This window comes from Lissotriton vulgaris, chromosome 4_1 (genome assembly GCF_964263255.1).
Source record: "Lissotriton vulgaris chromosome 4_1, aLisVul1.2, whole genome shotgun sequence".
In the NCBI taxonomy this organism is placed as follows: Eukaryota; Metazoa; Chordata; class Amphibia; order Caudata; family Salamandridae; genus Lissotriton; species Lissotriton vulgaris.
This window is the reverse complement of record NC_141691.1, coordinates 1,114,952,566-1,116,105,998: the sequence shown is the minus strand read 5'-3', so window position 1 is coordinate 1,116,105,998 and position 1,153,433 is coordinate 1,114,952,566. Positions and strand designations below refer to the sequence as shown.

The 1,153,433-nt window shown below is 44.1% G+C and overlaps 1 pseudogene; it reads left to right on the top strand.

Annotated features, from left to right (window-relative positions):
• Window positions 1–111,722: 111,722 nt before the first annotated feature.
• On the top strand, window positions 111,723–113,649 carry LOC147722956 (uncharacterized; annotated as a pseudogene).
• The last annotated feature ends 1,039,784 nt before the right edge of the window (window positions 113,650–1,153,433 follow it).

The following is a 1,153,433-nucleotide window of genomic DNA, read 5'->3' as shown; positions in this document are numbered from 1 at the left end:
GGAGTTTAGAAGGTGACACCTTGTGATTTAACTCACAGAGATGTTGCAGCAACGATACCGTAGCAATTTTGCAAATGTCCTGAGTATCAGCAGCCACCAATAAGTCGTCGACGTATTGGATTAAAGCCGCACCAACCGGCAACCTAAACGCATCTAGTTGACCCTTCAAAGCTTGACTGTAAATCGATGGACTTTCACAGTAGCCCTGAGGAGCGCGTTTGAACCGGAAGCTACGTCCACCAAGAGAGAAACCGAAAAGGTCCCTGCTCTCTTCGGCAATCGGGATGCTGAAAAACGCATTTTTCAAATCAATCACCGAGAACCATGAAGCAGTAGCTGGAATCAGAGTCAGTAGCGCCGTGATGTCAGGCACAACAGGGAATTGAGGAACCACAATTTTATTTACCTCCCGTAAATCGATAACAAAACGATAAACAGGCGGTTTGGTAGGATCAGTACGTTTAAGAATGGGCAGTACAGGGCTGTTGCACACGTTTCCCCGAGTCTCCTCAATAACATCTTTCTCGATCAAATCATAGATGATCGCTAACAAAGCTCGTTCACCATCAAGGGAGATACGGTATTGGGGAATACGTGGCAATCGCACATTCGATTTCAACTGAACAACATAAGGGGAGATATCAAGTAGGCCCACGTCATTTGGACCCGTCGCCCACAAAGACGCAGGAAGAGAATCCAATTCCGGTGGAAGCTTATCGAGGGACAAATACATGGGAGAGACTACTCTCTCTCCGAACGTAAGCTTTACACCCGCAGGAGAACAATACAAAGTTGCATACAAACGTTTAAGCAAATCCAGACCCAAAAGATTTTCACCACAACCAGTGGTTAAAATCAACGGAGCTTCGAGCTCACGAGGCCCAATTTTAAGGGGCAAAGGGTGTGAAACTGGATTGCTAACGGGGGCGCCAGAGAATCCAACGGAAACATTTGTTAAGCCAGACAAAGGTGCGCCAGGGAGTTTCGAATGCATGATAGAACTTTTCGCTGCACCAGTGTCCAACAGAAAAGGCTCAACGACGCCCGATGTAGCAACTGCGACGTAAGGCCCTCTCTGATCAACCGGAACTGATACCACTCCCTCTCCTTGTCTTTGGCTGTCCTAGTAATTACGATCGTCGGTTCCCTGATCGACGTAATAATCGTCTACATTGTACTGCGCAGATCGTCCTTGCGATGATCCACGTTGATCGAAACAGTTATTAGAATTTGATGAATTGTCAGAGCGGTCGTTCTGAGCACCACGACCTCTACCACGTGATGCATGCTGTGAACCACCACGGCCTCCTCTAGATGAATTACCGCTATTACGATCATTTAAAGCAGGACAATCAAATTTAATGTGTCCCTCCTGTCTACAATAAGCACATTGATTGTACCCTAACGAAGATCGTTGGAAAGAGGAATCATTACGCGGCTGCGATCGATTCGATTGCGACTGTGATCTATTCTGCTGAGGCGCATTCTGATTAGAACGCGGCGGATATGCTTGTTGCAACAACACTTTAGTTTTGAGCTCTTTCGTCTTTTTATCAGCACGGTCATTCTCCTCTTTTTCTCTATTTTCGTAATATTGTGCCGTAGCCAATATCTGAGCTGAGGTAGAAACGGCCCACGCACTTTCTGAATTCTTTAATTTATGGCTCAAGTCGGGCAATAAGTTCGATACGAATTTATCCACAAACAACCTTTGTCCACCCTCAGTACCCATATCCTGTCCACTATGATCAACGAATGTTTCCTCAAACCTCGTAAAGAAGTCTGAAACACTCTCATCTTTCTTCTGCTTACAAGCTGACAACTTGTCCCAATTTACCCTCATAGCTGGCATAAGCGTTTTCATTAATGTAATGATTCGCTGGGGAAGAAGAGCAATCAACTGATCGGGTTTAGTAGCAGCCACTTGTCCAGCGTCTGCCGCTGTAATGGCAGCCCAATCACCACCTAATTCATTTGCGTGATCTTGGTGACGAATCTTAGCCCATACCGGCTGCGGTACGACATTGCCAAACAACATGTCGATATCGGCAAGATTCATTATCGTAGCGTCTACGAGCTGCGATAATTCCTTATAATACCCAGCAGGATTTTTGCGAGGATCGGGCAAAGTTTGTTTCACCTGAAGCACTTCCGACCGTTTCCATGGGAGGTGTATCCACACTCTCTGGAAATGTGCCGGAACTGGCTGAGCAGCAGTATTATCAGCTGGTACCCAAACCGGCGGAACTTCACGCATAGGATATTGGCCAGACTCATCTTGTTTCTCAATGTCCTCAACGAACAATGCATGAGGAATAGGAGCGGGACGAAGAGATAGTAACCGCTCAATAGCACGTCGGACATTAGTGTCGACTATCAGTCCAGTTACGAACTGAAGCCGAAGTTCAGACAGGGCGGTCAGCACCTCGTCAGGCGCATAGGCCACTATCTGATCATATAAGAACTTGCACATTTCATCAAACACATATCTCTGAGTTGGTATGTTGAATTGATCAAACGTTTCGAGGACAACACGAGGTGGATTTCTAACAGGGTTTACCATCCAACCCATCGCCATATTGTATAGCGCAACACGTTCTCTATTAGCAGGAAGCTGGCTACGTCTCTGAGGACCATCAGAACCAGCAGACCCAAAAACAGGTCCGAGCGACTGAAAGAAGTTTGTCACACTGGGAGAATCACGGTTACGAGTAGAGGGACAAGAGTAAGACACAGGACTAACAAGAGAAGGAGTAGAGACATTAGCAACAACAGGGGTTAACAACACAGGAGCAGTAGCGTGAGCAGGAGTATGTGGAAGCGGAGGAGCAGTAGGAATAGAAACAGGCAAAGGAGCAGGAACAGTCGGAAGAGCGGGTGCAGGTTGAGGAACTGGTGGAGGAATAACAGGTGGAAGAACAGGTACGGCAGGGACCACAGGAGCTGCGGTACCCTGTACGTACGGAGGTGGCGACTTCATAAGATAGGACATTAAAGAATCCTCAACTGCCTCTTCCTTCTTATCCGACTCCGTAGGCAAAACAGGATAGCATTTATCTATGGACATACACTGTAGCCTCTCAAACACTTCCTTATCCTTATCCTCCTTATCACGCTGAAACTGCTCAGCTTTCTTCACTATGGTAGCAACATTATCTCGCTCACTACGTTTATTCTGTCTGATTTCTTTCTGTCGGGCTTCTTTGCGCCAGAACCGAAAGGCATCAAACATGGCCGGCCTAGATTTGCGTTCGAACAACTTTATTTCCAAATTATCTAAGATCGACGCTTCGAAGCTACCGTGAGGTGGCCAACGAAGATCGCCGTCTTTCTTTGTATATTTTATCCAATAATCGTTAAAAGCAATCGGGCCTAGCCCATGTTTGCTATATAAGTCATAAGTAGGAGTTCCAACCGGAGGTATCGGACACGAGTCCTCCAGCAGGGAATCCGCACCACAAGGTCTACAACAACTGAACAAAGTACTGCGACCAGGCATCTTGCACGCTAGCCGAGTTTCACAAACTTCAAGGGTTACGGGATTTACCAAGTCCCAGCAAGAACAAAACCCTCGGTCTTTGGCGGCTGCAGTCGTCAAACAAATACAACAACAAAGTACGCTAGCAAAGTGTCACCGACAAAAACACTCACACAGCGTGTACAACAAAAACACTCGCTAAAGTGTTTACAACAAAGACACTCGCTAAAGTGTCTACAACCAAGAACTCTGGGAGCGACCCACAAATACTTAACTCAAAGATCAATGGCGTCCTCAGGAAGGCCCGTCAATCGTCTCGCTATACCAAGGTCTACGCCAGGCGCCAAAACAGGTCTACAGTCAGGGCAGCAGTCCGTCGCAGCCGTTAGGAGGCGGGAATCTTCGCGGGAAAAGTCTTCGGGCCACTTATTTCGACAACAGGATCGATGAAGCGGGGTGCACCTTCCCTCGGAGATTTCACACGAAGTTCCTCACGATCGTCGGGCTTGGACCGGTACCACTGATGCAGCCCCACGTTGGGCGCCAACTGAAGGACTGGGCTCTTTTGGACCCAGCGGTGCCAGGGCACAACACCTGAAACCTTCGTGGGTAACCTGCTCCGGCGTACAAGTCACAGAGACACGGGACACTTCCTTCGGCGTCAAAGAGTCAAGGTTTATTTACTGCAGGGAACACAGAAGTCACAGGAAGTACATCGAGTGTAGTTCGGGGAGACTGCTTCAAATTGGTTTTGTGGATCGCTCCTTTTATACAGTTTTTACCCATAGGATAACATGAGACACAATAGTTTACAACCCGGTTCCCACATTTAGCTCTCAGAGGGGTCGCTTTGGTCACTTTGAAACACATAAGGTCCGGAACATAAGTGCGGAAACATTTGGCGGTTCCCAACTGTAAAAACCCATCTTCCCACCATTAGCAAATTCCAATCAGCAGTAAAGTAGATCGAAATAGGAACGAAGACAGGTGCAGAGGAAGACGGAGACAGTGGGGAGATCGGAAAGGGTGTAAAAAGGGGAGGTATCGAGAAGCACGAGATACAGGCATCAAAGGGACGTGCCTAATGAGATGCACGGCTGAGACAATAAGTCCGTGCGGCAAGATGAACCTCGAGCGGCGCCATCTGCCTTACAGCAGCAACCCCCTCGTCATAAAGACACTTTCAAAGAACATGTGTCTTCCGCAAATATCTTGGGAGTCCCAGGTCGCGAAGCGGACAGCGTCCGTTCGCTGACTACTTAAGGGCAAGAGACAAAATGGATGCCGTATCTAAGATGGAACCCGTGGGTACAGATGAAAAGCCCACATAACAAACGAACGGTTTAAGTTAGCACAGCGAAACTGCGCACACTTACTAAACTCGTCATTTGCGGTTCATAGATACCAGACTCGACCATATTCGTGCGAGTCGAAAACACCACTTACAATTGTCACGGAACCTCACTAGTGTTATTGTTTCCTCTGCTATAAGTGGTAAACCTGCTGAGAACACACTTTTGCAGCTCCCTACTGGTGGGTCGGTCCCTCCACATATGAATTGCAATAAGGGCCAGCAACCGGGGTCACTGATTCCTGAATATGCCACATCCAATTCTGATCGTCCCGTATCAAGTAAGGAGCTAGCTAATCAACCTAGGAAGGCCCAAGTGCAACAGGGGGCAGATAGAGGGGGTCTTAGTGCTCCAGGTACATTCCACTTGCTGCCAGAAGCTAATCCCCTAACGGTAGTCCTAGTAAATGTTCCCATGTTACGTCAAGGGGAGTTTGAGCATTGGTCAACTTTACGCAACAGATCTCTTCATTTTTTATCTGGGAAGACGGGTCTGTCAAATGAGCTTTTTTCCAACTTTAAAATGGCCCGTAGGATAGATTGGGTGGGTGGCTCAGTAAAATCACTGGAGGGGGGCTGTGTTGTTCTTTATTTTGCTTCACCACTGCTTGTTCGCACAATTCTTAGTAGGGTGGCTTTTTTGCCAATAAAGTCCCAGGGGGTCAATGTAGTACCTTTGTTTTTTTTTTTACCAGCCTGATAGAGCTCAACAATCATGTGTGAGGGTTCCTGACGGTCCTTTGTCATATCCTGGATATTCAATACCAGTTAGCAATTTTTATGAGCCACTTTGTAATTTAGATGCGGTTGACTGACTGTTTACTCCCACCCCTACCCAGTGCGATATTAAGGTGGTCACTAGATACAACTCCCGTGTGGGACCTTATGAGGGGCAAATTGATAGCTTGGTGATTCATCCCGAAGCTCCTAACTTAGATCCCAATTGTCCCTCTGGATCAATTTATGGTAGTTTAGATACTCTCTTGCCCATTACAGAAGAGATATCCATCAATGACAGAATTAAGCCAACTATCACTGGAGCATTGCCCATTCGTAGAAAAGATTTATCTGACATCAATGTCATCTCTTGGAATATCGCTGGGCTCTGTGAAAAGGTTACAAATCCAGTATGGGCTGGGTATATAGAAAAAAACAGATATTATTTGTCTTCAGGAAACTTGGGCGTTGGAACCTGACCACATTCAGGGTTATTTGACTCTTAATACTCCGGCAGTAAGGGGACTAGGAGGTAGGCCCAAGGGAGGCTTGTGTATGTTGGTATCCAATTCATTATGTATGGATAGGATTTTAATTAAAGAGGGGGATTGTTACCATCAGATCGTTCAATTGTCTGTATCAAGCTCAAAAAGAATTCTCATGGTGAATTTTTACAATAACGTTCCTGTAGAGAATTTGGGGGCTGAGTTCTCTTGTATTGCTGAGACCTTGGATGGTGCTTGTACTTTGATTACTGTGGACACTACCATTTTATGGTTGGGGGATTTCAATTGTGCATTATGTAGACCAGTGAGTTCAAAAATCTGTGGTAACCCGATGGAACAGGGAGTCTCCAATTGTCACTTTATACACTCTAAGCTGGGGGACCACCTCAATGATTTGATGTCTCATTATGATTTGGGTTTCGCTAATGACCTAGTTCCTTCTCCTGTCTCTATGTCTGCTACTTTTAAGGGAATATCATCAACCATCAAAATCCACTTTATTCGATTAATAAAAATCATAAAAGTAAACTATACATAATACAAAAATAGTGTCAGAATTTGATACGTTCTCAGTAAAAACATTTTAACGGAATAGGTTTATCCTCTATTATTGATTTTATTTTGGTTTCATTCACATTTGCCTCAAGTCTGTTGTCTTTTGATATAGGGACTGTTGTCTTGAGTGATCACTACCCGCTTTGCCCTAAGTTCCATCTGCAAGCATTGGGTCGTGAGGAATAAAAACGTTAAAAGTACGGCGGGCCTATTAGAACTGAATAGATTCAATGGATATGCCATTCGCTGGTCGAATGTCGATCCTGAGGTATTGACCAAGCAGTTTATTACTTCCCATAAAACTGCCTTTGATACCTGCCTCAGTGAATCCTCAATCCCAGAAGAAATAACTTCCTCCTTCAATGAGATAACTAATGAGGTTAAGAAGTTACTATCCGTCCAATGTGGTTCTGCCCCTAAAACACCTGGTTGGTTCAATAGCGCCTGTTCTAAGGCGTATTCCAGTCTTAAACTGGAACTTCATAAACAACACAGATCCCAAATGGAGGTAAGGAGGGAAAGAGCCATTTATAGGAAGGCAATAGCTGACCGAAAGAGATCATTGAGGGAGTAAGCGTGGGGGGAGTTACACGAGGCCGCCCAAAAAAGGACGCTGTTGCTTTTTGGAAAATCTTAAGAACTCCACCCTTGATAGGGGATGGGAGACCTACTATTGAAATGGCTATTTCAGAAAAGGACTGGATAAGCCATTACTCTGCCTTATATAATGGTCCACCCTTTAATGAGTATTCACTTCCGCAGTCTCCGTTAACATATAACGGCAACCTACACGTTACCTTGGATGAAACAATGTTAGCCCTTGAGCAAAGTAAGGGGGGCAAGGCCCCTGGTACCGGTAGGGTCCCAGCTGTCCTGTTTAAATCAAACGTTCCGTTATGGGCCCCTCTTTTAACACAGCTGATTAATGCTAGCGACTGCTCCACCTTTCCTAAGACGTGGTCTGAATCACTCATTGTGCCAATTTTCAAGAAGGGAGATTGTCAAGACCCTGTATGTTACAGACCAATCTCCCTTCTTGATTCTATGGTAAAGGTGGTAGGTCGAGTCATCTTGCAATGGTTACAGGATTGGGCAACCAAATCCAATGTTCTATCTGACCTGCAGTATGGGTTCCGGGAGTGTCTGGGTACCCTTGAACAAAGTCTTAACCTGGCTATGATCATCTGGAAATATACACAAGCAAAAAATAGGAAACTATATTTAGTGTTTGTTGACTTGACTGCAGCCTTCAATTCTGTTGTCCATGTGAGGCTATGGGAGACACTTGTTGATCTTGGAGTGGTCATGGCTTAATCGCTTTCCTGCACCGATTGTATGAGAGAGCTTCAGCTAGCGTTAGATTTGGGACGAATGGGCAATGTACTTCGGGATTTCCTGTTAAAAGAGGGGTGCGTTAGGGTTGTGTGTTGGCCCCTTTTCCTTTCAATTTATATATAAATGGTATGGCCGACACACTTCTTAAGGGTGGCTCGGTTTTTCCACAAGTTGGTGGGAGAGAAATTCCTGCTCTCCTTTATGCCGACGATGCGGTTCTTATGGCGCGAACAGGTAATGGTCTACAAAAAGCCTTGACCAGCTTTAGTGCTTTTATGGGTTGACCTGGGATTAAAAATAAACCTTTCCAAGACTTTCACAATGAATTGTGTTTCTGGGTCCGGGAGCACCACTGGCCGAGACATATTTCTGGATGGAAGCAAGTTAGCTAATACGAGGACCTTTTCATCTATAATGATACTTGGACCCAAGCAATCGCCAAGAAAAAATTGTCTGTTAATAGGTCCACCAGTGCCTTGGTCACCTTTACTAAGAGATTAGGGAGGAAACCCCATAGTGAACTCATACATATATACAAGGCACAGTGCATTTCTGCTGCGGTATATGGGGCTGGAGTTTGGGGCACTTCTAATCCCTATCCCTTGCAAACAGTAGAAAATTATTTTCTTTGTTGTATTCTTAATGTTCCACCTGGTACGTCTTCATTTGTCTGCCATGAGGAGTTGGGCCTTTTGTATATTATGCATCTTATTAAACTTATTAAACTTGACCCCATACTTCTTTGGCACAGGATCTGACCTGTCAAAATTAACCCTCTCGACAGGACAAAACCTCCCTTTTAAAAATCAATAAGTCACCCTTATGTAAGTCTTGTAACTCACAAGGCAGGTTGTATGGTATTTAAAAGTAGGACAGGCAGAAAATTAAAGTTAACATGTCCTTACAGCGACTAGCACCCAAAAGCTAAGTTTAACAGTCGTATGCCTGTTAGGCCCATAGCAAAACACTGGGAAGCGATATTAGATGCTGATATTGTATCGCGGAATGGGACAAGCGAGAAATATAAGGAGCCAACTATTTTTAATAGTTATTAAAAATACTGTTCAATATCAGATTTTTTATTAAGTTTAGGGAAAAGTGACTTTTCCCTGAATTTAGTTCTTGGACCCTAATTTGCATTGGCTCTCTATATTCTCCCAACCAATATTTATCCCGGAATAGGTGTGAATGAGTGGTACAAACCTCCCTGGAGTATACAATAGGCTGACATGAATGGGCAGAGATTATTCATCTGAACACCCCAGAATATACAAGGTAGAAGCTATGGGCATCCTTTTTGACACTACAGTCTTACACCCTAATAGAGGTATGTGGGGTATACATATAATACTTGTGACACAGTTGAAAGGGGAGAGAAGAGGAAGCCATGACAGTTCTTGTGGAACCATTGTCTGGCTGCTAAAGGGCTCTGCTTTTGTCCTACCAGATGTCTGTCTCTGGGTTATTGCGGGGATGGTGGCTGCCTCAAACTGGATTTTAGTGTTAGATGTGGGAGGACACTAGAATTGCCATAGTACACTCCCCACACACACACCAAGCCCTCAGAGCCCACGTTTAGTATGGCCCAAGACTTTTGCACCTTGAAAATGCCCAAAATGGGTAGGTTTGGCCATGGCAACCTTTACCCCTCTGGTAGTGTGCCCAGGAGTAATTTTCACCCAATAGCAATACAATGCATTAATGTAGCACCTACAGACACCCATTTCTGGATACTTCCAGGACCTACTGAAGATAAGAAGAGGACTGCACCTTCTGTCTGTGACCTGAGAGGAGTCATGAAGCACTGGACCTGCTCCCTCTTGCACTCAGGGCATAGAAGCGGACTCCATAGGTTATAGGGCTGACTGTTCAAGTTAGAGGAACACAAAAGCTACAGGAGGCCTTTACCTGGAAGTACCAAGCAGACAAGTGGCAACTGGACCTGGACTAGATCCTGCTGTTGGTCTCTGCCTGATACCCTGTGAGTCTCGAAGTGCCTCCCCTGGGGTCCTTTGGAACTTTAAAATGTGTATTCCTGTGGTGGACTGAGACTTAAAAGACTAAGGGGCTCATTTAAACCTGGTGGTAAGGCAACTCCATGGCAAAAGTGACGGAGTATCCTTACACCCAAAATGATGGTTCGTTCACCAAATTTAGATGCGGGTGGGCCATAGGTGTAACCATGGTAGAGACTACTCTGTCTTCATATGGCTACACCTCTCTGATGGTCATTGGAGGCTGACCTCTTTGTCCGCCCATTAAATTTAGATGGGTGGACATAGAGGTTAGTTTTCCCTGCCTGTCACCACCAGGAAAACCCTTAAGGTAAGGGGCAGTAAAAACTGTCTAATTACCCCCCTTGCCATGGGAAACAACTCCCCGGGTGAGGTGAGCATTTTTTTATATTATCACAAATATAATAAAAAATAAATAAGTTTGACAGATAGCTCTGTCATATTGACTGAGCTGTGCGCCTAACTTTAATCTAATTTGTAAATGCAATAGATTTCGCCTATGTGAATAATAATAAGTTGTTTTTTGTTGTAAGTTGTAGCTTGATGAGAATTTGTGCAATATAAGCTACTGAAACTCTGTTAAAGTGTCATGAGTTGTACATTGAGAAAAGCAATATATTGTGCTGTTACTGGTGGTATTATAAAGCGGGGAGATTAGGTAAATGGGGGAGGACAAAGAAAAAAAAAACATGTACCAGATGAGAATAGTGTGAATGCAGATGAGGCCAGGTACCGAGATGAGATGAACTGAACCATGTGTCACTGACTGCCCCTTGCTATGACTGGAAAGACATCATGCAGCAATAAATGCTGAGTCATGACACGGAGGTCCCATGCGTGCCTCTGCACAGGGGACTTAATGTTCATCCCTGTAGTCTGAAGGGAAACGATTTAAAAGACCCAGAGATTAGTTTTTGGATGGAGGCAAATTATATTAAAAAGATGGGAGCTGTATCCGTGGAAACTGAAATAAATAAAACGAGGGGGAACCAACAGGGTGTGACCGGAAGGAGACTGCAAGACACAGGGAGAAGAGAGACAGCCTGCAGATGCACTTGTAAGGAGTGTTAGGAAATGCAAACAAGCAACACAAGTGAAGAGGCTAAGTGCTAGATGAGCTTCTGGAGGGAAGTGTGTTCTCCTGGCTTTGTCCCAGAAAACGCACTAAAGAGATGAGAAAAGGATGTGTTGTAGCAGTCAGAGCTGTTGACTTCAGACCTGGGGACCCCGGGTCAAGTCTTGGCGTTGGCTCAACATTTTGTGATCCTAGGCAAATCATTTAATCTCCAAAAAAACTACAAAATATGAATGTGGAAATTAACTGGTGCTCAGGTTGAGCGCAAAGTGCATTTTACAAAACTGCAAGCATGAGAATTAAACTCATCATACATGCATAACAATTACTTCTCCATCATACAACAAACTACAGGAAACGTGGAGAAATAAAACTTATTGCTGCAGACTGTAAATTGTGTTTTTTAAACAACGACAGGCTGTTTGTGGAGTTTTGCAGCAGCGTCTGTTTTTTTAGGGCTGTGTAACAGCTTGGGTGGACTTGGTGAAAAGTAAACAGTTAAAAAAGGTATAATTTGTTGCACATTAAAGGTGTAAAGTAGACTTTCTTGGCACTCTCAACAAGATCCTGCCACTGCTGAACGCAAATCTACCAAAAGGGGTGAGTTTCGTCTTGAAAGGAGGGGGAGCGGAGGCCATGGATGGGTCCAGATGACAGAAGTGCAAGCAACAATGAGGAAGCAAAGACGATGGTGGAAGCAAGAAGGAAAAACCCTTGCTTATGGATGCTGCTCACACCAAGTGCATTTCAAAAAGGGACAAAGCTGTTAACTCTCTTTCTCAAATTCACAAGATGCCATAACTCCAAGTTGTTGTCGAGTTTCAAAAGTCACCAGCTATAGCCATTGTCGAAGTCTTGTCTTGGGGATAGATGTTATAAACGCCTTAGAGTAATTGAAAATAAAATAATGTTTACTTGTTAGGCAATTGGTTTGGTAATTTGAAAACACATTGAAATGAATGGGTGTCCTATGATGCAATTGAACAGAGTGTATTTATAGCATATGACATCCTTGCTACATCTATGCTTGATTTACTGAAAGTGCCCTCCATTCAGACAGCTGAAAAAAGCAAGGCTCGGGGAGAGGATGTGGCGTTGCAGCCAGAGTTGCCGACTTTACAGCCGGGGAGTCAGGTTCAATTCTCTACATTGGCTCAACATCCTGTAACCATATCGATTAATCTTCTCATGCCTCCAAATACAAAAACTTATGACAGGAACCACAAAATGGAAAATGCAATGCTGCGCGCGCAACAAAATTCGTTTTATTTATTTAAATGTTTACTTACCTCCATACATCCATATTCCGGTGTTTATTACCCCCCACCCTGCCCCTCCCCCACCCGCCTCACACCATAGAACTCCCTCCACAGGCCACGGCTGGTTATGGAATGGTTTGTATATTTGTAGGACGCACTATCACCCGGGCGGATATCCTGGTGCTGAGCAGGCGTGAGTCTAGGCACAATTAGGCCCTAGTGGGACTACTCAAAAAGCCAAATCTGTAGCTTCTTGAGGAATTTAAGAACTGAGGAAGAGGCTCTTATGCATTATATTTAGAATTACAGCCCTGAAGAAGTCAATGTGTGCAAATACACACAACTAAACACGTGCCGGCTGTAGAATATTGTTTTGTCGCATATCAACATTTTGGGAGCTGTATACTGATTGACACTGTACTCTTGAACATCGGATGCGGAGTCTCTGAACGGATATTAAAGAAATAAAGTGGAACAAGCACAATAAGGACTCTATTACTGATGGACTCGTTATTTACAATTTGAGTGCTCAGGGAGGAACGATATTGTTTTTGTACTCTCTTCTTAGATGGGACTAGTGGGATGGAATTGGCAGCCGACCTCTCTTCTCTTGAATCACTGATACATTTGCATCAAAATACTTGCCCTAAATCTTTGGTGAGTGCCCATTGATTTAGTTTCTTTGCCTGGTTGCCAATTTGTGTTTCTCTTATGCATAGTGGCAGGTTGTTCCATGCTTTAAGAACGATGGAGGAGAATGCTCAAGCGCTGGTTCTGGTTTTCTGTATGCATGGGATTTGTGCAAGTAGGAGTCCGGACGAGCCGAGGTGCTTGGAAGGTTTGTGAAAGCAGATGTAATTGTTGAGGTGTTCTGGGCCAGTGTTATGTAGTGGCCTGAAAGTGTGGGTGAGAAGTTTCAATTTCACTAGTTTGTGAATGGGGTGCCAGTAGTTGTCCTTCAGGTGTGGTGTGATGTGAGAGTGGCGAGGGAGGTTGAGAGCGATCCTGTCCGTCAAGTTCAGAATTGTCTGTAACCTTCTGGTGATTTTATTTTGGATCCAGTCATAGAGAGAGCTCCCATAGTCCAGCTCGCTTGTATCCAGGGTGTGTGTGATGGTTTTCCTTGTGCTGGTTGGGGGGTCATTTGAAAATCTTTCTGAGCATCTTCATGGAATGGAAGCATGAGGCTTGATGACACTGACTATTTAGCAGCACTAACATCAGTGACCTCCCCACTGCTGATAAAGAAAACCTTTATTAACTCACAGTATTTCCAGTTCCTACTCTTTAGCGTTAAGGGGAAGCAGAACAGTGTAGTGATTCATCTCTAATACAACATTTTTAATAACATGAGATGTGGGATTATTACAGCACTGGAGGATGAACTGGAATTTCTTTGAGGAGTTTAGGTGGCGATTACATTTTAATCTGGGGTGGTGATCTCAATAGCGAACTATGTAAACTCAATATAGGGGACCAATGTGGACATGGAGATGAATTAGGTGATTATATTGCCCACTTTCAGCATAACTCATATGGTGAAATAATAAACCATGTAATGTACAAATATGATTTAGAAATCATGAAGTTAACTGCCCATGAGGGAGTCTACGTTGAACATTCATATGAGGGGACTAGGTATGCATAGTAATTTCACTAGTAATTGTATGCATATAATGTCATTGTCCATGTGATGACATCCAAGATTGATTAGCACACTGCAATTTTTGAACATGTGGAAAACGTGTCTTTAAATTGACTCAATTAGAATGAATTGTTTTTATAAGAAATCTAGTTTTGAGCATTTTAATTGTATGATTATTGAAATACTGTGATGAATCTATTGCTGCTCTTTTTTCTTTTCCCTTTTTGTAGAACGCTTTTATGGATATATTGTTATATTCCGAATAAAGCTTGTTTTGATTTGATTTGATTTGACACTATCTGGTGCAGTCGTGTGGCGTTTGCTGTTGATCCCAAGTTTCTTCGTCACCTTTGTTCCTTGTTATTATTTTCAATCATCACACATGTCAAGATCAGCCAAGTGAAAGTAGGCATAGTGATTCATGAAGATGATTTTTTTCACACAGCAATTTGGTTGTGCTGATTAAAAGTGCATTAGTCCACCATTTCATAATCTGAATCCTAGATCGTGAAAAAAGGTACAAAGGTTTTTCCAGTTGGTCTCTGTTTTCCTTCAATAATCGGAGAATCAGTGATATTGTGAAGATAATCTGGTGAATCATCCTGGGACATGAATTTAAAAGCAAATAAATGACTAGTATTAAAGTCCCTGATTATTAGGATCTTGACTTGTGAATAATGATCTATAGGGCTTTCCAGATATTCAAACGTGGAGTGGAGATTAATTTTTTTGTTCATGAATTTAGATGGAAAATATATGTTGTTAATAAATTGTAGCTAATTGTCATATTTTTTTAGAAGCACAGGTTGTTATTATTTTTTAGAAGCACAGCTTGTATCTGCAAAAAGTTTACTTTAATTATGGTTCCTTTCATGTCCAGAATGGGATTCACAAATATTAGTGAATCTCCTCTGGGTCTTCCCATCACGGTTTTAAGTGAGAATTTCAGAATTTGGGTAGTTTGAAAGTCTACAACTAGATTTTTTCCATGACTCCTGTACAGAGGTACTGTGTTAATTATTGAGAAAAGTAATCAGGCTGTGACCCCTAGATTATAGTTATCTGCCGATGCCAGCATTTCTATGAGCAAAATAACAGATTGTTTTTCACATTATAGTCAAAGACTAAATCTTGGTTAGGAACATTGTGACCAGTTCATTTTTAATGATTTGACTGTTCGGTGGTCCATTGCTGTGAAGCTGACATTCAACAAGACCACATAATAAGAATGATTGCTTAGGCTTTGTGTTAATGGGTTATTATTAAAATTAGGTTGGACGTTTTCAACTTTATTTGAGAGGAAATTGTCAGATCCTTTGAAGAAGCCTGGGCAGCAGAGAACATTCCTCGGCTGACATGACGAAGCAGACAATAGCCAGCCAAACACAAACTAAGCTAACCTAGGAATCAGCTAGCTGTTGCTAGGAATCAGTGATTTTCCAGTTGTGGATGGTAATGACAAACTATATATATATATATATATATATATATATATATATATATATATATATATATATATATATATATATATATATATATATATATATATATATATATATATATATTTTTTTTTTTTTTCCGGCATAAAACGTCAGCAGCAGCATGCAGCAGCAGCAAAGTAGACGAGGCAAACCCGGTTTCCGTGAATGTGGTAAGTTTTATTTAAGTAAATCACTCATCACCACTCCGCCATGACGCGTTTTGGTGCACACAGCACCTTGATCACATGACAATCGCTGCAAGGCGGGCGTGCACATTTTAAATTGCTTGGAGCCAATCAGAGAAACGTCATAGATATAGAAGACGTATGTTGCAAAAAATTACTGCATAAATGCAATGCTATATATGTACACATATATATATATAGGGTACAAAGACAACTAAGTCACAGTTAGAACATGAATAAATAATACACACTATAAAACACATTTCCACAATAAGTATGCAATGATGATTAATGCTAAACCTGCAATGTCTCTAGTGTGATTTAGTGAGTTGGAAACCTCCCGAATTACTTGGAGACACGATATCTCCAAACGAGGGGAGGAATGGGTGATAAAGAGAAAATCTGATCTTTCCCTTCCCTTACCCCTAAATAGTTCTCTACCTGCTGCCAACCAGGTGATTTTTCAGTCTGGCTCCATATGTAATAAATAGAAAACATAAATTTAAAGCATTATATCATGCCTATAGTTAGCAGTGCACAGTTCGTTTGAGATATTACAGTTATTTTCACCAATTGTTAATTCAGGTATCTCCATGCAGGATACGTTCAAAGGTATAACACGGGGGTGTAGACAAGCAATACACAATTACTTTTATTTTATGCCACACTGTCCTGTTTTTCCAGCTTGTTGACTGCTGCAGGATTCAGTGGATAGATGAGAATAAGACTGACTTCAAGTAAGTAAGCATTGGTAACAAGCCTTGCACTTGTGCATTACCCTGCGTGTTCTTGTAATAGATTGTTTTTCTTTCTCACAGATGGTTGCAGGGTCATTCCGAAACAGCTGGGTCTAGTGCTGGGGAAAGACACACCCAGTAAGCAGGCACGCAAAGGATATCGACCCTATGGTAGCAGAGCATTAGTGTAAGGGGAATAGAGAGAAGTGGGTATTGTTTAAAGAGGTAGCCGTGTCCAAGGTGGGGAACACCTGCATAACAAGTTTTGCTGCTCAGTGTCTGGGGTAGGGTTGGCCTCTACTGGTGATATGGGGAAAAACGGTGTGGGATACAATTATTTCTGGGGACTCTGGGGCCAGTATGCTTTTGAGTACATTGTCCTGAGTGTTTACTTTAGTCACAAGCACAAGGCCCCCTACCTATTGGGGTAATGAAAATAGTTATCACATTAAAACTCTAGGTCAGGTAACAATACTGTATGGTTTTCAACTCTTAAAATTATGCATCTGTTCTGATTATATTCAATTGATTTTTTTTAAAGACACTACTGATTAGTGTAACTCTGCTATCAATCTTAGAAACACTCCATAGCTGTTTCTAAAGTACATTAGACAAACTTTAGTGTGAAATGTTCAACACACTGCACTGAGGTTAATCGTCTGTTGGAATAAGACTGAGAAGCAGATGGGGAGGCAAGATGGCGGCCGCTAGGTTACCGGTGTGAGCTGCTCTCTCCTCTACTCCCGACTTGGAGAAAGGAAAAGAATGGCGCTGTAACAAACTGATCACCGATTACTGTGACTTTTTATTTGAAACGGGCTGCTGCTCTATGCCTAATTCAAACAGTTTATTGGAGCTGGTTGTTCTTTCCGCTATTCTTATCGAGTGAAAGATTTAATGGTACCTCATCTCTGTTGGTTGCTGACTAAGAGCGTCTCAACGTCTCCAGCATCGTGTTTAGTGCTCTGTGATTAACATCTGATGCAGCTGTTTCTCCTTCAGTCTCCCCAGCCCGTACTTCGAACTTGGCGTTTCCTACCTCGGCGGCTCGGACAATCACTCCAGGGTGTCTTTTTTCATTAAGCCGCAATGCCGCCGAAAAACGCCAGCGCTCAGGTGAGGCTCCCTAACACTCGGAGCAGCAAACTGAAATCAGCAGCAACTGATGGAGCTGGAGCCGAGGAACTGGAAGTTGCTGGCTCAGCGCAGGGTGCTTCTAAAACCCGTGAGTCGGCAGCTGCTCCATTAACCAAAAAGGTGGGAGAGCACTTCTACAAGAATTTAGTACAAACTGTACCTGCTTTATTTGAAAGACAAGCTGTTAAAAACGCTTTGGTGCAGTGCTCACCAGTAATTTCGTTGGTTCTTCCTCATCCTTATTTGGGGTGCCCCGTTCAGATTGACAGCGAGAATAGTGTACCACCAACAGGTCCAGAGGGGCCTGTTTAAGGCACTAGGGCATCTGGGGATATTTAATTTGGACCTGAAACTGTATTAGAGCCTGAATCAGACCTAGCTCGAATCTTAGAGTTAGAGTCCGGGCCAGAACTTGAATTGTTAACAAATGGCATTGTGGGACATGTAGTGCCTGTTGTGCTTAGTGAAGCTGCTGGAACCGAAAATTCTTCCAAAACTTTTACCATATCTGAGGTCAATCTAACTATTCCAACTTCAGAATCTAGCGAAATTTCTAATCAAGATATCATGCAGGAGGCCAACGAGAAGTTTTTTTCATGTCCGATATTACATCTGATGAGAGTTTAGATAAGGACTGGGCTGATTATCCTTGGAAGAAGAAGATGAAGGGGCCAGTGAGATCTCGCCCGGCTCGACTATTATAGTCAAGAAACATCGGCTTAGGAAATCATCTGCATCTAGGAACAAATCCAGCGGTTTGGAGGACCGTTTGCCGGCACAATCTTGCTCTACAAATGAACAAGCATTTTCTGAAACACTTGATCCTAATTCTGGCCCGGAGGTGACTCTCTCTATGATATACCAAACTATGATTGCACATAGGTCTGATACTAAAACCGAGATTGCACGTGCCCAAGCTACTGGTCAAAAGGTAAAAAATGCTGTTCGACGTGTTACCAAAATATGTACTGATATGTCAGCAAGGGTCTCAGAGGCTGAAACTAGAATATCCACCCTTGAAGATGAAGTTGCTGCTCAAAAAAATGAACTTTCTCAAGTCAAAGCACAACGAGATGACATCAGTTTTAAACTCACTGAGCTTGAAAATCAATCGCGGAGGAATAATTTACAAGTTTTAGGGGTACCAAAAAATTTAGGTGGATCAGATGTTCGGAAGTTTGTTTGTGAACTTTTTTCTACAGCATTTCCTGAACTCACATCTTGGGACTGGCCTGTGGTAATCGAGCGTGCTCACCGTTTTCCCTTTTCTATCAAATCTAAGCCAAAAGAAGGAGATTATCTAAGAGCAATTTTGGTTAGATTTAACAATTTTCTGGCTAGAGAAGCTGTTTTTGATTTGGCTAGACCGGATAAAAAACGTTTTGCTAAAGGGTGTAGCTTTTTTGTTAGACCCGACTTTTGTCAGGCAACTGTGTCCAAGCGCTGGTATCTTAGGCAATTGATAGCTGGATTTCAAGGGTGCCACAGTATACTTACAAAATCCAGCCAAACTTAAAGTCATAGTAAAAGTTCAAACGAGATTTTTCCTATCTGAAAGTGTTGCCAAAGAATATCTAGCCTCTTTATGATTAGATGTAAGAAATGTATAGTTTTATTTGAAGTGCAATTTCAGTATTCTGCTATTCAAACTGTTAGTAGGGTGGGTTAAGCTGAATATTGTTTTTCTTTCTTCAAGTCGTACGGGAGGTGGGGGGGGGAGGCACTCGGTGTTCCCAGGGACTGTACGTCCCTGTGCCTCATAAGGTGGGTGGGGGGTGGGGAAGAAGGGTGGGCTGTGATGGTGTGTGGGGGTGTAAATCGACAACAGTCGGAACTGAGCAAGATTTGAATATGATGGAATTTAATATGTATGTGCATTTTTTTTAGATAGTTTTACCAAAGGCTTCAATTATGGTAAAGCAAGGAGGTCTTTATGGAATAAACCAATATATAGTGAAATAAGGAACGCCTGGACTTCTGTGATATTTTTCAGTTGTTTAACCTTTATCTTTCTCAATGGGTAGGGAAATCAGAATATGTACTTTTAATGTTAATGGTCTTAATGATGGCAAAAAAAGAGGAATCTTGGCTAAAATGATATATTTGTTGCAAATTGACATTCTTTGTCTTCAAGAAACGCATGTTTCTTGTGAAAAAAGAGACCTTTTAAAGAATCTAGGATTAGATTTGTTAATTTGTTCTAAACAGACAGGCATCAAACGAGGGGTAGCTATACTTATGCGGCGGAATCTAGATATCTCCCTCAAGACATCAGCTGATAAGTGGAGCAGGTGGGCCTCTGCCGAAATTCTATTATCTCAGAATAAGATTATGATCTATTCTGTCTATGGTCCTAACATGGACGACTCTGAGCTGTTTAATACTTTAAATCAGGAGCTTACATTATGTAAAATTCCTATTATTTTCAGTGGTGACTTAAATATCCATATAGAAGCCAGCTTCAATATTAGACAAAACGAAAGATACCTAGGTCTTAAACCACGGACGTTTAAGGCCTTGAGGACCTTGGTATTAGATAACGGCCTTTTGGATGCTTGGCATATTTTGCATTCTGAGGCTCCTGGTTTTAGTTTTTTCTCTGCCCCACACTGGAAATTTGTCCTCCTTGATTACTTTTTTTTATCTCATTTTTTTCTGATAAACTAAAGATAGAAGTTCTTCCCAAACTGTTATCAGATCACAATCCTTTTTGTCTAAATCTCAGCCTATCACTTACTGGGTTAGGTCCGCAATCAACTTTGTCGTTTCAGAGGAACCTGTTATCACAACAGGACTACATACATTTTATGACCAATATCATACAAGAATTCTTTCAGATTAATAATAAGACGGCATCAGTCCCAATAGTCTGTGATACATTTAAATCTATTATAAGAGGTGAAACTTTATAGTATTCGCATTTTCAACAGAAGAATAATCGTAATAAATTTAAAAAAGACTGTGACATGGTCTTAAAGGCAGAAATACGATTAGCTGAAAACATTAAAATGAATAAATACATAGAAGAATCTCAACTCGATTTATCTATTAAACGAAGCTTAGTCTATTCTCATATTGCTGACTAGGTAGCTTTACGTTTCATTCAACATCGGACAGAAAGCTATGAGTTGAATGAACAAACAGGGAAAGTCTTGGCCCAAAGACTACGCCAGCGGGTAATGACTAATGAGATTTTTAAAATTCAAGATCTTGGTGGAGAGGTGAAAACTTCTAAGGGGGACATACTGGCAGCATTTAATGAATTCTACAAAGCATTATATCATCAACCTGATAAACCACTAGATTCAGATATAAAACAATACTTTGAAGATATTCAAAAAAATCGAATTGCCTATAGAACAGAAAGAGCTACTTAGTGCCCCAGTTACTTGGGAAGAAATTGAAACAGCTATCACTGGATTAGCTGCCGGTAAAGCAATGGGACCGGGCCACATTCCTTTAGAATTTTATTGAGTCTTTAGGAAAGTCCTGAAGCCAGAGCTGATTAAGATTTTTCAGTCTGCCTTTGCTCGCCATCCACCAGATTCATGGCCACTCGCCACAATAGTTATCATCAAAAAGAAAGGCAAAAACAGTGAAGAGTTAGGTTCATATAGACCTATCTCCCTTATAACAGCTGATAGCAAAATGTTCTCTAAAATTCTAGCTAACAGACTAAATACATTAATGCCGTCTTTTGTATCTATCAGACAACATGGTTTAATTTTTAAAAGAGACACTACTGACCATGTCAAAAAAATAATAGCTTTGCTGGACTGGGCACAGGCCTCAGAATCTCCTGTTGCGGTGGCCCTGTTGGATGCAGAAAAAGCGTTCGACAGGGTCACCTGGGGGTTCCTATGGTCGGTACTGGTTTGGATGGGATTTCCACAGGCATATATTTACACAGTCAAAGCCCTTTACTTTCATCCGAAAGCTGTTATTAGGATAACAGATTCTCACTCTGAAGGATTTTCGATAACGAGGGGGACATGGCAAGGCTGTCCTTGCTCCCCCTTATTGTTCGCCTTATATCTAGAACCTTACCTTCGTAAACTATCTGTTGAAGCTGACATTACCCCCGTGACAATTGGGAAGAATCATTTCAAAGTATTCGCCTATGCAGACGATGTCGCTATTACGACCACAGATAAAAGACGGGCACTTCCAAAAATAATCTGCTTAGCCGAAGAATTAGGAGCACTTTCAGGCTACAAATTAAACATAACCAAAACTCAATTGACTGATTCTGAATTGGGACGACCTAATGAAATAGCTTTTGTTTCAGAAACCCAATATCTTGGGATAACTATATCTTCTAGGATTGACAATATCCTACGTCTTTATATTGAGCCTGTTTTAAAATCTTCTAATAAGGTTTTAGAAAGGCTAAATAACCTACATTTCTCTCTTTATGGTCGTGTAAATATTATTAAAATGCTAATTTTTCCAAAGTTTTTATATTTATTTCGAACAATACCGCTTTTATTTTCGTCACTTTATTTTACTAAAATCGATAGAATGATATCCAGGTTCCTCTGGGGCTATCATCGATCCAGGCGTGCCTTAAAATGGTGTGTTTTACCGAGAATAAAGGGTGGTTGAGGGGTCCCTAATTTCCGGTTATATTATTGGCTCATATTTTTAAGACATATGGGTATATTACTTTTTATGGATACATCACTGAAGAATCAGTATATCCGTCAATTTACGAATTACTGCTAGGTGAAGAAGTATCTCAATGTTTAGTAAAAATCATAGAACCCAGTTATTATAAAAAAACTAAATTTAAAATTTTCATAGCGGCATTCGCCGTTTGGCTGCAAATAAGGAAAAAAATTGTATGTTTGGGTGAAATCTATTATTATTCTCCTGTGTTAAATAATCATATGTTACCAGCAGTGTTTCATGACCAAAGTATAAAAAGATGGTATCTTTCTGGAATTCATTTACTAGGAGACCTATATGAAGATACTCAACTTGACTCATTCTCGGATCTTCAAATTAAATATGGTTTATCAAAAATGATTTTTTTAAGTATCTTCAGATACAGAGTTTTTTAGAATCTAAAGGCCTTCTTGTTCATAGTTGTATGAGTAAAAACACTATTCTAGAAATTAGTAGGAAAGTAAAAAAATAGGCTTAGTTTATTTTACTGCTATTAATCAATCTGAAGATGATCTTTCGTTAGTAGAGAGCAAATGGCAAATGAAACTTGAACTTGAGAATGTTGATATGGGAAGATCTATCGAATTATCAATTACGATACTTTTTAACGGTTCACTCCAAAGTCAACATTATATGTCAATCTTTGATCTTTACTATTCCCCTATTAAAATAGCGAAGTGGAAAGTTGGCAATGGAGATAGATGTAACCGATGTAATGAGATTGGTGCCAACTCTATTCACATGTTTTTCAAATGTATGAAATTTTCCCGTTCTATTGCAGATATTGAATTTTTCATAAATAATAGTCTAGGGATTGTTGTTAATTTAACTCCTGAATTAGTTATTTTAGGTATTCAAACGGATCACATTGGGATTAGGACTACTGCCGCAGAAGCTTTTTTGTATTTGCATGACAGTCTTTCGTTCCTGTATCACTCCTCGTTGGATTGATATTGAGCCCCCAGTTTTTCATCAATGGCAACTTAAACTGCTCTCTATATATCGATTAGAAATGGCAATGTATAAATCCAAAGGGACTAAAAAGAGGAAACAAGGACAAAAATATGGGATCCGATATCCAAATGGATTTAATTTGACTTGTTTAATATATGTGATACCATTTGCTCTCGAGGAAGTATTATATATTATATGATGTTTTTACTTTGATCTTTATGTAATTTTGTTATGTATCTTGCTCATTGTATGACTGATTGTTGAAATGAAAGCTAAATAAATAAAAAAAAGAAAGAAAGAAAGAAATGTCAACACACATGTCTAGGGATTTTGTGGCACCCTAACTTATGATTCTTTCTCACCTCTCAAATGGTTTTCATGTAAGTTGGTAGATCAAGTCTATTTGATACAACTCTTGCTTCAATTGTGAATCAGCACATTCCCAATCTCCACAATTGTTCAACTAAATAATGTTGATATTATCCTGCTTTTGTCTTTCTTTTTGCAGTCATTTTAAGCATAACTATATTGCTACAAGTGATTGTTAAATTTGACAAAATGTATTTGGTTGTTTTCAATGAACAAGTTAGTTTGTTGCATGTGTTAATATATTCTCCTTATTCTTATCGGTTTCAAGAAACTGCGAACTGAGTCCTTACTAGAGTGCAGATGCAAGGTAAGTCACTAATAACTGTAGAATGAAGAAGTGTTGGAGGAAGTTGCCTAACTAATCTCTTTTTGGGCAGTATTTAGAATTGAAAACGATTATAATATAGCCCACTGAGAAGGGTGGAGCCACAGTGATCACAGACAAGGGCATTTATTGTTCTGAATGCCTCAGACCCCTCTCAGCTATAACTAATTCAAACAGGGCCCAGAACTTGAGTTAGTCCACACCATGAGAACATTGATGAATGAGGGGTGGATCTCCAAACAGAAATACAGCTTTTTAACAGTAACAGTTTCTCTGGAACAGGTTCCATATTATAACCCACATCAAAAGTTTGTAATTATTTTCTTAGAGTGAAATCATGAAAATGTTGACCTAACTCAAAGACATAAAGGACATGCTTAAAGGGAATAAAGATAGACCACACAAGAGAGATACCTTTTGATGACATTAGAAGTAGGTACTTTATATACGAGCATTCCAAAACACATCACTTTGGAAAAGATGGGAAAGGCCATACAAAATGCAAACTGACCTTCCAACCTATATACTTTCTGGAGTATGCTTAATTAGCCCTGACAAAGAATTTCTTCAAATTTGAAGAGGCCCTCTTCTTTGAAATGAGTCTGGTGAATATTTAGGTCCGCATTTGAGCAAGAAGTAGTATTGCATCCAATCAACCATTACAAAAAGATCTCTATGTGGAAGACATACATAGATTTCATTATCACCATCTGGGTGGACATTGAAATGGAAGCAGCTGTATTGGTTAAATGGCTAAACATCCAGAACCCAAGACTTAGGTTAACAGTAACCATAAAAAGGGCATACATTGTGTTTTCTTTAACTTATGTATCAATGCTAAAGGAGGAACATTGAAAATCAAAGTCTTCATTAAAAACACAGACAGGAACTCACTGTTAAGATTTTACAGTTTAGTTTCTCATTCTTTAAAGGGAAACATATCATCTGAGTACTTCCCTAGGATTCAAAGATATTGCTTCAAAATATGTGATCACTAGGAAGAGACAGAAGGTTATGAAAATCCGCTTAGAGCAAGATCGAATCCGCCTGAGCTCACGCTGCTCGGCTGCTTCTGTCGGACGCATAATGCTCGGCTACCTGCCCTGCGCCTCTCACCAGGGATGCCGAATCATCGCGCTTGCCAGACCCGCAGTGCAGCAAGATTATCGAGGCTGCTTTCTTCTGGAGAAGGCTTCTATTTGGAGTTACTTTGCTGCCCAAAACTTGACCAACCCGCCTACACTGCCGGAAAAACGGGGGCGCTGCAAACTCAGGCCGTTTTTCACATCGCCGTTGTAGAGGTAAATCTCTGCCCGACATTTCCTGCATCCCACGCTGCCTTTTATGAGGATAGCGGACCTCAGAAATTGCAGATTTCTCCCCACAGAAGCAACTTGGGAGGGAGGCTATCTGACATCAGCAGGAGCATTATGAATGCCCAGGGGGCTCGCAGAGGCTCGAAACAAAAAACACCCATCGCCTCCAAAGATGCTAAAGATTCCACGGATGTCAAGGACGCCGCCTCTTCTACCATTACTGAGGGAGCCATAAAACCCAAGCCTGAGGTCAATGATAAAAAAATGTTGGGGAAACTGTGGGGTAAATCGGGGTGGGGGGCTCTGCCCAGAGAGTCTAAAAACACTGAAGCTACTCATCCCCCCGCAAAAAATTTCCTGGGAACCAAGAAAACTTTATCAAACCCCAGCGCTAACCCATCAGCAGGAAGTTCAAAGCTAGGTGCACAGCAAGCAGGGAGTGTAACTGGAAGCAATGCCTTGCCCATCAGCCCAGAAATCCCCATCGGCCCAGAAATTGACTTAGCTGAAATATTAGAGCCCACAAAAGATCAAGACAGGCCGCCCCAAGCTCCTGCCTCAGAACACCCACAGATTATTGCCACAACCTCCTTGACTCTGCCAACACAACAATCGTGGACATCAGACAACCTACTCATGCAGAATAGCTCTGGGACTCCGTTAATCTTCACTGATCCAGGTGAAACAGGGACCAATAAAGTAATCCAGAACCTGGTAGTGCCCCCCGGCTACCAAATTTCTTGGACCCCTGAAGCAGGACTGGTAGACTTTTACTCTGTGTCAGACAGTACTCCGACCTCCTCTAACGAGGATGGATCTGAGGATGCCAGTGAAGGGGATAGTGAGGTCTCACACAAGGATACAGACACAGTACAGCGTCCTAAAAAGCCTGTTGGTAAAATCAAATGCCGCAGCCAGCTGAAGTGGGGCTACTCCGATTCTCAGCAGTCATACCCCCCTGACGAAGACGATCTGAACTCTACCCAGTGGGGAAGTACAAAGAACTTGCAAACAGACACCCCTGAACTTTCTCTAGCCTCCATCTTGTCCTCCATCAAGGAGTTCCAGGAAGAAGTCCGGACGGACAATCACATTGCTAAGAATGCTGCTAAAAAGCTGCAGGGTGGGTTGAGACGACTGAATAAAACCTGTGCTGATATTAGTGACCGGGTAACTATGGTGGAGGCACGAACCGAGCACCTGGAAACCGAAGCCCTGGCCACCAAACACCATGGGGAGTCCAACACTGCCTGTATGATCGATATGATGACAAAGATGGAGGATCAGGAAAATCGTCAGCGCCGAAACAACCTTCGCCTACTAGATGATCCAGAGGGGAAGGAGGGGGATGACCCAAGACGTTTCATAGTTAAACTATTACAGGACTCCTTCCCAGATCACCCGGGATGGGATTGGGACCATGAAGTCCAGAGGGCACACCGATTTCCCTTTCACCAGAAGCGACAACATGGCGGTGGCAACCCACCAGGAGGGCAGCCAAGGGTATTCCTCGTCTACTTCGGAAACTTCCTCCTCAGACAACTGATTTATGAGCAGGCCCGCTTCAACTAAAAAAAAGGAGCCAATGGGATAACTTTCTTCGCCAAAACAGACTTCTGCCACCACACTGTCGAACGAAGATGGCGCATGAAGCAGCTAATTTCCCCTTTTCAACAGCAGGGTGTGGAAGTGTATCTTATGATCCCCGCAAGGCTCAAAGTAACTCCAACGGAAGCACCAAGGTTTTCCTCTCTGAGATTAAAGCCGGGGAGTTCCTGGAGGAACTGAAAGCCAGGAAGAAATAACACTTGTTCATTCTGACTGCTGTAAAAATCAGACCTGAGCCGCACATCCTTTGACTCTATTTGACTCTATTTTTGACCCTACATAGCACTTTTTTTTCTGTCCCTCTTATGTGGTTTACTTATTTTCTATGTTAAATCTGGCACTAATTTTCGCACGACATAGAGCACAGAACTCTGCTAAATGGGGCACCTGGCCGAATTATAAACTAGAGTAAAGTTTCTAACAGTCCGGCGTGGCTGGCAGTCGGGGCTCAAGATGATTCCCATCACTCAGGCTTTGCCTGATTGCTCCAAGAAAGGGGGGCTAGGGGGGAGGGGGGAGGCACCTTATTAGGAAAGTTTGGCACAGAAATCTTAAGTATTAATTTTTTAATTTTCCTTAAATATACACATGCATTTCTACAACACTCCTGTTATGATTTAAGACAAGAGAATGGGAATCTGTTGAATTATTGCTCGTCTGCTGTTTTTTTTTTTAAATGGCTAGGTCAGACACATTGAGAATTGTTTCTGTTAACATTTGCGGGCTAAATGATCGCTCAAAAAGGCAAAATGTTGCACAGGGGCTTCGTTCTTTAGGGGGAGATATTAATTGTTTGTAGGAAACTCACATTGAGGGCTCCCAGAAGCACCTACTAGACTCCATGGGGCTCCAAGTCCTGGGGGCCACCACGCAGGGCTCTAAAACCAGAGGGGTTGGAATTCTGGCTGAGAGAAAATTCTTTATCTTTTCGGCCAGGGTCGAGGCTGATTCTCTTGGCAGATGGGTGATCACTGAATGTCATATCTCTAATAACCCCCCTTTAACCTCTGCTCAATTTACGGAAGCAATTTAGATGATCCAGGAGTTATTAACTTGGTCTCAAGGGAACTCGCACACTGGCCCACCCCCATTGTTTTATGCTGTGATCTTAATGTACATCTGCTTTGCAACTGGGATACTGACAGCCACTGGAAATATAAGGGTAGGAAGCCCCTGGTGTATCAGGCTTTTATAGACCTGGCACAGACACACAGCCTAGGAGACTGTTGGGCTAGACTGAATCCCTCTCAGCCCCATTACACCTTTTTTTCTGCTCCACATCATACCCTTGTTAGGCTAGACTACTTTTTTATCTCACTTTCAATCATTAATAACTGCACTATTGAAATGGCCCCACGCTTTATGTCCGATCACAATCCCCTCATCATTAATATCAGAGGATTGGGGAAGGCTAGAGAGGCCTCCACTTGGAGTTTAGAAAAAGCTTTGCTACAGGACCCACTGTATCAGTCACACATGCAAGAATGGTTGCAGGAGTTTTTAGATACAAACATAGGCTCTGCCTCCCTTATGATAGTCTGGGACACATTAAAAGCAGGGATCAGGGGCGAAACCCTTGGATTTTCAGTGCGCAAAAACAAAAAAAGAGAAGATGGTGATAAGTACTCTATAGGGGAAGTTAAAGATAGCCGCAACTAAATCTACACAGTGTATTGAAGCAGGGCAAAACATCCAGACAGCTCAAAAAGAGGTAATGCTGGCCAGGGCCGAAGTTGGTGCAGTTTTTGCTTAGAAAACCGCGGCAAAATGGGCTAGCTCCCGGGAGAAAACTTATGAGTGTAGTGACAATATTGGGCATCATTTGGCAGTCAGGACCAGGCAACGGGTCTCCAGCAGCGAGATACATGCAATTAAACTTCCATCGGGAATTGAGGCCAATGATACGGAGCTCATAAGAAAGGGATTCCAGGATTTCTATTCCAAATTATATACAGAGGAGAAGCATGGTCCAACCGATTTTACTTCAAGCGAGACCTCCAACTACCTAAGTGAGATCAACCTTAGATGTCTTTCCTCAGACAATAGGGAGATACTAGACTTAACCCCTACATGGGACGAAATACTGGAATCTCTCAATAGCCTCCCCGATGGAAAAGCTACTGGGCTGGATGGCATACCAGTAGAGTTCTACAAGATCTTCGCCGCGCAAATTAAAACAATCATTTTTGAAGTAATAACCTCTATTTAATGGGGCTCTACCCCCAGCATCCTGGTCCCTGGCCAGAAAAGCTATTTTTCCTAAAAAGGATAAATCCCCATTAGAGATGAGTTCATACCGGCCCATTACACTCATTAATTGCGACTCAAAGATCTTCTCCAAAGTTTTAGCTAACAGAATCTCCTCAGTGGTTGAATCTTTGGTCTCAGAGTGGCAGCACAGGTTCATCCAGAAGAAAGGAACAACAGAGCATGTTAGACGAGCCATCACTCTCTTTGACGCCGCACAGACCGCCGGAGACCCAATGTCACTTACACTCTTGGATGCTGAGAAAGCCTTTGATCGGGTCTCCTGGCATTTCTTGTGGGCAGTCATGAACAGAATGTGCTTTGGACCAAAGATCACATGGGCGGTACAAGCTCTCTATGTTAAACCAACAGCCTGTGTTTCTATTAATGGACAACTAACCGGGCAATTTGAGATCTCCAGAGGCACCAGACAGGGGTGCCCGTGCTCCCCTCTGCTGTTCGCCCTTTATCTGGATCCCTTTATCAAACAAATAGAGGGAAACAGAGAGATCCCCCCAGCTAGCTTTCGAGGTATCCGCACCAAGATCATGGCGTATGCCGATGATTTGACTATTACTTCTCCCGATCCCTTTAACACCAGAACTGCCCTGCCCTGGAAAACGAGGCGCAAAAATTTGGGAGGCTCTCTGGCTATGCCCTGAACCAAAATAAAACTCAAATAATAATAAATAGTCAAATATCCTGGAACGACTACAGGGTGGTATCTAAGGCCAAATATTTAGGAGTTCCATCTCTTCAAACCTAGATGAGATTGTTACAGACAACATAGCTCCACTTGCCTCACACACTAGGAAGGCTTTGAAGCAAATCAACAACCTACACTTAACCCTAGTGGGCAGATGCAATGTCATTAAGATGACATACTTTCCTAAACTGTTAATACCTTTGGAATTCAGTAAATCAAACCTGCAAAAATTCCAACAAATATTTGCACAGTTCATTTGGTGTTACTCCAACCCAGGAGGGCATTAAGGCAATAATGCCTACCAAAAGAGTGAGGGGGCTGGGCTTTCCCTAACATCACCCTTTACTACTGGGCATCGGTGCGACAGTATAGCTCAGAAATATTAAAAGAGGCTCCACTCCCTCATACTTCAGGGCTCCCTTCGCCCTTTCAGCTACTGTTGGGCGAAAAATCCTGGGGCTGTCTACTTAGGGAAACCACCTACGGATTCTACAAACGTGTAAGATTTAAGGCTTTACTGAACTCTTTTAAAATCTTCCGCAGTATCCGCAGAATCCTCGGCCTGGGCAGGTTCAATCACTATACTCCCACGCTGAACAATGACAGCCTGCCCGCCATTTTTGCTGGTGCATACTTCTCAGACTGGCACAAAGCCGGCATACTGAAACTGGGAGATCTCATCACAAGCGAGGGGGTGATACCCTTCTGTTAGAAACGGGACCCTGGCTGGCCAAGACTCGCGTCAAGGTCAGTCAGGGATCACCATTCCTAAGGTCAGGGCAAGGGAGTCACACACCAAGGTAACCCCCGCTCACCCTCTAGGTAACGTGGCGCGAGCAGTCTAGGCTAAACTTGGAGGCGGTATGAGTTAAGTATTTGCGCACGCACCCCAGCATCAACACCCAAGGCCCACCACAAAGAAAGACTCCACACAAGGTTATATATAAAAAATAGCCTTTGTATTATAATAAACAAAACACATTAGATAACACACGCAAACTTTACAATGTGCCAGAGGCACGGGCAGAATTTACAAGGGGAATTATGTACAGGACAGGGCCACATGGACCACTGTCAGGGGTAGGCACTTGTTAGAAAATAATACTGGTAGGTATACACTTATGACGTAAACATAGAATGATTAGCACCAAAATTGTAAATGCAACACACATCCAGTAATCACTGGAACAGAGAAAAGACCTCCTACGCAACCCTAAAACACTGTAGGCAATCACGCAGGTAACTAGGACCTTCTCATCAGGACCTAAGGAAGGAATACCAACACCTAAGCAATTCACTTTTAGCAAAGGGAAGGAAACCTAGACATAAAATGGGACATCAACAATCCTCTATGCAGGTCACATTTAACAAAGGGGATAAACATAAAGTGGGACATCAACAATCCTCTATGCAGGTCACATTTAGCAAAGGGGATAAACATAAAGTGGGACATCAACAATTGCACATGAGGTATTAAACACAGAGGTGCAGATTAGAACATATTGCGCAAGAATCACATACACAGGAATCACAATGCGCAGGGTGCACATAGCACAACACTCAAAATATCCCTCAGGCCAACTGGCCTCGAAAGGGGCGGAATGCCCTGAGTCTCAGTGTCAGGGGGTCTGCGCAGGCAGCACAGCACACAAACCTAAACGTAGCAACTGTCCACTAAGTGCTGGACAGTTGTTGAACAGGACTGGGCAACGTTGGAGCCAGGAGGGCTCAAGAACAAGGTGGGGAGACACAGTGTGGGGGCCTCGGGGCTACAACCAACTAGCTGCCTGTGTCCCCCTAGAGCCTCTCAGGGCTCGCAAAGCCAATGCGCAAATTAGAGCTTCAGCGCTCTCAGAATCATGAATATGCCCCCAGAGCCTCTCTCAGGGCTCTAAATACGATGTGGGCGTTGAGCCTCGCTGGGCTCGCAGAAGAAAATGCGCACTCGAGAGCTCAGCGCTCTAAAAATAATGAGGGGCGGGAGCCTCTTGGGCTCAAAGAACAGATGTGCCCCTCAGAGCCTCGTGGCTCCCAAGATAAAGAATTACTGCCCACGTTGTAGTCCCTCACGGGGGACTCGTGAATCACCCAATGCCCCACGAGCCTCTTGGAGCTCGAATACAACAGTGCGCGCAAGATCGCGCTACGGGGGAGGGGCGGACACCGACAATGTGTCCCGACGCCCCTCTCCTCTTGCAGGCACTCACCGGGTCTCTGGCTGGCAGGACGGCTCCTCGGCGGCTCGGCTGGGGCCGCGGACGGGCTCCCCTCCACTCGGGAGCCTCGGCGAGACGCGGTAGGCTGCTTCCTTCGCCTCCCGCCTGGCCTCGTCTTGCTGCACGCCGCCTGACTTCCGCCGGCCCTGGGGGTCAGGAGGCGGGACTTCCGAGTCGCTCTAGGCAGCGACCCGGCAACGGCTTTCGGTGCTCCTGGGCTGCGGCGGTGATCTCCTGGGCAATGCCGGGTGGGCACTCGCTACCCCAAAAATCGGCAAATCGGCTCTGAGGCCGGGTGGGCACCGGCAATGTCGATCAAGCGCTCCCAAGCGCTCAGGGGCTAAAGAAGAAGCGCGCTCAGCGCTAAAAAGATAAGCAAAGCGCTATTGAGCGCTGGGGCACAAGGAACGCGCTCCTAGTGCTATAAATCCAATAAAAGCGCTAGGCAAGTAATCCACAGTGCTCCCCAGCACTGGAGGACAGGACAAGGCTCCAGCAGGGTCTGGAGGCAGGCAGAGGGGCAAGGCAGGGCCAGAGCCAGCACACTGGGTCTCCAGGCAGGGAGACAGCCAAGTGGCGGTCCTCTTGGCCCCAGCAGCAGCAACAGCCCCCTCTGGCAAGGATCCTGGAAGAAAACCACAGAACCAATTGTAAGGGGACACAGCCCCTTCTTATACTGTAAAATCCCTTTGTCTGTGGGTGCAGGGTGGGGGAAAACCAGTCGCAGCTGGTTTTGAAGTACTCTGTTTACCTCAACCACCCTCTCTATTCACTGGCAGGGCTAGGGCCATCAGTCGCACTACAGGGGGTGGAGCCAGCATTGTCTGGGGAAAGTCCAGGCCCATCAGGGACCAGGTGCACTCCTCCCAAGCCATCAAGCATGCTAATCTCGCACTCACCACCGGGCAGACCCATCCAGCCTTCCTGGAGCCAGGCTCACCAGCCAGCTCCAGCCAATCACACTGCAGGCATATTTTACAGTAATATGCCAAGTCCCAGAAATGGCATTTCTACTCATGACACACACATGCCACATACACCATTGCAAAGCATTCATTCCCACGAACACGCACATACCAAATTCGAGCATGCACTCCCCACACATCAGGAATTACTAGGGACACAGACATTCCCCATGCATCCCTATGGGAGAGCAGGCCAGCCTAACTACATGCACGCACTTTACTCTGGGACACAGAGAAAAAGTGCGCACAGACCAGAAAATCATCCACGCATATCACAGATCTAAAGCAAAAAGATTAGGGGTGAACCTGCCTTAAGGGCCAAGTCCAACACAACCCCCTTCCAGCCAAAACGCAGGGCAGACCAATCACCACCGTGATGGACTTCCCTGCTTGGGGCGATAAAACACGGACTCGGGCCCGCAACTGCAGGGACACCCTCCTGTTTTACGCCACTGTGAACCCCTGGGGTTCTTTCTAAAACTATGGTAGGGACTCACTGGATTACCCCACTGGTACTCTCCAGCTGCCCTCGGCCAGGACCAGGCCCTAGGCCACCCAGTTGCCACTGGTTCCTGCCAACTCACCAAGTGGGGGGTAGTAACCCCTGGCACATAACAGCCATGCTCCACTCTTCCTGTCTGCAAGACAGGGCTAGACTGCCACTGGTTCTCCAGCCTAGGGTCTACAACCTTAGGTGGACCAGGAGTCTCAGGGAAGGCTCTCCTCCCCTTACCTCTTCTCCTAGGGTTCCTCCGCCTCCTGCGAGGGGTACACTCTAAACACCACTCTCCCAACCTAGGTTTTAACCCCTCAGGTGGTACCGGGGTCAGAGGTGGGCTTTCCCACCCTCTGCACCCCCTTCCAGAGTCCTGCTCCCTCCCAACCGGGGTGGTACCTCTGGAGAAAGTACTGGTTAGGACACTGCTTACAGTATTCCCACCCTTCAGGTCAGGCAAACCCTGAACCTGAACCTCCAACCTCCGGTCTAGAACCTTTGGCGGAATCACTGCCTGGCACTCCAGGACTTCTGAGGACTCACAGGTCACTCCCAAATCACTCTTTTCACTGGACTTCTGTACTCTCCCTCCGGGAGCAGTACTGCCAGACTCCACAACTACAGAAGCTCCGCTCACAGATGCTCCAGGTCCTCCACACACTAGGAGATCTCCCTCAAGTGGACTAACAGGTAAGCATAGGTCTCCACCCTGGTGTTCCCTAAAGAAACCATCCAGGCTCTGAGGCAGGGCTTCGGGCATCTGGGGACTCTCGGTCTCACACTCACTTCCGCTCCACTGAGACAGACAGCAAGCCCCTACACCCTCCTCACTATACTGAGACCTAGCTTGGCTACTCTCACCCTCTTCCACCACGCTGGGTTGGAGAAAACCTGACCCACTATTATTGCAATCACTCGCTAGCGGCGCTAAGGAACCTCTTGCACTCTCCCATCGGTCTGCTTCCGCTGCAAGCTCACATGCACGAAACGATCCAAACTTCAACAGGTGCTGGCGCAACTCTGGCACACAATAACTGAGCAGGTGCTCTGTGACAACCATGCTAAACAACCTGCCAGACTTGCCGTTCACGTGAGTCTTTCTCCAATCAAACAGTGCTCCACAACACTCATCTTCAAAGTCTTCCCAAGACTGATGAGGCAGTTTCCTAAGTCTCCTGAACTTCAACCCGAACTCCTCTGCGGGGGAAACAGGAACTATACTCGGGGGACTGGGAGTGGGACTGTCTACACTAACACTTAAAAAGCTGCCACCACTGGACTTCACCCTCCCTGGGGAATCCAGACAATTACAAATGCACTCAGGGGGTAACCTACTCTCTTGGGCTACCTTCTCCCTGAACAAGGCCCTCTCAGCCACTAGCTTGGCATGCTCCAACCTGAGCTGTTCCATCGCTAGCTGATGCTCCCTTTCTTCCTTCCTATCCAACCACTCCTCTGGGGACAGGGAAAGGGATGGGGCGCTGGTACTGACACTGGACCCAGCAAGGGACTCCCTATCTATGGGGTCCTCACTCTCTGCTGACATCCATCCACTGTCATCACCATCCAACTCACATTCTTCATCAGAATCTTCAGGGCTCCCCACAGACTCACCACCCTCATGGCGTGCGGCCCGGGCCCTCTCTCTCTCTCTGTGCTCAAGATCCCACTGATCCTTTTGCCACAGGATCAGGCTGTCCCTAAGCTGGGACTGAGTAACCAACTCACTCACCTCTATGCCTCCCTTTTCGCAGAATCTGACCAGCTCTAATCTACTGTACCTAAACAGACTACAGAGATCAAAAACTGGCTCCATTTTGGCGGACGTTCTCAGGAAAAGTTTGACACAGGGAACCTGGGGGTCTGAGCTAAACAGGAGAATACAATTAACACAATTCAGCAAGATTCCTATCAGAGAACTTGCACTCCACTGTCCAGCGTAACACACACTCATTCAGACACAACCCTCCCCTCGGACTGGTAAGGCAGTTTCTACCACCCCTGATTCTCTCAACCTGACCACTAGCGACACAGGTACCAAACTCTGGGAGCAGGGCGGGGAACAAGGTACTGGACAAAATACAAAGTGACACCTTTCAGGAGAAGCAAAACTGAACTTCACCTAAAAAACAATAATCCCCAAAATGCGGTTATCTAAAAAATGCAGAGCTTTGAAGTGTGGCCTGTCGCCACTGTGGTACAGCGCAAACACAAATTCTTATCCTCTCGCTGCTGCCAATGTTAGAAACGGGACCCTCGCTGGCCAAGACTTGCGTCAAGGTCAGTCAGGGAGCACCATTCCTAAGGTCAGGGCAAGGGAGTCACACACCAAGGTAACCCCCGCTCACCCTCTAGGTAACGTGGCGCGAGCAGTCTAGGCTAAACTTTGAGGCGGTATGAGTTAAGTATTTGCGCACGCACCCCAGCAACAACAGCCAAGGCCCACCACAAAGAAAGACTCCACACAAGGTTATATATAAAAAATAGCCTTTGTATTATAATAAACAAAACACATTAGATAACACACGCAAACTTTACAATGTGCCAGAGGCACGGGCAGAATTTACAAGGGGAATTATGTACAGGACAGGGCCACATGGACTACTGTCAGAGGGAGGCCCTTGTTAGAAAATAATACTGGTAGGTATACACCTATGATGTAAACATAGAATGATTAGCACCAAAATTGTAAATGCAACACACATCCAGTAATCACTGGAACAGAGAAAAGACCTCCTACGCAACCCTAAAACACTGTAGCAATCACGCAGGTAACTAGGACCTTCTCATCAGGACCTAAGGAAGGAATACCAACACCTAAGCAATGCACTTTTAGCAAAGGGAAGGAAACCTAGACATAAAATGGGACATCAACAATCCTCTATGCAGGTCACATTTAACAAAGGGGATAAACATAAAGTGGGACATCAACAATCCTCTATGCAGGTCACATTTAGCAAAGGGGATAAACATAAGGTGGGACATCAACAATTGCACATGAGGTATTAAACACAGAGGTGCAGATTAGAACATATTGCGCAAGAATCACATACACAGAAATCACAATGCGCAGGGTGCACATAGCACAACACTCAAAATATCCCTCAGGACAACTGGCCTCGAAAGGGGCGGAATGCCCTGAGTATCAGTGTCAGGGGGTCTGCGCAGGCAGCACAGCACACAAACCTAAACGTAGCAACTGTCCACTAAGTGCTGGACAGTTGTTGAACAGGACTGGGCAACGTTGGAGCCAGGAGGGCTCAAGAACAAGGTGGGGAGACACAGTGTGGAGGCCTCGGGGCTACAACCAACTAGCTGCCTGTGTCCCCCTACAGCCTCTCAGGGCTTGCAAAGCCAATGCGCAAATTAGAGCTTCAGCGCTCTCAGAATCATGAATATGCCCCCAGAGCCTCTCTCAGGGCGCTAAATACGATGTGGGCGTTGAGCCTCGCTGGGCTCGCAGAAGGAAATGCGCACTCGAGAGCTCAGCGCTCTAAAAATAATGAGGGGTGGGGAGCCTCTCGGGCTCAAAGAACAGATGTGCCCCTCAGAGCCTTGTGGCTCCCAAGATAAAGAATTACTGCCCACGTTGGAGTCCCTCACGGGGGACTCGTGAATCACCCAATGCCCCACGAGCCTCTTGGGGCTCGAATACAACAGTGCGCGCAAGATCGCGCTACGGGGGAGGGGCGGACACCGACAATGTGTCCCGATGCCCCTCTCCTCTTGCAGGCACTCACCGGGTCTCTGGCTGGCAGGACGGCTCCTCGGCGGCTCGGCTGGGGCCTCGGGCGGGCTCCCCTCCACTCGGGAGCCTCAGCGAGACGCGGTAGGCTGCCTCCTTCGCCTCCCGCCTGGCCTCGTCTTGCTGCACGCCGCCTGACTTCCGCCGGGCCGCCAATGGCAGCGCGGCCCTGGGGGTTAGGAGGCGGGACTTCTGAGTCGCTCTAGGCAGCGGCCTGGCAACGGCTTTCGGTGCTCCTGGGCTGCGGCGGTGATCTCCTGGGCAATGCCGGGTGGGCACTCGCTACCCCAAAAATCGGCAAATCGGCTCTGAGGCCGGGTGGGCACCGGCAATGTCGATCAAGCGCTCCCAAGCACTCAGGGGCTAAAGAAGAAGCGCGCTCAGCGCTAAAAAGATAAGCAAAGCGCTATTGAGCGCTGGGGCACAAGGAACGCGCTCCTAGCGCTATAAATCCAATAAAAGCGCTAGGCAAGTAATCCACAGTGCTCCCCAGCACTGGAGGACAGGACAAGGCTCCAGCAGGGTCTGGAGGCAGGCAGAGGGGCAAGGCAAGGCCAGAGCCAGCACACTGGGTCTCCAGGCAGGGAGACAGCCAAGTGGCGGTCCTCTTGGCCCCAGCAGCAGCAACAGCCCCCTCTGGCAAGGATCCTGGAAGAAAACCACAGAACCAATTGTAAGGGGACACAGCCTCTTCTTATACTGTAAAATCCCTTTGTCTGTGGGTGCAGGGTGGGGGAAAACCAGTCGCAGCTGGTTTTGAAGTACTCTGTTTACCTCAACCACCCTCTCTATTCACTGGCAGGGCTAGGGCCATCAGTCGCACTACAGGGGGTGGAGCCAGCATTGTCTGGGGAAAGTCCAGGCCCATCAGGGACCAGGTGCACTCCTCCCAAGCCATCAAGCATGCTAATCTCGCACTCACCACCGGGCAGACCCATCCAGCCTTCCTGGAGCCAGGCTCACCAGCCAGCTCCAGCCAATCACACTGCAGGCATATTTTACAGTAATATGCCAAGTCCCAGAAATGGCATTTCTACTCATGACACACACATGCCACATACACCATTGCAAAGCATTCATTCCCATGAACACGCACATACCAAATTCGAGCATGCACTCCCCACACATCAGGAATTACTAGGGACACAGACATTCCCCATGCATCCCTATGGGAGAGCAGGCCAGCCTAACTACATGCACGCACTTTACTCTGGGACACAGAGAAAAAGTGCGCACAGACCAGAAAATCATCCACGCATATCACAGATCTAAAGCAAAAAGATTAGGGGTGAACCTGCCTTAAGGGCCAAGTCCAACACAACCCCCTTCCAGCCAAAACGCAGGGCAGACCAATCACCACCGTGATGGACTTCCCTGCTTGGGGCGATAAAACACAGACGCGGGCCCGCAACTGCAGGGACACCCTCCTGTTTTACGCCACTGTGAACCCCTGGGGTTCTTTCTAAAACTATGGTAGGGACTCACTGGATTACCCCACTGGTACTCTCCAGCTGCCCTCGGCCAGGACCAGGCCCTAGGCCACCCAGGTGCCACTGGTTCCTGCCAACTCACCAAGTGGGGGGTAGTAACCCCTGGCACATAACAGCCATGCTCCACTCTTCCTGACTGCAAGACAGGGCTAGACTGCCACTGGTTCTCCAGCCTAGGGTCTACAACCTTAGGTGGACCAGGAGTCTCAGGGAAGGCTCTCCTCCCCTTACCTCTTCTCCTAGGGTTCCTCCGCCTCCTGCGAGGGGTACCCTCTAAACACCACTCTCCCAACCTAGGGTTTAACCCCTCAGGTGGTACCGGGGTCAGAGGTGGGCTTTCCCACCCTCTGCACCCCCTTCCAGAGTCCTGCTCCCTCCCAACCGGGGCGGTACCTCTGGAGAAAGAACTGGTTAGGACACTGCTTACAGTATTCCCACCCTTCAGGTCAGGCAAACCCTGAACCTGGACCTCCAACCTCTGGTCTAGAACCTTTGGCGGAATCACTGCCTGGCACTCCAGGACTTCTGAGGACTCACAGGCCACTCCCAAATCACTCCTTTCACTGGACTTCTGTACTCTCCCTCCGGGAGCAGTACTGCCAGACTCCACAACTACAGAAGCTCCGCTCACAGATGCTCCAGGTCCTCCACACACTAGGAGATCTCCCTCAAGTGGACTAACAGGTAAGCATAGGTCCCCACCCTGGTGTTCCCTAAAGAAACCATCCAGGCTCTGAGGCAGGGCTTCGGGCATCTGGGGACTCTCGGTCTCACACTCACTTCCGCTCCACTGAGACAGACAGCAAGCCCCTACACCCTCCTCACTATACTGAGACCTAGCTGGGCTACTCTCACCCTCCTCTACCACGCTGGGTTGGAGAAAACCTGACCCACTATTATTGGAATCACTCGCTAGCGGCGCTAAGGAACCTCTTGCACTCTCCCATCGGTCTGCTTCCGCTGCAAGCTCACATGCACGAAACGATCCAAACTTCAACAGGTGCTGGCGCAACTCTGGCACACAATAACTGAGCAGGTGCTCTGTGACAACCATGCTAAACAAACTGCCAGACTTGCCGTTCACGTGAGTCTTTCTCCAATCAAACAGTGCTCCACAACACTCATCTTCAAAGTCTTCCCAAGACTGATGAGGCAGTTTCCTAAGTCTCCTGAACTTCAACCCGAACTCCTCTGCGGGGGAAACAGGAACTATACTCGGGGGACTGGGAGTGGGACTGTCTACACTAACACTTAAAAAGCTGCCACCACTGGACTCCACCCTCCCTGGGGAATCCAGACAATTACAAATGCACTCAGGGGGTAACCTACTCTCTTGGGCTACCTTCTCCCTGAACAAGGCCCTCTCAGCCACTAGCTTGGCATGCTCCAACCTGAGCTGTTCCATCGCTAGCTGATGCTCCCTCTCTTCCTTCCTATCCAACCACTCCTCTGGGGACAGGGAAAGGGATGGGGCGCTGGTACTGACACTGGACCCAGCAAGGGACTCCCTATCTATGGGGTCCTCACTCTCTGCTGACATCCATCCACTGTCATCACCATCCAACTCACATTCTTCATCAGAATCTTCAGGGCTCCCCACAGACTCACCACCCTCATGGCGTGCGGCCCGGGCCCTCTCTCTCTCTCTGTGCTCAAGATCCCACTGATCCTTTTGCCACAGGATCAGGCTGTCCCTAAGCTGGGACTGAGTAACCAACTCACTCACCTCTATGCCTCCCTTTTCGCAGAATCTGACCAGCTCTAATCTACTGTACCTAAACAGACTACACAGATCAAAAACTGGCTCCATTTTGGCGGACGTTCTCAGGAAAAGTTTGACACAGGGAACCTGGGGGTCTGAGCTAAACAGGAGAATACAATAAACACAATTCAGCAAGATTCCTATCAGAGAACTTGCACTCCACTGTCCAGCGTAACACACACTCATTCAGACACAACCCTCCCCTCGGACTGGTAAGGCAGTTTCTACTTCCCCTGATTCTCTCAACCTGACCACTAGCGACACAGGTACCAAACTCTGGGAGCAGGGCAGGGAACAAGGTACTGGACAAAATACAAAGTGACACCTTTCAGGCGAAGCAAAACTGAGCTTCACCTAAAAAACAATAAACCCCAAAATGCGGTTATCTAAAAAATGCAGAGCTTTGAAGTGTGGCCTGTCGCCACTGTGGTACAGCGCAAACACAAATTCTTATCCTCTCGCTGCTGCCAATGTTAGAAACGGGACCCTGGCTGGCCAAGACTCGCGTCAAGGTCAGTCAGGGATCACCATTCCTAAGGTCAGGGCAAGGGAGTCACACACCAAGGTAACCCCCGCTCACCCTCTAGGTAACGTGGCGCGAGCAGTCTAGGCTAAACTTGGAGGCGGTATGAGTTAAGTATTTGCGCACGCACCCCAGCAACAACACCCAAGGCCCACCACAAAGAAAGACTCCACACAAGGTTATATATAAAAAATAGCCTTTGTATTATAATAAACAAAACACATTAGATAACACACGCAAACTTTACAATGTGCCAGAGGCACGGGCAGAATTTACAAGGGGAATTATGTACAGGACAGGGCCACATGGACCACTGTCAGGGGTAGGCACTTGTTAGAAAATAATACTGGTAGGTATACACTTATGACGTAAACATAGAATGATTAGCACCAAAATTGTAAATGCAACACACATCCAGTAATCACTGGAACAGAGAAAAGACCTCCTACGCAACCCTAAAACACTGTAGGCAATCACGCAGGTAACTAGGACCTTCTCATCAGGACCTAAGGAAGGAATACCAACACCTAAGCAATTCACTTTTAGCAAAGGGAAGGAAACCTAGACATAAAATGGGACATCAACAATCCTCTATGCAGGTCACATTTAACAAAGGGGATAAACATAAAGTGGGACATCAACAATCCTCTATGCAGGTCACATTTAGCAAAGGGGATAAACATAAAGTGGGACATCAACAATTGCACATGAGGTATTAAACACAGAGGTGCAGATTAGAACATATTGCGCAAGAATCACATACACAGAAATCACAATGCGCAGGGTGCACATAGCACAACACTCAAAATATCCCTCAGGCCAACTGGCCTCGAAAGGGGCGGAATGCCCTGATTCTCAGTGTCAGGGGGTCTGCGCAGGCAGCACAGCACACAAACCTAAACGTAGCAACTGTCCACTAAGTGCTGGACAGTTGTTGAACAGGACTGGGCAACGTTGGAGCCAGGAGGGCTCAAGAACAAGGTGGGGAGACACAGTGTGGGGGCCTCGGGGCTACAACCAACTAGCTGCCTGTGTCCCCCTAGAGCCTCTCAGGGCTCGCAAAGCCAATTCGCAAATTAGAGCTTCAGGGCTCTCAGAATCATGAATATGCCCCCAGAGCCTCTCTCAGTGCTCTAAATACGATGTGGGCGTTGAGCCTCGCTGGGCTCGCAGAAGGAAATGCGCACTCGAGAGCTCAGCGCTCTAAAAATAATGAGGGGCGGGGAGCCTCTCGGGCTCAAAGAACAGATGTGCCCCTCAGAGCCTCGTGGCTCCCAAGATAAAGAATTACTGCCCACGTTGGAGTCCCTCACGGGGGACTCGTGAATCACCCAATGCCCCACGAGCCTCTTGGGGCTCGAATACAACAGTGCGCGCAAGATCGCGCTACGGGAGAGGGGCGGACACCGAAAATGTGTCTCGACGCCCCTCTCCGCTTGCAGGCACTCACCGGGTCTCTGGCTGGCAGGACGGCTCCTCGGCGGCTCGGCTGGAGCCGTGGGCGGGCTCCCCTCCACTCTGGAGCCTCAGCGAGACGCGGTAGGCTGCTTCCTTCGCCTCCCGCCTGGCCTCGTCTTGCTGCACGCCTCCTGACTTCCGCCGGGCCGCCAATGGCAGCGAGGCCTTGCAACGTCTTTCGGTGCTCCTGGGCTGCGGCAGTGATCTCCTGGGCAATGCCGGGTGGGCACTCGCTACCCCAAAAATCGGCAAATCGGCTCTGAGGCCGGGTGGGCACCGGCAATGTCGATCAAGCACTCCCAAGCGCTCAGGGGCTAAAGAAGAAGCGCGCTCAGCGCTAAAAAGATAAGCAAAGCGCTATTGAGTGCTGGGGCACAAGGAACGCGCTCCTAGCGCTATAAATCCAATAAAAGCGCTAGGCAAGTAATCCACAGTGCTCCCCAGCACTGGAGGACAGGACAAGGCTCCAGCAGGGTCTGGAGGCAGGCAGAGGGGCAAGGCAGGGCCAGAGCCAGCACACTGGGTCTCCAGGCAGGGAGACAGCCAAGTGGCGGTCCTCTTGGCCCCAGCAGCAGCAACAGCCCCCTCTGGCAAGGATCCTGGAAGAAAACCACAGAACCAATTGTAAGGGGACACAGCCCCTTCTTATACTGTAAAATCCCTTTGTCTGTGGGTGCAGTGTGGGGGAAAACCAGTCGCAGCTGGTTTTGAAGTACTCTGTTGACCTCAACCACCCTCTCTATTCACTGGCAGGGCTAGGGCCATCAGTCGCACTACAGGGGGTGGAGCCAGCATTGTCTGGGGAAAGTCCAGGCCCATCAGGGACCAGGTGCACTCCTCCCAAGCCATCAAGCATGCTAATCTCGCACTCACCACCGGGCAGACCCATCCAGCCTTCCTGGAGCCAGGCTCACCAGCCAGCTCCAGCCAATCACACTGCAGGCATATTTTACAGTAATATGCCAAGTCCCAGAAATGGCATTTCTACTCATGACACACACATGCCACATACACCATTGCAAAGCATTCATTCCCACGAACACGCACATACCAAATTCGAGCATGCACTCCCCACACATCAGGAATTACTAGGGACACAGACATTCCCCATGCATCCCTATGGGAGAGCAGGCCAGCCTAACTACATGCACGCACTTTACTCTGGGACACAGAGAAAAAGTGCGCACAGACCAGAAAATCATCCATGCATATCACAGATCTAAAGCAAAAAGATTAGGGGTGAACCTGCCTTAAGGGCCAAGTCCAACACCTTCTCTGACCTATCAGCCAAATTTAATCTTAAAAATGAAGATGCCTTCAGATATTTATTTCTCTCTAGGAGCCCGGAGCTTCAGGAGTCAGGGAAATTGACCTACTTAACACTTTACGTAAACCAACAACCCCTCAAATTGGCCTGCTATACAACATTTTAAACAGACAGACCCCTGATGATCTACAGAATATAGCTAACAAATGGCACAACAAACTCACTTCTCCCAGCAGCATTTTCTTTAACTCACTCGCTCTGTCACAGAACATCTTAAGCTCAGCTAAATTACAGGCACAACACTTTAAAACCTTTTTTTCTTATATTTTACTCCTAGCAAGATTGCAAAGTGGGGATCTGGCCCAGGTACTCTGTGCCCTAGATGTTCGGAATATGGGGCTAACTCCATTCATATCTTCTCCACATGCTTAAAACTCTCTATTACATTAAATCGCATACAGGATTTTCTAAGGGAAGTCACAACTCAGCCTATAACTTTAAATCCTACTATCATTATTTTGGGAACAGAGACTGAGACCTAGCGTGTGAAACAGGATGGCTTAGTCTTCATTGCAATGACAGTTTGGAGGAACTGTGTGGACTCTGCCTGGATTGATCCAGAGCCCCCGTCTTTTTCACATTGGCTAGCCAGATGTATCGCTACCTATCATCTAGAGATTGCTGTTTATGCCAGGAAGAGACGCAAAGGCCGGAAAAAGAGAATTGAGGTGTGGGGCAATTTGACTTCCTGGTTGGCTCAGTCTGGTTAGCCACCACTTCGCCTCTTTTTTTTTTTTCTCTTCTCTTCTTTTTTTTTTTCTTTCCTTTTTCAGTTGACTCCTGGCTCTTGAGTCTCTTTACTCTTTTCTTTTTTTCTTCTTTTTTTCTTTCTTTTTTCTCTCTTTTATCTTTCGTTTTTTTCTTCTCAGTATATGTGTATCCTGTTTTGCTGTGCCTTCTTTTCTTTGTAGTTCACGTAGGATTTTTTTTCATTGAGGGGTGGGGGGGTGAAATGAAATTGTTCTATGTATTTTTCTTACAATGGCAAATAAAAACCTTTAAAAAAAAAAAAGGAAGGGACAGAAGATTTTAATTCATTATGAATATTCCAGTTGGAGCGTACCTTTCCAAGTTATTTAACTCATTGAAGAAATGAGTTGAAAATAACAATTGGGAGTAGTTCTAAAAGCACAACCAAAAACTCCATAAGAGAGATTCACCTGTGAGATAACCTATTCTGACTCTTCTTACTAGATAAAATGAGCAATCCACCAATATTGGAAGATACTGACTATGAGCAATGCAAACTATAAAACACCCCTCCCGCATTGCTGATGAAGCATTGTGGCCAAAAATACTAACAACCAAAATATTGTGAAGGTAAGCAAATGTAGGTAAGAATTAGTTTACTCTACTTACCTCCAAATACATGTTTATAAAGAGAGAATACAAAACGGGCTGTTGTATTAATCTTTGTTCCCAAAGGAGCTCTTCCGTACGAATCCCAACCTAACCAGTATCCCTGCAGCCAAGTCCAACTCAGCCAACAAAGATTTCCGTAATACTTTGGAGCCCTTCTTTCAAAAGAAGGTACAGGATATCTAGGACAATTTTACTGTAATTAATAAATTCGATCAGTAACCCGCCTCGATTGACCTCGCTCTAGGCAAGAAGTCCAGGTCCTTTAGAGAATTCTCCAATCTATCAGAGGAGCAAACTAGACAGCTGATCATGACCACTAAATCAGGATCCCCCCTTGATCCCTTGCCCCTCCCCTTTCCACCTCTATCCAGATGATCCCAGATAGCATGGCAAGACAGCTTGCGAATATTTTTAACACCATGTTTCAAACAGGGATTTTTCCGGTAGACTGAAAAAAGGCTTTGATACTGCCACTCTTGAAAAAATCTAATCTCGATCCCCTTGACACTAACAACTGCCGTCCTATAGCTAGGCTGCCTTTCACAGCCAAACTGGTGAAAAAGGCAATGAACGAATAGTTAACCTTGTTTACTGAACAAAACAACCATCTGGATGCATCTCAGTTCAGGTTCTGTAGCAGACATGGCACGGAGACTGCTCATATAGTTACCACATAGAAGATTTGTTCCACCCTAATGGGGCATACAGGGTTTTCTCGGACTGTATCAGCAAGCCACTAGACAGTCTTATCCCTTAGAAATGGTCACTGAAGCACAAATCCAGAACCAGACCATGGTATAAAGGCGATCTAGCCGACTTGCGCAAGGGCTGCAAAAGGCTAGAGGGTAAATGAAGAAGGAACATTAACCCTGCCGCGAAGGACATCTATCGGGCGGCGGTTAAAGATACCATATGGCCATTCAATTGGAGTGAGCAACATTCAATGCTAACCAAATCTGCGACAGCGACAACCCGGCAAAGAGCGTATTCTCGATACTCTCCAGCCTTTAATCGCAGCAGGTCACAACATGGCTGTCTATCAAGTCCAACGAGCAGTGTGAGGACCTTGCCACCTTCTTCGTTAGGAAGGTAGACAACATTTATAGGTCCTTTCCCACTGCAGCTATCATCCCACAAGTAGTATGGGGATGTGTGAGAAGTTGGCCTGATATATGATGTCTCCAATTCTGGGGGCACCTTGTATCAGTCCAAACAATCCCTTATGGTGTCTGGTTGTAAGTCAACCTTATAGACAAGCTATCCTAATGGTAGCATGGACTAAGCAGCCTTAAAGGCTTAACTCAAGAGGTCGTGTTAAGCAAGCTGTTTTACCAATCACAATCCTGTAATACCAAAAATGAAAGTACACCACACAAGTTATATATTATAAAAATATATGTATTTATTACTAGAATAATCCTCTATACTCTTTATGAGTCTAGAAGCACAAGAGTTAAACAAAAGCACAGTAAAACATATGAAAGTTGCACAATTATGGATGAGGCCAGGGGCCACGCAAACCATATACTAAAATAGTGGTATAAGTATCACTAATCGAACAGTGGTTAGGCCTAGGGCCTGGGGAATCGCTGGGACCAATCGGGACTAGCAATGCTGAAGTCGGGAAAAGCCTGCGGGAATCGGGTGCAGCGCTTAAAGCACACACATGCACCAATGCGTAAAAGTTACAAAGTTACTGTTAAAGGAGTCTTCCGACTAACCTAGAAGGGCAAAACTTTAGACCTAGTCAATAGAGGTGTGTACCAGTGCAGTAGCACCAGCGTTGCTGAGTTACCTCACCCACAGGAAGCGGGTGCACCGGTGCAAAGTAGTGTTGGGTTTCGTCACGCAGGTCGATGGTGCCTGAAGATGAAGATGCTGCAGGCGTCGAGAAGAGAAGTTTCTGGTGTGATCCAAGGGTGGATCGAAGATGTAGAGAACCTGAAAGCAGAGGGGACAGAGTCTGGGTCACTCAGCAGTGATCCGGTGGAACCAGGAAGGAACCAGGCAATGTCAGGCGCAATCAGGTGGTTGTTGAGAAGCTTGTCTCCGCTGCCATGTGGACTCTGGGGCACCGAAGATGTCCAGGAGTGGATCACGAGCTGTCCTACAAAGGTTCTCACTGTTGGCGGTGTCGACTTCCGGATTGCAGCAAACAAACCTTGGCAAGTGCAACCCATGCAGGATTCAAAGATTGCTTCTTACTCGGACCAGCAAGGTCAGAGCGGGTGCTCCTTTTCAGGAAAGCGAGGGGCAGTCCAGAGCAACCGAACTGGCATGTCAAATTCAAAGGTTTGTCAGTACTGGGGCCGCAAGCCAACGGGCAAGCGACCGGACCAACGCGTTGAGCCAAAAGATGCAGAAGGACCCCACGCAGCACTCAGTGAGTGTAGAGGGGTGAGCTTCGGTGCAAAAGTGTCTCAGGGCTGGGGCTTTTTAAACCCTAATGCACAGCTTCGAGGGAGCCTTGGAAGCGCCACGGTCAGCGCCTCGTGGTCTTTCCAAGATGGCCGGCCCCACGCTTCGGGTTGCCTCCACGGGTCTCAGCTCTGCAGGGACTGTGGATCGGGCTGTTAGAAGGCAGGCACGCTGGGTCTTGTTGATCTCTGTTGCTCGAGTTCCGGCGGAAACTGCAACAAAGCAAATGTTGAGGTGCTGGATGGTGCCTGTTTGCACAGGGTGGTCACTCCTTGACCACAAGGGAGATTCTTCAGTCTTCTACGTCGAGTAGGATGTCGAAGGGTCCAGAGTTTCATTTCATAAGTTTCATTCAGGATAATCTGATGTGCGTTGGCACTGCTCCCACTCTTATACCCATCTAGTGGGCTGGATTACCTGCTAGGTCCCTCCTATGGGTGGGACCCAGGAAGGGGGTGGTTACACCCCTTTCCCTTTGTCCAAGGTCACGCTGGGACTGGGGCTGGAGTGCCCCAGAACCGGTTTGACCGGATTATGCAAGGGGAAGCCTTGTGCTCCCCAGGCACTGTCTAGTTTCTTTCAACCCTTCCTGCCCCAATACACTATCTCCTGTCTGGGGAGGTGTAGCACCTCCCTGCAACAGGAAACCCTTTGTCCAGGCCTCCTCTGCCAAGTTTCGGTCAGCAGCAGGAGGTCAGACTTGTGTCTGTGGCAGCAGCATCCATTTTGTGATGCTGAGGCTCTGGTTAGGATTAACCGCGTTTTAGTAAAGTAACATGTCTTCTCCCTCTAGAAGGGTGGAATGCTACCCCCGTCGCAAGGACTGGCGAGGGGGTAGTATTCCAAAACGTATGACACCAAACACGACATGTTTTGATAAAGCCAAACCAAAGTTAGCACATAACCGCGATGGATTATAATGCACTTAAGAGTATATGGTATGGCATTATCCCGGAACAGCTTAGGGAATTGGTCCTGACAGCTGCAGACAGGCTCAGCTCATGCTAGAGCACCATCTCACATAAAACCAAGCACTCTGCCTCCAGGATTGTTAAGGCCTGCCATAGGAGTGACTTATAGGTATATATGTGTCCAGATATAGGTTTAGATATAGGTATACTATATCTAAGCAAGGGGTGATTACACCACCTTGCCCCAGCTGAGTGATCAGCCAGTTGTGTCGATTTAAGTACCAGCCAGGGGTGGCAAAAGATATGCTGCAGCCCCTGGTAGGCCTTGTTGGCTCCTATGCCCTGAGCACCTATAGTGCATTGTACAGGGGCTGACAAGGTGTCCAGTTCCAATTGGGTTATGTACCTATAGTACATGTATGTGAATTTAGAGAGAGAACAGCAGGCTGTGGGTCTGATTAGCAGGCCCACAGCCACATTAAGTCGAAAACCAGTGAAGCAAAAAGCAAACATTTGGGGTGACCATAGGATAGCAGACCCTACTCTCCTACAGGCTGTCAAAACGCTAATACTTTGGAGGCGTTCCCTCCAATCCCAGCAGACCAGCTGCAAGCTCTATGCAGGAAAATTAAGTCAGGTTCCCCGGCTGACCCTCGTGAACCAGACCAATTTAGGAAAGTGCTTCCTGCGATCATATCCTCCTTGGGGCAGGTAATAAACATGTCGCTCACCACAGCAGCCAAGCCAAGGTCTTGGAAACAGGCCAAGGTACTACCTCTGCTTAAAAAGCCCTTGTTGGACCCGGCCAAACCAGAAAACTCCTGCCCCATTTCATTACTCCCCTGGGCGGCTAAGATCAGAGAGGTTTATGTCAAATCTCTCCTATCAGACTTTCTGACCAGGAACAACATGCTGGACCCCTCCCAGAATGGTTTTTGACCTGGCCACGGCACTGAGTCTGCCATCCTGGCTGTGACAGAACACCTCTGGTCAGCATTGGACGCTGGGCAAATGTCAGCACTGATTGTTTTGGATCTCAGTGCCACGTTTGGCACAGTGTCTCATGCCATTCAGTTACAACGCCTGGAGGAGGCGGGGATTGCTGGTCCAGCCTTGGGGTGGCTCACCTAGTTCCTCAGTGAGAGGTCGTTTGTGGTTACTGTCCCTCCTTTTGCCTCAGGCATACACCCCATCAAACAAGGGGTCCCACAGGGTTTCTCCCTCAGCCCCCTGTTATTTAATCTCTACATCCAACCTTTGGCTGCAGTGCCTAGAAACAGGGGACTGACCATGGTCTCCTACGCCAACGATACTCAGCTGCTGGTGGCACTCTCAAACGATACCGAGAGGGACGCCCTGAAATTTCGGGGTGACCTGGCAGCAGTCGCCGAGTGGATGACCACCAACTGCCTCCAGCTGAATGCCAACAAGTCAGACGTATTGTTGGTAGAGAAGGACCACGGTTTGTGAAGTGAACTCTGGAGCCGGATGCCTTGGTAGTGCCCCCCCCCTCCCAAGCAGGCCATAAAAAACCTGGGCGTTTGGCTAGACTTATCCCTGAGCTACAGAGTTCAAACCAAAAAGGTGGCAGAGACCTGCTTTGGGCGTTTACGGCAGCTCAGACCCCTATTGGGCTTATTTGACCCACCCACATGTCAGACCATCATTCAGGCATCAATTATGTCCAAATTGGACTATGCTCTTTGTATCTAGGGTCAAATAAGGCCAAAATTGTGAGGCTACAATGGGCCCAGAACACAGAGGCAAGAACCCTGCTTGGCCTGAGCAGGTCCTGGCCGGTGCCAGACACCATCTGCAGGCTGTATTGGCTGCCGGTGGCCAGGAGAATTGAATTCAAGGCACTTTGCATCACTTTCAAAGCCCTGAAATTTACCACCCCTAGCATCCTGGGCAAACTAGTTTCTCCCTATGTCCCTGCACATCACCTCCGCTCACTAGGTCAGCACCTGGTGGGGGTCCCTAGGTCTCGGGAGCTCCTTTCGCAGCAAGGCGACCTACCTCTGGAACTCGCTGTCTATCCGCATACGGAGCCTCAACAACTGCTTAGAATTTAGGAAGGTCATTAAAACACACCTGTTTCCCGCCGTGTAGCCTGTGCCCCTACTCCACCCTATTGTGTCAGTTGCTCTGCTGTCAGCACCGGGACGCCCCTTTTCTGGGGTAGCAGCTGCGCTATACAAATTGTGGTAACATAACTTAGCATAACATAACATAACATAACATAACATAACATAACATAACATAACATAACATAGCATAACATAACATAACATAAAATAACATAACACCTTGGACCTCTCTGCAGCTTTTGATGCAGTCGACCACACGTGTGTGGTCAACCGGCTGAGTATACTGGGGGTTGATGACCAGGCTCTTGCTCTTCTTAAGTCCTTCTTAACTTTTAGAGGCGAATCGGTAAGCCTGGATGGATACACTTCAGAATCCTATATCTTACCCTGTGGTGTTCTCCAGGGTTCATCTTTAAGCCTATCCTTGTTTAATATTGATGGCACCCTCTGGGTTCTCATTGGTATCGTACATTGATGACACCCACATAGTGGTGTCCCTCCTTGCACGGCATTGATGAACCGTTTCATAAATGTATGTCCGCAGTCAGTGACTGGATGGGCAAACATTGAATGAAACTAAATTCGGTCAAAATGGAGGGGATGCTGTTTGGAAATAATACATCCATCTGGACCATGTTGTGCTGGCCGCAGGACATGGGAGCTCTTCCTACCCCAAAGAATAAAGTTACGAATTTAGGAGTCTTGCTGGACAACAGACTAACATAAAAGAATGGCTAATGCAGTAACCTCTCCACCTTTGTTTTAAAAACCTTGAAGAAAATTAGGTGCCTGCTCCATTACAGCCTACCAAAAATAGTGGTCAATGACTGCAGCGGCCTGTATCTTACTCGGCAAAAAAAACTCATGCATCACAAACTGTAGAGAACTCTGCAGCCAGAATTTACCTAATTCTACTCTGCCACCTCTGCTCTGAATGAGCGTCATTGGCTCCCTGTAAGAAAGTGAGCCTTTTCTAAATCACTCTGCAATGCGTTTTAAAGCCTTGGTTGGAATTGGTCCCAAGTACTTGGAAAATAAGTTCAGATGGTACATTCCAAATAAAACCCTCTGGTCCAGCCTTGGGAAAAAATTAATTGTGGCCTGATATAGATTGACTACCTGGGGCGGCAGCGCTTTTGTGAAAAACACAGCTCTTCTCTGGAATTAACTGTCTCTGGATTTAAAAACAGCCCCATCTCTTCTGATTTTTAGGAAAAAATTAAAAACCTGGCTTTACAGCAAATTATATATCTAATGGTAAAGAATCGCTAGTTCCTGTTCTGCGCTGCTTCCTTGCTTCAGTCTAGGGCCAAGATGCCTCAGGGCATAAGAGCACTTTATAAAACCCAAAAATCAAATCAAATCAAACCTATAGAACACTGTCAAAATTATTGGTTGATCTCATTAGCAATTTTAGAAATGTTTTATTTAAATATAAGCAATAATGTAATCAATTATGTCATTTAACATCATGAGTGGGAAAATATTCGAGGTCATAAGCAGTGCACGATGGGGGTGCAAGTTATATCTAGTTCACTAAATTATAACTGGCGTCTTTCAGTGTTTTTTTAGTTTTTTAATGGTAGCTTGTATCTCATTCCAAAACTTAACTGTAATGTTACTTTACTCGCCGTTTTCTTTCAGTTTTTTATACAGGTTAAGATCTTATTACCATAACTTATTATAATCTCACTTTAATGCAAGTTAAGATCTTATTATTATGGATTGGTGTCACTACAACGCATGCTTTTACATCGCATGCCTTTACAACGCGGTTTTTACCACGCAGTCCATTACAACGCATAATGGTTTTAGGCGCTGGATAGTGAATTATTTAATTTACTATTCCAACTCCAGTCCCCGTGGATAGCAGGGAAGGTGTTGGATAGTAAATTAAATATATTCCCTATCCTAGAGCGCCCCCCAGCGCAATGCGTTGTAATGGTTTGCGTTGTAATGGTTGCGATGTAATGGTAGTGCGTTGTAAAAAATGCGTTGTAAGTGATGTTCCCCTATTATTATACCTAACTATAACATCACTTTAACCTTTGCTTTTCCAATGAATGTCTATACATTTTACCATATTTTCAATGTAGCATGTGTAACACTGTCTTCAGGTGAGCAACCCCACTGCGCATGGCATACAGCCATGTTCAGTAGTCCCGGCCGGACTCAGAACGCAAACCACCTCTGGCAATTAAGTCAGACTGGCCCCTTGTGGGATGTTGGTGGGAAACACTGCTTGTTACTTTTGTTACAGGGGACCAATATTGCAGCACAGCTTCAAAATCAGCCCTTGTAAAAAAAAATGGCCCCCACCATTCCAAAACCAGCCCCCACCCTTCTGGCCCACTGGGAAAATGCTCGGTATCCGCGAGGGCTAATATGGCCCTGTCAGTAGGAACTGGGCACAAGGTCTGGGCTCCGAAAAAATCTTGTGTCCAACCCTCTGCAACCAGCCAGCCTGACCTCCTCTGTACACAACTTCCAGTTGTGTGAAGAGGAGATTAGATAGAGGCTTTTGCCTCTGAATAACCTGATTTTTCCGTGTTATTAAATAGGTTTTAATTATTTTTCAATTATTTATTATGTAATGTAGTTTTCATTTCTTATGTATTCCGCAAAAAATTTTTTGTCTCATAAGATGTTACAACTTTCAAATAATCATGCAAGTATGTAGCAAAATGCCATAGTATTCCTCTTGATGTTAAAACATCACTTGCACTCATGCAATTTCATCTCCATCTGCTCCTTTTGTTTCTTCATCTCAGCATGTGCTATTTAGTTGGGGTGTATAGCCCACAGGTGCTTCCTCATCCCACAAATACCCATGGAGTACTTGCCAGGTTTGCCCAGTGGAGAACCTATTTGCACAGGTGCATGTTACTTTTAGGCAGTTTATTTTTTTGGGCCAGCTGGGAAAGAAAACTATTTCTACACCACCAATTCCTTTTCAGGCCTAGTTGCTTGTGCCATTACAAATTTTATTGGCAGCATCAGAGGTTATTGTCTTGCAATGATTCAGCTCTCAAATGGCCAATATCTGGTGTAGTCTGTGGCTGCTGTGACATTGTCCCTGAGACCATGATGGATTTGGATTATCTGCACATCAGTCTGCAGTTTTTTGCAGTGTTCCCTAATGAGCCAATCAGGTGGATGCCTTCATTTAATTGTTTTTTCTTAGTGTCTTATTGGTACCACGGTACTCCTGAGGAACTCATGGAGCAAATGATGGAGTACCACATCACTTCTTAGAATTCTTGACTTACTTTTCTAGGTAGCATTGTATTTTTTAAGTGCAGATAATCTGAAAATAGTTTAGGTTACTATGAAGGAGTTTTAAGTTTGAACCTAGGGGTTTCCTAAAAGGCCTAAATAACTAAGAAATTTTGCGGGGTGTACTAAAATTTCTATATTTTTAGGTGTTGCATATTACAATGGTCCCTTAACACCAGTGACTCCCAGTAAAACCACTTCTGATTGGCTGGTGTAATTGTATCTGTCCAATTGAACATAGTTACAGTCCTATTTCTTGCAGTAGTGATTTGGATATCAATTGGCTCACACCTTGTTCAATCTGGTGATTTTTTTGTGACTTTTTCTTTTTGTGGGAATGATTCAAACAATAATATGGAGAACGGCATCAGGAAAAGACTACCCTAAATCTCAAGACCCTAAAGATCAGCTGGAGAAAAGCCAAGCCCGAAACAACTCCAGTGTTTGGGAGTTTATTTTCAATTACACCCAGATACAAGAAAGTCTCAGGAAAGAGGGTGACATATACATATGTCAGAAGTCATTCAGAAGAGGAACGGGGAAGAAGTACTCCTACGGTGCTTCAGGAATGCTTAGATAGATAGATAGATAGATAGATAGATAGATAGATAGATAGATAGATAGATAGATAGATAGATAGATAGATAGATAGATAGATAGATAGATAGGTTTTTATTGCACAAATTTATTAAAATCATTGCAATCATGCTCGGTTAAAATCAGTATCAAATGCAGTTTCTGAGGTTCCGTGACGATTTGAACCCGTGTTTTCAATATTGTCGGAAATACATAATATTGGTATCAGCGAACCGCAAATGATCCATTTAGCATATCCTGGTGTTTTCGCTACGCTACGAGCGAGAGTACTCCTGTAACAAACACATTTCTGATCTACCATGGCATCCATCTTAGATCATGGCAGCCATTTTGTGTTTCTTGCCCTCACATACGCAATAACCTCTGATCACTTCATTTTGATTAAGGACACGTAGCCTTAGCCGGTGATTCACCTCTTTAGTGACACGTGCACCTTGGAACCGAACACGCTGTAGCTGCATGACTCGACAAAGGCTGCCTCCTCTGCCCGAGGCCAGTCCTGCTATACTGGTTCTTGTGGTCGTTGGCCTGATCATGATTAGGCGGCCGAAGCCGGTAGCCTTGCCCATTTACAACCTACAAACATCCCTTATCCTGCTTTTCTATCTTCTACACCTGGCTCTGCTCCTTTCCTTCTGGGCCTTTATTAGGGGGAGGTAACGAAATTTACGATGAGGCGGTCCGGGTCTTGAATGAAAAGTTGACATGAGATTATGATGGAAAAGTGGGAACCCCTCGTTCGTAATGTTTTGACATCAGATATTGTCGACGATTCCTGTGCAACGCCAAATATTTATTGTTTAGGACACAAAGGTTTGGGAATGTACTAACATGTGAAGAATTTGCCTGAAGGCCAATATTTAGTATATAAGGAGCAACCCTCTTTGTACAAATCGAACAGGCTCCTAGACACTGCCCATGCGTAGTTTCTGTGACTTCTGTGTCCCTGCAGTAATAAAACCTTTGGTCTTTGACGCCACCATCGAGAAGCCCGTGTTTCTGTTTATTTGTGCACCAAGACAGGTGGAACTCCGGGGTCTTCGGGTGTTGTTCCCTGACACCTCTGGACGGAACCAAAAAGTCCAGAACTCCAATTGGCGCCCAACGTGGGGCGACGTCATTCGGTACCGGTCCAAAAGCCTGAAGAGTTCGAGAAGCTTCGTGTGAAGATTCCTGAGGGAGGCGCCCCACTTCATCGATCCCGGCATATCGCAAAAGTGGCCCGACGTTCTCTTCCACGAGGGTTCCCGTTCAGGACGGCTGCAGTGGTCCGTTGCCTTGACCGTCGCCCTGTCTTGGACCCGAGGTGCAGTCCTTAGTACGGCGAAACGTGACGGGTTTCTCCTTGGTGACGTCTTCAGTGCCTCAGTTAAGTATTTAGTGATTGCTAGCTGGTTACTTCGTGAGGGTTGTTAAAATCCTTTTTGGTTCTTGGTTTGGTTTGGTTTCGTAAGATTATCACTGGTTGTTTTGGTTACGATAATCTATTTGGTTTAGTTTGGGTATCGATACATTTGTTCGCTTTTGGTAGGCCTAAGTTCTTGGTTCGAGTGCACACCCCTGTTTGTGTTGTTTGTTCTGTGTTCCGGATTACAAAATGGTAAGTCGGAGAAATTGTATGTTGGCGTGTTTCGGTTGCAACAGTGATTCACGATTCGAGGACTCATGTCTGGTTCCTCCGATTGGGACTCCTCTATATGACCTTTATTGTAAGCATGGTGTGGGTCCTATATCGTATAATGAGGTATGGGTCCGATACACTGAAAAGGATGGTGTCCTTAGTTGGCCACTGCATGGTAGTTTTGAACCCGAAATCCTTGACAATCTAGAAGTGAAATTGTTTAAGAAGAAAGCCCGGCCGGCAATGTTTGATTCTTTCCGTTACTGGCGAAAAGAATCTAAACAGAGAGAGATTAAAAGGTTGAAAAAAGAACAGAAAGAGCAAGAGTTAACCTTAGAACAAGCGGCTAAGCAGCTGCAAGATAACGAGTCTGAGAAAGCAATGGAGATAGCCACTAGAGAGCGTAATTTAGCGATAGATAAGTGCTATCCAGCCTTGCCATCGAGTGCGACTAAGATAGTGGAGGACCCCGAAAACGATCCTCTGTTGTCTTATTTGTTACGGTCACCACCACCGTATGCACAGGGTGCTACGGCTCCACCTGTACCGAATGTTCAATTGCCGGTTGCTGGACAACCTGGTATTCCTGCTCCTGCCCCTCAGAATCAAGTTCCTGTACCTCCTATAGTTAATGTGAACATTCCTACGGCACCTCCTCTTCCTGGGGTGCCGACTTCTCTACCTATACCTGTATCGCTTACACCTACTGTTTCACAAGCTATCTTCCTCGATACTCCTACTGCTCCACTATCTGTTCCAACTGCTACTGTGTTCTCTGCATCTGCCAGTATGTTGACTCCGCTTTCTGTTCGTCGAAAAATCACTGATTCTGTTTCTAGCATTCTATCTCCTTTATATAAATCTTTAATTAAGACTCCTACTTCTGACTCTGTACAAAGACGCAGTCAGCTCCCAAGTACTGAGGAACGGGGAATATTAGATTCCACGGCTCTCAGATGGATTTCGAAAAGTAGGAGATATAGCACGAGAGATGTATTAGATACATTTATGCAGTGGAATGAACCAACGCAACGATATGCCTTTGACGAAATGTGCTCTCTTTTACGTGATGAGTTAGAAGAAGATGACTCTGAAGTGAATTTAGAAGACTTAATTAAGGTTCATAAAGAGTTTGCTGCAGGAATGATAGTAGGTCAAAATATAAAAGAAGCGATGGAACTGATTTTAAGTTATAGGAATGATCCATCACTTCGTTCACCGAGAGACTTAGAGAAAAGCAGTACGAAGCAGAATCGACAATATCCAATGAGGGAGGTTCCTCCGATTTGGCGCGATGCTGTGCAAGCTGATGCAGTCCGTGGTATTGCAGCCGCTCCGGCGCAATTCCAAAGAGTGTGGATACACATTCTGTGGAAGCGAGCCAAAGTATTAGCAGTGAAACAGGCCTTGCCAGACCCGCGAAAGAATCCTGCTGGGTACTATAAGGAATTAGCACAAACAGTTGAGGCTTGTGTGATGAATTTGGCGGACATTGACATGTTATTTGGGAATGTAGTTCCGCAACCAATTTGGGCTAAAATTCGTAAAGAGAATCATCCAGTTGCCCTAGGTGGTGATTGGGCAGCTATCATTGCAGCGGATGGTCAGCAAATAGGTGGTTCCAAACCCGAACCTCTAATTGCTAATCTTCCAGGTAGGATAATAGACTTAATGAAGACTCTGATGCCCGCATTGCGTGTTAATTGGGACAAGTTGTCCGCATGCAGGCAAAAGAAAGACGAAAGTGTCTCCGACTTTTTCACGAGGTTCGAAGAGACTTTTGTAGATCACAGTGGTCAGGATATGAGCACAGAAGGAGGACAGAGATTGTTTGTCGATAAATTTGTACATAATTTGCTACCTGAGCTATGCAATAAATTAAAAGATTCCGAGAGTGCGTGGGCTGTCTCTACAACTGCGCAAATACTTGCAACTGCACAGTATTATGAAAATAGGGATAAAGAGGAGAAAGAGAAATCAGATAAAAAGACGAAAGACTTAAAGACTAAAGTCCTTTTGCAACAGGCGTATCCGCCTCGCATGAATCAGACTAATACGCAGCAAGGATCGTATCAAAGGACAGATTATAGTTCACCTAGGCCACAATATCAGTGGAATCAGTGTGCGTATTGTAAGAAAGAGGGTCATTATAAAAATGAGTGTCCAGTCTTAGCTCAAAATAACGCAGCAGCAGCTCAGAGAGGTCGTGGTGGTTTTGTGCAGAATTCTAGAGGTCGAGGACGAGGCGCTATGCCTCCACAGACGAATGATCGCCCTTCCAATCACTTTGATCAACGAAATGGACAGTCTGCCCAACAAAATAGATCTCAACAGTACCATGTTGAAGACTATTGTGAAAATGATGAGGGATTTCAACGAAATGAGTACTAGGACAGCCATGGACAGAGAGAGGGAGTAGTATCAGTTCCAGTGGATCAGAGTGGGCCTTATGTCACAGTAGCAACATCAGGTGTAGTCGAACCGTTTCTGTTGGATACTGGTGCCGCAAAAAGTTCGATCATGCATGCGAAACTCCCTGGCGCACCTTTGTCCGGCTTAACAAATGTTTCTGTAGGTTTTTCAGGCGCCCCTGTTCACAACCCCGTATCTGGTCCTTTGTCTATTTCTGTTGGACCATGTCAATTGAAAGCACCCCTAATTTTGACGACAGGTTGTAATGAAAATCTGCTTGGTTTAGACTTGTTAAAACGCCTATACGCGACATTGTACTGTTCTCCGGAAGGAGTACAGCTTACGTTGGGTAAACGAATCACCTCTCCGATGTACTTGTAAATGTATGCACTCCCGCCAGAGCTGCGTTCACTCCCTGATACTCTTTGGGCGACTGGTCCTAATGATGTAGGCCTTTTGGAAATACCACCATATGTAGTCACTTTGAAAGCAAATGTAAAATTTCCACGAATTCCTCAATACAAGATCTCTGTTGAAGGTGAACGTGCACTTTTACTGATTGTGCAGGATTTGATTAAGAAAGGTGTGGTTGAAGAAACTAGAGGAAATGTCTGTAACAGTCCTGTATTACCGATTTTGAAACGAACTGATCCTACAAAGCCTCCAGTATATAGGTTTGTTATAGACCTCAGAGAAGTTAATAAGATTGTGGTTCCGCAGTTTCCTGTGGTTCCAGATATTACTGCCTTGTTAACATTGATTCCTGCTACAGCCACATGGTTTTCAGTCATTGACTTGAAAAACGCCTTTTTCAGCATTCCAAAGCCGAAGAAAGCAGAGATATTTTCGGCTTCTGTCTAGGAGGTCGAAGCTTCAGATTTAAACGCGCTCCACAAGGCTATTGTGAGAGCCCATCCATTTACAGTCAGGCATTAAAAAGTCAGTTAGATTCTTTTGTACTTCCTCCAGGTTCTGCCCTAGTGCAATATGTAGATGACCTTCTAGTGGCTGCCGATGACAAGGAAACTTGCAAAGCAGCTACGATTTCGTTATTGCATCATTTGTCTAAATTGAATCACAAGGTGTCACCTTCGAAAATGCAATATTGCTGCCAAGAAGTGACCTACTTAGGTCATCTCTTGTCAAAGGAGGAAAGGAAGTTGACCCCAGAGAGAATAAAAGCAATTACGCAGATGAGTGTTCCTCGCACACAGAGAGAAGTACGTGCCTTTTTAGGTATTACCTCTTACTGTAGGCAGTGGATCCCAAATTTTTCTCTTTTAGCGAAACCGTTGGTAGCTTTGACTGGGAAAAATGTTCCGAGTCCGGTGCCGTGGTCTGCTGAATGTCAGGAGAGTTTTTCTGAGTTACGAAATGCACTTTGTTCAGCTCCTGTATTGGGTACACCCGATTACAGCAAGCCATTCACGCTCTATGTTCACGAAAGAGAAGGTTGCGCGTTGAGTGTTCTGACACAGAGATTTGGTGATAAACAACGCCCTTGTGCGTATTTTTCATCAACATTAGATCCGGTAGCTAGAGCGTTACCTAGTTGTTTGAGAGCTACAGCGGCAGCTGCGGCTTCCATTCGACAATCTGCTGGTTTGGTGATGAATAACATTCTAGTGGTCATGGTTCCTCATGCTGTGGATACACTCATGAACAGGACCAAGACACAACACCTTACCAGTGCGAGATTATCTGGCTACGAGCGGACATTGCTAGCGAGTCATATTCAGATCAAAAGATGCAATGTATTGAATCCAGCAACACTGTTGCCGGCTAATCAAGAGTCGAGTGATTCCGAACCCCATGATTGTTGTTTCAGAACCGAGGAAGAGACAAAAGGACGAATTGATTTAAAAGACACCCCATTATCAGATCCGGATGGCACGTTGTATGTTGATGGGTCATGTTTTAAATTGGAGAATGGTGATGTGACTGCTGCTTATGCAGTAACGACTTTGAGGACGATTGTGGAGACTGCAAGAGTGAGTCAGAATTCTGCCCAAGCTGCAGAGTTAATCGCTCTAACAAGAGCGTGTGTTCTAGCTAAGGGAAAGAGAGTGAATGTGTTCACAGATAGTCAGTACGCGTTTGGCGTGGCCCATAGTTTTGGCCGTTTGTGGAAAGAAAGAGGTTTCATTACGTCCCATGGGACTAAGATTCAACATGGTCAGTTAGTTAGCGACTTGTTGGAATCTCTAACCTTGCCGACTGAAGTTGCGATTGTGAAATGCAGTGCGCATAAAGCAATCACGGATGATGTTGGTCGTGGGAATGCTTTTGCTGATGAGACTGCTAAACAGACAGCTAGAAATATGATGAGTAGAATGTATGTTGCAACGTCTGCAAGATGGATTTCCGAGTCTGGAATGTGTGAGGATACAGTGGAAAGTGTGAAAGAGATTCAGAAAGAGGCAACTGAGGAGGAAAAACGTGCATGGAAAGAAAGTACGGGCAAGGTGGATTCGAGTGGGTGTTGGATTGACTTGTCGGAACAACAGCGTTGGATGTTGCCTGATGCGTATGTGCTTGCAGTGGTGACAATGGCACATGGAGTAGCGCACATAAGTTCTAAAGGAATCTGTAAAATGTTGGCCCCAGTCTGGAAGAATGATGGGATTAGTAAATGTGCAGAGAGAGTGGTGAAAAATTGTATGGTATGCTTGATGCATAATCCTGGCAAGGGAACTCCTACCCCTGCTGGTCACTTCGCTCCACCTTCTTGCCCCTTTGAAGTGATTCAGTTAGACTTCATTCACATGGATCGGTGCAATAACTTAAAATACGTCCTGGTGGTAGTTTGTGCTTTCTCCAGATGGATCGAAGCATATCCACTAAAGGACAATACTGCCCTATCAACTGCCAAAATTCTTCTCAAAGAATATTTCCCTAGGTATGGAATGCCACGGATTGTATGGTCAGATAACGGAAGTGAGTTTATAGGGAAAGTTATGCAGAGTGTGTGTGCCGGTTTAGGTATTAAGCAAAAATTTCACAGTGCAAACCATCCCCAGTCTGCTGGTTTAGTTGAGGGTTACAATGGCACCCTCAAACTAAAACTTGCTAAAATACAGGCATCCACGGGTTTATCCTGGCCAGACGCACTACCCTTGGCTTTGTTATCAACGAGAGCGACTGTGCATTCTAGAGTAGGGCTTAGTCCATACGAAATTGACTTCGGCCGTCCCGCTAATGTTTGGGGAGTGCCTAGGCCAAAAGAATTTTGTTCTCTAGAATAGCCAATGTTGATTGATTACCTTTACGACTTGACTGCTAAATTGAGTCTTATTCACCAACAGGTTTTCGATGCATTACCAAAGCCTCCGGAGAGTCCAGGCCATCAGTTGAAACCCGGCGACCACGTTGTGGTGCGCAATTTTGCGAGGACGAAGAACCTTCAGCCAAGATTTGTTGGACCTTACCAAATTCTGTTAACAACGAGAACTGCTGTTCGTGGAGCTGGACGCAAGCACTGGATACATGCAACCCATGTCAAATGTGTGCCCCTACCACTTCCTTACGACGACTGGGTGAAGAAGGGAATTGGTGCCTCTGAATTCGAGCAAACACCCAAGTTTATCCCTTTCAGCGATGCCGAATTGATATCTGACACTCCGAACTCTGACTCTCCTCCTGAAACTACTTCTTTGACTCCTGAACACTTGCCCTCTGCATCAGAAGAAACTTTGCCATCTGCGAACTTGAACATTGCAAACTCTGTTGACAACACACTGTTTCCTGATCAAACGGTTCCTGCAAAACTAAGATACAACTTACGATCTCGTAATATGGACAAATAAAGCAGGAAACTGCCTATTGTGATATTTGAAATTTTGAACTTTTGCCTTCAGCCAGGAAGTTTGCTATTGTTTTATTGTTTTTAAAATTGCCTTGCCGTCTGGGTAGCCGTAGGGTCGTGGCTGTGTGCCTAGTTGAATCTGCGGGGGTCTGACACAAGGTCGATCTTTCTGTTAGTTCTGGGAACTCCCAGGGCTGATAGAGGCATTTTCATCTAGGTACACATCATCAGTGGTCGCGAGCGGATTGTAGAAGATGGAGCTTCCTGCGCTGCAACGAGAAAATGTGATTTATGTTCGCAGAAACAGACTTTACAGAATCCTTCATAGTAAATGTTTTCTGATGCAATGTGCTATTACATTTTTAATTGTTTTGATAACGTTGGTGGGTGGAATCGTTTTTGGTATACATTTAATCTTTGTGCCAGTAACTACAGTACCTCCCCTTGATCCTGCTACTTCTACTGTTTCTTCTATGCATTCTTTTCACTCGTTTCCTGAACATGAGCAAGCTCGACGCTCAGAATTTATCAATAACACTTTCGTACAGCTCTTGCACCAACACCAACTGGTAGTTAACACTACAGACTGCTGGGTGTGTGGCTTGATACCCCACACTATGGATAAAGGCATTCCCTATCTGGTTTTGCCTTTTAGCTATAATGGATCATTTCAGGCCCTTCAAACCATCTTTGCTTATGCCCTTGAAACCTATCCTCCGCGTCCACCACGTTCCACTAAATATAACTCTGCCAACAAAGCTTTAGTCCTGGGAATTATTGACATGATTAAGGACGTCAATAATACTCCATCTTACCCTAGAGACGAATTGCGAGTATATTTGAGTTGGAACTCTTCAGAGTATCGCCTTAGTTTGGGAGAAAGCAAGCGTAAAAGCTCAACTCCAATCTGGGTCGTACCTCACCGAGGTCAGGTCTGTTTGCAAGGTAATGGGAGAAATCCGAGAGCCCAGCTTGGGAGGAGTGAGTGCGTAGAGACTTACGTGTTTCCGTCTAACTCTTCCCCTGCTTTTCTTACTGCTAGGGGTACCTATTTCATCTGTCAAGACAGAGCGTATACATGGTTGCCTGCTGACTTTTCAGGGTCATGTTATATTGCTCGACTGTTGCCTCCAACATACACTGCTTCTTCTGACTACCACAAAACCAGAGTAGCAAGAGGTGTTTTCAGCAAGGAAGACACCGCTGGTCAGGAAGCTGGAGACTTCTTCAAAGGCTTCCTTCCGTTCTGGGGGCCTATGGCCAATAGTAGAAACATACGTCAGCTAACACGGGTAGTTGAATCTACTATTACTGAAACTGCTGGTGCCCTTAGCAATTTGACAGCTGAGCTTCAGGCGGATAGACTCATGACGTTGCAGAACCGTATGGTTCTAGACGTAATACTTGCAGATCGAGGTGGGGTATGCAGAATGATCCAATCGAGCTGCTGTGTCTTTATTCCCAATAATGCTCCAACAGTCTATGAGGCAATCTCTAAGCTACACAAGATTTCCGACTCTAACACGTAGACAAGGGAAACTGGTCCTTCATGGAGTGGTTTTGGACTCTGATATCAGCGTGGGGGTGGAAGGTTCTGATGGTCATTGGTGTCATCTTAGTATTCCTATTCTCATGCTGCCTGATTATCCAGTGTGGTCCTGCTCTGTGTAGTCTTTGTGCTGCAACCTGTTTTAGGAAACCACCAGCGTTTGGAGAAAAGGCGCGAGAAAGGATGATGATACAACAACATGTCACTGACCTGATGAGCATAGAATTAGACTCTGACATAGATTGAGTAATTGCCTATGTAAGGGCAAAAGGAGGGTCTGAGGTTCCGTGACGATTTGAACCCGTGTTTTCAATATTGTCGGAAATACATAATATTGGTATCAGCGAACCGCAAATGATCCATTTAGCATATCCTGGTGTTTTCGCTACGCTACGAGCGAGAGTACTCCTGTAACAAACACATTTCTGATCTACCCATGGCATCCATCTTAGATCATGGCAGCCATTTTGTGTTTCTTGCCCTCACATACGCAATAACCTTGTAGCAGGGTTTCCGTTCTCCCACAGAACTGTGCATAGAGATCTAGAACCTCAGTGAGTTAGGATGATCCAAAAACTCATCTCAGTGTCAGAAATCTCGTTACCTAGCTAGCTACAGTGTCTCATGGATCCTTATGGAATGATACATGTATTAGACAAACCAGAACATGATCTTTAGAATACCTCAGGAGTCGTGGAACACATGAACACTCTTTCGTTATATAATCATTTCAAACCAAAACTGAGAGTCAAAGAACACAAGTGCAAGTTTGAAATATTTATTATTCAATGCAAAGTTCTCAAACGCAGTATCTTGTATAATACCAAAATGCAGATTATAAAAATCAGAGTCAACAGCATAGTCACTAATCCATAGTAAGCAAAAGGTGCTAGCATGTTATAATGCAATTTCTATAGAAATCTATATCACCTATATTTCGCGCACCCTATCTAGCATATTATATTATATCTAAGAAGGTCTCATTCGGGCTTTAGCAGGGCGGCCCCATACCTCTCAATGTCAGTAGGAGCAGTTCACATCAACCGCTACCAGCTCTCTTCATGCGCAGCACCAAGTGTCTGCGTTCATTCCGTGTAACTCTATCTTAAACCCGCGTAGAGCCCAAAATGTTGGCATCAACATTATTTGTGTTATGTCTAATGTCTAATGTGGTGCGAGGATCAGACCTCCTAGCAACCTTGTGTTAGGTTAATTTTAGAGTGTGCAGCTCTCAGTGTGCAGACAGTTGTACCAAGTGTACAAGGCAAAGCTGATAGCATAGGAATAACATATTATTCTCAAATAAAGCAACTCGCCGCTTCTAGGGTGAAAGCTACAACAACAAGTACGTGTCGTGTGCAAAACTGAAGCCGAAGGCAAAACGGCTGTTTAAACATGTAATACACTCATGCTAACTTAACGCAATATATGTAATGAAGTATCCATATGACACCCCCCCATTGGTCCGAGCACCGCCAATCATAAGGGAAAAGGCAATACTAAATCAGATGCAAAAATTGAAAGCAAAATTCAATAATCTTGAGCTAAAATAAGCTAAAAATATGTATGAATGAATATGTATGAATGAATATGTATAAATGCCTACAGTGGCCTCAATTCTTAAAAAAAAAACCACAAAACCCTTGAATCAAAAGTCATCCGCCAGGTCTCAAAATTACGAAATGTAGGACCAGGTCTCATCCTTTCAAATGTTTGTAAGAGAAAAACCAAGGCACTTATCCGATATCCAAAGTCATGTGCCACCTAGACGTTATCTCCAGCGACATCACGTGAGTGAACTCTCCATCAGCTGAACATAGTTCATCCCTCCAATTCAGCGAGGGGAAAGTCATATTTCACCACAAAGCATTCCTCCCAGGCATCTCACGATTGGAAAGTATATGCAAAGAAAGTTGCAACAGCCTCCAGTATGAAATCACTGCCATCATCCGAAAATAGTTCAGCCATCCAATTTAGCAATGGGAAAGAACATACGTGCTCCTCCAACATCGGATCCTCCTGCAACGTCAGAGGACAACTCGGTGGGTTCACCAGATCGCTGTGTGTCAGAAAGGCATTCGCCGCTGCAGAGATCTCCCATTGGCCCAGAATTCCATTTATCGCTGCCAAGGCCATAACTCTCTCGCCAGAACAGATCAGCTCGTGAGCCACAACGGGACGCATTAGCTGATCAAAATCGACGTCAGGAGCAGTCTTTAAGCATAGGCATAAATCAATGGCCCAATCGAACTCGCAGCTCAGGCAGTGAAACACAGGTTGGACACACGTGAAGTCGGTGAACCGAAATGACAATCTATAGGCCGTGCTTAATGCTGCAAGCGGCAATGTTCCATAGTAATTGAGCATCCGATTACGGCACAGTGTCAGGAGGCGTTGAACGGCGTCTTGCGCAGGATGGGCATCCATGTTTTATGAAGAAAAACACCAACAGAAAGCCTGCGGCTACAGCCAGCAATACAGGTAGTCCACCAAACAAACTCGAAAAAATAGTGTGGAAAAACGTGGGAATGAGACCAAAAACTTTTTCAAACGTAGTCACGAGGCCACTGCTTACTAATTTAAAAAAATGTGCAAGCCCAGTCGTTGAAGAAGCATTAAAAATCTGGTGTACCAGCTCGCAGAAATGAAATGGCAAATCAGTGTTTAAAAGCGCCTGCACCTCTGTGCGGGTGTTAGCTATGTGAAGGACATAAGTTTCCCGGGCCGAACTCAGGGTCACTTGTTTTTGAGACAAAAGAGCCCTTATTCTGCTTAAACCATTGAATTTCGCTTCCAAGGTTGGGATCCGTGGCCAGATGGAGACATCTGAAGAGCCATGCGTGGGTGGGTATAGGACGTTCTTGCAGCACACTACACGCTCTGATACAGTAACTATATAAGCCACACCAATTAATAAACCACAACATAATTCGTTGTTTAAAAGCAAATAACTACCATTAGCTAATAAAGTAAATGTGGGAACTACTGCTGGAACTGGCGTGCCTTTTAAAACACATGCTAAATTTGGGCGGTCCTGATTACAAGAACCGTGTAACTGAATGTGTCTGCATATTAATGAATGGTCAGGTGACTGTGTGCATTCCTCACCATTAAGATTCACTTCTTTTCCATCTTTCAGACATCTGCATGTGTATGGTAATGACCATGCCTCATGTAGGAATGCATTGCCTAGTGGCTCATATCGTCCTATAGCAATATACCGCATACAGTTAGTAAATTTATATAAAGGAAATGGTAATGTAATTAAACCATGAATAAGCCACGTGGCAGTGGTGGTTTCAGCAACAGAGAAAGGTAAGGATTCTAGCTTCTCAATATGTAACATAGAAAACGATGCATCACGCATTGAAAGCATGCGCTGTTTATCAGTAAGATTAAAAGGGGCAAAAAGTGATGAAACGTTCAATGAGGTCCAGGGAACTCGACCAGCCTTAATTGTCTGTAGAGTCCAGGCAAACTGCATTACAGAACGTAATTGATTTTGACCATGGTATAACGTGGACACTTCATCATGTACAATATCAACAACAGAAGAAACAATATTATCCAATGTGTAAATTCTGGAAGAAAGCGTGTTAATACTATTATCGACCACTGCAAGCACTTTTTCCAAATTGGCTTGATCAATAGCCCTCAGGCGTTTAGCTGCTTCGACTTTTGAAAATTTCCAAATTTCATTGTAAATAGCATAAATAAAGCGTTTAGACCTACCCATAGTCGGGCCTTTTATAAAATCATTTAACTCTATGTTCTCATTCAACTGGGACAGATGTAGTTTAACTGCAGCTAAAGTGGAATGTTGTAACCAGTTCTGACACAATTTGCCTACTGAATAAGTTGTAACAGTGTGATCTGAGTCAAACCTGGGATCTGGCCTGATGCGTGTAAAACCCTCAGACAAACCCAAAAAACGACTTTGGCAAGAATCAGAGCTTCTTTGCCATAAAAGCCACCCATCCGGATCAAAACTGGAAATATTAAAGGAGGAATTCTGCAAAAGTGCTTGTATCTCACTTATGGACAATATAGTGAAATTACTCCAACCTGAATATTCTTCCAAATCAGGGATAGTAGGGGTATTTAATTTTTTAGATGTAGCCAATCCAAAACATGTTGTTTGGGAAATAGTCGAATTTAAAAACAACATGTGATTCGGGATGAGACATGCACGATGCAAAGCCTCAGTGCCTTGTACCTGCCAATCTTTGGTACCCCAAACCGATTTAAGGTCAATAGCATCCTTCCATAACTCATAGCCATCCACAGATAACCTTTCTAGAAAGGATTTTGAATACAATAATTTTGTGTCAGTCAGTCTAACTTTTGGCATGGATTTCTGTTTCACCTTGAAGTAAAAAGACTCAGGATTTGATTGATTAAAATCTGTAAAGTAAGAGTATTTTCCCAGAAAAGTACTTGAGCTCCCCTGTAAAGGAGCAGGGCAATGTTCCCACTGAGTGTAATTCACAGGAACCCGCCTGGAACTTGTCTTGTGCAAGAAATGATTTCCATAATGTTGGTAACAAAACAAATCACCATAATTGACAGAATCTAAATATAAATCCTCATCATCAAAGGCCGCATAATATTTCAAATCAGAGAACAATGCTTCTACGGCCTGAAGATCCCAATCATCAGAACGAATATTTTGCTTAATCACATCTCCCATGTTTACTCTAAGCACATTAGGAACATTAATAACTTCTGTGGGGCCATGTATCTGAAACCTAACCGCATCCCACACAATCCCATCAAGGACAGGCCAAGCAGTAATTTGTACTGAATGTAAGTCTCTCTTTAGTCTGTGTGCTGAATGTGAGGAGGAGTGAGGGGCCAATGTTCCATTAAGGTACCGAATTCCTGTTCTTTCTTTCACATAATGGCCATCAATCAGGCGGAAAAAATAAAACACAAAACCAATTGACATAAAAAGATAAAATGAAAATAGTATCAGCCAAATGTATGTCCAAGGTGGAACTAAAAAATGTTTTTTAAACAATGTGGCATATTTTGCAATAGTCGATGGTTTCTTTGAAAGTTCCGAATCAGAGTCAAAAGAGAATCTGGACTGGTTAGCCAAACGAGCATGTAAATCGGACATAGATAAATCAGCAGGATCTGCATAGGTCACCTCATCAATGTTAGTAACAGGAATAGTATTTAATAAAGGACTTGATATGGCAGGCATCTCGAGGGACACCTCCTGATCTGCACCAGATGTAATAGCCAGCACAGAGTGCCTCACCATGGAAGGACAGGATACAGCCGGTGTCATGCTATGAAGAATCGGCCACCCTGTGTGTCTTGACATTGTCAATAGAAATAAATCTGTTTTCTTTACGACCTGGAAGTGGTGGTAAAATGACTGTTCTTGTGCCCTTCACTCCAAGGACCCGAACTGGCGCTCGATATGAGGGACCAAACTCCTTTTTGTTTTCGATCTTCTCTCGAACCAGTTCTCCAACTTGGGGTAGCCAGCCAACTACCGGGATCTGCAACGCATCATCCGACGTGGAGGGCAAGTGTTCCTTTGCAAGACTGTCTCCGGTCTTTTGTAGATCCTGTAAAACATTGCAATGTTCATCTACGTCAAAGGCCGCGGCCTGGGCCTCGCAGTCTGCACCATCAAGGTCAGGGACGTACATCTTGATACCAAAGAGCATTTCGTATGGGGTCCGCCCACCCAGAGACCTTCTAGGGAGATTATTAAGCGCACGCTGCACGCCATAGAGGTGGGTCAGCCAGTTTCTACCAGTGCCTATAACTCGGGCTGTCAAAGATTGCTTTAAGTCGCGGTTCATTCTTTCTACCACAGAATTGCCCTCAGGCCTGTAGGGGCTTGAAAACTTCACCTGTACTCCCAACGAAACCATAGCATCCTTATACGCCTTAGAGGCGAAAGCCGGACCCTGGTCCGAATGGAAAGCACCACAAGCAAAGATTCCCACAAAGACACGCAAATCCTTAATGACAGTCCGTGAATCAGCACTGCGATGCGGCCATAACCACACAAAGCGTGTGCATGAGTCGACTGCTACTAAGATGTATTTATACGCAGTATCAGAAGAGAAAGGACCGCAGTGATCTAAATAAACACATCCAAGTGGTTTATTAGAGATGTACAACTGTGTCTGAGGCGGACGCGCAGCAGTAGAAGGCTTAATCTGCTGACAAATGTCACACATAAGGACATAATCGCGCGTCTGTTTGTACAGTCCCCGCCACCAGAATCTCTGTTGTAGCTGAGATACAGTGGCTGAGACGCCCGCATGCGCAGACGCCACACCTTCATGAGCCGCTGTAATCAGAGAAGCTCTGCGATCCGAGTTGGGAACTAGACGCTCTCCAACTTCAGGAATTTTCACATAAGGAACCTTATCGGGACTTAAGTGGTATGTGTATTTCGAAGGGAACCCCGCAGGATATTTACCTCCCTTCGCTGTGGCAGCAACAGCCGCCAAGATGTCATCATCTATTTTGCTTTTGGACCTCGTGACTGCTGCAACTAAGTATTTAGATACCGCTGATTTCGCTGCTTCATCAGCAAGCGAGTTGCCAACAGCGTGGACTCCCACGCGCTGGTGGCCGAGAGTATGAATCACAAACACGAGCGGTAGCTTTTCTTTAAGTTCCGCTACTCGGACCCAGATCATTTTATGTTTTATTGTGCTACCTTTGGAATCACGAAAATCATTCTGAATCCAAAAGAACAAGTTCTCATTGTAAGACTGGACACAGTAGAAAGAATCACTTACGATTAAAGTCGTCACACTAGGATCCGCGTACTCCAATGCAAGCATCAGAGCACGTAGCTCTGCTAATTGTGCAGTGCAGTCCCCAAGTGTCTGCGTGTGCACGACACTGGACTCGAACTCATCGTTCACCATTGCACCGACCACAATGGCGCAAGCGGAAACGTAGGCATGTTTAGAGCCATGCGCAACCTGCGCCGAACCATCCGTGTAAATGATACAGTGGAAATCCTCCAACGGCCGTATTGCTAAAGGAGCAGGATGAACAAATTCATAATGTAAATACTCCTGCGACCGTAAAGCGGCGTCAAAAATAAACGTGACATCCTGAGATGTCAAGGAAGTAGCCCACTGAATCCACCGAGGGTGCAAAGCTTTAGAATTAGGTACACTGGCTTTCGTGACCGCCTCCAAGGCAGGACACGGGGTAACAACCAACATGCGCTTTCCCTGCGACAGGGCACGTTCTTTAAGAATTGCCATCTGCACAGCCGTTAACACTTTCTCCACAGTGGAAAAACGCAGTTCAGCCGAAGTGTACAAGTGTGACTTGTAAGCAATAGGTACAGTATCCCCCTCGTTAAAAGTCAGGTACGTGAAACCCACCGTCCCAGGGATAATTCTTATCACCAGGTTGGTCTGGTTATCACGGGTTTGTAAGTAGTCAGAAGTGAGCAAATCAGCCTGCAAAGACTGCAGAATGGCTGAATGCCCCCACGTTGGGCGCCATGTAGCAGGGTTTCCGTTCTCCCACAGAACTGTGCATAGAGATCTAGAACCTCAGTGAGTTAGGATGATCCAAAAACTCATCTCAGTGTCAGAAATCTCGTTACCTAGCTAGCTACAGTGTCTCATGGATCATTATGGAATGATACATGTATTAGACAAACCAGAACATGATCTTTAGAATACCTCAGGAGTCGTGGAACACATGAACACTCTTTCGTTATATAATCATTTCAAACCAAAACTGAGAGTCAAAGAACACAAGTGCAAGTTCGAAATATTTATTATTCAATGCAAAGTTCTCAAACGCAGTATCTTGTATAATACCAAAATGCAGATTATAAAAATCAGAGTCAACAGCATAGTCACTAATCCATAGTAAGCAAAAGGTGCTAGCATGTTATAATGCAATTTCTATAGAAATCTATATCACCTATATTTCGCGCACCCTATCTAGCATATTATATTATATCTAAGAAGGTCTCATTCGGGCTTTAGCAGGGCGGCCCCATACCTCTCAATGTCAGTAGGAGCAGTTCACATCAACCGCTACCAGCTCTCTTCATGCGCAGCACCAAGTGTCTGCGTTCATTCCGTGTAACTCTATCTTAAACCCGCGTAGAGCCCAAAATGTTGGCATCAACATTATTTGTGTTATGTCTAATGTCTAATGTGGTGCGAGGATCAGACCTCCTAGCAACCTTGTGTTAGGTTAATCTTAGAGTGTGCAGCTCTCAGTGTGCAGACAGTTGTACCAAGTGTACCAGGCAAAGCTGATAGCATAGGAATAACATATTATTCTCAAATAAAGCAACTCGCCGCTTCTAGGGTGAAAGCTACAACAACAAGTACGTGTCGTGTGCAAAACTGAAGCCGAAGGCAAAACGGCTGTTTAAACATGTAATACACTCATGCTAACTTAACGCAATATATGTAATGAAGTATCCATATGACAACCTCTGATCACTTCATTTTGATTAAGGACACGTAGCCTTAGCCGGTGATTCACCTCTTTAGTGACACGTGCACCTTGGAACCGAACACGCTGTAGCTGCATGACTCGACAAAGGCTGCCTCCTCTGCCCGAGGCCAGTCCTGCTATACTGGTTCTTGTGGTCGTTGGCCTGATCATGATTAGGCGGCCGAAGCCGGTAGCCTTGCCCATTTACAACCTACAAACATCCCTTATCCTGCTTTTCTATCTTCTACACCTGGCTCTGCTCCTTTCCTTCTGGGCCTTTATTAGGGGGAGGTAACGAAATTTACGATGAGGCGGTCCGGGTCTTGAATGAAAAGTTGACATGAGATTATGATGGAAAAGTGGGAACCCCTCGTTCGTAATGTTTTGACATCAGATATTGTCGACGATTCCTGTGCAACGCCAAATATTTATTGTTTAGGACACAAAGGTTTGGGAATGTACTAACATGTGAAGAATTTGCCTGAAGGCCAATATTTAGTATATAAGGAGCAACCCTCTTTGTACAAATCGAACAGGCTCCTAGACACTGCCCATGCGTAGTTTCTGTGACTTCTGTGTCCCTGCAGTAATAAAACCTTTGGTCTTTGACGCCACCATCGAGAAGCCCGTGTTTCTGTTTATTTGTGCACCAAGACAGGTGGAACTCCGGGGTCTTCGGGTGTTGTTCCCTGACACCTCTGGACGGAACCAAAAAGTCCAGAACTCCATTTCCAATATAATAAAAAGGAAATATGGCGGGTTGTCAGGAATGAGTAAATACCTGAATGCATGGCTTTCCCAGCCGTTGAATGCTGCGAAAAGAGAAAAAAAGGAGGAGCAGGTGCATCTACATCTGACACTCCCCTTCAGCACATGGTGAATCACGGAGACACACTTCTGCCTGATGTCCTAGGTGCTCAATAGCTGAACTGTGATCCATGATTTGCCAGAGCTAGAATCTTTGGTCTAGACAGTGGCAATGTTTTCTCTGTTGGCAAGCAGAGTGCCAGTGCTCTGAAAAACCTGTTGGATACTCATAAGACAACTAACAAAAAGGGATTTGTTGTTCCTCTTCCCTAGTTCAGATCCACAGTTTTTCAATTATTTGCTTGGCACTGTTTAGTTATAGTTAGGACCAGGTTTCCATATGAAATACATTTTTTGTTTGCTAATAACTTTGGGCCCGTTTGAGGAATCTTTACAAACCTTTCCAAAAGGCATCCACCTTTGATCCTTTCTGGAAAGTTTCAGGGTTATCCGTTAAGTGGTGGCTAAGAAAAAGGGGGGGTCCCAAAACACGTTTCCCCATTAAATTTCTCATATGAACTTTAGACACAGTTACAGCCAAAACAGCTGAACAAGATTGCACCAATTTAGGCAGAAAGTTGGATCTACTTTGAGAAAGCAGTGTTTTTGTGATTTGGTGTAAATGCGTTCAGAAGTTTTTCAGAAATTAGGATTCAAATTTTATAGATATTTGGGGCCCGATGTAGGTATTCTAGATTCGGTAAATGAGATGTAGGAAATAATTCAGTAATTTTTACCGAATCGGTATGATTCGGTAATTACTGAATCAGTATTTACCGATTCGGTAATTGCCATTGATTCCTATGGGCCTTGAGGCCCATAGGAATCAATGTCAATTACTGAATCGGTAAATACCCATTCGGTAAAATTACCGAATTGTCAAGGGGGACAGGGTGTCACTTTGACACCCTGTTGCACCCCTGATTCTGGCTTGTGTGCCATGTGACACACATACATGCCCTTAGGGCATGTATGTGTGCCACATGGCACAGGTGTACATGCACAGATGTGCATGTACACAGGAATTCGTTATTTACCGCAAAATAGTATTCAATGGTAAATAACGAATTCTTAAGGGCCTGTGGCACTGTTTTCAGTGCCACCTACATCTAGATTTACCGATTCGGTAAAATTACCAATTCGGTATTTTACCAAATCGGTAAATTTACCGATTCTGTAAATTTTAGGCATGTCAAAAAACAAATACCGGTCGGTAACGGCCGAAATCGGTATTTGGTGTCCTACATCTGGCCCCTGGAGAGGTACTCCAGGCTGTACTCCTGCGGGTTCAGCAGGGAAAACCCAGGTTTGATTGATCCATCCCACAGGGGTCACAGAGGACCAACCAATGTGATTGGCTGGCTGCAACAGAGAAAAGTATTGCAGCCACCATTATAGGGCTCAGGGATTTGATCCCTAAGTTACGAAAACTAGGGGCAGGGGAGGGATACCCAGATCTCCTAGCCCCTGCAGAGGCCTCCCACCCCATGGGCAAATGTGTTACTTTTTTAAGAACAAATTGTTGTCACAATCACGGAGGACTCCCCTGGAACTTAGCTTGCCCAGTGTGGTACAGGATAAAAAAAAGAACACTAAATGCTACCACAGACAACATTGCCCTGCCAAGCATTGCTGCCAACCTCACATAACATGCGTCCAAAGGTCATGCCAAGGGTAGGCCTAGTTAGGTATGGTTATCAAATGTTTATGTTAAAACAAAATCCTAAAACTTCACTGAGAAAAACAAAGGTTAAAGTGAAGTTATAGTTGGGTATGGTAGGAATATCTTACTTCACATTATATTAATCATGATATGTTCTATGACATCATTGACAACATCAGTGTGGCATCTGACATATCATTGATGACAATGCTCTACATGGCCGGGGCGAGAGCTAAAGTAACTTCAGTTAACTATAACTGGTGAATTTCAGTGGTTTTGTAAGTTAAAAATGTAACATTTTAACTGACATTTTCACCTAATCATGTCACTTTAACTTTTGTTTTTTTGCATTGAATATATATGCAGATACACACACACACACACACACACTGGCACACACACGTTGACACAACATTTCATACTTATCATTATGAGGACCGACCATTCACCGAAACGAAGCGTGTATTTACTATTCTAGCTCCATGATTACTTTGTTAGTAGGGTAGGTTATAAAGTGGACCGAGGCAAATATAACAGCATTTTTAGTTTTTTGTTACACTTGCTCCAATGTACACACACTCACACACATGCACACACACACACATATATGTATCTGTGACTATCTGAGTGTGTATTCAAAGAAAATTAAGAATTACAGGTTAGTTAAGCTGCATCCAACACAGTCACAAAAAAGCAATGTACTTCACCAGTTATGGTATAGAATGCACAACAAACTCAATAAATCATGCTGCCCCTGCCAGCTTTTGGTAGACAGGTTTTTTTCTTCACGTGCCATTAACATATCACTCTCTCTTGCACATGATCTATTTCTCAAAATGCAGTGGTTTAAAAACCCAGTGTACACAGTGGACTTTGAAATATAGGAATATTTCATAGTTTAATGTGAAATACGGATTTCATAATATAATGACATGCCCCAAACCACTCTTTAGAGCTTTACTACTGTCTGGACTACTAACGATATGCGGCATGGAGGACCAAATTATGCTGCAAGTTTTTTTAATCATGTGACAAAAAATGCACATTATGCGACACATTCTCTGAAAGTATCATTTTCATTCATTTTAGCAGGAAACACATTTTGTTGTGAATTCTGCACCTGTTGTAAATTATGCAGGAAAATATGTGGCAAATGGAGTAAATCAGAACAACAAAAGAGTGAATCATAAACATATATAGAAACCTCGTAGTGAACGTCCGAGGTACAAAGAAGAGAAAATGGATGTAGTAACACATACATAAAGGAGTGGGACACAACAAAGTGGTTTTAAGAACCCTCACTCACCACCTGGTGGTGACATGCTTCATCACCGGGTTCCCACTGGAAAGACAGAGTGTCTATCCAGTGTGCTTCAACGCCTGGTTACAGTGGAGCTGGATCTTGTGAGTGTTGAGGGTGTGATTGAAGCCAAATTCAGCTAGAGTGAGTGCGGAAAAATAAAGAATTAAAAAGTGCAGAATCGTGACTTTCAAATATTTTATTAATAGTCCGATGTGCACTGGTTAAAAACAAATTTAAATGGACACATAGGTGTGGTCTCGGTTATTAAAGACCCCTAGTCCATAGTGAAAGAATTGGTCGACATGTTTCTGCTTAGTAAGAGCCCGTGTCGCTCAGCTTTCGTCAGGACCATAAAGTGTGATCCTCCGGTGGTGTACACGCCCTAAGGTTCACCCTGCCGTGAGGAGTTTGTGTGAAAAAGAAAAAAAAATTCCCTTTCCAGTGAATATTATACTTACCGCAAAAGGCCATAAAAGACACACGCAGCAATTTTGCTGGGGTCATATACCTGTAGGGAAAGAATGTTTCAATGACTAAAGCGATTCAGTCCCAACATTATATTACAGTATCACATAATATTATTACGTCCCATCACCCAGACTACAATAGGCACCCATCTGGTGACTTAATCTTAATGGGTTTAATTAGAAAGGTATTCCCCTTAATAAAGACATATATTTGATTTCAAAACAGTCTACTGGGAGTTTCATTAATTCAAACAACTTTATATCTCCTCAAATATCACGAGGGTTCAGCAATCTGCCTGACCTATTAAGTGCAGTGGCAGATTGGGAGTGATGAAAACAATAACCAGAAACTGGTGTTTGCACTTGATATACTCGTTCACACAGAAGTAATGGTCAGCAAAAGCTCTAAGAATAGAGGGTTCACTAGAGCCAAACAAGCGGAGACAAATGGAAGGCAGGATGGCCCCTTCTTAAACTTACTAGAGGTGCATCAATGTGAGACCCCGTGGGCAAAATGCGATCTGGGGCAATTCTTCATGCCGCAATTCTACACAGGCGGGGAAACCAAAACATAAACAGAGGGTCCGATTACTGTAGACTCTTGCATTAGCGATTATTGTGGTGGCCTCAGAAAAAACACGGAGCGCCTACGTGTCGTTAGGAAGTACTTACATATTTGCTGGCGACTCGCCGCCAAATACCTATCTTGCTCATTGCACCATCAGGATTCAAGCAAACCGGGCCGAAGACGGCTGTAATGCCAGAAACCGGTCCCCGGGAGCTTGTTTCCTTCCCAGTGTAAGAATTGGCTTTTGTAGTTTGGTTTGCCCTGTTCCCATCATGCACTGGGACAGGAACAGACTAATTTGCATACAGCCAGGTTCTGAAACTGGGATGGTGCAGTGAGCTAAAAAACGGTGTTGGATCTAGCCCTGATCTCTTGACTGGGTGAGAGCTTTCTGCTTAATTCAGAGACTCTGTCCCTCACCACCCCTTGTTGTAAATAAATACCTATCTTGGCACAATCGCGGCCTGGACTGAACGCCGAACTAGCGGTGGAAAAGTAATAATACTTCCTGGTTTCACCACGTGATCGCTCGGGAGGTCACGCGTGGTGTGACGTAAGGGCTAAACATTAAAAGGGACAGCAAAAGTTATTATTCCCAAGAGGATGAATATCCGAATGCGGTTTTAATGACACATCGCAAAGTTTTGCGCGTTCAAATTTCAAATCGTGTGAAACCAAATAGCTACGGTTCGTGACTATTTGAAAAAGAATTTTTTGAAAGAGAATTTATTATCGCTTATATGCAAGTCTACTTAAATTAAGGGTGGAAGTTGAATCAACCACCCGCCGGCAGGAGTTCGGTTAGGTTTTTTCAAACCTCCCTCTTGACAGAACACTGATGTGGCCCAAACCAATCTCACAAACAGCTGACCATTAAAAACCGATCATATTTACAACAAATGTTGTCTACATGGGATTATTTAACCTAAGGTAGATCTTAAACCCCTCAAGGGGTCGAGTGTGTTTATGAAATGAGGATTTTGCAGGGTATCCAATATATAGTGAGTTATTCATGTTCCAGCCTTGGAATCCTTGTTATTATTAGGCTCATAGAAATTCAAGGGTGGGCATCTATTGGTGAGGTCTCTCGGTTACCCAGTAATGTCAACAAAGGGCTCATGTGTTATCTATTAATGAGACCGGAGTCAACGTCGTAGTACTAACCCCCAAGGGATATCGTCGTTGAGGCCTGAACGGTGACTAGACAGACGATGGATCCATCGCTGTTCTTTCTCGAATAGGATCTTCTCATTTCCAGACACATGTTCTATGACAGTCCAACGCATGTCATTAGGTGTATGGTTATGTTCAATGAAGTGGCTGGTCAACTTTGTGGTATTTCGTTTGCATCGGATGTTGCTGCGATGCTCGCAGATCCTGAGCTTAACACGCCTCGTAGTCATACCAACGTACTTGAGACCGCAGGTGCAGATGATTAAGTACACTACATTGCTAGTATTACAATTGGTATGACTCTGTTGCTCCCATTGTTTTCCTGGTTCCAAGTTCAGATATTTTGTATGGGTGGTTAAGTGCAAATACTACAGTCGCCACACGGAAAATGCCCAGTCACTGGGGGTAATCCCCATGTTGATAGTACAGTGGATTCTTGGGTGGTCTGCTTTCTCATAGGACGGGTATGGACTAGGGAGTCTCTCAGGCTGGTCGCTCTCTTATAAGAAAAGAGAGGTTTATCCCAGTTCAGTTGGTTGCTCGTCACAATCTTCCAGTTTTTTTGGATGCTGCGGCTCACCACGTTGGATAGACTGTTATAGGTGGTAACGCAAGTCAAAGGGGCTTCCTCTTCTGTATTCTTCGGATATGTCTCCAAAAGGGCATCTCTGTTCTGGTTGAGCGCTCTCTTCCGACTTTTCTGGAGTATTTTCTTAGGGTACCCACGTATCAATAATTTCTCTGTCAAATCATCTGCTTGTTTTTTGAAGGTAGTGAGTTCGCTACAGTTGCGCCTTAAGCGAAGATACTGTCCATAAGGCAGATTCTCCCTTAGTGGGCGAGGATGAAAACTACTGAACAACAGAAGATTGTTTTTAGTTGTGGGTTTGTAGTAGGTTCGGGTCTGTAAAAAATTTTCCTTTTTGTCAATGGTGATGTCCAGGAAGGTGGTACTTTCTCTGGCAACTTCATTCTTGAACCTTAGGTGTAAATCGCAGGTATTCAACCAGTTGAAAAAAGGTTGTAAGGACGCTTCGCCTCCTTTCCATAACATCAGAATATCGTCGATGTAGCGTTGCCACAAGACGATGTTGGTGGAGAATGGATTAGTTGGGGTCAGAATATGTTTTCTTTCGAAACTGTAAACGTCGAGTCCTGCTACCGAGGGGGCAAAAGTACTGCCCATGGAAGTCCCGGTTGTTTGGAGGAAGATCTGGTTCTCGTACTCAAAATAGTTCCTCTTTAAGGCTAACGTTGCACAATCCACCACAGCTTCAGAGCTTTACTACTGTCTGGACTACTAACGATATACGGCATGGAGGACAAATTATGCTGCAAGTTTTTTTAATCATGTGACAAAAAATGCACATTATGCGACACATTCTCTGAAAGTATCATTTTCATTCATTTTAGCAGGAAACACATTTTGTTGTGAATTCTGCACCTGTTGTAAATTATGCAGGACAATGTGTGGCAAATGGAGTAAATCCATAATGATATAGATCACATAAAGCCTCTGGCGCTCACAATTGTTTTTTTTGTTAGAGCAATTTATTCTTGAATGGTAAACCTAAATGTTTCATTTATAACCAATGCTCATTGTTGCAATTTCAGAAAAATACCCTATTCATTGTAATTATCCTAAAATAAACATGCAACATAACAAAATGCAATACAATTAAAATGTTTCTACCTGTAAAATTATCACAAAATATCAATATGATCATATTTCATCACATTACACATCATTGAATTGCATATCAGACATACTTTCACATCACTTATCGTTATATATCAATGATTATGTCATCACATATAATAATGGAATTATATGACCTATCTTTCTACGCGTTCACATATGATCCTATCACTTTATCCCTTACAGTCTCATGTAATTCCATATCATTCCTTATAACAGCATACTATAATGTTTTATATCATGCAATCACATATCACTACACCATGTATTATGATCACACATATCCTCGCCTCATTACATTTCATCCATATCATGACAGCTTATACTGTCACTTCATCCATCAATGTATCATGTTAGGTTACACATTTGACTGCATGTCATCTGTCCTCATCACAAATAATAAGTGCATCATTATATCAAATTGCATCATGCCATGTGTCACATGTTGCATATCATCAACTTCAGTTCATCACTTATGAGGCAATCCTCACATTTATGATGAGAAGTTGAAAGGTGTTCCACCATAGTTTTTTTTCAAACTTTGCAAACTTCACAAACATCACGGTTGAGACAAAAATCCTGCATTCATACTTTTGAAGAACAAATGTACACCAACACATGAGAATTATCTATCAAAAAAGGTTTTCTACAGAATCGTATTACTCTAAACTTTATTTTGTTAAAATTTTCACACAGCTCATGCTTTGGTACTTTGGCAACTTTACACCATCAGCGAGGAAGAAGTTTAAAAACACTGTTAAACCTTGTGGGTGAATTTTAAATTTCACCCACTTTAAATATTATCGCATAACCTGACAGATGGCCACATCACTTTATAGCTGCGAACATAAAACAATATCATCTATTCACAGCATATCTTCACGCCTTTATCACATATCACAAAATACCATTATGCATTATTATTTCTCATCGCTTTACAAAGCATAACATTACAGACTTGACACATCACATCATCACACAACACACCACACAACAGTGGAGATAAAACTGAGCTAATGGTCCTGGGTAACTCTTCTAATACTGATTTTGGACTTGCTTGGTGAACCTGTCTTGGCCCTCCTCCAGCCCTAAAGCTAAGATTAAAGGTTTAGGCATTTGGCTGGATAAGTCCTTCAAATTCGACTACCAAGCAGTGAAACTGGAAGCAACCTGCTATGGCATCCTTAGACTGCTTCGGAAAGTCCTACCTCTCCTTCCCATGACGGCAAGGTGAGTTATGGTCCAGGCGCTGATTCTTCCTCGCCGTGACAATGGAAATTCTCTCTATTTCGGGGTCCAAAATGCAACGATTAGAAAACTGCACATTGTGCAGAATTGTGCAGCTTGGTTGCTACTTAATATTCCTAAAACTCAGTCTGCTAACCCGGCCTTGAAGACTTTACACTGGCTGCAATAATGAAAGAATAAAATTCAAAGCTCTGTGTATAGCCCACAAGACCCTCTGTGTGAAAGTGCCCCCAATTAATCGCTCCCTCATCACCTTCTATCATCCCAGGAGATGCCTACGTTTGGCTAACCGATTTCTAGCCTCAGTCCCTAAAACGAAAAGGGCAAGATCTGGAGGTTTTTCCTTCTTATATAACATCACCATATTGTGGAACATCCTTCCTCCACATCTTCGCTAAGTGACCCACCATCTCTCCTTCCGGAATCTTCTCAAAACTTGTTTTTTTCAAAACGCGGTCTCGTAACCAACTAGCCTGTTGCTCTGCCTGACGCTGTTAGCGTCCCGATACCTGTGGGTAGCCGTGCGCTTAATAAATGCTGTATAAAAAAAAAAAGAACAGCAAAACGCACAGTCACACCCCGCTGCATTTATTAGATTGTAGACGTTTACTGTAATTGCTTGAAGAAAAACAAACGGTTGTAAAACTAAAGCTAACAAAAGCTTAACTTTGCATAACAAGCATTGGCAAGGCCAATAGGTCTGGCTTTGACTCCCACTATTTTGGCATTTTCAATGCTTGCTTTTTTAGTCATTTTTTTCAAAAACGTTATTGTTGAGGAAGCTGATTAGTTTTCTTTAATAACTTTTATTCTGCTGCATTCGTATCAATCCTAGAAATAATAGGGTAAAAGCTTCACTATTTTATTGATCCTGTTCTTTGTGTCCTTTGTGCCTGCACTGCCGCCACTGCAGCCCGCCATTCCGCAATCACTCCGGCCTTGCCCTGGTGGGACAGGAGTCCCAGGGCCACTGGAACCCTGTGCTGTCATCATCACACCCTGGTTGGAGACTACATCTTTCACTAACACAATCTGGGGTTCAAAGAGAAAAGAGCAAAGGAGAGAACAACAATAATTTTCACAATTTTGGTAAAGCCCGGGCCAAGGGCAGGCCCGTCGATGCCCGTCAGAACCCAGAAGACACTGGACTGGGCCTATTCTCTGATATTTAGGACTATATAACCCATCTGAAAAGGTACTGTCGCGAGATTTGCAACTAATTGTAGCAGAATTCCTTGTCCACCTGTGCAGAAATTAAATGTTTACTGCCTTGCTCTACATATCGTATATCTATTTAAAATTAAGTTAAAAGTAATGGCAAAAAGGAAGACCCGCGCCGATCAGGCAGTAGGGAGTGTGGCAGGAACCTTAAATGCTTTTCTGATTAGGGCAGAATCAGTATTGACGCATGAGATTGCTTTAACAGAGAGACGCCTTTCCTTGGACTTGTTAACTGCACAAAAGCGTTCATCACTGGGTACATTTACCTCATTAACACCGCTATTGGCCTCACCCTCTATTCTGCCAATATTATCTGCATCACCTGCACAAATTGTTGCACCAGTGGACTCGCACCCATCCCACCCACATGACGAGCCTATTACTATTACCAGCTCTAAGGCATTAATAGCAAGCCAGGGGACAATAGTTGTGCCTGATAAAAGCAACAAGCCCCCAGTGAAGCGTAGAAGAGGTGGTGTACTGGTAAAGCAACCGGCAAAGAAATAAACGCAACCCACAAGATGCAAAGGGAGTGAAGTAAAGAGCTGATCCTGGCCCTAATAATGACACTGTGCCTCATGCTATAAACAAGGACTCTGCTTCCTTCCCACTAACTGATGGTGATGATATGTGGAAGAGGTTTGAGACAATGATTACTGTATTGTTAAACCCATTTCAAGTACAGCTGAATAGGATTGAGGAGCGTATGCTACATATTGAGGGCCTAGGAACTCCCTTCTTCAAGTCACCCACTCGGCTGGGACCCCGCCCTTTCCCCCGGCAAACAAATCTAAGTAATGGTATTGCACAGGGGAACCAACCTAGTCAAAGTGGAGACGGAGGGTTGGAGCCTTCTAATATAAAGGAGGGTAACACAAATAGTCATCTGCCACCTACCTCGATTGGGGTGGGGCAGAAAGATGAAGTTGACGTAAAATCGGCTCCCGACATCCAAATTAAATTTTTGAAAGGATAGTGGAGTCATCAAGAGTAGATCTTCAAAAGCCCATAATAATAACCTGGATATTTCGAGGATAGTCGCGAGAGGGCGGCGCGGGTCCCGGGAGCCCTCTGCTTACGCGACCATCTTGGTCGCCCGCGTAGCTCCTCATTGTGCATTCATACTTTTGAAGAACAAATGTACACCAACACATGAGAATTATCTAGCAATAAAGATTTTCTACAGAATCGTATTACTCTAAACTTTATTTTGTTAAAATTTTCACACAGCTCATGCTTTGGTAGTTTGGCAACTGTGCACCATCAGCGAGGAAGAAGTTTAAAAATGCTGTTAAACCTTGTGGGTAAATTTTAAATTTCACCCACTTTACATATTATCGCATAACCTGACAGATGGCCACAACACTTTATAGCTGCAAACATAAAACAATATCATCTATTCACAGCATATATTCACGCCTTTATCACATATCACAAAATACCATTATGCATTATTATTTCCCATTGCTTTACAAAGCATAACATTACAGACTTGACACATCACATCATCACACAAAACCACACAACAGTGGAGATAAAACTGAGCTAATGGTCCTGGGTAACTCTTCTAATACTGATTTTGGACTTGCTTGGTGAACCTGTCTTGGCCCTCCTCCAGCCCTAAAGCTAAGATTAAAGGTTTAGGCATTTGGCTGGATAAGTCCTTCAAATTCGACTACCAAGCAGTGAAACTGGAAGCAACCTGCTATGGCATCCTTAGACTGCTTCGGAAAGTCCTACCTCTCCTTCCCATGACGGCAAGGTGAGTTATGGTCCAGGCGCTGATTCTTCCTCGCCGTGACTATGGAAATTCCCTCTATTTCGGGGTCCCAAATGCATCAATTAGAAACTGCACATTGTGCAGAATTGTGCAGCTTGGTTGCTACTTAATATTCCTAAAACTCAGTCTGCTAACCCGGCCTTGAAGACTTTACACTGGCTGCAATTAATGAAAGAATAAAATTCAAGCTCTGTGTATAGCCCACAAGACCCTCTGTGTGAAAGTGCCCCCAATTAATCGCTCTCTCATCACCTTCTATCATCCCTGGAGATGCCTACGTTTGGCTAACCGATTTCTAGCCTCAGTCCCTAAAACGAAAAGGGCAAGATCTGGAGGTTTTTCCTTCTTATATAACATCACCATATTGTGGAACATCCTTCCTCCACATCTTCGCTAAGTGACCCACCATCTCTCCTTCCGGAATCTTCTCAAAACTTGTTTTTTTCAAAACGCGGTCTCGTAACCAACTAGCCTGTTTCTCTGCCTGACGCTGTTAGCGTCCCGATACCTCTGGGTAGCCGTGCGCTTAATAAATGCTGTATAAAAAAAAAAAAGAACAGCAAAACGCACAGTCACACATCGCCGCATTTATTAGATTGTAGACGTTTACTGTAATTGCTTGAAGAAAAACAAACGGTTGTAAAACTAAAGCTAACAAAAGCTTAACTTTGCATAACAAGCATTGGCAAGGCCAATAGGTCTGGCTTTGACTGCCACTATTTTGGCATTTTCAATGCTTGCTTTTTTAGTCATTTTTTTCAAAAACGTTATTGTTGAGGAAGCTGATTAGTTTTCATTAATAACGTTTATTCTGCTGCATTCGTATCAATCCTAGAAATAATAGGGTAAAAGCTTCACTATTTTATTGATCCTGTTCTTTGTGTCCTTTGTGCCTGCACTGCCGCCACTGCAGCCCGCCATTCCGCAATCACTCCGGCCTTGCCCTGGTGGGACAGGAGTCCCAGGGCCACTGGAACCCCATGCTGTTATCATCACACCCTGGTTGGAGACTACATTTTTCACTCACACAATCTGGGGTTCAAAGAGAAAAGAGCAAAGGAGAGAACAACAATAATTTTCACAATTTTGGCAAAGCCCGGGCCAAGGGCAAGCCCTTCAATGCCCGTCAGAACCCGGAAGAGAATGGACTGGGCCTATTCTCTGACATTTAGGACTATATAACCCATCTAAAAGGTATTGTCGCGAGATTTACAACTAATTGTAGCAGAATTCTGTTGTAAATTCATACTTAGCTTTCTATGGCTTCTTCTTCCTTAGTCCTTTCTCTGTGTTCCTGTCTTCTTACATAGCTGTATTCTATCTGTAGTGTTGGGGATTCTACTATGGGCAGTTGGTCTGGTCAGCTGTGGGGAACTACTGCTCTGTGTCTTAACTTCTTAACTTAATCTTAGTAACTTAATAAATACTACCTAACTACCAGAAGACGTGTCCTGCTACTTACTTCATTCTATTTACAACAAATTCCTTGTCCACCTGTGCAGAAATTAAATGTTGACTGCCTTCCTCTACATATCGTCTATCAATTTCAAATTAAGTTAAAAGTAATGGCAAAAAGGAAGACCCGCGCCGATCAGGCAGTAGGGAGTGTGGCAGGAATCTTAGATGCTTTTTTGACTAGGGCAGAATCAGTATTGACGCATGAGATTCCTTTAACAGAGAGACGCCTTTCCTTGGACTTGTTAACTGCACAAAAGCGTTCATCACTGGTACGTTTACCTCATTAACACCGCTATTGGCCTCACCCTCTGTGGAGAAGTGTGGCTCACCGGTTAGAGGCGGCAGACCCAGAAGCAGAGGTCGGCCCGGGACCAGGGTTCAATTTCCGACGCGGCAGGGTACGGAACCAATGTCAGCGAGTTCGATACATCTCGCCTTGGTGCCTCTCTAACCATGGGTCCCACGCTGCAACTCTGGGCAATAGCTTGCTTAATCTCCACAATGGCCCCCTCGCTGCCGGGGATGCCTGGCTTCACCTTGGGGATGCCCAATAGGGACCATCTCACAGGGAAGGCCAGGACGGGTTCCCCAGCGGTACACAGCGCCAAGAAACCCCGGGTGAACGTGCGCTCTACAAATTCATACTAACATAACATAACATTATATAACCCTCTATTCTGTCAATATTATCGGCATCACCTGCACAAATTGTTGCACCAGTGGACTCGCATCCATCCCACCCACCTGACGAGCCTATTACTATTACCAGCTCTAAGGCATTAATAGCAAGCCAGGGAACAATAGTTGTGCCTGATAAAAGCAATGAGCCCCCAGTGAAGCGTAGAAGAGGTGGTGCACTGGTAAAGCAACCGGCGAAGAAAAAAACGCAACCCACAAGATGCAAAGGGAGTGAGGTAAAGAACTGATCCTGGCCCTAATGACACTGTGCCTCATGCTATAAACAAGGACTCTGCTTCCTTCCCACTAACTGATGGTGATGATATGTGGAAGAGGTTTGAGACAACGATTACTGTATTGTTAAACCCATTACAAGTACAGCTGAATAGGATTGAGGAGTGTATGCTACATATTGAGGGCCTAGGAACTCCCTTCTTCAAGTCACCCACTTGGCTGTTCCATCAGCGCCAACAGGTTGGGACCCCGGCAAAGCCAAATCTAAGTAATGGTATTGCACAGGGGAACCAACCTAGTCAAAGTGGAGACGGAGGGTTGGAGCCTTCTAATATAAAGGAGGGGAACACAAATAGTCATCTGCCACCAGCCGCCCAAATAGAATTGCAAAGTCAAATGGCTTACTAGGTACAGGAAGATCAGCAAAACCAACCTCATCAGAGCAATGGCACACCCCTACTACAACCGGTCACTACCATAAATGACCCAATTAATAACACTCACCCAACATTACCAGGGCCAGAAGGGGAGGATCGCTTATCTGAACAAACAAACCCTGTCAGGGGGGGTCCTCGCTAAACCCTATCAGACGGCACCTTCCCAAGGCCTCAGAGCCTCTTGTCATAATTCTGGCTAATGTTCCAACCTTAGGGAAAAATCAGTTGGAAAGTAATATTCAACTGCTAAACAAATCTCTCCACTCGCTTTCCGGTCAGGTCCAGAGAGGGGTAATTGGGGCTGTCCCGCTCGCAAAACAGATCAATATGGCGAGAAGGGTGGATTGGTTGGGCCCAACAAATAACTCAATGGATGGGGACTGCGTTATCCTGAATTTTAACAACCATTACAGCGCTAGAATCCTCGTGGAATACCTACAGGGGGATTTATGTAGGGATACTCAGATAAAGGTTTTACCTGATGGGTTTTTCTTTCATAGACAGTCCCCACCACTGATTAATGAGTGGACATTACTGGGAAGGGGAAGACCATTGAAAAATACTGCCCCAATGGAGGGGTGACCTAGAGAGTTAACCACCTATAATAGATTTGCCCCTCTAAGTGACTTGAAACAGTGCGACTGACTAAAGACACCGTCATATAGTGAGCAGCAAGGGCTACCCAACCAAGCAAAATAGGGCCTGGTGATGGCACATATATAACAAAGATCCCCCACATTAGTGGGAGGGTTAAAAATACGGCGTCTGATATAGGAGAGGCATTTGAGGAACAAAAAGGTATCAACATGAAAATAGTGTGATATGCAATGGGTTATCTGGTTAACACCATTGGGAAGGGTTCGTTCTAGCAACCTGGAATGTGAACGGTGGAAAAATAAGGTTAAGAACATCGGCTGGGTTAACTTTCTTTCCTGTTATGATGTTGTATGCATCCAGGAAACCTGGAGTGTAAATTCTGTACATATTGACTGTTTCTCATCCCATTTCCTACCAGCAACTAGCTCTAAACCAGGTCGAGAAAAAGGGGGCTTGCAGATACTTACTTCCGATAAAATATCTGTAATGGTTAACAAAGTTGTATTAGTGGAACCTCATGCTCAGATGTTATGACTAAGCAAGAAGGGAGGGAAAGATCTTGTCTTAGTAAATTTTTATAACAATATTTTTGATTCCAAACATATTAATGTGGTAACAGCCCTTGATTGTCAACTAGAATTTTTTCAGCAACAATTAGTACAGATTACGTCCTACTATGGATAGGAGATTTTAACATACAGGCATGTAATGCCTCAAACCCCCAGGCAAGCTGCCATGATGACAGGAACGAAGTCGACCACTTTTGCCACAGTGAGTGTGGGGGAAGCGTTAAATCAGATGGTATCTAAATACAATCTCATCTTACTTAGGGGAGGCTGCGGCCAACATGGTGCGGTATTTCCAACTTTTTTAGGGACAAATGTGTGCTCGGCTATTGACCACATATTAGTATCCACCTTGGATATATTAAGGTGTGGATACCCCATCATCGTTCCCTCCATTCTGAGTGACCACAATCTACTGGCTTTACCTTTGGTCTTCTGGGGCACAAAGAGTGAAGCTTTTTCCATAGCTGACAACATTACCCCATTTAGGAACAATGGAACTAGAATTAAGTGGACGGGCGTTGACCCATGTAGTACACTAAAACAAATAATTACACATAACTGGTGCAAAATCGCCTATTGCCTTCAGGACGATACCTCCCCAATTGTATTAATGACATTTTTTAACTATATCACCATGTATTTCAAAGGACTTTTAACTAGGCAGCCCGGTAAGGCAACTAAAAACAAGAAGGGGTGGTTCGATAATACCTGTACCAAAGCTCTCCAGGTGCTCAAATATGCACTATCCAAAAAAACGTGAGATGCATTGGTGATCAAATCACTAAGACAAGAATATGAAATAGCTCTAGTAAATAGCAACAAGCATTTGCAATGCAATAGGTCTCGTGTTTGCGAGAGTTTGAGCTATTGGCATTGTAAATAACAATGGCTTTTATTTATGTGCTTTGAAAACCTGCTGTTGGTGTGTAAACATGCATTTTGTACTGATAGTCCTTGCTTACGAGAAGCAAGGCTGGCAGAAAAAGAAGCACAGTTAATGTCAGCCTTGCTTCTTGTACGCAATGACTATAAGTACAAAGTGCGTGGTTACACACCACTTGCAGGTTTTCAAAACACATAAATAAAAGGCATTGTTATTTACAATTCCAATAGCTCAAACTCTTGTAAACGTGAGATCTATTGCATTGCAATTGCTTGTTGAGCTTTGAGACGGAGGCGGCAGCAGCCATATGAAGTCAGGGACCCTGACACCAGGCCATGCATCTCAAAAACAGGAGGGAGGAGGAGACAGCTGCAGCCAAAACAGACCTTGGTCTTTCAATGCACAGCAAGTGTGGCAAAATAAGAGGAAGATTTACAGTCCTGTTTACAACAGAGCTCTCTAAACAACGATCACTGGTCTCCTGTGCTTCAGCTCAAAGAAATAAATAGTGCTTACTAGCTCTGAGTAAAAACACATGTAACAGGGGTATTCCTTGAAAATCTGTGGTGTTTTTCAAGACCATATCCTGAACACAGCATGTCCCGCAGAGACAGCGCAAGTGCTGCCAAGGTGCGACCAAAATATAACCTCGGGCGGAGACCTTCGCTCCGCCCGTGGAGTGTGCAGAGATTTGCCTTCTCTGTGTATGCAGAGAAGGCAAATCTCCGCACACTCCGCGGGTGGAGTGGAGTTGGCCGGCCCCGCTTCCACCCCCGCTATTACAAGTAAGTAAACATTAAGTAAAAATAAATTTAAAACCACATACCTACTTACAGCGGCGTATTACAGAGAGAAGCATGGGATAACCCGTTAACCTCAACTGAAACAAGGAACAGCAACCTTTTTGGAGACACAGTAAATGCCCCTTTTTTAAAGAAAGATGATGTACCAGAGTTTGGTTAATTTATCCCGGCAGAAAAATGGGTGGCACACTTCTCTGGAATTTTTAACAACGCCGAGAAGATAGTGGGTGGATTAGATAGGGATGCTCATGAAGAGAGGACTTGTATCTTGGATATCACATGTGCAGAGGTTGTACTGGCAATTCAGGAAAGTGCTGGGGGGCAGGCACTAGATCCCGATGGAGTCCCAGTGGACGTCTATAAATCGAAACCGGAATTATGGAGACCCATCCTAACTAGAGTGTTCAACTCAGCCGCAAATAAAACAACACCACAAAAATGGGGTGAGTCTATTATTGTCCCAATATATTAAAAGGGGGACAAAACTGACCCAAAAAATTATCGCCCGATCTCCCTCCTGGATACTTCTTAAAAAGTCATGAGTAGAGTTCTACTTAAAAGGTTGGAGGAATGGGTTGAAGACCATTCTATCCTAATGCCTGTGCAGTACGGGTTCCGGAAACATCTGGGACAGTTGAACAATGCCTTAATCTGGAGCTACTCATCAGAAAATACACTAAGGCAAAGATGGGCTCTATTTATCTATGCTTTGCGGATTTGAGTAGCGCCTTCGATTTAGTGGCCCACAACTTACTATGGCAAACCCTGATCGACCTGGGTGCACCTTGGGCAATTTTTAACTTTCTCTCACGCTTATACAAAAAATTAACCAGCGTGGTTCATTTTGGCCCGAGGCAGAATGTACCCCTAAATTTAAAGTGGGTCGGGGTATACAACAAGGATGCGGGCTAGCCCCAATTTTATTCTCGGTTTTTATCAATGAGGTTGATATTTACCTACAGAAAATACAAATTGATGTACCCAGGGTGGCTGGTCACCCGACAGCGTATCATTATATGCGGACGATGCAGTACTATTGGCACGGACCCCAGTAGCCCTCCAAAAATGTATGAACTTTTTTTAGGTTTTATGGAACATCGGAGGATGGTAATCAATAAATCAAAAACGTTTACCATGGTGTGCGGGCCTAAAAAGAAACCTTGTAGATCCTTTCAAATAGATGGTACCCCAATTTGTACAGTAAACTCTTTCTCCTACTTGGTATACTGTTTTCAGATAAGAGTACATGGTCCCAACACATCATAAATACAAAAACTAAACTGAGTAGGGACAACCAAGGGATTTTTAAATTTGCGGCCAAATTTGGAAAACAACCAATTAAGGAGATGGTTGCAATCTATAAAGCTAAAAGCGTGAGCACTGCTATACATGAGGCAGGATTTTGGAGCTACACAAATAGCGCTGTGTTACAAATTGAAGAAAATTGCATTATAAAAGCTTGTTGTCTTTACCATCCTCTGTGTCGAATACCATCGCACATCATGAGGTGGGGTTGCAAAGAGGACACCTTAATGGCAGGACCCTTTGTTACTATGGGCCCAAATCTGGAACATATAAGAAACTGCTTTTATCAGAACCATCATTTTAGACTGTTTAAACCTCGATGATGCCCCGAAAATTCCCTGGTTGTCTTATATTAACATACACAGGGGAATTTATTTAATATGTCTGTATGGTCGACCTCTGGTAAAATACTAACAATTAATAAGAAAGAACTTAAGGCCTCCTTCTTGGCATTTAGACAAAACTGTAGAGTAACAATGGAACTGAGTAAACCAACTGTGGCTTTATACAAAACATACATGTTAGAAGAGGGAATTAATGGTTACCGGTCGCATGTGACCCATGCGCAGCATCGGTTCGTTTTACTGAGGCTGAGATGTGGTATTGTACACTATTGTGTTGCTTTCCCTAAAATGAAGATACATCCCTCAGATAAGATATGCTGCACCTGTGATAAGAATAGTAAACAAAGCACGCTGCACTTTATATTGTTCTACAAATTTTATTGTAATTTTAGGAATTTTTATTTGAAGCCCCTGTTTGTTAATCGTGGAATCAGGTCCCTTAAATTGGCTATGAAATTCCTTGTAAGCCTAGCAGATCCTTTGATATGTTACAGCACTGCCCTGTTTATTTTTAAATCAATTAACGCAAGGGAAAGCATTGTGTTATAAATTAGTAATGGATGACACCAATGTCTGTATTTTTAATATGAGCCAATTTTTATGTATTATATTGTCTGTGCTTTTATGGCTGTTTCTTTAATAGTCAAATAAAGATTTTGATTGCTTGACTGACACTATTTTGACATTTTCAATGCTTGCTTTTTCAGTCATGTTTTTCGAAAACATTATTGTTGAGGAAGCTGATTCTTTTTTTTTACAACTTTTATTCTGCTGCGTTCTTATCAATCTTAGAAATAATAGGGTAAAAACATCACTATTTTATTGTTCTCAAAACGCATACTTTATCATAGGAATCCTTGGCACAGAAGGGTATCTAGATGTGTTACTTGTGAAAGGCAACTTTCTGTCACTCACAGGAAAGTTAGCCAGTGGCTACAGTGGGATGACCCCTTGACCCACACTGTATGTTGTAGTGGGCACAAGAAAAATGTGAACACCATAAAAGATAAAAGAATTAACAAAGTGACTGAAAGCACCCATAAGTAAGTTTATTATTATACATATCATTTTAGTAAAATGCCTAGGTTAACACAAGACCTAAAAGTATTCTGTCTGGTAATTGTGTTGTGTGCAACAAGTAAGTGAAAATAGATCAGCATGCACCTAATCGTCGCAGTGTACTTCAGTGTGCCTCGACTGCCACTGAACTGACCCTAGGTCTAATAGTAATTTAGCAAAATGCCAAATTCAATGTCTTGACATCTACTGCATAGATCTATTTCTGAAAACGACCCAGCCGCCTCATTTCATCAGTCACCTTCCTTCTAATAGTTGAATGGACGAATCAGCCCGCACATGGGTCATCTGAAGAGGTCTGCATGCATCTCTGTGATGGAGTATTGGCACAATGAGCTTCACTTTGACTTGTTATATTTCATGGTATAGGCCACAAAGCACAAAGGGCTCTCACTACAAACAATGTACTAGGGAATAATATTTAAAATATTACATGCGTAGAGTGATGAATAAATTGGTGGTTTATTCTTAAAGAACAAAATACCGAAGAACACTTAAAACGTATGGTAATGTGAGTTATAGATTTGTATGATTATGTGCCATAGCAGCAAAATTCCAGTGTTGTGCTTCTATTCACCAATTCTCCTACCATTAAATTATGTATTAATTCTGCAAGGCCTTGGAATCCTGGCAGACCTTGAGCTGAGACAATTAACCCTGAAGTTTGCCATTTTGCTTTTAAAAAGGTGTTCATTTACGCCGTGATTAGTGGAATGTTAAACCAGGTGAAAAAGTCTAATTTTCGCGTCTGCTCCACAGGTGATTATTCCTCATAAATATATCGCCAACTGTGATGCAGTTTGTTAACAGTGATAAAGTGAATGCTCGAACCTTAGGCGCACAAAACGCCTCATATAGAGCAGCGTTTTCATTTCTCTATGACCATCTAAAGTCTGAAGACACTTTAGGTCTGTAGTCAGCAACATGGTTTCATCTCTTCCTATTGATCTTTTAAACTAAATTTTAAGTTTCTCATTCCCCCTAGGCTTTCCAACGCTCCTCTTATTAGCCAGTCCCACAGTCCCCAGTGAATTATTTAGATATTGGCTCCACAACATGGCAGTGTTCACTGAGAGCATCAATATCTTCTTCCGCGCACAGCTTTCTCTTTGTTGTATATTTAATTTGATTTTATTTAGAGCTGGCATGACAGCATTGCAGCTTCAGGGCACTTGGACCTTTAGCACAGAAGCTAAAGCAGGATATAGATGATGGCGAATAGATATAAAACATCGTGTAGTCACAACTACAAAAATGACAATGAAAAAATAATCACAAATGCCTTTTGGGACATCATGCTTTCTCTCAAATTATTATCATTATTATTTTTTAATCGAGTATAGCAAGCTCTATGAGTAACGCTTAATATAATGTTACAATAATTCAGTCTCCTATATATGAGGTTAAACTCTACATATACTTAGGGGTGAAAATAGATGTAACCGGCTCCTTTGTTTCCCAGAAGAAGGTAATAAGGGCGAAAGCGCAGGCTAATAATTATGACTTCGTGTCACTGACCAGATCCATTCGAGGCCATGATCTGAAATCCATGTGAACAGTTATGAAAGCCAAATTAATGCCAACTCTCACATATGGATCAGAGATAATGCTAGGTGACGAGGCTCCTCTGCTAGAAAAATTGTTGAGAAGAGCCTCTAAACAAACCTAAGGGCTCCTCAGGTCGGCCTCACCTGCACAGCTCTGGCTATACTAGACCTCGCGCCAAAATAGAGGATGGTTGGTTTAAATGAAGATCGGTCTGCCGCTTAAGGCATCAGGGTAATGTGAGACTGCTCCACCTTGTATACATTTGTCCAGTATTGATGGACCCACAAAGCTCTCTATTAAGGCGGGAGTTCCTTGACTGGGGAATTAGGTCATGTAGGTCTGCACTGTTGGAGTCTATGGACCCAAGTAACACAATGTTGAACATAAAACTAACCCAGTTTTATTTTACACTTTCAAAAAAAACGATTAGCATATATGTTGAGTGCTGAGTAATCTGGAGGGGGGAGGTTTCCAATTTTAGGATGTGACAAATCCGTAGTTATTAAGGTAAACCTCAAATGAGTAGGCAGACTCACACCTGTTCTTTCAGGGGGGGGGAAACCATGGTCCATTTAGCACCGTACGTATTCCCGCTTTAGTTCTGCATATAAGCACCTTAATTATCTATAGTGATTTACTTATTTGAATTCCAGCCACCCGTTTGACAATTTTTCACTTTACCCTTAAGGGAAAAGACCAGACCCTAATCAGCCATTTTGATCCATTTAATATCTGTCTTTGGCATCTTTACTTATATATTTAGAAAGGAAAGTAAAAAAATGTGAATGACCAGCGAGAACATGTTCAATGGCTGAAGTAGATGTATGAAACATTTTTTAGTCTTCTTGTATGCATTTTTTAAATCTTCTAAATTGTATGTTTGAATCATGTTTATGGATTTAATTGACAAATAAACTAATATTATCTTATCAGTCCCCTATATAAGTATTACCTTAAGGAGATTTGTTAGTATGTATTTCTGAATGTTTTTAGATCATGTCTACTAGACAGCGCATGCCCTGTCTGTTGTGATACCCATTGTTAGCGTAGAGTGGGCTAACATCCCACTCATTGCTTCTCACTGGTTGGCTTCAGTGTTGCTCTTGCTTGGTTCTTATGCAGTAACGTTTGTGGGCAGTAACACCTGTACCTTTTGTTTCTCCTCTTGTGTTCAACCTTTCCCTGGAACTTGGATGTATTACTGTGTCCTTACACTGCTTGTGTTTTCAAGCACTAATTTTCTTCTGGTTTAGCACTTCATGAGAGTGCAGGTGTTTTCCTGCTGCCTCCCAAGAGTGCTTCTTTCCCCCCCTCTGTATTACCCCCTCTTGCCCATCAGGCCCGGCTCCAGGAGTTTTTATTTGGTTGGGCCAAGGGTGCATTTGGGTGGGCCACTGCTGGCAAGATTTGTTGCATATATGCTTAGGCAGGCCGGCTTCAAGGCCCTCCTTGATCTCTTCTTAGTCTTACAAGGCCCAGTAAAACGCACTCTTGTCCACATCTCTTTCTAAATATTATCACTCTCAAAAAGAGTTTTTCCATGTAATGTTCCTTTGATGGGAAGAGGAGGTTTCTGAAAGTGGGAGTTTTAGGCAAGTGACACTTCTCGGGCTCCCTCTGTGCGAGCCTTCAGGGAGAATCCCTCTTCCTTAAGACCTCCACCTGACCCCGGACTCTGTAACGCACTCCTTTACAGGCTTAATTATCCACTACTCCTCTCCAGTGCACCTTATCCCACAGCTGACCTTGGGCCCCAGCCCCATATCAAGCACCATCGGGCTCCACTTTCATTTTTCCCGGTAAAAACATTAGTAAAATCACCTTCAAACTTAAAACATTGAATATAGCAGTAACTATAATTAGCATGCACTTTAAAGTATGTTCCACAGTAGCCATTATGACCTGACTGCTAATTAAATAAACAAAAAACAGAAAGGCCATGACAGGGCGGCTTTAGCGCTGATGCGAAAGTCTTTTTTGGAGCCGCACCAATAACCTCTTTCTTCGTAAATACCTTTACTACCACCTTCCACCAGTGCCCCTCTTCCCTACATGCCCCCCCCTATTGACCTCCTCCTCGGATTCCCTCACTGCCACCCGCCACAAGTGCCCCACATCTCTCCATAGCCCCTCCCCCTCAGGACCTCCCCCTCGGATTCCCTCACTGCCACCCTCCACTAGTGCCCCTCATCTCTCTGTAGCCCCTCCCCCTCATGACCCCTCCTCAGACTCCCTCACTACCACCCTCCAACACTGCTTCTCATCGCTCCAGTGCCCCTCCCCCTATTGACCTCCTCCTCGGATACCCTCACTGCCACCCTCCAACAGTGCCCCTCATCTTTACGTAGCCCCTCTCTCAAATGCATTTCATTTGTTGTATAGCGCTACTCATATCAGTGTAGTGTTTGTCAGTACTTTACACCAAGCACACATTATACAGAGACAACAAATCATAGAAGTATGTAAATCAGTCTACAGGGAATGTCACATAAACCAATGAGGATTACAAGGTGTATGAATCACGTCATCCATACATGTGGGCAGTATATTTTAAGAGGGTTTGGTCTGGAGAAGCACAAACTCAGGATTTAAAGAGTACTCCAGTGGTTGGGAGTTGGCATTACTGATTAAAATATATATATGCCCAAACATACTCATTTTAGCAACATTAGAATAATGAAAGACTGAGGAAGTTCTAACTATATCACAAAACAAAAAAAGCGAAGTTCTAACTATACCATTCAGGTTTGTATGCAGCTCTTTGATGACAGTACATTGGTCACTGTCCTATGTTAGTATTGTAACTTCTGAACTGCAAGCAACACAAGGATCTTCGTGACAAAGGCATTAACCCACTGAGCTTCCACATAAAATACAGTTCATCAACATTGAAAATCTACTAACAGACAAATGATTGCTCTACAGCAGGATCATTAATCACCAGTGTTATCTGGGCATTTTGTATTGTCTTATTGTTTTCTTGCATCTGCCATGATAATGAGGTAAACTGTTTAAATAAAGCACTCACAATGTATGTGTCCTGCTGGGCCTAGGCAGATTTTAAAAAGAAAAACTAATAGTAACACATTCTCTTACCTACTCCATTAGTCAAACTTTGAGTCGCAGCCTGATGTGATAAGCAGGGTAAACAGACATAATATCGAATCCAAAATATAGACTGGACATAATATCGACGAAAAAATATAGACTAGACAAAATATCGACCAGACATAATATCGACTACAAAAATATCGAGTTAAATCGATATTAATAGCCAAAATATCGAATCAAAAATATAGACTAGACATAATATCGACTAGATAGAATATAGACAAAAGAAAATGGAAAATAAAGTAAGTTTTTACTAATTTTTAATAATTGTGTAATATAAATCTGTAGCCGGTAGTGGGTTTATAGAGGAATAGGGTGGGAAGTAATTTAAATATAATTAATTAATTATGTAATTATTAATAATACTTGTCAAATAATTAATAATTGGTAATTAATTAAAAAATAATTGGTAATTATTAATAATTGATTAATTGATAAATAATTAATTTATAGTAAATTAGTATCAGTAGCGGGTAGTGGGTTTATAGGTGAATAGGGTGGAAAGTAATTTAAATATAATTAATTAATTATGTAAATTATTATTAATTGTAAAATAATTAATAATAGGTAAATAATTGGTAATAATAATAATTGATTAATTGATAAATAATTAATTTATAGTAAATTAGTTTCAGTAGCGGGTTGTGGGTTTATAGGGGAATAGGGTGGGAAGTAAATCAATAATTAATTAATTAAGTTAATTAATTACATTGTTTATTTAATTAATAATTGTCCATGAAATTAAAAATAATTGGTAAATAAAAGTAATTGGTATAGGAAATTTAATTTACTTGGTAATAATTTTTCTATAAATTATAATTAATTATGAAGTTTTGCCTTTTTATACTGTTGCACTCACTGGAGTGGAAATAGTAATTTTAACCCCTACGCTATCCAACGCTTTCCCTACTGTTGCACCCACTGGAGTGGGAATAGTAATTTTAACCCCTACGCTATCCAATGCTTTCCCTACTGTAGCACCCACTGGAGTGGGAATAGTAATTTTAACCCCTACGCTATCCAACACTTTCCCTACTGTTGCACCCACTGGAGTGGGAATAGTAATCTTTACCCCTACGCTATCCAACGCTTTCCCTACTGTTGCACCCACTGGAGTGGGAATAGTAATTTTAACCCCTACGATATCCAACGCTTTCCCTACTGTTGCACCCACTGGAGTGGGAATAGTAATCTTTACCCCTACGCTATCCAGAGCTTTCCCTACTGTTGCACCCACTGGAGTGGGAATAGTAATTTTAACCCCTACGCTATCCAACGCTTTCCCTACTGTAGCACCCACTGGAGTGGGAATAGTAATTTTAACCCCTACGCTATCCAACGCTTTCCCTACTGTAGCACCCACTGGAGTGGGAATGGTAATTGTAACCCCTACGCTATCCAACGCTTTCCCTACTGTTGCACCCACTGGAGTGGGAATAGTAATTTTTACCCCTAAGCTATCCAGCGCTTTCCCTACTGTTGCACCCACTGGAGTGGGAATAGTAAATTTTACCCCTACGCTATCAAACGCTTTCCCTACTGTTGCACCCACTGGAGTGGGAATAGTAAATTTTACCCCTACGCTATCCAACGCTTTAGCTATTGTAGAATTCACTACAGTTGTTACAATAAATTTTAACTATTTTGCTATGCTACGGTAAAATTATTATATATGTTTATTTAATTTAAAAAAATTATATAAATATATATGTATTATTTTTTAATATATTTTTTTAATTTACAATAAATATTTATTAATATAACATTAATTTAATAATTTTAAGTAAGTTTATAATAAATATATTTATTACTACATTAGTTTTAACTTAATTTAAAGACATTTAAAAAAAACGATATTTTTACAGTCTATATTTTAGTAACTCGATATTTTAGAGTCGATATTTTAGTACTTACCTGTTTAAAGATAGCCAGTCGATATTTTGTCCATCGATATTTTATCAACGATATTATGGCAACTCGATATTTTTGAGGTCGATATAATTTCAGTGATCCGATAAGCAGCTGGCAGGGGTTAGGAAAGGTGAATCAGAATAAACAAACTAAGGGGTCAATTAGGATGGCGGACGGATCGCCACCTCACATGCAGGCAGTGGAGATCTGGCTACCATCCTTGCCCGTCCGCCACCTATTTTCCCCCGCCATATTACAATGGCGGGGGGGACCGTGGCGGAGGGGAAGACCGTCCGCCGCTTTTCCGCCGCGGTCGCCTTTCAACCGCGGCAGAAAAGGTCTAATATGGTTGCGGTGTCTATCAGTCACCGCCAGCCATATTAGGATGGCCGGATGCAGATGCCTTTCTGTGGCGTCAATGCCGCCACGGAAAGGCATACAGGCTTTGCTTTGGGGGCCCATTGTTGGCCTCCAGGGTGAAGGAGGGGTGGGAGGTGCACATGGGGGTACTATGGTACCCCCCTGCGTTTCACAGTACAACATGGCATGCACCGCGCGGTGCTTGTCATGTTGTGCTGTGAAACACACAACATGCATTTTTGACATTGCCGCGGACGTTTTTTCAGCACCATCTCACATAAGCCAAGTTTTAATTAGTTGTTGCTTGTTTTTCGTGGTGAATAATAGGAATTCATTGTTGGTTGAGTTGAGCTTTCACTAGACACTAGACACCCAAGTCTGTATGAGGTGCAAGCATAGTTTGAGGTATTAGATGTCTAAGGGTAAGGAGGCTTTCAAGTAGAGTTGGTGAATGTTGACACTGTGATAGGTGAGCCCCTAAGTGCTGCATTTGGAGGTTGACAATGACGGTGACAGGAAAGAACCCTAGAGGAGTCCGTAAGTGAGGGAGTTCTTCCAGAACCTGGAGATGCCCATGTGACCTGGTTTAGTTTGATTAGGTAGAAGGAGAAGCAGTGAAGTACCTTGCTGGTGAATCCCATTTAAAACATAAGTGTGCAGATGCGGGTAAGATAATCAACAGTGTCAAACGAGCCTGAGAGGTCCAGCCATATCAGGAAACAAGGGTCACCTTTGCCTGATCTCTTTCACAAAGTTTTTCAGCTGGTAATAAGCATATTGTACTCCTGTGAATTCATGACTAAGGTGGTTGTAGTGCATTTCTGGAGCAGTGGCATAACCTCAGAATAATTGTTCTTCCATCCTACAAAACACTTAAAATACATTCACAAACTCTACTCCCATTATAAAAGTAAGTGTATAAAGTAAACAAACTCCAAGCACTATTCCAAGGCCCACCTTAACTTACTACATAACTACAAAACACAACCTTATACAAAACTACACTTCCACAACAAGCCACTACACTGACTATCCCTACCCACATTCCCCTACCCAAAAAAACCCAAATAATAACTTAAAAGTGGATTTACCTTAGTCGTAAACCAGCAGCAGGCAACTGCAACCTGCAGGAATTGAAACCAACAACCAATGATGTTAATAGAGTTAAAAACATCGGGGGCAATAAAAAATTACTGCTAAACAAAAGTGAAAAAATAAGACTCTTGTACCAGAAATGAATGAATGGAAACACATTTTTTAAAATAAAAAATGTAAAATATATGCTGAAAAATGTGTGTAATTTGTTTTACAAATGTTTATATATATAATAAACATATACAAAACTATCTGTCAAATATCTATTAAATACTGTAAAATTCTTATAATCAAGTAACAGTACTTACTAACTAACAGATATATTGAAAAAATATGTTGTTATAAAAATGTTTAATCATTTTAAGAAAATGTTTCTGTTAAGAAATGTGATGTGTATGAAGCTACATGTTACCATGTGAATTATAGATCTTTACATTATATGAACAATTACCTACCAACATGTATTAACATAAAACATATGTAAAATGTATTCTACAACAAAAGTATGTAAAACAATGTTTTTTCTTATTGATTGTAAATTAAATGTAAAAAAGAAAGTACATACATTTATGTGTGGTAAATCATCTAGCAATCTATAAATAAATATATGTTAAGCTGTACATGTATATTATTAATAATTCAAAACACAAAAACACTACAAATCAACCAACACTAGAAACACAATAACTCATTAAATACGTATGTGTTTGTCTTCTCCCTCTCTAGAATACATACATGACATATCAAATTATTAAAATATAGTACACCCACTACTATAAAAAATGTTTTGGGAACAAATTGGACATTACAAGGATAATACATACTATTCCCACACCAGACTATACTACACTTGAAAAAAGTGGTGAAAATTTAAGAGTTACATTTACTACTCCAGCTCCAATATAAACAATTCCGGGGAAGGTTTTTGGACATTGAAGGTGTCAGATTTAGTATTCCAATCTAAACCACTTTAGAGAAGGTGTTGGACAATAAATTGGTCAAAATTGCTATTCCCACTCCAATGTAAACCTTTTTGGGGACAGTGTTGTATGATTTGGGGATCCGATTTACTATTCCAACTCCAATCTAAACCACAATGTGTTGGACACTGAAGGGGTCAGTCAATCAATATATACTTTATTCGACTCAAAAGGAGCCATAAAATATTTCTTACATAAAATTTCATTAAAAAACAAATAAACATAAACAGTAAAATACAGAATTAAAGAGTTGCCTAGTATTTGCTCTGAATTTTAAAAACAGTAAAAAGATGATCTGCTCGGCGGCTGGCGGCCCCTCCAGACCCCCTATGGATCTTTCATCTATGTATGTGACCAGCGCCCAGTAACATAAACTGGGAGGACCTGGCACTGGTCTGATCGGCTTTAAGATTATGTTGTATTTCCGAGTTAATGCGCTAAGGTAATTTCTATCATGTGACTTTGTCACATGATAGCATGGTGATGATTAGTATCGAGTCTGCGTCTCAACAGAATCAAGTGCGCTTGGTTCAGTGACACTGGAGTGTAGCTGCATCATGGTAAGTTAGGGTGTTTATATTTCTTTTGTTGTCATACTGAATTGGTTCAGAGTACATGGAGATAGTTAAGTATTTTCTGGTTATTGATTCTTTTTGGGAGGAAAGGGCTCCTTCTGATCGGTGTCCTCGTACATGGTAGGAGTACTGGTTTACTAGCACAATGGGTTTTTCATTTCTAACTTGATCAACATTGGTAATGGTTGGTTTATTATTCATTTTTTTGCCAGAGAGTCAAATCTCGGTTTCAACAAGATTCGAAGGTATGTTGCACTGCTCTAACGAATGTGTCCATTAATAGTTGTTTCTCTGATTGGTTAACTACATATTTGTTTCATTCTTACTTTTCAGTAATTGGTTGCATTACTGGTTCGTTTTGAATATTTGGAATACATGCTAGTATAACTAGCTTTCGTATCATGTGAGTATTTTATAGAATGCCAGGGGATTAGAACCACACTAATACACAAACACTGGACATGGTGGACTGTGATTTATAATGTCTAATTACTTTAAAACACTCAACACAAGGAAGATAGTGTCTTCAGATTTTTTAGGTATAATTCAATAAAAGATCATTTGAATGGGTGGTCGATCCATGGTTGTACATGTAAATAATTGTTTTTGTTTTCAGATGTTCCCCTGATGAAGGGACATCAGTACCAAAATGAATTAGGGTGTTATTTCAATTATGTTTGTTTAAATGACATGAAAAATCAGTTGTTTGTTATATAACAATGTTGACATTTGGACAAGTGTTATGTAATATTTTGGATTAAAGCAATATTTCTTTATTAAAATCACTCAGATTTGTATTAAAAATGATGTGAGAAATGTCAAATCATTTCATTAGCTAATTTGTGCTAAATAGTTATATATCCTTTATGTAATGTGCACCTCTGTCCAGGTAGCCATTGGCTGCTGGCCCCAGTTTTTCTTGCAATTATGGTGAGAGGTAAACACTAAGAGAGGTACAGCACACAGATCAAAATAGCCACATTTATCATGGGTTTTATCAGAATTCTTCGGGTGTGCATGGTCTACACCAAATTCCTACCTCCATTTTGTATGCCACGTTTTTAACTCACATCTGTTTTATGTATTTTGTTGCTTACTGGCTTGCTGTCCTTGGCTAAACTAAAGTTATGTCTTAAGGTTTCTTATAAATCATGTGTCTCATGTGAGACAACCCAGCTGCGCCTTAGTCTAGATAGTGCTCTGCCCTTTTCAAGGCTATACTGTCTGTTACTGATAAAAACATGTTTGCCGCATCTGTAGATTTCTGTAAGACATGTCTGAGCCTAAAGCTACCTAGAGAAAACTGGTTGTAATTGGTCTGTTATCACTTTCCTGTTTGTTCACTACTCTAAATGTAGCCCTCAGATGCTGTACGTCAGCTTGCTTCTGTTCACGCTTCTTGGGTGGCTGTGGGGACCTGTGCCGGCTCGAGTGTATAATAAATATTACTTGTTATACTTTCCTTTTGACTACCTGGTTATTTGTCTACGAGTGGACCAAGTGGTTTTGAACCAGATGATATGAGCTTGCTGTATTACTAATAATTTCTCGTCTTCACAAATGGCGCCCGAACAGGCACCTCTTCGGATGATCGATCAGACGAGTCCAGAGACTGGCTGAGGCTGAGGAGCAATGACCCGAGATGGCTGGATTCAGGGGCTCCACACGAACAGACTAGTTTCTCACACCAGATATATGAAGTTTTTAACTGAGGCTCCTTGGCACTGGGTCATCCTGAAAGAGGTCCTGAACCAGTGAGCTTCAAAAGAAAACTGTGTTGGTCTCAGAACAGGTGGTCGGACGGAGGGAAGAATTGGGAGACATTATCAGATGAGACTGTTCTGAGTCGACATTTGATGTTGTTAGTTTTATGAAGACCCCTAAGTATTGGTTTTGGTAAAAGACATTTGAGGGGCATTGAGAAACAGTTCAGAAATCGGGCGGGAGAAGTAATTACTTAATACTGTGCTTTAGCAAACTGTGTAGACATTTTTCTAAATGCTGTTGTTCTGAGTGTGAGATTGGATGAAAGTCCCCCGTTTCTGAGGGAAGGAACTCCAGCATGGGATATGATGAAAAAGAAAGGATATGATGCAGTATTGTTTAATTGTTTGTGGTTCAAATATGCAAACAAGAATGTCAAGTTGCAATTGCCCATAGATGGTAGTTTTGATCAACAGAAAGTAGATTACCTGAGCAATGCTTATTTGCTAGGAAGTCTCGACAGGCTATGTTTGAGATTCTGAAGTAATGGCAAGATGAAGCAAATTGTAGATGGCAGGAGAAATTTAAAAAGTCTCATCAGGAGCAAAAGAAAACTATAACAGCGAAAGCTCGGGAACATGACTATAACATTGTAAGAGATGGTATAGACTGTCATGATAGGGAGCTTAGAAATCGAACTGAGAAAATGTATGTCTCCCAGCCGTGCACTGAGAATTCACAAGATGATGAAGTAATGGAACACGTATTGAAGGAGACTCCAGTAGCCCCACCGCTGTATGTGCCCAATGCCACAGCACCCCACTCAGAATTGATACTACCCCTGCTCAAATATACCCAGATGTTCTAACACTGACAGAAGTGGGAGCTGAAGGTGGGACTGCAGTACCCTCCACAGCACTCCAAGGGAAAGTGGAGAAACAGGTTGTTTGAGGTATGGATACACAGTTGCGGTCAGGCTTGCCTCAGGGTGTGAAGGATATAATAAGGGATATGTCTAATAATTGGATGGATTCAGATATCTACACTGTTAAGGACATTAAGCAAATGGTGAGATACATACCTTTGGTATCCCTAAAATTATGTTATAGACTGATTGGCTGCTAGAATAGAAAGAGTCTGGGAAGGCTTACACATGCACAGAGAATTCTGTCTGAAAGTATTCGAGAAATATGGAAACGCGCTAATAGCTGCCTTCATGCACCAGAAACTATAGAACAGGTTGTGGGTGAATGTGTATGGCATAAGGAAAGGTGTTTTAACAACTATCGGGAGGTTGAGTGACCCAAAACCTCCCCTTTGAAAGTGAGGCAATTCCCTATGAGGCAGGTGCCTCCCCTTCAGGGAAACCCTGCTGCAGAAGATGAGGAAGACAAGAAGAGTAAACCTCAATTTATTCATGTCCCTTGGAAACATGAGGAGGTTATGTCTATAAAAAGAGACCTACCTGACCCACGATAAAAAAACATTTTGGTTCTTTAAAGAACTTAAAATGGCAATTTCCATGGCCACAATGACCCTAGGAGAAGTGGATTTTTTTTCAAGAGTTTATTTCCCACTGAAAAATGGATCTCAATTAGAACGAGCGATGGTGCAGTCACGCTAGGGAAAACATGGTAACAATTTGTTCAGTTAGACAAATGTAGACCAGCTGGTTCACCCTAGACGCAGATACTGCTTAATTACCAGGACGGATTTTGACAAAATTACAGACTATCATACCTCCACTGACTATTAATTGGGATAAGTTAAACAAAAGCCAAATGAAGATGTGTCTGACTATTTACTAGATTCGAAAATGCTTTCACTGACTTTAGAGGCCAGGATGTAGCGACCGAAGCTGAGAAAAGATTGTTTGTGGATAGGTTTGTTGAAGGCTTGTTGAAGGAGATACAAGATAAGTTAGTCCAGTTGGAAAGTTCTTGGGCCGTTAAGACACCTGCAGAGATCCTGCATATGGCCCAGTATTATGAGAAGTGGAAAAAAGATGAGAATGAAAAGGCAGAGAGAAAGACAAAAGACCTGAAGACGAAGGCACTCTTGCAACAAGCATTTCCTGATAGGGGACGCACTATGGTTAACTCTGGCGGAGCAGGTATAGAGCCTCTATGCAAAGTTCCACAGAGTTGGAAAGCAACTCTGTGGAACTACGCTCCACTCTGTGCCCCCCTCCCAAAATAATTAAAATTAATTAAAAAGTACTTACCTGTCCCGCGCCTGCCTCCTCCTTTACATCGCCGCTCTCCTGCCTCCTCCTCGCCGTCCCGCAGTACTAATAACCCCTACATTGTATGTCTTGCGCGAGCGCATGCGCACTCGCAAGATGTACAGCTTAAGGGTCATCAGTGAAGCAGGACAGCGAGGAGAAGGCAGGAGAGCGGCGATGTAAAGGAGGAAGCAGCCAAGGGGCAGGTAAGTGACTTTTATTTAGTTTTAATTAAATTGGGAGGGTGGAGGGGCCGGCTAACTACGCTCCGCCATGCAGTCGTAGTTTACCCTGAACTCCGCATTCACAACGGAACGTGCAGTAGGCAAAACTATGTAATCTCTGCTGGTGGAGGATAGTTACCCACCCAGGGTTCACTATGGCAAGAAGTAGGGGAAGGGGGCGGGGCTATTCAGCTCCACCGACTGGTCGAAAACTGGGACCTAACCAATGTGCCTACTGTAAACTGGAGAGCCATTGGAGGTCTGAGTGTCCTCAATTGTTCGATGGAAAAGGTAAATCAGTGCACAAAGGGATAGGACGTGGTCAGCAGAGATAGTCAGGACATATGGGTCTAGACAACAGAAATGCAAACATTTTTGACAGCAAGCAATTCTACCACAAAGACTATTTTGAAGACGATTACTGTTAGAATCGCCACCTGAAGAGTACTGGTTGAATTAAAATACCTGTTGAACAGTCAGGGCAAAATGTTGATTTAGCAATATATGAACAGCCGCAGAAGTTCCTACTGGATACTGGGGCCGCCAGAACGTGAGAAGCTCTCCATTTGGTCCAGGGGACTCCTCTTTCAGGGCATAATAATGCTTCTGTGAGATTCTCTAAGATCCCTGTAAAAAGCTTAATCTCTGCACCTATGTCAGCAACTATTGGTCCCTTTACTGTAGACACTCCTTCTGTGTTAACAACAGAATGCAGTGAAAATCTAATTGGATTAGATATGTTGAAAAGGTTACATGCTACTATTTCTTGCACTCCCGGTGGGCTTTATGTCACTATGGGTGCTACTGATTATACTAGATGTATGTTTTTGAAACCAGACTCTTTGCCTTCCGAATTATTTGCCATAAATACAGACCTTTGGGCAAAAGGCAACAATGATGTGGGCAAAATGGCTATAGACCCTGTTCATATTAAAAATAAAGGAGAATGTTAAACTACCACATATACCTCAATATAACATTTCAAAATAAGGAGAGGAGGGCCTAAAATAGGTGGTGTCAGATCTAGTCCATGCAGGCATAGTTAAAGAAACAATAGGTAGCCCCTGTAACAGACATATACTGCCTGTGCTTGAAAAGGGACAACAAGGAAGGAATGATACATATCGCCTAGGAGTTGATTTGCGGACCATCAATAAAATAGTTGTTCCCCAGTACCCCGTTGTTCCAGATATGAACACCATCTTCACCATGATCCCTTCTACTGCACAGTATTTCACAGTTATAGATCTTAAGAATGCCTTCTTCAGTATTCCTATTGCAGAAGACAGTCAGTATCTTTTTGGGTTCTGTCTAACTGGTTACTCTTTTACATTTTGTTGTGCCCCTCAGGGGTACACAGAAAGCCCTAGTATTTACAGTCAGGTTTTAAAGATATAACTATATCAAATAAATTTTCCAAAAAATTCCACTCTCATACATATATATAGACGAAATGTTGATAAACTCTAACACTGAATGTAGGAAGGTGGCTACCTGACTATGGTTACCCCAGATTTTTTGCCTTGTGTTTAGCTGGTTTTCGACTTAGTTGGCCTGGTTCCCTGCTAATCAGGGCCCCAGGCTATCTGCTCTCTCTGTAAAATGGATTCCATGTACCCTAGGTGCATAACTAGATTGGCTTGGGTCACCTTATCAGCCCCTGTACAGAGCACTATAGGTGCCCAGGGCATAGGTGCATCCAAGGCCTATCAGGGGCTGCAGCATATCTTTTGCCACCCTGGCTGGTTATCTAAAATTGACACAACTGGCTGATCACTCAGCTGGGGCAAGGTGGTGTAATCACCCCTTGCTTAGATATAGTATGCCTATATCTAAACCTCACTGGACACATATATACCTATCAGTCACTCCTATGGCAGGCCTTAACAATCCAGGAGGCAGAGTGCTTGGTTTTATGTGAGATGGTGCTCTAGCATGAGCTGAGCCTGTCTGCAGCTGTCGGGACCAATTCCCTAAGCTGTTCCGGGATAATGTCATACCATATACTATTAAGTGTATTATAATCCTCGCGGTTATATGTTAACTTTGGTTTGGCTTTATCAAAACATGTCGTGTAAGGTGTCATACGATTTGGAATACTACCCCCTCGCCAATCCTGGCGACGGGGGTAGCATTCTACCCCTCTAGAGGGAGACGACATGTTACTTTGCTAAAACGCGGTTGATTTTAAAAGGAGCCTCAGCACCACAAAATGTATGCTTCTGCCACAGACACGAGTCTGACCTCCTGCAGCTGACCGAAACTCAGCCAAGGAGGCCTGGACAAAGGGTTTCCTGTCACAGGGAGGTGTCACACCACCCCAGACAGGAGATAGTGGATTGTAGCAGGGAGGTTTGAAAGAAACCAGACACTGCCTGGGGCGCACAAGGCTGCCCCTGGCATAATCCGGCCAAACCGGTTCTGGGGCACACCAGCCCCTGTCCCAGCACGGCCTGGATCAAAGGGAAAGGGGTGTATCCACCCCCTTCCTGGGTCCCACCCATAGGAGGGGACCTAGCAGGTAATCCAGCCCCCTAGATTGGTATAAGAATGGGAGCATTGCCAACGCACTCAGATTACCCTGATGAAACATTTGAAACAAAACTCTGGACCCTTCGACATCCTACTCAACGTAGAAGACTGAAGAATCTCCCTTTTGGTCAAGGAGTGACCACCCTGTGCAAACAGGCACCATCCAGCACCTCAACATCTGCATTGTTGCAGTTCCCGCCGGAACTCGAGCAACAGAGATCGGCGAGATCAAGCTTGCCTGCCTTTTTACAGCCCGATCCACAGTCCCTGCAGAGCTGAGACCCGTGGAGGCGACCGGAAGCGTGGGGCACGCCACCTTGAAAAGACCACAAAACGCTGACTGTGCAGCCCACAAGTGACCCTTGAAACTGTACACCGGCGTTTGAGAAGCCGCAACCCCGAGCCACTCTTGCTTCAAATCTCACCCCTCTACACTCGACGAGTGTTGCGTGGGGCCCTTCTGCTTTCTTTGGCTTGAAGCATTGGCCCGGTCACTTGCCAGCTGGCTTGTGGCCCTTGTGCCGGCGAAAACCTAAAACCGACTTGTGATTCTGGTTGCTCCACACTTGCACCAGCTCATCTGAAAAGGAGCCCCCTCTCTAACCCTCCTGGTCCGAGTGAGAAGCAATCTTCCAGTCCTGCGTGGATTGCTCTTGCCAAGTGTTGTTTGCTCCGATCTTAAAGCCGACAGCACCGGCGGTGAGAGCCTGCATGGGACAGCTTGTGACCCGCTCCTGGACGTCGCAGATGCCCCAGAGCCCATGTGGCAGCGTAGAGAATCTCCTCAACAACCACCTGATTGCGCCCGACATTGCCTTGTTCCGTCCTGGTTCCACCCTGGTCACTGCTGAGTGACCCAGACTCTGTCCGCTCTGCTTTGAGGTACTTTTCTACTCTGATCCACCCTTGGATCACACCGGACACTACTCCTTCACATCGCCTGCAGCATCTTCAGCTTCAAGCACCAACAACCTGCGTGACGAAACCCGACGCCACTTTGACCCTATGCACCCGCTTCCTGTGGGTGAGGTAACTCAGCAACGCCGGTGTTCCCACACTGGTACATACCTCTAGGGTCTGTGTCTAAAGTTTTGTCCATCTAGGTTCAGCTGAAGTATCCTTAAACTCTATTTGTGTAACTTTTACGCACGATTGACTTTGCATTGGTGCATGCGTGTACTTTCAGCACTGCACCCGAATCCCGCGGGCTTTTCCCGACTTCAGCATTGCTTGTCCCGACTGCTCCCAGCGATTCCCTAGGCCTTAGGCATAACCACTGTTCGATTGGTATCTCTTATACCACTTTCTTAACGTATGGTTTGAGTGGCCACCCGCCCTCATCCATAATTGTGCAACTTTCATATGTTATACTGTGCTTTTGATTTAACGCTTGTGCCCCTTTGCTCATAAAGAGTACTGAGGATTATTTTAGAAATAAACACATATATTTTTATAATATATACTTGTGTGGTGTCCTTTCATTTGATATTACAGGATTGTGATTGGTAAAACAGCTCGCTTAACACGACCTCTTGAGTTTAGCCTTTAAGGCTGCTTAGTCTATGCTACCATTAAGATAGCTTGTCTATAAGGTTGACTTACAACCAGACGCCATAAGGGATTGTTTGGACTGATACAAGGTGGTTACCGAATTGGAAACATCATATATCAGGCCAACTTCTCACATTGGTGTGCAGCGGTGCGGATTTGAGCTTGCTGTTGCTTTACCATTGCAATCTTTTTATCAAATTGAAAAATCACATCAAGTACCTTAGGTACATATACATCAAAAGCTTAGCATATTTCAGTTCTACTGAACTTAGTAGTTGTAGATTAAAGGGATTAGCACACCCTGACTACAACTCACTAGCAAGGAACAGTAGGAAAACACTTAGTGTAGTTAAGTGCACCACTTGCACCTCACTAGCAGTCATGTCTGACACAGGAAGAGCTTCAGGCTCTGCCCCTGTGACAGTTGACCCTACCAAGGCAACTTCCAGCTATGACAAACTTAGCCACAAAGACTTGAGTGCCTTGTGCACTGCAAGGGGGCTAAAAAGGGGTAGAAACCCCACCATTCCTTCCCTGATAGCCATCCTGGAAAAGGATGACTTAGATAAGGCGAGTGCAGCTCCCTTAGATTTAGGAGATGGAGTGAACACCCCTGAATGAGAAAACTCCTGAGGAAGAAGAAGAGGAGGAAGAGGAGGAGGATGGCTGAGAAGTAGATGAGCCTGATAAGGATCAGAGGGGTAATCAGGTTGCAGTTGGCAGGCTTAACCAGGCCAACTTAGACCTACATGGGAATGGAGAGGGCCAGCACCTCCCCAGATCCTATAACCTAGTTCCCACTGGCAATAGAAGGGTGAGATCTCCCTCAGGGGATTCACACATTTCTAGTGTCTCCAGAAACTCTCAAAGGGGAATGACGTCCCCCCAGAGAAGAGAGCATAAGGCCAGGATGAGAGCTGTAGAACTCCAGATAGAGAGGGAAGAGTTAGCCCTGGCCCAAGCTAAACTTGCTTTAACAAGGGAACAGAAAATGTGTGGCTTAGATGCCACTGGTGGCAGCAACAATATACCTAGAGAGAAAGACAGGTCATATAATACTAGAAACCTGACAAAGATTGTGCCCCCCTATACAGAAGGGGATGACATCCACAAGTGGATAACTGCTCTTGAGAGAGCCTGCATGGTACAGCAGGTTCCTGAGGAACAGTGGGCAGCAATCTTATGGTACTCCTTTTCTGAGAAAGGGAGGGATAAGCTCCTCACTGTCATACATGAGGATGCTAAAAACTACAAAGTCCTGAAGAGTGCTCTAATAGATGGGTTTGGCTTAACCACTGAAAAATACAGGTTAAAGTTCAGAGACACCCAGAAGACACAGACACAGGACTGGACTGATTTTGTAGATTGTGCTACTAAGGCTCTGGAGGGTTGGCTACATGGCAGCAAAGTACATGACTTTACATGATTGTATAATTTGATTATGAGGGAGCAGATCCTAAGTAATTGTCAGAACCAGCTCTTACACCAGCACCTGGTGGACTCAGATTTGACCTCTCCCCAAGAATTGGGAAAGAGGGCAGATAAATGGGTCAGAACCAGGATTAGGCCTAAGAATCAGGACAGTAACCAGAAGAAGGAGTCTACCAAGCCTCAAGATAAGGGTGGGGATAAAAGTAAAGAAAAGACTTCCCCAGGGCCCCAAAACTCCAAGAATGGGGGTGGGTCCCAAGACACTTCATCTACCCAGAAAAAGCCATACTGTCATGTCTGTAAACAGACTGGCCATTGGAAATAAGACAGCTGTTGTCCAAAGAATGGCAATAAAGAAAATATACCTCCAAAGCCAGCTCCAACACCTCCTGTTACTGTCAGCAGTAATCCCCCAGGAAGTGGGAGCACACCCTAGGAATCTGGGTGGGTTTACTTTTGGAGCACCGGTGGACCCTGGCCTATCCAGGTCCCCATCCCCAAATGATCTTGTGTATGAGACTGGCATGGGGTTTGCCAACATCTCTGATTGCCCAAATACCTTGAGCAAATATAGACAAGAACCCATCATCAATGGTTTGAAAGTTGAAGCCTTTAGAGACACAGGGGCTAGCATTACCATGGTGGCTGACTGTATAGTCCCCTCTAAGCAACTTTTACCTGATGCCACATACCAGGTAACAAACATTGATGGAATCCAAACCAATCATCCCATGGCAGTAGTAAGTCTCAGCTGGGGAGGTGTCACTGGCCCAAAGAGAGTGGCAGTGTCACCAAACTTGCCTGTAGACTGCCTACTAGGAAATGATTTGGAAATCTCAGCCTGGGCTGAGGTTCAACAGGAAACCCATTCTAGAATGGTAAATGCCAATGGAAAGGTTAGTGGGGCTGTAATGGCTACAGCCCCAACCCAAGATGTCCTTCCTGAAAAGGTTGGTAGGGCTGTGCAAGACTCGGCCCCATCTTTAGCAGAAGCTCTTCCTAAACAGAATAGCAAAGCTATTATGATAACAGCAGAAACCCAAACTGAGTCTCCTCCTGAAAAGGTTGGTGGGGCTGTGATGGCCACAGCCTAAACTCAAACAGATATGTGTGTTGTGAAGCCTGAAATGATGGATCACTCCACCCAAACTGAGAGCATGGAGGAGGAAGAGAAATCTCCCCCTCACCAGACATTAGGACAGGATCAGCCTCCTCAGGGAACTGATCTTACCCCTGATGAAGGAACTGCCCCAGAGGTTGTTAGGCCTGGCCTGACAGAGCCTCTGATAGCAGTGGACCCTTCTCGGGTGGGACCCAGTCTGGAGCAGATATCCTGCCCCTCTCTACCTTTCCTTAGTCAGCCCAGGGCTGTAGAGGACAAGAAGGATAGTGAGACCCAGAGGGCCCCCTGTCAAATAAAGCACCCCCATCAACAGATTAGGGGCACCAAAACTAGTAGCCCTAGTAAGGTGAAAACTTTAAAAACTCCTGAGGGAGCCCCCTTAAAAGTAGTTAGGGACCTCCCACAGATGGATTCTGTTGGGCACAGCCAAACCTGGGACCCAAAGGGCCCAAACCTGAACTGTCCCTCCAGCAAGCCAAACAGAGGGACCCAGCCTCCAGCTTTAGGTAGCCAGAGGTTGACCCTGAGAGCACAGTGCAACTCAGTTGAAGAAAGAAAGGCACACATGGTGGAAGATAATTGGAGGAAGCTGAGCCCTAAATTAGTGGAGCCTCACTTCAATACTCCATATCCAAACCAGCCTTTAACTTTGCATAAACACACCCAAGGTACTGATTCCCTATGGTGGAGACCCTCTAATACCCCAAGGGTGAGGGACTGCTTAGTTGACCATGAGACAGGGGGTACCCGTGCTAGTGCAGGTACTTCCTTATATGGCCACTCAGGCAATATAGGCTTACCTGGCCAAGGATAGCCTTATCTCCTTTCGTTTGGGGGGTTGTGTGGGAAGGTGGCTATCTGACTATGGTTACCCCAGATTTTTTGCCTTGTGTTTAGCTGGTTTTTTACTTAGTTGGCCTGGTTCCCTGCTAATCAGGGCCCCAGGATATCTGCTTTCTCTGTAAAATGGATTCCATGTACCCTAGGTGCATGACTAGATTGGCTTGGGTCACCTTATCAGCCCCTGTACAGAGCACTATAGGTGCCCAGGGCATAGGTGCATCCAAGGCCTACCAGGGGCTGCAGCATATCTTTTGCCACCCCTGGCTGGTTATCTAAAATTGACACAACTGGCTGATCACTCAGCTGGGGCAATGTGGTATAATCACGCCTTGCTTAGATATAGTATGCCTATATCTAAACCTCACTGGACACATATATACCTATCAGTCACTCCTATTGCAGGCCTTAACAATCCTGGAGGCAGAGTGCTTGGTTTTATGTGAGATGGTGCTCTAGCATGAGCTGAGCCTGTCTGCAGCTGTCGGGACCAATTCCCTAAGCTGTTCCGGGATAATGCCATACCATATACTATTAAGAGTATTATAATCCTCGCGGTTATATGTTAACTTTGGTTTGGCTTTATCAAAACATGTCGTGTAAGGTGTCATACGATTTGGAATACTACCCCCTCGTCAGTCCTGGTGACAGGGGTAGCATTCCACCCCTCTAGAGGGAGACAACATGTTACTTTGCTAAAACGCGGTTGATTTTAAAAGGAGCCACAGCACCACAAAATGGATGCTTCTGCCACAGACATGAGTCTGACCTCCTGCAGCTGACCGAAACTCAGCCAAGGAGGCCTGGACAAAGGGTTTCCTGTCACAGGGAGGTGTCACACCACCCCAGACAGGAGATAGTGGATTGTAGCAGGGAGGTTTGAAAGAAACCAGACACTGCCTGGGGCGCACAAGGCTGCCCCTTGCATAATCCGGCCAAACTAGTTCTGGGGCACACCAGCCCCTGTCCCAGCGCGGCCTGGATCAAAGGGAAAGGGGTGTATCCACCCCCTTCCTGGGTCCCACCCATAGGAGGGGACCTAGCAGGTAATCCAGCCCCCTAGATTGGTATGAGAATGGGAGCAGTGCCAACGCACTCAGATTATCCTGATGAAACATTTGAAACAAAACTCTGGACCCTTCGACATCCTACTCAACGTAGAAGACTGAAGAATCTCCCTTGTGGTCAAGGAGTGACCACCCTGTGCAAACAGGCACCATCCAGCACCTCGACGTCTGCTTTGTTGCAGTTCCCACCAAAACTCGAGCAACAGAGATCAACGCGATCAAGCTTGCCTGCCTTCTTACAGCCCGATCCACAGTCCCTGCAGAGCTGAGACCCGTGGATGCGACCGGAAGCGTGGGGCACGCCATCTTGAAAAGACCACGAGACGCTGACTGTGCAGCCCACGAGTGACCCTTGAAGCTTTACACCGGGGTTTGAGAAGCCCCAACCCTGAGCTACTCTTGCACCGAAGCTCACCCCTCTACACTTGACGAGTGCTGCATGGGGCCCTTCTGCTTTCTTTGGCTCGATGTGTTGGCCCGGTCACTTGCCAGCTGGCTTGTGGCCCTTGTACCAGCGAAAACCTAAAACCGACTTGTTATTCTGGTTGCTCCAGACTTGCACCAGCTCTTCTGAAAAGGAGCACCCGCTCTAACCCTTCTGGTCCGAGTGAGAAGCATTCTTCCAGTCCTGCGTGGATTGCTCTTGCCAAGTGTTGTTTGCTCCGATCTTAAAGCCGACAGCGCCGACGGTGAGAGCCTTCATGGGACAGCTTGTGACCCGCTCCTGGACATCACAGATGCCCCAGAGCCCACGTTGCAGCGGAGAGAATCTCCTCAACAACCACCTGATTGCGCCCGACATTGCCTTGTTCCGTCCTGGTTCCACCCTGGTCACTGCTGAGTGACCCAGACTCTGTCCCCTCTGCTTTGAGGTACTTTTCTACTCTGATCCACCCTTGGATCACACCGGACACTACTCCTTCACATCGCCTGCAGCATCTTCAGCTTCAAGCACCAACAACCTGCGTGACGAAACCCGACGCCACTTCGACCCTATGCACCCGCTTCCTGTGGGTGAGGTAACTCAGCAACGCCGGTGTTCCCACACTGGTAAATACCTCTAGGGTCTGTGTCTAAAGTTTTGTCCATCTAGGTTCAGCTGAAGTATCCTTAAACTCTATTTGTGTAACTTTTACGCACCTTGAATTTGCATTGGTGCATGCGTGTACTTTCAGCACTGCACCCGAATCCCGCGGGCTTTTCCCGACTTCAGCATTGCTTGTCCCGACTGCTCCCAGCGATTTCCTAGGCCTTAGGCCTAACCACTGTTCGATTGGTATCTCTTATACCACTTTCTTAACATACGGTTTGAGTGGCCACCTGCCCTCATCCATAATTGTGCAACTTTCATATGTTATACTGTGCTTTTGATTTAACGCTTGTGCCCCTTTGCTCATAAAGAGTACTGGGGATTATTTTAGAAATAAACACATATATTTTTATAATATATACTTGTGTGGTGTCCTTTCATTTGATATTACAGGATTGTGATTGGTAAAACAGCTCGCTTAACACGACCTCTTGAGTTTAGCCTTTAAGGCTGCTTAGTCTATGCTACCATTAAGATAGCTTGTCTATAAGGTTGACTTACAACCAGACGCCATAAGGGATTGTTTGGACTGATACAAGGTGGTTCCCGAATTGGAAACATCACATATCAGGCCAACTTCTCACATTGGTGTGCAGCGGTGCGGATCAGAGCTTGCTGTTGTTTTACCATTGCAATCTTTTTATCAAATTGAAAAATCACATCAAGTACCTTAGGTACATATACATCAAAAGCTTAGCATATTTCAGTTCTACTGAACTTTGTAGTTGTAGATTAAAGGGATTAGCACACCCTGACTACAACTCACTAGCAAGGAACAGTAGGAAAACACTTAGTGTAGTTAAGTGCACCACTTGCACCTCACTAGCAGTCATGTCTGACACAGGAAGAGCTTCAGGCTCTGCCCCTGTGACAGTTGACCCCACCAAGGCAACTTCCAGCTATGACAAACTTAGCCACAAAGACTTGAGTGCCTTGTGCACTGCAAGGGGGCTAAAAAGGGGTAGAAACCCCACCATTCCTTCCCTGATAGCCATCCTGGAAAAGGATGACTTAGATAAGGTGAGTGCAGCTCCCTTAGATTTAGGAGATGGAGTGAACACCCCTGAATGAGAAAACTCCTGAGGAAGAAGAAGAGGAGGAAGAGGAGGAGGATGGCTGAGAAGTAGATGAGCCTGATCAGGATCAGAGGGGTAATCAGGTTGTAGTTGGCAGGCTTAACCAGGCCACTTAGACCTACATGGGAATGGAGAGGGCCAGCACCTCCCCAAATCCTATAACCTAGTTCCCACTGGCAATAGAAGGGTGAGATCTCCCTCAGGGGATTCACACATTTCTAGTGTCTCCAGAAACTCTCAAAGGGGAATGACGTCCCCCCAGAGAAGAGAGCATAAGGCCAGGATGAGAGCTGTAGAACTCCAGATAGAGAGGGAAGAGTTAGCCCTGGCCCAAGCTAAACTTGCTTTAACAAGGGAACAGAAAATGTGTGGCTTAGATGCCACTGGTGGCAGCAACAATATACCTAGAGAGAAAGACAGGTCCTATAATACTAGAAACCTGACAAAGATTGTGCCCCCCTATACAGAAGGGGATGACATCCACAAGTGGATAACTGCTCTTGAGAGAGCCTGCATGGTACAGCAGGTTCCTGAGGAACAGTGGGCAGCAATCTTATGGTACTCCTTTTCTGAGAAAGGGAGGGATAAGCTCCTCACTGTCAGACATGAGGATGCTAAAAACTACAAAGTCCTGAAGAGTGCTCTAATAGATGGGTTTGGCTTAACCACTGAAAAATACAGGTTAAAGTTCAGAGACACCCAGAAGACACAGACACAGGACTGGACTGATTTTGTAGATTGTGCTACTAAGGCTCTGGAGGGTTGGCTACATGGCAGCAAAGTACATGGCTTTACAGGATTGTATAATTTGATTATGAGGGAGCAGATCCTAAGTAATTGTCAGAACCAGCTCTTACATCAGCACCTGGTGGACTCAGATTTGACCTCTCCCCAAGAATTGGGAAAGAGGGCAGATAAATGGGTCAGAACCAGGATTAGGCCTAAGAATCAGGACAGTAACCAGAAGAAGGAGTCTACCAAGCCTCAAGATAAGGGTGGGGATAAAAGTAAAGAAAAGACTTCCCCAGGGCCCCAAAACTCCAAGAATGGGGGTGGGTCCCAAGACACTTCATCTACCCAGAAAAAGCCATACTGTCATGTCTGTAAACAGACTGGCCATTGGAAATCAGACAGCTGTTGTCCAAAGAATGGCAATAAAGAAAATATACCTCCAAAGCCAGCTCCAACACCTCCTGTTACTGTCAGCAGTAATCCCCCAGGAAGTGGGAGCACACCCAGGAATCTGGGTGGGTTTACTTTTGGAGCACCGGTGGACCCTGGCCTATCCAGGTCCCCATCCCCAAATGATCTTGTGTATGAGACTGGCATGGGGTTTGCCAACATCTCTGATTGCCCAAATACCTTGAGCAAATATAGACAAGAACCCATCATCAATGGTTTGAAAGTTGAAGCCTTTAGAGACACAGGGGCTAGCATCACCATGGTGGCTGACTGTATAGTCCCCTCTAAGCAACTTTTACCTGATGCCACATACCAGGTAACAAACATTGATGGAATCCAAACCAATCATCCCATGGCAGTAGTAAGTCTCATCTGGGGAGGTGTCACTGGCCCAAAGAGAGTGGCAGTGTCACCAAACTTGCCTGTAGACTGCCTACTAGGAAATGATTTGGAAATCTCAGCCTGGGCTGAGGCTGAACAGGAAACCCATTCTAGAATGGTAAATGCCAATGGAAAGGTTAGTGGGGCTGTAATGGCTACAGCCCCAACCCAAGATGTCCTTCCTGAAAAGGTTGGTAGGGCTGTGCAAGACTTGGCCCCATCTTTAGCAGAAGCTCTTCCTAAACAGAATAGCAAAGCTGTTATGATAACAGCAGAAGCCCAAACTGAGTCTCCTCCTGAAAAGGTTGGTGGGGCTGTGATGGCCACAGCCCAAACTCAAACAGATATGTGTGTTGTGAAGCCTGAAATGATGGATCACTCCACCCAAACTGAGAGCATGGAGGAGGAAGAGAAATCTCCCCCTCACCAGACATTAGGACAGGATCAGCCTCCTCAGGGAACTGATCTTACCCCTGATGAAGGAACTGCCCCAGAGGTTGTTAGGCCTGGCCTGACAGAGCCTCTGATAGCAGTGGACCCTTCTCAGGTGGGACCCAGTCTGGAGCAGGTAACCTGCCCCTCTCTACTTTTCCTTAGTCAGCCCAGGGCTGCAGAGGACAAGAAGGACAGTGAGACCCAGAGGGCCCCCTGTCAAATAAAGCACCCCCATCAACAGATTAGGGACACCAAAACTAGTAGCCCTAGTAAGGTGAAAACTTTAAAAACTCCTGAGGGAGCCCCCTTAAAAGTAGTTAGGGACCTCCCACAGATGGATTCTGTTGGGCACAGCCAAACCTGGGACACAAAGGGCCCAAACCTGAACTGTCCCTCCAGCAAGCCAAACAGAGGGACCCAGCCTCCAGCTTTAGGTAGCCAGAGGTTGACCCTGAGAGCACAGTGCAACTCAGTTGAAGAAAGAAAGGCACACATGGTGGAAGATAATTGGAGGAAGCTGAGCCCTAAATTAGTGGAGCCTCACTTCAATACTCCATATCCAAACTAGCCTTTAACTTTGCCTAAACACACCCAAGGTACTGATTCCCTATGGCGGAGACCCTCTAATACCCCAAGGGTGAGGGACTGCTTAGTGGACCATGAGACAGGGGGTACCCGTGCTAGTGCAGGTACTTCCTTATATGGCCACTCAGGCAATATAGGCTTACCTGGCCAAGGATAGCCTTATCTCCTTTCGTTTGGGGGGTTGTGTGGGAAGGTGGCTATCTGACTATGGTTACCCCAGATTTTTTGCCTTGTGTTTAGCTGGTTTTTTACTTAGTTGGCCTGGTTCCCTGCTAATCAGGGCCCCAGGATATCTGCTTTCTCTGTAAAATGGATTCCATGTACCCTAGGTGCATAACTAGATTGGCTTGGGTCACCTTATCAGCCCCTGTACAGAGCACTATAGGTGCCCAGGGCATAGGTGCATCCAAGGCCTACCAGGGGCTGCAGCATATCTTTTGCCACCCCTGGCTGGTTATCTAAAATTGACACAACTGGCTGATCACTCAGCTGGGGCAATGTGGTGTAATCACCCCTTGCTTAGATATAGTATGCCTATATCTAAACCTCACTGGACACATATATACCTATCAGTCACTCCTATTGCAGGCCTTAACAATCCTGGAGGCAGAGTGCTTGGTTTTATGTGAGATGGTGCTCTAGCATGAGCTGAGCCTGTCTGCAGCTGTCGGGACCAATTCCCTAAGCTGTTCCGGGATAATGCCATACCATATACTATTAAGTGTATTATAATCCTCGCGGTTATATGTTAACTTTGGTTTGGCTTTATCAAAACATGTTGTGTAAGGTGTCATACGATTTGGAATACTACCCCCTCGTCAGTCCTGGTGACGGGGGTAGCATTCCACCCCTCTAGAGGGAGACGACATGTTACTTTGCTAAAACGCGGTTGATTTTAAAAGGAGCCTCAGCACCACAAAATGGATGCTTCTGCAACAGACACGAGTCTGACCTCCTGCAGCTGACCGAAACTCAGCCAAGGAGGCCTGGACAAAGGGTTTCCTGTCACAGGGAGGTGTCACACCACCCCAGACAGGAGATAGTGGATTGTAGCAGGGAGGGTTGAAAGAAACCAGACACTGCCTGGGGCGCACAAGGCTGCCCCTTGCATAATCCGGCCAAACCAGTTCTGGGGCACACCAGCCCCTGTCCCAGCGCGGCCTGGATCAAAGGGAAAGGGGTGTATCCACCCCCTTCCTGGGTCCCACTGATAGGAGGGGACCTAGCAGGTAATCCAGCCCCCTAGATTGGTATAAGAATGGGAGCAGTGCCAACGCACTCAGATTATCCTGATGAAACATTTGAAACAAAACTCTGGACCCTTCGACATCCTACTCAACGTAGAAGACTGAAGAATCTTCCTTGTGGTCAAGGAGTGACCACCCTGTGCAAACAGGCACCATCCAGCACCTCGACGTCTGCTTTGTTGCAGTTCCCGCCAAAACTCGAGCAACAGAGATCAACGAGATTAAGCTTGCCTGCCTTCTTACAGCCCGATCCACAGTCCCTGCAGAGCTGAGACCCGTGGATGCGACCGGAAGCGTGGGGCACGCCATCTTGAAAAGACCACGAGACGCTGACTGTGCAGCCCACGAGTGACCTTTGAAGCTGTACACCAGGGTTTGAGAAGCCCCAACCCTGAGCTACTCTTGCACTGAAGCTCACCCCTCTACACTTGACGAGTGCTGCATGGGGCCCTTCTGCTTTCTTTGGCTCGATGCGTTGGCCCGGTCACTTGCCAGCTGGCTTGTGGCCCTTGTGCCAGCGAAAACCTAAAACCGACTTGTTATTCTGGCTGCTCCAGACTTGCACCAGCTCTTCTGAAAAGGAGCACCCGCTCTAACCCTTCTGGTCCGAGTGAGAAGCAATCTTCCAGTCCTGCGTGGATTGCTCTTGCCAAGTGTTGTTTGCTCCGATCTTAAAGCCGACAGCACCGGCGGTGAGAGCCTGCATGGGACAGCTCGTGACCCTCTCCTGGATGTCGCAGATGCCCCAGAGCACACGTGAGAGCGGAGAGAAGCTCCTCAACAACCACCTGATTGCGCCCGACATTGCCTGGTTCCGTCCTGGTTCATCCCTGGTCACTGCTGAGTGACCCAGACTCTGCCCCCTCTGCTTTCAGGTACTTTTCTACTCTGATCCACCCTTGGATCACACCGGACACTTCTCCTTCACATCGCCAGCAGCATCTTCAGCTTCAAGCACCAACAACCTGCGTGACGAAACCCGACGCCACTTCGACCCTATGCACCCGCTTTCTGTGGGTGAGGTAACTCAGCAACACCGGTGTTCCCACACTAGTACACACCTCTAGGGTCTGTGTCTAAAGTTTTGTCCATCTAGGTTCAGCGGAAGTATCCTTAAACTCTATTTGTGTAACTTTTACGCACCATTGACTTTGCATTGGTGCATGCGTGTACTTTCAGCACTGCACCCGAATCCCGCGGGCTTTTCTCGACTTCAGCATTGCTTGTCCCGACTACTCCCAGCGATTCCCTAGGCCCTAGGCCTAACCATTGTTCGATTGGTATCTCTTATACCACTTTCTTAACATATGGTTTGAGTGGCCACCCGCCCTCATCCATAATTGTGCAACTTTCATATGTTATACTGTGCTTTTGATTTAACGCTTGTGCCCCTTTGCTCATAAAGAGTACTGGGGATTATTTTAGAAATAAACACATATATTTTTATAATATATACTTGTGTGGTACCCTTTCATTTGATATTACAGGATTGTGATAGGTAAAACAGCTCGCTCAACACGACCTCTTGAGTTTAGCCTTTAAGGCTGCTTAGTCTATGCTACTATTAAGATAGCTTGTCCATAAGGTTGACTTACAACCAGACACCATAAGGGATTGTTTGGACTGATACAAAGTGGTTCCAGAATTGGAAACATCATATATCAGGCCAACTTCTCACACTGAACAAGATTGTAGAGATGATACTGTGTCACTCCTCCAGCATTTATTTCAATCAGGGCATAAAGTGGGCATAAAGTGTCCTTTTCAAAATTGCAATATTGCCAACAGTAGGTCATCTATCTTGGTCACCTCCTGTCAAAGGGGGTAGACGTATACATCCAGACAGGATAAAACTGATACAATCAATGCCCCGCCCAAAAAAAGCAATCTGAAGAACGTGGATTCATTGGCATAACATCCTTCTGCCGCCAATGGATCACCAACTTTTCTTTAATAGTTAAGCCTTTGATAGCCTTAAACCAAAAGATGTCTGCAAACCTTTGCCGTGGACCTATGACTGCAAGCACCCTTTTGTACAACTGAAATCAGCTCTCTGGAGCGCCCCAGACTACCACAAAGCCTCCATTTTGTTGGTGCATGAGAAAGGGGGGTGCACGCTCTCAGTTTTGTCCAAGGAACAAGGTGGGAAGAATAGGCCATGAGCATATTTTTCCTTAACCCTGGATCCGGCTGCTTAACCTTTGCCGAGATGTTTGCGCAGAGTGGCTTCAGCTGCAGCAGCGATAAAACAAAGTAAATGTTTGTGGGAGGAAATTATCTTAACGTAATGGTACCCCATGCGGTGGATGCTCTGTTAAATAAAAACACAGACACAGCGCCTCACCAGTGCACATCTAACAGGATATGAATTGAATTTGACCAGCCCTAACATCACAGTAAAAAGATGCAATGCTTGAATCCAGCTACGTTACTACCTCTTCCTTCTAACGAAGAAAAAGTTGATCATGATTGTTTATTCACAACAGAGGAGGAGACAAAGGGATGGGTAGACTTGACAGACACGCCCCTATCTGACCATCAGGGCGTGTTGTTCGCAAATGGTTCATGTTTTCAAATTACCTGATGGAAAGACAACAGCTGCATATGCAATTTCCACACTTCAGGCAGTAGTTGAGACAGAGAAGATACCCAACAATTCCGCTCAGGTTGCAGAATTGATAGGTTTGATTAGAGCCTGTGAATTGAGCAAAGATCTTAGAGTAAAAATATACACAGATTTACAATACGCATTTGGGGTGGCACATAATTTTGGGAGGTTGAGGGCAGGACTTGGGTTTCTTACATCACATGGGGCCCGAATAAAACATGGAGACTTAGTTTTATATTTACTAGCTGCACTCACCTTGCCAACAAAGGTAGCAATAGTCAAATGTAGTGCTCATAAAAAGATTACTGATGATGTAGGTCGAGGTAATGCTTTTGCTGATGAGACTGCAAAAACAACAGATAGTGCTAAAAGGAATGGTATGTACATCTCAGGAACAGCTAGATGGGTCCCTGAGGCAGGAATTTGTGAAACTACCATGGAAAGTGTAAGGGACATTCAGAGTAATGCATTCCCTGAAGAGCTGGAAATGTGGAAGGAGACAGGCTGGTTGAATGATGAAAATTATTGGGTAGACCACACTGAAAATCTCAGATGGCTGCTACCGAATGCTTATATTTATGAAGTTGTTTCCATGGCTCATGGGCCAGCCCACATAAGTGTGAAGGGTATCCAAAAGATTCTAGATCCTGTGTGGCACAATGCAGATATCAATAGAACAGCCACTGCCCTCGTTAAGAATTGCATGATTTGTCTCCAGTATAAAGCGGGAAAAGGCATACCAACACCCTCAGGACATTTTGCTCCCCCCGACTTACCATTTGAAGTTCTTCAAATAGACTATATAGATCTGGAAAGGTGTAACAACCTGGGATATGTTTTGGTGGTGGATTGTATGTTTAGCAAATGGATTGAAGCCTATCCTCTCAAAGACAACACAGCTCTTATCACTGCTGCTAAAGTATTGCTTAAAGAATATTTATCCAGATATGGATTGCCCAGAATTATCTGGAGTACCAACAGTTGACATTTGTTTATTCAGATTATGGACAAGGTGTGCTCTGGGTTGCAGATTAAACAAAAATGTCACGCTGTCAATCATCCATAATCAGCAGGATTAGTGGAGCGCTATAATGGCACATTGAAACTAAAATTAGCAAATATATGTGCTAGGACAGGATTTAAGTGGCCAGATGCTTTTACAATAGCCCTACTTTCCATAAGAACAACTGAACATAGCCAAATGGGCCTATCACTCTATGAGGTGGTGATGGGTCGACCAGCAAATGTGTGGGGTGTTCCAAGACCGAAAAGATTCACAGAACTAGAATATCCTCTTCTTGCTGACTATTGTGAACAACTTACTAAAGACTTGTATTTGATCTTTCAACAGGTCAGGTCCAGTCTACCTCCATGCTGGGAAGGCCCGGGACACAGCATCAGGCCCAGGGACTGGGTCCTGATGAAGAACTTCCAGCGACCAACTGCCTCCAACCTGGGTGGAAGGACCCTGTCCATGTCCTTTTGGTGTTGCAAACTGCTGGGAAGGCTGCCGGAAGGAAGAACTGGATTCATTCCACTGACTGTAAAGGGAGCCTTCACCACTCCCATATGACCGGCAGGTAAAGAATGGTCTCCCAGATGAGAAGCAGGAGAAAATACCCACCCTTCTGCCTTTCAACGATGTAGTTTTGGTTGAGGATGCCAAACTGAGAGAAGCTCAGGAGAAGGAGTTTCAAAGGCCTCTGCCGCTTCCTGATTATAATTCCTTGTTTGAGGACCATGAGCAACCTAGTTCTCTGTGTTACAATTTGAGGCCACGTAAGCCAACTGCGCAGAACATTTGATTGGGGAAAGAGCTTAGGACGAAACAAGCTCAACTGCCAGGTGCTCAAGAGCGCCAACTTTAATGGACTAACTTGTGCAGCAGGGTTAGTAAAATAAGGATGCTGTAAACACTGGTTCTTTTTTTATCCTTTGGTGTTTATATACTTATACTATATCTCTGAGTTGTAATAGACACTATTAGTATAAATTGTAAAGACGTTTCCTTGCACCTATTTCTCCAGAAAGAGATCTCTGGACAGAAAATGGAGATGCACCCATTTGGTAGAAAGTGCATTTATGTAATGTGGGTGAAGGTGCCCTGTTGATTCATTAAGTACTCCTTAGGACCTGGTCCGGTAAGGAAAAATGTGCCTTAGATTTTGGCCTACTGATAATAGTTTCAGGAATTATGTCCTGGTTTTTAGAAGAAATTTTCCCTGTTCATACCCTAATCAATCCCACTCCCACACCACGGGAACATTATTATTTGACTCTTAGTACACCCAAGCAGAGTCATAGTTTAGGTTACCAGAATAATACATTTATTCAGAACCTTCATGAAACGCATGAGTCACTAAAATCTACCAGGTGTTGGGTTTGTGGCTTGTTGCCTGTCACAGATAAGAAGAGCAATAGGTTTATTGCCCTGCATTTCACCTACAATGGGTCTTGCCATACATGGTTTCAAATCTTCTCTTCTGTAGCTTAGTTGGGGCCCTGTCACTCCCCAAAGATTCCAGCAGAGTTGGTTCACAATAGTTGCTTCGTCAATGTGTCTGTGTATGGTAACGCATTGGAGGATGCAACGTATACAAATTGGAACACCATGTTTAGGTATACTCAATGGTCATGGGAAAATGGGACATTCAAGTTAGGTAAAGGGGTACCAGTTGTCTTCTCCTAGACCCCTCTTTGGGACAACGGACGGGGCTCCATACCGGATGTAAGAATGTACTGTCATTGAATGCCACCAATTCGCTTGCATTACTGTCCAAAGGGAATACTTATTTTATATGCAGTCAAACAGCCTATACTTCTCTCCCATTCAATTGGACAGGACACTGTTATTTGGCTTTTCTTTTGCCTTCATTCTATGTTGCCCTTCCCAACTATCATAAAATACATCATCTCCAGAGAAGAGAAAGTAGGACGTCCAGAATCACACGGGCAGTGGTCATCACTGAGATAGATCAAACAGATACCACTCTACATCAGTAAGGCTTAATACCTTACTGGGGCCCCAGTACTAACAGCGTTCAGGTTTGTCAACTGACTAGAGTTGTTGATGCTGTAATAAACAAAACATCAGTGGCCCTTGCCAATGTAACTGCTGAGATGCAGGCTAACTGCATAATTACGCTTCAGAACAGAATGGTTTTAGACGTCATCCTTGCTGACAGTGGTGGAGTATGTCGCGTCATTGGTAGTTCCTACTGTGTTTACATTCCTGAGAACACCCCCAATGTTTACGCAGCTATTCAGAGCTAACACCGCATTTCCGATGAGATACATCAGGATAAGGGGGCCTGGTCTTGGTCTGGATGGTTCATGGAAATACTTACCACATGCGATTGGAAACCTCTCCTCATAGCTGCCACCGTGGGAGGCAGTATATTAGCCTGTTGGTTATGTGTCCAGTGTGTCCCTATTAGTTGCTCCATGTGTTTATCTGCATGTAACAAACTCCCTTTTCAGTTAAAGACACTAACAGGATGTTAATGCAGCAGCAAGACGTATATGATTTAATGAATATTGATGAAAGTGTCCTATCGTATGACCCACCTAGGTGTGTACCTTTCCCAGCTTTAACTTATGAAGTATGAGAGTTAGATGATGGCACTGAAATAATGGTTGGATTCTCCTCTGAGCCGGACACTGATGAAGACGTTGGTACAGATCAAGATGACACCTCTTGTGATAGTGGGGAGCCAGTACAAAAAAATGTTTGACCGAAGCTCAAAAAAGGAGGGATTGTTAGACAATATGCAATAGGCCGCATTTAGTTTGAGCATTTGCTCCTCCATTTTGTATGCTACGTGAGCATTTGCTCCTCCATTTTTTTTATGACACGTTTTTAACGCATATCGGTTTTATGTATTTTGTTGCTTACTAGGTTGCTGTTCTTGGCTAAACAAAAGTTATGTCTTAAGGTTGCTTATAAATCATGTGACTCATGTGAGACAACCCAGCTGTGCCTTAGTCTAGAGAGCGCTTTGCCCTTTTCAAGGCTATACTGTCTGATACTGATAAGAACATGTTTGCCGCATCTGCAGATTTCTGTAAGACATGTCTGAGCCTAAAGCTAACTGGAGAAAACCAGTTCTAACTTATCTGTTATCACCTTCCTGGTTGTTCACTACTATAAATGTAGCCCTCAGATGCCTTACGTCAGCCCACTTCTGTACACCCTCCTTGCGGGTTGTGGGGACCTGTGCCCGTTCGAGTGTACAAACAATATTGCTTGTTATACTTTCCCTCTGACTACCTGGTTATTTGGCTACAGACGAGATGGGCTTGCTGTATTACTAATAATTTCTCATCTCCACACCCCCTCTCTATGAAAACTTTCCACACAACCACCATCCTTTATCCAACACTCAGTCCTGACTGCTCGCCTTGATGAGATCTCATTCCACCTGCACATACTCACGGATGAATTTAATGAACTGAAAGCCCCCGCCATTGATCATCCCCCCTGCTCAGAACGTTGTGTACACCAGAAAACCCGCCCTTGATCCCCACAGGCACAGCCCCTGTCCCAGACAAGCCCTCCTCTCAGCCTTCCTCGAAAACCTCACCCCTCCCGAACGTCTCCTCCCGCCCCAGAAAAATAAAGACCGAGCTATCAACCACTGATATTGATACTCTTCTCCTTTCATATTCCCTCTCAGTAAATACTGACAGGACCCCTCTAGACTCACACAAGGCCCCTAAGGTCTAATCCAAGTCATCCTTGCCAATCAGAACAGGGAACCTTCCCACAACATCAGAGCTATAAACAACGACAACCTCAAGCATGTGAATATCATTCAGACCCTGACCGCCCACACACCTCTACAATTGAAATGCACACTACTAAATTGCACATCAGCGAGTAAACACACATCCGATATCGTTTGACCTCATTCTAAACAATGAGCTTGGCATCATTAGCCTCACGGAAACCCGGCTAAATTGCTCGTCCACCCCTATTCTTGTCCTTCTGGTCCCGCCTAGCCACAACATAATTTGTTTGGACAGACCTATAAAACAGGGCGGTAGATTAGCGTGTATACACCGAAATACACTCTCGGTCTCACAATCTGAGTCCTCCTCCGCTCTTACATCCAGTGAGTACGTTTGCTTCAACATCGCATCGCAAGCAATCACTGACCTGTTTGCAAATTACACACTTTCTATCACCCCCTGGAGACAATCTTGCCTTCATTGAACAACTAATGGAAATAATCTCCTCCAATGATGACTCCCTTGTTGCCCAATTGTTCCTAGGAGACTTCAACCTATACTGGTGTAACCCAACTGATCAAGCAGTAAATTGCCTAAAATCCATCATAATGGAACACGAGTTAACACAATATTGCAAGAGCCAAACACAAAACAAAGGTGAAACTCTGGACCTCATCATTTTCAAAGGGAAAACGATTTCAATTGATTCCATTTTCCCTTGTGATTGGTCTGACCATCATTGCATCTTCTTCCTAATTAACAAAGAGGTGGACAGAAGAAGGTCCAGCCCAAATAAATGAAGCAATGGAAGAGAAACATTAGAAATATTAACTCCAAGGACTTAGCAATGCATTGTAGAAAGGCCTTGTCTCCCCAATCGGTTATGTCTGATGTTCATGCACTCAAGTATTTCTATAATTCTACCATCGCTGGCATTGTGAAAGAAATAGGCCCTCTACAACAGAAAAATGCCACCTCTAAAATCTCCAACTCCAGGTTCAATCACAACCTAAACTCGGAACGTCACAAACTAAGGATAGCGGAAAGATCCTGGAGAAAGGTATCCTCCACTGACCATCTAAGTCACCTTATATCTATCGGGAACACATACAACAGAAATATCAAGAATGCAAAGGCTGCCTTCTTCAGATCCCAACTCAATCAAGCCAGAAACCGCCCCAAGAAACTGTTTGAAATTGTTAAACAACAATCGAACAAGACACCAAACAGCTAGGACCTCAGCGACGGCCTTCCTTCATGCAACAACTTGTCTGCCTTCTTCACCGAAAAGCAAAAAGCATCAGTCTCGACCTTGAAGCAAAGAGAGAGCTTCTCTCAACCCAAGAAAGGCTGCGCATCCGGCTTACCATGAGCAGCTCATTCCCTCCAGAGTTAGCATCAAGAGCAACGCCACCTGTAACTGCTTCACTGCCCCCAGCGAAAGAGATATTTACAAAACTCTACGGGTGATCAACCCCTCTAACCCTTTCATGGACCGGCTACCACCGTTCATTTTCAAAGATCCCGCCTTGATTTTAATAACGTCCTCTACCTCGGAGCCCCAGAATCCACTCTGAGGAGGTTGCAGATAGCGCAAAATTGTGCTGCACGTCTGCTACTTGACATCCCTCGCAGACAGTCAGTCAAACCCGAGTTGGTCTCTCTCCACTGGCTACCTGTGCGCCAAAGGGTTCTATTTAAGGCCTTATGCATAGCCCACCAGTCTTTCTGGAACTCTGGCCCCAAGATCACACAGGACCTAATCCATCACTACAGGCCCAACAGGAACCTAAGATCAGATCAGTCCTTCTTAGCAGTCACCCCGAGAGTAAGGAGATCCAGAGCTGGAGGTAGGTCTTTTTCCTACAATGCGGCGAGGGCCTGGAACACCCTTCCACCGCATCTAAGATCCAACTCTAACCTTACGACATTCCGCAAACAACTGAAAACCTTCCTGTTTCATCCAGTCTAACCTCCCTCCTCTCCCGTGTTCTCCCCTCTGTCGGATCTGGTATTCTCAGCGCTTGGACGCCTCTGGGCAGCAATTCGCGCTATATAAATCCACATCAAATCAAATCAAATCAAGATATCAAGGAGACCTTCATCCCAGTATGGACAAGGATCATCAACGCCTCGATGTTACAAGGCACGATCCCTGATTGCTTAAAAGCAGTGCAGGTCTTCCCATCCTGAAAAAAACCTAATGCTAACATCTCTAACCTCAATAACTACAGGCCAATCTCCACCATCCCCATGCTGGCTAAACTGCTTGAAAAATGTGCGCAGACACAACTCTGTGCCTACATGGAGCAGTTCTAACTCCTGGACCAACCTCAATCAGGATTCAGGGGGGTCACAGCATGAAATCTGCTTTCACTCACATTACAGATGACATTCTAAAAATGCTAGACCACAACGAATCATGTCTCCTGATCCTTATTGACCTATCCTCTGCTTTTGACACTGTTAACCACGACAACCTCCTTTCCATACTAGAACACAGGATAGGATTTTCAGGACTGGTATTACAATGGGTTGCTTCCTTCCTTCACAATAGATCACAAAAAATAAAGTTAAAGCAAGCCTTTCCCAACCCTCCTCAGTTACTATGGGGGTTCCACAGGTGTCTGCATTATCACCAATACTCTTCAATTTATTTCTGGAACCAATGGCAAATACTCTGAATCACGCAAAAAGTTTCTTCCAAATGTACACTCAACTCTATCTGAAAATCACCTCCCCTGAAGACTTCATTTCACCCTTATGAATACTAAAAATTGGCTAACTGATATCTACCTAATGCTCAACACATCCAAAACAGAATTTCTTCTCATTGCTCCGCCTAATCATACCCCCAAGATCGACCACTGGCTGAAACACCCTACGGCTTTCAACTGCACTCCCCACATTATCGATTCTGCGAAATCCCTCGGATTCATACTAGATAAGCACTTGAACATGCAGACTCATATCAGCAATGTAAGCAAGGGGCAACACACCAGATGAACATACCAAGAAACCTCAAACCATTCCTTCTGTAGGAGGATTTCAAGATGGTGGTACAAGCTCTGGTACTGCCCAGGCTAGACTATGGTAGCTCCCCGCTATGTGAACTTCGCAAATATAACTTGGCTCCACCAAGAGCATCCATTAATGCTGCAGCCAGGCTGATCACAGGCACAAAGAGAAGCAACAACATCTCCCCAGCCCGCAAATCCATAAACTGGCTGCATATGAAGCAAGAATACAGTTAAAGATAGCCTGCATGACACACAAAGCCATACATCTCAAGACTCCTATTTATCTGGCTCAAAAGCTAGAACTATCTGGAGGTTGCAGACATTAAAGAAGTGCAAGCTCATTGCTCCTAAAACCACAGATCTTCCACAAAACAAGAATGAGTCACAGAGCCTTCTCAGGCGCGGCATAACATTTTGGAACTCTCTTCCACTGGAAGTACAAAGAATTACTTCCACTGCTTCCTTCAAAAAGGAAGTTAAAAAAATCCTAATGACTTAGGGGCCTATTAGGATGGCGAACGGACCTGCGTCCGTCCGCCACCCCAGAGTAGGAGGGACCGTCCGCAGGGGCAGCGGTGGTCGCTCCGTGCAGATTAGGATGTGACCGCCACCCTGGCGGTCACATCCTGTATATTTAACATTGCGGCGGGTGCTGCTTGAAGCAGCACACGCCGCAATGTTAAAAAAACATGTTTTCCTTTGCGTGCACGAAGCTGCAGCCACCGCGTGGTGCCTGCCGCTTCGTGCGCGCAAAGGCAGGGGGGTACCATAGGTACCCCCATGTGCACCCCCCCACCCCCTCCTTCACCCCTGGGGGCCCACAACGGGCCCCCAAAGAAAAGTCAGTATGCCTTTCCACGGCGGAAATGCCGCCGTAGAAAGACATAGGACGGCCGCCATCCTAATATGGCTGGCGGTGTCTGATAGACACCGCCAGCCATGTTAGAGCTTTTCCGCCGCGGTCAGAAGGCGACCGCGGCGGAAAAGCGGCGGACGGAAAAAAGATCCCCCAGCCATCCTAATCTGGCGGGGGTCTTTTTTCTGTCCGCAGCGGGTAATCCGCATCCTCCGGGCCGGCGGTGGCTTCCGCCGGCCCAGAGGATGCGGATTAACCGCAATCCTAATGAGCCCCTAAGTTCTTACCTTAAACGGCCCGGTCCTCATTGCTGCTTGACTCCCTACTGAATACATACACTTATGTATTGAATGTTTTTCTGCATGCACCGTATCCACCCTACCCTACATGTGATGTGCTCCTATCTAGCTCGTTTTTATGTATACTCTAGTTATGCTTTTCCTTCTCACCTCCTTACCCCACCTATCCTATATGCAAAGCACTCTGATACATACCTGGGTCACGTTCACCCTATATAAAACTTTCTAAATAAATAAATAGTTTAAAACACCATATATGATCTCTGTAGTTCCTAAGGAGAGTAAATAATCCATTGCCATTTCATAAACTTTAATCCCTGCCTAAAGGGGTCCCATTTACTATTCCTACGCTTATCTAAACCTTTCTGAGGAAGGGGTTGGACTCTGAAGGGGACAGATTTGCTATCCTACTCCAAAGTAAACCACTGCGAGAAGGATGTTGGACACTCTTGGGTAAAAATTCCTATATTCACTCCATAGTAAATAATTTTGAGGAGGGTGATGGACGCTTAAGCAATCTAATGTACTACTCCCACCAAACTCTAGAAGATTTTAGAGAAGGTTTAACTTACTAAAGTGATCACTGAATGTCCCTGTGATTGTGACCTTGTACTATTAGTTCATACTGCTGTTTTTTATGAAAAGTGGTGCGCAAGCTACCATTGTGAATTCTCCACTGAAAGAATAGTGAAAACAATATTTCAAAATCCCTACTTGCAGAAATATAAAGGGCATGCATTTACCCGGAAAAGCATCTGCCTTCCTTCCAAAAAGCTTAAGAAAGATTTCACTAATTAGGGAACATTGTAGAAATGATGAGCTGTTGAAAGCAAGCCTTCCTAAGCTGCTGCTAAAGGAGAGAAGTAGGTTGCTGTTGTCACTAGAAAGTGGCAGCCCGCTCATAAACATCAATTCACAAAGTTTATAGGGCTAATTAGAACGTGCTAAATCTTGAAAAGGTGTAAGCCAATGTAACCTGTTACATCAACTGTCGGTATGGTACAAGAATATTGTAATGAAAATATCTGAAATATTGTGTCCTAAATAAGGCATACAAAAATATTTGCTCCACTGGAGTTATTCATAGGAAATACATGTTCAATGAGGTGATATTTTTGTAAACGATATTTAGGACATGATATTTCTGTAGGACGCTAATTTTACTAACAATGCTCTGACATACAGAGTGAGACAAAAGCGCCACCCCCTTGTTAATTGTTGCGGCATCAAACCACAGGGAAACCAGCAGTTGCAGCAGGAAGGTAGCAGCACCCCGGCCCCTCTCAGCAATTCCAGAGCAATAGGGTGGGCAAGGGACCTCAAGGCGCTGGGCCCAAGAGCTCCTATGCCAGTTAAACTAGAAAAACTGGGGGAGGGTATGGGGATCAGGGAGCAGAAAAGGTTTTGATTGAAGGGTTTCAGTGGGGGTTCCATTTGTGGTATCGGGGTCCACGACAGTGGAGGTGGGCAGACAACTTGAAATCAGCGGCGGAACACAGGGCATTGGTGCAAGAGGAATTGAAGAAGGAGGTGTGCGAAGGCAGAATGGCAGGCCCCTTTGAGGATTGGCTGACAGAAAACCTGATTATATCACCAATAGGGGTTGTCCCCAAAAAAGAGATAGGACAATACAGACTGATTCAGCACCTTTCCTAACCTGAGGGGTCATCTGTTAATGACCTCATTAATGAGGAAGCGGCCTCAGTTTCTTATTCCTCAGTTGACGTGGCCATGTCACTAGTTGTGACTGCGGTCGCGACTGCAGAGATGGCAAAGTGTGACATACAATCTGCTTTCCGGTTGCTTCCAGTCCACCCAGATTACTGGGATCTTCTGGGGATCCATTTCGAGGGGAAATGGTTTGTGGACAAAGCTCTACCCATGGGATGTTCTATGTCATGTGCTTTATTCAAATGCTTTAGCACCTTTTTGCAGTGGTACTTCACGCGACACACGGGTCACACATTGGTGACGCACTACCTTGGGGACTTCTTCTTTGTCGGCAGCCCTGGACACCTTCAATGTGCTCATGGGTGATATGGGGGTGTCGTTGGCACCCAAGAAGACAATGGGTCCTTGCACGGCCATGTCCTTCTTAGGAATTGAGATTGACTCTGTAGTGATGCGGACTTGCTTGCCAGATGACAAGAAAGTAAAAATGTTGCAATTGTTGGACGATATGCTGTCCAAACGAAAGGTGACAGTGAAGGACATACAGTTGTTCCTCTGTCATCTTGGGACGGGCGCTAGCAGGTCAGCATTTACCGCACCACCATATTCACCTATCAGCAGGGGTGAAGGAGGATTTGCGTATGTGGACAGTTTTTCTGCAGTCTTTCAATGGTGTGCCATTGGCCAGGGAGGAGAACGTCCAGTGGGACGTGCAGATCTTTTCTGATGCAGCAGGCGGTGAAGGATTTGGCATTTACTGGCAGGGCAGGTGGTGCGCCGAGCAGTGGCCACAGCTGTGGAAAGATGGTGGGAGGAGCACAGCTTTCCTGGAGCTTTTCCCATTACTGGTGGCATTGTCACTGTGGGGTGAAGAGTTGGCACATAAGAAAGTCTTGTTTCGGGTGGACAACATGGCGGTGCTGGAGATCATTAACAGACAGTCTGCAAGAGATGAACAAATTCTGAAATTGCTGCAGGTTTTTTTGTTTGGCTGCCTCCGACATGACATTGCTTTCTGGGCTTGGCATATACCAGGTGTGGACAGTGACATAGCTGATGCTTTGTCTCGTTCACAGTGGGGGAGATTCCATGGGCTTGCCAAGGAGGCGGACAGGACACTGACCCCAAGGCCGGAGCTTCCTTGTTATGTAGGCAACATAGGGTGCTACAGCTGGTCGTAGGATCCCTGTCAGCTTCGACATGGGCAGTGTACAATCTGGCTTGGAGGGATTTCTTAGCATCTGGGGCACGTAAGCGAACAGAGGTCTGGAGTTGGTCAGAGGATGTGTTTCAGTTGATTTTGGTACTCATTGAAAGGCGCCTTACGAAAGTTACCATTGCAGGAAAATTGGCAGGTATTGCTTTCATGGGGAAAATCCTCTGGGGGATACACTCCGTCGGAGGGGAAGTGGGAAGGAGGATGTTGGAAGGGTAGGCTAGGGAGAGGGGGGGAGTGTGCGGCGTGTACCCCCCTCATCTGGCAAAAACTATCTTGTATACTGGAGGAATTGCCGGCGGTCTGCAAGGATGACTTTGAGGCCTGTTTATTCTCAACCCTTATGGTGTGGATGTTCTTCGGGGCATTCCGGGTGTCTGAGCTCCTGGGCAACAAGTGAAAGAGGAGTGTGCGGTAGGCAGATGTGGCCATAGGGGAGGAAGGGATACATATTTGGTTGGCTTGTTCAAAAATGGACCAGAGGGGATTGGGAAAAGGGGTAAGGTTGGAGGCGGCAGTGCCAGCCGCTACTTGCCCCCTCAGTTGGGCACGCCGTTGGCTTGCTATGTCGCAGGATGTGGGACCAGAGGCGGTTTTCCGGCATGCCAAAGGGAAGAGGGCAACAGACTACCAGCTGCGTATGATGTTGCGGAAGTCTTTGTGTAGTATGGGTTTGGACAGGGCGGAATATGGGATGCATTCCTTCAGGATTTGGGCGGCCACGAAGGCCCATAACAAGGGCTGGTCGCGGGGAGACATCATGAGGTTGGGGCGCTGGTCATCTGATTGTTATCACCACTACATAAGGCAGAACGCGGAGGAGGCGCATTCGTCATCCTCTTTTGAGTCTCAATTTTTCTTTCTCGTTACAGGTTCTGGGGATGGGCCCCACTCACCGTAGCTGGCCATATGGATTGTGGGCCATTCTATTGTGAAGTGGGCACAGTTTCAAGCATGCCACCGTTACTTTGGTGAAATGTTGAGGTTTAATGACCATAGGTATCAAATTGTTTGGAAGGGTAAGGGAGAGATGTTGGGAAAGGAACTGATCCCCTGCCTTAATAGATGGTTGGTTGGGAGCCAGTGCCCGGATGTGTTGCTGATTTATCTGGGGGAGAACGATCTGGTAGGTGTAAAGGGTGTGGCATTGAAGATGGCCATGAAGAAAGATTTAACAATATTGAAGGAGCAATGGGCTGGGTGCCATGTTTTGTGGACAGAGTTGGTGCTGCGCAGAGTGTGAAGGAGTGCTTTGAACCCAAGGGCCATTGGCAGGGTCCGGAGGAAGGTCAACTCAGAAATCTGTCTGTTTTTTCGTCATCTTTGGTTTTGGTAGGGTGGCACATAGGGAGCTTCGTTTTGAGGCAGTTGAATTTTTCAGAGGCAATGGGTACATTTGTCGAGGCTTGGCATAGACCTCTATCTGCTTGAGATTAGGGAGGTGTTGGCTCGGTGTTTGCAAGTGCAGGCGCGTTCCGGGTGAAGGGAAAGCAGTTGGCCTGGTTGGGGGGGCAGAAAGGGGGGGGTCATTTTTCTCCCCCTCCTTTTTTCTGGGTGCCTGAGGTGAATGGAAGTTTTGACAGGGTTGAAAGAAGTTTTGGTTATTGTTGGAGTTGGGTTATCGACAGGAAATGGGTAGGCAAGTTATGTTATATCTAGCTTACGCAGGTTTGGGGGTTTGACAGTGGTAAAGAAGGAGGCAGGGGAAGTTGTTGAACGGAAGGTTGGAATTTGGGGGTTATATATTTTGTTGCATTGATGTGTAATATAATGTTGTAATGTGCGGGTGGGGGCGGATTCAAGAAAATGTTAGAGGCGGGCCAGGGGTCAGGTATTTGGTTGATTAGTGAGGATTCATTTTGTAAGGCGTTTGCCAAGGATTTTCTTATGTGATGTGTACCTGTTTCAATAAAGTTGCCTTTTTCACACATCTTTGGGCTTGTGGTCTGTCCCTCCCAATAAACCCCTCCCTCCCAACGGGGGCTTGGAGTGTGGCCGACCGCAGGGAGGTCCCCCCCGGGTGGTTTGGGAGGGGCGGTGGGTAGGTGGGGTGTCAGGCCCAGGCCGGACATTTTCTTATGGGCTTGTTAATTTCATAGCTCAATTGTAGACCAAAGGAGCCCAACCATAAAGAGGTTGGGCTCCTGGGCACCTGCTCCAAGCCACCATTTTAGGCTTGGTGAACTGGTGTCTGGGAGCTTGGGTGTAGTTGGTGTTTTTGCCCTACCTCCCTCCCTCTTCTTAGCTTTTTCTTTGGCTTTTTTTAACATGATAAGTGATGGTTCATAGGCAGTTTTTGTTGGGACAGGTGCGCAGGGATAAGGCTTTGTTTGTTGCTTGGAACAGGTGCAATGCAGGGGTGATTGGAAGTTTTGACAGGGTTGAAAGAAGTTTTGGTTATTGTTGGAGTTGGGTTATCGACAGGGAATGGGTAGGTAAGTTATGTTATATCTAGGAAAGCAGGTTTGAGAGTGGTAAAGAAGGAGGCAGGGGAAGTTGTTGAACGGAAGGTTGGAATTTGGGGGTTATATATTTTGTAGCATTGATGTTTAATGTTGTAATGTACGGGTGGGGGCGGGTTCAAGAAAATTTTAGGGGCGGGGCGGAGCCGGGGGTCAGGTATTTGGTTAGTTATTGAGGTTTAGTTTTGTAAGGCGTTTGCCAAGGATTTTCTTATGTGATGTGCACCTGTTTCAATAAAGCGGCACTTTTCACACATCTTTGGGTTTGTGGTCTGCTCCCTCCCAAATTGGTGTTCTTCAGGGAAACTCAAGGCGTGACTAGTCCGATCCGGCCTGCGCTGCACTGGAGCTTGTTGTGTGCCGCCATGTTTGGGCCTGCATGTCAGCAACGCTTAATGCAACGATAGTGGGAGGTGGCAGAACTGATTTCCAATGCCCGGCAGCAGTGCAAGCTTTCCTCCCACACGTGCCTATTAAGTGTGAAGCACTTCGATTTCCTTTGAGTCAACTTCTCGCATCTCTGTAAGCTTCTGTGCTGAACATCTTGCGTTTGTCCTGATTTGCAGACGGGTTTGCCAGGCACTTACAGTTAATTGGTATAATCGATGCCAGTGGTGGAGTTCGTTTTTGTGGTCCCACAGTGACTCAAGTTAACACTTCCCAGTTCTTGACCTGCATGCTCAGTTTCCAGTCTCAGGGGCCCCAAGTATGTTTTTTATCCTTCTGATCAACAGGCAAGAGTTGGTCAATATCTAGGTGTGTTGTAAAATGAACATTTATCAAGTGAAGCTTAGGAAGTCGTTGGGAGGAAGCTTAATCTACTGTGCATATGTTTCAGGAACAATGAGTGATATTGTTTGTTTGTCAATAATGCACCTTTTGCAGAGATGTATAATCTGGTAGTTTGATAGTGTACCTGCTGCAGACATCTGGGGAGTATGCATGTACTGCAGAGACTCCAAGCAATCTCTTATTGACATATTAATCTCCAAGAAAAATCATGTTCAGGGTATTGTTGTAAATGTGCAGGTTACATCTCCCCACCTACAGCAGGATCTTGGTGGGTGTGATGACTGCGGGTTAATAGGGGACAATAAAGTTCAACCATGTGCTCAGAACTTTGTAAAAAAGGGTTGGGATTAGGGAGAGGGCCATAAGGTTTGAAGGGTTCGGTTAAGAAGTGTGACCTTAAAATAGCATTGTAATACAAGTGACTGCCTGTCGCTTGTTACCTGCACTACAAATGCAAAACCCTATTGTTTGCTCTCTTTGAACCACAATTTACTATCCTGAATACATTCTTGCTTTTTTAATCAATATAATTTTGTTTGACAAAACTAAATTACAACCAGTAAGCATTTGCTACATTTATTTTTCCAAGGTCCACAATTATATCTTGCATAAATATTCTGATATATAACAAAAACATGTAATAACTTTGTGATTCAATACAGTATAAGAAATTGACATCAACGCTGTTGTAGGTCCCAATGCATTTCGGGATGTAATCCCTTCTTCAGGGGAACTGTGAAAATAAAACATCATACATCACTTTTCTGTCCTATATACAAAGTGGATAAATACTTGTTCCTTGTAAACACTCGCAAAAGATTCATTTAAACTCCACAGAAATTGTCATTTGATCAATGAGATTTAACGGCGACTAAAGTATATTCACACCTCTGCATAAACGCGGTTTTGCTGTGAGTTGAGAATCTGCACAGGACGATAACTGGCACCTTGAATGATAATCACCTAAAATTCACAAAATATTCAATGTGAACATATGTTCTGGAACTCGAAAGTCGCTCTACTCTCTACAATCAATTACTAACACAGTGTGTCGCAGAAATACCTCAAAAATGGGGGGGGGTCGTATGCTGCTTTAGTCGCCGTTAAATGAGGTTTGGAGCAATAATTGGATACATCGAATGTTTAAATGAACGTTATCAAATATACTTTCAGGGCATTGCAGTGTGTATTTTACATTCCGAGAATATTGAGATAGGTGATATCAGTTTGAACGTGTCGGTAAGCATTTTTCCCTTAACACCCACACTACAGTCACTGTTATCACTTTTGGTGGTGAGCTTGTTTATGTTCTACAGTGTGGGTTTTCTTGTGCCATTGTTGACTCATTGATTATCTTTGTGCTAGTTTAGAAACCTTGTGTCTGGTGTTCATTGTCAATCACATTGATCAGATGACAATTTCTGTTTTGTCAAAGAAAATTATATTGATTAAAAAAGCAAGAATGTATTCAGGATAGTGAATTATGGCTCAAAGAGAGCAAACAATAGGGGTTTGCATTTGTAGTGCAGGGAGAGACAAGCGACAGGCAGTCACTTGTATTACAGTTTTTTGTCATGGTGGCGGACAGCTACCTCCTTCCCTCCTAGCACGCGCGTTTTAAGTTCAGGTATATTATAAGTTTAGCTCAATTGAAATAGTAAAATAAGAAGTGCACAGTACAACCCATTACTTACTTAAAATAACATTGCCAGATTTTATATGGGTGCATGTGCTTGTGGTCTTCTGCCATGTGCAAAAGGACGGAGTAGTGTTCTTATTTCAACAGGAGAATGAGCATGTATTGGACATTGTCACATGCTTGTGTGTATTTGTTAGGAATAATCATTAGAAACCCATAGCATGCCCCCTTTTGTGAACATCATTGGTGGATGGTGGCAGATCTAGCTGATTATCAATCACTAAGCCAGTGATTCTTTTAATTGTAATATGTGAGTAGGATTAATATGCATTTGACCATTCCACCGACTACTATGCAGGTTGGGGGGTCAGATAGGCAGCACGCAAGTGGCTACCCTGATGCCCACTGAACTAAATACTATCTGACAAAATGGTGGAGGTGTTTCACCAGATCTGGAGACTGACCTAAGAACACTTAATGTGACCTGAACATATTCTGACTGGAGTTCTTGTTCGATAAGTATGGTCCATTACCCTAAGCAAACAACTAACACAGCCAGTTCTGGTGGCTTAGTGGGCTAAAGCTTCCACTATAATGACCTGTGTGTGACCTCTTGGCCACAGGTTCAATGCCTGGCGGGTTCATTCAGCCTTTCATCCTTCTGGGGCGAAGAAAAAGGAGTGCCAAAGAATTGGGTAACAATAAATATCTGTTATTCAGCGCCAAGAAAGGCATTTATGGTAAATGTGCACTTTACAGGTACACATGTTATTCCAGTTGTAGGTCATGGATAGCAACAGCTAGGGTTAAAGTATCTAGGTGTGTTGTTAATGAGCACATTATTATGGAGTGATAAGTCTCTTGCCCACTTGAAGTTCCAACCCAAACTCATGAGGGGAGGTTCTCATTTTACTACCGCCAGGGAAATGTATCTGTCTTGCCTGAGCCATTATAATTGCAACGAAGTCCATGGAAAGGGTTACGTTTAGGGAATCATACCCCTTTCAAGCAGTGGTAAGCTCTAAAAGAATTTTAAGAATAAGCTTCAGAGCACTTGAGTTGTTTGGTCGCCAATGGTTTTGCCCCATATAGCTTGGCAATACTTCATGCTAGCGGTACATGTGCATCTTTTGGCGTATTTTCTCACTGGCCACCAAAATCTTTGTAGCCTTTCAACAGGCGAATGCAATTGGCTTGTTCCAGAGTGTAGTATTTGGGAATTTATCTAGTCGGGATTCTCCTAACCCAGGGTTATCCTCCATAATGATGGGCCATCTGCCTAAAACGAGTCACTTGGGCCAGTTTTGGGTCATTTAAAGCAAGGGTGGGTCTAAGTTTTTCTGTTTCGTTTTAGCATTAGAATTGATGGATTATGCCTCTACCACATCTTCACATTTGGAGGTCCCAACTGGAGGGGAATGGGCAGCATTTCATGTGGTCAGAAAGCTGCATCTGTCTTTGCTTGAGTCTTATATGCGAAGGCGGACTATGGCAGTGCCCTCTCCATTGGGTGAGGGGATCTCTACAATGAATGCCACCATGCTTCACGGCTTGGATGATGCTGCAGTATGGTCACTGTTGCCAAGGTTTTTCGATGTTGCACAGCTCAGCAAAGCTGAAGTACAATGCTTCTCATGTTGCTTACGCAAATCTCATTACAGCCCTGTTGGAGTACCCGTGGCACTGATTAGACATGTGTACCAGCTACATCTGGGGTTAATTGAATTGGACGCTCTTATGGGTCTATCTGGGATCTTGCAGGGGGAAGGTGAGTTTGCTTTTTCGCAACCATTGGCTGACGGTCTGGTATCCAGGAAAGTGGGGTAGTCGAGTCCTGCTATTCATATAATTTTCCAGGGTTGCTCGATTTTCCAGGGCAGTCATACAGGCCAGGTCTGGGCGAAAGTGAGGAGCCACCATGCTAGGGCTCCCACCCTTCATTTGGGGTCGCCACTGAGGCAGCAGTGATGGGCTAACTGGGCCAGTGGTGTGAAGGCCTGGTGTGTTGCAATCTGTAAGTTACAAATATTAGGTGAGCTTAATCCTATTGTTAGGTTTGCCTCTAACTCCTTTCTTTTTTTTTTAATCCTCCGGTCGGCGCAGGTGAAAAACATGAGGGGATGAAACTGCAACTGGGTAACTCATTGTCTTCTGTGGACGTGGAAGCTGTTTCAAGAGTCCTGGTGAAGAGCCGCTCATACATGAGGCATTGCCAAGGTGAAAGGTGCAAGGAGCAGCAGCTGGATCCTTTGTCAACTTCTGTGAATGCAGAAGGGGTTACAGAGTTGCGGGTTCAGCGCAGCTGGTCAGATTTATGTTGTATTTGTTAGTTGATGGGTGGGGCCATGATTGGTGAGACAGTTTTGATCCATGAAAGCCCCCCCCCCCTTTAGACCAAAGTAAAAGCGGCATAACTGGTCACTCCAAAGGGTGCTGACAACAAGTTTAAAGAAGGTTACCATGGCGTGGGGGTTTGGGGGCAGTTGTTGACATGCAGCCCTGACCTTATCCCTTCCCACCCATGCGCAGTGTGCGCAAGCTAAGCACAGGCCCTTGAAGGGAGGAAGATGGGTGTGCCAAAGGGAGATATCCTAGCGGGCAGATGGGCCCTTTGCACAAGCACTCCTGGTATTGGAGATTGGTGGGTCAGTCCTCACAAAGGAGGGACCCACCCATGTTAAAGATGGTATTGAACATGGGGTTCTAAGAGGAAGAGTCCTAAACTAGTCATGATCTCACTCTTTAAATTGTTAGCAAGGGATGCACAGGAGCAATCCATTTTAGCGTGGTCTCACATCATCCCAGATTGCAGTGGGAGGGGGCAATTCGGTCTGGACCCTAAACCATTCTATTAAGAGAGCTAATAAGAGATGGATAAGTTGTTTAGGTCCCCATAATTCCACACCATCTTACATGGATGCATTCGGGGGGAGAGGTTTTCTCTTACAAGATGGTGTCCACCTCTCAAAGTTAGGGAATCAGTTTTCTTAGAAAATGGGGGACAGCCTTGTTGGCATGGTTGACCAGGGGATGAGTCAAGGCATGACTTTTGTCAGTTGTTGGGGGGGGGGCAGATAGTTGGGCAACTATGCTGGCCTGTGGCGGTAAGGTCAAGATTGATGGGGCATTTACGGTTCTTGGTAGGCATCCCCATTGTTAATGAGGATAGCTGGGGGACAGCGGTCTTTCATGGAACTCCAGGGGGTGCTTATGCCTGGTCGGCCGGAGGGTGCGGGAGTGGGGAAGTGCACGCTTCCAGTAAGCCCTTGCGGCCAATTCACAAACGGGCACGTGGGCTCCAAGTTAGCATAGCAGCGCAGTCCCTTGGGGTGGTATTTTGAGGGCGTAGGGGGTACCCGAGGTAGGTACCCTTCTGGGCAGACGGGCCTCCTGCGCAAGATCACTTCAGAGATGTAGACCTAGCATGTAGTTGGATCAGTCATGACCTTGCCGTAGTCTTAATCGGGATACGCAGAAACAATTTTATATATCCTTTAGTTTAGGATTAGGAATGGCTATGTATTAGAATCTCTGTTAAGGTTAACCATCCACAAACATTATTTGTACACAACATGTCATATGAATATTGTATGGAGTGTTATAGGGGGTTTCTGGGTATTTGAATACACAAAACTTTAATGTGCTGTCTTGTTTAATATAATATGGCTGGAGTTGTTACGACCCCTAACGAAAAAGATACTTTTTGGCATGTCGTTTGTGTGATCTATGCCTCAGGGGAGAACAGGGTGGTACCCGCAAGGCCATGGGTTGGAAGCAATGAAGGTGTTAGTGAGGGGTGGGGCTCAGCGAATATCTGGCCATAGTGGTATTTCTAGTACTCCCTCTGCTGGTAAAACAGCTTCACAGCTAAGCCGTTGATTAATCTGTCAGCAGCCTGAATGAATTTCAAATGAGCCCCAAAAGTTGCTGTATGACGTTTGCTTTCATTAATGCTGATACGTATTGTGAAATTCATTCAATAGATCCAGCCAGCCTAATGAACCCCACTCAGGTGATTCAGTGACTGCAAAACACTTTTACGCAAGAGTAAGTACATTAATGCTATGTCCTTTCATTTCTTCCAGCTGCCCACACGCCATCAAGTGAGATGCTAAAATTAAATAAAAAAAGACACAGCTTCAGTAAAGAATAAGAGGATCAGCAATCAATATTACAGACAAAATGGATGCCAGCACACACACACCCCCATGAACTTTAGTAAGAGAAACACTAATATAATAGACAATATGTGCAGTTCTGGTTTGTAAGTTGCCTTGCCCATGCATTAAAGTTACCTCAGTGTTTCATCCCTGCATGAACACTCATTCCAAAGAATAATATTATTAATATATTAATAGAAACGAAATCCTAAAGATATTAGTAGTAAACGGAAGTCTAGATAAAAGGTGTGTAAAGCACCAAGAGATAAGGAAGCAGTAATCAAAATGCAGGGTCTATTAACCTTGAATTGATTTGGTGTATGAACCAGTAACACACTGTGGTCAAAGAAAGGGACAAAGGAATTTACGAGCTATTAACAAATGCTCAAGGATTAAATCGTCAAATGCATTGGGATGCCCTTTAAAGTGAAAATAATGGAAATAGTTCAACTCATATGTTATATGAGTGAATTATCCTTACTGTAGTTATTGGGACCTGAGGTAAGATGCTCTCTAGAGCACATGGTTACTAATTGATCATGAATGATAATGTCATTGGCTGACATTAAGTGGCCACACCAGTTTGCATTCTTATTAATAAAAGTGATCTGAAAAAACCATAGGCGTAGAAAATTAATGTGTAAGGTATAAAAGAGGAGCTTATGTGCTAGAAAAAATTACATGAAGTAATTTATAGAATACCTTAGTAACATGAGACGTTCCAATATATAAATAAAATACCTCATATTGTAGAAAGCATGGTGTTCTCTGGACGCTTTTAAAATCAATGGAAGTCCCACTAAGATCACCAGTATCATGAACAAACGAAATGCACTACTGGAAATATCCTAGAAATTATCATCATGGCGTTCATCTGCACAGTTTCTGTTATGACCTAACTCTGTGAGTGGCATGTGTCGACTGGGACAGTAGGGAAATGGTCCGAAATATTGGGGGCCGGTTCTTTATAACCCGCAGTCAAGAATGGGAAAGTTGGTATCCATGTGTTGGCAATAAACAGGTAAGGTCTGCTTAGTGCAATATTGAAACAATCTCAGCACTGATTCTAACATTAGCACTCACCCATGTCAACACAATACCTCAAAGTAAGCTTTATTCGATTTTTCAGTTAAAATCATAAAAGCACTGCAGAAGCATTTATACATACAACATTTAAAGTGACGTGTGCATAATCAGTACAAGGTAAACGCTTACTTGATCATTAAAAAACATTTCATAAAATTCATAAAAACCATAAAATACAAGCATTTCATTAGTGGCAAATAACAATGTACCACAAGAAGATGGTTTAATACAGTGATTTTCTATACGTTATTACCATTTTTAGAAAACATGAGACGGCGTAAACAACATGATCTCCTTCTAACTGTAGCATTTTCAGGTAGGCTGGTCTACATTTTCGTAACCCCCATCGTTTTAATAACGGCATCAGAAATTGTTTTCTGGGGTTCGTATATAATTTACAAAAAAACATAATGTGAATGTTGGACTGCACCGATGTATTGTCACAAGGGCATGTTAGTTTGATGGAGGACCAGTCATTAACGTTAGGTAGGGTAACCATGCGAAAAAAAGGAACCCAGACGCAAGCGGGTCAACAACATTCGAGGATATGGGCTCTGTACCAGGACGAGGTAGGTTTGCAAGCCCTCGGTTGGTGTAATTTCCTGGTAATTTAACACTGTGCATCTTAATTTTTCACTGTTCCATCTGGCAGTTTCCATGTGGGTGGTTATCATTTTTTTCAAGGCTAAACTTGATAACCCATCTAGAGTTGTAGGGTTATCAAAATACTCTGGGTGGCCTAAATCAGTAAGTATGGATCTAACATAAGATAACCATTTAACATTAGTTGCCCCCTCTAGGGCTAAACAATCTTCGATAAGGTCTCTATTGAAACTGGCTTTGTGTGTGACCCAGACTTTATGCCAGAGCAGAAAGGGGGACATCTTAATGATGTCATTAAGGTAAGTAGCTCCTATTTCAATGTGTGACATGTACGTGGAGGTACTTTTGGCCACTCCCAAAAGATGGCAGATGAATTGGTATTCACAACTCTGTAGGGAGTGGTCTTTCTCAATGCCCCATATGCCAGCACCGTAGGTGGCCGTGGATACGCATTTAGCCCGATAAATCTGGGTCAGCTCCTTAACAGGCTTGCCACCAGTCTTATCGGAGAAAGCACGCAGGGCGCCTATGGTACGGCTATAAGCCAACTTCCTAGCGGCTATGGCTGCCTACCAACGACACCGTCTATCAAACAAAATTCCTAGATAACAGAATTTATCTGTTGTGGCAATTTTTTGATTATCTAGGAATATGGTACAAGGAGTTCTATTGATCTTCCGGGTACAGGGCATCGTAAAGGTTTTTGAGATGTTAACTCTGAGGCCTCTGTCCCTCATGTAGCACGTGAACTTATTTACCGCCCGTTGTAAACCGACTTTAGTCTAGGACATTATAGCCGCATCGTCGGCATATAGTAAAATTGGGACCGGGGAGCCCTTGACAGTTGGGTAGTCATTAGGTAAGGTTGAAAGGTGGTGGCCAATTGAGTTGATATAGTATGTAAAAAGCAATGGGGCCAGTATACAACCTTGTCTCACCCCTCTAGTGATCGGGAATTTTTCCGTGCATTCCCCGTTTTTGCCATACCTAACTCTTGCCCCTGCGTCTTTATAGAGCTCTTTAATGAAGGTAATGATGCGGTTATCGATGCCCATTTCTCCTAGTGTTGCCCACAAGAAAGCATGATCAACACAATCAAACGCGGAGCTAAGATCGATAAAGGTTTTAAAAAGTGCTCTGCGTTTGGCTTGTGTGTACTTGGAGACAAGAAGGGACAAATTTAGGCGCAGTTCAATTGTCCCTATTCCTTTTCTGAACCCGTACTGTAGGTGGGAAACTACATTATGGTCTTCCTCCCAGAGTTGCATTCTCTTCAGGATTATTCTTCCAGCCAACTTCATTAGGCCGTCCAAAAGGGCCCAGAAGTCCGGTTCTGCTTTATAAACATCCACCGGCATGCAGTCTGGTCCTGGGGCTTTGCCTGGTGCACTTTCCCTAATGACGTCGTGAACTTCCTTAACGGTGAATAATAGATCTATGGGGAATGGGTGGGCTGGGGAGTGCTCTGTGGCACTATTATGTCGTCCTTTTTCTGTTGATGACCATACCCCGGGTAGTGTTGAGCTTTCTCCGGGGATGAGATGATTATACAGTTGTCTAAAGTGACTTACCCACGTTTCACCCGTTATGGCTAAGTCCATGGTGTTATCGTTATCCCTTGACTGGTATAAAGATTTTACCACCCTCCAGAAAGCAGAGCTATTCTTCTGCCTCGATGCCTCCAGTAAAGATTCCCATGCCTCCTTTTTCAGAGTCAACTTTCTTTCTTTAATAGATAATTTATATACTCTCCTCGTCTCGCGTATTAGGTCTGGGTTTTTAGGTTTTAAGGACAGAGCTCTTTTTAGGTCTTTCAATGCCTTAGTGCACTTGCTATTAAACCACCCTTGGGGCTTTTTAGTGTTCCCTTTAGGCACTCGGACCAGCAAGTTTTTAATGTGGTGCTGTATTTTTGAAAAGGCAGCCATTACGTTCTTTGGGTCTTTGTGTTCTTCTAGGCATACAGAAACATCAGCAGCACAGGATACGAGCACATTTTGGAGGAACACTCGGGGCTGGATCTTTTCCCATTTAACAACATATCCGTTGGTTTTAGTTAAGTTGATTTTATGTGGATACGTGCATACAGTCGCTTTCTTACAGCTGAGCCCTGTAACATTTACACCAATGGTCAGTGGGTAGTGATCACTCAATAGGTCTTTCCCAACTTCCCAGAAGCTTATAAATCCCGGGGTAACAGGGGTAATTAAGACAAAATCTATTGTCGAGTTACAACCTCGACCGTTAAAGGTTGGCTCAAATGGGACAGGTGGTGAACAAATCTGGTTTACAAATGAGAAATCAAAGTGGAAAACAATATCATTAAGGAGCGACCCCATCTTAGTGTGGGAGAAGTGTATGGGACCATCCTCCCCGTAGTCTGACAGACCGCACAAATCTGTTTCATAAGACGGGCAGTACCTCAAAGTAAATAAAGACAGTCACAAAATCAGAATGTATAGTTAAAATTCACTAGCACAGAGTGAGGAAAAAACGACCGAGTATTCAAACCAAAATGTCATTTTTTTGCATGTGTTCAATGGTCCTTAATGAACAGAGAGGTTAGACATAAACACACATTCATTTTGCTGTCCCAACAAGTGATTAAAGTCCTTGAACAATTGTTTTATGTACTGAAAATAAAATCTTTCATTCGCTTCCACGATCTTGATTAATTTGTGTTTATATATAAAGAACTTTTAACTCTTTGAATGCAGTTTTGTACAGGATTGTTGTACCAAGATAGTTCAAAAATAGTCTAAACGGCTGCGTGGCCCAGCACCACCCAATGTATAACATGGTAGGCGAAGTGACTACAAGGTCCAGCACACACATGCATAACAGAATGGTCAACAGAGCGGCTATCAGGTCCAACACACATACATAGAATATCATGGTAAGCATAATGGATGCCAGAGGATTCACAAGCACATGTCTGGACATGCATGAAGATGACGACCTTCAACTGTATTCTTACCTATGAAACAAACTACAGAAATATCACAAATTAAAAAACAAAATCTACGGTGAACCCCTTAGCCTCTGAAGCTCCGAAGCCTCCAGTGTCTAAGCACACACACACACTAAACAAAAGCCTACAATGGAATAGGCAAAGATTGGTCATACGCTGGTTTCCAACACATCCTGACTCCACATTCTCAGTATGAAAAATCTTAAAAATCATTGAGAAATAAATCACTGCCCAACTACGATGCTCCACAACATTCCTAAACATCTAATATACTGGGAAGAAAAATTCTCCTTCCTGCAATCCCTGGTCTGTGCCGTCAATTAGTATGTTTAGACCTAACTTAACACATTAACTTAACTGATCTTCACAGAAATGCGGGGGTGGTTCAGACAAAGGTTGCTATAAGGAATTGCACCCAGTGTTAAAATGATCAATGACTAGGCAAAGAGCAATACGAGAAGAGTTGTGGGTGTCCTGGAAGTACAGTTAATGCACCCTGCGTAGTCCATACATGTAAAAAATACTCAATCATTTGCAAGAAATAAGTATTACAAACTGTGTTTTGCAATGGGAATTCCTCTAAACAAACCGCCAAAAGCAAAGTTTGGAAATTAAATTTTCCAGCAGTAAGAAAATGTTCTGGTTACTTAGCAGAGTCTTCATTACTCCTGGCTCTGGTATTCCTTGTCACAGTTCTTAACATATGGCAGTGATGCTCATCAACCAGTAGGACATAAAGATATGATCCATTGCCACTAATGAACTTATTTCTAATTATCTTCTTAGAAAATAATAGTGTTTATTTTATCATTATATGTCTAAGACCTCCACTTCCTCTCCAACCAAACCCAGTGATGTCACCCTTAGCCTGTAACGTCTAAGTCACAGGATGGCATCAACTAAAAAAAGCCTTAAGGGAAAGGAGGGCTGCAGGATTGTGACAAGGAAGACCTGGGTAAGTAATGCATGCTCATTGAAATCTGACTTTGTAGTACAGTTTCACCTGAGTCTCTGAGGCAGTCCCACATCTGAAACTTACAATGAGCAAAACAGAGATTTTATATTTAGACCTACTGATAAAAACAAATGACCAAACCCTGTGATGTGAAGCATTCTACAACACTACTGAAACAATCTCCTCCTTTTTGACAATTTCCATTCCAGATCCATAGGAGGAAATGTACCTGTGGGACAGTTTCTGAGACTCAGGCGCAACTGTACTGTAAAGTCAGATTTCAATGAACATGCAAAGAAACTCACGAGCAAATTGCAGGAGAAACAATATTGATTACTGATCACTAAGAAGGCAGAAAAGAGAGCCAGAACTAACTTCATTGAACAATTCTTACAATCCTTCAATAGGCCAACGACTGATCACCAGATATGTGTAACTAACTATCATGTTCTTTTGAGTCAGATGAAAAGGATCATCAATAAACATTAGAAGATCCTTACTGCAGAATCCTTGAATTATGAAGAAAACTCAATGTTTTCTTTCATGAAAAGTGAATCATTGAAAGATAAGTTGGTACATACCAGACCCAAGAGCATCCATCCATCGAATACTATTACAGATATTTGGAATATACCTGTAGTACTTGGATATTTCCCATACCGACACTGTATGTGTGTGCCCTCTCACTAAAAATGTCAAGCAACTAGATCTTGGTTTGAAGACACCTTGGGTTCTGAAGAATCACACTAATTGTGAATCTTAGAATGTTTTATATGTCATCATGTGCACACGTGGTCTCAAATATATAGGGATGATGACAAGAAAAGTCAAACTAAGAATAAATTAACATTGCAGTACCTTTAGATGCAAGAAAAATACAGCTAATGAGACATTTATTTGAAAAAAGACACGGACAATTACTTTGAATTGTAAATTATTGAAAGAATGACATCAATAGGTATAAATGTAGAAAGTAAATTACTCATATATGAGCAGTGATGGATTTACCATTCATGGACATCGTAAAACGATGAGGTGGCATGGAGTCAGGTCAAAATCAGCCAGATGCCTCTACAACTGTTTTTGTGCCCCTTTGTTTTTATTTGAGACTAGGTATCTGGCATGCACTTGATACAGCATTTTCTGGGCCCTCTTGTTTACTATTAGTCCTTCGGGGACCTTTTTAACAGAATGACAGGTGATGGAAGATAGCATTTATATTCACTCAAATTTCAACTAACAGGGCAACCCGTTTCCCCCGGACTTTCCTTTCGTATGGGCTTCCGGCCCCACTCGCTACCTGGGTATTTGGAAGAGCAGGGACTTGGATGACCTATGGCGGGCCAACTTCGGACGCACAGGGGATTGGCTCTAGTCTAAAATACCTCAATGGAATCGGCTACCCTGTCTCTGGCTGGTCGTATCTTAATAGCCAAGATGGTGGTCCTCCCAAAATTCCTTTATCTCTTTTTGAATGTCCCCATTCCACTCACTGCTCATTTTTTTCGTAAACTTCGCTCCTTGATCATAACTCTCGTCTGGGCCGACAAGCAACCCAGGATTGCCTATGACATCCTTACTCTCCCCATGTCGGTTGGCAGCATGTGCCCTCCCAACTTCAAACTTTATGCGTTATGCACCCAGGTTAGCTTCTTGCACTTTTGGATTCACCCCACCTTATCAGCCACATGTCACGGTCGAGGCAGACCTTGCGGCCCCCTGGCCGTTGAATACCGCCTTGTTCGTCCTGGCTGTTTGCCCGCGAGCTGAGGTGAACACGGTTGAGACACTGCGCTGGGCCTGGCTGGGACTGCGTCGCCTCTCCAATTTCCCTGTGCTATCAGCTAATACTATGCTGATTGTACGTCACCCTGCCTTCCCTCCGTTCCAACCATCAGGCATGTCCAAGTACGCTGCCCGACTGGGACTGGTGACACTGGCGGATTTATACCCAGGAAATACTTTCTATTCTCTTCCAGCTTCCTCTGGTCCTCTGGACACTTTGCTCTTTTATCAGTTGTGGGCAATCTACAGGGAATTACACCCCTTGTTTCCCCAGCCTCCTCCATCCATGCCCACTCTCGAGCTCATCTATTCCTCCCCCACCCCTCAGAAGCTGGTGACCAAACTATATGCAATCTCCCTGTCGACAGCCTCCATTTCCTCTGATCGTGCCCGAGTGGCGCGTGGTGAGGATCTCGGTGAGGATATATCCCAAGCCGACTGGCTCTATTGATGCAATCAGACAAAAGAATTGTCTCCCAATTATCGCCTCCGTCTTATTCACTTTAAATATTTACACAGGGTATATTGCACCCCCACTCAGCTATATAAACTGGGTCTCATCCCTGACGACAGATGCCTGCGCTGCTCTGAGATCTCGCTCATTTGGCTTGGTTGTGCCCTAGGGTGCCTGATTTCTGGTGAGAGGTTTGTGCAGCTATCTCTGAGATTACCTCTAAGCCGGTTCGGCCCCACCCATTGTTGTGCCTGCTGGGCTTTGTTAAATTCTGTCCGGATGCCTCTCCCCGTCTGGTCGCAATGTTGCTGGTTGTTGCGCGGCGTAGGGTGGCCATGTGTTGGGGGCGCAGACCGGCACCTAAGTTTGCCCAATGACTTGAAGATGCCTCTAGATGTCAGACCGTACTATCGGAATTCTGGGACCCAATGCCGGCTAGATCTCGTCCACATGACATATGGGGCCACCTGGTGACGTATCTTCATACCCGTTCACACCCCAGCGGGACTGCCTCCCCTGCGCTCCCCGCTGGCACTCGTCCACCGCAGCCACCGGTGCTGGTCAGTAGCCGTTTCCTTCCTTGCTCCCCGTGTTTTTGAGCCGGATCTTCTCCCTCCTCTAAGGTGCTAACACTACACTATGCAGCTAGGTATGTCTTAATGTTGCGTTTGAGGTATTGTACTAGATAATTCCTTCGCCTAATCAGTCTACTTCTATTTGTGCCGTGCTTTGTAGATGATCTACCATGTGTGATGCTCTGATTTGATGCAAAATTGTTTCCTGGTAATGCTGAATTGTTCAATAAAGGTTTTGAAAAATCCCCCCCAAAAAACTAAAAAACAGTGCAACCAGTTTGACTACACAGTGAGGACCAGTTATTGGTAACCAACATTAAGAATGTTTATTACAAATTAATAATCAAGTTTAAATACACCACTCTTAAAACCATGCTAAAGAGGTATTGAACAATAACAGGAAGTCCCAATCTCCTAAAGAAATTGAGGCAGACTATTATCAAACAAACAAGCAGTTCAGTAACAGCAATACAAAAGAGTAGCATTCATATTTGGTGCTCAGCAAATAGTCTACAGATCTCTCACCTATACATTAGTAGTCTAAATCACCTACATCCAGTCCAGGTTAAAGGGATGGTTCAGTAACCTAAAAACTCTCCATCAGGGAATTTCCATTAAGGAATTTAGGACAAGACAAAGCAAATAAAGTAGAAAAATGTTAGCATTTCAGAAGCTCGGACAAGAATTTTTCAATGGGTCAGGAATAGGTGCTAGCCTAAGCCACATGTAGGAAAGAATCAAAGGAAAGCATCGAGGTCTAAACCTCTCAAAGTCCATTTAGGTAGTTCGGATTCAAGGAAGGTGTCAGCAAGGAATCTGTAATCGAGATCTGCATAGAGTGTGCAATTGGTTTCAATAAAGCAGTTCTGAAGTCAGGAAAAGTTCAGAAGGGAGCTGTAGTGATCTGAAGTCAGTCAGTCAAAATCACTTTATGCAGTTAATTTAAAACCATAAAAGTATACTACATAAAATCTGAAAGATCTATTTAAAAAACATACTAATTTCTTTAGGAACATGATCTTGTATACCAAAGACATCAAAATAAAAATAATTTACCATCATTACAAATGTTAATGTTAATGCTATTTATAAAGCGCACAAATACCAAAAATGGTGTCCCGGCGCTAAGGACAGCAAGTAACCCCACAAAACACCCCTCACTAAAACAGCCAGGTTTTCAGGCTTTTTCTGAAACTCATGCGGTAACTAGCCTTCCTGATTCAGGTGGAAGAGAGTTCCACAGCCTGGATGTGCTGTGCTGGAAGCTCCGCCCACCCCGGTGCAATGTCCGGAACTTAGGCACCACCAGCAGATTTGCCCCAGTAGAACGGAGCAGTCTAGCTGGATGATACCACACAAACAGCTTCTGAAAGAAAGACGCATCAGGGCTTTATGGGCCACACTGAGAGCCTTACATTTAATTCTTTGCTCCACTGGCAGCCAGTGCAACTTCCGAATTTCCTCTGCGACAGAGTTATACCTCGGCAGATTCAACAACAGGCGCGCTGCCAAATTCTGCACTACCTGGAGTTTCCTCAAACATTGCTTCTGGGCATTCAAATAGGGAAACATCCTTTACGACACAACTATTACCCCGCACTACCATTACAAAGCGGGGATTACAACGAAAGTTGTTACAAAGACTTTCGCTGGAGGGCCCTGTTGGATAGGGAATAGTTTAATTTTTTATCCTTCCTACTAGCCACGGGGACTGGAGTTGGAATAGAAAATGAAACTATTCCACTATCCAGCGCCCCCTTGTAACGACTTGCGTTGTAATCCCTGTGTTGTAATGGCATGCAGGGTAAAAGCATGCGCTGTACTGACATACAACCTTCAAATAAAGCCCATTTAAGTAATCCAGCTTCGACTGTATAAGGGAGGTAATCACCACTTTCTTGGTTTGCTCTGGAATATAGGGTAGTACCTTCCTAATTTTCTTTATAAGGAAATGGGAAGCCGACACGATGGCATTCGTTTGTTGAACAAACCACAGTCTGTTATCAATCAACACACCCAAGTTTTTAGTTTTTGCCGTTGGAGTAGGCAGGGCACCCATTTCTGCAGGCCACCAAAGATTACTCCACGAGGGATGTAGGTTGTCGGAATTTAATTTAAGACAATGCCTACTCATCCAATTGTTGATCGCTGCCATGCAGTTTTGAAACTGCAAGGCAGGCGAGACCTGGTTTTTATATGCTGCTACCACAATCTGTGAATCCTCTGCATAAGATGTTAACATAAAACCAAAGTCTCTGACCAACGGAGCAAGTTCGGAGACATAGACATTGAATAACGAAGGACTCAGCGAGTTACCCTGCAGAACTCCGCATGGCAGCACATAGGGGGCTGAATTAAACCCATCGAGAGACACTGTTGATCTCCTCTCCCGCAAAAAGGATGCTAGCAATGCTAGTGCCGTGCCGTCCACACCTAGGATTTTTAATCGGTGCACCAGGAGAGTATGATCAACAGTGTCAAACGCAGTGGAGAGATCGAGGAGAATCAATGCGGCAGAGCCTCCTCCATCCATAACCGCTCTGATCTCCTCCGTCACCTTAATAAGCGCTGTCTCTGTGCTGTGTTCCTTACGGAAACCAAACTGGGAAGGATCCAACAACCCATTGTCATCAATGAACTGAGTTAATTGCTTGTTCATGATTTTATCAACCATCTTTGCCGATAAAGGAATACGAGCAATGGGACGATAGTTCCGCGTGTTTGAAGCATCTAGAGTAGGCTTCTTTAGTAAAGGGAAAGTATATGTCTCCTACCAGCTCACAGGAAAACTGCCTAACGAGAATATTATGTTAAAAATAACAGCAAGTACAGGACTCACCACGTCAACCAGTTCTTTCAAAAAGGCCACTGGACATGGGTGGAAAGGTGAGCCTTACTTAGCCTCCAATATGTAACGGCTCAGCATAGTCGCCAACACAGGAGAGAATTCCATAGGCCTACTCATGCCTTTGTTCAAAACTGCCCCTCAGCAGCTATTTGTGGACACAAGCCTTCCTTAAAAATGCTAAAAATGTCCAAAACTTTAGTTTTAAAAGTAGAGGCCATCTCATTCACAAATTGTTGGCTCCCCAGCTTACCCAGAGATTTGGGAACAGTAAGTTTGTTAATAACCACAAATAGTTCTTTTGAGGAGTATTTTGCAGAGTCAATCTAAGCTTTAAAAAACGTACATTTCTCCGCTATCAAAAGATCTTTATAAGACATAAGTGCTAACCTATAAACCTGCTTGTCTGAATCCAAATAATTCACACGCCAACGACGTTCCATATGACAACAGTTCTGTTTCTCCTCACGAAGGGGATCAGAGAACCAAGGTGCCGATGGAGCGGGCCGGTTGCAAGAAATCTTTTTCATAGGCACCGCTGACCTAATGGCAACCAACAACCAATTGTTCGAGTTTTTGACCGCAGTGCCCACATTTTCAGAGCATTGTGGAGAAGAGGCCTCCAGTGTAAGATGGAGCGCTGTTTTATCCGCTTTACTCCAAGCTCTACAAGATGCTCTAAATGGTGGGGGATTACAAACCTGCCCAGAATGGCTCATAGGGAAGTTAAAACAAAAAAAAGAATGATCAGACCATAACAGAGGAGTCACCTCATTAATTTTGAGCCCCTTTATAGAGGAGAAAATCCCGTCCAGCGTATGTCCCGCCACGTGAGTATAAGAACCCACTAATTGGGGGAGTCCAACTGCGCCTAAAGTGTCTAAAAACATTGCTGTCTCTTTGTTATCAAGGTCCTCTAAATAAAAATTAAAATCTCCCAAAATAGTGAACTCCTTGTTGTACAGGATAGTTTTTAGCAGCTCATCCAGGTTTCCTAGAAACGTAGTTTTGGTCCCTGGAGGACGATACACCAGAATGCCCTTAAAGGATATATTGGCACTGAGTCTGAATGTAAACTGAAGAGCTTCAAAGGCGGACGAGGAAAAAGGGTGAAAAGTGACTAAGAAACACTCTCAAAAAATAATCGCCCCTCCTCCCCCTCTTTTGTTCAGAGGCCTGAAAAATCTGAAAAATCTGTACCCCTCTGGTGTGGCTGTAATAAAGTCTGGGTCAGACGCAACATCTGCCCACGTTTCAGTTATAAACAACATGTCCAGACCCGCATGTTCTATCAATTGGGCTATTTCATACTTTTGTTTCCCTAAAGATCTTGTTAATGAGCCCGCCCTGCAGCATCATGTCATCCCGGGCAGTGGGCACATCAAGGGACTGTTGACTCCCGATAATACCTGATAGTAAGGGACTGTTCCTAGGCTTAAAAACAAATCCACAACCTGCACAACTGCTATTTTCCTTAAAACTACACCGACAGCAACCCTCTATCCCTTGATCAAAAGCTTGAAGTTCTTCCCCTGAAAAGCTTACCCGGAGTCTAGGTAAACCGGCAGCATTTCCTGCGCTAGGGATTAGTGTATACGTAATTCTTTTAAACCTATATTTTGTGCGAGAGCTCCAAGATAAAATCATTTACCCTCATTTCTGGATAAGAAACAAATAGAAACCATGTAACAAAAACCTTTTTTTCCTCTCCCTAACCGCCACTACTAAATAACTGGCATTCCAATGGGTTATTCAGCATCTGTAAGTATATTAGTGCAGGCCTAACCTGCATACAGCCTTTATTTTTCAGTATAGAGATTAAAAAACGTTTGCGACTATGATGATAATAATCACAGATCTGAATAAACTGCTCTTGAATAGAAAAATTATCACAAGAGCAAAGGCACAAATCTTAAATCTTGTAACACCCATGGGATTCTGCCAAAACAAAGTGCAAAAGGTTAAATCTAAATCTTTATGTTATGTTCAGTATGTTTGTGTAGCGCATGGCTGCCCCAGCAACAGGGCGTCCCAGCGCTTGCAGACAAGTCAACCAGAGGAGTGAGCAGTATGGTAAGTTGAGCTAGAGAAATTCGTGCTAGATGGAGGCGAACAGCCAGGTTTTTATTTTTTTCTGGAAGAGCCAATGGTCTTGCATGGCTCGCGCCTCAAGGGGGATGGAATTCCATAGAGCAGGGGCCAGGGATTTGAAGGAATGTCCGCCTGCTCTGCTCTTGCGTATCCTAAAGGTGCGGGTGAGGTGGAGGTCCACAGAACGAAGGGCATGTGTGGGGACGTAGAAAGAGCAGAGACCCTGTAGTATTTGGGGGGCCTGGCCATGTAGGATTTTGTGGGTTAGACATAGTGTTTAAATTGAATTCTCTGTTTCACCGGCAGCCAGTGAAGACGGCGAAGGTTGTGTGAGGTGTGGCAGCATTTGGGTAGGGCAAAAAGAGTGCGAGCTGCTGCATTTTGAGCCCTTTGGAGTCTATTTGTGGTCGTCAGGTTAGCACCAGGCAATAGGCTGTTGCAGTAATCCAAATGGGATAGGACCAAGGACTGGACTATTACTTGTCTGGTGGGGGGCTCCAAAAAGCCCAAAATGGGCTTAAGAGTGCGTATGCGTCCGAAACAGGTACCAGCCACCTTTTTTGTATGTGACTCAAAGGAGAGAGAGTTGTCCATTAGGACTCCCAGATTCTTGACTTTCTTCTTGGGAATCGGTAGGGCCATCGTCTGGGGCCATCACTGGTCGCCCCATTTCTGTGAGTCCCGACCAATCAGGAGCACCTCAGTTTTTGAGGAGTTAAGTTGGAGGCAGTTCTCCGTCATCCAGCGTGAATGGCTATGACTTCTTCCTGAAATTTTACCTGATCCGATATGGTGTTATTGGAAAAGGTAAAAATAAGCTGCGTGTCGTCAGCGTACGAGATCAACTTGATCCCGTTTCTTTTGCTAGCAGGGCCAAGGGGCGAACATACACTTTAAACAGCGTAGGGCTGAGGGCAGAGCCCTGGGAAACGCCGCATTTGAGAGGGAATTTGCTGGATGAATAAGGTGGGGCGTGAATCTGGAAGGAACTATCAGACAGAAAGGATGCGAACCACGCCAAAGCCTTGCCCCTGACCCCGATCTCCCCAAGACGTTTGAGCAAGATCTCATGGGAGACCGTGTCGAACGCCGCACTCAGGTCGAGCAGGATCAGAGCCGAGGTGTGTCCAAGGTCCTGTGATGCCCTTAGTTGCTCCGTGACTGCCAGGAGCGCAGACTCTGTGCTATGATTTGCCCGGAAGCCGTTCTGTGACTCGTCCAGGATCCCATGTGCTTCCAGAAATCTGGTCAGGGTTGAGTTCACATGGGCCTCCATCACCTTAAAAAATCTTGTTAAAAGGAAGCGTTTGTAAGGCGTTTTTATTTTGTGTAGGTACTGTTCTATTGCTGGCAGGGCCGGACTGACCATAGCGGGTACCGGGCAATCCCCCGGTGCGCCGCACTGGTGGGGGCCGGTTTTGGGCCCCTGGGGGCTGTTTTTGTTACAGGGCTGTTTTTGCAGCATAGCTGCAAAATTGGCCCTGTACCAAAATTGGCCGAAAACTGGCCCCGGCAAAGAGCTCTTTGCCAGGGCCTGTAGTGGTTCCCAGTCCGGCCCTGATTGCTGGAGATATTTTAAATAGTGTATGGGCTGGTACTGAGGGTTTTAGGAGCTCTCTTGCCTCTCTGCTTGCATCACACACATGAAATGTTTTTTCACCCCCAACAGATCCTCTCTCACCAGCTTGTTGGAGGAGTCAAATACGGTGGGCCGCCCTAATTTCACTGTTTAGCTCTTGATGTAACCTAGTCAGTGTATGCTACTCGCTTTATCTACAGATAAACAAAATTGAGCAATCTTGCAATTCAGTTCCAATTCTGGGTTGGTCCAGATCATGATACACCGTAAAAGAGGAGCCATACCAATCAAATCTGATACAAACCCAATACCCAGTTCCTGCTCTTTCCTATAAGAAGGGGTTGATTACGGAACCGAAAGTTGATTTCTGAAGAACTTATTCTCCACTAAGAAAATTTCAGCCTCCTTGTATCCCCAGATATCTGACCCATTATTAGCAATAGCGATACACTTGGCTCTGTATATATTTAGCATGGCTTGGATAGATTTGGCCCCGAGCCTGGGTGCAAAATCAAGAACCGCCATTGTCGCTCTGACCATAGCATTTGTTTGTACTTTATTTTTTGCGGTACCCATGTGCCCCTTTCATCAAACAATACCCCTAAATAGGAAAAAGTGGTCACCCTTGTTATTTCATTTCCTTCACAGCAATGGGTTTTTGGTATTGGGCCCATAATCATTGGGTGCGATATAGAGAAATTGACACTTACATCGAATGCAATAAAAAAAGGAATCTAGGATACACTGAAGCCCAATCACTGTCCATGCTGGCAATACAGCATCATCCGCATATAGGAACCCAGGGATTGACCAACCCCCCACTCAGGGGATATCTTCACAGGCCGTGCTAAAGTCAGATAGGATCTGAAGGAAAAAGTGAAGTCTGATACAGTGAACACTATGTTATATCTCAGAAGTCTTTGCGTACCACCCCATGTATGCATCATCACAAGGGGTTCATTGTTCTCATCCATTTCTCACATTGCAGACTGAAATATCGGTATGTTTTCCCACACAGAACATAGGAACATCTCTTTTTCACACACTTGTGGATTGCAATATTAGCTCAATAGTCCTTTCAGTTAACGCTCTAGTTCCCCATATACTTTCATCAAGGTCTTCTTCTCAGGCTCTTTCCCCTATCTCTAGTACAGTAATATATCTATTATAAGCCATCAATGCATGTGAATACCTGCAAGAAATGTCCAGTCAAGACAAATTAAACATCAACACAATGATGAACATCTAATATCAGTGTGTTCATTTGGGGCCAGATGTATGCCCATTTTTAGTGGTTGCACATGGAGAGTTGGTGCGTTTGCGACCACTAAAAGCACTTTTAGCATGTATTAACCCTATTTTGCGAGTCGATAATCTATTACCGACTCGAAAAATAGGGTTTGTGAGTCAGTATTAGGAAGGGGCGTGCCAAGGGAGTCCCTTCCTAAGAGCGAGTCGCGGGGGCATGTATCAATGTTTTGCAACCGGAATCCAGTCTCAAAACATTTATAGTTTACTGACTCCTTGAAGGAGGTGTTGACACATTCACAAACAGGAAGGGGTCCCTAAGGGACTCCTTCCCCTTGATGAATATGGGCTCCAACATTTTTTAAGAGCAGGCAGTGGCCACATGGAGCACTGCCTACTCTTCAAAAAAGAAAAGGTCGCTTTTCATTTTCATTTTTAAAATGCATCTGGTTTTCCTTTGAGGAAAGCGGGCTGCATTACAAAAGAAAATTGCTTTATTTAAAAAGCAATCACAGACATGGGGGTCTGCTGACCAGCAGCGGCCCCTCCTTTAGGGCAGATGAGCATTGTCCCCTGCTGCCAGGGCGGCAAAGGTGAAAAAATTAAATGGTAATAAATTACATTTATTACCATTTTATTTTTCCTTTCACCAGCCTGAGATGGAGTTTGGGGGCATGACGCTGCTGCTGGCTAGCAGCAGGGAAGTGGTGATCTTCACATTGTTTACCATGGGCATGTTACTTTGGCCAGCTGTCTTGCGCCTGCCAGTCTGTCCTGCGCAGTGTAAGGCTCTCCTCCCAGCTATCTCAGGCAGCTGTGTGGAAGGCAGGCACAGTGCCTGTAGGAGCGTTGAGGTAGCCCTCTCCAGCCAATCCTGAGGCTGCTCTCCTTCTGCTGAACATTATCAGCAGCATAAGAGCAGCATCTGAATTGGTGCGAAGAATTCAACTGCTTCAAGATTCCTGCGAATAGGCATTGAAGCAAAGGACCGGAGGAGGTGAGCCAGCGGAGTGGTTAAGTACTCTCTATGCTCATTCAACTCATTGTTTTGCCTTTTTCTGCAAATTTATGACCTTTGTTTTTCCTCTTTCTGCCCATTATTTGTCCTAGTTCTGCTCGTTTCTGACCTTTATTTTTCCTCTTTCTGCCAGCTATTTGTCATCTATCTGCTTGTTTCTTACCTTTCTTTTTCCTCTTTCTGCTCATTTCTTTCCTGACTCCTCGATGTAGAAGTTGCATCCACAGCCCCCAGATGCTCCTAGGGTGACAGTGCTGCACTCTACAAATGCTCATTGATTGATTGACTGCATGTGATTGCACCCACGCTCCACCCATTTGCCTGCCTCACCACTCTGGGCAATTGCCAGTCGCTGCTGCTGCTGACCCCAGCAGGCCAGCATCCCAGTAAGTGCAGGCCATTTCAAATGGGTCCCAAATTGAGACCTGCCTCCTGAATATTGATGAAGCAGGTCTTTCGCGACCTCATTGGGAATCGCTAATGTGTCAGAGACACATTAGAATATTTCATTTTGCGAGTCTCTAATTGTAAGTCAGTCGCAAAAAATTGCAATTAGTGACTCGCAAAATAAAATGGGCGCACATCTGGCATTTTATGATCTCATTGCATGCTTCTCTTATGCACACATCTTGCACCCTGAAGAGGTATACTAAACTATGATAAACACTGACGGTCACATAAAGAACCCTGTAGACCGCACATTCCACCATGAAATGGACCAACCGACCGCAGAGTGCCGTCCCTCTAAATACATTCCAACATATTTACACAAGGCAGATTACTACAGACTGACTTGAGGCTTATTGTAGAATTAATTTCAAACTTGATATATAAAGTAAACTCTTGCAATATCACATGCAGTGATTATTGGGAAGTACCCGGAGTGTGTAGACAGAATACGCTGGTCAGAATAACGCCACATGCCGCCTGTGAACACTTCGCTGCTTATAAGAACATGGATGATTTATTATACCTCATCTAACATCCACAACATATGATTTTAATCATACCTCATATAGAGAGCCACCCGGGCTTTCGCAAATAATGTTGCCGTGTACCCATGCATCCCCACACCCCTCGGGGCAGGCTCGTCCCAAGGTTCTAAATAAAGAGGCCAGAGACCGCTCGAGGTCTTCTGGCCAAGAGTGAAAAGACTGGTCTATGTGTCATTATTTCCAGCGCAGCTGCGGCCTAGATGTCCAGGACCCTGCTGTGCTACATTGGCGATGTGGCCGGTAGCACCCCACTCGTGCCCGCCTACCTCGAGTGCTGTCTGTCGGGGAGCGCGCGGTGCCCACCCGCGTTTTGCCTTGCTCCCGCTGGTGCAGAGTCATAGCGGTGAAGAGAACGCTGTGCCCACCCGCTGTGCTCCTAGCGGCTCGGTGTCCGGGACCGCTGTGAGCCTGTCATCAGCCAAGGCCGCTGCGTGCTGCCAGCTCGAGCCCGCACACGCGCCTCCCTGTCCATCAGGTGCGTGTTCAGCTAGCGGAGCTCGCTGGCGCCGCCCTTCAAAGGGGGGTAAGCGCCTGATGCCCTGCCCACGCGCCGCTGCTTGCACGCGGTGGTCCCTGCGCCTGCCCCTCCTCTGTGCCAGCACCACGCGAGGCCTGCAGGGCCCCAGTCTTCCTCACGCCAGCCTCTGAGTAGCGAGGCTCCAAGCCTGGGGCTTCCCAGTCCGCTGCCTGCGCCCACGGCCGCTCTGTCTGCCCCAGCACTCTCCCGCTTTGCAAGATCTTCGCAGAGGAGGCCCCGAGCAGCTCCACGTGTGGGAAGTCATGGAGGGAGTGCCTGCCTGACTCTCCAACAAGCACTGGCAGCTGCAAGAGTGACATTTTAAAGAAAAAAAACAACATGAGGGGGTACCAGATCAGCAAATGCCTCCTTTTGAATCACCTCACCGAGGGACCTGAGCCTGCTCACGCTCCTCAGAAGTGCGCAAGAGGGCATATCACACCTCACCTACAATCACAAGCAGTCACCACAGGGTCAGAGTACCAGAGACACCTACTGAGACACACACAACTGAGCTGCATGTCTGCACGCAAGCCGCTCCCCTGCGCCCATGCACCACTACCCAGCCGCAATGAGCAATCCGGCGGTGACAGGTGCTGCTGCCCAGCAAGATGGAGGGTGCAATCCAGCCGCTGGTGTCAACTCGCCACCACCAGTGCACATGCACACTGCTGTTGCACCGCTACCCCTATTTAGTGAAGCCTCAGACCCTGCCACTGCCGCGCCAAGGTGGAAGGCTTGGGTTGGATGACTCAACCACTGCTTCAAGGGGATAAGGGAGATGGGCGGCACCGTGAAACGGTCACTCCTCATCTACTACGGGGGCGCAGAAATCTATGATCTGTTGGAGACGCTCCCCAACACCGAAGAGGAGGACGACTACAAGGCGGCATCACCGCGCTCAACAGACACTTAGACCCGCAGCTCAACCACGACTTTGAGAAGTTCAAGTTTAAGAGGGCATGGCAGACTGATGCCGAATCCGTCGATATGTTCTATGTGCGACTATGCCGGCTGGCGAGCACGTGCTCTTTTACAAACCAGCGAGACGAAATCAGTGACCAGATTATCGTGGGTTGCCGCTCAAAACTCCTGAAGAAGCTAATCCTTTGGCAACCCTGAATCTCGCTGGACGAGATCCTGGTGCGAGCCCACTCCCACGAACTGTCGGACGCCAGGGCAGAAGAGATGGAGACTGCCCTACATACACCGGTCGCCGCATTGCAGGCGTTCAGGCACCCGCCGGTCAAGGAGGAGAAGGTTGACGCAGTCCAAAGAAGCCCCACGACTCCTCACCAGGCACCCAGACCCCCGCTAGGTGGATCGTGTGGATACTGTGGCAAGGATCCACACCGCAGTCTGTGGGGCGAAAGGAAAAACGTGCTCTCGCTGTGGAAGGCTAAACCACAATGCCAAAGTGTGCCACGGTGGGTGGTTCCGATCAACAGTGCCAAGATCCAGAAGCATGTCTCAGCGTGTTCGCCAAAACTCCCTTGCCTTTTCTACAACAATAAAAATTGTTTTAAAAAATAAATAAATCTCCCTTGCCGACCCACAGCCAGTGCCGGATGACCAACCACAAGAACGACACACCATGTATGAGGACGAGGACGATGAAGAAGTATTTGTGGTGTCGTACGTCAGCCGGATGGGGACTCAGCGGATGCCCCCTTCCATGTGCTCTGACTCCATCGGAGGCACTGATGTGCAAGCCCTCATTGACACTGGGGGATCCGTCAACGTGATGGACTCCAACCAGTATGAGCGCCTCTCACCGAGACATCGTCTTGCGCCATCCACAGCACCGATCTACACTTATGGAGGAACTGACCCGCTCCCTCTCTGTGGTGTCATTCAGACCACCGTTGCAAGCGGAAGGTACTCCACTGAGGCGAAGTTCCACATCACTGAGAGAAAGAAGGGAACTTTGCTCAGCTGCCACACGGCTGAAGACCTCGGGCTTGTCTTCTTCGCTATCCAAGTTCATGAATCCCATGTGGAGGCTATGTTAAAAGAGTTTCCAACTCTCGTTGAAGGAATAGGGAAGCTCAAGGGCAAGAGGTTCAAGATCCACATTGACCCCTTAGTGCGGCCTGTGGACCTCCGGCACCGTCGAGTATCTTTCAATTTACACCCACAAGTGGAGGAGGAGCGGAGGAAGCTCGAAGAGCTAGGGGTAATCGAGAAGGTCTCTGGGTCTACCCCATGGGTGTCTCCGCTGGTTGTGGCACCCAAGCCGAAGCAACTGGGGGCCATTCGACTCTGTGTCGACATGAGACTGCCAAACACCACTGTGAAGAGGTAACTCCACATCACCCCCACAATGGACGACATCGTAGCCGATTTAAATGGAGCGAAGTGGTTCTCCAAGCTAGACCTGAACGCCGGCTACCATCAGCGGGAACTGAAGCCGGTAAGCCGGTACAATACCACCTTTTCAACGCATGTGGGCCTACGCCGATACAAGAGGCTCAGCTTTGGAGTATCCTCAGCTGCCGAAGTCTTCCAAAATGCCATCCGGGAAGCACTGTTGGGGCTGCAAGGGGTGATCAACCTCAGCGATGATATCCTCGTATACTCAAACAAGCTCGAGGAACATCACTCTCACCTCCGGGCCACTCTGAAAAGATTGGCAGACTGTGGGCTAACCCTACAAGGTCCAAATGCTCGTTCTATCAAGAGAGAGTGGACTTCTTTAGCTACACGTTCATCCGAGAGGGACTCCTGGTGGATCCGAAGAAGGCCGAAGCCATCCGGACAGCCAGCATGCCTAGAAACCCCTCAAAGGTGAGGAGCTTCCTTGGCATGGCCACTTACTGTGGACACTTCATCCCCAACCTTGCAGCCATGTCCGAGCCACTGCTCGTCCTCACACGTCACGACCACAAGTGGGAGTGGACGCTGGGGGCCAACAAAGTGTTCCAGGACAACAATGCGAGCCTGCTGGACAAGAACGCGATGGACTACTTCCATCCACAACGCCGAATGGAACTGGTCGTCGATGCCAGCCCTGTGGGCCAGGGGCAGTCCTTCTCCAGGAACATGACCCGGAAGTGTGGAAGCCAGTTGCCTATGCCAGCAAAGCTCTCACTGACACGGAGACCAGGTCCGCTCAGATCGAGAGGGAGGCGTTGGCGATCAATTGGGCATGCCAGCACTTCCACCTGTATCTGTGCGGCCAAGAGTTCAGTGTCATGACCGACCACTAGCAGTTACTTCCGCTGTTTGCTGGCTCATCCCGGCTAGCGCCCCCAAGGATCGAACGATGGGCGGTGCAGTTGCAAGGCTACAACTTCAAAGTGGTTTTCTGCCCAGGCGCGCACAATCCTGTAGATTACCTGTCTCACCACCCGGAATCCCTGACACCATCCAACCCTTCTGCGGACGTATGCAGTACTGAGGTGTTTGTCCACATGGTGTCTCAAGAGGCGTGCCCCAAGGCCATGACACTTGATGAAATCGTCCGAGTCACCCAAGAAGACCCAACGCTCTCCCGAGTTCGAGGAAGCCCTGGAGAACAATGGTTGGGTCCACTTCATGGACGGTGCTTGCATCCTCCCGTCGGAGGTCAGCCATGCCCGCCAACAACTGTGGCAAGTCTAGAGCGAATTAAGCATGAGTCCAGAAGGAGTGGTTTTGAGAGGATGTCTGATCGTGAACCCGGAGAAACTCCAGAGAGGAATCCTTGCACTCACCCACGTTAACCACCAAGGAATGGCCAAGACCAAGGCCCGGTTGCGAGACAAGGTCTGGTTTCCGCCAATGGATTCCATGGTTAAGGAGATGGTAAGGCTATGCCATGCCTGCACAATCACTGGAGGGGACCCAGCTCTGGCACCAGTGATCATGGAAGAACCTAGCAATACTCCCTGGATAGAGTTCAGGAGTTTTCCAGATGGACGGCACATGCTGGTCGTGGTCGATTCTTTCTCGATGTTCCCCATTGTTGAAGTGGTGGCATCAACAGCTTTTCCCCGCATAAAGAGAGTACTGGACAGGGCCTTCGCAATGATGGGACTGCCTGAAGAAGTCAAGTCCGAGAATGGACCCCCCTTCCAGAGGCAGGAGTTCCAGGAGTATCTTGAGACTTTGGCGGTGCGTCACAGGAAGATCTCCCCGCTATGGCCCCAAGCGAACAGGGAAGTAGAGAGACTGATGAGGACAATCAACCGTGCCTTGCACATCGCAGTGGATAATGGAGACCTATGCATACCTTCGGACTACTCATAGCACCACTAAGTGTGCTAAGTGTGCTCCGGGTCATCTCCTGTTCAAGCGAGCCCTACGAGTCAATATCCTGTCAGACCTGACGTGGGTGCCCGTGGAGCAGGATGATGCTGCTGCCCAGGCGAGGAGGGGGATGACAAACCGGAAGGCGAGTGAGGCCCGAAGAGCCCAAGAACCTCAGCTATGAGTGGGAGACCAGGTGGTAATCAAAGACCTATACCCCGGGTGGAAGTTCTGGACGCCCTACGAGCCAGAATCGTGGGTCGTGGTCAGTGTCCAAGGGACCATGGTCACTGCTCAAAGGGGACAACAGTCTGTCACGAGGAATTTATCCAGCTTCAAGGTGGCCCTGAAGCAGGAGTGGACCCTGAGACATCTGGTTCTCAGGAACCTTTGCTGGACTCCTCTCCCCCTGCATCACCCAACATGAGGAGCGCCTCACCGGAATCACAGAGACAAGCCAGTCAAAGGAATGCTGGCAGTGCCCGGTCAACCAGTCCGGCCACGACCGCGGAGTCGGTTACGGGGGCCCGGTATGGTCTCCGGCCGAATACGGCGCAGAGTCAGCGGCTGAGGGATTTCGCATTTATCTCCCCATGAACTGAGAGAACTTGATGGTAACAACCAAAAGAAAGGAGGGATGTAGCGAGCCACCCAGGCTCTTGCAAACAATGTTGCCATGCACCCATGCATCCCCACACCCCTCGGGGCTGGCTTGTCCCGAGGGTATAAATAAAGGGGCCGGAGACTGCTCGGGTTCTTTCGGCCAAGAGTGAAAGTACTGCTCTATGTGTCATTATTTCCAGCGCAGCTGCGGCCTAGATGTCCAGGGCCCTGCCTCGCTACACCTGGGTCTGTGCAAATAAAGAGAATTTGGAGTACATGCTAAAGAGCTTTTGGAGTACACTCTAGGGTATTTTAATTAAGCATCTGAATCTCTACTATTGTTCAGTCTATCTTATCTGAACTCCCGTACACCGGTCGAGTTTGCCAAGGTGGTAGTTATTTACCAAAATGTGGTTAGGTCATCAATTATGAAGCATGCCATAAAGGTAGGCGGGTGAGGTGACTTAGCCATTTCTTTTGAATACTCTGTAGTTGAATTAAAGTAAACAAAATATTTACTTCTCCTAATCTATGCACTCTTTCTGAGGTATATGTTGTGTAAGGAAGGTTGTGTTAGTATTCTTATCCTCTCACTCTCTTTCAGTGGATATATATATATATATATATATGGATATATTCACTGAAAAAACCATAGGTTTCACACCAGTTATAGTTAGCTGGAAATTTTACTGACATAAAACCAAAGAAATTCCAACGTTATAGTTAGTTGGACTCACTATAACAAGTGCGCCTGCAATGCACTGCTGATGACGTCACATATTACATCACTCATGACATCAATCAATCAATCAATCAAGGCATTTATAGAGCGCACTACTTACCCGGAGGGTCTCAAGGCGCTCGTCAGTGACATCACTCATGACATCACTGATGACACCAGCCAGTGAATGTGTGTCGTTCTGAAAAATCAATATGTTTTATATATGTATTTGTAAAGGTTGATGGAAGAATAAATGGTTAAATAAGTGTGTAAATGTATGTTTATTTTTTTTTTTAAAATGATTGGTTAACTGCCTTATTAAGTGTATCTTATTGAATACATATATTAGCGAGTAACTTTTAAATATTGAAATATATGTATCAGTGTTTCACTTTGTGTATAAGTGGCTGCATGGGTTGGTGACTGACTCACTGTTTGTATGTGTTTTTAAGACAGCTTATGTGCAGGACTGTATGGGTGGATGTGTGTGTATATGTGTGTGTTAGTGAGTGAATGACTGTCTCACTATTGTCTTTATTAGTAACAACATATATTTTAATCTAGTGAATGTGAGTTTTGATGTATATAAGTGAGTATATGTGAGAGTAAGAGATTGTAAGAGTTCCTGTTTAAATACGTATGTGTTTCTATAAGTGATTGTTTAAGAGAGTAAGTATGTGTAAGTTTCCTTAGAAGTAAGGAGGTAGTGTGTGTATAGTTGTATGTGCAAATAAATGGATGTTCAATAGTTTATTTGCATGTGTGAGTATGTGTGTGAGTAACTTTTGGAAGACTGTCGGTGTATAACAGGATGTATAGATGTATCACTACATATGATGAGTGAGTATATGTATGAGTGACTATATAGAACTGTTAGTGAATGAGTGGATGTGTATATAGATGGTGGAATTACTGGATTGGTTGTTGTAATTGGTATGAGTATCTCCATTTTTTTGAAAATGTTAGTTTCTATTTTTGAATATGTGTTTCAAGGGTTACATTACACTAAAAGGAGGTCTGTCACTCTGTCACAAGGATGGTGTCATAAGTGATGTCATGAGTGATGTCACTGACGATGTCATGAGTGATGTAATATGTGACGTCATCAGCAGTGCATTGCAGGCGCGCTTGTTATAGTGAGTCCAACTAACTATAACATTGGAATTTCTATGGTTTTATGTCAGTAAAATTTCCAGCTAACTATAACTGGTGTGAAACCTATGTTTTTTTCAGTTAATTTAATAGGTTTTTTAAATGCTAATTCCTAACTATAACTGGTGTGAAACCTATGGTTTTTTCAGTGAATTTCATAGGTTTTTTAAATGCTAATTCCTAACTATATATAGGGCGTCAAACCTATGAAATGTAATATTTTTTATAATGAATCCTATTTTGTATATTTACATAATACATTTTTTTTTTGCCCTGGTGCGCTCCCGGTGCGCGCCCTGATGAGCGCACCGGAAAGCGCAGTTTTCCGGCGCGTCCCGGAGCGCGCACCGGTGAACGTCCCGTTAGCGCTATTGCCGCGAATGAAAACATCATCGCGACGTATCGCATAGCCGCGTCCGCGTGATACGCGCGTCGTATGCGCACCCGGAAGCACTCGAGTGAATACGATCGCGCAACGTAAGCATCCGACGCGCTTACGCGACGCACCCTGGGGTGCGCCCGGGGTCACGTCGTGTAAGCGCGTCGGGTCATGTGACCTGAAAATAACACTTTTTAATGGTGCAGAACAGTTTTGGTTTCCAAATGATGAAAGCCCGGGTCATTTGACCTGAAAATAACACTTTTCATTGGTTCAGGACAGTTTTTTTTTCCAAATGATGAAAGACCCCACCTTTTTTCCTTATTATGACTTTGTCCTTTGACTGAGGAAGACCTGTTTGGAGATCTTTGAGTAATATTTTGTACTTTAAAATGGCTACAGTAGCAGCAGCAGCTGGAGCATCTGCACCACCACCACCACCACCACCACAACCAAGAGGACCACCACAACATCACATTGGTGGTCAAGAAGAAGAGGAGGAGGAGGAGGAGGAGGAGGAGGGGAGGAGTTGGCTGCCAGAAGACAATACCCCATATAGGCCAAAGCAGCACATTGTATGGGAGTTTTTTTCCATCCCAGAGGGCAAGAAGAAAGTGAATGCGCCAAAGGTGACTTGCCAAATCTGTGGCATAGAACTTTCAAGGGGGAACCCTAATAAGAAATATTCCTTTGGCAATAACACCATGATTCGGCACATGCAGCGCAAGCATCCCAACAACTATGCTGCCGCAGAGGTGAGAGAACTGGCCAGTAACCCTCCCCAATCTTCACCCAGCACCTCCAAAAGAATGCAACCCACTCCATCGGGACCAGAAACAAGGGAGATGGTCCCAAACATTCAACCAAAGTTTGGGCAATACAAGATTACTTGTATTTTTTGTGGTAAGACCATCACCTATGGTGAGCAAAGCATAACCCTCATCAACCGTGCTGGTGACAACCACAAATGCCCCAAAAGTTCATAATTTTTTCCAGATTTTTTTTTGCTCCAGTTGAGCCGTTTTCAATTCCCTGTTTTTTGTTTCTCCCCATAAAAATAACAAAAAAATATAAAATAGTTCATAAAAGCCAAAAAAAGGACAAAATGTTCAAAAATACATTAAAAAAATATAAAACAACAAAAAGAAGAAAAAAACAGTTATTTTTAGAACTACCTCCAAATTATAAAAAAAGGCTACATTTGTAAAAAACTCTATCATTCTTTTTTCCCCATGGTACGCTCCCCGAGATGCTCCCCGGTGCGCGTACCGGGCGCTCCCCCCGCGCAAATCGAATTTTTTTTAAAAAAAATGTTGGGCCCCGCGGGGCCCTTTTATAGCCCCCACATCAAACCTAGGGGTTCAGGGGGGTCTACTCTGCCCCCTTATGGTCATTTCCCCCTTTGTTTTTGCCACCTCTTGTGTCTCGATCCTACCGAGACACAAGATGGCGGCCGCTCCGGACTGTTTGGAATGTTGACAGACACCCGAGAGCCAATCAGCTTTCCGCGCGCGAACTCGCGTAGCGCGCTGGTTAGCACCCCGGTGCGCGTACCGGGGAGCGCTTATAGATATATATATTTTTTTAACCTAAATTACTCAAAATCCACTGGAGCACATATCTTGAGACATAGCAAAGGCACATCGGGCTACCAGTCCCTACAATTTTGCCAAGTTTGGTGGAAATCCATTCAGCCGTTCGGGCTAAAAGTGAGGTTGACCGCCCTATGGAAATAAACATGGGGAAAATACGTTTTGGGACCCCCCTTTTATCTTGGCCCCCGCTTGACAAATCCCCCCAAACTTTCAGGGAAGGACCGGCGCGTCGCGAGGCAAATTTGAGGAAATTTTCAGGCAGATTCGTCAACCGGCGCCAAAGTTATTCCCAATAGAATGTTGCGGATTTCCTATAGAAAATAATCCTAACTATAACTACCTACTGGCGACCGCCAGTAGGTAATATATATATATATATATATATATATATATATATATATATATATATATATATTCAAACTATGTTTGTCCCCAGGGCCTCCCGGGTCCAAAACAAAAGAAGCCGCCACTGCAGTCAATGCGTTTTCCAGAAACTTATAAATTTATTTTCGAACCTCTACAGCATGTAGTCACAGCGAAAACCAACGCGTTTCGTGAGCTCCCAACTCACTTGATCACGGTTGTTACAAACACTGTTTGCTGAGAATAATTTAAAAGGGAGTCCCTCCCCCCATCGGTCACATGATTTCGACCAAGTGTCACCTTGACCCTATGGCCTTCTGGGATTCGTAGTTTTTTGCAAATTATTATTTCATGTTATTTTCACAGAAACAACAGTTGAACACCCATTATATGTTGATTAACATTTTTTCAAGATATGAATTCCTTACATGATGTTTACATTTAGGAGATTCTTGTGACCTGGAAAACTTAAGGATGAGAATTAACTTTTTCGTAAAAATAAAAGCCCTCAAGTGGGCTGACTCAGTCATCTGATACCTTATACATTTCTTGCTTACTTCCAGTCTCTCAAACATTGCTCGTTTTGGTATTTCCAGTCTTGGGAATTAAATAATTTTCAACTTATAGTTATTCAAAATTAAACAACTAGTACAGTGTTTCTCAAACTTGTTTAGAGCCCTCTAGTGGGCTGACATTACATAGGGTGTTTGATTGTGTCCCAAAATCACTTAGAGTTTGGTTCTCATCTATCTTGTGTCGTGGTTTCGTGGAGGGAAAAAGTTAGTTATGGAGTTCATTCAGAGAGGCGTTCTTAGGTTTCAAATATGTACATAAAGTTCTTCGGACTGGTTCAGACCATAAGGGGTCATTGTTCGAAAGTTCAAGATGTGGCGTGATTCCTTTTGGCGCAATAATTTTTCTCGATGTCCACCCCGGTCAGTTGGGGCCAATGTTTCCAATCCTAGGAATTTCAAAAGTCGCCAATTGCCGTTATGGTTTGTCTCCATGTGTCTGGCCACTGCATTTCCCCTGTCTTTATTAGTTGTGGCCCTGGTGTGTTCCAAGATACGCTTTTTAAGTTCACAAATAGTGCTTCCAATATAGCGTAGCTTGCATGGACATTCGATTAGATAGACTGTATACTGGCTTTTGCAGGTGATTAGTTCCTTGATCCTCCAAACTTTTCCATTAGCCATTTCGATTTGTTTCATTGGTCTGGCTATCTCGCAAACCTTGCAGTTGTGGCATTTATTGAATCCAACTGTTTTCAGCCAAGATGTTTTTTTGCGGTTCATGAAATGGCTGTGGATCAATTGGTCCTTCAAATTTTTTGTTCTCCGGTATGTGACCACAGGATGATCACCCATTTTGTTGCCAATTGTTGGATCCAGTTTCAATAATTTCCAGTTTTTTCTTAGAATCTGGATTACTTCTTTTGCTTCTTTGCTATAATCCAGTATCAGTCTTATCGGTTCTTCCAACTCTTTTTCTTTGATCTGGGGTTTCAAACAATCAGCCCTTGATTTTGCGTTAGCTCTTTCCCAACATTTTTTCGTCAGGTTTTTTCCATATTTTCTCTTGCGGAATCTCTCCATTGTTGTTACACTGTGCTTCTCCCACTCTGTTTCTTCGCTACAGATTCGTTTCACACGGAGAAATTCCCCATATGGTATGCTTGATATTAGGGCAGGTTGATGAAAGCTTGTGGCTTCCAATGTTGAGTTTGTGGCCGTTTTCTTCCTATGTAAAGTTGTTTCCACTTTGTTATTTTGGATATATACTTCTGTATCCAAAAATGTTATCGATTGCCTGCTTTTCGTGTAAGTGAATTTTAAACCTCTTGTACTGTTGTTTAAAAGTTCAAAGTATTTCTCGAATTCACTCTCGCTGCCCCCCCACACTATGAATAGGTCGTCAATGAATCTTTTCCATTGTACGATGTGTTGGGTGTATTTGGCATTTCCTTGATTCCAGGCTATTTCTTCCTCCCACCAACCCATTGCTATGCAAGCATAGCTTGGACTGAATGAGAACCCCATTGCCGCGCCATTTCGCTGACGATAGAGTTGTTCTCCAAAGAAGAAAATATTGTTGGCGAGTAACATTTTGATCATTTCATACAACATATCATTATGTTCCTTATAATGTATGTTGCGTGTTTCTAGGAAGTATTTGCAAGCCATCAATCCCAAATCATTGTCAATGTTTGTGTACAGTCCAATAACATCCATGGATATTAGCCAATAGTTGTCCTGCCAAACCAAATCAGATATTGAACACACAAAGTCTGTGGTGTCTTTCAAGTAGGATTTTAGATTTTCCACATGAGGTCTTAAAAAGAAATCAATAAAATTTCCCATTGGTTCCATCAAAGAGCCGTTTGCTGACACTATCGGTCTTCCTGGTGGTCTAGTGGGATTTTTGTGGATTTTTGGCAGGAAGTACATGGTTGCCATGCGTGGAAAATCGACTGTTAGGTATTTCCTTTCATCATAGTCGAGTAAATTCCCATTTTCCCATGTTAAGAGTTTTTGGTCTAACTCTCTCTTTAGTTGATCTGTTGGATTCTTCCCAAGTTGTTCATAATACTCGGGGTTCGATAGTTGGTTCATCGCTTCCTCCATGTAGAGGTCCTTATCCCAAATCACCACGTTTCCCCCCTTATCTGCCATTTTTATTTCCACATTTTTGTCGTTGATAAGGGTTGCCAATGCTACTCGTTCCTGTGGGGTTAGATTGTCTTTGAATTTTGTTTTCGGAATGTTGTATAATTCCTGTATGACCGCTTCTTGGAAGATATCGATTTTATTGCCTGGTGTGAGTTGTGGATAGAATTTAGACTTTGGTTTCATTTTGCTTGTCCCAGCTCCTAATTGTGGTATGGCTGTGTTGAGAGTTATTTCATTTTCTTCCTCTGCATTTAAGTTGAGAAGAGTGAGATACCCGTCTACATCTTTTACTGTTAGATCTGAGGATGGTTTCATGGGGTTTCTGTGGATTTGAGGTTTGTTTTGTCTCTCCAGAAAATGTTTAGCCAGTTTGATCTTTCGAATATATAGATATAGGTCTATCCTCGTTTGTGCTAAATCCATTTTTCTTGTGGGACAAAAGTTAATGCCCCTTTTAAGTAGAGTCGTTTCCGCTGGTGTCATTATCCTTTTGGATAAGTTGACCACTTGTAATTCTTCCATCATTTGCCCTTCTTCTGTCTCATGCCCCTTGTTTCTGGGCCACTTTGTTGATTTTGTGCATTTTCGTCTCCAGCCCCTTCTGGTTTTTTTTGTTGTTGTTGCTGTTGGCTTTTTGGTCTGGGTTGCCAAGATCTTCCGCGGCCTCTTCCTCTTCCTCGTTGTTGTCTGGGCGCCCCTTGCTCCTGTTCCCATTGCCGCTGCTGAAGCACGAGGCGCATATCCCCTAAAAAACGTTTCTGTTCTTCGTCTAGGTTTGTATCTTCATCTGCCAATTCATTGGATGTGATAGAAGATAGGCTGGAGGATGAGATATTTTTAGCTTGTGATGGTTTTTTGTAGAGATCATATTTTCGGGCAAACGTGAAGATTCTACCTTCTGCGTAGTCGTTTGCGTCTGGTACAAATTTATTGTGTTTTCTCAACCTCACAGTTTCCTCATGCTTCTCTATTTGTTGTTCCAAATCCTCTTTGAATTTGGTCATTTCTTGATTCAATTTCAAAGCTTCCAATTCTTTTTCCACTTCTTTTAGTTGTTCCTTTATTTTTTCCAGTGCTATTTCAATGTGCCTGACCAGTATCTTTATTAGACCCAATGATGAGTTTAGGATGTAGGCCCCCCATTCCTGTAGCAGCTCATTAGTTACATCCTGCTGGCTCGGCATCAACATTATTCTTAGGCCTCTTGGGACCCTTTCCGCTTCCAAATATTTGCGTAATGCAATCACTTCCCACGATTTATTGATTTCTTTTCTGGTTAATTTTTCCCAGGCTCTGATTTTCCCTTTTGTATCATCCTTTGGTGTGTCACTCTGTTTGGCTTGAGCTTTCTCCATGTTCCCCTTGTCGAACATGTTCGTTACAAGTTCCTTTCTTTTCGCCTCTCTTTTCTCCATTTCTTCAATGCTGTGAAATACTGCTTTGGTTCAGTTATTCAATTTATTATTTTCGTTCTGTTTCTGTAAATGACTGCCGGCTATTAAGAAAACGTTTGGGCTGATTCTGGTTCCCTAATGGGTATAGGCATTTATGGGATGAATGCGCGTGTGTCACTGTGTGTCACGCGCTCTTTCCAAGAGTTTTTGCATCAGAAATAAGTGCCTCACGTTATATTTAGCCGTTTGCGTAATCGCCAGGATTCTCCTTTCCTTTTTAGGTTTTTCTGCCGTTAGGAAATGTCTGGACTCGACGTTTATTATTCCGTTAATAAACAGAAGGAGAGAGGGGGATCCCTTCTTACCTCGGATGTATTCTCCGGGCAGCGTGGGTCTCCGTCCTCCACCAGCGTCTTCCGAGTCTGTTGTCCTTTGGCTTACGATTTCAGTGCGATGAGCACCCCAAGAGGAATTCCAAAATACTCCCAAGGCGGTTCCGCTCTCCTCTTGTGTTTGGGCGCTTCTGGCAAGTGCGTTGCTTCACGCGGTAGAACCAAACCGCAATATATTCAAACTATGTTTGTCCCCAGGGCCTCCCGGGTCCAAAACAAAAGAAGCCGCCACTGCAGTATACATTTCTTGCTTACAAGTTTGAGAAACACTGTACTAGTTGTTTAATTTTGAATAACTATAAGTTGAAAATTATTTAATTCCCAAGACTGGAAATACCAAAACGAGCAATGTTTGAGAGACTGGAAGTAAGCAAGAAATGTATAAGGTATCAGATGACTGAGTCAGCCCACTTGAGGGCTTTTATTTTTACGAAAAAGTTAATTCTCATCCTTAAGTTTTCCAGGTCACAAGAATCTCCTAAATGTAAACATCATGTAAGGAATTCATATCTTGAAAAAATGTTAATCAACATATAATGGGTGTTCAACTGTTGTTTCTGTGAAAATAACATGAAATAATAATTTGCAAAAAACTACGAATCCCAGAAGGCCATAGGGTCAAGGTGACACTTGGTCGAAATCATGTGACCGATGGGGGGAGGGACTCCCTTTTAAATTATTCTCAGCAAACAGTGTTTGTAACAACCGTGATCAAGTGAGTTGGGAGCTCACGAAACGCGTTGGTTTTCGCTGTGACTACATGCTGTAGAGGTTCGAAAATAAATTTATAAGTTTCTGGAAAACGCATTGACTGCAGTGGCGGCTTCTTTTGTTTTGGACCCGGGAGGCCCTGGGGACAAACATAGTTTGAATATATTGCGGTTTGGTTCTACCGCGTGAAGCAACGCACTTGCCAGAAGCGCCCAAACACAAGAGGAGAGCGGAACCGCCTTGGGAGTATATATATATATATATATATATATATATATATATATATATATATATATATATATATATATATATTACCTACTGGCGGTCGCCAGTAGGTATATATAGTTAGGATTTTTTCTCTATGGGATTTCTGAAAATTCTATGTCTAATAACTTTGGCGTTTGTGGACGGAATCGGCTGAAATTTTCAGGAAAATGGCACATTTTGTTTCTGAGCAGCTCCTAGAAATTTGGGGGGGTTTCGTCAAGGGGGGGCTGAGAAAAAAGGGGGGTCCCAAAACGCATTTTTCCCATGGTAATTTCCATAGGGCGGTTGGCCTCACTTTTAGCTCGAACGGCTGAATGGATTTGCACGAAACTTGGCAAAATTGTAGGGACTGTTAGCCCGATGTGCCTTTGCTAGGTCTCAAATATGTGCTTCAGTGGATTTTGAGAAATTAACGTTTAAATCAAGATATATATCTGTAACAGCGCTCCGGGTAGCGCTCCGGTTCGCGTACTTTTCGCTTATCGGAACTATGCGAAGCGAAGCTGATTGGCTCTCCGGTGTCTGTCAACATTCTAAACAGTCCGGTGCGGCCGCCATCTTGTCTCTCGGTAGGATCGAGAGATAAGAGGAGGCCAAAACAAAGGTGGAAATTTCGATAAGGGGGCCTAGTAGATCCTCCCTGACCCCCTAGGTTTTATGTGGAGGTTGTAAAAGGTTTCTGCAGGGGGAAAAAAAAATAAATAAATAAATTATTTATGCGTGGTGAGCTCCTAGTACGCGAACCGGGTAGCGCTCTGGGCAGCGTACTATAAGGATAAAAGAATGATAGATTTTTTTAATACTGTATGTTAATTATTTGTTGTTTTTGTTGGTTTTTTTTGTTTTCTTTATTTATTTATTTTTTATTATGATTGTGTTTCATACTTTATTAAATTTTCTAACATTTCATTGTCAGAAATGTCATAATTTATTATAGGGTGTAATTGTTTTTCATTTTGAAGCAGGTTGTCCACTGCTTCAACACATTGTAGAAGTTCGTGGTCTCTACTGTCATCCATAAAGTCATCAATTTTGTCTTGGCTGCTCTCCTTCAGTTCAATTGAAAATGAAACTTGTTGTTCGCCTTCCATTTTGCCTGAAATTTTGAATAAAAAAATATATATTAGTAGAGATTGGGCACTGTTGGGATTAATTTTAGATAGGTAGTTTTTATCAGTGAATTTTTCTTTTGGCAGTGTATAGTATCAGAGTGGAAATATAACTATAAAAAAGTGTATGTAATTTAACGAAGAGAAGCCTAACTCCATTCCTAACTATAACAGAGAAGTCTATCTAAATCCATAACTACTACAGAGGGATAGTGTATATGTATCAGAAAAAGTCTACCATATCAAGTTATAGTGTACAATATACTTCATTTTTAAAAATAACAACTTACCTTCAGAAACAAGTTGAAGTCTTAGGTAAGTATTGAAATGTGATGTACAACAAGAAGTAGCAGTCAAAATGGCTGTGTTTTCTTCTCTTCCTTTATATATATTCAGGTATATAACCAATCAAATATCAGGTAATAAAAGTAGAAAATGAAAGTAAGATTTTTATTGGTTGTCAATTCCAACACTTCAGATGTGTTTTGTGAAGTAATTTACCTCAAGGTATTTAGAGAGGTCTACAGGCTTAATGGCTAAATGGAATTTCAATCAAATTTGTGAAAATGAAAGGGATTGTTATGTAGTATGAGTTAATCTATATTTGGTGAGAGTGTCTCCAGTCCTTTTTCTTTGAATTACTTTCCCACCTTTTCTTTGGGCCGCTTCCCGGGAAGCAGTTTAGTCCGCGAACTAGAAGCGTAACGGGAGTCCACCATTTTGTGTTTCAGTCGAATTAACATATAAAATGGAGGTTAAATAATGTTCAGAAAGGGTAGAAGGGGACACGGTACAAGTATTTTGACCCCCCAGGTTTTCTGAGGGTGGCTGAGGAGGACCATATGTGCGGAGAAAAAACATTTTTAAAATAATTTTGGGCGGTTAGCTTCCAGTTCGCGTACCGGGTAGCGCTCTTTGAGCGTAGTTTGTTGAAAATTACAGAAATAAGTTAGAGAAAAGTATTAATTGTGAGTGATCAGATGAAGGGTAGCTCTGAGAAGAGCTTTTGGGTTTATGTTCCATTTAGGTACTTATAAGTAGGTACCAATGCACAGTCTTAAATTCAGAATGAAAATTCTGTTGCCCTCATCTGAGAAGTGAACTCCATCTCCTCTGTAGATATCTTGCATGTAGTAACGCAGGTTATTATTGTACAGGGAGCCCATTCCATGGTCTCTCATGAAAGCTGAAACAGATTTGTTTACATGCTTCCTCGCTTTCTCAATTTGTGGACCAAATTGGTTGGACCTCCTCCATTTCTGTCTTTGGCATATATTGGAATATACCAAGGCAGTTTGAGGAAAAAGTGCCATTAATTGCTCAAAGGTGTCCTTTAAAAGCATTTCCAGACCAACCCCAGTCATAGTGCCTAAATAATTTCCTCCACAGTGCACTATTAAGAGGTCAGGTTTTGGCAAATGCATAAAGGTTTTCACCAATGGTATCAATTGGTGACATTTTAATCCTCTTTGGCCCAACCATTTAATTTCCACATCCTGTAAATTGAGGTTGTGTAAATTTCTGTTGTCAGCATACCTTTGAGCCCAGTGGATGTAACTATGTCCAACAATCCAGACGTTAAACATGGTGGGAGAAGGTTGTGCTGCAGTCAGATGAAGTGTGGTAATGAAAGGGCAGTTGAAACAGTAGGAGTTTGTAAAGAAAAAAAACTGTGGATTTCCAATGCTAATTATTCATTAGCAGTGATTGGCGCATTTCCATTTTTGAAAACAGAAAGTTAGGGTGCATGGATGTGTTCTTGAAACATGTAATTTCAATGGTCAAGGAAGAAACTTTTAATGAAAGATTGCACTGGATACGCAGGTGCACTGAGAGTTCAGAGTTCAATTGAAACATTGTTGTGTGAACTTGCAAACATGAGAGGTCTTTCAGGAGGTGGTTGCTAAGCAAAAAAAAGGCAGAGAGGGCAGAGGGGGGGAAGGGTTTTGATTTGAAAAAAGTGAGGGAAGAGTTATGATTGGCTTATATGAGAGATATGTGAAATGAATATCTGTATTTCTGTGCTTTCAATAGCTGCAGCCTCTGGAGTGCATCCTTTTTCTTCTGCTGAAGACAATTTGGTGTATTTCTGAGACTGTTTTCAAAACTCAAAAAGTATTTGCTAAGGTGAGAAAAGATTTATTTATTTTAGATATAGAATAGAATGATTTAAGGAGAAAATGATGAAGAAAGCTGTGTTTTTAAAACTGTGGCTTTGTCTATAGTGATATAGAAATAGATTTTGTTACTTTGAGAAATTGTATTTGCATATTCGGTGTAGGATTCTGGCATGTAGTAACTCAAGGTATTGTTGTATATGAAGCGCATGGTGTTGAGTAGTTTTTAGCCATGTTATCCAACATGGGCTTCGATTGGATTTTCACAGAGCATATTATGGAGCCTATTATCGCCGCTTTATCAGCCGCTTTCGGCCAATAATGCGACGATAATTTTAGTGTACAGGTTTGATAATATTTCCCTACATTCGCAGGGCTAGGTGATAGGCTGAGACCAGCCTGGCATGTAAAATGGCTGCCGTGCACAACAAAATTGTGGCATTGTAAAAAAGGCAAGTTGGCGCAGACATTGTGTCTCAATAAGGATTCATTTATAACAATGTGGTATTTTATCAAGCCTGTGCGCTTCAATTATCGCCGCTTTATCGGCCGAAAACGACCGATAAAGCGGCGATAATGGGCTTGATAATATGCTCTATGGATTTCCAATCGAAGTACATGCTAGATGTGAAGACATCTAAAATGGGCTTCGATTGGAATTTCACAGAGCATATTATCAAGCCCATTGTCGCCGCTTTATCGGCGATAATTTTAGCGCACAGGCTTGATAATATATCTCAAAAGATTTTATCGCACTGAGAAATTGGTGGTCAACACTTCCTGATTTCCTTCGAATCGAACGTTAACAGACGTCACGCAGCAAAAATTTAAAAAAAGCTCACGCACAGCCGCTGGAACACATGTATCAACATATATGAGACTCCTCAGCCACTTTCAGAAAATATAAGGAAATAGGATACGTCTCTCGCACCTCCTTATTCCTAGTAATTTAATTAAAACGACGCACAAAATGGCGTATTCTCGTGCAGTTTGCGGACCAGTTCGGTGTTTGGGAAGCGGTTCTATCGTGAAAAATATATATTTTTTTATTTTCCTCAGGGGACCCTTTTAAAAATTCCAACAACATTCCTAGGGGGTCAACTGGGGTTTCACCTTTTCTTCTCTCTCGATCCTACCGAGAGATAAGATGGCGGCCGCTCCGGACTGTTTAGAATGTTGACAGACTCTGGGGACTCAAGCAGCTTTGGATTGCTAAGTTCCTTTTCGCAGGTGGGAGCGTATTTACAAGAAACTTGCACCATGAAGAACGCTTTCCATTTAAAAAAGAAAAATAACATCATACTCAGTCATATGCCTTGATTTGCTATGTTAAATAATAAGAAGGGCATTAAGTTTTTGATGACTGTTATTCATTTACTGTTTGGTAATAGTGGTTATTAACATTTTTTATTATATTTTTCAACAGATTCAACTGCAGATTCTTTCATAGTTTGGAAAATGCCTACCAAAAATAGAATTATAAAGGCTCGAAAACGTCAAAGACAGCACAGTGATGTTTTATTGCAGCAGTCCTTTTCCCTAAATACTAAAACACCAAGAAAGCTCCGGGTAAGAGCACAAAGTCTTTCTTAAAAAATATTTGTAGTAAAAAAAGTATTTCTCGCCCAAATGTTTCAGTTCAGAAAAAGAAGAGTAATTTAAATGGAAAGAAAAGACCCATGAAAAATGTTACTGGTAGAGGAAGAGATAACTCTGTGCATGATAGTAGAAGGAAAGAACAGTTTAGGGACATTCGACAACGAATGTTCCGTAATCGGATAATAGTTAATTTATTAAGAAATATTAAGAAATGCAAACAGAAAGCGGCATTTTATAAGAAGAAGAAAAATGTTGAGAAAATTATTGATCATGCTTTTGAAATTAAGCGAAAGTTGTTTATTTTGGTAATCAATAGAATTAGGAAACTAAGCAAGGTAATTTCTGATTTTAAAACAAACAGTAGATGGAAGAGAGTAGTAAATCGTAGCAACTTTTGTGAAGTTTTTTCCGGAGAATGGATGCATAGTTCAAGTTCTGAGGCATTTTTTAATGAGGAGAGTTATTTTCAGGATAATGATTTGGTGCATGCAGTTGACATCAGTGGTCGAGCTTATGAAGTGAAGGATGGTTGTCCAGTTGAAAAAGAAAAACTTGTGACAACAGAGACAGAAGAGGCGCTAAGTGATGAGGTTTTAGGAAGACGTCCTAAGGCTCCTGTGTACATTTGGAAGTGTAGTTGGATCACTGAAATAATATCGACTGACAAAATATCGACTTGCCAAAATATCGTGGACAAAATATCGACAGTCAAAATATCGAGTTTGTATCTACAAACAGGTAAGTACAAAAATATCGAGTACAAAATATCGTTAACATAAATATAGATGTAAAAAATATCGACTTTATTAAAAACGGTGTTAAATTAAATTAATATTAAATTTTAATTACTAAAATATACTTAAAACGACTTAAATTAAATTATAATAATAAAATAATAAATGAAAATAATAAAAATAATGTTTTAACATCTTATTTGTTGACCCTGAACCCTAAAAATACCCCTTTACCCAAAAACCCAAAACTGACCCTGAACCCTAAAAATACCCCTTTACCCAAAAACCCAAAACTGACCCTGAACCCTAAAAATACCCCTTTACCCATGACCTGAAAACTGACCCTGAACCCTAAAAATACCCCTTTACCCATGACCTGAAAACTGACCCTGAACCCTAAAAATACCCCTTTACCCATGAACTGAAAACTGACCCTGAACCCTAAAAATACCCCTTTACCCATGACCTGAAAACTGACCCTGAACCCTAAAAATACCCCTTTACCCATGACCTGAAAACTGACCCTGAACCCTAAAAATACCCCTTTACCCATGACCTGAAAACTGACCCTGAACCCTAAAAATGCTCCTTTACCCAAAATTTATCAATATTATTTAATTACCAATTAATTATTAATTAACAATAACAATAAAGTAAATATATTAGAACATTAGGTGTAATTATTTTAATAATTAATATTATTTTATCAAAATTAATTACTTAAAAATAACACAAAATTATATATATAAAAAATGTACTCTAATTAATGTAATTAACTAATTACAATTAATTAATTAACAATTATTTACTAATACAAAATATATTCAAAATTATATTAATTAATTAACTAATTAATATTAATTAATTATCAATTAATTATTAATTAAAAATATTAACAAACATATATTAATTAAATATTATTAAATTACTTCCCACCCTATTCCCCTATAAACCCACAACCCGCTACAGAATTACATTACGCAATTATTATCAAAACAAAATTCATGTAATAAAATATTTAATAACATTAATACACACTATTCACACATATTATTACATAAAAATACACTATAAAATATTATATATTATTAAAAAATCGATATTTTTGCTATCTATATTTTATACAGTCGATATTACTTCACTTACCTGAAAAACGATATTTTTGTAGTCGATATTATGTCCAGTCGATATTTTGTCCAGTCTATATTTAAAACTCGATATTATGTCCAGTCGATATTTTGGAGTCGATATTTTGTCTCTATACCGTGTAGTTCTATTTGCAGTGTGCGACAGGTTTCCATCAATTTGCTTTGTGATTTTATACGGACATTTAATAAGAAAAGTTTGAAGCAGAAAATGAAGTTGTTGCAAGATTTAGATCCTTGCAGAGTGAGACAAATAACAGGTTTGCGTGGTCATTCACTGGCTTGTCTTTCCAGGAGAGTATGCCAGAGTGTTTTTCATCATTTCAGGATGCTAGCAGTGCATCATAATAAAGTGAGAAAATTAGTGAGAATGTTGTATTATGCAAAGAGTCCAGCAATTATGCTTAAACAATTATGTGCTGCTCTTTTGCATGGTTCTGAAATAGATGTGAAGAATATTTGTGAAGAAATTGAGTTTTGTTACTTTAGTAGTAAAGATGAGAATGTTCAAATTGACCCTGAAGTAGAGAGTAATGTGGAAGATAATGTACAGGTTTACAGTAAAGATAATTTTCAGAAGGAAATTGCCACGTTTCAGATGAAATCAAGTGAGAGGCCTAATTTCACTTGTGTTTGTTGTCGACGTACTTATTATAAGAATCAGACTAAGGTAGTGGATTTATATGCAAAAAGTGAAAGGGAAAATAATAGTGAATGGAAGGATTTTGCCACATACTTGATGGTAGAAAATTATTTTGATTTGGGATCGGATCAACGTGTGTGTACTTATTGTTGTAATAAATTAAACCAAAACCAGATGCCTGCTAGGGCAGTTCATAATAATCTTGAATTGGTTGAGATTCCTTCTGAATTGAAGGATTTAAATACTTATGAATCTATTTTGATTCAAAGTGTTCATCTCTTTCAGGCTATTGTAAGAATGGAGCCAAAGACAGGGAAGTTGCCTCCAGCAGATTTACAGAGAGGATTAAAGGGAAGAGTTGTTTATTTGCCTTTAGATTTGAATAAAAACATTAACACAATTGGAGTAGAAGAAGTGGAAGAGGAACCTCTGGTTCTCTTGGTTAATGGGGTTCCGACAAAGAATAAGAAAATATGGCAAGATTTAGTGGATGTTAGGAAAGTCAAAAAGGCAACAGTGTATTTGAAGAAAAATAATAAGTATTATAAGAATGTGTATGTTGCAGAAGAGGAAGTAAGTGATGAAGAGGATAGCGATTTGTGTGCTGGGCAAATTGAGAAAGTAGAGGCCTCTAAAAGTGAAGAAATATATGAACATTATAGTGTTCATCCATTGCATTCCAAGGAAGTCATGGGGAATGCTATTGAGTTGTTTCAAATGAAACAAGCCAAAGGGAGTCCCATTAGTGTTTGGGAGGAAAGTTTGGAAGCTCGGTGTTTCCCACAGCTATTTCCCACAGGTCGAGGAGGAAGATATGATGAGCGATCTCATCAAATTCCTGCGTCTGAATACCGGACTTTACGATTGTATGGAGAAGATCCTAGGTTTCGTCAATGCATTCCCTATTTGTTTCATCTCCTGTTTGAAAGCGATCTGTCTGGACTGTCATATGCAGTGAACCACATCTTGAAAAGTGGTATACAGATGCGAAATATCTCGGCAAGAGACTTTATGCATAAAGTTAATGTCCAAGATAGTATTTTGGATTCTCACTTAATTAATCTCATGGCGTGTCAGCGTGGTACTAATGAGTATTGGTATCGTCGTCATGGTGATTTAAAATGTATGCTGAGGAACTTAGGAACTCCGACATGGTTCCTCACTCTGAGCTGTGCCGAGTATGGCTGGGAAGACTTACTTGAATTTCTACGAGAAGCAAATGGAAATATTGAAAACATTGAATTCAAGACACCTGGAGAACTGTGTTCTTTGGATCCTGTGAATGTATGCAGGTACTTCAATCATAAATTTGAAGCTATGATGTCTTTCATCACAAATAAGAAGAATCCACCTCTTGGAGAGGTGTTGGATTTCTTTTGGAGAAAGGAGTACCAAGCAAGAGGTGCTCCTCATATACATATGTTGTTGTGGATCAAGGATGCTCCTAAATTTGGAACAGATCCCGATGACTTAGTGATGAATTTCATAGAACAGTATTCTACGTGTGCTGTTCCAAATGCAACGGAGAAGAAAAGCCTAAGAGAACAAGTTCTACGTTTCCAAAGCCATCGTTGTGGAAAGTACTGTCGTCGTAAATTCAGAAACAAGGACAAGTTCTACACCAAATGTCGTTTCAACTTTCCACGGCCGGTGATTTCTAAAGGAAAAGTGAACAGTTTGATGTCTTCACTACGACATAATGTGACGAGGAAATCACCCAAAAATACATACAATTTGAAAAGGAACGAAGAGTCCAAGTACATCAATGACTACAACCCAGTGATTTTGTCCATGTGAAATGCTAACATGGATATACAGTTTGTGGGTGACAACTGCATGGCTGTGGCTCGGTATGTGACATCTTACATCACCAAAAAAGAAAAGACAGAACTGAAGGATATGTGGGAGGACATATCCCATGAAAAGAGCCTCAGCAAGAAGTTGTATAGTTTCAGTCTGAAGATGTTGTCGCATCGAGAAATCGGAGCTTACGAATGTTCAGATCGATTGTCTTCAGCAAGTCTCTATGCCAAATCTAGGAGTATCGTTTGGGCGAGTCTTGGTCTTGCTGCAACGCGAAATCGAGTTCTAAAACCTGTCCGGGAAATTGAGTATTTGGCGGAAAAGGAGCCAAACAGTACTGACATTTTGAAGACCAACATGTTGGATACATATTATCCAAATCGAAGCAGTCACCTTGAGAATGTTTGTCTATATGAGGTTCTCCAAAATTATATATTCAAGAGGAACATCAAAGAAGATATTGAGAAAGGAGTGTATGCTGTAATTGGAAGTGAGGGATGCCTGGTCAAGCAAAGAAAATGCCAATTAGTAAACCATCGAAAATTGAGTGGTGAATCTCCAGAAAGAAAGGAGTTTTTCTATTTAGCACTTTTGCAACTTTTCAAGCCTTGGCGTGCAGAAGAGGAACTGCTTGGAGATTTCCTCTGTTACGAAGACTCTTTTAATGCAGCCAAGGAGTCCATAGAATGTCCTGCTTTTCCTAAATATCAAGAAATGCTAACTTTGGAAATTGAGCAGGAAGCAACGATTGCAGCCGAGATTGCCAGAGACAGTTCTCAGGACAGTCAGAGTTCTGTTTCATTGAGTCAAGATCCACTTGGAGGACCTATTATCGAAAATGAAGCTGCCACTGCTATGAATGAAGTGGAAAGAGCCATGGCACATGCTCAGGAGGATTCAGTTAACTTAGAAGACTTGGAAAAACAACTCAACGTTGAGCAGAGGAAAATATATGATGAAGTTACCAAGGAAATTGAGCACGGATTAAGTCATGAGAAGAAAGAGTGCTCATGTACGTCGTTGAAGCCTATCCGACTGTACGTGAGTGGAGAAGCGGGAACTGGAAAGAGTTTCCTCATTAAAGCAATTTCTTGTTATTTGCAGGAAAGGACTAAGTCATCGCTGTCTTGTGTTGTCACCGCTCCTACTGGACTGGCAGCACATAACATTAAAGGTATTACTTTGCATCGTCTACTGATGCTGCCGGTGGAGCATGACAACAAATTACAATACAACAAGTTATCTGGAGATGCTTGCTGTGAAGTTTCAAGAGTCTTGAGGAAAATGAAACTACTTATCATTGACGAAGTAAGCATGGTTTCCAATGTCATGCTTGCCTTTGTGCATTTGAGAATGCAAGAAGTACTTAAAACTGAATATGATGTGTTATTTGGTGGCAAACACATCATTGTTTTCGGAGATCTTCTGCAGCTGACACCAGTAAAAGGTCAACCTGTGTTCAAAATACTCACACATGAAGATACCAGGAAGTGCCTAGGGAGCATTGGCAACGTCAATATATGGTTAAACTTCAATTATGCAGAACTGCATGAAAATATGCGTCAGGCAAAGGATGAAGATTACAAGAATATTCTACAAGATATTAGAATTGGAAAAGTGACCGAGCATGGGAGAGAAGCTTTAAATGCACGATTACTGTCAAATTTATATCCCAAACAAGAGATTGTGCCTGAGAATATTTTTCAGAAAATTACTGAGAAGAAGTCCAGGATATGTCTCATGCCAACTCTTGCAGAATGTGCCATCTTCAACAATAAAATGTTGAATTTAGAAAAGCAAGAGATTGTGAAACTTGAAGCTATCGACAAATTAGAGCACATGGGATCAACAATTATTTTGTCAGACAATTTGAAATCAAAATTGGATTCATTAGAGAAGACTATATCTAAAACAGCGGGTTTTGAAAAGACTTTGAATGTGTGTTTAAATTGCCGAATCATTTTGAGAAGGAATTTACATGTAGAAAGAGGTCTAGTAAATGGATCAATGGGTAATGTTGTTGATTTGGAGAAATACAAAAATAGAGATGGAATCGAATTTTTAAGAATTAAATTTGATGGCATTGAGGAAGTACAGCAAATTGGTCGTTGTTCTGCTAGGTTTTTGCTTGTTAAAGACTTATATGTTCGCCGTAAACAGTTTCCTGTTTGCTTGGCATATGCGGTGACAATCCATAAATCGCAAGGTTTAAGTGTAGACTGTGCATTGGTGTATATTGGCAGTTCTGTGTTCAAGGAGGGTATGGCATATGTGGCATTGTCACGAGTTAGAACTTTATCGGGATTGTACTTGATTGACTGTGATGTCACAAACATTTGTGCGGATCTAGATTGTGTTAAGGAATACAATAGGTTAAGAAGAGAGTATGCGCCACATTTGCCTCAATATCCTTTGTTTGAGAAACGTGTGGTAGGCCAGAAACGTAGAAATATCAGTAATAGTAGGGAGGTTGTTGCAAAAAGACTAAAAGTCAATGAACCGAAAGTTGTTAGCAGAAAGAAAGTGGATTCTGTTGAAGATGTTGTCGGTTTTCAATTTGAAAACAGTTCTGGTGTCAACTGCTATGCAAATGTAGTGGTTAATGTTCTCTTTTCACTAGAGAGTTTAAAAGAACAGATTGTGTTCAATTCGGAGCAAAGTTTATGCTGCTTGTTGAATTCTGTGTTAGAGAAATGTAGCACTGATCGAACAAAAGTAGAAAGTGTGTCTGAAGTTCGTTATCTGTTAGATGAATGTTCAGGTCAAACAGACTTCTCTGAAAATAATCAGCAAGATTGTCAGGAGTTTTTAATGTATATGCTTGATGTATTGCAAGATGAGGGTGTAGATGTAGATCACCTGTTTGGGCTTTCTTATCAATGGCAGCATGACTGCGAGAACTGTATGGTATCAAGTACTACTAGTGTAGACTCAGAAAGATTTATATATTTAACTTTGCCAGACAGTAAATCAGTGTCCTTTAATAAGCTAGTAAATGCAGCGGATCACAACATGGAGTGTAGCCAATGTAAATGTGATATGATGTCAACATTATTTATACGTAGATATAGCCAGTATGTCATTTTAATGATCCAACGATGTAGGCCTGATGGATCAAAATTGTCAACTTTAATAAAAAAATTTGTGGCTTCTCAGCTGTCAATATCAGGGAGGACTTTTGTAACTGTAGCAATTATCTATCATGAAGGTCCATCAACAACATCAGGACATTATACAGCTTACTTAAAGTCTGGAAACGGCTGGTCATTCTGTAATGATTCCGTTGTAACTTTCAAAAAAAAATTGCTGTTTGATCTTAAAAATTCTTACCTGGTGTTTTTAAAACCAAAATTTTAAGTAGAGGGAATGTAAGTCTGCAATGCTGTCTAGATTAAAAATCCAACTATATAAACCTGATGCAAGTAGGTCTGCTTCATAGTAAGCAGTATCAGTGTCATAGGAAAAGGAGAACATGAGTGACAAAGAAGAGTAAGATATTAGTAGTCCAGGATTGTGAAAATAATCTCAAATATTTTATTTTTGAAAGTTGCGAAAATAGAAAATGTCGGGATTTGATTGGAAGAAATATAAGACTTGCGAATCGCGGCAACATGATTTGGCCTAGTGGAAACATGTGATAGAATGAGAGAAGTTTTTTTTTCTATGTAACATATTTTACGTATCGATGGAGGTTTTCTTTCAGAAAGTGGCGGGCTGAAAATATTTATAGCACAACAGAGTGGATGCTGTTTATAGGAGATCATTCGACGTCATTGAAAGTAAGTCAATTTTAAGGAGTTTTGAAATCAGATTTCTTAGGTTGTATGGGTTTTTTAAACACAGTCATTTTGATTGTGTTTTTTTTTCCCCGCTGTTACATGATGAATACCTTCAAGTCACTGATTTAAGTGAAATTTGATACATTCTGAGAACAGCAAAAATAAACCATTTAACATGTATAATTAATGTTATGGTTTTTGTACTTATGATATACATTTAGAAATGTGAGGTACATATGGGTAAGCTGAGTCTTCTGTAAGTGTCAATTTTAATGCTTACAGTGCTGTACTTCTGGGTACTGTTTTTTTTTAAAAAAAGAAAAGAGGCCTCACCTCAAAGAAAGCTCTTGAAAGCACACATCTTATTTGCATCCTAAAATAATCATTTTAAATGTTAGACACAATTTTATGATGGTTTCACATCTCTTTTGCGCTGTTATGGCATCACTATTGTGAGACATAAGCAATGCAAAAGAAGCATCATATTTCAAAATAGGCCTCATTTCATCAGCATGAAGATGCTGTTTGTTGAAAATAAATATATTTAGGATTGTGTAGGGGTCGTAGAGAAGTAGAGGTTTCTATAAGTGTCAAAGTTGTTTAAAAAGTGTTTCTTCTTGAACCTTTTCCCTTCTTTTTTCTAATTTTTAAATACATGTTTTAATATTTTTGGAAATGTTTGTTCTCTCTTTTACAGATTGAATGTATGAAAATTTTTCTTTAAAAATTAACAAGAATTATAAGGTAAATGTTTTCTACTTTTTTAACCTGCATTCCACTGCTGATGATGTCACTGACTATGTTATGAATGATGTAATAATTGGGCATATCTGTTATCTCGTTAAAAAAACGAACAGTAAGTTTAAGGATAGGAAACAGACAGTTATGTTACAAAAAAGACAGCTATAGGACGTAAACAAAAAAATACTGTTACTCGCAATCCACTGCTGATGATGTCACTGACTATGTGAAAAATAGTGTAATATATGACATGATCAGAAGTGAATTGCGGGTCACAGTATCTTTTCTTTACTCCCTATAGCTATCTTTATAGTAACATAGCTGTCTGTTTTCTTTCCTTATACTTACTGTTCCTTTTTTAAAAAAAATTTTTTGGGGTGCGCTCAAAGTTCGCGTACCGGAGTGCGAACTGGGAGCGAACTAATAGAAATAGAGCTTGGCAGAGTTCAAAGAATTCTACCAATTTTTTTTAATAATGGGGAGGTAGTTCTGAAAAGAACTTTTTTTTTGTTTTTGTTGTTTTAAATTTTTTTTATTAGTTTTCTGAACATTTTTTATATTTTTTTGTTTTTTTCTGAACATTTTGTATTTTTTTTTATTTTTTGGGGGGAGGGGGGGAAACAAAAATGATTCATCGAAGAGGGCTCAACAGGAGCAACAAAAAAAAGAAGAATTTATTTTTGGGGGCGTTTTGGACAATTCCGGACCCTGTCAAGCACCCCAATTGGAAACTGAAAGTATGCATATGAAAAAGAACATCTTCTCACGTCAAAGGCTATTGAAATATGTTTCCGGTGTGAAGAACATCAAGGTCAACGAGCATTTGCATGTCAACAAAGCATTTTGGGCAGCATCTACAAGTTGGACATTTACGGACACGTTTTATTTTCAGATTGACAGATAAGGAGCCACATTGATAGGGAGTAAGGGCTACGCAGTTTAAATTTAATTTATTTCATTGTGATGTTTTGTTGTTTACGAGTGAACTTAGGCACAGGGTGTAAGATTAGGATATTTGCATGGAAAAGGGGATTCTGGTTAGTGTAGTTGGGTTGGCGGGAGAGTTTTTTGGGGGTGGAGCACAGGATTGGGTGAGATGGATTGATTACAGCTGGGAATGTTACACGTGATGTTAAAAGCAGTTGCGAGGGACAAGTTTACTTAAATCAGGTTCGAACAGAGAAGTGGAGGACACGCTGTTTATAACGTGACAGGATCACCATAGGTGGGAACCAGGGATATAATGTTCTTAAATAGCAGAGTTAGTCAGTTGTAAACCAGGGAGTATATCACAGAGGTGGCATTTGCAATTTATTTTTAGTTTTTATTAACGTAACGATGGCAAGGTTGTATTCGATATTTGTGTTTACACCTTAGGTTATGGGGCATTGCGCAACAGGGTGGAGTCGAGAAATGGAGGATGGGAATGATGGACACTGGGACACAAATGAATGATGATATTTGTTTTGGTAACACTGAAATATTTCATTTGAAGGTTAGGGGATACAACAAGAAAGTATTGTTAATTTATTGCTGCTGTACATGAACGATCTTGGTTGGCTGATACATATTCATTAACTATTACAGATACCCCTGACGAAGATCAATTATGATCGAAATGCATTGGGTGAATTTAAATGTCAATGGAGGATTCGAGTTTCTTTAAACGTGCTTGTGACTAGGCCTGGATTGGCAATTCTTAAGCAAACAAGATACATGAAATTATGGAATCTCGTACCTTTGATGTGAGAGACAAAAACTGAAAAGAACATTAATAAATGGATTGAAATTTTTGATCACTTTTGATTACTTTTTGAGTACGTGTATAATGTGAATCACAAATGTGTATAAGGCTGTGCAACTCTTAAATGATGCGCACGGAGCGCATCACATTGTTTCTCAGTATTCGTACAGGTGCACTCGGGATGGTGCACAACAGAGTGCATGCACGCCAAACTTGATAAAGAATAATGTGAAAAATAATGGTGAAGTACAATTGCAAAACACAGGGGTGTGCTTCAGGATACTTATAGACACAGGGATGTGTGCCATCTCGACTATTCACTTTTTTCTGCACCAAAACACTCAGCCTGCAATGGCAGTGTGTGTGTGTTAAGGTACAGGACCTCTACCGGTGGCACAATAAGTGCTACAGCCCTTAGAGGCCTTCTCTGGTCACAAGGCCTTTGGTACCTAGTGTACCCTTTACAAGGGAATTGCATGTGGCCAGAGAGGTGCCAATTTAGGGGTACAGAGTACAGTTCTAAGGGACAAAGACAGGACCGCTGTACCTGGTTGGCAGGAGCCCAGGGCACACTCAGTCAAAGAGCATCAATATAAGGCAAAACGTGGGGGGAAACCATGCAAAAAAGGGCACTTTCCTACACAATAGTTTGAAGTATTTGGGCCTCCTGATCAATAGAGGGCTGTCTAATATGGTGCAGGATAACATCAAGCCCCTTACAGCCCACATTGATCAGGACTTACTGTGGGGGAGGGTCCAGATGACAAAGATGGTCACGTCTATCCGGGTCAATTATGATCTCAGCAACGCTGCTCGGCACCACTAACAGATGTATTAAGTTGTTTTATGGGCGGGCAGGAAGCCTCAATGCAAGCCTGCAAATAGATATATGGTGATATACGGGCCGGGGACTCTGCCTGCCAGATAAGCTGAGAGGTCTTTTCAGTCAGGTTTGCATCTCTTGTATTGCGGTGTAATTATGATAATGAGGTTAATGTAGTGAGAGTCGAAACGGGTCCTAAACTTATGAGGCAGAATGTGGACTTGTCATCAACTGTTATAATCCTTTCCTCTGTGTTTATGGTCGTTTATGGATGAAAATTGTTAAAGAGTTCAGTAATCAGGACCACGGATATTTGAGTTTGAAGTGTTCCTTGAGGAGATGCATAGCAACACTATTTTGGGTGGTGATGAATTGAAATGATAAGGTAAAACGAAACTTAGGAGGTCGCACCCAGGAGATTTATGTTTTTGAATCAATTTGCAGTATGAAGACTATTGATTTCTTAAGTTGATCTGGTTTAGATTCCATACTGGTTTCCTTGTGGTGATGTGTTGTCAGTGATTTTGCAGACATTGTCAATAAGCTCATGTGGTACAGTAAAGTTAATCATCCAATGTTTTTTTATAAGTCCTTAGAATTTTCTAAAATAAGGAGGTTTTTAGAGGTAAGTTTTTCAGGTCACTGACTCAAATCTCTGATTATTTATTTATTCCTTTCTTTCTTGTATTTCTTTTTCTTTTCTTTTTTGATAAAAAATGATTTTTAGAAGGCTAAAGTATTTTGCTTGCATTCATTTTATTCAAAGTGATTTAATGCATTATGTACAAAGAGGTTTTTAATCTATTACCATTTGAAGAATAAATGTAATTTCAGGTTTTGAGGATTAAATTGGTGGTTGTGTTTAATATAACATTACTCCCCACAACTTTGTATTTATAGTGTGTATGCTGCTAAGAGTATGTTGTACAGCACAGTATTGAACCAGGTAGAACATCTGCTCAGTAAGCTTCTGCATTCGACCTCCCAATGCCCAAGAGGGCAAGAAGCGAAGTCCTGCACCTTCGAGACCCCGTTTTTAGCCTTTTTATTCTCACTCACTGTGTGACCCACAAATAGCCTCTTTAGTTCATACCTGTTCTCTTGCAACATTCATCCTGCAAAACAAATCCTTGTGTATCCTCTCACATTCATATTTCGCAGTGAAATGTTACCTGTCTCCTTTTGTCAAACTTTTTTTCCATAGCTTTTTTTTTAATTTTCATGTTTTTCTCAGTAGTGTGCATTCACATCATATTCTCAGAACTTACTAATGTGAACTTAGTGTACAGGTGTCAAATTGTACATAATTTCCAGTATTCCAAGTCATGAAACTGGACATAAATAACATTAAACACGCAATACAAGATGAGAGAATGCGTACAATTAGTCTAACCACTGGAAATCGCTCGGGTTAGCATTTTGTGAGTTATTGGTTTTTGCTCACCATCCACCTCAGATTAAACCAGACGTATGCAAATCAGTCTTGACCCTGCTCCATAGGAACAGTCGAGCCCAAACTGCCAATCAGGTCCCTTTATGGAGAAGAGCACAAGCAACCCACACCTGGTCTCACACTGAGTGGGGCTCTTCAATCTTGTGTGGCTTGGTTCCAGTGGTACAGTGAGCACAGGGCCCACATCTGGGCATAGCCTTTGTCATGTAGTATCAGTGCATTTAGACAACATAAACTGTGGGAGTGGTGTCTAGACTGATTCCAGACACCCCTACAGGATATGTTTACCTGCGTACCAGGAATCTCACAGTGCCATTATGAACCCCTCTTACCAAGAAGCAAATAGTTTCTGGCAATTATCGAACATGACAACCCTGACCCCTCAGAGATTGTGGAAACAGTACAGTATTTTTCCCTCAGTCACTCATGCTCACTTTGTCTCATAGAGATACACAGAATAAACTATGTTTTTTTTTCAATAAACATTTATTGAACCAGCGCCATTCTAGTGTAAAATATGTGTGCTGCAACAACCATAAGACAGAAAAAGATGCATACAGTTATAAGTACCAACAGAGTAAATAGATGGTAGAATTCTACCATAGTGCTAAAACAATAGACATTTGCAGGCATGTAAATGCAAGGTAGTAACAATGTTTACTCCTATGATGCAAACCCTAACTAGATGTACATAAGTGTACCTAGCATGTATGTAGGTGAAATGCCAAGAATCCTCCTAGGATAAAGCCAACCCCATTAACTGATGTGAGAAAATCAAGGACCCCGTCTTTGGCCGCGAGATGTGCACCCAGAAGGAAGTCAGACCACTGCATGTTGGAGTGTCTGCGAGCACGAACGTCAGAGTCTCATGTCAGCATGGAAGAATTTTTCGCCTCTGCTTGCCCCCATTAAATATATGTTGTTTATATAGTTTCAAAGTACCCTCAGGGGTTCTACCTTGCTGTGTCATGTCGGCCAAGGATGACAACAGTGATGAACCTTATACATACTTATTATGCAGAAGATGGCAATCCTGATGTGATTCTGAGAACCCTTATGCATAATAAATGAGGCTAGTTTTGGGAGAAAACCACACAACATTTATGTATGTATGTATGTAGTGTATCTTGTACAGCGCACAGCTGCCCCAACAGGGCATCCCGGTGCTGTATAACGCTGTGGAACCCTTCCTGGCTCTCCCTGTGAGATGCCTCTCCTGGGCACCCCCAAGGTGAAGCCAGGCGTCCCAGTGTTGTAGGGGCCGTTGTGGAGATTAAGCAAGCTATTGCCCAGAGTTGCAGCGTAGGACCCATGATTAGAGTAGGCGCCGAGGCGAGTCTTATCGAGTCCGCGGACATTGAGCCCAAGACCCTGCAACGTCGAGACTTGAAACCTGGTCCCGGGCCTGATCTCTGCTTCAGAGTCTGCCGCTCTAACCAGTGAGCCACACTCCTTTATGCAGCACCTAACTAGGTAACATGTCAGCACCAAACTTGCTATGTAGTACAATGGCAGGGTAAATGTAGGTGAAAGGTAAGGTGAATACCCAGGCCTATATTGTGGTACATTGTGAATCATAACTCTTGGGCACATCGGATAGTATATCTGTGAGAAGTTGGCCTGGCATATGATGTCCACTATTCTTGTGGGTACCTTGCAGAGTCCAAACGATCCTTATTGATGGTAGGTTTAAAGTCAACCTTTATAGAAGCTATCCTAGTGGTAGCTGTGGAGAGCAGGCTTCAGGCTAAGACTTAGAGGCGAGTTAAGCTAGTTGTTTTACCAATTATAATCTCTTGAATGTTCAAATGAAAGCACACCACACAAGGTATATATCAAATATATATGTATTTATTCTAAACACAACCCCTCTGGATTATTTATGATGTCAGAGGTAAAAGTACAATACAAGGAACTTAATTAGCATACGATGAATTTGCACAGTATACGTTATGCCCTAGAGGCCTCACAAACCAATTACTAAAATAGTGGTATAAGAAACATGTGAGGGTTAGAAAGCAGGCCTAGGGCCTGTAGAACCACTGGGGCTACCAGGAACCAGCCAAGGTGGGGACACAGGAGGCCCACGGGTGACGCGTGCAGTGTCTAAACACAGCAGCGGATCACCATGGACTTTCTATGGAGAACAAAAAAGTTACAATTTTAAAGATTAAGGGCACTTAGAGGTGAACTACGATTGAACCCTTTTAGACTAGGACACTTCGAGAGGCAAGACCCACAGGAGCACCGGAGTACTCGTGTTACCGCACCCAGGGAAGCCAGGTGCATAAGTGTCTTTTGGTGTCGGCTTTCGTCGTCGATTCCAATGGAGAGCTGTGAAGAAATGCTGCAGGCGACCAGAGGAAAAGTGTCCAGGTGGATCCAAGGGTGGATCAGAGATGTGAAGAACCTGAAAACAGAGAGGACAGAGTCTCGATCACTAGGCAGTGACCAGGATGGTGAGGAGAAGATGCCCGCCGATGTCGGGTGCTTTCAGGTGAAAGAGGTGAAGCTTGACTCTTCAACCACGAAGACCATGAAGCATCGACGACAACCAGAAGCTGGATTTGAGCTGTCTGACAAAGGATGTAGAGTGCTATAGTGTCAGAATCCGGATTGGACCCAACAAGCCTTGGCAACAGCAACCCATGCAAGATTACAAGATTGACTTTGGTTCAGACCAGAAAGGTCTGAACCAAAGAGGAGAGGAGTGAGAGCACTTCTGGAGCAACCAGAAAAGCTCAAGAAATCAAGGATTGGCCTTCATGGGGTCTCACTAGCCAATGGACTAGGAACCGCAAAGGCGCCTCGAGCTGCGGTGAAGAAAGGGGATTCACGGGTCACTCGTGGAGTGCTGCCCTCTGTACTTTGGTGCAAAAGGTACTCAGGGCAGGGGCTTCAAATACCCCAATACACAACTTCGGGATACCTCGGGAAGTAGGTGCAGTTGCAAAAATGCAGGATGCCCAGGAGTTCCGGTACCACGTCTCTCATATCAGCTACGGGTCTCAGCTTTGCTGGGAGCTCTGGTCAGCTTCAGAGATGTCTGGAAGTCTGTGTAGGGTGTCACAGATTCTTTGGGATCCGGCAGGAGCCTAAAAAATGCAGACCTGCAAAGATACAGTTGATGCCTGTTTGAACAGGGTGCTCACTCCTTGACCACAAGGGAGATTTCTTCCGTCTTCCAGTCGATATGGAATGTCAAAGATCCAAGATATATGTTTCAGAGTTTTGTCCAGGGTAATATAAAGTCTTAGGGACTGGGATCCTATTCTTATAGCAAGTTTTGGGGTTACACTAACTCTAAGGTCCCATCTATGGGAGGACCTGGGGAGGGGGTGGTTACACCCATCCCCTTTCTCCAGTTTCATGCCAGAGCTGGGGTTGAGTGCCACAGCAACCGGTTTGAACTGGCAAATGCACAGAGCACCTTGTGTGCCCCAGGCAGTGTCTGAAAAGCATTCACTTAATGCAACCCACCCTGCCCCAATACACTAAAGCCTCTCTGGGGAGGTGCTAGCACCTGCCTGGACAGGAAACCTATTGTCCAGGCCTCCCCTGCCAGAGTTTCGTCCAGCAGCAGGAGGGCAGACTCGTGTCTGTGGCAGCAGCATCCATTTTGTGATGCTGGGGCTCTGTTTAACTTTAACCAGGTTTACCAGTAAGTACATGTCTTCTCCTTCTAGAAGGGTGTAATGCTACCCCCGCTTCCAGAACTGGTGGGGGGTAGTATTCCAAAATGTTTGACACCTTACACGACATGTTTTGAGAAAGCCAAACCAAAGTTAGCATAAACCTCGAGGATTATAACGCACTTAAGAGTATATGGTATGGTTATATCATAGAACAGCTATAAGGAGATGGTTACGAAAGCTGCAGAGGGACTCAGCTTATGCTAGGGCACCCTCTCACACAAAACCAAGCACTCTGCCTCCAGGATTGTCAAGACCTGCCAAAGGAGTGCCTTATAGGTTACTATGTGTCTATATGTAAAGGTAGATTTAGGTATACTATTTCAAGTAAGGGGTGCTTACACCACCTTACCCAGGCTGCAAGTGCAGACCTGGGGTGTCAGTTTGGAAGGCTAACCAGGGTGAAGGACTGGGTTTTTCTAAGACCCAGCGGTGCCAGGGATAACACCTGAAACCTTCGTGGGTTACCTGTTCCGGCGTACAAATGACAGAGACACGGGACACTTCCTTCGGCGTCAAAGATTCGAGGTTTATTTACTGCAGGGAACACAGAAGTCACGAGAAGTACATAGCATGTATGTTCACGGAGACTACTTCGACTTGTATCTGTGGATCGCTCCTTTTATACAGTTTTTCGACATATGATAACATGACAGACAAAAGGTTACAACCCGGTTCCCACAGTAAATTTCATAGGGGTCGCTTTCATGTATTCAGTACCCGGAACATAATTACAGTAACATTTGTCAGTTCCCAACTGTAAAAGTACATCTTCCCACCATTAGTGCATTTCGTTCGGTTGTAAACGAATCAAGGAAGAGTCAGAAACAGGTGCAGAGAAAGACGAAGATAGCGAGCAGATCGAAAAGAGTGTAAAGGGGGTGGTATCAGGAAACAAGATTGCAGGGATCAAAGGAGACATGCCTAATGAATGCGCAACTAAAACAATAGACTGGCACAGCAAGATGAGCCTCGAGCGGGGCCATCTGCCTTACAGTGTCATCCCCCTCATCATAAAGACATCCTCAAAGGAACACGTGTCTTCCGCAAGAGCTTGGGAATCCCAGGGTCACGAAGCGGACAGCGTCCGTTCACTGGCTACTTGAGGGCAAGAAACAAAATGGATGCCATATCTAAAATGGAACCCGTCGGTTCAGATGAAGAAACCCACGAAACAAACGAACGGTTTAGGCTAGCACACCAAAAACGCGTACACCCACTAAACTCGTCATTTGCGGTTCATAGATATCGGACTCAACCATATTCGGGCGAGTCGAAAACACCACTTACAATTGTCACGGAACCTCAGACGCTCCTTTTGCCCTCATGTAGGCAAGCACTAGTCGTAATCGGAATCGATCTCGATATTCATCAGACCATCCAGATGCTGCTGCAACATCATTCTACCCACCAATGCTTCCTTGGTAACAGGTGGCCGTCTTATACACGTTGTAGCACATAGGCCACATAAGGCAGGACCACACTGCACACAAAGACAACACGTGAACAGAAATGCTACAACAACCCCAGCAATCATCAGAATCTTCCAACCCTATGTCGACATCAGACCCCAAAACCTTCCGAGTAGCGTCCAATCCCCTACGTCCACGTGTATGGACTCGGAGATCTTATGCAACTTCGAGATGGCTTGATAGACAGTTGGAGCGTTGTCAGGAATGAAAATACAACAACTCGAATGGATCACCTTACATACTCCACCTCTATCTGCTAGGACAACGTCTAAAACCATACGATTTTGTAACGTCATAAGCCTGTCAGCCTGAAGCTCTGCTGTAATGTTACCAAGGGCACTTGCAGTGATATTAGCGGTCGATTCCACCACTCGAGTCAACTGTCTCAGGTTCCTACTATTGATCATAGGTCCCCAAAACGGCAAGAAACCCTTAAAGAAGTCTCCCGCTTCTTGACCGGCAGTGTCCTCTTCGCTAATCACGCCTCTCACAACTCTGGTCTTGTGATAATCTGAGACAACTGTAAAAGTCGGTGGCAGCAAATTTGCAATATAACAGGTGCCCGAGAAGTCAAGGGGCAACCATGTATATGCACGGTCGTAACATACAAAGTACGTACCCTTGGCAGTCAGGAGAACAGGGGAAGAGAGCATTGGTAAAACATACGTTTCAGTGCAAGCACTCTCCCCAAGATGAGCTCTCGGGCTTCGACCATGACCTTTCAAACAAAAGTTACAGAGGTGGGGTACGATCCAAATTGGAGATGAACTTTTGAGCTGTCTATCACCCACTAATACGCTATACTCGGCCTCGCTCAGATCCCTATAGGCTCGCACCTCTTCCTCTGGAATAAGCGATGGATCAAAAATATCTCTATCCAAATCAGCAATCGCTATTGCCAAAGACTTATGGTACGGGCCGGGACCAAAGTGTGGAGAACGTGGCTCTCGATTGGGGTAAGAATCTAGTGCGCTACGGAACATAGTTTGAAATGCTCGAGCTGAACCCTGGGAACTGTAAGGAAGGACCAAGTACGGAATTCCCTTATCGGTGGTATGTGGCATTAACCCACACACCCAACAATTGGTAGTGTTCATCACCAACTGATGCTGATGAAGGAGCTGAACGAAGGAATTGTTCATAAATTCCGCACGTCTAACCTGCTCGTGTTGTGGTAAGATGTGAAAAGAATGGGGAGAAACAGTGGAAGTAGGTTTAGGTTCAGAAGAAGGGGTAGGTGAAGCAGAAGGCAATAATGACTGTATCATATAATACACCCCACCCACCAATAACGAGGAAACAGTTAGGAACAGAAGGAGCACCTGAAACATAAAGCATTTGGTACGTACAATCCTTTGCAATTCGAATCTTTGTGATTGAGTCTTCTCCAACTCCGACAGCTTCGAGAAAGCCATCCTCTAAAACCGTCCGCAACGTTCTTGACGCACTTCGTTCTGCGTAGCAATAGTCAATCCCCAGGAGTTCCTAGGAATCGACGGTCTCCAACCTAGTGTCAGGACCTACTAAACAGAAGGAAGTACCCGCACGGCCCTACGGTCCACCCGGATGTAAGGTTCTTTTTTAATTAAACAATATATATACTAAAATCTCCTAGCTGTGGAAACAAAACACACATATGCGGAAAAGAACTCAGAATTCATACAGAAATTACAGTGATTCAAAAATGTTCAGAGTGGTAATGGGATAACGTGAATGTCAGGGGAGAAAGCAAAAATAATTTTTATTAGTCTCTAGTGTTGGAACGGAGAAAATATCTGCTTCTCCCAGGACGAGTCTGATCTTCAAACAGTTGGTCGGATGATGAAACAGAGTCCTGTTGATCAGACAATAGTTCAGATCTTGAATTCTCCAATGTCAAAGGTTCAACAATATTGTCTGGCTGTACTGAAGTCTCTCCCACAGGCTGAGCGTCTCTGAATGGCACAAAATTCGGCAAAACCTCCGTTTCAGATGAGGCGATGCCCTTCCTCACCCACGAGTCCGCTGGCAAAGGTATTGGTACCATCTTGGTGTGGGTGGCATGCGCCCAATGCTTACGGCCCTCCAAACGAACAGCAGTTCTCGTGGCAAGGAGCACCTGAAAGGGTCCGATGAACCTCGGCTCAAGGTTTCGTTTTCGGCCAAAGTTCCTCGTAACCACCCAGTCTCCGGGTTGGAGCTGGTGGCCTGGACCCTCCGTCTGCGCCGGCAGTGCTTCAAAGACCTGTGGATGAATTAACCTCAGTTTAGCAGTCAGATCATGAAGGTAATCGATCAGCATTGGATACTCAAGATCAGTAAACGCACTGGGTCTAGGAACCCCCCAAATATTTGCAGGACGGCCGAACACAATCTCATATGGGCTGAGCCCTTCTCGAGAGTGTACAGTCACCCTAGTTGACAGAAGAGCCAGGGGCAAAGCGTCAGGCCACGAGAGACCAGTCGTAGCCTGAATCTTTGCGAGTTTTAGTTTGAGAGTACCATTGTACCCCTCAACCAAACCTGCTGACTGGGGATGGTTGGCGCTGTGGAATTTTTGTGTAATTCCAAGGCCCTTACACACACTCTTCATCACACTCCCCACAAACTCACTTCCGTTATCAGACCATACAATCCGTGGCATTCCATACCGAGGAAAGTATTCCTTCAGTAGGACTTTCGTGGTGGACAGGGCAGTATTGTCTTTGAGAGGGTAGGCTTCAATCCATCGGGAGAATGCGCAAACCACAACTAAAACATATTTAAGGTTATTGCATCGCTCCAAATGGATGAAGTCCAACTGAATTACTTCAAAGGGACATGAAGGAGGAGCAAAGTGGCCAGGGGGTGTAGGAGTGCCCTTACCAGGATTGTACATCATACATATCATACAATTCTTGACCAATCTTTCAGCACACTTAGCGATCCCATCCTTCTTCCATACGGGGGACAACAACTTGCAGATACCTTTCGCGCTAATATGCGATAAACCGTGTGCCATGGTCACAACAGCTAGCACATATGCATCCAGCAACGTTCACCTTTTATTCTCCGACAAATCAATCCAACAGCCATTCGCATCCAACTTTCCCGTACTCTTCTTCCACTTAGTCTTTTCAGTCTTGGTGGCCTCATTCTGAATTGCTTTCACACTTTCTATAGTATCCTCACACATATCAGTTTCTGCAGGCCACCTTACCGAACTCGTCACATACATTCTAGTTGTAAGGTTTCGCGCAGTCTCCTTAGCAATCTCATCAGCAAACGCGTTGCCACGACCAACATCATCCGTCACCTTACGGTGTGCACTACACTTAATAATTGCCACCTGCTTGGGCAATGTAAGTGCATCTAAAAGATCATTCACAAGCTGTCCATGCTGGATCTTCGTACCATGCGATGTCATAAAACCTCTCTCTCTCCACAATCGTCCAAAACTATGCGCAACACCAAACACATACTGACTGTCAGTAAACACATTCACCCGTTTCCCTTTCGACAACACACACGCTCTGGTTAAGGCAATCAGCTCTGCCGCCTGTGCAGAGTTCTGGTTCAATCTTGCAGTTTCCACAACCGTACTCAACGTCACCACAGCATAAGCAGTCGTCACATCACCATTCGGTAACTTAAAACACGAACCATTCACATACAAAGTACCATTGGGTTCTTCCAATGGAGTGTTTTTTAGGTCAACACGACCCTTTGTTTCCTCCTCAGTTCGTAAATAGCAATTGTGTGGTAGTACCTCATCTGATTCCATATTAGTTGGCAACAAAGTCGCCGGGTTTAGGACATTTCAGCGCTTTATTTGAATGTGACTTGCCAGGAGCGTCAACTCATAACCAGACAACCTTGCACTCGTCAAGTGTTGAGTTTTCGTACGATTCAAGAGAGTGTCAACTGCATGCGGAACCATCACCGTAAGCATATTATCCGTAACCAATCCTGCAGATTGTCGGATGGACACCGCAGCTGCCGCTGTCGCTCTTAAACAACTCGGCAATGCTCTAGCTACTGGGTCCAAGGTCGAGGAAAAATATGCACATGGACGCTGCTTACCACCAAATTGTTGCGTCAAAACACTCAACGCACAACCTTCCCTCTCGTGAACGTATAGTGTAAACGGCTTACTGTAGTCAGGAGTACCTAACACAGGGGCCGAACACAACGCATCGCGCAGTTCAGAAAAACTTTTCTGACACTCTTCCGTCCATGGCAAAGGAGTCGGAACATCTTTGCACGTAAGAGCTACCAATTGTTTCGCTAGCAATAAAAAATTTGGAATCCATTGCCTGCAGTATGACGTGATACCTAAAAAGGCACGCACATCTCTCTGAGTTGTTGGCACAGTCATCCGAGCGATCGCTGCAATTCTCTCTGGGGTCAACCTTCTTCCCTCCTTTGACAATAAGTGACCTAGATATGTTACTTCTTGGCAACAATATTGCAGTTTAGAAGGTGACACCTTATGATGTAAGTCACAGAGATGTTGCAACAAAGACACCGTAGCAGTTTTGCAAATTTCTCGCGTATCCGCAGCCACCAATAGATCATCAACATATTGGATCAAGGCCGCACCAGCCGGTAACACAAACGCATCAAGTTGGCTCTTAGGGGCTTGGCTATATATCGATGGACTCTCACAATAGCCCTGAGGAGCACGTTTAAACCTAAAGCTGCGGCCACCTAAAGAGAAACTGAAAAGGTCCCTGCTCTCCTCAGCAATCGGAATGCTAAAGAAAGCATTCTTCAGATCGATCACTGAGAACCAGGACGCAGATGCTGGAATCAGAGTCAGTAAAGCCGTAATGTCAGGCACCACAGGGAACTGAGGAACAACAATTTTGTTCACCTCCCGTAAATCAATGACAAAACGATAAACAGGAGGCTTAGATGGATCAGTGCGTTTCAGAATGGGCAGCACAGGGCTGTTACACACGTTTCCCCGAGTCTCCTCGATAACATTTTTCTCGATCAAATCATAGATGATCGCTAACAACGCTTGTTCACCATCAAGAGAGATACGATACTGGGGAATACGTGGTAATCGCACATTCGATTTCAGTTGAACAACATAAGGGGAGATGTCAAGCAGGCCTACGTCATTGGTACCCGTTGCCCACAAAGATGCAGGTAGAGAACTCAATTCCGGTGGGAGCTTATCAATGGACAAATACATAGGAGAGATTACTCTCTCACCCAATGTAAGCTTCACACCTGCAGGAGAACAATACAAAGTCGCATACAGGCGTTTCAGCAAATCCAGGCCCAAAAGATTTTCACCACAACCAGTAGTCAAAATCAAAGGAGCTTCAAGCTCACGAGGCCCAATTGTAAGGGGCAAAGGGCGAGAAACCGGATTGCTAACAGGGGCGCCGGAGAATCCAACGGAAACATTTGTTAAGCCAGACAAAGGTGCGCCAGGGAGTTTCGAATACATGATGGAACTTTTCGCTGCACCAGTGTCCAACAGAAAAGGCTCAACTACGCCCGAGGTAGCAACTGCGACGTAAGGCCCTCTCTGATCAACCGGAACTGATACTACTCCCTCTCCTTGTCTATGGCAGTCCTAGTAACTACCGTCGTCAGTACCCTGATCGACGTAATAATCGTCCACATTGTACTGTGCGGATCTACCTGATGATGATCCACACTGATCGAAACAATTATTAGAATCAGAGGGTAACACCACGACCTCTACCTCGTGAATCCTGTTGAGGACCACTATGGCCTCCTCTAGATGAATTGCCACTATTTCGATCGCGCAAAACCGGACAATCAAATTTCAAATGACCCTCGCCTCTACAGTAGGCACACTGATTGTACCCAAGCGTAGATCTCTGCGAAGGAGGGTCATTTCGCGACTGAGACCTAGCAGGCTGTGACTGCGATCTATTCCGTTGCTGAGAATCATCTTGATTCGAGCGCGGAGGATATGCTTGCTGCAACAAAACTTTCGTTTTGAGTTCTTTCGTCTTTTTACCTGCACGATCTTTTTCCTCTTTCTCTCTATTTTCATAATATTGAGCCGTAGCCAATATCTGGGCAGAAGTAGAAACAGCCCACGCACTTTCTGAATGTTTTAATTTATTACTAAGGTCAGGCAACAAATTCGATACAAATTTGTCCACGAACAATCTCTGGCCTCCCTCAGTGCCCATATCTTGACCACTGTGATCGATGAATGCCTCCTCAAATCTCGTAAAGAAATCGGAGACACTCTCGTCCTTCTTTTGCTTACAGGCAGACAATTTATCCCAGTTAACTTTCATAGCTGGCATAAGTGTCTTCATAAGGGCAATTATTCTCGGAGGCAAAGCCGCAATTAACTGCTCAGGCTTAGCCCCACCGACCTGCAAACCGTCCGCGGCTGTAAGTGCAGCCCAATCACCACCTAATTCAGCAGCATGATCTTCGTGACGGATTTTCGCCCATACCGGTTGCGGTACGACATTGCCGAACAACATATCAATGTCGGCAAGATTCATTACCGTCGCATCCACTAGCTGAGACAATTCTTTATAGTACCCTGCAGGATTTTTGCGAGGGTCAGGCAAAGATTGCTTCACCTGCAAAACTTACGATCGCTTCCATGGGAGGTGTATCCAAACTCTCTGAAAGAATGGCAGGACTGGAGGATTAGCACCAGGGTTACCTGGCATATACACTGGTGGAACTTCACGCATGGGATACTGACCAGGCGTCGCCATCCACTCCTCAGTTTCATCTTTAAACAATGCTCGGGGTATCACAGTGGGACGAAAAGATAGAAGATGCTCAAGAGCACGTCGAACATTGCTCCCCACAAGTATACCACTTGCAAACTGAAGCTGAAGTTCAGTTACGTCAACCGGTACTTCGTTGACCTCATCATTAGATATTGCTTCACGTAAGAATTTGCACATTTTGTCAAACACAAATCTCTGTGTTGGCACATTGAATTGAGAGAAAGTCTCAACAATTATGCGCGGAGGATTTTTAAGGGGGTACCTAATCCAATTACGTGCCATATTGATCAATGTATCACGTTCCCTACCACCAGGAAGCTGACTCCGTCGTTGCGGAGCATCAGAATCATCAGACCCAAGAAGCGGTCCAAAAGGAGAATAAAGATTAGCGACAGTGTTAGGAATGCGTCTGCGAACAGACGGAGAAGAGGAGTAAAGTACAGGAGCAACAACATGAGGGCTAAAGACAGGAGCAGCAGGAGCAGTAGGAGTAGCTACAACAGGAGCAGGTAGAGGAATAGGAACAAGGGGATTCGCAGCGGCAGGACCAATGACAGGCTGATTAACAGCCGCCGGAACAACAGGTTGAGGGACAGGAGGAACCACGGGAACTGCGGTATACTGTGCATACGGAGGTGGTGACTTCAATAGATAGGACAACAAAGGATCCTCTACTGCTTCCTCTCCCTTCTTTTCCGTACCCGTCGGTAAAGCGGGATAGCATTTATCCACTGTCATACGCTGCAATCTATCAAAAATTTCCTTTTCCTTCTCTTCTTTGTCTCGCTGAAACTGCTCTGCATTTCGCATCGTTGTAACGATACCTTCTCTCTTATTACGTTTAAGCTGCTTGATTTCTTTCTGCCTGGCTTCTTTACGCCATAACCGAAAGGAATCAAACATGGCCGGCCTTGCTTTTCTTTGGAACAATTTAGCTTCAAGATTATCTAGAATCGGGGTCTCAAAACTACCGTGAGGTGGCCAACTAAGGACACCGTCATTCTTAGTATAACGGACCGAACAATCATTGAACGTGATAGGACACACACCATGGCGACTATATAATTCATAAATCGGAGTTCCAACTGGAGGTATCAGACACGAGTCCTCTAATCGGGAATCCGAACCACAACCTCTAAAGCAACTAAACAAAGTACTACGGCCAGGCATCTCGTGCACACTAACCGAGTTTCACAAACGTCAAGGGTTATTGGATTACAATGTCCCTGCAAAAGTGCAAAAACCCTAGGTTTTTGGCGACTGCAGACGTCAAATAGAACAACTGAGAACAAAATACGAAGAACCACAAATGCAATGGAACCATGCAATGACTAAGCACCCACAACAACAAAGGATTTTGGGAGCGACCCACAAATACTTAACTCAAAGAACAATGGTGTCACCAGGAAGGCCCGTCAATCGTCTCGCTGTACCAAGGTCTACGCCAGGCGCCAAAACAGGTCTACACTCAGGGCAGCAGTCCGTCACAGCCGTCAGGAGGCGGGGATCTTCGCGGGAAAAGTCTTCGGGCCACTTGTTTCGACAACAGGATCGATGAAGCGGGGTGCACCTTCCCTCGGAGATTTCACACGAAGTTCCTCACGATCGTCGGGCTTTGGACCGGTACCACTGATGCAGCCCCATGTTGGGCGCCAACTGAAGGACTGGGTTTTTCTAAGACCCAGCGGTGCCAGGGATAACACCTGAAACCTTCGTGGGTTACCTGTTCCGGCGTACAAATGACAGAGACATGGGACACTTCCTTCGGCGTCAAAGATTCGAGGTTTATTTACTGCAGGGAACACAGAAGTCACGAGAAGTACATAGCATGTATGTTCACGGAGACTGCTTCGACTTGTATCTGTGGATCGCTCCTTTTATACAGTTTTTCGACATATGATAACATGACAGACAAAAGGTTACAACCCGGTTCCCACAGTAAATTTCATAGGGGGTCGCTTTCATGTATTCAGGACCCAGAACATAATTACAGTAACATTTGTCGGTTCCCAACTGTAAAAGTACATCTTCCCACCATTAGTGCATTTCGTTCGGTTGTAAACGAATCAAGGAAGAGTCAGAAACAGGTGCAGAGAAAGACGAAGATAGCGAGCAGATCGAAAAGAGTGTAAAGGGGGTGGTATCAGGAAACACGATTGCAGGGATCAAAGGAGACATGCCTAATGAATGCGCAACTAAAACAATAGACTGGCACGGCAAGATGAGCCTCGAGCGGGGCCATCTGCCTTACAGTGTCATCCCCCTCATCATAAAGACATCCTCAAAGGAACACGTGTCTTCCGCAAGAGCTTGGGAATCCCAGGGTCACGAAGCGGACAGCGTCCATTCGCTGGCTACTTGAGGGCAAGAAACAAAATGGATGCCATATCTAAAATGGAACCCGTGGGTTCAGATGAAGAAACCCACAAAACAAACGAACGGTTTAGGCTAGCACACCAAAATCGCGTACACCCACTAAACTCGTCATTTGCGGTTCATAGATACCAGACTCGACCATATTCGGGCAAGTCGAAAACACCACTTACAATTGTCACGGAACCTCAAGGGGTGGCACAATACATGCTACAGCCCCTGGTATGCTTCTGGGGTCCCTATGCCCTGGGTACCTAAGGTACCAAATGCAGGGGCTCATAAGGGTGACCCAGTAACCAATCTGGTATGTCCCTAAAGTACATGGTATCAATTTAGAGAGAGAACAGCTAGGCTGTAGGCCTGATTAGCAGGCCCACAGCCACACTAAAGTCGAAAATTCAGTGAAACACAGCAAAAAGTGGGGGTCACCATAGGAAGCAGACCCCACTCTCCTACAACATCAAACACACAAATGTTGACCAAAGGATGCTTGCAATAAGTCTAACCACTTGTCATCAGGCTAGCATTCCAAGCCACTGTCCTTTTGCTCACCATGCCACCTCAGATTAGACCTAGCCATATACTAATTATTCTGGACCCCGCTCCAATAAGAATAGTCCAGCCTGAACTGGCAAAAAAACAGGTCTTCTCTGAATCAGATTAAAGAACAGTGAGCAAAACAAAATACCCTTGAGGGCTTGGGTGATTAAGTAGAGAGGTATAGGTGCCTTCAAGGGAGTTTGTTTTAACGACGATTGGTGATTCAAACTAACTTTATAGGATAAATTGATGATCCTTACAGGAAATTAATTCATTAAAATCTGGTTATTGATTATATATAACCGCAACTTGTCACAACACATACACAGTACATAAACAACAAACAGGGGTACAAAGGAGATATGTTATTGAGTGACTCTACAGATCCTAAAATCACCTATCCAAAAGCTCTGTTTTACTTACTTAGATTGTGGATAGGTGATTTTCGGATCTGTAGAGTCACTCAGTAACATATCTCCCTTGTACCTGCAGACCTAATCAATTTTGAATCATTTATATCTGTATATGAAATCAATAGCCTTTTTACCACTTGATAAATTCTATTTTTCTTATACACCTCTCGTGTTTGTTGTTTATGTATTGTGTATGTGTTGTGACAAGTTGCGGTTATATATAATCAATAACCAGATTTTCATGAATTAATTTCCTGTTAGGATCATTAACTTATCCTATAAAGTTAGTTTGAATCCCCAATCGTCGTTAAAACAAACTCCCTTGAAGGCACCTATACTTCTCTGAATCAGAACACAAGCAATTCAAGGCAGGTTTTGCCCTTGCTGTTTTTTTTTATTTGGGTTTGCTTTGTTCCACTGGTACAGTGAGCATAGGACCCACGTCTGATCATTGGCAAATCGCTCTGGGTAGCTTTGCAACCCATTGTTGTTTTGTCTACCACACCACCTCATATTAGACCCAGCCACATACACATCAGTCTTGACCTTGCTCCAGTATCAACAGTCCAGCCCTAACTCCCAATCCAGGTCGTCTACGAATCAGAACACAAGCAAACAAAACGGTCTTGGGTTGCTTGTGTTCCAGTTCAGGGAAGCCCATGCCTGGCTGTTCGAGCTAAACTGTTCCTATTGGAGCAGGATGAGAATGATTTACAAGTACATTTCAAGCATTTCTTCATCACCTTTTGTATGTTCACTGGATAATATTAACCCTTTGTGTGCTCGTGACGGAACCGTTCTGTCACGACCCTGGGTGGGCTGTGCTGGTGACGGAACAGTTCCATCACGGCCAGCTCGCCGCGCCCGCGCGGGGCGAATTCCGCGCCTGATGTTCTAAAGAGCGGGCGGGGCCGCGACGGAACCGTTCCGTCAGTACGGGAGCGCCGCAGGCCCCGCCTCCCCCTTAGCGCTGCGGCGGAATAGCCGCCGCAGCTAAGGGGTTAGACAAACTATTCAGGTTGGAAAGGTACAGCATCATCATAATTCACCATCACGTAGGTTGCAAAGTTTATTTATTTAAAATTTATTTTTCGTTTTCAGCAGCCACACAGCAGATTATGGCACAATAAACACTGGTGAGTCACACACATTCCAAGTGTTGCGAGTACAGACAACGCAATGAAAAGTCAAGTTGTCAGGGAAACATTTGTAAATACAGGGATCAATATTTAGTACAAAGTGATAGTGTTGCCAGCACATTTCCCCATCAGCTGAACTCCTAGCCCAAGAGAATTAACTGCCTCCACCAAAGTCATCGCTAGTCTGGAGCAATGGTCCATCTAATTGTTTTCCTCTGTGTATGGCAGTATAAGGTCTCTGTGTGCTTTGCAGCCAAGGGTACGTTCACCAGGAAACAGACCATTGATGCGAGTGAAGTGCACAGCTACCAAAATCAGTGGCATTTGTTGTGGCATTGCATTTTTAAATAAAGTACATAAAACGGAAGTCATGTTACAAATGTTTACAAGCTTTTTTACATATAAAGTACTGTTTAGGTATTACATCTGTGTTTTTGGGTACTCCTAAAACATGATCAAATAGCTGGTATTTTTCCTCTTGAAAAAGTAGCAACCAACATTTCAAAAGGATGGGAAAATAAAAAAAAACATCAGTTACAAAGGAAGGAAACAGTTAACACGTGGCATTTGTCATCTTTCGGGGAAAAATATGAGACTTTTGTTCGGGAAGACTCAGACAATACTTAAATAGGACTGCATATAACATCGCCTCAAATCATTTGGAATATTAGCTTTCTGTCTGCGTTTATTTTAATTATTATTCAGGGTAGTCAGGGATCATGTCGGCCAAGAATGACAACAGTGATGAACCTAATACATAGTTATTATGCAGAAGATGGCAATCCTGATGTGATTCTGAGAACCCCTATGCATAATAAATGAGGCTAGTTTTAGGAGAAAACCACACAACATTTATGTATGTATGTATGTAGTGTATCTTGTATAGCGCACAGCTGCCCCAATGGGTCATCCCGGTACTGTATAACGCTGTGGAACCCTTCCTGCGCTTCAACTTCTCAGGCTGACGCTGCGTTCCAAACAGGCATACGCGTCTCACGTAAACAGTGACAGTCATTACCTGAGCAACGTTCTTCCTGGCAACGCAACGCTTACGTTCTTCCTGGAAACGCAACGCTTTTCTGGTCAACGCTCGCTCATCCAGAAGCTGCGTTTCAAGCACGCATAACGCGTCACACTCAAAGGGTGACGGGCATTCCTTAGCAACACTCTTGCTCTTGGCAACGCTCAGCTTCCTTGACAACGCTGCAGCTGAATTTACACCGGCGCTTCATTTTCTCTCGGCTGGAAACTTAAATATAAGACTTTTCTACATGGATGTTTTTCTTTGAAGACTTTTCGGTGATGACAACGATCTGAGCTTCGTGGGAAAATCTCTACGCTAACACACTCAGCTCCAACAGTGTGTATACATACTTTTTCTACGCTGACACACTCAGCTTTGTCATAAATTATAAATACTTCAGTAGTGTGCAGTACCTTATTTACGCTGACACACTCAGCTTTATTAGAGTATATTGTTTTACTCTTGCTATACTTTCTTTAAATAATGTATTTTTTTTTTTTCCATTTAACTAACAGGTTTTATTAGTATTCTTGAGTATTATAACTTAATTTTACTTCCCTACAGGTTCATTGACATTCTATTTTCATTTTTTGTGCTTATTATACTAATTACTCATGCAGAACGTTACAGCTGCTCCTTTTTTCCTTTCTAAACCAGGTGATCCACCGATTCGCTGGTCTAAATGGAAAAAAGTCTTTTTAAATTATGCAAGGGTGTGCGGTACTTCTCTTTCTGCAGAAAGGAAGTCTGCACTTTTAATATACTGCCTAGGCTCTGAGGGGCAAGAAGTTTTCGAACATTTACCTGAATTGTCTACTGAAGAGGCTAACAACTTAAATGAATTTGAGGTCAACATTAAAAAACTGGATAAACATTACTTGCCAAAGGTGAGTACCATTTTAGAAAGGTACCACTTTGGCAGGCGTATGCAGAAAGATGAGGAGTTATAGAAACCTATATCACAGCTTTACGCAAATTAGCTGCCACTTGTAAATTTGAGGGTACTTTAGAAGAAAGGATACGTGATCAATTCATGTTAGGATGTTGTCTAGAAAAAGTTAAAGATGAACTGTGGCAAAAAGATGATCCCAATTTAGATGAGGTTATCTCTATAGCCAAAAGACTAGAACATTCTGATACATGTGTAAAGGTTTTTAAAAAAGACAAAGAAGCATCTGAAGAAAAAGTCTTAGTTATTAAAAAGAAATCACTAGAAAAAAATGACCTGAGAACTACATCTAATACTGCTAAGAAAACATCTAACTCTACTTCTTCTTCTTACAATTATTCCATTTCCTCCTCTAATTCCAAACTAAAATGCTTTCGTTGTAATGCCTCTGATCATCTAGCTAATGATAAGTCATGTCCTGCTTTATCTTCTAAGTGTAACAACTGTGGTAAGGTAGGACATTACTCGAAGGCCTGCAGGTCTCAAACTAGTAAGAAAAAGAAACAAGTGAAGGAAGTGATAATTGATGAAGACTCTGATTCAGATTCAGATGAGTTACATTGTGGTGAGATTTCCATATTTGATGAAACCGTTAATTCTGATTCAGATGAATTGCATTGTGCTGAAATTTCCTTATCTAATGGGAAAAAATGTAAAGGTGCTATTGATATTGTGCGCATTGACAATTGTGAGGTCAAAATGCTATTTGACTCTGGAGCAAAAATTACTTTAATTCCTGAAACTTTCTTTAACAAGAAACTTTTTGGAAAGGTAAAAGTTTTCAAACCAGATATAAGACCTTTGGCCTACGGGAGAAAACACATTAAACTGGTAGGTTATTTCAATGGTCAGATTGATTACAAGGGACGACTTACTGCTGGGAAAATTTACATCTCTTGCAGGGGTGACAGCATCATAAGTTGGTTTCACCAGGCGGATTTACATCTCGCCTTACTTCCTGGTGAGAATCCCTGCATAGTTCTAAGAGACATAGTACCTCACTCAGAGAAAAATGATCTGGTCTCAAATGATCTGTCTTCATTCACATCTGGCTGTAATGTGATAGGTGTACAAGAAGTCTCTAATCTGAGTAAAAATGAGGCGTCTTATCCTGATTGGCGAAGTATGTTTGAAAATGTCTTTAGTGATAAACTAGGTTGTCTTTCTGGTTATGTTCACGATATTATCCTGAAAACAGATGCTGTTCCTGTGGCATGTAAAGTACGCAGTGTTCCTCTAGCTATGCAGGAACCTATGCGCTTAGAATTAGAGAAACTCATGAGTGATCGAATCATTGTGAAATCTGAAGCAAGTGAATGGGTTTCGCCTGTTGTTTTAGCACGTAAACCCTCAGGCGAGATTCGTTTTTGTGTCGACCTTAGGGGTCTTAATAGGGAGGTTATAGCTGATAGATACCCTCTTCCCAATATTAATACCATGCTAACTCAGCTTGGGGATGCTTGCATGTTTTCCACTCTGGACTTGAGGGCTGCATACCGCCAAGTGAGGATTGATGAGACGTCCATGGGTTTCACTTCCTTCATCACACCCTTTGGCACATATAAGTTTACTCATTTACCTTTTGGATTAGTCTCTGCAGCTTCCGTTTTTCAGAGGGTGATGGAGGATGTATTGACGGTTATCACTGGCGTCAAACTTTATCAAGATGACGTACTTGTTTTTGGTTCATCACAAAGTGAACATGATCTTAGAGTTAGATCTGTTTTGGAGCGTTTTGAAGACAGAGGTCTGACTTTGAGGGAAAATAAATGCAGATTCAATTTGTCAGAGATTGACTACTTAGGCCATTGCTTAACTCCTAACGGTGTAAAACCAACGGATAAACTGGTAAAGACCATACAAAACTTGCCTACGCCAAAATCTAGGGAGGAATTGGTTACCTTTTTAGGTATGGCAGAATATTATAACAAATTTGTGCCTCATTTTGCCAATAAAACTACTAGCATGAGCGCTTTGTTAAAAAAAGGAATTAAGTTTTCTTGGTCTGAGATGTGTCAAAAGGAGTATGAGCTTGTTAAACATGATTTGAGTTCATCTCCTTCTTTACAGAGTTTTGATGTGAATAATGACTCAATTTTGATCACAGATGCTAGCTCTCGAGGTTTAGGGGCTGTGCTCAAACAAATAAGAGATGGGAAAGAGATTACCATTTTGTTTCTGTCTAGGTCTTTGGTTGGCCCAGAATTGTGATATTCGGTGATTGAAAAGGAGGCTCTTTGTATTTATTGGGCAATTAGGAAACTAAAAAAATTTCTATGGGGCAATTCATTTGTCGTTCACACGGATCATAAACCTTTCAAGGAGGTTTTTTATAAAAAGGGTTTGGATGCCATTTCTTCACGTATTTGCAAATGGGTTATCGCTCTCCAGGAGTTTGAATTTGATGTGAGATATTTACCTGGGGTGAATAATAAAGTTGCGGATTGTCTCTCTAGGCTAGTTGTGGAACAAACTGACCAGGATTCTTTACCATTGGATGATTCTTGGGAGGTCGATGAGTTCAAGGTCTGCGAGGTGGTTGAAGGAGTTGTACAAGAAAGTGAATGGAGAGATGCTTTGGGTACAGACTCTGAGCTACAAGAAGTTTGCGATTTGGTAAGTAAAGGTTGGCCATGTCTTAAGAATTTGAGTGTTCCCGCTAAAAGGTATTGGAATGTCAAGGATGAGCTTTCCTTAAAGGATGGTTTGTTGTGGAGAGGCACTAGACTTATTCCACCTTCTCTCGTTAGGGAGAAGATTCTTCTCTTAGCTCACCAAGGACACCAAGGCATATCCAAGACTAAGGAGAGAATACGGTTACATTTCTGGTGGCCTGGCATTGATCTTCAAGTTGAGCGAATGATTCGTGATTGCGTTGAATGTAACTCTTCTGACAAAGTGTGTAAAACAAGGACGCAACCAATGGTTATCAGAGATATGCCGGTACGTTGTTGGCAGGATGTAGCTTTGGACATTCTAGGTCCCATTTCCTCTGGGAATGGTCAGAAATATGTTCTAGTCATGATGGATATGTTCTTGCGATGGCCGGAGATAAAAATAACTCAAAATATTGAGACCAAAGATGTAGTTAAATTCTTGCGAGAAATCTTTGGTAGGGAAGGTTTCCCTGAGACTATCCTTACGGATAATGGTGTGCAACTAGTGTCAAAGGAAATGGAAGATTTCTTGGCAAGTAAAGGTATTAAACACAAGCGTTGTTCACTTTACCATCCGGAATGTAATGGTATGGTGGAGAGGTTCAATCGCGTACTTAAGGAGTCCATTCAGATCTCTAAAGACCAGGGCTTGGATTGGAAAAATAATCTGATGGACAGAGTAATGATTTATAGGGTTACACCCCATTCCACCACAGGTGATATTCCTTTTGTGCTTTTCCGAGGCCGCATTCCAAACACTTCTATATTTCAGAGTTGGATGAGAAATTTAGGGGTGGAAGCAGGGAATCACTGCAAGGACTTAAGTTCATTGAAGCAGGAGATGAAGTCGAATTTGAGGAAAGAAAACTTTGATAGAAGACATGCTGTTGCTCATACCAAGGTGTGTGTAGGGGATCGGGTAAGAGTTTGTCTTCCACTTAGATCTTCTGGGGCCAAATTTTCTTCCCCCTATTATGTTACAAAACTCTTCCATAATGCTGTTAAACTAAATGATGGAAGGTTTTGGAATTTGAATCGTATTGCTTCATGTTCAGGTTCTTCTGGCAAGACCTCACCTAATAGTACTGTGACTAACAGGGAAGATCATGTCAAGTCCGATGTTCCTGTCAGAAGAAGTTCACATTTGACCCGTGTTCCTGCAATTATCAATGATTATATTTTGAAATAGTTTTTTTTTTTTGTGTTTCAGGGGAAGGTGTGTGGTATCCTTCTATGTACTTTCTATGTGCTATGTATGTGTAGTAGTTTCTGATTATAGAAGATTATAGAATGGTACTTATAGTATGTTATGATGTAGTCTTGTGATGATTCTATGGGTGGCCAGGACTCTGTCAGTTGCTGCTGCTGCCTGCCTGTGCCTCCTGTGGATTAGATCCTTTCCTTCTTTAAAATGAATAAAGAAACCTTTTATTCAACTTATATCTGAGAAGTACTTCTTCACAATATCTGTGAGAAGTTGGCCTGGCATATGATGTCCACTATTCTTGTGGGTACCTTGCACCAGTCCAAATGATCCTTATTGATGGTAGGTTTAAAGTCAACCTTTATAGAAGCTATCCTAGTGGTAGCTGTAGAGAGCAGTCTTCAGGCTAAGACTTAGAGGCGAGTTAAGCTAGTTGTTTTACCAATTATAATCTCTTGAATGTTCAAATGAAAGCACACCACACAAGGTATATATCATATATATATGTATTTATTCGAAACACAACCCTTCTGGATTCTTTATGAGGTCAGAGGTAAAAGTACAATACAAGGAACTTAATTAGCATACGATAAATTGCACAGTATACGTTATGCCCTAGGGGCCTCACAAACCAATTACTAAAATAGTGGTATAAGAACCATGTGAGGGTTAGAAAGCAGGCCTAGCGCCTGTAGAACCACTGGGGCTACCAGGAACCACCCAAGGTGGGGACACAGGAGGCCCACGGGTGACGCGTGCAGTGTCTAAACACAGCAGCGGATCACCATTGACTTTCTATGGAGAACAAAAAAGTTACAATGTTAAAGATTAAGGGCACTTAGAGGTGAACTACGATGGAATCCTTTTAGACTAGGACACTTCGAGAGTCAAGACCCACAGGAGCACCGGAGTACTCGTGTTACCTTACCCAGGGAAGCCAGGCGCATAAGTGTCTTTTGGTGTCGGGTTTCGTCGTCGATTCCAATGGAGAGCTGTGAAGAAATGCTGCAGGCGACCAGAGGAAAAGTCTCCAGGTGGATCCAAGGGTGGATCAGAGATGTGAAGAACCTGAAAACAGAGAGGACAGAGTCTGGATCACTAGGCAGTGACCAGGATGGTGAGGAGAAGATGCCCACCGATGTCGGGTGCTTTCAGGTGAAAGAGGTGAAGCTTGACTCTTCAACCACGAAGACCAGGAGGCATCGACGACAACCAGAAGCTGGGTTTGAGCTGTCTGACAAAGGATGTAGAGTGCTATAGTGTCAGAATCCGGATTGGACCCAACAAGCCTTGGCAACAGCAACCCATGCAAGATTACAAGATTGACTTTGGTTCAGACCAGGAAGGTCTGAACCAAAGAGGAGAGGAGTGAGAGCACTTCTGGAGCAACCAGAAAAGCTCAAGAAATCAAAATTGGCCTTCATGGGGTCTCACTAGCCAATGGACTAGGAACCGCAAAGGTGCCTCGAGCTGCGGTGAAGAAAGGGGACTCACGGGTCACTCGTGGGGTGCTGCCCTCTGTACTTTGGTGCAAAAGGTACTCAGGGCAGGGGCTTCAAATACCCCAATACACAACTTCGGGATACCTCGGGAAGTAGGTGCAGTTGCAAAAATGCAGGATGCCCAGGAGTTCCGGTACCACATCTCTCATATCAGCTACGGGTCGCAGCTTTGCTGGGAGCTCTGGTCAGCTTCAGAGATGTCTGGAAGTCTGTGTAGGGTGTCACAGATTCTTTGGGATCCGGCAGGAGCCTAAAAAATGCAGACCTGCAAAGATACAGTTGGTGCCTGTTTGAACAGGGTGGTCACTCCTTGACCATAAGGAAGATTTCTTCCGTCTTCCAGTCGATATGGAATGTCAAAGGTCCAAGATATATGTTTCAGGGTTTTGTCCAGGGTAATATAAAGTCTTAGGGACTGGGATCCTATTCTTATAGCAAGTTTAGGGGTTGCACTAACTCTAAGGTCCCACCTATGGGAGGACCTGGGGAGGGGGTGGTTACACCCATCCCCTTTCTCCAGTTTCATGCCAGAGCTGGGGTTGAGTGCCACAGCAACCGGTTTGAACTGGCAAATGCACAGAGCACCTTGTGTGCCCCAGGCAGTGTCTGAAAAGCATTCACTGAATGCAACCCACCCTGCCCCAATACACTAAAGCCTGTCTGGGGAGGTGCTAGCACCTGCCTGGACAGGAAACCTATTGTCCAGGCCTCCCCTGCCAGAGTTTCGTCCAGCAGCAGGAGGGCAGACTCGTGTCTGTGGCAGCAGCATCCATTTTGTGATGCTGGGGCTCTGTTTAACTTTAACCAGGTTTACCAGTAAGTACATGTCTTCTCCCTCTAGAAGGGTGTAATGCTACCCCTGCTGCCAGAACTGGTGGGGGGTAGTATTCCAAAATGTTTGACACCTTACACGACATGTTTTGAGAAAGCCAAACCAAAGTTAGCATAAACCTCGAGGATTATAACGCACTTAAGAGTATATGGTATGGTTATATCATAGAACAGCTATAAGGAGATGGTTCCGAAAGCTGCAGAGGGACTCAGCTTATGCTAGGGCACCCTCTCACACAAAACCAAGCACTCTGCCTTCAGGATTGTCAAGACCTGCCAAAGGAGTGCCTTATAGGTTACTATGTGTCTATATGTAAAGGTAGATTTAGGTATACTATTTCAAGTAAGGGGTGCTTACACCACCTTACCCAGGCTGCAAGTGCAGACCTGGGGTGTCAGTTTGGAAGGCTAACCAGGGGTGGCACAATACATGCTACAGTCCCTGGTATGCCTCTGGGGTCCCTATGCCCTGGGTACCTAAGGTACCAAATGCAGGGGCTCATAAGGGTGACCCAGTAACCAATCTGGTATGTACCTAAAGTACATGGTATCAATTTAGAGAACAGCTAGGCTGTAGGCCTGATTAGCAGGCCCACAGCCACACTAAAGTCGAAAAACCAGTGAAACACAGCAAAAAGTGGGGGTCACCATAGGAAGCAGACCCCACTCTCCTACAACATCAAACACACAAATGTTGACCAAAGGATGCTTGCAATAAGTCTAACTACTTGTCATCAGGCTAGCATTCCAAGCCACTGTCCTTTTGCTCACCATGCCACCTCAGATTAGACCCAGCCATATACTAATTATTCTGGACACCGCTCCAATAAGAATAGTCCAGCCTGAACTGGCAAAAAAACAGGTCTTCTCTGAATCAGATTAAAGAACAGTGAGCAAAACAAAATACCCTTGAGGGCTTGGGTGATTAAGTAGAGAGGTATAGGTGCCTTCAAGGGAGTTTGTTTTAACGACGATTGGTGATTCAAACTAACTTTACAGGATAAGTTGATGATCCTTACAGGAAATTAATTCATTAAAATCTGGTTATTGATTATATATAACCGCAACTTGTCACAACACATACACAGTACATAAACAACAAACAGGGGTACAAAGGAGATATGTTAATGAGTGACTCTACAGATCCTAAAATCACCTATCCAAAAGCTCTGTTTTACTTACTTAGATTTTGGATAGGTGATTTTCGGATCTGTAGAGTCACTCAGTAACATATCTCCCTTGTACCTGCAGACCTAATCAATTTTGAATCATTTATATCTGTATATGAAATCAATAGCCTTTTTACCACTTGATAAATTCTATTTTTCTTATACACCTCTTGTGTTTGTTGTTTATGTATTGTGTATGTGTTGTGACAAGTTGCGGTTATATATAATCAATAACCAGATTTTCATGAATTAATTTCCTGTTAGGATCATTAACTTATCCTATAAAGTTAGTTTGAATCCCCAATCATCGTTAAAACAAACTCCCTTGAAGGCACCTATACTTCTCTGAATCAGAACACAAGCAATTCAAGGCAGGTTTTGCCATCGCTGTTTTTTTTAATTTGGGTTTGCTTTGTTCCACTGGTACAGTGAGCATAGGACCCACGTCTGACCATTGGCAAATCGCTCTGGGTAGCTTTGCAACCCATTGTTGTTTTGTCTACCACACCACCTCATATTAGACCCAGCCACATACACATCAGTCTTGACCTTGCTCCAGTATCAACAGTCCAGCCCTAACTCCCAATCCAGGTCGTCTACGAATCAGAACACAAGCAAACAAAACGGTCTTGGGTTGCTTGTGTTCCGGTTCAGGGAAGCCCATGCCTGGCTGTTCGAGCTAAACTGTCCCTATTGGAGCAGGATGAGAATGATTTACAAGTAAATTTCAAGCATTTCTTCATCACCTTTTGTATGTTCACTGGATATTATTAACCCTTTGTGTGCTCGTGACGGAACCGTTCCGTCACGACCCTGGGTGGGCTGTGCTGGTGACGGAACAGTTCCATCACGGCCAGCTCGCTCAGATACAAAGGAAGGAAACAGTTAACACGTGGCATTTATCATCTTTCGGGGAAAAATATGAGACTTTTGTTCGGGATGACTCAGACAATACTTAAATAGGACTGCATATAACATTGCCTCAAATCATTTGGAATATTAGCTTTCTGTCTGCGTTTATTTTAATTATTATTCAGGGTAGTCAGGGATTATTAACATAGCCCTAGAACAATAAGAAGAAATATAAGGGGAAAGTACATTTAAATGTGTACTAGCACTGTGTTAATGTTTCCAAGTAATACTTAAAGTAAACAAATGCAGAACAGTCCTGTTAAAGCATCTGTTAAGCTTGTCACCTATCCAAGAGAAAAATATCAGTAATTGGTATGCAAAGGCCCGTAAAGATCTCTGTAAGCCTTTGTGTCATGATCATTCTGCCTGTGTTTACTTTAACTATTATTAGTCAGGGATCACTTACACAGCCTTAGAGCAATACATGATAAGAATAATCAACAGAAAGCACATTTAACAATGTTCTATAGCTGAATTAATTAACTCTAACTAATAATTACAATAAACAAAGACAAAAACGTAATGGTAAAAAATATGGCACATTTGTTACAAAATTAAATGACCCCGAGCCGGCAAAACAGCGAAGCCAGCGACTATCTGCTGGCAATATAAAAGATGATTAGCCTTGCTTGACTGTCTGTCCCTCGAACGCCGCAGCCAACCTACATAATGACAGAGCAAGCTGTCTATGTAGGAGCCGTCTGTTCTGAACTTTGTGACTCTTCTGAAGCTTGGAGGCCTGGAAGAACACTTACCTGTTGCAAAGTCCTGGCGTACTCTTTTGTGATCTGCTTCTCTGAACGGCCGCAAAAGTGCGTGCTGCTCTGCTGTGACGAATGGGCATTTGTCGTACTGCTTGTTAGGTCGAGCCTGGGCAGCGTATGCGCTGCTCTGTGAGGCATGCTGTATTGAGGTAGGGACTTAAAGCTCCGCCCATGTCCTGCCTATTTTTTCAATTGGCTTCTGTTTCCGCCCTCGCGAAATCATTGCTTTACATTCCTGAATTTATTTATTTATTTATTGTCATTTTTAAAGCGCGGCGAATACCCGTAGGCGTCTCGGCGCTGGCTGAGGGCATAGGTCAACATCCAGGTGAACCAACAGGGCCTTCCTGACTATTGGTCAAATAACCAGGTCTTGAGTTGTTTACGGAATATTAGCAGGGATGGACTAGTCTTGATGTGAGAGGGTAGGGAATTCCAGAGTTTTGGGGCGGCAACCAAAAAACGTCTGTCGCCCCAAGTGACTGTTCTAGTGCGTGGTACTACTAGATGATTATGATGGGTGGAGCGGAGAGCACGAGTTGGTGTGTAACGTACAAGATTATGTTTAAGAAAGTGGGGGCCTTGATTGTTAAGTGCCTTGTAGACAATACACAGCGATTTAAACTTAATTCGACTGCGTATCGGGAGCCAATGAAGTTTCCTGATGGTGTTCGAGACAGGTGCAAATTTGGGAAGTCCCGAGAGCAGACGGGCTGCTGCGTTTTGAATTGACTGCATCTTATTTGTCACTCGATTTTGGGCCTGTAGAAAGAGGGCGTTACAATATTCCAAGGCGGACAACACCAATGAACTGATCAGAGTTTTCCTGACTGAATCCGGTAGAAAAGGTAAGATTTTCCTTATCATTTTAAGTTTCATGTGAGCCGTGGCTGCAATTTTGTTGGCATGCGCCATGAAGCTAAGACCCACGTCGAAGGTGACGCCAAGATTCCTGACTTTAAGAGCTGGACTAGGAGGTGTTCCAAAAGATGTAGGCCACCAAACTGATGACCAGCCAGCTTGTTAGTCCCTACTTGGTACTGCCTTGTCTGCATTTGTAACCTCCCAGAACGACTGGACCAATTACTTGTCGTGTTACACAGTCTGCTTTATTATTATTATTGTACAGTCTTATATAGTGCTCGACTTACCCTGGAGCATCTCGGCGCTTGCCTTGGGAACCCGTCCTGGCTTTTCCCTGTGAGATAACCCGTACTGGGCATCCCCAAGGTGAAAGCCAGGCATCCCGCCACGGGGGGGCCGTTGTGGAGATTAAGCAAGCTAATGCCCAGAGTTGCAGAGTGTAAACCCATGATTCGAGTGGGCACCGAAGCGAGAATTATCGAGTCCGTGGACATTTGGGCTCAAGACCCTGCCGCGTCGGGAATTGAACTCTGGTCCCGGGTCTGACCTCTGCTTCTGGGTCTGCCTCCTCTAACCAGTGAGCCACACTTCTCCACTCTTGGCTGTGAGCGCTATTTTGTTCAATGATTTGCCCCTATTCTACCCACTACGTTGCAGCAGGCCGCCCACTTTTATTTTAATTACCAATGGCGGTCCGTTTTAACTATAGCGGCTGTGTTTCTTTCTCTCTTTATTTTATCAGCGCAGTCTGCTTTAAATATAGACACAGCGCTTATTTATTTATTTACATTCTTTTTTTTTTACTAGCACCCATGTGGCCCTTTCCCATTAATGGAGTAGCGCCCCTTTCTGTGGACAAGCCGCATCTAAAGAAATGTGCGCGGCCGCTATTAAAGTGAGCATGCGGCATAGGGTGCTTTTACAAAGAAGGCGGTACAAAAGGGGGTGGTGATGGACGGAGCATCTGAACCAATCAAACACTCACACCCAGTCAACAGATCTGGGTTTAATCCATCACCGTTCTTTAGCCCACTCTGCCACCCCAGTTCAGACATGGCCATATGTAAATCAGTCTGACCCTGTGCCTCATGGGAACAGTCCAGCCTGAACTGCCAAGCCATGCCTTCCCTGGACCGGAAACAAGCCTCCTAGGACCGGTTTCTGCAATTCCATCCGTCTTCAGCCAGGCTTGCTTGAATCCAGTGGCAAAGTGAGCAAGGGACTCACGTCTGAGCATACCCTGCCAACTTATGGCGAACAAAGCTCTACAAAAGGGGGTGGTGATGGACGGAGTACCGCTTTGTGCATAATAAGTTGGCAGGGTATGCTCAGATGTGAATCCCTTGCTCACTTTGCCACTGGATTCAAGCAAGCCTGGCTGAAGACGGCTAGAATGCCAGAAACCGGTCCTAGGAAGCTTGAATCTGGTCCAGGGAGGCATGGCTTGGCAGTTAGGGCTGGACTGTTCCCATGAGGCACAGGGCAAGACTGATTTGCATTTGGCCATGTCTGAAATAGGGTGGCAGAGTGGGCTAACGGTGATGGATTAAACCCACATCTGTTGACTGGGTTTGAGTGTTTGATTGGTTCAGATGCTCTGTCCATCACCACCCCCTTTAGTACCGCTTTTACAAAGAAAGCATTTCTTTGTCAACTTGACAAACAGATGCATTTTTTGGCAAAGCCCCCATGCCGCGGCTTCACTTTAATGTCAGTCATGCCACTTTCTTTAGACGTGGCTTGTCTAAAGAAAAGGGCACCACCTCCATTAAGGTGAAAGCGCAGCATGGGGCGCTTTGACACAAAAAATATTTGCAATGCAATAGGTCAATGCGAGACCTATTGCATTGCGAATACTTTTTTTTAAATGCAGCCTGATGAACGGTAGTGTTTAAGTGCTGATGAAAGGTCGGATGCACACACAAGCGCCATACAGGGAACATTGTTCTGGAGCACAACGTGTGTTTACACTACACTCATGCATCACACCACATGGCAAAGAACTCACACATCCCATCATCAAGAGGGCCTGTGCCAATAAATACTAAACCAATGGCATTGTCACTTCATCCCCCCCCCCCACAGCTGCAGTTTTGTCATCAGTCTTTGGCACGAGAAATGCCTGATAGAGCCCCAGGATATTCTGCGGTCAGCTACCAACCGGCATCAAGTCATGATAGGCATCAGGCTGTGTGTTGCATTACGCCTTGTCTCCATCCAATTCTTTCAGTGTTGCAAGTGGCGGCTTGGCTCAAAACATAACTAATCTATGCTCTGCAGGCAGCAGTCCCAGGTCGACCAAGCGCCAAAAGATTTTTTGAGATGAATCACTGACAGAATTTCGATTTCTAAAAAATCGACCTACTATAATATCGAGTCTCTAATATCGATAGCACTAATATCGACACCTTATACTTAACATGAAAACTACAATAATATCGAGCAAACTATATCGATGCACAAAAATATCGTCTACAGAAATATCGTTAACATTATTTTCGTATACAATAACATCGACACTCAATACTACATATAACACACTACAATAATATCGATTTCTAAAATTTCGATAGCACTAATTTCGTCCATATCAAAATATCGATAGCTAAATAATACTCCTTTTTTTATATATAACACCAATAAATCTATTATCTAAGTAATACACACATTTCAAATGACTTCACTAATGTATTTTCAAATTATTAAGTAACATTTAGTGTACAAAAATTTCTTTTCGCCAACTAACGAAATTTTTATATAAACTCGTTGTAAACATACTTATTTAATACTTAGTACTCATTTTACATAATCTTAATTTATTACAAAAGTTTTTTTTAACATAAATATATCATTTCAATTCTTCAACATAAACTATTTAAGAAGATATATCTTAAATGTTTAACTTAAAAAAATTCAAACTAACCAATAGTAACTCGTCTTTACATATCTGACCAATCAGATAGCAAACTTAATTACACATAGACTATATAAACCAATCACAAACAGCCATACAAGTTGCAGGAAATATTCTTCGTGACCACATACTGCCAATTTTGGGAGCACCATCTCTATTCTTCTCTGCAAGAAAATTCGTCCTGAAACTACAAGTAAGTAATCATATAGCTCTGTTACTAAATTCTAATGTTATTTTGCTATTACTTATAGACCAAAATTTGTAAACTAATTTGTTATTTCTTTATGTACTTTACCTTTAAACAGACTCTACAAACAAATAAAGTAATACTTCAACTTCAAGATACAGGACACTTTACATTTAAAAAAGGTATCTACATATGTTTAACATTTACTTAACGTTATTTGCCAATTATTGGCCTAATTTAAAACTCTATACTTTGTTTCTTAGCCTGTAAATCTTAATACATAGTGTGAAGCCAGAATGTTTTGAGGAAAAAACGTTACAATGCTGTGTAAAAAATGTTATCTTCCTGTTCTTAAATATGTTTTTCTGTGCTTTTACTCATAATACATATGTCATCCTCGGTTCTTTTTAGCAAATAAGTAACAATGCTTTATAACAAATGTGCATTATTTATATAACATATAAACGCATTAGTAATTTTCATCAACTTTCTCTCTAAACAGAACTCAAAAGTACAGAAAAGAGAAAATTCACATCAAAGAACAAACATTCTGATACTACTATAATTCTCTTGGTAAGTTCATAAATAAAACATAACTAGTCTTTATAAACTCTATATAATGTACTAGAAATGAAAGTGACTCTTTTTATGCATCTGTTACTATAATCTTCCAGTTCTTAAATATGTTTTTTTATGCTTTAACTCATAATACATGTATCATCCCCGGTTCTTTTTAGCAAATAAGTAACAATGCTTCAGAACAAATGTGTATTATTTATATAACATATAAACGCATTAGTAATTTTCATCAACTTTCTCTCTAAACAGAACTCAAAGATACAGAAAAGAGATAATTCACATCAAAGAACAAACATTCTGCTACTACTATAATTATCTTGGTAAGTTGATAAATAAAACATAAGTAATCTTTATAAACTCTATAGAATGTGCTACAAATAAAAATGACTCTTTTTATCAATCTGTTAGTATAATCTTGGAAATTTCTCTGTTTAAATTCAAATAAACTAAACTATTTTTAGAGACGTTATAAAGTAAAAAAAATGTTACCAAAAAACAAATTGTTACTTTTCCTATAACATACTTAATTATTTCTCTACAGACCGTGCCAATAGAAGAACAACATCAAACTGAACAAGCATCTACTTTCGATAAATAGAACATTACTGCTGGGAAGTAAATAAGTAGAAGAATACTAGCTTTATTTAAAATCTTTTATACCTTTCTGATTATATTAATATTTGTATATTAACTTTTCTAGATACCAGAACTCAAGAATGACTGATGATGCAACATTTATTACATCTCAGAAAGGCAAATTTTTGTTATGCTATATGGGCTACATTTATACTCAGGAGAAACAAAAAGACCTTAAAGTGAATTGGAAGTGTACAAAATATTACTCCAATAAATGCTATGGCCGTGCTACAACAAGGGAAACTAGTGTTATAAATACCACTGAACATAATCACCCACCAAACATCTCGGAAATAGAAGTGAGATCCACTCTTGAGAATATCAAGGAATTAAGTACCAGATCAGAACTACCTACCAACGTAATTCTTAAAGAATTACTACCTAAAGTTCCCAAAGAAGCAAGAGGTCAGCTACCATCTATTGCTTCCATTAAAAGAACAATAGCAAGAACAAAAAAAGCAAGTAGACCCAATATACCAACTCCTAAAACTTTTGAAGAAGTCATAATTCCGCCAGAGCTTGTAATTACTCATAATGACGAGCCATTTATTTTTTATGATAATCATAGCAAGGATAAAAGAATTATAATGTTTGCAACTAATAACAATATAAAAAAATTAACTGAAAGTACTACTTGGATGATGGATGGAACTTTTTCTATATGCCCAAAACCTTTCTACCAGTTATACACAATTCATGGGCAATATCATAATACCTGTATCCCCTTCATATATTGTTTATTACCAAACAAACAAGCCACAACTTACTCTGAAATCTTACAAAAAATAAAGGAACAAACTTCTGATTACTTCCCAATGAAAATCATCATAGACTTCGAGCAAGCTATGATTAATTCTATTTTGAAAACTTACCCACACACATCCATTCAAGGATGTTATTTTCATTTCAATCAATGTCTCTGGAGACATTTACAAAAATCTGCCCTTAGTGTTGAGTATGCAACAAATATAACTTTTGCATGCCAAATCAAACATCTCATTGCTCTGGCATATGTACCAGTAACTGATGTGGCCGAACATTACAATTTGTTAATTGAAAGTCCTTTCTACACCCAAAATGAGCAAAGACTCGCCCCACTTTTAGATTACTTTGAGGACAACTGGGTAGGAAGACTACACAGGTCAGGCCACAGACGCCAGCCAAAATTTGCAATTCCCTGGTGGAATGTCTATCTACCAACACTCAACCAAGAGGCAAAAACGAACAATGCTGTTGAAGGTTGGCACAATCCCTTCCTCTCTTCTACTGGACGTACAACACCCACATTACACAAGCTAGTCACAGCTATACAAAAAGAGCAAAGCTTTCAGGAACTACGTATGCAGCAATCTGTCATACAACTGAAACCAAAACTCTCTAGACAAACTGCTCAAATGTATTTATATCTTCAACAGCAAGTCCAACTATATCCTACAACAAGAGGACTGGAATATTTAAAAATGATAGCCAAAACATTGAACTAATTGCAATAACTAAATTAATTAATAGAGATCAAACAATATCCTTAATCTAATAAAACACATATTTTAATATAATTTAAAAATATTTATTTAGTCTAATTTATATTTTAACACTATTCTAAAAAGACTAAATACATATATTATTATATCACAATATTTGTTTTTAAAAACTGCTTCCATCCAAATAAAATAACATAAATTTATAACTTACCTTTAAATAAAACATCATAAAGATAATCCTTTACCGACAATACAATGTGTAAATATCAAAGACTTAATCCAACAAATCATTATTTATGTTTTCTTTAACTCTGCTAAAACTCTCCATCATCCAAATTAAACGACTATTTAAATGCCATTTAAAATAACGACTGTTATCTTAAAGTGTGAAAAATATTTCACAGAACTGAAAATATAAAGGAAGAATGTAAATCATCTCCGTTCTAACAACTGAAACAAACTTCCTTTCCCAAAAAAAAAAAAATTCGGAAACGGAAATAGCTGTTTCAAAATACGAGAAAAAAAAACAGCTAAACAATCCCACCGACATAACACTAACGAGTATCCCATAATATATAAACATAAAATTCCTATTTATTTTTATTTTAATAAAATTATACCACATACTCATTAACTCCAATTTTTTTGAATGGCTCAAAAAGTCGTGAACGAAAATACGTATTAATTCCACTCCATTATATGTAAATAGTCATACTTTAATTACCAACCCCAAAATAACAAAATATAACCTTTATTTTTAATTTACATTACTTTAAAAATATAAAAGTAGAATCGTACCTACTCAAAAGTGAACCTGCTTCCAACCGCGACTTTCCCTTTACCAAAATAACGCAAAAAGACAAAGAGTGGTTACAAAATAAACGAGCCAAATTATATGTAACTGTGAAAAGTACTACTATAAATGTCCATTATTGTTATATATATGGCTCGAAATTATGTGTACTGTAAAAAAAATTGTATAATATATTGTAAATAGAAATTCTTTTTGGCTGTATATTAATTATATATGACATAATTTTAATATTTATTACATTAAGTATGCAAATATATAAATATTTAATGTAATATTTATTAAAATTATTATATAAGTAAATATGTAATATTGTATTTTTTTATCACATTTAATTGTTTACAATATGACGAATATGTGAAAATTGTTATTATTAAAACGTATTTATTAATAATAATAATCATACATAAGAATATTGTAATGTTAAAAGAATCATTGATGATGATGTACATGTTCTCATTAGGATATTTATATTTTATTAAACATTTAAAAGTGTTCATATGTTAATATCATCATCAGTATATCACAATATGTATTAAAAATTTGTGACTTATGTTTTTCATTACACATGTTTGATGTTTTATTAAGAAACAATAATTGTATTATGTATGTATAATATCATACATTGCATTATGTGAACTAACAATTTTTTCTCTACAAATTAAAAGTACTTGTCAAGAAAATTACTCAAAAATGTGATTATTCAAAGAACATTATCCTCCTTTTTTGTTTATATGTATACCAAACATAGCTTGATAAAATGTATATGTGATCGTATATTTCAAGTGTTGAATAAAAAAATATACAGAAAAGAAAACTGGTGTCATTATTTTGTATTACCTATGACAAAATCATTATTATGTATTTTAGAAAATGTATTATAACTGGAATGTTCTATCTATTTCTATATACCACATGTAAATAAATAACATACTATACACTGAAGTTATAACAATTATTAATCATACACCCATATACATATAATATCAATATTTGAAAGACACATAATTACATTTTTTAATATTCCGACTCCAATAACCATTTACTTTAGGTAATTGCTTCTCAAAAACCGTGATTAATTTACTATTAGAACAGCATTCACCATTTAATTAGAGTAAGTGCAGGACACAGAACATATTAAATTTACTCTTCCAACTCCAAATAACAATTAATTTACGTAACTGCAGGACATTAAATAATAATAAATTATTATAGTAAATCAAATGTAAAAAAATGAATAATGTAATATAATGAAATTTAATTTAATGTAATAAATTTAATTTAAATAGAATCTTAATTTATGTTTTCCCTGAACACCTATAACTAAAAACTGACCCTGAAACCTAAAAATACCCCTTGACCCACAAACTAAAAACTGACCCTGAAACCTTAAAATACCCCTTCACCCACAAACTAAAAACTGACCCAGAAACCAAAACCATACCCCTTTACCCACAAACTGAAAACTGACTCTGAAACCTCACAAAACCCCTTTACCCACAAACTAAAAACTGACCCTGAAACCTTACAAAACACCTTTACCCACAAACTAAAAACTGACCCAGAAACCTTACAAAACACCTTCACCCACAAACTAAAAACTGACCCTGAAACCTAAAAATACCCCTTCACCCACAAACTAAAAACTGACCCTGAAACCTAAAAATACCCCTTCACCCACAAACTAAAAACTGACCCAGAAACCTAAAAATACCCCTTTAGCCACAAACTGAAAACTGACTCTGAAACCTCACAAAACCCCTTTACCTACAAACTAAAAACTGACCCTGAAACCTTACAAAACACCTTTACCCACAAACTAAAAACTGACCCAGAAACCTTACAAAAACCCTTCACCCACAAACTAAAAACTGACCCTGAAACCTAAAAATACCCCTTCACCCACAAACTAAAAACTGACCCAGAAACCTAAAACTACCCCTTTACCCACAAACTGAAAACTGACTCTGAAACCTCACAAAACTCCTTTACCCACAAACTAAAAACTGACCCTGAAACCTTACAAAACACCTTTACACACAAACTAAAAACTGACCCAGAAACCTTACAAAACTCCTTCACCCACAAACTAAAAACTGACCCTGAAACCTAAAAATACCCCTTTACCCACAAACTAAAAACTGACCCAGAAAGCTTACAAAACCCTTCACCCCCAAACTAAAAACTGACCCTGAAACATACAAATACCCCTTTACCCACAAACTAAAAACTGACCCTGAAACCTAAAAATACCCCTTTACCCACAAACTAAAAACGGACCCTGAAACCTAAAAATACCCCTTTACCCACAAACTAAAAACTGACCCAGAAACTTAAAAATACCCCTTTACCCACAAACTAAAAACTGACCCAGAAACATAAAAATACCCCTTTACCCACAAACTAAAAACTGACCCTGAAAGCTTACAAAACACCTTTACCCACAAACTAAAAACTGACCCTGAAACCTTACTAAACACCTTCACCCACAAACTAAAAACTGACCCTGAAACCTAAAAATACCCCTTTACCCACAAACTAAAAACTGAGCCTTAAACCTTACAAAACTCCTTCACCCACAAACTAAAAACTGACCCTGAACACTTAAAATACCCCTTCGCACATACACAAAAAAGACCCTAAAAGCACAAAAAGTACCTTTGAAAAAACTACCCACCCTGATCCACTATAAACTCGACATCCCACTCCTAAAAATATGATACATTTATTTATTAAATATCTACTAACTTATCTATTTTGTATACTTTTTACTACATACACAAAATACCTCAATTTAGAACACAAACATAATAGTGTTCATAATTTCGTATTTAAAGCATATGTTTATAAAATTTCTAAGAGAAACAAAAATTAAATAAAGTACGAAATTTTTAATTCTATGATTAGAGTATACTTTGTTTATACACTACCCACCCTTATCCCCTTGAAACTATACATCCCACTCATAAAATAATTAGACAAATATTTTAAGAAAATATCTAAAAATATTATAATTACAAATCTATTTTAGTATATACACAACAGCAAACTAAAAAAATAAGTACTATATTCGATAACAATCGATAGCATTTCGCATTATTCAAAAAAAATTTAATTTTAGAAATTTCACAAATTTATATGAAATTGCGAAATTTATTTTTACATAATTACCCTATATATTTTTAAAAAACTACCCACCCTTATCCCCTATAAACTCTACATCCCGCTCCTAAATTTATAGTACAAATATTATAAAAATATAATGTAATATTTTATTATTTATAAAACTTTTTTGTACATACACAAAAATTAATCATAATGTTTAATATACTCCCTTAATTTCGATAAAATTTCGACTACTACAAATATTGTTAAAAATTTTCGAAATTTTGAAATTTAAAGGAAATTCGAAATTTTAAATTGTACAATTTCGATATACTTTTTTAAAACACTACCCACCCTTATCCCCTATAAACTCTACATCCCGCTCCTAACATTAATATACAATTATTTAGTAAAAATTTTAAAATTTAGATATATTTACACAATTTATTAATATATATCCAAAAGCAAAGTACAAATAATTTAACAATACTCAATTAATTTATATAAAAATTCGAAATTTTAAATAATTTGAATTAAATTTCGCAAATTTAAATTTTTTTTCAAATGCGAAATTTATTATTCCATATTTACAATATACTTTTTTAATACACTACCCACCCTTATCCCCTATAAACTCTACATCCCGCTCCTACACTTCTAACTAATAATTATAAAATTATATGTAAAAATTACATTATATATAAACAACATTTAACTATATCATTACTTAACATACTTTAAAACATCACTTTTACATATCGATATTTTTGACATTCGATATTTTCGGCATCGATATTACTGATTTCGACATTAATGTCTTCGATATTTTTGACACACACATAAATCGATATTTTCTACTACGTTATTTTGGTTTCCGATATTTCTTACCATCGATATTTTGGACTCGATAATATGGTACATCGACATTAACAACTCGATATTTTGACTGTCTACCTTTTGAGATATCTTTGTCATGACCCAATAGTGCCAGCAAGGGGACAAAAGCTTTTTCTAGCAACCTAATGCAGCTCCCCCAAAACCACAGTCCAAAAGCGCTATATGCCAGAACAGAACCAAGCTACGTGAGTAACCCCTGCATCCTCGGCCACAGCAGTGAAAGCAGCAATGACTGTCTCAAGTGCCATTGCATAACAGTCAAGCCTGTGTGTAATATACTCTGCTAAGATACTTGAAATAAATTAACCAATGCCAAACATTAAGAGAAATAGGCCTAACAACTGAGCAGCAATAAGAACATTGCGGGTCTCTAATAGGTAACCCCAAACCTTCCTGCCAGTCCAGCACATAGGTTGCAGAGTTATGCATAATAGTGTATGACATAAACAGATTGTGCTCAACTTAAACATGAGCAAATACAGGCCAGTCAAACAAATGATATTCCCTGATAAAAGCTGCAAATAGAAAACACAGAGTATCAACCGCCCACAATACGACAAAATTTCACATTCCATCTCACAGCACCTGTAGCATAAAGAACACCTGAGTCTTGAATATGTGCACAGCCTACCTTCAAGAGGAGGGAGCTCCATACTAGCATCAACTTACCTCATTCATTACATGGCATTTATTCACCACCCTGGTTTCTGAGCCATGTGAATGTATCTGCTTCAGCCTTAGCCTAAGTTGTTACATCGTTTAAAAAAAAATCTTTATTTGCAATTCACAAACAACAAAATAAACAAACATCATCGAGTATCCAAAGCAGTACTTCCAAAGGATGTGTAGTACCCAGTAGCAAGCATGCAAAGTCCAAAATGCTTAAAAGCAATAACATACAGAGGGGGAGAGTATCCCCCATGAGACCCCTCTTAATTAATTACCACATCACACAGTACTCCACAAAAAGTTTGAACAAGCAGCACAGGGTACACCACATCAAGTACCAGTCTATCCAGATATCTCTGATACAGCATCTGCTACACCCGGTCACAAGACACCAACCTCAACTGGCTTGTGTACCAAGTCATAGTAGTGCTACCAGGGGTCCTCCTAACATCCTCTACAGTTGGCCCACCAAATTGTAGACCTCATAGTTGGGTGCCTCCCTCTTTGGAGAGATCTTTTTTGTCTTAAATTTCCTTCTTTAAGCAAACGTCAATCAATCAATCAAACAGGATTTTTAAAGTACTGCTTATCACCCGTAAGGGGATTCAGGCATTGGTGGGGGTGGGGGGGAATCTCTAATGTATGGGGAGCCAGTATAGGGATATGAGATGAGGTGTGATATGGGCTCCCCATGGGAGGCTAAGTATCAGCCTGGCTGCTGGGTTCTGGATGGTTTGTAGTCCGTTTATAGCTGGGTGGTGATCCCTGTGTAGTCCAGGTGGCATGTAGTTCCTAATAATACATAGGATCTGAGCATTTGGACATCATAAACTATGGGATTAGTGTCCAGACAGATTTCAGACAGCCCCAAAAAATATGTCAGCCTTTAGACCAGCTAGCTTACAGTGCCACCCTAAGACGACTAACCTTACCAAGGAGCGGATAGTTTCTGGCAACTATCGAACATGACAATCCTTGATCCTTCAGGGATCGCGGAAACAGTGCAGTACTTTTTGCTCAATCAATCATGCTCACTTAGTCTCAAGGAGATACACAGAAAAAACTATGGGGACGTTTTCATTAAGCATTTGTTGAACCAGTGTCATTCTTGTGTCAAACATGTTTACTGCGACAATCATTAGACAGAAACAGATATATAAGATTACAAGCACCAACAGAGTGAATGAAAGGTAGGATTCTACCATGGTGCTAAAACAGTAAATATATGCAGGCATATCGATACATGACAGTAATCAAGTGAACTCCAATGATGCAAACCCTACATAAGTGTACCCAGCATGTATGTGGGTGTAAAGGCAAGAATCCCCTAGAAAAGAACCAAGACCATTATCTGATGGGAGAACATGAAGGATCCCGTCTTGGTCTCAAGTTGGATTCCCCACAAGGGATGTCAGACCACTACTTGCTGGAGCTTCTGCAGGCTGGGACCTCAGCGTCTAGTGTCAGCGTGAAGCTTCTCCTCTGCTTATCTAGCGTTGGTATGGGTCTTTTATACCATAAAGATAGCCCTGTGGTTCCTTACATAATCGATGTGTTTTAAGTATGATTATGCAAATGAGCCTAAAACAATACCTGCGTTCATGCAAAGCAGTTCTTTCGCCCTAGGATGAAGTTGAGCATGACGTTTTACACAGAATATGTTCATGCTGTTATGTACATCATGTGCAGGGACTTTTCTCAAACATTCTTATGCATAAGAAATTAGGCTAGTTCCCAAGAAACTGATCGACATTTATTCAGCACATCACTGGGTAAAAGGTCAGTGCTAGAACCGTTATCCAGAGCACGGTAGTACAAATGTAGGTAAACGGTTGTGTAGTTACCTAGGCCTAGATTGGGGTACATAACACCCACTACGCATCGGAAGGATGATGAGGTCAACTAATGCTAAAATATGCCTGTCTAAAGCATAAAAACATTGTTATAAAAACCAGTGTAAAACATCTAAAAACATGGGATATGTAACAAAATAATGTCAAAAGTTGAAAAAGCTCTATAAGTCCCCTAGATAGTCAATATACTGTTTAGACCAGCTGAGCAAATAGAAAGCCATGGTGCTCAGTGAGAGCAGGAGAGAAAAGAAATACAAAACTATGTTTTTGAATTCTAATTTGGCTTGTTTTGGAAAAAAAAGGCTGAATCGTTCCCAGCACACACAGAGCCAAATGTTTATGTGTCCTGTGTGGGAGGCACAACATCACTGTCACTTGCATTCGCAGACAACGTTAACTGTAACACCTCCTGTACAAGGTCAATTGAGCAAAGGTGATCATCTTCAGTTCCCACAGCAGCCGCTGAGGAAACACTCGAAACCTGTGTGCTTGTTGTAGAGCCGATGTCTGTGCCAGCAGCAGCTGAAGCCATCCGGTGGAGGCACTAAGAATGCCGTCATCAACATTGGAAAACACGGCGGACACTGTAACATGTGGGCCTTTAAGGGGTCCAGTAGTACATCTCCGTCCGGTGGCACAACAGAAGGAAATGTTAGAGATATGTCCAACAAGCATTCCTATCCGCAGAAAACACAGCGGAGCACAGGCAAGATGCAGTCTATCCAGGCTGGTCTGAATGATAGGAACCAATGCTCATTTAGCTCCTGATGCTGAGTTGTGCCCAGATGGAGTACCGTGCGCTCACGGCAACTTAGCACCATGAGTCCATTGCGCAGCAGGAAAATTAAAACAATGATATCAACTACAAGTAGTAGGACCAGTGGAAGCTTTAAAAAAATGCTTCCCATTACAGAGTTTATACATACTGGAATAACTCTGAAGATTGTCTGAAAGGTGTTTATTTGTCCAGAACCTATGCTCTTAATTAGGTGCACGATCCCGCTCGTATCAGACATTTTAAAGGTGCGATTAACCATTTCCCTGAAATGGAACAGGAAGTTCATCCTGACTAGTGCCTGTTTCTCAGCTGAAGACCTTGCAACCTGGAGATCAAAAGTCTCTCGAGTTGAGGCTAAAGCCACGTCCTTCGGGAAAAGTATGGCTTTTAGTCTGCTCAGAGAATCAAACCATATAAAGGAAACATCCAGTGAAGGCAATAGTGTTGCCCCCAAACTGTGTGGGTCGGTGGAAAGAATACTTGTATACAACAAGTAACCCTGGAACTACTATGACAAAAAATGCGATGCCTGGTACCATCCCACAATAACTTTGATCATTCAGCATCAATTAGCTTCCATTTGAAAGCAGCTCAAACACCGGATGAATCAGTGCAGCTGGGGAACCGTTCAAGTGACATTATAAGTTAGCAACTGAAGCCTTACAGGCTCAGTGAAGCAAAATATCATTCCAAACTAGAGACACACTTAAATCAGTTTCACAGTCTGAACTGCTGAGAAAAACGTCAGTGTCCCCATTCCTGCATTTAAATTTGTATGGTAAATCCCAAGACTCATGTATGTATCCCCTCCCAATGCTTTGTACCTGACTACCTGGTGCTACTGTAGACAGTATTTAAATTGGAATGTCCTGACTGGCAGTGTAAGATAACCATGGATTAACCATTATGTGGAAGGTGACTCAGCCATGGTAAAAGGTAATTTGTCCAATTTTTCATTGTGCAGCATTGTATATTTTGCATTCCTTTGTGCCATTGTTCTCTGTCTTTCTGTTTGTTTGTATGCAAAAAAAGAGCCGTACAATTAACATACTGCCAGGGCACATGACCAGAATGAATGAGGGCAGCACCCAGCTTAATATTAGAATGGATCACAATTGCGATTGTCCATCTTGTTATCTAGACAAATCCTGTTCCATTATATCTACTGCTGAAGGCACAATGTTGCTGAGGGACTATACCCTGGATGATAGTCTGGTCATGCCATTGTCAACCACTACCAAAGCCTTTTTTATGTTAACACTGTCAATCTCACACAATCTTTCAACAGCCTCCAGTTGAGAGATTTTCCTTACTTCGTTATAAATAGCGTATAAGAAGCGCTTCTGATGTGGCTTTTGGGGACCTAACAAAAAATCCCAGAGATCCATATCATCTGAGAGTAGGGACAAGTGTGGTTTCACCTGGGACAGTGTTGAGAGTTTTAGCCACTCTAGACATAACTTCCCAACACTGTAAGCAGCCACGGCTCGTGGAGGGATTTTCGGCGGGGCAGGAAGGCGGGCGGGGGGTGCTAAAAACCGGAGTATGGATAATTGGAGGTATGTAAACAATTTAATTAATAAAATGAATTTCGTAGCGCGCACTGCCTCGCATTTTGCGATGCAGGGCGCGCTACGAAATTTGTTTTATTTATTAAAATGTTTACTTACCTCCAATTACCATACTCCAGTTTTTAGCACTCCTCCCCCGCCCCGCCTTCCTGCCCCACCGTAACTCCTTCCACGGGCCGCGGCTGACTGTATGATGTCACCACCGAGTGTTCTGATTGTATAGATTGGTGGTCAGGCCCGTGGATACTAAAGCCTCCGGCGGTACCCCTGAACCTTGACTGAAACCTATTTGTGTCGATAGGCCAAACCAACCTTCCCTTCCAATTGGAGTCAGATGAATTGTACAAACCACCATGTAGAATGTCATCTAATGTATACTCACTGTGTTTAGTGTAATTTTGCTATCCCTTAAAGTGCATAAGTGAGGACATCCAAGGTAAGTTTAAATCCCTGATCTTGGCTAACCCAAGACAGGAAGTCTGTTGCACTGTGTCGTTCAGGAATATTATCTGAGGTGGTGGGAGGCATGCTCTAAAAAAGGCACACAGAATAGAGCCTTACCCCCGTCCTTGCATTCTTAATACGGGGGATGCTGGCTAGCAAGAGATTCAAGGAGCAAAGATTTCCTGGTGGAGCATAGAATAAAATCCTGCATTTAAGATATCCAGGTCTCATCCCACATAGGGCTTGTTGGGACACAAGCACATAACTGGATAAAAGGTCAGTGCTAGAACCGTTATGCAGAGCAAGGTAGGACAAATGTAGGTAAAAGTTTGTGTAGTTACCTAGGCTTATATTTGGGTATATTAGGGCACATAACAATGGAGGCAGGTAATGAGGGCCTGGACGATGGTGCATCTGGTGCTGATGGATATCCACTTGAAGATTTTCCGGAGCATGTGAAGGATGAGGGAGCAAGCTGAGGATACTGAGTTTAACTGGCTTTTCATGGTGAGTCTGCTGTATGATGCTGCAGTTCCTGGTGTGTTCTGAGGGTGTTGGGGAGATGCCTAGTTCTACTGGCCACCAGGTGTTGTCCCAGGGGGTAGTGTTGATCCTGAAGATGAGTACTTCCGTTTTGTATTTGCTAAGTTTGAGGCAGTTCTTTAGCATCCAGCTGGCAACGCTGATCCAACACCTGTGAAAGCTTGCTTTGGTGTTGGTGGGGTCAGCAGAGAGTGAGAGTATGAGTTGCGTCATTGCGTACGAAATGATGTTCATAACGTTGGTTCTGGCCACAATGGCCAGGGGGGCTATGTATGCGTTGAACAGGGCAGACACTCTGTGTTCTTCTGGTGAGAAAAGATGCGATCCATCTGAGGGCATCTGCTTGGATTCTCATCTGCTTGAGCCTATTTAGGAGGATCTGGTGGGACACAGTGTTGAATGCTGCTGAGAGATCATGCAGGATCATACCTGCAGTATCCCCTTGGTCTAAGAGAGACCTGATGTTGTCAGTCCTTGTGACCAGGGTAGTCTCTGTGCTATGGTTTGCCTGGAATCCTGATTGGGAGGGGTCCAGGAGGTTGTTGTTCTCCAGGTGGTTGGCGAATTGGAGCTTGATTGCTTTTTCCAGAACCTTAGCCAGGAAGTGTAGAAGAGGGATAGGCTAGTAGTTTTCGAGTTCTTGAGGGTCAGTTGAGGGTTTCGTGAGCAGGGGTTTGATCTTAGCATGTTTCCATATTGTTGGGAAGGAGGCAGCAGAGATGGAGCTGTGATTCTTGGGGAGGGTGTGGAGTCAGTGAGGGTGAAGAAAATGTGAGAGTTAGAGATAGTAGGTTGGGGTAGAATTGTTCATAGATGATGGAGATTTTACTGTAGAAGAAGTCTGCCAGTGTCACAGAGTTTCTAGGAGGAAGTGATGGCATTTTCAGAGCCTTAGAAGTTGGAGAACTCTTTGATGATGCTGAAGAGTTGCTTGCTTTGGTTGGAACTTGCTTCGAGGTGGGAGGTCAGGGAGTCCTTTTTGCAGTGATTAATTTGAGCCAGCACCGGCACTAAATCATCAACTCCAGAGATTTTCATGAGCACCAATTAAGGACACATTCGTTTCTGGTAGGCACGGGGAAATTACGTGATTTTCCTAGAATCACAGGATGTTGAGCTGACGCCCAAACTCAAACCTGGTTCCACAGCTCCGAAGTCGGCAGTTTTAGCACTTACACCACATCCTCTCCCCACTTTCATGGTTCTGTTTTAGGCACCGCTAACAGGAGAAATGGGCTGGTGCAAGCTACCTCCTAATGAGAGCCGCAGCACTTATTTTTTTTACAAATTAACTACAGTCTTTTTGGCTTTTTTCAGGAGCAGGTTGTAGTGGTTCAGGGCCTTTTTATGTCTTGCCAACGCAGCGCGCATGCGCTGCTTAGGCAAAATGACCTATTCCTATCGCTTTGGCTTTTCAGCCAAGCACGTGCACACGTTACATTGCCTTCAATGGCAGCGTGTGCACGTGTGGAGATTCACTTGTGAGAGCGAGCACCACCATATGGTAGCAATTATCGCTCCCGCAAGTGAATCGCGCAGGCCCCCCCTCCTCCCCGCTGCTGCCGCGCGAGCTTGACTAAACTTATAAACAAGAATGCCCTCAGCTAGAGAGTTTTTTTTTTTTTTGTAATTCATGGAATTTCTCCAGAAACTAAGATTCACATAAAAGACAACTACATTCAGAGCGAAGTTCATTGTCTGAAAATGTTGCGTTGTGGTGTTTCTGTAATGTTCACAGAGTGGGTTTCGGAACCTTTAACAAAGGCGGGCAGTACGCTTTTTGTCGTTTTCACATTCTGCAAGGTTGATGGGGTAAGGAAGTTGAACCAGACTTTAAATAATCCATCTGTTTTGCCATTCCACAAACCTATGGCAAGATTCCTGTGCAGTAAAATGGAAGGCCGGCGCTTGCAGAGGTAATCATCATTCCCAGCGTGGACTGGAGTTCCCTTTGAGCAGGCAATCACAGGGTGAGTCATCTAATTGAAGTTCCTGGTGGTGCAGATTGCTTATTGGATGAGCTAGTGGTTTTACACAACTACTCACAGACAGCACTGAGTACCAGATACACAACGTGAACAGATGCACTCACAAGGATGAAATACTTAGTTACTTCACACTTTCTAGGTTATCTGCACAGTATCCAATGTAAAAAAGGGAAAAACACACAAACACACTGAGGCACATGCAGACACGTCTGTTTGTCCTCCAGACGCCAACAGTCTACTTTGGCCGGGCTCATCTCACTGAAGCGGGGCTCTTTATAGCTCGCCACGGGATGCGGGACAGAAACGTCCCATCAGGCTTCCCCTCTCGCCTCCCCTTCAAAACTCAGCGCAGCGCAGCCAGCCTAGCAGCTGAAGCGAGCAGAGACTGCAGGCGGAGGGTCCCGGGACTGCTGGCAGGCTTACTCCCCTTCCCACCCCCCGCTCTCCCCCGTTACGCACACACTGCAAAGGAGGCAGAGCTCAAACCCTCTCCAGAAAGCATCGAAGGGGAGAGGGGTTTCCTTCAGATGAAGTAATTCGGCTCCTGACAGCGGGGTACCGTCCGTTCACCCGGGGTGGGGGGGTAGAATCCACTGAATGTTTCTGTTGGTTTTTGCTTTCTCCTTTCACACTCGCACTCCCTCCATTCGCGCTCTGCTGACTCCGTCTCATTTGAATGTGACTATTTAAGGACCCCCTCACCCTCCTCTCGCCCCACTGAAACACTCAGCTTTGTTACCACGCTTCCCAAACTACTGCTGCTGTATCCGACAAAATAAGAAAGTAAAAGTGCAAATGGCAGGGGGTGGTCTGGGGAGGAGTTAGCGAGTGCCAGGCTCTCGTTCCTTTCTGTGTCCAGCAACAAAGCCCTCGAGTGTCTTTTCTTTCACAGTTTGACCCTGGCCTCTTCTATCGCTCCATCTCTTTTGAACTGCAGTGCATCAGATGAAGTAGCCATGCTGGAAACAGACGGAAGAGGCGTGTGTCAGAAGTGACGCAAGAGGGCTGCACGTAAATGCTGCAAACAGGATTCAGGGCTTTCTTTTAACAGAACTATGGAACATAGTTTAAATAAATTCGGATCCGTCAAATTGCTTTGATATCTACAATGCAACAATAATAATCACGTTGGTGTACACTTAGCTGTACCGAAACCTGGTAGTTTTTGCCATTTTGCACCACTATACATAGCAGGTGTAACTATGTCTTCTTAATGTTGCTCTATTAGTGTCAGAGGGTCGAATATGTCTCCAGTATTTAGCACAATGATTCCTGCAGTGGGCGCTCAACCCATTGAGCTGCTTTGGTGGACCACAATACTCCATAGCAAAGAAGACATGTTATCAGGGCCTCATTAGAAAATGGAATCTTGGGGGACCCATTGTCCTGTATGATGTCAAAATCTATGAGGATCACATACAAATATTCAGGCTAGGCCCCTAAAATGCCTTCATGTAGCCATACCTCAATATATCTTTTGCTGGTCCGAAGAGGCACTTCAATGTCCACACAGTGACTAATGGATGGGAACCACGTGAGACTCACTGCCAAGTGAGTGTCTTCAGGTTTACCCGTGGCTGCGATTAATTCAACCAACCCAACCATAGCATTTTTGTTTCCATTAGTGTGGAGGGTTGACCCAAATGCGGGTCCTGTGCTCACAGCCCCAAGGGACTCAAGCTTCACCCTACTGATGAGGCCTAATTAGGCAAAAACTGGTATGGGGTTTCTTATGTCCTGGTTCACCATGGGCAAAACCTGACAGTTTGGGCTGGACTGTTCCTACTGGAGCCAGACCAAGGCTTATTTGCATATGGTTGGTTCCTGTCTGGGGTGGCTTGGTGGGCAAAAAAAATTGGAATGCAGCCCAGAATAATTACTAGTGGCTGAGATTAATAATTCACCTATCTCTTTTTGTTTTTCTCTGATGTTTGATGGACACTGCCTGGACCCGGTGAGTGGTCAATTAAGTTACAAACTGTTTCTCAGCAAAAAGTATAATTTATTGCAAATTATATGGTCTTAATACACATAGTTATCATGAAAATGGTTTAACAGCTGCAGAATACACAGATCTATAGAGAATGCAGCCCAGCATTATCGCTGCATCACTGGATTTTGGGGGCAAACCCTAAGAGCATCCAATTTGGTGATGTTTAGAACATCTATTTTTTCCCTTTTCTAACCCAGTTCCCTAATTCAATTCCGCTTCTTACATAAGCAGCAGCCTGCATTATCCTGCGCCATCGAATATCTGTATTTTCCTTTTCCCCAAATGCATTTCACTGCACAGGAAGAGCCTTGGGTAACAGTTTACTGCAAATAATGTACAACCAGTTTCCTCTTAAAGTTGTTCAGATGTATTCCCCAGAGAGGAGCATGGCTCTCAGAGAGGATGTTGGAAGGAAACAACGCACAGTACTAGCACAGGGCATGTCAGAGGTGCCCGACACGCTCAGTCTGCCAATTGGAGCGGGTCATGCTGCAGACAGTCCTTACAATGAGAAACAAGACAGATTAAAGGGTTTGTTGCCTCTCAGTCTCTGTGCGTTCAGAGACCTCTAAGGATGCTTCATCAAAAGCGGTATATTTGTGCCCATTAAGGCATTCTGCATTCTGACCCTGACTGTGGAAAGGGCTGGTCACACTATGTTCAAAAGCTATTCACATGTGGATCAACTGAATGGGGTATGATCACTTTTAACGACTGTTGTAAGCAGGACTGGCCTTTGCTCAGATAGCACCCTGGGCAGAACTAAATTTTGCACCCCTTATCCCCCCCCCCTTTTCATCCTAGTTTTAGCCTGTAACTTGAGATATACAAGGAGCAAACCATTATCTCAATTAATTTAGCAAATGTGAATTTTCTTTGCATCCTGGTAATTGAAGTCCTGTATTTATAGTGAGGAGCAACAACACTGCAATGGCTACAACCCCCCAGAAAAGACAGAGCTCAACAAAATACCACTAATCGAGTAGCACAATGGTTTCCTATTCGTCAGCATTATGTGGCCCTAAATATGTAAGATGCTTCATGTTTATTACACAATTAGAAATTAGTCTTATACAAGTTCAGCTGCTCTCGAATGAGATCTTCACTGCCTGGTTTTCTCCTGTCCTGCCTTCCATTTCTTCAATGCTCTTTCTACTAAGTAAAATCTGACCATGGGATGGGGAGCAGTGTGGCGCTGGGGGGTCGGACTATTGTTTTCAAGGTCAAACCTCGATAGATTACACAACCTGGCCCTCTCCTCCCCACTCTCGCCTGATTCGCCCACAGCACAGCTCCTTCCTGCGAGTGCCAAATTGTAAATGAGGAGGAGTAGAGAGTGAGGAGATGGGAGCGCGAGAGGATCTTAATGGGACTCATGCAGCCTGTACAAGAAACAAACATTTGCAATGCAATAGGTCTCGCAATTGCGAGATTTTGAGCTATTGGCATTGTAAATGGCAATGCATTTTATTTAAGTGTTTAAAAAACCTGCAATACTAAAAGGCAGTGTCATTCAGAATACCAATAGTTCAACGTTTCTAAAATGCGAGACCTATTGCATTGCAAATGCTTGTTGAAGTTGGCTTGGTTGTTGGGCATTTTATTGGTGCACCACATTCTTTCCAGTCATTTGCAGGTGTGTTTGGAGGCCTTGAGCTCCATGGTGAACCAGCTGGCGGGTGTGTGGGTCTACCCCGTCTGGCAGGTTTGAGGGGGGAGAAGGCCAGTGTAATATTTATATGACCTCCATGTTATCCACAAATTATGCTTGTAGTATGTAACTGCAGAAAATTAATCCCTTTCAAAATAAGCTTAGAGTTCCATTTAGGTTCACTGAGCTTCGTTAATAAGCCCCCAGGAGCAGATACGAGCGAGCAGAGGCGCAGAAATCTCCACTTGGAAGTAACCATTCTCACCCACAAAAATGTTCAGAGATTAATTAGGTGGACATTTGATTTCTTTGACGGCACACACAAAAGGCCAGCGTTTTGGCGCTCATTTAACATGTTTTATTATGACTAGGTTTGATTTTTATTTGCACCTGGCTTTGAATGAGCTTTGAGGGTTTTAGAATGTTGTTTCCATACCTACTGCTGAACTGCCGCTGGCCGCGCGACGCGAAGGGGAGATAACGCGAGACAGCGTCTTAGTGCCACATGCCGTGCGAAGCAGAACATTAGCGCGCCCGCCCGGGAGCCGCCCCCTTTGCAAACGACCAATGAGTGGCGAGACAGTGCGAGCGGGAGGCGGACTCACGGGACCTATAATTAGCAGAGCAAGCATTGCTCGGTCTTTTCCTGCCGCGTTTCCTGGGCTGCTCTGCGCTGTTTTCCGTGGCTCAAGTGCCGTTCCTGTGGCCATCCTGCCTGCCTGCCTCGCGGGTCTTGCGTCGGGTGGTTTCCCTCGACGGGTTTGCGGTGAGTTCAGTGCCCAGGATCCGCTTGCGCGGGTTCTGCGATGGTGAGGCTCAGAGCGGGACGTTTGTTGTCTCCGATGCCGAGCAGCGGTTTGTGTGGCCTGGGGCCGAGGGAGAGCGTGCGGGCAGTGTCGGTTCCGGCGGTGTTAGAGAGCTGCTTAGATGTAAAGTTTTAAGCCGCAGGAGAAGCTAATATTTGATGCTCACACCTCTGGACACTCACGTGGGGCAGTCTCGTTTCCTAAGCACTATCGGTAAAAGACGGGGTGAAATCTCCGTGTGGGAGTCGGGTCGTTTGTGTTTTGTGCGCTCTCCCCGCCAGCTCTTCCGATACGCTGTGAATGTTGAGACCCTGCTTTGGGTGTTCGAGGCTGCTGTTGTTCAGTGTACTGTGCTGAGCAGGAGTTGGGGTCGGCAAACAGCGCCGGTGCCCCGTTAGTCCTTCGGGCGGTCGGGGGGGCCTGAACCGACCGGGGGTGTGCCTTATCGCTCCGCCCTGACAGGGGGGGCGGGAGTAGACCGAAATAAAGTATTAACGTATTGCACCGTCAAGAGCATCGACTTACCGTGCAAGATGGCTAATTAGGCATGCGGGTCAGCGAGGGGCTGCCGCATTGGATCGCCTGTAAGATGACCCACCTTGTCTGCTACTTGTTATGCAAATAAACCTGCACCACCGTTTTCCACATTTATGTCTCATGAGTCTCCTTGGTATGAAAGTTGTATGGGGCTCAAGGTGGAGCGAGCGCTGGCGGTGTGGGCACTATGCCGCTGGCCGCGCGACGCGAAGGGGAGATAACGCGAGACAGCGTCTTAGTGCCACATGCCGCGCGAAGCAGAACATTAGCGCGCCGGCCCGGGAGCCGCCCCCTTTGCAAACGACCAATGAGTGGCGAGACAGTGCGAGCGGGAGGCGGACTCACGGGACCTATAATTAGCAGAGCAAGCATTGCTCGGTCTTTTCCTGCCGCGTTTCCTGGGCTGCTCTGCGCTGTTCCCACCCTGGCCCTGACCCAGCAGCAGAGCGGCAGGCGAATTGTGAACAACTAATGGTCTGTTTTGTGTTGCAGGCGGAGTCACAGGGCGATCTGGAAGCAGATGGACAGTAAGGGTACCTCTGCGGCAGAAGGATACAGTCAATACCTCTGCCTGGCACAGAAGCTGGAGCCGAGGGGGTTCCAGGAAACAGCGTCGGCGCCCCGTTAGTCCTTCGGGCGGTCGGGGGGCCTGAACCGACCGGGGGTGTGCCTTATCGCTCCGCCCTGACAGGGGGGGGCGGGAGTAGACCGAAATAAAGTATTAACGTATTGCACCGTCAAGAGCATCGACTTACCGTGCAAGATGGCTAATTAGGCATGCGGGTCAGCGAGGGGCTGCCGCATTGGATCGCCTGTAAGATGACCCACCTTATCTGCTACTTGTTATGCAAATAAACCTGCACCACCGTTTTCCACATTTATGTCTCATGAGTCTCCTTGGTATGAAAGTTGTATGGGGCTCAAGGTGGAGCGAGCGCTGGCGGTGTGGGCACTAACCCTGTGCACCTTTAAGAGAATACATTCTGTACATTTTTATAGATTGTGCTCATTAGACCTTCGCTGAAATGCTGACACACCACAGATCACAAAGCATTATAAACCATCAAACCAAAGGGTGCTTCATTAGCATTGACACACACCTAACACGAGAGAGAGTGTTTTCTGCCCCCTGGGCTGGCAGCGGTGAAACAAAAAAAAAAACAGTCTCGTCAAACAAGTCTCAGTCGAATGTGTGATCTCATACATTTCCTCAAGTTTTATCATTATTGGTCGTAACTGAGAATTGGGAGAGTGGTGTTACAAAGCAGCAAGAGACCCGGACCCCCCTCCCCCGTGACTTACCTCCTCTTTTTTTCCGTATGAGTTGTTTTCCTTCATCACCCTGACCAAGTGTGAGCATGCATGCATAAGCAATGAAGGAAATCACATTGAAATTCTGAACAGACGTACAGCTACCGAGGCAGCCTTGGAACCACAGAATGGTCTCTAAAGAAAAGCTCGTATGGTGCGTAAGATAAAGAGAGGAAAGCATGAAAAATATAGAGAGGAACAAAGGAAACGAACGAGGGAAAAAATCACAAAAGCTTGTAAATTTCCATCAAAGAGGCCGAAATCTCCGGAGGGTATTAGAAGTTAGAAAAACATTGAAATTCCGAAGCAGTCACTAAAGCAAGTGAAGGCGATGCGTTACTAAAGAGAAAAAAAAGCGCAATTGACAGACTTGTAACGCACAAACTCTCTGATGCTCCGATGCATACAGTAATGAACTCACTCAACGCCCATCCTTCTTGTTAGACTAGGCCTCTGAAGGCTTCAAATGACAAGAGGGCCTCGCGAAAATGCCTTCATATAAATCTGGGGCGCCTGTGTCTTTGGTCTGATTATTCCACCAAACAAGAATCAAAGGTGATGAGTTTTACTTTCAGCTCCGTGTCATCCATACATTATCTCGCACTGACACACTTTCTTCTATTTCAGCGCTTGCTGAGGGAGTGGCTGAAGCAGTGAACTGGGAAATAAACCTCAAAATGTGCAGCTCTTGATCTGCCTCGGAGTCGACCTGCTTTTGGAGAAGTCACCTCGTCACGTGCCTTTTTGCATTTTAAGGGACCACAAGGGAAGGGAGACAGAAACCCTGAGGCAGATTTGACATGCTTAAAAGTCAGCAAGCAAAAGAAGGGAACGGACGACCTTCATGCCTGGCTGTGACTTGCCATTTAATTTCTCCAAATATGTGTTGGCAAATTGAGTGTGCACTGTTACTGCAATCTACTCCAGCATGCATAATGATTATTTAAAATAGAGCAAGTAAATCCGTTGGTGTGACGACCAGTCACTGACTAGTTGACAGTGATTGGAAATAAAGTAGTAACTCAGCACTGACGTTTCACCAAGTAGTCAGAGGGATTTAAAAACATTACCTGCCAAAGTATTTCTTTTTGAACGACGGATGTTTATTGTCTCTGAAGTAAGCATGCATCTTCTCTTCATTTTTGTAAATTATGAAAAGAAACATTTTAAACCCACGTTTTCCAAAATGTATTTGAAACCTTTCAGGAGGACGCTAAATTGTATTTACTAGTTTATTGAACGCTCTTATGTGCTCAGTAGTACATTCTTGCAAGGAAATATGAGACAACAAAACAATTCGCGCAAGACTGCTTTTAGTTGTGCATAATTATCTCCGGGATAAAGGAAAATTGTAAAATGCGGGAAGTCATTTCTGCTACTGGCAAAGGGGCACCTGTCCACTCACACCTCTCCAGCGTCCCAGGTATTATGCACAATATCTTAGAAAAGCGAAAAAGTAAGAGGTGGAATGCTTGAATTAACATACACTACTGATAATTACCCTGGTCGCATTCAAGTCCATCATTGTTTGTCCACTAAGGCACTTTAGACAAATATCAGCCTTAAACCAACATCTCTTGGCCCTGCTTCATTAAGATCAGTCCATCCTGAACTGCCAGGTCAGGTGCCTTCCGGAAGGAACACAAGCCACCCAAAACCGGTTTCAGCCTTTTGGATCTGGGGAGCAATGTGCAGCTTGAGACCAGAGCCTACACGGTGACTGAAGCGAAAAGGGTTAATGAATTAATTTGAGAGTTACTGAATTTTGATAATTTATTAAGCTTGGGACTAAAGAATTTCTCTGTCAGGCATCATTGCTTCTTTCAGGTAATAGCGAACCTGAGGGATGTTATGAATGCTCCACAAGCTTTATCTTCTCATTAGTGCTATGGTTTGGGCTTTCATCTTCATCTCTAAAATAGCTATGGGTCAAAAGTTCAAGCATGTGATATTTAGAGATCACATGGAAACTGCTCTGTTCTTTAACAATCAGCTAATGTAACACCTCCTAGGAAGTCATGTCATGGTCTTAATCCTTCACAAAGACAAAACAAACTATAAAATTCTCCAAGAAGAAGGAAACCACTTTTGTTTTAACTCTATCAGAGATGTGAAAACAAATTGGGTAAGAACGTACACTCTTTTCCCATATTACCTGTAGATTGAAAGTCTGCAATCTTCTCAAAAGTGAGCATGTTTAGCTCCAAAAGAAAATGGATCGAAATATTTTTTTCTCAAATATAATATCCTTCAATTCCAGGATAGTTGAGATGCTAAAAACTCTGTTGCACTCACTCTGTAGCCGACAAACAGCTGTGTGGAATAATGTGGAATATGATGTGCATTTCAGGAGATATTATATAAGTCTATGCATAATTTTTTCAAGAAGAGCTTACAAGCATGAACTATACAATATTATTCCTTCAGATCCCAAGTCTTTTTTAGGCTCTCTGGCAGATGAACAATTAAAGAAAGAATCCTGGAAAAATGTTATATCCTGTTTTTGACAGAGGATATCAAACAAAATGGCAATTAGGTGTTGTTGATTTTCCATCACGAACTTCTACAAATGCCACGATTTGGCAATATTAGTGTTTTGTGTGAAACATGTGATAGGAGGCATATGCTTTTTCTGAAAATCGATTCCAAGCACCAATAACTGGCTACCAGAAATAAACTTGGTACATCAATAAAAACTATAGTCCAAGGGGGAACATGTTCTAAGGGAGTTCTGCAGAGAATCACAGGTAAAAGGGGATCTTCTGTCAGTAAAAATATCCATTCTGTTTCTCAATGCCTTAAATATTCTTTCTCTGAAATTGATATCAGATTTAATCCTGTAGCAAGTTCGTAGAATACTTTGGGGGATATTCACAAGGAAGTGGTGGAGAGAGGCGTTAGCCTTCTTGACTTAACGCCTCTCTCTGCCACTTCGGAAGCACAAGGCTGCACCATATCCACAAGGATATGGTGCAGCCTTACATTTCCCCATGCGATGACGCTAAGTTTAACAACTTAGCACCAACGAAGGCACCCTTGTACCAGAGTGCAAGGCTGTCTGTGTGCAGGGGAGGATTGTGTATGTACAGGAAGGGGTCTCTTCCTGCACATAAACAAGCCTAAATACAATTCTCTTACTTTCATGTGTGCTGCTTTATGCAGCACACATGAAAGTGGCAGAATGGCATTTAAAAAAAAAGGTTTGTTTATGTACAGGAAGGGACACCTTCCTGTAAATACACAAACCAAGGCAATTTGCTTTTTCCATGTGTGCTGCAAAACGAGGAGAAATAAGGCGTTTCTCCTCGTTTAAGAACAGGATTTTCCTGGTCTTAATTTTGGAGCTGCATCCTATTTACGCTGCCCTTGTGAATAGGGGGCAGCATCAAAATCAATGGATGTTGCAGTGGAATGCCCATTGCAACACCCACTGCACACAACTTTTACGCTAAATACAGTGTGAAAGGGTGCCTTATTCACAAGGCAGAGTGGCTTAACAATGCCTTGTGAATAAGGCAAGGCCCGTATCGCATCACAACGTCACTGAAAGTGGCGTTGGGGTTGCGATAGGGGCTTGTGAATATTCCCCCGTTGTTGTTCTTGTTCCCTGCCAATTTGATTATTGTATTCTATGTCTCTTTGATTACTTTCACTTATTACACACTGTGCCACTACTAATAGCATGATATGAAACTTGATTTCCTGGTGTTCCTAGAAAAGGGGGATAGATCTTGGGTACCTCTCTAGTTATTGATAACAAAAACTCATAACAAAAAGGAGACAGACACTCTAATACATAAAAAGCAGTTCGGAATTGAGCCTAATATAATTTATCAAATTCTAACCTGGATGAGATGAAGTAGCGAGTATTGAAAAGAGAACTGAACTCCTATCTGATCACACAGTCTGACATTGGAGATACTCGAGCAGCTGTTCCTCTAGACAATAGTGAACATTCCCACTAGAGGGCATTAAATCATTCTAAAAAAGGAATGATAAAGGAGTACTCATAAACCTACGTAACCTAAGAAAATTCATGGACACGAGGAACAGTACTTAAAGTGAACGAAATGAAGAAATGTCATGTTTCCAGAGACATTAAAATGGAAAATTATTTTACGGGTACAAAATGATAATTAGTCGGAATTTGTTGGATTTTATATATATTAATGAGCCACAAGCTATACAGAATTAATGTGATACATTGAGAAGGATCACAACATAAAATTCCGCTATTCTGATATTATATTCCAAAAACTGAGAATTGAACAACCGTAATAATGGACTCTGCTTAAGCACTGAAATATTAATGAATCATTTTTGTCAGTAATTAGAAATAAATTATGCACTTTTAGTATGTATTATTTGTCACTTGAAGCAAGTTTTTGGGGTTGTGAGATTGTTTAAACGATAGCAAAAGGTTTGTTCATCACTTTTGAGAACATTGCAAATAGGGAACTACAAATACCAGAACATCTAAACACAAGCAAATTGTAACATGGGAGGAAGCGTCTCTTCGAGATATTAACAACATGGTAATAGGATTTAAATTACCTTGATTAAGACCATAAGGTCGAAGCACGTTGTTATTTATTGGAGCGGTTTTTGTGAATAACTCTGCATTACACTGTCTTCGGGAAGTGTGTTTTGTGTTGACTTCAAGGTCTCAAGCGCGATACTGGATATATGTCTGTATATTTAACTCACATCTTGAATGCCTGTCATTTTTGCAGTGTTTAGAGTCCCCAGCAACCTGTTTTACTGTGACTTAGAAAAAGATACCCATCATGAAGTTAAATTGATGTTGTGAGTTCTCGTACCTTTGTTTTGATTTGATGTTTATTTGTATTTTTTCTGGTCTCTTATTATATATCGTTGAGCCAGAGTAACACTTTTGTATAATGAATTTTTACTGGCGATGTGAGATTTTCTGATTTTAACTGATATTGAATAGCATGTCTTAAGTTTTTATACTCCGATGTATATAAATTGTCTTTTCTCTGATCTTTTATGGTCGTATATTCAACCGATTAAAGTCTTATTGATTGATTGATTGGTATGTATATATATAAAAAATATGAAAATAAGTAAACAATTTTTAAAAAACATTTTAATTATAATGTAACTGTAAAGTAAACTTAAAATTAGCAAACACATAATTAACAAATTATCTAATCTAATTTAAATAGGAAAATTAACATATAAAAGTAGTTTTCATTAATATGCTAAACTCAATATACAAATAATATTCATATATAAAATTAAAAATAACATAATTCTAATATATTACAAAATAGAAAAATATTAACAGTAACAAAAATAAATGAAAACTATTTATTTAAAATAAAAATAGTTAAATAAAATAATGTAAAAATAATTTCAAATAAAAATTGCTTTTTCTAAAAATAATATGATCATTTGTAAAATTTAACTATTAAAAATAAATAAATAAACAAACATATACCCAATAATTAGTACAAATACATCTAACTAACACTAGGGAATGTGTTGGACTTAGAAGGGGTTAGAATTGTCATTCTTACTCCACATTGAGTAACAGTAGGGAAGGGAATAAAAAAAGTTGTAAGGCCAGGAACCACCGCAACACCCTTACATTTGAGTCTTAGGGTCTGGCCATCCATGTTTGGGGTGTATGGTCAGTAGGCAAAGTAAAAGTACGTCCCAACAAATAGTATTATAGTGATACTAGTCTAGAAGAAGGGTTTTTAAGTGACCAGGGATTTCCTAGGCGCTCTTCTATAGTGTATGCAATAGTTCAAAAGAGAAGATGTTGCTATATGGTGCAGCTAGGTGAGGGGATAAGCCCTGTAACCCCCGCCAATTGAGTGTGGGAAACAACCCTCACAATACAAATTTTGAGCATCAACCTAGGCACACACAAATTGGATATAACAGTCTGTTAGTGTAGACATATAAAGTACATTGTGCAAGCCAACAGATACAGAGATGATTTCTTGGTGGGTTTCGAATTCGTTCAATCTTTAATTTTTGAGAAAAAACAGCCGGCACGTGTTTCCTCACATTTGGAAGAATCTTTCTGCGACTTCCTCAGGGCTGGGAAAGAATACAAGGGAAATGAAAAGTCATATATATCATGATGTATGGGAATATTCGTCCAAAAATATGATGTGACTTATATCATATTTTAGAGGTGACTAGAAGGTGGGAACCCATACCTCATACATGTCTTGAAAACACAAGTGCAGGTAAACTGGTCATGTGTGAGTAGTTGGTGAAAGGACCACGCCTGTTGAGACACAACTTATGCCAGACTTGAGATATTTAAAAGAATATATCCTCCTTGTGAACATGTGCCCCTCTGACCAACATGCTTGTGCACGGAGTGAAGTGCAAAAAATATAGCAGACCGTGTTTCACGGAAAAATGAAACCATCCAAACTGAATTCAAGAGTAATAGATATCGATGGATTGTCTGTGAAGGGAAAGTTAGAGACAAAGCAAAGGAGTAAGAAAAGGAGCGGAAAAGAAAGGGACGATAAAGGAGGTCCATGGGAAGATGGGCAAATCAGAGTTCTTGAAAATGGACCTGTGTTAGACTCGGAGAAAAAAGCAGCGTGAATGTGGTACGCAGAGAAAGAACAAAGGAGAGAGTGAAAAAAAGAACTGAGTGGGACGGTGTACGTACCGGGGGATAAGATGCAGGGTGGGACAAAGAAATGAAAGCAATAGCATTGTATATATAAAAAACTTGCTCATCGCTCAGCCGGTGATAATTCCGACCCGGCCAGGCCCGAGACAATTGGTCAGCTTCAATAATAAACAAGGGAATCTGAGGGAAAAGTAGAAGAGAAAGGAAAGGAATTTCCATGAGTCTCTTCATTCATACACCCATGGCATACATATTGCTGTATAAATTCCTGTTTAGTATGTCGACTAATGGTGATATTATACATCATAGGGGGGAAGGAACTCTCACCGGAGAATCCGTGTCAAGTCTGGTAACACACTCAAATGCACTTCACTGTTAGTAAAAACTCAATGGTATCAATGGGGTAAACCTGAAAAGGCCTGTGGTAGAACAGTGAACTGCAAAATAAAACAATAAGCTTGCTTCAACAAAATACCCTGTGCTACACTGTAGCGCCCAAGCACCACAAACCCTGTGAAAGACGGACCGAAACTTACCAGAGTGTGGTAGTTGGTCTCGGCGGGCGCTGTAGGGGAGAATAGAGCATGAAGAACGTGTAACTCCTCATGCGTCGGTAATCTGAAAAACAGATTGCGACATTAGATTAAAAGTGGAATTCCACCAAAGGAAAATGCCAAAAAATGAAGGGTGATGATCGCAGAAGGGGGATTCAATCTCACCTTGTAGTATGCGAGCCTCGGTGTCTCACCCAAGGGCCACTGCGTTCCTGGTAGCAGACACGTGACCCGTGACCCGGAATCGCTTTTATACCATTTACTGGTTTGCACTATCATGGTACACAGCAACTAGAACGTAGACCAGGGGTCTTCAAAATGTGGGGAGCGACCCCCAGGGGGCCGTGGAGCGATGCAAAGAGGGTCACGCCTTCACAGTCATACTTCTGCCCAGGGCCAAGGGCTTCAGCCCCCCTCCTCCCTCGTGTGTTTCTCAGCCCGGCTGCTGATGCAGTGTAACTCGAGTGTAACTCGAGCTGCTGTGGGCTCGGCTGGGCAGTGTCTGGAGTCATCTCCAGCAGCCGAGTTTTTCACAGGTCTTTAAAGACCATTTGCACATTTACATGCCTTTGTAAACTGGTTACAGAGTCTTAGTTTTTTTCCTGGGTCCAGTACCCCCTGGGCCCCCACTCTGCTTGTTCCTTACATTTGTATTTTACAATTACTGCTGTAGAGTGAGAATGCATGTAATGAAAAGGGATATAAAGTAGGGCTGCCAAAAGAAAAATGGCTGCCTGTTTTGTTTAAAGAGCCTGCAAAGACCTCCTCTTGACACTAAATAGACTTTTAAGTACAAAAGTATGTATGCATTCGTTATGTGACTTTTCTGTATTGTTGCTATTTGTCATAGATCATTGAGGCAGCCCTAGAACACAATTAAAAGTGCTTTTTATTATATTTGCTGTTGGAAGTATGCACAGATAAATGCTGAAAATACATCTTTAGGTGACTGCTTATTTTTGTACTAACTGGGTCATCAAAATAATCTGCTGGCAACCCTAACCATAGGACTGTAAGTTTGTTGCTGGATCAGCACATTATTTATTTCCTCCACCCTCGATACCCGATTAGTGCCGCAATAGTTTAACTTAGATCTTAAACCCTACGCTGCTGTCAATAACATGCTGAGTTACTTCACGTGTCTGGGAATGCACCCTGCATTCAGACAACTCGCTCCTCATTCTTGCCCTTCACTTTCACGCTCACCCTGCACTCACACTGATCACCATGCACTCACACCGATCACAATGCACTCACATCATTCACCTGCTCACCATACACTCACACCATTCACCCTGCACTCACAGTGATCACAATGCACTCACACTGATCACCATGCACTCACACCTTTCACCTGCTCACCCTGAACTCACAGTGATCAATCCTCTCCCTGCAGTCACACGAGTAAACTACGCATCCTGCACTCATGTGACACTTCACTCACCTGTCCCCCTCACTGCTCAATGCAACTCATTCAAACAAGCCCATCAGTAATCATACATTCATTTGTCCCATTCTGAACTTGCATCAACACCCAATTTCATACGCCACCTGACTCAACATCAGTCACTCCTCTTACCCTACTCTTGCACTGTTGCATCGCTCACCGTGCACTCACATGGGCACTCTTGTCACCCACACAGTGTGCAGAGGGTTAATGTGCCTGCTACAAAGAACGTGTACCATGCAGATCACAGAACTGAGTGTGAGTAAACTATGAGTAGCGCTATAAAACATGAAATGTTTGTCAGAAAGGTGTTATAGAGAGATGAGGTGCATTGTTGGTGAGTGGCAGTGAAGGAATTCATGGAGAAGGAGGAAACCGGGGTGGGGCACCAAAAAAGATTGTTGCACCGTGTGCGACCAGTGTTAGGACCAGCCCTGGCTGTGAGTGTTAGTCCCCTCCGAATTTCTGGTCTAGTGACTCCCCTGCTTCTGGCTATTATTATTATTTACATTTGTAGTGCCCTACTGTTACCAAAAGATGTCCTGGGGCTAATAACCATCTGCTGCCTGTAGGCAAATGAGAAACACACAGAAGGACAAGGAGAACCAGCCAAATGGGGTAACATACAGAGCATAGAGAAAGGTGTTTATATCTTCCTAAAGGATAATAGATTCTTGGTGGAGCGAAGCAAAGGAGGGTGCAAGTTCCATAACTGCGCGACCTGCATCAAAACAGTGAGACAGACAACTCTTGCCTTCTTGAATTAGAGAACAATAAACAGAGTGGTCTGACCCGTATGCTTGATGAGGAGAGATGAGATGATGAGAGAGGACAGCAAGTTAGTGAGAGAATTCGATTGAAGAGGTCAGGGATGAGGAGAAATGTGAATTGCCGAAGAGAAGTGTGGACACGCAAGAAGTGAGTGGGAGCCAAAGGTGAGGGCTTCTGTTAGAACAAAGGGGAGATTTGAAAGTTAAATGGGGGACTGGAGAGGTGTAAGATACAAATAGACAGAAATTTGAATGGAAAGACGAGGTGAATGAGAAGTGCTGAGGGGCATGGGAAGTGACGGGACCAGAGAGGCCATGAGATAAATGCGAGAGACTGTTAGAGATGAGGGCAGTGAAAATACAGAATGGCAAGAGGTGATTAAAGGTGAAGTGAGAGGTTGAATGGGGAGAGTTCAGAAGTTGTAAAAAGGGGTGAAAGAAAATGGCCTGCAAAGTGAGAGAGGGATCTAGGGTTAGGAGAGGAAAGAGGGATGGAAGGGAGGGGGTGAGAGGAAAGCTGCATGGGTAAACTGCTTAACGCTGCACAAAAACGCTTGTTTTTTTAGGGATCCCTGCTTCTCCTGGCCAGGGTCAGGTGAGCTTCTAACGTGGCAGCACCTATTCCTGCGGAGTAGAAGGCACTTCTCAAAGGTTGATTAGAAATCTTTCTGATGTTAATTGCTCTATTTTAGTTATAAACAGGTACTGATGGGGTGAAATATTTCCTCAGTGTTACTGTGTGTAAAAAATGTCAAAATAATGAAGTAAGGCTATCCCAAAATACGCGGCATCACATACCATCACTTACATTTTCTTCCCACACAATTTAGTCAAGCCAGTCGCGTAATTTGGTCCTCACCTGCCTCATAATTCTAGTAGCCCTGCCTACAGGTTTAGAATTTTTGTCAGGAGGGGTTCCTTACACCTCCAAATGTTGACAGGGGGGTCTTGGCATCCAAAAGTTTGAAGACCTCTGGCGTACAAGAGACAACAGTAGTGTTTCAGAAACGCGGGAGCCAAGGCAACTGTAGTCTCCTTGTGGGATGCGTCACTGTGCTGTATGTTGGCAGCTATGTGACCAATACTACGTGGTTAAAGAAGTTGAACCTGCAAAATGGTTTGGTCAGCGATGTGGTGTGACCTTGTAGATGAACTCCTGTTGTTGAATGCATTTCGCATTGTGGGAATGGAAATTGTTGAAAGCCCGTATAATTGTGGATATTTCACACATTAAGTTGAAATAGCTGAGCAAGTGCTGGTTTTAGGGAGGAAAAGTATATTGGGAGTCAAAAAAGGATTTGTGCAGAAAAAGTGTATCTCGAGGGACGTGAGTTAAGGGACACCCCTGTGACTGAACACAAATGAATACATGGTCATATTACCCTTTCTATTATGCGTTCCTTCGTACAAATATAAAACTTTGCATAATATATTCTACTCTTAAATATAATGCTACATTAATATCATGTTATATACACATCAATCCTGTTCGTATCGTTAAGTGCAACACTTAGATATCTACAAATTATTTTTTACGACATATCACGATGTGGAACCCCCCGTGGTTTCAGGATAGTTGCTATATGGGTATTGTATCCTTTCCATTGCATATTATTTTGTACAAATGCAACTTCGCATGTTATATTCCTCTGTTCTCATATGCATTCAACAACAGGAGTTTGTCTACAAGGTCACACTACACCGCTGACCAAACAATTTTGCAGGTTCAACTTTTTTAACCACGTAGTATTGGTCACATAGCCACCAACATATGGCACAGTGACGCATCCCACAAGGAGCCTACTGTTGCCATGGCTCCCGCGTTTCCGAAACACTACTGTGGCCTATCTACGCTCTAGTTGCCATGTACCATGATAGCGCGAACCAGTAAATGGTATAAAAGAGCTTCCGGGTCACGTGTCCGCTACCAGGAACCCAGTGGCCCATGGGTGAGATACCGAGGCTCGCATACTACAAGGTAAGATTGAAGCCTACTTCTGCGATCATCACCCTTCATTTTTTGGCATTTTCCCTTAGTGGAATTTGACTTTTAAACTAATGTCAGAATCTGTTTTTCAAATTACTGACGCACGAGGAGTTACACGTTCCTCTTGCTCTATTCTCCCCTACAGCACCCGCCGAGACTAACTACCACACTCTGGTAAGTTTCGGCCCATCTTTCACATGGTTTGTGGTACTTGTAGGCGCTACAGTGTAGCACGGGGTATTTTCTTGAAGCCATCTTCTTGTTTTATTTTGCAGTTCACGGCTCTACCACAGGCCTTTTCAGGTTCATCCCATCGATACCATTGGGTTTTTACTAACAGTGAAGCGCATTCGAGCGCTTAACACTACTTGATACGGATTCTACGGTGAGAGCTCCTTCCCCCCTATGAAGTATAATATCACCATTACTCGACATACTAAACAGGAATTTATACAGCAATATGTATGCCATGGGTGTATGAACGAAGAGACTCAAGGAAATTCCTTTCCTTTCTCTTCTACTTTTCCCTCAGATTCCCTTGTTTATTATTGAAGCTGACCAATTGTCTCGGGACCAGACGGGTCGGAATTATCACCGGCTGAGCGGTGAGCACTTTTTTTATATATACAATGCTATTACTTTCATTTCTTTGTCCCACCCTGAATCTTATCCCCCGATATGTACATTTCCCACTCAGCTCCTTTTTTCACCTTCTCCTTTGTTCTTTCTCTGCGTACCACACTCACGCTGCTTTTTTCCCTTAGTCTAACACAGGTCCATTTTCAAGAACTCTGATTTTCCCATCTTCCCATGGACCTCCTTTATCGTCCCTTTCTTTTCTGCTCCTTTTCCTACTCCTTTGCCTTGTCTCTTTCTTTCCCTTCACAGACAATCCATCGATCTATTACTCTTGAATTCAGGTTAGATGGTTTCCTTTTTCCGTGAAACACGGTTTGCTATATTTTTTGCACTTCACTCTGTGCACAAGCATGTTGGTCAGAAGGACACATGTTGACAAGGAGGATATATTCTTTTAAAGATCTCCAGTTTGGCCTAAATTGTGTCTCACCAGGCATGGTCCTTGCACCAACACTACTCACACATGACCAGTTTACCTGCACTTGTGTTTACAAGACATGTATGAGAGATGGGTTCCCACCTTCTAGTCACCTCTAAAATATGATATGTCACATCATATTTTTGGACGAGTATTCCCCTACATCATCATGATATATATGTCTTTTCGTTTCCCTTGTATTCTTTCCCAGCCCTGAGGAAGTCGCTGAAAGAATGTTCCAAATGCGATGAAACACGTATCGGCTGTTTTTTCTCGAAAATTAAAGATTGAACGAATTCGAAACCCACCAAGAAATCATCTCTGTATCTGTTGGCTTGCACAATGTACTATTTATGTCTACACTAACAGACTGTTATATCGAATTTTTGTGTGCCTCGGTTTATGCTCAAAAATAGTATTATAGTGCCTCTCTAGCCCACTTAATTGCCAGACATTCTTTCTCAATTGTGGGATATTTTTGCTCCCGGGGAAGCAATTTCGGACTAATATTGACTACTGGATAGAAACTCCATACTGTTGTGTGGCTGAGACAGAACAGCACACAAGTCACTCCCTGAGGCATCAATTTGTAAAACAAAGAATTGCTGGATTCAGGGCAGCGCAACACCGGTTCACTCCAGAGAATCTGAGATGCGAGAAATGCCCAGAACATTTATGACCTTATCACTGATTCCCAGTTGGACTGTCTTTTCGTCACAGAAACGTGGCTAATGCCGTGGTGTAATCCTGCCTTAGCTATAGCCCTACCTCATGACTTCCTTATCCAGCGTTTGGATAGACATGAACAACGGGGAGGGGGTCTCGCTATCATTTACCGAAACACCTTCAAATGTTCCATTGAAGAACTGACGGAAATAAAAGAGGCAGAAGCACTAGCATTCTCCTTGGCAATCCATGATTCCTCTGTTTTTTCTGGGGTTCTCATTTATCGCCCCCCCGGCCCTCCCACTAAATTTCTGGACTCTGTAGGTGATGTGCTGAGTGATTTAACACTCAGGTTTTCTAATTTTTCTGTACTGGGTGATCTCAACCTGCATCTTGAGTCCCCAAATGACCCTGGGGTTAGCTGCTTTCTGGACACAATTGAAGTGTTGGGCCTTACCCTTGTGAACCGGGAACCTACCCACCAAGCAGGACATCTATTAGATTGGATCTGTTCCAATTTTTCCAGCCTGACAACTAAACCCCCATGTCCTCAGGTATGGACAGACCATTTTTTAATCCCTTTTTATATAACTGGGATCTCGAAATCCACTATAAACCCCCTAAAATGCAATGATAAACCTCATACTAAAACCATTCCGGACTGGAAGTCACTAGCCAGTAGACCTGACATTGTTGAGAAACTTAAGAATAGTTTACCAGCCCTTGCCGATTGTACCTCCACAGACAATCAGATCTTCTGTGATTGGATTGCTGGAGTGGGCACGTTGCTTAAATCATCCAGAAATGAGAATCCCAAACCTAGGAAGGCAAAAAAAAATGCCCCTTGGTTTTCATCAACTCTTAAGCTTGAATTAGGCGAAGTGAAAACACTGGAACGGAGGTGGCGCCGTAACTACGACACTGCCGCACGCAACATCTATATAGCAGCGAGACGGAAGTACCACGCAGGAATAAAATCAGCAAAAAAAATACACTATCTACAGGCCATATCTATGGCAGGCCAGGAACAAAAAGCAATCTTTAAGATTGTTAAGGATTTTATGAATCCTTCAGCTCTATCGCAAGAGATTCCTCCATCGCAAGACCTCTGTAATGCGATATCTGACTATTTTGATAACAAAATCCTGGCCATCACAAAGATCTTCCCATCGGTAGCTACTGCAACGACGGATGCTGAAGAGATAGTGAAGACTACTTCCTCCCCCTGCTTTGATGAGTTTGCCCCAGTACCCTTGGAGGAAACTGCCAAAGCCATCTTAGCCAGCAAATCGGGTTCCCCTTTTGATCCCTGTCCCCCCCGGTGTTGCATCTTCTAATAGAGATGGTTAATCCAATGATTAACAAGATCATCAATTCCTCTCTAGCAACAGCAAGTATCCCTAACGACTGGAAATTGGCAGCTGTTAAGCCACTCCAAAAAAAGGCCCTTGCCGATCCTACTACCCTTTCCAACCTACGCCCGATCTCCTTGTTACCCATTTTATTCAAGCTGACTGAAAAGTTTGTCAACAGTCAACTGACTAACTTTTTGAAGAAGAATAACGTTCTCCATCCCAATCAGTCAGGATTTCGGTCAGAACACTCTACCGAATCGGCCCTATTATACACTGCAGAAACTTTAAGGGCAGCAATGGATCAAGGAAAGCAGGCCGTCCTTATCCTACTTGACCTGTCGGCAGCTTTTGATACCGTTTCCCATAACATCTTAGTGGACCGGTTGGCTGCCGCAGGGGTAGGAGGACAGGTGTTGGCCTGGTGTAGGAACTTCCTTACCGACAGACGCCAAATAACAGTGCTAGGCCCATATCAATCTGAGGCTAAAAACGTCAGCTCGGGGTGCCACAGGGCTCTAGTTTGAGCCCTGTTCTTTTCAACCTATATATGGCACCTCTGATGAATCTGATCGCGTCATTCAGGATCAGTTCCATTTCATACGCTGACGACACCCAACTGATCTTGGTGTTGGATAGGGAACGGCCAGGTGCCGAGGAAGACCTTAGGGACTGCCTTGCAGCTACTTTTAAATGGATGACCAACAACCATTTAAAGTGCAACGCCGGAAAAACCGAAATTCTACCTATAGGGAGCCACAATCTTTTCTCCCCCACAGTATGCTGGCCATCAGATGCTGAAGTGCCCCCCAATACAATTGCATCCGCCCGCAATCTGGGCCTTAAATTTGACAACCACTTATCCTTTAAACCCCAGGCTGTAGTAGTAGCAGGCATGTGCTTTCAAATCATTAAAGCACTTAGGAAGTTCTTTGATCTTCTCCCACTATCGGCGAGGAAAACAGTTGCAGTGGCCTTAATAAGTTCTAGGCTGGACTATTGTAATGGACTATATGTCGGAGCAAATAAACCCGTTCTCCACAAATTACAGATGGTCCAAAATGCGGCAGCCCGCCTTGTACTGCGTCTGCCCCGTAAGTCGTCAGCCTCAGCAGCCTTAAACACTCTACATTGGCTGCCAATAGGGAAAAGAATTTTGTTCAAACTTCTCTTAATCACCTTCAGGGCATTCCACCAAAGGGGCCCAACCTATTTACGAAACGGGTTTAAAAGATACTATCCAGCGCGTTGTCTGAGATCCGCAAGCCAGAATTTACTAACTCCACCCTATTTTAAACTGGCTACAAAGGGTGGCAAATCCCTCTTTGTACTGGGAACTAAAGCCTGGAACAAACTTCCCCCTTCCTTGCGGTCTTTTTCCCAAGAAGCCCCCTATAGGAAGGCATTGAAAACTTGGATTTTTTCTTTGCCTGACGCCTTGTGCAGGACCTTAGTGTAATGTGTGTGTGGAAATCAGGACATCCTTTTCCCTTCCAACTCCTCCATCTGAGTTGTGTGAGCGCCAAGATACTCCTTGGAGTGGAAGTTGCGCGGTAGAAATGTCCCTTACATTACATTACATTACAATAGTCTTTAAACAGCTGAAACTATCCTGCTGTGGTTTGGTCCAACTTGTAATCTTGGCTGGGAGTTTATTTTTCAAACATATCAGTGAGGGGAGTGGCCAAAATAGCAAAATGGGGAACAAAGCATCTATAATAACCCACTAATCTTAGGAAAGCATAAACTTCTCTCTTAGTGGTGGGTCTAGGAATATCTCTAATCGCCTGGATTTTCTCTACTTGAGGACAGATCGAACCACCTTGGATTGTATAACTAGATACTGTATGTAATCCGTGGCACGGTTGCATTTCTTAGGATTTGCTGTGAGACCTGCAGCTATCTATACTAATATAATAAAGAGAGAGCCCAAACCTTTGAGGCGGGTAATCTCAGGAACCACAGCACCAATCACAACACCTAATACAGCGTTGCAAAGGGCAGTTGCAGCAGAAGGACATAGGCTATGCAGACGCCCACCATATACATTTAAAAGGTAAAAGAACCGTGCCAGCAAAGTAGTCCCTTGTGGGCGTGTCTGCGTTGTGCTGTGGGCGTGTGCTGGTGGCGTGACAAACGCTGGGGGTGTGTGGTACGTTCCGCCCTTCATGCCATGTCTCATATCATGTGCTGTGGGCGTGTGCTGGGGGCGTGTGCGGGGCGCGGGATTACGGAAAAAAAAGCAAGCGCTGTGCCCAATATTTCATTGTTTTTTCTTTCCAGGTTCTGTACATTCCAGCTCCGGATGTCTACCCTGCTCCCTTTAAATACCCCTGCACCCCATAATCATAACCCACCCTTACTCCTTAAAATACCCCAACACCCTTAAACACTAACCCATCTTAACCCTATAAATATACCCTGTACTCCAAAACCCAAACATATCCCTAAACCCTAAAAATACTCCTGCACCCCAAAACTCAAACCTAGCCCTGAACCCTAAAAATGCCCTTGCACCCCAAAACCCAAACCTACCCCTGAACCCTAAATACCCCTGTTCCCCAAAACCCAAACCTATCCCTGAACCATAAAAATAACCCTGTACCCCAAAACCCAAACCTACCCCTGAACCCTAAAATACCCCTGTACCCCAAAACCCAAACCTAGCCCTGAACCCTAAAAATACCCCTGTACCCCAAAACCCAAACCTACCCCTGAACCCTAAAAATACCCGATACCCCAAAACCCAAACCTAGCCCTGAACCCTAAAAATACCCCTGTACCCCAAAACCCATACCTAGCCCTGAACCCTAAAAATACCCCTGTACCCCAAAACCCATACCTATCCCTAAGCCCTAAAACTACCCCTGTACCCCATAACCCAAAACTATATCTGAACCCTTAAAATAGCCAAACACCCCAAAACATACACATCAGTACCCCAAAACATATACCCTTATACCCATACTTACCTTATCCAAACATTAAAAAAAAATAGTTTTTACCATTCATGTATTTACAACGAATTTCGTTGTAAATGTATGTGTGGTAAAAGCATATAAAATGTAATGCCATGTGTTATAATGGCATTGGTACTTTCATAATGAAAGTATGCGGAGTGATGGTATGCGGAAAGAAAGTTGCGGAATAATGGGTGTTTACCCTCCCCCGGTAAGTACATTGGTGGCACGGCGGCCCACATCTCCAGCAACATACTCATATTTTTTCACCACCGATTTGAAAAATGCACAGGTCTCTCTCATTGATGGCCAGCACCGACATACACTTTTAGACGCACCTCCCGCCACAAGTTCTAGAATTGCGAACTTTAGAGCTGGGGAGCTACGTTCGAATCTCGGTATCAGCTCAACATCCTGTGATTCCAGGCAAATGGCTTTGTTACCCGTGCCTACCACAAATGAATGTATTCTTCTGTAATGTAAATTGTGCTCATGCCATGTTGTCGAGTTCGCGCTAAATAATATTGCAAGGAAAAATAAAGTAGGGAAACTTGAGTTCACACACTACTGAACACTCACTCTTAAGTGCATCAGCAGTGCACTGTGAAAAGGAGTGTTTCACAGGTCTTTCACAGATAATAAATGCTATCAAAACAAAATCAATCAATATACTACTGGCCGGCAGCAATTCATACCCGGACAACGTCGGGACGGACTGCTAGTTAAAGATAAAGAGACTAAGGATAAGTGTTCTAGATGAGAGTCTCATGAGGAGCTGAAAATTACAATATCTTCTAAATAGGCTGCTGCAAACTGATTGTGGGTTTTTAAAAGCATATCCATTAGCCTCTGGAAGGTTGAAGGTGCGCCATTTAGGCTGAAAGGCAGCACTTTAAAATAATACAACCCTGAAGGGGTGGAGAAAACGTTTTTCTCTTTTGCCCCTTCGGCCAGAACAAGTTGCCAATAACCTTTTGTTAGATCTAAGGTAGATAAATTGGTAACTTGTTTGAGTTTTTCTATCAATTTGTCTACCCTCAGCATGGGATATGGATCAAACTTTGAAAAACTATTAAGTTGTCGGAAGTCTATACAGAAGTGCCGTACCAAAACTATCTGGTTTTGGTACCAGAATGATAGGGGAACACCAGCTATTGTTTGAGGGTTCAGTAATGCCTTCACGAAGCATGCTAGCTACCTCCTTTTCTACCGCTTCTCTCCTTACTGATGGAATATGATAAGGTTTCAATCTGATTACTTTGTTCCCTTCAGTGGTTATTTGATGTTGAATTAAATTGTTCCTTTCTGGTTCCCGAGGAATAACTTAGATTGATTCTGAAGGAGGTTATTCAACGGATTCCTCTGCACTAGGGTGAGTCTGGTTCCAGTCTTTATTTTCTTTAGGCTACTCTGGGTATTTATGGGGCAGAAATCTATGTTTAAGAGTACAGAGTCTGTTTGAACAATGCCTGTTTCCCTGAGGGGCTTGCGCTTCCAGGTGGGTTCCGTTTCCTGATCAAGTTAATATGATATACCTACCCTTCTTTCCCTTTATGGGGTACAATCACCCAATATGATACCGGCGTGACCTGTTCGATCACTTTATAGGGGCTTTGCCATTGAGCTAGTTACTTATTCTCAGAGGAAGGTAACAGAATCAGGACTTCCTACCCAGGAAAGAGACTTCGCGCTCTGGTTGCTTTTTCATATTGGGCCCGATTCACAAAAGTAATCTGAGACAAAATCCTAACTCTATGACTTTTGGTATCCACAAAAGGCATTTAGGAGAAGTAAAGTTAGGATTTTGTCTTAAGTATGGTTAAGTTTTGGCCTTAAGACAAAAATCCTAACTTAAGTTAAACTTAAGTTAGGATTTTGTCTTAAGACCAAAACTTAAGAGAAACTTAAGACAAAATGCTACCTTTACTACTCCTAAATACCTTTTGTGAATACCGAAAGTCGTAAATTTAGGATTTTGTTTCAGATTACTTTTGTGAATCAGGCTCATTCTTTTTTTGACAAGTTTGGGATTTCTCTAAAGTCTTCCATACTTCTTCCCATAGAGTCTGTACCCCACTCTTCAAATTAAGAGCATAGTCTAATATATTATGACTTTCATTTTCCTCCTACTCCAAGTGCTCTGCGGCCATATCAAGAAGAGTACGAGGTTGTCAGCCAAATAACAATTCAAAGGGTGAAAAATTTGCTGAGTACTGTTCATGGGTGAGTATTGCAAATAAAACTAAAGTGAGGGGCATATGTATCAAGCCCTTTTCCCGTTCGCAAACGGGCCAATTCTCAGAATTGGCCCGTTTGCGAACGGGAAAAGGCCTTTTGGGATGTATCATCCCAAAAGGGCATTGCAAATTAAAGAATTGCATAATTTCTGATTCTCTATTTTGCGATTGCATTTAAGGAATCGCAAATTGCGATTCCTTAAATGCAATGTATGAAGCAAAAAAAAGTGTGATTTGCCCTTAAAAAAATCGCAAATTACCAACAACTTCAAGTTGGTGGCAATTTGCGATTTCTTTAAAAAATACACTTTTTTGCATTTTTCAAAGTGCCATGTGGTGCACATACACGCCCGTAGGGCATGTATGTGCGCCACATGTGTACATATACATTTTTCAGCGGTGCAACAGGGTGTCCTTTTGACACCCTGGCAACCTTGAAATTGCATTCTCAATTGGCGATTCTCTAATTATGAATCGAAATTGAGAACGTCTTCCCATTCATTCCTATGGGCCTTCTAGCCCATAGGAATGAATGGGAAGGTATTCCTTAATTGTGAATCGCGATTTGCGATTGACAATTAAGGAATATTAAGGAATCTCAATTATTATTGTGATTCCTACACACATAGCATTTTGCGATTCCTTAATAGCAATTCTCTAAAAATCGCTTTTAAGGAATCGCAAAAGGGCTTGTTCATACATATGCCTCTGAGTTCCTTATCCCAATCTTTCCCATTATTGAAAACCAATTTATTTGACATTGTTTTGATGGTTCGGTTATACATTTCCACTAAACCATCTGTTTGGTGATGGTACACTGACGTTCGGATATGTTATAACCCTAGGACTTTACAGACTTGAGCCATAAGGCGGGACATAAAAGGAGTGTCCTGGTCAGTGATTATCTTCTTTGAGAATCGGATCCTCGAAAAGAACTCTATCATAGGTTATGCAACCATCTGAGTTGCCATGCTAGTTTAGGATATAGTTTTGAGGTTCTACGATTTCTGATTTCGTCCCGTATCTAGCCGCCATTTTGTGTCCTGCCGCCATTTTGTGTTGCCCTCACTCAGGCAGCACGGCGAACGATGTGTTTTTGCGTTTCCAGCTGCTACGTGTCCTTTCAGTTAAAAATTAACTCCATTGCCCTTGTTCATGAAACCCGATGTCAGGGTCTGGCTGAGTTCGTTAATCCATATCTGGCTCGATTGATCCCTGTCTCGGCCGACTATTTGACTTCTCCTATTCTTTCCTTATACTATCTTATCCGACTGGCCTTCGCTATTCTCTCCTTGTATTCTCCTATTACACAACTATCCTTTGAGGCACACAAATACATCCTGCCACCTGCAAGAAGTGATTGTTGACGCCATCACTGATTAATTTGTTGGGAGGGGTAGCACATGGGGACTGAGAGAGGGGCGGATTTGAGACACCTGATAGCTTGTTTTCCAACTTTTCTCATTGGTTCGTTTTGTATGTGTAAGGAGTAAGATGCTGTAAATATGTTGCTATAAAAGACTGTGCGCCACTGATTGAAGTGGCAGTCTCCTTAGAATCCACCTCGTGTTTAACTTTTGGGACAACTGTGCTTAGCTGCAGCTAATAAACCTGGCTTCCACGCTCAACGGAGTGTCTCGTGTCTCTGTTTTATACAAGGCAGGTGAACTCGGGGATTAAGGCGTGCCCTGCGCCGCCAGGCCCATAAGGCCCAGTTCTCCAACTGGCGCCCAACGTCGGGCGGTTTCAGTGGTAGTGGTTCAGCCCGAGGGTCGTGAGAAGCCCCGCAAGAAAACTCGGGAGGATTCGCGAGCCACGTCAAGCGACCCCTGTATGTCGAAGTGGACCGAAGGTCTTTTGCAGCGCGGCTACTCCTTTCCGATGGCTGCTGATGACTGCTGCCCTGACTACCGCCCTGCCTTGGACCCTCTGGTGATGACTGGTATCGCGAGACGTTAGACGGACCTGTGTTGGCATGAGAAGACCACTTATTTAAGTATTTGTGGGTAGCGCCCACTTCTTTGTTTTGTTTTTGACTTTTGTTATTCGACTGTTGCAATAGCCGAAGCCGAGGGGTGAGTACATTTGTACTGTGTTCTTTGATTTCACTCCTTGAAGTTAGTAAATGGATCAGTGTGATTAAAATGCCTGGTCAGCGCAGATTTAGAAAGTTATGTTGCTTTTGCTGTACTAGGGATATCCGGCTCGAGGATTCATGTCCGATTCCTCTGGTTGGAACTCCCACTTATGAGCTCTATTCCAAGCATGGTGTTGGCCCCATTGCCTTTAATGAGGCATGGATCCGATATACGAAGAAAGATGGTGTTTTATGGTGGCCTCAAAATGGTAGCTTTGAGCCTGACATATTAGATAATTTGGAAGCAATTCTGTTTAGGAGAAAAGCCCGGACGGCAATGTTTGACTTTTTCCGCCTTTGGCGTAAGGAAGCCAAATAGAGAGAAATTAAACAAGCGAAAAGGGATAAGAAAATGAAAGATATAGCGGTCATACAGGCTGGCCAGCAGTTCAAAGACGATGAGACTGATCGCGCGATTGAGGTCTCAGATAGACAGCATCAGATGGCAATTGATAGGTGCTATCCCGTGTTGCCTACTTCTCCACAGCGCAAAGATCTTGATGAAGATCCCTTAATGTCCCATTTGTTGAAATTACCTCCACCTTATGCGCCAGGTGCTAATGCACCAGTATTATTGCCACCTGTGCAGCAACCTGTTTTTCAGCCAGGAGCTCCGGCTTCTCCACAATTGCCTCCTCCTGTATTGCTGCCTGCACCTCCTTTACCACCCACTTCTGTACCTCAGTCTCCTTCACCTTCAGTTTCTCTTGTAACGGCTAGTCCCTCTTTTCCTTCGCTTAATACTGCGTCTCCGGTTTTACTCTCTACTTCTTCTCCGATCCGTACTCGGTTAGTTGATACTGTTTCTGGTCTTTTATCCCCCCTCTTTGAGTAGTTTAGGACTCCTGCTTTTTCTCGAAGGCAATCCCGTAGTCAAATTCCAGACTCTGAGGAACGAGTTGTCTTTGACTCTCTCGCTCATAAATGGATGATGAATGGTCCACTGTATAGTGTACCCGATATACTGAGTACCTTTCTCCAGTGGAATGCGCCTACGCAGAGATAAGTTTTTAATGCCATGTGTGACGCACTTGTTAATGCATGGGAGGATATGGAGTTGGATTTAACTCCTCAGGGTCTATTGGATATACAGGATAGGTTTGATAAAGGACTCATTGTGGGTCCTGAAGTTGAGGGTGCTATAAAGACACTTGTTACTTTTAGGTCCTTATATTCTTCCAAGACTATTTCTGAACCTGATCCTGCAGTTAGACAGAAAACGAAGAATTATCCTATGAGGGAAGTTCCTCCAGTCTGGAGGGAAGCGGTTCCACAAGCAGGCAATGTTCAGGCTGTTCCTGCTCATTTCCAGCTTATATGAATACATATCCCTTGGAAACGAGCTGAAGTTCTAGCACTTAAGCAGTCTTTGCCGGACCCTCGTAAAAATCCAGCGGGATATTATAAAGAGCTGTCCCAAACTGTTGAAGCGTGTGTTATGAATTTGGCCAATATCGATATGCTAATGGGGAATGTGGTTCCACAGGTGTTGTGGGCTCGGATTCGTAGAGAGGACCATGATCAGGCTTTAGGAGGTAATTTGGCTGCTATAGTTGCCGCAGATGCACGACAAGTAGGTGGTGCTAAGCCAGATGATTTGATTACGCAGTTTCCTGGTAAAATCATCGCTTTAATGAAGACGATGATGCCTGCCTTACGCGTTAACTGGGATAAGTTAGCTGCGTGTAAACAGAAGAAAGATGAGAGTGTCTCTGATTTCTTTACTCGGTTTGAGGAGACATTTATTGATCATAGGGGTCAGGATTTGAGTACTGAAGGTGGACAGCGATTATTCGTGGATAAATTTGTCTTTAATTTTCCTCCTGAATTGTCCCATAAGTTGAAAGATTCTGAAAGCTCTTGGGCTGTTTCTTCGTCTGCCCAAATATTAGCCACTGCTCAGTATTATGAGAATAGGGACAAAGAAGAGAAAGATAAGATGAAGAAGAATAAGGAATTGAAAACGAAAGTTCTTCTTCAACAGGCTTATCCCCCTCGCTCTGGCCAGCGTCAGTTTCAACAACCTCCTCAGCTTCAGAGGTTGTTACAGAAACCTGAGTCACTTGCTTGGTCCTAATCAGTGTGTCTATTGTAAAGAGGAAGGCCATTTTAAGAATAGCTGTCTGGTTTTATTGCAGCGTAATGGTGGATTTCAAGGGCTGCGAGGCCGTGGTGGTTTTCAATCAGCACCTAGGGGTAGAGGGCGAGGTGCGTTGCCTCAAGGGCAGAGTTCCTTTCCGCCTCAGACTTCTTCGAATTATTTTGATCAGCAGAATTCTCAGTCTGCGCAATATTACAATGACTATTATTGTGTTGAAGGTGAGGTTCAGGATTTTCATTGTAGTTAGGACAGCCATGGACAAAGTAAGGCAGTCGTATCAGTTCCAATGGATCAGAATGAGCCTTATGTTGAGGTAGTCGCTTTGGGTGTTGCAGAGCCATTTCTTTTGGATACTGGTGCAATGAGAAGTTCTATGATCCATTCAAAACTCCCTGGCGCACCTTTGTCTGGCTTAACAAACGTTTCTGTAGGATTTTCTGGTGCCCCAGTTGCTAACCCGATTTCTTGTCCTTTGCCTCTTTCGATTGGTCCTTACGATTTGGAAGCTCCACTTATTCTAACGACTGGTTGCGGAGAAAACTTGTTGGGTTTGGATCTGTTGAAACGGCTCTATGCAACGTTGTATTGTTCCCCCTCTGGTGTGCGTCTTACTTTGGGTGAAAAATTGGTATCTCCTACATACTTATCGAAAGATAGCTTTCCACCTGAGTTGCAATCTCTTCCTGCTACACTTTGGGCGACAGGTCCGAATGATGTTGGTTTATTGCAGATTCCTCCTTATGTGGTACCATTAAGCCTGATGTTAAGTTGCCACGTATTCCACAGTACAAGATTTCTAATGATGGTGAACGAGCTTTGATGGCTATTATCTATGATTTGGTTCAGAATGGTGTGGTTGAAGAAACGAGAGGTAATGTTTGTAACAGTCCTGTTCTACCTGTTCTTAAACGCAGCGATCCTTCTCAGCCTCCTGTGTATCGCTTTGTGATTGATCTTCGGGAGGTCAACAAGATTGTTGTCCCCCAGTTTCCTGTGGTCCCAGATATCACTGCTTTGCTTACTATGATACCCCCCTCAGCGGCATGGTTTTCTGTTATCGATCTAAAAAATGCTTTCTTTAGTATTCCTATTGCTGAGGAAAGTAGGGATATTTTTGGCTTCTCTCTCGGAGGCCGAAGTTTCCGGTTCAATCGTGCTCCTCAGGGTTATTGCGAAAGTCCCTCCATTTACAGTCAGGCTTTGAAATGTCAGCTTGATGCTTTCATTTTACCTCCAGGTGCCACTTTGATTCAATACGTTGACGATTTGCTGATTGCTGCTGATTCGGAGGATGTCAGAAAGGATGTGACTGTTTCTTTGTTGCGTCATTTGTCTGACTTGCATCATAAGGTGTCCCCCTCTAAGTTGCAATGTTGCCGCCAAGAGGTTACCTACTTAGGTCATCTCTTGTCGAAGGAGGGAAGACGGTTGACCCCAAAACGAATATAAGAGATTGCACAAATGTCTGAGCCATTCACACAAAGGGAGGTACATGCCTTTCTGGGCATTACTTCTTATTGTAGACAGTGGATTCTGAAATTTTCTTTGCTGGCTAAACCTTTGTTGGCACTTATGTTGAAAGATACGCCACAACCTCTCCCTTGGACTGACGAATCCCAGAAGAGTTTTTCTGATTTACGTACTGCTTTGTGTTCTGCACCTGTGTTAGGTACTCCAGATTACAGTAAGCCTTTTACACTTTACGTGCATGAAAGAGAAGGTTGTGCGTTGTCAGGTTTAACACAACAATTTGGAGACAAACAACGGCCATGTGCCTATTTTTTGGCTACGTTGGATCCAGTAGCCAAGGCGTTGCCTAGTTGTCTCAGAGCTACAGCGGCAGCAGAAATTTCCATTCGCCAATCCGCTGGATTGGTATTGGATAACACTCTTGTTGTTATGGTACCACATGCAGTAGATACTCTTTTGAATAGGACAAAAACACAACACCTCACGAGCGCTCCCTTGTCTGGATATGAGCTGACGCTCTTGGCTAGCCATATACACATCAAGCGGTGTAATACTTTGAATCCAGCAACATTGTTGCCTATCCCGGATGAGAAAGGCATTCAAGAACAGCATGATTGTTTTCTCCGAACAGAGGAGGAAACGAAAGGCAGAATAGATCTAAAAGACACACCACTATGGGTGGATGGGTCTTGCTTCAAGCTTCCAAATGGTGAGATGACTGCAGCTTATGCTGTTACTACCTTGCATACGGTAGTAGAGACAGTACGCTTTGCACAGAATTGAGCCCAAGCAGCTGAATTAATTGCCTTGACGAGAGCATGTGTGTTGGCAAAGGGAAAGAGAGTGAACGTTTACACTGATAGCCAATATGCTTTCGGTGTGGCTCATAGTTTCGGTCGCTTGTGGAAGGAAAGAGTATTCTTTACTTCCCATGGGACTAAAATACAGCATGGTGCATGGTCAGTTGGTGACTGACCTTCTTGAATCACTTGCTTTGCCTACACAAATAGCAATAATCAAGTGTAGTGCTCATAAAAAGATTACTGATGATGTGGGTCGCGGGAATGCTTTTGCAGATGAAGTAGCAAAGGAGACAGCAAGAGATGCTACAAGTCGCATGTGTGTTGCGGGCCCTGCAAGATGGGTCAGAGAAGGAGGAATGTGTGAGGACACAATAGAAAGTGTGAGCATGATTCAAGAGGAGGCTACTGAGTATGGGAATGTTGGACGCGACTGGGTGTTGGACGGAATTGTCAGAACATCAACGATGGCTGTTACCAGACGCCTATGTACTACCTGTAGTTACTATGGCGCATGGTCCAGCCCACATCAGTGCAAAAGGCATATGAAAGATTTTGGCTCCAGTGTGGCAGAATGAAGGAATTCCTAAATTTGCAGAAAATGTGGTGAAGCATTGCATTGTTTGTTTAATGCATAATCCAGGAAAGGGAACCCCAACTCCAGCAGGTCATTTTGCTCCCCCTACGTATCCTTTCGAGGTATTACAAATCGATTATATTCATATGGATCATTGTAATAACCTCAAGTATGTTCTGCCGGTGGTCTGTGCCTTTTCCAGATGGATAGAGGCCTACCCCCTAAAGGACAATACTGCTTTGTCTACTGCCAAAGTTCTTTTGAAGGAGTTTTTCCTGAGATTTGGTTTGCTGCACATTGTCTGGTCTGACAATGGGAGTGAATTCGTAGGCCAAATTATGCAGAAAGTGCGTACAGGTCTCGGTATTAAACAGAAATTCCATGCAGCAAACCGCCCTCAGTCAGCAGGATTGGTAGAGTGCTATAATGGCACTCTCAAGCTTAAATTGGCAGAAATTCAGGCGAGCACTGGTCTCGCTTGGCCTGAAGCCCTACCTTTAGCACTTCTGTCCACGAGAACTACTGTGCATTCTTGTTGTCTATGAGGTCGTTTTTGGGTGCCCGGCTAATGTCTGGGGAGTCCCTCGACCTAAGAAGTATTCTGACATTCCATACCCAATGCTGATTGACTATTTGCATAACCTCACCACTAAATTACGTGTTCTTCATCAACAGGTTCAGAACGCTTTGCCGGAGACCTCCGCAGACCCAGGTCACTCCATCCAACCTGGCGACTGGGTCTGCGTGAAAAACTTTCATCTGAAAAAGAATTTGAAACCTCATTGGGGCCCACCACGACAAGTGTTGTTGACGACACGTACAGCAGTGAAAGTCGTTGGAAAGAAAAACTGGATCCATGGCGTGTACTGTAAGAGGGTACCTTTGCCTTTACCTTTTGACCAATGGATTCGTAAGGGCATAGGTGATAGCGAAAGTGAAAGAGTACCTAGATTTGTACCGTTTAGTAGTGCACGCCTGGAACAAACGAACTCTGAGAAAGAAGACGACGACGTGTTACAGGAGGCCGTGCCATCACATCTGCGTTTGAACACAGCGAATCCAGAAGCCTTGTTTAAGTACCAGACGATCCCTAATAAGACGCGATATAATTTACGACCAAGAGTGATTAAAGACAATTGAATATTTCTGATTATACTTTTTGAAAGACATTAATGTTTTTTCTTCTACTATCCATCAAGTTGCAGGGTCACGGTAGGAGTCTTAAGCTGTGACCTGAGTAGTGACATAGGTCTGCAGGACTTGCAGTGTCATACGACAGCTAACAACCAAAGCTAAGTGATCTAGGAAGATTGCCGTGAGCAACGCTTTTGAGTATGGGTGTTAAAGTGGAAATTAATGATCAGACTGTAAACATGAAAAGTATATTTAAGAAATTGATGGTTAGTCCATGTGGAATAACCTTATGTACTCTGATATGTTTATGTACTTTATTAGCGTGTGGAAGTTGGATTGTTTACGCTATACAGCCATCACCTGTCCCAACCTCTGTCTCTTTATCTCTCCTTACTACTGCCTCTCCACATCGGTTTTATCCACTTTCAGAACATGAACAGATTAGGAGAACCGAATATTTCAATAATTCGTTTATTCAGTTATTGCATCAACACCAACTGGTGATGAATACTACTAATTGTTGGGTTTGTGGGCTCATGCCTCATAATACAGAGAAAGGTATGCCGTATTTAGTCTTTCCATTCTCCTATGAAGGTTCCGCTTGGGCTTATTTGGCTATGTTCTCTAACATTTATCAGAATCAGCTACGGTATCCTCCTGGTAGTCCATATGGTGGTTGAGTGTGTGACTATGGCTAAAATTGCTCAGATTAGTAAGATTCCCATAGATGAGAAAAGAGCATATGATGGATGGAATATAACCCGATATGTTACTAGTCTCACCGATAAGGCTAAGCGAAGGAGCTCTCCGCCAATTTGGACTGTACCTCATCGAGGTAATTTCTGCTTACAAATTAATGGCCAGAATGTTAAAAATCCACAGGAAAAGAGTGTATGCTCTCATACTTATGTCTATACACCTCAGATTCCCTCCCCACTAGTGCCATCACAAGGCACATATTTTATCTGTCACGACAGAGCCTATACATGGTTTCCTACATATTTCTCAGGAACCTGTTATGTGGCTTTTCTTCTTCCCCCAACGTATACTGCTCCTTCAGGTCATTTCAGGAAAAGATATAGTAGGGGAGTTATTGATCAGAAAGACACAGCAGGACAGGAGGGAAGTGACTTTATTAAAGGGTTGCTTCCTTTCTGGGGCCCAATGGCCAATAGCAGAGACATCAGACAATGAGTTTATGTAGTTGAGGCTACCATAAATGAAACTTCTGGAGCCTTGAGTAATTTGACAGCCGAACTTCAGGCGGATCGTCTTATGACGTTGCAAAATCGGATAGTTTTAGATATTATCTTTGCAGATCGTGGAGGAGTCTGTAAATTGATCGGGTCTAGTTGCTGTGTTTACATTCCTGATAATGCCCCTACAGTATACCAAGCTATCTCTAAGTTACATATCATCTCCGAGTCTATACATCAGGACACGGGAGATTGGTCTGTGATGTGATGGTTTTGGGGACTACTGTCCACATGGGGATGGAAGATACTAACTTTCCTTGGAATGGTTTTGGCCATCATTTTCTCTTGTTGTCTCTGTGTACAGTGTGGACCTGCAATATGTGGTCTTTGTGCCACTATGTGTGTCCCGAAGCCCGAGTCACAGAAAACAGAGAATATTAGAATGATGCTACAGCAACAGCTCGATGACCTCATGGCCATTGACATCGACTCAGATTAACTTGAGTCCCTGGTGTTTTGCCTGAGTAATGGCAAAAGGAGGGCCTGAGGTTCTACGATTTCTGATTTCATCCCGTATCTAGCTGCCATTTTGTGTCCTGTTGCCATTTTGTGTTGCCCTCACTCAGGCAGCACGGCGAACAATGTGCTTTTGCGTTTCCAGCTGCTACGTGTCCTTTCAGTTAAAAAGTAACTCCATTGCCCTTGTTCACGAAACCCGATGTCAGGGTCTGGCTGAGTTCGTTAATCCATGTCTGGCTCAATTGATCCCTGTCTCGGCCGATTATTTGCCTTCTCCTATTCTTTCCTTATACTATCTTATCCGACTGGCCTCCGCTATTCTCTCCTTGTATTCTCCTATTACACAACTATATTTGAAGGCACACAAATACATCCTGCCACCTGCAAGAAGGGATTGTTGATGCCATCACTGATTAATTTGTTGGGAGGGGTAGCACACGGGGACTGAGAGAGGGGCGTATTTGAGACACCTGATAGCTTGTTTTCCAACTTTTCTCATTGGTTCGTTTTGTATGTGTAAGAAGTAAGATGCTGTAAATATGTTGCTATAAAAGACTGCGCCAAGGATTGAAGTGGCAGTCTCCTTAGAATCCACCTCGTGTGTAACTTCTGGGACAACTGTGCTTTGCTGCAGCTAATAAACCTGGCTTCCACGCTCAACGGAGTGTCTCGTGTCTCTGTTTTATACAATTAGTACCAAAAAAGAGCTGGCTCTAATCAGTAAGGCTGAGCACTTAGAACAACATAACAGAAAAATATGCCAAAACTGATATGACAATTTCAAACATTAGATGGCTAGCAGTAAGGAAAAACTATTCTCAACCAGGATTTGCTAATTAATAGCTATTTATTCCATGTCAATGAAAAAATGCAACAAATGAATTATTTAAAAAATGTTACATACATCTATAAAGTGAATTTGGACACAGCACAATAAAATTACACACACACTTTCACTAGTCAAGCATATCACAGTCATTCAACTCACATACATACATTCGTACAAAACTTATCACAAACTGGAGTGACAAGTGTACCAGTGTGAAAAGTAAAAGGGACGGAACTGCTCTCTTAATCAAACTGAAATTTACAAAACAGTCTCTAAAAAATAGTACACCCCAGACAATTAGTGGCAATGACAATTATCAGGGGATATTTCATCAAAGTTGTGCACTCAAAATGAACTCAAATGTAGTATATCTCAACACTTGAATTTGCAAGAGCAGACCATAAGACAGAGGCCTACGCGTTTTGAATCCCTATAACTGAAAAGGGATTCTCCTCAGGGCCAAGGATGTTATGAAAAACAGAAAACACAAGGTCTAAATGTAAACTGGTTCCCAGCAGGCAGGAAAACTAGTGAGCAAAAACCACCAAGACCACACACAGCTTACCCTCTTCAATTTATGGAAAGAAACTAATGTAGTGTGGAGGACTCCTATAGAGATGGAATAGAAGAAGGAAACAAAGAGAATAAAGTTTTAGTGTTCCTGTAATAAAGCTTAGTCGGTAACAACTATTCTAGAATGTGAGGGAGAAATGAAATTACCTATCAGTGTCAGCACTGGGTCCACGGCAAGGAGCTGTATTTATTTAGTGGAATGCAGGAGACCTGGAAAGGAATCATAGTTTTTTAAGGCTCTAGACTATCAGTGGCGCTTGAACCTAATACTAGGTTTTACATCAATTTCGTTGAAGCCTTACCGGTATCTCTTCGAGTCAGCATTTGAATGGGGAAAGTAATGAGGCTCAGTCCACAATTAGTTTATGTAGCACTGTGGAAAAGGAAATTGAGATGGTTTAGTTAAAGAAACCAAACACGGAGCCCTTCAAGTTTTACTACGAGCTGCAGCATATAGGGTCGCTTACCGCTGATTGGTAAGAAATCTCTCGGTATACCCGGTAAGTGTGTCCAAGTGCACTAAATGTACAGTCACGGTGGGTTCCCAGAAGTGTTGGGATTGGAAAAGAAATAAAAGAAGACGAATCTTGGGAAATCTTGAATAATTATGTGTTTGTTCTATTGACTATTTAAGCTATTTTAAGCTATTATAGTTGGTGTGCTCCAGTTGATGTTAATTTCTGATGTATGCCTAATCATATGATTACGCAGGGAGAGGTTGGGTGTTTTTTCTCCCACATTGTGAGCACCCTGAGAGGATACACAGAATAGAAATATAATAGTGTGTGGCTTCTTGAGCGCTTTTTTATAACTCCTAAAATGCCCAAAATTCATAGTTATATTTCATTGGAGGGCAGCTCAGAGGGCGCTAATATCAAGTTAAATATGAGTGACAATGATGAAAGAAACAAGATAGCGGCAGAGCTTTTTGAAAACCTGTGTAAGGGAAGCACAGTTACCCAAGCAATCAGGAGTGTGACACAACAAAAAGATGAGGGATTGCGTGCAAAATTTATCAAGCTTGAGAGGCTTAAAAAATCAGAAATGTCCAAATGGTGGGACGGAGCCACCTTAAAACAGTATGCAAAACTTAATAGAATACCTGGAGGTCTTCGCTCCCAAATTATGCCCACCTTTGATGATTTGGACGAGGACTTATTGGGGATATGGGAAAATGAGCTTACATCAAGCTCGATGAAACTTATGGGTCTATTGATTGAGAACTCTGACAGAAAAGTGGCTAAGTTTCAAGCTCAGATTGCTCAATTGGAATCAGAGATTGTAGATCTCAACCTTCCTGACCCAACTGCTAAAAATTATGAGATTCTAAAGGGTATCTTAAATAATCACCAAAATGATATTAAAAAAAGGAAAGCGCGTAAGCTGAAGCGAGATGAGGGAGACTATACCACTGGGAGGATTTTCACATTCTCCAAGAAATATGACCATCTAATGCAGACTGACAAGAGTAAACCGCAGCAACAATCTACTATCTTAAGTTCTAGCAGTACCTCTTTGAGCAGTATCCCTACTAGTGGTAGTGAAAATGAAGGGGCCTCGGGCTCATCGGTAGGACTGGTGCTCCCTTTAGGGAATTCATTGTTCTCTCTAGAAGTAAACAGGATGAAAAGAGGGAATCGCGAGCAAGCGAGACGCCCAGGGGCCCAAAAACAAGGAGAGGAGGAAAAGCAGGCAGGCGCAGGTGGCAGGGCAGGAATGAAATTGAGATCTAGGCCAGAAATATATGACGACAAGCCCTGAGGAAGCCGATAGGTGTACATCAACCTCGGCGAAACGCGTTGGGATTGGAAAAGAAATAAAAGAAGACGAATCTTGGGAAATCTTGAATAATTATTTGTTTGTTCTATTGACTATTGAAGCTATTTTAAGCTATTATAGTTGGTGTGCTCCAGTTGATGTTGATCTCCGTGTTTGGTTTCTTTAACTAAACCATCTAAATTTCCTTTTCCACAGTGCTACATAAACTAATTGTGGACTGACCCTCATTACTTTCCCCATTCAAATGCTGACTCGAAGAGATACCGGTAAGGCTTCAACGAAATTGATGTAAAACCTAGTATTAGGTCCAAGCGCCACTGATAGTCTAGAGCCTTAAAAAAACTATGATTCCTTTCCAGGTCTCCTGCATTCCACTAAATAAATACAGCTCCTTGCCGTGGACCCAGTGCTGACACTGATAGGTAATTTCATTTCTCCCTCACTTTCTAGAATAGTTGTTACCGACTAAGCTTTATTACAGGAACACTAAAACTTTATTCTCTTTGTTTCCTTCTTCTATTCCATCTCTATAGGAGTCCTCCACACTACATTAGTTTCTTTCCATAAATTGAAGAGGGTAAGCTGTGTGTGGTCTTGGTGGTTTTTGCTCACTAGTTTTCTTGCCTGCTGGGAACCAGTTAAATTTAGACCTTGTGTTTTCTGTTTTTCAGAACATCCTTGGGCCTGAGGAGAATCCCTTTTCAGTTATAGGTATTCGAAACGCGTAGGCCTCTGTCTTATGGCCTGCTCTTGCAAATTCAAGTGTTGAGATATACTACATTTGAGTTCATTTTGAGTGCACAACTTTGATGAAATGTCCCCTGATAATTGTCATTGCCACTAATTGTCTGGAGTGTACTATTTTTTAGAGACTGTTTTGTAAATTTCAGTTTGATTAAGAGAGCAGTTCAGTTCCTTTTACTTTTCACACTAGTACACTTGTCATTCCAGTTTGTGTTGAGTTTTGTACGAATGCATGTATGTGAGTTGAATGACTGTGATATGTTTGACTAGTGAAAGTGTGTGTGTAATTTTATTGTGCTGTGTCCAAATTCACTTTATAGATGTATGTAACATTTTTGAAATAATTCATTTGTTGCATTTTTTCATTGACATGGAATAAATAGCTATTAATTAGCAAATCCCGGTTGAGAATAGTTTTTCTTTACTGCCAGACATCTAATGTTTGAAATTGTCATATCAGTTTTGGCATATTTTTCTGTTATGTTGTCGGTTTTATACAAGGCAGGTGAACTCAGGGATTAAGGCGTGCCCTGCGCCGCCAGGCCCATAAGGCCCGGTTCTCCAGTTTCTGGATATCTAATTGCACAATCTACCAAGACTAGTATGTACCGATATCCCTTTGAGGAGGGTACCAATGGTCCCACAAAATGTATACCTACTCTATGAAATGGGATACCTATAATCGGGAGTGCTCTTAATGGTGCCCTGTGGTCAGTTGAGGGATTCACTAACTGATACTTTTCGCACTTTTCACAAAATCTTCTGACATCAGAATTTACCCCGTCCAATAGAATCATCCTAATAGATACTCTTTAGTCTGATCTCTACAAAAATGTCCCCCCCCTTGCTTGACTATGTGCGAAATACAGCGCCTGTCCTCTAAAAGCTCTAGGAACTACAAGTTGGTAACATCTATTTTCCTTTTGGACACTACTCCGATATAAGAGACCTTTCTGTATAATAAACCTCGGTCTTACCTGTTGTGGGTTTATATCTGTTGCATATGTCCATGCGTAAAGGAAGAGTTGAATCCTCCCACTGGGCTGCTGTAACACTGCACTGGTGTTCTCATCCATCGTCTATGAAAAGAAAACCCAGTCTAGGTTCAGAGAAATAATTTAACAGACATTTTTGTCTATTTTGGCAGTCCTCTAACTTAGTCACTCTTGATTTTCTCTTCTATTCTTCCCCTTAGAAAGGAGCTTCTTCAACCAGCTGTTGCATGCCCACTTTTCTCCTGCTACCATCAGTATGTCATAGAACTTGTTATAGTCTATTCCAAATATCAGGTCTTTACCCAGGTGACGTATAAGTCCTACCTCCAGTTCCTCCTCAGTGTTTGCCAAGTCTAGGTTGACTCGAGGTACGCAGATTATTACAACCCTTTTCCCTCTCTGAATACATTATGGTTTAACCGGCTCAGGTTTCATAACCGTATATTTCTATCCTGAATCCTCTAAAGCTGTTCTTGGTTTCTGATTTACCTTCACGTCAAGTACATAGCCAAGCTGGCCTGACCCTTCCATTCATAACACATACCCTTTCGAGGAGTCAACCTCCATAGGTTTTGGAGAAAGCAGTTTTTGGGGGCAGTTACAGGCAATGTGGCCCCACTACACACAGTTGTAGCACGGGGGTTCTTGTCCATCCTTCCTTCCTGGCCCTATTACCTTAGGCTCAAAGGTTGGCTTGACAGGGGTGTGGGAGTGCAGGCCAGATAAACAGACGTGGCAGGTGTAAATAGTGGGCCAGTAGGGCGGTCTTTATTAAACAAGAAAATGTTTGAACAGGGATTGTCTTTATGAGGTCGGTAATGGCGGTTCCAGTTCTTCTTTCTTGATGGTTCTTGGATATTCTTTTCCTCGTCAAAGGGGGGCGTCTCTCCTGTGGATGGTCCTTCCCCTGGAGGCTCAGAGTAGGAAAGAAAGAAGGAGCTGTCAGTGATTGTAGGGTTTATCTCTTGCGGGTTTTTTTAGACACTATAGTCTCCGTCACCACACCCGTTTGGTGCAAAATATACGCGGGGTTAAAGGCAAGTGAGGGTAGATAGGGGGATATGAGGAAAGGGGGGGTTAAAGGAGTAAATGGCAGGGTGGCAGATTGTCGTGTCCCTGGCCCTTTTCACCTCCTGTACGGAACGTCTTCTGGGGTTAGCCACGCCCTCTTCCTGTTTAGTGGACTGCTGTACGGGAAGAAGATGTGGAGGTGGAGTTACGTTTCTGGTTGGTTTTTCCCCGCGCTGGAATCGGGTGGACTTCACCAGTACAGGTACGCTTTGTAAGTGTTGTGGGGGCGTACGTTCCGCCATCGGGCCTGACATGATCGTCACCCCCTCACATCCCCTCACCCATGCTGTCCTTCTAGTAGGTACAAAAGAGGGTGGTGATGGACGGAGCATCTGAACCAATCAAGCACTCAGGTATACAGCAAGGAGATTTTTACGTTTACCAGAGAGATTGGGCGCACACCTGTATGTCCGCAAAGTAGAGAGTACTGTGAAGTAGCTAGTAAAGGCAAAAGGGCGAGCGGTAATCTCACACAACCGCTCAAGGTTGGACCAAGAAGATCCACACAAATAACAATAGAACAACAATGCCCTTGCACTATACAAAAAATTTTTAGAACATTTTAGTAATGTTAGTGTTTAAAGAAATAATCAGTTTGTGTACATCCACATTTTCGGAATGACTTTAAGAGAATCAATCATCCAAGTTGAGGTATAAAAGTTCAAAAACGACGTTCTGTTCTTGGTGTTAAGTGCCTGTTTATTGTTCCTTTAGTTATGCCAACACGTGTTTCATCGCAGGGAACACACTGCGAATCTTCAGGGCTGAACAGAAAACACAAAAGGTGCATTTGCAAAAGGTTCTTGTTTTGTATACATTAAACTAGTGACTAGTTGTGTATGCCAAAGTGAAAAGGTGGGCATGCCAAAGGTGACTCTGTGTATTTGTGACTCATGTACAATAGTTGAGTGAATTGGTGAGCTAAAGAGTGTGCGTGTGGTTGAGTGAATCTATTGTGACATGGATTAATATCCTTTATTTCTTTTTAGTGCACTTGTCCATCTGAACAAGGAGTTAGTGAAAACAAATTAAGTCTATACACTGGCCGTAAAGAAAGTGGTGTGGTAATGTGAAAAGAGTGTTGCTGTGTTTGAAAGGGCGGTATTCCCATGTGACTTAAGTGATAACGCCAGATAGCTGGATAGCATAATAGCAATATACATCAGTTCATCTGTATAAACATATAGCCAGTATCAGTATTAATATTCCTTTTATATGCATCACTGCAGTTACTTCACTACTTAATACATTCAGGTTTTTAAAAAATAATGAAAGTTTTCGGTTCTCTAGTTTGTGTGGTTCATTAGAATGCAGTTACATCACTACGTAATTCATTCAGGTTTCAAAATTAATGACAGTTTTACGTTCGCTGGTTTGTGTGGTTCATTGATCAGGCATACGTGGTGTGTAGAAGGAGACAGTCAGTGGCTAGACTTAATGAGCTAATTACAAATATCTGCTGGGTAGATATTCATGAAATCAGCAAGAGAGGAAATGGTTAGATGGGGTAGTTTGAGGTATAAGGCGGGTTCAGTTGCTTATTTTTTTGATATTGCATATGAGCTTGGAATTGTAGTGGGAGTGTGGCTCACTACATATGGCTCCAAAAATTAGCTGCATCGGCGAAAATTCCCTCTAAAACTATGAGAGCACTCACCCTTAATAAAGAACGTGTAACAATTGTGCTGGAAATGTTCGGTTTAGGGCACTGCTTTGGTTAGTATAGTTTCCGGGTGATTCGGAAATCCGTGAACACGCTGACTACGTTGTTGAGGGATCTGGGTGGGAACAGGTATAGTTAGTTCCCGTTTAACACATAGTAAAGTCGACAAAAAAGGGGGGGGGGATTTAAACGCTATCGCACATTCCTACCTTGATCAGTAGTGGCGTGCGTAGTTACCGGGAGGAGTCGACAAGTGTCATGGAGAGTAAAAAATATATAATAACGCTCTGTTTTCTTTAAAGGCGGGTACACCTGAAAGAAAAAAATATATATACGACATGGGAAAATGTTCGAAAGGCTGATAGCTTTAGCGCTAAGATATAGGGTCCTATTTGGAGCAGGAGAGAGCTCGCTTACCTTATACGTGCTAGGCTCCCTCTTGAGGTTCCCGGTGCCGTTTTCCAGTGACGGTCACATGACAGGAAGTGTACTCAAGCTAAATACCGGAGTTCCGTTTTTTATTCACAGAAAAGCTAGAACGTACGTTGTCTAACAGTGGAAACAAATAATGGCAACTAAAAGAAGAGTTATGTATATTCTTTGATGATTGAGGTGGAAAAAGTGGGTAGATTTGTTAATCAATCGGTTTAGTTAGTTGTGAGAGAGCTCATGATTTTAGTTATGCCTCGAGCTGAATCTGGTTTAATGATGTAGTGGTAACGTAAATTGTTGTGTTGGAGACATTATTACCGATATGAGTTTTTGAGTGTGTGGGTCACGAGGCAAAAGCGTAATCTATTGTGTGTGCGACATAGTTTCCAATTTTGGGATTATGGAGAGGGGGTGGCGAGGAACCTCCTTATCGAGATGAAATTTGAATTTAGTGTGCCAAAAGTACATGTCTGTGGTCCATGTCTAGCGAAGTATTTAACATGGGGCACAGTCTTATTTTAGATGGGGCCTATTCCAAATAATTACTTCATGTCTGGTGGTGGCAGTGTGTATACCCCTTAATGGTCTTAATGAGTCATAGTGGAGCCATATGTTAAAATCATACATGAAGTTCATGTCATTCATGTGTATCGATATTGTTGTTGGGTTATGAACTAGACGAAAACATGATAATTCAAAAGATATACATCTGTAACTGAATTCTAAGATCAAAGGCTGATGTTGTGTTTAGACTAATAAAAAACTGTTTTGACAAAGTGTTACTCGTACATGTGGATCATTACAGCTGGATAAAGTTCACTGGTCGTGCAAAATTTGACAGGGAGAGAAACATCTAAACCAAGAGTGTCTCAAAAATTTCTTTTCCTAGGAAAAATTGTAACTCGGGATCGTAATTGAGCCCGAGTTCGATGCTCCGGAGACGCATAATCCAGGTTGCTTCTTTCCGTCGCAAAGTCAATTCTCGGTTGCCGCCTCTTATATGGGCGGGCACTGTTTCAATTCCGTAGAAAGAAACACAAAAATCCTCTGTGTTGGCCTGACACTTCGCTACATGAAGGGCTACTGGATACCTTGGATCTTGTTTCTGGATAGCCTTCATGTGTTCTGGGCTAATAACTCCAAGAAATCCGGAAATAGTGCATTTGCCCCCAGCTCTGTCTCATCTAGTAACACATCCTTGAACAGTTACGATCCCGAGTTACAATTTTTCCTAGGATAAGAAATTTTTGAGACACTCTTGGTTTAGATGTTTCTCTCCCTGTCAAATTTTGCACGACCAGTGAACTTTATCCAGCTGTAATGATCCACATGTACGAGTAACACTTTGTCAAAACAGTTTTTTATTAGTCTAAACACAACATCAGCCTTTGATCTTAGAATTCATTTACAGATGTTTATCTTTTGAATTATCATGTTTTCGTCTAGTTCATAACCCAACAACAATATCGATACACATGAATGACATGAACTTCATGTATGATTTTAACATATGGCTCCACTATGACTCATTAAGACCATTAAGGGGTATACACACTGCCACCACCAGACATGAAGTAATTATTTGGAATAGGCCCCATCTAAAATAAGACTGTGCCCCATGTTAAATACTTCTTATATACTAAGGTATCTCTGCTAGACATGGACCACAGACATGTACTTTTGGCACACTAAATTCAAATTTCATCTCGATAAGGAGGTTCCTCGCCACCCCCTCTCCATAATCCCAAAATTGGAAACTATGTCACACACACAATAGATTACGCTTTTGCCTCGTGACCCACACACTCAAAAACTCATATCGGTAATAATGTCTCCAACACAACAATTTACGTTACCACTACATCATTAAACGAGATTCAGCTCGAGGCATAACTAAAATCATGAGCTCTCTCACAACTAACTAAACCGATTGATTAACAAATCTACCCACTTTTTCCACCTCAATCATCAAAGAATATACATAACTCTTCTTTTAGTTGCCATTATTTGTTTCCACTGTTAGACAACGTACGTTCTAGCTTTTCTGTGAATAAAAAATGGAACTCCGGTATTTAGCTTGAGTACACTTCCTGTCATGTGACTGTCACTGGAAAACGGCACCGGGAACCTCAAGAGGGAGCCTAGCACGTATAAGGTAAGCGAGCTCTCTCCTGCTCCAAATAGGACCCTATATCTTAGCGCTAAAGCTATCAGGCTTTCGAACATTTTCCCATGTCCTATATATATTTTTTTCTTTCAGGTGTACCCGCCTTTAAAGAAAACAGAGCGTTATTATATATTTTTTACTCTCCATGACACTTGTCGACTCCTCCCGGTAACTACGCACGCCACTACTGATCAAGGTAGGAATGTGCGATAGCGTTTAAACCCCCCCCCCCTTTTTTGTCGGCTTTACTATGTGTTAAACGGGAACTAACTATACCTGTTCCCACCCAGATCCCTCAACTACGCAGTCAGCGTGTTCACGGATTTCCGAATCACCCGGAAACTATACTAACCAAAGCAGTGCCCTAAACCGAACATTTCCAGCACAATTGTCACACGTTCTTTATTAAGGGTGAGTGCTCTCATAGTTTTAGAGGGAATTTTCGCCGATGCAGCTAATTTTTGCAGCCATATGTAGTGAGCCACACTCCCACTACAATTCCAAGCTCATATGCAATATCAAAAAAATAAGCAACTGAACCCGCCTTATACCTCAAACTACCCCATCTAACCATTTCCTCTCTTGCTGATTTCATGAATATCTACCCAGCAGATATTTGTAATTAGCTCATTAAGTCTAGCCACTGACTGTCTCCTTCTACACACCACGTATGCCTGATCAATGAACCACACAAACCAGCGAACGTAAAACTGTCATTAATTTTGAAACCTGAATGAATTACGTAGTGATGTAACTGCATTCTAATGAACCACACAAACTAGAGAACCGAAAACTTTCATTATTTTTTAAAAACCTGAATGTATTACGTAGTGAAGTAACTGCAGTGATGCATATAAAAGGAATATCAAATCAAATTCAAAATTTCTTTATTCGACTGTCAGAAAAGCAGTCATAAAAGCACAAAATACAATAATATACAATTCATTCATAGAAAATTTTTAACAGCAAGCACGTTTAAAAGAGAATAAGCAATTTGCGGGAGAATTTTAAAAAAGACAAGATACAGTAGTCCAATGTGAATGTACTTAATCAAGACGAAATTATATCTGTAATATAATTCAGCTTGGGATCATCCTTCCATACTTAACCTAAACTTCAAGGCTGTTTTTAAAAACTTGCAGATAAAAAAAGTGCTGTCTTCGTGCAACATTTGAAGGTATAAGAGTGCAGGCTTAATTTGTTTAAAATTCATCTTTTTGAGCAAGGGTTTTAAAAACATATTTCGTGGACTCGAATAATAAGAACATAGGAATAAAAAGTGAGCCAAGTAGGAATATTAATACTGATACTGGCTATATGTTTATACAGATGAACTGATGTATATTGCTATTATGCTATCCAGCTATCTGGCGTTATCACTTAAGTCACATGGGAATACCGCCCTTTCAAACACAGCAACACTCTTTTCACATTACCACACCACTTTCTTTACGGCCAGTGTATAGACTTAATTTGTTTTCACTAACTCCTTGTTCAGATGGACAAGTGCACTAAAAAGAAATAAAGGATATTAATCCATGTCACAATAGATTCACTCAACCACACGCACACTCTTTAGCTCACCAATTCACTCAACTATTGTACATGAGTCACAAATACACAGAGTCACCTTTGGCATGCCCACCTTTTCACTTTGGCATACACAACTAGTCACTAGTTTAATGTATACAAAACAAGAACCTTTTGCAAATGCACCTTTTGTGTTTTCTGTTCAGCCCTGAAGATTCGCAGTGTGTTCCCTGCGATGAAACACGTGTTGGCATAACTAAAGGAACAATAAACAGGCACTTAACACCAAGAACAGAACGTCGTTTTTGAACTTTTATACCTCAACTTGGATGATTGATTCTCTTAAAGTCATTCCGAAAATGTGGATGTACACAAACTGATTATTTCTTTAAACACTAACATTACTAAAATGTTCTAAAAAAAATGTGTATAGTGCAAGGGCATTGTTGTTCAATCAAGCACTCACACCCAGTCAACAGATCTGGGTTTAATCCACCACCCCATCATCCATCATAGCCCAATCTGCCACCCCAGTTTAGACATGGCCATATGCAAATCAGTCTGACCCTATGCCTCATGGGAACAGTCCAGCCCGAACTGCCAAGCCATGCCTTCCCTGGACCGGAAACAAACTTCCTAGGACTGGTTTCTGGCATTACAGCCATCTTCATCCAGGCTTGCTTGAATCCAGTGGCAAAATGAGCAAGGGACTCACGTCTGAGCACACCCTGCCAATTTATGGCGAACAAAGCGGTACAAAAGGGGGTGGTGATGGACGGAGCATCTGAACCAATCAAACACTCACACCAAGTCAACAGATCTGGGTTTAATCGATCACTGTTCTTTAGCCCACTCTGCCACTCCAGTTCAGACATGGCCATATGCAAATCAGTCTGATCCTGTGCCTCATGGGAACAGTCCAGCCAGAACTGCCAAGCCATGCCTTCCCTGGACCGGAAACAAGCTTCCTAGGACTGGTTTCTGGCATTACAGCCGTCTTCAGCCAGGCTTGCTTGAATCCAGTGGCAAAGTGAGCAAGGGACTCACATCTGAGCATACCCTGCCAACTTATGGCGAACAAAGCCGTACAAAAGGGGGTGGTGATGGACGGAGCATCTGAACCAATCAAACACGCACACCCAGTCAACAGATCTGGGTTTAATCCATCACCGTTCTTTAGCCCACTCTGCCACCCCAAGTTCACACATGGCAATATGCAATTCAGTCTAACCCTGTGCCTCATGGGAACAGTCCAGCCAGAACTGCCAAGCCATGCCTTCCCTGGACCGGAAACAAGCTTCCTAGGACTGTTTTCTGGCATTACAGCCATCTTCAGCCAGGCTTGATTGAATCCAGTGGCAAAGTGAGCAAGGGACTCACGTCTGAGCATACCCTGCCAACGTATGGTGAACAAAGCGGTACAAAAGGGGGTGGTGATGGACGGAGCATCTGAACCAACCAAACACTCACACCCAGTCAACAGATCTGGGTTTAATCCATCACCATTCTTTAGCCCACTCTGCCACCCCAGTTTAGACATGGCCATGTGCAAATCAGTCTGACCCTGTGCCTCATGGGAACAGTCCAGCCCGAACTGCCAATCCATGCCTTCCCTGGACCGGAAACAAGCTTCCTAGGATGGTTTCTGGCATTACTGCCATCTTCAGCCAGGCTTGCTTGAATCCAGTGACAAAATGAGCAAGGGACTCACGTCTGAGCATACCCTGCCAACTTATGGTGAACAAAGCGGTACAAAAGGGGGTGGTGATGGGCGGAGCATCTGAACCAATCAAACACTCACATCCAGTCAACAGATCTGTGTTTAATCCTTCACCGTTCTTTAGCCTACTCTGTCACCCCAGTTCAGACATGGCCATTTGTTGGACTTCCTCTCGGATGATTTTTTGGCGGGCCTCAGGTATGCGATAGGAATGGAGAAGTACTCTTTTCCCTGGGAGGGTTTTAATGGTGTGTTCTACTAACGCATTTTTCCTGGAGTTAAGGAAAACACGTTTTGTAAAGGCAATAGGTTATCGACCAGATTGTTTTTCAAGTGAGTAGGCAAGTCAGGGTCCAAACATTGATAAAATAAGGGATTGTCAACTTTCACGTGTCCCATCAAGGTGGGAAGGGGTCCCTCCCATTTTTTCAAAAGATTAATATGTAGATTTAGGGGGTACCTCTGTTTTTGTCCAGCTCCAATCTGTAAGTGACAGGTGCCACCTTTTCTAACATTGTATAAGGGACCTGCCATTGACCTAACAGCTTATGATCTGAAGAGGTCATCATCAACAACACGGCGTCTCCTACCGAAAAGGACCTCTCTTTAGTGTTTTTATCATATTGTCTCTTTTGGGACTCCTGTGCTTTTTTCATTTTATTCCATATTATGGTTCTGATCTGGTCTAGATGAGTTTTTAAATTACTAACATACTCTATCAAGGGGGTAGTGCTATGGGGTTCTGTTTCCCAGGTTTCACGTAACATGTCCAAAACGGAGCGAGGCTGATGACCATAAAGCAATTTAAAAAGGGAAAACCCCATTCTCTTCTGTGTTTGGCAGCATATGGCATACAATGCGAAAGGGTAACATATCCTCCCACCGTTTGGACTCTAGAGCCAAAAGTTTTTTTAAAGTGGTCTTTAGAGTAGCATTGTAGCGCTCAACAAGACCATCGGTCTGGGGTGATATGCTGCCGAACGTATTTGCTTGATTCCCAGCTGAGAGCACACTTGATTCATCAATTTTGAGACGAATGGGGTCCCTTTATCCGTTAGGAAACCCCACCCGGGAAAATACAGCTATCATAGCCTTAGCTATGCGGGAGGCATTGGGATGGCGTAGAGCTCTGGCCTCCGGAAAACGGGTCGCGTAATCTACGAGTACCAATACATAGCGGCACCAACTTCGAGAGGCCAAAAGGGGACCTCTGATGTCCATCCCGATTCTACAATAGGGTTCCTGAATGATGGGAAGAGGGGCTCTAAGGGGCTGTATCTACTGTTTTTTTGACAGATTGGGCATTCACAACAGTAAGTTCTTACTCTATGAAAAATACCAGGCCAATAGAACTGCCTGGTTATGAGCTGTTCGTTTTTTTCGTCCCTAAAATGCCCACCCAACAAGTGACTATGTGCCAGATAGAGTACTTTTTCCTGAAAGGTGGTAGGGACTAACAACTAAGGCGGTTTAGTGGGCTCTGCTTTCCTGTATAACAATCCATTTTTCTCAAAGAAATAAGGATATACATGTAGTGGGTCTTCCTGGCTTAGGGCTTGATTCCAGGCCTCTTGCAGAATCGGGTCCTCCCTCTGGGCAGTCTGGAAATGTCTATCACTTTCCCAAGGTTTTTCCACTGGGATGGCAGGATATACACCGGAGGGTTGGTCCTTCTCTCTTTGTCTTTGGGTTTTCTAGGTTTAGAGGGGGGCCATTCGGGGTCTTCGTCGTGAGCAAAGGGAGCATTACCCCACCATTCCTCTTCCCTAGGGTTTGCTTCTTGAAGTAGCTTTGGAAGAAGAGAATAATCGTTCCACAATATCACTTGTTCAGGTAATCGTGGAATGAGTCCCACTTTTAAGTCAGACCCTGGATCCGTGGCATGTTGTATGTGAACCAGGGTGGTGGGATATGTTTTGGTATCACCATGGACACATTGGATGTTCACAACACCGTCTACGGGGCCGTGTTCATCTCCCAAGTCCTGAGGCCGCATCACACTTTGTCGGCAGCCAGTGTCATCTAGGGCAGTCAAGGGACGTCCGTTTACAGTTACGTCACAACGATAGGGGTGTTGTTGTGAGGACTGGGTAGGACAGCAATAGTTCTTGGTGAGACCTATCTCCATTGGTTCCTCCTTCTGTGGGCAGAAGCGAGCTATATGTCCTATACCCCCACAGCTATAACATTGTGGACTAGTGGTAGGGGTTCTCATCACCATCGGTCCTGTGGGTCGAAATACTGGGGGTCTGAACACTGGGGTTCCAGGGATGATGGTCACAGGGTCTGGTTTTCGGACGGGAACTCGAGAAGGGCGATGTCCCCCACTCGTGTTGGTTTTCCAGTTACTTTCTTCACACCCCTTTTGTACTTCTTGGGCTCGATTATAGGCGCTAGCGATCTCCACCACTTTTTCTAGTGTGAGATGGGCACGTTGTCTCACCCACCTCTGTATAGGGGGGTGAAGAGAGGATAACTACTGTTCCAAGTAGACCTTGGCCATTATCTCTTTCTTAGTGGCAGTGGTGGGTTTTAACCATCGGTCTGCCATATCTACCCGGAAGTATAAAGCTCCTGGGGTTTCCTGGGGCCCTTCCTTAATTTGACGTAACTTCATTCTATAGGTATCATCATCGATCCCTAGATGCTCCATTATGCAGCATTTTATCTCATTGTAAGGGGTGGTACCCAGGATATTAGCAGCCTGGTATGAGGCTTGTAGTACCCCAGACAGTAAAGGTCCAAAGTACTGGCCCCATTTCTCAATAGGCCATGTGGCAGCCCGAGCCATTCGTTCAAAATTATTAAAAAATATTCCGGGTCTTCCCCCTCCACGTATTTCTGCAAAATCACCGAAGGTAGGGTGCTGGGGCCTCTTTGTTGTCTCATGGCGTCTACGAGTTTTCCAATAGCGGTGTCATGAGACTGTCCTTGCTCTGCCATAACCCTTTGTAATTTCTCCCGATCTTCTTCCACTACTGCGAGGAATTTTTCCATAGCCCGTCCTAGGCTTACCTGGTTTTCTGCCATTCTTGTTATTGCAGCCTCCATGTCTCCGGCGGATCCCACTTCTGACACCACATGTGGGAGTGCAGGCCGGATAAACAGACATGGAGGCTGTAAATAGTGGGCCAGTGCGGCGGTCTTTATTCAACAAGAAAATGTTTGAACAGGGATTGTCTTTATGAGGTCGGTAATAGGGGTTCCAGTTCTTCTTTCTTGATGTTTCTTGGATATTCTTTTCCTCGTCAAAGGGGGGCGTCTCTCCGGTGGATGGTCCTTCTCCAGGAGGCTCAGAAGAGGAAAGAAAGAAGGAGCCGTATGTGATAGTAGAGTTTATCTCTTGTGGGTTTTTTTAGACACTATGGTCTCCGTCACCATACCCGGTTGGTGCAAAATATACACGAGGTTAAAGGCAAGTGAGAGGAGATAGGGTGATATGACGAAAGGGGGGTTGAAGGAGTGAAGGAATATTATTCCGACATTATATAATATTGACCTAATGTATCCAATATATTATCATGCTACCTTAGGGAGACCCCTTGTAAATACACTCAAACCATGAATCAGGCCTTGACCGAACAAACGCCATCTTGGTTTAGTTTCTCTGTCTCTCTCTTTTGTTAGTTAGGAAAACACGTGACCTGCTACTGTGTAAAAGTCTAAGAGGTCGGTCTGGGCTATGAACGGACCATTGGTTCTGACTTAAGAAACTCAAGGTCTCATCTGTCTTTCTTGTAGGATGAGCACATTCTTGTAGGTGCCGTGCCCGTACTCCCGTGCTCCTGAACGAAAGGGGGGCACCTTCACTGACCTACCCCCGGAATAGCTTGAGCTGCGTTTCGAATCAATCAATTGTCCCTTATATGGGTTTCCCAGTTGGCTTCACCAGAAGTGGTACTTTTCCATGTAGGGGGTTTTCATGAGGTATGCTGAAAGTATATATGCACTGTTTTGAATGTGATCCAGCAGTCTCCTCTGCGCACCTTTGAGGGTGAGGACGAGAGAGAGGCTGCCCTATATAGGGCGCTTTTGTAAAATAAATGATTGAACCTTCTCCATTGCCGACTTACTTATTACTGGTAAATAAGGTATATGGGCTATTGGTAAGTATAGCTCTATGATAAATATTTTCAGTACTTCAGTTGGCGACTCATCCGGGACTCCCCGATAGGGCCATCCCCTCCTGTAAACAGGAGTAGAGGGACAGGGAGGGGTTCTGGTCGAGTGGGTGGATTGAAAAAGGATCCTAATTAAGAAACCAGTTTTGTGGTAAGAAAAAGAAATTCCACTCTCGAGCCCAGTGACCTTCCCAGCTGCTAAATGACCCTTCGCCGGAGTCCTTCGGGCTTAACCCGGAACAGATGACCGTGTTGGTCTATAAAGGAGTCGGCAGCGGAGAACACGCAATCAGACCTCAGTGCACCAGGTGAGTGAATTGTATTGTTTGTCTTTTGACGTCTTTGGAACAAGCACTCTAGAGGAGTGGCTTTTGAAAACAGTTAACTGTATTTGGAATTTGGTGTTTAGTGAACCACAGGGAATCTGGGGGTCTGACGTGGCAGTGGAATGACTGCACGGGCGGATGCTCCACCGACTTGTTTGGTGATTATTTGAGACAACATCGGACGCCTTAGTGTTGCATGGGGGTGCTCACTCGGCCGGATCCTCTTCAGAAAAGCCCTAGGAGCAACTGGGTAAGCCTGGGTCCTGGAGCAACGTGCCCAGTCGCCCAGCCCAACCAGCACAGGACTATGGGATGGTCTGTAAGAGGGTTCGTGGTTCGCCTGTCTGATGATCTCAGGGCAGTCTTTGGACTGTCTCTTTTATGAATCTGTGTGGTCTGGAATCTGGCGTGATCGATTCCACGAACAGAAGTCGAGGGGCTCTGTTTGATTTGTAAGACATGTCATTTTGTACTTTGGAACTGTGACTGAATTACCTCTATCGATCGAAATGTATGCACTTTTATGTACGAGTAGAAAGTGGGATTGTATGATTTAAGAGTGAATGGGTATGTGATGAACAGACGCATCCCCGAGAGAAAGTCTAGTTGGAACGGTATGAGGTATTGAATTTATAAACATGTTGTGTTTTAGTAAATTGTGTTTTGGATGTTGCCGTCGGCGGAGTGGACGGCTGGAAGAAAGACAGCCTGCTCCTCCGGAAGGCAGTACCAGTTTTGATATGTATGTAAAACATGGTATTTCTCCCATTTTGTTTAATACACTATGGAACAAGTATACTAAAGATAATTCAGAATTACAATGGCCTTTAACGGGGTCTTTTGATGAAAGAAAAATGTATTATTTGCAAAACAAATTGTTTATGAAAAGGAGCCGTCAAACTATGTTCGACTCCTTGAACCTATGGTTAAAGGAGGCGAAACGGCGGCGAATAAGAGAAGAAAAATTGGGAAAAGTTAAAGCTGGACAGACTGTTACCCAAAAAGATGTAGCGTATGAAAAAGAAAAGGTAGAGAAAAATATTGAACAAATGGATAGACAATTTCGATTACGAACAGATAAGAGTTATATGACACGGACTGAGGCAGAAGATGATATAGAGGAATTATTAGAAGCCCGTCCGCCACCTCCATATGCCCATCAAGGTTTATATCCTGCAGGACCAGTAGCTAGAACGGGGATGGCTGGAGCTCCATCTTCCACAACGGGGCCCTGAGTCGCTACCGCACCGGTAGCCGCGTACCCTCTGGCTCCGTTGTTTCCTCCTCCCACCCTTCGTCCACCTATCTCAGATTCGATTTCTTTGCTACCTGGGCCGATTATTGCTTCTCCCTTGCCCCAAGTAGTTTTAACACCCCCAGCCACAGGACCGGCAGTCGTCTCCCCCAAGGGACTGGCTTCTGCCTCTTTAGATGTTACGCCACGATGCCCTATGGGGGGTTTGGAAGGCCGACGAGTCTTTACTCGATCGTCCTAAGGATCTGAAGAAAGACGGGCTATTGTGATTCAAGCATCCCAATGGATGCGGAATCCGATTTATACTTCGGAAGATATTTGGAGTACTATGAAAGATTTTGAACAAGTTACGCAACAATTGGCACTAGAACACATGGAAATTTGATTAATTTCTTTATGGGAACTATGTTTTGAGGAGGGGCTGGCTCCTCAGATATTATGTGATATCAGGGATCGAGCTTTTAAGTTCGAATTGCAAGACGAAGAAGTATTTCAGAATGTTGAGACCCTGAGACATTACCAGTACCGAATGCATAGGAAATGTCCAGATTGGGGGGCACAACATCCTATGAGAGAAGTGTACCCCCTTTATCATCCAAAGATTCCCGAGGTGAGAAATGGAGGCGGAAAAGTGACCAGAAATCGTGTAGAGGCACGTTTCCAAGAGCAGTGGGTTTATTTCCCTTGGAAGCGCAGTGAGGTTCTTACATTAAAAGCCCAACTTCCTGATCCATGTAAAAATCCTACAGCCTATTATAAAGAATTAACTGAAGCCGCAAACTCGGCCGTCATGACTTTAGCTGACATTGAGCTATTTTTCTGCCTCTTGATCCCAGTAGACATATGGAGACAGGTACATGACTCAGACCATGCTGCAGAACTTGGAGGGACATGGGATCAGATTAAAGTTTGGGATAAAGATCGGAAGCCGAGTGATAAACCTAAAGATGAGATCTTAGCTATACCCGCACATATTATAACATACATGCAAACTCTTATTCCCCCACGGAAAGTGGATTGGGATAAATTAACGGCTTGTAAACAGAAAAAGGATGAAAGTGTGTCTGATTTCTTTACCCGGTTTGAGAAGGTATTTATTGATTTTAGTGGACAGGACTTGTCCACAGAAGGTGGCATACGATTATTTGTGAACAGATTTGTCATTAATTTGTTGCCTGAAATAATGACACGGTTACAGGCTGCTGAAAGTATATGGGCCACTTCGACCCCTTCAGTTATTCTCAGCATGGCTTAATATTATGAACATCGGGAGAATGAGAGCAAGGATAAGTCTGAGAAAAAGGTTAAAGAGTTAAAAACCTGAGTGCTGTTGCAACAGGTTAGTAGAGGACAAAATGCTGGAAGGGGAGGAAGAGGTTCATTTCCAAGAAGGGCAATGAATGGAAGAGGAGGGGGAGCGGGTCCGGCTCCTGATATAGGGATAAATCAGGGTTCCAATTGTAGGCAGGAGGGACACCGGCGAGCTCAGTACCATTGCTATATGGACGAGGCGCTTTTAACAGAGGGAGAGGAAGAGGACGAGGTGGTACTGATCGGACTAGTATGAGACGCGGGGACATGTCCGGTGGTGGGTTCGGAAGGAATTATTTTAATGATCTTCAAGGGAGGCAATATTATAATGAAGATTATCGGGAGGATGGATTTGATGGGAATGGTTACACATGAGACAGCCACGGACATGGCAGGGGCCATATATCAGTGCCAGTTGACCAACAGGGGCCTTATGTACAGGGGCAATTGATGGGGACATCTGAGAAGTTTCTGGTGGATACTGGAGCAATGAATAGTTCTGTTGCTCATTCACTGGTCCCAGGGGCTGCTCTGTCTGGGCAAAATAACGTTTCAGTGGGTTTCTCAGGAATCCCAGTAGTGAGCCCCATTTCTAAGCCACTCCTATTTACTATCGGCCCAGTTACTGTAGACTCTCCATTTTTGCTTACTTCTAACTGTGGTGAGAATCTGTTAGGATTGAACATACTGAAGAAATTGCATGCTCACATTTACTGTTCTCCTGAAGGTGTTTATTTAACAATGCAGCCTCCTACTAAAAGCACGTCTCAATGTTTTTCCAAAAATGAACATCTTCCCCCTGAATTTTCAAAAATCCCCAAACCCTCTGGGCAATGGGGGACACGGATGTGGGATTGTTAAAAATACCTCCTGTATCAATTACCTTAAAACCGAATGCACATTTGCCACGTATCCCACAATATCGAATTTCGCCAGAGGGCGAACAGGCCTTATTACAGATCATACGTGACTTGATTAAGAGAGGAGTGGTAGAGGAAAAAGCTGCTAATGTTTGTAATAGTCCCATTTTACCGATTTTGAAAAAGGCCCCGCTGGATGGTGACCCTGATTATAAATTTACGTATCGATTTGTGATCGATTTAAGAGAAGTTAATAAAATAGTGGTTCCCCAATATCCTGTGGTTCCAGATATCGCTGCTATTCTTGCTATGATTCCCCCTTCTGCCCAGTATTTTTCAGTGATAGATTTGAAGAATGCTTTCTTTAGCATTCCAATCCACCCTGACAGCAGTCATATTTTCAGATTCTCGTTATCTGGTCGCAGCTTCAGATTTTGTCGTGCTTCCCAAGGCTATATTGAAAGTCCTAGTATTTATAGCAAAGCATTTAAAGCAGTACTAGATGAATTAGTTTTACCCCCTGGTAACATTCTCATCCACTATGTGAATGACATATTAGTGGCCTCGGACACGGCAGAAGGTTGCAAAGAAGCCACTGTCAAATTGTTAACTCATTTAGCGGCTAATGGTAATAAAGTATCCTTATCCACATTTCAGTATTGTCAACAGGAGGTGACCTACCTAGGTCACTTACTGTTGAAAGCGGGGAGAAGACTAATTCCTGAACGGATAGCTGCTATTTCTAACATGTCTGTGCCCCGTACTCAACGTGATGTTCGTGCTTTTCTTGGCATAACCTCTTACTGTCACCAATGGATTCCTAATTTTTCTCTTTTCGCTAAACCCTTGTTGCATTTGACTACCAAAGATGTGGATGAACCCTTGCCCTGGATGGATGAATGTCTGGATGCTTTTGATTCTTTGAAAACTGCTCTATGCTCTGCACCCGTCTTGGGTACTCCGGATTACCGAAAGCCTTTTGTACTCTACATACATGAGGTGGACGGTTGTTCACTTTCAGTGCTAACACAGGGCTTTGGCGACAAGCAACGACCTTGTGCATATTTCTCAGCAGTATTGGATAATGTTGCCAGAGCCCTTCCTAGCTGTCTAAGGGCTGCTGCTGCTGAGGCGGTGGCCATTTGACAGTCCGAGGGGATTGTATTGAATACTGACCTCACAGTCATGGTACCGCATGCTGTGGATATATTATTGAATCGAACGAAAACCCAGCACCTTAAAAGTGCGCGATTGACCGGCTATGAATTAACCCTATTTGCACCCGACATTACTATTAAAAGATGTGCCACTCTGAATCCAGCCACGTTACTACCCCTCCCTTCGGGTGATCAAAAGGACGATGTCCATGATTGTATATTTCGAACTGAAGAAAAAACGAAGGGACGAGTAGACCTCACTGACACCCCTTTATCTGAACCCCAAGGGGAGTTGTATGTGGATGGCTCCTGTTTTAAATTACAAGATGGCACGACAACAGCTGCATATGCTATAACGCCCCCAGAACTATAGTGGAGACCGCTCGGGTTTCCTATCACTCAGCTCAAGCAGCTGAACTAATAGCGTTGTTAAGAGCATGTGAACTGAGTGAAGGTTTGAGAGTAAATATTTTTACAGACAGCCAGTACGCCTTTGGCGTAGCCCATTGTTTTGGGCGGCTGTGGAAGGAATGGGGATTTCTTACCTCCTATGGTCAGAGGATACAACATGGCCCTTTGATTGAACGATTGTTGAATGGCCATTATCAAGTGTAGAGCCCACAAGAGAGTTATTGATACCACAGGGGAGGGAAATGCCTTTGCCGATCAGGTAGCAAAAGACACAGTGCAAACTAAAATGTCTAGTATGTTCCCTAGTGTATCAGCAAGATGGGTGGCGGAGACAACAGTGTTTGATAATACGATTGAAAGTGTTAAAGAATTACAGAAAGAAGCTACTCCTGATGAAATTAAACAATGGGAACAGGAAATAGGGAAGTTGGATAAGAACAATTGTTGGATCGATTTGACCGAAAAACAGCGATGGCTATTGCCTAATGCACTGGTATATGCAGTAGTTATGATGGCCCATGGTCACGCTCACATTGGTGCAAAAGGCATTTGTGCATTATTAGATCCTGTGTGGAATAACCCAAATATTTCAAAAACTGCTGTCCATGTCGTCAAATACTGCATGATTTGTTTACAGTATAATCCTGGAGGAAGGGAGACAGTCCTTAGTGGAAATTTTGCGCCTCCTACTTTGCCGTTTGAAATAATACAAATGGATTATATTCAACTGGAAAGGGTGAATAACCTCACATACATGTTGGTGGTGGTATGTGCTTTTAGCAAATGGGTTGAGGTATACCCTACGAAAGATAACACCGCTATGGCCACTGCGAAAGCCCCGATCAAAGATTTTCTGCCCCGGTTCGGTTTACCTCAGGTCATTTGGACAGACAATGGGGTACACTTTAACGCAGACCTTGTTAAATATATTTCTAAAGGTTTACAGATAAAACAGAAATTTCATGCAGCACGACATCCGCAGTCCGTGTTAGCGTCTTTTTTCCCTTAGTGCCTGTTTATTTTATTTTTTCAGCTTTATCAGCTTGTGTCCTTCCTGTTTGGCCGCCTACCTCGCCGCCCTCCGTCTTCCCTCCCCGCTTCCCGCCACCACCGCAGACCCCGCCCCTTTTTTCCTTCTGTTCCCTCCCCGCTCCCGCCTCCCAGCTGCTCCGCCCACCCGCGCACTTGGCCTTTAAATGGCGACCGTGCGAACGCGCAGCGGTCACGCGCAGCGGGCGCGCCGATTGTGCGCCGAAGGCGCGCCAAAGGTAAGCCGGTCTGCGCCCGTCCGCGACCGGATCGCGACCAGCGCCAGGACCCCTGGCCCACGAAGACCCCGACCTACCCGCCTGACGTACTCCGCCGCCACCCTCAGCGCTCTCAACTCCGGCCGACTCCCAGATTGCCATCAAGCCACACCACGACGCACCCACGGACCTTTCAGCTGCCACGCCTGCAAATTCACCTGCATCCGAACCTGCCTCACACCAGCACCCGCCAAGCCAAACACCAGCAGCACCCACCTCAAGTGCATCCTGCTCAACACCCGCTCCGTCCACAGACATGCCATCGAACTCTGGAACCTCCTAGACGCCACAGCCCCTGACGTTGCCTTCCTCACGGAGACCTGGATGAACGCCTCTTCAGCTCCCGACATCGCCATCGCTATCCCAGAGGGCTACAAGATCGTCCGGAGGGACCGCAACGCCAACCAGATGGGAGGAGGCATCGCCATCATCCACAAGAACACCATCCGTCTCACGACCAGCACCGACAACACCCTGACCACCGCCGAACACCTGCATTTCCAGATCCACACCAACCCGAACACCACCCTCAGAGGCACCCTGATCTACCGACCCCCTGGACCACGCACACAATTCAGCGAGGACATCGCCGACTTCGTCAGCCCGCATGCTCTCCCCTCCGCTGACTACATCCTCCTGGGAGACCTCAACTTCCACCTGGAGAACAACAACGACCGCAACACCACCACCCTGCTGGACAACCTCGCTAACCTGGGACTCAAGCAACTGGTGTCCACTCCCACCCACCTCGCCGGACACACACTCGACGCAGTCTTCTCTTCCAGCACAGACATCGACTTCAGCCACGCCACAGAGCTTCAATGGACGGACCACAGCTGCGTCCACTTCACCTTCAAGAGAACGACGACCCACCACCACCAGCAACAGGCCGCCCGCAGAAGCTGGAACAAGATCACAGCAGACCAGCTCGCCACCTCCCTGAGCCAGCACCCTCCTGCCAGCTCAGCGAACCCCAGCCAGGCCGCCGACAACCTCACAAAGTGGATCAGCATCTGCGCGGACGAGCTCGCCCCGCTGAGGACCCCGCCCAGCAGACCCGGAAGCAAGAAAGCCCCGTGGTTCACCGACGAACTCAAGAGCTCCAAGAAGAACTGCCGAGCCCTCGAGAAAGTCTGGAGAAGGGAACCTACACCGGACAACAGGACCTCCTTCAAACTTGCCACCCGGAAGCACCACCAGCTGAACCGCGCCGCCAAGAAAACAGCATTCAAGGAACGGTTGGACAACAACGCACACAACTGCAAGGAACTCTTCAACATCGTGAAAGAGCTTTCCATCCCCAGCGCAGGAAACAACGACATCACCCCATCGCAAGACCTCTGCAACTCCCTCGCTTCATACTTCCACAACAAGATCGCGGACATACACAACAGCTTCAACAACCAACCAACGCACACCTTGACAGAACAGCCACCCCCCACCACCACCCTCCACGCCTGGACCCCGATCAGCACCGAAGACACCATCCGCACGATGAACTCCATCCACTCCGGATCACCGACCGACCCCTGCCCTCACCACGTCTTCAACATGGCCGACGCTGTCATCGCACCCCACCTGCGAGACATCATCAACACATCATTCGACACCGCCACCTTCCCTGAGAGCTGGAAACACGCCGAACTCAGCGCCCTACTCAAGAAACCAACAGCGGACCCCATCGAACTCAAGAACTACCGCCCCATCTCGCTCCTCCCGTTTCCTGCCAAAGTCATCGAGAAGACCGTCAACAAGCAGATGGCCGCCTTCCTCGAGACGAACGGATCCCTCGACCCCTCACAGTCCGGCTTCCGAGCCAATCACAGCACCGAGACCGCCCTCATCGCCGCCACCGATGACATCCGAGCCCTGATGGACAATGGAGAAACAGCGGCCCTCATCCTCCTAGACCTCTCCGCGGCATTCGACACGGTCTGCCACCGCACCCTAGTACAGCGCCTCAGCAACATCGGAATCCAGGACAAGGCGCTGGAATGGATCATCTCCTTCCTCGACGGAAGAACACAGAGAGTCCGCCTACCACTGTACAAGTCAGAGGCCTCCGAAGTCATCTGCGGCGTCCCTCAAGGATCATCTCTGAGCCCCACCCTCTTCAACGTCTACATGAGCCCCCTCGCGGCCATCGTACGCAAACACAACCTCAGCATAATCTCCTACGCCGACGACACCCAGCTGATCCTCTCCCTGACCAACGACCCCGCCTCCGCCAGAGCCAACCTTTACGAAGGGATGAAAGAGGTAGCCGAGTGGATGACGACCAGCCGCCTGAAACTGAACTCTGACAAGACGGAGGTCCTCATCCTGGGCTCTTCCCCCTCCGCCTGGGACGACTCCTGGTGGCCTCCCGCCCTGGGCACCGCACCCAAACCGACAGACCATGCACGCAACCTGGGCTTCATCCTGGACTCCTCCCTCTCCATGACCAGGCAAGTCAACAACGTCTCCTCGGCGTGCTTCAACATCCTACGCATGCTACGGAAGATCTTCCGGTGGATCCCCACCGAGACCAGGAAGACCGTCACCCAGGCCCTCGTCACCAGCCGACTGGACTACGGCAACGCCCTCTACGCCGGTACCACCGCCAAGCTCCAGAAGAGACTCCAGCGGATCCAGAACGCCTCAGCCAGACTCATCCTCGACATCCCACAAACCAGCCACATCACCGGACATCTGAGAGACCTTCACTGGCTCCCCGTCAACAAAAGAATCACCTTCCGCCTCCTCACCCACGCACACAAAGCCCTACACGACCAAGGCCCGAGCTACCTCAACAGCCGGATCAACTTCTATGCTCCCAAACGCCACCTCCGTTCAGCAAACCACGCCCTCGCCGCCGTCCCCCGCATCCGAAGAGCGACTACAGGAGGAAGGTCCTTCTCCTACCTGGCCGCCAAGACCTGGAACTCCCTCCCGACCGACCTGCGCCTGACCCAAGACCACCTCTCCTTCAGGAAGAAGCTGAAGACCTGGCTGTTCGAGCAGTAGCGGCAACCCTCCCCCCCCTCCCAGCGCCTTGAGACCCTACGGGTATGTAGCGCGCTCTATAAGTGTCACTGATTGATTGATTGATTGATTGAGTCTGCAGGGCTGGTTGAGAAATATTTGTATTTTGTATTTTGTATTTTGTATGGGGTATTTCTAGAGCGCAAACTGTTGCTCCGAAAGAAGCATCCTGGCGCTGAAAGACTAGTGAGCAAACCTGGTGAGAGGCTCTAAATGGCCGCCATTACAAAACTACCTGGCAAACTGAAGATCCAGGTTTTTAACTGTCTCCTAAAGGCGTTTTCCTGTACAAGAGATCGTCCTTTGCTGCATTATTTGTTTATTGTACACGTTGTATTGGCCTGCCTGAGATCGTGTGCCCGTGTCTGTTGTCCTTTGCTGCATTATTTGTTTATTTTACACGTTGTATTGACCTGCCCGAGATCGTGTGCCCGTGTTTATTGTCCTTTGCTGCATTATTTGTTTATTTGTTCTCCTGCATCAGCTGCTCCATGCTTTGGCATTGTGTGGCCGCCCGCGTAGTTATTTGATCGGTTTCACCCGACCCGGTCAGCGCTTCCGCCCCAGCGCCATTGCTGTTGTTGTTGTTGTTGGCCAGAGCCCACCCCCCCCCCACGCACCCGCCTCCCAGCTGCTCCTCCCTCGCCCCTCCCCCCTCCCACTTATGACAGATGCTCTTGCGCGCAGCGTTCACGCGCAGCGATCGCGCCCCATTCGCGCCAAAGGTGCGCCAAAGGTAAGCCCGTCTACGCCCGTCCGCACCCGGTCCGCGCCCAGCGCCATAACCCCTGTCCCTCGTACCACCCACCCCTCCCGCATTACATACGACGCCTCCACCCTCCTAGCCCTAAACACCGGCCGTCTCCCCAACTGCGTCCAAGCCTCTCCTAGACACATCCATGGACCCTTCTCTTGCAACTCCTGCAAGTTCGATGGCTCCAAGAACAACTCCTCATCCTCGAACACAAAACAGCTATCTGACCCCAACCACCTAAAATGCATCCTGCTCAACACCCGCTCGGTCCACAGGCACGCCATCGACCTCTGGAATCTACTAGACACCATCTCTCCGGACGTCGCCTTCCTAACAGAGACCTGGATGAACGCCTCTTCAGCCCCAGACATCACCATTGCCACCCCGGAAGGCTACAAGATCATCCGTAAGGACGCGTCGACCAAACTGGAGGAGGCATCGCTATCGTCCACAAGAATTCCATCCGCATCTCTACTTATTTTATTTATTTTATTTTGAAAGTTTTATATAGCGCGGACAAGATTCTTGCGGATATCAGAGCGCTTTACACAGAAGGGGTACATGAAGGGGCAAAGTCAGACAGGTAAATCAAATGAGCAAACAGTACATTGTCAGACAGGTAAATCAGAAGGAGCAAACAGTACAATCAAGTAAGTCATGCATAGGGTGCAATATGAGCTAGCGATCAGTGCATTAAAAACAAGTAAAAGTATAATACTGCAATAAAAGGCATACATTCGCTAGTTGATAATAGTCTAAGGAGGCCATTTCTTAGGGTGCTATATGAGCTAACGATCGGTGCATTATAAAACAAGTAGAAGTGTAATACTGCAATAGAAGGCATACATTCGCTAGTTGATAATAGTCTAAAAAGGCCATTTCTTAGGGTGCTATATGAGCTAACGATCGGTGCATTATAAACAAGTAGAAATATAATACTGCAATAAATCGGTGCATTATAAACAAGTAGAAGTATAATACTGCAATAAAAGGCAGACACTCGTTAATTAATAATAGTCTAAAAAGGCAATTTCTTAGGGTGCTATATGAGCTAACGATCGGTGCATTAAAGCAAGTGGAGGTATGAAACTGCAATAATGTCAGACATTCGCTAATTAATATTAGCCTGAAGAGGCTTTCTTAGGGTGTGTTCAAGTAGTGAAAAAGACTAGTCCAAGATGGCCGCCACAGAGAGAGAGAGAAGCCAGACTAAGATGGCAGCCAAATTGTAGGGATTACAGAGTTTGGTTTCCCTTTCTATTCTGGGAATGTCGAGTTAGTCCATCTTCCATGTTGATTGAGGGGGAGAGCAGAGTTAGATGGTGGCTTATCTCTGTTTTGCTGCTCCCTGACCGCGTTGGTATGTAGCTTCATGGGCATCTGGTGGGCAGGGGGACGACTCATGGCCCCAGCCAGATTAGCCAATGGAGAGTGAAAAGCCCGCGAAAACACCAGTCACACAAAGACATCAGTTCAAAATTCCGGGCAAAGCGCAAAAAAAAACCCTGCATGAGTGCCCAAGATGATGGGATTGTGAGTAGTTGCCCTTCGAGTCGCCCCTGAAGCTGTTCAAATAGTTTTTGTGTGCTGTATGCTGTATTCCAGGCAGAGAATGAGAAAACCTGCATGGGTATTTGGGTAAACAGTACTGCGTGCAGTCACCTCACAAGTCACCACTGCCGCTGCTGCTCACATCAGGCTTCTCCCTAGTTGCGCAGTGGTTGCCCCAACACACAGGCAAACAGGGCATACCGGCACTGCAAGGGGGGAGGGGGGAAGCCTCCCGCCAAAATGCCGCCCCAAACAACCAAACAATGGCACACCGGAGCCGTTCCAGATGCCCCCCGTTCCGTACTCACCGAACCACTGGACGGCGGGGGGGGGGGGCCTCCCGTCGAAGCACCACTTAAGACACATCACAGGGCACACCTGAGCCGTTCCAGACGCCGACCGCTCCGCTCTTAAAGAATCCTTGGGAGGGGGGGAGGGGGGAGCGCTCGTTCACCCGCGCCGGCTGAGCCAGCGCCGACCCCCATCCTCCCGTCCCCCGTGACACCGATCATTTGGGCACACCGGAGAATCCGAGAGGGGGGAGGGGGGAGTTCTCGTTCACCCGCTCCGGCTCAACCAGCGCCAGCCCCCGCTCACCCGTCCCCCGCTACACCGATCCGTTGTCCGCAGGCAGGGCACCTCCACATCCAAGAGGGCAGAGGAGTGCAGCCGCCCGCCAGGATCCTCCCAGGCGTCCCCAATGGATCCGACGACTATCTGAGGGTGGTCGGGCACAACTCAGCTCCAACCGTCCTGGGCTCCGGCGAGCTGCAGGGGTCACCAATCTATCCGCCAGGTTCAATGCAAGCGACGACGATCTCCAGGCGTGTCGGGCCCCTCCGGTCCTCAGCTCTAGTCCAGTCGACCTACGTTTTGCCGAGGCTGCAGGCGCTCCAGCCGTCCTCTGCAGGCACTTGTTTTGCCGCGATAGTTCGATCACTCCTGCGATGTTCGCGTTCAGTTACAGTTACACGTTTCAATCTAGTTATTTTTGTTTTTGTTTTTTTGCCGAGGGTGGTGCGTGCTAACAGGGATAAATCCACGAACTGGATCCCAAGCACTCCGGAGCTCCGGAGCTCGGGACCGGCGCTCCTACCAGTCGGTCATCTTGAGTAATACATCCACCAGCACTACCAGCTCAGACGTCAACCTCGCTACCGCCGAACACCTTCACTTCCAGATCCACACCGACCCCAAGACCACACTCAGAGGCACCCTCCTCTACCGGCCTCCAGGACCCCGTGCACAATTTAGTGACGACATCACTGACTTTATCACCCCACACCCCCTCCCCTCCGAGGAATACATTCTATTGGGAGACCTCAACTTTCACCTGGAAAAGAATAATGACAGCAACGCCACCACCCTCCTGGACAATCTCGCCAACCTCGGACTCAAACAACTTGTCACTACCCCCACCCACATTGCAGGTCACACACTCGACCCTATCTTCACCTCAAGCAAACATGTCTCCTTCAGCCACACCACAGCTCTCCTTTGGACGGACCACAGCTGCGTTCACTTTATCTACAATAAGACCACAACCCACAACCATCCTCAACCTACCCTGCGAAGAAACTGGAACAAAATCACCATCGACCAGATCTCCTCATCGCTTCTTCAAAACCCCCCTGCCCACTCTTCGAACCCCAACCAAGCAGCCATTAACCTCACTCAATGGCTAACCAACAGCGCCGACATCCTAGCACCATTGAAAAAACGCCAAATCAAACTAGGCAGCAAAAACGCCTCCTGGTTCAACGACGATCTTAAGAAATCTAAAAAACTCTGTCGCTCCCTCGAGAAGACCTGGAAAAAGGACCCTAACACCAGCACCAGGGACGCCTTCAAAAACGCCACCCGCATACACCACCAACTAATCCGGTCTGCCAAGAAAGCCGCATTCAAAGACCGACTAGATAACAACGCCCACAACAGCAAGGAATTATTCAACATCGTCAAAGAGTTTACCAACTCCTCAGCCAACTCCAACGATATCACCCCCTCTCAAGCCCTCTGCAACTCCCTAGCTTCATTCTTCCACAACAAAATCGCAGACATCCACAACAGCTTCGACAACCGACCCGGAGACCAACCCACCCATCCCTCTGCAGGACCTTCACCCCCCTTGAACATCCTTAATGACTGGAACCCAATCTCCACTGAGGACACCATCTGCCTGATGAACTCCATCCACTCAGGATCCCCCCAGACCCATGCCCTCACCACATCTTCAACAAAGCAGACTCCATCATAGCACCACACCTCCGAGACGTCATCAACTGCTCCTTCAACTCCGCCACCTTCCCGGAAAGCTGGAAACATGCCGAACTCAGCGTCCTTCTGAAAAAACCCACAGCTGACCCCACCGAACTCAAAAACTACCGCCCCATCTCGCTCCTTCCTTTCCCGGCAGAAGTCATTGAGAAAGCTGTCAACAACCAGCTCGCCGCATTCCTCGAAACCAACAAATCCCTCGACTCCTCACAGTCCGGCTTCCGAGCCAAACACAGCACTGAGACCGCCCTCATCGCAGCAACAGACGACATTCGAACTCTACTGGACAATGGAGACACAGTCGCCCTCATCCTCCTCGACCTCTCCACAGCCTTCGACACAGTCTGTCATAGCACCCTATTACAACGCCTCAGAAACATCGGAATCCAAGGAAAAGCACTGGATTGGATCACCTCGTTCCTCACCGGAAGAACCCAAAGAGTCCGCCTCCCACCATTCAAGTCAGAAGCCACTGAAGTCATCTGCGGCGTGCCTCAAGGATCTTCACTCAGCCCCACCCTCTTCAACGTATACATGAGCCCCCTCGCGGTCATCGCACGCCAACACAACCTCAACATCTTCTCCTACGCTGATGACACTCAACTGATCCTCTCACTCACCAAAGACCCTAACACTGCCAAAACCAACCTACATGAAGGAATGAAAGAAGTAGCCGAGTGGATGAAACACAGCCGACTAAAACTGAACTCAGACAAAACAGAAGTCCTTATCCTAGGCTCCTCCCCCTCCGCTTGGGATGACTCTTGGTGGCCAGAGACCCTTGGAAAAGCACCCATCCCGACGGATCACGCACGGAACCTGGGCGTCATCCTGGATTCTTCACTCTCCATGAACAGACAAGGTAACGCCGTTTCATCATCCTGCTTCAATATTCTTCGCATGCTCAAAAAAACATTTCGCTGGATCCCCACCGAAACTAGAAAAACTGTCACCCACGCACTGGTCACGAGCCGCCTGGACTACGGAAGCACCCTATACGCCGGTACCACCGCAAAACTCCAGAAAAAACTCCAACGCACCCAGAACGCTTCAGCCAGACTCATACTAGACATCCCGCGTAAAGACCACATCTCTGGTCACCTGAAAAGCCTCCACTGGCTCCCCGTCAACAAAAGGATTACTTTCCGCCTCCTAACCCACGCACACAAAGCACTCTACGAACTTGGACCCGAATGCCTTAACACACGACTCTCCTTCTACACCCCCTCCCGCCAGCTGCGATCCTCCAACCAAGCCCTTGCTACTGTACCTCGCATCAACAAAACCACCATGGGAGGTAGATCCTTCTCCTACCTGGCAGCTAAAACCTGGAACTCACTTCCCACTCACCTTCGCCTCACTCAGAACCATCTAGCATTCAGAAAGCAACTTAAAACTTGGATATTCGACAAGTAACTCCCCCACCCTTCTTCAAGCGCCTTGAGACCCTCTGGGTATGTAGCGCGCTATATAAATCACTTGACTTGACTTGACTTGAAGCTTGAATCTCGGGATGTTGATTAAATTACCTCCCGAAGACCTCAAGCATCTCAGCGGATCATATCGAGTGAAACGTCTCATCAGGTATTTCGGGCCTGTCTTGTTGAGGGATCTAAAGGCGGTTAGCAGGATTTTAAAAAGGATCCTTTTGTGTAGAGGTAGTCAGTGAAGGGTTCGGAGCGCAGTAGAAGCAGAGGATCTTCTAGGTAATTTCAATACTAATCTCGCTGCTGCGTGTTGAACGCTTTGTAGCTTTTTTAGTGTGGATTTATTAATATTGGCCATGAGTCCGTTACAGTAATCTAATCAGGATAATATAAGGGCCACTGCGACCTATTTACGAGAATGTATGGGCAAGAAGTCAAAAAACTTTTTAAGGGATTTAATAATGCTGAAACAGCATCCTGCTGTATTCCTTACATGCTGATCGAAAGAAAGAGAGGAGTCAAATATGACCCCTAAGGTTCTTGCAATTCCGACTGAAGGAGGGTGTGCAGAAGAATCTTCCTGCCACCAGTCCTTGGAGCAGAAGGAGGCCTCTTTTCCCAAAGGTAGAATCTCTGTTTTGTTAGCATTACATTTTAGATGGTTGTTATCCATCCAACGGAAGACATCCGTCATGCAGGTCTTAAGATTTTGTTCTGCTGTAGTAGAATTTTTATCCAGAGAGACCACGAGTTGGGTGTCATCAGCATAAGATGTTACAAATATGCCGTAAGACTCTATTAATGCAATAAGTGGGATCATATAGATATTGAACAATAAGGGGCTTAAGATCGAGCCCTGGGGAACCCCTATTAAGACCTTTTTGTCCTTGGAGAGAAAAGGAACCAGAGAGACCGATTGAGATCTATCGGTCCGGAAGGATATTATCCAAGACAGGGCAGCGTCTGTTATCCCTATACCTCTTAGTCTATCAATCAAGATTAAGTGAGAGATGGTATAAAACGCTGCTGTAAGGTCCAACAAAATCAGGACAGCCTTACTACCTTCATCCTGCAGGAATTTAATGGAATCAGTGAGCTCCATGAGCTCAGTTTCGGTCGAATGTCTTGGACGAAACCCTGATTGTTGCGGGTGTAAAATGTCATGGGTATCTACAAAATTCTTTAATTCTTTGTACACTATCTGCTCTGTTATTTTTCCTAGGACTGGAAGGAGTGATATTGGGGGGAGATTTGACAAGTCAGTGGTGGATTTATTAGGCTTGTTCATTAACGGCTTGACAATCGCTTTTTTCCAGTCAAAGGGTACGATTCCTGAGCTCAATGACGCATTAACAATGGCATTAATAGTGGGGTTAACTATATCAATTAACTGATGGAGTATCTGGGGAGGGCAGGAATCAGAGGGTGCTACAGACTTACAGGCCATAATAACTTCTCTAGTTTGAAGAAGGGAGGCAGGTCGGAAAGTACTCAAAGCGTGAGGGACATTGTTCCCCCTCTCCAGTTGACTAATAGGAGCACCCGGGGAAAGGCTAGGAAAGTCCTTTTGGATGAGCGCAATCTTCTCCTCAAAGAAGTCGGCAATTTGGTTGCAGAAAGCTTCTGAAGCTGGGATTGTCGGCTGGAGAACTTTAGGATGCGTAAAGGATTTAACTATAGAAAAGACTGTTTTTTGCTTTTGTTGGGCGTCACTAATGGCCTTGATATAGTATTCTCTTTTGGCCAGCTTAATATTAGCCAGATAGAGTTTACGTTGTTGGATATAGGCCATTTTGGCAGATTGATCATAAGATTTTCTCCATTTACGTTCCATTTTCCTACATAGTAGGTGACTTTCTGTTAACGCCTTCGAGAACCTGGGGGCATTTGATTTTTGCTTTGTGCCCTTACATTGGTGGGCTTTAGACGGGGCACATTCTGTGATGACTTGGTGCATCCAGGAATGGAAATTTCTAGAGTCCTGAGAGGCGTCTCCCAACAAACTAGGAGGTTGCAACTGGCGTGGGGGGTTAGCTTTTAGAGTATACTGGTATACTGAAGCTAAAAATGGCAAAAATCCAAGAAAGTACAGGTTTGAGCTGGCCTGACGCTCTTACCCTAGCGTTAATGTCATTAAGAGTAACCTCTCATTCACGAGCAGGGCTGTCACCTTATGAGGTCGTCTTTGGTCGACCAGCTAATGTGTGGGGTGTTCCAAGACCTAGGTCCTTCCTTGATATTGATTATCCTATGATGACAGATTATTTGTACGCTCTAACTGAAGATTTACGTTCCATTCATCAACAGGTGCCAGCTGTACTGCAGCCGCTGCCGAAGGGTCCCGGACACCGTTTGGAGCCAGGACAGTGGGTCCTAGTCTGAAATTACCAGCAAAAATCGAGTTTGGAACCAAGGTGGAGCTGTCCCTATCAGATCCTCTTGGCAACGCGCACAGCAGTGAAGGTAGACAGGAAGAAACACTGGATTCACGTCTCCCATGTGAAAAAATTGCCCCTTCCACTCCCGTTTGATCAGCAGAACCAAGACGGAGTTCAAACTCAAGAAGGAGAGCGGAGTTTGTCTCGGATGCCCTTGAAGTCGGGCAAGAGGAAGGATTGGTGGCACCACAAGGAAATAAATCAGCCGCAGTTTCTGAATCTTTGGACCAGGCTGATTCCTCGGAGGCTTCGGAGGGCTTTGTTGCACCGAATGTCCCTGCTGCTGTGTTGTTTCAAGACCAGGAACTACCTGGCCATCTTCGATACAAGTTACGGCCCCGAAAACAATGCGGTACCCCAGTTTCGGATTCTAGGAGATAGGGAAAGACGTGAATTGTAAGGTTGAAGTTAGCTCTTTACTGGGGTAGTGAGCGAGACACTGGACGGAACCAGTTGAGAGCTTGGAACTGTTACATTTGCTCTGTTCAGAAAGAAAGACTATGTTAAGGGCCTAAGTTGCAACGGTAAAGTCAAAGTTTGAAATTGTTCTTTTGATGAACGATAGGAGCCTACCTATGAGGCTCTAGACGGACACAGGAAGAGGAAACCCTCTGGCAGTTGGCTTGCACCTTTTCTCCGAGTTTAGTTTGGACTTTTAGCTATGATGTATCCCTTTGCCTGGTTCGCCCTTGAAGATGAACAAGCCCTTGCTCCCCAACCTTTCCTTGAAAATATCCCTATGTTTTCCGGTTGGGCTATCAGAGTGAAGATAGCCTTTGTAATAATTATTGCAGTAATCATGGTAATATTAATGAGCGTGTTTGTGTATTTAGAATTTCAATATCCTATGCATAGGGTGTTAGGTACTACAGCAGTTCCGCCTGAACATTTCTTTTATACTTTGCCTCCCCATAAGGAAAGACATCGAGAAACCTATGCTAAAAATGTGTTCATTGAAATGCTGCATCAAGCTCATAGTACCACAAACAAGACAAACTGTTGGGTATGTGGCCTTTTGCCCTCTGTAATGCATCGTCATGATTTATTCATTTCTTTGCCATTATCACATTTAGCAAGCTGTGAGGCCTGGTTTCAAATGTTGTCTCTAATATATTTACATTATGTGGCAGAACCTAAAAGATATACTGAAAAGGACTATGAAGCTATTTTGAGATATATAAAACAGCATCAGGGATTCAACGCTTTGGGAAATCAAGGAGAAGGATCTTTAGACCCAGATGCCTGTATGAATATGTATGCCACCTATGAGAATGCTACCTGGTTGAAGGAAGAAATGTTAGATTTTGAACACTTTAATTCTACGCAATATTTTCAGTATTTCCAAGACCGTAATGTTACAGATGCTAAGGCTAAGCCAGTTCCTATTTTAAATAGTACTGCTTCATTTTGTATTAGAGGGAAAGGTCACGTTAAGGTAGGAAATAGCAGATGTAACTACACCTACACTTTGCATACAATTAGCACCCCACCCTTGATAACTCCGCCTAACGTGTATTTTGTATGCGGTGAAAACGCTTACACTTGGCTTCCCCGAGGATGGGCAGGGCAGTGTTATCTGTCTTTCCTTTACCCTCCAGTATATATAGCTCCTTCTAATTATCATAAAAATCACGAGCTGACTAAACGAAATTCAGAGTTCATACGAACTAGTAGAAGTACCAATACAGATAATACCGATCAGACTGACACTGCCTTGCAGCAGTTTACAGACATAGCAAAAGGTCTCTTTCCTATATGGGGTCCTATTTTTACTAGTAGGGATGTTAGACGTCTGTCCAGAGTAGTGGAAAATGTAGTTCAAATCACTGCTGGAATTTTGACTAACCTGACAGTAGAGCTTCAAGCTACGAGGCTGGTTTTGCTGCAAAATCGGATGGTGCTTGACGTCATCCTAGCTGATTGAGGAGGAGCATGCTGCGTGATCGGCAGCTCCTGTTGTGTGTACATACCTGATTCTGCTCCGACTATACATTTGACCAATCAGAAATTGCTTCGCCTGGCAGCAGAAGTTCATGCTGATACTGGCACATGGTCCTTGTCAGGGTGGTTCTGGAACCTCTTGTCCACGTGGGGTTCGAAGATCTTCATGATCCTCGCTGGAGTAATTGGAGTTGTATTTACTTGTTGCCTATGTTTGCATTGTGGGCCAGCATGTTGCTCCTATTGCGCTGCCAAGCTTACTTCCTCCTTGACAGTTTCGTGCCAAGCAAAAGCTGAGAAGCAGCTGGTACAGAAAGAAATTACCATTCTAATGAAAATAGATGAGGGCGTGTTATTAGATTAGAAAATCTGCCATACTATGTATAGGCTACATCACGCCAAAAGGGCGGTCTGAAGGAATATAATTCTGACATTATATAATATTGACCTAATGTATCCAATATATTATCATGCTACCTTTGGGAGACCCCTTGTAAATACACTCGAACCATGTATACCTTAAGAATCGGGCCTTGACCGAACAAACGCCATCTTGGTTTCGTTTGTCTGTCTCTCTCTTGTTAGTTAGGAAAACACGTGACCTGCTACTGTGTAAAAGTCTAAGAGGTCGGTCTGGGCTATGAATGGACCATTGGTTCTAACTTAAGAAACTCAAGGTCGCATCTGTCTTTCATGTAGGATGAGCACACTCTTGCAAGCGCCGTGCCAGTACTCCCGTGCTCCTGAACGAAAGGGAGGCACCTTCACTGACCTACTCCCCGAATAGCTTGAGCTGAGTTTAGAATCAATCAGTTGTCCCTTATATGGGTTTTCCTGTTGGCTTCACCAGAAGTTGTACTTTTCCATGTAGGGGGTTTTAATGAGGTACGCTGAAAGTATATATGCACTGTTTTGAATGTGATCCAGCAGTCTCCTCTGCGCACCTTTGAGGGTGAGGACGAGAGAGAGGCTCCCCTATATAGGGCGCTTTTGCAAAATAAACGATTGAACCTTCTCTATTGCCGACTGACTTATTACTGGTAAATAAGGTATATGGGCTATTGGTAAATATAGCTCTATGATAAATATTTTCAGTACTTCAGGAGTAAATGGCAGGGCGGGACGTGCACAGGAGTTGGCGGAGGGGATGGGACTTGGTAGGGAACAGTGTAACAAATATCTGTGTTCTACTGAGCAGTGCTATGGTAATTCAGTTTTCTATGCAAACTTCCCCTTTTAGCGCCCAAATATGCTCCCGGTTTTCCTCAAGCACAATGGTATCAGGAAAAATTAAAGGAAACAACAAGGCTCACTCGGCCATCTAGTTTGCCGTCTCCTCGGTCTATTTAAACCACCCTCCTGCCTCCTGTACACATTGAAACCTTCCGCTTCTATCCTGTACACCTTTAAACCTCCCACTGCCCTCCTGTACACAATGAAACCTCCCGCCGCCCGGTCCCTCTTTCCCCTGGTTCTAGAAACTAGCCAACTGCTGCAACTCTCCTGACTTGCGGCCGCTCCTTTGCCACCTTTTATGGGGGCCACCACTCCTCATACCATGTCTCAACTTCTTTCTGGTCTCCCTGGTCTGCTTTTTCTTTTTCAGCCTTTCTTCCGACGTCCTCTCCTTTTCCCTCGTCTCGGTCCGCTTGCTTCTTCTCCTCCTTCCTCCCGGCTGTATCGCGCCAACTGGCTATGTCCCTGGCCCTTTTCACCTCCTGTGCGGAACTTCTTCCGGGGTTAGCCACGTCCTCTTCCTGTTTCGTGGACTGCTGTACGGGAAGAGGATATGGAGGTGGAGTTACGTTTTTGGTTGGTTTTTCCCCGCGCTGGAATCGGGTGGACTTCGCCCGTACAGGTACGCTTTGTGAGTGTTGTGGGGGCGTACATTCCGCCATCGGGCCTGACATGATCATCACCCCCTACAAGGGGTTTTCATCAGACTCCTGCCTTGGTTAGCATGAATAACTGGACACTTGGAATTTGACGTTCTAAATTCAGTAGACCTTTGGTATGCACAGGCTAAGTCTATGGCAGCAGCCACTGTCACGTTAGGATGCTGTCTAACCCACTTCCTAGCGGAGTTGGGTAGGGCATCCAGAAATTGTTCTGACAATATTTTGTCCTGGACTTCCTCCATTGAGGATGTGGTGGGCTTTAACCACTTGGAACCTAAGTCCTGGATCCTGTAAAACAGGGCTCTAGGTTTGTCATTTTTACCCCATTTCTCCCTTCTAAACCATACCCTATAATATTCTAGATCACACCCAAAACGCTCACGTACTGTTTTCTTTATCTCAGTCAGTCATAATACTTTTATTTGATTTCATTAAATCATAAAAGGGTATACAAAACACTATAATACATTGTAAATACAACTTGGGGAATGTTTGATAATGCTCAAAGTACGTGCGTAAGGCAATCGCATGCTTAAGATGCGACGAGCAATAGCTTTAAAAATATCTGATTGTGAAATAAAATATTATTCAGAAAATTTTTACAAACAATAAAATGCAAGATGGCAAGGCTAATTAAAAATTGAGCAGGCCGTTCAGTTCTGGACTGCTCCAGTTATTTCATTTGCTTTTTTATCCAGTTCCATTGCCGCCATTTGCCAGAAGGTTATGGCTCTGCAAGATAGTTGAATTGATGAGACATAGTATGACTGCCCCTCTGCATGTCCTTGATTGTGCCTTCCTCAGCAACTCGCGGAGCAATGTTTTTCTCATTTCTAGTAATGAGGGGCAAATACATAGCAGGTGTAGCAGTGACTCTTCTCCTTGTCCACAGAGTTGGCATTCTTTGGTTGTCCAGCTGCATATCCACTTCGGAGTTAAGTCTTTCGTGGGAAAAGAGCCCAGCTGCAGTAACGTCAAAAAGTGCTGTTTATGATGTGAAAAGTGTTCAGATAGGTATGCTTGGGGCTTCAGCAACTGATATGATTGTATCAAACCCCATGCATGACTTTTCATGGCAAAGGTAGTTTTGTCCATTAGCAAAGAGACCTGTTTAATTGCGTTATTCGCTGCTGTTTTGAATCCAGAGTATGTGGGAATTAAGAGCCATGCTTCCTCTAGTTGAAGGGCCAGAAGTGACTCTTTTAAGATGGTAACAATTGAATTCTTTAGCCTGGCTTTTTTTTCTATCTCTTCCCAAAAGAAGTGGGCCAGGGTGTTATCATCGGCTTCACTCATCCGCCAATAATATTTAGCCATTGCCCCATGTCTAACTGGTATATGGTTTTTGAGACCATATTCCAATCAAATTTGAGCCTGAGAGATATTTTGGGGATTTGAAAACAGTTTCTTGAAGAGACTGGACTGTGCTAGATTTAGGACTGTGGCATCTTTTGTTTTCAAAATTTCGGACCCGTAGGATATGGAGGGGAGGAGTTTAGCAGCTATTACTTTAAGGTGATGGCCTGTTGAGCAGCCTGTTAGCTTCTTCTGAACAGTTTTAAAGGCGAAGAGGAGTTGTTTCGCTTTCGTTTTGCCTCGTTCCAGTTGTGGCTTAAAATTTAGACTATGATCAAGATGAAACCCCAGGTATTTATACGAATCCACCTGGGATATTGGGTGGCATTTAAATTCCAAGCAAATTTACCTTTTTTCCTATTTTTCCAGTGTTTTGAAAAGCATAGAACCTGTGTTTTTTGATGATTGATTGAAAGTTGAGCGGAAGTAATGTAGGCACCTAATTGAGATATCGATCTCTGTAGTCCTATAGGTGTTTGGGCTATGAGGACTATGTCATCCACGTATTGGAGACTAGGTATCGATGTTTTGCCCAGTTTTGGGGGGTCGGTTTGTTTAAGTTGGAGGTACATTTCAAGGTCTGCAATATAGATGTTAAGAGCCAGGAGCCAGAACGCACCCCTGTTTAAGTCCATTTGATGTATAAATCTTTTTTGTAAGAGTACGCCTGTTTTTTTTTTGATCCACATGTGCGAGTACAAGTTGAATATGGCTTCTAGTAGTTTTCTGGGCACCCCCCAACTTTGCATTTTGGCCCATAATTTTGCCCTCGGAACGTTATCGAATGCTGCTTTGAGATCGATGAAGCATGCATACAAGGTGCGGGATTTTGCATAGGCTTGATTGGCTATAAGAGTTACCCCCGAGATGTTTGTAAGGGTGCCCATTCCTGCCCGAAATCCGTTTGCGTATTTGGCATCAAGTTTGTACGATCCACCCAATCCTCTAGATCTAGCAACAAGTTTGATGCGTATATCTTGGCCTCAACGTCGATTAATTGGAGGGGTCAGCGCGAAGGCCTGATTTGTATATAGGATTTATAATGCTTCCTCGCCATGAATCCGGGATTAACCCAGTTACTAGAGCATGTGTAAAAAGTGGGGTCAGAATACCACTCCAGAACGATGGGTCCTGCCGAAATAGGGCGTTTGCCAGACCATTGGGTCCCAGGGCTCCCTCTGGACTTAGATTTTTTATGATCTTATAGACCTGGTCTTGCGTGAACTGGCTAGCAAATTCCTGTGGGAGTGGCTTAGGTGATTCAGCGACTATTCCTACTTGGGATCCGCCATTCTCAGGTTGCCTCCCGTGAGTTGTTAGAACTGGGGTGGAGGTTGCATTATATGTTTGATCAATATTGTTGTGAATGTATCTAGGACCCTAATTAAATATTCCTGATTCATGCCCTTATGTTGTTATGATAAATCATGTCCTTATGAAGGCATAAGAATCATACCTATATTTAGTCATAGCCCACGCAGCCCAAATATGGCAAGGCTACTTCCTTAGATTCCTAGAGAGCACAATGAGTTCTTTCGACACACAAAACCTCCAGCAACCTGGGAATTCCCCATGTCTTTGTTTTGATTTGTCATAGAACTCCTGCGAGCACTAAAGGAACAGCCAGTTCTTAGTGACATATTTTATTGACGTCTTATGTCCAACCTTACGTCAAACAAGGCACCTTCCAGGTATAAATATACCAACACTTGCCTTAAGCAACACACGGTGGTGTGGAGCAGAGTGGCTATCTACTTATCCGAAGCCCAGCTGATGCAAGAGCCGAAGGAAGCCGTCCCTCCCTTTGACACACCGGGAAAGAAGCTGCCTTTTCTCATGCCGAGAAATCCAGCTCCAGTGTTTCCAGTCACCCTTGCGGGTTACTGGGAGATCGAGTCCTGAGAAACTAGATACAAGACCCCCTTCATTCTATAACCAAGGTACGGAGCTGATTCAAACCTTAGAGAGAATTCTTGATTCAGATTCTTGGCAAAAACCCAACTTAACTTGAAACTGCAACTTACTTACTCCTTCCCACGTATTAGGCTTAGGTCAGGTACACCGGGGTAGGCGTATCTTAGAAGCACCAGTTGAGTTCGTTAGTCAATGTTTTTATGTATGTAAATATTTTATCAGTTTTGAAGTATCATATGGCTAAGAAACCATATCAATGCTTTTACAGTATTATTTCATAATACTCCTTTTACTGTATGCACTTTACTTCATGATAAGTATTGCAATTGTGGCAATTCATTTCTCTTGCATGAGAAAGAAGACTGCTCAATAAAATAACACCTTTTTTTGAAAACGCCCATCTCTCTATTTCTCTGCACTCTGGTGAAATTAAGCATGCACAATTGACTGAGTGAAATAGCTGTCTATTGTTTTCACACGACTCTGGAGATATACTCCTTATTCTGGGGGAGCAAAGTTGTCATGTTATATGGTTGTCAGAAGGTAATCCCTTCTTGTCTAAATCAGGGAAGTTAACCCCTCCCTATTAATTCGAGAAAGTTTCTAGTGACCTCTGAGCTAGCTGGCAAAACTAATTAAGTCCAACATAGTTAGTAGAGACCTAGATGACCTCAGTCCTACGTCTACACTGCTGTTTATGTTATTCCAATGTGCAGAGCCTATTGGGAATATAGGAACTACACTACATGGCGCCCAACGTTTGGTAAGGCGATAATCTAACGCAAGATACTAGAGTAACTCAGTCGTGCTTTTCACACAGACCCCTTTCTCCCGTAAAAACTCCAATAGACGTATGGAGTGGGTGAAAGGTTAAATATCCGCCGAAACTTAGTGGGATGAGAATCGTATGTATTAGTTTACGGTATAGTCAACGTTGAAGGATACAGTGTTCCAAAATATTGTGCACCTAATCTTTGTTTCCTTGAAACTGGATCTGCAAAAAAAAACTTTATGTCAGTGAAAATTTCCGACAGTGAGGGTGAAAGGAAAAGAGTTAGACTAGCAGCTCAACTCTTAGCAGAGGACACAGTCATCCAAAATGACGACCCAAATGCAATAATCATCCCGGTCTATATAAGAAAAAACATAACTATAAAACTTATAGAAAATGGGGTATCATCAAGAGGTGGTACAGTTGTATTTGGGGTAGGGGCACATGAATATCGGCAGACAGAGGTATTCTATTCATGGATAACTTTTCCAGCAACACATGCTGTGACACGTGAATTCCACTACTATAAAATAGCGGATTCTCCAGAGGAATACTCTCCTTTTGAGGAAATTGAAATTCCACTAACATACCAAGAGCACCTGCTCTTATTTAATGGCGCCCTAAAACATCAAAATCACATTACCAGGCTCGGTCCACTAGGTAGACCAGGAGCCACGTGGCCGGTTCTAGCCAGCTACACACCACACCCAGACATTAAAACAATGTCAAACGAAGAACTCTTAGTTAAAATAAAAGAATTAACAACAGCATATAGAGATTTAGTTCAATTTACACTTGACGGTACAACCTACCGACTAGAACAACTAATTGAAAATCCTGAAAAAACCTTTATTGAAAACAATCTCAATTCTCAAAAGAAGAAGTGGGAGGGTAATAAACAAACCACTCCGAGAGAAAAACAATTTCAGTCCATAGGAAGGTCTTCCCAACGACGAAATAGATCTCCAGAAGGAGGGGGCAAGTCTCTCCAAAGGGAGCCCTCTGAAAAAAGATACAACCTTAAAGATAGGGATAAATTAAGAAAACCTGACAGATATCAACATATTGATACACGTCCCTCTCGATCTTTTCAGACTTCCTCACAAAAATCGAAAGAAGAGAATGGTCAGAACACAAGGAAGAGCACCTCAAGTCCAAAGACAAAGAATCTGCTCATCAAAGTAAAAAATCACAATTTCCCAGAAAGAAGGTAGCAAGTATTAAAATTAAGCATGCAGAGAATCCTGAGGACACAACTGAAAAACGGAGAGTGGGCCCAGACAATTCTAGACAGCGCAGCAGAGGTGACCATAGCTCGCAAGATCCTGATGAATCTTCTGGAGACAGTGGACACGAATTAATATATTCAGGTGGAAACTGCAGACACGCAAGTTAGTGTGCCCCATAAACTATATGAAATAACATTACGTATAGAGGGAGATAAAACTAGGAAAATAAAAGGTCTCTTTTAGGAGAATCTATCTAAAGGCTATGATATCCTGGTAGCTGAAAAAGACTGGCCACCAGAGTTTGTCAGGGAGTGCCCTCATGGCGAAGAAATGATTATGCCTGCCTTCTCAAATCATATCCCAATTCATAAAAAATACACATTTGCAAGAAAATGGGCAGTGGCCCAAGCCCCTGCTTTATATAAAAATCATGTAGGATGGGATGAGGATTCTCCTCCCCACAAAATTCAGTTAAAAAAAATCAACCTACTGCACAAAGGCAGTACCCAGTTAAACAAGAAGCTAAAAAGCAAGTCAGGGAGATCTTAGATCAACTTGAATATTAAAGGGTGATTAAAACATGCACCTCACGAATGAACAATCCTTTGTTTCCTGTCTCCAAGCCAGACGATTCATATCGTCTAGTTTTGGACTACAGACATCTAAACTCCTGCTGTAAAACTTTTGCAGTCCAAAACTCACACAGTGCAGCACTAATGAATAACATCGTGCGCAAAAAATATAAAACAACATTAGATATATCTAATGGATTCTTCCGTCAAAACATTGCACCTGAAAGCAGGTATTTGACCGCTTTCTCAATAATGGGGTCGCAACAACAATTTTGGCGACTCCCACAGGGATTCAAGAATAGCCCAGGATTAATCTCAGCAAGGGTAACAGAATTACTACAAATATATGATGATGAGGCATTATCCTATGTCGATGACATCTATCTTACAGACGATGACCTGGAGACTCACTTGAAAAGAGTGAACACCATAATACTTGGGTTCGCATCGCAAGGTTACAAATTCAACTTTAAAAAATCAAGAATAGCCCATTTAACTGTCCTGTTTTTAGGATATGAATTATCAAGTGAAGGCAAAAGCCTAGCAGACAATTTCTTAGAGAAATGTGCAGTACTCCAAGCACCTAAAACGCTGAAGAATTTACAATCAATACTAGGTTTCCTGAATTACGGAAGAACATACATTCTAAATTATGCAGAGAGGGTTAAACCTCTCTACGAATTAATAAAACCTGATTTCAAACCAAATAATTGGACTAATAAACACACAGAAATTTTGAGATCATTACAGACAGACATGTTTACTAAAAACAAAACTGCAAACACGCGCAAACGAACGCAACCTTGTAATCCAAGTCATCCCAGGAAGATGCGGATTCACATACCTGACCTCTATTGAGGGAGAAACGGTACCAATAGCTTACAAATCACATTTGTACACACAAGCTGAAATGAAATCCAGAAAAAATTCTGACAGCGGTTCAAACTGCTGTAGCAAAAGAAAGAGCCCTCGCACAAGGTAAACGTATAATAATAGTTACACCTGTACCTGCTTTAGAAGCAGTAACAAGAGCAAGCATTCCAAATGCTACGGCACTACATCCAAGATGGATACAGTGGGTTAATTCTCTTGCTGCACCAGACGTAGTATACAAATTTGATCCTAATTTAAAAACACAAGAATTTCTCCAATATGAATATGAATTTCCTCTGCCGACCGAAATTCTGCCTCTTGAACATTACGGCTGTATAATATATACAGACGGATCAGCACAACCTGCAGTTGGGGGTAAACAAGCATATAGTACTGCGTGCGCGGCTGTTAAAGGTCGTTGGCACGAAGGAAAATTTAGACCACTGGTCACTAAAACTCAATCTCTAGGAGATTGTACAGCTCAGCGAGCTGAACTACTGGCTTTTAAGATGGCGCTTGAAAATACTGATCGCGAATTCCCCACACTAATAGTGTGTGATTCATATTACTGCGTACAGTCTTACAATGAATACTTGCAGAACTGGGTTCAAAATGGTTTCAAAGATGCAAAAGGTGGAACAATCAAGCATAAAACGCTTTGGGAACAAGTAGTTCTTTTACAGAAAGGACTACAAAAGACTCACGTGATACATACACTGAGTCATCAATGTGATGGCGTTCACATTGCGGGGAATTCATTGGCTGATGAAGCAGCGAAGGCAGCTGTGCAAACGTCTTCCGTAGCTGCTATCACACGGTCAAAAACAAAAATAGACAGCGATATAATGCAAGCTGTCAGTGTTTCAGTAAAAGATGATAAAAAAACACTCCTGATAGGCTTTCCAGTAAAGTACTCATACATAACTGATGCGAATAATGTTCCTTTTGCTCGAATCCCTGGAGTGGGGGATAGGGCAATTCCAAACATGGAACACAGGTTAGGACTAATTTTAGCGGCGCACGAAGGGATCGCTTTTGCCCACGCTGGTGTTTCCGCCACAGTATCATTATTTAAAACAGAGATATTGGTGGCCATGCATGAGAAAACAGACTAGGAATTACGTTCTAGAATGTGAAATATGCCAAAGAATGAAAGTATCAACAGTAAAACGACCAGCACAGACGCCCCTTCTAATCTCAGATAAACCATTAGCATGTGTTTACCTGGACCACTTTGGTCCCTTACAAAGGGATGGCAACTATAAATATATCATGGTCGCAGTGGATTCCTGCACGAGATTCATTTGGATGTGGCCCCAGCGCTCGGCTGACGCCAGAACTGTTATAAAAGATTTGCGAGTCTTGATCGGCACATACGCAATTGGCATGCTACATTCTGACCAGGGTCCTGCGTTTAGCTCTCGAGCTTACAAAGAGACCATGACCAGCATGGGCATTTCATTGTGGTACTCTTCTCCCTTCCATCCTGAGGGAAATGCTGTTGTGGAAAGAAAAAACCATGACATAAAGCAATCTATAACAGCAAGGGTATTAGGTTCGGGTGATGGGTGGGTCAAACATCTAACAAGTGTCCAACGTAGTCTTAAAAATCTGTCAAAAATTCTCTAAAGGGTTTCACTCTATACGAACTATTGCTCGACACTAGAATGAAAATCCAGGGTTTAGATTGTCAAACTTCAGTGGTGGAAGAAAAAACCTTTGATATCAAAGATCATTTGGCTGTTTTACAGGACTTGAATGAAACAAGAAAAAGTCGAAGTAACATAAAGTCTAAGCCAAAAACCACTGAAGAACCACCTGTCCCTGCAAGACCTGTCTGGATTCCAAAGATTGGGGATCTGGTCAGAGAAAAGATTGCGGTGAAGAAGGAATTTGGGCCTTCTTACAGAAAAGCAGTACCTGTCTTAGCTGTCAGCGGAACAAGATCAGTAGTACTACCGCCACTTGCTGGTAAAAAGGAGAACAGAGTTGTATCCATCGACCTGGTGAAACCACAATCAGGCGGCCAATAATAAGTAGTAGGCCCAGTGGACTCCCAAGAAATAGCAGAAGACCAAATCTTGCTACAGGAGGTTCAAGAGGTTCAACTGAAAGACTAATTACTTTCGATAAACCATCAGTGAATAAAAAAGGACTATGCAACAAAGCCATTGAACTTGTGCCTCTTGAAACCCAAATTGCAACAGTTCATGAAGAAACACCAGTCTACAACGATGTAGCCTCGGACTATACAAATGTAACAAAAGAAAATGCAAAGATGAATGGAAATCCAGAAGCAATCCCACCAAGTGACAGAAATGCATCTGGCTACTTTATCAACTTTGATGATTTTTCCGATGATCCGAGTGAACATGGAGACAAGCCTGATTCAGAAAAGGGGGTGGTTCATCACCACCCCCTTTTCTGTATGGAGACAAGCCAGCAACAAAAACTTTCAAAAAGAAAATTACAGAGCTTTTTCATCAACTCAAAGAAACATATCTGATTTCCCCTTGGATTGAACTATGGATTGTGTTAGGCGTACTTTTACTCCTCCTCTGGCTCATCTTAGTTTTAATTTTGTGAAAATGTATTGATGGAAAATACAGTACAATGGACACAGCAAGTCAGAACATCAACTTGGTCCTGAAACCACACAGATCATCTCACATAGATAAAAGAGAACTATCATCAGTGAACATCACAGCAAAGTCTATACCTGGTGGTATAGCATGGGACAGAACTGACTATGAAATCTATGGCCCGGTAGAGCTCTTGAAGTATCCACACCAATTCAAGATTTCATTAAGTGACTTTGTGACACCAAGTTCTTTTTCTGATGATTGGGACTTTAAAAATATTAATAATATGATGTCAGATTTAGAAATGTCAGCAAAATTTACAGAACATGATTATTTACAGGGTTCATCGAATTATGAAGAAATGTATTGTTATAACCACTATGGTCATCATTATCTGCATAAGTCTGCGAATCCTTGAAATGCTTTTACTTATAATCAGTGGGAACATTGTCCAACTCCGCCAATAGGCAGTTCAAAAACATTTTATGAAAAATTCCCATACTTTTCAGGGTTTAATCACACTGATCCAGAAATGTTTTATTTCAAGATGTTAAATAAGACAGGAATGAAAAACATGCTAACAAATACTAAATTGATTTATTCTGAAAATTTTTATGATAAAATGTCTACATTTGGTTTTGAGTTTTGGAAAAACAACATTGAAACAAAAACCATCTGGGGAACAAAAGAATGGCAGGTACAAGGTCTAGAAGCATTATTCAGAGCCTGCATGATCCCAGAACAAATAATGTTCCTGAATGACACAATTAAGCAAACAACCTGGCTTGGTTTAGCCAAGATAAAAGATTTAAATAACCCGTCTATACCAAAGCCTATGCCTGATAGAAACACCAACACAGATGAGGGGTTAGACGTGTTCTATATATTAAAACAAAACAGAACAAATACTGATTGGAAAAAATGGTTGATCTGGCCCATAGACACAAATAACTGTCAAAATAGATTCCTGAACAAAATACAGGGGTTCAAACAGAACAGGCCAGACCCTAGATATTCCTAGAGACAACATCCAGGGATAGTCACAACATATAGTGTAGGACAACTCTGCCTTGACTGGCTACAGAAATCCACACTTCCGGAAATCAAGCAACACTTAACTTTACTTAAAGAAGGTGCTGACTTGCGAGATTTCATAATGGGACTTCGCAAACAGCGTCAAAAACGTTTCATATACGCCGGTATATACGCAGCTTACAATGAAGCTTGGAAATTAAAACAAATTGAAACTGCTGAAAAAAATACGGGAAATTGATCGTATTAATTTGGAGAAATCACTTTCTGTAGTGGACAATGGGTTAACGACTCTGTCCTCCAGAATCTATTCACTGGACAACATTGTATCATCTGCTATTGATACAATAGAGCAGGACATGCCAATGTTACAACATGGCCAGTCCCAATTACGTTCTATTGTACAGCTAGGCTGGACGTTGCAAAACCTGCGTTCAGGCTATGTGCCATGGCGTTTAATCAACACAACGTCATTGTTTTCTATCTTTAAACTTACTGATAAACAAATCAGTTTGGCACAAAAAGGAGAAGACTATATGATACTGAGCATTGAAAAACTTGAGAGATTACCATTGACAATGTCAGAAAGACCTGTCATTGAATGGATAATACATGGCACCATTACAATCCCGATAACAACTTTTCAGTTTCAATACTGCCAAAAATATATACCAGCAGGCCTGTATGAAAGGTTGGGTAAAAGATACATCAAATCGACCTGGAATTTACCTTATACACACAAATGTTACAGTGAAGGGAAAAAAGAGGTATTTCTTAGTGGTAATGATTGTAAAAAATCACTAAGCAGTACACTCCTGTGTCAAGGTATTAACTTGCATGGGGCCTGTGAAGGTTCATCAAACAACCTTTCATGTCATCTGCAGGGCACCCCTACTACACAGATAGAGCCATTTTTCAGATAACTTTCCAACTGTAGCTACGTTCTAATAAGTGTCCACAGCTGCTGTGGCATGGTGCCAGGAAAACCCTATCTCGTAACTGTAACATCCAGGGTCATTTGCTGTATGCAAGTATTGTATCCAAACAGCAATCCAGACATGGAGACGGCAATATGGCCTTATGTGAATATCTCTTCTATTCGAATTCGAATGAAGTCTATTCTTTTACAGACAACTGTGCCTTTAACCTCGTCCAAAGAGACGTATGACCTGCAAGTTGCAAGGACAGCGGCAGAGGTACATACCCTATTATCGACAAATTGCCCGGTGCATTTCGTAGAAATGTTAAGTCAAATCTTAAACATGTCAGATACCAGTGGCATCCCACATGTATTTAGGACATTTTTTTCTGGACTGCTAACACCCTTCAAAGCAGTTCTTGGCATCTTCCCGAATTTTGTGCATTCGCTCTTCGGTGGCCTGCCTCTTATTTTGGGACTCATAGCAGGAATTTTATTTTTGTTCCTTCTGCTCCGATATGGCAAGTCAAGTCACAGACAAAACTCTGGCAATGATGGAAGAAACGATCCTAGCAATACGATACCAAGAACGTATCACTAAAGTCCTCAGATTTGCCCAGCTAAGAGATCTGAATACTACCTGGTTTATTTCATTCAGACCAATTTGGCAAAATTGCATCTTACCTGTGCTTCGATGTCTGCTATGTGGAGAAGAATGCGTGTGGGACGTTTGTCTTACACTACCATCAGCAGTACCATTGGATATCGACGCTTTGCTTTGTCCGGTAACGACTCATGCAACGTGTTGTCCCCAGCGGCTACCTATTCTGATGACGGCATTCGTTGAGACTTCACCATTACGATTAAGTGACGGTGAGGTACGAGATGAAAGCGGCACCACACAGGTACAACCTTCTGTGAACATTGCTGATCCTGACATCGATGATGGCAATGCATCGCACATATACACTATTTCCACCTTTTCGGAGTTGGCCCAACTTTCACCTACTGTTGTAGACGCATTTTTTGCCGGCCTATCAGAAGTAATGTTCACCCCTAACAACAAGAATATTATTTGAAAAAGCAAGTTCACAGTGTTCCCTGAACTCTGAATTCGGCCTTCAGTTTTGATAAACAGAACTCTAAAAAGACAGTGAAACTATTTTTTTTTTTCCCTTCCCGAGAACGAAATTATTTTTCCCCAAACTTTCCAAAATATTTACTGTTTTTTGGCACATGGTACTCTGCTTAAAGTAGAACTATTCTTAGAGAACTTCTATTTTTAGAGACTCTAGAGACAATATTTCGAATCAGCCTCTAGCCTATGTACAATCTTGTATAACTCTGTGATAAAATGGTCTCGACTTTTTTTCCTGTATTCAGAGCCATTTCATAAATGTAATTTTCGCAATTCATTCATCCAATATTTATATTTGCATATCCTGAATAATAACTCTGCTTGAAAGCGTACAGTATAATACTCATTTTGTGTATCTATACCATTTCAAATGCATCCATTGTATTTTGGGGTGGGCTGGAAAACACATGCATACCTATATGTTTTTTATTGCTTAGTATTTAGTAATGATGGACATTATACATGGAGTGGGTGTTGTGAATGTATCTAGGACCCTAATTAAATATTCCTGAATCATGCCCTTAGGTGGTAATGATAAATCATGTCCTTATGAAGGCATAAGAATCATACCCATATTTAGTTATAGCCCACGCAGCCCAAATACGGCAAGGCTACTTCCTTAGATTCCTAGAGAGCACAATGAGTTCTTTCGACACACCAAACCTCCAGCAACCTGGGAATTCTCCATGTCTTTGTTTTGATTTGTCATAGAACTCCTGCGAGCACTAAAGGAACAGCCAGTTCTTAGTGACATCTTTTATTGACGTCTTATGTCCAACCTTACGTCAAACAAGGCACCTTCCAGGTATAAATATACCAACACTTGCCTTAAGCAACACACGGTGGTGTGGAGTAGAGCGGCTATCTACTTATCCGAAGCCCAGCTGATGCAAGAGCCGAAGGAAGCCGTCCCTCCCTTTGACACACCGGGAAAGAAGCTGCCTTTTCTCACGCCGAGAAATCCAGCTCCGGTGTTTCCAGTCACCCTTGCAGGTGACTGGAAGATCGAGTCCTGAGAAACGAGATACAAGACCTCCTTCATTCTATAACCAAGGTACAGAGCTGATTCATACTTTAGAGACAATTCTTGATTCAGATTCTTGGCAAAAACCCAACTTAACTTGAAACTGTAACTTACTTACTCCTTCCCAAGTATTAGGCTTAGGTCAGGTACACCGGGTTAGGCGTATCTTAGAAGCACCAGTTGAGTTCGTTAGTCAATGTTTTTATGTATGTAAATATTTTATCCGTTTTAAAGTATCATATGGCTAAGAAACCATATCAATGCTTTTACAGTATTATTTCATAATACTCCTTTTACTGTACGCACTTTACTTCATGATAAGTATTGCAATTGTGGCGATTCATTTCTCTTGCACGAGAAAGAAGACTGCTCAATAAAATAACACCTTTTATTGAAAACGCCCGTCTCTCTATTTCTCTGCACTCTGGTGAAATTAAGCATGCACAATTGACTGAGTGAAATAGCGGTCTATTGTTTTCACACAACTCTGGAGATATACTCCTTATTCTGGGGGAGCAAAGTTGTCATGTTATATGTTTGTCAGAAGCTAATCCCTTCTGTAGAAATCAAAAATCCACTTCTCGGGGGTTCCACTGATACTTAGTCCTTTTAAACTCACAAATAACTTGACACAGGAGCTGAAAAATAAAAGTACATTTTTATTAACCTCAAATGAGTGAGACTATGTCACACAGAAGCCTTAGCAACTGAATGAGGCAGTCTGTTAGAAAGGTCTTACTTCACGTGTTATATACTCTTTATCCTGCCCCAGGCATGTAAGGGAGTTGTACCAATTACATTCCTAAACAAATGGAAAATCTGGACGGTCAGCAGATGAGTAGCCTTTGGGGTTTCAGCAGGATATCAGCAAAACATTATAATTACATAGTTCACAAAGGTTAATCTGATTTAGATGGCACTGCAGGGCATGGCATGATTACATGTACAGTATCCCAACCCAAAAGTCAATCATTAAGAATGTCCCAAATTCAACCTCCAAAAGCCGGACAAACCTATAATTGAAAGCATAACTCATGTAATGAAGAAACATAAAAAGAAACAGTAGCAGATGATGAAAAAGATAAGGCATGTGCAAGGAAACTAAAAGTTAACGATGTCCAATCTCAGACAAAGATCGATCAGGGAAATTGGCTTTGCGAGGTCAGTTTCAGGTGAAGAGGTCAGTTTCTTACAGTTCCTTTCAGAGTCAAAAAGAAACCTTAGTTAATGTATACATGAACTAAGAAGGCCAGGCCACTTTATTCGCCAGGCTACCTTCACAGGCCAACGTGAGGGCAACACAAAATGGTGGCACAGAACAAAATGGAGTCAGACTCGAGAATTACAGAACCTCAAACCCTCCTTTTGCCATTACGTAGGCAATAACCTAAGACTCATGTTAATCTGAATCTAGGTCTATATCGATATTCATTAGGTCGTCAAGGTGTTGCTGTAACATCATCTTATTATTCTCTACTTCTCTCGGGACAGGTCTCCGAACATACATAGTAGCACAAAGACTCAATTCTGGTGGACCATTTTTGGATGCTTGAGGCGGAGCCACTTCCTCTTCCATGGCAATTCAGTCAAATGGGAACTTAATTAACATTTACTTTATGCAATTGCACTGGAATCGCTTGTGCAACGGTGCCCAAAGTCTGTTCAAAGCCTCTCTGGCAGGCTTCTATCGTCCATCAAATCTGCTTAGTAGGAGTGCCCTCCTGGCAAACACTCACAGCTCACTCGAAAGTCTCAATGTCTCAAGGCAGTGCACCAGTGTCTCTCCTCTGCGGCAGACACTACAAATAATGTGCTCTTCATTGGTCATGAGGTACAAAAGGGGGTGGTGATGGACGGAGCATCTGAATCAATCAAACACTCACACCCAGTCAAAAGATCTGGGTTTAGTCCATCACCGTTCTTTAGCCCACTCTGCCACCCCAGTTCAGACATGGCTATATGCAAATCAGTCTGACCCTGTGCCTCATGGGAACAGTCCAGCCCGAACTGCCAAGCCACGCCTTCCCTGGACCGGAAACAAGCTTCCGAGGATCGGTTTCTGGCATTCCAGCCGTCTTCAGCCCGGATTGCTTGAATCCAGTGGCAAAGTGAGCAAGGGACTCACGTCTGAGCATACCCTGCCACACTTATGGTGGCCAAAAGCGGTACAAAAGGGGGTGGTGATGGACGGAGCATCTGAATCAATCAAACACTCACACCCAGTCAAAAGATCTGGGTTAAATCCATCACTGTTGTTTAGCCCACTCTGCCACCCCAGTTCAGACATGGCTATATGCAAATCAGTCTGACCCTGTGCCTCATGGGAACAGTCCAGTCGAACTGCCAAGCCATGCGTTCCCTGGACCGGAAACATGCTTCCGAGGATCAGTTTCTGGCATTCCAGCCGTCTTCAGCCCGGCTTGCTTGAATCCAGTGGCAAAGTGAACAAGGGACTCACGTCTGAGCATACCCTGCCACACTTATGGCGGCCAAAAGTGGTACAAACATTAGCTATATGCAAAACATCGAAGTAGGCCTAAAGAAAACTCTTGAAAACCAGTCCGGTCATACAAAAGGGGATTATACATAATATGGGGGTCCCTGGTACATCACTGCAGTCTGGAAGTGTGAACCTGAACAATACACCAATTATAATAAATGGGCTGACTGGTGAAAGGAATACGGAAAAGGGAAATGCAAGTAGGACACAGCTAAAATCTCCAATGACTAGGCACAATTCAACATCAGTCTAGGGAAGAAGCGGCAAAATAAAAATCTGTAAGAAGAGCAAAAAAATTACTTGAGTGATAGTCAAGTTTGTGACATAATTCCAAGAGTATGGGTGATACACAAAAGTCACAATAGTACACAAATTTGTACTCTACCGCTGGCCCCTAGACCATATTGCACTCTGTCAGGTAATGTGGAAACTGATCTTGCTCATTATACGGAATGGATTACAACTATATTGGCAGATCTCGTGCCCAAGAAAGCCGCCAAACCCGGAAACAAACGCCCTTCCGCCCCTTGGTTCACATCTCAGCTTAGAGAAGCCCGTCAAAACTGCAAGAGAGCAGAAAGAACCTGGAGGAAAGACTACAATCCTCTTGAGAAAGAAAAGTTTAAAGACCTAACTAGATCCTACCACAAGATGATCTGGAGTGGGAAAAAATCTTATCTTGAACGTCGGATAGAAGAATCTGACAATTCCTGTAAGGAAATTTTTAAAATTGTTAAGGACTTCACTTCTCCATCCGTAGGCATCTCGGCTCAGTCTCACTCGGAACCTTGGCTGAAAGAACTCGCACATTATTTCGTAGACAAAATAACATCTATTCAAGCCTCTCTTGCAACTTATTCTAAACAGCCTCAAGTTATTGATCCTGATGCCCCCCTTTCCTCACAACCCACCCTCTGGGAATTCCCACAGCTAAGCCTTGCTGCCTCATTAGACCATCTGACAGGCCTGAAATCGGGCTCTCCTTTAGATCCCTGCCCGGTCTCTTGCCTCAACAAAATAGCCCCTGTGCTAAACGGCCCCATTAATTCCATTCTTAACTCCTCATTGTCTTCCGGCATAGTTCCTCAGGCTTGGAAGAGTGCCCTCATCCTTCCACTAATAAAAAAACCAACTCTGGATCCCATCATACACGCCAACTATAGGCCTATCTCTCTCCTCCCCGCTCTGGCAAAGGTGGCGGAAAGACACGTGCACAGATCTATCTCTGACTTCATCGAGAACAACAACTTATTACATCCTACTCAATCTGGGTTTCGTGTGAATTATAGCACAGAGACCGCGCTACTTGAAGTCACCACCGCCATCAGAGAGGTTTTAGATACTGGAGGAAAGGCCATGTTGGTCATGTTAGACCTGTCGGCGGCGTTCGACACCGTTCCCCATGAAACCCTCCTAATTCGACTCTGGGATTGTGGCTCAGGGGGACGGTGTGGAACTGGCTTAAATCATTTCTAGCCAGCCGTCGACAAACGATCTGGGCGCCACCTCACTCCGCAGCTATGGCAACCCTGGAAGTGGGGGTCCCTCAGGGGTCTATTCTTAGCCCCCTGCTTTTTAACATCTTTATTGCCCCCCTTGCAGAGGTTGCGGAGTCGTTTGGCGCTCAGATCGTGTCTTACGCTGACGACACCCAGCTCTTGTTTTCCTATAACAAGAACGAAGTGTTCGACGGGATCCGTATCAGAGGCTGCTTAGAAGCAGTCTTTGACTGGTTCAGAAGACACGGTTTGAAATGCAACTCCGATAAATCGGAGCTGCTTTTATTTGGCTGTGTCTCTGAACCATATTGGAAAAGTTGGTGGCCACAAGACCTGTATCCTCCTGCTAATGCAAGTACCAAGGCTAAAAACCTAGGTATCATTGTGGACAATGAGCTAACCTTTGGGCCTCAAATACTCTCTCTTTCAGGGAAATGTTTTGAAATCCTGCGGATGCTCAGGAAATTTCTCCCCCTGATTTCTGTGAACCATCGAAGGGTCATTGTCCAGGCACTTATCGGGTCGCGCCTGGACTATGCAAATGCCCTCTATTTAGGACTCCCAAAATATCTTGAAAGAAGACTTCAGGTAGTCCAGAACTCAGCCGCCAGGGCCATTTATGGACTCCCTAGACGAGCTAGTGCTTCTAATTTGTTGAAAGAACTGCACTGGCTCCCTATAGCCAAGAGGGTTCTCTTCAAAAGCCTGACGCTAACCTACAAGGCCCTTCACGATTCAGGCCCTAGCTATATTAGGAAGCGCCTTGCTCTTTACAAACCGAGCAGAATTCTGTGATCTGCCTCCTTGTCTAAAATGGTCGTTCCTTCCATCAAGCGAACCCGACAAGGGGGGCGTTCTTTCCACTACCTGGCCCCGCGTGCTTGGAATGAACTTCCTATTGTTCTTAGACAGGCCCCTAGTCTGATGTCTTTTAGAAAGGCATTAAAAACTTGGCTTTCCACTAGTTAATTTCGCTGTTCCTTTTTTTTACAGTTATGTTTCCTTCCATTAAAGGTCTTCTTCGCCAAAGCGCCGGGACACTCCGATTGGAGTAGCCGTTGCGCTATAGAAGAACCCAATTAACATAACATAACATAACATAACATAACATATACGGTAATCTCAGCTAATGGTCCAGTTCCTTCTTCAAAGGAAAAAAATGAAAAGTTTAGGTCACCTTTAGCAAGAGCCACAAATCTATAATTTCATCCTTAGGCCCAATCAAGGAAACATAAATCTAGGGCTGCCTGTTCCTTGAGGGAAAGGGCAGTCATAGCTAACTGCAGGTGACACAATTTGATCCTGTATATCTCTTTTATTTTTCTTCAATATTATATAGCCAAATTTGACATACACTGGTGAAGTGTTGTCTGTCTTGTTCACAACATGAAAAATCATATCTGTGAAATTTAGTATCAGCGCAAATTTACCCAACTGTTGTGCAGCGATATGCATCGTCATGAAAAATCCCTTCACAACATAGGGGAACTTATAATAGTATCAAAAGCAACAACATAAAACAAAAACATGCAATAACCTAAAAAACACACACATGCCAAGCCATCAGATATACGCGCTGTATATCAAGCACAAAAAGCATAGACAAAGTACAATAGCATATGTAAATAAGCGGTGACACAAAACACCATTGCATGCACTTTATGCACTGTGAACCTGCAGCCCAAAACCCAATATTCTGGCCTGCTTAATTTGTCAGGCTTAAAATCGAAATTATACCAAAATTACTTTCTTTTACTTTCCTCGCCCTCCGTTTGACAGCAGATCACCAGTCAGTGGAGATCAGCTGTCAAATACAACTTACTGTGTCGCTTCTTACACACAGGACCAGCAGGAACAATTCATAAAAGGATAAAATGCAAAATCATGAAAAAATGCACAAACATTTCTTTTCAAAGAAGTCATAATAAAAAAAACATCTTTTTTCAACATACTGCTGATACTGCACATAACACACACAATATCAACTGTTACCAACCATCTTTTGCAAACATGCTAAACCACCTTAATTTTGACTGTCCAAAAATAAAACTCTTTCACAGACACTCTGCGTGTCCCGTGCGCCAACCCCCTTTAAGGCCCTGCTATTTTTGCAAGGATGGTCAGAAATGCACTTCTCGGAGACAACGCCCTAATGTAATAGGCTCCAGATGTTGTGAAAGCCTTGCAATGTGCAAGCTTTAATTTCTGTTTGTCAGAGAAGCTTTTCCAAGCAGTGATTTCTCCATCTGTTTTCACTTACTTCTAAACCACCACCTCACTGACCTTAAGGTCAAAATCTGCCTCTCCTCAGCCCTCTCTCTCTTCACCCTGAAGCTGTCAAAGACAATAAGCCTTCCTAACTCTTTCTAACTTACAATAACCAACCCTATCCAAAACCACATACCATATATATTATTCCCTTTAGGGGCCACAATCCACTCCTATTCCCAGACTCAAAAACATCTACTGTGAATAATTCACATAACACAACAACACAACATACCAGCTTTAGAACAAATGCTTGCTACCACCCTATGCAATGGTACTCATTTCATCAACCTGAAATGGATGAACGGCTCAGTAGGTCCAGCTAAAGTTAGAACCTTCAACCCTGATATTAAACACAAACCTCTGTACCGGGCACATTGGCTCACTGAGCTATGAAAAGCAACCTCAAATGGTAACAACCTGCAAGTTTGTATTATACACAAATGTATACATTTACTGAAGCCTGAGACACTTTAAAGCTATTGTAAATGGCAAGAATGCTGTTTAAGAATCTATTTAACTCAATTTCGACTTTCATCTCTGGGACACTTAGAAATAAAGATCCTACAATTGCATTACTTAATAATCATCCTCAGAATGTTCTTTACAGATTGTAGAGATTAGACATTAGACATCTCTCATGTAATTACTTAGAAAAATGAGTTTTTACGCCTGCGCCAAGTGAAAACCCACATGCTAATGTGCTGATTATGCAGTAACACACAACTTAAATTAAATTCTAATGCTAGGATGTCATAGTATGAGTATTAAGCTTTATAAATATTAAAAAACGAATTTAGAAGCACTTATTTTTAACAATTATTTTTCATAATTAATAATTATTTTTAATAAACCCAATCATTTTTGATAATTCCACATATAAAAGCAAGCTGCATCCTTTGCCTATCATTTTTAGATGCATTCATTTATGAGCCTAAGCACAGCAACCTAACTGAAAACATAACAGATTTTCGCGCCACTTTTTTAAAAGGACAATTATCATTTAGCAACAGAACCAAGAATATGCTTACAAAAATGCTTAAAGAGAGGAAAATCGCAATTGAAATGTCTTCCTGTGATACAAAATAATGAACCTAATTTTTGTAACTCTGTAAAACACTATTCTTAAAATCCAAAGTTCCAACCGAGATTAACTAACAGCTATTTCCTGGCTAAATAAACATTCCGATGCTATTTGTGGCCTTCAAAAAACAACATCTGCTTCCTTAACGGCAGTAAGAGCCCTGCACAGTGTTGAAACCTGAGCACGGTGGCAGTCTTACTTAAAACAGACATTTCAAGTTTTAAAATGCGTGCGCAATAAGATGCATTTGAATTGTAGCAAAAATTAACTTTAGCTGAAGTGTTTGCCTGTTTACATGTAATACAATGAATGTAAGTAAAAAATGCTATAAATTCGTTTTTCTACAAAACACACAATTTATTTTTTAGGCCTTTCTTATTCCTAGTGAATGTGAATTTTAATTTTATCTATTTTTTTAAGCATTTAACAGTTTGTACATATGCGTTTTTACTTAGTCTATAAATTAAATAGCAACATATAGCGATTTTAGCATGTCACATGGTAAATTGCTGCATTTTTATTAAATTTCTACTTAATATTAATTAATCTGACATTTTACTTAACAGACTGAAAACATCAAAAACCCACAAACACACATTGAGCTCATTTCAGACATAAACAGAAAGGCTTCAAACACTCAGAACACACAATACGGCGCTTTAGCCATTTGTTTCATAAATTGCGCCATCGCTATTCACTTACAGAAGTTACACTAATGGGAAAAACCACATAGACTTTTAAACACACATTTAACCCACAGATCAACACATATGACTGAAACAAAGGACAGCCCACAGACTGTACTTAAACCAAACCATTTGTAAATACTAGTTGCAAGTCATATTTACAAGAAACGCTTCTCAATAGTATTCCAAAAGTCTGCAAAAACAGCCCAACAGACTGTTTTATTTCCAAGAAGCCAAAATACACTCAATTCACTAGCTTTGTCTGGCAGAATACCAAAAAAAAATCGCTCTGCATATCTCCATTCATAAAATTGTGCAGAAAAAGGATCCTTGTATGGTTTTTTTTGTCATATTTTAATTCCCTGGGGATACAAAATCACCAAGGAAGAAATATGTTTTTATACCCTAACCTATTTAAGTATTCCCTCTAGGGGAGCTAGCTAATTTTAATTCACATCTCACTATGGTACCTTCCAAAAAGCAACACATTCTTTGATGTGAGCTTGAAAATAGGCATGCCAAAAATATTGCAGAATATACAATAATATACCCAAAGTAGTGCTTAAAGTACTCTTCGTACGTGCACCGTTCAACAAAATCAGATAGAGAAAAATCTCCTCATTACCTGCCTACACAAATTGCAATTCGCATATACAAACCTATACAAATCCAAAGTTGGCCAACACAAATTCCAAAATTCCAAAGCTATACCAAACAAATGGTTGTCCAAATTCTAACTGCCAAGTTCTAAATGACCTAACGGTCTTTTTTTTTAAACTACTCACACCAAAAAGGTTCTCAGTCAGGAGTGACATCATGTGGAGGATCAAAATCAGGAAGATCAGAAATATACTGGGCTGCAGAGACAAAGAATCCCCAGAACCTCCGTGCACAGAGTACCTCCTTAGTAGAGTCCTGTCCTGTCCTCCTCAGTAGATTTCTGTCTTCTGACAAGATCACTCCCTCAGATAGCCACTTCTCTGATGAGGCCCAACGTTGGGCGCCATTTGTAGAAATCAAAAATCCACTTCTCAGGGGTTCCACTGATACTTAGTCCTTTTAAACTCACAAAGAACTTGACACAGAAGCTAGAATATAAAAGTAAATTTTTATTAACCTCAAATGAGTGAGACTACGTCACACAGAAGCTTTAGCAACTGAATGAGGCAGTCTGTTAGAATAGTCTTACTTCACGTGTTATATACTCTTTATCCTGCCCCAGGCATGTAAGGGAGTTGTACTAATTACATTCCTAAACAAATGGAAAATCTGGAGGGTCAGCAGATGAGTAGCCTTTGGGGTTTTAGCAGGATATCGGCAAAACATTATAATTACATAGTTCACAAAGGTTAATCTGATTTAGATGGCACTGCAGGGCATGGCATGATTACATGTACAGTATCCCAACCCAAAAGTCAATCATTAAGAATGTCCCAAATTCAACCTCCAAAAGCCGGACAAACCTATAATTGAAAGCATAACCCATGTAATGAAGAAACATAAAAAGAAACAGTAGCAGATGATGAATAAGATAAGGCATGTGCAAGGAAACTAAAAGTTAACGATGTCCTGAACATTGATTGGCAATCTCAGACAAAGATCGATCAGGGAAATTGGCTTTGCGAGGCCAGTTTCAGGTTAAGAGGTCAGTTTCTTACAGTTCATTTCCGAGTCAGAAATAAACCTTAGTTAATGTATACATGAACTAAGAAGGCCAGGCCACTTTATTCGCCAGGCTACCTTCACAGGCCTACGTGAGGGCAACACAAAATGGTGGCACAGAACAAAATGGAGTCAGACTCGAGAATTACAGAACCTTACTTCTTGTCTAAATCAGGGAAGTTAACCCCTCCCTATTCATTCGAGAAAGTTTCTAGTGACCTCTGAGCTAGCTGGCAAAACTAATTAAGTCTAACATAGTCATTAGAGACCTACATGACCTCAGTCCTACGTCTACACTGCTGTTTATGTGATTCCAATGTGCAGAGCCTATTGGGAATATAGGAACTACACTACAATATGGGCTCACCAAGTATCCTCCATTATATTCCAGTTGAAGTGTCGGTTCTGGCCATTTGACAGCTGGTTGATTATACCCCCGAAGAGTCTGGTGTCTCCTTTCTTGCTGGCATGGAGAAGTTTTGCCCATGTGAGTTCTCTATAACCTCGCTTGGCTACCTTGATGTTCATTTTGAATTCCTTTCTGGTTTTTCCTATTAAGCTTAGGGTCTCTTGGGTGGATTCTTGACTGCAGGTTCTTAGACGTCTTAAATATATATTCAGTTGTTTTTTTTGTTTCCGTAGGCTGTTTGTGAACCATGGTGCCCCAAGTGAACCTCCTACTTTGCTCACTTTGCCCTGTCTTGGGAGTTCTTTGTCTAGTTTAAGAACAAAGGATTCCCATGCCTCTATGCGCGATGATTCATTTTCGTTGCTCTCCAAGAGGGTGGTACATACGCCCATTATGTCACCAATAGTTTCCTTTTTCCAGGTAAGGCGCTTTAGGTTAAAACATTGAGATTGTGAAGACATCACCTTATTTGTTATTAGTCTTGGTGTATCTGTGAGTAGTTTGAAAGTTTGTGGTAAATGATCACTTTCTGCTCTATCTTGTATTTGAAAATTCGAAATGTATGGTAAAATATTGTAGTCCGTAAAAGTGTAGTCAATGATTGAGCCTGTTTTTGCGTAACCCTTGTACAGGCTGGAGGGTGGTTGATCAGACCACGTGTGTTCAGCATGTGCATTGAGAGTTCTTCCAAAAGAGCTGCACATATATTACCGTGGAAATCGCGTCGTTTGCTGATATATGGGCTGCCAATTTTACTTTTTTCCCCTCCATGAAGTAGGTTCATATTGATGTCTCCCGACAGTATGATGTTAGAGTACGGGTGAGCGAGTTTGAGGGTGGCTAATGCGGCACGTAATTTCTCCACTCTTGACCTCTTTAGTTTGGAAACGGGATGGATATAAACATTTAATATTAACAAGCTTTAAGAGGGCGACGCAACTATTTTAATGCATAACATCCAGGTTGAATCAAGATCTATGGCGATAACATGCCATGGGATGTTAGTCGAAACAAAGGTGGAGAGTCCTCCTTTTGCTCTTCCGTGTTTGGAGACTCTCTTAGCCAGATTTAGATATTCTTTGAACCTACTATAGGGGTACAATTTACCTGCCATGTTTCTTGGAGGAGAAGTAGATCATATTGGTTGATGAATTCCATAAAATCAGGGTCTTCCAGTTTTGCATTTAGGCCGTTCACATTCCAGGAACAGATGTCACAACCTTGGTTCAAAATTGGAGCCTTGGAAGATAGTGTTCATGCCCTAGTGTTGCTATTCCCGGCTCTATTTATCTGCCTGGAGCCTAAGGGCCTAACTGCTTCTGGGTGGGAAAAAGTGATGGTGATTTTTCTTAGACTTTGGGTTATTACCTTCTTTGGGCTGTCCTGTTCTGGGCCTTTGGCTCCTCTGAGCAAGCCCTCTGTCTGGTTGGGTGGTTGAAGTGGGCTTGGGTAGCAGTTGAAAGCTGTCTTTTTTACCTCAGTGCCCCATTTGGCGAGTGAGTCCTGTTGCAGCCAGATCTGCTCAATGATGGAGCTCTCAAGGAAGGTGTCTGTGATGATCTCTTGGCCATTTGAATTGAAGTTTGGTCTAAACTCTATGCTTTCTATGTTGCTGGTGTTAATATGACACAGAGATGGAAGGGCTTTAAATACTTTCAATAGTGCGCTTCTGTTGAGTAGGTCATGAGGTCCCCTAGAAACATAATGGGGAATAAAATCCAACTTCTGATTGTGGTTGAAGTGGGAGGGTCCTCTTTCGATAACCGGGGTCTGATTGGATTGCAGATCCACAGTGATTCACTCTGGATCTGATAGGAACAAAATCTGGTGATTACTTATGCGATTTTGTAATGAGTTATCATTGCTCATGATGGAGTTCGATACTCTACCTCCCTGTCCTGGAGTGTTTGTTGTTTCTGTTTTCGTCCTCTCTTCGCTTTCTGATGTTTTTGGCCCGATGGCTATTTATAGTAGGTTCTTTTGTGTTGTTGCTTCGCTTGAGCTTCTTGGTTTGTGTAGCCTGAGTTGTAAGATGTTGTTTTCCCTTCCGCTCAGCCGGATTGTATATTGCATGACCCTTGCGAATTAAAATGACCCAGTCCTTGATACGCGGGATACAGTTCGGCCTCTAGTCACCTGCATAACCTCAAACCTGTAAATAAAACACTGACACAATAGATGATTTTGCAACCTTCTCCCGTTCACCATATTGTGATAATGGATAATTTACCATCACCAGCACTCTTGGTTCACTTGCCATACGATATCAGTCAATTCACTATGATTATGCCGAGAATTTCACTCGAGCTAAATGTCCCTCTTCATTCCATTTTTTCGATGAATGCTGTCTGCTGTTGGGCCCACTTCAACTCGGGATCTACGTGAATATATATTTTTTCACTATACCTACAATGCTAAAATTCACCGACCTTTGTATTGAAGTTTTGGTTTATTTATTTATATGCCTTATTTTTGATGCTCTGCCAAACGTTTCTGGAACCATATTAACATTTCACCTACTGTTTGCAATTCACCGATCGCCTTCCGCAATGACTGTGCGTATGATGTATGTCCCTACTAACTATAAAACTTGGTCTTTTTTCTACCGCCTTTTACATTGATGGCCGCCAGAAACTCATCATGTTCAAATCTTGCACCCATCTCATCACCACATACAAGTGCGCGCTCATCATCACATACTGTCTATGACAACCTCCCCCTATCCACCTTATCTGCCCATGGCCAACCACCACCACGGATACGCCCGATATAAAAACAATGTACTCTGTCCAATCTAAACCTCTTATTGCTTTCACCTCATATTGGAAAAACTGTATTTTGATATGTGCTTTCTAAACTTTGATATTTAAATATGTAATTTGAAATGCCATCCACTTGACGTCTTTTTCTGCTTACTTTTATGCAAAAAAATGTACTAAACAATATGCATGCTTCTTGGCTCTCCTCTTGCTCACACAATATCTATATTTCTACTTCCATCCACCCCCTACTGCCAATATTACACATCTATCCAAATGTCCTTCGAACTCATAACTAACTTGCCGACGTCTCGTTTGCATGGACCAAATACCCTGCATGCTTCCTACCCTTGCCTTCCAATTAAAACACGGTCTATATTCGGCATCCTAAACCACCTTTTCTTTCAATTACCATGGTGTGCTCCTCACCCTGACCCAAGTCCCCCTCTTCTCTTCCCCCCTTTTTTTCTTGCATCCCTCTTCCTTTCTTTTGTCCCTCACGCCCCCACTACCCAACCTTTGGCTATTGCACTAACCAACTCAACTTCTATCCCAGCACTTTTCCTCTTCACTCACCTAACTCTGGTTACACTACCTCTCCTTCTTTCTGGGTGCTATACACCCCATCCAAATGTTGTATAACATGTATATATGCACAGCCCTGAGGAAGCCCCAGGCTGGCAGGCCTTGTAAGGGGGCGAAACACGTGTTTGCTGTTCTTCCACTCACTCTCAAAAAGAGAGTTATTACTCTCTCATAAAGAATTCCCACCAAAAACCAGTGCGTGACTGGAATTTTTTCCTGAAAAGAATAATATAACGATCCTTGCCCAGACAATCCTGTTGAGATTTGTAAAGATATAGCATGTTGATGACCCAAAGGAAAACAAAGTAGTTAAACCATTGTCCCCGACTGGAATCAAAACAGTAATGACCTTTCCCATCACCCTGTAGTGTAGTTCCTATATTCCCAATAGACTCTGCGGATTGGAATAACATATCCTATAGATTAGACGTAGGACTGGGATCAACTAGGTCTCTATCGAATATATTAAACTTAATAGTGAGTGCCAGCTAGCTCAGAGGTCGTTAGAAAGTTTCTCGAATTCACAAGAAGGGATTCGTTTCTGACAACCGCATAAACATGACAACTTTGTTTCCCAAGAATAAGAAATATTTCTCTAGAGTTGTGGAAACAATAGATAAGTATTTCACTCAGTCACTCGTGCATGCTTCGTTTCGACAGAGGTGCCGAGAAATAGAGAGACGGGCGTTTTCAATAAAAAGGTTTTATTGAACAGTCTTCTTTCTCATGCAAGTAAAGTGAACTGCTACAATCGTAATGCAGACTGCAAAGTATAATGCATACAGCGAGAACAATATTATAAAAAAATACTGTAAGAGCATTGTATGGTTTTTAAACCATATATAAATACATACATAAGTAACAATGGCTAAAAATGCTCAACTGGTGCTTCTAAAATACCCCTACCCCAATGTGCCTAACCTAAGTCTAGTATGCGGGAAGAAGTAAATATTGTGTAGAATAGGTTTACTTTTCTTTGCCAAGAATCTACCCAAGATTTCTCTAGGTTCTAATCAGCTCCACACCTTAGTTTAGAATGAAGGAGGTCTGCTATCACAGTCTAGGGCAGAGGTCTTCAAACTTTTGGATGCAGAGACCCCCCTGTCAACATTTTCAAGTGTAAGGACCCCCTACTGACAAAAATGTCTAAACCTCTAGGTTATGAGGAAGGTGAGGACCAAATTATGCGACAGGCTTCACTAAATTGTGTGAGTAGAAAATGTAAATAATGTTCTGTGATGCTGCGTATTTTGGGGTAGCATTGCTTTATTATTTAGAATTTTTTTAAACACAGTAATACTGAGGAAAGATTTCACCCCATCAGTACCAGTTTATAACCGAAATACAGCAATTAACATCAGAAAGATGTCTAGTCAACCTCTGTGAAGGGCCTCCCAATCGGCAGAAATACGCACTGCCACATTAGAAGCTTACCTGGCCATGGCCGGGAGCAGCGAGGGTGCATTCAAACCGTGGTGGTCTTGTGCAGAGTTAAGCAGTTTACCCATGCCCCTTTCCTCTCACCCCCTTCCTTCCATCCCTCCCTTCTCTCCTCTCCCAACCCCGGATCCCTCTCTCACATTGCAGGCAGATGGTTATTAGCACCAGGACACCTTTTGGTAACAGTAGCGCACTACAAATGTAAATAATAGGCAGAAGCAGGGGATCCACTAGACCCAAACTTCGGGGGGTGGGGGGGTCAACACTCCCAGCCAGGGCTTGTCTAAGCACTGGTCGCACACGGTGCAACAGTCTTTCCACCTTCTCCATGAATTCCCTCATTATTACTCACCAACAATACACCTCATCTCTCTATAGCACCTGTCTGACAAACATTTCATTTTTTTTAACCGTGGGCGGCCAGCTACGCTCCGTCTGCGGAGTGTGCGTAGTTCCGCCTACTCCGCATTTTGCGGAGCTGGCGGAGCCAGGCGGCACTACGCACGCTCCGCAGACGGAGCGTAGCTGGCCGCCACCCGCCTCCCTCCCGCCCTCCCTAAATACTTTAAAATAAAAGAACGCAATAATTTTAAAAGCACTTACCTTGCCGCCGCTGGCCGCCGCGTTCCCCGGGGCTCGTTCTCTTCCGCCTTCCGTATTTTGCAGTAATGCGCATGCGCGGACGGCCGCGCATGCGCATTTTCACGAGAAAATGCGCATGCGCGGCCGCCCGCGCATGCGCATTACTGCAAAATACGGAAGACGGAAGAGAACGAGCCCCGGGGAACGCGGCGGCCAGCGGCGGCAAGGTAAGTGCTTTTAGAATTATTGCGTTCTTTTATTTTAAAGTATTTAGGGAGGGCGGGAGGGAGGCGGGTTGCGGGGCTGCCGGCCAGTGGTTTTGCGGAGTGGGGCTACGCGGAGTGCGGAGGTGGGCGTAGTTTCTCGCCCACTTCGCGTAGCTCCGCGAAGCCCCACTCCGCGAACTCCGCCCAGGCCTAATTTGGCGCTACTCATAGTTTACTCACACTCAGTTCTGTGATGTGCATGGTACATCTTATTTGTACCAGGCACTTTAACCTTCTGCACTGTGTGGGTGACAAGAGTGCCCATGTGACTGCACGGTGAGCAATGCACCAGTGTGAGAGTATGGTAAAAGGAGTGACAGCATGGTGAGTGAGGGAACCATATAAATTTGGGTTCGGCTGTAACTGCAGAGTGGGGCGAATTAGTGCATGGTTAGTGATGGCCTTGTTTGAGTGAGCTACAGATTGAGCAGTAAGGGGGGGGGACAGGTGAGTGGAGTGTCACATGAGTGCAGAGTGATAAGTGTGCTCGTGTGACTGCAGGGTGGGGTACAGAGTGAAAAATGCAAGGGAATTTTTAGTGCAGAGTGATCACTGTAAGAGCAGGGTGAGCGGGTGAATGTTGTGAGTGCATGGTGATCAGTGTGAGTGCATGGTGATCAGTGTGAGTGCATGGTGATCAGTGTGAGTGCAGGGTGAGCGGGTGAATAGTGTGAGTGCATGGTGATCAGTGAGAGTGCATTGTGATCAGTGTGAGTGCATTGTGATCGCTATGAGTGCATGGTGATCGCTATGAGTGCATGGCGATCAGTGGGAGTGCATTGTGATCGCTGTGAGTGCAGGGTGAGCGTGAAAGTGAAGACAAGAATGAGGAGTGAGTTGTCTGAATGCAGGGTGCAATCCCAGAAACTTGAAGCGTAGGGTTTCAGATTTAAGTTAAACTATTGCTATAATGGCATTAATCAGGGTTCGAGGGTGGAGGAAATAAATATTGTGCTGATCCTGCAACAAACTTCCAGTCTAATGATTAGGGTTACCAGCTCGTTATTTTGATGGCCCAGAAATAAGCAGTCACCTACAGCTGTATTTTTTGCACTTATCTGTGAATACTTAGAACAGCAAATATAAATAGAAAGCACTTTTAATTGTGTTCTAGGGCTGCCTCAATGATCCATGACTAATAATTAAAGAAAATAAAGACAGAAAAGTCACATCACTAATTAATACATGCTTTTTTATTTATAACTCAATTTAGTGTCAAGAGCAGGTCTCTGCAGGATCTTTAAACAACACATAGCAGGCATGTTTCTTTTGGCAACCCAACTTTATATTTCTTTTCATTAAATGCATTCTCACACTACAGCAGTAAGTGTAGAAATACAAATGTAAGGAATAGGCAGAGTGGGGGCTCAGGGGGTAATGGAACCATAAAAAAACTAAGCTTTGGTAATCAGTTAACAAAGGCATGTAAATATGCTAATGGTCTTTAAAGACCTGTGAAAAACTCGGGCCGGAGATAAGACTCCAGACACTGCCCAGCCGAGGCCCCAGGAGCGCGAGCTGCACTGCAGCAGCCCGGGCTGAGACACAGGATGGGGGAGGAGGGGGGCTGAAGCCCTGGAGGCCAGGGCAGAAGTGACACTGTGAAGGCGCGACCCCCTTTGCATCGCTCCACGGCCCCCCTGGGGGTCGCGCCCCACAGTTTGAAGACCCCTGGTCTAGGGACTCGACTTCCCAACACCCTGCAAGGGGATCTTGGAAACAGTGGAGCTGGATTCTCGCTGAGAGAGATGCAGTCTCTCGATCAGTGCGTCAGCTGGAGGGTCGGCTTCCTTCGGTACTTGCTGTAGCGAGCTGCGTCGGGTAAGTAGATAGTCAAACTACTTCGAACCACTGTGTCTTGCTAGAGCAAGTGAAGGCATATTTATACCTTGAAGGTGTCTAGTTTGACATAAAGTCGGGCATAATAACGTCAGGAAAGAACCTCTAGGGAATAGTAGTTCTTTGTAAAGTACATGAGTTCTTGGACAAATCAATATTCAAGCAAGGGAAGGTCCCTGACTGCTTAAGCCGATTTTCCAAGAAACCGTTGTGACGTTTGATACGGGTGGAAGTAGCCATGCCTGTATTTGGTCTGCATGGGCTATGTCTAAATAAGGGATTTATTTCTATGCCTATATTAGGGCAATGTGCATTGTACCTATATAAGGGCATGAATCGGGAAAATTCACTTGGAGCCTAAAACGCCACACAACAACCCACGCTCCAGATACTGACAGTAAGCCATGCCTATGTCCAGTTTCAGAGAAATATATTCTTCCACCGTCGTTTTCCCTATCTCAGCATTTTCCCTCCTGAGCTGATTACCTGACATAAACTGTGTTTTCACCACCTTATTATTTGGCGCTAGTATAAAAGACGGATTGGTAAGAAAAGCATATGTTTTTTAAGAATTCCAATACATAAGCAAAAAACCAGGGAATAGTAGTAGCGTTATCTTAGCTTAGGTCATTCTTTATGATTGTATGACTCAGGGTTGCTTCTGAGTTGCTCTAGACTGAAAGCCAAAATGCTAAATGGGCCCATTTAATACGATCTGCCAGGTAACCAAGGCCTAGATCCCCATGGACAATATATGAAGGGGCTTTCAGTGGAAATTCTAACACCATCTTGCAAAAACGATTCTCCTCTATTGATAAGTTGGCACAATTTGAACATCCCCATATGGTGCCTCTTGGAAATTGAGTTACTGATTGAGTGGGTGAAACCGTACTAAAGCAACAACCACAATTTCTTTCAGGATGAAGACACAAGCAAACCCCAAATTAACCTGTGCTTAGCCCCCTGGTAGTTTCGCACAGTCAGGTGTAACAAAGAGGCAATGTGCAAAGTATTTATGCAGCAGTTTAAACACTTCAAACAGTAATAAAGTGCAAACACAAGAAAAGTCCCACACCAGGTCTTAAAATAGATTAAATTGTAATAGCTAATCTGCAACCAAAACAAATTAAATCCAATCAGAGGAATCGGAAACATGCAGATTTAAAGATTTTAGTGTAAATAGTACCTAAATCACAAAGTGCCAGCTGTGGTTCTCTGATCACCCGGACCGGAACAAAGTCAGAAGTTCAGGCCGACTGCGATGGAGTGCAGGCCGGATACAGAGACCAAGTAAGGCCCACTGAATAAAGTACCTTAAATCCTAGTTGTGAAGCGTTGTGAGATCCCACATCAAGTATGTGTAGCACACCACTCATTTGGAGGAGCTGCGTCATTACGGAGGATTCAATTGATGAGGGGATGTGATGCTAAGCCCTATTTTGTAAATGTATAGCACACCAGCGGTTCCCAATAAGCTGTGGGGCAGTGATGTGGAGTCATACATCGTCATTGAGGATGCTGTTGATGAGGGGTTGGCTTTGCAAAGGCCTATGTTGAGGATGTGTTGTTCAGACTGCAGGTTGCAATGCACAGTCCAGCTTCAGAGATGCATTGCACAGTGGTGGGTCTGAATCAGAGCTGCTAGGAGATACAGTGCACTGCGTCTGCAATGCCCACAGGACCACAGTTGGGCTGGCAGAGCACTTTCAGGCCCTCCTCTAAGTGTCCAGGAATGGGATGGCACTACTAGGGGGCCTAGACTCACAGCAGACTGAGTCGATGCATTGGGTTGAAGGTGGTTAGATCCTTTTCTTTCCCTGAATCTCTGATCAGAAGACCAGCCAAGTACCCATAGGAGCCACTCTCATGGTCCTGGGATCAAGATACAGGTCCAGTCATTTCACTCAGTCATCAGAGCAACAGAGTAGCATTCATACTGGCAGAGCAGTACAGCAGTCCTCTGAGTTTTCCATGGGTCCAGAAGTGTACTAAAGAGTTGGGTCTGAGGGTCCATTGTTTATGCCTGGTGCCCACTTTGAAGTAGGGGAAGGATCTGGAGGTTTACAACACCAGAGGTGTTTGGAATTTCCTGCCTCCCTACCCTGATCCCAGGTTGTCTGGGGTCACAATAGACTAGTGTTAAACCCTTTGTGAGTGTCCTCAGGCAGAGCCTTTGTTATGTGCAAGTGTGGTAGGTGACAGCTCCTCCCTCTTATCAAGTCACAGATGGGCCATCCTGCCAATATCTTTGTTTCTTTTTCTCAATGTCTGGGAGCAAAACACAAAGACCAACTGCCAGCTACACCTAGTCATAAACAGGTTGCAGGCACCAAATGATTAGAACAAGAAAACGTGACCTTTCTAAAAGTAAAGAGTGTTGTGTTGTTAATATTAATGTTAATGTTAAAAAGATTTTTAAAGCGCACGAATACCTTGCGGTGTCTTGGCGCTAAACTAGAGTAAGACCTATGGACATAAATAAGGAGGAAATTATCTTGAAAACAGCCAAGTTTTTAACTTTTTCCTAAAGGAGAGGAGAGAATTAGCATTTCTTATATCAACAGGAAGAGTTTTCCATAATTTAGCAGCACAATAAGTGGTGCTCTGACCTCCCCAACCCACAGTTCGAATTCTAGGGATTGACATAAGTTTGGCATTTGTGGACCTTAGTTGTCTGCCTGGGTGATATCACGAAAAGAGCTGTTTCAAAGGTACCTGTCCTGTTCGGTTCAGAGTTTTAAAGGCAAGACAGAGTACCTTGAATTTGACGCGTTGCGCCACAGGCAGCCAATGTAGCTTCCAGATCTCTTCTTTAACAGATTGATGCCTAGGTATATTCAGTAAAAACCTTGCCACAGCATTCTGCACCATCTGAAGTTTCCTTAGGTGTTGCTTCTGTAAACCAATGTATAAACTGTTACAGTAGTCTAACTTGGACAACACCAAGGTAGTCACAATTGTTTTCCTAAGATCATCTGGAATGCATGGCAGGACCTTCTTAAGTTTCTTCAATAAGTAAAAAGAGGCTGAGACTGTAGCATTAGTTTGTTGTGCATAGTTGAGATTGTTATCTATCAGCACGCCAAGGTTTTTGGCCTTTTTTACTGGTTCAGGGGTCTGTCCTAATTCGGTTGGCCACCACAGTCTATCCCAATTTGGTTGGAGATTACCGAAGATTACCACTTCGGTTTTATACGAGTTAAGCTTTAAACAATGTCTTCCCATCCAGAGACTAATTTCCCTCATACAATGCTGAAACTGCAGTGCCAGAGACGGCGTTTTTTAAATGCTGCGACAACAATCTGCATCGTAGGCATAAGATGTCATATTAAAACCAAACTGCTGTATTAAAGTAGCAAGGTCAGAGACATTAACATTGAACACCGAGGGACTGAGCGACGAACCCTGATGAACCCCACATGGCAATACATATGGAGTAGCATAATAATGGTCAAGGGCCACTGTCTGTTTCCTGTTCATCAGAAAAGATGATAGTAAAGCAAAGCAAAGGCCTGGTCCTTGATCCCCATGTGTTCAAGACGCATAAGCAAGGTACCATGGTGCACAGTATCAAAGGCCGCTGATAGATCGAGGAGAATCAGAACAGCGGCGCCACCCTTATCCATCACTGCTATAACCTCCTCGGAGCACCAGATCGCCAGACCCGTGGCTGCTTCCCAGTTATCCCGAAATAGCCATTGTGCATTTCGGCGTATCCAAACAAATGCAGTGATTATCACAACGCCAGAATTCTAAAACGAACCGCAAGGCTGCAGAATTTTCTGCGAAAAAAGCCGGATTAACTGCAAGAACCCAGGTTCACCGGCCGTCTTAATTCTGCCAATTAATATGGTCTCAATAATTAAGACAACAATAATGTCATCCAATGTCCTGATGATGATGCCCACATTCTAGGAAAGGCATCGAAACGTCGACATATAAACCCCATATGCAAATGTGTATGTAACATGGATAATTGCAATGGTGCGGTCTAACATTTGACGTCTGTCCCACTGAAATGCTAGTGTACAGACATATTTTGTGCTTTTTCCATTTTGCCCTTTTTGTTGTTGCCTTTAAATGTTGAAGGTCACGGCTGTGCCCGCTTGACATTTTTTTACAATCAAAACTATTCTTCTAATTCAAAATAAAATCCTGTCCGGATGGACAGAAGACATACAATCTATTTAGTGTATGATCATTGTTCACAAAAATACTTGTTATAGGGACCACTGTTCTTTATAATAACCTCCTCGGTGGGCTTGATAAGGGCTTGATAAGGGCTGTCTCTGTACTGTACCCTGCGCGGAATCCAAATTTGCTGGGATCAAGTAACTCATTATCCTGTATAAATTGGGTAAGTTGTTGCTCATTATTTTCTCTACTACTTTAGCAGGAAAAGGGAGCCTAGCGATAGGGCGATAGTTGATAGTAATGGAGTTGTCCAAGTTAGCTTTTTTTAACAAAGGGAGGATAATTGCATCTTTCCAGGTAGCAGGAAATGTCCCTGTCAAAAACATATCATTAAAAATATTGGTCAAAATAGGGCTTACCTCCTCTGCTATGTCCTTGAGAACTGCAGGGGAACATGGATCCGAAGGTGATCCATATTTAGTGTCTTTGAACAAGCTTTTTCACCACTCACTAGACAACTCATTTTAATTTTTTTGGGTCTCCATAATGGGGAGTTCTTTAATTACCGTGTTGGAGGTAACAATGAAAATATTATATATATCATTAACTTTATTCTTAAAAGCACAGGCAATGTCGTCACATAGAGATTGGCTGCTCACTGATACTGAGCTATTAGGAAGGGTAGTAAGCTTCTTCACCACCTGAAACAACTGTTTTGCAGAGTATTTGGATGATTCTATTTGTTTGGTGAAGAAGGTCCTTTTCTCTGTATTCAGCACATTTTTATAGTTAGCAAGAGCGTGCTTGTAGCTCTCTTTTTCCTCTGTTTCATAGTTTATTCTCCAGCGTTGCACTCCAATGTGACTCGAAGTGGTGTTCTAAATTAAGGTCTAGTAAACTAACCATCAAAACTTTGTGTGCACTGTGTGAGGGGACTCCACCGTCACTCAATATACAACTAGTAAAAATACCTAGAACATGTGCACTAGACACAGTGTGCACTACTGTTTCCCATAGTAGGAATAATATCTGATTATGACTCGAATGAGTGCTCTTTAACAACGTGGACTGAAAATTATTTATGCATAGACAATAGTATTCAACAATCAAGAATGCTACACATTATAACACTCGTAGATGAAATCTTGATAAAGTCAGTTTATTTCAAGGACATGACTCCTTTTCAGTAGGTCTTCCACATGAAGACTAGTCTTAACATTTTCTTAAGACTAGCAATATAATTCATCCCTATGAATTTTGGGCGGAAACAGTAGCCCTTCGTCTGGGGTGTCTACAATCAAAAACATATATAAACATTTAACATCAAAGTGTGCTATGGATCAGCAAGTGAATAAAGGGAAAGAATTGTGACAAAAGTGGCAGTGCACCACGCAAATGTCGGTATCGAGGGCACTGGTGTGGAATGTGGAATTTACTTAAACTTACTTGAGCTACTCCCTTTTTGCATCTGTCATAGCTACTGGAATGGAAGCAGACATATTATTCCAAGCCAACGGTACCTCCATGGCCTATCATTCTTGGTCTCTTCAGGAGCAGCTCGTAGAGAGACAACTAATAGTAATTACACTGGTGCACTGCCACTTTTGTCAAAATTCTTTCCCCTTTTTCACTTCCTTATTGAGCTGATCTATAGAGCACTTTGTTGCACAACAGGAGACTGATAGAGCTATGACATTCACTACCTGATAGATCTTTTCCAGCCATATTGGAATTTCAAGCCAATTGAAAGTTATCACTTATTAAATGTAATAAGTTAGCCCAATGTTAACATATTTGAGAGGTAGGCCTTGGAATATTGAAACATTAATTTAAGAGTTCTCCACTTCCAGGACATGTAAACATTAAAGGTACGTGTCCAACAATTTAAATGCATTTCACCCTGCACTATGGGCTGTCCAGGGCCCACCCTAGGGGTGACATATCTATTAAAAAGGAGGGGTTAGGCCTGGCAAAAGCTTTATTTTTAGGTTGGTGGTTTAACTCAGGTTCATCACTGAATTCTTGTTGTTTGAACTTCACTGTTGTACATGGATTTTCGGTTGAGTCGCCAAACAGTTAATTTGAGTGTGTTTGTTATTTTAGGTTTTTATGCTAGACCAGTAACATTGCATTTTTTTTTTTCTTTTTTCTTTTTTTTTGTCCTCATTTGCCTGTACCTCTTAACCCAAGACTGTATAGCCAACCACCTATTCGTGCGACCAGGGATGGAACGCACCTCACTGCCACCACGACCTTGGGAACCAACTTGGCGGGAGAATATATCTGGGTTTACTGAGGCATTGGTGGCGGATGGCGGCCTGCCAAACCCATCCCAGACTCCATCAAGGTAGGAACTACCGCGAGGCCCAACTCGTATCTTTCGAAACCGCCACAGTGGACCCTGGAGTTTAAAGACAGAATCATAGGACCCGGGGAAAAGAAAAAAAAAAAAAAACCCCGGTGCACTAACACCAAGAAATCAAAAGGTTCCAAAATGTAAGGTTATTACTGCTACAAGGTCTAGCCAAATCTACCTTTGATGTTTCAAGTAGAGATGACAACCAACTGGCGTGTGTTGGCGCCTTGGAATCGACCCAAAATTTACATATCTGTCGCCGAGCGAGTAAAATTGCATAAAACAACAAGGGCCTTGCTGTGCCAGTGACATTATCATCCATCCCAGAGATTATCAGTGTTAATGTGCAGGGTAAAGATACTTTGAGTGTCGAGCCCAATGTAAGCAGGACTTCTACCCAAAAAGCCTTGATTGGAGGGCAGTCCATGAACATGTGAACATCCGATGCGCCTTGGAGACTACACTTGTTACAACATTTACCAGCTTGGAATTTTGCCAGCTTTTGTGGTGTCCACTAGGCTCTATGTACCGTGAACAGGTGATTCCGCCTCAACCATGCAGGCTTGACAGTTTTATAAAGAAGCGTGAATGATCTTATCCACCATTCTTCCCCTTGAAGGTTCGTGTCCTCCGCCCACAGTTCATCGGGAAGGTCAAAATCACCAATCAAAAAGGCACAACAGGAGACTGATAGAGCTATGACATTCACTACCTGATAGATCTTTTCCAGCCATATTGGAATTTCAAGCCAATTGAAAGTTATCACTTATTAAATGTAATAAGTTAGCCCAATGTTAACATATTTGAGAGGTAGGCCTTGGAATATTGAAAAATTAATTTAAGAGTTCTCCACTTCCAGGACATGTAAACATTAAAGGTACGTGTCCAACAATTTAAATGCATTTCACCCTGCACTATGGGCTGTCCAGGGCCCACCCTAGGGGTACTGAATAGACAAAAGAGATTGCTGTACTGTTCCTACTGTGGAGAATTTATCTGGCATGACCGCAGATGTTGGAATAACATCCTGGGGCATCCATTTTGTTGGATGGAATAGCCTCACACACCCCGAAGGATGTCATGCTTCATCATCGGCAGTTGCTCCTCGTCGGGGAGGCGGTGCAATCCCCGACGGGCTCACCTCAAAGAGGGGCTCTTTAGCGGAGATCTTTTTTCCAACTGCCTTTTGGTGAGTGGGGGTGTGTGGGCTGGACTAGAAGTGATGGTGTGTGGGATATTAAAATGTAGCAAGGGGTACCCGGACGATATTTATTCTGTGGGTCCCCTGGTTACAGCTAAAAAGGGGTTAGGCTCACTAGGTGGTCAGCAGGTTAGGTCAGGTGACCCTAGTTGAGGCTAAAGGTGATAGTGGTCGACATGTTTCACGCTATGGGTGTAATTACCCGCGATTCATCAGGACCGTGTTAGAGTGGTGTGACACACATGCAAGTGTCAAGTGTGTCTAGTGTTACCTCTGTGTGGAATTCCTATGCCTGAAGGTCACGGACTACCTGCCACATGAGGGGTCGGCGGGGTTTTGGACATCGGGGGAGAGCCCAAGGAGTATGCTCTATCCTGCCGTGTCCATGTGGTTAGACCTACCCTTCACCGCCGAGCTCGAGTAGGGGTGACATATCTATTAAAAAGGAGGGGTTAGGCCTGGCAAAAGCTTTATTTTTAGGTTGGTGGTTTAACTCAGGTTCATCACTGAATTCTTGTTGTTTGAACTTCACTGTTGTACATGGATTTTCGGTTGAGTCGCCAAACAGTTAATTTGAGTGTGTTTGTTATTTTAGGTTTTTATGCTAGACCAGTAACATTGCATTTTGTGCAATTGTGGCATGATGCATTCACGTTTTTTTGAGCTCATCATTCATTGGTTGTGCCAATGGGTTCTTTTTAGCAATCTTGTGTTGTTGCTTTCCCTGATGAAGAAAAACATCCAAAAATGCATTGGGGACATTCTTCACACATTAATTTATGAGGAATATTCAACCCTCATGTACTGCTGAGAAAAGCCTGGATTGGCATATCCCTGGAACGTGGTGATCAAAACATCTTAAACTTTTTTTAGATTTTATTTGATAACTTCTGGAATAAAAATGAACATATGATAAATTGATTTATGATTATTAGAAGCATTCGCACAAATGGCTGTGCACCTTGTTTGGGGGACCTGACGAGGCTCCAGCTTTTGACTCAAAAGGCTTATTTTGCCTTGTCTCATCGGCACCCTAAAACTGCATCCACAGGCTGCAATGGCAGGCCTGAGACTTCTTAAGTGGGTGGCACGATCATTGCTACAAGCTCACTAGTAGCAATTCATTTACAGGCCCTGGGTACATGTAGTATCACTTTACTAGGGTCTTACAGTACACTACATATGCTAAATGGGTGTAGGCCAATTCCACCATGTTTAAAAGAGAGAACACACGGGGCGTGGCTTGCGCGCCGGCTGGAGAAGATGGACTTCCCGTGAGCTCCGCTCAAGACGAAAACGCGGATGCCGTGAGGTCCGTCCCTGCCGTTTTTCGAGCGGCTTTTCTGGTCTCCATTGACGTCGGAAGGTGGGCAGAGCATGTTGAGGCTATTGTGCAGTGTCCCTTAGCAGTGGAACGGCGGTTATACGTCCCGGTAATTTGTACTGTCTCCTCTACTCGGGCGGCCGCCATTTTGTTTTCCGATACCGCGAATGTCTCCCTGCACCTGTTTGGAGGCGGCGTTTCCTCTTGCATACACCTGATACCTTTGAAGGACGACTTTGCAATGGCTTTTACTGCTTTACATGGACTTCAATACGTTTTTAGTGCCTAATGCATTATGTTTCTAGAAGTCTGCTGTTACTACAGTCTCTCTAAAGTGATATGGCCGCCATTTTAGGATTCCTACAAGTGCTGTGCTCTGCTTCTTTTTGAATGTCCTCAGACTGGATATCTTCTCTTCTTTTGGTTTGGAGAAACCACGTCCGCCATTTTAAGACTTGCTAAGCTGGGTCTTCATTTTGCCTCTACTTGCTCCCTTTGGCGACAAGTTCTTTAAAGTGACTTTGCCTCTATGTAATACCACCTTAGAATTGTGCTGGCTTTAATAGATGCTCCATTTCTGTGCTGTGGTTTTTTTTATTAACACAGTATTGATGGTTTTCTTTTGCTACTATCAATCCAGTGAGGTTATCAGCACTCAAGGGTAGTGCGTTTTTTGGCTCCTCCTTTTTGTCGCTCTATTTTAAACCACGCTCTGCGTGCCCCTCTTCCTGCTCAAGCATCTCTAAGCCAGTTCATTGGACCCTGCTGTTCTCTGTTGGTGCCTACCTGCTTCATACACGCTTGCGTAGCGCACTTTGACAGGCTTCCATTACAATGGCAAATAATTCCATCTCTCCTAAATTGTCTCAAACTGGAACCAAACCTAAGAGGCTCAAGAATGACCCGCCGTCTCCTATCTCATCTTCCTCTAATCCTGTTTTAGACTCCATTCTTGAAGAGGTGCGTGGTCTCCAACCTTTTATGTCCGCTACTAATGCAAAACTTCAACAAATTGAAGAACGCTGGGTTGTTATGGAGGGCAAGGTTTTGAGTCTGGAACAGCGTGTGAGCGATATTCAAGATGTCTCAACTAAAATTCCATTGTTGGAACAGGAGATCCTCAAACTCAAACTCAAACTCCACACCGAGGATTTGGAAAATCGTAATCGTAGGAACAACCTACGCGTCTATGGTGTTCCGGAAAATTTGGAGGGTGCAGACATGGTGTCCTTTATACGGAAATTTCTTCAGGAACTTTTAGATCTTCAACCTGCTTCGCACCCTCTTAACATCCAAAGAGCCCATCATCTTGGACGTATCAATTCCAACTCCTCCAAACCACGCAGCATCATAATGAATTCACAGAGTTAATGTCTGTTCTGAAAGCAGCCAGGTTCAAACGTCGTCTTCAGTGGTCTGGTCACAACATCTTTATTTCACAGGATCTTTCATCGGCCACGAATGCACGGCGTGAAGGATTCCTCAATCTTCGACCTTCGACACATAATGGCCGTACCAGATCCTATGACGATCCGCAAAAACTCCACGATTATCTTCTGAGTGTCTCTCCTTCCAATATGGACACTGCTCACTAGTTGTTTTCTATCCTTCCTATTGTTCACTGTTGTTCTTCTATTCTTCCTGACCTCTTTTGCTTCTTCTCTTTTACTCTGGATCTACTTCTTGAGGTTTTGATCTCACATCCTTGTGTTTTTCCTTTATGTATATGTCTTGCTCCTTGGTAGCTCATGGTTGGGCTCTCTCTCTGGTGCATCTTTGCCTCAGATGTCTTGGTTGCTCTCTTCTTTTCCGTTCAGGCCTTTGTGCCTTGATCTGTTAACTTTTTATCTTTCTGTCCTCCTATACTTTTTCTCTTTCTTTCTTTTTCTTTTCTCTCTCTCTGTCTGGTTTCTTTGTTTCTCTTTCCAGTTTCATTGCTATTTTACTCCTGAGCGATCTCTACTTCTATTTTTGATCTTCATTCTGTCATTTCTTATATCCATGGCTTTTGTTGGTCTTGGTATTGTGACTGTTTTGGGAATCCCCTTTTTCAAGTACTTACGTATTTTCTGTCTCCCCTTTTGTAGTGATCTCTTTGCCATGTGTCTGTTCCACTTGTCGCCCATCCTCCCCTCCCGCCATCATGTGTAACTTTGTCTCGTGGAACGTGCGAGGTCTTGGTCATCCTGTCAAGCGTCAAAAGGTACTGTCTCATTTATCTAAATTTCATTCACAGGTTGTTTTCCTTCAAGAAACGCATTGTTCTGATGTTGAATCCCTTAAGCTTAAAAGACAATGGGTGGGTCAGGTTGTGTTTTCGCCTGCTATTCAAAAAAAGGAGGGGTTGCTATTTTATTTCATAAAGCTTTAAATGTTCAAATTGTTTCTTCTAGTAATGATGATGAAGGACGTTGGGCAATGGCTAAGGTTGTCATTCAAAACAAGACGATGGTTCTGCTTAATATATATGGTCCAGTCCGCCCTGATCCAAAATTTTGGAAAGGTATAAAAGTTCTGATTTCGTCCATAGATTGCCCCGATTTTATTGTTGCTGGTGATTTTAATCAATGGTTAGACCCTTTTTCAGCTAGATTATCCTCCTGTAAATTTCAACCCGACAAAACCCATAAGAGTTTTCAATCTGCCATTGCTTCTCGTCCTTTACATGATTCTTGGAAAATGTGTAACCCAGATTTGCTTGAATATACTTTTTTTTCTAATGTTCACCATACTCGTTCGAGAATTGATTATATTATGGTTAGCAAGTCTCTTTTGCCCTCCATTCAAAAGTCCGTCATTGGCTCTATTTTTATTTCTGATCATGCTCCTGTGTATACTACCCTAGATCTCTCCCTTATTTCCTCTAAATTCAGTCGCTGGAAATTTAATTATTTTCCTTAATCTGATGCCATTTTTATGAAAGAGAGTATGACATTTTTCAATGAGTTTTTCTCCTTTAATAATCCTTTGGACACCTCCATTCCCATTACTTGGGATGCCTTCAAGGCTTCTTTTAGAGCATTTACTATTTCCTATGTTTCTAAAAAAAAAGAAGCTTAATAGACAAAAATATGACGACCAGCTAAAAAAGATCAAAAGTCTTGAACATTCTTATTTTTCCGCTAAATCCTCCTCTGCCCTTCAGGACCTAATCCAAGCCAAAACTGACCTTAACAAAATTATCACTAATGAAGCTTGTCACACACTTCTCAAAATTAAATCTAAATTCCATGGAGACCAAAATAAAGCAGGGAAAATGTTGGCAAATTATTTAAAAATAAAATCTGAACGTAAATCTGTTGGTCCAACCTTTAATGAATCTTTAAACAAAGTAGCTACTTCTGATGAAGATATTGCCGGAGTGTTTCATAATTATTACCAGGCCCTATACTCAGATGATACACATCCTTCTGAAGCGGATTTATCGACATTTTTTGAGGGCCTCCCAGCTCCCCCTTCCCTTCCGATGGATTTTGCTCTATTGGAACGGGAAATTACTCTCCAGGAAATTACTGCAGCCATTAACTGTCTTAAAAAATCGAAAGCCCCTGGCCCTGATGGTCTACCTGTTGAGTTCTATTCTTCCTTTCACTCTTTTTTTGCTCCTAAACTCCTTCAATTATTTAATTCTTTTATCTCAGATGCCAAGGCCTCTGGATCCTTTTTGGATGCTCTCATTGTCATTATTCCCAAACCTGACAAAGACCACTCACAATGTAAAAACTACCGCCCTATATCTTTAATTAATTATGATTGTAAAATTTTTGCTAAAATCCTTGCCTCTCGTCTAGATTCTATTATTCCCCGTTTAATTAAAACAGACCAAGTGGGTTTTGTGAAGGGTAGACTTGCTGCTGATAATGCTCGCCTGTTTTCCAATGTCATTGCGCATGCTAAATCTGTTAAAGCCCCATTGGCAGCCCTCTCCCTGGATGCTGAAAAAGCTTTTGATCGTATTAATTGGCAATACATGTTACGTACCCTCAAATGGTTTGGTTTTGGTCCTTCTTTCATATCCTTGGTTCAACTTCTTTATTCTTCCCCTCGTGCCAGTATTTTTGTTAATAACCAATTCTCTAGATTTTTTTCCTTGAATAGAGGCACAAGACAAGGTTGTCCCCTTTCCCCCCTGTTATTTATTTTATGTCTTGAGCCTTTTTTGGAACGTATTCGTTCCAACTCTAGTATTACTGGCCTTACGCTCTCCTCTACTGAAATTAAATTGTCTGCCTATGCAGATGATGTCCTGATATATATGTCCAATCCTACATCCTCCCTTCCACATTTTTTAAAGGAGGTTAGTCTGTACTCTTCCATATCAGGTTATAAGCTTAATTTATCTAAAAAGGAAGTTCTACCCCTTAATCCAATCTGTCTCCAGTACTTGTTTAATAATACTGATTTTGCATGGTGTCCCTCCAAAATGAAATACCTTGGTATATGGTTCTCTTCTTCCCTAAAAGACACCGTCAAATTAACCTTTGATTCTTTAACTAATAAAATGCAATCCCTTTTTCAAATTTGGTCCCCCTTATTCCTCTCCTGGTGGGGTAGATTAGATACCATCAAAATGATGATTACCCCACATGTCCTCTATACTATTTCCATGCTCCCTTTCAAAATTCCTAAATCCTATTTTGCACAAATTAATTCTCTTTGTATAAAATTTTTATGGAATAACAAACATCCACGTATTGCATTGCACAAGTTAATTCGACCTAAACAAGAAGGTGGTGTTCGTTTTCCTGACTTTAAATCATACCAATCTGCCTTCTTGATCAAACAGTCCTTTTCCTTGGCTTATGACTTTATTGACACTCCTGTGCCTAAGTGGGTTCTCATAGAACGCTCTCTTCTCAAAGATTTCTCATTCCAACATATAGTCTTTAGGTCAAATTGCTCTTTTTTATCCAAATATCCCATTTTGAAATATTCCCAATTTCTACTGCAAACTGTTTTTTCTTCTACTTTGACACCTCTTCAATGTTTCTTGTCCTCTGTGGTATGGTACAACAAATTCCTTCGATACAAAGGTAAATCATTTTATTTTAAACACTAGAAAGAAAAGAGTATCCTATTTGTACATCAGTTTTTTGTTGGTTCATCCTTGATTTCCTCTTAGCATTGCAAAATGTATTTCATTTGCCTTCATCGTTTATCACTGAATATACCATTATTGCATCTGCCATTCAATCTCACTTGTCTTTCCTCTCCGCATCTGTTTCTTTTTCTTCCTTCACCCCTACCACTCCACTGTACTCTTTATTTTCTACTCAAATTCCTAAAGCTGCACTTGTATATTCAATTTTGTTATCTAATGTTTCTGAACGTTCTAAGTCCAATGTAGAGACTGCTTGGGAGACTGATCTTGATGTCTCCCTATCTGTTGTAGTGTGGGATCGTTTATGGTCCAAAATTTTTAAAGTATCTGTTGCTGCACATATTACGCAATCTTTATTCTTTATATATCATAGAGTGGTTATTACCCCGGTTAGCATCCATAAGTTCTCTCAAGTTTCCTCTCCATTATGTTGGTCATGCTCCAAGGAACCTGGTACTCTTAAACATCAACTATACAAATGTTCCCCTGTTTTATCATTCTGGACTGAAGTATGGAATATCTGCATGCCAATGTTTTCTTTTTCCTCTCCATTATCCCTCCTAAATGTGTTTTTAGCTTCCTTATCTGATGATATTGATATTGTATCTTCTTCTGCTAAGTTATTGGACCTGTTTATCGCTCTTGCATTTAAAGTTGTTTTAGCATGTTGGAAGGATAACTCTAAGCTTTCTGTCCACAGTTGGTGGAACTTTATATGTGATGAACACAGAATATCTATTGCATCCTCCACCTCTGTCCCTTTAAAAATCAAATCTGATTTACTTTGGCTTCCCTTCACCTCCTACCTTTCTTCCAATCCTCCTCCCTTATTACGTGCTATTAATCCAACGTAGTAAATCTTGCTTTTCTTCTTGTTTTCTTTTTTTCTTTTTACTCTCCTCTCTCTTTCTTTTCTTCTCTTTTCTTCCTTCCTTATCTACTCTTTCACTATTCTTTTTCCCTTCCTCCTCAAGCAAATTTTTATGATTATTTATGTCATTTAATTATTGTTTTCCATTGTACTTTTTACTGCTTCTTTATGACATGCTATTTGTATTATTTTTCAAATGCTAAGTAAAAATTTCCTGAACAAAAAAAAAAAAGAGAGAGCACACACACTTTAGCACTGGAGGAGTAATGCTGACATTTTTGGGAAGGCCACCAGAGGGCTGACAGGTATAACAGTGCTGTGGACCACAACTGGTAAGCATTGGCTTTTGTAGATCTCTAAACAAGGGATAAGGCCCATGCAGCCTGGAAGACATGGTAGATGTAATAATGTGCCTTGGGATCTGATAAACTTAGGCAGAGCGGTAGTGACATGGGTGGTCCAAGACCCTGATGAATCAAAATAAATGTCAAAGTAAGTATGAAAAATTATTATCTGAAATTGTACGTCTGGAACCCTAGTCAATGGCTGTGATTCTTTACCATTTGCAGCTGCAGACCACAATGTATGACTTTCCACAATTCGTTGTGAGAACTAAGCTCAACATAAATTCTACAAATGCATAATCAACAAACGTAGAGCAGGGGCGTGGCCACGGAGGCGACCACGATGGCCGCTTCTGCCTGAAGCTCCGCCGTCCGGGCGGCCGATCTTCTCCATCCTGCCGGATTTTCCCTGACCTGAAACCGGCCAGCACTTCCATCCTGCAGCGGAGGCGGTTTGCCTCCATCCGACGTTGGTTCGAGGTCCGGAGGTGCCCCGTGGGGGCTGCTAGGCGGAGGAGATGGTGCACCCCATCAGCGCCCTCTCTGACTGCGCCGGCCCACCAGTGAGTTTTACTTCGGGCGTGCTGTCTCTTGCCCTCGGCTCGCCTGCGGCGGTGGGGGCTGGGCTTCGCTTCCTCCGGTCCCGCGGGGGTGGGGGGCGGCGCCCGGTGGTTTCGGGTCTCCGGGTGTGCAAAGGCCTTCGGGCCCGAGGCATAGGCCGGAGCCGGGGCCTCGTGTGGTGGCTGTCCCCGGCTTGGGCTGGGGGGCGGTGGGATCTGGATTCCGGGCCGCGGGGGGGGCTCGGGGGTGGGGGGGGCGTCTCGGTGGCTGAGACTGCAGAGGGCTGGGCGGCCCGCCTTCCTCCGGGGATTTCTACCTGTGCCTGCCTACTGGACGAGTTGCCACACGGCCCACATTGAGCACTTTTCAATAACTACGCAGCTGCCTGGGCCCGCAATTTCCAGACGGTAAGGCCTGTCATCGGCCCACCGCGTTTTGGCCTCTGGGACTACTTTTTATTCGAACGCGGACCACGAGGCGTCAGTGGGGGCTGCCAGTGTATGTGCCCCCCCTGTCCCTGCCTAAGGATTGCCACGGAGTGCCTGACTGCAACAGGGCCCTGCTGCTTCCCGAGAGTGCGTACCAGTCACTGTGCCCCCCTCTTGCCCCCTGGGTGTCGCTGCCCTCCCTGCACTACCCCTGGTCCACTGGGCGTGGACCCTGCTGACCAACATGGGCAAGAGGGACCCCACTCAAAGGAAGCTCAGCTTCGACAAATCCTCCCTGCTTACTACTGACTCCGCGTCGTGGACATCGTCAGACGCGATGCCCCCCCTCCTCAGGATGCCACTGCCACACTGGTCACCACCATGATGTCCGAAATGAGGGCTGGTTTCAAGTCATTGAACACCAGATTCGACGCCTTGGAACAGAAGTTGGCGGATATGGGCTCTAAGGTGCAAGCACATGATCGCCGGCTTGATGTAGTCGAAGCCAGGGTGTCGGACCTTGAGGACACGAGCGCGAAAGATCGGAAAAGTTTAGAACGTGTCGAAAAAATCCTGAAAGAAGAGGCCATTAAAAACGAGGATTTGGAAGCGCATGGTCGACGAAATAACATCCGTATTTTGGGCGTGGCGGAAACTACCCAAACGGGCAGAATGGACGTGTTCGTTGAAAAATTGTTGGTTGAGCTGTTTGGCAGGGATCAGTTCACTCCCGGATTTGTGGTGGAGAGGGCACACAGATCTCTGGGTCCCCGGCCACAACCGGGTCTCCCACCATGCCCCGTCATAGCCAGGATTATGCACTTCAGGGACCGTGATGCGGCGCTTCGAGCAGCTCGTGAAAAGGGAGAGATACGTTGGCAAGGCGACTCCTTGTCTCTCTATCCAGACTTCACTCTCATGGTTCAGGAGGCTCGCCGCAAATACACAGGGGTGAAAGCCATGCTACGTAATTTAGGCCTTAAGTATGGGATGCTCTACCCCGCATGCCTCAGAGTGGACGTGGCTGGTAGGCCAAGCATTTTCGATACCCCTTCGGAGGTCCAAGAATTTTGCTGCACTTATAAATCAAGGGACCCACAGACATCTGACACCTCCAGAGCGCCTTCTCCAGCTCAGGAAGACTCGCAGCGCAGTGTAGACCTGTTTTCTGGCTCCGGTCATGGCTGACACTTTGCCTTTTGCCTTTTGCTACTTCCCTCCTGCCACGGCCTTTCCTAATCCATTTGCATAACTGTGGTCTGGTATGTTGCGTACCTACTTGGATTAGTCTGCCCGGCCGTCGTGACGTTGCCACCCCTAATGGCGGTTGCCTTGTGTCATTTGGGGTTTTTTGTTTCACTTTTTGCGGTACACCCAATCCATCTTGTTCGTTTTCAATGCATGGCATTCTGCTATACCGCTTTGTTGGGATGGGTTTTCCTCTTCGGGATCTGTGAGAGGTTGGGTGGGGGGGCGGAAATGGGGTTTTGTTTGGTTTTGTTTTTTTAAATTGTGTTGCATCATTGTCGATATTGCCCATTGTGCGTTGAGCTGCTTCTATCGTATGTCCTCCTCCATGTTATTGTACTCATGGCCAAGTTAGGCTTTCAGAGCGGCCCCTCTTGTCTTTCACTGATGTCGTGGAATGTCAGGGGATTGAATAACGCTCGGAAATGTAGACAGGTTTTCAACTATATTGCCCGACACAAGATAGACGTGGTTTTCCTGCAGGAAACTCACTTGTCGCCCGATGCTACCTCCCAGGTTGCCAAAAGTTGGGGCCCCCATCGCTTCTTTTCCCACTACAGCAGATACTCCAGGGGGGTTGCTATCTGCATACATAATCGTGTACCATTTAAGTTATCGCACGTGGTAACTGATAGCGAGGGTCATTGTTTCAGGTACGTTATTAGACCACAGACTTACGCTAGTAGGGGTTTATGGCCCTAATATAGACACACCCGCTTTTTTCACTGAGCTGCAGGTACATCTGCTTAACTTGGACCCAGGGCACTTGATACTTGGTGGCGATTTTAATTTGCTATTCAACCCGGCCAGGGACAGTACGTCTTCGGCTCCCGACTTGAAGCCACGCTCACGGCCAATCCTGCTTGATTTGTGCTCCCATTTTTCCCTCATTGACATAGAGGCGTCCTTACATACCCACACTCCTACGTACACACACTACTCAGGGTTTCATGACACCTGGACCAGGATTGATTACTGGTTGATCTCCCCGGGAGTGGCTGGCTGGGTTGGCGATCTCCTTTCACTCCCCCGTACCCTGTCCGATCATTCCCCCATTGCGCTGCAGCTGCAGGTCCCGAGGCGGGTGGCTATGAAAGGCAGTGGCGCTTCCCCGGGAGGGCCCTATTAGACCCCGTGTTTACTGAGGGAGTCAGGGAAGCCATAGAGGAATACGTTGAGCTGAATACTGGCACGGTGGACACCTGGGCCGTCCTGTGGGAGGGCTTTAAAGCTACCATTAGGGGAGTGTGCATCTCTAAACATACAGGCGCGTTACGAGATATTCGTTCTACCCTGCTCCAGATTGAGCGCGATATAGCGGCATTGGATGTGGAACAACTCACGACACACACGGCTGAGAGGGAAACAAAACGCTTACAACTGATGCTACGGTCCCGTGAGGAAGCGGAAAGGGAACTCCGCTTTCTGACCAGGGCGCACACGGCTAGGCAATATGGGGAGGGTGATCGCCCGGGCAAAATGCTGGCTCAGCTACTGCGGCCCCGCGTAAATCTGCTTACATCACTGACCTCGTAGGCCCTGAAGGAGACACTCTAAACACTACACCGGCAATTTGTGACGCGTTTATACACTATTACACATCTCTGTACACTTTCACGCTGGCTGATGACACCATGGACCGTGGCGACTATCTTAATGAAATAGCAATAGTGTATTTAGAGAAATGGATGATAGATTTTTTGGCCGACCCCATCACATCTGATATTATCATTGAAGCTATCGACTCCATGAAAGGCTCTTCGGCCCCTGGGCTGGATGGCTTCTCTGCGGATTTTTACAAGGCCTATAAAGAACTCCTGGTCCCCCGCTTGGTGGAGGTGTACGCCGAGGCCCTTGAGACGGGCTGTTTGCCCCCCACGCTTAGGGAAGCGGTCATAGTGCTTTTGCCCAAACCGGGTAAAGATCCCACACTGTGTGGCTCTTATCGCCCTCTCTCTTTGTTAAACCTGGATTACAAGATCCTAGCAAAGGCCATTGCCATCCGCCTGTCTTTGCTGATGGAGTCCATTATCTCCCCGGCACAGTCTGGCTTCGTACCGCACCGCTCCACATCTCTCAATCTCCGCACCCTTTTCTCAGTCCTGCACCGGGTGGACCCTGCCGTCCCAGCTGCGGCGATTCTTCTAGATGCTGAAAAAGCATTCAACTCCTTAGAATGGCCATTTCTTATGTCGGTGATGCGCCGGATGGGTATTCCTGAGTGCTTGGTGAACACGGTGGAGTTGCTCTATCGCGATTGAGCCCCAATGGCACTATCACTGCACAATTTCCCCTGTCGCGTGGTACGCGACAGGGCAGCCCCCTCTCGCCAATCCTATACATCTTGGCGATGGACCCGTTGGTCCGTCACTTTCAGGAGCGACATATGTATCGGGGTCTCCAGTTCCGCACTGGACCGCTCTTAGTCTCGCTTTATGCGGACGATACCATCCTTTACGTCCGGCATCCGCAGGACAACCTTGAACCGCTGATAGCGGAAATAACCAGGTTTGGCGCGTTCTCGGGCCTGCGCATAAATTGGCACAAGTCTGTTATTTTTCCACTCACGCCGAGCACTACCGAATGGCCCTGCCCCTTCCCCCTTACTTGGAGCCGAGATTCGGTAACATATCTGGGGATACAAGTCCACCTGGATACTGACTCCATTATTAGACTAAACTATGGCACCGCCTTAACTGCCCTGGAGGGTCGGATTGAACGATGGAATCGTCTCCCGCTGTCCATGGCTGGGCGTATTGCCATCATTAAAATGATGGTGCTGCCACGTTTTTTGTACCTGTTCAATAATATTCCTGTTCCCCTTACACAAATCTTCTTCACACAATTGCGTTCCCTTCTACTACGCCTTGTGTGGGAAGACAAAAACCCTCGCGTGTCCTGGCGCGTACTGACGCTCCCCTATGAGCGTGGCGGGCTGGGCGTCCCCGATTTTTACCTTTACTTTCTTGTGGCGCAGTGTTCTTATGCGTTCCCCTGGTACCACCCTGATGCCCGGATCGTTTACTTGAAGCCTGAAGCCGACCTGGTTTTACCGGGAACACTGGCTACCACTCTGCCTTCGGGCTTCCCTAGGGACCCACGAGACATCCAGACTGTCTCGTCAACCTGCTGGGCTTGGGGCAGACTGCGCCGCTTGACGGGGCTTGCCCAAATGTACTCTCCTGCCCTCCCACTGCCCAATCCCTCCTGGCTTGCTATCACTGGGGAAACCGTGGTGAAACGCACATTATCCTAATTTCACATTTCCACCATTGGGGACCTGTTTCCTGAGGGCCATGCCTTTTCCCTCACAGAGGATTCCCGCTTCACTACACGGACGTTTATGGACTCCTTTGTGCTCAATAGATTGCGATCCTTGCTTCGTGCCTTGTTTCCCTCGTTCCCCCTCTCTCCAGAAGACTTCCCTCCCCTCACCTTCCTTATCCATCACGCATCGGGGACGCATCTGGTCTCTAAGTTATATCGGATGTGCTCTGACATGCTCCCGGCCCCGGATCAGACGGTGCGGGAGGCGTGGGAAGCGGATTTGGGATTCCCTATTACAGATGAACAGTGGCAATGGTGTTGCAGGGCGACCAATGACATCTCACTTAACAGTAGACACAAGCTCCTGCACTTTAAGTTCCTACGTAGACTCTACTTCACACCAGCACAACTGCATAGAATAGACCTTGCACGTCCACACAACTGCCCCAAATGTGGCTGCCCTCAGGCGGACTTCGCACACCTTTCATGGGCGTGTCCCAGGCTCCGGGACTACTGGGCCGGAGTGCATCGAACTCTGGGTGACATGGTGCGCATGAATCTAGTCCCCATCCCCGAGATTGCCCTCCTTGGCTACGTAGTAGACTTCCCTAAGGTGACGCGTAGAGTGGCTGCGCTGGGATTTTTGCTCCAAAGCGCGAAGTAGCACTCCGTTGGTACGATCGTCGACCCCCGTTTCACACTTCCTGGCTCCGGAGCATGGCGCACTGCAAAACCAATAGTGAGGAGTACTCTGCCACGGTCCCCGCTACATCCAGGCCTCGTGATATCTGGGGCCCATATCGTGCATATCTAGCTGGTGTCGCGGCTGTGGCCCAGGCGGCCTCGACCCCAGACAGGGATCCAGAGGGGATTGGTTGATAAACTTTGCCGCCATTCCACCCATTGCTCGCACTTTGCGGACCCGGCCTGCTCGCCTGCCGGTTCCTCCCCCCTCCATCAATTAGTACTGTGAGGTCGCATGCGAAACCTCTACTTCGCCACGACTGGGAAATTTACCCTATCACACCTGGGCCTGGTGTTACAATTGTTTACACTGACTGTCAGATATGTTGGCCTGTCTTTGATATTGAGTATGCTCAAGTTATCATGCATTGTATGTATGTACTCAAGGGGGCGAGATGTGATGCAACTGTATTATCTTACATCTATACAACATTTCCTAGTATGTTTATCGTTGAAAATGATAAATAAAGAATTTAAAAAAAAAATACCAAACGTAGAGCATTGGGTGTTTGTGCTATCAACACCCCATTGTCTGCATACAACAGAGGTGGAAGTCGTATGTTGTTAATAATAGGGATATCACATGCAGAATTAGAAAAACTTTCCGCAACTAACCCTTGCTACTTAGTTCACATGAAGCAAGTACAAATAAAAATAAAATTACTAATATGTGGTCCAAGCCCAGTCTTAGTAATATATACCAAAGTTTAGATTGGTTGACAGAATCAAATGCTGTCGACAGGTCCATAAAAGTTAGATACAGTGGTCAGCCTTTGACGATGGAGTATTTACCCAAGATAAGATGGAGATTAAGACACTCCTCCCACTCTACCCAGTTGCTCCTTACATTCATCTTCAGTGGGGTGCAAAATGGCTGTTGCTTTAAGCCAAAGCACACATCCAGTTAAGCCCCATATGCCCAGGTACCAACCAATAAACCCACAAACAGATACCTATGCCCTGGTAAAAACTCATACACTTCTGTATAATCTCAAATGTCCTCATTTGCATAGGTATAACCTTGTAAGCCCATGTACCGCTCAGACCTCCTCATCACTGAACTTCACACAGACCCCACCTACTCCTGCAACTATCTTACACTCTCCATATATAACAACAGTACACAGTTATGCAAACTGCACATCTTCTACCACCCCCAGGCAAGAACGATACCTTCCTCGACCACCTCATGGAAATCCTTACAGCTAAGGTTTCCCCCCACTCCAATAAAAAAATTCTTGGAGACTTTAATCTGTAATGTAATGTAATGTAATGATGTCTTGTAAAGCGCATGAATCACCCCACATGGGGTATCTCTGTGCTGTAGACCGCTGGGGAACCCGTCCTGGCTTTCCCTGTGAGATGGTCCCTACTGGGTATCTCCAAGGTGAAACCAGGCATCCCCGGCGTATGTGGGGGGCCGTTGTGGAGATGAGGCAAGCTAATGCCCAGAGTTGCCGAGTGTGATCCCTGGTTAGAGTAGGCACTGAGGTGAGAATTATCGATTCCGCTGACCCTGGTCCACGACCCTGCCACGTTGGGAATTGAACCCTGGTCCCAGGCCGTCCTCTGCATCCGGGTCTGCTGCCTCTAACCAGTGAGCCACACCACTCCAATCTGCACTGGAATGACCTTAAGGACCCTCAAAAACTTCCTTGCTGACCAATCACTTACTCAAGCCTGCACATTACCAACTCAAACGAAAGGTGCCATACTGGATTGGATCATTGCTAAGGCAACGGCAGTCAGGCTTAACTCTACAGATCCATGCGACTGGTCTGACTGCCACGCTATTACCTTCCTATTACCTGGCACCCACAAGACAAGGCCAGCGCAACCTGTGAAACCGAAACTCCGGCTCAGGGACACAAAGCTGGCTGCACATTATGAGAATGCCCTCCCCCCCAAAATCTCTCAAAGATCAACAACCTTACAGAATACTCCAACTCGACTATGTCTGACATAATTGATGATCTTCCCCCGCTAAAGTTAAAAAGATCCGGAGTTAAAGACAAAAAACCCTGGCCGCAGCAATGAAGGGAGAACCGTCCGGCTAACAAAAATTACCTGGAGAAAGCACCCCTCAGCCTCTCAACTAAAACTTCTCTGACAGACCAGAAATGCTTACAACAAGAACATCTGCAATTCAAAAAAGAGTTCATTAGATCAGCACTGGAAAATGCTAAGAACAGACCTCGTAAGCTGTTTGAAATGGTCAAACACCAATCTAACAAACTGGCTAAAACTTCCAAAGAAACCTCAAAATCCCTAATAACCTGTGAGGAGTTCTCCTGCTTCTTTACAGACAAAATTACCTCCCTAGGAAAAGAACTTAATTCCGCCACCAACATCCGACCTCTTCCTGCCGGGTCCCATCTCTCCTCTCCCCCCCCCTGACAACACCCAAGAACCAAGTGCACTGGTCCAACTTCAAGTTATATGACAACCATTCCATCTCACAAATTCTATCCTTCTTAAATCCGAATAACCACTTTAATGACCCACTCCCCTCGAGCTGCGTGGCCGCGATCTCCCAAATGATCAATTCCCTTTGGGCTACAATAATCAATGCTTCCCTACTACAAGGGTCCCTACCTGACTCTCTAAAAGTCGGTCAAGTCGTCCCCATCTTAAAAAAACACCTTGAATCCTGCTACTCCAGACACATTTCAGACCAATATCCCACTTTTAGCGAAAGCTCTGGAGAAATATGTGCAACTTCAACTGAGCCAAAATATCACCAACTGTAATCTGCTAGATGTGTTCCAATACGGGTTCAGGCCTGGGCACAGAACTGAAACTTCTATTCTCCATATTGTGGATGATGCTCTCCAAGCTCTTGACAAAGGCAAAACATGTGTCTTAATTCTACTGGATTTATCCTCTGCATTTGACACAGTCAACCATGAGAAACTACTTGAACACCTCGAATTCAGGATGGGAGTAAGGGAACCCGTTCTTGAATGGTTTAGATCCTTTCTCCGGAACTGCACCCAGAGATTCTTAGTTAACAGTAATCTATCTGTTCCTTCCCCTAAAATGATCGGAGTCCCCCAAGGATCAACTCTTTCCCCAACCCTCTTCAATCTCTACCTTGAACCGTTAGCTGAATTACTACGTACCGCCAACATCTCCTTCCACATGTTTGCAGATGATACCCAGATCTACATCAAAATCTCATCTCTAGAGGAGATCTACTCTTTGAATGAGTCCCTAAAGCTGACTGTTCATTGGCTCGCCTGCAACCAGCTCAAACTAAATGCACAAAAAATGGTGTTCCTTCTAATCTCCCCCCCCTATAAGTAACACTGCCATTCGGAAATGGACCAAGTTGATCACAGCACTAAACTGCACACTGACCATAGTGGAATCTGAAAAATCTTTCCTCATAACCCTGGACACCTGAATATGCGTAACCACATCAACTCAATGGCTAAAACTGCCAGGTTTCACCTGAGCTACCTGAGAAACTAAAAACTTTCCTTGATGCCTCGGACCTAAAAATGGCAGTCAAAGCATTAGTTATCTCCAGAATCGAATACGGATGCTCAACCCTTTCAGTCCTTCCCAAGATCTCCACGGCCCCCATAAAAGCTTGCCTCAACACGGGCACCAGACTCTTAACAGGCTCAAAAAAATTCGACCAAATCTCACCGTATCTGAATGTGCTAAACTGGCTTCCTCTTTAAGCCAGAATCCAAATCAAACTGGCATTTGTCATCCACAAAGCACTACACACGAAATCCCCAGCATATCTCGCCAAGAAAATCATGGTTTCTGGAGGAGCCAAAAATTCCAGGTCTGCCAGAGACTTTGTGCTCCAGCCACCCTGCTTCCGAAAGGAAATAAACTTACAATTGTGCTTTCTCTGGGGCCGCAATAAGAATCTGGAACTTGCTGCCATCTTTCATCAGAAAAATTACCTCTCTGTCAATATTTAAAAAGGAAGCCAAAACCTTCCTAATGGGCACATTTCTCCCAAAAATCATGCATTGCACACATCGCTTAATGGCTTTGCTTATTTTTGTTGCCGCTAGAGTTTGGACTGACTGGCTGCTATCCATCTTGTACTGACCTTGTACTCCCACAAATGTATTTGCTGGATTTCTCTGCATTATGATCTGAACATTGCATACACCCAGTTATTCCCCAAATGCTTCACCTCCTTCTACTCCTACTTATGTTTTTTTTCACTATTTCATACTTGTATACAACGTGCTATCCCTGTAAAGTGCTCTGATACCCTAAAGGGTCACGTTTGCGCTCTATAAAAACTAAACAAATAACTAAAATAAGATGTATAGCCTCAAATGGCCAGTTATCACCTCATTTGATCATGTATAGTCTAATATAACTGCCACTAGTGTTAATAATCGCAAATGACCACTTAAGGAATCACATGCCCCAATATATCCTCTTATTCTAGTGCATGCTCCTATGCCATCTACAGCTTTGATTACCCTAGAACAGTCTCCTATGCCCAAGAAAAGGCTCATGTGCTATGTCCAGCATTATTCTTAGAAATCACTGGATAGTTTCAGGTATTGCATAGTACTGCTCACATGGATTCCATGTTCCCATGACCACGTCATACTCTTAATTCACTAAGGTTCATGTCATTGGTGCTCTCCCAGGGTGCTCATGGCACTAGGGTCAGGGAGGGTGTCTTGCATGCACTGGTGGTTGTGCTGAATATGGAAAGAGGTTGCTCATTAGGATCTCTCTAATGCCTCTCGGATCAAAGCAAGATGCAGGAGTGTCAGGAAAAGAGGAATCCTTCTCTTTCTGTGTGCTGCTGCCTTCACCTCCAGCGAAGCCTAGGTCAGACAATACAGTCACCACCAGAAGAAACAGAGAAGGCCTGCTACCCAACATTGCTCTTTTCAGTGTAGCACAGCAGTATGCTTCTTTGCGGGTTTCATCTCCTCTGGTACACCCTGTTTATGTAGCATATGGAAGAAAGGTTCATTACGCTTGAGAATCCAAAAGTTTCTTCAGTTAAAGCTTTAAGTATGGCTGAACGCCCAATTCTACAAGTTATCAAAGCTGATGAACACACAAATATTGGCACCTGCTTGCTATCTCATTTATACCTTTCAACTGAGTCATCCAGTAATACATTTTACTTTGCTAAACTCGTATCTTCTCTTTGTTAATGTGGAGTTCTTCGCTCTGCATTCCTTGTCCCTACCTTTTTAGGTCACAGCCTACCAGATTTGCTAAAGACATTTTGGGTATACTCAGAAAGTTGACCTAGAAATGCATTCTGTCCGTTGCTTTCCATTGGCTTTGTGGTTTGTAACTCCCATTTTCTTGCTTTTCATTTGCTGGCTTTATTTGTTTAAGGCTGTCTAGTTTGAGTTTGTACCTTCTCTTGCCCAAACCTTATTTACAGTATCTTTCCGAGTCCTCCTTTCTATCAACAGGCATGTAAATCTTGTTCTTATCTCATCACATTTGCTTTGCATTCAAAGACCGAGGTCAAATGTCAGGCACTGTCTTCCAAGGGCGTTTGATCCAAGGGCGTTGTCTACTTTCCTTCCTCCGAATTCAAAGTGAGAGGATTTATGTGACAATCTTGCTGGTAATGGGGGTAGGAAAGAGGTTTTTTTCCAGCACACAATATTTAAATGAACGGTGTAAGCATTTCAGAATATATCAGAACTAGAAACACAAATGAAGCCCATATTTTGGTATTTCTGAAAAGTGTTGAAAACAAATACTTTAATATGAGCAAAACAATGTTATTACACAAGGAGATGCAATTTCCACACATTTCTGTCTGTGCACTGTATGGTTTATTTTGGTAAAACTGTATGTCAGTGCAAATGTAATGGTCATTTCAAATAAAAATGTGTTGTCTGTAATGGCAGTGTGCTACCACACCAAGAATACTCCACTCTATGCTACTCCACTCTACTCTGCACCACTCTATACCAATGAACTCTACCCTGTTCCACTCCGCTTTACACGACTGCACTCTGCATCACCCCACTCTACGCCACTCCACTCTACCCCACTGCACTCTACACCTTCCTACTACTCTGCACCACTCTATGCCAATGCACTCTTTGCCACTGCACTCTACGCCACTCCAGTCTAGTATCACCAATCTTCTCTGCACAATTCCACTCTATGCCACTGTACTCTACAACACTGCACCCTACACCACTGCACTCTATGCCAATACACTCCAGGCCAATGCACTTTACTCTGTAACGCTCAGCTCTATGCCCCTGCACTCTACGCCAATCCACTGTACGCCACTCTAATCTACTCTAAACCACATTACCCTACGCCATTAAACTCTGTGCCACTCTACGTAACTACACTCTACTGTACATATCTTCACTCTAATCTGAAATAATCTACTCTACACCACTGCACTCTGCGCCACTCTACTCCACATTGCACCACTCCACTCTATGCCACTTCACTCTATGCCACTCTACTCTAAACTACTGCACTTTATGCCAATGCACTCTATTCTGCATCACTATACTTCATGCCACTGTTCTTTAAACCTCTCTACTCTCTCAATGCTACTGCACTCTGACACTCTACTCTGCAACACTGCACTATTCACCACTGAAGTCTCCACCACTCTACTTTGCACTACTCCACTCTATGCCACTGCAATTTACAGCACTATAATCTGCACAACTCTATGCTACTCTGCTCTGCACTACTCAATGCCACTGCACTTTTATCACCCGACTCTACCCTGCACTCTACGGGCCCGATTCACAGAACTAATTTAAGACAAAATCCTAAACTTACTACCATCTGGTATTCACAGAAGGCACTTAAGGCCCTTACACATTTTGGAATTCACAAATGGCACTTACTCATTTCGGTATTCACAGAAGTTAGGAGTCCTAACTTTAGGACTCCTAAATGCCTTCTGTGAATACCGAAAGTCTTAAAGTTAGGATTTTTCTCAGTTTAGGAGTAGTAAAGTTAGGACTCCTAACTTTAGGGCTCCTAAATGCCTTCTGTGAATACCGAAAGTCTTAAAGTTAGGATTTTTCTCAGTTTAGGAGTAGTAAAGTTAGGACTCCTAAATTTAGGACTCCTAAATGCCTTCTGTGTATACCGAAAGTCCTAAAGTTAGGATTTTTTTCAGTTTAGGAGTAGTAAAGTTGGGACTCCAAAACTGAGAAAAATCCTAACTTTAAGACTTTCGGTATTCACAGAATGCATTTAGGAGTCCTAAAGTTAGGAGTCCTAACTTCTGTGAATACCGAAATGAGTAAGTGCCTTCTGTGAATACCAAAATGAGTAAGTGCCTTCTGTGAATACCAAAATGGTAGTACGTTTAGGATTTTGTCATAAGTTAGTTCTGTGAATCGGGCCCTAATCCAGTGCACTCATAGGCCCACATGCATCAACATTGCCATTTGCGATTCCTTATTAGTGAAAAATAAAGAATCGCTAATAAGGAATCGCAAATGGCTATGCATGAAAAAATTGCGAAATAAATTGCAATTTCTTATTATTCCTTAATTGCGACTCGAAAATTGTGAATCGCAATTAACGAATACCTCCCCATTCATTCCTATGGGCCTAGAGGCCCATAGGAATGAATGGGAAGACATTCTCAATTTGCGATTAGCAATTAGCGAATCGCAAATTGAGAATGCGATTTCAAGGGTGCAGGGGTGTCCAAAGGACACCCTGTTGCACCCCTGAAATCAATCTGTGCACATATGTTGTGCACACACATGCCCTAAGGGCATGTGTGTGCAATGCACGAAACTTTGAAAAATGCACAAAAGTGCATTTTTCAAAGTTTTCGCAAATTACCATGAGGTTCAACCTCATGGCAATTTGCTCCCCCTAAGTGCGAATTCGCATTTTTTTTTTAATTCATGCATTGCATTTAAGAAATCGCAAAATGCGATTCCTTAAATGCAATCGCATTTGAGAATTCGCAAATATTTGCGAATTCTCAAATTACAAGGGCCTTCACCCTTCATGCATCCCAAAAATTCAAATTGCATTCGCTAACGGCAGATTTGTGAGAATCGCACCATTTGCAATGATGCATGTGCCCCTATGCCACTTGACTCTAGTCTGATACACTGCCCTCTGCATCACTCAAATCTATGGCACTCCACTTTGCACCACTCTATGCCACTCTACTCTATGCCACTACACTCTTCACTACTGCACTCTACTCTGGGCCACTCAACTGGGTGCCACGCCACTCTGTGCCACTCCTCTCTACTATGCATCACTGTAATCTATGCCACTGTGTTCTGCTATGCTGCATTGTACGCCACTGAATTCAATGCCACTGCACTCAATTCCCTGCACTCTGCCCCACTGTACTCTGCAGCACTCTCCGCCAATGCACACTGCACTTGTCCACTCTACGCTACTCCAGTGTATGTCACTCTACATAACTTCACACTTTGCCACTCCAATACATGACACTATTTGCCACTTCACTCTACAACAATCTACTCCACTATTCGTCATTTAACTCCACCACACACCACACCACTAACTTTTAGCCATGCTGAACAGCCGACACACTGGTGTACAACATGCCTAAAACACATTGCCAAAGCCAATACCTCTTCCATGGGTTAGACAAATTGATTTTGCCAATTCTATTTTTTTATTCCCTTCAGTTCCTTGTCCTTCTAGACTATTTGCACTTTCCCCATGTGGTACACACTCTTACCTTCTGAATCCCTCCTTTGCTTGCTCCATTCTTCGTGTGCCCACTGCTCTGCTACAGATGCTATCAATCACCATCCTGGTAGCCTCTCCATTGTAAATGTAAATGTGTTGTATTTGTATAGCGCAAACAGTAACCCGTAAGCATCCCGTCCCTGTAAGCATCCCGGCGCTTGTACTCCTACCACAAGGGAACCCCTCCAGGCTTTTCCTTGTGAGGTGTCCACTCCTGGGCATCCCATGGTGAAACCAGGCATCTCTTGTGTATCTGGGGGCCGTTGTGGAGACTAAGCAAGCTATTGCCCAGAGTTGCAGCGTGGTGCCCATGCTTAGATTCGGCACTGAGGCGAGAATATCCGGTCAGGGGAATTTAAGCCCGATCCCGCCGAGGCAGGAATCGAACCCTGGTCCCTGGCCAGCGCTCTGCATCAAGGTCTGCCGCTCTAACCATTGAGCCACACTTCTCCATTGACCATGTTACATTTTTTATCAACCATATCACATAACCTGCTTGCTACTCTGGTGAGCCGCTTTCCTCCATCTCAGTTGTCACGAATCCCTCGTGGGCTATCCAGCTCAAGACTTGAATTTAGTTAGGACTGAGGCTAGTCACTGAGAAAGAGGGGAATGGTATGATCCCATTGGTGTTAGTTATGCTACAGGTTGAATGTTTTGTACTGCATAGGTTTTAAAATGTATTCTGTGTTTCTTTTATTCAAAATACCTGCGCAGTGGTATGTGCCGATCTCAGTTGATGTGGGTGCAATTGTGAACCTGTGTCTCCGGCGTCATTTCCCTTTCCCCATTTTCTCTAGGTTCCAAACCAAATTTTAATATTCAGTACATGGACTGCAACAATAGAAATACTGAGATTGTTCTGTTTACTCCTCTTGGGGATTACATTTTATCATTAAATCCTGACAAAACTCCCTTTTTGAACAGTTAATGGAGAGTGTTCCCAATTTTCGTACTATTCCTTCTAGTATCTGGTTTCCATTCAAAACATGCCGAAAAGCATATATTGCCATTAGTTAAGATGGAAGTGTGTAGAGAAAATGCCTAGCTGACTGAGTTCTAAAGAAACTCAAGAGCCATGAAAAGGTTACAATCTTGCAATTAGAGACCTTTACCACCAAAGGAAACAAAAACTTATATCATTGACAGTCATGAGCCAGTAACTTGGAAAATATTCTAATTTGTTGTCTACAGATTTCAAGCTCCCTGGAACAACAACTCGTCTGAAGGGTTAGCTAATAAACCTCCAAATCAGTAAGTAAAGGCAGCCCATAGCCGCCCACTGCAATGGCAAACCGATTATGGAAGAAGGGGTAAATGGAGGTATTCAAGTGGTATCTAGGATGGGTTACCAAGGAGAGGAAGCCATCATACTCGTGGTCAATGTGGCTTCCTTCGGTTCCTCTAAATCTTATCAACATTCAGAAATCTATTGAATTTAAAGTAAAAGATATGGGAGAGACCAAATGTATTGGAATGGAAAATTATATTTCCTCTGGTTAGCTGAGACATTGTCTCTAGGCAAACCAAAAGTCAACGTACTTTAAACTCTTATAAGATCCCTTTGCAAATATGAAATATTGATATGGGCACTAATATCCTTTTTGGCAGATGTTGGGCTCAAGAGGAACTAAGCAAGAAATAGGCAGTGAACTATAAGTTTAAAATAAATAGTGCACTTATAAAAAACGTTTCCTCCTGCCAGCTACAGTCATGTCTCTTAACTATCTTTCTTTTAAAACATCTTGAATGATTAGAATTTGACCACCTCACAGCTTTCTTCACTATTCACCAGCTGCTTAAACTCTTTAAATCTAATTTTGATGTACTGCTCTCAATCAAAACTGCTCTCTCAGGTGCACCTCAGACCTGCTGCCCATCAAATTAATTTCTCCTCCATTCTCATACTTCTTGATATTTCTACCAAATTTGACCCGTTACTGTCCACACTATTTGATCTTGATATTTTAGATGTGCCATTAAAATGGTTTTGATCCATTTTCCCTGACTATGCTTTCCTTACTGTTTAACTTGCTCCTCTCCAACACTGGTGTCTCCTGAGACCTCTTTTCTCTCTGTACCTCTTCCTTAAGTACACCAATTCCTTCCTTTGGTGTTTCCCATTACCTGTATGCTGATGATACCCAGATCCTTTTCTATTTGATCACATTCACTCCCCTTGCCAAAATTGTATCATAGTTATCATTCATTAGTTTGCTATCAAATCGCTTGTGTTGAATTCATTCAAAATGGAAATAAGCTATTGTTTTGTATCTTGAATACTTACTTCCGCTTCCTACCATATGTTATGTCTTTGCTAATTTCTGAAAAGGCAGATAGAGCCAAAGGGCTACTATCTTTAGGTGGAGTAGCCAAATTTGAAGATCCAGGATGAACATTATCTTGTATCTTTTTTGTTTAATCTATAAAGAAGGAGTTCAATGCATTACATAGCTCTTGCGAAGGGACCACTGGTGGAGTTATTCTATCAGGATTTGATAATTTCTTAACTGTTTGAAATATAATCTTAGTTTTATTTTCGGAGGCCATCATTTTGTTAGAGAAAAACGTTTTTTCCTGTAAGATGCATTTTTGTATTTTTTTCAAACGTTGAACATATGGTTCTCTCCGTTCAGGCGTGTAGCAATTTCTCCATTTTTGTTTGGCTAGTTGAAGTTCAAATTTAATAAGCTTAAAAGTCTCCAAAATGTATTTGTGGGCTTAATGGCATCAAGATTTTTTTTTAATTTCTTGTAAGGGGGTATGCATATCACTGGCAGATGTCTACCAAAATGTGAGTGCCTCCTCAAATTCTTCTAAGTTCTCAAATGCGGGGAGACGATGAAGTGCTAAGGTTTTCACAGAATGACTCCATGTTTATTCTATTCCATTTCCCATAATGGGAGCTTGGGCGAGGGGAAGATTTGCACCAATAGGAATCCTTAAGTGAAAATGTAATAAAGTGATGGTGCAGGGTAAGACTGTGAGGTCGGAGATGATTGAATTAGACAACCAAACGTCGACTAATATGTGACCTTCTCATGTGGAGCCTCATTCACATGTTGAGTAAGGTTAATGCTCGAGACAGTGGCTGCTAGTTCTTTAGCAGTATGGCCCCTGCTTCCTCACTCACTGAATAATTTAGGCCTCCCAGAAGTAAAATACTCACATAATCAATTTCTAGTGGGGCTAAAGATTCCACTAAAAATTGTGGAAATGGTGGTATATGGCCAGTGGGTTGTCCACTGTGGGAATTGCCAAAGAGGTAAGTTTGTTAAAAATCAGGTGCTTTTTATAATAGCCACCACATATATAGAGACCTTTATATCTACGATCCCGTCCCTGATATCCTCCTTCCAAACCCTTAGCCAGAAACTTCAGTGTACACTTCACACTTCAATACCACCATACACATGAAATGTTCATAACCAACAACAGCCAGATTTTATTTATTGAACTTTCGAAAATATGTTTCCTTCCACAAGGCATTGAAAGCCTTACTTTTCTTCAGATGTGACCAATGTAGCAGCCTTTTAGGTGGTGTGTCGTTATTATCTTTTCCTCATTAGAAAAGATTTGAAACATTAACAGAAGGACCTTTTATACAAAAATCCATCTCCAACTCCCATCATCAAGCTAGCAGACTGTCGGTTAAGTATATGTTATTATTCCTTGTCTTTAAAGCCATAAATGGCTTCTCCCAAACTACTTCTCCGCTGTCCTGTGCAGATACATCCTAACTCATAACTCACGCCCAGGCAACCTTATTCTTTTGGTGCGCCCCAAAACTCTTTGTGTAGCATCAGATTTCTTTACTTTTTCTTACTGTGAGTCCTGCACTGGGATCCTTTTCCAGCTGTAATGTGCTGGATAACCTTGTTAACCAAGACAAAACACAAACGGTAGGGGAGGGCCTTAGGGGATCGTGTTTATAGACCGCCTTGGTATCTTGTCCCCCAACTTAGTATAAGACAACACGAGAGATACCAGAAGTCTACTTACAGGAACCTGAAAAAGTGTTCACTCTGTAAAACAAAACCAACAGGTTAATGTATAGGTCATAACAAACAGGAGAAGAAGAGAACTAAAGAGGTAGCCTCGAAAAGTGCTAGAGAAATCCCCATCAGCCCGCTCAATAGCGGAGCATCGTCATCTGGGTAGTATGGTTGACACTTGTGGTATCCAGTCTGCCCTTCCTTAGGAACAACCCAAGGCTAGCAAAACTTGGACCAACATGTTGACCCTCAACCAAAAAGAGATGTGGACTGAAAGGGTTAAGTTGCAGTGCTCGAAGAATTGTGAAAAAGGAAAGCAAAAACTTTATATCCAAGTGTTCTAAAAATACCTACCTTGATGTCATTGGAAAAACTTTATCTTATTTGGTCCAAATAAGATTCATGGTGAATAGCAATTCCTTGCATGCTATTTTTCACACTGCTTTTAATCATACCACCTTGATGGTCAGACCCAATAAAGTTTTTCCAATGACATCAAGGTAGGTATTTTTAGAACACTTGGATATAAAGTTTTTGCTTTCCTTTTTCACAATTCTTCGAGCACTGCAACTTAACCCTTTCAGTCCACATCTCTTTTTGGTTGAGGGTCAACATGTTGGTCCAAGTTTTGCTAGCCTTGGGTTGTTCCTAAGGAAGGGCAGACTGGATACCACAAGTGTCAACCATACTACCCAGATGACGATGCTCCGCTATTGAGCGGGCTGATGGGGATTTCTCTAGCACTTTTCGAGGCTACCTCTTTAGTTCTCTTCTTCTCCTGTTTGTTATGACCTATACATTAACCTGTTGGTTTTGTTTTACAGAGTGAACACTTTTTCAGGTTCCTGTAAGTAGACTTCTGGTATCTCTCGTGTTGTCTTAACCTTGTTAACCTCCTTCAAGGCTGCTTTCAAGGACCCCAACATGTTATGAGAATCCTAATTATGCACTACAGACCATCTCCGCCTTCACGTTTAATTTGATGCTGTATATAATATCTACTCACTAAGAAAACATAATTTAAAGTTGCGACTCAAACCATGTGAAACCACTGAAATTCCAATTTATGGTTAGTAATGCTTTTATTTGAAAGAGATTTAAAAACCTTTACTGTTTTGCTGTTAATGCATCTTGAAAGCAAAGAGTGGTGGACCTAACTCTGGTACTGTGCAGTCTGTTCTTAATGAAGCATTTAAATAAAGAATATGAATAGAATTGTTTTTCAAAAACCTATATTCTTGTTAAGTCAAAAACCGACATTCTTGGGGGCGTGGCTTGGCAAGTCAGAATGGCGGACGTGTGCTGAGAGAGCTTCGTCCAGCCTGCCATAAATCCTTAATTTATCCTTGTCCTCTGCCGACTTATTGATTGCAAACAACGACTCAGCAGTACCGTGGCCAGAGCGGTATTGTCCTGGGCAGTTCTGAGCCGCCTCCTGGACCCGCAGTGATACATCTCTATGTTGGCCAGGACGGGGCCGAGTGTGGGCGAGACCTGGCTGACCGGGCGGCTGCTCTGAAATCGGCAGCCGTCTGTTGTGGAGGAGGGTGCGGCAGTGTCGGCACCGGCTCCCCAAGCGGGAGCGGAGTAGAGCACTCCGGAGATCGGCGGCTGAGCTGGGGGAGCCTGTGGGTTACCAAGCCCTGTTCTGCGGCGTTGCCTGAGGCGTGTACAGACTGAGCGGCTCGGCGGCTGGATCAAGTCACAGAAGGGAGGTGAGGTGTGGCACTTGGGAGCAGGAGCCGATGTGAGTGCCTGGTGCCCTACGGGCCCCCTGGAGTGCCCGCGGCCCGTGGGAACATCATCAGACACTTCGGCAGCAGTGGTTGGGTACCGGGGGTGTGAGCGGCCAGCGGGCTTGGCGACGTGGAGCCTACTTCCTTGAGCCCCTCCCCCCACTGGGCCTACAGTGCGGCAGGGGGTCAGTGGCATTGTCACACTGCGGAGGACGGCCGCAGCGCTTAATTGAGGGTCCATAGGCTCATCTTGTTCCCCAAAGGGTGCGGTCCCACCTCTCCCCCCGGGCCACAAGGAGCACGCCCATCGGTGGTCAATCGGGCCGCGGGGGTGCCACCCGGGACAGTGAGATTGGCAATATCCAGAGCACGCCGGGGGTGTGTGCAGCCGAGAGGTGTTTAAATTGGACAGACGGTGGATTTGAGGTGCCGCGGGTGCATGGGAGGGTCCGCTTGTGTTCCTATGGTGCAGTAGATTTGACGGTCTATCGGGCCACACTGGGTCTGCTGGATAACACTGGTTGTTTATCAAAACAACAAGTGGTCCTGAGCATACAAAGATAACAGGAAAAAAGGTAAATATAGATCACAATGGAATTCTATATAGTTCAGGATTCCTTGACCAGCCGGCCAAGGAATATTTATTAGTTTAATTGTTTTAGGATCTCAAAGGTACAGAAATTAACCCAATAGTAAGGGTTAAATTGGGGCACAGTCCTGTGCCATATAGAAGGGAGCAAGACAAGAGGGTAAAGGTAAGTGAGAAAAGTTATCAGGCAAACAAAAGTGAGCTAACAGGTCACTGGCATACAATATACATTAGCAGTGTATCCTGGAGTCATTCATACAAACAGTGGTGTCATATAAGTACATGTATGAACTACTCTGAGGTCGACGTTTCGATCCCTAGCTCGAGTATCACGGGATCATCATCAGGACAAGAAATGGATATTGCCTGAAAGTAATTATTTTTAACACCTGTTTTGAAAGGGAGAAATAAAGAAGGAGGAAAAACACAGATATATATAGTCATTGTTTGTATAGATATTGCTCACAATGTACCAACAGACTTTTCATTCGGAAACGCAGTGGTCGGTGAGGCCATGAGGCGTGCGTATTCCGTGCAGACCCTCTGAGAAGCATGCACTTATTGTGGGCATTCAACACGAGTGGGGTGAAGTGTCTGTGATGGGGCACATTGGAGTTGTGAGTCAAAGTGGTTGAGGGATTTTGGGTAAGCCGTGAGTGTGTGAGGCTTGTGTTGGTGGGACAGTCATATGGGGCGAATTAACAAGGCTTTGGGATGAATGTAGGTATGAGAAACCTACCAGGTTGGTGACCCGGGATATTTTAGGCTTCAATTGGGAGGGACCTGGATGCCGTGGAGAGCTCGTAATTCTGTTGAGAATAATTGATATTAGCAACGGTCGCAAAACTCATAGGAAAAGGAAACTAGGTTTTGAGTGAGCCTAAGTACCTGGTGGGTGCACCGTAATTCAGATTACGTGGAAGCGCCGGTATGAGTTAGATGGCATGGCCCAATCTAAAAATAATAAAAAACAAGGTTGCATACTTTCACTAGGTGCATGCAAATTTGATAGGTTGCCACGGTCAGGAATTCGGAGGGTTACCTTCTAGGTTGGTTTAAATTGAATAGTAATGAAGTCGCAATTCTTTGCTGTATTCAGTTTTAGGGGCGTCTGCACCTCCGCAGTTATTTGCTATTAAGCGGATGGAAAAGAAGCAGGGATTAATTACAATAATTTCGGTAGTGGCATCCTGGAGTGTCGATTAGATTAAAGATATGAGTGGACTGCTATTACCCTCGTTCGGTGGGGAATGACATGAATGTAGCCTAGGTCCGAGGCACTTAATGAAAATACTGTCTGCCGGACCTGACAGGAACGCGTCCCATTAGTAACCTATAGGGAGACAGCGTAGAAGACCACAATTAGTTGAGAAGTAAAGTGAATAGTTTGTGGGCGGTGCCGGTGGTTCGCGTTGTTTTACCAGATATTTTCAGGGCGGGTGCGCTGTCCTCAACCGTCTTTCAATGGAGCCGGGTGAGGGAATGCGGCCAGGAGAATGACTGGTCCGCTGCGTAACAAGGGAGAAGGGAGTTAATTTTCGGGCATGTTGCTAGAACGGGGACGTTCTAGTGAGAGAAAATTAAATAATGAGATGCGGCGCGCATACCGGTGGGAGACAGCAGTTCTCCGTGGATGCCGGTCACTGTGGAGGCTCTCAATCAAACCCTTCCGGATGTTTGGCAGGCACCCTGGGTATTGGCTAGTAGAGCGAACATGTGATTAGGGAGGGCGCGTGGTGATTGGTCCGTGACAAGGCATGTGACGGAGGGTGCCCGGGGCCATGAAGGCTTCATAGCCTACGGGGCGGACATTTTGGGCTGGGGAAAGCTATTGTAATTAGGAATGGAAATTACATATTCACTTACTTCCATGGAATAAGTTATGGGGTGTGGGGACAACGGTATATAAACAAATATAAACCCATTTAGAGTGAAAAAAGGGGTGATTAAATGGTGAATGATATTTTTGTGAACATTAAAATTCAATCACATCTAGTGTTAAAAAATATACATGACCGAAATAGCACTTTGCATAATGTCTACAAAAAAATGTCTTTTGAAGGTTCTAGGTCAGAGTCAGGTAGTTGTGACGGGTTAGTCAGCTCACAGAAGGGTTGTCCAGTCCTCACTTCTGTTTAACCCTGTGTGGATGGTGTCAAATTGTATGATTGTTTTCAGTTCCTCTCTGTTGAGGAGTTGAGCCAAGTTTCCACCTCTTTGTGGGAGTTTCACTGTTTTCAGCACTGTCCACTTGATGTCATCCACAGTGTGTTTCAGTTCTGTGTAGTGTTCAACGAGCGGTGCGTTTGGGGTCCCACAACGTATCCGGCTTCTGTGCTGGCCAATGCGAGTCTTTATTTTCTGAGTAGTTTGGCCAACGTACATTTTCGGACAAGGGCATAGGATGGCATAAATGACGTTACTGCTGTTGCAATTCGTGAAGCTTTTCATGGTCACTGTCACATTGTTATGGCTGAAATTGCGCGCCTCAATAGTGAATTCACACATCGTGCAACAGCCACACTTAACGTGCCCTAGGATAGGAGGGAGGCCCCAGTTAGTTTCAATTGTGGTGGGTGGGGTAGGAGCTGGTAATGCTGCTCTTATCAGATGGTCTCTAAATTTTTGCTTTTCTTAAAAGCAAATACAGGCCTCTCTAAATTAATTGGACCTGCATTTAGAGTTGGCCAGTGCTTAAGAATGGATTGTCTAATTTTGTTGGACACAGGGGAGAAGGTGGTTACACACGCTATGCGTTCGGTTTTGTCCCTTATTTTTGGTGTCAGGAGGGCTTCACGAGGGCAATACCTAGCCCTTTTAGTGGCTGTTTTAATCAGTCTTTTGGGGTAGCCGCGTGCCCTCAATTTACTCGAAAGCACATCAGCTTCCCTGAAATAGTCCTCTTTAACTGAGCAATTTCTTCTTATTCGTAGAAACTGGGAGTAGGGTAGGGAATCTTTTAATGCCCTGGGGTGGTTGCTTTGATAGCTTAATAGTGTGTTCCGTTCCGTTGGTTTACGGAAGAGGCGTGTCAGCAGTTCATTTTCATGATGAAAGATGGTCAGGTCTAGAAAGGCTATCTGGTTTTTATCATGAGTCAGAGTGAATTTTAAGCCGTCACAGTTGTTATTAAGCCAGTGGTTGAAAGATTGCAGTGATGGTATGTCCTGGTTCCATATGAGGAAGATATTGTCTATGTACCTCCGCCATAAGCAAATCCCTGCATAGAAGGGATTGCTTTCTATCAAGATGTTATTCGTCTCCAGGGCATCCATAAACAGAATTGCCAGATTGGGGGCAAAAATAGCCCCCATGGAAGTACCCTTCACTTGCTGGTAATACGTGTTGTCGAACATGAAATAGTTTCTAGTGAGGCAAAGTTCAAGGAGCTGTAGGATGAAAATTGAGGGAACCTTGTGAAGCCCTCCTGACACCAAAAATAAGGGACAAAACCGAACGCATAGCGTGTGTAACCACCTTCTCCCCTGTGTCCAACAAAATTAGACAATCCATTCTTAAGCACTGGCCAACTCTAAATGCAGGTCCAATTAATTTAGAGAGGCCTGTATTTGCTTTTAAGAAAAGCAAAAATTTAAGAGACCATCTGATAAGAGCAGCATTACCAGCTCCTACCCCACCCACCACAATTGAAACTAACTGGGGCCTCCCTCCTATCCTAGGGCACGTTAAGTGTGGCTGTTGCACGATGTGTGAATTCACTATTGAGGCGCGCAATTTCAGCCATAACAATGTGACAGTGACCATGAAAAGCTTCACGAATTGCAACAGCAGTAACGTCATTTATGCCATCCTATGCCCTTGTCCGAAAATGTACGTTGGCCAAACTACTCAGAAAATAAAGACTCGCATTGGCCAGCACAGAAGCCGGATACGTTGTGGGACCCCAAACGCACCGCTCGTTGAACACTACACAGAACTGAAACACACTGTGGATGACATCAAGTGGACAGTGCTGAAAACAGTGAAACTCCCACAAAGAGGTGGAAACTTGGCTCAACTCCTCAACAGAGAGGAACTGAAAACAATCATACAATTTGACACCATCCACACAGGGTTAAACAGAAGTGAGGACTGGACAACCCTTCTGTGAGCTGACTAACCCGTCACAACTACCTGACTCTGACCTAGAACCTTCAAAAGACATTTTTTTGTAGACATTATGCAAAGTGCTATTTCGGTCATGTATATTTTTTAACACTAGATGTGATTGAATTTTAATGTTCACAAAAATATCATTCACCATTTAATCACCCCTTTTTTCACTCTAAATGGGTTTATATTTGTTTATATACCGTTGTCCCCACACCCCATAACTTATTCCATGGAAGTAAGTGAATATGTAATTTCCATTCCTAATTACAATAGCTTTCCCCAGCCCAAAATGTCCGCCCCCGTAGGCTATGAAGCCTTCATGGCCCCGGGCACCCTCCGTCACATGCCTTGTCACGGACCAATCACCACGCGCCCTCCCTAATCACATGTTCGCTCTACTAGCCAATACCCAGGGTGCCTGCCAAACATCCGGAAGGGTTTGATTGAGAGCCTCCACAGTGACCGGCATCCACGGAGAACTGCTGTCTCCCACCGGTAAGCGCGCCGCATCTCATTATTTAATTTTCTCTCACTAGAACGTCCCCGTTCTAGCAACATGCCCGAAAATTAACTCCCTTCTCCCTTGTTACGCAGCGGACCAGTCATTCTCCTGGCCGCATTCCCTCACCCGGCTCCATTGAAAGACGGTTGAGGACAGCGCACCCGCCCTGAAAATATCTGGTAAAACAACGCGAACCACCGGCACCGCCCACGAACTATTCACTTTACTTCTCAACTAATTGTGGTCTTCTACGCTGTCTCCCTATAGGTTACTAATGGGACGCGTTCCTGTCAGGTCCGGCAGACAGTATTTTCATTAAGTGCCTCGGACCTAGGCTACATTCATGTCATTCCCCACCGAACGAGGGTAATAGCAGTCCACTCATATCTTTAATCTAATCGACACTCCAGGATGCCACTACCGAAATTATTGTAATTAATCCCTGCTTCTTTTCCATCCGCTTAATAGCAAATAACTGCGGAGGTGCAGACGCCCCTAAAACTGAATACAGCAAAGAATTGCGACTTCATTACTATTCAATTTAAACCAACCTAGAAGGTAACCCTCCAAATTCCTGACCGTGGCAACCTATCAAATTTGCATGCACCTAGTGAAAGTATGCAACCTTGTTTTTTATTATTTTTAGATTGGGCCATGCCATCTAACTCATACCGGCGCTTCCACGTAATCTGAATTACGGTGCACCCACCAGGTACTTAGGCTCACTCAAAACCTAGTTTCCTTTTCCTATGAGTTTTGCGACCGTTGCTAATATCAATTATTCTCAACAGAATTACGAGCTCTCCACGGCATCCAGGTCCCTCCCAATTGAAGCCTAAAATATCCCGGGTCACCAACCTGGTAGGTTTCTCAGACCTACATTCATCCCAAAGCCTTGTTAATTCGCCCCATATGACTGTCCCACCAACACAAGCCTCACACACTCACGGCTTACCCAAAATCCCTCAACCACTTTGACTCACAACTCCAATGTGCCCCATCACAGACACTTCACCCCACTCGTGTTGAATGCCCACAATAAGTGCATGCTTCTCAGAGGGTCTCCACGGAAAACGCACGCCTCATGGCCTCACCGACCACTGCGTTTCCGAATGAAAAGTCTGTTGGTACATTGTGAGCAATATCTATACAAACAATGACTATATATATATCTGTGTTTTTCCTCCTTCTTTATTTCTCCCTTTCAAAACAGGTGTTAAAAATAATTACTTTCAGGCAATATCCATTTCTTGTCCTGATGATGATCCCGTGATACTCGAGCTAGGGATCGAAACGTCGACCTCAGAGTAGTTCATACATGTACTTATATGACACCACTGTTTGTATGAATGACTCCAGGATACACTGCTAATGTATATTTTATGCCAGTGACCTGTTAGCTCACTTTTGTTTGCCTGATAACTTTTCTCACTTACCTTTACCCTCTTGTCTTGCTCCCTTCTATATGGCACAGGACTGTGCCCCAATTTAACCCTTACTATTGGGTTAATTTCTGTACCTTTGAGATCCTAAAACAATTAAACTAATAAATATTCCTTGGCCGGCTGGTCAAGGAATCCTGAACTATATAGAATTCCATTGTGATCTATATTTACCTTTTTTCCTGTTATCTTTGTATGCTCAGGACCACTTGTTGTTTTGATAAATACTTGCTACCCATGGTCCGGAGTGATTCAATGGGTTCCCCTTGTCCTTGTTGATAAATTAAGCGCAATCGCATGATTGCAGGGGTTTTCTCCTTAAACCTTTTCCCTCGTTTTTACGAGGTTGGGCACCCTAGTGCCTACTCACTAACTTGTCTATTCTCTATTATCTCTAATCTAAACCCTCTCATTTTTGTAAAGTTATGTCAGCACATGCTCCTTTGTACACTGCAGAATATCTTAAACAACTCTGTTCCGGCCCTTCCTTACTTTCTGATACCCCTGATGTACCAACAGTCACCAATTCCTCTTTACCTGAGCAATTAGAAAAACTCAAAAAGAAGCAAGTACGCTTGCAACTTATGGTTCTTATGCTCACAGATTATCTCAAAGCAGATGTAATCCCATTAGGCCTCCAGGTTCGTAACATCCCGGGGATCTTTACAGACAACCCCAAATACATTTCTAACTTTAGCTATATAGGCACCACATGTTCCAGACATTGGTTAGCGCTAGGGATTGATATAGCCTCAGAGACCCTAAAAACGCTAGAAACCGAAATAAGTGATCTACTGAAACAAATCAACGATTCTGACCCCACGGCAGACTGCAAAAAACTTTTAGAACAGGTAGATAAAACAGTAGCGGAATTTCACCGCATTGAGCAAAACAAAAAATCGAACAAAATTAAGAAGGACATAAAAAACTATAACGTTGAAAATACTTATCCCTACCTCCAAAAAGATTTTTATGTCAATAGACCCCAATTCAATCCCAACAGCAGACCCTGGGGCAGGTATAACAGGCGCCAAAACATAGTTGGTTTCTCTGAGACCTCAGAAGAATCGTCTGATAACTCAGACCCCGGTGAAGGTGGCAGCAACGTAAGACGCGGTGGTGGAGCCCAAACTAATTTTTTATTAAGAGGCCAACCCAACACCCCCCAAAGAGGCAGGGTCAAGAAACCGCAACGATGGGTCAACCCCCCAGGAGATCGCAAGACCCGAAACAATTTCTACCAATGGTAAGCCAAATTGGCACCGAAAGTTCCCCACTCACCAGTGCAAGTACATCAGAACTAATACCAATCTTTAATCTATCCAATCATCAATTGAATGACACTGAGACAGCCTTATTAAAGAAAGGCCTTTCCTTTGTACCCACCATTCGCCCAGACTTCATGGAGCTGCAAACTGAGCTCCTCAGGTTTTTCAGACTAATTCGTTTGAAAGCCTTTTTCCAACTACATCCCTCGCCCACCACCACAGCCAACACCCCATTCCGACCACCTTCCACATTCCTCCCTTCTGCCAGTATGATCCCCGCTGAGGTTAGAACCTTTGAAAAACTGGTACACAAAGATCTCTGCACTATTGAAAGCAAAAAATTGTATGTACCCTATAACATATCAGTGGCAGAGAAAGACGCCATTAGAACACTAAAAACTAATCCCCTTCTGGTCATTAAAAGTGCTGACAAGGGCGGAGGAATTGTCCTCCAAGATGTCGATGCATACAAACAGGAGATCTTACGGCAGCTAGGGAATACAGAGCATTATCAGCGGCTACCTGGTAACCCCACCAGGAATATACAAGAAACAATACTAAAGATCACCACAGATGCAGTCTCCCAAGGGTTCCTGAGTAAAAAAGAACATCTATTTCTCAACGTAAAAAGCCCTCGACAGCCAGTTATTTACACCTTACCAAAAGTTCACAAGAGTGTAAACAGTCCTCCGGGCAGACCCATAGTATCCGCCTGTGGTTCAATTTTAGAGCCCCTGGGCTCTTATGTCGACTTCTTTATAAAAGAATTTGTACCCTCCACCATATGCTACGTAAGGGACAGTATGCAAATGATCAACTTGGTGGAACACCAACCTTTTGACCCAACAATTCATACCCTATGTACAATGGACGTTGAGTCGTTATATACAAACATACCACAAACAGCGGCTCTACGGGTCATCCAAAAAACTTTAGATTCCCGACCTCGTCCCCACAGGGTTCCCTCAATTTTCATCCTACAGCTCCTTGAACTTTGCCTCACTAGAAACTATTTCATGTTCGACAACACGTATTACCAGCAAGTGAAGGGTACTTCCATGGGGGCTATTTTTGCCCCCAATCTGGCAATTCTGTTTATGGATGCCCTGGAGACGAATAACATCTTGATAGAAAGCAATCCCTTCTATGCAGGGATTTGCTTATGGCGGAGGTACATAGACGATATCTTCCTCATATGGAACCAGGACATACCATCACTGCAATCTTTCAACCACTGGCTTAATAACAACTGTGACGGCTTAAAATTCACTCTGACTCATGATAAAAACCAGATAGCCTTTCTAGACCTGACCATCTTTCATCATGAAAATGAACTGCTGACACGCCTCTTCCGTAAACCAACGGAACGGAACACACTATTAAGCTATCAAAGCAACCACCCCAGGGCATTAAAAGATTCCCTACCCTACTCCCAGTTTCTACGAATAAGAAGAAATTGCTCAGTTAAAGAGGACTATTTCAGGGAAGCTGATGTGCTTTCGAGTAAATTGAGGGCACGCGGCTACCCCAAAAGACTGATTAAAACAGCCACTAAAAGGGCTTGGTATTGCCCTCGTGAAGCCCTCCTGACACCAAAAATAAGGGACAAAACCGAACGCATAGCGTGTGTAACCACCTTCTCCCCTGTGTCCAACAAAATTAGACAATCCATTCTTAAGCACTGGCCAACTCTAAATGCAGGTCCAATTAATTTAGAGAGGCCTGTATTTGCTTTTAAGAAAAGCAAAAATTTAAGAGACCATCTGATAAGAGCAGCATTACCAGCTCCTACCCCACCCACCACAATTGAAACTAACTGGGGCCTCCCTCCTATCCTAGGGCACGTTAAGTGTGGCTGTTGCACGATGTGTGAATTCACTATTGAGGCGCGCAATTTCAGCCATAACAATGTGACAGTGACCATGAAAAGCTTCACGAATTGCAACAGCAGTAACGTCATTTATGCCATCCTATGCCCTTGTCCGAAAATGTACGTTGGCCAAACTACTCAGAAAATAAAGACTCGCATTGGCCAGCACAGAAGCCGGATACGTTGTGGGACCCCAAACGCACCGCTCGTTGAACACTACACAGAACTGAAACACACTGTGGATGACATCAAGTGGACAGTGCTGAAAACAGTGAAACTCCCACAAAGAGGTGGAAACTTGGCTCAACTCCTCAACAGAGAGGAACTGAAAACAATCATACAATTTGACACCATCCACACAGGGTTAAACAGAAGTGAGGACTGGACAACCCTTCTGTGAGCTGACTAACCCGTCACAACTACCTGACTCTGACCTAGAACCTTCAAAAGACATTTTTTTGTAGACATTATGCAAAGTGCTATTTCGGTCATGTATATTTTTTAACACTAGATGTGATTGAATTTTAATGTTCACAAAAATATCATTCACCATTTAATCACCCCTTTTTTCACTCTAAATGGGTTTATATTTGTTTATATACCGTTGTCCCCACACCCCATAACTTATTCCATGGAAGTAAGTGAATATGTAATTTCCATTCCTAATTACAATAGCTTTCCCCAGCCCAAAATGTCCGCCCCCGTAGGCTATGAAGCCTTCATGGCCCCGGGCACCCTCCGTCACATGCCTTGTCACGGACCAAACACCACGCGCCCTCCCTAATCACATGTTCGCTCTACTAGCCAATACCCAGGGTGCCTGCCAAACATCCGGAAGGGTTTGATTGAGAGCCTCCACAGTGACCGGCATCCACGGAGAACTGCTGTCTCCCACCGGTAAGCGCGCCGCATCTCATTATTTAATTTTCTCTCACTAGAACGTCCCCGTTCTAGCAACATGCCCGAAAATTAACTCCCTTCTCCCTTGTTACGCAGCGGACCAGTCATTCTCCTGGCCGCATTCCCTCACCCGGCTCCATTGAAAGACGGTTGAGGACAGCGCACCCGCCCTGAAAATATCTGGTAAAACAACGCGAACCACCGGCACCGCCCACGAACTATTCACTTTACTTCTCAACTAATTGTGGTCTTCTACGCTGTCTCCCTATAGGTTACTAATGGGACGCGTTCCTGTCAGGTCCGGCAGACAGTATTTTCATTAAGTGCCTCGGACCTAGGCTACATTCATGTCATTCCCCACCGAACGAGGGTAATAGCAGTCCACTCATATCTTTAATCTAATCGACACTCCAGGATGCCACTACCGAAATTATTGTAATTAATCCCTGCTTCTTTTCCATCCGCTTAATAGCAAATAACTGCGGAGGTGCAGACGCCCCTAAAACTGAATACAGCAAAGAATTGCGACTTCATTACTATTCAATTTAAACCAACCTAGAAGGTAACCCTCCAAATTCCTGACCGTGGCAACCTATCAAATTTGCATGCACCTAGTGAAAGTATGCAACCTTGTTTTTTATTATTTTTAGATTGGGCCATGCCATCTAACTCATACCGGCGCTTCCACGTAATCTGAATTACGGTGCACCCACCAGGTACTTAGGCTCACTCAAAACCTAGTTTCCTTTTCCTATGAGTTTTGCGACCGTTGCTAATATCAATTATTCTCAACAGAATTACGAGCTCTCCACGGCATCCAGGTCCCTCCCAATTGAAGCCTAAAATATCCCGGGTCACCAACCTGGTAGGTTTCTCAGACCTACATTCATCCCAAAGCCTTGTTAATTCGCCCCATATGACTGTCCCACCAACACAAGCCTCACACACTCACGGCTTACCCAAAATCCCTCAACCACTTTGACTCACAACTCCAATGTGCCCCATCACAGACACTTCACCCCACTCGTGTTGAATGCCCACAATAAGTGCATGCTTCTCAGAGGGTCTGCACGGAATACGCACGCCTCATGGCCTCACCGACCACTGCGTTTCCGAATGAAAAGTCTGTTGGTACATTGTGAGCAATATCTATACAAACAATGACTATATATATCTGTGTTTTTCCTCCTTCTTTATTTCTCCCTTTCAAAACAGGTGTTAAAAATAATTACTTTCAGGCAATATCCATTTCTTGTCCTGATGATGATCCCGTGATACTCGAGCTAGGGATCGAAACGTCGACCTCAGAGTAGTTCATACATGTACTTATATGACACCACTGTTTGTATGAATGACTCCAGGATACACTGCTAATGTATATTGTATGCCAGTGACCTGTTAGCTCACTTTTGTTTGCCTGATAACTTTTCTCACTTACCTTTACCCTCTTGTCTTGCTCCCTTCTATATGGCACAGGACTGTGCCCCAATTTAACCCTTACTATTGGGTTAATTTCTGTACCTTTGAGATCCTAAAACAATTAAACTAATAAATATTCCTTGGCCGGCTGGTCAAGGAATCCTGAACTATATAGAATTCCATTGTGATCTATATTTACCTTTTTTCCTGTTATCTTTGTATGCTCAGGACCACTTGTTGTTTTGATAAATACTTGCTACCCATGGTCCGGAGTGATTCAATGGGTTCCCCTTGTCCTTATGGATAACACTGGTTGGTCCTGAAGTGGCACAGACTTCTTGATCACTGGTTGGCCCGGGTCTTGGGGAGGCGCATCATTGGCTCCCAGTCGGTGGTCGGTCGGGCTGTGGGTGCCTACCGTTGGACAGCTATTGTTCCTGCTCCCCCTTCTGATCTCCTTTGGCCCGTGTAAGGAGTTCCGGGGGCGGCCATTTTAAAAAAAAAAAAAATTATTGTCCTCATTAGCCTTTCCGCCACCCAACTTCAAAAACGACACTGAACCGCCCATGGGCTTTGTATCTCATTAGCCAACTTTACAGACCTAGGCTTGCGGGATACGACAGCGGGGGCGGCCATGATGAGCAACAAGGGTGGTGGCGGCTCAACTAAACAAGGCCCCATAGACAAGAACACCGGTGCGGGGGAGGCAGCCGGGTCCTCCGGATGACAGTCAGGGACGATACCCGACAACGCGGCACTCATGGCGGCCATCACTCAATCCAGAGACATGCTTGATGTGAAAATAGGAGTGGTTGGCTCTGATGTCATGCAGCTGAGACAAGATTTGTGCAACGCGGTGTCACGCATCACCGAAGCTGAGACTTGCATTTCTGGAGTGGAAGACGATGTTGCCTCACTAAAGATCAAAGTTGCAGCCATGGAAAAACCGCAGTAAGGGCTTACCCTGCGGGCGGAGGATGCCGAGGGGTGGGCCCGCCTCAATAACCTCAGATTCGTTGGGTTTCCGAAGGGCTGCGAGGGGGGCAAAATGGAACGCCTCCTTACGCAGTGGCTGTAGAGTTGGTTTCCACCACAGGCCCTATACCGCTGCTTCGTTGTCGAGCGGGCTCACAGGGCACTCATACAGAAGCCTCCGCATGGAGCTCGCCCGCGGCCAGTTATTGCAAAACTCCTGAACTGTCACGATCGTGACACCATTTTGAAACAGGCCCGAGCCAAAGAATCCCTACTCTACGACAATACGCGTATCCTCATCTTTCCTGACTACACGCGTCTAGTGTAACAACAGCGACAATCATTCATGGCAGCGAAGGCCACCCTGAGGGCCCTCAAGCTTCCCTATGCTTGTTTCCTGCCCGCCTTCGGGTGGTGTACCGCTCCCGCATGCACTTTTTCGACACTCCGGAGGAATTTTTCAAATGGACAGATGAGACCGTGCGGGTGAGGGTTCACACGCTGCCTGGGAGAGAATCTGAGATGGCCCGGAGAGGTCCCCGGGGACAGCTCAACGGTCACAGTCATGGCGTTGCTCCCAGTCCTGTGGCACTTCCTCTAGAGGAGGTTCAATGCCTGGGCGTCTGGTATTGGCAGATTGATGCACGGGTCCACAAGGAGCTGCGGAGTCCTAAACTGCTGAACTGTTGAGCGCGAGTCGGAGGAGACTGTGACATGGGCCGGGTTCTCTGCCGGGCCCTTGCCAGCGGGGGACATAATCAGGGGTTAGGGGCTGACTGTTGGGGATCCTTTGGTCAGAGTGGACTCCGGCCCCGTTGGGGATCCAGGTCTGGCTCCAACGCGACAGATGCTTGATGTTCTTGAGGTATAGGGTGGGGGGTTTGTTGGGGGGGTTGTTTATATTTTCAGATCGCACAGTCACTGCTGGTCCGCCGCTTTTCCCCTCTGTATCGAAATGTCCCCACAATTGCTAGTGTAGAAGATGTCCGCCCAGATGGCTAGTGCGCCAAGAAGGGAGCAGGTGACCCCAGGAACCCTACGTATTGTTAGCTGGAATGTCCGCGGTGCCCTGGATAAAATTAAACACGGGGCCCTGCTTCGCTATGCCAAGCAGGCTGGGGCTGATATATTTATGCTACAGGAAACGCACCTCATGGGTACTAAGGCGCTCCGCCTTCAGCGATTTGGCTTTCAGTAGGTCTTCCACTCCGACTTTACAAGGGGCTCATGGGGGTGGCGATTCTGATACACCGCAGGGTACCCTATATCCATGATAAACAGTGGTCAGACACACAGGGGCGCTACTTATTCCTTCGGGGAAAGATAGGGGTAGACCCCCTGGTGCTGGGCAGTGTCTATGCGCCTCCCCCCCTGCAGTGGAATTTAGTGGAACGGTTGATAACTCTATTGGCAGACATGCAGGAAACGCTATCGGTAGTTGGGGGAGCCTGGAATGACGTCATGGAGCTGACCAGGGATAGATGGCTGGCCGGGGGCAGGCTGGAGAGTAGGCGCACCACGAGATTACCTTCCTTAGTGACAGGACTTGACTGGATTGATGTATGGCGGCGCCTTAATGGCGATCGCAGGGAATTCACCTATCTATCTGCGGTCCATGACTCGTATTCCATAATTGACGACTATCTCTTTGCTCCCAGGGCGGCAGTTGGTAGGGTGGCCTCTCTGATCACTCCCCGGTATCCCTCACGCTCCAGATTGAGCAGGGATGACAACCGTTCAGGTGGCGCATTTTGGTGTGGCATCTTCAGAATGATGAGTACAAAGGGCATAGGAGCAACACTATTGACCACTACTTAACAGCTAATGTGGGGTCCGTCTCCAGCGCCAAAACCTAGTGGGAGGCTTCGAAGTCCACTCTGAGGGGGGTGGATATTTCTTTGTGTGCGGCAGCACGTAAGAAACGTAGTGAGGGGCTACAGTGGTCGGAATCAAAGATTGAAGCCCTTGAACGCAGAAGCCGCAAAGCAGGAGGGGGCCATCTTCAGAGGCAACTATTGGTGGCTCAACAGAGATATGCAGCCTTACTGATGTGCAAAGCCACCCGGCCTGGCTGGCGACGTGCAGCAGGGTCTACCAGTGGGGAGGTAAGTCCGGCAAGATGTTGCATCGACTCTGCCATTGAACCTTCCATTCCCAGGCCCTGCTGGGCGTCTTAGGCCAGGCGGGTGAACCAATCATCGACCCCGGAAAGTTTGGCCGCTTACTATGCGGCCCTATACGTGCCCAAAGAATGCCTATCGCCTGCAGCCATAGACAAATTTATCGCTGACCTACCGCCCAAAACAGTGTCAGATGAGGTGAGGGATTAGCTGGAGCTGTCACTGACAGACGAAGAGCTGGGTATGGCACTGGGGGATCTTAACCCCGGGAAGGTGCCGGGAAGCAACAAGTTCCCCAGTGAATTCTTTCGGCACTACTTTGTGCAGTTGGCCCCTCATTTCTGCCCTGTGATAGAGGAGGCTCGAGACGGAGGCTCGCTCCCTCCTGATTGGAGACATGCGGAGGTGGTGGTGGTGCTCCACAAACCGGGCAGGCCACCGGAGCACCATGCTTCGTACCATCCTATTTTGCTCTTAAATGTGGAGGCAAAGGTCTTTGCCAAGGCCTTGGCTAACTGCCTTTTGTCTCACATTACCACCCTGGTGCACCCGGACCAGGCTGGATTTATGCCTCAGAGGGTGACCAAGCACAATATTAGGTGAGCGCATGTGGCGATAGCGACGATCTGGCAGTTGGGGGAACCAGAGGCGCTAATATTGGCCGATATGGACAGGGTGTTTGACTCCCTCAGCTGGGTTTATCTCTTTGCTCTGTTGCTACGACTCAACTTTGGACCACGCTTTCTCTCCTACCTCATGCTTCTATACACAGATCTGACAGCGTCGGTGCGGGTGGCTGGGGCTACATCATCTACCTTTTTAATCGGGCGGGGAACGCGGCCCAGAACATTCCCTTCAACAATTACCTGCAGGAAGGGAAACTTACTATCCTTCCAATGCTACAGCATTTGGGTCAGAAAGGCGCAGACCTCCCATCCCAAGGAATACAAGCAAATAATGATAAAAATTTTGGGGTTTCTTTATTACATAATGATAGAAGGACAAAAGAAAGAAATTACTACTATGTCACGATAGGCCTTCTTCACATCAATCCCTAAGCAATTGCTAACGCAATTAGGATGTACATATACAGAACTTATATGTAAATCAGTATATAACCTGAAAATAGGAGACGATAATTAGATATGAACAGCTAGGAAAAGAGGGTTAGTGGAACACGTCACCAAGTTTCCACACAACCCGCTTCCACTTCGCCAGAGGGGAGCCTGTTTCCCCAGCCGAATCAGGATTATCTGCTCCACTGTCACAGCTGCAAGTCTGCAACTAGTGATAAATAGTGATAAATCAAAATACCTTCATACAGGCAGGATGACCGTCACTCCTGTCCCGTACGAGGTATTGGCCTCACCTCACCTGGTAACCACTCAGGTATTAAGAGACCCCGCCCTATCCGTCGGTGCCTCCGTCCTGACCACGAACTTGGGTCAGGACAGAGGCACCGACGGATAGGGCGGGGTCTCTTAATACCTGAGTGGTTACCAGGTGAGGTGAGGCCAATACCTCGTACGGGACAGGAGTGAAGCTCACCCTGCCTGTATGGAGGTATTTTGATTTATCACTATTTGTGTACATATGTTTATTTCACTAATTGCAGTAGCTTAAATTTGATAGGGTCCTGAAGAAAGCCAGGGCGAGAAGCCCTATCTGGCTGAAACTAGTAGACCTATTAGAAAACAGCGACATATTTGTTAAAAGCCATTCCTGCACTATTTTTTAATAGGTTTGGAAGCAATACTCCAATAAAGGTATATGTTTGCCTCCATATCCTTTTTAAATCGTCACATTACTTGTACTGCACTGCTTGTCTCTGGATATAGGATCGTAGACAGATACTGTCTATACTAGTGATCTAATAAGTTCCTGTTCTCTGTATAGTATGCTACTCATTCCACAGAGCCACCTCTTTTGTTCATGAGGTGCTGTGGTAGGGAAGCTGGAATTCCAGATGATGACACTGGCCATGAAGGGCAGTTGATGGAAATCCTATAGCCACTTTCCTATGCTGCAATGGATTCACATGAATGAATAGTTGATGTAGATGTAACACATTTTATAGGGAACTGTATTGTTATTGTTATTGTTATTGTTATTGTTATTTTAATTTTATACCGCGCCTAATCACCTGCAGGCCTCTAAGCGCCAGGAAAAGATGGTACAGGACAACAACATAACGAAGTCAGAGCAAAGAGCAGCATTCCGGTTATGCTATGCTCAGGCTTCTCCTAAACAATAGCGTTTTTAAGCTCTTTCGGAATCTTAGGAGGTTTCCTTCCTCGCGCAACCCTCTAGGCAGACTGTTCCACAACTGGGGAACCAGTACTGAAAAAGCTCTCCCTCCCTTCGTCGCCAGCCTATAGCGAGAGCAGGTCAGCAGCTGCGAGTCCGAGGACCGAAGTGATCTCGTCGGACAGTACAGCTGCAGGCGCTCCTTGATATAGGCTGGGGCCTTACCGTAAATTGCCTTATGAGCTGTACACAAACTCTTAAATTCCACTCTCTCTTTAATTGGAAGCCAATGTAGGCTTTGTAGTAGGGGAGTGGCTCTAGACCTCCTAGGAAGTCTAAAGATCAAGCGGGCAGCATCATTCATCAGGACCTGGAGCCTGTTGGTAAGGATTTTCGGTAAGCCAAGATAGAGAGCATTTCCGTAATCGATTCTGGAAATGATGGTGGCAGCCACTATTGATCGCATCATGGGCTCTGAAAGGATAGGGGATAGCTTCCGCAGTTGCCGAATGATATTAATACAGCTGCCTACCACCGAAGCGATCTGAGCAGCCATTGACAGGTCGGCATCCAGTTTAATCCCTAAACTTTTCACAGCCAGGCTTGGTTTTGGGGCAGGGCCCAACTCCATAGGCCAGTAAAGGTCACTCCAAGGTGAAGAAGTGGATGGGATAACCAAGATCTCAGTTTTGTCAGGATTGACTTTTAAAAGGTTATCCGTCATCCATTGCACCGTGAACCTCAGGATGTTCTGGGATTGGAGTTGTGCCTCCGTGGTGTCGTTTATACTTAGCAGTAGCTGCGTGTCATCAGCGTAGTTAAAAACTTTACAGTTCATCGCAGCTAGCGAGGCAATCAGTGGTTGCAGGTAAAGGTTAAATAGAGGCGGGACAGGGCAGACCCCTGCGGTACCCCACATTCCAAGATCCCCACCTCTGATGTTTCATCCCCCAGTTGTATCTTTTGGGTCCTTCCTATAAGGAAGGATTCCAACCACTGAAAAGCCAAGCCCTTGATCCCAAAGTTCTTCAATCTATCCAAGAGCAAAGCATGGCTGACAGTGTCGAACGCCGCTGATAGGTCTAATAATATCAGGGCGCTCGCATTCTTACAGTCAGCTCGACCTCTTAGATCATCCAGCACCGAGAGCATCACTAACTCGGTGCTGTGGTGGGCTCGAAACCCTGCCTGTCTATCATGGAGTAGGTGGTGAGATTCCAGATAGCAGGACAGGGACTGAAGAACGTGCTGCTCAAGGATTTTTGAGAGAAAGGGAAGCTGGGAGATGGGTCTGTAATTTTTTAACACAGCAGGATCCGACCCCAGCTTTTTCAATAGAGGTCTTACCCGCGCCTCCTTAAGTTCATTCGGCAGATATCCCATGCCTAGCGATCTATTGAGGAGAGAGATGATATACTCCTCTAATAAGGGACGTGCGATGCGAAAGATCTCAGGTGGACACGGATCAGCTGGGAAGCCAGATTTAATTTTGCCCATCAGTTGTTCCAGAATTAGTGCATCCATCTCTGGAAACACATCAAAGGAGCAGTCATTCGCATTTTTAGATGTGAGGCTAGTCGCAGGCCCTGTTGCCGCCACACTCTCCATCTCTTGGACAATGATCTTCACCTTCTCCAGGAAGTAGGTCTGGAAGGTGTTGCAGTCAAAAGGGGCCTTAGCATTGTCCGGCTTTTTACTCAGCTCGGCCAATACTTTAAAGGTTTCTTTCTGGATGTTAGTGGCTTTACTTAGGCGCAACTCAAAGTAGTCCGCTTTAGCTTGGATCATAAGTTTTTTGTATTGGTGGAGGGAGGCCTTATAGATATTCCTATCTACGTCCTGCTTGGATTTCCTCCATAACCTTTCTAGTCTCCTTAGCTTTGTTTTGGTTTCCCTTAAGAGTGGTGTAAACCAGGGAGCTTTCCCTGATCCCTTTATTTGCTGTGTTCTCACTGGCGCTATCTGATCGATCGCTCGAGTCATACATCTCGTTAGGTCGGAGTATTCTCGGTCCAGGTTGCAGTCCGACTCAGAGGCCTGGGGAGGGGCCAAATGAGCCTTGGTCAAAGACAGCAGGTTGACTTCAGCCCATTTCCGCGTTTTTCTAGACCCATGTGGGCTGCAAACAGCCCCACTGTTAAGGGGGATCTCACATGAGACCACATGGTGATCCGACCAGACACAGGGCGCTGCCTCCCTAAATATTAGGGCAGCGTCTGTAGTCCACATGAGGTCGAGAGTGTGGCCTTTTACATGCGTTGGAGCATCCACCACCTGTTTAAAACCCAGGGCAGACATTAAAGTGTCTAGCTGACGCATGGGTGAGTCCCAGTTGGGTTTGTCCCAGTGTAGATTAAAATCCCCTGTTACCAGGATTTTTGTATATCTTGACCTGAAGTCAGATATGATAGGACAAAAGAGGTCAAAGAATGTTGGGGTTGCCTTGGGCGGGCGATAGACAGACAAAATCACCCAGCACATATTGTTTACAGTGACCTTTACCCCGATCAAATCGGCTAGGTCGATCGTCTCTGTTACTAACTTTTCCACTGTCATGGTCTTCCTATAAAGGATAGCTACCCCGCCCCCCTGTGAGCCCCCTGGGCGGTTGTGCCACATTATATCATATCCGCTTGGAACAGCGGCAATGATATCCGGCAGTGAGTTCTCATCCGTCCAGGTCTCCGAGAGGGTCAGGACATCGATCTCACTGTCCTGAAGCATGTTATATACCTCCAGATGGTGGCAGTGAAGCGAGCGGGTGTTCAGACTAGCTATTTTTAAGATGGGATGTTTCCCCACGGCAGGTGTACACCTACCGTTCCGGGATATACCATAGTGTTTAAGCAGCGTTGAGACCGCCTGGTCTACCACGGGCTCACCTCTATTCAAGGATTTCAGCTCCCCGGGGGGGTAAGTGTGACGCTGACCAGCCGTCCCAGCCCCTGCGCCCGTCTGTGCGCGGACGGGCGCAGACGGGCTGGACTCTGGCGTGACTCCGGCGGTGCTCCGGCGAGCCCGCCGCGCGTGCCCGCCGCGCGTCAACATGGCCCGTTTAAATACCGGTCTGGCGTCCTTGCGACGACTAGACCGTGTGCAGCTCCTCTGAGCAGCCCCCCCCAACCCAAGATGGCCGCTACAGTGCTGCTTCGGGGAAAATGACCCGCTCCAAACGCGGTAATTAGCGATTATCGTGCAGGTGAGTGGGTAGTGGTTCAAAGCCAGTAAAAACGGCAGCTATTCACAAATTACACACACATAAAATCACAGTTTTTAAAATTTCGTTTTCGGAGCTCCTATAAGCGTGCTGCGCTCTGTAGTGCTTCTGCACTGTGTCCTAAAGTTTCCAATCACAGGCCACCTAGTTTGCCTCGTTTAAATACCGGTCTGGCGTCCTTGCGACGACTAGACCGTGTGCAGCTCCTCTGAGCAGCCCCCCCCAACCCAAGATGGCCGCTACAGTGCTGCTTCGGGGAAAATGACCCGCTCCAAACGCGGTACTGTATGTTCAGCAATTGCATTTCCTCGTACTTCTCTTATCTTAGTCTTATGTTTTGACCACCAGATTCCTTTTGTGTTTTTGAACTAGTATGGTATACGGGATTGAATCGGTAGTGGGTCGGTATATATTTTCCCTTGGACCCTTGTTCCCTAGTGGAACTGTGTTTAGTAAGACAATATCCAACACTGAAAATGCATGAAAATGACTGCTGCAGTGCAGGCTAAATTGTCATCATAGACACCACAAGTATCAGTGTCAGGAAGAACTGAAGTCCCTGTCAACCCTGTGAAAAAAAGAGTAGGTGAGCAAAGGCATTGGCAATGTTGAAGTGGCACACAGAGCATGGGTCATAGTCAATCATATGCACGCACCAAAATAACTTTATTCAGTAAGGACACTGGCAAATCAGACAACCGGAGTAACTGTGTTTATTCACATATTGCACAGATAGGTATCAACAGTAGAGAAGAGCAAGGCACAAAATGCAGAGCATATCCATGAGAATATGCGCAGGCAAAGTCAAAACCGGAAGGCCAGTGGCCTGTTCAGGGTGCAGAGCATATCCATGAGAATCTGCATAGGCAAGGTCAAAACAGATAGGCCAGTGGCCAGTTCAGGGTGCACAGCATATCCATGAGAATCTGCACAGGCAAGGTCAAAACAGGAAGGCCAGTGTCCAGGGCAAAGTGCCTGGCGAGTACATGAGAGGTTGCACAGGGAAGAGTCCAATACAGCAAAGAGCAACAAGGCCAGTGTCCAGGGCAAAGTGCATGGCGAGTACAAGAGAGGCTGCACAGGAAAGAGTCCAACACAGCAAAGAGCAACAAGGCCAGTGTCCAGGGCAAAGTGCATGGCGAGTATATGAGAGGCTGCACAGGAAAGAGTCCAACACAGCAAAGAGCAACAAGGCCAGGGTCCAGGGCAAAGTGCATGGCAAGTACATGAGAGGCTGCACAGGAAAGAGTTCAACACAGCAAAGAGCAACAAGGCCAGTGTCCAGGGCAAAGGGCATGGCGAGCACATGAGAGGCTGCACAGGCAAGGGCAAAACAGGAAGCCCAGTGGGCAGGGCAAAGTGCAGAGCGAGTACATGATAATCTGCACAGGCAAGGCAAAACAGGAAGCCCAGTGGGCAGGGCAAAGTGCAGAGCGAGTAAATGAGAATCTGCACAGGGAAGTGCAAAACAGGAAGCCCAGTAGGCAGGGCAAAGTGCAGAGCGAGTACATGAGAATCTGCACAGGCAAAGCAAAACAGGAAGCCCAGTGGGCAGGGCAAAGTGCAGAGCGAGTACATGAGAATCTGCACAGGCAGTGTGTGTAACTGTACCCTTCCATGGGCAGCAATACAGTCAGGGGGTAACAATGGGCAGTGCAGGCCCACCTCTGTGAGAGACAGTTGTTTGACGGGGACTACCACTGAGACATGACTGTCAGGCCGACTGGGAGCTTGCTGTTTGTCGGGGACAGCAGGAGCACTTCACTGGGGAGAGAGCGGCCCAGGTGAGGTAGAGCTATCAGTGGCTTGGCAATCCGGAGGGCTGTTTGGACCAGGTGGTGTAGTGGCACGTGGAGGTGGAGTCATTCAGACGTTAGACACAGTGTGGGTGGGAGATGTGTGAGGAGTGCCTTTCCACTTCTTGGGGATTCAAAATGGATTCCCTTTACTGAGATTAAGGGTAAGTGGTGTGGACACAACAGGCACACGAACCAACAAAGCTGCATCAGGTGCAGACACTGGCACTCCCTCTGGGGACGTGCTGGAACCAGCAGAACGCTACATCTGGCTTAGCCTCTGACCCTCCTTCCCCTGTTTGCCAGGTGTACTTCCTACAGTGCCCTCCTTCCCCTGCTTCACTGGGCTGGGAATGGGAGTCAAGGTGGTGGGTGAATCTGCCTTGGAGCCCTTCTTAGGTGTACCCTTGCCATGCACCACCTCCTCAGTGGGCACAGTAACTGCATGCCTCTCTTTGCAAGATGCTTTAGGGACAAGAGAGTCCTTAGCTGGGAATGCCTCTGAGGCATGTGATCCTGAGGTCTGCTTCTTAGCATTTTGGAGCTTGGTTTTGCCTGAAGGGCTTTTGTCTTAGCATTCTGGGGTGGCTTTGCTCTTCTGTGGGGATGGTGTCTGCAGGCGGGACAGCATGGGTTGTTTCTGCTGTGTGCTTCGTGTGCTGTATCGTGACTGTTACTCATGTAAACCGTGGTCACTATCATCAGACTTGATCACTACCTGGGGGGTGGACAAAGGCCCTGAAGTAGGAATGGGAGTATGTGCCTGTTGAAGGGTAGACGTCACTGTGGAGAACAAAGCCTGGACAGTACGGTGTAGCCCACCTACGTCAGAATGTATGCCCTCCATGAAAGCAACTACCTGGGATAATTTTTTGTCATGGTCAGTGAAGGCATTGAGCAGAGCGGTCTGGCCCACACAAAGCTGGTGCAAAAGCTCTACAGCCTCAGCAATGAGGGCAGCAGGGGGGACAGAAGGCATGGGCAATGGTGCCAGGTGTGAAGGAAACTCGTCCCCTCTTACTGTCCTGGACACAGGCAGCACCAGAGGAAGTGGCTGGGAGGGTAGGCACTGGCCGCTGTGCGGTTGAAGATGATGCAGAGTCTCCATTCCCTAAGTCAGCCAACATGGATGCGTCACTGTTGGCATCAGATAATGTGGTACTTTGCGTCTCAGGCTGGGATTCCTCTTGCAGACTCCGGTCCCCCTCTGATGCGCTGGTGACATCTGTGTCACTGGGCTCCTGTGTAGCTGTAGTGCTAGTGTCACCCCCACTGGTGTCCGGCTCTTGTCCCTCCGTGACCACTGGTGAATCTGCATGAGAGAGAGAAGCAGGGTCAGGTTTGTGGCAGCAACAGAACAAACCTATGTCATCGATGCAGTAAAAAAGAGGACCAAATTGACATGTAGCACACTACAACTTGCAATCACATTGCGGCAAGTCACTACATAAACCCCAATAGTGCATGTAACCCTGATTATCTGTCATGACTGAGCCATGTGATTGCCACACAGCACAACACCCTCATTGTGGCTGTAGTCTACCAGACACACAACTAGCTCTGCGCACCCCTAGGGACATGATGGGGGCACACCACTTGTTGCCACTGACAGACCTGGATGAAACAGGAGGGGACAACACAGACACCGATTACAACATGACAGTCCACAATGGCAAAGAGCCTATGCCAACCACCATGTTGTACTCTGGTCGCCCAAAGACTGGTGTACATTGTTGTCACATGTCTAGGCCTCAAAAATCTGGGTGCATGCAACGGATGCATTGATGAAGTCACACTCAGATTGGGAAAACTGTTGTTCTCTCCCACTGTGATTCCCCAGACTACCCCAATGCTGAAGAAACCTGAAGAGCAAAACTCAGACTGCAATGAGAATGCACAGCATGGAGAATTACCTTTGTAGGAACATTGTTGGCAAATGCATGACAATGGTAGCCAGCCCAGCTGCCACTCACATGACACTGCATCACTCCACCAACATCACATAGGCCAGCGCTGGCACAGGCCCTGTACACAAGCAGCCGCTCCCAGCCAAAGTCACCCTCCCCAAATACTCACCCCTGCCTTGCTGCTGACGCCCCTTCAGACGTGCATCCAGCTCAGGCTGAGTCACCGCCATAATGTGGCCCATCAGTGGTGTCATGCTATGCCGTGCCAACCGCCCAGTGCGAGGAAGCAGCCCCAAGGTCATCTCTGCCACGTTCTTTGTCAGCCGGCTAATGTCGTCCCACCTCTTGTGGCAGTGGGTGCGCCGTCGGTTAGATACCCCCAGAGCTTGAACCTTTGCTGCAATGGCCCTCCACACGGCCTTACGCTGGTGGACCTTGAGCTGCAGGCATGGGAGACAAGAGGGGGAAATGATCAGTTATACAGTGTCATGTACCAACATCTATCAGTATAGTAGCAAGACGCAAATTTGTGACAAATTCTACGATATGTCCATCAGAGACTAGGGTACATCTCACATGGGCACTCTGCATGGGAGGAGCTGATGTGATTGCAGGCAGTTGTGAGGGGAGCACAGTCCCTGAACATCGCACACACATGCACGATGCCGGCACTGAAACCCCTATGTTGCCTGCACACATCTCCAGTCCTCAGCATGGTTGATCAACACATACATCACATATCAATCTGTGTCTGGGGGTGGACTCACTGTGTGCAAGACTGTGCAACACTCAATGTCCCTGGCATGTGTCCGATGAGTATGTCATGTGTGTGGCACTAAGGGACATGGCTCACAAATAGCAATACTTCAATACAAGTCCAGTTATGTGCAATCTAATTGGCTGAGAAGGTGCATAGCTGGAGTGCAATGCAAAAAGATGAAGGAATAACACAGTAAGTCAAGTGATATGTCCCTGTCTTGGTGGGCTGGCCCTGTGCAGACCATCTGGGCTCATTCTGAGATGGACAACAGGGGCACAGACAGCCATTCTGCCAAACAATCACTGTCCTGGCTCCTGCATGACCAACATACCGCGTCAATGTGTGGCTGACATTGCAACTCAGTACACTTATACCCACAACAGCAATCAGGCCAACCTGTCACATTGGGACACTTACGTTCCACCTGGAGACAGCATGTTATGCAGTGCATGACACAACCCCACACCCTCAAGCATATACTGCATCAGTACAACTACATGTGTCCCCGCCCTGCCGTACACCTCCGCTTTTCACGACTTACCACAACATTTGGGGCACCATACAGCCTGGGGTACTGTGTGAGTACCTCGTCCACCAGCACCCCCAGCTCCTCGCTTGTGATGGACTGGCATGGATCTTCTCAGTCCTTGCCATCACTGTGGGCATGTAACAACTGTGGTGGGATTGGGTGGTCAGGGGTCTCAGGCAGCAGAACCCTGGAGGTAGCAGCAGATGAGGGGTCTCAGTCAGCAGTTCCTGGAGGTACCAGCAGATGAGGGCTCTCAGGCAGCAGTCCCTGGAGGCAGCAGCAGATGAGGGTCTCAGTCAGCAATTGTTGGTCCAGTTCTGCGTCATTCAAAATCATCCAATGACCTCCTCCGTGATGGCGGAGCATACCCACTGCGATTTTCAAAATTGCATCATGCCACCGCAATCATCGTTCCCATTGGCTCTAGGGCATGCTCCATGGGGGAGATACACCGCAGGGGCCTGGTGTGCGCTACCGCAATGGTGTATCTTTCAAAAGCATCCAATGACCATCTCCGCGGTGGTGGAGCATGCCTACCGCGATTTTCAAAATTGCACCATGCCACTGCAATGATCGTTCCCATTGGCTCTAGGGCATACTCCATGGCGGTGATACACCCCAGGTGTCCGGTGTGCGCTACGCGATGATGCATCTTTCAAAAGCATCCAATGATTGCCTCCGCGGTGGCGGAGAACGCCTATTGAGATTTTCAAAATTGCATCATGCCACCGCAATCATCGTTCCCATTGGCTCTAGGGCATGCTCCATGGCGGTGATACACCCCCGGGGCCCAGCGGTAGCTACCGTGATCTGTGGGCCATACAATGACATGAGGCACCGCGATATGTGTGGCAGAGCATGCCAACCGCCTTTTGGGCATGTCTCCATTAGGCATGGGCGAATTTTGCGAATCTCGCGTTCGCGAATTTTGCGGATTTGCGAACTCGCAATCCGCAAAATCCGCGAATTCTCGCGAATTTGCGGATTTTTTTTTTGTGTTCGCGCGAGTTTCTGCCAGTTCGCGAGGGTTTTGTACAATTTCGCAAACTCGAACTTACCTGTCGGGTCGCAAGTTTTGCGAACTTGTTGTTTCTACGTGTCCAGCCTGTTTGGGACACTCTTCTTCATCACTGCCACTCTCTGTCACCACTGCCACTCTCTGACTACTCATGCCACCCTCTGGCCCACCCATTCCACCCTCTGTTTCATCACAGCACCCTCTGGTTGTCCAGTGTACATTATTGTGGCAAAGCAAAGCACACCTTCCCTCCCTCAAGTGACCTGAATTAATTTGGTGCTGATTAATGTGTCACAGAATATTTTTTTAGCTGGCACCTGCTTCCTTAGTGCTTCCTGATTAGTGATCTTTTGCACTTGCTAAGTGCTTTCATTGTTGCAAAATTAGTTACAACACCTGCCCTGCCCCAACTGACAATAATGAATTAGGGGCTGATTAATGTGTCACTGGATTTGAACTTCTAGCCTGGCTCCTGCTTGTCTGCCTTAGCTGTAATTCAGGACCTTTGTGTAACTATTCTGAGGGTCAGAGCAGGGTCACATAATAGTTGCAAGTAGGCAACTGAACTCTGGAGGGGCCCCTCAGGAAGCACTACAGGAAATGGCTACTAATGATGAGCTTGAACTTTTGAACCTGGTAAGTAGTTTCAGTTTTACTAAGATCTTATTTCTGCAATTTAGCGCTTATTCGCGGGGCGCGAAGTTGAACTGGGAAGCCGCGAACTCACGGGAACAGTGCGAGCAAGCCATAAAATCCGCTGCTGGCGGATTTGCGGATTTTGCGGGAAATTCGCGAATCTCGCGGATTGCGAATTTACCGAAAATCCGCAAAATCCGCGAGCGTAACGGATTTTCCGCCCATGCTTAGTCTCCATGCCAATGACTACTGCACCTGTGTGATTGGGGGTGTCGGTGAAACACCCCCGGGGTCCGGCGGCAGCAACCGTGATTTGTGGGTCATACAATGACATGAGGCACCGCGATATGTGTGGCGGAGCATGCCAACCGCCATTTGGGCATTTCTCCATGCCAATGACTACCGCATCTGTGTGATTGGGGGGTGCCGGTGACACACCGCCGGGGCCCGGCGGTAGCTTCTGCCATTTGTGGGCCATACAATGACATGAGGCACCGCGATATGTGTGGCGGAGCATGCCAACCACCATTTGGGCATGTCTCCATGCCAATGACTACCGCACCTGTGTGAATGGGGCGTGCTGGTGACACACCGCTGCCTCAGGCGGTAGCTTCCACGATTTGGGTGGCTGAACATGCCTACCGCCATTTGGGCATGTCTCCATGTAATGACTAACGCACATGTGTGAATGGGGGTGCTGGTGACACACCGCCAGGGCCCGGCGGTAGCTACCACGATTTGGGGGCCATACAATGGCAATGGCCATCTGGCACACATCAACAGTAGAGACTGGCCACATGGCGAAGGGCACATCATTGTGCACACAATGCCAATATCCCATTGACTCCACTGGTGACTACTCATGCCATGTTTGTGTATGTGTGTCATAGATTGGTCTGTACTCCCTCACATGTCACTTATGAATTAGATGGTCGATGAGGCAGAACAGTGTTGTAGTGGACTCTACAATGTGTACACATGTCAATGTGTTGAGGTGCAGTGATAATCACGGCAATGCTCGTCTCACTGTATGATGTGATTACTTGCATTGCCTCTTCTGTCTGCTCATTCACGCAATTATCATTTCAGTGTCAACTTTGGTCATTGTGTTGTCGATGTGTGCCAGGTTGAAATGATGCATTGAGGTGTGACAGGTACAGCAGCTAAGTATGAGCCAGTGTTGTGGATTTGTTACACATTGGCTGGATGCCATGCTCCCAGGCGTGCACATGTGAAATGTTGCCATTTCACAATGTGCATTCACATTGACCTATGTGGTGTTTGAGGTACTTATGTATTGTAATTAGAGAGGTGGGCTCTTTGTGTAGCTCAAACGTACACACATGTAAGGTGGTGTCTCACTCAATTATTTAGTCAGTCTTTACTTACAATGGATTTTTATATGCCAGAGACAGAATAGTTTTACCCTTCTGCCTTTTACACGGGAGACAGGCAGGAACTCTAGAGTTAAGGAGAGGGTCTCAATGCAGTGCATGTAACAGCTTTGAACCTGGGTTTTTGCCTTGGACCGTACATGCTGGATGACTGATAAGAATTTCTAACATAAAACGGGAAGTCGGAGATCGACAGTGAATACCGTTACACAGCCATACCTGCTCAGCCCTGTGTTAATCTTTCTGGGAGCACCCTCTGCATTCCTATTGTTCGGTGGAGGTTGGATATTGTTGTTCAGGCGCATTAACACCCTGGGCGAGGACTTTAGCCCCCAGGGTGCAACTGCACAGCTGCTGCGGCGTGGAGATCTTTTTTCAGGCCATACCTGCTCAGCCCAGTGTTAATCTTGCTGGGAGCACCCTCTGCATTCCTGCTTCTCGGCGGAGGTCGGACATTGTTCTTCAGGCGCATTAACACCCTGGGCAAGGACTTCAGCCCGAGGGTGCATCAGCAACTGCACAGCTGCCACGAGTGAGGGGGAGGCATGGTGACCCAGCGTAAAGCGCTGCCTCTCCGCCCGCAGCTCAGGACGCCGACCGGACAAAGCCCAGACCAAGGGTAGGCCCGTCTGAGCCCATCCGAGTCCGGAGGAGGCTGGGCTGGGAGACCCTACAAACTTCTGGTTTATCAGCAGGGGGCCAGTTCAGCTGTATCATTGTTCCACCATGCCACCTGTTGGGGTTAGCCTTTTTGGTAAACACAAATCTGGAGTAGGGGGCGGAGTAGTGGGAACCCTAGATGCTTTTTTAACCATGGCGGAATCTGCGATCATTCATGAGATAGAACTAACGGAGCGCAGGCGATCATTAGAACCCCCAACATCAATAGGATCAGGTAACCCAGCTCCTTCTATCATATCAACGCAATCAAACGCCCCTGTAGTTGCTCCTTCAGGGCCATCAAGGCAGGTTATATCCGCTTTATCTGCCCCTCCAGATTCCACCCCAGCAAACCTAGAAAGTTCCCACAGAGCCTCTCCGGTTAATACTAGGGACAAGAAAGCTATGCAGACCATGCAGGATGCTGGGGGGGCAGAGGGGGAACCACCAACAAAGAAAAGGAAAGCCTGCGCCTTAGCGAAAACACATCCATACTCTACGGAGGTATAAGTCGGAAGGTCCAGGGGGCTGGGGAGTGTCTGCAATCTCCTAGCAACTGTTCTCTTGTGGATGCTAGTCCTGGTCCAGCAAACTGCAGTAAGGAATATTACAATACTTAGTTGTTGCAGAAAACCTTCTCTTTAATTGACCCCTTGATGCCGAAACTTCCTTCAATCGAAGCTAGGCTGACTAAAATTGAGCAGGGCCTCCCTAGGATCCCATCGCCTGACCACAATGTACAATTAGGTGGTGGGGGATGCATCTAAACCGGCTGGAGGGGGGGTCAGCAAAGTAAAGGGCCTGCAAATATTACACCCAATCCTTCTAGCATAGTTGTGGGTAATAGTCAATCAAACCCCCCAATTGGCAGTGGGCCTGGCCCATACGGTGCTCCCCCCGGCCCGAGAGTTGGTAGATCACAACTATTTCAACAACCCTTAGCGGAGAAACGACACCCCACAACATCCCTCCACTTACCACCTGAAGCCACCCCTTAAACCGTTGTCCTGGGGAACGTCCCCGAGCTTGAAACACAGGCGCAGGAAAACTCTTCTACCGTGCGCAATAAGGCCCTAAACCTGCTAAGATCCACAACAGGGCTAACAACAGAACTGTTTACAGAATTCAAAATGGTGCAAAGGGTACCGTGGGTAGGAAAGTCTCAGAATACTCTAAGGGGGGACTGTGTGGTTTTGAGCTTTAGGTCACCCAGCATGGTACAGTTTTTTTCTGTCGAGGGCAAGGAATTGCGATGCAAGGGACACTATCCCTGTATTACCCTTGGTATTTTTTTTATCAACCCTAAACAGATCTTAGCGGTGCCAATATGAGAAGGCGATTTCAAACACCGGGGAATTTTGTTCACTCTGTCCCCGTGAGTAATCGATTTGATGCTCTTTCTACATTGGAAAGTAATGACTGACTTGGCCATGATGTTGGGCCTGTAACAACCACAACAAGCCCAATCAAGGGGTATGGGGAATTAGATCAAGGTACCCTTATTAGAGATATTCTTGATAGGACAAAATCTAGGAACACACCTCAGGCGGGGGCTGCCAGCATTACTGTGGGTTCTTGCAACATCGCACGGCTTGTATCCAAAACTGAATCCAGTGACTGGTCTACCTTTGTCGAACAGCATGACATTTGGGTATTTCAAGAGACATGGTCCATGGAACAAGACCACCGCCCCGGGTTTCTTAATTTTTTTAAACCAGCACAAGGGGGACGAAAGGGTAGACCATTGGGTGGGCTAACATGCTGGGTGAGACAGCAATCGAGTTACACTGTTAAGGAAGTTCCAATCGCCAGCCCGAACATCATGGCTCTGTGTCTACGTATGGACCAGGAACGGGATATCTTGCTAATTAGCATCTATGCAAGAGGGCAGCCGGGTGGGAGGCGCTCTGAGACAGTTGCCATCCTTGATGGCTTTCTGGATAGTTGGAGAGCAGGGCACAATCTGATTATAGCGGGTGATTTTAACTGTTCTTTCAAACCCCTTGGCTTTGAAGATGGTAATTTAACCTCTGATGAGGACTTACAATGGAACACCCCCCCCCCTAGTCCTCAGCCCAATTAATAAATGGACGGAAGCAGCTTTGCAGCTCAAGGGGTTGTGTCTGGAGAAGGGTGTGGGGGCAGCAAATGGGGGGGACACAGTCGGATTGGAAGGGTGCGTGTACCTTCAATAACGGTCTAAGATCAAGCCGGATAGATTATATCCTTCTTAACGTGGAATTCTGGGCTCATTTATATGACTTGTTGGTTGTTAAGCAGACTGAAAGTGATCATGATCCACTGGTATTATCACTCGCGGCATTGAGTACAATAGTCAATGCCTATAAGGATGAAGCACACACCCTAGTGGATGCATCTGCTTTGAATGACGATAGAAGAGTCAGATGGGTTAGGCTTGTCGAAAGAGAGGGGGACCTTGAGCAGATGAAGCCTATGGTTGACCATTCGGTTGCTATTCTCAATAATTGTCACTCTCAGGAGGATATTAATCGCACCGTTCCAAGTGTACATAGTGAGTTATTCTCCAGTCTTAAAACTTTTTTTACTAAGCGTAACTCCAGGAAGAACACTTCAGGTGTAAAAATGGCTTCCTGGTACAACAAGCTATGTCATGGGTACTCACAAACTTTCTCTCGGGGGCCAAATTTACAGTGTGGTTTATGTCCGAGGGCCGCACAGGTGGGGGCGGGGTCAGTGGGGGAAGGGGCGGGGCTGGAGCAACAACAAAAAAACTGTGACCATGAGGTTGATCACAGGTCCCTGCAGCGGACGCCTTCGTACACTGAGCCACCAGACCCGGCATACACACATCTCTCTCTCTCTCTCTCTCTCTCTCTCTCAGTCTTTCTCTCTCTCCCTCAATCTCTCTTCCTCCCTCTCTCTCCCTCCCTCTCTCTCCCTCTCTCTCTCTGTCTCCATCTGTCTCCCTCACTCTGACTGTCTCACTCCCTCTCTCCCTCTGTCTCACTCCCTCTCTCCCTCTGTCTCACTCCCTCTCTCCCTCTGTCTAACTCCCTCTCTCCCTCTGTCTCGCTCCCTTCCTCTCTCCCTCTCTCACTCACTCCGACTGTCTCATTCCCTCTCTCCCTCTGCCTCACTCACTCTGAATGTCTCACTCTCTATGTCTCCCTCTCCATCTCTATCTCCCTCTCCCTCACTCTGTTTCCCTCCCCCTCAGTTTCCCTCTTCCTCACTCTGTTTCCCTCTCCCTCAGTTTCCCTCTCCCTCACTCTGTTTCCATCTCCCTCAGTTTCCCTCTCTCTCACTTTTTTCCCTCTCCCTCAGTTTCCCTCTCCCTCACTCTGTTTCCCTCTCCCTCACTCTGTTTCCCTCTCCCTCCTTCCCTCTCATTCCCTTAACTCCTTCCCTCGGTCTCCCTCTCTCTCCCTCACTCTGTCTCCCTCCCTCACATTGTCTCCCTCCCTCACTCTGTCTCCCTCCCTCACTCTGTCTCCCTCCCTCACTCTTTGCCGGCTCCCTCACTCTCCTTCCCTCACTCTCCGTCCCTCTCACTCCTTCCCTCTCCCTCCCTCACTTTCCTTCCCTCACTCTCCTTCACTCTCTCCTTCCCTCACCCTCTCCTTCCCTCACTCTCTCCTTCCCTCACTCTCTCCCTCCCTCTCCCTCCCTCCCTCGCTCTCTCCTTCCCTCGCTCTCTCCTTCCCTCGCCCTCCCCCTCCCTCGCCCTCCCTCTCCCCTCACCCTCACTCTCTCCTCGCCCTCACTCTCTCCTTCCCTCACTCTCTCCTTCCCTCTCTCCCTCCCTCTCTCTCCCTCTCTCTCTCTGTCTCCATCTGTCTCCCTCACTCTGACTGTCTCACTCCCTCTCTCCCTCTGTCTCACTCCCTCTCTCCCTCTGTCTAACTCCCTCTCTCCCTCTGTCTCGCTCCCTTCCTCTCTCCCTCTCTCACTCACTCCGACTGTCTCATTCCCTCTCTCCCTCTGCCTCACTCACTCTGAATGTCTCACTCTCTATGTCTCCCTCTCCATCTCTATCTCCCTCTCCCTCACTCTGTTTCCCTCTCCCTCAGTTTCCCTCTTCCTCACTCTGTTTCCCTCTCCCTCAGTTTCCCTCTCCCTCACTCTGTTTCCATCTCCCTCAGTTTCCCTCTCTCTCACTTTTTTCCCTCTCCCTCAGTTTCACTCTCCCTCACTCTGTTTCCCTCTCCCTCACTCTGTTTCCCTCTCCCTCCTTCCCTCTCCTTCCCTTTCCCTCCTTCCCTCGGTCTCCCTCTGTCTCCCTCCCTCACTCTGTCTCCCTCCCTCACTCTGTCTCCCTCCCTCACTCTGTCTCCCTCCCTCACTCTTTGCCGGCTCCCTCACTCTCCTTCCCTCACTCTCCGTCCCTCTCACTCCTTCCCTCTCCCTCCCTCACTTTCCTTCCCTCACTCTCCTTCACTCTCTCCTTCCCTCACCCTCTCCTTCCCTCACTCTCTCCTTCCCTCACTCTCTCCCTCCCTCTCCCTCCCTCCCTCGCTCTCTCCTTCCCTCGCTCTCTCCTTCCCTCGCCCTCCCACTCCCTCGCCCTCCCTCTCCCCTCACCCTCACTCTCTCCTCGCCCTCACTCTCTCCTTCCCTCACTCTCTCCTTCCCTCACTCTCTCCTCACTCTCTCCCTCCCTCACTCTCCCTCCCGCTCCCTCTCTCTCCCTCCCTCGCTGTCCCTCGCTCTCCTTCCCTGGCTCTCCTTCCCTGGCTCTCCTTCCCTCGCTCTCCTTCCTTCGCTCTCTCCTTCCCACTCCCTCCTTCCCACTCCCTCCTTCCCTCTCCCTCCTTCCCTCACTCTCCCTCCCTCACTCTCCCTCCTTCACTCTCCCTCCTTCACTCTCCCTCCCTCACTCTCCTTCCCTCGCTCTCTCCTTCCCTCACTCTCCTTCCCTCCTTCCCTCTCTCACTCTCCCTCCCTCTCTCCTTCCCTCACTCTCTCCTGACCTCACTCACTCTCTCCTTCCCTTGCTCTCCTTCCCTTGCTCTCCCTCGCCCTCCCTCTCCTCGCCCTCACTCTCTCCTTCCCTCGCTCTCTCCTTCCTCCCCCTCCTTCCCTCTCCCTCCTTCCCTCTCCCTCCTTCCCTCTCCCTACTTCCCTCTCCTTCCCTCACTCTCCCTCACTCTCTCCTTCCCTCACTCTCTCCATACCTCACTCTCCCTCCCTCACTCTCGCTCCCTCTCCCTCCCTCACTCTCCTTCCCTCGCTCTCTCCTTCCCTCACTCTCCTCCCGCACTCTCCTTCCCTCTCCCTCCTTGCCTCTCACTCCCTTACTCACTCTCCCTCCTCACTCTCCCTCACTCTCTCCTTCCCTCACTCGCTCCTTCTCCCTCTCTCTCCCTCCCTCTCCCTCCCTCGCTCTCTCCCTCCCTTGCTCTCTCCTTCCCTCACTCTCTCCTTCCCTCACTCTCCCTCCCTCTCCCTCGCCCTCCCTCTCCCTCGCCCTCCCTCCCTTCTCGCCCTCACTCTCTCCTTCCCTCACTCTCTCCTTCCCTCGCTCTCTCCTTCCCTCGCACTCTCCTTCCCTCTCCCTCCCTCACTCTCCCTCACTCTCCCTCGCTCTCCTTCTCTCACTCTCTTCTTCCCTCACTCTCTCCTTCCCTCACTCTCTCCTTCCCTCACTCTCTCCTTCCATCGCTCTCTCCTTCCCTCGCTCTCCCTCGCCCTCCCTCTGCCTCGCCCTCACTCTCCCTCGCCCTCACTCTCTTCTCACCCTCACTCTCTTATCACCCTCACTCTCTCCTCGCCCTCACTCTCCTCGCCCTACCTCGCTCTCACTCGCCCGCACTCTCCTGCCCTCACTCTCCTGCCCTCACTCTCCTGCCATCACTCTCCCTCGCCCTCACTCTCCCTCACTCTCCTTCCCTTCCTCTCCCTCCCTGTCTCTCGCCCTCCCTTTCCCTCCCTGTCTCCCTCCCTCCACCTTGCCCGTGTGTGCCTGGGCTGAGACAGCTTCTGGGCAGGCACACACACAAGCACAGCCTCACCGGAGCACTTCACAGCCCGGCCCCCACAGAGCAGCAGTCTGAGTCGCGCTGCCGCAGGGGTGTTTGCTTACACTGTAAAGAAATAATTTTTTTAACACGACTACATGTCTGCAAGGTCAAGCGGGCCGCCAGGGAAGGCTTGCCGGGCCGCTGACGGCCCGCGGGCCGTACTATGAGTACCCGTGAGCTATGTAGAGAGGCATATCAGGAGCTAACAAAAGTCATTAAATCCAAATATATGGGCACGTTCAGATTGGCTAGGTCTAGATACAAAGCAGCTCAAATGACAGCAAAGAAGGAATGGGATGAGAAATGCTGGCTCAACCTACTTGAAGCTAGTAGTGAGAGAGATATGGTCAAATTTTGGCAGTTAGTTAGTGGGGTAGTAATGTAATACCGCACATACCGGTCAACCATGTAGCACCTGAATTGTGGGTCGCGTACTTCGAAGCACAATTCTCAATCTTAAATAATATCGTTACCCACCCCCTACCAGGTCTCACGTCCACTATTTTATTGTTTGACAGCTCTGAGGTTGAGATGGTCCTCTCATTGATGCCGAAAGGGAGGGCCCCTGGTCCGGACTGCATACCGGCTGATTTGTTTCAGTATGACAAAGAGAACTGGGTCAAATACATTACTTTTATAGCCAATGCCATAGCTAGTGGTGCACCCATCCCTGATGCTTGATCTGGAGCTATCATACTACCGATATGCAAAAAGGGCGATCGCTCATTACCTGGCATTACCTGGAAACTACAGGCCGATCAGCCTCATTGATTCAATGCAGAAAATAATTGCCAGATTGGTCCTAAGTAGAATCCAAGTGTGGATTGAGGAGAATGAGATTTTGTCATCATTGCACGCCGGCTTTCATCCTTTTTGACCAGGTTTTTAGGTTTGTTAGGATTTTCTGGAAAGTAGTTAACATAGGAGGAGGTTCTCTATACGCAGCTTTTCTCCACCTTAAGTCTGCATTTGACCTGGTTCCACGTAACAAAATGTGGAGCGTCCTTTTCGATGCAGGTATGCCTCAGGAGCTACTAGCCTTGTTAATCAAACTGCACACTTGGAATTACGCTCAGGTGCGGTGGGGCTCAAAGGGTGAGGTTACAGCTAGATTTCCAGTCCTAAAGGGGGTGCGCCAAGGATGCGTCCTGGCACCTACGTTGTTTTCCCTGTTTATCAACAGGGTGGTTCACTACTACTCCACATGTCAGCCCCTAGTTTGGCGGGGCTGAGTATACCACTGCTGATGTTCGCGGACGACACCTTGATCCTAACTATGACGCAGAAGGGTCTGCAGGCTGCATTGTCCAGGTTTGAGGTGTTTTGTCATGATCACGGACTAGTGGTAAATGTGGATAAGACAAAGTTCATGGTCTTTACAACCATAAGACCATCAAAAGCAGTGTGTTCATGAACAATGTCCTTTTGGAACAGACAAATGTGTTTACATACCTGGGGATTACCTTATGTAAGAAACTTAACTGGAAGCCTCACATTGACCTTTTAGCTCTGAAACATGCACAGTTGGCAGGAACTCTTGTAAACATAAGCTCTTGTTCACTAAGCCTGTAGCCCCGGTTCTTAAGTTATATAACAGCAAGGTTATTACCTCAATCTATATGGGGCGAAATTATGGGGTTTTGAGAACATCTCCTCCCTGGTACAAGCTCAGAATAAATTTGCCAGAGCTATCAGGAGCCTTCCGCAATCTTCACCTTTATTGCCTCTTTTCGTGGATTTGGGTTGTCTTCGCATTGAGGATTCAGCCCGATACAGGCCAATAGCGTTTTGAAGACGACTCTGGGTCACCCCTGAGCTATCCCAATATGCCAAATCCCTTATGGATTTCAGGGGGGTTGGTTGTACGGGAAAGATCAAATGGCTACAGAATGTAAAAAACACCCTGTGCGGGATGGGGATGAGTGGCTTGTGGGAGCATCCCAAAGAAAATCCATTCCCGTCTAAAATGGAGTTTAAGGCCACGTATTGGGACATGGTCAAGAGCAACTACTTTTCTTCCACTACTAGGCCCACCCTATCCAGGGACTTTCTGATGCAAAAACAGGACTTCATGCTTGAAGCATATTGGGATGCCATCCTAAGACCGGTGGATAGGAAATTATACCACCAGTTCAGGGTTGGCTCTCTCCCAAACAAAGCCTTTACATGTAAATGGTGTTTGCATGGGTCAGGGCATTGTCCTGCTTGTCCTCCAGCCCCGTTGGAATCCATATCCCACTTTTTGTTGGCTTGCCTGGCTTACAAGCTACCCAGAAGCAAATGGCTGAAACCCATCTGCATGAACCTGGGTACTAGATCTGCTTTGGAGGTGTTAAGGATCCTGTGGTCATCCACGGATGTACCTATAGTTATAGCTATGGCAACATTTCTGAGTTGGGCCTTGCTTATGCGCTGCAAAAAACTAAGAGAAACCCAAGTCTAGTCATAGCTATACAGATGTTATGTTATTTCAGTGTGGCACTGTTAATGAACCTAATAGTGATGATTATTTGGTTTTATATTGCTTCATTGTATTTTTATGGTTTTTATTGTGTTCTTTGGCTGTTGAGCCATTTTACATGATACATATTTTGCACTAATTACTAGTATTAGCCACAGTATTTTGATTGTTATATATGGCACTGTGTTTTTATTCCATGTACTTTTTATCCGACATTGTATGTACTGTCTTTTCTGATTATTTTAATCAAAATAAAATCATAATGAAAGGTGATTCGTTCTTTGTTTTCGCTGTGTCATCCAGACCATGATATGCTGTGCACATCTCATGATGGATTGCATTGACATGTGTCCACTTTCATCTCAACTAGGAGGAGGCCAAATCTGCTTCATCACTTGACACTACTGGAGGACATGGAGGTGTGGCGATCATTCGAAAATTCCGTCTTGATAGAGTCACCATGAAAACCCTTTGTGATATGTTGGAGTCTCACATGCAGCCTCGCAGGACATATCCAACAGCTTTCACCCCAACTTACAAAGTGATTTTTTTGCGACTGGATCGGTCCAGGAGACAGTGGCCAGCGCTGGGTGGCTGTATCAACAGATGTTCAGCATGGTGCGGCGTGATATTCTGTCTGCCATTATGATATACAAGGACAGATATATCCATTTCCCCAGGGGTGCAGAATTGCCAGCTGTGAAGGGAGACTTCTTTCCCCTTGGGCAAATCCTCCTTGTTGTTGGTGCCATTGATTGCACACATGTCGGTCTTGTGTCACCACAGGCAAGTGAGCACATATTTAGGAAACACAAACATTACCACTCCATTAATGTGCAAATGGTGTGCCTGGCAGATATGAACATCTCGCATGTGTGTGCCAGATTCCCATGCTCAGCACATAACTCCTACATCCTGCGGAGCAGCATTGTGCCCCGGCTGATGGCTAATCTGCTTCCCAAGCGTGCATGGATTGTGGGTGCGTATGCCTAGTCGTATGGCGTGCTGGGTGTGTGACCTGCTGCCCTCTGCCTGTGCAACATTGCAATGTCTATTTGTCATACCTAGGTGACTCTGCATATCCCAACCGTCCATTGCTGCTGACCCCACTGCAGAATCCCAGGACCCAGCTGATGTAAGCTACAATGAGGCCCTTGGGAGGACATGTTGTGTGGTGGAGCGTACTTTTGGTCTGCTTAAGTCACGTTTCCGCTGCCTGGACAAAACCGGAGGTGCACTGGCAAACTCGCCCAGGAAGGTGTGTCAGATCATAGTGGCATGCTGCATTCTCCACAACCTGGCCATTCTCAAAGAGATTTTCCTGCTCCTGGATGATGATGAGGACCCAAGGCCCCCACATGCACACCAACCTGAGTCCAGTGATGAGGACAGTGAAGAGGAGGAAGGTGGTGACATGCGTCAACAGCTCATCGCCCGCTACTTCACTTGAAGGTGGGTGACAATGTACAACATTCCCATTGTCTGGTGATATTGCTTTTGTCGTGAAGGGGTATGTGTGAATTGTAACAACAGCCAGTTGTAAACTCAGCAGTGGTTTGCTATGTTACTGGGACATGTCATTTGTGAACGTATTCAGGATGTGTATGTTGACACTTGTTGCCCATTGTGACGTCTGCATGTTGGGTTATGTATATGGTAGGCGTTGTGTAATGTCTGTGATGCCACACTCACACCAGTGATTGTTGTTCTGGTGTGTTTTCATAGGTGCCTTAAACTGATCCTTGCCTACATACAGTACATACTCCTGATACATTATGGACATGTTGGAGATGGTACTTCCTGCACTAAAGACAGAGCTGGCACAAAAAATGTGTGTAAGGTATTTTATTTCCAAAGTTGACATGTGAGGGTATGCACATTTACATTGGGGTGGTGTTGGAGCTGTGAGTTGACAGTCATGCCAAATGAGATGGAAGAGTAATTACCACATTGATGTGGTGTCCCAGTATAACAGACAGATGCCATTCACAAGGCAGTGTGGGAAAGGACAGTCCAAACAGTCAATGCAGTGGTGAAGAGGGTTGCCATCAGGGCTGGCTCCGTGACTGGCGTTTGGCAGGTGCTTTGCCTTCAGATACTCCCAGGCTCTTCTTAGGACAGCCCCTTGGTCGCTTGGCAGGAGTGGGCCCTGCTGTGGTGCCAGTGGTGTCTGAGGACTAACCCCTCTCTGTGGCCACAGAGGAGGATGGTGAACTGTTATCCTGCGGCCCACCAGAGGGAGGTGGAGGTGTTGAATGTTGCGCAGGCCTGTCCCTCAGTAACACCACTTTCTGGCCCATGAGGTCTACCATTTGTCCAATGCGGGTGTCGATGGACCTCATCTCAGCAGGATAAGCTTGCCTGACAGGTCGTTCGACTGACTACTTTGTCCCTGGGCCTATTCGTATGCCCCAAGGACTCTGGTGATGTGTTCCAGGGATGGGGTCTCAGCCTCCTGGTGTCTGGGGGTGACCCTGGCCCTCCCACCTACCCTGCTGCCACGGACCTGTCGCCTCGCCACTGTTGGTCCACGCACACTCTCCCTGCCGTACTCAGTTGGGGATGTGGGGTGGTCATCCTCTGGTACAGGGAGGGTGTTGCAGGTGGCACTGGTGGTGGTGGTGGTGGTGGTGGTGGCGGTGGTGGTTGGCACACAGGCCATAACAGCAGGGGTCAGCTGTGCCGTTGGTGTTGCAGCAGATGTGGTGGTGGGAAGGATGAAGTCCTGGGACCTGTTACTCCCTGGCACACCAGATGGGTCGGCCTCGAGCTCATCGTACTGAAAATCCAGGGAGTCTACATCAGTGAGTCCATTTACCGGGGGGGGGGAGACTGGCTCTGCAGGTTGCTGCTGTTGTCCTCTGCAGTAAGTTCTTGGTCATCTGTGGATTAGATGGGAAGTGGTCATTGTAGTGAACTCCTCAAGCTTTATGTTAGCTGTGTACCATCCACTGTTTGTACAGTACACAATTGACTGATCACATTGTTTGCTATGTGCGCTACTGTGCCTCATGACATGATGTAGTGGTACATGCATTACTTGTCCATGGTGTGAGGTATCAATGCAAGCCATGCAACTCGTGCAAAAATCATGTTCACAGGGACCTGTTGCCATGTAGGGACCAGCACAACATGTTTTCATTGTTGACTCCTTGTTGATTTGTCTGACCTGGCAGACGTCACGTCTGGCCGTGTACTGACCATTGTATTCTCCTGCATACCTTTGTCCTGTCATGTGTATATCTTGATGTATAACCCCACACATGCTTTCTCATTTTTTAAATGGCCCTTGTTGATTGGGCCCCATAGCAATGCACTAATCAGTGAGTGCTGTGCATGATTGTGCCTTTTATAAAGCAAAATGATGCCTTGGACTCAGCTAGCACAATATTACTCAAGAATGGGACCACTTGATTATCTCATCCTATACCCAATATATTGTATTTAGATGAATCAAATTCTTACATTTCATTTCCTCAGGTAACCCAACCCTATATAGAGAACAGCAAACGATTTTCTTATGTGTTTGATTTTCAATTTAATTGAAACACAACCTAAAGTTAGACTTCTTGTTCTTTTGAATCTATTTTTACCACATTTAGACAAACAAATATAGATATACACATCACTTTTTACACAATATATACAAACAGTGATAAACTGGTATTGTGATATATTCTGATAGCCCAATTTTTTACACAGGATGCTTGCTCCCAGTACAGCCTCAGCATTCCTTAGACAGTAAGCTCCTCCAGACCTATTTACAAAGAGTATACCAGATCGTTTTTTAATTTTTGGATCTGTCTAATGTCCTTTTTTACTCCTTGTGAAACCAATTATTTTATTTATAGTTTTCCAATATTTTGGCTGGGGTCTTCTCTCAAACAAAGGTGTCGACGCGTTTCAGCGCTCTTATTATGGGCCTTATCAGGACTTGGGCTAATGCAATAGTCTGTTCTATTCAGGCTTCCCTGAGCTTCCCAGAAGTTGTTCACGTGGGTGTTTGCCCTCTAAAAGTATCCGGCCTCCCCGCGTTTCTAGGGACTTTCCGAGTATAATCATCCGTTCAACCTCGCTTCTCTCAGAGCGGGGCGGCTTTCACTGCCTCTCTTTCCTCCCGACAGCAATTCTACCGACCGGATCCTGTTTCCAAGCCGGTCACGTGATCAAGCCATGATTGTGCCAGTCTTTCTTGTACATGTGCATTGTTGTGTCACAGTTTGGTAGCTGTGACAGTTCCCTCTGCTTACCTGTGTGCACACTTTGCGTGTCAAGGGGGGGTTGGTGTGCATATTTGTGCAATGAGAGAGCTGGTCTTGCCATATGGCACCATTTCCTTTGTGACATATATGTGGGTGCACGTACTGGCTACTTACCTGCTACGTGCTCACATTTGGCTTTTTAACGTGGCACATCTGTGTGTGCCTGGATGAGGATTACATTCTGCTCAGTGGTGTCATGAGACAGAATAATATGTCTATCTACCTAGTCATTTGCTTGAGGTGGTCCATTATATACCACATGCATATGTGTGGTATGGAGTGCTCCATCTTGTTGTACTTAAGGGACAAGTGTACATGGTGGGAGTAGTAGTGCAGGCCTCCCTCCCACATACAGCCCTCCCAGGGAAGATGGCTACCTACCTGTTAGTTTGATGTGGGTTGTGTAATGGCTGACACATGCTTCTGGGTGGGGTGGAGGGAGGGCTCCATCTTGCTGATTCTGTGGGCCAGCGGGGCATGGTGGGAGTAGGAGTTCAGGCCTCCCTCCCACATACAGTCCTCCCATGGAAGATGGCCACCTACCTGTTAGTTTGATGTGGGTTGTGTAATGGCTGACACATGCTTCTAGGTGGGTTGGGGAGAGGGCTCCATCCTGCTGTGCAGCGGGCCAGGGGGTATAGTGGGAGTAGTAGTACAGGCCTCCCACCCACAGAAACCCTGCCAGGGAAGATGGCTACCTACCTGTTAGTTTGAGGTGGGTTGTGTAATGGCTGACACATGCTTCTGGGTGGGGTGGGGGGAGGGCTCCATCCTGCTGGGCTGTGGACCAGGGGGCATAGTGGGAGTTGTAATGCAGGCCTCCCTCCCACATACAGCCCTCGCGGGGAAGATGGCTACCTACCTGTTAGTTTGAGGTGGGTTGTGTAATGGCTGACACATGCTTCTGGGTGGGGTGGGGGGAGGGCTCCATCTTGCTGATGCTGTGGGCCAGGGGGCATGGTGGGAGTAGTAGTACAGGCCTCCCACCCCCAAAAAGCCCTCCTAGGGAAGATGGCTACCTACCTGTTGGGTCGTTTGGTGTACTGCAATGGCTTCAAAGTGCTTCTGGGTGGGGTGGGGGAGGGCTTCATCTTGCTGATGCTGTGGGCCAAGTGTGCATGGTGGGAGTAGTAGTGCTGGCTGCCTGTACACATGCCCCCATGGTGATGTTGGTGGCTACGTTTGGGGTGAATGGTAGTGGGTGAATGTTGGATCTGTGAGATATGTTTTTGTGAGTGCGTGGTGCAGATGAATGGTATTTGTCCTAGGTGGTATGGCGTTGTAGTTGTGCAAGACAGTACATATCAATGTGGTGTTAGTCATTTGTTTGTACTTACCAGCCTCCACTCCCCTGACTACTCCTGTAAGACTCTCTGGATGCAGTATGGCAAGCACCTTCTCCTCCCATGGTGTGAATGTTTTTGGTGGAATGGGGGGGAGCCACTGCCAGTCCTGTCAGCCAGCTCCCGGTTCTTGCATCTCTTCTCTTTGACAACCCTCTTCAGATCATGCCACCGCCTCATGATCTCCTTTTTGGATTGCAAGGTGGTCCCTACTGCATTGACCCTTTGTACTATCCTTTGCCACATCTGTGTCCTTGTGGCTAATGGTGTCTGTTGGACCAGGCTACCAAACAGTTGTGGTTCCACTCTGACTATCTCATTTACCATGACTGTCAACTCACTCTCTGTGAATTTGGGAATTTTATGTGTGGACATGGTGTGTGGTGTGCAAAGTGTTTGTGGGTGCAGGGGTGTGAGTGGTGGCTGTGGTGGTGGTGGTGTGTGGTGTGTTATGTGCTGGGTGTTGGTGGTGCTAGTGTGATGGTGATGGTGGTGGTGATGTGTGTGTGCTGTGTTCTTTTGCCTATCCTCTCCGATCTGGTGAATGCCCTTCTTTTCTGGAGTGTTGGCAAGGAGTATGGTGAGGGAAGGGGCTGGTTTTATACTCAGCTATGTGGGTAGGTCCAAATGGGGTATTCCTGTCAGGTGTGTTGTCCTGGGAATTGTACTTTTATTTTTTTCATGTGTTTGTTTCATTGGGATGTGATTTTGTGTATTTGGGGTGCATGGCTACTTTGATTTGTACAATGTTTGACCCTCTTGTGGGGGTTTTGCATCGTCTGCCATGTTTTCCATGGATCGTCCTCTGCGGTGGCTGTGCTGCAGCTCCTCCGCTGGTTCTGCCATTCATTCCAGTTTGCGACCGCGGCGGTCGGAAACAGCGGAACGTACTGTGGGACCATCCGGGATATCCTAATTTCCCATGGGGTGTCTCCGCTATGGTTGCGGCATGTTGTTGTTTGTCCACTGCATTCCAGATCGCTGCGTTTTGGATTTTGCAGTCGGTCTTTTTTGGTAGATGATCTTAATTTGGCCGCCGGTTTTTCCATGGTCCCGGCGGGAGGTTGTTTTCCGCTTCCATGGCGGTCAGGGTGATTTTCCAACCGCCATCCTAATGAGCCCCATAGTTGGAATTATTTAACAATTTTAAAAACTGATAAATAATAAATGTAATTTTAAAAAAATAGTCAGTCTTTTTTTTATATATTAACTTAATAATACGAATAAATAATTATTTTATTTAATTATAAAAAGTTAGAAACATAAGAAAAGTTATAAATCCATATATATACATTACCCTGTAATATGAATCTAAAATTATATATATATATAATAAATTAAAATATTAAAATTCATATTTAGTTAAAAAAATGTTTTACACTAAATTAACTATAAAAGTAGGGATATGTTGGATATAGTAGGGGAATAACTTACTATTCCCACTCCAGCGAATACCACAGTAGGGAAGTGTTGGATAGCGGGTGGGCAAAAATTATTATTCTCCCTCCAGCGAGTGCAACAGTAGGGAAAATGTTGGATAGCGGAGGGGAATAATTTACTATTCCCACTCCAGCGAATACTACAATAGGGAAAGTGTTGGATAGCGGGTGGGTAAAAATTACTATTCCCACTCCAGCGAGTGCAACAGTAGGGAAATTGTTGGATAGCTAGTGAGAATAATTTATTATTCCCATTTCACAAAGTGTTAACAGTAGGGAAAGTGTTGGATAGCGGAGGGGAATAATTTACTATTCCCACTCCAGTGAGTGTAACAGTAGGGAAAGTGTTGGATAGCTGAGTGGAATAAATTACAATTTCTACTCCAGAGAGTGCAACAGAAGGGAAAGTGTTGGATAGAGGGTGGGTAAAATGTACTGTTCCCACTCCACCTAGTGAAACAGTAGGGAAAATGTTGGATAGCGTGTGGGTAAAAATTACTATTCCATACTCCAGCGAGTGCAACAGTAGGGAAAGTGTTGGATAGCAGGTGGGTAAAAATTACTATTTCCGCTCCACCAAGTGTAACAGTAGGGAACGTGTTTTATAGCAAAGGGGAATAATTTAGTATTCCAACGCCTACAAAATAATTAACATTAATTATCAAATAATCAATTTTTCTGAAATAATTTACCTCCCACTAAATTCCCCTATAGACGTCACCACCAATATTGTAAATTATTACATAATTATTTATCAATTCATTAATTAACTAATAATAAATTAAAAGCAAATTAAACGCAATTGAGATTAAATTAGTTCACACAATTAACACAATAAAAAAAATTAAATAATTATTTATATAAGAAAATAATTAAAATGTTACTAAAATAAATTACTTCCCACCCTACTCCCTATCAACCCACAACCAACTCATAAAAAAATACACAATTAACATATTAAGCAATTATTTATTAATATTAAATTAATAACATTTTCAACACAAGTAACAATACAAAATACTAATTGCACAAATATTAAATATTAGAAATATTATTAATTAAAATTAAATTACTTCCCACCCTGCTCCCCTATAAAACAACTCGCTTCTAAAGAAATTACACAATTAACATATTTACCAATTAATTATTAATAATTAACATCTCATTAATAACTAATTAATAAAAGAAAATAACACAATTAACAATATGAATTTGTTATTACATATATATTATTTAATACATTAATTAATAATACATTTAAATTAATTTACTTCCCACCCTATTCCCCTATAAACCCACAATCTTCATTGGAACAAAAACGCTATATGTTTTTTTTTAATTAATAACTTCTAAAAATTATTATTAAATATATTAAAATTAAATTACTTCCCACCCTATGCCCCTATACACCAACACCCAGCTATGGAACTAAAATGCGCAAAAATTAATTAACATAAAATGAATTACTTGTAAAACTTTCAATCATACATTACAAAAATAAACTATACTTTTAACACATATTCTAACATACAAAACACTAAAAATAAAATCGATATTATTTACATCGATATTTTAACTAACGATATTACTATCATCAATATAAATTAAAACAATCTTTCTTAGCTGTATTTCGATATTCTGGTCGACTATATTCTTGATGGTCATATTCTGTCATATCGATATTTAAACATCGATATAGTGTCTGCATACCATTCTGGTGTGTTTAAATGTTCGCCTTTCTGTGACAGCAATTCAAAGCAATGGTATCTTTTCCTTCTGCCAGTAAGAATCCCATTTTTCTACGATGTGCGTTGAAGCAAAAAAATATTTTTACACGTGTTATAAGTACACCCGTCTGCAGGGAATACGTCATGCTGTTCAATTCGAATTTTATGTTATTGTTAATTTTTTCCTTAATATAAATTTTTGTTATTGCAAGAATATAGCCACTGCTGTAAGGCAGTGGTATGTTTTCTTTTTTTCTTCTGCATATATATTAATAATACAAAATGAAAAAGGAATTTAACCATCGCAACAGCTTTCCGAGCTCAGACTTATTGGCTGTGTCAATGCTTGTATTTGCTTTGAACTGTATGTGTTGTTTTTTATAATGCTATTAGAGTACACTGACCCTAGACATCATCTAATCTCTATGTTTTTTTTATGCTAATACATGTGGAATTCCACAATCAAGGTACAGTTATCAACAGCACAGAACAGTCCAGACAGCCAGCACCTTCGATTGATTGCATCAACATGAGATGCTTAAACATCTGACCGGTGAATATTTATGGGCCTATTCCGATGTCGGACGGACTCAGGGCCGTCCGACAGGGGTCAGGAGTCGTAACCGACCTGCTGTCGTCGGTTATGGCCCTGCTAATACGATGCGACCGAACACGCACTCGTATACTTCACAATGCAGGCATGCATTCTGAGCGGAATGCATGCCTGCATTGAGAAAAGCAGGGGTGCAGTTCATCCCTGCACCCTGTAGCCGGCACACCAAGGTACCTGCCACCGGGTGCAGGGATCCACAGAGGGGCATCATAGGTGCCCCCAGGCTGCCATTCGGCAATCTGGTGCCCATGGGGGCCCTGCAGGGGGCCCCCCAAAGACAGTTTCTTACTGCTTTTTGTGTCGGAAAGACCGGCAAGAAAAGGCAGTGAAAAACTGCAATTGTACTCCCTCGGTCGTAAAGAGGCGACCAGGGGAGTACTGAAGGATTTCCGGATGGCCTATGATGGGCACGGAATGGCTCGGTCGGAATGGAATCCGACCGGCAATGACCAATTCGGTCGGAAGGGCTCCAAACATGGTTTGGAGCCCTTCCGACCACAATCGGAAGCGGCGTCTAAGAAGCAGATATTTGCACACGCCTTGGACCATACATTCAGGATTCTCGTCCCATGCAAAGGATGCCATTCATTTATTCAAAATCATAAGATTTTGAGACGATTTCTAAGGTGCTTATCATTTGTTTGAAGTAGAGTTGCCTTTGAAAACCTATGCAGCGCAGAGCGATGTAAATGTAAAGGCTAATCTTCATTTCAATGTGAAACACTATTATGTTATTCATCGAAGAAACTGAAGGTTGTTTTGTTCAAATATCGTCTAATCCGTTTCAGGATCTATACAATAAACACTACCGAAACACTGCACATCCCCTACCAAGGTGAAAGCAGCTCGCATCTCGCAACTACAAATACTAACTTCTCAGTTAAAAAAATATTACATGGAACATAATTGTACCATTGAAAACCCGTTGCTAGAGGTTTGACTACCGAGGGATGTTTTTAGAACATCTGAATTACATTAGGCAATGGAAAATGACAGAAACTTGCTATGGGAATTGCATCTTTACTGATCAAAGTTATAAAAGGGTTTCCGAACTTGAAATCATGAAAAACTGAGGAGGAAGGAATATTTACAGTGCCACACAGGGCTCTGACACTCCAGTCTTCATCACCAGGGTCTGTAACTCACTCAGAACCGCTAAGAACCACACTTATGTATTTGTATTAGAACCTACAATGTGGCGTGAGCGTTGTGTGGAACTGCTTTGCCCAAAGTGTCAATGCAATCCGTTTTGTGATACGTTTGTCACGTCTTAATATTGGTATTTTGTGAAATATATTTTAAAGGAAAGTGACGAACATCTTGCACCATCGACAATTGAGAAGGAAATGATTATTTATTCCACATGGAGCAGAGGGAAATGCACCTAAAATGGAAAGAGTCTGGTCTTCAGTTTCTTTCTGAACTTGAAAATATTGCTTTACTTTCTAATGATGTAAAAAAAGAAGTTGCAGGAACCCACTCCCTGAACTAGTAGTGTTCTACCGCTATTTTTCCTCAACAGAAAAGTTTGATCCGATTCAGAGCCTTAGAGGTGGAACTGGTAAGCCACCTAGGCTATTATCTTTATTATTGCTGGGCTAGGAGGGATTGTACAAGTCTCTCCTGAAATTCATTGCCATCAGAATCATCCGATCTCAGAGGTTTACAGTGTACTTGTACAAGAAATGTAGATCATGTTCTAAGGCAGCAGAGCATGGAAGTTGCACTAGCGAACTAATATCTATATAGCAAGGCTACAGGGAGCTTATAACCAATGCATAGTTCTATTCGGGTACATCACCGACAAGGTTCATTGATCTAAAGAACCCCGATGATAATATTCTAGTATGGACTACACAAAGAACTAAAAAAGCCTTATTCGGAGTCATGCCCTCTCAAATACGATGAAAGCGTTCGTGGAGCTGGTTGTCACAGGGATGCAAATCAGCAGAATTGGGGTCTAATGTTGGTGAAGAAAGACAAAGAAGCCAACTCAACAATCTTTAAATATATTGTGGCCAATCCACATACTTTGGGGCCCATTAGGATGGCGGACTGACCGCCTGCCACCCTAGCGGTACTGAGACCGACCGCCAGTGGTGCGGTAGTCCCTCACTGGCAATTAGGATGCCACCACCATGGTGGCAATGGCATCCCGCATATGTTACATTGTGGTGGGCGGTGCTGTAAGCAGCACCCGCCACAATGCAATATATGCATGTTGTGCATTGGCATGCACAATGTGACAGGCACCACCCGGTGCCTGCCACCTTGTGCATGCCAGTGTTGGGGGTACTATGTGTACCCCCAAGTGCAGCCTCCCAACCCTCTGGGGGCGTGCATGGACCTCCAAAGAGAACTCCACATGCCTTTCCATGGTGGAGTCTCCCCATGGAAAGGCCTTGAAAATGCCACATCAATATATGGATGGCGGTGCCTATCGGCGGAATAGCGGTGGGCGGTCTTTCCGTCCGCCGCGGTATCCCCCCCGCCATGCTAATGTGGGGGGGTGTTTTGGCGGGCGGATCTCCACCACCTCCTTTGTGCGGTCTTTCCCAGTACCATAGTCAGTCAAAACTCTGTTTGGAAATAGAAAACACCCTTCAAACTATGATGATTTCAATATAGCAGCACAAGAAAAACCTGTCTGCGCAATATTAATTTCTCATATGAGTAGCCTTGGCTGAGTCAAGTGTAGCAAATGACCTTTCTCAGTCCTGTCTTTTCTAGCACTCACAGTATTCCTGTGTTACTCTAGAAACTACCCAGAATTGTTTGCTCAGTGAACTGATCTCGCATCACTTTCACTACTAAAACGCAATAGAGCATGCTACTGGAATTATAACTTTGGGATCATGTTTACTCTATGTGTTAGATGTGATAAAAGAATAACACTTCAAGCAAATAATGCTCATCTATTGGCTCAAGCAAACCACTCCAACACCAATGATACAAAGAATCATACCTACTTGTGAATAAACAGCAACAACCCCTTCCTTCACGTCTGTTCTCACTGAACAAGTTAACCACATCCTAGTCACTGAGGTTCCAGTTAGTTGTAAAGACTTTCAAAATGTGTTATGTCAAATTATTGAAACTGAATCTTCTCATGACTCATTAGTTTTGCGACTCTGTAAAATATCTCTACCTAGGAATTAGACACTGCCTATGAAGATCTCCTCCTTATCACTGTGCCTCATGAGAAGCCTTAGCACAATAGTCTCAATATACAAAGGAAAGTATACCTGTGAGCATTCACTAATGTGTATACAGTCTCCAACAACTACACATAAAGCTCCACTGTTTTGCTACTCACCATTTCCTAAAGGAGAGATACACCTAGGAGCAGGGATACGTGTTTCGCTCCCCCATGAGGAGTTGGAGCCTCCTAAGACAGAATTTATGAGTGTAAAGTTACTACTAGAAACTTTTCATCTGTTGGAGGAGTGGAAATCTACCTCTGGAAAAGTATAGGGAAAGTAAATTGACAATGAATAAAAAAATTATTTATAGTTTAAATGTAAACTAATGTACAATATTTATTATGAACCTGCAGCTAATAACACTAATATTACATCACATTACCTCATTTAAATAAATGTATATTAAAAATCAAATATTTTAGGGGCCCCATGCAGACCAGAATTTAATACTCATTTTCTGTTAAACACTGTTATTCCTGTTAGTGGTTGGATGTTTTGACCGACCCAAGTACACTGCTTTGCCCGGGGCCTATAATGCTGTCAAGAGGACCCTTACTATATAATTACATTTTTCCAATCAGCATATTTACTCTTGTCTACATTCTCACAGCACATTATCTTATCCTCGCATGCTGTCCTAGATCAAAACATGGAAAGGCACCCTATCCCTCTTGTGATGTTGATGTCACATGTCCACCAGTGCCCAGTGGTGCAACCAAGTGCCAAGGTGCATGGCATTAGAATGCATGGGGACTGAGGAAGCGGGGGATAGGACCTGTCTAGCACTAAGTCCAGGACACTATTGAAGTTCCCACCCAGTAACCAGGGACTGTCTCCTCAACATGCTAGAACCACCAAGCGCTGATCAAGCAATGTTGGTTGTTCCTTGTCAGAGCATATATCATTTTGAGGAGCAAGCAACATCCCTCCAGTGTACCCTCCATGAAGAGGTAGCAGTCTTGGGGATCTACAGCCGTTTCGATTGCCACAAAAGGAGTGTTTGCTATGATCCAGATTTTGAACCCCCTAGCGCAAGAGGAATAGTCAGTTGTAAAGACCTGGCATGTCTAGCATTGGAGAAGGAACGCGGACTCTGTCTGGGTGAAGTGTGTTGCCTGAAGAAATGGTGTGTTGATGCTGTGCTGGCACAGATAAGAATATATCAAATACTACTGGGAAGGGATGTGCATCCCTCTGATATTCTATATTACATTGAGATCAGGTATAAGATGAGTTAAGTTGCGGCAACTGGTTGGAGTAGTCCGCAGCAATGGTGGCTGAGTCTAGATGAAGGGTTCAGGAATGCTGGTGCATGAGGTACAGTGTGCAGACTAGAACAGTAGAACAGTGGTAAGAGTACTACTGACAGACGGCGCAAACTGCTCACCACCGAAATGTAGCGTGACTATACACCATGTAAATAGTGTGGTGTGGGAAATCTGGTAGGAGAGACAGTGAAGAATGTCTCCAGGCATGACATGGTGTGAGGACATCAATTGGACAGGTGTCTAGCAGCACAGGGGCATGACTGCTGGGGGCTGGAAGATCTAGTAGCAACGACCATGCAGCTCACAGGGGGCCATGGCTGAAGTGGGTAGAGAGTGAGTGGCTCCCTGCATATTGCACCATGAGTCGTAGAACGAGAAATAGAGAGGGAAGGAAGTAAGGAAACCATAGTCCCCTTAACAGGGCATGTAGTGTGCAGAGGTGGGTTTGCAAGAGCTAAGCACCACACAGAGGGGCAGATCCTTGACTAAAGCAGGCGAGCAGGTCCATATAGGGTAGTTGAGGGGGCGTAAGTCATAAAGTTGTGCAGGAAGGGAAAGGAAGGAAAAAGGCTTTAGTGGGGAGAGAAAGAGGGGAGGGACTTGGTGAGCAGGCAACCGGGTCAAAGGAAACCATCCGCTGTCTGTGGCACAACATCTGGAGGTGTAATTGAGCTCAGTAAAGGGTAGTGGGACTTTGTTGAACCACTCTCTCTCTCCTGGAAGTGTGCTGGGGGCTCGTGTCAGAGTCCATGGCCCTATCGGAAGTGTGAATTGATGCTGCTGCCTAAAGAGCCTGTTTCCTCTCACAGATCACCTGCTCCTGGTCAGGGGTCACAGTGATTGTCATCGCCAGGAAGCTTCATGGCGGGTGCATGCCTGCTGGCACATGCGAGACACAGTGGCCAAGTCCAAGGTCAGCAGCGGGGCAGTCACAACACCTCCAGCATCTCTCTCTGCTCAGTCCCAGGCTGCCTCAGGCTTAGTGAAGAAGGAGAATTTTGCATCGAGGGTCACCTGCAAGCTGGCAGGGAAGAGCAAAGAGTACTGGAGATGGATCTAGAGCAGCTTACACTTGACCTGTTGAAACATTGCCATTTAGCGCTGCACTGCTAGCATGCAGTTTGGGAACAGCATCACACAGTGATTGTCTACCATCAGGGGGCCTGCGGCTTGAGCCTCTCAGAGTATGGCCTCTCTGTCCTTTAAATGGAGGAGCTTAAAGACCACAGAGTGTGGAAGGGATCCCTGTGGAGGCCGGCAAGTGAGCACCCTGTGTGCTCTCTCTATAGAGAAGAAAGGTGATAAAGCGTCAAGGACGTGAAGGATCGTAGCCAGTCACCCCTCTGCAGTTTCAGAAAGTCCCACAATGAGCAGATTGCTTCTCCACGAGCGAACCTCCATGTTCTCTGCTTGAGCTTCTAGTTCTTTAACACAGTTCTGTGTTGCTTGCAAGTTCTTGTATGTCACCTTGGATGTGGATTGAACATCTACCAGTTTGCGGTCACAGCCATCCACTTTGTATGCAAGATTCTTGTGATCGTCACAGAGGATTTTGGGGTCCACTACCAGGGAGTTGATCTTGTTTTCCATAGTTACTCCTGATCTGTTGATTACTGCCAGCGTTATGTCCAGTTTGTCCTCTGCAGGCAGGCATGGTATCGGGTCAGTACTGAGCGGCTCAGTTCTCACCTCTGTAATTGCGCGGTCTTCGATACACAATGTCTGGGATGGTGCAGTGGCTCAGATGCACCCCTTTGTAGACTGTCTCAATATCTCATAGGCAGGTGAAAGCGAGGAAGCACCTGAGGTGGGTTTCAGTAGGATTCCTGGATGTCAAGAAAAGAAGCCCCCTGTTGTCTCAGGTAAGAGGTCTCTGCAGAGCAGTCAAATTAGAAGACTAAGAGCATTGGCTTTGGCAGTGAATCTGGTCAAGGCCATTTCTCTCTCAAGCCTCGGCTTGTCACAAGAGTAGGTAGTGGGTGATCAGAAGTCAGAAGGTGAGTTTTCATTGATTAGGGCTGCAGAGGGCAGAGGGCATTGGTCCTGGCATATACAGGTGCCTTGGTGAAAGTCTCACATCAAATCACCCCGGCTCGTGGCCTGGGCAGCAAGGGGTAAGGTGGTAGGTATCCCTGAGTCAGGGGGCTGCTAGAAGGTCGGCATGGTGAGAGCCACGTCCCAACACCATTGTACCATCTTGCATTGGATTGCAACTGTTGGGGGTCACCGGGCGGTCTTGGGCTTTCTCACTTGTAGGCACATCGTCTCACTGGCAGTGAACGCTGCCGTAGCACATCCATTACTACCACCCCCTGCATTGGCCCCTCTGCTCACCAGGGCAGAAGGGGTCCTGGTATTCCAGGTGGGAGGAAGAAAGGTAAGAGGGGGCATAGCCACTGCACTGCCTATGGGTTCTGCAGGCATGAGCAGCCACCTCTGACCTGCAGTTTATGTACCATTGTTTGCCACTCACTTATCTGCAGTGGCTTCCACAATCCTCTGGGTGTTTTTGGCCCCTTTGCTATGGGCTCAAGACCTCAGTGCACGGCTACAGCGTGCCTCTCTTTGATGCCAACCGGGTGCATCCTCTACGGTCACCAAACTGGAGGGGGGACGTGGTATTATGGGTGAGGGGAGGCATCCATTGTGTTGTCCACAGGCTACGCAGCAGGTAATCAGCCGCCTCCACCCCAAGGCCCGTGTACCATCTCTCCTGCCGCTCTCCTCATTTCCAGCAGAGCACCAAGAAGGTTTTTCAGGAGGCCATCTCTCTCATTGCGGGCCCAGTAATTTGTGACACAGGCTGTGTGCTCAGGCCGCGATTCAGGGCCTCACCCTTGGCTGGCGGCTCTGTTGAGTCAGACCACCAGACTCCACTACCAGTTGCCCTGAATCAGTAATTTTGGCAAGGCAGGCTCCACTGCACCTTCCCCATCTTCAGCACAGATCAGGGCAGGCAGATGCACCCCGAAGTCACCGACTTATGGTGGTTAACGATGTCTAAGGCCACCCATCCCCACAGAGCTGCTCAAATGAGTCAGAATCCAGGCATTGCAGAACCATCTCCTGTTGCTTCCTTTTGTCCACTCTGAGAAGAGGCATTAAGACATGTGGTAAATATTGAAACTTCATCAGTCTGCTTGTGTAAAAATTAGCCTGCCAAGCAAGGGGGTCAAGATAAAGTGATACACGACTGAATGTCTTTACACCAATTAAGACAGTGAAAGCCCTGTTTTATACAAATGTTATAAATAGTCGAGGCAGGAAGAGCAAGACAGATGTCAATATCATTTTCCAACGTGGTGGTGACAAGGGTATTCATAAATCAGGCATGTAACACAGGACCGACAGCCAATGTGGAACAGGGGGTTCTGAAATCATTCAGGGGTTCCAAACCTTCAGAAGGTCCCCATTTAGCCCAAGACGTATTAATATCTGTGAGATATGGAGGACATAGGGGCCCCTTATCACATTCTGCATGGAGTGGCATCATTATGCATTCCTCCACTGTCACAACTGGTACAAATGATGGAATTGCAAGGTCAGTCATTATAAACACTATGGGGCATATTCTCAAGGAACTATCGCAGAGTTATTGGCAGTTTATCGCAGCCAAACTCGTGATAAATTTATCAACCCATTCACAAGCAGGTGCTAACAGCCGACATCACCAGTTTACCTGCAATAGCAGCCGCAAAAAACATCGCCACAGAAGACCCCGGTAACTATTGCTAATGAGATGCAGAGGAGGCGTTCCCGTGCCAAAAGCCGCGACAACACCACTTGCAACATTCTCAACGACCAGCCAGATCGGCAAAAAGACCACAAAAACATCCAATAAGGTGCGTTAGCAGCAGGAAACTAACACTTGCTCTGACCTGTTGCAAAGAAGGACGACAGCCTGCACCATAAAAGGGAGTCCAGCCCAGAGCCACACCTGAAGGCCAACAGATGCCATGGAGCCACTGATCATGCAGCCCGAACACCCAAGAGGACCACAACAGCCACCACCAGCACCCCTGGACCACAGTCCCCGGGCCCCACCCTGGGCAACTCCCACCTCCCCCGGACCAAGACACTGCACATCAACGGCACGAAAACATGAACAAAAGCACCTGCCTGATGTCGCACAATTGCAACAATCAACATAAATGTGAGTGCTGAAATCCTGATTCCTTCATTTACCATTGAAAGATCAAACAAAATGTCTAATTAGTCTCCAAACAACTATTTTGAAGAGTCATGGTGGAGCATCCTTGGACAATCTGTGACTCACAGCCTTCAAGACAATATCCAAGATAAGAGGGTGTGCCAGGCACTCATCAAAGGACAGGGTGAGAGAGAAAGAGAGAGAGAGAGAGAGAAAGAGAGAGAGAGAGAGAGAGAGAGAGAGAGAGAGAGAGAGAGAGAGATAGATAGAAAGAAAGAGGGAGAAAGAGAGAGACTGAACAAGGAGTGCAAGACCAATCGGGCCCTTGGCTCATTTAAACATGCCAACAGCTGCGTGTGTCTCGAAATGTGTGCACCCCAAATCACAGGCCTGGCATCAAAGTCAACGAAAAGGCCACTTCACATTTAAGAAATGCAAGCAGTAGTCAGACTAAAATTAGGTATTAAAGCTCCTTTGTCTCAACACACAAGGTGGAAAGCCAACCGAACCCCCAACCTTGGTCCTGATTGCGGCTGGCACACCCTGCCTGAGATACCATACTAGCCTCTGACTACTCCCACACCACGAACTGCACTAATGAAAAAACAATGTGCCCACACCCCACACACACTTGTCCCTGCACGACCTACACCTGCAAGGGATGCCCTAACACAATGGTTAATAAAAACTACCCATACGTCCAAACGTTGCACACACATATGACTCATTGCCCAAAGCTGTCGCATATTGTCCACCGAACTGCCGCTGGTCAGAGGAGTGCCGGTGCTACGAGGCCAACAAACGGAATGGCAGGCATTCCCGGGCACATGCACAAAACCTGTCACGTGGAACTGTACAGTGCACAAATGCTGCATGTAAGAACTGGGGTCACCAGCTCCCCGTGGGTAGCCTGGCACGAGCAGGTAGGCACCCGAAAGCTCAGGTGTTAAGTGACTACACAGCACACGCATCCACCGAGACAATAAGAGCACGCAAGGACTTAGACCACACCAGTTACGTTTGATTCAAATTAATAAGCTTTTATATAAGATTAGAATCAGGGCAATCAAAAATTCACAGTAGCAATAACTTATGAGTTTCCCTTAAAAGCACATGTGTTTCATCACTCGGCAATAAATACTTAAATAAATAAATATTAAATAATAGATTACTGGGAGCTTGGCAACAACCTTGCTCCTGATCAGCACCTGCAAGGAATTCTGTATAAAGACCTTCAAATAACATTGCATCAAGCATCAATAACCATTTCTTCATGTAAGCCACCATCTCATTTAAGAATAAACGTTATGCTACTCAGCATTAAACATTTCCAGGAGTAGTACTTAGGGGAACACTGCAGTTGGCATATAACACTCCACTATGCAGGAGTAATACATTTCACTGAAGGCCAGGCAACATCTCATTAAAGATTGGGCCACCATTCATTAGGCAAGGGTAAACTCTTCCTTGGACCAGGGTAGCATTCCTTAAGGTAAAAATAAACAGTTCCCCAATTAGGAGTCGGCCCTTTCATTGGCAAATTAACACCATTCTCTTACTCAGCACCAAGTATTTCATTATTTCCAACCTGGCCCAGGCTGGTATTCAACTATACCCCAGGCAGGGGTTAACGTTTTGTCACTGGAGGCCCCACGGTGTCTTTTAGGGGCCGATTAGGGCCAACAGGGCCCAGCCACAGTCTACCCGAAGGGAGGGGTGGTTTCGGGGCCTCCCTCTTGCTCTTAGGAAGTCCCGCGTCACCACAAGTTCTCCGCCCTCCCCCCGGGCTTTACCTGCTGTGTTCGGGCCATTCGGGGCCCCTTGCGGTGATTGCTGCCGGTGGGAGAGCTCCCGCTCTCCGGAGGACCTCACTTGGCTTGGTGCTGGCGGAGAGGCTCGAGGAGCCCATCGGAGCCCCCACGCCGCACTGGAATCAGTCCTGGGCCTCACGCTGACTCCAGGGCCCAGGGTATACTCTGGCACAGCCTCGGGGCAGACGCGCCGGCAGCGGCCGATGTCAGAGCTGCCTGCGGGCGGACAACCAAGGCTCACTGCAGGCACCGCGCCGGCGGAGGCAGAGCCCAAGTCGTGCCCCCGTCACGTGATGCGGGAACAGGCTTTGGAGCCCAGCGCTGCCCACTGTGAACTCCGGCGGCCCTCTTCTGGCACCGGGGGCTGCCGCAACGATGGCACCACGTGGGCGGAGGGGGTCCCCAGCCCGGCACACCGCCGCAACAGCGTCTACAGAACTAGAGGCAGCAGGCAGCTCGAACTGCAGCGCTTTTCAGGGGGGCAATCAACGCAGCGCCTCGATGCAGCAGGCAGCGCTCTGGGGCACACAGAGGGTCCGCGGTGGTGGCGGTGAGTACCACAGAGCTTGGGCGTTCCCGCGCTCGAGGGGGGGATTCCGCTCGACAGTTCTGGCGATATCACTGGGAACACAGCGCTCTTCAAGGATTCAGCAGGAGAGTGCTAGGGGGCAGGTCAGGCCACACAGAGGAAGCACCTCACGGGGCACAGCAATCCAGGCAGTTCAGTCAGGGAGTGAAGCAGGACAGCGCAGGGGGGCCAGGTTGAGGAAAAGGCCGCGGAGTGGGCACAGCCCTGTATCTGGTTGATCCCCAGTATTCCTGATTAGCGCAGGGAAGTCTCTTATTGGCGCTTGTTGGTTCTGGTGCCCTTCTATGGAAACAGGTTTCTTGGTTTCTTGAGGGGGGGGGTGAGTTGAAGGCTTGACAGCAGGTCACTTCAGATGGTCCCTGGGTTCCCCTCCCACCGGGCCAGATGAGTGGGCTAGCTCAGGGTTCCTCACTCTACTTGGAAGGCAGCACCTAAGCCCTGTCACTCCCAGTGGCATAGGTCCTTGACTAGGCCCTACCGGCTAAATCTCCTGCGAAAGGTTATCCCAGGTCAGTGATGCCCCAACTACTCTGCTCTGCTCTGCTCTGACAGGAATGTTTCCCTCCCTTTCCTCATATAGCAACAGTTGGCAGTTGGCAGTGGCAGTTGGTGTCACCTCCCCTGTTCTAGAAGGTTCCAGGAGCTTCCCTCATTCTAGCTATGGGCAGGCTGGCAGGCTGGCATTGCAACATTGTTTAAGGGTCCCAGCCAGCACCTGGCTACTAGAGTGTGCCTAACAAGACCACGCTGCAGTAGCAGGGGTCAGTGGCAGCCATCTTAGGGTAAGAGAGCACCTGCACCTTAGCATTTAATATTACATAGGGCATCTCAACTACACAGGGCCTAAACAACTTTATTACGAGGGTTGGGGCATCCAGAATTAGGGGAGCGAAAAGCTAAAAGTTTCAGGAAAAAGGTCCAAGTCCAACACTGCATCTGTTGGGATCCCTGCAAATGGCAGTGTTGCGACCCAGTTTCTGTCTGAGCTTCAGTCTTGCCTACGTCACCTGCATCCAGCCCTGGTCCCACTGTCAATCATGCACATTTGAGTGTCCCATGGAGGTCTGCCTATCCAACGCAACAGTAGCTGAATTGGATTATGACCTGACAGTGCACCCCCTGTTGGCCCACGAACAGGAGTGTCACCGGGATAGCCTTGCATGGGATGCACGGATCTTTGGCTTATGTGCTGGCAACTATGCATGGGAGATTGCACAACTCCTTGTGTGCAGTGACCACATTGAGGCGCTCCCCTATTGGGCTGTGTTGCGGATTGGGGAATCGGCGTGGACTGAGCACATCTGCCCGGACCAGTTAATGGATTGGCTCTCCCTGGTGTTCCTTGAACCCGACAACGACGTACTATTGGAACACATTACCTATGAAGCTGCGCTGGCATTCATGGACGAGTAACTACGTTCCTGCAGCCACATCGGATTGTCGCCCACAGCACAAGTCCCAACACCTTGGTACATCGTGGGGAATGCTCACATTTCCCACCACAACAGTTCATATGTTCCCTTCGTCTGGACTCTGAATGCATGTGTGTGGTACTACGCGTGTGTACACACACCTGTGCAAGGTGATGCAGTTCCATGGTCGAAGAAGCACAGCGTCGTTTGGCAACGTTACTAATTCGGACATACTGCTGGGGGAGAGTACACACATGGTAATATAGCACGACATGTGACCTTGTCGGACCCCTTCACCTTATCACTGTCAGCAGAGCAGACAGTCGGTTCAGTCCGGCGGCAGAGCACTATGCAGACCCCATGGGCTGTGAGTCATGTCCCCTCACAAAGGGCAATGAGCAGACTCCAAACATCACATGACTCATCCAGCAAGGCAAGGTGGGCTGAGACCGTTACCATCCGTAATAATTTAGTGTACATTTTTGCCTCCCCATTTCTTGCACCTGGACATGTTCCCATGCTGCGTGTACATGTCTGAAGTATGTTCCTGCATGTTGTGGCCGTTGCCTTGTCCGTACTGACACACACATGCCAATAAAGTCTACGCAACTTCACTGGTGTATAACTGTGATGAGTGTTGATTAGATTGACAAATCGTGTGCCACAATGAGCATTGTTCCTACACAGGGAGGGACTGACTGATGCATGTACAATGGGGGTGGGTCCCTTTTGACTGCTCCACCTCTGTGAGCCAGACATTGTGTTTGGGATAGTTGCTGAAAGACCTGTGGACTTACGTGTCTTCAGCAATGTGAGTATCGTGTCCAACCTCTGACCATGTGGAGCAATGTTATAAATCAAAACAGAATGTGTCCACACAGATGTGTGTGAGTAGGTATGCAAAGTGAAGTTCTTTTGTCACATGTGATGTAGGACAACACTTCTGGCCTGCTACTGATTTGGTCATTCCTACCCACAGCCCATTTCAAAACATGGACGTGTGCCTACGTTAGGGGGTTGCGAGATTGTTGTTAATGTACAATGAGGACACAGCTAGTTCTCACCTTCACAGTCATCCAATTGGTCATGTGGCTCAGGGTGAAACATGTGCATTGATGTCATTTACCAGGGTGTACCATCTTATGCAATCATTGTCCCTACATCCATCCATACTTTTATACTTGAGTGAACATAGTCCTGACATATCTGTGTGATTTTGAATCTTTTATTCACATTCTGGTGAATGCCGGAGCTGGAGCTGTACATGGCCATGCCAAGCTCACATTACGTGGAAGCCCAGTGTTGGGCCAACAAGGGTCCTTTGGGTATTGAAAAGTGATTTGGAAGAGGGAGAGTTCAGTCTGCAGTCGGTGTGCTTTGTAATTGTCAACCAGTGAAGATATGGCAGTTCATGTCGGAATCCAGGTGAATGTTGCAGAGTGTTCTGGGGGTCAGTGGAAGCTGTAGTCCCAGGGCATGATACGTAGGGCAGAACCAGGCAGGGACAGGCAATATGGCAGTGATGGATGCTATTACCTCCTTCCTCACACAGTAATTACCATCCACATCTTACTCCTCTGATACTTCTTCTGTGTCCGGTGTGTCCGGATGTGTGGCAGTGTAAGGCTGCATCACTGTGTGTAGGCGGACATCTCCGTTCTATTCACGGAATGTGTGGAGATTTGCCCCTTCCGCCTTTCGCGATGAAGGTGGAGAAACGGGGCAAATCTCAGCACATTAGGGGGCGGAACGGAAGTTGGCCGCCTGCCTCCCGCCCGCAATATTAAACAACATTAAAGCCTAAAATAAGATTTAAAATAACACTTACCTTATCGCAGGGTCATCTTCCTTGTTTATCTAGCCTTCTTCTTGAAACTGCGCATGCACGGGAGCCTGCGTATGCGCATTCCTGGTGAGGAATGCGCATGCGCAGGCTCCCGCACATGCGCAGTTCCAAGAAGAAGGCTAGATGGACAAGGAAGATGACCCCGCAGTAAGGTAAGTTTTAAAAATCTTATTTTAGGCTTTAATATTGTTTAATATTGTTTAATATTGCGGGCGGGTGTCGCATAACGGAAATATGCGGAGAAGCACGGAGATTGGTTTAATCTCCGTGCCTCGCCGCGTAAGTCCCTTACGCAACTTCCGCCCACCCCTACCACTGACACTTCAGGGTGCGAAGGTGATAGGGCTGCATCACTGTGTGCCACTGACACATCAGGGTACGAAGGTGATAGGGCTGCATCACTGTGTGCTACTGACACATCAGGGTTCGGAGATGTGTGTGTTGAAGTTCCCGCTGCAGTTATCTGGGACCAACTCAGTGACAGCAATGGCAAGATGGTGAACTGCAAGCCATGGAAGATCCAAGCTACATCTCGCTGGTGTTCAGCCGAGGCAGCAATACTTCCAGCCTGCATCTGCTCCATGGTCTTCATTGTGCTGCTCGTCTGTGCTAACTCTGTGCTGTCATCGCTGGTGCCTGTCTGACTAGACAGTTCTTGTATCCAAGTAATGGCCCCAGCGATGTCGGCCAAGGATTGTCGGGGGCATGGTGCGGACAGTGGGTGTCCGTTAGGGACTGTAAGTGGTCTCTGTTGGGACTCAGACACCGAAGTATGGCATTGGGTCTGGCTGCCACGAGCTCGACACCCATCCTTAGCTGATCAGCCAACATCACCTGGCAACACAACACACTGCATTGACATTCCATGTGTTGTTCCTGGGGGTCCTGGGAGACAGCCGTGGTGGTGTGTGTTTCCTGCTGTGTGGTCTGTGGAGGTGGTGGGGTCACCTTGAGGCAGCTGGGCTGCCCTGCTCCTGGGGGTGGGGTGCAGAGGCTGTCCATTATCCATTGGAGAGTGTCTGAACATATGTGCAGTTTTTCCTCTTCATCATCACTGATGGGATTTGTGGTCTGCTCTGCAGTAAGTGTTGATTGTCCCACTGCAATGTTGAGGGGAGATGCAGGTTAACAGAGTTTCCCATGTATGTTGACGTATGTTGTCGATTTTAATCACTTTCTGTCACTAGTGAGTGAGGCTGTTGCTCATTCCTTTACACTCATTCACCCTTAAATTTTGTTTGTTTTTGGACACATTCATTTACTTTTCAGGATGAAATGACTGCTGATGATGAGAAAAGGGGCCTAACCTGGTGAGTACCTATCAGTTACCCCGATGGTGGTGCGCCCCTGAGGTGTCATTTCATCCTCTACACATTTTTCAATGTACTGGTGATTTGGTACACAGACATTAGGGCTTGTGGTTTTTCTTCTTTTTCACTGTCAGTTTAGAATTGAAAGAGATTTTAAAATTAAGGGCAAAACATAATCATACCCTCGAATTTAGTATTAAGAAGGGTAGTATAGAGGAAGAATTTGTTGCAAGATATTCTCCGGGCTGAAACAGAAAGACGTAGGCCGCCAAATGAGACAGGGTTTTTGTGTACTGATGTTGGTTGAGTGGAGGGCAACCCTGCCGTTGTTTTCCATCTGGGCTGCTTTTGAAATATATATTCATAAGGAACACCCCAATGCATTTCGAGCCGGACGTCTCTTCTTCAGGGGACATTGGTCGTGAACAGAATGTAGAAAAGCGTAAACAGACGCCAAGAAATAAACAGTATGACAGACAGGTACTTATGAAAAAAAGTACTTATGAAAAGGTGCAGCAAAAAGGAGGTGGACAATATAACAGCCTGGGAGAGAACAAGCTCAGGGGCACGTGGCACAGACTTATATGTTCACAGAAAACTACTGTATTCCAGTCTCTCATTGAGGCCCATCGGATGGAGGGAATTCAACCTGTGCATCCAAAATAGTTCTCGTTGTAGAAGAAATTTTCTAGGGTCTCTGCCTTCAATTCTCTTGACAATTTCCAGTATGAGAAATTGGATTTGACTGACGTTATGGGCTGCGTTCACGTAGTGGGTCGCTACACATGATTTAAAAAATTTTGTCCGAACATTGCTGTGATGTTCCGTTAAACGAACCTTAATTTTGCGCTCAGTTTTCCCCACGTAGGGCAAGCCACATGGGCATTTGAGTAAGTACACGACATTGGCCATGTCACATGTTGCATTCACCTGCAGGTGAATGGGGGTGCCTTGAGTGGGAGGCATGATGGTAGTGCCCGGTATAACACTGTTGCAGTTTCCACAATTGTGGCATGGGATCGTGCCCTTGTATATTGTAGGAGTGGTTATGAGTGGTCTTCACATTTGTTGCAAAGACTCAGAACGCTGGTAAGGAAAGATCGGTGGGTTCTGAATTTTTTTTATTGAAGTCAGGTTTGAGTTGTAACAATTGCCAATGTTTGATTATTGATTGTTTAATTTTCTTACTGTGAGTGGAGTATTTAGAAACGAATACACAACGTGACTCAATGTTATCGCTTTTGATTTATTTGGTTAACAATTGTGAGCGTTCAATAGATTAAACTCTGTCTTCCGCTGTCTTAATGATGTTGTTAGGATAACCTCTTTGGAGAAATGTGTTAAGGATTGTGGAACTGTCAGTTATATAGGTATCTTTAGAGGAAACAATTCTTTTAGCTCGCAAGAGTTGGGAGTAGGGCAAATGCTTCTTAAAGCTAATCTGGTGAAAGCTGGTGAAGTGAAGATAATCATTTCGGTCCGTAGGCTTTGTGTAAATTGATGTTTCCAGTTTCAAATCCATAATTTTAATGTCAACATCTAAGAAAGATATCCTAGATGAACTTATGGTATAGGTGAATTGGATACGTTCATTAACTTGATTGAGGTGACCTATGGTTGTAGTGAGTTGTGTTTCGGAACCAGTCCAGATAAGAAAATATTGGCAATATATCAAACATTGGCAATTGTTACAACTCAAACCTGACTTCAATAACATTTTTCAGAACCCACCGATCTTTGCTTACCAGCGTTCTAAGAAATTGCAACAAATGTTAAGATCACGCAGAACCACTCCTACAATATACAAGGGCATCATCCCATGCCACAATTGTGGAAACTGCAACAGTATTAAACCGGGCACTAACATCATGCAACCCACTCAAGGCACACCGATTCAACTGCAGGTGAATGCGACATGTGACACGCCAATGTCATGTACTTACTCAAATGCCCATGTGGCTTGCCCTACGTGGGGAAAACTGAGCGCAAAATTAAGGTTCGTTTAACGGAACATCGCAGCTATATTCGGACTAAAATGTTTAAATCATGTGTAGCGGCCCACTACCTGAACGCAGCCCATAACGTCAGTCAAATCTGATTTCTCATACTGGAAGTTGTCAAGAGAATTGAAGGCAGAAACCCTAGAAAATTTCTTCTACAACGAGAACTATTTTGGATGCACAAGTTGAATTTACTCCATCCGATGGGCCTCAATGAGAGACTGGAATACAGTAGTTTTCTGTGAACTTATAAGTCCGTGCCACGTGCCCCTGAGCTTGTTCTCTCCCTGGCTGTTATATTGTCCACCTCCTTTTTTCTACACCTGTTCATAAGTACTTTTTTCATAAGTACCTGTCTGTCATACTGTTTATTTCATGGCGTCTGTTTACGCTTTTCTACATTCTGTTCACAACCAATGCTCCCTGAAGAAGAGCTGTCCGGCACGAAATGCATTGGGGTGTTTCTTATGAAACCATGAATGGACTACATTTTGAGCCCTGTGATTATATTGCTATCATTCAAATTGACTCCACAAATGGAATTTTGAATCATATGATGAAATATGACTCATCTCATTGATTGAATCTACAACATTTGAATTAAAAAATCAGAACATTCAATTAACGAGCTTTTGACAATTTATTCATGCAATTGATTTTGCCTATAGGCGTGCTCAAGTTATTACCCTTACATCCGTAAGGTTCTTTGCAGTATCAGTACATTATCATCACACAGTGTTAGGCAATGGCAGATGTGAGTGGCCAGTTACTACGCACAAGCGGAACCTGTTATGTCCTCTGTCCTGTGAAGTAGGTGTTGCACTTTGTACCACATTGCCGTCATTGCTGATGTTCTCTGATTGCTATATGTGTGTGCTGCATTGTGGGGGAGTTGCCCCTGCAGCTCTGATTTCGTGGACCCTTATCCCTTTGAGGTGGTGTGCCTTTGAATTGTGTGCTTTTCAGGGACTGAAATGTTTGCGACTTGGGTAATTTGTGCTCTTTGACAGATTTTGTGGCCTTATGCATTGTTTGTCTGCTGCGTGTATTGGATGGAATGGGTTGTGGGTGCACATAGATATGTCAGAGTGTGACCTGATCTTTTACGTGGGAATTGCAGGCCTGCCGCTGGTGTTCGCTAATTTTGGTACTGTGGTTTGGGGCATCACAACTTTTTTGGCGTTCATGTTTTGCATTTTTTGTTTGTCGCAATGATTTTTACACGATCATTTGGAGCGTTATCATGCTACTATCCAGCGACGGCTCGTGGAGGGAGTTACGGTGGGGCAGGAGGGCGGGGAGGGGGAGGGGCGAGGCGGAGGTTGCTAAAAACCGGCATATGGATAATTGCAGGTAAGTAAACAATTTAATTAATAAAACAAATTTCGTAGCTCGCACTGCATTGCATTTTGCGATGCAAGGCGCACTACGAAATTCGTTTTATTAATTAAATTGTGTACTTACCTGCAATTATCCATATGCCGGTTTTTAGCAACCTCCGCCCTGCCCCTCCCCCTCCCCGCCCTCCTGCCCCACCGTAACTCCCTCCACGAGCCGTCGCTGCTACTATCACATAGTGCCGCCGGGTTGGGAATTGGACGTTAAGTCGGTGTTATTTTCTCGAGATAGACTGCGATATTCAAAGTTACGTTAAGCTAAATTTGAGATGGTAAACACGTTCTTGAGAATGTGCCCTGATGTTTGTTGCTGAAAAGCTCCGTTCTTAGCGCCAGGTAAAATCTGGAGGAGGGGGGAGGGGCACAGAAAAAGCCCCAAGTCAACCAACAGCCCTAGGTTCCTGGCAACCATTGTACAAGAAGGCAGCTTCTTTTCAAATGAGCGAACAAAAAAAGAATCCTAATGAATCCCCCAAAATCCAGATTTCCCTGGTCTTCGTTTCCTTTTAGGTATGAGATTGAGAAAAAGCGCTTTATAACAAGTTGGAGTTTATAAAAGTTGCCACCTTTACGCAAAATGTAGTGACCTCTGCAAAACCTAAGGTGCCTTCACTTCTACATCATGCAAAATGGGTCGCTACTAAGATTCTTTACTCCCTAATGCTTTTCTTTCAATGGCTCTGAGTTTCCTTTCTTATTTTAATGTCCATTTGCTTGCTGCGCTGTGAGCTGATGAAACTCAGTCTATCTTCATCCACGTTATTTATAATTATATATACTTTGGCAAGATGCATCTCATTACAGCCCTATCTTCTCCTGTCAGACCCATAATTCATTCTTTGTAGTTCATGCATCTTTCCGGTTAGCGCTCCCCATCTCATTTGAAAAGCTGTCATTCCTATATTATTCATTTTTTTAGAGAATTATAGCCAATTTATGATAGCGACTCTCGAAATGTCTCTTGGTTTTTTATTAGAAAATATGTTATAAGGTTACATTTACCTCAATGATGCTTACTTTATATGTGAAGGTTTATCTAACTTTGCGGCAATTTTAGTCATGTTGATGTCATAGCTCTTCCGTCAGAGACAAACATATACTTGTTGGCCCTGCATCAGTACAGTCCCCTTTTCTTGTTTCTGAAGCTGACACATAATCTGTATTTGCACTGGGCATTACTCTTACAATTGTATGTCAGCCTAATTATATATAGTAGGGATTTATGTTTGTCAGGTTTCCGAAGCGAACGCTTTTGTGTCCCGAGTTATTCGAGTTGATGGTTTGAAAAAGTAACCCCAAATGCTCGAGTCGTCGGTGAACAACAATCAGAATAAATTGCCGCAACTGCGAAGCAAGATCCGGTTCACTATGAATAAATAATGTATAGAGGGATGATTCTTTTTCTTGTAATCTCATGTTTTGTTTGACAATACACTGCATGTCCAACCCCGCGCGACAATTTCCAACATAAGCATACAGCAATGTCATCATTTCAGGTCATGCATTTCAGGGCATGCATAAACATGCACACACTTTTTTAAAGAGTAGGCAGTGGTCCCACGGGAATAATATCGCAAAACCTGGAAGGTATTAAGATAGCCAAAACAGATCAACACTAGCTGGACAATTCCTCAGTACATTACACTAATGCTGCCTATGCCACACAGCAGCTCTAGGAAATGAATAGACCATCAGCCAGATTCATGAAGTAAAATTGCGATCGCAATAGCTGCGAAAAAGCTATTGCGAGCGCAATTGTCTAAAACAGAATTCTTGAAAAAAAATAGCGAATTCGCAAACACAGAATAGCGAAATCGCAAAATTATCCGCAGAATCCCGGCAGTAGCCCAATAGCGATTCTGATATTGCGAGAAATCACGGATTCTGCGAATAAAATTGTGAAATCGCAATAAAATCGCAATCGCTATTCAAGAAAAATCGCAATTAGCGAAAAAACGGAAAATCGCTTTTTGCGAGGCGCAATTTAAGGACAACCCAAAGCAGGTGGTAACCATCAAAGCAAAGCAAAAAAAGTTTGAAAAACCATTTCCCAATCAGTAACAGGTGCTGGCCTGACCCAACACACTTAAGGAGATGCAGCAGCAGCATTAGGAGTCTCACAATGCCAGGACTCTACATGGTGGTCAGGCGGCGAAGGCTACAGCGAGCAGCACGGATCAGACGTAGGATCCAGGAGAGGATATTCCGCCAGCGGGTCACCCTTCTGGGCCAAACCAGAGAGCAAATATACGCAAAGTGCCTCCTGAATGGGCCAATGATCATCAAGCTAATTCAGGACCTTGACCCCCTGATGCAGCACTCAACAAGGCGGACCAATGCCGTGCCCACACATGTCCAGGTATTGTGCAGCCTGCACCTTCTGGCCTCCGGGAGCTTACAGGGGATAGTTGCCGCTGCTGGGGGGATATCCCTGCCCACCATATCCCGCTGCCTAAGAAGTTTCCTAGATGCAATGCTGACCCAGCTACACCACCACATCAAATTTCCCACCAGCCAACAGGACTTGGATGAGACCAAGCATCAATTCTACAATGTAGCGCAATTTCCACATGTGATAGGATGCATTGACTGTACCCACATCCACATCTGCCCACCAGCTGAAACGGAGTACATGTACCGCAACCGCAAGTCCTACCACTCCCTCAACATCCAGATGGTGTGCAATGCTAAGACATACATCACGGACATATTGGCACTGTACCCGGGGAGCACACATGACTCCTTCATATTCCGGCACTGCGGCCTCCACACACGACTGGCCAGGGGAGACTTTGGTGAAGGACACCTACTTGGTAAGTAGACTTGGCCCACAATATTACACTGTGATGAAGTAGCTGCGCTGCACAGGCACTGACCCTCTGCTCCTCTCATTCAGGTGACAGTGGTTACGCCCTCCGTGAATACCTCCTCACCCCATACCTCAACCCTGCTACACCACAGCAACGGCGTTACAATGTAGCACACATACGCACAAGGAATTGCATAGAGAGGACATTTGGGCTACTGAAGAGCAGATTCCGCATACTGCACAAGACTGGTGGGGCCATGTACTACAGTCCTGATGTGTGCTGCCCCATTGTGGCTGTGTGTGCAATACTACACAACATTGCTACCAAGCGCCGGATACCTGTAGAGATCTCTGGCAGTGAGTCGGAAGGGGACGACCGGCCACCTGCACATGTGCGTCATGCTCGTGGGGAACATCCTGCTGAAGGACACAGACAGCGCAACAACATCGCAATGAACTGTTTCTAGTGCACCCACTCCCCTCACCCAACAATTCACAAATGCATGGCAATGGAAATAATGACAGGAGGCCGATGTACGATGCTTGAATAAATATTATTGTTGAAGGCACAATAATAATGACAATTTGAAATTATTAACATGGGAGTAGTATTGCGCCATACTGCTCCAAGTCATAAGCACAACATGCTTCTGTCATCAGCATGTCCCTGCCAATGGATAGTAATGTCAAGTGCGCCTCAGGCGCTCGGCACCCAATCGCCTCTCAGGCTCATCCTCAGGGAGGGCACGTGAACCTGCAGTGGGCCTGCTGCTGCGGCGCAGGACACCGACCTTTGAGGCAGACAGGCTGCTGACACTCGAGGTCCCCTCACTAGTGTCGTCCCCACCACCATTGGCTGGGCCAGTTGGATGTAGTGCCAGTACAGCACTGGTGACCTGCTCCAGTACACGCGCCACATCCTCGCAGCATTCCACCATCTGCTGCTGCATTGCCAGGGACCGACGTGACAGCTGGGAGGTGGCATTACCAATCACATAGTTCAAGCGCATGTAGGCAGATAGGCGCATAAGTAGCTGGCGGTGGCGGCGGCGGGCGATGTTGCGCTGCGAGATGATGGCCGCAGTGTTAGCCTCCATGGCAGTTGTCATCCACTCTATTCTATCCGACACATTTGCTACATTTCTTCCAATGTTGTGGAGCTGGAGTTGGACTGCCCCTTGGCGTCGTGCCGTGCAATTGATGGATGCGCAGCATGGGGCGCTCTATGCTGAGCCCTGGCACACACACAGCCATCCCCCTCCTGCTGCTGCATGCTGTGCTCTGCTGCCCCTCCCTGCCATGCCTGCTGTGCTGGCTGGCTACAGTGGGTGTGCGCAGTATCGCCGGTCCAGCAGCACCAGATGTTGAGGGTGCGGCTGGTGGTGGTGTTGCGGTTGCCAATGGTGCTGCGCCTGATGGAGCTGGTGCTGATGGTGGTGGTCGAGCAGCTGCCAATGGAGCAGCGCCTGATGGAGCTGGCGCAGGTGGTGGTGGTCTAGCAGCTGCCAATGGAGCAGCGCCTGATGGGGCTGGCGCTGATGGTGGTGGTCGAGCAGCTGCCAATGGAGCAGCGCCTGATGGAGCTGGCGCAGGTGGTGGTGGTCTAACAGCAGGCAATGGAGCTGCGCCTGATGGAGCTGGTTGTGTGGCTGTTATTACTTCCTCTGCATCCTCTGCTGCCTCGTCTATCAGCAGCCTATCGCTGTCGCTGCTGTTGTTGTCTGCGCCACCTGTGATGGAAAGTGGACGTAGATTAATTGCATGTATCTTTCACATGTGCAGTTGCTACATACATGCTGGCTGACATTCCCTGACTGGCTGTGGTATTGCGTAACTTGGGACATGTCTGGCTGCATTGGAGTTTTTGTACATTGTGGGCAGACTATATGTCCCACAATGCATTTGGGCATATCCTAATGTGCATGGGCTGCATGACTGGGGTTGATTATGGGAGCCTATAGGGTCATGGCCATTGTTAGGGTACAGGGTCGCAGTCGTATGCCACTTACCTTGGCTGTCTTGGGTGGGTCGGGACGAGTCCAGGCGGATGACCCCTATACATGCCTCAGGCTGCAGAGTGTCCTCCACACGATCCTCCATGGGGGTGTTGGGAGGGACTGTTGGTTCTCCACCTCCAGTTGCCTGGCTCTCACCCAGCCTCTCTGCCACCCTCTCCTCGGGACGACCTCGGAGGTCTACCACCTCTTTTTTAGGTCGTCTACGGACCTCTGTGTCACCCCCACAGCGTTGACTCTGGCGCGGATCTCCAGCCACAGTCGCCTTTTCTCCGCCTCTGGCACCCTCTTGGAGTCCTTGCCGAATAGTTTTGCGTGATTTTGGCACACTCCATCTATTAGGTGCTCCAACTCCTGTTCGGAAAATTTCAGCTTGCGCTTGCGCCCGGTGTCACTGGGCCCTGCTGCTGCATCCTCTGCCATTGCTGCAGTCTCAAATGGGCAAGATTCCCAACTCTGGAGGTGTTCTGAGAGGTCCTCTGTGTGATGCAGCTTCGATCTCTGCCTCACTGTTCTAAATGGGGGTGGGAACTGCCTGCTTCCTGGTTGTGATGTCATCACTGGGCTCGGAATGCGACTTCCCATTTTTGCGATCTCGCTAATAGCGAGATCGCATTTTGCAAACTCGCTAATTGCGAGATCGCTATTCCTACACGGAATTGGACGGAATTAGCGATTTTTCTGCAATTTTTGAAAATCGCCTTTTGCGGCCGCTTGCGATTCGCTTTATTTTATCGCAAATTTTGATGAATGCCGTTCTGCAAATTCTAAATTGCGATTCGGTATTATTCGCAATTTAGAATTTGCAGAATTCGGTTTTCATGAATCAGGCTGCATGTCCCCAAATTGTGATACACCCAGTACCTCAGACCTGTTCAGTAGTGGTCAATCCACTCGCTACGTAAGTGCACACACACACATTGGATCCTGCCTCATCTGTCAACTAATGACAGCCAGAGCAGACAAGAATGTTCACTTAAGTCAAAAGAATTGACCATAAACCAACCAATATTAAAAGATCAACTGATCAAATGATCAAATATCTTACCTTATCGAAGCAGGGGTAGCTAGACATAATATCGAAAAAAAATATATAGAATGGACATAATATCGAAGTGAAAGTATAGAATGGACAAAATATCGAATGGACACAATATAGTGGTTAAAAATATCAAATTGAAGGTAAGTAATATAATATCGATTGTCAAAATATAGAAGTCAAAATATCGAAGTATATAATATAGGCATTAAAATATATCGAATTTTTAATAATATCACATTTTTTAAAGTGTTTTGTATGTTAGTATATGTGTGAAAAATCTATATTATTTTTGGAATGTATGTTTAATTTATTTTAAGTAATGTATTTTGTTATTTAGTTTTTGCATGATTTAATTCTGTAGCGGGTTGTGGGTTTATAGGGGAATAGGGTGGGAAGAAATTTAATTATATTAAATTAAATATTGATTTTTAGCAATTATTAATTATTTTTTATTTAATTTTGCTTTTTAGTTCTGTAGCGGGTTGTGAGTTTATAGGGGAATAGGGTGAGAAGTAATTTAATTGTAATTAATAAAAAAAATGGTATTCATTTTAAATTTATATTTAATTCATTTTTATTTGGTAATCAATTTTTATTAATTGGTAATTATTAGTTTTAATTGATTAATTGATAATTATGTTAATTTTATTAATTTATTTTCTGTAGTGGGTTGTGGGTTTATAGGGGAATAGAGTGGGAAGTAATTGAATTGTAATTAAATAAATACTTTTTTTATTTATTGGTATTGGTTTTTAATTCAATTTTAATTCCTTTTTCAATTGGTAATTAATTTTCATTATTTGGCAATTAATTTTTATTAATTAATTATTTGATAACTATGATGATAGTATTAATTTATTTTCTGTAGCGGGCTGTGGGTTTATAGGGGAATAGGGTGGGAAGTAATGTAATTGTAATTAATTACATATTAAAAATACTTTTTGTGTATTGATAATTAATTTACTGTTAATTATTAATTGGTATTCATTTTTACTATTAATTAGATTTTGTTATTGAAAATTAATTAGTTGTTAATTATGAATAGGTAATTAATTTTTAATAACTAATATGCATTTGTATTCCTAAATAATTATTACATAATATTACATTGGTAATTAATTTTTATTAATGTTTTATTGGTATTGATATTTAATTTATTTTTATTAATATATTAAATCATTACTTTCCCTACTGTTAAACTACTGAAGTGGGAATAGTAATTTTTGCCCTCCCGCTATCCAACGCTTTCCCTACTGTTGCAGTCACTGGAGTGGGAATAGTACATTTTACCCTCCCGCTATCCTTCGGTAAAAATATTGTGTATTTTTATTAATATTACGTTTATATATATATATTATATATATATATAATAAAAAATAAAACTGAATGTTTCTTTTTTTAACTTAAATTAATTATTTATTAATTGTAAGGATATTTAAGTATTTTTTTAGTATGTTTTAGTTAATTATATTTATAATTTCATTAATTTTAAATTATTTTTAAGACATTTTTGATTCAATATTTTTGTACTTACCTGTTTGTAGATAGGAATTTGATATTTTTGCATTCTATATTTTGTCAACGATATTTTGGTAAGTCTATATTTTTGTATTCTATATTATGTCAGTGATCCCCAAGCAGGATGTCCCAAAGACTATAAGAACAGTTTCATTGGAGAACTCAGGTCAAAGTGATAAGCCAAGTACACAATTAGCAGGTTTCAGCAATTACCAAGATCCCAGCACATCAAAAGAATGCTATGCTCCTTAGGAAGAGAAAAATACATTTGGTTAAGACGTGCACCATTAGCAGTATATTATTATTTTGAAATAAGTAGCTTGAGACCTAGGGGCCCATTAGGATGACGGGCAGACTTTGTCCGCCCGCCATCCCATCGTAGAAAGGGACCGTCCGCCATAAGGGCGGGGGTCCCGAAGAGGGAAATTAGGATGTGCCCGCCACGGTGGCGGGCGCATCCTGTATTTTTAACATTGCGGCGCAATGCTAAGAATACATGTTGTGCATTTCAAAGCACAACGTGACAGGCACCGCCCGGAACCTGCCATGTTGTTCTTTGAAATGCCCCCATGTGCACCTTCAACCCCCGGAGTCCCTGGGGGCCCGCAACGGGACCCCCGCAGGTAGACTCTGCATGCCTTTCCGTGGCGGCATGGCATTCCCCAGCGCATATTGTAATGTGGCTGGCGGTGTCAAACAGACACCGCCACCATATTGCAGCCTTTTCCGCCCCGGTCGCAAGGCGACCTGGGCGGAAATGCGGCAGACGGTCTTTCCGTCCGCCGCGGACCCCCCAGCCATAATAATATGGCAGGGGGGTCATTCCTTCACAGATGGCAGGCGGATCGCCCCCGCCAGGCAGGCGGTGGCTACCGCCGGCCTGGCGGGGGTGATCCGCCCGCCATCCTAATGGCCCCCCAGTATTTCCCCTATAGCAAAATAGGAAAACCTGGTTGATTGCAACAAAATAAAATATCATTCGAGATAGACATACTCACAGGAGAGCTTGTATAATCATCACATTTACCAGCGTGCTCTTGAACACTGCCTGCAGTAGCCTGACCTTCACATCATTTTAGGACACCATCTCTGATGCAAAATGGATTGGTAGCCCTGGGAGTCCTGGACTCGAAACAAATACACAATTCATCATTCAATGAAGAGTTTTCATTTTCGCAAAACACCTACAATGAACAGCTGCCTTTTTGTGTCTCTATCATCCCCTGTCTCTAACCGTACCATAAAGTATTATCACACGAAAAGACAAATAGCAAACAAGTAGCTAATTCATGGAACCTATTTACAAAATGGGGCTAAAACATCTTAAACCAGTTCAGTAACTATGCTACATCGTTCTTAAAAAGAAGAATTTCTGTGAGATATTTTGTGTCTTTCATGCACTTATTTGAATGGCATGAACCAGCTTCCTTAAATCTTTGTTCAAGAAGTGTGCAGCATCCTCACAAGCCTGGGTACCCACCAATGACTACACCAGACATGGAGTACACGTCTTTATCCATCTATGTGTAACTGTAAACCCTACATTCTAAACCAGAGTTCATTGCATTCCACTCTAAAGCTTACATCACAGTTCTACGGAGCCCATCAGGATTCAAAAGGGTTCCATAATTGTGAACTCGCAAGACTCTCCCAATCTGTTGAATAAAAAAATATATTTTTTACAAAATTAATAGATAGATAGACATATACAATTACATCTCTTCAATCAATCTTTTTGACGCTCTAATTGGTCAACCTGATATTATTCTCAGAAACTGGGAACTGCCGTCACCAATGTCCAGGATCTGCATCAACAGTGTAGAGTTAACAGTAGTCACTGATGTTTCAGACTTTGTATCTAAGCATGGGCGAAAAATCAGTTCCGCTTGCCGAATTTGCGGATTTTCGGTAAATTCGCAATCTGCGAGATTTGCGAATTTCCCCCAAAATCCGCGAGCGAAACGGATTGGGTCAAAAGTTCAAGCTGACGTTTTGTAACTATTTTAGAATGGCACCGGCAAGTTGCCAGAGCCTCTAAAATAGTTATAAAAGTCAGCTTCAACAGGAAGCACTAATAGATAAAGTAAAGCAGGTGCTAGAGTTGAAGCTCAAATTCAGTTACACAATCAATAATCACCCCAAACTTGGGGTGATTAATGACTGTGTAACTTAATTTGACCTTCAACTCGAGCACCTGCTTTACTTTATCTATTAGTGCTTCCTGTTGAAGCTGACTTATGGCTGAGGGCAGAAGGGCACAAAGTGGGACAGAGGGCATGAGTTAGGCAGAGGGCAGAAGGGTACAGAAACCAGTGGGGCAGAGGGCAAAAGGGCACAAACAAGAGTGGGGCAGAGGGCAGAAACGATTTAGAAAAGGGGGTGGTGATGAACAGAGTGTCTGAGTTAAACAGACCACTCTTACCCAGTCCAAAGATCAGGGCTTGATCCATCACCGTTATTTATCTCACTGCCCCATCCCAGCTCAGAACCTGGCTATATGCAAATTAGTCTGTCCCTGGCCCAGTGCATCATGGGAACAGGGCAGACTAAACTACCAAGCCAATTCTTCACCAGAAAGGAGACAAGCTACCGGGGACCGGTTTCTGGCATTTCAGCCTTCTTCGGCCCGGCTTGCTTGAATCCTAATGGAGCAGTGAGAAAGGGACTCATGTCTGAGTATACCCTGCCACACCTATAGTGGCCAAAAACGATTTAGAAAAGGGGGTGGTGATGAACAGAGTGTCTGAGTTAAACAGACCACTCTTACCCAGTCCAAAGATCAGGGCTTGATCCATCACCGTTATTTATCTCACTGCCCCATCCCAGCTCAGAACCTGGCTATATGCAAATTAGTCTGTCCCTGGCCCAGTGCATCATGGGAACAGGGCAGACTAAACTACCAAGCCAATTCTTCACCAGAAAGGAGACAAGCTACCGGGGACCGGTTTCTGGCATTTCAGCCTTCTTCGGCCCGGCTTGCTTGAATCCTGATGGAGCCGTGAGAAAGGGACTCATGTCTGAGTATACCCTGCCACACCTATAGTGGCCAAAAACGATTTAGAAAAGGGGGTGGTCATGAACAGAGTGTCTGAGTTAAACAGACCACTCTTACCCAGTCCAAAGATCAGGGCTTGATCCATCACCGTTATTTATCTCACTGCCCCATCCCAGCTCAGAACCTGGCTATATGCAAATTAGTCTGTCCCTGGCCCAGTGCATCATGGGAACAGGGCAGACTAAACTACCAAGCCAATTCTTCACCAGAAAGGAGACAAGCTACCGGGGACTGGTTTCTGGCATTTCAGCCTTCTTCGGCCCGGCTTGCTTGAATCCTGATGGAGCAGTGAGAAAGGGACTCATGTCTGAGTATACCCTGCCACACCTATAGTGGCCAAAAACGATTTAGAAAAGGGGGTGGTGATGAACAGAGTGTCTGAGTTAAACAGACCACTCTTACCCAGTCCAAAGATCAGGGCTTGATCCATCACCGTTATTTATCTCACTGCCCCATCCCAGCTCAGAACCTGGCTATATGCAAATTAGTCTGTCCCTGGCCCAGTGCATCATGGGAACAGGGCAGACTAAACTACCAAGCCAATTCTTCACCAGAAAGGAGACAAGCTACCGGGGACCGGTTTCTGGCATTTCAGCCTTCTTCGGCCCAGCTTGCTTGAATCCTGATGGAGCAGTGAGAAAGGGACTCATGTCTGAGTATACCCTGCCACACCTATAGTGGCCAAAAACGATTTAGAAAAGGGGGTGGTGATGAACAGAGTGTCTGAGTTAAACAGACCACTCTTACCCAGTCCAAAGATCAGGGCTTGATCCATCACCGTTATTTATCTCACTGCCCCATCCCAGCTCAGAACCTGGCTATATGCAAATTAGTCTGTCCCTGGCCCAGTGCATCATGGGAACAGGGCAGACTAAACTACCAAGCCAATTCTTCACCAGAAAGGAGACAAGCTACCGGGGACCGGTTTCTGGCATTTCAGCCTTCTTCGGCCCGGCTTGCTTGAATCCTGATGGAGCAGTGAGAAAGGGACTCATGTCTGAGTATACCCTGCCACACCTATAGTGGCCAAAAACGATTTAGAAAAGGGGGTGGTGATGAACCAGGCAGAGGGCAGAAAGGCACAAAAACAAGTGGTACAGAGGGCAGAAGGGCATAAAAAACGAGAGGGTGGCAGTGATGAACCAGGCAAAAAAAAAACACGAACATGCAAAGCGCCCCACGAACAGGCAAAGCTCCCCGCGAACACCCGCAAACACGCAAAAATTAAAAATCCGCAAATTCGCACAAACTCGAAAATTTTGCGTATTGCGAATTTGCAAATCCGCAAATTCGCGGATCGCAAATTCGCAAAATTCGCCCATACTTGTATCTCCTTCAACATTTAGATCTTAGGAATGATTAGTTAAGTGCCTAAAGTGAGAAGAGTCTCTGGTAATAGACTTCTGAGGGTGCTGGGCACTTCCCATGTGCCCCTTGGTAGACAGCACTTGAAAAGCTTCTGCATCAAATGGAACATCAGATTTTCTTTTCCTTATTTGTCAAGCAAGTACTCGATCGCCTTTCTAAAAGACAATGTTTTTCGCACATCGTCTTTGGTCAGTATATGTTTTCAGCTTTTGTTTATTCACCAAGTCTTTCTAATGAGTTGCTTTATCATTTTTCTTTCTCTGAGTGGTCCATTGAGGTAACTTGGTATTCGATGCTCTCCCGAGCATCACTGTGGCATGACTTTCACCTGTGGTCGAGCGTGGTGTTGAACGAGAAGTTCTCAAGGTAGAATTCAACACCGTTTTCAAATCAAGCTTCCCAACAGTTGCATGCTGCACTACTTTCTTTAGCATTCTCATAAAACACTCCACAAGTCCGTTGGCCACCGGTTACCAAGGTGTGCTCTTCTGGTGCTTTGAATTTAAATGCTCCAAGAAATGTTTAAACTCTTGACTTTTGAAAGGAAGGCCATTGTCAGACTTCACTATGGCTGGAACACCCAATGTTGCAAAGATGCCATCTAGTCCTTTCATGACTCATTCTTGAGAAGTAGATGAAAGATGTACAATAAAAGGAAATCGTGGGTATTCGTCTATAATCGCCAGGAGGTGATGTTCCTTGTCGAGTGGACTGAATTAAAGTCAATGGCTATTCTTTCTGTGCATGCTTTGGGAGTGTTGACATATTCAAGGTGTAGTGAATAGTTTTTGTAGAAATTGTTATAAAGACAGGGTTGACCCAATAAAGTCAAAGGACCTGGGTATCTGATATTACAATAAACAATTGGTCCTCGACGAAAATTCACCATGTAAAATAATTACTGTATTTTGTTAGATCAATTTTCAACTCGTTCCTGAATAAATCTGTACAATTGATTAGATAGGCATACTAGCCCACATTGTCAAATTATTCCAAAAAATGCACCAAGAAAATAGGAATTCCACAAAAATCCAATCGGATTATCATATTTAATAAACAATTCAAAGGAAAAAAAGAGTTTCGCAAATCTTTTTACAAATATTTACATTAACAATGAACGAAAAATCGTTTCATTAGGTAAAAAAGAGAAGCGTGCACAGAGAAAGGTCAAAGTGTGTGCTCAGGTGATTGATCAAAGAGATCAGAAAAACAGAATGTGGATTATTTATATACAAACATGAGCCTGCCCTCGAGAAGCTTGCAAAAAAATTAATTCTTTTTTACTAGCTAGTACTTTTTGAAACACCACCTCCGTTATCCTAAGTTTGTACAATTGGCAATGGGATTCGGGAAGGAGGGAGGTGGGGGGGGAGAAAAGGGGCACGGACTGATAGGTGCAGGCTCCCACAGGATAATGTCGACGTTTCGACCCAACCATAAACCGAGTGGTTCAATTCCTCAACACAGGGTCTTCATCAGGACGGGGACTGGGGAAGGGGATGCAAAAAGGCTTTCAAAGTGCACGCAGGTTAAAAATCATTCACATTGGGCACCTGTAATAATAAATGAGAGATGGGCTAAGTATCTTTAAAATATATCAGACAGTGTGAATCATATCATGAAGGGAATGCAATTGCACTCACCCTTATGCGGTGTATCATCAAAAATGCGACATTTTGTCCGCACCGATTACTTTTGTCTTCACAATTATCACTGTAAACAAAGGGAAAAGTAGCCATTAGTGCTACTCATGGCTCACTGCGTGGTTATTTTTTCATATAAATCAGAATTATCCCTATTAAGAAAACTTCATGTACTTAAGGTTCATTGCGTGGTTATTTTTTCATTTAAATCAGAATTCCCCTTATTAAGAAAACGTCATGTACTTAAGGAATTCGAACAATTGTACCCATATAGGGAAATCACTGTGCCATAGTTTTAATATGGGCTGTAGGTATATTGTAGTCATTAAATGGCCACCTATCTCAAACGTACATAGATCCTAGAAGTACAAACGCAGCCTAAGAAGTCGCATACGTCAACATGAAGGAAAGATGGGGGTCGTACTCACCCATCTATAGCTTTCAGGACGTTCGCCAATGGAGAAAAATGAAGTGCTAAAAGAGAACGATAAAAAGTCTCTTTGAGAAAACAAAGTTTCTGACACAGAAACTAATCTAAGATCGAGCACATGTCGGTTGAGGGCTGTTAAATTGTGAACGGACCTACCTAATTGCCCTGTCCAAGGCGTGTTAGATTAAATCCTCTCTGCAAACCGCTAACCGACTCACCGGTCCGGCTTCGCTTTATGGAATGCGGAAGCACACGCAGGCTCCGTAGCTTCCCTGGTTACTCGGCAACCGACGTGCATACGTCCCGGTTAAGCCGAGAGTACGTGTCGTAAGGAGGGGTTACTGAGAGACATTGAGTGCCTCAAAACGTAATTGAAGTTGCGTGAGATGAGAAACGCGACGTGGTAATACGGGTAACACTTACGATTTCCATTTTTAAAAGAATTAAGGGACAGTTCAATTTGACAACCATATCCCTAATAAAGAAAATAATTCACTCACACAAGAAAATTATAAAGGTGTTATAACAATTTGAGAAGACATAAGAAAGTGTGACATTGAAAATATTTCAAAAAAACGCACACATTTATACATTTTGTGAAAAATATTTCAAAAGCCACACATATTTTTTTTACATATTGCCGATACATATGCTTATGTTTTTCAACCTTGTTGACATCCATAATTACTTTTTAGAACAGTAATCATTGCATGTCATATACAGCGAAATGCATACAGTACAACCGTGATGACATTCGAAATTACTTTTTTGGAACAGTAATCATTGCATGTCATGTAAAGCGAGATGCATACAGTATATAGCAAAATGTACCACATATTACTAGTGTAAGGAATTTCAACCATTATACAGCGTTGCCATTTGTCTTGTAATTTCTTCGTACTCAATTAGCCCCTTATTCACGGTATCAAAGGTGTGCATCCATTTGCACTCCCGTACACTCAAACATTTGGCAAAGTTTCCTCCCCTTACATTCACTGTGACCTTCTCCAGTACCCACCATTTTAAACTTTCAGGTGAATGACCAAATTTCGCAAAATGTTCCACCAATGGAGCTCCTTGTACTCTACAGCGAATCCTACTACAGTGCTGTAGGATTCTAGTTTTTACTTTTTGCACCGTTTGTCCTATGTACCAGAAGTCACAGGGGCAGGCAATTATATAGATGACTCCGGTCGTGTTACAGTTTGTATGCTGTCTCATATTGTGTGTATAGTTATTATGTGAACACATTTTTATTTCCTCTTTTAATGGGCACGCTTTACACGACCCAAACTTGTGGAGGCCCAATACCGGGGGTATATTCCATAAAGTGGACTGGGCATCCCTGGTTATGCTTGGTAATACTGATTGGACTACATAGTCCCTGACACTTCTTCCCTTCTTAAATGCAAACATGGGTGGAGTTAGAATCCCTATTTCATCGGCCACCAAGTGCCAATGTGAATTTATTACTTTTTTAATGTCATTACTTCTCGTGTTGAATGTCGTGACACACGCCATCCTCTCTTCAGTCCCTTCATTCTTAGATGTTGGTTCTAACAAAAATTCTCTATGGCAAAACCAAGCCTTTTTTCTTGCTTTTTTGAGAAGTCGTCGTGGTTAACCCCTCTCAATCAGACGTTCCATTAGTATTGTCGATTCACCAAAGAAATCCTCCTTGCGTGTACAATTACGTCGCAGCCTCAGGAACTGACCATATGGTAGGTTGTCCCTGAGGTTGCGTGGATGGTGACTTGTGTACCTAAGCAAGGTGTTCCTCTTGCTCGGTTTTCTGTAAAGGGTGGTGTGTAAAAGCCCGGCTTCCTCAACTATACTAATGTCCAGGAAATTAATTTTATTATTATCGTATTCAAGTGTAAACTGTATATCATTGGAGCGTTGATTCAACCACTCATGAAATTCAGTTAAAATTTGTTCATTGCCTTCCCAAACCATCAGGACATCATCGATATATCGACGCCATGTCCTGATGTTTGTAAGGTATGGGTTGGTCTCATTGTATATGAATTTATGTTCATATGCATCCATGAAGAGTATGGCCAGATCTGGAGCAAAGCTCGCCCCCATGGCCACTCCACGTGTCTGCACATAATAGTCTCCCTCAAAGTAGATTTTTTTTTTTGCATGGCAATCTCCAATAGGTCCAGTATGAATGCTGTTGGAACCTGACATGGTTTTGGACGTTCTTCTAAAACCCTTCTGATCACCTCAAGTGCAGCCGATTGGGGGATGTTTGTATAAAGCGATGATACATCCATCGTAATTAGCAAGTTTTTTTCGGGGTCGAACATATATCCATCCACCAGTTGGATTGCTTGCATAGTGTCTCTCACATAGGACTTTGTTCCTTCAGCTGCTGGTTTTAGGAAGATGTCAATATATTTACATAAGGGTTCTAAAATAGACCCACAGCCGGATACGATGGGTCTACCCGGGGGATTAATTAACCTCTTATGTACTTTGGGCAGCGTGTAAATTGTCGGAAGTCTGGGGTGATTATTGTTTAGAAAAGCATGCTCATGTTTTGATAGATATCCTTCATCTAGTGCTTTGTCTGTGATCAACCTAATATTCAATGCTATATCTTTTGTGGGATCAGATTTGAGTTTTTTGTAGTTACCAGCTACTCCTAACTGCTAGAGAATCTCCGATTTGTAATCATCCCTCCCTTGGACAACAATTGCCCCACCCTTGTCCGCCGGTTTTATGACGATATCGGTGTTCTGTTTCAAGGATTCAAGGGCTTGGCGTTCCTGTCTGCTAATATTGTATTTTGTATAGCTCTTCTTAGAGAGTATCAGGTTTACATCACGCATCACCACCTGTTCAAAGGCTAAGATTTTGTGCGACATCATCTGGGCTGGAGGTGTAAAAGTTGATGGAGGTCGCAAGCCAGTGCTGGTAAATGTAGGTTGGAAAGGAACTTTATTGAAATACTGTTTAAGCCTGACTTTCCGGAAGAACTGGTGCAACTCAGTTTTTAGATTAAAAGTGTTTGGTAGGTTGGATGGGACAAAAGAAAGGCCCTTCTCAAGTACATTCAACTCTGCTGGTTTTAGAGTATATGTTGATAGATTTATTATGGGGCTCTCTCGTTCTACCAGTATCCCAGTATTTACCACTGGTAATGCTGCCGTCTGGTTCGAATCTCTCCATGCGCTTCCTGATTGAACCGGACTTGCTTCTTCGCGGCTGCCCCCCTGCCTGAATTCCAGTTGGATTGACCCCGACCCCTGGGTCTCCCCCAGGGGCGGCCCCTGTTCTGATATACGGCCCATTGGTCCTCTTCTAAAAAAGTATTTTGTTGTTCAGGGTATTGATGGCTAGTGTTGGGTCTCTCTTGTTCGTTGTCCGAATTACTTGTGGCAGAGGAATCAGAAAAGGTATTGTACTTCCTGAAACCACCCCGCCCTCTGGTAAAGAACCTGCCTTGATTATCTTGTTTATAGTAGCCTTCTGCTAGATATGGGTAAACTGATTTTTTATCATAGAACTTTAAATCCTTAGCCAGTTTATCCAATTTGGTGGATTGTGTGAACACATCAAACTCTTTCAATGTTTTTTCCAAGCGTTCAAGTGCTTCTTTAGCATTACTCAGTGCTTTATCATCTACTATTTCTTTTCTCAGGTCAGATATCTCTTTCATCAGACGTTCAACCTCCTCCAAAGCTGTCTCCACCCCAAGCACCATCCAGTGCCTGGAACAGTTGTTACTAATGAAGCTGAAATTACCCTTGAACTTTGGGTTGTCAATAAAGATTGCTGGTTCGTTTCGTACCTGTAGCCCGATAGGGATTACATTTGACTGCAGGTATTGTGTCAATGTATGACCGTGTAATCAATTCGAATTATTTCTTTTCTAATCTCTCTATTTTATTGATTTTATCATTGAGAGTTAAGTCTATTGGATTTGTGTTCCTCCCCAAGAAGCTGCCACCTCCCTGGGTCTCAATCAATTTATTTATGTATTCTTCACTGTACGACAGAGTATCCTTCTCTGTCATATCCACGGTCAGCCTCTTCCGACAATTTGCTCAACGTTATATCAACAAATATAGTAAAACACATACAGAAAACAAATTACAATCAATACATAAACAAAGAACACGACACCCTCGCAGGAATCCCTGCACAAGGAAATTGTTATAAAGACGGGGTTGACCCAATAAAGTCAAAGGACCTGGGTATCTGATATTACAATAAACAATTGGTCCTCGACGAAAATTCACCATGTAAAATAATTACTGTATTTTGTTAGATAAATTTTCAACTCGTTCCTGAATAAATCTATACAATTGATTAGATAGGTATACTAGCCCACTTTGTCAAATGATTACAAAAAATGCACCAAGAAAATAGGAATTCCACAAAAATCCAATCGGATTATCATATTTAATAAACAATTCAAAGGAAAAAAAGAGCTTAGCAAATCTTTTTACAAATATTTACATTAACAATGAACGAAAAATCGTTTCATAAGGTAAAAAAGAGAAGCATGCACAGAGAAAGGTCAAAGTGTGTGCTCAGGTGATTGATCAAAGAGATCAGAAAAACAGAATGTGGATTATTTCTATACAAACATGAGCCTGCCCTCGAGAAAGCTTGCAAAAAAATTAATTATTTTTTACTAGCTAGTACTTTTTGAAACACCACCTCCGTTATCCTAAGTTTGTACAATTGGCAATGGGATTTGGGAAGGAGGGAGGTGGGGGGAAAAAAGGGGCACGGACTGATAGGTGCAGGCTCCCACAGGAAAATGTCGACGTTTCGACCCAACCATAAACCGGGTGGTTCAATTCCTCAACACAGGGTCTTCATCAGGATGGGGACTGGGGAAGGGGACGCAAAAAGGCTTTCAAAGTGCACGCAGGTTAAAAACCATTCACATTGGGCACCTGTAATAATAAATGAGAGATGGGCTAAGTATCTTTAAAATATATCAGACAGTGTGAATCATATCATGAAGGGAATGCAATTGCACTCACCCTTATGCGGTGTATCATCAAAAATGCGACATTTGTCCGCACCGATTACTTTTGTCTTCACAATTATCACTGTAAACAAAGGGAAAAGTAGCCATTAGTGCTACTCATGGCTCACTGCGTGGTTATTTTTTCATATAAATCAGAATTATCCCTATTAAGAAAACTTCATGTACTTAAGGATCATTGCGTGGTTAATTTTTTCATTTAAATCAGAATTCCCCTTATTAACCCCTTGCTTGCTCCTCCCACATCTCATAGGGAAAGAACAATGTGGCCTCGTTAAGGGCCGCTTAACATCGGATAACTCTAGGCTCTTCCTTAATGTCTTAAGTAAAGCCCCTTCCCTATCAATCCCCCTTGCGGCCATTTCAGTAGACGCTGAGAAAGCCTTTGATCGGGTTGACTGGTCCTTTCTCATGGCTTCCCTAAAATGGCATGGCTTTAATCCTAAATTTATATCTTTTATTTCCTTGATTTATTCTATGCCCAAGGCCTCTGTTCTTGTTAATGGTCAACTTACTTCCCCATTCATACTCCAACGTGGAGTCCGTCAGGGCTGTCCTTTATCACCTCTTTTATTTATTTTGGCACTTGAACCCTTCCTTACTTCCATACGTAATAATCCATCCATCTCGGGTTTCCCATATGGTACACAACATCTTAAATTATCTGCATATGCAGATGATATTCTTCTATTTATTTCAAATCCGACCACCTCTGTCCCTTCTTTATTAAAAGAATTCGAGAACTTTTCTTTGGTCTCGGGTTACAAAATAAATTCTGACAAAACAGAGATCCTTCCCTTAACTAAATTTTGTCTTCCCCACTTCTTCACAGCCACTGGCTTTGCTTGGAACTCTACAAAAATTAAATATCTGGGTGTTCTTTTCTCTACCTCTATTTCTTCCTCTGTTCAACTCAATATGAATGCAGTTATATCCAGAATTGACTCCTTACTTACTTCATGGAACCCACTATTTCTCTCCTGGTGGGGCCGTCTTGACTCCATCAGCATGATGATTGCCCCCATTTTAATCTACTTATTATCCATGCTTCCCATTCGCATCCCATTCTCCTATTTCCGTCGCATTGACTCTGTGTTGTCCAAATTCCTCTGGAAACAGAAAAAAGCCCGCATATCTCTTTTGCACCTGCGTAAACCTAAACTTAATGGTGGAACCAACTTTCCAGACTTTCGCCTTTACCATAAATCCTTCTCACTTCGACAGGCCTCCCGCTGGTTATCTCAGGAACCCTCCCCTTTTTCTCCCCTCTGGCTTTCTGTGGAACAGGAGTTATTGCTTCCATATTCTTTACAAGAAGTAATTCACTTTACTTCCAAAGCCCCGTGCCTTAACCCTCTTCTATTCAAACATACTTCCTCTCTTCTCCGACCTTTAGTCTCCCCTGCCTCGATGACACAGGAATCCTTCCTTCTATCGCCTATATGGTACAACTCACTTATATTAATAAATAACAGACCTATTGCTTGGCCCTCATGGAGAGCAAAAGGTATCATTTGGGTATATCATCTTTTTGATGGTTCATCCCCTTGCTCCTTTCCTAAACTTCGCTCTCAATTCCACTGCCCTCCTTCTTTTGCAAAGAAATTCCTTATCCTCATGGAAACTATTCTGGATCGATATTATTCTCTTCCTTCTGACGGACTCGCAGCTTCGTCTTCATCTTTACTCACCGTCCTTTCTACTATTCCTAAAGCTTCCCTCATTTACCGGTACTTCTCAGCCCCCAATCCAGATCGTCCCAAATCGAAATTGGAATTGTCCTGGGAAACAGACTTACACTCTTCATGGTCGACTTCTCTCTGGGACAAAGTCTGGGCCAGATCCTTGAAGATTTCCCGTACTGCCTCTCTTACTCAATCCCTATTTTTCTTTTACCACAGACTTTACCTTTCTCATCTTTCTATTTCTCGCTTTCAATCTACTGCTGTATCTAATTGTTGGACCTGTAATGCCCCTTCTGCAGATCTTTTACACCTTTTCTTTTTCTGTCCTTCAACTCGTATTTTTTGGTCTCAGATATTCTCCCGCCTTTCTCGCATTTTCAACATTTCTATTCACTTTTCTGCCTCCTTTGTATTTCTTGGTAGCCTTTCAGAAGATTTAGATCTCCCAACACATTCCCACGGTCTTTTTGATCTTATGCTAGCTCTTGCACTACAACATATTGTCTCTAATTGGAAATCCTTGAACAAATTATCCCTAAATTGCTGGTGGAATTTTGTATGTCAATCACACAGACTTGATGTTGCCTTTGCTTCCTCCTGCAAACCCTCCCGAAATGTTGAACTTTACTGGCTCCCTCTTACTATATACTTAGATCAGTCTGCCAAAAAGACTTACTCTCCGCTTTCATCGGATAATTTCAAACCCCCCTGAACGCATATACTCTTGCCTGTTGTTTCTATAATGTTTTTTATGATATTTTCACTTTTACTATTGTGATTTAGCTTTATATTGGTCTTCAAATATTACTTGTTCCTCATTCCAGTATTTGCTAAATAAGATGTTTTCTACTGTACTTTTTTATTGATATCCATTGTATTTTTATCGTTTTTTCTTTATCCATCCTCAATGATAATACCATGTTTCCTCTCCTTCCCCCCCTCCCCTCCCCCCTCCCCTCCACATAATTCAAAATGCTTTGTTTTTATTGTGATATTGGCTGCTTCTGTTTAAATTTATCCCATCGTATATACTCCTTTTCTCCTATTTTGCTGATGTCACCTTCTTGTAATACTTGTTTTTCTTTAATAAAGCTTTCAAACTCAAAAAAAAAAAAAAAAAAAAACCATGAACATGCTTTTCTAAACAATAATAACCCCAGACTTCCGACAATTTACACGCTGCCCAAAGTACATAAGAGGTTAATTAATCCCCCGGGTAGACCCATCGTATCCGGCTGTGGGTCTATTTTAGAACCCTTATGTAAATATATTGACATCTTCCTAAAACCAGCAGCTGAAGGAACAAAGTCCTATGTGAGAGACACTATGCAAGCAATCCAACTGGTGGATGAATATATGTTCGACCCTGAAAAAAACTTGCTAGTTACGATGGATGTATCATCACTTTATACAAACATCCCCCAATCGGCTGCAATTGAGGTGATCAGAAGGGTTTTAGAAGAACGTCCAAAACCAATACAGGTTCCAACAGCATTCATACTGGACCTATTGGAGATTGCCATGCGAAAAAAAAATTCTACTTTGAGGGAGACTATTATGTGCAGACACGTGGAGTGGCCATGGGGGCAAGCTCTGCTCCAGATCTGACCTTACTCTTCATGGATGCATATGAACATGAATTCATATACAATGAGACCAACCCATACCTTACAAACATCAGGACATGGCGTCGATATATCGATGATGTCCTGATGGTTTGGGAAGGCAATGAACACATTTTAACTGAATTTCATGAGTGGTTGAATCAACGCTCCAATGATATACAGTTTACACTTGAATACGATAATAATAAAATTAATTTCCTGGACATTAGTATAGTTGAGGAAGCCGGGCTTTTACACACCACCCTTTACAGAAAACCGAGCGAGAGGAACACCTTGCTTAGGTACACAAGTCACCATCCGCGCAACCTCAGGGACAACCTACCATATGGTCAGTTCCTGAGGCTGCGACGTAATTGTACACGCAAGGAGGATTTCTTTGGTGAATCGACAATACTAATGGAACGTCTGATTGAGAGGGCTTATCCACGACGACTTCTCAAAAAAGCAAGAAAAAAGGCTTGGTTTTGCCAAAGAGAATTTTTGTTAGAACCAACATCTAAGAATGAAGGGACTGAAGAGAGGATAATGTGTGTCACGCCATTCAACACAAGAAGTAATGACATTAAAAAACTTAATAAATTCTCATTGGCACTTGGTAGCCGATGAAATAGGGATTCCAACTCCACCCATGTTTGCATTTAAGAAGGGAAGAAGTGTCAGGGACTATGTAGTCCAATCACTATTACCAAGCATAACCAGGGATGCCCAGTCCACTTTATGGAATATACCCCCGGTATTGGGCCACCACAAGTGTGGGTCGTGTAAAGCGTGCCCATTAACAGAGGAAATAAAAATGTGTTCACATAATAACTATACACACAATATGAGACAGCATACAAACTGTAACACGACCGGAGTCATCTATGTAATTGCCTGCCCCTGTGACTTCTGGTACATAGGACAAACGGTGCAAAAAGTAAAAACTAGAATCCTACAGCACTGTAGTAGGATTCGCTGTAGAGTACAAGGAGCTCCATTGGTGGAACATTTTGTGAAATTTGGTCATTCACCTGAAAGTTTAAAATGGTGGGTACTGGAGAAGGTCACAGTGAATGTAAGGGGAGGAAACTTTGCCAAATGTTTGAGTGTACGGGAGGGCAAATGGATGCACACCTTTGATACCGTGAATAAGGGGCTAAATGAGTACGAAGAAATTACAAGACAAATGGCAACGCTGTATAATGGTTGAAATTCCTTACACTAGTAATATGTGGTACATTTTGTTATATACTGTATGCATCTCGCTTTACATGACATGCAATGATTACTGTTCCAAAAAAGTAATTTCGAATGTCATCAAGGTTGTACTGTATGCATTTTGCTGTATATGACATGCAATGATTACTGTTCTAAAAAGTAAATATGGATGTCAACAAGGTTGAAAAACATAAGCATATGCATCGGCAATATGTAAAAAAAAAATATGTGTGGCTTTTGAAATATTTTTCACAAAATGTATAAATGTGTGCGTTTTTTTGAAATATTTTCCATGTCACACTTTCTTATGTCTTCTCAAATTGTTATAACACCATTGTAATTTTCTTGTGTGAGTGAATTATTTTCTTTATTAGGGATATGGTTGTCAAATTGAACTGTCTCTTAATTCTTTTAAAAATGGAAATCGTACATCTCACGCAACTTCAATTACTTTTTGAGGCACTCGATGTCTCTCAGTAACCCCTCCTTACGACACGTACTCTCGGCTTAACCGTGACGTATGCACGTCGGTTGCCAAGTAACCAGGGAAGCTACGGAGCCTGCGTGTGCTTCCGCATTCCATAACGCGAAGCCGGACCGGTGAGTCGGTTAGCGGTTTGCAGAGAGGATTTAGTCTAACACGCCTTGGACAGGGCAATTAGGGAGGTCCGTTCACAATTTAACAGCCCTCAACTGACATGTGCTCGATCTTAGATTAGTTTCTGTGTCAGAAACTTTGTTTTCTCAAAGAGACTTTTTATCGTTCTCTTTTAGCACTTCATTTTTCTCCATTGGCGAACGTCCCGAAAGCTATAGATGGGTGAGTACGACCCCATCTTTCCTTCATGTTGACGTATGCGACTTCTTAGGCTGCGTTTGTACTTCTAGGATCTATGTACGTTTGAGATAGGTGGTCATTTGATGACTACAATATACCTACAGCCCATATTAAAACTATGGCACAGTGATTTCCCTATATGGGTACAATTGTTCGAATTCCTTAAGTACATGACGTTTTCTTAATAAGGGGAATTCTGATTTAAATGAAAAAATAACCACGCAATGAACCTAAAGTACATGAAGTTTTCTTAATAGGGATAATTCTGATTTATATGAAAAAATAACCACGCAGTGAGCCATGAGTAGCACTAATGGCTACTTTTCCCTTTGTTTACAGTGATAATTGTGAAGACAAAAGTAATCGGTGCGGACAAAATGTCGCATTTTTGATGATACACCGCATAAGGGTGAGTGCAATTGCATTCCCTTCATGATATGATTCACACTGTCTGATATATTTTAAAGATACTTAGCCCATCTCTCATTTAATATTACAGGTGCCCAATGTGAATGGTTTTTAACCTGCGTGCACTTTGAAAGCCTTTTTGCATCCCCTTCCCCAATCCCCGTCCTGATGAAGACCCTGTGTTGAGGAATTGAACCACCCGGTTTATGGTTGGGTCGAAACGTCGACATTTTCCTGTGGGAGCCTGCACCTATCAGTCCGTGCCCCTTTTTCCCCCCCCACCTCCCTCCTTCCCAAATCCCATTGCCAATTGTACAAACTTAGGATAACGGAGGTGGTGTTTCAAAAAGTACTAGCTAGTAAAAAATAATTAATTTTTTTGCAAGCTTTCTCGAGGGCAGGCTCATGTTTGTATATAAATAATCCACATTCTGTTTTTCTGATCTCTTTGATCAATCACCTGAGCACACACTTTGACCTTTCTCTGTGCACGCTTCTCTTTTTTACCTTATGAAACGATTTTTCGTTCATTGTTAATGTAAATATTTGTAAAAAGATTTGCTAAACTCTTTTTTTCCTTTGAATTGTTTATTAAATATGATAATCCGATTGGATTTTTGTGGAATTCCTATTTTCTTGGTGCATTTTTTTGTAATAATTTGACAATGTGGGCTAGTATACCTATCTAATCAATTGTACAGATTTATTCAGGAACGAGTTGAAAATTGATCTAACAAAATACAGTAACTGTTTTACATGGTGAATTTTCGTTGAGGACCAATAGTTTATTGTAATAGTTTTTGTAGAAAGGCAGTTGCATAGATGACAGGCCTTTAAATCCATTTCAACCCTGTGATTATGATTATGAAACCAGACTTGGTCTTTGAGAGCTTGTTTTGTGGCAACAATTCCAGGATGTCCTTCACGGGCCACTCCAATTATTTTCTGTCGCACACTCTCTGGAATCTGAATTTGCGACCCTCGTAGTATAACTTCTTCCTGAATTATGGATGGATCATCTTTAACATTTTTGTATATTTGATATTCACCATCACTGGTTCTACGGAGCCCATCAGGATTCAAAAGGGTTCCATAATTGTGAACTCGCAAGACTCTCCCAATCTGTTGAATAAAAAAATATATTTTTTACAAAATTAATAGATAGATAGACATATACAATTACATCTCTTCAATCAATCTTTTTGACGCTTTAATTGGTCAACCTGATATTGTTCTCAGAAACTGGGAACTGCCGTCACCAATGTCCAGGATCTGCATCAACAGTGTAGAGTTAACAGTAGTCACTGATGTTTCAGACTTTGTATCTAAGCATGGGCGAAAAATCAGTTCCGCTCACCGAATTTGCGGATTTTTGGTAAATTCGCAATCTGCGAGATTCGCGAATTTCCCGCAAAACCCGCTTGCGGAACGGATTGGGTCAAAAGTTCAAGCTGACGTTTTGTAACTATTTTAGAATGGCACCGGCAACCTGCCAGAGCCTCTAAAATAGTTATAAAAGTCAGCTTCAACAGGAAGCACTAATAGATAAAGTAAAGCAGGTGCTAGAGTTGAAGCTCAAATTCAGTTACACAATCAATAATCACCCCAAACTTGGGGTGATTAATGACTGTGTAACTTAATTTGACCTTCAACTCGAGCACCTGCTTTACTTTATCTATTAGTGCTTCCTGTTGAAGCTGACTTATGGCTGAGGGCAGAAGGGCACAAAGTGGGACAGAGGGCATGAGTTAGGCAGAGGGCAGAAGGGTACCGAAACCAGTGGGGCAGAGGGCAAAAGGGCACAAACAAGAGTGGGGCAGAGGGCAGAAAGGCACAAAAACAAGTGGTACAGAGGGCAGAAGGGCATAAAAAACGAGAGGGTGGCAGTGATGAACCAGGCAAAAAAAAACACGAACATGCAAAGCGCCCCACGAACACGCAAAGCTCCCCGCGAACACCCGCAAACACGCAAAAATAAAAAATCTGCAAATTCGCACAAACTCGAAAATTTTGCGTATTGCGAATTTGCAAATCCGCAAATTCGCGGATCGCAAATTCGCAAAATTCGCCCATACTTGTATCTCCTTCATCAGTTAGATCTTAAGAATGATTAGTTAAGTGCCTAAAGTGAGAAGAGTCTCTGGTAATAGACTTCTGAGGGTGCTGGGGACTTCCCATGTGCCCCTTGGTAGACAGCACTTGAAAAGCTTCTGCATCAAATGGAACATCAGATTTTCTTTTCCTTATTTGTCAAGCAAGTACTCGATCTCCTTTCTAAAAGACAATGTTTTTCGCATGTCGTCTTTGGTCAGTATATGTTTTCAGCTTTTGTTTATTCACCAAGTCTTTCTAATGAGTTGCTTTATCATTTTTCTTTCTCTGAGTGGTCCATTGAGGTAACTTGGTATTCAATGCTCTCCCGAGCATCACTGTGGCATGACTTTCACCTGTGGTCGAGCGTGGTGTTGAACGAGAAGTTCTCAAGGTAGAATTCAACACCGTTTTCAAATCAAGCTTCCCAAAAGTTGCATGCTGCACTACCTTCTTTAGCATTCTCATAAAACACTCCACAAGTCCATTGGCCACCGGTTACCAAGGTGTGCTCTTCTGGTGCTTTGAATTTAAATGCTCCAAGAAATGTTTAAACTCTTGACTTTTGAAAGGAAGGCCATTGTCAGACTTCACTATGGCTGGAACACCCAATGTTGCAAAGATGCCATCTAGTCCTATCATGACTCATTCTTGAGAAGTAGATGAAAGATGTACAATAAAAGGAAATTGTGAGTATTCGTCTATAATCGCCAGGAGGTGATGTTCCTTGTCGAGTGGACTGAATTAAAGTCAATGGCTATTCTCTCCGTGCATGCTTTGGGAGTGTTGACATATTCAAGGTGTAGTGAATAGTTTTTGTAGAAAGGCAGTTGCATAGATGACATGCCTTTAAATCCATTTCAACCCTGTGATTATGATAATGAAACCAGACTTGGTCTTTGAGAGCTTGTTTTGTGGCAACAATTTCAGGATGTCCTTCACGGTCCACTCCAATTATTTTCTGTCGCACACTCTCTGGAATCTGAATTTGCGACCCTCGTAGTATAACTCCTTCCTGAATTATGGATGGATCATCTTTAACATTTTTGTATATTTGATATTCACCATCACTGGTGAGTTGTTGAGTGCGTTAGTTCCATGACTGATGTTTAATTATATCCTTCAAATTTAACATGTCACTATCATGGCTTGTGGTAATGATACTCCGGATTAATGAAATGGTAGCTGGTGTGTTTGATTTTACAATGAAATTGACATTGGCTTCAGCCATCTAGGAGGGAGTACAGTGTCCCTGTATAGACACTCCAGAAAATTAGTCACCAGGGTTCTGATCCTTTCCGGGACGATGCGCAATATTATAATATCAGTCTTGCACCGTAGTCCCCGTTGTTTATTGCACAGTGGCATTTTGGCCTTTGGATTACCAAAAATAGTCAGTAAAGCTTGATGATCAGTTACTAGTATAAATGGCTTTCCATACAGGAATACATGGCAATGTTCACAAGACTATACTACATCTAAGCTTTCTTTTTTAGGTTGTGAGTAAGCATTCTCTGTTTAGGACAAACTTCTACTTGAATATGCCACAATATGCTTCGAGAATTTGAGTGTCCGCTGTGCAACATTAGCACCTAACCCAACAGAGATAGCACCAACAACAACCTCTGTATGAAGCTTTGGATTGAGGTATGCCATTTCAGTAACATCCTCAATGGCTTGGTTAATTCTTTCAAGGCTTTTCTAACATTCATATAACCAATTAAATGAAACATTCTTTTTCGTCAAGTCTCTCAACAGAGCACTTTCAGTGGCAAAGTCTTGTATGTATCTGGAACAGTAACTGGCCATGCCAAGAAATGAACGCACCATAGAAACATCTTGCGGGGATCAGAATTTGACAGGTCTTGTACTTTAGCAGGATCTGGTGTCATACCCCCATCAGAAACGATATGGCCAAAGAATTTTAGCTTTGTCTTATGGAACTCACAGTTGTCTGCATTAAAAGTCAAACCTGATTCAGCAAGTAAGCAACATACTTGTGTAAATGCTTTATAATGTTCTTTTTGTGTAGCTCCAAAAACCAAAATGTCAACATTGTAATTGAACGCATTCATAATATGCTGTATGACATGTCTACTGATGCCTTGAAAGAGTTCGGCAGCAGATGACACACCAAAACTAAGGGGCCGATTCACAGAACTAATCTGAGATAAAATCCTATATGTAGTACTTTTGGTATTCACAGAAGGAATGTAGTAGTAGTAAAGTTAGGACTCCTAACTTTACTACTACTAAACTGAGACAAAATCCTAACTTTATGACTTTCGGTATTCACAAAAGGCATTTAGGAGTAGTAAAGTTAGGAGTCCTACCTTTTCTACTATTAAAGGCCTTCTGTGAATACCAAAAGTAGTAAGTTTAGGATTTTATCTCAGTTTAATAGTTGTAAAGTTAGGAGTCTAACTTTACTACCGCTAAATGCCTTCTGTGAATACTAAAAGTAGTACGTTTAGGATTTTATCTCAGATAACCCACAAGAACGGAAATTTTAAAGTGGAATATGAAAAATGTCAGTTCCAACGTACTCTCAAGCTCTATCCTTAACTGATTGCTCCCCCTTGAAGGATCATCGATGTTCACAGTCTAACCAATCACTACTTCCACTCCATGAACATGTTACTATCAAACTAGCTCCCCTTCAACTGAAAAGAGTCACCAATAAAGACTCAAAACCGGGGTATGATGGCAGGTTAAATGAAGACAGAAGATCCCTCAGATTAATCGAACGACGGTGAAGATTTATCCCATCCTCTGACCACCTCAAGGCTCTAAGAGCCATGAGAAATGCCTCTTTCAGAAAGGTCAGACGATCTAAAGCTAACTTCTTCAGCACTCAATTAAACCTAGCCAAGAACCGACCCAAAATACTATTCAAATTAATCAAGGCTCAAACTAAGGGTGCACCCCTTCCACAGAGATAATCCAAGCATAAGACCCAATTGCAAGGATTTCGCCGCATTCTTTACTAGGAAGAAGGAAAGCATAAAGACGGAACTGCTCAACAGCTTAATAACCCTCATGGACACTCAGACAGTCTCTCCAATTACTACACCACTAGCCCCATTCCTCAGCTCTTCAAAATTCGACCTAAAAAAAAACGTGTCATGGATTTCTTTCAACTTTTACAGTGAAGAATCTATACACAATATTCTGACGGCCTTAAATCCCTCCAACCACTTCACAGACCCTCTCCCAGCAAACTACTTAAAAGACTTAATACCACTTGTACTTCCTCTGTGGACCAAGATCATAAACACATCCCTCGGTCAAGCTACCATCCCAGATATCTTTAAAGCAGGACAGGTATCGCCTATCTTAAAGAAGCCATTGTCGGACCCATCAGACTTACACAACTATCACCCAATATCCAACATCCCTACTCTGGCCAAACTCCTAGAAAAATGTGTTCATGTGCAGTTGGGCAACCACATAGTCCATTTCAACCTGCTCAACCAATACCAATATGGCTTTTGGGCAGGTCACAGTACAGAATCAGCCATGACACTCATAATAGACGACGCACTAAAAATACTTGACCAAAACGAAACTTGTTTACTAATCTTGCTTGACCTATCTTCGACCTTTGACGCAGTCAAACATGACAACTTGCTGGACCTCCTGAAACACAGAATGGTTTATCCGGCACTGTACTTACTTGTTTCACCTCCTTCCTCCAAAACAGATCATAAATATTCAAGGTCAACAATTCCTTATCCAATCCCGTTCCAGTCACTCAGACCCCCCAGGATATAGCGGCATGGATTAGCAAATTTAGCGGCACAAAAATGGAAATTTAGCTGCACAAATATGGAAATTTAGCGGCAATTTTGTGGCATTTTATTTGCCCATTCTTCCTACAACAAACACAGATATCTTAGTGTTTTTAGTTATTTAACAACATGAAGCTTTGTATATTTGATTTATTTACAATGTAGACACTGGGGGACTGGGGAATAAGAAAGGTTAAATGTGCTAACGGACAATACAGCAGTTTTTACTACATTTACTTTGTATAAGATAACATATCAAAGAAGACTATGAAGCATTAGATTATGTATTATTATTTTTTTAGACATTGGCTAGCTTTCTCCACCAAAAGCCAACAGGATATCATCAGCTTTTCACTTATTTCAAGTGAACGAGATCTGCAGGACATGCCAGAGGTTGTTACCTGTTTCTAGACCCATAGTTATCAATGTGCAACAATTGCAGTGGCCGTAGGAGCGACGGGGACCTCCTGCGCCCCATTTACAATATAGCATAAATAATTGCATATGGTGTGGGAGAACAGGGACATGACCCTTCTCCCCAGGTGCTTTCAGGCAAGACCAGGGCTTGACTGGAACATTCCATGTTCAAAGTGTCGCTAGCGGACCCCTGTATTCCTTGTATTCCACATTGGTTGTTGATGTAACATCCCCCCTGTGAGCCTGCTGTCTCCGAAGAATTATAAGAAGGCGCAGGCCAATAAAAAGCCGGCACCTCGGAGGCTTCTTAACAGGAAGGGCCTACATTCCAGCGGAGGCAGCAGAAACTAGGCCTTATCAGCTCCCTGAGAATATTCATGCATATGAAAAGTCAAGCATTAACAAGAACTTCCGGTTTCCAGAGGCTTCGGGACAGCAGGTGTTATCTTGGTTCCAAGTCCGTGGTGAGCAGGCGAGAATCCCGGGTCAGCGTTCAATCAAGACGATAACAGGCATCAGTGGCTGCTGAAGGTGGCGCCAGGATCTTCATTTCCGGCTTCCTCGAGCCAGGTGTACACAGCAAGCCATGAGGGCTGCGCAGGAGCAGAAAACAAATCATGGTGCACCGAGAGGGGCAAGAAGGATAATCAGTCAGACCCCCCAGGATAGAGCGGCTTTTGTAAAAATGTCGCGATTTCTACAAAAGTGCCGATTTCGCGGGCACTTTTGAAAAAATCACGGCATTTTTACAAAAGTGCCGATTTCGCGGCAAACCGCGAAATCGCGAAATCCTGGAGGGTGTGTCTAGGAGTACCACAAGGGTCATGCCCAATGTTCCCTCTAATCATTTTCCTCTGTGTGCGGCAGAGGAAGGTCTCTGTGCGCTGCAGCCAAAGCTATGTGCACCTAGAACCTTACCGTGCGTGTAAACCCGGGCTTTAAGGGGGATGAAAATACTCGGGGATCTTTCAAAGGGGCGTAACCGATGCAATTAAGGGTGTGGCTTAAAAGCAATTAACATAAAAATATGTGCATCGCTTAATGTGCCACCCTACTGATATTTTGCTGCTTCTCTCATTGCATCCAGATATATAATACAAGTAACATTACACCTCAAGATGCCAAGCCTATTGGCTTCGCCAATGGTTGTTACATGCATCAAGTTGTACATAATATTGAAAATGCTTCCGCTCTTGTGGTTGGGGTTGTGGCTTAATACTCGAGCTGTTGATTTAGGAGATGGGTTTTTAGTCTTGGGTCAGCCTAACATCCTGTGATTCTGGGCAAATCAATTAACCTCCCCTTGCATACAAAAAATATATAATAATAAATCATGTAAAATGCTCCAAAACATTTGGATTGAGTTTGCACTATATAAAAACTTGCTGCATTTCTTTTCTAAATGCAGGGTAGAAACCATAACAGGTGGAAAAAAATGAGGAAAATAGAGGGAAAGAGAAAGGGAGGGCAGAAAGGAAGAATGAAATATAGGAAATATGAAAAGAAGGAAGAAACTGCAACAAGGAGAGGTCAATAAAAGGATGGATTCAAAGGTGAAAGGTTTGAGAGATGGAAGAATAAAGTTATATTTGCATGGGTGAGTGCATGTAAGAATGGATTGAAGGATGAATGTTTGGATAGATGGATGGAAACCTGGATGGAACGGTGAAAGGATGGGTGGTTGATAAAAGGTGGATGAAATGATGGATGGCTGGATGGATGGATGGATGGATGGATGGATGGATGGATGGGCGGGTGGGTGGATGGATGGATGGATGCAACGGTAAAGGAAGGATGGGTGGATTAGATGAAAAGACAGACGAATGGGAGCATGAATAGACAGATTAAATGGATGCTGGATGAAAGGCTTAAAGGGTGGAGAGATTAATAGATAGGAGAAATGAAAGGACCTATTTTAGGGAGGACAGACCTTACTAGCTTCACTCTCCTGATGGAAATTGAGGTACCGGTCGAATTTGGGGGGAGAGGGGGTTTAGTTTGCTATTTGCCCACAATACGTCTTCGACAACAGCTAAAGGCTGTCTATAGGCAAGACCTGGAAAGGCCTGGCTAGGGATGTGGCCTAAGGGCTAAAGCTGCTGACTTTAGCACCGGGGAAACAGGTTCCAATCCCAACCTTGGATCACCATCCTGTGATTCTGGGAAAAATCACTTAATCTCCCGGTGCCTAAAAAATAATGTGTAATATCTGGTTCTCTTAGAAAGTGCTCTTATGCCCCTGGGCCATGCCTGTGCAAAAGAAAACAGCAAAAAATGAAAAAATAGCATAAACCCCTAGAGTCAAGTTAGAGCCAATCAGATAATATTAATTGAATACTCTCCCTCTACAATTGTGTACTATGGGACTCATTAGCCAATTAATGCCAACTCTACAAGACACTCTGAAAGAACAAACTCAACTAAGGGTTAAATAAAGACAGTTACCTGCTGCTATACTGCACGCTAGGGATGCTGTATTACACATGGATAAATGATCCTGATGATCTGGTAAAACTCAGGTATCACAGAAGCTACATTAGAGATTTTTAAGTAATGCCATAGAAAGTGACACAGTGAGTGAGAATGTTCTTCTCCAGCCCACTTTCTAAGTGAGTCAAATATGCCTGCAATTTTCAAAAAAAATTCTGGCTCAAAATGTACCCATGAGTCATTCAGTTTCAAAGGCCCAAATTTAGAGACTACAAAGCCATGTCAATATTATTCTAAAGGTCCCGTCAAGCTGTAAATCAATGTTTCCAAGAACACACCCTTGCTGTGCTATGAGAGGGAAGATCTGCTGTTGCTCTACCACCCTGTTGTTTAAAGGGATTAGCCCCTGTGACAACCCCCATGCAGAATCTGTAATAGTTTTTGCGATGCACATAGGAAAGCTGGGTGCTGGCCACCCAGTTGAAAATCAGCCCAGATGCTTAGAGTAGAGAGGGTGGAAGCCCATTTATCTTTATTTTGTAGAGTGACTTCGATGTTCACGAAAATGATGTGCATACGTTTCTTCAATATCGATCTTTGGACTGAGAGCCTCTATTACCGCAGCCTTAGCCTTAGAGTCGCCGACGCAGCTATCAGTGAAGTGGGTGCCATTCTGCTCCATCATACATACTGTAGCTTCCCACTCAGCTCCAGCAGTCCTTGCTCCCGATTTAGGACTATCTGCAAGAGTGCACAATAGTTACTCCCTCACCCCAACCCCCCTCCCCCAATGCTGCCCACAACAGCAAACTCGGACTCACTAGATGGATTCCAATATTTCCGTTAGGGTGCAAAATCTGCCCCTGCTTCAACACTGGCCTACAAGCCACCTAGCAGAGTTTGTGTAACAACCTGCATTAGATGTGTTGCCAAGGCTCAAAACTACTGATGGCCCGGATCTCAATAAGCCCCACTAATCAAGAACTTACCAAGTGCTACAGCTTTAGGTCCAAGCAACCATCCACAACCCAGAATATGCTTATTCATGTTGAGTCCAAGAGCAGAATTCACAACGACAAACTAGACCAGGCTGCCACAGGGGCAAACATTTTCTTACAGAGACTTTTGTACAATTCAATTTAAAAAAACTTCAGGTATGAAACAGTAGACAACTACACAATTATAATAAAATAAATGGGACCAACTACCAGTTACAGTCTACATTCAGAGCCTTTACGCTCAGACCACAATGTCTGGACCTCCAAGCACTTAATTGCTTCCCTTCTTCGATCTGTAAAGCACAGACATGTTTAATATTCTCCCTCCCTACCCCCCCCCACCCCTCCCCCCCGCCCCTCGAAAGGGCAAACCTTACAAGACACATCGGGGAACATGCTTATTGTTAAAGTGGCATTGGGGAAGCCACATTTATTACGATAAACTAAACAATGTTGCCACAAAAGCAAACAGTTGTTTTCCTTCAAGTATATTTGTACAATTCTGTATACACACACACACACAAACTAATATAAAGTATTGATGGTACATTCAAAAACTGCACAACTGAAAGAAAATAAATTGCCAATATAAAGTTTACACACTGGAATAATTGTGTGGACCTACAAGTACTTGATTGCTTCCATTCTTCAGATCTGTACCAACAGGTCTAAAAAATTCCCCCTAAAAGGGGCATAAACTTGTAATCAGCTAACCTTGCTACTAGAGAGAACATGCTTTTGAGTAAAGATTAGCCACTTTTTGGGGGTAAAACCTAGGAAAAGTTAATTTCTTCCAGGGCACTGGTAGTTAATAGGTAATCACTCAAACGGTGCAGGAAGCAGGCTTTTCCACAATGGACCAAAAGCAAACGTGTTACTCAACCTGGAGGGGAGTGAAGACAAAAGAAAAAAAAGGTACTTTTACAGCCCTTCTCTTCCCTCCCGGAGCAGATTGAATATGCCTATACAACGCAAGACTACTTCTTAAAGAGCATAAGGAAAAAAAAGTCATCACAAACTGTCTCTGGAGAACCAGATAGAGTTCTTGGGCAGGTCAGATCAGACGTTGCAGAAATGGGCTTCAGGCAAGGCTGCAAGCGAGTTTGAGCTTCTGTTTGTAAGAAAGTAAAGTCGGGCACATCAGCTGTTTCCATTCAATTGAGAAGTCTTGGTTGGTAAGAATCAAGCTGGAAAAAGGCTAGGAACAGAATTGCCCACACATCATTTTAGCAATGCTATATTGGTTAACGCTCAAAACCACCTATAACGTAGCACAACTAGGAATAACTGAAACGAGGCATCTACTAACAGTACACGAAGCTCTCAGGGACGAGATGCCACGAAAGAGATTCAACGCCCCTCTTGCAAATAACCTGAATGGTTGCTACCATTTGGAACGCCAAACCAAAGACTCACTGTCACAAGCCCATTTTACCACCCACCAGAGACACTGGAATTGTGCAGTGGAGATCAAATTATGTGTTGTGGAAATGAAGCAAGTGTGAAAGCACGTGTGCTTCACAAGTCGTGCTTTCAGACTTGCTTTATTTCTTTTCTAAATACAGCGCTGCTGGGTGCTGATTGTGGGCAATTGTGAAAATATCCCTGTTAATTGCAGCGCATGACGGGCGCTGTGATTAACAGGAATACTTTCACAAAGGCCCACAATCAGCACCCATCAGCGCTGTATTTAGAAAAGAAATGCAGCAAGTCTGAAAGCACGACTTGTGCTTTACACGTCCTGCTTTCAAACTTGCTTCATTTCTTCTCTAAATACAGTGCTGCTGGGTGCTGATTGTGAGCCCATGTGAAAATATTCCAGTTAATTGCAGCGCATGACGAGCGCTGTGATTAACAGGAATACTTTCCCAAAGGCCTCAGGCAACAGGTAAATTGCCGTTTTTTGCTGCTCGCATTTTCAAAGCGGGCGGCGGCAAGAACGTGTGCGCGCTTCACAGGAGACACTGCGCGCTCGGTGCCTTAAAGGTGCGTGCGAGCGCAGCCGCGCAGGTTAGCGGGAACCCTGGTCATGCCTCTCACCCATTCTTTTCAACCTCTATATGGAATCCCTCACCAAACTTCTCAGCACATCTAAGGTCCACTATCACATGTACCAGATGATACGCAATGCTAAATAAAGATCCATTCACTTGAGGACATCAAATCTCTCAACTCAACGCTGCAAAAAACTCAATCCTAGCTGGCTGAAAACCATCTGAAACTAAACACCCTCAAAACTGAATTCTTCCTAATCACTCCCCTAACCATTCTTCCAGCAGTCACGACTGGCTGACTCACCTAACAGCACTCAAAGGCCAACCACTCCTTTTCGATTCAGCAAATTCACTGGGAACAACGTTAGACAGAAACCTAAACATGCAGAAACATATCAGTGCCTCTACAAAAGGAGCACATCTTCAAATAAACACCTTGAGAAAACTGAAACCCTTTTTGCCCGCAAATGACTTCAAACAGGCAGTGCAAGCCTTAGTAATCCCAGGAGTAAAATATGGGTGCGTCGCCCTTTGCGGTCTTCTCAGATCAATGACGGCCCCGCTAAGAGCCACAATCAACACAGTGGCTAGACGAATCAAAGGCTCCAAAAGAAACTGTCATATCTTCCTGGAACTTAGAGCTCTCAACTGGCTACCCTTTCAGGTGAGAATTAATCTCAAAATCGCTTGTATCATGCACAAACCCTACACCACAATACCCCAAGTTATCTAACACAAAAACTGTCACTCTCATGAGGTAACAGATCCAACAGGAGCTCCAAGAATCTTCTTTTGAAACCGCAAACATTTGCCAAGAAAAAAAACATATAATTGATCCTTCTCAGGAATGGCCCCCAGTATCTGGAATGCCCTACCTCCAGAAACAAGACAGAACCCCTCTACTCCCTTTTTCAGAAAAAGAAGTGAAATTGATTCTCATGTCTAAGTTTATGTGAATTTTTTTATATCCAGATTTGTAGTGACTACGTTGTATTGGACCTCTTGCAACAAGATTTGAACTATATTCTCAGGGGTATTATGTTTCTAAAAATTATATATATATATATAACCTTGTAATGTATATGTTTTCTATTGTTAGCTACTTCTGTGTACTAGACTCAATCCTATATTTTTCTACTATATTTGCATCTGCTCCTTACATCTTGCTTGTAAAGCGCTCTGATACCTGTAAGGTTCTTGTTCAGGCTATATAAAACTCTAAAATAAATAAAATAATTAAAAGATTAGTCCTGTGAATCGGCCCCTTAGTCTTTTGTATTGAAACAGACCAACATGTGTAGAAAAGGTTGTAATGCACCTGCAATCTTCTTCAAGCTCTAACTGATGGTAACCTTTATTTAAATCCAGGCGAAAGAATGCATTTGCACCATTTAATGGCATTATCATGTCAGCGATATGTAGACCTGTATGTCGTTCTCACTTTATTGCCTAGTTTGCTTGACGCATTTCAACACATATGTGTACAGCTCCTTCACTGTCCTTTTTAGGCACAACCACTATGGGAGAAACCCATGGTGTTTGTGTGGGTATGTGAGTGCTTTTATGGGTGGGTGTTACACCCTGGCCTCCTGTGCCCTTGGGTATAAACTATAATAGCCAAGATGCACCACTATGCTATCAACCAAGGCAGGAAATAGAAGAGTCTTCTTTGTGTATATTCATTTACTCTGACGGCGACACAGCTGGAGTGAATTATGGAAATAAAAGAGGACTTGCTGAACAGAACAATGCTTGGCTTACTTCCTGTGTTGATTTTGGACCACACCCCATCCTTTCGTCTTAGTCGGCGTCAGTTTCCTTGTTGGCTAGTGTTTCCAATTGTTAACCCTGTTTGGATTGCCAGCACGGGGGAATCTCACTCGGCTCAGGATCCCTTGCATTCTCACCGCTTCGAGAAGTCTACCGGGGTAAACAGTCCAAATATCGACTTTTTTTATTTTGTCAGACAATAATATTGAGTTAAAAATTTCGGCGGGAGAAAATATCAAAATCAAGAATATCGACGACCAGAATATCGACCTGAAGGTAAGAAATATAGGTTTTTTTAATATCGAAGTTAGTAATATCGATAGCAAAAATATCGATGTTACTAATATCAATATTATTATTAGTGTTATGTATTTTATTATGTATTTTTTGTTTGTTTTTATCATTTTTGGTAATTATTGTACTAGTTTGAAAATATATGTATTACATATTTAGAAGTTAGTAATAATTTATGTAAGTTAATTATGCATTTTAGTACTGAAGCGGATTGTGAGTTTATAGGGGAATAGGGTGGGAAGTAATTTAATTATAGTAAATGAATTCAATATTTTTTAGGAATTATTAAATATTTTTAAATACATTTTGAGTTTTAGGTCTGTAGCGGGTTGTGGGATTATAGGGGAATAGGGTGGGAAGTAATTTAATTGTAATTAAGTAAATATTACATTTTTATTCATTGGTATTGATAAATATGTTTATGTTAATTTAATATTACTTGGTAATTCATGTTTAATAATTGGTAATTAAATTGTTTTAATTGATTACATGGTAATTATACTAAGTGTATTAATTTATTATTGAAGTGTGTTTTAGTTGGTAATGCATTACTAATAAATATAATTGTTGTAATAATTGTTCATTGATTATTAATTGGTAATTAAATTAGATTTTTTATAATATATTGGTATTTATCAATGATGTTTTGTAAATTTTGTATTGCTAAATGTTTTTTACTAATTTTAATTTTTTGGTATTGAATTTTTTAAATTTTTTATTTTAGTATTATTTGTTAATAAATTTGTAATAATTATGATTTAACTGTATTTATTTTAATTGGTTTTTTTGTAAAACATTTTTTATTGAAAAAAATAACAAACAAACATCAGCAAAGCATCACAATTCAAAAGGAGCATCACAATCTGCATTTTCGGTACAGCAAGAAAATTCACAGAAATATTTAAACACATGAATGGAATGTCTAGGGTGTCGGGGTGTCTTCCACCTCAGGGGCCAAAGGAGGCTGACATATTTCTCCTTGGTAGGAATTCCAGGGGCCCCACACCCGAGACCTTTTCTTAGGGCACCCACATGCTACATACACAGTCTTTTCTCAAAATATAGCCCAATCCAAATCCCTCTCCCAGTCCTGAACTGTGGGCGGGTCCAACGCACCCCACCGCTGGGCAATATTCCTCTTGGCCAGCATTAGCCCCAACGTTACCCACTTTGTCTGAACAAACATTCAAATGAGTTGGCTCCCAAATGTTCAGGAGACAGTCAGACAGAACAGTATTGATAATGTTGTGGATCTCGCGCCAAAAGGGTTGAATGTATGTACACTCCCAAACTACGTGGGAAAAGGTGCCCAGCCCCTGCAAAAGCCTTCATCTACCCTACCCATTTGCACCAGTTGGGGCCCGTTACATAAATACGGTGAAGAAGTTTGAGATGGACTAGGCGGAGGCGGGCCGGTATAGCCACAAATCTGGGAGATGAGACTGCCTCCTGCCACTCCTCATCATCCATTTCTATGCCATCCCTGAACCATTTCCCTCTGAGTGCCCTAAGAGGGTCTGAGAGATTATTGACCAGCTTTTTGTATATCGGGGAGATGGTGCTATCAGGGAGATGACCATCTAGTACTCTATCCTCCAAAGGGGATGACTCCGGTAGAGCGGTCCCAGGCTTAAAATGTGTGTGAAGTGCATGTCGAACCTGTATATAGCGGAAGCGCTCCAAGTCAGCCATTTGATACTGCTGCTGCAGCGCTGCAAAAGGCTTAATATCCGTTTTGTCCCACAGGTCTCAGTGATACCCATAAGAACCCATCTGTCAAACCCTTTAGTTTTCCATTGGTCGCCCAACTGCTTGGAATCCCATAGCGGTGTTGCTAGCGTTGGCGTCCATCGCAAACCCAGACGGGAGGTAGCAGTGTGCCAAACGTGTACTGCATGTTTCGTGGGGCCCTGTAGGGGATAGCGCCGGGTTCTAGAGTAGAGAGCTCTGTTGAAGGTCCCCCCGGAAACGAGCCACCTATCCATATTGTATCCTGGCTGCGCATAGGTGCAGTGGTTGATGAAGGACAAGTGTGATGCCCAGTAGTACAATTTTATGTCCGGGAGGCTTATGCCCCATCACACAAGTGCAGTGATAATTTGGCAAGGGCAATACGAGGCTTGCCATTCCACAGAAGATCCCGCTGGAGGCTCTCCACCTCCCGAAAATATGACGCAAGTTCCAAATCCATAGCGTTCTGGAGCGCATACAGAAATCTGGGTAGGGACATCATCTTAAACAAAGGGGAAGAGTCTTCCACATGGACGATCTCTCTGCGCAGCTGGAGCATTGGAGGCAGGAGATTGCAAGAATAATGTAGAGAAGTGTCCAGCGAGAGGAAGATACCCAAATACGTAAACCCATCATTGCGAGTCTGTAATTAGCATCCTCTCGGTGAGATCTGAGGCTCGCCCGCCACCACAAACATGAGAGACTTGCTCCAGTTTATGGAATAACCGGAGTACCGTCCGAAAATTGCAAAAATGTCTTAAACCACGCTCGGGGAACTTCTAGGAGAGGTCAAATACAGGAGGATATCGTCCAGATAAAGGGAGATCCAATCTTCCCATTCCAAGGACCAACGCATGCCCCGAACCATCAAATCTTGACAGATCCAGGCTGCCAGTGGCTCCAGGGCCAAGGCAAACAGCAGAGGGAACAAGGGGCAGTCCTGCCGGGTCCCTCTGCCCAGCAGAAAGGCGGCTGACTTCTTGTTGTTAACTACTACGTGAACCATAGGCAGGGAGTACAGTAATTGCACCCACTGAATGTACTTTGGACCAAAGCCCAATTTCTCCAACACCACCCATAAATATGGCCACTCGATGGTGTCAAAGGCCATAGTTGCATCAAGGGAGATTATGACGGCCGGTTCCAGTATCGTTGATGCCCTACTTAACGCCCCATGGACTCTGCGCAAGTTCAGCGCCGTGTTAAGGTGTGGTATATAACCTGACTGATACGGATGAACCAAGGTCCCAATCACCGGCAGGAGATGGGTGGCGAGGAGCTTAGCCATGATTTTAGACTCCGTATCGAGCGGAGATATAGGCCTATAAGAGCCACATTCGGTCTTGGGCTTACCCTCCTTGTGGATTGTAACTATGGTGGCAGTACGCTGGTCCAAAGGGAGGGAACCCAATTGTCTCGAGTCCTCATACATGGTATTAAGATACTGGGCCAATTTGTCGGGTGTAAGCTTGTACAATTCGATCAGTAACCCGTTAGGGCCCGTAGCTTTGCCCAGCTTGAGAGCACGGGTGGCTGCCACCCCCTCCTCATTAGTTAAGTCACTATCCATGAGGTCGCGTTCAACCCCTGACAGCTTGGATAAAGCAATGTCAGTGAGCACCTGGCGGGAGTCTTCAACCGGGCAGGGAGCAACTGAGGTGTAATCATCCTGGAAGTGGGCTGCGAACAAGTCCACTATAACCTGCGGATCTGACAGGAAGTTCCTCCCAGGACCGAAAACTTCTGGCACAAGTCTACTTGGCCATTCCTTTTTGTCCAACCTACCTCGTATATTCGCCCCTGAACTGTTCTGCCTATGGCACTTGCCTGGTCCATCGCTAATGCCCTGTACTCCTGTTGCTTAAGTTTGAGAAGATTAAGTTTGTTGGGTGTGACGTCTGACTCCAAATCTGCCTCCAGCCTCCCCACCTTTGTCTCCAGTGCCACCAACTCTTTGCGCTGTTACTTCTTCTTTCACGAAATAAGAGAGAGCGCCTGACCCCGCATTACCGTAAATGCCTCCCAAAGCACCTGGAGGGACTCAACGTGCCCTCATTCTCATTGAAATAATTCTCAATGGCTTTAAGGAGCTCCCGCCAGATATAGGTATCACGCAGATACCATGTATTGATGGGGGCCACATGCTCCACCTGCTGGAAGCCGAGCGACAAATGGAGCCATAGCAGCGAGACATCAGAGATGTCTCTGGCTAAATGGCGTATCTACAGAATGTGTGAGAATTGCGAAGCAGGCAACAGGAAATAATCAATTCTGGATAGACTCCTGTGAGACCCTGAATGAAAAGTGTACTGGGAGGAATCAGGATGAAAAGCCCTCCACCCGTCCGCCAACCCCATGGAATCTAAAAACTCGGGCAACCAGTGGTGTGAATGGGGGAGATCCCGCAGGGGATACCGATCGAGATCTCCAGCGACCACCAAATCAAAGTACCCTCCCAGCACCAAAAGGCCATCAGGGATTTCCAACAGCAACGTATCCAAGTCCTTGAAAGTGGAGGCTTGAAGGCCAGGTGGCACATAGATTGCAAAGAAGGTGATATGGGGGCCCTCCCACATGCCTGAGATCCCCACATACCTTCCTCTCGTGTCAGACCAAGTATCCTGCACCACAAGAGGGAAGGACTTCTTCATTAATATACCAACTCTCCGTGAGCCTGTGGTGAATCCTGCGTGAGCTTATAGAACGTATTCCCCCTGTGCAACGCTTTACATGTGCCTCGGATCAAATAAGACTCCTGCAGAAGGACAATATCAGGTGCCTGGTGCTTAATGCACTGAAGAACAACACTGCACTTGATTTTGTCCCCCAACCCGTTGACATTCCAACTCATCAATTTAACCCCACTGCCTCCGACCGATGCCATCTCCAAGTTTGTTAAACATCACAAAAAACATTGTTGCTCCTCCAATCAATATATTCATAGCCGTTGCTGATGCAAACCAAATTACAACAAAAAATTGAACAAACCATCCCAACTCCCCCCCACTCCGCTGCCCTGCCCTCTGGGTCTAGAACTGCCCATAAAAAACTGTCAGAGCGCCTGTCACACCAAAAACTTCAAGGAAGAAAAGAGAAAAAAAAACCTATAGGGGTGGAAGGCGGGGTCCGTCCCACCCAAGCCCAGGAGGTCTGCGTCATACCACTACTAAACACATTCCTCGGATCTCTTTAGAATGACTCCCCACTCGATCCCAAGTTCAAAAGGAGACACCCACCCATTCTCATCGTCCACCCCACACTACGAACAATGCTATTCTGACCACTAAAAGGGTGCCAATACACTGCAAACAATACTGTCCAACCACTGGGCGAGTGTCCTCTCAGGCCGATTAACTGTTGCCGGCTCCACCTACACTTCGACCCGCCGGGCTCCTTGCACCCCTGCTCTTGACCCAGTCTGCCGCCCCCTCGGGGTGTTCGAAGAACAATGCACGTCCATCCGCCTTGACCCGGAGGCGGGCCGGGAACATTATGGAATATTTCAAGACCTGATCCCGAAGAACACGCTTGATCGACATGAACAGCCGTCTCTTTTTCTGCACCCACTGGGTAAAGTCCGGAAAAAAGGAGCTATCCGAGTTCTCCTAGCGCAAGGGAGCTCCTGTTCTGGAATGTTAAAGGATGACATCTATGTTGCGGAAATTTAGGACCCGTGCCAACATGGGCCCCGGGGGAGCGCCCAGCTTGGGACGGCCACCCGGGATCCTGTGGGCACGCTCAACGGCAAAGAAATTGCTGAGGCCTTTTGGTTGCAGGTGTTTCAAAATTAGGTCTTCCACGAAAAGGTCTGGTGCCTGCCCCTCTGCCTTCTCCAGAACCCCAAGAATGCGGCCTTCGTAGTCATCCAATTTAAGATCAGTGAACTTGCGACACTCCTGAAGCTCCCTCACCACACCCTGGAGCTGCGAAACATCATCTACCAGGCTAGACGTCGTAAGCTCCACTTGCTTGACTTTTTCATTGAGCTTGCCCATGTCTGCACGGATGAGGTTGACCTCGATAGCGACAGTGTCCAGAGAGTTCTTAACTCCTGTAATGGCGGTCATGAATTCTTTGAGCAATATTTCCGGCTCCTCATCACCCTGTCCCCCGGAGCCAGAGTCCCTGGACGTCCTGACCTGTGGCGCCTCTTTAGGTACAGTATACCGGTCCAGTTTGTGGGACTGCGTGGACTTGGAGCCACGGGCCCCCGTGGTCTTGCCGCGATCCATCTTGACGAGCTACGAACCGCTTCAGCCAGCTGAATCACAGGCGCGGCGGGTTGATTATGGGCAGGACACCAAAACTCCGCCCTGCAGCCAGGCAGAAAAGACAGAGCCAAGGACCGTGCAGGAGGGTCCCCACTATCAGGGATGCGCCACCGCCTCTGACCACTCCACAGCCGGTATCACGTCCTCGCTCACCACCCTACGCCCCGCCGCTCCCTCGCCACTCCACAACCGGGCCCTGTTGGGTGCAGCAAGCGGACGACACCTGAAAAGTCCTGCAGGGAAGATCTTCTTAGTTCCGTACCTCCAGGCTGGTTTCCAGGCTCTCCGCCAGCAGCATCACTGTCTCTATTGCCACTCGGGATCCCGGCACCACAGCTAGCACCAGGCCTCACACACCTCTAGGCCCACCCCGCTCCACCAGCACAGGGTCCCACAGGCAGGTGCAGGAAGAAGCGATCCCCACCAGCAGTCCGGGCACCACAACACGGGCTCACGGCGGCAGCCCCCGTGGCTCACAAAACCTCGCAGATGGTGTCGGATGGCGCACTTGGCAATTGTGCCACCGCCGTGCTTTTATGTCTCCGGCGATGGCTCCACGACTTGCGGCACAACCGCCAACATCCTGGGCGCCGGCCAGAACTCCCCTCTGGGCAAACTTCCCACTGGACGCCCCGGCTTCAGCCCCAGTCAGAGGCCGGGCTTGTCGGGCGCCGTAACTCCTCCACTGGGCCTCCTCCGAACCTCTGAACCGGCAGGCCTGTGTTCCGATCACTATTGTTGTCGAGGGATACAACGGATTATCTCTCAGGATTGCCGCGGGCTGGGCCGGAGGATGGAGCCCTCTTCTCACAAGGCCATCTTCTGCCCATGCTTGGCCACGCCCCCCATTTATTTTAAATGTTAATTAATTATTCATTGGTAATTATTTTGAAATAATTATTTATTGGTATTGTTAATTAATTTGTTGTAATTTAATATTTACATTGTTATTTTTTACAAAAAAAATATTATTTTAATTATTAGTAAGTTATTTTGACCCCTATGCTATCCAACACTTTCCTTTCTGTTGCCCCCTCTGGAGTTAGAATAGGAATTTTTACCCCTACGCTATCCAACACTTTCCCTACTGTTGCACCCTCTGGAGTTGGAATAGTAATTTTAACCCCTCCGCTATACAACACTTTACCTACTGTTGCACCCTCTGAAGTTGGAATATTAAGTTTAACCCCTACGCTATCCAACACTTTCCCAACTGTTGCACCCTCTGGAGTTGGAATAGTAATTTTAACCCCTACGCTATCCAACACGTTCCCTATTGTTGCAACCTCTGGAGTTGGAATAGTAATTTTAACCCCTACGCTATTCAACACGTTCCCTACTGTTGCACCCTCTAAAGTTGGAATAGTAATTTTTACCCCTAGGCTATCCAACACTTTCCCTACTGTTGCACCCTCTGGAGTTGGAATAGTAATTTTGACCCCTACGCTATCCAACACTTTCCTAGTGTTCCACTCTCTGGAGTTGGAACAGTAATTTTTACCCCTACGCTATCCAATATTTACTGTTTTAGTTAAATTTTTTTTTTTTTTTATTTGTTTTTATTGCAGAATTAGAAACCACAGAATACAATTAGTCAACCAGTCCCATCGTGACATCCCCCCCGGTCAATAGTAAAACGTATACCGTACACAGCCATTCAGCCCGCATCCCGGAGGCCGGGCGGCATAATACTCCACTTAGTAGGAAAACATCACAGTGCGCGTCCCATAGGGACCATGGTTGATATGTCGTTTTACGTATCTGCTTTTACCCCCCCACCCTCAACATTGCTTCCGTCAGCCATCCCAGTTGTGTAATCAGTGGTACTGTCCATGTCGGGACCTACCCCGAGCGCTGTAAGTCTATCATGCCTGGCCGCTCCCCCAGCCATTCCTCGCTCCGCACAGAACCCTACCGGCCTACTGAACTCAAGGCGCCCTAGCAGACGACCAGCTATTTGGCTTCCGACCCACCCCCAACTCCCACTAACCTACCCCCCCGAAACCCCTCCCCCCCCCCCTGGCAACTGCTAAAGGTATATGCCTCGTCCCGACGTGTTGGATGGATCCACCACAGTGTAACTTACAATTCTGTTTGCGTTCACCCCGCAGTGTCCGCTGGCTTAATCTCCTCCATCCTCATCCTCCACCAAAGAATCACGCAAAGCCTGCACCACCAACTCCCACGCACGCGCTACATCCAAAGCCTTCTCATTCCCAAGCTTAACAGCCTGCTTCATCCGGAGCACACTCTCGCATTCAGACCACCGCAGCAATTCATTCTTCCATCTACGCAGTGACGGCCCACCCCTGGACTTCCAATGCCACGTTATTTCTCTTTGCGCCAGTATCAGACCCAGATCAATAAATTTGCTCGTCACCTTGGTGTGTTTGGTGTGCGGGAACCAGAGCAACAAGCATGCCGCCATATCAAATTCCACCTCCCTGTCAGTCACATCGTTGAGGAGGTCCCCCACCTCCGCCCAGTAGGCCTCCAAGTGCGAGCACCCCCAGAACAAATGATCCATGTCCGCCCCCGGAGATGAACATCGCGGGCATCGGGCGTCCGGCACCTGGAAGTACCGCTGTATTTTCTCGGTGGTTAAGTAGGCCCTATGGAGCACGTAGAAATGTACTTGCTGGAAGCGCGCATTTCTCGTGCCTTTCCACGTGCGCCGCAAGATGTGGCCCCACGCCGTGTCCGGGATAGGCCGGCCCACACTCTCCTCCCATTTAGCCTTGAGCCCCTGGAGCGGTTCCAGTCCCTCACTCAGCATCCTGTTATGGAGGCATGTCACAGCCTTGAACGTACCCGCCGCCATTACCACATACTGGCACGCCATAGTCGTGGTCGGTTCCATGAGCCCCCCTTTCCAGTGCTTATGTATAGCAGCCACCACCGCCGCGTGCAGGAGGAACCCCCCGTCGGGCAGCCCGAACTGTTCCCGAAGCGCTTCGAACGGTGCCAGAGCCCCATCGATGTACAGGTCACCCACCACCTGTAGGCCCGCCTCCTCCCAATCCAGCAATGGCGACCAATCCCCCCCGTGCGGCAGTGCCGTCAGCATACCGATCGGGATCTCCGGTGCATAGGGCCGCGTCGCCTTCGCTCTCCTAAGGCTCCTCTGCCAGCACAGCCGGAGTGTTCGTTCCTCCATAGTGAGGCCCCGTAACTCAAGTCTCTGCTGCATGACAATATAGGACAGCACATGTCGTTGTATCCCCCGGTCTCGGTCCTCCTCCGGACCCCTGAACACCCTAGCCACGTTCTGCGTGAGGACCTGTAACTGCGCCGACAAATAATATAGCTCGAAATCGGGCACAGCCATACCCCCTTCTATCTTGGGGCGAAGTAGCGTGCTCAGCGCCACTCTACGGCGGCCATGCCCCCATAGGAACCCAATAATCATTGTCCTCAGGTCTCTGAAGATCCCTTGAGGAATCCAGATAGGCAACGTCCGGAAGTAGTACAGGAAGTGGGGGAGCGCCACCATTTTTAAAAGAGCGATCCTACCCAGAACCGTCAGCGGGAGGGTCGACCAGAAGGACATGCTGCCCCTCAGTGCTCGGACACATCGACCAATGTTACCCTCCAATAGATCCGCAGTCGCGTGATAGATGCAGACTCCCAGATAGGTGAAGCAAGATGGCTCCCAGACCACCCCCAAATCGCGACCAGGGTTGGGCGACTCCGCTCTCAGCGGAAACACACAGGTCTTCGCCCAGTTGACCCTAAGGCCCGATAGCCGGCCAAACTCCGATAGCAGGTCCATCGCTCCTTCCAGGGCCCGCGCCGTGTCGTCGAGGTACAGGAGCAGGTCATCCGCATACAACGATATATAATGCTGCTGCCCGCCACTGACTATCCCCGCGTACCTGTCACCCGACCTCGCATGGACCGCCAAAGGCTCCTTCGCCAGAGCAAACAATAGGGGGGATAGGGAGCACCCCTGTCGCGTGCCCCTACCCACCGGGTATGCCGCAGACACCAGACCGCCCAAGCGCACCCTCGCCGAGGCATACAAGACCCTCGTCCACCGGCGGAACCCCTCTCCCATGCCAAACCTCTCTAACACTCCAGGAAAGACCATTCTGAGCTATCAAAGGCCTTCTCGATGTCCACGGACAGAACCGCTGGAGCCCCTTCCCCATCCAAGATGGCGTCCATTATTCCCACCAGGCGGCGAATATTCAGCGCCGTGCTCCTCGTGGGTATAAACCCAGCCTGATCCCTGTGCACCAGGCCCGTCATGTGTGGGGCCAGTCTGGTAGCTAGGATTCGGCTCAGGATCTTGTAATCTACCGTCAGCATGGACAGCGGGCGATAGGACCTTACATCCGTTGCGTCTCTGCCAGGCTTTAGGAGCGGTACAATCAAGGCCTCTCGCATGGACCCAGGCAGTCCCCCTGCCTCATAAGCTTCCGTGTACACCACCAGAAGCCTGGGAGCCAGGCTATCGACATACTGTTGATAAAATTCAATCGGCAATCCGTCCACCCCGGGCGTTTTATTACGAGCCATATGTTTAATGGCCACCCGTATTTCAGTGAGCGTGATCGGGCCGCCCAGCTCCTTCGCGTCCTCTTCGTCTAGGACCGGAAGCTGCCTCTCCCCTAGGTACTCTGCTATTTCCTGGACCTCCACTCCCAGCTGACTCTGGTATAATTCCTGATAGTACACCCGGAAACACTCCAACACCGCTGCCTGGGAGTACACCATCTCCCCCCGGGCATTGCTAATGCTAAGGACCGGGCAGCCCCTAAGTTCCGGGTTAGCAAGTCTGGCCAAAAGGGTGCCCACCTTGTCCCTTTCTGCATGCGCTCTGACGACGTACTGCCTGTAGTCGTAACACCGCAAATGTTCTGTCTCGGTGGCGACCACTTCCTTCGCTTCCAATAACTGGGTCTGTAAGTCCGGCCTGGCCGGCCTGCGGCGCTCCAAATCCCTCAAAGTCTCTTCCGCTTTCATGAGTGCATTCAACACAGTCGTACGAGCATTTGAAAACCTACCCAAACACACCCCTCTCACCACCACTTTCATTGCATCCCATTCAGTGGATCTACTCGTGGCCGTGCCCTCATTCTCGCCAAAATAGCTGTCAATGCCTTGCTGGACCGCATCGCTGAATACTGAATCCTCCAGCGTCTCCGGCCGGAGCTGCCATGTTGGTATCGCTGAGCGCTCCCGCTGCCACTGAATGTGTACCAATAGGGGGTTATGATCCGAGATGGTCCTAGCCAGGTACTCCGTATGGGAAATCAATGGGGCTAGGGACCCACCGCAGAGCACGGAATCTATCCTGACATGCAAATCGTGGAGGGCCGAGTAAAAGGAATAATCCCTGGTGTCTCTGTGCTGCTCCCGCCAAACATCCAGCAACCCCCACCTGTCCTGCCAATCCTTCCTGTGCATGGCCAACCTGCGCACCGGGGAGTTTACCAGAGGGGGATGGGACCTATCCAGAGCCACATCCGTGATCGAATTGAAGTCCCCCCCTAACACTATCGGGCCCGCCAGGAAAGAGGCCAAGGACCCAGAGAGGCCATCAAAGTATCGAGCCTGATCAGTGTTCGGCGCATACACACAGCAGAGAACCACGTCCCTTCCATACAGCCTCCCCTCCACCGCCACAAACCGACCATCAGGGTCCACCACTTGATTCAGCACCTGAAATGGTATCCCCGCCCTCACCCAGATCAGCACCCCCCTGGCATACGCTGAGTAAGTGGTGCCGAACACCTGGCCCCGCCATCTTTTTTGCAATGCAGCGCACTCTTTTTTGGTTAGATGAGTTTCCTGTAGCATAGCGATCTGAACCCCCCTACGCACCAGGTATGCATGTACTTTGTGGCGTTTAACCATAGTGCGCAGCCCCCGGACATTCCACGTCAGGCATTTCAAATTAGGTAATGTCCCCATACCAACATCGAACAGTCCGAGTCAAATAACAAAGGTTCACAACCCCCCCAAAGCAGTTGCCCCCCCCGAACACACCCTGAACAGAAAAACTCCCCAAACCCCACTCCCCAGGACAGAGCACACAAACCCAATGTCAGCCCCCATCCAAACCTTGAACCAACTTCCCACTCTCCTACCCTGTGGTTTCCACCACAGTAGGCCTTAAGGGCCCAAGGGGGGTGAGTTACCGCCGACCCCAGCTAGCGGAGCCCGCGCCCCACGCCTTCATCCCCTACTATGCGCTTAGCCCCCTTTCCCGGCAACCCGCTCATCACCAACAGGATACCACCCTACCATTAAGTCTCGATCAAGTCCCAATACAGTCTCAGCCGCAAAATATTCCATCAGATGTCTGGGGGGTCACCACCGGCCCCTTCGAGCTTTCCGCTTCTGAGAGGTCTTCTCCCGTTCTGCTGCCTTCCCCGCCCGAGTCCGTTTCTGCCAGTTCACTGTTCTGTTGCGACCCCGTAATGGCCGCCGTCGCTGCGAGCGCATCCCTCTTCTCTGCCGCCATTTGAGCCTCCCGTTTCTCCCGCTGGCGCCTGTTGCAGGACCTGATGCGCTGCGATTGTCGGATCCGGGGTGGCTTAGGCTAATCACGCCTGCTTTTATGCGACCTGTCCGTCCCCGCTCTATACGACTCCAGCCACTGCCAAACTTCGTCCGGAGTCTGAAAAAAGTGCGTAGTGCCATCCAGTATGATCCGCAGCTTGGCCGGGTAGAGCAAGGAATATTGGATGCCTTCCTCCCGGAGCTCTTTCTTCACCGCTAAGAACGATGCCCTGTTCTTCTGGACCATCTGGGTGTAGTCCGGGAAAATCGTGACCTTACTGTTTTCCACCTCATACGGGCCCGACATCCTAGCCCGCTGGATGAGGAGATCCCGGTCCTTATAGTGGAGGAGCCGCACCACCATCGGTCGGGGGGGGGGGCGGCCAAGCCCTGGCGGGCGAGCAGGCACCCGGTGGGCTCGCTCCAGAGTGAAGAAAGGAGTAAGCCCCTCCGGCGCCACCACTGTGCGGAACCAGGTCTCCATGTAGGCCACCGCATCCTCCCCCTCAATCCGTTCCGGCAGGCCTACGACCCGCACGTTGTTCCGTCTATTGCGGCCTTCGGCATCCTCCGCCCGTCGTTCCAGCGAGTCCAACCGGGCCAATATGTCCGTGATCTTGTGTTCCGCGGTCACCACCGACGGCTTCAGGTCCAATAACAGCTGATCATGGTCCTTGACCCTATCCGCCAGCTTCGCGTGGTCCGCTCGCAATAGCCCCAGTCCCGTGGCCACTTGGGCAATGTCTTGGTGCAGCGCCTCCTTGGTCGAGGTGATCACATCGAGTATGGCGTCCAAACTTCGGTTCAGCCGCTGCTCCTGGTCCAACTCCGGCGAGGGAATCTCGCCCATCCGAGTCGATGTCGCCGGGTCCCCCTCAGCGTGCTCCTCGGCCAACAGCCCTCCGGCCGCCGCCATTTCAGGGTACCGCGCCACAGGCCCAAGAGCCCGTCTGGCTTCAGCACTCGTAGTTCAGTGCCAACTCCCCGGCACCGAGCAGGGTCAAATGCCGCCGCCGATGCCCTCAGGATCAACAACCAGCTTGGCGAGCACTGTTCGGCCGACTCCCTCGGATGCCTGAGGGTGGAAGGATAGATATATAGATGGCGGCCAGTGAGGGTCCCCAAGGCCTGGGCGGGGCGAATCACTGTCCCCTGATCTCTGGATCCGGCACCGCTGGTCCTAGCGCCTCGATCTATCGGCTGCAGGACCTCCTGCCAGTCGGCGACAACTTGGCCCAAAGCTGAAGTCTGGGGCCGCCCGACCTCCTCGCCGCCATTTTCTTCTCACTCTCGGCAACACCTCGGCCGTCGCCTCAACTCGATCTCCTCGGGGCCAGCAGTCCCCCAACGACTCTCCGATTGTGCCCGGCTGTCCCCTTACACTTCAGAGGGCAGGAGCATCGACTTCGGGTCGCCCAGGGTGCGGATAACAGGAGAATTAGCGGGATTCCGCGCGGAGCTGCGAGCTCACGCCGCCATCCCGATCGGCGTCCAAGCCACGCCCCTACTGTTTTAGTTAATGTAGTGTCTAATTTTTTATTTTTTTTATTTATTTGGTATATATCATTATCCAATATATTTGTACTTACCTTAATGTAGGTAGGACTTTGATATTCTTGATGTTGATATTCCACCTCCAATATATTTGAAGTCGGTATGTTTGACTTCGATATTCTGTCACCGATTCGTCTACCGGCCGTCGGGCGGTATCTTTTTCTTTGATTCTCTTCCCTTATGTTTTTCTGTTTAAAGAAGCCTGCTCCTGGTAATTATATTGGATTAAGGGGCTTAATTTTGGAAAATATATTTGTGCACGGTAGGCGACCTACAATACAAATATCAGTGCACTGACGAAGAAGTCATTACTGTGTTTTTGTTGCATCACAGAAGAGACAATTCTTATTTTGCTACATTGTATCTGCTTTTTCAAGTATTTATGATTGTGCTTCTCAACGTCTCACCAGAGAGGACTGACAGGAGCTGAGTTTTTGAAAGTACACTAAGAATGCGTGTTTAGCAAAAAGCAAAGCCTGAACTTGATATTTTGTGTTCTAGTCTGCTTTGTTTATCTATTGTTTATTTTATATTCTTGTGACTGCAGGCTTTGGCATTTTTGTTCCTGACGAGTCCTAGGCTGTACATACCATGTTGTTACTGCCCCCTGGCTAGAGTGGTCCTATTTACTTGTCTTTTCTCTCCCAATAGAGAGTTGGCTATTCTCAAGGTTGTCCTTACATTCGGATTAGCGCCGTCTTTTGGGGGTGTAGAGTTCCTTCTTCGCTCCAGTGGAACTAAGGTCTCCTGCAGGAAGGAGTTGGGTTCTGACAGAAAGCCAAGCTACAAATTATATTCCACCTGAGCGGAGATGGACAAAAGAGCAGCATTGACTCAGTAATGGAGATCTCCCCTTCTATAGAATCCCAGAATCCCACTATGAGTAAGTTAGGCTCTGCAGTGGGAAACCTACAAGCAGAACTCCGAAACCTTAGAGATGAAAATCAGAGGTTACTACTAGAATGATATCAAGTCAAAACACAGAAACACACAGATGCCTATCCCGCTGGTTTACACTTTAAGAGTAAGAAGTGTTACATACCACCTGCACGTTTCACCGTCCCACCCTCTACTCCCACACCTTCTATATTTGGAGGGAATGCATCACAACCAGTTAGATTAACAGTGGTTGCACCTAGCCCAGTGCCGTTAGCTTTGCCAGAAAGATATAATGGGGATAGCACTAAATACAGTGTTTTTATGAACCAATGTTATCTTTAATTTCTTTGTAGATCCACCTGCTTTCCCGATAACGTGGCTAAAGTGGCATTTGTAATTTCATATTTGGTGGGAAATGCAGCCTTATGAGTCGAACCCTTGGTAGAGAGTGATGATCCCATCTTATACAATTTTAACCAGTTCAAGGAGAAGAAGAGGAGTCTTTTTGCTAGACATACATATATGCAAGCCAGTGATAATGAACTTCTGAACTTAAAACAAGGATCTAAACCTTATTACCACCTACAACCGATTAGTGGCTGAAACACAGTGGCCTGAAGATAAAAGAAGGTTTTTATAGCGGGTTAAAAGATGAGCTAAAGGACAACTTGTCTCAAATAGTAGATCCCCCTGAAGATTGTTCCTCATTTATTGATTTAGTGGTGAAATTGGATCACTGATTAGGTGAGAGAAAAGGGGTAAAGGCTTGGAATGATTTTCCCCATCTAGTTATGTTGCATGGAGACAAAAAAGAGGTAAAGAAAACAAAAGATACTAGTGAATCTGTGCAGATTGGAAGCTTTAGAGGACCCCTTTCGGTTGAGGAGAGAGATAAGAGAAGAAGACTTAATCTGTGTCTCTATTGTGGAAAAGGAGGACAGTATGCTAAGGAATGCCCAGGGAAACCCAGACGATCCTTAAGAAAGCAGTAATGAAAACTTGTGATTCCACACAGTTGGGGAAACTAGCAAACGTGAAGGAACAAGAGATCGGTCTTTCAAGTTCTAAAGTATATGTGATCTTTCGGTATGTAGTGAATACTTTAGAACAAGTACCTAAACATTTTACCATATCAGTAACCTTGATCATACCATCGCAGCACGGAAAGACATTGTCTATTTTATTAGAATCAGGAGCAACTGGTAATTTTTTAGATATTATCATATAGATTCATCATTGGCATGTTTTGCGAGTCTGTAATAGCGATTATTAAGGAATCGCTATTACAGACTCGCAAAACGGGATTCATGTAGAAATCGCAATATTTATTGCGATTCCTACAGCTTCCTTATTTGTGATTAGCTAATTGCTAATCGCAAATAAGGAATAACTCCCCATTCATTCCTATGGGCCTAAAGGCCCATAGGAATGAATGGGAAGACATATTTATTTATTTTATTTTGAGAATTTGTAAAGCGCGACTGACACCTTGCAGGCTTCCTGGCGCTGGAAATTACTCTGTTGACGGTAAACCGGGAGAACAGTCAGACGGACAATTTATTTGGGGAAGAGCCAGGTCTTGATACGTCTCCTGAAGGGAAGAAGCTGTGATATCTGACGTATGTCAGTGGGCAGGCTGTTCCACAGCTTGGCCGCTGCAACACTGAATGATCTGCCCCCTGTTCTGGTTCTGTTAAATCTGGGTACCTTTACCAGACAGGCAGAGGATGAACGTAGGTCTCTGGCAGGAGTGTACCATAGAAACAGGGCTTGCAGAGGTTTAGGTCCAAGTCCGTGCAGAGCCTTAAAGACAATGCAGAGGGATTTGAAGGCCACTCTTTGTTTTAAGGGTAGCCAATGTAGCTCAGCCAGAGCTGCTGTGGCTGAGGCCCTCCTCGTCCAGCCAAGAGCCAGCTTGGCGGCGGCAGATTGAATTCGCTGTAGTCGATCCAACATCGTGACTGGAGACTCCAGGAGCAGGGCGTTGCAATAGTCAAGGCGACTGAGTATCGTGCACCTGACTATCGATGCCCTGGCTTGTGCCGGGAGAAGAGGCGTGATTTTCCGCAGTGATCGAAGCAGGGCTGTGCAGATTCCCACAGTTTTAGTCACCTGGGTTTCCATACTTAATTTGTTGTTCAGCATGGCTCCCAGGTTGCGCACCGAAGGAACTGGCAGAGGTTTGTCTCTAAACTCCGGGGGCCAGAATTCGTTCGGAAACTGGCGGGGTATCTTAGTGCCTGAGCAGAACAGGACCTCCGTTTTCGCGGAGTTGAACTGGAGGGAATTACTGTGTAGCCATCCAGCCGTCTCTCTTAGGCAGTCGTGGAAGGTTGAGAAAGGAATGGCATCTTCACCTTCCCACGAGAGGATGAGCTGTGTATCATCCGCGTAATTTATTGTTTTGACCCCAAAGGATTGGATCAATTTGATTAGCGGGATGAGGTACACATTAAAAAGGATGGGGCTGATGGAGGAGCCCTGAGGGACTCCCTGGGGTACTGTTGCAAAGGCAGATTGAAACGGGGAAGAGAGACAGCCTGTCTTCTGTCCCGAAGATAGGAATGAAACCAGAGCAATGCAGTGCCTTCCACTCCCACTTCCCCAAGTCTCTGCAGCAGCCTACCATGGTTGACCGTGTCGAATGCGGCAGACAGGTCCAGCAGTATCAATGAGTTGAGAAACTCCTCTGAGGCGGAAAGCCGGAGGACGGTACTTTCGTTTATTTTAAAAAATTCACTTGTATTTTGTGTTCTGGCCATTTTAACCTCACCTGCACTGGAAAGCGCTGCCCTCACGCGCCTAGCAGACCCTCTGAGGCACTCCTGAAACAGCGGCAACCAGCGCTGAGACAGGATTCACTAACTCACCGCCATCGCGGTTCGAAGGCAAGCCACGCCCCCTGCGAGGCCACGCCCACCCAGGATCCCTTATAAAACGCTGATCGCAGCGCAACAAACACCACTTGAGAAACTCCTCTGAGGCGGAAAGCCGGAGGACGGTACTTTCGTTTATTTAAAAAAAAATTCACTTGTATTTTGTGTTCTGGCCATTTTAACCTCACCTGCACTGGAAAGCGCTGCCCTCACGCGCCTAGCAGACCCTCTGAGGCACTCCTGAAACAGCGGCAACCAGCACTGAGACAGGATTCACTAACTCACCGCCATCGCGGTTCGAAGGCGAGCCACGCCCCCTGCGAGGCCACGCCCACCCAGGATCCCTTATAAAACGCTGATCGCAGCGCAACAAACACCACTTGAGAAACTCCTCTGAGGCGGAAAGCCGGAGGACGGTACTTTCGTTTATTTTAAAAAATTCACTTGTATTTTGTGTTCTGGCCATTTTAACCTCACCTGCACTGGAAAGCGCTGCCCTCACGCGCCTAGCAGACCCTCTGAGGCACTCCTGAAACAGCGGCAACCAGCGCTGTGACAGGATTCACTAACTCACCGCCATCGCGGTTCGAAGGCGAGCCACGCCCCCTGCGAGGCCACGCCCACCCAAGATCCCTTATAAAACGCTGATCGCAGCGCAACAAACACCACTTGAGAAACTCCTCTGAGGCGGAAAGCCGGAGGACGGTACTTTCGTTTATTTTAAAAAATTCACTTGTATTTTGTGTTCTGGCCATTTTAACCTCACCTGCACTGGAAAGCGCTGCCCTCACGCGCCTAGCAGACCCTCTGAGGCACTCCTGAAACAGCGGCAACCAGCGCTGAGACAGGATTCACTAACTCACCGCCATCGCGGTTCGAAGGCGAGCCACGCCCCCTGCGAGGCCACGCCCACCCAGGATCCCTTATAAAACATTGATCGCAGCGCAACAAACACCACTTGAGAAACTCCTCTGAGGCGGAAAGCCGGAGGACGGTACTTTCGTTTATTTTAAAAAATTCACTTGTATTTTGTGTTCTGGCCATTTTAACCTCACCTGCACTGGAAAGCGCTGCCCTCACGCGCCTAGCAGACCCTCTGAGGCACTCCTGAAACAGCGGCAACCAGCGCTGAGACAGGATTCACTAACTCACCGCCATCGCGGTTCGAAGGCGAGCCACGCCCCCTGCGAGGCCACGCCCACAACATCGCCATAAATGTGTCGGCCACACAAGCGCAGCGGACAAGCGCAGCGGGAGCGCCGTTTGCGCGCCGAAGGCGCGCTTAAGGCAAGCTCGTCTGCGCTCGTCCGCGCCTCGGCAGCGCCTGGTGCGCCACCTGCGGCCTCGATCCTCCCGTCCACCAGTAGCTCACCACACTTGACGCCTGAGGCTCTACTCCTCCTTAGAGACTTCGCTCATAATGGACAATTGTCCTTCCAAGACACCGCCTATCCTCTGCACGATTTCGCGCGCGAAGGTTTATTTACAGGTGGCTTGCTGAACGTGAGGTCCCTGCCCAAACACGCTCACGAAATCGCCCAGCTCATAGATAATCATCATCTTGACGTCTTATTCCTGACGGAAACATGGACCCACTCCGACTGCAATATAGAACTGGACTGGGCTTGCCCACAAGACTTCAAAATCTTGCATCTCCCACGACCTAAGGGAATGTGCGAATCGCAATTAGCGATTCACATTTTGAGTTTGCGATTTCAAGGGTGCAGGGGTGTCCAAAGGACACCCTGTTGCACCCCTAAAATGACATTGGAAGCTGGTGTTATGCACACACATGTCCCAAGGACATGTGTTTGTGTAACATACAACTTAGAAAAATGCACTTAAGTGCATTTTTCTAAGTTTCCGCTATTTACCACGAGGTTTGACTTCGCAGTAAATAGCGGCCCCGGATTGAGAAATCGCAATTTTAAAATGGTTCATGCATTGCATATAAGGAATCGCAAATTGTAATTCCTTATATGCAATCGCAATTTGAGAACTCGCAATTATTTGCGAATTCTTATATTGCGAGAGCATGAACCGTTGATGAATCCCAAATGCAATTTTTGCAGGCGCAAACGGACGATTTTTGCGATTCGCACCGTTTGCGGTCGCAAAAATGCTTGATGAATCTACCTGTATGCTTGCCAAATCTCTAGGAGTAGATTTCATCCCTAAATCTTAACCAGAAACCATAAGAGAAGTAGACAGCTCTGAATTGACCTCCAGGTTGATTACCTGTCAAGCTTCGGAAATAGTGATGTTGTGTGATAATGGGCATTCAGAAACAATAAAATTAGATTTAATTGATGCACCTAGCTTTGGTGCTATCTTGGGAGTACCATGATTACAACTGCACAATCCTTGTATTGATTGAACATCTCGCAAAGTCGTTTTAAAGTCTCATTTTTGTATGTTACACTGCTATCAAGAAGCCACAGACTGGGAAACTTAATTTTGTTGTGCAGTCACAAGTCAAGAGAATACCTCCACCTTACCAGTAGTGTATTCTGAGTATACGGAAGTGTTTGATGAGACTAAAGTAGTAGATATAGAAAACAGTTGGTCCTAGACTCATTAGCACTACAGTTTAGTTATGAGAAATTGTTATTTCAAGAAATGCTTTTTGTATGTTTATTATTAGCGTTAAGTCATATATGTACATCAAGTTCACAAACATATATGTCTATGCATCCTTTTTAAATCAACAACGGCACTCAATATAGTTTCAAAATATGATGACTGTTTTAATTCTCAATTATTTTGATAAACACATCATACCATTCAATGCTGAGATGAAAGGGTTGCTCCAAGGGGAGTGAGAGAAAGAAAGTGTCCTCATGTGTAGGACTGACAGGAAAAAAGTAAGAATCAGAAAATATTCACCACATAATTAATTGCAGCTTTTGTACATCCTAGCAAAATGGCTATAATTACAGAGACACCAGTTCACATAAGGGCATGTCCCTCATTAGTCATTGGAAATACACATATAGAGATTTCTTGACAGGCACAGAGAATTGTCATCTGTGAAAAGGCAGAACAGGGATACCAGGTACAGGCCCACTTTGGGAAATTGTTGACGTTTTGACCCTGGGGCTAGGAGGGAAAGTTACATCCTTTGCTGACGGGTCTTCCTCAGGATGGGGGAGCGGAGGAAGGAACCTATAAGTAGGTGTAGTCAGGATACAGACCCTTTGTGGTGGCCCGCACTGTAATTGTGTCATGGCATACATTTGTATGTGTTGAGAAATGGCTGCCAATACCGATGAATCAATCAGCCAAAATCGATTGTATGGAAGAATTAAGCGCAGACTCGTTTTCTGCCAAGTAGAAATTAGTCAAGGGTGAATCAATCGCCCACCAGCGCTTGTGTAATAGATTAAAGCGCAGACCCGGGGGAGACATGCTGCACTCCTTGAGGAAAGGGCTTTGACTAAAGCAGTAGTATTGCCACCGCTCAGATCTTTTGATTGTAGAATAGATCTGATTTCTGGTGCTGAATTACCAGTTAGTCATATATATACCCTGACAGAGCCTGAAATTGTGTATCTTAAAGAATACATTTACAACATTTTACAGAAAGGTTGTATAAGACAATCCACTTCCCCTGTCTCCTCTCCTCTCTTTTTACACCTAAACGAGAAGGTGGGTTGAGAGCTTGCCTGGATCATAGAGCACTTAATAAGGTCACTATTAAGAACAAGTACCCTTTTACTCTTATCTCTGTTCTATTAGATCAAGTAGAAGGTGCCAAGGTGTTTATCAAGCTCGATCTTTGGGGTGCGTATTACCTGATTCAAGTACGTGAGGTAGACGAGTGGAAGACTCCATTTCGCACCAAGTTTGGCCTCTAGGAATATTGCGTGATGCCATTGGAGTTGTGTAATGCACCAGCAGAATTTTAGTTTTCTTTCAATGAGATACTGAGATATTATCTTGACCTTTTGGTAATCATGTATATCGATGATATATTGGTAAACTCGCAGTCAGAAGAAGAGCATGTTGATCATTTCACTAAGATCGTACAAAGCCAAAAAGATAGTAAGCTTTTTGCAAAGTTAGACAGATGCACTTTTCATGCAAAACAAGTAAATTTCCAGGGAATTGTTATTTCTCCAGACGGCATTCATATGGATCCCACTAAAATCTCGGCCATTCTGAATTGGTCAAGTCTGAGCACATTACGTGACGTCCAATCTTTTCTTGGTTTTGCCAACTTTTATAGAAGATGTATTGTTTATTTCTTGGACATTATCACACCCATCACCAAGCTGCTAAGGAAGAGTACTGCATTTGAGTGGACTGAAGAAGCCAAGAATGCCTTTAAAACGCTCAAGAACCAGCTTACCTCAGCTCCCATTGTAAGACATGCAGAGAGTACACAACCCTATTATTTGGAGGTGGATGCATCACAATATGTGGTAGGCGTGGTGTTATCTCAACAAGACTGCAAGAAAGGTTGTTTACACCCTGTGACAAACTTTTCTAAAACACTTCTTCCTGCAGAACAAAACTACACTATAGGAGAGAGAGAGAGAACTCTTGGCTATTAAACTTACCTTTCAGGAATGGAGGCATTACTTGTTGGGGTCCCCTCATGTTATCACAATTTATTCCGACCATAGGAACTTACAGCTTTTAAAATCCACCAGAGCACTTACACCTAGAAAAATGCAATGGGGTTCCTTCTTTAGTGAATACCGCTTTATCAAAACGTATTGGGGAAAGACATGGCAAAGTTGACGCATTGTCTCGGTTGGAAAAGGAAAACAAACCCCTATGGAATCTTCAATTCCTATAATACACAGACAAAAGGTGATTGCTTTAGGAGAAATTGAGATAGATAATTCTGAAGTTTCTTTAATAAATTGACTAAAGCCTGTGCAACACTGAATTCTGTGGACTGGCTGAAAGAGACGGTGAATACCATAGACAAGGGGTTATACTATTTTGAGAGCCATCCTTTTGTTCCTACAGATGAGCTTTGTCTTATGGTAATGCAATGGTGTCATGACCTTCCTATGGCAGCACATAGACATAGGGGATAAGACAGAGCAGACGTGTCAAAGATGGTTTTGGTGGAAAGGAATGAGGAAGGACATTAGCGAGTATGTTAAGGCTTGTCCTACTTGTGTCAGGCAGAAGGTTTTGCATTGTGGTCCTGCAGGATTATGACAGCCATTGCCCATTCCTCATATTCCATGGCATTCAATAAGTATGGATTTCTTAACCGATATGCCTGTCACCCAAGGATACAGTACAATTTTGGTGGTAATGGATCTGTTAACTAAAATGGCTCATTTTATACCTCTGAAGAAACTTCCCATAGCTAAAGAGCTAGCCATTGTCTTTATTGAGCAAATTGTGAGAATTCATGGATTACCATCGGTCATTTTTTCTGATCGAGATACACAGTTCATCTCACGGTTTTGGCAAGACATGTATAAGACACTACACATGGAACATAGACTTTCCACAGAGTATTACCCTCAAACTGACAGCCAAACAGAAAGAACCAACAAAACTCTTGAACAATATTTACGATGCCTGTTAAGCTCCACTACTACCAACAGGGTTGATGCTCTTCCTTTAGCTGAATTTGCTCATAATAACACCAAACATTCTGCAACCAAGATTTCCCCTTTTTAGGTCGAGCCTAGAGCAGCACATGCGCTGCTTGCTCGACTTTAGTAAGGGGCTTTTCAAAGTGCTACCCGCTGGCCACCAGCTTGCGGTTACGTGCACAAGCATGCGCGCCTCGCTCCACCTCTTCAATCATTGCTCCCCACTCATCCCTTGCGTGCTTAGCACGTCATCACAATCACTTTCGTTTTCACCGCAGTCGCAATGACGTGCTAAGCACGTGAGGGATGCGCGCGCAGCAATGTCCCCTGAAAAGTACCGTCCCTCGTAGCCTATTTCCAGTGTCATTGTTCTGTGGCCGAGCCACATCCGACCCGTTGCTGCTTCTTTGGTCTTCTGCTCTGTTTGTGTGGTGTTTATGGTGTAAACAAAGGAGCCTCAGCCTATCATGACTGGCAGCTGCTTTCTCCACTGGCTTGGAAACATAATCTGTAATAGACTGCCTCAGCTCGCACACGTCGCATACTCCAGTTAAGTCCATGCACAGGGAACATCATCATCACAGAGGGAAAGGAGAGCAGATGGTAGCCTCAGAAAAGAAATGCACCAGTGAGCCTCAACAGTGCACATGCACCCACCCCTGTATGCACCTTGATAAGCAGACAGCTCTCTGTGTTTTACCCATCCGTTAAAGTGGTTTCAGATCCATTTCACAGAACCAGCTACAATAGTACCTTTAAGGAAACAGCCTTTTAAATGTTGGCTCACCCTTAGCGGCTGGCACCTTTCATTGACTGTGCCTGCATAGGCCACTTTTAATTGTTTGCCTCTTGCTGCTCTACCTCCCATCCCGCCATCTTTCTGCCGCTCCATGGCAATTTCCAGGTAGCACAGCCGGAAGTTCTCCCACTCTAACTGCTGATGCATGAGGCGCAGGGCCCCTCAGCAGCTCTCCAGTTTGTGCTCCAAGTTTGGGCCAAGTGCAGATCCATTCACGGAGCAGAACAGCTGAGGAACGGCTCCTCCCAGCAGCTGCTTTTTCCTATCTTGTGTGGCCCTGCTGCCTCCTGACTGTTTGCTCTCTGTGCTATCTTGGGGGTGCCTGATCCCTTTACTCTCCCCTGTAATCTTGGCCTTTCGTATCTCTCTGCCTCTCGCAGACTTAAAAGCTTCCGGCAGATTCTCTGTTTCTTGCTTATTTCCCTCCCCTCAGCCCTCATAGGACTGACAGCACGAGTTCCGCCAACCGCAGCCTGTGTCAGCTTCACAGGGAAGATGTGGTCAGGGTTTACGCAGAGGTTACTTTACTGTAACCTCCCTAACACTTCCAGCAAAGATAGCTTTACTGTAACCCCTCACCCAGACACAGGTACAGTAACTGGGATTGATTGGAATTTATGCAGAAGGTACTGAAGTACCGAAAATTATTTACCACCTCCCAATTATAGTTATATTCACAACCAATCCAACTCCCATTACCAATGATCAGTCAGTTGGCAGTGTAGAAGGTCCAAGCATTTATTAGAACGAACAAACTCTGCGACCTAACCCCACGAGGTTCGCCAAGAAGACTGCTGGCACACAGTCAGAACATCACATATATACAGTTGCATTTGCAGAATCATGGCCCAATATGGAAAAATACAAGCTGGTACAGTTTGGTACAGAAAGGAAAGTCCATATATGGCACACAAAGCACTCTTGGTTTAGCTCATCCCAGATTAGCAAGGTCGAACAGGTGACTCCCATCTGCCAGCTTCGAGACAGTCCGCCCGCACCCCTCCTGGAATGTGCTTATCGGGCCTTCTCCTACTACCTACAACCTTGACAGGCCTAACGCGCTGAAACAGCAATTCTGCAACAGTTGGGTTATTTCTCAGGAGAACGCTTTTAGCAAAAAGGAATGAATGGGGTCTGTTAACGTAAGGCTTCGAGCGAGGCCACAAAATGGCGTCGGTCAAGCCAAGAAAGTGTAAAATGCAGAGAGTGGTGCAAGCTAGGAGTCTAAAATATGACAAATGGATTTATGCTAATGTTTGAGTACATATGCTAAAACATCATGCTAATTTTGAAATATCGATTATGGGTACTGTATAGTCAAAAATCGATGCCGGTTCCTCAAACCCTCCTTTTAGCATGGTGTAGCTAAATACAGAGGTCAGGCATGCTAATCTCTAAAAATATCTTCGTTAATGGCCATCAATTCATGGATCTCTTTTTGCAGCATCTGATTTTTAGATGGAACTGGGGCAGGCACGCATAGTGTAGTGATTCGGGAGGCACAATAGGAGCAACAAGCCAGGCCACATTGTATCAGAATACAACAGGTAAAGATGATACCGGCTGCTCCGCCCAGAATCAACAATAGCTTCCATCCCCAGGTGGACAGGAGCCCCCAGAACCACCCTGACAGTGACCAAGACCCAATATCAGTATGCATTTCAGAGGCAATGCGGTGCAATTTTTGAATGGCTAGATGAACAGAGGGGGCGGAGTCTGGAATATGCACGCAGCAAGAACTGCCGATCACGCTGCATGCTCCACCTCGATCAGCTAAGATGACGTCTAAAACCATATGATTTTGGAGCACAACGAGCCTCGTCGCCTGAAGCTTAACAGTTAGGTTGGCTAAGATGTCAGTTGTTATGTTGATGACATTTTCCACTATCCTGGACAACCTCCTTATTTCTCTGCTATTGAATATGGGTCCCCAGAACGGCACTAACCCTTTGCTAAAGTCTGTGAATTGTTGTAAGGAGGTGTCGGTCTGATCAACTTTGGTCTTGATGAGCTGCCTACGTTGTCTAATAGCTGCCGCAGTGGGTGCTGTGCGTACAGGGTGTAGCTGATGCGTCTTGTGATAATCAGATGGAGCTGGGTATACAGGTGGGTATAGGAAGGACAAGTAACAGTGCCCGGCCCAATTGCGTGGTAACCAAGTATATGCATTTTCTCCACAGACGAAATACACATTGGGTGGTGTAACTAATGCAGGGCTAATGCGTTTCTTCATACGAAAGGTATAATTGCAGATACTGTCTCCAACCCATACACGGCCTATTCCTTGCACACAAAATTCAGAGGAAACATTCAAAATAGGAATGGGCACAATACGATCACCTGTAACATTTCGTGCAACAAAAAGCTTGAAATATTGAGAGGCATTGAAATGACTAAATTCTTTAAGTTCTTCCTGTAACCAAGTATCGTTCCTAACCACCATGTACCTGTTCATGCATGCCTGAGGGTCTATTGTCCCCCGTCCCCCATTTCCCTACTGGTTAAAACCCGCATGTTCATCAATAAAAGACATAACCACATTATATTCTTTCACCTCAGAATCCCTGTGACTATTATCCCAGTGGCGATATATGGCCGAAAATAGTCTGAACCAAGCCTCAGAGCTTCCTATATAGGACAAGGGTAGTGAGAGAAACAAATCATGGTTGTGCACCACGGATGGCAGGAGCCCACAAACCCAGCAATCAGTAACGTTAGTAACACTGTGCGTCTGATGAAGCATTTCAACAAATACATTGTTGGCATAAGTCCGGCGGTGTCGTTCTTTGTGAGGCGCTAAAGTGTACAGCAACTGCTCAGATGGGGCAGCAGTGGTCGGTAAGAAATCCTGCAAAGAGTATTTATGTTCTAAATAGACAAATAAGCCCATAAACACAGCTATAATGACAGCTATAACCACTACAAATGCTACTTTGACCCTCGTGGTCCATGTGGAAAACATTGGCTCATAAAACGGTACGTGACATGGTGCAATTGGAAATTCTTCTTCTAAAACAATACGGCCAAAAGGGTACATTTCTAGCTAAAAGTCCAAAAATAAACTCGGGCCTAGCAGTCCGTCCTGCCAGAGGGTTCTTCTCCCTGTGTCCGTCAGAGTCTCACAGGCAGACTCCTTTTGTTCATCCCAAGCAACCAAAGAGTGGTGATCAAACTTTTATTCTGTTGTACAACCAGGCCTTTTGTGCTAGCTGGTCTTCTTTCTGAACAGAACACAGTGATCAAAGTTCCCGCTCTCAACGTGTTCAGTCCAGTGTCTCGCTCAGTACCTCAGACCGACAAGCTAGCAAACCCTGACTATTCAATCGAGTCTTTCCTTATCTCCTAGTGGTGGGGTCTGAGGCACCGTTATTTGTTTTCCTTGGCCGTAGGTTGTATCGCACATGACCCAGAACTTCCTGATCGGAGAATAGTACACCAGGTACCTTTCGAACATGAGAACTTTCGCTTGCCCGGTACTAGAAGTAGGATTCAAAGCAATTGCAGATTCAGCGGAGACCAAGTCATCTGGTCTCGTCACTCCCTCCTCTAGCCTTGGTTCAATCTCCCGGGCGTCGGAGAAGGGTACAAATGCAGCAGCTCTCTCAGTTTCCTGCGTCAGAATTCCCCCTAGGCGTTGCTGATCATAGGAAAGTGGAAGCGGCAGCCTCTTCAGATGCGAGACATGGATCCAAAGTTTTCTCCCATCCACTTTAACCGCCGTCCGGGTGGCGAGCAGGATTTGCCGTGGCTCTGACAACCTCAGAGCCAAACTGGTGCCACGCTCAAACTTCTTGACTAGAACCCACTGGCCGGGTTGTAGTCGATGTCCGGGGCCCTCTGGCAGCGGCTGCAGTACGGATGCTACCTGCTGATAAATAGAACGAAGATCTTTAGTCAAAGCATATAGGTAATCAATCAACATAGGATATTCAATGTCTGAGAAAGATCGTGGCATGGGCACCCCCCATACATTGGCGGGCCTACCAAAAATAATTTCATATGGTGAAAGGCCAGATCGGGAGTGTGGGGTAACACGTAGTAATATAAGGGCTAGAGGTAAGGTGTCAGGCCATTTCAACCCTGTGCTTTCCTGTATTTTGGCCATCTTGAGTTTAAGAATACCATTGTATTTCTCCACGAGCCCTGCTGATTGTGGATGCCGGGCAGCGTGAAACTTCTGCTTAATCTGTAGGCCCTTGCAGATATGCTTAATGAGGGCCCCATGGAAGTGCCCCCGTTGTCCGACCAGATCAAGCGGGGCAAACCGAAGTGGGGCAAAAACTCTTGAGAAGTGCCTTAGCTGTGGCCATGGCAGTATTTTCTTTAGTGGGGTAGGCCTCAACCCATTTGCTAAAAGCACAAACTACCACCAGGACGTATTTCAAATTGTTGACACGCTCCATATGAATGTAGTCCATTTGGAGTACTTCAAAAGGCAGCGCCGGGGGTGCAAAATTCCAACTCAGGACATTCTCTTCCTTCCCCGGATTGTGTTGCAAACAAACCATGCAGTATTGGACCAACCGGACAGCCGTCCTTTATATATTAGGGTTGTTCCAAACTGGATCCAGGAGCCTACAGATACCTTTCGCTCCTATGTGTGCAGGGCCGTGCGCCATAGTCCCTGTACTACTGCATTGGGCAATAACTATCTTTGCTTCTCTGTCAGATCAACCCAACAATTACTTTCATCCAATCTTTCTACCTCCTTTTCCCATCTCTCTAATTCTGCGGGTGTAGCCTCCTTCTGTAATACTCTCACACTTTCCATGGTATTATCGAACAATTCAGATTCCTCCACCCACCTTGCGGAAGAGTTAACAAACATTGTTGACATCGGGGACTGTGCTGTCTGTTTGGCCACCTGATCTGAGAAGGCATTTCCCTCCCCTACCTCATCCACTATTGCTTTGTGCGCACTGCATTTGATAATGGCTAATTTCTTGGGCAAGGTGAGGGCGTCTAGCAGCCGCAAGACCAGGGCACCGTTTTGTATTTTCTGACCATGAGAAGTAAGGAAACCCCGCTTCCTCCACAGCTGCCCAAAGCTATGGGCCACGCCGAAGGCGTATTGGCTGTCAGTGTAAATGTTGACTTCGAGTCCCTCACTTAATTCGCAGGCTCGCAGGAGAGCTAGAAGTTCAGCAGCTTGGGCTGACCGATGAGGTACTCTGAATGTTTCGACTACTGTCTTCAAGGTCGTAATTGCATATGCAGCTGTTGTTGTTCCATCTGCTAGTTTAAAACAGGACCCATCTACCTATAACTCCCCTTGGGGTTCAGCTAGAGGAGTGTCCGTGAGGTCGATCCTGCCCTTAGTTTCTTCTTCAGTGCGATAAATGCAATCATGTATGTCATCAGTAAGTTCACTCGTAGGGAGTGGTAACAACGTGGCAGGATTCAGTGTTGCACATCGGGTGATCGTAATGTGTGGTGCAAACAATGTTAGTTCATATCCAGTGAGGCGTGCACTTGTAAGATGCTGTGTTTTTGTTTTGTTTAGTAGTGTGTCCACAGCATGCTGCACCATCACTGTCAGGTTGGAATTTAGAACGAGTCCTTCTGACTGCCGGATCGCCACTGCAACAGCTGCTGTGGCCCTCAGACAGCTAGGAAGTGCACTTGCAACATTATCCAGTGTGGCTGACAGATAAGCGCAAGGTCTTTGCTTACCACCAAAGTCCTGCATTAACACCGAAAGTGAGCAACCGTCGACCTCATGCACGTATAGTACAAAAGGTTTACGGTAGTCAGGAGTGCCCAAGACAGGAGCGGAACACAAAGCAGTTTTTAAAGAGTCAAAAGAGTGCTGGCATTCATCCGTCCAGGGGAGAGGTTCATGCACGTCCTAGTAGTCAGATGCAACAGAAGTTTAGCAAGAAGGGAAAAGTTAGGTATCCATTGGCGACAGTAAGAGGTTATGCCAAGAAAAGCGCAAACTTTGCGTTGCGTGCAAGGAACAGACATCTTAGCAATAGTAGTAATGCGTTCAGGTGTTAGTCGTCTACCCTCCTTCGATAGTAGATGACCAAGGTAGGTCACCTCCTGTCGACAGTATTGGAATTTTGACAAGGATACCTTGTTCCCCTTAGCAGCCAAATGGTGCACTAATTTAACGGTGGCAGTTTTGCAACCTTCTTCTGTGTCCGAGGCAATCAGTAAGTCATCCACGTATTGCAAAAGGACATTGCCCTCCGGCAAGTCCAGATCATCTAATAAAGCCTTAAGGGCTTGGCTATATATGCTCGGGCTTTCAGTATAGCCTTGAGGTGCTCGACAGAAGCGGAAGCTGCGTCCAGATAACGAGAATCCGAAGATCTGCCTGCTATCAGGATGAATGGGGATACTGAAGAAGGCATTCTTCAGATCTATGACCGAGAAGTACTGGGCAGTTGGCGGAATCATCGTAAGGATCGTGGTGATGTCTGTTACCACGGATACTGTGGCACCACAATTTTATTGACAGCTCTAAGGTCAATCACAAAACGATAAGCAGCGTCCTGACCCGGTTCACCCGAATCAGAACTTCTTTTCAAAACCGGACGAATCGGGCTATTGCAAATATTAGCAGCCATTTCCTCCACTACTCCCTTGTCGATCAGGTCTTGTATAATCGACAGCAAAACCCGTTCCCCTGCAGGTGCTATTTTGTACTGCGGGCTGCGCTGCATTTTCGCGCCTTGTTTCAGCGTAATGTGAACCAGGGGGATATCCAACTTACCCACATCAGCATCCCCTGTTGCCCAAAGCGTGGCTGGGATGCCATCAAACTCTGGGGGAAGAGGTTCAGTTTTGGCAAAACATTGTTTCATGTGTTCAGTACAGGGTCGAATTGTCAAATAAACCCCGTCAGCAGAACAGTGTATTGTCACGTTTAATTTCTTTAACATATCCAAACCCAGCAAGTTCTCTCCACAATGTGAGGTCAGCAAAAGAGGAGTGTCAATAGTGGCGGGACCGATCGAGAAGGGGAGAGGTTTGAATATGGGACTGACAACTGGGACTCCCGAGAATCCCACTGAGACATTATTTTGCCCGGACAGAGCCGCCCCTGGAACCAATGATCGAGCAACAAAACTATTCATTGCTCCCATGTCAATTAGGAAATTCTCAGAAGTCCCCATCACTTCCCCTTTTACATAGGGTCCCTTTTGATTGACCGGGATTGACACTTGGCACCTACTCTGTCCCTGGCTGTCCTATGCTTGTACATATGTATCCTGATCTTCATATTCGTAATCATCGTGATAGTACTGCTTACCCTGATGATTATCGAAATGATTACGCTCGGACTTGCCTGATCCTTCTTCTCTGCGCATATCATTCCGGTCAGGGCATCCCCGTCCACGTCCTCGCCCTCGGACTGCTCCGTTCTGGGCAACCAACAACGGACACTGTGCTTTCCAATGCCCCTCCTCTCTACAATAGGAACATTGGTTCAAGCCCACAGTCGGAGCTCCGCCCGTGCCTCGGCCTGTACCGCCCCTCTGGACATGGGCCCTCTGGCTCCTCTTCCCCCTCCTTGTCCCCGGACTACCTGCTGCAGCAACACTCAAGTTTTAAGGTCTTTGGCCTTCTTTTCCACTTTCTCCTTACATTCATTCTCTCTATGCTCATAGTACTGGGCCATGCTTGAGATCACAGAAGGGGTAGAGGTAGTCCAAGTACTTTCTGCCGATTGTAAACGTGCAGAAACTTCAGGAGCCAAGTTTGTAACGAATCTATTCACAAACAACCTAATTCCACCTTCCGTAGCCAAATCCTGCCTGCTAAAGTAAATGAAGACTTCTTCAAACCTAATGAAGAAGTTGGACACACTCTCATCCTTTTTCTGCCGGCAAGCAGTCAGTTTGTCCCAATCAACCTTCGTCGGAGGTATCAAAGTGTGCATAAAGGCAATCATTCTGGCTGGCAAGGATGTTATTTCATTTCTAGGCTTGTCTCCCGGTTTGCGGTCTCGATCCCACCCTCGTAACTCGTCCCACGTACCCCCCAGTTCAGTGTGATCAGAGTCATGCACCTGCCGCCATATATCAACGGGCACAAGCAACCCAAAGAATAGCTCGACATCTGCTAATGTCATTACGGCAGAGGCCGCAGCCTCGGTCAGTTCCTTGTAATAGGCGGTAGGGTTCTTTCGGGGGTTGGGCAGTTAGGATTTCAGAGCAAGGACCTCACTTCTTTTCCATGGAGTGTACACCCATTGCTCCTGAAATCGGGCGTCTATCCGTGCCCGGGTGATCTGTTGGTTATCATCGCGCAGTTCGGGAACTTCGGGATGATAAATGGGATGGACCTCTCGCATGGGGTGCTGCGAAGTCCACTGAGGCAGTGGGTGCTCTGAAGTCCACTGAGGGCTTTTTAGGAACAATCTGCCTCGATACTGGACCAAGGTGACTACGTTTTTGTACACCTCCTGTGGGGTCAAATTAAATCTATGAGTCCAGTCTCGAATCTCGTACAGTATCTGAGGAGCGCTTCCGTTATCGAAGCTGACCTCCCAAGACCAAATGAGGGAATTAGACGTTTGGAATATCACATGTTGTTGCATCACCGGTTCTAAATCTTTCACTGTACTCCATATGTCTTCCACTGTATATGCGTCACTCCTTATCCATTTGACGGCCTGACCTGCTAACACTTCCTGCTCACCTTATGCCACAGATGACCTAGTGAATAATCGTTTACCATCCAACCCTCCGGATGCCCCTCTCGGGGTCTGATCCGCCATACCGGGTGTGGTGCTGACCGAATGAGAGACCCCTACGGGACTCAGGATGCTCAATTGTACTCGAGGGAATGGTAGGGACTGTCTAGAGTCAGGGACAAGGGTGACCAGGTCCCCCGTGGAGGGGGATGGAATGCCGGCATCATGTCTAGCGGTGACAGAGCCTCGTTCCTCTGGTGCGGATGCTTGGGGTGCAGCCGCCGTTTGAACAGGGACCGCGGGATATATACGCTGCGGGACATATGGCGGAGGAGGTCTTTTGTCTAGCAGATCCTCAATCTCATCCTCAGCTTCATTTCGCGTTACATAGCTTTTATCAACTTGCAGCCTAAATCGTCTATCTTCTTTTTCAATATTCTTTTCTGTTCTATTTTTGTCATGTGTAATAGCTTTCTGTGTTATTGTTTGCCCTTGCTGTATCTTGAGTAATTTTTCCGACCGAATACGTCTTCTCTTTGCCTCTTTCTGCCATTTGTTAAGAGTGTCAAACATGGCCTTTGGGCTGCGTTTAACAAAGAGGCGCTCTTGTAAATACTGAATCTTTTTCTCATCAAAGGATCCAGTTTTCGGCCACTGTAGTTCTACGTTATCCTTGGTGTACTTATGCCACAAGGAATTAAAAAGAAGTGGGCCAATACCGTGTTTGCAATACATATCGTGACTGGGTGTTCCTTCCGGAGGGGCAGGTTGACTTTCGTCTAACTTCACGCTCTCTCGGTGGATACAGCCAAAGCATAATTTACTAAAGCACAGCATTTTCCTTCTCTATTCTACGTAAGCTGAAAAGGAATCGAGTATTACTATTCAAAAACAACAGAATCAAGTTAAATTGATCACAATCTTTCCAAACACATGGCCATGTACTCATTCAACAGACGTACACACGTTCACAAAACAAAACTTTCAAATTGGACATAAAACAAGACACAGTGGGCCCGATTCACAGAACTAACTTAAGACAAAATCCTAAATTTACTACTTTTGGTATTCACAGAAGTTAGGATTTTGTCTTAAGTTTGTCTTAAGACAGACTTAAGACAGACTTAAGACAAAATCCTAACTTAAGTCTGTCTTAAGTCTGTCTTAAGACAAACTTAAGACAAAATCCTAACTTCTGTGAATACCAAAAGTAGTAAGTTTAGGATTTTGTCTTAAGTTAGTTCTGTGAATCGGGCCCAGTGCTTTTATACATGACAAAAACAAAAGAAATACAAATATTCTGCAAAGAGAAGGTGGAGCCCGTCGACTCCCACCTATGGAGAACCCTTCATCCAAATATCCAAAGTTGCAAAGATCACCTTTCAACAACAGTCTTGTCCTTAGACTGCCTGGAGATAGTTTACACAGGTTTTAAACCACAGACCAACCTACAGGCCATCCAACAGTATTCATGGTTCACCTCCCGGACTATGCTGGCTAAGCCCGCTTTTTCAAGCGCCGCTCCAGATCTGTCCGAGTGCTATCCAATCTCAACTGTCGGCGTTCCTGAGAACAATCCGGCCAAGTGAGAACCGCAGTTCCCACGAAAGGCGTATAATTGCTATCTCCAGTGTTTTCACCCAAATCAAACCAGAGGCATCTGCACGTGCAATTTCAACGTTGCCCCGTCAGATCCCCAATTCAGAGTAACGCTGTGACCACAGGTCACCAAATGCCAAGTACCAAATCCAGAATTCGAAAACACAATCCAACACAAAACAGGACAAAACACTCACCTGGTGCACACAGGTCTGATTGCACGTTCTCCACTGCCAACTCTTGATTAGACCAACGTGGCTGGTTCTCAGGTCACACCCGAAGGACTCCGGCGTGGGGTCACTAGCAGCTAGGGTCCTCGGGATCGGGATGGTGAAGCAAGACCCCAAATTCTCATTGGTCTGTTCTGCAAACCCCCCCCCCGACCTGGAGCACCCTTTTCAATGTCCCGATTGTTGTCTGAAATACAGAGGGACGACCCCAACGCGGAGTCCCGGCGGAGTCGCCAACTAAAGTACCGAAAATTATTTACCACCTCCCAATTATAGTTATATTCACAACCAATCCCACTCCCATTACCAATGATCAGTCAGTTTGCAGTGTAGAAGGTCCAAGCATTTATTAGAACGAACAAACTCTGCCAGTGGAGCTCCTTGCGACCTAACCCCACGAGGTTCTCCAAGAAGACTGCTGGCACATGGTCAGAACATCACATATATACAGTTGCATTTGCAGAATCATGGCCCAACATGGAAAAATACAAGCTGGTACAGTTTGGTACAGAAAGGAAAGTCCATATATGGCACACAAAGCACTCTTGGTTTAGCTCATCCCAGATTAGCAAGGTCGAACGGGTGACTCCCTTCTGCCAGCTTCGAGACAGTCCGCCCCGCACCCCTCCTGGAATGTGCTTATTGGACCTTCTCCTGCTACCTACAACCTTGACAGGCCTAACGAGCTGAAACAGCAATTCTGCAACAGTTGGGTTATTTCTCAGGAGAAAGCTTTTAGCAAAAAGGAATAAATGGGGTCTGTTAACGTAAGGCTTCGAGCGAGGCCACAAAATGGCGCCGGTCAAGCAAAGGAAGTGTAAAATGCAGAGAGTGGTGCAAGCTAGGAGTCTAAAATATGACAAATGGATTTATGTTAATGTTTGCGTACATATGCTAAAACATCATGCTAATTTTGAAATATCGATTATGGGTACTGTATAGTCGAAAATCGATGCCGGTTCCTCAAACCCTCCTTTTAGCATGGTGTAGATAAATACAGAGGTCAGGCATGCTAATCTCTAAAAATATCTGCAAGCTAGGAGTCTAAAATATGTCAGATGGATTTATGCTGATGTTTGCGTACATATGCTAAAAGATTTAGATACATCATGCTAATTTTGAAATATCGATTATCGGTACTGTATAGTCGAAAATCGATGCCGGTTCCTCAGTACATGAAAGTGTGCAATGTGTTTTCTTTAGAGATATATTCACAACAGCGACTTTATCTGCAGATACACATTCCTAATGTTCCTGGAGAGTAACTCTCGCGTATGCGTATTTCTTACTAGAAATGCGCATGTGCGGACGTGGGTGCATGCGCAGTTTTATTATAAGTATTTTTAACGCCGAAGAAACCGAGATGGGCAGACCAGGGAGGATGCAGTTTAAAGGAAAGTCTCTTTAATATACTCTTTAGTTTTATTAATAACAGGGGGTGGAGGCAGGCGGCATAGTGGAGCAACGTGGCTGCCACTGAGTTTTTTGCCAACTCCGTGGACTCAGCCCACCCTTAGTATAAACTACAACACCCAAGATGCACCTCTACGCTATAAATCCAGGAGAAAACCACAAAGTATGCCTGTACTGATGCTCATTCAATCAACTTTTCATACCAAGATCAAAAAGACCTAAACAATCTGATCTGAAATACTTTTTATTTTGATTCCTTTCAGTTAATTGTAATCTATTCATCTTAATTTTTAGGAAGAAGATTCTTTTTTTTAAATTTTCAACATACACATTAGAAAATATATAACATACAATGAAGACATGCCCACAATAAAGATTATATAACACACAAATGTTGTAAGCATGCAAACTGCTCATAACACATTTATAGATATAAAAAATTAATTTTTCGCTCGGGTTCTGTCTAGTTTCTTAACCACAATTTCATAAATCCACATTGCCTCTAATAGTTTTCTCCAGTGATTTTCTTTCAATTTAATTCAGAGGCCAAAGCCAAATGATGAACCTACTATGCTCACTTCATATTTATAATAATTAACAAGCAAAGTAATTGGTTAGCCAGAGTGGTATCCCATCCACATGGGCACCTATTCAGACAACAGTAAAACCAGTCGACGCGTTTTGAACCCACTGAAATTAGTTGTCGGCTTCTCCTCAGGACACATAACAAAACAAGCTCAATCTCTTTAAATCAGACTTCAATCTTGGGGTCTGGATTTGTTTGGAGCAACATTGTCGAGCATGAATACAGCAAAAATAAATGAAAAGTGATGGAAAAATGTTTTTGCAAGATAAGGCGAACCTGAGGTCGCCACTTCCATTATACAATGTTGCCCATGGTGGCTAGTAACACCGGATGGTGAAAAAGGAGATTGAAGCCTGATTTAAAGAGATTGAGCTCTTTTTGTTCTGCGTCCTGAGGAGAACCCGACAACTAATTTCAGTGGGTTCAAAACACGTCGGCTGGTTTTCTTGTTGTCCAAATAGGTGCCCATGTGGAATGGATACCACTCTGGCTCACCAATTACTTTGCTTGTTAATTGTTATAAATACAAGTGAGCATGGTATGTTTACCATTTGGCTTTGGCCTCTGATTTAAATTGAACGACGATCACTGCAGAAAACTATCAGAGGCAATGTGGATTTATGAAATTGTGGTTAAGAAACTAGACCGAACCAGAGCGAAAAATGTATTTTTTATATCTATAAATGTGTTATGAGCTGTTTTCATACTTACAACATGTGTGTATTATATAATGTTTAATGTGGTTGTGTCTTCAGTGTATGTTATATTTTATAAATATGTATGTTGAAAATTTTAAAAAAAGAACCTTCTTCCTAAAAAATAAGGTGAAGAGATTAAAATTAACTGAAAGCAATCAAAATAAAAAGTATTTTCAGATCAGATTGTTTAGGTCTTTTTGGTCTTGGTATGAAAGGTTGATTGAATGAGCATCAGTACTGGCATACTTTGTGGTTTTCTCTTGTATACAGGTCCGGCCTTACTGATCAAGGGCCAAACCCTTTTTGCCGTGTATGAATCAAGGCAGGAAATAAAAGAAGTTTCTTTGTAAATATTCATTTACTCCGATCGAGACACTGCTGTGGCGAATTATGGAAACAGGGCCGACTCTAGGCTCATGGTGGCCCTGTGCAGGGAGCGTAGGTGGGGGCCCCCAGAAGAGTGACGCACTGGTCGCGCAAGGGGCTTGTAAATAACCTCCCCTGTTCCACTCACTAGTCATAGCTGCCACCAGCTAGCTGCCTGTCTCCCTTAGACTGGTGAGAGGGAACTGTACCAATACCCCAGCGGGCTTCAAAAACAACGCCGCTTATCGAAAAGGGGCACGTGCGAGCAATATGTGCGATAATATGACACGTAAAATCTAAGACACTTTAATCTTCCGGTCCGGATAAACAACATCGTTAATATAAATCAGATTTATGTTCATATTGTATGCTCGAGGGAACTTTACCATTAACCAAGGCGTATCTCGCTGCTCGTATGTCACCCTTCAACTTAACAAGCACGGCTAGTGCATATAAAAGGCAGCCAGAAACAAACACTCACGCAAACAACCACACATTTGCGTGTTCACAAACGCACAAATGTGCATGCACGCAATACACGCACTCACGGCTGCAGGCGCTATCCCATTACACATATAATAGAATTGTTGTCAAAAGCTGGTACAATCCAATTAAATATACAGCACCCATCTGGACAGAGAGAATCAACCATTGAGGTTTCCTGGTTGAGTAGGATGCAAAGCACGCCGTTTATTTTTGGGGAATAAGGTATTCGTTGCACACATTTTTATTAGTGCTCATGTCAGGGTATTGCACGTTTTACTGGGGATAGTGGTGCATTTCAACCCCTCGTCAAGAGTAGTAAGAGCAGTATAAATACAATTACAATTGCAGACAACAGCGCACTGTACACATTCCGTTGTGTAGGCCTGGTGGTGCACTGCACAAATCTTATTTCAAGTAACAGTGAGCTATCAGCCACAGAAAAACGCCACCCCAGCCACGGGAAAACGCCTCACAATGTGTTTCCGCATTTGTCGGTCCTGAGCCACACGGTCCCTCTCAACCGCTTCACACCTCAAGCACATTTTAAATTGGGCAAAGTAGCATGCGCATGAGAATGACCAAGGGTGAAGACTGCGCAGACGCAGACGCGCACCAGCGGCCCGAGTGGAAATCGCACATCTAATTGTCACTGTTTCCTGAATTATGCGCCGTCAATTTTTGCAAAGTGCCCTGCTAAAATACAGTATAAACATAGCTGCCAATGTTTCAGATTGCTTATGTGTGACATTTTCATAATTTTTGTGAAATTATGAGTGACATTCAACGACTATGAGTGACACTCTCTCGCAAGCAAAATCAGGCAATGAAAACGAGGGAAACATATAAGTATGAGCAATTACACCCATTTGAGCAGCGAGAAACTCTAAAATCTTAAAATTGATGCAAAGCACCAGTGCACAACATAGTTTTCTAGAAGTTTGTTGTTCTTATTTATACAACAGCACACATTCCTTTCTGAGGCATTCCACAATGTTCAGCCTCTTCATTTCTGATGCGCACAGTGTGTCATAGCTGCCAAGTTTTGCGATTGCTTATGTGTAACATTTCAATGGTTTCAATATACTTATGAGTAACATTCAGCTGCCAAATATATCACACTTAGAGTAACACTTGCTCTCAATTAAAACCATGGAATGAAATGCATTGAAAGAGCTATATATCAGAAATTACAATATTTTGAAGAATGAAAAGCTCTAAAGAGATCTTGAAACTAATAGAAAACTCCTGAAATGAAATCTCACTAACCTACAACCTCTTTATGAGATGACCATACTGTAAAACAATTGCGGCAAAGCCTTTCGTGGCAATGAAGACACATTAGAAGGGAGTTTGCAGGGGGCTGTGAGCTACTAGCTTAGCCTGACAAGACATCAATAGTGGATCAACACTATGCAGGAGGAACCAATTAAAGTTTGGAGGCCGGTCCATCTTAAAAAATATACTGAGATTTATAAAAGTATGCCTCTGGCTCTCAGTACAAAATGGCTAAAAAATGGAATGGTGGCGTAGTAGGGTAATATAGGATGAAGAGCTGCAGACAGCCCAGTCCTCAACTATCAAAGAGCTCACTTGTGTCTGTCTGTCAGTCAGACTAGAAAATAACCCCCCCCCCCCTCCCCATTCCAGTTCCTTACTGGGGAAGAAAATAAACCTGGGCAGCAGGCTAAAAGTGCCCACCATTTAGCAAACTAGAAAAATAAAATTGGCCCACTTTTGCAAATCAAAACAGTTTTGAACTTGTCAAGACATGCTCTATAGTTTTTTGCAATGTATAGAAAAGATTGCATGAATATAGGCTTGCTGCAAGTAATCTTTGTTACACTACGAGGGAAATCAACAGTAATACCTGGTGCACTAGCCACAAACAGCCAAATGAAATAAGCCCACACACTGACTGGTCATATGATCTATTCTTCGGACCCTGGCAGATGGTACCTCAAGGAAAAAGAAAGCTGCTGCCCACTAACTGCGCTGATTTCCAAGATAGAGACTCCCTCATTTAAGCTGCAGGCAAGGTTTGGTAATTATATGAGGGAGATAAACAGTAAAACCTGATGCTGCACAGCAGACCTAATAGGTCCTGAAACAGTCCAAGAAAGTTAGCACATGAGGACCTGTGACAGTGACATGCATACTTTGGTAAAGCACTGCACTTGCAACAGGCGCACACAAAAAAAAAAATAGACCAGCCAAAAGCCAACACTGTAAAATCTTCCTTCCAAAAAAGACCTACTCCCCTCTTTTCATTGTGTGCCGCCTCTTGAGCCCAAGTGAATCAGCGCACTGAATGTAGACTCGGTCCCATGTACCCAAAAGAAGGCCCAGTTAGTTCGAACCACTTTTGCAGATGTGTGGCCTATATAATTATGCATCCCTCAGAATCGGCTGTTATTATTGGTGCAGACAACAATTATGCTCAATTTCAACATCGCCATTCTAAAGCACAGACTGTTATTTCCTAGCCAAGTGGATTCTCTGCACACTACGTGATTATTCCCTGCCCATCAATTGGCAAGGTACGTAATTGTGCGTTTCTAACACAAGGCCTAACCAAAAATGACATTGCCATGAAGTGAGTGATAAGTGAGACATAATAGCTGCAGCCCTCTGGGCACTATGATACAAACCAGCAGGAGGTGTGAACTGCTTCCCTCATACGTTGACACTATAGATATAATAATACCAGAGGATTGAAGCTCACCTGACCCTGATGGACCAAGTCTTCCGGGGCCAGGCTTTGTTCCGGTGCCAGCTACTCCACATGAATGTGGCTGGCATCCTTCTCTGAGCACACCCCTTTGAAGGGTGGCTGGCTGACTGGCAGCGTGGTTGCTGGCCTTCGTATTTCACCAGCGTTGCATCATGATGAGTGTCCTCGAAACCCTCCAATTAATTTGCCTTTGCACAGAATAGCAGCAGTTGCAGCAGCTCCATGGGCAGGTGGAAATCGGTCTCCAGTCACGTAGACCAACGGCTGCGAATCATGCTGCAGGCACTAAATGCACAGAGCACAGTGCAGGACTGCCATTAATGCCATTATTGACACACCTCCCGGCCCCACCTCCCGGCACTCCCACTAGGCCCAAGCTGTGTCTGCTGGAGATCAGGAAAGGGACAGAGACTGCTAGCCACAGAGGAAAGTCCTGCGCGTGATCCCTTGAGCCCACCGAGCGCCAAACATGAGACAGCTTTGCAGGGGAGAGAGTATATGTTCTCATCCTTGCCAGCAGGATGTTGCAAAGAAAGGCTTCTTTTCTCTGCAGAATTAAACTTGCAAACGGTGAACCTTGCTGGGTAAGCAGTGTAATTCAAAATGCACTACCTTTGAGAGTTCATGCTTTACCAGTTCTCGCAACCCACCCTCGCTAGGGAACAGAAATGTATGAGAAAATATAAATACTTGACAATCTGTTAGAATCCAGCGCTGGCATTTGACTCCCCCCGGGGAATGACGAGCCTTCAAGCAGCCTGGTCAGGTCAGGGAACCACCATGATGAGAGGCACAGGAGCCGGTGCGAGCAGTGGAACTTTCAAGCTTAACTTCCGCCGCTCGCACCGCCCAGTTAGCAACAATGTTGCAAATGCCCAAGTGAGAGCACAGATGAGCCAGCCTGGCAGGTCGGAGCAACCGAAACCTCCTCCTGGCAGATGATGATTTATATTAAACACCAGAGAGCAGTAGTTGCACTGCACAGTGTGGGAAGGGGGCACCTGGAGCGCGGGGGCCCCGCACCGCGTGGTCTTCGGGGGCCTGTGTTACGCCCCTGGGAGGCCCCTGGGGTTTGGCGGCCCTGTGCAGGTGCACAGTTTGCACATGCCTAGGGCCGGCCCTGATGGAAATAAAAGAGGACTTGCTGAACAGAATGTTGTTTGGCTTATTTCTTGTATTGGTTTTGGACCACGCCCCGTCCTCTTGTCTCAGTCTCCGACATTTTCCTTGTGGGCCAGCGTTTGCTGTTGTTAACCCTGTCCCAGCGTGGGAGAATCTCACTCAGCTCTGGATCCCTTGCATTCTCGCCGCTTCGAGAAGTCTACCAGCAAGTCGTTAGCAAGTAGAAAAGGTGAATTTACTTGTTGGCGCTCACACAACCACAAACTTACTTGTACTCTCCTGCTGATGCTCCACACCGTCGGGCGGTATCGCTCCCTTTGATTCTCTTCCCTTATTTTATTTATATAGGAAGCCTGCTTCTGGTGAATATATATAATTAAGGGGCTTACATTTGGGAAATATATTTTTGCACGGCTCGCGACCTACAATTCAAATGTTAGTGCACTGACAAAGTAGTCGTTACAGGGTTTTTGTTGCATCACAGAAGAGGCAACTCTTAATTTGCTACATTGTAGCTGCTTTTTCAAGTATTTATGGGAGTGCTTCTCAATTTCTCATCAGAGAGGAGTGACAGGAGGTGAGTTTATGAATGTACACAAAGAACGCTTGTTTAGCAAAAAGCAAAGCCTGAACTTGATACTTTTTGAGCTAGACTGCTTTGTTTCACTGTTATTTTATATCCTTGTGACTGCAGGCTTGGGCATTTTTGTTTCTGACAAGTCCTAGGCTGTGCATACCATGTTGTTGCTGCCCCCTGGCTAGTGTGGTCCTATTTTGTTGTCTCTTCTCTCCCAGTGTAGAGTTGTCTATTCTCAAGGCTGTCCTTACACTCTGATTAGTGCTGTCTTTTGGGGGTGTAGAGTTCCTTCTTATCTCCCATGGAACTAAGATCTCCTGCAGGTAGGAGTTGGGTTCTGACAGAGAGGGAGTGGCTGTGTTGAAAGGTTGCATGGATGAGTGAGTAGGTGTGTGAGTGTATGTATAGGTGAATAAGTGGGTATGTGATTAGCTGTCTTGGTGAGTCTGTGACTCCGTGAGCGGCTGTATGGATACGTGACTGTTTGAATAAGTACTTTATGGGTGAATGAGTGGTTCTGTGAGTGTCTGTATGAGTGAGTCAGTGGGTGTCTGAGTGGCTGAATGGATCAGTTAATGGTTGTGTGAGTACTTGTATGGGTCGGTCTGTGAATAGGTATGTGCATGGTTGTGTGGATGTATGAGTGGGTATATAAGGCTATATATGGGTGTGTGAGTGCTTCTTTAGATGATGTCAACAGTGATGTCTTTTGAGATTCATCAGTGATGTCCAACTCAGACAGCTCCCCTCGCTGCCTTTACCCAATACTGAAAATATAGTCGCCAAATTAGACAGCCCCAATGGCTCACTAGTAGTGGTCCTACTATATCGCCCTCCCCAAACCATGGCCACATTCCCTTCTACTCTAGCTCAGCTACTGGCACCATTGGTCACAAACAACTCCAAACTATTACTGGTTGGGGACTTAAATTTCTGGTTCGATAACTTATTACTGGACCCTCAGGCTGCAGAGATGAGTGAACTCCTCTGTGATCTCAACCTGACTCAACACATCCATACTGAGACTCACCAGAAGGGCCACAGCCTCGATCAAATCTGGTCTCTGAACCTGCCTCTATCCGAATTAGACATAATACCTTGCTGCTGGTCTGATCACCACAGCATAAGTTTCTCCTTTCAGTTAGTTAAGACAACCCACTTCAAGCTACAATCCAGCAAAATCATCAGGAAATGGTCCTCTATGGACATGCCAGCTTTTCTCAACTTCTTGGGCAACTCCCTTCCCCCTGACAGCACTAATGTAGAGGAGGCCGATGGTCGGCTTAATGATTGGCTTACTGCTGCGATTAACATCTACGCCCCTCCCACGAATCTCAGCTGCTCTAGGAGCCCGGACGCACACAAATGGTTTACTCCTGAACTAAAAAAAATTAAACTAGAAGTGAGGCAAAAGGAAAGAACCTGGCGCTCCCAGTATTGCCCACTGGCCAAGGTTACATACTGCTCAGCCAGGAAGACTTACCAAAAAACTCTACAAAACCATAAAACCACCTACTACTCTACTAAAATTCTCAACTCCACCAACAAGTCAAAAGAAATTTTCAGGATAGTGAACGACCTCTGCAATGACGACAGAACTTCCCCCCCGGTAGTCCCCTCACAAGCGTTATGCAATTCCCTGAACGACTTCTTTCGAGACAAGATCCTAATGATTAAGCAGAACATTTCCACACTTCCAGCCTGCGCCCCAGTGGATGACATCTTTCTTAACCCCTTAACTCTTCACTCTTTTCCCCTTATTGATTTGAAAACTTTCCTGGCATTATTGTCCAGAGTCAAATCAGGATCTCCTACGGATGTCTGTCCCCCCCAAATTATGAAAGAAATTGGTCGAGCTATGCCCAACAGCATGATACCCCTGCTCAACGATTCCCTTACTTCAGGAACAGTACCTTGCAGCTTCAAACAGGCCTTATTGATTCCCCTCACCAAGAAGCCTGGTATCGACCCGCTAGACCTTACGAACTATCGGCCCATATCCTTGCTGCCTTTCCTATCGAAAATGCTGGAGGCGCATGTCACCAAATGCCTCTCTAACTTCGTGGAGGAAACGGGATATCTCCAACCTAACCAAGCAGGTTTCCGGCCTGGTCACTCCACTGAGGCTGTAATTTTGGCCGTCCAGAACACCTTGAGGTCCAACGCTGACAACAATCTACACCAAGCCCTAGTACTCCTTGACTTGTCCGCTGCATTCGACACGGTTGACTATTCCATTCTGATCAACCGTGTCGAACAGGCGGGTCTCAGAGACTCCGCCCTAGCCTGGTTGAAATCGTTCATCTCTGAACGTACCCAGTCTGTCTGCTTGGGCTCCTTCTCTGCCACCAAAGTCAAGTCCTTCTGCGGGGTGCCCCAGGGCTCGTCACTGTCACCCTTGTTATTTAACCTGTACATGCGGCCCCTTCTCTTTGCCCTGAGAAAGCACAAAGTCACTGCATACAATTATGCAGATGACTTACAGCTCGTCTTTGTTCTCAACTCCCCTAACGCGGTGGAGGACTTTCAAACCACGATGACTCTTATCCAGAGCTGGATGTCCTCAAATCACCTCAAACTAAACCCAGGGAAAACTGAGCTGATCCTGCCCGGCAAGAGCGAAATCAGCTGGAGCCCTAACTTCTGGCCGTCTGATATGGGCCTCCCCCCCAAGAAATCTCTCACTGTAAAAAGTCTGGGGATAACCATCAACGAGGACCTTTCGTTAAAATCTCAAATTGGAACCGTGGTCTCTTCTGGATTTTTCCAACTTAGGAAAATCAGGAAAATTGCCCATTTCCTCACTCCCTCCGCCTTAATCCAGGTAGTCATGGCCCTGGTCCTCTCCCACATTGACTTCTCAAACAGCCTTTATCTAGGCCTACCCGTAGGTCAACTCAAAAGACTGCAGTACTTGCAGAATCAGGCCGCTAGGCTGATTTGCAAAGTTCCCAAATGGGAATCAATTAAACCAGGCCTAGAGAGCCTGCACTGGCTACCCGTGGCTCAACGAGCCGAATTCAAAGCCGGGTGCATTGTCTTTAAGGCTCTGCAAGGCAAGGGACCTCTATTCATCAGACAGCTAATTGGCAGATATGCTCCCTCACGGAACCTAAGATCTGCTTACAAAGACCTTCTTGAAGTTCCTCGTTTTAAGAAAAAACGACAAGGTGGCAGTAGTTTCCATTTCCTAGCAGCCACCCTATGGAATTCTCTGCCACTAGCCCTTAGACAGAGTAAAGATCTCCTCGCCTTCAGAAAGGCATACAAGACACATCTTTTTACAAAAGCTTACTTAAAATAACGCGTCCGGCAGATTCACCCCTTGTTATGTTTTTTTCTTTTATCTTTTCAGCGCCAAGAAGCCCTTGGGCGTACGTGCGCTTTATAAATTTTTAATAACATAACATAACATAACTGGCCATGTCATGAGTGATGAAATATGTGAGGTTATAAGCAGTACATTGCGGGGGCATAAGTTATAGTTAGCTCAGGTAACTCTAACTGCTGTATTTCACTGGTTTTATGTGAGTGAAATGTGAGCCTAATCAGAATGGCTCTGTAACCTTTGGTTTTTCAGTGAATTTCTATGCTTTTTTAACTCTATTTTCTAACTATAACATCCATGTAACCTTAGTTTTTTCAGTGAATTTCCAAGGTTTTTCAGATTCTATTTCCTAACTATAACGTCCTGTAGCTTTTTTTTTCTAGTCCTGGGGATAAAATTCCTTCACACTCGCGTAGTTTGTGGAATACTGCAACTCTGAGTCCTGCAAAGAATGTAAAATTACTGATAAACTCTGCGGTCTGCAATGGTGTGGATTTTTTTCAGTTGGTTGACTCTTCACGTTGTTTTGTGCACGTTGAAAGTACAATGAGACTTGGCAGGCACTATCTAGCAGCCAAGCAACAGTCAGTAGCCAAGGGAAATTCATCCCCCAACCAGTAGTAAGCCAGGAGGCCCCTTTGCAGACTTATTGAGAATGGGGGCGGGTCCACCGATGAGGTATCAGTAATCCGACTGTGTAGGACTTACTTGTTGCAACAATAGGGGTTCTTGACACCAAACGACCCTCAACAGACAAGGTGACTTCATCCCCCAACCAATAGTGTGCCAGGAGGCACCTCTGCAGAGATGTTGAGAAAGGGGGAGGGGGCTCCGATGACGTCCCAGCATTCCGGCTGTGAGGGACTTACTTGTCACAACAGGAGGGGTTCTTCGATACCAATGACCCTCATCAGCCAGGGGGAGTTTGTCCTCAAACCTGTAGTATGCGAGTAGGCCCTTGTGCAGTGTGGTTGAGAAAGGGCTCTTTCTGACCATCATTTTGCCTCTTTTGGCTAATTTATAATCTTTATTTTGCCTCTTTCTGCTCATTTCTGACCTTTATTCTGCTCTTATTACTTATTTCTGACCTCTATTTTGCCTCATCTGCTCCCATCTGACCTTTAATCTGCCTTTTTCTGCTTGTTTCTGACCTTGGGTCTCGCTGCTCATTTCTATCCTTTATTATGCTTTTTCCTGCTTGTTTCTGACCTCTATTCTGCCTCCTTCTGCTGATATCTGACCTCTATTCTGCATCTTGCTGTTCATTTATGACCTTTATTCTGCCGCTTTCTGTTAATTTTTGACCTCTATTCTGACTCTTGCTTCTTGTTCTGACCTCTGTTCTGCCCTTTCTGCTCATTTTATTTTGTTTACATTTCTTTAATTGAATTTTAAAGTCAAAGAAAACAGGCCAGTAGGTGCCGCACAGTCATCGGATTGCAATCAGGCATCAAACATCACATGGCGGGTTTAGAAACACAATGAAGAAAAAGAAAAAGAAACCCCCCTTTCCCCACCTCCTCTTCCCCCCTACAGTGCTCTTCATCCAGGTGTGGCGGGTTACAAGCGTGCGCCGGTGTAGTTGTGCTAACGTGGGCCGTTAAGTGGTGGTGGTGTGTGGGTATGATAAGGCGCGTGGACCTGCCAATCGTAGGAGTCTAAGATATTTAGGGCAAGTACGTTCTGTGTACTCAGAGGTGAGCAACGTGAGAAATGGCTTCCATAGGTCATGAAAAGTAGCTTCATGATGGGCCAGGGTGAGTGAGATTTTCTCCATCCCCAAGATCCCCCACATTCTGTGAAGGCATCCGAGGCGTGTATGTGCTGTCTCAGTACCCCAGTGTGTGAGGATGTTCTGTATTGCGGCCCCTAGTGCCAGGGCCATCTGTTTGCCCCTTTGGAATTTAAGGGGTAATGTAAGAGCATTTGGCAGGCCTAAAAGTACATACGCAGGGAAGCGCAAGAGTTGAGTATCGAAGTGAGAGCCAATATCATCCAGTGTCTGTTGCTAATAATCCCCTAGAAGTGGGCAGTCCCAGAGGATGTGAGTGAGTGTGCCTGGGGAGCAACAGGCCCTCCAGCAAAGTGGTCTATGGGAGGGGTTGCCGTGATGTAGACGTACAGGAGTCAAATACCAATAGGTAGCCACTTTAGTGGCCATCTCCGTTGAGGCCACGTTACGGGCTGTGTGTCGAGCCCTATAGTAAATCGCTGTCCATTCCTTCTGCATCTGTTCCCTGCCTAGCTCCTTTTCCCATCTTAGCTGTCCCGGAGTCTTCCCATCCTTAGAGACAGGGCGTGAACATTTGTATAAGTCTGAGGTCAGGTAGGCGTCTGAGTGGCAGGTAATAAGCCACTTTTCAAAGGTAGTAAGGTATCTCTCTGTGCCCACGCGGGTTTCACTTTCGTGAACCCAGTGTCGTATCTGTAGATATCTATACCATTCAGTTTCCGGTATATCCTGGTCCCTACGCATGTCTGCAAAGGAGCGGGGGCCCTCAAGGTCAAAGAAATGACCAATTGAGCGGCAGGACTCTCCCCTCCATGTCAGAATGCTTTCCCAGCTTGTCCCGGCGTGAAGTCAGGATTGCGTACTATTAGTGTGATCGGCGAGGGGAGGGTGGTTAGTCCTCTGCTGGTGGCCACCTTGTCCCAGGCCAAGAGTGGGGGTTGGGTCTCCTCTGAGAGGTATAAGTTGCGAGGCCTCCCTGCACGGGCAAGGAACGGAATTCCCCACAATGACTGCCCAGTTCGGGAGCGGTCCATTAAAAGTCAGTGCTTTTCTGATTCCGGGAGCAACTACTCCACAAGGGCTCCCAATTGGGCCGCTCGCCAGTAAGCGACTAGGTCCGGAATCCCCAATCCACCCTCATACGGGCTGCGGTATGCAAGCTCTTTGCTCATGGGGGGCCCACTGGTCGCACCAGATGAAACGCTCTATGGCACGCTGTGGAGAAAGGATAACCCCAGCTGGGGGAACCAATGGCAGGGTGTGAAATATGTAGGATTTTAGGTAGGAGTACCATTTTTACGTCCGCTATGCGGCCCAGCCAGGAAAGTGCATGTGTCTTCCATTTCTGGAGACACTCCTGTACCCATCTGAGTAGTGCCATATAGTTTAGCGTCTTAGTGGAGTCCATGGTGGCAGTGATTTACACTCCCAAATACAGAAGGGTCTCCCGGGCCAATTGGACAGGGTAGGAGTGCTGTAGCAGCCCCAACATGTCAGGACACAATGAGAGAGCAAGCGCCTGAGATTTGTGCACCTTAATTTTGAACCTGGATACTGAGGCAAATTTGTCTAGCTCCGCTAAAAGGGCCGGAAAAGACTCCTGGAATGCTCCAGGGTGGCCACCACATCATCTGCATAAAGACTAAGCTTGTGCTCCGTACCCCCGAATCGCGCCCCTCTGATAACTGGGTCGGCCCGGACCCTTTGAGCTATAAGCTCCATATACAGAGCAAATAGGAATGGTGACAGAGGGCAGCCCTGTCGCGTCCACCTGCAGATAGGGAAGGCTCTCGAGGGAGTCCCGTTCACTCGTACCTTAGCGGCGGGATTAGCATAGCTACAGAACACCCACTTTATAAATCGGTCTGGGAGACCTAAAGGTGAGAGCGACCCCCTGAGATAGGGCCAGTGGACCCTGTCGAACACCTTCTCAGCGTCGACAGAGAAGATCACACGCTCCGCCGGAAAGCGTTCCGATCGGTCCACTAGATAGACTAGTCGCTTGGTATTATCCAGGCACTGTTGACTGGATACAAACACAGATTGATCAGGGTCTATCAGCCCAGGGAGATGAGAAGAGAGACTCTGTGCTAAAATCCCAGTAAAGATTTTTAAGTCTACATTGTGAAGTGATATAAGGCGGAAGGAGGCACATTGGCACTGATCCTTACCGGGTTTGGGTATACCCATAAGCAAGGCTTCCAATATAGTGGAAGGTGGTTGCATCTCCAGGTTTGTGCCTATAGAGATAAAAAGACGCACCGGTAGTGGGGCCAGGACTGGGCAAAATTTCTTATAAAAAACAGAAGAAAAGCCATCAGGTCCCAGGGATATGTGGAGTTTGAGACGGGGAATGGCTATAATAACCTCTTCAATTCTAATAGTAGCGCCGAGTTCCGCTGCCTGGCCAGGCCCAAGTTTCACCATCAGGGCCCCCTCTAATATTGTGCGAGGGCGTCGGCGGGCATCGACTGCGCTGAGTATAGATCCTCGTCGAAGGAGCGAAAGATGTCTGCTATTTAGTGGTCTTTGTCTAGTTCATGGTTCTGTTGACCCAGGATACCGGTAACGCTGAACAATTGCCTTTGCGCGCGCAGCTTATTGGCAAGAAGCCTCCCGCATCTGTCTCCCCCCACGTAAAAGGCGCGCTTCAAGTGGAGGGCGGCAAACTCAGCCCTGTCCCTGTCAAGGCCCGCCAACTGTGCCTGAGCTGTCTCAAAACTCTGGGAGCCCCTGTCCATTGGTTGGTACGTTCCAGTTCTGTCACCTCTCCCATGAGTTGCTCCCTCTTCTCCAGTCTTGCTTTATTGTCTGCAGCTGCGAAACCCAGTAGTTCCCCTCGGACAACTGATTCAAGGCCTCCCATAGGGTAGTCATCTGTGTTGCAGGGGTATCATTAAGGGCGAGATAGGTGGCTATACAGGAGTCATCCTGCTGGACTACGGAGGGGCGTTGAAGCATAGTCTCTCGCAGGTGCCAGAACCTACTTGAGGGCAGATTACTTGAAAGGGCCAGAGTGATTTGTACTGCGGAGTGGTCGGACAATGGGCACAGGGGTATTTCGGCCGTTTGTGTTTGTTGGGTCAGTGTGTCTGATGTGAGGATGTAATCGAGCTGTGTGTAGGATTTGTGGGGATGGCAATAGAAAGTGTATTCTCTGGTATGGGGGTTACGAAGTCTCGAAACATCCGTAAGGCCTGCCTCACTCAGTTAGCTTTTTCCTGAGGTGGAAAGTGCTCCGCCTGACCCCATCTCTACACTGATCTGTCAACCGTGTCATCTAAGGCCAAGTAAAAATCTCCCGAGTAGGATTGATCTGTTCAGGACAGAGGTTAACCCATGCACCGCCTCTTTCAAGAATCCCTCCTGACCCTCTTTGGGGACATAAACAGTAACAACTGTGAAGTGGGATATACCCAGCACAAAGGAGTATGCCAATAGGTGGCCTTTTATCTCAGCCTGTTTGTCACCTAGACGGCTTGGGAATTTATTAGATACCAGAGTAGCTTCGCCTGCCTTCTTGTTGGGTCTGGAGGAGAATAGCTGGTGGGGAAAGGCCCTAGAGTGCAATCGAGGTGTGTCTCCTCGAGGAGACAAATGTCAGCCCCTGAGTTGTCAAGGTAGGACAGAACAGCCCTTCATTTAACTGGGTTGTTGAGCCCTTTGACATTATGGGATATAATTCAAATATCAGCCATCCCCATAAAAGTCACAGAAACCCCCCCCCCCATCCACCCATCGCTCCTTCGGGCCCATAGGAAAGGAGGGAAAGCAAAATTATCAATCAACCCATGGAAGCAGTATGAGGGAGGAAGAGAAAACCCCCAAACTATCATGGAGAAACAAAAAACATTTAACTGGAACACACATAAAACCAATATTGGAAGTAAAGAAGGTTCACCATTGTTCCTGGCACTCAGCCCCATGGAGAGACGTGAGATGTATTGCAGGAACCCCCACCACCACAGCCCCGCACCAGGCCCAAGGACCACAAGAGTGAAGTACCGAAAATTATTTACCACCTCCCAATTATAGTTATATTCACAACCAATCCTACTCCCATTACCAATAATCAGTCAGTTGGCAGTGTAGAAGGTCCAATCATTTATTAGACAAACAAACTCTGCCGGAGGAGCTCCTTGCGACCTAACCCCACGAGGTCCACCAAGAAGACTGCTGGCACACTGTCAGGACATCACATATATACAGTTGCATTTGCGAAATCATGGCCCAACATGGAAAATACAAGCTGGTACAGGTTGCTACAGAAAGGAAAGGCCATATATGGCACACAAAGAACTCTTGGTTTAGCTCATCCCAGATTAGCAAGGTCGAACGGGTGACTCCCTTCTGCCAACTCCGAGACAGTCCACCCCGCTCCCCTCCTGAAATGTGCTTATCGGGCCTTCTTCTGCTACCTACAACCTTGACAGGCCTAACGAGCTGAAACAGCAATTCTGCAACAGTTGGGTTATTTCTCAGGAGAACGCTTTTAGAAAAAGGGAATGAATGAGGTCTGTTAATGTAAGGCTTCGAGCGAGGCCACAAAATGGCGCCGGTCAGGCTAAGAAAGTGTAAAATGCGAGGAGTGGTGAAAGCTAGAGCTCTAAAATATAACAGATGGATTTATGCTAATGTTTGCATGCATATGTTAAAACATTTAGATACATCATGCTAATTTCGAAATATCGATTATAGATACTGTATAGTCGAAAATCGATGCCAGTTCCTCAAACCCTCCTTTTAGCGTGGTGTAGCTAAATACCGAGGTCAGGCAGGCTAATCTCTAAAGACATCTTCGTTAATGGCCATCAATTCATGGATCTCCTGTTGCAGCATCTGAGTTTTAGATGGGATTGGGGTAGGCACGCATAGTGTTGTAATTCGGGAGGCACAATAGGAGCAACAAGCCGGGCCACATTGTATCAGAATGCAACAGGTAAAGATGACACCGGCTGCTCCACCCAGAATCAACAATAGCTTCCATCCCCAGGTAGACAGGAGCCCCCAGAACCACCCTGACAGTGACCAGGACCCATTATCAGTATGCATTTCAGAGGCAATACGGTGCAATTTTTGGATGGCCAGATGAACAGAGGAGTCTGGAATATATACGCAGCAAGAGCTGCCAATCATGCGGCATGCTCCACCTCGATCAGCTAAAATGACGTCTAAAACCATACGGTTTTGGAGCGCAACGAGCCTCGTCGCCTGAAGCTCAACAGTTAAGTTTGTTAAGATGTCAGTAGTTATGTTAATGACATTTTCCACTATCCTGGACAACCTCCTTATTTCTCTGCTATTGAATATGGGTCCCCAGAACGGCACTAACCCTTTGCTAAAGTCTGTGAATTGTTCTAAGGAGGTGTAGGTCTGATAAACTTTGGTCTTGATGAGCTGCCTACGTTGTCTAATAGGTACCGCAGGGGGTGCTGTGCGTACAGGGTGTAGCTGATGCGTTTTGTGATAATCAGATGGTGCTAGGTATACAGGTGGGTATAGGAAGGACAAGTAACAGTACCCAGCCCAATTGCGTGGTAGCCAAGTATATGCATTTTCTCCACAGACGAAATACACATTGGGTGGTGTAACTAAAGCAGGGCTAATGCGTTTCTTCATACGGAAGGTATAATTGCAGACACTATCCCCAACCCGTAGACGGCCTATCCCTTGCACACAAAATTCGGAGGAAACATTCAAAATAGGAATGGGTAAAATACGATCCCCTGTTATATTTCGTGCAACAAAAAGTTGGAAATATTGAGTGGCATTGAAATTGTTAAAATCTTTAAGTTCTTCCTGCAACCAAGTATTATTCCTTACCACCATGTATCTGTTCATGCATGCCTGTGGGTCTATTGTTCCTCGTCCCCCATTTCCCAACTGGTTAAAACCCGCATGCTCATCAATAAAAGACATAACCACATTAAATTCTTTCACCTCAGAATCCCTGCGACTATTACCCCAGTAACGATATATTGCGGAAAACAGTCTGAACCAAGCCTCACAGCTTCCTATGTAGGACAAGGGCAGTGAGAGAAACAAATCAGGGTTGTGCACTACAGATGGCAAGAGCTCACAAACCCAGCAATCAGTAACATTGGGAACACTGTGCGTTCGATGAAGCATTTCAACAAATACGTTCTTGGCATAAGTCTGGCAATGTCGTTCTTTGTGAGGTGCTAAAGTGTACAACAGATGCTCAGATGGGGCAGCAGTGGTTGGTAAGAGATCCTGCAAAGGGTACTTATGCTCTAAATAGACGAATAAGCCCATAAATACAGCTATAATGACAGCTATAACCACTACAAATGCTACTTTGACCCTCGTGGTCCATGTGGAAAACATTGGCTCATAAAACGGTATATAGCGTGGGGCAATTGGAATTTCTTCTTCTAGAACAATACGGCCAAAAGGGACATTTCTAGCTAAAAGTCCAAAAATAAACTCGGACCTAGCAGTCCGTCCTGCCAGAGGGTTCTTCTCCCTGTGTCCGTCAGAGTCTCACAGGCAGACTCCTATCGTTCATCCAAGCAACAAAAAGAGTGGCGGTCAAACTTTTATTCCGTTGTACAACCTGGCCTTTTGCGCTAGCTGGTCTTCTTTCTGAACAGAGCACAGTGATCAAAGTTCCAGCTCTCAACGTGTTCAGTCCAGTGTCTCGCTCAGTACCTCAGACGGACAAGCTAGCAAACCCTGACTATTCAATCGAGTCTTTCCTTATCTCCTAGTGGTGGGGTCTGAGGCACTGTTATTTGTTTTCCTTGGCCGTAGGTTGTATCGCACATGTCCCGGAACTTCCTGATCAGAGAATAGTACACCAGGTACCTTTCGAACATGAGAACTATCGCTTGCCGGGGTACTAGAAGCAGGATTCAAAGCAGTTGCAGACTCAGCGTAGACCATGTCATCTGGTCTCGTCACTCCTTCCTCTAGCCTTGGTTCAATTTCACGGGCGTCGGAGAAGGGTACAAATGCAGCAGCTCTCTAAGTTTCCTGCGACAGAATTCCCCCTGGGAGTTGCTGAACAGAAGGAAGTGGAAACGGCAGCCTCTTCAGATGGGAGACATGGATCCAGTGTTTCCTCCCATCCACTTTAACTGCCGTCCGGGTGGCCAGGAGAATTTGCCGGGGCTCGGACCATCTTGGAGCCAAGCTGGTGTCTCTCTCAAATTTCTTCACCAGCACCCAATGACCGGGCTGTAGTCGATGTCCGGGGCCCTCTGGCAGCGGCTGCAGTACGGAGGCTACCTGCTGATGAACAGAACGAAGGTCTTTAGTCAAAACATAGAGGTAATCGATCAACATAGGATATTAAATATCAGAAAAGGATCGTGGCCTGGGTACCCCCCATACATTAGCAGGCCTGCCGAAGATAATCTCATATGGAGAGAGGCCAGATCGGGAATGTGGGGTAACACGCAGTGACATAAGGGCTAGAGGCAAGGTGTCAGGCCATTTCAACCCTGTGCTTTCCTGTATTTTGGCCATTTTTAGTTTGAGGATACCGTTGTATTTTTCCACAAGCCCTGCCGATTGTGGATGCCGGGCAGCGTGGAACTTTTGCTTAATATGTAGGCCCTCGCAGATATGCTTAACGAGGGCCCCATGGAAGTGCCCCCCGTTGTCCGACCAGATCAAGCGGGGCAAACCGAAGCGGGGCACAACTCTTTGAGAAGGGCTTTAGCTGTGGCCATGGCAGTATTTTCTTCAGTGGGGTAGGCCTCAACCGATTTGCTAAAAGCACAAACTACCACCAAGACGTATTTCAAGTTGTTGACACGCTCCATATGAATGTAGTCCATTTGGAGTACTTCAAAAGGCAGCGTCGGGGGTGCAAAATTCCCACTCAAGACATTCTCTCCCTTCCCCGGATTGTGTTGCAAACAAACCATGCAGTATTGGACCAACCGGACAGCCGTCCTTTGAATATTAGGGTTGTTCCAAACTGGATCCAGAAGCCCACAGATACCTTTTGCTCCTATGTGTGCAGGGCCGTGCGCCATAGTCACAACGGCCTGTACTAGTGCATTTGGCAGTAACCATCTTTTCTTTTCTGTCAGATCAACCCAACAATTATTCTCATCCAATCTTCCTACCTCCTTTTCCCATCTCTCTAATTCTGCGGGTGTAGCTTCCTTCTGTAATACTCGCACACTCTCCATGGTGTTATCAAACAATGCAGATTCCTCCACCCACCTTGCGGAAGGGTTCATAAACATTGCTGACATTGGGGACTGTGCTGTCTGTTTGGCCACCTGATCTGAGAAGGCATTTCCCTCCCCCACCTCGTCCACTATTGCTTTGTGCGCACTGCATTTGATGATGGCTAATTTCTTGGGCAGGGTGAGGGCATCTAGCAGCCGCAAAAACAGGGGACCGTTTTGTATCTTTTGACCATGGGAAGTAAGAAAACCCCGCTCCCTCCACAGCTGCCCAAAGCTATGGGCCACGCTGAAGGCGTATTGGCTGTCAGTGTAAATGTTGACTTAGAGTCCCTCACTTAATTCGCAGGCTCGCAGGAGGGCCAGAAGTTCAGCAGCTTGGGCTGACCGATGAGGCACTGAGAATGTTTCGACTACTGTCTTCAAAGGCGTAATGGCATATGCAGCTGTTGTTGTTCCATCTGCTAGTTTAAAACAGGACCCATCTACATTTAGCTCCCCTTGGGGTTCAGCTAGAGGAGTGTCCGTGAGATCGATCCTGCCCTTAGTTTCTTCTTCAGTGCGATAAATGCAATCATGTTTGTCATCATTAAGTTCACTCTCGTAGGGAGTGGTAACAATGTGGCAGGATTCAGTGTTGCACATCGGGTGATCGTAATGTGTGGTGCAAATAGTGTTAGTTCATATCCAGTGAGGCGTGCAGTTGTAAGATGCTGTGTTTTTGTTTTATTTAGTAATGTGTCCACAGCATGCGGCACCATCACTGTCAGGTTGGAATTTAGGACGAGTCCTTCCGACTGCCGGATCGCCACTGCAACAGCTGCTGTGGCCCTCAGACCGCTTGGAAGTGCTCTTGCGACATTATCCAGTGTGGCTGACAGATAAGCGCAAGGTCTTTGCTTACCACCAAAGTCCTGCGTTAACACCGAAAGTGAGCAACCGTCGACCTCATGCACGTATAGTGCAAAAGGTTTACGGTAGTCAGGAGTGCCCAAGACAGGGGTGGAACATAAAGCAGTTTTTAAAGAGTCAAAAGAGTGCTGACATTCATCCGTCCAGGGGAGGGGTTCATGCACGTCCTTAGTAGTCAGATGCAACAGAGGTTTAGCAAGAAGGGAAAAGTTAGGTATCCATTGGCGGCAGTAAGATGTTATGCCAAGAAAAGCGCGAACTTCGCGTTGCGTGCAAGGAACAGACATTTTAGCAATAGTAGTAATACGTTCAGGTGTTAGTCGTCTACCCTCCGTCGTTAGTAGATGACCAAGGTAGGTCACCTCCTGTCGACAGTATTGAAATTTCGACAAGGATACCTTGTTCCCTTTAGCAGCCAAATGGTGCAGCAATTTGACGGTGGCAGTTTTGCAACCTTCTTCCGTATCCGAGGCAATCAGTAAGTCATCCACGTACTGCAAAAGGACATTACCCTCCGGCAAGTCCAGATCGTCTAATAAAGCCTTAAGGGCTTGGCTATATATACTCGGGCTTTCAGTATAGCCTTGGGGTGCGCGACAGAAGCGGAAGCTGCGTCCAGATAACGAGAATCCGAAAATCTGTCTGCTATCAGGATGAATGGGGATACTGAAGAAGGCATTCTTCAGATCTATGACCGAGAAGTACTGGGCAGTTGGCGGAATCATCGTAAGGATTGTGGTGATGTCTGTTACCACGGGATACTGTGGCACCACAATTTTATTGACAGCTCTAAGGTCAATCACAAAACGATAAGCAGCGTCCTGACCCGGTTCACCCGAATCAGAACTTCTTTTCAAAACCGGACGAATCGGGCTATTGCAAATATTAGCAGCCGATTCCTCCACTACTCCCTTGTCGATCAAGTCTTGAATAATCGACAGCAAAACCCGTTCCCCTGCAGGTGCTATTTTGTACTGCGGGATGCGCGGCATTTTCGCACCTTGTTTCAGCGTAATGTGAACCGGGGGAATATCCAACTTATCCAAATCAGCATCCCCTGTTGCCCAAAGTGTGGCTGGGATGCCATCGAACTCTGGGGGAAGGGGTTCATTTTTGGCAAAACATTATTTCATGTGTTCAGTGCAGGGTCGAATTGTCAAATAAACCCCATCAGCAGAACAATGTATTGTCGCGTTTAATTTTTTCAACATATCCAAACCCAGCAAATTCTCTCCACAATGTGAGGTCAGCAAAAGAGGAGTGTCAATAGTGGCGGGACCAATCGAGAAGGGGAGAGGTCTGGAGATGGGACTGACAACAGGGACTCCCGAGAATCCCACTGAGACATTATTTTGCCCGGACAGAGCCGCCCCTGGAACCAATGATCGAGCAACAGAACTATTCATTGCTCCCATGTCAATTAGGAAATTCTCAGAAGTCCCCATCACTTCCCCTTTTACATAGGGTCCCTTTTGATTGACCGGGATCGACACTTGGCCCCTACTCTGTCCCTGGCTGTCCTATGCTTGTCAATATGTATCCTGATCTTCATATTCATAATCACAGTGATAGTACTGCTTGCTCTGATGATTATCGAAATGATTACGCTCAGACTTGCCTGATCCTTCTTCTCTGCGCATATCATTCCGATCGGGGCCTCTCCGTCCACTTCCTCGCCCTCGGACTGCTCCGTTCTGGGCAAGCAACAATGGACACTGCGCTTTCAAATTCCCCTCCTCTCTACAATAGGAACACTGGTTCAAGCCCACAGACGGAGCCCCGCCCGAGCCTCGACCTGTACCCGCCCCTCTGGACATGGGCCCTCGAGCTCCTCTTCCCCCTCCTTGTCCCCGTATTACCTGCCGCAGCAATACTCGTGTTTTAAGGTCTTTGGCCTTCTTTTCCACTTTCTCCTTACATTCATTTTCTCTGTGTTCATAGTACTGGGCCAGGCTTAAGATCACAGAAGATGGGAAGAGGTAGTCCAGGTAATCTCTGCCGCTTGCAAACGTGCGGAAATTTCCGGAGCCAAATTTGTAATGAATCTATTCACAAACAACCTAATTCCACCTTCCGTAGCCAAATCCTGCCCACTAAAGCCAATGAAAACTCCTTCAAACCTAGTGGAGAAGTCGGACACACTTTCATCCTTTTTCTGCCGGCACGCAGTCAGTTTGTCCCAATCAACCTTCCTCGGGGGTATCAAGGTGTGCATAAAGGCAATAATTTTTGCTGGCAAGGATGTTATTTCATTTCTAGGTTTGTCTCCCGGTTTGCGGTCTCGATCCCACCCTCGTAACTCGTCCCATGTCCCCCCCAGTTCAGCATGATCAGAGTCATCCACCTGCCGCCCTATATCAACGGGCACAAGCAACCCAAAGAATAGCTCGACATCTGCTAACGTCATTACGGCAGAGGCCGCAGCTTCGGTCAGTTCCTTGTAATAGGCGGTAGGGTTCTTTCGGGGGTCGGGCAGTTGGGATTTCAGAGAAAGGACCTCACTTCTTTTCCATGGAGTGTATATCTATTGCTCCTGGAATCGGGCGTCTATCCGTGCCCGGGTGATCTGTTGGTTATCAATACGCAGTTCAGGAACTTCGGGATGATAAATGGGATAGACCTCACGCATGGGGTGCTACGAAGTCCACTGAGTCAGGGGGTGCTCTGAAGTCCATTGAGGGCTTTTTAGGAACAATCTGCCTCAATACTGGACCAAGGTGACTACGTTTTTGTACACCTCCTGTGGGGTCAAATTAAATCTATGAGTCCAGTCTCGAATCTCGTACAGTATCTGAGGAGCGCTCCCGTTATTGAAGCTGACCTCCCAAGACCAAATTAGGGAATTAGACATTTGGAAAATCACATGTTGTTGCAGCACTGGTTCTAAATCTTTCATCGTACTCCATATGTCTTCCACTGTATATGCGTCACTCCTTATCCATTTGACGGCCTGATCTGCTAACACTTCCTTCTCACCATATGCCACAGATGATCTAGTGAATAGTCATTTACTATCCAGCCCTCCGGCTGCCCCTCTCGGGGTCTGCTCTGCCATACCGGGTGTGGTGCTGGCCGAATGAGAGACCCCTACAGGACTCGGGATGCTCAATTGTACGCGAGGGAATGGTAGGGTCTGTCTAGGGTCAGGGACAAGGGTGGCCAGGTCCCCGGGGAGGGGGATGGGATGCCGGCATCATGTCTAGGAGTGACAGAGCCTCGTTCCTCTGGTGCGGATGCTTGGGGTGCAGCCGCCATTTGAACAGGGACCAAGGGATATATGCGCTGCGGGGCATATGGCGGAGGAGGTCTTTTGTCTAGTAGATCCTCAATCTCGTCCTCAGCTTCATTTCGCGTTAAATAGCTCTTATCAACTTGCAGCCTAAATCGTCTGTCTTCTTTTTCAAAATTCTTTTCTGTTCTATTTTTGTCATGTGCTATAGCTTTCTGTGTTATTGTTTGCCCTTGCTGTATCTTAAGTAATTTTTCTGACCGAATATGTCTTCTCTTTGCCTCTTTCTGCCATTTGTTAAGAGTGTCAAACATGGCCTGTCGGCTGTGTTTAACAAAGAGGCGCTCTTGTAAATACTGAATCTTTTTCTCATCAAAGGATCCAGTTTTCGGCCACTGTAGTTCCACGTTATCCTTGGTGTACTTATACCATAAGGAATTAAAGAGAAGGGGGCCGATACCGTGCTTGCAATACATATCGTGGCTGGGTGTTCCTTCCGGAGGGGCAGGTTGACTCTCGTCTAACCTCATGCACTCTCGTGGATACAGCCAAAGCATAATTTACTAAAGCACAGCATTTTCCCTACGTGGGCTGAAAAGGAATCAAGTATTATTATTCGCAACAACAGAATCAAGTTACATCAATCGCAGTTCTTTCAATCACATGGCCATGTTCTCATCCAATAGACATACGCGCATTTGTAAAACAAAACTCTCAATGGGACTAAAAACGAGACATAGCTTTACACATGACAAAACAAACAAAATATCAATATTCTGCAAGCAGAAGGTGGAGCCCGTTGACTCCCACCTTTGGAGAACCCTTTATCTAAACATTCAAAATTGCAAAGATCACCTTTCGACAACAGTCTTGTCCTTAGACTGCCTGGAGATAGTATACACAGGTTTCTAAACCACAGACCAGCCTACAGGCCATCCAACAGTATTCATGGTTCACCTCCCGGACTATGCTGACTAAGCCCGCTTTTGCAAGCGCCCCTCCAGATCTGTCCGAGTGCTATCCAATCTCAACTGTCGGCGTTCCTGAGAACAATCCGGCCGAGTGAGAACCGCAGTCCCCACAAAAGGCGTATAGTCGCTATCTCCAGTGTTTCCACAAAAATCAAACCAGAGGCATCCGCACGTGCAACTTCAACATTGCCCCATCAGACCCCCTTATTCAGAGTATCTCCGTGACCACAGGTCACCAAATGCCAAGTACCAAGTCCAGAATCCAACACAAGACAGGACAAAACAATCACCTGGTGCACACAGGTCTGATTACATGTTCTCCACTGCCAACTCTCGATAGGGCCAACGTGGCTGGTTCTCGGGTCACACCCGAAAGACTCTGGCGTGGGGCCACTAGCAGCTGAGGTCCTCGCGATCGGGAGGGCAAAGCAAAACCCCAAATTCTCGTTGGTCTATTCTGCAACCCCCCCGATCTGGAACACCCCTTTCAATGTCCCGATTGTTTTCTGAAATACAGAGGGACGACCCCAACGCGGAGTCCTGGCGGAGTCGCCAACTGAAGTACCGAAAATTATTTACCACCTCCCAATTATAGTTATATTCACAACCAATCCTACTCCCATTACCAATAATCAGTCAGTTGGCAGTGTAGAAGGTCCAAGCATTTATTAGACAAACAAACTCTGCCAGAGGAGCTCCTTGCGACCTAACCCCACGAGGTCCGCCAAGAAGACTGCTGGCACACTGTCAGGACATCACATATATACAGTTGCATTTGCAAAATCATGGCCCAACATGGAAAAATACAAGCTGGTACAGGTTGGTACAGAAAGGAAAGGCCATATATCGCACACAAAGAACTCTTAGTTTAGCTCATCCCAGATTAGCAAGGTCGAACGGGTGACTCCCTTCTGCCAACTCCGAGACAGTCCACCCCGCTCCCCTCCTGGAATGTGCTTATCGGGCCTTCTTCTGCTACCTACAACCTGGACAGGCCTAACTAGCTGAAACAGCAATTCTGCAACAGTTGGGTTATTTCTCAGGAGAACGCTTTTAGAAAAAGGCAATGAATGAGGTCTGTTAATGTAAGGCTTCGAGCGAGGCCACAAAATGGCGCTGGTCAGGCTAAGAAAGTGTAAAATGCGGGGTGTGGTGCAAGCTAGAGTTCTAAAATATAACAGATGGGTTCATGCTAATGTTTGCGTGCATATGTTAAAACATTTAGATACATCATGCTAATTTCAAAATATCGATTATAGATACTGTATAGTCGAAAATTGATGCCAGTTCCTCAAGAGGTTGAACCCCAATGTCTCAGTCAGAAGTATTGGAGTCCTCTGCCAGTGAATCCAGAACTGCCTTGGGTTCCTCTGCCATTGTCTCCGGGTCAGGTTGTAAACGAAGTCGGAACGTCCCCACCCGCTGCCACCCCGCTGCTCTGTGTCACCGTCCCGCAGGACTCACTTTCTCTGTACCTGAAGCGGCCTGGTGGGTGTCCCGCAGAGAGACGATGCCTCTCGGAGAGAGCGAAGTTGGTGCAGCTTGCCTTCCCATTTAAAGTTGAGTCTAAACGGGTGCCCCCAAGAGTAGGCGATTTCCTTTGTGCAAAGAAAAGTTGTGACGGGTTGGAACTCTCACCTTTTCTGCAGAGTGGAGGCAGACAGATCTTGGAAGAGGAGAGGTCGCCAAGAGCGGAAGTCGAGTGGATGCTTGGCTCTGGCTTCACGCAGGATGCGTTCCTTAAGTTGGAAGTTGTGGACACAAGTCAAGATGTCTGGAGGTGGGGCAGTCGCTGGTCGTCTGGGACCGACCCAATGTGTGCTATCAAGTTTGACCCGATGGTCCGGAGGCTCCCCAGGATATGTCTAAAAAGGTCCTCAACAAAACCCTCAATATCTTCTCCTTCCAGGCCCTGCGGAACCGCCCGGATCCTGATGAGCAGTTCTCGAGATCTTCTGCTTGGGCCTGGAGGTCAATGTGCTGCTCTCGGAGGTGCAGCACCTCCGGTTGAAGTTGGGGCACCTCCTCGTCCTTGGCCGTCGTTTGCTTCTCCAGCTCATCCACTCGCTCCCCACTGAGTCAATGTCCCTGCACATTTCTCGAAGCTCGGCAGTCACTTTCCTCTTCATGGTGTGAAATATGCTGGTGAGGGTGGCAAACAGGGATTCAAGGACGCTGCGTGTGACTGGTCCATCAACTTCTCTCTGACTCTAGTCCATCAGGGAGCCCCCTTTCATCGTAGGGGAGTCAGGCCCCCCCTGTCCCAGGCTTAATGAGGAGTTCCTTCACTGAGCGCTCTTTCCTATGCTTGGCGGCCACCACCATCTCAATGTGGTTAGTATTGCAATAGTACCAGGGAAAGGCAGTGCACCGACAGTCCGGGAAATCTCTGTGCCAGGCACCCGCAGTGACTCACCCCCGAGCCTGCACGTCCCAGCAAGGCTCAGGACAGGAAGGGCACCGCAATGCCTTCTGGGTGTGTATCTATGCAGGGCCCCCTGGGGTTGGTAGTGGCTGCTCCTGATCAAGCCCACCGGGCTCCTGCCGCCCCAGTGGAGGCAGATCTATGCTCGCACACAGTCACTCCTCTGGTATGCAGATAACCCCTTGTCGTAAGCCGCCCCCGTTTGAGTGCTCACTTACATGCAGCTGCCACTGTGCCAATCTGGCTGTCCTGGACTGGGGTATTCCAACTCTCTGTCAGGATGTCAGTGGGGAGGCGGCATCGCTAACGGAACCGACTGCCACGAACATGCATCAGCGGGGAATGGGGATGTCGAATTGGGCGGCGTGGAGTGGCCGGCATGTCTTACCTCGAGGCCCGCGAGGTCTGCTGCCCACGGCCGATCACCCGGTGGTATGCCTCGCTCCCCAATCCATGACTCCGCTGATCGTGGTAGGTGCTGGCTTCTATCTGTGTTTGTGGGGGCCCAACGTGTATCCCCTGGGGCCCGGGCTTAGCGGTCTGCAAGCAGTCCAATGGTAGGCCACTACTGCTGGCGCTGCATGTGGAACCCGACTCACAGCACTCTTTGGCCGCTCTCGCCGCTCCAGGCAGTAGTAGCTGTCAGCACCACGGGGGAGGATGCAGTGCACCCCAGGTGATCTCCAGGCTCCAATGCAACCTGGGGTTTCCGCCGGACCCGGCCAGTTGCTCTCCGGGATCTGCGTGGTGTGTGGTGGTGCCTCAGCGCCCAATGGCTCTCCGCTCCAAGGGCAGTGAGAGAGGGAGATATTTTACTGTATAAATATCAGCTAGCATAGACCCCTGTGTGTAGGCCTTACTGTTCAAAAATATAGGCCTTGGTTAGATTGGCCAGAGTACTGCCATTTTGTAATACTGCCATTTTGTGTTAAGAAAGCAGAAAGCAGGTCTGACCAAGACTTCACCCAGCCCAACTGTCTGCGAGGCAGCTCGCTCCTGTTCTGGCTCCCACCCCGCTTGTGTGCTAAAGGTCAACTTCCATCCAATTCTTTCGACATGACAGGAGGCCACATCCTCTAAACTGTATTTGAGAAAAGAGGAACTTGGGTCCCTCAGCCCAGCCATGCAGCTGTAATGGGGGTCGTAACAGGATACACAGATGGTACATCCTCACATAAATGTACTGTAAGGCGCTTTTTCTGTTAAATTACAACTAAAACTAATTTACAGTAAGTCTCAAGTCAACAAGGCATGACCTTTAACCTAGCGTAGGTGCCATGTTTGAGGGAAAGGGCTGCTTTTTGAACATATGGCTGGGAAGGGTACGGAAGTAGTACAAAAGGGGGTGGTAATGGACGGAGCATCTGAACCAATCAAACACTAACACCCAGTCAAAAGATCTGGGTTTAATCCATCACCGTTCTTTAGCACACTCTGCCACCCCAGTTCAGACATGGCTATATGCAAATCAGTCTGACCCTGTGCCTCATGGGAACAGTCCAGCCCAAACTGCCAAGCCATGCCTTCCCTGGACCGGAAACAAGCTTCCGAGGACCGGTTTCTGGCATTCCAGTCGTCTTCAGCCCGGCTTGCTTGAATACAGTGGCAAAGTGAGCAAGGGACTCAAGTCTGAGCATACCCTGCCACACTTATGGCGGCCAAAAGCGGTTCAAAAGGGGGTGGTAATGGATGGAGCATCTGAACCAATCAAACACTCACACCCAGTCAAAAGATCTGGGTTTAATCCATCACCGTTCTTTAGCCCACTCTAGGACCCCAGTTCAGACATGGCTATATGCAAATCAGTCTGACCCTGTGCCTCATGGGAACAGTCCAGCCCGAACTGCCAAGCTATGCCTTCCCTGGACCGGAAACAAGCTTCCAAGGACCGGTTTCTGGCATTCCAGCCGTCTTCAGCCCGGCTTGCTTGAATCCAGTGGCAAAGTGAGCAAGGGACTCACGTCTGAGCATACCCTGCCACACTTATGGCGACCAAAAGCGGTACAAAAGGGGGTGGTAATGGACGGAGCATCTGAACCAATTAAACACTCACACCCAGTCAAAAGATCTGGGTTTAATCCATCACTGTTCTTTAGCCCACTCTGCCACCCCAGTTCAGACATGGCTATATGCAAATCAGTCTGACCCTGTGCCCCATGGGAATAGTCCAGCCCGAACTGCCAAGCCATGCCTTCCCTGGACCGGAAACAAGCTTCCGAGGACCGTTTTCTGGCATTCCAGCCGTCTTCAGCCCGGCTTGCTTGAATCCAGTGGCAAAGTGAGCTAGGGACTAATGTCTGAGCATACCCTGCCACACTTATGGCGGCCAAAAGTGGTACAAAAGGGGGTGGTAATGGATGGAGCATCTGAGCCAATCAAACACTCACACCCAGTCAAAAGATCAGGGTTTAATCCATCACCGTTCTTTAGCCCACTCTGCCACCCCAGTTCAGACATGGCTATATGCAAATCAGTCTGACCCTGTGCCTCATAGGAACAGTCTAGCCCGAACTGCCAAGCCATGCCTTCCCTGGACCGAAAACAAGCTTCCGAGGACCGGTTTCTGGCATTCCAGCCGTCTTCAGCCTGGCTTGCTTGAATCCAGTGGCAAAGTGAGCAAGGGACTCACATCTGAGCATACCCTGCCACACTTATGGATGGGAAGGGTACGGATGTAACCATAAATGACGCAGGCAGAATAAATATGCACAAGGTGGCGCGAGATGACGTTACCATAAGACCCCTCACCGTGTTAAAGAGTATAAAAGGGAGGTTCACAAAGACATCTTTGAATTACACCTCATAAGTGAGTTCTTCCCAAGGGTTACTTGGGAACCCCTGTATTAGTACATGTACTTTAATTTTGATGCTTTAGGTTATATTCTGTCTTATAGAATGTTACATTTGAAATATTGCCTTTGCTATATATTCTGTTAACCTTGCTTTTTCCTCCTTATATTTGAAGTGTTTATATTGTATTTTCAGGATTTCTCACTTATAGGCAGATGTGAGTATTCCCGGATGAAATGTGCCTTGCTTGTTGAATGTATTTTATCTCAACTTATAAAGGTGACTTTAAGCTTTTACGGTATAGGCTCTCTCTGACTGTTTAAAACTGTCATTCAGTAAATGATATCTGGTCCACGAGGCTATCTGAGAATGCAGGGCCATGGATCCAGAACGATGTGATTTTCATGCCTTTATATTTTTGTGTCTAGAAGTTGCATCTTCCTAATAAAACTGTTAACCTTTCAGCTTCAGTTTCCATGGCTCACATATCTGTTTTTCTCTATTTTAGAGCAAGGGTTCCTGCACACCCCGGTACAAATTAAGGTGCTCCTTTGTCCCTAGTTCTCTCTCACGATCTTCCCAGCGCAGGCTTCAGTGCTGCTGCGCCCAGCCCCCTGAACCCTTCCGCCCCGTAATAAATCTCCCTCTATCATTTGGAGCCGTGACTTCGGATTAGCAGTAGTCAGAGCACATCAGAATAAATGCTCAGACTCTCTAGACATTGTACAGCAGATAGCATTGACATCACATTACTCAGCACAAGCAGCAGAATTAGTGGCACCTTTTGCAGCACTCAAACATGGAGCTGATGAAAGAATGACTGTATATTCTGATTCTGCTTATGTCACCACAACAACACATTCTAGGATCCATCACTTCCATACACAATTGATAGTACACCGCAATATGATCTCATTGCACAACGCAACCTCAGAGAGGTACAGGGAAAGTGCCCCACCTAAAGAAAAAGAGTTGTGGAAGAAGATGGGAGTGCAGCAAGATGCTTCAGATTTCATTTACAGACAGACAATGACAGGAAAGCCTGTCATGCCACAAGCCCTTTTGCAAATAGCATTCACTCAGTTACACCTTCCTACACATGTCCCTCGTGATATAATGTCCACAACTTTGCAGACAGAGTGGTTCATCCCCAATGCATATGAGCATATACAACTCTTTGTGAAGTGGTGTGGCTCACTGGTTAGAGGCGGCAGACCCAGAAGCAGAGAACGGCCCGGGACCAGGGTTCAATTCCCAACGAGGCAGGGTCGTGGACCAGGGTCAACGGACTCGATAATTCTCGCCTCGGTGCCTACTCTAACCAGGGATCACACTCGGCAACTCTGAGCATTAAGCTTGCCTCATCTCTACAACGGCCCCGGGGGATGCCTGGTTTCACCTTGGAGATACCCAGTAGGGACCATCTCACAGGGAAAGCCAGGACGGGTTTCCCAGCGGTCTTCAGCACCAGGACGCTCCCAGGCAACAGTGCACTTTACAAGTCCCACACATTTACATTTACATTTGTTCATTAATGCCTCATGTTGTCAACAGCATTCCCAAGAAATGACTATATTAACTTTCCATTGCTTTGTTTATACTTAGAAACGCTCCCAGTTCTGATGATCACCTCACACCTCACCGGCTTGTCACTGACAGATCAATGAATGTGGTTGTTCTCTCCACCAGACTTAAAACAAGATACTGAGCCTTCTTCTGATATAGTAAAAGATGAATTTTTGTTCATTTATCTGCCCTAATACGTGCTTCAAAGTTCTTTTCCATTCAGATATCAAAGACAAAGAACAAGGGTCCTACTTCTAATTAACTTCCGACTATCTGCTTTGGGACACACATCTTTGTAAAAGAAGCGGTCCGGAAGAGGAGAGACCTCAAATTCAACGAACACTTGCAATATTGACTTTTCACCCACAGCTGTCCGAATAGCCAAAATGAATGGATTCATCGAAGCCACGTGAGGATCCACCCGGCACCATCCGAGATTTGAACATTGACCGAAAAGAAGGCATCATGTACCATCTGACTATCCATGAACAAGAGTATGGATATCGTATGATGGCCTACGGACTGAGAAGCAGCAAGAGACCCACCTCCCATGTCAAGCTTTCAATGAAAAAGATATGTACAATTGCAATTATTTTCTTTGTTATGTTTGTAGCTTCAGTAGCCATATTCCACTGGTTAGCAGTACAATTAGAGAAAGAAAAAAGATCTACCAGCGACCTTAAAACTGCCACAACAGGGCACCCCATGTTCAAGACACTTCCTGGTAACAAGCAAACTGGGATAAGCACCAGGAGTAGTTATGACACTTATGCACCAACCACATTGACACCTTCCTCACCACAAGCAGACCCCACAGAATGGGACATGGTACCTGATCTCACCCTGAATCCCCCTATGATAGATACACCTAAAGGTTCCCGCCAATATAAACGAGGTATTAGAGATAAAATGAGTCGCGGGAAAGTGCCAGTCAGATATACATCACGTACCCAACGTAAGGAAGAACAGGCTATGCAAATTTCAGACTGGGTCAGTAATATCCAAAAGACAGTTGCTTACACTTTCTACCAGCACTCTATGCCTGATTTCCACTCCCAGCGCCCGAGTAAACCAGTAGAGGATAATGCGATTCGCAACGCTCTGTTAGACAACATGTGGTACAGAGACACGAGGGAGGTTGGAAGAAAGGTCCCGAATGAGTCCTGCTTTGTATGTTCACACACTCCTCTCGCTGTAGGCGCAGATAAATTGCTCTTTTCTAAAGAAGTCCCACCGCCCACAGCCAAATGTCTTTTAAACCTGTTTCTTTGCCACATACATGGTCAGATACAGCTCCACTCAGCCAAAGTGGATGATGCATTTGTAAATACCACAGAGTGGGATGACAAGTATGTAACATTTACGGTCATCACAAATCCATTGGAAATTGAAAGGAGAATGGAGGTTTACCGTGATATGAAAGTACCAGCCGACATAATGCAGGTTTGGGAACGTCACTATAAGATACTAAGGTACTTCACCTTCCCAACGCCCCATCGAAATGCCACTCACCTGAGCATCAACAAGCTAACCATACACATGACACATGCTTTTGTCAGTGGAGACAATTCTGCACCTGAAGGCCAATATTTATTTCAACAACAAGTGGAATGGTCCACATGACTTAATATGTAAGGCAGCCTCCTTAGGTAGCACAATTGTAGGACAAGAGCACAAACATTATTTCAATGAGGATATAGAGAAGGAGTGTTCTGAGATATGGGCACAGGAAACTAGAAGATACACTTTCAATGAGGGTACACCATACAAACAGAAAAGAGCATATAAGCTAAAGTTTCCTCTCCTTTGCTTCCTAGGTAATGGAACAGTTCCTGTGGGTCGGAATACTAATTGCAACAGCACTAGTTTTAATACGGACCTTAAGTACGGCACCTCCAGCCTCATGGACATCTATTGGGCCTGCAGAGAAAACATCTATCTGCAGCTGCCTCCCCACTGGCAAGGCCTTTGTTCCATTGTGACGATGCATGAACTGCATCTGGTTGTTCCAGCAGCGAACATTTCCAACATTCATACCCACCCGATGACCGGTGATGTCACCTTGCTCCACCACCAGAAAAGGGAAGACAAGAAGTATTTCTCAGATGGCCCTTTTCACGAGATTCCACAAGAGTTTCGCCTTTTCAACGATGCTGAACTTTTCTTAGGGGGCGTTATCTCCCTGTTCCAGACAAAAGCCAATGCTCGCTGGCTCCAAGTGACCAGGTACGAGCTGATGCAGCTTGTCAACAACACCCGTGATGGGTTCAACGCCATGAAAGAAGAACTATGACCTTTGAGACTCATGGCTCTGGAACATCACTATGTTTTGGACCAGTTAACTGCGATGAACAGTGGTGGATGCGCAAAAGTGGGAAAGTCGTCCTGCTGTGTCTTCGTTTTGGCCAATGATGCAGATAACGGAACACTTACAAAGGCCATTGAGGACTTGGACAATTTGGGGAGACAGATGCCTGAGGAAGGAGGTGCAAAAGCAGATGTTTTACGTAATTGGTCCAACTTGGACTGGATGCCTTCATGGCTATCTGCAGTACTAAAATTTATAATGCCTATATTATGTGTGTTGGTGCTGATGTATTGCGGAACACAGGTTATGCTGTATTGTGTTAGGAGATTGAGGTCTAAGGTAGTTGAGATGAACTATGAAGACTCAGGAGAATACACAGGAATACGCACGAGACAAGGGGACGGGGAAGAGTTAGCAATGTTAAACATAGTAGAGCTTACCATCCCTCACTCTCGCACATTACCCCTGATAGTCAGTACCAGGCCCAGGTTCATAGTAGCCCACTCAATCAATCAATCATTGCATTTATATAGCGCGCTATTCACCCGGAGGGTCTCAAGGCGCTTCGGGGGGGAGGGGGGGGGGGGGTCCGCTACTGCTCGAACAGCCAGGTCTTGAGCTGCTTCCTGAAGGCACGGTGGTCTTGGGTCAGGCGGAGGTGGGTCGGGAGGGAGTTCCAAGTCTTGGCGGACAGGTGGGAGAAGGATCTTCCTCCCGTGGTGGCTCTTCTGATGCGGGGGACGGCGGCGAGGGCTTTCCTGGTCGAACAGAGGTGGCGTGTGGGAGTGTAGAAGTTGAGGCGGCTGTTGAGGAGACTCGGGCCTTGGTCGTGTAGGGCTTTGTGTGCGTGGGTGAGGAGGCGGAAGGTGATTCTCTTGTTGACGGGGAGCCAGTGCAGGCCTCTCAGATGTCCGGGGATGTGGCTGCGTCGGGGGATGTCGAGGATGAGTCTGGCTGAGGCGTTCTGGATTCGCTGGAGTCTTTTCTGGAGCTTGGCGGTGGTTCCGGCGTAGAGGGCGTTGCCGTAGTCCAGGCGGCTGGCGACGAGGGCCTGGGTGACCGTCTTCCTGGTCTCGGTGGGGATCCACCGGAAGATCTTGCGTAGCATGCGCAGGATATTGAAGCAAGACGAGGAGACTGTGTTGACTTGTCTGGTCATGGAGAGGGAGGAGTCCAGGATGAAGCCCAGGTTGCGTGCGTGGTTTGTCGGTTTGGGTGCGGTGCCCAGGGCGGGGGGCCACCAGGAGTCGTCCCAAGCGGAGAGTGAGGGGCCCAGGATAAGGACTTCCGTCTTGTCTGCGTTCAGTTTCAGGCGGCTGGTCGTCATCCACTCGGCTACTTCTTTCATCCCTTCGTGCAGGTTGGTTCTGGCGGAGGCGGGGTCGTTGGTCAGGGAGAGGATCAGCTGTGTGTCGTCGGCGTAGGAGATGATGTTGAGGTTGTGTTGGCGTGCGATGGCCGCGAGGGGGCTCATGTAGACATTGAAGAGGGTGGGGCTGAGCGACGAGCCCTGAGGGACGCCGCAGATGACTTCAGAGGCTTCTGATCTGAACGGTGGTAGGCGTACTCTCTGGGTCCTTCCAGCGAGGAAGGAGACGATCCACTCCAGTGCCTTCTCCTGGATTCCGACGTTGCTGAGTTGCTGCACTAGGGTGCGGTGGCAGACGGTGTCGAATGCCGCGGAGGGGTCCAGGAGGATGAGGGCCGCTGTTTCTCCGTTATCGAGCAGGGCACGGATGTCATCGGTGGCAGCGATGAGGGCGGTCTCGTGCTGTGGTTGGCCCTGAAGCCCGACTGTGATGGGTCGAGGGATCTGTTCGTCTCGAGGAAGGCGGCCAGCTGCTTGTTGACTGTCTTCTCGATGACTTTGGCTGGAAACGGGAGGAGCGAGATGGGGCGGTAGTTCTTGAGTTCGGTGGGGTCCGCTGTTGGTTTCTTTAGTAGGGTGCTGAGTTCGGCATGCTTCCAGCTCTCGGGGAAGGTGGCGGTGTCGAAGGAGGTGTTGATGATGTCTTTCAGGTGTGGTGCGATGACAGCGTCGGCCTTGTTGAAGACGTGGTGAGGGCAGGGGTCGGTGGGAGATCCGGAGTCGATGGAGTTCATCGTGCGGATGGTGTCTTCGGTGCTGATTGGGGTCCAGGCGCTGAGGGTGGTGGTGGGGGGTGTTGGTTCGGTCGTGGGGTGCGTTGGTTGTGTGCTGAAGCTGTTGTGTATGTCAGCGATCTTGTTGTGGAAGTAGGAGGCGAGGGAGTTGCAGAGGTCTTGCGATGGTGTGACGTCATTGTTTGCGGCGTTGGGGTTGGAGAGCTCTTTCACGATGTTGAAGAGTTCCTTGCTGTTGTGTGCGTTGTTGTCCAGTTGTTCCTTGAATGCTGTTTTCTTGGTGGTGCGAATCAGTTGATGGTGCTTTCGGGTGGCGTGCTTGAGGGTGGTCCTGTTGTCTGGTGTTGGGTCTCTTCTCCAGGCTTTCTCAAGGTCTCTGCAGTTCTTCCTGGAGCTCTTGAGTTCGTCGGTGAACCATGGGGCCTTCTTGCTGCCGGGTTGCTGGGCTGGGTCCTTAGAGGGGCGAGGTCGTCTGTGCAGTTGCTGATCCACTTCGTGAGGTTGTCGGCGGCTTGGCTGGGGTTTGCAGAGCTGGCGGGAGGGTGCTGGTTCAGGGATGTGGTGCGCTGGTCGGCCGTGATCTTGTTCCAGCTTCTTCGTGCAACCTGTTGCTGGTGGTGGTGGATCGTGGTCCTACTGAAGCTGAAGTGGACGCAGCTGTGGTCCGTCCAGTGGAGTCCGGTGGCGTGGCTGAAGGCGATGTCTTTGCTGGATGAGAAGACGGCGTCGAGTGTGTGTCCGGCGAGGTGGGTGGGGGTGGTCACCAGTTGCTTGAGTCCGAGGTTGGCGAGGTTGTCAAGCAGGGTGGTGGTGTTGCGGTCGTTGTTGTTTTCCAGGTGGAAGTTGTGGTCCCAGAGGAGGATGTAGTCGGCGGAGGGGAGGGCGTGTGGGCTGATGAAGTCGGCGATGTCTTCGCTGAATTGAGTGCGTGGTCCCAGGGGTCGGTAGATCAGGGTGCCTCTGAGGGTGGTCTTGGGGTCGGTGTGGATCTGGAAGTGCAGGTGTTCGGCGGTTGTCAGGGTGTCGTCGGTGTTGGTCGTGATGCGGATGGTGTTCCTGTGGATGATGGCGATGCCTCCTCCCGTCTGGTTGGCGCGGTCTCTCCGGGTGATCTTGTAGCCCTCTGGGATGGCGATGGCGATGTCGGGCGCTGAGGGGGCGTTCATCCAGGTTTCCGTGAGGAAGGCGACGTCTGGGGATGTGATGTCGAGGAGGTTCCAGAGTTGAACGGCGTGTCTGTGGACGGAGCGGGTGTTGAGCAGGATGCACTTCAGGTGGTTGCTTCTGGTGTTCGGCTTGGTGGGTGCTGGTGCAGTGCAGGTCCGGATGCAGGTGAACTTGCAGGAGCGGCAGCTGAAGGGTCCGTGGGTGCGTCTCGGGGTGGCTCGGTAGCAGCCCGTAATTCGGCCGGTGTTGAGTGCGATGAGGGTGGGGCGTCGTACATCCGGCGAGTGGGCTGGGGTCCTCGGGGAACAGGGGTTCGGGTGCTGGGTGCGGTCCAGGCGCGGACGGGCACAGACGGGCTTACCTTTGGCGCACCTTCGGCACACTTGGGGCGCGCCCGCTGCTCATCAACGCTGAGTGTTTGCCACTCTGCCATATGTGGAGAGTGGGGGGAGCGGAGCGAGGGACGGTCAGATGGGAGGCGGGAGCGGGGTGGCGAATGGGGAGGGCGAGCGTGGGAAGGGGGCGGGGCCGCAGGGGGGCAGCGGCGGGGAGGTGGCGGGAAACGCAGCAGGTGCTGGGCGTCCAATGAGGGGGAACAGCGGCCGAGGGAAACACAGGGGGCTAGAGAAAAAACAGCGAAAAAGCTCTGCACACAACAGGGGAGAGCAAGCAGGTACAAGGAGGCAAAGCAGGTTACAAGAGCCAAAAAAGCGGCAAAAGCAGGGGAGAGAAAGCTGGTAACAGGAGGCACAGGAGAACCGCAATCCAAGAGGTTCCGGCGGTCGGGGGCACAGCTGAGAGCAGAGGCGGCACTTGGGAACGGGCTCACTCACGGGGAGTGTGCACGGTGGGGTGACCTGCCCAGAGGGACAGAGGTCACCACTTCCCTCGGGGAGAGACTTGGTACATCCTTATGAGACAATATGTGACAAATTAGGGGGACTACATGAGGCCTTAGGAGATGCCCTGAACACCGAAGAGTCGCTTCTTCATGACTCGCCATGGCCACTCCCCCGGCGCCAGCTAATTATGCGGATTGAATAATGTTCAATGTTGTTCAATGATTTGAACAAGAGAGGAGAGTGAGAGAAGGAGATATTTTACTGTATAAATATCAGCTAGCATAGACCCCTGTGTGTAGGCCTTACTGTTCAAAAATAAAGGCCTAGGTTAGATTGGCCAGAGTACTGCCATTTTTTTAATACTGCCATTTGTGTTAAGAAAGCAGATAGCAGGTCTGACCTAGACTTCACCCAGCCCCACTGTCTGCGAGGCAGCTCGCTCCGGTTCTGGCCCCCACCCCGCTTGTGTGCTAAAGGTCAACTTCCATCCAATTCTTTTGAAATAACAGGAGGCCACATCCTCTAAACTGTATTTGAGAAAAAAGGAACTTGGGCCCCTCAGCCCAGCCATGCAGCTGTAATGGGCGTCGTAACAGGATACACAGATGGTACATCCTCACATAAATTTACTATAAGGCGCTTTTTCTGTTAAATTACAGCTAAAACTAATTTACGGTAAGCCTCAAGTCAACAAGGCATGACCTTTAACCTAGCGTATGTGCCATGTTTCCGGGAAAGGGCTGCTTTTTGAACATATGGATGGCAAGGGTACGGAAGTAACCATAAATGACACAGGCGAAATAAATATGCACGAGGTGGCGCAAGATGACGTTACCATAAGACCCCTCACCATGTTAAAGAGGAGGTTCACAAAGACATCTTTGAATTACTCCTCGTAAGTGAGTTCTTCCCAAGGGTTACTTGAGAACCCTTGTATTAGTACATAGGCTATTTGAGAATGCAGGGCCATGGATCCAGAACTATGTGATTTTAATGCCTTTATATTTTTGTGTCTAGAAGTTGCATCTTCTTAATAAAACTGTTAACCTTTCAGTTTCCACGGCTCACATATCTGTTTTTCTCTATTTTAGAGCAAGGGTTACTGCACACCCTGGTACAAATCAAGGTGCTCCTTTGTCCCTAGTTCTCTCTCACGATCTTCCCAGCGCAGGCTTCAGTGCCGCTGCACCCAGCCCCCTGAATGCTTCCGCCCCGTAATAAATCTCCCTCTTTCAGCAGGTTTCCGGCCGTGCCAATATGCCGCAGGCCCCGCTCTCCGCGCTGGGTTGCAGAGGTGGGGTGCGTGCAGATTCTGTCTGTCCCCGGCCTCCGGGGACTTCCCTGGCGTGGGCTGTGGCTGGAATGTCGATTACCCAGCTGCGATGGTGGTGCTAAGGGTCCCGGGCCTAGGTCCAGAGCCAGAGCGACGGGTAGGCACGTCCTACATTGTCGCCATCTTGGCCATGCCCCCTCTGCTAATTCTTTACCTCTTGTCTGCCTCTTGCTCCTCATTGCCTACCCTTATTCTGGCTTTTTCTGCTTGTTTCTGACCTCTTTTATGCCTCTTTCTGCTAATTTCTGAAGTCTATTCTGCCACTTGCTGCACATTTCTGAACTTTATTCTCCCTTTTTCTGCTTGCTTCTGACCTCTTTTCTGCCACTTGCAACTCGTTTCTGGCCTCTATTCTGCCTCTTTCTGCTCATTTCTATTCTGCCTCTTTCTGCTCATTTCTCACTTCTATTCTTCCTCTTTCTGCTATTCACCGGAGGCATAGGGGAGCCTCTTGTCACCAAGGTCCCAGCTAGCTCCCCGCCTCCTGCACGAGCCAGCATTGCTTGCACACACAGGGAGCTGAAAAACATGCAACCCCCTGTATGTGAAAGCAATTTGTCTGTTTCCCTGCAGCACGTAAGGTAACCCACAGCAACCTGCAACATTTGCTAACGTGTGCCTTTCTTCTCTTCTTCGCTTTCTCTGATTTCTTCATTCATATGTGGGGTGCTATCCCAAGAAGGAGTTTTATATAAAGTCCTACATGAAGAAAAAAAAACTACAACTGCTGCAAATAGATATGATTTCTCTCTCTCCTCCACTGTACTGCGTCTGCCCTCATTGTGAGTTGCATTATTTCAAAAATAAACAGCAGACACAATCCTATGACATTCCACAATGTCAAAATACAGTTCAGTTTTTATCAGGACACCATTGTCAGAGTCAGACACTTTGTGAATTGAATGATCACAAGTAATCAGTACATTACCTGCAATCAAGTTACTGTACTAGTGGCAAACTGAGCCAAGGCACAATCCAAATTATAGACTTGAGCTATAAAGGAAGTTCCCTTAGGGTGGGTATTTTTTCCAAGTATTAACTCAACGGGTCTCAAAAAGTCTTTGCATCGAGTGTTTTCCTAGGGATTCATTTTATTTAATATAACAGTGTGAAACATAAGTGGTGCAGGAACTTGAGATGTATTAGCCTGTGTCTGTGGTTCGGAGAAACAGACTTGGTTTGTGCACAGCAGTAAAGTCATGATGAACTAATTTTTTTAAGTTGCCTGGTGAAGTTCCCAATGTACAACCATGGTGTCATTTATGCTTTCCATGCTGGCAGCAATGCAGCAACCAAGATGATATTTTCCAAAATGAAATTCCCCTGGGCTGACACATGAAATATGTGCCATATCGAATTTGTGAAAGCCGAAATTTAGATCCAGGTTAATTTGAAATATTCTATTAATTTGCTTTTGGAAACAAATAGCTTCTTAAATTTGCCACATCTAATAAAAAGTGCACCTTAAGAAAGAAAAACTTCAATAAATTGTATTACTGCTACCTCTATGTTTACATTCAGCAACAGAGCGCTGTTCCTGGCAGTATGATTCATGATGCAAAGGTGGAACTCTCCCTGATGCTGGCTGACACATTGTGTGTATGTGTTTTCTAGTTTTTAATCCTTAAATAAGTCCAATTATAAGTGAATGTTTGATCAATACTGCTATGCTTTGTATAACCCTAAGAAAATAAACCGATTTTGATTGTGTTGGATGTCTGTTTTATAATTATGTGACTTCCTCAGATGTTTTTGTATAATTGGCCTTTTTCTCTAGAATTTTTGTCTGAAATGTTGAACCTTTGTCACCATTTTTTACAGTCTCTGTTCATAATTTGATTCATTTCTGGGTGGTCACCCTAGACATAATATGAGTGTGTTTTTGTTATTGTATGGTTCCTTTCTAGGGCTACATTTGAGTTAAAGATGTGTATCAGCAGGAACAAGTTTTCGTTTATTTTTCTCCATCGCTTCCCATAAAATTAGAAAGAGAATTTTCTTTGGGTTCTTAGGACACTACCTAACTCCCAGTTAGATTCTGCTTTCATGAATACCAATCTGCTCACAAGGATTTCTTTATGACATTGGTCCAATTTATGACGTTAGCTATTGTGTGGATCAGTGGTTGCACACAAAAATTAAAGCGGCTTGGGGCAGATGGTAAATTTAGCGGAAAAAATAAAAACGTACCTGACGCTGCCACTGCTCCGGCCCCAACACCCACCTCAGTGCTTCTCTCCCAGCAGGCACTGGGAAAACACAGGCTCCCCAAGCAATCCAGATGCTGTTCTAATGCTTGAGAGCAGCACCATGAGAGCAGCACCAGGATTGGTCTGTGCAGCCTGGTCTGCCGCTCAGACAGTGCTTGGAAGCCTGCTGCTTTTCTCCAACATGGCTGTGCAATGCAATTGGGTTGGAGAAATAGAAGTACACATGTCTGTTTGGCTGGCCTAAGACGACCAGCCAAACTGACATGTGCACTTCTAAGTGCTCACCACATCTTCCCGGTCAAGGCCCGGCCCAGCCTAGCCTGGCCCGCCTTACATTGGCATGCCTAAGCCCCAGCCAGTCACAGGAAAATAAAATTATATTATTGTTTTATTATCATTTTGTTTTTCTGTGACTTCCGCTGATGAGTGGGGCGATGCTCCTCCGCTATTACAGAGGAGCTATCCCAGGCCTCAGCAAGAGCTAGTCACAGAAAAATAAAATTATATTATTGTCTTATTATCTTTTTATTTTTCTGTGACTAACTTTGACGAGTGGGGCGATGCTATTCCACCATTATGGAGGAGCTGCCCTTGGGTTGGATTGTACCTTCATAACGCTCACACAAGTTCAGAAAGCATCTACTCCTAGGTTTTGTGCACTTGAATGGAGTATTCACCTGTAAAGGAGCGTATCAGAGCAGCATAGGTCAAAAGCAGCATCAGCTTTATTCCTCATGTTTGTCAGATTTTAGAACAATTTCTCGTTTAGTGATTTCAACTTCAATTAAAATATTTTACATGTTTAGTCATGCCACTTTTAGACCAAAAATGTAGGCCACGTTTTGAAACATATTTCACTTTTAGTCATGCCTCTTTAAGGCATGACTAAAAGTGCAAAATATATTTCAACAAAGGGAGAGGTAGGGAGAATCAAGGACACTCTCTCAGTCCCCGGTTACATGTATTTCAACAAAAAAAGAGAGGTCTGGTCAGTCACAAGACTGCCACAAAATTGGAGCAAATTATAGAAGGATACCACAATCACTCAATTTGAGTAGGAAGGCCCTCACACACTGACCTGGTCGGTGTCATGCTTCATCATCGGGCCCCACCGAAGAGGCCGAGTGCCTCTTCGGTATGCTACGACGCCAGAAAGACTGCGGAGCTGGTAGTTTGAGGAGGGCGTGATGTGAGTAAAATATAATTAAAAGTGCCTAAGAGGGTATCAAAAAAAGTTATTTATTGAGTGATCCCTAAGACACAGGTGAGTGGTATATGTGTCTGAATTTACGTGCCAAGGTTGTTAGGATTTGGTTAAATTCAGCTAATTACCACAGAGTTAATTAATCAGTCAACATGTTTCTGCCATACTAGTGGTATATATTCACCAAGGCATTCTTCAGGACTATACTTGGCGGTATGGACACTCTAATAGTCCACCCTAACCTGGGGGCGTGAAAGTGAAAAAAGAAAAAGGTGAAAAAGTGCTTAAAATTAGAAGAGCCAATGGCTCAATTCTAAAGAAAAAGACCCCAAAATCAGGGGTATTTCAGCACCTATGGGGAGAAAATACACAAACAGACATACAAAGACATACATTACAATTAATATATGTCATTGCGAATTCATATAGTGCTCCATAGATGGTGGCAAACACTAGTGTGCCCACAGTAAACGCTATTTTTAGCACCATCCAAGTAGCCCTTAGGGGATGTTTAGCGTTAAACTCTGGGAAGTGAAGTGCTAGAAGTGTTTAAAACTACAGTTGTAGGTGGGGGAATAAAAACATGATATGGATTCTCCTTAAAGGAGGGATCAATTGACCAAGAGGTCTGTGACCCCCCTAAAGTGGTAAATATGGGTGATATCTCACTTCAAAACAGGGCGCTACTAGCACCATGGGTCTCGGGAGGAGGATTGGAGCGCACCTGGCACATCCTGAAAAGGAAAAGAGTTAGATGGCATTGCTTCCAAAGCATTCCAGTACTTAGCTCGTGAAGATCGGGATACCCGTCCTGCCGGTAAAGAAGACTCACGCCCTCAGTGCTCACAACCCGCTTTGAACCTTCAAAGTTCCTCGGAACCGGACCCCGACGATAAAGAACGGGGCCGGAGGGTGAGTTTAAATGCGCTTGTTTGTGTTCCAGCGCGTGATTCCGGGTTGGGCGTGTCTCGCTGAGAGCGAGGCTTGGAGCGCACCCGCCCATGTGTGCGGGGTGCGGTCCGGTTGTCAAACTGAGGCTTGGATTGCGGAGCATATCGCTCGCCGGCCGCGGATGTTGTGCCGGTTAGGTCAATCCTGGAAATAATAACATTTACGTGATGTTGGACAGTTATTTACAGTGCGCCTGTCAAAATAGAGATGGATAATAACGGGGCACTGGGTGTGATGTACAACATGGTAGCAATGAAAGTGGTTTAAAACGAAGGTTTTACCACGGTTGTGTTAATTAACACAAGTTATTAAAAAGGAAGGGAAATAGGTTTCAGTAGCATTTAGGATTTTTTGGCATTTAGGGAAAACAGAGAAATTCAGAAAGCGTATGTGTATTGTTGTTAGACACAATATGAGTAATGTGACAATGACATTGGGAGCCCAGTCCAGGGGTTTATGATAGGACAGTGTTCCAAGGGATGTCGTCGTTAAGGCCATTGATGTTGGTCCCCAAACGATACACCCAACGCTGTTCTTTTTCGAACAGTCTGTTTTGAACATTTCTTGTGCCATCAATTGCTTCAATAATGGTCCATCTCATGTCATTGGTAGTGTGATTGTTGTCCAGGAAGTGACGGCTCAGTTTAGTTGTTGCTTTTTTGCACCTTATATTACTGCGGTGCTCGCAGATGCGTTGTTTGACCTTTCTTGTAGTCATGCCTACGTAGCGGAGCTGGCAGGGACAGGTGATTAGGTAGACCACGTTTACTGAGTTACAATTGTACTGAGTTACAATTTGTGTGTTCTGCGAGCACCGCAGTAATATAAGGTGCAAAAAAGCAACAACCTAAACTGAGCCGTCACTTCCTGGACAACAATCACACTACCAATGACATGAGATGGACCATTATTGAAGCAATTGATGGCACAAGAAATGTTCAAAACAGACTGTTCGAAAAAGAACAGCTTTGGGTGTATCGTTTGGGGACCAACATCAATGGCCTTAACGACGACATCCCTTGGAACACTGTCCTATCATAAACCCCTGGACTGGGCTCCCAATGTCATTGTCACATTACTCATATTGTGTCTAACAACAATACACATACGCTTTCTGAATTTCTCTGTTTTCCCTAAATGCCAAAAAATCCTAAATGCTACTGAAACCTATTTCCCTTCCCTTTTAATAACTTGTGTTAATTAACACAACCGTGGTAAAACCTTCGTTTTAAACCACTTTCATTGCTACCATGTTGTACATCACACCCAGTGCCCCGTTATTATCCATCTCTATTTTGACAGGCGCACTGTAAATAACTGTCCAACATCACGTAAATGTTATTATTTCCAGGATTGACCTAACCGGCACAACATCCGTGGCCGGAGAGCGATAGGCTCCGCAATCCAAGCCTCAGTTTGACAACCGGACCGCACCCCGCCCACATGGGCGGGTGCGCTCCAAGCCTCGCTCTCAGCGAGACACGCCCAACCCGGAATCACGCGCTGGAACACAAACAAGCGCATTTAAACTCACCCTCTGGCCCCGTTCTTTATCGTCGGGGTCCGGTTCCGAGGAACTTGGAAGGTTCAAAGCGGGTTGTGAGCACTGAGGGCGTGAGTCTTCTTTACCGGCAGGACGGGTATCCCGATCTTCACGAGCTAAGTACCGGAATGCTTTGGAAGCAATGCCATCTAACTCTTTTCCTTTTCAGGATGTGCCAGGTGCGCTCCAATCCTCCTCCCGAGACCCATGGTGCTAGTAGCGCCCTGTTTTGAAGTGAGATATCACCCATATTTACCACTTTAGGGGGGTCACAGACCTCTTGGTCAATTGATCCCTCCTTTAAGGAGAATCCATATTGTGTTTTTATTCCCCCACCTACAACTGTAGTTTTAAACACTTCTAGCACTTCACTTCCCAGAGTTTAACGCTAAACATCCCCTAAGGGCTACTTGGATGGTGCTAAAAATAGCGTTTACTGTGGGCACACTAGTGTTTGCCACCATCTATGGAGCACTATATGAATTCGCAATGACGTATATTAATTGTAATGTATGTCTTTGTATGTCTGTTTGTGTATTTTCTCCCCATAGGTGCTGAGATACCCCTGATTTTGGGGTCTTTTTCTTTAGAATTGAGCCATTGGCTCTTCTAATTTTAAGCACTTTTTCACCTTTTTCTTTTTTCACTTTCACGCCCCCAGGTTAGGGTGGACTATTAGAGTGTCCATACCGCCGGGGTATAGTCCTGAAGAATGCCTTGGTGAATATATACCACTAGTATGGCAGAAACATGTTGACTGATTAATTAACTCTGTGGTAATTAGCTGAATTTAACCAAATCCTAACAACCTTGGCACGTAAATTCAGACACATATACCACTCACCTGTGTCTTAGGGATCATTCAATAAATAACTTTTTTTGATACCCTCTTAGGCACTTTTAATTATATTTTACTCACATCACGCCCTCCTCACACTACCAGCTCCGCAGTCTTTCTGGCGTCGTAGCACACCTTAGAGGCACTCGGCCTCTTCGGTGGGGCCCGATGATGAAGCATGACACCGACCAGGTCAGTGTGTGAGGGCCTTCCTACTCAAATTAAGTGATTGTGGTATCCTTCTATAATTTGCTTCAATTTTGTGGCAGTCTTGTGACTGACCAGACCTCTCTTTTTTTGTTGAAATAAAAGTGCAAAATATCATATCTGATCTAAGGCCATATTTACCTTAAATATATCCCTTGAACTATTTCTGTTTGAAAGTATTTTTCTAAGCATATTTATGATTTGACTGGCCGAGGGGAGTACTAACTGTGTCTCATCACCTGGCAGATCAAGGACAGAAGTAAACAATAGGACCATTTGAGGAATATTAATATTCTCCTGGTAAGTGAACAGGTGGATTTTATAGCTGTTACTTTCAACTGCCTGTTAAATATAGTAAGTGATGCTCCCAGTCTAGGTTTGGGGCAGATCTCTCTCTGCTGCCCAGAAGTAGGCCCCTTTTGAGGTTAGAGGCCAAACCTGCTTGGATGGTGAAACGCACAGAAAAATTATGTTGTCTGATTTCAGATAGGGTTGCCTTCCTGAATTCTCTACAACAGTGGGTTATTCAGTGTGGTATTTTATTGAGTGTCAGAGCCAGCGTACGATGTGGCATCACTAAATTGGGTCAGTGCCTCTCTACTCACAAACCTCTCCATCTCCATTCATAAATACATGCAAAAGAAGAGAAAGCTCTGAAGGAGCCTAGAAAGGAAGGGGAAGTATGAGTGCCACTGCTATCTCCAGAAGCCTGGTGGTCCACTACTGCTAGGTAGCTTTGGTACTCTTTCTGCAGGGCTTGTGATACTGGATTCCTGATTCTCTCAAGACTCAGTACTGAATGGACTTACTTAAGTGCATTCAAGAAGAGGGCATTGTGGACTCTTGTTGCAAATAAACACAGTAGAAAGCTTGGAGAAGTGAGCATTATGGACCTGGCTGTTGTACACAAGGGCATTCATTTCTGGTTTGCTTAGGAGTGCACAGTCTGAGTGTGGTCTGCCAGAGAAGGTCAATGTGGAGCTGCTGAGGAGAAGAAAACCCCCAGGTCAGGGGATCACTAATGCTGGGAGGGAGTAGCAAATCTACTGTTACAAGGAGGAAGAGAAAGCAGTGGTGCCAGAGGCTCTGAAGGCACTGAAGAAAACCATTGAAGGAACCCAAAAAACTGTGAAGGTGGGGGCTCTGTGTGGTGAAACTGACCTGCTGGGGAAGCGGTGTGCATACTTACTCTGTTATATAATCACTGATACAAGTACACACTCATCCATACAGCCACTCTCAAATCACTGACTCTCACGTATAGTCATTTATATACTCCAACTCTCACATATGTAGTTACTTCAATACACCTTGGCATATATATAAAACATATTTAAATGTTACAGAAACAAACAGTCACTGGATGATGTCATCAGTGATGTCATTTGAGATGTCATCAGTGATGTCACTGACATGTCATGAATGATGTAATATGTGACATCATCAGCAGTGCATTGCGGGGGCGCGAGTTATAGTTAGCTGAACTAACTATAACAGTGGAATTTCTCTGCTTTTGTACGAGTGAAATGTCTAACTAACTATAATGTCCCGGAAACCAATGTTTTTTTCAGTGAATTTCCAAGGTTTTTTAAATGCTAATTTCTAACTATAACGTGCCTGAAATCTGTGTTCTTTCCAGTGAATTTCAATGTTTTTTTTAAAGCTCTAATTTCTAACTATAACGTCCCTGAAACCTATGGGTTTTTCAGTGAATTTCAAAGGTTTTTTAAATGCTAATTTCTATCTATAACATATCAGTTGCGTTTCCAGAGTGGTGGAGAAAGGTGAGCGTGGCCTCCGAAACACCTCTTAGCAATCCCACTGTATGGATTTACTGGAGGTAACAGGAGGAGTAATTAGGCCCCAATGTCAACCTTTAGGGCCAACTATCCCTTTTATTACCACCAGTAAGTCCCACACAGCAGGATTGCTAACTTCTTATATCAGGCCCGTCCCCTCCCTGCACCACTGTGCAAACGTGCCCCCTAACATGTTGTAAGTTGGGGGATTAATTCCTCTTGAATCTTGAGGGTCCCTGGGGGTCAACTAGCCCACCAGGTATCTCCAGGTTGAAGGAGTTACTGAACAATCAGTGTAGGAACTTTGTGTGACATGTTGTAATGTAGCTGCTCTGCTTTTGTTCTAGCCCTGAGGAAGTCTATGGCTTACAGCCTTATAGATAAAACACATGTTGGCATGTTTTGTGGCTTGGACAGTTGTTATGAAGACTGAAATACAGATGTACGCTGAAAGACCTTGGAATAAAAGAAAGAAGAACTCACTACGGACTGAGATTTGGACTTTATATGTGCTTTACTCGGTTTACAACTGTTACCACGCATTTTTTACCACGCAATACCATAACCACGCATCTTTTACAACACAAATACTTTTACCACGCATACATTTACAATGCATGTACTTTTACAACGCATGTACTTTTACAACGCATTTTGTATGTATATTATTTGTTAATTTAGTGTATTTTTTAGAAGTAATTTTATTTTTATTTTAAATATATTTATTATTTTTGTAAGTGTATTTTAGAGTACTAGAGTATTTTATAATTACTTGTTTATTTTTTAAAATTAAAATTACAATAGTAAAATTTAAATTATTTGAGTATTTTGAGTTTATTAGAATATTTAGTATAAGTATTATATTTGTAGGAGATATTTTAAAGAATTTAAAAATATCTTTTAATAAAAGGAATGCATATTAATAGTTTTTCAAAATTATATAAGTATCTATATATTGTTATTTGGTATTTGTATTACTTTTTTATTATTACTTATTTTTAATAAAAATTATTTTTGTATGAAAAGTATGTTTTAATACAAATTATAAAACAATTTTAATTTTACATTTTATTAAATTAATGTACATTTATAAAAATATTTAAAAATATAATTTAAAATAAAATAAATTTATATGATTATTAAAAGTATTTAAAAAAAATAATTAAAGAAATAACATAATTGAAAGTTTTGGTTCCCACGGTTTTACATTGATTTCTATGGGTAACATTGTCCTTCATTTATTTTCATGATATTGGATATGTGTCCCGTGTAACAGTTAAAGAATGAAGTAAAGAAGAAGAAAGAATTAGAATAGAAGGGAGATGAAACAAGAAAACAGGTAAGGAGACAAGGTAGTTAATTTATAAAATATACATCTATTAAAAAATATAATGAATAAATAATTGTACACAATATACAGATGATACATTTTTATTCATAATTTTATTAATCAGTCATAAAAAGAAGGTAATTTGTACAATTTATTACATATTTTTCTATTTTTTTTACATTATTGCAAAATATTTTAATTAATAAAGTAACAATTATTATCAAATAAAGTAGTCCCTTTTTCATCGTTGCAGCATTCTATGACATCATGACGTAAACGTGAGTGTAAGCGGCCATTTTGAAGAGCATCGTAGGAGGAAGCAGCTGGAAGCTGATCTGCGTCCAGGTAGGAAACATTTTAAACTTTATATAAAAGAAATGTTGTTAAAAAGGTATACATTTATTGTAAGGGAAATATAAGAAGAGGTTGCTATAAAAGTAAATGATGTAAAGTACGTACAAATGCATGTCGCTACTCGTATATGTAGAATATGCCTATGTCGGGTCTGTGGGGAAAAAAGATCGATAAGTTTATATCATAAAGAAAAAGTTGTATTATATTAAAAATATGTGAGAAGTACTTTATGTTTATGAATAATGTTATTTCTTCGAAAGTATTGGTTAAAAATGCAATTTTTAATGTATCGATAGATTTGGGAAAAGAAAAGATAGAGAAAAATGTGGTTAGATAATTGTTGAAAAAAGCTTCTTAGGAATTTAACGATTGTATTTTCATTGTTTATGACAAATGGATAGTGTTTTTGAGACTGAAGGTTTATTAGAAAACAGAATAAAGAGATTACGTAGTTTGATTGGAATTTGTCGGTTTTTCAGATTTTAGGACAAAAAGAAAAATGTTTGCTGTTTATTTTGGATACATTTTTGAGAGCGAATCTTTATGTCTATTTTTGAAGCAATTTCTTTTGTTAAAGGAGAGTTCAGATTGAAATTGGTAATATTTGAGGAATTATTTGTATACTTTATTGTTTTTTTAAATACATTGTATTGGTAAAAAAACATTACATGAATATACAAGAATATTTTTGTTCATTAACACATGGAGTGCTATGAAAAAAAATTATTTTGCAAAATTGGTGAATGAAAATGCTTTGTATTATTATTTGCATTTTTGAAAGTAAAGGTCATTTAAAAAAAAAAAGTAGCAGGATTTCACATTATGCCAAATAGGTTCGGGAAATTAAAATATATCCAATCTGAAAAAAGATGGATTTTTAAAAAGTTTTGAAAATCGATAATTTTAGAAAATTTCTACCATTTGCCAAGGGAGATGAATGGTTTGTTTTTTTTGAATTTTTAAACAAATAAAGAAGCAATAAGGACTGATTTGAAGAAGCTTTTTCAAAACAATTTTATGGGGAAAAGTGAAGAGCAGAAGAGTTGTACAATTTATCAAAAATGCATTTTTAAATCTATCAATATTTAGAAAAGAAGTTTGGAAAAATGTAGGTTTTTTTTCTTACTTTATTGAACAAAAAAAATCTTGAAAAATATGGCTTTTTAAAATGATTTGCTACAAAGAGTCCAAAAAATAGTTGCATAATGGAGTGATTAAAAAAATGAATAAAATTAAAGGTAAGGAGACCAAACTATTTTTAGGGATGAATTTGAATTTGAAAAATAATAGCCAATTAAATTTAGAGAGGATGTAAATTTGGAGCAAAGCAGGAAAGTAATGTGAAGGTGAAATTTAAAAAGATAGAATGTTAGCTAGATTTTCTAGGTAATCTAGAGCCACACACAACATAAACTGTTGTAATAGTGCCAATAGTCTCTCTGACATTTCTTTTGTTTTTTGAGTAATTCGTGAGTTTAGACTACCTGTTAGAGTTTGAGAAATTCTCATTTCCTGAAAACTTTGCTCCTTCTTCAAAGTTTCCAAAAAAGAGTAGAAATTTGGGTGGGGTTTTCCAATTACATGGTTGAAGGAGTTATGCCATCCCTCAATGGCATTATTTGTTTTAGCCTCTCCCTGTAAGCAACTCGAATAACAGTTCCACCACTCCACATAGAAACGTGGCTTCCTCCTGCTACACGATCTGCTTAGGTGTCCAATCCATGTGTCTTCCATATAATTTAGAATGGGTGCCAATTTATCCTCCTTTGCAATGTAATAATCTGATTCTGTAATGGCAGTGTAATACTCGTCTATACTTTCGGGAGGGACAAAACAAAGAGCAGTTAATTTTTTTAATTCAACTTGTAGTTTGCTGTCTGACGAATATTCTGTAACTAGGGGTGTTTTTTGTAGTTTACGCCAGAATGCCTGGGAAAAATGGAAAAAACACCCCTGAATTTGGGTATCCGTGTACGTTTTGGTGATCACATTTATCATGCTCAATTCAAAATCCATAATTATTTTCCTAGGGCTTTGGTTAGTTTTTGATTTAATAACAGATAAAAATTCTGTGTATGTTGCAGAAGTTTTATCAGGCAGCAAACTATATACTAGGGGGATTACACTATTGTTAATTTTAGCATGTATAGTATAAATTTGGGTGAATGGATGGGGTGTGCTTTTAAACGTCCCATCCATCATCCAAATTTCACTACTTTCAAGTTTTACAAGGTTGCGGGGTGTACTAAAAATTAAAATACGTTTTTGAGGGTTTACATTATCATGCAGAAGGAAAGGTTCATCAGTAAAAGAAATAGTACGTTTGTGAGGTATAACTATGTCAGAAAAGGTATGAGGTGTATTAGTTTGTGTATTACTTGCCTGCTTTTGACGTTGAATAATTCTTCGCAAATTATGGATGGTAGGCATATTATTAGCTATATGAGTAGGGACATGCTGAGCAACCTCTCTTAAAAGGGATCCTGTAGAATCATTGGTGGTGCTTGCAATTACTTTCATTTCGTTAACTGTTTCTCTTACATCAACCTCCATTGCAGAGGCAGAGTGGTTATGGTCAGTTGTTCGTACAATAATATCATCAACCGTAACCGCTCTGCCGCTGCAACGGGCTGCAATGATTCCTTGGAAAACTTATCCTTTCCTTACAATAAATGTAACCTGCATGATTCAGGAGTTGGTTTCCTTTTCTGGACTTAATATATTTCGCAGTTGGATGAGTAGACATGTTCTGAAAAGAAAAAAAATAGGAAATGTAGTTACTTTATTGTTTTTAAAAAAAGAAACAGTTTCCCTACTGCAGCACTTTCCTGAAGTTTGAATAGTAAGTTATACCCCTACACTATCCAGCACTTTCTTTACTGCAGCACTTTCCTGGAGTTGGAATAGTAAGTAAAACCCCTACAATATCCAGCACTTTCCCTACTGCAGCACTTTCCTGGAGTTGGAATAGTAAGTAATACCCTTACACTATCCAGCCCTTTCTCTACTGCAGCACTTTCCTGGAGTTGGAATAGTAAGTAAAACCCCTACACTATTCAGCACTTTCCCTACTGCAGCACTTACCTGGAGTTGGAATAGTAATTAATACTCCTACACTATCCAGCACTTTCGCTACTGCAGCACTTTCCTGGAGTTGGAATAGTAATTTTTACACCTACACTATCCAGCACTTTCCCTACTGCAGCACTTTACTGGAGTTGGAATAGTAAGTTATACCCCTACACTATCCAACACTTTCCCTACTGCAGCACTTTCCTGAAGTTGGAATAGTAAGTAATACCCCTACACTATCCAGCACATTCCCTACTGCAGCACTTACCTGGAGTTTGAATGGTAAGTAATACCCCTACACTATCCAGCACTTTCCCTACTGCAGCACTTTCCTGGAGTTGGATTAATAATTTATTTCCCTACACTATCCAGCACTTTCCCTACTGCAGCACTTTCCTGGAGTTGGATTAGTAATTTATACCCCTACACTATCCAGCACTTTCCCTACTGCAGCATTTTCCTGGAGTTGGAATAGTAAGTAATACCCCTACACTATTCAGCACTTTCCCTACTGCAGCACTTACCCGGAGTTGGAATAGTAAGTAATACCCCTACACTATCCAGCACTTTCCCTACTGCACCACTTACCCGAAGTTGGAATAGTAATTTATACCCCTACACTATCCACCATTTTCCCTACTGCAGCACTTTCCTGGAGTTGGAACAGTAAGAAATACCCCTACACTATCCAGCACTTTCCCTACTGCAGCACTTACCTGGAGTTGGAATAGTAATTATTACTTCTACACTATCCAGCACTTTCCCTACTGCAGCACTTTCCTGGAGGTAGAATAGTAATTTTTACCCCTACACTATCCAGCACTTTCCCTACTGCAGCACTTTCCTGGAGTTGGAATAGTAAGTAATACCCCTACACTATCCAGCACTTTCCCTACTGCAGCACTTTCCTGGAGTTGGAATAGTAAGTTATACCCCTACACTATCCAGCACTTTTCCTACTGCAGCACTTTCCTGGAGTTGGATTAGTAAGTAATACCCTTATGCTATCCAGCACTTTCTCTACTGCAGCACTTTCCTGGAGTTGGAATAGTAAGTAAAACCCCTATACTGTTCAGCACTTTCCCTACTGCAGCACTTTCATTTCTTTTTTTTTAAATATATTTTTATTGCAGGAATCAGTAAATCGTTACATATTCGACCAGCATTATAGATCAAACAAAATCAATGAAATGCAACCCTCCGTCCCCCAGCAGTATGTACCCTTACACAGCCATTCAGCCCACAACCCTACGGTCGGGCGGCGAAATTCAATGGGGGCTCAGCAGGAAGGCGAAGCTGGTCCGGATGATCCACTGTCCGTCATCTGCTTTTCCAAACAAGCCTACAAAACCCAGAAAGAAAACCCCACCCTCAAAACACTATGAACCAAAGTAATCCCTACCCAACCCCGCCATCAGTGCACGGTAACAACCGCATTAGGATCTGTGAGAGGACCCATGAGGAAAGCAACAGAGCTGTAAAGTGCAATCATCTATCGGGACTCGGGCGAGCTGCTTCCTCACTTTCGGAGTCGCTGGGGGCGCAATAATCCCTGAGGGCCTGCACTAACGTCTCCCATTCTAGCGCTGCCTCCTGTGCCTTCTCGTTATGCTGTCTCCTAGCTAGCTGGTATCTAAGTGTGCTTTCCCCCGCTGCCCACTTCAAGAGTTCGCTGTGCCACCGGCTCCCTGTCGGACCAGCCCGTGCCTTCCAGTTCCTGGTCACCTCTCGTTTAGCAAGGAGAAGCCCCAAATCGATGAATTTGCTGGTAATTTTGTTTTTGGGGGTATGTGGAAACCAGTGTAGGAGTCCCACTGCCGCATCAACCGACAAGGATCTCCCTGTCACCTCCTCCAGGGTCTTCCCCACTTCCATCCAATAGGAGGACAATCCCGGGCAGGACCACAACATGTGGAGAAGGTCTGCCTCCGGCGCCGGGCATCTGGGGCAGTCCGCCGAGCTCGTAGCAAAATATCGTTGGATTTTCGCCGGGGTCAGATATGCCCTATGGAGTACGTAGTAGTGGACCAATTGAAAGCGGGCGTGGCGTGTGCCCTTCCAGGCTCGCCGCACCAGTTGGGACCAGGTCGTCTCCGGGATCTCCTTGCCTATGTCCTCCTCCCAACGGGTTCTCAGAGTAGTGAGGGGGGCCAGCCCCTCATTGATCAGTCTACCGTAGAGGCAAGTGACCGCCTTCACCGTACCCGCAGACATCATGACGTATTGGCACACCGGAGATATAGGGGGTTCCTCTTGCCCGTATTTCCAGTGCGCCTGGATCGCTCGGACCAGGGCCGAGTGCAATAGAAAGTCACCGCGAGGAACCTCGAAGCGATCAATGAGCTCCTGAAAGGGCAAGAGCGCCCCGTCCTCGTAGAGGTCACCTACCAATTGTAAGCCTGCGTCCTCCCAGTTTGCCAACCGTGACCAATCACCACCATGGGGCAAGGCCGTCAGCATCCCCAAAGGTATTTCGGGCGCATACGGTATTCTCAGGTGGCCCCGGGCGTGAGCTCGGTTCCAACACAGGCGAATGGTCTTCTCCTCTAGCGACAAGTCCTGTAAGGCCAAACGTTGTCGCAGCGCTATGAAGGAGAGAACATGCCTGGCCATACCCGTACCTCTCCTGTCTTCTGGGCCCCGGAATTCCCGGGCGATCTCCTGGGTGAAGGTCTGGAGCTGCGCCGCTAAGTAGTACTTTTCAAAGTCCGGCACCGCAAGCCCACCCTCGGCTTTCGGCCTCATCAGGGTCCTGAGGGCCACCCTTCGGCGGCCCGAGCCCCAGAGGAATCTGACTATCATTGATCGTAATAGTCTAAACGTGGCCGGTGGGACCCAGATCGGTAGCGCCCGGAAATAATACAGCAACCGGGGGAAGCGTCACCATTTTGAGCAAAGCGATCCGCCCTGCCACCGAGAGCGGTAGTGTAGCCCAGAAGTCCATACTGCCCGTAGTGCTCGAGTGCCGCAGGCAATGTTCCCATCCAGGAGGTCAGATGGTTCATGGTAGACGTACACCCCCAGGTACTTAAAGCAGTCAGGTTCCCATCTAATCTCTCTACTGAGAGCAGGGCTAGGGGTGCCTTTGCGAACCGGGAAAAGACAGGTCTTAGCCCAATTCACCCAGAGGCCCGAGACCTCCCCAAACGTCGTGAGCGCCATCGCAGCTCCATGCAGGGCAGCAATCGGGTCCTCAAGGAAGAGCAGCAGGTCGTCGGCATACAGCGAAATGTAGTGTGGGCCCGAAGGTGTCCACAAGCCATTATAATGGGCTCCCGATCGGAGGTGCAGCGCGAGTGGCTCCACCGCCAGCGCAAAGAGAAGCGGGGATAACGAACAACCCTGTCTCGTGCCTCTCTCCACCGGGTATTGTGAGGAAATCAGCGGGCCCGCCCGAACCCTGGCCGATGCAGAGGCATACAGGACCGTGGTCCATCTGATGAAGCCCTCGCCAAGGCCGAACCTCCGTAACACAGTGCTCAGGTAGTCCCATTCAAGGCTGTCAAAAGCCTTCTCTAAGTCTACCGATAGGACTACCGGGCACGGGGCGTCCACGAGCGGTTCTCCCAGCAAGCGGAACAACCTGCGGATGTTCATGGTCGTGTTTCGCCTGGGGATGAATCCAGCCTGGTCTTCATGTACCAGAGAGCTCATGTGACCCAGCAGCCTCGAAGCCAAGATGCTGCTCAATATTTTATAGTCAACATTGATAAGGGACGGTAAGACCCCGGATCGGACGAGTCCCTTCCCGGCTTGAGGAGGGGAACCACTAAGGCCTCGCACATCGAGCCTGGGAGCCGACCAAGCCTCTTCGCCTCTCTATATACTATTAATAACCTTGGAGCTAGGAGATCAGCATAAGCTGCATAAAATTCCACAGGAAGGCCGTCTAGGCCCGGGGTCTTATTCCTCGCCATCTTTTTAATGGCGCTGCGGATCTCTCCCAGTTCTATGTCGGACCCCAGGGCCTTCGCCACGTCCTGCTCCACTGTTTGGAGCTCCAGGGGCCGTAGATAATTATCAAGCAGGTCAGGGTCTCTGACAGAGCGACTGCGGTACAAACGTTCGTAGTAGTGCAGGTAGCAGCTCAGAATCTCAGGCTGAGTGTGTACCACGGTCCCATCCGCCATGCGCATGGACGTCGTCAATGAGGACTGGCGCGTAGGGTTGGCTAGCCATGCCAGCAACGCGCTCGACCTATCCCCCTCTGCGAGGGACCTAACCGTGTAGGCCTTGTAGTCGAAACAGCGCAGCCGTTCGACCTCCGCCGCTACCGCCTCCTTCGCCTCCGCCGTGCGTTCCTGTAGTTCAGGGCGCCCGGGGCGGCGGAGTTCCAACTCGCGGAGTTTCCGATCAGCTGTGTCTAAGTCGGCAAGGATAATTCGCCTCATGCCGACCTTCTTGGAAATACAGTATCCCCTCACCACCACCTTAAAAGCGTCCCATTCTAGCGCTCTCGAGCTCGCGGTGCCCCCGTTGGACGCGAAGTACTCCGAGATCTTATCTCCTAGGTCCGCTTTGAAAACGCTGTCCTCAAGGATCTCGGGACGTAACTTCCAGGTGGGCACCGCAGGCACCCCAGGAAACCAACGAAGGTCCAGCAGGAGGGGGTTATGATCTGAGATGGTCCTGGCCAAATATTCAGACCGGACCGCCGCTGAAACCAGTTCAGCCGAGCCAAGAAATCCGTCCAGTCTAACGTGTAACTCATGTAGGCCCGAGAAGTAGGAATAGTCCCTAGTTGCGGGGTGTTGTGCCCTCCAAATATCCGTTAGACCCCAGTGTGTCTGCCAGTCCCTACGACCTTTAGCCACACGGCGAACCGGAGAGTCAGGGAGGGGCGGATGCGAGCGGTCAGTTTCCACATCCACTACTGAATTGAAATCTCCACCGAGCAGGAGGGGCCCGGAGAAGAAGTGGGCCAACGAGCCCGATAACCTGGAAAGGAAGGCAATCTGGTCTATATTGGGAGCGTACACACAGCAAACGTTTAGGTCCCTCCCTCCCAAAGTGCCCGAAATGGCCACATAACGCCCCTCTGGATCTATCACTGTTTTCGTGACCTGGAAGGGAACCCCAGCTCTAACCCAAATCAGCGCCCCTCTGGCATACGCGGAGTACGAAGTGCAAAAGACCTGCCCCCTCCACCTACGCTGTAGCGCCGCCCCTTCCACCTTGTTCAGATGGGTCTCCTGCAGCAACGCCATTTGTACCCCTCTACGCACTAAATAAGCGTGGACTTTGTGACGCCTAGACATGGTGTGGAGCCCCCGCACATTCCAAGTAATGCATTTCACATTAGCAACATCAGCCATTGTCCCATATCATTCGTGCAAAGTCTCCCCATCCGGGTCCCAACAAAGAAAGAGCATCAATCAACCCAGCACTGATGGCGGCCATTTTCCCCAACCAAAACTTAACAACCCCAGTTCGAACCAAACCCCCATCCACCCTCCCCAGAACAGGACCCAAATAGCACCATCTAGTTCCCATCCAAACCATACCCTCCAAAAACCCCCTGTCCCCGACTAATCCTGCGGTTGCCACCGTAGGAAGGCCTTAAGGGCCAGGTGCGGGCCGGGCGTTGGCAGTGGGCCCTCGATGACCTGGCTACCAGGACTAAAGCAAGCCCAAAACAGTACCGGAAACCCTCGGGGCAAAAGCAAGGCACCCCACCCCCCCTTCCCCGGGAGTCAGCATCAATCGTCGGTACCCGCCACCCCCGTTTCGGGCCCCCACCCAAATGGATGTAGCTCACCCCGTTAACCCTGTCCATCCAGAAGATCCTCCACCGATTTCGGTGTGATCACCGGCGTGTGGACGCTATCAGTCACCGATTCCTCGGAGTCCGTCGGTACCCCCTCGTCACCAGGGTCCGCTTCCTCTTCAATGGCACCGTCTCGTGAGCCAGACAGCGCAGATAACACCTCCAGCACTCCCTTCCGCTCCGTCGATGTCTCCGCAGTTGAGGGTCCGCCTGATCGGCCACGGCGACTCCGGATCCTCTTGGACCGCCGTCTCTGCTCCGGCTCCGCCGCCAGCTGAGATGAGGAGCTAAAGCCATCTTTCCCGGCTCTATAGAGTTCAAGCCAGTTACAGACATCCTCCGGGGTATCAAAGAATTGAGTCTTGTCATCGAAAATTATGCGGAGCCTTGCAGGAAATAGGAGCGAGTATTGGATGCCCTCGCTCCGGAGCTCGCGCTTGACCGCCAAAAATGAAAACCGCCTGCGTTGGGTTTCATAGGTGTAATCCGGGAAGATGTTCACCTGGCTGTTCGCCACTTTGAATGGGCCATTATGTCTGGCGGCATTGAGGATGAGGTCTCTGTCCCGAAAGTGCAATAACCGTGCCACCACCGGTCGCGGGGCACGTCCCTGTTGTGGTGGCCTCGCTGGGACTCTATGAGCTCGCTCCAGGGTGTAGAAGGAGGATAGACCCTCCGGGGCCACCGTGTCTCGGAGCCAGGCTTCCAAGTATGCCACCATGTCGCCATCCTCAATCTTCTCCGGCAGGCCCACCACACGAATGTTGTTTCGCCTGTTACGGCCTTCCGCGTCTTCCGCTCGCTGCTCCAGGGCAGTAATCCGGGACAGGGCATCCTTCATAGTCGCGGCCAAGGTTCGCTGCGTCGGCTCCAAGGCTTTCACCGAGCTCTCCACTTCCTTGACCCTATCCGAAAGCTTGCCGTGATCCGCTCTAAGGAGGCCTAGGCTCGTCGCCACCTGGGCAATGTCCTGCTGGAGGGCCGAGCGTGTGGTCGCAATCGCCTCCAAGACGCGGTCAAATTGCTGCTGCATTGGTGCACCACCAGAACTCTCCGGGTCTCCACTTTCCTCTTTGTCCGGGGCCTCCGAGTCTGAGGCGGCTGGGGTAGTCCCCTTGGCTCCCCTAGGTTTCCCCATGTCGCCGGAGGCACACAGTGTGGATCCAGGGACAGGCGCCACCAAGTGCGGGCGTCGGCTATGTCTCTCCCGGTTGCTGGTCTTCGGGTCGAGTGCCGGCGATCCCCGTCTCCAGGGCCTGTTGGACCTCCTCAGCTTCGGCTCGCGCCACCACCACATCGTCTGAGGGCACCGAGGAGGAGGCGGAGACAATCGGCGCCAGGTCGGGCAGGCCCGTTTGGCTGATGAGGTCCCGGAATGAGGGTCACCAACTCCACCTTATACTTTGTGGCGCCAAGGGGTTGTGCCTCCCATGGGAGTGGGTCGGTCAGGGAGATGCAGCCAAGTGCGGTGTAGGGAGTGGGCGCTACGGAGGGCCTCCAGGCGTCCGCGTGCCGGGATCCCCTATAGCGAGGGCATCCGACCATCTAGGTGCGATCCCCGTTGCCAGAGTCCAATCAGACCAATATCCACACCCTCATATCACAGGGAGACGGAAGGGTGGAGGGTGCGCCGCTGCTAGTGATGCTCCTCCAGTCTAATGGTCCCGGCCAAGGGGACAATGAAGTCCGGGCGCCATGTTGGGTCGCACTCCGCGGTTCCACAAACTTCGATTTTCCGTCGGGTCACCACACGTTCGGACTGCGCCAAGTGCCCCGGCAGGTCCCCGTCGGGCCGTTCAACAGTTTGCGGGGGTTAGGGTGCCCCACGGCCTCCGATTTACAGGATAATCCCGGGCTCAGTCCCGGAGCCGAGGTCTCAGGCGACTATCGCCATCGGCGCCCAAGCCACGCCCCCCTACTGCAGCACTTTCATGGAGTTGGAATAGTAAGTAATATTCCTAAACTATCCAGAACTTTCCCTACTGCAGCACTTTTCTGGAGTTGGAATAGTAAGTAATACCCCTACACTGTCCAGCACTTTCCCTACTGCACCACTTACCTGGAGTTGAAATAGTAAGTTATACCCCTACACTATCCAGCACTTACAATACTGCAGCACTTTCCAGGAGTATTAATAGTTATTGATACCATTAAAATATGCAAAAAATTTCATACTGTAGCATTTTTCTGAGATTAGAAAATGAAATCATATGTCTACAATATTCAGCATTTTATCTACTTTAGTTATTTATTAAGTACGTTTTCAAATGTGTTTTACGTGTAATGGTATTTATTTACCTTATAGATTGCTGCTTGTATTTGTGGACTACTTTTGATAGCTTGTTTTTCTGTTTGATGGTTTCTTTGGATGTAGAATGTTGTTTTGATGAAATATTGATTTGATTTTCTAAAAAAGGGAAAAAGAAATGTTAATGTTTCTTATGCTTTTCGTTTGGTGTGAATACATTTTTTCTTGAAAATTTTACACTGAACACATATTTATCATTGTAATTATAGTTGTCCTTTATTTGAGTGTGAAAAGGGAATTGACATTTTTACACTATCCAGCACTTTCCCTACTGCAGCACTTACCTGGAGCTGGAATAGTAAGTAATACCCCTACACTATCCAGCACTTTCCCTACTGCTGCACTTTCCTGGAGTTGGAATAGTAAATAATACCCGTACATTATCCAGCACTTTCCCTCCTGCTGCACTTTCCTGGAGTTGGAATAGTAAGTAATACCCCTACACTATCCAGCACTTTCCCTACTGCACCACTTACCTGGAGTTGGAATAGTAAGTTATACCCCTGCACTATCCAGCACTTTCCCTACTGCAGCACTTTCCTGGAGTTGGAATAGTAAGTAATACCCCTACACTATCCAGCACTTTCCCTACTGCAGCACTTTCCTGGAGTTGGATTAATAATTTATACCCCTACACTATCCAGCACTTTCCCTACTGCAGCACTTTCCTGGAGTTGGATTAGTATTTTATACCCCTACACTATCCAGCACTTTCCCTACTGCAGCACTTACCTAGAGTTGGAATAGTAAGTAATACCCCTACACTATCCAGCACTTTCCTTACTGCAGCATTTACTCGGAGTTGGAATAGTGAGTAATAACCCTACACTATCCAGCACTTTCCCTACTGCAGCACTTACCTGGAGTTGGAATAGTAAGTAATACCCCTATACTGTCCAGCACTTTCCCTACTGCTTCACTTACCTGGAGTTGGAATAGTAAGTAATACTCCTAAACTATCCAGCACTTTCCCTACTGCAGCACTTTCCTGGAGTTGGAATAGTAATTTATACCCCTACACTGTCCAGCACTTTCCCTACTGTACCACTTACCTGGAGTTAGAATAGTAAGTTATACCCCTACACTATCTAACACTGAAATTAGAAAAGTAAATCATATGTCTACAATATTCAGCATTTTATCTACTTTAGTTATTTATTGAGTACGAATTCAAATGTCTTTCACGTGTAATGGTATTTATTTACCTTATAGGTTGCTGCTTGTATTTGTGGTCTACTTTTGATAGCTTTTTTTCTGTTTGATGGTTTTTTTGGATGTAGAATGTTGGTTTTTTTTTGTTTTTTTTTCGTTGGCAAATTCAAATCACAAAACATGTGTACAAAAATAATCAATGTGGATTGATACGATATGCATGGAATACAGTATGGGAACAAAACATATTTTAAAGTAAATAAACAAAATTATACCTAGAAAAAAAATATAACAAAAATAAATCAAAGATATATACTTTTTTTTCAACCTAACCAAGACAGGAGGCAAAAAAAGAAACATAGTATCAAAATGCAACAAATGTCCAACACTTGGTTTCCCCTTTCAATATTATACCACCTAGTTATAGGTTCCCATATCTGTTTTCCTATTGCCCTCATTTTCCTGCCTCTTGTGGCATATATTGCAATTTCTTGTTTATAGATAGCTATAAAACGACTAAGCCACATATTAAAGGTAGGAGGCTCTGCATCTTTCCATCTAGCTGCCAAAATTATCCGAAGCACGGCGTATCCCAGAAAAAGTACCGCCTGTTCTTCGCTGTTGTGCTTCAAGGAGTCGTCATGGCCTAATAGGAGCAATGTTATAGAATCCTTTATTCGATGCCCAAAGATTTGGGTCCAATATTCCAGTATCATAGCTTTGACTGTTGCCAATGTAGGGCATTCAGAAAACATATGCAGGAGATTTGCAAGTGGTTGATTACATCTAGGACAATTATCATCAGTCCTGAGCCCCCAAGCAAACAATTTAGCTGGCGTATAGTATAGGTTATAAATGATTCTGTAATATTGAGCCTTTAAATTAGAGGCTATAAAATATTTTGCTGAGAGGGTTAATGAGAGATCTATATCTACATTGGGGTTAGCTAATTTCAAGGCCCAAGATTGTTCCGTGCGCTCTAAATCATCAGGGGTATTGGCCAAAAATAACTGATATAGGACCCCGATTCTTGTGGATTTTTTCCCTATAATGTCAAATAATGGTATATTATCTAGTAGAATTTTTGGTATAGTATTATAGATACTAGATGATATTTGATAAAATTTTAAAAAATCACACGCGGGAACATTGTATCTTACTTGAAAAGACTCAAAGGATAGTGGGAGACTATTACCAAAAAAATCACCTATTGTTTTAATGCCTAAGAGCTCCCACCTCTGAAATCTACTGTCTTTAGGAATGGAGGAAAAAATTGTGCATTGCCATAATGGTGTATATTTCGTAAATGTAGGAATACCTAGATGTTTACAGATAGCTTTCCATACTGCTCGAGCGTCTAGAACTGTCTATAATTTAATTTTTTTATATTATGATGGTTCTAACTGCCAAGAGGAGTCCCTTATGTTTTTCGCCTAAACTAAGCTCATATATAGATGGAATATATGGAGTTACAGGGGTTAGAACTCCAGGTTTAGCAGTCAAAAGAGGGTCCATATGTTGTACTAATGCTGTCCAAAAATATAATCTCAGATTTGGTAGAGCTAAACCACCTCTAACTTGAGGGAGTGCTAACAGGGGAAGGGCCCGCCTTATTTTACCATAGCTCCACATAAACTTTGCAATAAGGGAATCTATAGTCTTAATAAAGTGTTCTCCAGGCAGTAGAGGGATTGCTCTGAAAAAAATATAAAGCCAGTGGAAATATGTTCATTTTAACATAATTGGCCCTACCTATTATAGAAAGGTGTAAGCTGTCTACCCTTCTAAGATCACTTTTAATTTTATCAATGAGGGGAGAGTAATTTATTTCACTAATCTTGCTTATCTCCGCCGAGAGACCTACTCCTAGATATGTAGCCTGTTTAACCCTAAGTGTACTTTCATATTGGGTATTATTAGTGGCTAATACCATCGTTTTATCTCTATTCAGAGAGTACCCTGAATACTTCCCAAAAGCTTGAGTAATTGTCTCAATTTCAGAGACTGCTTCAGACGGCTTGGTGGTTATTACAGCAACGTCGTCCGCATATGCCATGACTTTGGTGGAGAAAGACCCAGTAATAACTGGTTGGATTGCTGGTGAAGTTAATAATTTCTGAATAAGGGGATCGATATATAGGGCAAATAGGACCGGGGAACATGGGCAGCCCTGCCTTGTACCTCTTTGGACCTTAATGACCTCCGACTCATCACCAGCTATAGAGATTTTAGCCGTGGGGTTGATGTAAATGGCTTTAATGGCTTTAATAAAGTTGTTTCCAAAATTTTTACTTTCCAAGATATTCCAGAGAAACTGCCATGATACTCGATCGAATGCCTTTTCGGCATCGAGGAGGATCATCGACATCTCGCCCCCCGTGGCGCCCATGATGTCAAACAGGGTTATGGCTCAACGAGTATGGTCTATAGTGCCCTTGCCTGGGATAAAGCCATGTTGCCACGGGGATACAAGATGTTCGATGATCCCGCTCAGTCGATTTGCAAGTATTTTAGCATATAGTTTTGAGTCGGAGTGAATCAGGGATATGGGCCTATATGAGGAAGGAAGGTGAGGTGGTTTACCCTTTTTATGAAAAATTATTATATTTGTTTGCTTCCATGACCAGAGAGGATAAGGTACAGCGTGGGAACTCTGGGAGGCAAGATGGCGGCGGCTCACTAGTCCGCTGTGAGACACTCTCCTGTGCCAAGCCGAACGAATGGGCTAGGAGAAGGGTCAGGACCTTGCAGCACCCATGGAGGCACAGTGAAAAGCGATGCCAGCAGATGCAGTGAGAGACGACATCAGCAAATAATTGTTTTATGATTACTGGGACATTATAAGATTAAAAGAATGAATAATGAGTGGCGTCTACCTTGAAGCATCTGGAGACTCGTCATTTTCACCGGTGCAGTCACGCTCACGGCTCCACTACATCGCATCAGCTCTCGGCCTTACGGTGTTAAGGCTCTTCATTCAGCTCCGTGACAATACAGAATACTCTGGCGTTCATGATTAGCCCAGAAGTGCCCCTGGTAACGACTGCATACAAGTGAATACATTGATGGCTCCGAAAAATGCTGCAGCGGTGGCAGCCGCCTCAAAGACCCGGGCAGCCAAGCAAGCGCTTCGCGATCAAAAATTAGCAGCAAGACGCGCTGGCTCTGTGATGGACGAAGCTGTCGGATCAGATGGGGGACAGGCTCAGCTTCAACCAAAGCAACTGAAAGCAGCAAGAAACATCAACACTCCGGGCCCAGGCCCCTCCGTTGTAGACCTGCTTCAGAAGACTCCGGCCGGAGCTGCTCCCTCCCCCTCCGTGCAACACGCAACAAGCGGAACGCTGATTGCAGCGCCGCCAGTTACCCCGGCGGCGCTCTCTAACACAGATTCGTCGGTGGCAGCAGTAGCAGCATCCCGGTCTGAGCCATTCACAGGAGCAAGCCCCACAGTAAGTTCTCCACCGTCAGGTACAGCCGTAGCTACAGCTGGCCCGTCATTACCGTCACAATGCCCAACAGCCATAACAGAAGGGCCAGGGAGTTACACTGCAGAGGCAGCGGTAGCAGAAAAGGCTATGGCAATACCGGCGCAGTCACAATCACAAGCTTCAGAAACTCTAGCGGGGACAAATATACCGATTCAAGCACGAGGCTCAATAACAGCTGAGCTTGCAGTACTCACACCTATTACAATTGCCCCCACAATTGGCACAAGTTACATAGCAAATATGCCCGCTCACCCACAGCTTGAAACGCACCCTGTACTACCAAACCTGGCTAACATGGAGGGCAAACTAACATCACCTCTTCTAGTACAAACACTTGTTCAGACTCAAGGCGCTTCTGCATCAATCGCACTAATGGGGAAGGAAAATGAAGAAGAGTTAACATTGCCTATGCCAGACTATACTGGTGGAGCCGGAATCGCTTCTGACACGGATTTGGAACCTCTAGAATTCTATACTATCTCTGAAGGTCGCAAGGATCCAGGCTGGCACCATGACTTAGATTCTGATTTAGACCCTCTATCCGATCTGCACACAGATTCCAGCACCAGCACACAGGATAGTGATGTGGATGAACTATTGGGCGAAGCTACAGTGGGAAGACACACAGTGATTAAAAAAAAAAGAAGCCATCATGGCCCAGTAGGCCCTCACCGGGAGTGTATTCCTGCAACAACCCCCAGCTCTCAGGGGGCTTCTTCCTCGAAGGAGCAAGATACTACCTTAACTGCGGTAATGGACACGGTGCTGCAGGCAATCGCATCCCATAGGGAACAAACTTCTAAGGATGGCCGGAAAGCTCAGCAAGCCCTACAAAAGGTATAAGGAGTGGTGCGTAAGCTTTCTAAAACAGTGGCAGCCTCCAATGCAAGAATGACTGATATGGAAGATCGAATTGTGGTTAACGAGGCTGAAGCAACCGTGGTGAAAGAGCAGGTTGATGCCCATGACGCTGAACTGACTGATGTAAGATGGAAGCTTGAGGAGATGGAAAATCGTATGCGTCGCAACAATCTCCGAATACTGGGAGTTCCGGAGAAAAGTGAAGGAGACAACATACGCGTTTTTGTGATCCAACTCTTTAAAGACACTTTTCCCGAGTTATCCTCATGGAATTGGGAGCTAGAAGTTCAGCGTGTCCACAGAACCCCAGCTACATTACGGGCTATCAATTCGCAAAACAAATATCCTAGGGCGATACTGGTCTATTTCGGCAACTTTTTGTTACGTCAAGCTATTGCAGAGAAAGCGAGACCTGAGGCCCATCGGTCCCGAGGTGACATCTCATACTTTGTCAGGCCGGATTTCTGCCACACAACTGTGGAGCGGAGATGGCGACTCCGTCAGTTAATCAAACCCTTTTTGGACAAAAAAGCCAAGGTTTATTTGAATAACCCTGCTACACTCAAAGTGTTGTATAATGGTCAGGTAAAAAATGTTTCCTCCGAAATCAAAGCGAAGGCCTTTTTAGATAGCCTGACCTAAATTATGAATTAATAGTTTTTCTTCTTAAGAATTCCAAATGCAGTGTCTATCATGATTACTATATAACCCCCGGACGGTGGGTTTTGCTTAACGACATAGGAGGAATAAGCATATTTAATAAGAATTTTGAAGTCCTAAGCTTGATACCAACTCCTATCTTTTTTGATAGTCGCTTAGAATGTGATTAAGAATATGTTGTTTCTTCTATCACCGCTACAATGAATTATCGGTTAGCATTTATGGGTTCTCTTTTTGGCTCAGTGGGTGCCACAGGGTCCTAGTATGATTATTCTATTTTAGCTTTATCTGTCTCCTGTTTAATACCTTTCTGTTAGCCTGCACATGTGTTATTAGGTGTACATGGAAATAATAATAAGGCACGGCGCAGGGGTATCTCTCCATCACTACAGACTCTAGTTAGAGTCTACATGCCTCAAAGGGTGGTGTGCGGGGGGAGGCGGGCGGGGAAGGCCTTGGGGAAGGCCTTGGGGAGGGGGTCGAGGAGGGGGGGAGGGAAGGGGGAAAAAAATTAAAAAATTGACAAATTCAGTCACAGGTTACGCTGTACAAAGGGATCATGGTACATTGTGAATCAACATAGCTTAAACAAAAAAAAACTGTAAAAAGCAAAACTGTATTATGCACTTTAAGGAGAATGGAGGTTTTAAGCTCCAATACACTAAACCTGGGTTAGACTTTCAAGTTAATAAATGGGGAGAATAAGTCTATGCACGTGGAACGTGGCAGGCCTCAATCATAAAGATAAAAGGGCCCAGTTATTTCAATTAACACAACAAAATCCAGTTGATATAATATGTCTCCAAGAGACACACGTAGCATATACTGACAGAGATTTACTCAAATTACCTGGTTATAATCTAATGGCAGTTACATCCCAAACATCCAAAACTAGAGGGGTAGCCATTTTAGCCAAACCTATAATAGGTCCCCCAATTCGTAAATTAGCCGATAAACATGGTAGATGGGTCATAATTCAGCTTCAGGTGGGTATTACTATCTGTGCAATTTATGGCCCAAATCTAGATGACCCTGTTATTTTTCGGGAGCTCGAAATCGAATTGGCCTCTTGGTCTGGCTCTTTGGTTCTCTGCGGAGATTTTAATATCGACATAGGGTTGTCCACAGGGAACTATCTATCTCAAAATTATAAAGGGCGTAAACCAAAGGTATACAGCGCACTGGGTCAGATGAGGAAAAGCCATAATCTGGTTGACGTCTGGGGTCTACTCCAGGGGCCAAATGCAGATGGTTTTACTTATTTCTCCTTCCCCCACAATAAGTATGTCAGAATCGATTATATTATGTCAACTATAGAGGAGAAGGACATCATAGAAATAACTAAATCCCCGAAAACTATATCCGACTATAATGCGCTGACCTTTACCTTCGATACTGCCAATTTAGTCAAACCAATAACACAATGGACTTTTGACAGGAGGTTACTGGTTAATCAGGAATATATAACGTATATTAAATCATGGACCCAGTCCTTTTTTGAGTGTAACCAGTTTAGTGCATCCCGTATAATAGTTTGGGATTGTTTTAAAGCAGCATTGAGGGGAGAGACTATTTCATTTGTAGCTAATAAACGAAAGAAGGAAAAGCAGACTAATATACAACTGATGCAAGAACTTTCCAATCTCGAGGCCCTCCATGCCTCCCAGTTAAATCAGTCTCGAAGAGGGCAAGTCGATTCTACCTTAGATCCTGGGAAAATCTTAAATAAAATAATGATTCTAAAAAATGAGATTAATAGTACGCTAATCCAAAAAGCTGCGGAAACCTACCAGGCTAATAAGGCTAGACTGTATGAATCAGGGGAAAATGTGGGGAAGCAGCTTGCATTACGTACCCGACAAAAACAATCACTAGGTAGTATTAAGAAGATAGAATTTGAGGGTAATGTGCATACAACTCCTAAAGAGATTGTTAAAATATTCCAAAAGTATTATCAAAAACTCTATGGTAGCGATATATCATACCCTAATAACGAAAGAACAACATTTTTAAATAATTGGCTTCCAGATCAGACTTTACACAAAATTATCGACGATGAGAATAAGATTTACTTGGACAGAGAGATTACGTTCACTGAAGTGGAGATTGCATTAGCCGAGATGGCCAATGGTAAAGCGGCAGGCCCGGATAAAATTCCATTGGATTTATATAAAATCCTTGGTAACCAAATAACCCCTTTCCTGTTTGATTTGTTTCTTGGAGTGCAATATCACACAATTCCTCCTGAGTCATGGAAGCAAACAAGTAGAATGTTGTTTTGATGAAATATTGCCGCTCACACAGCTGACTCTGGTGAACACAACCAAAAGGATTTCTGTTGCCGAACGGAGGGTGCTTCCCTTCGTAAATCTTGCCCTGCTGTGACCAGCTACCTGGGAGGTCGCGCCGCTGGTGGGAGCTCTTCCGTGGTCGGCGGATTGCCTACTTGCTCCCAGCGAGCGCTTGACCCCAATCTATTGGCTGCCTGCACCGGGGGACTGCGAGGACCAGAAGCCTTAGCATCTTCCAGCTGGTGCCTCTTCCCCCGGCGGCAACGCCCCCTACCTGCCGCCTATTTACTTTTCGCGACACCCGCTCCGCGGGTGCCGCTCACACAGCTGACTCTGGTGAACACAACCAAAATGATTTCTGTTGCCGAACGGAGGGTGCTTCCCTTCGTAAATCTTGCCCTGCTGTGACCAGCTACCTGGGAGGTCGCGCCGCTGGTGGGAGCTCTTCCGTGGTCGGCGGATTGCCTACTTGCTCCCAGCGAGCGCTTGACCCCAATCTATTGGCTGCCTGCACCGGGGGACTGCGAGGACCAGAAGCCTTAGCATCTTCCAGCTGGTGCCTCTTCCCCCGGCGGCAACACCCTCGTGCACGGTCCTCCCCTTAAATTGAACAGTCTCACACGCAACGCGGGACGCGCGCGGGGAGAAGCGCGAGGCGAAGCCCGGGCCAGGGGCGGGCCCATTTCATCCCGTTCCAGACTGTGCAGGACTGGACTGGGCCACGGTATTTACATTCTCATTCTCATACCGCTACCTCTAACTGTGACACTTCGTTGGTTTATGACCAATTATCTGACCTGTTCTTATTAATAACTTTGTCATACTTGGCGCAACAATGAATAAGCGTACTAGAAGTAAAAAGACCTCTAACCTAACTGACATCACTGGTCCTATAGACTTATTCATTACCAAGACCCACGAGGTCATAGACAAAAGCATACACATCCTAGAACGGAGGGTATCCCATGAACTGGAGGTTGCAAGAAGATCATCTATGGGGCTCCTGGCTTCTGCACAAACCCCTACTCAACAGGGTCCAATTATTCCACTGTTTAAGGAAGCGGACAATACGAATGTATTAATACATACGGTTCCAAATATTGTCGATCTATCTGCCACCCAACTATCACTGGGGTCTAACTCCAGTGAGGACTTGGAAAAAACACCAGATCTACAATTCTCTCATGATCATGTGGATATTGTAGACCCTATTTCCACGGGCAAGCGGGAGGGTGCGATAGCAAAGAGGCAAAACACAGACTTGACCCCACACGAGATCACATCAGCTCCGCATAACATGATGACCTCACTTAAACCAACTACTGACATAGCCCTGTCAGATCAACCGATCCCTACCAATAGTAATGCTGATTGTATAGCAATCTCACAGGACGCTGTTCTCCGAGAGCTGACAGAGAATCAAGCCCTCGGGGTGGCATACAGAAACCATGTACCGCATGCGTAACACTACATGATTTTATCACAAAAAGCATGGGCCTGTTGCTAAAACGCCATCTGCCACCATTGGAAAAGAGCATCACGATCATTGAGAAGCAATTAGCTAAATTAAATACCCCAGCTTTCAAGCAAAAATCACTGGGAACACCTGCCAAGGCCCTGGGGAACGCGAAAGATACAAACAACCCGGCTCAACCCCCGTCTTTACCAGTCACCCGACCCAAGCCCTCGCCACTCGAAAGAGTCGTAAACATTGAAGCTCCAAAAAATAAACAAATTACTTCAAAACCTGTCCCAACAGAAGGGATTGGAAAACAAAAAGGCCCCATTGATAATCCTCAAAAAACCCCGGCTCCCGTGGAGTCAAATAGCCAAGTAGTGAAGCAGAAGGATACCCCACAGACTTCACAAAAAGCCCAACCACCCCAGCCACAGGCCAATGTGAGGAATGGCCCTAGGTACAGGCGTCCGATACATCTGCCACCCGAGGCGACCCCATACACTGTCATACTTACCGGGGTCACCGAGCTGGCAGATGGTACAGACGAACCCCCCTGGTCTTTGCGTAACAAGGTATTGCAGTGGTTGAGCCAAAACAGACCTCTTCATCCATCTAATCATAGCAGAATCATTTCAATGAGAAGAGTGTTCTGGATTGGCGATACCAAAAAAAGTTTACAGGGCGATTGCATTGTACTTAATTGTGAGGACCCCGCCACAGCTGATTACATTTCCTCATGGCCAGCTCTGGAGAAAAGGGGGGGGGGGTTGACGTACAGCGTCTCTCCTTCTTTTATCCACCCCTAAACACTTTTAATTATGGTGACCCGAACAGCTGGGAAGAAGTCCAGGATTGGCCCTGGACACAGGTAGGGCACTATAATAGAAACAGAAATAGGAATAGTAGCAACCACTGGAATAGAGGGTGGGATAATCGTCCCTGGCCACCGAGAAGAGAGAACTTAAATCTCGATTACTGGAGGGGGGCCCCCACAAGGAACAGGTTCGACTGCCTAGACATGGTCGATTGACCAACAATGGCAACAAAACAGAAAGGAAATAATTCAGGCATCTCAGATGAGTCCAGCATAAATGACCACCAGATTCTCAACGCTAGTACTGGGCCATTAGGGAACACACCCGATCCCCCAATAGGGGAAACATCGCTAACACCTCAGTATCCATCAAACCAACCAATCGAGGCCCCAAAACGGGAAGGTTCCGTAGCCCAAGAGAAATTCAATGGTGGGGTTATACCCACAATCCCGCGGGATACCACACAAATCCAAAGGGAGGTAGAAAACAGCGTGGGGGGTGCGGAGAGGCCAACTTCTCAGACACTGGCACTAGAAGCCAATCAACAAAAATCCAACCTAAAAATAACTTCCTGGAATATCGCAGGGCTAAACAATAAATCAAGGGCCCAGTCATTTCTATCCTTTATGGAAAAACAGGACATAATATGTTTACAAGAATGTTGGGACCAGGAGGAGACCCACATTGAGGGCTTTAGTACCTTTTACATCCCGTCGATACAGGGTAATCGAGGTAGAGGGTCGGGGGGTTTGTGCATCTTTGCCTCTAATTTGTGTAATATAAAACTGTCCCCATACATGGCAAGTGGATCCAAAGTAGGGGTGGCCAGATCAATGCAAGGACTTATGGTCAAAGCAAAGGGGTGGTCCATTTTTGTGATTAACATATATATCAACGTGCCAAAAGTAGATCCTAAAGCTTTAATAGCTGAGCCTATTAAAATGCTCACGAGAGGTGGGCAAGATGCAGATTGTACTCTAATAGTAGGTGATTATAATTATCATCTATGTCCCTACAGTGCCACAAAAAACTGTGGCATTTATAACTTAAGAGGGGACCCTACTACACACTTTGAACACTCTATTATGGGTAACATGTTAAACCAACTAATGCATGATTGGGACCTGGGGTTTGCTAATGAATTATGTGAGCCTTCTGTAGCTTTTCAGACAACCTTCTTTGGTCGAGGGTCAGGCACTGTAATTTACTATATCCTAGTGTCCAATAGGAACCAGGGCTGTCTGGAGGAGTTTAACACGAGAGATCTGGCAATAAGTGATCACTTTCCGATTAGCACCACTATTGCCGTTGAGAAGTCCGAGAGCCCTGTAACAAGCATACCTAGTATTCTTTATGGTCACTCAGTATCACTGGCAAGAAAGAATGGTTATGCCATAAAATGGGCAAAAATCGATTCCACAAATTTTGTGAAGGATTTAGTCCAGAAAGAATTGAAACAATTTACGACCTGCCTAGAACTTAACACTAACCCCCAGTTAATTATAGAGGCTTATGGAAGAATAACTGCGACTATAAACGATAAGTTAACCAAAAAATTAAAGATAGGGGCAGTAAAGAGAGCACACGGCTGGTTTAATTCCGCCTGTTCCAAAGCCCATAAAGACCTGTTACAGGCATTAAAGACAGTTCCCAAAGACACTAGTTTGATTAAAGATGCCAGGCGAGCCTATAAACAGACCCTACGCGAGAGACAGGACGAATTGAAAAATCAGGCCTGGGAAGCCCTAGTAAAGGCAAGTGCCTTAAGGGATAATATTTCTTTCTGGAAAGAAATCAATGCCCCCTTCTTCTCCACGGACAGCAAGGCTGACTCGATGGAGATAGCCATAACGGAAGACGTCTGGGTTGATTACTTCACCTCCCTATATAAAAAAGATCTAATAACTATGACCCCACAATATGATTTTAATAATAGGCAGGTGGAACAGGCAGTGATGCAAGAGAGCTTCCCCTTAAATATAGTGTTTACCCCCCTAGAGGTCGAGCTAGCAATCTCCCAGAGTGCTAATTTAAAGGCCCCTGGACCAGATGGAGTTCCCATCGATTTATTTAAAGAAAATGTAGACCTTTGGGCTCCTCTATTAGCAAATGTATTAAACGCGTATAGCAAAAGGGGTTTTCCTGATACATGGCACGAAGCCATAGTAATTCCAATATTTAAAAAAGGGGATAGACAGGACCCAAAATGCTACCGCCCTATCTCCTTGCTAGACACACTGATGAAAGTTGCAGGCAGAGTATTGTTAACCAAATTGCAAACCTGGTCTAAGAGCAAAGGGATTTTATCGAAATTACAGTATGGCTTTAAAACTGGTGTAGGCACTGTAGAGCAGGGTTTAAACCTGGCCTTAATAACAAGTAAATATATTGGAAGGAAAAAAGGGAATTTGTTTCTAACATTCGTCGACCTAACCTCGGCTTTTGATTGTCTAGACCATAGCATGTTATGGAAAACCCTGGTTAAATTGGGGATAGACCAAAATATTCTATATTTTATACAGGAACTATATAGAGACGCAGACGCCACGGTCAGATACGGTAAAAATGGTGAGCGAACCAGAAAATTCCCTATAGCAAAGGGTGTTCGACAGGGCTGCATCCTTGCGCCATTCCGTTTTAATCTATATATTAACGAGATAGCAGACTTTTTAAAAGATCTTGAAGTGGACTACCCTAAAATAAACGGCATCTCAGTACCACTATTACTATATGCTGATGATGCCGTGATTATGGCTCGCACCCAGTTGGGCCTTCAGAAAGAGCTAACAGGATTCTCAACCTTTATGACCATGAGAGGTTTAAAAATAAACGAGGGAAAAACATTCACAATGTCATGTACAATGAGGAAAAATATACCAGAGTGTAAAACCTTCGTCAATAATACTAAGATTGCTATGACCAAAACCTTTTCCTACCTAGGTATCATATTTAACAACAGGGGTACATGGTCAACAGCAATAACCTCCCGGAATCTGGCCTTCTCTCGCACGATAGGTGCCCTCAAACAATTTGCTAAAAGACTGGGCAGGAAACCTGTAGACATATTACTTAAGATTTATGCAGCGAAATGTGTGTCCACTGCTGTATACGGGGCGGGTATCTGGGGACTGGCAGACTGTACACAAATCCAAACAGTGGAAAATGCTTTCCTGAGACACCTATTATCAGTCCCCCGCTCCACGTCTACTACAATCTGCCACAATGAACTGGATAGAGTCCACATCACTGACCTGATAAAAATAGCCCTAGTGATGTTGTGGTTCAAGATCTGGACATGCGATGACACAGGTTTCAACAGGGAAGTAATCCAAGACTGCTTGAATCATCCCGCTTCCAGTAAGCAGCCATGCTTAGCCTATGTGAAAAAGTTTTTGTTCTCCATTGGCAAACCAGATCTCTACCTAAATCCCACATCATGCTCACAAATAGCAAAAAAAGCCCTAAAAGTGGCATGTCTTGATTTTCTGGAGGAAAGGAGATGGTACTTAGACGGGCAAAAGTCTACAATAGTAGCCCATCGTAACATCCTACATGGTACAGGCCTTCACGCTTATCTAGCCCCAACCTATTCTTGTTACCATAGAATGCTCCTGACTCGAATGAGGACGGAGTCATTCTATAGGTTAATATCATTTCCTGCCCCGAATGATTGGTCTGCTAACTTGGAAAAATGCCCGTGTGACGACCTATCCAAACAGTCAAACCTACATTGCATTTTCTTTTGCAAATATTACCAGTGGGGGAGAAAAAGATACCTGTTACCATTGTTAAAGACATGGGGATTGAGAACCTGTAAAACTGCACTGGTCAGATTGTACATGATGCAAGATGAACTCACGATAGTGACAGCAATAAAATTTTTGACCTTCACTGTAAAGTGTAGAGGGACCATGGGTAACGATTAGGACTTTATGGATAAAACAAAAAATTGTAAAATCGTATTATATTGTACCTTATCACATCAAATAATACGTAACACAGGAGACTGCACGAATTCCATGAGTTTTTAATGAATTTTAGAAATTTTGTATGCATTTTAACAAACCTTACCTGTCCTGTCTTTATGATATCAATCAATCAATCAATCAATCAATCAATGACATTTATAGAGCGCACTACATACCCGTCGGGTCTCAAGGCGCTGGGGGTGGGGGGGTGCCGCTACTGCTCGAACAGCCAGGTCTTCAGCTTCTTCCTGAAGGAGAGGTGGTTTTGGGTCAGGCGCAGGTCGGTCGTGAGGGAGTTCCAGGTCTTGGCGGCCAGGTAGGAGAAGGACCTTCCTCCTGTAGTCGCTCTTCGGATGCGGGGGACGGCGGCGAGGGCGTGGTTGGCTGATCGGAGTTGGCGTTTGGGAGCGTAGAAGTTGATTCGGCTGTTGAGGTAGCTCGGGCCTTGGTCGTGTAGGGCTTTGTGTGCGTGGGTGAGGAGGCGGAAGGTGATTCTTTTGTTGACGGGGAGCCAGTGAAGATCTCTCAGATGTCCGGAGATGTGGCTGGTACGTGGGATGTCGAGGATGAGTCTGGCTGAGGTGTTCTGGATCCGCTGGAGTCTCTTCTGGAGCTTGGCGGTGGTACCGGCGTAGAGGGCGTTGCCGTAGTCCAGTCGGCTGGTGACGAGGGCCTGGGTGACGGTCTTCCTGGTCTCGGTGGGGATCCACCAGAAGATCTTCCATAGCATGCGTAGGATGTTGAAGCACGCCGAGGAGACTTTGTTGACTTGCCTGGTCATGGAGAGGGAGGAGTCCAGGATGAAGCCCAGGTTGCGTGCATGGTCTGTCGGTTTGGGTGCGGTGCCCAGGGCGGGAGGCCACCAGGAGTCGTCCCAGGCGGAGGGTGAAGAGCCCAGGATGAGGACCTCCGTTTTGTCTGAGTTCAGCTTCAGGCGGCTGGTCGTCATCCACTCGGCTACCTCTTTCATCCCTTCGTGCAGGTTGGCTCTGGCGGCGGCGGGGTCGTTGGTCAGGGAGAGGATCAGCTGGGTGTCGTCGGCGTAGGAGATATGTATTTTTGTAAGAAGTTTTTTAATGAGAAAAGCTATTTAGTCTGCCTATGTCTGTATTTTGTATGCTTTTATGGTTTTTTGTTAAAACACCGAATAAAGCTAATTTTGAATTTGATTTGATTTTCCAAAAAAGGGAAAAAGAAATGTTAATGTTTATTATGCTTTTCGTTTGGTGTGAATACATTTTTAAATGAAAATTTTACACTGAAAACATATTTATCATTGTAATTATAGTTGTACTTTATTGGAGCGTGAAAAGAGAATTGACATTTTTACACTATCTAGCACTTTCCCTACTGCAGCACTTTCCTGGAGTTGGAATAGTAAGTAATACCCCTACACTATCCAGCACTTTCCCTACTGCTGCACTTACTTGGATTTGGAATAGTAAGTAATACCCCTACACTATCCAGCACTTTCCCTACTGCAGCACTTTCCTGGAGTTGGAATAGTAAGTAATACCCTTATACTATCCAGCACTTTCCCTACTGCAGCACTTTCCTGGAGTTGGAATAGTAAGTAATACCCCTACACTATCCAGCACTTTCTCTACTGCAGCACTTTCCTGGAGTTGGAATAGTAAGTAATACCCCTACACTATCCAGCACTTTCCCTACTGCAGCACTTTCCTGGAGTTGGATTAATAATTTATACCCCTACACTATCCAGCACTTTCCCTACTGCAGCACTTTCCTGGAGTTGGAATAGTAATTTATACCCCTACACTATCCAGCACTTTCTCTACTGCAGCACTTATCTGGAGTTGGAATAGTAAGTAATACCCCTACACTATCCAGCACTTTCCTTACTGCAGCATTTACTCGGAGTTGGAATAGTAAGTAATACCCCTACACTATCCAGCACTTTCCCTACTGTAGCACTTTCCTGGAGTTGGAATAGTAAGTTATACCCCTACACTATCCAGCACTGTTCCTACTGCAGCACTTACCTGGAGTTGGAATAGTAATTATTACTCCTAATCTATCCAGCACTTTCCCTACTGCAGCACTTACCTGGAGTTGAAATAGTAAGTAATACCCCTACACTATCCAGCACTTTCCCTACTGCAGCCCTTTCCTGGAGTTGGAATAGTAAGTAATACCCCTACACTATCCAGCACTTTCCCTACTGCAGCACTTGCGTAAAATGTGTTTTACGTGCAATTTTATTTCTTTACCTTTAAGAATGAAGCTTTGATTTCAGATTTTCTTTTTCTTGGATGCTCTTTGTTTCTTCGATTTCAAAGCTCTATTTGAGTTTCTAATGGATGGAAATAAATAATGTAATTTGTTGCTATGTTGCTTTTAAGTATTTTTTGTTGTTGATTTTCTGGAGAATAGTCAGATTATTTATGAAAAAGTTAATGGGAATGGAAATGTTTTACAAAATTTTACTGTAAATATTTCCTACATTTATTACATTGCTGCCACATTTGAAAAATTAGACTAGTAAATTATTATCTTGTAATTTACGTACTGCAATGTCTAAAAAATATATATTCTATTACCTTTTTTTTGGATGACGTTTAAATTCTCGAAGTCGATAAATTTCTGTATTTATTCTTAAGTGATGTCTTCTGATAAAATTGAGAAAAACATGTGTATTCATTTATTTTTTTACGTCGGGTATGTTTAGAATTCTCGTACAAAAAGTCTGAAATGTACCTTCAAATTATTTTAGCATAGTAGTTTTGCCAGATTTTTAAAGTCCAATTTATTGGATAAACGTCTTTTGCGTCAAAGTTTGCAGTTGTTCGACTATTAAAAACAAATATTTAGACATGTTATAACAAAATATTTAACTTTAAAAAATTATTTTCATTTCATTACATTAATCGCATTTTTGAATAGGTATTTCTCGGTTTAAAAAATGTCGGGTTATCTTAATATGTATATATGTTTGTTTAATTCTAATATGTGTGTAGGAAAAAATAATTATTTACTAATAATATTAAACATATTGTTGATAAATTATTAATGAATTAGTTTAATATGTCGTAAAATATTTAAGTAACTTACTTGTAAATCGAAAGATAATTCTCCCCAGTTTTGATTTTGCTTTTGAAAAGGTGAAAACGTCAGAGAGTCAGGTTTGGCGTCTGGTCACTCTGGTAGTTGAGGATCAACTGTTTTAAAAATGGTGTCTGTCTCGTATTTATAAGTTTGGGTTACTGCCTCAGTTTTTTTTTTTGTTTTTTGTTTTTTTTACTTTGTCACTCTTCCCGGGGAACTTTGTACCCTCTTCTTGTTACTAGTTTCTGGACCAGTACACTGGACCCCATAAAATATTGTCCTATCCCTGTCCCCCCTTTGTTAAAATATTTTGCACGAGTGTATTCTCGCAGGACTTTGAGGTTACCGACAGTAATCATTCATTACTGAGAGGACCATAAGGTGCCCACTGACAAAATTCTGAAACAGCTGGGAGTCCTTTTTATTCTGAGATTTCAACCCACTCATCTCACCACTAGTCAATACTTGGATCGGTACACATATTCTCTCACCATGGAGGATATACCAGGTCTAAGTTTCGATGAAGAGACAATAGAAGAGGCACTCAGATCGGCTCCCTCACTCTTTGGAATGGGTGGGGCCTCTGCCTCAAGTTCTGCCAATGAGGATTGGACTACGGTTACCTCGCTTAAAAAAGAATGGCTTAGGATTACTGTACACGGGGCAATGATGACAGAGTATTTAAGGGCCAAGATTGCCCCCCAGGGATTAATAGTAAACATCATGCCAAGATTGTTCTTTGAGGATGGTCAATTCAAAATTGACTGGTGTCATATTTCTTGGAAGTGTACTAAAGACCTTCTGTTTCTGATTGTCAAAACGGCCAAAAGATTAGCTGACACTCTTCTAGTTAAGATCGCAGCAATCGAAACATCGCTTCAAAGCACAATGAAGAAGACTCAGTTCACAGCTAAACTGGCGGAGATTAACCAGGAAATTACTGACAATCAAGATTTTCTAATACAACAAAAAATGACAAAACTGCAAAAGGACATAGCCAAATTCGACAAGGAGAAGGTTTATCCTTACCTCAAGGAGGGTTACACCAATAGTAAGAACAGCTACTCTGCTGATGAGAGCTCGGGTAACGACAATCGGAGGGGTTCCTCTGGAAGTGATTCCAGTGATAGCTATCCGCCCAACAACAGAGGCAATCAACGCCATCCCAGATGGAACCAAATGCCGAACAATGGCCAAATGTATCAAGGTCACCCACAGATGCCACCTCCTTGGCAATACCCCTTCTATCCTCAAGGCCCTCCACAATTCTATCCAGGTAACCCACCTTTTTTCGGCAGAGGCTGGGGCAGAGGAAGAGGGCGCAAGCGAGTAGGACAAAAAACTGTCCAATGGCAAGACCAACCGACTGCACAGACAGCGGTAGAGACCAGGAGCACAACCAGAGGCAGGAGAGTCTAATAGTGAATGTGTCCAGTAGAACATTGAACAGACTGGAGACAGAAATCCTTGAGAAGGGATTAGGCTTTGTTCCCACTCCCACACCAGATGGCTTCACTGAAATGTGCGAAGTGAAACAACTTTTCAGGAAGGTTCGCCTTCGCTCCTTCTTCGCAGACACACCTGACCAAGACAAAACTGATACAGGGCTACGCAAACCTTCTACCTTCACCCCTTCTGACTCGATGGTACCCCCTGAGATACTAGCCTTTGAGAGGGCAGTGCTCAGGAGCCTCGAGAATAAACCAACCATCAACTCGTATCAAAACCTCAGCAATGCTGAGAAACTGGCTGTCCAAGCACTGGGTAATGACACCAGCATAGTGATTAAACAGGCCGATAAAGGTGGGGCTACTGTTATCCAGAACAGTATCGACTATGATATTGAATGCAAACGCCAACTTTTTAATACCACCCACTACAGACCACTCATGACTGACCCCACTAAACGACTTAGCAGTACAATTGCCAGTCTTGTTTTAGAGGGTGAGACAAATGAGTGGATCTCAAAGAATGAAGCAGCATTTCTAGTCACCACAGACCCTGTCATCCCGTACTTTTACACCCTCCCGAAAATTCACAAAGGGACATCACCAGTCCCCGGGAGGCCTATTGTCTCTGGCATTGGCTCAGTGCTTGAGCCACTGTCAAAATTTTGTGACTATTTCCTCCAACCAGTGGTAAGAAAAATACCATCTTTCTTACAAGACACCAGGGATGTCGTCCGCCTCATCGAATCTATTGAGGGGAGGGAAAACGTTGACCTCCTCCTCACCATGGATGTTGAGGCTCTGTATACCAACATTCCTCAGCAGGCTACATTGGAGGCAGTAGAATCCACCTTGCTCTTGGAGGAATGGTCTTCTCCTACTCCAGTTTCATTCATAATGGCATGTGCTTCTCTGGCATTGACTGAAAATTTCTTTCAATATGGATCCCAATTATACCACCAGATCCAGGGGACTTCCATGGGTTCAACTTTTGCCCCAAGCCTGGCATGTATTTATATGGCAACTTTTGAGGAAAGCAATATTAGGTCAGCAACCATCCCCTACCTCGCCAATATCACCCTGTGGCGCAGGTATATTGACGACATCCTCATCCTCTGGAAAGGGGACCGTATAACTTGTGAGGCTTTCTGTACCTGGATAAATCTTCAAAACCCTTATCTCAAGTTTACGGGTACCATCTCTGAAACCACCATCCCTTTTCTGGACCTCTGTATTAATCTCAACCCTACTGGTCTCAGTACAACCCTCTATCGCAAAAATACCGATAGAAATAGCCTCTTATTGTACAATAGCCATCACCCCAAAGCCCTGAGGGACAATCTCCCCTTTGGGCAATTCCTCAGGGTCAGAAGGAACTGCACAGAAAGAACTGATTTCCAAAGGGAAGCAACTCTACTCCAACATAAACTGCAGGATAGAGGTTACCCCACTAGATTACTAAACCAGTCACGAAAAAGAGCACTTAACAACCCAAGGGAGAACCTATTGGAACAACGAACTAAGCCCACAGATGATCAGATAACATGTGTCACCTGTTTCACTCCAAATTCGTCCTTCCTGAAAAAAAATATAAATAAACACTGGCTCATAGTGAATTCTGGTGGATTAGAAATTCCCAGTCCCAGATTTTAAAAGAACAGCTAACCTCAAGGATGCCTTAATACACACACGTCCTAAGAAAAACACGACTGGTAATCAGAGAACACTGTGGAACCTACCTCCAGTGGTGGGACACTTCCCCTGTGGTGGCTGTGCCGTTTGTCCACAGACAGTTCAGTGTAAAGAAGTGCGAATCTCAGAAACCTTCTTGTGGCAACTCCGTAAACACACGAACTGTAACAGCTCAAGATGTATCTATATGATCACATGCCCCTGTGGGAAAAACTACATAGGGATGACTATGAGGCACATCAAAGTGAGAATAATGGAGCACAAAAGTAACATCAGGTGCTCCAAAACACATACCAAACTGTATGAGCATTACTCCCAAAAAAATCATTCTGCTGACAGTCTCACATGGCTGGTTTTGGAATCCCATCCTACTATTTCCAAACAAGCTCTATTTAGGATAGAGCAAAGATGGGTCCACCGCCTCCAATTGGACTCCCTGGGGTTGAATGACTCAGTTCCATGGGCCTCCCTGAGTATATAATCCAGCTGACCTTAACATTAAGCTTCTGTTCTCTCCCTTGGATAACACACTGTTTGAAAAATCCCCGTTGTACCTTTCCGGCTATTGCACATATCGTGGAAATTCAACCTGTTATTATACATGAATTGTACGTTACTTTTAATCTTGCCGGGTGATGAGTCTCCTCCGCCCTCGAATACCCCTTTGTTGTATGAGTCCCCATTGCACCCAATCTGTATTCATACCAAGCACTCCACACTCTTGGAAAGATAACTGCTTGGGGATAAACATACACCCTCGTAGAGAAACCGGTTCTCATTGAAACTGTTACTTGGGAACCATTCCTAGCCATCGATCGCTCCCTTCCAATATGGCCACCGCAACAGCCAGTTAATCTAATGCTGAGCATACTGAATCACTGCGAATGCGTGAGTGTGACCACGGGGGCGGTACACAGGCGGCGGGATGCGATTACGTATGCGGAAGCTGGATACTTAACCCACGGTCTCTAAACACTGGCCGTTACCAGCTGCTCCGCGTCTTGTCCTAGACGCCGCTCGTAGGGTAGGTGCACTGGCCTGGACCGGATGCCGACGTAGGTAAGACATACCCCTTGTCCTCCATGAGATCCTTTAACCAGATATGCGGTGAGTCTTGACTACTTGTTCTCTCGGTTCCGCGGGGGGTCGGGTCTCTTGTGTAGCCCGTCGCGACCGAGCCGCGGTATTGTCTGTAGATCTGTGCGATGGCCGGGTGGGTTTGTGCGTTGTGCTGGGCTGCCTCGCGGCTCCTCGTTGCGCTTCCTTGACGCTGTTGTCTTGGGGCGCGACTCGGTTGCTGCGGGCGCCTGGTGCGGCGCGCACTCGACCCCAAAAGCCACTCCTTCAGACCTGCCCATACTGAACCGGGGAGCGTGGGTTGGATGGGGGTACCTCGCCAGCCAGAGTGAGAGGCAACCTGCCAAACCTCCCTTTACATACCCGTGTTGGTGGGGAGCCACACGACCTTTATCAACCAACGGCCCATTTCCCTGTATTAATAACTACTTGACAATGTCATAATGATTCCCCCCCACCAGGTACCTTACCTTTCAGCCGGTCCCACGGGAGCAGACTGTGAGGTACCTCAGGGAATCTTCTGGGGTAAGCCTTTTCCCTACAACAATCCTTTCCTCCATTGCAGCACATTTTAGCTTATATATCTTCATCGTCATTACCGTTGCATGGTGTGCCACATATAAGTTGATCCTGTAAATCCAACAACAGCTTGTTTTTGATCTATATGCACGGTTTTTAATCCTTCACTAAAAGGTTTTTTGTGTGTGTGCCTGCACTACAGTTGGGTAAATCCTCCACTCTTGAAGACTTCACTGACGCTGATAAATATGTGAATTGTTTTCATCTTTACCCTTACAGGTTTTAATACTACAGCAGGACCAATTGGCCTGCCAATCCAGTATTATCGACAACATAAGGTTGTATACCTCACCACAAATTTGATCCTTCACTATTAGCTTTCACTGTGTGGTACTGTTTAACTAAGGTCCTGAAGAATTGCCATCAGGCATGAAACATGTTGACCATACTTAAGGGTAGTAGTTAAGCCGGCTCTGATAGTTTCAGGGCAACTTACCTCCCCTTACACCCCTTTTTAATCAAGGAAGCCAACCACGAGAATAAAATAGGTTGTGGACTGGCTCACCTTTTTTATCCTCACTTTCCTGTCACGACCACACTCCCCCTGCCCTCTCACACGCATGCACCATATGGCCGGAACAAAAGATCTCCGATAAAGAGCCCCGGTTTCGGGAGCCCGTCAGACATTGCAGCGCCAGTCTGACGAGGAGCAGAACCCATATGATGAAGCATGACACCTAGCTTGCTGGGTGTGTGAGGGTTTTAGTTCCAACTAGGGGATTCCCCCCTCTTACTGGCACACACACTTCTTTACTTTGTCACTCTTCCCGGGGAACTTTGTACCCTCTTCTTGTTATCAGTTTTTTTTATAGAAGACAACGTGGCTAATGGCAGCTACATCCCAAACATCCAAAACTAGAGGGGTTGCTATCCTAGCCAAACCTATAATAGGTCCCCCAATTCGCAAATCAGCTGATAAACATGTTAGATGGGTCATAATTCAGCTTCAGCTGGGTATTACTATCTGTGCAATTTATGGCCCAAATTTAGATGACCCTACTATTTTTCGGGAGCTCGAAATTGAATTGGCCTCTTGGTCTGGTTCTCTGGTTTTCTGTGGAGACTTTAATATCGACATAGGGTTGTCTTCTGGGAACTATCTATCTCAAAACTATAAAGGGCGTAAACCAAAGGTATACAGAGCACTAGATCAGATGATGAAAAGTCACAACTTGGTTGACGTCTGGGGTCTACTCCGGGGGCCAAATGTGGATGGCTATACATATTTTTCTTTCCCCCACAATAAATATGTTAGAATCGATTATATTATGTCAAGTATAAACCAGAAGGATATTATAGAAATAATTAAATCCCCGAAAACCTTATCTGACCACAATGCACTGACCTTTACTTTTGATACGGTTAATTTAGTTAAACCAATAACACAGTGGACTTTTGATAGGAGGTTATTGGTTAATCAGGAATACATAACGTATATTAAATCATGGACCCAGTCTTTTTTTGAGTGTAACCAGTTTAGTGCACCCCGTATTATAGTGTGGGATTGTTTTAAAGCAGCATTGCGAGGAGAGACTATTTCATTTGTTGCTAATAAACGAAAGATAGAAAAACAATCCAATATACAAATGATGCAGGAGTTGACCAATCTTGAGGCCCTTCATGCCTCCCAGCTAAATCTGTCTCGAAGAGGGCAAGTCGATTCTACCCTAGATCCTGGGAAAATCTTAAATAAAATAATGATTTTAAAAAACGAGATTAATAGTACGCTAATTCAAAAAGCTGCGGAAACTTATCAGGCCAATAAGGATAGACTGTATGAATCTGGGGAAAATGTGGGGAAACAGTTAGCATTACGTACTCGACAAAAACAATCACTGAGTAGTATTAAAAAGATAGAATTTGAGGGTAATGAGTATACTACTCCCAAAGACATTGTTAAAATATTTCAAAAGTATTATCAAAAACTCTATAGTAGTGATATTTCACACCCTAATAACGAAATTACAACATTTCTAAATAATTAGCTCCCAGACCAGACTTTTCATAAAAGTATCGATGAAGAAAATAAGATTTACTTGGACAGAGAGATTACGATCACTGAGGTGGAGATAGCACTAGCTGAGTTGGCCAATGGTAAGGCGGCAGGACCGGATAAAATTCCATTGGATTTATATAAAATCCTTGGTAAGCAGATAACTCCTTTTCTGTTTGATTTGTTTCTTGGAGTTCAATACCACACAATTCCCCCTGAGTCATGGAAACAAACAAATATAATAATTTTCCATAAAAAGGGTAAACCACCCCACCTGCCTTCCTCATATAGGCCTATATCCTTGATTAACTCCGACTCAAAGCTATATGCTAAAATATTTGCAAATCGACTGAGCGGGGTCATCGAACGGCTTGTATCCCCGTGGCAGCACGGCTTTATACCCGGCAAAGGCACTACAGACCATACTCGTAGAGCCATAACCCTACTTGACATCATGGGCGCCACGGGGGGCGAGATGTCGATGGTCTTCCTCGATGCCGAAAAGGCATTCGATCGAGTATCATGGCAGTTTCTCTGGAACGTCTTGGAAAGCAAAAATTTTGGAAATAATTTTATTAATGCCATCAAAGCCATTTACACCGACCCCACGGCTAAAATCTGTATAGCAGGAAATGAGTCGGAGGTCATTACGGTCCAGAGAGGTACAAGGCAGGGTTGCCCATGCTCCCCTGTCTTATTTGCACTTTATATAGATCCCCTTATTCAAAAATTGTTAATTTCACCATCTATACAACCAGTAATTACAGGGTCCTTTTCCACCAAAGTTATGGCATATGCGGACGACATTGCCGTAATAACCACTAAGCCGTCTGAAGCAGTCTATGAAGTTGAGACAATTACCCAAGCTTTTGGGAAGTACTCAGGGTATTCTATGAATAGAGATAAAACCATGGTATTAGCCACTATTAATACCCAATACGAAAGCACACTCAGGGTTAAACAGGCCACTTATCTAGGAGTAGCTCTCTCGGCAGAGATAAGTAAGATCAGCGAGATTAATTATTCTCCCCTCATTGATAAAATTAAAAGTGATCTAAGAAGGGTAGACAGTCTACACCTCTCTATTATAGGTAGGGCCAACTACGTTAAAATGAACATATTTCCGCGTGTTTTATATTTTTTCAGAGCAATCCCTCTATTACCTGGGGAACACTTTATAAAGACTATAGAGTCTCTCATAGCAAAGTGTATGTGGAGCTACGGAAAAATAAGGCGGGCCCTTCCCCTGCTAACACTCCCTCAAAGTAGAGGCGGCTTAGCCTTACCAAATCTAAGATTATATTTTTGGGCATCATTATTGCAACATATGGATCCTCTTCTGACTGCTAAACCAGGAGGTCCAACCGTTATAACTCCATATATACCATCTATATATGAGCTTAGTTTAGGCAAAAAACATAAGGGACTACTTTTAAGGCAGGTTGAAGCATCATATTATAAAAAAATTAAATTAAAGACTGTTCTAGATGCTCGTTCAGTCTGGAAAGCCATCTGCAAACATCTAGGCATTCCTATATATACGAAATATACACCTTTATGGCAATGCAAAATTTTTCCTAATATCCCAAACGACAGTAGATACCAGAGGTGGGAGCTCCTAGGTATTAAAACAATCGGAGATTTTTTGGGTAATAATCTCCCACTTTCTTTTGAGCTCTTTCAAGTAAGATATAATGCCCCCGCTAGCGATTTTTTAAAATTTTATCAAATATCAGCTAGTATCTATAATACTAAACCAAAAATCCTACTAGATAATATCCCACTATTTGATATTATAGGGAAAAAATCTACAAGAATTGGGGTCCTATATCAGTTACTTTTGGCGAACACCCCTGATGATCTAGAGCGCACGGAACAATCTTGGGCCTTAAAATTAGCTAACCCAAATGTAGACTTAGATCTCTCATTAGCCCTCTCAACAAGATATTTTATAGCCTCTAACTTAAAGGCTCAATATTATAGAATCATTTATAATTTATACTATACGCCAGCTAAATTGTTTGTATGGGGGCTTAGGATTGATGATAATTGTCCCAGATGCAAACAACCACTTGCAAATCTCCTGCACATGTTTGCTGAATGCCCTACATTGGCAACAATCAAAACTATGATATTGGAATATTGGACCCAAATTTTTGGGCACCGAATATATGATTCTATAACATTGCTCCTGTTGGGACATGATGACTCTTTGAAACACAATAGAGAAGAACAGGCGGTACTTTTTCTGGGATACGCCGTGCTTCGGATAATTCTAGCAGCTAGGTGGAAAGATACAGAGCCTCCTACTTTTAATATGTGGCTTAGCCGCTTCATAGCTATCTATAAACAAGAAATTTCAATATATGCCACAAGAGGCAGGAAAATGAGAGCAATAGGAAAACAGATATGGGAACCTATTACTAGGTGGTATAATGAAGAAAGGGGAAACTAGATACAGGGCCTCTGATTGATTCTGATTTTGATACTATGTTCCCTTTGTTTTTCTTTATCGTTATATTTCTCCTTGAGTTAGAAGTGTGTTTTATTTATATCTATGTATTTATTTTGTAATCCATGTTTACCGTATCAATCTATATTGTCTATGCTGTATACTTATGTTTAATGATTTGAATTTGCCAATAAAAAAAAAAAAAAAAAAAAAAAGAAGACAACGTTGGTATGGTCTTTTTATATATGTTTCATTTCTGTGTAAACTTATATTTTAAAAGTTAGTTTAAAGATATGAAAATTGCGTTTATCGTGCCATTTTGGCATCCATTTTGAAAGTAGTGTTGTGGTATTATTTCACAGAAATAGTAGTAGGACTATTGTATGACTTATTTATTGAAAATGGCGATTGTTTGACAGTACGTATGTTATAGATTTTGTTGGGTTAAAATTAATAATTTCTGTTATTTCTATATATGTGTAGTATTATTTTTAGTGGATTCGTTGTGTAAGTAATAAGTTCGATATTTTAGAAATTATGAGTATTTATTTTAATACTCGAGTATTAATTTTAATACTCGAGTATTAATTTTAAAAAAAGGGTCGGATATTTGGTTATTACGTTGTAGTTTTATTTACATTTTTTAATACACTTCCCCACCCAAAACCCCTATTTTCCCTGCATCCCGTTCCAGATTTTATTGTCAAAAAATATATATATATATTTTATTTGCATTGTAATGGTATGCGTGGTAAATGTTTTCGTTGTAATAGTATTTTTCTATTTATTGTGCTATATTGCGTTGTAATAGTACTCGTTGTAACAACATGCGTTGTAAGAGTTATTGCGTTGTAAAAAATGCGTGCTAAAAGTATGCGTTGTAAAAGTACGCGTGGTAACATCATATATCCGCTTTACTCCAGTGTTGTTGCTCAGGTTGTCGATTGTTAATTATTGTATCACATGTGGATCTAGCTCTACAATTTTGACAACTTGGGGTGGTTTTTCTACGATAGCCTTGAGTACTAACACTTGTTGGAATATTTGAACCGGAAAACGCTTGTACATTACCCTGCTCAGACTACTCCTACTGCCTCGTTGTTGTTAAGAAAAACTTGTTAAAATGCATGCCCCAGGTATATTTTATTCTATTCCTGGTCCTGTTGATTGCGTCCATATCCTCCTTTTAGGCAGCTGCAGGTTGATGCATCGGGGTCAGCAACTGTGACATCATAGGAAAGCCATAGTCACCCGGTGAAGTTAGCATATGGCAATTCTATTGTTATTTCATGTATTAAATGTGAAAAATTCCAAGCTATCTGTATTATGAACTGTGCATGTTGTCTCCTTGCTAGATTCACAATTTCTTTTTGAAAACTGATTTGCATGTTTCCAACCATTGTTTAGTAGCCTTGCGTTGTCCTTGTTCGTGTTCGGCGTGACATCAAGTGCCCCATGAACTTCATGCAGTAACAATTTATACACAATTATGGTGTCAATTGTGCCTGTGATATTAACCCCTTCCCTGCTCTTGACGAGCTCAGCTCGTCATGCAGTACACTGGTCGTGTGCTTATTGAGGTTCCGTGACAATTCTAAGTGGTGTTTTCGACTCGCACGAATATGGTCGAGTCTGGTATCTACGAACCGCAAATGACGAGTTTAGTGGGTGTATGCGTTTTCGCTGTACTAGCCTAAACCGTTCGTCTGTTTCGTGGGTTTCTCTATCTGAACCCACGGGTTCCATCTTATATACGGCATCCATTTTGTTTCTTGCCCTCAAGGAGCCAGCGAACAGACGCTGTCCGCTTCGCGACCCTGGGATTCCCAAACTCTTGCGGAAGGTGTCTTTATGATGAGGGGGATGACACTGTAAGGCAGATGGTGTTATCCCTGGCACCGCTGGGTCTTCGAAAAACCCAGTCCTTCAGTTGGCGCCCAGCGTGGGGCTGCATCAGTGGTACCGGTCCAAGCCCGACGATCGTGAGGAACTTCGTGTGAAATCTCCGAGGGAAGGTGCACCCCGCTTCATCGATCCTGTTGTCGAAACAAGTGGCCTGACAACTTTCCCCGCGAAGATTCCCGCCTCCTGACGGCTGCGACGGACTGCTGCCCTGACTGTAGACCTGTTTTGGCGCCTGGCGTAGACCTTGGTACAGCGAGACGATTGACGGGCCTTCCTGGCGACGCCATCGATCTTTGAGTTAAGTATTTGTGGGTCGCTCCCAGAGTCCTTAGTTATGGGTGCTTAGTTGTTGCATGGTTCCATTGCATTTGTGGTTCTTAGTACTTGGTTCTTTGTTGTGATATTTGACGTCTGCAGTCGCCAAAAACCGAGGGTTTTTGCTCTTTGCAGGGACATTGTAAATCCTATAACCCTTGAAGTTTGTGAAACTCGGTTGGTGTGCAAGATGCCTGGCCGTAGTACTTTGTTCAGTTGTTTTCGAAGTTGTGGTGCGGATTCCCGACTGGAGGACTCGTGTCCGATACCTCCGGTTGGAACTCCAACATACGAGCTGTACAGTAAACATGGACTAGGTCCAATCACATTCAATGAGTGTTGGGTTCGGTATACTAAAAAAGACGGTGTAGTCAGTTGGCCACCCCATGGAAGTTTCGAGACCCCGATTTTAGATAATCTTGAGGCTAAATTGTTCCAAAGAAAAGCAAGGCCGGCCATGTTTGATTCCTTTCGGTTGTGGCGTAAAGAAGCCAAGCAGAGAGAAATCAAACAGATAAAATGTAATAAAAGAGAAGGAATTGTTGCAACGGTAAAAAATGCAGAGCAGTTCCAGCGCGATAAGGAGGAAAAGGAAAAGGAAGTTTTCGATAGATTACAGCGTATGACTTTAGATAAGTGTTATCCCGTTTTACCGACGGGAACGGATAAGAAGGAGGAATCAGTGGAGGACCCTTTGCTGTCCTATCTCTTGAAGTCACCACCTCCGTACGCGCAGGGTACCGCAGCTCCTGTGGTTCCCCCCGTCCCTGTTCCTCCACCTGTTCCTGTTCCCCAACCTGTACCCACTATTCCGCTTGTTCCTGCTCCCTTGCCTGCTTCAGTGCCTACTGCTCCTCCGCTTGCATTTCCTTATACTCCTGCTCCTGCTGCCTCTACTGTTCTACTTACTTCTGCTGTCCCTTCTGTTTCCGACACTTCTCTTGTTACCCCGTTGTGTTACTCTTCTTCTCCATCTGTTCGACGTCGTACTCCTTCTGTTGCAGCTAACTTCTTTAATTCTCTTGGACCTATTCTTGAGTCCGCTGGTTCGGATGGTCCTCAAAGACGAAGTCAGCTTCCCGGTAGTAGGGAGCGTGACACATTGTATAATATGGCGATGGGTTGGATGAAATACCCCCTTAGAAATCCTCCACGTGTGGTGCTTGATACCTTTTGTGAATTCAACGTACCGACACAAAGGTTCGTGTTTGAAGAAATGTGCAAGCTTTTACGTGACCAAATATCGGCTGATGCATCAGACGATGTATTGACTGCTTTGACTAATCTTCAGCTTCAGTTTTTGAGCGGAATGTTAGTGGGCACCAATGTTCGACGTGCTGTCGAGCAGTTGCTGTCTTTTCGTCCTTCTATAATGCCTCGGGCATTGTTTTTAGAAGACATCGAGGGACCGCTAGAAGCACCTGGTCAGTATTCCATGCGCGAAGTTCCACCAGTGTGGATGCCGGGTGATGCTGGTCAAGCTCCACCGATCCTGCCACATTTCCAGAGAGTGTGGATACACCTTCCGTGGAAACGATCGGAAGTTTTGCAAGTGAAGCAATCTTTACCTGATCCCCGCAAAAATCCTGCAGGGTACTATAAAGAATTGTCACAGCTCGTGGATGCTACGATAATGAATCTTGCCGATATCGATATGTTGTTCGGTAACGTAGTACCGCAACCGGTATGGGCGAAGATTCGTCAGCAAGACCATGCAGCAGTATTAGGTGGTGACTGGGTGGCACTTAGAGCTGCAGATGACTTACAAGTCGGCGGGGCTAAGCCTGATCAGCTCATTACAGATCTCCCGCAGAGAATAATAACTCTTATGAAAACGCTTATGCCAGCTATGAAGGTGAATTGGGACAAATTGTCCGCTTGCAAACAAAAGAAGGACGAGAGTGTCTCTGGTTTCTTTACGAGATTTGAGGAGGCATTCATCGATCATAGTGGTCAGGATATGGGTACCGAGGGAGGTCAGAGGTTGTTCGTGGACAAATTTGTATCTAATCTAAGCAACAAATTAAGAAATTCTGAGAGTGCGTGGGCTGTTTCTACTTCTGCTCAAATATTGGCTACGGCACAGTATTATGAAAATAGGGAGAAAGAGGAGAATGACCGTGCCGATAAGAAGACGAAGGAGCTCAAAACTAAAGTGTTGTTGCAGCAAGCGTATCCCCCACGTTCAAATCAGAATGATTCGCAACAGCGAAATCGATCACAGTCTCAGTCGAATAGGTCGCAATCACGAAATGACTCTTCTTCGCAGAGATCTTCGTTGGGGTACAATCAGTGTGCCTATTGCAGGGGTGAGGGTCATTTGAAATTCGACTGTCCAGTTTTGCGTGATCGAAATAGTGGTAGTTCATCTAGAGGAGGTCATAGTGGTCCACAACAAGCATCACGGAGTCGAGGCCGCGGTGCTCAAAATGATCGTTCTGATAATTCTTCAGATTCTAATAATTGTTTCGATCAGCGTAGATTGTCGCAAGGAAGATCTGCGCAGTACAACGTAGACGATTATTACGCTGATCAGGGCACTGACGACGGTAATTACTAGGACAGCCATAGACAAGGAGAGGGAGTAGTATCAGTTCCGGTTGATCAGAGAGGGCCTTACGTCGCAGTTGCCACCTCGGGCGTCGTTGAGCCTTTTCTGTTGGACACTGGTGCAGCGAAAAGTTCCATCATGCATTCGAAACTCCCTGACGCACCTTTGTCTGGCTTAACAAATGTTTCCGTTGGATTCTCTGGCGCCCCTGTTAGCAATCCAGTTTCGCACCCTTTGCCCCTTGCAATTGGGCCTCGTGAGCTGAAAGCTCCTTTGATTTTGACTACTGGTTGTGGTGAAAATCTTTTGGGCCTGGATTTGCTAAAACGTCTGTATGCGACTTTGTATTGTTCTCCTTCGGGAGTAAAGCTTACTTTGGGTGAGAGAGTTATCTCTCCAATGTACTTGTCTCTCGACAAACTTCCACCGGAATTGAGTTCTCTTCCTGCATCTTTGTGGGCAACAGGTCCAAATGACGTGGGACTGCTTGATATCTCCCCTTATGTTGTTCACTTGAAATCTAATGTGCGTTTGCCACGTATTCCCCAGTATCGTATCTCCCTTGATGGTGAGCGAGCGTTATTAGCGATCATCTACGATTTGATTGAGAAAGACGTCATTGAGGAGACTCGGGGAAACGTGTGCAATAGTCCTGTGCTACCCATTTTGAAGCGTACTGATCCATCAAAGCCTCCTGTTTATCGTTTTGTTATCGATTTACGGGAAGTGAATAAAATTGTGATTCCTCAGTTCCCTGTGGTGCCTGACATTACGGCTCTACTGACTCTGATTCCAGCTTCTGCATCTTGGTTCTCAGTGATCGATCTGAAGAATGAGTTCTTCAGCATTCCGATTGCTGAGGAGAGTAGAGACCTTTTCGGTTTCTCTCTTGGTGGCCGCAGCTTTAGGTTTAAACGTGCTCCTCAGGGCTACTGTGAGAGCCCATCGATATACAGTCAAGCCTTGAAAGGCCAACTTGATGCGTTTGTGTTGCCGGCCGGTGCGGCCTTGATCCAATACGTCGACGACCTATTGGTGGCTGCAGACACTCAGGACATTTGCAAAATAGCTACGGTGTCGTTGTTGCAGCATCTCTGTGACCTACATCACAAGGTGTCACCTTCTAAACTGCAATATTGTTGCCAAGAAGTAACCTACCTAGGTCACTTATTGTCAAAGGAGGGAAGAAGGTTGACCCCAGAGAGAATTGCAGCGATTGCTCGGATGACTGTGCCAACAACTCAGAGAGATGTGCGTGCCTTTTTAGGTATCACGTCATACTGCAGGCAATGGATTCCAAATTTTTCATTGCTAGCGAAACCATTGGTGGCTCTTACGTGCAAGGATGTTCCAACTCCTTTGCCATGGACGGAAGAATGTCAGAAAAGTTTTTCTGAACTACGTGACGCGTTGTGTTCGGCTCCTGTGTTAGGTACCCCTGACTACAGTAAGCCGTTTACACTATACGTTCACGAGAGAGAAGGTTGTGCGTTTAGTGTTTTGACGCAACAGTTCGGTGGTAAGCAGCGTCCATGTGCATATTTTTCCTCGACCTTGGACCCGGTAGCTAGAGCATTGCCGAGTTGTTTGAGAGCAACAGCGGCAGCTGCGGTGTCCATCCGACAATCAGCAGGATTGGTCATGGATAATATGCTTACGGTGATGGTTCCGCATGCAGTTGACACTCTCTTGAATCGTACGAAGACCCAACACCTGACGAGTGCAAGGTTGTCTGGGTACGAGTTGACGCTTTTGGCAAGTCATATCCAAATAAAACGTTGTAATGTCCTGAACCCGGCAACTTTGTTGCCAATTAGTATGGAATCAGATGAAGTAGCACCTCATGACTGCTACTTACGAACGGAGGAGGAAACAAAAGGTCGTGTGGACCTGAAAAACACTCCTTTGGAAGATCCCGATGGGACCTTGTATGTGGACGGGTCGTGTTTTAAGTTGCCGAATGGTGATGTAACGACTGCGTATGCTGTGGTAACATTGAGTACGGTTGTGGAGACTGCGAGACTGAATCAGAATTCTGCTCAGGCGGCAGAGCTGATTGCTTTGACTAGAGCATGTGTGTTGTCGAAAGGGAAACGGGTGAATGTGTTTACCGACAGCCAGTATGCTTTCGGTGTTGCGCACAGTTTTGGACGATTGTGGAGGGAGAGAGGTTTTATGACGTCGCATGGCACGAAGATTCAGCATGGACAACTTGTGAACGATCTTTTGGACGCACTTACATTGCCCAAGCAGGTGGCGATTGTTAAATGTAGTGCGCACCGTAAGGTGACGGATGATGTTGGTCGTGGTAATGCGTTTGCGGATGAGACTGCTAAGGAGACTGCCCGGAATCTTAGCACTAGGATGTATGTGACGAGTTCGGTAAGGTGGCCTACAGAAACGGGTATGTGTGAAGACACCATAGAGAGCGTGAAAGCGATTCAGAATGAGGCCACCGAGACTGAAAAGACGAAGTGGAAAGAGAGTACGGGAAAGTTGGATGCGAATGGCTGCTGGATCGATCTGTCGGAGCATAAGAGATGGATGTTGCCGGATGCGTATGTGCTAGCTGGTGTGACGATGGCACACGGTTTAGCACATATTAGTGTGAAAGGTATCTGCAAGTTGCTGTCCCCTGTATGGAAGAATGACGGTATTACTAAATGTGCTGAGAGATTGGTTAAGAATTGCATGATATGTATGATGTACAACCCTGGTAAGGGAACCCCTACACCTCCTGGCCATTTTGCTCCCCCTTCATGTCCCTTTGAGGTGATTCAGCTAGACTTCATCCATATGGAGAGATGCAATAACCTGAAGTACGTTTTAGTTGTGGTTTGCGCATTCTCCCGATGGATTGAAGCCTATCCTCTCAAAGACAATACTGCTCTGTCCACTGCGAAAATCCTGCTGAAGGAATACTTTCCTCGGTATGGAATGCCACGGATTGTATGGTCTGATAACGGAAGTGAGTTTGTGGGGAGTGTGATGAAGAGTGTGTGTAAGGGCCTTGGAATTACACAGAAATTCCACAGCGCCAATCATCCCCAGTCAGCAGGTTTGGTTGAAGGGTATAATGGCACCCTTAAATTGAAGTTAGCGAAGATACAGGCTACGACTGGTCTCTCGCGGCCTGACGCTTTGCCTCTAACTCTTTTGTCAACAAGGGCGACTGTACACTCCCAAGTAGGGCTCAGCCCCTATGAAATAGTGTTCGGCCGTCCTGCAAATGTTTGGGGGGTCCCTAGACCGAGTGTGTTTTCTGATCTTGAGTATCCAATGTTGATCGACTATCTTCATGATCTGACTGCTAAACTGAGGTTAATTCACCAACAGGTCTTTGAAGCACTGCCGACGCAGACGGAGGGTCCAGGCCACCAGCTCCAGCCTGGAGACTGGGTGGTAACACGAAACTTTGGACGGAAGCGCAACCTTGAACCCCGCTTCACTGGACCCTACCAAGTGCTCCTTGCCATGAGGACTGCTGTTCGTTTGGAAGGACGCAAAAATTGGGAGCACGCCACCCATACTAAAAAGGTACCTATACCTTTACCAGCAGACTCGTGAGTGAGGAAGGGCATTGCTTCATCTGAAACAGACACGGTGCCGACCTTCGTTCCTTTTAGTGACGCTCAGCCTGTCGGAGAGCCCTCAGTGCAGCAGAACGACATTGCTGAACATTTGTCATCGCAAAACTCAAGATCTGAACAATTGACTGATCAGCAGAACTCTGTCCCATCATCGGATCAGTTGTTTGACGAACAGACACGTCCTGGGAGAAGCCGATATTTTCTGCGATCCAATATCAAAGACTAATAAATTTTTGCTTTCTCCTTTGACATCCACGTTACCCCATTGCCACCATTCAGTCTGAACACACTCATATAATTGTGATTTTCGTAATATTGAGTTTTTTCCCCATATGTGTTTTTGCTTCCACAGCTAGGAGACTTTGTATATATTTGTAAATTAAAAATACCTTACATCCGGGTGGACCGTAGGGCCGCGCGGGTACTTCCTTCTGGGTAGTAGGTCTTGACACTAGGTCGGAGACCGTCGGTTCCTGGGAACTCCTGGGGATTGACTACTGCTACACAGAACGAAGTGCGTCAAAAACGTTGCGGACGGTTTTAGAGGATGGCTTTCTCGAAGCTGTTGGATTTGGAAAAAGCTCAGGCCCAAAGATTCAAGCTCCAACAAATTGCTCGTACAAAATGCTTCATGTTTCAGGTGTTCCTTCTGTTTTTAACTGTTTCCTCGTTATTGGTGGGTGGGGTGTATTACATGATACAGTTGTTGTTGCCTACTGCCTCACCTACCCCTACTTCTGAACCTAAACCTACCACTGTTTCTCCCCATTCCTTCCACATCTTACCCCAACACGAGCAGGTTAGACGTGCGGAATTCATGAACAATTCCTTCATTCAGTTCCTTCATCAGCATCAGTTAGTGGTGAACACTACCAATTGTTGGGTGTGTGGGTTAATGCCACATACCACTGATAAGGGAATTCCGTACTTGGTCCTTCCTTATAGTTCCCAGGGTTCAGCTCGAGCATTTCAAACAATGTTTCGAAGCGCACTAGATTCCTACCCCAATCGAGAGCCACGTCCTCCACACTTTGGTCCCGGCCCGTACCATATGTCTTTGGTAATAGCGATTGCTGATTTAGATAGGGATATCTATGACCATTCGCTCATCCCAGAGGAAGAGGTGCAAGCTTATAGGGATCTGAGTGAGGTTGAGTATAGTGCGCTCGTAGGCGATAGACAGCTTAGAAGTTCGTCTCCAATATGGGTCGTACCCCAACTTGGTAACTTCTGCTTGAAAGGCCGTGGCCGAAGCCCGAGAGCTCACCTTGGAGAGAGTGCTTGCTCTGAGACGTATGTCTTACCAATGCTCTCTTCCCCTATTCTCCTGACTGCCAAGGGTACGTACTTTGTCTGCTACGACCGTGCGTATACATGGTTGCCCCTGGACTTCGCGGGCACCTGTTATATTGCAAACTTGTTGCCACCGACGTTTACCGTTGCCGCAGATTACCACAAGACTAGAGTTGTGAGGGGCGTGATTAGCAAAGAGGACACTGCCGGTCAAGAGGCAGGAGACTTTTTCAAGGGTTTCTTTCCGTTTTGGGGGCCTATGGTTAATAGTAGGAACCTGAGACAGTTGACACGAGTGGTGGAATCGACTGCTAATATCACTGCCAGTGCCCTTGGCAACATTACAGCAGAGCTTCAGGCGGATAGGCTTATGACGTTACAAAACCGTATGGTTTTAGACGTGGTCCTAGCAGATCGAGGTGGAGTATGTAAGGTGATCCATTCGAGCTGTTGTATTTTCATTCCAGACAACGCTCCGACTGTCTATCAAGCCATCTCGAAGTTGCATAAAATCTCTGAGTCCATACACGTGGACGTAGGGGATTGGACGCTACTTGGGTGGTTTTGGGGCCTAATGTCGACCTGGGGTTGGAAGATTCTGATGATCATTGGGGTTGTTGTAGCATTCCTGTTCACGTGTTGCCTTTGTGTGCAGTGTGGTCCTGCCTTATGTGGCCTCTGTGCTACAACGTGTATGAGACAGCCGCCTGTTACCAAAGGAACTCTGATGGATAGAGTTATGTTGCAGCAGCATCTGGATGGTCTGATGAATATCGAGATCGATTATGATTCCGACTAGTGCTTGCCTACATGAGGGCAAAAGGAGCGTCTGAGGTTCCGTGACAATTCTAAGTGGTGTTTTCGACTCGCACGAATATGGTCGAGTCTGGTATCTATGAACCGCAAATGACGAGTTTAGTGGGTGTACGCGTTTTCGCTGTACTAGCCTAAACCGTTCGTCTGTTTCGTGGGTTTCTCTATCTGAACCCACGGGTTCCATCTTAGATACGGCATCCATTTTGTTTCTTGCCCTCAAGTAGCCAGCGAACGGACGCTGTCCGCTTCCCGACCCTGGGATTCCCAAACTCTTGCGGAAGACACGTTTCCTTTGAAGGCGTCTTTATGATGAGGGGGATGACACTGTAAGGCAGATGGCCCCGCTCGAGGCTCATCTTGCCGTGCCGGTCTATTGTCTTAGTTGTGCATTCATTAGGCACGTCCCCTTTGATGCCTGCAACTCGTGTTTCCTGGTACCACCCCTTTTACACCCTTTTCGTGCTGTTCACTGTCCTCGTCTTCCTCTGCACCTGTTTCTGTCCTTTCCTAGATCTGTTTACTGCTGATTGGAATGTACTGAAGGTGAGAAGATGTACTTTTACAGTTCGGAACTGCCAAATGTTACTGTGATTATGTTCCGGGCTCTGAATACATGAAAGCGACCCCTCATGATCTTTACGATGGGAACTAAGTTGTAATCTTTTGTGTACCATGTTAACCTATGAGAGAAAACTGTATAAAAGGAGCGATCCATAGATACAAATCGAATCAGACTCCTCGAACCTACACATGCTGTACTTCCTGTGACTTCTGTGTTCCCTGCAGTAAATAAACCTCGAATCTTTGACGCCGAAGGAAGTGTCCCATGTCTCTGTCATTTGTACGCCGGAGCAGGTTACCCACAAAGGTTTTAGGTGTTATCCCTGGCACCGCTGGGTCTTAGAAAAACCCAGTCCTTCAGTATGACGAGCTGAGCTCGTCATGAACAAATGGCACCAGGGATTTTCCAGCAAAGGAGGGGAAAACCTCTAGCAGCCAAGGTGTTAACTTACCTGCAATGTTCAGTATGACAGGACAATTTTGAGTCTGTGTTGTGTGCCAACTGCCTCCCACTCTGTATGATGTTTGACTTGCATACTAAAAGCTATGTCCTGTAACAGTGTTGTCTCCTCAAGATGTATGGTATTCAACTACTTCTCATGAGCTTGTTGACATGGGTTGAACATGGTATTTGGGCACAGCAATGGGTATCAAAAAATGTCACAATCACAAATTACTTGTACTTTGCTGCTGTACAGCTTCCTCAGGGTGCATAACTTTTGCTCTCTGACCTACCTTGGCACAATCCTGGGCACCAATAAAAATTGTACAGCGACAAACATATGTGCCATTTACCCTATGCCCGTCAGGCACTGTATGATACAGTTTTCCTCATAGCATAAAAGTTCACCCAGTACCTATGTTTATACTTTCGAGAGTATTGCCTGTGCCAACCAATAAGCTAGAGCCACTGAGCATGAAAATAAATCAGTGCCCCAAAAAGCAGGGCAGTGCGTAGTTCAGTGGGGGTGTTATTATTTCCCATATTGTGTGATGTTGTTTCTGATGTCCACAACCAGCTGATGTTTTAATGTCCTTTTATGGGATCACATTGGTGGCTGTGTGACCAGAACCTAGTGCCCCCTCTTTCACCAGATCAGTGGCCAGCCTTCGGCCTCTTCCAACTGCTTCTTGGTATAAAAGATAAGGAATGGAAGCTTTCTCTTGCAATGTGGTGTCCTGCTTCTGCCTGTGTGTTTCTTTTTTGTGCAATGTGGATCTTCTCTATGCACCTGGTTTCTGGTGTCTGATCATCCTGGCATTTGTTTGGGATGTTGGACTGTTGGAGATCTCCAACCACGTAAATGGCTTGTGGCTTTCACGATTCCTTTATGCATTCTTGGCAGACATAACACTGGTACAGTCTGATGTATACTTATGTCTATGTTTAGAACCAAATTTCCCTTTGTGAATAGGGCCCAGCATGCTTTCTATTCGGAAGAGAAATCTGTGCCAAAAAAGCTGATCGGTGGAAGGAAATTCCCTGATTTTAATTTACAAAATCACAAGATTTTTCCGAGTGCAGATCATAAATACAGTTGTGGAGAATCTGTCCTTGTCACTTGTTGTCCAGTAGAGAAAATGTCCAGTGAGCGAGGGGATGCTTCTAAGTGGTCGTTCAGGGACAATTTAAACAACCCTCAAACACGTGTAATTTAGGGGTATACGCAAATCTCTATCACTTTGATAAGTTATTCTCTTCCCAGAATATAGGCTCGCTAACAATACATATTTATATTTTGAGACAGCTTAAGTGATTGGCTTTTTCTCCTTTTGGAGAAGTAAAGGCGCCAGTGAGGTACTTTAGACCAATCTGTTAGTGTAAAATTGGGCACAACAAGCACATTTAAACACTAGCAACTATGAGGAGAAAAACACAAATTTCGCTCATTCTGTGTCCCCAGTTCGTATTTGGCCATAATTGTTGTTACAAAATACAGCGCTAGACTAGTGATAACCGAGCCCACAATACAGGCCACCTCACCACGTTACCTAGGTATACATGGTGCTGCAAATGTCTTATCAGCGTTTCCAACTTAACCCAGTATTAAATTCCACAGTCGTAGGTACGACGCCATTTGAAAGGGGTACTCGGAACTTGGAAGCAGGCCGTAGACAGTACAGTGATATAATAGACTCGTTTGTAGGAATTCGAAAGGGATGCACGTGACCCGTGGTACAATGTCTAACGTTAGGTCTATTGAAAGGTAACAATGGGAGAACAAGCCGGTAGGATTGGAAAGAGAGAGCCTTGCGAGACTTGTTTGAAAAGGAAAGTGCCTAAAAAGTATCCACCAGTTAAGAAAAGAACCATGATTACGAGTGAGTGGAGTTCGACGGAGGCGCCAGCACTTCAAACGCATTTTGTATTCCGGGAAAGCTAGTCATCAAAGACAGAGAATAATGCTGAATAAAAAGAAAGAAAGGTGACACGTCTGCTGCAGCGCTAACGGGAACCGAGACCAACGCTTCAGAAGGGAAGAGTTAAAACATGCCGAGTGACCTTGGGCACGTACCGTGTCACCGACAACTTTCCAACCAACTCACTTCTTTCTGGGTTCGTAACAGATAGGTACATTACGTTTCCAGCGGCAAAGAGCTCGCGAGTTTACATCAAATCAACGCTCTGCGCGCATCAGGCACCTCTTAGGAAAGATTGACAAGACGAGTGGCCTTCTCTCGTTTTTACTTTTCTTAATAGGAACACATAAAGACTTTTAGAAACGTTGCGAGATCTTAGCCTATAAAGCAGTGTTATGGGATCCATGTGTTTATATGTATTGTACATCTTTCGATGTACCCATCTGTAAGATTGCACTGCAGACATAACACTCGTTTGCTGTCAGCCTCTCCTGAACTCTGAGGGCTTTGCTCATTTCGAAAAGAAAAACGCGTCTCAGCATACATTAGTGTGACATGGCAAATGGTTGATTTCGCTGTAATTGACCTTAAAGATCTCCTAAGTATTGAGTAGCAGTTAAAGCCAAAAGCAAAGGGCCATTAACAACTGTTACAACCCTTTCCCTGAGCTCAATTATTATCATATCCTAGAGACAATTACTGCTTGCTGAACTGGAGTTCCTTTATTAGACTTATTATGGTCTCTGCGATGGCATGGACGCCGTGTAATGCGATAGTACAACATATGATCGTTGAAAATTTGGCATATGATAGCCACTGCTACAATGGCAGAAGGAAAAATCATCCTGTAACATGTCGATTTCAAATGCCATCTGGTTTGCAGAGTGCCGTCAATCTCGACTTTCGATTTCGATTTCGTTGGAGCATTGTGAAAACAACCTCACTAGCTTTCAGAAGACGCCTGCAGGCAGATGGAGGGAGGGCAGCACCTAGAGATGTGTTCACTTATATCGAGGCAATCATCACCTTACAGGCACTCAGGTCTTTATACAATGATTATTAATACCTCCACGAATTGAAATCAGAGCTTTGAATGTGGTTGTCTTTCCTCAGGCTTTTCTTATTCCATAAATAGGGTCTCAAAATAGCGAGTTGAGTCTGAGGTAAGCATTCAAAATGATTTCCTTTTTCGTGCAAACTATGTTTGAGTACATCTGTTACCTATCTAGTAGATTGCAGGGTAGCTGCTTTCACTGCTTAATTTATGAAAAAATAAGTGCGAGAACTCGAAGGTTTTCCTAGGCATCCATTGATGGACCACTGGGCCAATCTTTCAATATTTCCTGTCTTTAGAGGTTTTTGGTTGACTTAGAGTAAAATGGAGTAAACATTAATAAAACAATTCAATTACGGTGTAGCCCATTTGGTTACACATACCTCTTGGACTCCAGCAAACGCATAGATATAATACACAAGGGTCGTTCAAAATAAGTGCTCAAAGAAAGTTTTTTCCCACAAATGAATTGTTTTGTTCTTTCTGTTTGTTGTCCAATTCTTTTATTCTTGGCCACAAAGCCTTCTTAGCCACAAAACCAATGCGTTTTTTCGTCACTGTCTGGATACATCTGCAACTTTTCCAGGGTTAAAGAAATACAGAAAATAATCCCCACTGTAATTTTACATTGTACCATCTAAACAGTTTGCCCCTTGTTATGGTGAAATAAGTGACAAAGCATTTCTTGTGTTTTACTCTTCTTATTGGTGGCTTTCATGTGGAAGCCCATGCACAAATTATGGTATTAGCACTCCAATATCTAATCAGAAATGTTGCATTCTCTGTAATGGTTTATAATAGTATACTATTTTAAAACATAAGCAATGCCAAGTCCAGTTTGATACCTCAAGGATAGTGTACCATCATCAATAGATTCCCAAATTGTACCACTAAGTCTCATTGTTTGTGACAGCACCAGAACGTTGGTTAAAATAACTGCCAAATCCTGTCCCAAAAACCATGTTGTCACCCTTACTAACACCATAGTACGTACCTGTCAGTATCTCAAGTTTCCTCTTGTCTCTATGCAGACAAAAACAGAAGAAGAAAAAGCACTAACACACAATAGCATCATTATCTGGTTTGTACATATATATATATATATTCAATGAAAAAACCATAGGTTATAGACCATATATAGTTAGGAATTCGCATTTACAAAACCTTATTTTACTCGCATAAAACCATTGAAATTCCATATATAGTTAGTTGCGCTAACTATATATCGCGCACCCGCAATCCACTGCTGATGATGTCACATATTACATCATTCATGACATGGTCAGTGACATCACTGATGACATCACTGATGACATCTCAAATGACATCACTGATGACATCACTGATGACATCTCAAATGACATCACTGATGACATCTCAAATGACATCACTGATGACATCTCAAATGACATCACTGATGACATCACTGATGACATCTCATTTGACATTACTGATCACATCACTGATTTTATCATTCATGTGATAATACGATGAACCTCTTCAGACTCTAATATAACCTTAGATACAATCAGTGTAAACAGACACTCACAGACTGTCACTCATCCATGGAGTTACTCACACACCTAGTCAGTCATGCAAAGAATCAATCACACCTCCATTTCCTCAACTATACAGTTATGCAAACTTTACTTATTCAAACATATACTAACACATATTTACTCTCTTATACAATCCCTGATACAAGTTCACAATGATCCATACAGCCACTCACACATTCACTGGCTCTTATGCACAGTTATTTATATATGTCAACTCTCACATGTACTGTGTTTTACATATGTACTTACTTTGACATGTAGCACTGAGATATCCATTCACTCACCAATACACTCATGCACACAGTCAACTGCCCATACAGCTGTTTCCACATGCACTTTTGAAACCATACATCTAGTGAATCAACTGCTCACACATCTATGCACAGAGTCATACACCTCCCAGCCACCCACACACACACTCAGTCTCCCATACAAATACTAAGGTAACCAATCAATAACCCATATAGTTACTCATATAGCTACTTATCAACACATGCAACAGTTTACAGAACAACAGACATAATGATGCACAAATTAAGACAGTTTAGTCACTAACCCATGCACTCAGTGAGACACATTTAATCACTCACTCATACAGTCAGTCATGCACCTACTAAATCCTTCATCCAGACACTTATACATCCACTCATTCTTCAATATGTAAGACATATTTTAACTTCACAGAAACATACAGTCACTGGATGTTGTCATCAGTGATGTCATTTGAGATGTCATCAGTGATGTCATCAGTGATGTCACTGACCATGTCATGAATGATGTAATATGTGACATCATCAGCAGTGGATTGCGGGTGCGCGATATATAGTTAGCGCAACTAACTATATATGGAATTTCAATGGTTTTATGCGAGTAAAATAAGGTTTTGTAAATGCGAATTCCTAACTATATATGGTCTATAACCTATGGTTTTTTCATTGAATTTCAATGGTTTTTTAAATGCAAATTTCTAACTATATATGGTCTATAACCTATGGTTTTTTCAGTGAATTTCATTGGTTTTTTAAAAGCTAACATCTGTAGCTGTAAAATGTATTATTCTTTAAATCCCAAAATATATTTAGATGTTTATTGATAATTTTTTTTTTAATATTTTTTTTCTTCGCTTCTAGTTCGCGAACCGGGAAGCTTTCCGTTAGCTCATCTTGATGCCGCGATCTAGTCCGCGAACCGGTCAACGTTACGTTAGCGGAACAGTGACGCGCCGCGGAAGCGCGACGTATCACGTTATCGCGTAATGCGTCTAATGACGCGCCGCGTTAGCGCTCCCGGAAGTGCTCCGGACCGCGAACCGGAAGCGATCTGGGACGCGGCGCGCGCCGCGTAACGTAAGCGGAACAGGTCATGTGACTTGTTTATCAAACTTCTCATTGGTTCATTTCACTTTTGGTTTCCAAATGATGTATGACTAGGTCATGTGACCTAAAAATAACACTTTTCATTGGCTCAGAACTTTTGTTTTCCCCAAATCAAGTAAACCCCTCCTTATTTCCTCACTCTGACTTTCATCTTGGTGAGAGAAAGACCATTTATCTGAAGATCCACAATGGCTTCCATTGTTGCTGCAGCTGGTGCACCCCCACCACCACCTCCACCTCCCCATAAGAAGAGAGGACCACCCAGTCAAATTATGACTAACAGAGAGGAGGAAGATGAGGAAGAAGAAGAAGAGGAGAGAGAGGGACAACAATTTGTTGATGAGTTGCCCCGGGTTTCTAAACGAAAAACCAGTTTCATCTGGCAGTTTTTCACCATCCCTCCTGGAACCAAGAAAGTGAATGCAAAATATGCCACCTGCCTCATCTGTGACCACAGATTGTCGAGAGGCACAGAAAAGAAGTACAGTATGGGGAACTATACAATGCACCGTCACATGAGCAGGTGGCATCCCTTGAACTACAGCCGGGCTGAGTTAAGGGATCTTGTAGACAATCCGACGGCAACTCCTGTGGCAAGATCTACATCCACATTGTCTTTGACGGGAAGAGAGGCACAAGAGACTGTGCCAAACATCCAACGTAACTTCCAGCACATGAAGGTGTCTTGTATTTACTGTGGTGCTATGCTGTCATATGGCAACATGAGTGTCAACCTCATGAACATTGCATATGAAAATCATAAGTGCCCTAATGCACCCAAAAAGTAATTTTCTTTTTTTTTGCTCCAGTTGAGCCGTTTTGAAAGCCTGTTTTTTGTTGTCTCCCCTCCTTAAAAAACACAAAAAAAACATAAAACAGTTCTAAAAATACAAAAAAATCAAAAAATGTTCAAAAAATTACAAAAAAAACATAAAACAACAAAAACAAAAAAAAACAGTTCTTTTCAGAACTACCTCCCCTTTCAAACAAAATTGCTAGAATGTTTATCACTCTGGCAAGCTCTATTTCTTTTGGTTCGCTTCAAGTTCGCTGACCGGTTCGCGAACTTTAAGCGAACTAAAAAAAATATTTTTTAAAAAAAAAAGAAGAGTTAGTATAAGGGAAGTAAACAGAGAATAATGTAAAAAGAAAGACAGCTAGAGAGAGTAAATGAGAGATACTGTCAATGACATCATCAGCAGTGCATTGCGGGTAAAAAGAGTGGAAAACATTTACCTTATAATTCTTGTTACCTTTTTTAAATATTTTTTCATACTTTCAATCTGTAAAACAAAGAACAAACATTTCAAAAAATATTAAAACATGTATTTAAAAATTAGAAAAGACAAGGGAAAAGGTTCAAAAACAAACAGTTTTTCAACAACTTTGACATTTACAGAAGTCTCTGCTTCTCTACGTTCCCTACACAATCCTAAAGATATATATTCGAAAGAAACTGTATCTTGATATTGCTGAACTGAGGCCTATTTTGAAACATGATGTTTTTCTTGCACTGCTAATGTCTCACAATAGTGATGCAATAGCAGCGCAAAAAAGATGTAAAGTCATAATAAAATTGTGTCTAACATTGTAAATGATTGTTTTAGGATGCAAATAAGATGTGTGCTTTCAAGAGCTTTCTTTGAGGTGAGGCCTCTTTTTTTTATAAAAAAAAAACACTACCCAGAAGTACAGCACTCTAAGCATTAAAATTGATATTTACAGAACTCACCTTACCCATATGTACCACACATTTCTAAATGTATATCATAAGGACAAAAAGCATAACATTAATTATACATGTTAAATGGTTTATTTTTGCTGTTCTCAGAATGTATCAAATTTCACTTAAATCAGTGACTTGAAGGTATTCATCATGTAACAGCGGGGAAAAAAAAACACAATCAAAATGACTGTGTTTAAAAAACCCATACAACCTAAGAAATCTGATTTCAAAACTTCTTAAAATTAACTTACTTTCAATGACGTCGAAGGATCTCCTATAAACAGCATCCACTCTGTTGTGCTTTAAATATTTTCAGCCCGCCACTTTCTGAAAGAAAACCTCCATCGATACGTGAAATATGTTACATAGAAAAAAAACTTCTCTCATTATATCACATGTTTCCACTAGGCCAAATCATGTTGCCGCGATTCGCAAATCTTGTAATTCTTCCAATCAAATCCCGACATTTTCTATTTTCGCAACTTTCAAAAATAAAATATTTGAGATTATTTTCACAATCCTGGACTACTAATATCTTACTCTTCTTTGTCAGTCATGTTCTCCTTTTCCTATGACACTGATACTGCTTACTATGAAGCAGACTTACTTGCATTAGGTTTATATAGTTGAATTTTTAATCGAGACAGCATTGCAGACTTACATTCCCTCTACTTAAAATTTTGGTTTTAAAAACACCAGGTAAGAATTTTTAAGGTCAAACGGCAATTTTTTTTTGAACGTTACAACAGAATCATTACAGAATGACCAGCCGTTTCCAGACTTTAAGTAAGCTGTATAATGTCCTGATGTTGTTGATGGACCATCGTGATAGATAATTGCTACAGTAACAAAAGTCCTCCCTGATATTGACAGCTGAGAAGCCACAAAATTTTTTATTAAAGTTGACAATTTTGTTCCATCAGGCCTACATCGTTGCATCATTAAAATGACATACTGGCCATATCTACGTATAAATAATGTTGACATCATATCACATTTACATTGGCTACACTCCATGTTGTGATCCGCTGCATTTACTAGCTTATTAAAGGAGACTGATTTACTGTCTGGCAAAGTTAAATATATAAATCTTTCTGAGTCTACACTAGTAGTACTTGATACCATACAGTTCTCGCAGTCATGCTGCCATTGATAAGAAAGCCCAAACAGGTGATCTACATCTACACCCTCAACTTGCAATATATCAAGCATATACATTAAAAACTCCTGACAATCTTGCTGATTATTTTCAGAGAAGTCTGTTTGACCTGAACATTCATCTAACAGATAACGAACTTCAGACACACTTTCTACTTTTGTTCGATCACTGCTACATTTCTCGAAAACAGAATTCAACAAACAGCATAAAATTTGTTCAGAATTCAACAGAATCTGTTCTTTTAAACTCTCTAGTGAAAAGAGAACATTAACCACTACATTTGCATAGCAGTTGACACCAGAACTGTTTTCAAATTGAAAACCGACAACATCTTCAACAGAATCCACTTTCTTTCTGCTAACAATTTTCGGTTCATTGACTTTTAGTCTTTTTGCAACAACCTCCCTACTATTACTGCTATTTCTACGTTTGCGGCCTACCACACGTTTCTCAAACAAAGGATATTGAGGCAAATGTGGCGCATACTCTCTTCTTAACCTATTGTATTCCTTAACACAATCTAGATCCGCACAAATGTTTGTGACATCACAGTCAATCAAGTACAATCCCGATAAAGTTCTAACTCGTGACAATGCCACATATGCCATACCCTCCTTGAACACAGAACTGCCAATATTCACCAATGCACAGTCTACACTTAAACCTTGCGATTTATGGATTGTCACCGCATATGCCAAGCAAACAGGAAACTGTTTACGGCGAACATATAAATCTTTAACAAGCAAAAACCTAGCAGAACAACGACCAATTTGCTGTACTTCCTCAATGCCATCAAATTTAATTTTTAAAAATTCTATTCCATCTCTATTTCTGTATTTCTCAAAATCAACAACATTACCCATTGATCCATTTACCAGACCTCTTTCTACATGTAAATTCCTTCTCAAAATAATTCGGCAATTTAAACACACATTCAAAGTCTTTTCAAAACCCGCTGTTTTAGATATAGTCTTCTCTAATGAATCCAATTTTGATTTCAAATTGTCTGACAAAATAATTGTTGATCCCATATGCTCTAATTTGTCGATAGCTTCAAGTTTCACAATCTCTTGCTTTTCTAAATTCAACATTTTGTTGTTGAAGATGGCACATTCTGCAAGAGTTGGCATGAGACATATCCCGGATTTCTTCTCAGTAATTTTCTGAAAAATATTCTCAGGCACAATATCTTGTTTGGGATACAAATTTGACAGTAACCGTGCATTTAAAGCTTCTTTCCCATGCTCGGTCACTTTTCCAATTCTAATATCTTGTAGAATATTCTTGTAATCTTCATCCTTTGCCTGACGCATATTTTGATGCAGTTCTGCATAATTGAAGTTTAACCATATATTGACGTTGCCAATGCTCCCTAGGCACTTCCTGGTATCTTCATGCGTGAGTATTTTGAACACAGGTTGACCTTTTACTGGTGTCAGCTGTAGAAGATCTCCGAAAACAATAATGTGTTTCCCACCAAATAAGACATCATATTCAGTTTTAAGTACTTCTTGCATTCTCAAATGCACAAAGGCAAGCATGACATTGGAAACCATGCTTACTTCGTCAATGATAAGTAGTTTCATTTTCCTCAAAACTCTTGAAACTTCACAGCAAGCATCTCCAGATAACTTGTTGTATTGTAATTTGTTGTCATGCTCCACCGGCAGCATCAATAGACGATGCAAAGTAATACCTTTAATATTATGTGCTGCCAGTCCAGTAGGAGCGGTGACAACACAAGACAGCGATGACTCAGTCCTTTCCTGCAAATAACAAGAGATTGCTTTAATGAGGAAACTTTTTCCAGTTCCCGCTTCTCCACTCACGTACAGTCGGACAGGCTTCAACGACGTACACGAGCACTCTTTCTTCTCATGACTTAATCCGTGCTCAATTTCCTTGGTAACTTCATCATATATTTTCCTCTGCTCAACGTTGAGTTGTTTTTCCAAGTCTTGTAAGTTAACTGAATCCTCCTGAGCATGTGCCATGGCTCTTTCTACTTCATTCATAGCAGTGGCAGCTTCATTTTCGATAATAGGTCCTCCAAGTGGATCTTGACTCAATGAAACAGAACTCTGACTGTCCTGAGAACTGTCTCTGGCAATCTCGGCTGCAATCGTTGCTTCCTGCTCAATTTCCAAAGTTAGCATTTCTTGATATTTAGAAAAAGCAGGACATTCTATGGACTCCTTGGCTGCATTGAAAGAGTCTTCGTAACAGAGGAAATCTCCAAGCAGTTCCTCTTCTGCACGCCAAGGCTTGAAAAGTTGCAAAAGTGCTAAATAGAAAAACTCCTTTTTTTCTGGAGATTCGCCACTTAATTTTCGATGGTTTACTAATTGGCATTTTCTTTGCTTGACCAGGCATCCCTCACTTCCAATTACAGCATACACTCCTTTCTCAATATCTTCTTTGATGTTCCTCTTGAATATATAATTTTGGAGAACCTCATATAGACAAATATTCTCAAGGTGACTGCTTCGATTTGGATAATATGTATCCAACATGTTGGTCTTCAAAATGTCGGTACTGTTTGGTTCCTTTTCTGCCAAATACTCAATTTCCCGAACAGGTTTAAGAACTCGATTTCGCGTTGCAGCAAGACCAAGACTCGCCCAAACGAGACTCCTGGATTTGGCATAGAGACTTGCTGAAGACAATCGATCAGAACATTCGTAAGCTCCGATTTCTCGATGCGACAACATCTTCAGACTGAAACTGTACAACTTCTTGCTGAGGCTCTTTTCATGGGAAATGTCCTCCCACATATCCTTCAGTTCGGTCTTTTCTTTTTTGGTGATGTAAGATGTCACATACCGAGCCACAGCCATACAGTTGTCAGCCACAAACTGTATATCCATGTTGGCATTCCACATGGACAAAATCACTGGGTTGTAGTCATTGATGTACTTGGACTCTTCGTTCCTTTTCAAATTGTATGTATTCTTGGGTGATTTCCTCGTCACATTATGTCGCAGCGAAGACATCAAACTGTTCACTCTTCCTTTAGAAATCACCGGTCGTGGAAAGTTGAAACGACATTTGGTGTAGAACTTGTCCTTGTTTCTGAATTTACGACGACAGTACTTTCCACAACGATGGCTTTGGAAACGTAGAACTTGTTCTCTTAGACTTTTCTTCTCCGTTGCGTTTGGAACAGCACACGTAGAATACTGTTCGATGAAATTCATCACTAAGTCATCCGGATCTGTTCCAAATTTAGGTGCATCCTTGATCCACAGCAACATATGTATATGAGGGGCACCTCTTGCTTGGTACTCCTTTCTCCAGAAGAAATCCAACACCTCTCCAAGAGGTGGATTCTTTTTATTTGTGATGAAAGACATCATAGCTTCAAATCTATGATTGAAGTACCTGCATACATTCACAGGATCCAAAGAACACAGTTCTCCAGGTGTCTTGAATTCAATGTTTTCAATATTTCCATTTGCCTCTCGTAGAAATTCAAGTAAGTCATCCCAGCCATACTCGGCACAGCTCAGAGTGAGGAACCATGTCGGAGTTCCTAAGTTCCTCAGCATACATTTTAAGTCACCATGACGACGGTACCAGTACTCATTAGTACCACGCTGACACGCCATGAGATTAATTAAGTGAGAATCCAAAATACTGTCTTGGACATTGACTTTATGCATAAAGTCACTTGCCGAGATGTTTCGCATCTGTATACCACTTTTTAAGATGTGGTTCACTGCATATGACAGTCCAGACAGATCGCTTTCAAACAGGAGATGAAACAAATAGGGAATGCATTGCCGAAACCTAGGATCTTCTGCATACAATCGTAAAGTCCGGTATTCAGACGCAGGAATTTCACGAGGTCGCTCATCATATCTTCCTCCTTGACCTGTGGGAAATAGCTGTGGGAAACACCGAGCTTCCAAACTTTCCTCCCAAACACTAATGGGACTCCCTTTGGCTTGTTTCATTTGAAACAACTCAATAGCATTCCCCATCACTTCCTTGGAATGCAAAGGATGAACACTATAATGTTCATATATTTCTTCACTTTTAGAGGCCTCTACTTTCTCAATTTGGCCAGCACACAAATCGCTATCCTCTTCATCACTTACTTCCTCTTCTGCAACATATACATTCTTATAGTACTTATTATTTTTCTTCAAATACACTGTTGCCTTTTTGACTTTCCTAACATCCACTAAATCTTGCCATATTTTCTTATTCTTTGTCGGAACCCCATTAACCAAGATAACCAGAGGTTCCTCTTCCACTTTTTCTATTCCAATTGTGTTAATGTTTTTGTTCAAATCTAGAGGCAAATAAACAACTCTTCCCTTTAATCCTCTCTGTAAATCTGCTGGAGGCAATTTCCCTGTCTTTGGCTCCATTCTTACAATAGCCTGAAAGGGATGGATACTTTGAATCAAAATAGATTCATAAGTATTTAAATCCTTCAATTCAGAAGGAATCTCAACCAATTCCAGATTATTATGAACTGCCCTAGCAGGCATCTGGTTTTGGTTTAATTTATTACAACAATAAGTACACACACGTTGATCCGATCCCAAATCAAAATAATTTTCTACCATCAAGTATGTGGCTAAATCCTTCCATTCACTATTATTTTCCCTTTCACTTTTTGCATATAAATCCACTACCTTAGTCTGATTCTTATAATAAGTGCGTCGACAACATACACAAGTGAAATTAGGCCTCTCACTTGATTTCACCTGAAACGTGGCAATTTCCTTCTGAAAATTATCTGTACTGGAAACCTGTACATTATCTTCCACATTACCCTCTACTTCAGGGTCAATTTGAACATTCTCATCTTTACTACCAAAGTAACAAAACTCAATTTCTTCACAAAGATTCTTCACATCTATTTCAGAACCATGCAAAAGAGCAGCACATAACTGTTTAAGCATAATTGCTGGACTCTTAGCATAATACAACATTCTCACTAATTTTCTCACTTTATTATGATGCACTGCTAGCATCCTGAAATGATGAAAAACACTCTGGCATACTCTCCTGGAAAGACAAGCCAGTGAATGACCACGCAAACCTGTCATTTGTCTCACTCTGCAAGGATCTAAATCTTGCAACAACTTCATTTTCTGCTTCAAACTTTTCTTATTAAATGTCCGTATAAAATCACATAGCAAATTGATGGAAACCTGTCGCACACTGCAAATAGAACTACACTTCCAAATGTACACAGGACCCTTAGGACGTCTTCCTAAAACCTCATCACTTAGCGCCTCTTCTGTCTCTGTTGTCACAAGTAGTTCTTTTTCAACTGGACAACCATCCTTCACTTCATAAGCTCGACCACTGATGTCAACTGCATGCACCAAATCATTATCCTGAAAATAAGTCTCCTCATTAAAAAATGCCTCAGAACTTGAACTATGCATCCATTCTCCAGAAAAAACTTCACAAAAGTTAGTACGATTTACTACTCTCTTCCATCTACTTTTTGTTTTGAAATCAGAAATTACCTTGCTTAGTTTCCTAATTCTATTGATTACCAAAATAAACAACTTTCGCTTGATTTCAAAAGCATGATCAATAATTTTCTCTACATTTTTCTTCTTCCTATAAAATGCCGCTTTCTGTTGGCCTTTCTTTTTAATATTTTTCAATAAATTAACTAATATCCTATTACGGAACATTCGTTGTCGAATGTCCCTAAACTGTTGTTTCCTTCTACTATCATGCACAGAGTTATCTCTTCCTCTACCAGTAACATTTGTGATGGGTCTCTCCTTTCCATTTAAATTACTTCTCTTTTTGTTAAGAGACACATTTTTTTGAGCAAAATTTTTTTTACTACAAATATTTCTTAAGAATGATTTCGTGCTCTTACCCGGACCTTTCTTGGTGTTTTGACAAGTATTTGGGGAAGAGGACTGCTGCAATAAAACATCATCCTGCTGTCTTTGACGTTTTCTAGCCTTTCGTATTCGACTTCTGGAAGGCATTTTCCAAACTATGAAAGAATCTGCAGTTGAATCTGTGAAAAAATATAATATAAAATGTTATTAACCACTATTACCAAACAGTAAATAAATAACAGTCATCTAAAACTTAATGCTGTACTAATTATTTAACATAGCAAATATTTTCCACCAGCACTGCATCACAAAAATGACACTCAATGGTACAAAACAGGCATACAACACTCATAAATCACTCCCTAATATTTTAAATCATTAATTCAGGATGACGATAAGATGTAGCCTATCTAAAGGTTTGTTTAGGCCCAGATCTTTGGACTGGGGTGAATGTGTGTCATTGATCCACATTCAGTCCATCACCTGTTTTGTTTATTTGAGGTGAGGCCAACACATGGTTGCAGATAAGATTTTCACTGAAAAAAAACCAAGGTAAAAAAACATGTGAAGGCCTACCAATGAAGTAAATCATTAAATGAAAACCAATACATTTCTGGAAATATGCACTACTAGTGCTTCATAAGATGTTTTGGATCATATTTATAAGTTATTTGAGTATCTAGTATGCTATTTTACATTCTTCATGGTGCAAATTTATTGTAAATACGCTCCCACCTGCGGTTGGCAAATTTAGATTTTGATTATGGGAGTTAGATAGGCATGTTAATAATTTCCCAAAAATGGTATATAACCCCAAACAACCTTTGAAGCAAATGCTCTTAGCCATGTTATCCACCTCCCATTGGATAACATGGCTAAGAAATACTTGCAAATGTGATAAAAAAAGGCCTGCAATGCATGAATAACGCAGAAAAATCAGCGATATTCATGCATTTTCCAACAAATGCTCTTAGCCATGTTATCCACTTCCTATTAAATAACATGGCTAAGAACTGCTCAGGGCCCCATGAGGAACGCTTTCCATTTAAAAAGGGAAAAATAACATCAAAGACACTAAAATGCCTTCTAAATATGAACCCAAACAACCTATGAAGCAATGTGAAAAAAACAGCCACAATGCATGAATATAGCAGAAAAATCAGCGATATTCATGCATTTTCCAGCAAATGCTCTTAGCCATGTTATCCACTTCCTATTAAATAACATGGCTAAGAACTGCTCAGGGCCCCATGAGGAACGCTTTCCATTTAAAAAGGGAAAAATAACATCAAAGACACTAAAATACCTTCTAAATATGAACCCAAACAACCTATGAAGCAATGTGAAAAAAACGGCCACAATGCATGAATATAGCAGAAAAATCAGCGATATTCATGCATTTTCCAGCAAATGCTCTTAGCCATGTTATCCACTTCCAATTAAATAACATGGCTAAGAACTGCTCAGGGCCCCATGAGGAACGCTTTCCATTTAAAAAGGGAAAAATAACATCAAAGACACTAAAATACCTTCTAAATATGAACCCAAACAACCTATGAAGCAATGTGAAAAAAACGGCCACAATGCATGAATATAGCAGAAAAATCAGCGATATTCATGCATTTTCCAGCAAATGCTCTTAGCCATGTTATCCACTTCCAATTAAATAACATGGCTAAGAACTGCTCAGGGCCCCATGAGGAACGCTTTCCATTTAAAAAGGGAAAAATAACATCAAAGACACTAAAATACCTTCTAAATATGAACCCAAACAACCTATGAAGCAATGTGAAAAAAACGGCCACAATGCATGAATATAGCAGAAAAATCAGCGATATTCATGCATTTTCCAGCAAATGCTCTTAGCCATGTTATCCACTTCCAATTAAATAACATGGCTAAGAACTGCTCAGGGCCCCATGAGGAACACTTTCCATTTAAAAAGGGAAAAATAACATCAAAGACACTAAAATACCTTCTAAATATGAACCCAAACAACCTATGAAGCAATGTGAAAAAAACGGCCACAATGCATGAATATAGCAGAAAAATCAGCGATATTCATGCATTTTCCAGCAAATGCTCTTAGCCATGTTATCCACTTCCAATTAAATAACATGGCTAAGAACTGCTCAGGGCACCATGAGGAACGCTTTCCATTTAAAAAGGGAAAAATAACATCAAAGACACTAAAATGCCTTCTAAATATGAACCCAAACAACCTATGAAGCAATGTGAAAAAAAACTGCCGCAATGCATGAATATAGCAGAAAAATCAGCGATATTCATGCATTTTCCAACAAATGCTCTTAGCCATGTTATCCACTTCCTATTAAATAACATGGCTAAGAACTGCTCAGGGCACCATGAGGAACGCTTTCCATTTAAAAAGGGAAAAATAACATCAAAGACACTAAAATGCCTTCTAAATATGAACCCAAACAACCTATGAAGCAATGTGAAAAAAACGGCCACAATGCATGAATATAGCAGAAAAATCAGCGATATTCATGCATTTTCCAGCAAATGCTCTTAGCCATGTTATCCACTTCCAATTAAATAACATGGCTAAGAACTGCTCAGGGCCCCATGAGGAACGCTTTCCATTTAAAAAGGGAAAAATAACTTCAAAGACACTAAAATGCCTTCTAAATATGACCCCAAACAACCTATGAAGCTCTAACAGTACATATCCTGAAATTTAATTCATTTCAAAATTCGTTTTTAAACACAGCATATAAATCAATTGTATACCTGCATTCATGAAGAAATGACTAAAAATGTCCTTGAGACACATGAAAGTGTTTTCTGGAATGCCCTAGCACCATTTTTGGGACACTATTAACATGGCTAGGTAACTCCCATAATCAAAATCTAAATTTGCCAAGCACAAGTGGGAGCGTATTTACAAGACACTTGTCCCATGAGGAACACTTTACATTTTAAAAGGCGAACACAACATCTTAGACACTCAAATACCTTATAAATATGGCCCAAAACAACCTATGAAGCTCTAGCAGTACATATCTAGAAATGTAATTGATTTCTTAAATCGTTTTTAAAAGCAACATATCTGTTTCAGCTTACATAACAGACCATGAAATGGCCTCCATGTATTACAATATCTTGTGTAACTGCATGCCAGAATGTTACACCAAATATGCAATTATAATTTCTCTTTGAAACTAATTCTATTAGTATATCACTAGAGACAAAACCACATTTTAAAAACACAGCTTTCTTCATCATTTTCTCCTTAAATCATACTATTCTCTATCTAAATTAAATAAATCTTTTCTCACCTTAGCAAATATTTTTTGAGTTTTGAAAACAGTCTCAGAAATACACCAAATTGTCTTCAGCAGAAGAAAAAGGATGCACTCCAAAGGCTGCAGCTATTGAAAGCACAGAAATACAGATATTCTTTTCACATATCTCTCATATTAGCCAATCATACCTCTTCCCTCACTTTTTTCAAATCAAAACCCTTCCCCCCTCTGCCCTGTCTGCCTTGTTTCCATAGCAACCACCTCCTGGAAGACCTCTCATGTTTGCAAATTCACACAACAATGTTTCAATTGAACTCTGAACTCTCAGTGCACCTGCGTATCCAGTGCAATCTTTCATTAAATGTTTCTTCCTTGACCATTCAAATTACATCTTTCAAAGAACACATCCATGCACCCTAACTTTCTGTTTTCAGAAATGGAAATGCACCAATCACTGCTAATGAATCATTAGCATTGTAAATCCACAGTTTTTTTTCTTTAGAAACTCCTACTGTTTCAACTGCCCTTTCATTACCACACTTCATCTGACTGCAGAACAACCTTCTTCCACCATGTTTAACGTCTGGATTGTTGGACATAGTTACATCCACTGGGCTCAAAGGTATGCTGAGAGCAGAAATTTACACAACCTCAATTTACAAGATGTGGAAATTAAGTGGTTGGGCCAAAGAGGATTAAAATGTCACCAATTGATACCATTGGTGAAAACCTTTATGCATTTGCCAAAACCTGACCTGTTAATAGTGCACTGTGGAGGTAATGATTTGGGCACTTTGACAGGGGTAGGTCTGGAAATGCTTTTAAAGGACACCTTGGAGCAATTAATGGCACTTTTTCCTCAAACTGCCTTGGTATATTCCAATATATGCCAAAGACAGAAATGGAGGTGGTCCAACCAATTTTGTCCACAAATTGAGAAAGCGAGGAAGCATGTAAACAAATCTGTTTCAGCTTACATGAGAGACCATGGAATGGGCTCTCTGTACAACAATAACTTGCGTTACTACATGCAAGATATCTACAGAGGAGATGGAGTTCACTTCTCAGATGAGGGCAACAGAATTTTCATTCTGAATTTAAGACTCTGCATTGGTACCTACTTATAAGTACCTAAATGTACCATAAACCCAAAAGCTCTTCTCAGAGCTACCCTACATCTGATCACTCACAATTATTATTTTTCTCTAACTTTTTTCACTAATTTTCCACAAAATTCGCTCCCCGGAGCGCTACCCGGTTCGCTAACCGAAAGCTAACCTCGCGGAATTTTTTTAAAAAAAATTTTTTTTCCGCACATATAAGCCTCCTCAGCCACGCTCAGAAAACCTAGGGGGTCAAGATAAGTCTACCATGACCCCTTCTACCCATTCTAAACATTATTTGCCCTCCATCTTGTATCTTAATGCGAACGAAACACAAAATGGTGGACTCCCGTGACGCTTAAGGTTCGCTAACCGGGCAGCTTCCCGGAAAGCGGTCCTAAAAAAAGGCGGGAAAGTAATTTACAGAATAACGACTAGAAACACTCTCACCAAATATAGATTAGCTCATACTACATAACAATCCCTTCCATTCTCACAAATTTCATTGAAATTCCATTTAGCCATTTAGCCTGTAGACCTCTCCAAGTACCGTGAGGTAAATTACTTCACAAAACACATCTGAATTGTTGGAATTGACAACCAATGAAAATGTTACTTTCATTTTCTACTTTTATTACCTGACATTTGATTGGTTATATACCTGTATATATATAAAGGGAGAGAAGGAAACACAGCCATTTTGACTACTACTTCTTGTTGTACCTCCTATTTCAAAAGCTTCAAAAAACTTCAACTTCTTTGTGAAGGTAAGTTATAATTTAATATATTGTGCACTATGACTTAATATAGTAGACTTTTTCTGCTACATATACACTATCCCTCTGTAGTAGTAGTGTCTTGGTTAAATCACATACACTTTTTTTTAGTCCTATTTCCACTCTCATACTATACACTGCCAAAAGATAAATTCACTGATAAAAACTGCCTATCTAAAATTAATCCCAACAGTGCCCTATCTCTACTAATATATATTTTTTTAATCCAAATTTCAGGCAAAATGGAAGGCGAGCAGCAAGTTTCATTTTCGATTGAACTGAAGGAGAGCAGCCAAGACAAACTTGATGACTTTATGGATGACAGTAGAGACCACGAACTTCTACAATGTGTTGAAGCAGTAGACAACTTGCTTCAAAATGAAAAACAATTACACCCTATAATAAATTATGACATTTCTGACAATGAAATGTTAGAAAATTTAATAAAGTATGAAACACAATCATAATAAAAAAAATAAATAAATAAAGAAAACAAAAAAAAACAAGAAAAACAACAAACAATTAACATACAGTATTAGAAAAGTCTTTCATTCTTTTATCCATAAAGTTCGCTGCCCAGAAAGCTATCCGGTTCGCGAACTTGGCGCTTACCACGCAAAAAAAAATTTTTTTTTTTGGACCCTCCTAGGCCCTTTTAAAACCTCCACATGAAACCTAGGGGGTCAACGAGGATCTACTATGCCCCCTTATGGTAATTTCCCCCTTTGTTTTGGCCTCCTCTTGTCTCTCGATCCTACCGAGAGACAAGATGGCGGCCGCTCCGGACTGTTTAGAATGTTGACAGACACCGGAGGGCCAATCAGCTTCTCATCGCAAAGTTCCGTTACGCGAAAGGTTCGCGAACCGGATCGCTGCCCGGAGCGCTGTTACAGATATATATCTTGATTTAAACGTTAATTTCTCAAAATCCACTGAAGCACATATATTGAGACCTAGCAAAGGCACATCGGGCTAACAGTCCCTACAATTTTGCCAAGTTTCGTGAAAATCCATTCAGCCGTTCGGGCTAAAAGTGAGTCCAACCGCCCTATGGAAATTAACATGGGAAAAAGGCGTTTTGGGACCCCCCTTTTTTCTCGGCCCCCCCTCCACAAAACCCCCCCAAATTTTCAAGGTCTGCTCAGAAACAAAATGTGCCATTTTCCTGAAAATTTCAGCCAATTCCGTCCACGAACGCAAAAGTTATTAGGCATAGAATTTTCAGAAATCCCATAGGGAAAAAATCCTAACTATATATACCTACTGGCGACCGCCAGTAGGTAATATATATATATATATATTCACTGAAAAAACCATAGGTTTCAGCCACGTTATAGTTAGGAATTAGCATTTAAAAAGCCTTAGAAATTCACTGAAAAAACCATAGGTTTCACACATGTTATAGTTAGCTGGACATTTCACTCATACAAAACCATTGAAATTTCCCCGTTATAGTTAGATCAGCTAACTATAACTTGCGCCCCCCGCATTGCACTGCTGATGATGTCACATATTACATCAATCATGACATGGTCAGTGACATCACTGATGACATCACTGATGACATTTCAAATGACATCACTGATGACATCATCCAGTGAATGTGTGTCTTTCTGAAAAATAAATATTTTTTATATATGTATTTCTAAAGGTCGACAGAAGAATAAATGGGTAAATAAGTGTCTAAATAGATGGGTTTTTTTGTAAAATTGATTGTATAACTGACTTATTAATTGTATCTTAGTGAATACATGTATTAGCGAGTAATGTTTAAAGATTTAAATATCTGTATCAGTGTCTCACTTTGTGTATAAGTGGCTGCATGGGTTGGTGAGTAGCTGCATGAGTGTGTATATGAATTATTAGTTTGTTTTTTGAGTATCAATATGAGTGTCTGTATGGTTCGGTTGGGATATTACTTAATGTATAGATGCATGAATGAGTGACTCACTGTTTGTATGTTTTTTGAAGACCGGATGTGTGCAGGACTGTATGGGTGGATGAGTGTGTGTAAGGGTGTGTTAATGTCTGAATGTCTGTCTCAATAGTGTTTTTATTAGTAAGTACATATGTTTTAAACTAGTATATGTGAGTATTGATGTATATAAGTGAGTATATGTGAGAGTGAGAGATTGGAAGAGTTCCTGTATAAACAAGTATGTGTTTCTATACATGATTGTTTAAGAGAGTAAGTATGTGTACGTTTCTGTAGAAGTAAGTGCAGTGGTGTGTGTATAGCTGTATATGCAAGTAAATGGATGTTTGATAGTTTATTTGCATGTGTGAGTATGTGTGTGAGTAGCTCTATGGATGAGTATCGGTGTGTAACAGGATGTAAAGGTGTAAAGGTGTATGAGTACATATGATGAGTGAGTACATGTATGTATGAGTGACTATATAGAACTGTTGGTGAATGAGTGGATGTGTATGTAGATTAGAGAATGTCAGAACCAAATGGTCCAGGACGTAAGGGTGGGTGCTCAAAATGGTTACAACCTTAAATGGAGCAGACTGGTCCCAGATGATTTCCTGCATAAAATACTGACTAACTCCATGAGTAGCTTTTCCATCTGTTTAGATGAATACGCAGAGAAATGTGAAATAATAACCCATTTTAGCATTATTTCTAGTAAAATTAAGGAAGCACTGTGGGTTAATAGGAAAAATTCCCTAAAGTCCAATAGGAAATGGTTTGATAGGAAGTGCACTAGAGCCTTAACAAAGCTTAGATATGCAATCCATAATAGACCAAAGGACGTAAACCAAATTAGAATTGCAAGGAAGGACTATAACCTAGCATTAAGGGAGAGGAAGACCTCGATAAAAAGGGAGGCATGGGATAACCTATGCGACGCATCAAAATCGAAGGATCCGGCTGCTTTTTGGAGGGTTATCAACACCCCCCTCCTACATGAACAAAAAGCACGCATGGAAATTGCCATCTCAGAAGATGAGTGGGTGGCCCATTTTTCCTCCCTTTATATGGCTGTGGAACTAACCTCTGAAGTAGGCCAGGAGATGGGGTCGCTAAATCTAGACACATCTAGAACCTTGACTGTAACCCTTCCTGAAGTTACAGCAAGCTTAAAGGCGACCAAGGGGGGCAAAGCAGCAGGACCAGACGGCATACCAGCCGACCTCTATAAGGCTAACATCGAATTATGGGGGCCACTGTTAGTTCAGCTCTTTAATGCCGTTCTGGCAAACAGCCCAATACCTACCTGGTTTACATCAACAATAGTCCCAATATTTAAGAAAGGGGACAGGCTAAGTTGTACATGCTATAGGCCAATCTCCTTATTGGACTCTTCTATAAAAATTCTGGGAAGAGTGATTTTAGTTAAACTACAAAGCTGGGCCGATGAAACTGGGGTGTTAAGTGACTTTCAATTTGGGTTCCAAAAGGGCCTAGGGACCATAGAGCAAGGTTTGAATCTCTTCACCTTGCAGCAGAAGTATATAAAGGTCAAAAAACAACGTCTATACCTCACATTTGTTGATCTATCATCAGCTTTTGACTGTGTGTCACACATTAAGTTATGGTCAATTATGGCTGACTTGGGGGTAGACAATGCCATTATATGTTTTCTGAGAGAGCTGTATTCTGGGGCCACTGCCAGTGTTAGATTTGGGAAAAATGGTGAATGCAGTAGACAATTTGGGATCGGTCGGGGTGTGCGCCAAGGGTGCGTCTTAGCCCCCTTCCTATTTCTGTTGTACATAAATGGAATGGAAAAGCATCTCGTGCAGGAGGGCAGGGACATGCCCATGGTGAGAGGTAGGCCTGTCCCTGCACTGATGTACGCTGATGATGCTGTCCTAATGGCACGCACCCCAATGGCTTTACAAAGTTTGGTTACAGCCTTCAACACCTTTATGCTTGACTTAGATTTGAAGATCAATTGTTCTAAAACTTTATCTATGTACTGCGGGTCCAGAACAAACAAGCATGTGAAGCAAATCTTTGTAAACTCCAATCCCTTAGAAAGGACCCCCACCTTCCCTTATCTAGGGATATTGTTCCATGAAAGCGGCTCATGGACCACAGCAATTCACGCTAGATCTCTGTTATTCTCTAAGACCATTATGGCCCTAAAATGTTTTATGAAAAAATTAGGTAAAAAACCCATAAAAGAGATTTTAACCGTTTATAATGCGACTTGTATATCTGTAGCCATCTACGGGGCAGGATTATGGAGTTATTCAAACATCACCTCAATTCAAATCCTGGAAAATAAGTTTTTATGTCACATCCTGTCTGTACCCCAAAGTACTGCAACAATGATATGCCATGCTGAATTGGGAATATCTTATGTCACTGACATTATTAGAATTCAGCCAGTTCTTCTTTGGCATAGGGTCTGGACAAATGAAGAATGTGTAGTTAATCGGGCCATTTTCAAGGACATCATGGTATTGGACAACACCAGGGACTACAAATGGATAGGCTATGTCAGAGACTTTCTTGAAAAAATAAGTTGCCCCCAATACTTTGAGGATCCACAATCAATGGAATGTATATCCAGAAGAGATTTGAAATATTTGTGTATGACCTACCTCAAGGAAAAGAGAAATACAGAGGAGGCAAGAAAAAAGACTGTCTCTGCCCACCAGGATATTATATGTGGAGAGAATTTGCAGCCATATCTTTCACTGTATATGTCTAATCATGAACGGTACCTTTTGACCCGATTTAGATTGAATATAGTTTTCAGGACACTATCATTCCCCGTGATGAATTGTTGGCTGAAGGACTTATGTTTTTGTCCATGCGATGATGTTTCCCAACAATCGGATATACATATTTTATTCTTTTGTAAATTTTATACCTTTCCCCGAAAGAAACTTATCATCCCTATTCTTAAAGATCTAAATGTTTACAGATGCCGCCTAGCGTTTACAGAGTGCCAGAAAATGGATACTGTTTTTATGGTCGCCTCTATTGCAGAATTTTTAAAATTGGTTTTTAAATGTCGTAAATCAATGCAAATGGATTGATCTCTTTTATTGTATACATGAACTTAATACTGCTGATATGGATTTAATTTTGTTGTTTTTCTTATTTTGTGATTTTAAAGGAAAAATACTTACTCTACTTTTTGTAAATTGCACCTTACATGCTACTTTTATGGTTATCTTGTCTTTTTAACCGAATAAAGTACTTTTGAATCTTGATGTAGATTTTGGAATTACTGAATAGGTTGTTGTAACTGGTATTGGTATCTCCATTGTTTTGAAATTTTTAGTTTCTATTTTTCAATGTGTGTATCAAGGGTACATTACATTACGCTGAGAGGAGGTCTGCCACTCTTTCACAAGGATGATGTCATCAGTGATGTCATCAGTGATATCATTTGAGATGTCATCAGTGATGTCATGAGTGATGTCACTGACTATGTTATGAGTGATGTAATATGTGACGTCATCAGCAGTGCATTGCGGACGGGCGAGTTATAGTTAGCTGAACTAACTATAACGGGGGAATTTCAATGGTTTTGTATGAGTGAAATGTCCAGCTATTTATAAAATGTGTGAAACCTATGTTTTTTTCAGTGAATTTTTAAGGTTTTTTAATTGCTAATTCCTAACTATAACGTGGCTGAAACCTATGTTTTTTTCAGTGAATTTCTAAGGTTTTTTAAATGCTAATTCCTAACTATAACGTGGCTGAAACCTATGGTTTTTTCAGTGAATTTCAAAGGTTTTGTAAATGATAATTTTTAAATGTATTAATTGTTATATTTTTTTATACTAATTTACTACATTGTTTAAAGTATTTATTTTTAGATACTTTATTTTTTAAATTACATTACATATTTTTAATATAAATTGAAAAAAATGTTTTTAAAAATATTGAAATTGAAATATATATATTTTTTTATTTATATATATTTTATATAGCAGGCAATGATATCCTATGGAAAGAAATTCAAGTTACTAGTAAGTTCAGTTAAATTTACTATTCAGGAATACTAGTGAGCTGAAAGATGCAGCACTGAGGTCTCTCCAGATAACAGGTGAGTAAATCTGAATTTGTACTTCGGCTGATTTTTGAGTTCAAAAACTCCACATTTAGAGAAATTTCCAAGTGAACCCAGTCAATGTTAGCCTATGAAAGGAAATTCATGTTACTGTAACTACGATTAGAATTACTTTTCAGGATCAGTAGTGGGCTGAAAGCTGCAGCACTGAGGTCTCTCCTGATAACAGGCGAGTAAATTGAATTCGTAGTTCGGCTGATTTTTTAGGAATTTTTTTACGTTCCAAAACTCCACACTTAGAGAAATTTCCAAGTGAAACCAGTCTATGTTAGCCTATGGAAGGACATTCAAGTTACTGTAAGTATGGTTAGAATTACTTTTCAGGATCAGTAGTGGGCTGAAAGACGCAGCACTGAGGTCCCTCCTAATAAGAGGTGAGACAATCGGAATTTGTATTTCGGCTGATTTTTGAGGAATTTTTTAAAGTTCCAAAACTCCACACTTAGAAACATTTCGAAGTGAAAACAGTCAATGTTAGCCTATGGAAGGAAATACAAGTTACTGGTAAGTATGGTTAGAATTACTTTTCAGGGTCAGTGCTGGGCTAAAAGAAGCAGCACTGAGGTCACTCCTGATAACAGGTGAGTAAATCGGAATTCGTAGTTCGGCTGATTTTAGAGGAATATTTGTACATTTCAAAAATCAACACTTGGAAACTTTTCTGCTGAAAACCACACAATGGATTCCTATGGAAGGAAATACAAGTTACTGTAAGTACTCTTAGAATTACTGTTCAGGGTCAGTGCTAGGCTAAAAGATACCGCACTGGGTTCTCTCCTGATAGCAGGTGAGTAAATCGGAATTCTTAGTTCGGCTGATTTTAGAGGAATATTTGTACAATGGTGAAGGAAGGGGGCAGGGGCTGAAGTGACATGTGTGCCAACAAGCCCTGTGGTGCGGTTTAAGTTGCAGGATAAAGTGCCCTTGAATCCTGAGGTCCCCTGGGTGCCAACTAGCCCACCAGGTACCTCTAGTATGCTCCAGAGGGCTGCGTTGCAGAGAGGTGTTCAGAGGTCATGCCCCTTTTTACAACACTCTGCAACGCAGCTCTGTGGCGCTTACTAGAGGTACCTGGTGGGCTAGTTGGCCCTCAGGGACCCTCATTATTGACAAGAATTCATTCCCCAACTTAAACAGGGCATGTTTGCACACATGTGAACTCAGGCCCCACCCCCTCCCTTCACCACTGCTCAAACACGCCCCTTGGTGTGTTTTAAGTTGGGGGATTAAGTCCCCTTCAATACTGAGGGTCCCTGGGGTGCAACTAGCCCACCAGCTACCTCCAGTAAGCGGCACAGAGCTGTGTTGCAGAGAAGTGTGAAAAGGGGTGTGGCCTCAGAACACCTCTCGGCAATAGAGCTCCCTGGGGCATACTGGAGGTACCTGGTGGGCTAGTTGGCCCCCAGGGACCCACAGTATTCCAGGGAAATGTGTTCTCCCTCTGCAAACGTGCCAGGGGTCGCGTTTGCAGAATGGTGCAATGAGGGGGAGTGGCCTCCGGCCGCGATCCCGTTTAAAACATTTTTAAGTAGGGGGCTGTGTAGACGCCTTCTTTTTCATTTTTTTTTAGCCCTGGGGACCCCATCCTCCAGGGCCTGCCCCCATTTTTTTATTTATAAAAAAAAATTCGGGGAAGGGGCCGCATGTCCCCCCTCCCAAGGCCATAATTTGCTCCGGGGACCCATCCCCTGGGGCATGGACCATTTTTTAAATTATTATTTTGGAGTGGGGCTACCTCGCCCACTTCCTATGGCCAGTTGATGCCCAGGGGACCCCATCCCCCGGAGCCGTTTATTTTCTTTTTAATCTTTTTTTTGGAGGGGGCCGCGTGGCTCCCCTCCCGGGCCACTTGTAGCCCCAGGGACCCCATCCCCTGGGGCTGGCCCACTCCGTTGGGGACCGTGGGGGGGTCCCCAATCCCCCCATGGTCCTGCTGGCTCCCCGCCTCCTGCTGGAGCCGGCATTGCTTTTCCATATGGGGAGCAGCTCACATGCTGCTCCCCATTTGGAAAAGCAATCTGCTTTCCTATTTGGAAGAGAGAGCAGGTTTCCTGCTCTCTCTTCCAAATAGGAAAGCAGTTTACAATGGCAGGGTGGGAGCCGTGAGGCTCCCGCCCTGCGATAGCAAATGGCAGTATCCCAGGGGTGGGCACCCCGGGACACTGCAGGAGCTGGCCCTGGGGGGTGGCGGTCCCCAGGGCCCTTGAGAGCTCCAGGAGGGGGGCCACACGGCCCCCTCCCATCATTTGAGAAGCCCGGGGGTGGTGTTCCCCGGGGCTTGGGGGTCCATAACGGACCCCCAAATAAAAAATGTAATGCTCCGGGAGGTGGTGGTCTCCCAGATGTGTGTGGGGGGCTCAGGCCCTCCCCACACAGGTTTTTTTATTTTAAAAAAGCCCTGGGGTTGCGGTCCCCGGGGCTGCGGGGGGGGGGGTCCTGTGGGCCCCCTGCATACATTAAATTAGAGCCCCGGTGGGTGGCGGTACCTAGGGCTGGGATGGATTCAGAGCCCCCCCAGCTAAAGTTTTAAAGCCCCGGGGGGTGGTGGTCCCTGAGGCTGGGGGGGCCTGAGACCCCCCTACCCATTTTGCACAAGCCCCGGGGGTGGCGGTCCTGTGGCTGCGGTGGGGCCTGTGAGCCCCCCGCATACATTAACTAAGAGCCCCAGGGGGAGGCGGTCCCTGGGGCAGTGTGGGGGAGATTGGGACCCCCACACTGTTTTTTTAATAATGCCCCCAGGATTTGGCCTCACCGGGGGCAAATTACCTTATTTACCAAGGGAGACCACGTTTCTCTCTTTTTTTTCTATCGCTAGGATGCGTGGATCCTACGCGCATCCCGCAATATGTTTGTAAAAAAAAGATTATTTTGTTGGGCCCTGGGGATCCTTGCAGGACCCGCTGAGCAGGTCTAGGGGGTCAAGGTGTGTCTACCCAGCCCCCTTTTCGCGTTTTGCGGCGTTTGTTTTTGCTTTCTTGTGCCTTGGTTCTACTGAGGCACAAGATGGCTGCCAACACTTTCTGATTTTGACTGTTGACAGGCAATCAGCATGCAGCTCATGCACGGCCGGGTCCGTGCAGGCTGCGCTTAGGGTACGCGGATATATACGCGGATCCACCGCGCCCATAGATATATGAATGACTTTAACTGTCATATTCTCGGGAACCACTGAATGGATTTACACCAAATAAGCAAAAGGCACAAGTCTGAACCAAGGACTACCTCTTTGCCAAATTTGGTGTAATTCCGTTCAGCCGTTCGGGCTGTAGCCTTGTCTAAAGGTCCTATGGAAAATTGCATGGGGAAAACACGTTTTGGGACCCCCTTTTTTTTCGCCCCCCCGCTTGACCAATCACCCCTAAGCTTTCAGGGTAGGAGCGGAACTGAGCTGGCCAAAAGTTTGGAAAATTTCAAGAAGATTCATCAATCGACGCCAACGTTATTGGCAATAGAATGTTGCGGTTTTCCTATGGATAATAGGTCCTAACTATAACTACCTACTAGCGACCAGCTTTGTACGAGTGAAATGTCCAGCTAACTATCACGCCCCTGAAACCTATGGTTTTTTCAGTGAATTTCAAAGGTTTTTTAAATGCTAATTTCTAACTTTAACGTAACTGAAACCTATGGTTTTTTAAGTGACTTTCAAAGGTTTTTTAAATGCTAGTATCTAACTATGTCTACAGAGGTAGGACATGTGAAGAAAGAAGAAAAAACACACAGAAAGAAGAAAAAGAAATGCAGAAAAAAGCAACAGAAGCCCTCAAAGACGAAGAAAAGTTCAGGAAGAAGGAAGACGTGCAGAAAGAACAAACAGAGGAGTAGAAAGAGGCCTTCTTGCAAAATCATCCTGTACCCTTAACTTTTTCGGATGGGTACTGGTGGTAACTGACTCTGACTAAACAGTCCTAAAGCCATTGCTATGCTAAAAGACACTTAGAATACAGTTAAAAAACCAACATACACTAGGGAACACTATGCGTTGGGGTACCCCTGTTATTAGCATGACCTCCTCTGTAAGCCCCTAGTATACAATAGGGCAGGGGGATTAAAACTACCTCTTAAAACACGCCACAGGGTGGATTTGCACACTGGTGCAGGGAGGGGGGGGGGGCTGAGCTGACGTGTGAAAACACGCCTTGTGGCCATTTTAATTTGGTGGATAAAGTCCCCTTGAATCCTGAGTGTTCCTTGGGTACAACTAGCCCAGCAGGTATCTCTGGTTAGAGCCACAGAGCTGTGTTGCGGAGAGGTGTAAAAAGGGTCACAGCCTAGTCCACCTCTCTGCAACGCAGCTCTGTAGTACTTACTGGAGGTACCTGGTGGGCTAGTTGGCCCCCAGGGGCCTTCAGCATTGAAGGGGAAGTATTTCCCCAACTTAAAACGCGCCGCAGGGTGGGTTTGCACACATGTCAATTCAGGCCCTCCCCCTCCCTTCACCACTGTGCAAATGCCCCCTGTAGCGCATTTTTAAGTTGGGGGATTAACTCCCCTTGAATACTGAGGGTCCCTGGGGTGCAACTAGCCCACCAGGTACCTCCATTAAGCGCCACAGAGCTGCGTTGCAAAAGGTGTAAAAAGGTGCGTGGCCTCAAAACACCTCTCTGCAACGCACATACGCGCCAGGGGGTGTGTTTGCAGAGTGTTCAAAGGAGAGGGTGTGGCCTCCGGCACAATGCCAGTCTTTTTTTTTTAAGAAGGGGGCTGTGTGGCCCCCTTCTTTTCCAAATATTCTTTGCCCTGGGTACCCCATCCCCAAGGGCCTGCCTCCAAATTTGTTTTAAAAACATTTTGGGAAGGGCTGCGTGGCCCCCCTCCCGAGGCCAAAATATGCCCTGGGGACCCCATCCTCCGGGGCATGGCCATATTATTTAATCATTTTTGTTTTTGGAGGGGGACTGCCTTGCCCCCCTCCTTAGGCCACTTATGTCCCCGGGGACCCCCTCCCTTGGGCCGGCCTTTGTTCATTTAAAAACATTTGTTTTATTTTGGGGAGGGGGGCGGTGTGGCCCCCCCTCCCGTACTACTTGTAGCCCCAAGACCTCATCCCCCGGAGCCGGCCCTCTCCATTGCAGACCATGGTGGGGTCCCCAATCCCCCCAAGGTCCCGCCGGCTCCCCACATTCTTTAGGAGCTGGCATTGCTTTTCCACATGGGGAGCTGCTTAGATGAAGCTCCCCATGTGAAAAAGCAATTTGGTTTGAATTTTGAAAGAGAGAGCAGGTTTTCCTGCTCTTTCTTTCAAAATTCAAACCAAGTTTGCTAAGGCAGGGCAGGAGGCGTGAGGCTCCCACCCTGCCATAGCAAACCTAAGTGTTCTGGGGGTTGGCACCCCGGGACACTGCAGGAGCTGACCCTGGGGGGTGGTGGTCCCCAGGGCCATGACAAGGCTCCAGGAGGGGGTCTGTGCGGCCCCCCTCCCACAATCTACAAAGCCCCGGGGGTGGTGATCCCCGGGGCTGGGGGGTCCATCTCCGATCCCCCAATTTAGATATATTTAGAGCCCCGGGGAGGTGGCTGTCCCCGGGGCATGTAGGGGGCTTGAGCCTCCCTACACAGGGTTTTAAAAAATAAAAAATAAAAAAAGCCCCGGGGTGGCGGTCCCCGGGGCTGAGGGGGCCATGAGCCCCCACCAATCTTTTCTTAAATCCCCTGGGGGTGGCGGTCCCTGGAGCATGAGGCCTTTGAGCTGCCCTACCCATATCTTTATAAGCCCCGGGGGTGGCGGTCCCCGTAGCTGGGGGGCAGTGAGCTCCCCCACATATTTTTAAAAAACCCATGGGATGGCGGTCCCCGGGGCTTGGGGGGCCTTTGAGCCCCTCACCCACCAAGGAAGCGCTATATATATATTGTCAAGACTTTTTGCTTTTGTGAGAAACAAACTTGAGCGCCAGCCGGCTGAAACAATCGTCATTGAAAGGTCTGAATGGATGAAGCTTTGTTGAGAAGCCCGCTTCACCCCGGAATTTAACTTTTGAATTTGCCAGAGTTTGCAGAGGGTTTTTCCTGAAGCACAGCGCACGGATGAACTTCACTGAGGCAAATAAGAACCAGCTGAAAACGGGATGGTTGCGACTTTTTCCACAGTGACTCTGACCATCACATATAGCCGCAAATTGGTACTTTACCTAATAAAGGCTAGTGAAGGTGTCAGAGAAGCGCTGTGAAAGTCTGCCAAAATCCACATTGGAGTAAGCTTTTAAATCGGTGTACCAACAAGAGGCATTGTGGGACATGAAGTCCAAATACCGAGCAATGAAGGTGTACAGCGAGTTAAGATGAACCTGAAAGTAACTAAAGTGAGATTCAAGTATTATACAGTTAAAAGAATAATACAAGTACTATCAAACTTAACGCTACACTTTATTTGAAAATGCTTAAAACAGACTGCCTCTTTAAGCAAACTGACATTGGTCCTACTTTAATGTTTAAGCTACGTTTTAACCCCTTCTGTGCTGCGCGGATTTTCCCCCGGTGCTGAACGTTCCATTGGGCCTATGGAACCATGACGGAACGGTTCCGTCATAAGCACAGGCCACCTTATGCTCATGACGGAACCGTTCCGTCATGAGCATGGAAGGGGTTGGAGAACTAACAAACCCACCCTCAATGCTGTGCATATGATTAAGAGGTGTGTTACCTTGAAACGCGTTATGCATTTCTGCCGAAATAAATGGATTTCAAGTACGCTGGTGTGGTCAGTTTCACGCTGCTGAGGTCTGCGCGTGGGTTTGGATGGATATATATTTTCATTAAATTGTGAAAGAAATTAATTCTGTAAATGTCTAGCTTCCGAGTTAGTGTCATTCATGTTTTTTAGTTTAGAGTTTTGTTTTTTTAAGATTGTTTGTATAAATTTTGTTTTGACACTTCATGAAAGAACTGATCTTGAAATGCCCACTGGGGCTGGATTTGCAAACTTATTGCTTTCTGATTGGTGGAAATTAATCTGATACGAAACTTGGGGTTTTTCCAAACAAATGAGAGTCAATAATTAGTCAACTGGTAAAATTTGATGAAGTTTAAATGCCCACTTGGGCTGAATCTTACATATAAATTGTGGCATTACTTCAATTGTATATAATATTGGGCCATATAAATGGGCGCGAGTACTTTGCGTTTTTTGGCTTTAATATATATCTAAAAATGTTGACTATTTCATGGTTTTTATAAATGTGATCATGTATCCGTGTTTGAAAAAAAAAAAAAAATAAATAAATTTACCCCGTAATGAAAGTACTTTCTTTGACGGAAATGCGCACCACAGAAGCCCGTACTAATCTGTTTTTCAGTTCTATCTTTTCTTATGTCACGTGATGATTCACGTGACATTTATGCACTTTAAATGTTTGTATGCTTTACGTAAACTTTGATCGTGACCAAGCCTGCTGGGTCAGGCGAAACGCGTTGATAAGCGACTAAAATAAAAGAGAAGTTTTCCGCCACGTTGCTGTCGTCTCCTCTACAGATTAATTGTCGAGGTTGAGCTTGTTATATATATATATATATATATATGTATATATATATATATATATATATATATATATATATATATATATATATATATATATATATATATATATATATATATATATATATTCACTGAAAAAACCATAGGTTTCACGCCAGTTATAGTTAGGAATTAGCATTTAAAAAACCTATTAAATTCACTGAAAAAACCATAGGTTTGACACTAGTTATAGTTAGCTGGAAATGTTACTGACATAAAACCATTGAAATTCATACGTTATAGTTAGTGGGACTCACTATAACTTGCGCGCCTGCAATGCACTGCTGATGACGTCACATATTACATCCCTCATGACGTGGTCAGTGACATCACTCATGACATCACTGATGACACCATCCAGTGAATGTGTGTCTTCCTGTAAAATAAATATGTTTTATATATGTATTTGTAAAGTTCGATGGAAGAATACATTTTTAAATAAGTGTCTAAATGGATGTTTTAAAAAAAAAATTGATTGGTTAACTGGCTTATTAAGTGTATCTTAGTAAATACATATATTAGCGAGTAATGTTTAAATATTTAAATATATGTATCAGTGTTTCACTTTGTGTATAAGTGGCTGCATGGGTTGGTGAGTAGCTACATGTGTGTGTGTATGGGTTATTAGATGTTTTTTTTAGTATCAGTATGAGTGTCTGTATGGTTTGGTGGGGGTATTACTTAGCACATAGATGCATAAATGACTGACTCAAAGTTTGTATGTGTTTTGAAGACAGCATATGTGCAGGACTGTATGGGTGGATGGGTGTGTATATGTGTGTGTTAGTGAGTGAATGACTGTCTCACTAGTGTCTTTATCAGTAACTACATATGTTTTAATCTAGTATATGTGAGTATTGATGTATATAAGTGAGTATATGTGAGAGTGAGAGATTGTAAGAGTTCCTGTTTAAATAAATATGTGTTTCTATAAGTGATTGTTTAAGAGAGTAAGTATGTGTAAGTTTCCTTAGAAGTAATGTGCTAATGTGATTATAGCTGTATATGCAAATAAATGGATGTTCAATAGTTTATTTGCATGTGTGAGTATGTGTGTGAGTAACTTTTGGATGTCTGTCAGTGTGTAACAGGATGTATATGTGTATCACTACATATTTTATTTATTTATTTATTTAAAGAGTTTTGTATAGCGCTAACAGGACCCGTGGGTATCAGAGTGCTTTACATATTAAGAGGTAGTAAGGAGGTACAACTTATACAGATTAAATGTATCAGTATATATGACAATACCAGACAATTATTTACAATATCTACATTATTCTTTCCGTGGTCTGAGTTACTCTGATTTTGGTCAATTAAGTTCAATTAGTCCTGTATCAGGGCCTGTAATTTCTATCTTCTCCGCCCTTGTAGTATAACTCTGCTTTTAAGTTATAGAGTAGCCAGCTAGAGTTAATGCAGCAATTTGCTCATTAGAAATATTTTCGTTTCCTTCTTGAATGTTGCTGTGTTTGTTATCTTTCTGATATTTGGTGGAAGAGAGTTCCATATTCTAGGGGCAGCTCCGGAGAATGCTCTATCATAAGTTTTTTTCTTTTTGAATCTGGGTGGTCTCAGTACCAACTCCTTAGCACTCCTAGCAGGTCTGTCTCCTCCCGATAGAACTATCTTGTGGGCAAGATATCTTGGAGTGTTGTAGTGAAGGGCTTTGTGGGCGATACATGCTATTTTTAACTAAATTCTGGCTTCGAAGGGTAGCCAATTTAAATCTTTGAGGTGTGGAGAGATATGGTCGAACTCCTTGAGCCGGTTATGAGTCTTGCTGCTGCGTTGAGGCATGCTTTTAGCGGAGCAGTGGAGATTTGTGGTAAGCCTGCTAGCGTAGGGCATCCATATTCAATCCTAGAGATGACCAGCGATTGGACAGCTAGCTTGAGATCTGCTTCTGAAATGAAGGGTTTCACCTTTCTTAAGTAGTTCAGGTGGAAGCGGGCGCTTCTTGCCATGGCCTTGATATGAACTTTCATATCCAGGTTCTCATCTAATGATATTCCTAGAGATTTAGCTGAGTCGACCAATTTAGGGGTACAGTTTAGAGCAGTGATCATTTTGGCCCAGTCCTTAACTTCTGTGTGTTTCTTAGATGGAGAAATTAGAAGGAATTCTGGGGCATATTACCAAGCAATATATCGCTATTGCTTGGTTAGAGACAAAAATTTACCGCAGAGCTGCGGCGATTTTTACCACAAATAAACCTTGGTATTACCAAGGTTTATCGCAAAGGCGATAAAAATCGCCGCAATGCATGAATATCGCTGAAAAGTCAGCGATATTCATGCATTAGCGAGCTAATGCTCTTAGCCATGTTATCCACCTCCCATTGGATAACATGGCTAAGAACTGCTTAGGGCAGGTGTTAGCTTTTGGAGATATTCGTGCTTAGCGCGAATATCTCCAAAAGTTGGTAATAGGAGATAGCGATGTTAGCGACTGTTTTCAGTTGCTAACATCTTGGCACGCCCACTTTGCATGTCATTAGTGTTAAATATCACTGACATGCAAAGTGGGGCCCAAGATGGTCGCTATCTCCTACTAGCTGTCGCTAACTGGTGTTAGCGACAGCTAGGTAATAGGGAGATCATTTTATCTCCGCTTTCTTGGCTTTTAAAGCCAAAAAAGCGGAGATAAACCCCCTTGATAATATGCCCCTTTGTCTTTTGAGCATTTAGTTTTAGGTGATTGATTGTTAGCCATTTTAACGTCACTTCTAAAGCCTCATTCATTAACCTGATGTCTTCCAATGACGAGATCTTGAGGTATATCTGCGTGTCGTCTGCGTACATGTGATAGGAGATTTTGGAGTTACGCAAAATTACTCTGAGCGGTTCGATGTATAAGTTGAACAGTGCGGGAGATAGAGTGGATCCTTGTGGTACTCCAATCGTGTTAGGACGTGATGCTGAAAGTGATTGATTGACTGAGAATCTTTGTGTTCTGTCCTGAAGGAAAGATTCAAACCATTTCAACACTGTATCTGATATTCCCATCCTATCCTGTAGCCTGTTTAGTAGCTTCACGTGGTTCACCGTGTCGAATGCCGCTGATAGGTCTAGAAGGATGAGTAGACATGATCTATTTTGGTCTAGGGCTTGTAGCGCATCATCTACTATCTGTAAGATCGCTGTTTCAGTGCTATGTCCTGCCCTGAAACCCGACTGGCATTCATCCAAATGAGAAAACTTGTCTATGTGTTGGTTGAGTTGACTCTGCACACATTTCCCTATTAGCTTGGCAAGTACTGGAATGTTAGTTACCGGGCGGAAGTTGTTCGGGTCGTCTGGGTCCGCCGTTGATTTTTTGATAATGGGCACTACTTGACCTGTTTTTAGGAATTCAGGAAGAATCCCTTGAGATAAAGAGGCATTGACAATTTTTGTCCATATGGGAATCACGGCCTGGTCGATTTCTTTTAAGTATTTCGATGGGAGTGGATCAATGTAGTGGTTATTGGGTTTAATTTCCCGTAGAGATTTGGCAATGTAGTTTTGGTCCAGTAACTTGAAAGAGTCCCATTGGGCTTTGTTTTTAGCTTCATTAACCTTGATTAACGTATTGGAAATGTTTGTTTGAGTTTGGTTTTCTAGGTGATCCGCTGCACTTTTGAGCTCCTTTTCCAAAGTGTTAGATTTGTCTCTGAAGAAGGTAGAGAAGCTTTCACAGTTTAGTTGTGGTTTTGTGAATTCTTGGTTTGTTTTGGCCGCTTTGTTGGACTGTTGTTTCAGTATTTGGAATAATTTACGCGGTCTATTTTTGGCGGTGTCCAATTCCGATCTGATATATTCTTTTTTGGAGTTGAGGATCTTTTTGTTATACTCTTTTCAGGTTTTTCTTAGAGATTTCAGAACTGGAGAGGTGGGGTGTTGTCTCCATTTTCTTTCCGCCGTTCTCAATGTATCGTCTTTCCTCATTAAGTGTTCCATTGAACCATGGGTTTTTAATCTTCTCTGTGATTCTTTTCAGTTTAAGAGGTATTGAGGAGTTGACTATATCCGTTATAGACGTATAGTAGTAGTCGGTTAGATCATTTACGTTTTGTATGTTCTTTGGCGGTTGTAGATCTTTTTGGCAGCCATCTAGTAAAAGCTCAATGTTCGAGTCGTTCGTGTCCCACACCCACTTTTTAATTCTGTTCGGTTTAGTGTGATAGTTCTTTTTCCATGTAGGAATCGTGACTGTTATGGCATGATGGTCTGACCAGTCACAAGGCTCTATTGATACACCTGATATGTTCTGTTTTTTTAAATTATCCAGTCCAACGTAGCTCCTTTCGAATGAGTTGGCTGTGTACAAAATTGTGAAAGATTGAGTTCAGCTAGAAAATCTTTGAAGGTATTTATTTGTTTCTCATTGTTGTTGTTCTAGTGTAGATTAAGGTCCCCTAAGAATATATATTGTTTACGTCGGAGTTATGATTTGCTGTGATTATCTCCATTAATTGATCTATGAACGGCATATTATTACCAGGTGGGTGATATAGTGAGGATTGTCACATCTATTTCTTGGCTAATGATGAGGTCGGCTATGTCTGAAGCATGTTTAGCTGAGGATCTGCAGTTGATCAAGAGGCATTTCAGTGATTTATCTATGTCGTTTACGGACAGCATTTGTGGTTCATATAAAACCTTAACTTGTTGTGAGTTATTAAGGTTGGGTTTCGTGTCATTCAGTCTAGGCTTTCTATTGACGTTGATCTGGACTGTTTTGATTACCTCTTCTTTATTGTGCTTCGGCATCTCATAATCTTTTAGTAAGAATAATGTTTCTTCTTCCGTTAGGTCCTTAGGTGTTCTGTCTGGTCTATTATGTCTATTTGATAGAGGCATCGCCATCTCCTTACTTTTTTCTTTGGGAGTAAAGAATTAGTTCTATGATGTGCTCTATTTTTTTGTGGGTGTTTTCAGTATTTTCATAAAGTTTTCCTATCTTAAGCAGAGAGATTCGAATGTCTTGCGACATGATGTTCATTTTTATTCTAATATCTTCGAGCTCTCTCTTGGTTTGAGGAGCTGTGTTCGTAACTATTCCCTTTTTGTTGCGTGATTTGCCGATTTATTTCCCTTTTTTCTTTTGATCTGGTCTTTTCAACAGAATTCCAGATTTTTTTATATTATTCGTTTTGTTCATGTAAGATAGCTTAGTACACGGTGTTCTTTCTGAGTTTCTTTGCACTTGGTTAGGAGGGGATGCCACTGAGTTGGGATTTTCTGTATCTCTGCCTTCCCGATCTTCATGGAGTGGCCTAGATGAAGGAAATTCGATTTTCTTCTGACCTTCTTTGTTGTTCACCGTGTGTTGCGAGGCAGTTTCTGTTCTCTCTGCTTCATTTCTAGGTGTTGTGCTTTTTATATGTTTTGAGTCGGTTACTAGCATAGATTCACCATTCTTCAGATCTTCTTTGTTGTTCCCCGTGTATTGCAAGGCATTATCTGTTCACTCTGCTTCATTTCCAGGTGTTATGCTCTTTATACGTCTTGGATCTGTTACTTGCGTAGACTGTTGTATATTTTGGAATTCTCTGATTATCATAGGATCTGTAGACGTAGTATTCCTGGTGTCCTGTGTGTCTTCTAGACGCGTTAGATACTGGTTCGTTCTTGTGTTCTCCATGTAACCTTTTAATGTATGGAATATCTCATCAAAGTTTTCTAACTCGCGATTTGAGGCTTGTATTAGTAGGATTCCGTTCTTGTATATAGTTATGTTACGGTCAGCTCTGCATCTAGGGGCTGGTTTAGTCTTGATTTTTGTGCCATGAGGAATATTGGTGATGGACACTACGTTTAGTAAGTTTGAAATGACATCTCGCCATTTCGCAGTTTTCCTTGTAAAGAATATCAGGTCATTTACTTTAGTGCCTCCAACTCTATTATGCGAGGGGTCAGAGATCAGCATGTCTGGGTTTCTCCTCAGTAGATTATGTTTGAATTTTTTTGCTGCATTATTGGAGATTTTGTGTGGATATCTTATGCTGTGTGAGTTAATGCTTATTCGTTCAAGGCAATAGTCCGCCATGGTATTTGATTAGGTCGTGTGCGTTATGAATATAGTGATGTTTTGTAATAAACTGATTGAGATGAGAGATTAATATCCTTTGGGATATGTTAGACTTTCCTTTTCTTTCAGCATACCCTTTGTTCTGTCTGTGTCGCCCGAACAGAGAATGGAACTCTTAATTTATCAGTGATTCATTGTAGTATAAAGGCATGTTACAAGATGGCCGCCGATTCTCACTTGTAACTTATTCCTTTTTCCCTTGTTGACATCCGATGTTGTATAATGGTCCTTTCTCCATCTTGATTGTGTACTAGTCCTCTTTCCCTTCTTACTACTACCCTGAGTTATTAGCTAGTTCTTTGAGGTTCCTCTGAAGTCCTTCCTCTGTCTTTCTTGTGTGTACGTCCTCTTATCGATGTTTGATGGACTTGTGATTAGGTATCCTCGGCGGCCGCCATTTTAAGGTCAGGCACTCGGAGTCTCTGGTTCCTTTGTTCTGTCCTTTCCTTCAACAGTGAGTATATGTATGAGTGACTATATAGAACTGTTGCTGAATGAGTGGATGTGTATATAGATGGTGGAATTACTGAATTGGTTGTTGTAACTAGTATGGGTGTCTCCATGTTTTTGAAAATGTTAGTTTCTATTTTTGAATATGTGTTTCAAGGGTTACATTACACTGAAAGAAGGTCTGTCAGTCTGTCACAAGGATGGTGTCATCAGTGATGTCATGAGTGATGTAATATGTGACGTCATCAGCAGTGCATTGCAGGCGCGCAAGTTATAGTGAGTCCAACTATCTATAACGTGGGAATTTCAATGGTTTTATGTCAGTAAAATTTCCAGCTAACTATACCTAGTGTCAAACCTATGGTTTTTTCAGTGAATTTCATAGATTTTTTAAATGCTAATTCCTATCTATAACTGGTGTGAAACCTATGGTTTTTTCAGTGAATTTAATAGGTTTTTTAAATGCTAATTCCTAACTATAACTGGTGTGAAACCTATGGGTTTTTTCAGTGAATTTCATAGGTTTTTTAAATGCTAATTCCTAACTATATATAGGGCCTCTAACCTATGTTTTTCAGTGAATTTCAAAGGTTTTTTAATAGAAAATTTCTATAGCTATGAAATGTAATATTTTTTATAATGAATCCTATTTTGTATATTTATGTAATACAATTTTTTTTATGTATATTGTTCATTGTTTTTTTTTTTTGCCCTGGAGCGCTCCCGGTGCGCGTCCCGGTGAGCGCACCGGTAAGCGCAGTCTTGAGGCACGCCGCGGGGCGCGTACGGGTGAGCGTCCCGTTAGCGCTATTGTTGCGAACGAAAACATCATCGTGACGTATCACGTAGCCGCGTCCGCGTGATACGCACGGTGTAAGCGCACCCGGAGGCACTCGAGCGCAAGCAATTGACGCGCTTACGCTACGTGCCCCGGGGCGCGCCCCGGGGCGTGCAGCATAAGCGTGTCGGGTCATGTGACCCAATAATAACACTTTTTAATGGTTCAGGACAGTTTTGGTTTCCAAATGATGAAAGCCCTGGTCATGTGACCTGAAAATAATACTTTTCATTGGTTCAGGACAGTTTTGTTTCCCTAATGATGAAAGCCCCCACCTTTTTTCCTCATTCTCACTTTGTACTTTGAGTGAGGAAGACCTGTTTCCAGAGCTATTACTACCTATTTGTACTCAGAAATGGCTACAGTAGCAGCAGCAGCAGGAGCATCTCTGCCACCATCACCACCACCAAGAGGACCACCACAACACCACAGTGGTGGAGATGAAGAATAGGAGGAGGAGGAGGAGGAGAGGAGGAGGTTCCTGCCCCATATAAGCCAAAGGAGCACATTATCTGGGAGTTTTTTTCAATCCCAAAGGACCTCAAGAATGTAAATGCGCCAAGGGTTACTTGTCTAATCTGTGGCACTGTACTGTCAAGGGGGAACCCTAACAAAAAGTACTCTTTTGGCAATAACACCACAATTGCCCAAAAAAACCTTAATTTTTTTCCTGATTTTTTTTGCTCCAGTTGAGCCGTTTACAATTCCCTGTTTTTTGTTTGTCCCCATAAAAATATCAAAAAAAATATAAAATTGTTCATAAAAGCCAAAAAAAGTACAACATTTAAAAAAAAATAAAAAAAATATAAAACAACAAAAAGAAGAAAAAAACAGTTCTTTTTAGAACTCCCTCCAATTTAGAAAAAAGGCTAAATTTTTTAAAAACTGTCATTCTTTTTTCCCCATGGTACGCTCCCCGGTATGCTCCCCGGTGCGCGTACCGGGCGCTCCCCCGCGCAAATCGAAAAAAATGTTGTTGCCCCGCAGGGCCCTTTTATGGCCCCCACATCAAACCTAGGGGGTCAGGGGGGTCTACTCCGCCCCCTTTTGGTCATTTCCCCCTTTGTTTTTGCCACCTCTTGTGTCGCGATCCTACCGAGACACAAGATGGCGGCCGCTCCGGACTGTTTGGAATGTTGACAGACACCCGAGAGCCAATCAGCTTTCCGCACGCGAACTCGCGTAGCGCGCTGGTATTACTCAAAATCCACTGGAGCACATATCTTGAGACATAGCAAAGGCACATCGGGCTACCAGTCCCTACAATTTTGCCAAGTTTGGTGGAAATCCATTCAGCCGTTCGGGCTAAAAGTGAGTCCAACCGCCCTATGGAAATTAACATGGGGAAAACATGTTTTGGGACCCCCCTTTTATATCGGCCCCCGCTTGACGAATCCCCCCCCAAACTTTCAGGGAAGGAGCGGAGCGCCGCGGGGCAAATTTGAGGAAAATTTCAGGTAAATTCCTCAACCGGCGCCAAAGTTATTCCCAATAGAATGTTGCGGATTCCCTATACAAAATAATCCTAACTATGACTACCTACTGGCGACCGCCAGTAGGTAATATATATATATATATATATATATATATATATATATATATATATATATATATATATATATATGTATATATATCACCGCTCCAATATCCGTACCATAGGACTTCTGCCCTCCCGGAACCACACATATATATATGTATACACTGAAAAAAATAGGTTTCAGGGATGTTATAGTTAGAAATTAGCATTTAAAACACCTTTGAAATTCACTGAAAAACCCATAGGTTTCAGGGACGTTATAGTTAGAAATTAGAGCATTTAAAAAAACATTGAAATTCACTGGAAAGAACACAGGTTTCAGGCACGTTATAGTTAGAAATTAGCATTTAAAAAACCTTGGAAATTCACTGGAAAAAACATTGGTTTCCAGGACATTATAGTTAGTTGGACATTTCACTCGTACAAAAGCAGAGAAATTCCACTGTTATAGTTAGTTCAGCTAACTATAACTCGCGCCCCCGCAATGCACTGCTGATGATGTCACATATTACATCATTCAAGACATGGTCAGTTGTTAGTGACATCGCTGATGACATCTTAAATGACATCACTGATGACCGGTAGAATTGAGTAGTTTCCTTATGAAAGGTGGCTGCAAGTGTGTAAGGTGGTCATCAGTGATCTCATAAATATGTCTATCTCTCTTAGTGAGCATCTTAGTATGTGGAATATAATAATATATAAACTCACCCCCGTATACTGAGATCTCATGCGCCTGCTGCCGGCTCCAACTGGGACCACACTGCCTGCAACCACCGTAACCTTTCGCAGCAGTTTTTTTCTTACCTTTTTCCCTGTTGTGCCACTGTTATTGCACCCATCTGTTTTTATTTTCTCGTGCCCGCCTGTTCCTTTTGCCTTTTGCTGCTGCTGCTCCTGCAGCCCCTCCCCCGGAATTTCCCCCGGAATTCCCCAGCTCTTGCCTTCTAACCTCTCCTCACTCCCACCTCCCCTTCTTAATCGCGGCTGCTGCAGGGGACAGCGAGTAAGACCTTCGACCCTCAGTCTAGGTGCACTCTCTCTCCGCAGCTCCGCTGTGCCGTCTCTTGCCTCCAGACCCCGACCTCCTCCTTGGGAGGTTTGAGGCTGCTGCCCGCTCCTGCACCTGCTGCCCACTCCAACTGGGAAAAGACTGCCTGCAGCCACTGTAACCTTTCTCAGACATTTTCTTTCTTAATTTTTTGCCACTGTTATTGTGCCCATCTGTGTCTTGCTCTAATTCCACCACCGTTTTTAGTTTCTCGTACCTGCTTGTTCTTTTCGTCGCTGCTGCCCTTGCGGACCCTCCCCCCCTGGAATCACCCCCCCTGGAATTCTGCTCTCCAGAATGCTGCCCCCAGAATTCCCCTTCTGGAATTCCCCAGCTCCCGCCCCCCAGCCTCTTCTCCCTCCCACCTCCCCTACTTAATGGCGGCCGCGCCAAAGGCAAGCACGTCTGCACCCCAACCATTACCAGCGCAAGGAACCCTGGAACGCCCACTACCCATCTCTACTACACCACCACCCTTCTCGTACTCAACCCTGGAAGATTTAGAAAATGCCAACAGGCCTCGCCGAACATGACCCACGGCCAGTTCTCCTGCCGCCACTGCCACCAGACCCTCACCACCACCCTGGCCTCCAACACCGCCAACGCCAGCTGGACTCTCTCTCGCTCGACATTGCCTTCTTCACAGAGACCTGGACCAATGCATCCCCCGCCCCCGACATCAGCACTGCCATTTCAGATGCACCCAAGCTCCAGAAGAAAGATTGCCCCAACCACCCAGGAGGGGGCCTTGCCTTTACCCACAAGAGCTCCCTCTGCCTCACCGCATCCAGCTAAACCTTCCCCTCGGCCAAACACCTGCACTTCCAGATCCAGACCACCCCCAAAGCCACACTCCGAGGAACCCTCCGCTACAGAGCCTGGGCCCCTGAACACCCTTCGCCACCAACATCACCGACTTCATTGCACCCCACACCATTGTCTCAACAAACTACATACTCATTGGAAACCTGAAATTCCACCTCGACAACCCCAGTGACCCCAACTCCACTATCCTTTGTGACAACCTCTCCAGCATCGGACTTGAACAACTCATCAACACACCGACCCACAGAGCAGGACACACCCTCGACCCCATCTTCGTGGCAGGAAACTGTGTCCAATTCAGCCACACAACGAAGCTGCCATGAACCGACCACCACTGCATACACTTCGCCATCAACAAACCCAAGACACCCAAACCAGCCCCACGCCCACTACAAAGGAATTGGAGCAAGGTTACCGAAAAGCAACCTAACTACACCCTCACCCGAGACAACCACACCTGGGTATCCGACGCAAACGATTCAAACGAGGCAGCCAGAGAACTCCACATCTGGATCTCCAACTGCGCACACGAGCTTGCCCCGCTACGCAACCCCAACAGACAACGCCCCAGGAAAGCCGCCTGGCTCACCACTGCTCTTTAAGAAGCCAGATGCACCTGCATACGCCTGGAGAAGAACTGAAGAAACACCAAGACAACCAAAAACCACACCACCTATAAGGACGCCATGACGGACTACCACAGCAAGATCAGAGCCACCAAGAGGAACTTCATCTACAACAAAATCCAGGCCAACTTCACCAACTCCAAGGAACTTTTCAGTGTCATTCGAGAATTCACCAACCCACGCTGCAAAGCCACAGACATCACCCCATCCCAAGACCTCTGCAACAAGCTTGGAACCTATTTCTACCTCAAGACCACCAGGTGCCACAGATGGCCCCCGCCCCCAGAAACACCAGCCAACCCACCATCTCCAACTGGACACTGATTACGGCCAAAGACACCACCTCAACCATGAAAAGCATCCACTCGGGGGCCCCACCTACCCCTGCCCCCCTCACATCTACCACAGAGCCGCGGCCACCATCACACCCAAAGTACAACGCACCATCAACACCACCTTCAAAACAGGCACCTTCCCAGATGACTGGAAGCGTGCAGAAGTCAGACCCCTTCTCAAGAAGCCCACAGTTGACCCCACCTACCTCAAGAACTAGCGGCCCATCTCACTCCTCCCCTTCGCAGCCAAAGTTGCAAAGAAAACAGAAAACAGAAAACTGACACAATTCAGTGAAGAGAACGCCATCCTCGACCCATCCCAATCCAGATTCAGAAGCAACCACAGCACAGCGACTGCCCTAATCGCCGCCAGAGACAACATCCAAACCCTCCTGGACCAAGACCACTCCACATCCCTCATCCTACTTGACCTATCGGCGCCCTTCGACACCATCTCCCACCGCACACTAGTCACCAGACTACATGACGCAGTCATACAAGGAATAGCCCTGGACTGAATTTGATCATTCCTCACCGGAAGAATCCAAAGGATCAGACTCCCACCCTTCCTCTCCAACCCCATGAAAATCACATGCGGAGTCCCACAGGGTTTATCAATGAGCCACACCCTCTTCAACATCTACATGGCCCCCGGGCAGCCATCATCCGACAACACGGCATCAACATCGTATCCTATGCCAAAGACACCCAGCTCATCCTCTCTCTCACCAAAGACCCCACCACTGCCAAACTCAACTTCCAGAAAGGAATGCAAGACAATGCAGTCTGGATGATGGACAGCTGCCTGAAGCTCAACGCTGAGCAGACAGAAGTCCTCATCCTCGGTACCACCCCTTCTGCATGAGACAGCACCTGTTGGCCGACCACCCTCAGAAGCCAACCTACCCCCTCAAACAACACCAAGAACCTGGGCATTGTACTCGACTCATCACTCTCCATGAACCGACAGGTCAATGCCGTCACCTCCAGCTGCTTCAACACCCTCCGCATCCTCTGCAAGACCTTCAAGTGGATCCCCCTGAGTCAAGGAAGACAATCACCCACGCACTCATCACCAGCAGATTGGACTATGGAAGCACACTCTACGCCAGCATCAACAAGTCCCTACTCCGCAAACTCCAGACTATACAGAACACCACCGCCAAACCCGTCCTCGGTATCCCAGAAACAAACATATCAGCCAACACCTACAACGTCTCCACTGGCTCCCCATGAAGAAAAGAGTCACTTTCAAAATCCTCACTCACGCCTAGAAATGCCTACACAACTAGCCCAAATACCTCAACAACAGAACCAACTTCCACGTACCCAAAAGACACCTTCGATCTTCCAACCTCGCACTGGCCGAAACCCCACGCATCCATAGAGCCAGAGCAGGCAGAAGATCCTTCTCTCTCATTGCAGCCAAGACCGGAAACGAGCTACTGGCAGACATCAGACAGGCCCCCTCCCTGAACACCTTCAGGAAGACCCTCAAGACCTGGCTTATCAGCTAAACAGGTCTGCGGACCCCCCCCCGCGCCTTGAAACCCTCACGGGTGAGTAGCATGCTTGCAATTCCCTGATTGATTGATTGATTGATTGATTGATTGATTGATTGATTGAGTCATTCCTTGGTTTACCCTTTGGGCCCAAGATCCACTCCTTCAGCCACCCTATGAAGAGGTTAGCGTAGGAAGGTGAAAACCAGGAGCCAATGGCTACGCCCTGTATTTGTCTGTACCATTTGTCCTTCAACAGAAACACATTATTGTATAGAATGAATTTCATCATGTCTAAAAGCATTTCCGATTGTTTGTAAAAACATCCAGATCTGGTGTTCAATGAATGTCTTACTGCTGAAATACCCAAATCATACCTTCCGCTGGTATAAAAGGATGTGACATTTAATGTTACTAACGTCATACTGGATTCCCAGTTAATGTCCATTAGCAGATTGAGAATATGTTGAGTGTCTCATAAGTAGGATGGAAGGTTGGACACCAAGGGTTGTAGGAAAATGTATTCGGAAAGACTTTCAGTAGAACATCTTAGGTTTGATACTTTCGAACTTCCTTGAGGAAAAGGAAGATCCTTTTGTATTTTGAGGAGGGTATACAAACAAGGGTGTTGGGGCGGTCGATAAAAAGTGATTCTTTGTCAAATTTTGTATTGATGTGCCCTGCCTGATTCTGATTCATTCTCACTGGTTAGTGGGGTATTCAAAGATGTGGAACTTGAGCCTACCGATGTGGATTCTAATGCTTTATCTCTCATTTCATTTGAGATAAGATGGTCATATTCTTTAGAGAACATGAAGAATCTATCATTATTGTAATCTATCTCATCTCTTAATAATACTATAATTTGTGCATGGGTTTCCGCATGAAAGTCATCAATAAGAAGAGTAAAACACAATTAATTGCTTTGGCACTGATGCCACCATTACAGGGGAAAATTGATTAGCCGGTACATTGTAAAATAACAGTGGGTATTACTTTCTGTATTTTTTTAGCCCTGAGCAAGTCGCTGGTGTATCCCAGACAGTGATGAAACATGTGTTGGCTTTGTGGCTAAGAAGGCTTTGTGGCCAAGAATAAAAGAATTGGACAGCAAACAGAAAGAACAAACAATACATTTGTGGGAAAAAAAGCCTTTCTTTGAACACTAATTTTGAATGACCCTTGTGTATTATATGTATGTGTGCGCTGTAGTCGAAGAGGCTTTTGTACTGATGATCATTTGGATCATTGTTTACTGAGTTGGGTGAATCTCCTTACCTCTGAGTACCGGCGTTTATGATCACCCATAGGAGATTTCATTTGCCTACACAGTGAGAATCAGAAATTGACTGGGTATGGTTAAATGGGTGTATTACAAGTTTAAAGCCAAACTGATGTAAATGAATGTCAAGAACATATTGTAAAGATACAGAATCACCACAAATAAACTGAAACTTTGAGAATTATTAAGTCTTAGTAGCATAAGGCATACAAGAAATTCAGTTGCAGCAATACAAAAGATAAGAAATAGAATTTGATGATCAGTATACAGGTTATGATCCTCTTGTCTATGCATGAATACATCTAAAGCTGCCTAAAATAGTTGGAAAACTAGTTAAATCTGGGAAATCAGGAAGGTGTCAGCTTAGTGGGGACCTACGTAGAAGTTCTCCAAATAAGGACAATTTATAGCATGAAGCCATACAATGAAAATATGAGCAGAGAGGTCTGTACCTCTCAGAGTCCAAAACGGTATCTGCAATAAAGACTAGCAGCGTGAACTCCAATTAAACCCACAGAACATTTGAGAATTCCACATCATCAACTTCAGTTGTTCACCTTCTCACATTAGAAATGAACAACTTCACTCGATGTTCCCATCCTGCGGTTTGAACATCAGGTTGACCTTGGATGTCTCACTGCTCCTGACATTACATGAATAGAAGTTTTCTCTTGGTTTGTTAGCGCCTCTCATTCTTGCCACAAGTTCCCCTCCCAGACCTCGCAATCTCTAACACTCAACGTGCAAAAGAAAGAACATTACAGCACAAGCAAAACTTTCACATTGAAGGTTAAATATTGAAGATCAAATGCTTAAATTCTTTGGTTAAGCTAACTTAGTGAGACAGTCAATGTCCTCTTCAGATGCATGAATATAAATATATACGTTTACAGAATAAATGCAAAACAATAATAAATGAGTACCTAAAAACATAAGAAATGCAAATTCAGTAAAAGTAGTATAACTCAAAATATAGAAATATAAGTGTGAACGAGAATTACAATTTGTAACATCATAACAAAGACATTAAAGCAAACACTTCTATGAATCCCTAATTTCTAAACTGAATGCACTCAAACAATATGTTTGAAACTTCTCTTTACATTCATTAGATTGAGGCACAAAGTAGATATATTCTGTTAATACATTTAAGTATCACTCTTCTGTGACACATAGGGGTGGAGCTTAAATTGTGAGTTTCCAGTCCTCCTCTGATGGCAAATTTAGCAATCACAATCAGAATAAAGATCTTACAAGATGGACCAGCTAAACCTTTCAGTTTTTTCATAATTTTTCATCTAGTCTCCTCTAAACGTTACATGACATCATAGCATCTACTTTGACTCTCCTCTAACTCTGCATCTGCTCTTTTCCTTTTTACTCCCTGCTTTGCTTCAATACACTTATGTCCCTTAAAGATCACCCATAGGAATATCACACAAAGGGCAATTATCACAAGGGGTTTTGAGATGACGCCCGAAATTCCACTTCCCTGGTTTCCAAACCAATTGCCCACTGAAGGAAATCCACTCTCAATAGCTTTCTAAGCACCTGTGGCTTCCAACTTGCTCAACTCTCCCTTCAATCCAGAAGTACTCTTAATATACTTTTGCAAATACTTACTGTTGTCAGGAATGTAGCTGCAGCATTGCTGGACCTTCAACATCCAACAGACTCCACTCTCATTTGCAAGAAGGATGTCAGAGGCAAGTCTATTCTGAAAAACCATAGTTTTAAAAACTACCATTTTGAGTTTCTATAACTAACAAAGCTCCTGCTGCACTAGTCACCAATGTATCCACTATAGTAGAGAACTTTCAGATCTTGCTGTCAATCAAAGCTACACCCAGAGATGGAATCATTGCACTGTAACTATCTCCCACTACCTCTCCAGCACTGGCTCATTGTTTGGGCCTAGGTGTCTGCTGCAACAAAAGGTCATCAAAATGTTCCACATGATAAATGTTTTAGAAAACGACTCCTAAATAGCATACACCATATCATGTCTTGGGCAATTTGAAATTTGCATGACCTTCGCGTATAAAATAGACTTCAGGGGTGACAGGGTCAATACCTGCCAAAATAAATTCCAATTTTCCCTCACTTCAAATGTGTGATCGGATGTACCATGTTACAACGCATACCATTACAACTACCTACCATTACAACGCTACCATTACAACGCATACCATTACAATGCATAGCGCTTTGGGGTGCTGGATAGTGGTAAGTATAATTTACTATTCCAACTCCAGTCCCCGTGGACACTAGGGAAGGTGTTGGATAGTAAATTATACTTATTCCCTATCCTAGAGCGCCCCCCAGCGCAATGCGTTGTAATGGTTTGCGTTGTAAAAGTTGCGTTGTAATAGTAGGTAGTTGTAAAAGTTGCGTTGTAACAGGTGTATACCGTGTGATCACATTCACTTTTCCCTACAAAATGAATGTCATCAGATCTCCTTCTTGACACACACATGTTCCCTTTTTGCTTCCAATCCAATGGCAATGCTGCTTGGTTTCCTGCCACTAAATGTTAAATTTCCTTTCTGGACCATTTGATTTCATTTTGAATCTTAGTGTCTATCTTTGATTTCGATTCCATTTCTCTCCTATCTTCCACTAAATCCATACATTTCTTCTCAACAACTGTCAAAATGATAATCAAATTGTGTCTGTGAGCAAAGGCAGTGTCCAATGTATTGGTGGGTTTAAAAAACATATCAATTATATCCCCCTCTCTATTCTCTATGTGACAATTATAATGATTAAGTATGGATATCTCTGAAAGAATTAAAACAGAATTTGAGAAGAAATACTAGAAATTATCTCATCCATAGAAAACACTCTTAAACTACAGGTAACGCCATAAGTCAAAGTAAAATGATGGTATATGATACCTTCTGCAGTTAATGCAGGCAATTGCCTGCAGACGTAGCAATCTCTTGCTTCCATGGTATACACGTATTCATAAAGCAGTTTAAAATAAGCATTAGAATAGAGCTCTCCTCTTGATGAATCTACATGCAACTCTCTAATGTCAGACGTGAACAGACTATTGTCAGAGAGATGTGAGGGTTTGTGGTTAACTTTGGGCTTAGCTTTCACTGGCCAAGATGTCGGTGGATATAATCCTACAAGCAAAACAACTAGTACTACAATTACGGCTATTAATGTGTCTTCTGCTATGTATCAAGAGTGTAATACCCTGCCTTCTCCCATTTCTTAATGATGCTGTAGTGATAGACCTCTTGACCCACATTTTTTTAAGGATATCAAGGGATGTATCAAAGAGTTCTGATATTCTCCTTGCAGTTGCAAGAATCTTTTGGTTATTGTATATGAAAACCTGTACGGAATCCGCTTGGGTAGCTTTGGAACCTTCAGAAATGCTGGTAGATTAACTCCATATTCAGCCACCATTTCTATAACTAATATTAAATAGAGGAAGAGCTTCGCTCAGCTCCACGATTCAACCAAAACAAAAATGCTGCTTGGTAGTATTTCCGCATACAGGGGAGCAACAAACCCCCATTTTCCAAAGATTATTAGAGAGTTGGTAGCTTAGTACCACGTCTTTTCCCTTGCCATAAAAAACGCTGAAGCGATTGAGCTACTTCAGTGAAAAACGATTGCTTGACTAAGAGCATTACAATCGCCACTCGATCTATAATGGATAGTGGTAGATTATGCCAAAAAGTCAACATTGTATGTAGATAGCTGAGAACCACCATGTAGTTCAATTTAAATAAATCTAGAAAGTCATGTGAAACAAAAATACCAAAATATTTTATGGGACAAGATAGAAAATAATTATGCTACATATCCATGGGAAGAATCGAGGGGGAGCAGTGGTATAAGAGCACCCCAAATTTTGCCTGGTTTATTATTTAGCCTTCAATATCTGAAAAGGATTGTATTTTCTAATAACATATTACTGACATTGCCAGCCCTGCCTGCTAGATATAGAATAATGTCAACTGCAAATAATGTTAGCTTTGCAGTGCCAGGGAGTGGTGGCCTAATCTGGATCTTGTCAAAGGGACACCAAGGGCTCTACAAACCAAGAACTGAATACTGGCAACATTGGGAACCCCTGCCCCATGCCTTGAGATATAGAGATCATATCTGCCAACTGAGCATTCACTAGGTATAGATATATATATTTTTTTTAACTCAAACTTTATTTGGCCAACACATTATGCTCCAACAAATGGTGCGATGCTTTCAAAATCAGGTCTCATACCTCCTTGTCTTTTTTCCTTGCCCCCCATGCCCTGTAAATATTTTACCATTATTTTTTCCTTTGCTTTTGCATATGGATTATGCAACAGCCCTATCAATTTAAAAGGAAAACCAAATTGCAGGAGAATCGTTTATTAAACTTTCCATTGCACACAGTCAAACGTCTTATATCTAACATAATTATAGCTGCTTTTACCTTGTTGTTGATAAAATAATCTATAGCCTGCACTAAAAAAGATTGTAAGAAAGGTTATTTTGTGCACGACCCAATTTAGTAGAGCTAGATGAGAGAAAATCGTGGTGTGATTAAAGAAGTGTTTGATGTAGAGCAAAATTGTGTAATAACGGATATCGACCAGATAGCTCAGGTATTCTTGGAGCATTATACAAGTCTCTATACTGCTAGTAGAAACCCTTCACCTAGTGAAATTGAGGCCTTTTTACATCAAATCAAGCTATCTACCTTGGAAAATAACTTGCAGGAGAGAGTTGAAGCTCCCATCACCCGAGGGAGAATTATAGAAGTCATAAAACACCACCCTAATGTCAAAGCATGTGGCAGCCATTGTTTGCCATCAGAGTTCTGCAAAATATTTGCAGTACAGCTTGTGGATTCTTTGCTGGAATTATATAATGTTTGTTTTTTAAATGGAGGTGAAACCCCCAAAGGATTTTACTGAGGCAGTAATTGGCAGCTTTCTTAAAAAGGTAAGCCCCCCACCAGCCAGGGTCATTTCGGCCTATAAGTTTTTAGAATTCTGACTACAAACTTCTTGCCAAAATGTTGCCATGAGCTGCGCTTGTTCTTGCTAACATTCATATTGCTGAGCTGAAGTTAAACTTTAGAGTGTGCTTTATCGTGGGATTTTCTCATGCGATCACCAGGCTGCTCACCAGCCGGAGGGGACACCTACAACAGCCCCTCCACCATTACCGCTGCTGAAGTCAAGCTCCCACTTGTCCATGTGAGCTTCTCTGGTTGTACGCATCACTCGCACTATTGCTTTCAGCCGTGGGCCGCCCCTCCTCTGGTACTCATCTCTGCTATGCTGCCTCCATACGATGAACTGCAGGACCTTCAAATGTCCGGAACCATCCAACGTTGCCCTGGTAGTCATCTTTTCCTTGCCCAACAGCCTCTTGCAGGACCCGCTCCATCGCCAGCAGGCTCAGATGTCACACCCTGCTACTGTTGCAGCCATGGCTACCCGGAAGTGGTTTGAGTGCAAAGCATGATGAGAGCTTCCGCAATACCCTCAGTCCCCAGGAACCATGTAATCTGTAATGTTCATAAGCGCATTTGCAAGTGCAGCTGGCAGTCTTATTGCCCTGCTGATGATAATTTAATCATGGGACAATCTTGTCCTCTGATAATGAATGCTGTGGAAACTCATCAACACAAGTGGAAAAGCATCAGGCCACTTCAATGACAAGGAAGCACACACTTTTGCCAGTCTGGATTTCAGTGTTCAATTAATTTTCTCCACCAGAACTGAAGTCTTAGACTGATAGCTACAATGCCGTCCCTGCTCCAATGGTAAAGCTGCACATAATATTATCTGGATATCATTGTTGAAGTGTGTCCCTTAGACTGACTAGAGAAGTCAGGATCCCAAAACGAGGCATTAACTCCCTCAAAAGCAGTTTAACTACTGTGAGACAGTCTTTCCTCCTTGTCAGGTAAGCTTTCACTCATTGTGCGAAGACACACACAATAACCAGGACATATCTGAGCTGTTGCAAATAGGCATCTTGATAAAATCCAATTGCATCCCGTTGAATGGACCACCTGATCTTTTTATGTGACTCAGTGTTACTGCGCTTCTCTTCCCTATAGCAGACATTAATCTGAATCTGGGGTTAAACCATGTCTGCCTAAACATTTGGTCCATGGTATCCCTCCCTACATGAGCAGGACAATGATAATCCCTAGCCGTTGGTGGTCAAGGACAATTTGGCAACACAGTTCTTCCATCTCCTGAAACCCAAATGTCATCATCTCTTTTGACACAACCTGCTTTGATCCAACTTTGCTGTTCTGCCTCTGACACCTCTTTCTAAAGCCTCCTAACCTTCTCCCATGTATCCACAGGTGTTAACACAAGATTGTAATTGGCCCAATCTGTTCCCTTATTTGTATACTCCCTATTAAAGATACATGCATTATGAGCACAGTACTTTGCGATCTCGTCAGCATACCTGATGCCCACTGTCACATAATCATCTCTCTTGCAGTGTGCAGAGCATTTCACAACCGGAACATGGGCAGGTATTTGCAATGCTTCAAGGAGTGTCCTCACTTGCTTATCATTTCCAATGGGGGACCCTGAAGATGTCATGAATCCTCTTTGTTACCATAACTGTCCTAAGTCATGCACGACACCAAAGCCATACTGACTATCAGTAAAAATTGTCCCCTTCAGCTGTTCTGAAAAACAACATTCTCTGGTAAGAGCAATCAATTCACTCATTTGTGCAGAGAATACTCCTTGAAGCCAGGTAACTTAAACTACCGCTGAAACTATACAGACTACGTAAGCAGCTTTCAAATTTCCTCCATGGAATCTCAAACATGAGCCATCCACAAACAGTGCAAAATCGGATTCAGGTAGTGGTTCATCTTATATGTTTGGTCTTGGCTTGGTGCACAGTTCTGTGACATCGAATTAGTCATGCTCCACTTCAACATTGTCATTGTCATTATCTGGAAGGGTCAATAAAGTAGCAGGATTCAAATCAACACAGGGCTTCACTGTGACATTTTCACCTATCAGTATGATCTGCTCATACTTATTGAGGTGCTGTTTGTTAAGTGCTGTGGTCAGGTTCTGGTCAACAATATCTTAACAGAATGGAGAACAGAGACAGTCAATGGATGATCCATCACAATGTTTTCACCCCTCTCTGTGCCTGAACGGATTTTAGATATCCAGTCAGCGTTGCAGCTAATGAACCAAGTGTAGCACAAAAATATGCAACAGGTTTGCGAGCACCTCCAAGCATTTGTGAAAGCGCCGATAGAGCACAGCCCTTCCTCTCACAGTATAAAAGGGCAAAATATTTATTTTAAACATGCATTCCTAGTGCTGGAGCACAACAGAGACTTTCTCTCAGCTCTAGAAAAGCTACCAGACAAATGTTATCCCAGGGTACCGGACCCAAAACATCCTTTGCGTCAACCTCTGTGAAGGCTTACCCAATACGGAAAAGGTGGGTATCTACTGAAAACAGTATCCCACCATTCCCAGACACATCCTGAATTTTCCAGGTGTTGTTGGTGGATTCATTTGTAGAATCGCTGAGATTATTTCCTGTGACACCTTCCGTGTCCCTTCCTCAGTGTGATGACCAAGATACAGAACTTCCTTTAAACAGTATTGCATATTATTTGTGGGCACTTTATGACCATTCTCAGCTCAGTGGTTCAACAGGGTAGTATAAATCTTACAAACTTCTTGTGTATTTGGCGCAACCAACAGGATGCCAATGTGTTGCACCCGGAAGGAGCTACAGGGCATGAGCAGGGACTCCAGATTCTTTTTAAGGATGTGTTTGAAAATGGATGGACTCTCTGTATACCTTGCTGCCCGTCCGCTGCTCATTTTTCTGCCGCTGATGGAAAGACCCCGAGTGGTCCCCGCAAGTTAAAGCGGACCAACACTTTGGGTCAGCAAGAAAGTTGTTTTTAGCCTGTCACTATTTATGCATGTGCTGGAGCAGCTGTGCCGCTGGCACATTGAAGGCGCGTCAAAGGCAAGCCCACCTACTCCCATCTGCTCTCAGACCGCGCTCAGGGGTAGCCCCCCTGCCCTGGTGCAATCCGTCTAAAGTACTCCAGGGCCCAGCTACTCAAACTAAAACCTGGAGGTAAGGACACTGGGCCCGATTCACAAAATTACCTTAAGACAAAATCCTAAACGTACTTACTACTTTTGCTATTCACAGAATGGATTTATGACTACTAACTTTATGTCTGCACTCAGGCCGGAGATTCTGACCTGGAGGCAGAGCTTCTGGCCCAGAGGCAGAGCTTCCAGGTTTGAGGTGGAGCTTCCGGCCCGGAGGTGGGGATTCCGGCCGGTGGTGGAGATTTAGCCATGGCCGAAATCTCCACCTCCGGGCCGGAAACTCCACCTCCAAGCCAGAAGCTCCATCTCCGGGCTGGAAGCTCAGCCTCCGTGCCGGAATCTCCGGCCCGAGTGCGGATGTAAAGTTAGTAGTCGTAAATCCATTCTGTGAATACCAAAAGTAGTAAGTGCATTCTGTGAATACCAAAAGTAGTAAGTACATTCTGTGAATACCAAAAGTAGTACGTTTAGGATTTTGTTTTAAGTTAATTCTGTGAATCGGGCCCATTGAATGCAAGCATCTTACGCTTTATACAAAGCCCACATCACCCTCTGCTACCTGCTCCAATTGCAACAGCACCCGTCTCCAACTCCTATTCCATATAACACAATTCAGTAAGCAATGGGAATGGGCAAAAACCTAGAGGCCCAAGGAGATTTCATTAAAATGTTTATTGCTTAACGCTAGAGCTCTGTTAAAGCACAGCTTAGAGAGCGCATTACTTTTGGAGGAACATGATATAAAATTGGCGTTTGTTATAGAAGCCTGGACGGACGATGCTTCAGGACCTGACTTAGTTAAAGCTACCCCTCCAGGGTTCCTCTACCACACACAGATTAGGACAATTAGGAGAGGAGGGGGGCTAGCAGTAATATATCACAGCTAACTTAATGCCGTTTTTCACATAGTCTCAAATCCGACCTGTGAAGCACTGTCCTTTAGCGTCTGCCTATCTCACCATCATGCATTTAAGGGCATACTACTGTACAGACCACCAGGACCTAGGAATACATTTCTAACCACGGTTAGAACCCTACTAGTGGAGGGGCTCTATGCTGATTCATTACTATCTTGGGGGACTTTAACTATCACCTGGAAGTGCTCACTGACCCTGACACAGAAGCCCTGATAGACATGATGAGTAGTGTTGATTTAAAACAACACATGAATGGTCCCACCCACGCAGCAGAACATACTTTGGATGAGATTTTTTCCAACCACTCACAGAAAACCTGCACTGGGCTGCTGACATGTGTCTGGACAGATCATGCAGCTATCCAATTCGAGTTGGCCCTTCCTCATCGAAACCGCAGCTGGGGGCCCCTAAGAGTCAAGTTAAATTAAGAGCATGGAACGAAATTAAGGGCACAGAATTCAAAGATCTGCTTATAGTGACTGCCCGCCCTCTACCCACAGAAGTGGAGGAGGCCACCATGTAGCATACAAATTGGGTGGAGGCAACCAGCAAAAAATTAGCCTCAGTGAAAACATTGCATCCCAAATAATCCCAACCAACTTCCCCATTGTACACTGAGGAACTAAGGAAACAAAAACCCACCTGTAAGCGTCAAGAACGCAGTTGGAGGAAAGAATATAAGGAGGCAGAGAAAGGACCATTTAAACAAGGTCTTATGGTCCTATGAACAATTATTATTTAATACAAAAAGTGAATTTTTTGCAGATCAAGTTAAATTAGCCAAATGTCCAACAAAAGAACTGTTTATGACCGTATCGAGATTGATCTCCCCCTGCCCACCTAAAATTCAGTCCAGTCCGGAGTTATGTGAGGAAATTGCCAATTTTTTCCAGAAAAGGGTGGAGCTCATCTTTTTGTCATTTACTGATCTCTCGTTGGGAGGGATGGATGTCCCAACTGCAGGGTTTAAACCTGCAATTGACCCCCTGCCCACCTAGGATAAGTTTGTGCCATTGTCAATAAATGATACACTAACGCTTCTGGTATCGGTTAGATCAGACTCTCCTTACGACCCTTGCCCAGTCTCTGTGCTCAAATTAGCCCCTGAACCAACTGCCACGTCACTTACTTCCTTGTTAAATGCCATGTTCCAATCAGGGCATTTGCTCAAATCATGGAAGTTAGCATCAATGCTTCCCTTGCTGAAAAATCACAATTTAGATCCCATAGATCCCAACAACTTCCGTCCAATCTCCCGCTTCCATTGCCAGCAAAACTGTTAGAGAAAGCAATGAACTTACAGCTCACTGCCTTTCTCCATGTAAATCATACTCAGGATCCTACTCAATATGGATTCAGAGAAGGACACAGTACAGAGTCGGCACTTAAAAAGGCTAAAGAAGAAATTAGGGAAGCCCTGGTTCATGGGACAATGCAGTCTGATTATGTAGGATCTCTCTGCGGTTTTTAATATGGTCTATCATGATCTCTTTATGAATCGTTTGTCAGCATGTGGGATTCAGGGCAAAGCATGGAAGTTACTAAAAGCTTTCCTAACTAACAGAACACAAATTGTGGCCTTGGGTGAATTTTGCTCAAAATCGTTTTTACCGTGGGGTGTGCTGCAGGGGTCGTCCCTTAGCCGCACTCTTTTTAATGTTTATGTATCCTCCTTGGCCACCTTGATTATATCTTTCGGCTTTTATCTTACTTCCTATGCATATGGCACACAAATTGTTGTTTCTCTGCTCCCAGGACAGAAAGTAGGAAAGTGCAAAAGGTTTCACAACTGTATGAAATCCGTTAAGTTTTGGATGACACAGAATTGCCTGAATTACATATCAAGAACAACAAGGGCGCCCAAATGAGTCAGCACAGGACCTCGGGGAACATATTTCTCAAACAACAATGGTCCCATGCATAATTGAATTCAAGGGAAAATAAATATAGACACAGTGGACCTATATTAAGTAAGGTGATTTGTCCAGCCGGACAGGGATCACAAATCTTTACTATATAATTAAATAATCAAAACAATACCTTACATTCATTAGAGTGAGACACAAGTCTGTGCCCTCATGCTTACAAATTGGCAGAGTGACAGGGTAGTAAAGAGACAGAGGGAAGAGTTTTTTAGGCAAAGAGTGAACGATTTCTGAAAGTGAAGAAATGACAGAAATTCAATTACACCATTATACCCATATCACATTTAGTATACATTTAAATATATGGTGTTTCAACAAGTCGACGGCGTTTCGATCCCTTTAACAAATTCATGGGATCATCATCAGGACAAAGATTATGCCTAAAGGATGTTGGACACAATAGCCTAAAGACAAAAGAGGGGAGGAATAGTAAAAAAAATTTTAACAAGGAAATTCCATCAAGGAAGAATCAATACAGCAACAAGTGATGGTGATGGCCAGTGAGCGTGAATTAAAAGGGGTTTTATAACAATTATTGCACGGAGGTGCGGCGTTCTGTCCACATTCCGAATGCGAGTAGGAATCATTTGAGTGCAAGACGAGTGTCTAAGAAAATGCAAGGACTACACTAAAGCTTTCTCGTCGCATGCAGGAATTTGTTCCTAATATCCGCGTGCAGGAGTCAGGTCTACAGAGTGATACGCGAAACCATGCGGCACAAGTGGAACGGTGGAATTGGTGCCAATTGGGGCCGGCAGCGGCATGGGTACAGCCTAGTAAGACTGATTCCAACAGTGAGCGCAGTGGACTATGTGGTCTAAAAACAAGTGATAAAACGACAAGTGATAATAAAAGAAAAGACCGGCATGACTATACACGACCTCACTACCTGGTAGAATTGGTAGTCACGTAGAGCGTGCCCATGTGACATGATCTACGTGGGACAAACAAAACAAAAGATCAAGCTAAGGATATCCAAACATCGTATCCGGATCAGGTGCAAAACTGCGAATGCTCCCCTCGTTGAACATTTTTTGGAAAAAGGACATTCGGAGGACCAAATCAAATTGACTGTGATCAGTCAAGTCACTCTACCAACTAGAGGTGGTGACCTGTCTAGGATGCTCATTAAAGAAGAACTGAAATGGATATTAGGACTGACAGTCTGAACACTGGGCTTAATTTACAAGAGGACTGGACTAGTCTACTGTAAATGGGTCAACCTTTATTCCGTTTAGAGATATCTGTTTATGTGTCTTCACTTTCACTTAATCTACACTGCGCTTCTGCAGGTCTCTTTCTGCATGCTCACACTCACTTAAGATGGCCGCCGATTGTCCTACACCTATTTCTATGCCCTTGGTTGCTGTTCTATCCTCCTATCAGCTTTCACCACCCTGACCGGCTCTTGCTTTTACTTCCTGGTCGCGTGTGAATCACTGCCATTGCCAGGGTGCACACTCGAATCCTCCAATTTCGGTAAGTGCTCCAAACGCTGGCGCCTGCCTCGTTTGCCCCCTTTCCTGCTCGCATCCCTGACCCCCTGCTTCCTTTCACCTTTCAATCCAGGCTTGTGCGATCGCGTCTCACTGAGGGCGCTCGATCCAATTCCCCATTGTGGGCTCTAAACACGGATTATTGCGGTCCCCTCGGGTAAGCGCTTGGCTACCCTGAAGTTTGGTGCCTGACAACCCCCCCTGCGGACCATTTCCTCCCTTGCCGCGCTCCAACCGGGTAAGCTCCAGGCTGCTGCTTAGCTCAATTCTCCATCCTGCATGCGGTTACGGGCAAGTGTATTAATATCTGTCCGCCCATTTCTCCACCTCAGAGCACACCCTGATTCATAGTGATTTGGCAACCCTCAACCCTTCCTTCATCCGAACCCTGGCACCTACAATACGGCGACCTACTGTGGTTGTAAGTGCTCCAAACGCTGGCGCCTGCCTCGTTTGCCCCCTTTCCTGCTCGCATCCCTGACCCCCTGCTTCCTTTCACCTTTCATTCTAGGCTCGTGCGATCGCGTCTCACTGAGGGCGCTCGATCCAATTCCCCATTGTGGGCTCTAAACACGGATTACTGCGGTCCCCTCGGGTAAGCTCTTGGCTGCCCTGAAGTTTGGTGCCTGACAACCCCCCCTGCGGACCATTTCCTCCCTTGCCGCGCTCCAACCGGGTAAGCTCCAGGCTGCTGCTCAGCTCAATTCTCCATCCTGCATGCGGTTACGGGCAAGTGTATTAATATCTGTCCGCCCATATCTCCACCTCAGAGTGCGCCCTGATTCATAGTGATTTGGCGACCCTCAACCCTTCCTTCATCCGAACCCTGGCACCTACAATACGGCGACCTACTGTGGTTGGTAAGCCTCCCTCCCTCTTTTATGCGAGCCTCCCCACTTGCAATGTTTGCAAACAGCTTACATCTTTGTTATTTCCTCAGATGGCGTGAAGTATTGCCCTCACCCCGCTCTACGTGACTACCAATTCTACCAGGTAGTGAGGTAGTGTATAGTGATGCCAGTCTTTACTTTTATTATCACTTGTCGTTTTATCACTTGTTTTTAGACCACATAGTCCACTGCGCTCACTATTGGAATCAGTCTTACTAGGCTGTACCCATGCCGCTGCCGGCCCAATTTGCACCAATTCCACCGTTCCACTTGTGCCGCATGGTTTCGCGTATCAACTGTAGACCTGACTCCTGCACGCGGATATTAGGAACAAATTCCTGCATGCGACGAGAAAGCTTTAGTGTAGTCCTTGCACTTTCTTTGACACTCGTCTTGCACTCAAATTATTCCTACTCGCATTCGGAATGTGGACAGAACGCCGCACCCCAGTGCAATCATTGTTATAAAACCCCTTTTAATTCACGCTCACTGGCCATCACCATCACTTGTTGCTGTATTGATTCTTCCTTGATGGAATTTCCTTGTTAAAATCTTTTTTACTATTCCTCCCCTCTTTTGTCTTTAGGCTATTGTGTCCAACATCCTTTAGGCATAATCTTTGTCCTGATGATGATCCCATGAATTTGTTAAAGGGATCGAAACGCCGTCGACTTGTTGAAACACCATATATTTAAATGTATACTAAATGTGATATGCGTATAATGGTGTAATTGAATTTCTGTCATTTCTTCACTTTCAGAAATCGTTCACTCTTTGCCTAAAAAACTCTTTCCTCTGTCTCTTTACTACCCTGTCACTCTGCCAATTTGTAAGCGTGAGGGCACAGGCTTGTGTCTCACTCTAATGAATGTAAGGTATTGTTTTGATTATTTAATTATATAGTAAAGATTTGTGATCCCTGTCCGGCTGGACAAATCACCTTACTTAATATAGGTCCACTGTGTCTATATTTATTTTCCCTTGAATTCAATTATGCATGGGACCATTGTTGTTTGAGAAAAACAGAATTGCCTGAAGCTTAATTCAGCAAGACTTAGATCATCATCTTTGGAAATAATGCCATAGTCGACCACAAACTTAATGTTGGCGACCAGATAAATGCAGTTGCCTCAGCTACCATTCATTTTTCTCAGAATGATAAAGAAAATGCTGCCTTTTTTGCTGGAGGAGAGTCAACATACAGTTATTACATCCCTTGTTCGGTCAAAGTTGGACTATTGTAATGGCCTCTATCTGAACATTCAAGAACAACATTTAAATAAACTTCAAATCCTGAAAAACATGGCCGCAAGACTGCTCATTGGCACATCAAAATTTGTCTCTGTTTCTAAGGAAATAAAAAGACTTCATCGGCTACCAGTCATAGAGGGGGTGTGTTTTAAATCCTTGTACACCGTTTTCAATGGTATATTCCTAAAAGAACTCTTCGCTCCCTAGGAGCTAAGATGATGACAGTACCCCCATTAAAAAAGCAATGTGGTGAGGGAGGAGTTTGCACTGAACTACTCTTCCATTTTTGAAATGCCACTGACCTCATGGTATGTAGGAAGGGATTAAAAACCTGGCTTTTTAGCAGGTAGTATCTCCATTATAATCTGCCTCAGAGGATAGTAGCCAGTGCCAGGACATCTCCAGGTTGTGCTTTAGAAAAATATATAACATAATATAACATATACCATTTGATTTTAAGGACTTTGTTTTTGTGATATCACAAGTGAGTAAAACAAATCTTGTTTAAAGGTCTTGGGTTTTTTTATTCGAGGGCCTGCACCAGTATTTATTTATAGTTTTATTTTATTTTTAACATTTATTTTGGTGGGTGGCCTGCAGCTTCAGTAGGGGCCGAGTTATTTTTTGCATTAAATGTTTTATCTTTTGTAAGGGAAAAAGGTGGCACAGTTCAGTATATTTTCTTCATGTTTGCTAAATTTGCAATATTCATTCAATTATGTGGCCTAGTCTGCCAACAAGCCATCCAATCAGTAGGTCCAGTACTAGTCATGGTTGCATGAAACAAATGTTTCTGTGCTACATGTTGTTTTAAAGCATCATTTAGAGGAAGGATGACATTGGGTTAGGGTAAATATGAGGTTTTTTTGTACTTCAAGGTTCTTTTTCTGCAGGTAGGTACTGTATCACCGTCGTTGAATGTAATATAAGTGTATCTGTTGATCCAGCGACTATGTGGATCAACAGATTTGGGGTGTTTACAAGTGTGTTTAACACCTTGCCTGCGGCGCCGATTCTCCCCCGGTGCTGAACATTCCATTCGCGGGTGTGGTCGTGACGGAACCATTCCGTCATCCGCACAGCCCAACAGTGAGGCATGACGAAATGGTTCCGTCACAAGCATCGAAGGGGTTAAATGTTTGGAAGCATCATATCAGCTCCTACAGAATGCAAAATGTTTGTGTGTTCCTGTGTCCAATACATGCTTGAAAAGTCTGGTCTTATCAAATCGTAAAATGGTTTTACTTATTCTGCATAATCCAAAATGCATGTTCTGCGGAAAATCTTAAATCCTAAAATAGATTGTAGTCTTTCCAGAGCAGTTGGGAGTTGGAGCAATGTAAATTTCCCCCCAAAAAAATGTGTCACAAGGCTTTTGCCTTCACTTGACAGTTCATTACCAAAAGTAGGACAATGAAAGGGGCATTTGTTGATTATTTTTAAATTAAATTCGTAGGTCAGGTAAGCAAACCCCAGAACTATGCGGTCTACTCTGTTCAATTGTTCCATTAATTTATTGTCTGTTAGATAGACATCATTCACATAGGACAATGCCTCTTCATCAGAATTCTGAAGAAACTATGTTACTCTGGCTGAAAACAGCCCAAGGGTATTCTTTTACACCTGGGGCAATTGAAAAAAATGCCTCTGTGAGTCTAGCACTGACAATGCTGTAAAATATCTACTTCCAGGTGCTGTATTTTGGCAGAAAGAATCCATTTGAGATATCTGGTGTTGTTTTGTATTTCTCCACACTATGTAATTCATTACAGACCCTCCAGGATATCGCGATTTCGCTGTTTGCCGCGAAATCTGCACTTTTGTGAAAATGCCGCGATTTTTACAAAAGTGCCCGCGAAATCGGCACTTTTGTAAACATGTCGGAATTTTTACAAAAGTGCCCGCGATATCTACACATCCAGACCCCTTTCAAGGGGGCTGCGGAGGGGGAGGGGAGGGGGAAGAGCCATTGGGAATGAACTGTGCACAGTATCAGTCACAATGAAGTGGCACATTACCTTTCTCCAGTACCACATTGCTTGTAAACGCTACTCGGACTGTTTCCCTATCTATTTCATAATAAAAGGTTAGCTTTCGTCCCTTCTCGAATAGTTTGCTATACTGTCTCCTTTGAATGCCTCCATATCAAAGTAACGAGTACCATTTGGGGGGGAGGGGGGATTGGGGGGGACTGCAGAGCTTACTTTCAGACAACACCGAACCGAATTATCGTCCGAGTCGAAGTTGAGCAGTGAGAACCTAATTAGAAAACAGGAATGCTTCAGATGGCATCTCATAATAATGTCTGGCCTGCCAAGATGTGTAGGGTGACCCTCATTTAATTTGTACCTATCAGAAAAGTATATTTTAAGGGATTTATCCATGCTCCGAACAACAGGCCTGTCAGTCCAATGGTTTATTCTTGCCTGGATATGCTGGGGGAAAGCCGAAAATTACTGGCAGAATAGCGAGCGGCACTTAAGTGTAGCACCAGGTATACGTGTCAGGACAATATAGGTAATGCAAATAATACCACCGCTAAAGAGGTGTATTTCTTTCAGCACATAAAATGCCACATCTGCCCGAATGGCGGCTTGAATGAAGTGCCTGACTGAATTAGCCGAGCTTTTGATTCAATGCATTTTTCTATTACTTTCCTATTTTCAGAATTGGTACCAGTCTGTGGGGACAAATGCATAAAAAATATGCATCATATGAAGAGAGCAGGTTTGACACTGTTATATACTATGAATATATATTTAGAAAGCTGTGATTATCGTATTTTTTAGTTTGGGTATTTAATTACGCTCTCTGATTTTTTTAAATATTGATTTTGTTAATTTTGCAATAAAAATGTTTTTCTTAACAGTACTGTTACGTATGTTAATGTTAAATTATATGAAATCATATACGAACTGCTTATACTACTACTATCAATGGCTAGTGCACTGAACCAAACCAGTCAATGACCCTTAACATGTAAATGTAAATGTAAATGTGGGATGCCACCCCCCGGCCCATCCTTTTTGAGAACTTAGTGGATTCTGTCAGCGCTGGGACGCTCCCGGGCAGCCATGCGCTCTACAAATCTCCTAAATAAATAAATAAAATAAATAAATACTTGTATAGCGCACAGTTACTCTACCCGAGTGTCCCGGCGCTGTAGACCGCTGGGGAACCCGTCCTGGTTTTCCCTGTGAGATGGTCCCTTTTTGGGTATCTCCAGGGTGAAACCAGGCATCCCTGGCGTCTGTGGGGGGCCGTTGTAGAGATGAGGCAAGCTAATGCCCAGAGTTGCCGAGTGTGCTCCCTGGTTGGAGTGGGCACCGATGCGAGAATTATCAGTCCGCTGATCCTGGTCCAAGACCCTGCCGCGTCGGGAATCGAACCCTGGTCCCGGGCCGTTCTCTGCACTCGGGTCTGCCGCCTCTAACCAGTGAGCCACACCTCTCCACATATCTACAAATACATTAATGTTGATAGTTAACCATTTGATTATTCAAACTCACGAGGAAATGATAATGAATGTAATGGTGACAGTAAGTAAATGTCCATACTTGTTCAAAGTGCAGGAAACCTGGTAAGTGCAGTACAGTAGAGGTGTTGGCCCGCTCAAGTAAAAAAGAAAGACTTCTCATAAGCAATGGCCAATCTACCCTCACCTCTTGCTCACCCCTGAATGTCACATGACTTTGGTTCCTTCGCGAATCTGTGGCACAGTAAATGCCATATCTTGTTGCTTTCCCTACTGGACTAAGAAAACAAAGCTCCCCATATTCCAAATTTCAGACATAAAATAAACATTTTTGTTGAGGGTGAAGTTTCCACTGTAGGCAGCGTTAAGGTTTTTGGATCTGCATTTGGAATCTGAATAAATGCCATCCAGAATGGTTCTGACAAAGAAAGCCATGTCTGTAATTACTGGAACATTTAATGCAGCTGCACAGACCAGGGAATCTGTCCCTGCCGGCAGCCTGACTCTGCCCCAGCCCTTCTGGGGGCTTCCTTCACTCTCCTGGCTCCCGGACGGGCCCTTGTCTGGAGACGTGCACTACACGGGCCCCTGAGGGCCATAGTGGGGACTTCAGTGTCCGCAGACAGCAGCAGCTTCAGATAGTTCAAGGACAATAGAAAAACATCAGTGCCCGCGGCACAGGCGTCAACGCACTACAGACCAACACACTGGGAACAACACACACAGACCACAAACACACCAGGGACCAACATACACAGACCACAAACACACCAGGGACCAACACACACAGACCACAAACACACCATAGACTAACACACACAGACCCCAGACACACCAGGGACAAACACACACAGATATCTGTGTTTGTTGTAGGAAAAACCGCCAAATAAAATGCCGCTAAATTGCCGCTAAATTTCCATATTTGTGCCGCGAAATTTCCATTTTTGTGCCACTAAATTTGCTAATCCATGCAGCTATATCCTGGGGGGTCTTGCACATTTGCAGTACAAAATGCACAGAGTGCTGCACTAATTTAGTGCAGCACTCTGTGCATTTTGTACTGCAAATGTGCAAGTTAATTTGTTTAAATTTCTGTAGTCTTATACTAGATGGTATGAATTATCTGATTTCATTACAGGAAACAAACGGTTATTCGTTGATGAGGTGCAATTTTCTTTTACACCTTGGTACTCAAGTTGTTCTAGGATTTCCTTTGTTTTTTAGCTTCATGTTTTATTGGGTATTTTCTTTGGTGTTGGGGAGTTGATTCAACTGGATCTTGTGATGAGGTGACTCATCATCTCACCCCACATGAGTGGGGTATAATCTGGAACAAGGTTGGGGAAGCTGCTAAAAATATTTTTTCTCCATTTGAGTATTCCATTATGAAGTCGGGTGGCCAGTCTCTCTCAGCCCAAAAAATATTCTAACCATACTTTAAGTGCTCCCAGAAAAGAGCTGTGATGTTTCTGGGTATGTCCCCCTCCAACTGCAGTGTGATTTTGTATAAACCACATTGAACAGTGATATGCTCACTCAGTGCTACTGCTGGCAGATAATCCATCAAGTTCCGGCAAACTATTGTGACTTCTACTGTGCTGTCCACCATTGCCACTGCTCACTCTCAGTTTAAAAGCAAAGGCCTCAGTATTCTGGGCATGCCTGACTTTAATTGTGGCTAACTTTTTCATTTTGAATTGAGGTTTAGGAGTCTTTGATTTTTCTTCCTTATGAATAATGTAGTCAGACGAGCATTGTGATTCCCTCTTTGGCTTCACATGCTCTTCTGAACTGTGCTCCGACCGTCCACCTCTCTCCAAACTTGTATCGGATGACTCCCGAATGAACTAGGGGGACGTGTATCAGTATCCAGATACCTGTCAGGCTTCCCAATGTGATCGCGGTTTCTGAGATTATATCTTTTTTCTGTGGCTTTTTGCTGAGGAGACCCTCCCGTGATCTTTGCTTGTCCTTATTCTTTTGTTTATTGGCTCAATTCGTCTTCGTTGAAGAATATGGTGCTTGCTTATACTATCCTTTTCATAATTACTCTGTAGTTGTGCTTTCCAAGGTCTTTGATAATTTGCCATAATTCCGCTCCTGCTGTGCAAGACTGAGAGCCCTCCGGTGTTGGCGTGTGGCCAATGCAGCTGACTCCCCTTTTATGTTGCTTAACAGAATAGCAGACACTGTGACAACATTGGCCATCAGTTTAATTCCTAAGTTTAGGGTAGATGCTGCCCCATATTTTTTCTGTAGCTGCTTCAACACCTCTGATAAAACAGCCAGAGAAGGGGGGCCATGTGTTCTGTTATAAACGGCAGCGAAGGCTGTTCCCCAAGTTGCACATTCTTCCACTAGGGGACCCATCCTCATCGGCAAGCAAATAGGTAGTATTGTGTGTTTTTCCTGCGGGCCTGTATGGGTAAAAACTGCTTCAACCTGGCTTGTTTGTTGTGCTATTCAGAACGGAATTTGTTCCTGACTGGTGGAAAACATGCCCATGACGGCATTCAGTGTGTGTGGGTTGATAACAGTAGTAGCCAACTGTGGTTGTGCGGCTTGAGCAGTCTGTGCAGTATTTATTGTAAGTGTTAACATTATGAACAGCATGAAATTGCTGTATATTTTCCCTAAATCTTCAAATATTGTTCCCATTTCTGCTGCAATTAAATTAGCAGTATTTGGGATACAGTGTGTATGCAGTTAAGACTGGCCATTTCATTCCCTCTTTAATGAGCGGACTGAATCTCATGTTTTCTGTTGTATGTGGGAGGGTGCCTTTAAACCAATTTTTAGCTTCTTGGTAAAATAGAGGATTCTCTATGTCATCATATGGAGTATATTCATCCAGTGATTCATCCTCAATATAGATATGAAACAATTGTGTACGAGCATTTTTAGCTGTGAATTTTACCCAGGAATATAATACCTATGTCCTGAATGCCTTGTGTGTCTCAAACACAAAGGTAATGTCTCCACCCGTAGACGGTATACCAAAATGTAATAATTTTAAAGTAACCACATGTCTGTAGTTCTCTGCTGTGCTCAGTACCCCTTCTTCTTCCTCAACAACCATTGTTTTAACATGTGTGGAAGAAAAAGGAAATTAGTAAATGAATTAATTCGATAGTGTAACACAATTTTTCAGAAGTATATTCTTCAAGGTTAATTAACCTACAGCAAATACATAGGGTCTACCTACTCAGCAGAGTTGGCTTTTCCTACCAGCATTGACATCTCCAGTTTGGAGGTGAGTAGGGTCTCTGAGAAGGTACAATTGAACAACTCAGGTTAACCCAACCAACGTTGGTGGTGCCATGTCATGTAGTTCCCACTAATCTGCAGGATCTGCACGTTTGTGGACAACATAAACGTTGATTACGTGCACCCTATAGTACATGTTGGCCTAGAGACCAGCTAGCTCACAGTACCACTAAGCATGGGCGAATTTAGCGAATCTGGCGTTCGCGAATTTTGCGACTTTGCGAACTCGCAATCCGCAAAATCTGCGGATTCCCGCAGATTTGCGGATTTTTTTTTTAGAACCTGTTTGCACCACTTCGCGAGGATTTTTGTGCAATTTTGCAAACGCGAACTTACTTATCGGGTCGCACGTTTTGCGAACTTGTTGTTTGTACGTGTCCAGCCTGTTTCTTCATCACTGCCACCCTCTGTCACCACTGCCACTCTCTCGTTCACCCATGCTACCCTCTGGCTCACCCATGGCACCCTCTGTTTCATCACAGCACCCTCTGGTTGACCAGTGTACATTATTGTGGCAAACCATAGCACACCTTCCCTGCCTCAAGTGACCTGAATGAATTTGGGGCTGATTAATGTGTCACATAATTTTAGCTGGCACCTGCTTCCTTAGTGCTTCCTGATTAATGATGTGCTTGAACTTTTGCATCTGCTAAGTGCTTTAAGCTTTGCAAAATTAGTAAACAACACCTGCCCTGCCCCAACTGACAATAATGAATTAGGGGCTAATTAATGTGTCACTGAATTTGAAGTTCCAGCCTGGCACCTGCTTGTCTGCTCCCTTAGCTGTAAATCAGGACCTTTGTGGCATACAGTAAGGGTCAGAGCAGGGTCACACAATAGTTGCAAGTAGGCAACCGAATTCTGGAGGGCCCCCTCAGGAAGCACTACAGGGAATGGTTACAAATCATGAGATTGACCTTTTGCACCTGCTCATTGGTTTTGCTTTTGCAAAAATCGTTTTTCGGTAATTTCGCGGTATTCGCGAGGCTCGGCGTCGTGAGAAACCGACCGCGGAAGCCGCCAATTCGTGCGAATGAGCTTTATATTTTTTTGCGGCATGTTATTTCGCGATGTTTTTTGCAGTATTCGCGAGCCGCTTGCAGCGCAACACGCGAATTTACTCCAAGGTCGAGTACGGGCGCGGCCATTTTGTTTGTGTGACGTATTTCGGTTTCCGCCCGCTATGTATAATCTCGCGAATTAAGCGCATTGCGAGTACAAGTTCGCGCAAGATCGCGAGGAAAATCGTGTGCGAACTTACTTTCGCGCTCGTGAACGGGCGGCCATCTTGTTTTTCATTCATTTCCTGTGTCTGGGCATGGTGTTTATCCTCTTGCTATCTTTGCCATCCTTTGTTTGTTTTCAGTTTTTTTTTAACAATTTTGCTTCTTATCTATCCCTCTCTTTTCCTAGCTGTATATTTTTGTCTTTTCTGCTATTTTTGTTTACTTTTAACTCTTTTCTTTTCTTCTTCCCTATCCTATTCCTTCTTAATTTTCTACTTCCTACCTTACCTGCCCAGACCATGGTGAAGCCAGGCGCCGTGAAGCTGCCCAGGCACTTGAGGGCTGCAGCGGCGGCGGGGAGGAGGAGTCCTGAACCCCGTGCCAGGACAGCATGCGGGCGATTGAGGGGGAAGCAGGTGACGCGACGGGAGATCTTCAGCCCGGAGGAAGTGGGCGCGCTGGTCTTCTTCGTCCAGCACCGCCTGCCCAGGACCATCGCGGCAGGCGGCAGGATCGCGGCCAGCTACAACATCCGGGAGCGCCGGAAGTGGTGGCAGAAGGTGTGCTGGGCCATGTCCCAACTCTCCGGGGTCCAGCGCACCTACAGCCAGGCCACCCACCGCTGGACGGACCTCCTGGACCGGGAGCGCGACCTGCTGGACCAGCTCGGCTTGGAGATTCCCGGGCTTGGTGAGTAGTAGTAGCTATTTCATCACTCACTACTATGTTTTCTCCTGCTCTGTGTTGTTGTATTGCAAATATTTGTTTTTTACATGGAGCAAGCCAATAATGCTGCTGACGATTACATTGTAGTTAAATTATATTTCAAAATCTTCTGTGCATTTCAGGTGCACTGCTCTCCTTCTCAGTGGCGTTGCTAGTATGCTTATTTGTTTTCTATTTTGTGGTCTCATTGGCCTGAGTAACTATTATGTATGAGTGTACTTTACAGAACTGCGTAATGCTAGAAACTAGGGGGCAGATTACATTTACAAGCCCCTTGCGCCACGTTTACTTTGCCTTGCATGACGCAACAGCGGCGTAAGCGTGGCGCATCCCTGCGAGTCATTTACAGAGTGACGCATCTAGGGAGATGCGTCACGTTATAAAGCCATGGGCCTGCGCTACAATGGGTGCGTTCCTAGTACGCAGGGTGGGCGGTCCGGCGGCTGTGCGCCTCGCAAAAGTGCCTGCGTGAAATCTACAAGATTTAACGCAGGCACTTCTGCGATGCTGCTACGTCAATTCAATTCCTTATTTCTGCTTGAAGCAGGCGTAAGGACTGACACAGCATGTTAAGTATTGGGTGGCCCTGAGCATTACTGGAGTTGCATTGCGTTGGCGACGTGACTCCAGCGATGCGCCGCTCTTACGTGACGAGATGCGTCACGCAAGTGCCTACCCTTGCGCCAGGGCGCGCCGCATTGTAAATGAGGCGCATCTGCCGTGTCGCAAGGGTAGTTTTGCGTGACGCATTTGATCTGGCGCATCTCTGGAGATGCGCCAGAACGCGTAAGTAAGTGTGCCCCTAAGGGGCAGAATTGCAATTACCGTCGCATCCCTGCAAAGTAGCAGGGATGCGTCAGTAATTGTGTGGCCCGCTACCACCACCAAACATGGTGCGCCGTATTTGCAATCCAGCGCACCATGGGCCCAAACGTCACCGAAGCTTTACTGCTGGAGTTGCGTAGCAACGATGGCGCAGCTCCAGCAATGCTCTGGGGTACCCTATCTCCCCAATGCTGGGTCAAGCCGTACGTCTGCTTCAAGCAGGTGCAGGGTTTGTGTGACGCATCATTGTCCTAAAGGTGACTGATTGAAATTTTGTAGATTTCCCTCAGCCACTTTTAGGATGTGTTCCAGTGCAGGAATGCCCTCCCTTGCACCGGAACGCCCCCTGATGGCGCAGGGCTTTATAACGGGATGCATCTCCTAAATGCGTCACGTTGTTATAATATTATACGGCGCACCATGGCGCCTCTTTTGTTCAGCTGCTGCGTCACAAAAGTCACGCAAGAACGGAGCAAAAGAGCCGCAAGGGGCTTAAATCTGCCCCTTCCTTTGTACCCCTGACAATAAGAAAAATAGTGGCGGTGGATTGATAGTTTGACTATTTAAATGACTGGTTATGTAGCAGGCAACTGTTAGTGTTGTCAATGATCTGACTGAAATCACAATAGAGTTTGTCTGTCACTTTGCGTCTTGCCTGCGGACTGCTGCCTGCCAGTCCTAGGTGAACCTTTCAGTACTTTGTTTAGTGAGTTACGTGACTTTCGAAGTCGCAGGTCCGCAAATCAATGAAAACTAACCCTAATCAATATAATTTCGCGGAAATATTTTGTGATTGTTTTGAAATGTTTGATTTGGTTGACATTGACAAGCAACAATCATCCATATTTTCTGTTCTTTCTTTCATGTTGTACGTCAGCTCCCCCCAGGGGCGAGGGGACACAGGAGCAGCAGGCGGCGGCGGATGCTGTTGAGCAGGGCCAGGATCGGGCAGGCGAGGGCTCCTTTTCTGGCCCCAGTAAGTTTTCATTTTAGACTAGTACCTATTTTTCCTAGCGTTCCTCGTTTGATTTTTTCAAAATCGTCTTTGATCTTCTTGTAGACTGTATCTAAATTCTTATCCTGCCTCTACTATGACTCCCTGTGGTATTACTAGATTATTCTTATTAGTCTGTCTGTATAGCTAACTAAGATTGCACGGTTGGCGAAACTCCCATTCTAGTCAGCAATAGCTCTATTAACTTAGTGTAGTCCTCTGGGATTGTTCATAATGTCTTTTGAAGTGTTCTATCTGCTTTGAAAATTCCCAACTATAAAATGTGAATGACCACCAAGAAAGAATAGGATACTACCTTTTGGTTTGGATAGGAGGACAATCCATACCACTACTGTTGCGGGGACAATTCTTCTGCAGAAACAGAACTATGGACAATAAATAGTGCATTGCTTATCAATTATAATAGGCGCTGTTAGAGTTTCCACATACCTCTGTGATAACAGACTTTGAACCCCCAATGTCCTTACTGACTGACTACATAGTGTGGCACAGTCATTTACCTCCCGAATTCATCGATGATTGATCCCCAATGATGATTATCCAACGCAGCTCAAGAGTACGGAGTCAGAGTCAAGAAGTGTCAGAGGCACGGACTCATGCTTGCAAAAATTGCAAAACCTTTCGCTCAGTCACTCTAGTCTCGACCAAAAAACACAGAGTCTATTTATGTTTAAAAGCTCTATTAAAAGTAAACACATTTATTAAACTGAAGTCATAATAAAACTAAACATTTAACTGATAATGGAAAAGTGGTTAGTGCTGACGATTAATTGAAGACATTTCTTGTGGTCGAGCCGAGCTCTCACCTGGTTTCAACTTGATCTTGTTGTTAGAAGTCCATCTTCTGTCTGTGTGGAGAAAAATGGTGCGTGTTAAAAAGCCAGCCTTCATCAGTTGTGCCAAAAAGTGCAGCAAGACAACACCCTTCCCTGGAAAAAGGGACATTTTTTTACTTTAGAGTAGACAGTCACAAATTACATTGTTTTCACATGTCTTCATTCCTAGACCAAATACTAGTGAGTGGTTTATTCTAAGATTCTTAAATGTACTTTGTAGGTGGAACATGTGGTGGCGGGGCCAGCGCAGAGGTGGTGGTGCTCAACACGGAGGCGGAGGGCACTTCTTCAGGGGAGGAGGCGGCGACTGTAGTGCCGGCTGTGAGAGTTGAGACGGTGGTGGTGGCGGGCAGAGGTAAGCTCTTATATATTCCTTACTTATTGAGATTGAAGACGTGGCTGGGAAGGAAAGAATATGAGATGCATGGCTGGGTGAAAGATGAAGCAATGATGGGTGGAAGGACAACAGCCTGGGTGGGTGACACAGAAACTGTATGTGTCCATATACTTTGAATAGATGGATGCCTGGATCACGCTACTATCTGACTCTTAGATAGCATATGAGTATCTAGAGCAGGGGTACTCATAGTACGGCCCGGCAAGCCTTCCTTGGCGGTGCGCAGACCTTGCAGACAATCACTGCTCCCCCGGCCCCCACAGAGCAGAGGCTTTTTTGTATTTCACCTGTTAGCGCCCCTGCATCTCCACTCTGACAATCACTGCTCCCCCGGCCCCCACAGAGCAGAGTGAAGATGCAGGGCCACAAAGAGGTGAAATAGAACAAAGCCTCTGCTCTGTGGGGCCGGGCGAGCAGTGCTTATCAGGGTGGAGATGCAGGGGCGCTACAACAAACAAAGCCTCAATAATATGTTAATGGTCTTTTAAAGACCTGTTAAGTACTTTGGTGTGGCTGTCTGTGTGTGCGCGTTGAGGAAGCTGTCTCAGCCCAGGCTGAAGGCTGACACAGACAGACACACACACAGTGAGATGACAGAGGGGGAGGGAGAGGGAGGGCAGGAGGGAGAGAGAGAGGGAGAGGGAGGACAGGAGGGAGAGCAGGAGGGAGAGAGATGTATGCAAATGCTGGGTCTGGTGGCTCAGTGGATGAAGGCATCTGCTGCAGGGACCTGTGTGCAACCTCATGGTCACAAGTTTTCGTTTTGCTTTAGCCCCGCCCCCTCTGACTCCGCCCCCACCAGTGCGGCCCTTGGCCACAAACTACACTGTAAATTTAGCCCCCGAGAGAAAGTTTGTGAGTACCCATGATCTAGAGAGAGTAGACGGTCAGTGGATGAACTAAGTGTAACTTTGAAGAGCATGTAACACTGCACCCGCACGTCCGTTCCAGTGTAGGAAAGGCAAGGAAAAGAAGTTGTAATTTTGTCCAAATACTACCATCAATAGTAGCAGTAGTTTGTATTGCAAGCACAGCATAGATCTGGTTATTACGGTGGCCACTCCCTACCTCTCTTAATAAGTTTAGTAGTACTCAGTCATTCATGTGTGGATGTATCACTGGTCACTCAATAAAAAGCAAAGCACCTAAAGTCATCCCATATGTAAGCAAAAACATCCCATGTGAAGTGATAGATAATCAGATTATTTATCTTCTTCATTTTCCATTTCTAGTACTCATTTGCACTGTAGGGTGAAAGTTAAATTAATTAAGCAGTAGCCCTTGTAACAGAGTATTCTCAGTGCCACCCGTAATAGAAAAGTAAGAGCTTCACCACCTGCATGTACTGGACCGGTACAGTAACGCAAGTCTAGGTCACTCATCATGGCGTGCGTCTCTTTTTCTCGGGTGCAAGTTCACTGCGCTGGCATTATGCCGGCTTGCAGAAGATAACGTACCAATTTTCCTAAACAAGAGACAAGAAGAAGAATAAGACTGGTGTACTTTCATAGTCGACTCCAATGGAAGTCCATAATGCTCGTAGAATTTGTTCCTTAAACTCCCACTAATGTTAGAGCAAGGATGAAGAAGTGGGAGGTTAGATAGATACTGGCCTCAATAGTTATGTAATGCGCTTGCAAGTTGCTAGTTGTACTGTAACACAAATTTCTGCTGAATGATTGAGTTAATCTTAAAGAGCATTGGTTACAGACTATGTCTTTCTTTCTTCATATAGATGCTCCTTCCAAACCAACAAGGAGGAAGGAGCTGGCTAGAGCAGCAACAGTGGCATCGATCCTCCGTTGCCGAATATCGGCGGCTGGTGGCCCTGGAGGTTGAGGAAAGTGCACAGTTGACCACGACAACAACGTCGGCTGCATCGGCCTCCGTGCCCCCACGGGCTGCCACCCAGCACAGTGCTCCAGCCAGACCGAGCCAGGCTGCCAAAGCCAAACGCCGACGCCGAGCAGCAAGGACAACAGCTGCCTCTCACAGCCATTGCAACTGCAAGGCACGCCTGCGCCGCAGTACCCTGAGGGTGTCCCGCCTTCAGCAGGAGCTCCACCACTTTACCAACGTGTTGGAGGGGCTCCGCTTAGAACACGCCTTGCTCCGCGAGGAGTTTGATGCCCTGGCCCAAAAAGTCAACAGCATCCACCCATAGTGTCCCTTGCCCCTTTTTTAGAGACTTTTGGGGGGTGGGAATCGGGAGTTGGGTTTGGGACTTTTAAAGGACAACCGTTGGGGTTAGGGAGGGTCTTGCGGGAGATTATTTTGTTAGGGATATAAATATACTTTTTCAAACTTTATCTGAGCATACCTGTTTTTTACTGCTTTTGAGTCTGGTGGGTGGGGGTTTAACCGTAAGTTTGTTTTCCTGAATAGTCCTAGGACTTTAGTAGTAATACCGTCAATCTCTCGTCTCTCCTAATACTCCATTATACTACCTCCAACCAAACGCTTATCTTACCTGTAATTTGTGTTTGAAAGTAGGGCTAGGCCCAGGGCTGGCTCCACGGGAAACAGCGAATAAGGTTGGCAATCCAGGGCGGATGAAATTTCCTCCTCATTGCGGTGGTACTAGTGGTGTGACACAGTGGCAGTTGCATGCCTATGGAAAAAAAGAAAATGAAACCTGGTTTGTCCTTACTGTAGCATTACAACGGTACGATAGAGAATATAGCAGGTGACAGTACACTAGACTACAACAGTGCCACAATGTAGCCTAACAAATGGTAAAGTATTTATAGTATAACTTGTTTTTGCGTAGGATTTCTTTGACATTGGCTAATACTACAAGAAATAGTACTGAAGCTGAGTAAGTCTAGAATATATCCTCGGATTCCTTCACCAGCCTGTTGCTATGACCTTATCCTCCCCAGCAAGTGTGTGGAATTATTGATGTCAGTTAGTCACACATCAAGCAAAACCACACAACCCGGGGGAAGAGGGTTAGGGTTTGTAAAATAGATAGGAATGGGGGTTTCTTTTTGGGTAGGCTTTGTTGAGAGAAAAAAAAAAGCACAGCATGGACAAACAATAATTGAACATAAAGAAATTTTTAGTTACAAAGCTAACCATAAATCTTTTATGTGACATAAAGGAAGTGCATGCACTACTGAATGCATTGTTACAGAAAAGTAAGTAGTACTTTCGACAACCGTGAATGCCAGAATGCGACAGTACAGGGCTGCCTTAAATTAGGTTAAAAAAATAGCCGAAGTAAAACATATAGAATGGCTGTATGGATCAATTTAGAAGAAGAGAAAGATCCAAGAAATGCAGTCACACACACTCATTGAATAAAATAATGGATACTGTATCTGTATTGTTGTAGTAGTCATGTTGAATTTGGTAAGTAAGTTGCATGCAGCAAACAATTCCTCTTATTAGCGGCACTCCTCCATTCCAGCTGACGCTTCGTCCATCAATGTTGGTGACCAGAAGACACCCTGTACACTGCCTGCCTGGCGGATGCTGAATTGCGGCTCGCTAATGTGAAGCCTGACTCCATCCTTTTTTCCCCATTGCAGACTGAAACCCGGCCTGTAATTATTGAACGAAAAACAGCACTGATAAATAAATATAAGGCATGTATGCTGTGTAGTGCAAAAAGTCACATTTTGATTTTCCTAATAGACAGTACAACATTTTTGAAAGTGCGTACTCTGTCTGAGTCACCTTTTCAAGGAAATAAGTATGGGCGAATTAATTTAGCGGATCTTTCCCCTCAAGCTAGGTGTACTGTAAACTGTGTTTTAGAGCAAAATTAGACCTTCCCAGCAGTGCTTCCACCCAGACCCTTACTAAAGTCAGTTGCAAAAATGTAGAAGACCCCCAATCAGATCTCAAAAAACGAGGCCTAGCAGAAAACTGGTGACAAAACGTACTTAAAAAGTAAAAGTAGGCCCAAATACCCCCTTACCCACCGTGGATTGTATTCAAACCACTTGCAAGCAAGCAAAAGTATCCATAGCCAGCATCGCTCCAAGACTCGAAAACTCCCCCACCCAAACACATGCAATAGAAATACTGCTAGTGCTAACCCTAACGAGCCCTAAGTTAAGAGCTTTCTTTAACTATGCCAAATCCCCCCTTTCCTACCATGGATTTTCTTCAAATGACTTGCAACCAAAATTACACATTCTCACGAGTGCTCTAAGACCCCAGAACTCAGTTGCAAAAATCTAGAACACCCCAAAACACATGCAATCCTGCTGCTAGGGCTAACCCTAACGAACCCTAAGTTACAAAAAGTGCCAAAAGGGTTTTCCTTATGGATTTTCTCCCAACCACTTCTATCCGGTATTAGACCTTCCCAGGAATGCCCCAAGACCCGCCAACCCACCCGCCAAAAAGCACAACACCCCCAAACAGCCCAAAAGCAAAATCTCATACTTACAATATTTCTCGGCCTTCGGTCCAAACGCGCTGTGTAGCTAGGCAATAACTCCGGTTTACCACCACGGATTTCCTGAAAAGCAAATGCAATCCAGATTAGACTGTCCCAGCAGTGCTCCCAGACCCCGAAACTCACCCACAAACAGCCGGAACCCCCCCAAAGAGCTCCTCAAAGGCAAGCAAGTCAGCAAAAACACAAAAATAATTCTGGCTCCGATTTGGTCCAAACCACTTTTATCCGGTATTAGAGCTTCCCACCAATGGCCCCAGAGCCTTCAACCCAGGAGAAAACGAGTAGAAGACCCCCAAACAGCCAAAGAGCAAAAGTACAAAAATGGGGACTTAGTCATTTTTTTGCCAATTTCCCAAATCACTCCGCGCACGCTCTGCAGCTAGGCCCTAACTCCACTCTGCCACCATGGATTTGCTTCAAACCTCTTGCAAAGTAAAGTATCCATAGCCAGCATTGCTCCCAGACCCCGAAACCCACCCACAAACACCAGGAAGCCCCCCAAACAGGTGCCCGAAAACGCTACATGGAGCAAAATGTCAGAAATAGCAGCAACAACAAAATCCGCGTGGATTTTGTCCCAACCACTTCTATCCGGTATTAGACCCACCCAGGAATTCCCCAAGACCCCCCAACCCACCTGCCAAAAAGCACAACACCCCCAAACAGCCCAAAAGCAAAATCTCATACTTACAATATTTCTCGGCCTTCGGTCCGAACGCGCTGTGCAGCTAGGCCCTAACTCTAGTTTTCCACCACGGATTTCCTGAAAAGCAAATGCAATCAAGATTAGACTGTCCCAGCCGTGCTCTCAGACCCCAAAACTCACCCACAAACACCCGGAACCCCCCCAAAGAGCACCTCAAAGGCAAGCAAGTCAGCAAAAACAGACAAAAATTTCCGCCTCCGATTTGGTCCAAACCACTTTTATCCAGTATTAGAGCTTCCCAGCAATGGCCCCAGAGCCATCAACCCAGGAGAAAACTACTAGAAGACCCCCAAACAGCCAAAAAGCAAAAGTACAAAAATGGGGACTTAGTCATTTTTCCCCCAATTTCCCAAATCACTCCGCACGCGCTCTGCAGCTAGGCCCTAACTCCACTCGACCACCATGGATTTGCTTCAAACCTCTTGCAAAGTAATGTATCCATAGCCAGCATTGCTCCCAGACCCCGAAACCCACCCACAAACACCAGGAAGCCCCCAAACAGGCGCCCGAAAACGCTACATGTAGCAAAATGTCAGAAATAGCAAAAAAAAATCAGCGTGGATTTTGTCCCAACCACTTCTATCCGGTATAGACCCACCCAGGAATGCCCCAAGACCCGCCAACCCACCCGCCAAAAAGCACAACACCCCCAAACAACCCAAAAACTAAATCTCATACTTACAATATTTCTCGGCCTTCGGTCCGAACGCGCTGTGCAGCTAGGCCCTAACTCCAGTTTTCCACCACGGATTTCCTGAAAAGCAAATGCAATCAAGATTAGAGTGTCCCAGCAGTGCTCTCAGACCCCAAAACTCACCCACAAACACCCGGAACCCCCCCAAAGAGCACCTCAAAGGCAAGCAAGTCAGCAAAAACAGACAAAAATTTCCGCCTCCGATTTGGTCCAAACCACTTTTATCCGGTATTAGAGCTTCCCAGCAATGGCCCAGAGCGGTCAACCCAGGAGAAAACTATTAGAAGACCCCCAAACAGCCAAAAAGCAAACGTACAAAAATGGGGACTTAGTCATTTTTCCCCCAATTTCCCAAATCACTCCGCGCGCGCTTTGCAGCTAGGCCCTAACTCCACTCTGCCACCATGGATTTACTTCAAACCTCTTGCAAAGTAAAGTATCCATAGCCAGCATTACTCCCAGACCCCGAAACCCACCCACAAACTCCAGGAAGCCCCCCAAACAGGCGCCTGAAAATGCTACATGGAGCAAAATGTCAGAAATAGCAACAACAACAAAATCTGCGTGGATTTTGTCCCAACCACTTCTATCCGGTATTAGACCCACCCAGGAATGCCCCAAGACCCGCCAACCCACCCGCCAAAAAGCACAACACCCCCAAACAGCCCAAAAGCAAAATCTCATACTTACAATATTTCTCGGCCTTCGGTCCGAACGCGCTGTGCAGCAAGGCCCTAACTCCAGTTTTCCACCACGGATTTCCTGAAAAGCAAATGCAATCAAGATTAGACTGTCCCAGCAGTGCTCTCAGACCCCAAAACTCACCCACAAACACCCCCCCAAAGAGCACCTCAAAGGCAAGCAAGTCAGCAAAAACAGACAAAAATGTCCACCTCCGATTTGGTCCAAACCACTTTTATCCGGTATTAGAGCTTCCCAGCAATGGCCCCAGAGCGGTCAACCCAGGAGAAAACTATCAGAAGACCCCCAAACAGCCAAAAAGCAAAAGTACAAAAATGGGGACTTAGTCATTTTTCCCCCAATTTCCCAAATCACTCCGTGCGCGCTCTGCAGCTAGGCCCTAACTCCACTCTGCCACCATGGATTTACTTCAAACCTCTTGCAAAGTAAAGTATCCGTAGCCAGCATTGCTCCCAGACCCCGAAACCCACCCACAAACACCAGGAAGCCCCCCAAACAGGCGCCCGAAAATGCACATGGAGCAAAATGTCAGAAATAGCAACAACAAAAAAATCAGCGTGGATTTTGTCCCAACCACTTCTATCCGGTATTAGACCCACCCAGGAATGCCCCAAGACCCGCCAACCCACCCGCCAAAAAGCACAACACCCCCAAACAGCCCAAAAGCAAAATCTCATACTTACAATATTTCTCGGCCTTCGGTCCGAACGCGTTGTGCAGCTAGGCCCTAACTCCAGTTTTCCACCACGGATTTCCTGAAAAGCAAATGCAATCAAGATTAGAGTGTCCCAGCAGTGCTCTCAGACCCCAAAACTCACCCACAAACACCCGGAACCCCCCCAAAAAGCACCTCAAAGGCAAGCAAGTCAGCAAAAACAGACAAAAATTTCCGCCTCCGATTTGGTCCAAACCACTTTTATCCGGTATTAGAGCTTCCCAGCAATGGCCCCAGAGCCGTCAACTCACCCGCAAAGAAGTAGAACACCCCCACAAGTGCTGAGTCTTTCTTCATTGGGCGTAAACCAGCCCTCTGCTTTGATGGAAATAGGAGTCTGGAGGAGGAGGATAGAGGAGCATGTTCTTCTGAACTTGTGAACCTGAGGAATGCAGACTGCGGCACCTTCAAATCAATAAGCAAACAAGTGAAGACAATTCTGCTGATGGGCTTGTTTTTGTGATTAGGTGATTAAAGTTTGAATTATATTAACTGTGCACAACAAAGAAAGACAGACACACAGGAATAAAAGTGAATAAGGACAAAAAAGAAAGTTATTGATTCATTGTCTTATTTTCAGGGCTCAGTGTCAGGCTCCAGGAATAAGAATAAGGCTTCATCATCATACTCTGCAAATTCAGGCAGGGTGAGCTCAGTGTCACCTGACAGAGTAGAAATTCCCTCATCTACGTTGCTGTCCACCTCGTCTTTATCCGGCGTGCTTTCTCGTACTCTGTAATCTGGTGGTATGAGGTGCTGATTCATCTTGCTCATTGTTAACCTCTCCACATTTTTGGGCGAGAGGCGGCTCCGTTTGGAAGTTACAATGCCACCAGCAGCACTGAAAACACGTTCAGAAGACACGCTTGCGAGTGGGCAAGACAAGTAGTTTAACGCCAGGTTGGAGAGCTGTGGCCACAATTCTTTTTTCCCATGCCAATACGCCAATGGTTCAGCATTAACATAGACCTCTGTTGAGTCATTCAGATAGTCCTGCACCATCGACTCAAGGTCCTCCAAGGTTCCTCCACTTTCCTAAGCTTTTGCTGTGACCTTTTGAGAACCAAACCCAAGCCGAGTTAGCCAATCCTCTTCAGCATCCAATGTTACTGTTGTGTCTGGTGCAGATAATCCGGTTGCCTGTGTCTTTAATGGCTGAGAGGTCACTTGTGCCACAGCCACAGGTGCAGAAGTGGATTGTTTTGACTGGGGGTGGCCTGCTGATGCTGATGCTGATATACTGTCTTTTCCATCAATTTTCTGCCGTTCTCTTTCAAACCTCTTGGCTGACATGGCTAGCCAAAGTTTGCACTTTGTAACATCTTCATCATCAAAATAAAAGAATGCTCGGCCTGCCTGCGCCTTTTTGTAGCGTGGATCCAGAATAGTAGCACAAATGTAATGCTGGTGTGAGTGGATCATTTGAAGACGTTCATCACCTTGTAGGCGCTGTAATAATTTCTCCGCCAAAACAAAAGGGTCTTTGTTGTTTTCATCTTTTTGAAACACAGAAGACACCTCCTTCAGTTGGTGCTCCAGCATGTACAACAATGGGATAGCTTTTCCCAAATTATAGTCCTCCTTGCTGACTGCACCTGTGAAGACCTCAAAAGGACGAAGCATGCGTGTCAGGCTTTTAACTATGTCCCATTGCGCCGCACCCATCCTCAGGTCCTTGTGAGCTGCACCCTGTTTTAAGAAATAGTGATCGAGTACCGTATACTGCTCATACAGACGCTCAAGCATGTAAAAGGTTGAGTTCCAACGTGTTGCCACCTCCTGGATGAGTGCTTTCACTGGCATTCGACGTTCATGTAGCAGGCTCCTCAGATGCTTCCGGGCCTTAAAAGAATGGCTGAAATGGTTGGACATTTTTCGGCAGGTGTCCACTACCTCGTACGCTGGACTGTCTTTCTCACTCAAGAATTTTTTGACAACCAGGTTTATACAGCGCGCCAAACACGGCACTCTGAAATACTGACCCAGCTCCATGGCCTTAACTACATTGGAGCCATCATCCGTGGAAACATACCCAATCTGGCGTTTTTTTGGGGACAGCCAGTCAAGGACCTTTGTGTTGAACTCATCCAAAATGTTTTGTGCTGTGTGACGTTTCTCCAAACCAAACATGGCTAGTGTTGCATGTTTCCGAGCAGCTTTAAAAACTTGGTCCGGGTCAGCACCTGCGTTTAGCTTTGCTTTAACCCCTAAAAAAAGAGACCCAGTGTCCAGTGATGCACATGTAATCAGCGCCTGCGCCACTGGTCCACATGTCTGCTGTCAGATGTATAGTGTGAACAGCACTCTTCTGCAAAGCTGCCCCAATCACCTCCAGCACATCTTCATGTAGTGCTGGAACCGCAACTCTGGCAAAATAGAACCGGCTAGGAACCTTCCATTTAGAGCAGAGCGCTGCCACTAATTCTAGAAAACCAACCCCTTCTACAAAAGAAAAAGGGAGAAGGTCCAGAGCTAGCATTTTAGCCAGCTTAGTGTTATACAGACGCGTCAGTGGGTGGTTGCATTCATATTGCGCTTCTGTAAACAGCATCTTTTTAATGTTGCCCTGGACCAAGCATTTACGGGATGATGATGATGATATCTTCGACCCAGTTATGCTCGTTGATGAACTTTTTCGCATTGGTGTCTCACTCTCTCCCACACTCTTAGTGTGGCTCACATGGGGTGTGCTGCTGACAGGGGTACTGGGTGTAAGTGAAGTGTTTGACACGTCTTCTTACTCCTCGTCATCATCAGATGAAACATCAACGTTTTCTTGACTTGCACTTTGGGCTTCCTTGATCTCCTTTAGGTGCGCAAACCATTGGACAGCGTGCTGTCTCTCAAGATGACCTCTCTGGCCTCCGGTACCATAGTTGGTACCAAACTTACCACGACTAACTGCATGCTTACAAATGCTACAAATGGTGAGGTTTTCCTTTTTTGGGCAAACACTAAAGAAGTCCCAAACTTCTGACTTGAAATGTCTTTGGGGGCCGGAGGAGGCGGCGATACTGGCGGTGGTGGTCCTGCTGCTAATGCCAGATGAAGTGGAGGATGTGGATTGCCGAACTTTAGTACGTTTTGCACTTTCACCACCATTAATTGAGGTCGAGGTGGATGGAGGTCCCTTCTGGCGAGTAAGAAATATGGAAGCGGTAGGTGTTGGTGTACTAGTTAACTCCAATGATTGTGGTGTTTCTTCCATTGCCTCCTCGTCGACAACATCATCACGCTCAGCAGCTTCTCGGGCTAGGGTCAAAATGTCTTTTTGCTGCATGCCCGCTGGGGCTGCAGTGACCTTTATGATGACTGCGTCGTCGTCGTGAGAGTCTTCATCAGCAGGAGTATCCGCCACTTCTTGTTGAGCCTCATCACACTCCATAACTATGAGTTTTTCGACGACCTTCCTTTTACGCTTAAGTACCTTTGTCAGATCATGGTGTGCCTCACTCTCAGAAGGCAGTGGTGCTGGTTCCCAATTGGGATCTGTATCATCAGAAGAAGGTGGGCTTGCAGAAGATGTAGACACCAACCTTGATCTTTTCCTTGCTAGGGATGTGGAAGATAATGAATGATCATCAGGAGGAGTGGCTTCCTCAAATGATACCTCGGCTTGATTGTCGATTTCCTGATGTGCCCCTACTTCGGGAGGAACAACTATTGTGGGCACTTGTGACCCTCCATGCACCTCTTCTTGCGCATCTCCTTGCGCTGCCTCTCCTTCCACATGTACTTGGGCTTGTACTACTACTTGCACATGTGGTTGTTGTTGCGGCTGTGGTTGTTCAACACTTGTCAGATGAGTTACAACAACCTGTGTTGATTCAGGGACATTGCTGCTACTTTCTTGCGATGAGCCAACATCACTGGTCGATGGTGATTGAAGAAGTACACTGACTGCCTGTGCAGCACTCAAGGGCTTGGACCTAAGTTGGCGTGGTGGTGGTGGTGGAGGCACTGAGCCCAATGGAGCGGGGTGCTGCTCCCAGCTTGGTCCCCAGCAGATCCCGCTGCTGCTGCAGGCGTTTTTTTTTTACTCCCAAAAAACGCAGCGGCCGGCACACCAGCCTCCTTGGTAACTTGCTTCTTCTGCTCCTTACTGGCAACTTTCTTGCTAGAGGAGCTACGGAGAACTTTTTTTGGGGCCATCTTCTTCAGAGCAGGTCAGAACAGCAGGCCGCAGTTGCACGAGTTGCAGAGTTGTCTGTGGCCAGACGTGACGTCGCGTGACGTTATGCTGCACACACACACCGCTGCAGGACTTCTTCCTGGCACTGGTGGTTCTCTTGAGTCTTGTGCACCTAAAAGCAATGGAAGACAGAGGAACATCAGTTCAGTTATACACCCCCAAAAAATCGGAAAAAACAGAAAAATCAGCACAATCCCATGCCCTCCATGATGTTTAAATTCAAGACACCCCACAGAAAGACTAGGCCCATGCAACACTCAGTAGTCACTACCCCTGGTGAAAAGGCCACAACAACAGGCCAAAAAACGAAAATCACAGAAAAATCAGCACAATCCCAAGCCATCCAGCCCCTCCATGATGTTTAAATTCAAGACAACCCACAGAGAGACTAGGCCCATGCACCACTCACTACCCCTGGTGAAAAGGCCACAACAGGCCAAAAAAACGAAAATCACAGAAAAATCAGCACAATCCCAAGCCATCCAGCCCCTCCATGATGTTTAAATTCAAGACAACCCACAGAAAGACTAGGCCCATGCACCACCCACTACCCCTGGGCATAAAGGATGAAAGATAGGCAAAATGGGTGCAGGCCTGAGAACACTGCCTGCATTCAAAATGGCCCCCTCCCTCACAGCACATGGCCAGGGCCTGTAGCAGCACTCAAAATGGCCCCCAACCACATGGCCTGTCCACAACAGGCCAAAAAAACGAAAATCACAGAAAAATCAGCACAATCCCAAGCCATCCAGCCCATCCATGATGTTTAAATTCAAGACAACCCACAGAAAGACTAGGCCCATGCACCACTCACTACCCCTGGGCATAATGGATGAAAGCTTGGCAAAATGGGTGCAGGCCTGAGAACACTGCCTGCATTCAAAATGACCCCCTCCCTCCCAGCACATGGCCAGGGTCTGTAGCATCACTCAAAATGGCCCCCAACCACATGGCCTGTCCTCAACAGGCCAAAAAACAAAAATCACAGAAAAATCAGCACAATCCCAAGCCTTCCAGCCCCTCCATGATGTTTACATTCAAGACAACCCACAGAAAGACTAAGCCCATGCACCACTCACTACCCCTGGTGAAAAGGCCACAACAGGCCAAAAAAACGAAAATCACAGAAAAATCAGCACAATCCCAAGCCATCCAGCCCATCCATGATGTTTAAATTCAAGACAACCCACAGAAAGACTAGGCCCATGCACCACTCACTACCCCTGGGCATAATGGATGAAAGCTAGGCAAAATGGGTGCAGGCCTGAGAACACTGCCTGCATTCAAAATGGCCCCCTCCCTCACAGCACATGGCCAGGGCCTGTAGCAGCACTCAAAATGGCCCCCAACCACATGGCCTGTCCACAACAGGCCAAAAAAACGAAAATCACAGAAAAATCAGCACAATCCCAAGCCATCCAGCCTCTCCATGATGTTTAAATTCAAGACAACCCACAGAAAGACTAGGCACATGCAACACTCACTACCCCTGGGCATAATCGATGAAAGCTAGGCAAAATGGGTGCAGGCCTGAGAACACTGCCTGCATTCAAATTGGCCCCCTCCCTCCCAGCACATGGCCATGGCCTGTAGCAGCACTCAAAATGGCCCCCAACCACATGGCCTGTCCACAACAGGCCAAAAAAACGAAAATCACAGAAAAATCAGCACAATCCCAAGCCATCCAGCCCCTCCATGATGTTTAAATTCAAGACAACCCACAGAAAGACTAGGCCCATGCACCACTCACTACCCCTGGTGAAATGGCCACAACAGGCCAAAAAAACGAAAATCACAGAAAAATCAGCACAATCCCAAGCCATCCAGCCCCTCCATGATGTTTAAATTCAAGAAAACCCACAGAAAGACTAGGCCCATGCAACACTCACTTCCCCTGGTGAAAAGGCCACAACAGGCCAAAAAAACGAAAATCACAGAAAAATCAGCATAATCCCAAGCCATCCAGCCCCTCCGTGATGTTTAAATTCAAGAAAACCCACAGAAAGACTAGGCCCATGCAACTACCCCTGGTGAAAAGGCCACAACAGGCCAAAAAAAAGAAAATCACAGAAAAATCAGCACAATCCCAAGCCATCCAGCCCCTCCATGATGTTTAAATTCACAACACCCCACAGAAAGACTCAGAGCACCCACCACTGAGTACCCTTGGGCAAAAGGCCCCAAAACAGCTCAAAAATCGAAAATTCCAAAATTGTAGTTGCAGCAACTGTAATGCCCCAAACAAACTTACTTGTGAAATTTCTAATCCAAAAGTGATCCAAAGAAAGTCAAAAAGGCCTCAAATCCAAATATCCCACAGCATCCACAAAAAATAATCCTTCCAGCTCCAGATCCAAATGAAAAGTGACCAGGAGATGGACAAAGCACTGGGAGGAGCCTGCTGGACAGGAACAGGAAGTTGAAGACTGTGGGGCACTTCCTTCCTCCCACCCCCCCCCCTCCCCAAAATGGACTCCTCGCAAAAAAAGTGCAGGCAAATGTCAATCTGAGGAGTTATTCAGATAAAAATCATCATTTCCAGAAGGTTTATGCTGCTTGCTGGTGGATTTCTTGTGCAAAATTGCTAATTTTGTATTTTCGCGAGTGCGAGATTGTTGCTGCTCGTCGCATCTACAATCTCGCAATTGCGAAGTCCCGCGATACGTTATCACTTCGTACTCGCGTTGACAAACTCTCGCTGTGCAAGTTGGCAAGCCGCGATGACTTAATCGCGCTCGCCAAATTCCCGTGGGATCCTGCAGCAAGATCCAAAATGGCGCAGCACTCGCAAAATATCGAGAAAAACAACTCGGCAAACGCTGAATGACGGTAAGTAAACGACGCGCGCCGCAAAATTGTATCACCAAGAAAAAAAAAATCCGCTGCATGCGAATTTGCGGATTTTCGGTAAATTCGCGAGCGTTCGCGGATTGCGAATTTACCCAAAATCCGCAAGCGTAACGGATTTTCCGCCCATGCTTAAGTACCACCATAAGACCCAATAACCCAAACAGGGAGTGGATGGTTTCTGGCAACCACTGAACAGGGCAACCCTGACCCCTCAGGGATCGTGGTAACATATTTCAATAGATTTATTGAACCAATGTTATTCGTGTATGGTGTGCATGTGCTATGAAAAACAGTAGCGGGAAGAATATGAAAGTGATTACAAGCACCAAAATAGTAAATAGCAGCTATTGTTCCACCATGGTGCTAAAACAGTGTATATATATGCAGGCATATAAACCACAGTAGTAATCAGGGCTACTCCTAATATGAAATTCCTACTCTATGTGTGTCTAGAGAGTGTGAGGGTGTATAGCCAAGAATCCCCCCACTGTATGATCCAACTTGATTACCTGGCAGGACAGAATGTAGGACCCCGTCTTGCTCATGAACTGAACACCCCTCACAGAGATGTTAGGCAGCTGTTTGGTGAAACCTCAGCATGCAGGGACCCCTCGACTTCAGCTGAAATGTCTCCTCTGCTAACCCCCAGAAAGGATTCTTTATATATAATAAAAAGCATCCTTGCCATATATATGCAGATTAGTGATACTATGGGTGTGCAGATAGTCCTGTCACCCCGTGTGTGAAGATATAATGACATTTGTATAATGTGTGTAAAGGCCTTCTACTCACTGTTAGAGGCATCATGATAATGTTGGGCGAAGCCAGATGTGTAAGGAAAGCAGCTTCAGAGAAACAACTCCAACATTGTCATGCATGCAAATATGTGCAAAAGATCACAGTTAGTTGTTTTTGTGCAGAAAGAGGACAATGTAAGAATAATGTGCAGGGTTGCTACATGGGCCTAACCTGGGCACATAACACTTATTCCAAGAGCAACAATCAATTTATTAACTTTGAGCAGTTGTGGGGTTTCTTCCCTTTGATATGGAGGGTGGATAATTATATAAAAAAATGTGTGGGGCTATTCCACCTCTATTTGCTCTTTAGAGTGTTTTATAGCTGCATGTTTCCACAAGTAAATTTGCACTTTATAGGCATAATTGCATTATGTTCGATTGCAACTTGCACTTTAATGAATTTGCACTGAATAGCTTGATAATTGTTTTCTCTCTATGCTAGAGCAGATTGGGTTTGAGTTTTAATACTGTCTCTTATTTTTTGGAGATCATTACACTTTATTGCTATGCTTTTTGTAAGTATGTAGGCACTTTACACTGTTTAGAATGTGTACGTAAGTATTTATGTATCCTTAAATTTATAGGTGATTATTTCACTCTAATTATATGTTTGTTTGTACTAGGTATTACTGTATGCATGAACAGTTTGGAGCGCTAGCAGTATACCCAGAGTTTGCAATTTTTTGGGATTTGTTTGTTTTACCTATGGTACCTCTATGAATGTTGATTGGTACTGGTATGTTGTATGAGTCCAAATTAATGGCACTGGATGACAATAGTATCTATTGATGCTAATGTGCACTCAGTAGATTGTTTGCCTATTTAGTGACTTTTTTGTGATTAAAATGTGATTGTATGCGTAAATGAACCACCTATAACAAATAAAAAAAGAGAGAAAGAGAGAGATTGAAAGAGACCACTAAATAAGTGAGCTTTAGATCAATGGAAAATGTAAGAGTTGTATTACAGCTTTAAAAACATACAGAGCCAATGACATGAAGGCTCTCAAATGCAAAGTTTTTTTTTTGTAAAACATTTTATTGGCATTTGAAATGATTACATAGATCACATCTATCATTGCCTATGGTATTGGCGTACAAGTGATATTGCACAGGTGTACCATATGTTGACAGAAGAGTATATCATTTCAAGGTTTTAGATCCCCCGCTCGGTCTTTTGATTGGTAATGGCCCTTAGAGGCCTATGTCAAGATACAGTTAACGTTCATGCAGGGTGATCGCTGTGCCATGCTGGGGATGTGAGGTGTATTTTTCCCCTTGCACATTTTATCGTAGGGGTTACGGGGTGTCTGTCGTATTCTAACCTTGAACAAACTTGGGGTATAGAGCTGGGATGCACTATGTCTTATGTTGTGATCGTGTGTAGTTGATCGGCTGAGTGTTGCACTATTGCGGGGCGTCGAGTTGGAGTTGCGCAGGAAGGGGAGGGGGATCGCTAGAAGCTGTCTGTATGAGTTCTCAAATGCAAAGTTATATTAGGTGTGCAAAGAATTGAAATTATTGTATGTCCTAGATGGGCAGCAAAATCAAGAGAAAAATAGACAGCAACCCCAGCAGCAAGCGCATCAGGAAAATCTTCTGACTCACCCCATCTCTAGTACGCCGGGGAAGAATGTCAATTACGCCAGAGGAATCAGAGTAGTTTTGGTAATTTCATGTTACTCTTTGATGCAGAATTACTCCTGCTTGCGTAATTAAGAGTAATTTGGGGGGAGAAACCTATCATTAGAGCACAATTAGCGAGCGTGAGCAATTGCTCGCTATTAGTATTCTGCTGCATTTAGAGCTAACTCTTAGCTCAAATGCATCCTCGCCTACATTTTGGATGCAAGGGTGGATTTTATGCCAAGAAAATAGCATTAAATGCCAGGAGTAAGTCTTTGAAAACTCCTACCCCTACCCCAAGAACACATTTAGCAGCCAGTGCAAGCTGCTGCAAGAACTTGCTATTCGTGTTCTATTGCATTTAACTCTATTTCCTAGTGCAAAATGCATCCTTGCTACCATTTTTGCATCCTTGCGTCCATTTTTTGGAGCATTTTTGTGCTAAGAAATAGTGCTAAGTGCAAAACTACTCCTCTAACTTAATTCTGCTTGATCTTGTGGAATTCTTCGGTAATTCATTGTGATTACACTACACAAAATTGCGCAAGTTATAAACACCCCTAATCCTTAGCAGCATCTAGGTCATTATGGACATCTTCTGGCTTATACTCAAAATCAAGAGGTTTTTATGCATTATTCTTGCATATAAAATTACAGGATCAGCAGTCTCACTATGATGTGAGCAAATATATCATTTCATCAGCAAATCAGCTAAGGAGTTTGGGAAGAGACAGGTTGGGCACGGTGAAAAGACAGGATGACATTTGCATTAATAGTCTGGCCTATTTAACATATATCAGAAAAATGGCCTTCTATACATCATAGAAAATGTGTTCCAAAAGCACTAACACTACATCAGTGTAAACACATTGAAATGTGCTCTGCGTATTATTAATTGTGCACCTAAACCTATCAAATTTCTTACACACTTAAAAATAATTGTTATATAAAATCCTCTTAAATGGTACAAAAGTTGTCATTTTCCTATCCAACGTTTCTGAGGTCCTTCTGGGAGTTTCAGCTGTCTGGCCCTGCCATTGGTTCCCATCAAGAATGTTTATTGGGCCCAGACAGTAAACAATGGGAATTGGGTGTCACAGGATAGTTGGGCAGGAGCTGTACCTTGCCCCAATTACATTTCAAAGGACGTTGCCCTCAGCACAAAATAAGGAACCTGCCACCAGGCCTGTCTTTGCCTTTGGCACCCTAGACAGTTTGGAGCCAGTACCAGGAAATGGAAAGAACTGGCCAGATTCAGTTCTGGGGGTAGGCTAAGGAATTCTCCACACAAAGGCAGTCAACAGGTATAAATATAGGACCCTCAGATCTACTCATCATGCTGGAAATACTCCCTTGCTGTCTGAAGAAGGATGTTTGGGCCTGCTTGCTTTGATCCTAGACTACCCAGAGTTACTCCATGGGGCAGTTAGGTTACCTCCTCTGTGAGTTATAGTGACACAACAAGCTTACAGAGGCCTCTCTGCAGCTGCCCAGCTGACCAGCATTAACTGGACCAGCCTAGACCGGCCTTAGCTCTGCTGCTGGCTTCTGCTGGAGTGAATCCTGAAATCTAAGAGATGCGCTTAATTTCCTGGTCTGGCATCAGTGAGAGCTCCTCCTGAAGTAAAAGATGGAAATCTGAAAGTTTGGCTCCTCATGACTGCAAAGAGGCCTGTTTGCTCCTTGTCTCTGATGCCCATGATGACCGCCAATGCGAAGCTCCAACAGCAACTGTCAGTGATGACCAGCCCTTTGTGCTGCAGCACGACTGCCCAAGATGCTCGCTGGCTTTTTGCACCAAAAGCCTCTTCTTGGAGACCTCCTCCAAAGCAAATAAACATCTTTGCGGCAAGCTTGAGAAGGTGACTCTTCATTGGGACTAACTTGTTCCCAGTATTTGGCTCGTATTCCATTGTAGTTGGCCCGAGGTTGTGACTGTCCCCATGTCCAGTACGGCGGGGAGATAAATGCGAGTGGTGCCTTCTGCTTCTTGCCACTATTTTCACTAAAATGTTTAAAATGTAATATCTGCAGTTCTACTGATTAGATTTTGTAATTTTGATGTTGTCTTTTTATTTATTAAAATGTATTCTATATTTCTAAATACGCTTGGGACTTTTTTTCTGTTGTGTTTTCACTTAATTATGCTTTGTGTGTTGCATAAATCCTTTACAAATTGACTCTAAGTTAAGCCTGCCTGTTTTTGCACCAAGCTACCAGAGGGATATGGACATATTAATTTAGTGACTTTTGTGGATTGCACTGCGAAGGATTGTGGTTGTTGCCTGAGTGCAGCTTCCACTCCTCGTTCTCAATCATCAACTCAATTTCATGCATCCCCTTTCTAAGGTTTAGTGTTCTGCCTGGTTCTGATGTACTCCCTGCATAATTGCTAGGCCGCAGACTGACAGCTTCTTCACATTATTGTTTATTCCATTTGCCTTCAGTGTAATTATGCTAAGACATGCATCCGGGAGACAGAAAGGGGTCTGCCATTTTTTCAGCATGATGCCAATTGAGAGTGTTGGGTTGGACTTCTTCATTATTTAATGTTGGCATCTATCAGCCATGTCTCCAAAGACACAGACACAAACCAACGAATTGCAAATGAGCATTGGTCTTGCTCCAATATTAACAGTCCAACCACATCTGCGAGGGCAGGTTCACACCAGCAGCCATTGCAAACACAAGGAGATGAGGGATGGAGTGGTGAAACCTTTCAGACACTCACCCTTAGTCACAGATCTGGGTTGAATTCATCATCGTTCTGTAGCTCACTTCGCCACCCTAGTTTTGACCAAGACATATGCAAATCAGTCTAAACTAATGGGCAGCAATGTAACACAAACAGATGATCACTGGAATGCTGAACATTGTCAATCATTCACCCGCAGTCACAGATCTGGGTTTAATCCATCGTTATTTTGCTCACCACGCCATTCCAGTCTGGACCCAGCCATATGGAAATCAGCCTTGACCGTATTCCCTATGGGAACAGTCCAGCCCGAACTGCCAGGCCAGGTCCTCCCTGGACCGGAAGCAGGCGTCCTGGGACAGGTTTTGAGGTAACACCCCTCATCAGCCAGGCTAGCTTGAATCCAGTTGCAAAATAGGCAAGGGACCCACGTCTGAGCATACCCTGCCAATTTAGGGCAAACAAAGCAAACACAAGGAGATGATGAAACTTTTCAGACACTAACCCCCAGCCACAAATCTGGGTTGAACCTATCATTATTCTTTCAGCATATTTAGGTATCATTCTAGAGGTGTAGCTTGGATCCTGTGCCACAGTGAACATGTGGCACACTTCTGGGCTGTCACAATGTCACAAGGTTCAAAGGCGTCTAACACAATACTGAAGAAAGTAATGCATTAGTTGCCAACACACACATAAGAAGTTCAGTTATGCAGTCTTCTCTGTACAACTTGTAGAACTAAATAAAGTAAGAATTAATCAAGTACATAAAAAATAAATAGGGCAGGTTTCTCCATTGTCTGACAAGTGGTATGGACTACTTGATTTATCATTTCAGATGTGCTGTAGGGGACCCTGTCCATGTAGGACCAACAATGTTGCTACTGCTGCAGGATTATCAATTTATCAGAAATCTCCAAAGGTGTTTGGTGGTGGTGTGAGCAGAATTCCCTTGTACCAATATTTATTTAGTTCATTCAGACTGAAGGGGTCCACGGTGTCCTTTTGAGTTTTTTCCTACTGTTTCAAGCAGATCCTCGACTCACTGCTTGCTTCTTATTCTGTTGCTGGGCCACACACCACACTATACTTGGTGTTTAATTGACTTTACTATGCCCATGTTATTGTTGAGCAACGTTTCTGTCAAAAATGAAGATTCTGAATTGATTGCGTAAAAATTATGTTTTTGAAAAGTTTAATAAGTCTCATCTGCTGTTTTAATTAAGAAAATTCCTTTATGTAACTTTCCAGCAAGAGATGAATTCTCAAACAACAGGAATTGCTTTCGGAGTAGGTATTCAAAGTGGAATGAAAAGGAATTGTGTCACTGAATTAAAGTGTATGTTCAAGCTCCGTATTGAATATCTTTTTGGCACTGTGGTCTAGTCTTTGTTGGTGTAGAAACATGTTATGTTAAATGCTCTTGGGAATGTGAACACGACACTTCCCAATCTATCCAGATTTCCAAAGTATTTATCTGTTAGCACTTTCTGCAAAAATTCTACTTGAAGACAGTAGGAATGATTTCTTTTTTTCCGATACTATACTTGAAGAGTTCACAAGGGTCAAGTGTGATCTCAGCTGTTCTGGAAATGGGTATGGTAACCTGATTTTGAGACCTGAATTTGCCTGTTAAGTGTCAGCAGGGGCCAAGTTTAGTAGGAAATGGCAACGCTACAGAAAGAAAGGCTTAGGTCAATAGGCAAATCTTCATCCAATAATCGTAACGCATTAGGTGTGCCCAACCACAATATTGATAGATGAACAGGTTTGCAGATGTGGCCCTCTGGGAAAGGAAAATGAGGGTTGACTGAAGAGCATACTGATGATTCATGGTGCCCATTTTCAGGGTAAAAACATGAGCAGGGCTGTAGGCCTAGCCCAGGAAAATGTATTCAACTGAATCAGAATCACCTTAAATTTGAGGTAATTCTTTTTTTTTTTTTTTAATTCTTTTTATTGTTGCATTGAAAGCATCACAAATGAAAAAATGAGCACACGGCCAGGCGTCAACATTCCGCCTTGTCCGTCGGTTACGCAACTTTTCTTTTTCTGAGTTCCATAGGTGTCAACAGAACACGTGGATCTTTAACAGAAAACATAACAAGAACTTAAGAAAAGAAAGCAATCCCTAAAACAGCAGCCCACTTACCCACCTCTTTCCCCCCTCCCCCGGGCCCACCCCGCTCCCCCTATTGCGTTCCCACCCACCGCTCATACATGGTCTAAACATTTAAGTCTGAATATGGCCTCCCCAAGTCACTGCTGTTAGGCCTGCCGCACTGGGGGTCTCTCCAAACCTCCTACTCGAGTTCCTTGGGGCTTCACTCCAGCCCATGGTATTGTCTCCACTTCGCCCACACTCTCCGAAACTTTTTTGGGCAGCCCCTTGCCTTGTAAGTCACTCTCTCTGCCGCCATATACAAGTCCAGCCCCCTCCTCCATTCCTCCAAATCTGGCGGTTCGGGTGCCCCCCAATATCGTGCAATGTCCCTCTTCGCCACCACCAAAGCAAGTACCAGAAAGATGATCAAGGGGCGAGCCAGGTCTACTTCGGTTGTCATGCCCAGCAAAGCCAGTCTAGGGTCGCGCGGTAGGTTCACTCCCAGGACCTCATCCAATTCTGTGAATATTCCTTCCCAGTACACTTGTATGACTTCGCAACCCCAGAGTGTGTGAAAGAAATCGCCATTCTGCTGGTGACACCTAAGGCACGCTGTGTCAGTTATCCTCCCCATTCTAAAAAGGCGCACCCTGTCAAAATAGGTTCTGTGGAGCACCTTCAGTTGTATGAGTCGAAGCCTCGACTTAATCGCCACCTCGCGTGGGTGCATGAGAACAATCTCCCAGTCTAAATCATCCATGCCCCCCACGTCTGCCTCCCATTTGTTCCGTAGGTCCTGTAGGTCTCCTAACATGTTGTTGGTCAGTGTTTTATACGTGAGGGATATCGCCCCACCCAGTATCTGTTCCTGTAGTAACCTACCCTCCAGTGGTGCGTACTCTGGGATGTCTGTAAGTGTGATGTTTTGTGCCCTCCAAGCGTGACTCAGCTGTACATACTTATAGTACTGGGTGTTGAGCAAAACAAATTCTTCCCTGAGCTCCTGAAAGGTTTTCAGTTCCCCCCTTGCGATCACGTCTCCCACTGTTGAAATGCCTATATCATCCCACCGTCTGAAGCCTCTCAGTTTGTTGAGTTCACCCAGCCATTTACAGTGCCATAATGGCGTCTGTCGGGTGGGCCGCTTGTCCCATCCCATGCGTTTTGTCGCCTTATGCCACGCCGCCAATGTGATCCTTGTGGCCGGTAGAAATTGCTTTCCCACCGTCCCTCCGTATAAGTAATACAATATGTTGTTGGTAGACCACTTAGACCTTTCTAGTGCGTAGGTGGGGTGATCCGCTGCCGCATGTAACCATTCGTTAATCGGGGCGAGATGCTCCGCCCAATAGTACGCCTCCAGGTTGGGAAGGGAAATCCCTCCACTGTACTGGTGGCGCAGCAGTGTGGATAGAGCCACTCTCTGCTGTTTCCCCAGCCACAGGAATGCAGGCAGGTCCGCATGAATTTTATTCAAAGTTTTAGCCGGCAAGGGATAATATTCGTTTTGAAGTGCGTATAGAAACTTCGGGAGCAGAACCATTTTATAGAGTGCCGCGCGACCCAGTAAAGTGAGTGGGAGCTGTCGCCACCCATCCATCTCTGTCGTTGCGCCTGTCATAACTCGGGCCACATTATTGGCAAAGGAAAGCGCCTTGTCCAGAGTTACGTATACTCCTAAGTATTGAAAGCCCTCTTTGGTGTGAATGAGTAGCTCTGGCAGGCACTCCCTCCGCTCCAGGCCTTGCAAGTCATATAAAACCGATTTGTGCCAGTTAATAGTGTGGCCTGCCCTTGCACCAAAATCAGCCAGTTCCTTGAACAGTATCGGGATTGTCGTGTCTGGGTCAGTGACAAACAACAGGACGTCATCGGCATATAGTGAAATTTTCTCCTGTGTGACTTCAGAGTCTCCCCATGTGAAGCCCCTAATCCCCTGGTTCCGTCTAATCCTGATCGCTAGTATTTCTATTGTAAGTGTAAAGAGAAGGGGGGACAGTGGGCATCCCTGGCGCGTTCCCCTGCCGATTTGAAATTCGCGAGACAACCTCCCGTTGACCCGCACTCGCGCCCTCGGGGCTGAGTATAGGAGCCGAATCCACTTCAAAAACTTTGGACCAAAGCCAAATCTCCGCAGTGTCTCTAGCAAGAAGGGCCAATGAACTGCGTCAAAGGCCTTCTCTGCATCCAGTGAGAGGAACCAGTGGGGTTCACTCCTCCCTCGGACCTCCTGTAGCCAATTATGTGTACGGCGAAGGTTCAATTTGGTCGCCCTATCCGGGAGGAAACCGGACTGGTCCGCATGTACCAGATCCGAAATTACCTGCCTCAAGCGTTTAGCGAGAACAGTGGCCAGAATCTTCGTCTCCATGTTGAGGAGGGAAATAGGGTGGTAGGAGGCACAATCGTCCCTAGGCTTGCCCTCCTTGAATATTGGGACAATCGTGGCCAGAGCGAGGTCCGGTGGCAGGCTCTCCCCCTGATATGCCTCTATAAATAAAGTTTTTATATGTCGTTGCAACAGGTCAGCCGTCCGCTTGAAAAATTCCGCCAGGAAGCCGTTTGACCCCGGTGTCTTCCCCGATTTCAGCGATGCTATAGCCTCCGATATTTCCTCTAGTGTCATCTCCGTTTCCAAGGCCGTGGTGGCCTCAGGGGACAGAGTCGGCACCTCCATGTCGCACATGTAGTGTTGCGCGTCCTCCTCGCCACCCAAGTCTCTGGCCCTATAGAAGTTCTCATAATATGTCGCAAAGGCATCCGCTAAATTTGAGGTAATTCTTGGCGTCAGTAGCATGCTCATATTCTCCCATACCTGACTGGATGAGCTGATGGGTCAATGAGGGATGTTTTTTATACCCTCTGGACAATGCAAGGACCCTCGTAGGCAGTGGGCACTTTAAATACTTTTATAAAGCGCTCCAGGAGAGGCCATTCCTCTTCAGAGCTGTAGGGCCCCCCATTGTGAATATCTGACAGGCACACTGCTTTTGCTCCTTCAATAGACCTGTTAGTCTCTCTATAATGGCTTTAATACAGGCCGAAGCCATCCCATAACAGCTACCTGTGCCGCACCCTCTTGCCCAAAGATATATTAGGCATGGTGAACTGACAGTACATATGGCAGTTTCACTATGGGCCCGATCCACGAAGGTAATTTATGAGTTGCGAAGTTATGAGTCTCTGCACTCGGGGGGGGAATCTACGCACTGTGCACTGCAGAGAGTGCGCAGTTCAGAGACTCCTTCCTGAGTGTGAAGGGTTCACACTTGTAACTTTACCACACGAAAGTTACCTTTGCGAATCGGAGCCTATATCTCCAGCTCACACAGTATATGGTCTACCTGTGATCCGCCAATCTTTTTTCTGTATGCATATTGAGGAGAATTTTGTTTCTGTGAGGGACTTCAGCCGACAATAAACATAATAGTCTGAAACAAATTCTCTGAAACAAATGCATTGACTGTAAACTCTCAGTTAATACATCTTTAGCATCTGCCAACATTTTTAAATATAGCAACTTCGTAAATTGCAAAATGAACATCACATTCAAGGGGAAATGGAGAGGTGGTAAAGTGCTTTCTTTTCATGGCTATGCCCAGTGGAAGAACGAAAAATGCACTGGTGTTGCCAGTGTGATGTGATCTCTGAACTTACTACTTGATGTTGATGTTAACAAGGGCAGGTATCTTGATGCCTACATAATATCCCAACTTAAAATCTCAGATCGAACATAGGAAGAGGCCACAAGAGGCTAATATAAGTCAAAGCGCCTACTTCCGCCAGTAAGCTGCAGTGTCTTGTACTTGCAGTATCCATCATCTTCTGCTACTGCCGTCTCTGGAGTGTGGTTCTAGAATATTGTCAAAATATCATCGGACATTAATATTGTGCCCGAAATATTATCTACAAAAATATCACTCCACAGGAGTGAATAATAGGAAAGCTACACCCAATGGGACGACATTCTTGCAACAATATCTAGGACACAATAACGATGTCAGACTAAATTTCTATATATAATATTCTGACACAATCGTCTTCGGTCTTGCTGTTCACTTCTTAGTATATCTCTGTTCTACAAGATGAAGAATGATAATGATCTCGTATGCACCCCAAACACTTTTAGTGGTGATTTGGACTAACGCAAAAGTGGTCTATGCACGTGTGACTGGGCCAACAGCACCTACTTTACTGGCTCACATCAACGGAGTGAACCGGCAAGCCAGAATTCGTCATTGGTGACTCTTGCTTCTCCCCACTCTTCAATGTGGGACGTGCTATGGGAACTCAAGTGCGAGCATCAAGCCACTATTGTAAAACTGACTTAAAGGGACCTTGTATTTTAACGGAGCCCACTTGCCTTCTACCCCGATCTCCTCAGTTGTCCTGGTTCATCATTCACTCTTGCTACAGTGCCCACTGCATTAGACTTTTGTCGACTCTCTTGCATCTCTTTTTCATATTCCTTCCCCTTACCCCGCTGAAATAAACACTCTTTCCACTCCCGCAGTATCCCTGCCGCTTAGTGCTGCCATAATAGTCCATTACATTAATAAGGGGGAATGCTTTGTAAATATGATGCAAACTTGTTTTGCATTACTTTCTATTGCGTCTACCTGCTTCCAGAATCTGAGAAAAAGTGTCAAATTATTCATGTAAAAACATGAAAACATTTTACCGAACAGGATCTAATACCAGAGCAAATTAAATCAAAGTAATGGAAAATAACCGGTCTGTAGCAAGAACACGGCTCTATAATGTGTATTGTTTGCTAACGATTCCTTTCACAAAAAAAACATTCATTGTTAGTGTAGCCTTTTCTCATACGCCTGCTTGATAGCATTTAGATGTATCCTCAAACTCCTTTTATGAAGATTCAGGCAGTTATTAGCATCAAATTTAATAACATTCACTCTGACATTTCTATTCTAAATAATAGTATTGCTCTGGTGGATACATTTGAAACTGTTCCCCCAATGATAGACTAATTGGCGTCGAGAGTATGTTCAATTGGTCGTAGGATTGAGGCATAATAACATAGAACAGCTGCTACTTTCTGCTTGAAAAATGAGTCAATACAATATTTTAAAAGTTAAAAGAAAAAAGGTTAGGAACTCCTCCCAGGCCTTTATTCAAATGAGTCCCTTTCTGTTCCTAGCTCATATTTTATTTTTCAATTGAATATTAGCTGTCAGAGTTAAAAACCATATTTGAAATTGTACCATTACAAAAATCAGTCCTGACTTGTGTGTTTACATTATTATACGGCCATTAGTCAACTTGATTTTTTTTTACTTCAGCATACTATCAATATTCGGCTCCGCGGATGCCAAATCATCAGAATACCCCCATGACTCTTCCCTTGACAGAGCATAAAACATTTACGCTTGATGAGATAAATCTGGGCTAGGGAAATGTATTGGCGGGAAGGCCCCCGATCCAGATGGGTTCCCATTGATCTTTTTCTCAATAGACTAGGATCAGCGGGCCCTCCTGCTACCAAATGTGTTCAATGCAATAGCAAGAAATGGCTCCTTGGTATTGTGGAGTATTCAATTGTATGCCAGTGCAACAGCTTCTGTCTATTAATGCAAAAACGGGGAATGTATGTGCCATTTAAGATCACTAGGGGGGCAAGACAAGGTTGCGTCCTCGCCCCTTTTTAGGTCTCGGCCTGCGTAGGCTGCGCTTGCGCAGTCTCGCTGGGCGAAAAATTATGTCTTAGAGTAGGGAGGTAAAGGAGCCAGCTCTTCTCCATTGGCTGGCTTCCTAAACGGCGGCCAGCCATTGGAGAAGAGCTCTGTCTGTCCCTTTAAGCCCCGTCCGTTTCGGATTGAGGGGCGTGTTTTTTGCTGTCCTTTTTCTCGTGACGTCTTCAGTCACTCAACAAAAAACACGCTCCCAGTCTGAAAAGGACGGAGATTACATCATCGGCATCAGCCCCGGGGCCGCTGATACCACCGAAGAGGCTGTGCTGGGATTTGGGCCGCTGCGGGAGGCTTGCCTGAGGAGCTGCGCAGTCATTGTCTGGCTGTGGGAGGCTCGTCCCGTGAGGCCGCACTGTAATTGGCCCAGCCGGAAGCAGTGCCGCGTCAGAGGGGGCTCGTCCAAGAGGCCGCTCTGGGATTGTCCCAGCGCTCGTGGAAGCCCAACACTCGTCTGCCATCTTCAGAAAATCCGCCGTCGCGGGAGAACAACAGACCGACATCGGAGGCCGGGGAACCTCGCATTAGAGTGGTGATTGGAGAGGTCCTGCCAGCTTGGAGAGGTGGCTGTGAGGGAACAGGCATCTGGCAGAGTGAGGGGTTCGGGAGAACGGGAAGTTGAAGAAAGGAAATGGTTCTGCTGGGCCCAAGGGAAGGAAATGGAAAGGGTTACCAAGGGGGGAAAGGGGGTAGCACAGCAATGCTGGAAGAGTAGGGGGGAAGAGAGAGATGCAATGGGGTTGTGGAGAAGTCAGGGTAAATAGTGAGGGGAGAAGGGGGTAGAGAAGAGGGGGAGAGGGAAGAATGAGGGGAGCATAGGGAGAGTTAACTGGTGTAGAGGGTTGGAGGAGAGGTGGACTAAAGGTAGGAAGGGGTGGCAGGTAGGAAAATGGGGGAGGAGATGAGATTGGAGTACCAGGACGGTGCAGATTGGACGAGGAGGTTATCAGCTATAGGTAAGGCTGACGTGATGAGGGGGGGCATACTGTGATGGGGAGGAATGGGAGAGGAAGGCATGGGGGAGAGGGAAGAAGGCCGACCTGTGCTTCTCGAGGGTGCAACCTGTTTGAGTGTAGGGGGGTCAGGGAAAGAGAAAGGGAGCAGTGGGTGGAGCTGGGTAAAGAGTCAAGGGAAAACCTGGTTGAAGAGGAGGGAGTAGGGAGGGGAAGAGGTGGTCAAAGAGAGAGAGACAGGAGTCTTTGCCTTGGATCATGACAGTACCGTTATTATAGAGTGAGATAGTGAGGGAGCCGTTGAAACACGCAAAGGGGGACATTTTTAGTTGTTTCCCATGAGGGATAGAGGAGGAGGAGGTGACGTTTAGGGAATTATAAAAGCTGGTGGACCAAGAAGGAGTGTCGTGAGTGAAGAAAATTAAATGGTTTTTGAGCCTCCCAAAACGACCATTGTAAAATTGATCAACAAAAAGGGAATCAGGGAAACATTGAATAGTGTTATGCTTCAATTGTTTTACTGAGGCTTTAGTCTGGCCGGGAGGATAGACGATTTTGTAGCAATTAATTCCAGCCTTAACTCGAGTGGTGGCCATGTTGGGAGAAAGAGGAGGAGGAGAGTGGGGGGGATATGAGAAGGGTGTCACTAGGATAGCGGTGGTGAGGAGAAGTATAAGGACAAAAAGGGGGCACATATTCCAGACGTCGGGTAAAGATAGCTAAGCTAATGTGCTAATGTGATTAGGAACATGTTGTTACTTCAGACCAGAAGAAGATGGGGTGCTTGGAAGTCCCTGTGATTCCGCTGGTATATGTGGGGTCAGGGTCATAGACCAGGGTCAGCGGACTCAATAATTCTCGCCTCAGTGCCTACTCTAACCAGGGATCACACTCGGCAACTCTGGCCATTAGCTTGCCTCATCTCCACAACGGCCCCCCACATACGCCAGGGATGCCCGGTTTCACCTTGGAGATACCGAGTAGGGATCATCTCACAGGGAAAGCCAGGACGGGTTCCCCAGCGGTCTACAGCACGGAGATACCCCATGTGGGGTGATTCATGCGCTTTACAAGACATCATTACATTACATTACATTACAACAAGGTATACATGATGCCACCTGGCACTAGATAGAATTTACAAGGGAATTGTTTACGTGTGACAGGGCCAGCTGGAGCCCTTTCAGAACCATCACAAAGCAAATTTAGTAAAAGTAAAACAGATCGTAGACGAACAACCAGTGACCATTGGTGATCTCTGTGCTTTGCATCAGCCTGTAACAAAAACCACATTTGGCCCCAACCGCATTGTACGTCCATAATCTCAACAGACCCTAACCTCCCGAGAATACTAACACTAGGGGCATAAACCGTAGGGTGGGACAAAATCCCACTAGCATAACCAGAATATGCAGGACAACCTCATCATCATATACCACCTGAAGAGGTACTCAGAGCAGGGTGTGTAAATCATGCTACATGGAAAACAATAACCTAGCAGCACATAATCGTAATAGGTCCTGGCCCCAACAAACCTCCCAGTCTACCTGGCCAACTGGCCATCGCAGCGGGGGGCTCAAATGCCCTGTATCCAGAATGTCTGGGCTGCTGCCAGTACAGCAAAAGTCAATGGATGCGCACTTGTGCAAACCTAGGCGTTGCAGCTGGCACTAAGTGCTGCGCAGCTGTGAGGGAATGGGGTGAAGGAGTGCATCTCACTCCTAACTCAATCAGACCTGACTCCACTGGTTAAGTGGGCTAAACGGTGCAGCTGGCATTACTTGCTGCGCAGCTGTAAAATGCCTAACTGGTGCATTTGGCACTACTTGCTGCGCATCTGTAAAAGGCCTAAACGGTGCAGCTGGCACTACTTGCGGTGCAGCTGTAAAAGGCCTAAACCGTGCAGCTGGCACTTGTTGTGCAGCTGTAAAAGGCCTAAACGGTGCAGCTGACACTACTTGCTGCGCAGCTGTAAAAGGCCTAAACGGTGCAGCTGGCACTACTTGCTACGCAGCTGTAAAAGGCCTCAATGGTGCAGCTGGCACTTGTTGCGCAGCTGTAAAAGGCCTAAACGGTGCAGCTGGCACTACTTGCTGCGCAGCTGTAAAAGGCCTTAACGGTGCAGCTGGCACTACTTGCTGCGCAGCTGTAAAAGGCCTAAATGGTGCAGCTGGCACTACTTGCTACGCAGCTGTAAAAGGCCTAAACGGTGCAGCTGGCACTACTTGCCGCGCAGATGTAAGTGTTCCCTTTAAATAGATAGGTAGAAATGTTGCAGTTGCCCGCACTGTTATGGCGCAGCTGCACTTGATCTATTGTCAGATGGTAATGTTTTATCAGTGGCATAGGGATGATGTTAAGAGGAGAATTCCTGAACCAGAACTGTGGGAAACTGTCAATTTGCACACCCCAAGATGGCCCCAAAATGCAGAGGGTGGATCCAGCCCATTTTACTCTCTATGCACAGCCGAAAAGGACAAGATGGATGCCCAAAGGCAAAAATAAAGATAAACTAAATGGGCGTCATCCCTCAATGTACATACCAGAGCTAGAGAACACCAGATCATCAAAGCAACCCATGAAAAACACCACTTGGCTGCTCAGTGTGGCGTGCCTGCTGTCTACACTGTGTACATGTCTTGCTCTTTGTATTGAACACCAGCAAAGTTAATTACCATGGTCTTGCACACTTACAGAGACACGCTTTAGACTCCTGCGAGCCTCTCTTAGAGGGGGGGGGGGGGGGATGGCTTGAACTGCTTCTCCCGTATGAACGCCTCCATGCTGCGCTCAATCCGGCTTGTATCCTCCCCACTGAAATCGGGCTCGGTCCCAGCAAGGTTTCAGGCATCGGTGGTGCTTGCGGCAGAAAGCAGGTCTCTCGGAGTATCTGTTCCCACACTCACCGGGAATCCCAGAGCTACGTGCTTCCAATTTACCATGCCATGCACACCCACTGTAAAATAGTTGTACCTAATGCCACCCAGTTGTTCAATGGCAACGCTAGTCTACACAAACGCCACACTTCCAACATTGGAGTCTGTTATTTTGCTCATTCCTACGGAGGTAGCGCTCTGCAGTCTGCCATGTGATGGTCATCACAAAGTGGAGGTTCCTTTGAAGCATTTCAAGATGCCTACCAAAAAAATGAATGTGTTCATGTAAAGCGCTCCAATACCTTCGGGTCGAGTCGGCGCCATAGAAATCTGCAACAACAAAAAAAGAAAAAGATGTCTGCCTTCATCGTTGTTGCCAGAATGGACTGCCGAGGGATGTATGGCATGGACGCAGAGCACATGAACACAGGATACTTGCCGGCCAAGCAAGATACCATCTCCCGATAGGAGAAAGACATAAAGCCAAGCACTGAGGCAATGGAAGATGCACTATTTGTTGTCACGTTCCCATGTCGTGTGACTTGGTAAACAAGAAGGGCTATGCCATGATCTTGCGGGTTCATGCGCATAGCAGAGGTCAAGGAAACAGAAGGAGGCACACAAGTAGGAACCAAGTGGATTTAGGAAAAATGAAAAGGTAAGAAAGGAAAGAACCATTGCATAAGTAAAACTGGCATTTCCACATTCATTGCAGTATTACTTGCAGTATACCTTGCCGGAGTTATTATTCTGATTGTAGGGAGCGGAAGGAGGTCATGTGCTAAGAAATCCCTGAATCAGCATTGGGAGCATATCATACATGCAGACCGGGTGGTAACACACCCTTACCTTAGGGCTACCTAGAGCCTACCTTAGGGTGACTTATATGTATTAAGAAGGAAGGTTTAGGCCTGGAAAGAGGGTTAACTTTCCAGTTCGACATGGCAGTTGAAAACTGCACACGCAGGCTTTACAAAAGCAGGCCTGAAACATGTTTAAATGGCTACTAAAGTGGGGGGCACAGGGCTGCTGGCCCTCTGATAGCATTTAATTTACATGACTTGGGCACAGGTAGTGCACTTTATTAGGGACATATAAGTACATGAAATATTCCCATTGTGGATAAGCCAATGGTACTGTGTTCTAGTGAAAGAGCACATGCACTTTAGCACTGGTCAGCAGTGGTAAAGTGCCCAAAATAACGAAAGCCAGCAAAAAAGATATCAGCAAAACTGAAAGTCAGAAGTCAGAAAAGTCAGGGGAAGCACGCCAAGAATGCCAGGTCTAACACAGGCTGAATGAAGATGTTTGACAAAAGGCTACAAGATATCAATAAATGTCACTAATATATGACCAATAGAAGGTAGAGAAATGATTAACTATTAATGTTAATTATTACTAAATTAATTGAAGGGCAGGTTAATATAAGGCAAACACTAATTAAGAACAGGTGCATCTAGAGATAGGATTTAGAATAATCAAACATTTTCCACCTTTAGATGACCACCAAGCCTATGCAAATCATTCTGTACGTTAGAATTCATAAGTCTAGAAATTTGGTACTCTCTGTGTTTGAAAAGCCAAAGAATTTATCCACTAGCTAGATCTGCAATAATTGCAAATTGTGTTTAAAAAGAAAGACATGTTTCAACCACACATGTGCCAGAAGAATATGCAGAAGGGAGTCCCTGAATATATGATTTTTTGTAATGTTTGTTCATCTAATCTATTTAGTATCAGCATCACTACCAGAGCTCCCAAAAGTAATATTCAAAGCACTACAGAAACAGTCATACATGTGAGGACCATTTCTTTGCATGCACATGTTAATACTGTATATTCTGACCAACAGGAATTTCGTTCTCGTGCTAATCAAACTATCCATAAAGAGTCAGAGGTGATGATAGAGAACTGGATTGAGACACAATGAGAGCCTCTGGATACTCTGCTTAAGTGCAGTCATAAAAGGTCTCAAAACACATGCTGAAATCCATTACAAGCTAAACTAACCAATTACATTGCACGGTTTCTCAGACATGTTTTTAATATATGATATTTATGTAATAGCCAATATTTTGGTTATTTTACTTATTGTTTTCTTGCTTTTTCTAGAACTGCTCTTAGGATCTCATTATGACTCCTATTTGCAGACTGCATCATCCAAGTATGGACTCATTCTGTTTTCTATGTTCCTCTTTTTAAACCAGAAGCATGCTCCTCACGTGCTGCCTTTGCCTGCTTCCCCTTTTTTAAAACTGACTCTTGATTTTACAATTTTCTATGACCATGTACAAGAAATGAGTTTGATCAGTTTGATTAGACAGATGCCACTCTCTTGCAGTGTATCACGTATTCAAGTGTAGATATAGCACTATGAGCAGGACATATGGTTGGTAACCCACTTGTTAGCCTGTCTGATTTTAAACAGATATATTGCGCTAGATGTTTTCCAGTCAAAGTTCCAAATGGTTTGTATTGTAGCTTTGTTTCATTCACATTCATACTGGTGCACATGTGTTTTCCAGAGATGACAAAGTGCTCACAAGATTTTTTTGAACTCTACATTTTTTATGGCCACCAGATGGCATAATGTTATGTCACTTATAAGTATGTTGATTTTTATGGAATACTGGGTAAAACTTCCATGCAATCCTGCAATGGTGGGTAACAATTTCACTTACTGAAACCTAGTATTGTTTATTTCTACCTTAAAAAGCCCCAGGCCTACTAGCAACAACGACTGAAATAGATTTTGTCTCAGATTCTCAAGATTTTGCTCAAAATTATTGTTATAAACTGGATAAATGAAAATCAATGCTTCAAGTTCATTGGCATCTCAATCAACTTGCTTGGATTTCTATGAATGCAGGTTTGTAAAGGTATCATCAACCTATGGATACTGGGGCGACCCGGCTGAGAGGTCAGGAGTGTGCTCCCTCCCTGTTTCTGTTTAGGGCTCCCGTGAGCCTCCGTAGCTGACGAGCTATAGGCGAAGCACCTTCGCGCCCGAGAGGCAACGAAGCCCGGATTGTTTGGCAACCTCTTAGCCACCCCAAACTGATCTCTACTGATGAAGGGTACTATCCTGAAACACGAGCCATGTCTCGTGTCTAGAGATACCTTGTAACAAGCACCTGCTTGCACCAACCTTGGTGTAATACTTACGAACTTTGTTCTGAATCGTGTGAACTCCATGTATCATAATGCGAAGGGGCGACCCGGCTGAGAGGTCAGGAGTGTGCTCCCTCCCTGTTTCCTGTTTAGGGCTCCCGTGAGCCTCCGTAGCTGACGAGCTTTAGGTGAAGCACCTCCGCGCCCGAGAGGCAACGTAGCCTGGATTGTTTGGCAGCCCCTTAGCCACCCCAAACTGATCTCTACTGATGAAGGATACTATCCTGAAACACGAGCCGTGTCTCGTGTCTAGAGATACCTTGTACCAAGCACCTGCTTGCACCAACCTTGGTGTAATACGTACGAACTTTGTCCTGAATCGTGTGACCTGCATGTACCAGAATGCGAAGGGGCAACCCGGCTGAGAGGTCAGGAGTGTGCTCCCTCCCTGTTTCCTGTTTAGGGCTCCCGTGAGCCTCCGTAGCTGACGAGCTATAGGCGAAGCACCTCCACGCCCGAGAGGCAACGAAGCCTGGATTGTTTGGCAGCCTCTTAGCCACCCCAAACTGATCTCTACTGATGAAGGATACTATCCTGAAACATGAGCCATGTCTCGTGTCTAGAGATACCTTGTACCAAGCACCTACTTGCACCAACCTTGGTGTCATACTTACAAACTTTGTCCTGAATCGTGTGAACTGCATGTACCAGAATGCGAAGGGGCGACCCGGCTGAGATATCAGGAGTGTGCTCCCTCCCTGTTTCCAACCAATGGATACTGTATGCTTGATGTTTAGCAGTTCTTCAGCTGCCTCCTGATATACAGTATTTGCTACCTTCTGAGTCTTCCTTACCCGGAAAAGTTGGGCTCCTCTCTCTTTGAGCTTAAATGGATAGCCTGTGCGTTGCTGCAAGTACCACCGACTACACTTGTTAACCTCAGCAAGGTCGTTTACCACCAAAATAAAATTGAATATTTTGAACAACTGCCACCCTTCCCACCTCCTTCTAAGTGCCTGATTACAAATTGGTCAGTGTGTTCGGACCCATATGTAAACCCTTGTTTATGCACTGGTGAGAATTAAAAGGTTTGTTTTATTTAACGCATCTGATAGTTATCGGATGTGCTACATAACTCAACGTTCGTCAAACCTTCTGAATTTATATAGGGAAAATTAAACGCTATTTACTGTATCATGCATATTTTGGTGCGTTAAACACCAACATTTGCATGTTATTCCCCACAAACTTGTAATATGTATTATTCATTAAACACAATAAATAAATTATCCCATGGTATCATTATTGACCATGTGTGATAAAAAACACCTAAACACGTAATCAGACCCTAAGTCTTGCTCCGAATTCACAATAAAAGCACAATATTCTCCATCCTAAATGTGATAGCACTGAGCTGGCATGTATTGACTTTCCTCAGAGCACCACCTTCAGATGTTAGAGCAATGAATAACATGGTTTTGAATTTGATTTAAAATATGGTAACCATACAATCAATCAATCAAGCATTTGTTAAGCTTGACTACTCACTCGTAAGGGTCTGAAGGCCCTGGGGGTGGAGGGGTGCAGGTTCCGGTCCATCAGGGAGTGGGTCTGTCGAAGAGCCAGGTCTTGAGGTCTCTTACGAAGATGGGACGTGATGTTGTCTGTCTGAGGTGGAGCGGAAGGCCTTTCTAAGCCTTGGCCACGAGGAAGGAGAAGGAGTGGCCTCCCGATCTGGTTTTTCTGGTGCATGGGACCATGGCGTAGGAGAGCTGGGCTGATCGTAGGGTCCTATGGGGTGGGTGGAAATTGAGTCAGCTGTTAAGGTTTGCTGGTCCGGTGTCGTGGAGGGCCTTGTGTGCATGGGTGAGCATCTTGAAGGTGACTCTTGCCTCGATGGGGAGCCAGTGGAGTGTGCGCAGGTGCTAGGAGATGTGGCAGTATTTTGGCCAGTTGAGGATCAGTCTTGCGGCAGGGTTTTGGATGTTTTATAGCTTGCAGGTGAGTTTTTTGTTTATTCTGGTGTAGAGTAAGTTGCCATAGTCGAGTCTGCTTGTGACAAGGGCATGAGTAACGGTCTTTCTGTGCTCGAGGGAGATCCATTTGAAGGTTTTATGTAGGAGGCGGAGGGTGTGGAAGCATAAGGACGAGACTGTGTTGATCTTGCGGTCCATTTTGAGCTCAGAGTCCAGGATGATTCTCAAGTTGCTTGTGTGGTCCATGGGGTAGGCGTGTTCCGAAGGTGGGGGCCACCAGGTGTTGTTCCAGGTGTTGGGATTTGGGCCAATGATAAGTACTTCTGTCTTGTCGGTGTTGAGCTGTAGGCAGCTGTCTCTCATCCATCTGGTGACGGCTTCATGTCTTCTCGAAAGTTGTGTCTGGCGGTGTTGGGTTTGTTGGACAGTGAGAGGATGAGTTGGGAGTCATCTGTGTATGGCACAATGGTGAGTTCATAGGTTCTGAAGATGGGGGCAAGTGGAGCCATGTAGACGTTGAAGAGTATCGGGCTGAGGAAGGATCCCTCGGGGACTCCGCAGGAGGTTAGCATAGGGTCCGAGAGGTAACGGGGGAGTCTGACATGCTGTGTTCTGCCGAAGAGGAAAGAGCTGATCCAGTTGAGGGCCTGTCTTGGATCCTGGAGTCGTGAAGTCTGCGTAATAGGGTGCAGTGGGAGACTGTGTTGAATGCCGCTGAGAGGTCAAGGAGGATGAGGGCTACTGTTTCTCCTTTGTCCAGTAGGGTGCGGATGTCGTCTGTTGCGGCGAAGAGGACAGTTTCCGTACTGGGGCTTTTCCGAAAGCCGGAGTCGAGGATGTTGTGCTCTTCGATGAATGTGGCGAGTTGACTGTTGATGGCTTTCTTGATAACTTTTGCAGGGAACAGGAGTAGGGACATGGGTCTGTTGTTTTTGAGGTCAGTGGGGTACGCCAAGGGTTTCTTCAGGAAGGGGTTGACCTTGGCGTGTTTGTAGTCATTGGGGAATGAGGCGGTCACCAGGGAGCGGTGGATGGTGTGGCGTAGCATGGGTGCGATGCTGTTGGTGGCTCTGTTGAAGATGGAGTGGGAGCATGGGTCCATGGAGGCCCCGGAGTGGATTGACTTCATCGTCTTAAGTGTGTCTTTGGTGGTGAGGGCTGTCCAGCTGTCAATCATTGGTTTCAGGGTGTCTGGGTTGTTGGTGGGGGTTCTGTGTGTTCATTGTCTTCATCGAAGTTGTTGTAGATGCTCTTGATTTTGTGGTGAAAGATGGTGCTGAGTTTGTCGCAGAGGTCTAGTGAGGGAGGGATGTCAGATGACTCGCTGGTGGGTTGGGAGAACTCCTTGATGATGTTGAAGAGCTCTCTGCTGTTGTGTTTGTGTTGGTGGAGATTCTGTCTTCAATCGCTTTTTTCCATGTTTCTCTAATGAGTTGGTGGTGGGCATTGGAAGCGGCTTTGAAGTTGTTGTGTGTTTCTGTGGATTTGGTTTTCCTCCAGGTCTTTTTGAGGCAGCAGCGGGTGCATCTGGACTCCCAAAGTTCAGAGGTTAACCCTCTGAGTTTCTTGGCGTGGGTGTTGTTGTTTTTCTTGAGGGGGCTATGGTGTTGGTGCTGTCGGTAATCCATCTGTGCAGGGCTCGGGCTGCTGTGATGGAGTCATTGTTTTCCGTGATGGTTGGGGTGGAGTTGCTGAGTGAAGAGGTAAGCTGGTTGCTGCTGATACTGGTCCAGTTTCTTCGTGGGAGTGGGTGCTGGTGTCTGTGGATGACTGGTGTTCTGAAGGTGAAATTGATGCAATGGTGGTCAGTTCATGGGAGTTCGGTGGTGTGGCTGAAGGTGATGGAGTTTCCTGTAGTGAAGAGGGGGTCAAGGGTGTGTCCTGCTGAGTGCGTGGGCTCGGTCACGATCTGGCGAAGTCCAATGTTGTGGAGGTTGTCCAGGAGGGATGCGGTGTTTGGGCCAAGTTGGTTGTCAATGTGGAAGTTGAGATCTCCCAGCAGGGTGTAGTTGGTAGATGCAATGCATGCAGGGAGATGATGTCTGTGATGGAGTTGGCAAACAGTCTGTGGGGTCCAGGGGGTCGGTAGATGAGGGTTACTCGGAGGGTGGAGGTAGGGTTGGTCTGTATCTTGAAGTGTAGATGTTCCATCATGTTTGTGGGCTCATCGGGGAGTGTGAAGAATGCTACGTCCAGGGTGGTGTTGTCGAGGAGGTCTCTATTTTCGGTGGCGTGTTTGTGGAGGGATCCTACGTTGAGGAGGATGCATTGCAGGGACTTCGGCTTGGTTGTGTTTTTGCGGGCGGGTTTCGCTTGGTCTGTGCTCTTGCAGGTGCTGCAGGTGTACCGGCAGCGGTTATAGCTGAATGGTCCGTGGGTGTCGGCCGGTGAAGCTAGCTTGCAGTTGTTGTTGTGGCCTAAGCTGAGAGCGTGGAGTGCTGCTGATCGGTAGCGGTGGCGGTGCGAAGTTCCAGCGTTCCTGGTACTGGTTGTGGTAGTGTCGCGGACGGGCGCACGTGGGCTTTCCTTAGGCACGCCTTCCCCGTGCCAGTGGTGCACCCACTGTGCACATCCACTGCGGGACCGCGCTGCGGTCGCCATTAGGTAGGGGAGGGGGGGAAGGAACGTGCACCTGGGAGCCAGGAGCAGGGGGAACGGTGGGAAAACTAGCGAGAAAAAAGCAGGAGGGCAGAGTAACCTAAGGGCAACAATACAATGGGCAGTGCACACAGAATACAAACCAGACTCAAAAGTTGCAAGGAGGCAAAACAACAATGAGGAACAAAACACAAGAACAACAAAAGAAAAAAATACAGTGATTGCAAGAGTCACACGAGTGGAAAAAAGAAGAAAAACTACTAGATATCACAGAGAGGACTCGAACCCTGCCTGGGTTGGGCCGAGGGGATCTTCGTCAGAGCAGAGCACCGCACAGCTGCTGGGGAGAGGGGAGAGAGCAGACCTCGGTCTGGGTCGGAAGATGTGCTGCTCCTGAAAACATGTTCTTGCACAAGGAGACAAACAAACTTTTTGCTGATGCAAGCAGCTGTCCAAATATGTTTGGGCATACTTTTACATGTGCTATTACAACCATCAAATAGTTCTGGGGTGATCAAGGTTTACAGGAAGGTCCGAATACCGGTCCTTCAAACCTGTCTTTCTGCATGTATGCAGAAGGGAGGTTTGTTTAAACTTCATATAAGTTCGGGCCATGCAGATGAAGAGAGTGCTATATGAGGTAAGAGGGAGACTGTTCACTTTCTGATCAGACCCTAGCACCTACTATGATCTTTGGGAAGATGGAAACATGCAAAGGGAACACCAATGTCCTTTCATACAGATCTATTTGTAAAAAGAGAATGTGAAATATGCAAGAGAGCAAAATTAGCACAAGATTATAAAATAAGTACCAATTGTGAGAAAAAGTGTTTTCAGTTTGATTTACCATATCAACCAGATCAATCAACAGGGTTACTGCCATTAGTGACGACACCACCAGCGGCTACATAGACCAGAGCAATGACTGAAACAAGTGCAAGAGCATCCAACTCCAAGCCTCCACTCACGATGTATGCTGATGTACTGACCAGAGCAATCACAGAAATAATCTCAAGAGAGGCCAGAAAATCCTTGATGAATGTGGTTTCAGATGTCAGGACCCTTGCTGTTAAATCTTCTCAGCTTCTGTGGTCTCCCCAACAATATGCATCAAGGACATAAACCATAGTATATGCATGCTGTAATGCCAACTACACCAACCATCAGAACAGTCATCAGAAAAGTCAACTAACAACTACTCATCCATCTCAACAGTGCTTCCCGCTTTATAGTGGATAAGTAAGAGCTAAATAAATGCCAATAAAATACAATACTATTAGCCAGATCGTATAATACATGTTACTGATTGCTTAGTAGCTTTTCAAATATTCATGCTTATCACTTTTATCCATAAGTTACATATACTTCTGGGTGTATTACCTCAGCTGGTACTAATCATCCCTGAAAGGTAAGCTCATATTTAGTTTTAGCAAAGGTTCTGTTATGCTAAAGTCATCATCATCACTGTCTTTATTCAATCCATTTAAAATACAGATCATAAAAGTACACAAATACATGTACAAATATATAATAATACATTTGTAAGTATGTTGTCACAAAGTCCATTTCTAGATGCAGAAGTTTAAACAAACCTCCCTTCTCCATACATGCAGAAAGACAGGTTTGAAGGATCAGTATTTATTCAATCCATTTAAAATACAGATCATAAAAGTACACAAATACATGTACAAAAATATAGTAATACATTTGTAAGTATGTTGTCACAAAGTCCATTTCTAGATGCAGAAGTTTAAACAAACCTCCCTTCTCCATACATGCAGAAAGACAGGTTTGAAGGATCAGTATTCTCACCTTCCTGTAAACCTTGATCACTCCAGAACTATTTGATGGTTGTAATAGCACATGTAAAATTATGCGCAAACAAATTTGGACAGCTACTTGCATCAGCAAAAAGTTGGTTTGTCTCCTTGTGCAAGAACATGTTTTCAGGAGCACAACTTCTGACCCAGTCCGAGGTCTGCTCTCTCCCCTCTCCATAGCATCTGTGCGGTGCTCTGGTCTGACACAGATCCCCTCGGCCCAACCCAGGCAGCGTTCGAGCCCGTTCTGTGACATCTAGTAGTTTTTCTTCTTTTTTCCCCTCGTGTGACTCTTGACATCACTGTATTTTTTCCTTTTTTGGTTCTTGTGTTTTGTGCCTCATTGTTGTTTTGCCTCCTTGCAACTTTTGAGTCTGGTATATATTCTGTGTGCACTGCCCATTGTATTGTTGCCCTTAGGTTAATCTTCCCCCCCGCTTTTTTCTCGCTGGTTTTCCCGCTATTACCCCCTGGTCCTGGCTCCCAGATGCACGTTCCCGCCCCTCCTCCCCTACATAATGGGGACCTCTGTGTGGTCGCGCAGTGGACGTAAGCAGTGGGTGCACCAGTGGTGTGGAGAATGGCAAGCCCGTCTGCACCCGTCCGCGACCCTACCACAACCAGCGCCAGGAACCCTGGAACTTCGCACCGCCACCGCTACCGATCAGCAGCACTCCACACTCTCAACTTAGGCCGCAACCACAACTGCAAGCTAGCTTCACCGGCCGACACCCACGGACCCTTGAGCTGTAACTGCTGCCGGCACACCTGCAGCACCTGCAAGACCACGGACCAAGGGAAACCCGCCCGCAATAACACAACCAAACCGAAGTCCCTGGAATGCATCCTCCTCAACGTAGGATCCCTCCACAAACACGCCACCGAAATCTGAGACCTCCTTGACAACACCACCCCGGACGTAGCATTCTTCACCGAAACTTGGACCAACACCACCTCGGGACTGGACATCGCCATCCCCCAAGGGTACAAGAACTCCATAAAGGACCACCACACCCACCTGGCAGGAGGAATCGCCATCATCCACAAATCCACCCTCCGTCTGAGCACCCTCCCCGATGAGCCCAGAGACATGATGGAACATCTACACTGCAAGATACAGACCAACCCCTGGACACCACAGACTGTTCGCCAACTCCATCACAGACATCATCTCCCCGCATGCCATTGCATCTACCAACTACACCCTACTGGGAGATCTCAACTTCCACATCGACCACCAACTTGGCTCAAACACTGCATCCCTCCTGGACAACCTCCACAACATTGGACTTCGCCAGATCGTGACCGAGCCCACGCACTCAGCAGGACACACCCTTGACCCCCTCTTCACAACAGGAAACTCCATCACCTTCAGCCACACCACCAAACTCCCATGAACTGACCACCATTGCATCAACTTCACCTTCAGAACACCCGTCATCCACAGACACCAGCACCCACTCCCACGATGAAAGTGGACCAGAATCACCAGCAACCAGCTTACCTCTTCACTCAGCAACTCCACCCCAACCATCACGGAAAACAATGACTCCAACACAGCAGCCCGAACCCTGCACAGATGGATTAGCGACAGCCCCAACACCATAGCCCCCCTATAGAAAAACAATAACACCCACGCCAAGTAACTCAGAGGGTTCACCTCTGAACTTCGGGAGTCCAGCTGCACCCGCTGCCGCCTCAAAAAGACCTGGAGGAACACCAAATCCACAGAAACACATAACAACTTCAAAGCCGCTACCAATGCCCACCACCAACTCATCAGAGAAATATGGAAAAAACTGATTGAAGATAGAATCTCCACACACACAACAGCAAAGAGCTTTTCAACATCATCAAGGAGTTCTCCCAACCCACCAGCGAGTCAACTGACATCCCTCCCTCACAAGACTTCTGCGACAAACTCAGCAGCATATTTCACCACAAAATCAAGAGCATCTACAACAACTTCGATGAAGACAATGAACACACAGAACCCCCACCAACAACCCCCGACACCCTGAAACCAATGATTGACAGCTGGACAGCCCTCACCACCAAAGACACACTGAAGACGATGAAGTCAATCCACTCCGGTGCCTCCATGGACCCCTGCTCCAACCACATCTTCAACAGAGCTGCCGACAGCATCACACCCATGCGACGCCACACCATCAACCGCTCCCTGGTGACCTCCTCGTTCCCCAATGACTGGAAACACGCCGAGGTCAACCCCTTCCTGAAGAAACCCTTGGCGTACTTCACTGACCTCAAAAACTACAGACCCATGTCCCTGCTCCTGTTCCCTGCAACAGTTATCCTTCCTAAATCACAGTTATCGAGAAAGCCATCAACAGTCAATTCACCACATTTATCAAAGAGCACATCATCCTCGACTCCGGCTTTCGGAAAAACCACAGTAGGGAAACTGCCCTCTTCGCCGCAACAGACGACATCCGCACTCTACTGGACAAAGGAGAAACAGTAGCCCTCATCCTCCTCGACCTCTCAGCGGCATTCGACACAGTCTCCCACTGCATCCAATTATGCAGACTTCACGAGATCCAGGACAAGGCCCTCAACTGGATCAGCTACTTCCTCTCAGGCAGAACACAGCATGTCAGACTACCCCATTACCTCTTGCACCCTATGCCAACCTCCTGCGGAGTCCCCGAGGGATCCTTCCTTAGCCCGATGGTCTTCAACGTCTACATGGCTCCACTTGCCCCATCATCAGAACCTACGAACTCAACATTATGCCATACACAGACGACTCCCAACTCATCCTCTCACTATCCAACAAACCCAACACCGCCAGACACAACTTTAGAGAAGACATGAAGCCGTCGCCAGATGGATGAGAGAGAGATTCCTGCAGCTTAACACCGACAAGACGGAAGTACTTATCATGGGCCCAAACCCCAGCACATGGAACAACACCTGGTGGCCCCCCATCTTCGGAAAAACGCCCATCCCCACGGACCACACACGCAACTTGGGAATCATCCTGGACTCTGAGCTCAAAATGGACCGCAAGATCAACACATTCTCCTACGTAAAACCTTCAAATGGATCCCCCTCGAGCACAGAAAGACCGTTACTCACGCCCTCGTCACAAGCAGACTTGACTATGGCAACGCACTCTACACCAGAATAACAAAAAACTCACCTGCAAGCTATAGAACATCCAAAACCCTGCCGCAAGATGGTCCTCTACCGGCCAAAATACTGCCACATCTCCTAGCACCTGCGCACACTCCACTGGCTCCCCATCGAGGCAAGAGTCACCTTCAAGATGCTCACACATGCACACAAGGCCCTCCACGACACGGACCAGCAAACCTTAACATCCAACTCAATTTCCACCCACCCCATAGGACCCTACGATCAGACCATCTCTCCTACTCCGTGGTCCCACGCATTAGAAAAACCAGATCAGTTGGCCACTCCTTCTCCTTCCTCGTGGCCAAGGCCTGGAACGGCTTTCTGCTCCACCTCAGACAGACAACATCACGTCCCATCTTCGTAAGAGACCTCAAGACCTGGCTCTTCATCAGCCCCACTCCCTGATGGACCGGAACCTGCACCCCTCCACTGCCAGGGCCTTGAGACCCTTACGAGTGAGTAGTCGAGTTTAACAAATGCTTGATTGATTGAATGTATGGCTACCATATTTGAAACCAAATTCAAAACCATGTTATTCATTGCTCTAACATCTGAAGGTGGTGCTCTTCGGAAAGTCAATGCATGCCAGCTCTGTGCTATCACATTTAGGATTGAGAATATTGTGCTTTTATTGTGAATTCGAAGCAAAACTTAGGGTCTGATTACGAGTTTAGGTGTTTTTTATCACACATGGTCAATAATGATACCATGGGATAATTTATTGTGTATAATAAATAACACATAGTACAAGTTTGTGGGGAATAACATGCAGATGTTGGTGTTTAACGCACCAAAATATGCATGTTACAGTAAATAGCGTAAGATTTTCCTCTATGTAAATTCAGGAGGTTTGACAAATGTTGAGTTATGTAACACATCCGATAACTATCAGATGCGATAAATAAAGCAAAAATTTTAATTTTCACCAGCGCATAAACAGGGGTTTACATATGGGTCCGAACACACTGACCAACTTGTAATCAGGCACTTAGAAGGAGGTGGGAAGGGTTGCAGTTGTTCAAAATTTTAAATTTTATTTTGGTGGTAAAGGCCCTTGCTCAGGTTAACAAGTGTAGTCGGTTGTACTGGCAGCAAGGCACAGGGTATCCATTAAAGCTCAAAGAGAGGGGAGCCCAACTATTCCAGGAAAGGAGGACTCAGAAGGTAGCAAATACTGTATATCAGGAGGCAGCTGAAGAACTGCTAAATATCAAGTATATAGTATCCATAGGTTGATGATACGTTTACAAACCTGTATTCATAGAAATCCAAGCAAGTTGATTGAGATGCCAATGAACTTGAAGCATTGATTTTCATTTATCCAGTTTATAACAATAATTTTGAGCCAAATCTTGAGAATCTGAGACAAAATCTATTTCAGCCGTTGTTGCTAGCAGGCCTGGATTTTTTTTAAGGTGGAAATAAACAATACTAGGTTTCAGTAAGTGAAATTGTTACCCACCATTGCAGGATTACATGGAAGTGTTACCCAGTATTCCATAAAAATCAACATGCTTATAAGTGACATAACATTATGCCACCTGGTGGGCACAAATAAATGTGGAGTTCAGAAAAATCTTGTGAGCATTTTGTCATTTCTGGAAAACACATATGCACCAGTATGAATGTGAATGAAACAAAGCGGCAATACAAACCATTTGGAACTTTGAGTGGAAAACATCTAGCGCAATATATCTGTTTAAAATCAGGCAGGCTAACAAGTCGGTTAACAACCATATGTCCTGCTCATAGTGCTATATCTACACTTGCAAACGTGATATACTGCAAGAGAGTGGTATCTGTCTAGTCAAACTGATCAAACTCATTTCTTGTACATGGTCATAGGAAATTGTAAAATCAAGAGTCAGTTTTAAAAAAGGGGAAGCAGGCAAAGGCAGCATGTGAGGACCATGCTTTTAGTTTAAATAGAGGAACATAGAAAACAGAATGAGTCCATACTTGGATGCAGTCTGCAAACAGGAGTCATAATGAGATCCTAAGAGCAGTTCTAGAAAAAGCAAGAATACAATAAGTAAAATAACCAAAATATTGGCTATTACATGAATATCATATATTAAAAAAATGTCTGAGAAACCGTGCAATGTAATTGGTTAGTTTAGCTTGTAATGGATTTCAGCATCTGTATTAAGACCTTTTATGACTGCACTTAAGCAGAGTATCCAGAGGCTCTCATTGTGTCTCAATCCAGTTCTCTATCATCTCCTCTGACTCTTTATGGATAGTTTGATTAGCACGAGAACGGAATTCCTGTTGGTCAGAATATACAGTATTAACATGTGCATGCAAAGAAATGGTCATCACATGTATGACTGTTTCTGTAGTGCTTTGAATATTACTTTTGGGAGCTCGGGTAGTGATGCTGATACTACATAGATTAGATGAACAAACATTACAAAAAATTATATAAGTGTTTATACAATTATAGGACTCCCTTCTGCATATTCCTATGGCTCTTGTGTGGTTGAAACATGTCATTCTTTTTAAGCACAATTTGCAATTATTGCAGATCTTGCTAGTGTAGAAATTCTTTGGCTTTTCGAACACAGAGAGTTCCAAATTTCTAGACTTATGAATTCTAACGTACAGAATGATTTGCATAGGTTTGGTGGTCATCTAAAGGTGAAAAATTGTTTGATTATTCTAAAGCCTCTCTCTAGATGCACCTGTTCTTAATTAGTGTTTGCCTTATATTAACCTGTCCTTCAATTAATTTATTAATAATTAACATTAATGTTTGATCATTTCTCTACCTTCTATTGGCCATATATTAGTGAAATGTATTGATATCTTGTAGCCTTTTGTCAAACATCTTGATTCAGCCTGTGTTAGACCTGGCATTCTTGGTGTGCTTCCCCATACTTTTCTGACTTCTGACTTCCTGTTTTGCTGATATCTTTTTTGCTGGCTTTCGGTATTTTGGGCACATTACCACTGCTGACCAGTGCTAAGGTGCATGTGCTCTTTCACTAGAACACAGTACCATTGGCTTATCCACAATTGGCATATTTCATGTACTTATATGTCCCTAATAAAGAGCACTACCTGTGCCCATGTCCTGTAAATTAAATGCTAATAGTGGGCCAGCAGCCCTGTGCCCCCCACTTTAGTAGCCATTTAAGCATGTTTCAGGCCTGCCTTTGTAAAGCCTGTGTGTGCAGTTTTCAACTGCCATGTCGACCTGGAAAGTTAACCCTCTTTCCAGGCCTAAACCTTCCTTCTTAATACTTATAAGTCACCCTAAGGTAGGCTCTAGGTAGCCCTTAGGGAAGGGTGTGTTACCACCCGGTCTGCATGTATCATATGCTCCCAATGCTGATTCAGGGTTTTCTTAGCGCAGGACCCCCTCCCCCCTCCCTACAATCAGAATAATCACTCCCACAAGGTATACTGCATGTAATACTGTAATGAATGTGGAAATGCCAGTTTTACTTATGCAATGGTTCTTTCCTTTCTTACCTTTTCATTTTTCCTAAATCCACTTGGTTCCGACTTGTGTGCCTCCTTCTGTTTCCTTGATCTTTGCTATGCGCATAAACCCGCAAGATCATGGCATAGCCCTTCCTGTTACCAAATCACACGGCATGAGAACGTGACAACAAAGAGTGCATCTTCCTTTGCTTCAGTGCTTTGCTTTATGTTTTTCTCCTATCGGGAGAAGGTATCTTGCTTGGCCGGCAACTATCCTGTGTTCATGTGCTCTGCGTCCTTGCCATACATCCCTCCGCAGTCATTCTGGCAACAACGATGAGGGCAGACATCTTTTTATTGTTTTGTTGTTGCAGATTTCTATGGCGTGGACTGGACCCGAAGGTATTGCAGCGCTTTACATGAGCACCGGTTACGTTACACAACGACACATTCATTTTTTTGGTAGGCATCTTGAAACGCTCCAAAGGAACCTCCACTTTGTGATCACCATCACATGGTAGACTGCAGAGGGCTACCTCCGTAAGAATGAGCCAAATAACAGACTCCAATGTTGGAAGTATGGCGTGTGTGTAGACTAGCGTTGCCATTGAACAACTGGATGGCATTACGTACAACTATTTTATGGTGGGTGTGCATGGCATGGTAAAATTGGAAGCACGTTGCTCTGGGATTCCCGGTGAGTGAGGAAATAGATACTCCGAGAGACCTGCGTTCTGCCGCAAGCACCACCGATGCCTGAAACCTTGCTGGAACCGAGCCCGATTTCAGTGGGGGAGGATACAAGCCGGATTGAGCGTAGCATGGAGGCGAACATACGGGAGAAGCAGTTCAAGCCACCCCCCCCCTAAGACAGACTACGCAGGAGTTTAAAGCGTGTCCCTGTAAGCGTGCAAGACCATGGTAATAAACTTTGCTGGTGTTCAATACAAAGAGTCAGACATATACAGAGTGGACAGCAGGCACGCCACACTGAGCAGCCAAGTGGTGTTTTTCATGGGTTGCTTTGATGATCTGGTGTTCTCTAGCTCTGGTATGTACATTGAGGGATGACGCCCATTTAGTTTACTTTATTTTTGCTTTTGGGCATCCATCTTTTCCGTTTCGGCTGTGCATAGAGAGAAAAATGGGCTGGATCCACCCTCTGCATTTGGGGGCCATCTTGGGGTCGGCAAATTGACAGTTTGCAAAAAATGAAGAAAGGACTTGCACAGCTGTGTAGATCCAAAATTAAATCACAATAATAGTCTGTGGCGTGCTACCTGGGATAAACGCTGTCTGTGCCTAACAGCGTGATAAACTGAAGACTAATGCAACGCTCCCCCCAATTGGAAGAAGGCACCCTGGTGCACAGCACAAAAGGAGACAATGATGTCTACAGCATATGATAAAAGTTCATCAAGGTTAAATCCACAACTCGGAGAGGTTCCTTAAATGTTTAATCCATGATCAAAAAACAGTTCATCAATGCTTGAAGAAGCATGAACATCATCCAACATAAAAAGTCATCCAGTTATAAATCCTCCCAATGCATTTCGGGCAGATGACTAGCCCTTCCTCAGGGGACAGCTCTACAAACATAAAAGAAAATACCATGAGGTCACTAAGATTCACCTATATCTCACAATGGTTACACCTGCAAGGTCTAACTATGGTGTAATTAGCCCCATGCGTGGAGAGTGAGAGGTCGAAAATGAATGTAACTTATAGCTGGGTGTAAGGCAGAAGTAATGACCAACAATTGTTCCCAAATTGGTTAAAAATAAAGACATCATGCAAAACAGACCATTGTGCATGAAAACAGTGCCCAAGAGCTCAAAACGAAACTGGTGTTTGAAAGTGAACGTCTCCAAAATGTAAACACAAATGAGAAAGTGCTGATAGTACCAAACCACCAAAGGATTGAAAAACGATAGGCCACGGGGGATTAGTAAATCACTGAATCAGATACTCACGGGATGATTACATCCGTGACTTGTTGCGCCAAAAAGATCTGCAACAACGCATAAAATCAATATCGAGCTAAACACTGTAAAACGGGCTTGCTCGCCAAAATGGTGCCAAAAGGTCCCCAATGAAGGGTACTTACAGTGAATAGAATTTGTGATATCCCTCTCTCCGCAAAGTAACGGGAAACCTCAAAAGTGACAAGTCCCGGTGAGATAATATCGGCGTGTGACGCGTGCAACGAGATAGAAAGAGGACTGTGTAAAAAATAGAGTAGCGCCATATTGGAAAAGGAAAATAAAGTGAGCTCTACCAAGACGCACTGAAAGAGCATAAGACAGTGTGGTACATTGTATATTCTACAACAAAAGACCCCTACTAACTAATGACAATGAATCGCCCATAACATACCTTAACTGAAGTGAAAAAAGTAGTGTAACAGCTAACAAACATACTATACATGCAAAGGTTCTGAATAATGTAAAATACAGGTAAAGGTGAACCAGTAAATAAATGAAGAATGCAATGTTCAAAGGTAACATAGAAATTCCATCCGGTCATTTAAACCGTGTGGTTGCATCGTCGCCATGAAGCGGATCCAGAAGTTCTCTCTCTTCAACAGTGTGTGCTTGTTGTTATGAGTGGGAGTGACTTGTTCCAATACAAGAAATTTCAGCTGGGCTACTGAATGTTTTTGTTCTGAAAAGTGCGCTGCTACTGTAGATTTGATATTTCCAGTCTTTATATTACTCTTAAGTTCAAGTAATCGAGTTCTGTTTTTTCTTTCAGTGTGACCAACATAATACTTCCCACAGGGACATTTCAACATATAGATTAGGTTGGCAGAGTTACAAGAGGCGTTTACTCATCTGATGGCGAAACCAGAACACCAAGGGCAACCAAACCCTCTATTCATGCTGAACAACAACCTAGTACTTCCAACGCTGCGGTCCATTTTTTAGAGGAGGGTCACGGCCAACCAACCGATCCAGGCGGGAAAAACCCGCAGAGGCAGAAAAAGAGCAACCCAAAGCCAAAAAGAACAACCGCCGCAAATAACCGCACAGGATAATTTGGTGATTACTATTTCATCCACACAACTGACTGATGAAGAAACACAAGTGTTACAGAAAGGCCAGTCCTTTGTACCCACCACGAGAACCAACACCTTGGAATTAGAGGTCAGCACGTTTAAACTTGTTCGCAACATTAGACTGCGACACTATTTTCAAAATGTAGTGACCACTCCGATTCCTGAAGATGATATGTTGCGAGGGCTTCGTCCCCCCAGTACATTTTTGGCTCCCGTGAGTCATAAGATTATTGACATGTTTGAGAACCTTGTCAAAAGAGACATCGCCAAATTACCTTTTCAACCCAGGGCTAAACGTGAGAACCTCACCAAAAAGGAGAAAAACACTTTGCAAAAAATTGCCAGTAATCCATCAATAGTCTGTCAAACAGCGGACAAGGGTGGCGCCCTTGTGATCATGGATGTTACATTTTATGAAGAACAAGTACTGCCTCAAACATCTGACCCTAACACTTATGCTTCCCTATTGGCTGATCCCACCATGGAGTTTTCTGCTGTTTTGGTTGGAATCATCAAACAGGCTTTTGACAATGGAACCATAAATGACCGAGCCAGACGTTATCTAATGCCCAATAATCCCAAACCACCAATGTTATATATGTTGCCCAAAGTGCACAAGCACCCCACAAAACCGCCTCTAAGACCTATTGTGTCCACGAAAGGGAGTATTCACGAGACCATCGGAAAATTTTTGGATAGCTATCTTCAGCCTTTTGTCGTAAATATCAGCTCAAACGTCAGAGACACCACAGATTTTTTGGTCAAACTCAGAAAAGCCACCAGCATGCTAGGTGATCAAGAGTTGATATTGTGTACGGTGGACGTATGTTCACTATACACTTCAATACGACATGACCTGGGTGTAACAGCTATTGAACAAGAACTATCTAACTCTGACATTGATATTGACATGCAACTTCTACTGATGGAACTACTGGTTTTCACACTATACCATAGTTACTTTACAGTTTTCAATAAATGGTTCCACCAGCTATGCGGTACCGCCATGGGAAATTGTGCGGCACTGGCGTACGCTAACATCTTTATGAAATCTTTTGAAGAGAAACACATACTAAATCAAGTAGCTTGGCTAAATCATGGAAAGCTCTATCTGAGATTTATTAACGATATTTTCATCCTTTGGGCTGGAACAGAGAACGATTTGACTGACTTTTTGACCACATGGAATCAAATCAATGACCGGGTGCAATTTACATGGAACTTTGATAAAGAGAGCATTCACTTCCTTGATGTAAAGATTCAACGAAACCTAGGAAATTGGAACACCACTATATTTCGCAAACCGACTGATCGCAATTCACTGTTGCACCATCGAAGCCTTCACAGACCTGGGTTGAAACAGAACCTACCCCTATCTCAATTAATGCGTGTCAAACGCATAGTTTCATCTGAAGATTTGTGTCAACGAGAAATGACCAACATGTTGGAGAGGTTTAAGACACAGGGCTATCCCCAACAAATCCTGGACAAGGCTGTCACCCGCACTGGGGACATGAACCGTGAGGACTTGTTGCAAACCCGAGTCAAAACTGAGAACTCCCGGATGGTAGTGGTCTCCAAATATACCATCTTGAGTTCAGGAATATCATTTCTAAACATTGGTCCTTACTCAGCCTAGAACCTGACTTTCAAGGAATCTTCGCACAGCCACCAATGTTTGCGTACACCAGGGGACGCAATCTCAAAGAGATTCTGTCTAAACCCAGAGAACAAATTGAACCCGAAACTTTCAAAGGTCTCAGACCCTGCTACAATTGTAGCAATTGTAATAACTGCATCCAAGGCAAGGTTACCAACCATCCTATGAAGGGTCATCCTATCAAACTGCGAGTAAACATCACTTGTAACTCTGCCAACCTAATCTATATGTTGAAATGTCCCTGTGGGAAGTGTTATGTTGGTCACACTGAAAGAAAAATTAGAACTCGATTACTTGAACATAAGAGAAATATAAGGACTGGAAATATCAAATCTACAGTAGCAGCGCACTTTTCAGAACAAAAACATTCAGTAGCCCAGCTGAAATTTCTTGTATTGGAACAAGTCACTCCCACTCATAACAACAAGCACACACTGTTGAAGAGAGAGAACTTCTGGATCCGCTTCATGGCGACGATGCAACCACACGGTTTAAATGACCGGATGGAATTTCTATGTTACCTTTGAACATTGCATTCTTCATGTATTTACTGGTTCACCTTTACCTGTATTTTACATCATTCAGAACCTTTGCGTGTATAGTATGTTTGTTAGCTGTTACACTACTTTTTTCACTTCAGTTAAGGTATGTTATGGGCGATTCATTGTCATTAGTTAGTAGGGGTCTTTTGTTGTAGAATATACGATGTACCACACTGTCTTACGCTCTTTCAGTGCGTCTTGGTAGAGCTCACTTTATTTTCCTTTTCCAATATGGCGCTACTCTATTTTTTACACAGTCCTCTTTCTATCTCGTTGCACGCGTCACACGCCGATATTAATCTCACCGGGACTTGTCACTTTTGAGGTTTCCCGTTACTTTGCGGAGAGATGGATATCATGAATTCTATTCACTGTAAGTACCCTTTTGACACCATTTTGGCGAGCAAGCCTGTTTTACCGTGTTTAGCTCGATATTGATGTTATGCGTTCTTGCAGATTTTTTTGGCGCAACAAGTCACGGATGTAATCATCCCGTGAGTATCTGATCCAGTGATTTACTAATCCCCCGGTGGCCTATCGTTTTTCAATCCTTTGGTGGTTTGGTACTATCGGCACTTTCTCATTTGTGTTTACATTTTGGAGACGTTCACTTTTAAGCACCAGTTTAGTTTTGAGCTCTTGGCCACTGTTTTCATGCACAATGTTCTGTTTTGCATGATGTCTTTATTTTTTACCAATTTGGGAACAATTGTTGGTCCTTACTTCTGCCTTGCACCCAGCTATAAGTTACATTCATTTTCGACCTCTCACTCTCCACGCCTGGGGCTAATTACACCATAGTTAGACCTTGCAGGTGTAACTATTGTGAGATATAGGTGAATCTTAGTGACCTCATGGTATTTTCTTTTATGTTTGTAGAGCTGTCCCCTGAGGAAGGGCTAGTCATCTGCCCGAAATGCATTGGGAGGATTTATAACTGGATGACTTTTTATGTTGGATGATGTTCATGCTTCTTCAAGCATTGATGAACTGTTTTTTGATCATGGATTAAACATTTAAGGAACCTCTCCGAGTTGTGGATTTAACCTTGATGAACTTTTATCATATGCTGTAGACATCATTGTCTCCTTTTGTGCTGTGCACCAGGGTGCCTTCTTCCAATTGGGGGGAGCCTTGCATTAGTCTTCAAATTGACAGTTTCCCACAGTTCTGGTTCAGGAATTCTCCTCTTAACATCATCCCTATGCCACTGATGAAACATTACCATCTGACAATAGATCAAGTGCAGCTGCGCCATGACAGCGCAGGAAGCTGCAACATTTCTACCTATCTATTTAAAGGGAACACTTACAGCTGTGCAGCAAGTAGTGCCAGCTGCACCGTTTAGGCCTTTTACAGCTTCGTAGCAAGTAGTGCCAGCTGCACCATTTAGGCCTTTTACAGCTGCGCAGCAAGTAGTGCCAGCTGCACCGTTTAGGCCTTTTACAGCTGCGCAGCAAGTAGTGCCAGCTGCACCGTTTAGGCCTTTTACAGCTGCGCAGCAAGTGCCAGCTGCACCGTTTAGGCCTTTTACAGCTGCGCAGCAAGTAGTGCCAGCTGCACCGTTTAGGCCTTTTACAGCTGTGCCGCAAGTAGTGCCAGATGCACCATTTAGGCCTTTTACAGCTGTGCAGCAAGTAATGCCAGCTGCACTGTTGAGGCCACTTAATACGTGGGGTCATGTCTGATTGAGTTAGGAGTGAGATGCACTCCTTCGCCCCATTCCCTCACAGCTGCGCAGCACTTAGTGCCAGTTGCAATGCTTAGGTTTGCACAAGTGCACCTCCATTGAAGTTTGCTGTATTGGCAGCAGCCCAGACATTCTGGATAAAGGGCATTTGAGCCCTCCTCTGTGATGGCCAGTTGGCCAGGGAGACTGGGAGGTTTGTTGGGGCCAGGACCTATTACGATTATGTGCTGCTAGGTTAATGTTTTTCATGTAGCATGATTTACACACCCTGCTCTGAGTACCTCTTAAGGTGGTTTATGATGATGAGGTTGTCCTGCATATTCTGGGTATGCTATGAGATTTTGTTCCACCCTATGCTTTATGCCCCTAATGTTAGTATTCTCAGGAGGTTAGGGTCCATTATTAGTCTACGAGATTATGGGCGTACAATGCGGTTGGGGCCAAATGTGGTTTTTGTTACAGGCTGATGCAAAGCACAGAGATCACCAATGGTCACTGGGTGTTCGTCTACGATCTGTTTTACTTTTACTAAATTTGCTTTGTGATGGTTCTGACAGTGGTCCAGCTGGTCCTGTCACACGTAAACAATTCCCTTGTAAATTCTATCTAGTGCCAGGTTGCATCATGTATACCTAGTTGTAGGGCCCAACAAATACCAGCGGAATCACAGGGACTTCCAAGCCCCCCATCTTCTTCTGCTCTGAAGTAACAATCTGTTTCTAATCACATTAGCACATTAGTTTAGCTATCTTTACCCGACATCTAGAATATGTGCCCCTTTTTGTCCTTATACTTCTCCTCAACACCGCTATCCTAGTGACACCCTTCTCATATCCCCCCCACCCTCCTCCTCCTCTTTCTCCCAACATGGCCACCACTCGAGTTAAGGCTGGAATTAATTGCTACAAAATCGTCTATCCTCCGCCCAGACTACAGCCTTAGTAAAACGATTGAAGCATAACACTATTGAATGTTTCCCTGATTCCCTTTCTGTTGATCAAATTTACAATGGTCGTTTTGGGAGGCTAAAAAATGATTACATTTTCTTCACTCACGACACTCCCTCTTGGTCCACCAGCTTATGTAATTCCCTTAACGTCACCTCCTCCTCCTCTATCCCACATGGGAAACAACAAAAAATGTCCCCCTTCGTGTGTTTCGATGGCTCCCTCACTATCTCACTCTATAATAATGGTACTGTCATGATCCAAGGCAAAGTCTCCTGTCTCTCTCTCTTTGACCGCCTCTTCCCCTCCCTGCTCCCCTTCTCTTCAACCAGGTTTTCCCCTGACTCTTCACCCAGCTCCACCCACTACTCCCTTTCTCCTACCCTGACCCCAATACACTCCAACAGGTTGCACCCTCGAGAAGCACAGGTCGGCCCTCTTCCCTTCTCCCATGCCCTCCTCTCCCTTTCCCCCCCTCACAGTATGGCCCCCCTTCATCACGTCAGCCTTACCTATAGCTGATATGCTCCTCGTCCAATCTGCATCGTTCAGGTACTCCAATCTCATCTCCTTCCCCATTTTCCTACCTGCCACCCCCCTTTTTAGTCCACCTCTCCTCCAACCCTTTCCCCAGTTAACTTTCCCTATGCTCCCCTCATTCTTCCCTCTCCCCCTCTTCTCTACCCCCTTCTCCCCTCACTATTTAACCCGACCTCTCCACATCCCCATTGCATCTCTTTCCTCCCCCCTACTCTTCCAGCATTGCTGTGCTACCCCCTTTCCCCCCTTGGTAACCCTTTCCATTTCCCTACCTCGGGCCCAGCAGAACCATTACCTTTCTTCAACTTCCCTTTCTTCCAACCCCCCTTACTGGATATATGATGTTACAACGCATACTTTTACAACGCATACTGTTACAACGCATCTTTAACAACGCACATACTATTACAACGCATGTTTTGACAACGAGTACTATTACAACGCAAAATAGTACTTTAATAAGAAAAATACCATTACAACGCAAAATATAATAACGTATACCATTACAACGCAAAAAAAATATATATTTTTTTCTTTGTAAAATAAAACCTGGCACAGGATGCAGGGAAAATAGGGGTTTTGGGTGGGGAAGTGTATTAAAAAACGGGGAAAAAAACTGCCATAATATAACGAATCCGAATTAATTATTTATTAAATTAATACTCGAGTATTAAAAGTAATACTGTATTACATTATATACATACATTATATACTATAACAACGCAGACAAATATATATGATTTTTTCTTACTAAAATAAAACCTGGCACGGGATACAGGGAAAATAGGGGTTTTGGGTGGGGAAGTGTATTAAAAAACGGCCCACAAAACTACCATAATATAACGAATCCGAATTAATTATTTATTATATTAATACTCGAGTAATAAAAATAATACTGTATTATATTATATACTATAACAACGTAGACAAATATATATAAGTTTTTAATTTGTAAAATAAAACCTGGCACGGGATGCAGGGAAAATAGGGGTTTTGGGTGGGGAAGTGTATTAAAAATCGGGGGAAAAAACTACCATAATATTACGAATCCGAATTAATTATTTATTAAATTAATACTCGAGTATTAAAAATAATACTGCAATACTTAAATTAATACTCCGACTGCTAAAAATTATATCAGTTTAAGCAATTTCGTTTCTTTCATTATAAATATAATACATTAATTATAAACACGACATATATTTTGCAGATAATAACACAGAAATAGAAAGATTAATGGACGCCATTTTAAGAAGGTATTAAAATTATGAGTCCTACTATTATTTCAATGAATTAATACCACAACATATTAGCCAAAATGGATGCCAAAACGAGCCCAACAACGCTATCAAAATAACTTTTAGTGATTTATTTAATTATACGTTTTCACAGAAATAAAAGTTATTTTTAAAACCGATTCTAACGCATATTTTTAGAACGTAAATGATGTTACTAATCCAAACTTATAAATAGTAGTCAGACACCATTTTGAAACTAGTTGATCCTCAACTACCCGAGAGAGCAGACGTGAAATCTGAACCTCTGACCTTTTCACCCTTTCAGACCCATTAGACTGACAGAGCAACAGAATAAAACGATTTACAAGTAAGTAACGTTTTCAGAAAACGCTAACCAAATAAATCAATTTAAGAGTTAGTGGATGTCGTTCGAAATAATAATAAATATTCTTTTTAGTTAAACTTAAATTAGAAATTTCGAAAATAATACTGTCAATTATTAAACAAAAACGTGTCAGAAATAAATTATAATAAATTACGATAAATATATAGAGATTCATATGCTTATTTAAAATATACAGAATAATAAAAAGCATTATTTTTTAAATACGATAACATAAGATTACAAGATATTTATTATATTACTGATATAAATCACATCCTTGCCACAGAAAACGAGAAACCTGAAAAGTAACATTAATTTTAAAAATACGAACCATTATTTAAAGTTAGTTGAAGATACTTCCTTATTATTTTTAAAAAAACATTTTCATGCAAGACACCAAAAACGTTGTATTAAAAATAAATATTGTGAATTGTTTTGACAGAAAAAATCACTTCAAAACTAAATTGCAGTTCTTTCATGCCCAAACGAAGTTTGTCGACATCTTATAAAAAAGGTAATAAAAATATTTCATTTGCAAAATATTTACATTATTTATATTAAAAAATAAATACTATAGAAACGAATAAATATATATATATTTTTTTATTTCAGATTGAAAAACGAAGTTTTGACAAAAGCTTACAAAAAACCTCAATTAACGAAAAATCAAATATCAAACCCTTCATATAAAAAGGTAAATCCGAAATGTGTAAACATAATATATGTCATAAATATAATTTATTTAGACTGTAATTGAACTCCAGAAAAATACTACAAAGAGAAAGTGCTTGATAGTGTAAATGAAATAATTACTATTTCAACTCCTAATAAGTGCTGCAGTAGGGAAAGTGCAGGATAGTCTAGAGGAATAAAATGCTTTTATAACTCCTAGTAAATGCTATATTAGAGAAAGTGCTGGATATTGTAAATGAATACATTACTATTCCAACTCCTGGTAAGTGCTGCAGTAGGGAAAGTGCAGGATAGTCTAGGGTATAAAATGCTATTCCAACTCCTGGTAAGTGCTGCAGTAGGGAAAGTACTGGACAGTGTAAAGTTATTAATTACTATTCCAACTCCTGGTAAGTGCAGCAGCAGGGAAAGTGATGGATAGTCTACAGGTATAAAGTGCTGTTTCAATTCCTAGTAAGTGCTACATTAGAGAAAGTGCTGGATAGTGTACAGGTATTAATTACTATTCCAACTCCTGGTAAGTGGTGCAGTAGGGAAAGTGATGGATAATCTACAGGTATAAAGTGCTATTCCAAGACCTAGTAAGTGCTGTATTAGAGAAAGTGCTGGATAGTGTAAAGGTATTAATTAGTATTCCCACTCCTAATAAGTGGTGCAGTAGAGAAAGTGCTGGATAGTCTAGAGGTATAAAATGCTATTCTAACTCCTAGTAAATGCTGCAGTAGGAAAAGTGCTGGAAAATGACATACATCATTAAGCATAATTGACATTTTATTTACAAAATATTATTTTCAGAATAATACCCATCTGAACCAAATCCGGAAAAAGCAACAGCTGCAGAAATAAACAACATCCAAGCCACATATCATTTGAAAGAACCACCGATTTCAAAAGTAAGTCAAATTCAACATTATTAATACACAAATCATTAATACAAGAACAGAGTAGAGAAATAAAATAGTTTTCCACCTACAGTTAACTGCTACAGTACGGAAAGTACTGAAAATTCAAGACTTTTAAAGAGCTATTCCAACTACAGTTAAGTGCTGTAGTTAGAAAAGTGCTGGATAAATAAGAAATATAAAGTGCTATTTCAAGTCCTAGTAAATGCTATATTAGAGAAAGTGCTGGATATTGTAAATGAATAAATTACTATTCCAACTCCTGGTAAGTGCTGCAGTAGGAAAAGTGCTGGATAGTCTAGGGTATAAAATGCTATTCCAACTCCTGGTAAGTGCTGCAGTAGGGAAAGTACTGGATAGTGTAAAGATATTAATTACTATTCCAACTCCTGGTAAGTGCTGCAGTAGGGAAAGTGGTGGATAGTCTACAGGTATAAACTGCTGTTTCAATTCCTAGTAAGTGCTGCATTAGAGAAAGTGCTGGATAGTGTACAGGTATTAATTACTATTCCAACTCCTGGTAAGTGCAGCAGCAGGGAAAGTAGTGGATAGTCTACAGGTATAAAGTGCTATAGCAACTCCTAGTAAGTGCTGTATTAGAGAAAGTGCTGGAAAGTGTAAAGATATTAATTAGTATTCCCACTCCTAATAAGTGGTGCAGTAGAGAAAGTGCTGGATAGTCTAGAGGTATAAAATGCTATTCCAACTCCTAGTAAATGCTGCAGTAGGAAAAGTGCTGGAAAATGACATACATCATTAAGCATAATTGACATTTTTTTTACAAAATATTATTTTCAGAGTAATACCCATCCGAACCAAATTCGGAATAAACTACAGCTGCAGAAATAAACAACATCCAAGCCACATATCATTTGAAAGAACTACCAATTTCAAAAGTAAGTCGAATTCTACATTATTAATACACAAATCATTAAAACATGGATAGAGTAGAAAAATAAAACAGTATTCCAACTACAGATAACTGCTGCACTGCGCAAAGTACTGAATATTCTAGAGTTTTAAAGTGGCATTCCAAGTACAGTTAAGTACTGAAGTTAAGAAACTGCTGGATAGTCTAGAAAAAAAAAGTGCTATTTTAACTCCTAGTAAGTGCTGCAATAGTAAAAGTGCTGGATAGTGTAAAGGAATAAAGTACTATTGCAACTCCTAATAAGTGCTACATTAGAGAAAGTGCAGGATAGTGTAGAGATATTAATTACTATTCCATATCCTGGTAAATGCTGCAGTAGGGATAGTACTGGATAGTGTAAAGATATAAAGTACTATTCCAACTCCAAGTATGAGCTGCAGTAGAGAAAGGGCTGGATAGAGAAGAGATATTAATTACTATTCCAACTCCTGGTAAGTGTTGCAGTAGGTAAAGTGCTGGATAGACTATAGGTATTAATTACTATTCCAACTCCAGGTAAGTACTGCATTAGGGAAAGTGCTGGATAGTGTATTAGTATAAAGTGCTATTCCAACTCCAAGTATGAGCTGCAGTAGGGAAAGTGCTGGATAGTGTAGAAATATTAATTACTATTCCAACTCCTGATAACTGCTGCAGTAGGGTAAGTGCTGGATAGTCTAGAGCTATTAATTACTATTCCAACTCCAGGTAAGTGCTGCAGTAGGGAAAGTGCTGGATAGTGTAGAGATATTAATTACTATTCCCACTCCAGGTAAGTGCTGTAGTACGGAAAGTGCTGGATAGTCTAAAGATATAAAGTGCTATTGCAACTTCAAGTAAGTGCTACAGTAGGGAAAGTCCAGGATAGTGTAAAGGTATTAATTACTATTTCAACTCCTGGTAAGTGCTGCAGTAGGGAAAGTGCTGGATAGTGTAGAGATATTAATTACTATTCCAACTCCTGATAAGTGCAGCAGTAGGGAAAAGTGCTGGATAGTGTAGAGATATTAATTACTATTCCAACACCTGATAAGTGCTGCAGTAGGGAAAGTGCTGGATAGTGTAGAGATATTAATTACTATTCCAACTTCTGGTAAGTGCTGCAGTAGGAAAAGTGCTGGTTATTCTAGAGGTATTAATTACTATTCCAACTCTAGGTAAGTGCTGCAGTAGGGAAAATGCTGGATAGTGTAGAGATATTAATTACTATTCCAACTTCTGGTAAGTGCTGCAGTAGGAAAAGTGCTGGTTAGTCTAGAGGTATTAATTACTATTCCAACTCTAGGTAAGTGCTGCAGTAGGGAAAGTGCTGTATAATCTACACGTATAAAGTAGTAATCGAACTCCTAGTAACTCCTGCATTAGGCAAAGTCCTGAGTACTATAGTTGAAAAAATTAGACATGTTATATCTCTTAAATATTATTTAAATGTATAACTGTACATTATTAAAATGAGTAATAAATAAAAAATGACATAAACATTGCACATTTTAAAAATTACATTCAACATTAAGCATAATAAAACATTTTTTTTTCAATATATTATTTTCAGAGTACTACCCATCCGAACCAAATCCGGACAGACAACAGCTGAAAGAATAAAGTACATCCAAGCCACATATCAAGTGAAAGAACCACCAAATCCAAAAGTAAGTCCAATCCAACATTATTAATACACATATCATTAGTACATGAATAGACAACTGAAATAAGGAAGTATTCAAACTACAAAAAAGAACTAAATTAAGCAAAATGCAGGATAGTCAACAAGTATAAAGTGGTACTGCAACTCCTAGTAAGTAAAAAATGAAAGCGCTGGATATTGTAGAGGTTTTAATAACTATTTCAACTCCTGGTAAATGTTACAGTAGTGAAAGTGCAAGATAGTGTAAAGATATTAATTACTATTCCAACTTCTGGTAAGTGGTGCAGTAGGGAAAGTGATGGATAGTCTAAAGATATAAAGTGCTATTCCAACTCCAAGTAGGAGCTGGAGTAGGGAAAGTGCAGGATAGTGAAAAGATATTAATTACTATTCCAACTCCAGGTAAGTGCTACAGTAGAGAAAGTGCTGGATAGTGTAGAGATATTAATTACTGTTCCAACTCCTAGTAAGTGCTGCAGTAGGGAAAGTGCTGGATAGTGTAAAGGTATTAATTACTATTCCAACTCCTGGTAAGTGCTGCAGTAGGGAAAGTGCTGGATAGTGTATTGGTATAAAGTACTATTCCATCTCCAAGTAAGTGCTGCAGAAGGGAAAGTGCTGGATAGTGTATTGGTATAAAGTACTATTCGAACTCCCAGTAACTGCTACATTAAGCAAAGTGCTGAATACTATAGTGGTTAAACTTAGACATGTAATATCTCTAAAATATTTATTAAATGTATAACTGTTCATTAATCAATTGAATAATAACTAAAAAATGACATAAACATTGCACATTTTAAAAATTACATTCAACATTAAGCATAATTGACATTATTTTTTCAATATATTATTTTCAGACTACTACCCATCCCAACCAAATCCGGACAGACAACTGCTGAAAGAATAAACTATATCCAAGCCACATATCAATTGAAAGAACCACCAAATCCAAAAGTAAGTCGAATTCAACATTATTAATACACATATCATTAGTACATGGAAAGACAACAGAAATAAAGAATTATTCCAACTACAGAAAAGTACTGAAGTAAGCAAAGTGCAGGATAATCTACAGGTATAAAATGGTATTTGAACTCCTAGTAAGTGCTAAACTAAAGAAACTGCTGGATAGTGTAGAGGTTTACATTACTATTTTAACTCCTAGTAAGTGCTGTAGTAGAGAAAGTGCTGGACAGTGAAAAGATATTCATTACTATTCTAACTCCTAGCAAGTGCTGCATTAGAGAAAGTGCTGGATAGTGTAAAGGTATTAATTACTATTCTAACTTCAGGTAAGTACTGCAGTAGGGAAAGTGCTGGATAGTCTAGAGGTATAAAATTGCTAATCCAACTCCTAGTAAGTGTTGCAGTAGGGAAAGTGCTGGAAAGTCTTCAGGTATTAATTACTATTCCAACTCCTGGTAAGTGCTACAGTAGGGAAAGTGCTGGATAGTGAAAAGATATTAATTACTATTCTAACTCCTAGCAAGTGCTGCATTAGAGAAAGTGCTGGATAGTGTAAAGGTATTAATTACTATTCTAACTTCAGGTAAGTACTACAGTAGGGAAAGTGCTGGATAGTCTAGAGGTATAAAATTGCTAATCCAACTCCTAGTAAGTGTTGCAGTAGGGAAAGTGCTGGAAAGTCTTCAGGTATTAATTACTATTCCAACTCCTGGTAAGTGCTGTAGTAGGGAAAGTGCTGGATAGTGAAAAGATATTAATTACTATTCTAACTCCTAGCAAGTGCTGCATTAGAGAAAGTGCTGGATAGTGTAAAGGTATTAATTACTATTCTAACTTCAGGTAAGTACTGCAGTAGGGAAAGTGCTGGATAGTCTAGAGGTATAAAATTGCTAATCCAACTCCTAGTAAGTGTTGCAGTAGGGAAAGTGCTGGAAAGTCTTCAGGTATTAATTACTATTCCAACTCCTGGTAAGTGCTGCAGTAGGGAAAGTGCTGCATAGAGTAAAGATATTATTTACTATTCCTACTCTAGGTAAGTGCTATAGATATGAAAGTGCAGAATAATATAGAGTTATATAATAATAATAGTGGTGCAGAAGGAAAAGTACAGAGAAATCGAGAGGATAAAATTTTAAATTCACAAACTTAATATTTGTTTTCTCTCTTTTCAGGAAATGTCTACACATCCAACAGCAAAATATATCTCTTCCAGGAAAGGAAACCAACTACTTAATCACGCAGGTTACATTTATTGTAAGGATAGGTTAAGTTATCCACGGAATCATTGGAGATGCGTGCAATACCATACAACTCGTTGCAGCGGCAGAGCGGTTACGGTCAATGATATTATTGTAAAAACAACCGACCATAACCACTCTGCCTCTGCAATGGAAGTTGATGTTAGAGAAACAGTTAATGAAATGAAAGCTATTGCAAACACCTCCAATGATTCCACAGGATCTATTTTGAGAGAGGTTGCACAACATGTCCCTACTCATGTTGCTAGTAATATGCCAACCATTCATAATTTGCGTAGAATTATACAAAGTCAAAAGCAGGCAAGTAATACTCAAGTAAATACTCCACATAGCTATTCTGATATAAATATTCCTCACGAACTTACAATTTCTTTTGCTAATGAACCTTTCCTTCTGCATGATAATGAAAACCCTCTAAAGCGTATTTTAATTTTTAGTACTCCACGTAACCTTGTAAAGCTTGAAAGTAGTGAAATTTGGATGATGGATGGGACGTTTAAAAGCACGCCCCATCCATTCACCCAAATTTATACTATACACGCAAAAATTAACAACAGTGTTATACCCCTAATGTATAGTTTGCTGCCTGATAAGACTTCTGCAACTTACACAGAATTTTTAACTGTGATTAAATCAAAAACTAACCAAAGCCCTAGGAAAATAATAATGGATTTTGAATTGAGCATGATCAATGTGATCATCAAAATGTACACGGATACCCAAATTCAAGGGTGTTTTTTCCACTTTTCCCAGGCATTCTGGCGTAAATTACAGAAAACACCCTTAGTTACAGAATACTCAACAGACAGCAAACTTCAAGTAGAATTAAAAAAATTAACAGCTCTTTGTTTTGTCCCTCCCGAAAGTGTAGACGAGTACTACACTGCCATTACAGAATCTGAATATTATTTAACAAACGAAGATAAATTGGCACCAATTCTAAATTATATGGAAGACACATGGATTGGACACCTAGGCAGATCGGGTCGCAGGAGGAAGCCACGTTTCCATGTGGAGTGGTGGAACTGTTATTCGAGTTGCCTACAGGGAGAGGCTAAAACAAATAATGCCATTGAGGGATGGCATAACTCCTTCAATCATTTAATTGGAAAACCCCACCCAAATTTCTATTCATTTCTTGAAACTTTGAAGAAGGAGCAAAGCTTTCAAGAAATGAGACTATCACAAACTCTCACAGGTAGTCTAAACTCACAGATTACTCAAAGAACTAAGGAAATGTCAGAACGACTATTGGGACTTATACAACAGTTTTCGTTGTGTGTGGCTCTAGATTACCTTGAGAATCTTGCTAACATCCTTTCTTTTTAAACACATATTCACATTACTTTCCTGCTTTTATCTAAATTTACTCTCTTTCTAATTTAAATTGGCAATAAACATTTTTTGAATTTTTTTTTCTAAATTTGATGTTGTGTCACCTTTTTTAAATTTATTTAATTTTTTTAAATCAATTGTAATCATCCCCTTACATGAATGAAATATTTTTTTACTTTTTTTAATCAAACATTTGTTGAAATTGCAAAAAAATATTTGCAACCAAATTTTTTTGTCATTATTACTAATTATTTCGACATAAATGTAAAAAATGCATTTTTAATAACTTACAGAACTCCTAGTTCAAAACTACACCATTAATATAAGAAAAACAATAAAGTAAACAAAAGCTAATCTAACCTGTTTTTGATAATCCAAATTTAGTAACTCCAACAAAAACCATAAATATACGCTTCACCTTATTTTTATAATAACAGTGAACATTAATTCTGCCTTTAAATGTAATAAACTAAAACAGTTATAAATTTTGAATCTTTTGCTTAAAATTTAACAGTTGAAAGACAAAGCAGAATTATAATCAACACCTTTTTTAAAAAAAAAGAATAGTAAACAATTGAACGTATCATAATATCTTTTTTCGCAAATATTCCAAAAATTCGAATCTCCAACAAAGACATTTTCTTGTCCAAAAAGCACGAATACAACATTGGAAATATCACTGTTTACATTCGTATAATGTTTTATCAACAATTACGTGAAACTAACTTTCTCAAACATCATTTTTCATAACTTTAATTTCACTCGAAAATGCATTTTAATACATTGCATACAAAATTACTTATATTGTATAGTAAATACATTATAAAACACTTTTACATCATTTAATACAACTGATTATTTCATAAATCAAATTACCGATCTTCCCCCGCCCTCCGACCCAACATAGGCATATTCTAAAAATACGAGTAGCGACATGTTGTTTTATTTACATTTTTTTCAATTCGAGCAACCTCAACTTAACTTATCCTTACAATAAATGATAATCTTTTTATCTTTTACAATATTATTTAATATTTAAGTGGTTTCCTACCTGAACGTAGATCAGCTTCCTGCTGCTTCCTGCTGCTTCCTGTTCCGGTACTCCACAAAATGGCCGATGACGCTCGCGTAAACGTAATGACGTCAGGATATGCTGCAACAATAAACAAAGGACTACTGTACATTTATATTTAATACTTTTTTTGTAATAAAGTTATTTTTTTATATATATTTACATGTAAATAAAAAATGTACAAAAATATACATTAAATTTCAAAAAAACAGATGTTTATTTTGATATAATTCTTTAATTCTAAAATAAAAATTCTACTTACTAAAACACTGTTTGTTCGTTTTTATTGTATTAATGCATTGTATATTATCAAAACAAATTTCATGTAAAATTTCTTACCTGTTTTCTTCTTTCTTTTCCCTTATTTTCCGTTTCTTTCCTTTGCTTTACTTTGCTATGATTCCGGACCGCTATACATATATCACGGTATCATGAAAATAAATGAAGGACAAATGTATCCATTGAAAACAATGTTAAACCGTGGGAACCATAATGTTATAAAGAGTTATTCACATATATATTCTTTGAAATAAATTTCTAATTTTAAACTTATTTAATATTAAACTATTTCTTTAACACCCATTATAATTTTTTAAAATATAATCTATTTTCTTTAAAAATAAATTTATTAATTAATATATAATCATTTTCTTTTAAAAGTTATTTTTTTAAAGTTCTGAAAATGTTATAATCCTTAAAATATATCTCAAAATTACCCAACAGAGTAATATAAAATATAAAATAAAATATAATATAATATATATAATATTAAAATATATTTATAACTGAATAAATTAATTCATCATAAATGTAATAAAATACATTACTTCAAAATAAATGTAACAAACTACCCAACCTGATACTCTAATTATTCTAATAATTATATTAATATTATTAATTAATACTACTTAAAGAAAATAAGATAAATTAATAGAAAAATAAAGAAATAAATATTTTTTAAAAATTTACATTATATTACCCTTATTTCATTAAATCAATAGTACACAAAGTAAAACTCTAATAAATAAAAACAATACATTTATTTATTAATTTTTACATATTTAAATTAGTTCTATAATACCCAAATTAATACTCAAATTAATTTTTATTAATAATATTATAAATTGTACATTACTATATTTATACTCAATTAACAATTACCATATTAATTACTAATAACAAAATTAATTAAAAATACTCAAATTAATTATTTTTTTATAGATAATACTACATAAAAACATTACCATATTAATTACTAATAAAAAAATAATAATAATAAATTGAAATATATATTAACTATATCAATAAAATACAAACATATCATAAAAAATGCGTTGTAAAAGTACCTGCGTTGTAACAGTACCTGCGTTGTAACAGTATCAGTTGTAAAAGTATGCGTTGTAATAGTATCTGCGTTGTAAAAGATGCGTTGTAACAGTATTGCGTTGTAAAAAATGCGTGTATACCCCCCTTACTCTGCCAGATGCCTGTTCCTTTACAGCCACCTCTCCAAGCTGACAGGACCTCTCCAATCACCTCCACTCTTGTCCTCCCAAACTTCCTTCATTCCTATGACTCCATGCAGTTCTCCCCTCTCTTTCTACATCATTGTCTCAATCCGCACCTATCTCCCCCTAATTATGTCCTTAATTCCTTTCCTTCTTCCAACGCCAACAAAGACAACTCCCCCTCACCTCTGATACACCAACTCTGGCTCTCAACCTCCACCTTTCCCCACCTATGAACCCTATACCCCAACTCTCCTCCTGTCCCCCCACCTCTCCCTGCCTTCCACCACCAACTTCACCCCCTCCTGTTTCCATCGAGCCACCCAACCATCCATGATTTGCCCTACTCTCCCTGGAAAACAAGCTAGGCTCTCTTATCACCTCCATCTCCCAGCTTGTAGCTACCATTTCACTGTTAAGCTCCAGGATTTCCACTTTTGCGTTCACGTCAACTCCTTTGGAAAACTCTCACTTTCCCACGAGATGCACCTTGCACCCCATAATAACTAAGCATAACCTGTCGTCTGCAAACCTCGTCAACTCACACAAGCCCTTGAACGCCACCCCTCTCCAACCTGCATCTCCTAGTAACCCTACTATGTACACTATTCCGACCATCTCCTCGGTCAGAACCAAGCATCCGCCTAAACCCCCGAGCACCCCTGTATAAGAACAATATCCCTATCACCCTTCAGAACCCAAGTACCCAAGTACCCCCGTCACCAAAACAATCTTGTCAGAGCTGCGCTGTCTGCTCCACAACTGCAGATATGCAATCAAACTCAAACTTGAAATCTCAGACACCATCACCCTTCACAACATAGACATGCTCTTCCTCACAGAGACCTGGTTCAACGATAAATCTCACTCTATGTTTGATCTCCTACTAACCCACAGGCTATTCTTTACATAGGAATGACAGAATTGAAAAAGTTGGGGGAGGTGTTGCAGTCATCTTTAGAAACACCCTTCAACTTAAGGCTTTTCCTATCAGCTCCTTCCTCACTTTTGAATGCCTATCTCTTGAGCTTCAATTACACCACCGCTCACCCCTCAGATTCAATACCATTTACCGTCCGCCGTGCAGTGGCGCTTTGTTTGTGGAGGAACTCACTGACTTCATTAGCGACCAATACTCGCAAAGTGACAATCAGATCTTTGTGGGTGACTTCAATCTCCACTGGGGCTCGTCAAAAGACTCTTCTGCAAATTTGTTGGCCACCCTCCTCTCTACAAACGATCTTATCCAATACTGCACAGAATCAACACACTCTAATGGATCAATCCTGGACCTTGTGATTTCTAAAGCAGGCATGCTTTCTTTCGCAACCCCTATTCATGTAGACTGGCCTGACCACCTCCTCATCCCATTCTCTCTTCACCTATCACATTCTATAACTCTTGCCCAACCTAAGAGGGCTACCTCCTGGTTCTGTGACACTAAAAACATTGACATTGGTTCCTTCTGTGAATCAGCTTTGCTATCACTTCCAAGGCTAGACCCGAACCTAGATGTTGACGAACTCACCTCCCAATGCCTCACTGTCCATGCAGTCGAAATCAATAACGTCGATCCTCTCCAAAGCAAAAAGAAAAGGCCCACTCCCTCAGCACCTTGGTTCAACAAATCCCTCTATGAAGAAAGGAAGCACCTTAGATTCCTGGAGAAACAATGGAGGCATGCGCGCTCCATTGATAACCTGGCCAGGCTTCCCTCAGCAAGAACCAAGTACCACAAGCACATCTTCCTTGGGAAAGTGTTGCACTTTAAAACCCTCCTTGACTCAGCCAAAAATAGACCAAAAAAGCGGTAATCAGACATAATATCGATAATTTTATATCAATAAGACATAATATCGCAGATTTAATATCGTAGGTAGATAATATCGAAAAAAAGAAATATCGAATACAAAAATATCGTAGTTAGTATGTCTAATAAAATATCGAAAGTAAGTATATTGTGAGATAAAATCTCGATTATAAAAAATATCGTATAATAGTAAAAAAAAACATTGAAATAAGGTATGAAAACATTGTATTATAATTATAAAAAGTGATATAGAAAAAATAAAAAAATATATTAAAAATGTAATATAATTTATTAAAAAACATATATAGTTTTAGGAGCGGGTTATTGGGTTTATAGGAGATAAGGGTGGGGAGTGTTTTAAAATATATGTTACAAAATAATAAAATATTTAAAATAATTAAGAAATTACTAATATTTTTAATGATTATAAATAGAATTTTTTTAAAAAAAAAATATATATTATAATTATTAAAATACCATATATAGTTTTAGGAGTGGATTTTTGGATTAATAGGGGATAAGAGTGGGGAGTGTTTTAAAATAAATAAAATATTTTTTTAAAAATAGTAATTACTAATCGTTTTACTGATTATAAATAGAAAAAAATAAAAAAAACTTTTTAAAAATATTATAATTAATAAAATAAAAAGTATATTTTTAGGAGTGGGTTATTGGGTTTATAGGGGGTAAGGGTGGGGAGTGTTTTTGAATATATATAAGAAAAAATATATATATTTAGAAACATTAGAAATTACTATAATTTTTATTGATTATAAATAGAAAAATGTACAAATATATTAAAATATATTATAATTAATAAAATAAGATATATATTTTTATGAGCGGGTTATAGGGTTTATAGGGGATAAGGCTGGGGAGTGTTTTAAAATATATGTAAGAAAATAAAAAATTAAATCAATACATTTAATAATTAATAACATTTGTAGTGAATAAAAATAGAAAAAAATAAAAATTATATTTAAAAATAATATAATAAATAAAAAAAATATTTTCTTTTAATGTAGACTGGAGTGGGAATAATAAATTAAAATTAATTAGTGTCCAGCACCTACATCAATTTAATGTAGACTGGAGTGGGAATAGTAAATTATATTTAATTAGTGTTCAGCACCTACTTCAATTTAATGTAGACTGGAGTGGGAATAGTAAATTATATTTAATTAGTGTCCAGCACCTACTTTAATTTAATGTAGACTGGAGTGGGAATAGTAAATTATATTTGATTTGTGTCCTGCAACTAATTTAATTTAATGTAGACTGGATTGGGAATATTAAAATATATTTAATTAGTGTCCAACACCTACTTCAATTTAATGTAGATTGGAGTGGGAATATAAATTTATATTTAAATAGTGTCCAGCACCTACTTCAATTTAATGTGGACTGGAGTGGGAATAGTACATTATATTTAATTAGTGTCCAGCACCTACTTTAATTTAATGTAGACTGGAGTGGGAATAGTAAATTATATTTAAGTAGTGCCCAGCAACCACTTCAATTTAATGTGGACTGGCGTTGGAATAGTAAATTAAATTTAATTAGTGTCCAGCACCTACTGTAATTTAATGTAGACTGGAGTGGGAATAGTAAAATATATTTAATTAGTGTCCAGCACCTACTTTAATTTAATGTAGACTGGAGTGGGAATAGTAAATTATTTTTAATTAGTCTCCAGCACCTACTTTAATTTAATGTAGACTGGAGTGGAAATAGTAAATTATATTTAATTAGTGTCCAGCACCTACTTCTATTTAATGTGGACTGGATTGGGAATAGCAAATTAGTTTTAATTAGTGTCCAGCACCTACTTTAATTTAATGTAGACTGGAGTGGGAATAGTAAAGTATATTTAATTAGTGTCCAGCACCTAATTCAATTTAATGTGGACTGGAGTTGGAATAGTAAATTATATTCAATTAGTGTCCAGCACCTACTTTAATTTAATGTAGACTGGAGTGGGAATAGTAAATTATATTTAATTAGTGTCCAGCACCTAAATTAATTTAATGTAGACTGGAGTGGGAATAGTAAATTAGTTTTTATTAGTGTCCAGCACCTACTTTAATTTAATGTAGACTGGAGTGGGAATAGTAAATTATATTTAATTAGTGTCCAGCACCTACTTCAATTTAATGTGGACTGGAGTTGGAATAGTAAATTATATTTAATTAGTGTCCAGCACCTACTGTAATTTAATGTAGACTGGAGTGGGAATAGTACATTATTTTTAATTAGTGTCCAGCACCTACTTTAATTTAATGTAGACTGGAGTGGGAATAGTAAATTATTTTTAATTAGTGTCCAGCACCTACTTTAATTTAATATAGATTGGAGGGGGAATAGTAAATTATATTTAATAAGTGTGGAGCACCTACTTCTATTTAATGTGGACTTGAGTTGGAATATTAAATTATATTTAATTAGTGTCCAGCACCTACTTTAATTTAATGTAGACTGCAGTGGGAATAGTAAATTGTATTTAATCAGTGTCCAGCACCTACTTTAATTTTATGTAGATTGGAGTGGGAATAGTAAATTAGATTTAATTAGTGTCCAGCACCTACTTCTATTTAATGTGGACTGGAGTTGGAATAGTAAATTATATTTAATTAGTGTCCAGCACCTACTTTAATTTAATGTAGACTGGAGTGGGAATAGTAAATTATATTTAATTAGTGTCCAGCACCTACTTCAATTTTATGTAGATTGGAGTGGGAATAGTAAATTATATTTAATTAGTGTCCAGCACCTACTTCAATTTAATGTGGAATGGAGTTGGAATAGTAAATTATATTTAATTAGTGTCCAGCACCTATTTTAATTTAATGTAGACTGGAGTGGGAATAGTAAATTATATTTAATTAGTGTCCAGCACCTAATTCCATTTTGCCAATAATAGATTAGTGAGATTATAGTAGTAAAAACACAGAAAATTATAAACATATTTTTAACAACAAAAATGTATTAGGTATTGTATATTTAGCAGAGATAATATTTAAAATAATATTTATTTAACATTTATGAAACATGTATATTTGTCCAAATAATTTTTATACAAAATTACAATAATGTTTACAGAAGAGGAAGAAAATATAATATGCTTATATGTAATATGTAATATCATTTATTTATAATATTACATATGTTGTTAGTAAATAAAATATACAAATAATAATAATATATTAAATATTATTAATAATTTTTTTTAACAATAATGTTTTAGACAAAAGTTGCTCAGATATCGGGATATTTTTTTCTAATAGAAATAGTATATTACAGCATTGTGTAAACATTTTTAACATTTCTAATAATTTTTAAATAAATATTATTACATTCATAATATTTATTTGTACAGTTTTAATACATATTTCAAAATGATTTAATACTAGCAAGAAAAAAACTTTTTATAAAAAATAGTAGCTATTTTGTAAATATTTTTGGTGATTTTACAAAGATTTTATATTATATTTCTTACATTTGACTATTTTGTTACTTTTGGGTTCTTTATTTTGTAACCGGGTTAGGTCGTTTTCTGTCATTTGGATGAAGAGCAGCTTGCGGTTGGGAGAGACGTCACGTCGCTTAAGGTAAGGTTTGTTTTATATGTTTTATGTGTATTTTAATGGCGTTTTGAGAGTAGTCTGCTGCTATTTACTGTTGTTAGATGTGAGTGATTTGTATTTTACATTTTGAGAACGATTATTTACGTGTGGTGGCTACACGTACTTTTACCTTGTCATAGGCTTGTTTAGGGAGCTACTATATCTATGTTTAAAGTGTATGTAGTAGGAATATAATGTTAATACTAATGTTAGTAGTTGTTTATGTGTTGTTTAATGTGGGTGGGAATGTTTGTTTTATATGTTTCTGTTATAGGTGTTCGCCATATCGGAAGTTGCGTTTTTTTTTTAAGGAAGTGTTTGTTGGTTTTATTAACCAATGGATTTCAAACACTTCTTTAAATTGTTCGGTTTTCCTGGAGCGTTTATTCTATTTTTAACTATTTTTGGGGATTTTTATGGTTATTCGACGATCTTCACTGCATGGATTGCCTCTTTTTGGTACAGTTGTATTTTTGCATTTTATTTTGGGTTAAATTTTCACTAACTGGATTATTTTGGTGGAGAAGGACGTTATTGGATTTTCAACATGATTGGTAAGCTATTTATTTCTTATATTTCGTGGGTGGGTAATGTAATTATTAATCTTCCATTGTTTGATATTTCTTATTTTTAAGTAATGTGTGCATATATATGTGATTAATTTTTATATATATTGCATACATTAAAGAGTTTCAAAAATCAAGATTCAAATGTTATTCTGAATATTTAGGTGACATTTTTAGGGACTGGTTTGGTGTTCAGATTTATTCAGAGTAGGGTTTTGGCAATTATGGTTAAGTATTCAATGCCTTTTGTACTAGGATATAATTTCACTTGCTCTTCTAGGTATTTGTGCATTTGCTTATTTTGTTTTGATGTTTTAGGGACTTGTTCAGTTATGGATTGCTCCATTCTGTATTCCTGGTAGCTTTGTTCTTTTTGTAGGCACTTAATAAAATGTTCTAAATTTGGTTTTGTTCTGCCAGTTGATTGTATAAAGGCATTGTGCCAACCTTCTACTGCGTTGTTAGTTTTAGATTCACCATTTAAGGTGCTTCTGTAAACGTTCCACAAGGGTATTAGGAATTTAGGGTTTCTTCTGTGGCCAGATCTATGGAGTCTGCCTACCTAGGTGTCTTCAAAGTAGTCCAAAAATGGACCCAACTTAGCTTCATTTTGTTTATAGAAGGTGCTGTCTATTAGAATGTTGTAGTGTTCTGCTACGTCAGTGTCCAGAACATAAGCCAGTGCTATGAGTTTTTTAATTTGGTATGCAAAAGATGAGTTAGTTGCATATTCTACACTTAAGGTAGTTTTTTGTAGATGTCTCCATAGACACTGGTTTAAATGGTAGTAGCAGCCTTGAATGCAGGTATGGGGGTGGATTTTTAGGATTGTTGAAAGCATTCCTTGCTCAAAATCTAGGATTATTTTTTCAGGAGAATAGTCATTTGTTTTTTGCTTAATTATATTTAATAATTCCATATATGTGGAAACTATTTTTGTTTGGTAGTACTGCATACAGTAGTGGTATGTTGCAGTTTTGGTAGAGGCCATGTACAGTGTATAATTGGAAAAATGGTTTGGGACAGATGTTAAAAGTCCCATCCATCATCCAATATTGGCTTTGCTGAAGTTTTAATAGATTCATATTTGTCCCAAAAATAATAAGTATTTTCTCATTGTTTTCATTGTCATAAATGATAAATGGTTGTTTGTTTAAAGTAATAATTTGGTTGGCATTTAAACTGATATCACTATATGTTCTTGGAGGTGGTGTTGTAGTAGTAGTAGTAGCTTTTTTTGTTCGTGCTATAGTTCTTTTTTAGTGAAAGAATATTTGGCATCTGTGTTGTGGTAGTTTTAGGGATTTTAGGAATTTCTTCTTTTAATATGACGTTGGTTTGTTTTTGGGAACCTGTGCTTGCCTCTTTTATATTTTCCAATGCTGTTCTAACTTCAATTTCTGTTACATTTGGTGGATGGTTGTGTTCCCTAGTATACAGTACAGTTGCTTCTCTCGTGGTTGCCCTTCCATAACACTTGTTTGAATAATATTTACAACATTTCCAATTTACTTTAATTCCACATTGCTTTTCTTGTGTATAAGTGTAACCCATGTAGCAGAGTAATAGCTTTCCTTTCTAGCTGGTTACAAATTCTTCTCCTTCAGTCATTTTGTTGTCTGTAAATCTAGAAGACATATATATAATTGTTAATTAAAAAGAAAAGTTTGTTTTTAATCCTAAGTAAGTGAACAATACTAATGTATATACTTACTTGTTTTTGAAGTCAGTGAAATATTTTGATATGCTTTATTCTTTCGTTGTGGACTGTGTTTTCTGATGTTGTTTGATCTGTTAGGAAAAAAAATAATTACAATGTTATTACTGGAATTTGTGTATATTTAGACTTTCAGTGCTAGTTTTTCCTATAAAAGTGGACACTAATAAGTGTAGGATTGTTATAAAAATATTGAAGATACTTACTTATTTAGTTTTAGGTAGGGTTATCGAGTAGAGTTGTCTGTTTTTTCTTAGTAGAGTATATTGTAGTGGTATCTGAAAAAAATAGGTAGATATGTGTTAGAAAAGTCACCATGTTTGTAGGTTTTCAACAATTTACCAGTTAATGTAATGCTTTAATATACTTACTTAGTGAGTTGTAACTTTGGTATTCGGATTTGGAGATCTGTATTTTGTCTGTATAGTTTCCTGTAGTGTTAGCTGTAAAAAAAAATCTGATAATTGTTATTAATTAGAACAAGTGATAATGTGTGTCGTTTTTACCAGTTTATTTTCAGTTTAGAAATACTTACTTATTATTTTTATTTTAGAAATCGGAATTGTGTTCTATGTTCTTTTGTAGTGTAGTTTTCTGTACTTGGATCTGGAGAAATAAAGTCGATATGTGATATAAATGTTAATGTATGTTTTTGTATAGAACATTTTACAAGTTAATTTAATGTTACAATATACTTACTTAGTTAGTAGTATCTTTTGTTTTCGGATATTGTTCGCTGTTGATTGTTTGTAGACTTTTCTGTAGTGGTAGTAGAGAAAAAAACATATGTATGTATAATTAATTACAACATGTGCTCATTTGTTGGGATTGTTCCAGTTAATTTAGTGTTAAACTATTCTTACTTTGATATTTCTATATTTCTTTAAGAGTAGTGTAGTCTTGTTTCAGTTAGTAGAGTTTTCTGTAGGATTAGGAGAGAAAATAAAATGGTTAGGATATACTCATAAGTAGTATCTTATTTCAAAGGTTACAACACTAATGTAATATAGAGATAATATTTACAGTTTTTGTAGTTTCTGTGTTTTCTAAAATCAGTTATCTGTTATTTATTAGTAGAGTGTTCTGTAGTAGTAAAAAAAGGAGAAGTGGATATTTAGAAATGAATAAAAATAGTAGCAGTTATTTACAATTTGTTTTGTAGAGTTACTTACTTGAAATCTTTTATTGTATCTTGATAATATTGATGTTCTTGTCGGTGTGCTGCAATTCATCCAGAGATGTATCTCCTTTCGTTACTTTTAGCAAGTGGTTTGTGTTTAGTGTGAAATTGTTTATATAGAGGATAGTAATTAGTAATTAGTTTGCTATTGGTCATATAACAAATTATGTGTGTTGATTGGTTAGTTAGTTTTTTTGAATTTCAGTTGTGAGTTTTATGTTGTGAAATAAGCGAAAAGCAATTAACTTATATAATGAAAAAAAGGGAAAAAAATATTTACAATGTGTAGGTTATCTAATAGATAATTCTGATTAGTTTTAATTTTTTTAAACAATGAATTTTTTTTATCTTTCAATAAGAAGTGTGTATTTTATTGCAAATAACATTATAATAATTTAAAAAATGTGTATATATATATATTAAATGTCGATATATTTAATTTCACTATATTATTGTTCACAATATTATTGATCTCGATATTTTAGTTCATGTGTATGTATTTTTCTGTGATCGATATTTTTTTCCATCGATATATATGTAGTCGATATAAATGATAACGGTGTTTTTGTATGTCGATATAGTGTATCCGATATATTTGTATGTTTATAGTAAAGTATAGGAAGTCGATAATAGTGTTTTTGATATATTTGTTCCGATATTTGTGTAATACGATATTGTGTCTTTCGATAATATGTCAGACATTCCAAATAAGCTACTCGATCTCATCAAGAATCCCAACTGCTCTCCCCCAACCTCCAAGCTGGAGGATTCAACAAAGAAAGCAGCAGATTTTGCTATATTCTTTGATGAAAACGTGAAATCACTAGTGGACCAGGTCACTCATCCTACCCCTCCAAAGGAGCGCAAATCCTTAGCTATTTGGCAGAACTTTGACCCCATCTCTGAAGATGCCCTACTCAACTGCATTCGCGAAACAAAGCCCTCCAACCATTCCCTGGACCCCATCCCTAGTGCCATTGCCTTTGACTTCTATACCCATTCTCTTTCCTATTGGACCACTCTGGTCAACCTCTCCCTCTGTCAAGGCTCCTTTCCTGTCTCCTTCAAAACTGGGCAGGCCACCCCTCTGCTTAAAAAACTCACTGCAGATGCGAATAACCTCAACAACTACCGCCTCATCAGTAACCTACCCTTTCTTGCGAAGATCACAGAAAGATGTGTAGCAAAACAACTCTCTCGTCATATCAAGGACAATGATCTTCTTGATAATTTTCAGTCTGGCTTCATCCAAAACTGCAGCACTGAACCGGCCCTGCTGGAAGTGATTGATGACGCGCTGCGGATACTCGACTCAGGGGGGTCTTGTCTTCTAATTCTTCTTGACCTTTCTGCAGCATTTGACACTGTCAATCACAACACCCTCCTCAACACTCTTCAACAGAGAATGGGCATGGAGGGCACTGTGCTTAAATTGTTTGCTTTCTTCCTCTTTGATAGATCCCAAATAATCAAAATAGAGAACAATCTTTCATCTCCTTTGGCAGTAGGTCAAGGTGATCCTCAAGGCTCTATACTTGCGCCCACATTGTTCAATCTCTATTTAGAACCACTGGGAAATCTCCTTAGTAAATCCAGGATCCACTATCATCTCTATGCAGATGACACTCAAATCTACCTCAAGGTTGCCTCCACGCACGATCTCTCCATCCTAAGCTGTACTCTCGACTCCATTCAAAACTGGATGTCAACTCATCAACTTATTCTGAATCCCTCCAAAACTGAATTCCTCTTCCTCTTCTCCTCGCTTTCTCCTCCCCCGGCTCAAATATGGATGGATCAGATGAATCTACTTAACAGTAAACCCATCATTGTCGACAGCGCAAAATCCCTTGGTGTCATACTCGACAAAAAACTCAATCTAATCTCCCACATCAATTCCATTGCAAAGTCTGCTCGATACAAACTGTGCCTTCTTTGAATAATTTGTCGCTTCTTCCGGGAGCAAGACCTTAAAACACTGGTTCAATCGCTGGTCCTCTCCAGACTTGACTACTGCAACTCTCTTCTTACTGGCCTCCCCAAATCCCATCTGTCCCCCCTCAAAAATGTTCTCCATTCAGCAGCTCATTTCATTTGTGGAGCCAAAAGAAGCAACTATATCACATCCATGTTATCCACCCTCCGCTGGCTTTCCATCGAGGCAAGATCTATCTACAAGACTGCCTGTGTCACCCACAAAGCCTTGCATGAGAATCTGGAACTCACTTCCGCCTCAGCTCCGGACCACCACCTCTCCCAGGCCTTCAAAATTGACTTCAAGGTTCTCCGCCTTTGAAGACATTTCCAAATTTAATTTACACCCTCTCTATTACCTGAAGGAAGACCTTCCATTACAGAACATTCTATTCTCCATGACTATGGAAGTGCCTTTCCAGTGTGTTCTTGTGGTATATGAGTGTCTGCCAAGTATTGCAGCATTATCCTTCTACCTGTGTATGATACTCTTGTGTAGCTTGCAAACATCACTTTTCTCTTGTAACACACTGTTTGCTACCTCTCACATTTTGTTTTCTTTAGATACTTACACAAGTGCCACCATTGCCTAAGTAACGTTTGTTCTTGTGTTTGAGTGTCTGCCATTTATTGCAGTATTATCATTCTACCTGTGTTTGGTACTCTTTTGTAACATGCACATGTCACTTTTCTCTTGTAACACACTGTTTGCTACCTCTCACATTTTGTTTGCTTTAGATACCTGCACAAGTGCCACCATTGCCTACGTATCGATTGTTCTTGTGTTTGAGTGTCCTCCATGTATTGCAGTATTATACCGCTACTTGTACTTTGTATACCTTTGTAACCTGCGCACATCTCACTTTTTCCTCCTCTAATGTACCATTTCCTACCTCTTGTATATTTTTTGCTCACATTTGTCACTTTTGCCTCATGTAACTTAATGTTTGCTGTTGTAATTTGTTCACTTGTAAGTTTCTCCGCATGTACCATTACTGTTCCTTTTGTGAAGCGCTCTGACACCTTCGGGTAAAGTCAGCGCTATATAAAAACGCATAAATAAATAAATAAATACTGGCTCTATCATGGATCAACCTCACCACTGTTTGCTGTTGTCTTGCCGGTTTAGAAGTTTTCTACCAGGACATCAGAATCTTCATCCGCAGAGCGATGGAAATCCTCCTACTTGCTTCCTCCTTGCTGGATTGGCCAGCAACATTTGTAAGTTCTATGTTTCTTTTTGTCCCTTCACATCTCATGGACAGTGCACTGTGCTGTAGGTATATAGGCTTAGTCTTTTGTTGGGTTTCCAGCTGCTGTTTCTACTAACCCATATATTTGGTGACTTTGCTTGGAATCCTTGCCTATATTGTCGAATTCGTTATTTGAACACCTTTTATCATTTTTTCTGAGAATAATTATTTCTATGGCTGATAATCACAATATTGGCTCTTATATCTTTCTGTTCCATATTCCTGGACATTATTAGGGAAGTGCAGCCTTTCTTCTTGCTTTGAAATTGGTGAGTGTCTCTCTGGCACGGAGCGGTCCCTAATTAGATTAAAAGTACAAAAGGCTCTCCTTCTTTTCTGTTACTATTGTTTAACTTACCTGTTTTTTTGTGTGATTGTGTTTTATAAAGAATGGTGTTCCTAAGGAGTCCTATTCAGAAGAAAGTAATCCACCAGGACAGAAGTGGTCGTCTCAGAGGGAGCCCCGCTGTCTTGTAATATCTACTGCCTTCTCTCCATATGGTTTTATTTTATATTCTTTTCCACTCGAGACAAATCAGTCATAAAGCTGCTTACTCAGTGTGGAGGGTTGGTCTGGAGGAAGACTATCTCAGTTTCTGTGGCTCATGGCTTAGAGAGGGATCGCAACATGGTGCAGTGAACTTAAAAGTTGGACATATATTTTTATGTTTTACATATCCAGGCAGTGAAAAACTAGTACATTTGTTTTTAACTACTGCAACATTGTGACTTCCTTGTTAAATTTTATAAGTGTATATCCCAATTGGGAAAAGATAGATATTTTGAGTTTGTTGTCTTTGGACTCACAATTTAAAATCACAACTTTTGGTAAAGTTGGATTTTAAGTTGCAAGTATGGAAATGTCACTGTTGGAAAATTGGGATTTTCTTACTTTATCCCTGTGCAGACACTTGATGCAGCTACTGAGTGGAGTGAAAGACAGGACCGCAGTTTAAAACTGTAGCTCTTTCTTTTGCTTAAGGTGGATCGAACTTTGCTGTAAAAGAGGGATGCCTGGAGTTCTCTTTGTCCCCCTGTCACCTTTTGTGTGGGAGCAATTGTCAACACATTGGCTGTGTGCCACCACGGCGTGATGCACAGTCTATAATATAGAAGGGTCTACACTAACATCTGCAGTTTGTTCTATAATGCCAACGTGTCCAAAAGACACAAGAAGCAAGCGCAAATATGTTGTTGCACCCCTTGGCACACCTTCTATGATTCAATTCAATTCAAATGCTTTATTGTGTGATTACTTAAAACCATTACAATTTTTGTTTAAAAGATGCGCATAGGTCATGTGTACAAAAAACAGAGTTTTAAAAGACTCAAATTTACACTAGAACAACTAAAAAAGAAAGGGATGTGAATAAAATATCCTAATATTAATGAATTACAGATGGCGTTCAATACCTAGGTGGTCTGATCAGTCATAACATCACTTTAAAAAAAAAAATCTGGGGCGGAACAACTAGATTTACAATTTCGAACAGCCATGGAAAAATGTATAAACAGTTAATTAGGCGAGAAGCAGTGTTCCAGTGGACAATACCAAATGGTCAAGGGTTCGTATGTTGAACCTAGGGCAACATGATGGCGCTGCCAGATTGAGGGAGATTTGTGGCCCAATTTCTGCCCAACAATTTGGCTGCTCTGGTAACAAATTTGGTAAAACGAATGTTAAACTTCGTATTGTCTGAGCTCAAGGCTGCTATTATAGCCTGCCGGCATGTACGAACTCCGAGTTTGATCCATTCATCTCTCAATAAGGACCTTCTGTCATTAAGCAAAGCGGGACATGCACAGGCTATATGCTCCATTGCATCAGAATGGTAGCCGCAGTCCCTGCATTTGATACTGGCAATGGAGCAGAGCCATTTGAGAAAGTTCTTTAAAAAGGCCATCCACCCATCCTCAAGGCCATACACTTTAGATTCCACAAACGTGCAAACGTGCTTGGTAAATAAGATGATTCACCCCCCAGTGTAAAATCAGAGAACACCACCCAGGCATGTTTCCTTCTGGACAGTATTGTGAGAAGTTAGCCTGGCATATGATGTCCACTAGTTCTGGTGGGCACCTTGCACCAGTCTAATCAACCCTTATTGATGGTGGTTGTAAAGTCAACCTATTAGAAAGTTATCCTAGGGGTAGCAGTGATGAGCAGTCTTCAGGCTAAGACTTTAGAGAGCGAATTAAGCAAATTATTTTACCAATTATAATCCCTTGAGTACCAAATGAAAGCACACCACACAAGGTATTTATCAAATATATATATATATATGTATTTATTCTAAACACAACCCCTCTGCACTCTTTATGAGGTCAGAGGTAAAAGTACAATACAAGTTACTTAATTGGCATACGATAAGTTACATAGTATACGTTTTGCCCTTGGGGCCCTCACAAACCATATACTAAAGTAGTGGTATAAGAACCATGTGAGAATTAGAAAGCAGACCTGGGGCCTGTAGAATCACTGGGGCTACTCTAAACAACCAAAGGTTAGGATTTAGGAGGGCCCAGGGAGACGCGTGCAGTGACTAAACACAGCCGTGGGTTACCATTGACTTTCAACTGGAAACAAACAAGTTACAAATTAACAATTTGAGGACACTTCTGAATAAACTACGATGGAACCCTTTTGGACTTAGACTCTAGGAGGGCCAATACCTTCGAGACTACCAGAGTACTCGTGTTACCTCACCCATGAAAGCTGGGTGCATAGGTCTCTTTTGGTGTCGGGTTTCGTCGTCAATTTCAATGGAGATCTGCAAAGAGGTGCTGCAGGCGACCAGAGGAAAAGTGTCTGGGTGGATCTAAGGGTGGATCGAAGATCTGTAGAACCTGAAAGCAGAAGGGACAGAGTCTGGGTCACTTGCCAGTGACCAGGGCGGCGATAGGAAGATGCCACCAGATCTCAGGTGATTTCAGGTGAGAAGGTGAAGTTTGTCTCTTCAGCCACAAGGACCAGGACGCATTGATGACAACCAGGAGCTGGATTCAAGCTGTCCCATGAAGGATCTAGTTGACGGCAGTGTAGGTATTCGGATTGGAACCAACAAGCCTTGGCAAATGCAACCCCAACAGGATGTTGAGATGAGCTTTGGTGCAGACCAGCAAGGTCTGAGGTACTTCTCCTTTGCATAGAAGTTGGATCAAGCCTAGAGCAACCAGGAAAGCAAGTTACATTCAAAGAAAAGTCTTCAGGGGGCTCACTAGCTAACAGGTAAGGAACCCCAAAGATGCGCCAAGCTGAAATGCAAAAGCGGGGCCCACGGGACACTCGTAGAGTGGGGGCCTCTGAGCTTCAGTCAAATGGTGCTCGGGTCTGGAGCTTCAAGCACTCCAATGCACAACTTCGAGATACCTCGTGAAGTAGGTGCAGCTTGCAAAATTCAGGATGTCCAGGAGTTCCAGTCCCACGTCGCTCATGTCCGCCATGGGTCTCAGCTTTGCAGTGAACGAAGGACGGGGTCAGAGATGTCTGGAAGTTTATGTCCTGTGTTGCAGATTCTTTGGGATCCGGCAGGAGCCTAAAAAATGCAGACCAGCAAAGTTGCTGTTGGAGCCTGTTTGAACAGGGTGGTCACTCCTTGACCACAAGGGAGATATCTTCCTTCTTCCAGTCGAAATGGAATGTCAAAGGTCCAGGATATATGTTTCAGAGCTTCGTCCAGGGTAATCTAAAGTCCTAGGGACTGGGATCCTATACTTATACTAAGTTTAGGGGTTGTACTAACTTTAAGGTCCCTCCTATGGGTGGACCTGGGGTGGGGATGGTTACACCCCTTCCCCTTTGTCCAGTTTCATGCCAGAGCTGGGGCTGAGTGCCCCAGTAACCGGTTTGAACTGGGAAATGCATGGAGCACCTAGTGGGCCCCAGTCAGTGTCTGGAAAGCATTCACTGAATGCAGCCCTCCCTGCCCCAATACACTAAAGCCTGTCTGGGGAGGTACCAGCAACTCCCTGGCAGGAAACCTATTGTCCAGGCCTCCCCTGCCGGAGTTTCGTTCTGCAGCAGGAGGGCAGGAGGGCAGGCTCGTGTCTGTGGCAGCAGCATCCATTTTCTGATGCTGAGGCTCTGTTTAACTTTAACCGGGTAAACCAGTACCTACATGTCTTCTCCCTCTAGAAGGGTGGAATGCTGCCCCCGCCACCAGAACTGGTGGAGGGGGGGTAGTATTCCAAAGTTTTTGACACCTTACATAACATGTTTTGATAAAGCCAAACCAAAGTTAGCATCAACCGCAAGGATTATAATGCCCTTAAGAGTAAATGGTATGGCAATATCATAGAACAGCTATAAGGGGATGGTTCCGAAAGCTGCAGAGGGGCTTAGCTCATGCTAGGGCACCCTCTCACATAAAACCAAGCACTCTGCCTCCAGGATAGTTAAGGCCTGCCATAGGAGTGACTTATAGGTGTATATGTGTCTATATGTTTATATAGATGTAGGTATACTATATCTAAGTAAGGGGTGATTATACTACATTACCCAGGCTGTGTGAACAGACCTGTGGTGTCAGTTTGGAAGGCAAACCAGGGGTGGCACAATACATGCTTCAACCCCTGGTAGGCCTAGGGTGCACCTATGCCCTGTGTACCCATGGTACACTATACAAGGGCTCACAAGGGTGACTCAGTAACCAATCTGGTATGTACCTAAAGTACATGGTATCACTTTTGAGAGAGAACAGCTGGGCTCTGGGCCTGATTAGAATGTCCACAGCCACACTAAAGTCGAAAAACCAGAGAATCACAGCAAAAAGTGGGGGTAATCATAGGAAGTAGACCCTACTCTCCTACACAACCCCCCCCCTCACTCCCAAACGCAGGGACATTAAACTAACCTTTACCAGTTGAGTCTTCATGTTCTAAGTGGAAATATCTTGGGAGTCCATCTGCATTGGCATGGTTACTCCCAGGTCTGTGTTTTACTGTATAGTCCATCCTCTGTAGGGAAATGGACCACCTGAGCAGTTTGGGATTGTCACCCTTCATCTGTTTTAGCCACAAGAGGGGCTTATGGTCTGTCTGAACTGTGAAGTGAGTACCAAACAAGTATGGCCTCAGCTTCTTCAGGGACCAAACCCCAGCAAAGACCTCCCTCTCAATAGCTGACCAACATTTCTCTCTAGGGGTCAGCCTTCTTCTAATAAAAGCTACTGGCTGGCCTTGACCTTCATCATTCAATTGTGATAGTACAGCCCCTGACCCCATCTCAGAAGCATCTGTTTGGACAATGAATTCTTTGGAGTAATTTGGACTTTGCAGAATGGGAGCAGTGCACATGGCCTGCTTCAGGTCATCAAATGCCTTTTGACAGCTTACTGTCCACTGAACTTTCTTGGACATTCTTTTAGAAGTTAAGTCATTCAGGGGTGTCACAGTGAAACCATACTCCTTGACAAATCTCCTGTAGTACCCAGTCAGGCCCAAGAAAGCTCTGACCTGAGCCAGGGTGATTGGAGCAACCCAGTCCTTTATGGTCTGGATTTTGCTCTATAATGGTTGAACCTGGCCTCCACCTACAAGGTGGCCCAGGTACACAACCTGACTCTGCCCTATCTGGCACTTGGTAGCCTCGATAGTTAGGCCTGCTCTTTGCAGGGCCTCCAAAACATTTTTCAGGTGGATCAGGTGATCTTCCCAGGTGGCACTAAAGACAGCAATATAATCAAGATAAGCTGCACAGTAGTCATCCAGGCCTGAGAGGACTTTGTTCACCAACCTTTGAAATGTGGCAGGTGCATTTTTCAGACCAAAGGACATCACCACAAATTGATAATGTCCCCTAGGGGTTGAAAATGCTGTCGTTGGCTTGGCCTCATCAGCTAACCCGATTTGCAAGTAGCCAGCTGTCAGATGAAATGTGCTCAGATATTTGGCTAAGGCCAACTTATCTATGAGCTCATCTGCTCTGTGTATTGGATGGGCATCTGTCTTGGTGAAAACATTGAGATCGCTTTAGTCTACACAAAACCTCATCTCTCTCTTACCACCCTGGGTATGAGGTTTTGGCACAAGGACTACTGGACTGGCCCAAGGGCTCTCGGAGGGCTCAATCACTCCTAGTTCCAACATTTTCTGGACTTCTGTCCTGATATAGTCCCTGACATGATCAGGTTGCCTGTATATCTTATTTTTAACAGGCAGACTGTCCCCAGTGTCCACTTCATGAGTGCACCAGGTAGTCTGACTTGGAGTCAGTGAAAAAATATGTCTGTATGACTGCAGAACTTGTCTGCAGTCACTCTGCTATTGGTCAGTGAGGCTGCCTGCCAAGGCTACACCATCAACTGAACCATCATCAGGGTTCTGAGATAGCAGGTCTGGGAGAGGGTCACTCTCTTACTCCTGTCCTTCATCAGTAGTCATGACCAATCCCATGTCTGCCCTGTCAACATATGGTTTCAATCTGTTGACATGAAGCACCCTGTGGGGGCTCCTGGGAGTTCAAAGGTCAACCAAATAGATCACCTCTCCCTTTTGTTCAACAATAGTGTGGGGTCCACTCCACTTGTGTTGGAGAGCTGCTGGGGCCACTGGCTCCAACACCCACACTTTCTGTCCTGGCTGGTAAACAGTCCGTACAAAAGGGGATGGTGATGGACGGAGCATCTGAATCAATCAAACATTCACACCCAGTCAAAAGATCTGGGTTTAATCCATCACCGTTCTTTAGCCCACTCTGCCACCCCAGTTCAGACATGGCTATATGCAAATCAGTCTGACCCTGTGCCTCATGGGAACAGTCCAGCCCGAACTGCCAAGCCATGTCTTCCCTGGACCGGAAACAAGCTTCCGAGGACCGGTTTCTGGCATTCCAGCCGTCTTCAGCCCGGCTTGCTTGAATCCAGTGGCAACGTGAGCAAGGGACTCATGTCTGAGCATACCCTGCCACACTTATGGCGGCCAAAAGCGGTACAAAAGGGGGTGGTGATGGACGGAGCATCTGAATCAATCAAACACTCACACCCAGTCAAAAGATCTGGGTTTAATCCATCACCGTTCTTTAGCCCACTCTGCCACCCCACACTTATGGCGGCCAAAAGCGGTACAGACGTGAGTCCCTTGCTCACTTTGCCACTGGATTCAAGCAAGCCCGGCTAAAGCCTGCTGGAATGCCAGAAACCGGTCCTCAGAAGCTTGTTTCCGGTCCAGGGAAGACATGGCTTGGCAGTTCAGGCTGGACTGTTCCCATGAGGCACAGGATCAGACTGATTTGCATATAGCCATGTCTGAACTGGGGTGGCAGAGTGGGCTAAAGAACGGTGATGGATTAAACCAAGATCTTTTGACTGGGTGTGAGTGTTTGATTGATTCAGATGCTCCGTCCATCACCACCCCCTTTTGTACCGCTTTTGGCTGCCATAAGTGTGGCAGGGTATGCTCAGACGTGAGTCCCTTGCTCACTTTGCCACTGGATTCAAGCAAGCCGGGCTGAAGACGGCTGGAATGCCAGAAACCGGTCCTCAGAAGCTTGTTTCCGGTCCAGGGAAGACATGGCTTGGCAGTTCGGGCTGGACTGTTCCCATGAGGCACAGGGTCAGACTGATTTGCATATAGCCATGTCTGAACTGGGGTGGCAGAGTGGGCTAAAGAACGGTGATGGATTAAACCCAGATCTTTTGGCTGGTTGTGAGTGTTTGATTGGCTCAGATGCTCTGTCCATCACCACCCCCTTTTGTACCGCTTTAAACAGTCAGTACAGCCTTTTGGCCATGCCAGGCCTTTTGCAATTCCTGACTTGCCTCAAGGTTTTTGGATGCCTTTTTCATGCACTCTGCCATCCGGGAGCAGAGACCCAGTACATAGTCCACAATGTCTTGCTTGGGAAGTTTGAGAGGTAACTCCCATCCTTCCTTCACCAGACAAAGGGGTCCTCTTACAGGATGCCCAAACAGAAGTTCAAAAGGGCTGTAGCCAACCCCCTTCTGTGAGACCTCTCTATAAGCAAACAGAAGGCAGGGTAGCAGGATATCCCATCTCCACCTGAGCTTTTCTGGGAGACCCTTTATCATACCCTTTAAGGTCTTGTTGAATCTTTCAACTAGACCATTGCACTGTGGGTGATTGGGTGTGGTGAACTTATAGTTCACTCCACACTCCTTCCACATTGTAGTCAAGTAACTAGACATGAAGTTTGCATCTCCATCTGATACAACCTCCTTAGGGAACCCACTCTTGAGAAAACTCTCAGGAGGGCTCTTGCCACAACAGGTGCTGTAGTGGTCCTAAGGGGAATAGCTTTTGGGTATCTGGTGGCGTGATCCACTACCACCAGAATAAACCCTTGCCCAGAGGCTGTTTGGGATCCATTGGTCCAACAATGTCTATCCCAACTCTTTCAAAGGGAACCCCCACCACATTTAGTGGTATAAGGGGGGGACCTTTGTAGTGCTCCCTGCTTTGCCACTGGCTTGGCAGGTCACACAGGAATGACAAAACTCCTTGGTGTCTTCTGACATGTGGGGACAGTGGAAATGTGGAACAAGCCTGTCCCAAGCTTTGTTCTGGCCAAGATGTCCTGCAAGGGGAATATCATGGGCTAGTGTCAAAAGGAAGCCCCTGAATGCCAAAGGTATGACCAACCTCCTGGAAGCACTAGGCTTGGGGTCTCTACCCTCTGCCCTCTGAATACAGGAGCCCTTCATCCCAGTAAACCTTATGGGTTCCACTAGCATTCCCTGCAGCCTGAGCAGCCGCTTGCTGTCTGAGGGGTTCATGACAAGTACAGTCCAACTGGACCTACCACAGATCTGCCTTAGAAGGTACCCTGTCCACAGAAACTCAACCTGATAAGGCTCAAGCTCTTCTAGGACAGTTCCTTCTTGGGGCTCAAAATCAGCTTCCTCAGAAGGCTTATCCTCATCCAGAGGCAGGGGGGTAGGCACGGCCTTGACCCTACTGCTCCTTTTCCTGGAAGGCAACTGGTCCATTATTCCAGAATTCAGTGCCTGTTCAATGTTGCAATTTTTGACCTGTGACATGGTCACGGCATGAACATGTGCTGATATGCCCAACATTTCTGCATGTGTCCTAAACTCAACTTCAGACCAAGCTGAAGTCTCTAGGTCATTGCCAAGCAAACATTCTACAAGGAGGTCTGAACTAACAACAACCTTCTTAAGGCCAGTTACCCCTCCCCAGGAGAAATTCACAACTGCCATACTGTGTGCAGTAGTGATATTGCTAGCATTGGTCACTAGGTAAGATTCACCTAGTATGATATGTCCAGGGTCTAAAAAGTCAGGTATCACCGTAGTGACAGTAGCCCCTGTATCCCTGTAGGCCTGAGCCTCTTTTTCATTGACTAAAGGAGTTTGTCTATACTTGCCCAAACTATTGGTACTAACAGTGAAGGACATATCCATTCCTCCATCACAGATCAAAACAGCTTGAGTTGGTACTCTGACTAGGCCAGAGTCTATCTCAGTTCCTAGGGTTAACCCTACTACACCCTTCTCTTGAGAACCACTACTTGGAGCTGAACTAGGGGGAACAGTTGCCTTAGGGGCAATGGTTGTTGGAGCTGTCTCCTTTTTGGCGCACTCACTGGTCCAGTGAGTATTACTTTTACAAATGAAGCACCATGATTTCTTTTGGCCTTCTTTCTTTTTAGATTGTTGGGACCCCCCCATTAGAAGCTTTTTGGGGACCTTGTGAAGACTTCTGGTCTTTTGCTGTCTCCCCACCCTTTTGGTCTTGATTCTTCTGGTCACCACCTTGGTTCTGTACCTTCTGCCTCACCCTGGTTCTGACTCATTTGTCTGCCCTCGTACCCAATTCTTGTGGAGAGGTCAAATCCGAGTCAACCAGGTGTTGATGTAATAACTGGTTCTGACAATTATTAGGAATCTGTTCTCTCATTATAAGGTTATACAATCCTGTATAGTCACTTACTTTACTGCCCAGTAACCAACCTTCCAGAGCCATAGCTGCAAAATCTACAAAATCTGTCCAGTCCTGAGTCTGTGTCTTCTGGGTATCTCTGAACAGCAACCTATACAGCTCAGTGGTTAGGCCAAACCCATCTATTAGAGCACTCTTCAGGACAGTGTAGTTGTCAGCATCCTCTTCTCTAACAGTGAGGAGCTTGTCTCTTCCTTTGTCTTTAAAGGAGTGCCACAAGATTGCTTCCCACTGACTTTAGGGGACCTGCTGTACTTTGCAGGCCCTCTCCAATGCAGTTATCCACTTGTGGATGTCTTCCCCAATTTGATAGGGAGGGACAATCCTGTTTAGGTTTCTATGGTCATGAGACCTATCTCCACCACTAGGGATTTTTTATTTATTTTTTATTTATTTATTTAAAAAGGTTTTATATAGCGCTACTGGACCCAAGAGTATCAGAGTGCTTTACAGGATACTTTACACATCAGGAAAAAGAAAATCAACATACGGCAAATTGTTGACATAGGCTAGGCGATAAAGTCATCCGAGTGTAAAAGGAAAAGAAAGAGTAATACAGAGATCAGATAAAGGAGAAGAGGGCTGTTGAAAAAGTAAATAGGGGGGGTTAAGTAGTTAGTTAGAGGATGAAAGAAGGAGAGAGAGAGTAGGAAAGGTAGTGGAAGGGAGAGTGTAGAGGACTACAAAGAGTAAATGGACAGATAGTTCAATAGGATTAAGGACCCCAATATTTGTTGAGAAGCAGCAGTTTGAGGCTTTTCTTGAAAAGGGGAAATGAAATGAAATGAAATGAAAAAGTAATTTATAATGCGCAACTAAAACCCGAAGGCATCAAGGCGCCTAACAAACAAAATCAATAAAGGCATAACAGAACTACAAGTATGCTTTAGCAAATAGCCGAGTCTTCAGGGCCTTTCTAAAAGACTGCATGGTGGGAAGGGATCTGATTTCCACAGGCAGAGCGTTCCACATTTTCGAGGCTAAGCTAGAGAAAGCTCTGCCACCCCATTTGGCTCTGCGGACGCGGGGTACAGATAGCAGAGATTTATTGGAGGAACGCAAATTTCTGGAGGGGGCATAAGGTACCAAAAGGTCTTTTATCCCACCTGAACTGTTTCTTGTTAGGGTCAGACACATTATTTTAAAAGAAATCCTATCCTCAATCAAATGCCAATGCAGGGATTTCCTTGCAGGGGTGGCTGACGCACGTTTGGGAAGATCTAGCACAAATTTGGCTGCCGCGTTCTGGACCATTTGTAAGCGCTGAAGCAGCCCCTTATTGAGTCCTGCATACAACGCATTCCAATGATCAAGTCGGGAGCCTATGAGAGCAACCACGACCTGTTTTCTCGCCTGCTGAGATAGGTAGTGCTTGATCTTCCTCAGGATGTAGATTATGCCCCAGCAAGTAGAGACTGTTCTATTCACCTGCTGACGCATACTGAGGGTAGGGTCTATGAGGACACCTAAATTTCTACCTAAGGCAGCAGGTACTGGGCAGGCTCCCAGTGATGCGGGCCACCAATTGGCCAACCAAATATCCTCCTTTCCTCCGAACACCAGGATCTCCGCCTTCTCGCCATTTAGCTTCAATGAATTGCAAATCATCCATTGAGCGACTGCCTCCATGCAAGATCTAAAATTGGAGGCAGCCAGGATGGCAGGCTGGGAGAGAGAGACCAAGATCTGGGTGTCGTCAGCATAAGAAACTACCTCCATCCCAAAAGATCTAATAAGTCTGGCAAGTGGGGTCACATAGATGTTGAAGAGGGTCGGACTTAATGCCGACCCCTGCGGGACCCCAAAATGCACAGGCAGGGATGGAGATAGAAACTCCCCCAGCTTTACTTTCTGTTCCCTCTGGTCCAGGAAGGAGGTCAGCAAGCTCAGTGCGGGCCCCTCCACCCCAATCTCCCTCAGACGAGATGTTAAGACCGAGGGAGAGAGGGTATCAAACGCAGCCGTAAGATCTAACAGGATAAGGAGGGTAGTCTGGCCCCTATCAACTCGAGTGTGGATGTTGTCCAAAACTAAAGTAAGGGCCGACTCGGTGCTATGGCCCCTCCTAAATCCGTGCTGCGAATGATCCAAATGACCAGAGTCTTCCAGAAAGGCTGCAAGATGCTGATTGAGATGGGTTTCAAGCATCTTAGCAGGAGCTGGGAGCAGCGAAATAGGGAGGAAGTTTTTAAGGACACCTGAGTCCAATATTGGTTTCTTGAGCAATGGCTTTACCACTGCCCTCTTCCATTGTGAGGGAAAAATACCATCCCTCATTGCCCTATTCATAACGTCAAGGAGGGGAGGAAGGAAAGTCTCCTTGCACTGTTTGAGGAGCTTAAGAGGGCAGGGATCTAAAGGAGAGCCCGACCTGGTTTTATTCAGGAGGTTTTGTAATTCATGTAGTGAAAGGGGTTGGAAAGTGGCTAAGCATCCTGCGGGGGTGTCTTCCACCAAAGTTGAGAGAAGGGTCGGAAGAACCTGAGGCATCACTAATGGAAGCCTTCTGTAGCTCTAGGGCCGAATAAATATCCGCAATCTTTGCCTGAAAGAAGAGGGCTATGTTATTACAAAGCTGCTGAGAACCAATAACGGGGTCAGGAATCTGAAGGGAAGTAAGGGAATCAACAATTTTAAAAAGCTCTTTTGGGGAGGAGGGTGAGGTGGTACGTGTAGTAAAATATTCCTGTTTAGCTCTTATTACCTCCGCCTTATAGCCCCTTACTAAGATTTTGTGAGCTTCTGCTCCCTAAGGTCCCAGCTAACCCGCCAAAGACGCTCCTGCCTCCTAACTCCCTGCCTAAGGAGTCTTAAAGGCTCAGAGAACCAGGGAGCCGACGGCTTTTTCCTGGCTGAGTAGCGCATTCGGACGGGGGCAAGTTCATCCAGCGCCATTGTGACGGCCTTTTCAAATTGAGAGACCGCCAAACACACATCTTCTTTCTGAGAAATGGTCGCAGTGGGAATCCTCGGGACGAGAATATCATTTGTGATGTTCTTAAAATTCCGCCGGGGTTCCATTTTACTCAGGCCCTTTCCATTACTAGTCAAAATGGGATAGGATACTTCTATCGGGATGGCGTAATGGTCTGTCCATGAAAGAGGGAGAGGGTGTTTAACCGTCAACCTGCTGTCATTTGAGAAAATCCCATCAAGCGTATGACCCGCTTCGTGGGTGGCACCTGTGGTAAATAAAATTACCTGGTACTTAATTTCTATGCAGTAAAGTTCAATAAAATAGCTTAATCAAAATAAGAGACACAGAGTCCGTGGCATCTGAGTTTTAAGGGGTTTTATTCCATAAAATGGAATTGTATGGTCCGGACCAGGATATCATGTTCCTTTCACCACTGGGGTTCAGGAAGGGACAGAGCAATGCTTTATTAACAAGGTACAATATTTATAGTTCATTCATGCAGAAGGCGTAACAGCTGAGAGAAGCGAGATAGGAAACATGTGCGTAGCAATACGTAATCAGAAGGCGTGCACTAGGGCGTACACGGAGGTGGGTGCCAGACAACGTCACATGAAATGTCATAAGTGGGTGGAGACATAATGAAATCTTGCAGTGTCAGCAGGAATCTGTAGCAAGGATGCGTGCGCAGCAGCATGACGTGTGACTGACGTAAACAGGAGGGTGCAGGGGACTTGACATTTAGCCTTAGAGGGGAGAGACAGAAGTCTGGTGGGTCAGATCAACTTGTTCCTAAATCATATCTGGTATCTGGTGTTTGGAGTACATGTTGCTGGAAACTAAAGGCTATCGGGACAGAGGTTACTTGTCACTAAGGCTAGGAGATGCATATATTTCTTTAAGTAACTGGAGTTTTCTATGGAAATTGGTACAGTAATACACTTGCATGGAGACGGAAAGACTGGACTGTATCTATTGCAGGCAGGATATGTTTATCCTACTCGTTAGCTAGGAATGTGAATTCACGGAGCAGAACTGATAACATAAAGGCAAAATACCATCTTGGCAGGCAGGCCGGACTGAGCCAGGCCCCGCGCTGCTTGGCAGGAAGGAAGGCAGAGTTCAGAGATGCAGGTGGGGGCTGCCGTTTTCAGAGGCAGAAAACAGAAATGAGCTTGATGGCAGAAATCAGGAAAAGGCTCGATGGCAGGCCTTCGCCAGAGCCATGAAAACATGAAAGTGCACCATGTAAAGACGGTGGCACGGCATACTTAGGAACTGAATTATTGATCCATTCATGGCGGATCTGAAAGAGGACATGTTAACGTTGGACGCAAATGTATTTGCGTCTTCATAGCTGGCACAGGAGGGAAGTTACATGCACTTTAACTCGTACATGGAGACGTTGGGGTCTACGATAGGGAACATAACTTGACCATAAAATTTATATTTCCTCATTCCCTCCTTGTTCCCTACGGGACCCTTCATGATATATCAATGTTCATTAATCCATCTATTTGTTCATATAACATCATTTGCTCTTCCTTTTTCTGACGGGAATTTGAACTTGAACTTGAATGGGGAATACATGATGTGGCGCACAAGCCGCATATCGCCGGCCCACATTGTAGACATAGGCAACAACTGAATACTTTGAGCAATATGATACCTAGAAATGACAGTACTTTCCATCCCCATGCAGAGATTACATTCCAGAACCAACCGGACCATGTCCAGGAGCCTGGATTCTGATGTATCAGATGAGCTATTTCGTGAAGCCTAGTGATGGCTTTGTAAACCGATGGTGCGTTGTCTGGAATGAAAACGCAACATCTCGAGTGGATGACGGTACAAGCCCCGCCCCTATCGGCCAGGATGACGTCAAGGACAAGACGATTTTGAAGAACTACGAGTCTCATAGCAGACTGTTCCTCTGTTACGTTACCTAGGGCAGAGGTAGTTTCATTCACTACAGCTTCAAGAGTTCTGGTCAATCTACGTATCAGTTTACTATTCGAGACAGTACCTAAGTAAGGAAAGAAACCTTTATTGAAATCTGTATATTGTTCCCATGCCGTTTCAGTATAATCGGGAGTTCTCTCTTGGGTCCAGTATATACTAGGTGGGAGTTCCTATGATAATCAGGTGGGGCTAGAAAAACAGGTGGCAGAAGGAATGCAATGTAACAGGTGCCATCCCAATCTAGAGGTAAGCGTATATATGCAGTATGACCACAAATGAAGTAGGAATGACGTGAAGCTTTAAAGGTAGACTATGACCCAGGTGTACTGAACCATTCTTTCTGACACATAATTCACCCTTAACTGGTAATACTGACATAAAGGGCAGGACTGATTCGGCTTCGGACTGAACATTCAGAATCATGATGTTAAGTGTAAAGTTACCTAATCCTTATACTTCGTTTTCTAGATCGGTCCCTGTCCTTTTGGGAAGACCCGCCTTGTCAGGGAAACATACTTTGTGCAGAACAGTGTTCAGATTTCCCCATACCCAATTGCCTTGGTAAACTACGGAATCAGAATCTAAGGAATTTATTAAACTAAACCATGCACCACAGGAACCATTGTGTGTGAACGGGTACGGAAAGAGGGGCAGAACTCCCTTGTAATTCAGGTAGGGAGGGAGTCGGCCACATATCCAGCAGTTTGTAGCATTATTAGTCTGATGGGAATGATGAAGCATACTAATGAAAGTGTTGTTGCGCAGCGCAAGTCTGTATGAGAGTTCATGTGGAGGTAACTCGCTAAAAGTGTGTTCAGCAGAAACATTGTAAGCAGATTGTTCACGCTTGAAAATAGGGTAATATATAGGGAGAAGTACACTTGCAACTATTATCAGAAGACTTAGGAAAAACATTATTAACAATGTCACTATACAGTGACTACGCAGTGATTTGCAGTATGTACGTTTCTTGAACTCTTTCTTTCTATCTCTCTCTCTATTGGGGTCTAACGGGTACATGTCAGAATCAGGTTTAACCGATTCACCTAGGGGAGGACTTAAACAATTAAACTGTCTGACTTGCTAGACCGTAATTTGGATTAATACTCCTGATGCAGAGTTTTTCTCGAAAAGGGGGTTTTGAGTCACTAGTTTCAAGGCAGTCTTTTGGGTGTTATCAAAGATTTGGGCAAAGAGAAAGTTCCAAATTGTCCATAGAATTTCCTTTTCGTCCGTCGAGCCGGATAGCAGTCCTTGTGGTGTGTAGCACAGGCTTCGGCGTCCTCCAACGCGGCTTAAGGGGGCTTGATCGGTCCAAAGTTCCGCTCATAGATAACATCTCCAGGGACTATGGCAGGCTCCTGGACTTGGGTGTTGTCAGGGAAGGCGGTGGCAACCTGTGAATGAAGAGAGAGTAGTGCAGATATCAAGGAAGCTAGGTAATCTGTCAGCATGTTATTGTCAACATCAGATATTTTATTTTAGGCATAGGCGTACCCCTAATTTCGTTTTAAGTGTCTGATTATGGCTTTCTACAAGGCTTGCTGTAGTATAATCTGGGACTGGGTACGCTTCTGTCCATCTGGTTAGTGCACACACTACTAAAACATACTTATAACCTTTACATCTGTCCATTTGGATATAATCCATCTGGAGGACTTCAAAATGATGGTCAGGAGGATGAAATCCACCTTGCTCTACGGGAATGCCTTTACCTGGGTTGAACTGACAACAGATCAGGCAAGTACGCACTTTCTGTTTTGCTGCTGCTCGTAAATGTTTATTGAACCAAAGGTTTTGAATATTGTCTAACATGGCTTTTCTCCTAAATGTGCAGGACTATGTGCTGTGGTAATAATAACTTGAACCATAGAGTCGGGGAGAAACCATGTGGCTTTTCCCTTCGTCATCCATCCCTATTCTGTCTGGATCCCTCCTAGTTCAGTCCATTTCCTGATTTCGTCTGGTGCAGCATGTGTCTGTATGTCAATTACACCTAGGGCGGGATCCTTAACTGTCATGCAATGAGTTGGCGTCGGGACTATTGTCTTTGTCAAGTCAGGTGTGTGAGTCTGTGCTGTAAGCTTGGCTGTTCGGTCTGCCAGGTCGTTGCCCTGGGAAATGTTGTCAGTGACTTTAATATGTGCTTTACACTTCATAATGGCTATTGCTGTAGGCAAATGTATTGCTTCTAACAGAGCTTGAATGAGGGGACCGTGCTGGATCTTGGCCCCATGTGAGGTCAGGAAACCTCTTTCTTGTCAAAGTACACCGAAGTCTTGTACGACTCCAAATGCATAACGGGAATCTGTATATATGTTAACTTTCTTGTTCTTGGCTAGAATACAGGCTTGGGTCAGAGCAATGAGCTCTGCTGCTTGGGCTGACAGGGTGTCAATATGATGTGTTTCTATGACATCAGTTTCTGTTGTTACTGCATATGCAGCCACTAACTCTCCTGTACTTGTTCTCATACATGAACCATCCACATAAAGTGTCAGGTCTGGATCTGGTAACGCGGTGTCTGTCAAGTCTTGTCTGGGTTTCGTCGTGATGGTAATGACTTCAACACAATCATGTGCCAAAGGGTCTGTCATATTTAATGGCAAAAGTGTAGCTGGATTCAATGTGTTACAGCGTCTGATTTCTATGTGTGGCTGAAATAATGTCAATTCATAACCTGTCAATCGTGCTATAGTCAAGTGTTGTGTCTGGGTTCTGTTTAAAAGAACTTCCACTGAGTGTGGAACTTGTACTGTCAGAGGGTGTCCTAACACTATGGAATCACTCTGTCTGATTGCTAAAGCTGTAGCTGCCACTGATTTTAAACACGCAGGCAAGGCCTGTGCTACTGGATCCAATGTACTTGAAAAATAGGCACACGGTTTGTGTGACCCTGCTTGGTCTTGAGTGAGGACTGATAATGCAGTTCCCTCACGTTCTGTGACAAAAAGTGTAAAAGGTTTGCTGTAACATGGTGTCGCTAAAACTGGTCCTTGACATAAAGCTTTCCTTAATTCGTCAAAAGCCTGTGTATGTTCCTGAGTCCAAGGGAGGACAGTCGATAACGCTGCCTCCTGTGTTGTCAACTGTAAAAGTGGCTTGGCTAGAAATGCATACTGACGGATCCATTGTCTGCAGTAAGAAGTGAGGCCTATAAAAGCTTGTACCTCCTTCTGTGTTCTGGGCTGTGACAGGCTAGTAATGAGCTGTATGATTCTTGTGTTAGCTGTCTACCGTGTTAGCTGTATACCCTCCTTGGAAAGCAAGTGTTGTACACCACTTGCTTTACACAGAAAGTGCAAGACTGTCAGAGATGCAATGTCACAGTCTGGTTCTGATCCTGCTGTAGTTAGAATGACGTTTATGTTGGTAGGCATGTAAACACCGTCTAGCTGTCTGTAGTGTCTGACTGTAAATGCTAGGGATCACTGTCATAAATCCAGCAAAAATAATTATGTTAACATAAATAAATAAATAAAAATGACTTCTCAATTCAAAAGCACTATTTTATATTGGGGAACCTCTTTCCAAAACCTCTGCAAATTTACAATAAATCCTACTCTAGATCTTGTATGACCATACTACCTACAATACGCTCTCTAAATGTATTTGAATAAACCCAAACTAAACTTGTCATAGACAGAAGGCTGGAGCCTCGATACTCCTTTGAGAAACAGCCCCTCCCTCTAGAATCATGTTCGCGCTCGGAGCTTGAATCTGATCCAAGCATAATCAAGTAGCAGCCGAGCTTCATTGCGATCTAAAATTGAATGACTGCCAAATGTTGATCTCATGGCAGGAGCAAAGCTTCCTGCCAATCCTGTTTACACTACTGAGGGAAAATCTATTCATTTGCAAGCATGCTCTTATCTGAAGTCAATGAAGCTTTTAGTACTGACTGTGAGGGAGAGCAACTTGACCCCTCCCTTACATAAACATAGAGAAAAAAATGCTGCCTGGCTCAGCTGGAGAACAGCCAATAATTGTCCGCGGAAGAGAATTGGAGGATGGCCAAGACAGGCACTGGGAACCAGGCCATCTCGGTCTCGGTCTCGGACGGACTGTCTCAAGGTTAAAAAACACATTCCTTGTACGTCATAACATATCTCTTCCCAGGCCAGAGCTTTTCTAACTTTAACTGAAGCAAACCTTTAAAACGTGTTAAAAAGTAAATTAATAAAGACATATATTTTTCTGTAACTGAGTGACATGCTAGCATTTTAAAAATAATTCTGTACTGCTACTAGCTGCAAGGGAAACAAAACATTCATGGCATGGAAACACACCATATTTTACTCTTTTTTTTTTTTGAAAATAACATGTCGAACTCCTTAATTCTGCATTGCGTAACCAATCTTTTCATAAGTAAGTGTGCAAACTTTTCTATTCTACCTATTAGGAGGGCCAGGATTCATACTTTTTCAAAAGGCCATGTTTTCTAATTTTAGTGGGGACTGTTCTCTGCACACATCAATTGAAGCAGCCTGTCAAAGTACATAGGTCAGTCTTAAAACTAAATGCAATTTAAACTAATGTAGGGGAGACATTGGGAAAAAATATTCTGTAGAAACATTCCTATTTAAAAAACACACTGTTCATTTACACTAATAAAAACGCATTCTATGAAGGGTCTGATTTATATTATCCTGTAAACCCTGAAAACATCTAAGCACCCTCTGTGCAAAACCCTTATCTCAATTCGACTGGTCTATTTACAACTTTACCGTCTTCTGAGCTAAACACATTATATCAAGTATTCCAAGACAAAACCCTTCACAAAAACACTCCTTTACCCTCCATGCAACATTTTACCATTCAATCTGCAAACTGAATACGCCCATTGGATAACATGGCAAATCGCACCCCCGCACAAAACATGCTTTTTCCACCACTTCCACAGCTCGGATCCTTTTCAAACTTTGCATCACAGTAGTTCAAGCTATTCCCTAAATCCTCACCAAAAAGCAACCAAATCCCTCCACTGGAACGGGTACGAATTTCCGCTCAAAAACACGCCCCCCCCCCCAAAAAAAACGCTAAAATTCCTCAACACCTTGTCAAAACAAATACTGCCTTCTCAATCCAAGAAATTAACCCGTATTCAAAACATTTTCTCCAAGCACTTGAAAGAGATCCAGCTCTCTCCTGACTGACGTAATGATAACATGCTCTGTACAAGCCATATCCACATGGCGCTATTCACAAGCCATATTTACAAGAAAGTCAACAAGTCCAAAAATGACATGCTCTTCACAAGGCATATTTACAAGGCGAAATGCACAAGGAACACAACAAGTCTAAATGAGAATATGCTCCTCACAAGCCATATTACAAGGAGCTATTTACAAGAAACTACACAAATCTTCCTAGTCTTAGTGAAATCACGAGCATTGAGCCCTTTCCTGGTTCTGGATCGTATATACAGTGGGGAATTGCTTCTTTCTACATACTCTAAAGGGTACAGGTGGTGGCGCTCGTGACCTACGGGGTGTTTCTGAGGGGGTCACTTTAGCTAGTTCTTCTGAGAGGACCAGTAACAACGGCATTTCTTTCTATCAGCCTGTTCTGCCTTGACCTTGTCTAGTTCTCTCTGTTTGATGAATTTCTTTCTCTGTTCTCCTATGTGACTCTTTGCGCCATAACTCAATGGCCTCTTTCTGTGAGGGTCTTGATTTCTTTTTCCATAGAGCTTCTTCTACTCTCATGATGCACTCGGCATCCCATGTTCCTGAAACAGGCCATCTATATTTCTCTTCTAACTCCTTGGTGTAGTCCACCCACAAGTCTAAGTACAGTATGGCATCTAAGCCATGTTTGTGGTACATAAAGTGCCCTGGAGTGTCCCTAGGTGGAACAGGCACTGCTTCTTCTAGAATCCCTTTTCTAGTTCCTATCTGTCTTAATTTACTGAACAGTGGCATCGTAATATTTTTGACTAGACTTTTACTTGAATTTTGAACACAATTATTACATAAAAGAACACAGTAACATATATCAAACAGTCACTCATACCACGACATTAATCACAAAAATCCTATACATATATTGACTATACTTGATTTCTATAACGAAAATACTCACTAAAATACTTCTTGATATACTGCTAAACAGTACAGATACACCGCTAAACAGTGCAGATACACTGCTAAAACAGTGCAGACTGGAATTCTTGATGCACTGCTAAACAGTACAGATACACTGCTAAACAGTGCAGACTGGATCTGTGTACCCAAACCCATCTTTACCGGATGCATAGTAACACACCCGTCTAGATACTCCCCCAGCAACGGTACTCACCGGGAAGCACAGAAAACGGAAGGCCTCAGAAACTGGACTGGACTGGACTGAACCCTGGACTGGACTGGACTCGCGACGTAGATACTTCGGAACTTCGGAACTGGTGGGCCTCAAGACACCTCGGACCTTGCACTCTCGGCTGGACTCGGGTTGGGATCCTCCGCACTCCTCACCGCCTCGTCTGGGTGTCGATCGCAGTCTCAGTCACCTCCGTTGGCCTGAGGGAGATACAGGAAATCCTGCAGATGCGCATGAGTGTCCGTCCGGCTGTGGCAGGGGACTAGGCCTGCAACGCACCGCCGGCGCGTAAGGTGGGGGAGGGTCCCATCTGGGGTGCCAATTTATGTGGTAAATAAAATTACCTGGTACTTAATTTCTATGCAGTAAAGTTCAATAAAATAGCTTAATCAAAATAAGAGACACAGAGTCCGTGGCATCTGAGTTTTAAGGGGTTTTATTCCATAAAATGGAATTGTATGGTCCGGACCAGGATATCATGTTCCTTTCACCACTGGGGTTCAGGAAGGGACAGAGCAATGCTTTATTAACAAGGTACAATATTTATAGTTCATTCATGCAGAAGGCGTAACAGCTGAGAGAAGCGAGATAGGAAACATGTGCGTAGCAATACGTAATCAGAAGGCGTGCACTAGGGCGTACACGGAGGTGGGTGCCAGACAACGTCACATGAAATGTCATAAGTGGGTGGAGACATAATGAAATCTTGCAGTGTCAGCAGGAATCTGTAGCAAGGATGCGTGCGCAGCAGCATGACGTGTGACTGACGTAAACAGGAGGGTGCAGGGGACTTGACATTTAGCCTTAGAGGGGAGAGACAGAAGTCTGGTGGGTCAGATCAACTTGTTCCTAAATCATATCTGGTATCTGGTGTTTGGAGTACATGTTGCTGGAAACTAAAGGCTATCGGGACAGAGGTTACTTGTCACTAAGGCTAGGAGATGCATATATTTCTTTAAGTAACTGGAGTTTTCTATGGAAATTGGTACAGTAATACACTTGCATGGAGACGGAAAGACTGGACTGTATCTATTGCAGGCAGGATATGTTTATCCTACTCGTTAGCTAGGAATGTGGATTCACGGAGCAGAACTGATAACATAAAGGCAAAATACCATCTTGGCAGGCAGGCCGGACTGAGCCAGGCCCCGCGCTGCTTGGCAGGAAGGAAGGCAGAGTTCAGAGATGCAGGTGGGGGCTGCCGTTTTCAGAGGCAGAAAACAGAAATGAGCTTGATGGCAGAAATCAGGAAAAGGCTCGATGGCAGGCCTTCGCCAGAGCCATGAAAACATGAAAGTGCACCATGTAAAGACGGTGGCACGGCATACTTAGGAACTGAATTATTGATCCATTCATGGCGGATCTGAAAGAGGACATGTTAACGTTGGACGCAAATGTATTTGCGTCTTCATAGCTGGCACAGGAGGGAAGTTACATGCACTTTAACTCGTACATGGAGACGTTGGGGTCTACGATAGGGAACATAACTTGACCATAAAATTTATATTTCCTCACAAGTTGGTTAAGCCCACAGGCAGCTAGAGCATCCAGTAGTGAATGGGTTTCAGTGGACTCCAAGTCCTCTAAATGATAGTTCAGGTCTCCCAAGACCGTTAAATGCCTACAACCAAAATAAGGTTTTAAAATATTAAGTATGTTTTGTCCAAACTCAGCTCTAGACCCAGGAGGTCGGTAGATCAGGACACCTGTGAAAGGATTCTCAGAGGGGCCTTTTAGAGAAAAATACAGGGCCTGAAAAGCATCCTTAGGGTCAGACAGCGGGGCAGTGTAGCACAGGAGATTATCCTTATATAAAACGCCCAACCCTCCTCCTATTCGTTCTGCTCTGTCCTGCTTGGCCAAAAAGTATCCGTCTGGGACAGCTTCCACTAGGTCAGGACCAGAGGAATCTTTCGCCCAGGTTTCGTAATAAAAACCCAGGAGGGGTTTCTATCTAGGATGAAGTCTCTAAACTCGACATTATGTTTAATTAATGATCGAGCATTGATAAGGAAACCACTCTCCCTCAGAGAATTTCCTATCATATTTCTACTCTGTCCAGACAAGGAGGGAACAGAGGGAAAGACCGACCCAATGTGGTCTTCTAAAAGGCAGCCACAGAGAGGAGGGTTAAAAAAATCCTCAGGTGCATTCTTATAGTGGCAAGCAAGCTTCGTAGGTTTTAGCTTTAGTAAGTCATGGATAGAGTACCTGATACTAATGCAGTCTCTATCAACAGATCCTATCGGCCAGTCGTCCAGCCCGTCCTCAGCGTGGACGGGCGCAGATGGGCTGGACTCTGGCATGACTCCGGCGTCGCTACGGCGCACACGCAGCGCGCCATCATACCCGAACTAAATAGGGCTCTAGTTAGTCAACCTGACTGCTAGAGCGCTGTGTGGGTGTAGGGGGTAGGAAGGCTTGCAGCGAAGGTCTTTGGGAAGAGAATTCCAAAGAGATGGGGCATTACTTGAGAATGAACATGATTGAGTCGTTTTCTTTTTGGTCTGAGGGGTGATTAGGACATGGGCGTCAGTGCTCCTCAAAGATCTAGTACATCCTGCTTTTTGGAGTTTGTCAGAAAGGTACGAGGGAGTGGATCTGCCATCGATTAGGAACCATTTGAGATTGTTGAGGACCGGGGAGATGTGATCATAACGCTTACAGTCACAGATAAGCCTGACCGCCAGGTTGAGAACAGATTTAATCGGGCAAGATTTTTTTAAGTTTGAAGTGGTTAAGATGGAACCAGGTTTGAATTTTGGTCAAGGCATGATTGAGATGTAAGATGTCGTTGTGTGATTTGATCTTGTAATATAGTTGCGTGCCATCGGCATAAAGGTGGTAACTGATTTTAGCTTGTTTAAGAATAGTTGTGAGGAATCCATGAAGAGGTTGAAAAGAGTAGGAGAGAGGATAGAGCTTTGTGGGACACCCAGTGAGACAGGTTGTGGTTTGGAGAGGCAACCATTCAGTTTATTTTGTTGGGTTCTATTATGGAGATAAGAGGTGAACCACTTGAGGACATTGCCATTTAAACTTAAGCGGTCTTTGAGAGTTTTCAGTAGGCTGAAATGATTAACAGTATCAAAGGCCGCGGAGAGGTCAAGGAGGATGAGGAGGGAGGATTCCCCTCTATCCAGAGAGCGGTGAATGCCATCAGGAATGTTGAGCATCGCAGTTTCTGTGCTGCATCCCTTTCTAAAACCTGATTGGAAGACGTCAAGGAGATTGAATGTGTCAATGTGGTTATCCAATTGTGACAGGACACATTTTTCAAGGGCTTTGGAAAGGAAGGGAAGGTTTGAGATCAGGCGTAAATCGTTTAAGTCATTAGGGTCGGCTGCAGTGTTTTTGAGGATAGGGGTGATTTGACCTAGTTGGATGGAAGCAGGAACACTACCAGTAACTAGGGAGGAGTTGATAATGTTGGTCCATAGAGGGGCAATGATGTCCTTAAGTTCCTGAACCAAGTGAGCGGGAAGAGGATCTTTGGTATATGAGGAAGGTTTGAGTTTATTCAGAAATTGGGCAAAATTAATTCCAAGAAGCATTGTTTTTTGGCTTAAGGTCAATGGAATTGGAGTCATACTGGGGGAGAGAGAGGGAGGTTTGAGGGGGATTGAGCGAGAAGAGGGAAGTGGGTAGAGGTACCGTTGGAATGCTAGGGGGTGTGTTGGCTGAGGGGAGGTGGGGTATGAGGAAGGTGTTGGATAAGTGGGGGGTGGAAAAAGATAGTTCAATCTTGTTGACTTAATTAATTAATTTTGTTAGAGAAGAAGCTAGCAATTTCTTCACATCTCTCCGCAGTAGCTAATAGTTTTGGAGGGCCAGAGGAGGTTTGTTTTTTGACAATGGTAAACAGTTCTCTGGGATGGTTTCTAGCCTGGTCAAGTTGGGAAAGAAGGAAGGAGGGTTTTTCACTGAAGATGTGCTTTTTGTAGTTGGCTCTGGCATTCCTGAGGAGTATCAGGCTAGAAGAGGAAGGTTGATTCCTCCAGGCACGTTCAGACTGCCTGAGGGCACGTCTTTCATTATTTAGGTCAGAGTTGAACCAGGATTTGGGTGGGATTTGTTTTGTGGTTTAAGTTTAGTTGGGGCAATTTGGTCAAGGGCTTCGAGGATGGAATTGTTGTAATGATCAGTTAGGTCGGTGGTGCTATGGGAGAGAGGGGGGAGTAACAGTCGAGATTCAATTATAGAATCCAGCTCGCCAGAAGGAATGAGGTGAAGATTTCGGGTTTGTTTCATTTGTAAGCTGCAGCTTGGGGTTGGATGAGAAATAGAGCTATTCATGGTGAAGAGGATAAGGTGGTGGTCAGACCGGGCAACGGGAATGATCTTGAAGAGGGAGGCCAGATCTTTGCTGGAGATAATGGCATCAAGGGTGGCACCCTTAGAGTGAGTAGGAGATTGGCAGAGTTGAGTCGAGTCACTAATGTCCATGGTCTCTTTAAGGAGGTTAACTGCAGGGTCTTCGGGTTTTATTCCAGTGAATATTATAGTCCCCTAGGAAGAGATTCCTGGAGTTAGAGAGCGACGCTTGGATGATGAGGTCAGATAGCTCCTCGGCAAAGGGGATTGAATTACCTGGGGGGTGGTAGTTGGTATGTAGGCGGAGGATGTATGACGTTACAACGCATGCTTTTACCACGCATGCTGTTACAACGCAAGTATTACAGCGCAAACCTTTTTAATGCATTACACTTGGGGGTGCTGGATAGTGAATAGTTTAATTTACTATTCCAACTCCAGTCCCAGTGGACACTAGGGAAGGTGTTGCATAGTAAATTCAAACTATTCCCTATCCTAGAGTGCCCCCCAGTGTAATGCGTTGTAAAGGTTTTTGTTGTAATACTTGCGTTGTAACAGAACTGCGTGGTAAAAGTTTTGTTGTAAAGGATGTTTCCCGTATTTGGATAGTAGGGGAACCAGGAGTGGTAAGATCGGCGCAGAGGTATTCGAAGGAGGCTGGGTCTTGGAGATGAACCTGCGCAAGTTTTAGTTCATCTTTAAAGATTATGGCAAGGCCTCCTCCAACTTGATCAATTCTATCTTCTTAAGGATAAAATAACCAGGAGGGGTGAGCATATCGAGGATAGAGGTGGAGTGGGGGTAGAGCCATGTTTCCGTTAAGAAAGCAATGTCGATACTTTCGCTGAGAATGGTTTCAGCTATTTCCGTAGCGAGGCAAGAGGCAGATCTGCAGTTAATCAGCATGCAGCTATGGGTAAGATGTTGGTGTATAAAGTGGCGGAACATAGGGGGATAGACGTTAGTTGTTGTGGGGGCCTAGGTGGCGGAGGGAATAGAGGGTACCTGCTCGTTCCCAAAAGAACTGGGATGGCAGAGTGAGGGGTGTGGGGATCACAAGAGGGGTAGGGGGTGGGAGGGTATTAAGGGGATCTGTGGGGTCATGGGGGCCACATGGGGATGGATGGATAGGGAAGGGTGGAGGGCTGAGTGGGCTGAGATCATCAATCAAGGGAGAGACAGGGGAGGTCATGGTCATGTTAATTCCCAAGGCCACTGGGCAGGGCGTATGATGAGGGGGTGAGGTCGACGTAGCGGTGTATGGGGGAACATTGGTAAGTTAAAGGGGGTCTTGTGAGGGCTGGTTGTTCTGATGGATGGGTGGGCTGAGCGGAAAATCAGTGTTAGGAATTCTAGAAGGAGAGGCGATTGAGGGGGAAATGAGAGGCGCTTTGAAATCTGGAGAATTGAAAGTATGGGAGGGGACAGTGGGGTGGGTGAGATCCGGAGAGTAGTTCCTGGAGAGGAGAGAGATGTCATTTCTGAGGGAGGCGAGTTCTAAGACAAGGGTCGAGAGGTGTAGTTCAACATTAAGGAGTGATTGAGTAAGAAGTGAGGAATGTAAGTGGTCAATTGGGTTCAAGAGGTGTGAGGTGTCAAATCTTTTTGGGAGAGGGTGACTGGCAAAAGGGAGGGGGGAACCTGGGGTGGGGAGAGAGGGGAGTTACAGAGGGCTGGAATTATCGGAGAGGGGGGAGAGAAGTTGGGATCCTCAGGTTTTTGGGAGCGTTGGTTGGGACATAGGGAAGAGGGATCGTATAGGATGGTATAATGGGGATCAAGGGAGTGTCAGGGGAAGTGTGTGATGGTATTGGCTGGGGAGGCAAAAGGGAGGTAGGGCGAGCCGTTAGGGGGGTAAGTGTGGGAGTTACAAGAGGAGGTAGTGGATTTTGTGCAGCTGGGGGCATTTTAGTGCGGAAACAAGGAGAGCAGAGGGGTAGGGTAGCTCATCGATCGTTAGAAGAGGATAATAGTGGCGGGTAAGTTTGGGAGTCTCGTGGAGTTAAGGAAGAGTCATAAGAGGTAGGAGATAGAGGAGAAGAGTTCAGGGGTGGATAACAGGGAGAGGGGCAAACAATAGTGCCTATAGACTTGTGGGTTAGTGGAGACACGAGAGTGTGGGGGCGAGGGACATGAATTTCAAAAAGGCGAGAAGAGTCAGGGGGAAGGGGTACAGGGGTACAGGGGTCCGGGGTTGAGGGGGCAAGGGAGAGGAGGGGAGTGGGGAGGGTTGCAGGGCAAGAGTGGAAGACAGGGGGAGGGTATGGGAGGCATAGGGGAAAGTGAGAGAGTCGGAAGAGGGTGAGGATGGAAGGGACGCAGTCACTGTTTGGGATTGAGAGTTGGGGGTGTCATTATTAGTTATCGTATTGAGAGCTAGCATAGTCGATTGAGGTTGGGTATGGACAGGAGATTTTAGGGAAAAAGGTGGGTGAATCAATGAGAGGAGAGAGGGGGACTTGGGGGTACAGGGGTAGCAAGGCATCTAGGTGTTGAGGGTGGAGGAGGTAAGGGTTCAAGGTAAGAGTGAGATTCTGGGATAGTGTGCTGAAGTGGTCTTCAAAAATATAGAGGTGTTTTTCTGATGCTTGAATAAGTATGTTTCCAGATTTGAATATTGAAATGTCTATTTCACCAGGAAAGGAGGAGAAGGGGTGGTGGAGAGTTTCATACCATATGGAATTTTGCGAGAGTTAGTGATAGGAAGGTGTCGGAGAAATAAGCTTTTCCATTTGGATGGGCGCTTAGTGAAGAAGATGTAGTTAGTAATAGTGGAGGAGGTGAGGCTATTGTAACTGTCGGCAAATAAAGTTTCTTGATGAAGAACAAGAAGTTTATGTTTGAAGATTTTTTTACCATGTTTGGAGAAATGGGGGGGGGGATGTAAAGGATGGATCAAGAGTTAGGGCCAATTTTAGAGATAGGAGATTAACAATCGTGGGTGAAGGTGTGAGGGGGGACATGATGAGAGGAATAGTGAATGAGAATAGAAACAGATAGGTATAGCCCACATAAACAGTAGAAAACCAGGGTATAAAATGCGGACTAAAGAAAGGGGGGAGTAAAGTTAGGGTAGGCTAAAGCAGTAACATTTTAACATTAGAGATGGAACATTCAAATGCGCATTATAAAATGATAAGAGTCACATAAAAAGTGTGAGGGGAGGCATGAAGAGAGGAATAGTGAATGGGAATAGAAGCAAATTGATTAAACCACATATACAGTGAAAACAAAGTGCAAAGAACATGGGTCAGACCATGTAAGCAGTAGAACTAGACAATGAATAAATAGATAAAATCACACGTTATTAACAGTAAAATTAGAAGTAAAATAGAAGAAAGTGCAATTACCAATAAAGAGTAATAATAGTGGTGGGCTTGGCTGGTCAATAGACTCAGAGAGCTAATTAAGAGTGGGGAGGGGAGAATGTGTTCGATAGATGGCCACCAGTGTGGGGCAGAGTTGAGAGTCCTATTTTTATTTTCATGTCATATGGAGCTACAACAACAACAACAGCAGGGGGAAAACATGGAGACAAAATGGAGACTCGGCTAAACCCAAAGTGAGCTCCATATAACAAAATCGATGACCAGGAAAAATGGAAAATGGACGACCAGGAAAAAGCTCCATCTCCTTCCCTCTCAAGGCTAGGTAGAGGTGCAGAAAAACATCGCAGAAAATAGGGAACTGCTACTGGTGGGGACAGTGCACAGAACAGTCTTATCGGAGACAGGCACGTTTCACATAAAGTCAGACGAAATTCAGGTCCAAGAGTCCCCTCTCAATGGCACTTCCACCATGGCAGTCAGAATATAATGCTAGCTGCGTAAATGCCCCTGAGAAATAGACAGGTACCAAGCTCATCAGCAACCACCAGACAAAAATAGTCAATCAGTACTCAAAGAGTTAACCGCTTCATACGCCACAACAAAGTCTCAATGATTCAGCCAAGCACCACTGTGTAGCTGTATATCAAAAGCCAATCCCAATCAGACCGGTGGACACAGTCGACGTGGGGCGCAGAGTGAAGATCAGCCAGACAGCTCTGACTCGGCTAGGATTCCCCACCGTGATTACTCCAGCTACCATCGACATGGGGAGACCTAGGATGCCAGTCCCTAGGGACAACCAGGTCCTCCTGAGCCCAACAGATCGGCACTCCAGAGGATGTGGGGGTCAGATCACCCAGATGCCCAGGCCTGTCGACTCACCTCTCGATGCTCCCCGGGAAGCAAAGGAGGCAGGGGAGGACATCCGGGACCAAAGACTCGTGAAGGTAGGGTGCCTGTATCCGGCTCCTCCGCCGCCAGGGAGGTCGCCTGGATCGTCTGCCTCTCAATCTCAAGGGAGCAGATACTGGATGGACGTAGGGGAGAGCACTCCCAACCCTCCACGGGATAGCAAGAGCACCACAGCCAGCACCGGCAGGCTCAACAGAGTCTACGCCGCCACAGAGATAGGGGGCGGGGCACCACTGAGGGCACCAGCGTTGAGCCTCAGACCCGGGACCATCGCCATCTCCAGTTAGTCCTGTTTATCCCAGGTCTGGTTCTTCAACCACTTCCTGGTCGTCATTCTCATCCTCTTCAGAGTCCAGGTTGGAAACCCCACTAGGATCCTCCTCTGATAATGGATGACCCCCCTCCCCACTACCTTGGGTACCTGGATCTGATGCTTTTGCTAAGTCATCTGCCACCAGTATATCTGTGAGGTGTTGGGTGGTTGGACTCTGCCCTTGCCTTAATTTTCTTGTGACACATAATCCTCTCAAACATTGGAATGAGAAGGTGTCAAACTTAAATGTCTGCACTTGGCTGACATCTGGCAGAGAGCCACTAGCTCCTGCTTTTAAGGACATGACTAGTGAGGTGTGGTGTGTGCACTACCTACACTACTTGTTTTCCTACTAGAACCTCTCTAGAAGTTGTAGTCAGGGTGTGCTAAGCCCTTACCACTTCAGCTGCTATGTTAAGTAGAACTTATGTATTATAAGACTTGATTCATATGTACCTACAGGTACCTTGATGTCATTTTTCAAATGATATTCTCAAGATTATCTGGTAAAACAATGCAAGCTCTTATCCCATCCGCTGCACACCAAAGTGAGAAGTTAGCCTGGCATATGATGTCCACTAGTTCTAGTGGGCACCTTTCACCAGTCTAATCGACTCTTATTGATGGTGGTTGTGTAAAGTCAACCTTATAGAAAGCTATCCTAGGGGTAGCAGTGACGAGCCGTCATCAGGCTAAGACTTCAGAGAGCAAATTAAGCGAGTTGTTGTACCAATTATTATCCCTTGAGTACCAAATGAAAGCACACCACACAAGGTATATATGAAATATATATATATGTACTTATTCTAAACACAACCCCTCTGCACTCTTTATGAGGTCAGAGGTAAAAGTACAATACAAGTTACTTAATTGGCATACAATAAGTTGCACAGTATACGTTTTGCCCTAGGGGCCTCACAAACCATATACTAAAATAGTGGTATTAGAACCCAGTGAGAATCAGAAAGCAGGCCTGGGGCTGTGGAATCGCTAGGGCTACTCTAAACAACCAAAGGTTAGGATTTAGGAGGCCCACGGGAGACGCGTGCAGTGACTAAACACAGCCACGGGTTACCATTGACTTTCTATGGGAAATGAACAAGTTACAAATTTACAATTTAAGGACACTTCTAAATAAACTACGATGGAACCCTTTTGGACTTAGACACTAGGAGGGCCAATACCTTCGAGACTACCAGAGTACTCGTGTTACCTCACCCACGGAAGCCGGGTGCATAGGTCTCTTTTGGTGTCAGGTTTCGTCGTCGATTTCAATGGAGATCTGCAAAGAAGTGCTGCAGGTGACCAGAGGAAAAGTGTCCGGGTGGATCCAAGGGTGGATCAAAGATCTGCAGAACCTGAAAGCAGAAGGTACAGAGTCTGGGTCACTTGCCAATGACCAGGGCTGCGATAGGTAGATGCCACCAGATGTTGGGTGATTTCAGGTTAGAGGGTGAAGTTTGTTTCTTCAGCCACGAGAACCAGGAGACATCGACGACAACCAGGAGCTGGATTCAAGCTGTCCCATAAAGGATCTAGTTGACTGCAGTGTCATTATCCGGATTGGACCCAACAATCCTTGGCAAATGCAAACCATGTAGGATGACAAGATGGGTTTCGGTGCAGACCAGCAAGATCTGAGGAACTACTCCTTTGCAGGGAAGTTGGAGTAAGCCTAGAGCAACTAGGAAAGCAAGTTAGATTCAAAGAAAAATCTTCAGGGGGCTCACTAGCCAATGGGCAAGGAACCACAAAGACATGTCAAGCTGAAATGCAAAAGCAGGGCCCACAGGACACTCGTGGAGGGGGGGGCTCTGAGCTTCAGTGCAAATAGTGCTCGGGTCTGGGGCTTCAAGCACCCCAATGCACAACTTTGAGATACCTCATGAAGTAGGTGCAGCTTGCAAAATGCAGGATGTCCAGGAGTTCCAGTCCCACGTCTCTTGTGTCCGCCACGGCTCTCAGCTTTGCTGTGAATGAAGGTTGGGGTAAAAGATGTTTGGAAGTCTGTATCCTGTGTTGCAGTTTCTTTGGGATCCGGCGGGAGCTTTGAGAATGCTGACGATCGGCAAAGTTGCTGTTGGTGCCTGTTTGAACAGGGTGGTCACTCCTTGACCACAAGGGAGATATCTTCCATCTTCCAGTTGAAATAGAATGTCGAAGGTCAAGGATATATGTTTCAGAGTTTCGTCCAGGGTAATCTAAAGTCCTAGGGACTGGGATCCTATACAGTTTAGGGGTTGTACTAACTTTAAGGTCCCTCCTATGGGTGGACCTTGGGTGGGGGTTGTTACACCACTTCCCCTTTTTCCAGTTTCATGCCAGAGCTGGGGCCCAGTGCCCCAGCAACCGGTTTGAACTGGGAAATGCATGGAGCACCTCGTGTGCCCCATGCAGTGTCTGGAAAACATTCACTGAATGCAGCCTTCGCGGCCCCAATACACTAAAGCCTGTCTGGGGAGGTGCCAGCACCTCCCTGGACAGGAAACCTATTGTCCAGGCCTCCCCTGCCAGAGTTTCATCCAGCAGCAGGAGGGCAGACTCATGTCTGTGGCAGCAGCATCCATTTTGTGATGCTGAGGCTCTGTTTAACTTTAACCGGGTAAACCACTAAATGCACTTAAGAGTATATGGTATGGATATATCATAGAACAGCTATAAGGAGATGGTTACGAAAGCTGCAGAGGGGCTCTGCTCATTCTAGGGCACCCTCTCACATAAAACCAACCACTCTGCCTCCAGGATTGTTAAGGTCTGCCATCGGAGTGACTTATAGGTGTATATGTGTCTATATCTATATATAGATATAGGTATACTATATCTAAGTAAGGGGTGATTTCACCAACTTACCCAGGCTGTGTGAACAGATCTGTGGTGTCAGTTTGGAAGGCAAACCAGGGGTGGCATAATACATGCTGCAGCCCCTGGTAGGCCCAGGGTGCACCTATGCCCTTGGTACCTATGGTACACTGTATAGGGGCTCACAAGGGTGACCCAGTAACCAATCTGGTATGTACTGCACACATCATAATCTTGTGCCCGTATGACAAGGAGTTAGTGATCTTTGCCTTCATCACCTTTAGCAATGGCGTTAGACTAGGACCGAGCTTCGCTGAGGCAACCTCCAGTGACAAAGCTTTGGCTTTTTCCTTTTGCTACTTTACAAAGAAGCAGCTAGTGTCAAGAAAGATTTCCAAGTATTTGTAGTGAGATACTGATTCCATCTTTTTATTGTTGAAAAACCACCCTCCTCTCTGCTGCTTTCGCTTCCCAAAAGAAATTGTTTTTTTTTTACAGGTTCAACTCAAGGGAGTTTTTGTTGTATAGGGGAGCAGCTGGATGAGTAACCTCTGTAGGCCTACCTTTGTGCGACTTAATAACACGAGGTCATCAGCGTATAATAGATTACTAATATAGGTTCCATCTATTTGGGGGGATGGCAATTAACATTATCAAGTATAGGCGAAAGAACTGAGATGAACAAATTAAAAAGGAGTGGAGCCAACACGTAGCCTTGTTTGACACCACTTTCAGTCTGGATCTTCCTAGAGACATGGGAACATTCCCCCAACTTTATTCTGATCCAAGTATCCGAATGGAGTTGGATTATGGCTTTTGGGAGGGCCAGGTGTTTTTGCCATAAATGGCCAGAAGCACCCGGTCAATAGCCGCTTTGAAATTGACAAAGTAGCAGTGAAGTTGGTTACGTTGAACTGCTGCATGCTCTATCAAGACGGACAATGTAATTAAATTGCTTGTGTTCCGGAGTTAGCCACAAAGCCGGTCTGGTTAAACGGGAGGTGCTTTGTTGATTCTGCCCAGGCCGACAGCTCTTCCAGTAGAATGCTGGCGTAATATTTTGCTTCAATGTCGAGGAGAGCGATCATTATATAGTTTGTAGGCTCATTTGTCTTCCCTATTTTGTAAATCGGGTGGAGGATAGCGCCCTTCCAAGACTTCAGGATGGTATAATTTAGCCTGCAATGTAAAAACAGGGGGGCCACATATTCTGACCACAAGCCCACATCCAATGTGGATAGGGCCTGAGGAAGATCATTAGGTCCTGGGGCTCCTTCTGACCTGGCTTTCCTAATTGAGCTAGCAATATTATTTATTGACGTTTCTAGTATCCTCGATATTCTCTGTCGTTGGATCGTCGCTCTGCTCCTTTCCCTCAATTGCTGTTTCTTCCAAAATGTGATTAACTAAGATGTTAGGCCCATCTGGCCTGAACTCTTGGCTTCAGAGGGTAGGGGGTCCGGCTCGGTTGACCGAGGGAGGCTGGAATGATGATCCCTGATTATGTGATTGCTAAAGTGAGATGATAAAAACTTGGTCCATTCTTCTCCTCTTATGTTTTCACTGCCCTGTCTGTATCCACCTTGTAGGCTCCTGTTTATTAGAGACCAAAATAGCTTTGTATTGGAATTCTTGGTTGCATGGACTAGTTTCTGCCAAAATTGATTGGACACTGCTTGCTTGTCCCTATATATAGATGACTTAAAAGATTTCTGTGCTTGCTTGTATTTGTTAAATAAGATAACATTTCCTGGGCTTTTCCTAGCCAGGTTAAGGGCCAGATTTCGTTGATCTTTTACCTTTTTTGTCGCTAATGGGATGCGTGGATGCTTTGCATGTTGCCAGGTGTGACTCTTAGATGGTAATTGAGTTACAAGGGCTTCCCAGCCATCAATAAAAGAAAGGTCTTTGTCACTCAATGAGCGTAGGAGAGCTCCACATTTTCCCGTTATGGAGGAGATAGCACTGGCCAACCATTTAATTCTCCTTAAGTTCTCTGAATAGCAGCCTGAGAGCGTGTGTGCAATTTCCTAATGGCGTTGGATGTTAAACGATAGAGATAATATTTGCACTCGGTGGTCACTCTCCCCCTGCGGTGCAATGTAGTAGCTCTTGATCAGGGGGAGTATTTTGCTGCTACCTAATGTGAAGTCCAGAAATTAGTAGGTTTAACCGTTTGTTTTGGTCCAAACAGGAGGTGTATCCGTAAGGAAGCGCCCATTCAGTATGGTGTACCCCGCTCTACCGAGCTGGAGGATTGTATATTTGCCCAGTTGCGAGGCCTCTGCCTTGCTGGTGTTGATTGTGATGCGAGTTGCGGGGGGACTGCTGGGGAAGCGATCCCAGGATCCTCGGGAGAATTATAAAAACTGTTTGTATTGAGGTCTCCAGAAATTAAACAGGCGATACTACCGTAATCACTTAATATGTTGCAAACAACATCAGTCAGATAATCCATTTTAGAATTTATATCTTTGGGATGCAGAGAGATATAAACATTGAGCAGAAGTAGCTGGCTGTTTGAAGTAAGGCTACCGGCCACAATACCAGCGATCCAGTATACTTCAAATTTTAGCTGTTTGATGCGTTGAGACAGTTTGTCTTGAGGCAGGGGACATACAATTCAGATAGCCTTCAATAGGGATGCTGGATGCTGCCCAGATTTCCTGTAGAAGTATTACGTTGTATTTTATTATAAAATCAAGAGTGTCTGGAGATTGTGATTTTGTTACAAATCCGTTAATGTTCCAGGAGCACATTGTTACACCATTTATATATGACCCCTCTTCCTTAAAAGCCTTTTCAGTGTTACAAATTCTTTTGATGGCTAAGAATTCTCATTGTGTTAAGTTGATAAGCTGGTGATGGGGTTAGCTGTTGGCTAAACATGTAGCCTGGTTCGTAGACATTTGTTCTGTATAAATATCACTGTCTTTTTTGTTTTTAACGTGACACACAGATGTTTCAAGCAGATATTTTGTGAGTTTTAGTTTATCTTCTGAATTATAGTCGTTAAACAGTTGTTTGGGGCCTTGCCAAATTAGAATAATGTCATCTCAGTACTTTCTCCTATAATGCCATATGCTGATTAAAGTCAGAAAATGAATACTCCCAAAGCCATGTATGCTGTGGATGAGCATAACAACATTAGCCTATTATGCCCCCTTTGCTAAGGTTCGATTTTGAGATAAATACATTTGTTTCAGTTGAAGGTAACAGCATATTTAGGAAGACAAAATTAAAGCATTTTCCAAAGCATCCTGCTTGTAGAAACAAGATGAATGTATCTAAAAAAAGAACACATGTTTAACTGCTGTCAGGGCAGCTGCATGCTAAATGCCGGAATATAACCGAACGGCATCAGTAGTAGATAGCCAAAAATCTAGATGGCAATTAATATCCTATATTTTCATCAACATATCTTTGTAATAGTGAATTTACAATGGTTGAGCTGGAAATAAAGGTTGTGAATGCATATCAATACATTCAACTAAATGACAGTCTTCCTTCTGGGTAATCCCAACTTTGATGGATCTTCCTGCTGGAGAAATCTGCCCTCTAGAATTTTAGTAAAAGCCATCCTTGGGCAGCGAATTAAAATGTTTAAGTGTGTTTCATATGATGCTAGCAGTCGTTTCCCCAACAATGATTACGTTTCTGAGTTAACTGTGATAGATTTGTTTTGGTTGGAAGTTAAGAATTGGTAGCATTTGGTATTTAAGTGTTGACGATTAACCTCTGTGATGTAATCATCAATGTCCAAGAAGACAAGACTCCCACCTTTATCTGCCTCCTTTATCGCAAAGTTGGTGCTCTTCTGTGAGAGTTGTAATGCCTCATACTGTTAAATTTTAGGATTTTTGCAAGAATGTATGCGTGTTTTTGTATTGGTTGTATTCTACAGCAAGATTTGAACTACTAACTTTTTTTAAATATCAATGTTTTGTACTCCTGTAAAACAGGTAAAAAGTTGGATTTGGTTTTAAATTGAGATGGGGTGCACTCTCTCAGGGCTTCTAACATTAATATAATTCTCAACTTGTAAGAGGTAGTAGAAGGGCCTTGGAAGTGGGCGTGGCCTGGATAGGGGGCAGGGACTAGAGCCCTTGAGTGTGTTACAGTGCATCAATAGGCATCAGAGGGGCCATGGAAAGGGGCGTGGCTTCATACAGAAACTCCCACCCTCCTAAAATCAATACTAACAAAAGCTTGGAAACTACCTCTGATGTCATGGAGAGGTTGCTAATTAACCCCATGGACATTAGTTGTGCAAAGAGTCCTCCAAAGAGGTACAACCCTCTCTCCTCAGCGGTTTGCAGCTCATATTGTTTTACACCATGTGTTATTGGCTTCTTACCGGATGACCATGTGAAAGGAGACAATAGTGTCTGGCACACGGTGTCGCCATGTTAGTTAGTGGACCTGGTCTCTTGCAGGATGTGTAGTTCACAACAATAGTTATATGACTACAAACATGCCACATTATTGATAATTGTGCCTATTAGCACATATGTACGTAAATAGATATGAATATTGTGCTAAGTAATTTTTTACTTGAATTTCCAAATTTGTTAGCATTGTCATTTGGTGTTCACAGACATGTTTATGCAAATGTGTTTTCCACCATAGAGTTTGCTGTGACCACAAATGAAATACCAATATGTAACTTGGAAGTATGTTAGGTGTAATACAATGCTGAGTAACATAAATAATTAGTCCAGCCTAGAATTCCTTTATTGTTTAGAAAAATGTCAGAGTTGTTAGCCAAAATGGGTGAAACATGTTGAACTGGAGTCTCGTGATATTACTTCAGATGAGTGCCATAAACATGATAAAAACAACCAGATGCATTCAGTATATTGCAATCTAAATGCTGCGAGAAAGCAGAAGTGCCTGGTTGGGGGCGGGCGGGTGGGCAGTCCTGCTCGAGGGCATGGGGGAGTGGCTTGCCAACTGTTGTGGGCCCTGTCTGTTTGGTTGGCCCCAAACCAGTCATGCGCACTCCCCCTTTTTAGGTTTCGGCTACCGTCGCACTGCGTAAGCAGTGGGCGGAGCCGAAAGCTTATGTGTATAGTATGGGGGCCTGAACACGCCCCTCTTCTCCATTGGCTGGCCTCGTAAATGCTGGCCAGCCATTGGAGGAGAGGAGCGTCACTCAGTTCAGGGCCCGCCTTGACGCGATTCGGGGGCATTTCTGGGTCTTTTTTTAAGTCCCGCCCTCTCCTCTTCCCATTGGCTGGAATTTTACCTTCCAGCCAATGGGAAGGGGAGAGGGCAAAAAACACGCCCCGAATCGCAAATTGACCTTGTTTCCTTGTGTTTCTTTACCTGACCTGTCCAGCATACATGCACAATACGAACGTTACCCGGAAGCAGAAGCGCGGCTGTAACAGGGTCAATTTCAGCAGTAGAAGCATGGTGGCTGTAATACTAATGAGAGTTCTGCGGTGCGCTTTACGGAGGGCAGGCAGGAGCCTGTACACATAGGGATGAGGGAAGGTTACTTTCCGCCTTTGCCGCCACTCGTTAGTGCTTGTTTTCACTATATTTCCCCCAAACGCAATACCATTACTAACATCTACAAGGTCCTTTATTTTCGAACCGCACCAAGGTGTCGCTCTTTGTCGGTATTTAAAAGCCACCGCTCTCCTTAATTGTTGCGTATAACAGTTTTCTAGGGCCGCACTTGATCCAGCCAGCCATTCGTTCAGTCCGACAGACACACTCAGCTTAATGTGATCGTCGGCAAATTCCCCCTGCAGCCTCATCGTTTCCCAGATAGCATTTGCAGGCTTCGCAAATGAGCCGTGCGCTCGTGCGCTCTGCAGAGGTGGAGTTCTTCTTCCTTAGGTAAAGCATGCCCATTTTCTTAATGCATGTGTATTTTTTACTTAATCTATTATTGTGCTTTCTGAAACTGCACACACTCTTAGCTTACAGAAACGTTACTTGTGGACTGTAATTGTTGAAATTCGTCGGCTGTGACAAGACACGGTGTGTGTGTATGGCAGGAAGCAAACATAATCCTAAAATTGTATTTAATAGGTGACATTCCCTGCATGTGAGGTGCGGGTAGAGAGGGTGTCGCACCTTCCCCCTCCAGATCCTAAAGTCTATGGGGAGTACTCAGGAACTTATTAGGGCAGAGCCCTGTTGTGGAACAGGACAGCAAATAACACAGTTATGACCGATAGTGATAGAAACCGTGTGTGTGTGTTCATAGGTGAGTGGTGTGTGTGTCCGCATGAATGAGAAGTGAACGTATGACTGTGTATGCATATGGGATTTTTTTTATGACTATTGGATTTGGGCTGCTTATGTGATGATTGTGTGCTTTTGTGTTTCTAGCAGTATTTGTGATAGTGACTATTTTGTGTATGGTAGCATGTGCGATGACTGGGTGTGTGGCTGCATGCGTGTGTTTGAACGTTTTGCCATTAGTCAACGTGATGTTACTTGTGTATCTTTTGCAGATTTTGTTTCCAGCTGCTAGTGAACCTGAGTAGTGCTTGGAGATTAGAACTTGCCCTTGATGTATGTTTTATTTATACAATGTACTTGTAGAATAATAGATCGACTTCCTTGTCTCTATAAGGAGAATTTATTCAAAATCAATAAGGAAAAAAACATTTATATTTTAAATGTAAAACACAAATAAGTAAGCTTCATTCATCAAGGGCAAAGGCATACTGCAGCCCTCCTGACATCCCACTGCCGCCATCAGCCTCTCCGCCATTCCTCTTCCTCTCTTTCTTGTTGGATCCCTCTTTTTGCAAATCACTCCTTTGCGCTTTACCCTAGGAGGGTGGATGGAATTGGGGGTTTGGGGAGCATGTGACTAAGAGAACAGCAGAGACTGGTGTGTAAGCGGGCAGTGTTTGGTCAGTTTCTTAAAGAGAAAGGGGGCGAGTATGGGCTGTGTGCTCAGAAGGGGCGCGTGAGTAAAATTCGGGGCTCGAGTTGTTCAATCATGTGAAATAGGGTCGGGTGAGTGGGGTTAGACGTGCTCTGTGTTTATTACTTGGAAGGATGAGTAGGTGAGTGAAGGGACTGTGGAGGAGGGGTTGGATGGGCGAAGGTAGGACCTTGTGTTAGGAGGAGCTGGGGCTGTGGGGTTCGGAGGAGGGGGGTGCGTGTTGTGTCTCCTCCTGTCTCGGGGCTTTGCCATTTGATCGCGCCCGAGGCTTTGAAGATCTCAAAGCTGATTGCAGCTGGGCCCCTCAGAACAGAGCATGTGTCTGTGCGGGGCTCGGACCCCTCCCCCTGGACTACTGTTGTGATCAGACTCTCGGATGAAAGCTATGCGCCCCCGTCCGCCCATGACTGTCTGAGGAGGGGACGCTGGACTTTCAAGTTAACAAAGACTGCGCGGAGGGGCTGGCCAGGCGCCTTCGCCTGTGAACGGCGACAGCCACAGAGCCCAGGTGGGCCGCTGCGCTCCCATGCCTTGCCCCAGGGCATACGAGGTCACACGGGTGACGCACCCCCTGGCTCAGTGGTGTGCGGTCACCAAGCGTGTGCGCGGCAGTGCCCCGGGCACAACTGAGCCTAGACGGGCCACGGCAGAGCCTAGACGGGCGACCATGCCCTGGGCACAACTGAGCCTAGATGGGTGACTGCGCCCCGGGCACAACTGAGCCTGGACGGGCGACCGTAACCCCCGGCACAACTGAGCCTAGACGGGCGACCGTGCCCCGGGCACAACTGAGCCTATACGGGCAAGCGTGCCCCGGGCACAACTGAGCCTAGACGGGTGACTGCGCCCCAGGCACAACTGAGCCTAGACGGGCCACTGCGGCCCGGGCACTCAGCTGCCAAGACACTGATCCTATTGGGCGACTGGGCTACAGCGGCACTAGCCTGCGAGAAGAAAAGCAGGGAACCAGGACAGTGGCCAGCCCAGAGTAGCCAGCGCTATACCAGCTCTTTCTTTTGAGCAGCTTTGAGTGAGAAACACGAATCATGAACTGTAGCTTCATTCAGACCCCCCTAAAGATGGGCGAGCAGCCCCCCCTTCATCCCTTCTAATGTGTGGTAATGAGTAGGGCGGCATATTGCTCCCCGTAACAGCCTAGATATGGAATATTCCCCCCATGCCTCATTGCCCAGTGGCAGGGCTGCACTCTGTACATAAATCATGTGATATAGATAAATATCCTGACGCAGCATTGCTGTGTTTTCTTTATAAGATTTAGCTGGAGTTGTCTAGATCTGGCTGTTATTTTTTATTTTATGCTGGGCTCAGTTCTCTGGGATGGAAGGACATTTTTTCACGCCATAGGACAGTTTCATGGTACCCATTCCTCCGATCTCCCTGCCGTTTTCCACCCTCATGTTGGCTGGCATCTTTCCTGCTCAGTGATTGAACTATAATATTTGCCACTTTTACATGTTAGACACGCATGGTCTTCTGCTAGATCAGTAGGCTGGTATCCTTCTAGTAGTGATTGTATTTTCAACCCATGAGCTAGGCTGTCGTCTTCCCACAGTCGATAATTCAGCCCATTTTCTGTGTTACATCTTAAACCCATCGGCCGGGCTGCCGACAGCCCAACAGGCTGCATTGTGGGTTCTTGGTCTCAGTTTGGGTGCAGGACTCAAAGGCTGGGCGGGCATCTTACAAACGCCCCCTGTTGCACTTTAAAGATACAGACAGGTCGGCTTTTGTCCTTCCATTTACCTGTTAGATATTGACCCAAAGTGTATGACACAAAAATTGCCGCTCTCTGCGATATGTTAACCGCCCCTGATTTCCCACACCCTGTGTTACACATTATTGGCTTCGCTCTTTCCCACAGCCTGTGTTGCATGTTAGACCCACATATTGGCAGGTGTCTTTCCCACACCCTGTGTTACACATTATTGGCTTTGCTGTTTCCTACAGCTTGTGTTGCATTTTAGACCCACAGGTTGGCCAATTCCTATCCTACACCCTGTTTTGCACATTATTGGCTGCACTCTTTCCCACAGCTTGTGTTGCATTTTAGACCCACAGGTTGGTCGATGTCTTTCTCACACCCTGTGTTATACATCATTGGATGTACACATACCCACAGCCTGTGCTGCATTTTAGACCCACAGGTTGGCCAATGTCTTTTCCACACCCTGTGTTATACATTATTGGCTGTACTCTCTCCCACACCCTGTGTTATACATTGTTGGCTGCACGCATACCCACAGCATGTGTTGCATTTAGACCCACTGGTTGGCCAGTGTCTTTCCCACACTCAGTGTTACATATTATTGGCTGTGCTCTTTCCCACAGCTTGTGTTGCATGTTCCACCCAACTTTGTTGGTCGGTGTCTTTCTCACACCCAGTGTTATACATCATTGGATGTACGCATACCCACAGCCTGTGCTGCATTTTAGACCCACTGGTTGACCAGTGTCTTCCCACACCATGTATTACACATCATTGGCTGAGCTCTTTCCCACAGCCTGTGTTGCATTTTAGACCCACTGGTTGACCAGTGTCTTCCCACACCATTTATTACACATCATTGGCTGAGCTCTTTCCCACAGCCTGTGTTGCATTTTAGACCCACAGGGTGGCCAATGTTTTTCACACTTCCTGTGTTACACAATATTGGCTGCGCTCTTTCCCACATCTTGTATTGCATGTTAGACCCACCTTGTTGGCCAATGTCTTTCTCACACCCTGTGTTCCACCTTATTGTCTTGTTCCTTTCCAACAGCCTCTGTTGCCTTTTAGACCCACAGGGTGGCCAATGTTTTCACACTTCTTGTGTTACACAGTATTGGCTGCGCTCTTTCACACAGCATGGTTTGCATGTTCGACCCACTGGTTGGCCGGCGTCTTTCAAACACCCTGTCTGTGCTGTTTGATTTTGTTCCCTCCACCTGAGTTACATCTTACACACACATGACTCAGGCTGCTGTCCTTCCTGCACCCCGTGTTGCGTGCTAGTCCACTCGTTGGCAGGTTTCCTTCCCACAGTATATTATGTTAGACAAAAACGCTGGCTGCTGTATTTTCCCCTCGCCTCATGCTCGACATAGCTATGCTGGTATCAGAATCACACCCTGTGGTACATGCACGGCTCGCATGTTGGACGGTGCATTTCCCACAGCCTCTGTACACATCACTGGCTGCTCTCTTTCCCACAGCCTGTTTTATATGGTAGACTCACGGTATCTTTCATACTATTCATGGTAAATACTAGACACTCGAGTTGGCTGTTACTTTCCGCGCACCTTTGTGAGAGATTAAGCTAATGGCAATGTAAATGACAATGTCATTTATTTATCTATTTTCAAAACCAACACATACAAATTTTGTCATTTACAATGCCAATAGCTCTAACTTTTCCAAAGGCAAAACCATTGCATTGTAAATGCTTGTTCTCTATGTAGGCTGCACAGCCTACAAAGAGTAAATGACTTCCCTACAGGCGCCCGGCTGGGTGCCGTCTGCACCTATCACAACGCTGCCAATGCAGCGTTGTGATTGGCTTATGGGAGGGAGGCTGCCTGTGGAAAAAGCAGACAGGAGCTGTGGCGGGGGCCTGTGACCCGGGGTAAGGTATGTTTTTAAAAAATGTGAATTACCTTCCTGCTTCACACCCCCGCGCAGGCCCGGACTGGCCATAGCGGGCACCGGGCAATCCCCTGGTGCGCCGCAAGGGTGGGGGCCGGTTCTGAGCCGCTGGGGGTCGATTTTGCTACAGGGCTGTTTTTGCAGCATAGCTGCAAAATCGGCCCTGCAACAAAATCGGCCAAAAACCGGCCCTTGCAAAGCGCTCGGCGGCACCTCCAACCCCCCCCCCCGATTTGGGGGGGGGGGGAGCACTTTGCCAGGGCCGGTTTTGGTTCCCAGTCCGGCCCTGCCCCCGCGAACCCGCGCAACTCCTCCCGCCCATCATGCCGGCCGGGACTGGATCATTTCTTAACACAAATCCCGTTTTTAAGTGGTCCATTTTTGGTTGGTACAATAAAATAATCTGTTAGTGGTTAACAGTTATGCCATTGGGCGGATCTCATTTTTGTGCATCAATCATTATCAATTGGAAACAAGATCGATGCTGAACCAGAGCAAATATATAGTGCCCTGAATGGCTTCACTGCGCTACATGTTGAGTGCTGGATGCAATGAAAAGTCTTCTGCACACTGAACGGAATTGGCGGGGTTTCCATAGTTTGTGGACCCCAAAATAACCTGCAGCTCGGCCGAAAGCTGCAGTAGTCGGCAGTGAAACTAGCAAGCCCCGCAACGCATTGCCCGAGATGTTGTTTACATATTGGAGAGACAATCTTTCTGCATGGACACTGTGGCCTATGCAGCCAATGTTCATCACTGAAAGTCAATAAAATATGTTTTGAAAACAAATGTATTAGATACTTGATGCAGCTGCTCTAAAGCTCTGCAGTTCACAGTTTTGAATTTTAATAAGATAGGGCAGTATTTCTGTATTTGTCGAAGACAATGACATAGCTATCAGGGTCTGTCTTCCAGAGGTTTGAGGGGCTTAATATATCCTTGTTACTGCATAAACATGAGAAGAAGTGCCCATCTTCCTGATTAGTATTAGGACTTAAGGCACTCTTGCCACACCCCTGCAGAGATTCTTCAGTAACCAACAAGTCACACACAGTTTTTATTACTTCTTCAATTCAGAAAAGTTTAGTTAAGACTGATTGGTCCATGTATATATCACATGTAACTGATATAATCATGACATTAATTCATACATAATTTCTTAAACAAGATATTTTTGAAATACTAAGATTAAACAAACTTCTCACTAATACTCTTAAAGACTTCCCACACACTAAAACTGTCCTCAGGCAAACAGAATTAGAAGAGGCAAAGAGTGCATGGCTTTCTGTCCAAAGGCACGTTTATTACAGGGGAAACAAGGAGAGTAACCCCCAGATGCATCAAGCCCATATTCTGCGAATTCTAAATTGCGAAAAATACCGAATAGCAATTTACAATTCTCAGAATAGGATGCATCAAGAAAAGCGAGTTAAAAAAGCGAATCACAATCGGCTGCAATTGCCGATTGCGATTTTCGCAAAATCGCATAAAATTAGCAGAATCGCCCGTTTTCCATGTAGAAATTGCGAATTCGCAATTACCGAAATCAGACAAAATTTTTTTTTCTGGTGGTCTCTCTCTCCATATCCATAGGTAAAATGTCCAGTGGTTACAGGTGGCATACTATAGCTGTATTCCAGTGCTTATAGTGGGATAAAAATATTTTACAAAAAACACACTAGACTCACTGACACACAACATAGAGCACACACACTTAATGAGAGAGACCACCAGAATTTTTTTTTGTCTTCTTTCCTTTACAGGTTGATCAATAGACAACGTCTCTTTTTTTGCTAGGTACATTACTTTTACCTGCACTGTATTTTTTCCTCACTTTTATTAGAAAATTCTGGTATTAGTTAGAGAAACGTGAGTAAGGTGGGGATTTGTGCACCCCGTCCTGAAGAAGGTGCTTCTGGCACCGAAACATGTCGACGCACACAAAAAGGAGGTAACGCACATTGTCAGCGTAGTGACCTCCCACCCTCATTTTTAACAGCACCAGCCCGGGGGCTTATTAAATAATTTTTAGTCACCCCACGAGCCAGGTTCTTTTTAACTATCACTATTTCCCAAACCCCACAATACACTCACATTTATTCAAAATACCCCCTCACCAACACCACACATAGTCTAACAAGTGCTCCCACGTCCCCGTAGGTCGCAGCACGCCATACCCCGTAGAGGGGTACGATGACCCCGATGATGAAGCATGACACCAAGAGGCCTGTTGGTGTGTGAAGGGACCTAAAAACATAAAGGTGTTCCCCACTGTGGAGGAGACACCCTTAATCTCAAGGAGTGGATTCTAACTGTTTATTTAAATATTGCAACATCCCATGTGCAAGAAACAAATCATTAATCAGGCACCCATTTACATCACAGGTGCGTCTGAACAACCCAGCACCGACAGCGAGACCCTACACATAGAGGAGAACCCTGAGGACACCGAGGGAGAGGGCCATCCAGCACCACGACCCGGACCATCACAGCCAGCAGCAGCGATAACTCCATCTCCCCATGTGGACAGGGACACCCCTGCAGCCACAGGTGCCCAGCAACCTCCCCATGTGACACCCATGGCAGTGGTACAGACCACATCACCAGCACCCAGGAGGTAGACACGGCGCACAGCCACTGTGCGATCCCAGTAGAGCGGACTGATGAGGCAGCAGCATGACGTCTCAACACGTGCTGGCTGGGGGTTACATGTCCGGGATCCTGGGCTGGCCATAGAATGCTGGATGCTTGCAGTACACCAGAAGCAGGCACGGCACTTGGCAGCCATCCACCTGCAGCTGAATAAGACAGCGTGAAATGTGGGCCAGCTCACAGAAAGCTGCAGGTCATGACCGCAGCTCTCCGTGAGAACAGCCAGATCCTGGTGTCCCAGCAGTATATCACCTGCAGCCGCCACTGCCAGCTGCTGACCCGCCTGTCAGCATACACGAGATCTAACCATCTCATAGGAAATGCCACCTCCCAACTTTCGCGCTGCTCTCTTGCCATGCAGATACAGATGATGCAATGCTGCCAGGACGTCGCCAGGGCCCTTGAGCAAGTCACCACAGCTGTGCAGAGTCTGCAGGCATCTGGCCATGGCCAAGCAAGTGGGGGGATGATGCCAGTGAGTGCTCTTCCAGTCACAGCAGCCTGTCCTTGCCGTTGGTAACTGAACGCCGCCGCAGCACCAGGCCCACTGCAGCATCACGGGCCAATAGTGTTGTGGAGAACGTTGAAAGGCGACTGGGTGCATCTGGCCGGAGGCGCCAGTGACTCAATTAACTGTACCAGCAGGGCCATGCTGATTACACAAGCACGCCCTCTTCTCTAACATGGGGCTGTATGAGGGAATACAGTTCTCATGTGATTTAAAAAAAAATGAAATACACATTATTGTGAAAATAACAATAAGAATTTATAGTCACAAGTTAATCCGACTCATGTCATTATTTAATTCGTCATGCATGAGTGCAGTTCATTGTGATATGGTTGCGGTGCCTGTGTCCTTCAGTAAGGTTCTCCCTGCGTGCATGAAGCACATGTGCAGGTGGGCGGTTGTCCCCTTCCGACTCACTGCCAGATATCGCCACAGGTACCTTCCGCTTGGTAGCAATATTGTGGAGTATTGCACACACAGCCACGATGCGGCAGCAGACCTCAGGCTGGTATTTGAGGGCCCCACCAGTCTTGTGTGGGATGCGGAATCTGCTCTTTAAAAGCCCAAATGTCTGCTCAATGCAATTTCTAGTGCGAATGTGTGCAGCATTGTAATGCCGTTGCTGTGGTGTGGCAGGGTTGAGGTATGGGGTGAGAAGGTACTCACGGAGGCCGTAGGTGCTGTCACCTAAATGAAAGGAGCAGAGGGTGAGTGCCTGTTAAGCGCAGCTACATGGTCTCGATGTACTGTTTGTTGGCATGTGTACTTACCTAGAAGGTGTCCTTCGCCAGAGTCTCCCCTGGCCAGGCGTGTGTGCATGCCGCTGTGCCAGAATATGAACGACTCATCCCCGGGTATTGTGCCACTATGCCGGTGATGATGTCTTTGCGTTGCAGACCATCTGGATGTTCAGTGAGTGGTATGACTTGCGGTTCCGGTACATGTATTCTGTCTCAGCGGGTGGGCAGATGTGGATGTGGGTACAGTCATTGCATCCAATTACATGGGGGAATTGCACTATGTTGTAAAATTGTACCTTGGTTTGATTCAAGTCCTGTTGGGTGGTTGGGAATGTTATGTAATGGTGTTGCCGGGTCAGCATGGCCTCCAGGACACTCCTTAGGCAGCGGGACAGTGTGCGGTGGGACATCCCCCCTGCAACTGCAACTATACCCTGGAAGCTTCCGGAGGCCAGGAGGTGCAGGCTGCACAAGACCTGGACATGGGTGGGCACGGCATTGGTCCTCCTCATTGAGTGCTGCATCAGGGGGTCAAGGTCCCGGATGAGCTTGGTAATCATTGCCCATTCAGCCTGTACTTTGAGTAGATTTCCGCCTCAGTCTGGCCCAGGAGTGTGACCCGATGTCAGAAAATTCGCTCCTGGATCCGGCGTCTGTTCCTTGCTGCAGCCTGAGCCTTCGCCGCCTTACCACCATGTAGAGTCCTGGCATTGTGAATGTCCTCATGCTCCTACTGTGTCTCCTACTGTGTGTTTGTTCAGCCCTGCACGTGTAGCTAGTTAGGATTTGTTTTTTTTTAACTTTATGGTTACCACCTGGTTTGGGTTCCTCCCAAATAGCGATTTTCAGCTATTTCGCTAATTGCGATTTTTCATGCATTTCATTTGCGATTATTTTGCGAATTCGCAAATGAAATCGCAGAATCATTGGGAAATTGCAATTACAGATTCGCAAAGGGGGTTCCACCTTGATTCTGCGTATTTATTTGCAAAGTCGCAAAATATATTTAGCGATTTTGCAATTTGGTTAATTTTCATTTCATGAATTGCGGATCATGGAATTGCGATCGCAATAGCTGTTTTGCAGCTATTGTGATTGCAATTTGTGTTGATGAATCTACCTGTAAGTCCCTTCACTGGTTTCTGCTCAAGCACACCTCAGAGTGAGCCTAATATTTATTTAATTGGCAATGACGCTACTAAGGTGAGGGGGACTACACTGTGTTGAGCTCTCTATTAGAAATTAGGTCTCTATTTACCAGAAGTATGCACCCTGTACAAGTAAGTACCACAATCCTAGTCAGGGTAAGCTAGCTACACAGTCACTAAAAGATACCCTGTGCTCACCCTCTGGTACCTTGGCACAGAGCAGTCAGGCTTATCAAAAGAGACAGTTTGTAAAGTATTTGTGCAATACACACAGTAACACAATGAAAACAGCAGAAAAATACCCCATACAGGTTTAGACAAATAGATTATATTTGTATAAGTATACCAAGACCACATTTGACAAGAATCCAATAACTAGAAACGGAGTTATGAATTTTTAAAGAATAAATCAAAAAGTCATACTAGAGTCAAATAGTGCTTAGGGGTTACTTGATGTCGCACTGGACTTGGGTAAATCCAAAGTTCTGGCAGACAGCAATGGAGGGCAAGCCAGCTGCAGGACCCACACAAGGCACGCCAAAATAGCACCTTGGATGGAGCAAGCACCAGGTGTAGAAGACTCGATGCTTCATTTCTGATCCAGATGGTAGGGTGGATGTATCAATGTAGAGCCTCGCAGTCGGATCCCATGTTGACGTTGACCTCCTTATTATGCAGGCACTTTGTCTTTGTCGAACCTCATAGTCGGGTGCTGTGTCATCTTCGAGTCTTCGAGATGCGCAGGGATGTCCTTGGATCGGCACTGCTTCGGCGTCGAAGGGCACTGCTTCGGCGTCGAAGGGCACTGCTTCAGCTCCGATTGAAGCAAAGTCATCACTGCATCGATTCTGATGGTTCTGGACAGCAGAAATCACATTTCAAGTGCCTAAGACTGGATCACCACCACTTGGCAAGACAGGAATCACAAATGGCAGAGTCCAGGTGCTGTTGCAGTGTTACAGAAATTGTTTGATGGTCCTGAGAGCAAGTCAAGAAGCCTGCAAGCCCTTGGAGTCACGCTAGGTTCAAGTGAGTTGGGTCAAGTCATTGTATTGTTTATACACACATGTTTCTTGAAGTAGGGGAGACTTATAAGCAGGCCCTTGGAGTACCTATGTCCTCTTTCATCCCATCCCTGTCTACCAGGCTATCTGTGGGGAGTAATCAGCCCTTTGTGTGGGGCACAGGCCACTGCCTATTCAGGTGTAAGTATCAGTTCCCCCTCCCTCTTCCTACCCAGGAAGAGTTATCAGAATAGAGATGAGTTCTCTGTCACACCCACCTTTCCTGAGTTTGTGGCTGTTTAGAGGAAATACACAAAGCATAGCTATCACCCACCCAAGAGGTGCATTGGAGACAGGCTGCAAGGTGCTCAAAGCAGTAAGATCAGAGGAATATCCACTTTCTCAAAGTGGTGTTTCTAAAATAGTAATGTTTTTTTGTTTTTTGGAAAACCTTTATTGTTACTTCAAGCAGTTACAAATATGGGCCTACAACCACCAGGGCCGGCCGCAAATCAGTTTAATCACAGCAAGTCAGTTAGGACACGACTCGGCAGCCCGGGAAGCGAAGGTACCACAAATTCGGCTGTAACTGGCTATTAAGCATACCAAGCAAATGACAGGATTCTAAAGGCTCCATTTTATAATATAAAACTGAAAGGATCAGGTGCCATGCAATATCACAGAGTCGCATAAAGGGCGGGCAAAATAGTAGGACATGCACAGTTAGAACGATCTCATTTAGAACAGTGGCGCTAAGGCATACAAATCAGGATAGACAAGCATACAATCACAGTTCGCACCAGTTAAGCGCCCGCCCATCGATACTGATATACTGTAGAAAGTATAGGCACAGATAAGTAAAAATCGATAATAGAGTGGACCCACTACGCTGACCCGAAAAAGAAAGAAACGAAAGAAAAGGCAAAAGGAAAGATACGAAAGAGAAAAAAGGCTATAGAAACAATAAAGGCAAAACAAAAAATCCCCTCCCCCAACCCCCACCCTGCACCCCTGCAGATGACTACGGCCTATCCCCTAGCAGCATGCCTGTCGCCCCAAATAACTGAAACCCGAAATATAGGAAGAACAAAGAGATATAAAAGAAGAACAAGCCCCTACACTAAAAGTAGAAATGGAGGAGGGCATTATCGTACACATTCCCGGTCTCCCCCCACCGCCTTAACAAAGAATCCCCCACAAAGCTGACGCAATCAAGCAGAACATAATAGAAGATTACACCGGAGGAAACTATAGACCCCGCCCAGTCTCCGTGAACCTAATAAAGCAAATCCCGTTACCGATGAAACCACATTAGTAAACTCAAAACAACAGTCTCAGCCTTGACCCCGTCGATCAAACTTGCTGACTCCCTCTGGTAAGTAGAGCCCCATCCACAAATTGTCAAAATATACATAGAAGTTGCCGAAATATAGTCTGCTAGATGGAGAAAGGATGGCAAACCCCAAAGTACATGGCCGATTCCAACGACGCCCCTCCCCGACTCCAAGGCCAGACACTGTCCCTTCCGCCATCTTGATGAACCAGCTGGGAAGGGGGTGCGACACAATCCAATGCAGTTCACAGTCTCGACCAAAAGTTCCCAGAGTGGGAACAGCAGGTAAATGTTCCACTGGTAGCGAAACCAAGGATTCCGACCATATAGTCGATACAGAGTTCTCAGCATGTTCAATCAGTTCCACGTCTGTAGGGGCAGTTACAGCTCCATGCACCGGGTCTGAATGCACCGCTGGGGTGTCTATCAGGAGTAGAGCTGACCTACGAGTCCCGAGCGACGAATCAGGGTCCGGTCCCAAACGCTTAATTCCATCTGCTGCCGACATCAGTTTACAGACCTGGGCCTCCATAGTCACCTGAAGTGCCTCGAGGGCTGCCAGCTCTAACCGCAATGACGGGCCGCACTCAGCCCGCTCCGCTGGGTCTCGCATAACATCAGGCATAGTGATCCCCTCGGAGAGCCGCTCTCCCCGGGGGAAGATTAGGCAGAGCAGGGACGAACCGTGAGGGACAGATCGTCAACTTGCGTTCGTGCGCGCCAAGTCCCCAACCCAAAGGCGCCTGCGATGCGAACACTAGGCCTCCGGGTCAGAGACCCCCGTCACACCGCCTCGGGCATCACTCGTCCCCTCACCTTCGATATGAGACCAGGCAGCAGATCGGCAGCAAAGCAGTCCTAAAGATGTCGAAAGTTCAATTGACCGGACCCTGCCGTCCTCACCAGTCCGCTGTTGTTCAATTAGGACCCGGCTGGACCAGCAATCGAGACCCCGGCTTCCAGACTGGGTTAGGCCTTGAGTCAAACCTCGACATTACTCCACTCCACAATGTCGGAAAAGTCTCGGGATTGCCCCATCGGACTTCAGATTAGTTCATAGACACGGATATGGGGCGGAATATCAGGATAGATGACAGATCTTCAAGCAAAAGACGGAGGTCGGCGGAGCCGGGAGACTAAGCGGCCATCTTGTTTGCTGTTGTAGCTCTTCCCCTAAAATAGTAATGTTGAATCCAAATTTACCAGTAACAAGGATTTATCAGTACAATTTCAAAAATATGAAACATGATGTAGCTGCTCCTTTCTAATCAAGAATTACAGTGTTAAAGTGTTTTAAGAAATTCCCAATGCTAATATGTAAGAAGAGTAGGCCTCACAGGAGTAAAAAATGAATGTTGCTGTTTCTCACAACCAGAACATGTAAAAGTTAAAAGTATATGTCCTACCTTGTAATTACATAGCACCCTACTCTTTGGGCTACCTATGGCCTACCTTAGGGGTGACTTATTTTTAATAAAAGGGGAGTGGAAGGCTTGGGCAAGTGTTTTAAATGGCAAGTCGAAGTGGCAGTAAACTGCAAACCCAGGCATTTAAATGGCTGTCCTGAGACAGGTCTGAAAGGCTGCTAGTGTGAGGGGTACAACCAGTGCCACAGACCCACTCTTAGAATTTTGAATACAGGCCCTGGGTATATGGTATACCATGTTTCAAAGGACCCTGGAATGTGGCAGGGACATTTTTTTTAGTCCAAATGGCATCATACAAAATTGGTTGTAAGCCTTTGGAGTGGAGAAGGCTGGTGTCTCCTTGGCACCTTCCATTAGGGCAATCTACCAGTGCCCTAATGTAAGATCAAAGGTACTTTAGTACTGGGCAGCCCCTAACAGGTCAATCAGCTCATCAGCTCAGGGGATGGGATGAACGTCTGCCTGTATTACTGAGTTTAGCCCTCTTTAATACACACAGAACCTCAGTGCAGGTGTGATGTCTGGTTGGGCAGCATTTGGTACCAGAACCACAGGACTAGACACCAGGGGCTACTGGAGGGTTCTATCTCTCCTAACTCCAGCCGTTTAGAGACTTCTCTCTTAATTCTGGCCCTCACCTTATCCGACAACCTGTAAGAATTATTATTAACAAAGACGTTGCCCCCTGTTTCCATGTCATGGGTAAGCAGATGGGCAGTCCCAAGAAGAAGGGAGAAGAGAGAGGAGAACTGTCTCAAAGCTTGGTGGCAGTCTCTCTGCTGTTCAGGAGTTAGGCCGGCCGAGAGGATTATTCCTTCCATAGACTTTTCTTTCTCCAGGGAGTCCAAGAGGTCAGGGAGAGGTTCACTCTCCTCCGCCTTTTCTCCATCTGCCACCAACAGCATGGTGATGTCAGACGCCTCAAAGTGGAGTTTCAGGCAATTGATATGAAGCACCCTGTGGAGTTGCCAGGGGGTCTTACGGTCCACCAGGTAGGTGGCCTTACCCTTCTTCTCAATCACCTCATAGGGAGACTTAGAGGCCCTCTAACAGGGTGCCCGTACATGCGCTCAAATTCAGCCCACTTCTTCCTGTGGTAACACCCTGTACGCAAAAAACATGCACGGCAAGAGGATATAACACTTTTTCCTCAGAGCCTCAGGTAGGCCTCTAATTATGCCCTTCAGGGTTTTGTTGAAACTCTCAACAAGTCCATTTGTTTCTGGATGGTAAGAGGTGGGGAATTTGTAGGTTACCCCACACTCATTCCACATTGACTACATGTATGCAGACATGAAGTTTATGCCCGTCAGACATAACTTCCTTAGGGAAACCCACTGTGGTCAAAATCGCCATCAGGTCCTTTGCCACCACAGGTGCAATCATGATCCTCATAGGGATTGCATCTGGTTACCTAGTGGCATCATCAACCAGAACTAGGATGAACATGTTGCATGATGCAGTCTGGGGATCCTTAGGCCCAACACTATTGATGCCCGCCTGCTCAATGGGTGTGCCAATGATAGGCAAGGGATTAAGGGGGGCTTTAAGCCCCTGATTTGTCTTTCCACTGGCCTGGCAGGTTGCACAAGTCCTGCAGAATGCATCTGAGGAATTTTTGATATTAGACCAATAAAAGTGTGGGGTAAGCCCTGAAAAAGTCTTGTCTTAACCCAGGTGTCCTGCTAGGGAATTCTTGTGAGCCAGCTCCAGTAGGAAGGTCCTGTGGGATTGGGGGACCACCAGGGCCCTGGTTGTCCATGCAGGCAGCCTTGGGCTCACTGTAAAGTAGATTGTCCTCTCAGTAAATGTGAGAACTCCCAGAGGCACCACCTGCTACATGAGCCTCAGCCTGTTTCCTCATGCCCTCAATGGCTGAACACTCCCTTTGTGCCCTACAGACCGCCACCTTTGTGGGTCGCCCTCTTACATGTCATCCAGCAAGTGTAGGCAGGTCACAAACGGAAGCAGTGCCCTCCTCAGAGGGCTCTGGTTCAGCCACCGCAGGTGCTCCATCCACCTCAATGAGGAGATACTCAGGGGCTAGTTTCCCACACCCTCTGCCTTTCCCCTTTTAAGCAGCTGACTGGGCCATCGTTCCAGGCTCTAGCCCTTTTGACACCCATCATGGGGAGCCATGGACCTTGTCATTACACAGATTGAACCAAGTAACCTTCACATCTCCACATGACCCTTAAGCTCTACTTCCTCCCAGATAGTCTACCCAACAAGCAGTTCACAGGCATGGTAGGACTCACAGCAACTTTCAGAAGACCTGTACCTCCCCCTGAAATGGAACAAGGGCCGCTGGATAGTGACCCGCTCTGTTGCCAGTCACTAAAGCCTGGTGAAATGCATTTGAAATCACCTGCTCTAGGGACACCAGATGACTCCTTACCATAGTCATGCTCGCCCCTGTATCCCTCATAGCCTCAATGCCTTTCTGATTGATGCTGACCCATTGGCTACACTTAGCAGTATATGAGGGCACATGGCTATTAAGAACATCTCACTGTCACCCAGGGACACTAAGGTAATCCAACTAACTCCTCCACATTACTGGAGACAACTCTCCCTCCACAGCAGTACACTAGCCACCCCTTGATTTTTTCCTCTAGTGGAAGGTGGTGCTCTTTTTCTACACTTCAGAGCACCATCTAGTATCCATACTTGTGTACTCATTGCACATGATGGACTTGGGCTGCTAACTCTTATCAGGGTAGGTTTTCTTCTGGTGGCCAGATTGGGAATAAGGCCCAGACCCTTTTTCCTATGATTAGCTTGGGGGGCCTTTAGAGAACTCTAGATTTTTTTATCCCTCCCTCCTTCTTCTGGTGGAAACCCTGACCACCCTTTTGGGAGCCCCCCCAAAATGCCTTCTTGGACACCCTAATGCTGAACCAAATGCCTGCCTCCTCGTTAAGCTTGCCTCCTCGTTAAGCTTCCTGGGGAGAGTAAGCTTGCCATCAACTCGGTGTTGGTACAGCTCTGAAAAGTAAATATGTAGTATGTGCTCCTTTAAAATCAAGTTGTACAGCCATCAATAATCATTAACCTCACTGCCCCTCACCCATCCCTTCAGTGCCTTGCTGGCATAAACCAAGATATCCACCCTTGTGTGTGATGAGATCTTGTGGCTGTCCCAGAATTGGAGCCTATACGACTCCGGAGTCAGTCCAAACTTACTGACAAGGATGGCCTTCATAGCAGTATAGCATGTCTGGTGAACTGGATGTGTCTGTAAGCAGGCCTCCACCAGTTCTGGTGTCTGGCAGTGCCACTCCTAAGTGGAGGGTGCAGAAGTCCAGATTGAGGGGTGAGAGGGGGAAAGAGTCCCCAGTGGAAGAACCAGTGGGTCAGGGGCTAGCCAGAAGGGATGAGTCACCAAGGAATGACCATGGTGACACCACTTCTGTCCTGGAAGATCTACATGCGCTGTCAGATGGACAGGGGTCGGGAGATCTGCGCCGAGCAGATTGTAACACGAAACATGAGTTATGGGTCACCCTCGCGGAGGGTAAATGTACTCCCCAGGAAGTCCTGGTTTGCCAGGCTAGTGTTTAACCGCAGGGGTTGGTCCCTGGTTTGGGAAGCCAGGTTCAGGTGTCGTCTTGTAGTATAGTTCCTATTTTCCCTATAGGCCCTGCGCATTGGAATAACATAAACAGCAGTGTAGACGTAGAAGTGCGGTCTTCCAGGTCTCTACTGACTATGCTAAACTTAATTGGGTTTGTACCAACTAGCTCAGAGGTCACTGGAAACTTTCTTGACTGAATAGGAAGTGATCAGCTTCCCTGGCACAGACAAGAAGGGATTCAGTTTTCCAACAACCGCATAAACATGACAACTTTGCTCCTTAGAATAAGAGTCAATCTCTAGAGTCGTGTGAAACAATAGACAGTTATTTTACTCAGTCAGTTGTGCAGATTACTTTCACCAAGATGCAGAGAATAGAGAGACGGGCGTTTTCAATAAAAGGGTATTATTTATTGAACAGTCTTTCTTCTCATGCAAGAGAAATGAATTGCCACAATTGCAAGACTTGTTATTATAAAAAGTGCGTACAGTAAAAGGAGGATTGCGAAATAATACTGTAAAAGCATTGATATGGTTTCTTAGCCATACAATGGTTAAAATGAATAAAATATATACATTAATATATACATTAGGCTAATGTACTCAACTGGTGCTTCTAACTACGCCTCCCCAGTGTACCTGACCTAAGCCTAATACTTGGGAGGAAGTAAGTAGCAGTTTAAGCTAAGTTGGTTTTGCCAAGGATTTGCTTCAAGAATTCTCTCTAAGGGTTTAGTCAACACCATACCTCTGGAATAGAATGTTTGAGGTCTTGTATCTCCTTCCAGGACTCGATATCCCAGTTTACCCGCAAGGGTAGGCTGGAAACGCCGGAGCTGAATTTTCTTGGCAAGAGAAAAGACAGCGTCTCTCTCAGCGCGTCAAGGAGGAGGAGGGGCAGCGTCCGTGGGCTGCTTGCATCTGCTGGGCTCTGCAAGGGACAGCTGTTCGGCTCCTGTATTCACCACACCATCGCTCTTGCTTAAGGCAACGTTGGTAATATTTATACCTGAAAGGTGCCTTGTTTGACGGAAGTTTTTGGACATAAGATGTCAATAAAGATGTCACAAGAACCGGTCGTTCTTACAGTGCTCATTAGAGTTCTATTACTAATCAAAACATAGCAAGCGGGGCTTTCCCAGGTTGCTGGGGGTTTTATCTTGTTGAAGAACTCCGAGTGTAATCTAGGAATCTAAGATAGTGGCTTCTGCTGTGTCATGTACTGTAATGAGCTGCAGAGGCGAGTTTCTGAAATGTGGCTGAAATATGGCTCTGATCGTTTATGCCATTATAGGGGTATGAATGGATTATAGCCGTATAGGGACATAAGGTCACAATATTGATCGGGGTCCTAGATTAGAACACGACACCCACTCCACGAATTTATGTTCATCAAATTATTAAAAACCAAAGCAATAAGATGCGCGTGTATTCCTACCCACCCCAAAATACATATTTGCATTTGAAATGGCGTATTTGACATACATGAAAATATAGGTACTGTACGTCTTTAAGCATAGAAATCATTCAAAAATTATAGCATATGTAAATAGTTGAACGATTTTGCGAAAAATTGCACATGAAATATCTCTTTATACAGAAAAGAAGGGCGAGATTATTTCATCACATATAAATGCATTTGCTGTAAAATGTGCTAGAGGCTGAGGTAAAGTTATTTTGTCTCTAGATTTACCTAAAAATAGAAGTTCTGTTCTTTATGAATAGTTCTACTTTAAGCAAAGGTTTTCGTGCCAGAAAAAAGGTAAATATTTTGAAAAAATGTTCAATCCAAAAAAAAACTTTTCATGGTGTACGGGGAATAGAGTTCCAACGTTTTTCAGTAGTTCTTGTTGATCAAAACTGAAGGCCGAATTCAGAGTTCATGGGAATGCTGTGTGTCGGAATGCTTTTCAAAAATTATTGTTTCTGTTCAGGGGAGAACATCATATCAGACAGGCTATCAAAGAATTGGTTCACAAAATCAGGTGACAGTTAGACCAAGTTCGATAATGCTGTAACTTGGCAGGTGTGAGAATGATTGCTATCATCGATGTCTGGGTCAGCAATGCTCACAGAGGGTCGTACCTGGGTGATGTTGCTTTTATTTCTCGCTCCACTGTCACCACCTATTCGTAGCACAGGAGTCTCAACGAATGCCGTCATCAGGATTGGTAGCCGCTGGGGACAACACAATGCGTGAGCCGTTACAGGACTTAGCAAAGTATCGATATCCATTGGTACTGCTGATGGAAGTGCAAGACAGGTGTCCAACACGCATTCATCTCCGCATAGCATACATCGAAGCACAGGTAAGATGCAGGTCTGCCATATAGGTCTGAATGAAAGAAACCAGGTCATGTTCAGATCTCTCAGCCTGGCCAATCCAAGGACTCTAGTTATTCGGTCCCGGTAGCGTACTGCTAGGATCGTTTCTTCCATCCCTGCCGGAGTCATGTCTGTGTTTTGGCTTGCCATATCGGAGCAGGAGGGTCAAAAATAAAATGCCTGCTACAAGTCCCAAAATCAGGGGTATGCCGCCAAAGACTGAATGGACAAAATTGGGAATGATGCCCAGAATTGCTTTGAATGGTGTGAGTAGTCCCGTAAAAATCGTCTTAAATACGCCTGAGATACCTACAGCATCTGACATGTTTAGAATTTGGCTAAGCATTTCTGTGAAATGCACAGGGCAATTTGTTGATAAAAGGTCATGTATCTCCGAAGCTGTCCTTGCAACTTGGAGATCATACGTCTCTTTTGATGACGTGATGGGCACTGTTGTCTGTAAAAGCACAGACTTCATTCTGCTTAAAGTATCAATTCGTATAGAAGAGATATTCAAACGAGGCCATTTGGGAGTCTCGGAGTCCCCAGGGCCGTTTGGAAACAATGCTTGCATACAGCATTTGACCATGGAAGTTACGCTTACGAGATATGCTTTCCCTGGCAAAAGGCCACAACAGCTGTGATCCGTTATTAGAATGTAACTCCTGTTAGAGAGCTGCTTAAAGAACGGCTCTATCTGCGTTGCAGGTGTGACATGTTGGTGGCATGAAAGGTTGTTTGAATTTCCTTCACAGGCCCCGTGTAAATTAATACCCTGGCACAAAAGTATACCGCTTAGTGAATGTTTGCAGTTTTCACCACTAAGAAATACATTTTTGTTGCTGTCACTATAGCATGTGTGTGTATATGGTAATTTCCATGCTGACTTAATGTACCCTTTACCCAATCGTTCATACTGGCCAGTCGGTATATATTCAAGGAAATTTTTAAATTGGAAAGTTGTTATCGGAATTGTGATAATCCCGTGTATTATCCATTCAATGACAGGACTTTCTGACATTGTCAATGGTAATCTCTCAAGTTTTTCGATGCTCAGGATTGTATAGTCTGCTCCTTTCTGTGCCAAGCTGATTTGTTTATCAGTAAGGTTAAAGATGGAAAACAATGACGTTGTGTTGATTAAACGCCATGGCACATAGCCTGAACGATGATTTTGCAGCGTCCAGCCTAACTGTACAATAGAACACAATTGTGACTGGCCATGCTGTAACATTAGCAAGTCTTTGTCTATTATATCTATGGCAGATAATACAATACTGTCCAGTGAATATATTCTGCAGGACAGAGTCATTAACCCATTGTCCACAACAGAAAGTGATTTTTCCAAATTAATACGATCAATTTCTCGTATTTTTTCAGGCCTCATTGTAAGCCGCATATATACTGGTCGCTATGAAACGTTTTCGACGCTGTTTGCGTGGTCCCCGAATGAAATCGCGCAAATCAGCACCATCTTTAAGTAAAGATAAGTGTTGCTTAATTTCTGCCAGTGTGGATGTTTCTAGCCATTCGAGGCACAGTTTCCCTACACTGTATGTTGTTACTATCCCTGGATGTTGTCTCTGGGAGTATCTAGGGTCTGGTCATTGTTAACCCCTGTGTTTTATTCAGGAATCTATCTTGACAGTTATTCATGTCAGTGGGCCAGATTAACCACTTTTTCCAATCAGGATGTGTTCTGTTTGGATGTAAAATTTTAGATATGTCTATTTCAATATCTGTGGTTGCATTATCAAGTATTGGCTTTGGAATAGACGGTTTGTTAAGTTCTTTAATCTTAGCTAGGCCAAGACAGGTAGTTTGGTGAATTGTTTCATTTAAGAATATTATTTGTTCTGGGATCATGCAGGCTCGAAATAATGCTTCTATGCCTTGTACCTGCCAATCTTTTGTACCCCGGATGGTTTTTGTTTCAATGTTATTTTTCCAAAAATCAAAACCAAATGTCATCATTTTTTCATAAAATGCTTCTGAATATAGCAATTTAGTATTTGTCAACATGGTTTTCGTCCCTGTTTTATCCAACAGTTTATAATAAAACGTTTCTGCATCACTTGTGTTAAACCCTGAGAAGTACTGGAATTTCTCATAGAATGTTTTAGAACTACTTTTAGGTGGAGTAGCACAATGTTCCCATTGGTTATACTTAAAAACATTTCTAGGTTGTGCACATTTATGTAAGTAATGGTCACCGTAATGTGAGAAGCAGTACATTTGTTCATAATTAGACGAACCTTGTAAATAATCATGTTCTGTAAATCTTGCTGACAATACTAAATCAGACATCATATTATTTATACTTTCAAAATCCCAATCATCAGAAAATGTACTCGGTTTTACAAAGTCACTTAATGAAACCTTGAACTGGTGAGGATATTTCAAGATCTCAACCGGGCCAGTCTTGTCCCATACTACCCCGCCGGGTATTGGAATGGCTGTGACATTTACTGTTGATAGTTCTCTTTTCTTCACGTGGGATGATCTGTGTGGTTTCAGGACTAAGTTGATGTTCTGACTTGCTGTGTCCATTGAACTGTAATAAACTTTCCTAAAATCAAAACTAAAATTAGGCATAGTAGGAGTATAAGTACCCCTGAGATAATCCAATGCTCAATCAATGGTGCATCCAGATATACTTCTTTGATTTGAGGAAAGAGTTCTGTTGCTTTTTCTTTAAAAGTCTTTGGGCCAGATGTAGGTGGCCTTTTCAGGCCATTTACCAATCGGTAACGGCCGATTTTGGCCCTTACCGATCGGTAAATGGGTGAGAGGTATGTAGGGGGCATTTTTTTACCGATTCCGTAAAACTACCGAATCGGTAATTTTACCGAATCGGTAAAATAAAAATTCAGTAAATTTACCGAATCTGAGACTCCCAGATGTAGGTGGGACTCTTCTGAGTCCCAGAGGCCTTACAGAATCGGTATTTTATCATCAAATCCAATTTGATGGTAAAATACCGATTCCGGTGTGCATGCACATGTGTGCATGCACACCTATGCCATGTGACAGGCAGACCTGCCCTTCGGGCATGTATGCCTGCCACATGGCACCCGAGCCTGTTTTGGGGGTGCCAGAGGGTGTCAAAGTGACACCCCCTGCACCCTTGTGGAAATCGGTATTTACCGATTCGGTAAATACCGAATCTGTAATGCCCATTCATTCCTATGGGCTTCAAAGCCCATAGGAATGAATGGGCATTACCGATTCGGTATTTACCGACTCGGTAAATACCGAATACTTCCGATTCGGTATTCCAGCACATCTGGAATACCTACATGTCCACCCCATAGATTTACCGATTTTTAATTACCGAATCGGTAAAATTTGGTAATTAAAAATCAGTAAATCTATTTACCTACATCTAGCCCCAAGTTTCTGGCGTCACTTCAGGGTCATTTAGATCTTCAGAAAAGGTATCGGAGTTGATGAAGTAGCCAGAGGCGGTTCTGTCCATTGCTGGAATTGTTTTCTCCATTTGTCTTTCGATAGCACATTCTGATGCCACATCATTGTAGACTGGTGTTTCATGATGAACTGTTTCAATCTGTGTTTCAAGAGGCACGAGTTCCATGGCATTATTGCGTAGTCCCTCTCTGCACTGCAGGTTTATCACATGTGATTAGTCTTTCAGTTTGAACCTCTTGGATTGTTGCAAATTTGGGTATTCTGTTTTTTCTCGGGAGTCCACTGGGCCTACTGTTGATTATAGGCCACATGCTTGTGGTTTTACCAGGTCGATTGATACAACTTGGTTCTCCTTTTTACCAGCAAGGGGCGGTAGTACTACTGTTCTTGTTCCGTTGATTGCCAAGACAGGTACTGCTTTTCTGTAAGAAGGCCCAAATTCCTTCTTCACCGCTATTTTCTCTCTGACTAGATCCCCAACCTTTGGAATCCAGACAGATCTTGCTGGGGCTGGTGGTGCCTCTTCAGTGGTAGTTGGCTGTTGCTTTAATTTTATGTTGCTTAAGGATTTTCTTGTTTCATTCAAGTCCTGTAAAACAGCCAAACGATCTTTGATGTCAAAGTCTTTATTCTTATCTTTTACCACTGATGCCTGACTATCGAGGTCATGAACATGCATTCTAGTTCCGAACAATAGTTCGTACGGGCTGAAACCTTTTAGAGAATTTCTTGGCAAATTGTTTAGACTAAGTTGGACACTTATTAAATGTTTGACCCACCCATCACCCGAACCTAATACCTTCGCTGTTATAGATTGCTTTATGTCTCGGTTTTTTCTTTCCACTACACTGTTCCCCTCAGGATGTGATGGACAAGAGTATTGCAACCCAACGCCCATACTGGCCATGGCCTCCTTATAAGCTCGAGAGCTGAAAGCAGGACCCTGGTCAGAATGGAACATGGCAATTGCGTATGTGCCGATAAAGACTTGCAGATCTTTTATAACAGTTTTGGTGTCAGCCAAGCGCTGCAGTCTCATTTTCTAAGTGAGTTTTAGTCTTAATAATTAATAGGACGCTGGATGGCATGTAGACAGCATTATGCCTACCATGGCATTAATGCACTTGACTCATTGCTGCGATCTCTGACGCAGTCCGGGCAGTTCTTTACATATTTATAGTGGTGCAGGTTCATCCCTGGCCACCAGTACTCTGATTGTAATTCAGTCAGAGATTCCTTCATCTGTATGTGCCTTGGACCTTCACCCATGTGTGCGTCTGCTATTAATAACTTTCTCCGGTTCATGTTTGGAATTACCCTATCCCCCACTCCAGGGATTCAAGCAAAAGGAATGGAGTTTGCATCAATTACGTATGCATAATTGAGTGGATAGTTCACGGGTAGTGCTGCACAGTCGCCTTTTAAGGACGTTTTTACTGCCAGCATGGTTTCCCGTCTATGTATTTTTCTGAATGCTTTTTTGTGGCTACGGAAGCCGGTTTAGTTGCTTCCGCTATGGCTGTATTAGCCAATGAATTCCCTGCAACGTGAACGCCATCACGTTGATGACTCAGAGTGTGTATCATGTGAGTCTTTTGGTAGTTCTTTCTGTAAAAGAACTACCTGTTTCCAAAGCATTTTATGCTTGATTGTGGCACCTGTGTCATCTTTGTAATCATTTTGAACCCAGCTCTGTAACTTATTATTGTAAGAGTTGACGCAAAAATGCGAATCGCACACGATTAGTGTCGGGAATTCACGTTTAGCATTTTCAAGCGCCATCTTTAAAGATCTGATTTCAGCTCTCTGAGCCGAACAGTTTCTCACTGATTCAGTTTTTGTTATTTTCGATCTGAATTTACCGCACAGCCAGCGACCTTTAACAATCGCACAGGCTGCATCGTAGGATTTGTTTTCTACATTGTAGTGCTGTACAAATCTGTCTGTATAGATTATACAGGAGTACTGTTGGAGATGAAGAATTTCGATTGGCAGAGGATATTCTTGTTCATAAGTTAAATCATTCAGTTTTTTCATGTGCGGGGCGAAATAGTATTTCACGTCGTCCGCAGCAAGAGAATTTACCCACTGTATCCATTTCGGATCCAGTGACACTGTAGGCAGGTTTACTGGGCTGAATAGCGCCTCGAAGGCAGATTCCGCTGTGAGGCCATTGATCCTTTTGCCAGGTGCTAGTTCTCGTTCATTCGCTATTGCAGTTTGTACTGCTTTCACAGTATTTTCTGTGAGACTGAATGTTTTTTCTGCTTGTGTGTACAAGTGAGATTTGTAAGAAATTGGTACCTTTTCTCCCTCATTAGAGGTCAGGTACGTGAATCTGCATCTTCCTGGGATGACTCGGATTACAAGGATTCGTGTATTGTCACGTGTGTCTAATTTTGTTTTTGTAAACTACAGCTGTATGTGTAACCTGCACACCATCTAATTTTCTAAACCATAGTTTAATTTAATGTTAAACCAATTGGTGCAAACCTGCTTATCCTGACTAACCCCTGTCAGGTTTTTAAATGAACTGCACAAACAGGCACAATTGTGTCACGTGCAGGAATGCACTGTTCAAACTTGCTCACGTGCAATCCGTTTTGTCTAACTTTCATTCAAAAGTACTCCGACATGGTAAATGCTTATACATTTCAATGCTTATTTTCCCAAAAACATTTTCTTCCAGTGTCGTTTACATGAACGAAACCACAACTTAAATAGCTTCACACATTATTCTTTACTTCGGTTTGTAAAAATATGCAATTATTCTACGAAACACATATTTCAAACTGTTTAGCAATTGGTTATCATTGCCAATACAATTCCAATGTGACGAATATCAAATTAATACATAGAAAAACACTTTTCATCCGTGCTTGTGTCGGTTCCCAATGCATTTCGATGCACTCGCATCTTCGTCAGGGGAAATCACTGCCTAAACAAATAATAAGAATTTTGTAACCATATTGTCAATTTATCATCTTCTAGTCGCATACTGCCATTTAATCATGAGACAACACAGTACATATTTCTTGAGCATGTTACTTAATCCAACAAAACCAGCTATCCAAGCAATGTTCATTTCTACTGTGGTATTCCCTATACATGCTATTGAGTTCAACCAAGTATAATCAACGTGTATAGTATGAGTACTCTACTACCTGCCTTACAAAAAATGAAAAAAAGGGGAGAAACATACCCTAAAATCAAGCACGAGTGCTTTCTTCAACAGTTGTGAATTGAGCCAATAGTCCTACAAACCAAAATCGAGAATTCACGTAAGTGCACACTCTCTCCAACCGTTTTTCATTATAGTATCCCAATGGCGTATCACTTACTTCTAAATATTCTGGTGTATATCTTGAGCCTCTTAAATACACTGCACTGAATGCTGAAAGTACAAAAAGGAATCCACTATCAAAAAGAATGTCTATAATTCTCCACAACCTTAACATACAGCGTACTCAATGTTTCGGTATACTACGCGTTGTAACGCTTACCGTGTGTCTTCCTTCCAATGCATACGCCCTGTTCACCTTGCTCACTCCAACAACACTAGCAACGCCATGTGGCCACGTGACTAACCGGGGTCTATTTAAACCCGTCATCAAAAAAGGACAGGTGTCCCCCCCCCCTAAAGGTTACTGATGTTTTTCCAAATGCCCGTTATTTAACTGCTCATTTATGAGCGAAACTTACAAGAGTCTATAAACACGTACGCTAATGTGCACTAGTGAACATTATTTTAAGGTGATGTTGCAGTGATATAATATAAATTATGTACGACACCCCTCAGTGGTTATAGAAAGAGGACTATTCCAACTCCTTATCATCCACATCAACTTATGCTACTTATCTACCTGCTTCTACACTATGTGGTTGAACAACGATGTTTGCTTCTCCTAATCGCTACTGAAAAAACAAGCTAATGAGAAAATTAAAAATTCTGACTGTGAATTCACTGCGTACTCAATCGTTGATGATACTTCGGTGTAAGCTCAATCCTGTATTTACAACTAAACATGTTACCACAGATTTTGATGTTATTCAGATCAATTATGACAAAAAACACGCAAATTCAATTTTATCATTGAGCCCACCCGGTTTTACGGTATTCAGATGTCTCATCCAAAATGTTTCTCTCTGAGCTATTCTAATGTTAGGATCCACATGGGGTTCAACTAACACCTGCTCCAGTACAGTAAATCTTAACTGGGGAATAGTATGTTGCCTCTCCTTCCAGTGTTGAGCCAAACTTGATTTCTCCTGATTTAGCCTTATATTGGACTTATGTTCTGTAATCCTTATCTTAATTTTTCTGGTAGTGCGGCCTACATAAACTAGGCTGCAAGGACATATGATGGCGTAAATTACAGAACTAGTGTTACAATCAGAGGTGTGTCTCAGTTTTATTTGCTTCCCTGTATGTGGATGTGCAATGGTATCTCCCACCTGTACGTTTCCACAATGTCCACAGTTAAAACATTTGCGCATGCCTTTGGTTTTTTCTTTCAAAATGTCCTTGTCTTTCAGTTTCAGTAATTCCTTGAGATTTTTTGATCTTGATAATGCAAATATTGGTTTGTCAACGAATACTGTTCTGAAGTCCTCCTCCTGTTCGATTAGTTCCCACCTCCTCAAGATACATTTCTTTATTTTTGATGTAAGCGTCGATTGTTTCAACACACAGACTTCTCTCCTGCCGGGAGTTTTCTTAACCTTCTGAAGTAGCACTTCTCTTGTTTTCTGAGTAACTTTCTCTTTTGCTTCAATCAATACCTGTTCTGGATATCCTCTTCTACTATATTGTTGAGACATTTCTTCTATGTCCTCCATGGCCTGTGCTTCATCACTACTGATCCTTTTGATTCTGGTAAACTGTGAAAATGGCAAATGATTTTTCAAACTGATTGAGTGAAAACTGGAATAATGTAATGCATTATTTTGATCAGTCGGTTTCTTGAAAACTTTCGTTGTCATTCGATCTCCTAACTTGTTTATTATTATATCCAAGAAATTGATGGTATTCTGATCAATGTTATTGGTGAATTTTATCATAGGATGACAACTATTCAAAACCTCAATTGCCTCTTCCAACTGTTTTTTTGTTCCTTGCCAGACTATTAGGATGTCATCTATGTACCGAGCATACAGTTTTAGATGTTCTGTCCAATTCAAATTTTCAAGAATATGTTTGTGTTCAAACTTGGCCATGAAAATGTTCGCGTACGCCGGCGCCCCCGTGAATCCCATTGATGTTCCCGTCTTCTGGAGATAAAATTTGGAGTCCCAAGAAAAATATCCGTGGTACAGGCTGAATTGTAAGATTTCCAATAGAAAAATGTTCAATGACTCCTCATATTCACTTTTTAGCAGCATCCACTCCACCGCTTCTATTCCTTCCCCATGGGGGATTGATGTATAGAGTGCAGTCACATCAATTGTGGCCAGCCATGTCTCTGAATCATTAGATATTTCAACTTTACCAAGTTTGTTTAAGTATCCTGTATGTACGATACCCATCCTTGAACCAAGGGTTGGAAATAGTGATCCAAAAATTTTCCTATGGGCTCATGTAATGAGCCACATCCTGCCACAATTGGGTGGAAAGGCGGGTCTCTGGCATCTTTATGCAGTTTAGGCAACATATAGATGTGTGGTCTCTTGGGATATTCTGTGATTAGATATCTGTATGTCTTTTCATTAATCCAACATAGATCATGGATTGTAAGTTCTACAGTGTTTTTGGTGCTTGGAGTACAGCGCACTTCTCTAAGAAGTTATCCGCTAGGCTTTTTCCTTCACTTGATAATTCGTATCCTAAAAATAATACTGTCAGATGGGCAATCCGAGACTTTTTAAAGTTGAATTTGTAACCCTCTGCTGCGAACCCAAGTATTATGGTGTTCACTCTTTTCAAGTGAGTCTCCAAGTCGTCATCTGTTAGATAGATGTCATCGACATAAGATAATGCCTCATCATCATACATTTGTAGTAACTCTGTTACTCTGGCTGAGAATAGTCCTGGGCTGTTCTTGAATCCCTGTGAGAGCCTACAGAAATTTTTCTGAGACCCCATTACTGAGAAAGCGGTCAAGTATCTGCTTTCTGGTGCAATATTTTGACAAAAGAAACCATTAGATATGTCTAATGTTGTTTTATATTTTTTACGAACTATGTTATTCATTAGTGCAGCACTATGCAAACTTTGTACTGCAAATGTTTTGCAACATGCGTTAAGGTGTCTGTAGTCCAAGACTAGACGATATAAATCGTCCGGTTTGGAGACAGGAAACAAAGGATTGTTCATTTGAGAGGTGCATGTTTCAATCACCCCCTGGTATTCAAGTTGATCTAAAATCTCCGACTTGTTTTTTAGCTTCTTGCTTAATGGGATACTGCCTTTGTGCAGTCTGTTGACTTTTTAACTGGATTTTGTGAGGAGGAGAGTCCTCATCCCATCATACATGTTTTTTATATAATGCTGGTGCCTGGGCTACTGCCCATTTCCTTGCATATATATATTTAGTGTGAATCGGAATGTGATTCGAGAAGGCAGGCATAATCATTTCTTCGCCGCAAGGGCACTCCCTGACAAACTCTGGGGGCCAATCTTTTTCAGATAACAGGATGTCATAGCCTTTTGAGAGTTTATCCCAAAATAGACCCCTTATTTTCCTAGTCTTATCTCCCTCTATACGCAATGTTATTTCGTATATCTTATGAGGTTCGCTAACTCTGGTGTCTGCAGTTTCTACTTGAATGTATTCATTCGTGTCCACTGTCTCCAGATGACTCATCAGGATCTTGCGAGCTATGGTGATTTCTGCTGCACTGTCTAGCATTGTCTGTGCCTACTCCCCGTTTTTCAACTGTGTCCTCAGTATTCTCGGCATGTTTGATTACTCTAATACTGGCTACCTTCTTCTTTGGAAATTGTGATTTTTTACTTTGAGAAGGTTCCTTGTCTTTGGACTTGGTGTGCTCTCCTGGGTCTGACCGTCCTCTTCTTTCCGATTTCTGCGAAAAAGATCGAGAGGGACGTGTATCAATACTTTGATATCTATCAGGTTTTTTCAAGTTATCCCTATTTCTAAGGTTATATCTTTTCTCAGAGGGCTCCCTCTAGGGAGACTGTTGTTCTCGAGTCTGAGTTCTTTCCCTCCGTCGAGGAGACCTTACTCTGGACTGGAAAACTTTTTCCTTGGGAGTGGATTGTTTATTTCCATCCCAGCTCTTTTTAGGAGTGTTTGAATTATTTTTAATAAATACATTTTCAGGATTTTCGAGTAGTTGGGGTTTTACTGGTTTCCCACCCAAGCTGTCTCTACCTAATTCTTCATAACATTTTTCTATAATTCTGGCAAGCTCAATTGGTTGATCTGTTATATCTGTTTCTTTCAACTTCTGGCGGATCGCCACAGATGCTGCTTCTCCTTTTATATTGGCTAGTAATATAGCCGAGACCTGCTTGAATTCTTTCAGTAATTTCATACCAAGAGTTAAAGCAGGTTCTGGACCGTATTCATTCTGAATCTGTTTTAGCACATCTGGTATTACCGCCATTGATGGAACACCATGTGTTTTTGTGTAAATGGAAGCAAAGACTGTACCCCAAGTGTCACAGTCCTCCACGTGTGGTGCTACCCCCATTGGAAGGCAGATGGTCGGAATTCTGTGTTTCTCAATAGGGGTAGTATTCGGAAATACTGCCTCTATTTGAGTAATTTTCTGCGCTAGCCAGAAAGGAATTTGTTCCCGTTTTATGGGTGTTTTACCAAGACATGATTGTATGTTCTGTGGTGTAATTTTATTTGTGTTCCCCTGATGAGGGGTCAGCTGTGGGACATTAACAGCTGTTTGGACTGCTGCAGTCCTCATTACATATTGGACTAATTGTCTATGTATTTTAATTAATGTTTTTAGCTGTACTAACAGCTCTTCTTTTGACATTTTTGCAATGTTAGGATGTGGTGTGTAGCTGGCTAGAACGGGCCACGTTGCTCCTGGTCTACCTAGTGGACCGAGCCTGGTAATATGATCATTGTGTTTTAGGGCGCCTTTAAACCAGAGCAGGTGCTCTTTGTATTTTAATGGGATTTCAATCTCTTCGAAAGGAGCGTACTCTTCCGGAGGTTCCTCTATTTTGTAATAGTGGAATTCATGTGTTGCAGCGTTTGCCGCTGGAAATTTTATCCACGAATAGAATACCTCTGTCTGCCGATATTCGTGTGCCTCTATCACGAAGACGACTGTGCCACTTGTGTGGTCAGTCCATTTTCTATAAGTTTTAACGTTATAGTTTTTCTTATTTGACCGGGATGTTTATTGCACCCGGTTCAGTAGTCCCTGTACCATCGGGACCCTGCTGAGTTGCATTTACTGCGGTATCAACGGTTCCGTTGTCCCCGCCTTCTCCTGGCATTTTACTGTCAGGAAGGTCTTTTGTTGCAGATCAGGTTTCAAGAAAACAAAGATTAGGTGCACAATATTTTGAATAAACCAGAGCTTTACATAGGAATCTCTTCCTACTAAGTTCGGGCAGATTTTAACCTTTCACCCACTCCAGACGTCTATTGGAGTATTTACTGTAGAAAGGGTCTGTGTGAAAAAGCACGACTGAGTTACTCTAACGTCTTGCGTTAGTTTTATCGCCTTACCAAACGTTGGGCGCCATGTAGTGTAGTTCCTATTTTCCCTATAGGCCCTGGGCATTGGAATAACATAAACAGCAGTGTAGACGTAGAAGTGCGGTCTTCCAGGTCTCTACTGACTATGCTAAACTTAATTGGGTTTGTACCAACTAGCTCAGAGGTCACTGGAAACTTTCTTGACTGAATAGGAAGTGATCAGCTTCCCTGGCACAGACAAGAAGGGATTCAGTTTTCCAACAACCGCATAAACATGACAACTTTGCTCCTTAGAATAAGAGTCAATCTCTAGAGTCGTGTGAAACAATAGACAGTTATTTTACTCAGTCAGTTGTGCAGATTACTTTCACCAAGATGCAGAGAATAGAGAGACGGGCGTTTTCAATAAAAAGGTATTATTTATTGAACAGTTTTTCTTCTCATGCAAGAGAAATTAATTGCCACAATTGCAAGACTTGTTATTATAAAAAGTGCGTACAGTAAAAGGAGGATTGCGAAATAATACTGTAAAAGCATTGATATGGTTTCTTAGCCATACAATGGTTAACATGAATAACATATATACATTCATATATACATTAGGCTAACATACTCAACTGGTGCTTCTAACTACGCCTACCCCAGTGTACCTGACCTAAGCCTAATACTTGGGAGGGAGTAAGTAGCAGTTTAAGTTAAGTTGGTTTTGCCAAGGATTTGCTTCAATAATTCTCTCTAAGGGTTTAGTCAACACCATACCTCTGGAATAGAATGTTGGAGGTCTTGTATCTCCTTCCAGGACTCGATATCCCAGTTTACCTGCAAGGGTAGGCTGGAAACGCCGGAGCTGGATTTTCTCGGCAAGAGAAAAGACAGCGTCTCTCTCAGCGCGTCAAGGAGGAGGAGGGGCAGCGTCCTTGGGCTGCTTGCATCTGCTGGGCTCTGCAAGGGACAGCTGTTCAGCTCCTGTATTCACCACACCATCGCTCTTGCTTAAGGCAACGTTGGTAATATTTATACCTGAAAGGTGCCTTGTTTGACGTAAGTTTTTGGACATAAGATGTCAATAAATGTCAGGATTGAGAGTAGCGCAAGAGTACGCAAGCGCCACTAACCTTACTCTGATGGCCAGCAGAGACGATAGACGATAATCCTTCCAACTCCGCTCCGCACAAACCCCTACAATGGAATATACCCACTGTTTGAGCCTGTACGAATAGGGGCCGGGAGGTAGACTGTCATCGGGGAATGGCACGTCAAGTATCGTCTGGTCTTGTTACCATGAGGTGACTGGTACAGGGACACTGCAGGCAGGGGAGACAGAGAACAAAGGATTATTTCCATAGTAAGACTTACAGGCAACCAACAGCTCTTCCCTCTTCTCTCTACTCACCAGTTTCTCCACCCCATGTATCCTCAAAGGAATCCTCAACAAAAGAACCCTAGTAATAGTTGACCAAAAGTACAGAGGAGTTAACGTCACTCCGCTATCTCTCAGTTCGTAATCTCAAATGAACCTTTGAAGTACTTACTTCCGAAACATGGAACCACCACGTAATAAACCAACTTCTTCCTTGTGGTTACAAATACAACAGTATCAGAAATTGTCAGTAGCCACTGACAATAAGCACCAAGGTTTTCCCCGGAATGTAAACAAGAAATGGCGGCGGCCGAGATGCCGTTTTAAATAGAAACAATACACAAAAAAGGGGAGGCGAGCCCGCACTCCTCTTTGTACTTGCACGACTGGAAATGGCGGTGGACCAGAGGTTCTCCACCAGGATATCTGACCACGCTGGCTGTTGATCGGCGTCGTGCAGTCTAGGATATCTGACCACGCTGGCTGTTGATCGGCGTTGTGCAGTCTAGGATAACTGACCACGCTGGCTTTTGATCGGCGCTGTTCTCCAGGATCTTTACTTGAAGCGAAGGAAGGCTCATCCACCATGAGCGATTACAGAACACGATTGACAAGCCCTGTTGTGTTCCGGAGGTGGAGCTTATATAATGTCCACCCACTGAGCCAACCCCCAGCGCCGGATGGCCTTCTGGGACTTGTAGTGTTTCCGCCATGGACTGGATATACAAAATCCTTTACCTTGTACCTTGTCGATGGTAGCGATCGCTACAATAAAGATGTCACAAGAACCGGTCGTTCTTACAGTGCTCATTAGAGTTCTATTACTAATCACAACATAGCAAGCGGGGCTTTCCCAGGTTGCTGTGGGTTTTATCTTGTTGAAGAACTCGGAGTGTAATCTAGGAATCTAAGATAGTGGCTTCTGCTGTGTCATGTACTGTAATGAGCTGCAGAGGCGAGTTTCTGAAATGTGGCTGAAATATGGCTCTGATCGTTTATGCCATTATAGGGGTATGAATGGATTATAGCCGTATAGGGGCATAAGGTCACAATATTGATCGGGGTCCTAGATTAGAACACGACAGTCTGACCTGGAGGAAGTAGCAACTGTAATCAGTGTCCTGAACGATGTAGCTTCTAGGGGTACCACTCCAGTTGGGAGGGTGCAGTGCTCTGGAAGGGGGTGCAGAGGGAGGGAGTCCTCGCCTCGGACCCCGGTGTAGCCTGAGGGTTTAGACCCTAGGTGGGAGGGCCAGGTTCAGGGTGTCCCCCTGACCTGGAAGCCCAATTGCAGGATAGAACCCCTGAACTGGAGGACGAAATGTGCAGGACACCTGCTACAGGCACCTTGACAATTCTGGTAGGGGGTACCACTCCAGGTGGAAAGGTACAGAGCCCCAAGGAGGAGACCGGGTGTGGGAGAGCCCAATCCCAGTCTCTTGTCCAGACGCTGGGTACAGCCCTGGGGCTGGTGGGTCAGTGTCAGGATGTCATACCTGACAGGAGGGAGAGTGGACAAAGGGTGCCAAGCACCTGGGGCAACTGCCCTCCTCTCTCTGACGCCACAGAGGTTTGAGAGCCCTGAGAGGCATAAGGCCTGGGTCTCATCACAAACTCCTGTCAGTGGCCCCTGTGGCTTGCTGTCTGTTGGGACACACCTGTGAGCAAGCTATGGTTAGGTGCTGCACAGATGGTGTCCACAGGTGAGGAGAAGTGTTTCCCATGGATTAGCATGGTGGACCCTGAGAGTATGGACAGAAGGATTAAAAAAGGTTCAGGTTGCCATAGAACTGGAATATGCCCCTGCTGTTGTGGGCCAGGGTCCATGTTCAATCGCCCGAAGCAGAGAAGCCCAACAAGGTGGTGATTGGTCTACCCTACGTTTTGTTTGGAAGGGGGTTATGTTAGACTTGGCCCTTTGTGCAGGGTCATCCCTGAACTTTTTGCCTTCCTCCTGTATTTTTTTCTGACCTGTTGTTGGCTGTTTTATGACTCTGGGCCCTTTACCACTGCTGAGCAGTGCTAAAGTGTATATGCTCTCTATGGTAAATTGATGTATGGATTAGTGACTCGTGATTGGCTAGTTTGGTTTATTTGTCAGACCCTAGTACAGTGGACTGAGTGTACCCAAGGGCTGGTAAATCAAATGCTGCTGGTGGGCTTGCAGCACTGAAGCAGCCTGTAAAAGTGTGTCTCAGGTCTGCCATTGCAGAGCCTGTGTGGAGTCTGGTACTGACATGCTGACTGGGCAAGTGTATCCACTTGCCAGTCCCTAAACCTTCCTTTTTCTGCATATTAGTCACCCCTATGGTAAACCCAAGGGCAGGGTGCATTGTAGGTAAAAGGTAGGACGTGCCCTGATGTGTGTGGCATGTCCTGATTGTGAATCACAGCCATTTTCATTTTTCACTATTGCAAGGCTACCTGTTCCCCATAGGCCAGAATGGGTAGTTTGATTATAACACTTTATAATCCTAACTGACTCAGGGAACTAGGTAGAAATTCGAGTTTAGTACATCCGAACTCAGAGTGATAAAATACCTATTTTAGTGAAGTTGGTTTTGACATTCTGTGTTTCAAAATACCACTTTTAGAAAGTGGGTACTTTTTTGCCTAACTATCCAAGCCTGCCTCTGCTAGGTTGTGTATTCCTTGTCTGGAGATTGAGTAACAGGTGCTGGGGGATTCCAGGAGACAGGGTGAATTAGCACAGGGATGAATAGAGCTATCTGCATGTAGATGGGTGAGAGGAGTTGCATATTGGACCTGAATAGGGCTGTGCCTGCCTTCCACAATGCTGTCTCCACCTCCTGTGGTGCGTTTGATGTCCCTGGCCCACACTGTCAAAGGAAAGAAGGAGTCTTGTCAACAAAGTGCTCCAGGACTGCACGGAATTGGTTTGGACTAGGCACAGACCCTCTGTGCCTCCAGAAACAAATGATTTGCTAGTATAAATATGGGGACCCAGACCCCAGAACTTTAGATCACTTTGGGGAAACAAGAAGAACCTTTGCTGAGGAGAGGACCCAGATCAACTGAGGAGGAGACTATCCCTAAGCTGAGTGCTGTTTGGGGGATTGGCCTGCAGTGTCTGCCTGACTGCCAAAGAAAGGAGAAAGGGTTTTGTGCTACTTTCAAATCAACTTGTAAAGTATCTCCAAGGGCTTGAGATAGAGCTTGCCTCCTACTGAGGTCTCAGTGACAACAGACTTTACCAAACAGCTCCCCTGCCTTCCATTGCATCCCTGGAGAAGCTTGCTGCCGCTGTCGCCATCGCATCACTCAAAGCATCTCGCATAACCAGAGAAGAGTGTCGCTGTCGCCTCAAATGATATTGCATCACCGGAGAAGCATGTCGCAGGGCCTGTCACAGCTCAGAAGAATCGTTGAGTCGCCGCAAGGCCGTCGGGCGTACACGCATCGTGTCGCATCAAGAAGAAGATGCCATTTTGTTTCATTGCACCGTATCTTCATCACATCACGGTGCTGCTGGTCGCATCGCCACGGAAGTGCAGTAAGAAACCGACGCATCACCTCCCCATGCGGAGATGAACCAACGCATCCCCTATGCAGCAGAAGGACCAGACGCATCACCGTTTCCGCGTGTAAGGAATCAACGCATCACCTTCCCTGCATCACTTTCGTTGTATATAGCGTTATCCATCAAAAGGTACATTGAACTCAAAATGTCACATTTCACATCTAAAGAGAACTAAGCTATTTCTTCAATTTTTAGAGAACAATATTGTGGATTTTTATCATCTTATGTTAAGTCTTTATAAAAATAGTTATTTTTATACTACAACTTGTGAGGTGTCCATCTGTAGTGTTGCCACTGGGTTACTGTATGTGTTCACAAATGCTTTACACACTGCCTCTGAGATAAGCCTGCCTGCTCATGCCAAGCTATCAAGGAGGGGAGCAGGGGTTATTTTAGGAGTGTACCCCCTTACTCTGAGTAGACGCAAGGGTCCCTATTTGGTCAAAGGTACCTACCTCTGCCAACTAGAAACCCCCAAATCTAACAGCCGCTGAAGAGGTTTGGCTGTCAAAGAAAGTTTTGGAATCCATTGTAGACAATAGTCAACCATTCCTAAATACATGCTGACGTCTTTTTGAGGACTTGGTGGACTAATATTCAGGATTGCAGGGATTCTTCTTAAGACAATTTCCTTGCTTCTGCTCAGTATGGTGTCCAAGATGCAAAACAGTCCTTTGTCAAAATTGCAATTTGGACGGTGACACCTTATGTCCATGACAGCTAAATGATTCAGTAAAGAAATGGTATCACATGTGCAAGCCTCCTGTGCAATTGATGCTGCTAATAAGTTGTCAGTGTACATCATGAAGACAGAATGATTCAGCATCTCCGGGGTTTTCAGATTTTTCCATAAAATTGGATACAATATGGAGTAGAAGCCAGTGGAGTGGAGTGGTTAGCGCTCACTTGGTTATCCCGCATACACGCTGTCAGAATCTCTCAGCTGCTTCAATACTGAGATAACTGTGTGTTCGTTTAAAGCCTCGCTCCCTAACAGAATTGATTTTAAGAATTGCTGTACTTGCACATTGCACTTTGAAGCCTCGCATTTTAAATTCGACAACAAACAATTGATTTTTAAGAATTGTTTGTACTTAGCACTCAGCACCTTGAAGCCTCGTATTTTAAACTTGAATGTAAACAATTGATTTTAAGAACTGTTTGTACCTAGCACCCAGCACTTTGAAGCCTCGTATTTTTTTATTTGACTGTAAACAATTGATTTTAAGAATTGTTTTTGTGAGCACCACTTGCACAGTTGATCGCGAACTTTGGACAGTTACCTACTAGACACCCTGTCCCTGGTCTGCCGCGGGAAGTACCGTTTGTGCGGAGGGAGACATGGGTCGTCTACAATTGCCACTTCGCCACCATCTTAGGAGTGGTGGGAGTGCAGGGACACGAGCCTACATAGCACAATGCTCTGCCGGAAGCGCAGCGGACGAGCGCAGCGGGCACGCCGGCAGCTGCCCTTTTTCCTACAAAGCGCTACACAAGATCTGAGCTCTTTAGGTTGGACCATAACTCTTGCGATCTGCCGGTAAGAATAAACCCAGAGGACCTTTCTAAGCCCTTCAGTTGCACTCCGTGCGGCTTCCAGACCTCTAATAATTCTCCTGTTATACTTCACTATGCGCCAAATCCGCATTTTACTAATAGTAAGTGTCCGCCTCCAAGTATCCATCAGGGGCCCTATAAGAACCACAGACATGGATTAGAATGTCCGGCTAGTAGGAAAAGAACCTTAAAATGCATACTGCTCAATGTCAGATCAATGCCTAAGCACAAATATGAAATCGAAGCACTGATCACCAACCACTCAGTGGACCTTCTGTTCCTTACAGAGACCTGGGCAACTGATGCCTCAGGCCCGGATTGGAATGCTGCAACCCCTGAAGGCTACTCCGTAGAATATGTGAACAGAACAGGAGCAGTGGGGGTTGAAATAGGGATAATCTATAAATCCCACTTGAAATTATTCGCCCTTCCCCAGTTAGACCTAGAAGCGGAAGCCATGAGTTTCAAAGTTAAAGAACATAACAGTATGATATTCTCGGGCCTACTCGTGTACCGCCCTCCTGGTCCCAGAGCCCTTTTTAGCAGAGCGATACATACCTTTCTAGAAACTACCTCTGATTCAAGTACATACACTATCCTGGGCGATTTTAATTTTCATCTTGAGGCAAACAACGACCCTGACTTGGCCACATTAATTGATAACTTCCTCAGCTTTGATATGACTCAATTAATTTCGGATTCCACACACTCTGCGGGACACACTCTTGTCGGGATCTTTACAAATGATGATCGCATCAAAATTATTTCAATCCAACCGTTCCCTTGGTCTGACCACAAAGTTATCTCCTTCAACCTACAGCTAAAAAACCTAGTCAACCACCGTAGAGGTATCATACTCCCTGAGAAAACACGCCCGTGGAAAAATTTGGAACCTAACCTTTTAGCCAACACTCTATCAAACAACCTTCCAGACTTTGAATCTGGCAACAGCGAACAGGGAGCTATTATATTCCACAACTGGATTTTCCATGCAGTTGATAAGCTGGCCCCATTGGAAATAAAAAAAACGCTAGAAAACGATCTGCCACTGCACAGTGGTACTCTGCAGATGTCAAGTTAATCAAACTAAAATGTCGGAGATTGGAGCGGGTGTGGCGCTCCGATTACAGCTACTCAAGCAAATTAGAATACATGAAATCCCTGCAGGAATATAAGTTAGTGATTTCCCAGGACAAGTCAGCCTGTTTCACCAATAAAATTCAAGAGGCCTCTAACACTTCTAAAGAACTATTCAAAACAGTAGCCCATCTAGCAAGGAGTCCCCGCGATTTGGTCTTCTGCCCTAACCAGAACTTTGTAACAAGCATCGCCACCTTCTTTCAACAAAAGGTTCAGGCAGTCTATGATGACCTTAACACCCTAGCAACAGACACTACCTTTGACAACAACGATAGTACTACATTCGTTGCATCCAACTACCCCTGCTTCCCCCCTCTTGAGGAGGCGCAGGATCCTTTTCCCATCAAGCCTCCAAACTATGGAACTCACTGCCCCCCACACTTCGCTCACAAAAATCCAAAATGAGCTTCAGGCAGGCATTAAAAACATGGCTTTTCTCCCTGCCCTAACCACCTCTCCCCTGTTCTTCTGCACGATAGCGCCAAGACGCCGCGGCATTCGAGCGCTTTAAAAACCATTTGGAATAAAATCACAGCATGATTTGGCACCACAGGCAACATGGGACAACAATCTGATTAATTTTGTACAAATCCTAAACAATATGATATTTGCCGTTGGGGGTATTGCAAACACATAACAGAAGAGTTAAATGGAATTCCCATTATTTCCTATGTGATTCCTTGCTCAATCATTGATTCAATTAAAGGAGTTATCCCTGCAATGGTTTCTGAACTCAAATTGTTTTGCTGGACTCATGAATATTCAGCATTGGGATTTACAGGAATTTATACTGGAGCCACACCTTTGATCAGACCAATTTCTTTGCCCATAAAATCACCAAACCTCTGGAAAAACGGTGTGTCTCACTTACATAGGCATGTCTTTTCTCATCAACAGGGGAAACAATTCTGTGCTTTCTGCCTTCTGTTAAGCCAATTTAAAGACAACGGGGCATATTATCAAGCCTGTGCGCTAAAATTATCGCCGCTTTATCGGCCGTTTTCGGCCGATAAAGCGGCGATAATGGGCTTGATAATATGCTCTATCGAATTCCAATCGAAGCACATGTTAGATGTGAAGACATCTAACATGGGCTTCGATTGGAATTCCACAGAGCATATTATCAAGCCCATTATCGCCGCTTTATCGGCCGTTTTCGGCCGATAAAGTGGCGATAATTTTAGCGCACAGGCTTGATAATATGCCCCAAGGTCCTCATCATTTGTGCGAAGCTCAATTCCCTTTGGAGTACAATAGATTGAACAATTCAGTTTACATAACCCATCTCATCCCAGTACGTTTACTGACCTTGATTCACACACAACGAATTTGTGCAAATCCTTGAAGGAACCAATTTTCACAGGTACAGTTTCAGTAACTGGATTTGACATCAGTCGATTTGTAACGCCTACAACTTGGATTCTTTCTCCCGAGAGGGGTAGGTTTGGAATATCTGCTGTTCTCACTTTAGTTTGGGTAGCACCAGTGTCAACAAGAAATGAAATTGGATTCCCAGATTCCTATTTACCTTGCCATTGACATAGGGACCATTCTGGTCTACCTCAAAGGACTTGCTAAGCAAGCTTTCCTCCTCCCCTCTCAGGCACTGTCATTGTGACATGTCTGAGTATGTATCATCCACCTGGATTAAAGAGTATTGCTGAGACACATTCTGATTTTGATTGAATCCTGCATCATTGTGAAACCCTTTATTTGAATTGTATTTCTGAAAGTGACCATTCATTTGAGGCATCGGGGCTTGGGGTATATTTTGATTTTAATTTCTATGTCTGTGAACCTTTTGGAGTCTGTACCATGCCATCTCTCTGTGGTTGTGCATTGCCAACATTCTGTACCTGTCACCAGTTTCCTTGATTAATCGTATTAAATCAACATTTGCACCATCAATGTCCCAATTTGCCGCAAATATGACAAGAATTGTTCCCTTTCTAAGCATCTATTGACACACTTCAACCTCTACCATGGGGCTGCATACCCTGCTGTTGTCCTCCGCTCACTCTTTGCATTCTCTAGGGTTGCTGATAACCTCCCTGCATAATGATCATGGGATCAGCACCTCTTCCACCCTGACCTTTCGGCCCCTCTTTAATCTGAGCAATCATTAGCTTCTCCTTCAGCTTTTTGTGTTTGAATCACTTTTGTCTCCACAATATTTCGCAAAGCAAAGTATTTCATTGATGGGTTTATTTTGCCAGAAAATCAGCTGCTGCTGAATCATGGTCCTAATTTCAGGTCTAAATCCATAAACAAACCTGTAGACAAAATGTCCCATATCCTTTTGTGACACATTCTCCAGCCACTATACTACTTGAATGCCTGCAAGAGTCTTTCACAATAAGCATGAACTGCTTCTTTCAGCTCCTGGATTGCCCGGTTAATCTTTTCCCAATCAATTTCTTTGGGGGAAATTTTCCATTTCAAATAGGTGAAGACTTGGTTATATTTCTCCATCACCTTAGGGGATAGAGCACCTGTACGATCATTACTTGCCTTCAGGCCAATCAACAGCAATTTTACATTCTGCCCACAAATCAATATGGTATTACAATGTCAAACAAAGTACCAAAATCTTTCAGCAAGATCTTTGAAACCTTCACAACCCGTTAAACTTGTTTATACCAACCAACAGGATTCTCCCTTGATTTCAGGAAGACATTTGCAAAGGACAAGTTGTCTGGTCTAATCCAGGCTACAAGAGCACATCCCCCTTCAGGTATCTCTCTCATAGTAAGCATCCTTACTCCCTCGATCCTGTCATCTTCAATGACGGGACACATTTGCATAGTAACCCTTTTCGTTTCATTTTTTTGGCGCATCAGCCTTCCCATTTCTCTAGTTCACCCCATTTCCTGAGAAAAGTCAGTCATTTTTTAATCTGTAATCTCAATCCTGAAGGTCTCATATGTTGAATTTTCTTGTCACTGAAATCTAGATGTACGTTTTTTGCAATGCTTTGTATAATTGTATATCTACTCCAGATTTGAGTGCAATTTCAGATAATTTTTCATGTGTGATTCCAGCATGTTCAGTTATATCTTCACAGACAAACAGCAATGTATCATCCTCATATGCAAGTCTCCTAGCAGGGCTTATAGTTCCTATAATCATTTCCTCTAATCCCACCTTGAACCTAGTATAAGAAACGGACCTATCTTTTTTGCTTCCCCAATATTTGCCTCTTTTGCACCCACACTTGTGTAATTTGGAATATAGTCATTTCAGGTTACGTAAATGATCAGATCATCCTGCAGAGGTGGACCTTTAAACAAAGATCCTTTAACAAGGCACAGGAACAAGTTCACAAGGACAGCTTCACAGGCAGCTGTTCAGGTGTATCAATAATTGTATCCAATGGTCCTTTTAAGTGCATGAGGACTACTGAAACATGATACAGTTGCAATACATTTGAAATAATGAGATATTCTTCAATAGAGACAGAGTTGATCAAGAGCAAAAAGAAAAATATGCAGGAATAAGCAGACAAACCTATTTGAATTAGGCTAATATAAGCAAGAATGTAAGCATTCAAATATGCATTTTCACTTTGAATTATGACATTTAGATATGATTTGTGGTGTATATATGCTTGAGGCAAGTTAGTCCCATTGTAAATGATATGTGTAACTGTAACGTGCTACTGCATTTTGAAAGTACCAACTTGGAACTTTATCTCAAAAACTATTTTTGTTGTAGGCACTTTACATTAGTACATATATAAAGATCCCTCTGTGAACGTTTTAGGTCATAATTATGTAGTGCAGCACTACTTTTACTTTTTTGCACATTTTCACATAAGTGTAAGATGGAGTTTAGCATGAAACTCCTCATTTGCACATCATTCTCGTTAATGTACATTGGTGAACATCCTTTTCAACGCAACTTTTACCACGCAGTGCCTTTACGATGCAACTATTACAACGCATGTCATTACAACGCATAGCACTGGGGGCGCTCTAGGATAGGGAATAGATTTAATTTACTATCCAACACCTTCCCTACTATCCACGGGGACTGGAGTTGGAATAGTAAATTAAATTATTCACTCTCCAGCACCCCTTAACGCTATGCGTTGTAACATCATGCATTGTAAAAACTGCGATGTAAAGGCATGCGTGGTAAAAGCATGCGTTGTAATGTCATACATCCTGCTACATTAGTTAGTTTAGTTTTAGTTTTCATTAATAAAGAGAATGATTAATGAAACCAGTAACACACCTAAGTTATCGCTTTTCATGTTTCTATTACATTTTATATATATTTTCCAAAACAGTTTAATACACATAAGCCCATGTTATTCATTGTGTAGCTTCATCTACTATGCTCTCTTCTTCATGCCTTTACGATGCAGTAACTAAGGGGCATATTATCAAGGGGGTTTATCTCCGCTTTTTTGGCTTTGAAAGCCAAGAAAGCGGAGATAAAATTAGCTCCCTATTACCTAGCTGTCGCTAACACCAGTTAGCGACAGCTAGTAGGAGATAGTGACCATCTTGGGCCCCGCTTTGCATGTCAGTGAAATTTATCACTAATGGCATGCAAAGTCGGCGTGCCAAGATGTTAGCGACTGGAAACAGTTGCTAACATCGCTATCTCCTATTACCAAATTTTGGAGATATTCGCGCTAAGCGCGAATATCTCCAAAAGCTAACACCTGCCCCTGAGCAGTTCTTAGCCATGTTATCCAATGGTAGGTGGATAACATGGCTAAGAGCATTAGCTCGGTAATGCATGAATATCGCTGACTTTTCAGCGATATTCATGCATTTCGGCCGATTTTTATCGCTTAGGAGATAAACCTTGATAATAGCAAGGTTCCTAAGCGATAAAAATCGCCGCAGCTCGGCGATAAAAATATTGCCGCTAAGCCAACATAGAGATAATTATCCCTAGTTGTTGGTAATATGCCCCTAAGTGTTTTCATGATCTAATTCTCATTTTTCCACAATGCATAATGAGCACAAATTTTGTATGGCTGTAATTTTTCACTCAAAAGGTGTACATATCATTTATTTCCATCACTAGGGATTCAGCAGTTTATCTGCTTCTTCAAATGCCACAATGTAATTTGAAATGTTGTACCAGTATGTAATAACTCACTTCTTTGGACTTATCTCTTCTTTGTTGGAATGTAGTGATATGATGTTGATCTATAGGGGCTGAGGCTGCAGAATTTCAAAGGATATATACGTGTTCTGGTTGACTGTTGAACTTATTAATTATTCAAATGAATAAAAAGAAATTTGAAACAGATATTGCCCATCATTAAGATGATTTGTGAAAGGAGTTTAGTCCTAAACGGTTTAATCGAGAAATTTTATGAAATGGGAGCAATGATTTACTCAGGAACTCAGGTGAAGAAAAGGGCACCATGTTTTTTTGAATTATTCCGAGTGTATGCACACATTTAGGACTTGCTCCTCTTAAAGGTTTCTTGTTAAACTCAATTTGTAGTATCTCTGATTTAGGCCTCTACCATTAAATGATGCCAACACTGCTTATGAAATTGAAGTAGAGAGATTTGAGAAATCCCTGAGAAACTTACAAATAAAATGGAACAGAAATGAGGGAAAATGCTAGAAACCGAGTTTAGCTTTATGTATACAAATGTTAATTCAGTCTATCACAATTGAACTTGGTACGAGTAATTCCCAGTAAAAAAGCACATACATCATTCTACATGTTTTGACAATTCATTTGTCTGAATGAAAACCATGTTAATTATTGATTAATGTGAACTGGTCGTATAGTCTGAGTGATCTTCATTACAGGTGATGCATTGGTCATACCTGTTTGAAAAGACTTCTGCAATACTTCAAAAGTGTTCTTCAATCCCATGTGCAAGAGCATATGGCTTTGAACATAATGTATTGCATAGAATTAACATCTGTTTTATAAGCACTATGTCACTTAGGGGAACAATCAAGATATCTGCCTTGAATTGTGCATGAGTCTTAAGAGGTTATTTAGTGCACCCCTAATGCAGAGAAAATCCTACATCAGCATACAAGTACATAGACAACACTAGATTGACGTTTATCTGTAAATCAATTCAATTACATCTACATAGAAACCACTATATTATGTGCAATGTTTGATGATAATATAAGGTTTAAGGTGCCTGCTGCTGTATACACTATAAGGATATTGTAAGACACTGAGGAGTTCCATAACCATATAGAGGACCGTGGCCGAAGCAGAGTTCCTTTATAAGAATATGCAACGCTGAGGTTACTTGTGATATCCTTATCATAGTGACCTGGGGGAACTTTTAGTAGTAGGCAGAACAGGCAGAATTTCACATCAAAGAATTCTCAGGAGTTACATAAAACTCTGCAAGATTCTACAGTGTACTGCCAACAGGCTGGAACAAGCATGTTGCGCCAGTAGCATGAGCAGTGCTGAACGCTCAGCACATACTGCACTATGCGGTGCACCAGAGCATGCAGCCATTTGAGTTGATTTTCCTGCCACTTGTCTGGAAAATCTACTAGAGCTGCAGCAAATCTACTCTAGAGGCAGCCCTCTGACTGTGTGATCGCTTATGACTGTATGCACCCTCCCGTGTTACAAAATGGCTCCAGGAGATGCCAAATCTTGCTCGCGTTTCTGAATTCTCAAGTAAAAAATTCTGCAATGCAGCAATTGTCAGAACTTGGCTGGAACTCCATGTTACAAGAGTAATGCAGAGTCCCTAAATGTTTCCAGTTCCACCCCTATGTACTTTATCCTATAAAATACATGGTCACATCATCACCTTTCTCACAAACCACTTAAAACTTCAGTGAATAGCTCTTTCGTATGAAAGAGTGAGCATATTTGCAAACAGAAAGAATAAAATTGCAAAATTAGACTAATCAAAGAACTGTTAGATAATTGTTGCACACAGATAATAGAAATGGTTACATATCAGTCATTTTTAAAAAGAAAAAAGCTGCAGTAGCTCGAATGTGTGCGAAGCATGAAGAAAGATTCTAGCTTTTCTCTATCTAAGGAGTGCAAAAAATAAACATATTGTCTCTGCTTGTTATTGTAAGCTACTAAATTAGAGCAGAAGCAAGAAAAGCAATGTTCTGTCTTAGTTGCTTTAAACAGTTGCTTCAATAATGTTCCATGACCTGACCTCCAGATGCTGGATCTGGCAGCAGGGATTGTGAAATCAAAACTCAACTGTAATAATTTATAATGGTCAAGTTCTGATGTCTTTTCTTTATAATTGGCAACTGGGAGGGGCGTGGTCAAGATGGTGGCGAGGTAGGACGCTCAATTTTTGGCTCCTGCCTGTTGTCCGCCTGCAAAAGCAGGGCACGGCCCATTGAGGCCAGTTTAGCCTGGGACCAGACCTGTGTGCTCAGGGGGTGACGTCTGGCCCAATCTGAGCCTGCACCGAGAGATCCAGCGGCTGCAACAGAGGTGGGAAAGGAGGAGCTGCTTCGGCTGCCCGTGTGCGTGCGGCCCCGACAACGTGGGGGTCCCTGAGCGGACCCTCAAGGCCAGCTTCTCTCTCCTCCAACCGTCCCACTGCCCCTCTGCCCCCTTGTTTTGCCAGCGAAGGGACGTCCACTGGCGTCAGTGTGTGCCTGTTACGCGGGGAGGGCTCCGGGCCGGCCCGACACCCCGGGCCAGATTCATCCTCGGCCTCTGGTGAGCGGGGGGGCGCCTGGGGCGCTTTAACAGTAGCAGCAGACTACGCAGCCTCCGGGCCTGAAGCGGGGCCTACGAGCGCTCAGGGCCGCACCCCAGCACCGAATTGGACCTCCCCTGGGCTCCTGGGAGCAACGAGGTACGCACCAGCATCCAACGCGAAGCACCCAACCCCGCAACAGCGGGGCTGACTATCTGGGATGTGCCTGACAGCCGCTGGACCTGGGGAGGCGAACCCTGGGGCCCTCCTCGAGAATGAGCTGAGGGGCATTGACGGCCCGGCCCCCAAGGCTACACGGCAGGAATGCGCCGCTTCCTCCGGTGAAAGGAGCTACGCAGACACTACACAACTTTAACGGTGAGGCTCTGCATTGCTGGTGAAGGTAGAGAGCTGCTTGCGGCCCAGGCCCCGGTGCCCACAGGCCGGGCCGCGCAGATCCCTGACCTAGCGGTAGGGGTTGGACTTGCCACAGGCCTGCCAGTACAATGACACCTTGGGTGGGACCCGGGCCTCTGGCCATTGCTCCAACGGCTCCACCCCTCCCCTCCTGAAGTCCCGGAGCTCTGGTCCCGCCACCTGCAACGCTGCAGCTTTGCGACCAACATTGGGACCGACTGGGGACTGAGGCCTGGTGTGGAGGGAGTGGTGAAGTGCCACTGCGGTGGAGGTTTCAGCCGCGCGGGCCCCAGCTTAGCAGCCTTCCTTTGTGGAGTGAGCTCTGCGGTTGATTAATGCCAACGCGATTGCCCTCCTCCCCATCTCACTTGGCAACGCGGGGGACTGCAGCTGTCGCCGTCCTGCCCTGGTAACGGCGCATTTCAAGGAGGTACCCTGAGCTGCAGTTGAGGGACCACAGGGCCTCCCCACAAGATCTAGCCCCACGAGCTGGCTCGGCGCACCGGGACACTGGGATGCCACTGGGTTATGGTGGCTGAGTATTAACCATTGCGCCCACCATGCCCGAGATCTCGGCGAACAGGGTGCCTCTGGGACTGGAACTTGCAGGTGGCCCGAGATACCGACCACGCGCTTAGGAGCATCTGGCTCTCATATCATCAGGCGCTTGAGGGGCGCAGGAGCATGTTCAAAGTCAGAAATGTCAAGGCGAAACCTCCAAAGAACATCTTTGGCCGGTCCCAACCTACCTCCACCATGGATGCCATGACACCAGCGGGCGATACCCCTCAGCGGCCCATGGCACCCGGGGATAAACCCATCATGAAGGTCTTTTTGGAGTCGCTCTTCCTCACGTTTAGAGCAGATATCCAGTCGGTAAGACCGAGTTTGCTGCGGAACTGAAGTAGGTGCCCCGAGACCTCGATTGCATCGGGGAGTGCGTGGCCATGCTTGAAGAGAAGAGCGACACTGCAGTGATGGACCTGACGACACTACAACAAGAAGTCATTCGACTACAGGACCAACAGGTTGACATGCAGATGCATCTGGAGGACATAGAAAACAGGTCCCGCAGACACAATATCAGGATCCGGGGAGTGAGACTCACTGACGACTCCCGGGACCTGTTTGCTTTTGCCACGGGCCTCTTCTTGCACATCTTAGGAGACCCTGACAGCACAGACGTTGTCTTGGACAGAGCACACAGGGTGGGTCCCCCTCGAGGACCCAACCCCCCCCCCTGCAGACATCCTGGTCTTTGTGCAGGATTTTAAGACCAAAGAAGCTGTTTTGTCCAAAGCACGGTCCCTTCATCCAATCTCGTTCCAGGGTCATTCCCCGGTTCTGTACCAAGACTTGGCTCTAATTACCCTCTAGAGACGTTTACAATTCTGCCTTGTCACAGAACATCTGCGGCAAAGAGAGATATCGTACTCCTTGGGGCATCCCTTCCATCTTATCTTCCACTTTAATGGCATACTACACCAGATACGCTCTCTAACTGAGGCTTGCCGCCTGCTGGGCCTGACCCCACCGAGATATCTCTCCATCGGGCTGGCAGCGGCAAACAAGGAGGAGATGCCCGTGGTGGCCGCTTGCTTCTGAAATTACCCAGAGTCAATGAGATGCACTGGCTACGGCCACGGAGACTTTAGCGAGTGAGGGCACGGAGAACAAATAGTGGCCCACGCACTTGTTGCACTCCGGATCCGACAAGACACTTCTTTGCTGTTTTTGGGTGGGCGGCGGGCGGGGGGTTGTTGTTTTCCGTTGCTATTACCATTACGGTTTGCACTGTTTTGGGGTTAGGCAGGGTTAGGGAGGTTTCTTGGGAGGAGTTTGGGGTTTTATTTTTGATTTCTCCTTTTTGTAGCTGGTCGGGTTAGTCCCACTGTCCACATCTTCCTTTTCTGTTAGGGCATACTGTCCTTGGGACGCTACCGCCATCCCCCACTTGCCCTACATCCATGCTCACATGTGAGATTCCCGAGCTAGCTTTCCCATGTCCGGGGTCTAAATAACCCCATCAAACGGCGGGCAATCCTGTCCCTTTTAGAGCATGCTGCAGAATGATATATGCCTCCTGCAGGAGACCCACCTGCTATGCAAGGACCACCACAGGATGAATTCCCGCGCTTTTCCTATTCAACTTTTCTCCTCATTCTCTACTAAGTCAGCGGGGGTGGCGATACTGGTCTCCCGATCTTTTCACGGCAGGGTGGTCCAGAAGGAGGCGGAGATCAAGGGCCGCTTACTTACGTATCGATTCTTGGTGGCAGGTCAGTCTCTTGTCATAGGCACGGTGTAAGCTCCTAACGAAGGTCAAGATAGCTTCCTACACAAAATACTCACTGATGCCACAGCTAATTCGGAGAGACACATACTGTTAGGGGCGACCTGAACCTTGTCTTTCACAATCTGACCGACTTCTCCTGCCAACGCAGAAGTCAGATGGGGGCCCTCTCTAGGACGGGTCTAGCAGGATCACGCCATTAAAATGACAACCCTTCCCAAATTCTCTACCTGTTCCAGACCCTACCGTTGCGCCCCCTGGCGGACTGGATCCAACAGACACAGCCCGACCTGGCTCACTTCATTTGGCAGGGTCGCAGACCCCATTTGAAAAAGGGTGGAGTTGGGGTACCTGATTTGCAATTTTACTTCTACGTAGCACAGCTCCGTTATCTGGTAGAATGGCGCCGCTTGGAGTCTGAAAGGCACTGGTTGTTCCCGGACCATGCAGTAGTGGGCATGCCGTTGCAGGGAATCCCCTTTCTTCCGAAACGACACAGACCACCCAAACTATATGCATCCACCATTACAGGTACCACTCTGGAGGCTTGGGACTGTACTACAATCAAGCACAAGTTGACGTCCTTCCCTTCACCAATGACCCCCTTGTTTCACAACCCTGATTTCACTCCAGGACTGAATCCCAAAGCGTTCACAAACTGGCGCCTCTCCCCTTGTCGGTCCCTAGGGCACCTTTTTAACCTCGAGGTCATCATCCCGTTTCCACAACTTAGAATGGACTACGGCATTCCAGAGGCGGATAGAATGTCCTACCTACAACTTAGACACTGGGCACTCCAGCCCCAGGTTCGACCAGGAGCACAACGATACCTAACCCCGTATGAGAAATGGTTGGTTACCTGATCCTCAGACAAAAAGCTATTCTCCGGCCTGTATAAACATCTCCTTGCAACTACCACCCACACCTATAATGCAGGCAGAGCTCGCTGGGAACGGGCACTGCAGAGAGCTCTCTTTCACAAAGAATGGAGCGGTATATATTATAGGGCCCGGCATTCAGCCTACCACACAGGACTCACAGAGACATTGACCAAAGTCGCTACCTATTGGTATCACACACCGGAACGCCTCTATCGGTTCGCTCCTTGCATTAGTGACCGCTGCTGGAGGGGATGTGGGGAACTAGGCACACTAGAGCACCTACTTTGGAGCTGCGATAGGCTTCACACATATTGGACTACAATCCTTGACGATGTCGACTTGCACCTAGATACCCAACTCCCACGCTTCCCAGCGTACATTCTTTTAGGACTACCTAATTTGCTAATGTACCCTTTGAAATCTAGGAGAGGCCGCCTCATTGCCATCGCCCTAGGGGCAGCTACTCAGAACATACTTGCGCACTGACGATCCCCCAGGCCCCTCCTCACGTTGGCTGCATAGACTGTGGTGCTGGGCATGGAGAAATTATCCCTCACCCTGGCCGGAAGAGGTGGTGAGTTTCCGGAACTGTGGCGACCCTTCCTGACCTTGCTTACTTCGGAATTTCGGGAACTGAGCTGCCCCCGGTACCTACGGCTCCTCCGTTTGGCAGACACGCACATCCCTAAGCAGCGAGTCTCCAGGCACCCACAGTCATCTTCCCCACGCTAGCATTCTTTCTTCTTCTTTCTATCATTATCATTGTGGATAGGGGAGGAAGGGGGCAGGGTGGATGTTGTATGATTTCCCATGTGTTCTATGGGGGTTGTTCATTGTTGACCAGCTCCTAGCAATTACTTGCTAATATCATATTTGCTGACTTGAGAAGTCTGTATCGCACTGTCTTGAAGGAGCAGGAGGTCTTGTTTCCCCTTTTGTCATGTCTGAAATGCTAATAAAAGATTTAAATTGGCAACTGGGTGCGTCACTAGTCGCCCTTTATAAAGAAATTAGAGACTGCAGTTTATACAGGGATTACAGAGTCCCATGTATTACAGTCCAATAGGAAGTAAAGTGTGATGGTATGAGAAGGGCAGTGCTGTTAGTGTCCCTAGGATGAACTGTGGTAATGTGGACTAATGCCCTAAGGATGTACCAATCAACGGTTGGTTACTGTTCTTATAATATAGAGAGGTACTCCTGATTAGTGGCCCCTGGATGCATTTGGCGGGGAGCTAATGACACCAAGTGGAAGTGTACCATTCTGATTGGGTGTCATTAGGATTCAGTGATACTTGCAGCATTAGTTGTTTTAAGGTTCAGTGTTGCGGGTTAGTGCAGTGTGCTGTGGTGTACTACCATTACAAGAGTGCTATATGATACATTAGTGTCACTAGGATGGGGTGCAAGTTAATGCGTTAGTGTCCAGGCAGTCTAAAGCAGTGTTGTGGGTTTAAGTCCCTAGAAAGAACATAGCATGGTGTGTCAGTGTCCGCAGGACACACTGCAATGTGAGGAGTTAGTATACCTGGAATTCAGTGCTGTATGGTGGGATGATGAGCTAGGTTGTAGAACAGTGTATGTAGAAAATCCAGCAGCAATAAAATGCCAAAGGAGCTAAACCTGATCTATTTTTGTCAATCCAGACATTTGCAACTCTATAGGAACAAAACCCCAGAACAGTACTTTCTTGCTTTCATTTGCACATGCGTTCTTTGATGTGTATGCCTTACCCTGGCATTGGAATCTAAGGCTTTTCTCGGCCAGACCAAAACAGCAACAATTGTTTAATAGTCAAGATTCAGGATATCATTAATGCTGGTATTGACAGATAGAGCCCCTGGCAGGAAAAGCCGTGACAGAAGACCTGGGATGAAAAACAAAACAAAGGAAAACTGTTAGAGTAGAAGAGGGTGGTAAGAAAAATGGATCTCTGGAACAAATCTGAAAGATACAGAACTTCCATTTGCCTCAATTGCCAGCCAAGCTAAAGACATTCACTAAACAGACTGATGCCTGTGCAGTGAATTACCAGCTCTGATACGTCGGTAATATTTCAACTCAGTGCTTCACCTGAGAAGCAGAGGGAGAGAAATGCTTAGAGGCACAGTATTTCAAAGAATGCTATTTCTATCACTGCAAAGAACCATTCCCGCACTCAGACTGATTGGTGTACTTGTGAAGAAGAGTGGAAGGAGATATATGTAATGTTAGCACTTTGCTGACAAAAAGTGAAGAGCAAACTCTACTTTACCATACGTGTTCCACTGTGAAGTGCTATGTTATGCACAGAAGAGACACATGACTAAGACTTAAAGTATTGTACACAAACACACACTGCAAAGGACAAAACTCTGTATTTAAAATCACCCAGAAAAGTGTTTCTCATGGTTGCAAAATGAAGGAAATCTTTCCTTGATAATCAATCTCCAAATTGTCAGTCACTGATATGACTAACACTTGTTAAATAACTATTACATTTCGGAGCAGGGCGCTTCGGTATAACAGTATGTAGTAACGACAGAAAACAGTCCAAAATCGTGAGTAGATTTATTAAAGTTAATAGGCAAGATCCCACAGGCAACAACCAACATGCATGCAAGCACAGCGCTGGCTGTGTTCCCAACTGTCGCCTCAACGAGACCAACTGTCAACCATCAGTTAGGCTTGCGCTCCAACGGGCAGCGCAAGGCAGAGATCAACAGAATGTCCAAGTGCAAGAGGTGCGCGGGGACAGCATACTACATATATCTCTTCCCCTTGAAGGAACGATGGGAAGCACAAGAGCAAAGAACAAAAGAAGGGAAGAGTGAGGAAAGGAGCGAGAAAGAGAAGAGAATTACCTGAACCTTATGGGCAATCTGATGTCTCTGCAACTCCTCCTGGGGGAGACAAGAGGGTTGTTAACAGCATCCAAAACTCTGTTTCTTGGAACAGAAGAATGTATTGAGACCGTGTCAGAACCTTGGACAGGCCTCTCAGTAACCATGTCATTGACCTTTACAATCTTGTTCATGTTCCACCAATAACGCTTATTGACACGAAAACCACTGACACAGATTTTATCAATGCAGACTGATTCTCTGAAGTTGGAGTCACATTTTTTTACAACACCTTGTTTCTTTATTCTCACCATGTCACCCACCACAAATTTCCAGTTGGAGACATGTTTCCTGGAGTCAAAGTATGTGTTTTGTTTAGTTTGTACATTGCAAATTTTGTTTCTAACCATGTTATCAAGCTCATGAGCAGGTGCGCTACGTTTAAACCACTTAGACATCCACGCAGGTCTAAAATCAGAGCAGGCCTTTCTGCCTTTAAGTAGTTCAAAGGGAGACACACCCGTGGATGTGTGGGGCGTGGTTCTGAAGAACCATAGCATGGTTCTAACTGCCATGGGTATGCCTTTGTTGTGATCAATGGCCCACCGTATACCGTCCCCAATGACTCTGCTAAGTCTCTCCACCTGCTCGTTAGTTTGGGGGTGAGAGAGTGAGCTTTTGAAGTGGGTGATAGAAGATTCTTTAAAGAATTCTTCCACTTCAGCAGAAATAAACTGTACCCCATTGTCAGAGATAACTGTCTTAGGGAATCCCTTTCGCATGACAATCTCTTTCATAAAGTCGAGAATCTCTTTGGAGTCAACTTTGGCTACAAATTTGACTTCTGTCCATTTGGAGCAATAGTCCACTAAAACTATGGCGAACCGAGTCTGATGAGGTAGTGTGTGGAAGGGACCCAACGCATTTATTCCTAGCTTCTCCCAGAGATTGTCTGGAAGGGCAATGGGAGTGAGGGGCAAGTTGGATGTTCGTAAAGTCTTGTCACTGCTAGCACAAATAGTGCATTCTAGTGCCAGTATGTAAATGTCTCTGTCTATCTGGGCCCACCAGCAGTATTCACATACTCAACGTTTGGTGAGCATGGTACCCAGATGTCCCTCATGAGCTTTTATGAGAAGTGTTTTCCTGAGGTTGAAAGGAGGGACAATTTTATCTAACCTGAAGATGAGACCATCTTCAACATATAATTCATCACAGATTTTTATATAAGGTTGTACATCAACATTTAAACTCTTCTCTTTGGGCCAACCTTCAGTAATGTATTTATTTACACATTTCATTACTTCATCACAGTTCATGGTATCATACCAATCACTTTCATTTACAGAACAAACGTGTTGCAGTTTAACACCAGCAACTATACAGTCTTCAAGCTCTCCATCGATATTGGGTTTCACTCTGTTCTGTCCCCATCCTCTCTGCTGCTTCCCACCAAGGTGTCCTGCTCAGCTCATGAAAACGGGCAGCATCTCCTTTTCTCCAGGCAACCACCCCCTGCCCATCCCGTCAGATGCTCTGAGTGAAGAGGCTATTTACCTCATGAGACAGATCTTTGTTAGGCAGACTTCACTGCTGAATGCCATCCAGGAGCAGTCCAGCCTGATGACGCATATGTAGATTAACTGGAAGGCATTGACAGGAGTATGTCTGACTTACAAAGGTTATTTCAAGCACTGGCTTCCTCGCTGATGGTGGCCTTCCACTCACCACAGCCTTCTACCCCACCTCCTGCCTCTTCCACATCCCAATTCCCTTCACCCAGACCTGTCCATAGCAAATGCAGATTGAAGTAAGCACCCATAACAACATCCACTTGCAGCACACACACACGACCAAACAACAGACACCTATAACACAGACACAACTTACATAAGACCCACACATACCAGCACCAGCATCACACACACTCAAAAACTCACTAACACACCCTCTAACTCCAAAAATCCATCCCTTGTCATCCAACCTACCCAGGCTCCCCAGGAAAGCCCTATGTTTGACCTTGCCCCTACCTCTCCCACAGCCACTCCCCACCTCCCAAAGTCAAGCCAACCCCTCCCAATATCAACCCCCGTCCTCTCAAAGAACATCATTCTGGTGCCTGGACTGCCCACTAGATGCCCTTTCCTGGGAAGGTTTTACTGGCAGTGTCAGTAAGGGCAAGTTTTGTGGCACAGTATTGTGCTGTGTCACATGGACAATAAATGTACTGGCCATTGGCCTTTGCTGTTTTTTGGATTAGTTTAAATCCATTAATTAAACACTTTAACGTTTTGAAAGACATTAGTCCCTGATTGCTGATCCAGTTGAAGTGGTTAGTATGATGTGACCTCGAAGCCAGTGCTGAAGCTAGACAGGACAAGGGTAAATGTTGGATGGATGTCTGTGTGGGGTGACATCCAGATGCGGCAGACATTAGATTAGGTGACATGTTATGTGGTAAGTATTTCGGCTTGGTCTGGCCACTGTCTAGTGTGCCCTTTCTCATTCTGTTGTAGGTTTGGTTATGTATTAGGTGTGTGGAAGTTAAGATATTTGTATATCCACACATGGAGGGTGTCCATTTGTCATACCTTTGGGTAGTTCTGAATGGACGTGTGTCCATTTTGCAGTATGTACCATGCAGCTAGTTTATCTAGATGTGTGCCATATGCTGTAAGTGCTGTGTTTCCTTTCATAAATTGCACTTATCCATTGCCTACACATGCCTGGAACTTGGTTATTCTATTGGCTGTCCCCGAGATACTTCAGCTCCCAGGTCCAAAGCACATGGAGTTTGTCAGACGTTTTCAAAATGTATTGTGCCCCAGGGCCCCAGCCTTTCTAGGTTTCCCCCGCTAGAGGCATGGCTATCCTACAGAGAGTGTTTCCATTGTGCCCTTAGAATGTTTCTCACACTGATTCTATGTGATCCCACTGACTGGCATTGTCTTATCATGTGGGTGATGTGTGAGAGTTCACTACAGAGTAGTAGCAGAGAAGGTTTGTTTAACTTTAATGACACATCTGCTGTTTCTTTGACCTCACAACATGACCTGTAATGAATGTAATGTGAGTATGTCACATTCACTATAGCATATTAGTCAGAATTGCTGTCACAGTTCCTCATGGTAGTTGTAGTCAGTTCAATGTCACTTTAGCAACACTTGGGAAAAGGTAAGCTGCATGAGTAGTGCAGATCAAACGTGACATGGCAGACAAGTGAGAAAGGGCAAAAGGAGTAAAGCATCTTGGTCAGAGTTCCAATCACAAGGCCTAATGGTAGTTACTGAGTTTTGGGTGTATCCTTTGTTGCAGAACTTTTCCAAGACGTCATTCGACCTGTTATACAGCCTGTTGTAAATGCCTTGAACTATAGTTATGGCATGCTAGTCTTCAGAGTATGTCATTTGCTAAATGATGCTGGTTTGACTTTGAATGCTGACAAATATGAATTGTGTCAGACAAAATTGAAATTCTTCGGCCATATCTTTTCTGATGGGTGCATGACAACTGATCCAGTCAAAGTGCAAGCAGTATCTACTGCTAATCCCCCACAGGACATTTCCATGTTATGTTCTTCCTTGAATGGCTAGTTACTGTTCTAGATACATGCAAGACTTTTCCATGGTTACGAGAATTGGCAAAAAAAATGTGGTGTTTCAATGGTCACATGACTATGAATAAAGTTTCAAGAGAATCAAGCTAGCCATGAAAAATGCCACTGAAATGGCTTACTTTGATCCCGAGCTTTATACAGAGGTTGTAGTTTATGCTAGCCCTGCCTGGTGAGGCACACTTCTTGCACAGTACAATGGAAAGCAAAATGCCTAAAGTCACATCATGGCTTACGGCAATAAAAACTTGTCACAAACTGAACATGCTTGATCACAACCTGAAAAAGAAGCGTGGCAGTGGTGTGGGCTTGTGAATAGTAGTGACTGATTATCAAACACTATTGAGAATATTTGCAGTCCTAAAGCCAAGATGCTTCTTCATATTGAACGTTGGGGTCTGAGATTGCTAGAATATACTACACAATTTTTCACTGTCCAGGGAATGACAAAAATCCTGCTGATTATTTTTTAAGAGGGCCATTACAATGCCCTGAATCCCTATCTAAGACAAACTGAAGCCTACATAAATTTAATTGTAAAATTTAGCACACCAGCTGCCATGTCATTAGAACAACTTGTCATTGCTAGACGCCTAGATAGTGACATGCTAAAATTGAAAGACATTATTGCTCACAAATCTTGAAACGAGCACTCACAACTGCACACCAGTGACAGCGACTGCGTAAAATTCAGAAATGCCAGAGATGAACCGTCTGTAACTCAGGAAGGCCCCATCTTGTGAGGTACCCAAATTGCCATTCCTGAGAGTGTACAACAACAAGTAATTGAAGAAGCCCAGAAGTGACACCAAGGAATATTTACCACAAAGAGTGTTCTTCAAGGCAAAGTCTGGTTTCCTCATCTCGACTAAAGGGTTGAAAGAAAATTAAAGACCTGTTACATATGCATCACACATTACTCAATACATGTTAAACATGTTAGAATCCTAACCATGCTTGTGAGAGAATTGCTGTTGATTTCTTTGCTCCTCTGGAGAATGGACAACATCTAATGGTCATTGTTGATGAATACTCCAGTATTCCACGAGTAGATCTTTCATCCATCACTCATAAGAAGGTCACTGAAAAATTAGATGGCATCTTTGTAACATGGGGTGTACCTGTTGCAGCACAAGCCAGATGAAATCTTCTTACTATGCGCTTACTCTCCTTACTACTCTAACCGATAGGAGAAGTGGAAATTAGGGTTGCCTAAACACCATGTTAGCTTTCGAATGAGGACACTTAATTGACAGCTATCTCACAAATTAGAGATCAGATTGAGGTACTGTAGTGAAGGAGGTCCACTCAGGAAGGTTGTAATTCAGGATGCTTTATTTGTAAAGACAACCGGTTGTAAGGTACAGGACTTCATGTTGATAAGTGGTAGATCAGAGCCCCACCAGGAGCTGCCTGTCAGCTGCTCAGCCCATGACCAACTGTCACTGCCTCACTCAGTCCCAACATTCTGAGGCATCATCAGACTCCAACATTCTAATGAGTCAGAGCACAGGCACTGGCAGAGCAGGGCTGGTAAAACACCTTGCAGTATAATATGCAGGATACTACATATCCCCTTTCGTTCAAACAGAAGCATTAAACCACTACGTGAATAACAACTGGCGAGAGAGAACCAAGGAGGAGATAACAAGGAAGAATAGCAGAGGAAACAGAAACAACGACAAAGATAGGTGTAAGCAAAGCAGCGTGAAGAGACGGGTGGAAGAAAATGAGGAGGAGGAAGAGAAGAGTAAAGCGGAAACTGATAGAGATAAAACCGACTCACAGACATAGAAAAGATGAGGGGAAAACGAGTAATCAGAAAAAGGAAACAACATGGGGCAGAAGAAGTCACACGCACCAGGACCAATCCCCAAACGCACCAACTGGCCAGGCAGGCAGGAAGGGAAGAAAGTACAAGGCACAACGGAGAATGAACACCAGCCTACACACAGACACAGGAAAGTGGGGTAACAGGTTTCCTCCAGAACAGGAAAGAAAAGAATCAAAAGAGGAACAAAAGAAGGCTGGAGATAAAAGACGACAACAAGAAGTGTAGATCCAGAAACCAGGGATGACAAAGAGAATGACACCACGAGGAAAGCTGGACGAATAGAAAAACAGAGAAAAGGCAAAGTAGATACATACAGTATGACATCAACTTCCCTCTGTTTCCAATAAACATAATAAATACGACGTAAATGTAGTATTGCGTTATTTAAAACAGCAAAATTACAAAATGTAAATAGACAATAACAGTCAGAGGGACTACAACCATGACCGTCCTCTACTCCTCTGCAAGAATGTGAGGAGCATTGTAAATGGGACTGAAACCCATGTGAAGCCCTATGTAGGGTGATCATGTAAATGTAAATGGGAATGTAACCCATAACACACCCTGTGTGAGAGTGAAAATTCAAATGGGACTATGACCCATCATACGCCCTGTGTAAGGGTAAAAATTTAAATGTAAATGGGACCGTAACCCATAATAAGCCCTGTGTGAGGGTGAAAATGTAAATGGGACTGTTACCCATAATAAGCCCTGTGTGAGGGTAAAATGAAAATGGGACTGTGACCCATAATAAGCCCTATGTGAGGGTAAAATGTAAATATACATGGGACTGTAACCCATAACACTGTTCCCTGTGTGAGGATACTCGTGTAAAAATAGGAAGGGCTGTGACCCTAGCTACAGTGCCCTTGTAAGGCTAAAATTTGTATGTTACCTATGTAGGCAAATGTATATGGGCAAATGGGGCTATAACCCATCCCCATCCCTTTGTAGGGTAAAAATTGTAACCTATGTAGGCAAATGTATATGGGCAAATGGGGCTATAACCCATTCCCATCCCTTTATAGGGTAAAAATAATGTGAACAGGCACATATGTGTGGGCTAATGGGGCTAATACCCATTCCCATCCCTGTGTGAGGGTAAAGACAGTATGTACCTGTGCCCTTAGTGTGGGTGAAAACCGTGAATGACCTGTGTAGGTATGTATATGGGCAGATGGGGCTAGAACCCATTCCCATCCCTGTGTAGGTTAAAATAATGTGAACAGGCACATATTTGTTGGCTAATGGGGCTAATACCCATTCCCATCCTTATGTAGGGAAATATCTTTAGACATACATAAAGATGCAAAGAATGCATAGCAAGTTTTCTTATTTTTGTGGAAGCTAATGGGGCTATAACCCAAAGCTATGATTTTTCAATGTAAACTAATGTGCCATCATATTTCACTAAACAATTTTTAAAAAATTTTTGAATTTCATTCCTCGTTTAGACAACCTGTCTCAGTACTGTGGGCTAAAAGTCTGGTTGTAAACACAGAACACTTATCCCGGTTCAAAAAACCACCTAGTCACAACTTTCTGTCGTGGTACTGGAACTGTTGTCCTCCACCGGTCCTGGGACGTTCTTTGTCCTCTCCCGGTTAAATTCTGGGACCTTTGTCCCATTCCAGTCCTGGGACATTTTTCTGTCCACTCCATTCCATCCACGTCGCCAAAATATGTAGTGAAGGAGGTCCACTCAGGAAGGTTGTAATTCAGGATGCTTTATTTGTAAAGACAACAGGTTGTAAGGTACAGGACTTCATGTTGATAAGTGGTAGATCAGAGCCCCACCAGGAGCTGCCTGTCAGCTGCTCAGCCCATGACCAACTGTCACTGCCTCACTCAGTCCCAACATTCTGAGGCATCATCAGACTCCAACATTCTAATGAGTCAGAGCACAGGCACTGGCAGAGCAGGGCTGGTAAAACACCTTGCAGTATAATATGCAGGATACTACAGGTACACCACTCTCAAGACCATGCTATAGAAATAAAGAATAGCAACAGGAAAAACTGACCTCCCGAAGAGGTCAAGTTGGGCTAAAATTATGCAGGCCAAAAGCTCTGCAACAGCAACACAGATTAAGAGAATTAATACTTGATGTTCTGTCAGAGCTCGCTGATTCTCCGTAGAACACATATAAATACTTGTAAACTAACACAATTTGAATGGAAGAACCAAGAAGACTCAATAATAGACTAAGACATGCATTAGATTTAATTTAGTTATTGTATTAAAGATACAAATTGTATAGCAATATGAAGTCTTTTGAGAAATTTACTGAAGAATATCACAGTTTGCAATAAAGTGCCAAACATTTAGGCAAGTTTGCAGAGTTACAGTGTCCCACTGCCATTAAGGCAGAAACATAGATTGTTTGTTGAACAGCTCAAATCCTACACGGATGGGGCATGGATTCAGATTTAATGTCCACTAAGGGTGAGTCCATTAGCATAGAACCAGGCAATAAAAGGAAAAGGAAAATGAAATGGTTCGGCAAAGAAGTTTTCAGTCCATCAGCTACCGATCGTAGCATCAGCAAGGCAGTCCAAAAGTAAGGCACAAGTTCTTAGTAAACATCAAAAATTGACCAGCACATCATCCTTTCACAGGGGAAAAATAAAAAGTATGGTGTTGCCCCTCCTCTGGGGTTTCTTCTTTTATAAAGTCTCTAGCAAATTCCAGTGATTTAGCATCACACCACACTCTGAAAGCAGTCATATGCTCAAATTCACATTATGTCACCTAAAACACTTCCCATGAGGGTCAAGAGAAATGAAAGATTTGAGAGTCCACAGCGGCTTAAAATTGGTGAAAAAGAAATACAAAGTATCCATCCATAGCAACAGCTCGAGTTATCTTCCCACAGGAATATTTCATTGTGAAATTTTAAGAACCATTTAGGAATGCCATGATTTATACATGTATAGAACAAATAAACCAACGTTTCACTAGTAGTAAATGAGTCATTGTATTAGATCAGGGGAAAGGTCAGTATTAGAGAAAAAGCATTTTAGAAAAAGCCTTTAAGTCAGCATCACACGTTTAAATTAAATAAACTCTAAATCAATATCAAATGTAGTGCAATAAATCATTTCAAATAAGAAATATGTAGAACTTTCACCAGGGATTATTACATGGAAATAGCTAATATTAGAAATATACTACTATCACAGTTTGTTTCAACATGCATATAATCATGCAAAATTGTGTTGTTCACTATTCATAACTACAGAATGTATAGTACTACTATGCGAAATTCCAAGTTTGTCACATCTTTCACCAACTTTCTAAATGGTGGATTCTAACAAAAATAATTAGAAACAGTAGGTCACTCAATTGACAGCAAAATTGCACCTCTAAACATTAATAAACATCATTTTCATAAGAAACTCTCATTAGAGCAACTCATTGAAAAGTATTGGTATTGCTATGTATGCATGTTTTTTCCTCATCTTGCATTTTAAAGCACACTTTTATGGTGCTTCTACTACACTAGTCTCAATTTCATGTGTCACTGTGTCTAACATGCTCAAAGTATACTTTCAGCTTTTCGTGTCATTAATCAGTGAATGTGTTGTGTATTATGATTTTTAAAATTATGCTTCATTGGTCCCCCTCTGATGGCGAATTGAGCCATCATGTTATCTACTGCATCAGATCTCGTCACAGATTATGGGTGTGCTTTATTTCATCTTTTTCTTCTGCTCTCCTCTAAAAATTGTATTTCTTTAGAATATTTACATTGTTCATCCTCCATTTCAACATCAGCTCTTGTTCTTTTTACTCCACAATTTGTATTATTTCTGTATCTGCCAAGTTTGTTTAACAATACCATCAAATTATGCACAAAGAGAATGCCACTAAAAGTCACAATATGGAAATCACTAATCTATTCCCTAAGTTTCCCAACCAGTTGCTAACCTTTGACAATCCCTTTCTTATGGTTTCCCAGGCACCATCTGCTTTTAAATCTTTCAAGTCCTAAGACAGTGATGTTTTTAATGTAACTTTCTAAGTCTTTATGTGTGTCTGTTATATAAGTGCATCAATGTTGAAATTTTAACAATCGGCAGACTACTCACTCCTTTGGGAGGATGATATCAAGGGCAAGTCGATTTTGACTCACCATCAATCTTATCAATATAATTTTTCATCTAAAACAGAATCCCCCCCCTCCCCCCCTCCCCCCAAGTTGTTCTGGTAGCAACCTTATCAACAATACTAGACAGCTTTCTAATTTTCTGAGAATTTAGTGCTACTTCTACTGAAGGTATTAGAACTCCAAATATATCACCTACTATCTACTTGCACTTTTTTCATACTCGCATTTGTATCCACTAATTCTTCCTTAAATTGCTTAACAATATACATTTTGAAAAAACACTGTTCCCAAATTACAACTTCCTGACCATCCTATTGGCAATATTATTGAGCACTGGTCCCACAAATATAATGCACCCCGGGGGAATGTAGAATGCACACCTGCAAGAATTTCCATTAGTTAGCTAATGAAGGTATTTGCAATCACACGTAGTAGTCAACAACATCCATTATATTGACATATTCCCTAAGCAGAACATTGCTGTGTGAAGGGTTGTTATTCAAATCAATAGAATCATAATTATTTCTTTTAGTAGTTCCAGAAGGAATAGTATGCTTAGAATCTTTCACAGAAACATAATATGGCAGGTTTAAGAAAATAAGCATTGGAATTAATATCAAACCAATAATAGAAAGGATCACAGTATATACACATTTGCATTTCAAAGAGATTCCTGTGTCAGATCACAATGTTTCTCAAAATGCAGAACGTTTAACTAAATTAAATCCAAAATTAGCAGCAGTGGTTTGAGCAATCCAACAAAGAATTGGCACTAAAGATTATGGTCAAGCTTGAAATCTTCTCGGAAATGGACTCTCATATCAGCTTCATTGATGAGTATATTCAAGACAATATGTGTTAGTCCATCAATTGGTACATCCAGATTAAAATTTAAATCAACAAGAAAGTTTGTTTCAAGGAGGTTCTGGTGGACGCGAATTGTTGGTGCAATACTTGTAGAAATCTCTCCCCCACTCTTTGGGAACCAAATAAGTCCATTCAGATGATGCATCCTTTGACTTGGTACCTTTGCTCTTTTTGATCTCCTCACAGTTGCTTGCTCATCATCTCTATCACTTAGATCTGATTGTTCAGAACTTTCAGGTGGTACTCGTCCTACAGTCAGACAGCTTCTCAGAATCTCACCTCTTCTGAGGCAATGGCCTCCAGGTACAACTCACTTTCTTACTGCAGTAGGCCTTTCATTAGCATCTGTACCTCTCATTATCAACTCTTTTGGCTGTGACCCTTCTGTACCTACAGTTGATTCTCTTGGACCCCCCTCAGGCCAAAGGAGTGCTGTTCAACACTAAATTGCACACCTATAGTCGAAAACATATGTGTGAGAAAACATGTGAGTACTTGCCTCTCTAAACCAATGTAATGCTACAAGTGAAATATGACTGGGGGAGACATCCCTTAAGGATAAGAACCCTCACTCACCCAAGGGTGACATGCTTCATCATATGGGTCCTCCTTACCAGTGAGTACTTGCCTCTCTAAACCAATGTAATGCTACAAGTGAAATATGACTGGGGGAGACATCCCTTAAGGATAAGAACCCTCACTCACCCAAGGGTGACATGCTTCATCATATGGGTCCTCCTTACCAGTGTAGAAAACCTAGTCAACACTGGGAGCTACTACTCCGGCGTTTAAGGAAGGAGCTCAGAGATGTTTTTTAAGAAGTAAGGATGGTATTCCCATATGTGAGGGAGTTAGTGTAGTGAGGTATGCAGCGCTGTGTGAAGGATAAGTGAGTGAATTAAAACTATTTAAGTGGATACACTATATAACTTTATTAATGTGTTCCACTTGACAGGGTTAAAAAGGCAACAGCACAGTGGTATAGATATAGAACCACTGTCACTTAATGGTCACTTAAAGGAGTGCTGTTCCAGCAGTTGGCTGGTCCCCAACGGCTTTAATAACCTGATCCTTTTGTCCCACAAATATCACTGGCACATTAGGAGCAGGTGCTGTTGTATCATTTAGGGATCTTGGGACTTTGCGAGTGTGGCTAGTGTGCACCATGTTTGGGAGACCTCCACACTTCATAGAAGTACTGGTGACTAGAATCACTGGGAACACCTCACTTCAAACAGGTTTCAAACATGTTTTGCACATGTGTATCTTCGTCATTACCCAGTCACCCATACTGAGGTCATGGCACTGTTCTTGATGGACTGCATGGGCAGCTTCTCCAGCCTGGTGAGAAACAGAAAATACCTCATCAGTGAGGCCCTTGAGGAAGTCCAAAGTCATATCCTCCATTATATTGACTAGCGCATTTGCAGGAACAGCTGAAAGCCTCATCACACGTTCGATGAAAACCACAAGAGGTGACAATCCTGTACTTCTCTAACTCAACAACAAAAGAGGCAATGCATCTGACCAGTTCAGAAATGTAGTAGCGCATACTTTTGCCAATCTGGATTTACGTGGTCTGACTCAAGAGAAGCTGGAAATCCGTACCTGGGAATGAATTACCACAGTAATTTTGCCACAGCCAAACTGTCATTCCTAAGAGGAGAAAAAGCTTGAACCCATTTTGAAAAAATGCACACAGTTACCAAGACATATCTTAGGACTATATGTATCATGCACTTTACCAGTCGCAAATGGAACAATTTGCAGAATCGGCCCGTTTGTGACTGGTAAACTACATTTTTGTATGTACGAATTCCAATTTACGATTCGGTATATGTCACCGAATCGCAATTTGGAATTGTGAATACATGCTAATTCGGTATTGGGAAGAAGAGTGTTTAGGGCGTCCCTTCTAATACCAAATCACAGAGATATGTCAGAATGTTTTTTGCAACCGAAATGCGGTTGCAAAACTTTAGCATTTAACAAACGGAAAGGAGTCTCCAAGGGACTCCTTCCCCTTTGGGAATGTGAGCAAAATTATTTTTTTAGAGCAGGCAGAGGTCCTACCGACCACTACCTGCTCTTAAAAAATGAAAATGAAAACTTTTAGTTTTTCTTTTTTAAATGCAACCAGGTTCCCTTTAAAGGAAATGGGCTGCATTTAATGAAAAATTGCTTTGTTTAAAAGCAATCATGGACATGGTGGTCTGCTGACCCCAGCAGACAATCATCCCTGTGATTTTAGCGAGTTACAATGGGTTGCAAATTGAGAGCTACCTCATTAATATTCATGAGATAGGTCAATTTGCGATCCCCTAGGAATCGCTAAAAGAAAATCTCATGGAGTTTCATACATTAGGAATGGCGATTGGCTAAGTGTGATTCACAGAGAATTATAATTAGGTAATAGCTATTCCCAATAATAATACATATCACCCTTAGTCCTTTGCAAAGGGACAGCTATATGAAGTTCATTTGCATCCAGTTGAAAGGACCTGCAGATTTCCCAATGTGATTCATGACAACCTGTGTTCTTCTTACTGGGTTTTGTTGTTGACACACCACACACTGATGACATGGCATTTCTGCAGTTACTCTGAATCTAGGATTGTACCACACCTGTTGGAAAAGGTGCATCGTTGCATCTCTCCCAACATGCTCAGGACTTTGGTAGTCTCTTGCCATTGGTGACAGTAGGCCGTCTGGTAACGCTGGTCTGCAATCAATATAAACCCACACGTCATATTCCCTTTTGGTAAAACATACTTGCACCCAACCCTGCTTTTCTGCTTCTGTCACCTCATCCTGCAATTTCTTCACCTCTTCGCAGTTAACTAAAGTTGACAACAGGAAACTACAACTTGTGACGTCGGATGTGCTTTTTAGTATGTCTCCATTAAATGTGTGTGCATTCAAGGCAGAATACCTTGCCATCTCATTAGCATAATAGTTACCAACTGTTACATAGTCAGTAGCTTGACAAAGAGCAATACATTTCACAACAGCAATTTGGGTAGGCAATTGTAAAGACTGCAGAAGACTCCTTACGCACTCTCAATTTCTAAACTGAGAACTAGAGGACATCATGAACCAACACTGTGACCGCAATTGCCCAAAGTCATGTACGACTCCAAAGCCATACTGACTATCATTGTAAATTCTAACTCAGAGCTGTTCTGAAATGGTACATACTCATGTCAGAGCTATGAGCTCTGCAATTTGCGCAGAAAATGCTCCTCGCATCCATGAAGCTTCCACAACCCCTCTAATCGTGCACACAGCATAAGCAGCTTTCAGATTTCCTTCATTGTCTCTCGAAGATGAACCATCAACAAACAACACATGATCAGATTCAGACAATGGCTCAGCTTAATACACAACTCAGTCGCATTCAAGCAACGATGCTCGACCGAATCAATCACGTTCTCATTTCCAAGCAATGGCATCAAAGTAGCCGGATTCAACACTATACACCTCTTAAGAGTCACATTCTCTGCACTCAACAAAATTTGCTCGTACTTTGTCTAATTAATGGTGGTCAGATACAGTGTTCAAGTATGAGTCAACAGTATCTCCAATGAATGGGGCACAAATATTGTTAGTGGATGACCCATGACAATACTTTCACACTGCTCAAGACTCACACGTCGATACAACAGATTTCAAACATCCAGTAAAAGCAGCTGCAACAAGGTCAGTGTTGCTGAAAAAAGGTGATAGGCCCATGATTACTTCTATGCATTTGTGTCAACACTGAAAGAGCACAACCTTCTATTTCACTGCAAAATAAAATGAGGCACTTGTAATCAGGCATTCTCAAAGCAGTTGTCCTAGCAAACGCTGAGAAGGCAGTCATGCAACTGTCATCCCAGATTACCGAATCAGACAAGTCTTTGTGTGGCAACCTCTGGAGAGGTTTTCCTGTTAAGGAAAAATTTGGAATTCAATGTCTGCAATAGCCCACCATTCATCAGAACATGTGGACATCCTTTTGGGTAGCTACATGTTCAAGGAAAATTGAAGGTACACTCGTTGTGGAGTCAATCAATCCGGCAAAGTTTGTTCCAAAAATACTTCTCTATTGAGTTAATCTTAAAACTGGCACACAGCCAACGCATTTTGTTCCCAATTGCCAAAGGGAACTTTGCCAGGGCTGTAACAATTATAGACAAAATGTGACATAAAGAACACATTAACATTGCATCCAAAAACATCAATAAATAAAGACTACCCACATGATATGACAAAAACCACATGAACATTACATCCACAGAACAACCGTAATTAAAAGGACCACATATTTAAGACAAATATGTTACATAATCCTAAAGTTCCCAAAATGCACAGTTTCACATTGAAAGTATATATATAATATAAATTACAAAGACAGGAACAACATTGTCTGTAAAGGGAGAGAACACACATATCTGAAACATAAATCAACCCAAACAAGGTGATTGCAATCAATAAAGACCCAACCTATACAGTGCAGTGACCCTATCAATAAAGAGATAAAATATATGTGAAGGGCCCTCACCCAGTTTGAACAGTAAGGAATTCCAAGATAAATAAAACTGGCTAGTTGCAGACTTAAAATAGGGGGAACCAATATATACGGTTACATATTAGTGTACACTTTTCTCACCTCTCGAATGTCCAATTGAGTAGTCGATATAAATTGTATGGTAGGTAAGTGTGAACCTCAAAAAACACAGTCAGCCTCAAATGAGAAATGGACAAGTGTAGCGGGATCTATATTAAAAAGTAAGTATGCTGGTAAAGGAAATTTCAACCTAAAACCCCCAATATTAGAGACTTACTAGTAGCAACACAATACCAATGCCAAAGAAACTGCATTATGGTCAATCTCATAACTATTCAAACAGAGCACCTACAAAACCCATCAAGCAGTTAAGGCACCCCAAGAAATACCTTATATCTGATACAAGAATAATCAAACTCACCTTGCACCCAAGGAATAGGGGGTTCTAAATATCCAGAATTAATTTGAAATACACAAAGGTCCAAGGAACCGCTTTAACTTCAAGGAACTTATTAATTAAAGGTTCCTGACTGTGCGGCCTGTTAATAAACATGACAGATATAAGTAACTTCACAAATTATGCCAGTAAGTCTAGACCGAAAAACTAGAAACAAATGATTTACATTTGCTAGCAGCCAATGAAATGTGCAGAAAAAGTCACCCTTAAAAAGTGTTAGCCAAAGTAGGACCAAAATAGAACGGCTGGGTAAACACCAGGCCTAATAGTGAAAAAACAGAGAAGGAACGACTAAAAAGCAAACACACCAGAAGGCGTATGGAACTCCAGCAAGTAAAGGGATACTTAACAGTAAAAAAGTACAATCAAAATGGATGAGCCGCTGTGACAATAAAGAGAGCTTATTCCTAAAGGAAGCTCATAGAGTATTGCTGAAATGGATTGGCATGCTGTTCCCCACAAGGCTCCTACAAAGCTCCTGCAAGTTTAAGTGATACCTGCAAGTCATAAGGCGCAACCATAGTAATGGAGCCACTATGACATTAACACATGCTCATTACCAAGAGGTACTCATGCATATTGCATGCAAATATGCCAAAGTGCCAACCCCGCCATCCCCGTCATAGCACGCATCCCGGAAAGGGAATCAAATTCAGAAAAATAAATAAAGACATGCATCTTAAAGGAAACCCATTTCAATATTCCACCACCACTAAATTTCAGGATTCATCGGACGCAAAGCTTACCTGTACACCATAGTAGTATCATAACCAGCAGGGCTGTCCCGGGAACAGTGGTGCCATTATTTGTAGCCGACAACACTCACTATGTCAGCCCATTACTTCCGGTCACCTGACCAGGTGGTAATGGTCAAAACAAAAGTAGGAGAGCGTCCTAAAGGTGACAAATGAAAAATATAAAAAGCAGGCGGCCGTCTTAAAATGACTTCTCGGGCCGGAGCTCAAGGGGGTTTTAAAATTGAATTATGTAGATAACCCGTCTTTTGGGTAGCTGAAGGAGTCATATTAAGAATCTCTGGGATTCTTTCCTGTGACACCATCCTTGCTCCTTTCTCAATGTGATGTCCTAAGTACAGGACTTCAGTTTTGCAAAATGTATCTTGGTTGGGGACATTTTTTGTCCTTTTTCTGCAAGATGATTTAACAAAGCAGTAGTGTCAATTTTGCAAGCTTCCTTCGTAGTTCACACCACCAATAGGTTATCAATATACTGCACTAACACTGAATGATTTGGCATTATCAGACACTCAAGATTCATTTTTAGTATCTGATTGAAGATTGATCGGCTTATCGTATACCCCTGTGGGATTTGGCACCATGCCAAAAATATGACGGCCATAAGAGAAAGCGAATAAAAAATATTGTCTGTGCAATGGAATTGAGAAAAAGTCCCGGCACAAATCAATAACTGAAAACCATTCAGCTTCAAATGGAATTTGAAATAAAATCATAGTTGGATTCGGTACCACAGGGCAACATGGAACAACAATAGAGATAACCCTTCGCAAGTCCTGCACTATATGATACTTGCCATTCGGCTTCTGCAAGCCCATAATGGGAGAGTTATGTGGACTTCCCATTATATTCTTCAGGATCTCTTGTTCAATTATTGAGTCAATCAAAGGAGTAATTCAAGCAGTAGTATCGGGAAACAAATTGTATTGTGGAATTCTTGGGAAATCTGCATTTAGTTCAACTGTAATTTGGATTGGGTCGACACCTTTGATTAGTTGGATATCTTTACCTGGAAAGACATTGACTTCAGGTAGCACTGTGTCCCTCAATTCAATGGGTAAATCCTCACTTGTCAGGAGAGGATACATCCCCTCATCAGATTTCAGTTGCGCAAGTTTAAAAACAACATCCTCATCATTTGTATGGAATTCAATTCCTCTGGGTGTACAATAAATTGAACAATTGAATTTACATCGTAGATCACATCCGAACTGATTCACTAGACTTGTGTCACACATCACAAATTGATGCCGAGCATCAAAGGATCCTATTTTAACTGTAACTGGTTCAGAAATTGGGGTAGACAACTTTTTATTTGTAAGCCCTACAACTTGTATACTTTCTCCTGAGAGGGATAGCTTTGGAACCTCTGATGTTCTTGCAGTAGAGTGGGTAGTACCAGTGTCGACAAGGATTGAGACAAGATTCCTATCCACATAGGGACCACTCTGGTCTACCTCTAAGGCTGCACCAAGCATGCAGTCTTCCTCCTCCTCAGGCATCACTATGCTAAGGAGTCCTGGTAAGCTTCAAACAATTGGATCAAATACCACTGTGCTGAATTCTGATTCTGGAAAGAATTTCTATTCATCTGCTGATTTTGATTTGCATTGTATTTTTGTACCTGAACATTCTGTTGTGGCAGTGGAGGTTAGGGGATTTGCATTTGCTATGATACATTAGAATTCTGTATTCTGTGTCCTTGCATCTGATGAGACTGTTCCATGCTATTCCCTCGAGACTGCGCATATTCCACATTCTGCATCTGATTCCCTCAACCCCATCTGCGCTGCAGGACACAGCGTCCACTTCAGTCCACTTTAGCCACACAACGCCAGAAGACACCATCCAGCCCACCTTCTCCAACTGGAGCCCGACCACAACCAAAGACACCGCCTCTATCATGAAAGGAATCCAATTGGGAGTACCCACTGACCCCTGCCCGCCCACATCTATCACAGAGCCACAGCCACGATCGTACCCGAACTACAATGCACCATCAACATGACCTTCACAATAGGCACCTTCCTGAGCATCTGCCCTAGAAGCCCACAGCTGCCCCACCAACCTCAAGAACTAATGGCCCATCTTGCCCCTCCCCTTCACAGCCAAAGTTGCAGAGAAAACAGTCAACCAGGTACTGACTCAATTCATCAAAGATAACGCCGTCCTTGACCCATCTCAATCTGGATTCTGAAGCAACCACAGCACCGAGATTGCCCTACTCGCCGCCACAGACAATATCCTCACCCTCCTGGACCAAGGCCACTCTGCTGCCCTCATCCACCTCGACCTGTCAGCGGCCTTCAACACCATATCCCACCACACACTAATAACCAGACTGCACAATGCTGGCAAACGAGGAACAGCCCTGGACTGGATCTGACCGTTCCTCATCGGAAGAAGCCAAAGAATCAGACTGCAACCCTTCCGCTCCAATCCCAAGGAAATCACCAGCGAGTCCCACAAAGGTCATTACTGAGCCTGACCCTTTTCAACATCTACATGGCCCCCCTCGCAGCCATCGTCTGACAACACGGTCTCAACTTCGTATCTTATGCCGATGACTCCCAGCTCATCCTCTCCCTCACCAGAGACCCCACCACAGACAAACTCAACTTCCAGGAAGGAATGCAAGACGTTGCGGTCTGGATGACCAACAGCTGCCTGAAGCTCAACGCCGAGAAGACAGAAGTCCTCTTCCTCTGAACCACCCCTTCAGTTTGGGACAAAACCTGGTGGCCGACAGCTCTCAGAACCCCCAACCCCTAAAGACCACGTCAAAAACCTTGGCATCATCCCCGACTCGTCACTCACCATGAACCGACAGATCAACGCTGTCACCTCCAGCTGCTTCAACTCCCTCCGCATCCTTTGCAAAACCTTCAAATGGATGCCCCCTGAGTCAAGGAAGACAGTCACCCACGCACTTATCACCAGCAGATTTTACTAGGGAAACCCACTGTACATAGGCATCAGCAAGTCCCTACTCCACAAACTCTAGACAGTACAGAACGCCGCCACCAGACTCGTCCTCGGAATCCTGCGATACCACCACATCAGCCAACACCTACGGCGGCTCCACTGGCTCCCCATAGAAAAAAGAGTCACCTTCAAACTCCTCACTAACGCCTACAAATGCCTACACAACAACGGACCCAAATACCTCAATGGCAGAATCAATTTCCAAGCACCCAAAAGAAACCTTCGATCGGCCAACCTCGCTCTGGCCGAAACCACATTAATCCACAAAGCCAGAGCCAGATCTGTTCTCCCACTCGCAGGAGAAATAAGCATAGATTCCTTAGGCACTCCAGGCATAATATGAGCATTAGATTTCTCAGCTATACTAGTATGTGCCAAGTCACTACTCTGTGTTTCACCGTAAGGTGGTGGCCGAATCATCAATAAATCAGCAAAAATTAGTAATCTATCTCACTCTATTCTCCCTATTTCTCTGAATCAATTTTGTCTGTCTCTAAATGCTTCTTTTTCTCTCTTTTCTTGCCTTTATTATCCACCTCGACCTCTTGTGCTGGATAGAATCGTGTTCTGTCTATTACATATCCTCTCCACATTTTCTGTAGAGCAGCCCATCAGCTTTTGTGTAAAGATCCATAGTTCTCCTATACCGACCTTGGTATTTCTCTTTGTCTTTCTGATGAGAAATATGATCCCAGGTATTTAATGCCTCAATAACAGAGGCTCTAACTGGGTCTTTCATTTCATAATTTATTTTCCTTAAACTTTCTAAAATCCTCAAATTAAATGTTCCATAGTGAGGGAACTGTAATGTCTCATCTTTCTCAGCAAGTTTATGCCACATCCTGAGTTAAAGACATGAATATAATCCTTTGCCCATCATGACAATATGTCTTGAAATACCCTCAGGGGGCTACTTTCTTTGCTTTGACAGATATGATCTCATCTTTCTTTACTAATTTTGCAATGTCTTGAAAATCTTCATTTTTATTCAATTTTGTATTCACAAATGATTTCCGGAAACCCAGGAAATGCTATTCTCCCATAGTTCACCTGTTCAGTGACCTCAACCAATGACAGAGTAATTCTTATAACATAGTCAACCAATCCCAGTGCTGCTTTACACCAACTGGCCAATCACAGCGCAGTAGATTGTCACAACAATCGCGCTCCTTGCAGTAGCTCGCCCTCCTTCACAATCTTCTCCTGTGCATTTTTACTAAGAAAAAAAACAATACAATGCCTGCAACAAAGAACACTGTCTGTTGTACTAAAATATATTCACTCTCATAAGGTAACTAAAATATCTATACTCATTTGCTTAAAATGAAACCTCAGCCAGCAGGATTTCACCCTAAATTGATAAAGTTATTTCCTGTGCACATGAGATCAACCATACCAACCGTTAACCACCAATACACAAAGAGAACCCTTACCAAGATGGTGTCGACGGTGTCTCCTGAACAACACCACAAAACAGCAGACAACCCGTAAGTAAATATATCAAGATCTTAGCCCACAACAGAGGCGTTCACAATTTCCACTTTGCACAAAGTGCCACAATCATACATGGACTTTAATCATGTGGACTTAACCACTTCACTCCACTCAACAACACACACCGCAATCTTAACCAAAAGCAATAGCAATGTACATCCCTATTGATATTCACACTTCTTTGCCTCTACACGTTGACTCTAGCCAGCATGATACACCATCAGCACCCCATCAATCCTTCTTTTTGCCAAACCAAAAATTGTGGACTCTTTGGACTTGGGCAAAAGACTATTTTTGGCACCTTCAAATCTCACTTCACTATGCAGAAGCATAGATCTGCTACCAAGGTTTGGTTGCTGTGCAAGCATGGTTAAACTTGATTATTACATGCTTACTCTCCTTAATACTCTAACCGTACTGTGCCCTTTACGATCAGTCAATCTTCAGCATTTCCATTTACCACAGAGACAATGATCCTTTGATGAAATCTTTCTCCACCAATAGGAGTGGTGGAAATTTGGGTAGCCAAAACACCACGTTACCTGTCCAATGAAGACCATTATATGATAATTTACCCCCTCTATACCAAGAGGCTCAAAAGGAGTGCACAAGAGATGTGCCATATATTAAGGCGTTCCCTCTTCCAAGTTTCCTCTAAGCAAACGATGCTTTGCTTCTGGCGAGAACGCCAAGAGCGCTGCACAGACTCATAGAGTATACTAGTTTCATGGCCTCCCTGGGTCTACATATCAATGAGCTCAAATAAAATATTGTGAATGCTAACCCATCACTGAAGAAACAACCAGTCTTTTATTCGTTACAGTGGAGGATTGAGTAGAGTGGATTCGTTTTTATATTTAGCATCTTATTTGATAGTAAGTACCTCTGGAAAGATATGATCCCAAGCAGAGTACTTCTTTTGGAAATAAGTATTGCAGCCTTATTTAACTTTTCCAGGGAAGTGTGGGATAAACCCATACATGAAATGCTACTTTTTTTAAAGACAAAGGCAAAAGCCAGAATTACATATGGAGTAGCAGTATATCACATGTCAGATGTACAGCCATTTCAACGCATAGATGACACATTTCTTTAGAGACTCCGCTCGCTCCCTAAAAGCTGTTTAATTATATATGTCATATCAAAACAGGACTTCCGTATATTGGCGATGTACTATGGTTGGTGCCACTGTTATTATGGCATTTCACATAGAGAAGGCAGTCGGTGCCAGTGAGTCAAGCTGTTTAACCTGTACTGCCTTAAATTGGATCAAGTGAGAGAGATACCGGGGATCTCGTGGATAAATATGAGGGTTATATGCTGTCCAAATTGGGTCTAAGTGTTCTATTTGTATGTATTGGCATTTATATAGCGCACTACTTACCCGTAGGGTCCCAAGGCGCTTCGACCGCTGTGAAACCCTTCCTGGCTTCCCTGAGAGATGGTCTCTTAATGGGTATCTCCAGGGTGAGACCAGGCATCCCCGGCGGTCTGGTGGGGCCGTTAGTGAAGATGAGGCAAGCTAATGCCCAGAGTTGCCGAGTGTGATCACTGATCAGAGTGGGCACCGAGGCGAGAGAATTATCGAGTCCGCTGACCCTGGTCCAGAAACCTGCCGCGCCGGGAATCGAACGCTGGTCCCGGGCCGTCCTCTGCTCTCGGGTCTGCCGCCTCTAACCAGTGAGCCACACTACTTCACTATTTGAGGCTTCAGAAAACTGCATAATTTTCTCAAAAGGAAAGTAAAACAGCCCTTTATGGAAAATGCAGCTAATGAAAGATGGGTTAAAAACAAAGAGAAACGAAATGTTAGTTTATATTATTCTGTCCCTTCAGTGGTACAACGTACACAATCTTACCTGAGCTCCATCCATAATATACAGAATCATTTTATTTTGACTAGATTTTGAATTAATTTTATTCCTTTGATGCTTGGCCTTCCAAATAATGTTCACTCCTATATAAATTTACCTCAATAAGGGCCAGATGTATCAAGATACCGTTTTGCGAATCCTAAATAGCGATTTTTTGCGAATCGCTATTTAGAATTCGCAAAACGGTATGTATGCACAAAATCGCATTTTTTTTGCGATTCCTTATTATTCTTTATTTGCGAATTCGCATTTTGCGAATTCGCAAATAAAGAATAATTTTCAATGCATTCCTATGGGCCAGGAGGCCCATAGGAATGATAGTGCAATAATTCTCAAATTGCGAATTCGCAAATTGCTAATCGCAATTTGAGAATTATTTCAAGGGTGCAGGGGTGTCTCAAAGACACCCTGCTGCATCCCTCAAATCTACATGTGTGTGCATGTGGCACACATACATGCCCTATGGGCATGTATGAGTGTCACATGCCACCCTTACAAATGCCAATCAGGGCATTTTTAAAAGAAATCGCAATTTACCACCAACTACTTGTTGGTGGTAAATTGCGATTTCTTAACACAAATTTGCAAACCAAAAATGTGTCATACATATCATTTAAGGAATCGCAAAATTTGCGATTCCTTAAATGCTATGGTAAAATAAGGAATCGCAAATAATTGTGATTCCTTAAATTGCGATTTTTTGATACATAACAAAAATCGCAAATCGGCCGTTTGCGAGTCGTAAAGGCCGAAATTCTGCGATTTTCGGCCTTTGGGAGTCGCAAAAGCCTTGATACATCTGCCCCTAAGTTTGTGACAGGGTATCTGGTCAATTCACTGACCATATAGTGTTTTTCTGTTCAACGTATAGCCAACAAAGGTAAATGATTTTGGCTCCGTACTTGCGTAGTATGAAGTTGGTAGATCGCTGGGAATCGTTTCAACTTCTCCAAAGCCTTGCATGAGAAACGAAGTAACACATTTAATTTGATGGAATGAGATAGGGTTTAATAACATGAAGCTATTTTATTTATTTATCACTAGGTCATCAGATTTTTTTAAATGGTTTCAAAAATGTATTATAGGAGTATCCACTGCCCTCTCTCAATTCTGAGTGTTTTAGGAGTTGTGATATTTTATTGGTTGTTATATCAAATTTTGATTGGAATGTAAAGGGGAACTCATGGTATTTAAATGTTTTTGTCTGTTTGAATGATGTATTTACACAAATGTTTTAGAAATGTGGGAATTGTTGTACATCTTTGCACAATGGTTATGTATGTGTCTTTTAAGTTATGAGGATATATGTAACTTTATGCAATGGATATATTGTGAATAACGTTTGTATTGATTGATTGATTGACAGCTTACTCAGAATTTGTGATCAGATGTAGGTATACTACTCTCAAGACTATGCTTTAGAAATAAAGAATATTAACAGGAAGACCCAACCTCCTGAAGAAGTTAGATCGGGCTAAAATTATGCAGACCAAAAACTCTGCAACACAGAATAAGAGAAGTAATACTTGATGTCAGAGCTCGCTGATTCTCCCTACAACACTTTTAATAATATGTAAAATAGCACAGTTTAACTGGAAGAAAAAAACAAGTCTCAATAATAGACTTAGAAATGTATTAGATTGATTTGGTTATTGTATTAAAGATCCAAAATGTATACCAATAAGCAGTCTTTTGATAATTTCAGTTAAAAATATCAAAGGCTGCATTAAAGTACCAAACATTTAAGCAAGGCTTTATCTGAAAGATATGATCGGAATCAGTTTGCAGAGTTACAGGTGCCACTACCATTAAGGCAGAAGGATAGATCATTTGTCGAACAGCCCAATTCCTACATGGAAGGGGAATGGGTTCAGATTTTATGTCCATTAAAGGCGAGTCTATTAGCTTAGAACCAGGAAATAAAATGAAATGGAAAATAAAAAGGGTTCGGCAAAGAAGGTTTCAATCAATCGGCTACCGATTGTAGCATCAGCAAACCAGTCCCAAACTAAGGAAAAAGTTCTTATTAATCATCAAAAAAGTGATCAGCTTATAATACTCTCGCAAGGAAAAAACAAAATGTAAGCTGTTGCCCCTCCTCTGGGGTTTCTCCTTTTATAAAGTCTGTAGCAAATTCCAGCGATGTAGTATCACACCACCTTTAGGAGGCTGTCATAAGCTCAAAGTCACATACTGTCACCTAAGACAATTGGAACTGTGAGATGCTTTCCCATGATCGTCATGAGAAACAAACAATTTGAAAGTCCACAGAGGCCCAACATTGGTGAAAAGGAAATACAAAGTATCCATCCTTAGCAACAGCTGAAATCTGTTTCCCACTGGAATATTTCATTGTGAACATTGAAGAAACATTTAGGAATGTTGAGATTTATATATGTACAGAACACATAATGCAGTATTTCCCCAGTTGTACATGGTCCATTGCATTAGATCAGGGGGAAGGTCAGCATTAGAGAAAAAACATTTTTGAAAAAGCCTTTAAGTCAGCATCACATGTTTAAATAAAATTAACTCTAATTAGAACATTGGAATGTTGGAACTTACATTGAAAACAATGGAGTGCTCTCAGCTTCTAATGGTCAGTAGAAGCCCAGAAATCTAACATTGCAATATTGTCCTTCGCAGCTGTTGCTGTGAACAAAGGCCTCACTGATCCCCTCGGGTTCCGCAGGCCTTTGTTTTATTTGTTAGAATATTCTGCCCTCTAGTGGCAAAATGTTCTAATAGCCTTATAGCCCTCTGTAGCTGGCCTATACCAGCATTAAAGTACCATTCCTTTGTTATAGGACCTCGTCTTTGGCTCTGCCTTCAACACTGGAGTGGGCCTATAATGGCCGGTATAGTCCACTAAGGCTGGCTATAAGACTATAATCAATTTCAAATATAATGCAATAAATAATTTCAAATAGGAATATGTAGATTTTTCACCAGAGATTATTACATGGAAATAGCTTACATTAGAAATACCCTACTACCACAATTGTTCTCAAAATTCAAATAAGTGCAACTGCTTATCTACATAAAATACTCAACACACCCTAAACATGTCTCAACTCCTGAAGTATGCCTGGGAGAGAAAAGCCAATCGACAACGGACATCACCTGATGGTGATTGTGGAGTAATACTCATAATATCCATTAATTGAGGATCTCTCATTCACCACTCAAGAACGAGCCGTTGAAAGACTTGATTGCATTTCTGCGACACGAGGTATGCCAGCCATATTAAAATCTGATAATGGCCCACCTTTTTAATCACTGGGAGATCAAAGAATTCTTAGAGCACATGAATATAAAGCATCAAAAGAGAACTCCTCTGTGGCTTCAGGCCAACGGGCTGGTTGAGAGATTTATGAGTACGCTAAAGAAAGCCGTGCATAGTCCTACGCTTGAGAAGCTCAATTTACAAACTGTGTTAAACTCTTCATTGCGATCTTACCATTCGACATCTCACTTGACCCCCATTGAAAGTCCAGCGACATTGATGTTTGGGAAAGCAATGACAACCACGATACCCCAGTGGACCAATCAGAGAGAAAGAGATGAGAATACAATTCAGATGAGGGACTTGGTTCAGAAACAAAAAATGAAACCATATGCTGACCGAAGATGACATGTGAAAAACATCGTCTTCCAGTGAGGAGACAGTGGCCCCGATTCACAGAACTAACTTAAGAAAATATCCTAAACCTACTACCATTTTGGTATTCACAGAAGGCACTTACTCATTTTGGTATTCACAAAAGGAACTTACTCATTTTGGTATTCACAGAAGGCATTTAGGAGTCCTAAATTTTTACTCCTAAACTGAGAAAAATCCTAACTTTAAGACTTTCGGTATTCACAAAAGGCATTTAGGAGTCCTAAAGTTAGGGCTGAAGCATGTATTATGCCACCCATGAGAGACCATGAAAAATGGAACTACAGACCTCCCACTGCAGCCTGTGTAAGCTGGTGCATGCACCACTCATGATATATATGGATTCACTATATCTACAGGTCACTACACTTAAAACCTATAGGCCACCCCGATAGCTGGCCTTAACAATGCTGAAGGCAGTGTGCTGGGTTTTGCTTGGGAGGGTGCCCTTGCATGAGCAGAGTCCCTCTGCAGGCTTCGGAGACCATTCTCCCAGGTTGTCTGTGACACAGTCAGACATATAGATAGAGGTGCATTATAACCTTGCGGTAAATGCTATCTTAAAAAATAACGGCAGAAACAAAACATGTTGTGTTTGGTATCAAACACCATTGAATAATACCTCCACATTGGTAACTGGTGTAGGAGGCATGGTTCCACTCCTCAGAAGCAAGCTTTGTGGGTCCTTGGTCTTCCCAGTACCAGCCTTCTCGGCCCGGACAGCACAAAATGGATCCGACAAGAGACACATTTCTGCCCTCCTGCTGCTGAGCCAAGAACGAGCAGAAGAAGGCAGCACAATATGCATCTTGTCACAGGGAGGTGTGACCACCTCCCAGACAGGATTTAGTGTTTTGGAAGTGATTAGGTGCACTTCCAAAGTGCCTGAGAGTCTGCATGAGGGGCACATTTGGTGTCCCTGTGCATAGTCCAGGTCAAAAAAGTTCTGGGACCATTGGCTCCTGCTCTGGCATGAAACTGGACAAAGGACAAGGGTGTAACGACCCCCCTGTCCTGACCATCCCCTAGGAGGGTCCACTGAAACTGTCCAACCCCCTCCAGTGGGTACAAAATGGCTTACCTGACTGTAGGACCTTAGATTTGATGTGGACAGATTCTCAACAAGAAACCCCTGACCTTTGACTATCTGGACGCTCTGGAATGCGCTGGAATTCGACTGGGCCCGACTTTGTATCCCTCTCCAAGCATTTTCTGTGCCCGTGCACCATACAGGCTCTGTGTGGGACCTGTGGAGCATCATGGACAACTGAAGTATCTCCCTTGGGGGAAGGAGTCACTCCCCTGCATTCGCAAGCACCATAACACAACTGACTGGTCTGCTGATCCTGAGCTCCTGCAGTCCATGAAGGCTCCAGCAACACAGGAGGTGGTTTCCTAAGTTCTTTAAGTTTGAGCTGTCGCCTCATCAAGTTTGAGGCCAGTAGCCCTTGTGAGGACAGCATAACCTGAACCGCTGTGCACTATATATTTTTGCAAAAACTGCTAGAGGCCCCCTCGCGACTCCTGTGCCTTCGGCCTGTGGGTTCACTTGAGAGACAATCCTGATTTTCTTGGGCTCCTCTGATTGCTCCATGCCTGCCCTGACTTCCTTTGCTGTGGTGGGTCCTCTGCTCCTTGCTGGGCCAGACCATAACCTTTCTTGACCTTCTTCGTGGGTTTCATTTGCCAAGGCTGTTGTTGCTCCCACTGGACACTGATCACTCAGCACTCAACATCCTTTGTGGGACAGCTTACATCCAGCTCCTGGTTGTCCCTGATGTCTCCTGGTTCCTACAGCTGTAGAGTCAATATCTCCATCTTCGCACCTGAAGCACCCAACATCGGTAGGCATTCGTCTACCGAGCCCCTGGTCACTCCTGAGTGACCCAGACTATGTACCCTCTGCTTTCAGGTTCCTTCCATCAAGAATCCAGTAGCGGATTCCATCGGGCACTTTTCTTCTTTCCAGGAGTGGCATTTCCTTGAATACTCCAATTGAGAGCAACAGCGGTTTCAGACGCCATTTCAGACCTATGCACCCGGATTGCCTGGGATAAGTAACTCTGGTACTTTGGTATCCACTGGTGTGGTGCCTTTCCAACCTTCTATGTTCCAAAGGGTTTCCTCATAAACCACTGAGAAGGGTCCTTTAACTATTAAATTGCAACCATGATACTCCCATTGAATTGTGCGTAGAACACAGTCTTGTTCTCACACTGCACCCTTCCTCCGTGGGGTCCCTACTCGCTCACCTTGGGTGGTTCCTTGAGGTCCCAGCGATTCTACACAATCTAGACATTGGCTTGACTCAAGTTGTGGTTCTTATATCACTGTTTTAGTATATGGTTTGGTCTCACCCTGGAGTCCCCTGTGTATTAGTGCTACTTACGATTGTATTAAAGTATTGTGTACATTGTGTTTATCTACATGTAGCAGATACTGTGAGGTTTTGAAGGTGTTATAATAATAAATAAATATTCTTATAACCACTGTGTGGTTGTCCTTTCATTTAACCAATAAAATAAGATTGCATTCTGGTAAAACAAGTTGCTTAACATTCCTTCAAGACTAAGCCTGAAGGCTGCTCTCCACAGCTACCCCTTAGACAGCATTCTTAGGTTATTTTTGACCTTTTGAATTGCCATAAGGGTTGTTTGGACTCATGTGAGGTGCCCACTTTAATTAGTGGACATCATATACCAGGCCAACTTCTCACATTGGTGTGCAGCGGTTGGGATTCAAGCCTGCATTGTTTTACCAGATAAATCTTTGTATTGATTAACAGAAAACCACTAAGTACTTGGTACATATTATACTAACTTAGAATACGTAAGTTCTACTGAAATTAGGGTTGGGTATGTCAAGGGTCCAGTGCACTCTTTCTCCAACCTCAGAGAGTTTGGGTTCCCACTAGGTTACGTAGGTGCAACACCTCACCACACTTAGTATGTCTTCTAAAGGAGATGTCGGTGTCTCTCTGCCCTCTAGATACAGTGAGCTTTCATTCCAAGAATTGAAAGCCCTGTGTGCCTCTAGAAAGCTGAAGACAGGGAGAACTGCAAACACCCACCTCCTCATAGAGGCCTTACTGCATTATGATCTTAGGAAGACCCCTAGGCCAGATGAACAGGAGAAAATGGGTGGGACAGGGAATGAAAACAGGTCAGGAGGTGACACCTTCTATGACCTAGAATCAGACCCTGGCCAGGAGGATCAACATGATTCCCACCTGGACAACTCTGATCTTCAGGGAGATGGTGAGGAAGGGCAAAATGGCCCTCTCTTCTCTCCTCCTGGAAGAGTGCAGAGTTTAGCAAGGAGATCTAGATCTCCCTCTGCAGAGTCACATCACTCAGGACAGTCTGTAGGGACCTCTTTATCTAGCGAGAGGGACCATTCCTTAGACATGCAGTATCAACTGCCTGAACTTGAGAAAGCTAGGTTTAGGTCCTCTACATCTTGATGTAAGGGAAACACATGTCACGGTAACCGTACATTTCAACTGGGCGGTTTACTGAAATTGAGATAACATAAAGGTTTCAGTGGGAAGCATGGGATTATGAGCTCATGTTAGGACTTTGGCGTTTTGCTGACATAGATATAAAGTGAAGATGCCTAGCGGAAAGCATCGCATTAGGAATAAGGAAATAGCATCACATATTCAGATCTTATACATGTGCAGTATGGGGGTTATTAGGATGACGAAGTACGGTTGTTGTTTAAACAGATGACTGCAGTAACATAAAAATAAGTGGGCAGAATGTGAGAGTGCTTTATTACTCATATCAATGTGGATTTAAAAAAGGATTTATTTTGGGCAGTGTATTGTATGACAAGTGGCTCATCGAGCAGATAGTTATTAACTTTGAAATAATTTGTTTGTTTGTAGATACCCCTGATGAAGGGTTGTCCCGAATTGTAGTGTTTTTAAATAAATTGTGGCATGTGGAAACATGTGATTCTCTTGTATTTTTGAGGAAAATCGTGAAAAACAAAAGAATGAGTAATATGAATTGAAGAAAACTAAGGATGAAAAAGTGGAAAATAACGGAGTAAAAATTGGATAAATGGAAGAGTTTTACTTGGTTTGATTTATTGGATTCATTCGATTGTAATGGCTGTGCAACTTGAACGGAATCACACTTGGTTCCTTCGTGTTCCTCTCTTGAACCCCTCAGACAGCAAGCTGCTAGGAGTGTCAATGTGTCCCACAGGATCTATTGGGATGAGCGACTCCTGTACTCAGAGGTTAGAGACCCCAAGCCTACTGCCACCAGGAGGTTCGTCATACCTCTGAAGTTTAGTGGCTTCCTACTCACCTTGGCACATGACATTCCCATAGTAGGACACCTAGGCCAAAGTAAGACTTGGGACAGGCGTGCCCTTCACTTTTACTGTCCTCATATGTAAGAGGACACCAAGGAGCTGTGTCGCTCCTGTACTACCTGTCAAGCCAGTGGTAAGTCAGGTGATACCACAAAGGCCCCCCCTTATACCACTACCTGTGGTGGGGGTTCCCTTTGGGAAGGTTGGGATTGACATAATTGGTCCCATGAACCCTCCAACAGCATCTGGGCACAGTTACATTTTAGTGGTGGTGGGCCATGCCACTAGATATCCCGACGCTATACCCCTTAGAACCACCACAGCTCCTTGTGGTGGTCAGGGCCTTCCTGGGAACACTTTCCAGAGTGGATTTCCCTAAGGAGGTCTTAACTGACAGAGGTAGAAACTTGTGGAAGGATGGAAGGAGTGTGGAGTGAATTACAAATTCACCAGACCATATCACCCACAATGCAATGAGTTGGTTGAAAGGTTCAACAAAACCCTAAAGGGCATAATCATGGGCTTCCCAGAAAAGCTTAGGCAAAAATGGGATATCCTGTCACCCTGCTTTATCTTTGCCTACAGAGAGGTCCCACAAAAGGGGGTAGGCTACAGTCCTTTTGAAATTTTGTTTGGGCATCCAGTTTGGGGTCCCTTGTGTTTGGTGAAGGAGGGATAGGACTCAGAGTTACCTCTCATACCTCCCAAACAAGACATAGTAGACTATGTACTTGGTCTGCACTTCGGGATGGCTGAGTACATGAAGAAGGCCAGCAAAAATTCTAGAGGCAATTCAAGAATTGCAAAAAGCTTGGCATGAATAAAAGGGTGTACTCACTGTGTGTGTATCAGCCAGTACAGAAGGTATGGCTGTTGGAGCCGGTGGCCTCAGCAGTGCTCCAAGACATGTAGAGTGGACCCCATACCATACTTGAGCAGAAGGGATAGGTCACCTATCTGGTGGACCTTGGAACTAACAGAAGCCCACATAGGGTGCTCCAGGTTAACAGGCTCAACTCCTATGTAGGCAGGGCAGACATGGGATTGCTCATGGCTACTGATGAGTGACAGGAGGAAGAGAGTGACCCACTCCCTGATCTCCTCTCACAGAACCCTGATGATGGCTAAGTTGATGGTGTAGCCTTGGCAGGCAGCCTCACTGAGCAACGGCAGATTGATTGCAGGAAGGTCCTCAATCAATATAGACACATGTTGTCTTTGACCCCTAGCCAGCCAACTTGGTGTACCCACAAAGTAGACACAGGTGAGAGTCTACCTGTTAAAAAGAAGAATTATAGGCAGCCTGACCATGCCAGAGATTGCATCAGGACTGAGGTCCAAAAGATGCTGGAATTGGGAGGGATTCAACTATCAGATATCCATTAGGCTAGTCCAATGGTCCTTGTACCCAAACCTCATACCTCAGATGGTAATAGAAAAATGAGGTTTTGTGTGGACTTCAGGGGGTCAATGCAGTCACTAGGCCTGATGTTTACCCTATTCCTAGGGCAGATGAACTCATTGATGCCTTGGCCTCAGCCAAGTTCTTGAGCACATTTGACCTTACTGCTGGATATTGGCAAATCAGACTAGCTGAGGATGCCAAACCAAAAACAGCATTTTCAACCGCTAGTGAGCATTATCAATTTATTGTGATGCCCTTTGGTTTGAAGAATGCACCTGCCACATTCCAAAGGTTGGTGAACACAGTCCTTACAGGCCTGGAAACCTATAGTGCAGCATATCTTTATGATATAGCTGTCTTTAGCTCTACCTGGGAAGATCACCTGGTCCACCTGAAGAATGTTTTGGAGGCCCTGCAGAAGGCAGGCCTCACTATCAAGGCCACCAAGTGCCAGATAGGGCAGAGTAAGGTTGTGCACCTGGTCCACCTTGTGGGAGGAGGCCAGGTTCAACCATTGCATAGCAAAACCCAGACCATCATGGACTGGGTTGCTCATACTACCCAGACTCAGGTCAGAGTTTTCTTAGGCCTGACTGGGTAGTACAGGAGGATATGAGTCTATAATGACTCCCTTGAATGATCTTACCTCAAAGAGAATGCCCAAGAAAGTTCAGTGGACAGTTACCTGTCAGAAACCATTTGATGATCTCAAGCAGGCCTTGTGCACTGCTCCCATTCTGCAGAGTCCTGACTATTCCAAACAATTAATTGTCCAAACAGATCCCTCTGAGTTGGGGGTAGGGGCTGTGTTGTCACAACTTAATGCAGAGGGTCGGGATCAACCATTAGCTTTTATTATCAGAAGGTTGACCCCCACGGAGAAAAGTTGGTCAGCTATTGAGAGGGAACCCTTTACTTTACTAGTGGAGAAGTGTGGCTCAGGGGTTAGAGGCGGCAGACCTGGAGCTTGAGTTTCGGTCCTGGACCAGGGTTCAATTCCCCGCCTCGGCGGGTCTTGGGCTCAATAATCCCACGGACTCGATAATTCTCGCTCCGGTGCCTTCTCGACTCACGGGTTCACACTCTGCGACTCTGGGCAATAGCTTGCTTAATCTCCACATTGGCCCTTCGCGGCGGGATGCCTGGCTTTCACCTTGTGGATACCCTTCCAGGGCTATCTCACAGGGGATTACCAGGACGGGTTCCCTAAGCAAGCGCGGAGATGCCCCAGGGTAAGTCCTGCGCTATATAAGTTTCATACATTTACTGTGGTTTGGGCTCTGAAGAAGCTGAGGTCATACTTGTTTTGCACTCACTTCATTGTTCAGACAGACCATACACCCCTCTTATGGATAAAACAGATAAAGGCTGAAAACCCCAAACTTTTGAGGTGGTCCATTTCCCTACAGGGGATGGACTATACAGTGGAACATAGACATGTGAAAAACCATGCCAGTGCAGATGGACTCTCCAGGTAACTCCACTTAGAAAATTAAGACTCAACTGGGCAAGGTTCGTCACATCTCCTTATGTTTTGGGGGTTGTGTAGGAAAGTTGGATCTGCTTCTTATGGTTACCCCCACTTTTTGCTTGATGTTACACTGTTTTTAACTAGTCTGACTGGGATCCTGCTAATCAGGACCCCGGTCTATCTGCTTTCTCCCTAAAATGTATTAACATGTACTTAGGTACACTCCAGATTAGATACTGGGGTACCCTTATACGTCCCTAGTATATAGTACTCATATACCCAGGGCATAGGTACACCTGAGACCTCCCATGGGATGAAGCATGTATTATGCCACCCTTGAGAAACCATGCAAAATGCAACTACAGGCCTGCCACTGCAGCCTGTGTAAGCTGGTGCATGCACCACTTACAATAGATAGAGGTTCACTATATCTGTAGGTCACTACACTTAAAACCTACAAGTCACCCCAATAGCAGGCCTTAACAGTCCTAAAGGCTGGGTGCTGGGTTTTATGTGAGAGGATACCCCTGAATGAGCAGAGCCAATCTGCAGCCTTCAGAAACCATTGTTCCGGGTTGTCTGTGACACACGCAGACATATAGGTAGAGATGCATTATAACCTTGTGTAAATGCTATTTCGAAATTGATGAAACAAAACATCTCGTGTTTGGTATCAAACACCTTAGAATCATACCTCCACATAGGTAACTGGTGTGCGAGGTATGATTCCATCCCTCACAAGCAAGCTTTTTAGGTCCCTGGTCCTCCCTGTACCAACCTTCTTGACCCGGACAGCACAAAATGGATGCTGCCGACAAGAGACACATTTCAGCTCTCCTGCTGCTGAGCCAAGCTTGAGCATTGGAAGGCAGCACAATAGGCATCCTGTCACAGGGAGGTGTGACCACCTCCCAAACAGGATTCAGTGTTTTGGAACTGGGTGGGTGCACTTCCAAAGTGCCTGAAACTCTGCACGAGGGGCACATTTGGTGTCCCTGTGCATAGTCCAGCTCAAACCAGTTCTGGGAGCCGTTGGCTCCTGCTCTGGTACAAAACTGGACAAAGGACATAGGTGTAACCACCTCCCTGTCCTGTCCCCTGAATCTGTCCAACCCTCTCCCGTGGGTACAAAAGGGCTTACCTGGCTGTAGGACCTTAGATTCGATGTGAACAAGATTCTGAACAAGAAACCATTGACCTTCGACTGTCTGGACACTCTGGACTGCGCTGGACTTTGATTGGGCCCGACTTCATCTCCCTCTCTGTCCCAAGCATCATCTGTGCCCGTGCACCATACAGGCTCGGTGTAGGACCTGTGGAGCATCAAGGACAACTGAAGTATCTCCCTTGGGGTGAAGGAGTCACTCCCCTGCATTCACAGGCACCATAACTTAACTGATTGAGCTCCTGCGGACTCTGAAGCCTCCTGCAACACAGGACATGGGTTCCAATGTTCTTTGAGGTTGAGCTGCTCTCTCACCAAGTTTGAGGCCAGTATCCCTCGTGGGGACCGCATGACCCAAACCCCTGTGCACTGCGTACCTTTGCAATTGCATATGCTTGTTGGCATTTCCTAACGTTGTGCATTGGGCTGACAATAGTCTAACCTCTGTGTACAGTTGGTTCCAAGGACTTTGGCCTACTTCACTCTGTGCCCTGCAAGCTGTTGTTTGGTGAAACTGCTTTCAACTTGTGGGTCCACTTGAGGGACAATCCTGATTTTCTTGGGCTACCCAGGTTACTCCAGGCCTGCCCTGACTCCCCTTGTTGTGGTGAGTCCTCTGGTCCTTGCTGGGCCAGACTGTAACCTTTTCTTGACCTTCATCGTGTGTTGCTGTTGCCAAGGCTTGTTGGTGCTCCCGCTGGACACCGACCCCTCATCACTCGACATCCTTCGTGGGACAGCTCCTATCTGGCTCCTGGTTGTCCTTGATGTCTCCTGGTCCCTGTAGCTGTAGAGTCAAGGTCTTCTTCTTCGCACCTGACATCGGTGGGCATTTGTCTACCGAGTCCCTGGTCACTCCATAGTGACCCAGACTATGTACCCCCTGCTTTTAGGTTTCTTCCATCAAGAATCCATCGGCAGATTCCACAGGACACTATTTTCTTTCCAGCAGTGACATTTCCTTGAAGACTCTCAATGGGAACGACCGCGGTTTCCGATGCCAATTCAGAGCTATGCACCCTGCTTCCCTGGGATAGGTAACTCTGGTACTTCGGTATCAACTGGTAGGGTGGCTCTCCAACCTTCTAAGTTCCAAAGGATTTCCTCGTAATCCACTGGAAAGGGTCCTTTGACTTTAAAATTGCAACCGCGACTCTCCCATTGAATTGTATGTAGCACTCGGTCGTGTTCTCACACTGCACCCATCCTCCCTGGGGTCCCTACTCACTCACCTTGGGTGGTTCCTTGGGGTCCCAGCGATTCTACACAATCTAGACTTTTTGTCTTTACTCGAGTCATAGTTCTTATATCACTATGTTATTATATGGTTTGGTTCCTCCAGGAGCCCACTGTATAATAGTGCTACTTATGTTTGTGTCTGTGCTAAAGTATTGTAGGCTTTGTGTTTATCTGCATGTAGCAGATACTGAGAGGTATTTAAGGTGTTATAATAATAAATATATATTCATATAACTACTGTGTGGTTTTCATTTCATTTAACCAATACAATAAGATTTTATTTTGGTAAAACAAACTGCAGAACCGCTTAACCGCGGCAGCAATTTCGTAGCGGTGCGGCAGTTTAGCAGAGTGGGTGGGGCCGTGTCGGCCAACTGACGTGCGCAGCACTACGGAGGTAGTGCTCGCGACGGCCGTTGGCCGACAAACACAGCGAAGGGGTTAACATTCCTTCAAGACTAAGCCTGAAGGTGGCTCTCCACAGCTACCACTTGGATAGCTTTCTAAGTTTATCTTTGACCTCTTAAATCACCATAAGGGTTGTTTGAACTGGTGCAAGGTGCTCTCTGTAATTAATGGACAGCCTAAACTATGCCAACTTTTTACACCTATTACCAGAGTCTCTTCTCAATTTTGGTGTATGATTAATAATTTACTAGATTTTCATGGTGAAGGAGAGACCGATTCTAAAACACCTGTGAATGCCGCTGCCTTTTCATCAACCCAAAAGATCTTGGATCCTGATGGTGGCAGGTCTGAGCTTTCCAGCACACGTTCAGGTTGAACAATTACAGCACCAAAGAGATTGATTGAGGAGATTAAATATGTATATATGTTGTGTAAAATTGGTACGTTTTCGTTTAACAGAGGCGAAATGTAGTGTCTTGCGAGGTAACAATGATGGAACCCTTTTGGCTCCTGATGAACTCCATAGAGCTATGAAGTAATTAATGGAGTGCATAGCAGTTAAGGCTCCTGTGTTTAATTCCCAGCTGCACATAGATGAATAAAGACATGTGATACCAAACTCTGTGTGTGTTGCTTAGTCATTGGCAGTTACGCCAGCTGGGAAGACGCTGCAAAGGCCAAGGAACCTAAAACTTCTTCCCTCATAGTGAGCTTTTGGAATCCGAACATATATGGCAGCATCAACTCTCAAGACATTTGCAGGAGCACCAGACTGGGGGTTATAGATCAGAAAGTAACACCAGGCCAGTCCAGTAGTAGGCCCTTAGACACAGAAAACATTGTAATTTTAATTGATTTTGCTGATATTTAAGCAGCCTACGAAGATAGCAGTGAGCTTTGGACACAAGGTCATGTTTATTAAAGCCTCACAAAAAGCGATGCTATGTTCTGCAATTTCTACAATTTTCACGTCAAGAACTCCAGGGGCTGTGAAAACACTGTCCTGCATATCAAAGTGAGACACAATTATGGCCTCAATTACAGTGGCTTGCTTCTTATCAGCATTTGCAGCAGAAAAAATCATGAGGGTAAGAAATTTGGGTCTCGATTTTCTGTGGAGGATAGACTTCACAACCTAATAGGGGAGCATGAGATGACGTACAACTGGCACAGGGCGATATGTTTCAGGGGTACACAGAGGAGACGCAACAGGAGATAACAGGGGACTGCATCGCAGGAGCACTGAGTGATGTTTACCTTCAGATCACATGATGAGTTGCATTTTTAGTGCACAGACAGATGAGTCCAAGGGGAGCCATATGTGGTGCCTCCTGAGAGCACTACCAGCATAAAATGCCTCAGAAAAAGACTTAGGTTCACATGTAGAAACCTTTTTGGCAATCCCAAATGAGCCGATTTGCAGAATAGGCAAAATGGCTTTTTGGCATGTACAAAGCCCAAATATTGATTTGGGGCCAGATGCATGAAGCTCAAATGGGTTCACAAATGCCGAAATTCGCAGAATTTCGGTGTTTGCGAACTCATTTGAGCAAAATGGTATGTATGTAGCAAATTTCAGTGCAAAATAAAGAATTTCAAATTTGCGATTTCTTATTTTGAGATTGCATGTAAGGAATCGCAAAATTTGCGATTCCTTAAATGCAATGTATGATGCAAAAAAAATTGGTAATTGTCCCTAAGGAATCACAAATTACCACCAACTTCAAGTTGGTGGTAATTTGCGAATTTCTTGAAAAATGCCCATCTTTGCATTTTTCAAAGTGCCATGTGATGCACATACATGCCCTTAGGGCATGTATGTGCACCACATGTGCATCCATGCTTATTTCAGGGGTGCAACAGGGTATCCTTTGGACCCCCTTGCACCCTTGAAATTATTCTCAATTTGCGATTAGCAAATTGCTAATCGCAAATTGAGAATATTTTCACATTCATTCCTATGGGCCTCCTGGCCCATGGAAATGAATGGGAAATTATTCCTTAATTTCGATTAGCAATTTGATAATCGCAATTAAGGAATTTTAAGAAATCGCTAAAAAATAGTGAATTTCTACATACATACCATTTTGCAATTCTCAAATAGTGATTCCTTAAAAATCACTATTTGAGAATTGCAAAAGTATATCTTGATACATCTTGCCCTTTGTAACTTATTACTGAATTGCAAATTGGGTTTTGACAATTGGTACGAGGACGGGGGGTTAAAGGGCGTCCCTTCCCAATAGCAACTCATTGTGCCATGAACAAATGTTTTGTGACTTAGGTCACAAATCATTCACTTTTTACCACCAAATTCAATTTGGTGGTAACCCATTCGCAAATGGGAAAGGTCCCCCGGGGACCCCTTCTCTTTCCTGAATGCATAAGAAAACATTTTTTAAGAGCAGGTTTGGACCACTGCCTACTCTTAAAAAATTAAACTGAAACGTTTCATTTTTTTCTTAAACACATCCCGTTTTCCTTTAAGGAAAACGTGCTGCATTTTTTTTTTTAAAAACATTGTTTTAAAAAAAAATCAAGCACAGACATTATGGTCTGCTGTCCCCAGCAGGCACCATTCCAGTGTTTTTAGCAATTCTCAAAGGGTCACAAATTGCGATTTATCTCATGAATATTAATTAGGTAGGTTTATTTGTGACCCACTGGAAATTGCAAATGAAACTCAATAGAGTTCCGTACATTTGAAATTGTGATTTCCTCATTGCGATTCTCAAGTAGGAAATCACAATCTCTAAAGTACTTACCTGTGGCTCCCCAAAAAAGCCACAGAGTAACACTAAGTGCAGTGCAACAGGGCAGCATGACGTTATGTGCCATGGGAGTTCATGGTGACATGCATTTTAGGGGCAGAGGAATGTGCAATAGGAGGAGGATACAGGACAGTGTGCCATAGAGAACACAGGGTTTGTGCAGATGAGTCCCCAAAGGTATGCACAGCAGGAGGCAAACGTTGAAGGGCACTAGATGGGCACAAAGTAATTCCAGAGATGCTTCAAGTTGTCCCATCATTTGTGAATAGTTAATCCAGTCCTTTTTGTTTGTAGTTTGGTATTTGTAGGTTTCCTATGCTAAAATTGAGGACTGGAAGTGGCGTAATGCATAGAGTACACAGATATGCTACTTCAGGCTTACATTTTTTGGATTTGTTTGTAGAGCATTGCAAGTGATTTATGTTGCTGTCAGTAAGCGGTGTGTTGCGTATATAACATGTTAAAATAAATAATGGGAATGGTGACACACTGCAACTGCATATATTTAAGCACTTAATCCAACACGTGTCTGCTCCGGCTGTTACACAGACATATTTTTCCTAGTTTAAAACATTACAAGCCCACCTCAGGCCGTAATTTAGTTTTCTGTTTATTTCTTGTCACATTCACAGTTCTTTGGCATAGACCATTAGTTACACACGCAGTAACGGCTTGGTGTTTATGATGTTAAGAATTTACTTTATTTTCAAGTTCCTGCTTTCAATGAAAAATATATTAATGTGCATGGCTGCCAAACATTTATATTTGCCTCGCTTTCCTTTCCCTGCCGACATGACGGATCCCATGAAATGAATCATTGAAAACGGATTGAGAGGTAGACACCCGAGCGTCCGTGAACTACATTGGAATTGCTAAATTATTATAGTCATAGAGTACAGCAATATTAAAACTACACAGATCGGCTACCGCCAACGATTGGCTACAACATGATTTCTGTGATGAAAGAACTTCCTCTTCAACAGCGACAACAAAGAAAGCAGCTGATACTGCTTATTTTATAGACAGAAAGTCAATAATTCCAAGATAGAACACCCTAATCTCCTGTTATTATTTATCAAAAACAAGTGCTGTTGATGAACACTACCAGAGGTATTAATTAATCCAAACTTAATGTGTTGTTTCCACAAATTAGTAGGAACGGCACATTTGGATACAACATAAACTTAGGATGGTGTCAGACTGATTCTATGCACCCCGCAGGATGAACCAGCTAGCTCACAGTGCCACAGTTAGCCTCCCTAAACCTTGGCAGAGAGCGAACAGTTTTGGCAAGTACTGAACATGACAACTGTGTGTTCTCCCAGGAACTACTGTGTCAGACCTAGAACATTTCGCTCAGTCGATCGTGCTTTCTTTCGCCTCAGAGAAATATACAAAGAATACACGAATGGATGTTTTACAATATTTATTGAACCGTAGTGATTTTTGTATAGAAAATATGTGCTGCAATGATCAATAACGATTCAGAAAAGGGGGTGGTGATGGACAGAGTATCTGAATTAAACAGAACACTCATACCCAGTCAACAGATCAGGCTTGATCCATCACCATTTTTTAGCTCAATGCACCATCCCAGCTCAGAACCTGGCTACATGCAAATTAGTCTGTCCCTGGCCCAGTGCATCATGGGAACAGGGCAGACCAAACTACCAAGTCAATTCTTTTACTGTAAAGGAAACAAGCTTCCGGGGACCGGTTTCTGGCATTACAGCCGTCTTCGGCCCGGCTTGCTCGAATCCTGATGGTGCAGTGAGCAAGGGACTCATGTCTGAGCATACCCTTCCACGCTTATGGTGGACAAAACGATTCAGAAAAGGGGGGTGGTGATGGACAGAGTATCTGAATTAAACAGAACACTCATACCCAGTCAACAGATCAGGGCTTGATCCATCACCGTTTTTTAGCTCACTGCACCATCCCAGCTCAGAACCTGGCTACATGCAAATTAGTCTGTCCCTGGCCCAGTGCATCATGGGAACAGGGCAGACCAAACTACCAAGCCAATTCTTTTACTGGAAAGGAAACAAGCTTCCAGAGACCGGTTTCTGGCATTACAGCCGTCTTCGGCCCGGCTTGCTTGAATCCTGATGGTGCAGTGAGCAAGGGACTCATGTCTGAGCATACCCTTCCATGCTTATGGTGGACAAAACGATTCAGAAAAGGGGGGTGGTGATGGAAAGAGTATCTGAATTAAACAGAACACTCATACCCAGTCAACAGATCAGGGCTTGATCCATCACCGTTTTTTAGCTCACTGCACCATCCCAGCTCAGAACCTGGCTACATGCAAATTAGTCTGTCCCTGGCCCAGTGCATCATGGGAACAGGGCAGACCAAACTAACAAGCCAATTCTTTTACTAGAAAGGAAACAAGCTTCCGGGGACCGGTTTCTGGCATTACAGCCGTCTTCGGCCCGGCTTTCTTGAATCCTGATGGTGCAGTGAGCAAGGGACTCATGCCTGAGCATACCCTTCCACGCTTATGGTGGACAAAACGATTCAGAAAAGGGGGGTGGTGATGGCCAGGGACAGATACTCTGTCCATCACCACCCCCTTTTCTGAATCGTTTTGTCCACCATAAGCGTGGAAGGGTATACTCAGATGTGAGTCCCTTGCTCATTGCACCATCAGGATTCAAGCAAGCCTGGCCGAAGATGGCTGTAATGCCAGAAACCGGTCCCCGGAAGCTTGTTTCCTTCCCAGTATAAGAATTGGCTTGGTAGTTTGGTCTACCCTGTTCCCATGATGCACTGGGCCAGGGACAGACTAATTTGCATGTAGCCAGGTTCTGAGCTGGGATGGTGCAGTGAGCTAAAAAACGGTGATAGATCAAGCCCTGATCTCTTGACTGGGTAGGAGTGTTCTGTTTAATTCAGATTCTCTGTCCATCACCACCCCCTTTTCTGAATCGTTTTGTCCACCATAAGCGTGGAAGGGTATACTCAGATGTGAGTCCCTTGCTCATTGCACCATCAGGATTCTAGCAAGCCTGGCCGTAGATGGCTGTAATGCCAGAAACCGGTCCCCGGAAGCTTGTTTCCTTCCCAGTATAAGAAGTGAGCTAAAAAAAGGTGATGGATCAAGCCTTGATCTCTTGACTGGGTACGAGTGTTCTGTTTAATTCAGATACTCTGTCCATCACAACCCCCTTTTCTGAATCGCAATGATCAATAGCGGTACAAAAGGGGGTGGTGATGGATGGAGCATCTGAATCAATCAAACACTCACACCCAGTCAAAAGATCTGGGTTTAATCCATCACCGTTCTTTAGCACACTCTGCCACCCCAGTTCAGACATGGCTATATGCGAATCAGTCTGACCCTGTGCCTCATGGGAACAGTCCAGCCCGAAGTGCCAAGCCATGTCTTCCCTGGACCAGAAACAAGCTTCCGAGGACCGGTTTCTGGCATTCCAGCCGTCTTCAGCCCGGCTTGCTTGAATCCAGTGGCAAAGTGAGCAAGGGACTCACGTCTGAGCATACCCTATCACACTTATGGTGGCCAAAAGCGGTACAAAAGGGGGTGGTGATGGACGGAGCATCTGAATCAATCAAACACTCACACCCAGTCAAAAGATCTGGGTTTAATCCATCACCGTTCTTTAGCCCACTCTGCCACCCAAGTTCAGACATGGCTATATGCAAATCAGTCTGACCCTGTGCCTCATGGGAACAGTCCAGCCCGATCTGAACTGGGGTGGCTGAGTGAGCTAAAGAATGGTGATGGATTAAACCCAGATCAGTTGACTGGGGGTGAATGTTTGATTTGCTCAAACGCTCCGTCCATCATCCCCTTTTGTATCGCAATGATCAATAGACAGAAACGTTCTACCATCTTGTTGAGATAGCTTATATTTGCATACAAACACAGTATTACAACAATCTAGCATACTCCTATGATTCAAACCCTAACCTACGTGTCTAGGGTGTGAATGTATAGTCTGCCAAGAAAACTCCCTCCTGGATGATCTAACCCCTTTTCCTGGTGGGTAAGAGTGTAGGATCTGTCTTAGTCAAGAACTGGACACCCCTCACAGAGATGTCAGTCAGCCAGCAGAAGCATCACCTCTAAATGTATTTGGAAAAAAAAGGATATATTTAGATTAAGGGCATCCCTGCTCCGGCCGCAATTGTGATCAGGCTGCCTATTGTTTGTTTTCCACAGATAGCTGTGTCGCCACATGGACGTGACAACAAACACATTTGTATCACACATGTGAAGGCCTTGCACATAATGAAAAGGCAGTGTGATAGTGTTCTCACAAACTTATTTTGTGTCAATAAGTTCAGTATGTCTTAGAGATTAAATCAAGTGTCACAAATGCAATAGTCGATGTGACAAAGGGAAGACAGCTTTAGAAATGAACTGTGTGCATGTAAATTGGCACTATTTTCTGCTGGGCCTAACTCGGGCACTTGACATCCACTCCTCATACATAGGTCGGTTATAAAGCTATCTAGAGCCCTAATCCCAACCCTGAAACACATCAGCATCTAAAAGTGATTATGGTAAATGGATGATAAAATCACCTTAAACATCTGGTAATTCGTGCTATTCGGTTGCCCAAAGCATAAAAAAGCCAATAGCTATTACAAATATAAAAGCAATACAAGGTATGTCAATTTAAAAAAAATGTAACATTTAAAAACAGGCCAATTAAAAGGTTCCCGCCACACAGACAGCCAGATGTGTACATGTTCTGAGTGGTGGACAATTAATTAATGTTCCCGTGTCTACAGACGATGTGACCAGAGGCACAACTCAAAGCAAATTGATAGAGCAAATATATTCCCATCCAGCCCCTACAGCAGCCACTGAGGGACCCAGTACAGAAACTGAGCATAGATCCAAACCACTAGGTGCGGAGGCAACCCAGGGAAGCTCATAGAACACAGCCAGGAGCAGAGGTATCCGAAGAGGACAGCTGCACAGATGGGCCTTCAGTGGATCCACCAGTACGTGTATGTCTGCAGAGTCAACTAATTCCGACCCCAAGCACAATTCCTGGGCACACTCGTAAGCACACACGAGACAGCGGAACACAGGCTGTACGCACTGAAGCCATACAGGCCAGAAAGACAGGAACCAGTGCTCATCCAGTTCTCAAAACAACGGTGCGCTGAAGAAATGCACCATGCATTCACAGCACAACAGGACATGAGGCACTGCCAGCTCCATGTGATCTTGAGCTGGGACATTCATTACGGAGCAAAAATAATAAAAGCAATATTCACGCAATTAGGATTGGAGTGGATGGAAGCTGGAATAACTCCAAACAATGTCTGGAAGGTGTTGACCAAACCAGAGCAGGGCCGGCCTTAGTCCTTGTGGCGCCCTGTGCGACCATGTTTGTTGACTACCCCCATGACCACCTCGCCATGGTTCCCTCACTACCACCATATGGCAATGCCCCCCAAGTCTCCATAACCACTGTCCTTTAGATTGATTTGGTTTTATAGCACCACTCATACCAATTTAGGGTGTCAGAACATGTTACATCACACATACCTTGCACGGAGACAATCATACAAGTGTATATCAGTGTATAGGAAATGTTACATAAAACAGGCCAACAAGGTGTAGGAGTCACATGTCATCCATACTAGTAGGCAGCAGAGTTTAACCTCTTCGCCGCTAATGACAAGGGTAACTCGTCATGGACTTTCCATTGATTTCAATGGAAATTGCAGCAGCAGAGTAATTGTACCTTAGCACTAAAGGGGTTAATAGTCCATGGTCTGAAAAAGCACAAATTCAGAATTTAAAATGTAACACCATTGTGAGCAGTTTTCTTTAAAAAGAAGATTGATTTCTACCCAAATTACCCCTTTTTGCAATATTAGGATAAGGAAAAACTGGGCAAAAAAACATTTAGCTGTAATATATTCCTTGCAGTTTGCATGCAGCTCTTTGATGACAGTTAATAGAGCTCAGCTCTATATTAGGATTTTAACTTTTAAACTGCAAGTACAAAAGGATCTCTCTGACAGAAACCATAACCCATTGGCCTATTTATAGTGTATTCACTTTGTGATCTGAATGGGACACGTTCTTTACAGCAGGCATTTTAACGTTCTGTGCTAAGATGAGTCAAAACAAACTTCCACTTCCATACAAAGCTCCGGTCTCTCCCCAGAAAGAACATTAATCACTGGAGTTATCCTGGCATTTGTATTGATGCTTTGGAAATTGCTGGGACAAGGAAGATGGCATCTGGTGCTTTGAAAACAATAAACATGGTGCCCCCACCCCAAGTCAGCGCCTGGTGCAGTGGCACCGATCGCACTACCCTAGAGCCGCCCCTGAACCAGAGCCAATGCTCCTGAAAACCCCTGCAATTCCAGTTGTACTAGACATGTTAAAAATAGAACCAGCTCCCCAAAATGTTGTGGGAAGTTAGTACGGAGAAGCACCTGTATCTCCAAAGATGAACGTGCCACTTGAACATCAAACGTCTTCTTGACAGAAGTTAAGGCCACATCTTTTTAAAAGGATAAGGCTCTTATTTTGCTCAGGGCATCAAAGTGCATGTTAGTAAGATTAATTGAAGGCCACAGCGTACCCATCCCTAACTACACGGGCTGGCGAGACAGGACTTGTGTGCAATATATTACAATGGTAGATACCGTCACCACATAGGCGACCCCTGGCTTCATCCCTTAACAACCTTGACTGTTGAACATCTGAAAGTTGGACGTATCATGGCAGCTGGAGACCGTTTCAAGTAGCAATACAGGTTCGCCACTGATACATGACATACCCTGTGCACGAAAATGTCTTAGCATACTAGGGACCCACTTAAAGTATTATCGCAGTCTGGACAGCTGAGAAAGCCTTCATTATCCTTATTCTGGCACCGGAATGTGAACGGAAGCTCCCATTGTTCAAGTATGAGCCCTTTACCCAAAGCTTCATATCTGTCCACTTTATGGTGTTGTAGACAGTACTGAAAGTGAAAAGTCAAGATTAGTAGTGTAGTGTACCCATGGATTATCCAGTCTGAGGAAGCTGTCTCAGCAATGGTAAAAGGTAATTTCTCAAGCCTTTCACTGTGTAACATTGTGTATTTCTCAACTTTACATGCCATAACTATCTGCTGTTACGAAAGGTGGAATGGTGAAAACAATTTAGTGATTGTAATGTGTCACAACGGCATATGACCAGAACTTATTGTCTATCATGTGCAGCTTAACAATACAATGGGCCTAAGTTTGGACTGCCCATGTTGTAATGCAGACAAGTCTTGTTGAAGCACATCTATTGTAGATGAAACAATGTTACCCAAAGAATACATTTTAGATGATAAAGTAGTCATACAGTGGTCCACTACTGCAAGAGCCTGTTCTAAATTGACCCTGTCATTCTCATGCAGCCTTTCAGCAGCTTCTTGATGAGATATTCTCCATATCTCATTATAGGAAATGCTTTTGATGTGTTTCCGAGGACCTAAAAGGGAAATCTTGCAATTCCAAGTCATCCGATAAAAGGGACAAGTGCTGTTTTACTTGAGTTAGTTTCAACGTTTTTAGCTTATCAAGGTACAACTTTCCAAGTAGTTAGCACCCTCAAATGTTCACTTTGCACTTACCGCATGTCAGCCCTGTTCGCTGTAGATCCCTTGATGTTACCTAGGAATCTATCCTGATGTTTGTTTATGTCAGTTGGCCTCACTAACAATCCTCTCCAATTGGGATCTGATGAGTTATATCTACTCTTATGCAGCATAGTATCAATAATGTTTTCATAATGTGGTGTTAACCACTGGCAATTGTCAAATCATGTAAGAGTGGGAAACGTTGATGTGTCCAAATAATTTATCTTGGCTAAACAAAGGCAAGTTGCCTGTTGACCAGTTTTGTTTAGGAAAATCATCTGTTGCATTATTAAACAAGCTCTGAATAAAGCCCTGAACCTTCCAATCTTTAGTTCCCCAGATAGATTTTACATCAATCAATCAATTAATCAACCAATCAATCAAGTCAATCAAGGGCGTGTATAGCTCGGCTTCTTCCCCATGAAGATCTCAGGGGGCTGGTCAGGCTGTCAGTCATTATGGGTGTAGCATCATTCAAAGAGCCAAGTCTTGAGGTCCGTCTTAAACTGGGTCTGCGACGAGGATTGCCTGAGGTGGAGGGGCAGGGTGTTCCAGGTGTTAGTGACAAGGTAGGAGAAGCCTTTTCCTTCATTTCTGGTCTTGTGGATCCTGGGGACGGAGGCTAGGGATTAGTCGGGAGGAACAGAGATATCTGTAGGGTACATGAATTATGAGGCCCGTGGTTCAGGTATGCTGGTCCTTTGTTGTGGAGAGCTTTGTAGGCATGTGTGAGGAGCTTGAAAGCCATTCTCTTGTTGACTGGGGGCCAGTGGAGCTGTCTGAGGTGTTGCATGATGTGACTGCAGTGAGGAATGTTGAGGACCAGTCTAGCTGTGGCTTTTTGGGTGTTCTGGAGTTTCTTGAGCTGTTTCTGGGTGATGCCGGCGTAGAGTACGTTGCTGTCCTTGAGTACGCTGGTGATGAATGCTTGTGTGACCGTCCTTCTTGATTCTGTCGGGATCCATCTGACTGTCTTTTGAAGCAGGCAGAGTATGTGGAAGAAGGATCAGGAGACTGCGTTGATTTGGTGGTTCATTGTGAGCAATGAGTCCAGTATGATGTCGAGGTTGTGCCTGTGGTCTGTCAGCGTGGGAGGGGATCCCAGAGTGACTGCCCGTGAAGAGTCATTCCAGGCTGAAGGGGTGGGTACCATGAGGAGTCTTGTTCGAGTTTAGCATGAGGCAGCTATCTTTCATCCCTCTAGCAATGTCTTTTGCTCCACTGTGGAAGTTGATTCGGGTGGTTTTGGGTTCGTTGGTGAGGGAGAGGATCAGCTGGGTGTTTTCAGCATGAGAAATGATGTTGAGTCTGTGGCTCTTTGACGATGGCTGAGAGGGGGGCCATGTACATGTGGAAGAGAGTGGGGCTCAGGGAGGAACCCTCGGGCACCCCACAGCTGAACTCTGTAGGTTCTGAGGGATAGAGTGACTCATTGGGTCTGACTGGTGAGGAAGGAACGGATACAGTCCAGTCCCTTATTGGGGATGGCGGCATTGTGGAGTCTCATGAATAGGGTGCAGTGGGAGATCAGTTTCGAAGGCGGCCTAGAGGTCCAATATGATGCGGGCTGCAGTCTCACCCTGGTCGAGGAGGGAGCGGATGTCGCCGGTGGTGGTAAAGAGTGCAGACTCCTTGCTGTGGTTGCTTCAGAAGCCAAATTGGGAGGACGTGGTTTGCTTCCAAGAACATGGAGAGTTGGGCAATGATGGCGTTCTCGATTACCTTGGTTGGGAAGAGGAGGCAGGAGATTGGTCTGAGGACAGCTTCTTCACCTGGGGGTTGATCTCAGATGGAGCAGTTGATGATACAGTAAAGCTGGGGGGCGATGGCGGTGGTGGCTGCTCTTTGGAAGATGTGGTACGGGCAAGGATCCAAGGAGGCTCCTGATTGGATGCTCTTCATCATTTTGAGCATGTCCTCTGTTGTGAGTGGGCTCCAATGGTATACATCCACTGTATCCCTCAAATGGTTGAAACCTTGTACAGAGAGTTAAAAAAGAATAGAATCAGAGTAAATCAGTGTGGTATCAGTTAACATATTTTTCTTTGTAGGTGACAGTGCAAACCTATGTAAAAATGAGGCTGGGTCAGAGGTGTCATAACAAGAAAAACAGTCAAACGTCTGTGCAAATGCTTTTGAACTATTCGTTGGTGGGGTAGGGCACTGTTCCCATTGGTTAAAGTTAAATACTTAACAAGGTGTTCTAGCCTTGTGTAGCAAATAATTACCATAATGTTGAAAACAGAACATTTAATCTAAATTAGCTGTACCATCATAAAACTCATCGGAAGAAAATACAGTTGCATGTTCTAGATCTTCTAACATTTCCTATACTTTATCAATGTGCCAATCATCAGAAATGGTTCTGGGGTGATAATATGATTCAAAGAGATTTTAAACAAATGTGGAATTTGTTAGAGTTCAGTGGGACCATATACATCATATCATACCCTGTCCCATACAATCCGATCCCAAACTGGAATAGCTGAAATGTTCACCCGGGGCAAGTCCCTTTGTTCAGGGTGTGATGATGCATGTGGTTTCAGAACCAACTTCACAGTGTGTACTGCAGAGCAGTCTGTGACAAAGTGTCCATTTAGGAGAAGAAAGAACACAGTCACAAAACCAATCCAAAGTACTAGAAAAGTAATACAATTGGAATCCATAGGTGTAACCAAGGAGAAACAAAGTATGTTCTTTTCAGCCAATTATAGAATACAAGCACCTTTCGTTCGAACGGCAGGGGTGGGGAGGGCGGGAAACCTCTGAAGCTTCGGAGGAGAAGTCATCAAATTTGAAGTATCCAGACGGCGTCTGGTTTCTCTTGGGCCGCTCAGCAGGCTGGTTTGAATTAGATGAAGACTCAATCTATGGTACATTCATGTAGACCTTGTTCTTCTCAGGATTCTAAATTGAAATCCGTGCTTCTGCACTTGTAGAGAGGCCAGTTGTCATTGTGTTTGAAACAGCTAGAAGGCATACTTCATTGCTGTTCATCATTGTCTTCTATTAACGAGAGCAGGCTTCATTTGTAATGAAAGCTTCCATCTGAACCTTTTGTTTGGCAGCAAGATGAGACTGGTAGATACCCAGGAGTCCACGCGGCTCACTGTTGAGAATAGGCGCCATAATGTGGTTTGATCAGATCAATAGAGACTAACCTTTAGTCTTGGCACTTGGAAAGGGGCAGGAGAAGTATTGCTTGTGTACCTTTACCACAAACACAGGCACTCTGCATTCAATTCCTGTAAAACAGCCAAATGTTCGTTGATGTCAAACAGCTGTTCTGCAGCCTCTGTGCTGGCATTATCGAGGTCAGGGACCCACATGTTAACCCCAAACAGGATCTCATAAGAGGTCAGCCACTCAGGGTCTTTCTTGACATATATTTCAAAGTCCTCTAGGCCCCATAAAGAATATAGAGCTAACTCCGACCAGAGCCTAATACCATTGCTGTTAAATACTGCTTTAAGTCCTGGTTTTTCCTCTCCACAACACAAGTTTCTCTCAGGATGGTATTGAGACGAAAAACGAAGGGTAACACCCAAACAATCCCATGACCTCTTTGTAAGCCAGAGAGCTAAAGGCTAGACCCTGATCAGAATGTTGTGTGCCTACTGTGTATGTCTCGATAAAGACTTGAAAATCCTTTGTAACAGTTAAGGCATCAGTCAGCAGCTGTGGCCATACCCAAAAGAAATAGAAGCAGTAATCCACTGCCACCAAGATGTACTTGTAAGCCCTGTCAGATGATAGGGGGCCGCAGTGGTCCACATATGCACAGCCACAGGCTTGTGTGAAATCAAAAGATGTAAAACACACAAGATGATGGATGGAATGTTGCATATTGGCAAAACATTCACCCCCAGTCACAGATCTTGACCCTGTGGGTGAATATTTTGCCAGTGTGCAACATTCCGTCCATCACTGGTCCAGGGAATACAGGGCTTGGCAGATTGGGCTGGACTGTTCCCATGAGGCACCGGGTCAAGACTGATTTGCATAAGGCCATGTCTGAACTGGGGTGATGTGGTGAGCAAAATAACGATGTTTCCGTCCATCACCTTGTGTGGTTTGCTGTTCGCCCTATGTGGAAGGGTATGCCCAGATGTGGGTCTTGTGTCACCTTCACTGAACATGGCATATGTGTACCCTGATGTACCCAGGATTACACAGATCACCAGGTTTGTAGTGTTTACATGGGTGTATAAGTGTTTGGAAGTGATCATGTCTGCTTGAATGGATTGTAAAGTTTATTATGTTCTTGTATCCAGTGTGTACTTGAAAAGTATGGACGAATTAGGTTGTACATTGGTTTTACCCTTCCTGCATACTCTAGAATGTATGTTCTGCCAAAATTTAGAAATCCTAACATGGATTGTAATATTTTCAGAGTTGTTGTAGGTTGAAGCAATGCATATTTTTCTAAAAAATGCATTGCCAGGCTCTTGCCCTCACTTAAAAGCTCGTATCACAGAAACAGGACACTGAGATTGGCAATTATTGTTTTTATTATATTGAATCTATAGCCCATATGAGCAAACCCTAAGATTATGTGGTCCACTCTGGTCAAGTGTTCCATCAAGTCATCGACATATGACAGTGCCTGGCAATCAAAGATTACAAGAAGTTCTGTGACTGTGGCTGAAAACTTGCTGGGGCTATACTAATACCCCTATGGTAAACTGCAACATTGTTTTTGAGAACCTAGCGCCATGAAGGCTATCAAAAATCTGCTTTCAGGTGCTATATTGCAGCTGAAAAATCCATTTGAGATATCTTGTGTTGTTTTGTATTTTTTCTGCACAATGTTATTTATGAGCGTGGCACTGTGCGCATTTTGTACTGCAAACATGTGAGTCGCTGTGTTAATATGTCTGTCATCTAATATTAGATTTAATGATTGATCTGGTTTCATTACTGGAAACAGGATTATTCATTGAAGAGGTGCAACTTTCAATCAAACATTGATATTCAAGTTGTATAGGATTTCCCTAACTTGTTGATTTGCTTAATTTTTATTGGGTATTGTCTGTGAGGTTGTGGGGTTGTCCTCACTGGTATATCATGATAAGGTGAACCGACATCCCACGCCACATGGTTGCAGTATAATGCAGGAACCAGTGCTAAAGCCCACTCCCTGGCGTATGAGGGTTTACTTGTTTCTGGCACAAGGTAAGAGAAGTCTGGTTAAATCACTGTTTCCCCTTTGGCCAATCCTTTACATAGTCAGGTGGCCAATCTTTTACAGCCGTTAAAATGTCGTAACGTTGAGTGAGTTCCTCCAAAAGAGTACATTTATAAGTCTGGGCACGCCCCTTCCAACCATAGTTGGATGTCGTATAAACAATGTGGAACGCTTACCCTGGTATCCAGTGTTTGCACCGTGATATACTTACTCAGAGCTACTCCTACCAGGCAATCCATCAGGTTCTGGAAAACTATTGCAACTTTTGCTGCACTGTCCAGCATCGTCAATGCCTAATCCCTATTCAGAAGCAGTGTCCTCAAAATCAGTGGCATGCCTGACCTTTAGTTAGACTACCTTCTTCTTTTCAAATTGAAGTTTTGATATCTTAGTCTTGTCTTCCTGTTTTATTTTGTATTCAGATGAGCATTGTGAGTCCTTTCTTGATTTCACATGTTCTTCTGATCTGTGCTCAGTTTGTTCTTTTTTCTCTGATCACTTATCAAAGAGTCCTGAAAGGAACAAGAGGAACGTGTATTAGTATCCTGATACCTATCAGGTGGCTTAACATTAACACAGCTTCATAAATTGTAATGTTTTGGGGTAGATTCCTGTGTAGGAGACCCACCCGGTGATTTTGTTTTTCTTAATTTTTACTGTCCCACTTCTTCTTTGTTGAAGAGTTCGGTGCTTGCTTAGAGTTAACCTTTTCAACATTACTTTTCAATTGTGTTTTTCTTGGTCTGGCTTCCAAAATTATCTCTACCCTGTGTAGCATAGGTTTCTTCAATAATTTTAGGTAGTTTGTGCTTCTTCTGGGCAGGAGTCAGATCACTTAGGCGTTGGCATATAGCTAATGCTGTTGCTTCCCCTTTAATATTACTAAACATTAGGGCGGATACTGTAGCAAAGTTGCCCATTAGTTTCATCCCTGGGGCCGGGGAAGGCGCTGTCCCGTGCTCATACTATACCTGTTTTAATACCTCAGGTAGGACCGCCAAAGGGACATCATATGTTCTGGTGTATACTGCATCGAAGACTATACCACAAGTGTTACAATCCACTACCAGGTGTGCCACTCAAATTGGCAAGCAAATAGTTAGTATCCAGTGTTTTTCCTGCGGGCCCGTATCCGGACTAATTGCTTTTAGCTCATTTGTTTTTTGTGCGATCCAAAACAGAATTTGGGAATGGTGAACTTTCTCTATTACTGCATTCAATGTTCGAGGGCTAAAGCCTGGTATAGCTAATTGTGGTGCTTCTGCTTGAACAGTTTCCGTAGGAGCGAGTGTTAAGTATGCAGCATGAATTGGTTAAGACTTCTGTATAATACCAGGATGCAGTGTATAACCTGCTAAGACTAGCCATGTTGCCCCCTCATTGCTGAGTGGGCACAGACTCATGTCATGTATATTATGGCGGAGGGCACCTATAAACCAATTATCATGTTCTTGGAATATTAGAGGGATTTCTATCTCCTCATAAGAAGTGTATTCCTCTGGTATTTCACCTACTTAAAATTCATTAAATACCTGCGTAGCATCATCTGCAGAGGGAATTAAACCCAGGAGTAAAATACCTCTGTTTTAAATGCCTAGTGTGCCTATACCATGAAGGTTTATCACTGGAGGGGTTTTGTCCTACGGGTCCTGGCTGGACAACATACGTTAATCAAAAAACAAGAGTGCCAGGGCTCGGATTCAAATCACAACAGCTTGTTTATTCAGCTGGTGTGTACCTTCCTTTTAATAATTCGTGAAGGTATTGTATTAACATTTGTCATTATTTCAAATTTTCAAAAAGTGTTTACATTTTATGCAAGCTACAGAGGATTAAACATTCCTTTTACTGTGGAAACAATACATACAAAATGTCATACATTGCAATACTCTCTGTATGTTCTGACAAAACAAATAAGAAAACATTCATATGTGGTTACACTTTCACTGTTTCAATATAAAACAACCATTAAATCATATACACCTAGAATTGTTCAGGTACTGATCCTATAAGCAAGTAATCATTGTTGGATGGACCAGACACATTGGGCAATATGACTTTAGTTGCATCGCCCTATGCTTTTGTGCTAACCCCTAACATTTGGGTTGCCTCTTTGAAACAGCCGAATAGCCGACGCGTTTCCAAACCCTTCTTTCAGTTAATAGGGTTCTTCTTCAGGGCTGAGCTGTGTACCTGCGGTGTAAAATTGGGGGACATTTAGTATCTCCTTCTCTCTCAACTGTTTAACTTACATCTATATAGGTGAAACCTTTGGGGGATTTTGACCTTTTCTCACGTTGTTGTTGGCTGTAATTTTCAAAAGCGGGGCATCAAATTAACCTGGAGTTTCACCATTGCCTAAATGAAATTAAAGGATGGTGGTTTCATGAGTATATGAATTTCTAGCACTTGTTTGCACATTCTGTGTCCAAGTTTGCGGTGCGCTTTCACTTACTTGTTTTATGTGTTTCTAATCCCTCGATGGATTGAAGTGACCGTTTGTAGGAGTCTGTGTGGAGTTCCGCGGTGTATGCGTTCTGTTTGAATAAAAGTTTGAATCAGTCGGTGGGTAAACAAATGCTCGGATTTTAGACACGCGTTTTAACGCTATCGTGCTTACTTGTGTGTGGCGCGGTGAGGGACTCAGGCACTGCAACACTTTTATTTGTTTGGACCGTTGTTTCTCTAGACCTGTTGGGAGTTCTGTAAGTTAAACACAAGGGTGCCGATCATTACTTAACGATCATATTTTATGTTTAAACTGAGCTTCGGTCTGTTCGTTGCAGACTTCTTACCTCTGTCTGTATTTCTCTGAGGCAGTGCTCGAGGCTCCGTGGGGCCGCGTGACTGTCACTCCTTACGCTGCTGTTCAAGTCAGGTTTCAACACCCAGTGGAACTCGATTTCCTGTTTAAATATGCTGCTAGGCATTGTGGGACTTGTAGTGTTCCACATATTGCAGTGTAGTGAGCTTGATTATGTCTTCGGTTTTTTGGGCTAAATGACAAGGTGTTTAGCGCAATAACTGGCATTTCATTAATTAGTGCTTCTTGGCAAACGGTGGGTCAGCAGGGGGCTCAATAATTTGATCTTTGCAGTTCTGACATTTCGTTCAACCCATCCATCACACAATTAAATTTGAGAATTAAGTAAGCTTCTTTTTTCAGTAACATGGCATCGACGTTTCCTCCTCTGGGATGAACTTTCATAGCTTGTAATACTGTCCATTTAAACTCTGTCTCATTGTGTTGTTGTTCCACGAAGTGCTGTACCATGGGCGCAGACAGCACTTTGTGTCTGATTCTGGATCTGTGTTGAGCTATTCGCTGGTTAACTTTTTGGGTAGTTTTCCCAATGTACAGCTTGGGACAGGGGCACATAATTGCATATATTACGTTATTTGTTTTGCAATTTGAGAATCCTTTATGTGTCCATTTTATTGTGTTGAATTGGAATTCCTCCCCTTCGATTGTGTTGGGGCAGGAAGCACACGAACCACATTTGTGATGGCCTGTTATAGGTGGTAATTTCCACAGTGTGCGTAAGTCCGTTTTGGCTTGGCTGACTCCCAGGTCAGCTCTTACGATGTGTTGTGCAATGCTTCTGTTTTTCTTTAAAGCGAACAACGGCTTCTCCATTGGAACTTCAGAATTCGTGATCAAATGCCAATTTTTTAAAATAATGGACTTCAGCTTGTTGGTGTATGGCCCGAATGTGGTAACACATACCGGCCTTTCAAGAGGTTTGGTATCTTTTTTTCTCAATAGTACTTCTCTTGGGGTGTGCCATGCCCGTGTGGTTGAGTGTTTCAATAGTTTCAGAGGGTAACCTCTTTGTTGGAGTTGATAACTAAGTATTTGGGAGTGAGTTATGAAATCTTCCTTTCTGGAACAGTTACGTCGGATTCTCAACATTTGTCCGTACGGCAAATTCGATTTTAAACTTTTGGGATGGTAACTTGCGTAATGCAAGATTGTGTTCTTGTCAGTATTTTTGCGATGTAAGGTGGTTGTCAATTTGTTTTCATGGGGAAAAACCACCACATCAAGGAAAGTAAGAGATGTTCTGCTATGTGTCATTGTGAACTTTATGTCTGGATGTCTGGTGTTGAGCCACTGGTGGAATTGGGCGAGCATTTCTTCAGACCCTTTCCATTGACACCAGATATCATCAATGAAACGATACCATGTTGTTATGTTTTGTTGAAATGGGTTGTTGTGGTAAATGAAGCGCTCCTCATACAGGGCCATGAAGAGAACCGCCATTTCTGGGGCATAAGGACACCCCATGGCGGTCCCCTTCACCTGCACGTAGAACGCGTCCATGAACCGGAAATAATTTCTTTTGAGTGCTATTCTCGCTAAATCAATGATGAAGTCTGTGGGGACTCTTTGTGGTCGGGGTCGTGTGTCTAGGTAGTACTCCATTGCTTCCAATCCCTCCTCCTGAGGGATTTAAGTGTATAGAGAGGTGACATCGAAGGATACCATCAACTCTTGAATTCCATCAAATGGGACCCCTTCGACCTTATTAATAAAATCCATAGTATCTTTGAGATATGATGTCACTTCAGGCAAAAAAGGTTTTAGGAACACACCCACATACTTAGCCAATGGTTCCAATAATGAATCACACCCGGAGACTATAGGCCTCCCGGGTGGTTCAGTTAAGCTCTTATGTATTTTCGGTAGAAAATAGATAACTGGAATACGTGGACTCTTTTTGTCTAGATATTGGAACTCCTTCGTTCCTAATATCCCCTTTTCACGACCCTCTATAGGTTTTGTCTGAATCTCAGCTTTTATTTGTGGAGTCGGATCCTCTTTGACTTCTCTGTACCACTCAGTGTTCTTGATTTGACTGTTGGCTTCAGCGATGTATTTATCTCTGGCCCAGACCACCAGTGCGCCCCCCTTGTCAGCGGGTTTTAACACTATGGAATCATCATTGCGTAAATTGTTCAATGCCGTTTGTTGTTCTCTACTGATGTTCCTCTTAAGGAACATTTTTTGTTTGCTCAATTGTGTGATGGAGGATAGAACGATCTGTTCAAAGGCTATTATTTCCTTTGGGATTGTATACGTTGGAGGAACGAATGTGGATTTGTTGGATAGGTTAGAGGGTTCTGCTACTCTGGTGCCCTCTCTATTGTGTAAAAATGCCTTTAGTCTCAGTTTACGACAGAACTCAAGTGCTTCTATTTTTAAATTCGTCAGATCGGTGTTGGTTGTTGGCACAAATTTAAGTCCTAATTCAAGAACAGATTTTTCGTGTGCAGTTAATTCTTTATTTGATATGTTCACTATGGAGGTGAGGTTTATGTCTTATACTGGGTTCTTCGTGTTCTCATTTCCCATGGTTGGGGCTGCGGTTTGAATCTGACTCTGCCTGAGAAGGGCGAAGGCAGAGGCAGAGTCAGATTCAAACCGCATAGTGAACATATCAAATAAAGAATTAACTGCACACGAAAAATCTGTTCTTGAATTAGAACTTAAATTCGTGCCAACAACCAACACCGATCTGACTAATTTAAAAATAGAAGCACTTGAGTTCTGTCGTAAACTGAGACTAAAGGCATTTTTCCACAATAGAGAGGACACCAGAGTAGCAGAACCCTCTAACCTATCCAACAAATCCACATTCGTTCCTCCAACGTATACAATCCCAAAGGAAATAATAGCCTTTGAACAGATCGTTCTATCCTCCATCACACAATTGAGCAAACAAAAAATGTTCTTTAAGAGGAACATCAGTAGAGAACAACAAACGGCATTGAACAATTTACGCAATGATGATTCCATAGTGTTAAAACCCGCTGACAAAGGGGGCGCACTGGTGGTCTGGGCCAGAGATAAACACATCGCTGAAGCCAACAGTCAAATCAAGAACACTGAGTGGTACAGAGAAGTCAAAGAGGATCCGACTCCACAAATAAAAGCTGAGATTCAGACAAAACTTATAGAGGGTCGTGAAAAGGGGATATTAGGAACGAAGGAGTTCCAATATCTAGACAAAAAGAGTCCACGTATTCCAGTTATCTATTTTCTACCGAAAATACATAAGAGCTTAACTGAACCACCCGGGAGGCCCATAGTCTCCGGGTGTGATTCATTATTGGAACCATTGGCTAAGTATGTGGATGTGTTCCTAAAACCTTTTTTTGCCTGATGTGACATCATATCTCAAAGATACTATGGATTTTATTAATAAGGTCGAAGGGGTCCCATTTGATGGAATTCAAGAGTTGATGGTATCCTTCGATGTCACCTCTCTATACACCCAAATCCCTCAGGAGGGGGGATTGGAAGCAATGGAGTACTACCTAGACACACGACCCAGACCACAAAGAGTCCCCACAGACTTCATCATTGATTTAGCGAGAATAGGACTCAAAAGAAATTATTTCCGGTTCATGGACGCGTTCTACGTGCAGGTGAAGGGGACCGCCATGGGGTGTCCTTATGCCCCAGAAATGGCGGTTCTCTTCATGGCCCTGTATGAGGAGCGCTTCATTTACCACAACAACCCATTTCAACAAAACATAACAACATGGTATTGTTTCATTGATGATATCTGGTGTCAATGGAAAGGGTCTGAAGAAATGCTCGCCCAATTTCACCAGTGGCTCAACACCAGACATCCAGACATAAAGTTCACAATGACACATAGCAGAACATCTCTTACTTTCCTTGATGTGGTGGTTTTTCCCTTTGAAAACAAATTGACAACCACCTTACATCGCAAAAATACTGACAAGAACACAATCTTGCATTACGCAAGTTACCATCCCAAAAGTTTAAAATCGAATTTGCCGTACGGACAAATGTTGAGAATCCGACGTAACTGTTCCAGAAAGGAAGATTTCATAACTCACTCCCAAATACTTAGTTATCAACTCCAACAAAGAGGTTACCCTCTGAAACTATTGAAACACTCAACCACACGGGCATGGCACACCCCAAGAGAAGTACTATTGAGAAAAAAAGATACCAAACCTCTTGAAAGGCCGGTATGTGTTACCACATTCGGGCCATACACCAACAAGCTGAAGTCCATTATTTTAAAAAATTGGCATTTGATCACGAATTCTGAAGTTCCAATGGAGAAGCCGTTGTTCGCTTTAAAGAAAAACAGAAGCATTGCACAACACATCGTAAGAGCTGACCTGGGAGTCAGCCAAGCCAAAACGGACTTACGCACGCTGTGGAAATTACCACCTATAACAGGCCATCACAAATGTGGTTCGTGTGCTTCCTGCCCCAACACAATCGAAGGGGAGGAATTCCAATTCAACACAATAAAATGGACACATAAAGGATTCTCAAATTGCAAAACAAATAACGTAATATATGCAATTATGTGCCCCTGTCCCAAGCTGTACATTGGGAAAACTACCCAAAAAGTTAACCAGCGAATAGCTCAACACAGATCCAGAATCAGACACAAAGTGCTGTCTGCGCCCATGGTACAGCACTTCGTGGAACAACAACACAATGAGACAGAGTTTAAATGGACAGTATTACAAGCTATGAAAGTTCCTCCCAGAGGAGGAAACGTCGATGCCATGTTACTGAAAAAAGAAGCTTACTTAATTCTCAAATTTAATTGTGTGATGGATGGGTTGAACGAAATGTCAGAACTGCAAAGATCAAATTATTGAGCCCCCTGCTGACCCACCGTTTGCCAAGAAGCACTAATTAATGAAATGCCAGTTATTGCGCTAAACACCTTGTCATTTAGCCCAAAAAACCGAAGACATAATCAAGCTCACTACACGGCAATATGTGGAACACTACAAGTCCCACAATGCCTAGCAGCATATTTAAACAGGAAATCGAGTTCCACTGGGTGTTGAAACCTGACTTGAACAGCAGCGTAAGGAGTGACAGTTACGCGGCCCCACGGAGCCTCGAGCACTGCCTCAGAGAAATACAGACAGAGGTAAGAAGTCTGCAACGAACAGACCGAAGCTCAGTTTAAACATAAAATATGATCGTTAAGTAATGATCGGCACCCTTGTGTTTAACTTACAGAACTCCCAACCGGTCTAGAGAAACAACGGTCCAAACAAATAAAAGTGTTGCAGTGCCTGAGTCCCTCACCGCGCCACACACAAGTAAGCACAATAGCGTTAAAACGCGTGTCTAAAATCCGAGCATTTTTTTACCCGCGGACTGATTCAAACTTTTATTCAAACAGAACGCATACACCGCGGAACTCCACACAGACTCCTACAAACGGTCACTTCAATCCATCGAGTGATTAGAAACACATAAAACAAGTAAGTGATAGCGCACCGCAAACTTGGACACAGAATGTGCAAACAAGTGCCAGAAATTCATATACTCATGAAACCACCATCCTTTAATTTCATTTAGGCAATGGTGAAACTCCAGGTTAATTTGATGCCCCGCTTTTGAAAATTACAGCCAACAACAACGTGAGAAAAGGTAAAAATCCCCCAAAGGTTTCACCTATATAGATGTAAGTTAAACAGTTGAGAGAGAAGGAGATACTAAATGTCCCCCAATTTTACACCGCAGGTACACAGCTCAGCCCTGAAGAAGAACCCTATTAACTGAAAGAAGGGTATGGAAACGCGTCGGCTATTCGGCTGTTTCAAAGAGGCAACCCAAATGTTAGGGGTTAGCTCAAAAGCATAGGGCGATGCAACTAAAGTCATATTGCCCAATGTGTCTGGTCCATCCAACAATGATTACTTGCTTATAGGATCAGTACCTGAACAATTCTAGGTGTATATGATTTAATGGTTGTTTTATATTGAAACAGTGAAAGTGTAACCACATATGAATGTTTTCTTATTTGTCTTGTCAGAACATACAGAGAGTATTGCAATGTATGAAATTTTGTATGTATTGTTTCCACAGTAAAAGGAATGTTTAATCCTCTGTAGCTTGCATAAAATGTAAACACTTTTTGAAAATTTGAAATAATGACAAATGTTAATACAATACCTTCACGAATTATTAAAAGGAAGGTACACACCAGCTGAATAAACAAGCTGTTGTGATTTGAATCCGAGCCCTGGCACTCTTGTTTTTTGATATACCATGAAGGTAACATGCCCACCTTTTAGTGTGAGCCCATGTTGAAGTAGTTTTTAAGTGACTGCATTTCTGAAGTTCTCGAAAATATTCTGTTCCATGTTGTGCAAGAAATGGAATACAGAGTTAACACAGCTGGAACAATATCCTTTCAATCTTAAATTTACCAACAGCCAATGCATAGGGTATACCTACTCAGCTGATGAGGATATTCCCTACAACCATGGATATCTCCGTTTTAAAATGTGTGTATGAATCTCTGGGGAATCACAATTGAGCTACTCAGTTGATCCATACAAATTACGAAACCAACCAACGTTGACAGCGCCATGTCGGTTGGTTTCCACAAATTAGTAGAAACGCCGTGTTTGGAGACAACATAAACTTAGTATGGTGCCAGACTGATTTCATGCACCCCTGCAGGATATGTTGTTGTTGTAACCTGGGTGTTCTCTCCTTTTCCCCGTTTGTCCCCTTCTGCCAACCTTCCCCTTTGGTCTTTGCCTTTTCGCTCCCCTCTGTCATACCTCCCTTGGTTTCGCCCTCTCCCTCGAAGGCAATTAAGAATGTTGGCTCTTACAGAAATGAGAAGCTACTGACGGGAGTCAGAGGAGCAGGGAACTGATACTCAATAAAACTGGTTGCTCACTTACCTTGAATGTGCATTTATTCTCAACAAATTGGCGACAAAGAGCTCCAGCTGAGTAGGGGACAGCATCAGTTCCCCCCCCTGTGTTCTTCATCTCCTCTGCCCTGCTGATTCTTCCAGACCGTCTCATCAAGTGGTGACTGTGACTGCATTCAGATTTTCTTTCTCCGCTTATATTGCCGGTACCTCACTGGGGAAGCTGTTTTTCAAGCGTTGTGAGGAGAAATTCTTGAAATACTCTTCCGTGAGGGGATGCCTGTTTTCACACCATCAATCCTTGCCTGTGGTTTGGCAACGGCAGCTCTCAACTAAGGAAACAGTGGTCTGGACGGCGTTTAGGAGGAGTTTTTCTTATTGTTCCTTTTCAGCCGATCTTAAGTGGAGCTTCTCCTCCGTTGCTTTCGGCACGCCCTGTTCATATGACTGGACTTCCTGGTGAACTAGTGTTTCCTGACATAGATTACTTACAGCCTTCCCCAGCCCCAAGGGAGCAGTGTCTGGGCTCCGACGTATTCAGCACGCCCGATCAGGTGACCGGTTCCTGATTGGAGCAGTGTCCCTTGTTGATGGTTGTTTTCTGCTCACTCGAGTCCCGAGGGAGCGGTGTCCTGGTACCTGCGCATGTCTCCCAGGACAAGTGCGTAGTGTTCCTGTGAGACGGTAACCTTTTACTCTCCCTCAGCCCTGTGGAGCAGTGTTTCCTGTATTTACCGCATCTTCAGCTATACCCCTTTCTGAAAATAATTTACAGCAGCTTCATGAATATTTATGGTTAGTTCGTCACCACAGCCAGTCCCTATGTGCCTCGCTGGATTATTAAAGGTATTCATATTCATTGTCAAAAGCGGAGAGGTTAGAGACATTTCGACTAGCACGCTCATGCGTCATTCTGGACTGGTTTGTTTTGCGCTTAGCATATAATTCTGCCATCAGTAAAACTTCTCCATTATATCCCTGTGCTACCCTACCCTCTGTGTCTCAGTTTTTACTTAAGACTATTTGGTCTCTGTTTAACTTTTGCAAATACCCTACAGTTTTTTTTCCAGAGACTCCAGTACATTTTGGCAGACAATACTCTCAGCACAGTTTATGTCTTTGTTTTCATGCAACTTCTCCTATTCAAGAATTGTACTGGCCCTACCTCTATTTTCCCTTCATATTCAGGGTCATATTCATTGAAACTCGCTATTAGGCATAGTTGATTTGCCATTTTACATATTTTCTCCTTCAATTTCAGCCTAGTATTTCATAACTTTTCTTTACTTTCCCAATATTTTTTTTTCTCTTTTACTCTTCGTTTCTATCCTTTTTCTCCTTATCTCTCCTCTCTGTTACTGTCCTTACTCTTATTTCCCTTGTTTTTTCCTTTCAAAGTGGCAAGCATGTCAGTTGCAAATATGAGCCAACCCCCGCCATTCTTGAATGAAGAGGGGGAACCAGGCATTCCTTGGGACAGATTAGTTAAAATGTTGCACTCATACTTAATTGCTATAGGTGGAGAAAAATGTTTGTCGGTTAGGAAACAACATATTCTTCTTCACAATTTGGGTACTCAAGCAAGGAAAGTGTAGGAGAATCTTGCAGATCGCGGAGAAGAAGGAGGTAAAGGGGATGACGATGTTTTTACCACAACGTTAAGGAAATTGGGGTCTCATTTTAAAGATAAGATCAATGTTATGTTAGAAAGACACAAATTCTTTAAGAGAGCTCAAGGTAAAAATGAGAAAGTAACATCATACATAACTGCTTTAAGAGGTCTCTCAGCAACTTGTGAGTTTGGTGCACTTACGGATTCTCTTATATGGGACCAACTTGTTCGCTGCACAAATGACCACAAAGTGCAAGAAAGACTACTAACCCAAAATCCAGATTTAGATGAAGCCATAAGCATTGCAAAGAGTGTAGAGCATACAGCATTCTGTGTTAAAGAAATGAAATCTAGTGAAGAATTTTCTCAAGAGGAGAACAAAGTAAATGAGATTAAAGAGAATGAGAATGTTTTAAAAGTCACAAAGGTTAATGCTGTACACAAGCCTAAGATTGTGAAGGTGTTCAATTATTTTCGCTGTGGTAACACCAATCACCTCGCTAATTTTCCCAGGTGCCCAGCAAGAGGAGTACCCTGTAGGAGAACAAAATAGGCCATTTCTCAAAATGGTGCAATTTTAAAGATTCTAAAAGTGAAGTACACTTAGTACATGATGAGCATGATTTCAGACCTAGTGAGAATAAGTTCATTTTTCAAGTAAAGGACCAAGAAGAAATTGAAGAAAATATCAATTACCCTGTGTGAGATCCTCCTAGATGGAAAAAAAAAGTGAATGCATAGGCTGATTCGTGTTCTCCATACACTTTGGTTTATGGGGAAACATTTAACAGATTATTCAATCAAAATGATTATGAATTTGAGAAACCTGATATACACCCTGGGGGATATAAGAAGGAACCTATCCCACTTAAAGGTATGGTGAGGATGCGTATATCATTCAAGGATAGACACGCATGCAGCAAGGTGTACATTACCGAGAAAGGGAGCAATTTATTGGGGTGGAGACATTAAAAGGATTTAGGTATCACATTAGACCCCAACAATAAAGATCACGTTTTATTGGTAGATAGATCCTTAATAGGTGGTAGCATTTGTGAGGAGTTTCCAGAAGTTTTTTTCGGACCAGATTGGGGTTTTGAATAACTACGAACACAAAATTAATTAAAAAAAATATGCTGTTCCCATTGTTCACAAAACCCGATCAGTGCCTTTACTTTTGAGAGAACCTTTAAAAAAAGAACTTGAAAAATTGGCGGATCAAGGGATCATACAAGCCATCGAAACTTCGGAATGGGTTGCCCCCATCGTGATCACATCAAAAAAGAATAGTTCGGACATACGTGTGTGTGTGGACCTTAGGAGTTGGAATGCTAACATATGGGTAGACAGGTTTCCCCTCCCGAAAATTAATGAGATGTTATCAATCATAAATGGAGCCAAGTTTTTTATGGTGTTAGATCTCATATCAGCCTATTATCAAGTACCATTACACCCAGAATCACAATCTCTTACTGCATTCACCACACCATTTGAAACGTAGACATTTCTGAGATTGCCGTTTGGATTGGCTTCTGCCGCGTCCGCCTTTCAAAGAATGATGCAACATATTCTGGCAGATGTAGAAAAATCTTTATGTTTTCAGGATGACATTCTTATATATGGGTGTAGTAAGATTAATCATGATTCCAACCTTAGAAGAGTATGTAACAAGCTCAAGGAAGCAGGTCTTACTATTAAAAAAAGCAAATGCAAGTTTGGTGTTGCATCAGTAGATTTTGTAGGACACACACTCTCCTTTGAAGGTATCAAACCTAAGTTGGATTTGATAGAGTCTGTGGTGAAAGCTCCTATTCCTGTTAACAAGGAAGAAATCAAATCTTTCCTAGGATTAGCCGAGTACATGTCCAAATTTAACCCCAAAAATTCGGATTTGGTACAACCCATTAGAGATCTGTTGAAAAAGGACGCCAAATACACTTGGTTACCTATGCATGATCAAGCATTTTCTAATATAAAAAAGCCATAGCCACAGCACCATGCATAGGAAATTTCAACAGCACCAAAGATACAATACTTACGACAGATGCTAGCAAAAGAGGTTTGGGTGCTACTCTATCTCAAGTTCAAAATGGCAAAGAAAAAATAATAGCATTTGGCTCCAGAACTTTAAAAGAGGCAGAAATTAACTACTCTACCATTGAAAAAGAACCTTTGTCATGCTTCTGGGCCACCAATCATTTCAAATACTTCCTATGGGGTATACCTTTCAAACTAAAAACAGATGACAAACCCTTAGTTCCGTTATTTACTTCAAAAGATATTGAAAAAACTACTCCCAGAATTGGCAAATGGTTGATTTCCCTACAAAGTTATAATTACACCATAGAGTATTTACCAGGCAACAAGAATCTGGTTGCCGATTGTCTCTCTCGCCTCCCCATTGACATGCCAAATGAAGGCAATTGAGAAGAGTTTGAAGTACTTCAGGTTTCCATTCCTCTCATAGGGAAGATAATACACTCAAAGCAGTGCATGACAAAATTCAGAATGGTTGGCCTGATAAGTGTGGAGATCTTCCAATTGAACTGCATCCTGTTTGGAACGTAAGAGATGAATTATCCATTGTAGGATCCTACATCTATAAGAATGACAAAGTGATACCTCCTGAAAACCTTAGAAAACAAGTTAGTGATGTAGCACATGAAGGTCACTTAGGGAGGAGTCTTACCAAAAGTAAATTGCGCGCGGGATATTGGTTTCCAGGTATGGACTCTTACATTGAAGAATTAGTCAAGGGTTGCCACGCATGTGGAATCAGCGATAGGACCAAAAGCACCAGAAGGACGCCAATGGAACCAGTTCAGGTTCCCATTAAGGCGTGGGACAAATTGGGATTAGATATCATTGGGCCCTTACAAGTTAGGGGTTTGCAAGAAAGATTCATTCTGGTGTTAGTTGATTAGTTCTCTAAATGGATTACCCTCAAGTTTGTGAACAAGGTTGACAACAAGGCCATTAAAATTTTCTTATCCGACATGTTAGCTAATGAAGGCATACCACATACCCTCATTACCGACAATGGGGTTCAATTCGTCTCGGAAAAGATGAAAGATTTCTTGGTCAGTTTGGCTATAAAACATATTTCTACCCCATTGTATTGTCCCCGCGCTAATGGGTTGGTGGAGCGCTGCAACAGAATGATAAAAGTCGCCTTGCAGCTTGCTGTACCATCCAACAAACCTAATATTCAATCCATCAAGGACATGATATGGTCACATGCTATAACCCTAAACAGTGTAACATGCTACTCTGCATTTTGTCTTTTAAGAGGGCTTAAACCAGGGTCCAAACTTACGCCTAATTGGTTATTTGAGGACAGTACCTTTGTGTATGACAAGCTTACTACTCAAGAGAAGATCCAGTGTCATCAAGAAAAGTACAAACATGAGTATGATCTAAGATGGAGAACAAAGCCTAGTAAATGGAAAATTGGCCAACAAGTCTTAGTCAAGAAACCGGTTTCCAATGCCAGTAGGTACGACAAATTTTATAGTCCTGAAAGGATAAGTGGTGTAGGGAAGAATGTTGTCACCATGGCAGATGGCAGGAAGTGGAGCATGGACAGATTAGTAAAGTATCCTGCACAAGCCACCGGAGTGGCAGAAAGACTATGCAATGAAATGAAATGAAATGAATTGTTTTTCCTAATGTTATAAAATGTGTTGTTTTTCCTCTTTTTGCATTTTCTGTAGAAAGGAAGATGTGTTGTAACCTGGGTGTTCTCTCCTTTTCCCCGGTTGTCACCTTCCCCCAACCTTCCCCTTTGGTCTTTTCCTTCCTACCCGTCTGTCATACCTTCCTTGGTTTTGCCCTCTCCCTCGAAGGCAATTGAGAACGTTGGCTCTGACAGAAACGAGAATCTCCTGACGGGAATCAGAGGAGCAGGGAACTGATACTCAATAAAACTGGTTGCTCACTTACCTTGAATGTGCATTTTTTCTCAACAGTTGTCCCTTGGACCAGCTGGCTCACAGTGCCACTGTTAGCCCCCTGCACCTAGGAAGGTAGTGAACAGTTCTAACAAGTACTGAAAATGACAACTCTGTTCCCTCGGGAACTGTGATAACAGACCTAGAACATTTCACTCAGTCGCTCGTGCTCTCTTTCACACAGACAAATATACAAAGAATACACAAAGGCATGTTTCTCAATATTTACTGATCTGTTGTGATTCTTCTATAGAAAATATGTGCTGCAATGATTAATCGATAGAAACATAGATTGGGGTGAGACCGGTGGTATAGGTGATAGGTTGTAGGCTCTATTGGGTATTGACACTTATTATTTATTCAAATATCATCAGATATCTTTAGACGGTGCTTCAGGGTTAGAGAGAACCACCTGCCTCTCTAATTCTCTGTGGGAAACCAACAGACTACAGTAAAAGCAACACCCCCACACACGTGAAATCATAAAACATTCTTTTCAGAGTTTGTCAAAGTACATAGTAAAAAGAATCAAATTAATAAACTTTTTTTCTTTCTGTCTTTTTCTTTTTAATGAGTCCTCCTGATGTAAGTAGGTCAGGTTTTCCAAGCCAACACGTGTTTCATCGCCTCTTGTAATTTAGTACATACGACTTGTTCACGGCTGTGCGTATTCTCAGGATTATATTTTCTTATGCGGCGATAATTCCAGGTCAAACGTTTCATGTCGCGTGAGGGGAAATAAATGGATCCAATGCTCAATGTAGGTTACTTATCGTCCCATCTCCTGTACGGGTTTTCCAAATCTTTTCCTTTGTTTTCACCGGGCTTCCTCGCGTTCTGTCACCTCACGCTGGTAACTCATGTGTGAGTTAATCGATAGAAACAGGCAGAAGTTTTAATGATTGCCAAAACAGTGAATAAAACGAAGACTTCCATCATCTTGTTGAGATAGCTTATATTTGAATTCATATACACTATTATAACAATCTAGCATACTCCTTCAAGGCAAACCCTAACCTACATGTCTGGGGGGTGAATGTATAGTCTGCCAAGAAATCCCCCTTCTGGATTATCTAACCCTTTTACCTGTAGGGTAAGAGTGTAGGACCACGTCTTGGTTATGTACTGGACACCCCTCACAGAGATGTAAGTCAGCTGGTAGGCAAAAGCTTCAGTATGCAGAGACAGACCGAAGTCAGCAGAAGGGTCTCCTCTGATTGTATTTATAAAAAATAAAATATGTATACCTCAAAAACTCTAACAACTATTTTTGATAGTGTTCTATTGTTCATTGACAGCATGTATGAGTGAATCTACAGGTAAGTGATTAGATGTGTGTATACATCTAGGAATCACTGAGTGGGTTTTTAGATACTTGTATTGCTGTGTCAAAGGATTCAAATATGATACTCTGTATTTTACAAAGAGTGATGAAAGATTTTACTAGTGTATGAAGAGGTGTATGTGATTGTCACATGGATGATGTCATCAGTGATGTCATTTGAGATGTCATCAGTGATGTCACTGACCATATCATGAATGATGTAATATGTGACATCATCAGCAGTGGATTGTGGGTACCCGAGATATAGTTAGTACAACTAACTATATCGGAGCAATTTCAATGGTTTTGTATGAGTGAAATGTCCAGGTAACTATAACACCCCTAAACCCTATAGTTTTTTGAGTGAATTTCTAAGGTTTTTTAAATGCTAATTCCTAACTATATCAGGCCTGAAACTTATGTTTTTTTCAGTGAATTTCAAAGGTGTTTTAAATGCTAATTCCTAACTATATCAGGCCTGAAACCTATGGTTTTTTCGGTAAATTCCGAAAGTTTTGAAAATGACAATTTTTAAATGTATTAAGTGTTATTTTTTAATACTGATTTACTACATTTTTAAAACTATTTATTTTTAGATATTTTATTTTTTAAATTACATAACATATTTTTAATATAAATTGAAAAAAATGGTTTTAAAAAACTATTGAAATTGTAATATTTGTTTTTTTTATTTTATATATTTTTTAATTTATATAAATTTGATATCGCAGGCAATGGAAGAAAACTCAAGTTATTGTAACTAGGAATAGAATTACTTTTCAGGATCAAAAGTGGGCTAAAAGATGCGGCAGTGAGGTCTCTCCTGATAACATGTGAGTAAATCAGAATTCGTAGTTCGGCTGATTTTAGAGGAATTTTTTAAAGTTCCAAAACTCCACACTTAGAAAATTCTCCAAGTTAAACCAGTCAATGTTAGCCTATGAAAGGAAATTCAAGGTACTGTAACTACGGTTAGAATTACTTTTCAGGATCAGTAGTGGGCTGAAAGATGCAGCACTAAGGTCCATCCTGATAACAGGAGAGCAAATCAGAATTCGGAGTTCAACTGATTTTTGAGGAATTTTTTAAAGTTCCAAAACTCCACACTTAACAGAATTTCCAAGTAAAACATGTCAATGTTGGCCTATGAAAGGAAATTCAACTTACTGTAACTACAATTAGAATTACTTTTCAGAGTCAGTAATGGGCTGAAAGATGCAGCACTGAGGTCTCTCCTGATAACAGGTGAGTAAATCGGAATTTGTAGTTCGGCTGATTTTACAGGAATTTTTTTAATTTCCAAAACTCCACACTTAGAAAAATTTCCAAGTGAAACCAGTCAATGTTAGCCTATGAAAGGAAAATCAAGTTACTCTAAGTATGGTTAGAATTACTTTTATAGGATCAGTATTGGGCTGAAAGATGCAGCACTGAGGTCTCTCTTGATAACAGGTGAGCAAATCAGAATTCGTAGTTCAACTGATTTTTGAGGAATTTTTTAAAGTTCCAAAACTCCACACTTAAAAGAATTTCCAAGTAAAGCATGTCAATGTTGGCCTATGAAAGGAAATTCAACTTACTGTAACTACAATTAGAATTACTTTTCAGGATCAGTAATGGGCTGAAAGATGCAGCACTGAGGTCTCTCCTGATAACAGGTGAGTAAATCGGAATTTGTAGTTCGGCTGATTTTACAGGAATTTTTTAAATTTCCAAAACTCCACACTTAGAAACATTTCCAAGTGAAACCAGTCAATGTTAGCCTATGAAAGGAAAATCAAGTTACTCTAAGTATGGTTAGAATTACTTTTCAGGATCAGTAGTGGGCTGAAAGATGCAGCACTGAGGTCTCTCCTGATAACAGGTGAGCAAATCAGAATTCATAGTTCATCTGATGTTTGAGGAATTTTTTAAAGTTCCAAAACTCCACACTTAAAAGAATTTCCAAGTAAAACATGTCAAAATTGGCCTATGAAAGGAAATTCAACTTACTGTAACTACAATTAGAATTACTTTTCAGGATCAGTAATGGGCTGAAAGATGCAGCACTGAGGTCTCTCCTGACAACAGGTGAGTAAATCGGAATTTGTAGTTCGGCTGACTTGACAGGAATTTTTAAATTTCCAAAACTCCACAAAAATTTCCAAGTGAAACCAGTCAATGTTAGCCTATGAAAGGAAAATCAAGTTACTCTAAGTATGGTTAGAATTACTTTTCAGGATCAGTAGTGGGCTGAAAGATGCAGCACTAAGGTCTCTCCTGATAACAGGTGAGCAAATCAGAATTCGTAGTTCAACTGATTTTTGAGGAATTTTTTAAAGTTCCAAAACTCCACACTTAAAAGAATTTCCAAGTAAAACATGTCAATGTTGGCCTATGAAAGGAAATTCAACTTACTGTAACTACAATTAGAATTACTTTTCAGGATCAGTAATGGGCTGAAAGATGCAGCACTGAGGTCTCTCCTGATAATAGGTGAGTAAATCAGAATTTGTAGTTCGGCTGATTTTAGAGGAATTTTTTAAATTTCCAAAACTCCACACTTAAAAAAAATTCCAAGTGAAACCAGTCAATGTTAGCCTATGGAAGGAAATCCAAGTTACTTTAAGTATGATTAGAATTACTTTTCAGGATCAGTAGTTCGCTCAAAGATGCAGCACTGACGTCTCTTGTGATAACAGGTGAGTAAATCGGAATTCGTAGTTCGGCTGATTTTACATGAATATTTTTCTCAATAGTGAAGGAAGAGGGCGGGCCTGAGTTAACATGTGTGCAAACACGCCCTGTGGTGCGTTTTAGGTTGGGAATTAATTCCTCTTCAATCCTGAGGTCCACTGTGAGCCAACTAGCCCACCAGGTACCTCCAGTATACGCCAGGGAGCTGTGTTGCAGACAGGTGTTCAGAGGGCATGCCTCCTTTTTACAACACTCTGCAACGCAGCTCCGTGGTGCTTACTGGAGGTACGTGTTGGACTAGTTGGCCCCTAGGGGACCTCTGGATTGAAGAAGAATTAATTCCTCAACTTAAAACGCGCCAAAGGGCATGTTTGCACACATATCACCTCTAGCCCCGTCCCCACCTTCACCACTGTGCAAACACGCCCTGTACCGCTTTCTAATTTGGGGGATTAAGTCCCCTTGCATACTGGGGGTCCATGGGGGCCAACTAGCCCACCAGGAACCTCCAGTATGCGCCAAGGGGGCTGTTTTGCAGAGAGGTGTAAAAAGGGGCATGGCCTCATTACACCTCTCTGCAATGCAGGCCCCGGATGCTTCTTCAGAGGGGGAACTAATTCCCCTTGCATACTGGGGGTCCCTGGGGGCCAACTAGCCCACCAGGAACCTCCAGCATGCACCAGGGGGCTGCGGTTCAGAGAGGTGTAATTAAGCCACGCCCCTTTTTACACCTCTCTGCAACGCAGCCCCCTGGTGCATTTGCAATGGGGAACTAATTCCCCTTGCATACTGGGGGTCCCTGGGGGCCAATTAGCCCACCAGGAACCTCCAGTATGCGCCAGGGGGCTGCGTTGCAGAGAGGAGTAATGAGGCCACGCCTCTTTTAACACCTCTCTGCAACACAGCCCCCTGGTGCTTTTTCAGAGGAGGAACTAATTCCCCTTGCATACTGGGGGTCCCTGGGGCCCAACTAGTCCACCAGCAACCTCCAGTATGCGCCAGGGTGCTGCATTGCAGAGAGGTGTAAAAAGGGTGTGGCCTCATTACACCTCTCTGCAAGGGAGCCCCCTGGCCCATACTGGAGGCTCCTGGTGGGCTAGCCCCCCCCAGGGACCCCCAGTATGGAAGTGGAAAAAGTTCCACCTCTGCAAACGTGCCAGGGGCGCGTTTGCAGAGAGGTGCAGGGAGGGGGCATGGCTTCCTCCCAATCCCGTTTAAAAAATATATATATACTTTTAAGAAGGGGGCTGTGTAGCCCCCTTCTTTTTCTTTTTTTTGGCCCTGGGGACCCCATCCCCCAGGGACAGCCCCCAATTCTTTCTTTTTTATTTATTTTTACGGGAAGGGGGCCGTGCGGCCCCCCTCCTGTGGCCAATTCTGGCCCTAGGGACCCCATCCCCCAGGGCATGGCCGAGTTTTCTTTATTTACATTTTTCATGGAGGGGGACTGCATAGCCCCCCATCATTGCCCCCTTAAGACCCGGGTACCCCATCCCCGGGCCAGTTTTTTTTTATTGAGAGGAGGGCCGCGTGGCCCCCCTCCCGGGCCACTTCTGACCCAGGGGACCCCATCCCCTGGGGCCTGGCCTTCCTTGTTGGGGCCCTGGGGGGGTCCCCAAGCCCCCCACGGTTCCTGCCAGCTCCCCGCATCCAGCTGGAGCCGGCCTTGCTTTTCTGCATGGGGAGCAGCTAACATGCTGCTCCCCGTGCAGAAAAGTAATCGGCTTAGATTTTTTAAAGAGAGAGCAGGTTTCCTGGTCTCTCTTTCAAAAATCAAAGCAGTTTAATGTGGTGGGGTGAGAGCCGCGAGGCTCCCGCCCTACCATAGCAAACAGCAGAGTCCCAGGGTGGGCACCCTGGGACACTGCAGGAGCTGGCCCTGGGTGGTGGCGGTCCCCAGTGTCATTGAGGGCTCCCACCTCTTAAAAAACGGGGAGGTGGCGGTCCCCGGGGCATGTGGGGGGGCTTGAGCTCCCACACAGGTTTATTTTTTTATTTATTTAAAAAAAGAAGCCCCTGGGGGTGGCAGTCCCCGGGGCTGCTGGGGGCTATGAGCCCCTGCATACTTACTAACAAAGCCCCAGGGGTGGCGGTCCCCGGGGCTCAGGGGACTTAGAGGACCCCCATTATTAATGTCTTTGCCCCGGGGGGTGGCAGTCACTGGGGCTGCGGGGGGGCCATGTGCCCCCGCTAGCATAATTACTTTGCCCCGGGGTGGCGGTCCCCGGGGCAGTGTGGGGGGAATTGGCCCCTCCCACTTTTTTTAAAATATGCCCCCGAGGCTAATTTTTAAAAAAGTCGACCAGTTTTTTTTTTCACCGGGTACGCTTACGCACGCCTACTCCGCGATTTAAAAAAAATATTTTTTTGGGGGGGCCTTGGGGGTCCTTGTGGGACCCCCTTAGCAGGCCTAGGGGGTCAGGGTGTGTATACCCTGCCCCCTTTGTGTATTTTGCGCACTTGTTTCACTGCTTTCTTGTGTTGACAGCCAATGACCATGCAGCTCGTGCTCGGGAAGGTACTCTTACTGTACAGAGTACAGTACAGAGTACGGTACTTCACATATAGATATATCTATGATTTTACTTTTGATTTTCTCAGAAACTATTGAATGGATTTACACCATTTAACAAAAAGGGTCATCTGCGAATAGAACTCTACCTTTTTGCCAAATTTGGTGTAATTCCGTTCAGCTGTTCGGGCTGTAGCCCTGGCTAAAGGTCCTATGGAAAATTGCATGGGGAAAACACGTTTTGGGACCTCCTTTTTTCTCAGCCCCTGCTTCACGAATCACCCCCAAACTTTCAGGGGAGGAGCAGAGCGGAGCAGGCTATTTTCTTGGAGAATTTCGCGAAGATTCGTTTCCCGGCGTCAAAGTTATTCCAAATAGAATGTCGCAAATTTCCTATGGAAACTAGGTCCTAACTATATCTACCTACTGGCGACTGCCAGTATATATATATATATATATATTCACTGAAAAAACCATAGGTTTCACACCAGTTATAGTTAGCTGGAAATTTTACTGACATAAAACCATTGAAATTCCCACGTTATAGTTAGTTGGACTCACTATAACTTGCGCGCCTGCAATGCACTGCTGATGACGTCACATATTACATCACTCATGACATGATCAGTGACATCACTCATGACATCACTGATGACACCATCCAGTGAATGTGTGTCTTTCTGAAAAATAAATATGTTTTATATATGTATATGTAAAGGTCGATGGAAGAATAAATGTTTAAATAAGTGTCTTAATGGATGTTTTTTTTTTTTAAATTGATTGGTTGACTGGCTTATTAAGTGTATCTTAGTGAATACATATATTAGCGAGTATTGTTTAAATATTTAAATGTTTGTGTCAGTGTTTCACTTTGTGTATAAGTGGCTGCACGGGTTGGTGAGTAGCTACATGTGTGTGTATATGGGTTATTAGATTTTTTTTAGTATCAGTATGAGTGTCAGTATGGTTTGGTGGGGGTGTTACTTAGCACATAGATGCATCAATGACTGACTCACTGTTTGTATGTGTTTTGAAGACAGCATATGTGCAGGACTGTATGGGTGGATGAGTGTGTATATGTGTGTGTTAGTGAGTGAATGACTGTCTTACTAGTGTCTTTATCAGTAACTACATACGTTTTAATCTAGTATATGTGAGTATTGATGTATATGAGTGAGTATATGTGAGAGTGAGAGATTGAAAGAGTTCTTGTTTAAATAAGTATGTGTTTCTATAAGTGATTGTTTAAGAGAGTAAGTATGTGTAAGTTTCCTTAGAAGTAAGGTGGTAGTGTGTGTATAGCTGTATATGCAAATAAATGGATGTTCAATAGTTTATTTGCATGTGTGATTATGTGTGTGAGTAACTTTTGGATGACTGTCGGTGTGTAACAGGATGTATAGGTGTATCACAACATGTGATGAGTGAGTATATGTATGAGTGACTATATAGAACTATTGGTGAATGAGTGGATGTGTATCTAGATGGTGGAATTACTGAATTGGTTATTGTAACTGGTATGGGTATCTCCATTTTTATGAAAATGTTAGTTTCTATTTTTGAATATGTGTTTCAAGGGTTACATTACACTGAAAGGAGGTCTGTCACTCTGTCACAAGGATGGTGTCATCAGTGATGTCACTGACCATGTCATGTTTGATGTAATATGTGACGTCATCAGCAGTGCATTGCAGGCGCGCAAGTTATAGTGAGTCCAACTAACTATAACGTGGATATTTCAATAGTTTTATGTCAGTAAAATTTCCAGCTAACTATAACTGGTGTGAAACCTATGTTTTTTTCAGTGAATTTCATAGGTTTTTTAAATGCTAATTCCTAACTATAACTGGTGTGAAACCTATGGTTTTTTCAGTGAATTTCAAAGTTTTTTTTAATGCTAATTCCTAAGCCCACCAGGAATCTCCAGTATGCACCAGGGAACTGCATTGCAGAGAGGTGTAATGAAGCCACAACCCTTTTTACACCTCTCTGCAACGCAGCCCCCGTGCATGTTTGAAGAGGGGGAACTAATTCCCCTTGCATACTGGGGGCCCCTGGAGCCCAACTAGCCCACCTGGAACCTCCAGTATGCGCCAGGGGGCTGCATTGCAGAGGTGTAATGAGGCTATGCCCCTTGTTACACCTCTCTGCAACGCAGCCCCCTGCCGTGTTTGCAGAGGGGGAACTAATTCCCCTTGCACACTGGGGGTCCCTGGGGGACAACTAGCCCACCAGGAGCCTCCAGTATGCGCCAGGGGGCTGCATTGCAGAGAGGTGTAATGAGGCCGCACCCTTTTTACACCTCTCTGCAATGCAGGCCACTGGGGCGTTTGCAGAGGGGGGACTAATTCCCCTTGCATACTGGGGGTCCCTGGGTCATATCTGCCCAAACACCGATATTCCGAACAATTGAAAATGACTTTCTTGAGAAACATTTGGATTTGGATTATCATGTCCTGTACTTTGGAATTTTTGAAAGACTGACTTTGAGGATGCTATAAATTACTCAAGTCTGCCCGAATTGTGTGGGTAAAATTGATACCTAGTCACTTTGAATAAGAATGTACTTACGGGGGGAGGAGCCAAGCTCGACATCGAGAAGGCCGCACGTTAGCTCGGCTCCGCCAACCTACCTGCCTAAACTCGAATATCCTGTCACTTATCCTGCCCAAAAAGGACAACAACTTATATACAAAGCTCTGCAGTCGCTTACCATCCATCCTGGTGGATCCGGCGCTCGGTGGGTCCACAGCGGCGTCCTCCCAGAAAGTGCGGCCTCTTCGGGGTTGAGAACGGGGCCTCGCCCTTAGCGAGTTGCCGGTTAGACGGTGTCGGCGGCGGCCTCGGGTGGAGGATTGGGGCCGGCCGGAAGATGCCGATGTGCGAAGAGCCCGGAGGCAAATGAACGCGCCTGGGACTACCGTCCGGTGCTCCACAGGTGGTGTGCGGCAAGTTGTGTGTGGGGGTCGCCGTGTTGGTGGCTCCCCCCTTTGTTGACGTCCGGCCATGCCGGACTCCATCGCTCGGTGGCGGAGAGTGCTTCCAGCGGAGCCGTGTCGCCGGCGGGTCCCCCTCTTTTGGTGGTCACCATTTCAGCGCCATGGGTGCGGTTTGTGCGCTTCAGGGGGATCCCGCGGGGGCCCTACATGTGAGCCCACCCCTGGAGATGATTTCGAAGAGACGGCGCAATTGTCGCAAAATGGCGGCTGATGCCATGTCCTGTGTAACTACCCGGGGTGCCGACACCTTGCCCTTGTGTTCCGCTTGGGCCTGCACTGGTGAGCGCGAACTCACGATTGGCGACGTCCTGCAAGCGTTGAAGATTTGGAAATTGACCATGGCCCAGGACTCTTGTGTACAGGACGATGTAACGGCCGCCATTGCTCCCGGGTCTTCTCTTGAGGACGCGGATGGGCCCGAGGTGGTCATTGATTGTTCCCCGCTTTCTGGTTGGGGTAGCGATGATCCGATACGTGAGCGGGTGGAACCGCTGGTGCTCATTGACACTGGTATACACGACTACCGTGAACAGCTCCTGCATTGCCATCGGCAGGGGAGGTCCCATGGGTTGCTTCCATTGATCGTCCAGCGACTTTTCCATGGCCCTTTCTCATCGCCATGTTCTATGCCCACTGCATCGACGTACATCGTGGCGTTAGCTAAGAAAGGACTAGGATGAGCCCGGTTCTTACTTCGGAGGACTACTAATCGGCGCACGGATTTATGGACTGCCCCAAATTGTGATACTTTGTTGATTCCTTCATGCTTATGGATAAGTGAACACTTGCCAGTTTAATTTTGGGCCAAGCTCATGGTTTGTGGGGGCGGGGGCGGGGGCCGCGCCTTCTGCTACATGGTTCCTCTCCCCAGGTTTTCCTTTTTTCCCTTTCTCTTTACATTTTCTCTATATCATCTCATTCTATATTTCGGGTTCATAATTAGGGCGACAGGCACGCTGCTGGGGGGGTAGGCCGTAGCCTTCTGCAGGGGTGCAGGGTGGGGCGGGTGGATTAGGGTCTATTAGATAGTTCTTTGTTTCTATGGCTCTTTTGTGTCCTTTTCTTGGATCTCCACGACTGTGCGTACTCCCGCGGGGTGAGATATTGGGGGGGAGGAATAGGTATTATATGTAATATGGTACCCACAGCTCTGTTTATCCTGAATTAGTTACCCCGCCCCTAAGCATGTTCACTATTTGTATTATTGATTGCCACTACCACCGTGGGGCGGGTACAGTAACGTGAAGTCCCCCTACTCACTCTTTTTTAGTACTTTTGTTATCTTATTTCTTGGGTTGGGTTGTATAATGATTGCAACTTATCTGTCTCCCTGATGGTTTTTACTATTACGGAAACGCTGTTCAGTTTGTCTCTGGGTACATGAGTCGCGAGCGGACACTACCAATGAGGAACTGTAAGTGAACCTATGTTTTGCATGATCTGGACCTTTCTGATTATTGCTTTGTGGCTTTACTGCTATGATATAGTTGGTTTTGTTCCCCGCCACGTACACCAGGTTGCTGTCTATACAACTTATCCTTTATTCTTTTAATATATACCACTCAAGACCCCTGAACAGCGGATTTAGCGCTGCAGAGGGCGAGGCTTGGCTTGATTCGAACTGCCGCCTTCCTCGCGGTGTAGAGGCCACGCCCACTCACTTAGGCCACGCCCCTTTTTCGCCAGCCTACTTAAGGCGCTGAGAACTAGCGCTGCTGCATTCATTAAATCTCCTGAGGCACAGCCGGGAGGCACGTTTTCTTGCTTGTTTTTAAAAATGAACTCTTTGCAATACTTGTAATGTTTACTTACTTGCCTGCCACTCAAGACCCCTGAACAGCGGATTTAGCGCTGCAGAGGGCGAGGCTTGGCTTGATTAGAACTGCCGCCTTCCTCGCGGTGTAGAGGCCACGCCCCTTTTTCGCCAGCCTACTTAAGGCGCTGAGAACTAGCGCTGCTGCATTCATTAAATCTCTTGAGGCACAGCCGGGAGGCACGTTTTCTTGCTTGTTTTTAAAATTGAACTCTTTGCAATACTTGTAATGTTTACTTATTTGCCTGCCACTCAAGACCCCTGAACAGCGGATTTAGCACTGCAGAGGGCGAGGCTTGGCTTGATTAGAACTGCCGCCTTCCCCGCGGTGTAGAGGCCATGCCCACTCACTTAGGCCACGCCCCTTCCATACTCCGCCCTTCTATCAGCATATAGGATGTGTCCATACCGGAAGCGCAGAGGACGAGCGCAGCGGGCGCGCCGTTTGCGCGCCGAAGGTGCGCCTAAGGCACGCCCGTCTGCGCCCATCCGTGGCCGGCCGGGGCCCGGGCCATGTTATTCTGCCCAATTCATCACCTCCTACGCTCCCGGGGACTTAACTGCTCTACATTCACTCCGGCAATTGGACACTACCAGCTCTTCACGCCTGCGCCATCTAGGTATTTATCAAGCCCGCAGCACCTTTCCTGAAATTCAGACTATTCCATCCCTCCTCACCTCTGAACCCATAGTCTCTCCCCCACCTCCCAATCCCTTGCCTGCTCAGACATCCGCTAACATGGAATTAGCAATTATTTATCTTAATACTTGATCACTAGTCAGTCACCAACTCGACATCTTCCACCTCCTGGACTCAGACCGACCTGACGTCCTTCTCCTAACCGAGACCTGGTTGAATGAGGACTCGTCTCCTGACATCTTGGCAGCCATTCCTCCGGGGTATTACATACTCCAAGTCAATCGGCCTGCTGACAAACCAGGAGGCGGCGTAGCCACCATTATCAAACTTCCCCTCAGGTTCACTTCCCTCTCTTTACTCACCATTCCTCGGGTGGACTGCCTAGCTATTAGATTTGATTCCTCTGTATCCCCCTTAATCTGTGTCTTGGTATACCGTCCCCCCCAATCCATGCCCAATTTCTCTTCTCACTTTGGTGACTTGCTTTCCAAGCTCACAATTAATAACTCTAAACTTCTGGTCCTGGGTGATTTTAACTACTGGCCGTCAGACGCCCATGAAAGCCCGCAATCCCTGGCTTTTACTGACTTATTAACTGGACTCAATGGTCTTCAACACGTTCACTCACCCACTCACTCCAAGGGCCATATTCTAGATCAAGTGTGGACCTATAATCTCGATATTAAGTCACTCATGATCACACCTTGTCACTGGTCAGACCATCACCTAATTTCCTTCCTCCTCCTGGTCCCTCCTCCACCCCCTCGCAGTCGAGGCACTAGCCTCTTGGCTAGAAACTGGAACAAAGCAGACCTTGACTTATTCCTTACCTCTCTAACATCGTCAGTTCCGCCCAGCTCTGGTTCTATCGATTCCCAAGCAGCTGCACTCGTTAATTGGCTAGAATCCGCCAGTGACAAGGTCGCCCCCCTCAAGCTAATCAGAACCAAGCGCCTTCACGACGCACATCGCTGGTTCTCTGACAACCTTAAATCTTTAAAACTCGGTCTCCGGCAAGCCGAGCGTCGCTGGCGTAGAAGTTATGATCCCTTAGAAAAACCACCTTTTCTAAAATTACTGGGAGAATATAAACGAGCAATCTCTGCCGCCAAAACCACCTATTTTTCCACCAAAATCCTCAACTCTGCGCAAAAATCAAAAGACATCTTCGCCATTGTAGAAGAACTCTCACATCCAGATAGGGTGACCATCAAACCCCTTCCATCTCAGGCACTCTGCGATTCCCTCAACTGCTTCTTCATAGAAAAAATTAGCAAAATCAAAAATAGTATCTCTTCCATACCCCTGACTATACCCCTCACTGAGGCTGCTCCCTCCACCAACGCTCACTCTGTGACTCAGTTCCCCCCCTTATCAGAAGACGTTTTCATCGCCCTGCTTAACAAAGTTTCCTCTGGCTCCCCCACAGACTGCTGCCCCCCGCAATTTTCCAGGCTGCTTTCTCAGCCTGCCCCACTTCCCCTCTGGCCCTCCTGAACAGTTCTCTCCTGCTCGGAGAGGTCCCCAGCCAATTTAAGAACGCGGAGGTAGTTCCCATTCTAAAGAAACCCACTGCCGACCCTACGGTCATGGGCAACTTCCGCCCCATCTCCCTTCTTCCCTACCTAAGCAAGGTACTCGAGACATACGTAACTAGTATCCTCAGCTCTTTTATTGAGGACTCCAACTTCTTGGACCCCCAACAGGCTGGGTTCAGACCCGCCCATTCGACAGAGGCGGTCATTCTCTCTGTAATGGAGGAACTCCGCAGAGGCGCCGACTCTAACACCCACCAAGCCCTGATCCTTCTGGACCTGTCGGCGGCCTTTGACACGGTCGACCACACCATCTTGGTCGATCGTGTCAAAGAGGCTGGTATCGGAGGGACGGCCCTTGACTGGGTCCGCTCATTCCTGACGAACCGCCACCAATCTGTCCGACTCTCCCATTTTATCGGCTGACAGGATGAAACTCACCTGCGGTGTGCCACAGGGTTCGTCTCTGTCCCCACTTCTTTTTAATTTGTACCTTACCCCCCTTATCCGCTCCCTCCGGGGAAGGAATGTCACTGCATTTAACTATGCAGATGACATTCAGCTCATTTTCAATCTTGACTCCTCGCAGGATGCGGCTCAGGACTTCCAGTCTACCCTCTGTCATATCAGCAATTGGATGGGCACTCACCATCTCAAACTTAATCCCGACAAGACGGAGCTTGTTCTTGTCGGAGGCCAATCCAACCCCCGGAACTCCACCTTCTGGCCCCCTGCCCTTGGCCCCTCCCCCGCCCTGCTGACAAGGTCAAAAGCTTGGGGGTCTACATTTCTCATGATCTCTCCATGCAACATCAGGTCAGTGCTACAGTGTCTTCCTGCTTCCACCAGCTCAGAAAAATTCGCAAAATTGCCCATTTTCTGACCACCGAAGCCCTCACCCTGACGTTGCTGGCATTAGTCATCTCTCGGGTTGACTATGCCAATGCCTTGTACGCAGGTATCCCGCAATACCAAATCAAAAGACTTCAGATGATACAGAATAAGGCAGCACGCCTCATCTACCACCAACCCAAACATCACCACGTCCCTCCTTTACTTAAAGCCCTGCACTGGCTTCCTGTATCAGAGCGTTGTCAATTCAAACTAGGCTGCTTGACCCACAAATCCCTGGCCGGCATCGGCCCCTCTTTCATCTCGTCGCTTCTGCACCCGTACGTCCCTTCCAGACCCCTTCGATCTTCCCACCATGCTCTCCTTCAGACGCCCAGGTTCAGACGCAAAAAGCACGGAGGCCTCAGATTTTCTTTTCTGGCCCCCTCACTCTGGAACTCTCTCCCCCCGGAACTTAGACTTTCCCCCTCTTACCCTCACTTCAGGTCTCTCCTAAAGACTCACCTCTTCCGCGGTGCTTACACATAAGCTCCCTTGCTCCCTTGCCCTTCTTTCTTTGTCTCCTTCTGATTTAATGAACAGCGCCAAGAAACCGACCGGTGTATGTTGCGCTTTATAAATTGTTTTTACATTTACATTTACATTTACATTACATAAAAATTAACCTCCTTTGATCCTATGTCGAGTGGTTCCATTTAGTTAATATCATGGACTTGCAGTGTTGGGTAATATCGTCTAACCACTCCGTGCCTTTAATTGATAATGGTGCTTTCCAGTTTTGTTCCGTGGCCGGCCCCCGGGTTGTAGGCCCGTATTTGTATGCATCCATTTCCTCAAATAAAGGTTTTCAAAAATGTAAAAAAAAAAAAAAAAGAATGTACTTACGTCTCGTCTAACATTTGGAAGAAATATCTAGTTATATGACAACAGGATACCGACATAACTTGAAGGAAATAAGAACGCCCTGAAGAAGTTCTGTTGTACAGAATGAAACGTTCGGCTGGCTGTGGTACATAAACTTAAGGAAAATAAAAGCATTTGAATATACACCAAGATTCAGCGCTTCAATAAGGACTCTAAGTGATATGATTTGATTGGACTCATTTTGCAAGTGGTGCTGTGCCAAACTTTGGAATATTCTCCACTACTCTCTACTACTTACTCTCTCCTACTCCACTACTCTCAAATACTCACTCTCTACTACTCATTCTCTACTACTCTACTACTCTCTCTCTACTACTCACTCCCTACTACTCGCTACTCACTACTCCCTACTACTCACTCTCTACTACTCTCTACTACTCACTCTCTACTACTCTCTCTCTACTACTCACTCTACTACTCACTCTCTACTACTCTCTACTACTCACTCTCTACTACTCTCTACTAGTCTCTACTACTCACTCTACTACTCACTCTCTACTACTCTCTACTATTCTCTCTGCTACTCACTCTCTACTACTCTCTACTACTCACTCTCTACTACTCACTCTCTACTACTCTCTACTACTCACTCTTTACTACTCTCTACTACTCACTCTCTACTGCTCTCTACTACTCACTCTACTACTTATTCTCTACTACTCTCTACTACTCACTCTCTACTACTCACTCTCTACTACTCTCTACTACTCACTCTACTATTCACTCTACTATTCACTCTACTACTCTCTACTACTCACTCTCTGCTACTCTCTCTACTGCTCTCTACTACTCTCTACTACTCACTCTCTACTCTCTATTACTCACTCTCTACCTCTCTACCTCTCTCTACTTCTCTCTCTACTAGTCTCTACCTCTCTACCGCTACCTCTCTACCTCTACCTCTCTCTACACGCACACATATACACATATATGCATATATATGCATATGCATTTATATATATGTATGTGTATGTATATATAGATATATATATAAAAAAAAAAAATGTTTTTTTTAAAACAGCTACTTTTTTATAAAACTGTCATTTTTTCCCCATGGTACGCTCCCCGGTGCGCGTACCGGGCGCTCCCCCCGCGAAAATAAAAAAAAATAGTTTGTTTTTTTTGCCCCGCGGCGCCCTTTTATGGCCCCCACATCAAACCTAGTAAACCTGGTAAAGACATGAGGAGGAGTAGAATCCCCCCATCCAGATTTATTTACTGCATTGCTGTGAGCTGGGTGAGAACACACTGGAAGGAAAAGGAAGCAAATCCCTTTACAGTTCAAAATGCATCTCTTTGGTTCAGTGATAGATCACAAAGAATGGGTTTGGACACATCTCCGGAAGGGGGATGGTGCTGATAAGAGAATCATAAAGTGTATGTCTGGGGGTCTGGGATTTACCTTTTGATCACTGTGGCTGACATCCAGGTGTAAACCCTCCCATGAGACGTGTTGTAGACAATAAGCTTTGGAGTCATGCCTTCAGTGACAGACATCTTTCATAAAGGAAGATTAAAAGGAGACATGCCCACTTAAAATTTCAAAGACCAGACACTAAATCACATACGATGTCTGGAAAAGGACTCTAAGGAGAGATTGAGTCCCCATAAATGTGCCATCTGCCTAGCAGCCCGACGGGTTGTGTGAGAAGGGGAAACTCTGCAAGACTTCTGCTGTGACCAGGACCCAAGGCCTGTGTGTCTCCCTGCTAGGTGAGGAGACATCACCGAGGAAATCTAAGAGTACCTCCACTGGAGCCTGGAGCACTATTGCCTGTCTGCTTGCCAAGATCAGTGTGCCCTGGAGAAGGAGAGCATTGGAGGGAGTAAGGTCCAGTGGGAAGCCGTACCATCAAGACACACTGTGGAGGTGTGAGGATTTGGCTGAGCACCAACTGGACCGATAACCCTTATATGCCAGGAGAGGGTCGCCGTAGACTGGGGTATAAGTGCTGTGCAGGTCTTTTTATACACATACTGCTGAGCTGCAGTGACCTTAAATGCCTGAGGGGGCCATTGGTAAAGTTACAGCTTCAAGGAGGACCAAGGCTTATGACTGTCTGGGCCAGGGCGCACGTTTTGGGAGAGCCTGCATCTAGATAACCCTATACCATTGCAACATCGTATGCCAGCAGGGGCTGCCAGTACAATCGTTGCCAAAGTATTCAGGCTGCCGCCAAAGGAGAGACTTAAGCTACAGGTCCTAGGGTTGGGCCCGCACTGCGAGGGAACTGCCCATGAATCACCACTGAGAACTGCTGGAGATGCTGTGGATGGCCTCACACCCTCCTTGACTCCAGTTGAGTCAACTTACATCATCTTCGCAAGAATGGACCTGCTCCAACATCTAGGAGACCTCTGACAGCACCACTCAGGAGAGAGAGCCTATGCTTCCAGGTCCCGCTGCATGGGCCGTGAGTAGCCCGACCTCTCTGACCTGAGCAGGACTCACAGGTGCATGTTTGAAGGGACCCATTGTATTGCTGAACTCCTCTGTGCAGCGAGAGTGGGTTAGACATGAACTAGGTCAGTTAGGCCCTAGGGGAACTTGCTGCTAACTGTACTGCAGCACCATAGGCACTTTTGACTAACCCCCAAATTCATCAAAGTCGTGTTTTGCGAGTCCTTAATAGGGAATTTTAAGGATTCGCTATTAAAGACTCGCAAAACGGGATGCATGTAGGAATCGCAATATTATTTGCGATTCCTACTGATTCCTAATTTGCGATTAGCTAATTGCTAATCGCAAATAAGGAATGGCTTTCCTAAAGGCCCATAGGAATGAATGGGGAGTCATTCCTTATTTGCGATTAGCAATTAGCTAATCGCAAATGTGCTGCAATTTCAAGGGTGCCAGGGTGTCCAAAGGACACCCTGTTGCACCCCTGAAATGGTAATGTTCACTGGTGTTGCGACACACATGTCCCAAGGACATGTGTGTGTGTAACATACAACTTAGAAAAATGCACTCAAGTGCATTTTTCTAAGTTTTTGCTATTTATCACGTAGTTTGACTTTGCGGTAAATAGCGGCCCCAGATTGCGAATTCACAATCTAGGAATGGTTCATGCATTGCATTTAAGGAATCTCAAATTGCGATTCCTTAAATGCAATCGCAATTTGAGAACTCGCAATTATTTGCGAATTCTTAAATTGCGAGCGCATGAACCCTTGATGCACCTCAAAGGCCATTTTTGCGGGCGCAAATGGACGAAATTTGGGATTCGCACCGTTTGCGCTCGCAAAAATGCTTGATGCATCTACCTGTAAGTTCCTAAGGGTCAAAATGGAGAACTGCTAAGTGAAGTCCAATAGCTTGCATTCCCTGATGCTGCCAGCAGAGAATGGGGAATAACCCCAAACATGTCAATCAAAAGAGGGTAGGACAGGGATTAGCCTGACAACTACTAAAGCCCCAGCCTCAAGGTGGATTGTGTTGTTTCATTTGAGTGTCACATTTCTTTGCATGTGTCAAGTTAGAAATAAAACCCTACTTTTGTTATAAAAGCAAGTGGTTGGCTGGACATTGACTTCGTACTGTTTGCACTTTGAGTTATGAGTCGTGTCACTGACCTGTATTTACATGCCCCCCAAGTGTACCTTAACTGCTCGACCACAGCTACCACTGAGAGTCTAGTGCAGAATGAGTGCTTGGCTCAGTTGAGCGGGGTTCATAGTAGTTCGAGCCCCGGTCATCAGGAGTAAAAGGCCTCAACCACCACAGTTAGGGCCAGTAGCCCCTGTTGCGCCATTGGACATAAAAAGTGGTTCCGACAAGCAGTATGTCATAATTTTTCTCTTGTTATACTGACAGTAAAAACATGCTGTTCTTTCAAAGAAAGCTGTGTCCTTGGCCATAATATGATGGACGCAAAATGCTTCCCACCAGACTCATTAAAAATCTTGGTGTCTATTCTAATGCTGAAATAGAAAACCTCACTCTGGAGCTTATCTCACTCACAACAGTATCATTAAAAAACATGTTTCTAGACATACCTGTCAGACATTAATACATGCTACTTCTCACTTATAATCCTAAACATTATTTCAAACAGATGAAACAGAAAGAATAAGAATATAATCCACTGCAGTGCAGCCCTAATGAGTTATAGACATGGAAAAGAAAAATTGTGCTTCCAATATTTTACAGTGCCAAGTATCTAATAAGAATGTATAACCAACATTGTTCATACAGAATAACTCCAACTCTAGAATATTTTGTCAGGTATCATTAGTTGCTTTTGTAATGAAAAGGGAACAGGTGTGGAACAATATGAACCATATGAATGAATGATTGTGTGACTAATATGAATTGTGTTAGATGAATGTGCATTTTTATAGTGATATTTTGTGATATGTTGACTTACGTGAGAACATTTTCATTAAAAAAAGCATTTCTCTTGTGAATGTTTAGTGTTCATAAAGTATTTTGATAAAACGTACATGTTCTCTAAACCTTGAACACAGTTAGGAGATTATTAATGAATGTGTAAAGATGCTGGGGTTTTATGTACAATGTAGTACTTTTCCCTGCCCTCGGAACTTGTATTTGCTGCAGGATTCACTTTTAGTACACTGCTTAATGTGTGTCTTTACTTTAAATTCAGCAAATTAAGTCCTAATGTTTTATGAAGCATATTTCTTCTTTTTAGATTACTCATATTTAAACAAATCACTGTATTTTCCTGTTATAAATATGGCACTATGCCTACAGGCCTCTGGGAGTAATATGCCTGCTGTTTGTAAAGAAACTTTGACATGGGAGGAAATTAAAATGATGAGTTTTATGCAATGCATTTAAACATATGGGGAAAGGTATATCCTGTGCCACAAGTACATGAAATAAGGATTTATAGAGCGCATGGCTGCCCTTGAGCATCCCAGCGCTGGTGAAAGGTAGTAGAAAGAGAGTGCGACGGCAGAAGGGATTAGGGGAAAAGCCAGGTTTTCAAACTCTTGCGATGGTTTGGTTCCGCACGCAGAGTGAGGGGAAGAGAGTTCCACAGTTTGGGAGCGATGAAGGAGAAAAGGCGACCTCCTGAGCGGGCTTTTTTGATCCTGGGTACAAATGCCAGGTGAAGGTGAGCAGAGCGCAGATTTCTGTTGGTTTCATAGGGTCTGATCCAGTCTTTAAGGATAGGAGGGCAGTTGTTGTGGAGGATTTTATGGGTCAGACAGAGTGTCTTAAAATTGACCCGTTCTTGCACTGGGAGCCAGTGAAGTAGCTTAAGGGCTGATTTTGCGGAGCTCCTACGTGTAGTGCCTGTTAACAGCCCAGCTGCCTCATTTTGTATGCCCTGAAGTTTAGCAATTACTTTTTAGGGGCGCCAAGATACAAGGCATTGTCGTAGTCGAGTCTAGAGATTAAAAGGCTCTGGATGATGAGCTTCCTGGTGTCTTGGGGGAGCAGAGGCAGGATTTTTCGAGTAGTCCTGAGAATACCATAGCATCCGCCTGCTGATTTCCTAGCCTGGGTTACGAATGACAGCTCCTGGTACAGCCATATGCCCAAAATCTTAATGGACGGTTTAGGAGTTGGGGCTTCACCCATGCAGGGAGGCCACAGCGAGTTTGACTTAAAGTGGGCTGGGTTGCCTAGTAGCATGATCTCTGTTTTCTCTGCGTTCAGCCTGAGATAGGATCGGTTCATTCAGCGTGAGATGTCACAAAGGCAGGAATGGAGGTTGTCGGGGGAACCGTCCGGGTGGCTGAGAGATACTGCAAGCTGCGTGTCGTCGGCGTACGTCACTAGTTTGAGTCCATAGGGGGACACTATGTCCTGGAGAGGTGACATATAGGCATTAAAAAGGGTCGGGCTCAGGGAGGAGCCCTGGAGGACGCCACAGCGTAAAGGAGTGGAGTGTGATTGAGGGGATCCTTCCCAAATTTGGAAGGATCAGTTTTAAAGGAAGGATCTCAACCACGCTAAGGCAGACCCTGAGATGCCCAGTGCGCTTAGCCTATGGGTCAAAATGTGGTGGTTGACGGCATCGAACGCCGCGCTTAGATCCAGGAGGATCACTGCCACCGATCCTCCTGAGTCTAAGATTTTGCGTGCTTCTTCCACGACCGCCATTATGGCGGTCTCCGTCCCCTGACCTGGACGGAAGCCAGTTTGTGAGGGGTGAAGGAGGTTATTATGTTCCAGGTAGGTTGAGAGCTGATTATTAACACATTTTTCAGCTGTTTTGCTCACTAACGGCAGAAGGGAGATGGGACGGTAATTGCCCAGATCTGTTGGATCGAGATGTGGCTTTTTCAGGAGGGGCTTCACAATGGACTTTTTCCAACCTGGGGGTACCGTGCCTTGGATGAGGGATGAGTTTATAAGGTGGACCAAAGGTGGAAGAATAGTTGGTATGACTGTTTTGAGAATATGTGGGGGGGCTGGGTTGCAGGGAGAACCACTTTTGATGGATGAAAAAATAGGGAGAAGGGTTTCTTCCGTGGCGAGGGAGATGGCGTTAAGACCTACGCCGGGTTGTAACTGAGTGGGGGTCAGCAGATTGGGAGAAGTGTCTTCAGTGAGGGGGGGAGAAATTTTAGAATGTTTTTAATTTTTACATCAAAAAATTCAGCAAATTCATTGCAACGGTTTTTGAGGGGGTCGGCAGGCGGGGGGGTCTGGTATTTTCAAAAGTTTGCTTACTATACGGTACGTTTCTTTGGCTGGATTCGAGGAAGTTCAGATTTTTTCCTCAAAGAAAGCTGCTTGAGCGGATTTGAGAGCTTTTTTATAGCTAGAACAAAGGCTCTCAGTCATCCATACATACCTATCCTATTCATTCACACGCATGTTCATACAATCCCCACAGACCATGCCCTCACTGTTGCACGTTGCAGTCCTATCATAGTACCCCTAGTCACAGTATTTTGTTCAAACCATAGTATCGGGCTCCATGGACAATAGGTTTGTTTATGTTTAAAAAGCTTTATTAGACAATGTCAGGAGATACATAGGACCAGCAAATACAATAATAAAAGGAATACAGAGTTTCCGAAAGATAGTTCTGTTACTAATGGTAATAAAGAAATTATGCCATATTGGTGATCATAAAAAAGATTTCCTGGAGATAATCTTTAGTTGAGTCAAAGGTTTCAACACAGAACACATAAGCCTAAACAAGGGGAGTTTTGGCAGAAAAGGCCAGAACTCTCTTTATAGAAAAGGATAGAAGCAAAGAGCGCTCAATAGTAAACCATAAAGGCGTAAAAGGAGAAGAATCAGAAGGTGCCTTTTTAAGGCTTGATGGAGGTAAAAGGAGTTGTGATAAGTATGAAAATCAGGAAAATTAAACCCCCCAGTAGATTTTGTCATCCGAGGAAGTAATAAGGATATTCTAGCTTTTTTATTTTTCAAAAGAAATTTGGAAATGCCAGAATCAATCTTCTTAACATAACAAGGTGGAATATAAATAGGGAGCATAGAAAGAGTATAAAGTAAAATAGGAGTGATCATCATTTTAATTGAGTCTAACCGACCCCACCACGAGAGAAAGAGGGGGTTCCAAGATGAAAATAATTTATCAATGCGAGATAACGCCTCTACCATATTTAATTTGACCAAGGAAGAAATGGAATTAGAGATCCATATTCCTCAGTATTTAATTTTAGATCTGTTCCAAGAAAACCCAGTGGAAGAAAATTAATTTTGAGAACAGGATTTTGTAAGAGGGAGAATTTCTGTTTTATCCGAATTGATCCTGTAACCAGAGACCAGGGAGAATGAAGAGAATTTGTGCAACAAGGGAGGTATAGATACTTCAGGGTTGGAAATAAACAGTAAAATGTAAACTGCATATGAAGAAAGTATTAAATGGTGATCACCATAAGGAAAAACGGATATAGAGTCATTATTACAGATCAATGATAAAAAGGGTTCGAGGGCTAGGATAAAGAGAAGAGGGGAAAGAGGACAACCTGACGGACTCCACGTTGTAATGGAAAGTAGGAAGATTTACAACCATTCACTAACACCAAGGCTCTAGGGGCAGAATATAATAAGGAAATAGGATAAATTATCTGGTGAGCAAAGCCATGCCACTTCAGAGATTCAAATAAAAAGAATCAATCTACCCTATCAATCGCTTTTTCAGCATCAACTGAAATTGCCGCTAAGGAGGTGGAGAGAGAAGGGCTTTTGTTTAAGACATCAAGAAATAGACAAGAGTTATCCAAGGTTAGTCTACCCTTGACAAACCCACACTGCTTCTTACCAACCAAGTAAGGCATAAGAGGTTCTAGACGTAGAGCAAGTAGTTTAGCGAATATTTAATAGTCTACATTGACCAAGGATATCGGGCGATCATTTTTACAAAACGTGGGATCTCGATCCTCTTTATGATTCAAACAAATCATGGCTTCTCGAAAAGTACCGTATGTCTTACGAGAGAGAAAGAAATTAATGAAAAAGATCTAAAAGTTTAGGGAGCAATGTACTAGAAAAATGTAAATAGAATTCGACTGTAAAGCCATCTGGTGCGGGGGATTTACCTTTCTTTAAAACTTTTAGAGCACTGGAGATTTCTTTAAGGGAAAAATCTGTTTCATTTGTTGAAAAGTTGAGATGACCATTAGAAGGGGCAGGAATGTTATTGAGATAAGATTGAATAACGGGACTAGAAGAAGGGTATTCTTGGGTGTATAGATGCTTATAAAATAACATGAATTCATTGAGAATGTCCTGATCTTTATGGATAAGATTTCCATCTGAGGAGTAAATAGAGGTAATTAGAGTACGAACTTTCGAGGATTTAAGGTAATTAGCCAGAAGCTTACAGATTTTATTATGTCCGCCGTAGTATTGAGCGCTGCTTGGGAAAAGTATAGATGATCTATTTTCAGTGGTAGTATTATGCAAGTTTAATTAAGCACAAACAAGTTCTTGTAAGATAGAGTCCGACGATGAGGTTTAAAAGTTGTGCTCTAGGGCTTTAATATTTGCGAGTGTAGCTTTGTGTTATTAAAGGAAATATTTTTTTTTTAGACAAAGTCTATGATAAAACCCCTTGCTGCAGCTTTAAAAAATCCTATAACATATGAGGAGGAGTATTATGATCACTTTTCAGTTAAAAAAAGTCTTTAGCAAAGGCGGTAAATAGAGAAGAGAAAAGAGGGTCTAGCAGAAGGGAATTATTAAAATGCCAACTGGAGGATTTAGGATGTAGAGGAAGCAAGTCCTCAACCCATAGGTTCGATAGAGGAAGAGATAAGATTTTGCGAGAAAGATTGAGAAAGAAAAGTATAGTCTAGACGAGATAAAGAATTAGGAGGTTGAAAGAAAAATTTAAAGTCAATAGTGTCAGAGGGAGAAAGCCTCCAAGCATCCACAAGGTGTGTTTGGGGAATAGATTAAAGAAATTGTTTATGAGATTTATGAGGAATGAAGCGTACCTGGAACTAGCGGTCAATAAAGTGGTCAACAACTTGATTGCAATCACCTCCTAGAATAAAGAGATCATCTCTAAACTGAATACATTTTTGTGTAACCATAGGCCAAAAAGAATAGTCTTGTTGAGTAGGGCCATAAACATTAAATACAGTCAAAGAAGTATTATTAATTAGCAATTTAGGTAACAACATTCTCGCCTCCTTGAGCAATATCAAGAAATCATGTGAAGAGAAAAGCATATATATGAGAAAGAATGCAATAACTCCAGGAGAAAGAAAGGAAAAGAGACATTGAAGAGGAAAGAGGAAGAGGGAAGAAAGAATAGGAGTAAGAAGAGACAGTGCATGTCAAAGATGACGACTGCGGTACGTACCATTACGGGGGGCAACAAAAGGGACAAATGAAAGGCGGCAATGGACAAACGAAAACAGCACACCCAACAAAGGGCAACGCACCACACCAGGACGTCATTTAAACATAGACAGGAGCGGGAACATGAAGTAGGTACACAGTGGATTCCAAAGAACCTGTAATAGGAAACAGAGAGTTATGCAAACAAGAAAAACATTGCAACTAAATAACGTAATTCATTAAAAGCATAATCAACGATATGAGCACAAGAGAAGAAACATTAAAGTCAAGTGTCAGGAGGAAGGCCAGCAATCTCCATCGAGGCAGTAGAATGAGACTGAATGAATTTTCCGAGATCCGACGGATCCTCAAATGTAGAAGTCTTGTTTAAGAAGGTGACCTTAGGGGGCCGTGGCTAGCAGCCGAGCAAGATGGGCGCAGCCTAAGAGAGCTCCCGGATCACAGGTGTTTTCTCTATAAATCCAGCCAGTTATCCTGTACCTGCACGGCTTAAACCAGGTGGAATTGAGTCCGGATCACCTGTAGACCCGATCGTACCGCTCTTGAGCCCTGGAGGATTGTCAGCAACCGATTTCTGAACCGTGGCGAAGTTGAGGCCTACGGACCACGCCCGAGCCGGGGCCTTGCGTACTTGTTTGACCCGCTGCCGTGAAGAGACTGGCGGCACGAGAAGCGATCAAAAAGAGCTCATGCCAGGGCACTGCCCCGAACTCGACTGCAACTGTGTGAGGCAGAGCAAAGAGGTGACTACACACTGTGCTGCATTGACGAAGAAGGTGAGCAGCGCAACATACACGCGACCACTCCTTGGCCTGCAACCGGCATATACGATGGTCCCAACGTGGCCGAACAGAGAAGGAAAAGTGGACTCCGGGGGGGAGGAGAACACAGCCCTGCACTAAGGATAGAGAACGAGGCAGTGCTTACTGCAGCCTCCGAGAGTAGTGAAGCCTATAATGTATCATGTTGGGCTGATTGCAAGACCGCCGAGCACCGTGCTAAGAGGTGCCAGCGGGGAAGCACTGTATGTGGCCGCTTGATTAACTTCAGAGGCTGGCATTGCTGACCTTGAAGCCTGCGAGAGAGACGTTGTAGCCTTGGGTCCCATGAACGCAAGATGAAAATTCTATACTGCCTAGCATCAACAGAATTCTGTAATCGCATACAGGCCCGCACCTTTACCCCATCCATTGAGTGGACTACCCCCACCGTTACAAGTAACTGTGATGACATGAAATGGTGGCACTGAGACGGTGATTCGAGTGTACCGTAGATCGCGTGTGCCCGGGGCTGCGCACGTGATACTGGAATCCACTGGCCCCAGAATTTGACACTCTGCAGAGGCACTACAGCCGGTTCATAAGCTTACCTTGCCACCATTTGCATCAGACGCCGCGGGAGGAGAAGGTCGGAAACCCAACGGGCCGCGCGTGACAGAAAATCGCGTGGCAGGCAGTAGCGATTACTGACCTCCACCTGTGAGCTTGGTGGAACCCTTGGTGCACAAGACAGGATGGGGGTCGGCATTTCCCTAACATGGGCAGACTTCTCTAAAATGACCGAAAGACTGACGGAGGTCGAAACCACAACGGCGACACTTTCCACTAATACGGCTACTCTACAACGCCAGGTGTGCCACCTAGAAGCAGACAACAAACTAATAATGGCTAAACTGGATGATCAGGAAGGCACTCACGCCGTAACAATGTGCGAGTCATTGGTGTGCCGGAAAATATAGGGGGGCCAGCCTTAGACCTCTTTGTGGAAGACCTAATCAAGAACCAGTTGCAGCCGCAGGGACTGTCCAGCTTCTGTAATGTAATGTAATGTAAAATGTAATGTAAAAATTACTTATAAAGCGCGGCGTACACCGGACAGTTTCTTGGCGCTGTTCACTTATTCAGCGAGAGGCATAAAGGGGAGGAGAGGAAACTTATGTGTAGGTGCTGCGGAAGAGGTGAGTTTTTAGGAGAGACCTAAAGTGAGGGTAGGAAGGAGAGAGTCTAAGTTCCAGCGGAAGAGAGTTCCAAAATGAGGGGGCCAGGAAGGAGAATCTGAGACCTCCGTGTTTTTTATGCCTGAATCTGGGCGTCTGGAGGAGCGCATGGTGAGAGGAACGGAGGTGCCTGGAGGGAGCGTAAGGGTGCAGAAGGGAGGAGATAAAGGAGGAACCGATGCCAGCCAAAGATTTATGAGTCAAGCAGCCTAGTTTGAACTTGCAACGCTCCGATACAGGAAGCCAATGAAGGGCTTTGAGGAGAGGGCGGACGTGGTGATGTTTAGGTTGATGGTAAATCAGGCGAGCTGCCTGATTCTGTATCAGCTGCAATCTGTTGATTTGGTATTGTGGGATGCCAGCGTACAGAGCGTTGGCATAGTCGATCCGAGAGATGACTAATGCCAGCAGTGCCAAGGTGAGAGCTTCAGTGGTCAGGAAATGGGCTATTTTCCGGATCTTCCTAAGCTGGAAAAAACAGGAGGACACAGTAGCACTGACCTGGTGCTTCATTGAGAGGTCATGGGAGATGTAAACCCCCAGGCTTTTCACTTTGTTAGCAGGGCGAGGGGAGGGGCCGAGGGAAAGGGGCCAAAAGGTGGAATTCCAGGGATTGGATGGGCCTCCGACAAGAACGAGCTCCATCTTGTCGGGATTAAGTTTGAGATGGTGAGGGCCCATCCAATTACTGATATGGCAAAGGGATGACTGGAAGTCTTGGGCCGCTTCATCCGAGGAGTCGAGATTGAAGACAAGCTGAATGTCATCGGCATAATTGAATGCAGTGACATTCCTTCCTCGGAGGGAGCGGATCAGGGGGGTGAGGTACAAGTTAAAAAGGAGTGGTGACAGGGACGAACCCTGCGGGACGCCGCAGGTGACCATCGTCCTGTCTGCCGAAAACTGGGAGAGTCGGACCGATTGGTGGCGGTCCGCCAGGAAGGAGCGGACCCAGTTAAGGGCCGTCCCACTGATGCCCGCCTCTTTGACACAGTCGACCAAGATGGTGTGGTCAACCGTGTCAAAGGCCGCCGACAGATCCAGAAGAACCAAGGCTTGGCTAATGTTGGAATCGGCGCCTCTACGAAGTTCCTCCATGACAGAGAGGATAACCGCCTCTGTCGAATGGGCAGGTCTAAACCCGGCTTGCTGGGAGTCTAGGAAGTTGGAGTCTTCAATAAAGGAACTGAGGACGCTGGTCACATGTGTCTCAAGTACCTTGCTCAAGTAAGGGAGAAGGGAGATGGGACGGAAATTACCCATAACCGCGGGGTCGGCGTTGATTTTTTTTAATATGGGAACCACTTCAGCGTTCTTGAACTGGCTGGGGACCTCGCCGAGCAGGAGAGAGTTGTTCAGGAGGGCCAGCGGAGGGGCGGGGCAAGCCGAAAAGGCGGCCCGGAGAATCGCAGGAGGGCAGCAGTCTGTGGAGGAACCAGATGAGACTTTGTTAAGTAGGGAGAGGAAGTCTTCTTCAAGTATATGGGGGAAGCTGGGTCAGGGAATGGGAATTAAAAGAGGGGGCAGCCTCTGAAATGGAGGTCGCCGGGGCTCCTGAGAGAATACTGTTTTTGATTCTTCTCAATGGAGAGGGCGCATTTTGTACCGGGTGGCAGGCTACGACCAGGTGCCTCCCTCACCCAGACAAATACTGGTGCGCATATTAAATTTACGTGATTGTGAGGGTATGTTGCAGGTAGCAAGAATAGCTCCCCCTGTCCAGATTGAAAATTGTACCGTCACGCTCTACCCAGATTACACGGCTGCGGTCACCAAAGACGCAGTTTCCTGGAAGTAAAGAAAGAGATGAGCACCAGAGAACTTAAATACTCAATGCTCTTCCTGGCAAAACTGAGAGTAGAGGTGGAGGGAAACCCCTGGTTCTTAATGACACCAGAAGAAGCCCGTTAGTGGCTGGAGGGATGGCTCCCAGCTGCGAGATCCAGAAAAACAACAGCAGCACTGACTCACTGAATCGCAATTGTCCAGGTCCAGAGAACCCAGTGAATCAGGAGACTAGAATGAATCAGCGATGGGAGACAGAGTTGATATTACAATACATGACACCAGCACCAGTTAACAATGGGAAGCCACTGAACCAACAAAGGGCCACTGGAAAGGCTATTCTCTTATTGTTATGACTTACTGTAAGCGTTTGATTTGCTCAGACTACAATGGCATGACATGCCGCCCCGTGAAGGTGTGAACTAATTATATATAGTGTTGGCCGTTGCAGTATGTATATCTAAGGGAAAGACCTCTGAGGGTCACTGGAAGACTCGCCCCCTTACCCAAGTACAAGTTATGGGGCAAAAGCAGTATACTCAGTTGGGGTGGCGGGTAGTTCTAGGACCGCCGCGCAGGGAGACAGGGAGGGGGGAGGGGTATGATGGGGAACAGTTTGAGGTTTTATGTTTGTTTTTGTTGTTTCAGATGCACAGTACCGTAGGGGGTACTATATGCTATGTCAGAATGACGCACATGTCGCGTGGCACATTGCACTTGACTGCACATGACATTACACATGGCACAAACAATACCACTACCTGACGAGACAGGCGCCCAATCCCTGACTCCCAATGCACTGGGCCCCCCTCCACATTATATCTTGGAATGTTCATGGCCTAGGTGGTAAGATAAACAGTGGGCTAGTCCTGCAATATCTTAAATGCAAGGCCCCGGCGGTGGCACTGCTCCAGGAATCCCACTTGATGCGTTCAGCATATAAAGCCTTATAGATGGGGCTTCAAAATGGTGGCCCACTCTGCATTTACCTCTGGCTCCCAAGGGGTGAGGATACTGAGCCATAAGAGTTCCCCCCTTATCATAACTGGGACTTGGACTGATGATCAGGGCCGTTTTGCAGCAGTATCATGTCAGTGGGAGGGGCGACCTTACAACTTAGTATCGGTTTACATTCTACCTGCACTCCACCAGACTGCCTTCCCTGCCTTGGGTTCATTTTTATTAACACTACCGCAAGTAGAATTGGTTAAGGGTGGCGACTTTAACTCCACGATTGACGCTACTATAGACCGTAAACCCCCCAGAGACCCTAACAGCACCAATCATAAATTGAAGGAGTTTATGGACGCGCTGGGACTCATAGATGCCTGGCGCACCAGGTACCCACTTGAACGACAATATACTTTCCACTCAGGGGTCCACAACAGCCTCTCAAGGATAGACTATATTTTCACACTTGCAATGGGCCTTGGGAGACTACTCGAGGTACTACATTTACCCATGAGTATTTCAGACTACTTGTCAATTCGAATTACATAAACATCGCATATCCAGGGTCGGAGATGAGCCTTTCCACTCTACCACAGATATCTTAAAATCCCCATGATAGGTAAGGGTCTTCTCAAGGCCACAGGACAATACTTAGTAGAGAATGAACACTCAGTTACATCCCCGACCACCCTATGGGAGGCATACAAAACAGTGATACGAGGCCACGCAATCTCGGTAATTTCACAACATAAGCAGGAGCAACAACAGCACTTAGACACCCTGGATCAGGGAGTGTCCCGAACCGAGAGCGAACATGCCGCAAATACCAATGACAACACGGCACATGATCTAAAACTAGCACACCAGGAGTACAGGGCGTACACATGGGAAGCTGTCAAAGCTAGGAACACCGCAACACAGCACATGATATATGAAGTAGGGGACAAGACGGGCAAGCTTCTTGCTTGGTTAGAAAGGCGGGAGAAAACCAGTCGATGGGTTACACAATTACAATTAGAAGATGAAACTACCACTACAGACCCACAACGGATAGTGGACACACCAGCGGCCCACTATGAGAAAATATATACTCCCACAGCCACATCTACCATTGAAGACAACCTGGCCTTTCTCCACGATATCCAACTCCCCACACTATCGCACACTGCAGCACAAGATTTAGAGACTGATCTGACATCAAACAAACTGTCGCTAGTGCTAGGAGGACTACACACAGGGAAGGCTATGGCGCCCAACAGAATACCTGTAGAAATCTACAAAAAGGCAGCCACACCTCTCCTACCCCATTTGCTTAATATATACAACGATAGCTTGGACAAAGAAGAGTTGCCAAGAGATCAGCGCCTAGCAATGATAGTTGCAATACACAAACCAAGCATACCACCATAGGAATGCACGTCATATCGGCCAATTTCATTAATAAATGCAGAAACTAAAATATTGGCGAAAGCATTAACACTCCGTCTGCAACCTTGCCATGCTGATACATCCAGACTACTCTGGATTCATGCCGAGCCGTAACACGGCGCTCAACCTGAGGCGCTTGTGCAGCGTCATGGCGCTCATACCTACCATACAAGAAGATGCCGTTATCCTCTCTTTAGACACTCCTATGGCGTTCGACCTTTTCGAATGACCATTTTTATTTGCGGTCCTTCAGCGTATGGGTTTTGGCCCCAAATTCTGTGCGTGGACCCAACTGTTATACACCAAACCCCTGGCTCAGGTGGTGGCGAACGGGCCCATCTCAAGAGACTTTGCACTGGGAAGAGGTACGCGGCAGGGATGCCCCCTGTCGCCGCTCTTCTTTGCATTAATATTGGAGCTGCTGGCAGCATGGATATGGCAAGACTCGGTTATCCGTGGGCTGAGGTGGGCAATGGGGTGGGAAGACCATATTTCACTATATGAGGATGACATACTGCTGTATATGACATCCCCGGCGCGTTCCATTGTGAGCCTATTAGACATTTGCGCTGCATACAGGAAGGTTTCCGGACACACTATAAATTGGGCAAAACCACTCCTATATGTATTTCACGGCCCTGCTCCGAGACTTCAGCCAGGCTGTGAACTGCAAATTGCGACCAGGGGATTTAGATACCTTGGGCTGTACATCACGCCCCAGCCTGCACATTTCATTGAGGAAAACCTAATGGAACAACTAAAAAGATTTCTCCGTGATGTGAAACATTGGAGGTCATTACCGCTGACATTACTGGGAAGAGCAGCCCTCTTTAAAATTATGGCACTACCCAGATTCTTATATGCCGTGCAAAACACTCTATTTCCGGTTCCCCCACATACTTTATGGCGATTGACTCTGAAGTCACCAATCTCCTATGGGCTGGGAAGCCCGCACCTGTAGCAATGCACAAACTAGTTCGGGGTTGGTACGATGGAGGGATCGCTTTGCCTCATATAAAATTGTACTACTGGGCCTTGCAACTAATGGTTATAAACCAATGGCTACATACTTCACAGGAGGAGCCAGATTTCTGCATGGACAGATATGTCCTTCCGGCTGAGAGCATTATGGGTGCTCTGTACAATAATTCAAGGAAGAGTATCCTCACTGGCCCGACAGCACACACTGTTCAAATATGGCACATTGCGCAGCGAACACCCGGGTGGGAAGGAACACTAACACAGGCTACGGCACTCTGGGAAACCCGACGGCTGTGTAAACTACGCAATGGCAAGGGATTCAGAGAGTGGGACCTCATCTGTATCTCCAAGATAGGAGACCTGTGGAAAAAGGGAAAGGTCATTGCTTTTGCTCAATTAAGAGACACGTGTGGCATGGCACCAACTGAAATGTTCTGATATATGCAGATCAGACACGCACTGATGGGAACTATCCCACCAGGAACACAACTACCCGAGGCCTCACCGTGAGAGGACAGACTCCTTACGGATTACATGTGCAAGAAGGCCATCTCCCAAACCTATCGCAAAATAATAAACAATCAACTGACCCCACAGCGCCCCTACAGGAACGATGGCAAGCAGACGTTGGAGAGCTGGATGAAACAGACTGGAAGGAGGCAAAAGCGTCTCCACGAGAAGTTGCAATCTCCTCCAAACTCAAATTAGTACAGTTAAAAGTCCTCCATCGCATATACTACACGTGTACCACAATGCACCGACTAGGCCGAACACCCACACCCCTATGCTTGCTGCAATGTGGCTTGTCGGGTACGTTTTATTACATTGTATGCTAATGCCTGCAGATCGCACCGTAATGGGCTACGGTCATGAGCACAATCTCATGGGTAGGTTGGGCCCCTGTCCTGCCAGGACCAAAAAGATGTCTCCTCAATATTTGGGAGCCTACAGATCTGAAGTTGAGGACGCAGGACTGGGCTGCGCTAGTGATGATAATTGCAAAACGTAACATAGCCCAGCACTGGGGTATGGGGCTGATTTCCACATACCGACAATGGGGCTGTGATATGGACTGCGCAATGGTGGCGGAAAGAGCAGTTTACATGCATAGAGGGTGCCCCAAGAAGTGGTCGTGTGTGTAAGGTAAATGGAATGCATTTAGAGGCAACATAAGTGAACCCCCATAGGAAGGATCTTCGATCTCTGATGTCAGCGATTAATGGGTGTATAACGAGACCGTGTACCTCACTGTAATGCTCTGCAAAGTACTACAATGACGTAAAATTTGTATTAACGGACCAGCGACAAATGCTTCCATTTTACCATATAATGAGAGATGCTCACCTATTATTGTGTACTATAATCATAAGTCATGTTGACTGTAATTTTTCACATGGTAAAAGATCAATAAAATAGCTTATTTAAAAAAAGAAGGTGACCTTAAATAGGAACGGGTGGAATAATCCATACCGCGCACCCAAGAAACGAAGAGGGTTTGCAAAGATCCAGGACTTCTTTAATGCGAATGTTACTGTTTGCCTGTCTCCAAGAGGCTGGCTCTCTCCCCTGCCAACTCTCTCTCTCTAGCTCTCTGTCTCTCCTCAAACATTCAGCATTACACAGAAAGTGCTGCCTTGGCTGTAGGTTTGGATGCCTTGCAGGCTAGTACCACAACGTTCTCAACAACTCAGCCCTGCCCGCGCAGTCCTTTCTTCTTGATACAATTACTGGGGGCATACCCTTCCAACCATTTTGAAAGACTGCAGGCTAGAACTCCCAAGCACACACAGTACCTGGGGCAATAGCCTCATGGGCTGCTGTGCCGTTGACAGCACCAGAATGATTTTCTTGCTGCATTTTTCTTACTCATACAGATTAATTTTGTTTGTAGACCTTTGCTCAATCCTCTTTTGTAGAAATGAAATGCCTTCCTATTGGGATTCAGTACCTTTTTGACTGACGGTGCATTAATGGGTTGTTATTAAATAAATTGCTGTGTTTATGCAAAGGGAATAAAGAAGTGTTGCCATATGTCTCTCCTATTCAGAGATTTGGGATTCGTTGAGCAATGAAAAGAAACAGGAGAAGTAAGGCTGGCAAATGTAAATATTGTGATATTTCAATGCAAATGCGCTCAAAACCCAAAGAAGCAGCTGTTGGGAAAACTGTTTTATAGTACAAGCTGATCTGTTGATCTAGAAGTTCATGGAGACAGCAGCAGGTGTCTGTACAGTTGCAAATGCCCTTCAATTGATAGTGCCAGCCTTAAACATACGTGAGAGAAGATACCAAAACATACTTAATGAGCAAATGTTATCGTCGACGATGTCACAAAAAGCAGCTCCTCTATTTCTGTCTCTGAGGTCAGTGGTGAATTGAATTATGTCCTGCAACTCAGAACTGCCATACTGATAGGGGGGGATGTCTACCCCTTCTCCTCTTCCCCTCTTCCCCCTCCCCACCGCCCACCCCTTCCACGGCCGACTTCTGCCCTTGTCACTCACCTCCTCCTCAGGCCAATTACTGCTACAGTCACGGCAGAATGGCAGAGGAATGGCGGGTTTTTATGTCACGAGAGATACTTCTATTGTATTAATCAACAGCTCTGCTTGGTATTGTTGATTTCTAACATCAGTCTCTGAAAGTCACTACACACTGAATGACTGTCAGCACTTCAGCATTTGTAAAGCACCACTACCCCTGATGGCCTTTTGGTCCTCGTGATAGGTCAATACACCGTGATGTCACATACAGGCGCGCAACGCTCATTGGACTTCTACCCCCCACCCCCCCCCCCCCATTCGTGTGTGTCAGCATAGCTGCCAAGGTTTCAGATTGCGATGTGTGACATTTTCATAAATTTAGTGTAATAATGAGTGACATTTCAAAGTCTATGAGTGACACTTTCTTGCAAGCAAAATCAAGCAATGAAGATGATGGAAACATACAACTATTAGAAATTACTACCTACTGAGCAACAAAAACCTCTAATTGTATTTTAAAATTGCTTCAAGGCACCAGAAATGGAGGGACACTAATGGGACACAGACTGCATGAGAGCAGTGCTTAGCAACAGAAGGCAAGCCATATAGGTGCTCAGAACATAATCTCAGCCCCACCATGTAGATTATGCAAAATTGATATTGAGTACACCAGGTTGACTGGTGATGGCCGATGGAGGAAGTTACAGGATGTTATTTAACTGCGTGAGGGAGGGCCCTGTGATTAGTTTGTTGAGTCTCTCCCTGCACAGAGAAAATGGATCTCATCAGCAAGTTAACTCATTTTCTGTAGTTTCCGTAAATTGTTTAAATTAGGGGGTGGGTGCTCTGGTTTCTGGATGGCATGGGCATAGCAGACAGATTTTCAGTTTGTCCATGTGTGACATTTATAGGCTTTCAGGGTATTTATGAGTAACATTTCATTGGTTTATGTTTCACACTTTGTAAGGAATTAAAGAAAGCTCTTAATAGTTTTTTTCTTGCAATTTTACTTTTTTCATAACAACTTCTTATAACCAGCCCTTCTCATAACCCATTGCCTGCAGTGCAAGGTAAGAACCCGTTTGACAAAAGCTTCACTAATATTCCTTCTCCTTTACAGGCCCAACATATGTTAACATTATTAATAGCTGCAGAAGTAGTTACTATTTTAAAGCAGTGCCACTCATTAAGACTAAGTCATGAGATAACTCAATTCCGATAATAAAGTCATTAGATAAAGAACGAAAAATATATTACGCTAACAAATGCACACTGCTGCCCTTTGGGACATGTTTTTTTTTTTACTAACCTCCTTATTATTGCGGTCCCAGGATGGCAGCTGTTCCCGTGTTTTGCTGCTGATGATGTACAGAGGGGCCTCTCAGCTACTTGGGTGTGACACTTGGGTGTGAATTGAGCGAGCAGACACGGGGGGCCCGATTTACAGAATGAACTTAAGACTAAATCCTAAACTTACTACTATTTGGTATTCACAGAATGCACTTACTACTTTCGGGATTCACAGATTAAACTTACTACTTTCGGGATTCACAGAATAAACTTACTACTTTTGGTATTCACAGAATAGATTTAAGACTACTAACTTTACGTCCGCACTCGGGCCGTAAATTACTGCCCGGAGGCGGAGTTTCCGGCTTGGGGGCGGAGCTTACGGCCCGGAGGCGGAGCTTCCAGGCCGGAGGCGGAGCTTGCGGCTTGGAGGCGGGGCTTCCGGCTCGGAGGTGGGTATTTAGCCATGGCTGAAATCTCCACCTCCGAGCCGGAAGCTCCGCCTCCAAGCCGCAAGCTCCGCCTCCGGCCTGGAAGCTCTGCCTCCGGGCCGTAAGCTCCGCCCCCCAAGCCGGAAACTCCGCCTCCGGGCCGTAATTTACGGCCCGAGTGCGGACGTAAAGTTAGTAGTCTTAAATCTATTCTGTGAATACCGAAAGTAGTAAGTTTATTCTGTGAATCCCGAAAGTAGTAAGTTTAATCTGTGAATCCCGAAAGTAGTAAGTGCATTCTGTGAATACCAAATAGTAGTAAGTTTAGGATTTAGTCTTAAGTTCATTCTGTGAATCGGGCCCGCTGTCATTATGTTGTTTAGGGGCGGGGGAGGTCAGGAGCACGAGAGCCGTGTAAAAGAAGATATGCCCTCGCCTGACTTCCCTGTGGTGCCCGCCACGAAGAAAGCAAAGTCCTTTAGATCCGTACCCGCTTTGCTACACAGGGGCTGCGAGGCACTACTGCACCAATTTATGTGAGCAGATACGAGTAGGCCCAGGTGCCGGCCAGCTCGGAAACCAATTGAAACACTTTGGGCCAAGTGAGCATTTCCTTGCACCTCGGCCCAGACAAGAGGCAGGCTGGTTCGGACTACCCAGTTCCGACACGCTTATGCTGCACTGCAGACTCAGGATTCACGTTGTTGCGGAGGACGGGGCTCGGCTGATCTCAGGAATAGTTTTTTTTTTACCACTCTTGACAGGCTGCTCTTCTACGCAGAATTAACTTAAACCCATTATGATTAACAAATAAAGCCTGAGTCACTCAGTGAGTGTCCTCCTGGGTCACTCTCGGCTCTCCGCCTGTCTGGGCTGGCAAGTAGTTACGTGAAGATGGCACGCCCGGGGTTTTGCAGCGCTGCGCACCACAGAACAAAGACAGTCAGCCCTCTGCACCTGGCGAGGACTGACTCAGATTAAGTCCTCACCGTTCGGCTTTACATCCTCGCAGCTGCTCGCCACTCGAGTCGAGTCCTCTGGGCCCCCCGGGCGCTGCTGCTCGCAGGCCTCTGATCAAAGCTCAGCTAACTGTCGCCGGCTCGGCTGCGGCCAGGTCATCAAGGTGGGGCTGGGCAGGCAGCAGTGTTGCTGCGCAGCCGGCCGCCCGCCGCAAATTAATCGATTAATTCCCCCTTTTGCGCGGCGGCGGGCGGTCATGAGACCCGAGTCTGTGTCTCATGATGCTGCCTGCTGCTCACTCGGATTCCCCGCCACTTTTGCCGGCCTACTTCCTCTTCCGGTCATGACGGCACATCCACATTAAAATCCCGGCCCCCATGATGCCACGACGGTGAATGATAGCAGTACTATCGAGTCTGCTGAGAGAGGACAGCCCCTCCCTCCCCCTGCATTGTGAGATGAGTGCAGATATACTGTAGCGCTCTCAGTCACTCCACAGAGGCTGAGAGCAGTTAACTATTTAGGAACTCTGGCGCAGGCAGCACAACACATCTCGAGCAGCAGTCCGAGCCCGGGCACAGGCACCGCTGCTGGCGCGCCTGGCACTGGTGTCAAAATGTGTGACAATGCATTTCAGTGCGGTGATCCGCATCACCGCACTGAAATGCGTGAGTGTCACACTGGTTGTGTGATGCTTGGCAGGACTGTGTCAGCCCAGGATGAAACAGCATCCCGGGCACACACACAGCCACACCGGAGTACTTCACAGGTCTTTAAAAGACCTTTTGCTTGTTAATGAGTCTATGATGTTTTTTACCCCTTCTTAGAGCCACAGCAGCTCCACTCTGCCTTTTGCTTGAAGAATCAACCCCCCACCCCACAAATATTTTCTTAGCCTCCCCCGAAATTTGGCGGTAGTTGCGCCTTTGGTTACATATATGATGCTTTTGTCATCATGTAGATCTGCGTGCAGGATACCAAGTGGGGTTCCACGAGGCAGGGCCCCATTAACGCAAAACACAGGGGATACCAAGAACCAAGCTGGGTGTAATCGTTAGAAGTAGGTATGGGTTGTCCCTTCTCAACATTGGGGCTCTCGAGGGATTTGAACCCAGCCAGGAAGCATCAGGAGGTGAGCAGGTGGGGGAGCTGCCTGAGGTCGGTAAGCCATAGGCAGCGTGGCAGGGACAGCACAAAAGGACAGCAGAAGGAGGGCATTAGCCAATGGTGGAGCCGCTCAAACACGTGCCCTTTGGATGCCTTATGGAGGGGCACAGGAAGCAGGCTATGGGTCAGCAGAGGGCGGTCACGGCACTTGCAGCCCGGATCAGGTACGAGGGCCACCCACACCACTTGGCAGCAAGGTGTAGCCTAGAAGCCATAGAAAAAGTACTAGACCCTGACTGGAAAAGGACATTGGCTCGGGACGCTGTCACAAGGTGCTGTTGCGGATAAAGTACTACAGGACAAGAACTACAGCCAATTCTAGGCAATGGTGAATTGATGTATGTTTTAACTTGGAATGTATGATTTGAGTTAATATGTGAATAAAGTGAAGCTGTGGCCGTTTTGCATCACAAAGCATGTTTCATCTGTTGATGCAAAGAAAGGTGGGGTGCAAATTCTCGGGGAAAGCTCGAGGGAACTCGCTTATCTGGGAGGGGTTAGCCCCCATGGCTCATTCTGGCTGTGACCTCCAGCACAGAAATGCATTCAGGAGCATTTCCGAAGTGCTTTAAACCTTCAGGCTTTTTGAGTGATAACGTCCTATTAGAGCCATTCGCTATTGTTCGTGCGATTCTAGAAAACCATTATTATTCTCTGACTTTTCACGGATACATACTTGGTGAAATATTCGTGCGACGTACATCCTAGAGATGTTGAATGGACCTGTCAGTGAGTGCCCTGGTGCAGCTCGTGCTGCCACGCAAAAGATAATGGACCGGGTAGTCCCGCCCTCTCTCACAGGCCTCAGAGCAGTGACTGGTGACTTCGTTTCAGAAGAAGATTAAAGAAAACGCATGGCATTTCAGAAAGCATCACTTTTCAATCGTTATCTCTCTCAATGTTCTTGCTTTTAATGGGAAGGCATAACGGCAGGACAATATATTCAAAGCCTTTCAATTGCATCAATTTTCATAACAAAGCAAAAGGTTTCTAAGGATTCAGCTGTCATTGGGACTTTGTTTGCTTCAATGTTTATTGTCCCTTTAATGTGCTGCCAACATATTCCGTCATCGTTCCAGAGAAATGTGACAATACATAACAAGAAAAGCGCAGATTCGTGTTAGAGGCAGATTTGCAAATAGTGAATTTGAAAACGCATTGCACAGTGGCAATCTAACATTCTCACATAATACAGTGCTGTGCTTTATTTGTTGTCATCATATTCATCATTCTGCCAGTAAAGAGCCCAGCTTCTCTGTTGTAGTAATCTCTGGCTATAAAAAAGATGTCTCAATTTCTGGAGCTGGGTATTAAATCACAGCGTATTGGCTGAGTTATTGAACTTGCTTAGTGAGCTGAGCTGTTCGCTGCTTCCCTCTGCCTACCAGCCAAGTCCTAATTGGTGCTTTGTGAAGGCACAGTACATGGGCAAGGTGCAGAAAGGGGCAGGCAGAGAGGGCTAATAACTCAGCGACTTTGCTTGCAGCCCCCCTAAAATTGGGTTTCCTAATATTCAAGATCAAGGATTCCGATTTAGATAAAATTATATTGGCTTAGACTAAATTATTGTAGTTATCAGGCAATGGAGGAAGAAAACGACATAGGGGATTGTTTCAATCAATCAATCAATCAGTGACACTTATAAAGCGCGCTACATACCCGTAGGGTCTCAAGGCGCTGGGGGGGGGTGGGTGGTTCCGCTACTGCTCGAACAGCCAGGTCTTCAGCTTCTTCCTGAAGGAGAGGTGGTCTTGGGTCAGGCGCAGGTCGGTCGGGAGGGAGTTCCAGGTCTTGGCGGCCAGGTAGGAGAAGGACCTTGTTTAAGGGGGGATACCAACCTATTATGGGCACACTGCCTTAACTTTAGGGTACATAGGTATAACTAGTGACAGTAATCATAAGGTGCTTCTAGAGGAATGATGCGTATCCTACATCAAACAGCTTCATGCGAAGCAACAAAAAGGGCAATATCCTCTGAGCACACCCACAGTTCACACAAATAATTCCAACATATATATGGCAAGCAACTCCAATCCTCCGGAGTCGGATCAATTGATCTAGTCTCCAAGGTCAATGCACCAAAGAATCCACTTTCTGTATTTAGAGTCTTTTTAATGAATTTCAAAATGTTGATTACACCAGCCAACACGTGTTTCGTCGTGCATAAATTATACTTCGACTTCTTCAGGGCTGCAATCAAACAGAACAATACCCATAATCAGTAAAAATATTTTCCTCGTATCCTAAAAAGATGTGGAATAGTACCAACCACCATCTAGTCAGATAAGGGTCTGCCAAGTGAAGAGTTAGAAGTAGGAAAATAAATCATCAAGAAACCAATCCAGTATTAATAAACACCCTGTGTGTAATAGAGAAAGACTCCAACCACCAAGATAAATAAGCACGGTGGCGGTAAATTATCACCTCTGTATCTTTCCGTAATCACTCATCTTAATATGCTTCTCAAAGTGTAACCAAATCTGTCAGTCTGGAAAAACAGAGGCATTTCAAAATACTATATACCCTGAGTACTATCACTGTTATCCAAAGTGCAACATAATATTACACTAGTGAGTCCAAACAAAACTAATTAGCCAAATTAAAATCCAACGTTCACCCCCTATGTTGTTATTAGAGTGGATTTACCTTTAGAATCTTCTCCCAATTCATCCAGCAATTTGTCAACCACCTCTATTTCTTAGGTCATCTATAACGTCAATCGAAGTCAAACATAAATATATTACACTCCAAATTATTTTTGCTGGGTAGAAAAAATATAAACGTATATCCTATGACACTCACCCAGTATTTATCGTCTGGTGTGTTCTATACGTGATTGAAAATGATTCACTTATCCACTGTATTCTAAACAATAGAGTAGGCACATATCACTCCCTGATTTCAGGTCCATGCACCAAACATATATTATTAAACCATCTTGTGAGTGAAACCTATATCTCAATGTATGCTACTACACTAATTACAAAACTAAATAATCTCATTAACATAATCATTATGTGCACGATATTATCTTATCTTCTACGTTACTGGTATAGAGTTCAACCAGTGTATCACCGGTAAACCAATAGATTAAAGGACGCTAATCTAAAACCTATTCCCGCATTAAATATCATGTAATTACTTGTACTCACCGACGGTAAGTATAAAGTATGAATGAGCACAGGGTCGTCGTCTTCTTTAATCACTATACGTCTATCTGTATCAAAATACCGATATTAGTAATATAGCCCGTGTAAGAACTACATTCACTTCATGTAAATAAAGTTTAGCCCACACTCACCAATCGCCGATTTCTTATAATATCTCGACTCCCTGAAATATACGTACAATGAGACGGCGTTAGATATCTCATACCGTCCCAAAATTTAAGTATAGTCCCAGCTAAGAATACTAGGAAAATTACCTGTGTACAGCTTATCCGCTTATCAAACCATCCAGCCTCATCCAAGTGTTGGCGTCAAGCATGGGCGCCATCTTGTAGTATCCTTAAGTATTCCGAGAAACGCGCGCCATCTTGTAGTGTGTATGTATTGTTTTGAGGAGTTTACGTACACTGTTGCCCATGTAAACGGGCAAACTAAATACTCGTATTTCCATAACAAACTCCTTCGTGTTAGAAGAATATAGTATTCAAACCAACAAGTAAGCTCATATTCAAATTATCGGCGTATATCATGGGCGCCATCTTGGATCGGTCTAAACTGCGCTAATGTGTGGGCGCCCTCTTAGATTATGTTAGTATCTGTTTCTAAGAGAAAAAGCACATTACTCTAAATACATATATATGGGCTAAACTTTTATCCATAATACAATAGCAAGCAACCTCAGTATATTCTATTAACCGATTTAGATCCAATTGTAAAAATAATTCTAATTTCCATATTTGACTCTGCGCTCGACCCCAAATCCTGGGATAATGTACCACTCAATTAGTACATATCGAAACTTAAGGGATCACAAAGTAAAGCCAGAATGTATATCCATGTTGTACCATAGGGATAGGTGAGTAGAGTTCATGAAGGGTGAGTGTTAGCCAGTTAGCCAAACGTAAGGCAACCGAGGGTGCACAATTATCTTAGGCTATACAACTCCATTTCATCATCCAACAAATAATATTTAGAAGGGAAGCAAATCCTAGGGACAATGTGTCCCTGTACAGTCTAATACCAGAAATCAGCTAGTTATCAACAACCGACATAATGTAAAAGTGAGCTTCATACAGGTTAAAGATCAGACCAATCCTTACTCATTGCCCAAGAAGTACTGGTACTCATTATCAATGTTAAGCCCCTGTTGGACCGATTTAAGTTTCATTATCCAAAGTACTTCCCTACGTCTGAGTTTCAGCGTTCTATTACCTCCCCTGGGATCCTGAGGTACGTGATCTATTGCATGATAACAAAATTGGTGGTCCCCCTGGTTATTAATGTTCTGAACAAAATGAGCAGCTATTGGGTATCTCGTATCCCCACTCTTCCAAGCCCTAATATGCTCCATCATCCTGTCCCTCAGTCTCCTTATCGTGCTGCCCACGTAAATCTGTCCACATGTGCAGGCTATTATATACACCACAAAGGAGGTCTCACAATTCATAAAAGAATCTATTTCATACGTTATTGAGTTGTTGTAGCTGAAACTCACAATCTTTTTACAGGCCCATCTACAACAGTTACAACGCCCACATTTGTAGAATCCCTTAGTCAAACTCCTGGGCCAAATTTCTCTATTTCTGATTGGATAGCTTGGACTCAAGTCACTCGCCAAGGTTCTCCCTTTCCTGAAGGTCACAGCCGGTCTCTGTCCAATATGTTCTGATAAATCCTTATCAGCTGACAACAAGTGCCAGTGACGATTTAAAATAGAATACAATTTATTAGATTCTGTATTATAATTAGTCACTAGACGGACCTCTCTTTCTTTTTTCTCTGTGATCTCTTTGTCTTTTAATGTAAAAGATCGGTCTAGTTTATGTACACGTCTTTTCGCCTTCTCAATAACTGTCCATTGGTAACCCCTAGCTTGAAATCTGGAAGACATATCCTGAACTGTATCCTTGAATTCATCATCCTCCAAACAATTTCTCCTAGCACGGACCATCTCTCCATACGGGATGGATTTTATCTGAGAATTGGGGTGGCAACTCTTTGCATGTAATAATGAGTTACAACTAGTCTCCTTCCTGTACATCTTAGAACACAACTTACTCTCCTTAATATATAGCTCAACATCAAGAAAATAAATCTTCTCCTTGTCATATTGTGTTGTGAACTTCAGATTAACATCATTACTGTTTAGATATTCGAAAAAGAGCAGAAGGTCCTCCAGGCTGCCGGTCCAGATCATGAGACAGTCGTCTATGAAACGACCCCAGTATTGAATATATTCAATCCACCTGACCCCACGACGACCCCAGATCCACTCCGCCTCGAACCATCCCATGAAAAGGTTGGCGAAAGACGGAGCAAACCTGGAGCCCATCGCGGTCCCAAGGCGCTGTCTATACCAATCACGATTAAATACAAATACATTGTTACTGAGTACAATCCGTGTCATGTCTAATATCATCTTTGTGTGCTCAAAATACTCAGCAGGTCTCTTGTTGAAAAAGGTCTCTACTGCATGAATTCCCAATGTGTGATCTATATTTGAATATAATGAGACCACATCTAGTGTTACAAGAAACATATCACTTTGCCAGGTTACATCTGACATCATGTTCAAGACATGCTTAGTGTCCCGAATGTAGGAGGGTAAGTTCTCGACAAACGGTCTCATAAAAATATCAATATACTCCGATATCTTTTCAGTCGGACCCCCAATACCAGAGATAATTGGCCGTCCGGGTGGGTTCTCTCTATTCTTATGTACCTTAGGTAAGGTGTATAGACAGGGAGCTTTCGGTGTTGAGATTGTCAAATAGTTATACTCATCCAAATCCAACAGTGACAGATCATACCAAGTCTTAAGTTTCTCATTGATTACTGTAGTTAGGGATGGCAGTGGATTGTTAGGTAAGGGCTCATAGTATTTGCGATCCTCTAGCTGTGACATGATTTCTGTATTATATTTAATGGTATCCATTACAACCACATTTCCACCCTTATCAGCCATTCGAATCGTGATGTCATTATTAGATTTGAGGAGCCTGAGTGCCTTCCTTTCTCCCTGTGTGAGATTATCTGATTTTTTGTAGAAACCACCCTTTGACCGTTTATCAATGAGTTTATCAATTTCAAATTCCACAGACTTGTGGAAAGCATCTATGGTATTGCCAGTTCCTAATTGGGGTGTCCACCTTGATTTTAGTCTTAGACCGCTGCTCTGACTGAGATATCTGTTAATCTCTAAGTCTTCCAGAACTCTAGACATTGTAATAGGATCTTCTTCATTCTCTGTCAAAGACAGTAACAATTTCGTAGCATTAGCTCCTTCTATAGTCAAGTCACTAAGTTGGCTATGTAAAGCCGCGCTTTTGTCTTTCTGTGGTGCATGAACATTTTTTTTTTTAATTTTTAAAAGTCTCACAAATTTATAGACATCAATCTTGGTCATGTACCAGTCTGAGATAACATTAGGACAAAATCCTAGACCCTTTTTCAACAGTTTAATCATATCATTTGTCAGTTCAAATTCAGAAATATTTATAATCTCAATTTCAGTCACAGTATCAACCTGCAAATTATTCAATCCTTCCAAGACCTCAGCCTCATTCCCCTTCTTGCTCCCTGTTGACCTCCTGCCCCTGGATCCTCTCCTTGTCTTGTATTTCCGCCACCTCTGCCCCTGATCGTGGAGTCCCGATTCCCAATTCTGTGACGCTTCACCTCTTCTAAAAAAGCATTCTCTCGTGTACCTAGCTCGGCCACCGCCCCTCCACTCACTTCTTCACTCTCACTACTAATAATAGATGAGGCATCAGTTTCACTAGCTGCGACGCTAGGTGTGGCAGTAGTCTTCTGTTTGGGACCACGGGGTTGTCTAACTAAATAATCAAAGCGCTTAGCAAAGGTGAAAACGCGGCCCGCTTTGTAATCATTTTCATCTCTTTGCAGTTTCCTAGCCTTCCTGCGCTTTATATCCGCCTGTAGGTCTGCTAGAAAGTTATCCAAAATAGTGTAATTTTTCATGATTACTTCTGGTTGATTAAGTTCTTTAATCTCCTCTTCTAATTTATGGATCTCTTCTAGCAATTTTTTAATCTTCCTCTCAGCATTCTCAATAAGAATGTTGATAAGATTTCTAGAGGAATTCGTAAGCTCTTGCTCCCAGTTTGCTAACAGGTCTGGTTCCAAATCTTCGTATGTGGGCTAGGCATGGGCGGAAAATCCGTTCCGCTCGCGGATTTTGCGGATTTTCGGGAAATCCGCAATCCGCGAGATTTGCGAATTTCCTGAAAAATCCGCAAATCCGCGAGCAGCGGATTTTGCTCGCACTGCTCGCACTGTTCGCGTGAGTTCGCGCCCCGCGAATAAGTGCGAAATTGCAGAAATACGATTTTAGCAAAACTGAAAGTAACTACTTACCAGGTTCAAAAGTTCAGGCTCATCATTAGTAGCCATTTCCTGTAGTGCTTCCTGAGGGGCCCCTCCAGAGTTCAGTTGCCAGTTGCAACTATTATGTGACCCTGCTCTGAACCTCAGAATAGTTACACATATGCCACAAAGGTCCTGAATTACAGCTAAGGGAGACAAGCAGGAGCCAGGCTGGAAGTTAAAATCCATTAATCAGCCCCTAATTCATTATTGTCAGTTGGGGCAGGGCAGGTGTTGTAACTAATTTTGCAACAATGAAAGCACTTAGCAAGTGCAAAAGATCACTAATCAGGGCGCACTAAGGAAGCAGGTGCCAGCTAAAAAAATATTCTGTGACACATTAATCAGCCCCAAATTAATTCAGGTCACTTGAGGCAGGGAAGGTGTGCTTTGCTTTGCCAAAAATAATGTACACTGGACAACCAGAGGGTGTGGTGATGAAACAGAGGGTGGCATGGGTGGGCCAGAGGGTGGCATGAGTAGTCAGAGAGTGGCAGTGGTGACAGAGAGTGGCAGTGATGAAGAAGAGTGTCCCAAACAGGTTGGACACGTAGAAACAACAAGTTCGCAAAACTTGCGACCCGACAGGTAAGTTCGCAAATTGCGAAATTGTAAAAACCCTCGCGAACTGGCAGAAACACGGGCGAACACAAAAAAAAAAAAAAATCCGCAAATTCGCGGGAATTCGCGGATTTTGCGGATTGCGAGTTTGCAAATCCGCAAATTCGCGGATTGCCAATCCGCAAAATCCGCTCATGCTTAATGTGGGCATGATTTGGGATCTCAAGCCCCTAGGTATTCTATTCAGCAAGAGGTACTGCTTCAGTGTAGCCGCGTCCCACCATTTATTAAGCTCTTGTCTTTTCAAATTCTCCAATCTTTTAAATTTTTCCTTCAAACCCTCTGTCTTAGCAGATGTGGGTGCATTGACTGTCTTGCCTTGCTTATTCCCTGTCTTGAGATTATTAAATAACTCCTGGACCTTCCTCCTGTAGTCGCTCTTCGGATGCGGGGGACGGCGGCGAGGGCGTGGTTGGCTGATCGGAGGTGGCGTTTGGGAGCGTAGAAGTTGACTCGGCTGTTGAGGTAGCTCGGGCCTTGGTCGTGTAGGGCTTTGTGTGCGTGGGTGAGGAGGCGGAAGGTGATTCTTTTGTTGACGGGGAGCCAGTGAAGGTCTCTCAGATGTCCGGAGATGTGGCTGGTTCGTGGGATGTCGAGGATGAGTCTGGCTGAGGCGTTCTGGATCCGCTGGAGTCTCTTCTGGAGCTTGGCGGTGGTACCGGCGTAGAGGGCGTTGCCGTAGTCCAGTCGGCTGGTGACGAGGGCCTGGGTGACGGTCTTCCTGGTCTCGGTGGGGATCCACCAGAAGATCTTCCGTAGCATGCGTAGGATGTTGAAGCACGCCGAGGAGACGTTGTTGACTTGCCTGGTCATGGAGAGGGAGGGGTCCAGGATGAAGCCCAGGTTGCGTGCATGGTCTGTCGGTTTGGATGCGGTGCCCAGGGCGGGAGGCCACCAGGAGTCGTCCCAGGCGGAGGGTGAGGAGCCCAGGATGAGGACCTCCGTCTTGTCCGAGTTCAGTTTCAGGCGGCTGGTCGTCATCCACTCGGCTACCTCTTTCATCCCTTCGTGCAGGTTGGCTCTGGCGGCGGCGGGGTCGTTGGTCAGGGAGAGGATCAGCTGGGTGTCGTCGGCGTAGGAGATTATGCTGAGGTTGTGTTTGCGTACGATGGCCGCGAGGGGGCTCATGTAGACAGTCTAAAGCGTGGCCCACCGGCCCGCCAGGCAAGCAAAGGTTATGGCCTCCAAACCCCTAGAGAAGGACCGCACACCACATTTAGAAATCCCCCTCCCTGCTGTGGACCTCCATGCCTTTAGTAGAACAAACAGGCAGCCACAATGAAAACACGAATCCTTTGTTGCAGAGAAAGCACTGTGTTTGCTGAACCTGACTTACACAGTTTTTTTGCTTTTCATTAACGACTAGAGAGGAAGTTTGATACTGAAAAACAAACTAAAAATCAATTGCTCTGAAAACGTGAATTTTCTCCCCATGCAGAGGGGTCATTTCTGTTGTCCCAATCAGACAAATGTATAGTAGATGTTCATATGGCACATAGATGACATAATTCATGTTAGCCCTGTCCATTTGCCATTGTGACGTGAAACACCCAATTTCAAGAGTATCATAGAGGAATTTCATGTACAGCGTCTTAGCTACTTGGAGTTTGAGGGGGATTCCAAGAGCTCTTTCAAAAAGGGTCTGGGCTCGAAGTCGAAGAATTGGGCTGATGGTCTCCCCAACCTGGAACTTCGGTGAAAGCTTCCAATGACATAATCCGAAAAAATGGATTTCAATCGCGTTTTGGAAGTCGTAGTTAGAAAGTAAGGATCTGTCCAGAAACTCCTGAGCCCAAATTTGAAAAAACAGTTTTCAACATGCCAAACAATGGAAATGTGGTATTCTTATCTAATTACAAAAGATCACTCACACCCTTCCTATATGGCATAGGTTCCTCTACAGTCCAAATCCTTACCCAGAAGAGGAGAGATCATAACACTGCTACATTCTCTACCCTTTTGAGTGCAACATCAAAGAACATGGGAATAAGGGGAGTACTTTTGTGGAGGTGTAAAAGAGACCTTATATATGTATTCTCACACTGGAGGCAGCGATTCGATATTAGTAGGGTCCCCAAATGTCAGCACCATCTAGGGCTGCAGCTTGTGCTTTTAGTTTGTAGAGGTCAATGGCTGGGGATATTTCTCTAGACGATGTTGCCTGATGGTTTTTGGAGATTGCCATGGATCTATGCTGTAGTTTTTCCCATCGCTTTTGGATGTGTGGCACACTTTCCTACCTAACATGATACCCAAATACTCAAATCTTTTTACACTTTCTAATTTCTTCTAAAACAATAACTGTAATTCTTGTTTAAGGATTAGGTTTGGTATATTACCGGTCTTGGGCAACGATTTTGGGACTAGTTGGGGCTAGATTGGACTTGGGGCTTGTTTGCCGAGTTTGGTGCTCTGTGCTTTCCCTGTTTTCCCTGCTACATACTCAGACTGAAGGTGAACTCTGCACTGGGGATTTGTCCGCCCGTCTCTGGCCGCCTTACTCCTTGCACCAACGCGGAGTCGGGCCGCCGAGTGGAGCGTGGGTGGCCAAAAAGACTACAACCCCCAGCAGCCCTAGCGGCACCCAGAGTCAGAATTTCGTGCCAGGAGGCGATTAAAAAGAGCGTCATCCCGGTCGAGCGGGGCTTGTTTGCTGAGTTTGGTGCTCTGTGCTTTCCCTGTTTTCCCTGCTACATACTCAGACTGAAGGTGAACTCTGCACTGGGGATTTGTCCGCCCGCCTCCATCCCACCTTACTCCTTGCACCAACGCGGAGTCGGGCCGCCGAGTGGAGCGTGGGTGGCCAAAAAAACTACAACTCCCAGCAGCCCTAGCGGCACCCAGAGTCAGAATTTCGCGCCATGAGGCGATTAAAAAGAGCGTCATCCCGGTCGAGCGGGGGCTTGTTTGCTGAATTTGGTGCTCTGTGCTTTCCCTGTTTTCCCTGCTACGTACTCACACTGAAGGTGAACTCTGCACTGGGGATTTGTCCGCCCGCCTCCCGCTGCCTTACTTCTTGCACCAACGCGGAGTCGGGCCGCCGAGTGGAGCGTGGGTGGCCAAAAAGACTACAACCCCCAGCAGCCCTAGCGGCACCCAGAGTCAGAATTTTGCGCCAGGAGGCGATTAAAAAGAGCGTCATCCCGGTCGAGCGGGGCTTGTTTGCTGAGTTTGGTGCTCTGTGCTTTCCCTGTTTTCCCTGCTACGTACTCAGACTGAAGGTGAACTCTGCACTGGGGATTTGTCCGCCCGCCTCCCGCCGCCTTACTCCTTGCACCAACGCGGAGTCTGGCCGCCGAGTGGAGCGTGGGTGGCCAAAAAGACTACACCCCCAACAGCCCTAGCGGCACACAGAGTCAGAATTTCGTGCCAGGAGGCCATTAAAAAGAGCGTCTTCCAGGTCGAGCGGGGGCTTGTTTGCTGAGTTTGGTGCTCTGTGCTTTCCCTGTTTTCCCTGCTACTTACTCAGACTGAAGGTGAACTCTGCACTGGGGATTTGTCCGCCCGCCTCCATCCCGCCTTACTCCTTGCACCAACGCGGAGTCGGGCCGCCGAGTGGAGCGTGGGTGGCCAAAAAAACTACAACTCCCAGCAGCCCTAGCGGCACCCAGAGTCAGAATTTCGCGCCATGAGGCGATTAAAAAGAGCGTCATCCCGGTCGAGCAGGGGCTTGTTTGCTGAATTTGGTGCTCTGTGCTTTCCCTGTTTTCCCTGCTACGTACTCAGACTGAAGGTGAACTCTGCACTGGGGATTTGTCCGCCCGCCTCCCGCTGCCTTACTCCTTGCACCAACGCGGAGTCGGGCCGCCGAGTGGAGCGTGGGTGGCCAAAAAGACTACAACCCCCAGCAGCCCTAGCGGCACCCAGAGTCAGAATTTCGCGCCAGGTAGCGATTAAAAAGAGCGTCATCCCGGTCGAGCGGGGACTTGTTTGCTGAGTTTGGTGCTCTGTGCTTTCCCTGTTTTCCCTGCTACGTACTCAGACTGAAGGTGAACTCTGCACTGGAGATTTGTCCGCCCGCCGCCTTACTCCTTGCACCAACGTGGAGTCGGGCCGCTGAGTAGAGCGTGGGTGGCTAAAAAGACTACAACCCCCAGCAGCCCTCGCGGCACCCAGAGTCAGAATTTCACGCCAGGAGGCGATTAAAAAGAGCGTCATCCCTGTCTCACGGGACGCGACCGGGACGCCGGGCGAATCCCGGGCAAAGGGCGGGCCGTCTGTGGCCGCCAGGGGCTGCAGGAGGCTGGGCTGGACCTAGTTCCTAACTTCTATCCTTTTTGGTGTTCATTCCCCAGCTGTTTGTAGCTCGCAGTGAGTTAGGGGTGTGTGATATTGGTGTTTTCATTCTTGTTTGAAACATACTAGCACTGTGGCTGTGGCGCTCTCTTTCAGATTGAGAACACGCTCTGTAGATCCGAGTCCACTGTTTAGGGAGCGGTCTATTGCTTAGTATAAGTGTCAAGGATGGCTACAGAGGTACCGAACTCACTACCTTCCACTGTTGGGGTCTCCATACTGGGTCCCTTAGACAAATATTTCGCAAGGGCACCCAAAGAAATAGATAAAGAACTTATGTTAGCGGAGAAACGTGTGGAGCGCCGGTTCTCAATTGACTTCCTTAAAAAGAAACCATTGCTCTCCCCCCGAAGGTATCTATGCAGTTACTACCTGACAATACAAGCAACCCGGGCGAAGATGCTGAGTTATTCAGCACAGATAATATTCCTCTTATTTTTTAAGACCACAATTCTTCGCCTATATCTATTGATATTACTAATGAAGGAACTGTAAATGGCCCATCGGCCATTTCTACTTGCCCAATAGACTTGAATTCTCCTGTAGTCTTGGATCTCGTTTCTCAACCACACTCAATTTCCCCTAATCAACTAACTAATGCTGACATTCCTATAGAAACACTTCCACGAGCTACTGTCAGTGTGAGTAAAGTCAATTCTAAGAAACTTCTGAGGGCACATTTTTCTCCACCAAGGAAAAGAAGGAGAAAAGGTGGGGTTAAAAAAGGGGAAATTATTTCACGTGTCATTCTGCCTCCGGTTGACTCTACTGATAAACCATCTGGTCAATCAGAGAAGGATGCTTTAGAAGGGCCTCAAATATCATCAATCTCAGGGGAACAAACTTTGTTGACTAAAGAGACTATGGAGATGTTTGAACATCTCCTAAAATCTCTTTTGCTCCCACTTACGGAGAGAGTCAAAAGGTTGGGGGAGAAATGGATTGCATCTTGGCAGCTTCCAACCTTACTGTAAATTCCAACACCGGTAAACTCAAGGAACACTCGATAATAAATAACCAGCCAACATCTAACAAGGCGAAATTAAATAACCTACAGAAAGAAAATCCCACATTGAAAAACAAAACAAATTCTATTACCTCAACAGCTGTACATGCTACACATAAAGAGAAGGTAATGCCGGCTTCTAAAAAACTGCTTCCTTCTATAAATATTCCAAGCACGAAGCCAGTGACACCAACAAAGCAGAGAGTACATTTAAATCGTAGGAATATACTGCAATTGCCCCCAGAGTCAGCCAATTTTGTGATAGTTCTCACTGGAGTCCCAACCGTTCCTAATGGAAACATTGAACATAACGCAAATCTTAAAAACAAAGTTATTTTTTGGTTGGGAAAAAATATGCCCCTTCCTCCACACCTAAACGGAGATATAATCTCCATTAGACGATGCAAGTGGGTGGGCCCTAGACCCAAAGATATCGAGGGGGATGTCGTGATAGTTAATTTTAGGGATCATAGAGTGGTCACGTATATTAGTGATTGGTTCCCAGGAAGAACTGAGGGGGGTGTTTCTACTCGCAATCTGAGCTATTTTTATCCTGAAGCTCTGTTAATACCCCCTAACCAACCACCAAACCGTCGAAATTTTAACCCCCTAAACGTAGTACACCGTGTTTCACATCCTTCACATTTGTTACACCATGTTTCACATCCTTCTTTTTCTGCTTATTATACAAATAATTTTTCTCCTTTTCTTGGATGTCAGTGTCCCCCTAGATATTTTCCCCCGAATATTAATTTTGGCCACCCTGTTAATCCTAATGAGTACTGGAACATTCCCCTACAAAACCTATATGAACCACTCTCTGGGCTCAATTCAAATGAATGACTCAATATGCCTACTCTCAATATAGAGGTTACCCGAGATTGCCGGAGTGTTTCAGTTACATTAGATGAAGTCAACAAAATTGCCTCTTCTTCCGTTACTTCTCCACTAAGAAGTAGTTCCGCTGAGTTAGAAATCAGTATGTGGGAGAAAGGCTGTGTACCCCTAGCGGAGAGGAGTGGGACCTGTAATGATGCCACTCTTTGTTCGTTGAATTTGTATGACATGGAGACCATTTCTACTCTCAGTAAAACAAAAGATGATTGGGCTGGGGCGGAGGGTTCATTGCACGATGCCACACCTGTGATGTCTAATTGCATGCATTCGGATATTGGAAAGTGTTTAATTTTTCCTACTAATTATCCAGAAAGTGATATGGAGGGTATCGGTGGGAATGTAGAATTTGTTGATATTGCATCGCTGTCTGAAAAATGTATCCCTGGTGGTCAGATAAATCTTGAGGCCCTCTCCAACACCTCCATTCCTACCCCTGCTTATATTGTACATTCCATACTTAGTTGGAATGTGGCCGGTCTTGGGACAAAAACTGCATCGCAATCGTGGTTGGACCTGGTGAACACTTGTTCAATCCTATGTTTAAACCCAGTCCATTTACTAGGGTACCAGACCTTCCATGCTCCGGCCTTGGTGACTAATCATGGCAGAAACAAGGGTGGTTTGGTAACATATCTTAGTATTAATAGTGGACTAACTGTGCTGACACACATTCCCAAAGACTCCTACCAGATAGTTATGATTGGTTGGGGTAATTTCCTCAATCTTATTATAATACATTTTTACAAAAATTTAGCTCCTGAAGCTTTAAATCAAGTATTAAATGACTTAACTCATGCAGCTGTTACATTAAAAGAAAGTACTACTAAGGAATGCATGATTGCCTGGTTGGGTGATTTTAATTGTAATATTTGCCAGTATGGGCCAAAGGAACTTTGTGGCCTAGATTGTACAATGGATGATACCTTAAACCATTTTAATCATTCAAAACTAGGGGATAGTTTAAATAGTTTTCTTTTTTATTTTAACTTAGATTTTGTAAATGAACTGTGCTCACCGTCACTACCTTTTAAAACTACTTTCCATGGAAGAGGCTCAAATACTGTGATTGATTTTACTCTTTTTTCTAAATCACATGCCACTCTGCTCTCCTTATGGAAAACCTTGGATGGGGTGTATGGAGACCATTATGCCTTAATGTTTAATATAAGAAAACATATAGAGAGGTCACAAACTAATATAAATACCATTAACTATCAACCCCATATTTCCATGGGACGGACAAATGGCTATACTATTAAATGGGACAAAGTGATCCCTGAAACACTTTTTAGAAATTTATTATCCGAAAGACGTTCGGAGATTAACACCTGTTTATCTCCATTAGAAGACCCGCAAAAAATATTAGGTTCTTTTAACAAAATTCAGCAGACTCTAAAATCCTTATTGACATGGCAACCTAAATCTGAAACTAATAAAAAGAGAGGTTGGTTTGACAAACATTGTACCTCCGCTCTAAAAATCCTGAAAAAGGCGTTACATACCACCCCGCGATCTTTAGAGGCCATTAGACAGGCAAGACGTAATTATCTCAAGGCTATTAAGGAACAGAAAAAAAGCCTTGAAACAAAAGGCCTGGGAAACTTTAATCTCTGCCTCAAGAAATAAAGATGCCACGGCCTTTTGGAAGGCAGTAAATGCCCCCTTTTGGCGAGGCAACCAACCGGAAATGATAGATATTGCCATCAACGGGGACACTTGGGTGGCTCATTTTAAAAATTTGTATGATGGACAGGAGCTACAATTTACTGCTCCTGAGGGTGGCACTATACTTTCTCCCACCTCCGAACCTCACGTGAAAAATGTTCCGTTGGATCTTGTTTTTTCATGTGAAGAGGTGAGTCTGGCTATTAGAGAAAGCCCGTCTAGTAAGGCACCAGGTCCAGACTCAATACCAGTAGATGTTTTTAAAGCTAAATCAGATTTTTGGGCCCCATTGTTAGCCTTAGTGATGAATTGTGCTAATACCCATGGTTTAATACAAACATGGTCAGAAGCTATAGTGGTCCCCATTTTTAAGAAAGGGGACAGGCACGACCCGTCCTGCTACCGTCCAATTTCTCTTATTGATGCTTTAATGAAAGTAGGGGGGCGCATCATTTTAAAACGTAAGCAAAATTGGATTGAGGAAGCTAATATCCTCTCGATTTTTCAGTATGGTTTCCGTCAAGGTATGGGGACGGTTGAGCAGAGCCTTAATTTACATCTTTTAATTTCTAAATACACTATAGCAAAAAAAGGGAACCTTTTTATTACTTGTATAGATTTAAGTTCAGCATTTGATTGTGTTGAACACAAACAACTGTGGGCTACCCTAAAAAGTCTCGATCTGGATCCTCCCATTTTAAATTTTATTAAAGAGCTATACAAAGATGCTGGAGCGAGGGTTCGCTTTGGACAACAGGGAGAGTGCTCATCAAGATTTTTGATGAAGAGGGGAGTAAGACAGGGGTGCATTTTGGCACCCCTGCTCTTTTCACTCTATATTAATAAAGTTGGTGATCACCTCAACAGCTTTCCTTATAACTACCCTGTGGTACAAGGCTGCCCTGTTCCCATCCTCTTATATGCGGATGATGCAGCAATTTTATCGCAGACCAGCCTGGGCCTTCAAAGGGCAGTCTCTAAGTTCACTCTTTTTATGAGGGAAAAGGGACTGAAAGTCAACATCAGTAAAACTTTCTCTATGTCTTGTAGACAGGGAACAAAGACAATACCCTGCCTTATCTTCATAGAGAATAAAAAAATAGAGATCACAGATCAATTCCCGTACTTGGGGATTTGTTTTTATAGGAAATCCACTTGGAAACAAGCTATCTTAGCAAGAAAACTAGCTTTCTCTAAGGCTATTTGTGCCTTGCTGAATTTTGCAATTAAAATTGGTGGAAGACCTGTTAAGGAGCTGATTGTCATTTATAAAGCCAAATGTGTGTCTACGGCCATTTATGGTTCTGGGGTGTGGGGAATCGATTCCGTACTTTGTATACAACAGACTGAGAATCGTTTTCTCCGGTACCTCTTAGGGGTACCAAAATCCACTCCCAACTACTTTATACATATAGAACTTGGCCTCTCATATATTTCGGACATTATTATGACGGAACCCATCCTTCTATGGCACAAGCTCTGGTTGACCACTGAAACTGCCTTTAACCGCAACATCATATCCGACTGTTTACAATTGGATGGTGTTAAGCGCGTTAAATGGTTGTCGGCAGTAGAAAATATGATGAGTGACATTGGTCATCCAGAGTTTTTTAAGAACCCCTCTACCATGGAATCAATATCAAGGAAAGGGCTACGCAAAATGGTTATGGACCATCTGGAGAATAAAAGATGGAAGACGGAGAAACTAAAAAAGTCTGTCCTAGCCTATCAACACATTACTCCTGAACGGGGTCCCCAATTATATCTTAATAGTGACACTAATAGTTATGCTAGAATGCTTTAATCCAGATTTAGAATTGGTTCCTTTTTTCGATTGATCACATTTCCATCTTGTAATGATTGGTCGAGGCAAATGTTGCCCTGTCCCTGTGATGATGTTGCCCTCCAATCAAATTTGCACTGCACTTTATTCTGTAAATTTTATCATGTTCCCAGAAAATTTTTGGTAAGACAAATTCTCAAGGAGTGGGGTATCCGTTCTTGTAGAGAGGCGTTTTTTAAAGTACAAAGGATGGAAACCCCGAAATTAATTTTTACTCTAATCAAATTTTTGAAATTATTGGTGAAATTTAGAAATTCAATGAATTGATTGTATATATCTTTTTTAAAATTGTTTTAATCCATAGGGCTCTGTGAACCGTATAATTTTAAAATTTGAAAGTATTTATTGTATTTTTTGTGTATGAATATGATTAATATCGCCCCTTTTTTCATCCAAAACTGAAATGGTACTGGTTTTTTGTGATATATAGTGAAATGTGCATTGTGTTTTTGATGTATTTTAAAATGTATGCTTTTATGATATGAAAAAATTATATCGAAATAAAGCTTATTTTGAATTTGAATTTGAATTAGATTGGACTAGTTTGGGACAAGGTTTCGACTAGTAATATTAATTATACCAATAATTTATGAGTCTGCTAATTTGTTTGACCACCACTCATCTAGTTCTCATTCAGTTTTAAATGGCATACTGTGTTCTTGTGGAGCAGACAGTTCCTCTAGAAGATGTTTAATCCAGTGCCCTACTGTCATGTACAAATGAACCTGCTCTCCAGCCAAACCACTCCTTTCGAAACATACCTCCAGAGATGCTTTGAGATTTTCTTTTTTCTAATAACATGCAAACTTTGAGCAATCCCTCCATTTTGTCCTACTGAAGGTTTGATATGTTTTCTGTTTAAGTTTCATGATCCCCCGTAGCAGTGTGTATGCGGGTAGGAAAAGAGTGTGATTGACTACATGGCCCAGAATGCAACTGTGCCACCAGCCGTGTCTTGACTGGAAGGTTGGGCTGCTATATATGTCCTTCTTCTAGGGGGATCCGGTGCTTGTCAACTGCAGTTCTGCTAGTCTGATCCTGTGAACTTGCTGAAGGAGACGTTTTCTTCATCTTCAGACGCTTGTTTGTTCGCAAGAGAGCCCGGTGGGTCTTACGAAGAAGCACTGGAGCTGCACCCTGCAAGGGCCAACGAGGGTACCTGCCTGGTTCTGTGTTCTTCGTCAGCAGTCTTGGAGTCCATCTAGCCAGTGCGGCAAGCCTATGCCCTGATCCCCGTAACAATTTGTTTTGCTCACTCCGACTTTCTGCCTACGATCTACCTGAATCAGGAGTTCTACTTATGGCTTCTGCCAGGTTCCTTTTCCTGGTTTGATCTTTGTGTCCTGCATGAGATTTATCACGGTTGCAGGAGCACGACTTTGTTCTACACCTTGGTTCCGGTGTTAGCATGGTTCTTTCTCCTCATTTTCAAGCGGTCTGTGAGACGTATCACACCTGCCAGATGGTTTACGTTCATCCTGTTAGGGCATACTCCCAAGGAGAGGGTACTTTCCATGCAGACGTTTTTTTTTTTTTTTTGGAAAACCTTTATTTGTAGAAAAAAGTACACCGCTATTCATCCATACATCCCGGAGGCCAGGCAGCATTGAGGTAGCAGTCACATTCGTGTACCAAACGGTAAGCCGAAGCAATCAGGTTTAATTTTCAAATATATTAGAACATAAGAATAAATAAACCAAAGAAACAAGAAGAGCTGCAAAGAGTAAAGTAAAGAGGAGAAAGAACGAGAGAAAAAGGAAAAAAGAAAAGAAGGAAGTAGGCCGAGTACGGATCGCAGACGGTGGACTTGCATCACGGGAAGAGATCAAGGGCTGCACACCCTAAGCAGCTCACAATACAATTAGCGACAACAGGTTGTGTGGGGAGTAGTACAGCAGGATGACCGGCATGGAACCACTGGTAAGGGGCACTACGGACACAGGTGGACATCAGGGTCTACCTCCACAGGGGGCGCGCAGATGTCACCTCGATACGAGTTCCAAGCACCCCACACAGACCTCCACATTTTCGGTTTGCCCCTGGCCACATACACTGTTTTCTCGCGCAGCATGCACCAGTCCATGTTGGTTTCCCACAAGTTAATCGAGGGAGGAGCTGGCGCGCCCCACCTCTGAGCAATGTCTCGCTTGGCTATCATGTTGCCCAGAGTGACCCAACGGGTCTGGGCAACGTTATAGTCATTCGGGCCCCAAATGTTGAGTAAGCAGCGCCGGGCCTCCGCGGGTAAAGCCACACCAGTCACTTCCTTCATCACTTCGTGCACACGTACCCAGTATCGAGACACTTCAGGACACTCCCATATAATGTGCATGAAGGTCGCAATCATCCCACATCCTCTCCGGCACATACCATCCAGTGAGAGCCCCATGTGTATGAGTCTGGGGCCTGTGACATAAACTCTATGCAATATCTTTAGCTGGACAAGGCGGAGCCGTGCCGATATGGCCACCTCCCTAGGGGAGAAAACCGCCGACTGCCACTCCTCATCATCCACCTCTATGCCATCGTTCACCCAGAGCTCCCTCAACCGCACCAGCAGATCAGCACGCACGTTAATGAGCTTCTTGTAGGTTAGGGAGATAGCGCTGTCCGGCATATGGCCGTCCAGCACCCTGTCTTCCAGGGGCGAAGATTCAGGTACCGTCTCCCCCGCCAGAATGCGGGAAGAGAGGGCATGCCTAAGCTGTGCATATCGGAAGTATTCCGTCGCCCCCAGTTGGAACTCAGACTGAAGTGCATCAAATGACTTGATCCTTCCCCCGGCCATCATATCCCCCACCTTTGATATACCAATGGTGTCCCACCTGTCAAAGCCTTTGGTGTGCCACAGCTTCCCCAACATGTCAGAGTCATACAGAGGAGTGGCCATGGTAACCCTACCCTGCCAGCCCAGAGTTTTGGTGACTGCCCGCCATAAATGCACCACCGTTTTAGTGGGACCTGTCAACTTCCGATCCAGAGACTTGGAATATAGCGCCCTGTAGTAATTTCCATCGTCCATGAGCCACCGGTCCATGGCGTAGCCTGGGCTGACTGCCGGGCCATAGAGGCCATGATTGAGTGCCGCGAGTTGGGACGCCCAGTAATAACGCCGTATGTCAGGCAGGGCTATGCCGCCGTCATAGCACGGTATGGTCAGTTTAACCAGAGAGATCCGAGGTCTACCATCCCACAATAACGCTCGCTGCAAGGATTCAATCTCCCCAAAATATTTGGCCGGTACAGGGTCCTGGGTATTTTGCAGTGCATAGAGGAATCGTGGCAGCGCCATCATCTTGAACAGCGCCGCCCTGCCCATCAGGGAAATCGGCAGTTTTTTCCAGCCCTCCACATCTCGGCGCAACCGCGCTAGAGGCGGAAGCAAGTTGTGCGAGTACCGTGCTCGGGAGTCCCGCGACCCAAGTACCGAAAGCCCTGTAGGGCAATCTGTATTGAGCAGCCACGGGGGAGGCGAGGAGTGTCCCCACACAGCGTGTACAGTGAGGACTTGGACCAGTTGATAACCAGGCCCGAGTAGGTTCCAAAGGTACCCAGCAGGTCAAACACTACTATGAGCGAGCGGCAGGGGGAGGTAAGATATAGGAGGATATCGTCTGCATAGAGCGACACCCGGTCTTCAAATCCCGGAGACCACGTTATCCCAGCGACATCGGGATGCGTCCTGATCCAAGCCGCCAAAGGCTCAAGTGCCAAGGCAAACAGGAGTGGTGACAGCGGGCATCCCTGCCTGGTGCCTCTGCACAGTGCGAAGGAGGCTGACAATCGACCATTAACAGCCACATTAGCCAGCGGGGCCGAGTACAGGAGCTGGACCCAGCCGATGTAAGCGGGTCCAAACCCCAATTTGGCGAGCACTGCCCATAGGTAGTTCCACTCCAACGAGTCGAATGCCATAGTGGCATCGAGCGAAGCGAGTACCGTGGGTTCAGTAAGTAAGTGAGCTCACGCCATAACCGCGTGGAGGCGTTGCAGATTAAGGGCCGTGTTGCGGTGTGGTTTGAATCCAGACGGGTCCGGGTGAAGCAAGTCCGAGATCACCCCCACCAGCCGATTGGCCAATAACTTGGCCAGAATCTTGGGTTCGGCGTTTAAAAGTGAGATGGGTCGATACGAGCGGCAAAGATCACGTGGCTTCCCCTCCTTGTGTATCACCACAATGGTGGCGAGTCGTTGGTCGAGCGGGAGCTCTCCGGCCTCGCGGGCCTCAAGAAACATGTCTAGGAGGGGCGCGGCAATCGTGTCGGCCTTGAGCTTGTACAGCTCAACAGGAATGCCGTTGGGCCCCGGTGCCTTGCCGGAGCGCAACGATCGAATCGCCTGCGCCACCTCATCCACGGTCGGGTCCCGATCCATGTCCTCCCGCTCGATATCTGAGAGGCAGGGAAGCTCGATACCTTCCAAAAGGGAAGTCGAAGCAGATTCCGGTAGGGGAGTCGCAGATGTGTAAACCGCCTCAAAGTACTCCGCGAAGGACCCAACTATGGCGGCCGGGTCCGTGAGGACCAGGCCATTGTCGCTCAGTATCTCCGGGACCACCCGAGACGCGAGCTCTCGTCTGTCCAGCCAGGCCAAAAGCTTACCGGCCTTGTCGCCCGAATCATAAATCCTGCCCTGCTGTTCCCTGCTCAAGGCCCTTGCCGCGTCGGTTGCAGTGGCCCGGAGTTCGGACTGTTTGAGGGAGAGGGCATGCAGTAGCTCAGGAGTCGGCCCCAGAGCTAGCTGGGAGTCAAGGTCAGCGAGTTCGGACTCTAGCCGCACCACGTCCTCATCCCGCCGTCTGCGGGCCTCCGCGATCAGAGAGAAGGCCTCGCCACGAAGCACAGTTTTAAAGGCCTCCCATAGGGAGACAGCAGAATCAACCGAGCCAGTATTTTCGGCAAAGTACCGTTCTATAGATTTAGCTAGGAGATCCCTGGTCTTTGGGTCCCGGAAGTACCAAGGATTAATAGGAGCCACTCGCGAGGTCGCGGGTATCTGAAAGTCGAAGGACACCCAAACCGGGGAGTGATCTGAAATGCCCCTGGCCAAGAGACGGGCGATGGAAACAGACTGTGCCAGGGCTGCCGGGGTGAGGACGTAGTCGATACGAGACAGGCTGCCGTGGGCACCCGAGAGAAAGGTATACTGCCGCTGGGCAGGGTGCAATAGACGCCAGCAATCGATCATCCCCATGGAGCTCAGGAAGTCTGGGAGCCAGGACTGGGAGGCGCATAGGTCTCTGGATGGGAAGCTATCTAGGTCCCCCGACACAACAGAGTTAAAGTCTCCACCCACGATTAACAATCCCTCAGGGAGATCTAAGATGGCGCTACCCAGATCTCGAAAAGTAGTCTCCTGCAGCCCCGGGGGAACATAAACAGAAACCAAGACTAGAGTGCGTCCCTCCCACTTGCCCACCACCACCACATATCGGCCCCTCTCATCAACAAGTGTAGACTCCACCTCCAACGGGAGGGACATGCGCACCATGATGCCCACCCCTCTGGATCCCGTGGAGAACCCCGAATGAGCCACCATCTTGAACCCCCATCTATTCAAAGCCTTACACGCATTTCCCACAAGATGGGTCTCCTGTAGGAAAACAACATCAGGCGAACAACGTTTGAGCAGTTGCAATACAACCCCCCTTTTAATTCGGTCCCCTAACCCGTTCACGTTCCAACTCAACAAATTAAGAGATTTACCCCCCATCATCAAGGACGTTCCGCCTCCTCCCCCCCACCCGCAATGGTGCCCACAATGTTATCACATCATTCCAATAAGACCTCAGCCAGAACAGAGAAGGAAACAAGAAGAAAAATAGAAAAAACACACCCCAACTACCCACCACCCTGCACCCCTGCATTAGACTATGAGCCACCCCAACTAGCAGTGTGCCTGTCGCCCCTTAACTAATCTACAAGAAGTCCCACAGAGGAGAAAGGAGGCCTCCTATCCCCACCCGTCATCCCCCATATCACTAACAAAGATATTCAAACCAATAGCAGCAATGTCTCCAGCCGATGCCCTTTGCAGCCGCCCCCCTTCAGAAAGTCTAAAGTCTGGGCAATCATTCCTGAGAGTCCGCTCCGCCGGTGGTCTCCTCCGTCTGGTCCGCCGGGTCTGGTCGTTCTTGGGACAGGGTATCGAGCCAATCTCCGGCCGCGTCCGGGAAGTCGAAGAACAAAGTCCGGTGATTATGCTCAATACGGAGTTTGGCCGGGTAAAGCATGGAATAGCGCAGTCCCAAGTCTCTTAGCCTTCGTTTTACCCCAGCAAAGCTTTGGCGCCGCTTCTGCACAGCCTGGGAAAAGTCGGGGAAGAAGTTGACATCTGAGTTCTGAAAGCGCAGCGGGCCTGCGGTCCTTGAAGCCTGCAGGATAGCGTCCCGGTCCCTATAGTTAAATAGTCTCGCAATGATGGGGCGAGGGGAAGCGCCCAACTTCGGCGGCCCACCCGGTATCCTGTGGGCCCTCTCCACCGTGAAGAACTTGCTCAGGCCCCCCGGTGCTAGGTTCTTGACCACAAGTTCCTCGACAAAGAGTTCAGCCGAGTCCTCCTCGGCCTTCTCCGGTACCCCGGTGATGCGGACGTTTTGGCGTCGCGCACGACCCTCAAACTCGTCCAGTCGGCGTGCCAGCAGTCCATTCGCCATCTTTAAGTCGCGGACCTCGGTTTGAATGTCGGACACATCATTGACCAGGCTCGATGTCTTGAGGTCCAATGATTTCACCCGGTCATTGGTCTTTCCGAGGTCAGTCCTAATGAGGTTCAACTCGATCTTCAGAGAGTCGACCTTGCTAGACAATGCCTCGTGGAGAGTGTGCATCTCCGTCTTCACCCCAGTTATCGCACCCATCACGTCCCGAAGCGTGATTTCGGAGTCATCCGGGGATTCGTCCCTTCTCGGGTCTTTAGTGCGGCCAGCCAGTCCCGGTGATCCCTTGGACTGGGAGAATCGCTCTGGTATGGTGGATTGGGACTGGGTCGGTTTTCTGCTGACTCTCTGAGACTTGCCTTTGTCCAAGTCCCCTCTGCCCGCCATGATGGCACGCCCGGGTAGGGTGGTCCAAGGGGGTGAAGAAGCCTTGTGGTGCGCACTCAGGAAGCGCGATAGGGACACCGAAGTCCACCGAGGAGGGCGCTCAGCAGTAGAATTCAGGTTCCGGTGGTATTCGCCGGGGAGACGAAGTGCAGGCGGGGAGGTCCGCAGGAAGACACCGCTGTACCCCTCGACGTTCACCAATGACGCAGGCGGAGCCACCAGGGTTCCGTCGAGCTAGCTAAGTCCAGGAATGTTGGATTTTCATTCCGAAAGCGGGCGCCGCTTCAGGACCGGCTCAGCAATAGATTCCCACAGTCGTGGGACAGGATGGGTGGCAGGATAATTGCGGAGGATCGGGAGGTCTTCGGAGCTCCGAGCTCACGCGGCCATCTTGATTGCCCGCGAAGCTCCTCCTCCCTCCATGCAGACGTTTGACATTGATACTTACCTGTTGGTTCCGCAGCTCCCAGCCTGTCGGCTTCCCGGCTGTTTTGCATGTATGGGCCTCATGTAAGTGGAATTAAATGGGTTGGGTTGTTCCATGACCTCTCACTGGACGTTGAGTGTTTTTGATGTGTGTGCTTACGGAATTAATGAGTGTTCTTTTTCTTATACACAGTGTGCCGCTATCCATAGATGGGATTTACCTAGAGGAAGCCTGTTCTTTGGCAACCAGGACTAGGAGGTACCGCAGGAGGGGAACCGCTGCTTTTGGTTTTGTTATTCCTTAATTTTTCCCCAGTTTCCCTTCCGTACTGCTGTGCAGGGAGAATGTGTTTCTAACCCCCTGGTGAGTAATGCAAAGGGAATTTGGTAACAGTGCATCCCTTTGCTGGATTTGTTTTTGGAGGTTAGTGCATACTATTCCGTTACTGACATTAAGCTTATACTGAGTCAAAATGTCACACTATTCTTTAGAAACAGCCTTAGCATTTTATTAAGCTCTTTACTCTTCAGGCTACACGCATGATCAAACCAGATTAGCAAAGCTCCTCCTCCTGTTCACACTCATTATGGTTAACAGTCTCAAGGCAGCACCATCATGCTCTTCAACCTTTCAGTGTCATTATATATCCTATGTCTGGGGTCTAAGGAAATTGCTGCTGCTTGCTCCCACTGTCCCTGCATTAGACCTGGCTTGTCCAGCGGTTTATCCATAGACTTTTTCCTTTTTTGGCCTCCTGTTTCTGACCTGTTTTTGTTTGTTTTATGACTCTGGGCACTTTACCACTGCTGATCAGCGCTAAAGTGCATATGCTCTCCCTGTAAATTGTTATGATGGAATGGTGATTCAATGATTGGCATATTTGATTTACTAGTCAGTCCCTAGTACAGTGCACTATGTGTGCCCATGGCCTGTAAATCTAATGCTGCTAGTGGGCCTGCAGCACTGATTGTGCCACCCACATAAGCAACTTGTAAATGCAACTCAGGCCTGCTATTGCAGTGCCTGTGTGCAGTCTAGTACTGCCATGTCGACCTGGCAACCCACTTGCCAGGCACTAACCTTCCCTTTTCTTACATACAGAGGTGCCTGTAGCTGTTCTGGGCCTCTAGAGGTTTTTCTGGCTGTTGGGAGCTGGAAAAGCAACGCAACAACAAGAAGCAAGAAACATCCGCACCTGTTTCCGACACATCGCCGAAGAAATCGTTGTAGCGCCTGCCAGCGACTTGAGAAATTGCAGCACCGTGCATCGAGTGCACCGATCTCCAAAGTCTGAGAGCACTGCACCGGTTCCTATACAAGCTCTGCTGTGCAGCTGCAAGAACCCCATGCATCACCCTGGATTATCGTATCGCATCGCATCAAGGAGTCAGGTCTGTCGCATCTTTGGGGGCCGCAGTAAGAAACTGACGCATCACCTCCCCTTGCAGTAAGAAACCGACACGTCACCTCCTCTCCGGTAAGGAACCGACGTATCACCTCCCCTGTGCAGCAGTAAGTAACCAACACATCACCTCCCATGGAGCAAGTAACCAATGCATCACCTTCCGTGAGTGTAAGGAACCAACGCATCACCTTCCCTGTGCCCTTTTTATTTGTGTGGGCGACTTATCTAAAGTACTGTGTGTGAAAAGTGTCACATCTGCAATTTGCTTTGAACTGAACTATTTCTACCATTTAAAAGTCATATTTGTATTACTGTAATGTGGATTGTTGTTGTTTGGTCTTGATTGGTTTAGATAAAGAAGACTTATTTTTCAAAACTGGTGTGGTGTCCATTTGTACTGTTTTCACTGTATTACTGTATGTGTTCACAAATGCTTTATACACTGCCTCAGAGATACGCCTGTCTGCTCATCCCAAGCTACCAAGGGGGTGAGCAGGGGTTATTTTAGAAGTGTATCCCCCTTACCCTGAATAGAAGCAAGGGGACCTATTTGGACAAAGGTACCTACCTCTGCCAACTAGAGACCCCATTTCTAGCACCCACCATCTCACCAGAGTATTGAATTGCACTCCTTTTGGTAATGTCTCGGCCACTCTCATGTTCCTGTTTTTTTTTTGTTCGTATTATCAGACAGAATAAAGCCAAAATAGAAAGACAATCTCTTCCTAACTTATGGAGAACCGAAAACCATACGCACACATTACTTGGATATTGTCAATTGATCCACATATATGTATTCAATCAGATGCAGCAAAACCCGTCTTAATTAGGTATGCCTAGCTGTTTAATCTTTATAAAATTGGCAATTCATCATGTTTAGTTCAAGGGAGGTTAAGAGGGTGGCCTTTCAATGTAACTTTCGCACAGATTCTGTTTGTTTGCAAAAACTAGGATCTCAATCTCTCTTTCTTACTTCTTATTGTCCGACTCTAATTTGCACCTTAAAGTCATCTTAAAAAAAAACGAAAGATTTGAGCTATAGACACCTTGTATTTTCCATCTCCTTTTTGATTTAAGATGGGTGCTCAGGGTTAAAGATCATTTGGGGGAATATAAACATTCACAATTACTATGAAAACAACATTTGTTCCAACATCAAATCCTAGTTACTGATAATGCTAATAAGTTGTTAACTGTTGTCGGAATAACATAACAAGAACACATCAATTTAAGGATAACAAAAATGTCAGGCCCTCCCATAGGTCTACCTTTTCTTTACCAAACTAGAAGGTCTATGAAATTTGAGGAAACTATTCAGTGAGGGTGGTATCACTAGCCATGTCTCTTGAACCAGCAATATAAAACATTCCTTGTTTTCTGCCACCTTACCCAACATTTAAATTGAGAAAAAAATGGCAAACACAACCAAGTGGTTGACCTAATATTTGCTTCTATCAGTTTCCCAAAGTGGTCAGGTATAGTTATACATGAGCAATTCCAGTTAGCTATACAATTTGTATTTTTTATATTTTTTAAGGAGTTTTATATAGCGCAAACTTAACCCGAAGATATCGGGTATCAGAGCACTTTAGACGAGCACCAGTTAGCTTTACATGAGGACGCATTCATTTTTGTTAGGCACAGGGAGATTAAGTGATTTGCCCAGAATCACAGGAAGTTGCGCGCCGTTGTCGAGACTCGAACCCAATTCCCCAGATTTTAGGTCAACTGCCTTAGCCATTAGGCCAACTACTCTCCACAATTGTCATATTTTGACCTTAATGTTATTATCTCTCAGAGTGATAGTTATTACTCTGTCAATTTAAATTTGCTATCCCGTTCGTTCATTTAGTCAGTCACCCTATGCATTTGCCAATAAGTCGAAGACGCCATGGGCTTATGACCATTCTTGACTCTTTTTCTCTACTTTGTACTTAAGAGACAATCAATAAATACACCATCACATAAAAAAGTTACGGTTTAGATGTGGATTTTAGTTTCCTCACAAAGGTAAATATCCTGCCATTGGACAGATATGTAAAGGAGAGGGAAAGTGAACTATTTTGTGACGGCTTGTAAAAGCAAAGGAAAAAGTAAGTGCATCACAGAGTGAAGGCAAACTGGCCGCAGAATATTCAAGTAGCAACGTTTGACTCAAACCCACAAGGTCAAGCGGCGATATCAATTGAGGCAAATGTACACTGAATGAAATTGATTGTCATCTAAGTCATTGTCAAACAGTTTGTCTGCCTCAATATCAAGTAAAAGTGAAAAAAGGTGATTGCATCATGTTGATGTTTACCTCAGAGAAAGGAGCGCATGTCGGACTGGCTGGTGCGAGGAAAAATGTCAGTCAAAGAAAAGTCGACATGTAAAAGCACGAAAAGTCCTACAAACATTGTCTGAATATTGCATTGAAAAAAAAATTATTGTTCGATACCTTTTCATTTCTGGCAGTTGTACATCAATAAACATAATGCCTGAAGACAAATACAATGAATTATCTCCATTGCCCCAACTTACACCAATGAGAACCAAAGTGCACACATAGGCTGCATCAAAACCCATAAAGCATGTCAATGTTAATTTGTAGTAACACTGAAACACAAGAACACAAGGTGCAAGCACCCATCCATTTTATTCAAGGTACAGTGTCAAGTGCCTGTCTGCTCAGTTTCAGTATCACTGCTGATATGGGACTGATTTCTGTGAATTACAACATGAATGTTGACCACAAAATAGTAAGTCAATTTCTTTCATTGTCTCATGGTTTGGGCAAGCTTAAAACTATTTAACTAAAGATACATGTTACTGGAGATGTCTGTCCTCTTCCTCAGAGACTTAGATGAATTGCTTTTCATTTACAAGAAGCTGTTGAAAAAGAACTTGAATTGCTCTTAAGTGTGAAATAATTGAGCGCTCAACTGGTCCGATGCAGGCGTGACATTGAATGCAGACAAGTGTGAGTTCCGTAGGAGAAAGTTAACGTTTTTTGACCATATTTTATCAGATCGGGGTATGACATTTGATACTGACAAAGTACAAGTCCAGTCAAATGTGGTACCCCCCAAGATGTTTCTAGAATACGTTCATTTCTTGGCATGGTCACTTACTGTTCAAGATACTTACAAGACTTTGCTACCATAAGTGCTGTCTTGCCAAAGTTAACAAAAAATGTTCCATTCAAGTGGTCACAGAATGTGAGAGAAGTTGCGTGAAAATCAAACAAACCATTGAAACTGTTGCTGAAATGGCCCACTTCAAACCAAAGCTTCATACAGAAGTTGTTGATCACGCTAGCCCAGCCGGGTCAGGCGCAATCCTTGCAAAGCACAGCAGATACCCACATGCTTGAAGGCATATTGTGGAGTATAAAGGTAATCAAAGGAGGGACGAGGAAAACGTGTCCATTTATTTCCCCAGGTAGTATCAGAGTTAATCAAGTGAAGAAATGGACACTTGTAACAAGTCCAGACCATTGGTTGGAAAAACTATGGTACCCTCAAAAGACCCAATGTGAATAGGTTTAGCGGTATATATCGTTCCTCCGCCCCTACATTGTGGTTCGTTGGCAGTTATCATTGGGTACCATAGATAGTGTGGGTGCCTGCCTCAGCCAGAGGCTCCTCTGGTCTGGATTGCAGTGGCCAGAGAAAAGAATTCTTTGTGCAAAGAAAAATCAAAAAAAGGGCTGTTAAAAATAAGATCAGCGCCCAGTGAACTTTAATGAAATTGTGATGATCTTATGATAAAACCAATGGGTACTTGGCCTAGATCAAATTATGGGATCCAGAAGTACAATTTAACATGGGTGTCGACATGTTTCAGCCCCCTTTGGCTCGAAGGAGTCTACGGGGCTTTCGTCAGGACAGAAAGGGACAGACAAACATAGAAGTTCTACTCACACGTGTTTTATGTGGAGTTCAATGCAAATGAGGGTCAAAATTTTTGAACCACTCGGGTATTTATGAGCCTGTAAGAGACAATACAAACAGACATGTTGTGCAAAAATGAAGAAACTTTCATACACAATGCTCAAATGAGGAAGGCACAATAGTAAGCATTAGTCTTAACTACTACAACAGTGCATATTTGGCTAAACACTTCACATTTTATTTCTAAACAGAGGGAGCCTCCCCTGGTAGAGTAGAGGAGAGAGGAGTAGGTAGAGAGCGATTGATAGAGCTGTTGAGATGTATAATGTGTAATACAGCGTCATTTGGTATATAAGTTATGTAGAGGATATAAATATACACCCCCGATGACATGAACCCCATCAAGCGTGCTCATAAGAGGGGAGTCAGTTTTCACTTTGATCAAGGTAAAGGGTCCGCGTTGTTACAGATAAATACGCACTGCTGATGGAAAACGCGGTGTCCCTGACCCTAATACATTTAGGTAAAAAAGACGTGTCAGAAAGACGCTCTAGTATGACACTTACCCCCTATTATGGAGATTACTGCTTCTATCGGGGAGGTTCAGAGCTGTAAAGAACAGGTGTAAGCGGGTTAGAATTCTCTTACCTACTCGGAAAAGAAATACCGAGAGAGACCCGCGTGTACCGCCATTACCCGCGTGTTCAGGATCCTGCACCGCTTGTGCTGACTCTGCCCCCGGACATCAACCTAGCGTCCGGGGGGGGGTTTTAAGGCTACGTTTGTTTAAGGCTGCGTTTTTTTTGAAGAAACTTTATTGGGGTGTAGCACGGAAACCTGATCAGTGGATGTATACACAGTATCATCACGAAGAATAAAGTTATAATTAAGGGTGAAGCAACGTATACTGTATTGCGAGAAGACTACATAACTGCCATGGGTAAAGGACAGGTGTAGCGCCTACATTTAAAAACATAGACTGTGTGGCGAGTAGATTGCGAAGCTGCCAATGGTTAAGAAAAGGTGCAGCGCCTATATTTACAGAGCTGTGAAATATACACAGTATCACAAGGAAGAGTAAAATTATAATTATAATTATAATTAAGGGTAAAGTAACGTGTACTATTTTGCGAGAAGACTACGCACCTGCCATGAATTAAGGACAAGGGTGGCGCCTACATTAATGAATGTGTATATTTACAGAGCTGTGAAATATACACAGTATCATCAGGAAGAGTAAAATGATAATTATAATTATAATTAAGGGTAAAGTAACGTGTACTATTTTGCGAGAAGACTACGCACCTGCCATGAGTTAAGGACAAGGGTGGCGCCTACATTAATGAACATAGACTGTGTAGCGAGTAGACTACGTAGCTGTCAAGGGTTAGAAACTGGTGCAGCGCCTTCATTTACAGAGGTGTGGAATACTCTACTGGAGAGATTCATTTGTGATCTGAGAATGAAGAATTTGGTCAACAAGCCTCAAGGTTGAGGGAGATAATATGACCTCCAAACCTGGGAAGTGTTCAGTGAACCGCAAACTGGTGCCAGGGGACATTATCATTCATCCCAGTGATGTTGGTCTTCAAACGGTCCACCCACCGTTGTTCTTTTTCGTGCAGGATTCTTTCTGCATTGGGGGTTTTTTCGGTCAGCATTTCTATGACCGTCCAACTGATGTCATCACATGAATGTCCTTCCTCTATAAAGTGGGCACATAGTTTTGTAGTGTTTTTTTTCAGGCGAATATTGCTGCGGTGTTCCCCTATTCTGATCTTGATTTTGCGACATATCATACCTATGTATTGTTTTTTACATGGGCAGTTGACCAAGTAGATGACACAGGAAGAATTGCAATTAGTGTGTTGTTTCTGAGTCCAATTCAAGGTCTCTGATAACTGTAGCTGTTTGGAATGGGTAGTGAATTGGCAAGCTGTGCAGTTACCACAGGGGTAGTGTCCACTGACCGGAGACATGGAGATGTTCCTGATGGTTTCTTGTCTGTATGTTTTTCGTGGCCGGGTGTGGACCAAAGTGTCTCTTAAGTTTTTAGTTCTTCTATTCGCGAAACGCGGTTTTGGCCAATTAAATTTCCCAGTGTTAAGGATTTTCCAATTCTTGTTTACTAATTTCTGGACTTCATAGGAAGACGGACAGAAAGTAGTGACGCATGTTGTAAGATCTGGGATGGGGTCTTTTGGATAAGTTTGTAGAAGGCATTCCCTTGGTTGATGGTTAGCACGTTTCATGCATTTCTGGATGGTCCTATGTGTGTAGTCTCTCTGTTTCAGTTTTATACACAGATCTTTTGCTTGTGCTTTATAGTCCTCGGTTTTAGTACAGTTTCTTTTCAGACGTAAAAATTGACTATAGGGTAAATTGTCCCTTAGAGGTTTGGGGTGATGGCTCTTGTAAGATAATAAACTGTTTTTGGCAGTAGGTTTAGTGAATGTCTTCGTTTTTAGTTGGTTGTCTTCTGCAAAGATCGTGAGGTCAAGGAAGTCGATGGATACGTTGTTGGCCATGTGTGTAAATTTTAACCAGGGGTCTTTTGCATTTAACCACCTTAGAAAAGGATCCAGATCCAGTTTGATGTCCCAAATGAGGAGGATGTCGTCAATGTATCTCTTCCAGTATAGGATACTGGAAGAGAACGGATTTACCTCATTAAGTACAAACTGTTGTTCAAAATTGCTGACGTACAATCCTGCCACCGAGGGGGCAAAGGCACTGCCCATCGAAGTCCCATGTTTTTGTAGATACAGTGTGCCGTTGTATTCGAAGAAATTTTCTTTTAGTGCAAGTTGGCAACACTGTAAGATAAAGTGTCTGGGGGTGTGGTATTCCCAGTCTTCCTTGTAGAGGACATCTTCCAGCATTTGAAGGGTGTCATCTTGGGGCAGGCTGGTGTACAATGACTCTACGTCAAGACCTACCAGGAGCATGGTGTTCTGATCAAACGGTATATCATTGATTTGTACTAGTAGGTCACGTGTATCTTTAAGGTAGGTGGGGGTCTTTTGCACTATTGGTTTTAAGAACTCATCTGCGAATTTCGACAGGGGTTCGAGTAGTGAACCTATGCCAGCCACGATAGGGCGTCCTGGTGGAGGTGATCTATTTTTATGGGTTTTGGGTAAGGAATAGAAAAAGGGGATTTTGGGTTCCTTAGTACAAAGATAGTCAGCTTCCTTCCCAGTTATCCACCTGTTGGTTTCAGCTTCATTGATCATTATGTTGATTGTGTTCTGGAGCCTTTCTGTGGGATCCTCCTCGATTATCTCATAGTACTTGGTGTCTGAAAGGAGGGAGAGGCATTGCAAATCGTAACCCTCTTTGCTGAGGATCACGATCCCTCCCCCCTTATCTGCCGGTTTTAGAATGATGTCTGTATTGGATTCTAGGGCTTTCAAAGCCTGTCGTTCACTCTTACTTAGGTTTTGAAAATGTGGTTTCTTTTTTGTAGTCAGTTCGTCTATGCCTTTTAGTAATGCCTGTTCAAAGGTATGAATTTCAGGTGGTATGCTGCCAGCTGGAGGATTAAAGGTAGATCTCTTTCTTAGATTGGTGTCGCCTTCAGGTGGTAAGGAGGGTTTGTCGGAAAAAAACGCTTTAAGTTTCAAAGTGCGACAGAATTCTGCTAATTCACATTTTAGCTTGAAGTTATCAATTGGTGGAGTAGGGACAAATCCAAGCCCTTTTTCCAGGACGTTCTTTTGATCTTCTGTTAGCTCTATGTTGGCAATGTTGACTATTAACGTGTGTTGGTTTTGCTCGTGCTCGGTTGGGCAGACGACATGCTTCTTGTTTGGACATTCCTCTGCTGATCTTGCCAGACTATGGATTTCTTCCTTCCTCTGAATTGGTTTTGGCCCCTGCCTAAAAAAGGCGGCTGTTGTTGTTGTTGTTGTCCCTGTTGGCCTGGATGTTGTTCATTACCTAGTTGCGGCATCTGTTGCATTCCATAGTTGTATGGTGTCATCCATCCCCCGTACGGTGGCATATATGCTTGAAAATGGGGCATGTTCATATTGGGGTAAAAGGGTCTTTGCCATCGGTTGCCCCTCCTAAATCTTTGTGGTCGATTATTGAATCCACCTCTTCTTGGTGTGTGGTCCTCAGAGCTACTTATCGAGTTGTTTGAAGAGGCTCTGCCTAGGGATTCATTGTCCGAGCTTTGGTCATTGGGGTTGAAGTCCTCTTTGGTATAGGGATGCATTTTTTCCTGACTGAACTTTTTTAAGTCCTTGCTCAGTTTTGATAATTTACTTGTCATTATGAATTCCTGTGTTTCTTCCATTTCTTTTGTAAGTTCCTCCAGTTTCTTTTTGTAAGTTAATGGATTTATTCCTTTTTTTAATTCATTTTCAAGAGTTTGAATTTCTACTAGCAATGCTTCAGAGAGTCTCTTTGCCGTCTTGATGATTAGCACCAGGTAGTCAAGGGTACATTTCCACGAAATGGAAGACCAATCCTTTCGAAAGGCCAAGTCATGTAAAAAGATGCGAGGAGCATTACTCACCCAGAGTCCTCGTGGAGCTGTTTTTTGACGGAGGTATTCGGTCATAATAATACCGTGAATTGCAGTCCGTAATTGTTCTCTCTTCTGTTCTGAGAGTGTGTCCCAATTGTCTGTTTGTTCCAAGGCTTCCGTCAGGTCTTTGTTCTGAAGAAGTGACTGACCGGCTAAAATTTCTTCTATGTCACTCTCACCAAAGCTCAGTCCAACATTACCCTCCATGGTTAGACTCCAAAGTAAAGAAAAGACAGTGTTGTATTGTTTTAGGAGAAAATTCCCGCAGCTGTCCGCTGCTTAGTACAAAGGTAATCAAAGGAGGGACGAGGAAAACGTGTCCATTTATTTCCCCAGGTAGTATCAGAGTTAATCAAGTGAAGAAATGGACACTTGTAACAAGTCCAGACCATTGGTTGGAAAAACTATGGTACCCTCAAAAGACCCAATATGAATAGGTTTAGCGGTATATATCGTTCCTCCGCCCCTACATTGTGGTTCGTTGGCAGTTATCATTGGGTACCATAGATAGTGTGGGTGCCTGCCTCAGCCAGAGGCTCCTCTGGTCTGGATTGCAGTGGCCAGAGAAAAGAATTCTTTGTGCAAAGAAAAATCAAAAAAAGGGCTGTTAAAAATAAGATCAGCGCCCAGTGAACTTTAATGAAATGGTGATGATCTTATGATAAAACCAATGGGTACTTGGCCTAGATCAAATTATGGGATCCAGAAGTACAATTTAACATGGGTGTCGACATGTTTCAGCCCCCTTTGGCTCGAAGGAGTCTACGGGGCTTTCGTCAGGACAGAAAGGGACAGACAAACATAGAAGTTCTACTCACACGTGTTTTATGTGGAGTTCAATGCAAATGAGGGTCAACATTTTTGAACCACTCGGGTATTTATGAGCCTGTAAGAGACAATACAAACAGACATGTTGTGCAAAAATGAAGAAACTTTCATACACAATGCTCAAATGAGGAAGGCACAATAGTAAGCATTAGTCTTAACTACTACAACAGTGCATATTTGGCTAAACACTTCACATTTTATTTCTAAACAGAGGGAGCCTCCCCTGGTAGAGTAAAAATTTTGACCCTCATTTGCATTGAACTCCACATAAAACACGTGTGAGTAGAACTTCTATGTTTGTCTGTCCCTTTCTGTCCTGACGAAAGCCCCGTAGACTCCTTCGAGCCAAAGGGGGCTGAAACATGTCGACACCCATGTTAAATTGTACTTCTGGATCCCATAATTTGATCTAGGCCAAGTACCCATTGGTTTTATCATAAGATCATCACCATTTCATTAAAGTTCACTGGGCGCTGATCTTATTTTTAACAGCCCTTTTTTTGATTTTTCTTTGCACAAAGAATTCTTTTCTCTGGCCACTGCAATCCAGACCAGAGGAGCCTCTGGCTGAGGCAGGCACCCACACTATCTATGGTACCCAATGATAACTGCCAACGAACCACAATGTAGGGGCGGAGGAACGATATATACCGCTAAACCTATTCACATTGGGTCTTTTGAGGGTACCATAGTTTTTCCAACCAATGGTCTGGACTTGTTACAAGTGTCCATTTCTTCACTTGATTAACTCTGATACTACCTGGGGAAATAAATGGACACGTTTTCCTCGTCCCTCCTTTGATTACCTTTGTACTAAGCAGCGGACAGCTGCGGGAATTTTCTCCTAAAACAATACAACACTGTCTTTTCTTTACTTTGGAGTCTAACCATGGAGGGTAATGTTGGACTGAGCTTTGGTGAGAGTGACATAGAAGAAATTTTAGCCGGTCAGTCACTTCTTCAGAACAAAGACCTGACGGAAGCCTTGGAACAAACAGACAATTGGGACACACTCTCAGAAAAGAAGAGAGAACAATTACGGACTGCAATTCACGGTATTATTTTGACCGAATACCTCCGTCAAAAAACAGCTCCACGAGGACTCTGGGTGAGTAATGCTCCCCGCATCTTTTTACATGACTTGGCCTTTCGAAAGGATTGGTCTTCCATTTCGTGGAAATGTACCCTTGACTACCTGGTGCTAATCATCAAGACGGCAAAGAGACTCTCTGAAGCATTGCTAGTAGAAATTCAAACTCTTGAAAATGAATTAAAAAAAGGAATAAATCCATTAACTTACAAAAAGAAACTGGAGGAACTTACAAAAGAAATGGAAGAAACACAGGAATTCATAATGACAAGTAAATTATCAAAACTGAGCAAGGACTTAAAAAAGTTCAGTCAGGAAAAAATGCATCCCTATACCAAAGAGGACTTCAACCCCAATGACCAAAGCTCGGACAATGAATCCCTAGGCAGAGCCTCTTCAAACAACTCGATAAGTAGCTCTGAGGACCACACACCAAGAAGAGGTGGATTCAATAATCGACCACAAAGATTTAGGAGGGGTAACCGATGGCAAAGACCCTTTTACCCCAATATGAACATGCCCCATTTTCAAGCATATATGCCACCGTACGGGGGATGGATGACACCATACAACTATGGAATGCAACAGATGCCGCAACTAGGTAATGAACAACATCCAGGCCAACAGGGACAACAACAACAACAACAGCCGCCTTTTTTAGGCAGGGGCCAAAACCAATTCAGAGGAAGGAAGAAATCCATAGTCTGGCAAGATCAGCAGAGGAATGTCCAAACAAGAAGCATGTCGTCTGCCCAACCGAGCACGAGCAAAACCAACACACGTTAATAGTCAACATTGCCAACATAGAGCTAACAGAAGATCAAAAGAACGTCCTGGAAAAAGGGCTTGGATTTGTCCCTACTCCACCAATTGATAACTTCAAGCTAAAATGTGAATTAGCGGAATTCTGTCGCACTTTGAAACTTAAAGCGTTTTTTGCCGACAAACCCTCCTTACCACCTGAAGGCGACACCAATCTAAGAAAGAGATCTACCTTTAATCCTCCAGCTGGCAGCATACCACCTGAAATTCATACCTTTGAACAGGCATTACTAAAAGGCATAGACGAACTGACTACAAAAAAGAAACCACATTTTCAAAACCTAAGTAAGAGTGAACGACAGGCTTTGAAAGCCCTAGAATCCAATACAGACATCATTCTAAAACCGGCAGATAAGGGGGGAGGGATCGTGATCCTCAGCAAAGAGGGTTACGATTTGCAATGCCTCTCCCTCCTTTCAGACACCAAGTACTATGAGATAATCGAGGAGGATCCCACAGAAAGGCTCCAGAACACAATCAACATAATGATCAATGAAGCTGAAACCAACAGGTGGATAACTGGGAAGGAAGCTGACTATCTTTGTACTAAGGAACCCAAAATCCCCTTTTTCTATTCCTTACCCAAAACCCATAAAAATAGATCACCTCCACCAGGACGCCCTATCGTGGCTGGCATAGGTTCACTACTCGAACCCCTGTCGAAATTCACAGATGAGTTCTTAAAACCAATAGTGCAAAAGACCCCCACCTACCTTAAAGATACACGTGACCTACTAGTACAAATCAATGATATACCGTTTGATCAGAACACCATGCTCCTGGTAGGTCTTGACGTAGAGTCATTGTACACCAGCCTGCCCCAAGATGACACCCTTCAAATGCTGGAAGATGTCCTCTACAAAGAAGACTGGGAATACCACACCCCCAGACACTTTATCTTACAGTGTTGCCAACTTGCACTAAAAGAAAATTTCTTCGAATACAACGGCACACTGTATCTACAAAAAGCTGGGACTTCGATGGGCAGTGCCTTTGCCCCCTCGGTGGCAGGATTGTACGTCAGCAATTTTGAACAACAGTTTGTACTTAATGAGGTAAATCCGTTCTCTTCCAGTATCCTATACTGGAAGAGATACATTGACGACATCCTCCTCATTTGGGACATCAAACTGGATCTGGATCCTTTTCTAAGGTGGTTAAATGCAAAAGACCCCTGGTTAAAATTTACACACATGGCCAACAACGTATCCATCGACTTCCTTGACCTCACGATCTTTGCAGAAGACAACCAACTAAAAACGAAGACATTCACTAAACCAACTGCCAAAAACAGTTTATTATCTTACAAGAGCCATCACCCCAAACCTCTAAGGGACAATTTACCCTATAGTCAATTTTTACGTCTGAAAAGAAACTGTACTAAAACCGAGGACTATAAAGCACAAGCAAAAGATCTGTGTATAAAACTGAAACAGAGAGACTACACACATAGGACCATCCAGAAATGCATGAAACGTGCTAACCATCAACCAAGGGAATGCCTTCTACAAACTTATCCAAAAGACCCCATCCCAGATCTTACAACATGCGTCACTACTTTCTGTCCGTCTTCCTATGAAGTCCAGAAATTAGTAAACAAGAATTGGAAAATCCTTAACACTGGGAAATTTAATTGGCCAAAACCGCGTTTCGCGAATAGAAGAACTAAAAACTTAAGAGACACTTTGGTCCACACCCGGCCACGAAAAACATACAGACAAGAAACCATCAGGAACATCTCCATGTCTCCGGTCAGTGGACACTACCCCTGTGGTAACTGCACAGCTTGCCAATTCACTACCCATTCCAAACAGCTACAGTTATCAGAGACCTTGAATTGGACTCAGAAACAACACACTAATTGCAATTCTTCCTGTGTCATCTACTTGGTCAACTGCCCATGTAAAAAACAATACATAGGTATGACATGTCGCAAAATCAAGATCAGAATAGGGGAACACCGCAGCAATATTCGCCTGAAAAAAACCACTACAAAACTATGTGCCCACTTTATAGAGGAAGGACATTCATGTGATGACATCAGTTGGACGGTCATAGAAATGCTGACCAAAAAAACCCCCAATGCAGAAAGAATCCTGCACGAAAAAGAACAACGGTGGGTGGACCGTTTGAAGACCAACATCACTGGGATGAATGATAATGTCCCCTGGCACCAGTTTGCGGTTCACTGAACACTTCCCAGGTTTGGAGGTCATATTATCTCCCTCAACCTTGAGGCTTGTTGACCAAATTCTTCATTCTCAGATCACAAATGAATCTCTCCAGTAGAGTATTCCACACCTCTGTAAATGAAGGCGCTGCACCAGTTTCTAACCCTTGACAGCTACGTAGTCTACTCGCTACACAGTCTATGTTCATTAATGTAGGCGCCACCCTTGTCCTTAACTCATGGCAGGTGCGTAGTCTTCTCGCAAAATAGTACACGTTACTTTACCCTTAATTATAATTATAATTATCATTTTACTCTTTCTGATGATACTGTGTATATTTCACAGCTCTGTAAATATACACATTCATTAATGTAGGCGCCACCCTTGTCCTTAATTCATGGCAGGTGCGTAGTCTTCTCGCAAAATAGTACACGTTACTTTACCCTTAATTATAATTATAATTATAATTTTACTCTTCCTGATGATACTGTGTATATTTCACAGCTCTGTAAATATAGGCGCTGCACCTTTTCTTAACCATTGGCAGCTTCGCAATCTACTCGCCACACAGTCTATGTTTTTAAATGTAGGCGCTACACCTGTCCTTTACCCATGGCAGTTATGTAGTCTTCTCGCAATACAGTATACGTTGCTTCACCCTTAATTATAACTTTATTCTTCGTGATGATACTGTGTATACATCCACTGATCAGGTTTCCGTGCTACACCCCAATAAAGTTTCTTCAAAAAAAAACGCAGCCTTAAACAAACGTAGCCTTAAAACCCGCCCCCCGACGCTAGGTTGATGTCCGGGGGCAGAGTCAGCACAAGCGGTGCAGGATCCGGAACACGCGGGTAATGGCGGTACACGCGGGTCTCTCTCGGTATTTCTTTTCCGAGTAGGTAAGAGAATTCTAACCCGCTTACACCTGTTCTTTACAGCTCTGAACCTCCCCGATAGAAGCAGTAATCTCCATAATAGGGGGTAAGTGTCATACTAGAGCGTCTTTCTGACGCGTCTTTTTTACCTAAATGTATTAGGGTCAGGGACACCGCGTTTTCCATCAGCAGTGCGTATTTATCTGTAACAACGCGGACCCTTTACCTTGATCAAAGTGAAAACTGACTCCCCTCTTATGAGCACGCTTGATGGGGTTCATGTCATCGGGGGTGTATATTTATATCCTCTACATAACTTATATACCAAATGACGCTGTATTACACATTATACATCTCAACAGCTCTATCAATCGCTCTCTACCTACTCCTCTCTCCTCTACTCTACCAGGGGAGGCTCCCTCTGTTTAGAAATAAAATGTGAAGTGTTTAGCCAAATATGCACTGTTGTAGTAGTTAAGACTAATGCTTACTATTGTGCCTTCCTCATTTGAGCATTGTGTATGAAAGTTTCTTCATTTTTGCACAACATGTCTGTTTGTATTGTCTCTTACAGGCTCATAAATACCCGAGTGGTTCAAAAATGTTGACCCTCATTTGCATTGAACTCCACATAAAACACGTGTGAGTAGAACTTCTATAGTTGTCTGTCCCTTTCTGTCCTGACGAAAGCCCCGTAGACTCCTTCGAGCCAAAGGGGGCTGAAACATGTCGACACCCATGTTAAATTGTACTTCTGGATCCCATAATTTGATCTAGGCCAAGTACCCATTGGTTTTATCATAAGATCATCACCATTTCATTAAAGTTCACTGGGCGCTGATCTTATTTTTAACAGCCCTTTTTTTGATTTTTCTTTGCACAAAGAATTCTTTTCTCTGGCCACTGCAATCCAGACCAGAGGAGCCTCTGGCTGAGGCAGGCACCCACACTATCTATGGTACCCAATGATAACTGCCAACGAACCACAATGTAGGGGCGGAGGAACGATATATACCGCTAAACCTATTCACATTGGGTCTTTTGAGGGTACCATAGTTTTTCCAACCAATGGTCTGGACTTGTTACAAGTGTCCATTTCTTCATTTGATTAACTCTGATATTGTGGAGTATGCCAGTTGAAGTTTGTCCCAGACAGAAGGTGCTTACTCACATTTGAGACAGAAAGTTTGGTCATGGTATGGCTTGTGAACATTTTCATGTATTCCTGTACGGAAGATTTTTTATACTAGTAACTGATCATTAAGCTTTACTGACTATCTTTGGCAATCCAAAAGCCAAGATGCCTACTCGCATTGAACGATGGAGACAGACTACAATTACAAGAGTACGATTATACCATTGTGTATCATTCCGGGAAGGAAACTCTGCTGACTACTTTTACAGAGTGTCTATACAAGGTACAGGGTACTCCACCCAAGACGGTTTAAGCCTACATTAATTTTATTGTAAAATCAAATACACCAGCTGCCATACAGCTAGCCCAGATCATCACTGGCACAAGCCTTGATAATGACATGCAGAAAATGAAAGATATAATTATACATCAGTCATGGAAACTCTAACCAGTGATGGTGAATACCAAAAGTACAAAAACATTAAGGATGAACTGTCTACAACTCAGAGAAGTTTTCCTGCAAGGGTCAATAATCCTAATTCCAGAGAGTTTGAGAGAGAAAATGATTGCAGTGGCTCACTAAGGACATCATGTTATTGTTGCAACCAAAAGAGCTCATCAAGACCGAGTTTGGCTTCCATATTTCAGATGGGGTGTGGGGTAGCGCTATGCCCCGTGCTTGCTGATCAGAAAATGAGCTGACAGTTTATAATCCAAACACTACCTACCTTGCCCCACACCTCTTGATGAGCTGCTTTTGAACACAGACAGAAACGGCATATTGATCACGAGGGATCTGCGCAACTAAGACAATATCACAATACACCTATGGGTGTTCATTCCATGAAACTGATGAACAATTGAAACACTCAGTATCCAACAGTTTGCATATAAGAAAACATGATCCAGCATCTGCTAATGCGCTTGCCACCTAGAGCTTAGGTGCTCCTTAGTCCCCAGGAAACCCGTGTCCTTAAGAGAACCTCACATTTCAAGTAGGGTCGAACTGTTATCTGCAATTTCTAAGGATAATGTAAATAAAGCACCAGAGAAGAATCTGGTTCTTGGTCTGGATTATAGAAACAGAACCAGACAGACATCCTAAAACACTCCAATAACCTGTTGTTTGATTTTAACTCAGTATATGTTCATTTTAAAAAGAGCCTGGGTTATGGTCACTTCACTGGGGTCACAATTATCAATCTTTGTTTCCGTTTTAGAAATAACAAACTTACGAACTACTGCTTCTGTATTGTATTGATAATAAAACTTGTGTGAGATGATATGTCTGAAACTGATTAATAAATATATTACTCATTTCCGCTGAATTGCGTATAAAGTATCATATCCCTCGAGCTACTTTCTTCTCAGAAGAAAAATCGAAAATGTATTGCTGTAATTGTTTGTGTAGATGGACTCTACCTCATTGTTAAATCACCCTCCTTTTTGTCTATGACTAAACCAATGCAAAGTAAGAGCTTGCGAAAAAAAAAAAAAAATTGTTAAAAATGAGTTTCAGAGGGGGCGTGGCTAGCAGCCGAAGGAAATGCCGCAGCCTAGAGAAGCTCCGAGACCCAGCCGGCATCCCAACGATCCGATAATTAATTTGTAGGCATATACTCCCCGAAAAGCAGGGGGATGAACTTCGTAACAAGTGGGCATCTGAAGCACTAGTTTAGAAAGCCCCTTTTAATGCATACCAGCGAGGCGACACCGAAAATGAAGGGGTGCGGCCTCCATTGTATATTGAAGCCAGGAGCTGGAGTTCGTTCGGCACCTCCCACATTGAGAGCACCACTACCGAGGAGTAGAGGCTCAGCTATGTACATTGACTAAGGAGAACCACAAGTGAGGTCCGGCTGAGACACAGACACACGGTGAGAGGCGGCGGGGCTGACTCCGACCTGAAGCCGGTGGAGCGAAGCAAGGGAGAGACAAGACACGAGGGATACGTGACCCATGCCATAAACCGTGGCCGGCGTCTCGGGTGGAGCTGGCGCCGCCTATCCTGACTACAGCAGTCCCAGCCACACGGCAAGGCTGAACAAGCCGGACTAAGCAGACATCAATCAGAGGGCGACGCCACCAAGAAATGGTCAGTGGGGCACAAAGAGGGGCAGACTGAGATCAGATCGGCGCCGCAGCTGCTCCGCAAACACCAGATTCCTAAAGGTGCATGCACACTGGCAATTTCAGCGTGGGGACCTGACTACGCAGTGTACTGCAGATTTGGGGGTGATAGCCCAGTTTCCTCACACCAATATCACTCCCCCCCCTTTAAGTCTTCAACGCTACAAGTTGGCCCCAATATGAGGCACCGAACTAACTAGAAACCCACAAAAAAGGCCTTCCAGAGCCTGCCGTAGTCACAATAGCCACTAAATAATGGTTGGCTCTGAAGAGGCGCTGTGGTGCCTGAGTTGAGATACGTGACACACCACATGGCGAGCAAGGCCTACTAATACGATCATAAGCTGTGCTCCCCAACAGACTTGCAGCATTATGTGTATAATAGGAGACTAAGTACGGCAAGACACCCCCCCGCCCTCATCCACCGTACGATTGGTATGCAAGCAATCCAGGAGGTCTGCGGTGGAAACCCCAAAAGGCTGCAAGTGCCTACACGACAGGCAGGCAGGCAGCGGTGAGTACCACCCCAGTCCAATCTTAAATATATCCTGAGCAGGCATGGAACTGTTGCGATGGGGGGCAGTGACCAGCATGAGACACAACAACCTAAACTAGACAAACACGCCTACACTAAGGCTCCCCCGGAACCTCTGGAAGGGGACGCCACCCAAGCTGCGACCCCTACAACGACGGAGGGGCCAGAAGTAACACTGCAAGACATCCTCACCACTTTGAAAAATGTTCACACCTCCCTAGACTCACGTATTGGGTCAGTCTCAATGGAAATATCCTTGATCATAGCAAACTTTCAAAAGGTGTCTACTAGAGTAGAGGAGGTTGAGATAACAACAAAAACTCTCACTACTGACACAATAGCTCTTAAAAAACAAGAAAGGCAACTAGTGGCAGACAATATAGCGCCTGCAAAGCTCGACGACCAGGAAGGCCAGTTTCGACGCAATAACATTAGAATTATTAGCGTACCGCAAGCGTCAAGGGGAACACAACTAAACGTATTTGTCGAATACCTCATCACGAACCAACTACAGCCGCGGGGATTGACCAACTATTTCTCAGTAGAGAGAGCTCACTGTATTCCGGGGGGAAGCCCAGGCCACCCCCCCCCCCAAGACAAATCCTAGCCCGTATTTTTTACTTCCGGGATTGCGACTTGATTCTATAGGCAGCTCGTGTTGCCCCCCCCCAACTCTGTATGGAAAACAGTACTATAACAATCTTCCCGAACTAGACGGCCACAGTATTGAAGCAACACTGCAGATTCTTTGAGGTAAAAAAGGAGATCAGGAACCATGAACTTAAATATTCAATGTAATTCCCGGCAAAACTTAGAGTAAAAGCGGGGGGAAAACATGGTTCTTTGTGACGCCCGACGAGGCCGAGTGATGGCTTGAGGGTTGGCGCCAGACCCCGGGCTCAGGACGAACTGGCAGGAGAGGGATACAGCGCTCACGAGACGGAACGCCAACAGAGCCAGAAGAAATGGGGGGGGGGGGCAGGAAAGGACATCACAGGCGAGCGGAGAAGATTGAGAACCCTTTCTCAGGCAGTAAATACCAGATCGTACAGAAGTGCAGTGGGAAATATGCAAGAGACTCCACAAAGCGTACATAGTCCTGCCATATTATTATTAAATGAAATTTGTAGAGTGCGCTGACACCATGGGTTTCCTGGCGCTATAGAACAGAGGTGATACACAGGCTGGGGGTGTGCAGGGTTTAGCAGGATGGCGGAAAGAGGAAGGTTTTGAGCTGCCTCCTAAAGTGGAGGAGGGAACTGCTGGTTTTAATGGTCAAGGGAATAGAGTTCCAGAACTTCGGAGCTGCGAGAGCAAACCTTCGTCCGCCGAATTTGTTGGTTCTGGTTTTGGGTACAACCAGCGAATGAAGATGGGCAGAACGTAGATTGCGATTTGGGCTGTAGGGGTTGATGAGTGAGGTGAGGAAGGCGGGGCTGGTGCAGTGGAGAGCCTTGAACGTGAGGCAGCCCACTTTGAAGGCCACCCTCTGTTCTATAGGCAGCCAGTGGAATTTGTGCAGAAGGGGATTCCTGGCGCTATAGAACAGAGGTGATACACAGGCTGGGGGTGTGGAGGGTTTAGCAGGATGGCGGAAAGAGGAAGGTTTTGATCTGCCTTCTAAAGTGGAGGAGGGAACTGCTGGTTTTAATGGTCAAGGGAATAGAGTTCCAGAACTTCGGAGCTGCGAGAGCAAACCTTCGTCCGCCTAATTTGTTGGTTCTGGTTTTGGGTACAACCAGCGAATAAAGATGGGCAGAACGTAGATTGCGATTTGGGCGGTAGGGGTTGATGAGTGAGGTGAGGAAGGCTGGGCTGGTGCAGTGGAGAGCCTTGAACGTGAGGCAGCCCACTTTGAAGGCCACCCTCTGTTCTATAGGCAGCCAGTGCAATTTGTGCAGAAGGGGTTTGGCAGATTGCCATTTGGGAGATTTAAAAATGAGGCGGGCTGCCTGATTCTGGACTACTTGAAGGCGGTGAAGAAGAGATTTAGGAAGTCCGTGATAGACAGAGTTGGAGAAATCCAAACAGGAGAGCACAAGAGAAATGATTACCTGAATCAGGGCAGGTGGGGGGAGCAGATGGCTGACCTTCCGGATCTTCCGGAGTTGGAAGGAGCAGGATGAGATCACGGAGCTGACTTGAGGTCGGAGGGACAGTTCGGCGTCGATGGTCACGCCGAGACACTTTACAGAATTCGCAGGGGTCGGTGGAAGGCCCAGTTCGGTGGGCCAGAACTGGGTTCCCCAAAAGGAAGGACTGAAACCCGGGAGGAGAAGCTCGGTTATTCCAGGGTTCAGTTTCAGTTGGTTGGAGTTCATCCAATCCTGGATATGAAGCATGACAGATTGAAAATTGTCTACCGCATTGGGGGAGTTGAGTGGAAAGATGATCTGCAGATCATCCGCATAATTATAAACTGTAATGTCCCAGTTACGGAGCGAGTGGAGAAGGAGGCGGAGGTATAGGTTGAACAATAAAGGTGACAAAGAGGAGCCCTGGGGAACTCCACATGACGTGGGGGTTATAGGTGCAGTGTAGGGACCCAGCCGGACGGCTTGAGTTCTGCCAGACAAGAAGGACCGAATCCAGCTGAGGGCAGAGTCCTGAATGCCAGCCTCTTCGACACGTGAAGCAGGGTGTTATGATCAACCGTGTCGAACGCGGCCGATAGGTCCAGGAGTACAAGGGCCTGGGGGGTCCCCGAGTCGGTGTTCTTCTTCAGTGTGTCAAGAACAGCTAGGATAACAGCCTCAGTGGAGAAGGAGGGCCTAAAGCCAGCCTGATTAGGCTCCAGATAGCATGAGGTCTCAATAAAGTTGGAGAGGCATCTAGTAGCGTGCGCTTCGATTAATTTGGAGAGATAAGGCAGAAGCTATATGGGGCGGTAGTTGGACAGTTCAGCTGGGTCCGCACCTGGTTTCTTCAGTAGCGGGACTAAGATGGCCTCTTTAAAGGAGCAGGGAACAGTGCCTGAGCTGAGTGAGCCGTTCAGTAGAGGTAGGATGCATTCAGGTAGAGAGTGACAAATTCTTCGAAGGACTGGGGGGGGGCAGCCATCGTTCGGGGAGCCCGATTTTATCCGGGACGCAAGCTATGCTAGGGAGGCCGAGTTGAGGGGGGGGAATTCGGTGAAGACGGATGGGTTATTGAGAGGAGTGTCAGGGAGGGTGATCTGAGGAGAGGTGGTGATCGAAGCTTTGATTTTATTAATTTTTTCATTGGAAAAAAGGTTGAGAGCGTCGCAAGTGTCTTGGGTGGGGGTTTGACCTGGAAGGGTTCTGTCGTCAGATGTTAGTTCATTCATAACTTTAAAAATTTCTTTAGATTTGTTATCCGAGGATGAGATTCGGTTAGAGAAATGGACTGATTTAGCTGAGGCAATTGCGATTTTGTAGTCTCTGCGGGCTGAGATGTATTGCAATTTATCAGATTCAGAGTAATTGCGTCTCCATGACCTTTCCAACTGACGTACCTTCAGTTTGAGTTTTTTGAGGTCGTCCGTGAACCATCTATGGGAGTTGTGGTGTCTGGTCGGGGGGAATTTGGATAAGGGGGCACATTGGTCACTGGCTGACTTTAGCCAAGTGCCGATGTCACTTTCTATTTTGTCAATGTTGGTTCGCAGATCGAGAGCAGGCAGAGTATCTGAAAGGGTTGCAAGAAATCCTTCGGAGTCATAAGAGCTCCACTTGCGAGAGAGGCCACCAGCCATCAGAGGGGTGGATATTTTGCCACTGAGAGTAAGAGTGGTATCTATTAAGTGGTGATCTGACAAAGTGCACGGGGAAACTGAGGGGCGGAAGAGAGATAGGTTTTGGGTCCAGATTTGATCCAAAATGTGGCCCTTAACGTGAGTAGGCGAGGAGATATGTTGAATCAGGTTGAGGGTGGTGAGAGCCTCGAAGACCTCCGAGGCATGTGGCCCAGCGTTGGCGTCATTGAACCAATAGTTTAGGTCGCCGAAGAGGGCGAATCTGGGGTTGGAGGTAAGAAGGTTAATCAACTGATCGGTCAGGGTGGCCACAAAGGAAGGCATTGGTTGGGGGGGTCAGTAGAGGAGGAGGAGAGTTAATGCCCCAATGTCCGTTTTTAGGCTGAAGATAAGATTGTCCTCTACCGGAAGGGAGATAGATGTGGTGGAGATGAAATTGAAACGTTTGGATATTATGGCAGCTCCTCCACCCCCAGAACGATTACCTGGCCGGTCGGCACGAACAATGTAATAATCTGGGGGGAGGGCTGCTAGGATGTCAGGGAGGGAATCTGCAGTCAACCATGTTTCAGTGAGCAGGAGGACGTCAGGATTCTCGGTGGATAAAAGAATAAAAATGTTGGCATGATGTTTTACCAGGGAGCGGGTGTTCAGATATAGGAGCCCGATGGTAGTATTGCTCTCCATAGGTGTGATGGGGGCGTGCTCCGACTGGTGGGGGGCCGACCGGCAGAGATGATACCGGCCGAGGAGATGCATCTGATGGTGGGAGGAAAGGGTGAAAGGTTGGGGAGTTCGAAGTCCCTAAGGGAGTCAGCCGAGTATGAAATAGGGTGGCCGGCTTGGCTGTCCCCTGGGCCCGGCCTGGCGCGGACAGGCGCAGATGGGCTTGCCTTTGGCGCGCCTTCGGCACGCAGGCGGCGCGGCCGTTCCGCGCGTCCGCTGTGCATTTGGGGGTGGCACATTGTTAATATGTGAGAGCAGGGGGCGTGGCCTCAGGGCCATGGGCGTGGCCTTGGCCTGATGGAGAAGAATGGCGGCGGGAAACTTAGTGCCGTGACAGCGTTTAGATCGGCTGTGCGGAGAAGTTTAAAGTGAGAGAGGCCTGAGAAGAATGCCCTATAAATACAGTCCAAGAGACAATATAGCAGTCACATATGCTGAGACAGCGGCAAGAAGATAAGGCAACTGTCAGACACTTGATACTTTAAGGGTGCCCTATACTGGTTTGGGTTTGCATGATCGTCCCTTGTTTCCATTATACCGAATCAAGAGTAAGATTATGCCAACATGATTTACCGTAGAGATGTTATGTTATGTTAAAAGGATTTTTACCGCGCACGGTCACCAGACGGTTTCATGGCGCTCATAGACAAAGCAGGGAGGATAGGCAGTAAGGTTTATTCATAGGCTAGCTGGAAGAGATGGGTTTTGAGAAGCTTGTGAAAGCATGTGTAGTCAGAACAGAGTTGTATAGTAGAGGGAAGGGAATTCCAGGTGGAGGGGGCGAGGAAGGAAAAACAGGAGCCACCATGTTTTTTTCCCTTTGAACCTGGGGACGGTTAAAAGGTTGTGAGCAGAAGACCGAAGATTCCTCAAGGGAATGTGACGCTTCAGGCTGAGGGAAGTGAAGGCTGCAGCAAGGGCAAGGAGAGACTTAAAAACAGTACATCCCAGTTTGAAAATGCATCGGGAGGCTACCGGGAGGCTACCGGGAGCCAGTGCAGTCTCCTCAACAGGGGCGAGACATGTAGGTGCTTAGGCTGTTGGAAGACCAGTCTGGCCGCCTGAAGCTGATGGAGATGGTAGGCAGGGATCCCTACATACAGAGAGTTGGTGTAGTCGATACGGGAGGTGACCAAGGCCATGATGAGTATGAGAGCCTCTGTAGTGAGGAACCTTCGGATTTTACAAATTCTGCGCAGATGGTAGAAGCATGCAGAAGTAACAGCGTTGATTTGAGGTCTCATGGACAAGTCATTAGAGATGATAACGCCAAGGCTCCTCACAGTATCGATAGGACAGGGTGGGCGACCAAGAGATTGGGCCAGAAACTGGAGTTCCAAGGGTTGGAAGACCCTCCTGTCAATACCAACTCCGTCTTGCTGGGATTGAGCTTCAGCTGGCTAAAAAGCATCCACTCAGAGATGGCAAGCATAGTGGACTGGAAGTTGGTACAGGAAGAAGGAGAGGAGTCGATGGGGAAAATTAACTGTATGTCATCCGCATAGTTAAAGATGGTGACTGGGGTGTGACGGAGGGAAGCTAAAAGGGGTTGCATGTAGAGATTAAATAAAAGGGGCGAAAGAGCAGAACCCTGGGGGACACCACAGGAGAGTGAGGAGTAGGGGGCAGAGAAGTCAGATAGATGAACTGATTGGGAGCACTGGTGCAAGAAGGAACTGATCCAAGTTAAGGCCAAGCCCTGAATGCCCGCGTTTCTGACACGGTCGATCAAGATGACGTGATCGACCGTGTCGAAAGCTGCCGACAGGTCTAATAGAACAAGGGTCTGGACCAGGTTCTTATCGGTGCCTTGTCTCAACGCATTGGGTAACATAGGTCCCAAGACTTTCCCCAGATAGGGGACGAGGGAGATCGGCCGATAATTGCTCAGAACAGAAGGATCAGCACCAGGCTTTTTGAGTATAGGCACAACAACTGCTTGTTTGAAAGCATCGGGGACAGAGCCTGTAGTGAGTGAGTTATTAAGAAGAGCCAGCTGGGGACCTGGACAGGCCAAGAAGGCAGCTTTCAGAATTTGAGGGGGACAGCAGTCATTGGGGGAGCCTGAGCTGACCGCGTGTAATAGGGAGGTGAATTCAGTCTGGGAAATGGGGGGGAATTCATACAGACAGCAAGGGTTCATGGGAGGTAAGGAGCAGGCAATGGATGAGGAAGTGGAAGGAATGTTATTTTTGATGGTGGTAATCTTCTCAATAAAGAACGAATTGAGGGAATCACAGAGAACCTGTGAGGGTTGGGGTTGCGCAGTAACATGGTCAGGCAGGGAGAGTTCTTCTACGATTGAGAAGATAGCCTTAGTTTTAGATGCTGAACTAAGGATTTTCTTGGAAAAATAGAGGGTTTTGGCCGATAGGATGGATTTTTTATACAGTTTTAACAGGTCAGTGTAGGCAATTTTAGTAGGGGGTCATAGTTATGCCTCCACCGGTGCTCAGCTTGTCTGAGAGCTAATTTGTCCAGTTTGAGTTGGTCTGTAAACCAACGCTGAGCATCATGCGGGCGTTTGGTTTTAATGGTTCTCATCGGAGCGACCGCATCGTTCGCCTCTGTCAACCATTTATCAAGAATGGCTGTTTGAGTGTTTATTAAGGTGGAGTCAGTGGGGATTGTAGTAAGCAAAATAGAGTAGAAATGAGAGATATCGGCCCGCTTCCAGTTGCGTGCCGTAAAGTTAGTAGTGGATGGGGGACGGGTGGGCAAAGTGAGTTTCAGTGAAAGGGAAATAAAAAAGTGATCCGACCAGGTACAGGGATAGACTAGGGAAGGGGAGATGTCAAGATTGGCCGTCCAAACTTGGCCGAGAATGTGACCTTTAGTGTGGGTAGCTACTGAAATGTGCTGTTTGCAGTTCAGGCCATGTAGCAGATCTGTGAATTCAGCAGACAGACTGCTTTCCCGGGGGTCTTTTGGCCAGTAGGTAAAGTCGCCTATAATAAGGATTTTGGCAGAATTAATAACTAGCTGGGAAATTAGGTCGCCGAATTGTAGGGAAAATAAAGGCATCTTATCAGGAGGACGGTAAACAAGGACACAAATAAAATAAAATTTGGGGTTGGTGAATTTCAGCGTAAGAATATCGGTGTTTGGAATGGAGGTAGTTGCTAAGTTTGTGAAGTGGAATTGGGAGCGGATGATAGCAGCAACCCCCCCACCCATTCTGCCCGTCACCCTTTGGGACTGTAGGATATAATAGCCCGAGGGGATGGCAGCGAGGATGTCGGGGGTGGGGTCGTCTGTTAACCAGGTCTCGGAGAGAAGAAGAATGTCAATATTGCTGTTGTCTAGCAGTTGGAAGACTTTGGTGTTGATGCTTGGGTAGCGATCGAGTATTGAGGTAGACAACAGAAATAAGATGGGACGCTGGTGGATCATCCACAGGTGCCAGGGGGACAGAGTTGTTACGGGAGATGGGGGCAGGCACGTCTGGGAGAGTAGGTTGGGAGCAGTGAGATTTGAAAATGCCACAAGCTTGGGCAATGCCGGCGGCGCGGGAGTCAGGGGGCCCAGGGCGTTGGAGGGAGTAAAGTTCTTGAGATGAGTATGTGATGCGACGGACATAATGCGTGGCCGCTGGACGCGGCCGGCCGCGGACGGGCGCAGACGGGCTTAACTTAGGCGCAACTTCGGCGCAAAGTCGGCGCTCCCGCTGGGCTCGTCCGCTGCGCTTCCACCAGGCCACCATTTTGTACTAATAGTAAAGTGAACCACTAGACCGCTAACCTGCAAGGTGGAGAGGCAGGGCGGAAGTGGTGTGAGGGGCAGGAAGTGGTGCTCGGTTCAACGACCCTCCGCACAAACGGCACAATGCCACTGCGGAACGGGGTCAAGAGCGTGAGAAAACAGGTAAGAGAATTACCAAGCCCGGTGCCCAGTAATATATAACAAAATGCACTTTACGCTAGGATTTCAAAATTTAAAATGCAGCTAGTAATCAGCTAGATGAGGAAGTTAAAAACAGCAGTAGCGCAATCACACACCCGCAGCCTGAATCGCAGCCTGAATTCTGGAGGGATAAGTGGACGAATATCCCCCATACAGGTATAAGGGATGGGAATTAAGCACTCTGCGCAGTTGGGGTGGCGGGTAGTTTTAGTCCGTCATGCAGGGAGGCAGAGAGGGGGGTAAGAAAGGGAGAAAAGATAATTGGTTTAGATTTAACATGTGTTTATTGTTTCACACACTTTACAGTTCAGACTCAATACTTAAGCATTAGGCTTTCCACATAGAATCCTCAAGGCTCTCATTCTGCAATTGCGAGCAATGAAAATGTGTAGGATACTGGTAGTATGACCGGCCAGCAAAACATCATAGCCCATACCGAATGGTTCCCCCTTGAAACTTCTGTCATGGAATGTTAATGAGCTGGGTGATAAAATAAAAAGAGGTCTGGTCTTACAGTATCTTAAACGCAATCACCAGCAGAGACACATTTAGTGAGAACCACATGTAAGGCCTTGGACAGGTGGATTTACCGAATGGTGGAGCACGCAGAGTTAACCACGGGCTCTCGAGGAGTAGGCATCCTGGTTCGAAAACAGTTCCCAATTATTGTTAAACAAACATGGACAGATGACCATGGATGATTTGCAGCCATTGCATGCCAATGGGACCGACGAGTATACAATATAGTCTCAGTGTACATCCCACCTGCACTCCACTTGGTGGTGGTCCCAGCCCTTAGCACATTCCTCCTCGCACTCCCTGAAGGAGAACTCCTCATAGGTGGCGACTTTATTGCAACAGTCAATGATGCGCTCGACCGTAGAGAGCAGCGTAGTGCTAATCCCCGATTTGCTGATTTCCTTGAGGGGATGGGCCTCCTAGCTATATGACGTTTCAGATTTCCTTCAGAACAACAATACACATATCACTCCGGTGCACGTAACAGGCTCTCCAGGATAGACTACATACTTACGCTGGCAGATAGTATGAGGAAGTTGGAAGGGGCGACTCACTGACCCAGAGGCGTCTCCGATCATTCCCCAGTTGTGGTTAAATACATACGTTCACCCACAATTCCACGCCGGCCCTTTCCAATCTATCTGGGATTTCTTAAACACCCCAAAATCGGGGAAAACCCTAACCAAAACGAAGCAACAGTATTTTCTAGAGAACGAGCACTCGGTCGCCTCCCCAGCAATTTTATGGGAAGCATAGAAGACAGTTTTCCGGGATCAGGCCATTTCAGCAATCACAGGCCACAAAAGGAAAAACAAAAACAAGCAGAAGCCCTAGAGTGAGAACTGAGCCAAGCAGAGAGAACACACGCTCTGAACCCCACCGCAGACAGTGCCCACAACCTTAATTTAAAAAAAAAGGTTATAGAGAATATATATGGGATGAAACGAAAATTAGACTTTTAGCCACCCAACACAAAGTATATGAAGTAGGAGACAAAGTGGGAAAAATTCTGGCTTGGCTAGATAAAAGAGAACACGCTAGTCGGTGGGTGACACAGCTACAACCGGAGGAGGGATACCCCATAACAGACCACAGACGATAGTAAACGCACTAGCGGCCCATTATGAGAAAGTATATACCCCAGAGACCACAGTCGAGGAGGCACAGGCATGCCTTAGAGATATTAGTGTGCCCACACTTACATTAGAAGAAGCCCAAGACATTGAGACAGACTTCACCACAGAAGAGTTAGCATTGGCCATGGGTGCCATACAGTCAGGGAAAGCCCTAGGACCTAATGGTATACCCATTGAACTCAACAAGAAAACAGCTACACCACTTACACTGCACTTATTAAATATGTATGTTGACAGCCTAAAAGCCGGAGAACGCCCCAAAGACCAGCGAATAGCGACAATAATAGCTATTCACAAACGCGGAGAGCCTGCCCAGAAATGTACGTCATATCGGCCCATATCATTACTCAATGTGGAGGCCAAAATACTAGCAAAAACTCTAGCGGCCAGACTCACACCCTTTCTCACTAAACCAATACACTCAGATCAATCCCGATTCATGCCAGGTAGAAACACAGCACTTAATCTGCAACGACTACACAATGTACTGGCTCGTACGATCCAAGGAGCAGCAGCCATCCTTTCGTTTGACGCAGGTATGGCTTTGATATGATTGAGTGGCCCATCCTGTTTGCTGTCCTCAAACACATGGGCTTCGACCCTAAATTCTGTGCATAAGTTCAGCTGCTCTATTCAAAACCCTTAGCACATGTAGTAGTAAACTGTCACACCTCAGCTTACTTTCCCCTTGGGTGTGGAACACGTAAAGGCTGCCCCCTATCACTGCTCTTATTCGCCCTGGTGTTGGAGCCGTTGGCAGCCTGGATAAGGAGGCACCCTATCATTCGAGGCCTTAGATGGGCGGTGGGGTGAGAGGATTGTATATCCTTGTACGCTGATGATATACTAATGTATGTAGCCTCCCATAGACGATCCATTGGAGGCTACTGGACATTTGTAAAGCGTACGGCAAATTCTCCGGATATACTAGTAATTGGGCTAAATCGATCCTCTACATCCTACGCGGTCCTTCACCACAACTACCAAAGGGGTATAGTCTGCAAATCGCGGACGGTTGCTTTAAATACTGAAGAATTTATAGAAAAAAAACCACCGCGCAGCCCTGAAAGGACTTCGCCAAGACACAAAGCACTGGCGTTTCCTGCCGCTGACTTTACTTGGGAGGGCAGCAATTTTCAAGATGATAGCACTCCCTAGATTCCTATACACCCTTCAAAACACCTCTTGTCTGGTCCCTTGACTTATTTTAGGGCAATTGAGGCAGAGGTGAGTACTCTACTCTGCTCTGGGATGGGAAACCAGCCAGAATCTCCATGAAGAAATTGGTAAAGGGATGGTATGATGGGGGAATCACCCTTCCTTTGGCGAAAGGGGGAAATAGTTACTCTTACACAACTTCAAGAGCAATATGAGATGGCACCTACAGAATTGTTTCGTTATACGCAGATTAGGCATGCACTCAAGAAAGCCATTCCAGCGGGAACTATACTCCCCGAAGCCTCCCCATTAGAGGATAGGCTCCTAACAGAATGGATAGACAAGAAAGCCATCTCCCTGACCTACCGTAAAATTATCAACAATCTACCAGATCCGACAAAATGGCTCCCTGAAAAATGGCAGGAGGAGGTGGGAGAATTAGAAGAGACTGATTGGCAGGAGGCGCTAGCAAGCCCTCGGGAAGTAGCAATGTCCTCCAAATTGAGGTTAGTGCAATTAAAAATACTTCATTGTATCTATTACACTAGAGTAACTCTACATAAGATAGGGAAGACTGACAGCCGACTCTGTTTGAGACAATGTGGGAGGGAAGGTACCTTCTATCACACACTGTGGGAATGCCCTGCAATAGTATCCTACTCGGAGACAATTATGGATGTAATTACACAAGTTGGAGGAGTGACGATCCCCCCGGAGCCCACAAGATGTATACTAAACATATGGGAAATGACAGATCTCAACCACGCGGATCAAGATTGGGCGACATTAGGTATGATGTTTGCAAAACGTAACATAGGCAAGCACTAGGGGGCTCAATCCGCACCGACGTATCGAGAATGAATGAATGAATGAATGAATGAATGAATGAATAAATGAATGAATGAATACTTTATTGTTTGGTTACTCAAAACCATTACATTAAAACCAAGGTACAGAATTACAAGATACAAAATTAAAAAAGTTAAAATCAGGGGGGTGTCAGCAAGCAAGTCTGTGTGAAGGTCCCTGGGCACTGATGGATGCGGTGAGAAAGATCATGATAAGACAGTCCGACATGCATCTGCAAAGTCTCTATTCATGTGAGCCCTGAATGGCCATCAACTTGGACCGTGTCTGTTGAATATACTTTCCAAAGGAGGCCATCTGTTTTACCGACGTATCGAGAAGGGTGTGGAGACTTGGATGAGGCTATGGTGGCTGAGAGGGCGACATATATGCATCGGGGTGCCCCAAGAAATTGGAAAAACTTGGGGCAAGTGGAAAAATTACACAGGAAACATTTGTACTCCACCCTGAATGGGTCATCAGTAGACTCGAGTTGATTCTAACAAGTGTGTAACCTTATCAATCCATCTATTATAAAGCAAAATCTAGCAACTGTATAAATATAACAGATGAGGCAAATGTACTGGGAAGCATAACTGGAATAACAGTGTTTGTTGTGCAACCGTAAAAATATAAAAATATAAGTTTTATTCGAAATTAAGTATTAAAAAAATGAGGGGCATATTACCAAGCAATAGCGATAATTATCGCTATTGCTTGGTTAGAGACAAAAATTTACAGCAGAGCTGCGGCGATTTTTATCGCATATAAACCTTGGTATTACCAAGGTTTATATCAAATGCGATAAAAATCGGCCGCAATGCATGAATATCGCTGAAAAGTCAGCGATATTCATGCATTACCGAGCTAATGCTCTTAGCCATGTTATCCACCTCCCATTGGATAACATGGCTAAGAACTGCTCAGGGCAGGTGTTAGCTTTTGGAGATATTCGCGCTTATCGCGAATATCTCCAAAAGTTGGTAATAGGTGATAGCCATGTTAGCGACTGTTTCCAGTCGCTAACATCTTGGCACGCCCACTTTGCATGTCATTAGTGATAAATATCACTGACATGCAAAGTGGGGCCCAAGCTGTCGCTAACTGGTGTTAGCGACAGCTAGGTAATAGGGAGATAATTTGATAATTTTCGTCCTGTACCTTACAGAAGCGGTCGCTCCTTCACGCTGCTCCCCGCTCTGCCTGACTCCTAGACTGCTGTCTGCTGCCTCGCCTCTGCCATTGCCTGCTCGAAGAACCGCAAGTACCCTGTAGCGCTAGATAACCTGATAGTTGGTGAATCTGATGAGCATTTTGATTCGTAGCACTTTGATTGAAAATACTCTTTGATTGGATTTTGAGCAGTGCTGCGCCAACTGTAGTGCTGATTGCTGCCTGGTTGTGCCGGTACCACTGCCATTTGCACCGCGTTGTTCCTGTTTGCGCCCCAATCCTGTTTGGCTTCTGGCCGGCTGCCATTTTGTTTTTATTGTTGTTGTTGTGGCTCCCTACCCGGGTCTCCACCCCCGCTCCCGCCTCCCAGCTGATCCTCCCTCCCACTGATACAGTATGCCCCGCTCCCCTCGCTGTAGCGCTGTGACCATCCTGTACCTTACAGAAGCGGTCGCTCCTTCACGCTGCTCCCTGCTCTGCCTGACTCCTAGACTGCTGTCTGCTGCCTCGCCTCGGCCATTGCCTGCTCGAAGTACCGCAAGTACCCTGTAGCGCTAGATAACCTGATTGTTGGTGAATCTGATGAGCATTTTGATTTGTAGCACTTTGATTGAAAATACGGTTTGATTGGATTTTGAGCAGTGCTGCGCCAACTGTAGTGCTGATTGCTGCCTGGTTGTGCCGGTGCCACTGCCATTTGCACCGCGTTGTTCCTGTTTGCGCCCCAATCCTGTTTGGCTTCTGGCCTGCTGCCATTTTGTTTTTATTGTTGTTGTTGTGGCTCCCTACCCGGGTCTCCACCCCCGCTCCCGCCTCCCAGCTGATCCTCCCTCACCCCTCCCCCCCTCCACTATCCACATATGACAGATGCTCACGCGCGCAGCGTTCACGCGCAGCAGTCGCGCCCCATGCGCGCCGAAGGTGCGCCAAAGGTAAGCCCGTCTACGCCCGTCCAAGCCTCGACCGCGCCCAGCGCCAGACCCCCTGGCCCTCGCAAAACCCTCACTTCCCGCCTAACGTACGACGCCGCTTCCCTTCTAGCCCTTAACCCCGGACGCACACGACAATGCTGCACAGCTGCCCCAGGACTCACCCATGGTCCATTCGCCTACCACTCCTGCAAATACGCCTGCACAAGGACCCACACCAAATCCTCTACCTCCAAACACAGCTCCAAATTCAACCACCTGAAGTGCATCCTGCTGAACACCCGCTCGATCCACAGTCATGCCATGGAACTCTGGGACCTACTAGATACTGCGTCGCCGGACGTCGCCTTCCTTACAGAAACCTGGATGAACGCCTCTTCAGCACCCGACATCGCCTTAGCCATCCCAAACGCTTACTAGATCATCCGAAAAGACCGCACCAGCCAAACAGGAGGAGGCATCGCCATCGTCCATAAGAATACCATCAGAATCACAACCAACCCCGACGATAACCTCATGACAGCCGAACACCTCCACTTCCAGATTCACATCGACCCCAGGACCACTCTCAGAGGCACCCTCATCTACAGACCACCAGGATCCCGCACACAATTCAACGAAGACATCACAGACTTCATCAGCCCACATGCCCTCACCTCCGAGAACTACATTCTACTGGGAGACCTCAACTTCCACCTGGAAATAATAACAACAGCAACACCACCACCCTTCTGGACAACCTAACCAATCTCGGACTCAAACAACTTGTTGACACCCCCACCCACCTTGCCGGTCACACTCTCGACCCTATCTTCACCGCCAGCAAACACATCTCCTGCGATCACACCACATCTCTCCATTGGACGACCACTACTGCGTTCACTTCAACTACAAAAAAAACACGACCCACAACTCGCCACAACCTATTCCTCGAAGAAACTGGAACAAAATCACCACCAACCAACTCTTCACATCGCTTAACCAAAACCCTCCTGCCATATCAGCGGACACAAACCAAGCTGCCACCAAACTCACACAATGGATCACCCACTGCACGGACGAACTAGCACCCTTGAAAAACCACCAGATCAAACAAAGCAGCAAAAAGGCCCCCTGGTTCAACGACGACCTTAAGAAATCCAAGAAGTTATGTCGTACCCTAGAGAAAACCTGGAGAAAAAACCCAACTACTTACTACCAGACCTCCTTCAAGGACGCCACCCGCAAACACCACCAATTGATCCGATCCACCAAGAAATCTGCATTCAAGGATCGTCTCGACAACAACGCCCACAACAGCAAGGAACTATTCAACATCGTCAATGAATTTACCAACCCCACTGCCGGCACCAACGACATCTCCCCCTCTCAAGACCTCTGCAACTCTTCCACAACAAAATCGCTGACATACATAATAGCTTTGAAAACCAGTCCGATGAACAGCCTACTTCACCCACCTCCGAACCAAAACAGCACTCTCACAACCTCCTCGCCTGGAACCCAATCACCACTGAGGACACCATCCGCCTGATGAACTCCATTCACTCAGGATCGCCAACCGACCCATGTCCCCACCACATTTTCAACAAAGCAGACTCCATCATTGCACCCCATCTCCGCGATGTCATCAACTGTTCCTTCAACTCTGCTACCTTCCCGGAAAGTTGGAAACATGCCGAACTCAGCGCCCTTCTGAAAAAACCCACAGCCGACCCCTCTGAACTTAAGAACTACCACCCCATCTCACTCCTCCCATTCCCTGCCAAAGTCATTGAGAAAGCCGTCAATAATCAGCTCGCCGCCTTCCTGGAATCCAACAATTCCCTCGACCCTTCACAGTCCGGCTTCCATGCCAAACACAGCACTGAAACCGCCCTCATCGCAGCTACAGACGACATCCGAACGCTACTGGACAAGGGAGAAACAGTTGCCCTCATCCTACTCGACCTCTCCGCCGCCTTCGACACAGTATGTAATAGCACCCTCATTCAACGCCTCAACAACGTTGGAATACAAGGTAAAGCTTTGGACTGGATCATCTCGTTCCTCGCAGGAAGAACCCAGAGAGTCCGCCTCCCCCCATTCAAATCAGAGGCCACTGAAGTCATATGTGGTGTACCACAAGGATCTTCACTCAGCTCCACCCTCTTCAACGTATACATGAGTCCCCTCGCTTCCATCGCGCGCCAACACAACTCCAACATCATTTCCTACGCAGACGACACCCAGCTGATCCTCTCCCTTACCAAAGACCCAAACACCGCCAAAACCAATCTACACGAAGGAATGAAAGAAGTAGCCGAATGGATGAAGAACAGCTGTTTAAAACTAAACTCGGACCAAACGGAATTCCTCATCCTAGGATCATCCCCCTCTGCCTGGGATGACTCATGGTGGCCACCGGCCCTGGGTACAGCACCCATACCTACAGATCACGCACGTAACCTTGGCTTCATCCTAGACTCCTCCCTCTCGATGACCAGACAAGTCAACGCCGTCTCATCTTCATGCTTCAACATCCTACGCATGCTCAAAACGAAACAAGAAGGATAGTCACCCACGCTCAGGTCACCAGCCGACTGGATTATGGAAATACCCTTTACTCCGGGACCGCAGCCAAACTACAGAAAAAACTCCAACGCATCCAAAACGCCTCAGCCAGACTCATACTGGACATTTCCCGTCAAGCCCACATTTCCGGTCACCTGAAGGATCTCTACTGGCTCCCCGTCAACAAGAGAATAACGTTCCGTCTCCTCACCCATGCACACAAGTTCCTCTACGTCTTAGGACCCGAATGCCTCAACACGCGATTGTCCTTCTACACCCCCATCCGTCAACTACGATCATCCAATCAAGCCCTCGCCGCAATTCCGCGCATCCATAGATCCACCATGGGAGGAAGATCCTTCTCCTACTTAGCAGCCAAAACCTGGAATTCTCTCCCCACTCACCTCCGACTTACACAGAACCACCTCTCCTTCAGAAAGCAACTTAAAACATGGCTATTCGATATGTAATGCACCCACCCTCCCTCAAGCGCCTTGAGACCCTTTGGGTGAGTAGTGCGCTATACAAATTACTGAACTTGAACTATCTCCGCTTTCTTGGCTTTTAAAGCCAAAAAAGCGGAGATAAACCCCCTTGATAATATGCCCCTGAGTTCCATGTGAACAATTGTTAAAATCGTTAGCAAAGCATTCTCTTTCTGGCTCGTACAGCCAATTTAAAAAAAGATCCCACACTGAAGCAGTTGTCATCAGCACCTACCAGTGGCAAGAATCTTCGAGCTACTCTGCACAGGTGGAATATATGCTTCCTCAGCAATGGAATTTAATTTGTTCTACTAAAAATGGAGTAGAATTTACAAAAGGAATTGCAATAAAGTCTGAAGCGAACTGCCACCCCAGGAGGGATATTCTTGTGAAACCCAAGTTGAAAACAGAGCATATTCAAAACTGTCCCCGCACCGAAGCAAACCTACAATGATCTTTACATGGATGTTGAGATAATGAAAGATAAAATGCTAACCCATGGCTGTCTTTCAAGCAAGAGTATACTAATGCTGTGGCTATTACCCCACTCCACATCTTCACAAGAGAGTCACAAGCTAAGAATTAATTTATTTCAACATTTTCTTGTATTCTAAACTAGCGAGAGAGGAACTGTCAAACAGCACTGGTTGTCTGAACCCTACAAGGGCGTTGAGTGCACAGGTGAGCCAGGTTATTCTAAGACCCTTGTCACACGACAGACAGTCTTTAATAACTAATTGGTACAATCTAGCTTTGGGGTAAAGTTGCAAGTTCCATGCATATTATTTTGCAGTTTTGTACAGGCATACATGTTCTCCAAATTCTTATACTCGAGTTTATCAGGATTTGATCAGTGGCTAATTATCAATACATTATATCTGTCATGCCCAATTTATCACGTGTCATCATCTCAGCTGACAGCAACAGTACAGCATAGAGCACAAGACAAAGTATTGGAGTTTGTATAGCAGTGGCAACATGAGAAGCAGCTCTTATGGTGAAGCACCTGACCAAATATATCTTAAAGATCAAGTCACCACAAGCTCTAGCACAGGCACCTTAGGTAGACCATACTGCACAAGCAGCATCCCTTCCTCTATTCTGTGGCTCAGCTCAGATCCACACTCCACATAGCTAGCATGTCATCTGTCTTACTAACAAACCACCACTATCCCACTGAAAACTAACCCCCAAATAACGGCTGCCCCTTGGATAAGGGGTGAGGCGGAGAAGAGTTAGGGGACATAAGCTGGTGATCAAGCTGAGAATCCAAACCTGATGAGTGGTTAGGAGGTCAGAAGAAAGGAGTCTGGACCCAGAGCCGAAGACAAGCTTAGGCCAAACACAAGCAAAGTGGTTGTGAACATATGCTTGTGGGCATGAGTTTGTGGGGAGAGCAAAAGCATGTGAGCTACACCCGCAGTTCATCAGATTCTGATGCAGTGTATATAGCCTGTGACCCTGACCACTGCTCCACCTGTCAGTTGTCAGGTGAATAGTGTGCATGACTGTTTCTACCAGAGGGCTTGGCTAGCGTTATCCGGTACAACTGTTCCACAGTATCATTGGAGGTACTGATAAGGCTCACAACCTTCCATTTTGGGCAACTTCTTGCAAATTCTATTCACCTTTCTGCTTTATTAAAGAAAATAGGAGCACAAGAGCCAAAATATTGGTCCAATATACCATTGTATAAAAAGGTCAGGGTACGACTTGACTTTACGTTGCTTCCTAGTTGAATACATTGAGTTACTGTGTTATATTTTTAGCTGGTGCCACAATTGATTTTTGTGAAGGCATGCTGCCTGTGCGTGAACAACTAGGGGAGGTATCCTGAATCAGAAAGAATTTGCTGATGCACACACATTAGGGGTAGACTTTATTTCCCACATTTTGACTAAGATGTGCGTCACCATGTGTACTGTTATCATCCTTGTCAGCTCTCTGTAAGAAGCAATCATCTTCCAATGTCAATCTCACTGCCCCACCAATATAACCTTGCAATACATAAATATTTAATTTCCAAGAATATACAAAGCAGGGAAGAGAGTGGCTCGGGAGGAGGAACAATAGAAGTGAGGTTCCGTGAATTCTGAACCCGTTTCATAAAGGTTATGGTTTCGTTACGAATTTGATAGTAGCGAACCGTAAATGGTGGGTGCGGCAAGTACGAGTGTTTTCGTCATGTTCGATCGATGGATTCACTATGTATTTAGGGATTTCGTTCTGAACCCTCGGGTTCCATTTTGTGCATGGCAGCCATTTTGTGGTTGCCCTCACATAGGCCGATGACTACGGCCGAACGAGTCTTAGGACACGTACACGTTTACTGACTTTTAGATGACCTGAGCGAACTGACCCCGTTGCCTGAAGCTAACCTTGCTAAGCCAGTTCCTTGTCCGGTAGCTGATCGAGATAGAGATCAAAGAACAGGACATTGTTGAGTTTATTACACATGCACAGACCCCTTTATCTTGCTTCACATCTATTTCTGTTCCTTCTTTTATGGCCTGTTAATGGTTTGGGTTGTGATCTTTTATTATGGGTTTGTCCGGCCTGTCCGAGAAAGAATGTTGGGCTTTCCCGTGTAATTGATCATTGGCTGAACAACTGAAGAGTGGGTTTGTCGTCATGCGATACCTTTTGCAATGTTACCTATGATTGGACAATTTGTAAATAATGGGTGTTTGTCAGGAATGTGATTTTTAGCATAAAAGACGATGTCTCACAATATGAAAATTGAGCAGTCTCTAGCGAACCTACTTGTGTCGTACTTCGTAGACTTCTGTTCCTGGTTGCAGCCAATAAATTTGATCTTTGACGTCACCAAGAAGTATCCCTTGTCTCTGTATTCTAAGACAGGAGAACCCGAAGACTTTGGGCATGCCCCTGGCTCCGCTGGGTTCTAAAACCCGGTTCTTCAGAAGTTAACAGTGAAACTTCAGCTGAATGAGGACAATAGATGAGGATTCAAGTGGTTTTACATGGGAGGATTGATAGGCAAGTATACCACTGTAGAAATATGTTGTATTATTAATGTTAGTGGACAAAGATGTTAACAGATTAAAAATAAAGTAAAGAGGAAAATCCAGTCAGTGGGTCTTATCTGCTTCTCCATTGTACAATTGATGACACACCTTAAGGTCAGCAGAAAATAAGGAAAGGGAACCTGTCTGCAGCAGAGAAATAACAATGAACACAATTCAAGCAGGCATAACCCTGAATGTATTAGAATTGTAGGAATGAGCATGTGCTGGACTGAATTGTCTGAGCCTGAACCTTATAACATATCAGACTTTGCTAGACAATCTGCATATTGCAGTCTCTGCCTAAATAGTCCTAGGGCCACTCCGGCGCTGTCTTCACTGACATAAATTTATCAAAATGTCACGGGTAGCGAAGTAACATCACACACCATTTGATCCTAATTACATCACATGAAGTGACATGACATGACCTATGACCCTCACATTACCTTACCCCCGATAAAGTCATAATAATTTCACATTTTGGAGGCATCATAATAGCGACAGGAATGAAATAATAGGACAAAACAGACAAACATCTATTTTAGATACCACCTATATCAGAGCGCTGGAATACTCTTCGAAAGTGGAAGGGCATGATAACTTGCCCTGAATTTATAGCAATCGAGAGAAACGAATGAGACAGACCTCTTCTTCTGGTGTTCAGAATGGGGATTCTCTTGCTGGAAATATTTGAAAAAAAGGGGACAAATAGTGCACACACATTTGCTTAAAATCCATATGCTCTGAACAGACGACCATAAATTGTTCAAGTCCTTTCATGGTGTGCCCAGTCAAATGAAAACTGAAGCACCCCAGGAGTTTTTTTCTTCAAAATGTGCTATGTGTGTCCCCCTGTGTCAAAAACACCTTTGTTGTGCCAGGTCCAGCTTGCCCCTCATATGCCACAGGTGTCAGCTATAAAAACAATTGCAAAAAGAACAATTGTAGACAGAATGCAGAACAATGTCATACATTCACCCCAGTACAGAGATCTGGGCCGCAATCCATCGTTTTTTTGCACACCATGCCATCCCAGTTTGGACCCTGCCATATGCAAATCAGTCTTGACCCTACGCCCAATGGGAACAGTCCAGCCCGAACTTCTAGGCCTGGTCCTCCCTGGACTGGAAACAAGCATCCTAGGACCAGTTTCGGGCTTTCAGCCCTCATCAGCCAGAACAGCTTGACTCCAGTGGCATGGAGAGCAGGGGACCCATGTCTGGGCATACCCGCCCAACTCGGGGTGACAAATGCAAAAAGAACAATTGATGGAAAGAAGGCAGAACAATGTCGTACATTCACCCCAGTACAGAGATCTGGGCCTAGATCCATTGAATTTTTGCTCACCATGCCATCCCAGTTTGGACCCTGCCATATGCAAATCAGTCTTGACCCTGCCCCCAATGGGAATAGTCCAACCCGAACTTCTAGGCCAGGTCCTCCCTGAACTGGAAACAAGCATCCTAGGACCGTTTTCGGGCTTTCAGCCCTTATCAGCCAGGATAGCTTGACTCCAGTGGCATGGAGAGCACAGGACTCACGTCTGGGCATACCTGTCCCACTCGAGGTGACAAATGCAAAAAGAAGAATTGATGGACAGAATGCAGAAAAATGTCATACATTTATCCCAGTACAGAGATCTGGGAATACATTCATTCTTTTTTTGCTCACCATGCCATCCCAGTTTGGACCCTGCTATATGCAAATCAGTCTTGATCCTGCACCCAATGGGAACAGTCCAGCCTGAACTGCTAGGCCAGGTCCTCCCTGGACTGTAAACAAGCCTCCTGGGACCGGTCTGTGTTGCACTTTTCACCCTAAGTTGGATGGGAATTCCCAGACGTGGATCCCTTGCTCACTGCGCCACTGGATTCAAGCTAGCCTGGCTGATGAAGGCTAATACTCAGCAACTGGTCCCAGGATGCTTGTTTCTGGTCCAGGGAGGACCTAGCTCGGCAGTTAGGTCTGTACTGTTCCCATGAGGCACAGGGTCAAGCCTGATTTTCATATGGCTGGGTCTAAACTGGGGTGGCATGGTGAACAAAAGAACAATGCATTTTATCCAGATCTCTTGACTGGGGTGAATGCATGATTTATTCAGCATTCCATCCACCATTTGTTTGCGTAGCACTTTTTACCTTAAGTGGGATGGGTATGCCCAGACGTGGGTCCCTTGCTCACTGTGCCACTGGATTCAAGCTAACCTGGCTGATGAAGGGCAATACCCAGAAACCGGTCCCAATACGCTTGTTTCCAGTTCAGGGATGATCTGGCTTGGCAGTTCGGTCTGGACTGTTCCCATGATTCATAGGGTCAAGTCTGATTTGCATATGATTTATTCAGCATTCCATCCATCATTTGTTTGCGTAGCACTTGTCGCCCCAAGTGGGATGGGTATGCCCAGAGGTGGTAGGTCCTTTGCTCACTGTGCTACTGGATTCAGGCTAGCCTGGCTGATAAAGGGTAATACCCAGAAATCGGTCCCGGGATGCTTGTTTCTGGTCAAAGAGGACCTGGCTTAGCAGTTCAGTCTGGACTGTTCTGATGAGGCACAGGGTCAAGACTGATTTGCATATGGCTGGGTCTAAACTCGGGTGTCATTTTGAGCAAAAGAACCATGGATTTAACCCAGATCTCCTGACTGGGGGTGAATGTATGATTTATTCAGAATTCCATCCATCGTTTGTTTGCGTAGTAGCTATGACAATAATTAAGTTCAATATACCTGTTCCAGAATTTTGCTATTAATGCTGTGCATATTCCATGATTGGCCATTATGTCAAAAATTACCTCTAGTATTTCAGCTGCCACTTTATCATGTTTGCATTCTTCCATACACCTCTATTGCCTGACCTTACTTGCTACCAACATTTTGCCAAGGGTTCCCCCTAAGTCAAGTGTTTCTCATTCACACTCCCTTGCATCACTTTTACACTGCATCCCACAATCACACTCACTTCACTTACTCCCACTCATCCATTCACACCCACTCACTCTTACTTCCATTCTCTCTTAACTCTCACTCACTAATACTTTGTCACACAATCAAACCCACTTGTACCCACTCTTACTCTAACACTTTCTAACGTATTGTCACTCACTTTCACTCTCATTCACACTCACAGTTACACTGACTCACTGCCACTCTCTCTCCCTCACGCTCTCTACTCCCTCACATTCATTCTTACTCATGTATTCTCATTCACCCACTCTTACACCTGCCCACTCCTTCTTACTCACTCATACTCATTTTCTGACATCCACTCTCATTCTCACTCACTGGCTGTCATTGACTTTCACTCACTTTCCTGCCCACATGCTCACTCATACAGACACACATGTTCACACATATGCATGCTGCTACTCTCACGCACACACACACTCTTGCCTTCAACCACGCAGGCACCATACATTTAAAATCATTTTTTAACTTACTTCAGCTGCAAGTGCAGATCTTCTTCAAGATTCTGGTCCATTTTTGTATTACTTTAACCGTAAATAACACAATATTATTCACAATTAGTTTAATACGAAGCGACCTGCCTCTATGTTCTTGCCCATTATTTTGTAGCCTCTTAAGCCAGGGATCAAAAAGCCAGTGGTCACAGCTAACACCACTAGTCAAGTCAAAAACCACTTTATTCGATTTTCTTAAAAATCATAAAAGCATACTACAACAGTTAAAAATCAATCCAAGTACATGTTTCAAAAAATTTCATATAATACAATACAATTTAAAACAATAAAGAGATCAGATTAAAAAAAGGACTCATCATGTGCAAAAAAGCAAGATATACCATATACATCCCAGTCCCCACTGTTAGGCTTGTAATTTCCTCCTCCTAATCCGCACAGCGGCAACAAGGTAATTTGCCACACTGAACATTACCAAGGGAGAATCAAGCATTTGTAGGAACAGAAGAGCAGGTTTTGCTTGCGTGAACCACTAGTGACCCCTAAACAATATTCATGACGTCTTGTTCCAAGCCCCTTACCAGTGCCCCAGTTCTATTGTTTCTCTCCCCCTACTTTTAGATTGCCTTGAAGTACGATATTTCTAATAATCATATGTTTTTAGATGTGCATGTCCCACTTCTCAATCCTACTTACCCCAGAAACAAGGTGGGTATGTCTTTACAGGTCAACCCCTGCTTCCTCAGCGTGGCTGATGATTACTTTTTCTGGGGACCTATGATGGAATGACCCAAATAATTTAGGGGGTTGTACAAAACTCGCTAGTACCCATGAACAGACATGCATGTCATTACATTTCCACCCAATCAGATTCTTTAATTGACCCTTCTATCTTATGGAATCCAAAATGAATTTGACTTCATATTCTGGGGACCATCTACTACTATAAATGGAAAGATCTTTCATCCTTGTAGATGAGCCAGGTTAACAATGGGTACGTGCACCAATGGAGCCATGCACCTCCCAATCTTCTTTTATTGTTAGTGGCTAGATCTTGCAATGAGATCTCTCTGATCCAGGGTTCTTGTGAATGAGGAAGAAATCCCAAACAAACCATGTGTTTTTTTGGTGGTAACAGGACTGAGGGATTGATGTATCAAAAGGTTTACCCTATCTGTGTCTATGTGGACATGCCTTGAAACATAAGTGCCTGAGTTTTTTGGCTGCAAGCTTAAAACACACAAATAGAAGGTTGTTCAAACAGATGTAATCTTGGACCTGTGGCCCATTTTCTAATTCTGTCATTATAAAGCAGTCAAAAGAGATAACATAGACATGTCACCTACTCAGCAGCATCACGTTCATCACTGGTGATTGACAGGTTTTTCTCAAATTTCCTTTTGCTCTGTTTTTTTGTATTGACTGCAGGCCCTATTTCTAGTCGTGTCATATGAAAGTGGAATTCAAGAAGGTGAAAAGGGTGACACGGCATTGTTTGAAGTTCCACTTCTGATACAAAAAGTATGACTTTTTCTTGTTATGTTCCACAGCACCCGGATAAAGAATGTTTTTCTTAAGGACCAATTATGAAATTGGATCTAGCACGTCCTACTTTTTGCCAGCCAGAAGTACTGAGTACACTGGGTGTGCCACTCCATCACACCATGCCTCATTGGAGGTGGTCTTTTTGGCACTAAGTAGTTTCACAGCACCTTCGAAGGCATTTCACTAAATTCTATGTCAGGACCGGAGGCTTCCGATTATGCTATATCTTCCTTCGCTTTATTAACATAAAAACTCCACAGCAGCTCAGGAAAATACTCAAACAGTGAAAAAAATGCTTTCAATCCAAAAGTATTTGAAGAAACGTTTTAATCGTCCAAAAAACCACAACTCCCAAGAGTCTCTTGTGCACTTCTAGTCCACTGTCCTTCCACCATGTCTACCATGGATAGATAGCCAGTCCTCTCTTCCTCTTCCTCCTCTTTCTTCGCTGCTCCTGCAGCCAGATAAGTGCTTTTCGATGTTTTCCTTGTAGTGTGTGATATTTACTGTATGATTCATTACTACGATTTGTTGGGGGCTCGTCGCGTTGTTTGTGCTATCTTTCCTTGCAGAGCCCTCAGTCGCGGGAACGCTCTAACCGTTCCTACGCGACTTTCTTTCCTCGATCGAGTGCGGTGACTGAAAAACCCACCAGAGGGCGCCCGCGCGTCTCGCCGACTCCTCAGCACGTCTCTACGGTTACGGGAGCCGCGCTGAGGAGCCTGCCTGCGCCGTAGTCTGCCCTCGCTTACCCCTCTGACGCCCGGTTACCGGGTCAGTATTCCTGCCTTTCCGGCGCCCCGCAGGGGTCTGTATTGCGGCGTAGACCGCGTGAACGCCTCCGGGTGCTTTTTTGTGCACCAGAAATTATACGTGTGGCTTAGCACGCTTGAGGGGTGGCAGGACTCGGTCCCGGTGAGGAGGGTCCGCGCGCTGGGGGGTTGGTGCAGCCCTATCTGCCACACCTGTTGGCCCAAAAAAGTAATTGCAGTCAGTCTGTCTGCCCAAAACAAATTGACTTTACAGTACACCCACTTGGGTGCATATAGTGCCAGGGTTGCTCCTGTCTTTGGGGGTTTTTTCCCCTTTTGCTCTGTCTAGTGGGGTTTTTAGTTTCCACATAATTGTTATGGCCCACGATGGGGATTATGAGGAGGAGCCCTACTCCTACCTCCGGGATGATGAATTCTACCAAGCGGTGGATAGTTCCATATGCCGCTGTGTGACTGAGGTGGTGGGTCCCATGGAGGACCGCCTCTCAGCACGCATTGTAGAAGAATGTGCGAAGTTAGCGTCTGCATATTTGGGAGCACCTACTGACCCCCCGGGAACATCGGGCGAAAGGCCGCCGGCACCAAAGAAACCCTGCAGGGAGGGACCCCCTTCAGGGACGCAGGGGGTGGACAGAGGCGCCTTTGAGCGTCTCCGTGACTCTTTCTTGGCTAAGGCGACTGCTGCTCCCCCTGCACCTCTGTCGGGTCCTGAGTCCGCAGCGGACGTGGGAACGGCCCCCTCATCGCCGGTGTATGATTCCCCCGACACGGATGATGACGGGGAGTCGGTGCGCTCTTGGCGCCCCTCGGGCTCAGCCGCAGAGCTTCCTCGGGATGAATCAGGCATGCTGGACCCGGACGAGATTGTCCGCTCGCGGTCCGCGGCCTGGACACCGAGGGAGACTGTGGCGAAGTTCGTTGAGGGTCGCCTGCGCAAACCGCTGGAGAAAGAAGCCAGAGGTTGCTTGCGGGGTGAATGCCCAAGGCCCACTTTGGACGGTAAGGTAGCTATGACCCCCGAGTTAGACGCAAAAATGGCCACCTTCCTGGCCAAATTCATGAAGGACCCCCGCAAGGGCATTGACCAATCCTGGCGATCATGTCAGGATAAGTTGTTGGATGCAGTCGGGCCTGCCACAAAAATCCTCGACATGGCGGAGGAGGCGAAGGCGAAAGGCATGGTCATTTCCCCGGAGGTGCTGTCAAACTGGGCACAACGTGTTATCGTGTTCCTGGGGAATGCCAACTGCGCCCTGTCAACCGAGCGTAGGCGATCTTTGCTGATTAAGTTGGATCCAAAATTGGGAGACCTAGCCTCTTCGGAGGCGGGCGCGGTGGCCCAAGGGGGCCTCTTTGGCAAGCCTTTTATCGGGGAGCTAGGCAAATTTGTGTCCACCTTTACATCGCTGGACAAAGCACAATCCAGCATCAAGCGCGTTTTACAGCAGCGTTTCTCTGGAGGGGCCGGTCGCGGCAGGGGCCGCGCGACCGGCCGTGGCCAACCAACCAATAATAGAAGCAAGGCTCCGGCAGAGGACAGTACCAGACCTCTGCGAACTTCAATAATTTCTACCCCACCAGAGGGCAACGTTTTAGCGGCAGAGGTTACCGAAAAAACTCCGGACCCAACAATACCACCGGTGAGTGTACTTTGTTTGGATCATGTTCCAATAGGAGGGAGGTTGGCGTCCTTTTACGAGGAGTGGGAGTTGCTCACTGCCGACGCTTGGGTCTTGCAAACCGTCCGTGGTTTTCACATAGAGTTCTATGACCACCCCACTCAGGAGGTTTTTCCACGGCCGATTGTGTTTTCAGAATCCGATGCGCTTTTGATAGATGGAGAGGTCGCGGAGTTGCTTCGCAAGGGAGCCATCCGTCAATCAACGCGCCACCCCAATGGGTTTGTCAGCAATGTCTTCCTAGTGGACAAGACAGATGGGGGCAAGCGACCTGTGATCAATCTCAAAGAATTCAACGAGTGGTTGGTCTACCGGCACTTCAAGATGGAGGGTATCCACCTCCTTCGAGACGTGCCCCTCCCGCGAGATTGGATGGTGAGGCTAGACCTCAAGGATGCCTATTTGGTGATTCCTATCCACCCGCTCGCTTGGAGGATTTAATGCGAGCTGCAGATTGGTCCTCGGACTCCACGTTTAAGAGGTTTTATTTCAAACCAGTGGTGGATCTGGCCCAGTTGGTGGTGAGTAAGCTTTGAACTAGCATAATCTGAAGCCTCCGGTCCTGACATAGAATCGAAATTTGCCTAGCTTACGTAACGGTAAGTTTCAATTCTATTAAGGACACGGAGGCAAGGATTATCCCACCCAGAATGCAGAGTGATTCCTACCCGCCCGTATGGCAGTAAGTAAAGTGTTTTCCTATATGCGGTTATGTTATGTTGCTAATATATGATGCTCCTCTGTCATGCTGTCCCACTCCTGTGACTCCTCGCTTACGCTGTCCTTTTTTCCGGCAGGCAACGAGGGAGCTAAACAGGATCAGTGAGGCGAATGCGTAATCTGCACGAAGAAAGAGGAGGAAGAGGAAGAGAGGACTGGCTATCTATCCATGGTAGACATGGTGGAAGGACTGTGGACTAGAAGTGCACAAGAGACTCTTGGGAGTTGTGGTTTTTTGGACGATTAAAACGTTTCTTCAAATGCTTTTGGATTGAAAGCATTTTTTTCACTGTTTGAGTATTTTCCTGAGCTGCTGTGGAGTTTTTATGTTAATAAAGCGAAGGAAGATATAGCATAATCCTCGCCTCCGTGTCCTTAATAGAATTGAAACTTACCGTTACGTAAGCTAGGCAAATTTCGATTATTCATAAAAAAGTTCCATTAAGAAAAGGTGCCACAAGTGTCCACTCCAAAAATAGCCCTATGTGCAAGTAGAAAGAGACTCTGAATCTGCGAGCACCCCAGGCTGTTCGGCCCTATAACTTGGAGAGCATCAGCTGATACCGCAGCATAAATGTAAACAGATTGACTAAATATCAGTGATCACTAAGAGGTCCCGATCACTCACTGGCAGGTAGAACATGCCCTGACAAAAATTCAGAACATTTCAGGATAATATCTGTGGTCACCCTGATGCCCAATCCCAGTATCCCACCCAGTACCCCAGGACACACACTGTAAATTAAAGTAAAAACAAAATCAAAGAAAACATCTGCTGCGGTCTTCCCGGGCTTCCTCCGTCATTTCTCGAACAGTGCATTGTTTCCATCAGTATTTATAGCTCGCATTTTAACAGCTTAATATACAAATCCCCATTAAAACATAATGAGATTGTGGTATCTGCAAACTTACTTAGGACATCTTAAGACATTTTAACGAAGTGGTGTTTGGAATTGTGTTCTATGTGCAGCTAGAGTTTTTGAATTTTCAAGCATCTTGTTAGTCGAAGTTTTGATGCCTATTTCTCTTGTCTGCATCCATTTCATATTGCTAAAGTTCCTAACTCATTGATTTTCTTCTCTTCGGTCGATGGAACTTTTAATAGTTGCCTGAGTAGTAAGAGGGAGTTAATATCAATTCAAAATCATAAGAACATGGTAACAAAGCAGTCACACAATAAAGTCAGGACTGATAAATATAGTTTTAGGGCGTTATTACAGACTCAGTAACAAGCTGATATAGATGAATCTCAGAAGCATATTACAGAAATATAATATCACAAAAATGAACCCAAATCGCCTGATGAGATTCAGTGTTAACAATAGAAAGCACACCAAAAACTCAGTGGCAGCGACACACAAAATGAGAAAGAGAATATGTAGATTTAATTACAGAACTCGATCCTCCTGTCCGGTCATTAGTGTCTCAGATGCAATCTAACTTATCCTACTCCATACTAACTTCGGGAAAATCCTGTGGGAAGCTTGGAACAGGTGACAACATTATGGAGTCTCTCATAAAAATACTCTACAGCTTAAGAGAATAGCGTGCATATACAGTGTGAGAGAAAAAGCATAAGAGGTCTGTACCTTGTGAAATCCTAAGGGTCTCTGCTCCTTAAATAACAATACAACCTCTATTATCACACAAAGTATTCAAGGTAACCAGCATCGCCATTTTCCAGTACATTTCCTTCTTCCTTGGTAGAATTTAGCAACATTCAGCCCTTCTCCCGCACTTTTAATTGGGCACATTCGATCGACCTTGAACATCCCTTTGCTGCCATGAGAACTAGTCTCCCACTTCGGTAACGCGTTTTTTTCTCGCCAAACAGTACCTCCCGTACCTTACTATCGCTATAAATAAACAATGCCTTGCTCTAACCAACAAAGCACTGCAGAAGAGAGAACATTCAAGCAAAACAATCACACGTGAAAACTAAACAGTGAAACTTAAGAAGCTTAAGGCCTTTGGTTAGGCAGAGTTAGCAGAGCAGTTAAAATGCACTTGACGTTAGAATATATGTGTATGTACATTCACAATTAATACAGATATATGAAATATCATGTGGAATAAATCATGACTACATATAACGGTGGGTTACATTTTAAAGCATTCGTATAACTATGAACAAAAACTACATTTCTAGTAAAATCTTCAACACACATTAAATTATTCTATTTGGTTTTTATCATGCAGCATTTCAGAAATACATTTGAAATTCCCTTATATATTAGAAAGCTAGAACCCATGAAATAACACACGTGCCAATCTGTACAAGTCAATATAACTAGCTGATGTGTAAGGGTGGAAACAAATTAACCTGCTCCAACCCCCCTCTAATGGCAAATCAAGCCATCATATTAATCTCTAGATCTTTATCAGATAGTCAATTAAAATCTCGTTGTCTTTAATTGCCTTTCATCTAAGTTCTTCCAGACGTTTCATATTATCATAATAATTGCTCTGCTTAATCTGCTTATCTTCTAGTTCCACGTCAGATCTCTTTCTTTTCACTCCCTTAGTTGCCTTCACCCTCTTATATACCTTAATAGACATAACTGCCGATATTTCAAGATAGAACCCACTATCCCACCTCCCAAATTTCCAAACGAGTTTCCGACTGCACTGAGTCAATTTCCAATTCCCTCCAATGCACCTGTTTGCTGTCAGCCCACTCAAATATCTCTGCAAGTCAGTAATATTATTGACATACTTTTGTAAATCCTGGGGATCCAAGATGGCGTTGTGAGGATCTGCACCAGCAGCTCACCCGGAGTCTCTCTCCCCACTCTTCACAAAAATACTTGTGAGATGCGATAACCACATTGAAAGGAAAAGCAGAGAAAAGTAGAAGAGAAGCTGATATTACCGTGGGGGAACAGTGTCGATAAAAATCAGCGACCGTAATCCTGCATTGATGTTCTATCTCACCGCCACCGCTGAACTTTTTCGGCAGACGATCTACGGTCTGTTCAAAGGCTCAGGGCTCGGCTTATCGGGCCTCACACGTCTGAATCGGCAAGCATCGAGTCTTTGGAGGCGAAGAAGAATGTCTCCGAAGAATCCTCCCAGAGTTACGAGGAACAGTAAAAACACAGCGGGAAACACAGCGCCTCCCCCGCCCGTGCAGGTACCGCTAACCCAGCTAAACCTGCCAAACCCGCCAAACCTGACTAACTCGATAATAGCAACAGCAACAGCAACAGCGGCGCCAGTGGCTCCTTTGATCCTACAGACCTCGGACATGCCAGAAAATACGCTACGGGGTGCCTCTGTCCCTGCCGCCTCAACTGTCCCAATTGCCAACAAGGAGGGAGAGAGAAAGAAAAAAACAAAACCTGCCGCTCTTGCTGAATCCGCGGAGACGACTAAAGTCTCAAACATGAAGGGAGGACAACGACAGGAAAGCGGCAACATCATAAAGCAGGTACCGAGAATGCCTAATACTTCTTTAATTGAGAATGTGAAAACGATTGGGCAGACTGGGCAGACATCTGGCAAAGCCACCGCTAAAAACAATGTAATGATAAAAGAAAGTGCAGACGGGGGAGATTTGACAAATGCAGCTCAGGCAACAGTGAATGGGGAACTAATCACCTTAACTGGGGTCCAAGACACTGATATGACAACAAGGTTTATAAATGTAGAAGAGAACTGCCATGAGGGATCTAAAGAGTCAATTACCTCAAAAGTAACAGAAACTTTAAACAAACCAAGTTCTAACCTGAGTACGGATATTCAAAATACTTCTGGTGGGGTGAACATTGATATAACAGATCCAACAGCTAACACAGACTTAGGAACTATGGCTATGGCTCCTATAACGGAATTAGTTGATGGCGGGTTAGCGGCAGGATTGGCGACAGAGCTAATGGATCCCACTGAACAAAGCTCTTTTGAAGATTGCGCCGCAGAAACAGAAGATGAGACAGGGGAGAAAGAGGACAACTCTGGCATAGTAACAAAAATAAGAATAAAGAAAGGACGCAAACAAAAAAACAAATCTAGGGCAAAGAAATGTGTCAAATCTGGCTCACTGATAAATAGACCCATTACCAATAATAGTCAGACTTCGATAAAGGCTTTGCAGGACAAAAGCCCATTAAGAAGATGGATTGTGGCAAAAGGCCTAGTAAAAAATATGACACAAAGACTATCAGGGGCAAGCCCTACAGAACTACTGTCTGACAAAATTGCACAGAGTAATACAAATGATACAAACAATGGGGAAAACTTCCCCAATTACTTCGCCTAAATCATCCAATACACCACCTAGCACATCATCGGATAATCTTTCTGAGCAAATGTCATCATTATCAATGCTGCATGAGTCGCATGACTCTACCATAGATATACCAATAATAGAAGTTGAGACATCTGAACCGCAAATACCTTTCTCGGCCACAACAGCTACAACTACTACAACAAATGCCACTCTTCCCACTTCTCTTGGGGACTCCTCCTATGAACTCTCATCTCCTCACACCATTTTGGAGACTAACAGACATATAACTGTCCCCGAAGAGGAATTAAATCCTAGACGAGAACCAACTGATGCTTCTCCACTGGATATAATACTGCAACTACTAGGCAATCAACGGGCCGAAGCTCAGGAACATTATCTACAGCTGAGAGAAGATAATAGTAAGGTACAATCATCCCTACAAGAACTGACTGCTAAGTTTGGAGGAGTCACACAAGATATTGTGGAACTACAGCAAAGGGTAGTTGAATTGGAAGAAACAAGCGCCAAAACAACATCCTCAACTGACAAACATGAAACACAGCTTGCGACCCTACAACAAAAAGTTGAAGATTTGGAGAACCGCCAGAGACGCTCAAATTTAAGACTTTTCGGCATACCGGAGGGGACAGAAGGATCTGAACCGAGGGACTACTTAGTGGGACTGTTTCAGAAAGCTTTTCCTGACCTAGCAGATTGGGACTGGGACTCACAAATTCAGAGAGCACACCGTCTCCCTCTAATACAAAGAAACAGAGGGGGCCAATTTCCACGTCCCTTCTTGGTTTTTTTCGGCAACTTCTTACTTCGCCAGGCTATTTGGCAGAGAGCCCGTCCCAACACCCCGGTAACCATTGGTGAGATCTCAATCTTTGTTCGCTCCAACCTCAGTAAAGAAACTATGGACAGACGATGGCTGCTACGCAAATTGATAGACCCAATTAAATCCAGTGGAGGCCAAGCCTTTCTTCAAGAACCAGCACGTTTAAAGGTAACAAAAGGGGAACATACCTATTTCTTCACGGATTATTATTTTTATCCTCCGAGCACTCAATGTTATCAAAGAAGAGTCTTTATATATTTTTATCGTCCTTTTATTTTCCAATCTTCATCCAAATCAACTTCCAAATTCCACATCAACTTCCCAGATTTTCATCACACGATCGTGTGATGAAAATCTGGGAAGTTGATGTGGAATTTGGAAGTTGATTTGGATGAAGATTGGAAAATAAAAGGACGATAAAAATATATAAAGACTCTTCTTTGATAACATTGAGTGCTCGGAGGATAAAAATAATTGTTTGGACCTAGGTTTGCCTTGGAGGCTGTGGTAACCAGTCTCCCACCTCTTCCTGAGCACCAACCAGATATTGTGTTGAGAATTACATTTACCTTGACGTTTGCTGTGCGCTCTTGTTAACCGTTACCACTTTTGTTAACTATTTCTTCACAGATATAAAAGAAGCAGAAGCGTACCTAGCTGACATCGCTGCTGGTACAAGCAAAAAAACAAAGAAAAAAAACTTTCTATTTCTACTAGGAATTTATGTATAAGCAAATTTAGCTTCAATTCTTCAATTCTTCAATTCTCATTTAGGTTATGCGTATCATAATGCACTAGACTAATATCAAACTTATCTTCTTTTCATCTGGTTTATGGACTGTCTAAGTGAAGAGAGGGTGGGGGTCTCCGGTGCTGACCTGCCAGCCAGCTGCCCAGCCAGTGGCAGCAGATGCAGAGGGATGGCTCTTCCCCGGCCATGGAGAGAGCTAGGAGGGAGGGGGGTGGTGGGAGGGTGTTCTCCGCACTCTGGGGGGTCGAGGGGGGGTAGATAAAAATAAAGAAAGTCGTTCACAGGCTGAGGGGGTGGACTTAAACAATGATATTGGAATTTCTTTGTATATTGAATGCATCCGTAAAACACAATACATGAGGACAAGTGGCTATTATGGACAATACTATGATCAACTTAAGATAAGCTTCAAATGTAAAGCCTCAATTTTGTCTTCTCTCTTTACCTTTTTTTTCTTTAACTCTTTTTTAGATGTATGAAATAAAGTGTTTAGCTTGGAATGTTGCAGGGTTAAATAGCAAGAACAAACAAATTTTGATAAAAGAAGAACTAAAAGTGCACAATCCCCATGTTGCTCTTTTATCTGAAACACATATCGCAGGGAAGGACAAAAAACTTCTTAACCAATTCGGATATGATATCATCATCTGCTCAACTTAGGGGCAATCTACAAGAGGAGTTGCTATACTTAAGGACAAACGTTTTAGGGCTGAGACAATACAAACATCTTGCAATAAAGATGGTAGATGGGCTATTGCTCAGATACATTTTGAGAATGTTAAATATGTTTTATGCGTGGTCTATGGATGCAATATAGATGATCCTACTATCTTTGATCGATTGAATATCAACTATTAGATTGGGCTGGAGAACTTATTATTATGGGGGATTTTAATGCATTATGGATTATAGAATAGATACAACTAGACTTGGGGGCTATCAAAGAATGCATAAGACTAGGGCTTCTATACTTGATATATGTCGCTTACATAACACAAAAGACGTCTGGCGAAACCTATATGCAAGCAAACCAGGATATACCTACTATTCCGCACCCCATAAACTATGTTCAAGGCTCGACATGGCATTTATAAGTGACAATCTATTGAAAACAAGTTCCATGATCTTATGCCCACGTATCTCTTCTGATCACAACGCTCTAATCTTGCTATTTAAAACAATAAATATCAGAATTATGCCTAGGCCATTTTCTTTTCCCAGACACTTAATCTCAGACATAGACTATATTACACAGTTAAAATTACACCTTACAGAATTCATAACTATAAACATAAATTCAGCCTCACCAGCCATAGTATGGGACGCTTGCAAGGCTAGTATTAGAGGCTTTACTCAAACCTATGTGATCAGACAAAACATAGAATTAAAAAAAAAACAATGATATCTTGTTGTCAAAAATAACTACCCAAGAGGAACTATTGTCATCAGCTCTTCAGTCTAATTCGCCAACGAGCATAGAAATAGGACTCAAACTTACCTCACTTAAAAATGAAGCAAAGTCCAAATTTATCAAAAAAAGTATAAACAGCTTACATAAATTCAAATTAACTCAATATGAAGGGGGGGATAAAATCGGGAAAATCTTGGCCTATAAAACCGCTGAGGATAGAGCAAACGCTACGATCACAAGTATACGGGGGAGAGGGAACAAAATTTATACTAAACCCCAAGATATTTTAGAACAATTCGCTGACTACTACAGAAACTTATACACTCCAGAAATGACCCCTAGCCTAGACGACATACAGAAATATATAGAAAATTATACTATAGATACTCAAAATATTCCAGAGATAGACTTGCTATCTGATGAGATAACAATAGCAGAATTACACCAAGCTATTGCTTTACTGCCCTCAGGAAAAGCAGCAGGGGAAGATACTATACCACTAGAAATATATAAGATATGCTCAAAAGAGCTTGAACAACCCTTGCTGAAAGTAATTCAATCTGTAGGTCTTGATGGAAAAACACTACAATCTTGGAATCGGGCTAAAATAATATTTTTTTTGAAGAAGGATAAACCGAAAGAAGAAAGAGGGTCTTATCGCCCTATTTCTTTGATAAACACAGATGCGAACATTTTTGCCAAAATTTTAGCATTAAGATTGGCTCCCATCATGCCCATGATTACCCACCCACAACAACATGGCTTTATCACTGGGAGAGACACTACCATACATGTCAATACGGCCACAACAGCATTCGACGTTGCAGAGACGGAAGCCACCCCACTCGGTATGATCCTATTAGATGCTGAAAAAGCTTTCGACCGAGTGGGGTGGGACTTTCTCTGGTGCGTATTGTCTAAATTAGGGTTTGGGGGTCAATTTCTGAGATGTATTCAAGCATTATATGACAAACCAACTGCTTTTACTAGTTATGGGGGGCTGGCATCTTTAGACTTTTTGATTCTACGAGGAAATCGACAGGGCTGCCCTCTTTCACCTCTTTTATTTGCACTATCTTTGGAACCTTTTTTATTAGCCCTTCAATCTCAAACTCAGATTATACCTTTTAAATCAGGACTTCAAGAACTAAAAATAACAGCTTATGCTGACGACATAGCGGTTTACACAGAAGATGTCGTCGAGGTCCAAAAAGGAATAATATTAGAGGCAGAGAAATATGGCAAGGTAGCGGGCTATAAATTAAATTTACAAAAAACGCAAATAATAGTCAATTATACCCCACCTGTGATAGTGCCTGAGATATTTTAAATAGCCACTTACCTTGGGGTAGGAATAACAGCTAAAGTACAAGATATCAATAAAATAAATTATAATGAATTATTTAAATCCACCAGCTTACTATTAAAACAATGGCATATATTACCTTTAAATATAATTGGCAGAATTAACCTAATAAAGATGAAGGTATTGCCCAAATATGTATATTTATTTCGATCTATACCATTAGTGCTAAGCAATCAGTTTTTTAAGAAACTTGATGGAATATTTAGCAGCTTTATATGGGGGTACAAAAAAGCAAGAACATCATTAAACTTTATGAAAAATGACACACATGAAGGAGGGCTTAATTTTCCTGATATTAAACTATATTTTTGGTCTGCTTTTGTTAACCGCTTACGCTCCTTACTCAATGAAGGAAGGGCTTTATTTTTCCATCACTTTATGCTGAAATCTGACTCAAATCTGCTTCTATTTAGAACTAATGATCCTAATTATTACAAAAGGGTTAAATTTAAGACAGCTAGAGATATAACAAAGATATGGGGCAACATTCTCTCGTTTTGTAATACCAACTTTTTTCACTCAAAATTACCGTTATGGGGAAATCCTGGTCTTCCAAATATCTTCAACGATAATATTATTCGCGGATGGTCCAGATTAGGCATTCCTACTCTAGGGGACCTATATAACACACAAGGCCTTTTGGATTTCAATACTCTTACACTATTATATAATCTACCTGAAAATATGAGATACAAATTCTTACAGATACATGATTATCTGATTAACAAAAAACAACTCTTGGAAGTTTCTGAATGTGACATCTGGATCTGTCTACACTCATTAAAAACCAAATCTGTTATAAGTGAAGCATATAGAATCCTTATCGCTATTAAATCTAATGATTGCAGCAAGCTTGCTGACAAATGGAGTAGAATATTGGGATCAAATATAACCTCTAAACAGATAAAAAGCTCCTTTACGAATATCAACAAACGAGTATGATCATCCAGCTTAAGACTCCAACAATTTAGAACAACATGTATGTTATACTACACCCCCGAAAGAATCTCTAAATGGTCCCCTAATAATACCTATAGTGATCGTACTAAATGCCCCAAATGCTCTACCGAAGCAGCGGATCTGGTACATATGTTGTTCTCATGCCCGAATCTGAAGACTTTCTGGTGTGACATTGAAAAAGTTCTGAATATGAAACAGATTCAGATGCCTACGCCTACGGCCACTTCGGTCTTATTAGATATTTATCCAGCTCCACTCCCACATGCTGCCCTGACTACAATACTAATGTCCTGTGCTAAACTAACTCTGGCAAGAGCCTGGATTAGTCCAGAAACACCAAAGGTCTGGGATTGGTGGGCACTGGTAACTGAAATACACTCAATGGAGCTAGCTTTAGCAAACATTAGGGGCATAAGTGCAATGAAAAAATATGAAGAAAATTGGGGAACTTTCGTTGAACGTTGATGTTATACTTAAGAAAGACTTTGATATTTGTCATCTGCTAATTATTATAGCCTTTGAGACTGTTAAAGAGAAATTGCTCTTTCTTTATTGTCTTTGCCCTCATCTCTTTCTTTTCTTTTTTTTCTCTTTTTTTTCTTCCGCCGGATCGACTTGACTTTGTATACGTTTTGTATGATAACTATTATATATGTACTGTGTTTTATATATTATTATTATTTTTCTTTTTTGATTTGTTCTTTGCTCTCTTCGTCAGCCTGTTAACAATAAAAAAAAATGGAAAAAAAAAGACATACGTTTGTAAATCCTTGCTGTTATCAGAAATATAAGTACAACACTAGAACTTTAACATTCGGCAGACTGTGCCCTCCTTTGTGCAAATCTATTCTGCAAAACCTTTGACCTAATAGCAACCATTTCAGTATCTATAAGTAACAAAACTCCTGCCAGACTAGTTAACTGCTTTTCAACTACAGAAGACAACTTTCTAATCTTAATTTCATTCAATATTACTTCTAAATGTGGAGTAATTGCACCAAATATATCTCCAACAACTTCTCCAGCACTAGCTCCTCTTTTAGGTCTATTTTTCTGTGCCCACACAGGATGATCTAAATTCTTTACATGCTATATTTTGGCAAAAACTATACCTAGGTAACATGTCCAATACCATTCCTTGTGCAGTTTGAAATAAACATTTTCCCACAAATAAAATAAACTCCAGGATAGTCTCCATCTAAATATAATTGCTATTGTGCTCTAACTTCAACTGCATGATCTTTCCTACAAAGTATCAAACTAGTTCTTATCAGTCTGTATAGATAATTTCCCTATATGCTGCCATTATAAGGATAATGATCCTGTACTTCCTGAAACTTGGTAATCCATCTGCTCTTTCAACCATTTGGGTATCCTCGTTAATCCAGCGACATTAGCTAATACTGCTTGGAACTCATATACTAAACCGAAAAACGACTTTTAAACATCAGTCAACAGGCAAAGTATCATTGAACCGTGTCACTTATTTGGCAAAATGCATGTTTACTCAGATATTTGAGCATAGGAAATTCTGAAAGGACTAAATCATAAATCAAATAATTGTACTGAAAATAATCCTGTCTATAGAAAAGATTCATACTAGAAGAAACACCATACATCAAAGATATATGGTTATAAATCATGCCTTCAGAGCCTGAAGCAGGCAATCGCATACAAACATAGCAATCCCTTGCATCCATGGTGTTGACATATTCGTAAAGCAACCTAGTGTATGCATTTAACATGTGATCCCCTCTAGATAAACCTTATGTAAATCCAGATCATCTAATGAGTAAATGTTTTTATCAGCTACATGTGATGATTTGGGTTTCAACTTTTCCTTTTGATCTACGGCATACTAATCCCTAATATGTACCTACATATACGATAATATGGGTTCGTTATCATAACTTCATTAATGTCAGACCAGTCAGTGGAGAATAGCAGCAGCAGAGTCTTCTCTGTCAGTCACCACCTATGCAAAAAGCAGAACAAAAGTTTGTGATATGCAACAGCGTTATATACAAATCTTTATGAGACTTCCCTAGCCCTACTCTACTTTCTTCTTAGAGCAACCCTATTTTTTATTTTTCCTCCATTCAGGCGTAGATTCTCGTCTTATCTCTTTCAGGAAATCTATCAAAAGTCTTTCATAATAAAGTGTATAGTAGGCCTGGACGTGAAATTCCACTCCGCTTGTGGAGTTTTTCCCACTCTGCGTAGTGCGCGGAGTTCCAAAAAACTCAGCTCCGTGTAGCAGTCCTCGCTTGTGCTCGCAAATGTTGAGTTGGTGAGCGCGAGAGAGAAAAATCTAACTCCAGACCCCCTCCTGCTAAGATTTCTCAATGTAAGACAGTCACAGATTGCTGCTACCGCTCACGTTGAGAAAACCTCCGTTCACTTTGATGAAGCTGTCGCTCAATTAAAACATCTATTCGAGCAGCAGAAAGAAGCAGCACTCTGGCACTGTGCATGATGCCATTTGTGCTGATTTTCCCTCACAGGATGAACACCCGGTGCTAAAAATCAGCACGATTGGCAAGATCTAACGAACTCCACTGCTAGCAGAACTCCGCATAGCGGGTGGAATTTTTTGGTCACTTCGCTGAGTTCCGCCCAGTCCGAATATATATATATTTAGTTCCGATGGGCTCTGATAGTAAAGTGTTCATGTACAGTTATTTCCAAAAGAGGACAAGTTAATTCATTCAGGTCCACAGGAAACTCTCTCGGATCCCATGGAGAAAAATCAGCCATATCCAGAACAATAGGTCTCATAGAGCTTAAACTCGTTGACAAGGAAACATGTAAAAATAGGTAATGTTTAAATTAGGTAACAGCAGATGAATCTTCAATAATGTTCCAGGATTCTCCAAATTCTTTCTCTCAGTCATTTGTAGCAAAGTATGTCTATTCAGGGAATGAGTACCTCTGACTAGGGATCCTCGATCTCTTTGACCTCCTCAAAGCAGTTCTTCCACCTTCGTCACCACTCAAATCAGTCTCTTCAAATGTTTCAGGAATAGTTGAAAGCTCACGTTCAGCTGACAGCTTCAGTCTCCCCCTTTCTTGCTTTATGGACCAATGTTCTCTTACTGCCACTCGTGTTCCAAAACACTGGGTCCTTCATTAGGGTCTGGCTCAGTCTTGTTTACCACCTCACGACAAGCTTCTTCAACATCAACACAACTTTTTGACTCAAAAATCCTTCTTTCATACCGATGAAGTGCTGTTTCAGCTCTGGCTGGTCCCCTTAAGCTTGACGAACCTACTCCAGTGGCCAATCAACCACTACTGGCGGTTCGGGGGAGTTGCTGTAATTTCATCAAGGGAACACTGAACTTTGCGAGTGTGGGTAGCATGCACCTAGTTGTGGACACCTCTGCATTTCACAGCAGCGGGGTGATAAGAATCACCTGGGAGGGATCACACCAATGAGATTCCAGGCAACTCTTCCGGACATGAGTTTTCACCATGAGCCAGTCATCGGGACTATGAGAAGTGGATGCGTCTGTTTGAACCTGATGAGACACAGAATACACCATGGCAGTCAATCATTTGCAATAATCTCAGATTATATCATTTGTGATATTCACAAGTACATTTGTAGGCACATCTGCAAATTGCATAGCCCTCCCCATGATAATTTTGTGAGGTGACAATCCTGTTCTTTAATCAGGAACACTGTGAAAAGGCAAAGCACCAGTCTATTTCAGAGATGTTGAAGCACACACTTTAGCCAATCTGGATTTCAGCATTCTATTGACCTGCTACACAATACCAGAAGCCCCAGGCTGATAGCTGCAATGCAGTCTCTGCTTCACTTGTAATGCTGCACACAACATTCTCAGGAGCTCATTATTAAAATGAGTTCCTGTGTTTGATTCCAGAGAAGTCAGAAATCCAAACTTCAACAACAGCTTAACTACAGGTTTGGAGGTGTGGAAGGAGGCTGGGGTGAAAAAGATGGGGGATCTCTACAGGAATGTGGAGCTGCTCCCCTTCGAGGAGTTCTGGCCAGAATTCAATATGCCCTGCAGTCATTTCCTTTTTCACAGAGCTGTCACATCAGAAATCCATAAGCAAGGGCAGTCGGGGTTGCTAGGCCCCCACTGCAACAGAGCTGCTACTACATGGTCCTTTAAGCAGGTACTATCAAAGCGGTCTCCTGCTTGTACAAAGCTCTGCGGGCAGACAGGCAGAGCCCGCTGGAGAAATTACGACCCAATGGGAAACAGACTTAGGTATTGCGATCCCACCAAAGTAGTGGGTCAACATATTGGCACGAGTACCCAGAGTGTCTAGGAATGCATGCTTCAAACTCATTAACTACTAAGTACTGCATAGATCTTATCTGACCCTAGAGCACATACACAGATACCTCCAAGTGGAAGAGGCGCCCTGCCCTTGCTTCTGCCATCAATCAGAACTTGGGATTATACCACGTCTGTTGAAATAACTGAACCATGGCATATCTTCCTATATGTATCGGTCCATGGCAGCGTCTAGCCTTAGGTGGCAACAAACTGTTAGGCAACACAGGTCTCTCATCTTCTGAAACCCAAATGTCATTATATCTCTTCACACAACCTGTCTTTCCCCAACTCTGCTGGTTCTGTCTCTGTCCCTTCTTCTTGCAACCTCTTACCTTCCTGCCATGTATCGGCAGATGTTAGCAAAAGGGTGTAATTAGTTTTGTCAGCTCCCTTTCTGGTATACTCCCCATTATCCTGGGTGGATAATACATCCGGTCCTGACTTGGCTCAGGCTGATTATACAATTGTCAATGTAGATAGAGTAAGTAAGAGAGGAGGCGGGCTGGCTATTGTTGCACATGACTATTTTTCCATATGCTGCTCTTCAGATATAAGTAGTTCGAATAGTGAATCTCTTTTCTATCAAAATAGAACTTACGAAAGATTGCACCTTTAGAGGTTCACTGATATACCAGCGACATCGGCCCCAGAAAAAACTAGAATACTCAAAAACTCAACAAGAGTACAAATCCATAATAATTCAGGCAAAGGCCGCCTACTTCACAGAAAAAATCCAAAAATCAGCTAATTCCTCCAGGGAACTTTTTAAAACTGTGGCCCATCTAACAAAAACTCCACGAGACACAGCATTCAACCCTGATCAGAGCTTCGTCAATGGAATGGCTACCTTCTTTCAAAAACAGGTACAATCAGTATATGATGAACTTAGCTCCACGGTATCCATCTTACCCCATAACGAAGTTGGACCTACGAACATGACTTCCCCCCGCTTCTCCAGCTTCTCTGTACTTGAAAAACAGCAAGTGCATGACTTACTAACTCAGATGAAATCCGGCTCCCCATTGGACCCATGCCCCCCCTATGTGCTACATCAAATCCCTGAGATCATTGCAAATACCTTAACTCCTCTGCTCAATAAAATCATCTCTCTAGGAGAATTTCCAACAAATTGGAAAATGGCCTGCATTAGGCCTATCCTTAAAAAAGAATCCCTGGATCCTTCGGAATACAAATATTATCGGCCCATTTCCTGTCTGCCGTTACCATCAAATATTCTAGAAAAAGCTATAAACCAGGAAATAATGCTGCATGTGGAGGAAAAGAAGCTACTTGATTCGTCACAGCATGGCTTCAGACCACTACATTCCACGGAATCGGCCCTCGTCATGGCGACTGAAAAAATTCAGGTGGACGGTCGGCCCTGATACTTTTAGACCTCACAGCGGCCTTCGACACCGTTAATCACGCCGTCCTATTACAAAAAATCACATCCTTAAGCTTCACCGGCTCTGCCCTGGCCCTCATTGCCTCCTTCCTAACCACCCGCACCAATCAAGTGATCTGGAATGGATTGCAATTCGCTGAATTCTCTCTCAAGGGCGGTGTTCCACAAGGCTTAGCACTGTCTCCAACTCTTTTTAACCTCTACGTCACCCCCCTAGCTGCCCTGATTAGATCTCACGGGCTACAATTGGTGTCGTACGCTGACGACACACAGATTGTGGTGTCCATCTCTCAATCCATTGACGCCACAGAAGAATGATTCAGGAATTGCCTCTCTCAGGTTAAGAATTGGATGAGCAACAACTTCCTAAGACTTAATACGGATAAAACCGAAGTTATCGAGTTTAGCAACAAAGCCTCCATGTGGAATGACCTATGGTGGCCCCCTGAAGCAGGAACCTGCCCTCTTCCCGTAGACAAGGTTAGAAACCTCGGCTTCCTATTAGACAAGGAACTCTCCTGTAAAGCCCAGGTGAACCAGGTGACCTCAGCCTGTTTTCACAATATCAAACTGATTAGGAAAGTTCTTCCCTATATCCCAGACACACTCAGGAAAACGGTAATGGGAGCCCTGGTGTTATCCCACATTGACTACTGCAACTCCCTCTACCTGGGAGCAGGAGAAAAACAGCTGTCTAAACCTCAGGTGATCCAAAATGCGGCGTCTAGAGCCTTACTGAACATCCCCAGACGCCACCCCACGTTCAAAGATATTCGGGAGCTACACTGGCTACCGGTTAGACGCCGCATTCAATTTAAAGCTCTCTGCCTTGTCCACAGATCTATTCACGGCAAGGGACCCGACAACCTCAATAACCTACTGGCCCGATACATTCCCCCGCGGGCATTGAGGTCATCCACCCTCGACCTCATCTGCCAACCCAGAATAAACAGAGCCCGCTGGGGGGGAAGGTCCTTCTCCTACCAGGCGGCAAAAATCTGGAACTCGCTACCCCCAGCACTTCGTGCCCAAAAATCCAAAACGAACTTTAGAAAAGACCTAAAAACCTGTCTCTTTTTCTAGACCAATCTGCTGCTCTGTCTCCCTATCATCTGTATCTGTTAGCGCCAAGACGCCGCGGCATTCGTGCGCTTTATAAATATTTCAGTCAGTCAGTCAGTCAACATCTTTTGTGCTAAGTATAAGCTTCATGTTTCAATGTAATGTTAAATCTGAGAATTTCTCAGTGCTGGGGATTTCAATTTCCATCTCGAGAAAGCCAAGGACAATGACACTACTTTCTTGATTGATGCAATGACCAATTTAGGATTATATCTGATGGTCGAATTTCCTACTCACCAGGCAGGACATACATTCAATTGCATTTTCTCCAACAATCCATGCCTTCAAGTATGGGACTCTCTAACAGTTTAGTGGCCTGATCATAACGCTGTGATGTTTATGATTAACCAACCTTGGTCTTCTCCTAGGAGTGGCATAAACCCTCAAGGTACCAAGAGCAGGGTCTGGAAGAATGTAAGGCCATCTGCTACACATTCTGCCCTATCAGATACCTTGTTTAAAATCAAGTCTAGTCCTATGACTGATCTTGACTCAACTGTACAGAACTACTCGGTCTGGATAGGAAGAGCGAATGACACCTTCTGACCAGACAAAGGTGTTATTAATTGCAGGAAAACTCCCTCAGAGTTTAGATTCTCTGAGAGCCCAGAAACAATTGCGCAGAAAGAAGAAGCAAGTCTTGAGATCTAACTATGTTCTTCATGATAGAGAGATTTACAAGCAATAAATCGCAGAGTATAAAAAGCTGATACTATAGAAAAAAACGAAGGGCCTCATTAGGATCGCGGATGGACTTGCGTCCGTCCGCGACCCCAGAGGATGAGGGAACGTCCGCATGGGCTGCGGCGTTCCCTCATGTGCGATTAGGATGTGACCGCCACCCTGGCGGTCACATCCTGGATATTTAACATTGCGGCGGGTGCTGCTTCAAGCAGCACCCGCCCCAATGTTAAAAGTGCATGTTTAACATTTACATGCACAAAGCGGCAGGCACCGCGCGGTGCCTGCCGCTTTGTGCAAGTAAATGCAGGGGGGTACCATAGGTACCCCCCATGCGCACCCGCCAACACCCTGGGGGCCCGCAACGGGCCCCCAAAATCAAAAGTACACATGCTTTTCCACGGCGGAAAAACCGCCGCGGAAAAGCATGTTTACAAATGCTTCCTAATTTGGCTGGCGGTGTCTGATAGACACTGCCAGCCAAATGAGAGCTTTTCCGCCGCGGTTGTAATCTGACCGCGGCGGAAAAGCACGGACAGTAACCAAGACCCACCAGCCATCGTAATGCGGCGGTGGGTCTTTGGTGAGTCCGCAGAGGATTTTCCGCCTCCTCCGGGCAGGAGGTGGCTTCCCCCGGCCCGGAGGAGGCGGAAAATCCTCCATCATATTGAGGCCCATAATATTTCTCCAGTAAGATGCTACAATCTAATAATTCGGCAAACAAGCTTTTTAATACTGTGAAAAGCTTTTCGAAAATGCCTGTGCCTAACAGTAAGAGCTGCAGCCAAGAGTTTTGTAAAATCTTAGCCAATGTGGTCCAGCTAAAAGTAAAAGAAATGAATGACTCGTTTGTAACTAATAATCAAACATCTGCCATTGTCTTGACAGTCAAGGGATGGCAACCCACACCTACTGGTTTTGATACATTCTCTATGCTTAATACACAGCAGGTCTCTAATCTAAACAAAGCCACTAAATCTGCATCTCCATTAGTCCCTTGTCCTCCAAAAATCACTCATCATGTTCCAGAAATCCTAAGCACTCAACAGACCAAGACTTTTAATGAAACAATCAACAATGTTTACTTCCTGATTGACACAGGATAGCTAGCTTACTACAACCAATCAAGCGTCTGGTAAGTTCTGCTGAGCAATCAGTATTGCGGCGTGGTGACGAGGAACATGGCGGCAGGTTAGCGGCTGCGGCACTCCTAACTCCGTATCCCGAGCTCCCAGCAGAGAGTGTCCGGAAGATATGACAAAACAAATGCGGCTATGATTATTGCAGAGCCCGCTCTTGAATTTGCCCCGTCAATGCGGTAAAAAACTCTTACCCCTTCCGTGCTGACCCCACCGCGTCTTTTTCAACTTGCCCTGCGGCACACTCCGATGTGTTACGTTTATAGGGGCGTGGTGCAGGCTAATCCGCAGGCTGATCCGGCAGCTCTTCGTTCCAGGACCCCCGTAGTTCCACAGAGAGAGGCGCCGGGAGGCGTGTGGTTGTGGCTTCGAGCGGCCCTGGAGCTCCGCCGTGGAAGACGCTTGCGGAGCTTCTGGAGAGACGTTCATCTTGGGGAATCTGCCGCTCACAGTAGCGATATAGCGCCGTTGTTAGAGGTTGTAAAAGAGAAAACAGGGGCAGAAGAAGCGACAGACGCAACGTCGGCGATTGCGGCACTTACAACATCAGGGGAGACTCCTGACGTAACCACTACTGCGCTGGAGAGTGAGGTGAAGGGGACTGAGGGGGGGGAGGCAATTAGTGAGACTTCAAGGATGTATGACGTTACAACGCATACTTTTACAACGCCTCCCTTTACAACGCGGTTTTTACCACGCATACCATTACAACGCATAATGCTTTTAGGCGCTGGATAGTGAATAGTTTAATTTACTATTCCAACTCCAGTCCCCATGGATAGTAGGGAAGGTTATTGGATAGTAAATTAACCTATTCCCTATCCTAGAGCGCCCCCCAGCGCAATGCGTTGTAATAGTTTGCGTGGTAAAAGTTGCGTTGTAATGGTAGGTCGTTGTAAAAGTTGCGTTGTAACGGTTGTATACCCCTCCAAGCCCAGGCATCAGATTTGACCCCCTCTTCTGCAGCAATCTCCACATCTAAAGGAGCGCAGAATAAGGGAGCGCAGAGTAAGGGAGTCAGTAGTGCTAGTAGAGCAAAATCTAATAGCAAAAAGAAGGGAGGAAAGGGCCAGTCAGTAACTCAGTCCATAAAGCTTTTTTGTGAGCAGGAACAGGAGCAGGGGGTTTTTGCGCAGCGTGCTTCTATAACATCAGGGGGGCCAAACACTCAGTAAACCATCCTCATATCTAGTAACTGAGGTTAAGGCCAAGCGCTCTTACAGGGTAAGCAGGGCAATAAAAACAGCGCCTATTCCTAGCTCTAAGAATACGCCCTCGCTTCGTTCTTTTTTCAAAGTAGTTCCCCAGGTGTTGGACTTAGTCCAAGATAATCTCCCATCTGAACGCGACCTTTCCCCTTCTATTTTGGGTAGTCCTTGTCCTTTTAAGACCCCAAAACAGTCACGCTCCGTAGAAGCTTTTAGCTCTGTAACCCCGCGAGTTTCCGTGCCAATCCTTCAATTTCCTGTGGAAGACTTATCGGCTTTTGAACCAGCTTCCCTTTTACCTTTAAATATGGTGTGGGCCTCGCTATTCCCCCAGGTCTAGGAGAAGACTGTAGCATTATGCCACAATGAACAAGACAACCATACTATATCCCCTGCAGTATTGACTGCAGCATTGACTGAGCAAGGAGCCCAAAATGGAGAAGTCGAGGTGGTCAGCTGTACCCCCTCTAGTAGAAGTGAACAGGGTTCTTCTTATACTTTAGCTGTTGATTCTTCTTCAACCTCAATTTCTAGTGAGGGTACGGAAGGAGACCAGGCAGGTCACAAGGGGGAGATCTTTGCAGAGCACCTAAATTCAGACCAACCAGACTGCTCACTACAACCAACCCTAGATATGCTTCCGACTGCAGAAGATATGCCAACAGCCAGCGGCCACACAGACCCAATTTTTGATCCTTCCTCCAGTATTTCAATGGCTTCCCTACAGAATATGTTTTCAACCCTGTCAGCTGACATTAAGAGAGGCTTTGAAGAGTCCACATCAATCCAGAGAGAGATCAGAAACTACTGTGAGTCTCTTGACAGCAAGATTGATGATCTCACTTCGAGAACGGAGGCTCTAAAAGAGACAGTGGGCGGGCTATCCCTACATCTAGAAGATACTAAGGGTGAAATATCAAAACTCAAGAGAGAAGATTTGCCACTAGCAGAGAGGTTGGAAACATTGGAGAACAATGCCAGGCGCTGCAACATCAGAATCCTGAATGTGCCAGAGGGAAGTGAGGGTTCAGACATTAGAGGCTTTATTATTCCGCTCTTAAAACAGTCCCTCAACCTCGACATGCCGGAAGAGGAGCTCCTTAAGGATATCCAAAGGATCCACAGAGATCCCTTTAGGTGGAACCCCCAAAGAACTAAGCCTAGAACGATTTTGGTGAACTTTCATACTTATACTCTAAAAGAACAGATCCTCAATCTAGCGCTAAGGCAAAAATCTCTATCCTGAAAAGGATTCACATTTCAAATATGATCCGATCTAAGTAGGATCACCCTGGAAAAACAATGGGAACTGGGGAGGAGGAGGGAGGCATTTCGTGATCTGGGCGCAGCGGTACAAATGGGCTTTCTAGCAGCTTTAAAGATCATGTTTAATAACAAGATGTTTAATGTTCATTCTGTTCAGGCGGCAGACGAGCTGTTGCTGTCTATCGGGGGGAAAAAGGGGGCCACAGGCTAACCTAAGAGGAATTTTATCTTGGAACAATAACCTCAGGTCCTGTACCACTGGTGGGTTCTCTTGGTGGCATTCCTCCAATTTCTCCGCAGTGCTTCAGTTAAAATAAAAAGGGAATAATGAATGTAGAGCCCTTGTCCATATAAGTAGTGGAAATAAAGCTATTTAACTATAGTAGAAGACTAAGGATAAAAAGGGAAAATTCGAAAAAGTGAAGGAAAATAACCTTTAGGGGGAATAATTGAAAATAACAAAAACATAAAATAAGGAGAAGGGCAAATAAACAATAAAATTTAAAAAGAAAAAAAAACACAGTATCACTCTGCAGGGGGCTTGGGGAGGGAGGGGGTGCCATCAACCGGACTTGTTACGGTTAGATAGCACAAGGGTTCCTCAGGGGAGAGGGGGGGTAGGTTGGGGCATTGGGGGGTGGACATTAAACACAAAATGTCCTCATTTACGTTTAGGTTTTTGGCTATTCTTTTTTTTATTTTCATATATGGGTAGTGAATCTAAAAATAGCAGGAGTAAGTGTTGGCTCTTGTGGCACTAAACCCAGAGGATTTACAGTAATGATAGGGTCTCTGAGTCATGAGTAATCTCAGGATTCTCTCCTGGAATGTTAATGGCCTGCGCACCAAGCCAAGAGCAAATAAAATCATTCAATACTTGCGCGATATAGATGCGCAGGTCATTATACTCCAGGAGTCACATTTAATCGAGGCTGAGATGCTCTAAGTGGTTAAGAAAAATAGGTGGATTGACATCTCAGTATCCTCTTCCCAAACCTCGAATACAAGGGGGTTAACCATTCTTTTTAAAAAACCCTTAAATACAAGAATTATCTCACAGGAGGTTGATTCTGGTGGGAGATTGGCTATCGCGTCTATAGATATAAATGGAGCTCGTTTGACTCTTGCAGGTTATTACGGGCCTAACGGGATGACTTTTCAGGTCTTGAATCATTATTTTCTCACCTTTTAAATTTTTCAGAGCCTATTATTATAGCAGGGGACTTTAACATCATATTAGATCCCTTGCTTGATAAATCCCCAAGTAGTAGGCAGCTAACCTTATCAAAAACTAGAGCCTTTCTTCTTAGCTGCATAAGTCAATACGGTCTCATGGACATATGGAGGGGGAGAGCAGGGTAGGAACCAGGATTTTCCTTTCGAAATTTTAAATATCGGCATTAATCCAGAATTGACTTTTTCCTAATTAGTCGCAACTTGGTTGATTCAGTAAAAAACATAGGATACCTGCCCTCGCATTTGTCTGACCACTCCTCAGTATCATTAACTCTACACGGAATATTAACATCACCTTCTAGATCTTGGTCTTTTGATCGTTCATTCCTTGCATCATCGGATGATGTCATATCTATTAAAACTGATACCCGTTAGTTCAGCAACTTAATATTGGCTTAGCAGACCATTGTACAGTATGGGATGCATATAAAGCCTTTCTTCGAGGGGTTATTAAAAATAAGGTTGTGTTTCGTAAGAAGGAGTATACTCAAGAAATTGTATCTATTGAATCTGATCTTCTTAGAGTACAAGCCTAAATAGAAGCCATTCATAGTGCCTCTAACCAGGATCTTATACCCCTACAGAATAACCTGCTCACACTGAAAGAGAAAATGGCCAAGGTTTTGAATCAGCGTATCCTCCAAAGATGGGAGAGTAGTAAACTATCCTATTTTGAATATGGGGAGGGAGCCGATAAATTATTGGCCTGGAAGACCAAAACTGACCAGGCTCGAAACATCATAGCTTCGGTAACTACGAACAATGGCACCCTCTCTTCAGACACAGAAATCAGAATAGCTTTTAAGGATTTCTTTAAAATGATATACCAAGAGGACAGGAACATCACCTTAGATAATGTAGATAGATGGTTAGACGATGTCTCCCGTTCATCACTCTCTTTAGAACAAAGTGCATTTTTGGACTGGGAGATTACCGAGGAAGAGGTTACATCAGCTATCCAGGGAAGCAAGAGTAACAAGGCAGCAGGCCCTGATGGCCTACCAGCTGAAATGTATAAAAATCTGGTGGCTGAAATATCACCCTTCCTTATTATACTCTTTAATCTCAAACTGCAGGACGGGGCCTTGCCACCTACATCCTGGAATGGCGCGTCAATCACACTTATTTTGAAACCAGGAAAACCTGCTAATAACTTTGAGTCGTACTGTCCCATATCAATCCTGAACGCGGATTATAAAATCTTCACATCTCTTTTAGCAAAGAGGCTGGCCCAGGTGGCCCCTGATATTTTACATCTTAATCAGAAGGGCTTCGTGAGGGATCGTCAGTTGCACAAACTCACTTACGATCTCATAGGTGCCATAGACATAGCAATTAAGGATTCCATGCCTTTGTCTATCCTCACGTTGGACGCCACCAAGGCCTTCGACAGGGTTAACTGGACTTTCCTGTCGGGGGCCTTGAGAAAATTCAACATGTGAGAGGGCTTCGCAGGGCTGTGAAATTGCTGTATAACTGCCCATCAGCCTCCGTGCTGGTAAATGGGGCTTTGTCTGAACCCTTTGCAGTAACTAGAGGTACACGGCAGGGCTGCCCTCTATCCCCTCACCTATTTGATCTCTATATAGAGCCCTTCGCGCAGAGATTAAGAGAGGATAATACCATCAAATTCTTCTTATATGGAGATTGGGAAAAGAGGGTGGCCCTCTATGCGGACGATGTCATGATAATGACCTCGGATATCAGTACTGCATTCCCTGCAGGAATTAAATTAGCTCTGGAATTCGGGGAAGTGTCAGGATACAAGATAAATGCCTCAAAAACTGAGGTTATGACTTGGAACGATGAGGCGAGAGGCTATAATCAATATCTCAGTGAAAACCTGCGTTACTTGGGGCTGAATATCGTTAAAGACATCAGTCAGATTGCCCCCTTAAATTTTGCAGTAATAGCAAAAGCGTGTCTTAAGCTAATGAGATCTTGGCAACACCTCCCCTTGTCCCTGTTGGGAAGAGCGAATCTTGTAAAGATGTCAATCCTACCAAAGGTTTCTTTTTTGTTTAATACAATTCCACTTTTCTTTGACCCTTCTTTGCTGGCTAAGTTACAGGGAGAAATTTCTTCCTTTCTTTGGAAAAACAAAAATCCTAGGATAGCCTGGAAAAAGATCAGGCGTCGTAGGGAGAAGGGTGGACTGGCGGGCCTGATATTTGTATTTGTATTTTGTATTTGTATGTGGATTTATTAAGCGCGATTGATGCCCGGGGGCGTCCAAGCGCTGAGGGACCGACAGATGTATAGGCAGAGGCGGGGATGGTTACCAGAATTATTGTGGGGAGTTGAAAAGAAGAGTCTTGAGCTGTTTCCGGAATGAGGTAAGATTGGAATTGGCTCTCAGCTGTTGGGGAAGGGCGTTCCATAGCTTGGAAGCGTTATGGGTGAAGGTCCTACCGCCTGCTCTGTATCTTTTTATTCTGGGTGCGGTGGCCAAAAAAGTCTGGTTTGACCGTAGGTTTCTGCTTGGATGGTAGTGAGAGATTAGGTCGCGGGTGATGATTGGGCCTTTGTCCCAGAAAGCCAAGTGGGCAATACACAAGGCTTTGAAGTGGATTCTTTGGCGGACTGGCAGCCAGTGTAGACTGGTCAGACTAGCTCTGACGGATTGTCGGCGTGGGAGCTGGAGCTGTGTCCGAGCTGCACAGTTCTGCACTGTTTGAAGTCTCCTCAATGTGTAGTCTGGTGCAGCGAGGTATAGGACGTTATTGAAGTCCAGGCGGGACTGGATCAGACCCTGGATGGCCACTTGTTTTGCCTCCATGGGTAAAAGATGAAGAATTTTTTTGAGCATTTTAAGAAGGCCAAAACAGGCGGCAGACAGTTTGGTGGCTTGTGTGTCGAATGACAGGGATTTATCGAGCCACACCCCAAGACTCTTGATGTTGTCCTTGGGTGTTGGGGGGGTGCCCAGACAGGGTGGCCACAGGGAATTGAAGGAGCTAGGATTCGCGGGACCTAGAAGCATCAGCTCCGTCTTGTCCCTGTTTAGCTTGAGTGATGAGGAAGACATCCAGCTTTTTACTTCCTCAAGGCATTTACAGAGTCCCCCGCTCTTGGGGATGTTGGCCTCATGCGCCAGTGAGACCACCAGCTGGGTGTCGTCCGCATAGGAGATGATCTTAACTCCATACGGACGAACAACCTCAGCCAGTGGCCTCATATAAATGTTGAATAGCGCCGGGCTTAAAGCGGAGCCTTGTGGGACTCCGCACCTTAAAGGTCTGCTGGTAGATACTGATTCACCGTCGAAAACCTGAAAGGATCTGTCTTTCAGGAAGGACTCGAACCATAGCCAAGCCTGGTGCTTGACACCTACATTAGACAGACGTTAAGCAGGATGTCGTGGCTGACCGTGTCAAAGGCCGCGCTGAGGTCAAGGAGGATCACTGCCACTGATCCTCCTTGGTCCAAGATTTTCCTGGATTCTTCGGTGACCTGGAGGAGGGCGGTCTCGGTTCCGTGCTTGGGTCGGAAGCCTGTCTGGGTGGGGTCTAGCAGTTGGTTGGTTTCTAGGAAGGTGACCAGAAGGCTGTTGATGTATTTCTCCAACACCTTGCTCAGCCAGGGAAGCAGGGAGATTGGCCGATAATTGCTGAAGTCTAATGGGTCCAAACTGGGTTTCTTCAGCAGTGCTTTAACCATGGCCCTTTTCCATCCAGGCGGGACCGTGCCGGAGGAGATAGAGGCATTCAGGAGGTCCATTATGACTTGCTTAAATAACAAAGAATAATTTGCTATGTGGTAGAAATCCCTCTTGAAACTGAAAATTGTGTTGCGCATGCGTGAACGTAACCATGTGACTAACCATGTGAGAAGAAAACTCTCACACAAGCACCAAGAGTTGCTAACTGTAGGTCTCCAAGTACCGCATGACTGGCATATTCTCGCCCGAATCTTAAAAAAAGTTTTTCGCAACTAACGCTCTGCTTAACAAAGAAGAAATAACACAGGATAGAGTAGAAGGGGGAGGTAAACAGTGATAGTAACATCTTTGAGAAATTAACATCTGTTTATGATTCTTTCGTTAATAGTGAGTGTTTTGGGCCTGATATTCTAGATGAAAGGAAGATGGCAGGTGAAACATAATGAAAGTTGAGTCTGCGGATTGTAGATCCGGAGTGACCCAGTGACTTGGACATTGGTTGCTTGCCAAAACCCAAGGACGAGAGCTTGAGAGAATATCCAAAAACTGAAGAAGTTATACAAAATTTGTATCTATCTATTGTGTGAGATGTATGGGAACAGGAAGAGTCATGAAAAATGAATAGATGAAGTGGGAAGGGTTTGCTAAACAAATAATTAGTTCAAAATCTTAGGATGACCACATGAGGTGATGACAACTCCCCTGTCCTGGCCCAATCATAGCTCAGAATTCACAGACATTTGCAACCTTTGAGAGTGGGACATGCGAAATGATAGGGTATAATTTGAGTGACTTCAGTAAGTGGGGATAGAAGTTGCTGATATAGATGCTGAGAGAGTTGCAGAAAAGCTAAGAGAAATGATGAGAGTGCTGCTGCTGAGGAGAGACATTGACAGAGAAGAGCAGACTGGGGAGATTCAATATTGAGTGACAGCCTGATTAGATTAAAGATTTGCGGAAGAATATCGAGGAGGAAGAGAGAGTAAGAGAGGGATGTGCTCCGGCGCGTCGGGTTTCTAGAAAGATATACTAAGTATAATCCAGAGGTCTTTAAACTGTGGGACGTGCCCCCCTGGGGGGCTTGAATGTGTTCCCAGGGGGGCGCCAATGAGTCTGCAATTACATGTAAAAAAGATAGCCTGGAAGCGCGAAAGCCGCGTTTCCAGGCTGTCTTCTTTTACATGCAGCAGTTAAAGCCTATTGAAAAGTGTGAGGCAGGTATGCTTTTGATAATGGCCAGTCAAATATATCGTTTTAAATGGTGAGGAGTTATTGTAAACATTGAAAAGCATAGATACAGCCATTTAACGGAAAATTGTTCATTTCTCTTTTAAGGGTTGGTTTGTTTTCCTCTGTATTCCAGTTGGAAATTGTGTGGGGGTTTTTTCTTCGCATTTTACTTGCTTTTTACTGTTGAAAGATATTCTGTTGTAATTTTAATTAATCATACAATAAATGTAGTCTGGTTTTGATTCAGATTCTTTCTGTGGGTAGGTGTTTCTGTGTAGGAAACAACCTGTGGCCATATGTAGGTAATTTTTGTTTTGCAATTCTCGAATTGCGATTTTTTGGGAATCGCAATTAGAGAATCGCAAAACGAAATGTAGGTAGGATTAGCACTTTTTTTGCAAATCCCAATTATTCCTTATTTGCGAATTGTAAATTGAGATTCGCAAATAAGGAATACCTTCTTATTCATTCCTATGGGCTAGAAGGCCCATAGGAATGAATGTGAAGACTTTCTCAATTTGCGATTCTCAATTAGAGAATAGCAAATTGAGAATGCAATTTCAGGGTTGCAAGGTTGTCAATAAGACACCCTGTTGCACCCCTAACATTAACATGTGTAGACATGTGGCCCACATACATTCCCTAAGGGCATGTATGTGACTCACATGGCACTTTAAAAAAATTCCCCAAATTGCATTTTTCTAAGAAATAGCAATTTACCACCAACCTGAAGTTTGTGGTATTTTGCGATTCCTTAAGCCACAATTCGCACAACTTGGGTGCTTCCTACATTGCATTTATGGAATCGCAATTTGCAATTCCTTAAATGCAATTGCAAATTAAGGAATCGCATATTTTGCGATTCCTTATTTTGGGTGTGGTTTTTTGTGTGCTACATAGCACACTTCCCAAATTGCGATTGCAAACGCTGAAATTCTGCCAATTTCAGCATTTGCAATCACAATTGGGCTACCTACATATGGCCCTTGGTTATTTCAAATGTTTGTGCTTATGGGTGAAAGCTACATATTTGTAAGTGTTATTTCCTTTGTGCATGAAAGAGAGTAAAACATATGAAGTGTGTGCGTGCGTGTGTCCTTGCGTGCCTGTGTCCATGTAAGAGTTATATATGCACAAAACATTGCCCAAGCAACAAGGGAGGGAGGCAGGGGGCTAAATAGACTTTTTGATAATGTTGATTTTTCACACAAAAGAGCAGAAAGCCTTCTTTGGCCTCTAGCCTAGAAGTAATAGCCCTGTTTAGTGGGCAGAGTCGACAGCCTGCTCCACAGAGCTGTAGGCTTCATTGGTGCTTCAGTTGAAGGCCATAATTGTGGTGCCAGTGTTCTTTGATCTTCTAAACAATGGTCCCAGGGAAGGGAAAAACTTAGGAAGAGGAGACCCTCACCTTGATTTGGGTATCAAAGAAAGAGAGGGACACCGAGATGGGAGGGAGAGGGCTGATGAGACATGGGAGGGAGAGGAATGGTTTGAGATGGGAGCTCATTTTAGTAAACGTCAGAGACAACAGCAAGGCAGTACCTATCCTTAGTGAAACTGGTGCAGTGACACTTTTGCCCAGGTGCCCACTACATCATAATTATGAATGCTTTACAAAGTGGACATGGGGGCTCATTTTCTTTACCATTGTTAGAGCATATGGGGTCCTTGGCACAAAAATTGCGGGCAGCATGCAGTAGCTCACTTTCTTTCCAAAAGAGACAAGACTTGTTTTGAGTTTGAAGTGATGGTCAGACCAAAGGCGGGGAAGGAGTGAAAGAAGAACTGATAGCCTGCTTCTCAGGGCTACAGCCATCATTAATGCAGCAGGTGGAGTGCATTGGGGCCAACAGAACCTCAATTATGTGCAGTAGTGTTTTTGGTGAATTATTTTCTTGCTTAATGCTGTTGCTTTTTTATAAGTCCCACATCTAGGGGCACATTAGGATGGCGGGCGGACATCCTATCGCGAAATGGGACCGTCTGCCATAAGGGCGGGGGTCCCGTGGGGGCCATTAAGATGTGCCCACCACAGTGGCGGGCGCATCCTGCATGCCTGTCATTGTGTCGGGCGGTGCACTCAGCACCACCCGCCACAATGCCAGGAGGCATGTAGTGCACTTCCATGCACAACATGGCAGGCACCACGCGGTGCCTGCCATGTTGTACATGGAACTGCAGGAGGGTACCATAGGTACCCCATGTGCACCCCCACCCCCAGAATCCCTAAGGGCATGCTACAACCCCCTATTTCAAAAACCGCCTGCCTTTCCGTGGCAGCGAAAGGCATGTTCCTGCCTGCATTCAAATATGGATGGCGGTGTCTATCAGACACCGCCACCATATAAACTACTTTTCCGCCCGGTAGGTAATCGGGCGGATTGCCTACCGGCAAAACATCAGCGGACGGTCTTCCGGTCCGCGGGGTCCCCCCCGCCATGGTAATGTGGCGGGGGGAAATTAGTAGCGGACGGAGGTTTTTGTGGCGGGCGATCACCACCGCCATGCATGCAGTGGCGATCTGCCCGTTATCATAATGGGCCCCCTAGTGTGAATACTGAGATAAGGAATTGCAGCCCTGAAATGATCTCATGATCTTCGCCCTCTGTGATCATCCCTACTCCTCCCACTCCCCAAATCCTTCCCATATAGTTTGGGGGGGGCCCACTTCAAAACATTCTGCTTAGGGGACTCAGAGCAAAAGTTTGAAGACCTCTGGTATAATCCTATTTTGCACCTGCCCTAAAGTCTTTGTTGCCTGACTCTTAAATCAGGTGACCGCCATCAACCCTTTTGGACAGGGGTTGTATTTCCTGTCTCACTTCGGTAACTGTCCCTCTTTCTTAAAAGGTTGAATATTTGCTGCAAAGTACAGATTATTCTGTCTTTTGTCTCTTCATCTATCACTCTTAATGTGTTTGGGCTTGTTGAAAGAGTGTATTTTGAATGAAATTTGATAAATTAAATTTCCTCTCCCATGAAAGTTGATGGAGTTTGCACTGTAAATCTGTACAAATGAGCGTTAATTTGTATTAAATTATTAGATAAAATGTATTGAATCTTACCTGGAGTCTGTGATTATTTTACTGCAAAGTTATAAGTAACTTTTGATGAATTTTGTTAATATCACCATCAACTACTCGACTAATGGTCCATTGATCAAAGGAAGAGTGTTGATCTGTGAAGATTAGTTAAGTATTGACTAATTCAGATCAAAGAAAATAAAACTTGATTGTAGCCAGGAAATAGTGTTTGGAACCCAAGTGGAAAGGACCGCATCAAGTCATATTGGTCATGTTAGACCCTTCCATTTTTGACGGATTGCCTCCTCTGTTTTGATATGTTTTTGCTGGATTTATGCCTTGGGCACTGTGCCACTGCTAATCAGTGCCACAGTGCAAGTGCTCCAATAAGAGTTCACCAACGATACTAACGACGCCCATTAAATACGACCCGGAAGCAACGTCCACTGCTTCCGGTTCGGTAAGAGCAGAACAGCGCACAGACAGGAGAGCTGAGGAACGGGTACAAGAGGTAGCAGGAGGACACCTTGAGAGCACGCCCTCCTTAAAACCGCAAGTATTTGAGAAATGCCCCTCCTAATTACTGGCTTGTCCTTTCCTCCCTCTAGCCCCTCCCAAGAGCTCTACCACCGAAGGGAGTGCGTACAATATTTGCGCGAGGTAAAGTTAAAAAACGAACCAGGAAGCGGCGGTGTTATTAATACCGGCGTTTATTTCACTCTTAAGAAACCCCTATGGTTACGCTCCCCACATCGAGTACCACAATCTAGGGGGCACAAGCACTGATAAACGAGACCTTCTAGACACATAGTGTATCCCACAGCACAATGAGTGACTATATAGGCACGATCACTTTTATTAGCAATATGAGCACTGCACCAGTATTGCTAAAATCGACCTACACAGATCCACGCCTGCTAGTCAATACATGCATGCAGATCCACTCTGAAGCATGCCATAGCCAACTGCATGAGTTGTGGAAGCGTAAGAGAGAGTTGACATTGCCATGAATGAAAACCGGTCTTGTAAAGTATTGCCATTTTTTAGTTGTTTATGCCTATCGATTGATAGAAAAGAGAAGCAATCTTTGCTTAATGTGTGTCCCCCCAACCCCCTCCCTGTATGCGTGTTGCAAACTTGTGTTTACTCGTTACAGGTACTATAAGACCTCCAGAACAAAGGAACAGGTCAATAACCTCTTCTTTCACTTATTGAGCACTTTATCTATATTATCCCTCACATTATATCACTAATGGTCCTGATGAATGCCCGTAAGTCCTAGAACTCAGGCAACCGAGGCAGAAACATGTCGACCTAATTTTTAACCATCCCCATTTTTTAATTCACGACTCTAGGTGCATCTATTACTCATTATCCAGTCTACAAGATGCACTAATATAGAGTTTACCAAACCCCAAACCAGAAAGAATAAAGTTTCCGTAACTCTGAGTTTTTGTTTTTTTTATTATTTTTATCTCTGGCTCACTACTGCACCAACCTTGGGTAAAAACCTCCGGGTGGAGGCTGCATATCAAAATAGACCTAATGATTATGCACTCACGTGATTTATAAGCGGAGAACCAAGATATACCGCTACGAAACCACCATACCCATCACGTGCATGAGGGTCTTTATTCTGGGACACCGTTTGCAAGTCCTACATACTTAAGGTTGAGCAGGACAAGTGATCCATTCCCCTTTGATTAGTAGATATCTACCTGGAAAATGAATGGATCCATTTTCTACCTCCCCCTCTTTGATTAGTAATACGCAAAGGACTGACAAGAAATAGAATTGCACATTTTTCTGAAATAGTAGGTGATATATTTGGTGCATTGATACAGTGAGTTGGAATTACAATACATTCTTATAAGATATGTCTGTTGTCACAGTAGATAACAGTTTATCAACTGATACTGCTAGAGGATTCCTAATGATTAATTCTGAAATGGTAGAGATGAGATCTATGGTTTTGCAAAATAGACTTGCCCTTGATATTCTTTTGGCAAAAGAAGGTGGAGTCAGTGCCATGTTGTACGTTCAACACTGCTGAACATATATTCCAGACAAAAGAAAGGTACTGAGGGATATATCAAGAATATTTCAAAGATTCATAATGATTTGACCCAACTGGAGGTTGACGGTGCATGGGAAAAATTTACTAAAGGTCTGCTAAAACTAAGTAGTTGGTTCTCCACTTTTGGAAATAGTTTATCATGGAAAATACTAATCCCTAAGACTTCAATTGCATTAGTGACATTAAAGATAGTAAGGACCTATATATGTGGTAAGGGAAAGATGAAAACAAAGTCAATGATTAAAATAAAGAACAAAAGAATGGGAAGAAAGAGAAAATGGGAGGAAATTGAACTGGAAGAAATGAAAGACAATCTATATGGTAGAATGAAAGGATGAATATAAAGGGAAGAAATAAAGAAAATATCAAATCGAGAGCAGATACTAAGATTTAATGTTTATCTTGGCAATTGGTAATGGTGGATATTTTATGATGGCTCTAAAATGCCATCAGAGGGGGGATTGATGGAGCAAGGATTCGAGATAAAGAAACTTGCTCGGATCAATCTTTCGTTAATAGACACTAACAAGTAGAAATCATAGATAAATGATAGATAAATGAAAATTAAATACATGCAACATTCATAAACGGGGAAAAAGGCTTTTTTCTTGCTTAAATAACAAACGAAAAAATGTGCTATGTGATTGAAATCCCGCTTGAAACCGAAAATTGCTTTGCGCATGTGCAAACCTAACCATGTGACAACAATGTGAGAAGAAAATTCTCACACATGCGCAAATAGTTGCTAACCGTAGGTCTTGAAGTACCGCATGTCTGGCATATGCTTGCCCGAATCTTAAAAGAAGTTTTTCGCTACTAACGCTTTGCTTAACAAAAAAGAATTAACTCGGGATAGAGTAGAAGGGGGAGGTAAACAGTGATAGTAACATATTTGAGAAATTAACATCTGTTTATGATTCTTTTGTTAATAGTGAGCGTTTTGGGTCTGATTTGCTAAGCTGAAAGAAAGATGGCGCGTGAAACGTAATGAAAGTTGAGTCTGCACATTGAAAATCCGGAGTGACCTGGTGACTAGGACATTGGTTGCCTGCCAAAACTCAAGGACGAGAGCTTGAGAGAATATCCTCAACTAAAGAAATTACATGTTATGTGTATCTATCTATTGTGTGAGGTGTATGGGAACAGGAAGAAAGGTTTTATATAGCGTTGGCTAGACCCAGAGGTTTCAGAGCACTTTCCATGAGTATCAGATCATAGCTGCAGGTTACATTGTTACAAAGGTTACACAGTTATTAGTGCATAGCTACATAGTTACATGTTAGGTCGAGACAAATAATAAGGACATATACGTAAGTGAAAAAGCAGGAAGGGAAGCGATTCAGGGGAGAGAGGGTAGGAGCAGGGCATATAGAGAGACAATGAAGGAGGGAAAGAGAAGGGGCAGGAAGAGAGACACAGCATGAAAGAAGAGGGGGAGGGTGACTGGGTTACAAACCGGTAGACGAGTAATAGCTGCATCCAAAGTCCAGTAAGCTGTGATCCCAGGGGAAGCGGTATCATTCTCCCATCTCCATTGTGAGTGGCTCCCTTTACGCAGTGGACTCTCTCAGAGGGGTCTCTGAGACTCCAAGGCCTACCTACTGGATCCTTCCCCAAAAAGGGGAGAGGGAGTGCTTTGGCAAGGGGCGCCATACCATACCTCAACTGTTTGTGGCTCGCTTGGTGCTGTGGACTGTCTCAGAGGGATCACTGACACTCCAGAGTATAAATGTTGAATCTTTCCGCAACAAGGGGAAAAAGAGTGCTTAGTCTAAGGGCACAAAGGACAGGGGGCTAGGCGGCGTAGCAGGCAAGGGGAGAGATTCAGGGGAGATAAGGTAAGTGGTAAGTAATAGTTTGATGTGGGAGAAGTTTATCCTGGCCTTTCACTGGTATTCTTGCTAATAAAGGAATCCACCAAGAAAAAAACAATCCTAGATTGATAGCCACATTTTTTATTATGGAAAGTAAAAATACCCCTGTCGTCCCTGCCTTACTTCCCATCAGTCGCCAGATGTCTATGAGGGCCATATTTGTCATCAATTGTTTCAAGGCATCTCTCATGTTATGAGTCGCAGCCATTGCGCTCTGTGGGATCCAAAACTACATTGAAATCTCCATCCAGAATAATGGGATTTTTAATATCTACCACCTGAAGGAGTAAGGTGCTTAAGGGAATTGGATCATCTAAGTTAAGGCCCTAATATCCCACAAAGTTTAACCAAGAGCCATAGATTATGGCCCTGGCTAATGCCCATCTACCAAGAGGATCGACTTTACAATCTCCAAGTGTGGATGGATTTTTAAAAAAGAAGAGCAACTCTTTTCACTGAACATGACTGTGTGGTACACACACAGTGATCCACCCATTTCTGTTTTTTAAGTATATCCGCCCACTCCTCTTGGAGCAGATGCGACTCCTGTAACAGGAAGATCTCACTATCAGAGAGTCTCAAGTACTCTAAGATTTTCTATCTTCTGGAGGCAACCCTAAGGCCATTTACATTCCACAATAGAATCTTCAGCTTCTTAGGTCTAGCTGAATCTGTCATGGAAAATGTGAATAAACACATTGTGACCTAAGCAACATAGAGTTACTTCAAGTATTTAAAAGCCTAAAGGGTCGATGCAAACCACTTGAGTACACTTGAATCTTATTAATCAATGAGGAAGTTTTTTTCTTTTTACCCACATGCTCTGGCACCCAGTGCAAATGTGAAATGTGCTTGTTTTTAGTATTTTCTTTTTGCTTGTGACCCCTCCCAGCTGCCCATCTAACCAAACGCAGCCCACCCACCCCAGGGAACCCTCCTAAAGGACTAGAGGTATACTAGTGATAACCTCCAATTCGAACTCTCTCACTACATCAAGGCAAGGTTAGATCTTTTCTTTTGAAGGTGCTTTGATCTGTTCAATCAGGGAACTAACTTCACAGCGGTCCTTTAAGTTGTACATTTTATTATTCCACATTCCCTTTAGGGAGGCAGGGAACCAGAGGTTGGCTGTGGCACCAGCTCCCTCAGTTCTTAAATAAACTTACCTAGCTCCCATTGCCTATCTTGTGTAGCACGTGATATGTCTGATCTGATTCGGATAGACCACTCTCCTTTCCTATATGATCCCACTTTAAGGGACCCAGCGAGAATTTTCTCTTTTACTGAGTATGACTTGAAATTCACAAAGATCCTTCTCGGGTTTATCTTCCCTGGTCTCTAGGAGAACAGGTCTTGTTGTACTCTCTGGATATCATCTTCCAAAATCAGTTTCTCTATGTCCATATTAAATTCTTTGAGGTGGTTGATGGTAAAACCCTTTCTGTCCTCTCCCTCAAGATCTTCTGGGACATTCAAGATCCTAATGTTGTTCCTCCTGGCACTGTTTTCAAGGGCTTCTAGTTTATCCTGGAGTTCTCTGTCGCTATTCTTCAGCTTTGTGATCATGTTCTTATTATTATCAACATGTTTCGAAAGATCTTCAAAAGATACCTCCATTGCTCCGACTCTCTCCCTTAGGCTATTAATCTTATCCTCCAGCACCTCACCTGGCCCCTGTATCTTTTGTTGATTAAGCTCGGAGGCTGCAAACTTTTCTCTAATCTCGTCTAACATAGGAGCTAGAAGTCTCTCTGTGGGGTACTGCTCTGCTAGGCCGTCCGCTATGGCCATTATGGCAGACCTTTCTCATTATTCAAGAATCTGACTTAAAAAGCTCTCAGACCTGGGGTTGCGCTGAACTGGCACCCCATCCTCTTCTACTTCTGCCAGGGGGGTAACCTATTTTCTAGGCATAAGTTGTTGTTCCCGACCTCATTGGAGACAGGGCTTTCCATGGCTCTTACAGACCCACTCAATTCAGGACTGTGCGCAGATGTAGGGTAAGCAGCCATGGGAAGAGGGACAGACTGAGCTGTCTGAGCTTGGACCTTAAAATAGGGATGGAGTGAGGGTGTGATTTTGGTGCTTTTCGGTTTATTTTTAGGCTGCCTTCTCCCTATGGACAGGGGCATTTTATAACCCTGGGCGGTGAACTACGCTACGCTTGCGAGTTTGCAGAGTTTTGGCAACTTCGTGAATCGCGTAGAACACGAAGTTACTGAATACTACGCAATCTGCAACATAGCATGGCTGTTTTTCCTATTTGGGCGCTCAATATGCCTTCGCGCGCGCGCGGTAACAACTTACTGTGATTCTGTGTTCGCCGACGAGCTTTCCTATCCGTCTGCGTGCACCACAAGTTTTGGAATCCGCTCACACGATCCCACGAGAGTGTGCGAACGAGGACACGTCATTCGGATGCGCGATCTGACGGTGGCAGTGTTGGTGTAGTGTAGTTCCTATATTCCCAATAGGCTCTGCACATTGGAATAACATAAGCGATAGCTTAGACGTAGGACTGAGGTCGACTAGGTCTCTATTGAATATGTTAGACTTAATTGTGTGTGCCAGCTAGCTCAGAGGTCACTAGAAAAGTTCTCGAGTAAACAAGAAGGATTTTAGCTTTCCTGAATAGACAAGAAGGGATTCGCTTCTGACAACCGTATCACATGACAACTTTGTTCCCCCTGCAATAAGGAATATATCTCCAGAGTTGCGGAAACAATAGATAGCTATTTTACTCAGTCAATCGTGCATGCTTCGTTTCACCAGAAATGCAGAGAAATAGAGAGACGGACGTTTTCAATAAAAGGGTTATTTATTGAGCAGTCTTCTTTCTCATGCAAGAGAAATGAATTGCCACAATTGCAATACTTGTCATAAAGTAAAGTGCGTACAGCAAAAGGAGTATTATGAAATTATACTGTAAAAGCATTTTTATGGTTTCTAAGCCATATGAGACTTAAAATGGATAAAATACATACAATGATAAAATAATGACTAAACGTACTCAACTGGTGTTTCTAAGATACGCCTACCCCAGTGTACCTAACCTAAGCCTAATACGTGGGAAGGAGTAGATGAGTTACAGTTTTTTGCCAAGAATCTGAATCAAGAATTCTTTATGGGTCTAATCAGCTCCGTACCTTAGGTATAGAATGAAGGAGGTCTTGTATCGCTCTCTCAGGACTCGATCTCCCATGGGATTATGCCGCTACTTCAGAGACTTACAATGAAGGCGAGCAGGAAGGAGCGAAAAAGGAGGGGAGGCAGAATACGCAGAATGTAACCCTTGAAATGCTGTTTGGGACTTTAAAACAGATGCAGAAAGAGGCAAGGACTGAGAGCAGAAGGGCAAAAAGAGACACAAAAAAACTTCAAGCGTCATTAAGGAAAGTAAGCAGAAAACAGGAGGAGGTTGAAGGGAGAGTCTCACAAGTCGAGGAAAGGACAAGCAGGGTTGAAGACGAAGTGACAGACTGGCAATCTTTCAAAACGGATCAAGTGAAGGTGGTTGAAGATCTCCAATGGAAGCTAGAAAGCTTTGAGAATCGCCAAAGGAGAAACAATGTGAGACTTCTGGGCCTAGAGGAGGGAAAGGAGGGGCAGGACCCCAGAGGGTATGTGGTTAAGATTCTGGAAGAGGCCTTTCCCGAGTCGAAATGGCATTGGGATGTGGAAGTGCAGAGAGCACATAGGTACCCACTGTTCAAGAAGAATCGGGGAGGGGATGAGAAGGGGCTCCCAAGAGCAATGTTGGTCTTTTTAGGCAATTTTCTAGCGAGGCAGGAAATAATAGACTAAGCTAGGCCTGATTCAAGGAAGATAGCTGACGGGAACACCTTTTTCTCCAGGCCGGACTTCTGCCACGTTACTGTGGAAAGGAGGTGGAAGCTAAGGCAGCTGATAGGGCCTTTCCAAAAGCAAGGGGCAGAAGCGTATCTATTGTTCCCGTCCAGGCTGAAAGTGATTAGGAAAGGCTACACCAGAATGTTTACTTCAGAAGTAAAAGCAGCAGAATACCTAGCAGAAATATCGGAAGCTGGTAGGGGTAAGGAGAGTAGAACTAGATCCAGAACCCCACCAAGGTCTCCCACGAGAACTCCACCAAAGACCCCGTAAGAAACACTAGGTAAGGCTTAACAGTGAGGAACCAGGATGGGAGAGAGTAGCGATTCTACAGACTACAGGAGGCTACACATAGGCCAGGATTGGCCTATTTGCCTGTAGCAAGGGGGGGTGGGTTCCTAAGGGGTGGGGGGCAAGGGGGGGAGAGGGGTGGGTGGCAAGGGGGGGGAGACAAACAGGTTGGTTTTGGGCACAAACACGGTGAAGGTGTAAGAAGTAGGAAGGTACACAAAATACACCAAAAGATTCATGGGCTAAAATATACAAGCAAACCCAAGGGGAAAAATGTGGGGGAATTTGTAAAGATATTCTTTAAAGCTTGTTGGTGCAAATCGAAATTTGGATTAGGAAAATCTGTGAAACATAATGACCTGTAGAATAGTTTCAATAAATATATGTGGACTTAACGAGTTAAGCTCTGCTGCTTTGTTAAAGTCATTAAAACCAGACCTAGTGTGTCTTCAGGAAACACACATCGAGGGCACTAAGGCCTACTTATTAGATCAACTGGGTTTTAATGTTTTAGCAAAAACTAATCAGAATACTAAGACAAGAGGGGTAGTAATCCTGGGCAAAAGGCAGGATACACTAGTCAAGAGGAAGTTGGAGGATCAATGGGGAAGATGGGTGATAGCAGAATTAATGTTTAGGGGAGAAACTTTTACGCTTGTCTCAGTGTATGGATCCACTGGTGATGATCCTGATATCTTTCAATTTTTGGATGCAGAACTTGCACAGTGGCCAGAGCCTATTATTTTGTGTGGAGATTTGAATTTGCATGATGCAGATAGTAGTTTTCTAGATTCCAATAGGAAATACACGGGGAGGAAAAAGAGAACTTACAGGGCTTTAGCCGACATGGCAAGGAATAATTCCTTAGAGGATCCATGGATAAATTGTCATCCGAATCTGGATGGGAGTACTTTTTTTTCAGCTCCCCATCAGATTTTAGTTAGGCTGGATTATTTTCTGATTACACGAGGCGTGATAGATGGGGTAAAGATAGAAAGAGAACCTAGGATCATCTCTGACCATAGCCCACTAGTGCTAAATGTAAATCTGGGACAAAAGAGAAATAAGGAGCCGACGCAATGGCCATTTGATAGAATGCTGCTTCAGGATCAAACATATAGGGAGAAAATGTCTGAATGGATTAAGGAATATTGGGAAATTAACAGAGGCACCTCAACACCAGGGATGGTGTGGGATGCTTGCAAAGCCGGAATAAGAGGAATGACCCTGAGCTATGTTATTTCTGCACAGAAAAGGGAGGGGGAAAAAGTAGAGAGAGACAACGAACTAATTAGAGAGGCAGAGGAGGAACTCATGATGGCTATAAATATGCATTTACCACTTGAACAGATCTTATTGAAGCTAGTTGCTCTAAGAGCGGAAGTTATGGATGGGATGGCAAAAAAAACAGTGGAGAAGTGCATGGCTAATAAAGAGAAGACGTATGAACTTAGTGAGAGAGTTGGTCATATATTAGCGGTAAGAGCTAGACAAAGAGATGGGATGGCAGACATTAAAGAGATTAAAAATAACCAAGGAGTCAAAGTTAAGGGAGCAGAACAGATTAGAGAGGTTTTTAGGCAGTTTTATATGGCACTATATCAATCAGAAGGGGATGGAGGAGAAGAGGATATAAGGGCTTACCTGAGGGAGATAGAGCCGTCAAAATTAGAGGAGGCAGATAGGAAAGAGCTGGAAGAGAAATTTAAAGTGGAGGAACTGATTGAGGCCCTGAGAGAGCTGCCATCTGGGAAGGCCGCTGGCCCAGACCAGATCCCAGTTGAATTTTATAAAATCTTTCAATCCTCTCTGTTACCAGATATGTATAATATGATGCTGTTAGCACAAGTGGGTGAGTCTGTCCCGCACTCTTGGGGAGGCGCAGACATCATTGTTATTCCGAAGAAAGGTAAACCGGCGGATGCTCCGGGCTCCTACAGACCTATTACGTTAATGAACGCCGACGTCAAGGTGTTTTCCAAAATGCTAGCAAAAAGATTATCCAGAAAAATTGAATCGTTGGTTATTCCCTCTCAGCATGGGTTTGTCCCAGGTAAGGGAACAACCCACCACACTAGGTTAGCAATTACGGCATTTGATGTTGCGGATACTCTAGAAGACCCAATGGCAGCGGTATTTCTTGACGCTGAAAAAGCCTTTGACAGGGTCTCATGGAGATATTTATGGGATGTTTTGAGGTGGCACGGTATAGGTCCAGGATTTATAAAGGCTTTACAGACACTGTACATTGATCCGACAGCCAAGATAAGAATCAACAGAGGTTTTTCGGCTGCAGTTAACATTCAAAGAGGTACAAGGCAGGGTTGCCCCTCTTCTCCTCTGCTCTTTGCTCTATATCTTGACCCCTATATAAGAAAATTGGAAATTAATCAAGAGATATCACCATTAGTACTAAATGGTCGTAGGATTAAATCGCTAGCCTATGCGGATGACGTCGCTATCTTAACTCCAGAACCTTCAGCTGCCATTAGGGTAATTGAAGCAGAAGCTGTGAGGTTTGGTCAGTTCTCAGGCTATAGTTTGAATACTACAAAAACACAGATAGTTAAAAATCAATGGGCAATTTGTAACGATGATAGAGTAACGAATATTGCAACCTACCTAGGGGTACAAATGACAGCGGAAGTAAGTAGAATTGTGGAAAAAAATATGGATCCTTTGATTGATCAAACGAAAAAAGATCTGGAAAGAATGAATAACTTACACTTGTCGCTGGTTGGATGTACAAATATAATCAAAATGATGATTTTACCTAAATTTTTGTATGTATTCAGGGCTGTACCTCTGTTGATTGAAGCCAGCTGGTTCAACAGTATAGAGGCAATATGTAATAGATTTATATGGGCCCAAGGTAAGACTAGGAGGGCCTATAGGTACATGACGCTTCCTAGAGGAAAAGGAGGATGGGGGGCACCAGATTTTCGTTTATACTACATGGCTACGGTGCTCCAATATATTCAAGGTCTTATTGGTGGAAACTCTGATGATGTAAGACTACAGCAGATGTCCACAGAGGTTTATGCTGTCGCGCTTGGGGTAAATGTTGAGAATTGTTTTTTAAAATGTATTGACTATAGTTATTTTAAGAGGACTAAGTTTAAAACCGTAAGAGCGGCAGTGACGGTCTGGAATGCATTCTTAAAGAAAGTAAAGATTGGAAGGTATAACAGGTATGTCCAATTATTTAGTAACAGATCACTCCCTAAGGAAATCTTTGCCGATCATGTTATGGCAGAGTGGGCTACAAGGGGGGTCACGCAAATTGGTGATTTACTCTCACAGGATGGTTTTAAGCAATACTCAGACCTGAGAGACGCATATGGTTTGGATAATAGGGGATTTTTTAAATATTTACAGGTCAGAAGCTTTCTTAACAACAAAGCTGGAGGTCCAGCAGGCTTTAATAAAATAGGGATAATGGAGAAAATAAAATTGATGGGGGATTGCTCTATTAAATCTTTTTATGCAGCATTGGTGGAAAATAAGCAAGACGACTTAGTTAAATTTAGTAAGAAATGGGAGGATAAATTGGGAATTGATAGTAGTTTATTTTATGATTCTCTAAATTTGGGCTGTACGATAATTTGCGCTGCCCCGTTGCAATCTCAGCATTATAAAACATTGTATTGTTTGTACTTTACGCCTGCAAAGATTGCAAAATGGGAGGGGGAATCAAGGTATCAACTGCCCCAGATGTAATGAGCTGGAAGCAGATAGCGTACATATTTTTGCAACATGCCCCAAGCTACGATCATTGATTAGCGAGATCGAGGGGTTTTTGGCAACTTCATTGGGTATTGAGTTATCCCTTACGCCGACGTGGATTATGCTAGGTGTGAATAATGAAGAGCAGGTTCAATATGCTGAATTTATGTTTCTAATAATGGCGGTCTATAGACTCACAATAGCCAGGGCCTGGCTAGATAAAAGCCCTCCGAGCTTGCAATGCTGGCTGGCAAACACTCTGTATGCATATAATATAGAGGAAAAAATGTATGCTCGAAAGGGGAGAAATGGAAGACGATTGGGGAGTAGAATTTGGGAGCCAATATGTAACTGGAAAGAGAGGCAAAGAAGGAGTAATTAGGGGAGGGGGGAAGGAGCATGTTGAAGGTATCGTTACCACTACTGTCTGTGGCTTTCATCTTCTTTATTTCTTGTGTTTATTTTGGAGTTTGCTCTCTTATTATAGCTGAATCTTAGTATGTGTATGCTTTCTTTAGGTAGTTGTATTGTATAAGTGGCATGTTAGTAGTTAATGCTGGTGTTTAAATCACTATATTATAAATTAATAATACAGTAATGTATAAAAAAGTGATATATGTAATGCTCATAATGGTATGTTGTAATGAAGGAAAATAAAAAAATAAATAAATAAATAAATAAATAAAAAGGACTCGATCTCCCAGAAACCCGCAAGGGAGCTGGATTTCTCAGCAGGAGAAAAGACAGCGTCTTTCTCAGTGCGTCAGCAGGGAGGGTCGGCTTCCTTCGGCACTCGCATCAGCAGGGCGTTGGGCAAGTAGATAGCCGATCTGCTCCAAACCACAGTGTGTTGCTTAAGGCAGATGTTGGTATATTTATACCTGGAAGGTGCCGAGTTTGACGTAAGGTTGGACATAAGACGTCACTAAGAACTGGCAGTTCTTTCAGGACTCTCAGGAGTTCTAGGACAAATCAAAACAGAAGCAGGGGAAATTTCCGGGCTACTGGAGGCTTGGTTTGTTTAAGAACGCATTGTACTTTCTAGGAGTCTATGGGAGTAGCCTTGCCGTATTTGGACGGCATTGGCTATGACTTAATATGGATATGATTCGTATGCCTTTATAAGGATATGATTTATTATAACCACACAAGGGCATAAATCGGGAATATCTAACTAGGGTCCTAGATACATTCACAAGACCCACTCCACTTATAATGTCCATCATTACTAAATACTAAGCAATACTGAACATATAACGATGCATGTGTTTTTCAGCCCACCCCAAAATACATAGTTTGTATTTGAAATGGTGTATACACGAAAAATGAGTATAATACTGTACGTTTCCAAGCAGTGGTATCATTCAGATAATGCATATTTGTTCATTTAGAATGTTGACTGAATGAATCACGAAAATTACATTTATGAATTGGCTCTTAATACAGAAGAGAAGTTTGAGACCATTTCATCACATATTTATACAAGACTGTACATGTGCTAGAGGCTAAGTCAAAATATTTTCTCTAGATATTTTAAAAATAGAAATCTTGTTCTCTAAGAATAGTTCTACTTTAAGCAGAGTATTATGTGCCAAAAAAAAAGGTAAATATTTTGGGAACTGGGGAAAAATAATTTCGCTTTCGGGTTAGAAAAATAGTCCCAATGTTTTTTAGAAGTTCTGTTTATCAAAACTGAAGGCCGAATTCAAAGTTCAGGGAACGCTGTGTGCTCGCTATCTTAAATATTATCCCCATTGTTAGGAGAGAACATTACCTCAGATAGGCCGGCAAAAAATTTGTCTACAACAGTAGGTGAAAGTTGGGCCAAATCTGAAAAAGTGGAAATAGTGCATATGTGCGATGCATTGCCATCATCGGTGTTTAGATCAGCAATGGTCACGGAAGGTTGTACCTGTGTGCCGCTTTCATCTCGTACTTCACCGCCACCTAATCGTAATGGTGAGGTCTCAACGAATGCCGTCATCAGAATGGGTAGCCGCTGGGGACAACACGTTGCATGAGCCGTTACTGAACCAAGCAAAGTATCGACATCCATAGGTACTGCTGATGGAAGTGTGAGGCAGACATCTAACACGCATTCTTCTCCGCAAAGCAAGCATCGTAGAACAGGTAGGATGCAATCTTGACAGATTGGTCTGAATGAAAGAAACCAGGTTGTATTCAGATCTCTCAGCCGAGCCAAGCCGAGAACTTTAGTGATCCGCTCTCTGTATTGTACTGCTAGGATAGTGTCTTCCATTGTAGCCTGAGTTTTGTCTGTGACTTGACTTGCCATATCGGAGCAGAAGGAACAAAAATAAGATTCCTGCTACGAGTCCCAAGATGAGAGGCAGGCCGTTGAACACAGAATGCACAAAATTCGGGAAGATGCCAAGAACTGCTTCAAAGGGTGCTAGCAGTCCCGAAAAAATTGTCTTAAACACATGTGCGATGCCGCTGGTATCAGACATGTTTAAGATTTGACTTAACATTTCTACGAAATGTACGGGGCAATTTGTTGATAATAATGCTTGTATCTCTGCTGCTCTCCTTGCAACTTGCAGATCATACGTTTCTCTAGACGAGGTTAAAGGCACAGTTTTTTTTTAAAGAATAGACTTCATTCTGCATAAAGTATCAATTCGAATAGAAGAGATATTCAAAGAAGGCCATATTGCCGCCTCCATGTCTTGTTTGCTGTTTGGATACAATACTTGCATACAACCAGTGACCATGGAAGTAAGGCTCACGAGATAGGCTTTTCCTGGCACCATGCCACAACAGCTGTGGTCACTTATTAGAACGTTGCTGCCAATGGAAAGCGGTCTGAAAAAAGGCTCTATCTGTGTAGCAGGGGTGCCGTGCAGGTGACATGAAAGGTTATTTGATGAACCTTCGCAGGCTCCATGCAAGTTAATTCCTTGACACAGAAGTGTACCGCTTAGTGACTTTTTACAGTTGTTACCACTAAGAAATACCTCTTTCTTACCCCTACTCCAACATCTATGTGTATAAGGTAAATTCCAGGTTGACTTGATGTATCCTTTACCCAACCTTTCATACAGGCCTGCTGGTATATACTCTTGGTAGTATTGAAACTGAAAAGTTGTTATCGGGATTGTAATGATGCCATGTATTATCCATTCAATCATTGTCAATGGCAATTTTCCTAGTTTTTTAATGCTCAGCACCGTATAGTCTGCCCCTCTCTTTGCCAAAGACATTTGTCTATCAGTAAGGTTATAGATAGAAAATAATGACGTTGTGTTGATTAGACGCCATGGCACGTTGCCTGAACGCAAATTTTGTAACGTCCAGCCTAACTGTACAATAGAACGTAATTGGGACTGGCCATGTTGTAACATTAGCATATCCTGTTCTATTATATCAATAGCAGAAGATACAATGCTGTCCAGTGAATAAATTCTGGAGGACAGAGTCGTTAACCCATTGTCCACTACAGAAAGGGATTTTTCCAAATTAATACTATCAATTGCTCGTATTTTTTCTGCAGTTTTAATTTGTGTTATTTTCCAAGCTTCATTGTAAGCTGCGTATATACCAGCGTATATGAAGCTTTTTTGACGCTGTTTGCGAGGTCCCTGTAAGAAATCTCGCAAGTCAGCACCTTCTTTAAGTAAAGTTAAGTGTTGCTTAATTTCGGGTAGTGTGGATTTCTGTAGCCATTCGAGGCATAGTTTTCCTACACTATAGGTTGTAATTATCCCTGGATGTTGTTTCCCTGCGGAATATCTTGGGTCTAGCCTTTTCTGTTGAACCCCTGTATTTTGTTCAGGAATCTATCTTGACAGTTATTAGTGTCTGTGGGCCAGATTAACCATTTTTTCCAATTAGGATTTGTTCTGTTTTGTTTTAAAATATGGGACACGTCTAACCCTCATCTGTAGTGTTATTTCTATCAGGCATAGGCTTTGGTATAGACGGGTTGTTTAAATCTTTTATCTTGGCTAGACCAAGAACGGTATCATTGAGGAACATTATTTGTTTTGGGATCATGCAGGCTCTGAATAATGATTCTAAACCTTGTACCTGCCATTCTTTTGTACCCCAGACAGTTTTTGTCTCAATGTTGTTTTTCCAAAATTCAAAACCAAATGTAGACATTTTTTCATAAAATTTTTCAGAATAAATCAGTTTAGTATTTTTCAACATGTTTTACATTCCTGTCTTATTCATAATTTTAAAATAAAACGTTTCTGGATCAGTGACATTAACCCTGAGAAGTATGGGAATTTCTCATAAAATATTTTCGAACTACCTTTTGGCGGAGTTGGACAATGTTCCCATTGATTATAACTGAACACATTTCTAGGATTAGCAGATTTATGCAAATAATGATGTCCAAAATGATTGAAGCAATACATTTCTTCATAACTCGATGAACCCTGTAAATAGTCATGTTCTGTAATTTATGCTGACATTTCTAAATCTGACATCATATTATTAATATTTTCAAAGTCCCAATCATCAGAGAAAGTACTAGGTGAAACAAAGTCACCTGAAGAAATCTTGAACTGATGTGGATATTTCAAGAGTTCAACCGGGCCATAGATTTCGTAATCAGTATTGTCCCATGCTACACCACCAGGTATAGGAATGGATGAGATGTTCACTGATGATAGTTCTCTTTTTTCAACGTGAGAGGATCTGTGAGGTTTTAGAACCAAGTTGATGTTCTGACTTGCTGTGTCCATTGTACTGTATTTTCCATCAATCATTCTTCCCAAGCTTAAAACTAAGACGAGCCAGAGCAGGAGGAAAAGTACACCTAACACAATCCACAGTTCAATCCAGGGTGAAATCAAGTATGTTTCTCCAAGTTGATGAAAGAGCTCTGTAATGTTGTCTTTGAAAGTTTTGTTTGCTGGCTTGTCTCCATGTTCACTTGGATCATCGGAAAAGTCATCGAAATTGATAAAGTAGCCAGATGCAGTTCTGTCAATTGTTTGGATGGCATCAGGATTGTTATTAATCTTTGCAGTTGCTTCTTCCTTTTTCATATTAGAATAGTCCGAGGCTACATCATTGTAGACTGGTGTTTCTTGACGAACTGTTGCAATTTGTGTTTCAAGAGGCACAAGTTCCATGGCTCTTTGTTGCATAGTCCTTTTTTATGCACTGCAGGTTTATCAAATGTGATTAGTCTCTCAGTTTGAACCTCTTGGATTGTAGCAAGGTTTGGTCTGCTGCTACTTCTTGGGAGCCCACTGGGCCTACTATTTATTATTGGCCACATGTTTGTGGTTTTACCAGGTTGATTGATACAACTCGGTTCTCCTTTTTACCAGCAAGGGGCGGTAGTACTACTGATCTTGTTCCGCTGATAGCTAAGACAGGTACTGATTTTCTGTAAGAAGGCCCAAATTCCTTCTTCACCGCGATCTTTTCTCTGACCAAATCCCCAATCTTTGGAATCCAGACAGGTCTTGCTGGGACAGGTGGTTTCTCTTCAGTGGCCGTTGGCTTTAGCTTTGTGTTACTTAGACTTCTTCTTGTTTCATTCAAGTCCTGTAAAACAGCCAAACGATCTTTGATATCAAAAGCTTTTTGTTCCACCACTGAAGTCTGAAAATCGAGATCTTCGATTATCATTCTTGTACCAAACAACAGTTCATACGGAGTGATTCCACCCAGAGAATTTCTTGGCAGATTGTTAAGACTACGTTGGACACTTATTAGATGTTTGACCCACCCATCACCTGAACCTAATACCCTCGCTGTTATAGATTGCTTTATGTCACGTTTTTGTTCTCTCCACTACCGCATTTTCCTCAGGATAGAATGGACTAGAGTACCGCAATGCAATGCCCATGCTGGCCATGGCCTCCTTGTAAGCTCGACAGCTAAACGCAAGACCCTAATCAGAATGTAGCATGCCAATTGCGTATGTGCCGATAAAGACTCGCAAATCTTTTATAACAGTTCTGGCGTCAGCCGAGCGCTGGGGCCACATCCAAATGAATCTCGTGCAGGAATCCACTGCGACCATGATATATTTATAGTTTCCATCCCTTTGTAAGGGACCACAGTGGTCTAGGTAAACACATGCTAATGGTTTGTCTGAGATTAGAAGCGTCTGCGCAGGTCGTTTCACTGTTGATACCTTCATTTTCTGGCATATTTCACATTCTAAAACATAGTTTCTAATCTGTTTTCTCATGCGTGGCCACCAGTATCTCTGTTTTAATAATGATACTGTGGCAGAAACACCTGCATGTGCAGAGGCGAGCCCTTCATGTGCCTCTAAGATTAGTCCTATCCTGTGTTCCATGTTTGGAATTGCCCTATCCCACACTCCAGGGATTACAGCAAAAGGAACATTGTTTGCATCAGTTTTGTATGAGTACTTTAGTGGAAAGCCTTTCGGGAGTGTCTTACCACTGTCTTTTACTGAAGCACTGACAGCTAGCAATATATCGCTGTCTATTTTTGTTTTTGACCGGGTAATTGCAGCTACGGAAGCCGTTTGCACAGCTGCCTTCGCGGCTTCATCAGCCAATGAATTCCCTGTAATGTGAACGCCATCACGCTGATGACTTAGTGTATGTATCACGTAAGGCTTTTGTAGTTCTTTCTGCAGAAGAACTACTTGTTCCCAAAGCATTTTATGTTTGATTGTGCCACCTTTTGCATCTTTGAAACCATTTTGAACCCAGTTCTGCGAGTAATCATTGTAGGACTGGACGCAGTAATATGAATCGCACACTATAAGTGTGGGGAATTCGCGATCAGTATTTTCAAGCGCCATTTTCAAAGTCTGTAGTTCAGCTCGCTGAGCTGTACAATCTCCGAGTGATTGAGTTTTAGTGACCAATGGTCTAAATTTTCCTTTGTGCCATCAACCTTTAACAATCGCGCACGCAGCACTATATGCTTGTTTACCCCCAACTGCGGGCTCTGCTGAACCGTCTGTATATATTATACAGCCGTAATGTTCCAGACGCAGAATCTCAGTCGGCAGAGGACATTCGTATTCGTATTGTAGAAATTCTCGCGTTTTTAGGTTAGGATCAAATTCGTATACTACGTCTGGTGCAGCAAGAGAATTAACCCATTGTATCCATCGTGGATGTAATGCTTTAGCATTTGGAATGCTTGCTCTTGTTACTGCTTCTAAAGCAGGTACTGGTGTAACGATTATTATATGTTTACCTTGTGCGAGGGCTCTTCTTTTGCTACAGCAGTTTGTACCGCAGTTAGAATTTTTTCAGTAGAACTGAATTTCATTTCAGCTTGTGTGTACAAGTGTGATTTGTAAGCTATTGGTACTGTTTCTCCCTCATTGGAGGTCAGGTATGTAAATCCGCATCTTCCTGGGATGACTCGGATTCCAAGGTTGTGTTCGTTTGCGCGTGTTTGCAGATTTGTTTTAGTTAACATGTCTGTTTGTAATGATCTTAAAATTTCTGTGTGTTTCTGAGTCCAATTAGTTGGTTTGAAATCAGGTGTTATTAATTCCTAGAGTGGTGTAACCCTCTCTGCATAATCTAGAATGTAAGATCTTCCGAAGTTTAGGAAACCTAGAATTGATTGTAAGTTTTTCAGCATTTTTGGAGCTTGGAGTACTGCACACTTCTCTAAGAAGTTGTCTGCTAGGCTTTTGCGTTCACTTGATAATTCATATCCTAAAAATAGGACTGTCTGGTGGGCAATTTGTGATTTTTTAAAGTTACATTTGTACCCTTCAGATGCGAACCCAAGTATGATGGTGTTCACTCTTTTCAAGTGTGTCTCCAGGTCATTGTCTGTAAGATAGATGTCCTCGACATATGATAATGCCTCATCATCATATATTTGTAGTAACTCTGTTACCCTAGCCGAAAATAATCCTGGGATGTTCTTGAATCCCTGTGGGAGACGACAAAATTGCTTTTTGGCCTCCATGCTGGAGAAAGCGGTCAAATACCTGCTTTCTGGTGCAATGTTTTGACAGAAAAAAACATTTGAAATATCTACTGTTGTTTTATATTTTTTGCGCACAATATTATTCATTAGTGCTGCACTGTGTGAGTTTGGGTGTCTGTAGTCCAAAACTAGACGATATGAATCATCTGGCTTGGAGACAGGAAACAAAGGATTGTTCATTTGTGAGGTGCATGTTTCAATCACCCCCTGGTACTCAAGTTGATCTAAGATCTCTCTGACTTGTTTTTTAGCTTCTTGCTTAACAGGATACTGCCTTTGTGCAGTAGGTTGATTTTTTAACTGGATTTTATGGTGAGGAGCATCCTCATCTCATCCTACATGATTTTTATATAATGTAGGAGCTTGGGCCACTGCCCATTTTCTAGCATATGTGTATTTTTTATGAATTGGAATGTGATTTGAGAAGGCAGGCATAATCATTTCTTCGCCATGTGGGCACTCCCTGACAAACTCTGGTGGCCAGGCTTTCTCTGCTAGAAGGATATCATAGCCTTTAGATAGGTTTTCCCAGAAGAGACCTCTTATTTTCCTAGTTTTGTCCCCCTCTATACGTAATGTTATTTCATATGATTTATGGGGCACGCTAACTCTGGTGTCTGCAGTTTCCACCTGAATATATTCATTAGTGTCCACTGTCTCCAGAAGATTCATCAGGATCTTGCGAGCTATTGTCACTTCTGCTGCACTGTCTAGCATTGTTTGGGCCCTCTCTCCGTTCTTGAGTTGTGTCCTCAGCATACTCGGCATGTTTTACTTTAATACTGGCTACCTTCTTTTTGGGAAATTGTAATTTTTTACTTTGATGAACAGCTTCTTTGTCTTTGGACTTGACGCGCTCTTCTTTATGTTCTGACTGTCCTCTTCTTTCCGATTTCTGTGAGGAAGTCTGAAAAGATCAAGAGGGATGTGTATCAATATCTTGATATCTGTCAGGTTTTCTCAAATTTTCTCTATTTCTAAGGTTATATCTTTTTTCAGAGGGCTCCCGTTGGGGAGACTTTTCCCCTGTTTCTGGAGATCTATCTCTCCGTTGGGGAGATCTTCCTCTGGTCTGGGACTATTTTTCCCTGGGAGTGGTTTGCTTACTACCCTCCCACTTCTTTTTAGGATTTTTTAAGTTATTTTTACTGAAAGTCTTTTCAGGATTTTCAGTTAGTTGTGGTTTTAGTGGTTTCCCACCCAAACTGTCTCTACCTAGTTCTTCATAGGATTTTTTAATTATACTGGCAAGTTCAAAAGGTTGATCTGCTATATCTGTTTCTTTTAATTTCTGGTGGATTGCCACGGATTCTGCTTCTCCTCTTATGTTGGCTAGTAGTATAGCCGAGACTTGCTTAAAGTCTTTCAGTAATTTCATACCTAGATTTAAAGCAGGCTCTGGACCGTATTCATTTTGAATCTGTCTTAGTACATCTGGTATAACCGCCATAGACGGAAAACCATGTGTTTTTGTATAGATTGAAGCAAAGACTGTTCCCCAAGTGTCACAGTCCTCCACATGTGGTGCAATCCCTATTGGTAGACAGATGGTCAGAATTCTGTGTTTTTCGTGAGGGGTAGTATCAGGACATACTGCCTCTATTTGAGTAATTTTTTGAGCTAACCAGAACGGAATTTGTTCCCGTTTTGCGGATAATTTACCAATGACTGATTGTATGGTCTGTGGTGTAATTTTATTAGTGTTCCCCTGGTGAGGGGTGTGCTGTGGAATTTTTACAGTAGGTCCGACTGTTAAGGTCCGCATGACATATTGAACCAATTGTCTATGAATTTTAATTAATTGTTTTAGTTGAACTAAAAGTTCTCTGTCTGACATTTCTTCAATGTCAGGATGCGGTGTATAGGTGGCTAAAACCAGCCATGTGGCTCCTGGTCTTCCTGGTCTAACTAGTGGACCGAGCCTGATGTTATTGTGATGTTTTAGGGCACCATTGAACCAGAGCTCATGCTCTTGGTAAGTTAGTGGAATTTCAACTTCCTCAAAAGGCGTGTATACCGCTGGAGGTTCCCGTACTTTGTAGTAGTGGAACTCGTGTGTTACAGCATTTGCTGCTGGAAAAGTTATTCATGAATAGAATACCTCTGTCTGCCGGTATTCATGTGCCTCGACAACAAATATGAATGTACCACCTCTTGATGATACACCATTTTCTATGAGTTTTATAGTTAAGGTTTTCCTTACATTTACCGGGATAAGTATTGCATCCGGTTGATCTTGTGTTGTAGTGTAGTTCCTATTTTCCCAATAGGCTCTGCGCATTGGAATAACATAAACAGCAGTGTAGACGTAGGACTGAGGTCATCTAGTTCTCTACTGACTATGTTAAACTTAATTTAGGTTTGCGCCAGCTAGCTCAGAGGTCACTGGAAACTTTCTTAAATGAATAGGGAGGGATGAACTTCCCTGGCTCAGACAAGAAGGGATTCAGTTTCCGACAACCGCATAAACATGACAACTTTGCTCCCTCAGAATAAGAGTGTATCTCTAGAGTCGTGTGAAAACAATAGACAGCTATTTCACTCAGTCAACAGTGCATACTTAGTTTCACCAGAGAGCAGAGAAATAGAGAGACGGGCGTTTTCAATAAAAGGTGTTATTTATTGAGCAGTCTTCTTTCTCATGCAAGAGAAATGAATTGCCACAATTGCAATACTTAAAGTAAAGTAAAGTGCATACAGTAAAAGTAGTATTAGGAAATAATACTGTAAAAGCATTGATATGGTTTCTTAGCAATATGATACTTTAAAATGGATAAAATATATACATACATTAATACATTGACTAACGTACTCAAATGGTGCATCTAACTAAGCCTACCCCGGTGCACCTGACCTAAGCCTAATATGTGGGAAGGGATGAGTAAGTAGCAGTCTAAGTTAAGTTGGTTAAGCTAGTTTTGCCAAGTATCTGCATCAAGATTTCTTTTAAGGGTTTAGTCAGCTTCGTACCTTGGAAATAGAATGTGGGAGATCTGGTATCTCTTTCCTCAGGACTCTGTCTCCCAGCCACCCGCAAGAGTAGGCTGGAAACAACGGAGCTGGATTTTCTCGGCTGGAGAAAAAGACAGCGTCTCTTTCAGTGCGTCAAACGGGAGGGGCGGCTTCCGTGGGCTCTTGCATCAGCTGGGCTCTCGGGCAAGTAGATGGCCGCTCTGCCCCAAACCACTGTGTGTTTGCTTAAGGCAACTGTTGGTATTTTATACCTGAAAGGTGCCGGTTTGACGTACGAATGGACATAAGACGTCACTAAGAATAAACAGTTCTTTCTGGACTTCAGGAGTTCTTGTTCAAATCAAAACAAAAGCAGGGGGGATTTTCCCGGGCTGCTGGAGGCTTGGTTTGTTTAAAGAAGGCGTTGTGCTTTCTAGGAGTCGATGGGAGTAGCCGTGCTGTGCTTTGGACTACATGGGCTATTACTGAATATGGATCTGATTCTTATGCCTTTATCAGGATATTATTGATTATAACCTCACAAGGGCATAAATCGGGAATATCGAATTAGGGTCCCAGATATAAACACGACACCCACTCCACGGATTGATGTCCATCATTACTAAAAAACTAAGCAATAGTAAACATTCAACGATGCATGTGTGTTTTCCAACCCACCCCAAAATACATATTTCGCATTTGAAATGGTATATGGTAAATACACGAAAATGAGTGTTGGTACTGTACGCTTTTCTAGCAGTGTCATCATTCAGATAAACGAACAAAACAAGTGATGGACCGAATGTGGATCAATGTCACACATTCATCCCAGTCCAAAGATCTGGGCCCAAATCCATCGTTTTTTTGCACTCCACACCACCCTGGGTTAGACAATGGCGATATGCAAATCAGCTCTGACCCTGTGCCCCATGGGAACAGTCCAGTCCGAACTACAAAAGCCATGTCCTTCCCAGAACGGAATCAAGCATCGGAGGACCGGACCGGTTTCGAGGTAACACCTCTCATCAGCCCGGCTAGCTTGACTCCAGTGGTGTGGAGTGCCTGGGACCCACGTCTGAGCATCCCCAGCGCACTTAGGGCGGAATTTGCAAACAAAACAAGTGATGGACCGAATGTGGATCAATGTCACACATTCATCCCAGTCCAAAGATCTGGGCCCAAATCCATCGTTTTTTTGCACTCCACACCACCCTGGGTTAGACAATGGCGATATGCAAATCAGCTCTGACCCTGTGCCCCATGGGAACAGTCAGTCCGAACTACAAAAGCCATGTCCTTCCCAGAACGGAATCAAGCATCCGAGGACCGGACCGGTTTCGAGGTAACACCTCTCATCAGCCCGGCTAGCTTGACTCCAGTGGTGTGGAGTGCCTGGGACCCACGTCTGAGCATCCCCAGCGCACTTAGGGCGGAATTTGCAAACAAAACAAGTGATGGACCGAATGTGGATCAATGTCACACATTCATCCCAGTCCAAAGATCTGGGCCCAAATCCATCGTTTTTTTGCACTCCACACCACCCTGGGTTAGACAATGGCGATATGCAAATCAGCTCTGACCCTGTGCCCCATGGGAACAGTCCAGTCCGAACTACAAAAGCCATGTCCTTCCCAGAACGGAATCAAGCATCCGAGGACCGGACCGGTTTCGAGGTAACACCTCTCATCAGCCCGGCTAGCTTGACTCCAGTGGTGTGGAGTGCCTGGGACCCACGTCTGAGCATCCCCAGCGCACTTAGGGCGGAATTTGCAAACAAAACAAGTGATGGACCGAATGTGGATCAATGTCACACATTCATCCCAGTCCAAAGATCTGGGCCCAAATCCATCGTTTTTTTGCACTCTACACCACCCTGGGTTAGACAATGGCGATATGCAAATCAGCTCTGACCCTGTGCCCCATGGGAACAGTCCAGTCCGAACTACAAAAGCCATGTCCTTCCCAGAACGGAATCAAGCATCCGAGGACCGGACCGGTTTCGAGGTAACACCTCTCATCAGCCCGGCTAGCTTGACTCCAGTGGTGTGGAGTGCCTGGGACCCACGTCTGAGCATCCCCAGCGCACTTAGGGCGGAATTTGCAAACAAAACAAGTGATGGACCGAATGTGGATCAATGTCACACATTCATCCCAGTCCAAAGATCTGGGCCCAAATCCATCGTTTTTTTGCACTCCACACCACCCTGGGTTAGACAATGGCGATATGCAAATCAGCTCTGACCCTGTGCCCCATGGGAACAGTCCAGTCCGAACTACAAAAGCCATGTCCTTCCCAGAACGGAATCAAGCATCCGAGGACCGGACCGGTTTCGCGGTAACACCTCTCATCAGCCCGGCTAGCTTGACTCCAGTGGTGTGGAGTGCCTGGGACCCACGTCTGAGCATCCCCAGCGCACTTAGGGCGGAATTTGCAAACAAAACAAGTGATGGACCGAATGTGGATCAATGTCACACATTCATCCCAGTCCAAAGATCTGGGCCCAAATCCATCGTTTTTTTGCACTCCACACCACCCTGGGTTAGACAATGGCGATATGCAAATCAGCTCTGACCCTGTGCCCCATGGGAACAGTCCAGTCCGAACTACAAAAGCCATGTCCTTCCCAGAACGGAATCAAGCATCCGAGGACCGGACCGGTTTCGAGGTAACACCTCTCATCAGCCCGGCTAGCTTGACTCCAGTGGTGTGGAGTGCCTGGGACCCACGTCTGAGCATCCCCAGCGCACTTAGGGCGGAATTTGCAAACAAAACAAGTGATGGACCGAATGTGGATCAATGTCACACATTCATCCCAGTCCAAAGATCTGGGCCCAAATCCATCGTTTTTTTGCACTCTACACCACCCTGGGTTAGACAATGGCGATATGCAAATCAGCTCTGACCCTGTGCCCCATGGGAACAGTCCAGTCCGAACTACAAAAGCCATGTCCTTCCCAGAACGGAATCAAGCATCCGAGGACCGGACCGGTTTCGAGGTAACACCTCTCATCAGCCCGGCTAGCTTGACTCCAGTGGTGTGGAGTGCCTGGGACCCACGTCTGAGCATCCCCAGCGCACTTAGGGCGGAATTTGCAAACAAAACAAGTGATGGACCGAATGTGGATCAATGTCACACATTCATCCCAGTCCAAAGATCTGGGCCCAAATCCATCGTTTTTTTGCACTCCACACCACCCTGGGTTAGACAATGGCGATATGCAAATCAGCTCTGACCCTGTGCCCCATGGGAACAGTCCAGTCCGAACTACAAAAGCCATGTCCTTCCCAGAACGGAATCAAGCATCCGAGGACCGGACCGGTTTCGAGGTAACACCTCTCATCAGCCCGGCTAGCTTGACTCCAGTGGTGTGGAGTGCCTGGGACCCACGTCTGAGCATCCCCAGCGCACTTAGGGCGGAATTTGCAAACAAAACAAGTGATGGACCGAATGTGGATCAATGTCACACATTCATCCCAGTCCAAAGATCTGGGCCCAAATCCATCGTTTTTTTGCAATCATTCAGATAAATGCATATATATATTAGCTGAATTGGGGATAACCATTAGCACTGACCTCCACTTGTGGACCATCGGACGGACGCCTTCTTTCCTGCTTCTTTGCTCTCTATACCGCAGCAGCTCGCCGGACCCACTGCGCGGGTCCCGCTTCGCGGTTGGACTCAGCGGGTGTCAGCAGTACTCCAGGACTTGTTGGAGCCAGGCCAGTGAAGGGGAGTATCAGGGCAGCAGCAGTGCTGTGAGCTGTGTCGCAGGGACTCCATTTCCCAGGTGTCCCCAATGGACTGACCCGCAACACCTGGGCCGCTCTCCCTGCTTGCCGCGCCCCCTCCAAGGAAAGTTAAAAAACACTGCTAACGGTACGACAGCGGGATAACCATTAGCACTGACCTCCACTTGTGGACCATCGAACGGATGCCTTCTTTCCTGCTTCTTTGCTCTCTATACCGCAGCAGCTCGCCGGACCCACTGAGCGGGTCCCGCTTCGCGGTTGGACTCAGCGGGTGTCAGCAGTACTCCAGGACTTGTTGGAGCCAGGCCAGTGAAGGGGAGTATCAGGGCAGCAGCAGGGCTGCGAACTGTGTCGCAGGGACTCCATTTCCCAGGAGTCACAGCTTGACTGACCCGCAACACCTGGGCCGCTCTCCCTGCTTGCCACGCCCCTTGACAATCCCCTTCCTGTATTTAGCAGGACTATTGTATCGCAGAGCGGGAGCGCGCGGTAGCGCCCGGGGCTAAGCCCGGGCAAAGGGCGGGCCGTTTGAGGCCGTTTGAGAACGGTCGAGACCGGGTCACCCCCCCTGGTCTCCCTTTTCCTTAGACCCTTCACTTGTAAACATCAAAAACAACTGTGCCCGATGATGACCACGAGAGAATCAAGGAGCAAAAGCACGCTGGCAGCAACAGGAGCTGCCAAAGATACTTTGGATAATTATTTTGTTAACGCGTGGTCACTATTGATTGATGAAATTACGATATTGGAGAGGCGTATTTCTCAAGAAATAGACTGGGTGAGGAGATCCTCCATGGGCCCCTTGGCTCAGGCTAAGACCCCAGATAACAGAAATGAGCGTATTGAGCATACTGAGTCTAACAATGGGGTAACTAGTGTCAGTGAGTTTTCTGCAAATCCAGATTTGACCAACTCCACCTCTCACATTAGTGCAAAGGACCTTAGCGATTTTGTCGACCTGAGTTTGCTAAATCTGCCACCGGCCCAACCTCACCCTATCCCACTCCCCCCTCCTGAACGTGCTCCCGATGTTGATAACACCAATGGCAGATGATACAATGCTGTCCAGTGAATATATTCTGGAGGACAGAGTCGTTAACCCATTGTCCACAACAGAAAGTGATTTTTCCAAATTTATACGATCAATTTCTCGTATTTTTTCTGCTGTTTCAATTTGCATTACTTTCCATGCTTCTTTGTACGCAGCGTATATACCGACCGCTGTGAAACGTTTTTGACGCTGTTTGCGTGGTCCCATTATGAAATCACGCAAGTCAGCTCCGTCTTTAGGTAAAGTCAAGTTGAGGTTCCGTGACAATTGTAAGTGGTGTTTTCGACTCGCCCTAATATGGTTGAGTCTGGTATCTATGAACCGCAAATGACGAGTTTAGTGGGTGTACGCGTTTTCGCTGTGCTAACCTAAACCGTTCGTCTGTTTCGTGGGTTTCTCCATCTGAACCCACGGGTTCCATTTTAGATATGGCATCCATTTTGTTTCTTGCCCTCAAGTAGCCAGCGAACAGACACTGTTCGCTTCGTGACCCTGGGATTCCCAAACTCTTGCGGAAGACACGTGTTCCTTTGAGGATGTCTTTATGACGAGGGGTATGACACTGCAAGGCAGATGGCCCCGCTCTAGGCTCATCTTGCCGTGCTGGTCTATTGTCTCAGTTGTGCATTCATTAGGCACGTCTCCTTTGATCCCTGCAATCGTGTTTTCCGATAGCACCCCCTTACACTCTTTTCAATCTGTTCGCTATCCTCGTCTTCCTCTGCACCTGTTTCTGACTCTTCCTTGATTTGTTTACTGCCAGAATGGAATGCACTAATGGTGAGAAGATGTACTTTTACAGTTGGGAACCGGCGATGCTACTGTAATTATGTTCCGGGACCCTGAATACATGAAAGCGACCCCCTATGAAATTTACTGTGGGAACCGGGTTGTAACCTTTTGTTTGCCATGTTGTCGTATGACGAAAAACTGAATAAAAGGAGCGATCCACAGATACAATTGGAAGCAGTCTCCTTGAACCTACATGCTATGTACTTCTCGTGACTTCTGTGTTCCCTGCAGTAAATAAACCTTGAATCTTTGACGCCGAAGGAAGTGTCCCGTGTCTCTGTCATTTGTACGCCGGACCAGGTAACCCACTAAGATTTCAGGTGTTGTCCCTGGCACCGCTGGGTCTTAGAAAAACCCAGTCCTTCAAAGTGCTGCTTCATTTCAGCCAGTGTGGATTTCTCTAGCCACTCAAGGCAAAGTTTCCCTACACTGTATGTTGTAACTATCCCTGGATGTTGTCTCTGGGAGTATCTAGGGTCTGGTCTGGTCATTTTGAACCCCTGTGTTTTGTTCAGGAATCTATCTTGACAGTTATTCGTGTCTGTTGGCCAGATCAATCACTTTTTCCAATCAGGATGTGTTCTGTTTTGGTGTAAAATATGGGATACGTCTATCTCCACATCTGTAGTGCTGTCACTATCAGTTATGGGTTTCGGAATAGACTGTGTATTTAAGTCTTTTATCTTAGCTAGGCCAAGACAAGTAGTTTGTTGAATTGTGTCATTCAAGAATATCATTTATTCTGGGATCATGCAGGCCCTAAATAATGCTTCTAGGCCTTGTACTTGCCAATATTTGGAACCCCGGATCATTTTTGTTTCAATGGTGTTTTTCCAAATTTCGAAACCAAATGTAGACATTTTGTCATAAAATTGTTCAGAATAAATCAGTTTAGTATTTGTCAACATTGTTTTCATTCCTGTTCTACTTAACATTTTAAAATAAAACATTTCCGGATCACTGTTATTAAACCCTGAGAAGTACTGGAATTTCTCATAAAATGTTTTTGAACTGCCTTTTGGTGGAGTTGGACAGTGTTCCCACTGGTTATAAGATAAAACATTTCTAGGCTGAGCAGTTTTTTGCAAATAGTGATCACCATAATGGTTATAACAGTATAACTCTTCATAATTCGATGAACCCTGTAAGTAATCATGTTCTGTAAATTTTGCTGACATTACTAAATCTGACATCATATTATTAATGTTTTCACAGTCTCAATCATCAGAGAATGTACTTAGTGTCACAAAGTCACTTAATGAAACCTTGAACTGATGTGGATATTTCAAGAGTTCAACCGGGCCAAAAATGTCATAATCAGTTCTGTCCCATGCTACCCCACCGGGTATTGGATTGGCTGAAATGTTTACTGATGTCAGTTCTCTTTTCTCGATGTGGGAGGATGTGTGAGGCTTTAGGACCAAGTTGATGTTCTGACTTGCTGTGTCCATTGTACAGTATTTTCCATCAATTAATTTTCCCAAACATAGAACTATGATGAGCCAAAGCAGGAGAGTAAGTACACCTAATACAATCCAAAATTCAATCCATGGTGAAATCAGATATGTTTCTTTTAGTTGGTGAGAAAGTTCAATTACTTTGTCTTTGAAAGTTTTTGTTGGAGGCGTTTCTTCATGCTCGCTTGGATCTTCAGAGAAGTTGTCGAAATTGATGAAGTAGCCGGATGAAGTTCTGTCAATTGTTGGATTTTTTTCTGGGTTTTCATTTCTTTTGCATTTTTCTTTGTTTCATTAGCATAGTCAAGGGCTACATAATTGTAGACTGGTGTTTCTTGACGAACTGTTGCTATTTGGGTTTCAAGAGGCACTAGTTCCATGGCATTATTGCATAGTCCTTTGTTACTCACTGCAGATTTATCAAATGTGATTAGTCTATCAGTATGAGCCTCTTGGATTGTAGCAAATTTCGGTATTCTGCTATTTCTTGGGAGTCCACTTGGCCTACTACTTATTATTGGCCACATGATTGTGGTTTTACCAGGTCGATGGATACAACTCTATTCTCCTTTTTACCAGCAAGGGGCGGTAGTACAACTGATCTTGTTCCGCTGATAGCTAAGACAGGTACTGCTTTTCTGTAAAAAGGCCCAAATTCCTTCTTTACCGCAATCCTTTCTCTGACCAGATCCCCAGTCTTTGGAATCCAGACAGGTCTTGCTGGGACAGGTGGTTTTTCTTCAGTGGTTGTCGGCTGTTGTTTCAACTTTATGTTACTCAGGTTTTTTTCTTTTTTCATTTAAGTCCTGTAAAACAGCCAAACGATCTTTGATATCAAAGGATTTTTCTTCTACCACTGAAGTGTGACAATCAAGGTCCTGAATAAGCATTCTAGTTCCGAACAATAGTTCATATGGAGTGAGACCTTTTAGAGAGTTTCTTGGCAGATTATTAAGACTACGTTGGACATCTGTTAAATGTTTGACCCACTCATCACCCGAACCTAATACCCTCGCCGTTATAGATTGCTTTATGTCCCGTTTTTTTCTTTCCACAACCGCATTGCCCTCAGGATGGAAGGGAGAAGAGTACCGCAATGCGATGCCCGTGCTGTTCATAGAAGTAGAAGGGTAAAATTGCCTTCAAGGGACTTATTCAGTCTATATTTGTTAGTTGAAATTATTCTAGAAAGGATCAATGGATCATCCTTGGGGTGAATTAATCAAAACTGATCAATTTATATTATCAACATATAACATATAAACAAAGACACAAGGTGTATACGAAAAGGTTTTTATCAAATAGTTCATTAAATCAACTTCATATACAGATAAATAAACAAATAAGATTTTAGGACTGTGGGTACACATATAAATAAATTGCTAAGTGACTCAACAGAACCTAAAAAACACCTATCCCAAAACACATTGAGTAAAACAAAGAGGGGGATGAGATGTATTGTCGACGTTTCGGTTTCTTAATAATGATTTGATGAAACAATCCTCAGGACCATTATCAGTGCTGATCTGTATAGAAATATTGTAATCTGAAATTCAAAAGATATTTACAGTTACAATAGTGTATTGACTCTATATGTAATACCTTGGTGACAAAACAATAAGACTAAACTGTCATGACAAGAGACAACATCATAATATATACAACATAAATCTAGACATATTCCTACAAACAATAAGGAAGTGTAGTTGGTTTGTTTAGAGACAAAAAAAGCATTTCATCAGTTGCTGCCACTTTGTCTGAACTGAAACATCATTTATCATCTTTTCGCACCATTAAATCAGAAGTAAACCAAATAAAACCATTGAGATCGAAAGCCTCTAATACATCCAGGTCAATTCCTGCATGTCAGACAGTTAGAGTAAATCACATGTACTTGTTAAAACCACATCAGTAGTATCAATTATATGGTTGTATAAACTAAAGACACTGGTGTAATTACTTCATGATTACATTCTGGACATTATTATTTTTCATTTAGTTGAAGGAGTTGTGTATCGGATGTTATATGACACCATTTTTAAACAGTGTAAACATACACATATTAATCTAAATAGTTTAAATACCTGCTCGCAAATCGCAATCACAGTTTCACGCAGTGAAAACGTTGGTGGATCACAGTATCCTAATGCCTTAACTGAAAGTTAAAATTCATTGTTTAGGGACTGGAAAAAATTCACTCAAAACAGACCTATTTATTTATCAGTAGACATACCTAGTGGATGTGGAAAGCACTCATCAAGGCTGGATATGAAGTCAAATCTTCACTCCCATGCATGTATATATAACGCAGAAATCGCCTACAAAGAATAATAATGAACATTTTCTAAATTTGTGTCAACCTATGGAAAAGAACCGACTTGTACTAGGGAATAGGTCTTACCCGGTGTCACTCGTGCGGAGTCTTATCTGCTTTTTAGACACAGTCTGAAGTAATTGTGACCAGTATGAATTTTAAACAGGCCAGTAAACAGTCATTTGTCCTGCAGCGCCTGTCAGATAATACAAAAAAATGTGCATGTTAGGTGCACAAATGTCTCGACGTTATCAAACTTGTAGCAGTTATAATAGGCATTTAGACAATTAGCGAGGCGTGTGTCTATATGTATTAGCGCTACCGAACTTGTAGCGGTTATAGTGGCCTTTATAGCATTAGGCAAGTAACAAGGCGTCTATCTGTATATCCTACCGTGGCTTAACTTACTAGCAAATGCACTACAATTTTTGGAAACAAAACCACAGTTAACAATTATGACTAACTGTGGTTTTGTTTCCAAAAATTGTAATAACGGATGTTCTATGAATAAATCCAATATATCCCCCTATTATGTCTAAATTCGACCCGATTTATTCACCAAATGTGACTTAATACACTTACAAGTGTTACAAATACCTATTGACTAGTCCAATATGGCAGTCGATTCTAGTCCTACCTCGATTTCTAGACACTGACCCGATTCATTCACTATATGCAACTTGATACACCCATTGACTAGTCCAATATGGCGGTCAAATCTAGTCCTATCTCCATATCCAAACACTGCCCTTTAAAAACGCTCGTTTCATCGGTCACAATTTGTGGCTTCATTTCAGACGGGACGTGTTTGTGATTCCACTTCGCCAGAATCCTAGGTAAGAATAATGAGAGTGTTCTGCGCTAATGTAATGCAGTTAGAATTATGCTTTGCTCTTTATTTAATTACTTAAGAGCAGATAGAAAACTAGATCTTTATTTCATGACCATGCTGCAACCCCCGTTTTTTACTCATCCCACGAATAATCAAAATACCTCGGAGTTAAGCAGTAGGTTAAGAGATATTTACTCAAATAAGCAAGCAGACATAATCTGAGCAGCTTATACATATTCTTCACTTGCAACTAGCTATGACTTGGCTGCTGCCTCCAAACATGCGTCTCTGCCGCTGTTTTCACTCTAAGTAGTGCATTTGCTAGTAAGTTAAGCCACGGTAGGATATACAGATAGACGCCTTGTTACTTGCCTAATGCTATAAAGGCCACTATAACCGCTACAAGTTCGGTAGCGCTAATACATATAGACACACGCCTCGCTAATTGTCTAAATGCCTATTATAACTGCTACAAGTTTGATAACGTCGAGACATTTGTGCACCTAACATGCACATTTTTTTGTATTATCTGACAGGCGCTGCAGGACAAATGACTGTTTACTGACCTGTTTAAAATTCATACTGGTCACAATTACTTCAGACTGTGTCTAAAAAGCAGATAAGACTCCGCACGAGTAACACCGGGTAAGACCTATTCCCTAGTACAAGTCGGTTCTTTTCCATAGGTTGACACAAATTTAGAAAATGTTCATTATTATTCTTTGTAGGCGATTTCTGCGTTATATATACATGCATGGGAGTGAAGATTTGACTTCATATCCAGCCTTGATGAGTGCTTTCCACATCCACTAGGTATGTCTACTGATAAATAAATAGGTCTGTTTTGAGTGAATTTTTTCCAGTCCCTAAACAATGAATTTTAACTTTCAGTTAAGGCATTAGGATACTGTGATCCACCAACGTTTTCACTGCGTGAAACTGTGATTGCGATTTGCGAGCAGGTATTTAAACTATTTAGATTAATATGTGTATGTTTACACTGTTTAAAAATGGTGTCATATAACATCCGATACACAACTCCTTCAACTAAATGAAAAATAATAATGTCCAGAATGTAATCATAAAGTAATTACACCAGTGTCTTTAGTTTATACAACCATATAATTGATACTACTGATGTGGTTTTAACAAGTACATGTGATTTACTCTAACTGTCTGACATGCAGGAATTGACCTGGATGTATTAGAGGCTTTCGATCTCAATGGTTTTATTTGGTTTACTTCTGATTTAATGGTGCGAAAAGATGATAAATGATGTTTCAGTTCAGACAAAGTGGCAGCAACTGATGAAATGCTTTTTTTGTCTCTAAACAAACCAACTACACTTCCTTATTGTTTGTAGGAATATGTCTAGATTTATGTTGTATATATTATGATGTTGTCTCTTGTCATGACAGTTTAGTCTTATTGTTTTGTCACCAAGGTGTTACATATAGAGTCAATACACTATTGTAACTGTAAATATCTTTTGAATTTCAGATTACAATATTTCTATACAGATCAGCACTGATAATGGTCCTGAGGATGGTTTCATCAAATCATTATTAAGAAACCGAAACGTCGACAATACATCTCATCCCCCTCTTTGTTTTACTCAATGTGTTTTGGGATAGGTGTTTTTTAGGTTCTGTTGAGTCACTTAGCAATTTATTTATATGTGTACCCACAGTCCTAAAATCTTATTTGTTTATTTATCTGTATATGAAGTTGATTTAATGAACTATTTGATAAAAACCTTTTCGTATACACCTTGTGTCTTTGTTTATATGTTATATGTTGATAATATAAATTGATCAGTTTTGATTAATTCACCCCAAGGATGATCCATTGATCCTTTCTAGAATAATTTCAACTAACAAATATAGACTGAATAAGTCCCTTGAAGGCAATTTTACCCTTCTACTTTCATTACCCAAGCCCTCAAGGGTATTCCGGGTTGCTCACTTCCTTGATTATCGTGCTGTTCATGGCCTCTTTGTAAGCTCGAGAGCTAAACGCAGGACCCTGATCAGAATGTAGCATGCCAATTGCGTATGTGCCGCTAAAGACTCGCAAATCTTTTATAACAGTTCTGGTGTCAGCCGAGTGCTGGGGCCACATTTTTAAGTGAATTAAGTCTTTTATTAATTATGGGACGCATTTCTGCGACTGGATTTCTGCGCTATAGATAGCCTCATGCTATCTAATAGTGGTATCTGGGCTACTGGCTGGTCCGGTTCACAACTGCGATCTCTGTTGCAGTCCTTACAATTTTTTGTAAAATAGTAGATATCTATGTTCATTCCCGGCCACCAGTATTCCGATTGTAGTTCCATCAGAGATTTCAGGATCTCTTGGTGCCTCAGACCCAACCCCATATGTGCTTCTTGTAGCAAGAAGATTCTCTGCTTCGTGTTTGGAATTACTCTATCCCCCACTCCAGGGATTCGAGCAAACGGAACGGAGTTTGCATCAATTCAGTATGTATTACTGAGTGGATAGTTGAGAGGTAATGCTTCATACTCGCCTTTTAATGAGGCTTTTACTGCCAACATGGTTTCTCCATCTATTTGTTTTTCTGAACGCTTTTCCGTGGCTACGGAAGCCGGTTGAACCGCTTCCGCTGTGGCTGTGTTAGCCAATGAATTTCCTGCAACGTGAACGCCATCACGTCGATGACTCAGTGCTGTATCACGTGAGTCTTTCTTATTTCTTTCTTTAAAAGAACTACTTGTTCCCAAAGCGTTTTATGCTTTATTGTGGCACCTGTGTCATCTTTGTAACCGTTTCTGATCCATGTCTGCATATCACTGTTGTAGGATTTGAAGCAGAAATACGAATCACACACTATTAGTGTGGGGAATTCGTGATCGGCATTTTCAAGCGCCATCTTTAAAGTTCTTATTTCATCTCGCTGAGCTGAACATTTCCTGAGTGATTCGGTTGTGGTAATCATTGGTTTTAATTTACAAGAGCGCCAGCGACCTTTAACAATCGTGCACGCTGCATCGTAGGATCTCTTCTCTACATCATAGTGTTGTGCGAATCTGTCCATATAGATTACACAGGTGTATTGTTCTAGAGGCAGAATTTCAGCTGGCAGAGGATATTCTCGTTCATATACTAGATCATCTAGTTTTTTTCAGTTTTGGATCAAAATAGTATTTCACGTCTTCTTTAGCAAAGGAATTTTCCCATTCTATCCATTTTGGATCTAAGACCACTTTAATCAGATTACCTGGACTTGTTAACGCCTCAAGAGCTGGTTCAGATAAGAAAACAGCTATTCTTCTGCCTTGGGCTAGGGCTCTTTCTTATGTACAGCAGTTTGAACCGCAGTCAGAATTATTTCTGTAGTGCTGAATTTCATTTCAGCTGGAGTGTACAAATGTGATTTGTAAGCTATAGGTACCGTTTCTCCCTCATTAGAGGTCAGGTATGTGAATCCATATCTTCCTGGGATGACTCGGATTACAAGATTGCGTATGTTTTCGCGAGTTTGTAATTTTGTTTTAGTTAACATGTCTGTTTGCAATGATCTCAAAATCTCTGTGTGTTTCTGAGTCCAATTGATTTGTTTGAAATCTGGTCTTATTAATTCATAGAGAGGTTTAACCCTCTCTGCATAATTTAGAATGTATGTTCTTCCGAAATTCAGGAAACCTAGTATTGATTGTAAATTCTTCAGCGTTTTTGGTGCTTGGAGGACAGCACATTTCTCTAAGAAATTGTCTGCCAGGCTTTTGCCGTCACTTGATAATTCATATCCTAAAAATAGGACAGTTAGATGGGCAATTCGTGACTTTTTAAAGTTGAATTTGTAACCCTCTGACGCAAACCCAAGTATTATGGTGTTTACCCTTTTTAAGTGAGTCTCCATGTCATCATCTGTGAGATAGATGTCATTGACATATGATAATGCTTCATCAGCATATATTTGTAGTAACTCTGTTACCCTCGCTGTGAATAATCCTGGGCTATTCTTGAATCCCTGTGGGAGTCGGCAAAATTGTTTTTGCGATCCAATTATTGAGAAAGCTGTCAAATACCTGCTTTCAGGTGCAATGTTTTGACAGAAGAATCCATTAGAGATATCTAATGTCATTTTATATTTTTTGCGCACAATGTTATTCATTAGTGCTGTACTATGTGAGTTTTGTACTGCAAATGTTTTACAACAGGAGTTAAGGTATCTGTAGTCCAAAACTAGACGATACGAATCGTCTGGCTTGGAGACAGGAAACAAAGGATTGTTCATTTGAGAGGTGCATGTTTCGATCACCCCTTGATATTCAAGTTGATCTAAGATCTCCCTGACTTGCTTTTTAGCTTCTTGTTTAACTGGGTACTGCCTTTGTGCAGTGGGCTGATTTTTTAACTGGATTTTTTGGTGAGGAGAATCCTCTTCCCATCCTACATGATTTTTATATAAGGCAGGAGCTTGAGCCACTGCCCATTTTCTTGCCAATGTGTATTTTTTATGAATCAGAATATGATTTTAGAAGGCAGGCATAATCATCTCTTCGCCATGAGGGCACTCCCTGACAAACTCTGGTGGCCAGTCTTTCTCAGCTAACAGAATGTCATAGCCTTTTGAAAGTTTTTCCCAAAACAAACCTTTTATTTTCCTAGTTCTATCTCCCTCTATACCTAATGTTATTTCATATAGTTTATGGGGCACACTAACTTGTGTGTCTGCAGTTTCCACCTGAATGTATTCATTCGTGTCCACTGTCTTCAGAAGATTCATCAGGATCTTGCGAGCTATGGTCACTTCTGCTGCGCTGTTTAGCATTGTCTGTGCCCACTCTCCGTTTTTCAGTTGTGTCCTCAGACTTCTCAGCCTGTTTAATTTTAATACTTGCTACCTTCTTTCTGGGAAATTGTAATTTTATACTTTGATGAGCAGGTTCCTTGTCTTTGGACTTGACGTGCTCTTCTCTGTGTTCTGACCGTCCTCTTCTTTCCGATTTCTGTGAGGAAGATCGAGAAAAATTGAGTGAGAAGGATCGAGAGGGACGTGTATCAACATCTTGATATCTGTCTGGTTTTCTTATTTTATCCCTATCTCTAAGGTTGTATCTTTTTTCAGAGGGCTCTCTTTGGGGAGAATTGTCTTCTCGGCCTGGAGATCTCTCTCTACGCTGAGGAGACCTTCCTCTGGACTGGAATTGTTTTTTTCCTGGGAGTGGATTGTCTATTACCATCCCAACTCTTTTTTGGAGTTTTGAAATTGTTTTTAATAAATGTTTTTTCAGGATTTTCAGTTAGTTGGGGTTTTCCCGGTTTCCCACCCAAACTATCTCTTCCTAGCTCTTCGTAGGATTTTTCTATGATTCTGGCGAGTTCAAATGGTTGGTCTGCTATATCTGTTTCCTTCAATTTCTGGCGGATCACCACAGATGCTGCATCACCTTTTATGTTGGATAATAATTTAGCTGAGACCTGCTTGAAGTCTTTCAGTAATTTCATACCCAGGGTTAAAGCAGGTTCTGGACCGTATTCATTTTGAATCTGTCTTAGTACATCTGGTATGACCGCCATAGACGGGACACCATGTGTTTTTGTGTAGATTGAAGCAAAGACTGTGCCCCAAGTGTCACAGTCCTCCACATGTGGTGCGATCCCCATTGGGAGACAGATAGTCAGAAATCTGTGTTTCTCAGTAGGAGTAGTATCTGGAAATACTGCCTGTATTTGAGTAATTTTTTGTGCTAACCAGAATAGAATTTGTTCCCGTTTTATGGGTACTTTACCAAGACATGACTGTATGTTCTGTGGTGTGATCTTGTTTGTGTTCCCCTGGTGAGGTGTCAGCTGTGGAATATTGTCGGTTGGACTGTTGCAGTCCGCATGACATATTGGACCAATTTTTCTATGTATTTTAATTAAGAGTTTTAGCTGAGCTAAAAGTTCAGGAATTGACATTTTATCAATGTCTGGATGTGGTGTGTAGCTGGCTAGAACCGGCCACGTTGCTCCAGGTCTACCTAGTGGACCGAGCCTGGTGATATGATTATTATGTTGTGGGGCGCCATTAAACCAGAGCAGGTGCTCTTGGTAATTTAGTGGGATTTCGATCTCCTCGAAAGTAGTGTATTCTCCCGGAGGTTCCTCTATTTTGTAATAGTGAATGTCTTTTGTCGTAGCGTGTGCTGCTGGAAAATGTATCCATGAATAGAATACCTTTGTCTGCCGATATTCATGTGCCCCCACCACGAATATGACTGTACCACCTCGTGATGTCAGTCCATTTTCTATAAGTTTAAGAGTTATAGTTCTTCTTATATTGACCGGAATGATTATTGCATCCGGGTCGGTGTTTTGCAGAAGTGTGTCGTCCGCTATGAGTTGAGCTGCTAGTCTAGCTTGCTCCCTCTCTTCGTCACTTTCTGACATTTTACTGACTGAAAGTTTTTTGTTGCAGATCGAGTTTCAAGGAAACAAAGATTAGGTGCACAATATTTTGGAACACTGTATCCTTCAACGTTGATCAAACCAAAAACGAATGCATAGGAATCTCTTCCTACTAAGTTCCGGCGGATATTAACCTTTCACCCACTCCAGACGTCTATTGGAGTTTTTACGGGAAAAGGGTTCTGTGTGAAAAAGCACGACTGAGTTACTCTAGTGTCTTGCGTTAGATTATCGCCTTACCAAACGTTGGGCGCCATGTAGTGTAGTTCCTATTTTCCCAATAGGCTCTGCGCATTGGAATAACATAAACAGCAGTGTAGACGTAGGACTGAGGTCATCTGGGTCTCTTCTGACTATGTTAAACTTAATTTAGGTTTGCGCCAGCTAGCTCAGAGGTCACTGGAAACTTTCTTAAATGAATAGGGAGGGAAGAACTTCCCTGGCTCAGACAAGAAGGGATTCAGTTTCCGACAACCGCATAAACATGACAACTTTGCTCCCTCAGAATAAGAGTGTATCTCTAGAGTCGTGTGAAAACAATAGACAGCTATTTCACTCAGTCAACAGTGCATACTTAGTTTCACCTGAGTGCAGAGAAATAGAGAGAGACAGGCGTTTTCAATAAAAGGTGTTATTTATTGAGCAGTCTTCTTTCTCATGCAAGAGAAATGAATTGCCACAATTGCAATCCTTAAAGTTAAGTATAGTGCGTACAGTAAAAGTTGTATTAGGAAATAATACTGTAAAAGCATTGATATGGTTTCTTAGCCATATAATACTTTAAAATGGATAAAATATATACATACATAAATACATTGACTAAAATACTCAACTGGTGCTTCTAACTAAGCCTACCCCGGTGTACCTGACCTAAGCCTAATACGTGGGAAGGGATGAGTAAGTAGCAGTTTAAGTTAAGTTGGTTAAGATAGTTTTGCCAAGAATCTTCATCAAGAAATCTCTTAAGGGTTTAGTCAGCTCCATACCTTGGTAATAGAATGTGGGAGGTCTGGTATCTCTTTCCTCAGGACTGGATCTCCCAGCCACTCGCAAGAGTAGACTGGAAATACCAGAGCTGGATTTTCTCGGCTGGAGAAAAAGACAGCGTCTCTCTCAGTGCGTCAAATGGGAGGGGCGGCTTCCGTGGGCTCTTGCATCAGCTGGGCTCTCGGGCAAGTAGATGGCCGCTCTGCTCCAAACCACCATGTGTTTGCTTAAGGTAACTGTTGGTATTTTATACCTGGAAGGTGCCGGGTTTGACGTAAGGTTGGACATAAGACGTCACTAAGAACTAAAAGTTCTTTCTGGACTTCAGGAGTTCTTGTTCAAATCAAAACAAAAGCAGGGGGATTTTCCCGGGCTGCTGGAGGCTTGCTTTGTTTAAAGAACACGTTGTGCTTTCTAGGAGTCGATGGGAGTAGCCGTGCTGTGCTTTGGACTGCATGGGCTATTACTGAATATGGATCTGATTCTTATGCCCTTATCAGGATATTATTGATTATAACCTCACGAGGGCATAAATCGGGAATATCGAATTAGGGTCCTAGATATAAACACAACAGTGTCTTCCGTCAAAAGTTGAGCTGCTAGTCTAGCTCTCTCCCTTTCGTCGTCACTTTCTGTCATTTTGCTGACAGAAAGTTTGCAGAGCAAGTTTCAAGGAAACAAAGATTAGGTGCACAATATTTTGGAACACTGTATCCTTCAACGTTGAACAAATCAAAAAATAATACATAGGAATCTCTTCCTAGTAAGTTTTTGCGGATATTAGCCTTTTACCCACTCCAGACGTCTATTGGAGTTTTTACGGAAAAAGGGGTCTGTGTGAAAAGCATGACTGAGTTACTCTAGTATCTAGCGTTAAATTATCACCTTACCAAACTTTGGGCGCCATGTAGTGTAGTTCCTTTATTCCCAATAGGCTCTGGGCATTGGAATACCATAAATGATAGCTTAGACGTAGGACTGAGGTCGACTAGGTCTCTATTGAATATGTTAGACTTATTTGTGTGTGCTAGCTAGCTCAAAGGTCACTAGAAACCTTCTCGAGTAAACAAGAAGGCGTTTAGCTTTCCTGAAAAGACAAGAAGGGATTAGCTTCTGACAACCATATCACATGACAACTTTGTTCCCCCTGCAATAAGGAATATATCTCTAGAGTAGCGGAAACAATAGTTAGCTATTTTACTCAGTCAATCGTGTATGCTTCGTTTCACCAGAAATGCAGAGAAATAGAGAGACAGGCGTTTTCAATAAAAGGGTTATTTATTGAGCAGTCTTCTTTCTCATGCAAGAGAAATTAATTGCCACAATTGCAATACTTGTCATAAAGTAAAGTGCGTACAGTAAAAGGAGTATTATGAAATAACACTGTAAAAGCATTTATATGGTTTCTAAGCCATATGATACATAAAATGGATAAAATACATACAATGATAAAATAATGACTAAACGTACTCAACTTGTGTTTCTAAGATACGCCTACCCCAGAGTAACTAACCTAAGCCTAGTACGTGGGAAAGAGTACCATGGTGCTGAGATTTTATCTCTAGTTCTAATTTTTTTATCTGGATTAATTGATCCAAAGCATCCATGATATATTCCAGGTAAATATTGTTATTCTCCTCTACCGTGGCAGAGGCGCAGAAGAGATCATCAGTAGGTGGTGTTAATAGGACACCCAATCTGCCTAATTTCACCCATTCTCTATATACCCGATAGACCGCTGGCATGTTAAATTGGTCCCTCAAGCCAGGTGTTGTTATTCAAAAATGAACTAAATAATTGTCTGTTCAGTGTTGAGGTATATTATTCAGTACCTCCGTATCTGTACCATTAGCAAATAGCAGGTCAAGAATGTGTCCTCCTGGATGGGTCGGGAAGTTAACTAATTGTTGAAGGCTGAAGTTAGTACAGGTGTGGTTCAAGTCACTCAAATGATTACCCAGGGTAGCATTCTCCCACAGGTCAAAATCACACAGGATGATTATTCTGGAGTGCGCCAAGGAAAGATTGATAATAGTGTCTAACAAGGATTGGTACTGAGTGGCACTCCCTGGGGGTCTATAACAGACCAAACCCGTGAATTGGCTGCCTTTGGGTTCCTGCAGCGATAATCCCATAAGTTCCATCCCATCTACCTCATCGACTTTTAGAGGAGCAAAATTCTGCTCTTCTCTATATATCACTCTGACCCCACCTCCTCTACAGTCTGTTCTAGGATTGTGCAGAATTTTAAACCTCGCGGGGCAGGCAAGTCCTATTTCTACCATGGACTCAGCTCTGATCCAGGTTTCTGTTAAGAACAAAAAATCCAAATCCATGTCTTCAATCAGCATGGAAATTTCCGCATGGTGCTTAACCAGTGATCGACTATTAATCAGCCGCAACTCAAAGTGTTGTTCCTAGCAATTCTTGCTTCCTTCCCAGAGAATCCCTGATAAGTGATGTCAGGGTCTTGCCTAATTCCAATAGCTGTTTCCTCATATAAGCGAAGCGGTGTCCATCGCTCAAACGGGCAGCATGACTAGTACTAGGAACGCCCATGGCATAGACGGGCGCAGACGGGCTTGCCTCTGGGGCGCCTGCGGCATACCATCGGCGCGCCCGCTGCGCGCTTTCATTGCCCAAGGTTATATAGGTGAGCAGGAGTGTACCCCCTTGCCACTAGTGCGCTCACCAAAATGGTGTGCCGCAGTGGCAAGTCCTCACCCAAAATGGCGCTGGTCAAAGTGAGCAACAGCCATAGATCCCGCTCGAGCAGCAGGTGTGTATATTCTTTTAAAATGCGGGTATGCGGAAATAGAATAACAAAAGATTTTTTAATAAAGCACACAATTTAAAACTCAATCTGCGAGCTGAGATTTTCATGCTACAACATTCCCAGCATCAACTAGCCTAGCGCGATCGTTCCAATGTCCCCTCTCAGCTCACCAAGAGTGGTCAAGTGCTATCATATCTTTATCAGTTGCACGCTTGCATTGCCCAAGGTTATGTAGGCAAGCAGGCGTGTGTCCCCCTGCCACTAGTGCGCTCACCAAAATGGCGCCCGCAGTGGCAAGTCTTCACTCAAAATGGCGCTGGTCAAAGTGAGCAACAGCCACAGATCCCGCTTGAGCAGCAGGTGTGTATATTCTTTTAAAATGCGGGTATGCGGAAATAGAATAACAATAGATTTTTTAATGAACGCATACAATTTAAAACTCAATCTGCGAGATGGGATTTTCATGCTACAACATTCCCAGCATCAACTCAGCTCACCAAGAGTGGTCAAGCGCTATCATATCTTTATCATGATGATGACCATACTATCTTTACACGCCGTCAGTCAGTTTGATCGTTGATGATTGATGGAATAACTGTGATTCATGAAGTGGCATTAAAGGTAAACACAACAGTTCAACAAGAACCGCAGCAGACCTACAGGTCTGTGTACTGGTGGAGTCCAGTGTAGTGATATGACTGACAGTGGCGCATTGATTTATTCACTTAATTTTGAAAATGCTAGGTTGCTGTATATGCCTTTTTGAGGCTCTGTCAAAATGTAAGCTAAATGGAGGTTGGTTCATGGCCTGGTGCCGTGTGGGCCTGCTCTGTCCTGTTGTTGTTGTAGCTTAATGCTGTAAACAGAAGAGTAGACACAATGTATCCAAGCTGCCTCAGTCTGAAAGTGTTCTCTCTCCTCTTTTTGCACTCCACCGTAATTGGTGCTTTTTTTTTATTAATTGAATTTTCAATACCCTTTTTGTTTTTCCAGCTACACTCACAAACCGGCCTTTACCCTGTGCTATACTGGGAGAAACAACTCACACTTACCTTACATAGCCGCATCAGTCAGGCAGTGGCACCCAAGATTGGTCTGAGGAGCGTCCATGGAAGGGAGGACCAAGAGGAAGGACGAGATTCAACTCCACAATTGACCAGGTTAATACAGTAACTTTAGTATCATTCATCATTCATCTTTTAATTAATTTGGTTCCTTTTTTCTCTTCAATCATTACGACTGTGTGTTTTGTTGTTGTTTGTTTGCTAATTGATCCCTACAACTATTTTTTAAATTTTCTTTGCTATCTTTACAAGTAAGCCCAGTACAACATGTAATTTGAGTCTCTCTCAGGGCATACGCCCAGGCAAGGCAAAATGAATATTAATATACTGCTGTCCTGTACTGTCTAATTGTCTAGTAGTAGTTAGTAACTACTACTCATTATCATTTACCATTAAGTCATCTTCATCATCCTCATGCATTTATTTCCTTTTTCTCCCTTTATAGATTTATTGGATAAGATCATGGTTGTCTGGCAAGATTGTGTTTTGCTTTGGTTTTGTCCATCCATACTGTTTTTCTTTGTTAAACCTTTCCCCAAACCCCCCTTCCCATCCATTCATCAAACCCTAACCCTCTTCCCCTGGGCTGTGTGATTGACTACATTAAATGTACACCAACAACTGATCACACGCTTGCTGGGGCAAGTGTGGTGAAAGCAACACTAATTCAATTTGAAGGCAGGGCGAGGATCTTCTTCTGCTTGCCCACCCATGCTCAGTCTTTGTGCAAGCCAATCTTTTTTACAAAGGGACCTAAAGCATCATAATTAATTGCCAGCATTGATTAGATTCATCATCATCATCCTACCACACAGCAGTAAAGGTGACTGACTCGACACAGCTACAGTTTGTAACTTCTTTGTACTAGGCTGACCCCGCCTCCTTTATGTTTTATTTTACTTTAGCAGTTGCAATATAGTTTGTTTAGCAAAATATTGTTTGTTTCTGTACTGAACTTTACTTAAGTTCTACTACTCCTCCCACAGTGTCTCTCAGGCAAGTCTCTCTTTTTTTTTTTTTGCAAATGCTACTGCCAGCGTCTATTACTACCACCACAACCGTGGCATCTTCTCCATTCTCTTGGGAAAGCCATCGCTGTGCCAAACTTAATCCTCATCAATGACAGGTAAGATAGGTTTGATGGGAGGCATAATAGACTAGGAGGAGAGACTGACAGTACTAGTGGGACAAAAAACTAAGTGAGGGGTATGGCATCTTTCTCTTTGTATGTTACAAAATTGGCAGATTATTTAAATCCAACACTGGCTGCGGCCCTGCAGCAGTAAGGAAACCATGTGGCATAAATTCATAAAATAGTAACCCCCCCACAAAACATTAACATTGTATACTTAAGACTAGAATAGAATAGAAATAAATATAATATATTACCATAACAAAAATAAACTACCACACACCTGACCCACCCCTATCCCTAACCCCAACCACTGTCCAAAGCGAAAAAGTCCAAATATTGTCCATAAACCCCAACACCCAATTCTCACCCACCAACAAAAGCAATAAAAAAGGGGCAATACAGCGGGGTCCTAGATAGTTCTAGATTTGGCAGGCTTTAAGGTGTTTGTCCGCCAGGATCTTGACCCGCTCCTCTAGCTGCTCCTCTAGGCGTGCCATCCGAAGGAGCATCTTGTGGCAAAATGCCCTGCAGTTGCATGCAGGGTGGGGGGGAGCAGTGCTTGACAAAGAAGTGCAGCGGCAGACGGATGCCTAACCGCTGCGCTGTACCACTGGAGGCGGGGTATGGCTGGGGCCTGGGGCATTGGAGGAGGCTGCTGCCACCTCCTCCTCCTCCGCCTGAGCCACCAGCCACCTGTAGTCTTGGTAGATGTCCTCCAGTTTCTGGCGCCGGGCCCTGGCTGCCAACTCCTTCCATGAGGTTTTTCTTGGGAAGGAGGATCTATATCAAGAAAGAAAAAGAATTGTTACCAATTCTCTTAGCAAAACAGAAACACAAAATTAATTCAACGCATAGTGGCACAGTAGCACTAGCAAGTGCAGTACATAACATTTGTGGCAGGCATCTATTCTCCCACTTCCTTGGCCTCTAACATTTGTAGGAGTTCCAGGCATTATATTGATTATACTAACACTATGGACTCCAGTACACCGAATACCAGTCTTCTTCTTATCTCTATTTTAGTAAAATTACATAACCTTGTTGTAGCCGGCATGCCAGCTCTGTCAGCTACATTCACAATTTGGAGGCGCCATCACCCCCATCCAAACGCACAGCGTAAATAGCCTTTTTGGGCCGTCATCTACTTGTTCCAATTTTCACTTAAGTAGTCCATAGTCATCCTTCTGTTAACCATCTTGATGCATCTAATTTTGACTTTTTATACTCCACACGCAGAGTAGTTTTGCCAATTATCACAGTTTCTAGTGTTTAAGCTGGGCCATCCGAACCTCTTGCTTAAAAACACGAAAAGTGCAATTTCGTCTTGGGCAGTGCTTTTTATTCATAAAACCCAATGCATTTCGGTCAGCTGATGACCTTCATCAGGGGTCACTACAATAACAAATAAAACAGAGCAACTGTTAATATTTCGTTTTCTAACATAATCACTTTTTCCACATATAATTGCGCATTTACTTAAAAATGTTCCATGCGATATAACATACTTCCTGATTTAGCGCTTTAAGACCTAAAACTGCTGAAATGTTCAGTCCTTTCCCAAATTCTTCTGTCTCCCACCCCAATGCATCCCTAAGAAACACAGTTTGGCAACTCCCCCTTTTTTTTCTTGTCCAAACGAGATCTTAATGTGGCTTCTAATTATTCACAAATGCCCAGGTCTGTTGTTTACTCTGCCTGACATGCAACTCTTCAACTCTCGCTCCCCACAATCCTCCTGCGCTCACTCACAACAAACTGGTTAATAACCAAAATACCAGCCGCACCCCTGTACCTCATGCAACTCTCTTCTCCCCACGACACTCATGCAATTACCCCACATTCACCTCAATCCTATCATATCCCCTCTCAAACTTCGACAATCATCTCATTTGCTCACCATACCTCATAAAGCACTCCTATAACACACTCAGTTGCCCGTACTTCACTAACATATTCCCCTATTCAAACATTCACTCGTGCTCGGCTCTGACAACAACAATATTGTGCTTTCTACACTGCAATATGAATTGTCCATACCTGCCACTGCTGTTCCAAAGCAACCGGCCTCATATTCTCCACCAAACAAATTAGTTTACCCACCCTGGTTCCACCTCCTATTTAAACGTAGCTTCCCTCCCCCATTGGTCTGCAATGCTTTGCTTTTTCCGCCATGCCATACGTATTGCATCACCTTAATGCTTTTACTTTACATGGACTTCACCCCCCACAACCCATTTCTGTTATCGGAGGTGTCATCCGGACATTATAATCACATGTCTTTGTGTAAACTCTCAGTGATTTTCCGACATATCCACAAATTGCACTGTTGTTCAGTCCTCTTTAAGGTATACCAATTAATGTCTGTGAAACACTTCCTTAAAAGACGAACTACGATCTTTCTTCTGCCGTGTGAAGTCAAACAAAGTTCATGAATTTGCTTTGTCAGCTAAGCTTGCACCCAAGACAAACATATGAGTCATGACGCAGACTCATGTTAGTTTTATTTACTACTGTCTGCAGGTGGGGAAGCTCGTATTTTTCTATTACGAGTGGCGCTGGCCATACTCTCTCTGTTACATGAAGAGCAATTGCTCAATTTCACTTTCACCCTGCCCTGGCTACTACAAAAAGGCAGATTATTATTACATATCTGATCCAATTATCATTGCTTATATATGGAACTACGACATACGGTCACTAGCAGTCAGTGGTGGAAGTGCTGGAGGGCGGTGATGTTGGGAGGGGGATGGGCAGGGTGGGGGGTAGTAAACTATGGATTATGGCCAATTACAGGTAAGTAAACATATAAATAAATAAAACTAATTGTGTTGTGCGCACTGCATCGCATTTGGTGGTGCAGTGCGCACAATTAAATTCATTTTATTTATTTTTATGTTTATTTACCTGTAGTTGGTCATAATCCATAGTTTACTACCCCCCATCCGGCCCCTCCCCTTCCCCACATCACCGCCCACAAGCACTCCCACCACTGACCGCTACTGCATAAGGTACTTTGTTTTCATTGATAGTGTAACTACCAGATAGGCCACCCTTTGCAGGTTGGCTGACAGTCGAAAATAAATGAACATAGGTAGGGAGTGGTCCTAGGAGTCGGAGGAATGCGCTTGATAACTATACACAATATATATATATATATATATATTCACTGAAATAACCATAGGTTTGACACCAGTTATAGTTAGCTGGAAATTTTACTGACATAAAACCATTGAAATTCCCACGTTATAGTTAGTTGGACTCACTATAACTTGCGCGTGTAATGCACTGCTGATGACATCACATATTACATCAATCATGACATGGTCAGTGACACCACTCATGATATCACTGATGACACCATCCTTGTGACAGAGTGACAGACCTCCTTTCACTGTAAAGTAACCCTTGAAACACATATTCAAAAATAGAAACTAACATTTTCAAAAAAGTGGAGATACCCATACCAGTTACAACAACCAATTCAGTAATTCTACCATTTATATACACATTCACTCATTCACCAACAGTTCTATATAGCCACTCATACATATACTCACTCATCATATGTAGTGATACACCTATACATCCTGTAACACACCGACAGTCATCCAAAAATTACTCACACACATACTCACACATGCAAATAAACTATTGAACATCCATTTATTTGCATATACAGCTATACACACACTAGCACATTACTTCTAAGGAAACTTACACATACTTACTCTCTTAAACAATCACTTATAGAAACACATACTTATTTAAACAGGAACTCTTTCAATATCTCACTCTCTCATATACTCACTTATATACATCAATACTCACATATACTAGATTAAAACATATGTAGTTACTCATAAAGACACTAGTTAGGCAGGCATTCACTCACTAACACACACATATACACAGTCATCCACCCATACAGTCCTGCGCATATGCTGTCTTCAAAACACATACAAACAGTGAGTCAGTCACCAACCCATGCAGCCACTTATACACAAAGTGAAACACTGATACATATATTTAAATATTTCAAAAATTACTCGCTAATATATGTATTCACTAAGATACACTTTATAAGCCAGTTAACCAATCAATATTTTATTAAAAATAAACATCCATTTACACACTTATTTAAACATTTATTCGTCCATCGACCTTTACAAATACATATATAAAACATATTGATTTTTCAGAAAGACACACATTCACTGGATGGTGTCATCAGTGATGTCATGAGTGATGTCACTGACCATGTCATGAGTGATGTAACATGTGACGTCATCAGCAGTGCATTGCAGGCGCGCAAGTTATAGTGAGTCCAAATAACTATAACGTGTGAATTTCAATGGTTTTATGTCAGTAAAATTTCCAGCTAACTATAACTGGTGTGAAACCTATGGTTTTTTCAGTGAATATATATATATATATATATCCCAAACAAAGTTGAATGCATATAGAGGACGCCGTCACCACAGGATAATGTTTGCCAACTCTTATTTATTAAAGGAAGCAGCAACAGCATAACCACATCGTAGTCCACAAAATCAGACTCCCAGCCTGACGCGTTTCTTTCCTTCTTCATCAGGGACTTCGGGTTTGAGTACTGCAGCAGAGCGATTTTGGCGGCACCTTGATATCATCCAGGAACCCTGCCTCAGTAGGAGTGGCCTAAGCAATGGCCTCCTGGTTCTTGTAGTGCGAGCCGTGATACTCCAGTGAGTGGCCTGCTGCGTATTCAAAACAATCAGAGCAATAATATCCAAGTGGATCGTGGCATACACTTGTAGAACAATGTACCAGCTTGTGTTCCCTTTAATAAAGGCTCCCATGCCTTAAGCAAAATCGTCGTTTGACGAGTTCGCTGGAATGCTGCACCAGCATCGGAGCGTCTTCTGTGACTCAGGCCAGCCGCAAAATAGAAGACGCCGTCACCACAGGATAATGTGTGCCCACTCTTACTTATTAAAGGGAGCAGCCAATGCATAACCACATAGTAGTCCACAAAATCAGACTCCCAGCCCAACGCGTTTCATTGCTTCCTCATCAGGGGCTTCGAGTTTGAGTTCTGCAGCAGAGTGATTTTGGTGGCACCTTGATATGTTCCAAGAACCCCGCCTCAGTGGGCATGGCCCAAGCAATGGCCTCCTGGTTCTTATAGTGCGAGCCATGATACTCCAGTGAGTGGCCTGCTGCGTATTCAAAACAATCAGAGCAATAATATTTAAGTGTATTGTGGCATACACTTGTAGAACGCTGTACCAGCTTGTGTTCCCTTTAATAAAGGCTCCCATGCCATAAGCAAAATCGCTGTTTGACGAGTTCGCTGGAATGCTGCACCAGCATCGGAGCATTTTCTGCGACTCAGGCCAGCTGCAAAATGTCCCAAACAAAGATGCCTGCATATAGAAGACGCCGTCACCACAGGATAATGTGTAGCAACTCTTATTTATTAAAGGAAGCAGCAACAGCATAACCACATCGTAGTCCACAAAATCAGACTCCCAGCCCGACGGTTTCATTCCTTCTTCATCAGGGGCTTCGGGTTTGAGTACTGCAGCAGAGCGATTTTGGTGGCACCTTGATATGTTCCAAGAACCCCGCCTCAGTGGGCGTGCCCCAAGCAATGGCCTCCTGGTTCTTGTAGTGCAAGCCGTGATACACCAGTGAGTGGCATGCTGCGTATTCAAAACAATCAGAGAAATAATAACCAAGTGGATCGTGGCATACACTTGTAGAACGCTGTAGCAGCTTGCGTTCCCTTTAATAAAGGCTCCCATGCCATAAGCAAAATCGCCATTTGACGAGTTCGCTGGAATGATGCACCAGCATCCGAGCGTCTTCTGCGACTCAGGCCAGCCGCAAAATGTCCCAAACAAAGTTGCCTGCATATAGAAGATGCCGTCACCACAGGATAATGTGTGCCAACTTTTATCCGTTAAAGGAAGCAGCAACATCATAACCACATCGTAGTCCACAAAATCAGACTCCCAGCCCGACGCATTTTATTCCTTCTTCTTCAGGGGCTTCGGGTTTGAGTACAGCAGCAGAGCGATTTTGGCGGCACCTTGATATGTTCCAAGAACCCCGCCTAAGTTAGCATGGCCCAAGCAATGGCCTCCTGGTTCTTATAGTGCGAGCCATGATACTCCAGTGAGTGGCCTGCTGCGTATTCAAAACAATCAGAGCAATAATATCCAAGTGGATCGTGGCATACACTTGTAGAACGCTGTACCAGATTGTGTTCCCTTTAATAAAGGCTCCCATGCCATAAGCAAAATCGCTGTTTGACGAGTTAGCTGGAATGCTGCACCAGCATCGGAGCGTCTTCTGCCACTTAGGCCATCCACAAAATGTCCCAAACAAAGTTGCCTGCATATAGAAGACGCCGTCACCACAGGATAATGTGTGCCAACTCTTCTTTATTAAAGGAAGCAGCAACAGCAGTTTGGGGGGGATTTGTCAAGCGGGGGCCGAGATAAAAGGGGGGTCCCAAAACATGTTTTCCCCGTGTTAATTTCCATAGGGTGGTTGACCTCACTTTTAGCCCGAACGGCTGAATGGATTTCCACCAAACTTGGCAAAATTGTAGGGACTGGTAGCCCGATGTCCCTTTGCTATGTCTCAAGATATGTGCTCCAGTGAATTTTGAGTAATTTAGTTTAAAACAAATATATATATCTATGGCCGCGCCCCGGTACGCGCACCAGGGCGCTAACCAGCGCGCTATGCTAGTTCGCGCGCGGAAACCTGATTGGCTCTCGGGTGTCTGTAAACATTCCAAACAGTCCGGAGGGGCCGCCATCTTGTGTTTCGGTAGGATCGAGACACAAGAGGTGGCAAAAACAAAGGGGGAAATGACCATAAGGGGGCAGAGTAGACCCCTCCTGACCCCCTAGGTTTAATGTGGGGGCTATAAAAGGGCCCCGCGGGCCCCAAAAAATGTTTTTTTTTTATTTGCGCGGGGGGAGCGCCCGGTACGTGCACCGTGGAGCGTACCGGGAAGCGCTCCATGGGAAAAAAGAATGATAGAGTTTTTTAAAAATGTAGCCTTTTTTTATAATTTGGAGGTAGGTCTAAAAAGAACTGTTTTTTTTCTTCTTTTTGTTGTTTTATATTTTTTTAATGTTTTTTGAACATTTTGTACTTTTTTTGGCTTTTATGAACTATTTTATATTTTTTTTGTTATTTTTATGGGGAGAAACAAAAAATAGGGAATTGAAAATGGCTCAACGGGAGCAAAAAAAAATCAGGAAAAAATTACGGCTTTTTGGGGCAATTGTGGTTGTCACCAGCAAGGAGGATGAGCTTTATGCTCTGTTCACCATAGTAGATGGTCTTACCACAAAAAATACATGTAATTCGGAATTCCCCAAACCGTGGTTGTATGCAAGGGATCGTCTCCCTTGTCTCTGGTCCCGATGGAGTGGGTTGCTTTCTTTTGGAGGTGGTGGTTGTAGATTGGGGAGGGTTACTGGCCAGTTCTCCCACCTCTGCAGCAGAATAGTTGTTTGGATGCTTGCGCTGCATGTGCCTAATCATGGTATTATTACCAAAAGAATATTTTTTGTTAGGGTTCCCCCTTGAAAGTTCCATGTTGCAGATTAGTCAAGTCAGTTCAGTTCAGTTCAAAAGCTTTTATTCGATTTGTAAAACAAACCATACAAGCAGTACAAATACATATATTACATTAGTTCCTAAAATTTCATCAGAATGCTAAATCTAAAAATCAAAGTAAACATGATATTTATAAAAACTCAATTTGACCAATAAAAATTAGGATTTGGAGGATGCCCAGTCTGTTTCCTGATGTAGACAAAGTTCCTTTATGGTGCATACAGATATACGAACAAATCTACAGACAGGAAGCCATGATTAATAACAAAACACCGTCAAATGTATCAGAGAACTATGGCTTTCCTGGCAGCTGTACATTTTAGTATATATGATGCTACAAAGAAACAGATATCCAGATCCTTTAGGGAGCATACAAGTTGTAAAGCGTTCTTCGTAGAACGAACATTGTTTTTTAAAAAGATGGGTTTTAAATATAATACCCTGTAAGAATGATAACATTTGCAGAATAATAGAAAATGGCAGCAGCTCTGGTGTGAAATGTTATCGCAACGGCATGCGGTATCAGATCTGGCTTTCATTATAGGGAATGCAACAAGGTGGTGTTCGATTCCCAACCTTAGCCGCGTTAGGACAAACCGATGAGAATTGCGTGTAACACCGGAAAGGTAAGGTTGGAAACCAGAATTTAGATTGCAGTCCCGATAAAACATCACAGATTGTAGCGTTCCAGACACCCTATCGTGACACTCCTTCTTATGACTTAGAAACCTGTTTTTTATATCTTTTTGGGGAATAGAAACAACGGATTTAGGGTCGAGGAATATATCAAACTGAAATAAAAGATGAAACCAATAGTGCATGTACTTAATCCACTTGATCCAAGGGGAGTGGTCCAGCCTGAGGCAGTCAAGGATTATCTCCTGGGTAAATTGTGTTTCAGTCTTGGCCCAGATTGAGCGCCATAACAGCAGGGGACGCAATGCAGCTAGGTCCGAGATTCGATTGATTCCGACTTCTTCGTGAATCAGTTCTACTGATGCCGAAGTCGGTACACATAACAATTTTCTCAAGAACTTATTTTCATCTCTCTGTATGGAAGAACCAATGCAATGTTCCCACACCCCTGCACCATACAGAGCTGATGTAACGCACTTTACATTGTAGATGTTCATCATGTCCTTGATACTCCTCACCCCAAGTTTGGAAGAAAATTTTAAAATACTATTGGTAGACCTCGCCGTTTTTAGACTAATGTTGTCAAACTCGGATTGCCACAACCCGTTGCTTGCATAGGTGATACCCAGATAACAAAAGGTTTTGACTTGAGTCATTTTAACTTTTTCAATGAAGAAGCTGTTTTTTGTTTTCTTGGCTTTTATCCCGCAAGACATTACAAAGGTTTTGGTTTTGTTTACTAATAGTCTCCTACTTTCAATAAACAACATAAAACTGTCAATAAGACGCTGCAAACCAATCTGTGTGCGGGACAGTAGCACAGTGTCGTCCGCATACAATAAAATAGGGACCGGGTTTCCTCCTATCAATGGTGCATCTGCGGGGATCTGGCACAGAATGGAATCAATTTGGTTGATAGAAAATAAAAGGGGGGCCAGTACACAACCCTGGCGAATGCCTCTTGAAACTTTGAGGAAAAGGGTGCATTCGCCTAGGGGGCCATAACGCACCTTGCATGACAGCCTCTCATAAAGCCTGGCCAGAAAATGTACAATCTCCTTAGGTGCGCCCAGGTCTATCAGGACCTGCCATAGTATAGAGTGATCAACCAGATCAAACGCGCTGCTCAGGTCCGCGAAGCAAAGAAACAGGCTACCAGTCTTGACTTCTGTATATTTGTTAATTAGGAGCTCTAGGTTTACACATTGTTCTAGTGTCCCCATGCCTTTCCTGAATCCGTATTGGGCCTTGGTTAAAATAGCATTGTCATTTGCCCAATTTTCCAGTCTATTCAGCAAGATACAGCTCATTACCTTGACTGATGCATCCAGCAGAGAAATAGGATGATAATTGCACGCTTCCGATTTACTGCCTTTCTTGAATAACGGTATAATAACCGACTGTCCCCAGGATGGTGGAAGGTGGCCCTCTGCTGCTGCATTGAAAACCCTCACTACGATGGGTGCCCACAGGTTCATTTCGGTTTTGAGTAAGTCTATAGGTGCTCCGTCCGGACCCGGAGCCTTTCCTCCTTTACTGTTGAGCAGGCCTTCATAGACCTCATCCAAACTTATACCTAATGGTAAAGACAGCCAAACAGAATCCTTGATGACCTGGGTTTCTAGGGCCTTCCCCTCAGGGTTAAAAATATTAGAAAAGTGTTCTATCCAGGCGTTGCATGCAACGTAAGATGTTAGTTCCGGAATGCCATCTGTATTTAGAAAAGGGCTATTGATTGTTTCCCAGTAAAGTTTACTGTTTAGTGTTTCGGCTGCTACGTTTAGATTGTGCCATGCTTCTTCTTGCAGGACCTTTTTCCTGTTGGAAAGAGCCACCTTGTAATTAGCACGCAATATTTTGATGTTGATGATATTGCGGGGTTTATTACTTAGTGCTTTTTTAAGTTCACGGAGGGATGAGGTGCAAGGTTTATCAAACCAACCCATCCTGGTAACTTTGGTTTTAGGCTGTTTCTTTGTGAAGATCCCTTCGATGTTTACGTTCATCCTAATAAAGCTCGAAAGTAGGGTTGTAGGATTGATGACATCTCCCAAACAATAGGAAATTTCATTTCTACACCTATCCACTACCTCCTTGTGTTTTATCGCTGGATCAATTCTGGCCCATTTGATCCTTGGGCCGTTCGGTCTCGTGGGGGCTATATCCGTGGAGCAGGATTCCTTAGCGGTAGTCTTTGTACCCCATCCCAGTAGAATCAAGGAGATACTATTATGGTCGCTGAGGGTTTCTTCCCTAACCCACAAATTGGTATATTCACTATCATTAGACAGCAGAATGTGGCCTATATTGGTGTTGGCATTCCTACCAGTGAAGGTGGGACAGGTGCAATTGAACTTATTTTTATTGCAGCTAAGGAAATCTAGGTCTAGTTTGACTAACAGTTTGTTTATTATCGTGCCATAGTTACAGTGTGGAAAATGCAAACAATCCGAACTGCCTACCACACCGCTGTTACCCATCTCTTTTCTAAAACCACAGGGGTTACCCAATGCTAGAGGACATGGCTGAATATTAAAGTTGCCAGCCCATAAAATGGATGCCATGTTACATGATGATGCCAATACCCTTTTGATTTCACTTTCCAGTGGGAATAGAATATTTCCCCTGGAAGCGTCAAAATTGTTATTATAAAAATTTACAAGGATTAGGTCTCTACCCTTGTTAGATTCCAACCGTAACACCTGGCTGTGTGTTCCTACAGTAGAGTATTTTATAATTTTAAAGTTAGTCAACTCGTTGGAGATTAGTAGCAGTAGGCCCCCCTTAGCTCTGCCTGATGGGGAATTAGCATTTAAACTGAAAGATGAGTAGCCTTCTACGTATATAGGTTCTTGAAACCATGTTTCTTGGAGACAGATTATATCATAACCGGCCCCAATAAACTCGTTCCAGAATGGGGTATTCAATTTACCTGCGATACCGGCTATATTCCAGGTAAAAAATGTGTACCCCACAGCTACAGCTGAAGTTAAGATAACGCTTTCTCGTTGCGGGGCAATCATTATATCAGGGGCTCCCACCTTGACGCCTTTAAAAACTACCAAAGACTCCTGTTGGTCCACTGATAGAACTTTTTCTATATCATATGTACTACTTTGGTTTGGAGTGCCCACTGTCTGTATAGTGATCTTTAGGTCGTTAGATATATTTGGTTCTGTGGGGGTTTCTGAAAAGGTACCCGCTGGGGTACCGTGGATGATGTTCCCAGTCACTACTCCTGTTCCCCTGAGTATGCCAGGAACCCGCATAGTTCCAAGGGCGCTCAGGTGGTTGCACCTAATTTGGAGCTAGCGGGTACTGGCGCTCATGAGGTTGCACCCAGTTTGGAACTATGGGAAAATGGCGCTCAGGTGGATGCCCCCAGTTTGGAGCTATCGGGTGCGGGCGCACTGGTGGTTGCGCCCAATTTGGAGCTATCAGCTGCTGACGCTCAGATGGTTGCACCCATTTTGGGACTATCGGGTATTGGTGGCTATGCCCATGTGGATAAAAGAAGGAAAGATGATAGGCATCTATCCCCCCTTTCTTGTCCAGGGCAGGCCAAGAGCAAATATGGTCCACAATATCTGGGTCATCACAGGTTACAATGATGCAGTCACCCTGAATACTTTTGTATTCAGCCCGATCCACGGGGCTCTACGCGCTGCTGAAATACGGCTTGTATGGGGTGGTTGTAAGGGCCTATTTATGCTAAGCCACTGTGAGACTTTATTCCTAAGGGACCAGGACGGCTCCTCTTTGTCTATAGGCAGTTCCGGGACCCCAGTAAGAATAACAGTGTAGGGGGACGCTTCCGGGGGTAGATGGACAGGACGTTTGGACTTGGGACCCCTCTAACCCTCATCCGGTCGATTCGATGATGGGTGCTGGGACATTGATGGGAGAGTGGGCCTTTGGTTCAAGAGCTGGGTTGATCCCTTATTAATACTTGACTGAGTGGGAGTGGGCTGGGAATTGGTAGGCCGAGTAGAAGAATTGGTGACCATGGTCTCGGCCGCAAACCCAGTCCCAGGAATAGTTGATAAAGGGGTTTCTGGGTTTTTGGGCTTAGTTTGGATAGGTTGAGCTTTTGTCGCCTTAAAGGGTTTGGCTCCACCATCTAAAAGAGCCCCTGGTGTTCCTGCTCTGGAGGGGTTTGTTATACCTGCCCCGGGGTTGGTTTGACCCAGGCTATGTTGAATCGAGGGCTTCTGGGAAAGTATGGCAAGTTGTTTTTCAATTGCCATTATACTCCATTCTAGCAGTTGCAAAAAGTGCTTTAATAGTTCCCTGATGTTTGCTAAAAGCTGGGAGTTAGCAGTACATGAACTACAAATACCACCCTCTTTACCCATAGTTATTAGGTTTACCGAGGGATCTAATGAATTAATAAGTGAAGTGATAGAATCACTTGGGGCACCCAACGGCAATGGAGCAGTTGCCCCCTTCTTATTTGTAGGTATATTTTGGGGTTTTTGGTGTAGCCCTTCTTCTTGTCTTTGCCCTGTTTTGGTATAGCGCCACCCTTTGCCCCCTTAGGCAAATTCTCAGGGCCTTTGTCTTCAGATAGATTCTCAAGGCCTTTGTCTTCAGATAGAATTAGCTGGAGGTCTGGGGTTTTCTCAAGATTCCCCGTAGAGTCAAAATCAGAGGTAAGGTTAGTAGCTGACAAATCAACTGATTTCGGGATAGAGTGGACCTCTGCCGTAACATTTGGAAGCAATAGAACAGGAATGGGCGATACAGATTGGAGTGGGGATAATGCAGACGCTAAGGGACCCATGGAGGATCTCCTGGCAATTGCCATGTCTTGTGACACCCTTCGTTCCAGCAGGGGAATACTTAGGTCAATAGCCTCATTAGTTTTGGTAATAAATTGATCAATTGGTCCAGTGATTGATGCAGTTTTCATTGCTGTTCTACTTCGAGACCCCCTTGTCATGATTGAATGTTAGTTGTTAAACAGAGTTCTTGGCACAAAAATTATGGGGTACAAGTAACAAAGTTTCCAAGGAACAAAGAAATAACATACCTTTAATGGGAAACTTGCCAACCGGAACGTAGAACCAAGAGGGGCGGCCCAGCCCAGCCTAGCTCGGCCTAGAACGGGCTAAAACGGGCCCGCCCTTTGCCCGGGCTTAGCCCCGGACGCACCCGCGCGCTCCCGCGCGCTCCCGCGACGCGGGTGATGACGGCGTTTTAAAGTGCCTCCTGGCACGTGCCTGCCGTGTCCGCCGCTATGCCCGCTGGGAAAGGTAGTCCCCCGCTCGGCGGCCGCTTAGTTGTGATTGCGGCGGCGGGGGGACTACAGGGCAAGGCTGCGGCACCAAGGTAAGGTTGAGGCTGAGGTCCAAGAGAGCAGGCAACAGGGAGTTCTGCCACGGGACACCGACTCCAGTACTCGGGATATGAAATTAGCGGAACACCTTGGGCGCATTTACTTTTTTCTTGCCCTCTGGGATTGAAAAAAACTCCCATACGATGTGCTGCCTTGGCTTGTATGGGGTATTGTCTTCTGGCAGCCACCTTCTCCTTTCTTCCTCCTCCTCCTCCTCCTCCTCCTCTTCTTGACCACCAATGTAATGTTGTGGTGGTCCTCTTGATGGTGGTGGTGGTAAAGATGCTCCAGCTGCTGCTGCTACTGTAGCCATTTTAAAGTACAACATTTTTCTCAAAGATGTTCAAACAGGTCTTCCTCAGTCAAAGGACAAAGTCAGAATAAGGAAAAAAGGTGGGGTCTTTCATCATTTGGAAAAAAAAACTGTCCTGAACCAATGAAAAGTGTTATTTTCAGGTCACATGACCCGGGCTTTCATCATTTAGAAACCAAAACTGTTCTGCACCAATAAAAAGTGTTATTTTAAGGTCACAAGACCCGACGCGCTTATGCCCGGGGGCGCACCACGGGCGCGCCGCGTAAGCGCATCAGATGATTACGTTGCGCGATCGTATTCGCTCGAGTATTTCCGGGTGCGCTTACGCCGTGCGTATCACACGGACGCGGCTACGCGATACGTCATGATGTTTTCGTTCGCGGCAATAGCGCTAACGGGACGCTCACCGGTGCGTGACCCGGGGCGCTCTAAAAAAATGCGCTTTCAAGTGCGCACACCGGGGCGCTCCCCGGGAGCGCACCAGGGCAAAAAAATATATATATATTATATAAATATACAATATAGGATTCATTATAAAAAATATTACATTTCATAGGTTTGAGGCCCTATATATAGTTAGGAATTAGCATTTAAAAAACCTATGAAATTCACTGAAAAAACTATAAGTTTCACACCAGTTATAGTTAGGAATTAGCATTTAAAAACCTATTAAATTCTCTGAAAAAACCATAGGTTTTACACCAGTTATAGTTAGCAGGAAGTTTTACTTGCATAAAACCATTGAAATTGCCACGTTATAGTTAGTTGGACTCACTATAACTTGCGCGTGCAATGCACTGCTGATGACGTCACATATTACATCACTCATGACATGGTCAGTGACATCACTCATGACATCACTGATGACACCATCCAGTAAATGTGTGTCTTTTTGAAAAATAAATTTGTTTTATATATGTATATGTAAAAGTTGATGGGAGAATAAATGTTTAAATAAGTGTCTGATTAGTTAACTGGCTTTAAATGCTAATTCCTAACTATAACGTGGCTGAAACCTATGTTTTTTTCAGTGAATTTCAAAGGTTTTGTAAATGATAATTTTTAAATGTATAAATTATTATATTTCTTTCTTTTTTTACTAATTTCTTACATTTGTATTATAAATATTTATATTTATTTTATTTTTTAAATTATATTTCATATTCTTAATGTAAAATAATAACAAATGTAAATCCCACATTTTTTAAAATAAATTATTCCCCCCCCCCCAATTTTTCACAATTAAAATATGTATAATTCCTTTTTCATATTTTTGGGGGTAATCGCACCGTACGCGTACAGGTATCGCACTATACTTTGTACGGTAAATGGTCCTCTGCGCGTAGCCACGCACTCGTTACGGATACGCTTTGACCTTCTGCGTGATGTCATGTACAGCGCCCCATAAGCGTATGTTGCAAAAGTTTCTAATTGTTCAAAAACATATATTCATGTATTTAATGTACATATTAAAGGAAGACATTATCTAGGACAATCATGAAAATAGTTTTTTTAACTTTTAATAAGCGATTATAACTTTTAAAAGGAATTACGCAAATGGCAGAGGTTTGTTGTACATACTCGCATCTTAAGAGCACCGAAAGAACACTATAAGTGTACGCAAAGTCATGTGACCATAAAAGGAGAGTTTTGATTGTTTCATAATACTTCCTATTCCAACTATTGAAAGACCCCTCTCATTTTGATCATACTACTTGGACTTTCTCAGGAGAACCATCTATTCTGTGGAGTTGTAGTCTTTTAGAACTCAGAAAAAGAGAAAAGAAGCTTTCATTTGGAAGTTTTTTTCATATCCGGAGGGACAGAAAAAGGTGAATGTGCCGAAAGTAACGTTCAAAACCTGTGAGGTTACACTCTCCAGGGGTGACCCCACTAAAAAGTACTCTTTCGGGACAGCCTCAATGGTTTGCCATGTCAAAAATTTGCATCCAAATAATTATGCAAGGATGGCAACACAAAGGTTCCAGGAGAACCCCCAACCTGCAGTTCCTTCTACCTCAACTACACCATCACCTCCTCAGAGCAGTCCGCATCCTATTATTGTGCCTCAGTTTACGGATCTTACAATTCATTGTAAATTTTGCAGAGAACTCCTTTGTTACGGTGAGCAGTCTATTCACATCATTGTGAAGAGGAAAGAAGAGCACCGTTTCCCAAAACAATATTTTTTTTTTATTTTTTGTTCCTGTTCCACAGTTTTTTTCTTTCCAGTTTCATTTTTTTGGTTTAAAAAAAACAAACAACTAAAAACTTGCTGAAAAAAACAAAAAAAATTGAAAACTAAAAAGAAAAGAAAAACAGTTCTTTTCAGAACTACCTCCACTGCCTTAAGAAAGAACTATATTTCTATATTAGTGTGTAAAAGTTTGTCAGAATGAATGTGTAGTGCATAAATGAATGAATGAATTAGTGTTGTAAGGTGAATGTGAAAGTGCTACAGCATAAATGTATAAGGTGTTTACCTATACTATACTGTAGTACCTCTGAAGCACTTCATTGTAACACATCCATATAAATATGTTAGAAGTCTATACTTCAATTTGCACTGCTAGTGAAACTGCCTGAGTGAATTTGTTTGTGTTAGGAGCGGATTTACAACCCCCTTGTGCTTCTTTTACACATCTTTTCCTTCACTTTTGTGATGCAGCGGTGGTGCAAAAGATGTGCCATGGTGTCTAATATTTACAATGTGATGCATATGGAAGGTGCATCACATTCTAAAGCCCTGTGCCAGAAAAAGGATTTCCTACGCAGAGAGTGGGGGGAGAGGGAGTGGAGGTGTTCTGGCATAGGAATGCCTCCCAAAAGTGAAATCTATAAGATTTCATTCAGTCACTTGTAGGCCTATACTACGTCAAAACCCTGCACCTGCTTGAAACAGGTGTAAGGATTGACACAGCATTGTGAGCATAGAACCCCAGAGCATTGCTGGAGCTGTGTTGCGCTTGGAACGCAAAACAAGCAATGCACCACCTTCACAACACAAATACATCACATATCTGTGCCGTTTTTGCTTTATAATACACCACATTGTAAATACGATGCATCCATTGTGGTGATATCACAGTGCACAATAACTGGCATATCTCTGGGGATGTACCACTTATTGTACATCTGCTGATTACGGTTTGAATGTAGTGAATGGATTACTACACACTGATCAATAAGTCACTACAAAACTATAACAGGAATGAAAGAGTGCTTGGTGGAAGTGAAAAGATAAAGACTAAGGAATTCAAAATATAAAAGGTAAATTTGGTGGTGCATAGAATAGTACATGCATAGTAAATAGGAGTTCGAAGCAGTCCATATACTAAGGCCTACTTTGCTCCATAATTACTTGGGTACTGACTGCATGATTACAGTTCTGCAAAGAGAGTGCATGACTGAATTGAAACGAGCTTCAGTTTTACCACAGTACATATATAAGGAAATACTGCTGAATAGCTCACTACAATATTGAAACAGTAGAGTGAGAGTGATTGTGAAAGTCTAATGATACAGACTGGGGAATTGAATGTATAAAAAACAAATGTGCAGCTACATACAAGACTGCATGCATAGTCTATACAGGTTTAAAGCAATACATGGCCTAAGGCCTACTTTGCACCATGATTACTGACTGGATAATTACAGTTCTGCAATGAGAATGTCTGTCTGAATTTAAAAGAGCTTCATTTTTAGCGCAGTGCATACATAAGGGAATTCTGCTGAATAGCTCACTACAATACTGAATCAGCAATCACAAGAGTTTGCTGGAAGTGTAAGAACATAGGCTGGATAATAAAATCTATAAAACAAAAGTTTGCCTGTGCTATGAAGAGTGCATACATAGAGTATAGGACTTTGAAGCAGTCCATGCCCTAAGGCCCACTTTGCACCATGACTACTTGGGTACTGGCTGAATTATTACAATTCTGCAAGGAGAGTGTCTGGCAAAATGAACAGCAGCTTCACTTTTAGAACAGTGTATACATAAACACATACTGCTGAATTGCTCACTGCAATACTAAAATAGCAGTACCAAAATGTTTGGAGGAAGTGTAAATATACAGACCAGGCAATTGAAAGTTTAAAAGCCAAGTCTACAGGTGCATAGAAAAGGGCATTTATTATTTAATAACCTTCCCAAAGCCCCAAGCGCCAGCACACCTTTCTGAGGGTAGGATTACGATCTACAAATGCTAGCATTTTTTAAATTAAGAACCATAAAAATAACAAATATTAAACCTTTTTTTTTCTTCTAATGATAACAATATTTTTTTATACGTCTTCTATTTAGATGTTTTTCATCATGAAAATGCAAAGAACACAGTTTCCCGAGTAACACTTTTTAAACTCTCCAACGTATGTAGATAATAATACCTTATACGTGTAACTATCAAAATCGAAACCTTTACAGCTACACAGTTTGAAATTGTTCCGAACACGTGCGGACGAGAACAGTTAAAACATGAGCACGTGTAAACTGCAAAACATGCCATCTACATAGGCGGAGCCACATCTTCATTCCATAGACTACTAAACAACAAAAAACTATATACACCATTCCTACTGTGCAATTAGTTTTGTTTTCCCGAGTTATTTCTGAATCGCCAATCTCTGTTGCAGGTTCCGTTCTCCAGCATCGGATTCTCTTTTTGTGTCAACAAACATATTCCGAAGTCGTAAGTTGTTTCAAGATGGCAAAGGCATACTACTTAGTTATAAATTGTGACTATTTGTCAATATTTAAACATTTATATGTAGAAAAAAATGGTGTTGCATGTTTTTCCCTTTTTCTCTGTAACGTCAGCAGCTTGTTCTTAGAAACAGATATATTATAACAAATATTACTCCTTTTCTGGCTCCTTTTACCTTATATATAGTGACTTTTTATATTATATTATTCATACTGTACTTTGCTCGAGAGGTGTTGCTAACCCGTCGACGCAAACCCTAAACATTTACAATCAACGTGACAATGATACACTTGTTATTATGTTTTCCCCTAGAGATCACATACTGTTAATATGTACATTATAACATTAACAGTCTAAGGAGCCCATTAGGATGCCCACCTGATATCACCTTAAACTTTGTAATTTCTTTCTCAAAGTTTTCCACACTACAACGTTGTACATTCTCTTCCACATTTCCTTCTATTAATGTCTCAGTTTCTGCACTGTCTTCCTGAGGACCAAAGTAACTAACCTGAATTTCATCACAAACTTTCATTACACAGATCCACGCAAAAGAGCACTGTTCAATTTTTTTAACATTAGTGCGGGACTTTTTGCATAATACAATCTTCTGACTAATTTCCTCATTTGAGTATGATGAACTGCTAACATCCTGAAATGGTGAAAAACACTTTGACATACTTTTTTAAACAGACAAGCCAGAGAATGACCTTGCAAACCAGTTTTTTCTCTCACTCTGAAAGGGTCTAGTCCTTGCAACATCTTAATCTTGTGTTTAACACTTTTCTTAGTATAGTTACGTTAGATTCTTGCCGTACACTACAAATACTACTACAATTCCAAGTGTACACTGGAGCTTTAGGACGTCTCCCTAAAACTTCATCAGCTAACACCTCTTCTGCATTTCTAGAAACAATTTTCTCTTTCTCAATAGGACAACCATTTCTAACCTCATAAGCATGACCACTAGTGTCCACTGCATGCAACAAATCATTACTCTGAAGATAACTCTCTTCATTAAAAAAAGGCTCAGAACTTGAACTTTGTTTCCATTCACCCAAAAAAACCTCAGAAAAATTACTTCTGTTAATTAGTCTTCTCCACTTACTTTTAGCCTTCATTAAATGGATTGGCTTATCTAGTGATCGAATTCTGTTGATTACTAAAACAAATAAAATAAATTTCAATTCAAAAGCCTTCTCAACTAGATTTTCTGTACTTTTCTTCTTATAAAATGCAGTTTTTTTTTACATTTCTTCACTTCCTTAATTAAATGCGACACACCTCTATTATAAAAATTGTTTTCCTAATTTCCTTAAATAGGTTTTTCCTCCTTGTACAATGCACTGTTTTTTCAGAAGTTGATTTTCCATGATTGTTCTCTTTTTTCTTGTTTTTCTTTTTCGTTGCAGATACACTAATAGTATTTTCACTTTGTGCACACTACTCTTAGTGTTTAATAATTTCCTCAGAAAAGTCTTCGTTCTCTTACCAGGACTTTTTATTTTTTTGTTAACACATTGTTCGTCACGTAAATCTTGTGGTTGACTTCTCTCTAAATAAACAGCTTCGTTCGTCGTTTCCTCTTTTGAGCTTTTGTAGGCATGATGAATTTTTTTCAGTGTTGATAAATAGAATCTATTATAAAAAAATATATATAACATTACAAAAAAATATATAAAATATACTATTATATTACTCATAAGAAAATAGGGAGGATTATGAGGACAAAGGTGGACTATGAAAATAGAAGGACTTACAACAAGAGAAGAAGGAGTATGTGACAAGGGAAAAAATGAGTAGAAAGGGGAGTATAACCAAACACTGCAATATAAGGGGATAAAGGGAGTAGGAAAAGACTCAAAAGTATGAAGAGGTAAGGAAGAGTATGAGAAGGAAGGTGGAAGTATGTGGAGAGAAGGGAGAGTATAAGATGAAAGAAAGAGAGTGTGAGGACAGAGGGGGGCAGTATAAGAAGAGAGAGAAGGACTATAAAGAGAAAAGAAGGCATATATGGAAAGAGGCGCAAGTATAGGAACAAAAAAGGAATGCAAGGAAAGGGAGGTGTGTATAAGGAAAGAGAGGAGAGTACCAGAAGAGAGCAGGGAGAATGTGAGGAAAAGTGGAGCATAAGGAGAAAAGGGGTGTACAGGAACAGAGGATACAGTATGAGGAGAAAAGAAAGGAGAAAAGAAGGAATATAAACAGATGGGGATTGTGGAGAGTGAAAGTGTATGAGGAAAGAGGCAGGAGTATGAGAAGAGAAACAAATATAAAGAGAGAGGTCAGTATAAAAAGACGGGGAGTATGAGGAAAGTGCTGCAGAGTGTATATAGGGAGTCAAGGAGGAGTTAGAGAAGAGAGCAAGCACTATGAACAGAAAGAAGAAGTATAAACTGAGTGGACAGAAAATGAAAATAGAAAATGAATATGAAGAGAGACAGGAAAATATGAACACAGAGAGAAGGAGTATAGGAACATAAGAAAAAGGCTGTAGTATGAGGAGACAGGGAGAAGTATGAGAAGAGAGAGGAGAATATGAAAACAGGGGGGAGTATAAGGACAGGGGGAGAATGAGGAGAGGAATGTGACAGTAAGAAAAGAGGGGAATATCAGTAGAGAGTGGGGAGTATAACAAAAGAGCGAAGTATGAGCAGAGAGAGGGGAGTATTAGAAGAAAAAGAAAAGTATGATAAAAGAATAGGTAGTATGTGCAAAGAAGAGCAAGAATTAGAAGAAAGAGAGAATATAAGAAAAGAAGAGTATATATGAAGAAAGAGGAAGGAATATAAAGAGAGAGAGGCAAAAATGTGGAGAAAAGACAAATATAAGGGAAGACTGGGTGTATAAGGAAAGAGGGAGTACTATGAGGAGCCAGTAAGAACTATGAGGACAGGGGTGAATATAAAGACAGCAAAGAATATAAAGAGTAGGGGAAGTATGCAAAAAGAGGAACAAGTATGAAGAGAAAAGAGAAGTATAAGAAGAGAGGAGGATATAAGAAAAAGGAGGGAGTATGATGAGAGTGGAAGGAGTAAGAGGGAGGAGGCAGTATGGCAAGAGAGTGTAGACAATATGGAAAACGGGGCAAATATAATTCCTTAATGTACACAGATGCACAGTGTGATATTAGACAAAAAAATTAGACCATGCGTTATACCATAACACATTTACTACTGTAAATCGTTTAAGTGACTATACACATTCCTTGTATATAACTACTACATTTCAATGAACAACCCTAACTCATTTTACAAATACATATGCAATTTACTACATTGTTTCTACCAACATTACATCAAAAAAAGTGACTCAATAAAACAACAAAGACGCACAAGGGGCTTGTAAATCTGCCCCAGAGTATATGCAGAGAGAGAGAAAAAAGAAAGAGGAGAGAACAGGGAGTATAAAGAGAAAGATGAAGTATAAAGAGAGAGGGGAGAAAATGAGGAGAGAGGAAGAATATGAGGAGACACAGGGAAATATGAACACACTGGCCCTTGAAATTGAGGCTGGACTTTGGCTGTGTGTGTCCCTACTCTGCTAACGGGCTGTTGCACGGACGTTTTTCCATACCTGCTGCCTCACCTTTGGAACTTGCACCCACGCCTCGCGGCCCCCGCTCCGCGGGGGCTGCTTGAGTGCTTGCAACCTTTCTGCCTTCCTGCCTGTGGGGAGCTTCAAGAGCGGCGGACCAGGGAGCAAAGCCGTTCTCCATCAGGGCTGCGGGACTGCGAGGACCAGCGGGTAGTGCCTTAACCTGCCACAGCTGGTCCTCTTCCTGCTGACTCCTCCCTGGCCCTTGAAATTGAGGCTGGACTTTGGCTGTGTGTGTCCCTACCCTGCTAACGGGCTGCTGCACGGACGTTTTTCCATACCTGCTGCCTCACCTTGGAACTTGCACCCACGCCTCGCGGCCCCCGCTCCGCGGGGTCCGCTCGAGTGCTTGCGACCTTTCTGCCTTCCTGCCTGTGGGGAGCTTCAAGAGCGGCGGACCAGGGAGCGAAGCCGTTCTCCATCAGGGCTGCGGGACTGCGAGGACCAGCGGGCAGTGCGTTAACCTGCCACAGCTGGTCCTCTTCCCGCCGACTCCTCCCTGGCCCTTGAAATTGTGGCTGGACTTTGGCTGTGTGTGTCCCTACCCTGCTAACGGGCTGTTGCACGGATGTTTTTCCATACCTGCTGCCTCACCTTTGGAACTTGCACCCACGCCTCGCGGCCCCCACTCCGCGGGTGCCGCTCGAGTGCTTGCGACCTTTCTGCCTTCCTGCCTGTGGGGAGCTTCAAGAGCGGCGGACCAGGGAGCGAAGCCATTCTCCATCAGGGCTGCAGGACTGCGAGGACCAGCGGGCAGTGCGTTAACCTGCCACAGCTGGTCCTCTTCCCGCCGACTCCTCCCTGGCCCTTGAAATTGAGGCTGGACTTTGGCTGTGTGTGTCCCTACCCTGCTAACGGGCTGTTGCACGGACGTTTTTCCATACCTGCTGCCTCACCTTTGGAACTTGCACCCACGCCTCGCGGCCCCCGCTCCGCGGGGGCCGCTCGAGTGCTTGCGACCTTTCTGCCTTCCTGTCTGTGGGGAGCTTCAAGAGCGGCGGACCAGGGAGCGAAGCCGTTCTCCATCAGGGCTGCGGGACTGCGAGGACCAGCGGGCAGTGCGTTAACCTGCCACAGCTGGTCCTCTTCCCGCCAACTCCTCCCTGGCCCTTGAAATTGAGGCTGGACTTTGGCTGTGTGTGTCCCTACCCTGCTAACGGGCTGTTGCACGGACGTTTTTCCATACCTGCTGCCTCACCTTTGGAACTTGCACCCACGCCTCGCGGCCCCCGCTCCGCGGGAGCCGCTCGAGTGCTTGCGACCTTTCTGCCTTCCTGCCTGTGGGGAGCTTCAAGAGCGGCGGACCAGGGAGCGAAGCCGTTCTCCATCAGGGCTGCGGGACTGCGAGGACCAGCGGGCAGTGCGTTAACCTGCCACAGCTGGTCCTCTTCCCGCCGACTCCTCCCTGGCCCTCGAAATTAGGGGTGTGGTTACACCAACAGGAACCATATAGTTGGATATACACCTCCGGCCTGCGGGACGCGCGCGGACGCGCACGGGCGAAGACTGGGCTAAGAGCGGGCCGTTTGAGGCCGTTCGAGGTCTAAGAGGTCTGGGCTGGGCCATTCCCCTTGGTTGGACTGTTGATTATTGTGATAATCTTCACTGTGTCACATTATTTGTTATACATCTATTATGTGTACACGGGGTAGCCGCAGCAAAACTGCTAAGGGCCTTAATAACCCCAATGGGACCCTAGATGATTTCCTCACAAAGACCAATTTGGCCATTGATGTGGAAATCAGTAAAATGCAACACAGGGTTTCCTTAGAATTAGAAGTTGCGCGAAAACTTTCCCTAAACTTAGCTTCCTCTAAGAAATCATCTCTAGGTAACCTTGCCCTAGCTCTAACCCCTGAGCGTACATCAGGTCCCCGCCCTCTGCTAACATTGGCAGACATCCACCATCCCCCAACCACATCCCTACCCGAGCCTACTCTGAAACCAATGAAGAAAAGTGTAAAATGACTCACTCTCCCCACCAGGGATCTATCCAGTAATTTGCATAATAAAGCAGGTAAGGAATTGACAGCCAATCTGTAAAATCAAAAGACATCTTTATTATTATTATTATGAGGCTTCGTCGTCCAACCGTAGTTTTACAATTGAAAGAGGGAGCCTGCCTGAGCTTTCTCAGGCAGGCCTTTTATACAAAAAGTTTGCCCCTAGGCTCACATTCTTGCTGTGAAACACATCATTGTAGGTCGCTCCCATGGTACCATAACAAAGCAGGCTATAATTATGAATTCCATTCTACTTGCCCAAACTGACCAACCCATCTTCCATCATGAACATATGTCAAACTTCACATATTTTTCTGTGCAGGCCGGATAAGCTCACAATAGATCTGGTTTCCTCCCCATCATATAAACAGTCACCTCCCCATTGTAAAAGCCCAGGAGCAGAGAAACAGAGCCAGGTGTGGAAGATAGAAATGTAGGATAAGGGATGCTTGTGGGTCATAAACAGGCATGGCTACTGTATTCGGCCTTCTAATCTTGCTCAGGCCAATGTACACAACAAGTTGCTCAGATCTTTAATATAGATTGACTAGAGGGCATGGACTGGTTTGGTGAGGCCAACATCACGTAGGCAGATTCAGCCTGTTCAGGTCAAATGGGAGTCAGGAAGAACTCAAGCTAAGGAATACGTGTCCTTTAAGAATCATTGGCTCATGTATATGCCTATGTAAAGGGCAACAACTAAAATGGACGCTTGTTCACATCCTAGAGCCTATGGGCTCAGAATGAATTTGCCAATAACTCCTGCATGCATCATTGTATCGTGATGAAAATACACAGGCATAATGTCCTGATCATTACCGGTCTATTGATACCAAATTCGTCGTGGTATGATGATATTTTCTGCACGAGTGTTTAGGCCTTGGTACACCATTATGGCAGGGTCCGGAATTTTCAGAACCACAGACGCTCCTTTTGCCCTTTATATAGGCAATAACCTAAACCCATGTCAGTCTGAATCTAGGTCTATACTTATAAGATCACCCACCCAACAATTAGTGATCTTCTAGTGTTGATGTAGAAGCTGTACAGAAGGGTCTGTCAGTAAACTCTGGCCTAACCAATGTATGTTCAGGTAAAATATGAAAATTATGTGAAGAAACAGTAAAGAAAGAGTAGGTTGAGAAGGATTGATGCAGACGTAATATAATAACTAATAGAATACATAAAAGTATTCAAATAGAGAAAGTTATACCACCCTTAGAGAACCACATTCTATAATTTCGGTTTTTCATCTCTTGCTTTTCATCGTCATTCCTCAATACAATCTCCATTTTCTAATGTCGCTCACGCGATCTTGATAGAGTACTTCAGCTGTGATTATTAGCAGGTCATAGGGACACTGCAAGTCCTGCAGGCCTACTGCCACTACTCAGGTCACAAACTGAACCGTTGGTACTCCTACGTGACCCTGCAACTGGCAAATGGTAACCAATCAAAAATTTAACAAAAAAAACCATAATACAATTTCAGAAAAAGCAAGAGAAAAAGAAAAACAAAAGTCAAATGCAAAATACTTGCACAATCCTAAACAAAAAGCAAATCCTAGAATTTAATAACATTTTATATAGCTTCCTATGCATTTCAGTAATCTATTATATGTTCAAGTGAAACAGTGGCGTTCCTGATCAATGCTCTCAGATGAAAAAGGGATACACTTCCACAGAGAGACTTCATTCTGCTTTTACTAAACAGAATAGTACTTTAAAACAAATGCCAGCAAAGCAGCAAAAATTAGTTTCCAAACTCCAATTCTATGCAAGCTCACAGAAAATACCCAGAGTCCGCCAAAGCCTCTCATTGCAGGCTTCTATTGTCCATCAAATCAGCTTCCAGTGTCTTCTTCGCGTTGGACCTCTTCAATTCAGGCTTTTTCATGAGAAGACAATACTGTTTAGTACGAGTGCCCTCCGGGCAAAACACTCACAGCTCACTCGAAAGTCTCAATGTCTTAAAACAATGCACCAGTGTCTCTTCTCTGTGACACCTCAGGAAATGTGCTCTTCATTGATCAAGGGCACAAAACATCTTGTGCAGAAACAAGCATCACTGAGAATCAACCTCTCAAGATCAGTAACTCCTTTCTGACTCCAACACTCATCAATTAGTGTCAGAGGACGATCAAGCTGCTCTTCTCATGGGCACCGGAATGTAGTGCCTTTTCCAAACTTGGATTCTCAGGTGCACTGCCTTTCTGCTGGAGCAAAGGGAAAATAGGTGTGTGTGGGGAAAGGCCAAAAACTCAGGCCAAGGGGGTCAGGGGACCGCGCGCTGTCAGAGGTTCAAGCACATGACAGTTTGAACAAATTGCACAAAGTGGATGACAGTCCTGCCATCAAAAGCAGGGATCCTTCGCATCTTTGCACTGAACTTCTGAGGCAAAACAGAAAATCAGCTCCTTTTTTCTTTTCTTTTCACAACGCCTTCTGATGAAACAAATGGCTTGCTTAGGAGGTACCACTGGAGGCACGCTGATGACCGCTGTCCATGCTGATGACCGCTGCCCACGCTGCTGATTGCTGTCAGGAATTGCAGGGCCAAGAAGTCTGTAGTCGTCTGCCATGTTTACTGATGGGGAGTGGGTTTAGTGTTGATCACAGGTCTGCAGGGAATCACTCTTCCTTTGACTCTGGAAAATCCAGCAGGACCCTAGTGATGTAGCAAGTGTAACACAATTGTTAGTTTCCTTCAAGTCAGATATAAAAACAGTTAAGCAAGTGGCCTGAATACTGCAAAGGAGTGGCAATACAACATGGGAACCAAAATGGATGCCCTCACACAGTGGCATTGTCTAATGGGGTACATTATTTAATGGGGTAAACACATATTCTCCTTAATGATGAAGCCTAGGTATTCCTAAACTCCTTATCTAGAGCATCTCAAATAGAGCAATGACATAATACACATTATCAAGGACATGAAGAAGTCCCTTCTTTAAACAATGTGCATCAAATGCGCTATGTAATACAAAGGCTAATGATCAACTGTGCAGACAAAAGGACAAGAACTAGAGAGTCCTGGTATCTGCATGATTAGAACACATCTTATTAAAAAATTGAAACAGCAGAAACAGAAGGGAACTGAAAAATTAAAAAATAGACATTAAAAATATGTCGTACTAAAAAAGAATGTAAACTTGAGATATCTCCTATTGAGATGGAAAATCTCCTATTGAGATGGAAAACTTGTATTGGGTCATTTAACCAGGCTATCACTATCCTGACAGTCAGTCTGAAAAAGACATTTGAAGTGGGCCTAAAGTAAATTCTTGAAAATTAGTCTCATCAATCAAAAGGGAATGTATGTGGAACATGAACAATACACCCATAATAATAAATGGGCTGACTGGTGACAGGAAGATGGAGAAGGGAAAAATGGAAGTAGGACACAACTAAAATCTTCAATAACTCAACATGATGCAACATTGGTCAGGGAAAAAGCAAAAAGAAAAATCTATAGGAAGGACAAGAGTTTGCTTGGGTGGCCTAAGGCATGTGACACAGCACCAAGAGCACGGGGATACATGGAAAGACCAATGTTACAGAATTCTAACTCTACCGCTGACAATCTATACCCTACACGATAATTCTAACTAATGTTCAGTTGTCTCTTCAGCGAAAAAAATGAATCCATAGGCTTATTCAGGAATCAAAAAATGCGATCAAAAAAAATGCGATATCAAAATTAGGCCACCTTTAGTCACGGATCTATAATTCCATCCTTAGGCCCAATCAAGGATACATAAATGCAGAGCTGCCTGTCCTTAAGGAAAAAAGGCAGTTAAGTGACTAACAACGGATGGCAATCTATGATCCAGTATATCATTTTAGTTTTCTTAAAAAAATTATTACAGCCAAATTTAGGCGTGCACTGGAAAAACTGCTGCCTTACTGCTCACAGTATGAGATCCATATCTGTGAAAATTTATCTTAATACAAATTCATCCAAATTATTGTGAAACAATGCATATCGTCATATGTGTTCTTTCACAACAAAAACGGGAACTTGTAATTCAAAGTAGCACCATAGAACAGAACATACACAAAAAACATTAAAAAAATAAATACACATATCAAGCCATCTCAAGCCATAAGATATACCTGCTGTATATCAAGCACAAGGAAAAACAGCCCAGACAAACAAACAGCATATATGAATAAACGGTCATGCATAATACCATGGCACATGCCCTTCTTTTGACAGCAGGGCATCAGGTAATTGATACTCTGCAGTCAACTATAATGTTGCTGTATCAAATAACGCGTTTCAATGGACCAAATGTACAAATGAAACATAAACACACACATTTTTTCTTAAAGAAATTACGCAAAAAAAACATTTCTCTTCAACCAGCCAACTCACGTGTCTTGTGAATTAATCCATGAATTATCTGTAGGAAGAAGCAGAAAAGATACACAACACACACATTTCTCATAATACAACATAAATTTTAACCCTTTTTATCAGACTACAAAAAATGGCACAACGTGACATACAAAAACTTTTCATTACTTACCTGTAACCTATTTTCCATGTACCTTGCAAAAACGCGCATTCTCACTCAGGCCTAAGGCCTTTAAGTTGCAGAATTTTGGGGAAGGGCTTCTACTTATTGCCTATCTAAAACTCAATGTAACACTTCGTTTTTCTTTTTGTCAAATAAACTTAACTAAAAAAAAAATGAGTTCCTAGCATGGAGACACACATATACCAGTTCTACAGATCATGTAGCAGAATGTTTGATATTTGTTTTCTCAAAGAAATCACTTTTGCATTTGCCCTTTTTAAATCATGTTCCTTCATTTTACACAGTGCTTAATTTGTAAGACATGAAGTGCAGGTGCTACAATTTTGCATGAGGAATACCTTTCCTATTTGTTTATTATCTCAGATGTGCGCTTTTAACGCAGATGTAATGTGAATGCGGCAAATGAGAACAAGCCAGCCTGCAATGAATGAAGGTTACAGATTTAAATCATATACAATCAACTACATCTCATATAAAGCGCTTGTGTGCAGCATTTTGAAAGCAACTGGGAGCTATGCAAACCACGTGTGGTGTTCCTTTTATTATTATTAGTGGGATGCAATGCTGTGTCAACCCTGCCGTATTTCTAATTTGAGATAAATGTGCTGATGACATAATTTACAGAACAACAAGCGTTTTGTGGGAACATGCTGGAGCTATTATTTATTCTTTGGCTAAAATGCAATCATCATTGCTGTACATGGCCCTGCATCCTCTGCTCATTTTAGTTCAAAAAAACAAAAACCCCATCCCAGCTAATGTCAAATTTGTAACACTTTAAGAAGACACTTTTAAACAAGTCAGGCTATTCAAGTGACCTCAGGTCAGGACCGTGGCATGGGCAGGGATTTAAATACGAAGAGGCAGCTGATGCATGCTTAACCATGTCATGCTGCATTCCACAGGCGAGGCCCTAATTAAAAGGTCACAAATGTCAACAAGACAGCCTTACAAGATAACATCTCGGCCGGCCGCTACTGCTGGAACACGTTAT